General features: G+C 35.5%; 4 protein-coding genes, 1 long non-coding RNA gene, 1 other non-coding gene and 2 pseudogenes across 25 annotated transcripts; 3 read left to right on the forward strand and 5 right to left on the reverse strand.

The window, feature by feature from the left end:
• Nucleotides 1–363,263: 363,263 nt before the first annotated feature.
• Nucleotides 363,264–384,019, reverse strand: RERGL (RERG like). Of its 6 annotated transcripts, XM_053225889.1 has the most exons (7): nt 378,066–380,315; nt 376,961–377,017; nt 373,756–373,829; nt 373,342–373,490; nt 370,679–370,823; nt 365,299–365,467; nt 363,264–364,331 (listed from the first exon to the last, which is right to left on the reverse strand). In XM_053225889.1, the coding sequence occupies exons 1-6, from the start codon at nt 378,115–378,117 to the stop codon at nt 365,339–365,341; spliced, it is 606 nt and encodes a 201-aa protein (XP_053081864.1). In that variant the 5' UTR covers nt 378,118–380,315; the 3' UTR covers nt 363,264–364,331; nt 365,299–365,338. The 6 variants fall into 6 exon arrangements, with proteins under 6 accessions (XP_053081864.1, XP_053081863.1, XP_053081865.1 ...); XM_053225888.1 differs by lacking the exon at nt 363,264–364,331 and having other exon boundaries at nt 364,918–365,467; XM_053225890.1 differs by lacking the exons at nt 363,264–364,331; nt 365,299–365,467; nt 378,066–380,315 and adding exons at nt 380,335–380,358; nt 381,186–384,019 and having other exon boundaries at nt 370,229–370,823.
• A 29,797-nt stretch (nt 384,020–413,816) lies between these two features.
• LOC113592984 (uncharacterized) lies at nt 413,817–513,749 on the reverse strand. 3 transcript variants are annotated; one of them, XR_008300141.1, is made up of 5 exons: nt 513,501–513,749; nt 427,398–427,609; nt 423,985–424,071; nt 416,403–416,498; nt 413,817–414,356 (listed from the first exon to the last, which is right to left on the reverse strand). It is a non-coding gene; the product is annotated as an uncharacterized LOC113592984 (long non-coding RNA). The 3 variants fall into 3 exon arrangements; XR_008300140.1 differs by lacking the exon at nt 513,501–513,749 and adding an exon at nt 504,202–505,978; XR_003412982.2 differs by lacking the exons at nt 423,985–424,071; nt 513,501–513,749 and adding an exon at nt 504,202–505,975.
• Nucleotides 513,750–527,279: 13,530 nt separating this feature from the next.
• PIK3C2G (phosphatidylinositol-4-phosphate 3-kinase catalytic subunit type 2 gamma) lies at nt 527,280–859,100 on the forward strand. Of its 5 annotated transcripts, none has more exons than XM_053225894.1 (32): nt 527,280–531,120; nt 536,537–536,619; nt 540,067–540,224; nt 545,631–545,745; nt 564,538–564,640; nt 570,134–570,204; nt 578,819–578,882; nt 591,262–591,384; nt 596,296–596,329; nt 601,407–601,602; nt 604,069–604,191; nt 610,863–610,994; nt 625,011–625,125; nt 632,402–632,532; nt 640,534–640,635; nt 658,193–658,286; nt 662,271–662,365; nt 723,825–724,005; nt 725,776–725,883; nt 731,618–731,710; nt 733,167–733,296; nt 738,328–738,464; nt 740,297–740,466; nt 759,827–759,983; nt 766,954–767,063; nt 786,471–786,660; nt 787,153–787,274; nt 791,092–791,200; nt 811,637–811,712; nt 824,154–824,248; nt 843,400–843,525; nt 852,351–859,100. In XM_053225894.1, the coding sequence occupies exons 1-32, from the start codon at nt 530,443–530,445 to the stop codon at nt 852,501–852,503; spliced, it is 4,374 nt and encodes a 1,457-aa protein (XP_053081869.1). In that variant the 5' UTR covers nt 527,280–530,442; the 3' UTR covers nt 852,504–859,100. The 5 variants fall into 5 exon arrangements, with proteins under 5 accessions (XP_053081869.1, XP_014930153.1, XP_026891449.1 ...); XM_015074666.3 differs by having other exon boundaries at nt 527,281–531,120; nt 640,447–640,635; XM_015074667.3 differs by lacking the exon at nt 604,069–604,191 and having other exon boundaries at nt 640,447–640,635.
• Nucleotides 596,956–601,392, forward strand: LOC128311008 (serine/threonine-protein phosphatase PGAM5, mitochondrial-like; annotated as a pseudogene).
• Nucleotides 642,569–651,141, reverse strand: LOC106977140 (tetraspanin-2-like; annotated as a pseudogene).
• LOC113593108 (U6 spliceosomal RNA) lies at nt 735,737–735,843 on the reverse strand. Its single transcript, XR_003413168.1, has one exon. It is a non-coding gene; the product is annotated as a U6 spliceosomal RNA (small nuclear RNA).
• PLCZ1 (phospholipase C zeta 1) lies at nt 782,954–930,422 on the reverse strand. 9 transcript variants are annotated; one of them, XM_053225900.1, is made up of 15 exons: nt 930,334–930,422; nt 929,687–929,844; nt 928,533–928,654; nt 916,781–917,012; nt 915,547–915,748; nt 911,019–911,163; nt 906,218–906,367; nt 903,453–903,674; nt 901,830–901,977; nt 897,842–897,958; nt 896,337–896,509; nt 890,008–890,140; nt 885,445–885,594; nt 884,587–884,659; nt 782,954–783,390 (listed from the first exon to the last, which is right to left on the reverse strand). In XM_053225900.1, coding segments are annotated over exons 2-15 (1,881 nt in total). In that variant the 5' UTR covers nt 929,700–929,844; nt 930,334–930,422; the 3' UTR covers nt 782,954–783,389. The 9 variants fall into 9 exon arrangements, with proteins under 9 accessions (XP_053081875.1, XP_053081876.1, XP_053081872.1 ...); XM_053225897.1 differs by lacking the exon at nt 782,954–783,390 and adding an exon at nt 830,087–830,162; XM_053225898.1 differs by lacking the exon at nt 782,954–783,390 and adding an exon at nt 830,087–830,162 and having other exon boundaries at nt 929,687–929,839; nt 930,334–930,381.
• Nucleotides 930,423–930,451: 29 nt separating this feature from the next.
• CAPZA3 (capping actin protein of muscle Z-line subunit alpha 3) lies at nt 930,452–969,384 on the forward strand. The gene is made up of 2 exons (XM_027035658.2): nt 930,452–931,526; nt 969,081–969,384. The coding sequence occupies exon 1, from the start codon at nt 930,614–930,616 to the stop codon at nt 931,511–931,513; it is 900 nt and encodes a 299-aa protein (XP_026891459.1). The 5' UTR covers nt 930,452–930,613; the 3' UTR covers nt 931,514–931,526; nt 969,081–969,384.
• The last annotated feature ends 184,049 nt before the right edge of the window (nt 969,385–1,153,433 follow it).

The raw sequence follows: 1,153,433 nt of genomic DNA on the forward strand, positions 1-1,153,433 counted from the left end.
GAGAGAGATTAAAAATGTCAGGACACAATGGAAACTGAAAAGTTTAGGTATTTATTTTCATACAAACCATATAGCTTTGAAAAAAGTATCAAAAAGTTATGGGAAATAGCGATTTGTTTAGTGATATAAAGCATTTTGATACATCTGAGAGAGGACAGAAGGAAGCAGAAGACATAACTCACATAATAAAATGTATATATTATTTTAACATAATGAAGCAAATTATTATATTTTAAAATAATATAAATAAAAGTGCAAACATGAGATACTTTATTTGCACTGATTATATTAATGAAATATAAGCTTATTTCTAAGATGTATGTTTAATGCATCCTCATATATCCCTTTTTATATAACACATTAAGATATGAAGATTTTGTACTGCTCACAGACTTTTTCAATATGGAGTAACTTTAAGTGTAAAATACAGTTTTTCCTCAGTCTTGATCTCAAATTCTTGCTTTCTGATATTTTGAAGACACAAATAGCATAATTAATGATATATTATATAAAATATTAGAAAATTTACTGTGTGTATCCACCGTATATATTTGTGTAGATATGATTAAATATCTCTATAGCTTTAGTCAAGAATATAATAATTTTAATAATACTTAATACTTAAAATAATTACTTAAATAATACTTAATACTTAAAACATCTCTGCTCAACATCTTTTTATGAGTTATTCAAGAACAGAAACTTAATCTTTATTTTGGAATTTAAAAAGTAAAATATAGTACTTTATAAATATGTAAGGTTTCACTTACATATAATTTATATTTATATAATCTCAAAATAACCTAAAATCTTGAAAACCCTTGAGAATCCTAAAATGGGCCTCTCAGCTTTTTGAGAAACTGGCAAGTATTAGGGAAGGTATATTGAGGCAGGAAGTTACTTTCTAGTAACTTCAAATCAAAATACACAAAGAGCCAATGTTTTTTGTTTTTGCTTTTTTTCCCCTATAAGCCAAGTAAAAGTCAAATAAAACAATCTTCTCACTCTCAAAAACACATAATGGAGCTATAAACTAATATATAATAATAGAAGGAAACTACTAGCAAGAATAATAATGGAAAGCAAAATAATAATGGAAGGTACCTACTAGCAAGAACTTAATAAACACGTGTTGGTTCATTCAGCAAACTTTTCAGTCACTGAGGTTTTGGAGTCACAATTCTTAACTTAAAAGACCATAAACACAATGAGAGAAACAGGCAGACATGTAATGGGGCAAAATGATTATCATGTGGGGGTCCAGAAGAGGGGATTTGCCATGTATCCTTAATATCATCACCTCCCTCTCATTTTTATCCCCCTTCTATTCTCCCCACTCCACACGCCCTCTATCTAAGACAGGGAAGACAAAGTTGCCAAGGTTTGGCATGTAATAAAATGACTGACTGGATATTAGAAGAAGCAAAATACTTCCTAATTGGGCTGAGCAAGACAGTGTTGAGTATGTTACTACTTGGAGGTGTCCTGTGGGATTAGGAATGTAGGGCAGGGGAAGAGATGAGATACAAGAGTAAAATAATAGAATAAGAATAGGACAACTGGATTGAAAGAAAATTTATTTGTAGCAGAAATAAGAACCTTCCAGGAATTTCTGAAGTCAAGAGGCTCAGTGATAATAAGTGGTTACAAATCTGTTTTAGTTAACAGTTAACAAGAGCTCCCAAAATATCTGAAAGAGATTTAAGATGAAAATATTGGAATCCCTATTGCAAAAGCACCAGGGCTCCTTTGAATATAACATTGCTTCAAGGCTTCCCTAAATGGATCACTGCTTTTTAAGCAATAGACAAATAGCAAATATATCACAATTACTCACTGAGGAAATACTGAAAGAGGTCCTATTTTGGAAAGAGAGATGATGAATTTAGTGTGGATATTGGAATCTGGGAAACCTTTGAAATATCAAAGAGGAGATTTAATGTATGGGTAAACATACTGGCCTGGAGTTCAGGAGAAGGGTCTGGAAAGATGGATGACAAACAGGTTTATCAAGAAGACTTTAGGCCAAGAGAAAACCTTCCCCAAACCCACCCCATGGTAACAATGCACAGTCTTTACAAAATTGATATGTAACATATATTTAATTGGTTTCTGGATTATGCTTGTGCTGTAGTTATCCTTAATCATTGTACACAAACTTCAGTTAAAGCCTGCTGTATGAAGCAACCTTTAGAAAATGAAGAAGTGATAAATTTCATAACTAAAGTTAGAAAAAAAAACAAAGAGGACAGAGCCAAGGAACTTAATATATAAATATAGACTAACAATTGAGGAAAAGTAAATTTAAAACAAAAAGTCATCATGGCAATTTAAGGTACCAATTATCCTCAAAACTCATTGGGGAAAAGGTATACCCTGGAATTTCCACAATCTGTAGGAAGAAATATTGAAGTTGTCTCATTTTAACAATAAAGAAAATTGTCACTAAGCGTAGATAGACAATTTGGGGCATTTTATTGAAATACTTACAGAAGAAAGAGCAACATCAGCAAGATGGCAGAATAGGAGGTTCTAGTCGTTAACCCCACAGTCCCTGCACAGAAACATTGGCTTAACAACCACATAAGGAACAAAATACCTCAGGAAAGGTCTATATTCTAGTTAAGAAGTTGCAGTACCCCAGCTGAGCATAAAACCAAGATCAGCCACACTGACATGGGTAGAAAGAGAAATTTCACTCTATTTATGTCAGCCCCTCCCCGAGCCAGCCCAGCCCAGTCCTGAGATCACAACTTCTCCTTTGGTCAGAGATGAGGAGGGAAGAAAGAATGAGGTAAATGTAATGTTCCTGGCCTTTCTATACAGTCCCTGAGGAGTTGGCCTTTTTCTTGTGGTATACAGAACTGAAAAATCCAAACTGTCATATTTTGGATGCTGGAAGCCAGGAAGATAGGTTCCTTCTTGAAGCCAGCATAGCCCTAAAAGGCTTGGAGAAAGCACAAAACTGAGGGATGTCCTCCAAAAGGGTGGAAGGAGAATGAGATTCCACTGTGTCCACCTTTCAGTGTACCCCTGAGGGACCAAATTCTTCCCTTCTTTGCCTAACTCTGAAGGAACTGAGATAGTCTTATATCAGGAAAGCAAGAGATTACAACCTTTGAAAAAATGAGGGGGAAAAAAAGCTAGATGCCTGGAGCTGAATAAAGGAACAAAATCTTTAGCCAGACTGAGTGCTACAGGTCTTTTCCAGTTAAAGACAGTCATCAAAGACTGGGAGAAGGAGCTAATCACTCTTCAAATGTGCCAACACCAATGCAAAGCTATGAGGAAGCATGAATAATCTGGAAAACATGGCAGTTAACTTGTTATTAGCTTGAAAGAAATAATTATACAATGTTTTGTGTAAACCACATAGTAACCACAAGGAAAAAAATGTGCAAAAGAAAAGAGAAGGGAAACAAAGCATATCACTACAAAAACAAAGCACAAGGAAGACAGAGAAAGAGGGAGAAAAGATCCACAAAACAGATAGAAACAATTAAAGAAACAGTAATAGTAGATAGATCCTTACCTATCAATAATTACTTGGATTCAACTCTTTAATCAATAGAATGGCTGGCTAAACAAACTGAACAAAATCCAACTGTATGCCATCTACAAGAGACTTGCTTTAGAATTTAAGACATATACAGGGGGAAAGTGAAGAGATGGGAAAAAATATTTCATTCAGAAGGTAACCAAAATAGAGCAGAGGTGGCTATACTAACAAATAGAGTTTAAGTCAAACTGTCACAAGAGACAAAGAAGATCATATACAATGATAAAAGGTCAATTCATCAGGAAGATATAGCAATTAGAAATATATATGCACCCAAAATCACAGCACCTAAATATATAAAGCAAACATTGACAAAACTGAAGGAAGCAGAGACAGAAGACATTAATAATAGGAGACTTCATTACCCCACTTTCAACAATGGGTAGAGCATCCCAGAAGACTTGAACAACACTACAGACCAAATAGATCTAACAGATAAATACCCAATAGCAACAGACTACACATTCTTTACAGGTGCACACGAAACACTCTACAGGATAGATCACACGATAAGCCACAAAACAAGCCTTTGCAAGTTTAAGAAGACTCAAATCATACCAGGCATCTTTTCTAACCACAATAGAAAAAACTAGAAGTCATTTTTTAACAGGGATTACTAGAAAATTCACAAATATGTGCAAATTACACAACACACTCCTGAACAACCAGTGGGTTGAGGAAGAAATCAAAAGGGAAATCAAAAAATATATTGAAACAAATGAAATTAAAATATGATGCACCCAAATTTATAAAATGCAGCAAAAATGGTACTAAAAAGGAAGTTTATAGCAGTGAACATTTACATTATAAAAGAAGTACAATTTCAAATAAGTCACACAGCTTTATACCTTAAGGAACTAGAACAAGAAAATAAATTAAGCCTCAAGTTAGCAAAACAAGGAAATAAAGATTAGATCAAAAGTAAATAAAATAGAATATACAAAAACAATAGAAACAAAATCAGTGAAACTAAAATTTGGGTTTGCTTTTTTTTTAAAAGATGAAATTGACAAACCCTCAGCTAGACTAGGAAAATAGAAAATTAATATAAAAGCAGAAATGAAAGAGGAAACATTGTAATGGATGTCTCATAAATAAAAAGGCTAATTATAAATTGTGATAACCTAGAAGATATGGATAAATTCCTAAAAAATTCAACCTACCAAGAGTGAATCATGAAGATAGAAAATAATGAATAATGAGTTTGAATCAGTAATAAAAAACCTTCTAACAACAAAAGCCTAAGCCCAGATGGCTTCAGTGGTGAAATTTACCAGACCTTCAAAGAAGAATTAACCACAATCCTTCTTAAACTCTTTCAAAAAATAAAAGAGAGAATACTTCCAAATTCATTTAACGAGGTCATCATTACCCTGATACCAAAGCCACACAAGGACACTACAAGAAAACTACCAGCCAATAATTCTGATAAATATAGATGATAAAATCCTGGAGAAAATCTGGCAAACCGAATTTAACAGGATATGAAAAAAGGATTACACACCATAACCAAGCAGGATTTATTTCAGGGATACAAAGATGGTTCAACATAACAAATTAATCAATTAATTTGATACATGGTTTTGTGCTGGTCTCAGCCTATGTATAGTAATGCTATTGGCTAGAAATGCCTGGGGGCACTCACTCACCTGGGCCCCAGTGAACTTTACACAGACATTTCCCCTTTACAACCAATGTTGATTGGACCCAGCTTTGTGGTTCTTATTAAAATTGCAAGATCACTCTTGAGCAATGACCATTAGGAAATTGTGAAGAAAAAGAGTTTATGACTTAAAGCCTTGGAGTGCAGGTTTGGAGAGAGAAAGCTTGGGCCTGGGGTTTTGTTTTTATTGGGGCTGAGGGTCAGGACCTAGGAATATTCACATGCAATAAAGAGAAATTGGATCCTCATCTTACACCATACACAACAATCAACTCAAAATGGATTAAATATTTAAATGTAAGACCTTAAACTGTAAACTTCTAGAAGAAAACAAGGGGGACTAGCTGCATGACATTGGGCCAAAACCCAAGCAACAAAAGCAAAATTTTGCAGGTCGGATTATGTCAAACTTAAAAGCTTCTACACCGCAAAAGAAACCATCAATAGGATCAAGAAGCAACCTACAGAATGGGAGAAAGTGTTTTCCAACCATATATCTGATAAAGCATCAATATCCAAATTATACAAGGAAATGCTACAATTCAATAGTGGAAACAAATAAAAAACACTAATCATTTAAAAACGGGCAAAGAGCTTGAATAGTCATTTTTCCAGAAAAGAAAGACAAATAGCTAACAGATATATAAAGATGCTCTACATCACTAATCATCAGGGAAATGCAAATCAAAACCACAATGAGAGATCATCTCATACCGGTTAGGATGGCTAGTATCAAAACAAAGAAACAAACAAAAACAGAAAACAAAAAACAAAAAAACAGAAACAAAAGACAACATATGTCAGTGAGGATATGGGGAAATTAGAACTCTTGGGCACTGTTGTTGAGAATGCAAAATGGCATAGCCACTATGGAAAGCAGTATGATGGTGTATCAAAAAATTAAAAATAAAGTGTACCATATGATCCAGCAATCTTGCTTCTTCTATATTCAAAAGAATATATTCAAGATCTCAAAGAGATACATGAACTGCCATGTTTATTGCAGCATTATTCACAGTGGACCAGATATAGAAAAAACATCAATGTCTATTGACAGATGACGAAAATGTGACATATACATAGATGATAGATATCGATAGATATCTATATCTATATATAGTGGAAGACATCATGCTAAATGAAATTAGCCAGCCATAGAAGGGGCAGTACTGCATGATTTGCCTTATATGAAGTGTCTAGCATAATCAAACTTGTAGAAAAAGACAGGTGTTTCCCAGGGCCTAAGGAAAGGGGAAATGAGGAGTTGCTCTTCAAAGGATGTAAGATTTTACTTTTGCAAGATGAGTAAATTCAAGAGATCCACTGTACATCACTGTGCCTATAGCTTACAATACTGTATAGTATATTTTTTAAAATAGTGGATCTCTGGTTAGGTGTTCTTACCACAATAAAAGTGTAAAAGTAAATTAATAAAAAGGATGAAAAGCAATCTAGATAAAAGGGAGATACTTAGAAAGGCATCAAGAAGTCAAAGTGTATGCCGAGTGAAAATGTGTGACCTATAAAGAAATAGTTGCTTATGGTGAGAGCCTGGATTGTAAAGTGAAAGTACAGCAAAGAAAGATAAAAAATGTTGACAATCAATTAATTAAAATATTTTTTTTTCATTAGCATCAACTGTAACTTTCTAGTCTTTCAGCTATGGAAGGGAGATTTTGTGGGTTTTTTTTTTAATTTTTAAAAAAGGGTTGATTCATTTTTTTTATGAGAGACAGAGAGAGAGAGAGAGAGAAAGAGAGAGAGAATGAGTGAGGGAGAGGCAGAGAGGGAGGGAGACACAGTACTGAAGCAGGTTCCAGGCTCTGAACTGTCAGCACAGAGTCTGACATGGGACTTGAACTCACGAACCATGAGATCATGACCTGAGCTGAAGTTGAATGCTTAACAGATTGAGCCACCCAGGCTCTCCAGGGAGATTTGTTTGAAAGAATCTCAATGGCTAGAATGCTGATATTCTGTAAATGCTTCTTGAATGCACAGATTAATAGATGAACGTACACACACACACACACACACACACACACACACACACAAATACAAATATAAAGAGACATAGAAGTTAAATTCCTTCACTCTTGCTGTAGATTACTTTAAAATGTCAGAATGTGTTAAAAGAGGCCATGTTGCAAAGAAACCAGCAGACAGCAGACATCCTATGAGTAAGAGCATCTGAAAAGCATGTAAGTAGTATATTGTCTTAAATAGAACAGTCATTTACATATGTTGCTAGTGTTCATAATTCACTATTGATTTTAAGAGATTGGCATACTGAAAGCTATAACTAAACTATAAGCACTGACAAGGGTGAGGGAGCCATTGACTGAAATCCATCCTCTAAAATGGCCGTTGCTGATTTGTGAATTGAGCTGCTGTCTGTGTTCAAGCAGCATTTGATATATACTTTTTTATTGTGTCTGCACTCTGCTGAAGACATAGGGTGTCAATGGAGACTTAGTCATATATTCTGATACATAACATTGAAACTTTTATTTTTTAATTACAATTCAAGTAGCTAAAAGTGGATACAGTAGACAGTTGGACAGCCTATTTGGCAGGAGCTATGTTGGAGGGAAAAAAAGAGAAACGGTTTCTTTCCATGACTGCTTTTGGATCTCTCTACTCTCAGCCCTTCTTGATGCATAAAGTGAAACTTTACCCCAAATGCATACTATTTGGAAACAGAAAAAGCTTTTTTTGTTGAAGGGTACAATAGAAAATGCATAAATCAACCTTCTCAATTTGGATGACTTTGGTAATTTGCATTCATCTGTTTAAAGAGAGATGTCTTTGGAGACTTCCTATTTTTACATAAAAATTACACTCAGCATCTCCCAGCCTCTTTTGTTCACTAAAATTAGATTTGCTCACTTATACAATTCAGAGGGCCTAATTTGTTCAGAGGGAAGTTACATGCTATTTACAGCATGCCCTCTTCTCACCTACCTCCTTCAAAATTATATATATATGTATGAACTGCAGGCCCCCTCCCACACCAGTATACATGCTCTAGTGATTCATAGAGTGCACTTCTGTGGGTGAAAGGCCACCTCTCTATTACAAACCAGAAAAGAAAAATTGGCAAAAAGTAAGGTTTGCAAGTGCCATGGGATTTTGTGAGAGTAATTACCCTGGCCTTCAATATTAATGAGCAGTTAGAGAACCATCCATGAAGCAGACCACTGAACCTGCAGCTTCAACAATTCTAGTCCTGTGGCTTTGCCAATAATGGAGTTCTAGTTCTTATACACAAACTGAAAAGCTCTGAGATTGCTGTGAGTGTCACGGCTATATTGCAGTCTCCTTTCCATTGGATGTGTGACCCCGGTCTAATTTGGAAATGTATCAGCAGGGTAGTCCCAGAGAAAAGCATACTCTGGTGTGATAGGAAGGGGACCTATCATGAGACAATAAAAAATAAAGAGTACATAAGCATTTAAATACATACATACATATATATATATATATATATATATATATATATATATATAATGATGAGTATATAATGATGAGTATAATGACTTCTGTGATCTATAAGCCTTTAAACAAACAAATCATATGGTAAAATGAAGAGTTGGAGACTTAAAGTCATACGTATTTCCATGTTTGTCCTTTTACAAGGTGTGTGAATGTGGGCAATCTAGTTAAACCCTTCTAAGCCTGTTTTCTAATTATGGAATAGGATGATGGTGTGGACTGCATAGCATTCCTGAAAGTACGTACCAATGTCAAATGAGCAAAGCCATCTTCATGGACATGATCTATGCAGTGATACAGGACCTCATGCTCAGAAAGGCCCACTGTTGGTTTAACACTCTTAAGTCTGGAAATTCTTTAAATTTTTGAATCGGAACCCCTAATTTTTATTTTTCAAAATTTATTTATTTATTCTTGAGAGAGAGTAAGCATGTGAGCAAGGGAGGGGCAGACAGAGGGAGAGAGAGAATCCCAACCAGACTCAACACTGTCAGATTATGTCAGGGGCATAATCTGAAAGACCGTGAGATCTGCGCCAAAATCAAGAGTCGGACACTTAAACAACTGAGCCACCCAGGCACCCCAGGCGCCTTGTTTTCATTTTGCATTAGGTCCCAAAAACTATGTAGCTTGTCCTGCAAATTAGGAAACCATCTGGCCCAGTGATCACCAATGTTAGGTGCTCAGTTTATATTAGTCTTCTCTTTGTCTTCCTCCTTCTCTTAAACATGCAAAGTCAAGGGCAGTCAGTGTCTCCTGCTTCGTACTGGTTTCCCACACACTCTTACCCTCTAGAGATAAGCTCAATTAATTGCAGTGGCTGCCTTTTCCCACTATATCTTTCGAGTCACATTCCAGGACCAGCTAAACATTACCTAACGGTTTCCTAATTCCAAATGCCCCCTTTTCATCTTATAAAGCTATAGGAAATAATCACTCGATCCTTTTTCATGGTAGGGAGCTTCCTCTAATTACTGGATTAAAACAGAAGGTTGAGGAAATGGTAATGGAACATTGACATGGAGTTTGTTTTCAGTGTTCAGCTCAAACCTACTTTTTGACACTGGCTTGGTGTCAGGTCTAGGCTTTGGAGACTGAATCACAGAACGTCTACCTAATGTCAATTCTAGACCCTATGAACTATGTGATTACTGATATAGTTGGATTAATATTTACAGTAGTTTTTACTGGTTTTTAATTGTTGCCCTTGTTCATTTGTCCCAGTTTTGTGTTCGTCTTTTTCTGCCTTTTGTGGTTTTAATTGAGCACGTTTTTATGATTCCATTTTCTCACCTTTCCCAGCATATCAGTTATTATTATTTTTTTAAACTTTCTTTTTTCATGTTTATTTATTTTTGAGAGAGAGAGAGAGACAGAGCATGAGTCGGGGAGGGGCAGAGAGAGAGACACACACAGAATCCGAAGCAGGCTCCAGGCTCCAAGCTGTCAGCACAGAGCCCGACGCGGGGCTCGAACCCATGAACCATGAGATCATGACCTGAGCCAAATGTCGGATGCCCAAATATTGAGCCACCCAGGTGCCCCAATTACTATTATTATTAACTATTACTTTTTTAGTGGTAGCCCTAGAGTTTCTCATATACATGTACAGCTATTCCAAGTTCACTTTCAAATAACACTATACCACTTCACAGGTAGCTTGAGTACTTTATGATAACAAAGTAATCCTTATTTACACTTCCCATCCCTTGTATCATTGCTGTCATTCATTTGACTCATATATAGGTAATATATAAACATATATGTTCATTTATTATATAATAAGCCTATGCATATTTGAATACATTATTGCTATTATTGTGAGCAAACTGTTATGTTAGATCAATTAAGAATAAGAGAAATAGGAGTGCCTAGGTGTCTCGGTTGGTTGAGCATCTGACTTTGGCTCAGGTCATAATCTTATGGATTGTAAGTTCTAGCCCTGCATCGGGCTCACTGCTGTCAGCATGGTGCCCACTTCAGATCCTCTGGCCTCCTCCTCTCTGTCTGCTCCTCCACTGTGAATGCTCTATCTCAAAAATAAAATAAACATTGTAAATAAAAAGGAATACGAGATATAAAAGTTTTAATTTCACCTTCACTCACTCCTTCTTTGATGCTCTGTATCTTCTATGCAAATCTGAGTTTTCTGACCTATATGATTTTCCACCTTTCTTATGAACTTCTTTTACCATTTCTTTCAAGGCAGGCCTACCAGCCACAAATTCCTTCAATTTTTGTTTGAGAAATTCTTGCGCTCTCCCTCACTTTTAAAGGATAATTTCACAGGGTACGTAATCCCAGGTTGGTAGTTTTTCTTCCTCAACATTTTAAATGTTTCCCCCATGTTTAAATGTTTCTTTTTGATTTTATGGTTTCTGAGGGAATACCAGATGTAATTTTAGTCTTTGTTTCTCTATAGGTTAGGTGTTTTTGTCCTCTGGCTTCTTTCCGGATTTTTTCTTTATCTTTGATTTCTTGCCATTTGAAAATTATTTGCCTAGCTACAGAGGTTGGGTAGGTTGGTTTGTTTGGCATTTTTCATGCTTGGTATTCATTGAGCTTTGTGCTTTGGTGTCTGATATGAATTTGGTGAAATTCTCAGTCATTATTGTTTCAAATATTTGTTCTGTTCCTTTCTTTCTTCTTTTTCTAGTAATCCCATTAGGTGAATGTTATATATTATATATAATGGAATATTAATCAACCATGAGAAGAAAGGAATCTTATCATTTTCAACAACATGGATGAACCTGATAGATATTATTCTAAGTGAAGTAATCCACACAGAGATAGGCAAATACTGTATGATCTCACGAATATGTGAAATCTAAAAAATAAAAGTCAAACCCAGAAGCAAAGAGTAGAATGGTTGTTACCAGGAGCTGTGGTTAGGATAAATGGGGACATACTGGTCAAGGGGTACAAGTCTTCACTCATAAGATAAATAAATTCTGGGGTTCTAACATATAGCATAGTGACTGTAGATAATAATTGTTGTATATCTGAAGCACCCACTGGTTTGAGCTTCTCTGTACTGGGTTTCAAACAAAGTAAGTTTCTTTGGGGTATCTTTGCAGTTCTCTGTTCTTATGCTTCTCTTTCTGGGCAAAATCTCTGAGCCAGTGCTCCAGAACTGGGGGACGTTCATGACCTGCTTGTCTTAAATGGATACCTCTGATAAGCAGTGTTCAGGGGAAGCAATAGACTCTATTTTTGTTTGGTTAGTTTTGGTTTTGGTTTTTAGCCTTTTCCCCACCTTTTTAACTTCTCCCAGAGTGTAACTCTGCACTATGAGTGAGCCGAGGCAAAGGTGATCCAGCCCAACTATCTTAGCCTGCTATGCCCAGAGTTGAACACCTGTCCCATGAGGGCTGGATGTATGAAGTGGGCCCCCAAAATCCTGGCTGCATTTGCCAGAAATTTAACCTTTTGAACTTGAACCTGGTGTGAAAAAAAAATGCCTTCTTGCTTATCCCTCCCCCACAAAATATATCCCATGACTAGGAGCTAAGGGGGAAAGAGGGCTTGTTTTATAGGCCATAACCAACCAGATTTAAGCATTTAGACACTGAGATGAGGAGTGGGAGAGGAGAGAGCCGGTCAGAGCTCAAATACTACAGACTTTCAGTTCTTACCAAGATTTGGTAAATTTTTTTAGTAGTGTTTCTCCATCTGCTCTATGGCTTTAGTAAAAACTTCCAGAGGCTTCAAATGATTGAGTTTGTAAAAAATAATTTTTAAGAGTTATGGTTGTTTTCTGGGAAGCAGTTTTGTGTGAGTCCCCACACTGCCATTCTGGAAGTCTCTTGCAGTATTTTCTAATGAATTTTGGCAAGTTTAAGAAAGAACTTAAAACGGCTTTTCAACTTTCAGAATTGCTATTAAAATTAAGCTTTCAGGTCTTCAATTATAGGACATTTATTGCAGAGTGTAGGACCACCAGCAGAGAAGCTGGGAGAGAGGAAATATATCTGTTAACTCTAGACGTATCTACATAAGTTGAGACAATTCAAATTGTGCCATTTTTATTTGATAATATTAGATAATTATGATAATAATGATGTAAAAATAATCAAATTTATTTTAGATACAACTTTAGATTAGACAAAGAAAACTATGGGAATGGAATTTAGAAATGAAAGAAGTAAATACCTTATATTAAAAAGTGTTATCATTGGATAAACTTTAGATTTAAGTTATAAATACTGTACTCTTCACCACTAAATTCCAATTATATAAGTTCTTTGATTTTCTGCTAGAAAGTTGCTCTTTACTATCGTAAAGAATGCTGAGTTTATTTCTTTTTTTACTTAAACATGTGATACTATTTTCTCTTAATTTTGTCACTTTTACCTCTGATGCAGAGATACTTCCTAATTTATAAATCTATGCACTTAGTACAATTTTTCTATACCCTATATTGCTAGATATTTAAACTAGATAATAAACCATAAACACTCCCTTCCATGTCACTCCATCTATTTAACCCAACTATTTTTGACCTGCACATGAGTCATTTATGTTCTACACGCTCAAAGAATTGAACTAACTAATGGTTTTAAAACATTGTATTTGTAACATGATGGTCACATCAGGTATTTCTCAAATGAAAATACCCTATATCAGATTAAATTTTTTTAATGAGTGACTTATCATTTTCTCGTATTTACATCTTACCAAAGTTGTCATGTAAAATTAAGCACAGCTAACTGCTGTTGTAGGATATGTAAGAGTTAGAGTGAGGAGGGTATATCAAAACACAAATCCTACCACACATGTGCATCTATTTCTGCCTACAGGCTGTGATTCTTTTTCGATAAAGAATGTTTGAACAACTTTCACTGGTGGCGTGCTGTTGCTCTCTGTTCACGGATTAATTAAAACACGTTCCAGTAAAAACCTCCAGCATGAATACATGGAACCAAAACATGTTCTGTGTACTGCACCTTCTTATGTGATAAGCCATATTTTCCTTCAATGAATGCACATTGCTTATGTTTTTAGAACTATTAAGCTGGGATAATTATGGAACAATCTAGACAATGTTCAATAGCCCATGCAGATGCCTGACAGGGCATGTTGTCTCTTAATTAGGAATTTGAATGCCTAATGCTTGTATATTAACTGAAATAATTGAATAGGTGTTTTACATTTCTTTCACTTTTACTGACTTCAAAGCCAGACTAGCTGGAATTATGTGTTTTAAAAAGAAAAATATTTTATTATGTGTTACATAGGAACTAAAGATGTTACATTTAGCAGATATTGGTTTAATAATTTTGCTTGCATTTTTTAGCACAATATTCCATATAACATTTTACAGATTCTGATACATCCCGTATCACCTTCCTGTTAGTACTGGAAATCAAAGCTCAGTGTTTCACTTTTTTTTCCTAAATACTTTATTAATTAGATTATATAAACACTGTGCATTTGATGAGACGTGTGTGACTAATATAGCATAAACATATATATTTCTCATATTTAAAATGCTTGATAACTTAGTGCTTATTCACAACTATTAATACAAAAGCTGTTTTTAAACATAACAAATTGTTCTCTATTAAGAATACACATAGTGACCTATTTCCATAAACATTTTTAGTAAGAGGTATCTTGATGTGCATAACCCTGCAGACATTTTATGGAAATTAGACAATATTGTGCAGAAGTACATCAGAGCCATATTGTTTTTGCTTAATATTCTGAGAGGTGGGTTATTTTTGTTTGATATATGATGCAAAATAAAGGACCCTATATAGCAGTGAATATGAGCCTTTGTATGTTTCAATATATTTCTCCCTTTGTTTTGTTCATGCACCTGGTTTATTTGCAAGATTTTATGCATAAAACACAAAAGATATTATTTGGGAACTATGTGTTGTGTGTGCTCTCACATGTACAATCAGATTAATGCTGATTATATACAGAAACAGGAATTGCCCTCATAGGCTCAAAGACTCTTAAGAGATATAAGTTTTGGTCAAAATATTTAATAATGAGTACAGCCTATATTATTTAGCTTAGTTTTTTGAAGAAAAATATGGAGTTTGTCTTACACCAGAGAGTTGTGGGATTTAGAAATGTTGAATGTCAAACAAAGATATGCATATCAGCTTTTCTCCTAAACAATACGAATTATTCCACATTAGATTAATGTGATAGTCATGCAAAGCATAGGGAATAGATGCTGCATGTAGAAACAAAGCTATAATTCAGAGGAAGATGAACTCTCCTTGCAAGAAAGAGTTGAAAATCATAACCTATCCTAATTTTGTGTTATAACTCAGAGATGCAGACACTCTTTCCATTTTTAAGCAGCCATTCAGCAGCTCCCATTTTTTGCATTTTATTTTGCCATTTTAAAATCAGAGAATCCATATTAATATATTAGATTGATTTCAATAATATATCAACTCTTCTCTTGTCATTTTTGTTAGAATATATGTGATAAATAATGCATATATTGGCCCATATTGGATAGGAAAAGATATATATTGTAATGAAACAAATAACCAAATTATTAGTAGAACAGGAAATGCTCGATGCCCAACAGTCATACCCTCTAAACAACAACAACAACACAAAATTGAGTCATATTAATGTATTCAACAGTGCCTTGGTGACACATCAGATGCCATCTGTCATTACATGCTTATTATGTTGCTGAAATAGAATTATGAGGTTTTGCTGACAATTACTGCAGAACATGGTAGGTTACAGGCTTCTTCTTTTTTTCGAGGCGAGTGGAGTTGTATTTCATTTCCACTTAGTCTACAGACAGGCTATAGAAAAAACAAACAAACACATGAGTCATCTTGAAATTGAACTAAGAAATCACAGTATGTGACTTTTTAGATACACACCTAGAGATGGAAATATTCTCTTCTTTGACTCCTTGAACCTCCTTTCACTATCTTCTTTTCTTCATAGATATAATTTTATTTATGACAATTTAGGAAAATATATTTTTAATTCAAAATACCCTTTGTTACCAAGCAATAAATCCTTTCGGAATGGAAATTTACAGAAAGAATTATTTACAGGAATCAACTATAATTACATATAATTCGTGCTGCAGCTGCTTATAATTGTAGTTTTCCCCAGGACCTTTCCCTACTTATAACCACCAGAGAATTGCTTCTTTGCAAATGGTTAATCGGAATAATAATTTTTCTATAACTAGATGCAATGGCATTAAATGATTAGTGAGAAACCTTTTCTTTCCGTAATCAGATGAAAATATAAATTTGGTTTGACAGTAAAAATTTGATAAATACCTACTATGTGTAGGAAATTGAACAAGGTGATGCAAGTTAGGATGCGGGATAAATAGAAATCATAGTCTCTACCTTAGAAGAATTTAAAATCTTGCCAAAGGTTTCAAAACATAACCATGCGTAAAAACAATGTAAAAGTATTTGTAAAGGATAACATTGGAGAAACATGGAAATACTATATTCTTATTTTCCTAAGTACAAGACCAATATATTTTATAGAAAGGTAAAAGTTACAAATGTCTTCACATAAACTTGTCTATGAGACACACGCAATGCTTGATCTTTACTATATGTATTTATTATGTTGTTGGAGTTCCAAAGACCATGTGATTCAGTTAAAATACATGAAATTTGGAAGGAATCAGAATGGAGCCTAGTATACAGAATTAGTACTTTGTGATTGGACAAATTATTTCACTTATTTGAGACAAATTATTTAAACTTTCTGAGGTGTCTTCTAGTTAACAATAAGAAGAAAATATCTATCTCTTGATTCTTATATTCATTCAGATACCATACATAAAAGCCCAACTTGTGGCCCAACCAGACAATAACAGGCTGTTATAATGGCAGCATTCCATACATAGCTCTATGGATAGGGCTTTGTTGCCTTTTGGGCACTAGAATCTTTTACTATGACCATAATCATAGGACTAATATTGTCTATTTATATGCAATACCCATGAGCATCCTTCATCTAGTAAGTTAAAAAGAAAAAAAAATGGAATTCTGGAGAATTATTGAATCTATATTGTACAATTAAATCTATGTGCACACTAATACATATAATATATTTGCTTTTATATTTGCTTTTATATAACAAACATAAAAGACTATTCGAAAGAATCTAAAAGAGATTCATAGTTATCTGTCCCCAGGAAAATGGTACTTTTCCTTAGAAACTATTCTGACTAAACCATCTTCTGTGTGTCTAGTTAGAGAATCCTTATGGTTTCTGAACGTACTCCGTCAAAGTACAGATTAAGTGTATTGAGTCTCTCTAAGAACTACACCTCCTGGAGTTCACATCCTATGTAGGCCTCACCTCCTTGTGTATGGGCTAACCCTATGACTCATTTTGAACAAGAGAACGCAATGAAGAAACCATGAGACTTCCAAGCATAGTTTGCTTGCTTATTTGTTTATTTATTTATTTACTTATTTTTAAGCTCACAGCTTCTTCCTGGGTCTAAGGAAAACCTTGCTCTGTGAGTGTTCACACAACCACATAAGAGATCCAACTAGTTTAAGACAAATAAGGACACCCTAGATTCTGCAATGATTATCAAGGAGAGATACTCATGTGTGCTTTGTGACTGGATTGGGCTTATGAAAGTTCTGGCTTTTCCAGCAGTTGCCTTGAAGTCTCCAACATCCATTTCTGATGGGCAACAAAGATTCCATGAATCTTATATGTTAACCAATAAGAGTCAGGAGATAGTAAGAAACCAGCAGGTAAACTACTTGCTCTACCTTCTCTTGATGGAATGTTTCAAGAAGCAGCAATTTTACGCAGCCTCCGGGAAGATCTCTCAAGAGACTTAGAAACCCATTGTGTTTATGGAGAATCTATGGCTCACTCAGTAATAACCTTTGTGTTTCTTCTCCTGCCTGTGTTTTCTATCATTTTCTCACTTCTCTTTTACTCATTGTGATTTCTCTGACTTGTTTCCTCCAATAAAAAGCTAGTATGCACCCTTTGACCATAGGCTCTATTTTCTAGAGAACCCAACTATGACAACCAGTAAAGAGACATTATAAAATACTTACATTGACATGTGTAAGGACAGACCAGAGTTGAAACACTGAAATTTCAGGTATTATGGGACCTTAAAGATTTCTTTTGGAAATTGCATATTATCCAAAGTATTTAGAAGTCTCAAATTTACAAAGTTTAAGTGTTTGGTTATGTAGTAGCCATCTGGGCTCTATTCTGATATGGGAATGCAACCGTTGTCTGCTCTAGGTTTCATTTAAGATAACAACAGGCAAATGCTTTTTTCTTTTCGTAAGTATGTTAAATCTAGGCCCTCCTTTTATTAAGATGACTTCAAATTTAAATGTTTATCATATTAAAACAATGCAAGTTCTCTTATGAAAACAACTTGCTGCAAATACTATGAGTACTCACTACCCATATATTAAAGAGAATGAGATATCACATAAGAGAGGACACTCTCTTCTGTAAATGTAAACATTTTATAAGGCAGGGAAAGTGCTGCCACAGAGTCTGTACCTCAGCATATCCAAGACCAGGGCTGGAAGTCAGGAGAATTAGCTGCAGGTGCTTAGGGCTTAGAAAGTGCTGAAGGGACGAATGGCCAATGTGTTGGCTCCAGGTTAGTTCTTATGATCAACTATTCTTTTTATCTTCCCATAAGACCACCTCTCTCGTTTGTTGCAGAGGAAGGGAGGGATAAGAGGAGGGGGCCAAGAAGGAGTTAGAATGCGATTTCAAATAGGAAATAGAATTCCTCAGTGATGGCCCTATAGCAGTGAGAAAAGGCGCATTAGCTTAAGCAGATTGGGGAGGGCAGCAGGGATGGGGCATTAGAATTATTCACGTAATTTAAAGCATTAAAAGTAAATCAAGACAATGGCCTCTTCAGTGTTTAGACCTGTACGATTTCTGGCCCCTTTCCACACATTTTTCTTTTGTTTATCTCCTGAGAGATGCCCACATGTGTACAATACAAAGAACTGAGTCATAAAAGCAGAGGCCTGTTAGCCTCCCTGAGGACCAATTAATGGTGCTCCAAATCTTGTGGGCAGGCAGATAAAAAGGATAGAGAGAGCGAAGGGGAAGAGGATGAATACTCAACTAGACTAGGGCAGGATTTTTCTTTTTTTTTTTTAGATGTTGGAAGGGGCTTCTTTAGCTATTCTTATCTAACTTCTTTAGGGTTTGTGGGTGTTTTTTTTCTTATTTTTTTTTCTTTCTCAACTGCTCCTGGAGTCCCCCTAGTTGTAATGTGAACAGAGAGAAAAGTAGTACTTCAAAACATCAACTAGGCTTTCATCCGAACTGATGACAGCACGAGCCTGGTTGAAAAAAAAAATTAAAAAAACGCCATTTAGAATGTTTCTGTTCCTCTGTTCGTATATTGGCAGTTTTATTGATAGGTGCTTGAGTTTGTATTACCATTTGTATCTCCAAGCTGGATATTACTGTGAAGGCAAGGAGCTTTGTAGTTCAACCTTTAACTCCAATCTCACCCCCTACGAGTCCACAGGCCTTTGAACAGCCACGGAGTGGCACTTTGAAATCAGGAGTTGAAAGTGTTTGACATGGAAAGGGGAGCTTGAAAGTCTTGCTCTTTGAACCTTTTCTTTTCAAAGTCCCACTGAAAGTACAGGCAGGACAATAATGGGCAGGCTGGGGGCTCTTTGGGTGAAGAGGGGATATGTGGTAATGAGGATTTAAGTGTTTCCCTAGCTCAGTCCTACTCTGTTTCCTGTGTGTGGGGGAATTAAAGCTGCCTTAAGATAAGGCAGTCGCCTTTTGGTGGCAGTGGTTGGATTTTTTTTTTTTTACACATGTTAATTCATTGCTTAATGACATTATGAGAAAAATCCAGCCAGCCAGCGCAAATGAAAAAGTGGACCTCAGAATTCTCTCTGGCCCAGCCAACTTGGAAGAATGATCTTCCAAAACTCCCCACTGATGAGGCAGAGGTATTTCTGAAGCTTATCTATTGAAGGGAAAATGAGCTGCTTAGCATTGCTTGGAAAGGGACTTGGTCATTACTGTGGCATTTCCTCTGCTTAACCAAGAAGCAAATTAAATTCTAAATCCATCATTTGTTTTAAAAACAGATTTAGATCATTGATGAGTATGGTGAGGTAAGATGATAGCATAACTTTTGGGAAATTTAGCTCTATGTCAACAGAATGAAAAGGTGAAGTTGCAAGCAAACCAGCTTACATGCATTTTCCATTTTATTAACCATTCTTTGTGTGTAAAGATACTCCAGGATCACTACCAGAACAGCAGTTTTTTAGATGGTTTCCAGTACTAATGCATCTAATCCTTCATGAAGTCTATCTTTTGACCAGTGCATACTTCCTCTCTACAAAGTCCAGTTTATGGTGATGGAATTCAGGAAGCAAAACAGATCACAAAACAAAGAAATGGATGACATTAAATTTAATGCTTTCAAAATAATGATTAATAAATACTTTTGGTTTGGTAGCTAAAAAACTAATCACATCAAATGGAGATGTAAACAAGTTAAGATTAACGTTATTATAATTTTATATCACTGTTAAAATTGATAAAGGAAAAGTGACCACAATATTTATTAAGGACCTATTACATGAGAAACACAGTATTTTATAATTTATTTTACAGATGTTTTCCCATTAACCTTCTCTATAAGCCAAAGATGGACATGGTTATCCTTATTTTACATATGATCTTGAGATTTATAAAGATTAAGTAGCTAAAACATGATCACAAGGCTCAAAAGTAGTGAAATTAAAATTTACATCCAATAATTCCAATTCTAAAACCCAATCATTTTTAACTGTATGGCACATGTGCATCAGGAACTTATTCATAAGAAAGACATATTTAGAGTAAAATAAAGAATAAGTATGTATTGAAATCACTTTCTATAACAATGACGATGCCATTGCGAATATTGTTGAAATGCTTTCTTAAACAGAAATTAAAGGGCATTTAGTATAATTTTAACGGTTATGGGGATTAATAATAAATCCTGACTCGTAACTGTGAACACTGCCCAAAATTCTGATTAATCAATAATAACATGCAGTTCAGTTGTGAATGACTGAAATGCACAAGGTCTGGAAATAACTACCTAAATTCTATGTATTGATACATTTTACCCATGAATTATCTCTACAATTATTATAGATCTAAAAAAAATTTTTTTATTTGAGCATGACATTCTGCTATGCTCCAATCCTGGAGCAATTTATCCCATGTTTGTGTCCAGCTCCTGATGGATGAAAAAAAAAAAAAAATTGGACTGTAGTATCAGAACTCTCTAGGTTGCTATGGCTTATTGATTGGATAAAGAGGACTTATTTTTCCTTGAGCTTTGAAATTCAAAAAACACACATTTATTTCCTATCATGAAATGGTGTTTTGTTTGCATAACTAACATTCACTATACTGTGACTACATAATGCTGGATTAAAAATAATGACGGTTACTCTAATGAGCATAGATCCTTGTGAAATTCCTTCTGGCAGTACAATGTTTCATTCCCTCCACAGGTTTCTTGGATAACTAATTTGTGGCTCAGTATTTTCTATTTTCTGACCTATTTGAAATGAAAATACTTTGTTATAGTAAAATATTTTTATTATTTAATTTACACAAATATTTACAAGCATGTATAATAAATACATCACACAGTACTTATATATACATACATATGTCAGTACATTAAATTAGCAAGAGACCTGGAGACAGATTGCCTGGGCACTGGGTCCTGGTTCAGACATTTCTTAACTATGCATCTTTGGGCAAGTTACTTAAGCTCTCCGTGCCTCTCTTTACTTAATGGCAAAATGGTAATAATTAGTACAACAAATTCATAGGGAACTTGTGAGGATAAAAAAGAAAACAAAAATAGTGCCAATAAAAGTTAGCTATTATCATTATTAAAGGTAATATGTCTTTATTAGGTGCTGTAGTGACCTAGTAACCATAGATACAAAAAGTTTGAATGTAGCTATAAGTAATATGAATGAATGTCTTACATCTCCATTTTCCTTTTGGTCCTGGAACAACTGAATGATTGTAATTATGCTATTTTTAATCCATTATTATTATTATTATCATCATTGTTACTACCTGTAAACCAAATAATTAAGACAAAAAGTTTAAATAGCCCAAGGGCAATTATACAACTTTAATATTGTTAGAATGCAGATTTTCTCACTAAATTTGATCCTTAATACTAATGAAAACAAAAACAAGCAAATAATAATTCAATCAATTCTGGGATGGGTAGGTAACATTACAAGAAGTTCCTAGATTAAGAATCTGCTTTGCAATATCACTTTAAATATGTGCGTGTGTGTGTGTGTGTCCGTCTTCATTCAATTTAATCAACTTTAGATGAATATTATTGAAGCTTATCTACAAAAAAAAAATTTTGAGTTTTTCTTTGCTTCCCAAATGGTGAAATTTGCATCACGATGTGTTAAAGCAGAGGGGCAAGTTTGAAAAACAGACTAATGAAAACTGTAATAAGTCTATGTGGGTGAAATGTTATGTAAAAATAGGTCCTAGGGAAATATTTTTGAAAATTAACTAAAAATGAGTATGGCTTTCTTTATAAAAAGGTTAATTTAGTTTATTCAAAGTCCTACAAGAGTAATGATAATACATTAATTTCTTTATTTGCCATTAAATCTTAACAATCTGAAACTGTATGTGTTCACAGTGGTAATTCTTTACACATGATTCCCTTGTCTAGATTCTAGATACAAATGATGTAAACAGTCACTATTTAATTAAAATTTCTTCCTAAGATTTTCTTGTCATTTTTATACAAAACTTTAAATCATGTATTTTATAAGATATCCAATTCTGAAAGAGGTTGGAAAGTTTATGATACTTTATAATATTTTATTTAATTAGAAACTGCAAAATCTTTCTTTATCATTTTCTTTTACCATTCTTCTATTACCAAAGAGTTTCATACTTACCCTAAATTTTAAAACTAATTATATTCCCTGGTATATTTTGCATATATAGCAATAAATGCAAATATTAATATAGATATTGATATGCAAAGTTATTATACAAGTACTTTTGATTCTAGCATATTTGTTCCTGACTGACCTTGTGAACTACTCAATTGATAGATGTTTCTTCCTGATGTTTCATTTTAACATTGTAGTTAAAAAGGTTTTTTTTATTTGAGAGAGAGAGAGAGAGAGCATGCACCCAAGTTGGGGAGAGGGGCAGAGGGAAAGAGAGAGAATCTTAAGCAGGATCTCTAGACTCTGGGATCATGACCTGAGCTGAAATCAGGAGTCATATGCTCAACCGAATGAGCCACCCAGGTGTCTCTTAACACTGTAGTTTTTAAATAAATAATAATCTTCCTTACAAACCAATCAGCCATCTTTATCATAGTAAAAATTAGGATATGTACTTTTTATAAACCAAAGGATTAAATGTTATTTAGAAAACAGCACACAAATTAACGTCATATGAAAGTTGCCTTCCCCCATATTTGTTTTTATGGCAATCTATAAGAAAAATATAAATAACTAATGGATTAATTGAACCTGTCTGCCAGACTTAACCTTTTCAGAAGGAGTTGGTGAAGAAGTCTGAGTTTGACTCTCACTGCATTTCAATTTTTCCATGGTAATAATGAAGTTTCCTAAAATTATGTTTTGTAAATTACTTTGGAGGTTTATGGGTTGTTCAATATAATTCCCGGGTCTTCAAAATGGTATCCTTTGTACCAAATTTTAAAAATGATCAGATACTACCTACAAAGCTTGATGAAAGAAAGAAAGAAAGAAAGAAAGAAAGAAAGAAAGAAAGAAAGAAAGAAAGAGGAAGGAAGGAAGGAAGGAAGGAAGGAAGGAAGGAAGGAAGGAAGGAATGCCTGACTCATCCCTGTAGTTTCTGATCTTGAGTATAGCCAACAAATCTGTATAGCTAGCCATCTCTTTAAGATTTTAATGTATTCTGCAGCACCTGGGTGGGTCTGTTGGTAAATACTAATTTAATCATCTTTTTTCTTTTAATTTGAGAACTTGTTCTTGTGTCGCATCAGCCCTCCACTGATGATCTTTCTGTTTTGCTCTGTTTAGTGATTAAGCCTTTGATATTCTGAGGAAAGAGAGTAGAGAATCTCATTTCTTAAACAGATTCCAAGAAATCTTCTTTTTGACTGATTTTTCATTTCTAATTGCAGTGGTGTTTAGTGCTACCAATATCTGGCCATGTGTGCATTCTGTGCAGTGAGTCAGGTTGGTGCTCAGTTTCTGTTCTTTCACCTTAGAATTCATCTGTGGTGAGTCTGTTAAATTACTTACCTTCAAACATTTGCTTTTTATCATAAAAAATTTTACCTTTTTCTAAATTTCTCACATTATCCTTATTAGTTAATGTCTTTGAAATTTTCCTTTTCTGTTGTTTTAGTGGAGTTTTAGTAGACTTTTAGTAGACAGAAAAATATATATGTTCAATTTGTTATCTTTAACTAGAAGGCTCTTTATGAATTTTTAACATAAAATAAAATAAAATAAAAATCAGCAATTTTCTAAGGTATTTTGATCTCCTTGAAATGTATTCCGTTTTGGGGTCAAAGTGCTTTCAGGACCTTGAATCTTAACCCTCTGATCAGACAGAAGTCTGAACCTCACCCTGTTTTTTAGAGGAGAGCATCTTCCCACTGTCCCATCCGCTTGAACTAGATGGCTCAGAAAAATAATAATTTTCCTTCTCCAGGTCTACCCCACCTTTTCTCATTGACCCTGGACAAGCGATTCTTAGAGACACAGACCTGAATCAGCAGCAGCATCATTATCTGGGAACTGGTTAGACTTAGGCTTATTGAATCAGAAATTTGGGGTGTGGTCCAGCAATCTGTTTCATCAATTCTTCCAGATGTCTTTGATTCATGCTAAAGTTTGAGAACACCAGTCTTGAGAAATAACTAGGGTCACATCTTAGCATAACATCATTGAAAATGACATTCCCAACTATGGAAAGCAATAGTTTATTTACCAAAAAAGAAGAGCAAAACTTTTAGATATATACTGGTGGTAAAATGGGGATTAATCTAAATGTTGTTAAAAGAAAGGTAGAATATAAGGTTAGAGAGGTAAGAGTTCATTTTAAATGGAGCCATTCAGGATTTAGTATTCTGGCAAGCTCACCTAGATCTAGCCCGGATATATATAACAATGTATATATACATTGTTCTGTATATAACAATGATATTTGGTAAATGAAGTTGGGATGCTATATTGCTTTGACAGAGTATTGAATAGGTCACAAGGCATCACAAGTGGGCATGTTAAAATGTATTTATGATGTGGGATCACACTATCTGACCATGTGCTCTCTGAGAGGGCTTAAAAGACTATTCACCTAAGTAAAATAGTTGACTTGTAAGATGATCAATAGCATTAATCAATCAGTCACCTCAATGGCTATCTTTTGCAAGTAAGGGTTTATGGTTGGAGAAGTGTCCATGTTATGGGGCTCTGTAGTGTCAATACAAATGTAGCAGATGCCCTGTAGTGGCATTTAACAACTAGAGGCAAGGTGAAGATAACTACCGTAATGAGTTCCAAGCTTGAATGATAACAGAGAACATTTGCTTGTAGATATTTATTGTGATGGCACTAATAGACCAATGTATTTGTAGGGTCAAGAAAGCTGGGAGACAATGGTAGTATTGCTTGCCTTATATAACAAAAAGGATCAAGAGATGTGAGACAAAGGCTCAACTGTCACAATGTGAAATTGTGATGCCTCTTCAGTTTCCAGATCTGAAGCGATTCTTAAATTCAGATCTCATTGACTCAAGGGGTTGTCATATCTGTTTAGGAATAATTCAACAAAGCCCCTGCCAAAATAAATATGCAAAATATTCTCCCTAATCATCATTCCCCAGGTGGATCCTTAGATAGATAGATAGATAGATAGATAGATAGATAGATAGATAGATAGAAAGGTAGATGAATGGATGGGTGGATGCATAGATAGATAGATAGATAGATAGATAGATAGATAGATAGATAATAGATATAGATAGATATAGATATGCACATACATACATACATGTATGTAAATACTTACCAGAGTTAACTGACACTGCAGACACTGCAAAAAGGAAATATATTTCCTGAGCGCTGTTAGAAAAGGGCTTGATATAAATTATAAAGGAATTCCAAAAGCTGTGGTGGCTGTTGTGTTACAGGTATATAAATGGAAACCTGGCTCAAGTCTGTTTCACAGTGGTTCCAATTGCAATGCAGGAAGATTCTTTGTTCTTTCTTCTTGTCTTGTGTATTTATTTGTCCTTGATCTTTTGAGTGATTGCTATTATTTTAGAAAGGGCCAAATAGAAGTTACCTAGTCTTCTATATCCTGTCCAGATAGTAAATCAGTAACAAAATTATATAAATCCCAGGTAATAAATAGAGATTAACGCCTTCCTTAAGAAAGTCTTAAATATGGAAGGTGATGAGTATCATTATATTCACATTCAATTTATTGATAAGGGCCTACCAAAACAAAATACAGATGAACCATGACCAATAACTGTGCACTACCATAAAAATAACTAAGTCAAAATCCCAATTTCAGCTGTTGAGCTGAATATGTTAAATTTGCTAGATCAGTTTAACACAGCCTATCTCATTTGGTAGGTTAGTATCAACTAACCTAATCTATCAAGATTTCAATCTTCATTAAGAAAAGATCAGTACTACTTCATATTTACATGGAAAGGATAGTAGTATGCCCTCACATTTTTGCCTTAGGGTACATATAATATCTTGTTTCAGTTAAAATGTAGCTCAAAGGGACTTTTATTATCTTGCTATTTTCAGATCATCTCACTGGCTCCCAATAGTGATAACAGCATACTAATTTTACCAACGAACATGATGTGGCGAGTCTCTTGGATGCCATAGAAAGACACATATGTGCCAAATAGTGGGTGATAAACCTAACCAAATTTGCCTAAATAGTACAATGTATAGGAGTCCAATGATTTGGTGCATGCTGGGACATATCCTCTATGAAAAAGAACAAGTTTTCATGCCTTACAACTCCTTCAGTAATTAAGAAACACATTGCTTACTAGGTCTCTTGGACATCAGATCAGTATGTTCCATATTTGTGAATTCTGCTCTGTCTTTGGTCATGTGACTGACAGGTAGCTCATTCTTCAGTGGAAGCTGATCTACTACTTGGAAGACATGATCTGACAGATCAAATGGTGCTACAGATATCTGGTAGATATAGATATTCACCTACATATTATATTTTATTTATTATATTTTATATATTGTCTATAAATATATATTTATTATAATATAATATATGTATATATATTATACAGTCCCTTAATATGTAGAATAAGACCATTCCTTCTGCAAAAAAGAACTAATTACTATGTAAAAATCATCTTCTAAGGCAATCTTGGGCTTTTATAGAGATTGGATACCTGAGATATAATTTGACACTAAAATCATAATGGCTTACTATTAACTATGTATTTTTAAATTTACCAAGTTTGAGGAGGGATAATAGAAATCCATATGATAATGAAAATGGTACATTTCACATCTGTACTAATTGGGTCCAGAGTGGAAAAAAGTCCTTCTCTCAGCTCACAGCTACTGCTTCTTAGTGAGTTCCCTATGAGCAGCTGAGGGAGGTGAAAAATATTTGGTCCTGATCCATGCATGCATCAGTTTGATATAGTGATACAAGCTGAAATTAAATTTCTGTTACAGTTATATGCAGACATCACCCCACTGGGAAGAGCTTCAAGCTGTGTATTGGGCTATCAAGTTTGAATGGAGGGACAATAATATAAGGGGAAAATACACAGAAATGTTGGACAGTAGCCAAAAGTTTGCCTGCTTCCTTATGAAGACTGTAAAATGAAGATGAAGATGTCTAGAGAAGAGGCATGTGGACAGACCTATGGAAGGAGCACTGAAGTGTGTGAATCTTTATGATTCATGTAAATGCCCATCAAAAAACATCCACCTTAAAGATTATGTTCAACAACACTGCTACTCATCCTCCTTTGATCATCCTTTCTTGGGTCCATTGCCTATCTCTTTCATAGTTTTCTTTTTTTAAATAGGTGAATTTTATTTTCTAATGACTACCTTGGGATAGTTAGTATAGTTCTTAGCATAAGAATTACATTTTCTGACACCCTTAATATCTGTAAAAACAAACAAACAGAGCAAAACAAAAATCCAGTGATTGATATCACCGGGGTAGACAATTCTATATTTGAAATAATTTTCCTTTAGAGATTTTAAGGTATCACCCCTTTGTTTTCTGAGTTGTAATGTTTCTGTTCAAAATATAATGCTAATTTCCTTTTTGCTTTTCTTTTGCACACCTATTCTATTCATATGTTCTTCCCTGTATACACTTTTAAAATCTTTTATTTATTCTTGGTGTTCTCAGTTGTAAAGATGATGCACATTTTTTAACATTTTAAATTTTATTTATTACTCCAGATATTCAGTGGGAGCTTTTAATCTAGAAATTTATGAGCACTAATTCTAGGAGCTTTTTAATATTATCTTTTATAATTTTTTCCTACTCATTTTTTTATTCTCTTCTTCTGGAAATTAATTGTATTAATTTAATTGTTTGTGTTCCTTTAATGATCCTTGAGTTTTCTACTTTATTTTCTCCTATTTTCAACTCTTTGTATTTTTAATTTTCTTTATGAGGATTTACTCATTTGTAATCAAAATTTATTGTATTTATTATTTTTGATAATTTTGTTTAATTTACTAGGCTGTTTGTACTCAATTTTTATCTTTAACATCTTACAATATTTTTAAGGAGATTAATTATTGTTTTTTGTAATTTTTATTTTATTTGTGACAGATCTATTTCCTTTATGTTTCTATGTTTTGCTTATTTTTGGTATCATTTAGCCTATCTATTCATATTTAAGGGAGACACATTAAGCAGCACTGTATTGTGATTTTCATGTATGTGTTCTGTATTACTGGAGGAATCTTTGTAGGAGCCAAGATGGGAAAGAACACCAAAAGTCTTACTTTCACTAATCCCCTCTTTTCAGTAATGTGCATCATCCATCTATGGAAGTACCCGCTGTGCCCAAAATCCAGGGCTGATTTGCTTCAGTTTCTTTAGTGAATAAATATTCATTTACAGCTTGGATATGATATTGGAATATTAGTAGTCATCTGAAACTGAAGGGTAGGGTCAAGGATATGAGTGTCTATCTTTTTATTCTATTATCTTCCATCCAATCCACCTGTTTTCAGCCACCTTTCATTCTGTCTTTTGAAGTATTTGGTACTTCACAATCATCAGAATTAGTCAAAACAATCAAAATAATAGTGTGTCAAATATATAAATTAAAAGATCGAAAAAATAGGCAAGCAATGTTTTCTTTTTGGAATTCTGCTTGGTGATATCTTCTTCTATTTGGGAATGACATAGATAACTGATGGATAGATAAGTAGATAGAAAATACAAAGAGATAGATAGATATAGATACGTGATATGGGTAATTATAATCTCTCTTGCATAATTGAATGACTCTACAATTAGGCTTCTGTATAGCTTCTGTATAGAGAAAATGCTGCAGCAACCATTAGTAAACAAAATGGAGTTTAAATGCATAAATAGAGTATAAGATAATTAAAAATTTTAAAGCTATATTTTTTGAAAAAACAGAGATGAAATTTTATAGAACATATGAAAAGCATCAAAGTATGAAAACAGCATTTGCTTCTATTCTCATTGCACTTGGTTAAGGAGCTCTTATTGGCCATTAAAACATTTTAGAAACACACTGAAATAGAGCTTTATTTTATTAGAAAAGCTACATGGGTCCCATACTCCTGGTGTGTACATTTTTCATTCATATTTCTTTCATCTAATTTGATTTTTTGGATTTAGGGGATTTAAACATCTGCCTATAGCAAATATACAAAATTTTCCTACCCTTAGACATAAATTCTAATCAAGAATAGTAAAAAGTCATCATAAAATCAGATTGTTTAAATAAGTGAGATCTCTGTGGCAATATGATTTTTTTATTGTGTTTTCTCATTTTTACATGGTGGGAAACTGAGGCCTAGAGGAGTTAATGACAAAAAGTTATACATCAAATAGTAGAGCTTCTGTTCCTCTCTGTACTGTTCTATGCAATGTACCACAGTATCTCTAAAATATTATTTTTATATCCAATTATTGTCCTTTATTGGGTAGATTAATACATTTCCTGGATAGGTGATTATTTCTAAAGGTTTCACATAAGTTTCTCAAAGGTTATTAATATTATTTCATTGCCTCTCATTAGATGTTTACTGAGTAAGTATTATGTGTGTTTGCACTATGCTAGGAATATCATTAATGGGCGAAAAATGTCAATTAAATACTCTACTAATATTTGAAGTATTTTTTTAGTAAGAAACAAGAGGTATGGTGCTAGGAATTTTTAAAAATTGAATCTCTGCTTCCAACTTCTTGTTCTACATAAGAGTATCCAAGGATTCTGGCTTCCTCTACTCATGAGAAATTTATTACCAGGCAGCCCAGTCAGAGTAATGTAAATGCTATAATCAAAAACATATTTCATAAGGAATGCATTAATCACGATAGGTTAAATAACAAAAGTGTTAATATTTAATATGTTTTCCTAGAAGAGTGGAAAAGTTGAGCACCAGGATAAGACTCTAGGTGATGTGAGGGAACCACAGCAACATCTTATGCCCCCTGGAGAGAGCCCTGCAGCAGACCCTCCCTTTGTTCCTCACAAGCATCACAGAGAATAACAATATCAAATATCCAATACAAGTAGAGTTTTCAAGGGCCACACAAATGTCAGAGCAGCATGTCTTTAGATGATCTCTATAGAAAGCACTTATTTAAAACAACCCCAGTACAAATTAATGTGTAAAATATTCCTCCTTACACAGTGAGACTTGTATTAGGTACGGGAGAGGAGGATGCCTCAAGTAAACTAGATTGCAACTTTAAAGAGGTACTCAGGTGCAGGACGAAAATACTTCCATGTTTGTTTGTTTTTTTAATCAATGATCAGCCTCTTAGAATTCTTAAAAACATGAAACATGAAACACACAAAAACATGAAAACTGGACTCATTTCTGATGCTCATACTTTATTTAGGATTCACTTCATAAATGCAATTTTAAAACAAGAATATATTTGTTCAGTTCAAAAACAAAAACACTCATTTCATTGATCCCCTATCTTGTGTGAACATCTTGCTAGATACTGTGTGGAAAAGATGCATAGGAAACAATCATTGCATTAAAGGTGCTTGTATTCCATTAGGAGAACAGACCCAATATAATTTTAATATAATCTGGTAAATAGACTATATACTAAAATATAAGAGTAAAACAGGTGAAGAACACCTAAACCAATCTATGTAATTTATTTAGAAAAAGGACTTCTGGAATAGGTTACTCCCTCATTTGAGTGTTCAAGATTAAATTCAAGTAAAAAAGGTAGGTAGAACAGTTGAAGGAGAGGCAAAAGTACAGTGTGTCATACAACAAGGAAACTCGCAAGTATACTGACAATTCAACTCTAGGTGGGAGGTACTTTTAGTCTAACTAATAAAAGCCCAGTAAATAAAATGTGCATCTGCATGCCATGAGGGCTTAGCCAATTGTAATTAAATCTTACTGAAGAAACAAAGCTGAAGATAATTTTTAGTTATTCTCATGGTTGTGTGTGTATATACATATATATACATATATATATGCACACACACACATATATATACACACATATATGTTTCAAATCATAATACCACGTTAGATTGCTTATATGGAAGTGAAAAAATATTAAGTGTTTAGCAGATTCTTTGAAAGTAACACATAGTTTAATAATTAAAGATCTTTCTTTTTGTACTTTCTCCTATATTTTTCTACATTTAAAGTAGAGTACCTTTAATGGACTTCTAATGTATATTTTTAACATTTATTTCAGATTCCTAGATCCAATTCTTAACTTAGTTTATAGAGTATGCTTCAATATCTGAAAAACATTCTTGTTACTTCTTCCCCAAGATAACTTTAGCAGAAATGAAGTGGGTGAATGAATCTTTTACCACATCATCGTATTCATTATCGTGACACCCAGAAAGCTTCTTCAGCAATGTTAAATACAATCCATATGCGAGGCCCCCTTCTAGTCACTTAACTCATAATAACTCATGCAATACTCATCACAACTCCAGGAAATAGGTGTTGTTATTTCTTCATTTTATTTATTTTTTTAAGAGAGAGAGAGGACACAAATGGGGAGGGAGAGAGAGAGAGACAAGGAGAGAGAGAATCTCAAGCTGGCTCCACGCCCAGCACAGAGCTCTACACAGGGCTTGAACCGAAGACCCTGGGATCATGACCTGAGCTGAAATCAAGAGTCGGTTGCTCAACTGCCCAAGGCCCTAGGCGTTCCTATTTCTTCTTTTAAAAAATAGAGAATCTGAGCCACGTGGAAGTTAGTTTACATCAGTAGTAACACAACAGTCTGCTCAAAACTTTGGATTTCATATAATGAGTTATGCTGCCTGTGAGCATCCAGCATAGTTTTATGAAGATAATAAACCAACACAGAATTTAAAAAAAGAGTTTATATAGGTATTTTCTAATTGCCTTCCAACACCATTTTTGGACTATACTTAATAGATGTGTTCTATTTTTGACCCTCATTAAATACCTAGAAGGTTTCTGAGAACTCATTACTATTTATCAAGAAAATAACAGCAACTTATATTGTATTCAATGACCAAACAACAGGATCACTGTCCAGATGTTTTTCACATGTTCAGAAGAGTTGAAGGCAAGCAGAATTGCTGCCATGGGTTGTGTGGGAAGGACATATTTTTATATCAGTTATACTCCCCTAAATATGAGACTTCCATTCATAGGACTCTAGAGAGGCCATGAATTTAGCCAAGGGTATAACAGTGGTTCATTTCTATAACAGAGGGAAAACATAAGTCAATACAGCCGAAAAGACCAGCATTTTAAAATGAGTGATGGTAGCTGATGAATCATTTCTGCCTATTACCATGTTATAGTAATAAGAGAGGAAAAAGATATTTAGAGTTGAAGGGCAGTAAATATGGAACAAATAAACTAAAATGGTATAACAGAGTGCACAATCAACGTATGGAATATACTACTACAGAATGTAATATCATTGAATAATGTGGATAGATTCCTCAAACATTCAGGCAATTTTATGACCATAGGCCACATTTATCTTCATATAAGTTAAAAAGATGGTAATCAAATCTCATGCTTCTGGAAGGAAAGTGATTGCCTATTAGACATTATTTTGGATAATGTTTTTATTTGTTTTCTTCTGAATTATAAGCTGGTGTAGGGAGGATATTAAATAGCTTTTTTATTCTTTGGTATTTTTAGTTTGTCCCATTTTGTGGCATTTATCTCATATTGCTTTGTATGCAATAATTTGTGCACATATCCAAATCTTTTGAATTCTCAAATTGTTAACTCCTTAATGGGAAGAACTATATCTATTCAACCTATGTTTTCCAAATAGCTGAGGAATGGAATTACATATGATAAGGGATCAGGCAGTATATGCTATATGTTCTTTAAGTATATGCAGTCCCAAGGCAAATCTTGATTTCTCTTATCAAATTTCCTGCAGTGTGCTTCCTGTTTCATGAATGTAAATTTTGCTTGGGCATTTTGACACAATACTTGTAGAAAAAGATGTGAAGAGGCACCAATATTACCAGTAGTTCGAGTGACTTGGTTGTGTGATATTAAAGTGATTTAGTTGTATAATATAGAATGAGAAAATGCTTTGAACAAATATTTGAATTCTCTCCTTGCATATGTGTATGTACAAATAAACAGTAAGAATTTGCGAGATTGCTAAGAAAAACCCACTGTTTTCTCTATAGACAATAGGAGCATGTGTCTTTAATGCTCTAGAAAAGGAAGCTAGTTAGCAAGCAGTGATTACCTAAACACTATCTGAAAAGCAAACTTTATATCCTGTTGACCATATAACAGCTTGCCTAGAACATTTTCTTGATGTTTCAAACCTAAAATAACCCAAAGTCTTGATGTTTCACCCCAAGCCTCCTTTACCCAGTTCTCATAATTTTATTAAATAGCAATTGTATATTTTCAGTTGCTCATACCTAAAATCTTGGATTCTCATTCTCCCACACTCTACATAAAATCTATCAGCAAATTCTTGAGGCTCCTTTTCAAAATTAGTCTGGAATCTGACCTCACCTGCACTTGGACAAGCTGCCAGCCCAGCCCTAACCCTATCAGCTACCACCGGAACCGATGCAATAGCCTCCTAACTGGTCTCCCATTCTTCTCATTCATCTCACTTAAGCATCCAGAACTATCTTTTTATAACAAAAGTAAGATCATAGTAATCCTCTGATCTAAACCTACCCTTTACTTCCCATCTTATTTATCTATTTGTTTGTTTGTTTGTTTGTTTGTTTATTAAGTAGACTTCACACCCAGCACGGAGCTTAACATGGGGCTTGAGCTCACCACTCTAAGATCAAGACCTGACCTGAGATCAAGAGTCAGATTCTTAACCAACTGAGCCAACCAGGCTCATAATAAAATCCAAAGACTATATTTTTTAAGGCCCTACATGATCTGAACTACAGTTGCATTTTCAACTTTATTTCCTATCACACATTTCTTCTCTCAATTTGACCCAGGCATGTTGCTCTCTCCACTATTCTGCAAAAATTCCAAGAATGCTCACTTTTAATGCCCTTCTCCTAGATATTCATAAGGCTGCATATTTTATTCTGATCAGCCATCACCCCCTCAGAGAAGTCTTGCATGATTATCTCTATCCACAAGGAGGAACCCCTGTCACGGTGATGCCATTCATTAGTATTGACATTATATTTTACATTGATTTGCTCCTTGCCTGAGTTCCTTACCAGAAGGTAATATCCATAAGCACAGGAACTTAATCCACTGCAATATCCTTAATACTAAAAATAATTACTATCACATAGTAGGTATTCTCTATTATATTGGATGAATTAATAGTTACTATATTTATTTATATTTATGTAAAAGATGTTTAAATAACAAGTACATTGCTTGCTAAACTCAGTTCAGTCAATTGGAATGCATGCACACACATAGAAATGTACTCCTAATTTGTTAATGTTTACCTAGATAAGTGGCAGTTTAATTGGAAAGAAAAAGTAATACAACAAGTATTGATAAAATAGAGAGATGTAAATGAGTGAGAGAAGAGAAATTTAAGGAAAACATGAAAGGAAAGAAAACAAATGAAAATAAGGTTAATTATTAGACTAACCCTCAGAAGAAGTTGTATATTTGGAGTAGAAGAGTAAATCAAGAGAAACATTTTTAAAGAAAGTAGGTGGTTTTATTTGATAAAGAGTGGGTTTGGGGTTGTATCAATGGGCCAAATAGAATCGGTAGTCAGCCTGGACTGCACAATACTAGTTAAGATGTGCTCCTTCTAGTGATTTTCTTCTGAGCCTTCTGCCTCACCAAGACACCCTTCCCGGAACAAATGAGAGCAGGATTGCTAGCAATGTTAAATGACTCTGGCTTCTTTTCTCCACCGCCACCCCCCCCCCAGATTCTTAAGAATGATAGTTTTTCAGCCCTGTAAGTCAAATCATGACATCTCTTTAAACTCATACATATTATTTCCCTGGTGCCAGAAGTTGATGTGTCATGGAAAGATGGCCTACAGCTATGCCTTATAAAGCTAAGAAAAATAAAGTACACGATGTTCCTCCTGTTGTCAGGCATTCTCCTTATAACTAAACCATGCTGTCCCCCTTCATTCTGTTTGTTCTGACAAGTTTGCATGTCAGGCCATCTATTTCCTTTCCGAGTGCTCTGTTGATAAAGTGCTTGGTCATACTAAAAGTCCTGGAGAGCTCATCAGTGCAAGGTTTTCACTGAACCAGCTGCTTATAAAATTTTTCATGGCAAGTCAGCAAAGTGTAAGTATGCAGCCATTGCTGGAGTGCAGCTTAAATGAATTGACCGAGTAGTTGTTTTCTGGGCTGTTTGTAACATATATTATATCAAATGTGCTCAGTGTTTTGATATATTTATATATTTACATCTTGAATCCTAAGGAAAACTTGTGAAAACACTTTTTTTTTGCTACTTAGAAAGTGATTATCATAACAACTAAATTCCATTTTTGAATTTCATTATACTCTTGATGTTATCAAGACACATCTCTAGAAAGTATTTTCCTTACAATATAAGAAGAGATGAAAACCTGCAGCTGGCTAAAGATGTTGTGTGGTTTGCTATACCCACTTCTGACTATCAGACTAAATACTCATGATTCATCTGCGTTAGCAAAATTACTGTGGTTTTAGGCCATGGATCTTTGATCTCTTGCAAATACACAAATCTGAGAATGACACTCCTTGGATATGAAGAGCCTAAAATATAGCAACATTATGTATATCTCAATCCATCTAATTTTCTTGAATAGTGTGTAATTCCCTAAGCTAAACCAAGAAATGTGGAAATCAGTTATCAGTAAAGACAATTAAAGAAAAGTGAAACATTCTATTTTAGGTCAGTGTAGCACAAGAGCAAATGGGGACTTGGAAATTATTTGGTGAACTCCACAATAGTAGGTGGCATAGGAATTCAATGAGGTTAACCATCCCAACTTGTATTCAATTTACCCAATTATGAATGGTTCATAATTAAACTTTTGTTCTAAATTATTTAAATAATTTGGTTTCAGAAAACTAGACTAAAATAGACTTATGTGTACACTAAATGAATCTTTAAGATAATTTTTAGATTAAAACTCATTAAGAGTTAGGTGGTCATATACTTTAAACATCTAAGGCTCTGCAGTGTAATAATTGAAAAATTTGACATTTTCCAAGGAATTTTAAGAAGATAATTAGATTAGATGATCGGTTCAGTCTTCCATTAAAAAAAAGAGAAATTAACCTGGAAGTGTTTTTCTCTCAAAAAAATTTTTCTTTTAAAAGACTAAGATAGTTATATCGGTTGCTCATCTAATCCAAAATTATCAATTAAAACCCATCTATCACTTCATTGTTGGTTATTCCTATTCACTCTCTGAGAAAATAGAAAAAAATATTAAAACAATAACATACATATTCCTTAAAACTTCTAGAATAAATACAGGGTACTCATTTGAGTCCAAGACATCTTAAAACATCCTCTCCGTGTTTCCTCTCCTAACTAATGAAACCTTTATGGGAATCCGAGGGATTATTGAAAGATTCACTAGCTTAACTCAGCAACATGCAATTAATATATTTCAGAGGTTACATAGTGTTGGCATGCCAGTATTAGATGTTTTTTTTTGTTTTCATGTCTTTTTGTAAAACAGATTACTATGCATGTCTAAAATTAGATGATAATTAGATAATAGTAATACATAAACCAATAGTACACTTGTAGAAAAAGCATTAAATTTAATAATATCCACTGCAACTGAAAAAAAAAAAAACATCGTATCTAATTTCCTATGAGATCTAGACCAATTTAATCTTTGGCAGTGAGAAGAAAACCCCACTCATTTATTCATTTAAACATTATTTTCCGGTAAATATTTCTACTATCAGATGGCCTAGATTTCAAACCTGAGCTTACTCCTATGACAAGTATATGACTTTGAACAAGTCACTTAACATCTCTGATTCCCTTATTTTTAATCAGTAAAAAAATGGACATAATAATAGAAATAATTTCATAGGATTATTTTTAAGATTAAATGTGGCAATTCATGTCAAGCATTAATTCATGTCTATCAGAGAATATTTCTAGAGCTTTACAAGTGGTTAAGACAATAGCTAAAAAAACTCACAAACCTATAAAATTGTGATTTGCTGAGTGATATAAAGAGGTACTAGCTACTATGAGATTTAAAAGAGGGAAATCTGCCATAGTAAGAATGGAGTGTTTGTTTGTTTGTTTGTTTTAATGACCAAGGGAAGAGAATGAACAAAGTGCATTTAACAGAAGAAACATATTTAAGAACACCTTAGGATAATTGTCATTATTCCAAAAACAGCATCTACAAGTGCAGAAAATTTTCCATTTTTCTGTTCAGTGAGGGAGATATTTAAACTACAGTTAATAGAGAAACATGAAAATAGTCCCTCTCTTCATAAAGAAATTATCAGCATACCAGGTACCTGTAGTCACAGGCACATGGTACTTAAATAAAAGACGCAGAATCTGCAACATATGCACCCTTTCTCATAAACATTAAGGAAAAGTTCAGGCTTCCACAGAAGACAAAGTATCTAGTCTCCAGACAAGTCTTAGTTGAGCAGTGTGCATTGTGTACTGGGCTTGCGTGAACACGAGAGGCTGAAATCCTCAGGGTCTGCAGATCTACTTCTTCCAGTCTACTCAGTATTCTTTGGAAAGGCAAACTTGGGAAGAATAGTTGGGCTCCTCATGTTCCTCTGAAATAGAAGCAGCACATAGTATTTCACTAATTTTGTATACAATGTTGATGCCCCCATATTAGGAAGAAGGATTGGATAAGGCACTTGGCTGCCAACAGCTGGGAGGGTAAAAACAGCAAAGTGTACAGGAGAAGCCCTCGGATCCTATTTGAACTGTTCCCTTAGACAGTATTTTGCACTTTTTGAAAATAAATATTCCCTGATGCACTTGTTAAATACGCAGTTTTCCAGATACCTATCCTAAACATTTTAATTCACTGGTTCCATAGTGGGACCATTTTAGAAAGTACCCCAATTAAATCTGATCAAAAGGAAATATTAGGGAAAACTGCATGTAACCACATTTTTGATGGTTAGTGAAAAAAAAATTGAGACTCGTATTTAAATTTAGGGAATATTATTTATAATTTGTTTAATAAATACATGTAAGATGAAATGCATAAGATTATTATACACATGTGGATTTCATCTCTTTCAACAAATTATTTTGTTTCTTATTAACATCACAAGTTCAAGAGTTTCAGGATATTCTTTTTTTAATTGTTTTTCAATGTTTATTAATTTTTTGAGAGACAGAGACAGAGCATGATTGGGGGAAGGGCAGACAGAGAGGGAGACACAGAATCCGAAGCAGGCTCCAAGCTCTGAATTAACAGCACAGAGCCTGACGTGGGGCTCGAACTCACAAATCCTAAGATCATGATCTGAACCAAAGTTGGACGCTCAACCAACTGAGCCACACAGGTGCCCCAGAGTTCCAGGATATTCTGATAGAGATACCACTAGAGTGAAGATGTAGCATTAAAATCATGGTAACTGGAATGAGCATTACTATTTATAAATTTCAATTTTTTTAAATGAAGTTATACACTGAACAAGTATTTATACTGAGCACTTATGCATAAAATAATATATTTTTATTCATATTTTTCATATATGCTGTGTATTTTACTCCAACATAGCAATGTTTACTACAGTTTTTCTAGCCTAAAACTTTGAGTTGGTTCAGCCATCTTTTACCTTTTTTCCTTCACACTTACAACTGAGAATCCCAGAGACTGGTCAGTGTCACCAAGCATAAATGAACTATACACTTGTGACTCAGAAGTTAGGCACCTCTCATCCCTGAAATAACCTGCTATGACTTTCAGTTCCTTGGTTCATTAATACTTTTTTATTTAATTGAAAATCTTAAAAATATATCAGAGTTTTACAAGGTTTAGCATCTGTGACTCTCTGTCAACATAATGATTTATGCTGTTAAATTCTCCCAAACACTGGGGCACCTTGGTGGCTCAGTTGGTTGAGCCATGACTTCAGCTCAGGTCATAATCTTGCGGCTCGTGGGTTCAAGCCCCATGTTGGGCTCTGTGCTGATGGCTCAGAGCCTGGAGCCTGTTTCAGATTCTGTGTCTCCCTCTCTCTCTCCCCCTCCCCCAATCATTCTCTGTCTCTCTCTCCTTCGAAAGGAAATAAATGTTAAAAAAAAAAAATTCTCCCAAACACCTTAAAAACTCACATCTGTTGTTTCAAAGACAAATTTTACAATAATATTTGTGTAAAGTGTGTGTTCCCATTTCTTTCTTCCATTTCAGGTTGTATACTGGGTGTGTACATATTGTCCTATGTCCACTAGACCAAACCATACAATTTGATATTTTTGTTATTAAGATGGTTGAATTTTCAAATCTTTGCTATTTTTATAATATCTATGTAGGAAACGTAGATGTGAATGAAGCAAGAAAATAAAATCCACCTTTCTCACAATATTTTAGCATTTTTATTTCCATAACTCTTCAAAGAGTTTGGCCTAATTTGGGTTAGGTTTCCATCTCAATAGGCCTGCCCACTGATGCTAATTCAACTTTGCCTTAAGTAGCATAGATATCAAAAGTATCTCCTGCTGCTTAAGTATATTGCACTCTTCATTAAGGATTGAGGGAATATGTGCAAGGTAATGAGAACCCATGTGAGTTTCACAACCATCATGAAAATCACTTGTTTTTCCATGGCTGTTCCTTGTATGCCAATTTCAAAGTCCCTACCAACGTACCTCTCTCTCTTTCTCTCTGTCTGAATTCTTTTAATGAAAACCTCACCCTTAATGTGATGGCAATGCATTTAAATGTTAAATACCAGTATTTTATATTAATTGAATGTAATTCTAATTAATTTAGTTTGAAAAAATATTTGCTACTCATTGTGCAACCTATTTGCTAGTGAAAACTACAGAATAAAAGCAAACATTCCTTTCTTATTTTAAGCAGTTTTGTTCCATGGGTTTATGTAGGTACATAGGAACTTGAGAGTTATCTCAGTGACCTTCATGGAGCAAACTTATTTTTAAATTTACAAAAATAAGTTAAATGACAGCTTTGGTTGTGTTTGCTTTTTAGATGATATAATATAAACCTAAATGAAGCGAAAGCCTGATATTTTACTTATATAAATCCATCTCTTAGAAAATAATTATTTCTATTGTTCTTTATATCCCCTGTACCTGTTATACTTCTTAGGAGAAGGAAAGAGTGGACACATTCTAGGGCTACTTATTTATGCTGCTATGGGACACACTGGGGTCCACCATAATTCTGTGAAATATCATGTGGACAGTGGGCCAGTAGCCAATATTTACACTTTTACCCTCCTAAAGAATAAAGAGACTTATCTCAACCTGACCTACCTGCATAGGCTCAGGAGAGATGCATCAGATTTTCTGTGCTGCACAGTATCTTAGTTGTGGCATCCAAACCTGGCCTATCCTCAGATCCATATGGAGATCTTATTTAAAATCAGAATATGGAGCTTCACCTCAGGCACTCTGAAGCTTAATATTTTCACTGGATCCTACAAATCTGTAGTTACGATAGAAAATTCAGAAAAAAGAAACTATGAACAGAGATTATTTAATGGTTTGGACAAGAAGTCACATTTCAGTATCTCCATCTATTGTTTTTACAACTACATTATGCTGATGAATATATTCTGTGAGACACAATGCTAAGAAAACGTCTCATCAAACCACAAACTCTTTGTAATGTAGCCTTTGATAAATTGAGGCACATTCAGCATTTCCATTGCACAACTTGTGTCCATCTCCACATAGAAATTTGGAGAAAGAAGTTTGGTCTTCTTGAAACACTACACCAGGTAGTGTGTGTGTGTGTGTGTGTGTGTGTTTGTGTGTGTGTGTGTGTGTGTGTGTGTGTGTGTGTGTATTCCCATTATGCAATCAGGCTTACAGCAAAATGATTTCAACATATTCTAAACCATTTTGCTTTGAGGAAATGAAATATATATCACATAAAATAAACTATATGGTCCATTATTTACTAATTATATTTTTATGTTGAAAAAATCATCGGGAATTTATAGCACAACTTGAGTGAGCTATATGTGTTGACATGATTCTTGTCCTTTAGGATCTTTTAATATATACTGTGTATATTTATTTAGAAAATATATGCATATTTATATATAGTGTAGATTTACTTAGAAAATATATTTGCATAGTAAAAAAATTACTGTATATGTGAAAAATTTTGTCTTTTCAAGTTGCATTTGGCGTATATTTTTCATAAGTCCTACCTCACTAAAATAAAGTTCTTTAGCATTAGCATGCCTTCTAGCTTTTTAATGGTTTGCAAAACACTTTAGGGCTATTTTCAATATAATGGGAGGTGCTGGAATCTATGTGGTGGCTCTAACAACACAGAACTTTCTGTAAAAAAAAAAAAAAATTGAAAGAGTATGATTTGCTTGCCGATTTCCTCCATTATGTGAGAACCAGAGTGTTAAATCCTAAGCTAAAGTTGGTCTGAATAAGAAATATGACACGATATTTGCTTTTTTTTTTCTTGCTTCTTTACTGTCTCGTAGCATCAAAACAGCGAGATTCCCTGATTTAAGTTCTGCTCAATTGCATCCTTGCTCACAAAAGCAGACCACATCCAACCAAAAGTTATTTTTTCTCGTTATTTTTATAAGTAATTCAAGTTTTCATTTTGTGCTTTCTTCTAAAGAAGCAAAACAAAATAATCAAGCAAAACAAAATAAAACAAAACACAAAGAAACCTCTAAAACTTCACAAAGTACTAGTTATTGGCAGCAGTGCTTTTACGTTGCTGCTGCCACCTAGTGGCTTTCCGTTGGAAAGCTATCTGCTGGTTTGGGAGAATAAACTTCCCCGGGGCTCTTCAAACCACTAAGCGGTCAAGTTGATTCTCTTACCCTGTTAGTCCTCTTTTCACCGGAAACACGTTTTAGCAAACAGAAGAAAAATATGTTGCGTTCAAAAAGAATTCTAAGGCCTTCATCAACAGAACAGAGAAGCTGATGAAATTCAATGAAAGCATTGGGGAAATACACTTACTATCTAAATAACATATACAAATTTACCAAAACCTCCTCCTTTTTTTCTGTGATTTAAGGTTTTCTATTGCCATTTCAGGCAGGAGATATACTGGCCTCCTTGGAGTAAAGAACTGCGGAGGGAAAGAGTTGGGTGAAAAGAGGGATGAGAAGGCAGAGATAGGCTGTGTTTTATCTAGCAATTAGCTGCTTACTAAATCTTAAAAGTGATGATTATAGTTATTGTTTCTGTTGTGGGCTTTCCCCTCTGCTCTTCTGTTTACACTCTGTATTGTACAGAAAAGAATTCATCTTCTGGCGATTAATGCCAGTCATTCATCAAGTGGGGCAAATGCCCCAGCATCCTTTGAAATGATTAGACAAAATAAGGACATCCTCTCTCAGGTAATTTGCTGTGAGAATTAATTTGTTAACTTTTCTAAAGGAATAAGTGACCACAAAGTTAAAATAGGATAGGTGTTTGGACACAGAAGGGAAGCTTAAAAGTGTTGCAAGCAATATAGAAGGAAAGGACCTGGTACATGTTATATACTAAGACAAAATGATTGAAAAATTTACCAGTATTGACAAAAGTATTTTGACCACTTTCAGCCTCACATTGTGAAATTTGGCTATAGTTCTCAGCTATTCATGTTGTAAATATCCAAAATATCATACTACACACTGGATTGGTATTGCATACAGGTCTTTGTCATGGCCAGTATGGTGTTGAAAGCCTATAATAAAGAGAAACAGGCAATATTCATTTTAAAAATTAATGCCAATGTAAAATGTGATAACAATAGAAAGGAAATTCAATCAGTGCTTGATGTTATACAATCAGGATACAATAGAGAGGTTAGAAATCACTCCAAGTCTTTAAACAAAGGGAATTTCATGCCAGGGATTATATTACAAGTGATAAAATACACAGGAATCTCCAAAATTAGCAACTGCAAAAAACTTCTACCACTCCAATATGTGATCATCAAAGGAAAGAGCCAGTGTTACCCCAAGGAAGAAGCCAAAGCCACTCAAAAAGAAGCTGATTCATGGTGGGCCTGCGTCATCAAAAAGGGAGCTAGGGAGAAGATACAACTATTACTAGAGAAGCAAAGAGAAAAACCCTGGTAGCTCCTTTCCACTTGCCCCCCAGTCATATAACAAAGCCTTCAACTGACTGCAAAAAGAGTCAAAAGCCAGGTTACGTGGGAGCCTACATATGTAAACTGCAATGATCAGTGCCTAATACAGAATAGAGCCAAGAAAGAGAAAGAAGTGAACTTAAGATGAAAACAAGTCCAAGACTGGCATGGGTAAGGAAAGTATAAGGCAAACAAATGAGAGGTCTGACAGACGAACATAACCTGATCCATGAAGAAAGAATAGACTGTGCAGGAGAGAAGGGGAAGGGCAAGAGCCTATCATGGAAGCAAAAAATGTGAGGCAGGACGAGGAATGCAGACTAAATGGTACAATCAGGAATCAATGATGAGAAGACTGGCAATTGAAAACAAGTATGGCTTATCTAGACAAATTTGGAGAGTCAAAAAGCCTTGAATGCTAGAATAAGAAGTTTGAAATCAATCCATAGACCAGCAATTCCCAAAGACCACTACATAGGATGCTAGTTCTGGAAGATGCTGAAAGATTTTGCTTGTGTAAAAGTTGTCATCTTCAAAAGTTTGAGAGATATCAGGGTTTTGAGAGCCTTTTATATTTGATTTTATGTTTGTTTTATTTGTTTTATTTATTTGTTTGTGATGCATCCCAAGAGCCCAGTGTTTTGCCACAAGATGCTCTGAAAAAAACTGCTAAAGAATTTGCAAATCCTGCCACTTAGCACGCTGAGTGAGGAATGAGATGTTCTTAAAGCAACTAATCCCCAAAGACTGAAGTAAGCAAAAATACTATTGTAGTAAGCTATAATTGATTCAGATCAACTCATTCAGAGTTTATGATCTACTAGCTGGAACTGTGCTTAGTTGAAAAAGTATTTGTTTAAAATAACCAAGTGTTAATGGATTTTAACATAATAGATTTAATCTGAAAAAAGAAAGGTGATAATTACAAATAAGTCTCATTTATTCACTGAGGCACAAATAGCAAAGCCTCTTATTAAATCAGAAGTTTTAGTTGCCAAATATTTGGAAAAAAATTTTATTTACGATTGTTCTAAATGAAATTATTGCCTAAACCAGAAAGTGTTCTAATAATGGAGACCTCTGTTTAGAAGATCAACATAGCTCTTGATAATAATAATAATAATAATAATAATAATAATACTGAAATAAATCCCATTGTCTATAGGCATCCCATAATGGGCAGGAAAGAGTTAATATCAGGCTTGTAGCCCATTTCTTCCCTTCTTGGGCAAAGTATGGGAGAATCATGACTGTGGCCAAATGTCTATGAAAACATTATTAATAGAGCACACTAGTGGAAAAACACCAAGAATCCTAACCTATAAAATGTTTGGGGAGGATATGCCTGGTGAGTCTGGATTACTTATTGTAGATAAATCTGGAATTCATGATTTATGGGGCATAGATGGCTGGAGAATGGGGAATAGTCACATGAGTTATGTAATTAGTAGAACACAATACAAGGTTTTCCAAAACTAACTTGGCTAACATTTATCATCAATACTCTTGCATATACTACTCATTAACCTCATATGTTAATCCCAAATTGAAATAGGAATCAATGTGAGAGAATGCAGCCATGAGGAGCTGCATTTGATGTGTCAAGTTCCTCTAGGAAAAAGATGTCTTGCTAGTCACTTAGGACCTTTGAATCATTAGTAGATCTCTTTGCTGGTTAAGAGCCATGGTCTTTCCCCAGTCTGATTTGACAATTTAGCTTTTTGTAGTAACATAGATTGGGAGAGTTGGTGTGATGAACTTTTAGACCTGAACTTTTAGAACTTTTAGACACATCTTTTCATGTGTCTGTTGGCCATATGTATGCCTCCTTTGGACAAATGTCTGCTCATGTCTTCTGCCCATTTTTAAATTGGATTATTTGAGTTTTGTGAGGGTGGGTATTGAGTTGTATAAGGTCTTTATATATTTTGGATACTCACTCATATGTGAAATTTAAGAAACAAAACAAATTATAATGACTTACATACTTTTAAAAAAGAAATAAAGGGGTTGAAAACATAATGAATATTTGTTGCTGGGATGGTTACTCATGTATTCTTTTTTTTCATTTTTTTAAAACATTTATTCATTTTTGACAGTGAGAGAGACACAGTATGAGCGGGGGAGGCGCAGAGAGAGAGAGGGAGACACAAAATCCGAAGCAGGCTCCAGGATCTGAGGAGCCCGATGCTGAGCTGTCAGCACAGAGCACGTGAGTTCACAGGGCTTGAACTCACAAACTGTGAGATCATGGCCTGAGCTGAAGTCAGGTGCTTAACTGACTGAGCCACCCAGGTGCCCCTACTCATGTATTCTTGTAGGAAAGTGGCAAAATTAGTCGAACTATAGGGGGAAGTCTTAACAATAGGATTTGGGGTAATATACCTAAATCTGGGGAAATTGGGTAAGTGAATAGATAAAGAATGCAAGTAAAGACACCTGGGTGGCTCAGTTGGTTGAGCATCTGGCCTTTGATTTTGGCTCCAGTCATGATCTCACAGTTATGTGAGTTCAAGCCCTGCATTGGGCTCTGCACAGTAACCACACGGAGCCTACTTGGGATTTTCTCTCTCTCTCTCAAAATAAATAAACTTAAAAAAAGATAAAAAATGAATAAAGTAGAAAGAAAGTACATAAAGACATACTATTCCCTGGCTGCTAATAGCACTCTTGGTAAAACTCTCAAAATATATAAGAAGACACTAAAAAAGAGGAAGGAGAAGTAAGACTTTTTTTTTCTTGATTTAGTAAAGACATTGTAGTCAATTACAGTGCAGGTGACTTCAAATTCCAGAGGTTATGCTGTGAAGATTGGGGCACTTTATGTAGAAATACAAGCACAAGCTGAAAAATTCCTGCCAACATGGATTCTCAGAAAACAAATCACTAATTTTATATACAGCTGAATGAAAGGAGATATTTGGATGATGACCAATCCCATGTGGCTGAAAACCTTTATGGAAAGACACTTCCAGTTCATCTGATAGCTAAATTGTTGCAATGGGTTAAGGTGAGGTTTCTTCAGCTTACACTGACAGAGGTAATTTCTCTATACTCTCTTTGACCAACAAATGGAACATTACCTTCTTTAAAAAACTTTTTATGTTTATTTATTTTTGAGAGAGAGACAGAGTGTGAGCAGGGGAGGGGCAGAGAGAGAGGGAGACACGGAATCTGAAGCAAGCTCCAGGCTCTGAACTATTAGCACAGAGCCCAATGCGGGGCTCAAACTCATGAACTGTGAGATCATGACCTGAGCTGAAGTTGGATGCTTAACTAACTGAGCCACCCAGGTGCCCCTGTAATATACCTTCTAAACAGTGAACAGGGGAAAGCAATCCAGGTTTGACTGCATGATGATCAGAAAGATACACACATTATTTAATGCCATGTACCCAGACTATGATAGATGCAAAAGTATGTAATTAACTATATTCTTGGAGTGGGGGATAGAGAGGAGAGGGTAAGAATATATTCAGAAGACAAGAACAGATCTGCTCACTCAGTGACCATGAAATAGGGCTAAATGATGGAAAAAGAAGATTCATGCTTCCTAAAAAGAAGGTGGCACTCTGGGGGAAAAGAAAGAGAGAGGGAGAGAGAATGTGAATAGAGAAAATATTAAATATTCTGTGTTCGCATCACTGTCAATTAAATGGATACTAAGTGTGAGTGAGTGATTCAGCCTTTATGACACTCACATGGGATATTGACTGAGTCAGACCTTCCCTCTGTTTTAGTTGGACCCAATAAACTGGAACCTTTGGAATTGCCCAAACCCTTTTGGATTTAAATGTTAAGCAGTGTAGAATTCTGGGATGTCATAAGAAGATGTCTTCACTCTGATAAAGGAAATGAGAGCAGATGGAGTAGAGTGAGTTTCTCAACTCTCTTATAATAGCCCTGCCTGGCCAGCACAGAAGGCAGACTGTTCATGGAGATCAACAGTGCATTGTCAAGGATTAAGTAAAGTGCCCCCCTTTATTTCTTTGGTCATGACCAATATGGGAAATACTACACCAAAGTAACAGAAGAACAACAGTCCACAAGGGATTGGAAAACCATATTAGATTTAGCTAAAGTACTATATATACTCATTTTGGAGTACAGGTTGGCACAATCTTCATTTTAAAGAATGATTGTCATTCTTTGGGTAAATAGCCAGTAGTATATTTGCTGCATTATATGGAAGTTCTATTTTTAACTCTTTGAAGAACCTCCATACTGTTTCCTCAGTGGCTGCCCTAGTTTGCATTCCCACAAACAGTGCATGAGGGTTCCTTTTTCTCCATATCCTTGTCAACACTTGTGTCTTGTGGTTTTGACTTTAGCCATTCAGACAGGTGTGAGGTGATAGCTCATTGTGGTTTTGATTTGCATTTCCTTGATAATGAGTGATGTTGAGCATCTTTTCCTGTGTCTGTTGGTCATCTGTATTCTCCTTTGGAGAAATGTCTGTTCATGTGTTCTGCTCATTTTTAATTGGATTATTTGAGTTTTGTCGGTGGGGGGAGTGTGGATTGTATAAGTTCTTTATATATTTTGGGTACTCACTCATACATGGAATTTAAGAAACAAGACAAACAAACAAAGGGGAAAAAAGAGACAAACTAAAAAATAGACTCTTAACTATGGAGAACAAACTGATGTTACCAGAGGGGAGGAGGGTGGGGAGATGGATGGATGAAGTGGGTGAAGGGGATTAAGAGTACACTTACCTTGACAGAATTGTTGAATCACTATGTTGTACACCCAAAACTAATATAATATTGTACATTAACCACAGTGAAATCGAAATAAAGGAAAATAATAAAAAATAAAATGACAGTCAACAATATACCTGTATAATTTTTTCATATGGATATTTTAATTTATATATATAATATATAATTTATAATATATAATTATATATATAATTAATTTATTCCATCATAATTTAATGTGACAAGTTTTGAACTTGATAACCATTAAGAATAATTTACTGCACTATGTCTATAATATCATGATAACTGTCCCTCAGAAGAAGCATTGCAAAAGAAGTTGTCCTAAGTAATATATATAGACTGACCAATTATTCCAGATTAAATTCAAGACCTGCTGCATTCTAAGAAGTTTTAGCAAATTATGTGGGATCAAGAGGCCAGAGACATTTCTCAATCTTTGAGAAATCAATGCTTATTTCTTACTCTGCTACTAAAGAATAAGCCCTAGTAGAACTATTTGTAGAAATCACATTACCCAACTAGGAATACTGCTGAATCCTAGTGACTAAGAAGTCCAAAGCTTTTCAAAGGTCCTGGATTGCACTTGGGTACGTTTAAAGGGGATGTTTTCACTGAGAGAGAAAATAGATTCTCTACTTTTTGCATAGGGAAATACTGAAAAATAATAAAATTCACTGTTCAGAGCAGAGAGGAAACCCTAACTACTTTTAATACACTGTAGTCCATGAATTGGCACTATCGCCAAGAACGTATGGGGGCAATTTAGGGTAATTTGGTAAAATTGAAATACTGAGTAGCAGAGGAGGCATGATGTGCCCTTCTGGCTCCACTTACCTGTCTTTGTCATGCTACCTCTGGTGATTCATTCCACATAGTTAAATTAGACCCTTTGGTAGGAGAGCTTCTCAAGTGTTAACCGAGTAATATCTCTTAGAATATCCTGTTTACCTGCACAAAGTTGCTTTCTGCAGAATTCATTGGTAGAATTGAGTCCAGCGTAGGGAACATATAGACCATGCCATTCGCTCAGAAGATGGTGACATGGAGGTCCACATGCATAATCTCACAATAGATTTGTAGGTAGTGTCGTCTGAAAGAAAAACCTGCAATGGATTGGTTATACTTTTGATATATTGTGACATCTCTTAAGCAAAAAGTTAAATACTCTGGGTAAAATGTATTTAAGAAAAGCTACCAATTCTTATTCTACAAACATGTACAATGGTAAGAAAAGTAAAGTATATAAAGAATCAAAGCCCATTGTTACTTAAATGTGAGACTGAAGAAAACAGCACTATATAGAGATTGCAGGCCCAATGTGTGATCACACTCCCCATGCATTTTAAGGGCTGCGAACGAATATCTGATTTCTTCTTTTTTTTTTTGCAAGTCATATAGTAAATAGATGGCACTAACAAAGTCAAATATTAATAACCAAGAACTACAGATCCTCAAATCCCCTTTCCCCTAACCAGCAAAACCCATAGAAATTTACACTGACCAAAGTAAATAGAAAATAAAAGTCAAACCACTTAAACGGTTGACATTTAGGAATGGAGCCAGGCACTCGCTTGCTTTCATCCTTCTGAATCACCGGTGTTATAACAACAGAAATAAGTGATATTATAGATATGGTGTAAAAGTTAGTGTTAACTTTATGAGCATTAATTTAATTAATACCTGCTGGTGATTGACATAATTTTAAATTTCGCCTTGGCAGAAGAGAACCATTTTACTTTTTACATCATAGTTGCTTTTTCTTTTGTTTTTCTAAATAGGAAAGAACTATTTTAAGGAAAAATGGTTCACAGTCATGGCCACATTGATTATGACCAAAATTAATTTTGAACTCCACTTATTAGTTGCAATGAGCATGATTGGGAATGTAGAATATATAATGTATCAAATTTGTTTTTCTCTGTTTCTCTGATATTCTGTCCTTCTGGAATATAAATTTCAAACATATCCTTTTGAGAAATTACTTCACTGATCCAAGACAAGTGTAAGTTTTACCTTATTAAATTGTTAAAGTACATACCGAGGCCAGTAATTTTTTTGGTGCGTGCTGGTGATAGAGGATTATGGTCAAGTACACAGTGATTATTGCCTTTCAATGGCTGGCTTTCAGCTTGTAGTATGTGAGCACGCTTAATTAGAGAGAGAAAGGAAAACTGAGATTTCTTCCTTAGCCAGAAACACTAGGCACAATGATGGCTGTGGTAGTGTGGCCACTGAGGAAAGCCAGGCAAAATCAAAATGAACAGAAGCTACCTAGTCAGAATTGTGTTCTATAGAGAAAAAGAAGGCCCACATCAACTGAAACTCTTCCAGTAGCAGGTAATCCCAACTCCAAACACGACTGGTAAAGTCCTTTGTTTTGAATACAACTTGCTCTTCTCCCTTTCCTATGGCACCTTTGGTGTATTCTTAGGTGTCCTGAGAAAAGTTCATGGGAGCTCTGCAGAAAACATATCACCTAACTATCCGAGATTCACAGAATTCCACATGCCGTTAATCTTTCAATGAGAAATGGAAAATGTGTAAGAAACCACTTGTTGTGGACTCACTGGTTGCAAGTTATAAAAACCCTGATTTGTAAAAGAAATCTTAAATGTGGGGGTGCCTGGGTGGTTCAGTTAAGTGACTGACTCTTGGTTTCAGCTCATGTCATGATCGCATGGTTGATGAGTTCAAGCCCTACATCAGGCTGTGCACTGATGGTTCAGAGACTCCTTGGGATTTTTCTCTCTCTGTCTCTCTCTCTGCCCCTTCCTCCCTCTCTCTCTTTCTTGAAATAAATTAATTAATTAAAAAAAAAGAAAAAAATATTAAATGTGGAAAGAATTAACTTTTTATATGTGGTTTATTGGAATTGCTAAAAATATTTGACTCTATATCATCTTATACTAAGAAGGCAATGAACACGATTTTAAGGTTTTTTTTCGTGTGGTGTCTACATCAAAATACATGAAGAATTATATAAGTGTTATATTCTATCAATCTAAGATTATTATCATTATATCATCATCATCTTTCAAAGAAGAAGGCAAGTAGGGGAGAAGGGGGGAGAAAAAGAAGCAGCAGGAGGAGGTGAAGGAGGAGGAGGAGAATAAGAAGAAGAAACAAGAACAATAAAAATAATTAAAAGCCCATTATGTGCTTAGTACTGGTCTAGGCACTTTCATACATTCCCCTCCCCCTTGTTTTTGTTTTGCTTATTACAGCAATGCTATGGACCAGTGTTGTTATCTTCATTTTATAGATAAGGAAAGTGAGATTTAGAGCAATAAGAAAACTTGCCAAATTCCGTTAATAATAATGTATATTTGCCTTTCAAGATTAGTCAGATTGCTCACATCCTTCCCAGAGTTTATAGAGCAACTCTCATGGAGAGTGGCAATGGATTCAAGATCAGAGACAAGAATCCTACATGGATCTGAAGAATGTTTTTAAGAAAAGAAATAAGATTCCAGCACAGACACTTCTCAAATCACATTCAGACTCAAATCACATGCAGTTTAAGTAAGCTTTTTCTCCCCCTTTATGCCACCGAAACTAAAGCAAATTAAAATCCATAGAGAACAAAACAAAACAAAACAATTCCATAAAATATTTGGAGCAACTTTGCTAGAAGTAGTTTCCTAGGGAAACTTTGCTGAATCTGAATGTCCTCCATACCCTGCCTCCCACACATATTCCTCCATCACCCCAAACGTATCCTGAAGCAATCCTAGAAATACAAGGAATTTACAAAGTGAAAATTCCCATGGAAAGGATTGTATTATCTTTTTTGGGCTTTCTCTCTTTCATATAACAGTAAAAAAAAAATGAAGATTATAAAGCACATTTGTCTTTCAATGAACATGGGAAATAAAAAAATGGTTGACTTTACTAACAGTATATCTCAATCAAAAAGAAAAGGTTTAAAAATAAGTAAATATTATCAAGTAAAGGTGCCATGTTTATTCAGAAGCATTTTCTCCTTGATCCTTCAATAAATGTTTGACTAAAGTCTGTCCTTGAAAACACACAGACAACTTGCACTAAAGTCACAAATTATGCATACACATTTCTAGGACCAAATTTGGCCCAATGCTTAATTAGTGTCTGGCTGTGATTACATCTGTGGTTTTGAATTTCAAATCTAAATTTTCAGTGTTGCAACAAAACTTGTAAAGATTCCTTTAATTTCTGTAGGGGAAAACAATATCAAGAGTAGTTTCGTATTTCAGTTTGACTGAGAAAATATTTTTCCTTAATCTGAAAGCAATTCCTCTCAAGTTCAAAAAGGAAGAACAAGTGATTTAAATAAATACTGAAATACTGTGAATAAATAAACCTTGGCCTCTTGAGTTTGACTTCTGAATGCCATGAGATTTTTAAGTAACATCATTCTGGGCAATGGGTATTGCTTTTTATTTCTGTTATCTGAGAAATAGAAAGCATTTACCCTTTCCTTTTTTTCTTTCTGTATTTCTTCCCCCTACTTCATTAATCATTCACAAGTAGCAAGCTAGTAATACAATTCAACTCTTGTGAGCCAAATAAACACATCTTTCCCTGTGCCCTTAGTACCCTTTTTCTATTGTGTGTCTCACACATCAGTTATAAAGCTGAGTTACAACTGTCTCTCTTTGAAAGGGGTACATTACTGCTAAAGAGTGTTTGTATATATTATTATATATTTCACCATGGTTTGTCATTTGTTCTTGGATCTTCAGTTGCAAAGTCTTATCTCATACTGAGTTTGAACTTGTCAAAAAGCAAGAAACCCATGCTATAAAAACTTCCCTATCTACTCCTTTCAGATTTAGGTTTTGAATCGGTCCTCTCCACAGTTCAACTAAGCTGCAATATTGAAGGGCTTGACTAGAATGTACACTTAAAATTAGAAAAACTTTATGTAAAGTGACTGAACATGTAAAGTCTGGGGCTTTCATATGAATGGCTTCTGAAAATAGAAATTTAGAACTAACATGTATTTTTTTTAACGTTTATTTATTTTTGAGACAGAGAGAGACAGAGCATGAACGGGGGAGGGTCAGAGAGAGAGGGAGACACAGAATCTGAAACAGGCTCCAGGCTCTGAGCTGTCAGCACAGAGCCTGACGTGGGGGTCGAACTCACGGACCGCAAGATCATGACCTGAGCCAAAGTCAGACGCTTAACCAACTGAGCCACCCAGGCGCCCCTAACATGTATTTTTTTAATGTTTATTTATTTTTGAGAGAGAGAGAGAGAGCAGGGCATAGGCAGAGAGAGAAGGAGACAGAGGATTTGAAGCAGGCTCCAGGCTGACAGCAGAGAGCCCGATGTGGGACTCAGTCTCACAAACCATGAGATCATGACCTGAGTCGAAGTTGGATGCTTGACCAACTGAGCCACTCAGGTGCCCCTGTATTTTAATTGTCTAATATCCAGTTCATTTCTGATTGAGGAACAGCCGAGCACAATATAATTTGATCACGATTAGCAAGTCCATATTTCTTAATATTAAATATCATCTCTTATGACTGGGCACCCCGTGTTTTTACTGATAGTTAACGTTTAAAAAGTGTTCTTAAGGATTCTCATCAGGGTTACCTTCATAGTCCAAAACAGTGTTCCTACCATGTCACAGAAGCTGTCAGGAAAGAGAAAAATTCTTTCAAAGGGTTGTTACCAATTTCAAAGTTAAGAATATACTCTTTGGCTTGATTGTATACAGTTCTTGCTTGATAAGCTTTTTTTCTTGGCATGTCATGTATTTCTTAGGAACTAGAGTTAACCTCCTATACATACAAGTATCTCTGGAATCTAAGTGTCTTGGTGTTAATTACTGGTAGTTGAGAGACTGGTTGTTTGGTAGGTAAATTTTCCGCTTTACTAAGACCCAAAGTAACAAGTAAAGTATGCCCAGTGAATTAAAGAAACAGCAAAAAGACTTTGTATTCAAATGCCTGTTCTGAGTAATCCAAGGTCATGAGACATTTCCAATGTCCTGTGGTCCCAGATTATATTATGGAAATTAAAATGTATTATTGTTTCAAATAATATAACATTTTCAATGAAAACAAAATATATTTTTCCTGTAATTCGGTATTGAATTTTATTAACAGCAGGCAAATCTTTCCAATATTCTGTAATTTATGGTGTAGACTTCATGTGACATGATCAAGAGCTATAACTTAACTGAACATATATTATTTCTAAGTTAATATGACTGAAAATCAGTATGTCTGAATTCTGTTACACAGAAGAACCAGGCAAAAATAATTGCTTCCATTAGAACAGTCCAAAATCTTTTTATAGACTATAATCAGTGATATGATTTACTCTTGAAGTGCCACTCTGGGACAAGGAACATTGATAAAGATTCTATTCTTCATTGCAATGAATGATGCTACTGGCCCATCGTCAATATGTGCTGCTGTCATTCTATTCACTGAATTATCCACACGCTTTCTACAGCTTTTCTTCATAACGAAAGCACTAGCTTCTGCAAATAAGGAAAGGGGCGGTGAGTACGCATGCCTGCCCCCACACGTGTGTGCACACTTAAAATATCTTGTATAATTAGTAAGTTCAAGTTTTCAATATCAGGACAAGCAAGAGAACATACTGATCCTCAGTGAAATAAGAATAGAAATGTAAAAAAAATATATTACAGTAGATAAGTAGAAATTCTTCCATTTGTAGCTAAATCAATTTCAGAAGTTCAATTAGAGACATTAAGAAATATGAGCGATGTTGTTAAATTATACCTGACAAGTCAAAGTCTGTCTTTTCTTTTTAAAAATTTTATTGATTGATTGATTGATTGATTGATTGATTGATTGAAAAAGAGAGAGAGAGAGAGATCAAGTGTGAGCAGGGGAAGGGCAGAGAGAGAGGGAGAGAGAGGAAGAGAGATAATTCCAAGGACGCTGACAGCAATGAGCCCAACACGGGGCTTGATCTCACGAACCTGTGAGATCATGACCTGAGCCAAAATCAAGAGTCAGACACTTCACCAACTGAACCATCCAGGTGCTCCTACAGCCTGTCTTTTCTTGGCCTTTTTAATTCTTGAAAAGCAGGTTTAGATCCTGAATACTTCATAAGGAATAAGCTTCATTGTTTATTTCTTTAAGATGTAGGTGATTTCACATATATGATTTTCAAAGGTACTTTTTTATAATTTGAAAAAAAATTTTTTCAAGTTTTTAAAATTTATTTTTGTTAGGGCACAAGCAGGGAAGGGTCAGAGAGAGAAGGAGACAAGGAATCTGAAGCAGGCCCCAGGCTCTGAGCTGTGAGCACAGAGCCTGACACAGGGCTCAAACTCACGAACCACGAGATTATGAACTGAGCCAAAATCAGACACTTACTGACTGAGTCACCCAGGCATTCCTTTAATTTGAAAAAAAATCTTAATATCATTTGGGGCTTTTTTGTGCATTCGGGTGGGGTAAATTGAGGTCAGTTTCAGTTGAACTATCCACTTTGCAGAGGTGGTAATTTCTGCTTCAAGGTCTTGAAAATCGATGCAATGTCAACAAGAATTTACCAAGTACATATTATTTGTTATGCACTGTGTTAGGTATTGGGCTCCAAAATTAAAATATCTTTCCTTGTCTTTTTGGAGCTTATATTTGATTAGGAAATGAATGAGTTGTCATACCATTACTATATACTGTGAAAAGTAAAATTATAAAATCACAGGTTTCAATGGAAGCATATGGGATAGGGTTAGGAGTTATGAGAAGTTTCTGGTAGGATATGACAGGATTCATGGTGATTGAAGATTCCAGCATCAGCAATGACACCACTAGTGTGTATATGGATGGGACCAAAAAGAATATGTGCTTGAAACTGTCTCTTTGCTTTATAGCCTACCTCAAGGTTGTACTTCAAGAAAGCCAACCTATAACTGATTGTAAAATTTCCTACTGGCTTGTAATTCCCTGGAAGTCTATATAAAACAACATTGTCTGAAGGTAGACCTAACTGTACCTTTAAAACATTTATTCTTCCCACCTTGTTCTGATGTTCCTTATTCATCTTACATATTGATGTCACTAGGCTATCTTACTGTTATGCCTTGTCCAAACATTCCCAGTCTAGTAGATTTATACAGGAATTAATGCAACTTGGTTTATCCAAATCTGTACAGATATTCTTTGAGTAAGTAAATACTCATACATATTGGGTAGAGTTACATTTATGGTAGGAAAAGTGGCTTTTCACAATGGAAAAAATCACCCAAATAAAGATTCTGTGTGTGTATTATCATTTGGAGAAAGATTATCTCCAATTTTTACTTTATACTTATTTCCTAATTTTAAATGCATTAACTATAGGGAAAAGTTCTTGGAATATTGCTAATATACTTAGGTGAAAGCAAAGTAAACCATGAAAATTAATTTGCCTCTCCTTATTAGTATATAAGCACAGCATTGCTTTCCTAAGCAGCTTTATTGAGATGTACTTTGTATAACAAAAATATTCATTTGTTTTAACTGTACAATTCAATGATTTTTAGTAAACTTGTGAAATTAATAAGTCAATACCATAATCTAATTTTAGATCATTTTCATCACCCCAGAAAGATCTCACCCATTTTTAGCCACATCCTGTTCTTCTTACTCAATATTACTTTTTATCCTTAAAAACATATCATAAAATATTATAGGTAACTTCTTACAGCTTTTGTTCTAAAATTCCATTTGTATTCACATATTTGAAACTGGAAATAAAAACACTCCTATATTTATTGGGAACTGTGTATTATTTAGAGGACAGTCTAAGCAGTAGTGATAAAAGAATCCAAAGTAAAATATCTAGATGAGAAGTTTTTATCTCTCTCTAGTGTAACAGGTAAGTAGTCCAAGCTGCTAGAGTTCTGTCCTCTTCAACACATAGTTTTTACCTCTGAGTTCAAGGGCAAAGCTCCAGTTTCTTCATTTTGCAAGTAAAAGAGAAGAGGGGGAAACTAGCTAGAAAATTGCATGTTGATCAATGGGACAAGACCTGAAAACTACACACATCATTTTTAAATTAAAGGAATGTGGGAGGGGATCCTGAGTTGGCTCAGTCAGTTATGCCGCTGACTTTGGCTCAGGACATGATCTCACAGTTTGTGAATCCCAACCCCATGTTGGGCTCTGTGCTGACAGCTCAAAGCGTAGAGCCTGCTTCAGATTCTGTGTCTCCCTCTCTCTCTGCCCCACCCCCACTCACTCTCTCTCTATCCCTCAAAATAATAAATAAAGCATTAAAATTAAAAAAAAAAAAGATTGAGAGAGAAATGGTGCAAGTGTCCACCTAAAAACAGAAGTCTCTGTTAGTAGAGATAAGAAGATAGAAAATAATGCAAAACTAGTAATTTCTTCCCCAGCACTAGTATATTTAACTGCAGATTTTAAAATGCAAAAACTATCTTTCAAAATTTTATCTTTGTCTCCTCCACAGTGTCCCACTTGGGTGCCTAATAAAAATTACTTTAATTAAATATAAAGGAAGATGTTTGTGTACATGCCATTCATTCAAGATATGAGTAGAAGCATGCCTCAATTCTCTTTAATTTAATAACAAGTAGTAAAAACTTAGAAGCTTGACAAAATCAATCCACTGAGAATCAAAAAAAAAAAGTAAAACAGATGAGAAATTGCTTCCAAAGAAATCTCCATACCGAACAATCAGATAATAATATCTGCTCAGGGGGTTGAACATTTTAGCAAGTGCTTTTGAGATGATGATGAGAATTAAAAGTATAATTTACATATGCAGTATTGTTGCAAATCAGTTATATAATTTGTTATAATCATTGCTTATGCTGGTAAAGATGCTTGGTTCTAAGTACTTTGGAAAAAAATAATTTTACTGTAATTTTCAAAAGAAAGTTGAAATGGAAATAATATTATAAATCATATACCTCAAATTCCTCATTTTAAAAGTCAACCCTTACTAAAAGATAAAGTATGACATACTTAAAGATACATTTACAGATGTTTCATTCAATTAGTATTTACTAGTTACTAGTTAATATTTAATATTAATAGTATTTACTATTTATTAAGGGGCAGATAATATTCTCAATTCTGGGATTGCAAGATTGAATAAAGCAGACAAAGTCTCTGTTCTTGAGGGATATATATTTAAAAGGAAGTAGGAAGAAAGTAATCAAATAATAATTCACAGGAGAATAATAAAAATAAACTGACTTGATTATGTATTATTTAGAGGTATGCAAGGAACTAAAGTACAGTGGTATAATGGTTGCCTTTTTCAGGTAATCAAAGAATTTTGAAGAGATAGTATTTTAGTCTAAGATTTAGTTATGGGAAATTCAGGTAGCAGAGCTAATGCAAAGGTTTGAGGCCAAAACAAGGCTGATATACTCAAGGAAGAGAAAGGTCAGTGTGGGTAACGTAGAATTTTAGGAGAAAGAATAGAATTAGATGATATAAGAAAGTCCAGGTTTGATAGAGCTTTGTAAGATGTTTCATTGTGCCTGCAGAAGGTAGCCTTTGGATGGTTTTAGCAAGACAGTGAGATGAGCTAATTTTTATAAGATCATTTTGTCTTCTATGGTGAATAACTCAAGTTTAGGGTGGTGAAGGGAATCAGGGATAATGGTGCAGGGTTCTGGATGAGAAATGACATTGACTTGGGAAAAGTAGCTTTTCAGAAGAGAAAAATATGGTCAGGTATGGAATATATTTTGGAGAGTACAGTGAACAACGTTTGAAAATGGGTTCAAGATAAGGGAAAAAGAGGAATCAAGAATAAGTTTTTAAAGTTTTTAGTATGATCATTATAAAACTGAAAAAGACAGAAGGAATAAGTTTTCAAATCTAGGATTAAAAGTTACTATGAGCCAAGTAAAATTTGAAATGTATTTTAGATATCTACATAGCAGTATCAGAGGCAGTCCTGGTGTTTGAGTCTGGGGATAAGAAGCAATCAGGTCTGAAGGCACAGATTTAGAAGCCATTGGTCTGCAGATATCATTATGGGTATAGGAACTGATGAGGTCCTTTGGAGTGTGTGTAGATAGAGAAAAACAAAAGGTACAATTAAGATAAAACTTAGGCCAGTTTCTAACATTTATATGACAACTACTAGAGAAAGAGGACCCTACAAGAAAGACTCCATAAAAGGTTCCAGTACAGGTACAGAAATTTTAGTATCTTGAAGATTATTAAATTTTGTTGAAAAATTATTGAGTAGAAATGTTGACAAAATTTAGATGATAATCCTTGAGCAATTAATCAGCTTGATGATGATACTTAGACCTGTTTAGTGTGTTGCTGTCTCTGTTCTTAGGATGCCAGTCAATTACATGATATTAAGTCAGCAAGCCATGGTACAAACATTGAAATGTCCATTCCCATGGCACACAGTGACAAAGTGCAATTTACTGTTAGGTGAACTCACTTCTAATGTTATTACTTGCTACTTCATGAAATTGTCTTTCACTCAAAGGAGAATAGTGATTATGTGACAGAATTTCCAAAACATTGACCATTAAGATCTTTAAAAATCACATTAAGCTTCATGCCAATCTTTAAGAAATTTCTCAGTAGGAAGTCATGTTTTCATTTTTGAGCATTTAGGCAATACTTCTTCCTATGATCATGTATAGAAAACATGCAGTGAAGAATATTTTTCTGAAACCACTAGCACATATCATGTTTTGTAGCTACAATTTGTGTAGCTATAAATGGTACTTTAATAATATTATTAATAATAAGTATAATTATAATGCATATTATATCAATAATATTAATAAATGTATACATTGAGTAATTTAAATTGCACCTTATTTAAATGATTATGTAATCTCAAAAAGTAAATTTCTTATCTTCCATCTTCACTTTGTGTTAGTCTTTGCACCACTCACAAATATTTTAATTTTTCTTTTTCTTCCTGAGACACATGATAGAAAAATTTTCATCCACCTCTGAAGTTGAGAGTGACAAGCTACTTGCTTTGACCAGTGAAATTTGAGCATAGGGGAACTTGGGTGGCTCAGTACATTAAGTGTCCAACTCTTGATTTAGGCTCAGGTCATGATCTCACAGTTCCTGAGATGAAGCCCTGCATCAGAGTCTACTCTGAGTCTGCTTGGGATTCTCTCTCTGCCCTTTCCCTACTCACTCACATGCACATGTTCTCTCTCTTTCTCTCTCTCTCTCTCTCTCTCTCTCTCTCTCTCTCTCTCTCTCTCCATAAATAAACATTTTTTTTTAAATCTGAGTTTAACTTGAGTCACTTCAGGTAGAATCCACAGGTAGCATAGTGTTATTTGTCAACTAGCACTTCTCTGCTACACTGAAAAAGGATGAATATAATACTTAACAGTGAAAACTAAAAGGTTTTCCTCTAAGATTAATATCAAGACCAGGATGTCCACTCTATTTCTATTAAACATAGTAGTAGAAGTTTTAGCCAGAGCAATTTGGCAAGAAAAAGAAATAAAAGGCATCTAAATCAGAAAGAAAGAACTAAAATTGTCCTAGTTTGCAGAAGACATCATCTTAAATATAGAAAATGCTAAAGGCTCTATAAAATCGAACAAAAACAAAAATAAATGAATTCAGTAAAATTGCTGGATACAAAATAAATATACAAATATCAGTTATGTTTCTATATACTAACAATAAACTAACTGAAAGAAAAACTAGGAAAACAATCCCATTTGTAATAGCACAAAAAATTACTTCAAAATAAACTTAATGAAGAAGGTAAAAGACTTGTAAAAACTATAAAACATTACTGAAAGAAATTTAAAGATACATAAACATTTAGAAAGATATCCCATGTTCATAGACTGGAAGACTCAATATTGCTAAAATATTCTTACTATGCAAAGCAATCAACAGATTCAATGCAAGCCCTAGCAAAAATAAGATGTGAGATAACTATATATATATATATATATATATATATATATATATATATATATATAAATATGACATGTGTATGTGTGTGTGTGTGTGTGTGTATGACAATGTGATAATGGATAATGGAATATAATTCAGCCATTAAAAAGAAATGAAATCTTGCCATTTGCAACAACATGGAGGGGGCTAGAGAGTATAACTGTAAGTGAAATAAGTCAATAAGAGAAAGACAAATACCATATGATTTCACTCATGTATGGAATTTAAGAAACAAAATAGATGATGGGGCGCCTGGGTGGCTCAGTCAGTTAAGTGTCTGACTTCAGCTCAGGTCATGATCTCATGGTTTGTGGGTTCAAGCCTCATGTCAGGCTCTGTGCTGACAGCTCAGAGCCTGAAGCTTGCTTCAGATTCCGTGTCTTCCTCTCTCTCTCTGTCCCTCCCCCACTTATGCTCTGTCTCTCTCTGTCTCTTAAAAATAAATAAATGTTAAAAAAAATTTTTAAAAAGAAACAAAATTAATGAACAAAGGACAAAAAAGAAAGAGAGAGAGAGACAAACCAAGAAATAGACTCTTAACTATAGAGAACAAACTGATGGTTACCAGAGGGCAGGTGGGTGAGGGGATGAATTAAATAGGTGATAGGAGAAAAGAGTACACTTCTGATGAACACAAAGTAGTGTATATAATTGTTGAAGTACTATATTGTACACCTAAAACTAATATAATACTATATGTTAGCTATACTGGAATTAAAATAAAAAACTTAAAAAACATACCTAATCCAAACATTACCAGGGCATAGTATAATTGAAGTCTTTAAAATATTTTCAGATTTACAAAGAGAGAAAATGACAAATTTGTTTTTTTTTTTTCATTTTTGGCTGAGAAAAAAAAAATGAACTGTGCTTATCCCCATACACTGGGAAGAGAATAAAACATGTATTTTTAAAAAGATAAAAAGTTCAATGGCATTTTTTATAGAAGTTGAAAAAGCCAATTTTCCAATTCATTTGGAACTGGACAAGGCTGCAAACAGCCAAATTAATCCCAAAGAGAGGAACAAATCTGGAGGCATCACAATCCTGATTTAAAAATACCCTTCAAGACTATAGTAATCAAAACAGTATGTTAGTAGCATAACTACAGTCATATAAACCAGTGGAACACAATAGGTAGCCCAGAAATAAACCCATGCAAATATGGCCAATTCACCTTCATCGAAGTGCAAAAAATACACAATGGAGAAAGGCTAGTTCTTCAACAACTGGTGTTGAGTAAACTGGATATCCACATGCAAAAGAATGAAATTGGACCTTTATTTTACACCTTGCACAAACATCAACTCAAAATGGATTAAGGATTTAAACACCTAAAATTAACATTTAAATGCATGAAAATTAAAGGGCCTGAAACTATAAACAATTAAAAGAAAACATAGAAGAAAAGTTTCATGACATTGGTTTTGGCAATGATTTGCAGATTTGACACCAAAAGAACAGGCAACAAGAACAAAAATAAATAAGTTGGACTACATCAAACTAAAAAGCTTCTGCAAAGCAAAGGGAACTTCCAATGGAATGAAAAAGCAACCCACAGAATGAGACGACATATTTACGAATCATATAACTGATAAGGGACAAATCAATAAAATATATAAGGAGCTCCTACTACTCAATAACAAAAAAAATACTAATAATTTGATTTAAAAAATGGACTAAGAATTTAAATAACCATTTCTCCAAAGAAGACAAAAAAAATGCAAATATAAGAAAAAAATGCTTAACGAAACTAATCATCATTGAAATTCAAATCTAAACAATATCACCTTATACCTATCAGAATAATTTTTATCAAGAAAATAAAGTACAGGGGCGCCTGGGTGGCTCAGTCGGTTGAGCATCTGACTTCAGCTCCAGTCATGATCTCGCAGTTGACGAGTTCGAGCCCCACGTCGGGCTCTGTGCTGACAGCTCAGAGCCTGGAGCCTGCTTCTGATTCTGCGTCTCCCTCTCTCTCTGCCTCTCACCCGCTCATGCTCTGTCTCTCTCTGTCTCAAAAATAAAGATAAACATTAAAAAAAATTTTTTTTTAAATACAAATGTTGGTGAGGATGTGGAGAACCTGGAACTCTTGCACACTGCTAGTGAAAATGCAAAATGGTATAACCTCTATGGAAAACAACATGGAGGTTCTTCAAAAAAGTAAAAATGGAACTTAGCATATAACCCAGTAATCCCACCTCTGGATATTTACCTAAGAGAACTGAAATCAGGATCTCAAAGAAATATTAGTACTGAGATCCCCACAATAGCTGAAGATAATTCACTGCAAATTCTCTTTCTGAGATTAAATATTCTGGTTTATGGTTTATAACTTCTTTTTAGACCCTAGCAAATACAGCATTTTGCACCTCCCATCCTCCATGGGGACATCTAGCTCCTATGGATAATCCCCTTGAGCATTGTCGAAGACAAGCATTTCAGGACAAATATTTTTCTCTTGCCTGACCACATCTGGGGTCGTAGGGAAACATTCAGACAGCTTCTGCCTTAATACTTCGGGAATGCACAGGTTAATCTCTCTGCTGTCAGAGTAGCTAAACAGCCAGTTACTCATGCTTCAGATTTCTTGAGCATGAGTCAGACACTGTCCACTGTGTCTACCAAACTGTAAGGGACATTACGATAAGTAGTCTCCTTAAAGTTTCAATTCAGCTGTAGAGTGAGAAGCACCACGGTCCCTCTTGTACAGACAGCATCCTCCAAAGAAATCCCTATCTAATCAAAATGCTGCCAATTTTATTCCCTCATGGTGAGTGAGGAAGCTAAGTTAGACAACCACTTCTTTCAACCTCCTTTTGCAAAATTGTCTCTCACCTCACTTTGGAATTGTTGGCATCAATCATTCTGTGTCCCCAGTAGAATATTAGGGTAAAATAAATTGATTTTAACATACAGTAACACATATTGTGTTCTTTTTGTTATCCTTTTTTTCTTTATTCAGATGACGACTTTGATCAGATTGTGTTTGAATCCCTAAAAAATTTCATCGTCATTACCTTAAAAAACTATTGGTGTGTGTTTTTAAAGTTGATTTGTGCATCATTACAAGATAAATTGAAAACAATTTTAAATTTCACTTTATTCTTTTGGCTTGCAGGCCTCAAAACAATGTGGAATTAACCGGGGTTTTATTATGCCTAATCTTGCAGATAAATGGCATAATCAGCTTTCCTTTTAAATGCAAATCAAATAATCACAGATTAAGAATTTTATAGCTAGAAAAGATCATAGAGGGACTCTACACTAACCAATTCACTTTATCTTTGACTTAAGGGAAAAGAACTACAATTTTTAAATTACTTGTTCAACATTATAAAACTGATTAATATTAGAATCTAAATTTACTTAAAACTTTTCCCATTATATCATGGTGTTCAATATTTAAATGAACTACAAGTGATTCTCAGTAATCATTAAAAAGTGTTAAATATTTTAATTTAATGACAGCTTTCTTAAGAGGACCATTTAAAAGTAAATAATATTCAAGCTCATTGAAAATATTAGTAATTAGACTCACTGCAAAACAATTGGAATCTCAATTTAGAGATGTTTGATGGGGTAGATTTCCCTTTCTTTAATTAATGCCCTTCATATTTTGGGCTAGGTACCGCATTTATATGTCAGGAGAAAATTCCTCTCGCTTCCCCAAGTTATGTTTCTTTTCCCCTAGTTTAGTAAATAGATTAGTGTTATTAGAGTTGGTGAATTTTGAAAGGTGTCTAGATGGGAATTTCCATCATGATTCTCCTGGCCTCTCTGACTCTTAGACCTATCCATTCACTCCAGGGCAAGAGAGGAGAAATGAGAAAACGCAAGATCAGGTCTGCCACTGTGTTTCCATTAACCTGAGTGGTCCCTTCACAACCTCGGAAGTGCAGAGAGTGAATGATGGCCCAAGTGGGGCAGGACAGATCGATTCCGTAATTTTTACTCACTGTTTCTCTACAGCCCTAACTGGCTATTGATTGGATGAGCTGGAGATGGGTAGTGCCTCTGGGACCTTAGAAGGACTGAGAGAAAATTCCCTCCCTCCACACAGCAACACCTCCGGGCTCTTGTAGTCATTCACTTTCCAGAGGAGAGTAAAACAAAACTTAACAATGAAGTCATCTGAAGAGAAATACATTTCATTCTCCAACAGGAAAGCGAACTTACTTTAGTGCTTATTCAGTTTTTGGATTCCAATCACATATTTATACTAAAGAAAATAAACATTTTATAGAGGTTCATAAAGTTGCAAAGTGGGTCAGGGTTTTTAAGATCATTTCATCTGAAAACCGAAGCTGACAGTTAATAATGCATTTGCCCCAATGCTTGGAGTAATTTGGAGTAAACTTGGTTTTCTAATTCCCAGTCTAGCAGGCTCTATTCTTAGAAAAGGTTTCTGTCTCCTAACAGAGCAGTAGAGAGACAATCTCTAGTCTTGCTTTGGATCTTGTAATGCCATGTTGTGTCACCTAAAACTAACGTAGCCACCTATTCCAGTGTGAAGATGTATCCAACTTCATGGATGTCAGACAAGAGAAATGAAGAGAACCTAGGATTACTAACATTTGTTAGACCAACATACCAAGTCTTAAGCTTGCGCTACCTATGGAATCTCTGTTTTTACAAGATTGAATGTCTGTAAGGTTTACGAAACTTTAAGTCGAGGTTTCTTCTCTTTCCAGCATAAATAGTATTAATTTTAAAAATTCTTCTCAACCTTATTCTTTCCTCTTTTCCTCCAGTGGGAGAGCCATGAAGTCCCCTGTAAGGGGTTTAGAGCACCATTTGAATCAGCTGGAAGAAAAGAAAAGACTCTGATATACCTGTTTGAGGAAGGTAATCTAGTTATGAACATAGTATGGCCAGTTAATGTCTATTGCTGGAAAAAAAGGGTATCTCTGATGATGCAGACGCATAAGAAATTCTTCAGGAATGAGATTCTTTAGAGATGGAAAGGCTAGAAAGATTCGTTTAATGGCATTACAAGTTTGCAACAGAGAATAATGTGATGATCACTAGGGTTTTAATAAGTTTTTCTAGGTCAGTAGTCCTTAACTATAGGTGATTTTGTCCCCTGGGAGCTTGTCCCACCAGGGAACATCTGTCAATATTTGGATACAATTTTTGGCTAGCAAAACTCGAAGGAGGTTTTAATGGGTAGATAACTGGGGTCCTGCTAAACATCCTAGGATGCACTACCCCATGCAACTATGCAGTCAAAAATGATAATAATTCTTGAGGCACCTGGGTGGCTCAGTCGGTTAAGCATCTGACTCTGGATTTTGGCTCAGGTCATGATTTCATTTTCATGGGATCAAGTCCCACATCAGGCTCTGTGCCAGCACAGAGCCTGCTTGGGGTTCTCTTTCTCTCTCTCTCTCTCTGCCTCTCCCCCACTCATGCAGTCTCTCTCTCTCTCTCTCTCTCTCTCTCTCTCTCGCTCATAAATAAATAAATAAATAAATAAATAAATAAATAAATAAACATTTTAAAAATGTTAATTATTCTTAGATTGAGATACCCTGTTCTGATCATCTGCTGTTCATATGGCTTTCAAAATCTTATAATTTTCAAAGAGTATCTTGTATTCCACCCAACAAATTATTAATTCAGACAGAAAGAATGACTTGGCCAAAGAATTTTTTGGTTTTTGGTTTTTTTTTTTTTTTTTTGCAAGAAAGTGCCAGATCTTTTAATGTTTGATTTTACTATAGCATAATGTAGAGCACAAGACTGTCAGAAGCCTATAAGAAAGGTCACTGAAAGATTAAAGGTCATGATTACAACTCAGAAGTGGTAGTTATTCTTGGAAATTTAATTTATTAGCAATTCATTTGTTTGTTTTTTATGATAGATGGGAATATTGCCTTCCTTGTTCCCCTTGCAAATTTATGGATCATGTTACTATTTCTGCCCAAGCGTTTGTGAGCACAGAGGGTATAGCATTTAATTTCTGGCTGGTGCCTTTCCAGCTTTCTTTTTACACAAATGCCCTGACAAATGACATTTTAAATAATGGAGTTTCTTTTCCCAAAATGGGTGCAACCTGAGCACTTTTATTTCAAGGTACTGAGACTTTGAATGGTGTGTTATTTCAACTTATCCTAGGTTTATTATAACAAATAGTTTCAGTAAAATTTTAAAATGGGTTTTTTTTTGAGTTGAAAATGCAAACCAGCGAAATGAACTATAAAGTTGAAAGTTAATTTAAATTGAAACCTTAATAATTTCATTAACAAGAATAAGAAAACTCTCTATTTTATTCCCTTTGTACATCAAGTAATTTGCCTGCTTTCATTTCCCAGATAGTTATTGATCACCAACTATACAATTGATAAAATGTTAGGTACTAGAAATTGAGATTCTGTCTGTTTTATTCACTGTGATCAACTTAGTATCTACTACATTGGTCAGCATATAATAGCCTTCAATAAATATTTGCTGAATAAATAAGTGAATACAAATTTTAACAACCTAAATTCAGGGAACTGTGAGCTATTAGGGCTGCAGTATTATCAGCATCATCTGGAGGGCAGAAGAGCGTGTGTGTGTTTGGAGTAGAGAAGTGTTGATAAATAAAGACTCTTTCTTCAATACATCTTTATTTGAGAGAGTGAGAGAAGCCCCAACAGAGTCACTCCTAAAACTGGGGGTGCCCTTCCATTAATTTGGGGATATTCACCATCTCACAGTTGAAAGTTTCTGGGCTGATGGATAAGTGAGTGCCTAATCCTGCTGGGACTGGAGAAGGGTGTGGGAATGAGATGACAGATTTGAGAAAGGGTATGCCAATGCTGCAGCCCACATTTGGAGCTACTATGGCAAGCAGGTACGTCAATAGGTAGCTGTCCTTTTCATGCTAAACACCCCCAAAACATTATTTGCTAAATTTGTGAAAACTAACCTCATGCATGTTTGCATGTGTGTATGCACATACAGGTGTTGATTAAAACCCATCTGATGTCTCTTGCCAGGAAATTAGATGGATGCATCCTATCTCACTTAAGCCTCTCTTAAGTACTATCAAAAGTGCCCCATGTGGATACTTGCCCACAAAGGGTAACTATATTCAGTCAATGTTACAAAGAGAAGCGATAATGTGGTAGGGAGAAAAGAATAAGTTGTTTTTTTTTTTTTAAAGAGCATTTAATTAAATATGAAAGTACATTTTAAAGCAAATATATCTGGGTCTTAGGAACTTGAAGTTTACTCTTCTAATGATTGAAATTATTAGAAGTGAACAGAATTTTCATGAGAGGGTGCTTATAACCAAATGAGAAAGGGAGAGGTGTTGACTTGGTGTCGATTATTGGAAAAATAAAATGGTTCTATGTCTCACTCCAGTAAGCTGAGAATCCTAAATAAATCCCTCTCAAATAAAAAGATGGCCCTTGCCAATAAGATGCTTACATCAGGTAGAGTGAAAAAGACAAAAATGTCAGCATGATATGAGAGCAGGGCTATGGGGATGCACTAGCTGCAGGGGAGCTCAGAGTATTTACACTTAGACTGGGGAGATTCGGGAAGATTTCCTGAGAAGACAGCATGGTGAGAACTAAAGTTTTAAGGATGAGTAAAAGTTAGCCAGGCAAAGAATGTGGGGAAGTACATTCAGGGCAGTTAAACAGCATGACTTAAAGCACAGAGCTGTGAAACAGCATGTTGCATGAGAAAAACAGCAAGTCATTTGATTCCAAGTGCATAAAGTGAGAGTCAGGACATGGCAGGAGAGAAGGTGAGAGAGTTAGATAGGTCATGAGAGCTATACAATGCAGAATAGTAAAGTGTGTGGATTTTATAGTGTGAGAATTTTATAGGCAACAGGTTTCCACTGAAGGGTTCTGAAGCAGGCAGGTCACATGATCAGACTGTATTTGAAATAGAATATTAATGGTAATTCCATGGAGAATGGATTGGAAGGAAGAGATATTGCAGGCAAAGGCAGCAGTTAGGAACTCATTGATTAGGCTCATTATTACATGAGGAGAGTCTAAACCAAAGAAAGGATAACATGGCTTGAGGAAAGATTGTAGACCTATAAACAATTTAATAAATAAATTTATTAGGAGATTTTCTGGAAGTTGAAGTAAGGAAAAGGAAGAATTTGATATCGTATCCCAAATAGTATATTGGTTTTTTTAATTGTATTTGGAAAATTATTCTTTAGAGATAGGTTATACAGAGACAGGAATGATTTAATGGGGAAAGACAAGCTCATGACAAGTTTGAGATAGTTTTGAAGATATCCATCAGGCAGTTGGATCTATAACCCCAAACTACGGTGTAGATATTGGCACTAGATACACAAATGGGAGTCATAAACATTGGTTGGTAATGGAAACTATGAACGTGGAAGGAAGTCTTCTGGGAATGCATGTGGAGTAAGAATGACTATAGGTCAATGGTGAGAGACATTTTTAAAGAGTGGGTAGGAAAAGAGGAAACCCATAGAAGATGGAGAAAGACAAGTCAAAAAGAGAGAAAATGGTTTCCTAAATACAAATAAAACAGGCCACTGTTCTAGTCAGTCAAGAAAGATGAAAAAAAAAAAATCAAACCCACTGGCTTTACATTTAGAAAGTCAATGGTTACTCTGACAAAACAGTTTCAGTGGACTGATAGAGACAGTATATTTGAAGAAACATGGTGGTAAAAGGGAAAGAGTAATGGGATGATAATAAGGAGATTTGAGTTTCAAGTAAGTTTCTTTCTAATTATTTTTTTCTTTAGTGGGAGAAAGGGGTTGCTTAGAGACATTGTACACATTTGAAAGCTAGGGAGAAAGCCAAGAAAATCCTGGAGGACACTTATGAAGTAAAGAGCAGGTGTCTGGGTCACAATCCACTGTGAAGAGAAGTATACATTCCTCTCAGAAGGGAATTGCAATTGCAATCCTGATGGTGAGGTGGAGGGGAAGAGCTAATAATTCATGTTTTACAGATTCACATTTCCTAATAATCTAGATGTTCAGCTGTAGAGAGTAAGCCTGGGGGAGTAGAAGGCTTTGAAGATAAAGGTAGAATAGTTGTCAAAAGAGGAAGAAACAGAAGTTGACAGAGAAGGCAAAAGATTGTCCAAAGATCTGAGGAACTAGCTGGGGTTGAATACAAATTTGTGGCTATATGAATGTTAAAATTGTGGCACTTCTCTAGCAAAGTCGAGTACGTGCATTACAGTAAAGAAGATGAGAAGTAGTTTTAATTCAGGATTGACATTTCATCTGTTAGGTGTCTGCAAAGGTAAGGGTGCAAGGCATTGAGGGCATTGGTAGAACAGTAGTTGAAGTGGTCAGTAATAGGATCCATGCTGTGGAGAAAAGATGGAAAATCTTGGAAGGTCTTGGTAGGTTCCCTGAGAGAAGGTGGGGTAGGATCAAGAACTGACTGTTTTCATAAAGCTGTTTAGTACAGATAGTAGGGGCGAAACTGAGACCCAGGTAGAGGATATTAGAGATATTAGTGCTTGAGTTTCAGATGTGAACAAATATTAGTTTAACTTCAATGTATGGCATTAGCTGTGGTAAGTTAGGTATTTTTGTGTCCATTTTATGACAAGAAAAAACAAAACAAAACCTGATTTGGAGAGGTTAAATCATTTGTCTAAGTTGAAACAACTAGTGGGCATTAGAGCTGTGATTTCATTCTCAGTCTTTCTGACTCCAAAGCTTCTGTGCTTTTGCCATATTGTTCTCCACAATCTGGCTTTGCAAATACTGAAATCAAGGTATGCGCCTTTCTTATACAAGCTTAAACTGCTTGAATCTGTGTAAAAGAATCAATACAATTCTGACAATTGGTTGTTTAAATCACTTTGTTTTGTTTTGTGTATAATTGTCGATGTTCATGCTTGGTTCCTTTGAATCTGAGTCTTTGATTTGGGAACATCCTCAGAGATGTTAGTGTCAATTTCATTCTGGAGATATACAGCTCAAGAAAATTTTCTTTGTGACACTGTTAAGCATATCAATGAGGCTTATATCGCTTTCAGAATTATATGTGATTATAAGACAGTAAGATGTTAAAAGCAAGTCATTTTAATTCAAATTATGAAATATAGAGATATTTTATTTATATTTTGCCAAAAATCTTGTTTAACTGAGTTCCCAAATGGTTTTCTGGTAGAACATATACTGGCTTTTTATAAAATCACAGACATCTATTAATGAGTCCATCCAACTTTTTAGATAATTAGAATGTCCCTCAGCTTAATAATGTAGGCCCGGCTCAGAATTATTTTACTCATGAAGGTGTGGAAACTAGGTTTCCTTAATGTCCATATTAATATCAATGCTAGAATTCACATTCAGTTTAACTGGTTTTTTTTTTTTAAGTCGTTCCTTTTGCCTGAGGTACAATTACTTGGATCACAGTTTCCCAAATTTGTCAGTGTACTTGCATTTTTGTAATTGAGTTATTTTCAGAATTTACTTAAATAAAGGAGTATTAAATACATTTTCCTTTTATTACATGGTTAACGTTGGTCTTGTTCGTGGCATTCTATTATGTCCTGATGATTTTTATGGCATTTATTTCCTCCTGAAATGTCTGGTTTTGGTTAATTTTGGTGTTGAGATCCCAGTAAAAGTAACCCAGCATAAAAATGTTCTGAAACCAAGTTGTTAATATTATTTTTTTGCAGAGAATTTTTCAGCCAAAACACAGTCTCTAATTTAAATAAACTCCTTTATTTTATAAGTTAAATTGTTTATAAAAAGAAAATGCAAAAACATGGTTAAACCTTTAAGTATTGGGTCATTAAAAATCCATTCTTGCCTTCCTGCCCATAACTATATCTTTTTTCAGACCTGTCACCCATTTCATTTAAGCACTTAGCTCTCTTCTAATGAATGAATTGGCATTTCATATTACCTTATTATCCTATAAAACAAAATGCATACTCAATAACATTAACGGTAATTTCTCATAAAGACACATTATCGATCCGGGTGCTACCTGTAAGCATTGAAAATTGCAGCCTGCAAACGGAGCCTTTCACATCTGGGCCTGAAGAATTAAAGAAAAATTAAATTTGACAGCAGTAAATTCACAGGCACAATCTAGGCCCCAATTTATATGCAAAATGAAATGCTTTATGAAAATTTCTTCTATTTTCTCACGGAGATTTGGGAAAAAAGATTTCACTAGATGCTTCTTCCTTTAATATCCCTCTACTTAAATATTATACTGCAGTCACTGTGGACTCTCTTTGATGTATAAATAATCAAGTTAAATTATGTGCAGCAAGGAGACTAGTGCTCTGCCATTCTTATTTTACAAAGTAATTTCTACCCTAGAGGGTCAAATTTCCCTGACAAATTCTTAATTACTATGTTGCAACAGAAGCCGAATCTATTTGTGCATAAATCCTGGGCATTCCCATGTGGCAAGTAACTAATATTACCAACCATTTCACTTGGCCTGTTCACTGAACTCCATAATTAGATAATACTTTTGATGATGGTACATTTGAAGTCTTAATCCATTTAATTTTTTATGAGATTTTTTTTATTTTAATAGGGATATGTTAGTGACCACTACCTATTTAAAAATCATTAAAATTCTGTCCACAGCAGTAATAAAGATTAAAGATTACTAATATGGCATTCATAACCTTGCTGGTTTTCTAGAAATCCAGGGCTTAAGGTAAATGTTAAAGGTCATTTAATATGTTAGTCACTAATTATAATCCTGGGTAATACGTTCCTTTTCTAATTATCATGGTATAAAAGTTCTATTGTTTGGGTCTATGCTTTTGGTTTTTATATTTAGCTTTTTTGGGGGATGAGTAATCCAGGAATTAAGCTCCTGAACATTGATGAAAGTAGGTAATGCTTGATGATTAACTGGATAAAAGCTTATATTTGAATGCTATATGATATCTTGCCTTGAAGTTACTTACAAAAGATGCAGCATCCTTTTTCTAGCTCTAGGTTCAGGGAAAAGGTCACTGTAAGATTAATGCACCCATATTTTAATATCAAACTATGACAAAATTGATAACAGCCTTTTGGTACGCCTGCCAAAATATTCAGAAGAAAGCTTGAACAACCTAAAACATGAGGAAGACATTTTTTAAACAGTGAGCTAGATTTTGTCTGTCTTTTACCTAATAATAAAAGTGCAGAATTATCCAATTCACATGACGATAAATTGTTCACTCCTCATTAAAACACACACACGTGCACATGCATACACATACACCCCCCCAAGCTAGTGTAGCTTCCTGAAAAACAATTCCTAGCTGCTTTCTCAAGTAATATTCTAGGATCATGATAAGCTAAAACCATGATGGACCAATTAAAAGCCTATCAGATTTTTGGCCATTACTTTTTACAAACCCAGATTGTCCTGACATTTTCCATTTACTTGAGCATACCTGCTTTGAAATTATTACATATGTTCTACTTACATAATGAGTACACTTTGAGTTATTGCATTAACATGTATTTTTCCCTCCTTTTGAAAATAATTTGCATTTTAAGTCTTCTTAGAGTCTTATTCATATGTTCTCAGTCTTTTCATTTGTTCTTGTGGGAAATATTTAGACAATTAACTAATATATTGAATGTTTCTTAGGTGGTTAGAACTTGTGAAAAACCTTAGGAATATTTAATGAGAACTCTTATCAGTAGATATATTTGATTAATTAAGTTATAATTTTTTATTGAACACTTGCTATGTTGCAGTCACATAAAGGTCTCTGCTATCATGAAACTTATTCTACTGAGATGAGACACACAATAAACACAATATATATAATATGTCAAATGGTTAAAATTACTTGAAGGAAAAGTGAAACAGAAGTAGAAGATAGGGACTGATGATTATTAGTGATGATAAAGAAAAAGAATACTATTTTAACTTGAATAATATTAGAAGGTTATTGAGACTGAAATTTGACCAGAGACTGATAGAATTGACTCAGGTATATCAGACATCCCAGGAAGAGCAAACAAATCCAAGGGCTCTGAGGCAGGAGCATACCTGGTTTGTTTGAAAGCTAGCCTGGAAATGACTGTGGTTGGAAGGAAGTGAGCAAAAGTAAAATTAAAAGATTTATCTTTAAAACTATTAGAGTCAGGTAATAAGATTTGTAGATTCCAGCAGAAACAGACTTTTTGTGTATGTGAGTTGAAGGGCTTTTGAGTATTTTAAATAAGAAGTGACATAAGTCCACTTGGGTTTAAAACTGAGAACCCCGGACTCTAGATTGAAAATCTGCTAATGGAAATACAAAGCAGAAGCGGGAAGACTAGTTAAGGAACTTCAGAAAACATTCAATCAAAAGGTGGTAGCAGATTGGATAAGAGGATTATTCTGGATATTGAGAGTCAAATTTTACATAGTTTGAAGGTAGAGCAAAGAAACATGATAACTGATGATATATCGGTTGTGAGAGAAAGGGAGCCCTCAATAATGACTCTGTAATATTGGCCTTTAGCAACGTGGCTTTCGTTTGTAACCTCAACAAAAGTATTGCCAGTATATTATGGAGTCAAATGCCTAAACTAAATGTATTTAAGGAACATTAGGAGGGAAGGAATTGGAGATATAAAACACAAACCATACACCATAAACTCTTTATAAGAGTTTTGTGGTTAAAGGTGGGCAGCAGAATGTGGTGGCAGCTAGAGGGACATAGTAGTTTAAGGAGGTTTCCTTTTTAACCTGAAATAAATTACAGTATATGTGTACATCTTGTGCTTACTGGAACGAGCCAGTGCAGAGGTAAAATTAATCGTCACTTGAAGTTAGTGGTTATGAATTTGAGACAATGAACCATAGTCAGGTTCAGAGGGACTGATATAATTTAGGTGGCAAGTACAGTTTGACTATGATTATATTGGCCAGGAGAGGGTGACAAAATGAAAGACAGGGCAAGAAAGTTGTCAGCATTTGCACACAAAAGATATAATGTGGGAATGTAGAATTTAGACTGCGTTGGGAGGGTAGGAAGGGTACGAAGATGCATATACATACTGTCATAATGATCTGTGATAGATATTCCCTTATAGTTGAGGGAATAAAACATATGAGTGCATAGTTCAATAATCCCTTTTAGCAGGAAGATTTTCTTAGAAAAGGGCAAGTTGTAGGACTAGGGAAATTATGAAAATTCATCTCACTGAGGATGGAAGCACAGTGTTAAACACCAAGGGGAGGGGAAAATGGAGAACAACTGTAGAGTGTGAGAACAGAGTACCCAAGGAGGTAAATATTATGTGTTATGTTTTTCCTAATCAAGATTACAAAATTAACACAAAGATAAACTATGGCTGAGGTCAGGTTTTACACAGGACTGGCTCTGTGTGTGTGACCTGCACTGTGGCACAGGGGCTCATTTTTAGAATGGCCTGGTATTTAGTGTAATTCTCTGCTGTGACATTCTTGAGACTTTTAACAGTTTTTGTAGAAGGACATTTTGTGGTATCCTGCAGAGGGCAAGATCAACCCCCCAATCCAAAATTGATTCACATGTTGAAACTGATGATGCCACACATGCACCATGAGGGTATGAAAAATTTTACTACTCTCATAAATAATGGTTTTTGGGGAGAGCAAGCAGGTCCAAAATGGCCAGAGTAAAGGAGGGCAAATGGAATTGGTTTTTATTGTGATTAAGACACAGATTGGTATGAGAATCTTCACACGTAGCCGAGTTTGCTTGACTTGAACTTTTCCATCTGGTGCCTTGGGAGGGAATACAAGCTTTCTTACCGGCATGTCTTACTATGCAGTTTGAAAGATATCAGCCATCGATTATCAAAAATGCAGTCAGGCTCTATTAAAAGAGGTCTTCAAGACTCTATCTTGCACTGAACCCACAACTTACATAGCTAGTGCTGGTTTTACAGAAGCAGATTCTGAGGCAAAGATGTTTTTCAGGGATTCACTACTATGAAGGGAAGGGGGAAAGCAAGATGGCGCAGAAAGGATCAGACTGCCGCAGAGTCTGACTGCCAGCGAAGCTGTTCCCCATCAACATTCCCTGCGTGGGGCAAACCAGATATGGAAAGTTCAGCCTCTTTCAGTGTTAGCTTTTTTTTAAATGCAGGTAATAATAGTAATACAAATACATGTTATTTGGAGGAGTGAAAATGTGAAATAACTGCTGAAGTATAAAGGTTTTATGTAAATGTTACTTATTATTTCATTAAGACCTTCAAAGTATAAACCTTGTGACGTATACCTAAGCTGATCAAAATTCTGTTCTTTTGCAGTGGAAAAGTTGTATAATTTCAATTGAATCAGTAAATTGCATTCTATTTTGCCCTTTCTGTTTATAACCTTGTTAAGAGCAAATTTTAATGATGCTAAAACTTCTATGCTCATTGTTAAAAAAGAGACAACAGGCCCCAAATGGAGTCGATTGTGCTAAGCCCACATAACCAAACTGAGACTTAGTATCTAATTTAATTACAGTTTCAACCTCCCCTCAGACTAGAACCTTAGCCACCCAGTCTGGGACTACCAGGGGCAGCACTAGTCAGGTAACCTGCCTGATAGAGCCCTGCAGTCTATTAAAGGAAGGTAACTTTGCCCCAAACAGTCCACTCTTTGTTATTAAGTTCCTTTCTCTACCCTCTTCTGCCAGCAAGTCTTCCATTTTGTACAGCTCCTCAGAACTCCTTTGTATCTGCTAGTTGAGATGCTGCCTCCATTCATGAATCATTGAATAAAGCCAAAAGGTCTTTAAAATTTACTCAGTTGAGTTTTGTTTTTTTAACACCATCAGTAAGGATATCTTAATATATATACTTTAGCAAAATAGAATATCTACTTAACAAACTCAATTGAGATCATCCATAGACCATCATTGATAGAAAAAAAAATGAAGTTTTAAATTGATCAATGTATTTTTTACTCATTTTAGTGTCTTAACAAAGGGTTACTAATATCTCACATAAGATATCAAGGTTTTATTTGTTTTCTCAAAATGTATTAAAAGAATATTTCTGTATAATCATTTCTTCTTTTTATACTGTCAGTTACGGATTTTTGCGGGGCTTTTTAAAGATAAATCCATGTGTATTTAACATTCTCCACTGCTCTGAATTTCTTATACTCTAATTATAAATAAAAACATAAAGAAAGTTTGAATCTTCACCCAGGTCACCAATGATAAAGTATAATTCCAATTTAGTTAGGGCTCTATTCCAAGTACGTATAGATAAGTCTTAAGTTCATACTTAAAACGTCTTTTTCAAGTGAGTAGAAAAATGAAATAAATAAGCCTAGAGTTTGAATGATAAAACTCTGAAACTTGCCCCCAATTCTCTTGTAAACTGGGTTGTGTAATCTCATGATGTTTCTGGAGATTTAAAAAGAAAGATCCATTGCATCATAATATTGTCTATGTTTCTTTCAGGTTCTCTCTCTCTTTTTTTTTAATTGAAGTCTTAAGATAGGGTTGGATGTTTAAAATTAAAATGTTTCATCACTTCAAATTCTGCAGCTGTTCCTTTCCTTATACTGTTTAGTGTCACGCAGGCAAACCCTGTCCCAATTACACAGGAACAGATTTGTCATTCTGGTCTCTGAAATAGCTTGATATATAATTGGACATAGAAAGTGTATATATTTGTATTTATGTAGGATTGTAAATGCTAAATAGAACTGTATGTACCTTCTTGATAGGGATCTTTAATGGGAAAATGATCATTTTAGAACTTGATCCTGAACCTGTTTCTCCATTACATATTTGTTTATTTTAAAACTTATTTAGGAAAACAGGGGCGCCTGACTTTGGCTCAGGTCATGATCTCACAGATCGTGAGTTTGAACCTCTCTTTGGGCTCTGTGCTGACAGCTCAGAGCCTGGAGCCTACTTTGGATTCTGTGTGTCCCTCTCTCTGTCCCTCCCCTGCTTGCACACTGTCTGTCTCTCTCTCAAAAATAAATAAGCATTAAAATTTTTTTAAAAAATAAATAAAACTTATTTAAGAAAACAAAGGAAACATTGGCTTCTGACATTTTGAAATAAGATCTTATTTGTATATACAACACCGTAGTGCAGGAATATTTGAAAATGTCTTAAATTACTGTTGTTCTTGATTCCTCCTTCTTTTCTCCCCTCTGGTACACTGTAGTAGGTATAGATATCCTATTTAATCCTGGACTGAGAAATGTAAAATGCCATTCTATTAAATTAAAATGGTAAAAACTGTGCCCTTCCTGAGTGTCCATCCTATTGACAAAGGCCTGCACCAAACATGAATTTTTAGATGGGGAAAAATATTCTGTATTTCTATATGACCTTCCTTAGGCCTAGAAATCTATACCTTGATGGCGAGAGAAAACGAAGAATAAGAGAGAATGAGAATCATTAAGAATGTAGGCAGAAAGATAACTTAAAAAGTGTATTTGATTTATTTGATACTCAAAGAAAAGTTGGCCCTATTATCAATGTTCTTAACTTCATACTTACTCTACCCCTTCATAGCTGTTAAAAAGATTAAAAGTCATGATCACAGCACTTGATAAGAACAATGCAAATTCATTTTGGCTAATCCGATATCTTAAAATAGACTATCATAAAAATCACTCCAGAAAGATGAGGATCTATTTTTAAATGCTTCCAGAAAAAAAAAAAAAAAAAGCAGTCTATCTTCCTCAGTTTATCGGTCCTGACCAAGAAGAAAAAGGCTGCCTAATTCTAAATCTAATTTTTAATTCTGTTATTTAATCACATACTTTTATGCTGGATCTTAGTGAAAATGCAAACTTATTCCTCTCAAGCTCTAGTTTTCCCATCACTTCCCCTTCTCTTTTTCAAACATGCTTAACTCAAAGCATGGTCCTTGTACAATCTGCCCTGGAATCACTTCATATGTTTGTTAAAATTGCAGATTTCTACAGATCAGAATATTTCAAAGTCTAAGAGAAAACCTACCTTTTAATTTATTTTTTATGAATAGTTTATGATCTAATATTTATTAATGCTTGGAACCATTTGGTCCTGATTACTCATGAATTAGCCTTAACCCTTTCATTATCATAATTATAATTTTACTGTAAATTCTCATCAAATTATTCATCTCCTTAAATGATTCATCATATTCTTATGGTACCAACCAACATAGACTTAGAATTTTGGCATAATTGGTCAAAATGGTTATTCTGCCCATTGGGTCTATAAAGTCATTCAACAAATCGAACATATTTATTGAGCACTTTTCCTGGTGTTCTATATTTATACATACAGCAATAAAACAAATAAACAATAATCCACTCTCTTGTGGCACTTACTTTCTAGTAAGGAAGGGTACAGGCAATACATACATACATACAGCCAAGAAGATAGTAAGTACTAACGAGAGTGACAGTGCCAGAAGTTGATTGCAATTTTAAATTTTACATTTGCTCAGGGAACAATTTTTTTTCACATTTTTGATAAATGATACAAACGTAAATGAGATGAGGTGGAGTGGACTAAGTCATTATCTAGGAAGAGGGCACCCACAACAGAAAAAAAACAAAAACGAAAAAATAATTACAATGGTTCTCTATCAGGAGTACTATGCCCAGTGTGCTGAAGTAATAACAAAGGAGCTGAGATTGAAAGGAAGTAAGCAAGAGAGAGGTAAAAAAAAAAAAAAAAAAAGGAAGAAGAAGAAGGAGGAGGAGGAGGAGGAGGAGAATGAAAGCAGGGAAATCAGATAGAAATTACTGCAATAATACCAGAGAGAAATGACAGTGGTTTAGACCAGGATTACAGTGCGATTAGGAGTCAGATTCTGGTTATATTTTACAGATTCTCTAGTATATTCTGATTATTTGGATACGGAGTATGAGAAGAGTCATGGTTCTGCTGAGGTCGTTTTGGCCTCTATAACTACAACTAGAGGGTTGGCATTAAGTTAAAGAACACTGCAGGTGGAATCAGTTTGGAGAGATCAAACGATTGATTTTCAGTACGTTAAGTCTATGAATTCTGAGACATTCAAGCGGAAATAACAAGCATCCAGATAGAAATATGGGTCTTCTGGTCAAAGGAATTCAGGTTGGACCATCTAGAGGCATTTAAAAGCATCAGACTGGATTACATCAAGAATGGAAAGAAGAGAAGTACCTCAGGGAAAGTCTTTGGAGAAATCCATTTCAGAGATCTGGTACCAAAGCAAGAAGTGAGGGTTATCACCTAGTGTTTCAAATGTTATTTACAGATCAAGTTAAGATAAAGACTGAGAATTCCCCCATTAGATTTATCCACATGGAAGAATCAGTGACTTTGGTGTGAGCAGTTTTAGTAAACTGCAGGATGAGGAGTCATAACATGACTAGGGTGATTTTAAGAGAAAATGGAGGGGTGCCTGGATGGCTCAGTTGGTTGAGCATCTGAATCTTGAATTCAGTTCAGGTCATGATCTTATGTTTTGTGCTAAGTGTGGAGCCTTCTTAAGATTCTCAATGTCCCTCTCCTCTGTCCCTCCATGACTCAACATGCACAATCCCTATTTCTCAAAAAGAAAAAAAAAAGAAAAAAGGAAAAGAAAAGAAAATGGAAAGAGAATGTCTTTCTTTTTTTTCAATTTTTTATTTAAATTCTAGTTAGTTAACATATAGTGTGCACTATTAGTTTCAGGAGTAGAATTCAGTGATTCATCACTTTCATATAACATCCAGTGCTCATCACAACAAATGCCCTCCTTAATGCCCATCATCCATCTAGCCCCTCTCCCACGCACCTCCCTCCTCCATCAATCCTCAGTTTATCCTTGATCTTTAAGAGTCTCTCATGGTTTGTTTCCCTTTCTCTCTTTTTTTTTTGTTCCTTCCCATAAGTTCATCTGTTTTCTTTCTTCAATTCTACATATGAGTAAAATCATATGGTATTTGTCTTTCTCTGAGTGACTTATTTCACTTAGCATAATACAGTCTAGCTCCATCCATGTCTTTGCAGATGGCAAGGTTTCATTCTTTTGTTGGCTGAGTAATATTCCATTGTGTATATGTACCACCTCTTCTTTATCCATTCTTCAGTCAGTGGACATTTGGGCTCTTTCCATAGTTTAGCTGTTGTTGATAATGCTGCTATAAACACCAGGGTGCCTGTGCCCCTTCAGATCTGTATTTTTGTATACTTTGGGTAAATACCTAGTAGTACAATTGCTGGGTTATAGGGTAGTTCTATTTTAACTTTTTAAGGAACCTCTGTACTGTTCTCCAGAGTGGCCACACCAGTTTGCGTTCCCACCAACAGTGTAAGAGGGTTCCCCTTTCTCCACATCTGGGCCAAGATCTGCTGTTTCCTGTGTTGTTCATTTTAGCCATTTTTACAGGTGTGAGGTGGTACCTCATCGTGGTTTTGATTTAGAGAATTTGTCTTTCAAATATACACTCTCCATGCTCAGTTTGCCCTTTCTATGTCATTCAGTGAACAACTTATAATTTCTATTTTATCTCTAACTCAGATCACTTTAATTGATGGATTAAATGTAAATGTACACTTATAAATATTTATTTTTATTGATGATTCACAGACTACATTATTAACAACATTGTTGTTACTGGAACTTTTGTAAAATTAAATGTATCCTGCCTTTCCTAGCCAGAAAAGATTTTTCTGAAAATTTTCCATAGAGTTGGATGTACTCCTATTTGCCATACACACACACACACACACACACACACACACACACACACACACACACACCCATCACCCATCCAGCCCATCTTCCACCCACCTTCCTCCTCCATCAACCCTCAGTTTATCCTTGATCTTTAAATCTGATGGTTTGTTTCCCTTTATCTCTTTTTTTTTCCTTCCCATAAATTCATCTGTTTTCTTTCTTAAATTCCACATACGAGTAAAATCATATGGTATTTGTCTTTATATATATATATATATATATATATATATATATATATATATATACGTAATTTTATTTCTATTTATGTTTAATACTTATATAAAATGTATTCATATATGTTTGTATGTATAATATATATATTTATATATATAATTAGGATAATATGTCAACAGATTTATGACAAGTTGTATCTTATTTATTTTCCCTTAACTCAGTTGAATTTTTCAGTTTTTGTAACAACCAAATGCAACAATTACAATACTAGACATAACAATTTCTCCCACAAAGCACCTCTTCTGACTTGTCTGACACTATTAATGGCAGCATTGTAACACTTTAAAAAAGCATAATTTTCTGAGAACTGTTTAAGTTGAATAAAATAAACCAAAGTCCTTTAGTGGATCCTCAAAATATATATGGATAGCAACATGATAACACGGGCAAAATAATGACTTGTGTCATCAGTGCAATATGTTAATTCTATGAAAAAAATGTAGTAATTGACCATCTTTAAAACTGTTCCCATCCTAAGTGGTTAAAATATATTTTAAGAAACAAAGGTACAAACTCTTAGTTATCCAAAATTCTCAGCTACAGAATAAAACACTTCCAAGTATTATCTTGCCCCAGACTGCAGATTAAAATGTTCTAGTAACTTAAATAATAGAATTTAATTCAAATATTCAGAGACACGTCCACGTTTATTATTTCAACTGTTTAATTTTCCTCTGTGCGTGTGTATTAATTAGTTAATTCGCTGGCCTCCCTACGTGATGGCTTGCTTAGGAAGGTAGAATTATCGATAAAGAATATTTCTCTTGCTTTAGCATATTTAGGGCAAAGACCAAATGCTTGAAATATTTAAACTTATTTTAGCTTTATGACAAGCCTAAAAAGAGCAGGAAATGTGTCCCAGATACACTATATAAGATAAAAATTGAAAAAGCAGTGACACAAAACCTGGGCAAGAAAGAAAAAATGTACACACACAAAAATAATTTTTAAAAGTCCAGTTCCTTTTAACACTGGGATAACTATCCTCCTTATCCCCCCTTCTCTTCCTCCTCCTCCTCCTCCTCCTCCTTTTCCTCCTCCTCCTTATAATAAGTTGACTAGAATCAAAACTTCAGAATAAACATAAAGGACATACAATCATTTGAAGAAAAGAAAAATTCTGCCTTGATTTAAGAAACACTACTGGAATCCAAAAGAATCACAACCTCATTTAAAAAACACATTAGCAAAAAGTTTGGGGGAAAAACATACTTTAATAGTCTATAATGAACCACTGATTTTTACATACTATTCTCATGAATTAAAAGCATCCTTATTTGAAAAAGTGGTTTGGGGAAACTGTATCTTCTATTGTTCAACATCTTAAATCTGTTAGAATACTCTTCTCCAGACAGATATGAATAGGGTCCGTTATCCATTGCAGGCACAGTAGGTCAAAGAAAATGTTATAATATAATATGAATATGTTATTATACCAACTCCATTGTAACATAGAATTTTGAATATGTGTTTAATGGAAGAAGGGGTCCACAAAGGCAAAAGTGCTTAGGGCACACAGTATTCATAATGTGATTCTGGATTCTGAATTGAATCACACAAACCAAGTCCCATGTTTATTCTCTTACCAAATGTAGAGAAATTTCCCCCTCACTTTTGCTGAAAGTAAAGCTAAATCATTTCACCTTTGAGTTTCTAAGGGAAACCAAGAGATTTTGAAGTCATATTACTTATATTTCTGTTAATTTTAAAAGATTCATTCTACTTTTGAAAGGCTCTTTGGTCAGTAGACACAGGACTACTACCTCGAAAATTGCAGGGACAGGGAAATATATCCACTCTGTGGAGGAGAGTATACTGCTCAGAGATACTCTGGATTCAAATGGGATATCTCAGCTCTGGTGATTTAGATGTGTAAGTTTTGGTAATTTTTATAATATCTCTATTCCATCTTTTCCCAGCATGTTAAAAAAATGGTGTCATGTTGTGTGACAAGATTGTTATGATATTTAACTGGCAAATTTGAACTCTAAAGAGGCTTTTTCTTCAATATCCCTATAGCAGAAGACGTCGCCACTATTCACCACACTGGTCAGAACAGAAGTTCCTAGCCTGATCCATGAACCCTTTCTTTCATATCCCATATTTAAATAACCATCAACTTCATTAGCTTGACTTTTCTAGCCAACAGTATCTGGACCGTATTATTAGCTTTCAGATAGTTCACTCTCTGTTGACTCTTTTTATTCTATAATCTGTATGCCATGTAGATGCCAGTCAAATCATAACATCACCAATGCTTCCAACAAAGTATACAATATCACCAGTATGCTATGGCCTTCAAGATATTTTATGATATGGCCTCTTTCTACTTCTCTGACTTCATGTCCTAACTTTCTAGTCACAATTGGTCTTTTAGACTTTTATTTTTTTTATTTTAGGGAAGTTTCAGATTTACAGAAAAGGTGTGAAAATTTCTAGATAGTTTCTATATATTTATACCCATTTCCTCTGTTATTCACATTTTACATCAGTGTGGAATATTTGTCACAATTAATGAGCCAATATTGATAACATTAGTATTAAAATCCATAATAAAATACCCTTAGGATATCATCTGGAATACTACATGACATTCAGTTGTTATGTCTCCTTAGGTATCTCCTGGTGTGATAGTTTCTTAGACTTACATGACTATGGTGGGTTTGAGGATTATTGGTAAACTATATTGCAGGATGTCCCTCAACTGGACATTTTCTGATACTTTCTCATGACTAAACTAGAGTTATGGATTTTAAGGGAAAGACCACAAAGGAGTCTTTTTATAAAAAAGAAAAACATGTAAAACTAAACTGGTTTTCTGATAATACTTATGGCCAATGCTTGATATCTTGAACCAGCAATGTTATCATTATCAACATATTCAGCAACTTGCTTATGTGTACATGGTAAAAAAACAAAAACAAACACAAAAACAAAAAATACAAAACAAAAAACAAAATGCAGAGGTAGCATCTGATTTTCATCACAATATATTCAAGGGTACATGATATCAACACAACTAACCACTGTTGACGCTACCATTAATCAGTTTGCTAAGGTCATATTTGTCAATTTTCCCCACTGTGATCTTACACACCCCCCCCCTTCCATACTGTAATCTTAGAAAGGAAGTCATAACGTGGATCCCACACTGAAGAGGTAGGAAGTTATGCTCTACTTCCTGAGTATGGTGTATCTACATAAATGACTTGGAATTCTTTTCAATGGTATATTTGTCTATTTTCATTCATTCATTCATTCATTCATTCATAATAGTATAAGATTCATAGATATTGAATATCCATGTATTTTGTATTTTGGGTTATAATTCCAAACCATTTTATTATGCTGTCTATGTAGTTCCATCTTTGGTGATTGGAGGTTCTTTGGTTGAGTCTCGTGTCCCTTTGACACACCTCACATTATTTTTTGCTTGTTTTGTTTTGTTTTGTTTTGTTTGTTAGCATATGTTTACCTTCTGGCACTATAAGATGCTCCAGGCTCATTTTATGTATTCCCTGCTCCCATGATAAAATCAGCCATTTCTCCAAGAAGCCCTTGGTACTCTTATTGGAGGACAGTATTGGAAACCAAGATCTGGGTACTAGGTATGTGCATTGTTACTAGGGTATCATTGTTTTATGCCTTCTCAGCTGACAGAAAAATTCAATCTATGTGTACATATGTGTGTACATTTATCTATACCTATTTCTCTATGTATCTTCATGCAAATATTAAAATAAATTAGTTGATACTATGTCTTCAACTCTAGTACACTTTGATCATCCAATCTTCTCCCCCTGCTTACTGAAACCTGCCACTATAACAATGAGACTGTGCTTAACTGTACACCATTCATTAATTTAATTCTTTGATTCTAGTGTATGTGGATAATGCTTCCAGAATTGTTAATCTGTACCCTCCATGAGAAATAACTTTATCAACTAAAGTGCTCTATCCAGTTTATTTTGCCTTTAGTTCTACAGGCCACTCATTTCCAAAGTTGCTTAGGTCAGCATCCTTTTATCTGAATACTTTCATAGAAATTATTTCTTCTGCTTTTTAGATATTTTATCACAGTCCATATTCTGTCCTGACAACCCTGACTCCTAAATGATTTTTTTTTAATTTGCATACATTAAGGTCCACTGTTCGTGCTGTAAAAAGTTCTGTGTGTTTTGATAAATACATTGTGCTGTATCTATACCATTATAATCACGTATAGAATATGTTCACCACCCTGAATTTCCTGTGCTTTGCCTATTCAGTCCTTTCCTCTTCCCAAATTCCTGACAACCACCCATCTATTTCCCATATCTATATTTTGTCTCTGCTAGAATTTCATTCTTGCTTTTGTTTATCTTGATAGTTCATTTCTTGATTTTTCTTTCTTTCTTTTCCTTTTTTTTTTTTTTTTTGCTAAATAGTATGTCATTGTATGAATGCACCACAGTTTACGCATTTACTGACTTATCCATTTATTTATTAAGACATCTTGGTTGTTTCCATTTTGGGTCCATTATGAACAAAGTCTCTATAAACATTCACATACAGGTTTTGGATGGAAATAAGTTTTCAAGTCAATTGAGCGAAGTGCTCAATGAACACTGGATCATATGATGAGATGGTTTAGTTTTGCAAGAAACTACCAAGTAGTCTGCTAAAGTAGCTGTATCATTTTTCATTCTACCTGCTATGAAATTCCCACCAGAAATAAAAGTTGCTATTATTCCACATCTCATTAAATACTTGATCTTGTCAGTGTTTGGGATTTTAGCCATTGTAATAGGTGTGTTATAATATTTCATTTTGTATTAATTTACATTTTTCCTTAATGACAAATAATGTTGAGCATCTTGTCACAGTCTTATTTGCTATCTTTATATCTTCTTTGGTGAGGTGTCTGTTCAGATCTTTTGCCCATTTTTTAATTGTTATTTTTTGTTGTTGAGTTTTGAGACTTCTTTGCATATTTGTATTCCAATTCTTTAAAAGATGTGTGTTTAGCAAAGATTTTCTCCCAGTTGGTAGTTTTTTTTCATTGTTTTAACATCATTCTTCACATTTTAAGAGACATTTTTTAAAAATTATTTTATAGTTTATTTATTTATTTTGAGAGAGAGAGAACACAAGTGGGGAAGGGGCAGAGAGAGAGGGGGAAAGAGAATCCCAAGCAGGCTCCACTCTGTTAGCACAGAGCCTGACATGAAGATCTATCTCAGAAACTGTGAGATCATGACCTGACTGGAAATCAAGTCTGGTGCTTAACTGACTGAGCCATGCAGGTGTCTCTGAGAGATATTTTATTTTTAAAATCTAACTTATCTATTTATTTTTAATTCATTAATTGGGCTTTTGGTATTGTATCTAAAGCTCAACATGAAAGCCACCTTAATGTTTTCCTATGTCTTCTAAAAGTTTTATAATTTTGCATTTTATATTTCTATATTTTGTGATAAGTTTGTATAAAATATAAGGTTTGTGCCGAGGTTTAGAGTTGTTTGTTGTTGTTGTATATTGACATCTAATTGTTCCAGCACCATTTTTGAAAAGACTAGATCATCTCCACTGAATTGCCTTAGCAACCTTATGAAAAATTAGTTCATGGTATTTGTATTCATTTATCTAGGCTCTGTATTGTGTTCCATTGATCTATGTGTTTATTCTGTAATTGTAAACAATCTCTTGTTTATGTAGCTTTATAGTAAAGTTTAAAAAGTGATCGTGTGAGCCCTCCAATTTGGCTCTTCATGTACAATATATTGTTGGCTATTCTAAATTCTTTGCTTTTCCATATAAATTTTAAAACTAGTGTTTTGATACTACAGTTTATTGGGTATTTAAATTGGGATTGTACTGAATTTATACATAAATGTGGGAGGAATTGACACCTTAATAATACTGATACTACCAGTGTGCAAAAATGGAATACCTTTCCATTTATTTAGATCTTCTTGGATTTCTTTCTTTTTTTTCAATTTTTGTAATGTTTATTTATTTTTGTGAGAGAGACAAAGTGTGACTGGGGAGAGGCAGAGAGAGAGGGAGACACAGAGCCTAAAGCAGGCTCCAGGCTCGAGCCCCAACATGGGGCTCAAACTCACTGACCTGAGTGAAGTCAGACGCTTAACTGACTGAGCCACCCAGGCACCCCCTTCTTGGATTTCTTTTATGAGTGTTTGGTGTTGTTATTGTCTTGGGGGTTTTTGTTTTTTAGTTTCAGCATAGAACTCCTGTTTATAATTTGTTAGATTTACATCTAAGTAATTGTTCTGTGGGACTCAACATCCCTAGTCCCACAGACTATACTATATATATATATATATATATATATATATATATATATATATATATTACTATATATTACTATAAATGTTATTTTTTTTATTTTAAATCCCGATTATCCATGGCTGGAATATATGAAAACAATTGACTTTAATATATTGCCCTTGTATTATGTACTAACCTTGCCATATAATTTCTTATCTTTTCCAGGAGTTTCTTAATTTTAATAGATTCTTTTGTTTCTCTAATATATATTTCAAGGAGCTTTTGCTGCATCCATAATATTTTGATAAATGTTATTTCATTTTAAGTTAGTTCGCTCAACATGATTTTTTTTAAGTCCTCTTGAGACTACATGGGTTATTTAGAAGTGTGTTGCTAATTTCCAAATACTTGGGAATTAATCATGACTTTTTTTCAGCTAATTGATGTGTATTTTAATTTCATTGTGGTCCAAGAGTATCCTTATATATATTTGTAAAAGTGTATTTTATGTCCTAGAACAAGATTTATCTTGGTTAATATTTTATGTTATCCTGAGAAGATTGAGTATTTTGCTATTGTTAAATGTAGTATTCTATAAACGTTTCTTTAAATTTTTTTTTAATGTTTACTTATTTTTGAGAGAGTGCAAGTGGAGGATGATGGGGAGAGAGAGAGGGAGGCACAGAATATGAAGCAAGTTCCAGGCTCTGAGCTGTCAGCACGGGTCCCGACTCAGAGCTCAGACTCACAAATGGTGAGATCATGACCTGAGCCAAATTCAGACACTTAACCGACTGAGCCACCCAGGCACCCCTATAAATGTTAATTGGATCAAGTTGACTGATAGAGTTGTTAAGGCTATCCATATCCTACTGATTTCTGCCTGTCTGATTTATCAATTACCAACAGATAGGTGTTGGAGTTCCCAACAGTGACAGATTTGATTATTTCTCCTCTCATTTTTATCACTTTTGCATCATAATTTTGATGCTCTCTTGTTTAGATGCATATGCATTTAGTATTTTTATGTTTTCTTGTAAAAATTGACCCCTTCATCATTAGGTAATGAGTCTCCTTATCCCCAAGAACCTTGTTTGTTCTGAAGTCTGAAATTAACATAGCTAACTTGGCTTTCTTTTGATTAATGTTAACATGGTATATCTCTCTTTATCCTTTTACTTTTAACTTATCTGGGTCTTTATATTTAAAGTGGGTTTTTTGAGCCTAACATATTGGGTATTTTTAATCTAACCTGACAATATCTTTATTTTCCCTTGTGTATTTAGGCCATTCACATTAATAATGATTATTGTCATGTCTGAATACATATTTAACATGTTTTTGATTGCTTTGTAATCATTGTGTTTGTTCCTTCATTCTCTTTCTCTCTCATTGTCTGCCTTCTTTGGCTTTAATTGAACATTTTATATTATTTAATTTTTATAGTGTATTTCTTTGTATATTACATTTCTTTGTAAAATGTTTTTAGTGTATACAAAACATTAAGCATCCCTGCATTAATTTAAAAAATTGTGTTTCCTTTATGTTAAAATGTAACTTAAGGGGGCACCTGGGTGGCTCAGTCGGTTAAGTCTCCAACTTCAGCTCAGGTCACGATCTCGCGGTCCGTGAGTTCGAGCCCCGCGTCAGGCTCTGGGCTGATGGCTCAGAGCCTGGAGCCTGCTTCCGATTCTGTGTCTCCCTCTCTCTCTGCCCCCCCCGCTCCCGTTCATGCTCTGTCTCTCTCTGTCTCAAAAATAAATAAACATTAAATAAGTAAATAAGTAAGTAAGTAAATAAATAAATAAATAAAATGTAACTTAAGGTCATGGATTCCAAAACATAATTTTGCAAGACTAGCAAAATAAGTCAGGAATTTGGGTACTTGGAAATAAACTATGAACTCACAATTTGATGCTAAGTTATGTGGTATATTTAGTTTAGGCAGCATGAGAAGTATTTTTTTTCCTTATAGATACAACTACCTTTGCTTTCTCTCATCTCCCAATATTAATTTTCTTGACCTAAACTGAATATCTACACTTTTTTTTAGTTTTTTTTTTAATTTATTCTAAGAGACAGAGAGAGAGTACAGAAGGGCAGAGAGAGAGAGAAATCCGAGAGAGAATCACAAGCAGGCTCTGCACTGCCAGCACAGAGCCCAGTGTGGGACCCGAACTCATTAACTGTGAGATCATGACCTGAGCCAAAACCAAGAGTCAGACACTTAACTGACTGAGCCACCCAGGTGCCCCTGAATGTCTACACTTCTTAAAACAATCATTTACAAATTAATTCTGATGAGAAAACTTGATGTATGTTTGTTATATGAATGGGCTGGTCAAACCAGATGATCAGCATCTTCATTTTCTAAAAACTCAGATTCTTTACTAATAAAACATGAGTTATGAAAGGACACAGGACATACCCTCTACTCTTTTAGAGTTGTATTGATAACATTTTTTAAATTTGAGCTCTGAGGATAATTTAAATATGTCTGTTTAGATCTATGCCTATATTCTGAGTTAGAGCACACATGTGCACACGCGCACACACGCGCGCGCGCGCGCACACACACACACACACACACACACAAGCAAAACAGCAACAAAAACAAATTTGCCTGGTTAATGTTCACTCTGTATATGTATGTATGTTTGTACAAATGTGTTGGGGAGTAGAGGTGTGTTTACAAAGATAGGGTTGGTCTTGATGAGAGAGAAATTAGAAATATAATTGACCTTTGTACAACACAGGGTCAGGACATTGACTCCCTGTGCAGTTGAAAATCCAGGTATAGCTTTTGACTCTTCCCAGAACTTAACTGCTATTGACTGGGAGACTTACCCACAATGTAAATAATTGATTAATACATATTTTGTATGTTATATATATATTATATATTGTATTCTTACAATATAGTAAGCTAGAGAAAAACTATTAATAAGAAAATCATAAGGAGGGGCTCCTGGGTGGCTCAATTCAATTTAGTGTCTGATCTTGATTTTGGCTCAGGTCATGAACCCAAGGTCATGGGATCAAGCCCCACCTCGGGCTCTGTATTTAAGCATGGAGCTTGCTTCCTCTCTCTCTCCCTCTCTTCCCCTCCCTTGCTCTCTCTCTCTCTCTTTGAAATAAAATATTAAAAATTAAAGAAAATCATAAGAAAGAGAAAATATATTTACACTATTGTGCTGTGTTTATTGAAAAAAGAATCTACCTGTAAGTGGACCTACACGGCTCAAACCCAGGTTGCTTATGGGTCAATTGTATAGAATTCAAATACCAAGATTATGTCAATCATACTTTCCTCCTTCGTAATCCTCCCTCAACCCAAACCTCACAAACCCACAGGACTTTCACTTGGATTCTAAATGCACTTAAGAGTATTAACCCCAATGAAATAGGATTGCTCTCTAGACTCAGCTTCCAAACAGATGGAATAGGGGCAGTTACCTATACAGTACACTTCCGTTATGAAGGTTACTTTTCTATGATTTCTTTATCATAGATTCCTTGATTCTACGATCTAAATATATATTGACCCTCAAGCTAAACTTTAGGTTAAAATATACCTCTACATACTTTTTATGTGAAAATATCACGAAGTAAAAAGTACGGAAAATGAGGTGGAAAATCTATTTACTTGAATTTTTTTTCAAACTTCTTAAAATACATCCCAGATTTTTAATTGCATATCTTCTAATTTTATTGAGCACATTTTAAATAATGAAATACTTTTTTTCTTTTTTTGATTAAATATTGTAGAGAGACAGATCATTAGAAGAAAATCAGAAAATATTGAAAATATAAAAACTGAAAGTACTTTCATAAATCTAGAACATGTATATATGTATATGTTGATGCATCTGTGTATACATATTTACCTTATGAATAAGTAAGTCTACATACCTATGCATGTGTATTCACATATACATCCATATATGTATATATGCATGAATATATTCATAAACATATATATATATTATGAAATAGATATTACAAAAACTGAATCATATTGTTTTTCCACTGGTCTCTTTACTGATATTATGAATATTTTCTATGGCTATAAATATAGGCTCTACATCATCATTTCCAAGGGATACATAGTATTTTGCTAAGTGGATATGCAGTTTCTTTATACATAGTCCCCTATAGTTGAGCATTTAGCTTTTAGACAATTGTTTCCTATTAAAATAAATTCTGTGGTGAATATTTTAGTGATTGCATGTTCTACAGCCATATGATTATTTCCTTAGCATAGACTGTAAGAGTTAGAATTTTGGATCTCATGGTATGTTCATTCTTAATACTTAAAGATTGTACCAATATTACTCAAAGGTACAGATTGTTCAATTTTAATTGCACTAATTTATTTTGCAAATATGCATTTATTAAAAATTGAATTTATTTATTTTTAAGGTTTTATTTAAATTCTAGTAAAAACTGTTAAATTTAAAAATTTTTCAGTTTTAATAGAATTTCAACCTAATTTGAACATGGATGTCTATTTTGTGGAAAATAATAAGCTGTAGAACAATGATTTTTTAAAAATATATGAATATCCCAAATCCCAAGTAGCACTTAAAACATGCTTTTGGCCTTATATTAAGGTATAAATACTGACATCCTACAGGGCCTCTCAAACACTGCATATGCAAAAACTGTGTCATTGTGGGTATGGCTGCTGAATTGTCCTCTATGGTCACTTTCTACCTCACTGGTTTTCCATCTCACAGGCTGGCCGCCAAGCCTATCAATCTTGGGTCTCAATAAAGTTATAGATACCTAACTCTCATAGGTCTTCCGGATTATTCTAAAAGCCATACATATTAGATCTGGAAATGCCACAATCTGCAATATTTACAGAAAACAGTGTTTTGTGTACCAAAACAGTAGTTTATACATGTTTTGCTTCTCTTTAACTTACTACATTTAAAATGGACATATATATTATTGTTCTCATCAAACCATCATTGAAGTATTAGAAAAATTAGCTATTTTTAATTTTTGAATGATTATTTTCTAGTAGATGTAAATGCAAAGATTCTCAACTTGCTAAGGAAGAAAAAGCCACTTTTGAGATGTAGACTTGAAGAGTCTTGCAATACCTGAAAGTATGGAATATTACAATAATTTTATTATAAAAAAACTTTTCTGACATCAAGGACTTTCAATAAGCAATAATGTCTCATCTAATTGAATTCCTTCTCTAAAACTTCAACATCTTGAAACATAAAAAACAGGACTACATTTTATAAAGGTTACATTTGTTTTCGCATCTGGAAAAGAATTAAATCAATAGGCATATTTGGAAGAACAAAAATTGGATAGTATATTCCACTGGGTGAAGAAAAAGGAGATACCGCAAGGTAAAAGTAGATGTTAACAGACTAATGATCATTTTTTAATAACAGAGGGACCTTTCTGTGAAAAAAAAAATACCAATATATTTTTTTTCATTGCTGTCTTCTCTTTCAGCTAACCTTTGAGTGAGAGAAACTTCTGCTGATGTCAAATGACCACAAGGATATTAACAACTGGACTTGGAGGCTGTCGGCCGCTGTTGGGTATGTCTCCTTTACCAAGCTGGCTTTCTTCACTACTGCCACTGACCTTGCAAACAGCTCCGACAAAGGTCGGAATGGATTCATTGATCAGCTAGACCAAGCATATGACAGTCTGTGCCTTAATTGAATCCCAAAAGGGGGCAGACTGGGTTTTTATTACAGAGGCCAGCCGATAGCACTCATTAAAAGCTCCACAGACTGTGTGGTTTACTAATTAGTTTATTATACAGACACCTTGACGATGGGCAAAGTTGTCATTTTGCCCTTTATCGCACAGGGGATGTTGTTAAAAGTTTAATCAGCTAACACTGACCAAGTTAGCTTGGCAGGCTGTGGATGGTCATTACTGAGGTCACCCCTGCTGTAACAATTCTGACAGGGTCACAGCATGAACTTACAATAAAGAGAGTGTTACATAAGGTAAGAGCACACCTGAAAGGGACCCCAGAAAAGAGATGTGCTCTGCGGGGAGTAGGAAACAGATGGGCTGTTAGGACAAGTGAATCCTTTTAAAGTTTATCTTTGCCTGCCCTGTTTAACATATGCTTTCTGAAAAGATGGGGCATACAACAATCACTTTGATATGTTCATCAGAAATAAGATTGGTAACAGTTTTTTTTGCCAAATATAAGGGTACTTGATTAAAAATTATGTTCCCGTGTTTTATTTAAGCTTTACATAGTGCCAGGGAAGTAAGCAAGATATTTTATACTGTTTAAACTTGCCCTACTTGTACCATAAAAAATAAAAACTTCCTATTATAGACTATTATTAATTTTACTTAGAAAGTCATTTTGAACATTACCCAATTATATAAGAAAGTTCTCAATTTTACCAACTTTGTCTCATTTCTTTCAGAGGTTCTAATTTTCTAATGGGTTGATTCTTAAAGTATATAACAGCTAAGGAGATTTCTCTTTTTGTGTCTAAGCAATATTATACAGTGAGTGAAGTATAGATGAATCCACATTATGCATTTGCTTAAAAATGCAGTAGATGAGTAGAATACATGTCTAATTAAAAATTATTGATAAATTCAAAATATATGCTATGTGTGAATAAATATATAAAATAATTTCTTTATATCCATTTTTTACTGTCAAAATGATAGTATTCTGTGTTCTCAGTAGAATTGGTCATGCAATCCATCTAATTCAATTGTTAAATTAGTCCCATAACATTTTCAAAACATAATTTTGATTTTCTGTACACAACCTTAGTGGGATTGTGCTTTACAAAGTAGCTGTTTATGCATTTTAATAGTGAATTTCAGCTCTATGGATGATCTACTCTGATGTAGGTAACCAGTTTAGAAAGCAGTATTTGCATGTTCTCTGTCTTATCCTACAATAGTCAAATCTCTAGAGATCTGTATGAACCTGAATCTTAGACCCAGTTTATACAATATACAAATTGTGCTGATCCACATCTGATCCTTTGAAATTGAAGCTTTTAACAGCATCTAATCTTTTTTTTCAACATCAGTTATCATATCTGCAACATTATCTGAAGGCTTTGTGATAGTAAATCCATATTGGCTAAACAAGATAAGAATGTGTTCAAACCACACATTTATTTTTGATACAACAAACTTTTATTTTGACTCTGTCGTGAGAAATAATGGGCAACATGAAAAGCATCTACCCTAGAGATTAAAATATAGTTTAATAGATGTGTGATCACATTGAAGGAGGCTTTATGAAGAGAAATGAAGAAACATTCTGTATTGCATTCAAACTGCGGAAGGAATTTTAGTAAGAATTGCATATTATCCAAATTGGAACTGATCCAGGGATCTAGGTCCGGCATTTAGGTTAACTATAGGGCTTGTAAAAAAGGAGGCATCTTCAGGGGTTCGCACACAAATCTTGATAGTCCCAAGGAAGCCTCCCACAGAGACAGATTGCTCTGTCAAGCCCACACAGGCAAATGCTTCATCATTAACTCACTTTGGAACAAAAAATAAACTGTTTCAACAGTGGAATTAAACGAGTACTGCTACTGTGTATGTTTCCTCCCAGAGGCCATGAAAGAAACTAAAAAACTTTTGGTAAGAAATCTGAAACATCATCTTTTCAAACATCTCAACAGCAGTATGTTAATTTCAAACACTTCTAAGACTTTATGCTATATAAAAGTTTGATAAATATAACTATTAAAGATCAAAGCTTTCATACATCACAAGACAACTTAAGGAAAGTGAAAAGTCAAATTATAGACCATGAAAAGTTATTTGCAACACACAAAATCTCACAAAGACTCAATATCAATAACGTATAAGAAATGCCTATAAGTCATCAGGGTAAGGAAAAATACAAGTGGAAAAATGAAAAGAAGGCAATGAAAATGCATTTGATGGAAGCATGAGACATGGGGCTAAAAGTAGATATACACATATATATATATATACATATATCTATATGTACAAACATAGACATATCTATAGAATTGTATTTGTATCTGTATCCACACATTACATATATAAAATATGTTCAGACTTATTTGTAATAAGGAAAATACAAATGAAGACAACAAAGACATGCCATTTTATGTACATTTTGATTATCAAAAATTTTAAATTCAGATAATACCTGAGACAAAATATAACCAGGATAAACACAATCTTATTAATAATAATTAATAATACTTTTGAAAATGGCTTGGCTCTACACAGAATCGAACATTCCCGTTCCCTTCAACCCAGCAGTCACTCTCCTAAGTACAAATCCCATGACACTTATAAGCACGTGTGCTTCAGGAGACATGCATAAGATTGTTCAGATTCTGAAGTGGTACATCCGTGGGCACTTATTTATTAAATCATCAGTCAATCAATACACAGATATACAAATTAAAGTAGACTATATGTAGTTAAAGATGGATATGTGAGAGGAAATAAAGATTTTGTTTAATATGTATATCTGTAAAATAGAGAAAACCGAAAATAAAGAAAAAAAAAAACACAAACCCACAATGAAGAAGAAACTGAGAATCAGATCGTGAAGAGATACATGCCAGAGTTTCCTGGGTGTGGATAAGGATTTTTGGTCTTGGTTACCTACGTAGTTGGTTTTTATTTCTACTCAGAGACAGGAGATAAATCCTTGGGCCCAGGTGAGGCAAGGAGTTAGAATGAATACTGCTGTATAAATCTATTACCTTCAAAGTGCTATGCCCTCTGTGAAAGGGTGAACTGATAGCTCAGAGAAATGTCAAAGGGATGTCTGAGTCTGAATTCTGGGTGAGCAAAGAAAATGTTTTCCCTGAGAAGCTTAACCACTACCCTGATTCTCAAGACAGTTTAGAGTCTTCATTATTCTGGGAAACTGCATGTCAAAAATAAACATTAAAAAAAGGAGAATATATATTTTGCCATGATTGAAAGATTTTTGACACTGCACAGAATAAAAAGTGATTAAAACCACAACTTGATCCTGCGTAATAGAATAATTTTTTAAAAATATCCAACTATGATAGAAACACATAAAAATATTTACAAACTGTAACTAAAAGACCAGACACAACAAAAGTGATATGGAGAGACAAAGAAATATAGCTAAAACTATGGTAATAAATAATATCAAGAATATGGTGACTTAAATTTTAAAAATAATATATATTAAAATGCAATTAAACAAATGAACTGATATAGCTAAAAAGGAAATCAGCAAACTGGAATATAGGGGTGAGTTAAATAGACAGCAACTTAGAGACTAAAATAAAGGATATAGAAATGATATCAAGAAATCTTAGTAGAAAAAAAGAGGTCTATCAGATACTAGATTGTTGTTCCAAAAAAAGAAAATGAGATAATGCATTACTTGAAGTAATAATGGATGTCAAAGGATCAATTATAAAGCTAAAAATATAAACAGAATTCTAGAAGGAAAAGACACCAAATATTTTGTTTATTTAGATGTCTCTAATTACTTTTAGTGTCATGACAATAAACACTTTTTAGAGAGCAAAACAATTTGAGACCTAACGTGTTATATTTTATTTCTTCGTTTAATGTTTATCTACCACATACAATGGAAGCAGTGTGAGAACACTGCTTTTGTGTGTCTTGTTAACATTTGTCCTTTTTTTACTTAAAAAAAATATAAAATCAACAACAAATATTTCAGTAATGAATGAAAGAAGTCAAACAATAATATTGTAAAAAGAGGAAATATAGAGGTAAAGTAAGAATCAGATGTTAAGCTAAATTGTCATTCTAAGTGAAGAAAAATAAAGATATTTTCAGATAGGTAGGGATTAAATTTTACTCACTTTTTTCCAGAAATATTTTATTGGATATATTTTAGAAAGAAATAAATTGCAATAGAAGCAAGGTGAGCATCAAGTTGGTTAACTTGGAAAACACTTAGGTAAATCTATAGCATAGATTATACAAAGTAATATTAATAAATGGTTTATAAAAACAAGACATCTGAATTAGTAGCATTGATATTATAGATCAGGAAGAAATTATAAGGGGATAAGAAAAAGTTATAACTTCTTGCCTTTTCAGGATTATTTTAAAGATTGTACCTCTAAAAAAATAAAATAAAGATTGCATCTCACATTAGACACTATTAAGTAAATAAACACATCACACATTCAAGTGCAATTGAGAAAATAACAGAACTAGAAGGTACAATTTCCAAATTAGTGGAAAGACAAAAAGGAGGGGAACACGGTAAGTAACATGAAGAAATAAAGCAATGTCAAGTAGGAAGCACACAATAAGACATTTGAAACAAGCCTACATACTAGACTAGTTACTACTCTAAATAAAATAAACTAAATTTATCATTTAAGTATAAAAGTAAAAATGGTGGACTATGAAGATCCAAGACTTAGTTCCTCTATAGAAGCATCAAAACCAATTAGAAACTTGTTTACATTTTCAGGAATTTGCACAGCAGTCAAAGGTTTATAGAGAACAAGTAAATTCTTAATCAAGAAAAAGCCACATTCCAATGGCGAGAAATCTCATGGTGTATTTATTTATTGTACTCCCTTCCCTCTCTGAAAGGGATAGAGGTATAAAGAAGTAGAGTTTTTGCATGTATTCCAGCCAATGTAATTTACACTAATTGTCAAAAGAAGCTCTTCAGGTAGAAGAAAAATGATACCAGATGAATATTTGGATCTAAAAATGAATGAAAAACACTAAAAGTGGTTAATGGTGAGTGGACATACAATACAATCATTGTCTCTTGGAGTTAGGTGTTGATATCTAAGAAGAGTGATAAAGACACCTGATTGGAAGGACTAATCATTGGTGGAAATGTTGGTGCCTTAATGGGGTTAGCAGGGCATTCATACAGTTGGATGACCAAGCATGGGCAGCCAGACTCAGGTGAATGTGAGAATATTGTCAGTGGATGCACATCAATGCAGTTGTGCCAGTGTATCGTCCCTAAGCAGGATGTCCAAATCTGAACAGGATAAAGAAATCATCCACTCTATGGAAAGCAGTCTGTCATGGGATTTTGGAGCCCAAGTGTAATGAGGATGAGAATCATACAGGATGGTGCTCAGTGTGGGAAATCCAAGCCCAGGAAGAGTGAGGGGGACTCCCACAATGAATTGCTATCTGATGTGGGCTTTAAGAGCTTATTAGAGTGAGAAGAGTGTCCAAGCAAGTATGAAGGATAATGTGAGTGGGTGTCAAGTGAAGTAAGGAGAATGCCCCTGCAAAGGACAAGACTGACATGAGGTTTAGAGCTCAAGCAGGGTGGTGATGATGACCTGGAGGATGATCTGGGAGGACAGCCTGGGAGAGTTCAACCTGATTGAAATAAAGAAAGCATATACCTGATGGCACAACCTAGTAGAGGATGTTAGATCACTAGTAGGGTTTGTAGTGCCTCCACATGTGATGATGGCCTAGTTGGAGTTGGTGGACCAGACTAGGATGAAGAGAGCACACACAGGGGGAATTATGTCAGTCTCATTGAAGTGTCAGAATCCATAAGGGGAGAGGAGGGCATCCACCCTGAAGTGGCAATGGGATATTGGCTTCATGTAGGCAGTTGCTCAAATAACAAATATATTAAAAGTAACCCTTCCCCAGGTTTCCCATTCTTAGGGAAAAGAATGACAGATATGGGAAGTGAGAGAACTGAAACCCTATCAAATTAGATAGGAATAAGAATATTAGTGTGAAATCATGGTTCTCAGTATATATGGATAGATATAGAGAAAATGTAGATGTGTGTGTGTGTGTGCGCGCGCGCGTGTGCATGTGCGTGTGTGAACGTGCATGTGTATTCTCTGGCTCTGTCCAGAGAAAGCAATGGGAACAGGAACACCCCAATAGTAATGAGTATAAATATTACCAGTTCTTTTTTTCCAAATACTATTCTTCATGCTCCACCTAATGGAATTAGACCTCCTTGGATAAATTGCTGATACTAGGTCTAGGGCAGGGAAAATAAAAAGTGGACTAGTCATACCTAGCTGTGCCATAAAATAAGGATGTGCTCAAAAAAAAAATGACTGAGAAATATCAAAAGGGCAAACCTGGGGCAATTTGGACATCAATATACATAATGATTGTATTGAATTATAATTCACAAAATTAACCATATGTCACTGATAATATAATAAAGCAATGAAAAAAGTGAAATTTTGTGGAATCAATTTAGGAGTCAAAACCAGAATCTAGTCACATAGTGAGAGATACTTTTCTTTGGCTAAGTAGCTATATTCCAGGTATGCAAGGAAGGTTCAATATTAAAAACAGATCCATGTCATTCATTGTTCTGTATAGATCAAAATGGAAAAATAATATAACTTTTGTGGATGCTGAAAGGACTTGTGATAAAATGTATCATTTACCTCTGATTAAAAATATTAATTCTAGGGGCGCCTGGGTGGCTCAGTCGGTTGAACGTCCGACTTCAGCTCAGGTCATGATCTCGCAGTTCATAGTTCGAGCCCCGCATCGGGCTCTGTGCTGACAGCTCAGAGCCTGGAGCCTGCTTCACATTCTGTGTCTCCCTCTCTCTGCCCCTTCCCTGCTCATGCTCTGTCTCTCTCTGTCTCAAAAATAAAATTATTTAAAAAAAATATTAATTCTAATCGTGAAATATTGGTATTTATCTCACCTACAGCAATGCATTCACCTCCTAATTGCTCTTTCTTCCATCCTTGAATACCTACACTGCCTCTCCTGGCAGTTTCTTTTATCACATGAGCCAACATTTATTCAAAATATAAGTCAAACCAGTCATTTCTTTCCTTAACCTACCATAGGTTTCTAATAACTAGATATAAAAAGTAAATATAAAAAAACAGAACTGTAAACCATTTGGCAGAAAATATATGAGGTATTTTCTGTGACATTAGGATAAGGAAGGATTTCATGAACATGGAATATTCTTGAAACTGGAAATTCATTAACTAACATTTAAATGATCAAAATGATGCACCCTCCTAAGTAGTCTAGGCAGCCTCAAGCTTAAAAAAAAGTCAAATATCATTAGCAATCAAAGAAATGCATATTAAATCTAAAATTAAATACCAGAACACATCAATTAGAATTGCTAAAATGAAAAATAAAAAATTAAGTGACAGTAAAGATGCAGAGAAACTGGATCTCTCAGACATTACTGGCATAGCCACTCTGAGAAACAGTTTGCAGTGTCTTATAAAGTTAAATGTGCATTTGCATGTGATCCAGTAATTTTTGGTGTATTTTGGGGTGTTATTCCTGGAAAAGTGAAAACTTATGTTTACTCAAAAACCTGTACGGGGCGCCTAGGTGGCTCAGTTGGTTAAACACCCGACTTCGGCTCAGGTTATGATCTCATGGTTAAGGGGTTCGAGCCCTGCATCTGGCTCTGTGCTGACAGTGTGGAGCCTGGAGCCTGCTTCAGATTTTGTATCTCCCTCTCTCTTTCTGGACTAGATGCACCCTTGTGCTCTCCCTCTCTCTCAAAAATAAATATATTTTTTTGAAAAAACCTGTACATAAATATTCATAGAAATTTATTTGTAAAAGCCAACAAACTGGAAATAATCAAATATCTGTCAAAAGGCAAATGGATAAACAAACTGTGATATATTCATACAGTGAAATACTACTCAAAAAAAAAAAAGGAGCAGACTATTGTTACATACATCAACTTGGATGAATCTGAAGGCATGTGTTGAAGATGTCAATCTGAAAGTATTACATACCATATTAACCTATTTATTTAGTATTCTCAAAAAGAAAAGATTATATGGGTAACAGATCAATGCTAGAGGTTAGGGTTGGAAGAAGAGTGTGACTTTGTAGGAGTAATATCAGAAAATATATTCCCGGTGGTGGAAGAGTTCTACATTCAAATTTCTGTGGTAGTTATATAAATCTATTATGTGTGATAAAGATGGAAAGGTACATTGCACATGGAGAGTATATAAATGTTGTGAAATATGGCTCCACTTCTGGTGGCAGGATCTGAAGAAGGGGAGTAGGCACCATGTTTGGTCAAAAAGGTGGCAAGAAGTCCCTGAAGCATACTAAGAAGGAGAGCAAGAACATGAATGAGGAAACTAGGGCATTTGAGCAAAAACAGAAAAGGGAGCAGAAGGAACTTGAGGGGCTAAAAGCGAAAGCTATGGGGAAGGGCCCTGGCCACAGGTGGAATTAAGAAATCTGGCAGAAAGTAACCTGTTTCTCATGCCTGAGGCAATGGTGATTCTTAATTCCATTTCTATTTAAACATCTGGATTACCTGCCATAACATCTGTTACCACTTATTGCTCGAAAACAGTCCTGTCTTGGGGCCTATTGAACATTTAAGAAAAAACTTTGGTGAAAAAATAATAAAAGCTGTGAAATATGAATAAGGCCTCTTGTTTTATTAGTAGTATTGTATCAGGGTTAATTTCTAGTTTTGATAATGCTCTATGATTCTACAAAATGTTAACCATTGGGAAAAGGTGGATGAAGTGTACTCAGGAATTCACTGTACTATTATTGAAACTTCTTGTGAGTCTAAAACCATTTGAAAACAAAGTGTTTAAAAGTACAAAAATTTTTAAAGATTAAAAAGTATATAGCCATAATTTTATTGTGATATCTAAAATATGTAGAAATGACTCCTTAATATCATCAAGTATTCAGTAAGTGTTCAAATTTTCCCAAATGTCTCATGTTATTTTTATAGTTGTTGTTTATCATAATTGGGAATGAAATACTGTCTACATATTTGGTTTATATTTCTCTTAATTCCCTTTTGATCTATACATTCTCTTTTTTTTTCTTATACCTACAGTTTATTAGTTGAACAAACCAGATGGTTAGTCCTGTAGCATAGCCTGCTGACCCTCATGTTGAAGGTATTCTGTTTTTTTATTACTATTTTTTATTTTAATGCCAGTATAGAATGTTAAGGGTATTCTTGTGGTGTCACTTAATATATCTTCTGCCTATATTTCTTTTAATCTTCTAGTTAGAGCTGGAGGTTTGATCAGCTTCAGGTTCAGTTTCTGACAAGACTATTTTATAAGTGCTTACATATTATATTTGCAATATAACTTCTCTTTGGGGGGCTTTAGTAACTATTGATAATTATTGCCTGGACCCATTAACTTCTTTAATGATTATGAAACAGTGCTATTTAAATGCTCTCATTTCTTCTGCATGTATTAGCTGGAGTGTCTTTATGGAGAAAATTTCCTGCAATTCACTATTTGCTTCCTCTGATGTACAGTTCACTAAGAAAATAAAGAATATTTGTTATTTTCTCCTTCTGCTAACTTTGAGCTGTTTGTTCTTTTTATAGTTCCTTGAAATGTAAAGTTATGTTGTTTATTTACAATCTTTCTTCTTTCTTAATGTAAGCATTTATCACTATAAACTTACTTCTTAGAACTGCTTACACTGCATCTTGTAAGTTTTGACATATTGTGTTTCCATTTTCATTTATTTCATGATATTATTTGATTTCCCTTTTGATTTCTTCTTTGACTCATTGATTGTTGAGTAGTGTATTGTCTCATTTCCACATATTTGTGAATTTTTCAGTTTTCCTCCTGTTATTGATTTCTACTTTCACATAACATTGTGCTCAGAAAAGATACTTAGTATGATTTCAATCTTTTTAAATTTTTGAAGACTTATTTTGTGACCTAAAATCTATCCTGGAGAAGTCCCATGTGCACTTGAAAAGAATGTGTATTCTGCTGCTATTAGATGGAATATTCTGTATAGGTCTGTTAGGTCCATTTGGTCTAAAGTATAGTTCAAGTCCAATGTTTCTGATAAATTTTCTGTCTGGATGATCTATACATTGTTGAAAGTGGGGTGTTGAAATCCCCTACTATTATTGTGTTGTTGTCTATTTCTCCCTCTAGATGTGTTAATATTTGCTTAATATATTTGGGTGTCTGATTTGGAGTTCGGGATAATAACCACTCCCTTTCTCTATTTACCAGTTTTCAAAGTAGTATTTTTTTTTGATAGCATTCTTTAAAGCTAACAAAAAATAGTTTACTATTTAAGTATCATTATAAGCACATTAGTTTTAACATACCTGATGTATGTGTTTAGTTATCATTCTTATTGATGGTTAAACTGTCCAATCCTTGACTCATGATAACCTCATCGGCTTGACTTTAGTTCTCTTTGCCACATTCCGAGTAGTCTTATAAATAGTGTTTGTCACTACAACAAATTATTGAAACTTGTCTTATATTTGTCCCCTGCCAGATATGGTATCAACTATTTTTCCATTTTTCTATTTTTTATAGTGAGAAATGACATTTATAGACCACAATCTGGGCACCTGAGTTGCTCATTGCTGTGGTGTTATTCAAATCTGGATTGAAAATATGTAATATGTTAGAAGAGATTATATATACTGAATTTATGTATCTGATATTTCCAGTTTACATGTAAGACTAAAGTTTTTTTAACAGAACTTTTTTCACTGTTTCAAAACCCTTTTTCTTATGCTAGAATTATTGTCTTAATTGCATTGACATAATTTTTCATATGGGTATGTGTTTAGATATTTATATATATGTATCGCAATAACATTTCCAATGTTATTACTCATCATATGAGGATTCGTGCAATTTAAATGTTTTGTTAGTTTTACTTTGTTCTTAGGGCATATCTTAAAAGAGATAATTGGTCACTAAACTGTTTCAGACTCACTTGAAATAATTTTCCTTTGTATAATATACTACCAACTTGAAACATGACAGGCTCATTTGTTTTATATTGCTTTATATTTTAAAGCTTTTTATAAATTTATATTTGTTTTATAAATATCCTAACATCTCTATAGCAACAAAATCAAATCTAGAAATTAAGGCATATTTAGAGAAGTCTAGATTGTGCCCTGTCCCCTCCATTTTGCTCCTTTTCTCTCACATAGGGAACATCTTTTTTTGTTTTGTTTTTTAGGTTAGCCATCTATCTTTCTAGAGTAACCAAACACACATATATTTGTGTTTCTCCCCATTCTTAGATTGCATATATACATCACTGTATATACTTTCTCCCATCTTGCTTGCTTCTTAATTATATTGCTTGGGTGCACCTGGGTGGTTCAGTTGGTTAAGTGATCAGTTCTTGATTTAGTTCAGGTCATGATCTCATGGTTCATGAGATCAAGCCTTGCATTGGGCTCTGTGCTCACAGCATGGAGCCTGCTTGATTGCCTCTCTCCCTCTCTCTCTCTCTGCTCTTTCTCCGTTCTCTCTCTCCCTCTCAAAATAAATAAATAAACATTCAAAAACATATATTGGCTGAAGATACCTTCATCTCATTACACAGAAATATTCTTCATTCCTTTCTGTAGCTGCAATTTACTTCATTAGCTGATGTGCCATCATCCCCAAGTCTATAAATGGATATTTGAGTTGTTTCCAGTTTTGTTTTTGTTTTTGTTACAAATACTATAAAAGTTATAGTTATCAGAACTTACGTGCAGTCACTTTATTTCCAAATTTTTGCTAATGTATTTTGGGATACACTTCTAGACATGGAATTTTGAATGAAAGAAAAAGTCACATGTAATTTCACTAACTACTCCCAATTTTCTCAATAGGGCTGTATAATTATATTTTCTTACTTTCCATCTTAAATTTTCCCATATTTCATCAAAGCAACGTGCTATCAAAAATGAGATTTTTGCCAATCTGAGAGTTGAGAAAATTTTCATTTAATTTAATTAAGTTTGAGGAGATGCATCTTTGTATGCCTGAAGCCTGATAATGGGGAAGAGGAAAGAGAAGAGGAGAAAGAGGAGGAGGTTATATGTAAATGGTCTATTTGTGTCTCTTATTTATTTTGCTATAGGGTTGTGTACAATGGTTCTGAATGTTTGTATACTCTATAATTGGGAATATTAAACTTTTGTTTTTGACATAAATTGTAAATATCTTCCTAATTGGACATTGATCATTTTTATTTTGCTTATGGTGCTTTTACCAAGCATTTGGTCACATTTACCAATTGCTTTCTTTATTTCTTCTAGATTTTTAATCTAGGACTGTTTATTTAACCCCATTTCTTGTATAATTCCATATTTTTTAGACCTAAATGTCTGATCATTTGGAAGTTTTCCTCGTAAACAGCATGTGTAACAAATCTAATTTGATATTTTCTACATTTGTCTAGCTACTTAATTTTCCAACATCAATTCTTTAAAAGTCCACTTTTTCCCATAGATTCAAGATTTTCTTTGAATCTTATACTAAATTTTCATATATACTTGGGTATTTCTGCATTTTATAGTCTGTTCCATTGGTCTTTCTCTTTATGAACTGATACCATACTGTCATCATGAGTTGGCATAGACCCCTCTTTGCTTTTCTATTTGAGATTTTTTTGGTCTATTTTTTATACTTTTTCTTCCAGATGAATTTGATAATTAACATCTCTTGCTATAAAAAAAGTGGCAATATTTTACTGAATGCCATTAAATGTCAATTAGGGAAATTGCAATTTTAATTGTTTCTCTTCTTTGATCCAGCAATTTACCTATGTATTCTAGGTACCACTCACACATGTTCACAAACAGGTGTAAACAAGAATATTCGTTATAAGAGTGTTTGTAAAGGAAAAAGTAGAAACAACTTCAATATTAAAGGGAAGAATCATTAAATAAATATGGGGTATATTAACAGATTATTATGTAGCCATTAATCTAATTATGAGGATTTTATGAATTTATAAAGAAATACTATATAATATATATAAGTATATGTTATATGCAGTTAAAATATATAACTGGATCACATTTGTATAAAGAAAAAATAAAAATAATATACATACATAACAGAGATTATGAAAGAAAAATGGTTACATGATTGGTGTTGTTTAAATATTTTAAATTAAGATCATTTACTTTTTCTTGAATCACATTTTCTTTCTCTGTTTCATTATTTCCATTAGCATGCCAACATAATATTACATATCCCCTCTTCAAAATAAAATCCGTTACCTCATACACCCCTGTAGTTATCACTCATTGTCTCTTCTCATTTTCTGCAAAATTTCTTTGAAGACTTATGTCTATTTATTGACTTTATTTTTAGTCTCAGTTTCTCTTGAATCTAAGCAAATTGAGATTATCTCTCTAAAACTTTAGGACACCAGTGATTTCTATATTAGTACACCAAATGATCAATTATTATGGTTGATATCTCAGCAGCATTTAAAGCAACTGATCTCTTCTCCTTTTAAATAGTTACTGCTTTTGGCTTCTGGACACCATACATATCCATTTTTCTTTCTACCTCACTTTTTGTTTCTTCCTATTTTCTTTGGCTGAATTATCCTTCAATTTACAACTTCACATGTGGTAATGTCCTAAATTCTCTCCTGAGATCCATTCTTTCATCTAACTACACTAGTTCTAAGTGAACATAATGGCTTTTAAAAAATCCATTTAATAATGACTTCTAAGATCGCTCTAATTCTAAGCAGTCCCTGAACCAAACCTTCCTCCACACTATTAAGTTTTCCATTTGGAGATCTAATAACCAACTAAAATTTATTATATCTGAAACCAAATTTATGATTTCACCTTACATTTGCTATACTAACACCCATCCTACTAAATAGCACATTATTCACACAGTTGAGTGAAAAAGTGGGCTATAATTTGCTACTTCATTTTTATCTCACACTCCATACTTTTTCTAATTTGCTACTTAATTTTTATCTCACACCCCATACTATTTCTTAGAAATACCTTAAAAATTTTTTGAGGGTTGATGTCAGCAAAATTGGCAGAAGAGGCATCTCCAGAAGCTTATCCTCCCACAGAAACATAAAAAGATCATGCACAGAGTCATCTGCAAAGACTGGAAGAGTTTCAATTCATTTAATTTTTTTTCTTCCTTTATTTCCATTTTTCCCTTCTTCTTCTTCTTCTTCTTCTTCTTCTTCTTCTTCTTCTTCTTCTCCTCCTCCTCCTCCTCCCCCTCCTCCCCTCCTCCTCCTCCTCCTTCTCTTTCTCCTTCCCCATCCACTTAGCACTTAAGAAAACAAACAGTTCCAGCCTACAGCAAGCCTGAAAAAGAAAATCTTAAGGAGGGTGAGGAATTAATTTTTTCATGGTTACCATATTATAATATCCAAAATGTCCAGCATTGAACAAAATACTACAAAGCATACAAAGAAATAAGAAAGTATGTCCTATTCACAGAAGAAATTAACACAAACTTCCCTCTGAGTAAGCACAAACCTTGGACTTACTAGACAATAACTTTAAACCAACTATGCTCAAAGAGCTAAAAAATACGGACAAAGTGCTAAAGACCTAGGAGAACAATATATGTACAAATAGAGGATATCAATAGAGAGATAAATATTCTATTAAAAATATAAATTTTGGAGCTGAAAAGTACAATGACTGGCATGAATAACTCACTATAGGGTTCCAATAGCAGGTTTCAGAAGGTGAGAATCATTGAAAATCTTCCATCAAAGGAGTTTCTATGACCTAAGCTTTCACTCATGAAACGTACCAAATATTTAAGGAGGAAATGAATACTCATCCTTCTCAAGTTTTCAGGAAAAAAAAAATAGAATAAACACTTCCTAACATATCCTATAAAGCAAGCGTTACCCTGATATCAAAGTCAGAGAAAGACAACTCAAAGAGAAAACTACAGACAAATATCCTTAATGAATATAGGTGTCAAAAGCCTCAAAAAATACTAGCAAACTGAATTGAACAGCATATTTAAAGGGTTATATATACACCATAAACCAGTGATATTTAATAAAATTGCAAGATACAAGATCAACACGCACAGTTCTGTTTCCTCATACCTGAAATAAACAATCCAAAAAAGAAATTGAGAAAGCAATGGAATTTACAATAACATTTCAAAGAATTAAAGCACTTAGGAATAAACCTAACCAAAGGAATAAAAGACTTGCAGACTTAAATGGCAACACATTGCTAAAAGAAATTAAATATCTTAAAAAAATGAAAACAGAAAGATTGGAAAGATTTGTGTTCAAAGATTGGAAGATTTAATTGTTAAAATTAAATCTTATATACTTATTGTATACTTATATACTTATTGTTAAAATTAAGTCTTATATACTACCCCAATTTATCTATAGATTCATTACAATCTCTATCAAAATCCTAATGAAGTTTTTTACAAAAATACAAAATTTGATTTTAAAATTCATATGGAATTTCAAAGGGTTCTAAACTGTCAAAACTATACTGAAAAACGACAAAGGTGGAGGACCCCTCTTCCTGATTGCAAAATATCTACAGTAATCAAAACAGTGTAGTACTGGCATTAAGACAAACATATAAACCAATTGAATGGAACAGAGAGCCCAATAACAAATCACATATATAAACAAATGATTTCAACACGGTCCCAAGACCATTCAACGGTGGAAATAATTTGTCTCTTCACAAAAAGGTGCTAGAGCAGGTAGATATACACATGCAAAAAAAATGAAGTTGGCTTCCTACCTTATTCCATATGCAAAGACTAACTCAAAAGGGATCAACAATCTAAATTCAACAGCTAAAACCATAAGATCCTTGAAAACGTAGAGGGTAAATCATGATTTTCTACTTAGCAGTGGACTCTTAAATATAACACAAAGTTATATAAAAAAGTAACTAGAGAAAAAATAGATAAATTGGACTTCTCAAAATTAAAAGTGTTTTGCATCAAAGAACATTATTAAGAAAGTGAAAACATAACCTATATAATGAGAGAAAATATTTGCAAATAATATATTTGACAATGATCTAGTATCCATAATATATAAAGAACATTTACACTTGAACAATCAAAAGGTGAGCAACCCAATTATAAATGGGCCAAGATTTTGAATGGACATTTATCCATGAAGATATACAAATGACCAAAGGTACATGAAATGTTGCTCAACATCATTACTAATTCGGAAAATGCGAATCAAAACCCTACATACAATGAGTACCACTGCACACATGGTATATGGCTGTAACTAAAACAAACCTAAAAAGCACAACTACTCCAAAAAGTAATGAATTTTTGCAAAACAGGGAAAAATTGATAATAGCAATGTGAAATGGCTCCACCATGGGGAAATATTTTGATGTTCCTCAGAAAGTTAAATATGTAATTACTATATGACTCTGATATTCTACTCTTAGGTATATATCCAAAAGTATTGAAAACAGATAAACAAATACATTTATGTAATGCATGTTCATAGTAGCCCTATTCATTATAATCAAAAAGTGGAAAGAGCTTAATGTCTATCAATAAAGGTCCAGATAAATACATAGTGGTATATCCATGGAATGAAAATAGTACTCAATCATTAAAAGGAATGAAGTATTGATCCATGCTATAACACAGATGAACTTCTATATCATTATGCTATGTGAAAGTAGCCAGACACAATAGGTCACCTGTTGTATTATGTATATTTTTTATGAAATGTACATATTAAATATGTATAGATAAGTCGTTAGAGACAGAATGCAGTTTAGAGTCTTCCAGTGTCCGGGACGGAGAGAGAATTGGGAGCTTCTGCCTAATAAGTACAGACTTCCCTTTGGGTGAGATGAAAATGTCTTGGGACTAGATAAAGGGGGCAATTTTGAAACACTGTGAATGTACTAAATGCTATTGAATTGGTCACTTTAAAATGGTCACTTTTGAAGCCAAGAATTCTTTATCCAGAAACAAATCTTTATCCATTCAAAATTGAAGGAGAGATAAAAACATTTCCCAAACAACAAAAACTAAAGGAGTTTATGACCACTAAACCAGCCCTGCAAGAAATTTTAAGGGGGACTTTCTTTTTTTCTTTTTTTTTAATATATGAAATTTATTGTCAAATTGGTTTCCATACAACACCCAGTGCTCATCCCAAAAGGTGCCCTCCTCAATACCCATCACCCACCCTCCCCTCCCTCCCACCCCCCATCAACCCTTAGTTTGTTCTCAGTTTTTAACAGTCTCTTATGCTTTGGTTCTCTCCCACTCTAACCTCTTTTTTTTTTCCTTCCCCTCCCCCATGAGTTTCTGTTAAGTTTCTCAGGATCCACATAAGAGTGAAACCATATGGTATCTGTCTTTCTCTGTATGGCTTATTTCACTTAGCATCACACTCTCCAGTGCCATCCACGTTGCTACAAAAGGCCATATTTCATTTTTTCTCATTGCCACATAGTATTCCATTGTGTATATAAACCACAATTTCTTTATCCATTCATCAGTTGATGGACATTTAGGCTCTTTCCATAATTTGGCTATTGTTGAGAGTGCTGCTATAAACATTGGGGTACAAGTGCCCCTATGCATCAGTACTCCTGTATACCTTGGATAAATTCCTAGCAGTGCTATTGCTGGGTCATAGGGTAGGTCTATTTTTAATTTTCTGAGGAACCTCCACACTGCTTTCCAGAGCGGCTGCACCAATTTGCATTCTAAGGGGGACTTTCTGAAGAAAGAAAAGATGGAAAAAAAGACCAAAAGAACAAAGACTAGAAAGGACCAGAGAACACCACCAGAAACCCCAACTCTACAGGCAACATAATGGCAATAAATTCATATCTTTCAGTACTGACTCTAAACATCAATGGACTAAATGCTCCAATCAAAAGACACAGGGTAACAGAATGAATGGATAAGAAAACAAGATCCATCTACATACTGTTTACAAGAGACCCATTTTAGACCTAAAGACACATTCAGATTGAAAATAAGGGGATGAAGAACCATCTATCGTGGTAATGGTTGCCAAAAGAAAGCTGGAGCAGCCATACTTATATCAGACAATCTAGATTTTAAAATAAAGACTGTAACAAGAGATGAAGAAGGGCATTATATCATAATTAAGGAGTCTGTCCACCAAGATCTAATAATTGTTAAACATTTATGCACCAAACATGAAAGCACCCAAATATATAAATCAATCACAAACATAAAGAAACTCATTGACAATAGTAGGGGACTTCAACACCCACTTACAACAATGGACAGATCATCTAAACAGAAAATCAACAAGGAAACAATGACTTTGAATGACACACTGGACCAGATGGACTCAATAGATACATTCAGAGCATTTCTTTCTAAAGCAGCAGAATACACATTCTTCCCCAGTATACATGGAACATTCTCCAGAATAGATCGCATTCTGGGACACACATTAGCCCTCAACAAGTACAAAAAGATCAAGATCATGCCGCGCATATTTTCAGACCACAACGCTATGAAACTTGAAATCAACCACAAGAAAAAAATTGGAAAGATAACAAATACTTGGAGACTGAAGAACATCCCACTAAAGAATGGGCTAACCAAGAAGTTAAAGAGGAAATTAAAAGTACATGGAAGCCAATGAAAATGATAACACCACAGCCCAAAACCTCTGGGATGTTGCAAAGGCAGTCAGAAGAGGGAAGTATATTGCAATCCAGGCCTTCATAAAGAAGGAAGAAAGATCTCAGATACACAACCTAACCATACACCTTAAAAAGCTGGAAAAAGAAGAGCAAATAAAACCCACTACCAGCAGAATACAGGAAATAATAAAGATTAGAGCAGAAATTAATGCTATCGAAACCAAAAAACAGTAGAACAGATCAATGACACCAGAAGCTGGTTCTTTGAAAGAATTAATGAAATTAATAAACCACTAGCCAGTTTGATCAAAAAGAAAAAGGAAAGGATCCAAATAAATAAAATTGAGAATGCAAGAGGAGAGATCACAACCAACACAGCAGAAATAAAAACAATAAGAGAATATTATGAGCAATTATATGCCAATAAAATGGGAAATCTGGAAGAAATGGACAAATTCCTAGAAATGTACAGACTACCAAAACTAAAACAGAAAGAAATAGAAAATTTGAACAGACCCATAACAAGTAAAGAAATTGAATTAGTAATAAAAAGTCTCCCAAAACCAAGAGTCCAGGGCCAGATGGCTTTCCAGGGGAATTCTACCAAACATTTAAAGAAGAGTTAACAATTATTCTTCTGAAGCTGTTCCAAAAGATAGAAATAGGAGCAAAACTTCCAAACTAAAATTAACAACTCTGGAATCAATAGTCGGTGAGGATGTGGAGAAAGATGAACTCTTTTGCAAATGCAAATTGGTGCAGCCACTATGAAAAATAGTATGGAGATTCCTAAAAAAATTGAAAATAGATTACCCTATGACCCAGCAATTGCACTACTAGGTATTTACCCAAAGGATACAGGAGTGCTGATTTGAATGGGCACATGCACCCAATGTTTATAGTGGCACTATCAACAATAGCCAAAGTATGGAAAGATCCCAAATGTCCATCAACTGATGAATGGATAAGAAGATGTGGTGCATATATATATATATATATATATATATATATATATATACACACACGCACACACACACACACACACATATATATGTATATACATATATATACACACACACACAATGGAATGTTACTTGGTGACCAAAAAGAATGAAACCTTGCCATTTGCAACAACGTGGATGAAACTAGAGTGTATTATGCTAAGCGAAATAAGTCAGTCAGAGAAAGATAAATATGTGATTTCATTCATGTGTAAAATTTAATAAACAAGACAGATGAACATAAGGGAATGGACACAAAAATAAGATAAAATCAGTTAGGGAGATAAACCATAAGAGACTCTTAAATACAGAGAACAAACTGAGGGTTGCTGCCCAGGTGTTGGGTGGGGGAATGGGTGAAATGGGCAATGGACATTAAGGAGGACACTTCTTGGGATGTGCACTGGGTGTTATAAGTAAGTGATGAATCACTAAATTCTATTCCTTAAAAAAAAAAAGGCTGTTAATTACCATCCCTCATTGCTGCCTATTTTTTACTCTACTATTTTTGTCATAGTACTTACCTCATCTATCCTTATATGATATATTTATTTTGCATTTATTTCAATCCCTTTTAGGTTTTAAGGTCTTCATTGTAAGGATGTTGTCTGGTTGTTGTTCTTTTTATATTTGTATCCTCAATGCATAGAAGAGTGCTTAGCTTATAGAAGTTACTAAATATTTTCAGTTGTTCAATTAATAAATGTAGATACTGTCAATGAAAAAAATTTAAGTTATAAAGTCTAAAAGGAAGAACATTGTGATTTATAAGAGAAATCCTAAACTAGACCCGCAGTTCTTTTGGTTGTTCAATCAATCTTTCAAATTTTTAACTTTTTAAAAATTTAAACTTAAATTTTAAAACTTCAAATTTTTAAAATGGAAGTGAAAGTCTTTCATTTTCTTTTCAGCCCTAAAGGGAAATGTTTTCTAGGAAGATTTAATAAATTTCATCGTATATTAATAGTCAGACCTTTTTAGAGTAAGAAAACTGATTTCATACCTCTTCAGGTTATTTGAATCTATATATTATTGTTGCTATATTTGTTATTTTATATTGTTGCATCAATTTACCTTTTTAAAAAAGGGTTTACATTGGGGTGCCTGTTGGCTCAGTTGGTTGGGTGTCTGACTTTGGCTCAGGTCTTGATCCCAGAGTTCATGAGTTCAAGCCCCGCGCCAGACTCTGTGCTGACAGCTCAGAGCCTGGAGCCTGCTTCGAAATATGTGTCTTCCTCTCTCTGCCCCTCCCCCACTCACCCTCTGTCTTTCTCGGTCTCTCAAAAATAAATAAATGTTAAAGGAAAAAATCTTTAAAAGGGTTTACATTAATTAGGTAAAAAAAGAAACTGTTACAACTATAAAATAGTGAATTTTTATCTTTACAAATTTGAGGAAAAATTCAATATACATTATGAAAATGAACAAAAAAAAAACAAAAATAAATACAATTTATAAGAGTTATTCTTTCCTCGTTCTTGAGAAGTCTTATCCAATGACAGATGTTCAGGGCCACCACTTTTGGTTATGGAGATGCTGACTCAACCCCATGTTAGTTCTGCCAGAAGAGTGAAATACCTAAAGAGGTTGCTAAGGACAAAGAAACCTTACTGATCTCTCAATTCTTGTATGTCCATGAAGATATTTGGTTCAGCTGCTCCTCAACACTAGAAGAAAAAATAACTCATTTGAGGATCTTACAGATGAAGAAAACTTTTGTCAGGTTTTCTGCCATTGCCCATTTCACAGCCGACCATGGTGAGTGGAGCTGGATGGACTGTATAATCAGGTGCACTGCTCTCCAATAGAAACTTTCATAAAGAAGAAAAGTTACTGATGAAAGCCAGGGGGTTGTGTGCATGTGGACGAGTGAGCTGCTGTGGTTTCATCTCGGTTTCAGTGACTGTGCAATGAAGGACAACAGGGGAGCAGGCCACAAACCTGAACTCCCTCTGCTTCTTTCCAGAAACTGAAGAAAGCATCAAAGGGAATGGAAGTGACTGAATATCTCACAGAAAGGTATTGTATATTCTTGCTTTGGGTCACAGCCATGGTTTGCATCATAAAGTAAAAGCTTCCTAATATAACATTTATGAATGCCTTTGTCCTCAGTTATAGCTATACTTTGAGAAGTTGTGAAAAATGTATGTGTGCGTTAGGAGTAATTATTAGCTGTGGATCAATTTATATTATCTTTTGAGAATTGAGGTGTAATGATTAAATCTTTAATTGCTACTTCTCAGCTTTATTCTTTCCCTTCACTACATTTGAAAGTTTTTCCCTTCCTAATTGTACACAGCGAATTCACAATAACTATAATTCAAAGAAGTTACTTGTATCAGCCGAAGAATGCAATGCCAAGAAATTTTTTTTCTTAAAAATATTATAACATTATTAATAAGTTAGCAGCTCTAATCGTTTCATGGTGTTTGTTAAGTAAACATATTCCAAATAATAAATAGCATTAATTAAACTATGGAGTTTTCATAAACCAGCTAAATTTTTAAATTCCTTATTTGATAAAATATAATGAAATATTTCTTTTCCCATTGCTCTAAGATATGGCTTGTGAGATTCACTGAAGTTATGTCTATGCCAACACAAGTTTGAGTTCTCAATATTATTTTGCCACCTTAAATCTGCAGAGTATAAATAAAAAGCTTCCAACTTATTTTGGCTATTTTATTCATTTAGTTTTTAATTAAAAAAATTTAATGTTTGTTTATTTTTGAGAGAGAGACACACACAGAGCATGAGCCCAGGAGGGGCAGAGAGAGGGAGATACAGAATTCCAAAGCAGGCTCCAGGCTCTGAGCTGTCAGCACAAAACTGGATGTGGGGCTCGAACTCACAAACTGTTAGAACATGACCTGAGCTGAAGTCAGATGCTTAACCAACTGAGCCACCCAGACACCCCACTATTTTGGCTATTTTAACACAGTAACTGTTTCTTCTTTTTCATGAGCATGTAACTACTAGAAACAGTTTCAATGTTTGGACATCTTAGTTGCCCAACCTTCCACACCATCTTGTCCCCATCACTGCCTCCACTTCTAAAATATTTTGCATCTGTATCTAAACATAGCTATAAGCTGCATAGGTCAACTGTTTTTGGCTCAGTGTTCCAAATTCAGGATTTTATCTTTACATTTTTCTGGAGTAAATATCAGTACATACTTCCAGACTGAGTCTCCTGCAACTTTGTGATGGGTAGAAGAGATTTGTTTATTTCTTTTCTTAGCATAATCACAAGTGAGAAGACAACGTAGTATTTGCCAAAATGCAAGTTCTATGCCTTTATTTCTGGACATGGCTTTCTTATGTCACATATGAGTTAAGAGTGATAGAGATTTAATAGCCTAATTAATAAAGGTTTTCATATAACCATTCAATTATGTCAGCATAAATGTTACAGTCAGAATATATTTACCGCACAACAAAATCCTGGGTTAGCAAACAATAGAAAAATTCGGAGAAAAACAATATCTTAGATTAAGGATATGATTAAATTGGATTATTCTAACAGGATTAGCACGGCAGCATTTTATTCAGATGATCCAGTGGGAGCATATCAGAAGCATTCAACACTTCAATTTCTGCATCCATGCTGCTCCTGACTAGCTAGTTGGGGACAGAATCATTTAACCTAGAAGTATCATTTTCCCATGCCTTTAAAATTGCACTACACACACACAGATATTTACTCCGGTTTTCCAGCTAAACTGGAGAATAGGAAGAGAGTGCAGATGAACTTGCTTTTATAATTGCATTCTCTCCTGTGGTCATTAAATGTGTTTTATCTTTAACATGCTAAATGCTACAATACCACAAGAGAGTACTAACTCTAGAATTAACCTGTTACATCTATGAAATCCTAAAGATTTATGCTTTAAAGCCTCTTGAAAGATTCTTTTTTCATGTTATTTTCTAAGAGATACTGCAAAGTTTTATCGTCAGAAATCCAGAGATACTCCGTAACCTTTTAGTAAGGCTGTGAACTTCCTCAATTTTGATTGTCATTGTTGAATATATGAGCAAGATTTTCCTATGTGTAACTTAAAGTTCCATAACCTAAATAAGACATTGAAAACTTTGAGATGATCCAGAAAAAAAAGAATAAAAATTAAAAATAGAAAACATGATTACTACTACTGGGAGAAATGTAAATGCTCCATCTTTAATGAAAAAGCTTTGGATGGTAATGATCAACTACCTTATTTTCACAGAGTGTAAGAATCAGTTAAACTGTGAGTAATAATTTAGTTTAGGACCACAAAGGCCACAACAACTTATAGGATGGTTCAGACTAACCCAGATACTGAAGTAAATCAATCATACATTTCATGAGGACAGTTGTTATCCTTGTATTTTCAGTGAGTAGCACAATGACTGTTGTATCATAGTTTTTTTAAGCAATATCTGTTGACTACAGGAATAAAATAAAAAATTGAAATAGATTATTATTAGTACTCTGTTCCCAGATGAAGAGAGTCCTCTCTCTGTAACAAATGTCTGCACTTTCCTTACTCTGAGTAGCAACCTGTATTGTGAATTCACTTTATCGAGAGAAAGACTACTTTAAAGCAGGACAAGAAAGCAATCATTCTAGCTGGGCTGATTACAGGAACCACTTGACTTCTTGGGATCCTGAAATGCCGTGTCTCGTTTTCTACTCTGTTTCTTGTTTTCTATTACTGCCTGGCTTGTTTTCTGTTGTTGTTTTGTTTTGTTTTTAATGTGTGTGTGTGTGTGTGTGTGTGTGTGTGTGTGCTCGCGCGGGCACGTGTTTTCTTGTTGGTTGTGGGTTTATTTGTGTTTTTATTTTTGTTTCTATGCTTGCCTTCCTCTGAATAAGGAAGTCTGCACTTGTGTAACTCTGTTCCAGTTCTCCCTATGTCCTCTAAGACTTCTGCAACCTGACTTTGGATAATATACTCTGAGCACATAACTCTTAATTTACATATTACATATTGGCCTGAGCCATTCTTTTCTACATATGAAACCTTTGAATTGAATGATGACAGTGTCCTGTCAACCGAGGACTAAGTCTTTTTATTTTGTCTGGGTTTACTTGATGGCCTAAGTTCTAAGCTAACCCACCCACCTGGATTGAAAATAACCATATATTCCTTAAGATATAGGAACAAAGTAGACTTCTGTATTTGATGCTATCCTAGAATTCTTCAGAAGCCTCAGCTGGAATTCCTGAACCAATATTTAATTCTGATAATAATTTTGAGAGTTGACCTTAAGTTCTTGATGACAAGTCATTCTAAAATGGGATAATATGCACACATGTATTAATCATACCATATAAATTGTTAAAAACTTAAGTATTGATTTTTAATGAATTCAAATTTATTAATATAATTTCATTTTCAGGATAATATAATTGATTGAATGGTAAAAAGAGGTTGATCTCACCAGTGTTTATACATATCTTAATGTATTAAGATATGTATCAATGTTTATGCATTGAAGAATCTGACACTTTTTCTATCATGCATGATGTTGTGAACTGCTATGTTGGGAATTAAGAGTATTAGATATGGTCCATTTCCTCATATCTATCCCTTTTACCTTGTTCTGTGTATTGATTTCTTAGTGCCTCCATAACAAATTACTACAAATTTTGTGGCTTTAAATAGTACAAATGTATTGTCTTACAGTTATGAAGATCATTATTCCAAACTGAATATCATTGAGCTAAAAACAAGGTATCTGTGGGGCTCTGTTCCTTTTTAAGGCTCTAGAAAAAAAACTGTGTCCTTCCCCTTTCCAGATTCTAGAGTCTGCTTGCATTCTTTGGCTGGAGGCCCCCTTCCATGTTCAAAGCCAACAATGGCGGGTTGAGTCTTCATATCACATCATTCTAAATTTGCTTCTTTCCTGCATCTCCTCTATCTCTTGTGCCTAACTCTTCCAGATTTAAAAGAAACTTGTGATTATATTGGGTCAATCCAGATAATCCATGATCTTCTCTTTATTTTAAAATCAACTGATTAGCAGCCTTAATTCCATCTGCAGTCTTAATTCCTTCTAGCCATGAAACATAACATATTCATAGGTTCTGAGGATTTGGATATAAACATCTTTGTGGTGGGAGGAAGGCACTATTCTATCTGTCATATTCTGCCATGCCTTGCAGTCAACCATATTTATAAATTTCCTCTTACAACTATTTCAAGTTAGTTTCAGCTAGTAGTTCACAATGAGAGAATGTTGGGGATTAGAAAGAAAAGGGAATTAGGTATTCCTTTGTTTGGGTAATGTATCTAGCAGCCAACCTTTCTCCTCACATTCTATATTAGTGTTCTCAGCAATTCTATTATCTTTCTTAAAAAATCCCCTGCATTAAATTTTATGTATTTAAAATTCCAAATTGTTTCTATATTCCTGACTGAACCTTGACTTATGGAGTTCTTGGTACCTGGGTGGCCCTAGGAAACAGATCTCAAAGATGGGAGACTGGAAATGAGTTGCTTACCTCTTAGAGATTGAAAATAACAATAACATTTTTGCAAATAAATATAGGATAACAAATATGTATGGCCTGCAGCCTCAGAAGTATTACATGTATTATCATGTGTGTTTGCTTTGGAAGAAGTGATGATTGAAGGAAAAACTTTGGAGAATCAAGCAGCAGTTGTATCTTTCAAGTGTGTTGATAATGATGACAATCATATAGCAAGATTCTTCACCATTTTCCTAAAATAGAGAGTTTGGTAAAAGTATATGATAAACTCAGAGATTTAAATTTGCCATTCAAAACAAGGGTAGAAAACCAGAGTGCTTATACACGAGTAGAGTGAGCAACTTGTTTTCAAGTTGAATTCATAGCCTGACCAAATTACTCATATTAAGATTAGGGCATTAACTAGAAAGGAAGGGGATGGCAAAATTTGGTCAGACTTAGATAAATATGAGAACACTGAGCTCCCAAACTTTCACATGTAGAATTGTTTAGCAAGGGGGTGCATATTATGCTTAGCATTCATCCCCAAATTCCCTCATTGCTTTTGATCCAGAGATTGAGATTACATGATGTATAGGAAGATCTTTATTTATTTATTTTTATTTATTTATTTATTTTATTTGAGAGATAGCAAGAGAGAGAGAGAGAGAGAGAGAGAATGAGTGGGAGAGAGAGAGAGAATCCTAAGCGACTTCTATGCTTAGCATGGAGCCCAATATGGGGCTTGATCCCACAACCCTAGGCTCATGACCTGAGCTGAAATAAAGAGTTGGACATTCAACTGTATCACACAGGTACCCCTGGGGAGATCTTATTAAAATATTTAGATGCCAAAAATAATTGAAAAATCTTGCTACTTTTTATCAGCAGGAGTGCAAGAAGTATAGGCAGAAATGGATTCTAAAGGCTCATTCAAGAAACATAAGGCCAATGAAATAAATGTCACAGAAATGAAAAGTACAGCATAAGTAATATAGTTAATAATAAACATAGTATGGTGATATGTAGTCATTACATTTATTGTGGTGAACACTGAGTAATATATAGAATTTTTGAATCACCATATTATACACCTGAAGTCAATATAACATTGTATGTCAACTATACTTAAATAAAATTTCAAAAAAGAAGTTTCCAGCTGACTATATCCATAAGCATGCACTTAACAGACATTTTGTATTTAATAGCTCACTAAAGTTGTGAAAATTGGCTCTAACAGTCTGAATAAAATTTGAGTTCAATAGTAACCTATACTCAATTAGGTAAAAATGCCAGAACTTCCCTATCATTATGTGCAGAAAAGAATCCTAAGGCTAAAAAAAATAGGAATTGTTTGAATTTCTATGTTTTACTTTACATCCTCTCCCTCTACCACCTCCTGCTGACTCTACCAACAAAAGGGCCCAGAAGACTCTCCATCACAAATGCATTGAGAAGCAATTAATTTGGGACAATTTACAAAAGTAATACTTCATATATATTATGGGGAAAAAATTTTTAAATCTGGTTACTAGAAACCTGACTTGGATAACTTCAACTGGAAGTAATTACCTATTACCCATCTTCCAGGCTTAAATAAATTCATACTTGTGTTGAGAGACGATTCTCCATGGCTCGCTTGCTTTTTGTTTGTTTGTTTTTGGTCAGTCTTTGAGCAAAGGTATAAACAACCTTTTCCTTTGGACTTCCTTTATATAGATATTTATATAACAAACAACTGTGGAAGAAAGCGATAGTACTTCTTTCTGGGGTAGAGGACAGACTTGTTTTTTGTCCGGATAACAAACATAATGTCTTGTTCTGCAGCACAGGTCAGGCAGGTTTGTTTGTAATCTACTATAGAAGATTGGAGTTTCTTAAACATGGTGTTCTTTACCTCGGATGCTAACCCACTGCATGCATAGTGTCTATGTGGGTCAAGCCACATGACCCTGTGGAAATTGTGGGCAAGGGAACCAACGCAAACATGAAGCTTGTTATCTTCTGGGCTTTGAGCAATAAAATCTTTTGTCTCTGACCCAGGAGTCTCTTGTCTTCTGGAAGCATCCAAGAAACTGTGACAGGTTAACTGATTAGCTTGCAAACAGGATACAATTTTAGATTTCTCATGGTTCTTAGCAGCCTGAAGCTCTATGATTGAAATGGAGACCCATTTCCCTAAATGAAAGGGTATATATGTTAAATATTATATGTTTTCTTCCAATTATTTATAGACCACCACCAAGGGCTTATAGTGGTGAGTTGATAAATTAAGTTTTGGTCCAAGTTGGTCTCACAGTGGGCCCAGTAGATTTTCAAACTACCCTATGTTTATTTTTTCCTATCCATGAATGCTTCATTGGGATAGGCATGGCAAATCACAGAATCTCCACATTGGTGCCTTGACCTGATAAACAGGTCATGGATGGCAAGAAAAACTAAGGGTAAACTCTCAGCATAGAATCTCATTCTCAATTCCTGAGATTCCTAAGAGAATTTCAGAAATTAGTACCAAAGACATAGGAGTGGTTGTTCCTATCACATCATTTAAGCTGCTGTTAAAAGTTACAAAAGCCAAATAGAACTTTGACAATGGTTGAAGACTAACATAACTTTAAATCAGAAGGTGGTTGATTTATTGGAGCAAATTGATTTCTCCATCCATTTTACAAGTACTTTTAAAAGCCAATTATTAAGTAGGGTCAGAAGAAGTTTGTGTTCAACTGGTAACATCAACATTATACCTTTAGTGGTTTACTTAATGTTTACCAGAATTCCTGCTTTCTGACATAATGTTCTTTGAATGTATCTGAATGTATAACCAATATGGGCTGAATTGTGTCTTCCCCCAAAAAAGATGTGTTGAAGTTCTAATCCCCATTCCTTCAGAATGTGACTGTATTTGGAAAGGCTTCTTAGAGATGTCATTAGTTAAGATGAGATCTTACTGAAGTTGAGTGTACACCTGATCCAATATGACTGGTGGCGCCCGCATAAGAGGACGGCCATGTGAAGACACAACATACAGAGAGAACCCCGGGTGAAGACAGAGCTGAGATTGGAGGCATCTACAAGCCCAGGAATGCCAAGGATTGCTGCACAGCACCAGAAGATAGGAGAGTGGCATAGAACCTTCTTTTTCAGAATCTTCAAAAGGAAACAACCCTGCTGACACCTTGACTTTAAACTCCAGTACTAGGGAAAAAGTAAATTGTTTTTTTAAGCCACTCAGCTTGTGGCGCTTTGCTGTGGCAGCCTAAGAGACTAAAACATTCGTAGAACTTCACACTGATTTACTCTATAATGAATCATGCTGATCAGACCTGGTGAGCAGAAATAACAACTGCTCTAGGTGCTTTAATAAGACACTGGTGTGACAGAGTTTGTCAACAAAACCTGGAAAAATTCAGAGATGGTCACGTTGATGACATTTCTAGTGGAGCATCTTGAATAAGATGGGCCTTGAAAGTTGACTGATACTGAAAATGTTGCAAAAGAAAACAGAATTTGCCCAACAGTTGGACAAAACATAAATAACAGCAAAAAAGAGAGAGAATAATTTATAAGAGTATATATTTACTTTTTAAATTTTTAAAAAATGTTTATTCACCTTTGAGAGAGAGAGACAGAGTGTGAGTGGGAGAGGGGCAGAGAGAGAGGGAGACACAGAATCTGAAGCACGCTCCAGGCCCTGAGCTTTCAGCACAGAGCCCAACGTGGGGCTCGAACTCACGTACCATGAGATCATGACCCAAGCTGAAGTTGGACACTTAACCAACTTAGCCACCCAGGCACCCCAAGAGTATATATTTTTTTAAGAATAAAGTTGTTTTCATTCATAATTATATTTCTCCAACCACGTTATGAGCTTATATACCTCTACAATATGGACTGAATCTTCCTCTTTAATAATAAACAATATTTAATATATGCTTTGTGTTTATAGATTCAACATTTGAAAGTCTCTAGGATTTATCATATTCACTTAAGTAATTAATACTTGTCAAAAAGATATTTTATACTATCCAGGTTCAAAGAAGTTGAAATCTTGTAAAAAGATTGCAAAATTTATGTAATAAAGGCTGGTATTTCCATAAAATAACTGATTGAATGCCTCAGTAAAATATTGAAGTAACCATCGTATCTCAGCAGTTTTATCTGAGAAGAGTTTGTAGGTCTGAGGGTTGGGCTCTGAGCTAAACAGAGAGTATTTAACTTAGCAGAATGTCTTTGCCTCTTATTCTAGCCTGAAAGCAACACTTAAAAATCCTCTGTAGGAATGTAAGGGGTCACACTTTCTCTGACTCTCCAGTGGGAAAGAGAAAGCAAATTCCATAGAACAGGTTGACCTCTGACCCTGAAAGCAACACTGTAGTGATTAGGAGCAGAAGTTGTTTCCTTTGAGGGAAGAAAGGAGTTGTTGCTTCTTTTGGTATCCTCACTGTATCTTTCCTGGAGCAAAGTGAAATCAAATTTTAGGAAATCAATAACTCTGTGATTCTATTATTTAAATCCCAATTATAAAGGTAGAATAGATTAGGTAGAGAAATGTCATCCCCTGCCCAAGGCTGCATCAGAAACCCCTGTCACAGGTAGAATTGGAACACAAGCTTCCTTCACAGTATTGGGAGTCCCCTCCTACCTGTCATATTCTTGTACTTACCTAAAACAGTTCTTTTTCATATTTAAATAATACATATATTTTAAAGGGTAAAAGCTACTGGTATATAATCTCATTTTCTGTGTCTTATAAGCCAGACCGCTCCCCAGAGTCTCGTAAATGATGAGAGAAATTCTTCAAATCGTGATACTGTGAATTTAATGTCATCTACAAGAAGGATTCTTTATGCTAAAAGCAGGTGTGCCGGTGTGAATATGTGGCTGTCCCACACTGAGGAAACATATATTTCACAGTGAGGCTCTACACACAGAAATAAACAGCCATATGGCAAACAAACTTACTTTTTACTGCTTCATTTTATTTGTTTCAAAATAGTGCAATGCCACAAATCCAGAATATTAACAACGCTCCATCTGGAGAAATGTAAGTTTTGGAGCCCCGAACCAGCACGTTATCATTCCCACAAAACTTTGGAACTTCAGTTGACTCCAAATTTGGAACATGCTTTCTGTCAGCCCAGCATGTCTTCCTAATGTTATGCTGGGACTCAGATAAAAATGTGTATAAAATGGGGAAATCTATAATTCTGGAAATATTTTAAAATGTTGACCCCCTTGACTATGGTTCTAAGAGACAATGGGATAATTTTATTAGTAAATAGTTCTATATATTTAGTTAGCTTTATTTGTCCCTAGTTTGCAAATGAGAAAAAAGCATGTACAGAGTGTTCTGTGGCTGTCTGATCCACATTTGGAATCCTAGATATTTAAATTAGAAATAAGTGACTGATGCTTTCTTTCTTAGTTCAACAAAAATTTTATTTAGATTCATTTGGATTTTCTAGGCAGAGTACAAGAGATGAAAATGAACAGAAGATGAGTTCTGATTTCAAGGGACCTAACTAAATATAATATCTATAATAGATTGCAAAGGATCTGAAGTTCTGTTAGATATCTGCTTTATTTGATGAGAAGCTAGACACTATATGGAAGTGATGTCTTTTTTGACCATTAAAAAGCTACAGAATTTGGATGGTGGAAGCAAGAAAATTAATAACAACCAAGCGAAATTCAGGGATATTTTATGGAAATAAAATATTTATGCAAAGCCCTAGCATATCATTGGTTTATTTTATGTTTTCCGTTTTTTGTTTCTGTTTCCATGTTAAAGACATTGAATTGTAAAGTATCATAGCATGCATAACCACATACATAGTTTACTGAACATTTGTAAATCTAATACACTTGAAACAATCACTTAATATAGGTTAAAAAAAAAAAAGAACATTAGTAACAGTGCAGAAGCCCCTTGTATGTCACATTGTTTGTTTGTTTAACTTTTATTCCGGTATAGTTAACATACAATGTTATATTAGTTTCAGGTGTACAATGTTCAACAATTCCATACATCACCTAACGCTCATCATGACAAGTGCTGTATCTAATCCCCATCATCTATTTCACCCATTCTCCCCACCAATCTCCCCTCTGGTAACCATCACTTTGTTCTCTATAGTTAAGAGGATGTTTCTTGGTTTGCCTCTCTTATTTCCTTTGCTAATTTTTTTTCTTTCTTAAATTTCACATATGAATGAAATCATATGGTATTTGTCTTTCTCTGACTGATTTATTTTGCTTACATTATACTCTCTAACTCCATCCATGTCATTGGAAATGACAAGATTTCATTCTTTTTATGGCTGAATAATATATATATATATATTCATCTATCTATGGACACCTGGGCTGCCTCCATAATTTGGCTATTGTAAATAATGCTGCTACACACATAAGGATGCATGTATCCCTGTGAATTAGTGTTTTTGTATTTTTAAGTTAAATACCCAGTAGTGCAATTACTGGATCATAGGGTAGTTCTACTTATACATTTTTGAGAATCCACCATACTGTTTTCCACAGTGGCTGCACTAGTTTTCATTCCCACCAAGAGTGCAAAACAGTCCCTTTTTCTTCACATCCTCACCAACAACTTGTTGTTTCTTGTGTTTTTTATTTTAAACACTGATAGGTGTGAGGTGATAGCTCATTCTAGTTTTGATTTTCATTTCCCTGATGATGAGTGATGTTGAGCATCTTTTCATGTGTCTGTTGGCCATCTGTATGTCTTTAGAGAAATGTCTGTTCATGTCTTTTGCCCATTTTAAATTTTATTATTGGGGGTGTTGAGTTATATCAGTTCTTTATATAGTTAGGATACTAACCCTTTATCATATATGTCATTTGCAAATATCTTCTCTCATTCAGTAGGGTGCCTTTTAGTTTTGTTGATTGTTTCCTTCACTGTGCAAAACCTTTTTCTTTTGATGTAGTCCCAATAGTTTACTTTTGCTTTTTATTTCCCCTGCTTCAGGAGACATATCTAGAAAAATGTTGCTATGGCCAATGTCAGAGACATTACTGCTTGTGCTCTCTTTTAGGATTCTTATGATTTCAGGTCTCACATTTAGGCCTTTCATCCGTTTTAAGTTTAATTTCATGTAGAGTATAAGTAAGTGATTCAGTTTCATTCCTTTGCATGTAGCTGTCCAATTTTCCCAAAACCATTTGTTGAAGAGACTGTCTTTTTCCCATTGGATATTCTTTTCTGCTTTGTTGAAGATTAAATGACCATATAATTGTGGGTTTATTTCTTGGTTTTCTATTATTCTGTTCCATTGATCTATGTGTCTGTTTTTGCACCAGTACCATAGTGTTTTGATTACTACAGCTTTGTAATATAACTTGAAGTCTGGAATTGTTATACCTCCAGCTTTGCTTTTCTTTTTCAAAATTGCTTTGGCTATTCACAGTCTTTTGTGGTTCCATATAAATTTTAGGATTGTTTGTTAAAGCTCTCTAAAAAAAGCTGTCAGTATTTTGATACGAATTGTTTTAAATCTGTAGATTGTTTTGGGTGGTATAAACATTTTAACAATATTTGTTCTTCCAATCCATGAGCATGGAATGTCTTTCCATTTCTTTGTGCCATCTTCAAATTATTTAATCAATGTTTTGTAGTTTTCAGAGTATAGATATTTCACCACTTTGATTAGGGTTATTCCTAGGTATCATTATTTTTGGTGGAATTTTAAATGAGTATGTCACTTTGTGATTACAATCCCTTTCTCCCAACCTCAGAAAGATAAATTAAGCTTACTTATCATTATTTTCCTGTTCCTTGTTTGCTTCTTAAGGTTTTAGCACTTATATACCCCCTCCTAAAAAAATGACTTTAGTTCAGGGATCAGCAAACATTTTCTGTAAAGGCCAGAGAGTAAATATTTTAATCTTTGAGAGCCATAGGGGTCTCTGTCACAATTACCTAATTTTGCAATTGTAACACAAAAATAGCCATAGATAATGCGTAAAAGAATGAGCATGTTTATGTTCCAATAGCACCTGTAATCAATATAACTCTGTATGTTACCTAACTGGAATTAAAATAGAAACTTAAATAAATAAACAGATGATAAGCCGGACTTAACCTACAGGCCATAGCTGCTGAAGCCTGGTTTGATTTTTCCTACTTTTGAACTTTATGTAAGCAGAATCATAACTTGCTATTTTTTTGTTTTCAGCTTTTTGCTTTTCTCACTCAACACTGTGTTTGTAAAATAAATACGCTGAGGCTATAGTTTGTTAATTTTCATTGTTTTTAATATTCTATTACATGAATTTTCCACAATTCCATTATGTTGATGAACATTTGAATTGTTTAAAGTTTTTGGCTATTACAATGCTGCCATATTCTAGTATATGGATTCCAGGTGCACATGTGAATGCGTTGTACCACTGTATATAGTGATTAATATAATTATTGAGCTATAGGGTGTACATAACTTCAAGTATACAGTTTAGTGTCAATCCATTCTCCAAAGTGATAAAATTGATTAGACTATGGTCAGAATGGTAGTATGAGTTTAGGTTGTTCTTATAAATATTCAACTTTTGCTAGATTTTTCCATGTGTACTTGAAAATAAAGTTTGTGTAATATTTCTCCTTTTATTCCATTACTTTTTCGCTTTTTGTATTTTGTATTTTAGATTTGTCTCTTGTAAACAGCATATAGTTGGTGTGATTTCTCCCAATGTGACAGGAAAATATTTAGTCCATTTGTACTGATTGTAATTATTATGACATCTTAGATTTAAACTGTCCTTTGTTGGGCTGTTTCCCAACTTTCTTTCATTCATTCTTTTCCTCTTTTTTCCCTCCTATTTTTACCCACTCCATATTGGGAACAATTAAATTGTGTTTTCTTTTGTGCTAGATGATCTCATACTGTTGTTTTCAAGATAAACATTATTGGTGGAAATGTCCTGAGATTCAGGATGAAAATGTGTTTTTTGTGCTACAGAATATTTGCATTTACAGCTGTCAGGAACAGGGTTCATCATTGGTTGCAGACTATCACAGACCAAATCCAAAGCTTTGAGTTTATCTGGCCTACACAAGCTCGGCACATCTGGATGCAAATCTGTGCAAGTGTCACAGAGTCTTAGTTTGTGTTGTTCGTTTTGTTTTTAGTGCACTTTCTATACTCAACTTCTAGGCAGAATTAGCTACTGGTTCAGAAATTTAGAGAAGGTGAGAGTGTTTAATTTTCATTAAGCCTTAATTGAGAGTGGTCATTTTATTTCAAGCTTATTGTGAAGAGGGTTTTTTAAAATGCCACCTTATTGTCTCAATTTGGACCTTGATGTGACATACTCATATTTGAACTATGGGTAAATACCAAGACAAAAGACACTTTATTTTTCAGATATAATTCTCATGTCTCTAGGATAAATTTACCTTCAAATTTTGGCCTAGCATCTCTTCATTTTCAGCTCAACTGTTCAATGCTATTGAGATCAGTTTTTTAAAAAAAAATGTATAATTTTTCTTTACGTGTTTTTTTTCCATTGGCAGTTTGATCCACCTACTATTACTGGGAGGGAAAAGTCCACAGAAAATTTTATATATAAATTTTAGTAGGTTTAGGGTAATCATTGAAAAACATTTTTGGAAAGAAAATCATGTTTATGATATAAACTATAAAAGTAGTGTAATCTCCACTTATCAAAAGGAAAATGGTGAGAAAAGTTCAATGGATTACCAATGAACCCAAAGAGGTTAAAAAAAGAAATTAAAATTAAAAAATGGAAAATATGCTTGAAAGTTTGAGAGTAATAACCACTTGTATAGCTATAAGGAAAATATACAAAATATAAAGCGATATAGGAGATTCTACCTGGGAATGCCTAACCATATGAAAAGAAAATACCCAGATACAGAACCCAGAACTCTTCTCAGAATGTTTCTTTATTGGAAATATAAAATTAAAAAAAAAATTCCGAGTGAGAAGAGCTTTATATTGATCTTTGATAAACAGACCAGGTGAAATGCGTACAGAACAGGTACTTAGTCATTAAGTAGTAAGTCAAAGTATGGAATGTTGTTGGATGCTAACATCAATAGTGTTTTAAACAAACATGAAAGGATTGTGATCTAACAAACAAACAAAAAAACCTCTAAAAATTTAAAGTGAAAACACATTCGCACATATTGCTAAAAATGATCTCAAAACAGAGCAGGGAAAATGTCAATACTACCCAAAGCAATCTACACATTCAATGCAATCCCAATCAAAATGCACTGGCATTCTTCTCATACCTAGATCAAACAATCCTAAAATTCGTATGGAACCACAAAAGACCCTGAATAGCCAGAGTAATATTGAAGACGAAAACCAAAGCAGGAGACATCACAATCCCAGACTTTAGCCTCTATTACAAAGCTGTAATCATCAAGACAGTATGGTATTGGCACAAAAACAGACACATAGACCAATGGAATAGAATAGAGAACCCAGAATTGGACCCACAAATTTATGGCCAACTAATCTTTGATAATGCAGGAAAGGGTATCCAATGGAAAAAAAGACAGCCTCTTTAACAAATGGTGCTGGGAGAACTGGACAGCAACATGCAAAAAAAAAAAAAAATAGACCACATTCTTACACCATACACAAAAATAAACTAAAAATAGATGAAAGACCTGAATGTGAGACAGGAAACCATCAAAACCCTAGAGGAGAAAGCAGGCAACAACCTCTTTGACCTCAGTCGCAGCAATTTCTTCTTCAACACATCTCCAAAGGTGAGGAAATTAAAAGCAAAAATGAATTATTCGTACCTCATCAAGATATAAAGCTTCTGCACTGCAAAGGAAACAATCAACAAAACTAAAGGCAACAGATGGAATGGGAGAAAATATTTGCAAATGACATATCAGATAAAGGGCTAGTATCCAAAACCTATAAAGAACTCACCAAACTCCACACCCAAAAAACAAATAATCCAGTGAAGAAATGGGCAGAAGACATGAATAGATACTTTCCCAAAGAAGACATCCAGATGGCCAACAGATACATGAAATGATGCTCAACATCACTCATCATCAGGGAAATACAAATCAAAGCCACACTGAGATACCACCTCACACCAGTCAGAGTGGCTAAAATGAACAAAACAGGAGACTATAAATTCTGACAAGGATGTGAAGAAATGGGAACTCTCTTGCACTGTTGGTGGGAATGCAAACTGGTGCAGCCACTCTGGAAAACAGTGTGGAGGTTCTTCAAAAAATTAAAAATAGAACTACCCTATAACTCAGCAATTGCACTACTAGGAGTTTACCGAAGGGATATAGGAGTGCTGATGCATAGGGACACATGTACCCCAATATTTATAGCAGCTCTTTCAACAATAGCCAAATTATGGGAAGAGCCTGAATATCCATCAACAGATGGATGGATAAAGAAGATGTGGTTTTTATATACAAGGGAATACTACTTGGCAATGAGAAAGAATGAAATCCTGCCATTTGCAGCAACATGGACAGAACTGGAGGCTATTACACTAAGTGAAATAAGTCATACAGAGAAAGACAGATACCATATGTTTTCACTCATATGTGGATCTTGAGAAACTTAACAGAAGACCACGGGGGAAAGGAAGGGGGAAAAAAGTTACAAAGAGAGGGAAAGAGGGAAGACATAAGAGACTCTTAAATACAGGGAATAAACTGAGGGTTGATGGGGGGGTGAGGGAGCGGAGGAAGTGGGTGATGGGCATTGAGGAGGGCACTTGTTGAGACGAGCACTGGGTGTTGTATGGAAGCCAATCTGACAATAAATGATATTAAATAAATAATAAATTTAAAAAAACAGAGAAGGGAAGTCAGCATTACAACATTTTGGAAGTGATAAAAATGTCATTAAGTTTAAGTAAATACATCAGAAAGCCATGATTAACACCAATTTTTTTTAACTTTATGTCATGTCTTCTTTTTACTGTGTTATACATTCACTTTTCCTTAACGTTAAAAAAATCTGATATTTCTATTTATCCAGAACCAGAAAATATGTAGATTCTTGCCCAATAATATTTTTAAATGGAGAAAATAATTTATGTTAAGTTACTATAATTTTCTACTAAGACTCAGTGATAAATCTGACAGGCTAAAGAAAAATAGCAAATGTTATATTTTGATACTGATTATAACTTAAATATGTCCTGAATTTCATACAACTAAAGCCATCATATATTTTTGACAGCAAGCTAAGTGGTAGGTACCTGGTGATGCACAAATGTATATCAGTGAACATAACATGGTTCTTAATGTCATATCTCTAAGCTATATTCTTTGGTCTAGCAATAGAATGATATTTGGGCTAAAAATGATTTATATAAAAAGGCAGAATATAAGGAAGAAGTGATTGATTCTAATGAAGATGGCAGGAAACTTATCACATAGGAAATAGTTGCCTAAATTAGTTCTAAAGGAAAAGCAGATACTAACTGCAAAGGGAGAAAGAAATGGCATTCCAGACTAAATGCAAACCATTGACTGCAAAAGACAGTGTGCAATAGCCTGGTGAATCTAGGATCTCCAAGGCGATTTACTTTGTATGTTATATGAGATGTGAAGAAGGGAGTAGTGCTAAATGAGCCTGGCCAATCTGATGAAGGCAGATATTGAGAAGGAGAGCCTAATAAGCCAAAGATATTTACCATTTATTCTACATTTAATGGGCAATTATTGTATGTAGAGTGGGAAGTAATATTATTAGAACTTCATTTAGAAAGTTTACTCTGGTAATTACAGGGCCCTGAGACTGGAGTAATAAAAGCCAGTTAAATGTGGTCATAGTTCCATAGGAATTTAACTGAACTGGGTTGAAGCCAAAGAAATGCATTTCTTCAAGAATCAGAGAAAACCAAGTTCAGTTTACTTAAATACTTAAACTCTAAAAAGACTACACAGGAGAAAAGAATATAGACAATCAACTACCAAGGCCAAAATCATCTAGAACTACAATTCTGTCTTTAAAACTTCTGCTAATTGGTCTCTCATCTGAAGGCCTCATTTGAGGCCATTTATATAAGAGGTTGGGTAATTGGCTATAGAGACAGAGGAAGGTAAACTCAATGGCAACATGGAACTATAAATGAATGCCATGATTAATGAAATACAGCAGTTAGCTTTATTAGTTAACATACCTAAACTGAAAAATAATAGACTATTTCATAGAACAACCAAGCTGGAAATAAAAGGGGTGTGCCAAACCTCAGGAACACATAGAACATGGATGCAACCTCTGTTAAGGCATGTTCTCTAGACTTTGCTTTTCCCTGCACAACAGATTTTTCTTTCACTCTACACATGGAGAAAAAAAGTTGCTAATATCTCTCAACCTTTACATCAACTCTTTGATATCTGAGAGAAGGACTGCTTCAACTCATTGGGCTCTTCTCTGAAAATCCAGGGGAAGGAACTGGCCCATGCACATAGAAGCCAAAGATCATTTGCTACATGGATAAAGGTATCGAGTCTAAGAAGAATGTGTGAGAAGGGGTTCAGCTGCAGATATCCAGTCTCCTAGATATCTAATACAAAAGAAAACTCGTAAGACTCAGTTTGTAACATTAACCAAATAGCAAACAATAATAAATTATTATTTGAGTGTTTACTGTTTGCCACATATTCTGTGTAAATTTTAGATGTCTCATCTCATTGAATCATATACATAAGCAGTGGAAATTATTGCATTCTCATTTAGAGATGAAAACCCTAAGATATTGAGGGGTTAAATAACCTCTTCAATGTCACATGAACTCTGAAGCCAGGATCTTAAACCATATAGTAAAAGATGTGAATTAGAAGCAAGGATATAAGTATTTTGTCATCCTGAGAAGGATGTTTTCATCAGATGATTCTCTACATTATATGATCCTGGGTACCATACATCTAGGTAGATAATCTTACCTAGGTCATGAATGACTGAAAAGAGGGAGAATTTGAAATGTTTTTTGTAATTCACTGTGGGACTTGAAACACTTTGAAATATAAAACTAAAATTTTAATGAAAAAAACATATTTTTAAATAATAGATAAGAGAAATAAATTTAATGGATCTAATTTACTCAATGGGAAAATAAAAATTTCCTTATCATAAAAATGAACAAAAATTTTCCGAAATAAAAAGCCAACTTCAGGTATCGATTTTATCTTTGTTACTTTGTCAGTTTGTCTCCTTCCATCAAAATTACATGCCTGGCACAATGATGAAACAGATAAAGTCATTTACAAGTACAGGAAATCTCTATCCACCCCATATGTTAAGGAAAAAAAACTATTAAAAACTTCTGATAGAAAGGAATTTCAGACAAATGCACCATAGATGGGGTGACATTAAGGAGAAACATCCATCATAGGTGCACAAACGATCTTCCTCTTCTTAGAAGGGAAACAAATATACCTAAACCCCACTAATTCCCTGGGTTTAAAGAGCTGGTGAACTGTGGAGAGGTGTGTCAGGACTGGATTGTACATGTCAAAGTTATTGTGTCAGAATGAATGCAGAAAAAGTAACAAGTAAGACATTATAATTGAATGCACGAAGATAGCTATTAAACTACCCAAAATACAAAATTATAAAATCAGTCTTGTAACATGAATGAACAATAAAAAACCATGACTGAATAAATTGTATTACTGGGAAGGTGAATTAACATTAGGATATATACTTTATCATTTGAATGTGCCAAATAAGTCATCCTTACGGTCACCTTTATAGATACCAAAAGTTGTTTAAATAAACATGTTTTTTCCTAAGAAAAAAGTTAGTAGAGATTTAGGTATTTAAGTAAATGCACACATACATATACAAACATGACACAGGTACTCCATTTACATAATTAAAAGTGCCTGAGGCAAGATATGGCCGCTTATATCATCTGTGAACAATTGGTAATTCTCAGTAGATGTTTGTACACTGCAAAACAAATAGCAGCAACACAGACAATAGCATAGCATCTAGAGAACTATCTATAAATTGAATTAAATTTTCATCAATTTTGAAGATTTGGTAGTTAAGCAACTCTCAAAAAATCACTTACTGAATGATTTAGACAAAAAAAATTGGAACAGTTTACGCATCTTTAGAAGAAAGCAAAATAACAGGGTCTCTATATAACATGTTTGGTTATCCAGGAAAAAAGAATGTGCTGAAGAGAAAGCAAAGGTTTAAAATGTGTAAAACTTAGGGGCGCCTGGGTGGCTCTGTCGATTGTCTGATTTCAGCTCAAGTCATGATCTCCTGGTTTGTGGTTTTGAGCCCCGCATCGTGCTCTGTGCTGACAGCTCAGAGCCTGGAGCCTGCTTCAGATTCTGTCTCCCTCGCTCTCTGCCTCTCCACCCCGCCCCCCCCCTCAAAAATAAGTAAACATTAATTTTTTTTTTTTAATTTGTAAAACTTAGTTAAGAAATATGAGAAACATATTTGGCCCTTGCTGCTGTTACATTTGTCCTGACCTCCTAGAGACATCAATTATATCATATAATTATTATATTCTCTTTTCTCTGTAGTTAATAACTTTACTCTCATTATTCTTTTTCCTGGTCATTTTCATCCATGACTTTAGATGGGATCTCAAGTTACCCTGTATTTTACCTATCCTACTAATATTATAAAGCTTTAAATTTTCCTTTTTTAACTCCTAATGTAGATTTCAATTCTGCTATTATATCTTGATGCTGTTTGCAATCTTGTTTTACCTTATCCAAATCCCTTTTCATCTCATGCATTTGCCTAACTTATCTTTCTAAATTATATAAATGGGAAGGTCTATGTCTTCCTGCACTTTAAGGGTGTCAAATATTCTTGTGAAAATTCTTCTAGATCTTGCAGTATATATTTTCAAAGAAATGTTTTTCCTCTGATTCTCCTAGATGCTGACAACTATGGCTAAGCTTTACTAGGCCTGTATTTTTGTTGGTTGACAGGCAAGTTCTTTTCTTGCACAATATTAGCCAAAATGCATGATGCTTGTTGTCTTTTGACCTTTAGTGTCACTGAACCCACTGAACCTACAACTTCCAGAATATATTATACTGCAATATCACTTGTTTCAAAGACATTTTAAGCAATTTGCAATTCTGTGGGAATACAGAAAAATGGTGGCGTTGGCCAGCATTCTGATTACCCTTCAGATTGATATTCTAGTGGCATAGAAATTTAAACTAGATATACATAGAAGAATTTCAATGAAAATTAGTTTTCCTTTTTTGTCCATATTATTTTTTCTAATTTTTTAAAATGTTTATTTAATTTTGAGAGGGAGAGAGAGAGAGAAAGAGAGAGAGAGTGTGTGATTGGTGGAGGGGCAGAGAAGGAGGGAGACACAGAATCCGAAGCAGGCTCCAGGCTCTGAGCTGTCAGCACAGAGCCCTATGCGAGGCTGGAACTCAAGAACCAGGAGATCAAGACATGAGCCGAAGTCGGATGCTTAACCAACTGAGCCACCCAGGTTCACCTCCTCCAAATTATATGTATAAACCAATTTCTGGGGCGGTTGGGTGGCTCAGTCAGTTAAGAGCCTGACTCCTGATTTCAGCTCAGGTCATGATCTCACCATTTGTGAGATCCAGCCCCTTGCATTGGGCTCTGCCCTAATGGTATGGAACCTGCTTGGGATTCTCTCTCTCCCTCTCTCTCTGCCCCTCCCCTGCTTGCACTGTCTTGCTCTCTCAAAATAAATAAATAAACATTAAAAAAAATAAACCAATTTCAGATACACTAAATCAGAATAATCAGAGGAGTGGGATGGGAGGAATATATATATATATATATATATATATATATATATATATATATATACACATATATATATAAAATCAACTCTCAGCAATACTAATTCCAGCTTTTGACAAAGGACTATCTAATAGAGAGAGAGTTATCTGGTTTTCCAGTTGATACAGGCTCTGATTCTCAAACAAACAAAAACCTCACAATGGAATAAACAATAAGAGATGTACATTTTTTTCCATATGATTTTGTGTTTCATGAGAAGACAAGAAATTATGGTTTGTCAAAGTCAAAGGTAATTTTTCTGTTTTGTTCCATTTTTCTTAGTAGGGATTCCTAACTATATTTAATGTCACATTGTCTGTAAATCTTAGAATGAAGTATGATTGTGAGTTTCTGACCTCTTCTTTTTTAATTCACAAGTGGCTTTAATAAAAGTTTGCAACATTATATCAGGGGCTTCCAGATATACAACATTTTGAACTAGAATTCCTGAAAATTATTTTTAATGTTTCTTAGAACTATGTTGTAGTTATTTGGGAAATTCACTTGAAAAAACATACTATCTTGATTTAAATAACAAAAAAAGAATGTATGTCCATTTAAATGCTGTTTCACACTCTTCCAAATTTCACTTTTATATGAGCTTAAATATTTTGGATTATTTTTATTTTCATCTATACATGCTTTTCACATAAGGGTATGCCACTTGCTTTAATGTCAATGACATTACAAGGTAATAATCACAGATTCATTTTTTCCTTATTTCTAATTAAACCATTAAAACGCATTGGGTGTGTTGTAGGTTAGTCAATTCTCCAACATACACCTGGGGTTGTCTCAATTTATATTTTGAGGTAAGAAGCACAAATACTAACCAAAATGCAAAATTTCTTTCATTTCCTGCCAAAATTTAAGTCCCATTTTTGCCACAATAGAAGAAGCACATTACACAGGATATGGCTCTCTGATTGTTAGCTCTCGTGCCAGTTTCATGTGAACACCGTAGAGTTACAACAGCAGATGGACTCCCGAAGTTAACACTTGGAATCTAAAGGTGTTTTGAGGACTCTGGTACTCAGTGCAATCCCTTAGTGAGAGATTATAAAGAAGTGGGAAAGAAGAGTAACATATTAAACTGTGCAACAAAACAGTGGATTTGAATCAGTCAGCCAGATTTTTGTTTGTTTTATGTGTGCTTCTGATACTGGACTTGGGATCAAAAGATGACTAGAATCTACTTCTCAAACCCAATAGTCATTCCTTAGACATCATCTTGTCAGCACCTGGTAGAGATGAATACCTTCTAAAAAATTTTCTTCACATTTATATGAACTATACCTGAAGGGTTGTTTTGTCCCCCTCTGTTCCTACCTCACTAATTCATATTTCTCAATATCCTTTCTGGAACTTTCTCATCTTCATAAGTTCTAAATTGTAGAAGGCCCTGGGACTGTCTTCGAGACCTCTTTTTTTGTTCCCTACATGATCTTATTTAACCCCATGACTTTAAAAACTATTTATACGCTGATGGCTCCAAAATTTATATATCTGGTTCAAACATCTTATATAAACTGTATTTTTGAAAATTTTTAAATATTTTTTAATTTTATTTTTTTCTATTTACATCCAAATTAGTTAGCATATAGTGCAACAATGATTTCAGGGATAGATTCCTTAATGCTCCTTTCCCATTTAGCCCATTCCCCTTCCCATTCCCCCTCCAATAACCCTCTCTTTGTTCTCCATATTTATGAGTCCCTTATGTTTGTCCCCCTCCCTGTTTTTATATTATTTTTGTTTCCCTTCCCTTATGTTCTTCTGTTTTGTCTCTTAAAGTCCTCATATGAGTAAAGTCATATGATATTTGTCTTTCTGACTGACTAATTTCACTTAGCATAATACCCTCCAGTTCCATCCATGTAGTTGCAAATGGCAAGATTTCATTCTTTTTGATTGCCAAGTAATACTCCATTGTATGTATATACCACTTCTTCTCTATACATTCATCCATCGATGGACATTTGGGCTCTTTCCATACTTTGGCTATTGTTGATAGTGCTTCTATAAACATGGGGGTGCATGTGTGCCTTAATACAGCACACCTGTGTCCTATGGATAAATACCTAGTAGTGCAATTGCTGGGTTGTAGGGTGGTCTATTTTTAGTTTCTTGAGAAACCTCCATACTATTTTCCAGAGTGGCTGCACCAGCTTGCATTGCTACCAACAATGCAAAAGAGATCCTCTTTCTCTGCATCCTCGCCAACATCTGTTGTTGCCTGAGTTGTTAATGTTAGCCATTCTGACAGGGGTGGGGTGGTATCTCATGGTGGTTTTGATTTGTATTTCCCTGATGATGAGTGATATTGAGCATTTTTTCATATGTCGGTTGACCATCTGGATGTCTTCTTTGGAGAAGTGTCTATTCATGTCTTTTGCCCATTTCTTCACTGGATTATTGTTTTTTGGTGGAATATTTAGGGCTTTCCATATGGAGTATCATGTCATCTGCGAAGAGTGGAAGTTTGACCTCCTCCCAGCTGATTTGGATGCCTTTTATTTCTTTGTGTTGTCTGATTGCAGAGGCTAAGACTTGCAATACTGTGTTGAATAACAGTGGCGAGAGTGGACATCCCTGTCTTGCTTCCTGACCTTAGGGGGAAAGCTCTCAGTTTTTCCCCACTGAGGATGATATTAGTGCTGGGTTGTTCATGTATGGCTTTTATGATCTCAAGGTGTGCTCCTTCTATCCCTACTTTCTTGAGGGTTTTTATCAAGAAAGGATGCTGTATTTTGTCAAATGCTTTCTCTGCATCTATTGACAGGATCATGTGGTTCTTGTCCTTTCTTTTATTGATGTGGTGAATCACGATAATTGTTTTGTAGATATTGAACCAGCCCTGCATCCCGGGTATAAATCCCACGTGGTCATGGTGAATATTTTTTTGAATGTATTGTTGGATCTGGTTGGCTAGTATCTTGTTGAGGATTTTTGCCTCCATGTTCATCAGGGAAATTGGTGTATAGTTTTCCTTTTTACTGGGGTCTCTGTCTGGTTTTGGAATCAAGGTAATGCTGGCTTCATAGAAAGAGTTTGGAGGTTTTCCTTCCATTTCTATTTTTTGGAACACCTTCAAGAAAATAGGTGTTAACTCTTCCTTAAATGTTTGGTAGAATTCCCCTGGCAAGCCATCTGGCCCTGGACTCTTGTTTTTTGGCAGATTTTTTATTACTACTTCGATTTCCTTACTTGCTATGGGTCTGTTCACATTTTCTATTTCTTCCTTTCAGTTTTGGTAGTGTATTTATGTCTAGGAATTTGTCCATTTCTTCCGGATTGCCCATTTTATTGGCATATAATTGTTCATAATATTCTCTTATTGTTTTTATTTCTGCTCTGTTGGTTGTGATCTCTCCTCTTTCATTCCTGATTTTATTTATTTGGGTCCTTTCCTTTTTCTTTTTGATCAACTGGTTAGTGGTTTATCAATTTTATTAATCCTTTCAAAGAACCAGCTTCTGGTTTCATTGATCTGTTCTACTGTTTTTTGGGTTTCAATAGCATTAATTTCTGCTCTAATCTTTATAATTTCCTGCCTTCTGTTGGTTTTGGGTTTTGTTTGCTGTTCTTTTTCCAGCTCTTTAAGGAATAAGGTTAGGTTGTATATCTGAGATCTTTCTTCTTTCAGAAGGCCTGGATTGCTATATACTTAATTGCTATATACCTCTTATGACCACCTTTGCTGCATCCCAGAGGATTTGGGTTGTGGTGTTATCACTTTCATTGGCTTCCATATACTTTTTAATTTCCTCTTTAACTGCTTGGTTAGCCCATTCATTCTTTAGGAGGATGTTCTTCAGTCTCCAAGTATTTGTTACCTTTCCAAAGTTTTTTCTTGTGGTTGATTTTGAGTTTCATAGTGCTGTGGTCTGAAAATATACACGGTATGATCTTGATCTTTTTGTACTTGATGAGGGGCTGATTTGTGTCCCAGTAGGTGGTCTATTCTGGAGAACTTTCCATGTGCATGGGAGAAGAATGTATATTCTGCTGCTTTAGGATGAAATGTTCTGAATATATCTGTTAAGTCCATCTGGTCCAGTGTGTCATTAAAAGTCATTGTTTTCTTGTTGATGTTTTGATTAGATGATCTGTCCGTTGCTGTGAGTGGGTGTTGAAGTCTCCTACTATTGTGGTATTACAATAGATGAGTTTCTTTATGTTTGTGATTAATCGATTTATATATTTGGGTGTTCTCACATTTGGCGCATAAATGTTTACAATTGTTAAGTCGTCTTGGTGGATAGACCCCTTGATTATGATATAATGCCCTTCTTCATCTCTTGATACAGTCTTTATTTTAAAGTCTAGATTGTCTGATGTAAGTATGGCTTCTCTGGGTTTCTTTTGCTGACCATTAGCATGATACATGGTTCTCCATCCCCTTATTTTCAATCTGAAGGTGTCTTTAGGTCTAAAGTGGGTCTCTTGTAAACAGCATATAGACGGATCTTGTTTTCTTATCCATTCTGTTACCCTATGTCTTTTGATTGGTGTGTTTAGTCCATTGACGTTTAGAATGAGCACTGGAAGATATGAATTTATTGCCATTATGATGCTTGTAGAGTTGGAGTTTCTGGTGGTGTTCTCTGGTCCTTTCTAGTCTTTGTTGCTTTTAGTATTTATTTATTTATTTATTTATTTATTTATTTATTTATTTATATTTTCATCTTTTCTCCCCTCAAAGAGTCCGCCTTCAAATTTCTTGCAGGGCTGGTTTAGTGGTCACAAACTCCTTTAATTTTTGTTTGTCTGGGAAACTTTTTATCTCTTCTTCTATTTTGAATGACAGGCTTGCTGGAGAAAGAATTCTTGGCTGCATTTTTTTTTTCTGACTCAGCACATTGACTATATCCTGCCACTACTTTCTGGCCTGCCAAGTTTCCGTGGATAGGACTGCTGCAAACCTGATCTGTCTTCCCTTGTAGGTTAGGGACTTTTTTTTTCCCTTGCTGCTTTCATGATTCTTTCCTTACCTGCGTATTTTGTGAATTTGACTATGATATGTCTTGTTGATGGTCGGTTTTTGTTGGATCTAATGGGAGTCTCTGTGCTTCCTGGATTTTGATGTCTGTGTCTTTCCCCAGGTTAGGAATTTTTTCTGCTATGATTTGTTCACATAACCCTTCTACCTCTATTTCTCTCTCTTTCTCTTCTGGGACCCCTATGATTCTGATATTGTTTCTTTTTAATGAGTCACTGATTTCTCTAATTCTTAAATCGTGCTCTTTTGCCTTAATCTCTCTCTTTTTTTCTGTTTTGTTATTCTCCATAAGTTTGTCTTCTATATCACTGATTCTCTGTTCTGCCTCATCCATCCTTGCCACTGCGGCATCTATCCATGATTGCAGCTCAGTTATAACATTTTTTATTTCATCCTGACTAGTTTTTACTTCTTTTGTCTCTGCAGAAAGGGATTCTAATCTATTTTCAACTCCAGTTAGTATTCTTATTATCGTGATTCTAAATTCTGGTTTAGACATCTGGTTTATCTATGTTGGTTAAGTCCCTATAGTTTCTTCATGCGCTTTCTATTGGGGTGAATTTCTTCATTTTGTCATTTTGAAGGGAGAAAAGGAATTAATGAAGTAGAAAAAATTAAAAGTAAAAAAATTAAAATTAAAAAATATTAAAATTAAAAAATTAAAAACATACAAACATAAAATAAAATAAATGATGCTAGATCCTAGGTGTGTTTTGGTCTGGGTGTTGAAAGTGGCTTGATAGATTAGAGACATAAGGGGAAAGAAGAAAAAAAAGGAAATCATTTAAAAATTTGAAAAAATGAATACACTGAAGTAGACTAAAATGAAATGATGAAATAAGCTAGAATTTGAAAACATTTACACGAAAGTAAAAACTGTAGTAGAAAAAAATAATATTTTTAATGAAAACTAAAAATGAAAAAAAACTAAAAATGAATCTTTTTCTGTATTCAAGAAAGGGAAAAGAAATGAAAAAAATAAAAATAAAAATAAGGAAATCATTTGAAAATTTGAAAAAATGAATACACTGAAGTAGACTAAAATAAAATAATGGAAGTAAAATAGAATTTGAAAAAATTTACACAAAAGTAGAAAATATAGTAAAAAAATTAAAGAAAAATATTTCTAATAAAATTGAAAATAAAAATGAATTTCTTCTTTTTCTGTATTCAAGAAAAAGAAAAGAAAGGAAAAAAGAAAAAAGGAAAAGAGAAAAAAATAAAGAAAATTGAATAGATGGACCTGCTAAACAGACTGAAATATGACCGAAATTACTTCGTTTTTCCCTAGAAGTGAGACTATGAAGTGCTTTATAGTCCATAAACTAAGCAGGCAGTGAGACTTTTGTTCTTGAAGAGTGAGGTTGGCCTATTGGGCGGAGCTCAGTGTAATGACTCTATTATCCACTAGATGGTGCTGCTAGCCTATTGTGGTGGATTGTTGTGGCTCTTGTAGGTGCGTATGCGCATGCGCTGGAGAGGTGAAAATGGCATCACCCAGCTACCCAGTCTCTAGTATCCGAACTCTGTCTCCCCAGTCAGCAATCGCACACCCGTCCTTTGTCTTCAGCTTTCCTCCACTCCCTGCTTTTACATTGTCTGTGACCAAGCCCCAGGTAGTACCTCTCTCCCACATTTTGTCTCGGATGAGGCTGTTTTCCCTGGCCCCTTACTTCTGAGGGACTGCGGCTTTGACCCATTCAGACTCTCTGTGGGAGAGTCTCACGGAGCAACAGCCAAATGCTGGCCACACCCAGGAAAGTTCACAGGACCCATGTTGCTGATTATGTCCAGAGACTACGGCTGGGTGGTAGACCACCCCAGAAAAAGTTTGCGAGACAGCGTAGCAGCAGTGTTTCAGGGATTATGGAAAATCACAACACACATCTGGCACCAGGCTTCACCCTTAACGACCTTGTTCCAGCACCAGCGAATGTGGCCATTTTCTGGGGTCTGTGGGGCCCAGGTTGCCTCACAGCCTCTACCAAATGTTCTTTCTGCAGTGGAACTGCTTCTCCCCATGTGGCTCAGTACCTCCCAGACCCCACTCTGCTCCTGGGGATTCACCCTTCCCACCAGAGCACCACCAGGTATTAAGCTGTGGAGTTGCAGCCTTTGCTTTCCCCTTGTTTACAGTCTTAATGGAATTTAAACACTGTCCTTTCTCCTTTCTCCCTTTCTAGTTCAGTCCCTGCAGCTGTTTCCAATTTCCCACTTTCTCTCCAGCTGCTTTTGGGGAGGGGTGCTTTCCCCATATTCTCCCCACCGTCTCCACTCTCTCTCTCTGTCTGAAAAAGGACCTCCCTGCCCTCTGTGGCTTCTCTCTCCCCCAGTTCACTTCTCTGCGCTACATACCTGCTGAATTCTGTGGTTCAGGTTGTGCAGATTGTTGTGTTAATCCTCAGATCAGTTTTCTAGGTGTGCAGGATGGCTTATTGTTGATATGTCTGTATTTCATGGATGCGAGACACAAAAAAAAACTTCCATGCTATTCCCCCATCTTGGTTCCCTTTTTGAATTTTTTTTTAATACTTAATTTGCTCTCTTGGAAGCCTGTTTAATGTTTCAAAAGTATGAGTCCAAAATTTCCACTTTCCATAACTTGATTTATCACTTTGTTTTTTATGTGAAAACAATGGTAACATAGTTCCATTTCCATCCATGAAGGTATAAGTCTTGTGGAATTTACCTTCCCATTGTAAACAGCTAGAAAAGTTGACAAGTTATGTGAAGTGACTATTTTGAGAGATTGAACAAGAGATAGTTAATTAACGTGATGCAGGGAATTCTTTCATAAAGGTACATATATCAAACCATCACATTGTGAACCTTTAATATCTTAAAATTTTATTTCCCAATCATACCTGAATAAAACTGAAGGGTGGGGGAGAGGGGTGAGGGGAAGAGACAAAGAGAGATGGAATAGCAGTACATGGAAGCTAGCATCAAAAATGACCCTTTCTTTCCTTCTTGTACTCACAGTCATGTATTTGCATCTCATGTCCAATAAGAATGACCTAGAGAACCAATGTGATTTTGTCAAAATTATGATGTGTGACTTCGAAGCCAAGGTCAAAAAGAAACTATGATTTCTATCTTGCTGTCTTTTGGAAAACTTTTGAAGGGGGAAGCCAGATAAAAAGACATGAAGACAATTAATAACCCTGTGGAGGTGTCCACGTGGTGAGATCTATATAACCATGTGGATCATGGTTTCTTCATGATGGTATCCTAAAACAATATGTTGACTACAACATCATGAACGACATTGACCCAAAACCACCCCAAAAGGCTGAAGCCAGACCCACCAAAAAACTGTATGAAATAATACATTTTTATGGTTCAAACTGCTGTATTTAGGAGTGTTAGCCTTCTCAGCAATAAATAACTAATACAGCTCTAGGAAACTTGGATGTGGAAAGCTTCTGTAACAAATAACTGTGATGGGGAGGATTTTAGACTCAGACAATGAGCAGAAGCTAAAAGGATTCTGATGAGAGAGTTAGTGAAATACTAAAATGCCTGACTAGAGGGCTGGGGCCTCTGGAGAGGCTGCCAGTAGGGGCTTAAAGGAAAGTGATGAAATGATTTTAGAAACGCAAGGAATAGAAACACCAATGATTTAGATGCAGGAAGTTTAGCAACGCAGTCATCTGAAATAACGTGTAAAATAAGAAAATGTATCTAATTAACTGGATGATCAAACTAAGGAAACTTGTAGGCAGACTGCTGGTGCCACGTGGTTTCTTATTTCTGCTTATGTAAAATGTGAAGCTTGATGTACACACTTACCAGCCCAGATGCAATCATGGTCTAGTGAGGTTCTGCCCATCTCTATTCTCACAACCACTGCTTAGTTCTTTACCACTTTAAAAATATTCAACACACAAAACACCACGGTCTCCAAACCATATATATTGGTATCATTTCTCAACCAGTATGCTCCTTTTATTGTATTCATTTCTGAACTTTCCAGAATGCTTTGCTGTTCAATAAGTCTTCACTTATTAGTGACATGTCTTTAAATTTTTCCCATAGTGCATGTCCCTATGAGAAAGAGAGGGATTAATAAAAAATTAAATAAAATTTAGTCTTGTTGCCTCCAAAAACTGCAAAACTGGAGCAAAAGTTGCCCCTTTTCTTAGTTGTTTGAGAGCTTAAATTTCTGAACACGTGGGCAAAGGGAATGGGAATGGTTCCAGGGCCACCTAGGATTTCAAAGGGGCAGAGCATGAGTGACTATGAAGCCACATATTCCTTCCTGTTGAGCTGGCCTTGCATTTAGTGTGTCCTGTTCAATTATAAGTTACCAGTGGGGCGCCTGGGTGGTTCAGTTGGTTGAGGGTCTAACTCTTGATTTCCGCTCAGGTCATGACCTCACAGTTCGTGGGATTGAGCCCCGTGTCAGGCTCTGCACTGTCAGTGCAGAGCATGCTTAGTATTCTTCGTCTCCTCCTCTCTGCCCCAGTCTCTCTCTAAAAATAAATGAATAAACATTTAAAAAATCTTTAAAAATAAGTTACTAAAAGTTCAGCTCATCGTGTTATATGAGGATCTATTGAAAAAACCATAAGTGTTTAGCTAACAGACAAGAAAACCTAAGGGAGAGGGAGAACTACGACAATAAACTCCAAACATTTTAAGGGAAATCGTTTATGAACAAGGTTCAATTTGGCTATTTGTGTATAAAACACAAAACTAGACTCAGTCTTTAAAAATACAGGGGACATATCTTTCTATTCAATGCAGAAGCATAGAATAGAATAATTTGCTTATCGAATGACTAGCCTACTTAGCTCATGAGTCCTTCATCACTGTCAGAGAAGAAATTCATGGGCTAGGGAGAAATTTGAAGCAAATTATTTGTAATTCCTTTCTAATCCTGAGATTCTGTGCTTTGCTCTTCCTAATCTTTTGTTATTTGAGAAAGGAAACCAGAGATGTCAGTGTTTTAGGAATTAAAAAAAATAATTCCTTAGTTTAAATTAATTGTAATTAATTAAAAATTAATTCAAAATTCAAAACACATGCCATTATTTTTTTATTGTCTTTTTTTTCAATATATGAAGTTTATTGTCAATTGGTTTCCATACAACACCCAGTGCTCATCCCAAAAGGTGCCCTCCTCAATACCCATCACCCACCCTCCCCTCCCTCCCACCCCCCATCAACCCTCAGTTTGTTCTCAGTTTTTAACAGTCTCTTATGCTTTGGCTCTCTCCGACTCTAACCTCTTTTTTTTTTCCTTCCCCTCCCCCATGGGTTTCTGTTAAGTTTCTCAGGATCCACATAAGAGTGAAAACATAGGGTATCTGTCTTTCTCTGTATGGCTTATTTCACTTAGCATCACACTCTCCAGTTCCATCCACGTTGCTACAAAGGGCCATATTTCATTCTTTCTCATTGCCACGTAGTACTCCATTGTGTATATAAACCACATCTTCTTTATCCATTCGTCAGTTGATGGACATTTAGGCTCTTTCCATAATTTGGCTATTGTTGAGAGTGCTGCTATAAACATTGGGGTACAAGTGCCCCTATGCATCAGTACTCCTGTATCCCTTGGGTAAATTCCTAGCAGTGCTATTGCTGGGTCATAGGGTAGGTCTATTTTTAATTTTTTGAGGAAGCTCCACACTGTTTTCCGGAGTGGTTGCACCAATTTGCATTCCCACCAACAGTGCAAGAGGGTTCCCGTTTCTCCACATCCTCGCCAGCATCTATAGTCTCCTGATTTGTTCATTTTGGCCACTCTGACTGGCGTGAGGTGATAGCTGAGTGTGGTTTTGATTTCTGTTTCCCTGATGAGGAGCGGCGTTGAGCATCTTTTCATGTGCCTGTTGGCCATCTGGATGTCTTCTTTAGAGAAGTGTCTATTCATGTTTTCTGCCCATTTCTTCACTGGGTTATTTGTTTTTCGGGCTCTTTATAGATTTTGGATACTAGCCCTTTGTCTGATATGTCATTTGCAAATATCTTTTCCCATTCCGTTGGTTGCCTTTTAGTTTTGTTGGTTGTTTCCTTTGCTGTGCAGAAGCTTTTTACCTTCATAAGGTCCCAGTAGTTCATTTTTCATGCCATTATTTTTAAAACAGCTTGTATTAAATATTTAGAGGGTTTTTTTCCTTTGTAAATTGAGCCAAAGCAACTGAAATAATATTGGATATTAATTCAACTTATTCAATTTAATTTTTCTTTTATGCTCTAGAAACAGTAAAAATATTAGGCACATGAGTAGTCTAGTTCCTAAGATTTAGCACTCACCATTAACATAAAACATATTTAATGATTGGTATGATACAGCCACCAAAATATCAGAAAAAAAAAGTTGATAAATGATTAATTCGGCTGTACCAATACCTTCCTAAAAATCAAATGTATTTATATTCATCTACTTATTCACTGGAAAAAAAAATACTCTTGTTAGATGCTGAAATTACAAAAAGTAAATTTAGACCTATCCTCAGGATTTCACAGTCTAGAGGACAGATAAAGCTTTAAAATGGTAAATTCAAAAGAGCTAAGGAAATAAAAACACGGTAAAGAATAATATGGTATTTTAGGGGTGAGGACATGTTCCCTACCTCTTGGCAGAGGGAGATCTATTAACTACTTTTCCTTACAGCCTCATTCATCCCTTTCTTGGAAAGAGAGGGCAAGTATCTTACTTGATTGGTGAAAATAGTTGTATAAAAGACTGGGGGTGTGTAACTCTGCCCTTTCTCCTTGGATCCATTCTGTCTACAGGGAGCATGTGCTCTGCTCTATACTCTTGAGAAATCAGTGGTGATCTGAGAAGTCTAGTGATTACAAATAGGCTGTGAAAGTTTCAATATCAGGAAGTCCACTTACTGGCAGAAAAATACAAGTGTCCAATACTACCTTTATCATTAACAAAACTGACATTTTTACATTTTTTGTTGGTGTCATTTTCTTTTTCAAACTGCTGTCTTCATATACAAGTTTATTATTTTCCCCAGCTTTACTGATATGTAATTGCTATCTAACTGTTGGCGATTGCTGAAGACTTCTAAAGGATACTCTCAGATTCTTGCCACATAGCTCCCTCCATAGATGGGCATTTCACAACATGACTGCTTTTTTCAAGGTTGGCAGGAGAATGTCTCACCCTTTGCTCATATAACATAAAAATCATGGGAGTCACTATCTCATCACCTTTGCCATATCATTTAATCTCATCAAGTTAATGGCGCTTCTGCCATAATCACAGGTACTACCTACATTCAAAGAGAGATTGGGGCACATGGGTTGCTCGGTCCAATAAGCATCTGACTCTTGATTTTGGCTCAGGTCATGATCTCAGGGTTCTTGAGTTCGAGCCCCACATCGGGCTCTCTGCTGTCAGTGTGGAGCCCGTTTCAAATCCTCTATCTCCCTCTTTCTCTGCCCCTCCCCCTCTCTCTCTCTCTTTCTCTCTCTCAAAAATAAATAAATAACTTAAGAAAAGAAGAATTGGAATTCTTGGAATTTTCTTTGTCTCCCTCTCTTTCTCTGCCCCTCCCCACTCAGTCTTCCTGGCTCTCTCTCAAAATAAATAAATAAACATTGAAAAAACACTAAAAGAGAGAGAGAGAGAGAGATTAAACAGGGCATGTACTCCAGGAAGAGGGAATCTTGGGGATTGTCTCATAATTCTCCCTACCATACCCCCTTATTTCCTACATGGATTTCATAGTAGAGATTTCAGAAAATGTATATATATTTTAAATATCTGACTTCTCTAATTTGGCTAATAGTGATCTTACTATAAAGGATATTTGATTCTATCTCACCTATAGGGGAAAAAAAGATAAAATTTTAAAGATATTGTTTCAGTGATTTTTGTGCTTGTCTTTCCAGTTCATACTAAATACAAAAATAGGTTTTAATACTAAAACCCTACATTGTCTAAGAACTAAATATCAAAAACAGCATGTACTGCTAAGGTAACTGTTTATCATTTACTCATACATTCATGCTCATGTATACTGTTTGTAAAAAAAGGAAGAAGGTCTAAAACATGTTCTGAAAAAGATCTTTCACAGGAATTCTAAAAATGTGTATATATGTGACTCAACAAGGCAAGCCATAGCCTTTCAGTTACCATTGTAATTTTGAGTTCTTATAATACAAACATGATATCTGATAGCATATATTATATACAAGTTGGAATAAAGACGATATTTATATGCAATGCTTGCGTTTACCAACAATTCTATTGACTACTTTGCATTTTCTAAACCAAAATGTGTTGACTCAAATATTCTAATTTGGATTTTTTCTCCCTTCTGTTCAGAAAAATTAGAAATGTCATCTTAGCTTTGTTTAGGTTAAAATTTCAAATTTAGTATTAAAAGAAACTGTATTTGTTTAAAGCTTATTTTAATTCATTTTTATTCTTGAGCTAAATGATACAGTGCTGTTTTACACTAAATGTGTACCTGTTCTAAATTTTTCTTTGGGCAGACGCTCAAATAATTTCAGACTGATTCTCCTTGAACTTTTGAGAAAATATCAGGATCACAGAAAGTTAAAATTAGACATAAACAAGTACTGAAGTGTCTATGTCACTACTTAGAGCCTGCTATGTATCAGACAAGAATATAAGTACAAAATTAATATAGTAAAAATGACTGACAAATCACCATTGTATTTTTATCAAGGAAGGAAATGGTAAACAATAATTTCAGGTAGATTTATTTGAATAATATATCAGGATGTATCTGTAATTGTTGGAAAGCTATAGAATATGGAATTCGGATGACCTGACATCAATGCATGAAGCTAGATGCAGGTTTCTATTTCCTGTTGGTATATCAACCCTACTAATAAAATATATTTATTGAGCATTAAAAATGATGGTTGCTGGGGAACCTGGGTGGCTTATTCGTTTAAGCATCCAACTCTGGATTTCAGCTCAGGTCATGATCTCATGGTGGGCCTGAGCCCCATGTTGCTGAGCTCTGTGCTGACACTATGGAGCCTGCTTGGGATTCTTTCTCTCCCTTTCTCTCAGCCTGTCTCTCTCTCTATGTCTCTCAAAAGTAAATAAATAAACTTACAAATAAACTTAAAAAATGATGGTTGCTATATAAAAACACTCTATTTTTTACTTCATTTAATGCTCATAACATTAGTATAAGTCTCCATTGCACTCACAGGGAAACAAAGGCACAATATTTAAGATCGCGTTTTAGCAAAAGATCTGGGACTTAAACTCACATAGCCACATTTTTCACAATACGGTTATAAGGGTTAGCTTTTCAGAGCCAAAGCCATCTTCAAAATAAAAATCATTTCCAAACTAATATTTTTACCAAGAAAGAGAAAATAAAGAAAAAAAATTAAAAATTTCCACATCGGAATCCCTAATAGTGAGTCCATAACCAGGTTTGAGGTGTTGGAATTTTTGCATCTGTAATGATATCTTGTGGAGTTTTATAAAGAGTCTAGATTTCCAGGGCCATTTCCAAAAATTCTTATTTAGCATGGATATTAACCATATAAATAACCTACACATTAATATGATACTCATATTACCTTAGTTAATATGTAGAAATGTACTTATAGTCAATAAATTAAATTTGGATTTCAATTAAATTACGACCTATAGTTTTTGATCCTCCATTTATTCTGTCATTTAGTGATATATTCTTCAATACAAATTACCTCTACTATATAAAGTATCAAAAATGAAACATTTTGGAATCTTAGCTTTCCACTTCATTGCCTTCCTTTTCTCACTCTATTTTTTTATTTAGAGGACTCTATGCTGGATCAGAGATAGTCAGCTACCTTTGCTCACTGATTGAATCTGACAACTTGCACATGATAAAGTGCAGGGACTTCACTTTGGGAAATTACTAACACAGCTTTCTCCACAACATTTGGAACTTAAATATCTTCCAAACCTGCTTGAATTCTGAAACTGTTTGACTTACACTTCCCTTGTTGTTCTTTGTCCAGATTTGATGGCTACCTTATGCATGTACAGTTTAACATTCAAAGACTCAACATAACCTTATTCAAATAACGGAAACTTTTTCTGGGATGCTCCTTTCTCGCACTCTCCAGTGTCCTAAGCCTTCCAAACCTCCACCTCATTCTCCTCCTGATAATACATTGAGACTCAGTTTGGGAGTCCCTGTTGACTGTTACCCACTCTGAAAATAGTTATTTTATTACATTTTGTCCATTTTTTAATTTATGTGGAAGAATAAGTATATGATTCCAGTTATTCCATTAAGAACAAAAAAGTAAGTCTCTCACTTTTATTTTTTTCTAAATTAAGATAATATTTACCTCAGTAAAATCCCCCCCCTTTTTTTTGGTTGCAGTTCTGAAAATTCTGACAAATACATTCTGTCTTGCAGTGACCATTATAATCAGGATATAGAAGGGTTTCTATCATCTCTCCAAATTCCTCCATGCCCCTTTGTATCTAAACTGATGGTTTTTTCAGTCAAACCAAAACTGAGCAAATTTGTTTCCAAGAGAACTGTCTAAAGAAATGCTAAAAGAAATATTCAGAGAAAAGGAAATTACGCAGGCCAGAAATGTGAATCTACATTTAGAAAGAAAGAAGAATAGAGAAATAAATGAAGATAAAATAAAATCTTGTATTTTTCTTAATTGATGTAATGGGTAACTTCAAAATAGTAATAGCAGCAAAGTATATGATGACAGCTATGGATAAGTGAAATGAATTACATCAGTGTTATAAGATATGGGGGGAAGAGTGTAGTGGTATAGTGTTATTTGAATTATATATGTGGTAAAAATATATGTCAAGCTGTATGCCACCAATAAATTTTCAAATATATTGAAATCATTTATGCTAAAAGAGGAGAGAAAATGAGATTATATGAAATGCTCAATCAAACCAGAAACAGAACAAAAGATAAAAAAGAAACAAACAACAACAACAAATAGAAAACAGTAGTACCAAAAAGCTAAATACTTAGATTTAAATCTAACAAAATGTATAAAAATCTACTTACAGAAAAATACAAATTCTGGTGAAAGAAATCATAGACTATCTAAAGAAATAGAAAGATATCTCATGCTCATGCATAGGAAGACTTGATATTATAAAAATGGTACTTCTTCTCAAACTAACCCATACATTCAACACCATCATAATAAAAATCTCAGCACATCATTTTGTGCATATCCAAAAACTGATTTTAGGTTTGTACAGAAAAGACCAGAGTAGTCAACACAATTCCAGAGAAGAAAAACAATTTCAGAAGAATGACATTTCCTGACATCAAAAACTACTATAAAGATCAGGTAAACAAGACGCTATCATATGGTAAAAGAGTAGAAACATAGATTATTGGAACAAAATAGAAGGCCTAGAAATAAACTCACACAAATAGAGGCAAATGATCTCTGAAAAAGAGCAAAGGTAATTAAAATAGAGAAAGGTCCATTTTTGCAACAAATGGCGCTGGAACAACTGGACACTTGTTTAAAAATAATGAATCTAGATAGACACCTAACATCTTTTATTAAAATTAACTCAAACAGATCACAGTTCAAAAGTAAAACATACAGCTAGAAGATAACATAGGAGAATAGCAAGGTTAGACTGGGTTCAGGGATGGCTTTAGATACAACACCAGATGCATGATTTATGTAAGACACAACTGAGAAGTTGGACTCATTAAAACTAATAACAAATCAAAAAACTGCTCCCTTAAAACAATCAACAAAACTAAAAAGGCAACCTATGGAATAGAAGATATTTTTTATTTGTAAATGACATTATCTGATAAAAAGTGAGTATCCAAAATCTATAAAGAACTTATCAAACTCAATACACACACACAAAAAAATAATCCAGTTAGGAAAAGGGCAGAAGACATGAATAGAGATTTTCCCAAAGTAGACATCCACATGGCTAACAGACACATGAAAAGATGCTCAACATAACTCATCAACAAGAAAATACAAATAAAAACCACGATGAGTTACACCCTCATACCTGTCAGAATGGCTCAAATGAACAACACAGGAAACAACAGATGCTGATGAGGATGTGGAGAAAGGAGAACCCTCTTACACTGTTGGTGAGAATGCAAACTGGTGCATCCACCCTGGAAAACAATATGGGGGTTCCTCAAAAAGTTAAAATTAGAGGCGCCTGAGTGGCTCAGTTGGTTAAGTGTCTCACTCTTGATTTTGGCTCAGGTTACGATCGCAGCATTGTGGGATCGAGCATTGTGGGATCGAGCTCCACTAAATGTGGAGCCTACATGGGATTCTTTCTCTCCCTCTCTCTGCCTCTCCTTGGCTCTTGCTTGTACTCTTATTCTCTGTCTCTCAAAGTAAATAAATAAATAAATATTTTAAAAATCTTTTCTTTTTTTTTTTTTAAAGTTAAAAATAGAACTACCCTATGACCCAGCAATTGCACTAGAAGGTATTTATCCAAATGATACAAAATTACTGATTCAAAGGAGCACATGCACACCAATGCTTGTTACAGCATTGTCAACAATAGCCAAATTATGGAAAGAACCCAAATATCCATCGACTGATAAATGGAAAAGGAAGTGGTTGGTATACATATACAATGGAATATTACTCAGCTATCAAAAGAATGAAATCTTGCCATTTGAAAGGACATGGATAGAGCTAGAGTGTATTATGCTAGGCAAAATAAGTCAGAGAAAGATTAATACCATATGATTTTACTCATGTGTGGAATTTAAGAAACAAAACAGATAAATTTGGGGAAGGGGGAAAAAAGAGACAGGCAAACCATAAGAGACTCTTAACTCTAGGGAACAATCTGAGGGTTGCTAGAGGGGTGGTGAGTGGAGAATGGGTTAAATGGGTGATGGGTGTTATGGAAGGCACTTGTGATGAGCACTGAGTGTCATATGTAAGTAATGAGTCAACAAATAATATTATTGCAACCAAAATTACACTATATGTCAAGTAACTACAATTCAAATAAAGACCTAAAAAAAAACTGCTCCATTAAGTCACAGTTAATAGAATGACAAGACAAGCCACAGACTGGGAGACAATATTAGCAAAAGACATATGTGATAAAGGACTTGTATCCAAAATACACAAAGAACTCTAAACCCAGCTCAATTAAAAAATGGGCAAAATATCTGAATAGATACCTCATCAAAGAAGATACGTAATTGGAAATAAGTATAGGAAAATGTATTTTAAATTAAATATATTTAAAATTAAATTAAATTAAATATATTAAATTAAATATATTTAAAAAATCATTATTAGGGAATTCAAAATTAATTCAGCAATGAGGTACCATTACACACCGATTAAAATGGTGACAATCTAAAACACTGACAGTATCAAGTCCTGGCAAGGATGTGGAACACCTAGAACTTTCATTCATTGTTGGTGGTAATGCAAAATGGTACAACATCTTTGGAAGACAAGTTTGTATTTTCTTACAAAGCTAAACATAGTCTTCCTCTCCTATCCCACAATTTCTTTATTGGATATTTACCCAAAAGAGTGAAAATTTACATTACAACAAAAGCCTACACATGAATATTTATGAGCTTTATTCATAATTAACCAAAAATGGAAGAAACCAAGATGTCCCTTAATAGGTAAATGGATACACAAACATTAGAATATGCATACAATGGACTGTTATTCAGCAGGAGCAATAACAAAAAAATGAACTTTCAAGCCACAAAAAGACATGAAGGAACCTCAAACACACATTACTAAATCAAAGAAGTCGATCTAAAAAGTCAAAACTCTAAAAAATTTTAAATTATCAGTGGTTGTTAGATATTTAAGAAAATCGAGGATGGAGGGGTGCCTGGGTGGCTCAGTAGGTTAAGCATCTGACTCTCGTTTTGGGCTCAGGTCATGATCTCACTGTTTCATGAGTGTGAGCCTCACGTTGGGCTCTGTGCTGACAGTGCAGAGCTTGCTTGGGATTCTCTCTTTCTCTCTCTCTCTACTCACCTCCCACTCACACTGTCTCTGTCTCTCTCAAAATAAATAAATAAACATTAGAAAAAAATTTAAAAAAGAAAGAAAATGAAGGATGGAGTGAAGGTAAAGTAGAGCAAGTACAGGAAAACTTTATAGTGCTGGATCTATTCTGTATGATACTATAATGGTGGATACATGACATTACCCATTTGTCAAAATCCATAGAACCATATATAACACAGAGTAAACCCTAATGTAAACTATAATTAATAACAAGTTATTGATGTTAGTTCACCACCTGTAACAAATGCACCACACTAATGCCAGATGTTAATGACAGGGAAATCTGTGAATAGGGAGAAGGGATATATGGGAACTCATTGCACTATCTGCTTAATTTTTCTTTAAATCTAAAAGTACTTTGAAATATAGCTATTAATTTTTTTTAAGAAAAGGTATTAAAGTATATGTCCCATCATCAAAAGTTTATACTTTGGTTGAGAACATATATCAGATATCAGGCTAACATAAACCCATGAAAGACAGAAGGATTTTATGTGTAAAGATAGAGATTCAATTGTAGCAATGAAGTTTCTTTAATCTGCTTGATAATCATTTTCTTTTAAGAGCCAATATAATTTATACATTTAAGGCACAGATTTCATCTGTGAGAACCTTCCCAATTAGAGAACAGGAAAAAGAAACCCTGTCAACTAGTAAATATTATAAGCAGCCTACCTATCCTATTTTCTCCATAACCCCATTCAAAGTGTTTGATGGAGTGAGAACTATTTATAATGTACTTAACATTGAAAAATAAAGGGAGGGCCTTTAAAAAATTTGGTCGCTAAATTAAAGTTCTAATTTTAAATTCCCTGTAAAAAGCCTAAAAAAACAAAAACAAAAATGCTTACCTTCTTTTTCATTTACTGAAAATATTTTTACTTTAGCAGAAGCAATGGGATTTGAACATGTCCATGTATGAGATACCTTTAATATTTCTCATTGTCATTGATAGTCACAGTATATTATTATTATTATGGTGTTTTATTTTTATTTTTATTTTTTAGGGATCAAAATTATTTTATTATCACTTATTAAAAATTCCAGTTTCCCCCTGGTGAATTGCAATGGTATATTTTTCATTAGGTGACCTTATATGAATGGTTCTGTGTCTAGATTCAGTGTTTTCTTCCATTGGCTTGTCTGTCATTGTACCAATACCTGTGCAATTATTTTTAACTTGTTTTACTTTTTATTTTTTTTAAATGTACATCGAAATTAGTTAGCATATACTGCAACAATGATTTGAGGAGTAGATTCCTTAGTGCCCCTTACCCATTTAGTCCATATCCCCTCCCACAATCCCTCCTATAACCCTAAATTTGTTCTCCATATTTACGAGTCTCTTCTGTTTTTCCCCCTCCCTGTTTTTTTATTATTTTTGTTTCCCTTCCCTTATGTTTTTCTGTTTTGTCTCTTAAAGTCCTCATATGAATGAAGTCATATGATTTCTGTCTTTCTCTGACTGACTAATTTCACTTAGCATTATACCCTCCAGTTCCATCCACGTAGTTGCAAATGGCAAGATTTCATTCTTTTTGACTGCTGAGTAATACTCCATTGTATATATATACCACTTCTTCTTTATCCATTCATCCTTCAATGGACATTTGGGCTCTTTCCATACTTTGGCTATAGTTGATACTGCTATAAACATTGGGGTGCAAGTGTCCCTTCAAAACACCACAGCTGTATCCCTTGGATAAATACCTCATAGTGCAATTGCTGGGTTGAAGGGTGGTTCTATTTTTAGTTTTTTGAGGACCTTCCATACTGTTTTCCAGAGTGGCTGCACCAGCTTGCATTGCCACCAACAATGCAAAAGAGATCCTCTTTCTCTGCATCCTCGCCAACATCTGTTGTTGCCTGAGTTGTTAATGTTAGCCATTCTGACAGGGGTGAGATGGTATCTCATGGTGGTTTTGGTTTGTATTTCCCTGATGATGAGTGACGTTGAGCATTTTTTCATGTGTCGGTTGGCCATCTGGATGTCTTCTTTGGAGAAGTGTCTATTCATGTCTTTTGCCCATTTCTTCATTGGATTATTTGTGTTTTGGGTGTTGAGTTTGAGAAATTCCTTATAGAATTTGGATACTAACCCTTTACCTGATATGTCATTTGCAAATATCTTCTCCCATTCTGTCGGTTGCCTTTTAGTTTTGCTGATTGTTTCCTTCACTGTGCGGAAGCTTTTGATTTTGATGAGGTAACATGTTGAGAAAGAAGTTGCTGCGGCTGAGATCAAAGAGTCTTTTGTCTGCTTTCTCCTTGAATATTTTGATCGCTTCCTGTCTTACATTGAGGTCTTTCATCCATTTTGATTTTATTTTTGTGTATGGTGTAAGAAAGTGGTCCAGGTTCATTCTTCTGCATGTCGTTGTCCAGTTTTCCCAGCACCACTGCTGAAGAGACTGTCTTTATTCCATTGGGTATTCTTTCCTGCTTTGTCAAAGATTAGTTGGCCATACGTTTCTGGGTCCATTTGTGGGTTCTCTATTCTGTTCCATTGATCTGAGTGTCTGTTCTTGTGCCAGTACCATACTGTCTTGATGATTACAGCCTTGTAGTATAGCTTGATGTCTGGGATTGTGATGCCTCCTGCTTTGGTTTTCTTTTTCAAGATCGCTTTGGCTATTCAGGGTCTTTTCTGGTTCCATACAAATTTTAGGATTATTTGTTCTAGCTCTATGAAGAATGCTGGTGTTATTTTGATAGGGACTGCATTGAACATGTAGATTGCTTTGGGTAGTATCAACATTTTACCAAAATTTGTTCTTCCTATCCAGGAGCATGAAATATTTTTCCATTTTTTGTGTCTTCTTCAATTTCTTTCATAAGCTTTCTATAGTTTTCAGTGTACAGGTTTTTCATCTCTTTCATTAGATTTATTTCTAGGTATTTTATGGTTTTTGTTTCGATTGTAAATGGGATTGATTCCTTGATTTCTCTTTCTGTCGCTTCATTGTTGGTGTATAGGAATGCAACTGATTTCTGTGTGTTGATTTTATATCCTGCTACTTTGCTGAATTCATGAATCAATTCTAGAAGGTTTTTGGTGGAAACTTTAGGGTTTTCCATATGGAGTATCATGTCATCTGCGAAGAGTGGAAGTTTGACCTCCTCCCAGCTGATTTGGATGCCTTTTATTTCTTTGTGTTGTCTGATTGCAGAGGCTAAGACTTCCAATACTATGTTGAATAACAGTGGCGAGAGTGGACATCCCTGTCTTCTTCCTGACCTTAGGGGGAAAGCTCTCAGTTTTTCCCCACTGAGGATGATATTAGCGCTGTGTTGTTCATGTATGGCTTTTATGATCTCAAGGTATGCTCCTTCTATAGCTACTTTCTTGAGGGTTTTTATCAAGAAAGGATGCTGTATTTTGTCAAATGCTTTCTCTGCCTCTATTGACAGGATCATGTGGTTCTTGTCCTTTCTTTTATCGATGTGATGAATCATGTTAATTATTTTTCAGACTTTGAACAAGCCCTGCATCCCAGGTATAAATCCCACTTGGTCGTGGTGAATAATTTTTTTAATGTATTGTTGGATCTGGTTGGCTAATATCTTGTTGAGGATTTTTGCATCCATGTTCATCAGGGAAATGGTCTATAGTTCACCATTTTAGTGTAGTCTATGTCTGGTTTTGGAATCAAGGTAATGCTGGCTTCATAGAAAGAGTGGAAGTTTTCCTTCCATTTCTCTTTTTTGAAACAGCTTCAAGAGAAGAGGTATTAACTCCTCCTTAAGTGTTTGGTAGAATTCCCCTGGCAAGCCATCTGGCCCTGGACTCTTGTTTTTTGGCAGATTTTTTATTACTAATTAGATTTCCTTACTGGCCATGGGTCTGTTCAAATTTTCTATTTCTTCCTGTTTCAGTTTTGGTAGTGTGTATGTTTCTAGGAATTTGTCCATTTCTTCCAGATCGCCCATTTTATTCACATATAATTGCTCATAATATTCTTATTGTTTTTATTTCTGCTGTGTTGATTGTGATCTCTCCTCTTTCATTCTCGATTTTATTTATTTGGGCCCTTTCCTTTTCCCTTTTGATCAAATTGGCTAGTGGTTTATCAATTTTGTTAATTCTTTCAAAGAACCAGCTTCTGGTTTCATAGATCTGTTCTACTGTTTTTTGGTTTTCAATAGCATTAATTTCTGCTCTAATCTTTATTCTTTTCTGTCATCTTTTGGTTTTGGGTTTTATTTTCTGTTCTTTTTCCAGCTCCTTAAGGCATAAGGTTAGGTTGTATATCTTAGATCTTTCTTCCTTTTTTAGGAAGGCCTGGATTGCTATATACTTTCCTCTTATGGCCGCCTTTGCTGCATCCCAGAAGTTTTGGGTTGTGGTGTTATCATTTTCATTGGCTTCCATATACTTTTTAATTTCCTCTTTAACTGCTTGGTTAGCCCATTCATTCTTTAGGAGGATGTTCTTCAGTCTCCAAGTATTTGTTACCTTTCCAAATTTTTTCTTGTGACTTACTTTGAGATTCATAGCTGTGGTCTGAAAATATGCACGGTATGGTCTCAATCTTTTTGTACTTACTTAGGGCTGATCTGTGTCCAGTATTCTAGAGAACATTCCATGTGCACTGGAGAAGAATGTATATTCCGCTTCTTTAGGATGAAATGTTCTGAATATGTTAGGTCCATCTGGTCCAGGGTGTCATTCAACGCCATTGTTTTCTTGTTGATTTTTTGGTTAGATGATCTTTTCTTTGCTGTGAGTGGGGTGTTGAAGTCTCCTACTATTATGGTATTACTATTGATGAGATTCCTTATGTTTGTGATAAATTGCTTTTTATATTTGGGTGCTCTGACATTTGACGCATAAATGTTTACAATTGTTAGGTCTTCTTGGTGGATAGATTCCTTGATTATGATATAATGCCCTTCTGTATCACTTGATAAAGTCTTTATTTTAAGGTCTAGATTGTATGATATAAGTATGGCTACTCCGGCTTTCTTTTGCTGACCATTAGCATAATACATGGTTCTCCATCCCCTTATTTTCAATCTGAAGGTGTCTTTAGGTCTAAAGTGGGTCTCTTGTAAACAGCATATGGATGGATTTTGTTTTCTTATCCATTCTGTTACCCTATATTGTTTGATTGGAGCATTGAGTCCATTGACGTTTAGAGTGAGCACTGGAAGATATGAATTTATTGCCATTATGATGCTTGTAGAGTTGGAGTTTCTGGTGGTGTTCTCTGGTCCTTTCTAGTCTTTGTTGCTTTTAGTCTTTTTTTTTTCTCCCTTCAGAGAGTCCCCCTTAAAATTTCTTGCAGGGCTGGTTTAGTGGTCACAAACTGCTTTAATTTTCATTTGTCTGGGAAACTTTTAACCTCTCCTTCTATTTGAATGACAGCCTTGCTGGATAAAGAATCTTGGCTGCATATGTTTCTGATTCCACACACTGAATATATCCTGCCACTCCTCTCTGGCCTGCCAAGTTTCTGTGGTTAGGTCTGCTGCAAACCTGATCTGTCTTCCCCTGTATGTTTGGGACTTTTTGTCCCTTGCTGGTTTCATGATTCTCTCCTTGCCTGAGTATTTTGTGAATATGACTATGATATGACTTGTTGATGGTCGGTTTTTGTTGGATCTAATGGGGGTCCTCTGTGCTTCTTGGATTTTGATGTCTTTATCTTTCCCCAGGTTAGGAAAGTTTTCTGCTATGATTTGTTCACATAACCCTTCTACCCCTATTTCTCTCTCTTCCTCTTCTGGGACCCCTATGATTCTGATGTTAATCCTTTTTAAAGAGTCACTGATTTCTGTAATTCTTAAATCGTGCTCTTTTGCCTTAATCTCCCTCTTTTTGTCTGCTTTATTATTTTCCATAAGTTTGTCCTCTATATCGCTGATTCTCTGTTCTGCCTCATACATCCTTGCTGCCGCTGCATGCATCCATGATTGCAGCTCACTTACAGCATTTTTCATTTCATTCTATTTTTTACTTCTTTTATCTCTGCCAAAAGGGATTGTAATCTATTTTCTACTCCAGCTAGTATTCTTATTATCATGATTCTAAATTCTGTTTCAGACATCTTGCTTGTATCTGTGTTGGTTAAATCCCTGGCTGTTGTTTCTTTATGCTCTTTCTTTTGGGGTGAATTCCTTCGTTTTGAAGGAAGAAAAGGAATTAATGAGGTAGAAAAATTAAAATTAAAAAAAATTAGTGTTAAAAATAGATATTTAAATTAAAAAATTAAACACACACACACACACAAATCTAATAAATGATGGTAGATCCTAGGTATGTTTTGGTCTGGGTGTTGAAAGTGGTTTGATAAAATAAAGAAAAATATTTTCAATAAAAATTGAAAATAAAAATGAATTTTTTTCTCTTTCTGTATTCAAGAAAAAAATACAAAAGAGCAAAAAGAAAAAAGAAAGAAAATTGAATAGATGGACCTGTTAACAGATTGACATAGGACTGAAATTACTGTTTTCCCCTAGAAGTCTGACTATTGTAGCACTTTATAGTCCATAAACTAAGGCAGTGAGACTTGTGTTCTTGAAGAGCGAGGTTGGCGGTCAAGTGGGGCTCAGTGTAACAGCTCTGCTCTCCACTAGATGGCGCTGCTAGCCTACGGGGGTGGATTGTTGCAGGGCTTGTTGGTGCCTAATCGCATGCGTGGGATCAGTAAAAATGGTGTCACCCAGCTGCTCAGTCTGTATTATGGGAACTGTGTTCTCTCTGATCAGCAATCGCATATCCGTCCTCTGTCTTCAGCTTTTGTCCACTTCCTGCTTCTTCACTGTACGTGACCAAGCCCCAGGCAGTACCTCTCTCCTGAGTTTTGTCTCAGATGTGGCTGTTTTCCCCGGCCCCTTACTTCCTAAGGATTGTGGCTTTGACCCGTTCAGCCCCTCTGTGGGAGGGTCTCACTGAGCAATGGCTGAATGAGCAATGGCCGAATGCCAGCTGCCACCCAGGAATGCTTGCTGACCCTGCTGCTGCCGGTGCCCCGAGACTGCGGCCAGGTTCCAGCCCACCCCAGAAAAAAATCACGAGACAGTGTAGCAGCAGCATTTCAGGGATTATGGAAAATCACAACACACATCTGGCACCAGGCTTCACCCTTAACGACCTTGTTCCAACATCAGCGAATTTACCATTTTCTGGGTGGCTTCAACCAGGTGGCTTCAACAGTCTCTACCAGATGTCCTTCCAGCAGTGGAACCACTTTTCCCTGTGTGGCCTGAGAACCTCCTGGACACCACTCTGCTCCTGGGGACTCGCCCTTCCCACAAGAGCACCACCAGGTATAGAGCTATGGAGTTGCAGACTTTGCGCTCCCCTTGTTTACAGTCTTAATGGAATTTAAACCCTCTCCTTTCTCCTTTCTCCCTTTTTAGTTTAGTCCCTGCGGCTATTTCTAATTTTCCACTTTCTCTACAGCTGCTTTTGGGGAGAGGTGTTTTCCCCATATTCTCCCCGGCCCCAGTCTCTGTCCCCTCTCCACCTGCAAAGGCGGCTGGCTCCCTGCCCACCGTTGGCTTCTTTCTCCCCCAGTTCACCTCTCTGCGCCACGTACCTGCTGAATTCTGTGGTTTAGGTTGTGCAGATTGTTGTGTTAATCCTCCAATCAGTTTTTTAGGTGTGTAGGATGGTTTAGTGTTGGTCTGACTGTATTTCATGGATGCGAGACACACAAAAAACTTCTATACTGTTCCGCCATCATGGCTCCTCCCCCCTATGGTGTTTTATTTTTATAGATGAGACCATAAATTAACTTTTCAAGATGTTTTTCTCTTAATTCCTTAAATGACCTGCATTACCTTTTGCAAACTGCATGTAAATATCCTCTACCACAATACATTTATAATAAGGTGGTTATTAGACATAGTTCATAATATCACGACATGTGTTTGTGAGATATGAGAAAAAATTAGAGCAAGAAAGCAGCTACATATTCTGAATTTGATTGTGTATTTAGTTGTTTTCTAATGGGAATTTCCACAGACGATATAATTCAACCTAGAAAAGATTGAGCTAATGAATGAGAGAGAAACAAATTAAACTTCTGCCAGACATTGATGGGTGGTAAATTTGTTTAATTTCTAAGGAAAGAGATTCAGGTGTCGTTGTGAACAGCTCAATAAAGATGTCAACTTAATATTCAACAATAGCTAAACATGATGTTTATTTGAATTATGAAAAGTGGAAAGTGCATGGAACCTAAGGAAATAAAATTACATGAAGAGATCAACCAATGGTAATGTTTTAGCAATTGTGTTTATTGTTAGATATTTCCTCTTCAAGACATTTCATCATTCTACATTCATTAAATATATATTGAGATCCTACTTATATAATTGTGAAAAATGGTCAGGAATATTATAGAAAAGGTAATTTTTGAATAGTTAGCAGCAGATACCAAAACAACAATGGTATTAAAAGCACTCAGGAAAAAAAGAACAGAACCAGGAAAACCTGGGAGATTTAAAACAAACTTGTATTTGGAAGACAGCATGTAGCTCAATAGAGTTTCTCTTTGTGTTACCCAAAATTAGACACAATCGGATAAGAGACTTCTCAAATGTCATGGAAGAGAAGATTTGGAATTAACGATACAAATAAAAGTGACAAATTTTAAAAGCTTATTGTATCTCTGGTGCTGTGCTAAGCATGTCACATAGCCTCCTGAGAACTCTATGAAGTAGATAATGTCTTTTTACATGAATGAGAAAACCAAGAAATAAAAATGGTGATTTGCCCAATGTCCAAAATAGTTGATAACTAGTGTCATAGGAATTGAATCCAGCATGTTTAACCCTCAAGTATTACACAGATATCAACAACGCAACTAGTCCTATGCACTGAGCCAGAATTCCTTGTGTGTCACCTATGCACAGAACCCTGCTTTAATAGCTTGAAAGAAGACACCTATAACTCGCTGGTAGATTCCTTCCCTGGGAAAAATACTTGCTCTTCACTGCTATATATTTGTTTTTATATACCTTTGTATGTCTCTGTGTAAGGCGACCTTTTTTATCTAACTCCTTAGATTTATCAATCATTTTTTACCTATCCTTTTCTGTTTTCCAGATTTAAGGTTGTATATGTCCCTCTAAGCCCTGCCTTAGTCACATCCCACAAGCTTTCTTATCATTCAGCTAAGAACACTTTTTATTATTAATTATATTTCGAAGTCACTGGCTTATATGGAAAAGTATTTCATAACTGCCTGTAGTATGTGGACCTTAAAAGTGTTTTCTAAACTGATTTCTAGTTGTATTTAACTGTGATCGAAAAGATACTTTACATGATATTGATTATTTAGAATGTATTGAGATTTGTCTTATGGTTAAGAAATGATCTTTTTGTAAATGGTCTACATACTCTATGATTATAGATTCACTTAGAAATGCACTTCTGTCTCTTGTCTTTTATGGTGGTGTTGGTTTCAGTTGTTACAGGAATTTTCAAGGGATTTTTTAAATTAAGTTTATTCATTTATTTTGAGAGAGAGAGAGAGAGAGAGAGAGCACAAGCAGGGGAGGGGCAGAGGAGAAACAGAATCCCAAGCAGACTCCACACCATCAGTGCAGAGCGTGATGTGGGACTTGAACACCCAGAGTGTGGATCATGACCTGAGCCAAAATCAAGAGTTGGACGCTTAACCAACTGCACCATCCACGTGTCCCTCAATGAATGTTTTAATTAGAGGGCATAGAAAGATATATGATTATATACTCTATAGTTCTGGCTTATAGTACTCTGAACATGACAATTATGTCTGGTTTCCTAGTCATATTGTTAAAATATTCCACATGCTTACTATTTTTGTGTGTGCATACTGGATTGATCAAGATGTACTGAGCTTTCTCACTATAATTCTTGATTGGTTTGTTGGTCAATTAAAACTATATTACAAATATCCTTGTTCATCTCTAGTAAAACCTATTAATTTAATTGTTATTGTTTTTTACTTTCTTGATATTTTGATTAAGAATATATTTTAATTTTTAGAGCAGTTATAGGTTCACAGCAAAATTAGGGGAAGGTACAGAGATTTTTCATATACTCCTGTCCCCAGATATGTATAGCCTTAGCTGTGACTGACATCTCTCAGCAGAGTGCTACATTCATCATAGCGGATGAACCTACATTGATTTCATAATCAAAGTCCAAAATTTACCTTAAGCTTCACTCTTGATGTTTCAGATCCTAAGGGTTAGGGTATTTACTTTCACTTTAAGAGAGTTAATGTGCTCATATTTGCATGATACATCTTCTTCCTTCTTTTACTTCAAATTTCTGAATCCTTATGTTTACCCATGTACTATAAATTATAGATATATAAATTATAGATATATGTATATACCTCAAATACATATATACATGTTTTACGTGTCTTTATAATTGTGATAATATTGAAAATAGTGCACCTAACTCTGTGTTCATAGTAAGTCTATGATCAGCTGTCATTAGAAAGTTTACACATAATTGCAAGGAATAGGTTTCTCACCTGACCAAAGTTCTCTGTGTCCAGAGACCACAGCTCCCAGATGCATCAGTGCAGCCTAGATGAGTCAAAGTATTGTGGCATGACAAGTCTCAAAGTCTTAAAAAATGTACGCAGAGGCAAAGGGTGAAAATCTCAAAGACCTGTAAGAGCTTGAGAGAAGTCACTCACTTAGAAATGCACTTCTGTCTCTTGTTTTTTATGGTGGTGTTGTTTTCAGTTGTTACAGGAATTTTCAAGGGATTTTTTTTAAATTAAGTTTATTCATTTATTTTGAGAGAGAGAGAGAGAGAGAATGAGCACAAGCAGGAGAGAGGCAGAGAGGAGAAACAGAATCCCAAGCAGACTCCGCACCATCAGCGCAGAGCGTGATGCGGGCTTGAACACCCAGAGTGTGGATCATGACCTGAGCCAAATTCAAGAGTTGGACGCTTAACCAACTGCACCACCCACGTGCCCCTCAATGAATGTTTTAATTACAGGGCAAAGAAAGATATATAATGCACTACATGACAGCTAACATAATTTGCAGAATCTTCTAAATCAGTTGCATTTATCTAAAATATTTTTAAAATAATGTACTACATACAGACAATTTAGAAATTATAATAGGAAACACATAACACTTATCATAGGCCAGATATTACAGTAAAAGCTTTAAATATATTATTATCTAATCTTCAAAAAGTATCATTTAGGTGTAGTATTATTATCCCTACAGCTATAGAGATATAAATCTTGTTTTTATACTAAGAACTCTACATTCCATTAATTAAATTCTCTGTGCTCAGTAAGTTATAACTTTTGTTCATTAGGAAAATGAACTATCCCAAATGCCTAAGTCCATAAAGTGTCATTTTCTCAAATAAAAAAACATAGACTTCAATGCTAGAAAAAAAAATAATGGATGAGAAATCATCATGAGTTTGTTAGCACTATATCTGGAAAAGGAAATAAAGAGGCAATGCAAGGTAAATTGTAGGGCAAGTTAGAAGTTTTCTAACCAAATGGATAAGGACAATTGGAAATTTCCCTGTTGTCTAATATAGGGACTTTGTTCATCCAATTATTTTTAAAAACCTTTTTGAAGTTCTAAATGTAGGAGGCTTCCAGATATTTTAATGATGCCAGGGAAGTAGAAGACAGTACACTAACACATAAATGTACCTTTTTGTTTTAATCAAAGGTAGAGATAGAGAACATGATTTCATTCTTATTTAAATTATAGCCTAAGATAAGTAGTTCATTTATTTAGCCTTTACTTTGAAAAAGTTTTCCAAATGCTTCAATTCACATTGAAAATAATTGATTGTAATTCAAATGATAAATATGGATGCAAGAGTTCAGAAATAACAATGCCAACTTAAAAAACAATCATTAGTTAAAATCAATGCTTTTTTCCAAATTTTTAAGATTATCAGGCAAAAACTTAGAAATTATTTTTTTCTATAAAAGTAGTGATAATCTACCTCTTTCTTTGGCCTTTCATCCTGTGTATAGTTCTTGGTCTAAATATTTTTTTTCCATGCAGCATATGCATCTTCAATATAATAGTCAAGTGGCAGTATTGCCCTTTCTAATGAAACAATTTACTCAAAGAAATCACCAGCTGGGGTATGATACAGGCATTCAAACTCCCAGGTTGTTCCAATTAGTATTTAGTATTCCATCTGAGAAAGTATTTCCCATTTTTGCAGGTCTGTGAGTTAGAAGAGAGCAAGAAAAGTTGGTGCCCACAGTATCAACATGAGCTAAAGATGCCTACAGAAAAGGGTAGGTAGGTCAGAGATTATAAGTAAAGAACCCTCAGGTACAATCTAGATGTGTTTTGTGTTAGAAGTGAACCTAATTAAACATCACAAGATGGAAAAAAATAATGCATTTTGAGAAAGAATTTTCTGAGATTGGCCTTATTAGTCTTTGTACCAAAGATACAGAAGTCTAATTTTAAATTAAATTAATAAAATTTAAGACTGTCGCAAAATCTGTTTCCCTCTTTCTCCCATTTCTTCTCTTTTATTATTTTCTTGCTTTGTTCTCATCTTGTTTCTTCCTCTCACTGTCTCTACTTTTTTTCTCTCCTGCTTACTTTCTCATTTCTTTTCTTCCTCCCTTTCCCTGCCTCTCTCTTACCTCAAAATTGAGTCTCCAAGCATGAGCAATGTTTGTGCCTTCTGAGAAAACTGGGATGTGTAAATATGCTTTTCAGATGCAAAGAATATAAAACAAGTAATTTTCACACACACACACACAATCTATTCACTTACTGGTGTCACTAAACAATTGTAACATTTAGAATATTTCTGAAAAAAAAAAATAACACGAGGCTACTGCTTTTCCCGGCAAAACAAATGATTACAAATTAGTCGTAAGTGTGAACAGAGAGTACACCTCACTCTGACTTTCAGGCATAAGGCAGAACTATCTTTTTTGAAGTTAGTTGTAGCCAAATGACTTGTTTTGGTCTATAAAATGTGAATGGAGGCAATGCGTCACTTTTGAACAAAAGTCTGAAAACAGAAATGATTCACCCCATTCTCTCCTCCCTGCTTTGGCGATCCAGAAGTGTGTTTCCAGAAGGAGCCTTGAGAGCCTTTGATGAACACAAACCTCCTTGTTAACCCGAAACGGACATGCAGTGAAGAGTGAAAAATAAAATTTAGTTTTGTTAAGCTGCAGAGTTTCAAGTTGTTTTCTAACCGTTACACAAACCAGATCTCTGTTTGAAATATTTCAGAAGCTAAAAATGCAACTATAGTGGGAAATCCTAGAGGTGTCCTGGAGGGAATCATTCCACATAATGTATGCCAAAATGAGATATGAACAACAATCAAAGCAAAAGTATTCAGGAATACCAAAAATTTATTAGAAAATAATCCTTTTTTCCTGATTATCTTCTATATAAATGATTGAATTATCTTCTACATAAATAATTTAATTGACAGTTCTGTTTCTTGTGAAATTAAGACTTTTTCAATTTTAAGGACTTTGATTTTCATTCTAAACTAAATATCAAAGTAAAAGATAATCATTGGATTGCAATGGACAGGTATAAAATTTTATAATGAATAATTCATACTAAAGGTCTTCATTTTAAAATTTGATGAATATAAATCTCAATACCAATCAGAAAGTACTTTGGAGAAGATAACATTTGCAGAAGTTTGAAAAAAGCCACTTGTTCAAAGGAAAAGTGAAAAGAAAGATTTTAAATGTTTAGTGAAATAATTTTAAGTTCATATTTTAGTTTTTTGCATAACTTTAAAGTATTTAATTTTTGTTAATACACTGGAAAGTTTAATCTGTGTTCATTACTTAATTAAAAATAAATGGCTTTATTTTTCAAAAACCATTACTGGCCACTTGTGGTAAATTGTTTATAAAAAATCTCCTAATAATTTCCAGCATGCCTGGGTGCCTCAGTTGGTTTAACATCTTATTTCAGCTCAGGTCATGATTCTGTGGTCCGTGGGTTCGAGCCCCATGTCAGGCTCTGAAATGACAGCTCAGAGCCTGGAGCCTGCTTTGGATTCTGTCTTCCTCTTTCTCTGCCCTTCCCCCTCTTGCACTCTGTTTCTTTCTCAAAGATAAATAAACATTAAAAAAAGTCTTCTAATAATTTCCATTTGAAACTTAAAAACAACATGATTTCTCTGAAGAAAATTTAATATCACAATACATTTTTTAAATTAAAGACTTTATTTTTTAGGCAGTTTTAGGTTTATAGAAAAAAGAAACATCTAAATACAATGAATTTCCATACACCACCTCACTTCACACACCATTATAACAGACATGATGTTAAAAATATATAGTTTCCTGTATTATTAACATCTGGTCTCTGTTATAATTGATGAGCCAATATTTATACATTATTACAAACTAAAGAGCATAGTTTACATTAGGGTCCACTCTTTCTACCCTCTATGGATTTTAACAAATGTATACTAGCATGCATCTGCTATCACAGTATCATACAGATTAATTTCACTCCCCTAAAATCTGTGCTTCACCTATTCACCCTTCCCTTCCCACAAATCCCTGAACTCTCTACTGTCTCCACAGTTTTGCCTTTTCCAGGTGTCATATAGTTGGCATAATATGGCATGCAGACTTTTCAGTTTGGCTTCTTTCACATGCTCTACTGACTAAGCCAACCAGGCACTCCTGGCTTCTTTCACTTAGTAATATGCATTTCCGTTTCCTCTGTGTCTTTTCATGACTCAATAGCCCATTTCTTTTTAGCTCTGGCTAATATTCCACTGTCTGGATGTACCAGTTTATTTATCCACACACTTACTGAGGGGCATCTTGGTTGCTTCCAAATTTTGGCAATTATGGATAAAGCTGCAATGAACATTGTGTAGGTTTTTGTGTGAGTGTCGGTTTTCAACTCCTTTGGGTAAACACCAAGGAGCTCCATTGCTTCATAGTATGAAATGAGATATTCAGCTTTCTAAGTAACTGCCAAATTGTTTTCCAAGTTAGCTATACCATTTTGCACTCTCACCAGTGGTGAATGAGAGTTCCTATTGCTCCATATTCTCAAAAACATTTGGTACTGTCAGTGTTTTGGATTTTAGCCATTCTAATAGGTGTATAGCAGTATCCAATGGTTTTAATCTGCCTAGTGATATATAATGTAAAGCATCTTTTCATATGCCATCTGTATATCTTCTTGGGTAAATATCTGGATATTTTTCACATTTTTTATTTGGGCTATTTGTCTTCTTATTGTTGAAGTTTAAAAATCTTTATATATTTTAGATATAGGTCCTTCAATGAATATGTGGTTTGAAAGATTGTCTCCCTGTCTATGACTTGTTGGTTCATTCTCTTACCATTATCTTTCATAAAACAAAAGTTTTTCATTGTAATAGAGTCTAACTTCATTTTTTCTTTCTTTCAGGTATCATATTTCAGTGTTGTATCTAAAAATTCACTGACAAATCCAATTATACCAGATTTTCTCCCATGTTATCATGCAGAAATTTTAGAGTTTTGAGTTTTACATTTAGTCCTATGATCCATTTTGAGTTAATTTTTTATAAAGCTTCTGAAATCTGTGTCTAAATATATATTTTTGCAGTTATTCCAACATATTTTGTTGAAAAGACTAGCTATTTTCCACTGAATTGCCTTACTCCTGTTAATGATAAGTTGACTCTATTTGTGTGGGCTTTGTTTTGGGCCCTCTATTTTTTTTTTTAAGGTTTATTTATTTTTGAGACAGAGAGAGAGACAGAGCATGAACGGGGAAGGGGCAGAGAGAGAGGGAGACACAGAATCAGAAGCAGGCTCCAGGCTCTGAGCCGGCAGCCCAGAGCCCGACGCAGGGCTCCAACACATGGACCGCAAGATCGTGACCTGAGCTGAAGTCGGGCGCTTAACCGACTGAGCCACCCAGGCGACCCCGGGTCCTCTATTTTACTCCATCAATCTATTTGTCTATTCATCTGCCAATACCATATTGTCTTGGTTATTGTAGCTTTTTAGTAATTCTGGAAGTCAGGTATTGTTAGTCCTCTGACTTTGTTCTCTGTCAATATTGTATTGGCTATTCTGGATCAATATTGAATATCAACAGCCTTTCCGTATAAACTTCAGAATCAGTTTATTAATATTTATAAAATCATTTTCTGGGATTTTAATGGGATTATGTTGGGTCTATAGATCAAGTTGGGAAGAATTGGCATTTTAGCAATATTTAGTCTTCTTATCCATTCATATGGAATATCTCCCCATTTACTTAAATATTAGTTTATTTCTTTTATCAAACCTGTAGTTTTCCTTATATAGCTCTTATAAATGTTTTATTAGATTTTAACCTAAGTATGGTGTGACATTTTGTTTGACTAGGGGTTAAGCTGTGTTAGTGTTTACTGTAGCTATCAGTGTCATAGGCTAAACTTTTCTCTGGTAACTTGTTTTTGTCTCCCAAGTTGTCTTTGGTGGTTCCTAAAGACTTCTTTGGCAAGATCTGACATAAACTGCTCTTTCAGTTGTAATCCCTTGTAATTGTATAGGAACCATACTGACGTGGTAATAATTTGTGGAGAGGGTGGAGGGGAGAGTTGTATAGTCCTATGATTAGTTCTCAGTCTTTTAGAGAGTCTTTGTGCTTTGGCTGTGAACTTCATAAGTAAAGGACTGAGGCTGGTTATTTGTTTCTCCACGTGGGATTCTAGAACATGCTGACACTCAGTATTTCCTTTTCCCCCCAGGCTGGATAGGCTCTGTAAAACTCCAATTGGTTTATTCTGGTAAAATAGTTTCCCTTGAGGGCAGGCTTATTAAGGAGAACACAATGTTCTGGGTGTATTTCAAAATGGCTACTTTGCTATGGGTTCCTGGAAGTAAAATTCCCAAAAGTTTGTTCACCTCTATAATAATGGGTGCCTCTGGAGTTTTTACTCTCAAACTTGTCCAGACTGAGCCCCCAGCAATTTATCAATTGCAATTTAAGTTTGCCTATCCCTGTACTCGCTCCATTGGTGGTTTCCGTTCCTCCACTTCTGCTCCCATAAGCTGTGATTCTCCATATTGATCTGTCAGTCTTCAATTTGGGGGGCAGTGGTTTGTTCTGTGACCTCAATTTTCTGAAACATCTAAGAAGATTTGCTGATTTTATTCTGGCAAGGTATTTCTCTATCTTTGGCATCCCAGAAAGAGAAAATAAGAATCATGAGCACAGACTAGAGAAAAGGTGTGTTTGGATTTTTTTTTTTAGAACTGACACAATGCATGTATTCTCAGACATATGGAGTGCAAAGTATACCAGGCAGAATAAATAAAAAGACATCCACCCCTTGTCCTGTAGTGAAATTGCTAATATGAAAGACAATAGGGAGATCTTAAAGGTATCGGGGAAGAAGAGAAAAACTACCCCAATAGACATAATTAGACTCTGACTAAGCCCCTAAACAACACTAATGAATGCTGTAGGTCAGTGGGATAACATTTTCAACATGCAGAGAAAAATTTCAGTCAGTTATTATTGTGTACCCAACATAAATGGATAACTTGAGGTGTAGAAGGAAAGAGGAAGACAGAGAAGAGAGTAAGGAGAAAGAAGAGAGAAATAAGAGGCATGAAGAGAAGTGCAGAGAGTAGAGACAAGAAAGAGAATGTAAAAACTCTCCTGACTTAAAGAGAATGAAAGGTGAGTATGAATAAAAATGGGGGTGGATATCAAAGGGACCATTAGTTTCTTCTGTAATTTTTGCTTTCTTAAAATAATAATACATGTCATATGATATAAAATTAAGGGTAACTTAAAACCTGAAAGAAAATCAACTTCTCTCTCAATTTCTCTGTTGCTCACTCATATCGAAAATACCAGAGACCATACTAAGACCCCAACTTACCAAAACATTGTTAGAAAAGTAAATGAAATCTTCATACTTATTTTAATTTGGCTTAATTTGGCACAGTAAAGATTACCAAAATAATTAGGGTCCTCTGATATTTCTAGTTGTCCTTTTGATTCTGAGTAAACCACTTTTTGTTCTCAAATAAAAATTTTCTTATTTTAAACTTCTATTTTCCCAAAAGTGAAAGATTTTGTACTAATAAGCATACTTACCTTACTGCAAATTTGGCTTATATTTTTAAAGTAGTAATTATGGTTTGTCCAAAACTTTTAATATTTTATCTTATACCCTTTAAATAAATTTATGGGATATTAATATATATAATGTATATGTAATATGTATACATATATTGCAATATATTTTATATACAACATATAATAATTGATATGAAACATTATATATGTAATATATGTGTAATTTCTGTGCTATTTTAACCTTATTTTTCATTAAGAATGTGGATAGATGATATTATATAATTATTACATTTCATTCCAGATTTTAGGCCTACTCCTATACTATATTTCAAAACCAGGAATACTGCCATAATGCAAATCAACAATAGAAATTTTAAATTATAGTGTCAGAGTTAATAATTTTACACTTTAGTATGGGCAAACCAAGAGATTGCCATCATCTACATCATTATTTTCATCCTGGTATCAGTTTTCTTTACTTCATATTTGAGCAATTGCTTTGATTAGGGGTTTCCAGAGAAACAGAACAACATAATGTGTATACAGACAGAAAGATGATTATTATAAGGATTTGCATTATATGATTATGGAGACTGGAAGTCTAAATCTGTGAAGCGGTTGGCAGGCTTAAGACCCAGGAGAGCTGATGGTGCAGATGAAATCTGAAGGCAGTCAGCTAGAAAATTTCCTCCTGTCAGGGGATCTGGTCTTTCTGTTTATTCAGGGCCTTCAACTGTTTGGATGAGGCCCATCCATATTATGGAGGATAATCTGCTTACTCAAAATTCACCAAATTCAATGTTAATCTTATCTAAAAACACTCTCAGCAATGTACTTTGGCCAAGATTTTGCCTCATCATTTAAGCAACTACTTGTAATTCACACACACACACACACACACACACACACACACACATTACAAAATTATCTATTGAATAATATTTGCATTCATTTCACATTTTCAAAAGTGTACCATCACATACAATAATCTTGATTCTAAGGCAGTATATTTTTTATTTATGTTTTTGAAGAATTATTTGTTACAATTTTCTGGTCAATAATCTATTCTCCAGTTGTATACATTCTCTCTCTTAGCCTGCATTATTATTATTATTATTAATATTATTATTACTAGTTTAATTATTTTTCAGATCTCTATTTTCAGACAATAAGGAGACTTATCTTTATCTACTGAAAATAAGTTTATTTATGTACTTAGAGAGAGAGAGAGAGGGAGAGAGAAGGGGAGGGGCTGAGAGAGAGGGTGAGAGAGAATCCCAAGCAAGTTCCATGTTGTCAGGGCAGATGTGAGGCTTGAACTCACAAACTGTGAGATGAGCCTCAGTCGAAATCAAGAGTTGGAAGCTCAACCAACTGAGCCACCCAGGTGCCACTCTGCTGAAAATATTTTATTACTCTGGTCATATGATTAGTTTTCTTTACTGTCGTATAAATCTTTCTGGTACCCACAAGAAATAATAAAAACAATGAATAAATAACTACATTCTGATATAAATACTGCTGGAGTACATTAGGGGAGTAAGTGATGGAATGAAAGAAAATATTTGCAAGCCATGTATCTAATAAGAGATTAATATCCAATATATATAAGGAACTAATACAACTCAATAGAAAAAAAATCTGATTAAAAAAAGATAAAAAATATGAATAGACATTTCTCCAAAAAAGACATCCAGTGAGAGTGAGGATGAACTAAATTTTCTACATAGGCCGTTTTTGTCACCACTTTTGATCTTAAATTTTACCATTACTATGGAGCTTCTGGTAAAATTGGTACACTACAGTATTTCATATTGCTTTTTCCTCTTAGTGTCTCTGTTGTTCAAATAACTTCTTTTAAAAATAAATAATTTATCAAGTGTATAATATATTTTTAAACATATGTTAGGTACCTGAGCAAGAAATAAGCAAAATTCTTCTCCCCTGGAATTTATTCAATTCAATAGTATTCTTAGTCATCAAATTTTGGATCCATGTCATCTAGAAATCCTTATTGAAACCAAGAGAATTTACCCTGCATGTCTACTCTCAGTTCCTGTATAGTCATATTTGCGCGTAACATTTTTTTCTTTATTTAAACAAGCAAACAGACAAACAACAACAAACAATTCTCCCATTTCTGCCACATCCCTGTTCCCACCTCTGGCAACATTAAACACGTAACATATTATGTTGACTTTATCTTCTCATCAGTCTATTGCTTTCATTTTATGATAGACCTACATGAAGTCAAGAACTGTAGCTTAATTATATCTGTATTTCCATAAGAAGTATATAGCCCTGATTAAATACTCATAAACCTTTGAACATTTGAACATTGTAACATTTGACATGAAAGTAGCTTCTTTGAGGAACTAACATATAAATTGTGCTAAAATTTTTCAACTGTATTTTTTTTCACTCAAATTCAGGAAATTGCACTCCATCAAATTTCTCAGAAAATTTAATTATATCTCTGTATGAATTATGGTTAGACTTGTGATGAGTGTGCTGAATGAAATAATGTGCAATGACCTTTATCGGATTAATATAAATTAAAGTCTCAGAAGAAAACACAGAGTTTAATGTATGGAAATAAGTTCAAGAGATAGTTTTACAGTTTCCTATTAGAAACAAGAAGTGTTATTGTTTCCATGCTTGTAAAAAAATTTTCTGTATATAAATTTCTTACACACCTATTGCATAGGGAACATTTTTATTTAGTTGTATTTGCCATGACAAAAATTCTTATCAAACTACAGAACTAAATCATTTTTAATATGGCAATAGTAAATTATATAGGATAGAAAACATTTACTGAAAATTACATGGCTGTCATAATTTCATAAGTGTATTTAGAAATTATTATCACTTTCTCTATTGAATTCAATTAACTTTATTTAGTTTTCAAGCACTTCTATAGCGGAAACTTAAGATAGAGAATTGTTAGCAATTAAAAAATAAAAATGTAATTGTTCTCAGGTGTTTTCAATGCCAGCATGTTCATGAACAAACTCAAAACATTTACACACACAAATAAAAAATATATACACCTGTATAAAAAACATTAGACTCCTAGAATTAATAAGCAATTATAGCAAGATATTTCAGGATGCAAGGTTAATATTAAAAAGAGAGTTTATTTTCTATATACCAACAATGAACAAGTAGAATTTGAAATTAAAAACATGATACTATTTACATTAACACCCACCAAAATACAATACATAGGTATAAATCTAACAAAATATGTGCAAGACTTATAAGGAAACTATAAAACTCTAATGAAAAAATCAAAGAATAACTGGAGAAATATTCCCTGTTCATGGATAGAAAGGCTCAATATTGTCAAGATGTCAGTTCTTCCCAATCTGATTCAATGCAATCCCAATTAGAATACAAGTTATTTTTTGGAAATCAACAAGCTATTCCTAAATTGTATATAAGAAACAAAAAATCTAGAATAGACAACATAATAAGAACACCAAAACTGTAGAACTGATATTACCCAATTTCAAAACTTCTGTAAAGCAATGATAATCAACACAGTATTGTGGGAAAAAAAGGTAAATAAATCAATGGAACAGAATAGAGTTCAGTTGTAGACCCACAGTCACCTGATCTGTGACAAAAGAGTAAAGGCAATACAGTGCAACAAAGATAGTCTTTCCAACAAATGATGCTGGAACAAGTGGACATACACATGCAAAAAATTAATTCGGACATTGACATTATCACTTCCACAAATATCTCAAAATGGGTCAGAAACCTAAATGCAAGAGGAAAAAGTATAAAACTCCTAGAAGATAACATAAAGAAAGTTAGATGAACGTGGATATGACAAAGACATTTTAGATACACACTAAAGACATGTTCCATGAAAGAAACAATGAATAAGCTGGACTTTATTAAAATTAAAAAATTCTGCCCTGCAAAAGACAATGCCAAGGAAACGAGAAGATGACCCACAGACTGGGAGAAAATATTTGCAAAAACATACATCTGATGAAGGACCATTATGCAAAATAAATAATTCTTAAAACTTAACAAAAAAGAGCCCCAGCAACCTGATCAAAAAATTAGCCAAACATCTTAAGAGACACCTAACCAAACAAGATACATGAATGCCAAATAATCATATGAAAAAATGTTCCACATTCCATATCATCAAGGAAATGCAAATTAAAACAACAAGGAGATATTACTATACAATTATCAGAATGGTCAAAACACAGAACATAGACAACACCAAATGCTGATGAAGAGATGGAGCAAAAGAACTTTCACTCAGTGCTGGTATGAATGCAAAATAGTACAAATACTTTGGAAGACAGTTTGGCAGTTTCTTACAAAACTAAATATATTCTTGCCATATGATCCAGCAGTTGTACTCCTTTGTATTTACCCCAAGGAGTTGAAAACTGTTGTCCACGCAAAAACTTGCACACAAATATTTATAGCAACTTTATTCACAATTGCCCAAATTTGGAGGTGAATGGATAAATACACTGTGGTACATTCGGACAATGAAATATCATTCAGCCCCCAAAAGAAAGAACTATCACACCATGACAAGATATGGAAGAGACTTAAATACCTAACTGTGAGTGAAAGAAGGCAATCTTCAAAGGCTACATACCGTATGATTCCACCTATATGAAATTCAGGAAAAGGCAAAACTATGGAGGCAATAAAATTATCAGCAGTTTCCCAAGTGTCAAGGAGAGTACAGAGGAGATTTAGGGCAGCAAAATTCTATGTATGATATTTTAATGATGGATATATGACACTACACATTCCAAATCCATAGAATGTACTCCAAGTTGAACCTCAAGGTAAACTATGGACTTTATGTGATTATTATGTGTCAGTGTAGGTTCATACTTGGTCAGAACATGTACCATTCTAATCAGAGGTAATGAGAATGGGGGAGGTTATGCATGGAAGGCAGAAGGATATGGGAAATTTCTGTACCTTCCCCTCAATTTTGTTGTTAACCTAAAACTGCTCTTGGAAAATGAAGTTAAAAAATTGTAATTTAAACCTATTGACTAAGTCTCAGGTATTTATTGCTATGCTCAATTTCAAATTATGATCCTTATGAAACCCACATATGAATTATTGAAACTTAAGTTTTTAATTTAAATTTTTAATTTTCATTTGTGTCAAAATTCACAGAAAGAAAAGAATAGTTACCTCTTCCCAAGTAACTGGATAATACTGAAGAAAATTAAGACAATGGCTTGTAATACTAAGTAAAATTACTTCTTTTCCTCACCCTCTTACTATTAAGGGTAACTTGAATTCTTACATATTAACTTCTGTAAAAAATGAATTCTTTTGTTTCAAGTGTCATGTAAGTTAAACTAATTGAATATTCCTCCAATACATTTTTGGAATTGTAAATTAAGTACAAAATTAAAACTTGTTAAAGAAATATTCCAAGAAAATTACTGGCTTAATTTCTATTTATCTGGTTTATTATATTACAAAAGAAACATAGTGTAATAAATAAATTCCTAAATTCCCAGCCTTACATATAAGTCTGGTTTTCCTTCTATAATTCTTCTTACCTCAGTAACTGATTAGAATTACACTTTTTAATGTCTTATAGTTTCTATGCAATTATATTAATTAAATTAACTTTTTACTTACAATGTTTTGTTCCTACTTTTGTACTCCAACTGTCTTTACTTTTTCCAATTTACTGTGAGGTGACATAGTACATTCAGGTACTGAAATAATTACAGTAGACAGAGAAGTCAACTTGATTTAAAATCATTCACATAAGGGGCACCTGGGTGGCTCAGTCGGTTGAGCGTCCAACTTCGTCTCAGGTCATGATCTCATGGTTCGTGGGTTCGAGCCCTTTGTCAGGCTCTGTGCTGACAGCTCAAAGCCTGGAGCCTGTTCGGATTCTGTGTCTTCCTTTCTCTCTGCTCCTCCCCTACCTGTGCTCTGTCTCTCTCTCTGTCTCTCTCTCAAAAATAAATAAATATTTAAAAAATAAAAAAAAAATAAAATCGTTCACATAAAACATATTAAGATCTATCTCCAGACCAAGTGTTAAATAAAGGTTTCACTATCACAAAAAAATAATGGAGTATAGAACACAAAATCCTACAAAGTGTGTGAGGAGGTGTCTGCTCAAAATGGAACAGAATATGCAGGTTGAATCCACTGACACATAAATGCTCCATTTTTCATTAATAAAATATTTTAGTTAATACCAAATTCATTTTTAGGAACCTGTTTTTCTTTAAATGTGATATACTATATAATAGAGCCCATAAATTACCAAAAAAAAAAAAGTCCTTAGATTTTGGCCAAAAGAATATTCTTTATTATTAACATAGGTTTATGGCGTCATTTAAATTTTTGATGTCTTGCTTGGAAATAAACATGTTTCATGAATATTTCAAATAAGTGCGGATGGCAGTTGCTCATATCACATCACTTCCAGCCACTCAATGTTAAACAAAAAGAAAATAATCCATCAATATTACATTCACCTTTGAGCAGATGATTCAGATTCTTCACATCTGTAAGGGAAAAGATTATAGTTTGGTTTATGGTTTGCTAAAATTACTGTGGTATTTTCACAAATTTTATTGAATTTACTTATTAAATAGCAATAAGTAAGGAATAGTAAAATTCAATGATCTTATGAAAAGATACAGTATAAGTATGTAATTCTTTGCTCAGTCATCAAAGAACTATACAGAGAATCATTATCCCACTGGGATTGCAATAAAAACTTCTAAGTTGAATCCTAGGCAGATTTTGGCAAAAAGAATTTTAGAACAAATCCTCACAGAACTTGTCAATGTCTACTTTTCAAGTTTCCAAATTTCCCCAAGAGCTATTCTGCTTGCGCTACTGCTAGAAGCACTGTTAGTCAAAGCAAATAGGGTACAGTAGTGTTTGTTTTCGGGCTGTTTTTGTGTTGTTGTTGTTTTGTTTTGTTTTTTGGTTAATCCATTGAGAGAATATTGTTAATGTCCTGAAGGAAAAACATACTAAAACTAGTTGTGATACTATTTGGGGTTTAAGCTATGTTTTAAGAAATGAATTTTGAGGAAACAAAAGTGCATGCCTATGTCAACAATAGAGTTACATTTTGAGGAGGAAACATTCAAGATAAATGTTTAAAAGAAACTAGGAAACAAAGGCATAAACAAAGTTTTAATAACTCTTAATCTCTACCTACAGAACACATAAATAGCAATGAAAGGTGCTTAAAAACATCTAGTACCCCATAGAAAGCAAAAATCAATCTATATGGACACATTACAGTTCAAGGCAAAATTCCAGTGAAGTTTTTAAATATAAATTGATAAGAAGACTCAATGTTATATCGAAGAGCAGACAATCAAAAAAACTAAGACACCTCCAAAAAGAAATAAAACAGATGAGCAATGACTTTTCAAAATCAAAGCTTAATTAAGACAGCATTTTATAGATATCATAATCAACAAATCAGAGAACAGAAAAGAGAAACAAAAACAAAAGCCATAACCGTGTAGAAATTTTATTACTGGCAGAGCTTTGATAGAACTTCAGTGCAGGAAATTAAGGATTACCAATATCTGGAAAGTTGATAATTACTGTCAACTTAAAATTAAAAATGAAATTTTGTTACCACTGTAAATCAAGCACTAAAAGCAACCCACATAGGTTAAAAAAAAATCCATGTCATTTAAAACTAAAAAGATAAACCTTTAGGAAAACAATATAAAATAATATCTTTATGACCTTATTAAACTTTAAAGTAAATATTTAATAAATTTAATTGTTTTAAAATTAAACTATTAATTGAAATATACTCTAAAGAAAGTAAAATAAAAATCAGAGACTGAAAAATTATTAATGACTATAACTTAAAAAATTAATATCCAGAATATATAAAGAAATCCCTCAAATCAATAATAAAAGACCAATAACCCAAGAGAAAAAAAGAATAAAACACAAAGACAGTTTCCTTTTTTTCTTTTTCAAGTTTTTATTTAAATTCCAGTGAGTTAACTTACAGTTTAATATTAGTTTTAAGTGTAGAATTTAGTGATTCATCACTAACATACAGCACCCAGTGCTCATCACAAGTGCCCTCCTTAATTCCCATTACCCATTTAACTCATCCCGAACCCACTTCCCCTCCAGTAACCCTTAGTTTGTTCTCTATAGTTAAGAGTCTATTTTCTGGTTTTCCTCTCTTTATCTCTCTCTCTCTTTCTCTCTCTCTCTCTCTCTCTTGTTTTACAATAGACAAAATGAACATAGCTAATAGTGTTTATCATGAAAATAAAAATAGAAACTCAGTAAAATACCATTTTGCATCTATTGTGTTAACATTTTATTTAAATGTTTGACAATACCATCTATCAGTGAAATATGAAGCCTCTGTACCTTTATATGCTACTGGATGAAGTGTAAACTATAAATCATGTTGGTAAACAATTAGTTTTCCCTAGTACAAGCTAATGTATATGTGTGTGTGTGTGTGTGTGTATTTATTTACAACCTAGAAATTCTTCCATGCTTTAGAAAAATGCTTATATTTGTATACCAAGAATACCCATTAGAGCATTATTTATGATGGAAAAAAAATAGCAGCCTAAATATCCATCAGCAGAAGAATGGATAAAGAAATGTTGGAGTAATCACAGTATGAAACACTATATAGAAGTAAAGTTGAACGAATTATAGTTACACATGTACTGGTTTTAGTCCAGTTTGGGAAGGGAAACTATACAGTGTTTGCACAATGAAAGTTAACACAAATAATTATTAACTTTCATAGGAAATTAGAAAAAACAAAAGATTGGCTAGGAAGAGGTAAAGAGAGTTGTAAAGAATATAGAAATAGCAGCTACAAGAAGCAGCCAGTAAGCCTCAGCCTAAGAAAGTGTAGACCTAGCAGAGATCCTAAACACACACACACACACACACACACACACACACACACACACAACTTGAAGAGAAAACCAGTGCAAGAATGTTAAAACTTAATGATTGGAAGCTTCCTCAATGTCTAACAACCATAAAATTGGTATAAAAATTATGGAATCTTTAAAAAATAAACTATATTTCACTGATATTAAAATATGTTCAGAATATCTTTCTAGTTTGAAAATGATAAGAATATACCGTATGGTCCCATTTTTTTTAAATGTCTATTTTTGAGAGAGAGAGAGAGAGAGAGAGAGAGAGAGAGAGCATGAGCAAAGGAGGAGAAGAGAGAGGGAGACACAGAATCTGAAGGAGGCTCCAAGCTCTGAGCTGTCAGCACAGAGCCTGACCCCGGGTCTTAAACTCATGAACCGGGAGATCATAACTGAGTTGAAGTCTGATACTTAACTGACTAAGGCACCGAGGGACCCCAATATAGTCCCATTTTATCAAAATATAAATAAATGATTATGCATCAAAAACTCAGAAAATGTATGCATCCATAAATTCAGCTATTTTCTTCTTGGAAAACTTCCAAACTAGAAACAAACTATATGCTTTGGAAATATTAAAAAGTTCTTTCAAAATTGTGAACAGAATAAAGTTTCCCAGTTGGATGGAAAATAAAGACAATTTGAAAAATGAATACAATCCTAAATGGTCTATGATCATAGAGAAACGGCTCAGGTTCTATTAGAACTGGTTTCGTATACAAATAGTATCTTGTGCTGATCTGATTTGCTTAACTCTGAAATTCATATTTAAGTTATTTAAATAGTCTAAGAATATTACATTTCATTCCTTACCAATACATAGTATAAAATCATTTTCCATTACATTGCATTGATTTGAATTGGATATGAAAAATCAGTTTCACAGATCAATAAAAGAAATCAAACAATATATATTCTCTTTTCTTATCAACTGTGTCTCAAACAAAAATTTAATGGAGAAAGTTTTATATAAAGAAATTTCAGCTATCAAATTGAAATGGAAGACACAATTAAAATATCACCACTTTGCAATCCCACAAATTATAGATCTAGCTAATAGTAACCTATGGCTGGCTAATATTACGAGATTCAAAGCTAATTGGGAACTTTATAATTAATGGATCAAAGTGACAAAACTTTAACCAAGTTATTGATTTTACTAGTACAAAAAGAAAAGTAATTAGATACTTTGTGTTTCCTGGTGTGTAACAGTTTAGAAGTGTAGAGTACCATCTTTCATAATTTTTTTATCTAAATGAAGAACATGAATTTATTTATTTATTTATTTATTTATTTATGAAATTTATTGTCAAATTGGTTTCCATACAACACCCAGTTCTCGTCCCAACAGGTGCCCTCCTCAATGCCCATCACCCACTTTCCCCTCCCCCCCCACCTCCCATCAGCCCTCAGTTTGTTCTCAGTATTTAAGAGTCTCTTATGGTTTGCCTCCTTCCCTCTCTGTAACTTTTTTTCCCCCTATCCCCTCCCTCCTGGTCTTCTGTTGAAATTCTCAGGATCCACATGAGTGAAAACATATGGTATCTGTCTTTCTCTGCCTGACTTATTTCACTTAGCAAAACACTCTCCAGTTCCATCCACATTGCTACAAAAGGCCAGATTTCATTCTTTCTCATTGCCAAGTAGTATTCCATTGTATATATAAACCACATCTTCTTTATCCATTCGTCAGTTGATGGACATTTAGGCTCTTTCCATAGTTTGGCTATTGTTGAAAATGCTGCTATAAACATAGGGGTACAAGTGCCCCTATGCATCAGCACTCCTGTATCCCTTGGGTAAATTCCTAGTAGTGCAATTGCTGGGTCATAGGGCAGATCTATTTTTAATTTTTTGAGGAACCTCCACACTGTTTTCCAGAGAGGCTGCACCAGTTTGCATTCCCACCAACATTTCAAGAGGGTTCCTGTTTCTTCACATCCTCTCCAGCATCTATAGTCTCCTGATTTTATTCATTTTAGCCACTCTGACTGGCATGAGGTGGTATCTCACTGTGGTGATTTGTATTTCTGTGATGAGGTGTGACGTTGAGCATTTTTTCATGTGCCTGCTGGCCATCTGGATGTCTTCCTTAGAAAGGTGTCTATTCATGTCTTCCTCCCATTTCTTCACCGGATTATTTGTTTTTTGGGTGTGGAGTTTGGTGAGCTCTTTATAGATTTTGGATACTAGCCCTTTATCCGATATGCCATTTGCAAATATCTTTTCCCATTCCGTAAGTTGCCTTTTAGTTTTGTTGACTGTTTCCTTGCAGCGCAGAAGCTTTTTATCTTGATGAGGTCCCAATAGTTCATTTTTGCTTTTAATTCCCTTGCTTTTGGAGACGTGTCAAGTAAGAAATTGCTGTGGCTGAGGTCAGAGAGGTTCTTTCCTGCTTTCTCCTCTAGGGTTTTGATGGTTTCCTGTCTCACTCTCAGGTCCTTAATCCCTTTTGAGTTTATCTTTGTGAATGGTGTAAGAAAGTGATCTAGGTTCATTCTTCTGCATGTTGCTGTCCAGTTCTCCCAGCACCATTTTTTATAGAGGCTGTCTTTGTTCCATTGGATATTCTTCCCTGATTTGTGAAAGATTATTGGCCATGCATTTGTGGGTCCAATTCCATTGGTCTATGTGTCTGTTTTTGTGCCAATACCATGCTGTCTTGATGATTACAACTTTGTAGTAGAGGCTAAAGTCTGGGATTTTGATGCCTCCTGCTTTGGTTTTCTTCTTTGATATTACTTTGGTTATCTGGGGTCTTTTGTGATTCCATACAAATTTTAGGATTGCTTGTTCTAGCTTCGAGAAGAATGCTGGTGCAATTTTGATTGGGATTGCACTGAAGGTGTAGATTGCTTTGGGTAGTATTGACATTTTAACAATATGTATTCTTCCAATCCATAAGCATGGAATATTTTTCCGTTTCTGTGTATCTTCAATTTCCTTCATAAGCTTTCTATAATTTTCAGCATATAGATCTTTTACATCTTTGGTTAGGTTTATTCCTAGGTATTTTATGATTGTTGGGGCAAATGTGAGTGGGATCAATTTCTTTATTTGTCTTTATGTTGCTTCATTTTTTGTGTATAAGAATGCAACTGATTTCTGTACATTAATTTTGTATCCTGAGACTTGGCTAAATTCATGTATCAGTTATAGCTGACTTTTGGTGGAGTCTATCAGGTTTTCCATGTATAGTATCATTTCATCTGCAAAAAGCAAAAGTTTAACTTCATCTTTGCCAATTTTGATGCCTTTGATTTCATTTTGTTGTCTGACTGCTGATGTGATGCTAGCACTTCAAATACTATGTTAAACAACAGCAGTGAGAGTGGACATCCCTGTCGTGTTCCTGATCTTAGGGGGAAGGCTCTGAATTTTTCCCCATTGAGGATAATATTAGCTGTGGCCTTTTCATAAATAGATTTTATGATGTTTAAGGATGTTCCTTCTATCCTGACTTTCTTGAGGGTTTTTATTAAGAAAGGATGCTGAATTTTGTCAAATGCTTTTTCTGCATCGATTGACAGGATCATATGGTTCTTATCCTTTCTTTTATTAATGTGATGTATCACATTGATTGATTTGCGAATATTGAACCAGCCCTGCAGCCCAGGAATGAACCCCACTTGATCATGGTGAATAATTCTTTTTATATGTTGTTGAATTCGATTTTCTGGTATCTTGTTGAGAATTTTTGCATCCATATTCATCAGGGATATTGGCCTGTAGTTCTCTATCTCTTTTTTTTTTTTTTCTGGGTCTCTGTCTGGTTTGGGAATCAAAGTAATGCTGGATTCATAGAATGAGTCTGGAAGTTTTCCTTCCCTTTCTATTTTTTGGAACATCTTTAGAAGGATAGGTATTATCTCTGCTTTAAGTATCTGGTAGAATTCCCCAGGGAAGCCATCTGGTCCTGGACTCTTATTTGTTGGGAGATTTTTGATAACTGATTCAATTTCTTTACTGGTTATGGGTCTGTTCAAGTTTTATACTTCTTCCTCTTTGAGTTTTGGAAGTGTGTGGGTGTTTAGGAATTTGTCCATTTCTTCCAGTTTGTCTAGTTTGTTGACATATAATTTTTCATAGTATTCCCTGATAAATGCTTGTATTTCTGAGGGATTGGTTGTGATAATTCCATTTCATTCATGATTTTATCTATTTGGGTCCTCTCCCTTTTTTTTTTGAGAAGCCTGGCTAGAGGTTTATCAATTTTGTTTATTTTTTTCAAAAAACCAACTCTTGTTTTCATTGACTTTCTCTACAGTTTTTTTTAAGATTCTATATTTTTATTTCTGCTCTGATCTTTATTATTTCTCTTCTTCTGGGTTTGGGGTGTCTTTGCTCTTCTGCTTCTATTTCCTTTAGGTGTGCTGTTAGATTTTGCATTTGGGATTTTTTTTATTTCTTGAGATAGACCTGGATTGCAATGTATTTTCCTGTCAGGACTGCCTTCGCTAAATCCCAAAGTGTTTGGATTGTTGTATTTTCATTTTCGTTTGTTTCCATATGTTTTTCAATTTCTTCTCTAATTACCTGGTTGACCCATTCATTATTTAGTAGGATGATCTTTAACCTCCATGCTTTTGGAGGTTTTCCAGACTTTTTCTGTGGTTGATTTCAAGTTTCATAGCATTATGGTCTGAAAGTGTGCATGGTATGATCTCAGTTATTTTATACTTATGAAGGGCTGTTTTGTTACCCAGTATGTGATCTATCTTGGAGAATGTTCCATGTGCACTAGAGAAGAAAGTATATTCTGTCGCTTTGGGATGCAGAGTTCTAAATATATATGTCATGTCCATCTGATCCAATATATAATTAAGGCCCCTGTTTCTTTATTTATTCTCTGTCTAGATGATCTATCCATTGTTGTAAGTGGAGTATTAAAGTCTCCTGCAATTACTCACATTCCTTTCAATAAGGTTGCTTATGTTTGTGATTAATTGTTTTATATATTTGGGGGCCTTCGAATTCAGTACATAGACATTTATAATTGTTAGCTCTTCCTGATGGATAGACCCTGTAGTTATTATATAATTCCCTTCTTCATCTCTTGTTACAACCTTTAGTATGGCTACTCCAAGTTTCTTTTGACTTCTAGTAGCATGATAGCTAGTTCTCCATCCCTCACTTTCAATCTGAAGGTGTCCTCAGGTCTAAAATGAGTCTCTTGTAGACAGAAAATAGATGGGTCCTGTTTTTTTATCCATTCTCATACCCTATGTCTTTTGGTTGGAGCATTTAGTCCATTTGCATTCAGTGCTATTATTGAAAGATATGGGTTTAGAGTCATTGTGATGTCTGTAGGTTTCATGCTTATAGTGGTGTCTCTGGTACTTTGTGGTCCTTGCAACATTTCACTCACAGAATTCCCCTTAGGATCTCTTGTTAGGCTGGTTTAGTGGTGATGAATTCCTTCAGGTTTTGTTCATTTGGGAAAACCTTTATCTCTCATTCTATTCTGAATGACAGACCTGCTGGATAAAAGATTCTTGGCTGCATATTTTTTTCTGTTCATCACATTGAAGATTTCCTGCCATTCCTTTCTGGCCTGCCAAGTTTCAGTAGATAGGTCTGCTACTATTCTTATGTGTCTACCTTTGTAAGTTAGGGCCTGTTTATCCCTAGCTGCTTTCAGAATTCTCTTTATCCTTGTATTTTGCCAGTTTCGCTATGACATGTTGTGCAGAAGATCGATTCAAGTTATGTCTGAAGGGAGTTCTCTGTGCCTCTTGGATTTCAATGCCTGTTTCCTTCCCCAGATCAGGGAAGTTCTCAGCTATGATTTGTTCAAGTACACCTTCAGCTCCTTTCTCTCTCTCTTCTTCTTCTGGAATTCCTATAATATGGATATTGTTCCATTTGATTGCATCACTTAGTTCTCTAATTCTCTCCTCTTACTCCTGGATTTTTTTTTAATCTCTCTTTTTCTCAGCTTCCTCTTTTTCCATAATTTTATCTTTTAATTCACCTATTATCTCCTCTACCTCTTCAATCTGCGCTGTAGCTGCCTCCATTTTATTTTGCACCTGATTCATAGCATTTTTTAATTCATCATGACTGATTTTTAGTCCCTTGATCTCTGTAGAAATAGATTCTCTGCTGTCCTCTATGCTTTTTTCAAGCCCAGTGATTAATTTTATGACTATTATTCTAAATTCTTTTTCCATTATATTCCTTAAATTGGTTTTGATCAATTCGTTAGCTGTCACTACTTCCTGGAATTTCTTTTGAGGAGAATTCTGTTTCATCATTTTGGCTAGTTTTCTGTCCCTTATGCATTTTGAAAGCTTGTATGCTCTGCGCCTGCGAGCACTGCTATATTAAAGGAGGGTCATACACTGTCCAGGGCGTGGCCCTTCAGGAGGTGTTTTTTTTGGGGATTGTTACTTGCTCTCTTTTGTTATGACTTTGGTTATTTTATTACCCAACTCATAGTAATATTTTGGACCCTCCACCAGATGTGCTTTGATTTGTTCCTTGGAGTAGCCGTATCTTTTTTCCAGCTTTCCCATTTTCTTCCTAGTAGATTAAGTCTCTTTTCCTCACAGGCTCTGGTGTTCAAAGTCCTTTGGCTTCTATACTTCTTTGTCTGAAAGACGTGGGAAGTATGGATTCCCCCTACTTCTCCGCCATGTTGACCCCCGAGTCTCAACATGAATTTAATCAAGTCTCCAGATCTCACTTCCAGTTTATGGGAACTATAGATCAAAGAAACACATTAGAAGACACCATGAAGATGCAATTAATGAAATTAAAATGTGGAAATGCCACAGGACAAATGATTTGTGTGTTTTTTTAAATAGGTGAAAAATATATAAGGTGGAGTAAAGATCCTCAATATTAAAAGATCTTTGAGAGATATTAAAACAAAATGCACATTGGAACTTAACCAGATTCTAATTCAAGCAAACTAAATGTAAGGGAAAAAAATAGATGAGAGGGGTGAGAAAAACACACACTTACAATTTGTAATTATAAATTGCTTATAATAATTGTATAATTGACAATGTAATTAAAAATTATAAAGTTTGTAGGAATAATGTGTTGGTTATACAGAAGAATTAATCTTCCTTATTTAAAGATATATTTGAAAAAATTTATAGTGAATTTATTTGAAGTTTGCAGCTCTAATTAGTGTCAGGAGCTACAGTTAGATGAAACTTGATTAGCCACATACTAAAATTTGTAGAAACTGGAAAGTGAGAACATGAGGGTATATTAAACTGTTCTGTTTTGGTTTATGTGTGGAATTCCCATAAAACTTAGTTATTAAGGTCTTGAAACATTTCAACAAGCAGGTGATAACAAATGGAAATGAATGCTGTAACATCAAGTATTAATAATTGACAACGTGTAAAACACCAATAATACTCGTTTAAATACAAAAAAATTTAAAGTATCTGATCTGTTGTTTTAGTGATATATATATATATATATATATATATATATATATATATATATATATTCAGGTCAACCCTTCACAGAGTAGTTTGTGCATTGTTAGGAGTAAATAATCTTATAAACACTAACAAATAGAGATTTAGTAAGTCTTCCAAAGAAAGCAGAATTACATTTATTTAGCTCCTAATTTACAGTTGTCACTTTCTACATAGTATAAGAATCTTTCAGTTTTTGCAAATAGAATATAAAGGGGCAAAGGAGCAGAGAATAATTTTTATCATGACCTTTCTTTACAAATATATTCCCTGGTGACAAGAGTGAAATCACAGAATTTCAGTATAGTTTTAAAGTTTCCTGTAAAAACAAAATCAGCAGCAATGACTTTTTGCCCTTTACTTACATCATGGTATTTACAAATATATGAATACATGACATTTTTATACAAAGTAAAGATACTATACAACGTTTTATTCAAATTGAGATAATATACTCTCCATATTCATACATATGGACACATGCTCACATGCACATGTAGGGGTATGTGTGCCGTGTGTGTGTATGTTCACTTGTGAACATTGTTTGCCATGCAAATAGATTGAGGTCACTTTTTAGTCTCCAAAAAAGAAAGAATATAAGTTAGACATTATTGGCGCACCTGGGTGGTTCAGTCAGTTAAGCATCTGACTTCGGCTCAGGTCATCATCTCTCTGTTAGTGGGTTCGAGGCCCACATTGCGCTCTGTACTAACAGCTCAGAACCTGGAGTCTGCTTCAGATTCTGTGTCTCCCTCTCTCTCGGCTCCTCTCACTGTCTCTCTCTCTCTGTCTCAAAAATAAATAAACATTAAAAAAAATTAAAAATGTAAGTTAGACATTATTGCCATTTTTTTTCATAAATTTAAGAAAATTCCAACATTTTTCCAAATAATTTTTCCTGTACTTGATTGGCTCTGATTTATTAAAAGAAACAGTAATAAATGGTTTACAAAAGCATACCAGTAACTTCTCTTATAACATATCCTAATACAATCTTCATGGTCTGTCAAATATATTGCTTATCTACAATTTTGTTTAATAATGAAAATAGTCAAGAAATTTCTGTTGACCTTTAAAGACCAGTGTTGAGGATATTCTGGTATATATACAATAGGTCTGTTGTGGAAATTAGGAATCATTCAAACGAATTACAAAATACTACAAAGGGAAGCAATTAAAGCTCAAAGAGATTAAATAATCTGACTAAGTTTAAAGAACACTATGCAGAATTCTTTGAAGTTGGATTGGATTAAGTATAGTCTCTTGGCTTTGGGGGGTTTCTATGTTGTTCTATTACTACACACAACTCAAAGCAGAAACATTGAGAGAACAATGACCACATTTTTTCTTTTTTCACTTTCTTAAATTTTAATGCACTGCTACTTTCTTCCTACAACAAGACCTCAACAAAATTAATTTGGATTACATATGTGATTACATATTTGAATTACATATGTGATTATGACAGTTCTCCTGGGCCTATATTGCTTGTGTCTAAAAAAATGATCAATTTGAAAATACACTAAATAACCATATAGATTCAATGCTGAGATTGAGATACCAATAGAGATTTTAATGAACCAGACAAGGTATTCAAATAAAATTCTGTTGATTTTTACATGACACTTGTTAAATACAGGTTTTTACTGGATAGAGGCTTAAAAACCTGTCCAAGAGCTTCTTGAATAATAGTTGTTTCACAGTTTTGTAGCAAAGCTTAAGTTTGGGACCCACAAGAGTGTAAACCAAAAGTCCACTAACCAAAGAATCCTTGATTCAGTATGGAAACTAACAGGATGTAACTGATCAGTCACAAATCTATTGTGACGGCTTGGAGAAGAACAAATCATCTCCATTGAGGAAGATGTTGTCTGATGTCAATATATATATATGTGTGTGTGTGTATATATATATATATATATATATATATACATATTACATATAAGGATAAGGATTTATTTTTTTAAAATGACTGTATTTACCAGGTACCAAAACCACATGACTGAAACACAAGAAAAAAATCAGATAATAGAAACTAAAACACAGTTTATTCAGATCTTGGAGTAGGTTGAAAAAAACTTTAAAATGACCATGTTTGGAATGTTCAAGGGTATAAAGAAAAAATGTCAAAGATTGACAACAGATGAATAGTTTTGCCAGAAAATTAAAATTCATAAAAACAAATAAGTACATTTAGAGCTGAAAGACACATTCCAAAATTAATGAACAAATTGAATTATGTTAATGACAAATTAGAGACAATAGAAATAAGAATTTGTGAGTGGAAAAGCTAGGAAAGTAAAATATAAATCATCTAAAGTTAAGAGAAAAGAACTTTAAAAATAAAAGAAATAGAAGTGTTAGAGATTCTGTATAAAACTATAACATACATGAAATTGGGGTTTAAGAAAGAAATTATAGGATCAAGCCAAAGAAGTTTTAAATACATGCTAATTGAGAATCTTCCAAAATTTCTGATAAACATTATGTGTTATATTGAAAACACATACAGAATAAATAGCAACAAAAAAGTAGTGTTGGATTAAGACTGCTGAAACTTAAAACAATAATAAAAGTTTGAGAGTAGCAAGAGGAAAAAACACACAGTTTCTTCAAAGGAACAATAACAAGACAGACATTTATTTCTCAGCACATTAATGGAAGCTAGAAGAAATTGGAGTGGCATCTTTAAAGTTCTAAAAGAATGTAACTGCCAAATAACGTTTTTACATCCTGAAGAAATACGCTTCAGAATAAAGATAAAAAAGAGATTCTAAGAGGAGTATGAAGAAGAACCAGGAACCTGTTTTCTCACCTAGATAATAATGGCACTGGCAGAATTTGTCTAATGTAATTATATTGGAATTTTGGAGTCTATTAAAGGCTTGCAAATTCAAGGGGTGGCTTTCATGACAAATTTCAATCAATTTCAGCTCTTAGTTTAGTAGCACATACTCCTCTTTCACCCTCAGCTCTGGAGCAACAGCTAAGCTCATATTCCTGGTGCATCTTGTCTGTAGATTTTAAGAGCCAGGTTGGACAATACAGACACTATTCTCCCAAAATCAGGTATCTATGTTATGTTTGCTGATTGCTGCTTCTGATCATGGGGGTGCATACACAGAGGTGGGCAGACATTGTCGTACTCCCCCTCATTGCTGAAAGTCTTTATCACTCCAACTAAACTGACCTCCAGGAAATTTAAAGAGAAGGTACCTTTTCCTCCCTTAATTATTCCCTTTTGCCCCTTTTTGAAGCCAGACAAAGGAACTCCAAAAAAACTCCATACATGGGGGAAATTTAAAAGTTACTGCTCATGCCTTGGGAAGGATGCAAGCTCATACCAGGTGGACCTTATGTTTACACTATAGGATGGCCTTTTGCACAGAGACAGCCTATAACAATAAAAAAAAAAGGCAAATAAATAAAAAATAAAAACAAAAAAAACAGCAAATGCTGAGGAAAGAGAAGAATCTAATTATCAGTTACTACATTATTATATTCAAATATCCAATTTACAATTTAGAAAAAGAAAGTTACATATCATATAAGCAGGAAAGTTTCTTTCAAAGGAAACAAAAAAAAAAACCCTAAGAAAAATTATTCCAAAGAATGGATGGCAAATGTACTAGACAAGGATTTTATTTATTTATTTGATTGTTTGTTTGTTTGTTTGTTTATTTATTTATTTATTTTGAGAGTGAAAGTGCGTGAGCAGAGGAGGGCAGAGAGAGAGATAGAGAGAGAGAGACAGAGAGAGAGAGAATCTCAAGAGACTCTGCACTGTCAGTGCAGAGCCTGATGCAGGGCTTGGTCACACAAAAAGTGAGATCATGACCTAAGCTAAAATCAAGAGTCAGAAGGACATTTAATCAGTTGAGCCACCCATGCACTGCTATGGAAAGTTTTTAAAAAAACAAAAGTTTAAAAGATGCTCAAAGAACAAAAGGAATGCATGGAAAGAGAGAAAGAAAATAGCCTCCAAAAACAAAATAAAACAAACCAATGAACAAAAATGATGTATGAACAAAATGGAAATACTATTAAAGAGGTGGAAAACTTAAAACCCACAAATTCTAAAGATTAAAATTATTTAAATGAAAAATTCGCTAGAGGGATTCTAAGACAGATTTGAGCAAGCACAAGAAAGAATCAGTGAACTTGAACATAAATTTGAAAAATGGAAAGAAGACAAGATTGAGAAAAAATGAACAGACCCAAAGAGACCTGAGGGACATCATCAAATGGACCAACAGTTATATTGTGGGAGTCTCAGAAGGAGAAGTGAGGAAGAAACAGAGTATCCAAAGAATAGTGGCTGAAAATTTCCCAAGTTTGATGGAATACATGAATATACACATCCAAGAAGCTCAATACACTCCAAGTAGTATGAACTGAAAGAGAATCATGCTGGGACACATCACAACCAAGTTGTTGAAAGACAAAGACAAAGACAGAATCTTGAAAGCACTGAGACAGAAATAATCCATCATATACAAAGGATCTTCTAAATATTCTCAGCAGGTTTCTTATTAGAAACTATGGAAGCCATAAGCTGTGGGCTTATTTATTCAAAATACTAAAAACAAAGCCAAAAACCAAAACCTGTCAACCAAGTATTCTATACACAACAAACTATTATTCAACAATGAAGGAGAAATTAAGACAGCCCCAGGTAAAGAAATTGTGAGTTTATGAATATTAGAAGGGATTAGAAGATTCCAAAGGGAATCTTGCAGGTTGAAATGAAAGAAAACTAGACTAATAACTTCAGGAAAGGCGAATACATGGTCAATTTAAAAAGCTAGTATTGTACTAATGGTTTATAAATCTTTTTGTTTTCTACAAATTTTTAGAGACAAATCTGTTTAAAAAAATATGTTTATGGGGGCACCTGAATGGCGCAGTTGGTTAAACATCTGACTTCCGCTCAGGTCATGATCTCACAGTTTGTGAGTTTGAACCCCGCGTTGGGCTCTGTGCTGACAGCTCAGAGCCTGGAGGCTGCTTTGGATTCTGTCTCCCTTTCTCTCTGCCCCTCTGCACTCACACTCTGTCTCTGTCTCCCTCAAAAATGAAAACACATTAAAATTTTCTTTTAATAAAAATAAAAAAATATATATGTTTATGATTTTGGACACATAATGTATAATTTTGACATCAGTAACTAACCGGGATGGAGGTGGAGCTGTTAGAAAAGCAGAATTTTTGTATGTTATTGATATTAAGCCGGTATAAATTCAAATTAGAGTGCAGTAACTTTAGAATGTTAAGTATAATCCCCAAAGTAATCAAGGAAATATTATGGAATACACCTAATTAAGAAGGTAATTAAATTGTCTCTCTATAAAAAAAAAATCTAAATATCTTTTAAAAGACAGCAATGCAGAAAATGAGGGAGAAAAAGCTAAAAGTTGTGTAGAAAACAAGTAGCAAAATGACAAAAGTGGGTCTATTTTTTTTTATCAGCAATTACTTTAAAATTAAACTCTTCTATTAAAACTCAGAGATTGGCAGAATGGATTAAAAAACAAAAACAAAAACAATAGGAAAAAAACAAACAAACAAACAAACCAAAAAACCCATGATCCCGGTGGCTCAGTCGGTTGAGCATCCGACTTCAGCTCAGGTCATGATCTCATGGTTTTTGGGTTCGAGCCTTGCATCAGGCTCTGTGCTGACAGCTTGCTTAGAGCCTGCAGCCTGCTTCATATTCTGTGTCTCCTTCTCTCTCTCTGCCCCTCCCCTGCTCATGCTCTGTCTCTGTCTCTCAAAAATGTTAAAATATTAAAAAAAAACAAACCATTATCCAACTATATCTTGTCTAGAAGAGACTCCTTTAAGTTCCAAAAGCTTAAATTAATAAATCAGATACAAACGTGGGCACATTACTCTCTGTTTCACAGAAGTAAAAAAGATTATAAAAGTGTACTATGCATGATTGTATGCCAGCAAATTGGATAGCGTAGATAGATGATATGGACAACTTTCCAGGAAACACAAAATGTGTGACAATAGAATTATAAAAAAAAAATACATAATCTGGATAGACCCATAAGAATCACCATACTGATTTCCATAGCAGTTATTATCATTCTACATTCCTACAGTGCATAAAGATTTCAATTTCTCCACATCCTCATCTATATTTGTATTTTTTTGTTTGGTTTTGTTTGATTTGGTATTTGTGTGTGTGTGTTGACTTTGTATCTTGTTACCTTTTTGAATTCATTTATTAATTCTAATTTATAAGGTCATATCATCTGTCACCAGAGTAAATTCTTTTTCTTCTTTTTTGATTTGAATGACTTTCATTTCTTTTTCCTGCCTAATTGTTCTGGCTAGGCATTCCAGGACCATGAGTAAGTAGTGGAAGCAAATGTTCTTGCCTTGTTCCTGATCTTAGCAGAAAAGCTTTCACCTTTTACCATTATGATGTTCATTGTGGATTATCATTTATGGCTTTTATCATGTTGAGGTAGTCCCCTTCTGTTCCTAGTTTATGAAAGCATTTTGCATCTTGTCAAATTCTTTTTTCTGCATTGAGATTATTATGTAGTTTTTCAATCTTTCATTCTGTTAACATGGTATATTACATTGATTGATTTTTATATGTTGAATCATCATTTTATTCCAGGATAAATCCTGCTTTATTATGATTTATAAGCATTTTAATATATTGGGGGATTCAGTGTGTTAGTATTTTGTTAGTGATGTTTGCATCCATTTTCATAAGGAAAATAAATTCTTGTAGTGTCAGCCTTTACTGTGAGGGCAATGAAGGCCTAAAGAATCAATTAGGGACTGTTCCCTTTAAGTTTTTGGAAAAGTTTGAGAAGAATTGGTGTTAGTTCTTTAAATATTTGGTAGAATTCACCAGCTAAGCAATCAGGCCCATGGCTCTTCTGTTTTGAGAGATTTACTGAGCAACTGGCCTTTTTTCTAAAGCAGCTGCACCATTTACATTACAACTAACCCTATAAGTTTCCAATTTTTCCACATCCTCATCAATGTGTAATTATTTGTCTTTTTGTTTATAGTCATTCTGGTGGGTGTAGAGTGGTGTTATCCTGTAGTTTTGATTGGTATTTCTCTGATCACTAATTATGTTGGGTATCTTTTAATGTCTTGATTGATCATTTGTGGGTTTTTTTGAAAAATGTCTATTCGTGCCCTTTGCCCATTTTTAATGTTTTTTTCCCATTGTTGAGTTGTAAGTGTTCTTTATATTTTTAAAATGCTAGATAGATCCTTATCATACAATTTTAAAATATTTTTTCCATTTCTATAGGTTATTTTATCACTTTCTTGATAATGTGTTTCAAAGCACAAAAGTTCTTAATTTTGATGAAATCCAATGTATCGATTTTTTCAATGTATCAGGTTTTTAATTTTTTTTGTAACTTGTGCTTTTTATGTATTATCTAATAAGTTCTTGTCTAACCCAAGGTCATGAAGATTCATTCTTAGCTGTTCTAAAAATTTTGTAATGTTAACTCTTACATTTAGTTGATAATGCATTTTCAGTTAAAATTGTATGTGTGAGTAAATAATCCAACTTCATTATTTTGCACATAGATATCCATTGCCCCAGACCAGTTGTGGAAAAGATTATTCCTTCCTCCATTGAAGTTTCTTGCACCTTTGTTGAAAATCAATTGACCATACATTTAATATTTATTTCTGAACTCTTAATTCTTTCTCACTGATCTATATATCTATCCTCCTACCAGTACCACACTGTTTTGATTACTGTATATACTTGTTCTAAATGTTTAAATCTGGAAGTATGAGTCCTGCCTTTTGTTCTCTTTAAAGACTGGTTTGGCTTTTCTTTGTCTCTTGATTTTCATATATATTTTAGGATCAACTTCTGCTTTTCTACAAGCTGGTATTTTGATAAGGATTGTGTTGAATCTATATCAACATAGACTTTCTTAAAAGTTTACATGCTTTCAGGTTTTTAGTGTATAAGTTTTACATTTTGTATTAGTTTTCTGTGGCTCCCATGACAGTTAATATAAATTTAATGGCTTAAACAAAGAGAAATGTACTTTCTTACACTTCTGGAAGCTAGAAGTCTGATATCAAGTTGTCTACAGAGCCACAGTCCCTCCAGAAGCTCTAAAGGAGATTTCATACTTTGCCTCCTCTAACTTCTAGTGGTTGTTGGTACTCCTTGGCCTTCCTAAACTTACAGCTACATCACTCCAATCTCTACTTCTCTCTTTATATCACCCCCTCCTCTTTTATCTGTGTCTTCTCTTCATGTCTCTTTTAGGAACAATCGCCATTATATTTAGAGGCCATGTGTATAACCTAAGATGATTCCATACCAAGATCCTTAACTTAATTACACTGGCAAACATTCTTTTTTCTGAGTAAGGAAATATTCACAGATTCCAGGAATTTAAACATAGACACATCTTTTTTTAAGGGTTACCATTCAACCCACTACTCACTTATGTTAAATATATTCCAAATTATTTTATTCATTTGAATACTATTGTACATAGAATTACTTTCTTTTTTTTTTTTTTAGCTTTTTTTTAATGTTTATTTATTTTTTACAGAGGGGCAGAGAGCAAGGGAGACAGAATCCTAAGCAAGCTCTAGTCTCTGAGCTGTCAACACAGAGCCCAATGTGGGGCTCAAACTCACAAACCTCGAGGTCATGACCTGAGCAGAAGTCGGACGCTTAACCCAATGAGCCACCCAGGCGACCCAGAATTACTTTGTTAATCTTGCTTTTCGATTGTTCATTGCTAGTTTATAGGAATATAATTAGTTTTTATATATTGATATCATATCCTGCAACCTGGTTGGACTAACTTGTTATAGTAGTGTTTAGTGGATTTTTAAGTTATTTTCTATATTCAAGATTATTTAATCTACAAATTGAGATTGTTTTACTTATTCCTTCCTAATCTGGTTGCTCTTTCTTTTCTTCTTTCTTTCTTTCTTTCTTTCTTTCTTTCTTTCTTTCTGAATGTCCTGGTTAGAGCCTCTGCAGTAATAATGACAAGAAGTGGTAAGAGTACACTGTTTTGTCTTATTCCTGATCTTAAGAAGAAAGCATTATTTATTTTACTACTGAGTGTGATGTTAGGTGTGAGATTTTTGTAAATGTCTTTTATCAGGTTGATAAAGAAATGCAAATAATGATTTATTAGAATGATAAAGGAATATCATATTCCCATATATTACTAGGTGGTTGAGTGTTTTTGCCATGGAAGTTTCTTGTATTTTGTCAAATGCTTTTTCTGCATCTATTTAGATAGCCATGTGTTTTTCTCCTTCACTCTACTGAAACGGTATACTACCTTGATGTTCATATTTTAAGCCAACCTTGCATTCCTGGCATAAGTCCCTCTTGGTTTTGGGTGTTTAATTCTTTTTATATATTTTATACAAATAAAGACCTAGGTTTGGTGTGCTTTTATTTTATGGAATATCTTTGAATTTATGTTCAAATGAGATATTAGTCTGTAATTTTATTGTGATATACTTGCCTGGTTTTCGTACCAGGGAAATTCTTGTCTGATAGAATGAGATGAAGAGTATTACATTCTGTTTTATTTTTTAAAATATTGGTGTTAATTTATTTTTAGATTTTTGGCAGAATTCATCAGTGAAGTGATTTGGGTTCGGACTTTTTTGTGGGGAGTGCTTAAAATAATAATTCAATCTCTTGTTATAGATCTATGCAGATTTTCTATTTATTCTTTAGTCTGGTTAAGTAGTTTATTTTTTTTCCTAGAAATCTGTTTATGTCATCTACATCTAATTTTTTGGCCTATAGTTGCTCATAGTATTGCCTTATAATCACCTTTTTATTTCTGTAAGGTCAGTAATGTTATCCCTTCTTTCAATCCTGATTTTAGTCATTTGTGTTTTCTGCCTCCTCTCCTTTTTTTTTTTATTTTGATCAATGACAAGCCTAAAGATTTGTCAATCTAGTTATACTTTTTTTTTCTTTTTAAAAAAATTTTTTTAATTTACATTTATTTATTTTTGAGAGACAGAGTGCAAACAGGGGAGGGGCAGAGAGAGAAGGAGACCCAGAGTTCTGAGCTGTCATCACAGAACCCGATGCCGGGCTCAACCCCATGAACAGCGAAATAATGACCTGAGCCAAAGTCGGACACTCAACCGACTGAGCCACCCAGGCGCCCCAATCTAGGTATACTTTTCAAAAAACAAACTTGGTTTCACTGATTTTCTCTATTGCTTTTCTATTTTCAAAGTCATTAATCTTTAGTCTCATCTTTTTTTATATCCTTCCTTCTTCTTTAAGTTTAGTTTGCTACTCTTTTTCCAATGTGTTAACGTATTAGTTTAGGTTATTGATTTAAGACCTTTCTTCCTTTTGGGAAGCCTGAGTGGCTCAGTTGGTTAAATGTCCAACTTCGGTTCAGGTCATGATCTCACAGTTCATGAGTTTGAGTCCCACGTCAGGCTCTGTGCTGACAGCTCAGAGCCTGGAGCCTGCTTCAGATTCTGTATTTCCTTCTCTCTCTACCTCTCCTCCGCTCATGTGTTTCTTGCTCAAGAATAAATAAACGTTTAAAAATATTTAAAAAAAAAAGATATTTCTTCCTTTTTAATATAGACATTTACAACTATAATTTTTTCTCTAAGCACTGTTTTTATATGTAATCTATAAGTTTTGATATGTTGTATCATCATTTTCCTTCATCTCAAAATTGTTTCTAGTTTCCCTTATGATTTTTTTTTATCATTAACTATTTAGGAATCTGTAGTTTATTTTCTATCTATTTATAAATTGCTCAAATTTCTTTTAGTTATTTATTTCTAATTTCCTTTCATTGGGAGTACAGAACAAACTTTGTATGATTTCAGTCTTTTTAAATTTGTTGAGATTTGTTTTATGACCTCATATATGGTCTATCCTCGAGAAGGTTTTGTATGCACTTGAAAATAATTAGTATTCTGTTATTTTCAGCTTAAGTGTTCTATAGCTGCCTGTTAGGTCTAGTTGCTTTATAAATTTTATTTTTTATTTCTACTAATGTCTTTTTACATAAAGTCTGGTTTGTTTGCTATTACTACAGCCCTCCAGCTTTAATTTGTATATGTTTTCTTTTTAGCCCATGTAAATTTTTTAAATGTCTATTTTTCTGTCCTTTTCTACTCATTTCAACATCTAGATCATCTTGGTTTCAGTTCCTATTGATTCTTCTCTTCCCCTATGCAAATCACATTTTTGCTTCTCTGCACATCTAGTCGTTTTTGAATTTTATGCAAAATATTATGTATATCACATTTTCAGTAGATTGTAGTATTAATTTGTTTCTTTGCTTGTTTAGAATGGTGCTTTTGGTTTTGATGAGTAGTTCACTTACTGGTGGATTATTGCTTTTTTTTGCTTTTTTTTTTGGTAGCTTATTTTTAATTTCTGTTAGACAAATCTCCCAAAGCATGAGTTTTCAGGGATGAAAACTCATTGCCTAGGGCCTTCAGCAGTCTCTTTTCTGGCTGGTCCAAATTGTGTCTCTCAACACTGTGTGATCTCCAAAACCTCTGTCTAGCTCCCTAATCCCAGCAGCACTTCTCTACCAAATCGTATGATGTCTTGCCCAGTGTATGCTCAGTTCAATATTCTTCCAAAGACAAACAGCTCTGTGCAGATGTCTGTAAGCTTTCTTATTCATTCCCTTTTCTCCCACACCCTGCCCCTCAAACTCTAGCTGTCTCTGCAGTCACAAAAATGTGATCCCTGCCTCCTCCACTCAGAGGGGCCACTGTGATCCTGAGCTCTCACTGTGCTGTGATCCAGAGAGTGCCACTAGGTGGGGACTCTAGTCAATTGTGGGTCTAATTTCATCTGTTTCCCTTCCCTAAGGAAACACAGTCCTATGCTTCTCGTTATCCAAACCTTGACAACAGTTGTATATATTTGGTCCAGTTTTACAGTTTACAATGCAAGGAAGGTTGCATTTCCAATTAATTACTCGCTTACAATCAGAACAAAAGTCAACTTATATTTTTTTACTTTTTAAATTATTTTTTAAACATTTACTCAGTTTTGAGAGACAGAGCACAAGCAGGGGAGGTGCAGAGAGAGAGGGAGGCACAGAATCTGAAGCAGTCTCCATCCAGCTCTGAGTGGTCAGCAAAGAGCCCAAAACAAGGCTCGAACTCACAAACCATAAGATCATGACCTGAGTTGGCTGCTTAACCAACTGAGCCACCCAGGTGCCTCTATATTTTTTTTATTTTTGAGAAAATTTATATTTTGGGTGGGGGGAAGTCTTTTCGGAAAAAATAACCTCCCTTAAATTTTATTTAGTGTTTTAAATTAATTAATTAGTTAATTTTTCACATTTTCACCTTTCTTGCATGTCCCTACCCTCACCTTTGACATCTAAATAGATTGTTTTTTTTTTATGCTTTTTAAGACAACATTTTCAGAAATGCATTATATACTAGAATAAGAGACTGATTTAAGTATCTTTGCTCACAAGTTTCTGTTTGGGTTTGGTTTGGGCTTTGTTTTTGTACATTATGAACAATGAATCTCTCTAGGATAATGATTTTAAAGTAACAGGCTATTTTCTTGAGATTAATTCATAATTTCTGCAGTTACAAATCAAACTTTTACTAATGGAAATTGATGTCACAGGTAACAAACTGAAATACTCTTAAAGTCACTTTAATGCCAATAATTAAAGAATACTGGAATATTTTATTGACCTGGGGATTGTTTTGGGAGAAGCATAAACAAGTTATTGATTTAGCCTGAATTAATTAAGACAAAAGCTGTTTCAGTTTTATATAGAGATAAAGGCAGTTCCATGAATTTATTTTAATCCAAAGCATGTGATTAAAAAACCCAAACAATTTCTATTAATACAGTAAAATGTAAAGGACCTCTAGATTAAAATCTGTATTTAGGAATAATTTTGATTAATTTTTCATTTTGCCTCTTAAGAAGCTACAAACTGGAAGAAGAGATTAGTATCACAATTATTTGGATATACTAATGGAGAAACATATTATTTTACTCTTCACAGTATAACCTCAAGACAGCATCCCAGTTGGGACACTGTTTGCTCCATAAAAGTGGTAAGGGAGTAATGGGAAGTGTTTGTTTTATTAGCTAAAGTACTCACTGCTGCCACCTAGACCATTTTCTCCTTTGGATAGTAGGTAGATTGTAGTCCCATATAATTACTTGTATTGTATGCCAAAGAATCTGAATATGGTTTCTTGTAAAGCCCAAATAAAATGAAGTTATTTCCTGAAACCACATTGCTCTGTTTACTTGGCCCTGATTCTTCTTAACAATCGTTTCCAACATTGGATAATGTATTTTTAGTTTTTCTTTTTTTTTTTTTTTTTGCCCTGCCAGCGTTTCAGTAACTATGCATTTGTACATTTTCATAACACCTTTTTTTTCAAATGACATTATGTGTTTGCACATAAATTCTTCTCTTTTCCCTTGTCATGTCTGCTAATCTTTTTGCTGTTGTTGCTGCATTTGGCACTGCAAGTTCAATTTAACTTATGAAAATCAAGCTGTCTATTCTGCTTCATTCATCATCATCAACCAAAATCATTCTGGAATCAAAACTTGTTTTCTATTATCTTGTTATTTTTTGGTGATGATATATGGAAGGGAAAGTAGACAGTGGCAGGGCATAGGATTGAACTGTAGTTTATAGCAAACATCTGCCTCTGCATGGTAACCTTGTGGGATTTGTGCAGACTCTTATCTACAAAAATCAAAATTCAGAGAGAAGTCTTTTCTGCCAAATGTTCTTTAGATACAGAACTCAGTATATGGATCATCAGAAGAAAATTCAAATGTCAAATACACACAGATTACTCGCATTATATATAATTACAGGAAAAACTAAAATACCAAGTATATCCTAAGTGTAATGAATTTAAATTGAACCTAGAAACTTCTATCTTTATATTTTTGAAGTAACAGATACAATGTAATAGAGATGGCATATTTTTGATAAATGTTTTTGGGACAACTGAAAGAGTGGTTCAATTTTGTTAGTAACTTGGGAGAGGTGTACACAGCCTGCTCTTCTAGTACAAGCAAGCAGGAGAGTGTTCTTAATCATATTAAGATCCAACAATGAATGCAAAGTAAGTAGTATCATTTCCTCTGTGATTGTAAAAGAAAATACATAGTTAATACTTGTCTTCCATAGATTTAGAAGATTGTAAATGGAAGTTACTCAGAATTATTATCTTTACCATGCAGTTTTGCCTCCATATTTAGATGTAATAATTTTAACTATTATACATTATGTCAGTCATATGAATGCCCCATTTTAAAGCAAAGTGTATAAAGTCTAAGTATTATGATTAATTCATTATCTGGTCAGGTTTATGAAAGTTATTTGATTTGGTCATTCATTTATTTAGTTCTTTCAGCTTTTAAAGCTCTTAAAAATCACGGGACAAAATTGAGAATACTGATATTTGGAAGTGATATATCAATGAAATGATGACAATTGTGAGCAAAAACCACATTATGGGCCATAAAATCAAGTAATAGGTCAAAGGTATTTTCTAATTGTAATTTTGATAATAGTTCATTTTTGGAATTGTTTTGACCACCAAGTTTTTCCGAATAATAGTATAATTTTATTTTTACCATATATACTTTGTATATAGATAGCTTTCAGTTCATGATTTACTAATTCTGTTGTTTGGATGACATCTCTCTTCAGCTAAGTCCTTTATTCCACTGTAAAAGTCCAATCAGTTGACATTGGAAGGCTCCTTAGAGGTCTTATAGTCAGCCCAACTTCTGATCTCATGCAGAAAAACTCCCTAAAACATCCCAGAGATGTGGTCAATCAATTTGGAACCTCTCATGAGGGAAAAAGCCATTTTCTCCTATGCAATGTGTTCTGGTTGGGGAGTTCTTACTCATAGCGAACTACAATTATACTACTCATTCATCTAAATTTTTCTTTTGGAGTCAAACTCAGGAAAAAATTGAATTCTACACTCATACCACAATTCTTCACATATTTAGGAAAATCCATCATGTCCTAGAGCCTTTAAAATATCAGATAAAAATTTCTATTTCTTTCAACTGCACTTCCATCAACATTGTTTTTGGATCCCTATATATCATGCTTTCCCATTTCCTATCATATCACAAATATATATCTTAATATAGCTATTAAAATATAATTTTCAGGAGTATGTACAATTTTCAAAATGTGATGATCTGGTACAAAAACTTGCTTTTTTTTTTACAAATATTTTATTTTCTTTTTCTTCTTTTTTTTTTTTAATTGAGAGATGTGGGGGAGGGGATGAAAAGATAGAAAGGGAGAGAAAATCCATGCTGGGCATGGAGCCCTATGCAGGGCTCAATCTCAGGACCATGAGATCATGACTTCAGCTGAAATCAAGATTTGGTCGCTCAACTACTGCATCACCCAGCTGCACCTATCTTATTTTCTTTAAATCAACTTCAGACTGTAATAATGTTTCTGCCAACTATATTATTCTGCTGGCTCATGTCAAACACATACTTACAAAAGGCAGTTCTTTTGTTCATTTATCAGTTTGATAAATATTTAAAAGTACGCACTACTTCTATTTTTCTTTCTGTGTTAGGTGCTGAGAAGATACAAATAAGATAGGAATTTCAATATAGTTCGTGAAACAGATGAATTCATACAAAGTTCAATAAAATAAAAACTGTATGCAATTGGATCATAGAGTAAGATTATTTAATACATGCTGAGAATCAGAAGGTTTTCTTGGAAGTGATATAAAAGCTACATCTTCAAGAATAAGTAGGAGGTAATTGGAGGAGAAAGTGCAAAGATAAGATATAACATGACGATTCTTTGGAAAATTGAAAGGATTTATGAGTACCAGGACATTAAGCTAATTCAAATAAAAGACAAACCTTAGACAATAAACTCTTCAAGGTTCTAGATCAAGTTGCCCTTCTCACGTTTACATTTGTTAAAGTTTAACCCACCCTCACTTTACTTTTTGATTATAAAAAGTAACTTAAAAGGAAAAAAAAAACCTACAATGAAGGACTTCTAATAAAATATGGTAGATTGACTACAAATGCACCTCTCTTACTCATCCAGAAAAACTACTATAATGAATGTAAAGGAATAAAAAGCCCGTAAGTACAAATCAATGAAGAACATAAGGGTTGGCATATATATTATAAATTTCAATATGCTTCTGGGGGATGACAAGTAAAGAGGAAAAAAGGTAACTGAAATAACTGGGTAAAAGCAACCATACAGCTTAGAGAGAATTACTAACAAGAAGGAACAAACCTGACTCTTCCCTCCCCTAAAAAAAACCTGTGAAGCTGCTAGATACTTAATATGATAGAGTCCAGAAAAAAAAAAAAACAGGATTCAAAACAGAAGGATTCAGATTAAATCTGTATATGAAAGACACAACTCTTTTTTCCTCACTGTCAGGTTATATACTTCCTTGGGCAGAAGTTCTAAAGTTTCTTTTCTAGATGAACTTAAAAGAGTCAGAGAAAAAGTTTCTCTGTTTTAGCATTTGAAAATCTGAAGAATATCCAAGACCTTACTTACTTATATTAAAGCAAATCTCTCTCTAACATGCCAACCCATACATATAAACACCCAGGCAATCTTTAAATGTAGCCAAAGAATATGTGACATTTAAGAAAAGCCTCCAATATGAAGTAGAGAGACCACTAAACAAACAGAAAATATAGTTTTATAGGAGGATTAAACTCTGCAGGCTACTGAAAGAAAAAAAAAAATCTTTGGATGTAAGGAGGGGGGAAGATATTGCACCTAGAATAAAACATCCAGAATCAGAGAACAAGGACTAGTTTTTGGAAATGTAGTCTATGATTGATGAAATGGGGGGGGCAAGGGGGAAGAAGAAAGGAACAGATTTGGAATTAGTTTAATAAAAGAGGAAGCCAATCAATTTTCTTAGAAATTAGAATAAAAAGAAGTACAAAATTATGAAAGAATAGATCTTAGATCTAAATGTTCTAACAGCACAACATTAGGAACTCCTATTAAGTGAAAACAGTGAGATGTAAGGGAGAAAATTATCAAAGAAGTAATAGAATTTAAGGCTTCAGAATTGAAAGACACACATCTTAATTTTTTTAATTTATTTTTATTTTTTTTAATATTTTTTTTATTTTTATGTAATCTCTACATGCAACATGGGGCTCAAACTCACAGCCCCAAGATCAAGAGTTGCATGCTCTACCAACTAAGCCAGCCAGGTGCCCCAAAAGACACACACCTTTGGAGAGAAGGATTACAACAAGAACACAGGAAAAACAAAACTAAACAAAACAAAACAAACTTTAACACTACAGTGAAATTTTAGAACACAAAGAAATGGAAAAATCTTAAATGTTGATATACATAATATATATGTATATATATATATACATATATATATATGTATATATATATATGTATATATATATAACCTAAGTGCAATAACAATCATACTTACTTTGAACTTCTCAATATAGATTATCAACATCAAATTCCATGCCCATTCAAACTACCAATCAATTACATGAAGTAGATTGCAGATAGTATCAGTCATGTAAGGACTCAGGAAATTTAATTCCTACCCATGTTTTCTTAGCCAGTCACTCTTACAGGGATGCCTCTGTGGCTCAGTTGGTTAAACATCCAACTCTTAGTTTCAGCTCAGGTCATGATCTCACAGTTCATGAGTTCATGACCCCCATCATGCTCTGGAGCCTGCTTAGATTCTCTCCCTCCCTCCCTCTCTCTGCTCCTCCCCTGCTCAAGCGCTCTCTCTCTCTCTCTCTCTCTCTCTCTCTCTCTCTCTCTCTCAAGATAAATAAACATTAAAAAGAAAAAAAAATAAAGAATGCACTCTTACAAAATAATGGTAAGCCAATAATTAGCTATACATATAGTTAGATGATCAAACTTAAGATAGGAACAAAAATAAGCCTGGGACGACAACACTGAGCAGATCTAGAGGAAAATTAGTCTGGTTTGGAGCAAGAGACCCTTGAATTCTTAGAGGGAAAATCTTGGAGTACAAAAATAGAATACATAAGTATAATGAGACATTTTAAAAGGGTTGATGATGAAGAATTACGCAATTAATTCAGGAAAGACAGAAAGGTAATTATGGTTTCAAGGACAAACATAAACCTATACCATAAAGAAATGTAATTATATTGTATCCTCTGACTCTTCAGAGGACAACATTTATATGATCACAATCAAGCTACCACTGATTAGTGATTTAACTAGAAACAGGTGTATCAATGTTTATGAAGAATGAGGGAAAAGGGATGGTATAAGAAAATACAATTCTCTCATTACTGGAAATCAGACAATGTTCAAAACCAACAGACTGAGATTTAGCAGTTAAAGCATATATATCTACAAATGATGGTGACTCAGGGATGTATCTATTAAAGGAGCTGAGACAGAGTGGTCAGAAACAATTCAGTGAAGCTTGTCTCTCATCTCCTCTTACATTGTCTTCAACACAATAGCAATTATGTGTTGTTCTTATTTTTGTCCAGAAAAAGTAGCAGTTATAAGGAGAACTCAAGAGAAAGACAGGAAAATTCTAAAGTTACCTTTATCAGCAAAATGGAAGCTTCCAACCTGTAATAAATTTTAATGTAGCCAATCTGGACTTGAATTCAGCCGCATATTTGCTCCCATGCTTTGGGCATTCTAGTATATCATCGTGCATACTATGTCAATTATACTGAACTGGAGACTGTCATTTTCCATCAAGTCAGAAGAGAGAGCATATGTCTTCTCTATTATTCTCAAAATGAAATTATTTTATAACCAGATCATTTCAGAAGTAAAAAATATATATGTATGATTTTGCACATTTGTGGATTTTTTTTGTTATTTTCATTTTGTTGGATGTCTGAGATTTTTTTCCCATCAGTGTAAGAAGTAATTATGACAGGTTTAGCCACCTATTTTATTTTCCTTTTAGCTATATCTCAGGTCAGTTTAAATCCACACATACACACTACTTTCACAATGATCTCTATTGACTTCAACGAATCACTCTCTACTGATGCCCCCTGTGAGATAGAAAAGAAAGAAGCTTGTTCATAGATTCCCTGTAGCACATCACCACCATTGATCCATGGTTTTAAGGGCTTTAGCCACTAATTTCCTCCCACCAATGGAGAGACCCATTGCTCAGTGTGTTTAGACTCTTATGGCTGCCCACTGTGACTTCAGTTCTTAATCTGCCTGAAAGTGTCAAAAGTCACGCTGCTGTTTGGAGAGAGAGTGATTTTTTTTTTTTTAAACCTGCTACTGGGAGTGATGCTTCTCTTAGTACTAAGATGCCCATGATAATGGAGAGAGCTCTGAAATATGTGTGTTCTGTTCATTGTTGAATAAATAACCACAATAGTTCATCTACATATGCCATAGAATTTTATAACAATGCATTTTCACTAAAAAACTCCAGCATAGGTAGTTTGCTTAGAAAATTTGCATGATGAATTCTCTGTTACCGGTTCTCAGTTAAGTCTCTAAAATTGTAGCACCATTGACAAAAGAAATAACTTTAGTATTTTTAACATCCAAGCCTTAAAGCTCTAGGTAACCTCTGATTGTATTATCCACAGAAAGTGAATATATGAGCAGTGTTTCTCATTAACGATGTGTTTGATTTTATACAAATAGGTCAAGTGTATCAAATAACATAATATACATAAAGAAATTTAACTTCACTGTTAATCAAATATACATAAATGGAAACATCAATGGTTTATTATATCTTACTTTCTAAATTAGAAATATTGAAAAAGTAATACTACTTAATGATGAAAATAGTGCTAGTTGAAGAATAAATCATTCATTTTGGAAAGCAATTTGTCAAGAGGAATTTATAACTTTTAAAATGTTTATTCTTTTTGATGCATTAATCCCATTTTTGGGAATCTATCAGATGACATTAAAAAATATTTTAATATTTATTTATTTTTGGGAGACACAGAGACAGACTGTGAGTAGGAGAGGGTCAGAGAGAGCGGGAGACACAGAATCTGAAGCACGCTTCAGGCAGACTGGATCAGCACAGAGCTGGATGCAGGGTTCAAACTCACAGACTGCAATGTCATGACCTGAGCTGAAGTTGGACACTTAACCGACTCAGCCACCCAAGTGTTCCTTTTAAAAAAGAAAAATTTTAATGTTAATTTATTTTTGAGAGAGAGACAGAGAGAGACGGGGGGGAGGGACAGACAAGAGGACAGAGGACAGACAAGGGGGGAGGGACAGAGAGAGAGGAAGTCTGTCATATGATATTAACTTAAAATATGTAAATAAAAATGTAAACAAATGTCTGTTTCAGCATTATTTCCAATTAGTAAAATTTTATGTCACAATTTGGAGAAGATTAATTAAGCTATGATAAAACCACACTGGTAATATTACACAGGCATTAATTTATTTTAATAAGAAGGAAAATGCTTATGTTATAGTACTTAGACCAATAGTCCAATACTGAACATTCCCTCATATCAACTGAATTTGGAAGCTAAAAGTGATTACGTATTTTGGTACTTGGATTACAAACCAAAAAGCTACTTGCGTATGTGGTATTTTTATTGGTCAGAACCCATTTGGATACAAGTGAGAGATTCAAATCAACTAGGTTATAATATGATTAGTAAATTTTGGAGTTGTTCACAGAACTAAGGAAACACTTAGAAGAAATGGTAAAATAAGAATCTGTGCTAAAATTAAAACAGAGTGACGTATAAATCAAATTTACTCTTCCAATTAATATGACCTTATTTAGCAACCCTGAAAATAATCCCGTCTCCACAAAAATGGTTATACGAACTCATCTTTGGACTTGATTTGTCAAATCCAAGTTATTATGCTACAAAGAGCAGGAAATTCAGAAGAGTCTATCTTGAATAGTAAAGTTTCTGACAACTTTCTTCAGTTCTAGGAGATTATGAAAGTGTGCCCATTCTCTTGAAACATGACCATCCAGTGTATCAAAGGTTAAGATTTTTATAAGGTGGGTTTTCTGATGGTCTCATAAAGTGTATGGCTATAAATCTAGATTACAGATCACTTATCTCTTTACATGAAACTATTAAAACCTTTTACTTAAATGTCAGGAAAAATCAATGAAAATGAAAATGAAAAGTTGGCACACTTTCCTCAGTGAGTTTTAAAACCTCAGTTAAGTCTCTAAATAACATAAAACTAATTTTTTAATTGATTTGCTTAGCTCAGGATTACAAATTAAATTCCTACAAAAACCAAGCATGCTTTTTCTTGACACTTTTCCACCAAGACCTATGTCTTTATGTGAAAATGGGGACAGTTGTGGTGACATATTCATTATTTTTATTTTATTTATTTTATTTATTTTTATTTATTTACTTATTTTTTATATACCCCAGGGTTGGTGGCAGATCTACTGGTGTCCTTCCTACTGAAAATGAGAAAATCACAGCTTAGTAGGATATTTGGAGGTCTGTGAAATGGAGAAAAATGTACATTGTACAAGAACAATTATTCCCAAAACTTATATATATTATCTGCCTTAATAAAAGGTAAAATATTTGGTATAAAATCTATCCATGTATCTACCCTGTTTTTATTAGTAGACAAGAGACCATAGCTACTATAGGGTCATTACGATGGACAAATAGAGAAGATATGGAGCTAGAAGCCAACTTTGGGAATAGGCCTATAAGTCCAGGCCTTTTAAAAGTGAACATGACTAAACACAGTAACCCTCTGTTCCTTATTCCACAATCTTCTTCAAGAATAAGGTATAAGCAGAGAAAGAACAAAACAACATCTGAATAATCATGTCCCTATTAATGCCCCCTCCCTTACAAAATCCGTCTCCTCCTTCAGAGACTAAGAGCCAGTAACCAGTATCTTAGAATCACACAAAGACAAAGTCAAAGTGTCTGTTTAAACAACTCTTTTGATTGAAACCTGATACTATTCTGTTAGCTTCTCAATGTGTTGCTTCTGTGATGTTGATATAAACTGAACATGAGATTTTTCCTAAATGAGAAGTCAGCTACAATTCAAACCCTGGGCTTTAAAGGTTCCAATGGGTCAGGAGTGGCTGAGTTCATCTGAGTCACGCAGGAGAGTCCTGTGTCACTGTGGACAGCAGCTAAAGGGGCCATGCCACTGGAAAAGATGTTCCTCATGTATTGGAATAACATATATCCAGAACCACTTTAAAAGTGTTTAGATCAGCTTTACTTAACACTGGATAAACATGCCCAATGAGTAGGCTGGATAGAATTATGTAATCAAATTACTTAAATCCACATTTGATTCTTGTATAGTAAACTCTCCACTCCCTCACAGATGTACTGAATCTTTCTGTATAAATATACCACCGTGAGAGCAACTCTTTTTAAGCATTTGAAGTCAAAGAGCTAAGGACTTGTAGAAATACAGTGAGACACTGTCCACTTGACAGGATAACATGATGAATTCTCATTGGAATTTTGTGGTTATTTAGAAGGTGTTGCTGGCACTGTTTTGACTTTTCCTGTGGTGATCTTCTTAATTCAGCTAACATTTGCTTTGGAGCTACATATCATGTCATACTCAGTTGTCCCTTACTTTGTTGTTTATTCCTTTTTATTTGATCAAAAATATTATCCCTGGAATAAACTTAAACATTTTCAATGAACTCATCTCTTATTATTCTGATATGTCTGGTTGGTATCAACTAAAAAGTGATTAATTTGGGGGCGCCTCGGTGGCTCAGTTGGTTGAGCGTCTGACTTTGGCTCAGGTCATGATCTGGCAATTCGTGAGTTTGAGCCCCGCGTCAGGCTCTGTCCTGACAGCTTGGAGCCTGGATTGTGCTTCAAATTCTGTGTCCCCCTCTCTCTCTCCATCCCACCCGTTTTTGCTCTGTCTCTCTCTTTCAAAAATGAATAGACCAAAAAAAAAAAATTTTAAATGATTAATTTTTCCTTGGGGTCCCCATCAATAATCAGTATTGAATTAAAGAAGGGTATAAAACAAATCAAGGAATGTTTAAATTCTAATCATATATACATTGTATTATTTAACATTTGGTCCTTAGAAAATAAACATAATGTGTTCTGATGACTATTTACTGATAACTTCAAATTAATATTTGCAGCTCATATATTTCTCTGGAACTCCATATTCCTCTACAACTGTCTACTTACATCTTCTCTTGGATGTCTAATGGGCATCTCAAATTTAACAAATCCAAAGTGAAACTCCAAATCTCCTCTTTGCAAAATCTGTTCTATTCCTTATATGCTAGGAATAGATAGGATAAAATAGAGAGGGAAAGGATAAGATCTGAGGTCTCTGGGTGGGGAAAAAGACATATTTTGGAACAATGCTGGGAGTATCTGAAAAGCAAACCCCCTCAGGCTTAAAGTTCCTCTTAAGAAGGAAGGGAGGGATGACCAGAACATTATGAAACAAGTACCCTTGCTTAAAGTCTCAGGTATTCACCTTCAAATGCTCCCTCTCTGTAAAGACAGTTTTCCTATTATCTTTACTTTCTAATCTTTTACTGTAATAAACTTTTGCCTGCTGCTCATTCTGTGTCCACCTCTTCATCCTTCCAAGCTGCAAGACAATGAATCCAAGGTACTGAGGAAAAAAATCCTACAACATGAAATTAAAGGGAGGTAAGACAGTGGTACAGTTGGCAGAGACTAGAGTCTCATAGGTCACTGTAAAATCTTTCCTTTTTACTCAGAAAAGAAAGGGATACAATAGGAGGGTTTTGGATGATTTGATCTGTCTTAGACTTTTAAGGGATTCCTTTGACTTTTGTGTGAAGAATGTACTTTATTATTGTGTCAAAGGTAAAACAGGGAGAAAGTTATTACAAATTAAGTAGAAAAATCATGGTAGGTGCACCGAGGTGGTTAAGAGTGATAGTGATAATAAGTGTTTAGGTTGTGGACATATTTTGAGTGTAGAGTCAATTGAATTTGCTTGCAGATTACAAACACTGTAGAAGAGAAAGGAATCAAGGATAACTTAACTGGTTTTTATGGATAAAATAGGCAGGGAAAGGATAGGACTTGAGGTCCCTTGGTGTGGAAAAGCACATATTTGGAACAATGCTGAAAGTGTTGGACCACAGAAAACTGCATAAGGTTCTTCTTAAGAATGTAACAGACCCTACCTACTCTCCCTCAGGTTTCCCTCAGGAATTTGAGGAAAGACCTAGGTACGGCCATAGACCACCCCTCATACAATGGAAACAAGCCAATCAAGAATGGACAACCCAGCACCCAGAGTGTTTTTTTTATAATACCCAGGGTTCTGTCTCACCACTTCAAAGAATGAAGAGGTGGACACAAAATAAAATGAGCAGCAGTCAGAAGTGTATTAGAGTATAAGATTAGAAAGTAAGAATAGTAGGAAAGCTCTCTTCACAGAGGGAGATATTTGAAAGTGAATGTCCCCGACTATAGGCAGGGGTCCTCGTTTTTTAAGGTTCTGGTTGCCCTCCACCCCTTCCCTTCCCCCCATTCCTTCTCAAGCCCTACCGTTATTGGTTTTATAACTCTAAGTGTCCATTACTGATTGGCTCGATTCCATTGTGTGAAAGGTAGTCTATGGCCATACCATTCCTTGTGGGTCACATGTTTTATGGTCTACTACTTGCTTTTAGTTAGGTCTTTTGTCAAATTCCTGAGGGGAATCTGAGGGGGAGTAGGTGGTATCCATTACATTATTTTTTATTATTATTATTAAAAAATTTTTTAGGGTTTATTTATTTTTGAGAGAGAGAGAGAGAGATCATGAGTGGAGGAGGTGGTGGAGAGAGGAGACAGAATCCAAAGCAGCCTCCAGGCTCTGAGCTGTCAGCAAAGAGCCCAAAGCAGGGCTCTAACTCAGAAGCTATGAGATCATGACCTGAGCTGAAATCAGATGCTTAACCAACTGGGCACCCAGGAACCCCATACACTCTTAAGAGGAACCTTAAGCCTGAGGGGTTTTGCTGTAATCAGATGTTCCCAGCATTGTTTCAAAATATGTGCTTTTTCCCCACCCAGGGACCTCGGGTCCTAACCATTCCCTCCCTGCCTACCAAATATTATCTTTTCCTATCATACTACTATACTCTCTTACTCTACTTCAGAGTCTATGGCCATCTCATTATTTCAAGAAATGCTGGAAATATTCCAGTCTCATATTTTTTGCTGTATTCCCTGCTTAGCATATTCTTCCTTCAGGCATTGACAGCTTCCCTCAGATCTTTGCTTATATATCAGCTCCTCAATTAGACTTTCCCTTAAAAAAATATTTAAAATGGCAATTCTCCATAAGGCCTCAAACACTCCGTACCCAATCCTGGTGTTGTTTCTTAATACTTATCTGACATACAATAGGTCTTAGGTTAGATTTTTCCAATTGCAGACACTGAGAAAAGCATTTGATTGCATAGTTTAGTAGTTTATTAGGAAAGTAGTAATAGAAAGTACCAGTAGAGGAATAGAGAAGTGAAACAAGGAAGGAAAGGGCATCAATGCAAGATGCATTAGGAAACATATTACTCCTGTGGTTAAGTAGGGCTCAATTACCATGGGAACATCTGGGCAGCTATAAAGAAAATAGATAGGTTGCCTTACACAAGCCATGAGGAAACTGGAGTATTTAACTGTTCATTTATTGGTTCCTCTGAAAGCACATGCAGAATATGTCCAGGCAGCCACAGAAAGCCCCAAGGCCATTTGCTGAAGGTGTTTGCAGTAAGAACCCATTAGGTCTGAGTACACAAAACAGTGCTTGCTGTTGATACCATCTACTACACTGTACCTTTTGCACAATTCAGATCTAGTCAGTGCCCACACTAAGGTCATTCACTTTTATGTACCACTTATTCTTTAAGGTGATGGTTACTGCAATATTATGATTTATAAGAAATATTTATTAGGGTATCTGGGTGGTTCATTGGTTGAGAGTCCGACTTCAGCCTAGGTTATGATCTCTCGCTGTTCCCGAGTTCTAGCCCCGAGTTGGGCTCTGTGCTAACAGCTAGAGCCTGTTTCAGATTCTGTATCTCCCTCTCTCCCTCTGCTCCACCCCTGCTCATGCTCTGTCTCTCTCTCTCAAAAATAAATAAACGTTAAAAAAAATTATAAGAAATATTAATTTGGTCATTTAGATGACCAAAATATCTTTCTCATACACATTTGGTCTTTGTCCGACGTACCTGGCACATAGCTCCTAAAATCCTTAGAATTTCCTATGATAAGGATGATTAAGGTTCTTTTGTTATGTTAATGAAAACAGCTTTTGGACCCCACCCAGGGGTGGAGGTTAGTTGCCTGGAGGATCCAGTGTGTGATTGTAATGAAGCCTCCTAAAAATTTGAAAAGGACTAGAATCAGATTGCTTCTGGGTTGATGAACATGTGGTTATGTGGGGAGAATAGTGTACCTAGAGAGGGCATAGAAGTTCCATGTCCTTTCTCCATACTTTATGTATCTTTTATCTGGCTGTTGGTTTGTGTCCTTTAACATATAAACTGGTAAAGTTTACAAACTGTTGTTTTTCTGAGTTCTGTGAGCTGTTGTTGGAACCTGTAATCTATAGATGGTTATTCAGAAGCACAGGTAACAGTCTAGGTCTTGCAATTGGTATCTGAAGTGGGGGTGGGAGGCAGTCTTAAAGGACTGAAGCTATCACTTATGGAATCTGATGTTATCTCTGTATAGATAATGCTAGAATGGTGTTAAATTCTCTAATATTCTGCTAGTGTTCCAGAATTGCTTTGTGTTATAGAGGGAAGAGGGGGCATTCCCCACACATTGGAATTAGGTCCAGAAACTCTAAAAGAGTTAGTTATAATTTCTAAATAAGTAAATAAAATGTTAAAACGGAAGTGTTACTGGAAAAAGTTGTAGATCCCTCCTATTGTAGTTGGTCCTCCAACAGCAATTTGGTTGCTTAATAAGTGGTTTAAACCAGGCAGGCCCTCATTCCTGAAGGCATTGAGTTCCTGTTACCATGTCTCTGTCTGATTTTGGCTGTTTCAATTGTCATTACAAAGCTATTGCCAAGGCAAGAACACCAAGGGGCATCCCAGTGAATTCAATGAGTTCAAAACTGCTCCCTGTACCAATTAGGTAGAAACAATTTTATATTTTCATGATAATAAAATACCTGCCTCCCTTCTCTTCCTACTAAGTCTTCTGGTAAGAGACCCCCAAACAGAAGTGAATTTTTTATAACCCTGTACTATTATAGAAGTGTTCTCTATTCCTCAAAAACCAAATATTCAATCACATAGATCCTGAATATGTACAAGATAGGAAGTACATATTCTGTAAGTGGAACACAGAAAAGGATTGTGGGAGTGGTCATTCCTTCCTCCAACACTTCGTTTCAGGACCTGTGTAGTCTAGCTATCAGGGACACAGAACCATATAACAGACGCATACACACATTTGTGCAGTAGGATGTAGTCTTCAAGCTGATGCCTTAACTGTGCCTATAAAAGGCCATTTCAGAATTCCATTAGATTGCTAACTTGTGACTTTGTATAGTCAACTGTACAAATATTTTCTGAATTGTTTTATCTGTAACTTATTTTAGTTTAGTTATATTAACATGATGCAGTCTTATTCTCAATGAATTAAATCTCTTTTTCTGGCTGGGCTTCATTTGCCTCCCATATGGCAGAAAAAAAATTGTCTGGATGATTTACAAGAACTTTTCTAATTCTCATTTATTCTCTTGCTTATCCAGATAGGCAGAGATCTGCATCATTAACTATTTGTACTAAGGAGAAAATACATATTCATAGAACTTGACCTCATGATGTCCACTCTGTGATCATGGTATGTACCCAGATGCTATTTTCTCATCACGAAATATTTCCTTGATTTATATCTACTTGAAATGTCTTCGTGTGCACTTTTAAAATAAATCCGTAGAATTATAGGAGCTTTAGATCCCAGAAAGAAATTGTTGAAGCTAATGAAAGCCAACAAATTAAGGATGGCAAGTAAGTTAATTCTGTAAATAAGTGAGCATACAAACAACTGGTAACAGCCATATTTGGTTATTCTCTATATTTTCTCTAAGAATATGTTGACTTGTGAAAAAAAACTTAAGCTACATAATTCAAACCACTGTATAAACATTGAATAAGATAATATTCTGAACCTCTATGAACACTAAAACATCTTAGCGTGATTTTGTAAGTTCAGTCTTAATTGGAGAGCTGAAAACCCTATTTTCTAGATGAATTTTACCTTGCTATTCCATTATCTTTTTGAATTTTTGTAGTGATAAAAACCATCAAGAATAGGCATATCCTTATACCTATAGACAGATGAAATATACTTACTGATGAACACAGGAACCCACTATTAATAATTTATTATCAGAATTAGTAGCAGATTTAACTTTTTCCAATACATGGGCCCAGCATTTTACTGTTAATTAGTGGAAAGAATTACAAGGCCAATGACCTCATAGCTAAGATAATCTTATCAGCTTAAAAATAAAAAGATTGTTATCAAAACCTTCAAGAGACAGTATTTCATATGGTGGGATTAAAAGTTGGGTTATAGAGAGTAGACTAGGAAACAGAAAACAAATTGCTTAGAACTAAGTACGAAAAGCTGAGGTTATTATTTATTTTTAGGATTTTTGTAGCTGATGTTCTACAGTTTTTATTCACTCAACACATATTTATTGAGTTTTGGAAAGTGCCAAGCATCTTTTAGAGATTGAGAATATGATAGTAATCAAGTAAAAATCCCTGCCACCACGTGTCTGAAAGTCTGAGAGTGTCTTACAGGAAGAAGTGTTTTGTTTTGTTTTGTTTTGTTTTGTTTTGTTTTGTTTTAATTATAGTCTTAGCAAAATATATATTATGGAAGATGGAGTGATAAAAACCATAAAAATAAACAAAATAGTAAGAAGTACAGTAAATAGAGAGGATGGAGAGTGTTTGCAATTTTTTAAAGGGGGAGTCATATAGGGTACATTGAAGTGATGTGAATAAGTCTGAAGGTATGAAACAACAAGCCATGAAGCCATGTGGATATGAAGAAGAAGAGCAATCCTGGCCACAAGGAGAGGGTGAGCAAAGATTCTATCATGGAAGCATGTCTGGCAAGCTCAGGAACATGAAGGAAGACAAGTGTGATGAAGGTAAGTGAGCAAGGGGTTGAATCATAGGAGCCAAGATCAGAAAGCCAACAAGAGAGCAAATCATGTGAAAACCTGAAGTTCATCATCTACTCAAAGTAAGATGGGAAGCTGTTGGTGGGTTTTGAGAAAACAAGTGTCATGATCAAATGCTGATGCAAGAACTATCATTGCTGTGTTCAGAGTAGACAAAAGAAGGTTTGGGTGGAGTAGAAGGTTTATTTAGGAACCTGTAGTAAAAATCTATGAAAGAGAGATTGGTTCAAGTGTATGTTGCAAGGAACATAGTGAAATAGAAGTTCTACTCTCTAGGTATTTTGAAAATAGGAGAGAGGCGCCTGGGTGGCTAAGTCAGTTAAGCATCTGACTCTTGATTTAAGCTCAGATCATGATCACACGGTTTGTGAATTTTGTGAGATTGAGCCCCAAGTTGGGCTCTGCGCTGACAGCCTGGAGCCTGCTTGAGATTCTCTCTCTTCCTCTGTCTCTCTGCCCCTCCCCTGCTTGTGCTTACTCATTGTCTATCAAAATGAATAAACATTAAAAAAATAGAAATTAGAAATAAATGAATTTTTTGTGGAATGATGAAGTTCTTATTTAATGATATTAGAAAGAACATGCTTTGAAGGTTATTTAAAAGGTTTTACTGTGATATTCAAAATCTGAGGAGCTTACCTGTCAATCAGGTGAAAATACTGAGTAGACGGTTGGCAGTAGACCTTTGACATTGATCTAAAGTCCATAAGAGTGATAAGCTTAGAGACAGAATTTAAAGCATTAGAATGCTGAAATAACCAAATGAGTGGAGAAAAAAAAAAAAGGCTGTAGTAAAATAAGAATTTTAAAGTTATCACAAAATAGGCCTTTTCTTTTAAATTATAGTCTTTACATTAAAAACATCACTTGATCTCACACTCGATAGCTAAGCCAATAAAGTAGCCATTCATCTCCTAGGTATTAGTTAATAATTTAGTCATGTTCAGCTATCACAATAATTCAACTATCATTTAATAATTCAGTGAAATTTCAGGATGAGTTTTTTTTTAATGCTTTCAGTTCACCCTTAGGGTAAATATGTATACAACATGCATAGCATAATCAGGAAGGAGCAAACACACTTTTGAATCTCTGATGAAAGCCACCAAGGATATATGTTGCTAAGAACATCACCTCATTGGACTCAGGAATCATTACATGCAATGTTAATGTGCAATAATATGTAAATTCATGGCTTCTACAATATGCTTTCCTAAATCTAACTCACAGGTATAATGAATAGAAAACCAATATTTAGTATTTTTCTAGGAATAAGAGTGACAAGTATTAAATTTTGCAGGTCTTTGAAATTTATTGTAGTCACATAGGGAAAAAGTCAGGTTCCCGGAGGGAAATAGATGGCATACTCAAAGTGGGTAATTTGAGAAAGAATTTAATAAAGGGGCAAAAGTGACAGCAAGATTCAGAGGGGTAACTTGGTAAATGTCATAAAACTAGTAAGTCGTATAATTGCCATTAAAACTTAACTCTTTCTGACTGCAAAGTTCGCAGATTTAACTGGATATCACACTCTTACCATCTACCTTCACCGTTAAAAGAGACAAGGTGAGGGGAAAAATTAATGAAGTTATATATAACAATATAACATATTATATAAGTGCTTAATTAGGGGTGTTGCTGGATTTTTTGCCTCAATACCTGGGGTTCGTTGTCTTGTGGCTTCAAAGAATGAAGAGGTGGACATAGAATAAGCAGCAGTCATACGTTTATTAGTGTAAAAGATTAGAAAATAATAATAGTAGGATTACAATCTTTACAGAGAGGGGACATTTGAAGGTGAATGCTGAAAGGGCGGGCCTACGCCGGCCGACTCCATCTTGTTCTGTGTCCTTCACCTTTACCACACCTCCTCCCCTTGAGTAACCCCCCCCTCACCTGCCTAACAGGACTCGGACCCTTCCCCAGGACCCTTCCCCAGCCAATCGGCTGAGGCCATAGCCATTACCTCACCAACTGCCCCCAGGCCCCAATAAAACCTTTGTCCTTTTGAAACTCGCTCTCTTTCCCTGGTATCTCACCGCTGCGTCGGTGCAGGTAGGGGATTGAGCTCGAGCTAGCTGGAATAAAGGCTCTTTGCTTTTGCATCGGACTCGGCTCCCTAGTGGTCTTTGGGGATCACGAATTCTGGGCATAACAAATGCCTGAATGCCTGCGACTTCAGGCAAGGATTCTTGTTCCCCTCCCCCTTATTCCTTCTCAGGTTTTACCCTTATTGGCTTGATAACTCTAGGTTCTGGATTGTTCATTCCTGATTGGCTCAATTCCCTTGTGTGAGGGGTAGTGTATGGCCATACCATTTTTTGTGGGTCATACATTTTATGGTCTACTAATTATTTTTAGTTAGGTCTTTTGTCAAATTCCTGATAGAATCCTTAAGGGAGGAGGTGGTGTCTGTTACATTTTTAAGAAGAATCTTAAGCCTGAGGGGGTTGGCTGCGGTCAGACACTCCCACCATTGTTCCAAAATATGTGTTTTTCGGCACCCAGGGACCTAAGGTCATAACTTTTCCCTCTCTGCCTGTTTTATCCTATCTTTCCTATCACAGGGGATCAACAATGAATTATGAACTGGGATATTTTGAGAGCATAATGGGGTGTTTTAAATACTGGTGCCAGAAAACTTGTACACATGAGTGCTCAAGGTCACTGCATTTAGTTTACTTCTTCAGTGCCTTATACCTTTTGCCCCTTGCTTTCTCTTTCCGTTATCATAATTCATCCTCATTTCTTGGTCAGAACCATGCCACCTCTCAGAGCTGGATCACAAAAGACATCAGGCTTCTACTTACATTATCCCTCTAGCATCTAGAGATTAAGGAACTCCCACCCACAAGAGATTCCTGAGGTTAATCATTCTTCTAATCTCCTGGCCAGTTAAACCCAATCATGCTTCACATTGCCATTATGATCTTTCATCATTCCATATAAAAGCATCATCCAAGCATTTATCTCTTACTACATTGTTATTTGTATAATGCTTTGAGATTTCCTTTCCCTTATCAAACTTAAAACTTTACCTCTAAAACCATAAAGACTCTAGAAGAATTGAAATGGGCACCCCCCCCCCAGCATGTAGTCATAAAATAACTTTAAAACAGTCCCTAGTACTATGCCTAAATTAACACATGCTTATAAGACTAAATTTGTAAAGTATGTGTTTGAATTGTAAGCGTATTGGATCGATTGGGGTATATCAAGTAATGAATAGTTAAAATAACAGTGATGTCCAGTTAGCATCATAAAATAGAAACATTGCACATCCTCTTGGGACAATCAGATGAGGCAAAAACATGCTCTCTGCTCATGGTGTCCCTGCTGAGATCAGCTAGTAGAAGCACTGTCTCTGCAGTCAACAGACATCTTAGGGGACCCCAAGTATGCTGAAATGAGATTTTACTCTTTGCTCCTTTACTGCATGTCAAACCCTGATGGGCAGATTGTTGTCAAGATACTTTCTGTCTAACCACCAAGTTTTCCTCACCTTATTGGCAAACACATGATGTGAGCTGTAAATCACAGGGTTATGTTTCGGTGAATGTATGTGTTTGTATGTGTTTTTTGTACTTTGACAAAATGAAAAAAACTTGAGACAGATTTGTAAACATATCTCTAACATAAATAATGGCCTTTGGACAGCTCCAAATCATAACTTTTGCACTGTACCCTCAGAAATACACTAAACACCATTTCAGCTTTCCCCTTAAGTGTCCTATGTACATTCATGGGGTGCCTGGGTGGCTCAGTCAGTTGAGTGTCTGACTTCAGCTCAGGTCATGATCTCATGGTTCACAAGTTCAAGTCCCACAGCAGGTTCTGTGCTGACAGCTCAGAGCCTGGAGCCTCCTTGGATCCTGTGTCTCCCTCTCTCTCTGCCCCTCTCCCACTCGTACTCTCTCCCTCTCTCTCAAAAATAAATAAAACATTTAAAAATATTAAATGTCCTGTGCACATTCCTACTACAATTGGAAATGAGATCTTACCTTACAACTCCTACTGAAGCCTCATCAAGTGAAATCCATTTAATCTCTCATTCACCATATCTTATGACACATGTTCTATGCTGGATGTTGACAAAAAAAAACCTATCTTTTAAAAGTCGTTCATCCAAACTATTTATTTTACTTATAGTTCACCTCTAAATAACGGCTCATCCTTAACAATTATGTTACACCATAGAAAGAAATAAAAAGTTCCCCATTTAATTTTGAAACTAGCAATCAGGAGACGTGTCAACAAAATTTACTACTTGAGATATAAAATAATGAATGTCAAAAGGAAATTAGCTAATATTCAGCATCTATTCCTAATAAAAGCTCCAAAAGACAGAGGAGAGATAAATTAAATGTGAAAAAAGCCATACAGATGAAAATACAATTTTGTTTAAACAGTAAACATTTTAAAGCCATATCTGTCAATGTCTAGTACAAGATAAGGTTACCCACTATTATTACCTAGCATTGTTTTGGAAACTCCATAAAATAAACTAAAAAATTTTTTTTCTTTAAATAGGTACAATTATAAGAACAGAAGAATCTTTTCCAATTAAGTAATAATTTATCAAAAAGACCAAAGCTCTGAGTTATATAAGAGTAGAATTTAGCTAATGGTAGAATTTGTTAATCTTGCTGAATACAAGAAAATACTCAAATTCAGTAACTTTTTCAAAATTAACAAAAAATTAAAATGTAAAAAATTCACAAAGGTTTTAAAACAAATTGAACTACTCATATATGAATAGTATTTTTGGAACAATAAAAATATAAGAACCTACTTGAAAGTAAATCATCTTATTGGAGGATGTAAACAAACTGAAAAAATGGAAAGTTGTACCATATTGTTGGACAGAAATACTTACTATCAAAATGCCAACATTACTAAAATCCATTAATAAATGTAGACTTATTCCAATTAGAATTCCAAAAAAATTTGATATTCAGAATTTTAAACGTCCTTCAGTTTACACAAAGGACAGATGACAGAGAAGATTCAAAACAAGGGCAATAACAACAGATAATGAAGAATGATAGAAATGAGGATAGATTTGGCTTTCTAATCATTCACAGAAATGATGAATCTACTGTAACCTTAAGTGCAATATTAGCATAAATTAGACAAGTGGACAATTACGATCAAATAACCAGTCAAGGCCCCATTTTCCTTATGTAAATTCTTTAAAGTTGCAACATATATAAAAATGTATACACATGTGTGTATATACAAATGTATACTCTGAACATTATACATCAATGTAATGTTTCAGAATAGATATCTGCACATCTGCACATATAAAGTGTGTTATGTGTGTGCATACATGTAAACAAACAAACCCCAAAACACCAAGAACATGAGCCAGCAACTGTGTTAATAAGCATTTATTCAATTGCTTATTTTAGAATCACACACATATGCATAAACACATATGTACATACATACCCACCTAAGCACATACATACATTTATAACTTTGTATATTAACAGAATATTCTTATGTATTTGATATTTTATAACTTTTGGTGCTTTAATACACTTTATTTTTAGAGCACTCTAGGTTTACAGAAAATTGAACATAAAGTACATAAAGTTCCCATGTACTCCTCCTCTTACACTGCTCTGCAGACATTTTTTTCCCTATAATTAACATTTTGAATTAATGTAGTATATTTGTTACAATAAATGAACCAATATTGATAAATTATTAGCTAAAATCCTTGTTAAATTTCACCCTTTGTTGTTTCTTTAAAGTTTTTTCTTATTTTTAAAAGTTTTTATTTATTTTGAGAGAAAGAGGTGGTTGAAGGGCAGAGAGAGGGGGAGAGAGAATCCCAAGCAGGCCATGTGCTGTCAGAGCTTGACCTGAGGCTAGATCTCAGGAACTGTGATATCATACCTGAACAGAAACCAAGAGGAGGATGCTTAAGGGACTGAGTCACTCAGGTGCTTCAGCCTTCACTTTTTTTGTTGTACAGCTCTATGGGTTTAAAAAAATGCATGTTAAATATGTTCTATTACAGTATCTTACAGAACCGTTTCACTATCATAGACATCTCTACTCGACCTATTTTTCTTTTCTCCCTGTCTACAAGCCACTGGCAACCAGTGATATTTTTACTACACCTTTAGTTTTGCCTATTCCAAAATGTCATATAGTTGAAATCTACTGTGAATAGCCTTATCAGACTGGCTTCTTTGATTTAGCAATGTGGTCATGCTTCTCCATGTCTTTTGGTGGACTGTTGTTCATTTTTAAAAATTTTTCAGGGATGCCTGGGTGGCTTAGTTAATCAATCAACTCTTGATTTAGGCTCAGGTCATGATCTCACGGTTTGTGAGTTCAAACCCTGTATCAGGCTGTGCACTGACAGCGTGGAGCCTGCTTGAGATTCTCTCTCTCTCTCTCTCTCTCTCTCTCTTTTCTTTGCCCACTTGTGGTCTCTCTAAAAAATAAATAAATACATAAACTTAATTTTTTTTTTCTGGATAATATTCCATTGTGTGAATGTACCACAGTTTAGTTACCCATTCACCTATTGAAAGACATATTGACTGCTTCCATTTTTAGGCAATTATGAATAAAACTCTTACAAACATTCCTGTGCAGGTTTTTGTGTCAACAAATATTTTCAATCAATTGCGTAAATACCAAGGAGCAGAATTGCTGAATCATATGATAAGCTAATGTTTAGCTTTGTAAGAAGCTGTCAAACTGCCTTTCAAAGAGGCTTTACCATTGTACATTCCCACTAGCAAAGGATCAGAGTTCTTGTTGCCCCAGATCTCTGCCAGCATATGGTATCCTCAGTGTTTTGGATTTTAGTCTATCTAATAGGTGTGTAGACGTGTCTCCTTGTTTTAATTTGCAATTCTTTATCGACATATGATCAGCATCTTTTCCTATGCTCACTTGCCATCTGTTTGGTGAGGTGTCTCTTCAGACCTTTTGCCCATTTTTTAAAAATTGTTATTTGCTTTCTGTTTGTGGAGTTTTAAGAATTTTTTGGATATTTTGGATAAAGACCTTTATCACCTATGTATTTTGCTAATGTTCTCCAGTCTATAACTTCCCTTTCTAGTCTCTTAACAGTGGCTTTTCCAGAACAGAGGTTTTTAAATTGTAATGAGTCCAATTTATCAACTTTTTCTTTCATGTGTTGTGCTTTAATGTGTATCCTAAAAACTCATCACTACACCCAAGCTCAGATAAATTTTCTCTTATACTATCTTCTATAACTATTACAGTTTACATTATACATTAAGATCTATAGCTATTTCTTGTGAAAGGTGTAAGGTCTGTGTCTAAATTCATTTTGTGTGGGTGTTGATGCCCACTTATTCCAACACCATTTGTTGAAAAAATGATCCTTTTCCCATTTCCCATTGAATTGTCTTTGGCACTTTGTCAAGGGTTAGTTGATTATATCTGTCTGGAGTCTATTTCTGGGCTTTCTATTCTGTTTCATTGATCAACATAGCTGTTCTTTTACCATTACCACACTGTCTTAATTACTGTAGATTTATAGTTTAATTCAGATAGTGCCAGTCATCTGACTGTTCTTTTTCTTCAGTATTGTGTTGGTTACTCTGGGTCTTTTGACTCTACATAAACTTCAGAATCAGTTGTCGATATCCAAAAAAAATAAATTACTGGGATTTTGATTTGCGTTGCTTGGAATCTATATACTAAATTGGGAAGAACTGATTTATTAACAATCCATTAATATGGAATATTCTTCATTTACTTACATTTCTTTTGAGTTTTTAAATTAGAGTTTCACAGTTTTCTTCATATAAGTCTTGTGTGTATTTTGTTAGAATTAAAATTAAGTATTTCATTTTTTGTGTGCCAGTGTAAAGCTGTTTTTTTATTTCCAATTGTTTGTTGTTGGTTTATAAAAAAGCAGTTGACTTTATATATTAACCTTGTGTACTGCAACCTTGACATAAACAGTGACTAATTTTAGAAGATCTTTAGTTGAACTTTTAGGATTTTCTACATGGACAAACATGCCATCTTTATGCAAAGACAGTTTTACTTCTCTCTGTTCCATTTATTACGTTTTCTTCATTTTCCTGCCTTCATGCTGGGATTTCTAGTGTGGAGATAAATTGAAGTGGTGAGAGAAGACTCCTTGCCTTATACCTAATCTTAGAGAAAGTATCTAATTTCTTACCAGTATGATATTAGCTTATGTTTTTGTAAATGTTCTTTGCCAATTTGTGAAAGTTCCACTCTATTCCTAGTTTTCTGAGAGATTTTACTGTGAAATGTTATTAGATTTAGTAAAAATTTTTTTCTGCAAATATTGATATTTTTTTCTCTTTTAGCTGGTTGATGTGATGGACTACATTACTTGATTTTCAAATACTGAACCAGATTTACATGCTCAGACTGTATCCAACTGCGTAGTTGTATGTCTTTCCTTTTACACACAGTTGGATTCAATTTAGCAATATTTTTTTCATTATTATCATTATCTGTATTCATAAAAGATTTTTTATTCTAGTATAATTATATTAGTTTCAGGTGTACAATATGATTTAACATTCTGTACATTTCAGGGCGCCTGAGTGGCTCAATTGGTTAAGTGTCCAACTTTGGCTCAGGTCATGATCTCGCAGTTTATGGGTTCGAGCCCCGCGTTGGGCTCTATGCTGACACCTCAGAGCCTGGAGCCTGCTTCAGATTCTGTGTCTCCCTCTCTTTCTGCTCCTCCCTGACCACGCTTTCTCTCTCTCTCTCTCTCTCTCTCTCTCTCTCAAAAATAAATAAACATTAAAAAGAAATTCTATACATTTCTTAGTGCCTCATCAAGAGATATTAATCTATAATTTTTATCTCTTATAATGTTTTATTTGATTTTGGTAATACTGAACACATAAAATGAATTAGAAAGTGTTCCCTCTGCTTCTATTTTCTGGTAATGATTTTAGAAAATTCATTTATTAGTCAAATGTTTGCAAGAATTCACCAGGGAAATTATTTGTGCCTAGTGAATTTGTGTGTGTTTGTGTGTGTGTGGAAGATTAATAGGTATTGATTGAATTTATTTGCTAGATAAACTTATTTCCACTTGTCTGAATTTAGTAGGCCACATCTTTCAAGAAACTGTGTAATTCCTCAGAATTATTAAGTCCATAGTGTTAGCTCCTCTTACATTAATGGGTTTAATTTGTGTATTGTCTCTTTTTTCATGAAACACAGTTAGAAGTTCACCAATTTTATTGATTTTGTCACTATTTTTGGTTTTGTTGATTATCTCTAATAATTTTTTGTTATAAATTTCATTGGCTTCTGCTCTAGTTATTACAATTTATTTTCTTTTCCTTACTTCGGATTTAATTTGCTTTTCTTTCTCAATTTTGTAGAGTAGAAACTTAGATTACAGATTTTGGATTTTTTTAATGTTTCTAATATATGTTTAATGTTATAAATTTCCTCTAAGCATAGATTTTGTTAGATGAAAACAAATTGGTAAATAATATTTGTATTTTCATTTAGTCTAAAATATTTTTAAATTTGCCTTGAGATTTCTTCTTTGACCCATGTGTTATGTAGAAGTATGTTGTTTAATCTCCAAGAATTTTAAAATTTACCAGCAACTAGCTATCTGCAATTAATTTTTAGCTTAATTCCATTGTGTTATGAGAGTACATGTTGTAGAATTTCTATATTTTAAATTTGTTAAAGTGTGTTTTATGGCCCAAAATGTGGTCTATCTTGGTATATATCAATGCTCCATGTGCACTTGAAAGCAGTAGGCATTTTGTACTTGTTGGAAGTATTTTATAAAGGTTAGTTAGATCCGGTTGATGGTGTTGTTTAGTTCAACTATATGCTTACTCATTTATGCCTCCAAGATCTGTCCATTTCTGATAGAGAGGCATTAAAATTTCCACCTGTGATAATAGATTTATCTATTTCTCCTTGGAGTCTAACAGTTTTTGCCTCATATATCTTCACACACTTTTGCTAGATGCATATAAATTAAGGATTGCTATGTGTTCTTGAAAAATTAACTCATTTATCGATATATAATGCCCCCTGTATGCTTCTTTATTTTCTTTGTTCTGAAGTCTGATTTGTCTGAAACTAATAGAGCTACTCTAGCTTTTTTTTTTAAATTAGTGTTAAGATAGCATATCTCTCACCATCTCTTTAGTTTTAATCTCTTCATTTTTATTTTTAAACTTTTTTTTTTGTAAACAATAGGTAGTTGACTCTCGTTTTGTTATTCGTTCTGACAATCTCCAGCTTTTAGTTGGTATATTTAAACCAGGCATATTTAGTGTGATTATTTATATATTTGGATTAGCATCTACCATATTTACCCTTGTTTTCCATTTGTTGCATTTGTTTTTCTTTCTTTTTTTTTAATTTAGTAAAAACTCGTGTAATAAAATTAACCTTTAACTGTTTCAAATTATTCAGAAAGAAAATTCCACAGTTAAATATATTTATTTGCATAATTTTAGCAGATATATCATAAAGCCCTAAAAAGTACATGAAATGCACTAAATCTTTAAAAATATTTTCTAATATTTTCTTAAATGAATGCACTTGAGTGTCATTGAATTTGGCAAATAACAGAAAACTCATAAGTGATGAGATCAGAAACACAAATGGAACCACTTGATATTGAACCTTGAAGACCATATTAAAAAAAATAGAGTTTATTCTAAATACAAGAAGCCTTTAGAGATTTAAAGCAAGTGAGTGACATGGCCCAACTGCTGTTCTTTTAAAATATATATATTTATTTATTCTTGAGAGAGAGAGAGAGAGAGAGAGAGAACAGGGGAAGGGCAGAGAGAGGGAGAGAGAGAATCCCAAGCAGACTCCATGCCATCAGTGCAGAGCTGGATGCAAGACTCAAACTTATGAACCGTGAGATCATGACCTGAGCCAAAATCAAGAGTTAGATGCTTGACCAATTGAGCCATGAAGGCACCTCATTTCTGCTTTTAAAAAGGATTACTTGGGGTTTTATATAAAGAATATAGAATAATGGTCCAAAAAAAGGGAGCACAAAAAGGACTGCAAGTCAAGAGGCTACATGATAGTCTAGATGAGAGATAAAGGTATCTTGAATTGGTGTGGATGCTTAAATGACTGAGCCACTCAGACACTCCCAGAAAAACTGAGTTTTAAACAAAAGACTGTAACAAGAGATGAAGAAGAGCACTATATCATAATAAAGGGTCCTATCCAACAAAAAGATCTAAAAATTATAAATATTTATGCCCCAAATAGGAAACACCCAAATATATAAATCAATTAATAACCAACATAAAGGAACTCATTGATAACAATACATTAAAGTAGGGGACTTTAACACCCCACTTAAAGCAATGGACAGATCATCTAAGCAAAAAATCAATGGGGAAACAATTGCTTTGAATAATACACTGGACTAGGTGGACTTAACAGATGTATTCAGAACATTTCATCCTAAAGCAACAGAATACACATTCTTTTCAAGTGCACATGGGGCATTCTCCAGAATAGATCACATAGTAGGTCACAAATTAGGCCTCGAAAAATACAAAAAGATTGAAATCTTACCGTGCATATTTTCTGACCAAAATGCTATGAAATTTGAAGTCAACCACAAGAAAATAATTGGAAAGACCACAAATACATAGATGTTAAACAACATGCTACTAAAGAATGAATGGGTCAGCCAGAAAATTAAAAAAAAAAAAAAAACACCTTTAAAAATACATGCAAACAAATGAAAATGAAAACATTATGGTCCAAAACCTTTGGAATGCAGCAAAAGCAGTCCTAAGAGAGTAGTGTATAGCAATACAGAAGCTCAAGAAGCAACAAAAATCTCCCACAACCAAACCTTACACCTAAAGGAGCTAGAAAAAGAACATCAAATGAAGCCTAAAGCCAGCAGAAGAAGGGAAATAAAGATTAGAGCAGAAGTAAATGATATATAAACAAATAAACAAAAACATGGTAGAACAGATCAACGAAGACAGGAGATATGGTTTTTTGAAAAAAATAATAAAATTGGTAATCCCCTAGCCAGATTTATCAAAAAGAAAAGAGAATGGACTCAAATAAATAAAATCACAAATGAAAGGGGAGAAATAACAGTAAACACCACAGAAATATAAATAATTATAAGAGAATATTATGAAAAAGTATATGCTAACAAATTTGACAATTTGGAAGAAATGGATAAATTCCTAGAAACATATAACTACCAAACCTGAAGGAGAAAGAAATGGAAGAACTAGAACAAGCCCATAACCAGCAAAGAAATTGAATCAGTAACCAAAAATCTCCCAACAACCATTAGTTTCAGGGCCAAATGCTTCAAAGGGTAATGCTAACAAATATTTAAAGAAGAGTTAATACCTATTCTTCTCAAACTATTAAAACAAGAAAAGAAAAGAAAAGAAAAGAAAAGAAAAGAAAAGAAAAGAAAAGGAAGGAAAATTCCCAAACTCATTCTATGAGGCCAGCATTACCTTGATTCAAAACCAGACTCCACTAAAAAGGAGAACTATAGGCCAATATCCTTGATGAACATGGATGCAAAAATTCTCAACAAAATACTAGCAAATGGACTCCAACAATACATTAAAAAGAGTCACTCAATATGATCAAGTGGGATTTGTCTCTGTGCTATAAGAGTGGTTCAATATTCATAAATCAATGTGATACACCACATTAATAAAAGAAAGGACTAGTACCATATGATCCTCTCAATAGCTGTAGAAAAAGCATTTGACAAAGTAAAGCATCTATTTGTGATAAAAACCCTCTACAAGGTAGAGATAGAGAGAACATACCTCAACATCATAAAGGCCATATACAAAAAACCCACAGCCAATATTATCCTCAATGGGGAAAAACTGAGCGCTTTTCCTCTATAGTTAGGAATAAGACAGTGCTGTCTACTCTGATTATTGTTGTTTACATAATACTGGAAGTCCTAGTCTCAGCAATCAGAAAACATAGAGGAAAAAAAAGGCATCAAATGGGCAAGGAAGAAGTCAAACTTTCAGTATTTGCAGAATACATGCTACTCTATGTAGAAAACCCAAAAGAATCCACCAAAAATTTTGCTAGAACTGATAACACGAATCCAGTAAAGTTATAGGATACAAAATCAATGTATAGAAATTGGTTGCATTTCTATACATCAATATGGAAGCAGCAGAAAGAGAAATTGAGGAATCAATTCCATTTACAATGCACCAAAAACCATAGCATACCTAGGAATAAATCTAAACAAAGAAGTAAAAGATGTGTATTCTGAAAACTGTAAAACACTGATGAACGAAATTGAAGAGGACACAAAGAAATGGAAAAACATTCTATGCTCATGGATTTAAAGAAAAAACATTGTTAAAATGTCTATACTACCCAAAGCAATCTACACATTTAATGCAATCCCTATCAAAATACCACCAGCATTTTTGATAGAGCTAGAAAAATCCTAAAATTTTTATGGAACCACAGAAGACCCCCAAACAGAGCAATCTTGAAAAAGAAAAGCAATGCTTGAGGCATCACAATTCCAGACTTCAAACTATACTACAAGGCTTAAAATTATACTACTACATATACTACAATATGATCAAGACAGTATGGTATGGTATAAAAACAGACACATAGGTCAATGGAACAGAATAGAAAACCCAGAAATGAATCCACAACTAAATGGTCAACTAATCTTTAACAAAGCAGGAAAGAGTATCCTATGGGAAAGAGACAGTTTCTTCAACAAATGGTATTAGGAAAACTGGACAATACATGCAAAAGAATGAAACTGGACCACTTTCTTATACCATACACAAATATAAATTCAAAATGGATGAAAGACTTAAATGCAGGACAGGAAACCATCAAATTCTTAGAGGAGAACAGAGGCAGTACCTCTTTGACATTGGCCGTAGCAACGTCTTACTAGATATACCTCCTGAGGCAAGGGAAACAGAAGCAAAAATAAACTATTGACATTACATCAAAATAAAAACCTTCTGCACAGCAAAGGAAACAATCAACAAAACTAAAAGAAAACCTACAGAATAGGAGAAGATATTCCCAAATGATATATCTGATAGAGAATTAGTATTCAAAATATATGAAGAACTAATAAAACTGAACATCCAAAACCAAAAAATCCAGTTAAAAAATGGGCAGAAAATATGAAGAGACATTTTTCCAAAGAAGACATGCAAATGGCTAGTAGACACATGAAAGATGTGCTTGAAAGCACTCATCATCAGAGAAATACAAATCAAAACTAGAATGAAATATCACCTCACACCTGTCAGAATGGCTAAAATTAATAACACAGGAAACACCAGGTGTTGGCAAGGATGTGGAGAAAGGGAAACCCTACTGGAACATTGTTGGTGGGAATGCAAACTGGTGCAGCCACTCTGGAAAACAGTATGGGTGTTCCTCAAAAACTAGGATCCAGCAATTGCACCACTAGGTATTTATCCAAAGGATACAAAAATACTGATTTGAAGGGATATACACACCATGATGGTTAAAACAACATTATCAACAATAGTCACGTTATGGAAAGAGCTTAAGTGTCCCTTGATAGATGAATGGATAAAGATGTGGTATATATATACAATGGAGTATTAGTCATAAAATAGAATGAAATCTTGTCAATTGCAATGACATGGATTGAGTATTATGCTAAGTGAAATAAGTTAGACAGCAAAACACAAACACCATACGATTTCATTCATATGTGGAATTTAAGAAACAAAATAGATGAACATATGAGGGAAAAAGAGTGGCAAACCATAAAACAAACTGAGGGTTGATGGAAGGAGGTGGGTGGAAGATGGGCTAAATGGGTAACGGCTATTAAGGAGGGCACTTGTTGTGATAAGCACTGGGTGTTTTATGTAAGTGATGAATCATTCAATTATACACCTGAAACTAGAAAAACAAAAACAAACAATACAAAACAAAACAAAAACACTAAGATTTACACATCGGCCACAGCTGGAAGAATTTTAAAAAGTGTACCTTGATAAGATGAAAATCAAGGACAGAATGAAGGAGAAGAATGCAAGAATAGAATGTGAGCAAAGTCACTGGCAAAGCATGCTGGTAAACCTAAATAATAATTATTAAAGATCAACAGAAAAAACTAGCATCTTGTTGACTTTAGCTTTATTATGAATAATTAATTTCATTATCAATATGAGGCAAACATAGCAAATGACATTTTAAAATCAAAACACAAACACAGAGAAATTCATAAATTCAGAAAATATTTCAAAGACTCAATAAACTTCAATGTTGATACTGCAAGAAAGAGACAAAACTAAGACAGTAAATATTAAATATATTTGGAATAAATTAATTTATTAAAATGCCTTAATAAATCATATTAACATATAAAATAGTAACAATAAATCAATAAATTAACTAAACCAGAACTAAAAAACATTAACAGACAAAAAAAATCAGTGAATTAGCAAAGAATAAAATATAGGTAAGTAAATCCAAGAAAAGATTCTCAAGTTAAAAAAAAAAAGAAATTCCCAAATTTTAAACAATTCAATAAAGAAACAAGTTAAATCACAAAAAGACAAACTTGGAAATGGAATAATGAGTGGGGAAGTTAAGGTAATTATGAAAAGATAATTTATAAAATGTAAATACAATCATTGTGAACATTATAACAAAATAAATTATGTATTTAACTCAGAAATGAGAAAAATATCTAGACAGTTTATCCCAAAGTAGGTAAGCAACTCATATTTATTGAAAACCTCTAGCTAGCATTATGCTAAAATTCACATTGAACACTTGGATCATTTTCAGCTTAAAAAATATTGAATAGCAAATTATTGAACAAAAAAACATTGTAAGTATTATCAACAACAAAGGGTAAATAATTAAATTCATGCAGAGCACATTTAAGATTGACAGTGTAGAGGCTGTTTCTTTGTCCATGTAAAGATCTTTATGCCTAATACAGATGTCTATAGATAACACTCTAGAATAAAAATTTAGACAATTTTGTTATAATAGTGGAAATTAAAGATGTCAAAACACTTGAATGTGGTATTGACATTTGATCAGAAACCATTCTTCCAAGAAGATCTTTTAAAATTGAGGATTACAATAGTCTTTCATGTCTACATGTTCTAAATTGTTATTTTCATCTAAAAGTTTTATGAATGTACCTCCAGAAGAAAGGAAATGCAGGTGCATATTTGGCAACAAATAATGAAATATTTCTTATCAATAAAGTAATTCGGTTAGTGTTTATGGATATGTTTTAATAGTTTCTCACCAGATATCATAACATATCACTTGCACAGCAGTTAAAAGAATTGTCTTTTGCTTGAGGAATCTGAGTGGGTATACAAACCTGTCCTATATTTTAATTTTGTATTTGTCTTTGAAAATTTTTTTAATGTTTATTTATTTTTTTGAGAGAGATTGACAGAGTGTGAGCGGGGGGAGCGGGGGGGCGCAGAGAGAGAGAGGAAGACACAGAATCTTAAGCAGGCTCCAGGCTCTGAGCTGTCAGCCCAGAACCTGACGCGGGGCTCAACCCACAAACTGTGAGATCATGACCTGAGCTGAAGTTGGGCGCTCAACTGACTGAGCCACCCAGGCGCCCCTATATTTGTCTTTGAACTTCAGTTCTGATTATTATAAAATTTCTCTTGTAATTTCCAGCAATTTCTTCATTTCAATCAAGATTTTTCACTTCCACTTGTTTGATGATTAATATACGTGTGTGTGTGTGTGTGTGTGTGTGTGTGTGTGTGTTTATTCTACATGTAAAGGGATTTTGCATCTTTGTAAATGCATGAACTATCTTCTAAGTGTTTAGTACAATTAGTTGGTGAGCTGCTTGTATTTTACTTTCTCATGGATTTTTTTAGATTACCTTTTTGCTTTGGGAGTATGTAAAGAATACATTATGCCAAAAACATTAAAGAAATGTGTTCCTTTGGGAGTGTTTTGTTGCTGGGCAAGGTCTTTCATATTCTGTGCCTCAGTTTTCCCCATATATGATACAGAGTAATTGTAAACTTTGTAAAACTTTTTAAGCTTTCTATGAGAATCAGTACATTCATATATGTCAAGTATTACCAGCCTATGACAAGCAAGCTAAGTGGTAGCTAATATTTTTCCTTAGGTAACTAATGTCTTAGTATCTATCAGATACTGTCTATCAGAAACACATGAGAAAAACACACTCTCCAAAGACATTTAAAGCTAATCAATTTCTGAAGTTTGTTATCATTCTGAAGTACTTCCTTTGATGATTTTTTTAATGAGTAAGTGAAATTTAGATAAATATCTTTATACCCTACCAACATATCATAAAGTTGCTTGGTGTTTTATTACATTCTTTAGTCCTATAAATTGCTAGTGCCTCTTGTTTTTTTTTTTTTATCATAAATAGGTTTTAGTTACTCAATATCATATTTAAATATTTAGCTGATCCTTTTAACAACCTCAAAGGCTCACCATTGTTAGTCTCAGAGTCTAGATTCCCTAGACATTCAAGGTGTTCCATAGCTCTGACTCATTTATCTTTCCATTCAGTTTCCTAACAGACAAATTGAACTTCAAGCTTCTCTCTACTTGCACATTAATTTATGTAATCCCTGAAATCTCAGATAGACTGTCCTTACTTTCAAGTTGGCAAGATGGAAATTCTCATGAAAATACTAACTCCACACAGTATACAAATAAGTCCAGATCTGATGTCTATCTAATATTTCATCACTAGTAAACCACCTAGACATGGGTTACTTTCAACCCTGCTCCAGAGGTGTCGGTGCCCGTAGATAGACTTAAGTCTTCATCTAATATATTAAGTGTATGAAAGTTTATGATTATACAGTTTTCACACTAGCCCTCTTCCAACGTCACCTTGGAAGCATCTTATCTTGGGTGAAATAATGATGTGGTAATGAAGAAAGCTCCTGTATGATAAGTCAAAAACAAAACAAAAATAAGGTTTTATTCATACAGCAGAATATGAGTGATAGAAAAATGAATAAATAGCCACATCATTATTACATGTCAAGGGAGAGGATTTTACAATTATATAAACATTTAGTATCAAGTCTGGAATTTGAGTCAGAAACTTTTTAAACCAAATTTTCACGGTCTCATTGGTGGTTTCAGTTCCAGGTAAGAGGAAGTAAACACAAGTTTTCTTTCCTTTCTCACTGAAAATAACTATAAAATCTGTACAGAATACTTGAGGACTCTGCAAACAAATAGCAACAAGAAATTTAGGGAAGAACACCAGAATCCAGTGTACCACCAAATCTGTGCTGAGTTTACCATGACTTTTCTTACCCCAGTGTCTCCCAACCTAAAGTCAACCCAACTAGCAAGTAAAATGGGGCAGAGTAAGAGAAAGATACAGAAATATTCTATCTTGATGAGTAGAAAAAGGAATTGTTATACTCAGAGAGGGAAGGGAGAAAGTCCCATTTTTGTTTTTTGTTTTATTCAGTCTTTTATACCCCATCTTCCAAGGAATCCCACACTGGCAATAAGAGCCTATAGGAACCAAACCTAGGATGGAAATCTTTCTCTCCATTCAGTAAAACTGGTGCTCCTTGATTATAGGCCAAAACCGTACTGTTTTCCTTTTCTCTTTCTCTCTCTCTTTTTCTTGCTCTCTGTCTCAGCCAGTTGGATGTGGGTACAAGTCAATCACAAAAGTAGAAATTGTCTGCTGGTGCAACAAAAAGAGGAATACTTTGGGAATCAAAACAAAAAACAAAACTTGATAGACAGCAGAGAAAGAAGAGCTTGGGAAAGCAACTCTACAAAGTTAATTATAAACTCCTAGGTCCACTAACAATTAGTGTATCCATGAATAGGCCACAAATTAGCATATAGAAGACTTTGAAGAACTGACTTAATGGGTAGATCTCCACCCAGGTGCCAGATAGACCACTGGATGACTCACAAATAGATGTATCTGAATGGCACTGCAAAGCTCTGAAAACTGGACTGACCTTCGAGTATTAGCTCAATGAATGTGGAGTAGAATCTTTAGCCTAAAAACTTAACAATATCAACTACCTGCTACAACAAAAATATCCAATATACAATTCAAAGTTACTCAGTTTACAAAAATTGTGAAACTATCAAGTCACATGAGAAATAGTCAACAGAGGCCAAGGCACCTGGGTGGCTTGGATGGTTAATTGGCCGACTATAGCTCAAGTCATGATCTCATGATTCATGGGTTTGAGCCCCATATCGGGCTTTGTGCTGACAGCTCAGAGCCTGAAATCTACTTCAGATTCTGTGTCTCCCTCTCTCTGACACACTCCCTCTTCTGCTCACATTCTGTCTCTATTTCTCTCAAAAATAAATAAACATTAAATTTTTTTTAATAATAAAAAAAGTCAACAGAGGCCAATGACAAGATGACACAGATGTTGGAATTATCTGACAAAGACATAAAAGCAGTTGTTATATAATTCCTTGATAAATAATTGCAAACATTCTATTAAACATACTAAGTATCAACAGAGGCATAAGAAAAACCAAATGGAAATTTTAGAACTGAATATACCTTAACTGAAATAAAAATAGTCACTGATACACTCAGTAGCAGAATTGAAATAATAGAACAAAAGAATCAACAAACTTACAGATAGATTAATAGAAATTATTCAGTATTTCCAATAGAAAGAGAAAAAGATAAAAAATAAGTTAACAGAGTTTCAACCACCTTTGGAACAACACCAAAAGTCTAACATTAGTGTGGCTGCAATCCAGGAAGAGGGGATAATGATTGCAGTTCAAAAAATATTTGAAGTAATAATGACATAAAAGTTCTCTAGTTTGATAAAAGACATAAACCTACAGATTGAAGAAGGTGAGCAAACCCCAAGTAAAATAAACCTAAGAAAATCCATTTCCATATACATTGGAATCAAACTGCTGAAAACTAGACAATGGAAAAAGAAAAAAGAAAGAAAACACCTATAAAAGTAGCAAAATATAGGGGACAAACTACCTATAGAAAAACAATTGCAATTACTGTAGATTCTCCATTGGAAACTAGACCCAAAGAACTAGTACAGTATACATATTTTAAGTTTTTATTATAATTCCAGTTAGTTAAAATACAGTGTTATATTAATTTCAGGTGTACAGAATAGTAATTCAACACTTCCACACATCATTCTGTGCTCATCACAACAAGTGCACTCTTTAATTTCCATCACCTACTTAACCAATCCCTACACCCACCTCACCTCTGGTAGACATCATATTGTTCTCTATAATTAAAAAGTCTCTCTCTCTCTCTCTCATTTTTTCCTTTGTTTGTTTTGTTTCTTAAATTCCACACATGAGAGAAATCATATGGCATTTGTCTTTCTCTGTCTGACTTATTTCACATAACATTATACTCTTTGGCCTATCCATGTCATTGCAAATGGAAAGAATTCATTCTTATTTATAGCTGAATAATATTCCATTGTGTGGTGTGCATGCAGTGTGTGTGTGTGTATCACATCTTCTTTATTCATTCATGAATCAATGGACACTTGGGCTGCTTCCATATCTTGGCTATTGTAAATAATATCACTATAAACATAGGGGTGCATGTATCCCTTTGAATTAATGTTTTTGTATTCTTTGGGTAAATACCCAGTATTGAAGATTGCTGGATCATAAGGTAGTTCTATTTTTAACTTTTTGAGGAAACTTCACACCATTTTTCATGGTGGCTTCACCAGTTTGTATTCCCACCAATAAGCACAATATTTTTAAACTGTTGAAACAAAAGAATTATCATCTGGTATTCCATATCCAGGGAAAATATTCTTCAGGGGCAAAGAGGAAATCAATAAATTCTTGGAGGAAAGAAAGCTAAGAGAATTCATAGCCAGCAGAGTTGCTCCAAAATTAAAAAAAAACCAAAAAAACCAAAAAAACAAAAAAAAAGATAAAGGATGATCTTCAGAAACAAGGTAAATGATACCAGAGGAAACAGAAAACATTAGGAATAAAGAAAGAGTAACAGAAATGGTAAATATCTGGGTTAATATAATAAGCTTTGCTTCTCATGTTGGGTTCTTTAAATTTTATATGATGGTTAGAAACAAAAGCTACATTGCCACATTGACTTTTCAATATATGTAGTTGTAATAATAAGACAATTATAACATTAATAGGAGAGAACAAAGGAGTCTATATGGTAGTAAGATTTCTACATCCAATTGAAGTAATAAAATACTGATTCTAAATAGCCTTTTAAAAGGTAAGTTTTTAAATTTATGTATTTTGCAATCCTTTGAACAACTATTAAAACAGAGATTTTGTTAAAATCAAAGTAATAAATTAACAATGAAATATTAGAATATTCAAGTCATCTGAAAGATGCTGAAAGTCAAAAAAGCAGGAATGGTGAAAATGGAGAATAAAAATGGAACAAATAAAGCAAATAATAAAATGATAGACCTAATTTCAAACATTTCAATAATATTAGGTACACAGATGGTCTAAACACAACTATTTTTTTAAGTTTACTTATTTATTTTGTGAGAGAGACAGAGCAAGCAGGGGAGGAGTAGAGACAGAGGTACAGAGAGAATGTCAAGCAGACTCCACACTATCAATGCAGGGCCTGATGTGGGGCTTGAACCTATCAACTGTGAGATCATGACCTGAGCCAAAACCAAGAGCTGGGTGCTTAACCAAATGAACCACCCAAGTGCCCCCAAACACAACTATTAAAATAAGAGATTATCAGAATGGAATTTTAAAAATGACCCAAATATATGCTGTCCATAAGAATCTCACTTCAAGTATAATGGTATGATTAGGTTAAAAGTAACATAATGGAAAATGATATATGATGCAAACACTAATCAAAGAAAGTGAAATGGCTATCTCATTGTCAAAGTAGTCTTCAGAGCAAATACATTTCCCAGACATAAAGAAATAATGAGATTGTATATTGAATGAAATGTCAATTTTCTAAAAAGATATAATAATCTATCTGTATTCAACTAATAGAGGTTCAAAATACATGAAACAAAAAAGGATGAAGCTGAAAGAAGAAACAGATAAATCTACAATTATAGTTGGTATTTCAAAACTCTTCTTTAAGTAATAGAACTAGTAGAAAGAAAAATCAGTAAGTTTATAAAGAACTAAAGAATACTATCAACTGACTAGATCAAATTGACATTGATAGAATATTCAACAACACCAGATTACAGATTCCTTTCAAGTGCATATGAAAAATTCAACCTGATAAACTATATGCCTGGTCATAAAACAAACCATAACACAATTAAAAGAATTAAAATTAAAATTAAAATTAAAAGAATTGAAATCATACAAAATATGTTCTTTGAGCATATTAGAATTAAACTGAAAATAAGTAAAAGAAGATAAGAAAATGTCCAATCATTTGTAAATTCAATAACAGTCTCAAAATATGTGTGGGTGAAAGAGGAAGTCTCAGAAAATTAGAAAATATTTTTAACTTAATGAAAATGGAAATACAATATATCAAAATGTATGTGATACGATAGTTGTGCTCAGAGAAAAGTTACAGAATTGAAGGATTAATCTATATTATAAGATTACACCTTGAGGAGCACCTGGGTGGCTCAGTCAGTTAGGCTTCAGATTCTAGATTTCAGCTCAGGTCATGATCTGATGGTTTAGTGAGTTCAAGTCCTGCGTCGGGCTGTGTGCTGACAGAACCTGTGGGATTCTCTCTTTCTCTCTCCCTCTCTCTCTGCCACTCCCACACTCTTGCTCTCTCTCTCTCTTTCTCAAAATAAATAAATAAACTTAAAAAAAATATTACACTTTGAGAAACTAGAAAAAGATAATTTAGAATCAATCAAGAAAGAAGGAAATAATAAAGAGCAGAAATCAATAAAATTGAAAACAGGAAAACAAAAGAAAATCACGAAAATTTAGAATCCGTTCTTTGAAAACAGTAATGCAATTGATAAACCTCTAGCAATATTAATAAAGACAAAAAGAGAAGTAACAAATAATTGGTATCAAGAATGAAAGAAGGACTACACCACAGATCCTGACATAATATTACTACAGACTCCACCAAAGAATTATTGGAAAGATAAGGAGAGAATGCTATAATCAACTCTATGCACATAAATTTTACAAATTAGATAAAATGGACCAATTTGTCAAAAACACAAACTACTAAAACTCTCCAAAGATGAAGCAGATTATCTATCATTATAACTTAAATAAATTGAATTTGTAGTTAAAATCTTTTGAAAAGAAATCTCCATGCACAAATGGTTTTCCTAATGAATTCTACCAAACATTTGAAAAATAAATAGCACCAACACTATAGCATCTCCTCAGAAACAGGTGAAGATTTAATTCTTCCCAACTCATTTTACAAAGCTAGAATTACCCTGATCCCTAAACCATAACAAGGTGATATAAAAACAAAAGAAAAAAGAAACAAAAAACTACAGGGCAATTTCTGTCATAAACAGAGGAGCAAAATCTTCAACAAAATATCATCAAATTAAATCCAGCAATACAGAAAAAGATTATTACAGCATGACCAAGTGGAGTTTATCCCAGGAATGTAAGGCTGATTGAATATTCAAAAATAAATCAATATAATCCATCTTAAGGAGAAGGGAACACATGATTATTCCAACAGATGCAGAAAAGCATTTTACAAAATACAATTTCAGTTCTTGTTATAACTTTGTTAAATTAACATTTGTTAAGTGGAACATAGGGTGCCAGATGGAGAGTTGAGGTTCAAAAAAAGACCGCAAGAGAAATTGAAACAGAAGTTTATGACTCACAAGTCCTGAAGGAAATACATGGCACTCCCCAAGGGGCCACACAGAGAGAAGTCTCAGTGCAGGCAGAGAGAGAGGCAGGACTTGGGACACATGCCTTTATTAGGGTCCATGGGTGGAGTGCTGTGGTCCACAGCTAAAGCTGAATTAGACAATCCAAACCAAAAAAGAGTGGGGATTTGGTTAACTCAATGGGGTCTTGTCTAAGGGGCGCACAAAGGTAAGGTCCTGAGGGGTGAAGACTGTTGATCACAAGGGTATTAGAAACTTACCTTTACGTGCGCCTCTGCAGGATGTTATCTAGGGCATGTGCTTGCAGGAGGGAGTTAATGTTAGTTCAAGGCTCCCACGGGCCACCTGGCCATACAAAATGGATGCGGAAGCAGTAATTCCACAGAGAAGCTTAGCTAAACTCTCAGCATTTCTTGATAAGAATCCTTAGCAAATCTGCACTAGAAGGGAACTTTCAACCTAATAAAGTCCATATATGTAAACCTGTAGCTTGGGGCACCTGTCCCAAGCTAGGTTGCCCTGAGCTTGTGGCTCAGTCGATTGAGCACCCGACTTCAGCTCAAGTCATGATCTCGTGGTTCCTGAGTTCAAGGTTCCATGATCTCGTGGTTCCTGCCATTGGGCTCGCTGCTGTCAACTTGTCAGCGCAGAGCCCACTTAGGATCATCTTTCCCCCTCTCTTTGCCCCTCCCCCACTTGTGCTGTCTCCAAAATAAATAAATATTAAAAACAAAAAGGCCAAAGTTAACAACATAGTAAATGGTGAATGACATTGCTTTTGCTCTAATATCTGGAAAGAAAGGATATATACTCTCACTACTTTTACTCAATAATCATCACTTTTATGATATAGTCTTCAATGATTTCTTTATAATTTATTGTCTCTAATATTTAATACAGCTGACACTTGAAAAGCATTGGGATTAAGGGTACTGATTGCCAATGCAGTCAAAAATCCATGTATAACTTTTGACTTTCCCCAAACTAATAGCTTTCTGTTGACTAGGAAGCCTTACTGATAACACAATCAATTAACATATTTTTTATGTTTTATGTATTATATGTTGTATTCTTACAATAAAATAAGCCAGAAAAAAGAAAATGTTATTAATAAAATCATAAGGAGAGAGTACATTTATAGTACTGTGTTTATTGAAAAAAATCCATGTGCAAGTGGACTTGTACAGTTCAAACCTGTGTTGTTAGAGTCAGTTCTAAGTCCCTTTTCCTCACACTTGTATTGAAGGCTAAGGAAATAACATAGGTTATTGGAACTCCAACAGGAGTGAGACTAATGTGTCACCTGTGAGACTAATGTGTCACCACCATCTGATCCCTCCATATCTAAATTCTACCTATCTTTCAAGGTTGTCCCAATGCCATCTCCATCATCATCTCCCACATCAAAGATGTCTTCACCACCTTAAGAACCACACTACAACTATTTTTATATTTTTCTCCTTTCTTAAAATATTTTTTTCTTATAAACATGGTTGTGGACATTTACATTCTCTCAAAGTCTTGCTATTTTAAGTATTTCAAAGGCTAAGTCTGTGCCAATCATCTCAACCGCTTAAAATAAGCGTAAAGACTACAATTAACAAGCCTTCAAAGTTTATTTAATGAATACATCTAAGACCTTTCTCTAACTTGCTCTCAAAAGTATGTTCCACTTATAGAATTTAACTTCTTATATTTCTCACATATACACTTTCCATGATATCTTTCACCTAGAATTCTTAACCAAACATGCATTTCAACCAATTAAAAAAACTGGCCTATTCTTCAAAAGCCATCTCTTCTAAGATGATGCTGTACTTTATGCGGTATTATTTGGACCTTACTTGTCAATAAAATAGTTTTCTTTTTCCTTCCATATATCTTTCTAACCAACTTGAGCATAAGCTCTTTGAAAACAGGGACCATAGTATGTGTGTGTGTTTGGGGGAAGGGGAGGTGTATGTGTATCTTTACAGGGAAGTTGACTGTAATGTGTTGAATATGTATTTGATTTCTTTAAAATCTAATTCTTTAATCTGGGTTATTCAGCAGAAAAATGAGTATTTTCAACCTTCTATTTCTGTAAATAGAAATTTAGATTTAATCATTGAACTTAAAAGACCATCTATTTGTTAGACTGAATATTGTGGTAGCATAAATTATTCATTTTCAGAGATACTGCCTTCTATTCTTTGTTTCTCAAATATGATTTTTGCTCTAAGCATATTTTATACTAGCATAGAAAAAAAAAGCATTTCTCTCATACTTCCTAAAATTCCCCTTACTAATATAAGAACATCTGTACCAAGAATGTGAATAGGTAGAAACGCACTTTTATCCATCTTAAAAAAAAATGTATCTTGATAAAATAATTAACATTTTCTAAGCTTTTTCTTTTGCTGCCTCATGGTGGAGACAAATTCCTATCAATAAGAAATAATAATTGTTAGCATCTTTGTTCCTTTTGATTCAAGTCACACTGAACTTTCTTACATATAAAATAAATGCATTGATCGTGCATTGTGTAGTTATTTGCTATACAGCAAACTAATTACTTTTTGTGGATAAATGGGAATTTCAAGGAGATTATTTTTGATACTTTCCTAAAGTTTCTATTGATACCTCAAAAATCCTGATGATCCTTCCTATACTATATAATCTGAATTTTGAAAAATCATTCTGACTCTATTAATAGGTACTCTCTCCTTTTATTTTTCAAGTATAAAAACTAAAATTAAATCCCATAGGCTTCAGCTCAAACTGGAGTCTATAAGACTATTCAAAATTCAAAGTTGCATTCTGAACAGATTGCACCAGCTAGTTGATGAAACTTGAGCTAATTACACTAATGTTGACAAATGCACTGGCACAAAAACAAATGTCACATTTTTCAAAAAATTACACCTCTTCAAAAGATGCTAAATAGATTCAGTGATTTGTGGGTGTAACTGAGCTATTTGTGCAAAAACAGTTTTGAAAATTCTGATTTAAAATATAAAAAGTATAAGTACAGTATAAGTGCTTTTATGCTATTTTCAAATGTATTTTAATAAAATATTTGAATTTTTGGAACAATAAAGAAAGTACTATATTTGTCCCTGGAATATTATCTCTAAGTTTATTTTAAATTTTGTATCATATACAGAAATTAAATTTTTCTATCTTGAGGAATGTCTTTACGTATTTTAAATTGAGTTGGTATGGATATCTGAATTGAGAATGCAATTTTTACAGATTTGAGTCTATATACTGTTTCAGGAATCGTTTTTTTTTTTTTTTAATTCAGCCTCAAATATACTTACATTTTCTATTACTTGGCACAGTAGGTACTATGTGCTAAAAGTTTTATGCTAAGCATTGTGCTCAAAGTTTTAACTAAATGATATAAATTGATCTTTTCAATATTGCTGCAAGGGAAAGATTATCAAAATCACATATCTGAGAATTAGATAACGCACCCTAGTTAATGGGGCTGGAATTTGAGTCAATGTCTTCCCAACTCTCAAGCTTCTATTCTTCCTATTATCCCAAAGGGATCTCACATGGAAAGTTTTTATTTGAGTATTATGGACTCAAAAGTATCGGCTTTCTTCTGCTTCACATTTGAGAAAACATTCCAATGATGCTTCCAGAATATGTGAATGATTCTTTTAAAGTTAAGGTTTATCTCTCATTTGTTGTTTTGAACTGTCCCAAATCACTGTTGCGCCATCTTAGAAGAGGTCCAGCTGTGGTAAATATGCTCACTATGGTAATCAGTCTTGTCTGATTCTTCAAAAATTTTTAATTAAAACGAACTAAAAGTATTGATGACAGAAATCAAGCTCGTTATTAAAAAATTAAAAGTGAGTTTAAATTACAGAAGCTTTGTTAGTCATCCACTAAAAGTCTGTGGAGAAGAGGAATATTAATGACAAAAACTGTTCTTACCTAGCAACAGAAGGATATTAAGATTCAACCAGTCAAGATATAATTAGTCCTTGTGATCAGGGTTCGAAATGATCATTCTGAGAGCTTACAGTAAGACACAACCAAAATCATCAACATGTCACACTGGAGTCATTGATGCATATGATTGTTTGATGTTTAAATACCACCTACCAACCAATACTAAAGTTATAAAGGAAAATCCAGTTTTTAAGATTCACCTAAAAGTAGCAATACTTTTTATTTTTCTATCACCTGTTATGAGTCAATTAAAATTCATTTCATATTTATTCAAATTGATCTTTTTCTTCTCTCTGGTTTGCTTCGATTGTTTGGGTTGTTGATGCCTTATCTTTTACAACCTGATTCTCTCACTCTTAATTTAACCTAAAATTTGTTTATTCTTTCGGATCTACATTAAGTTTTTGTCCTCCAGACTTTTGTCCCTCTGGGACTTCTGATTTGTGCCAGTCTGGGGGAGATGTGAAACTTCTCAACTACTCCTAGGCATGCTTACCTACTGATCTCAGCATGTAGGTAGATATTAAACTGTATTAAGCTGAAACATTTTCCTGGTTGCCAGGCATAAAGTCATCATTCATGACTGAAGTAATATTGAGACTAGACTAATTTGAATCCATAAAATAGGTGAAAAATATTTTGATTCATTTATGATCAGTATTAAGTTTTCCAAACTACGTAGATTTGATTTTATTTTGAAGTCTTCACTTGGGGATTTAAAACTGATTAAATAAAAATAACATTCAAAGAAGTTTTAATTTCAGCAAATTAAGATTATTTCTATTTTTTCTTGATGATAAAACCTTGCTTAAGAATCACAAATTTACAGTTATTTATCATACTTATGGGGTGTTTATATTTTAGTAGCTGATTTTACAAGAAGACAAATGTGTACACTTAGTGAGGCAACTGGGGTCACATCTATTTTTTTTTATCTTTTATATTCACATCCAGTTACAATTTAAAATATTTGTTCACTGGATGCATGTTTTACATTTTATTTTATTATTTTTTAATATGAAATTTATTGTCAAATTTTAAATCATATGATCATTTTAATTAACATTTGATACCTCTTTGTAAACTAACATTCTCTTTTTTTTTGATGCTTATTTATTTATTTTTGAGCGAGAGAGGGTGGAAGCAGGGGAAGGGCAGAGAAAAGGAGACACAGAATCTGAAGTAGGCTCAGTGCCTTCAGCCCAGAGTCTGATGCAGGGCTCCAATTCACCAACTGTGAGATCATGACCTGAGCCCAAGTTGGAGGCTTAACAGACTGAGCCACCCAGGTGCCCCAGTAAATTAATATTCTCTTTAAAATGATCTAATATTTGCTATTTTGCATGGCAACTAAACATGGTACAAAGAGTAAAGGCCTAGGCAAAGGAAAAACTGGGTTCACATTTAGGATAGTGACAATCTAGGTACTGGATCTCAAGTTAGATATTTGATCTTCTCCAAGTTCTAATTTACTTGTCTAAAAAATAGAATAGTAGTCCCTGTCTAAAATTGAAATATACAAAATGTTCGCAAACTAGAACATGCAGTATATCAAGAACTAACATTCTTAATTAACAGTATACAAGTTTAATGGAATGCTAATGGAAAAACTACTTAAATGAGGACTTTTGTTTTCACATAAACAAATATAGAAGGAAAAACTTATGATCGATATGATTTCAGATGTTTCTCTATGGGGCATCCTGCACTTCACAGCTGTTACATCAGTTTAGCATCAATCACATTCTTTGTCTTTGTTCTTTATTACTTCTCTGAGTTTGCTGTGGATTTTTTGAATAAAGCTGAATTCTCACATTTAGCTTGTATGGAGATGAATGTGGAGATAGAGGGAGATCATTTTCCAATTGAGTATTTTTAAAATCAGAGAAAATATCAAAAGCTTAGCAAACAAATCAGTCTGGACCAAAGACAATGACTTTCTTTAAAAAGAAATAACGACTTGTAAGATAATTTAGGACGTATCGCTATCTGGTGAATGTATTACAGAATTAATTCAATTAAAGACAGATTAATATGTCTAACTATAGCTTCAATTTCACATCTATATGAAAAGTGAAAGATCTAGTCATCCAGATGTTTTCAAATATTTGTTGTCAGGTAGGGAAAATACCTGGATGAGTAGGATTTTGTTCTGGTTATTGCTGTATTGCTTTGACTTTTCTCAAATATTTCAGCATACTACAGAGATAATCTAGATATCAATCAAAGTAACCACAGTACATGGAAATGATTGTTGTCTTTACTGGATATTAAAAATCTTTAGCCTATTGATTTATACAAATGAAGATACAGAACGAATATTTAGTCTAGATAAATAGACTGAAAGAAGCATCATAAATATTGCTATTACCTTATGAAATTTCATTATATAAAACATGGTAAGTTGGGAAAAAAAAACTCTAGAGATTTATTACCAGAAGCTCAGAAGAGGGATTGGCTCTGTTTTTGAGCCATCTACTTTATGATCAAATGTAGGTCATGCTTATCATTTATTACAAGAATGCTTCTATCCTTAAACTTGAATTTTGATGATCTACATGGCTGACCCTTTATATTATTTTTAATATGATTGGAAAATGGTATCTTTGTATATTTCTTCAATAGTTCAGATGGAATTTATACAAGCTGTCTCTTCCTCTGCATATGTCTTTCCTCCAGTTTTTACCCTTGCTAAATTTGATTTTATGATACAGAATATTAAAGAGGTGGGTTTGCTTTTGTTTTTTTTGTATGTTTTCTTTTTTTAATTTTAAAAACAGAACTGTCACTTGTGTTCCTACATCTACTGCTCTTCCAATCATTTAAAATCAGAATGAAAGAGACTATAATAAAATACCTTAGAATTTCTTCTGACCTTTATTAATCCAACTAGTATTTAGTTACCATACACTAGCTGCTAGAAAAAAATACTTTTATCCCAATAGACATTGTTAAGATTATATTGGAAAGATGAGACCAGATCTTGCTCAGGAAGTATTCCTATAGTTTTAAGGATATTGGAATCTTCTTTTTTCTTTAAAAATTAAAATTTAATTTATGAAAAATTAATTTGGGCAAAGTACCCAAGTTATAAGTTATGTATTTCAAATTACTCATCTTAAATGCAGATTCAGTGAGTAAGCCCTCTCCAACATCTCTCCATTGCTTGGAATGAGACTGCAGTGATAGTAAAAAATAATAATAATAATAATAATAATAAAGCCAACCTTGAAACAGTTAAATTTTTGGTAGCACCTAGTCATAGTATACAGGGATTCATTAACCATTCCTGTAACTGTTTATTTTATATATTTGAAAAATAATAAATACTACCTTAATTTTAAACTAACCAAGATATTGGAGAAATAAATAAGGAACTCAGAATTCAAGGCATACTTTATTCAAATAGACCAATCACATAGGAATCAGCCACAGAACAATCACTGGACCCACTTTTTATGATCTTGAAATCTATAGTAAAATATAGATTCAGAGAAATTTCAGTTAAGACCCTGACCCTTTTAAGAGTAGTCATATTGGTCTGCATTTTTGAGTTTCCTGTCCTTAATTAGCAGAGCTGTCCAAACTGTTTTTGATATAAATCTCTAGAGAAAAATAGAATATAAACTCTTTCTCCTATTGTTAATGCTTGTTCTATAGATGATGAAGCATGAAATGATTGATCATGTACTATAATGATGGATAAGGACAATTTCTGGAAAGGTCAAACCTATTAAATAAATCTTAGAATATATTTAAAAACATCATATCTGCCTTACTGGAGCATGGTAACTCTTTTCAATGACAGGTGGCCTTCACATCAGAGGAGTAACAGCAGTGGCAAACAATAGACATTCATACTTCACTCAAAGAGTGGTAGAGAAGATGTGAGGATTGTGAGATTACTATTGCCAAAGAAAGAGGTTATCCTGAATAGGACGAAATAAATAAAGACCTTGACTACAGCTGCACAATCCTTGAACATTCTAATGAAAAGCAATATAAAACAAACAAATAAACGAACAACAATAAATCTTTTCAACTGCCCAGATATTTGTATACATGGTAACACACAAATATTGAAAATTTTCTTTTTTTCTTCATGCCATGCTTATACACACACACACACACACACACACACACACACACACACAAATAATAGGTTCTTTAAAAAGAAAACTGAACCTTCCTATCAAGCATAAATTCTTTTTCCTGTGATGTATTCAAAGGTTTTATTTCTGTCAGTTTAGGAAGTTAGAATACACTTCACTTAGACTTAACAGAATCATACAAGCATATAGCTAGAAGGAACATTGGTGCTCATCTTGTAAACAATGCATATTTCTTTAAATCATGTTTTCATTCATCATAAAGCAAATTAGCCATACAACCCACCTTCATTTATAACCTGATAGGTATGATTTCCTTATCTTCAAATTATTTGTGAAAGATAGTGAGTGGTAAAAACAAGATAAGAGTCCCCAAATGGAGTCACTTATGTTAAGACCTACATCATCAAACCAAAAATTAATGACAGTTTCAGCCTCTCCCAGAAATGGAATCTTCAACTGGCCAATCAGGAATCATCTGGTCAGGACAAATAAGATGATCTGCCTGAGAGAAACTGCAGTCACCTGAAGGAAGGTGACCTTGTCACAACCAATCTACTTTTTGCTAGTATAACTTCCTTGTCTTCACTCCCTCTACCTATAAAAGTATCTCATTGTATACAGTTTCTTGGAGCTTCTATCTGGTAGATCAGATGCTGCCAATTCATGAGTCATTGAATAAAGCCAATAAGATCTTTAAAGTTTACTGAGTTGCATTTTGTTTTTTAACAGTTGTTTTCCATTGCATACATTCATCAGCCTAATTTTAATGTATTTAATGATCCTCTTTGGAATTACTCTCCAATCTCCGGATTCCAATTTTTTTGGTAGGCTAAAAATTTCCATGTTGTCATATTTTGTATTTTTTTTTTTTGCTTAAAATATCCTATTCAGGCTTAATATCTCTGGAAAGTTCCCTCTGTTTCTGTATGACTTAACCCAAGCATCATCTCATTCATGAAGTCTTTCTAGCCTTTCCCAGATAGGGTTAGGTTCTCCCTTAAGGTTCTCACATTGTCTCACAATGTTCCTTTATACATACCTATTTTATAGGATTGTGTTAGAACACCCTAAGTATTTCTTCTACGTATTTCTCTTTTATTGTCACGCTATCGCCACATTCACAATACTTCTGACACCAGCTGTATGTTGTTGTTGCTGTTGTTGTTTCCCCACACCAAGCAATCTTCTGTGATATCAACTGGCCATTCTACCATTTAACTCTATTCTGACACTGCATACCTGGAGATAGCATCAGATCCCACAGGTTAAGGACTTAGTCTCCTAAGATTGTTCCCACCCCATTTCAGGTGCCACAGATTGTAATTTGTGCTTCAGACCAACTGGCTATAAATCTGAGGTTCCCACAACCTCCTGCTTGGGTTTGACTAATTTGCCACAGCAGCTCAAAGAACTCAGAGAAACACCTACTTATGTTTACCAGTTTATTAAATGGTATGATAAAGGATATAGATAAAGAGCCAGGTGCAGAGATAGGCAGGGCAAGGTCAGAGAGGGTCCTGAGCTTGGGAGTTTCTGTCCATAAGTTTTTGGGGTACATCACCCTCCTGGTGCATGAATGTGTTCATCACCCTGAAAGCTCCTCCAACCCTATACATATTGATATTTTTATGTAGCATTCATCACATAGGCATGATTGATTATTATTATTAAAACTCCATTTTTAGCCATTCCACCTTCTCAAAAGAAGGGCGGAGCTGACAATTCCAGTTTCTAATCATGGCTTCCTCTTACCAGAGACCAGCCCTCATCTAGGAGCCATCCAGGAGTTTACACACAGTCACTTAATTAGAATAAAAAAATGCTCCTGGTTCTCTTATCACTTAGAAATTTACAAGGATTTTAGAAGTCGAGTGTGAGGAACTGAGGATGAAAACCAAATATACACTTTTTATTATAAATCACAATACCAACAAAGATTTAACTCTTTACCATAATTACCTCTTTAATATCTATCCCATCCCTTCAACCAAACTCTTCCTGGACCCTTAAGATCTGGCACTGTAGAAATATACACACACACACACACACACACACACACACACGTAATCTGCAAAACCTAAAACAGCAGCTAATATTTGGCATGCATTAAGTTTATAAATGAATGTGTGAATGACTTAGAGAAACTTCATAGGAACTCGCATAGAAAACACTGTCACATGAAGCTATAATCATCACATACACATTGCTATCACAGCCACAGATACAAATGTGTTACTTATATTAGTTTCCTCTAGTTGCTGTAACAAATTACCAAACATTTAGTGGGCTAAATAACACACATTTGTTCTCTTATAGTTCTGAAAATCATAATCCTAAAATTTGTTTCACTGGACTAAGGTCAAGGTGCCAGCTGGGCTGGTTCCTTCTAGAGAATCCATTACCTGGCCCTTTCCAGCTTCTAGTAGCCAAAGCCACCTGCATTCCTTGGCTTGTGGCACCTTTCCCCATGCTCAAAATACATCACACTGCTCTCTGCTTCTACAGACACATCTCCTTCTCCTCTGACTCAGATTTTCCTATGTCCCTCTTGTAAGGACCCTTGTGATTACACTGGACATGCACAAATAATCCAGGGTAATTTCCTTTCTCAAGTTCTTAATGTAATCGCATATGCAAAATCTGTTTAACCGTGTAAGGTAACATTAATAGGTTTTGGGAAGTGAAACATTCAGTTGTTCAGCCTATCATTAAAACTCAGTTGCACTCTGACAGAGAATTATGTGAACATAGTGTAGTATTATTAATGACATAACATCACCATCATGTGAAACAACATTTCAGTGTGAGGTAGCAGAGTAATATCCATTGCAGAGAAGAAATGCCTTCCTCTATAATGGAATTGTTCAAACATTTTCCTTGGGGGACTTACCGTGGGAAGTGGCAGGGAGGGGAACACGTGACAACAGAAACTTTTCTCAAAAGATTTTGGGAAAAGCCTCTGTAACTACTTAGGGGAGGTGTCAGAGTCTGTTGTAAGCTTCCCTCCACCTCTGCCTTCTGGTGCATCCCTGAGCCCTGCGGATATGAAGAATTTAGTTTGAAGAATGGTAACCTCAGGACAGTTGGGTGGCTCAGTTGGTAAATCACCTGACTTCTGCTCAGGTCATGGCTTAGGTCATGATCTCATGGTTTGTGAGTTTGAGCCCCACATAGGGGTTGTGTTGACAGTGTGCAAATCCTGCTTTGGACTCTCTGTCTCTCTCTCTGTCTCTCTCTGTCTCTGTCTCTCTCTCTCTCTCTCTCTCTCTCTCTCTCTGGGCGTCACTGCTCTCTCTCTCTCTAAATAATAAACAAACATTTTTTAAATAAAATAATAAACTTTAAAAACAAGAATGCCAATCTCTTCCCCTGTGTTTTGAAATGGTTTCTATTACTTCCTTTGATTTTATTTTCCTGTAATTCCAATGATAACAACTTTAAGCTGATCTTTATTAGTTTAGTATTTTAACCTAATGTGGCTAGAAAATTTGTTAGAAACTGAAGCTGGAACACTTTTGTGATTTTTTTCAAAATGACAGAAAGATATAACTAATGGGTATCAATTATGATTCTACTGACTGAACTTTACTACACTTGGAATTTATTTCATATGTTTTGGCCTATTTTGTCTAGAACAAGGAGAATTGAATAAACTAAGACTTAATGAGAATTTTACTCACCAAGCACAGTACAGTGACTTGACAGATGAGTATTAGATTTTAACCTAACTTTTCAAATATAGAAGTTGACTTAGTGGTGTGCCTAGGTGGCTCAGTCAGTTAAGTGTCTGACTTCGACTCAGGTCGTGATCTCCTGGTTCATGAGTTCAAGCCCGTGTCAGTCTCTGGGCTGAGAGCTCAGAGCCTGGAGCCTACTTCGGATCCTGCGTCTCCCTCTCTCTCTCTGACCCTCCCCCACTTGGGTTCTGTCTCTCTCTTTCTCAAAAATAAACATAAAAAAATTAAAAATAAATAAAAAGAGACATTACTTGGTGAGTTTAAGTATTACTTAAACATGCCCAACATCCCAGTTAGTAATTTCAGAAAGGATTCATGTTTAATGGTAGTCCTGAAACTAAAACAAGCAGGTTTCTCATCCTTATATGTGTTTGAGATTTTGAAGCACAGATATAGGATCCCTATCTCTCTCTCTAGCATATTATATTTGTATTTTAAAGTGTCTTTTGGCCCTCAAAACAATTCTGTCAAGTATGTAGGGCAAGTGCTATGGTCCCCATTTACAGATATAAAAATCTCATTTCCAGGAAGTCAAATGTTTTCTCACTAAGCAATTATGATTAATTCCTTCTTGTTTATAATAATGTTATCATAAAGAAGCTATTACTGTTAAGAAGCACTGAGAAAAATTCTGTCTGAAGAGGCAGTACAGAATCAATCTTTTAAAGTAGTTTTACCAATTTAACTAACTATATGGTCCAGATGGCTTAATATCCATAGCTGTTATGACAGATATATGTAGATGTCAGAACACATTATTTAGAAAATCTGTATTTCTGACTATAGATAATTGTTTTCATATTCACAACCAACTAGACATTTTTAACTTAAAGGATTGGACATGGTTAGCAATTGAATTAAGACCAAACACTTACTGCAGTTAAAGTACAAATTTTATGATTTCTAAAGAAATTTTTAACCAATGTGAATGAAAATAAGAAAACAAAATGTAATGAATGGAATGATGTCAAATATTGATTTAAACTAGTTTGTAAAGAGTGATTTTGATAATATTGCATATAGGAAATGACATACCCAATATTATGTTAGAGATACTAATATTACCTAATGTATTGGAATGAAAATCTAATCAAACTAGTTAGGAGGATATCACAGTTGGGCATTTGGAAAGAAATGGTGGCTTAAAAGTATAGTAGAGACGAAGTCAGCATGTGCAGAGGAAAGAAGGGATGAATGCAAGAGTTACAAAAAGTTCAATTCAACAAGACTTGTTTGATTGCATATGATGATGAACCAAGAAAGAGGTGTAAATGAAAGATGATTCCAAGGTTTCAAGGATGAGAAATTTGGAGAATGACGGCACCATTAAAATAATAAGAAAATCAGAAAAATGGGTTGAAGTATAATGAAAGACAAATGAACTCTGTTAGAACGTGTTCAGTTTCAGAAATCAGTGTGATCTAGGTAGAACTACCTTGCAACTGCTCCTCTGAAGCTGGATTTCAAAAAAAAAAAATTAAGAAGATTTTAGTTGGAGGGGCACCTGAGTGGCTCAGTCAGTTAAGCATCCAACTCTTGATCTCAGCCTAGGCCATGATCTCACAGTTTGTGAGTTTGAGCCCCGCATTGGGCTCTGCACTGATGGCACAAGGCCTGCTTAGGATTCTGTCTCTCTCTGCCCCTTACCTGCTTGTGCAATCTCTCTCTCTCTCTCTCTCTCTCTCAAAAAAAAAAAAAAAACACATTTTAGTTGGAGATACAGGCTGGAAATGACACTGGCATAATAGAGGCTCTGTAATTACATATAAGTTTGACAAGGAAGGTATTGTAGGAAAGAGGAGAGTGTTCCAAGGATAGAGCCTTGTAAAATGCATACATTTCGGTTATAGGCATCTTTACTCATTACTGTTTCTCTCTCTCTCTCTTTCTCTCTCTCTCTCACACACACACACACCTATTACCAAGTCCTGCTGTTTATACTTTCTAAATATCTGTCCATGTGTCATCTCCATTCCAATGGTTGCTCTTACTCTGGATCCCATTATTTATCAACTAAAACACTGATATTTTTTTTCTAATACATCTTGCATTTATTCTTCCAATCTATACCCTTTCTTAAAGGAAAATTACCTTACCATATCCCTGCTTAAAACCATTGAGTGTCTTTCTATTGCTCCTGGATAAAAAATCTAAATTTCTCAACTTGGTTTAGAAAATGTGGCATTATCTAAGAGTCTGCTGCACCTGCCCTTTCACCACCTCCCACTTCACATCTCAGCCATACCAATCTTCTTTTAATTTCAGAAACATACAACATCTCAGTACCCAGATTTTGGACATGATTGTGTGTGTGTATGCATAAAACATTCCCTTCAACATTTTTCTAGATATCATATTCTTTAACACAAGAATGTGTTAAAAATGCTCTGGATTTTATGCATTGGTGTAACTGTTACTTTGTAAATGGACTATTCTGTTTGTTTCCACATCTCCAAACTACTCTCTAACAATTTCTGATTTTCACCATGCCAGGAGGCTGACTTCATGACTGGATCACTAGAATCTTTTATGATCTGACTTCTAGTTGTACTCTACCTCAAATGGGAGGAACAAACAAATCAGTGGGCAGAAGTAAAGAGACATCAAAGTAATTCTCTTTACCACCTTTCTTTGACACCACTTTTTTTTATATTATTTTTTAAATTTATTTATTTTGAGAGAGACAAAGAGAATGTAAGCAGGGAAGGGCAGAGAAAGAGAGAGAGAGAAAGAGAGAGTCCCAATCAGGCTCTGCAGGGTTAGCATAGAGCCCTAAGTGGGGCTCGAACTTACGAAACTGAGATTATGACCGGAGCCAAAATCAACAGACCGATGCTGAACTGACTGAGTTAGCCAGGCGCCCCACATTCGACACCACTTTCAGACAGTAGTTGTGTCTCTTTGTAACAATTTCCATCAGATGGCCCCAATTCTGTGGCTCCAATAAGACTATACCCTACCCTTTGCCCTTTGAGTTCTGGAAAGGTAACCAATATCTGACCATTAACATTAGGTTATGCATCTGGATTGCTCATATATTTGATGAAAACATGACCTCTTAGTGAGGGGAAAAATTAGGTACTCATATGTGGAATACATTGCATCACAGTTATCCAGATTACCATTGGTAGTAGTTTAGGATAGGTCACCAATATAGCACAAGAACTTGGGTGATTATGTGGTCCTTGTAATTCATTGTAATAGTGACAGTGACACATATAAAGAATATAGAAGAGGCCAGTGACATCAGAGAATGCTGAAAAGTATAAAAAATAAATATACCTAATTCAAGGCTAGAGAAGAGAACTTGAATGTTTTTATGAGTCCCTTTTTAAAAGTTATCTTTTCTCCTGTAAGCATAAGACTAACAGGCTAAACACCTGACTCAAAAACTGTTTGGGTTGCACAATTTTTATTCCAATAAAATACATCAGTGCATCAAGTTTCTTCTCATGTTATACTTAAGAAAATAATAGGGAGAAGCGGATCCCTGAGAATTGAGAATTTGGGCATACAGTGGTCCAGTTCATACACTGAATTTGAACCCACAAAAACCTTTCTTTGTTTAAATGCCTTTCAATAACTTCAACTGTAGCAGGAATATTATGCAGAGATAATACCTCTTTTCCGAAAGACACAGTCTCAACACTTCTCATTGCTTCCAGAGTTAAATACCAGCATGTCACACATAAGGAGAACTGAAAGGTCTTTTCTATGGGGAAATAAAGTACATATCAATGTACCTGAAAGTACCTGCAAGATCTTACCAAGAGAAATATGGATTCAAATGGACTCTACAGTTATTAGGTCAAAGAAAGCAAAACCTGATATCACATAGTAACAGATTTTCCATTGTTGGTGTATTTATCTGAGTTTTGCAACTTCATATGTTAGCTAAAGCACTTGGAATGCTCTAAGAGTTTGCTTGGTTGATTGTTTGAAGCCTGGACGTAATAGTGTCTTCCTATAAATGCAGTTAAGATTCTAGAATTTTTATTTCATACTATGAAGGACATGAAAATTAAAGCAGAATGATTTAAGACCCAGTTTCTGTTGAATTAGTCAATTAGGTAAGCCAATATAGGGCTATCTCACCAGCTCATAGAGAAAAAGAGAATATGAAATAGATGATGGTAAAATAAAAAGTTATAATTTTTATTTTTGGTTTCATGACTAGAAAGAGTCAGGATTACAGAAATTATACACATATATGTATATATATACATATATATATATATTATTTGCTTCTTTCATGCTAACTAGTGTGAAGAATAATGATAGTAGTGTTATCATTTAGATTCTAGATAAGAATAAAGTGGCAGTTTATGCTTCCTCTAAATGAGAATTTCTTCATTTGAGTAAATGGTAAGAATAAATATTGACAAGAGAAGTAGTCTATACTGGTAATATGCCACCTTCCCTAACCCTTGAATTCTCTTCTCTGCTCAGTACTCCTGGTGGTTGACACCAGGGGATCCCTAGTAGTTTTCTGTTAGTTAAATTTAGCAAATAGCAGACATTAATGACAGATTGAAGGATAGGGATTTGAAGGTTAGGGGAATGGAGAATTCTGGGTATTTTCTCTTCCAGCACTGCAGCTTCAACCCAGATAAGGTTGGCCTTTCTTCAGGCTCCAGCTCCCCTGGACTCCAGTAACACTATTTCTCCCTGTGTTTTTCAGCGCTGTGGGTGGTAATGGTCTTTTTTCTTTTGTTGGTCTCTGGGTGCCTCTAAAATCTTTATCTTTGCAAGCAGTCACATCCCTAATTCTCCTTAATTTTAGCCATCTGACTGGTTTTATGTGATGCCAATGCCTTAAATGAAACACTTTCCTCTGATCACTTCCAACCCTCCAGTATGGATTATGTGTTTACTCCATAAAAGCCCATGGCTGATCCTCTGAAAATCCCTATTTTCACCCTTAGTACACAGTTTTGACATTGTTTTGTTGTTTGTATCATACATGAGACATAGCTGAAAGAAATCTGGGACTTTTTATTTCCTTTTCATAATTATATATCTCCAGTCTGCGATAGTGTGTGACAGATAGCAATTATTCAAGAGATTATTGGGTTTTTTTATTATTTATTTATTTTTTATTTTTAGAGAGTGAGAGAACTCCCACCCATGCATGCAAGTGGGGGAGGAGCAGAGGGAGAAGGAGAGAGAATCTCAAGCAGGCTCCAAGCCCAGGGCAGAGCAGGATATGGGAACTGATCTGAGGACCGTGAGATCATGACCTGAGCCAAAATGTAGAATTGGATGCTTAACCAAGTGAGCCACACAAGCACCTCAAAAAGATTATTGTTAAGTGAATAAATTAATAAATGAAGATGCACAGAATCCCAGGTCCTTAAGGCATTAAAAGGTGAATTGAAATTTTGACCACCTGAGAAATCCAAGGAAGAAAAACATTTCAAAGGGAAAGTGGTAAATAGAAAAAAAGAAAACAAAGTCAAAGGGAGAACAAAACAATGGCATGATTATGTACATATCTCAGTTAAGGAGAGGTGAAAATAATCAGTGCAAAAGCAAGAGAGATAGAGGCAGACTATAACTATTTCAGTAACAAGATGGTGGTGAAAGGCAGATTGAAGCCATTAACAAAATAAGTTGGACTTAAGAAAATGAAATCATAAAATACAAAACTTTTGTAATGATTTTGGTAGAGAAATACAAGAAAATGATGATATGATAAATTTGGGGTTTTCAGAGTTGAAAGAAGGCTTCTCTAGAGGAAGGAAAGACAGGATAGCAGGAAGACAATTTGGGGGATTTGAAGTAACTGGCCAAAAATAGTAAGAGGTAAAAAGTCAAGTGATATCAAATAACTGCCCAATGTGGCAACTGAAGCCAAAAATAAAAGTGGGGGTGGGGCGGTTTGAGTCGATGGCTAAACAAGTGGGAATTGTTGAACATCTGAAAATTGTAATGAGAATAAAGAAATAAAAGAGAGTAAAAGAACATGAGACAAAACAAATGATATATTTTCTACTATTAGATATCATGAAGGATACAGGATAAATCAGTAATTATTCACTTCAAGGTTTTATTCACTCAATAGTACACTGAAGTTAACAATTGTGAGAGAAAGAGAACATAGAACTAAGCAGGATTTCCTAAGCCTAAGTTAGAAATTGACACAGTTTTCTTCAGATGTAATTTCTCTTGACCTAAAGTGGGTTCGTAAACTCAGAAAAGAACAAGGCTACTAAATTTCCAGAGATGTGGAGTTGATTTGAAGAGTTCTCCAGGGAGTTTCTATTTTATTGTAGAAAACTCATGAGTGTTTCCTAAATCAACCTATGTTCAAGGGTCATTTTAGTACTCCACTTTTTTTTTTTTTCTTGGTGATCTTCACAGTTATTTGGTCTGTGTATATTTGGTTTGGTAGTTAATATTAGTACTTGTAGTCTTGCCGTTTTAAGCTTATCTAGTTATAATAAGGTTAGCATCAGAATCTTTGTGGAGAAATGTTCATTAAAAATCAATTCTGATGAAAAATTTATTTGGTAATTTAATGCAGACCCAACAAAGCTGACAACTTTCTTCTAGTCTCTTGGTTTTTTTTATTTACAATATTTTTGTCTGTTTTATTGAGCTCTACTCAATATTAAACTTAAAATTATCAAAGTCTATCATAGTTATTGGCTTCATGGCATTCAACAATGTAATGAAAGAAGATTGTAATTAGAAGTTTGATTTTCTATCTTGAGTTTTATAGGTGGAATTTTTTAACTAGTGAGATAATATGATATAGAGCTGCTTTGAAAATTGGTTGAAGAAGAAAAAAAGGATTGAAATTATTGAAGTTATGAAGCATTGAAGGCAATTTGTCCAAGGTATTAAAAGAAGTATAAACGTTGGTATTACAGTTTTTGTGAATAATAATATCTAGAATGATAAGTACATGTATTAAATACCTACCAAATGACAACAATTGAACTATGCACTTTGGGTAGCTCATATCATACTTCAAGAGCCTACAAATAGAAACAATTGTCCCATAATAATGCACAATAATTCTAAGGATCATGTAGGCAGTCCTGCTGATTTGATCCAAGTTTGGTAGATTTTTGCTGGGCTCGCCTACATATTTGTGACCAGCTGGCTAAGTAGACTTGGGACTGGCTCGTCAAAGATGACCTCAGCTGAGATGATTCGTCTCTGTCTTTATACTCTATCTCCTTTGCTGGCTTTGTTATCATGGCAGAAGTCGAGTTCTGAGGAAGAGATCCCATGAGCCTATCTTAGAAATTGGTAAACTCTCATATTCCCCATATCCCTCAAACACAAGTCAAAAATCCACTAACGATATAAGAGGCGGCAAAGTAGAATTCACTCTTAATGGAAGGAGCTGAAAAGTCACTTTGCCAAGAATATTTGAGTAAAAAACATTAATTGGAGTTAGTGAAAATAATCTATCACAATATCTTTTAGGTAAATATCACAGCTAGAAATCAATCCTAATGAGTCTGACTCTAATACCAATGTGATTCTTTGTCATTACCAATAATGAATGACTAAAGAGGAAAACTGTGAGTCAGGATCTGAATTACTTATAACATGAGAGTAATCTAGATGTTGATGAACTATAAAATTGAGTATTGGAAAAAGGTGGTATAACCAAATAATATGGACTTCAGTAGAGAAGACAAAAACTTGATTTCTGCCTCTACCAGTAACAGGAATATGTGAAAAAAGAGCTGCATTCACTTGAAATGCTTGCTTGTGAAGTGAACAAGGTCCAGGGAAAAACAAGTTTCGGTGAAAGAGAAAATACAAGGCAAATACTAGGATTTGGTAATGAAATTTGGTTTTCAGTCTGAAAACACATTAGAGCTTATAGAGAGGCTGGTAATGGAAATGCGCTGAGTAAGGAAAAATAGAGGAAGTGTAAGCATTACACTCAGGCAATATATAGGCTATAAAATTGTCTTCCTACAAGGTAGTATGTCTGAATATAAACATATCATTAAAATGAAATGGTGGTTCCTGTTGATTAAACATCATTGATTAATGATGCATGTACCATTTCCCCTTTAAAGCCCCATTAAATACTGTTAGAAAATATTTAAAAGTACGTAATAACTAAAGAACAAAAGGAATGGGACAGGAGGTATGAGTGACAAAATCTTAGACAAATAAAGTCCAAAGTAGCTCAAAGTAATTGAGTTAGCAAAGAAAGCCAAGAATGAATTTTATCCCTGAGTTGAACACCAGAAATGCTATTACTTAGGGTCAAGGAATAGTTCAGTTGAAAATAAAGCAATCAGAGGAGTACTGGAAAAGTAATTATGGTTCTTGAACTGTACCTGAAGTGGTACAGTATTATTGAATATATATTGTGATTGTTAAATATGCATACTACAATCAACAATAAAACAAAAATTATAGCAAATAAGCCAACAACAAAAAAATAAAATGGTATACTAATAATCTTTCTATTAATACAAAAGATAGAAAAAAAAGAAATAAAGAGATGGGGTATATTAAAAATAAAGGCAAGATGATAGATACAAATCCAATAGCATGCATAATAACACTAAATGTAAACAGAATAAACACAGGAATCAAGAAGCAAAAATTATCAGATTGGGTTTCTTAAAAAGCGATACTGGACTGTATGTTCTTTATGAGAAATTTATTTTAAATATAAAAATATGAGTAAATTAGAAATAAAAGAAGGTGAAAGATATACTATGCTAATGCTAATCAAACAAAGGGTGGAGAGGGCATATTAATATCAGATGAGTATATTTTAGAGCATATAATTTTGCCAGGGTTAAATAGTGTCATTTCATAATGATTGAGGTCAATTTAAGAAAGCATAAAAATCCTAGTCATTTATGCACCTAATAACAGAGATCAAAATGAAGCAAAAACTCAAGAGAACCAGAAGGGGAAATAGACAACTTCACAGTTACAACCAGAGAGTTTAACATCCTTCTACCAATAATTGATAGAATACGTAGACAGAAAGTCAGTAAGGATAGAGATTTAGATATCACTACCACCCAATTTATCTACTATCCTTTATGAGGTGCCCCAACCAACAGAAGTAGGAAACATTATTTTCAATTACACATAGACTATTTGCCAAGAAAGACCATATTCTGGGCCATAAAATATCAATACATTTCAATAGTTTCAAATATGCACTGTATATTCTCTCAACTGTACATTCTCTAATCGTGAAATTAAATAAGAAGTCAACAGCTGAAAGATATCTAGAAACACCCCAAAAATAATTGCAATCTAAATAATAAATAACACATTTCTAAATAGCATGCAGACCAAATAAATAATTGAAAGTGATATACATAACTCTTGAATAAAAATGAAAACACAATGTAAGAAAATTTGTGAGAGGAAGTTATAACAGTATTTAGAGGGAATCTATAGCATCACACATTAGAAGAAGAACGTTGTCAAATCAATACTAGTTTCCCTCACAGGTTGGGAACTCCAGTGGATGGCCCAGACTCCTTTGGCAGTTCTCTTGGGCCTCATTTAGAACATACAAGACATGCTATTACTGCACTGTAACAGCATTGTACTTCAAGGACAATGCAGCAGCCTATGCAATATACCATCCCACCCAGGCTCTATGGGAGCCACTCTTTTTATGTACCCAATCTGCTTCTCTACCAAAAGGTCAGTTGTTAGGGCTTGTACACAAACTAGGACATTCCTAGTACACAAACTAGGACATTCCTGATTGCTAGGGGGGTGTTAGTGCCTTATGAGCTGGGATGTGGAAGATGGTGAAAACTGCCTCAATAGTTTATAGATGAACCCAAATGTCTTTCCACACATCTTCATCCCTAACATACGCCTGGTTGTGGGCTTATTTATGATTATCAACCCTTGACTTCCCATTGTCCAAGCCATAGGGTTAACCCCTTTAGAACAGTCGAACTGTCAGTGCAAATGGTTAATAGCCAGGGCTCATGAGTAATCACCAGCCAAACTGGTGGACTGACATCAGTCAGTCCCCTGGTTGATGCAGTTTATTCCTGTTTCCATCCACATGGTGTCAGTGCTGAGTTGAATAGCAACTACAGACCCTGTGGACAGATTGCCCAGACTAGATGGATCTGTATGTATATCAGGCATCAGTAGGAATTTCCCCTGCTCCCTCTCTGCTGCTGCAGGAATAGGAGTGGGAACATTTGGGAATCCACATATTCTACAGGGCCTAGTAGCTCCCATATTTCTAGATGAAAGGTGCTCCTCTGCAGCAGACAGGCATGTCACTTAGGCACTGTGGGAGTTTGAGCCATGGCAGAACATGGAACATGTTCTCAACTCACCCTTTGATAAGCAGGGACGTTCTGACCACAATGTGCTGTTCCTCTGTGAAAGGCTTTACCTGGAGGAGCACCATGTACACTAGCAGGACCTGCTGTTCTAAGGGAGTACAAGGGCTTTCTGCCCCCTTCCAGAGCTGGAACCAAAATCTTAAGGACACTCTTTTTGTTGTTTCTGTCACAGTGCCCAATCCACACCTTCTGGAGTCACAGACACAGTTAACACAAGCCCTTCTTGGGAGACGGCCAGAGATTTTATCTGCCTCACTAGTATTTTCACCTTCTCAAAAGTGCTTGCTGTTCTGATTCCCAGTTCCACACATGCCACCCCCACCCATTTTTTTTTTACCAGCCAGTATAAGGGATGGAAGGAATAAAAATACACCAAAACTCAAAATCCCCGAAAAGGCTTGTACCACTTTCTCATTCTTAGGGGTTGAATAGGTTTGCACCTGATCAATTACAGCTTTCTGGGACAACACATGTCTTACCTGACTAAATGACTCCTAAAAACTCACAGTCCATTGTACTGATGTGGGGAAGGAAAACAGGGACAGATCTTGGCTGCCATCCCATGACATACGGTAGGGCTGTGCAGGTAACCTTGGGCAAGGCCTTGAAAGGTCCATTGTTGTCCCTCCCATGTGAAGGAAAAGTGATCTTGTGACTCAGTGGTCAGGCATTTTCTGAAAAAGACATTTGATAAGTCCATTCCAGCATAGTATGCTCTTGGGACTCTGGCCAAGGTATCTAAGATGGTGGCAATATTGGACACAGCTATGTGAATGGGTGGAATATACGGTTTCACTGTGATTGTTCAAGCACGACTTTATTCAATCCTCAGCAGTCTGTTGTTATCCAGGTCCAGTGTCAACCAGAGCAGTCATCTTTGTTTATTTCTGGAGGACCAGTGAATAGTGTGCTTGATGTGAGGACTCTGATCACCTCCAACAGCCCTCACCTGGTGGCAGTCTTGTCCTGCATCCTATACTCAAGCCATCCTGTACTCATCCCTAATAGCACTGTATTTCTGAGGCCTCTGGAGCAGGTGGGGTGTCAGGTAAGATAGGAGCAGATGGCCCAAGTCTGAACCATTGTTCTGGTTTTAAGACTTCCACAGACCCACCAGCACAGTGTTGCCAGTCTATCTATTCTAGTGGAATCTCTGCAGCAATCAGGCCAAACCACATTTGTTTTCAGGTTACTTTAGCCAGACACTTTATAGCCAACTAGGATAGCCTTTTGGCTTTTTCCAGCTCCCTCTCTTTCTTGGGACTTTTCCATAGCCCATACTCATTCCTGAGATTTGTCAGTCTCCCCCAGATCAGCAATGGATTGCCCAACATCACATATGTCTTGTTCCATGACAGGGCTCAGCATGGGTATCAGTATCCTATACTGGATGCTGGAGTGGACTGGAGAATCTTAGTTCTCATTCCTGCAGTGAATGTAGCCCAATTAGGTCCTCCAAACACAGGAGTGTGTATGACCTATCTTATTCCCAACTCCCGAAGAATTTGTGGTACGTCCTGTGTAGATTTCCAGGGTCCCACATGCTGAGGGAAGTCTCCCTCATTGGGCCAAGCCTCCCTGTAGGCTAGAATAATCCAGTGTATGAAGGAATGAGTACCTTGAAGCTCCAAGTAGCATGTAGGCACTACTGGAGGACTGAGTGTGTGTGATATTGCTCATTTTCTTTGCCTCATACCTGGTCAGAAAAATGCCACCGTCTCTCCCTTCCCTTCCACCCATATTTCCTTAGCTGCACTAACCACGCCTGGATACTTGCTGGCCTTTTGCTAGAAGTTGGCAGCTATGTCAACAAGCTCAGTGGGAGTATATTCTCTCATAGTGAACGTTTTCTGAATTGGAGCTGTCCTGCTGGCTGAGGTTGCTTTGCTTTTGCTTTCCTTTGTTTGGGGTCAGATGGCAGGAAGCGTTTCATAGCTTCACTGTCAATCACCACAACACCTCCTCTTCAGTATCCTCACCCTCCCAGGGATTCCACCTCTTAGCATCCTACCAGGCTTTGTCACACATGCTCAGATCTTCATCTGTGACAGCCTGCACCTTCTTAGCTCTGCAAAAGAGCACACTAATATCTCCAACTGTTTATCCCACTCCCCCACCTTGTCTGTCTCCCAGAAGCCAGTAGAAGAGCAGACATTCATACATTCTTCTTTGACCTCAGCTCTTCCATCTTTCTAACCAGAGTTTCAGCCTCTTCTTAGACATCAGTGACCCACCGAAGTGTCTACAGTAGAAACCAGTTCACTGTGGCAGCCATTTGCTTTCCTTCTCTGCCATGTTGGTCTCTGTGCAATTTCTCAAACAAGTACTTTAAAGCAGCTAGCAGTCCACAAGCTTCTGATCTACAGGAACTTCTCCCCACAGAGATGATGGTGACCAATGCAGAATTTCCACCACGGATGCCTCTTTCCCAAGGCCCGTTTATTTGGTCTTCTGTACATGGAGAGATGGAAGAAAGGCAGGCCACTCCAGATTAGTAGGTTCCAGGTTTAACTGGGAAGGGGACTTAGGAGGCTTGATTTGAGAAGCTGCAAGACAAGTAGATCTCTATAGATCTCTACATCTGCCCACCAGAATCTTAAAAGTTTCTATAAATGTCTTAACTGGATGCAGTCACTTATATCGTCCAGACACACTTCTCAACAACACATGACTGTCTCAAAGTTACATCTTTAGGGAAGCTTCTAGTGCATGGAAGGCAAGAGGAACACACATTCCAAGGATAGGGAAGTAAGGAGTCTTTGATTGCCCATGTTGTGCTTGAGGGTCGGCCAGTGTTCATATCCTCTCAATGACCTCCTCCAAAAAAAAGGGCACAAAGTTTCAGTTATGTAAGATGAATAAGTACTGGAGATTTAATATACAGCATGGTGACAATAACTAATACTATATTAGCTATAGAGATAATGTGTTTAAATGTGTGGAGAGGAAATTAACACTTCATTGGGGTTTGGGGATAAATTATAAACTGCCTATAGTGATAGGTACTCAGTAGTAAGAAAAACATAATGGACTATATAATCTAAAAAACACAAAGTTGCACAGAAGTTAAATGTAATCATAGTACACTTCATCGCTCAACTGTGAATAATGTTCACATTTTCATAATACAATGTTATGTATTTAACAAAAAAAACTACAGATACACCTATACTGGGAAAACAGAGAAAGAAATGTGCACGAAAGAAGGCAAATAGCAAATTGGCAGTAGGAAGTCAATGGATAGGTCTAACATAGGAAAATCAAGAAAAAAAAAATAATTAGGTCATTTAAAAATGTGGGATACTAACAAAATATAGGAATAAAATGTGTGTAAAAGCTATCTTCCGAGGAGCAGACATTTGGTGTTGTCGAGATGTAAAGAAGTTTTTTTTTTTAATTTCTATTATAAACTTTATAAAACTATTTAACTTTTAAAAGCATGTACATAGGGGCACCTGCGTGGCTCAGTCGCTTAAGCGTCTAGCTCTTGATTTTGGCACAGGTCATGATCTCAAGGTTCATTTGTTCAAGCCCTATGTGGGGCTCTGTGCTAACAGCACAAAGCCTGCTTGGAATTCTCTTTCTCTCTCTCTCTGTTCCTCCTCTGCTCATGCGTGAAGTCTCTCTCTCCTTCAAAATAAATAAACCTTTTTTAAAAAAAAGTCTGTGCACACATTAATGTGATAAAGCATAAAATTAAAATTAAAGAATTAAAATGGGAAATGTCTAGCTCTATGTAATGTAGTGACTATAAGGAAAAGCATTATAGTTTAATGTTAATTATAACAAAACTTTAATAGTTTTGAAGAAAAAATAATTTTGAGGTTTACTTTGATATTATAAGTTACTAAATTATTAAAATGGAAATATTAATACTTGACCCATTAGGTTGTCCTCATAAGATGACAATTTCTTTAAAGTCTCTCTCTCTCTCTCTCTCTCTTTCTCCCTGCCTCTCCTTTAAACTATGACTTCTCTACAAGGAGTCTTTACCTTGAATTCTCAGAAATTTCCACATTTAACACAGAAAGAGACTACCAATGTCTTTGCCACTCAGCAACTGTCAGTTTTCACTAAGTCCAATTATCATTGGGTATCACTCTAAGTTAATTTGTTACCTGATTCGTTTCACTGCATTTTCAGACCTGTTTTACTTGTTCTGATGACAGATGTATTTCCGCCATTTTAGCAGTTGAATTGAAACTGCAGAAGGCAATTGATTATTGAGGAATGGTAACTCAGCTACACAGCAGCACCATCTTTTGGCCTTCTAAGGAAAGTGATCCAAACTTTAAATTCTGAAGTCTGTATTTTTGCCATTTTACTGTATGAACCACCTTTGCAGTATAATTTAAGAAAATGGCTTCAAAGAATGAAGGCAACATTTTGTGCAAGAGAAGATAGCCAGAAAAATAAGGTCATCTGAAAAAAAATTATATTTTATTCATTTAACAAAAATTAAAATAGGTTAGAAACTGCTTACCTTTGAAATTGTTAATTTCTCCATTATTACTTATAAATTCAGTATGCATTAATTTTATATGAATCTTTAATAATGATCATTTAAAATTACTTGATATTTATGGCTTCTGAAAGGAGTTTCTGCAATGTACTTATTTGCCAGAATACAGGACCCAGGATACTATTTCTTCAGTTATCTTTAGAGTAGTAACGTATTTCTTCCCAAATACTCATGATTCTAATATATATTTATCAAATATTCCTATCTTTTCAAATCCTATTCTCAAGTGTTTCCTGAGGAAAATTTTCATAAAGTACAAATCCTATGAAAACTGGATTTTTACGTCAATGTAAATGATAACACACATGCTATGTCTTAGAATATAATTTTATTCTGTCATTACTAATTTGGTTACCGAAACTAAATATATGAAATAAACAATGCAGCATCAAAAAAATGTAAGTTTTATTCTGATCCTAAGAATGACAAGCTGGTTATATGAGAGAGGTAGTTTAATCTCTATTTTATATAGAGAGAAATAAATCCTAATATTGATCTAAAAAATTACTTTTCTAACTCACTTAGATGTATCTGGTATATTTTTTATAATGTTATTTTGCACTGTGATTTCTTTATTTTTACCAAATAAAACCCTGTGGCATTTACATTTTTTATAATAACATTTTATCACTATAATCTTTTAGTTTTTTATAATTCTATTATACCAATATGGGTAAAGCTTTAAGAAAATTCTCATTTCCATATTCTAAAACAAATAATTTTTCTATAGTCCTTCTCATTAAAATCAATCTTATAGTATAGGCTTAAAATATTTATTCATAATTTCTTTTTTCCTCCTCTAAGACCAGTGTGTCCTTTAGACCACTGAGTTGGATCATATCAGAAATAAAAACATGAATCAATCCAATGTATTTTCCAAGTTATTGAGATTTAGATTTAGGTCATCTAATTGCATGTAACTGTTTAAATTATTTTTTTAATTAAAATTCAGTTTGTCAGTCAGAGTAGCCATATTTCAAATGTTTAATAGCTACAGGTGGCTAGTGGCTTGGGTATTGAGGATAAAGAATATCTCTATCATCACAGAAGTACTAATGGACAGCACTCGTGATTATTTATACGTGAAATAATATTATCTAAAAAGTAGAAATCTAATGGTATGCCAGATTTTCAACAGCAAGTTGAAGTAAATAAGACCTATAAACCTTTAAATGGTTGTTTTTAAAATAGTGGTAAGCTGTCAAGAAGAATTGGGCATTAGAGTTTTTAGCAATTGAAGTAATTAAGACTTCAATCTTATGCCACTTGTATTATAATCTCCACATCTTTTAAAAAATCAAAGAATACAGATATCTCTATAAAAATACATTTTCCTTTACTTTATTAAGTTGTGAAAGTTAGTTATATAGCCATTTCAAGTCAAATAGGTAGTATCTAAAAGAAGTTTACTAAGGCTGTGCCCCAAAAAAAGCCTGTAAATTAATCTCTTCATATTTATCTTCCTAAAACATCTCACTCAAACCATAGTCATAGGGGGACAAAATTAAACAATGAAATACTGTTGATTGTGTTACTTGGTGGGAAGAAACTCTAGGCACCTTGATTCAATGTGTTTTTGTTTGCCACATGCAGGTCATAAGAGGTTGAGGTTGGTTATCTTAAACCACATATAAATTCTAAATTCTAAACAAGTATGAATGCAATATATTTAAGGTCTTTGGATTCCTTTGCTTAGTTGGGGATATGTGATTAATTTCTACAGGCATGTTTAGACTCTTGTGTTTTCCGATGTTGTGTCTCTTCTTTTTACAAATAGCATATGTGGGGTGCAGTGGGCAATATTTGGATGCCCATCCAGTCTAAAAATATTGCCACTTCTTATGAACAGAGATGTACACCTGGCAGCCATGTTTGTGTTAAATGGCAACATCACACTCAATCAATTGTACTGGGTTATACGAGCTATACACACTGAACACAAGTTAGGTCTATCAAATGGCCTCAGAATTGGAAAAAAAAAATTCAGAGAGAGCCAGTCACTTCATGTGTCTGGCTACAACCCAGGAACATGAATTTTGGTACATCGAGACATGAAAAAAAATATCCAGTTTCCAACACAAATGATAAAATCTTAAAAAAGAAAAAGTGAACAAAAACAATATACCAGTTACCTAAAATTAATTCATTATCTTAAGCTTCATTGGTCAGTGAAATCTCAGCTATGCTGCAGTAGCAAATGGTCCTGCAATCTTAGTGCCTTTCAGACACATTTCATGTCCAGATTACATCCATTTCAAGTCAGCCACAGCTCTGCTTCACATTGTCTGCATAGTGGGACCAAAACTCTAGTAGTAGCTAGCTGGGACATGATGGTCTCATTGTAGCAGGAAAAAGTGTTATCAGAGCTACATGATCACCCTTCTTTCTTCTGCACAAAAGAAACACATGCAACTTTCACTCATATTTCAGGGGATAAACTAGGTCATAATGCCAAGAAAGGTAACAATGGAGTGAAAAAAATAAAAAGTGATTCACTTTCTAGATCAGACCCAGTAGGTAGAAGTGAGAATATATTTAGAATTTATCTCAAGGCTCCTTCTAAGACCTAATACATGCTTGCTCATAGATCATTAAAGACTTCCCTAAGAATGATATCAGCAAAACTTTCTATTTTGTAAAAATATGTATTTTTTTTTTACTTTTCCTTTTTTTTTTTTGTGGTTAAATTCACACAATGTAAAATTTACCATTGTAACCTTTTTAAAGTGTGCAGTTCAGTGGCATTAGGTACACTCACATTGTTGTGCAACCATCACCACCACCCCTTGCCAGAACCTTTTCATCTTCTCTAACTAAAACCCTGTACCCATTAAACACTAACTCCCCATAACTCCTCCCCCTTCTCCTGGTAAACACCATTCTACTTTCTGTTGATGAAGCTGACTACTCTAGATCCTAAATATAAGTGGAATCATACTTTGTCATTTTGTATTTGTCATTGTGTAACTGGCTTCTTTCACTTAGCGAATGTCTTCAGGGTTTATCCAAGAGGTAGTATGTGTCAGAATTACCTTCTTTTTTTGTGGTTGGATAATATCCCATTATATGTATATACTACATTTTATTTGTCTATTCATCTGTCAGTGAACACTGGGTGGTTTCCAATTTCTGGCTCTTGTGAGTAATGTTGCTATGAATATGGGTGTGCCATAGTTGAGTTTCTGCTCTCAATTCTTTTGGATATATAGAAATAAGTGAAGTTGCTGGAACATATGGTAATTTCACTTTCACTTTAATTTTCTGAATTCTGTTGTAATACTATTTTCCACAGAAGCTATATTATTTTATGGTCCCACCAGCAATGCACAAGGGTTCCAATTTCTCTACATTCTTGCCAACACTTGTTATTTTCTATATGCTTTTTTTTTAAATAGTCACACTAGTGGGTGTGAATGGTATCTCATTATAATATTGACCAATGTTCCCCTAATGATTAATGGTGTTGAACATTTTTTCATGTGTTTACTGGTTATTTGTATGTCTTTTTTTGAAAAATATTGATTCAAGTGCTTTGTCCATTTTTAAATCATATTTTTGCTGTTATTTGAGTTGTAGGAATTAATTTGTTGTTCTGAATTTAATCCTTTGCACTATATGATTTGCAAATGTGTTTCCCCATTCCATTAAGTGATTTTTCACTCTGTTGGTAGCATCCTTTGATGAAAAAAAGTTTTAAATTTTGATGTAGTCTTATTTGTGTGTTTTTTTTTTCCTTTGTCTTTTGGTGTCATTTCTAAGAAATCATTGCTGAATACAATGTTGAAATTTTCCCCTATGTTTTCTTTTAAGAGTTTTATAGCTCTGACACGTATGCCTTTGATCTGTTTTGAACTAAATTTTGTATATGGTGTAAGGGAAGATCCCAACTTTATTTTTTTGCATGGATATAATATAATCCCAATATAATTTCCCAAAAACATTATCTTTTACCTATTGAATGGTCTTGGCAACCTTGTTGAAAACCATTTGATCATATTTGCAAGGCTTCATTCTGGCACTCTATTATGTTATGTTTATCTATATGTCTGTGTTTATACCAATATCACATAGAGGTTTCAAAGTGGGCTCTGTGCTGACAGCAGCGAGCCCGATGTGGGGCTCAAACTCACAAATCATGACCTGAGCAGAAGTCAGACACTCAACCACCTGAGTCACCTAGGAACCCCTGTAGATTTTTTTTTTGATAATACGATACCTTAATATTAAGGTGAACATGGGTGTTGTTCCATTTATTTGTATGCTCTTTAATTTTTTTCAACTAAGCTTTCTACTTTCAAGTATATGATTGTTTTATCTCCTTTGTTAGGGGTGTTTTATGATTTTGTATCCAGCAACTTTGCTGAATTCATTTATTAGTTCTAACAGTGTTTTTGTTTATTTGTTTGTTTGTTTTTGGAGTGTGTATGTAACTTTAAGATTTTCTACATAAAGATGATAATCATTTGCAAATAGATATAATTGTACTTCCTTTCCATTTTGGGTGCATTTTATTTCTTTTTCTTGCCTAATTTCTCTGGCTAGAATTTTCTATACTATGCTGAATAAAAGAGGAAAAACCAGGTATTTCTGTCTTATTTCTGATCTTAGAGGAAAAGATTTCAGGTTTTCTTCACTGAGTAAGATGTTAACTGTGAGTTAATCACAAATAGCCCCTATTTTGTGGGAATGTTTTCTTTCCACTCCTAGTTTGTTGAGTGTTTTTATCATGAAAGAATATTAAATTTTGTAAAGTGCTTTTTCTGCATCACTCAAGATTATCATGTGGTTTTTGTCCTTTATTCTGTTAATGAAGTATACTCTATTGATTGGTTTTCATATGTTGAGCCATCCTCTTATTCCAAGAGTAAATCCAATTTGGTCACGGTATATGTATTTTTAAATGTGCTGTTGAATTTGGCTTGCTGATATTTTCTGAGAATACTTTTATTTTTAATTCAACAACTACCACACACAGACACACACATACACATACAAAACACATAAAAATATCACTCTTTCCATATAGTAAATGTATTTTAAAGAAAATATTAAGTCCTTAAATACATTTGTAGTTGAGATAATAGATAATATCTTGCTTTCTTCCCATCTGCTCTTCTCACTGAAGCAGGAATTTCTTTTTTTTTTTTTTTTTAGAAAGAAAAAGACAGCATGGGAGCAAGGAAGAGGGTCAGAGAGAGAGAGAGAGAATCTTAAGCAAGCTCCACCCTCAGTGGGGAGCCCAACAGGGAGCTCAATCCCCATGACCCTAGAATCATGACCTGAGCTGAAATCAAGAGTTGGATGCTCAACTGACTGAGCCATGCCGACATCCCCAAAACATTTTATCTAAAATGTGAGTCTTATCATATCATTCTCTGTGGTATATTGCTAGTAAAAATTTCTTCATTTTTATTCACTGTCCCAGTATTTGCACCTTTTGGAATTTGAAATAACAGCTTCCCCTATCCAAGAGGGAGTCTATTTCCCCACCTCTTTATTCTTACCCTACCTTATGACTTGTTCTGGGTAACGGGCTATAGAAGATGTGATAACATTCCAATTTCGAATCCATGTTTCAATAGTGCTTGCGTATTTCTGCTACTTCTTTTGAGACCTCTGCCTCTGACACAGGCCAGACTACCAGAAGATAACAAATGCGAAGCATAGATGACTCAAGGCCCCAGACAAGTCAGGGAGCTTCAACAAGATCAGCAAAGCTGACTCTCAGTTGATAGCAGATGCATGGTCAAGAACAACAATAACAAAAAAACACGCACTTAGTCTAGACAAATTGCTGACCTGTAGATTCTTGAGATAAAGTCATTGTTTTAAGCTACAAAGTGTTGGGGGTGATTCCTTAGATAGTAGTAGCTAATTAATTTATTCTCTTACTTAAACTCCTTCAATAGCTTTCCATTATCTTTAAGGGAAAGTGTAAATTACTTAGAATAGCCTAACACATAACAAAGAATAGATCAAATACATTTAGATCAATGATTAAACAACCACCTTAATATAAGCTGCTTTTGTTATCTTTAAAGTATAATATAGCACATTCAGGAAGATGAAACAGAATGGAAAAAAGAGCTATTTTTTTGGTTGTGCATAGATAATTCTAAAATAAAATATTATATAGGATTATCAAGTAATCAAAAAAATAGTTTCTCCTTTGTATTCAATGACTGGATATAAAATAGCTTACCCTAAGTAAGCTGCCTAGGATGTTATCTTATTAATATAGAAAACTTATCATTGGAAAAAAGAATAAACTCATTGTTATATATGGCAGTTAGGCCTTCAGTTACATTTACTCCCACATACATACAAGTTGTGCTTGTGTCTTTTTGAATTTTCACAGAGTTCCTGGATTAAATGTTTTGGCTGATAACATTTTCAATACCTATGAGCTAGAAGTTAGACAAAAAACTTTGTAAGTCAAATCAACTTCTACTAAAGTGTTGATGGATCTGCCTTTTGTACTTAGAGCTGTGAGGGAAAATTGCTTCCATGCCTGTCTCCCGACTTCTAGTAGTTTGCTGGCAATTGTTGTTATTCCTTAGATAATAGACATATCAGCTCAATCTCTGCCTTCATTTTTACATGACATTCTCCCTGTGTATTTGTCCCTAAATTTTCCATTTTTAAAAAGATACAGTTAGTATTGGATTGGGACTCACCTTAATGACCTCATCTTAACTTGACCATCTGCAAAGACATAATTTTAAATAAGGTCACACGTGTAGGTACTCAGGGTTAGGACTACAATATTTTGGGGGGAGATTCAATTCAACTAATACATTATCTGTACTCCTATCTAAGATCAAGCTCTCTCATGAATTTGATCCTAACCCCGCTCACCTATTTAAGGACTTAATTTTATTCAGTAGATCTTCTTTTAAATTTTTTTTAACCTTTACTTATTTTTGAGAGACAGAGGGAAACAGAGCATGAGTAGAGGACAGGCAGAGAGAGAGGGAGACACAGAATCTAAAGCAGGCTCCAGGCGCTGAGCTGTCAGCACAGAGCCCGATGTGGGGCTCGAACTCACCAACTGTAAGATCATGATCTGAGCCTGAGTCAGACGCTTAACCGAATGAGCCACCCAGGCGCCTCCTTAGGTAGATTTTCTGTCCTTCGTATTCAATTTTTCGTTTTCTAATATATTGTCATAATTGTATATGTGTCAAGCATGTTATAACATTTGCTACTTTTAAAAATCACTCTTTAGACCCCTTATTTCACCCCTACATGTCAAAAGCTTGGAAGTTGTCACTTCTGTGTTAATAACAAGAAAAATGGTGGGCAAACTGAAAATGAACACTTAAATGGTAATTTTGATGAATTGCTGAGACTAAGGGTGGACAAGCATAAGAGTGAGAAATTCCTAGGGATTTTGATATTAGGGTTGCCCAGATTTTCATGAGCTTTATATGAAGGAAACCCACCAGTCTTTCATGGTAAAGCAGTGAGAATTCAAACTCCAAATTCCTTCATGGTTTTGCAAGGGAGAGGAAGATCATTCATTGTGAAATGTACTTAGAATTTTCTACCTAACAAAGAACCTACTATCCAGGGAAAAACATCCAGGCTAAAACTTTGTCCTAAATCAGAAGAAGTTCATTCCTCCCACTCCAGGAACTTTTAGCCATTCTGTCTCACTTGAGAGAGGAAAAAACAAAAAACAAAACCATCCAAACAAATCAGGGCTTCATGGAAATAGATTGAGAACACTGCAGCCAGATAAAGGCATAATGGACAAGGGGAAAAAAATAAAGTATATATATATATATATATATATATATATATATATATATATACACACACACACACACACCACTGCAGAAACAGTTGTGAAAGTCACAGCCCTGAAACACAGGCCACTGAAACAGATTTAATAGGAAAATTGTAGACTAATAACCCTTCCCACACACATTACCATCACACCAAAGGAGCTCTAGTATATTAACAATGTATTATAGCTGAAGGTGCTGCAAGACACAGTATTTCTTGCTGAAGAGGAATACAGAGAGAAGTCCAAAGTAAAGAGGGATTAAAAAGTAAGAATACTATAGACACTTAGAGTTTCTGAATCTACAGCTATAGCAAACATAAAATGCAACTTAACTCTTAGCCAGATTAGTATATACCTTCACACTAAAGACTTATTTACCACAGTTCCTACAACCCAGTACAACTTGTCTAGTCTGGCATATATACATATATATATATATATATATATACACACACACACACACACACACACACACACACATATATATGTATACACACGCATGGAAAATAAAAAAAAAAAAGAAGAAAGAAAACAAAGCAATCTGAAAGACGAAGTCATGTCAGAACCAGACTCAGATATGACACAGTTATGGAAATTATCAGACAGGCAATTTAACAAAGCTATTATGAATAAGTAAGCTAATGGAAAAAGCAGGCAACATGCAAGATAAATGAGTAAAATAAGCAGGGAGATGAAAGCTCTAAGGAAAAATAAAAAGTAAATGTTGAAAATCAAAAACACTGTATCAGAAATGAAGAATGCCTTTGATAACACATCAATAAATTCAATAAAGCCGAGGAAAGTATCAGTGAGCTTGAATATAGTTAAATAAAAAACATGCAAAAGTGAAATACATAGACAAAAAAGAATTAAAATAAAAAACAGAAGCATAAAAGAATATCTAATAGTTAGGGGTCAACTTCAATATGCAATTGAAATGCCAAAAGAAGAAGAAAGAAAGAATGGAGCAGAAGAAATATTTGAAATAATAATATTTGAGAACTTTCTAAAATTCATGACTGACACCAAACCACATAAAATGAAAAATAAACAAACAGCTCCCCAAACTCTATATTTAAACAACAGAAATCCAAAGACATAGAAAAAATTTCTTTTAAAAAGCCATACGATTTAAAAAAAATACTTACAGAGTAACAAGGATATAATTACAGTGGAATTCTTGCTAGAAACCATACGAAAAAGAGTAGAATAACAATAAAAGTGAAAGAAAACAAAAGTCAACCTAGAATTCTATATCAAGCAAAAGTATCATTTAAAAGTGAAAGAGAAATACTTCCTCCCATAAATATAAATTGAAGAAATTCATCATGAGCAAACTTGCCCTGCATAAAATGCTAAAAGGAGTTCTTCAGACAGGAAAAAAAAAATGACATAGGAATAAACTTGGATCTACCTAGACAAAGGAAGGGCTGCAGAGAATAAATAAATGAAAAGGTTTTTTTTTAAACCTGCTCTTAACTGTTCTAAAAGATAACTGTTTAAAGTAAAAATAGTCATAATGTAACGGGCGATTATACTCACTTATATATAAATGAGGTAATTGACAGGAATGTTATAAGGAATGGAAGGAAGGAATTGGTTATAACTACACTCCATGTGAAACCATATAGTGTTACTTGAAGTATAATTTAAGGTAGACTTAAATTATTTAAATATGTGTACACTACACTATACAGCAAGCACTACAAAAATTATAAAAATTAAGTACAATTGATAGTCTAAAGGAAGAAATCAAATGTAATCATATAAAATGCTTAATTTAAATATGAGAAGGTAATGGGGCACCCGGTGGCTTAGTTGGTTAAGGGTCCAACTTGCACTCAGGTCATGATGTCCTGGCTTGTGAGTTCAAGCCCTCATCGGGCTCTGTGCTGACAGCTCAGAGCCTGGAGCCTGCTTCAGATTCCGTGTCTCCCTCTCTCTCTGACCCCCTCCTGCTCACGCTGTGTCTTTCTCTCTCTTTCTCAAAAATAAACATTAATTTTTTTTAAATTATGGTAAGTTAAAAAAGAGAGGGGAAATAGAGAACAAATGCAACAAGTAAAAACCAGTTAAACACAGTAGCTACTAAGAAAAGTATATTAATAATCACTTTAAATTTGAAGTCTAAATTTATCAATTAAAACATATATTGTCAGAGTAGAATTTTAATTTTTTTAATTTAAATTTTATTTTTTTAATGTTTATTCATTTTTGAGAGAGAGAGAGAGTATGAACAGGGGAGGGACAGAGAAAGGGGAACAAAGCATCTGAAGTGGGCTCTACACTGACAGCAGCAAACCAGATGTGGGGCTTGAACTCACCAACCATGAGATCATGACCTCAGCTGAAGATGGATGCTCAACTGACTGAGCCACCCAGGGGCCCAATTTTTTGTTTTTATTTTTTGTTTATTTATTTTGAGGGTGAGGAGGGGCAGAGAAGGAGAGAAAATTGCAAGCAGGCTCCATGTTGTCAGTACAGAGCCCAATGTGGGGCTCAAACTCATGCACTGAGATCATGACCTGACCACCTTACCCCAAATCAAGAGTCGGTCATTTAACTGACTGAGCCACTGAGGCACCCTGGATTTAAAAACAAAACAAGGGGCACCTGGGTGGCGCAGTCGGTTAAGCGTCCAACTTCAGCCAGGTCACGATCTCGCGGTCCGTGAGTTCGAGCCCCACGTCAGTCTCTGGGCTGATGGCTCAGAGCCTGGAGCCTGTTTCCGATTCTGTGTCTCCCTCTCTCTCTGCCCCTCCCCCGTTCATGCTCTCTCTCTGTCCCCCAAAAAATAAATAAACGTTGAAAAAAATTTTTTTTTAAAAATAAAAACAAAACAAAACAAAAGCATTCCATATTGCCTATGAGAAACGCATTTAAATGTAAAGACTTAAGTCTTTAGCATTTAAATGTAAAGACATAAGTAAAAGGATTGAAAGAAACATCCAATATTAGCACTCCAAAGAAAAGCAATGTAGCTATAATTTCAGACAAAGCAGATTTCAGAACAAGGAAAATTAACAGGAATAGAGAAAGGTATTACATAATAATAAAGGGGTTAATTGTGTAATAACACATAACGGTCCTAAACGTGCATGCCCTTAATAAGAGAGCATTAAAACACGAAGCAAAAACTGATAGAAGTGAAAGAAGAAATAGACCAATCCACTGTTAGGGCTGGAGATATCAACAACTGTCTGTAAGTAACTGATAGATCAAAGAGATACAAAGTTAGTATGAATATAGATGACCTGAACCATATTTTTAAAAATTTTTTCTGGTTTGTTTTTCAGAGACAGAGACAGAGACAGAGACAGAGAAGGAGCAAGGGAGGGGCAGAGAGAGTGGGAGACACAGAATCCAGAGCAGTCTCCAGGCTCCATCTGTCAGCACAGAACCCGAACTGGGGCTTGAACCCACCGACTGCGAGATCATGACCTAAGCTGAAATCAGAGGCTTAATTGACTGAGCCTTCTTGGTGCCCTGACCTGAATTATATTATTAATCAATTGTATGACAATTGACGCTTACAAAGTTCTCCAACCAACAAGAGCAGAATACATTTTTTTCACAATCCACATAGAACATTCACCAAGATTGACAATATACTGACCATAAAGCCCACCACTGAAATCATACAAAGTATATGCTTAGAACACAATGGAATTAAACTAGAAAACAATGTATGAATTGAAACTACAATTAGAATACAATTTATCAAAAGTTAAGCAATGCAGCAGAAGCAGTGCTTAGAGAGAAATTTGCTTAAAAAAATGAAAGATCTACAATCAATATCCTAAATTTCTACTTTAAGAAAGTGGTGAAAAAAAGAGTACTATAAGCTTAAAGCAAGAATAAAAGAAATAATAAAAATTAGGAAATAAATAAATGAAACTGAAATAAGCCAAAAAGAAAAAATATATATATATCAACCAAAGTAAAAGTTGATTATAAAATATTAATAAGATTTATATACCTCTAGTCAGGCTAATCAAGAAAAAGATACAAGACACAAATTACCCCTATCAGAAATAGATGATGGGTTTTCACAATTGATCCCATGCAATGGCTAATCAAAAAAATATTAACTATATGTTCACAAATTTGACAACCAAATTCTTAAAAGACACAAGCTTTCAAAACTCACAGAGAAGAAATAGACAAAAGGAATAACTCTATGACTATTAGATAAATTTAACCAATAATTGATAATCTTCCAAAAAAAAGTATAGTTGGGGCACCTTGTGGCTTAGATGGTTGAACATCTGAACTCTTGGTTTCAGCTCGGGTCATGAACCCAGGGTCCTGAGGTCAAGCCCCACGTCAGGGTCTGTGCTGAGAATGGAACTTGCTTAAAGATTCTTTCTCCCCCTCTGCCCCTCTTACCTGTTCACATGCTTGCTCTCTCTCTCTCTCTCTCTCTCTCTCTCTCTCACTCTCTCTCCCCGTCTCTCTCAAAATAAAAATAAAAAAATAAAGTATGCATTCAACCCAATTGATTTAATTGGTGAATTCTAGCCATGAAATTAGGCAAATTCTCCATATTTTCCAGAAAAAAGAATCAAAAGAAATACCTTCTACGTCATTCTATAAGGTCAACATTGCTTTAATATTGAATCCATATGAAGATATTTCAAGATAAGAAAACGATAGACCAAAGTTATCAAAAATAAGAAAGTCTGAGAAACTGTCACAGCCAAATGAAGCCTAAGGAAACATGATAACTAAATACAATATTGTATCCTCAGTGGAATCCTGGAACTCAAAAAAGGTAATTAAGGAATCTAACTAGTATATAGATATTTCAGACAAAGCAGATTGTCAGACAAAGCAGACAAATATACTAGTTAGTATATAGATACTTGTTAATAATAATGTATCAGTATTGGCTCATAGTGACAACTGTACAATATTAATTTAAAGTATTAATATAAGAAACTAGGTACAGGGTACAAACAAACTCTCTGTACTGTAAATGTAACACTATTTTAAATTAAAAAGTGTAGCTTTAAAAAACACTCTTTAGGTACTTCCTCCATTTACACCACTTTGTTGACAAAATTCCACAAGAGTGAACAGTGAACTATGTTCACCGTTTCCAATTACTCTTATTTGCTTTCTTACATCTACTCCAATCAAGTTTCTACATTCTCCCTTTGTTAAAATATCCCTTATGGACATTGATGAGTCTTATTGCAATGGTCAAGTGTTATAATTCATGACTGGCCAATCAGCAGCATTTGACATCAATTGTAATTCTGTGCTTCTTGAAAGATACTGTTTCTGGGACAGTGCAGCCATGTAATTGTCATGCTACCCTACTGATTGTTGCTTCTTTGTTTCCTTTGCTGATTCCTCTCATCACTCTTGTTTGTTGAATTTGGAGTGACTCGGGCCTCTGTCTTTGGACTCCGTGCCTGTTTGTACTTACTGATAATCTTAGGTTTCACGACACATTTCAAATTTAACATGTCACAAAAAGGACCCTTATTTCCTCTTCCCTCACTATGTCTCTGAAGACATTCTTGTTTAATTGATAGCAACTCCTTCTTTGTAGTTGCTCAAGCCAAAATGCCTGTAGCATCTTTAATTATTCTCAATCTTTCCTGCTCCACGTTCATCCATAAGGAATTCTGTTGACTGGACTTCTAAATTATACTAGTTAATCAACCATGATATGGAAACAACCTAAGTGATCTTCAACAAATTAATGGTTAAAGAAGAGCAATGGAATATTACTCAGCTATTAAAAAAAATCCAGGAAATCCTGTCACTTGCAACAAAAGGATGGACCTTGAGGGCATAATGCTGAGAGAAGTCATACAGAGAAAGACAAATACTGTACGATATATGTGGAATCTAAAAAAGCCAGACTCACGGAAACTGAGAGAAGAATTGTAGTTACCACGGACTGGAAGATGGTGGGGAAAATGGGGAACTGTTGGCCAAATGGTACAAGCTTCTAGCTAGAATATGAATAAGTTCTGGAGGTCTGAGGTGCTGAATTGTGATTATAGTAATACTATATTACATACTTGAAAGTTAAGAGTAAATCTTAAATGTTATACAACAAAAAAGTAATGTTGATTATGTGATGTGATAGAGCTATTAGCTAGCACTCAGTTGGTAATTCATTTTGCAATATAAAAGGATATCAGATCCACACTTACACCTTAAATGTATACAATGTTATATGTCAATTATATGTCACCAAATCTGGGGGTGAACAAAGAAATATAGCAAATGTTAGTTTACCTACAAAGCAACTGTCAGAATTGGACACTGAATGAAGTTATGAAACTAACAACAGCACTAAAAATGTTCAACTAGCAATTTTTAGTAAAGTATAACTAGTTCTTAAGTGAGGAAGAATGTTGGTACAACTAAAGTGTCATCTTCATAGATGTACTAAGTTGGCTAGCAAATCCAAGAGAATTGACAATATATGCACAACACAAAAACCTGTATGTAAATGTTCACAGACGATTATTTATAGTAGCCCAAAAGTGGAAACAACCCACAAATTGCTATCAACTAATGAATGGAAAAACCAAATATGGTATATCCATACAATGGAATACTATTTAGACATAAAAAGGAATAAAAGATAAAACTTGAAAACATTTTGCTAAGTAAAATAAGCTCATGAAAGTTTGATGACCCCATTTATATCACATGTTCAGAAGGTAAATCCATAGAGACAGAAAGTAAATCAGTGGTTGCCTACAGCAAGAAGGATTGGGAAGAAATGAGAAGCAATTGGTAACAAACAAGGATTTCTTTTTAGGATGATGAAAATGTTCTGAAATTAAATAGTGCTGATAGTGCTCATAGTACAACCTTGTCAATGTGCTAAAAAAAAAAACCCACATTACATTGTTCACTTGAATAGGGTGAATTTTATGGTATGTGAATCATATCTCTAAAGTTATTTCAAGTCTTTTAAATAAAAAAAAAAAAGAATGAAGTGAATAGATGAGCTGGAGATTTAAAGGTAACTGAGTTCTGTTTTGTTACTTTTATGGGATGTTTGAACTATATTTTATTTCATACATGTATATACATCAACAGTCCTAATAGATGCTTAATAAATATTTGTTGAACAAATGAACTTGCTTCAATACAGACTCTTAAACATGGAATCCCTCCTTTCCTCTTGTAATTTAAGTGACATTGATTTCCACCTTGATGCCAAATTATTTAATCAATGGATTCATGTAGGTACAATCACAGAATACATTGCTTCTCAGTTCTTTTGCTAACTTCCTTCCTTGTTGGTTTGGTAAAGTATCCCTTTTATAGATTAGTTTCCTTGCCAAAGTTTTATTTCAATGATGCTGCTCTTGACACTGCTTTAAGTGAAAATGTTACTATACTACTTCATAGATATTCAGAACCTTTCAGGTTTTGGATGAAGAGGTCTGATTGAAAATCAGATACAGACACATATGGAGAATTCTAAGTTCCCAGTTGCCTTGAAGTTAACTGGAGTGGGCACTTGATTATTATGAAGGCTAGAATTGGATTGAAGAATCATACTTAAAGGTGTAATAGAGCTCAGAAAGTGCCAGACCTTAGAAGTACCTGGCCCTTGATTGTAGCAGCTGGAAGTGATTTAACAAGCACTCGAGGTGACAGAATCAAATGCTTTATATGATGAATGGGCTGTTTCAATACAGTAAATTATTTTGCTCTTTAAAAATCAGAATTAAATAGTTTATGTTTTGTGAAAAAAATAAAAAGGAGCTCCAACAGAAGGACACACGGTCATCTACATAACAAATGGGACCTCAGATCGCAGACACATTAACATATTTTTCTTTGGCCTACTGCACACAATTTATGCTCTGTATTAACTATATGCTCCTTATTAACTAAAGGAAATTATATCTCAGTGATTATTTCTTGTAGCATTTGTGAAGGCTCTGTTCTTTAGAGAAGTAATATTAGGTGGCTTGCATTTTAAAGAAGGTTGATTTAGAACTTCCAAATACATTAAACAAGTTATCATTTTATTTAATGTATTAATGTATCAATTGATTCCATTCTCTAATTCAGACACTAACCTGGGTTATGCCTTTTTGTCTGCCTTCCTGTCTTCCTGCCTTGTGCCTTCCTTCCTTTCTCCCTCCCTTCCCTCTCTGCTTTTCTTTCTTTCTTTCTTTCTTTCTTTCTTTCTTTCTTTCTTTCTTTCTTTCTTTCCCTCTCTTTCTCTCCCTCTCTCCTTTTTCTTGCTTTCTTTCTTGCTTTCAATGTTTATTGAGCAGTAGTATTTTCTAGGCACTAATGACTAGGTCCTGAGAATATAATAGTGAATAAGAGAGCCCTTGCTTTTAAGATAAATTATTATATATAGGTGTCAATGGGAATTTAAATGGAATCTTCCTACTATCAAATATCTGTCTTTCTGAATTATGCATTGCTGTCAAAATTCCCTTTTATTACTTGAAAAATTTTCTAATCCTTGATTTGTCTAGTTTTATGCCATTTGAGTTACTGCTCTGATACCCTTATTTGCATGTTTTATTTATTTTTAAAATTTTTCTTCTTTTTATGTTTGTTTATTTTTGAGAGAGAGAGAAAGACAGAATGCGAGCAGGGGAGGGGCAGAAAGAGAGGGAGATACAGAATCCAAAGCAGGCTCCAGGCTCTGAGCTGTCAGCACAGAGCCCGATGCAGGGCTCGAACTCATAAACCGTGAGATCATGACCTGAGCTGAAGTCAGATGCTTAACCAATTGAGCCACCCAGGCACCCCCTCATTTGCATGTTTTAAAATAATAAATTAAAAACTACTAAAGACCTTAATAAACAACTAATTTCCTTGATGTGTGTGTGTATGTGTGTGTGTGTGTGTGTGTGTAAGAAGATATAGTTATATAAATGGTATGTTGAACATGAGATTATTTGCTTTTACTGTCAAAGCAACCAAAACCAGTACACAAACACACACACACACAAACACAGACACACACACATATTTTGGAAAATCAACTTTTAGTAAGCATTTTAATATAATAATAATATCAATAAAGACCTATAAGAGTACATTTTAAATGAGAATATTAAGGTGTCCAGATAATTAAATTTAATCTGAGGCTATAAAATTAAAGCAACTGTTTTCTTTACAATCAACTAATTTTCAATTAAGAAAGAAAACAAAATTCATCAGCAACGATGATTTTTAAAAGAAAACACTGGAGGAGGGGGAGGAGGGGAGGGAATCTTTGTTTGATTATTCTATTTTACTATGGACCCTGATTAAATTAATTAATCTATATGGATATTTGTCCTGTAAAAGAAATAACTTTATTCTTTATTTGGAGTTCCAATTATGCTTTGTGCATGTTTCCTTAACTTTTCATTTTGATTATTTAATTTCTTAACTTGGGAATTAATTGCAGAACTAAGAGTGAATTTTCTTTTACTTGGATTCATTGATCTTATAGCATATAACATAGAACTTCAAACCTAATATATGTATAATAGTTTTTTTTTAATCTTTTTTTGAGAGAGAGAGAATGAGAGACAAAGTGGGAGAGGGGCAGAGAGAATTCCAAGTATGCCCCACACCATCAACATGGAGCCCAATTCAGGGCTTGAACACATGAACTTTGAAATCATGACCTGAGCTGAAATCAAAAGTTGGACACTTTAACCAAATGAGCCACCAAGGCGCCCCTATAATGGGTTTTTATTAAATAAATTAAGTTAGCATATGCTCTAAAAATAATGATGGCTACTCATGGGAAATAAAAAAATTCTTAAAATAATTATGATTGATTATTCATTTATCACAAATATTTTTATCATATCATTTATATAACTCTTCATAATCTCTAGTTATTTGCATATATACCTTCTTTACTCAATTTTAAACTTAGAGAAGTATCAAATTCCATATATCTTTTTAACTCCTATCATATCAACCAAATTAATTGAAAAACATAAATATTCAAAAATATGCCTATGTAATAAATAATATATTAAAGTTTGAAATATAATTTATAGGGGCGCCTGGGTGGCTCAGTCAGTTGAACGTCCAACTTAGGCTCAGGTCATGATCTCACGGTTTGTTTGTTCCAGCCCCGCGACGGCGTCGGTGCTGATAGCTGGGGGCCTGGAGCCTGCTTCGGATTCTGTGTCTCCCTCTTTCTCTGCTCCTCCCCTGCTTACACTCTGTCTCTCTCTCGAAAATAAATACAGATTAAAAAAATTTTAAATAAAATTTATAGATACAATATACCTATAAATAAATATATATTATTTATATCTATTTTTATATATATAGTATCTAAATACTATGGTATCTAAAATAAACAAATATATTTTTCAGAAATAATTTTATAATAAGAATAGATTTAATAAAGTTTTGTCAATGATATCTACTAACAGCATCAAAAAACTTAAATAAGCATATTGGAAATTTTTTCCTGTGCTTTTTGCTTTTACATCACAATTTTATGATGCTAAATTTAAACCTTGGTTATAAGTTTTGCATAAGAAGTTAAAATTTTAAAGTCAAATTTAACATTTTCATTACAATGACTTCCTAAGTTTTCAGTATAATTCTTCATAGGTGAGGAGATAATTGCCCTCTGATTCATGATGCTTTACTTATCACATATTAAATTGCTTTATGTATTAGGTCCAATTTAATGGCAATTCATTATAGTTATAGACCTACCAATTTATGTTTTTATACAGCACATTATATAAGAGTATTATACCCTAGGGGACCACATTCATTTCCATCTTTGTTTTCAAAATTATCCCAGCTCCTGTTAACATCATGCTTACATAAATTTTCAATACATTTGATGAATGTTGAAATTATATTAAATATCTGGTATAATTCTGGAAGCATCAACATTTTATAAACATCCACTCCTCTAACATAGGAGCAACATAGTATCTTGTTCCATTTTCCAAGACTTCTCCTATATCTCTAAATAAATATGAGTGTATGCTTTTAATTGTTTCCATTAATTTTTCTTAAAGTTAAATTTCATAGTTTGTTACTTGGTTTAAATTTTTACTGCAAAGGGCTTTCACCATTATACTTTTTTCCAGATTATTTTGACATTTTATAGAGAAACTACTGAATTTTGATATTTTCATTTAGCCAAGTTATTCAATTAGCATATTTCTGTTGATTGTCTTAAGTCCTAAACAAACAATCATTTATGCTAATGAAAATTTTGCCTCTTTCCTCTCAGTATCCACAGCTATTATTTTTCTTTCGGGTATTTGATTGGCTAAAAGAATGATAAAATAACTATAAAACACTCCAACCAATCTTAAGGGTTAACCTGCTTCAAGTTTACTGCACTCCTTGCTTGCTGACTTGAGTCCCTTGGTCTAGCAGAACTAGCCTCCTTTCCTTGAGATTTACAGACCATGGGCCTTGAAGAGTGAAGAACCAAACTTTCCCAAAAGATAAGGCCTGACTACATTTGAAAATACCTAGTGCTGACACCAGCAAGTCTGTTCAGGACCACAACTGCCTGGGCACCTACTTCTTCTGCAGATAGCTGACTACCTCTCCCACCCCAGTTTGCCGTGCCTTCCCCTTTAAAACCCTCTGTTTTTACCTGGACAGAGAAGATGGTCTTTGGGACATTAGTCCACCATCTTCCCAAGTTGTCCACTTCCTGAATAAAGCGAACTTTCCATTCCCATTGTGACTTGTCTTTCAAATATCGATTTTCCAGCAGTGAGCAGCTGAACTTGAGTTCAGAACCAGTTCTCTGTCCAGTAACAACCATTTTAACCATTAGAAGAGTTTGCTTTTTTTTTTAACGTTTATTTATTTTTGAGACAGAGAGAGACAGAGCATGAATGGGGGAGGGTCAGAGAGAGAGGGAGACACAGAATCTGAAACAAGCTCCAGGCTCTGAGCTGTCAGCACAGAGCCCGACGTGGGGCTCGAACTCAGGGACAGCGAGATATGTCCTGAGCCAAAGTCAGACGCTTAACCTACTGAGCCACCCAGGTGTCCCTAGAAGAGTTTGCTTGTAAGCCATTTTTAATTGCCTTAAAAATAAAACTTTAAGATTGATTTACAGACACCAGATCATTATGATATATATTGAATAGTACCGTTGTCCAAACTATGAAGAATAGTCTTTTTTTTTCTCAGAGACTTAACTATGCTATTTATATAAGCCTCACTGATTATTTTTGCTAAAAATAATAACCATTAAAATAACTTGATGAGCAACATTAAAAAATAAAATAATTAAAAAAATCAAAGGCAAAATAAGACATGTTGCTAATTGCTTATCTTTTTTTAAAAAAATATTTTTAATGTTTATTTATCTTTGAGAGACAGAGATGTGGCACGAGTGGCAGAGGGGCAGAGAGAGAGGGAGACACAGATTCTGAAGAAGGCTCCAGGCTCTGAGCTGTCAGCACAGAGCCCGATGTGGGGCTCGGACTCATGAGCTGTGAGATCATGACCTGAGCCTAAGGCGGATGCTCAGCCGACTGAGCCACCCAGGTGCCCCACTAATTGGTTATCTAATACCTATCCTCTCTTTCTTTCTTGTAAGCACAATCCCGATTTAGGGGAATAGCAGTACACATGATTATAGACACTTGCCTCCCCAGACACATTTGCAACTATGAAAACCCACTGCTTTATATCCTGACAAAAAGTTAGAGATTCAATTGACATATATTTTACTCTTTTGCTCATGCCTCCATTTTTCAAAATGTAAAACACAGATGTAGTTCCCATGGCTTCAGTCTTGTTATAAGCATATAGAGGATTACCATATATTAACAGACCAGGTGCAGAGATGGGGAGTAGGAGGAAGGTGATCAAAAGGTACGAACTTTCTGGGGCACCTGGGTGGCTCAATTGGTTAAACTACCGACCTCGGCTCAGGTCACAAGTTCATGCGTTCAAGCACTGCCTCTGGCTCTGTGCTGACAGCTCAGAGCCTAAAGCCTGCTTCAGATTTTTCTCTGCCCTCCCCTGTTCACGCTCTGTCTCTTTCCCTCTCAAAAATAAATAAACATTAAAAAAATTTCTTTAAAGGTACAAACTTTCAGCTAAAAGATACATAAACACTAGAGATGTAATATACAATATGTTTACTACAGTTGTCCCTGCTACATGATATATAGGAAAGATGTTACAAGAGTAAATTCTAAGAGTTCTAGTCACAAGGAGAATGCTTTGTTTCTTTTCTTCTTTCTTTTATTTTTTATTGTCTCAATATGAGATGATGGGTGTTAGCTGAACTGATTGTGTTAATCATTTCACAACATATGTAAATCAAAGCATCATGCTGTATACCTTATAGTTATACAGTGATGTATGCCAACTATTTCTCAATAAAACTGGAAAAAATAGGGCTACAGAGTTAAAAAATGTTAGAATACCAGAAAGATGGAAAATGTCTAGATTTTTCAGTACTGAAAGCAGTTTCAACTGATTTCAGAAACTTTTTATTACCATAAAATTGGTTACTTGTTCATGTCAGTCAGGTCAAATTCCTGTCACATAGATTCAAAAGCAATTCTGAATACGTCTAAATAACTTAAAAGAATAGATTCATTATAATAAAATTAGGCAGCATACAAAATGTCATTTATAGGTTTGTTCTTTAATTTATAATTCATACTTTTTTTTTAATCAGCTGGGTAGTTGGTTCTCAAATACTTGGTTTTTGGCATCAAGAACTCAATTATTTACCATTTAGACCAAACATATTCCTCGGTTTCAGCTATAGACATTATTGGTACTAGAAAAAAGGGGGCAAAAAAGACTATTCCTTAGAATCATCCTACATTCAGTCTTCTGCTTCTATACAAAAGAAGAGGGCTCTTTATTTTTGCTGAGAGTGCAAAACATCTTCATATTTCTTTTCTCCTTTATTTTCTTTTATAACTCATTCAGAAGGAAGTAATTAACTACTCCTGATTAGAAAAGAGGAGACTTCTCTTTTATCATAAAGTTTATTATTCTATACCCCCAAATATATTTCCATATTAGCTCAATGTATCCAAGACACCTCAGCAACTCCAGCTACACCTTGCGCTAGTAACTTCAGTGAAAACCATTTTAGATAAGAAGGTCCATATCCTCTTGCACAGAATCTAGAGTTTGAAAGTAGAGTATTGCTGATTTCCTCAAAGTATATCCCTTTGCCTTTTTGCTCTCCAACTGAAATGAAAATAACAGAAAAAACTGTCCTTTGGATGTTTCTTCTGTCTCCAATGAGTCAAATCTGAAGTGCCTTATGAGCTGTAAGAAATGAATTCTTTTTAACTTGAAATAATGCTTGAATTTTTTTCTTTTATTTAAATGAATAAATGATCTTTTAAAATCTTAAAATACGCAATACAAAGGATAAAATGTAGACGAATACTAATTTTTCCAATAAACTGAAATTAAAGATTACAAAAAATCAATTATCTATTAAAAGGTTTAAAAATACTCTAATCAGTGTAATAAAAAGCAGAGCTCATTAATTTATATTGCTGAACATCTGTTCCTAGTTATAATAAATTTGGAGTGGTTGCAGAGTGTATTTTCACATTTAGATTATCTAAAATCAGGTGCTTCAAAAAATTTTAAGCATATTAAACTTGATGATAGATACCAGTGTTGGAAAAAATTACATTTTGTATTATTTGTACTATCAAAATTAGCTGTTACTTAAAGATGATATCATTATTTAGAAAATTTGGAATAAAATTGCCATCCTAAGATGTGATATTAGGGTCCACGAAATATTTTGCAATATCATACCTACTTGCATATGAGCTCTCTAATTTTGCAAGTTTTGTTTCCCATGTCCCATATATTAGCCGAATTTGGCAAACTGGCCTTTGCATAATGCTCCAAAGTACTATGGAATGCAAATCTAAGTATATGTTTTAATCTGTTAAGATATGTGTAAAATACTTTTATATTTAAAAAAATTTTTAATGTTTGTTTAAACATTAGAGACAGAGAGAGAGACAGAGTGTGAGCTGGGGAGGGGCAGAGAGAGAGGGAGACATAGAATCTGAAGCAGGCTCCAGGCTCTGTGCTGACAGCTCAGAGCCTGACACGGGGCGCAAACCCACAAACTGTGAGATCATGACCTGAGCCAAAGTCAGACGCTTAACCAACTGAGACACCCAAGCACCCCAATACTTTTATATTTAAATAAATTTCCTTTAAATCACATTCAAGAAGAAAGGCATCCACTCAAACAACCTGGGGTTATTGAATGCCAGCACTGTGCTAGCATTGTTCTAGGTGCTAAGGATTCAGTAGTGAGCAAAACTTTTCTCATATTAGTATGCATTCTAATAAGCAAATTGCATTCTAAACTAAAGAGCCAAACAACAAATTTGATTTGAGCACACTGTATCCAGCTGTACAAATATCTTGCTTTTGCTCATCCTATTCTATTTATATTTAACTCATTTTTTCCCTCAGTTTTCTACCTAGTGGAACCTACTCAACCTTTAAATCCTAGTTCAAATTTCACTTCTTAGCAGCTTTCTTTTATGCTATTTCCATCATATCACCCCTGTGGAAAATTAATTACTTCTGAGTTCTGACAATAGCAATTGCATATATATATTACATAGATAATGCTTTATTGTTAATCACATACTTGAATGTGAGATTAAAAATTTTTTTTGATGTTTATTTATTTTTGAGAGGGAGAGAGAGAGAGACAGAGTGTGAGCGGGAAAAGGCAGAGGCAGAGGGATACACAGAATCTGAAGCAGGCTCCAGGCTCTAGGCTCTAGGCTTTCAGCTGTCAGCACAGAGCCCCACGCAGGGCTTGAACACATGGCCTGTGAGATCATAACCTGAGCCAAAGTCGAACTGCGAGATCATAACCTGAGCCAAAGTCCCACGCTTAACTGACTGAGCCACCCAGGTGCCCCTTGAATGTGAGATTTTTAAGAGGGGCCATACTTTATTTGTTTAAATAGCTTCTACACCTAACATATTGCTGGCTATACACAGTTATTTTTTTTTTAAAAAAAGGATTATATGAAAAAGTGAATAAACAAATGAACAGAACGATTTTGGGATGTCTTCATAGATACCATATTAAAAGGACAAAATGGTTCAGTGAGAAACTAATACTTGATTAGTTTCTTACTGCTGTCATGACAAATTACAACAAACTTTGTGGCTTAAAAAAATGCAAATTTATAATTTTATAGCTCTGTAGGTTAGAAATCTGACATGAGTATCACTGGCTTAAAACCAAGACAAGACTGCATTCCTTTCTCTATTCTTTTTTTTTTCTTAATGTTTATTTATTTTTAAGAGAGAGAGAGCATGTGAGAGGGGAGGGACAGAGAGAGAGGGAAACACAGAGTCTGAAGCAGGCTCCAGGCTCTGAGCTGTCAGCACAGAGCCTGATGCGGGGCTCTAACTCATAAACCGTAAGATCATGACCTGAGCCAAAGTCAGATGCTTAACTGACTGAGCCACCCAGGAGCCCCTGCATGCCTTTCTCTAAACTCTAGAGGTAAATCTATTACCTGGCCTTTCCCAGTGGCTGGAGGCTGCTGCATTCCTTGACTTGTGCCCTGCCTCCATCTTCAAAGCTAGCAAGGTCTCATCACTTTGACCTTTCTCTCTCTGACCTTAGCCAAGAAAATTTTTCTGCTTTTAAGAATTTGTGTGATTAGACTGGGCACACTGAGATAATCCAGAATAATCTCCCCATTTCAAGTTCTTCAGCCTTAATTGTATCTGCAAAATACCTTTTGCTGTGGAAGGTAAAATCATAGGTGCCTGGGATTAGGATGTGGAAATCTTTGGCGGGGGAGGGAAGGCATTATTCTGCCTGCCACAGGTAAAAGCATATCAACGGTTTGGTTCATGTGTTGTAGTGACTGCTCATAATATGTAAACACAAAAATGGCCAGGAGTAGAGCAAGTTGTAACTGTCAAGTTAAGACATTATAGGAATGGTCTAGTGAAGATATTTTCTTCGTAGTTGGTGAAGAATTGAGTAAGTAAATAAATAATTGAATAAATGGAGTCAAGGAAAGTTACATTAAGGAAAGTTGAAAAGTATACAAGCAAACATTTGGCAGACTAAATATGAGCCTAAAAGACATCGAAGCCAAAACCAAGTTTTTTCATAGAAAGTAAGCTTCAGAATTATGACTCTCTTTCAACTGAAAAGCCACAATATGAGAGAGCATTCATAAGTCTATTTTCACCATCTTAACTTCAGTTGCCAGATATCTTATAAGTTTTGAATGTACTAAAAAAAAATAGATCTTTTGCTATTTCCCCAAAGAGGTCAAAGTACTGTTAGGGCATTTGTCCTGAGATTCAGGCTGTGATTTCACTGGCTCAGTTTGTCCTGTCACTTCTGCTTACATTCCCATGAGCCACCCACAATAATTCTTCACCATCTTGATAAACACATCCGTCAAATACGACTACTTGTCAATGACATCAATTTAATTTTATTGGAGACAGGGTCAGAAGCAAATATCTAACAGACTACCATCCTCTAAATCAGATCTAAAAATACCCACATTTGTTGTTGTCACCGCCATTTCTTTGAAGGTAAGAGAGGAGGAAAAAAATAAAACAGACCCTTGTAAATGTCAGCAAGGTACCAAAAAAATGGGTAAAAGCAGAGTGGTGAATGCTCAATGACTGTTTGATTTAAAAAGAAATATTAAGCAACTTTGAATTTCTAGTCTTATTTAAGTTGATAGATGTTCTTATGATTCTGGTTTTAGTATATTCATTTGACTTTTCAACATCATATAAAATTGCCATTCAGACAATATGCTTCATTTGTGTAAAATGCGGTTACAAACCTGTGTTCTGTCACAGGAGCAAAGTTATGTTACTCTCTTTAAATCATTTTGAAATATAATCAGATAATTTCAAGACAATATTGTGTTTTAGGAATTATCTCATTTAAGCACACAGTTTAAAGATGAGAAACTTGGATGGGATTTAGTGATTGCCCGATGTCACAGAGCTAATTGGTGGCAAAATAGGAGGTTAAACTCGATTTAAATGTCACCACTCTTCCTCACAACCAAGCTTACCTTCAGAATTTCTCCTTCTTTCTAGCAACATTAACATTTGCATTCATGGTATTCTGTAATATATGTGTATTCTCTCACCTAGTTATTGGGAATGGGCCAGAATGCTGCTGTAAGATAATCTCTGCCATGATGCTATTTGCATTGTTAAAAGATCAGTCTGATTTGGGGGGGGGGGGGCAAAGGCAGGGATTACAGGAGGGGAAAACAGTGCACATAGGATGAACCATTAAGAATAGATTAGCGTGATAGAGGTGAGAGATGGAAGTAAATTGGTCCAGGGGAGTGTCAATGTAGAAACAGGGAAGATGCTTCTACATTAGTTAAAATTAGTAGGATATGGTGAAGGAATAAGTATGGAGGAAGAGGGAGAAGGAGGTAATAAAGATAATTTCCAAATATCTGGATTACTCAGAAATATAATGATGTTATTTACTGAGATAGGAAACATTAGAGAAGTACCAAAGTATTAATTAGCTTTTGGTAGGTTTTGAAGCAATAATACACTATTTCCCAATTTTAGTAAGAATAAAAGTTTAGCTTTTTCTTCATTATTAGTAATGCAGAGACACATATACTGAAATGTTATATAAATAATTTCAAACTGGACCTGATGCAAAGCAAAACTCCAATAAATGTTAGCTAATATTACTATTATTGCCCTCATCCGAATGAAGAGGAAATTGAAGTGTAAGAAGCTTAAATGACTTGTCCAAGATCACACAGATAGTTATAGATAGAAACAGAATTTGAGGCCAATTTTATTGAATGCAGATCCAATTCTTAATCACTATATTAAAATTCCTCTGCTTTTCTTCCATCTAATCAGTTCTTGTGGACCAAGGGGCTCTGGAGTACTGACATTCCATGACTAGCCTATTGTTGGTGGCAGGCATGGAAGTCCTGCTTATAGCATTACTTCTGAAGTGACCCAAGAATATATAAACATTTTATATATAACAGAAAAATGGCTTATCAGTGGAGAAGGGGAAGATATTTTAATGAGTAGCCTGGACACTTAAATTTGCACTGGAAAAATAAAATAAATTTGGACCACTACCAGCAATCAAGTACAAAATTCTATTTCAAATAATTCAATGACTTCATGAACTCAGATTAGGAAAGAACTATTTATTTGTTTACTTATTTATTTAATTATTCCAGATTTATTGAGATATAAGTGGCACATAACAAGTTTAAGATTCAGTGTGATGATTTGACATGTGTATATGTTGCAAAATGGTTTACCATAAGATTAGTTAAAACGTTCTTCCCTCACATAATTAGTATTTTGCTGTTGTTATTATGGTGAGAACATTTTAAAATCTCATAGTAACTTTCAAGTATACAGTGCAGAATGGTTCAGTGTGGACACTATGTTATTTATTAGATCCCTGGAACTTCTTTTTCTTAACAACTGAGTTTGTACCCTTTGATAAATCCTTCTCCATTTCCTCCACTCCCTGACCCCTGGTAACCATTAATATACCCTCCGTTTCTGTGAGTCTGACATTTTATTTAAAATTTTTAAGTTTATTTATTTATTTTGAGAGAGAGAGAGAGAGCACAAGTGGGGGATGGACACAGAGAATCTCAAGCAGGCTCTGCTTGAGCCCAGTGCAGAGCCCAGCGCAGGGCTTGAACTCATGAACTGTGAGATTCTGACCTGAGCCGAGATCAAGAGTCAGACGCTTCACCGACTGCACCACCCAGATGCCCCATAGTCTAACATTTTAGAGTCTACATAAACATGATACAATATAATATTTGTCTTTCTTTGCCTGATGGATTTCACTTAGCATAATGCCCTCAAGTGTCATCCATATTGTCCCAAATGGCAAGGTTTCCTTCTCTTATTGGTTAAATAACATTCTTTATCCATACATCGGTCAATGGGCATTTAGGTTTTTTTCATATATTGGCTACTGTGAATTGTGAATAATGCTAAGATCCAGATTTCATTTCCTCTGGCTATGTACCCAGAAATGAGATTGCTGAACTATATGGTAGTTTTATTTTTAATTTTTTGAGGAACCTCTATACTGTTCTCCATAGTAGCTGTACCAATTTATGTTGCCACAGGGCACCCTTTTCTACATATCCTTACCAGCACTTGTTATTTCTTCTTTTTTGATAACTAACCAGACTAACAGATGTGAGCTGGTATCTTCTCATTATGGTTTTGATTTGCATTTCTTTGATGATTAGTGATGTTGAGCACCTTTTTGTGTACTTGTTGGCCATTTGTATGTCTTCTTTGTGAAAATATCTATTCATGTCCTTCATCTATTTTTAAATTGAATTATTTGTTTTTTGGCCATTGGGTTGTGTGTATTCCTTATATGTTTTGGATATTAACTCCCTATCAGATATATGCTTTTCTATATTTTCTTCCATGCCATAGGTTGCCTTTTCATTTTTTTGGTTGTTTTTTTGCTCTGCAGAAGCTTTTTCGTTTTATGTAGCAGCATTTGATTTTTGTTTTTGTTGCTTGTGCTTTTGGTGTCATATCCAAAAAATCATTGCTTAGACATTATCAAGGAGCATTTTCCTTATGTTTTCTTCTAAGGAGTTTTATGGTTTCAGGTCTTATGTTTGAGTAGGCAATCCATTTTGAGTTAATTTTTGTGGATGGTATAAGATAGGAATCCAATTTAAGTCTTTTGCATGTGAATGTCCAGTTTTCCCAACACTATTGGGACTGGACGAGACAGTCCTTCCCCCATAGAGTCTTCTTGGTTTCTTTATCAACTATTAGTTCACCATATGTGTAAGAGTTTATCTCTGGGGTCTCAACTCCGTTCCCTTGGTATAAGTGTCTGTTTTTATGCCAGTACCATACTTTTTCCATTATCATAGCTTTGTAATGTAGTTTGAAATCAGGAAGCACAATGCCTCCAATTTGGTTCTTTCTCAAGATTGCTTTGGCTATCAAGGCCTTTTGTTTCCCTATGAATTTTAAGATTGTTTTCTCTATTTCTGTGAAAAATACTTTTGGAATTTTGATAGGGAATGCACTGTATCTATAGATGCCTTTGGGTAGTATGGATATTTTAACAATATTAACTTCTAGTCATGAACACTGGATATCTTTCCATTTATTGGTGGCTTCTTCAATTTCTTTGATCAATGGCCTCTAATTTTCAGTGTATACATTTTTTACAGTCTTGGTTAAATGTATTCCTAAATATTTTATTGGTTTTGATGCTAGTGTTAATGGAGTTGCTTTGTTTATTTTTCAGAGATTTCATTGTTAGTGTATTGAAAAGCAACTGATTTTTGTATGTTGATTTTGAATTCTGAAATTTTGCTGAATTTTTAAATTAGTTGTAACAGTTTTTATGTGGAGTCTGTAGGATTTTCTATATACAATATGAAGTCTTCAGAAAACAGAAAAATTGTACTTCTTCCTTTCCAATTTTGATGTCTTTTCATCTTCCCGCCTGATTATTATGGCTAGGACTTCTACCATGATGTTGAAATGGTAGTTATGAGTGGGCACCCTTGTCTTGTTCCTGATTTTAAATGACAAGCTCTCAACATTCCACCATTAAGTATGATAATAGCTGCAGGTCTATCATATATGACCTTTATTATGTGGACATATATTCTTTCTTTACCCAATTTGTCTACAGGTTTTAGCATGAAAGTATGTTGATATTTGTTAAGTGCTTTTCTGAATCTATTGAGATGATCACATAATTTTTGTATTTACTTCTATTAATGCGATGTATCATATTTATTGATTTGCATATGTTGAAATGTCCTTGTTTCACAGAGATAAATCCTCTTTAATCATAGTGAATCATTCTTTTAATGTACTGCTGAATTCAGTCTGCTATGTTCTGTTGAGAATTCTTTCATTTATACTCATCAGGTGTATTGGTCTCTAGCTTTTCTTGTAGAGTCTTTATCTGGCTTGGGTATCAGGGTAATGCTGGCCTCGTAAAATGAGTTTTGGAGTGTTCTTTCTTCTTCAACTTTTTGAAAGAGTTTGAGGATTGGTATTGATTCTCCTTTAATTATTTGGTGGAATTCACCTGTGAAGCCATCTAGTCCTGGGCTTTTCTTTGTCAGGAGGTTTTGATTACAGATTTAATTTTCTTTCTAGTAATTGGTCTGTTCACATCTTCTAATTCTTCATATTTTAGTCTTCATGGATTGTGCATTTCTAGGAATGTATCCATTTATCCTGTGTTGTCTAATTTTTTGGTGTATAATTCTTTGTATTTTTGTGAAATTATGTAATATACCCTTTTTCACTTATAATTTTATTTAAGTCCTCTTTATTTTTTTTCCTTCGTAAGTCTAGGTAAAGGTTTGTCAATTTTGTTTACCTTTTCAAAATCCATTTCTTAATTTCATTGATCTTTCATAACTTCTCAGTTTCTATTTCATTTATTTCTATTCTGTTATCTCCTTCCTTCTGCTAACTTTGCACTTAGTTTGTTCTTATTTTCCTAGTCCCTTGAGGTATAAAATTAGGTGGAGATCTTTCTTTTTTACATGTAAGCATTTATCATATAAACTTTGCTCTTAGGAGTCCTTTTGCTTCATTCCACCAGTCCTGATAATTATTTTTCTATTTTCCTTTGTTTCAAGGTATTTTAAAAAGTTTTCCTTTTGGTTTCATCTTTGATTCATTGGTTGTTCAGAAGCATGCTGTTTAATTTCCACATATTTGAGAATTTTCCAATTTTCCTCCTGTTACTAATTTCTATTTTCATACCACTGCGATGATGGAAGACACTTGGTATGATTTCAGTCCTAAATTTTCTAAGAATGATTTTATCAGCTAACAGATGTCTTATCCTGGAGAATGTTTCATGTGCATTTTAGAAGAATCTCTATTCTGCTGCCATCAGATGGAATGTTTTGTGGATGTCTATCAGGTTCATTTAGTCTAAAGTATAGTTTGGGTTTAGTGTTACTGATTGATTTTTTCTGTCTGAATGATCTATATATTGTTGAAAGTGAGATAGTGAAATCCCTTACTATTATTGTTTTTTTGTCTATTACTCCCCTCAGAATGGTTGGCATTTCCTTAATAAATGTAAGTGCTCTGATGTTGTATGCAGATATATTTATAATTGCTATATTCTTTTTAAAAATTAAGTAGGCCCCATGCTCAACACAGGGCTTGAATTCATGACCTGAGTTCAAGAGTCACATGCTCTACTGACTGAGCCAACCAGCTACAATAAAACCACAATTGTTATATTGTTTTGATGAATTGATTGTTGTGTCATTATATAATGACCTTCTTCGTCAGTTGTTATCATCTTTTACGTAAAGTCTATTTTGTGTGGTATAAGTATAGCTACCCTTGCTCTCTTTTGGTTTCCATCCCTTCACTTTTTTTGTTGTTGCTGTTCACTGGTTTGTTTTTAGTTTCAGGTGTACAATATAATGATTCAACAATTCTTAAGTTCCACATATGAGTGAAATCATATTCCATCCCTTCATTTTTAACCTTTGTGCAGTCTCTTGTTGGTAGCATACAGTTGTGCCTCCTTTTCCTTTTTAATCTATTCAGCCACACTTCTCTGTCTTTTGATTGATAATTTCACCCATTTATGTTCACAGTAGTTATTGATAAGTAATAACTTACTATTGATATCTTGCTAATTGTTTCTGGTTGTGTTGTAGTTCCTTTGCTCCTTTCTTCCTCTCTTGCCTTCTTCCTTGTTGAGTTGATTTTCTGTCATGGTATATTTTGATTCTTTTCTTTTTACCTTACATGTAACTATTATAGGTTTTGTTTTATGTTTATCCTAAGGCTTACTTGAAACATCTTATAGTGATAATAGTCTATTTTAAGCTAACAACAACTTAACTTTGATTTTAATATGAAAAATTTACCCTTTACTCCTGTTACACATTTTGTGTTTTGATGTCACAATTTTCCACATATAACTATATATTTTTGTGTTATGTATCCATTAACAAATTATCATAGCTATAGTTACATATATATGCATATTTGTTTTTTAATATGGTTAGCCTTTAATCTTTATAGTACAGTTAAGTGGTTAACACATCATATTATAACATTAGAATATTATGAATATACAATATAGAACATTCTGAATATGACTATTACCTGATTTGGGGCATGATGTCTTCACAACCCAGACCACTGGGTCTACAACATTGACAACTCTGTGGTCTTTGCCAAGCGCTGTGGTGGTCCCCAGTAGCTTCAAGGGCTGTTGGAGTCCTCAGTAGCACCTCCAAGCCCAACAGCTAAGAACCAGGGCAGTTGCCAGTGATGGATGGAGATGGTGGTTGGTATACACTCAACTCTGAGGCACCAGATGCCTGTGCCTGTGTAGTGGCAGGGGTCAGTTGAGGACACACATATATGAGTGAGGACTGGGACCAGCAGCAAGGGCCAACACCAACAATGGGCACATTAGCATCTGCAAGGCCCTGGTTGTTGTCATACACCCCTGTGACTTCAAGATCTCCTCATAGGTGTGTTCACAGCAGTGGAAGCCATTGATGTGAGCTGTGCTGATAGGTCAGAGCTTGAGCCTGCCTTGGATTCTGTGTCTCCCTCTCTCTCTGCCCCTCCCAACTCGTGCTTGGTCTCTCTCTTTCAAAAATAAACATTAAAAAATATATATATATTATAAAATATATATAAATATATAATATAAATAAAATATACATATAAACATAATATAAATGTAAGTATATATTTATAAATATACATATATATACACATATATATTTATTAACACACACACACATATATGTATACAAATAAAATGAAGTAAATAATAAATAGATATGTAAATCTAACCAAAGTAAAACTATTCTTTGGAAAAATGAATTGGGGATATGGGTAAAATGGAAAAAGAGGATTTCTTGATGGTGATAGATGGTAACTAGACTTTTGATTGTGATCACTTTGCAGTGTATACAGATGTCAAATTATAATGGTGTATACACCTGAAACTTATATAATGTTATATACCAATTTTACCTCAATTAAAAAAAAAGGGCTTGAATTCATTCTTTTTTAGAATACATAGAATGAAAGAATATATTTCCAACACAAACTGGCATAATAATGTTTTTTTTTCTGGAAACTATTAAAAACACAAATCAATTCAGAAAAAGCTCAATAGAAATATGGGTAAAATAATTTCACAGAAACTTCACAAATGAGGCTGATGAAAGGCCAAGTAATGTATGAAAAGTTGTTTAACACTAAGTCGCATTAGTAATCAGGAAAATGCAAATTATGATGAATACATGTTGCTATTATAAATGGGAAAAATTGGCAAAGATTATAAACTTTAACAATACCAAGCAATAATATGGAGGAATTGGACATTTTTATATCATGATAGTGCTAAACTTAATACTATCATGACTTTGTAAAACACCATGTCAGTTGATAGTAAAAGGCACATAACCTATGACTGAGTATTTCCATTCCTAGTGGTATACACCATATAAAATTTCTAAAGTGTGCATCTTGAAAGGAATGTATATGAATGTCTATAACAGCATTGCTTGTAGAGGCCAAAATTGGTTTGACATTATCAAATGAATGAATGAATGAACGTATTGTGATGTATTCTTACAATGGGATACATGTGGCATGCACATGCACAATGCTTTAAACAAAATATAATTAACTCAAAAGCTTTAGATAAACTTAAAACTGAGATAAGTAGAATAAACATGATGAAAATCTGACATATCCTATATATGAATATAAAAAGTTAGCATTTCTGATAGTATACCAAAAACCTTACAGCTAAAATAAACTCTATCTTATTACCAAAACATATTTTAGCCTGATTCCTGAATTCACACAGACTTCTTACTAAAGAAAGTAATATTTACTGAAGAATTCAAACATATTATTTCTAAGTGCCCCTTTAACTATTCCCATGATTCTCTTACTGATCATGTAAAACAGCCTATCAAAAAAGACAAATAATGATCTTGCTGAAGGAAATGGGACTTTATGACATCACACTTTGAAGAGCCAACAAATCTGTAATCTTATCTAGTTTGACACTTATAAAAGGCATTTCAAAAATTGATTATATCTACTATGAGTTTAAGAAGGTTAGCATATGACTAGGGAAACAAATCTTAAAACCTCTTCTCTAGGGAATGTGCTCTAAAAGATTTTATTCTTAATTCACAAATACTGTCACCCTTCCTTTAGATTTGATACAGATTATTATAAAATATTCCACTTTCTTTCATTCTAAAATGAAATATCTCATGTTATATGTATAGAGTTAGCTATTCTTTACTATATTATATGAAATAAACATAGCTTCTAATTTCTGGAGTTTCAATACCTTTGTGTTTCCAGTGTGCTATACAAATTTAAACACTGTTGATTTTCATGTTTTTTAGTTATAAGTAATAATCTTCAGGTGTAAAATTTCAATGAGGACTCAGTTTTATTGATACTTCTTGGTTAAGGGAATTGACTACTATTTATGTAAAAAATATATTTACTTCAGCCATATATTCTTTTGTTTTGCTTACTCTGAACCTACTTACCATAGTCCAACTCCTCAACTCCCAAAAATGCAATTTATGTAATAAAAATACTTTTGAACCTGAAAGTGATTTTTTTCCCACTATTGGCATTTCTGTTTTTAATAGTAGAAACACTGATCTTTTGCAAATGGAATCAGGCATTGGTGACTTCAGCATCCTATAGAGGAGAAATATCACTTTCTAGTTAGCTCAGTAGATTTATAACTGGTCTAAAATCTTTTGATTGTATCTTGGGGGGAAAAAGTTGCTTTATGGTATTGATTTATGGAATATTGACTTTTGGTAATTACTTTTAGGAATTGATTAACTTTTGATAATTGTTTGCGCTCCCAGTTTGTCACTTATACTTTCAGTATCTTAACAGTGTCTTTGCATAGCAAAATCATTGGCTTTAATAAAGTCAAATGTATCTATTTTGTTTTAATGGATCATGCTTTTGGTGTTGTATATAAAATTCTATCACTAAATCTGGGGTGTCTGGGTGGCTCAGTGGGTTAAGCCTCTGATTTCAGCTTAGGTCATGATCTCACATTTTGTGAGTCTTAGCCCTGCATCGGGCTCTGTGCTGACAGTTCAGAGCCTAGGGCCTGCTTTGGATTCTGTGTCTCCTTCTCTCTCTGCCCCTCCCCTCTTCATGCTCTGTCTCTATCTCTCAAAAATAAATAAGCTTAAATTTTTTTTTAAATAAAAAAAAATCTATCACTAAATCTAATGTCACATAGATTTTCTCCTAAGTGTTTTCTTCTAGAAGTTTTGTTGCTTTTCATTTTATATTAGGTCTATTTTGAGTTATGTATTTGGGGAAGTATATGAATTATGTCTAAGTTCAAATTTTTGGCAGATAGATGTCCAATTTTTCCAGCATAATTTGTTGAAAATAATATCCTTTTTCCATTGAATTGCCTTTGAATTTTTATAAAGGATACATTTAGAATTTTTGTTTTGGTCTATTTGGGGCTTTGCCTTCTGTTTCATTGATCCACAAATCTGTGCTTTCACTAATACCATGCATCTTGATTAGTATAGCTTTAAAAGAAATCCGCAAATCAGTGAATGTGAGTCCTCCAACTTTGTTTTCTTCATCAGTATTTTATTGGCTATTTTAGGTCTTTTTGCCTTTCCATATAAATTTTATTATTTATTTATTTATTTATTTATTTATTTATTTATATTTTAAGTTCATTTATTTATTTTTGAGAGAGACAGAGACAGTGTGAGTGGGAAAGGGGCAGAGAGAGAGAATCCTAAGCAAGCTCTACGCTGGCAGTGCAGAGCCCCACATGGGGCTCAAACTCACGAAACCCTGAGATCATGACTTGAGCTGAAACCAAGAGTGAAACACTTAACCAACTGAACCACCCAGGTTCCCACCATATAAATTTTAGAGTCAGTTTTTCATTACCTAGTGAATGCCTCCTGGGATTTAGATTGGAATTCTGTCAAAGATAGTTCCAGTTGGGAAGAATTCACATCTTATCTATATTGTATTATACAATCTATGAACATAAAATTTCATTTATTTAAGTCTTTGATTTCCTTTTTTTAAAAATGTTTATTTATTTTTGAGAGACAGAGCACAAGCAGGGGAGGGGCAGAGAGAGAGAGGGAGACACAGAATCTGAAGCAGGCTCCAGGCTCTGAGCTGCCAGCACAGAGCTTGAGGCAAGGCTCCAACTCAGGAACCTTAAGATCATGACCTGGGCTGAATCAGCTGCTTGACCAACTGAACCACCCAGGCTCCCCTTAAGTCTTTGATTTCTTTCATCAATTCTGTGTAGTATCTACCTAAAAATGTTGTATATCTATATTGCTGTACTTAATCCTAAGTATTTGGAAGGAGTTGTTATAAGTCATTTTTAAAAATTCGAAATTCTAATTGTTCATTTCTGATATAGAAGAGCCATTGACTTATGCCTACTGACCTTGTTTCTCGCCACCTTGCTATGGTTACTTATTTATTCCAGAAGTTTTTTTGAAGATCTTTGAGTTTCGACACAGACAATTGTGTCAGCTCTGAATAAAGACATTTAAATTTTTTCTTCTCCAATTTTTTGGGAAGATGAGAAATCTTTTGTAAATGTTTTTCAAAATTGTCTTATTGTACTAGTATGGTGTTGATATGGATTTTTGTCTATGATTTCTCTATTGCATTGATCTTTGGTCATTTTAAAAAATATTATTTCTTTACCCATTTGGTATTTAATTCATTTTTCTTTTCTATTCTTAGAGTGAAAGCATAGATCTTGGATTTTAGGTTTGTTGTTTGTTTTGTTTTGTTTTTAATAGAAGCATTTAATGCAACATATTTCTGTCTAGGGACTACTTTAACCACAAGCTTTGATATGTTGTATTTTCCTCTTCTCATTCAGTTCAAAATGTTTTCTAATTTCTCTGTGAATTTTTTGCTTTATTCCATTAGTTATTTTAGATATTTAAATTTTTTTTAAATGTTTGATGATTCTTCCTGATACGTTTTTAAAAAATGATTTATAGTTAATATTGCTATAGCCAAAGAACACACTTTGAAGATTTCTAACTTTTTAAATTTATGAAGACTTTTCTTATGACCTGGAATATTGTCTATGATAGTAAATGAGTAATGCACACTTTAAAAATGTATATATTCTGTTAGAAGAGCAGAATGGCTAATGGCAAAGTTTCTGGAGGTGGGTACTTGGGTTTGCATCTGCACTTTACTGCTTTTTTTTTTTTTGATTTTTTAAAATATGTATTTATTTTTGAGAGAGAGAGAGAGAGGGAAACACAGGATCCAAAGCAGCCTCTAGGCTCTGAGCTGTCAGCACAGAGCCTGATGCGGGGCTGAAACTCGGGAACCTCGAGATCATGACCTGAACTGAAGTCGGAGGCTTAACTGACTGAGCCACCCAGGTGTCCCTGCACTTTATTGCTTTCTAATATGTAATCATAAAAAATAAATAAATAAATAAATACTTAACCTCACTTGTTTTTATTTGTGAACTGGAAATCAACTAAAGATACCTGCTCTGGGGCGCCTGGGTGGCTCAGTCGGTTGAGCGTCCGACTTCAGCTCAGGTCACGATCTCACCGACCGTGAGTTCGAGCCCCGCGTCGGGCTCTGGGCTGATGGCTCAGAACCTGGAGCCTGCTTCCGGTTCTGTGTCTCCCTCTCCCTCTGCCCCTCCCCCGTTCATGCTCTGTCTCTGTCTCAAAAATAAATAAACATTAAAAAAAATTAAAAAAAAAGATACCTGCCCTCATAATGTGTTATAAAGATTAAATTTTTCCATTCATATAAACCTTCTGATCATTTTTTACAGGCCATATATGTTACCTGCCATTATTTGCATTATGATTATCATGACATTTGTTGTTTTCATTATCATCACCTGTAGCAGCAACAATTGTATCAAATAAACTTGAAAAACATATTGATGGGGCTCTGGGTGACTCAGTCAGTTAAGCATCTGACTCTTGATTTTGGCTCAGGTCCTGATCACATGGTTCATGAGATAGAGTCCCACATTGGGGGGTTTGTGCTGACAGCATGGAGCCTGCTTGGGATTCTCTCTGTCTCTCTCTGTCTCTGTCTCTGTCTCTCCCAAAAATACATACCTAAAAATTTTTTAAAAAGAAAAAAATATATTGAGAAGCAATAGATGATATGCAGACAGAAAGTGAGAAGGCTGTAACAGAAGTCTGTCATAAACAGAAGTGGGTGAATAGAGAAGACATCAGTACAGCATTTCAAAGGTAATCTCTTTTTCTGCTGTACTTCCTCTATAGCCAATTTCCTCCACATAAATTCACATATAACTTCATGCACCATATATACATTTGCTTATGATTCCCAAATGCCTAACTTTGAGCCAAACCTTTTTGAACTCCAACTGTCTTAAGCTACTGTTTGCTAAAAAGTATTACTTAGATTTCACAAAGCCCTTCAAGCTCAACATATCTATGCCTAATTTCATAATCTTTGCCCTGAAATCGTTGTCCTCCAAAGTTTGTTACAGTACTGAACCGTTCATCTTCTTGCATAGGCCAATATTCCCCATTTTAAGTGTATCAGGAAGTCCCGTTACATTTTCCTTTTAAATACTGTTAGATTTAAGTTTTGTTACATTTGCACATTACTCTCTTTCCTTAGCATCATCACTTTACGTGAAGAAATCATTTCTCATGTGGACAATTATGGACTCTTAACCAATCTGTCATTCATCTCAGTGCTTCCAATTCCACACCTGTATTTTAGCCAAAGTGGTCATTACAAAATGCAAATCTGATCACATTACCCTAACACAACCATCTCCATTATTTGAAAAGTATTTGGCTTTCAATTTCTTTGAAAGATCTTGATCCATTTCCCATTCTTATTTGTTATCATGCTTTCTCCTTTTCTTCACATCTCAGTCACACCGACTTTCTGGCACTCAGTGTTTTCTACTCCTCCTAGCCAAAGTACCTTTGCACACTATTTCCTATGCCTAGGCTCTGCCCTACTTCTCTTCAAATCAGACTTCAGCTCAAACGGTCCTCCCTCAGGGAGACTTCCTGACTATGATTCTCTGTCTATGTTCCCATTGTTTCTATTAGATAGGTACATTTATGCATGTGATCTGTGATTAATGTCTGTTTCTTCCCTATACTTTAAATGCAAATGAGTAGGGACAGTGCTATTGTTTACTACCATATCACCAGTAACCTGCAAATGGCTGATTGCTTTAATAGGCATAAAATCATATTTTTAATATCTAAAGAGAAAACAAAGGAATAAGATTCCATTTGAGAGTGGCATAACTTAGAAGAATCAAGCATTATTTAAAAAGAAAATTAGCAAAATATTAGCATTGCAAGACTGTTAGGAAGAAGAGCAAGGTTCTTGTCATATAATCTTATCTTTGAATTAATATTTTTTATTATAAACACAAATTTATTTCCCTTAAAAAAAGAAAATCAATATATTATAGTGAAAAGAAATCTAGAAAAGAAAAGATAATAGAAAAATCAGGCTCCGGTCCTGACTTTTGCCAAAGGAATCATACAATAGAGTTGCACACAACTTTCATAAACTGAAAAGAGGCTCTTCTGGAATATAATTCTTGTCCCAGGAGCAGTTTCCTATTAACCTGTAACAAATTACTTCAAATAATTACATATATTTTCTTTGTTTGCGTTCCACTTGTAGAAAATCCAGAAACAAAAATTTGATAGTAAAATCACTTAGGAGATGGAACCACAGAACATCTGGGGGTAAAACGTGGAGGTAAAGTTGAGGGAATCTAAGAGTCGGTGCAGATTGTGTGCTTCAAAATTGTTTCCCACAGATTAAGGGACCCGGGGTATTTATTTAACAAGTTCTGTCAGTCATTGGTGGACTGTTATTCCTGGGGTGGATGGAAATTTCTAGTACTTGTTTTCTGCCTGGCAAGTGGACACAGTGGAGTCCAATCATAAAGAAACTTGAATGACTGGAAGATAGACAAGAGAGCTAGTGCCCTAGGAAAGCTCAAAAGGATATGGGTGGGATATCAAAACTATCTGCTACAGTGTACTCCTTGCACGGCAAAGACTCACTCGTGTCCCATAAGAATATGTTCTTATAGCTCCCATACCACTCATTCAACATGTACTTCATCCATGGCTAGCACTTCCATTGCCCTAAATTTATTGCCTAGTGGAGTAACTCAGACCTTAATTTCTGAGAGGAACGACCACTGGTTATGATGTCTTTTCAAGCCATTATTGCTAAAATTGCCCATTGTGGGACATGGACAAAGAAGCCATAGTGAATTCTCTGATTTCCAGATACACTCTTACTGGTCCTCATTATGTAGCATCAACCCTATCTCTTACGATAATACAATTTTTGCTATCAGTATATTATTCCAGGAGAGTATTGCGTTCTTTGCCTCCCTGTCTCCTATGAAACACTTTCTGTATCTCTTGATAGATGCCTGTGTGTGTCTAAGGGCCCAGTTGCATGCCAGAAGCTGGACTTTGAATGATAAATAGGTCCCTGCTGCAGAGAACATGGTTTTGGAGCAGTAACCTAGGGGTCTCTGCTGCTAAATTCTTAGACTTTTCCTTGGGACTTGCCAGAAATGAGATTTGGTGTTCTCATTTTATCACATGTTATTCATTCCAAAGCCCTAATCTGTGCAGAGCTCTCTCTTGCTCTCTTTTCTACTCTATACTTGTGGTCTTCTGAGTCATTAAATGCATTATTAATGTCCCAAATATCCCAAGAGGCCCACCTAGTACTGTGTATCTTTCTTAAAGATAGGAGTTACTGGGGCGCCTGGGTGGCGCAGTTGGTTAAGCGTCCGACTTCAGCCAGGTCACGATCTCGCGGTCCGTGAGTTCGAGCCCCGCGTCAGGCTCTGGGCTGATGGCTCAGAGCCTGGAGCCTGTTTCCGATTCTGTGTCTCCCTCTCTCTCTGCCCCTCGCCCGTTCATGCTCTGTCTCTCTCTGTCCCAAAAATAAATAAACGTTGAAAAAAAAAATTAAAAACAAAAAGATAGGCGTTACAAGAAACAATGACTTGCTCTTTATCTTAGATGGGATATACTAGATCATTGTACTTCTACAATATTCACTAACAAGGCAGTCCCTGGATCTCTGCAGGGTTTATTTTCTAACCTATGGTGCTCGTGTCTCTTATTTTCCCACAGTTCTTTCCATTCCTTGCTTCCTGAATATGATTAAAATAAAGTCATCAGTTTAAGAGAACGATTTGAGGTTTACTAGAATATCCAGATAATCAAGTTTACTTTGGACGATATTGTGACAAAGAGCAAGAAAACAATTATAGCTATAGCATAAAACAATGAAGGTATATTGCTGCCCATTTCAAGGGAATACAGATTGCTCTGACCCTCTTCCTTTGTAGGGATGAAAACAACATATTCACCAAATCAATAGCTACCTTAGAGTGCCAGAGGCTTTGTTGATTTGTTCTAGTACCAAATCCATATTCAGCATATTAGCTAAGATTGGGGCTATCACTTGTTTAGCTTAATACAGCCTTCTATTATTTACTCATCTTAAGGAACTTTGGTGAAATAAACAGTGGTATGATAAGACTACCACACCTAAGTCTTCTTCCAGTGTAGCACTAATTGCTACCATTCAACTTGAGATACTGTATTGCTTCTGATTTTCTTTGTGGGTCAAAGATGTATGTAGTTTCAAAGGATCCTCCTGGCCTCCCTCCAGTAGAATCTTGGTTCTCATTCCACAGCTAGCTAGTGTGAGGGTTCTGTCAGCTGCTAAATGTGTTCATGTTAATTACAAGCCCATGACTAGAAAGATGACCAGTGTTTGGTACTCATACCCTTTGGATTCACTAGGAAGCAAACTTAGGGCAACAATGCATTTATCATCTGACCTGTGTATTCCCTGCCTCTCATGGAGGGTCATAACGGTGTTTTATGTACCTCAGTATTGCTTAACTTCCTAATATATCTATTAGCCCTTAGAAGATATATTGCAAGTCAGGAAACTGGATTATGATTTTCTACTGTGGTGACTGACATCAGCATTCTGCTCACCAATTGTTTACTGTTTCTGATGTTTAGTCAAAATAATGACCTTATTGGCTAACCATCTCCTTACTCCTAATAACATAATGGTTTATTCACCCTCATCACATATTCCTGTGTGTCGATGGCCTCTTGCTGGCTATTCCAATCTTGCTGCCTGCTCATTACAGTAATTGCATACACCTTGCTGTTGACAATTATGTGCTGCTATCTGGCTTCTGCTATTCTTGAGTGCAGTCATCTCCATTGATGTTATAGTTCAAATTGCTGTATCTGCCTAGAATGACCTCTTTTGAACCCCTGTTCTTTTCTTCCCACAAAGCCATCCTAAGCATGTAACTTTCTATGCCCACATTAAACTCACGTCTTTGTCTTAAAGGTTTTTCAGATTCCCCCAGCCAGGATTTGTTACTCCTATATTTTTCTCATTTTTAGTTTATATCATCACATCTTCTCAGGGTATGTATTAGAGGGAGTTGTGTATTTCACTATAGTATAGCATCCTCTAGTACAGAAACTTTGTCCAGTTTATCATTATATCCCTTGAACTACACTTCCTATAGTCCTTCCTCCTTTTTTGGAATAATTGGAGTCATCTGAATAAAATTAATACATGATTTGAGAAAATATGAAATGTATAGTAAAGATTCTGAATGTTTATATACTTCAATAATTAATATTTGAAAAATGTGTAAACACTAGAAATTGAGCATTAAGAACAATTCAGAGTTGTGATTCTTTGGACCTATGTAAGGCAGGTGAATAAGGTATATTCTATAAAAATGTATTTATTATATATAAGAATCTCATACCTAAAGAATGACAGGTAAAATGGAAATTTATTCATTTTAATGAAAATTGGCATGCATTACACCAAAACCATTCTACATCTAGTATGTTACATTTTCCAGTGACTAATTTAAAGTAACATGTATGAAGTACTTGTAATGATACATTTATATATAGAGAGATATATCAGTCTACCTATAAATATCTTGAAATTATTAGAGGAAGAAACATAACAATAGTGATTTCTTTATGTTAACAATTCTGTGCTAGTTTACTTTATCTAAAGATCTCAAAAGCTTTACAAACATTAACATCTCCCACTTATCCAGTGAGATAAGTATCATTATCCAAGTTTTATAGTGAAGTGATGGAGGCACAGAGAGATTAAGTGATTTCCTCAAGGTTACTGCCAGTTATGACAAAGAAAAGGATAGAAGTTAGATTTATGACTCTCAGTCTTATGCTTTAACTATCCTTGGGCTCTGTGTATTTGTCACCAAAGACATTCAGATTAAAAAAAAATTGAGAACACAGTAAACAAAGAGCATATAGGTACAAACCAAATATTTGGATATTTGACATCAAATTAATTAAATACATAAAAGCATTAAATACAAATCTGGAAAGCTAACTTTATTAAAAAGAAGCAGGTCCATGGTTTGTAATTAAATGAAGCTGGAAGAGATTGTGTTACTTTACATATCAGTCAATTGGTATATAAGATTATACGATTGTGTTTTGAGAAAAGTCTAAAAATATATGTTTCTACGTTTACATCATTTGAAACTTACTAACATGGCCGATGGCAATCTATAGACCTAATAACTACATTTGGGTAACATGTTTTCTTTTCTTTTTGTTTTTAACAATCTGTCCTGTTAGATTATAAAGGTTAAATTATTTTTCTAAGTGACCTCTATGGGAAGTAAGAATTATATTGTGAAAGAATTTATTCTTTTATTCTGGTAAGTCAGACAAGAGAATTCTCATTGTACAGGTTGCCTAAGTATTCATAAATCTACACCTGCAATATGTATTTGTTTATATAATGATTGTTTGTAAGAAATAACATTGATTTCAGGTAACTACAAAGTCCTGGGCATTCTTTTTGTTGAAACTGTATTTCTGAGTCTTTTGAAGACCATCTGGTGTTGGTAGAGAATGAAAGTCAAGTCATCTGACATTTCTTCACTGTGAGCCAAGGTCCACTTTTGTTAATGGAGGGTATCTGCAGGTTCCTTGATATTTAAAGTTAGGAGTTCTATATCCTCAGATTGATTTTCTTTTCACTAATATGCCAATACCCTCATCCATTCATAGTCAAATGTGAAAGGACAATAAAAGGAAGAAAGGTCATTTGCACCACGGATCATGGATTATCCAATGTCTCACAAACTGTTTTCCTTCAATCCCTTTGACCCATATCCCTCTGCCAGTGACATACAATAAACTGCACATATTTGAGGTGTATATTTTGATGAATTTTGGCATATGTGTACATCCTTGAAGTCATTGCCACTGTCAAGACAGTGAAACTGTCCATTGTGCCCCAAGGTGCCCTGTTGTGATTCTCCCAGTATCCCTTCCCACTCCTCCCTAGCCCACCCTCCACTCCTACCCCAAGCAATCACAGATCTGCCATCTGTCACTACGGTCTAGTTTTCATTTTCTGGAATTTTGCATAAATGAAACCATACAACATGTACTCTTCTTCATGATTTATTTTATTCAACATAATTATTTTGTTATTCACCTATGAAGTATATATAAATGGATCTCTTTTTTTTATTATTACTGGATAATAGTCCGTTGCATTTGTATACCACATTTTTAAAAATTCATTCACCTTTTTATAACGATTTGAGTTGTTTTCAGTTACAAATAAACCTTCCACGAACATTTCAAGTATTTGTATGTACATACATCTTCATTTCTCTAGGTAAATACGTGGCAATGAAAAGTCCATATCTTATGGTAGGTGTATGTTGAAGGTTTTTTTTTACATTTTTAAAAAATTTTTTTCATTTATTTTGAGAGAGAGAGACAGAGTGCAAGCGAGGGAGGGGCAAAGAGAGAGAGGGAGACACAGAATCCGAAGCAGGCTCCGGGCTCTCAGCTGTCAGCCCCCATCCAGGGCTTGAATCCATGAACCATGAGATCATGACCTGAGCCAAAGTTGGACACTCAAACGACTGAGCCACCCAGGTGCCCCAAGTGTATGTTTAACATTTTAAAAAACTATCAAATTGTTTTCAAAAGTGGTTGCACATATTTACCTTCCATCAACCAAGTTCAAGAGTTCCAGTTTCTCTACATGTTTGCCAACTTTTGGTATGACAATTAATTTTGGACATTATAATAGTTGTGTAGTGATATCTCATTGTGGCTTTAATTTGCATTCCCCTAATAACTAATGATACTCAGCATCTTTTCATGTGCTTATTGCTATCCATATATCTTCTTTGGTGAAGTGTCTGGTCAAAATTTTTGCCCATTAATTTTTTATAATTAACATCTACTCAGCAAACCTGAAAGATACTGTAACTGAAGTCTGCTTGAATGGTGTGAGTCCAGATCTTTGAAACATGATGTGATTACACAATACATACACTAATGACTTTGCAATCATGAGAACAAACAGTTGTTTGGAAATAGTATAAACAAATGGATGACTCTCCATATTTTTATTGAAGCCATTAGCTGATTAACTTGATCTCATAGAAAAATATACTACAATTTCTACAATATTGTTTGCTTCTTCAATGCAATAACCATCAGCCCTGTGTATTTGCTATTCCAGCAATGGATAGAAGAGCTGGCATTATTGTTTAAATAAGAAAATAGCTTATGTTCATGTAATTAAAAAAGTAATTGACTAAATAAATTTTAAGACATCTTTTGTGATTGTCTACTATTTCTAAGGTATTTTTTATGTTATGATAAAAACTAGAAATAAATGCATATTCTCTAGATACAGACCCAAATCACAAAAGCCAGATAACCAAAATATGTATGCATCAAAAGTGTTTCTTCTAACTTTTCTTATGTTTATAAAATGCTGTATTTGTGCCAATTCATGCCAAAAGTTTAGTGCATTATTTTTGGATAGACATTTTTTAAAGTTATTTCTTTATTTAATTTGAGAGAGACAGCATACAGAGGAGGGGCAAGACAGAGGGAGAGAATCCCAAGCAGGCCCTGCATTGTCAGTGCAGAGCCCAACGTAGTGTTCTATCTCATGAACCAAGAACCATGAGATTGTGACCTGACACGAATTCAAGGGTTGGTTGCTTAACTGACTGAGTCACCCGGGCATCCCGTGGATAGACCTTTTTGCAAGTATTTTCTATTTTAAGAGTTGTACATGTCACAAATGTCAAGGGTTTTATAAATGGTGGTGAATTTCTTTCTTTTAACCATTTTAAATCCAGGTCATCCTTCCTATTGTGTGAATCTGCAAGTTTCTACTAAATTAATAAAACTTGTTCTCTACTTATTTACAATATACAAATCCTACAGTTTAAAGAGAAATAGCAGTTAGGATCTGTGTTTTAAAGTGCCAGTGGTGTATGATTTTTACTGATCCAAAAAATTTTACAGCACTGAAAACCAAAACACTTCCATAGTAAGAAATCTAAACACAAAACATGCTTAATATTCTATATGCACAATAAAATTTTCAGGTGTCTTGGACATGTGAATAATTACATGCAGACTAAACTTCCAGCTGGTATATTGACAAGCCAAGTTTTTTTTAATACTATTTTATTTTAGAGACAGAGAGAGAGTTTTTTAATTCAGACTCAGCGTGGAGCCTGATGTGGGACTTTATCCCATGACCATGGGATCATGACCTGAGTCAAAATCAAGAGTCAAAGGCTTAACCGACTGAGCCACCCAGGCATCCACAACATTTGTTGTTTTGTTTTTTTTTTTAATTTTTTAAAAGCTTTATTTATTGAGAAAGACAGAAATAGTGCAAGCAGGGGAGGGGCAGAGACAGAGGGAGAGAGAAAATCTCAAGCAGGCTCTGCTATACCAGCACAGAGCCAGACTTGGGGCTTGAACCCACAAAACTGTGAGATCATGACCTGAGCCAATACCAACAGTCAGATGCTCAACCATCTGAGTCACCCAGGTGCACCAAGTTTTGTTTTAATATGCAAGAATCTGAGGTGTATGTGTTTCTCTGTGCACACATGCTTGTGATGTATATATATATATTTTTTTTTCTCCCTCTTTCTATCTGTGTGTGTGTGTGTGTGTGTGTATATATATACATGTATATACACATATATGTATCCATATATATACATATACATATATATATATATATATATACAGCTGTATCTACTCCCTGCAACTCTTCTCTTTGACCTCTCAAGAGAGGAAATGTGGTACATTTGAAATTCACAACTTCCAAGTTTTTGTGAATCAATAATTCCTCTTCTTGAAATTTTTGACAAGTTGTTTTTTAAACAAATTTCTCTTGGGAGCAGGGAGGACATTATTATTAAATAATCTTCAGAAACTTGACAGAGAATAATACCTATATATCATAACCTCATTGATGACCAGGGTTGAGTCTGATGATTTGATTAAGTAAGTGGAGTTTCTCTTCATCTCTTCACCAGAGGACACATACATTGCTGCCTTCCTCTACTTATTCTACCTATCAAACTCGTACTCCACCTCAAGATAAGGTCCAGATTCCACCCATTTTCTTAAACCTTCCTTAAGTTTTTAGAACATACTCTCCATTAATACTGCATTATTATATATCTGTCTCTCCAACAGACTTCAAGTGTGGTGTCTTTTTCATATCTATGCAGGCATACCTTGAAGATATCACAGTTGGTTCCAGATCATTGCAATAAAGCAAGTATCACAATAAAGCAAGTCAAGTGATTTTTTTGTTTCCCTGTGCATATATGTTTATGCTGAACTGTACTATAGCCTATTAAGGGTTCAGTAGCATTATGTCTAAAAAATAAATATTTTAATTAAAAATACTTTATTGCTAAAAAATACTAATAATAATCTGAGCTTTCAGCAAGTCATAATCTTTCTACTGGTGGAGGCTCTCACCTCCATGTTGATGGCTGCTGATCAGGGTGGTAGCTACTAAAGGTTGAGGTGGCTGTGGCAATTTCTTAAAATAAGACAATGAAGTTTCCTGCATCAATAGAATCTTCTTTTAATGAGTGATTTCTCTGTACATGTGACGCTATATGAAAGCATTTCATCCACAGTAGAACTCTCTCCAAATTGGAGGCGATCCTCTCAAACTCTGTCCACCGCTTTATGACTAAATTTATAGGATATTCTAAATCCTTTCAACAATCCTTTCAACAGTCTTCACAGATTCTTCACCAGAAGTAGATTCAAACTCAAGAAACCACTTTTGGGGTACCTGGGTGGCTCAGTCCCTTAAGCATTGACTCATGATTTCAGCTCAGGACATGAGCTCACAGTTTGTGAGACTGAGCCCCATGCCTGGCTCTGCGCTGACAGCATGGAGCCTGCTTGGGATTGTCTCTCTCCCTCTGCCTCTGATGCTCCCCTGCTCTCTCTCTCAAAATAAATAAATAAAAACTTTTAAAAAAAGAAATCACTTTCTTTGCTCATCCATAAGAAACAATTCCTCATCTGTTAAAGTTTTATCTGGTAAAGTTTTACCCACTCAAATATAATAATAATGAAATATTTGAAATATTGCAAGAATTACCAAAACATGACACAGAGACTCAAAGTGAGAAAGTGCTGTTGGAAAAGTGGTGCAGATAGATTTGCTTGGCACAGGGTTACCACAAACTGTCAATTTGTAGAAAACACGATATCCGAGAAGCACAACAAAACAAACACAATAAAACAAGATACGCCTGCAGAATATCCATAAATATTACTACTACTAATTTGTTACTCTAAGTTTGCAGAAATAAAAAAGAAAGTCTCTTCCCTTGGGGAGATGGAGATCTCAAAGTTTAGCAGAAAAGATGGACAGGAAAAACAATTAAATAGCAATATAATAGGCACAAACATGTGATATTATTTGACACTGTACCCTGCAGGAGTCAAGGACAGCTTCCTAGAGTAAATGAAGCATAACTTCAGTGTTAAAGAGCACTTAGGCATTAACCATGTAAAGGATGAGTGAAGGAAAATAATCCAAAGAAATGAGACAGCATGAACGACTACTTTGAGATATGGGATAGTAAAGGCAGATAGTAAAGGCGAACTTACATTTTGAGATTAGGATCAGAAAAGTTGAGACTGGAAAAGAAATCAGACACCAGGCCATAGAAAGCATCTTAATCTGGGCAACCACATTTCCATTTACTAAGTTTCTGCTTGTTTGTGCTGATGCAACTAGAAATTGCATTCCCCTTCACTCATATGTGTCTCACTTTGTACAATCAATTCTATGGTCATTGTAATTTAAGACTATCTCCTGATTTTTTTATTCTATCTATCATCTACTTATCATCTATCTATCTATATCATCTATCAATTTTGCAAGTAAGAAGAAGCTTTTGAAAGATGTTAAATAAATATTGATAAGGTCAGATAAACCATTTAGAAAGACTAATATGGCACCTGGTTGGAAGATGACATTCAAAGGAGTAAGACGGAAGCCATAAAAACTAGTAAGAAAACCCTGGAACAGTCCAGGTGAGAAACAGTAAGAACCTGAATGGCAGCAATGGCAAATAGGGCTAGAGAGAAGAAATAATTTCAAGAAGTATTTAGGAAGTAAAATAACCATCAGTTTTGAACAGCGGAGAAAAACAAGGAGAAAAAAACTAGATACTAAATGTGATGCAGAAGAATAAATGCCAGTAAGTGAAGGCATAAAAACAGAGGAAACTGTAAGATGTGTTCTTTGATGATGGAAAACATATTTTAAGGATGATGGATAGCATATTTTATGCTATTTTAGATAAATCATAACATGTGTGTGGACGTCATTGTAAGGTGACTCTGGTAGAGTTTCTTAGACACAAACACCAGACAACATTAATGTCAGTGCTGTGAAGTGTGAGCCTGGAGAGAAGCATGGAATATTTGGGAGGTTTGGACTTGGACTCGTGTGGCATAATGGGGGCAGGCTGCCAAGGTCTGCAATAACGTCCTGGTATGAGCTGCCCAGTGAGTCAGGTGTCAGAGCCAGCAAATCGGAGCTGGAATCTGGTAAACAATTCATTACTGAGGCTAAAGATTGAAACCAAGATAAATAAGCTGAGGATACAATAGGTAATCGACTAAAGCTCAGGTAGGAACAAAATCAAAGACTCCCTGCTGGGGCCGGGAACCCTGAAGAGAGCATTTGTGATGAAAACTGACAAAGATATGGTTGAAAAGCCTCTCCTGACCACAGAAGCTGAAGAGTGACAAGGCCAGAAGCAGGCAGAGGTAAGACAAAAGAACTGAGTATTCATTCTGTTAAATTTTACTCAAAAAAGTAAACTGTTAAATGCCAAGCTTAACAGATTAGTTTGTGGATTCACAAGCAACTACATCCAAAAGCAGTCTATGAAAAAGCAGAGGGTTTTGCTTGGGCCATGGTCAGTTAATTTTTTCACGTGCAGTGAGAGCAGTAGAAAAAAATGTATAAATGAAATGACTTGGGGCGCTTGGGTAGCTCAGTCGGTTAAGTGTCCGACTTCGGCTCAGGTCATGATCTCACAGTTCAGGAGTTTGAGCCCCGCGTTGGGCTCTCTGCTGTCAGTGCAGAGCCCACTTCAGATGCTCTGTCTCCCTCTCTCTGCCCCTACCCCACTAGTACTCTCTCTTTCTCTTTCAGTCTCTCAAAAATAAAAAAAATATATAAAAAATAAAAAAATAAAAATGAGATGACATAAGTGTTGGTAGCTATGTGATAAGGTCTATAGGCTTTGTAAGATATCCAGAATATTCTCTTTTATTTTATATAGGCATATGTAAAATGTTAAGCAGTTTGACCTATGGTTGCATGTAACTAAATGTTTTTAGTGAAATAAATTATGTCAATAAAAATTATTCTTCTGAAAGAATATTTTATCTTATAATAGCTTTATTACTTTTTTTCATCAACAACCCTCATATTTTTCAGAAACTTGGTATTTTGCTCCTTCCCTAAAAACCCTCACTTTAAAATGATGTGTTCTATTGCGTTGCAGTCACAGTTAATAGTCAACAAGAAAGAAATCAAGAACTAAAAGCTGTCGTGACAGTAAGGTTCAGGAAATTACTGAAGAGTAAGTAGTTTGGAACTTAAAATAAGAACAACTTTCAAAGTGGTATCTGGATGTTAGATTCAAGCTTGTATCTCTAATCTTAGATATCTGCTTCTAGGGTGCTCATCACTATTTCTTTATTTATGGACTTAAAAAAAATTGTGTATTTTATGTCACACCCAAATGAATGCTGGCACAATGAGACCTACTCTCTTATTGAACAGATACTACACTAAAACAGGACAAAATGCAAAATGACCCTTTGTCCCATCTTTGGAGTAGATCATCTATTTCAGAAATAACTATCTGTGGATCTATGGTCAGGAAAGATTATAAACAATGAATTGATATGTTAAGGAGCAATAAAGACAATAAATATTAGTATAATCTATAAACAGTTAATATAATTAGGGTTTGCGGAAGTACTTATTTTAAAATTTGGTTAGTAAGATTTAAGCAAATTAAGTTACTAAATAAGTCTGAGTTTTTATAAGTAACATAATTAATATGTTATTAAGACCTGTTGTTAGTTTCACTGGGAAATTATCTTTTCATTGCATCTGTCCAGGCTGAATACAATTCATTTTATTGTCTCTCATAACTCACTTCTTATGGTTTTATGAAAGCGTATGTAGTAGTTTCACCTCTGGCTCTACCCTGTGTTATACTACATCACAAACCCATTTAATGGTGATATTAATGATTTTAGAAATCACTACAAATGGTTGGCAGCATTGTTGTCGTTAATGTCTCAAGGGAACCATACAAGTGAGTTTTATCAGCTGGAGGCTGAGGTATTTGATGAAGTAATAACAAACTGGCTCTGAATTGTCTTTCATTACCCTTTATCTCTCCTAGAAAGAATATAACTTATTCAAATTATAATGGCCTCTGTTATCAATGAGCTTTACTATTTATTTACCTGCATCCAGACATGCAAATGCACATGCATTCTGGTTTTTCAACCTACCTGTAATGAAATTTCCTCACTATCAGAATCATGCACAATCACAAATTACAAACTAGTTTCTAGTATAATTTGCTTAGCATAAAAAAGCCCTACTCATTCTTTTAATATACTATCTTGATTAAAGGAGTAAAATCCAATCATTAGAGTTGAAATACAGTATATGGTAAACAACTTTTAAAATAAGATCACTATTTCAATTAGGAAGTAGTTTTGTTTTTCTCTTAAGCACTGTATGAAGTTGAACGGTGTTAAGGCTAACTTAGCTTGTAGAGAATTGTTAAACACTGGTACTGGTACTCCTTGGCACAGGTTTCTAGGTATCTACTGTTTATTTCAGCTTGGTTATCTTTATGACAATATCCTTTATATTTGTATAAGCCAGACGGATAATTTCAAAGAGTTTTCATACTCCACATCAGTTGCATCCCCTTAACCGATTGTAAAGTAGGGTAAAAAGGTATAATGGTGTATAGTTGACAGAGGAGATCCAGAAAAGTGTTTTGATGCCAGGTAAAGAGAATCAAGAGAAGAGTGTTCCCTGGGCCATCCTTCTTTCCTTTCTGCCTTGTCTGCTTTTGACCTTGAGAAAAACTCTTTCTTTCCTTGTCTCTTTAAACATACATTAACTAAAAATGAAAAAAAAAAATGCTTACAAAGAAGTTAATGGTGATCTGTAAACTACACCCTTTTTCCATTGATTCATTCATACAACAAATATGTATTGACTGCTGGCTTCCTGCCAGATACTTTTCTAGATACGGAGGATAATGCAGTGATCGTATAGGCAGGAAATTCTACCTTCCCTGTATTATATTGAAGGTGATAAGTATATAAATGCTACGGAAAAAATATAAAATCATTTAAGGTTGAAGGAGACACCTAGAGATTGTTTTTACCTTAAAAAGTATAATGGAATAGGCCTCAATGACATAGTAATAGACCAGAAAGAGATGAGGTAGTAAACCACCTTATAGGAAAAAAATCGGGCATTTGTAACAATAATTTCCAATGGCTTACCATTTTCTATTTTGCAAAATGTTCTTGATATATCATTAGATTCAATCCTCCCAATACCCTATGAAGTAGGCAAGACAATTGTGACCATCCCTATCTGACAGAGCAAACACATTTGAAGAAATTAAATGTTGTATGCAACACCTGCATTAATTTTCCTCTACCAGACCATATTTTAATCCTTTAATTTAATATTCCACACACCAATTCATTAGCTCTTCATTTGGGATTTTTTCAACCCAATGAAACTTCTTAAGATTAAAATGTTAATATTATACTAGTCAATGACATCCACTAAGATAAAAATCATGTTTTATTAACAGATAAAAAACATCTGTTTTATTAACTGATAACTTCATATCTTTAAGTTCATGAGTGCCTAGCTACATGGGATTTCTTCTGGATTCTCAAATACACCCTTCATTTTTTACTTATTTTTTATTTTTTAGGTTTATTTATTTTTGAGAGAGAGTGAGCGTGGGAAGGGCAGAGAGAGGAAGAGAGAGAATCCCAATCAGGGTCTGCATTGTCAGCCCGGAGCCCACCGTGGGGCTTAAACTCACAAACCGTGAGATCGAGACCTGAGCGGAAATCAGGAGTCGGATGCTTAACCAACTGAGCGACTCAGGCCCCCCACACCCTTACATTATTTTCTGCTTTCTCTGACTAGAAGCAAATACTTTCCCACATACTCTCTTCTTCCATTTTTATAGTTGCTGTTTTCTCAGACGGCAGACATCTTATCATTTGGGTCTCATCACATTCAAATTATTTATTATCTACCTACTTTTTTTAATTTTTAAAATATTTATTTAGTTTTGAGAGAGAGAGAGTGTGAGCAAGGGACGAGCAGAGAGAGAGAAAGAGAGAGAGAATCTGAAGCAGGCTTCAGGCTCTGAGCTGTCAGCACAGAGCCCCAGTGTGGGGTTTGAACTCAGAACCGTGAGATCATGACCTCAGCCGAAGTTGGACGCTTAACTGACTGAGCCCTCCAGGTTCCCCTGTTGTCTACCTATTTCTACCTAGTGTGTGAGCTGGCAGCAGAGTTGCTGGCAGCATGATCATGGCAGTGTTTTAAATTCTCAGAACTTTACAAAATACATTGTAAGCACCTTGTATTTGCTCTTCTAATGAATAAATAATGGGTATCAGGTCATCTCACAACTCCAAATACGTCCTTAAGCATCAGTAACTACAGAAAGTATTTGGAACTAATAAAAGTAATAGTCATTATATCAGGTTTTTTCCTTAGCATTAAATGATTTAAATACCATTACTATTATCATTTTTGATATCAGAGAACTGAGTCAGAGAGAGTCTCAGAACCAGGATTTGGGTACATAATCTTAACTACTTCACTCTTTGAAATTCCTCTTTTGACACAAAAGATTATGAATATTTCCTTTGAATTATTATAAGTATAGTTATTATTTCCTTTGAAAGATTATGTATATTTCCAACACATTGATAAGTCTAGGGATGCCATTTACATTATTGTTACATGAACATAGAAAATAATATGAATAAACTCCCTTGTGTTAGGCAGCATGAAGGTCATTGTTTTATTTGGAATACCTTGAACACCATATAATTTTCTCCTATTCTATTGTCTTCTGCTCTTTCTGACTGGTGAGTAGGTAAATACTTGTCCACATACTCTTATCATTTTTCTATCCACCGCTAGAAGAACTGTTAGTAAAAGTATAAATATTTTTTAAAAAAGAATATCCTAATTCTACAATGTTTATCCTTAAATATACATTGGAAAGCTTAGGTTTGTACCTGGAGGAAGAAGAATTTCCCATCAAAATTGTAACACAAATATTGGTGGAAGAGAAAACTAAGAAAACTAGAAAAAATTCTAAGCTATACATTTGTCTATGTTTTAAAATTAATAATTAGAAACTCTTATTTCAACATCATAAATATTAGTTATCAAAGAAATTGGATATTATTGTGCAGGGGAAAGATATATGCAAGACTTTTCCACAGACTTATAAAAGGTGAGCCCCTCTTCATCCCCTCAAGGTGAAAGAAAAAATGTAAGATCAAGAAAGTCACATGAGGATATATGCAGTGGCACGAAGCTTGGAACCCTGCACCCACTATACAGTGTTTGGGAAATAGCATAAATGAGTAATGATCCTTCAGTGCTCTATATTAGTTACTCAAAGTGTATTCTGCAGAGCCCATAAGTAGAATCTTAAGTGTTATACAAAATGAGATTTCTGTGGCAGATACATTTTAAAAATGCTTAATGAAAGTTAAGTTTTATTTCTGAAAAATTTCTTGGAACTTAGTACACCGACGTGAGCTGCAGGTATTCAAGAGTCATTTATACGTTGCAGGGTTTCCCAAGTTAACTTGAATTTGAAATCACATTTTCATAAAAAGGAATCATGTGCCTTGGAGTTTACTTGGGATTGCTAATTATTCTGATTAACAATGCTAGGAAAAGTGAATTAGCTTATGTCATTCATCAGTTGGTGATATAAAAAGAGTAACTACTGTGGTTGCAATGGGTAGAAGATAAATGGAGGGCACTTACTTGACAGGATTATGGCATAATTATATTGGGAGTTCCTAGAGATAAGATTCTCTGTATTCAAATGCAATTTCAATTAAATTGCTATCATCATAGTAAAAAAACAAAAACAAAAAACAAAAAACAAAAAATTTAGGGTAGATTAAGCTGTAATTGAGGATTTTACGATTGTTTCTAAATATGTATTTAAAAGGGATCTTATTGGGGCACCTGGGTGTCTCAGTTGGTTAAGCATCTGACTTCAGCTCAGATCATGATCTCATGGCTTGCCTCCTGAGTTCAAGACTTGCCTTGGGCTCTGTGCTGACAGCTCAGAACATGGAGCTTGCTTCAGATTCTCTGTTTCTGTCTCTCTCTGTCCCTCCCCTGTTCACACTCTGTCTCTGTCTCTCTTAAAAAGATATAAACATTAAAAAAAAAAAAACCTTTTCAAAAAGGGGGTCTCATTGTACTGTCATATATGTATTTCTTTCAATCCTGTTTGAACTAATAGTTATTTTTATGTTTCATTAAATTTAAAAGATTTGTAAAAGTCATTATTGATTGCAAAAAGGATGTGCACTCTAAGTACTATTTTTCACCTACAAGAATTTAGCTTTTTAGACCTGGTATCAGTCTAAGAATATACACCATTTTATCAAGTAGCACCCTTTCTCAAATGTAGATATGGATCTCCAGAAAGAAGCATCTGAAATTCTAATTTTGTGTATTCAGTCTATAAAGAAGTAGAACGTGTCAGACTAAAATTTACTAGGTAGGTATCTTCCTGTTTCTGGGATATGTGACAATAGAATACTAAGGAGACGAATACAAAATCTAGTTCATAGAATTTTTTTGAGTCTTGGAAGTGAAGAGGATGATACTGAATAAATGAAAGATCAAATGATACATACAGTAAATAAAAGATCAAATAAATGAAAGATCAAATGAGAACATTGTTACCTCCCACTTTCCACCTGTTTCACAAGCAAGCCCACAGGCTTCCTTAAACTAATGTCCAGAGGAAATATATTAAGGGACTGCTTCCCTTAGAATGTTGGGTGTGACCTCAAAAATGATTAAAGATCAATGATGATGCCTGGCAGAATATTAGAGGGGTTTAAGGCAGGAGGGAAAACATGGTAAAATAAAGGGGAAACCATAGAACTTGACTGGGTAGTTAATACACGTAGTGCTTGGTGCAATTTTTGGAGCATCTATATAAGAAATGAACTTCTTATTTAGGAATTTGTAAAATGTATTGGAGTATAATACAAAGAGTGAATATATCATTAATTTGCAGTGAAGTTAGTTATCATAAAAAGAACACAGCCGTATAATCAGCAACCAGGTAAAGATACAGAACATTACTGGTGCCAGGGAACCCCCCCTTAAATCCCTTGAACAGCTCTCTTCATTCCAAAAGAAATATCATAGCTTTTTTTTTTTGACTCCTTTTGAACCTTAAAAAAGGGAATCACATACTAGGTACTTTGTTTTCACTTTACATAATGAGATTCATCTACGCTATGCCACCATGTAGTGACTGTATTGATTTGAACTTTTAATAAAACAATGATTACAATTAATTATTGCAAATCATAGAAAATAATTCTATAAGTTGCCAAAATTTTAAGACGAATTTCCATCTGAGTGAACCAATGACTTTTTTTTTCTTTACTTCAAGTATGGTGTTGATGAATCAAAGAATTACCCTGAATGCTTTATACAAAATTATAATAAAAATTAAATACAATATCATATGAGCATAAGGATTTTTTTTCATGATTGTAGTAGTATAACTATAATGTAAAAAGAATGATTTTCATGTATGGTCCATAGGATTCCTTTTGAATGATGGAACTTTTTGAAAATCTGGAGATCACCAACATAGATCACTCACTTGAAAACTTTCCATATTTACATACACAACATCTTGCAATTAATTTTAGAGTATCAGACCACCTGAAGGAATTCACAAATCTATTATGCTGAGATGAAGAACACTAACTTTAAAGTCATATTTTACCAACTTTAAGAAAATAAAAACAAAGAAAGACTCTTCAGGACAATACTGTCCTTCTTTTGTAGAGAAGAAAGTCATAGAGGTTTTTGTCACAATAGGTTTTAAAACATAGTAAGCAGGCGGAGAGTTTGCTTTTCTGGGTAGTTGAAATTAGGCCACCAAGGCTTAATTAGTCTTGCCTTTGGGTAGACTCAGATTTATCTTCTTGCTCTACTCTAGTCCAGATACAGCATATTAGGATTCTCTTTCTCTCTTACTCTCTCTCTCTCATACTCTTCTAACATGTAATTTTTTAAAAGTCTTTAGAAATTCTTAGATTCTTCTCATTTTATCACTGAATAATTTTGTGAAAACAAGATCAGTCAGGTCTAACTGTAGCTAACAGAAACTGCTTTAGCAGTACCTCTAGCAAAGACGTACTTAAAAGGAATTAAGTGCTAACAAATCAGTATTTGGACATCCTTGAATAATTCCAGAATCACATCACAGAACTGACCACTAAACTGCCTGAAACAAAATCAAGAAACTAAAGAAAGGCACTGATATTCCAAATTGTGACTTCATGATCACAAAATGTTAGCTGGAATCTGGAGATCAGACAACTTTAGTTTGGGGAATGCTCCACCTGCTGTGATCCAGGCATGAAAAGGCTGGCTGCGGGCTCCTCTACACCAACCATATTAATAGTAGGGCCCCTCTTCCACTTAGATTAGCTCTGAATTCAAGACTTAACATGAGTGCTCATGATCAGTAGAACCTCACTTACATCCAAAACTCCTGCCACAAGGAAGTCTGGGAAATGTAGTCTTTAGCAGTACTGAAGGAAGGCTACAAGGAAGCTGAATTTATGCTGAGCAAGATTATTTACTTTACCTGCCCCAGACATCTCCCAGTATTCCAATGGGGCTTCACGATTGTTAGCATGTGATTATCACAGGAACAGCAATAAAGCTTCAAAATAAACTTGATTTAAAGGCTGTTCCTTTTTTTTTGTTTGTTTGTTTAAAGATTACATGATTTTTACATGTCAAGGCTATTATATAATAGCAAATAAAGAAAGAATATACAATTGAGGCCATGTCTTCTGAATTTTACACAGTGTATAATAGAGATTGCTCACAATGTCTTACTATACTGAAATTATTTTTGCATTAAGTATTGTTTTAAATAAGAGAGCTTGAAATTGGCTCGGGCTAACTTTTTTCTTTTTCTTTTTTTTTTTTTTTTTGGTAATGTGTGTGTGTGCACCATTTGCTATGCACATTCCACATATCTAGAGACAGGAAAATAGCAAAGCATTCTTTATTTTTTCTGTATTTAATTAAACTTTTAACTTACTCAACTTCAGATGAGTATTGTACTGCAAATGCTACCTTTTTTTTAACTTTGCCTCTATAATGCTCTATAATCGTGATGTCACATACCTATTCCCTGAAAGCAGATGTTTTGTTTTTAATATATAACAACAAGAGATCAGAATTAAAAAACAGACAAACAAACCAACAAAAAACTCTTTGGGGCTCCTGGGTGGCTCAGTCAGTTAAGCGTCAGACTTTAGCTCAGGTCATGATCTCACAGCTCATGAGTTCCAGCCCCACAGCAGGTCCTGTGCTGACAGCTCAGAGCCTGCTTTGGATTCTGTGTCTCCTTCTCTCTCTGTCCCTCCCTGCTCACGCACTGTCTCTGTCCCTCAAAAATAAAAAATAAAATGTTAAAAAAAAAACCAAAAAACCCACTTTGAACTTCTAAGTAGGTGACCTAAGTGTCAGTCTGCTTTTGAACTCTGAGGAATGGCACTCATATTAGGTTTTCTGTTGTTGTAATTTATGCATAATAAAAATAATTCTGGTTAAAATCAATAGCTAGAAATAGAAATAGAAATAGAAATAGAAATAGCTAGAAATAGAAAATGCAGTTCAGCATGGTACAATATAGGGAAAAATAAGTTAGTTATTGAGGAAGGCATCATATGTCAACTATAAGGTGTCAGATACATCCTTATGTCCTCTGTTCATTAAAACTAAAAAAAACAAAAACAAAAACAAAAAACGAAAACCTCTTTGGTATGCTAATACAAAACGTTTTAGGACATATCCCTGTTAAATTAGCCTCTATCCATTTAAGCCTCCTTAGTAGGTGATAATACTCTTTGACAGATGACCTCACTTAAAATGCAATTCCATCCAGAAAAGCTAGGAAAAGGTGCCATCTTACCCCTACACTACACGTGTATAACCTTTGTTAAAGCAAGATCATAGACAGTAATATAACAAACATAAAAAATGTGGAGGTGTAATATAAACTAAATATGCCCAGATCCTCAATTATATATATATACATATATACATATATATATGTATATATATAAACAATTATATATATATACATATATATGTGTATATATATATATAAACAATTATATATATATACATATATATGTATATATATATAAACAATTATATATATATACATATATATGTGTATATATATATATATATATATATATAAATGTCTCTGCATTTCTCACGATCGTGTCTTCCTCTCCACCCCTGCTGTGCTCCAGCTCCGACTGTCAGTGATCAGTCAGCCTCTGGCAGGAGATACCACATTAGAAGAGCACTAGCCAGCCAGGCTGGCAGCTTGGTCCCACCTGTGCCCATTTCTGGCCAGTCTCATCCTGAGCATCTGTGGGGTGGAGGTGTGTCTGTCTGTATGGATGTGTTGTGGGAGAGTCAGAAGGCAGGGGGGACATAACAGAACACTCCTTTCTTCCCAGTGTCATTGTAATTCTTCTCAACTGCTTCCTACTATCAGAAAACACCAGCAAGCTCTCCGGGGAGTAATGGTAGACGCCTAGCTGAAATGCTGGCTTTCTAGCTCTATCACCTGGAGCCAATCACAGCCGTTCTGACCATCAGAAAGGCTATTTATCCTTAAAAAGAAACTCTACCTTCGAAGCTTTTGTAAGAATTACATAATTGCATGCAACATAGGTAAAAACGGCAAGCCTCAAGGTCCACAGCAAGTAGCTTCTCCATACATAGTCCCTTTCTGTCTTCTCCAACTGTCACCAAACTGTGTTTGCTCTCCCCCTAGTGGCAGACCCCACACTCACATTTGCATAAATTACTCCCATCAAACACTTTCTTCTTGCAACAATCCGCCCAGAAGGTCAAAAGAGAAGACAATATTGTGTCCACATTAAATACTGTGGAAGACAAAATGCAGACTTACAGAAATAAAAAGAGTACGAATACTAAATAGGATGCTTCCCTCAGAAAAGACTATTAAAGTGAGAAAATAAACAGCATAATTACAGAGAAGGAAGAACACGTGCTGCTTGCCCAGCCTGGATATAATTTTTGGTTCTGGTTGTCACAATTACAAGTTAAGTAGCATTATGTTGTTCATGCTTAATTTACTTCTGAGCTACTTAAAAGGACCAACTCTTAGTGTGTTTGTTTTGTGAACACACATCTGTTGATGCTGCCTCCATCTTACAAACCACAGAAGTTGATGATTACAGAGTCAATCCTCTGCTTGGAAATAAGACTGCCTTCAAAGAAAACGTTTGTTGTATATATTGCAAAAACCTCCAGTAATTTCAAATATTGCAAACCATGTTGTTTTTTATAGCCAGATTTTTTTTTTTTTTTTTAGCCTGCTTTTTTGGTCAACTGTTAAGCATTAGCCACAAAGTGACTTCTTCATTCTTATTGTACATAAGGTTGACAGCGTGTTACCTATCCATTCACGTATGCTCTTATTTAATTTTATGAACACACTAAAACCAACATTTAGCATTTTTCTAGTGGGTGCAAATGGACTTTCTATTTACTTGTGACTTAAAAGTTGGAGTCTCTTAGGGAAAGTAAATTTTTACCTCATATATCTTTGAGAGATGAAGAGATTTTTGTAACACCTTTTGTATCTATATTCAAATATCTCTTAACACCATGAAAAATTTATATTGATTAATTTATCTAATGTTTATTAAGTAAAAGTTTCCTGAAAAAATTTTCTAAGACATAATTAATGATGAATTTGTAGATTAGCTATTTACTGGTGAATTTATTCCCATTTTCCTCCTTTTTAACTTTGCTTATCTTCGTTTGTTGTCTTTCGCAGATAAGAAACATTCAGGTCAGCAACATCAATAGATTTTATTACCAAAAAACTCCAGATGTTATCATCACCCATTCTGTCAGTTTAATTAGAAATATTAAAATGCGCTCTATCCCTGTTGAGCTTAAGACTGTGGAAAATCGCTTGTTTTCCAAGTTGTTCACATGCTTATACAGCTACCACTTTGAAAAATGAATCCTTTTTCACATTTTAATGGGACGAGGGAAGAAGCGAACTTTGGGCATTTTTATTTCAAACAAATAACCTAGGATGTTTCAGTAGAGACTGATCACATTTAACATTGATTTTAATGGTACGGTACAGATCATGGTATTATATTAGTGGCATAAGCCCTATTTTTTCTCCAGCAAAATAGGACAGTTAGCTCTCAGTATGTTACACTAATAAGTGGACTGAAAAAATTACAGGTGGTTTACTTTAGGACCAAATTTATTATTTAAAGACCAAATGGTTTATTTTCTTTCATAAGTAATACTTCAGGGCAGTGATCTCGACATTGTCCTTTAGAAACCCTAGCTGATACCTTTTTTTCCTCTTCAGTGAGTGACTTCCAAGATCCCCTGGGCAGCATTATCTCAGTCTGCCAGAAAGGGGAGGGCACATCAGACCTGCAAGTGGTACAGCATTTCCACTAGAAATGAGCCAGAGCTCAGTCCCATGGCCACAGCTACCTGTGGAGGGAAAACAGAACAGGCTAGTTATATGCCTGTGAAGAAATAAACATGTGATGAATAGCTACTAGCCTTCTCTGCAATAGCCTGACCGCTAGTAATCAAATATCCATTTGTATATTCCTTCCCACACATGGAACAAGCTGACTCTCCTTTTTAAGGAGAAAACCTGAGGTCCTTTTTGGCTCAAAGTCCAGAATTACGTGGTAATGTGTAGATATCCCCATCACGTTCAGAAGCAAATCCTATAGCCAATACTTTGAAAAGACAAATTATGTCTTCTATTCCAGTATGGATCATTGGGATCACTGGAGAAGTCTGCTTTTTCACCCTCTGGTAGAAATTTGCAGAACCCCCAGCAATTCTGGCTAGTGAGCTCTTTGTTGTCAGTTTTCTTCTTAGCCACATCTGAACAGGGTGTTTAGGAGTACACCTGCTTTTGTAGTTGCTCAGATTTTGCAGGCTGATTCTAGCTTACGGAAATTGGGAAGCCTGAATTGGTTTTAAGACTCGAACAATCTAAACTGTGTTAGAACATAGGGGTGATTTCCTTGGCGTGAGTAGTGGTTTTTCTAAAATTAATTAATCATTCTATTTGTGTCAGTGACTTTCATGTGCATGAATCACAGAAACAGTTCTTCCCAGATAGTTTCCAACTCTAATTGTTTTGGTCTGTCTTCAATATACCTGCTCAAATTAATAGCAGCTATCCAGCAACATTGAGTTCATCTAAAGAATAGGCTTAGATAGGAAGGCACATTTTTCTATGAATGACTTGGTGAAATATATAAATGATTTCTACATTGTACTTCTAATTCTAAGCTATATTTTGAATTAGCAAAGCTGATAAAAAAGAAAAATTTTGAATAATTTCAGTGCTATATAAAAAGTTCAGTTCAAATAGGCAAAGAATCATGCATACGCATGTATATACAGAATAAATGTTTTATAGCTATTTAAACATGTGCATTTACACAATGATTGTAGAAGATCTGATTAATATTCTCTCTAATTAAACTTATATTTTTCTCAGAGGGCATATGTATCTCACTGTGTGCACCAGTATGCACACATGTAAGTCTAAATCAAGCTGGAGAAGACCAGCACATTTCATTTAAAATATTCTTTAATTCTCTATTGCTGCCTTAAATTGGAAAACAAGTAATTTAATGGAATGAAGTCACTGAAGCTACAAGACTGATAGAGGACTAAATAGTAAATATTAAAAAGACTATCAAATAAGGGAAGAATATGTTTGATAGGCTTGGATCCTAGGTATAATAAATGGTAAGTTAGGATTTGAGATAACCAAAATTATATATTTTGGATACAATATTTAGGATACAATAAATAAAGTCCTGGAATAAGCACAAAAATAGAGGCTTTCATACACACAGATGTACATGTACTACATACACACAATTATGCAAAACAAATTCATCATATACAAAATTGGCTCAAACAAAACCATACAAAAATCTATTTTCTTCCCATAGACAATATTTCCAAAATGTCTCCTAACTTACCAACAAGGAAATTAGTCTTTCTTATGGGTTGTAATAAGGAAACCATGCCCAAAGAGAGCAATTTAAGTTCAGAGAATGCCATTTTCATATTGTATTCCCTCATGAAAGTCTGCATTGCATTAAAATGTCAGGGTTGAGAACTGTGACTTTGAAACCAGGAATTCATTTTTCTGGCTTCAAATGCTGGTTAGAAAAATTGCCTTAGAGTTCTTATTAATTTAAAATCCTTTACTTAATTATTTTCTAGTGATTGATGCTTATCATATAATTTAACTCATTGAAGGATGTCAATAGCTAGTTAAGACATCTTCTCTACAATATTTCAAAAACTAATTTATGGTATTTTGTGTTAGCATACTAAAGACAGATGTACAAAATAATTGATGATGAGAATGTGTCCTTGCCCAGAACAACCTGGGAGTTTGCAGCATCCAAAATAAGAAAAAAATGTATCTATCTATATCTATATCTATATCTGTATCTATATCTATCTCCCAATTGGTAATCTACAGGCTCAAGTAAGACAACAGATGACTATAAATAAAATTATACTGTAGAACATGATACAAGGAGACAGCCAAGAGTGAAATTCCTCTGAAGCACGCAACAAGAGAATTTGGACATTGGAAAGACTTAAGTTCTAATTGCTGATTCACTTACTGCAACCTAAGTGATTTTTTATTTCCTAAAGCAGGAGTTCTAACTCTGGGTCTCAGTATCTTGATCTACAAAATGAGAATAATAACACTAAAACATACTTAGTAACTCTTATTTAGCTCAAAGTAGTGTGAGTGAACACACACGTGAATATAATCCAGAGCAGTATTACAGTTTAATTTTCACACCAGAGTGTATTCGTTTTTCTGAAGTATATATGCAAACCTCATGTGTTCTCTTTCTGGATATGTGAGGATCAATTATGTCCCTGAGTTTGGATCCCAGGAGAGAAAGAAGATCCTCAATTTCCTATAAAGATGTTCCTGGGAAGTATCAGAAATGCCCAAGTTTGAGGCCATGTTAGTCTATGAATTGCCCCAATACTGATATTAAGATTGGAGTATGAACTTTCATATGTACACACAATGTGTTTCTTTCCTGAATAATATCAGAGCATTCTGAATACATGGTTCCTGAAGCACTGTGACCTGAAAAAAGTGTGATGTTCTGGGGCTACTAAAGGACTCAGAAAGGAGAGTTTCATTGATGTAACAAGATGACAGCAATAGGACATGAGCAGCGATCCTTGAAGAGAAAAATACCGAGCAGAGAGGCTGTTCTTGGCTGCTTCTCCAGTAACCATTTCCCCTTTCTCTCTTCTTAATAAGCCCTGGATTTCCAGAAGGTAACCCCTGACTAGACTCACTCATTTGGCATATGCCAAAACCACTTAGCTGCAGTGACTGGAGTAGGGTGGTCACTTTAGCCACAAACACTTGTCCTGCTTCAAATCAGGCAAAGGAAGATTCAAGATTTGTTGTTGATAAAGGAAAAAAAGTCAGCTCTTTCTCTGTGAAGAAAGCCTGTAATCCTTGGATTGCCAGGAGTCATCTTCTTACCTTAAGGACAAAGCCAGTTCAAATTGGAGGGCAAAGCTGAGATTCACAGAAAAGCCTCATTCATGAGCCTCTGCTCCATGATCTTTGGTCATGTGGACAAATCCCAGTTTTAATTGCATTTTCTATATCTTGCTACTGAAACAATCATAACTGATACACAAGGGTAATAAATCTGCCACAAAAATGTTATAATTCATGTCATCTAATGAAATCAGACTTATGGTGATTAATTTAAAAATGGTTGTCTATGAGGTAGAGAAAGATGTTAAGAATTGAGAAAAAAACCAATATGTAAGTGCGTAGTAAGAGAAGAGCAAAGAAAATTTTCAGACAAAGTCAAAAGTCAACCATATTCATAGTAACATTAGTTTTGATAGCCAAGAGATGGTAGCACCCTAGAGGTCCATGGGCAGATGAATGGATAAAGAAAATGTGGTGTATTTATGCAATAGAATACTATCCAGCCTTAAAAGAAGACGAAAATCCTGCCAGAGCCTCCTACATGGATGCACATGAAGGATATTAGGCTAAGAGAAGTAAGCTGGTCACAAAAAATAGATACTGTATTATGCCACTCATAAGAGGTATCAAAAATAGTCAAACTTACAGAGACAGAAAGTAGAATGAAGGTTGCCAAGGGCTGGGGAAGGGAGAAGTGGGGAGAGCTGTTGTTCAATGGATATTGAGTTTCAGTTCTGCAAGATGAAAAAGTCCTAAAGATGTGTTTGCACAACCATGTGAACACAGTGAACACTACTGAAATGTACACTTAAAAATAGTTAAGATGGTAAATTTTATGTTATGTACTTTTACCACAATTAAAAAAAAAATGGCCCTGGACCGGGGCGCCTGGGTGGCTCAGTCGGTTGGGTGTCCAACTTCGGCTCAGGTCATGATCTCACAGTTTGTGAGTTGGAGCCCCACGTCAGGCTCTCTGCTGACAGCTCGGAGCCTGGAGCCTGCTTCAGATTTTGTGTCTCCTTCTCTCTCTGCCCCTACCCAACTTGTGCTCTTTCTATGTCTCTCAAAAAATAAATAAATGTAAAAAAAAAAAGGCCCTGGAGGGAAGGGAGAATGGAGATAGCTTACTTAATAGGTATGGAGTTTTCTTTTGGGGAGAAGAATGTTTTAGAACTGGATAGAGGTGGTGGCTGCACAACATGGAAAGTGTACATTTTTTTAAGTTTATTTATTTTGAGAGACAGAGAGTACAAGAGTGGGGGATGGGCAGAGAGAGAGGAAGAGAGAGAATCCCAAGCAGGTTCCACACTGTCATCACAGAGCCCGACTTAGGGCTCGAACTCACGGAACCGTGAGACCATGACTTGAGCCGAAATCAAGAGTTGGACCCTTAACCAACTCAGTCACCCAGGTGCCTGAGAAAATGTACATTTTTAATGGTTAATTTTATAATATGTGAATTTCACCTCAATAAAAAACTAAAGAAAAAAAAGGTGTCTATGAAGCTTATGCAAAGTAGGAGCAAAGTTCACACATACTTAAAGTGTACTGAGGTCCAACCAAAATATAATGGCTTTACATGTACTATAATCATTTATTTATCACAAGCCAATGGTGTAGGTGCTATTATCATCTGTATTTTACAGAAGAGTGAAAAGAAACAATCTTCCAAGAACACACAGCTCACTCCACTGAGGATTCAAGCGAAACCATCTTCACTAATATCTAACATCTTCACTTCTTGAAAAAGAAATGGTTTCCAGAGATATTTCACTTTCCTAAGACATTCTTCCAGATTCAGCCCATGGGATTCTTAATTATAAATCACATGTTTATTTAAGTTGCTTGAATGAGTCTCTGTTCTTTGCAACCAAATGACCCTACCTAGATCTCAACTTGTTGGAGAGGGGCTATGGAACCAGATAGAGTCCTTGTGCTCAGAACAGAAACCAGGAATCAGGCTCAGACTATTGGCAAAGTAGAAGTGATACTGAGTAAAAACAGGAGAGGATGGAGAGAAATGGGACCTGGGAAGAATCAGCTGGGCAGAATGTTTGTCTCAGCTTGAGGAAGAGAAAGTTGTAGGAGACTGAAATGAAGATTAGCCTGATGGTCGAATTTAAATCTCAGAAATTCCAGATGGAACTCTCACTAATAGTCCCTGGAAACTAGAATAGATTACTTTTGCCACCGACTGCACGTGCAAAAGTTTTCATATTGTTCAGGTAGGGAACTATTGTTTTTGCTATGCTATTTTCTTTCAGTTTTATTAGTTACAGGTTCATAATCTGTCATCCTGTTAAGAATGTGAGGTCTTGGAGTTAGAATACTTTGAGTCTAATTTGCCACTTTCTAGTCAAACCATTTAGATATGTCACTGGGTAGCAGTTTCCTCATATGTTTAATGGAGATAAAAATACTTTCCTTGACTCATGTGGAAAAGGATAAAATGTAAAACATGTAAATTAACCACCCCAGCACCTCATTGGTGATTCCAAGTGGTTCACTATTATGTTACCATAATAACCATGATGACTATTTTGTATGTAACATATCTAACCACATAGAACAAATTCCTAAAATAACACTGCTCAGGGAAAGCAAGCTCCATTTTTCCTCATATATACTTATTTTAAATAAGTTTCTCCTGAAAAACATTCACGGTGATTGACTTTTCAGGAACTCTGAATTTTAACATTAAATTGCTTCTGGACAACTGTTAATTTAATTTAAATATTTGAAGTTTACTGAGACTTAGAGTCACCTTCTCATTAATATCACAAACATAATCCTGCTGATTATACTTTTACTTCAGACCAAGTTTCCTTTTACTCATGTATTTTTAATTTTATTATTATTTATTTATTTTTGAGAGAGAGAGAGTGGGAGAGGGGCAGAAAGAATGGGAGACATAGAATCTGAAGCAGGCCCCAGTCTCCGAGCTGTCAACACAGAGCCTGAGAGCCTGACCTGAACCAGGGCTCCAACTCACCAACTGTGAGATCATGACCTGAGCTGAAGTCAGACCCTTAACCGACTGAGCCATCCACACACCCCTCCTTTTACTTATTATGCACTTGCTGTTTCTTTTATCACTTTAAACTTTTAATTGTAGCACTCAGGAGGGCATTGCTGTCTTCTTCCAACTTTGCAATTAACATTTAGCTCTCCCTAATTGCTGTGCCCACATACTTTCCTCTCCTTCAACGACAACACCCTAACTCTTTTCTCTGTGATGTCTTTCCTCACCACAAGCTATATGCACCATTATCTCCTTTTCTACTGGTGGGAAATCTGCTCTTATGTCAGCACACCTTCTTACTCTTTTCTCTGCCTCCTGACTGATGTTATAGACTCTGGGATTTTGGTTCTCCAAACCTTGGTTCTTCATAACCAAAGCCAAGATTTTGGAATCTCAGAAGACCTTTTCTGGCTCAAGAAAAGCAAAAGCATATAGAACATTGTTTTCAAAACTCTTGCCTCTCTTATAAAGGTATAAAATCTGTGTAGCGTGAAGGGTATGTGTGTATTATGTGTATGTGAATGTGTTCTAAATGGCACTTGTCTGCCATTAATATAATTACCTAAGTCTCCTTTAATTACTGCAAGTATTCTATGCCTTTTTCCACCCTTTTACTTATAAGTTATGTGTATTTTCTTTTCTTTTCTTTTCTTTTTCTTTTCTTTTTCTTTTCTTTCTTTCTTCTTTTTTTAATGTGGGGATTCTTCTTTACAATATACATGCTGGGTCTTGCTTTATAATGTAATCTGACAATCTTTGCTTTTAACTAAGATATTTAGATAATTTTAATTTAATGTATTTATATATGTGTAAATTTATATTACCTTGCTATTTATTTCCTATTTGTCTCATCCATTCTTTCTCTTTTCCTCTTTTTCTATCTTTAGATTAACCAGTATTTTTTTATGAATTCATTTTATCTCTGTTTCTTTCATTATTTTCTTGCTTGGTCTAGGGTTTATAGTGTACAACTTTAACATGAAGGTATAGTCCACCTTCATGTGCTATTATATCACCGAAAACATCGTGTAAGGATTTCACATCTGTATACTTCCATCTCTCTTCTCCTGGCCTTTGTGACATATTTTAAGGTCATATATTTTATGCTGCACATGTTATAAACCCAAAAACACATTACTATTATTTTCACTTAAGCAATTACCTTTTAATGAGATTTAAATAATAAAAAAGTCACATATTTATCCATGTAGTTATTTCCAGCGTTTGTTACTCCTTTGTGTAGATCCAGATTTCTCCATGCTATCATTTTCTTTCTGATTGACAGGTGTGCCAGTGAGGAGTTCCTTTTGTTTTTTTATGTCTGAAACAGACTCTTTTTTTTTGGTTTTCCTCTGCAAAATTTATTTTTGCTGGATATAGAATTCTATGTTGCCAGTATATTTTTTCTTTCAGTATTTTAAAGATGCTCCTTCAATTTCTTCTTGCTGCATTCCTCCCAGTAAGAAATCTTCTATCATTTTTAGCTCCATTTTCTGTAACATGATTTTTTTTCCCCTTCTGGCTGCTTGTAAAATTCTATATCACTCATTATCAACAATTTGATTATGTGCTTTGGTTAATTTTCTTTATGTTTCTGTGATTAAGATTTATTGAGCTTCTTGGAAAACATGACAATATATTTTATCAAATTTGGGAAATTTGTAGCTATTATTTCTCAAATATTGTTTCTGCCTCCTTGTTTTCTCCTTTCTTTTGGAAATCGCCTTTATACATATACTAGGTTTCTTGAAGTTGTCCAAAGTTAATTTTATACAATTTTATTTTTTGTTCTCTGAGTATTTCATTTTGGAAGGTTTCTGTAGCTGTGTCTTGAAGTTCTCTAATTCTTTTCTCCTTCAATGTCAGATCTGCTGTCAATGACACACAGTGTATTTGTCATCTTCGAAGTTCTATTTGGGTCTTTTTATTATCTTAATTATATCTCTACTTAAGCATTTTAGCACAACTGTTTTTATATCCTTTTCTACTAAAGCTAACATGCATGTCCATTCTCAGCCTTAATTGCGTGGTATTTTCCCCCCTTTTAAGGCTTATGTTTTCTTGAATCTTTTTTTTTAATGTTTATTTATTTATATTTAGAGAGAGAACAATAGTGGGAGAGGGGCAGAGAGAGAGACCCAATCAGGATCTGCACTGTCAGCACAGAGCCTAACATGGGGCTTGATCTCATGAACCTTGAGATCATGACCTGAGCCAAAATCAAGAGTCGACACTTAACTGACTGAACCACCCCCATTTTCTTGAATCTTTGCATACTTGATCATCTTTAATTGGATGCCAGACATTTGGATTTTACCTTGTTGGGTGCTGGATTTTTTTTTATTCCTACAAATATTTTTTAATGCTTATTTTATTATTTATTTTGAGAGAGAGAGAGAGAGACATAGTGGCAGAGGGAGAGGAAAGAGAGAATCCCAAGCAGGCTCCATGCTGAGTGTGGGATTAGCAGGGCTCCATTCCATCACCCTGAGATCATGACCTGAGCTAAAATCAAGAGTCAGAGACTTAACTGACTGAGCCACTCAAGTGCCCCATATTCCTAAAAATATTCTTGAGTTTCATCCTGGGATACACTAAGTAACTCACAAGTAGTTTGATCTTTTTGTGCCTTGCGTTTTAAGTTTGTTTTATAGGACTAGAGTAGTATTTAGTTTAGAGTGAATTATTCACTACTGTTAGACCCCTCTCCATTCTCTACCTGTGAATTATAAAATTTTCTAGTCTGACTGGTGGGAATAAGCACTATTCCTGGCCTTATGTGAGTACCATGTGCACTTTCTTTAATACTTTCACGTTTCTGTCCTCCCTGTGAATAGTTTCCCCAGACATGTCAATTGATCACTGTTCTTCTGACTACATCTAAACACCTTTTTTTGCCTTTAAAAAAATATTTATTTATTTTGAGAGAGAGAGAGAGAGAGAGCAAGCAGGGGAGAGGCAGAGAGACACAGACAGACAGAGAATCCCAAGCAGGCTATGCAGCTGTCAGTGCAGAGCCTGAAGCGGGGCTCAAACCCACGAACCATGAGATTATGACCTGAGCCGAAACCAAGAGTTGGACACTTAACCGACTGAGCCACCCAGGTGCCCCTATGTCTAAAGACCTTTTAAGAGTTCTCTTGTGCATTGTGTAGCTTTCTTCTCCTATTCTCTATTTTGTGAACGCTAAGTGATTTTGTTTTGCCTTTTTCTAATGGCCAATGATGGGCATATTTTCAAATGTGTATTTTCCATCTGTATATCCTCTCTCTGAAATGTCTGCATATATCTTTTGCCCATTTTCTAATTAGAATATTTTGTTTTCTAATGTTGACATTTGAAAATTCTTTATATATTATAGATAAAAGGATTTTTTTAGTCAGATATGTGACTCCAAAATATACTCTTCTGTCTTTTCTTTCTTGTAACAGAGTAAAGCTTTTTAATTTTGCTGAGATCCAATTTATCAGATTTCTCTTTTATGGATTGTGATTTGGTAACAAGCTTAAAAATTATTTGCTTACCCATAGGTCCCAAAGGTTTTCTCCTTTTTTTTTTTTTAGAAAATTTATGGTTTTTAATTCTACATTTATGTTCATGATTCATTTTGAGTTAATTTTTGTATAAGGTGTGAGATTTGCGTTGAGGTTCTGTTCTTTTTTCTTATGGATGCGCACTTGCTCCAGCATTATTTACTGAAAAGGCTCTTTACCATTTGAACTGCATTTTCATCTTTGTCAAAAATCAGTTGAACATATTTTATGGGTCTGTTCTGAGTTCTCTGTTAGGTTGTATTGGCCTATGTGTCATCAAATTATGATTTGATGATAGTAATTGGGTTGCCTCATCCTAAAATGGCATTTTTTTCACAGAAATGAGGAATGATCTGTGCATCAGAAAGAGATATACATACACATATACATATGTATATGCATACACATATACATTTACATTTACATATTCATATACATACACATAAGAGATAGGATCAAAAGAAGTAGTTTCTTCTTATGGAAAATAATTACACAAAATAAGTATGCTGATCATCTTTCCTCTTATGCTTTTACAAAACAAAATTACCCTATAAATCTGATGCACTTTGTATATAACACTATTCCTTCAGAATCCTTATGTTATTTTTAATAAACTTAATTTAAATAAAGTCACATGGAAAGTATATAGTGTAATAGCATACAGCTTAATAAATCTTCAGAAATGAAACCATAAGGTAACTGGCACCCAGATAAAAAAATGAACTTATTATCCAAACCCCCAAAACTCCTTTTATTGTCTTCCAGCTACAGTGCCCAAGTTTATGCACTCTCCTCACTTACAATAGCATATAATGTGCATAATATGTGTGTACACTTTGTGTTAGGCTCCATTCACTCAAATTATATTTGTGAGATTCCTCCATGTCATCACTTTGTGTTACTATGTGTAATCATCCTTTCATGTCATTGTGGGTAAGTGTGGTTTACTCATTGTTATTATGGTACCCTATTCCATTGGATGAATACACCACGATTTATACATTCCAGTATATCTGAACATTGGAAGTGATTTCAAGTTTGTGGCTATTGAGAAATTGCTGATATGAGTATTCTTGTTCATGACATTTTGTGTATAGACATGTTCAAATAAATATTTACAAATCAAATCAACAGCAGGTGCCATTCTTTTCAATAAGTCTTCATCAAATATATATTTCTGTTTTGTACAAGTTATTTGTAGAAGTTTTCTTTCAGGTTAAGGAAGTATTCTTCTATTCCTGATTGTTACAAGTTTTTTTTGTGTGGATTGATTTAGAGGGTACACTGTAGAAAATGTATTGGATTTGTCAACTATCTTTTCCTTTTTTTTTTTTAATGTTTATTTGCTTTGAGAGAGAGAGAGAGAGACAGAGCGTGGGTGGGGGAGGGACAGAAAGAGAGATGGAGACACAGAATCTGAAGCAGGCTCAGGGCTGTCAGCAAAGAGCCCGACTTGGCGCTCGAACTCATGAACCATGAGATGACATCAGACGCTTAACCCACTGAGCCACCCAGGTGCCCCTCAACTATCTTTTCTGTAACTGTCAAGTTGATTGAACAAGTTTGGTCCTTTTTTTTAATGTGATTAATTGTATGGACTATTTTTTCTGTTAAACCAACCTTTCAATCCTAAAATAAACATTAGTTTGTCAGTTTTTCATATATGTGTGTGTGTGTGTGTGTGTGTATCACATATATAGTAAGTTTTAAGGAAATGTTCATACTATATATATATATATATACTTTAAGCACATATATATTTCTAAATTTTATGGTTATTCTTTTGCTGAGATTTATTTTGCCTTTACTTTGCTCAGCAACATTTGTTGGTAATTTTCTTCTTTTAAATTCCTTTTTCAGGCTTAATTGACCCGAGAAACTTAGGAAGTGTTCCTTAGTGCATTTGTGTGACATTAGAATTATTTTAGGAGTCATATCATCGTTCCATTTGCTTTAACTTTTTTCCAATTTCCATTATATTTCCTTCAATGGCCCTTTGGTTATTTACTGGTATTTTGTTTCATTTCTGACCCATTGAGAATTTTCTGATTATTTCTTTGATTAATTTCACTATAATCTGAGACCATGCTCTCAATAATTTAAATTATTTTTTTTAATGATGCAGGGTATAGTTAACTTGGGGAAGTACAATATATGCTCTTGAAAAGAATCCACATACTATCTGTATGTCTAAAAATTTGAATTTCTTAATTACAATAAAGTCTTCTACATATTTCCTCATTTTTTGTTTTTTATTACAATATTCCATTATGATTGTACATTTGTCTGGCTCTTTTTGTTTCCTGTCAATTTTTATCCTTCATATTTTGAATCTGTGTTATAAACGTATAACAATTTAAAGCCTTCTTGCTTTAAGTCCATTTTGTCTGGTGTTTGGTTTTCTTCTAGTTAGTGTTTTCATGATTTGTTGTTTTCCATCTTATTACTTCAATCACTCTGTGTTCTTATATTCAGTAGATATCTTTGATTGAATTCCAGACATTGTGTTTCTAAAATATTATAGTAATTTGTGTAATATGTTTCATATGTTATTTTCTGTAGCTAGAAAAGCTCTCTCTTTCATTTCATAGCTCACATAGAGAAGTGGCTGATCATCTTAATCTTACCAGACATTATGACAAATCAAAGCTCGGTTGAAGTTCTAGTAAGGCTCAATCCATCTCTGATTCATACTGCTTCCCAGGTTTTGTTGTTTTGGTTTTGGTTTTGTTTTCAACTAAGAATACTATGTATTCTGTGCATCTTTCTTCTACCAGTAAAAACCTCTAGTCTGTATCCTCCTGAGAATGGTGAACACTCTCATGTTCTTCAAAATTTTTCTGCTAAACTTTTACCCCTGCACTCCATGTAGCTTCAGCATTTGGCAAATGTACCGAAGGAAATTTAGCTACGTACTTGAGTCTCTAAATTCCCGTCCATAATTCTTCTGTTTTCCCTGTCCTTTCTCATCCAGCTGCTTTAAATGCCTGAGTCTAGTAGACGCCCCAGGCTGTAAGCACTGAAGAGCCACCCCTTATCTCTGAATTTTCCTCCCTTCAGAATTCTCTCTAGTTCTTTTTACTTCAGCAACTCTCTACTTCCTTCAAACAGATTCTTTTTCTGAATTTTATGCTATATGTGTTTTATTCATTTTTATTTAATTTAATTTATGTATTTGATTTATGTTTATCTATACTAGATGGGAATGCTGGTCCACTGATAACTACTCTCTCCACATTGGAGCTAAAAGTCCCTACCATAGACATGTATATGTAACAATATATGAAGTTCATATTTTTCTTTCATCTTCTCCTGGAAAGGCATGCTCTTTTCTAGATTTTAGCTGTGTTTTGAACTTTCATCTACTCCATTTATATAATATAATTATTGTTTTACACTCTCCTTATTTGTCTAGACGCAACCACATTTACAATATATTTGATGCACTACTGTTAAATCGTGGGCTCTCCTTCTGGGACCCTTTTTTCTCTCTGCATGATAAATATGAATTACAACTAAGTGATTTTTCTGCTATGTAACTGCATGAGTGTCTAAGTGTCACTTTATTCAAATTTGAAACCTAAATGAGAAATAGACAAGTGTAAAAAATATTAATGGGCACAAGCCCTCAGAGTTGGTTTCAGAACAAAAGACAAGTCATATTCAAAATTAAACACAATATTGTTTGTCTATGTCTTTGGTCCGAGAGCTTTGGTGTTAGTTTGCAACTCTGAGACTCCATGAACTTAAAAGCCAACTTTTTTCTCATCTTTTTGTGAAACCAAAGCTAATGACGCTGCTCTTTAAAGTGCAGCTGAATCCATGTTAATAGAGTGCAGATTATTATGGAAGCTATAATAATCACAGAGAAATTGATAATGACTTGAATCAGTGTCTGGCTTGTTAATTGTAAAAGCTTTTACTATAAAAAGAAATTATTTAACAACTGCACTTAACTAGTTATGAAGTTTTATTAGAAATGGAGATTAATGGTTCCTATGGTGTCTAGTGCAGGATATAAAACATCATCGTGTATAAAATAAAACTGTGGTATTAAGATGTTGATAATCTATAACTAGGTAAAGATTTGGAAACCATAATGTTTCACTTTGCCTTCATGTTTCATATATTTAAATGATTTTATTGACAAGAATACAGTGAAAGAAGCTTTGTGACTAACAGAACCGAATATTCAAGTATTATCCTGTCCAACACATAAGATTCACTGAAATAAATTATATCTCGATTCTACCGGCTCAAACATTTTAGAATCCCCTTTAATATAGAATAAATTGGATACTTTTCTATTACTTAGAAAGCTTAAAATTTGAAGTCTCTCAGGACAAGCAATTCACTGACAAAACTTCTCCTTTTAGTGTAGCTTCCTGATATTAGACTTTTACAGGAAAATATATTTTAATAATGAAAAGTAAGTGAGGAGGTAAGAAACATGTATTGACCAGTTTTTGTTTGCTCTACAGTACATGAAGTACTTTATATACACTCTCTGATTTAATGCCTCCAAACCTATGAAATAGACATTGTTATTTTTATTTTCAATATGTGACAATAGCAACAAAGAAAGGCAATTTACAGCTAGTAAGTGTGAAGCTCTAATTTGAAAAGAGGTGTGTCTAAATTTTTGCACCCAGTAAGCATTATATGTGAAAGTAACAGAGACAAATAGAAGGTGGAAAGATTCAAAGAACAGGGGGCAATGAGTGCAGAAAAACAGCCTCAATATCTTCACAACCTCCTGTGAAGCAGCTCTCTAGATCCCAGAAATCCAAGGATCGTTTGTTTATTTTTTTCCACATTTTTTTCTTTCAGTTTTTTTATACGGTCCATTTACTCCTTAGAAGCATCCATCAAGAATGAACTAAAAGAAGTGGAGTGGAGAAAGAAAGAGAAAGACACACACACAGAGAAGAGGGAGTGTGTGTGTGCTTTGGGTATATTTAATGGAGTTCATATGACTACAGTATTTACTACCACCCTAATACCAAGAATTAACTTCAGTTGCTTCTCAGGGGCTTTGCATCCTGTAACTAGATGAGGTCCAGTAGGTTGGCACGGGCATATAAGGTAGACAGCATGTCAGGCTATGGTAAGGATTATTGACTTTATTCTAAGTGATGGCTAATTTACAGTTTCACTCCTGTGAAATCTTTTGTGCTCTACACAATGAAAAAACAATAAAGAAAAGAAAAGAGGATATAAAGAAAATGAGCGAAGGAGAAAAAAAGAATAGGAAATTAAAGGGAGAAAAGGAAAGGAAACCAAAAGAAGAGAAAACTTACAGACACAAGGCATTTTTATACCATTAATATGTCATGGACAAAGAGCAAATTTTTCCTCCTCACTCTGCTTTTTTTTTAAGTTTATTTATTTTGAGAGAAAGACAGAGGGACAGAGAGAGACAGGGAGAGAAAGAGAGAGAGAATCCCAAGCTCCACAGTGTCAGCACAGAGCCCAACTTGGAGCCTGAACTCAGGAACAATGAGATTATGACCTGGGCCAAATCTGGAGTCTTGACACTGAACCGACCGAGCCACTCAGGTGTCACTCTGTTTTGCAAGGAAGTTTCTAGCTGAAACTATTGAGTCATTTGTGAGAATGGATGCTGACGTTTGCCTTATCAGAGAGTGATTAATCAATCTACAAAACAATATAAAAGAAAGAGGAGAGAATATTATGAAGTTGGAATTAGTGTTTTCAGAGAGAAAAAGATGTTTTGGATGAAATCCAAAATGTTAGTCAGGGCTGGGGACTTCTGTAATGTTTAGGACTTCAAGGAAGTTAGCAAAGGTAGGTGGACTTTTAACATATTTGGCTCTGTGGCAGGTTGTATACTTTCTTTTATTTGCGAACTTATTTGCCAATTTATTTAAGAAATTTTAGGAAAAATATTGCTTTTCAGTGCTTTATAGACTCCAAATTGATGACTCTTTTGAATGTAGGTGCTAAATGAGTCTCAAGATGGAGTGTCACCTACACCAACAGTAGACCTAACACATCAGTTGTATGTGTTTTCACTGGCAGTGAATTCTTTGAGAATAGGTCAGATGCCATGGTGCCTATTTTCTCAATCCTTCCTCTTTTATACTAGAGGTGACATGATTCCTTCCTGCAGGCTTAGGTAAATCCATGGGTAGCCCCAACTATAACCTCAGTTTATAGGAATTTGAGAGACTATCAAGGGTTTCTTATTACTATGTGAGAGAATGACACATGCATGTAATCTGTTTTTATCTAAAATTTGCAGTTGCTTATGTAACTCACTATGTCTTCCTCCTTGTGCAGCTAATGACCTTTATGTCAAGGTATTTCTCCTAGGAACTAGTGAAACTGTTAGGTCCTACTATGTGTGAAACCATAAACTTGGAAACATACATGCAATAGCTACCACAAAACTACTTTTTGCAAGTAGTATGTGCATAAGATTTAATTAAAACCTAGTGAATGTATGGATTACATGAGTGCTAGGGCATCTGTTCTATTTTTAATTCCAAGTTCTCAATTCTTAAAGAAATATATATTCCACTAATAATAAAACCACTCTTATTTCTCGACTGCAGTTAAATTATTGGTTGGTATAGTTTATTTTGTGGCAACCACAGTAGGTGTTCATCTCTTTTATGGTTGTGTTCAGTGAGTACTTTTATAAAAGTATTCCACTTGATCTAAGTGTCTTATAACCTTAATTTTACTACATAAGTATGTGGTCCCAGCTTGAAAGTATGAAAGAACACTGAGGCCTAGGAAGAGAAAAGAGTTTCATTCTAAATAGCAAAGAGTTATTCTTCCCAAGCAGAGACAGCCATCCATTACCCTTGGCTTCTCATCCTCACTTGTCAAAGCGGTGAGTACCCTCTCCTATGTGCTTCCTAATCCCCATATGAGATGCATACGCCATGAGATTATTCTAGTAATAGCAGCTAATGCATTTTGCATGCTTTCTGGTAACTCAGTAGTAGCAAAGAAGGCATCTAGAATTGTTTGTTCTGTCTTACGTATGGATACATCCAAAATGAAACTACATTTTAAAGGAATTTTCTTGCAAACACTGTCACTTTTAACTACACATAATGCAATCATCCGTTCATCACTATAGCAGTTATACTACTACAGAGTGAGGAAGGAAGTATTTTATCAATATTTAAAACTGCTATTAAGCAGCCAACTCTGGTGCACCAACAGAAAGCCAAGAATATGACAACCAAAATACTAAAATTCCTTACTCTTGTATAGCGCGTTATGCCATTCAAAACATAGTCTCACTACTGCTCTCCTTAATGCCCAGAACTCCCATGAGATACAGGAAAAATCTTATAAAAATGGTGACTTTTCCAAGGTGGAAAAAGTTCTAAAAATCACCTGTACAATATTGTACTTTTAGTTAACAATACTGTACTAACTTAAAAGTTTGTAAAAATATAGATTATATGTTACATATTTCTTAACTGAATAAAAAAAAGTGAGTGGCTTGTCCAAAACTATATATTAGTGATAACATTAGAATCTAGTACCCTGCCTTACTGAAAATATAGTTCCTTCCTTCCTTCCTTCCTTCCTTCCTTCCTTCCTTCTTTTTTCTTCCTTTTTGCCTTCCTTCTTTTCTCTCTTTTTTCCTTCCTCTTCCCTTAATTCCTTTCCTTCAACCATACCTACCAAATTTTAAGCTACAACTATATTTTGTCTTTACCCCACCTTTTTTTATTTCTAGAATCTACATTAATTTTTATCAAGGGAAGAGACATTACAATGTCATATTTCTCGGAGGAACCCAACAAAAATGTAATTATATAACTTTGCATTCTATGAAATAATAATATCGATTATTATTAGATGTTTGTCAGGTGTCAATCACTTCTTAATATTTTTTTCTGAGCTAACAATTCTATGGAATTAAGAACTATTTTTATTGACATTTTACATGATGCTTAGGCACAGAGATTTTGAGTAACCAGCCCAAGGTCATGAAACTAAACAATTAGGGGCATCTTAACTCCAGACTCTGGTCTTATAACTACTACTTTATATATTAAGTCTATTATCCTTATCATCATTATAATAGTACATGCACTCCATAAGAAAACAAACAGTAAACAAAGAAATATAAAATACTGATCTTTGTTTCCATTTCAGACCTCCACTTCATTTCCATAGGTATATGAGCCTTCTTGTGTGTTTGTCAGAAAAATTGCAGGTATTAATACAGACACACACACACAAATACACAAACGTATAAGATTTCACAAAAGTGTATGTTGAATAAAGCTATGTCTTCTTTTTATACATATAGGAACATGCTACACACACTTTTATACCTTCTATTTTAAATTCCATATATTTTCTGAGATCTCTTTTTAATGGCTTCAGAGTATTCTTTTACCTCTTAATAGATATCTACATTATTTTAAAGGTTTTACTATTACTTTACACAAGTCTCTTTGTGTACATTTGCAAACATTGCAGAATAATTACTAAAAATTGAATTACTGGATGAAAGATAATTTGTGTAAATTTACACAGTCATTAGTACATGTATTCCCATTTCTCTATTGGTTAACACTGTATGTTATTAAAATTCTTCACACAAACACCTAATAATGCTTAAAATGTATTTAAAAGTATTTAAATTTACAAGTGGGAAGGTAAGAAAATGTCATGTGAGAAATTATCTTAATACAAAGGTAGCCTCCAAGTACAAGTATGCTACCAGACAAGCTCCCCCAGAGATCAGGGAATGGAAAGGCTCACAGAACAAATTGAATGACTTGAGTTAAATTAGAGCACACAGCACAAAGCTGAGTGACAGAGATGGGTGCTTAACTGGCTTAGGATATAATGCAATTAAATCAAAAGGGCACTACCTGGCTCTTGGGTGTGTAGTGTTTGTGGTATGATGACGGGATGGACACAAGGACAAAAACTGAGGTTTGAATGTTTCTTGCAAGGGCAGAGGACTCATGGGGCCATGATGGCAGTCATCAAATGTTGGCTGAATTAAGATTGCAAGGATATTGAATGTCTCATGTATATTTAGTATGTCATGAATATTTAGTGTCCCAGGTGCCTCATGTATATTTAGTGCCTTGTGAATATTAGTTAGGTATTTCTGCTTTCTCCCATCCCCTTCTATATTCACAGATATATGATCTACTTTATCTTTCTAAGCCGCACAAGTTAAACATGTAAGTTATTCTATTCACTTTCCTTTCTTCCGTAGCAGAATGAATATTCTCAAATGTAGAAAATGAATTTTGTAGTAAGAAAAAGTCCCCTAAGGACCAAATGCAGAAGATATTGTAAAACCAAAGAAATAATGGATAAGCAAAGATACTGTTATACCTTCAACAGTACTGGAAATGGTATAAGTTGGAAGACTTACCTAGCAAGTAATTTGGCAATAAGTATCAAAAATCTTAAAACATTGCAATCGTTTGACTTTTTTCCTATTCCAGAATGTTATCCTACCTGTATAATAATCTTACGAAAAACTAGGTGTATCATAACACATATAATTGCAGTATATATTATAACAAAAATTGAAAAAACATCAATATGTGACTACAGAGCATTCATTAAATAAGTGTTAATACACACAAAATAAAATGACCAATTTAAGATGATTATGTCAAAAAACTATTATCACATCGATGGTTAAAATAATGAAATATAATTTTATAATTCACTTTGTGGAATTTTTAATTGTATAAAACTGAAATAAGAAATAACATTTATGCTAAATACTCACATCTATAAAATTCGTAATATAAATTAATTGGATAATTAGTTGAATACCTTAAAATTTCCTACTAATCCCATTAGATAAAAACAATTTGTAAAATGAATCCTGAAATACTAAGTATATCATGGCAAAAAAATACAAATATTATTTCAAAAGACTGAGTTGTATGTGTGTACCTCTTTGCATCTTGAAGGAGTTAAAGAGGAATAATTGCCCTATGTATTATTTCTATCTTGCCCTGTAACATCATTAGAAATTTAAAAGTTCCAAGTAGTACATTTGGTCCTTACAATATTTCACTGAAATAATGAAAGAATACCCCAGGGAAAGTAAGAGCTCTTACCACAAAGCCAGCTTTGACTAAGAATTGAAGTAAATGTGATCTTTATATTTTTAAAAATTAGAAACATAATGAATAAAATGCTGCCGATAATTCTGACCCAGGTTAGAACAAAGGGTCTTATGGAAACAAAATTTCTATAGTTTTAAGTATAGATCTACTCAAAAACATATTATTTAAACTTCAAAACAAATTTTTGCATAAATTTCCAGTGTGTAATCAAGTGGACTGTAACTATGCATAGTAGAACAAGAAAATCAGAATTCGTTTCTCCTTTCCACATAAAAACATAACTGAAATAACTTAAACATTAAAAGAAAATATTGTAGAAATTTAAACTAACCTACTTTTTGATAGAGTTTGGACTGTTCTAAATCTGAATATTTAGAGAAAAATCATAGTACTGCACAAAAATTTGAAAAAAGGGAATATACATATATTTTCCTGTCCATTCCCTCTCTAAATTTAATAATAATTAAACAATTATGTCAGAAAAAAGTGAATAATGAGGAGTTATATAAAGCATTATTGTGTTTTTAATGTGATTTTATTTTTTAATAAAATGTACTAAATCTACACAATACCATGCACATAGAGAAAATCAGATTTTTCAGGCATAGACTCTTGATACATACTGACAAATTAATTTCCTGTAAAGTTTAATAAATGTGTATACTACCAGCAAGGTGCAGGAAATGCCAGCCTCACTATCCTGGTTTTTGCACTGAGTATTATTCTCCTCTTAACATTTACCCATGTGATAGACCAGGCTGAATCTTTTCACTATTTTTATCTTAATTTTTTTTGGTTACTAGAAACTTGAATAATTTTTGATCTGTTTGTTCATTGGTTATTTATATTTTCTTCTTTGTGAACCTTACCCATTTTATATGGAGTAGCTGCTGTATTATTTTCCTTTGATTTATGAGACAACATCAAGTATTGAAGACATCACATTTGTTACATCAAAAGAAATATGCTCTGGAAGTTCACAAATGTCATCTATTTCATATCACATATCAAATATTTAAATTTTTATTACATTCCTACTCATCTTTAACTGTATTTCTTTTGCAGCTCTAGACTTTTATATTGTTTTTAATACATATGTGAGACAGAATACTTTCTGATTACTTCTGTGCAAAGGCAGACCTATATAATGTCTTTTGTTATATTTTGCAATATTTCTAAGGATATAATAAACTTTAAATTAGAAGAATTTGCTGTAATTACTTTGTGAGATATTTTGATAATGCAGAAAAAAGAGCAGGGCATTTTAATATCAAGCATTGTTCTACAACCTACCACAGTACGTTATGAAGGCCAAGTTAAAATTTCTGTATCTACTTTATACAAAGTGTTATTCTATACTTGAATAATCCTGAAATTTAATCCCTTCAACAAATGTTTATTGAGTATTTATTACATTCTTAAACTACACATGTTAATGTCCTGAACCATTATGGACCTCACAATATTATTATGGACAAAAATACATATATCAAAGATTAATTTTTCCATGTATATATTTATAAAAACCTGAGTATATCTATAATAGAATAAAACCAGCATGATTAACAAATAATATTTCATGTGTTAAGAGAAAGTTACAAAATAGCCCTTGTGATGGGGCACCTTGGTGGCTTAGTTGGTTGAGAGTCCACCTCTTGATTTTGGCTCAAGCTGAATCAATCCCTCACGCTCGTGGGACTGAGTCTTGCGTGGGGCTCCACGCTAGGTGTGGATCCTGCTTAAGGTTCTCTCTCTCCCTCTCTCTCTGTCCCTCTCCCCTATTCGCTCTCTTAAAAAAAAAAAAAAAAGGCCCGTGCTATGTGGGAAAGAATAACCACCAATACTATAGGGAATGAGAAAGGAAAAACAATAGCCAATTTGACTAGAGTGCGCTGGAAATGGTTATGTGAGAAGAAATTGAGCAGAGTAACTAGGTGATGATATTCCTCTTCTAATAAAAGACATAATGATCCTGAGAATATTAAGTCTCCTTTAATTGTAAGAAAATCATATCAGTAAGTTAACATCAGAACACCAAAAGGAAATAAGGCTTAACCCACAATTTGAAATCAGGATTGTAAAACTGCTCTGAAATAAATGCAAAAATAAATAACGATAGATGGTATCAGTCATCTGTAGTAATATTCCAGGGGTTGTAAACATGAGATCATTTCCAGATCACAGATGACAAATGGGGCAGCCTAATCTTCATCGATGTTCCTTAAGCGGTTTTCCAAAAATGAAGATATTTTAACATCTTTCAAAAACTAATATGTGTTATTATAAGTTTTCACAACAAACGAAGAACTCTAAAGAAAAGTAGATGAAATTTTCACTGAAATAATCATTTAAATCCAGGTAGAAGTTTTATCTTTATGTGGAATGTGACACTTAGGGAAGCCAGAAAAGACAACACTCTGTAAGTGATTTTTCCCACTCATGGTGCCCACACTGGGAAGACGGAAATCACAACTTAAATTATGGGCTTCCTGAGAGCAAATGTGTTTATGCACACATAAGCCTTACAGGGATACTGTAAACGTTCCTGGATTCAATGCTAACACTGTTGGCTGGCTTTCTGCCTGCCTTTTAAAATGCTCATTTCTTAGTCTCCTTAGAGAAGGGTGGCTTTATGTGCTGGCCAACCTGGGTCAGAACCCACTTATGCCCATCACCTCACTGTAATCATTACCAGTGTCTCCTTTCACTCCCAGAGGGACCCAGTTTGGAAATATTATATGGTAACAGTTTTAGGTACTTCCTCCTCCCTGCCTGTTAGTGCTCTTAATGTTTTGCTATAAGCCTTCTTTTCTTCTCACTGTATTCAAGCATTTGGATATTAGACCTTGAGTTTCTTCTATGTGCCTCTGACTTTTCATCCTACAGTCTTATACTACATACTATAAATACATACTACAGAGATTTGTATCACAAACTCCAAAATGTTATATTCATCTGCCTATTGGACGTACCTACATAGATGTTCCAGAGACATCATAAACTCAAAATCCAAAACTGAATATATTCTCTTTCTTTCTACCATATTCGCTGACACCAGCGAAGAATATCACAATCCATCCCAAGTTCCAGGCCTCATCTCAGGCCTCCCTATCTCTTTTGTCATATAAGCAACTATCGATCCTGCAAATTCTGTCTTTTCTGTGGTTCCCTAATCTGCTACTTCACTGCTTGTTACACAGTAACACAGCAATTAAAAATATGGGCAGGTGAGGGGCGTCTGGGTGGCTCGGTCAGTTAAGCATCCAACTTTGGCTCAGGTCATGATCTCGCGGTCCGTGAGTTCAAGCCCCGCGTCAGTCTGTGCTGACAGCTCAGAACCTGGAGCCTGCTTCAGAATCTTTGTCTCCCTCTCTCTGCACCTCCCCCACTCGCACTCTCTTTCTCTCTCTCTTAACAATAAATAAACATTAAAAGAAGTTGAAAAAACATAGGCAGCTGAGTCTGACAGATGTGGAATCTGAATCCTTGTTTTACCACTTGCTAATTATATAAAGTACTTGATAACTGAGTTGAGGTTTTCTGTTTTGTCTGTATAAGGATAATAATTGTTCTCACCTACCTCATAGGGTAGTTTTAAAATTTAAGTGAGAAATTGCTTGTAAAGCACTTTTTATGGTACATAGTATCTCAGTACGGGTTAGCTATGACTTTTAATATTGTTTTAATTATTATTAGTGCAACCCATGACCATCTTGGGGCTGAATCATTACAACCACCTCCTTCCTGACTATGGTTTCCCTGATTCCATTCTTTTCTTTACATTGCCCTTATTTACACTACAGGTAGAATAGTATTTTAGAAACACAAATATGTGCACATCATTCCCCTGCCCAATGGCCACTCACCATGTTAAGCAAAAACACCAAATCCCTTATCGTGAAGCCTAGGCCATCTTGACCTGTCTCCTGCTTACCATGCCAGCTTTCTTGATTCCTTCTTTAACAGAAAAGGTGTTTCAAGCTCCAGGGAGCCTAAGAAATACTAAAAAAACATATTAAGACTAAATCCTAGGATGTGCCCACAGATTTTAATTTAGTAAATCCAGGGTGGAGCCCAGGACTCTGCCTTTTTTTAAGTTTTTCTTTAATTTCCAGTTGGTTAACACACAAAGTAATATTAGCTTCAGGTGTATAACATAGTGATTCAATAATTCCATACACCGGACTCTGCACTTTAAATTTACTCTATCCCCTCACATCTAGCCCCTTCCCCCAGGAGATTCTGCTATAGGGAACATAACTTTAGAAGCCTTGGTTTATGTTGTATTAAACTCCAAACACCTTTATCAGCATTTTTTGCCTAACTGCCTCTTATTTTTCACTCACTTTCGCGGTCACTGTTTTTCAAGGAAGCAGTAAGATGTTGAGTTTCTTTTATTACAATTCTATGCAGAAGAGCAAACTTCTGATATTAACTTGGTGTCTCACACAGGTTTTTGTGTTGAGAAAATAAATCATTGACTAAAGTAACCACATTTCTCAGTCTATATTAACACGTTGTTATCTTACTATTTCCGTTTCTCTGGGGTGCCTGGGTGGCTCAGTCAGTTAAGTGTTGACTTTGGCTCAGGTCATGATCTCACAGTTTGTGGATTCAAGCCCCACGTCGGGCTCTGCACGACTTCAGATTCTTCTCTCTGCCCCTCCCCCACTTGCTCATGCTTGCTCTCCCTTACTCTCTCTCTCTCTCTCAAAAGTAAACATGAAAAAAATTAAAATTTTTTTTCTGTTTCTGATGGGTCTTCCCTAAAATCTGAATACTATCAGACAAAGCAATGACAGTGTAAATTAACATTTACAAATGAAGTGTAACTTTTTAAGTTGAACGTCTTTTGAAGTATCACCTAGAAACAAAACAAAGCAAAAAGGACACACATCTCTCTTAAGTTTGGCTTATTTTCAACAACATCTGGGATGAAACAGGACCATTTCTTCTCCATATCCAGTGACTTTGTAACTTTTAGAACAGCAAAACAGCGTTTCTGTGTACTGAAATAGCCATTTAAGACATAAAACTTAAGAGAATAAATTTTACCTATTGTTAGTTTTCCCCTTTACAACAATAGTAATCCTTCATGTGTCCTTGATTTTACTTAAATTTTAGTTTTTGGGGGTTATTCGGTGGCTCGGTCAGTTAAGCGACTGACTCTTGACTTCAGCTCAGCTCATGATTTCGCGGTTTGTGGGTTTGAGCCCTGTGTCTGGCTCTGCATTGACGGTGTGAAGCCTGGTTGGGATTCTCTCTCCCTCCTCTCTCTGACCCTCCCCCATTCTCTCTCTGTCTCTCTCAAAATTAATAAATAAACCTTATTTAAAAATGTTTAATTTTACTTTTTGATCTGTGTGTTCATTTTCTCTCAGGTCATAGGTAATTTGATTGTCAAGTACATGTCTGTGTGTATGTGTGTCTGTGTGTGTGTGAGAGAGAGAGAATTTCTACGTGTGTGATTTATTTTTTTTTAACAGCTTACCGGTAAAAACTCAGATTTTGCTTTTATTCTCCCTACATTTGACAGATATAAACATGAAGATAAGAATCATGATAGGCTGTTGAATAGTTTATCTGTTTGTAGTTTAGCTTCAAATATATGACTCTAAAATTCAGAATAGATACATCACTTGGTGTAGTTCAGATAATTGATTCATAAGTCAGCTACATCAGGCAGTTTTTGATGGTATCTTTATAAATAGGCTGGAGCTTTCAAATGCCTGATGGTATCTCTCATGATGACATGAAAGGCATTTAGAGGTTGGAATATGCTACCCGTACAACTTGTATTCTAGATACAGTTCATGAGGCCTATTAACTTCCTATCGTACAAGGAACAAAATATCACTGAAACATAATAAATTTAACGGTGATATAAGAAATGCTTTTATAATTGTGTTTTAAAAGGAGCAATGTTAGATACTGACTTTTATAATAGATATTTAGAAATATAAGCATAAGCAGTTTTCATGTTTAAAACAAAAACAAAAATAATAATAAATAAGAGGATTAAAAAGTCCAGAGATATAGCCAATGTGCATAGTGCTAAGATGGTTTCTCATCCATTTGTGAGTTAGATCGAGCCTGCCTTTGCAAAGTGCATTCACTCAGTCTGTCTTCATAATTCCAGATGCATGCACACCTCTTTTTTATCCTGAAATTGGGTAAATAATTAAGAGTTTTGTAGTGAGATATTTATCAAACAACTGTAAACATAAAAGATTCTGGGCTAGTAGCAGTATATTAAGCATTTATTTGGTAATTCTAAGCAGGTCTCCTGTATACGTTGTGAATTTCTTTATATGTATTTATATACATATAAATATATGTATATATATTTATATACATATAAGTATATATATTTATATATGTATATAAATATAAATATATATATTTAATGATGTTGATATTTTTTAATGCTTTATTTCTTTTTGAGAGCGGGGGGAGGGGCAGAGAGAGAGGGGGACAGAGTCTGTAGTGGGCTCCTTGGAAACAGCAGAGAGGCCGAGCTGGGGCTCAAACTCTCCAACCACGAGATCATGACCTGAGCCAAAGTCAGAAGCTCAACCGATTGAGCCACCCAGGTGCCCCTCTTTATATTTTTCAATTAGGAAGGCCAAGCATTCTACAACACATATTATGCCATCATTCTCTCTCTGACTGCTGTCCTATCCTGACCTCCCTGTCAGCTCTCAAACACACAGAGGGTTTTTTCACTAGGCTTGAAATACTTTCTCTAGGTGCTGTCCCCCCACTCTACTCTGTACCATAAAAATAGGCACCCAGCCCCTATAATCCTAGAAAGTATGTATATTCCTTTGAAAGAAATGGTAAAGTGCCACCTCAGAATCTGCCACTTTAGCATAGTAATTACTTTGAATTCAAGTCAGGTAAGAAACAGGTGAAAGAGGGGACACTCAAGACCTTCCTTTTTCTGCCAAAAAGTGCCTTAGCAAATAGCATCTAAAAATTGACAACAGGAAACACACTGGGGAGGAACTCTTCCAATGTCCCAAATGTGCACATGGTTTTTTTGGAACAGGAGAAACTCTTGGAGCATGAAGCCCGAAATTATATCAACGGCTGGGAACAGGTCTTCTCAGGCTCCGTGTGTTGGGAGACCTTCCACCGGAGGCTGGAGCCGCAGCTGCACCCGGCGTCCCACACGGGGGAGATGGGCTCCGCGTGTTCTTCCTGCACCCAGCAGTTCACTAAGAAGGCCTCGAAGAGGTACGTGATCAAGCTGCATAGAGCTGCCAAGCTCCATGCCCGTCCCGTCTGTGCCAAATGTTCATGTCCCAAGAGAACTGCAGCTGCGTGAGCCTTTTAAGCACAGCGGGGAGAAGCTGTTTCTGTGCAAGGAGTGAGGCCTCCGGCAGAAACCGCCGGCAGACGCGCATGAAGGCCAAGCGCAGGAACGAGAGGCCGTGTGTCTGTGAATTCTGGAGCCACGCCTTTCTCTAGAAGGCCGGCCTCGACCCGCACCTGAGCACGCACACGGGCAAGAAGCCCTTCCAGTGCCACCTCGGTGACAAGACCTTCTGTACCCCAAGCCAGCCCGGACAAGCACAACTGTACCCCCATGGGCGAGAGGCCCTGCAGGTGTAAGTTCGGCAAGCAGCGCTTCCCCTAAAAGGGATCCTGCTGAGGCACATGGCCCGCAGCCACCAGGAGGGTCGGCCCCACTTCTGCCAGATGGGCGGGAAGACCTTCAAAGTGGTGGGGCAGCTTCACGTGCACATCAGAAGGCCCAAGGCGATGAGGAAGTTCAAGTGCGCCAAGTAGGTCCACCTGCGGAACACATGGAGCTCCGCAACCAGGTGGAGAAGTACAGCCCACAGCAGCTCGAGCCCTGGCACCTAGTCACTGAAGACCAGGTGAGGATGGTGGTGGTGATGCTCCGCCTGCAGAGCTGACCGGGGCTCGGTGGAGGCCCCTAAGTCCCTTCCCAGGCCTGCCTGGCCTTACAGCTCCCAGGCCAAAGACTGCGGTGGAGAGCTTTGCGAGACCAGGAGACATGCAGCTCAACGCCGCTGAGGACTGAGGCACGGGGCTCCTCCTACCCATTACAGCCCGCATGGTGCCAGCCCCCAATAAACCACATGGCTTTGGACTAGGGGGGAAATGTTTTGCTTTTTCTGTGAATGCTTCTCTCCTGATTTTCGCTCAAAGGATCTGCTCGAGAATGCCAAACCTAACCTTCTTTTAAAATAGCCACCACTCTTGGGGGCTCAACGGGCTAAGCCTCTGACTCTTGATTTCAGCTCAGTTCATGATCTCACAGTCTCAGTGCAGGTAGTGGAGAGCCTGCTTGGGATTCTCTGTCTCTCTCTTCTCCTCCCCTGTGCTCATGCTCTCTCTGTCTCATGAATAAATAAATAGCCACCAGTCTTTCACTGCCCCTCCTGCAGCATGCCTGTCCTTCTTGGCTGACTTACTTCTCACCGTAGTCTTCATGCATTTATCATTATCTGACATCCTGTATAATGTACATATTTTGTTTATCATTGTGTCTTCCCACTAAAATACAAGCTTTACGAAGGTATGTACTTTTATATGTCTCATTTGCTGCTCTATCCCCAAAGCTTAGAGCAACACCTGGCCCATAACACATTGTCGATCAATATTAATCACTTGTTTTTAAAATGTGTTTTACAGATGCTAGGTTCCACACATACTAGGCCCTAAAAGTTTCACTAGTTTCTCAGAAAAATACTTTGACATAAAGGTCATTAGCTGCACAAGGAGAAAGACATATTGAGTTACATAAACAATGGCAACTTTTAGATAAAGAACATATTATCTGGGGGAGGGGGTCTCTCATATAATATAAAACCCTTGAGGTCCAATAGCTAATAATCATTTGGTATATTTCTTTGCGATCCTTTTTTTGTGGTATTTTGTCCTTAAGTGAAATCATACTTAACCTGTACTTTCACATTTTACTTTTATATTTATTATCAAAACATAAGGGGTGCCTGGGTGGCTCAGTCGGTTAAGTGACCAACTTCCACTCAGGTCATGATCTTGGAGTTCACGAATTCAAGCCAGATGTGGACAGTTCAGAGCCTGGAGCTTGCTTCTGATTCTATGTCTCCCTCTCTCTCTGCCCCTCCCCTGCTTGTGCTCTGTCTCTCTCAAAAATGAAAAAAATTTAAAAAATGTTATTATCAAAACCTAGGCATCTTCCTGTATAACTCAAAACCACTTGTAGAAATGATTTAAAATATCTATATATTTTTCAGTAGTATTGAAGGAGGGTATTGTGGTGGGGAGAGCTGTTTAGAGCCAATTACATTTATTTGTGAATTCTAACTCAGACAATAATTGGCCTTTGATCTAGATTAATCTTTTTAATTATATTGAGGTGTATAAAAGATTCAACCATGTAAAATATGATAATATCTTCTTTGCAGGGCACTTTATATATTTACATAAAATGTATTTAAGCCATATAGCATGCATGTACTCAATACATACATACATACATAGTATGTACTCAATAAATGATTATATAGTCTACATATCATAACTATTTTTATATCATAATTATTTTAAACATATTGTTAGACAATAATATTGTTAAATTTTTTCTCTGCTCTAACAAAGTCTACTTGAAATAGTTTGTTTTTCTGATTAATCATATGATTAATCATAGCCTAGATTTCCACAAAAGTCACTTTAGTCATTGATAATAAATAATATCACATACCTCACTCTATGCATATAATTAGACTTATCACAATTTCTTTTATATCCTTCTAGTTCCTAAATTCTTCATTTTGATTATTCTCTGTTTTTTGGAATTGAAACTTTGATAATTTTTAAGTAACATTGAGTGTATTTTTTCAGAGTACTTGCATACCTGAAACTATCTTTCTTTTGTCTTATTTTAACCAGAATTTAGCTGTCTTTATAATTAGACTTTTGCAAAACCTTCCCTCTAAACTCTTTAGACTTTTTACTTTTCTTAACTAACTTCTGTTCATATAATTGCAAAGAGTTTAAGTCATGCTGAATTTTTTCAATTGCTTTTACTTGTTTTTTTTTTTTCTGGGAGACCAGAATATATATATATATATATATATATATATTTTTTTTTTAGTTTATGTATTTATCCTGAGAGCGGGAGAGAGAGTGGGGTAGGGGGAGAGAGAGCTGAAAAGAAAGAGAATCCCAAGCAGGCTGGACACTCTCAGCAGGGAGCCTGACAAGGGGCTCAGACTCATAAACCCAGAGATCATGACCTGAGCGAAAATCAAAAGTCAGACGTTTGACTGAACCACCCAGGCGCCCCTGGAATGTTTTTTTTTTTTTTTCTTTCTGAAACACACTGAATCATATATGAGATGTAGAATTTTATCTCCTTACACTACCAGGATAAGGACTATTGCTTCTATATTCCAAGAATATGTATTATTATTATTATTATTATTATTATTATTATTATAGTTAGATTCTAATCTTCATACCTATAATATTTATATTATATGCTTTTTAATATGTTCATTTATTTGACTGTCTTCATGTTCTTAAAAAATCTTCTGTTTTATATCAATGCCACTTAACTGATTTTCTGTAATGCCAATTTGACTCTTCATTAACAAAAATGCAGATTTTAAAGTCTGCTCTAGACTTCCAATTTTCATTTTCATTTTTAAAATTATCTTCAGACATATACCTTCCTCTTTCATATTACTATTGCTGTGTTTTTGTCTTAAGGAATATTTTCAAAAATCCATTATTTTTTTTTAATTTGTTTTTTTAACGTTTGTTTATTTTTGAGACAGAGAGAGACAGAGCATGAACAGGGGAGGAGCAGAGAGAGAGGGAGACACAGAATCTGAAATAGGCTCCAGGTTCTGAGCTGTCAGCCCAGATCCCAACGTGGGGCTCGAACTCACGGACCGTGAGATCATGACCTGAGCCGAAGTCGGACGATTAACCGACCAAGCCACCCAGGCGCCCCTAAAAATCCATTATTTTTAATGTATGTGTAAGGTGGGGGGATTTAACTGTGTTTTATGTTTCTTGATCCCTCTAAAAAGAAAGATGTCTATGGCCTGGATTGCCAACATATGGTGCACCTATCTTATCCTATCTTCATCATCCTATCAATCATTATTTTGGGAAGGGAACGGTGTGCATTCTCCAGCACTCTGGCTGTTGTGTTCATCTCAGCATAATTTCTATGCATAACCAGGACTGATTTAGTTGGCTGTGCTCTTTGAGGTGGGAGGTGGTTCCTAAACTTGCCATCTTCATATTACAGGGAAGAAATTATATGTGGTGAATAACAGGACACAAATTGTTTTGTTTTGTTTCCATTAAACAAATGCTACACACACAAATAATAGTAAACCACATCTCTGAGCCTCTGCCCTAACATTTCCAACAACCAAATCTCTATCTCATCGGAGTTTGCCTTTAATAAGCACTGTTCTGGCCAGTCCTGCTTTTGTTAATCTTCTAACTGTGAATATTGATTGATTGATTGATTGATTGATTAATGTTTATTTATTTTGTGAGAGAGAGAGAGAGAGAGAGAGCAGAGCGTGAGCAGGGGAGGGTCAGAGAGAGAGGGAGACACAGAATCTGAAGCAGGCTCCAGGCTCTGAGCTGTCAGCACAGATCCCAACGTGGGGCTCCAACCCACGAATTGTGAGAACATGACCTGAGCCAAAGTCGGATGCTTAACTGACTGAGCCACGCATGCGGCCCTCCTATTATTTTTATTTTTCTAATGTTTATTTATTTTTAATTTAAAAAATTTAAAAATACATGCCAATGTGTCCAAATTAAAGTTTGTTTCAGAGATACCACTTACTAGTGGTTCTATAAAGGTAAAATAAAATTACTAAAGCTCTGTTGTTTTATATTTTCCTTATGAGAGGAAATTATGTTGTTTAAAGATATTTTAATAAATATTTAATAAAATGATCTTTGATCATTAATCAAAGTTCTGGGTTTACCTTTCATCATTTTCCATCAACAGTGTTTGGTGAGTGTCCTCAAATAGATAATTGACACAGCAGCAGGTGTTACTAACGGAAAAAGAAGTAACCAAAGCATTTGTTGCTCTATTCTTGATTTTTAGAACACTGAATATCACAAACTAACATACTGATTTTAACAAGTAAAAATGTAGTAAGAGAAAATACATTTTCCAAAATATCTTTTTTTTCATCTTACATAGTTTCTTGGTTACATGTTATTCACTGTTATAAAATAAGGTACCCAAATTGCGTATATTTTGGTTTTGGTACAAAATTCCCCTTTTGTGAACTTTTCTCCTAGATTTAATTTTCTAATACTTTATAGACGTCCACTAATTCTTCTTCAAATTCTGATGTTTGCTAAGAACAATGGGGACATTATCTCATTCCTCAGTTATATTTCGGTTTCATCTGAACTGTTCAATCTCATTTTTGTCTCATGCCCACTTATTTTAACTATAATGCTGTACTAATGAACAACTATTCATGTTTTGTAACTACAAACCTATTGTTCTAACACTTATATGTATCCAGTCATCCCCCATGGGATGGGATCCATCCTGGAATCTGTCCCCAATTTTATAATTTTGAATGCAACTTTTCTCACATATACCAACCCTCATTTTTTCTCTTATTTTCTCTGCCTTTAACTCACTTGATATTTTGTATTCCTTCTGACAGAATGGGTTATTATCTGATTAAATAATAACATATCTATGAAAACATTATTTACGTATATGGTAGTATATCTATATACATATACACAAAAACGTGTTAATCTTATCTACAAAATGTTAAGCCTTAAAAAGACATTATTAAAATAATAAATAGTAATTTAGAATGATCAAACCCATAATTTTTAAACTACTTTTTAGCAGGGTTTGCTCAAAACCTCTCTTATTGTGGAGAATGACAATGGAAGCAAAATACACACTTCTTATAGTCTAGGCTTTAAAATTTTCTGACAAAAGTCATCCAACTGGTTATTTTTAAAAGACTTTTTGTTTAGAGGTACCTGGGTGGCTTAGTTGATGAGCATCCCACTTCGTCTCAGGTCACGACCTCGCAGTTTGTGAGTTCGATCCCCGCGTCGGGCTCTGTGCTGACAGCTCAGAGCCTGGAGCCTGCTTCGGATTCTGTCTCCCTCTCTCTCCGCTCTTCCCCTGTTCACACTCTGTCTCTCTCTCAAAAATAAATAAAACATAAAAATTTTTTTAAATAAAGAATTTTTGTTTGAATGAATTAAACATTCTACCTCCAAACCAACTCAAGAATTTTAATTCCTAGATGTGTTTACATGTAGAACTGTACCCAAATCATCCAAAACTAAATAATTGATTACCTTGAAAATAAATTTATGTCTGGAAAAAACACCAGCTTAACTTAATATCTGTTTGAATGTTTCCAAGTGTCTAGATATTAGTCATCTTTAGTCCTATAGAATGGTCTAGACGCTACAGCAGTAACTCATGATCATACTCTCAAATAATGGCAAGTAATCTCATATCTTACTCTTCTTCAATGGTCTGGTTTTCTTCTCTTAATTCTTCATGCCTTAGTGGTTCCAGGATTACTAAAATGTTGGTAAAATTCCACGTTGCAACTAGTACTATAGAGTCTTCTAATTCCGTCCTTGGAGGAACTTACATTCCCATGATTAAATTGTATCTCTATCCAAAAGAAAAAAAAACAATCTGTTTGGTAGTTTATACATTTGAAAATTATGATGACCTTCTTCACTTTGAAATAATATGTTGTCATTATAAAGTATATTTCCAATTTATAGTGTGTCTTTTTTTTTCTTTGGGAATTTAAAATACTTTAAATAATTTGGGCTTTGCCTGATTCCCCAGAATTGTAGAGTATGACTGATAACTGCCTTTAGAATCCTTAATAGCTAAATTACAATTATTATGCAAAGTCCTACAATAGACAGTTATATGGATTATTAAATGACTTTGCCTTTTTTGCAAACTATAATCATTTTCCTTTATTAGCTGAAGGATTTCATAATTTAAGGAAGATGAGAAACCTATAAGTCACGCTTTCAAATAAGGAACATGGATATTGCAAACATTAAATTCCCCCATAAAAATGTTAAGGCATCATTAAACTAGGTTCAGATTAATACAATTCAGTCAACTCTAGATAGATATCTCCCATAATAAGCTGAAACAATACCTAGTGATCTAAGATGTAAAATATTTTACTACAGCCAATTTATAAACCTATAAAACATACAGGTATCATTCAACCTCTTTATTAATAGTGCATGCCTTGTATTAAATCAAAACCATTTTAAAGGCCCCTCCCTTTTGGCATTCCCTTCCTCAGCTGTTGCCCCTCATTATGTGTTATCTCACTGAAGCTCATCCAAAGTGAATGACAGCATCTTTTTTACTAGAAGCAGCTTAGGCAATTCCCAGCCTAGTGATACAGCTTAACTATCTCTGAGATTTATAGACACACTTGCTATCCTAAACCTACAATATTCTATGGTCTCATGTTGATGTATTTGTTTCTCTGTAAGCAGATGTGGTTTTCTCACTTTGGAAAACTGTAATTTATTACTTTTTAGGTTCTTGCAAGTTGCTTTACGTGTGAATTACATTCACAAGAAAACTGATAATTGTGACTTCAGGTTCTAGACTGTTTTAAAGTGGCTTAAAGCAGGTTTGTTCTTTTTTTCACATTTTTCCCCGATAAGAAAGCCAAATATTTTGTATTGTCTGAACTGCCAAGAGTTTGAATAAGTTATCTATTCTGGTTATCTATTATCACATAACCCCCAAACAATGGTTTAATAGCCCCCAACAATGGCAATTACGCTCACGAATCTGCAATTGGGGCAAGATTCTGTGGGCTAACTCGTCTCTGCTCCACTTGGCATCAGTTAGTCCAAGGGTAGAGGCTGGATATGCTCATATATTGAGTGGCTGTGTGGTTACTAATCCTGTGTGGTATCTCCAGCCCTGTGCCTTCAGGGCAACCAGATTCATATATGTTGACTCATGGCTCCCAAAGCTAAATCCCAGGGAGGAGCCGATGGGAACAGGTGAGAACAGATGATGTAGGAACAGATCAAGCTCAAGCCCCTTTCCCAACCTGGTCCCCTTTTTTCCAGGTTTGGTAAATTGAAAAATAAAGTTGTAATAGATTTGGTATACAACATAATGATTTAATATGTATACACACACACACACACACACACACACACATGTATATGTTGTAAAATGATTACCACAATCAAACTGCAATCACATTAATTAACTATCACCTCACAGTTATCTTTCGTGTGTGAGAGAACATTTGTTTGCGTTACTCTGTTCCATTGACTCCTTATAACAAGATGTGTCATCCCAAGTCATCTTGACAAAAAAATCAAGGTACAATAAATAAAATTGTAAAATATATTCAAATATTTGTATCCTTAACAGAGGAATTTTGAATTCTGACTCATCACAGACAGGTATGCATGGATTAAACTATTAAAGAATTTTCATACCATATCGACATTAGAGTTCTTGCATACCACATAAATTAACATGTTGTTTTTCACACCAAATTATCCCAAAAGAATCTTTTTTGAACTGGGAAAATAATTTTAAAGAATGAAGACCAAATCTCTAAAACGGAAATTATCCAAGAGAATAATTAGAACAAAATAAAACAAAAAATTAAAATATAATGGTTAAACTGATATATATATATAAATATATATGTATATATATATTTACCTATGTACATATATATATGAAGACAATATTGAAACTATAAAATATTAATGAAATCCTTGCAAACAGTTGACTAAAAAAAGCATAACATTGAATTTGCTAGAATAACATTACACAATAAAATTTATTTCTCATTTACATAGCAATCCAATCTGAATGTACCTAGTTGATAGAGATCTTTCCTAAGCTTGAGATATTAGTGCCAGCCATAAGAGGACTGTGCCTCATTACACAGAGGTTACCATGAAGTTCTTTAGTAGAAGGAAATTATCCCATTTGCCAGTTTCAAGAAGTGCACTATGTTGTCTACCTTTTGTATGTTATGAAAAGTGGCCCATGGTACAGATTTCTAGGCAGCAATCAGTGGTTTTGCCAGTTGGCTAGAGATCAGCACGAAAAAAAACTGGGTGACGATGACAAAAAGGACCAGAGAAAAAAATGTGTGAATGGATCTCTTAGAACATAAAATAGTCATATCTTTGTGTATCATGTTTATGCCCATCAGAGAGCATCCACCAAGGAGAAGTCACTTTACAACCAGAGGGACAGGATGACCTGTCCTGCAGATATCAACCTGCCTCTTGGCCATCTTTGTGCTTACAACAACGATCCAGGATAACAGTGGTCATAGTGGCATGGATGGAAGCAATGCATGGGCTTATAATGTGGACTTTGCCTCAATATAACTGATTGAATATGTCACTTCTAAGTTTCCAACCAGCCACTATTAGAAATGGAACCTCTGCCCTGGATATAGCACTGTTTCTTTGTGGGCTGAGTGGGTGGGTAACAGGAAACAAGTTAAACACTGGTATCCAGGGGCACCTGAGTGGGTTAGTTGGTTAAGCGCCCAGCTCTTGATTTCAGCTCAGTTCATAATCTCATGGGTTCGTGAGTTTGACCCCAGTCAGGCTCTGTGCACACAACTTGGAGCCTACTTTGGGTTCTCCCTCCCCTCCTCTCTCTGCCCCTTCCCAACTCCCACCCTATCTCTCTAAAAATAAATACATAAACTTAAAAAAAAATGCTGGCATCCAGATTCTGCTGTTCCAGGATTCTTTCAAGCAGCACAGTTTGATGACAACATTCCTACTGCCGATCTGACCTATAGAGCACAGTCACTATTAAGCTTCTCAAAATTGTCTGTGTCCCCTCACCAGTGCATTCCTCACTTTCTTAGTAAAGGAAATTCCTCTGAATTGTCCCAAGCACCACCATTACATGGTGGGTTCCTGGGCAAACCTACCATATCAATTCTAACTTCCCTACCTTTATGAATGTTCTGAACTATTTTGTATTCTACCACACAATGTTCTATTCTTTCCACTACTTTTACTCCAGTCTATCATCAAGGCCAGACTTCTAAGGAACAGCAAAACTACATTGATGAGTTCTAGATGTCCCTCCTATAATGTGGAATCACAGTTCATGGTGAGTAACACCAAGTCAATGAATTCTCTCCTATGCAGACTAACATTCTGTGTTACTGGTCCCCCACTTGCCTACCAACCTCTACTCAAGATCTTCTTCCAGCTTCACCCCCAGATTCTCGCTGATACATGTTAACTGGGGTACGTAGCACTGCTTGCACTCCCAGTTTAATTTCTGGGAGATGTAACCTTAATTATCAGTGATTTGGCTGAAGTTAGGCCGAGGGCCCCAACTTAAAAGGCAGCAAGGCCAGCAGCAGGGGCACTGAAGTACAGAGGGTAAACAGTTGATTTCTGAAGGAAACTGCACTCAGAGAAATCTGAGAAGGCCCAAAATGTTTGTCTAATACAATATTTCTTTCAAGGCAATAAGGTCTTCAAGGTTATATGTGTGCCAACCAGCTTTTACTTTTCCCCTCTGATGTATGGATCTCTATTATTAACTAAAAACGACCAATCCTTTTTATATGAAAAGGATCTTAGCTGTATAACTTAATTTGTGCTAACTACCCTTCTTATATGGAATACATGAAAGGCAGAATTTTTCATTATCAGACCAAATACAAATTATACTTACAGGCAGAGAATTCAACTTCTTAAGGTCTAAATTATAAGTGAAATAAGTAGTATGAGCAATAAGTAATATCAAGATGTAAACGATATCAAGAACTCACTGAGTTACTGGAAAGGCACTTTAAAAATTAAATTCATGCATTTCTACCAAATTGATGAACTATAACTACATATTTCTTTCAAAGAAATAAATATAATAAAAGTAAACTGAGGCCTGTGGAGGTAGTTTAATAAAATCATTAAGCAGTTATACAAGCAAACTATACAGCAATGCATTGGTAAGTTATAGCGAGTGCCATTTTGTGTAATAAGGAAAAGGCTGGGTGTGAAGCATGAGTGTACAAGATACAAACAACCAAACGGCAAGCTATATATTTGAAAACACAGCTGTGGTTTATGTTCAGTCAGTTCATATCTCTAAGAGAACTATTTTTTTTAATGCATACAAAGGGCAAATGTCATTATCATGTGAATATCTAAAACTCTCTGATATAATAAATCCCCTAGGATTACATGTCTGCTAAACAGATTTCCGTCTCTTTCCAAATACATTATTGATCAGTTTAGCCATTGATTTAGATCCACTGGGTCTTCTCTTTTCTTTGAGTTTGAAGTTTGTCAGGATGTCCTTGATAATTCTGATAAACATCATCTCTACCTCCAGACACTGCTCTGCTGCAGATAATTCACAGAATTGGCAGCGGTTATCCAATGCCAGCTTTTGCCCTTCTTCCCAGCCAACCTCTCGCACGTGACAGAGATCTTGCTTGTTACCAACCAGAAGCACCGCTGATTCCACAGCTCTGAAATGTAGAGGACAACTTTGGCAAAATTATTTTACATCTCTTTTTTTTCTTGCATTAGTAGGCTTATATAAAAATGAATTAAGGACAAAAAAATTATTGTGTGTGTATATGTGCTTCTTATGGTCATATGTAAGTGTACGACACAAATCCCCAATTATTTACAAAAATTATAGAATGTGGTATGTGACACAGAAGTAACAAGACTATTAAAGCATAGGATTTGCATTGATACAAACCTATTCTTGAATAATGGCTCTGTTTACCAACAAGGCATGATTATTAATTTTCCAAGTTCCATTATCCTATATGTAAAACAATCGTGAAATAGCACGTGTTACACAGAATTCTCATGGAGATTTAATTAAATGATGTACATAAAAATACCTAGCACAGTCAGCAAAAGATGCTTACCAAGTATTATTTTTCATTTCCTTATCAATTGAAAGAGAAAGACTAACTAATGTGTTTTTACTGAATAGCTACTATAATTGAACAATTTAGATATAATTTTCCTAGGGAAAAATATTACTCAATACTCATTGTTGTTTGTTCTTTGTTATTACCCATTATACCATAGTCTAGAGATAAATGTTATAATCTCATGACCTTGTGCAATTTTCTATTTATTTAAGAAATATGTTTCCAGAGCTCCTGGGTGGCTCAGTCAGTTAAGCATCCAGCTCTTGATTTTGGCTCAGGTCATGATCTCACGGTTTGTGGGAGTGAGTCCCGCACCGGGCTCTGTACTGGCAGCACAGAGCCTGCTTAATATTCTCTTTTTCCCTCTCTCCTTGCCTCGCCCTCCCTGTCTCTCAATATAAATAATTTTTTTAAGAAAAACATTTCTTTGTTATGATAATGTCTTCAACAAATATCAATAATTTTTCCTCGGTTACAGAGACAAATTTCTAAAACAGGGTTTCATTTGAAAGATAGAGTAAGACAACTAGTCCTTATAAATGCCATGGAACTCTGCCAAGTTATCTACTATAGGGAAGAAATGAATAAATGCAGTCTTCAACTCTATCTATAAAGATACTGTCTTTAGATTCTGCTAAAAGTCAGTTTCATTTGCATGATGGTGTGTGTGCGTGGTGAGGGGAAAAGCACTGTGTCTGTTAGACTTTTCAGGGTATTAATATTTTTTCTATAAAATTCAGAAAAGTATTGTAAAGGATTAATGGGGAAGGATAAGTGAAATATTTTGAAGGGTGACTCATAATCAGATGTAATTTTATAAAACAGTAACATATTTTGCTATCCTAGACTATCTACAGATTGAGAAGTGGAAATACTCTAAAAATTACTTAGTACATTAAGAAGATTGCCTGAAAAATGTCAAGTATAGGTGTTTTCATTTTTATGTTTTGACTATTCTTAAGGGATTCTTTTGATTTGGAAGAATAGTGAAGGAATTTTATTATTATCCCTTACCTAAGTCATGCTGCTTACATATGAGGCATTTAATGCTTAAAACAATGAAGTTCAAACAAAAATCTGTAATATGAGAGGAAATCAGAGCTGCAAGTTACCTCGGTAAAATCAAATCCTTTTCTCCTACCATGTTTCTATCAGTTTTATAACCAGAAAAATGAGGTCTAGAGATTAAAGTGGTTTACCTAAGGTCAATCAGATATAAACAAGAATTTACATCAATTGACTTCAGGGAAACAACATTTATCAATCATTATCCCATGGTTTCTTGATAGTGGGCATTTAAAAAAGATATAAAAACACATATACCAATTTTCAGTAATAATATTGTGCTTCTTGCTTCCCAGATTAAAGTGTTATTTTGGATTCTAAGGGCAAATCTTATCACGAGCACAAAGAATTCTTTATATCAGTATGTCAAATAAAAATAAATATTTTAAATGGGAGAGGCTCAAACAAAAAAATAAAGAAAATGGGAAATTCATATGTGTAAATGTATATCTACTAATACAAGAATGGTTTAAGGCAGGTATGCCTTCCCTCATAGTTTCTTTGTGTCAAGACAATTAACAATGGGTAATCATTGATCAGTTCTTTATTTTAGGAGGTGAAACAGAGAAAAATGTATTCTCATACTTAGAATTCGTAATGGTTTGATTATTCAGTCTATTTTGCTTTGATAGATTGAACAACCCAACGACAAGGAATTGGATGCCAAATGTAACAAATTTGGATTTATTTAATATCCTTAACATTTTTGTGGGAATGAAAAGAAAAGGTTGAAAAGTGAACTATCTTGTGTACAGAGAACCATTTTGCAAGTGAGTGTCATGTTAACAATAGAAGCTGTCTTGTAAAATAGCCATTTACTCAGAGCAAGTAACTGTTTATGTCAGCCAGGATATAAAGTATTCTCATCTTATTCCTTTTAATACATGTGTAACTCCTGTGGAATGGAAGGTGAATTGTTCAGGGCTGTTAAATTTTGTAATTGGAAGGCTGTATTAAGCTCTTCCTAATGATGCTTATAGCTATGATGATTTACTAAAAGGAAAGGCAAGAGGAATGGAGAATATCTTACCTTTTACAATGACTAGTTTGTGGCTCCCGAATTCTGTAGACCAGTGCTTTTGCAAAAGCAAATGAGGACCTGTCACTGATGTCATACACAATAACAAACCCATCTGCCCAATGCAGTTCACTTGTGAGGGAAAATTTTGCTTTCTTTGGCTGAAAATAAATCAAGCAAATTGAAACTGGTGGGATATTCCACCTGTATTTGACACTTCAGACAATTAATTAATGGTAACCCATTTTATCAAAAAATAGATTGATATTGGAGTTTATAATATTAAAAATAATCTCTTCAAATTTTAATTAAAATTGAGAACACATTTCAGTTTTAAGACTGGCAACTTTACATTTACTCTTACCCAATCTTCTTCAAATCATGATTGAAAAAAAATAAAATAAAATAATACTTTGTTTTACTTACTTGAGAACAAGGGTCATATATTTCTAGGTTCAGTTGCTTCCCTTCCAAATACAAATGCTTACTATAGATAGATTCTGCAAAATATACATATATTCAGTGTCATTATGGAAATACTCTAGAATTAAAAAAAATAAATTCATATTTGTATTACAGTCTTGCAAATTCAACTGGTCAGATTTTAGTGGAATAGAACAGTGGCTTTTTTTTAACTGTTAGTGATCAAATACATGCATGTTATATTTGCTCATACATATATGTATTTCTTACAAATAAATTTTTCCACCATATCTATTCAACTACATGTTTTTGTGCTTATCTACTTATCTTCCATCTTACAACTATGGACGAATTATCTGTGTTTCCAAGGCCAATCCATTCATCATGAACTAGTTACCATTTCCTCTGATCTACTGAAAGACATAACCATACCAATTCCACCTCTCTCTTCTGCATCATAAACTGTTCCTCTCTACTATATCATTATTAACCGCTGAATTTCTCCTAACTTAACAATCCTTTAGAACCCCCAATCTCTTCAACTATTGCCACATTGCTCTCCTAGCCTTTTAGTAAGTATCTACACCTCTGTGTCCAATTTCTGTCTCCATCTATCTCCATTGTTAGTACTATGATCCAAACCATCATTAGTTTTTATTTAGAGTATTACAAAACCTCCTCATTCATCTCTCTGTTTTACCTCCTTCTTAACTCCCTTCTTGTGCCTAGTCTATTCTCAACACAGGAGAAAAAGTGAACCTTGTAACCAAATCATCCCTTGTCTGATCAAATCTCTCCAATGGCTCCCCATCTCACTTGGATAAACCAAAGCCTTTAAAATGCCTGAAAATGTCCCTCTTTGTTTAATCTCCCATCACTTCTATGACTTCTTTGGCTATACTCTCTCAAATTATTTGCACACAAACTACACCATCCTCCATAGCGTTCCTCAACTTTTTTCAGAAATTCCCTCCCTCAGAATTTTGGTAATTGTTTCTTCTGCCTGGAATGTAATCCTCCAGATATCTTCATGGCTCAATTTCACCACCTTTATTTCTCTATCCAAATATCACCTTCTCGGCAAAATCTACCCTGACTACCCTATTTTAAATTTAAATTTTAACATACCATATTAGTGCCATTCCCCCATGATATTTTCTTTTTCTTTATAGCAGCTATCATCATATGAAATAACTTATACTTTTTTTTTTAATTGACCCTTCCTTCCAGAATATAAATCTTATGGGGGCTTGGATATTTGTCTATTTTGTTCAATACTGTAGCCTCTCTATCTAGAAGAATACTTGGGACATGGTAGGTGCTCAATAAATATTTGTTTAATGAATAAAAGACTTCCTTTCTGTAACTGTTCCTCCAGAGTTTAATAAAAGACCTACTTCTCTCCAAAATGGCATACTGACAAAAAAATCATGACCCATTCTGGCAACATAACCCATAGCTAAAAAGATATGGCAAGATTTGGGGAGCTGACTTCAGGGGTTAAGGATGCATTTTAAAATCCTTTTAGGTTACATTTAATGAAATTTGTTATAGTTTCATTAAACCTTAAAATATGTTTTCAGACAGTTCCTTGTAACTTCATAGGTTACTACTGACTGTGAACCCTACAAGTTCCTTCTAGACGTTTAAACATATCTACTCAAAATTCAAAAACTGCCAGCTGGGGTCACTAACTCTTAACTTTTTAGAATTTTATTATTTCCCCTTCTGGTCTTCATTTACAAGATGGAATCATTTTCTGCCAGTTTTTCCTCGTGCAGTGATGATCTTTTTGCTCATTTGTTTGTCTTTTCAAAATGTCTCTAAGTCATATATTTTTTAATGGAAATGTACCAGCCTGGAATGTATACACTTCATTTGTTTATATAACTATATCTTATAAAAGATTAAGGTGATTTTTTTTGTTGTTGTTGCTGTTGTTATTTTTGGGTGTGGTTTTATTTGTGTTGGTTTGGTTTTGTAATTGTGGAACATCTTCTCCTGCCTGACTCTGTGTTATATTGACTTTTTTTGACAGAGGTTTTTCACCTGAGAATTTAAACAATAGGAATTTCTTTTTCTATGTATTTCTTCTATCATTAATCAGTTTTCAAGCACTTTCCCTAAAATATTCCCAATGTCATATGGATTGAAGTAGTATGTTAAATACATGTAGAAAGTAATACAATATAATACCTTAACGTTAGTTTCTAAAATTCTGGAATAATGCTACCTCATGAATGGAGGCTTTCTTGCTTTCTTGCTTTCTTTCTTTCTTTTTTTGGTGGAGGAGATTATTTCTTATGGAAAAACATGTTTTCAATTATAACTTCCTCTTAATCTAAGTAAGAATTATTGCACAAAAAAATCAAAATCATTCCCCTTTCTTCCAACTCTCATAATTTTTTTATACTCTGCTGTTCTTGTTTAAAAAACGTAAAGCAAAATCACTTTTCCCTTATGTCTTAAATCAGGTGAGTTATTAGTACTAATTAGTACTATTGTTGATTATTAATATTAGTATTAATATTGATTAATTGCTGAGCCAAAAATATACTCAAAACTCTGGCAAAGTTCCTCACTTTTTATTAATGCCTCACTCTGATATTTCCCATATGTCATGCTAATTCTGAACAAAATAAATTTAGAGCAGAGTTAGTAAAATTATTCTAAGATTGTATTAAGACACTTGTTTTAGAATTTCTCTGAAACTTAGATAAGCAACCTAGATAATTTTGATATGATCTTTAATCAAGGTATAATTTTCCCATTATTTTCACATGGGAATAAATTAAAATAAGCTTTATTTTGTAGTTACTAGTGCTTTTATAATTAATATGTCTTCATCTTTCAACAAATGTTTATTTAATTTCAAAACTGTTTCATAGTTTACAAAAATATTCACACTGACACACTTCACAATATTAGGAGAGGGGGATCTTAGTTTTAATGTTCTTCTAATTCTAGACTGAAACAAACTGACTTCCTAATCCATCTCACTTAACATCAAATTGGGTGAATTTTATCATAAAAGCACATTCTATTCAAGTACCTATTTTCATATTTCCAACCAGAATCTGAATAAATAAGTTGCTGAAAAATGCAAAAATGGAAAATTCTACCAAAATGCTTCAGTGACCTTAATTGTGGTTTAATTAAAATGATGAAATTTTAAAGGTTAAAAAGAAAGTCTAAAGTGGTGACTTACCAAAATTAGAAGCATATTCTCCAATGAATCGCTTGGTAAGAAACCTTACTGTAAGTGCTACAAGACAAACAGGCTGGACTTAGGGTCTTTTCTGTTTTAGGATACAGATAACTTAGTTATGTACATAAGGTTTTATCTTTCAGCTCAAAAATTACCACGCATTAATGCAGACCTTAAAGCTTTATTAAATTCTAGTCTAAATAATAGTCATCAAGATTTTCACTGTACAACCATAAAGATTAAAAGACTAGAAAGTGATCTGCCTATTCAAATCACTATGTAATTAATTCATGAATGCAAACAGGTAAGACAGCTTATTTTATGTAACAGACACAGAGTTCTCATTAAGTTTCAGATTCAAGAACTATACCATGTCTTTATATTCTTTACCAGATCAAATCTGGCTCTAATAGTAACAAGGACAATATCACACATTTGTTTATCACACAGTTGTTTGCAAGGATAGAGGGACTTCAAAACCCAGGAAACAGAAAAAAGACCTCTAGTGTGGGTTTATCTTGCTGCAGCTCCTGGGTCTGGACAGTTGTCATCGTTCATTGAGATCAGGTAGCTCTACTGATGGCATCCTCACCACCATCATAACGGAACCAAAACCAAAATCCGGTAAAATAAAACAAAACCGTGACTTCCAAAGTCAGGGGCACCTGTTGCTCAGTCTGCAGGCATCTACAAAGCCACGCCCATCCTGTTTTTTCACCTCAGGAATGTTGCATTTAAAACATAATCCACAGGTCTCCCTGCATTCTTCTCCACCCTTAGGCTCCGAGCAGAAGAATCAGTTCAAGGCCATTGTTTGGCCACTAGTGGATGTGAGGGCAGGTGTGTTAGAGTGAGAAGTAGGTGGGATGGTGATGGAGTGATTTACTGTTATTCCTACAAATTAATACTTCAAACGGTTATCTTTCTCAAAGTGCCTATAAGTTCTATAAATATACAGTTAATTGCATTACTTCCTCATAAAAATGAAAACTCCTAATGAAAAGTAGTATACATAATTATGTAGCTATATTTACCTATTAGGTCAATATATTTCTCACTCGTTTTACACTCTGCACCATGCCACACAGTATGCAACACCACTCACCAGATTTGCCTGTTCCTTCGCCACCCAAGACAGCAAGCTTCACATCGTTCATCTTGTCTTTCTGATCCTTCTTGCTCAGTCCTGTCTTTTGGAGCTATACTGACTTGAGCCTAGCATGTGCTTTTTAAAATCCTTTTTACTAATGCTGCTATCATTTCTCTAAGGCCAACTCCGCCCCATATTCCTCCCATCCAATAATAACTTTAAAAATGTTTTCCTGGAGTCTTTTTAAACATATTCCATTTAAGAAAATAAACATTGCAGTTACTATTTAGACATAAAGTCTTCGTAAGTCAATAGTTAAGAATTTCACAGAAATTCTGCAGAAGATTCTTAAGTCAGCTAAGAAAGCTTAGTTCCCAATCCTCTACTTTTTGTGTACCAGGAATTTACCTTTCTAGGACCTAGAAAAATGATTTCTCTAAATAAGAAAATGAGGTTTTAGAGGATGAGTATACATTCCTGTAAGTCTACTTTGACTGGATCAGTTTTGATTTTTCTATAAAACCTGAGCCTATATTTTCTTGGACTTTTTCTGTGAAAGACAAAGGGAGTAAGTTTACTCAGTCATGACAAGAAATGAGAGAAGGAAGAGGATGGCTGTCTCAGATGTAGTTGTTTAGGGGTGACAGCAGGGCACATAAACACACAGCCCTTGTTTTTGAGTCATATGAGGCTTTAATGAAAAATATGGACACTACAGAGTTTTATCTCTCCAATGTCTTTCTTAATAAGCGCTCTCTCTCTCTCTCTCTCTCTCTCTCTCTCTCTCTCTCTATTTTAGGTCAATAGACAATAGTATGGTTTCTGAGAAAAAAATAAAGCAAGCAGCTTCATGTTGTTTAAAAAGCAATAAGCAGAAACCTGTCATGTTTCCTTCTGTGGTACTGTGGTACCCCACATTACTTTCTTTCCTTTCTCTCTCTTCATTTGTATATGTATAAATTGGAGAGTTGAGAAAAGAGTACAACAACAAATAGAAGAACTCAACCTTGTGTACTAAATTTTGAGACCCAGGTAAAGGAGTTTCATTTCTAGGCTGGGTTGATCACAGGTATAATATGCTTTTTAAAAATGCATTTATTTAGCAAACATTGAGCAACTGCCGCTTTTTATTGAAGATGTGTTGAGTTAACAAGGTCAACAATTAAAGAATTCATTAAGATTCCTTAGTGAATCTACAGTCTACTAAGATGAAAATTGACATAATTAAAATTATAATAGACATGATCATCATTATCATGGCTAAAACAGAGCTCTAACCAAGGGCTGAGGAAAGCAGAGCAGTGCATTGAAAGGTCTTCAAAAAGTAGGTAAAGCTTGAAACATGAGCAGGACCCAACAGAAGAAAGGAAAAGTGATTGGGAATTAGGGAGATGTGTCTATTCCAAAAGAAGAAATAGACTCTGTAAAGAAAAGGAAGAAAAAAAGGAAGAGAGAGTATGGCAATTTGTGATATCAAGGTTAACACATGAACCATAAAAAAAAATTAAAAATAACCTATGTTCTCTCTGTAATCCATACACCTATTTTAAGAGTAACAGGTAATTATTTTTTTTTATTAAGGGAGTTTACTAGCTGATTTATTATATTATGAAATTGAAAGTTTTTTCCTCTATTTGGAGAAATTATATTTTTATCTTAAAGTTCTGACTGATGTCTTTAGAAAGTTTAGTATATCTACTGATATGAAGGAAAAGCTTAATTTCATAGCATGCATGATATTGAAAACAATATATAGATAGTTACATATATATACCTACATTTTTTTTGCCATATCCTGCTCCTCCCCACTGCCACTGAATTCCAAAACTAAATCTAATAAAAAAGCAGCCTAACGGCACTTGGTTCCAGGGATCAAGCCCTGCCTCAATTCTCTCTCTCCTCTATGCCCCTACCTCCAAAAGCACGCCCACTCATGCTCTCTCTCTCTCTGTCTCTCTCTCTCAAAATAAACAAACATTAAAAAAAAGCAGCCTAGTGTTGGAATAGAGTGAATATAATTATGTACATGCTTTTCTAAGAAACAGAGTGTCTATATATTTTTTGGCCTCAGGTAAAGGGTGCTAACATATGAATGTTCTGATAGACATATTACTTATACTACCCCAAATCCTTTCACCTTTACCTAAATAAATATTTATTCACAACCAATATAATTTTTTGTTACTTTATTCATTTATTGAATGAACAAAAATTTATTGAGTGTCTACTATAGGCTTGGCACTATTTTCAATGCTAGAAACATATTAGTGAATAAAGTACTTACAGATTCTGTTCATTGGAGATGGACCTTAAATATTAAAAAATAAGTAACGATTACATATCAGGTATTCATTAATGCTATAATTTTATCTGTTTAATTTTGAGGTCAAGTTAACCGGCCCTTTTCAACTAATCTCATTTCCCTGTAATTTCTGTTAGAATAGATGCAAAGTTTTTTCACCAAAAGCTGCGGATTCAGAGGGTGGAGTGATTAAAAAAATCTCCAAGGAGAAAGATTATCTTTGTTCCATTATACTGTTCTAGAACATTAAAAAGATGGACTACTTCCCAACTCACTTTCTGTGTCTGCAATAATCTAAAATAGACATGAATGGTGTACATAGACAAACAGAAAACAAAGAAATCATAGAAATACAATGTTATTTATGAATATAGATCCCCAGGTCTGAAGTATATTAGCAAATCGAATCCAGAAGTGTATTTAAAGAGCCAATTGTAATAAGCTAGTAGAATTTATTCTAAGAAAGGCAAGTTGACTGAACAACAGGAAGTTTGGTAAAATATTCTAATACATTAGCATGATAAAGGAGAAAAACTGTATGAACAACCTGCTGCTAAAAGCATTTCATGAAATTTAACAACTGCTTAAAACAAAATACTTAGTAATCTAAAAATACATCTAACTTGATTAAGTTTATATATTTTTAATCCACATATCAGAAAAATAACAAATACATATAGAATTTTTACTCTTAATTTCCTCTAAAAAGAGTATTTTGTCTGTTAATTTTAGCACAGAATTCGTAGTCCTATTCAATACAATGAGGGGAATAAATTACATATATGAAAAAGGGGAGAAAAATAGTTACAACCTACAAATGATATTTTCCTTACCTGTATTTTATCTACATTATTAGCATACGTAAGATCATTCAGTAAGTTGGCCAAGTAAAAGAAAAACATAGAAACAATAATTCCAGATGATAAAAATAGCAGCTAACATATGTTTTACACAGTGTATAACAGGTAATTTTTTAACATGTTTTCCAAGTATAACTACATTTAACCCTCTGAGAAACTTCAGGTAGGTGCCATTATTATATAATACAAATACAGTCCTTTTTCACAAAGAAAGGAAAAAAAAGAAGTAAAAAGAAGAAAACTAAAAATGAATGTATAGGATTTATATGATGAATTCTCTTACTGAAGAATATCAAATAAGACTTGAATACATGGACAAACATAAATAGAATGGCCCAATGTTATAATTATTACCAAATCAATCTAAAAGTAAAATGCAATGACAATTAAAAGCCCAACAAAGACGGTTTGATTCCATGTAGACAGCTTATTTTGAAAAAGAAAATATGTAAGAATAAATGAGGAATTTTTAGGTAAAAGAGTGACAAAATACCTCTCATGAACCAAATAATACCAAAAAAAATACTATTCTATTAAAATGTGATTGATAGGCTCATTAATCGAATAGATTGTTGAGTATAGAATTTGAGTACATAGAAATTTATTTTATTATGAATGCAATGCTTTTAATACATGTTATTTTTAAATTATGTTGATGCTATTAGAAAAAAATCTTAGAACAATGTGTTATATCTGTACCATATGCCAAATAAATTATGAATACTAAAATTCTTAGTGTGAAAATTAAATTCAGAGAAGTTTACATGGCCTTTGACATATATATGAGAATCTTCCAAATAATTGTAGAGAGGGAAAAGTCTTCTTAAGAAATAGATCCAGGGGCACCTGGGTGGCTCAGTCGGTTAGTGTCTGACTTTAGCTCAGGTCATGATCTTGCTGTTCATGAATTTGAGGCCCGCATCAGGCTCTGTGCTGACAGATCAGAGCCTGGAGCCTGCTTCAGATTCTGTGTCTCCCTCTGTCTGTCTGCCCCTCCCCCACTCACGTTTTGTCTCACTCTTTGTCTCAAAAATAAACATTAAAATATTTTTTAAGAAAAAAATCTAAAGACATATACAAAAATATATACAGAAAAAACAATATAATGAATTTTCATAATTGATCTTTAAGTGTTGGTTATGTTAGTCCCATGGGATTATTTAACAAAGTGTGTGAATTTGTACGTTTAATAGAAAATAAGTTTCTAGCTACAAATGGATTCTTTTTAATCAGAACTGAGGTATTTGTTTCACTTCAAATTATAATCCATGTTTCTAAAAGAAAGTTCTAGCAGAAAACAGGTGTTTTTAAAATGGAATTACTTCTGGATAATGTTATGTGATAATATGGAAATTTATAATGGAAGAGTAGTTTTGTTTTTGTATTTTAAGAAGAAAATGGTATTATTCTAATCTCACAAAGCACATGTTTTCAAACAGCTAACAGATTTAAAGTGCATTAAGAGTGTTCAGGTGTTTCCACATTATGTTGGGGTTAGGTAAGCAATCTAGGGAATATTTATAGAAAAAAAGAACATTTGATTGCTAAGCTCTATCTCTTCTTGTTCTCAAAGCACTTTATGTTATGTTTCATGACATAAATAGCACAGATAGCATTTTCAGCCAGAGATTAGGAGTAATTTCTCTGCAATGATAAATCCTCCAAAATCTCTTGCAAAGGAATTATTCAAACGCGGACATTTGCCTAAACAAATGATGAAGATATAGGAATGGTGGCTACTATACAAAAGCTCTATTAATATTAACAGTAGCTAGCATACAAAAACTTCTATTAGCCCACAGTCTGATTTGCGGGGCTATAATATATGTATTTTAGAACTAATATTTGCTTAGTACATCAATTTATGTTCTAACAGTTCACTTATTACACTTTCCTAACAGATTTCTTCTTTGTATGTGTGATTATTTTTGATGGATTGGCTATTTATTTGAACAAGTATGTAAAACAGATTGCTATGTAACAAAACTACTCCCACATTATTTGGTCTGGGAAGACTATTTTCAGAGTCTACACCTATTTTCAGTGTAGAGTCTATACTAAGTTTTTGGCTTATAGCCTCTTGAGTGTCTGTTTAAAATTTAACAAATCATACCTGAATACTGAACACCTACCTATTCTACAAATTGAAACTAATCTGAGTTTATCTTTTCTTTTTCCTCTTCCTCTTTGTGCCCCATTTCCCTTCCTGTTGGTGTGAATGTGTTTCTCCTTGCTTGCTTTCTTCCTTTATTCTTGGCTGCTTTTAAGAGGTTTTAGGTGCCTTTCTTCATCAGCAGTGTTCTAAAATTTCACAATGTTATTTTCTGGTGCATGTCATTGTTTTCATTAATTGTACTGACACTCACCTCACCTTCTAAATTTAGAGATTCCTGCATCTCAGTTCTAGGAATTGTTTTTGTATTATGCCTTTAACAATTTTTTCAACTCTAGTTTTATGTGTTCTTTCTGTTTGAAATGGGCATTAATCAGATTTTGAAATTACAAGATTCATTCTTTTTTTTTTAAGTTTATTTATTTATTTATTTTGAGAGAGAGAGAGAGCACGAGCAGCAGAGGTGGAAAGAGAGAGAAGGAGAGGGAAAATCCTTAGCAGGCTCCGCACTGTCAGCACAGAGCGTGATGCAGGGCTCGATCCCATGAACTGTGAGATCATGACCTGAATCAAAACCAAGAGTTGGGCACTTAACCAACTGAGCCACCCAGGATCCCCCAAGATTGACTCTTAATACTGACATTTTCTGACATTTTCTCTCCTATTGACCTGTTCTGTATCTTTAATTTCTCCTTTATGATTTATTTCATAGATTCTACCTTGAGTATGCATATATATATATATATATATATATATATATATATATATATGTATACATATATATATGTATGTATATATGTATACACACACACACAATTTTTAAGAGTGCTTTCTTATTTGTTGCTATCGTGTTGAAATAGTGTATACATTAATTTCAATTTAAAGAAAAAGTTTGACATATGCTGCAGTAGAATTTGAAACTATATAATCCCTTTCATAGTTAACTTCACCTTTATGAGTTAGTTTTGTTCTAAATCACACTGTAATACAGTAATTCAAAATAGGAGAGATAGTTTACCAGACCAAAAAAACCAAAAAACAAAAAACAAAACTAAAGGAGTTCAAGGAGTTCGTGACCACTAAGTCACACCATAATACATAAATATATGATTTTTACTATATGATATATGTGTGTAGGAATTTCAATTAAACAAGGTAAAGATGCTTATATCATTCTCAAACAACTTGAAAACTCAGTTGACATCATTAATAGAACTGACCTATGAAAGTTATGCCTTTCTAATCCTAAATCACTTTTAGAACAAGTTTTGAAAGCTAATCTTTCATTTGGGTATCATATTCTAAAGGAAAATTTTATTCAATATGTAATGTTAGTAATTCACTAAATTACATGGGACTGTTTTTTTTTAAGAAAAATAATGAATACCTCACCAATTTGCAAAGATTTTCAAAGCATATGTGAACTAAATAATTGAATGCCTTTGCTAATTTTTCTCAGCGTGCATACTTATAATTGCAATTATCTTTTCAAGGTAACAATTCAGTATTTATCTTACTCTTTTAAATTATTCTTGAGGTGTTTATCGTTTGATGAGGTTTTAGTTTCCGGCTACATATATAATAGTTGAAACATGATAGCTAATAGTAATTACAACTCAGCTATTTGCCCTCTCTCTTCTCTAAAAATGTATGTCAGTCTTTCTGTAGGCGCTAGTAATTTTCCTTGAAGTTACTTTAGTTTTTGTCAAAAGTTTGTGAGTAGACTAAAAAAGAATTTTGTTAGCTCTTAGCTGTTTCCTAATCACTTTAAGTTGGTCAGTAGAACAAAAGTGACTATGGTCTTCAAGAACTGTCTTCCTCTGTGATGTGGCCACTCTATCAGGAAGCTTGAGTGAGCAGCACGGGGTTTGCTACAGTGAGGGCACATTCTGCAAAAATAGGCATTTAAAAGGCTGAGCAATGCATTTGTCAGAAGGATATGTTACTCATATTTTCTCAACTCCTTTCATTATCCTTTAGAAATAAATAATCCAGGGGCACCTGGGTGGCTCAGTCGGTTGAGCATCTGACTGTTGGTTTTGGGTCAGGTCACGATCTTGCAGTTTCCTGAGTTCAAGTCCCGTGTCAGGCTCTGTGCTGGCAGTGTAGAGCCTGCTTGGCATTCTCTGTCTTTATTTCTCTCTTCCCCTCCCCTGCTCATGCTGTCTCTGTCTCTCTCAAAATAAATAAATAAACTTTAAAAAGAGAGAAATAAATAATCCAAAATTAAATGTTCAGAATTCAAACTGAATCATACAATTAAATGGAATTGAATGAATAAAAAGTACGATTCCTCTGAAAGACTTATAAACAGACCTCAAAATATGTAAAGCTTCAAACAGAAGAAAAGTATATTTCCTGCTCACATAAAATACTAAATATGTGTTCCTGATCAGTGAAACATCTCTCCTCCAACATCTTCAATGTCTGGCTTCCAAATATTGTGCCCCAGGGCACTGGAAAGGGAAAAAGAAAGACAAATCATGTGTGGGAGGTTTGGGTGGGCTAGTCTGGAAGTGGTGCGCTTCTCTTCTGTTCACATAAACCTGAATCATAAATGAAACATCAGTTCTTTGGCTGTTCTTGTGTCTCAAATGTTCTACCTTTTGGACTAGCAATCATGCCATCAGTTCTGGTTCTCAGGTCTTCAGACCTGGACTGTAACTACACCATTGATTCTCCTGAATCCCCAGCTCACTGACTATAGCTCTTAGGACTCCTCAGTCTCCATAGTCATATAAGCCAGTTTCTTATAACATGTATATTATTTGTGTGTATATATACACACATAATGTATATGATATATATATATATATATATATATATATATATATATATATATATATATATATCAGGTCCTATTGGTTCTATTTCTGTGAAAAACCCTAATATAATTTCCAAGATGAAATTTTATTTTCTCTAATAGTATATCTCAAAATGTAATTTGCTCAGGGTTACACAAAGAGTAAAGGCAAGCTGGCCTAAAGCCTACAGTCTTTCCACTATAACACCCCACAGATCTCTCCTTTCCCTGCTCATTGATTCTTATGTGAAATAAAACAGATTTTTCTCTCTCCAACATTTTTTGCAAGATTTTGATATTATTGCTTCAGCCTCAATGATGTTATTCCAATAGGGTTATGATACATGTTTATATTTGGCTTTTTTTTTTCTTACCTCATCTCCTTGGTTATTTTTTTGAAAAGTTGAGCCCATTAGAGCACCATCCCTTTATATTCATAAGTATAAAACCATGGTTAATTTTTTAGATATCTATTTTCTTTCTCATTTGAAGTAAATGTAATTGATTTTTTTTGCAGGCTTGCTTTACACCAACTATTTTCTTCTATGGTTTTTTTCTAACTTAAAATTCTGCAATGACTTTCTTACATTTCTGTCAATTCTCTATTACAAAGAAAGCTATGTCCCACATTAGTTTGTTATTGCTGCAAAACAATTTACCATGGACTTAATGACTTAAAACAACCACATATTTATTATCTTGAAACTTCAATAGATCAAAAGACCATGCAGCAGTGTTTAACTGGGTTTTCTGATTTGGGATCTCACCAGCCTGCAAGCTAGGTGTCAGCTGGGGCTGTGATCGTCTCTGAAGCCTTATTGGTTAAAGTACTATTTCCAGTCTCCTTGTGGCTGTAGAACTCTGATTCTTCTCTTTGTTGTCGTAGTTGGTGGTGGTGGTTGTCGGCCAGGGACCTCTCTGAGTTCTTGGATACATACTGCTTACAGTTCTTGTCACTTGGGTTTGTCCATATGACCTTGCAGATAATAGATGGATAGATAGGTAGATAGACAGATAGATAGATAGATAATATAAACATATAGACAGATATTGATCGTGTGTTTGTGTGAGCCTTATACATATTTATCTTAATGTAATTATAGGACTGATATTTCATCATTTCTGCCATACTGTACTAGTTAGAAGCAAATCCCAAGCCCCACCTGCACTCAAGGGGAGGGGATCACATGGGATGTGTCTCACTGGGGATCACCTTAGGGTATATCTGTAATGTGCCCTAACTCTTTATTTGATGTTTGTTCTAAACAAAGTATATCTTTATTTTGTTTTATTTATAGATGGCAAGTGTTAATGGAGATTAGATCACATTTCACATGAATAATTAAGCATGTGTGGACCTGTTTTTTAGTGTGTTCTATATAATTTTGAGTCAATGTGCTCCATATAATCCCATTAGCCAGTTATGCCTTGGAATTTCATCTTAAGAAAATGAATTAATAAGCCAGCATTTGAAAAGTGATGCATTTTTACTTGCATCATTTTGTTAGATGTGGTCAGGAAGTAGGCCACACTGGTTGTGAGTGCTTTGAACAGTGAGATAAGCTTATACTATCTTTCTGGTTCTTTCCCACTCGGTAAGTCATCTACTTTGAAAATAAAAGAGCAGAGCTGCCTTCATTTCAAAAGATTAAGAAATACACAGTGAGTGCTTACTATGGGCCAGACATCATGCTAGGACATTGACAGTAAGAAAGGGAAATGAATAAAATCATTCATCCTCTGCCCTTGTAAAGTTTTCATTTTAGTGAGGAAGATTTAATATTTATATATCAAGTATAAATTGAGGTAAGTACAAGGTGCCTTGTACTTGCACATATAGGAGAAACCTAGCTAAATTCTAAAGGGAAGGTGGAATAGGCTGAATAGTGGCCCTTTAAGATATCAGGCTCTAATTAATCTTGAACCTGTAAATGTTAGAATATGTAGAAAAAAAGGATTTGCAAATGTGATTAAGTTAAGAATCTTGAGATGGGGAGATTATTGAAGCGGGCTCTAATATAATCACACACATCCTTATAAGAAGGAGGCAGAGAGGAATTTGACATGGAAGAGAAGACAATGAAACCACAGAGACAGAAATTGGAGTGATCCATCACAAGCCAACGAATGCTGAGCCACCAGAAACCAGAAGAAGCAAGGAATGGATTTTCCCTTAGTGATTCTGAGGGAGCAGGACCCTGCTGACACATCGATTCCAACCCAGTGAAACTGATTTTGAATTTTTGGTCCCCGGAACTGGAAGAGATACTTGTTTTGTGATTTTATGCCACCAACTTTGTGGTAATCTTTTACACAAGCCTTAAGAAACTAATAGAGAAGGTATTACAGACAGAAAGAACAGCTTGAACAGTCATAGAGTAGAAAGTAGATGGTAGATGCTGGGCACTGGAGTACCTCTGCATTACTGGGAAAGCAAAAACTGAGTAGAAATGGTGAGAATCAGGGCTCCTTGACAAAATGAATACAAATTATGGTGGCCTTACATGGCATGCTAAACACATTGTCTTATAGGACATAAAGAGTTATGAAGGATTTTTTTTTAATTTTTTTTAACGTTTATTTATTTTTGAGACTGAGAGAGACAGAGCATGAACGGGGGAGGGGCAGAGAGAGAGGGAGACACAGAATCGGAAGCAAGCTCCAGGCTCTGTGCCATCAGCCCAGAGCCCGACGCGGGGCTCGAACTCGCGGACCGCGAGATCGTGACCTGAGCTGAAGTCGGACGCTTAACCGACTGAGCCACCCAGGCACCCCAGGAATTATGAAGGATTTTTAAGTAGAAGGGGCACCTGGCTGGCTCAGTCAGTGGAGCATGCAACTCTTGATCTTGGGGTTATAAGTTCGAGCCCCATGTTGGGTGTAGAGATTACATAAAAATAATTTTTTCAAAAAAAGAATTTTTAAGCAGGAGAGTAATACATTATTATTAAATGCTCCACTCTGGGAAGTAATATAAGATATGGTTTGAAGTAGGGAAATAGAGAAGGTAAGAGAAACTAAATAAGTAGAAGCAGTAACACCTGTTATGTTATTTTACACTCTCAAAGGGTCTCAGAGTGACAATGGGATCAAGGGAATATTGTTTTGAGAAATGCTTGGCCAATAAAAATTTAAAATTCAGCAGGATTCGGTGACTAGGGAGGTGGTATGAGAAAGGGAGAATAAACCTAAGATGAGTACCAAATTCTGACTCAAAATTATGAAGTTGATAGTGGTGTTGTAACTGAGCACTTGCTTTGTTCAATTTCACTTATGAGAAGCAGTTTGAAGGAGCAAATGCTTCCCGTTTTGGGCATGTGAAGTTTGAGATATCCTTGGGGGTGTCCAGTAGTAAGCTGGCTGTACAAGTCTAATGTGAGAAAACAGGCAGAGCTGAAGGGAAAAGCAGTTCATCTTATCAATACACATTCAGCACAGAGTTAAGCTTGTTTTTATGACAGGGATTGCAAATTGATATGTGATTTTCTGGGAAAAAAAAACCACTTTGATCCTTATAGAAGAGAGAAAGCTATTTACAAAGAGTTTTCCACATTTGGCTTTTTTAGATGATTTCTTAAGCCAAAATGCCTTAGATATTTTGGATATTCTAAAAAAAACACTAAATAAAATATTTCTGCTTATTTTAACAACCCCATAAATAAGCATTATGGATCCTATTTGTCCCAGTTTGTAAGCATGCATTCTGAGGCTCAGAGGGGATTTTAAGTATGCAACCCGGAGAAATTCTCCTAGTAAGTAGAAGCTAGAATTTAAGCTACAGTTTCTGTGATGCATAATTTCAGTAATTTTTCTACTGTATCATGCTGTCTCTTGCTTTTAATATACCTCTTCTCTAAGCTAGATGATTCTTATTGGTAGCATTTCTTGAAACTGATTTTTTAAATCAGTTTGTAGTACCATATAACAGAACTGAAAATGTTACAGAAATTAATTTTCAAAACAAATTATAGTCCTATAATGTATAGCATAGCACTAAACATAGAGTGGGTGTCCCAAATGTCATATATTAATTGTTGGCTGACAATTTTGATTGTACCAATCAAGCCAAGATTCATCACCAAATTTTCATTTTAAAAGATGATGAGTTGTGTAAAGCCAAAGTATTATTTTAACTTCTCTTACACAGAAATATTCTGTCTCTGATAGACTTTTTTTTTTAACTTATTTAAGCAAAGACTTGGTCTCTGTCACTCTAATAATTAAATTCTTTCCAAAGGAACTGTAGCTGAGAACAGAAACTTCCCTATTTAGAATCTGAAGTGAAATATCCTTTTGCAAATCTGTTTTAATTTTGTGATCCTTTTTCTTACATTTGTTTTTCTTATTCAATGGTGACAATATTTAGCTATGTTCTTCTCTAGTTGCAAAGGGAACTGTATTTTGTTAGGAATCTTTGAAAATACATTCACAAAAAGTATATTTGATTAAGGAAAAATGTTGACAATTTTCTTCCTCAAGAAAAAATTTTTTTTTCATATTACCAATGCTTTGGTTGGTTTTCTGCCCTATATGGACACATATTTAAAAGCCATTTCCATCACTAGCCTGGTTCCTAAGAACTTGGATTTGTTCCCACTATTCCCTGTCTACCAGGTTTAAAGTTGTAATAGTGACCATTTGGAGAATTCTAGTTGAGCATCAGGCTTCTCTGAACTATAAGCCTGGACAGGCCAGCTGCTCCTCAGGAACTCGTCTCTAGGGTTGGGTTCCACATGCTCATTTCTATCGCAACCAAGCACATCCCTCTGTCTGGGGTATGCTCTATTTTTTAGTGATCATTGAAATCAAGTAGGCTTTAATACTTCAATCAAGTCATGCTGAATCAGAAAAGAATTAATATTTATACAAGCATACCTCAGAAATATTGTAGGTTTGGTTCCATACCACCACACTAAAGCAAATACTGCAACAAAGTTAATAAAGGTGTTTTTGGAACATATAAAAGTACAGTGCATATAAAAGTTATGTTTATATTATACGGTAGTCTATCAAGTACACAATAGCATAATATCTAAAAAGCACTTGTATACTTTAATGAAAAAATGCTTTCTTACTAAAAATGCTAACCATCATCTGAGTTTTCCATAATCACTGATCACAGGTCACCATAATAAATATAATAATAATAAAATTTGAAATATTGTGAGAAGTACCAAAACTTGATGTAAGCACAAAGTGAGCATATACTGTTGGAAAAAATAAATGGCGCTGATGGACTTACTTCAGGCAGGGTTGCCACAAACCTTCAATTTGTAGAATCACAGTGTATGTGAAGTACAATAAAATGAGGTATGTCAGTAGAAACAAAAAATATTCAAAAATGTCCAAGATAACCATGCACAGTAATAACTTTGGAGATGATCAGTGGTAATGAAAATGAATGAGCAATTCTGAAAAACACTTAGGAAAATTTGTTTGCAAAGACAGATTCGGTTTAGAATGATGACAACTTATCAGGTCTATAATATTGGTATACTAACTGCCTTATTAACAGTAGTGGGGAAACTGATTAGAAAAGATAATTTTGGTTTCAAGATATATTACATTTGAGAGTAGTCTGATTATTAAAATAACTATTAAATTTATTACGAAAGAACTATATTACCTAGGGGCGCTGGGTGGCTCAGTCGGTTAAGCGTCTGACTCTTGATTTTGGCTCAGGTCATGATCTCACAGTTCATGGAATCAAGCCCTGTGAAGGGCTCTGTACTGACAGTGTGAAGATTCCTTGGGATCCTCTCTCTCTCTCTCTCTGCCCCACCCCTGCTCTCCTCACATGCACTTTCTCTTTCTCTCTCTCAAAACTAGTAAACATTAAAAAAAGAAAAGAAAACTACATTACACAAAATCTCCGTGATATTACTCAGTTTTAGAGAAGAGAAAATAAGAGTGAGTGTTAAATATGAACTAGTATCTCTCAGTCAGTCCATACAGAGAGATGGCCTATGTTTCATTTTTATGTTATGTTTATTTTAAAACTTTCTGATAAAACAATCCCACTTATAGTGCCCATATAATACACATGGTAAAACAGATATAAAACAAAAGGGAATTCTTAACATGGTAGCTAATTAACTAAGGAGTGAATTCCCACCCCCATTTAAAGGTATTCAAATACAAAGTTAGTACAAAAACAAGCTAAAATTCTCTGGCTGGACTGGTGCCCCAAATTGCCAATTTATATTTATTTAATTTATTTTATTTATTTCTTTTAGTTAATATCCCATGATGTTCTTTCCCAGCAGGTTACGTCCTGGTAAGATTGCTTTCTCCTGAGGGCAGGCTTTGTTAAGAAGAACAGAATGATCTGGCATGTTTAAAAATGGTCCATTTTCTTCTCTCCTTGCCAGAAGCATGAGGGCATTTTTCTCTGGTTTACACTCTACATAGCTGGTAAAGCTCCTAGAGGTAAAACTCACAAAAGTGTAGAGCTTCCCTGTAACTGGGTCCCCCTGGAGACTTTCTCACACTTGTCTGAAGTGAGCCTCCATCAATTTCTCAACTACAGTTCAGGTCTTCCTATACTGGCACTGGTTCCCACAGAGGGTTCTGCTCCGGTAAGTTGTGATTTTCCATATTTGCCTCTCTGTCTCTCCACCTAACGCTCTGCCTTGTGACTTCACTTTTCTAATGAATTTACGAAGAGTTGTTGATTTTTTCAGTTTGTTCGTTTTGTTACTTGTTATTAGGAGTGAGTGACAACTTCTAAGCTCCTTACATAACAATAGCAATATTTCATTTTAGGGGGTGGGAAATTACAGAAATCTGGGAACAGAAATCTACACAGCATGCCAGTTGAAATAGGGTAATTATTATACTTATTTTACAGATGGTTAGCAGACTCAGAGGGATTACATAATTAGCTTATGATTTTACATCAACAATTGGCAAATACATGTTTTAAATAAGTCCTGGCATTAATATTACATGCTAGACTTTCTTAGAACAATGAAAGCAAGTTTATGGAATTTCCATTTTTTAAAGCTGGAATACACATATCTCAGATACTCATCATCTTGTAAGTCACTAATCAAGAACTCAAACACATTTAAGTATTAGGCATGTAACATAACTGTATGAAATGGCAAGAAATGGATAGATATAAAAAAAAAAAGGAGAACTTAACATGGTAGTTAACTAAGGAGTGAATTCCCACCCCATTTAAAGGCGTTCAAATACAAAGTTAGAACAAAAATAAACTTAAATTCTCTGGCTGCCCCAATTTGGTGCCCCAAATTGCCAGTTTTTCTTTCTTTCTTTCTTACAGATTTTATTTTCTAAGTAATCTCTACACCCAGCATAGGGCATGGACTTACAACCCTGAGATCAAGAGTCCCATCCATGCTCTACTGACTGAGCCAGCCAGGTGGCCCCCTCTCCAAATCGCCAGTTTTTTAAAAAAACTTCTTATAAGCGATTAAATTCTAGGTTATTTTGTGAATTTTTCAATTTTTAACACCACATAAAACAATTTGATTATGATTTTCAATCATTTTGAATTCACCTAAACATAAGAAATCAGGATTTATGTCCTTAAACTATTGGTTCAAATCCAGGACTAAAATATCTCACATAGAAAACCAAAAAAGAAAATGAATACATACCAAAAATAAAGTTGAAAATAAATTATAAGACAAGCTAAAAATAAAACATATGGGAACAAAACAAATATACTTATCCTGAAAGTAATCTGATTGTAGAGTTCTAACTCTCCTGAAAGTAATCTGATTGTAGAGTTCTAACTCTCACTAAATATTGTGTTAGGTAAAAATACAAACTTTTGCAAACCCTACATCATTCAAACCTCACAATAATGATATCAATAACAACTCTTTTCCCTACATCCTCAAAATTACACGTTATTATTGTTATTATTAGCAGTTTTTATGGTCCAAGTGACTTTTTAAAAGACGTATCCTCCTAATACAAATGTTCACCATTTCCTCTTGCATTTCAGGTCTTCCTTACAGAATAATTTCCTTCTACTGAAATGACATCCTTCAAAGTTCCTTTAGTGACCATCTCTTGGACATATGATAATTTTGTCTGAAACTGTCTTTATTTTTCTCTTGCTCTTGAGAGAGAATGTCTTTGGATATTTATTGGTTGCTATAGAATGAGTGTGGCAAAATTTTCTTTTGCAAAAATATAGAAGCCTAGTACTCACCTGTTTCCTCTTCATTTTTATTCATTCCCTCAGTTGCCACTATCATCATCATCATCATCATCATCATAACTGTGACTCTCTGTTTCTGAATTTAAATTTAAGAAAAACATTTCAATATTTTTTCATGTAAGATAATTTGACTAATGTCATAAAAATTTAAGATACTTAGTTTTATTCTTTCATTTAAATTCTAGTTTGTGGCAATTTATCAGTTTAGAAGTATAAACCTTAAGCTGTCTTGATGCAGCTTCAAAAAGGTTAAAATCTGGATTCATGAAATTAATCGCTCTTTCCTTCTTCCCTCCCTTGATCATTTTAACTCTGATCCAAATAAACAATTTAAATCTATTTGTGAAGAGATAATTATGCCAATTAAATTCAGTTGACTGCTCTCAAAAACTTAGAGCTTGGAAAATTAGTCTTTACAAGTTGTTGTAAATCTTTTTAATTCACAGCTAAGTTATTGGGGTACTTTGGTGGCTTAGTTGATTAAGCATCCTACTTCGGCTCAGGTCATGATCTTGCAGTTTATGGGCTCGAGCCCCACGTCAGGCTCTGTGCTGACAGCTCAGAGCCTGGAGCTTGCTTCAGGTTCTGTGTCTCCCTCTCTCTCTGCCACCCTCCTCTTTCTCTCAAAAATAAGTAAACAAAAAAAAAATAACTTGGTTATTTTGAAAGTCTTGTGGATACTGAGAACATTATGGGCTTAGCATTAGATATGTATCCTATGTGTTTTGTAATTTTTACTATCTAATTTATATTGAGTAATCTTGAATAATCTAACTTTATTTCTGTAGGAATCATGGAATAAAAGTCCATGGTTGTTTATTTAAAAAGAAGAAGAAGAAGAAGAAGAAGAAGAAGAAGAAGAAGAAGAAGAAGAAAGCAAGCAAGCCTGTCTCTTTAATTCCCCACCCAAGCTTGGTGGGAAAGCCAGAGAACATGAGAAAATTATAGAATCCATTGTTTCAAATATTCATTTTTTTAGGTTTATTTATTTATTTGAGAGAGAGAGAGTTAGTGAGCATGAACTGGAGAGGTACAGAGAGAGAGGGCGAGACAGAGAATCCCAAGCAATCTCTGCACTGTCAGAGCAGAGCCTGACATGGGGCTTGATCTCATGAATCATGAGATCATGACCTGAGCCAATATCAAAAGTCTGATGCTTACCCATCAGTGGGAAGGCCTTTCACTTCCACTTTCTAGAATCCTGCTTACCTTTTTTTAAATACTTCTTCTGGCCTTGGCTCTGGTATATATAATTTCTGACCTAATTTTCACTTTCTTGCCCATAGTTCATCTGTCTTCAAAATTTGTCCATACTTGAACTAAATTATTAATCAATCCATCTATTAGCTTTCACCTTCGGCAAGTCTCCTAAGTTCTCCTTCATGTGGCTTTTGTGAGTACGGACAACTCTGGTAAGACCAAAACCTCTCTTGGCTTTCAATCTAATAGACTCAGTTTTTTGACATTTTTAAGGCCTCTATTTCATAGATCAATAAGACTTGGAAAACAAATTGAAAGCATTAATGTCATTTCAGATTGACAACTTGCCTGTTCAAAAGAAAGTATCTGATCTGTGGGTGGAAATGTGTTAAGGAGTTTACAGAGAATATGCTGATAAAGTTGACTTTTTCACAGCAGGGCAGTCTCAATGGTGTCCTGCATTTGATAAAATGACCCCTCAGATAATAGAAGACCCAACAAAAAATTGTAGTAGTTAAAACTTTGAAGTGCAAATTCTCAGCATCCACCAATGATAACCAAATAAATTGAAAAAAGTTTCTTAACCTTTTTTGTGTTGTGACTTCTTCATCTATAAAATACGCATAATAATAACGAATCAGGCAAGTAGCTGATGGAGGGATAAACAAATTCATGCACAGAGTAAACACTCAGTAAGTGCCACCTTGTTATGATTTCACTGTTCCTTTTGAAATCAGAAACATTTTGATTCTGCAAATCTCCAGCTCCTATCTACAAATCTCTCCAGTCTGAGAGATTGTTCCTGTCCTTCATTCTCTTAGCAAAGAATGTTGTATCAAAAGATATCAAACAATGTTGAAAGTTGTATCAATTCCTCAATTACAAACAAACATTCACTCTAGGTTCTGGAGTCTGAGCCTAACTATAGAATCTACTCATATATTAAAAATAGCAGATGACACATCTGTATTATCTGTCCCAGAGGATGCAAAGTATAGTTAAGTGCAACTCTAGCTGGCTTTGTTGTGATAAAGGCTCTGTGCCATTGAGTTACAATCTTGAACCAAGATTATACCTGGAAAGATGATTTCCTCTGTGTTAGTGGTCTTAACACTGGAGTGCACCTAAACTCCTTAAAGTCTTGTTAAATGCAGCTTCCAGGACCACTCTAAAACCTACTAAATAAGAATTTCTGTGGGACTATGCTTCAAGAAAATGCATTTTAACATGTACCCTAAGTAACTTTGAAGCAGATGCTAGTTGGTTACAACAGGATTGGAAAACCCCTCTCAAGTGCTATAACTAAAGGCCCAAGTGAGATAACTACAGAAGCCTAATGAACCTATTCACCCAGTCAACCCAATGTAATGTGAGATCAGTCCACCACTTACACACGCATGCCAATTTCCAAAGTAGTATCTGTCCAAGTATATTCTGTGGCCATTGCCATGGAAGATAACGCACTTGGTGCAAGAAGCACGATGTTCCTCAGTTGTATTTCACAGAGTGAACATGAAGTTTAAGCCATGCCCTATAGAATGGGGAGCCAATTTGCATATTTGACATGTTTGAGGAACTGAAAACTTACACTCCTTAATATTGTATATCAGGGAGGAGAATTTACACCAGATAATGTAAAAATAGACATGGAGCAGATCATAGAATGTTTTGTAGGTTAAAGTAATGATTTTGAATTGTATTTTGAGAGCTAGGGGAAGCATTTATAGATGATCACTTTTGCCGCTGTGTAGAGAGTGTGTTACAGGAGGCAAGAGTGGAAACAGAGGGATGAAACAGGTTAACATAGCAATTTAGGCAGGAAAGAACAATGGCATGATTAAAACAAAGCAACAGAAATGAAAAGAAGAGTTTGTATTCAAGATGTATGAAGACAGAATAAGCAAGAATTTAGAAATAAATTGAAAGTAATGAAAAAAGGTAAAGGAAGAAATCAAGATCCTTTAAGGATTTTGAATTGGGAGAAATAGGATTTATGGTACCATCAATGGTATTTTCAAAAAAGTTGGTGAGATCTGGGAACAACTTAGACGAGATGAAGAATCAAGAACTTGATTTGGAATCTCTTAAAGTTTAGCATGTTAGATGTGAGTCAGCTTCTCAGAGGAGATGTCTGGATAAAGATGTATATTTTGAATCATCAGCATAAAAACGGAGGATCTATATAAAAGGAAATATTTCTGCCAATCCATAGAGATTTGAACTGCTTGAGAAACAACTATTGCCATTCATCTGGTTTATGTATTGTTTCTTGTAAAATTTCATTTTCAAATGAAGAGAGTTTCCGTTCTAAGAATGCTTTTGCCATCACACCAGCAGCATCAGCATAACCTGGGAACGTGTTAGAAATATAGAATTGCAGGCCCCATGCCTGCCTTATTGAATTGCTATCTACATTTGAACAAAATTCCTAGGTTATTCATTTGCACAATGAAGTACAAGATACAAGACAGTACCACTCTATGGTATGGTGGGGAAGAGGAAAAACAGTACTACTGCTATACATGGGAAGCTGCAGCCACTGACCTGCCCTCCAGGGTTTTAAAACAACTCTGATAGAACTTTAGGGGTGCCTGAGTGGCTCAGTTGGTTAAGCGTCCCACTCTTGACTTCAGCCCAGGTCATGATCTCACGGTTCATGAGACTGAACCCCACGTTGGGCTCTGTGCCGACAGTGAGAAGCCTGCTTGAGATTCTGTCTCCCTCTCTCTCTACCCCTCCCGCCTTGCTTTCTATCTCTCTCAAAGTAAATAAAAATAAACTTAAAAAAATAATAAAATAAATAAAATAAAACAACTCTGATCAAACTTTAATATGCATTTGTGTATTGCTGTTGCTACACACAATTACGCAAAAGGATTCACCAACCAGTACGATAAGAAAGGCATATTCATCAAGGTCAAGAATATTTTCTTCATCTATACATCCTCAGTACCTATCTAGTATTTATATGTAATGTCAGTAGGTAGTATATCAAGGGGTAGTATATCGAGTTTTTCAACTACTCTTTTAAACTTCCATGATTCATGAAGTCAATACAAAGCCCATATGCTTCATGGCTGTTGTATCATTCTCTTTAAATTACTTTTATTATTATTCTTTAATATTATAATGTAATTTGACTTGTATAATTTTTGTGTCATTTTAATTAAAAATGCTTCCTTTCTAACTAAAAGCTACTTTAAAAAATTTTTTTAATGTTTACTTATTTTTGAGAGAGAGAGACAGAGCATGAGCAGGGGAGGGGCAAAGAGAGAGGAAGACAGAATTTGAAGCAGGCTCCAGGCTCTGAGCTGTCAGCACAGAGCCTGGCATGGGGCTTGAACTCACGAGCCACAAGATCATGACCTGAGCCGAAGTCATATGCTTAACAGATTGAGCCACCCAGGCACCTGAAGCTACTTTTTATTTTAAAACTAAATGACCATTTTTTGTGTGTGTATATGTATCAATAGTTAATACAATACATCAAAATGAGTTATAGATTAATTAAATTAAGAATATCTACAGATTTATAAAAAGCTTTTATTCATAAATAAGTGTTATAGTCCCCCCCCCCACACCCCGCCCAATAGGAACAGGATGTACAACCAACCAAGAATTTGGTTTTGATGTTGAAACTGATAGCACACAGCAAGGGTTTTTAAAAAGGTTTACATAATGAGGCTTTCTGGGAAGAGCAGTGAGGTTTCCAAGCAGATCCAAATGGCTTAGATGATCAGAAAAAGGAGACTACCTTGATGTTTATTATGATTACAGGGTGGAGCTGGGGTAAGGGTTCCAGTGCACATAGAGAGGGCTTGCAGTATTCAAACTTTTCTGCTGGCACTAAATGTGGAAGCACTTTTGTGGTTACAAACCCACAAAAAAGTGTTTCGGAACTCTTGAGGTTTTATTATAATTAAAAATGTTTCTAATATTGACTCTTATCTTCTGACCTAAAGAAGCCTTTACTACTGTATTAGCAGAAGTTTATCCTAAAACCTCAGCATTACCACTGTAATGAGAAAATAGAGGTTGAAAAGTTCTGAACCTACTCATGACTTTACTGTTTCTACTTTTAGAGCAGGGCTGACCTTTCTCAGGCGTTGGTTTTGAAAGGAACATTCACATGACTTTTGGAGACTTTAAAAAATTAGGAACTTTACCCTTGAGTTTGATATGATTGATGTCCATACATTTTTCACTTTATAGCCATGGTGGATGGCTATGATGAAAATTGATGTTATTTTGACAATTTGATGGTAAAAACTCTAAAGCATGTTCTTTTCTAAAAATAGCACAAAATGTCTATTCTGGAAATAGGAGCCTGGTAAATCAAATCCTGGTTACCTAAAATTATCATTTCTATTACATATTCATTTTGTGCGTGTGTGTCCGCTCTTCCTAAGATTCTGACATTTAAAAATGCATGTGAAAAAACAGTTCTTTATATATGTAAACTGACATGTGTTGAAAGAACATTGTGAAGATAGAATGTGCATTTCTTCTTTTAAAAAAAAGAGCAAGAATATTTCTGCTGTTGAAATTTTTATACTCCTCAAACCCAGTTCAAATCTACTTTGTCCTTCATATTTACCCTGGTCTATCCAGATACATTCAATCTCTCCTTTGCTTAAAGATTTCAACAAGAGAAAACAACCAGGTTCGTAGATACAGAGAACAGACTAGTGGTTTTGCCAGAAGCAGAGAATGGGCAAGTGGGTGAAATGGGTTAACAGAGTCAAAAGGTACAAACTTCTAGTTATAAAATAACTAAGTCATAGAAATGTAATATACATCATGGTGACTATAGTTAATAATGCTGTGGTACATTTTTGAAAGTCACTACAATAGTACATCTTGAAAGACCTTATCACAATAAAAAAATGTGTAAGTATGTATGGGGATAGATGTTAACTAGACATACGGTGATAATTTCATAATATACACAAATATCAAATAATTATGTTGTATACTTGAAACTAACATAATTTTATAGAGCAGTTATAACTCAAAAAGAGGATTTCACTGTGTAGCCTTCATTTATAGTATTTAAACATACTCTGCCTTGATTACTGCTTTGAATTTATTTAACTCTACTGAAGCTTCTACTACAAAACTTTAGTTTTGGCTTGAAGATATATATATACACACACACACACACACGTACACATACAAGTATACATATATACATGTATGTATATACATATATGTAAATGAAATTACAATCTTTACAAGATTAAAAAGCTATATGAGAAAGCAATATAGGGAGAAAGTATATAAATAGCTCTTTGGAACTGAGCAAAATATTTGAGGATATTTGTGTCCTCTAATGTACTGACCAAAAAGCACACATGAAAAGGAGACTCTTGGGGTGCCTGGGTGGCTCAGTCAGTTAAGCATCTGACTTCAGCTCAGGTCATGATCTCATGGTTTGTGAGTTCGAGCCCCGCGTGGGGCCCTGTGCTGACAGCTCAGAGCCTGCTTTAGATTCTGAGTCTCACTCTCTCTATCCCTCCCTGGCTAGTGCTCTGTCTCTCTCTGTTAAAAATAAATTAATGTAAAAATAAATTTAAAAAATTATTTAAAAAAGAAAGAAAAGGAGACTCTTAATAATGAAGTAATTATTACTTAAGTAATAATTATTACTTATTAAGTAATTATTACTTAATAATGAAGTAATATGACCCATCTTGTGAAATTCTGTCAGGTACTCTCTATGTGCTTACAAAGAGTCCATGGCAGCTGGGAGAAAGGCTATGCATGGTTTCAAAATACAGAATATCGCTCACCCAGGCTGATCTTCCAACTATGACTATTAAGAATCCAACTAACAATCGCAAACAAATTTGGAGTCTGATCTGGCACACTTTCTGGCAGTACTAGCCATAACAACAGGTTGTTTTCACTATCCCTTTGCATCATGGAAGGAGTAATGATTTATCCTCAGAGTAATAGGTTCATATACCAGATCAGATTTGCTTTCCTAGCTGGAATGTTTTGGTCAGAACCACTATTCTTGCTTTATCTATTATTTTGACATTACACATATCATAGAAAATTCATTTCATGGCAAACATATGGAGGGAGAACCTATTGGAGGTTCAATTATAACATCATTTGGGATATACAAACTACACATTTGGGAGGCTATCCTATAATATATGGTACATTCCTCAAAGCAGAGGCCCAGTAACAAAGGAACAGCTAAGAAATCCACTTTCCTATATCTGTAAACTTCATCAGTTGGTTAGGTTTTAGTTCCTAAAAGAGAACTAGAAAGTTTCTACTAAGGCACAGTCACGATTCTATTAAATTGGAAACTGAAACAGCCCCTGACCATTTTGGGCTCTCAAGGCAGATTTAGGAAGGCAAACAAAGTAAGGGATCATTGTAGTGAATGATTCTAAGTCCTCAGATGAGCCACTATTACTCAGTGAGGATAAGGAACATATATTTGAAAACCAGAAGTTACCACTGATGCGCTGCTTAGTAGTCCTTGTATGAGAATGCTAGTACATTGGAAATATTTAAATGCCAACTTGATAGACACATGACCACCAAGGATTCAATCTATGCAAATCTGCAGGTTTCTCCATCACCTCATCAGCAGAAGAATTTTGTCTAGCTGAGATACTGATGGAAGGTAATCCTCAATCACAAGCACTAAATGTAATTATTTTGGTTTTAGTAATTAAAACCTTGATTAGCAAAAAAAAAAAAAATAATTTATTGTCCATCATTTAAAACAATTTTGTAATGTTTATTTATTTTTGAGAGACAGAAGGAGACAGAGCCATGAGTGGGAGAGGAGCAGAGAGAGAGGAAGACACAGAATCCAAAGCAGGCTCCAGGCTCTGAGCTGTCAGCACAGAGCCCAACGTGGGGCTAAAACTCAAAAACCATGAGATCATGACCTGAGCCGAAGTTGAACGCTTAACCAATTGAGCCACTCAGGTGGCCGTACTGTCTGTCTTTTTATCCACAATTTTTTTCATGTATTTTAGTGGTGATGAAATATTTTGCCACCAGAGGATTGGGTATATAATTATGTATATATAGCCATCTAATTATTTACAAGGTTTTTTTTTTAACTTCCACTCCTCTATTCATTTGGAATTTTATGCAGTTTGAAGTATTTACATCTCTCTTCAATAATTAATTAATAAGGGTGCCTGGGTGGCTCTGTCGGTTAAATGTCTGCCTCTTGATTTCAGCTCAGGTCATGATCTCACAGTTCGTGAGTTCGAGCCCCAGAGCCCCATGTTGGGCTCTGTGTTCTGTCAGCATGGAGCCTGATTGGAATTCTCTCTCCCTCTCTCTCTGCCCCTACCCCACTCATGCTCTCTCTCTCACTCTCTCTCTCAAAATAAATAAATAAACTTAAAAAATAATTCATTAATAATTCTACTGTTATTATTTGATTTTAAATTTATTTATTTTAATTATTACATATAAGGAATGATTTCTCAAATGGTTTGAAATATAAGTTTCATTATTTACCAACTTATTTTGTGTGAGGCAAAATAAACACATATTATTTCAACTGCTAGCAACAGAATTTCTTTTAGTATAGAACTCCTTTTTAAAATTTTTTATTTTAAGTAAACTGCGTGCCACATGTGGGGCTGGACCCACAATCCTGTGATCAAGAGTCACATGCTCTACCAACTGAGCCAGCCAGGCACTCCTAGCACTTTCTTTAAGGAGGAACATTTTGACAATTGCTTAGGGATGGAATATGATTCTTTAAAATCATGGGGCAAGATGTATATGCTCCAAAGACATAAGCTCAAAAAGGGGGAGCAGAATTCCTAAAGAAGAGGATACTAAAAAAAAAAGGAAGAGGAGAATGTCAATACAGAGCAAGTCCTAGGTGAAACGTTAGGATAGGTGGCCAGGTGGCAGAAGGACTTTGAAGAATGGAGATTTCCTCCCTGTTTTTATTCAACAAATATTTATTGAATTCTTCTGGCAAAGACATTTACTTGAGTCCCTTAGGTATTAGGTGACAACACCCTCATAAATTTTATATTTTGGTGGGAGAGAAAGACAAGAAATACAAAGTTAAGGGAATATAAAAATTTCTAACACCAATATTGAGAAAATAAAACACTTAACATAATGAAGAATGTGCTTGATATGGAAATTGAGATAGGATGGCTAGTTAAGACAATCTAAAATATTTCTATTGCTGTTACATAAAAATTATATTATCTGCAAACTTGTGTGTTCTGTTAAAAGTCTATTATTTCAAAGAACAAAGATGACTTCCCTCAGTAGGCTAATATGGAAAGGAACTCCGCGGCTGAAGCATGAGATATAAGCCACTGGAACTGAGAGGCAAGCAATGGACTCACAGCTAGACAGTAGCAAAAAGAAGGGCTTCTGGGTGGCTCAGTCCCTTGAGCATCCAACTTTTGATTTCAGCTCAGGTCATGATCTCGCCATCATGGAATTCAGCCCCATGTCAGGCTCTGCACTGAGCCCCCTCTCCCTCTGCCCCTCTCCCTCACTTGCGCGCACTCTCTCTCTCTCAAAATAAATAAATAAATAAATAAATAAATAAATAAATGAATGAATGAATGAATGAAACAAACAAAAAAAAAGATAGTAGCAAAAAGAGGGATGACCTCAGCTAGCATGTAACATACATTTATATACCTATACTTTGTATTCGATCTCATTTATTTTTCACCCATTCTTATAGCAATATTGAACTCTATTCATTTAGGCAGCATTATAATTTATTGATAATAGGTGTCCAACATTTGAGTTCTTTTGAAACATTTTTTGTTTTTTTTAATATTAAAATAATTTGTCAGATTTTAAAAAACTTTTATTTGACTGTGATGTGCATCTGTTTTTCACATAATGATGGGTGGACTGAAGTTGGTATAATATAAAATGGTGTATAAGATAATATAAAATAATATAATATTATATTCAGAACCAGAAACTGAACTTCAATATTTTTCCCATAACCTAGTCATATCATCATAGATAGGAGGAAAAATAATATCAAAAATTAAAATAAGAAATGATAAATATAATTATCATCATAATGTATTGCAAAAAGGAAAATGTGTAGAAGTAAGGAAAACTCAAATTCAGGAAATTTTTGTCATTTACCTTTCTCTCAGTGCCCCAAAGTCACAATAATGAACATGTCTATACCGTTTATCAAGTTTTACATTACATTTTACTCCAGAATTAAAATATTTTTAGAACCACTATAGGAAGCACATAGAATATTATCCTTAATATTTTACATTTTATATCACCTCTTCTTCATCTGTTTCACATGCACAGAAGAATGAAACTATTCAGTGAAAATCTAAAAGAATGAATTGTTGTGTGGCAGTGTGTTTCCTAAGAGCAATTACATTTTAAGAAGAATAAAAACAATTATATTTATTTGTTTTCTGTATACTTCCTTTCTTTCTTCATGTACAGGTTATTCTGGACTAGTGTTATGACCCCTTTTAAGAAGTTCCATAATGGTAGCTGCTTGTTGTTTTTTTCTTTTTAATATTTTATTTATTTCTGAGGGCTGGGGGGGGGAGAGGGAGGGAGGAGAGGCAGAGAGAGAGGGAGATAAAATCTGAAGCAGGCTCCAGGCTCTGAGCTGTCAGCACAGAACCCAACTCGGGGCTCAAACTCACAAACTGTGAGATCATAACCTGAGTGGAAGTTGGACGCTTAACCAACTGAGCAACCCAGGCTCCCTGGTAGCTACTTGTTCTGATAAGAATTATATTTCAAATATGGATAAGCCTAAATTAATACGATATGGTTATAAGGAGAAATTATTAATTTTAGTCATCTGACCTATTTAATTACCATTAGCTTCCTAGGCATTGAACTAATAATTATTCTTATTAACCCTTCTCACATTTGCATACATTTTGAAGGAATTCTGAAAACAAGAAGTATGCTATATAATTCATAGGATCACAGGACATTAAAATGTAATGTTTTAAATGTTGCCATTAAAATTTAGTTTGAATCTTAAAAGTTACTTGAATTAATAATAAAAATAACTTAAACATAATATGGTTAGTAAATGGCTCGGCATATAGTAAATGCTCAGTAAATGGTAGCAATTATAAATAATTTAGAAAGGGAAATAATGCTCTTGTCCCTGGATATGTGATTGTTCATAATCATATGTAGTTTGCAGCTGTGTTCTTAAATTGCAACAAAGTTTAGAACCATTTAAAATGTAAAATCTCATTAGTAAGACACAGACTCAGTAGATGTTAAAAGCTACATTAGAAAGTTAATAAGTAAAATAAGTAATGTTCTTCTTAAGAATACTTAGAAAACTTTATGGTATTATTGGTTAGTCTTTTCATTGGCTTGAAATTTATTTCTCCAACTCAAGAAAGATTATCCATCCATTCATTCATTTAATGTTTATTCAGTGACTCCAACATGACAGTGTTCAGTGTGGATGATATGAGTTGGTCTGCCTGAACTAGCCTTTTCTTAATCATGAATGTCAATCAAAATAACCCAATTCTCTCTTACTCTTGATCTATGCCTCCTTCTTCATTCCTTCCTTATTGCTTTCTCACCTCTTTTCCTCTAAACCTTCACTGGTAAAGAATAGATTTTGGTAACATCAAGTGTGCTTCCTTCAGAATATCATCTATAGTCTCTGAGTTTTCCCAGAGTGACTGAACTACAAACTGGGATCACACATTTGATAAATTAATTAAATGATGTGTAAGTTTTTCCAATTAAAAGCCAGAGTAGGTCAACAGTTTATCACAATCCAAGACATATCTTTCTCACTTTTTTTTTCCTTTCAAGTTGCACATGCCCTGTGCAAATTTGCCATTTCTCTTGTTCATTCTATTCCTCTTTTATGTTGCTCATTAAAATGTTACATTTTATACCCAATATTGTTCACACTCTACAAGGTTTTTATCACTTGGATAAAAGCAATCTACTTGATGCACAGCTGGTTTCCAGTATGATCTAATTGCTTTTGTGATACATCTCAGACACCTAATGCCACACAGAACATTGCTGCACTTTTTCACATAAGTAAATTAAATTACTTGCAGATGAACTTGTTTTATAACATGTACCTGGAAAAAGTTTCAGCTCATTTAGTGAAATGTCTAACATCAAATTTCATTGAAAATGTGCCTGCATTCAGTGTATCTTTTATCTCTGATTTATTTTGGTTTCTTACCACATATTTCTAAACCATAAATTGTTTATAAATATTGATGCTATTTTTTCATTCCAAATTTTATGCCTTTATATTAATGATTTCTTTTTATTTTCAACTCCAATATACTAATCAAATTTATAATTAAAGAAGTTTAACTGAGCTGTATTTTGTTTGTTTTGCATGATTATTTAACTGCTACTAAAATAAACCGTATCACTTAAAGATTATGACCCACATTTCTGAAAATCAGCTAGTTGGTTTTAATTTTACATCTCTGCACCATTTTTAAGGGATCGAATTTTGTCAACTTGCATTAGATTATGTTTATTTTAACCTTCAAATAAAAAGATTTCTAGCTTAATACCATATGTTCATTAAATGTTTGCATCATTTTATATGTAAGTGAACATTTTTCCAGTTTTATTTTTGAGGCAAAGGGTAAAAATACATAGGCAGAGAGTAGCAAAGAAAACAATATAATTGTTCTACTAAAAGTTTAACATTATTACCTTCATTTTTCATTTTAGAAATTGAGATTTTGGTAAAAATAATCATGTTTACTACACCTATTACTTTGTATTATCTTCGTCTAATGAAATATTGAGCAGAAGCATGGGTTGGATGGAACTGGTAGCAGAGGGACATTTTGTAGGCAAAATAAAATAAAATCACTAAAAAGCATTTATTCCTAATTATTTAAGATTTGAGAACTTTACATTTGTAGAAATTTTTAAATCATGATGTATAAATACTATTATCTTTCACCCAAGTATAAGTAGGCATGTATTTTATATGATTATTCAATTCTATCAATGCATGTATATGAAACGTTTGCTTGCAGTTTACAAAAAGTGGTGACTATTTATGGGAACTGCATATTTTTTGTATTTGCAGCATAAAATCACTAAATAAGCTTTTAAAGTTCTAAGATGTGTAAAAATGCCTGAACTGTGTGTAACAATAGAATAAATTAGATACTAATGAGTATTGGAAGCAATCAAATAGTCTGGGGGACTAAAATGGAAATATAATGACAAAGATGGATTAAGAATATTGATGAGAGAGAAGCACAATTAGAAATTAGATAATAAAAGCAAACTGCCATAGGACTAATCAAGTAGATGTATCACTTGGAAAAAAGTTCAATAGGGTGTAATCACCATGAAATGGTATAAAATATATGTGGTACATTTGTGCACTCTGAATTTAAAGATATTTGGACAAAGTTTAGAAACACTAAATACATATGCAAAATGTAGTCATGATTGAAAGAATTCAATCAAACCACATTCTAAAACTATTTTAAGAATTGCTCTATTTCAAGAATTGCTTATGAGAGATACACGAGAAGCAAAAACTATAGAGAACATATATGAGAAAAACAACTTAGAAAAGAATCCATATCAATACATGTCAAGATTAAACCATGTCCTGAAAATAACCCTTTTGTGTCAAATACAAAGACAGATTATTAACACAGTTTAAAATCAGCTAAAAATGGCATACACTTCCTAGTATATAACTAGTTATAATTTATGGAAACAGAAAATATGGGCTAACTAAAGTAAAGGTACATTCAGCATAAAGCAAACATTACTCCATATGGATAAACTCATCTCTTCTGAAGTTTCCCTTAAGACCGCAAAGGAATTAATGAGTGTCATCATCTATACTGCCTTGTACCGATTACATTTCATTGTAAGTTATATTCACGGTTGGTAACTGTTTTACAAAATATTTTTTAATTTATTTTAATGTTTATTTATTTATCTTGAGAGAGAGAGAGAGAGAGAGAGAGAGAGAGCAAGCAGGGAAGGGGCAGAGAGAGAGAGGAAGAGAATCCCAAGTAGGCTCCATGCTCTCAGCGCAGAACCTGAGATGGGGCTTGAACTCACAAACTGTGAGATCATGACTGACCAAAACCAGGAGTTGGTCGCTTAACTAACTGAGCCACCCAGGTGCCCCTATATTTTATTATTTTAATGTTTATTTTTATTTATTTATTTTGAGCAAGAGAGTGTGTGAGCAGAGGAGGGGCACAGAGAGAGGGGGAGAGAATCCCAACTAGGCTCCATGTTCAGCACAGAGCCTGATGAGGGGCTCGATTCTGCTACCAGGAGCTCATGACCTGAGCTGATACCGAGTGGGAGACTCAACTGACTGAGCCATCCAGGTGCCCCACACAAAATATTTTAAGTCAAGTAGCTGAATGTTTAATTGCCTTCTAGAGAAGTCTAGCATTGATCTTATTATGAATTTATGACAATTGTGATATAGTATTTTTTTTCAATTTTTATTCAATAAAAATGATTTGGGGGCCTGGGTGGCTCAGTTAGTTAAGTGTATGACTTCTGCTCAGGTCATTATCTTGCAGTCTGTGAGTTGGAGCCCTGTGCTGGGCTGTGTGCTGACAGCTCAGAGCCTTGAGCCTGCTTCAGATTCTGTGTCTCCCTCACTCTCTGCCCCTCCCCCATTCATGCTTTGTCTCTCTCTGTCTCTCAAAAATGAAATAAAATAAAAAATGATTCAAGAGCTTAATATATAATGGTATAAGTTATTTATCATGCCAATATGAGCAAGAAAGTTTAAAAAAAGACAAAAACCTAAGAACTGAATTATGGCCAGACAAGAAAATTACGATTATGAAGCCAAATAATATTTTTGTTTCTGTGTAATGCAACTGTAATATGTAGCAAACTAGAAATAAAAATACCATCCTAAAATTTTAAGATGTATGATATGTAGCTGGAGAAATAACACTTACACATAAAAAAAGACCAGAGGGACTCCTGGGTGGCTCAGTTGGCTAAGCGTCTGACTTCAGCTCAGGTCATGATCTCGCGGTTTGTGGGTTGGAACCCCGTGTCGGGCTCTGCGCTGACAGCTTGAAGCCTGGAGCCTGCTTCACATTCTGTGTCTCCCTCTCTCTCTGCACCACCCTGGCTTGCACTTTGTCTCTCTCAAAAATAAATAAACATTACAAAAAAAAAATACCGGAAATTCCATGGCACAGGATCTATAACTGCAGTTAAACGGTGATAAACATAAATGCAAGCGTGTGTGTGTGTGTGTGTGTGTGTGTGTGTGTGTGTGTGTGTACGCGTGTGCATGTTGTGTTAAAGAGGTTTCAGGAAAGCCTTCCTGGAGTTGGTACTTGAAATGAGTGGCTTTATTTACCTGCAGGGGAGAGTAAAAGTTACAAAGTTCTGAAATTGAGGCAGTGAAGACAAGGCATTGGACTATGACGCAGTACAGTATGTCTGGGCACAATCAAATTTGTGTTGTTGAAAGGAAGGAAAGAAAGGGAGTTGTTCAAAATGAGACTGGTGAGAGACTCATTTCAGGGCTGAATGAACGGAATCCCATTTGAGGAGCTTAGAATTTAGAAGGATTGGTGAGGCATTTATCATTTTCATAATGGGAGTAGTATGCTTGCTTATATTTACTTTTTAGGTTCACATTTTTGTCATGAGTGTGGAAAATAAATCTAACACTTCTGTTTTCAGTTATATGGCAGGATAGAATTACCCAAACAATTTTCTCTCTTGATACAACTACAATATCAGATAAAATACACTAAAAATAATTATCTTTAAATGCTGCTAACTGAGCGAAAGCAACACTTTTGAAAGGGAAACTAGGACAAAACCCAGAGATAAATGAATGCTAACGACAGCTTAACCCTTGAATGGAATTGTCAAACAACTGGGGCACCGAGGTGCTGCCTAGGCTCAGAGCACTGGATACAAATGTCTGGCCTCCACTTCTGTGTATAATGTTCAAGCCACTGCGTGAAACTAACCAAACCTTAGTTGAGTAACACTTGGAAAAGCAGAGAAAGAATAAATGATTTGATGGCACTGGAAAGCAAAAACAGACCTAGAAAATTGAGAGACTGTGATCCTCGATTCAAAAGAAATACTCAAGGTAGGCATTTACCTAACTTTGTCCGTGAGGCCTTTCCAGTTTGCTGCCTTACCATGGATTAGGGCCCCAACAGAAAGGAGTGGTCTTACTGGTCTGAGAAGACGACAGGTTGGAAATCACAGTTGCCAGCGGATTTAGAAATTGGAAGGCAAAATCCTGATGCAAAAGGAACAAAATCTTGGTATTTGGAAATGACATTAAGTAACTGTATTTGACACATCCCTGAAATCTACGGAACAAAGACTCTGCTGGACCCCACAAAGTGATTAGGAGTGAAACGGAAGCCAGCTGTGGGCTCCGCCTGCAGCCTGTCAGGGGGGTTAGCTTATGGTAGACCTTGCTCATATTTGGATCTTGTGGAAGGTTGTCAAGGGGTTATTTTTGAAGGGCTTTCCAATAGGGGACACATTCTCAGCATGAAGAACAGTATCTATCATTGGTAGACATCGAATGATAGAAGTAGGTTATTGTAAGTGCCTTCTGGAGGACCTGCATCATCCTTTAAAAGAAAGCTGCAAGAATGTTTCTGACACTAAAGTATTCCTAACAATCTGAAAATGTCTCAAAAAAAACCCCAACACTGGAAAGTACCAATATCTAATTGCAGGGAAGGTTATTGAGGGGATGTGACTGCCGGTGGACTCATGAGCTGAACTCAGTAATCGGAGGCTCCTCATCCCAACCTGTCCTTGGAATGTGGCTTCTGTGTGCCTTCCCCACTCTCAGAAGCTGACCCAAGGATAAAGCCTTGAGATAGTGATGTGGGGTTAAAAGCATGTTGTCAGTAGATGAGACTGAAACAAAGTAAGGCCTCTATATAAACTTTTAAGATTTGGCAGGTGGGTGCAGAGATCTATTCATTTTGCTGCTGCCTAAAACAAGCCTCATCTGGATGCTCCTTTGCTTATTAAACCTGCCACCTACAAATCTCAAGTGGCCTGCCTTTTTCTTCTGTCTCTCCCTCCCCTCCACGTGCAGGGACTGTTTCACATTTTATCCAGAAAGCTCCCAAGAGGGTTGTGAACCAACAAGGCAATTGAGTTAGGCTTTTTCTATTCCTTACTTTTCCAATCCCCAATCTCTTCTGACTCTGCTTGGACTTTGTCATGTAAAATCCCACTGCCATGTGACTTCCATGCTAGAGATGCCACATGTTAGGTCTCTAGGCAATAGCCAGGTGAGCTTTTAGCCAACAGCCAGCATCAGTGTCCAGCCCTGTAAGTTCTTGGTTATCTAGCCCTTTTATCCATCTTCAAGGACTGCAGCCTCAGCAACCATCTCACTATGTCCCCTGAGATACTTGAAACAAGAACAATATGGAAATGGGGTGCCTAGGTGGCTCACTTGTTTAAGTGTCTGACTTCGGCTCAGGTCATGATCTCAGGGTTCATGGGTTCAAGCCCCACATCGGACTCTGTACTGACAGCTCAGAGCCTAGAACCTGCTTCAGATTCTGTGTCTCCCTCTCTCTCTGCCCCTCCTCCACTCTCTCTCAAACATACACAAACATTCAAAAAATTAAAAAAAAAAAAACAGTACAGATAGGTCGTGCCCAAATTCCTGGCATACAAAATCATGAGCAAAATAAAAATTGTTTTTTAATCACTTACTGTGGGGTAATTTTTTATATGTCAGTAGTAATTAAAACAAGAAAGTTATGATCATTTAAATTACCCAGAAAATATTCACTTTCATGGATGTTGGATTTAGACTTATGATTTGCTTTGGCCAAAAGAAAATTCCTGAAATGGGCTTGTACACTGGACTTGCCTTCTTGTAGTTTTGATATTGTGATGAGAAGAAACTTGTGACCTTTGATATCTGGGTGCAGAATGAACACATGAAGAGCAGAACTGAGCCTGGGGTTAACAGCAAGAATCCAAGCCCAGGCAGGCATATAGCCTGAAACATAGTTATCCATCTGAGCCAAGACCAGCAGAACTACCTCAACTGAGCTGCAGGTATTAAACATTTACTATGCAGATATTATGGCTCTGAGAACAATATATATGTGTATCATTTATGATAGAAGTGAAAATCAGAGGTGGGGAGACTATGATTCAGCTCAGATAACCAATAACTGAATTTGCATAGCACAACAGTGGTGATTAAGAGCATGGGATTTGGGGAGGGACCTGAAATAGCTAGAAAAATTACATCTAGAAAAATTGTAATATCTTTTTTGAAACAGAGGAGAAAAAAAGCAGTGGTTCCAGAGTGTGAGACAGCTATATAAGAAGGTTAGTTTTCTAGGGTAAGATTGCATAGAGTGCATAGGATCATAAGAAAGTATTACCATACATTTTAAACTTCTCAGGTACAGGCTTTAAAATTTATAGAAAGCAAAATAAGCTGAAGACTATCCCAGGTTGACTACAGCTACATATGTCACAAGGAGCTTCTATCTCATCTTCCCACTGGAAAAATGTACTGTGGTTGTAACACAGAAACATGGAGCAAGATCCCATTCATACTAACTTCCCTTCCCTTCCCTTCCCCTCCCATCACATCTTATAATTACCCAGCACTGCAGTTTTTAAATTTACCTTTAAACAATCACAATGGTATTAAGTCTTCACTTTCATTAAGAGATTGTAATTTTGTCCTTTGAAAGGGTGATTGGGCCTTAAGAACAATTTGAATTTTTCTTCTTAAACAGATCTCAAGAGAGAACAATTTGAATTTTTCTTCTTAAACAGGTCTCGAGATTTTCCTATGCTAGGAAATATCACACCTTCTATTAAATATGAATTATGATCTGGATGACCCACTTATAAATGTTAGTGTTCAGCTTTCATTTGCAAGAGCTCAAAGAAAGCTGCCCTCTGACTAATCAAAACTCACTTATACCACTAAATATGCTGATTGTTTTACCTTGATTTTGCATTTCAGTTTTCATAGTAATGCCACATGAATATTATGTATAAATTTTAGGGCCTCTTACATTAATAGGAAATACAAGATAATTGGTTTGGTTTTGTTGAAATAAGTAGATTTTGCCTAACATGGTCTCTTCCAGCCCCAAATTTCCTACTACCCAACTTTCTTTTAACTTAACATTTGGGTGTAATTATCATAAAAATACACATGGAAGAAATTTAGTGAAAATTTAGTCCTATCAGCAAGCTGCCTCAAATTATATTCAGATAAGTATGGAAGAGTCACAGAAAAGAGAGAGAGAGAGAGAGATGGTTCTATGATGACAGTAAAGTTGGTTTCAGAATGTGTTAATATTTATTATTGTGAAAGCTTGTGATCATTTAATTAAGTTGCCTTATCTATTGCCTTAAATTCTTAAAAAGACAACCATATTAATCCAGACTAATAATCACTTCAGAATTTTAAGTCTATTGATTCTTTTTCCTTCTAAAATCTCTTCAATAAGATCTGTCCCTAGAGAATTCTATAAAAGGGCAAATGATGTCTCTGCAGCCTTGGCTCTCTCGGACACTTGGCAGTTTAATGACTCATTGTACTTATAAATGTTCCTGATTGAGCTCTTTTATTTTTATTCTGTAATTTAATTTATATCATTACATTTCACACAGAATTTTCTCATTCCAGCTACCTGATTCACACATCATTAAATGTCTACTTATGCCATTGATAGTCTCTTATAAACATCAAGTATGTTTTCTCTACTTGGCCTTTGATGATCTTTTGTAATAGATCTCTTCTTTCAAATGGACAGAGGTGATTTTTCATATGTAAGACACCTGTAACATAGTGTGTGAAATCACTTAACTTAAAATCAAACTTCAATTGCATATATGCTGATACTGAAAAATAACTATGACAAAATGATAATGCTAAAAATTAATTGTCTCCCCTGGATTTAGTTTTCCCTAGATCTTGGACATATTAATAATATTGAAGCAGTTCTTTGCTTACCAGGCTCTGACTTTCCTACAACATAGTGTGAAATTTTAGATCAGACGTACAACTGAGTATATAAATATGTATATAATTTACACTGAAGCCTAAGCTGTAATAGATATGAAATTCTAATGTAAATTGTCAATTCAAAATATAATCTTCCAAAATATAATTATCAGAACTGTTTCTAGATTTCTTGATTCCCCTCACCAACTTCGAGAATATAAAATAACTAAGTGGAAGAATCACAAGGAAATTTTCTTTGATAGGGGCTTTTGCTTCCTTCTGAGCCTTCTCCCTTGTCAAGTGGAGACATGAGGCCTCTCTCCCTTTAAGCCATAGGAGGCTTCCCTGGTATGTCTTAGTTAGAAATAAGTTCCCTGAGATTTGCAGACATGGGAGACTGAGATCTGGCTAATGTCTGATAAAGTCAAAGTCACCTTTGAACTGGGATATGACCCCTATATGGAAAATATAGAGACCAAGGAAAAAGCTGATAGATTGTTTTGGGGCAGATCTAAGGATCTGCCTTGAGATAGGTTTGCAGTCAGAGTTTTGTTTTTGTTTTTTTTCTTAATTTTTAACCTCTTTATTTTAGAAAGAGAGAAAGCATGTGAGCAGAGGAGAGGGGCAGATGAGAGAGAAAGAGAGAGAGGCAGAGAGAGCGAGAATCTTAAGCAGGCTCCAGGCTCAGCACAGAGCCCAGTATGGGGCTTGATCCCATGACCCCGGGATTATGACCTGAGCTAAAATCAAGAGTTGGGTGCACTCAAGGTTTTCAGACATGACTTGCACAAATGTTTTCTAGACATGAGAGTTGCATATAACTGGGGACCACAAAGAACCTGGAGGTATAATTGCTGATATTCTGGGAGTCATAAACGGTTATCCATCGGGGAACATCAGGAGGGAAAGACGGCAAAATCTGCCGAAGACTCCCAGAGACAGTCAGTTTTAACCAGCTGCCAGGGGTGGTAAGCTGGAAAGGATCCACAAATAGAGATTATCCAATTACCTCAAATCTTCTCCCTCCCTCTTACCTGGAATATAATAGAAGGCAAAATTTAAGCCAGCTGTGGAAAGTCTGGGATAACTCTGAGGCAAGAAGGGCAAATCTCAAGTCAAGTTTGATGTTTTTATTTTTGTAAAGAGCTTGAAATTCCAAATACTAAATTAAGACAGTATTTGAAGATTAAAATGTCTTGGGAATGCAAACTGGTGCAGCCACTCTGGAGAACAGTATGGAGGTTCCTCAAGAAACTAAAAATAGAACTACTCTATGATCAAGCAGTTACATGATGGTATTTACCCAAACGATACAAAAATACAGATTCAAAGGGTATGTACACCCCAATGTTTATAGCAACATTATCAACAATAACCAAACTACAAGAGAACCCAAAAGTCCATCGATTGATGAATGTATAAAGAAGAAGTGGTATATATACAGAATGGAATATTAGTCAGCCATCAAAAAGAATGAAATCTTGCCATTTGCAATGATGTGGGTGGAGCTAGAATGTATTATGCTAAGCAATAACAGCCAATCAGAGAAAGACAAGTACCATATGATTTTATCCATATGTGTAATTTAATAAAGAAAAGAGATGAACATATGGGGTAGGGAGAGAAGAGGAGGGAAACAAACCCCAAAAGACTCTTAATGATATAGAACAAGCTATAGGTTGAGGGAGGGAGGGGGTAGGAGATGGGCTCGATGGGTGGTAGGTACTAAGGAGGACACCTGTGAAGAGCACTGGGTGTTGTGAGTGATGAATCACTGAATTCTATGCCTGAAACCAATATTGTACTGTATGTCAACTAAAATTTAAATTAAAAAAAAAGAGTAAGAAATAAAGAAAATTAAAATGTCTTGAAAGACTTACCTGTAAACAAGCAGGAAAAACAGGAGACGAACCAAAGCATTCATACAGGGCCAGGGAATTTTTACCCCAACTTGGTGCATTTACAAAGAATGATGGCTGACAAAAAAAAAAAAAAAAAAAAAAAAACAGGGACGTTATTATGTTATGAATTTTGCTTATTTGGAGTGAAGATGACATAATTTTTGTAAAGAAATGTACTTTGACTGAAAATAAATTGTACTTTCTTAAAAATAATAACATTTTGTTTCTAAAATATGATCCTAAAATTAACTAATTGCTTATATAACAAGGTTCCCAAAATTGTATTAGTTGAAACTTATTTAAATATATGTCAGGGCTTGAATTTAACTGGAATTTCAACCCAGAATAAATAATATTAATTAGCTGTTTCTAAATTTTTTTTCAACAAGTATTAAGAAAACATCTCTGTGTGTATACTTTCCTCAATTAAGCCTAGCATGATACCTGACAAAATATATCACTCATAAATGGTGACTGATTCACCTGGAGGAGGCAATCTGTTAGTTTTGAATAATCACACATTCAAATTAATACAAAGTCACATTTCTAGTTTACCTATATACTACAAAAAAGGTTATCATTACCTCCAACATCAGTAGACAAAAATCAAAACTCAGAAAGTTTAGTTTCCCCAAATCACACTGCCAGCAAAGCCAGGAGTGGAAATTGTTCTGCTTGACTCCAAAGGCTGCGCTCTTTCCACTACATTTTATCCCTCATAATGAGCGAAAATAATTCAGTAACATACCTGCATACCTTTCTCATGTAATTATTTAAAACCAAATCGAGTTATCAATATATAACTGAACTAAGTCATTTTGCAAAGCTTTGATAAAACAAAACAAAGCAAAACAAAAACACTAAAATCTCTCAGTACTAAAATCTCTGTACTGATCTCGTTCTTTGAAACAAAAACAAGTTTTGATTTGCATGGTCTGTTAGAAAACTAGGAAAATTCTGAAGCTAATTTGTCTTAAAATGTTTACAATAGAAAGCATCCATTCATTGATATTTGCATTCAATGATTCATCAGACATTTGTTGGGCCAACGTTGCCCAGTACTGCTTTGCAGGCCTGGGAGACTGATCCATGAACAAGACTATTCTTTTATGTAACTTACATTTTAGGTGGTTATTAAATTTACTAAAAGGCTTCCATGTAATAGGCATTTTTCTAAACAGAAAATAATTTTTAAATCTGTTTTGAAGCAGATATTTATATTAAGATTGAAACAAGGGGTGCCTGGATGGCTCAGTCCCTTACGTGTCCGATCGGCTCAGGTCCGATCTTACCGTTCGTGAGTTCAAGTCCTGCGTCCGGCTCTGTGCTGACAGCTCAGAGCCTGGACCCCACTTCAGATTCTGTGTCTCCCTCTCTCTCTGACCCTCTCCTGCTCACACTCTGTGTCTCTCTCAAAAATAAACACTTATTTATTAAAAATTTTAAACATCTTTTTTTTTTAAAGATTGAGACAAAACTGCTTATTCATTGGCTAAATACATGTCTTACTGACTGAGAGACAAGTACTAAAAAAGTAGTATTATTATATTATTAATAGATATAAAAATAACCTTTAATACCTTTAGCAGCAATATCTTAAAACACCACAAGATGGTGACATTACTCTATAAGAACAAGACTGGTTCAATAGTATGAATATTTTTCAGTTTTCTAAAGCAAAAATTGAAGTTTTTTTTTTTTACGGTTTTAAAAGCAAAGATGAGATTTCAAGAATACATAACTGTTGAAATCACATTAAAGAGTGATTTTCCAAATTAATATTTTAAAAATCTCTTAGACATTTTAAATAGTAATATGAATAATGCATCAACCAGAGCTTTGGCAAACATTGAAGTTTCACTTTTATAATTCTTGACCTAAAGTTATTGTGGCTCATCTGTTATGTTTACACACAACATTTTTTTTTTCTTGTGGAGTTTCACTACTTGAATTTCCCTTGGCTGACCTTGATAACAAATTGTGGAATGGTTATATGTCAAAACAACTTAAAATACCTTGATATTAAAAGAGATTGCACTGATGGTTTCTAATTATGCTAAACAGATGACTTATTTCAAGCTGATACTGATAAGTGTCAAAAGCTAAGAATTTGCACTAGCAACACACCCTAATCATACATGTCTTCCGTCTACATCAGATTTTAGGTTTTGCTCATTTATCAGATTGTCTGTTGCCAACCGTACATCCTTTTCACCCCTTACATTCTCCTCTAAATCATAGGAGAATCCCTTTCCAGTGTGGTCTTAGGTTAAGATCTAACAATGAGAGGCTCTCATTTGAGATCTCAAAGACAGAAGAAAAAGAGAAGCCCTTATTTTCCACTGGCATTTGCCAACAGGGACACAGGCAGGCAGCACATAGGAGGTTTGCAACGACTTCCGAAATGAATTCCTATAAATCCTCCACCTCCATGCTACAGGCACCTGGGACGAGCAGCTTTTCCTGATATCATTCAAGTTGATAACACCTAAGTGAGCTTCTGCAAACTACCCATTTGAGGATTGTAGGCAGCTGAGGTCATTGACTGCAATGTAATTTTTGTAACCTCTAGCAGGATTTTCCTGACCTTTACTCCCCAGACCATTTCAACAGATGTGTAAACCTCCAACTTCCTGTATTAAAACCAATATTTCTTGGAAATACAGAGTGGTATCTGCTTTCCTGACTTGGCCCACACTGATAACACTCATATAAATTCCAAAGAAAAAAATGTGAGAACAGATCATGTGAAAGTGTGTAGCTACGTTTGAGTTACCAGCCTTAAGTACATAAGGTGACATAACAACCTCAGAAGTACAGTTATAATAATCACAACAAACCCTCCCATTCAGAAAGAAGAAAGGGAGGCACATAGCAGTCACTGATTCATAGCAACTGTGAGTTCCTGCTGGCAAATTTTGCCAAGAGGGCTTATCTGGATGATAAAGAATGTTCCTTAGAATCTTATTATGCTTGCTTACCAGGAAGTGCCCCCCAACCCTTGTTCTTTTGACTTCACCCTCTGCATATTCCTTTCTTTTTCTTTTTTTCTCCTCAGCCACTTCTTGCCAATAGAAATTTAGGAAATCTCAAGTCATTACACACCTTGAAGAGCCTCACTCTTAATTCAGGTTGGTTGCACTTTGACAGTATGTTGCTCTGAAACAATTTATTGGTCTTTTGTCAATTTTATTCTAATTAACTAAATGTTGCAAATGTGCCAATAGCAACACCTGTAAGTATTTTCAAGATAAGGCTCTGTCTAAAGTTATCTAGCTTTCTTGGGGGAGCCAAAGTTTTAGTCTTTTTGTTCTGAGCCACCTTCTGCAATGAAAACATTTGCTAGGACCACCTTGATCCATTCAGAGATTTTACGATAAAGGGCTTTTTCAACAAACACTGAATTGCTTGTAGGTTGAGTTGGAATCATTCTTTGCTTCTCAGAGCATTTCTAATGCATCTTTTACTATTTGGATAACAGAAGGAGTTGCATTTTTCAGCACTGCAACGTTATCTCTAATAACTTGGATTTTCTAACTACCTGATGCTTGCTGGAATATGAAAACATATAGTTGAAGTTTTATATTGCTTGGTATCAAAAACTTTGTTATGCTTCTTATCAATTATAAGAGTCCTCTTTACAGTCTATACACAAAGGCACATTTGTTTCCAAATATTGACAATATTATTTTTGTTCAATCTTATAATTATTTTTCAATCCTTTTTTTGTTTGTTTTTGCTTTTGTTTCTTTTTGCTTCATCTCCTGCCAGGCCACTCAGTACAATGTTCAATGGAAATGATGTATCCTTCACCCATCCAGGTTAGAGAGAAATCTACCAATGTGTCATCACTAAATGTGAGGTTGGCAGTAGGTTACCATGCAGACACTTTATATTAAGGAGGTTTCTCTCTGATCCTACTTTACTAAGAAGTTTTATCACTAATATATATTGAATTTCTTCAAATGCTTTCTTTGCATTTACTGAGCTAATTAAATGAGTTTCTTTATTCTACTAATGCAGTGAATTACATTATTTGGCCAAAGAATGTAAAAAGAAAATCCTTGAATTCTCAACACAATTCTCATGACACATTATACTTTTTTATACATGGCTTGATTGGCTTTTTCGTATTTTTTTCTAGGATATTTGCATTTATATTCTTAAGTAAAATTGGCATGTAATGATCCTTTCTTGAAAAGTCCTTGTCAGGTTTTTGTATCAAACTTTGCTTGATACAAAATGCCACCTTCACTAATGACTTAAAACATTTCTTTCTTAAAAAACAAACAAAGAAACAAACAAACAAAAAATAAAACAAAACAAATAACCAAAACAGGAAAAAACTTTCCCTCTTTTTCTATTCTATGGGAAGTTTTGCTCCCTTAAATTTTCAGTGAAATTCACTGGGAAAGACTGGAGTTTATTGTATTTGAAGACCTTAAATTATGGTTTAATTTTATTCATAGTTTTTAAATGATTGAAATTTTCTCATCTCTTCTTGTGTTTTGTAAGTTCTTTATATAAAGAAATGTGTGCATTCATCTAAATTTTCAAATATTTAGATTAAACTTGTTTATAAAGTTCTCTTAATACCTTTTGATATATGAACTATCTATGGTGATATCTCCTTTCACCCTTTTGGTATTAATTTTTTTCTCTCTTTTTTGATCACTTTAACTAGAGGTTTATTCTTTCAAAGCTTCTCTTTGAACCAACCTTTGTCTTATTTGACACACACTAGTATATGTTAATTAGCTGTTTCCTTAATTTTATTCAGGACTAATTTAATTTACTCCCCTAGTTTTACTAGTTTATCCTCTCATTTTTATCATTTCCCTCCAGTTTTCTTTAATTATATGCTGGTGTGTATTTTGCAACTTCAGGAGTTGGATTCTTAGATTACTGAGCTTAACTCTTTCATTTATTTCAAATATATCTGTTTTAGCTTTATATGTCTAGACGAAAGAAGTAGGAGAAAATAATAGCTGTAAAAGATAAAGACCAATGGACTAATGCTGACGAGGCCAAGCAAAATGTAAAACCTGTGTATTATATCTGATATTGCAAGTCAGATTGCTATGCATTCAGATACAATTTAACTAACTTAACTCCACCACGGCATCTTTATCCTTAAATTGGTTCCTCTGCTAGCAATATGGGTTCAGCTATTAAATGGAAAATTCTCTAGAGTTATCTGTGATATTCTAGGAAGATCCTTTGTTTTGTTAATGCTTACTAACACCAGGTTTTTACTTGTTTGATATAAAATCTGTAATACAGCAGGGAAAATAACAATTTTCTAGGCAAGTTGAAAATATACTTAATAAAATATTTATTTCTAAATATGTTCAGACTCTTTCAATTCTATGAATCAACAAAATAATCAAATTATCTGTAACATTTTATGGGTAAAAGTGTGCATTTTGACTCTATATCAACAAAAATTTCTAAACATGTTAGAGCTAAGATTGTGATAGTATTTATATTAACAATGTAAGCCTAGAAGAATATTTAATGACATGTAAACATTTCATGATAATTTATTAAACGAAATAGCAGGTTGAAGAATCACAGTAGTCAAAGCCTGATAATGATAGCCTAAAATGTCAGCAGTTGGAAGCTGTATTCACTCCAGATGAAATATAAATACCTTAAGTTTTTGAAAAGATTATGTTTAATGTCTGGAGTCTTTAGAAAGCTAAATAAAGGAATTGCATCACTAGGTAGTCTTCTCCAAAGTTGAAAAGGCATAAATGATACAAAAAAGAGGTATGAAAAAGTAACTAAACTGAAAATTTGACATGAAAAAATGCCATCTCTAGAAGAAAAGTGTCTAATGGAGGAGAGCTGAACATAGTCAAAGTAATGAAGTGCAAGTAATGAAGTTCCGTGGAATCCAATATTGAGAGACAATTAGACATAATAAGTACAAAAGAGTATTAGGAGACTTGAAGAACAAACTGAGAGGCTTCACCACCTCCAATAGGAATCCAAAAAACATGGGCGAATCATAGAAAACCACTTAAGAAAAGAAAGGCTCGAGTCCTGAGAAACAATTTGCATTCTGAGTTCCAGGTAAGATAAATAAAATAAGTTCTTACAGAGTTATATTACATTGAAACTACAAATTAACAAGAATTAAAGGTAAACAATTATAAATGCAAATGGAGAAGAAAGTCAGATCACAAACAAAAAATCAGACAATTAGACTCACAACATACTTACTATCAACAATAATAAATGCCAAATGACATCGGTATGATGTGCTGAAGGAAAATAACATTCAACCGAAATTTCTATTTCCAGCTGCATTATTGCTTAACAGTACCAGTGGGGCACCTGGCTGGCTCAGTTGGTAGGGCATGCAACTCTTGATCTCAGGACCACAAGTTCAAGCCCCACACTGGGTGTAGAGCTTACTTAAAAATATATAAATTAAAAAATATTTAAAGTAAAAATACCAGTATAATTTAGATAATTTCAGATAAAAAGAATGAGAGTTCACACAGATACACACTAAAAGGGTTATTAAAATAGATACTTAAATAGGAAGAAAATTGAGCCCAGATATGAAGAGTGGTTGTATAACACATACGATGAAAAATGGTGGATTGAATTAGCTATTGATTTGTGAGCAGCCATATGGCAGCTAATTGGTGAGTGAAAAACATGACAAAGATTATAAATCAATAGTAGCAAGACAGAGATTGTTCAGAGAGTGGTTAAGACAATGAACTTTTTGTCTTTTGAAGAGATAATATTGTTGCATAATTTTACATTGTGTTAGAAAAAATAGTTAAGGATATATATTACATATTTAAGAACAGTTATATACTCTATTGCTTCTAAAGCAACAGAAGCATGAGGAAGAGATAGAGATTACATTATCTGTCCATGCAGGTGCATAAAACAAAAGGGAGTAAGGTATTAAAAATAAAAGATAACAGGGGCGCCTGGGTGGCGCAGTCGGTTAGGCGTCTGACTTCAGCCAGGTCACGATCTCGCGGTCTGTGAGTTCGAGCCCCGCGTCGGGCTCTGGGCTGATGGCTCAGAGCCTGAAGCCTGTTTCCGATTCTGTGTCTCCCTCTCTCTCTGCCCCTCCCCCGTTCATGCTCTGTCTCTCTCTGTCCCAAAAAATAAATAAACGTTGAAAATAAAAGATAACAAAAAACTGGTAAATAAAAAACACAAAATAAATCCCACAGTATACAGAATCATGATAAATATAAGCTAGTTATATCCATCCATTTAAATAAGGAAATTAAAACATAACATGCTTCATCTGCTCTCAAGATGTATGGTAAAGCTATATACCTTATAAAAAATTTGAAAGATAAAAAGATGAGAAAATATTAAGCAAAAAGTTTTCAGAAAAATACTTTCCAAAATACAGCCAACGTAATAACATTAAAACAGATGTATTTGGAAAACTGATACATTAAATATAAAAGGAAATAAACTTGAATTTAAGGTAAAAGGCAGAGAAGCAGATGGACAGAGTACATAACAACAAAAGGCATAATTTAATAAAAATTGTGTTAGGCTTACTAGTACTCACAGATATCTTGTTACCTTGTCCTTCTAGACGCATGGAAACTTGCACTTTTCATTTCCTTTGCAGTGAGGTGGTCCTATGTGAGTAATTCTAGGTAGTGAAATGAGAGCAGAAAAGACGTGTGTCCCTTAGGAGCTGAGAGAGTGGAGAGCACATGCATGATTCTCCAATCTGGCTCTTCTACTGCCAAAAAGACTGAGGCTATCTGTTCTTGATCAGAGTATTCCAACAGAAATATATGTGACTCACATAGGTAGTTATAAATTTTCCTTTAGCTAATTAAAAAAAATATTAAACCAATAAAACTAATTTTAATAACATTTTATTTAACCCAAATATATCCAGCATAATGCCATTTCAGCATGTAATCAATATAAAAATTAGTAATAAAATGTTTTACATTTTTTCATTGAAATTCAGAGTATTTTATACTTATAGCATATCTCTGTTGAGAGCCACATATCAAATGTTCAGTAATTAATATGAGTCCTACCATATTGGATACCACACTTTTACAAAGTGGACTTTCCATGCGGAGCCCACATCACCTGGGGTTGCTGAGTTATCTTACAGATGACAATTTCCCCAAGGAATCCACTAGGTCCATAATGGATTTTTGTATGGGAAAGAAATAAATCTTTGCTGCCATTGAAAATTTATTCTTTATGCTGCCTCATATTTTACATATCACAAAAATACAAAGATAATAGCAATGATAACTTTCTAAGCATACACAAACATACCTTTGAAATATATAAAGCAAAAACGGATATAATTCCAAGAATAATTCATAAAACTTGATCATTCAAGGAAGTTTTCATGCATGTCTATGAAAAAGTTATAAACAGTAGCTCATTAAGTAAGGTTACAGAAGCTTTGAATTAACAGTTACTCTATTGAACATATACAAATGGAACCTATATCTAACAATAGGTACTATTTGCTTTTTTACGCATAGATGCAACATTTTCTTTATAATTTTCATGGGCCACTTTTGAAAGAATTATCAATAAAACTAAAAAAAAATCACACCATATAAACTATTTACTCTCACCATAATGTGATTATGTAGTGGTACAGAACTGAAAAGAGATCCAAGTCTTGTGGGTTTGAAAACTCAAATGTATGTATATTCCACAATCATTCTCATAAAGAGAAATGATAATAGGTTCCAAAATCATAAGAATTGTAGACAACATAAATAGCCCTGTCAGTGAATACAGAATGCAGCTAAATAGTTTTTAGTGGAAATTTTACAACCTCAAATGCATTAATTTAATAAGAAACTTTGAAGAAATTGTTAAGCAGTCAATTCAAGAAGCTTGGAAGAGAACAGAGACCTTGTCTTAAGAAAGTAGAAGAAAGAATATCAAAAACAAATAGTATAAATAAACTTTGAAAAGCATGAGAAAAGATTTTTTAAAAAATTAAAAAACACAATTATGTGAAACCTCTAGTAATATAGATAAAGAAAAAAAGTGATGGTACAAATAAAATATATTACAAATAGAGAAGGGAAAAATAAGTACATAGAGTGGTTTTTCTTTATAATAAGGAAAAAATTTAAGAAAGGTTTTTGTTTTGTTTTGTTTTGTTTTGTTTTTTAAGTTTATTTGGGGATGCCTGGGTGACTCGGTTAAGCTTCCGACTTTGGCTCAGGTCATGATTTTGCGGTTTGTGGGTTTGAGCCCCACAACAGGCTCTGTGATGACAGCTCAGAGCCTGGAGCCTGCTTTGGATTCTGTGTCTCTCTTTCTCTCTGCCCCTCCCCTGCTCATGTTCCCTCTCTCTCTCTCTCTCTCTCTCTCAAAAATAAACGTTATAAAAAATAAAGCGTATTTGGTTTTGAGAGAGAGAGAGAGAGAGAGAGAGAGAGAGAGAGAGAGAGAGAGTGCCCAAGTGCATGTGAGTTGGAGAGGGGCAGAGAGAGGAGAGAGAGATTCCTAAGCAGGCTCTATGCTGTCAGCACATAGCCCACTCTAAGGCTCAGTTTCATGAACCTGAACCGTGAGATCATGACCTGAGCCAAAATCAAGAGCCAGCTGCTTAACCAACTGAGTCATCCAGGCACCCAAGAAAGTTTTAATAGGAGAATTTTAAGGGCTCTCTACTTACTACTTGCCTGGTAGACTTGCTTAGCACTAAATAGTAAAAAGTAATGAGAGATAAAGGAAAATTATATTGGTTGCCCTGTGTGAAGTAATTATTGCTGCAAATGATATATCCCTTCTTGTCTAATGTATATAAGTATATTCCCTCATACTAAAGTGTGTAAAACTGTCTTGTGTTTCTTATGTGTGATGATTTCTCTATTAATTATGCATCTATATATTTAAGTGATGTTTTAATTTTGTAACATAAAATAAATTCAAGTGGTATTATACATAGAATTTTCATTCAAAATATTTTTATACCACCTCCTACATTTAAAGCCAATCAGATGCAAAATAAGGGAAAGGTTATTTCTTTTAAGTTCTAAGATGAATCATAATTATACTGAAGATTGAAAAGGGAGGTGGAAAATCCCTTTTGTCAAAAAAATTATTACCTTAATAGCGATTTGTTTGTAAAGGAGTAGAAGGAAAAGCAGTCTAAAATTTGAAACCTGTGCTTTTCAGAAGCTAAATTGGCCCTGAACTCAAAATAGCTTCATATGACCAAAATATCATAGATATTTTGTTACTGATGGAAAAATAGATCATTCTGTTAAAGTTGGGGCAATATATATAGTTGTTGCTCTGTAATGTTCTATACACGATCTGGTATACAATAAACATAAGGAATTAACATCTCTACTGTAAATGAGCATCATGCAATCCTCATTGTGTATCATGAAGTAAATTCACAACACGGAGTTTAAGTTATTTTGATGGATGGACTAGATATTGAAGGCACAACACGATGAAATTACAAGTTTCTTGCTTTAGTTATCAGTTCTTAACAAGACTGATAACAGGTTGATTTATTAATTTCAACCAGGCAGAAAGATCGAGTGGGAGGATATTGGAAAAAAGAAATGTCAGGATTTCGAGTTATCAGATGCAGATACTTATGAATAAACCAAGATATCCTCAAGTACATAATGTAGGAAAAAAAGGATAGCTATCTAAAATGTGAGAGAGGAGTTGCTGTTTGTCATGAAGACGAAGATACATACTGTCTTTTATTCAATATGTAAAGTGTTACAGATATAAATGTCATAGTTATTTTCAATTCAATTCAACAAACATTTATTAAGAAACTATTCCCTACCAGGCATTGTGAAAGGTCCTGGGATACAGAGTTAGACTAGGGTTGTAAAAAGCTCCTGCCCAAGTAAAGAAGGCAAGTAAAGTAATAAAGTCTGAAGATTTAAAGGGATATAATAATTGATCAATTTGTAGAATTACTAGAGAATAAAAAGAAATTTATCTTACCTAAGATTCGGGAAGCCTTCCTGGGTGAGGTAACATCAGATCTGAGTTCTGAAGACAGAGGAAAGAGCCTGTGTCTTTGCAGGGACAGAGTGCTACTAGGTTAGTGCCTGCAGGTCCCACCTGATGGGTCACGCTTGTTCAGTAATCTGTGCTAACATGATGACCATAATCCTGGGTAAGATAACAACTTATCTCAGCTTTGGTCACCTTATCTGTAAAGAAAGGATTTCAATACTTACTTTTAAAATAGTCATGAGGTTCAGAAATATGTATATATAAGCACAATAAAACATTAATAGCAATAATAATAAATTAATAATCATAATTCATGGAGTGCTTAATATAGTAAAAACTAAAATGAACACTTTTTCCCCCTGTGCTTATTTTATTTTTTTATGTTTTTTTTCAATATATGAAGTTTAATGTCAAATTGGTTTCCATTCAAAACCCAGTGCTCATCCCAAAAGGTGCCCTCCTTATACCCATCACCCACTCTCCCCTCCCTCCCACCCCCCATCAACCCTTAGCTTATTCTCAGTTTTTAAGAGTCTCTTATGCTTTGGCTCTCTTCCACCCTAACCTCTTTTTTTTTCCTTCCCCTCCCCCATGGGTTTCTGTTAAGTTTCTCAGGATCCACATAACAGTGAAACCATATGGTATCTGTCTTTCTCTGTATGGCTTATTTCACTTAGCATCGCACTCTCCAGTTCCATCCATGTTGCTACAAAGGGCCATATTTCATTCTTTCTCATTGCCACGTAGTACTCCATTGTGTATATAAACCACAATTTCTTTATCCATTCATCAGTTGATGGACATTGAGGCTCTTTCCATAATTTGGCTATTGTTGAGAGTGCTGCTATAAACATTGGGGTACAAGTGCCCCTATGCATCAGCACTCCTGTATCCCTTGGGTAAATTCCTAGCAGTGTAATTGCTGGGTCATAGGGTAGGTCTATTTTTAATTTTTTGAGGAACCTCCATACTGTTTTCCAGAGTGGCTGCACCAGTTTGCATTCCCACCAACAGTGCAAGAGGGTTCCCGTTTCTCCACATCCTCACCAGCATCTATAGTTTCCTGATTTGTTCATTTTGGCCACTCTGACTGGCGTGAGGTGATATCTGAGTGTGGTTTTGATTTGTATTTCCCTGATGAGGAGCGACGTTGAGCATCTTTTCATGTACCTGTTGGCCATCTGGATGTCTTCTTTAGAGAAGTGTCTATTCATGTTTTCTGCCCATTTCTTCCCTGGGTTATAAAATGCACACTTTTCATATATAATCATATTTAATGTCAAGCACAACGCTGTTATCCATATTATTATCCCCATTAAAGAGGTATAAACTGAGGTTTAGAAAAATTAGGCAATCTCTAAAATATTATTTAATATTAAATTTCAGCATCACCAGCTGAAATTCCGTTAGGAATGGAAGGCTCACAGGCCACTGTGACTGCAGCATTTAGCACAGTTCTTCGTTCATAGTAAGGGTTCAAGAAACATTTGTTAAATAAATGGATAAGTGTTTTGGAAAGACCCAGGCATGTCTGACCCCAAAAGCCACACTCTAAAATTAGAAAGTAAGTAAATATTTTGGAAAAATAGCTATTCACATCCACTGCCCATTTTTAAATCAGGTTGTTCTTTTTTTGTGATTGAGTAGTACGAGTTTTTTTTTTATCTATTTCAGATATCAACCCCTTATTAGATGTACCATTTGCAGGTATCTTCTCCGATTCAGTAGGCTGCCTCTTATTTTATTGATGGTTTTCTTTGCTGTACAAAACGTTTTTAGTTTGGTGTAGTCCCATTTGTTTATTTTAGCTTTTGTTGCCCTTGTCTGAGGAGACATAGCCAAAACAAATATTTCTAAGACCAATGTCAAAGAGCCTATTGCCTATGTTTTCTTCTAGGAGTTTTATGGTTTTAGGATTCACATCAAGTCTTTAATTCATTTTGAGTTTATTTTTGTATATGGCATAAGATAATGATCCATTTTCATTATTTTTGCATGTAGTTGTCAAGTTTTCTGAACACTATTTATTGAAGAAATAGTCTTTTCCCCATTGTATGTTCTTGTTTCCTTTGTTGTAGATTAATTGAGCAAGGAAGCATGGGTTTATTTCTGGGATCTCTACTAAGTTCCATCAATGTAAGAAGACAGGCAGATGGCCAACAGGCACATGAAAAGATGTTCAACATCACTCATCATCAGGGAAATGCAAATCAAAACCGCAATGAGCAGCCACCTCATGCTTGTCAGAATGACCATTATCAAAAGACAAAAAATAACAAGTGTTGATGAGGACAAGAAGAAAAGGAAACCTTCACACACTGTTGATGGGGATGTAAATGGATGCAGCCACTATGGAAAACAGTATGAGTCTTCCTCAATATAAAAATTAAAAAATAGAACTACCATAGGATCCAGCAATTTACTTCTGGGTATTTTTCTGAAAAAAAATGTAAATACTAAATCTATATATCTATATCTATATATCTATATCTATATCTGTATCTATATCTATCTATACCTACACACATTGTAATATTATTCAGCCATAAAAAAGAATGAAATCTTACTATTTGAAACAGCACAGATGGGCCTGGAAGGTATTATGCTAAGTGAAATAAGTCAGACAGAGAAAGAAAAATATTGTATGCTTTCATTTACATGTGGAATCTAAAAAACAGAACATGAACAAACAAAACAGAAATGGACTCATAAATACAGAGAACAAACCGGTGCCAGAGGGGAGGGAGTAGGGAGACAGAGAAAATAGGTAAAGGGGATATAAGTCATAGGAATGTAATGTACAACATAGGGCATATAGTCTATAACACTGTAAACTACTTTGTATGGTTACACATGGTAACTAGACCTGTCATAATTATCATCTCGTAATGTACAAAAATATTGAATCACTATATTGTATACCTGAAACAAACACAATATTGCATGTCAATGATAAGTCAATAAAATACTTGTAAGTCATTATCATTGTAATGTTTAATGTCTGCTAATTGGAAATTGTAAATACTTTCTAAAACATCTGATAGAAAAATGAAGTTTTATTGGCAAAAACATATTAGAGAAAGAAAAGTGAAGAGAAATGAGGAAAGACCAGACAAGAGAAATGGTACCTTAAAATAAATCTGGTGGTAGTTAAAAACAGTGTGGTTCAGCAGCTGTTAAGACTTTCAGAAATAGGGAGAAGGGAAAAAACAATCAATGTTCCATAATAAAGACAAATCAATCAAAGAAGACTTCTTTAATATTTGATATGTGACATGGGGAAAAGAAATATGAAAAGGTAGTAGAAATGAGCTACCTTGCCTTTTGGGGAGTAATGATATATTACTAGAAAATCCATAAATCAGGATCTTTCCCAATAAATTAAGCTAACAGGACCTCTTCTATACTTAATAATTTCTCTGTACCTAAAGTTATAAAAATTTTTATAATTGTATGACTAGGCAATCCAGAAAATGTATGTGGATGTGTGTGTGTTTCTGTGTATTTTTTTTTTGTTTTATACTTCTTTTTTACTTTGGACCTGAATTTTTAAAGCATATATTAAATTATACTATTTTACGTGAATAGATTGAGAAGTCTGAGGCATATATTATATATATTTTAATTATATTAAAATTAAAATATAAAACTGGTGCTCAGAAATTTTAAATTTTTTTTAATGTTTATTATTTATTTTTGAGACAGGGAGAGACAGAGTGCAAGCTGGGGAGAAGCAGAGAGAGAGAGGGAGTCACAGAATCTGAAGCAAGCTCCAGGCTCCAAGCTGTCAGCACAGAGCCCAACGCAGGGCTCAAACTCACGAACTGCGAGATCATGACCTGAGCCAAAGCCGGTCGCTCAACCGACCGAGCCACCCAGGCACCCCTAGGTGCTCAGAAATTTTAATTTAGCAGTTTAAAGAGTTCTTGTTATGACTACTGTTGGAGGACCCATACTTAAGAGCTTGAATTTCCTGAATTTCGAGCCACTCTGTCCTAAAGAATCTAGGGATAGCTATTGAACTTTCAGTGCTCACCAACACCATGGAAACACTGGATAGCACAGTTAAGTCCAAGCCAGTGAATAAACTTAGGCATAAGATAATTCAGGTTACACTCATCTGACATCTGAAGTCCTATCTGGGTTCAGTCTCCAGCCCCTTTTCCCCTTATAACCCACATCCCTAATAAGTAGGGAGATTTCATTAGAGATTATATAAAAGGACTGTTTGGCCTTCCTCTCACTGATTATATAGAGACCTTATCCAGTGATGGTTTAGATGTTAAAAATTTCTTAACAAGTGATTTGTACATTAAGCAACTGCAAATGTCTGAGAGGTATTAATGCATTCTCTTGCAAGACAGGAGGGGAAGGAATTCAGGCCAACCTGGTTAACCATATCGACCCTTCATTTCAGTAAGAAAACTCACTCCAAATCCAAATCCAAATCTAAAGATACTACCCTTTTTAAATAATTTTGGATTTGATATACTAATACTTCATTGAAGATTTTTGCATCTATGTTTGTGAGGAATATTAATCCATAGTTTTCTTCTCTTGTAATGTTTTTATCTGGTTTGAGTAACAAGGTAATGCTGGCCTCATTACCTGAGATAGAGTTCTATCCTCTTTTATCTAGATAAGAGTTTTAAAGAACCCATCACTGAAGCTATCAACATGATTTTTTTGTTCAAAGTTTAAACTATAAAATTCAATTTGTTTAATCAATGACCCCCACTTGGGTCCCTTCTCTATTTTTTCATATTTTTTTTGAGAGACATAGAGAGAGATGGAGTGGGGGGCGGGGGGGGTGGAGAGAATTCTAAGTAGGTTCCACACCCAGCACAGAGCCTGATTCATGGCACTGGGATTATGACCTCAGCCAAAACCAAGAGTCAGACACTTAACCAACTGGGCCCCTTCATTTCTCCGTCTTTTAACTTCCTTCCACAGTCACAGTCGTCACTTGAGGCAGTTACTCTTTTTGCTGCTACCACAATACATTTTTTCATTAGGAAAAAAATTCAATTAACTATTTATTTAACTATTATTTTCTGAATGCCTATGACGAATCAAGCCCTCATGCAGATTATCTCATTTACTCCACATGAAAATGTTTGTTTACTTACTATTAGTTATTATCTTTGTTTTGAAGATGATGATATAGGTTCAAAAGAATTAAATAACTTTATGAAACTCCTTCAGTCAAAAATAAAAAGAACTTGAACGCAGGTTGCAGACCAACAAGACCTATCTATATTCTTACCAACATTCACAGCCTTTAGAAAAATACAAGAACTGTTTCATTAATTACTTTTCAACATTTATCAGAATATAAGATAAACCAGATACTTATGTATTTGAGAACATTTAAAGAGAGTTTTCATAATAATATTTGAAAATAGTTTTAAACTTCTTAGTAACTTTTTCTCTTGAAAATGACTAGTAGCATGTTCCAAATGATTAGTAGCATGTATGGCAAAAGTGAAAATTACATGATTTTAATAAGATACTCAGTGGTACGTTATACATTTGGAAAGTTTACACAAATACCACATTCATATAAATACAAATCACTAGCTGTCATCATTTAAATATTTTGAAACATAATTTGGCAAAAGTGTTTCCTATTTCATGTAACAGATGTTTAATACCTCCAGTAACATCCACTATTCTTCAAACAGCTATTTCAGTATTATATCTAAAATAATAGTTAACATTTAAATTGTATTCCCAATGTGTCATATTTTCCTGCTGAGTTATATATCTATAAAAGCTTTAATTTTCTTCTGGTTTTCAGTTAGTAATATTTTCTAAAACATTGTTTCTCTGTGATAAACAAACATACGAGTACCTAAATCAAAGAAATCACTATCAATATACCTCAATCCAAAATATGACTTTCACTATAACAAGAAATATTCTTTTGTAAACAATAACCTTTTTATGTTTGGTTTTAAAGTGTGCATCTCCCACAGCATTTGTTTAAGACAAAAATTGTTTCTTCTTCTGTATGTAGGTTGCCAAGAAAAGTAATATATATTAGGCTCTGTTCATAAGGGTAGCACTCTGGGTAGTTACTGTTAGCATCTGTTCGTTATAGAGCTCAGTATACCCTCAAGACATACCCTTCGTAAACATGGAACGTGAGAAACACTGTTCATATTAAATTGGGTTGCATGAATACAGAAGTCATGAATTTAAATTATTACTGGTATCCAGAGAAAATGGTAGTATTTCAGCCTTTAAATAAGATCTCCACTTTATTCCTAAAAACTGAAGTTATTAAGTTGTAAATCAGAACCATGTCAGGGTTCTAAGCTATTCATGATTTTCAAACCACTAGAAGGTATTTCAAAAATACTGTTCTACAGTACCTCTCCCCTCAAAAGAATGTTAAGTTTACTTTTATAAGGCACTGAAAGCCTTTCAGATGGTTTGTTTTTCATTTTCTTATTTTCACAAACAAGCAGAATAAAATAGGTAGCAGGTGCTGAAATATGTACCTGACCTAGAATATGTGAAAAGGTGGATTCACAAACTACTAACAAGCTCTATAATTCAGCACAGCTCCAGGGCAAAGTGTGCTTTTTTAATGAAGATACCTAACTTAAACATTCTTTTCTTTACCGCACATGTTTGTACTATGCTTTTTGCTACCTTGGAATTGTAATGGTATAGGATTCTATGAGCTGTATTTATAAAAAATCATAGGGGTGCCTGGGTGCTCCTCATAGGAGCCCCGAGTCGGGCTCTGTGCTGACAGCTCAGAGCCTGGAGCCTGTTTCAGATTCTGTGTCTCCCTCTCCCTCTCTGGCCCTCCCCCATTCACGCTCTGTCTCTCTCTGTCTCAAAAATAAATAAAAACGTAAAAAAAAAAATCATAGGGGCCTGGAAAATATGTGTTAGAACCATTGCTTACATTGTTAAGCCCACCTGTAATGCTCTCTTCTTTCCTCTTTCCCAGCTGAATTGAGCTAAGTGCTTAACAGCTCAGTTCAGTGTGGGAATATTGAAAACACTTTTTTTTTTTAAATTTTCTAAGTTTCTTTATTTTGAGATAGACACAGAGAGAGAGTCTGGAGGGTCAAAGAGAGAGGGAAAGAGAGAATCCCAAGCAGGTTCCATGTTGTCAGCATGGAGCCCAATGCGGGGCTTGAACACACAAACCATGAGATCACGACCTGAGCCAAAACCAAGAATCAGACATTTAACCTACTGAGCCATCCGGGTGCCCTGAAAACACTGAGGGTTTTTCAGGTGTAGAAACCTGAGTCTGTATTACTTCTTTTCTATATGCTTGCAATAAGTCTAATGCAACCTTTCCTTCCCTTCCATTTCTGAAGTGTAGATACGATTGTGAAACATCCTACACCAGAGAGGTGAGGGGAAGATTGTAAAATGGTGTAACAAGACAGATGTCAATCCCCTTAAAACTTCTCAGCACAGAGCCAATGAATACATCAACTTTTATTTTGTTTAAGCCATGAATATATGAGGTCTGTATGTTACCGCAACTGAAATTAAATTCTTTTATTTTTTTTTCTTAGAGAAAGAGAGAGAGGAAGAGTGTGAGCAGGAGAGGGCAGGCAGAGGAAGAGAGAATCTTAAGCAGGCTCCAGGCTCAGCACAAAGCTGGATGTGGGGCTTGATCTAAGGAACTGTGTGGTCATGACCTGAGCTGAAATCAAGATTCCAGTGCTTAATTGACTGAGCCACCAGGTGCCCCTGAAATTAGATTCTAACTAGCATGCTTATATGTCTTGTATCCAGTATGCAGACACATACACCCTGAAGAGCTACTATTACACATAATAGAAAAGGAAAATGGTATTCTCATTAAAGTCACAAATAAAACAAGAATGTACCCTATTACCACTTATGACCATTGTTGCAGTAATAACCACCATTGTAATTATGTTAAAGCAGTATATTCAAGGCATAAAAAATTGAAAAGAGAAAATAAAATTATATTTGCCAGTTATGTGGTTGTAATGTATAACATTCAAGACAATAAATTGGAAATTATTATAAAATTAAAATATATTTTAGTTTAAAAAGGTAAACATCAATACCAAAGGCATTTATTAGAGGTTAAGAAATATTGAATATGCTGTACTTCTAATGATAATTTGACTTTTTTTAAATGTTTATTTATTTTTGAGACAGAGAGTGAGAGAGAAAGAGAGAGCAAGTAAGGGAGGGGCAGAGAGAGAAGGAGTCACAGAATCTGAAGCAGGCTCCAGGCTCTGAGCTGTCAGCACGGAGCCTGACATGGACCTTGAACTCATGAACCGCGAGATCATGACCTGAGCCAAAGTTGGGTGCTTAACCAACTGAGCCTCCCAAGTGCCCCAATAACTTGACATTTTACTCATGAAATTTAATTTAAAATTCTAACTTTATGTTATGTTTATGTTTCTTAATAAACTGAATACTTTAAAATAGAGCTCTTGCAAATTTATGTTATTAATAGCTTATTTTAAGTCTTAAGTGATCTAGGTTTCCTCAAGAAGGCATCAGTTATCACCAATCTTAGTGACAGTTGATATAGTGAAGCATTATTCTCAGTCAATATCAATCCTATTCTTCACAAGTGGGAATTAGAAGAATTTCAAGAAATGTTTGGTTGAATTTTCTGGAAATCTCGTAGATATGCTGTCAGTTTCAAGTAAATATTCTGGCTGGAGTATTTTATAAGGAAGAAAATATTTGGTTCATAGAATCATTGCCTTAAGTTATACTTTATTATAAGGAAGTGGAAGACAAAAGTTATTATTTTTACATAAAATTTAACAGAATTTAAAAGATAGCAATATATTTCTTAAACAACACATATCAAAATTTTTCTTACTTATCTCCTATAAAAAATTTTATTGAGCTTGTTTTGATGATAACAAGGTAATTGAGAGAATCCAAGATAGCTGTGAGAATTCATATATGATTTAGCTTTAACAATCACCTACTTCGGCTCCTGTCCATTTGGGGCATTTTATTGCAAATAAAATGGTAATTGTAAGTGGTATCATTGAAAGGGCAATAATTAATAAGAGTACATCTTACTTGGTTTTCAAAAGAAAGCTGTTTGTTTCTATTTTATGTAGCTAAAATGAATTCACCTTCACACAAAGATTTCAGAAGATCAGCTGAATACATTTTCAATAATGGGAGAAATTACATGGGGGTACAAGTATGCTTTGATAATGTAAATTGTAAAATTCTATGACTGGTGATTTAAGGTTCATGTTTTCCTCTTCTCCTCAATCCAAACTTTCATCCAGCCCCGTATTATTACTATCTGTTCACTTCCGTGTTTAGTACACATGTGTACAATGGAGTATTAAAATATCCCTCTAATTGCCTACTGTATCTCTATTACTCCAAACTAATCTCCATACAACACTTGCCTTGTTATAGTGCTTATTCCAGAATTTTCAATGTTTTCTTATCAACTATAGAATGAAGTCTATATATTTTTTATCTTGGTATTTAAAGCTCATTTCATTCAGTTTCTAAACTACTTTTCAGCATTATCTTTTATTACCCTCCAACATGAACCCTTAGTTCTACTCAAAATAGCAAAAGGATTTCAGGCTCTAAGATAACTTTTACTAAGAAGGTTTGACACTAAACAAGTAAAAAATAAAAATCAGATAGTACCAAATGCTATGTAGAAAAATAAATAGGGTAACGTAATAAAGAATGAATCAGATAGTGCCAGTGGGAAATATTAGATAGGATGTTGCTGGTGCTTTACTTTCAGTCTCTGATATTTGAGCTAAGAGCTGCATAATAAGTAACTAATCCTTTGAAATGCTGAGAAAAATAGGTTCCAGGTCATAGGAATAAAAATAAAGACTCCAAGGTAGAAACCAGGAACATATCTGTAGCAGTAATTTCTTTGTTCAAGAAACCAAAAGAAGGCCAGTGAGATTGAAGGAGAATGAGCAAGAAGGAAAGATTCAGCAGGGCCTGCTTCATGACATTATAGGCCATAGTGAGGAGTTTAGATTGTGTTCTAAGTCTGTTCAGAATCTGCTGAAGATTTCATGCAATAGGGGGTCATGATCTGATTTATATTTTTTTAAAAGCATTTTGGTTGTCAAGGATGGAATTGAGAACAACAACAACAAAGCAAAAACAAGCAAACAAAAAACAAATAGTCTAAACAAGAGGCTGTAATGGTCAGGGCTTAGAAGAGATTAGCGATGTACAAGAGGGGAAGATTTGGAAGTAATTTTTGAAATGGGACCAAAACTCTTGCTAATGTGTTAGATTAGGGAGTTAGAGAAAAATCAAGGATGGCTCCCAGATTTTTGTCTGAAGCAACTGGGTACACTTTACTTAGATGAGGAGTCTGAGAGAGAAAAAAATCATTCATTCAATTATTTATTCCATAGATATTTTGGACAATTACTATGAACTATTGCTTTAAGTACTGGAAGTCTAATGACTAGGCAAGATACATCCTAGTAGGAAGAAGAAAGAAAACAAACAAAAGAAATACAATGTTAGATAGTGATAACTCTGATACATAGACTCAAAATAGGATACAACATACCTTTTTTCACCTGGGCAGTTAGAAGTGGTTTTGTCTGAGGAAGTGACTTTTAAACTGAGTTGAACAGCAGGGAAATCACTGGAAAGATCATTCTAGGCACACAGAACAGAGAGTACAAAACTCTAAGGTGAAAATGACCTTGATGTGTTTCAGAAATGGAAAGGGGAGTGTATGAAGAGCATGGTCTGCAAAAGGGGAGTGTCATAACATGAAAGGGGAAGGCCAGATCCTGCATGGTTTTGCAACCAGGATAATTTTGAGGGTAATTTATAGGATGACTTTAATCAAGGGGAGTGCATAACCTGGTTTATGTTTTAAAAGAGCACTCTGGTTGTGGTATGGAAAACAACTTAGAAAAATCAAAGCAGAAGAAAGGCATTTGTTGAGGAACCATTAATTTCAAAGGAGATAGGAGTTTAAGTGGTCATAGCAGAGGGAAGTGGAAGGAAGAAAGTAGATTCTGAAATAGATTCTGAATAGGTTTTGAGAGTGTGGGTTTAAGAGTCCTATTTTTTAAAAGTTAAGTTTGAGATGCCAAACAGACATACAAATGAAGACGTCAAGGAGAGAATTGCAATTAATTGTGAGAAGCTTAAATGTGAATTCAGTGTGGGAAATTTACTGTTGGCAATCATCAGCCTATGGATCGAATTTTAAAATACCCTGTTTTTATAGAGAAGAAAAGAGAGTCAAGGACTAAACTCTAGAGTACTCTACTTTTAGAAGAGGGTTAGAGGAGTAGATTAGTAGTTTTGCACATTGTTAGTGTTCAATAGATGTTTCTTGAATTAAAGTAGTGGTTGTTTTAATATCTGTTAACTGGACTGCCCTGTTCACAGAGGAAGCTTTGTTAGTACAGCTGCAGTGGAAAAATCTGGCAAAGAATGGTAGATCTCCCAATAGAATGTTACTTGTTTTGTAATTCAAAATTAGAAAAGTTTTGCAATTTTACGACATCATAAAACTTGATTTATAATTTTTCAGTTATAATGTATGTGGTTAAATATTAAAAACAGGTAATTATAAGGGGCTAAAATCCATTTCATACTAGTTTAGGCCAGAATATGGAGAGTAAATATATTTGTTAAAAAAAAAATGGCAGGAGGGGGGTTTGCTTGGGTGGCTCAGTCAGTTAAGCATCCGAGGCTCGGTTTCAGCTCAGGTCATGATCTCACAGTTTTGTGAGTTCAAGCCCCACGTCAGGCTCTGTGCTGACAGTGCAGAGCCTGCTTGGGATTCTCTCTCTTCTCCCTCTCTCTCTGCCCTTCCCCTGCTCACACTGTCTCTCTCTCTCTCTAAATAAGCAAACTTAAAAAATTATTTCAAAAAAATACGGGAAAGGCAAAGATGAAACTCACCAAATCAGATGCTTATGTATCTTCCTCTATTTCTTCATCTTCTGTCTTCACCTCTCTTCATTTTCTCCTTCCAAACCTTGACTTTTCCCACATGGTAGGAGATAGCCATGGATAACATCAGAGTTTCATACCTAGAAAATTCTCTAAACCTCAGCTGACTTCACTATAAACTGTAGTTAATAGAAATGATGCTATTTATTCAAAGATAAGAAATTAGAGGTATGTAAAGTGCTTGGAACAGTTCTTGGCTCAAAGCATATATATATATGCTCCCCCTATGTTCATCGGCTGTGTTTCTTAAATTACACGAGTAAAATCGTATGATATTTGTCTTTCTCTGCCTGACTTATTTTGTTTAACATGATACACTCTAGTTCCAGCCACATTGTTGCAAATGGCAACATTTCATTCTTTTTGATCACAGAGTAGTATTCCAGTGTGTGTGTGTGTGTGTGTGTGTGTGTGTGTGTGTGTGTGCGCGCGCGCGCGCGCTGCGCGCGCAAACACATTCTTTATCCATTCATCAGTTGATGGGCATTTGGTCTCTTTGTATAATTTGGCTATTTGATAGTGCTACTATAAACATTGGGGTGGATGTACATTTTATCCTCAAATTATTTGATGTGATACTAAATCATTTACTTTGGTACCATCCTTTTTTTAGAACTAGAATGTATTCATGAGATTCACTCTCTTTGTAGAAAATTGAATTACAAGGAATTTATACACATATCTAGAATGAAGTGTTAAAATTCCTTGCCCCCTGAATGTTTAAATTCACCTTTTCTGGTGACAAACATCTATTGAGAAAGTTGAGCTCCAGAGCATAGCACTTGAAGAATTGATTTATTCTGTTTGTGAACATTCAAGTGATCCTCCTAAATTATTTAGGTGGTGTGGTATAGGAAAATTAGGAGCTATTTATAAGGAAATATAAATGTATCTTGAGGCAACCTTGAATACATTAATTTTTGTGAGTTGAAAATTAGGTTTGCAATACATATAATATCTCCACAAGCTAAATAGACTAGAAGCTGTTGATATTATCCCAGATGACAGAAATTATGGTAAAGAAAGAGAAATGAGAAGCACTGCACTGTGTTATAGCAGGAAACATCTTGAGTATGCATAGGAAGACTTAAAGATTTAGGTCTGCGATTGCCATTCTGTAGCTATGTGACTTTGGTGTAAGGCCCTAAATTAATGTCTCTTTATAGGAGTCTCTAAGATTCAGCATCTCAACTATAAAATGTGTGTGTGTGTGTGTGTGTGTGTGTGTGTGATTGAACTTGGATTCCTGGTGTCAGCTTCTGCATGTAAAAAGCACAGAAGTTGCCACTATCATCCTTACAAGTAAAAGCTTGACAAATTGAAAATCAATAACTTGTCTTGCATCCATCAGAAAACTGAATTTGCAGGGTGAACTGCCACACTGAAATCTGGAGGGAAAGGTGAATCCAGAGAGTCATAGCCACAATCTACATATCTTCAGCAGAAGCTGCTGTAATCATAAATCGGTAGGAACATTTCCAAGGTGAGTTTTACAAATTGTTGGAGACTAAGTGAAGTCTAATTTGGGAGTGAGAAATTCCTGGGAGTTAAAATCTTGGGGGGAAGAAGCAGCTACAAACTTCGGTTTATCACTGCGAAAGTCTAAGAAAGATTTCCTGATGGCTCTGGCAAGCAGGTGGAGGGGAGTAACAAACCCTGTGAAATACCTTCAGAACCTTCTCCATAATAAAAGCCTACTTTCCAGGGAAAAAGACCTGTACCAGAGCCTTTTTCCAGAATGAGGAAGGGCATTCCTCTAACCTTATCGCTCTCTGGGTTTGCTATCTTACCTATAGGGGATAAAAAGTCAACAGAAGTTGATATAGGTATAGACTGAAAATACTACAGGAAGAGGTTGAGGTGGGGACGGGAGAACAAAAAAGACCACTGGAGGAATCCTGAGGTCAGAGCCCATATACCTGGACCCACTAAAACACTGAGATTTAATCTGAAGATTATAGAATGCAAAAAGGGAAAAGAATGAACAAAACAGAAAAAACATACAAGAAGTGTGGGATGATATCAAACATCATAAATGTGATTAGAATTGCAGAAGAAAAGAAAGAAAGAGAAAAGGGAACTGATGGAAGACCCGGAGTAATAATGGTTAAGAATTTTCCCAAATGAATGCCAGACATCAAATCACAAATGCAGGAAACTCAGAAAATACAAACAGGATTAAGAAAAAAAAATGGTCGTATCATATTCAACCTGTAGAAAACCAGAGAAAAAAATCTTGAAAGAAGTCAGTGAGGAGGGTAGGAACATTTTGTCTACAGAGAAGTAAGGGTAAGAATTTCAGTGGACTTCCATCTGAAGCCATGCAGGCAAGAAGACAGTAACTAAAATATTTTAAATACTCAAAAGAAAAAGACAAAACCCCATCAGTGTAGAGTTCTATATCTAGTGAAATTATCTTTCAAAAGTGAATGAGAAATAAAAACCTATCAGACAAAAAAAAAATTGACTTATTTATTGCCAGCAGAAGTACCTTATAAGAAATGTTAAGTTCTTCAGGGGGAAAGAAATGATACACGACACTCGTTTAAAAAAAAAATGGCGTTGGAGAAGGACCAATAGAAGATAAAATCTTTTACCTTTCTTATTTTTAATTGTTGGAAAAGATAACTACTTTTTAAAAATAATAACAATGTATTGAGCACCTGGGTGGCTCACTTGGTTAAGGAACCGACTCTTGATTTCAGCTCAGGTCATGATCCTGTGCTTTATGAGATAAGCCCCATGTGCGGGACTCTGCACTATCAGAGCAAGAGCCTCTGCTATCAAGTGGGGAGCCTGCTTGGGATTCTCTGTCTCCCTCTTTCTCTGCCCCTCCCCTGCATGCATGCTCACGCTTTCTCTCTCTCTCTCAAAATAAATAAATGAAATTTTAAAAATAATAATGTATTGCATGACTTTGCATATGGAAAAATAAAATGCATGAGAGCAATACAAGAAATGGGATGTAGAATTGGGAATATTCTGGTACAAGACACCTGCATAACATGTAAGGCAGTACACTGTTGTTTGCAGGTGGACTAGGCTTAGCTTAAAATGTATACTGAAAACTCTAGGTCAACCACTAAATATTTTAAAGTATAATTGATACATTGAGAGGAGATAAAATAAGATCATATAAATTGCAAGTTAAAACTAGAAAAGGCAAAATATGAGGAAGTACAAGAGAAACAAAGAATGTACAAAATTGTTGGGTGTTAATCCAATTACATCAATAACCACTTTAAGTTTCAATGCTCAAAATACACTAATTATAAGATAGAGAATGTCAGAAGGGACTTAAAAGTCAAAGTGTATGTAGTCTACAAGAAACCTACATTAAATAAAAGACTCAGATTGAAAGCAAAGGGATAGAGAAAGATGTACCATACTAATGCTAATCAAAAGAAAGCTGGAATAGCTATGTTAATTTCAAAGGTTTCAGAACTAAATTTTCATGGATAAACAGGAATATTACATAATAATAAAGGCATCAATTTTAAAAGAAGACCTTAAATGTGCATGCACCTAACAGAACATCACAGAGTATGTGAAGCAACACAAGTGAAACAAGAAATAGACAAATATACTCTTACAGTTGGAGTCTTCAAAACCCCTCTGTCAGTGATAGATCAAAAAGGCAAGACATCAGATGATAGATGACAGATGAGAAACATAGATAGATAGGATAAATGCTACAGTAATCAGGCCACTTACTAGCTTTACTCTCTATGTGATTTTATATACATTACCTAAAATTCAATATTACATTCATATAATAGAAATAATAGTAGTGCCTAATGACTCATAGGGTTGTTTGAGGATTAAGGCAGTATTGCCGATGAACTACTTATCAGTGTGTTTGACATACAGTAAATGCACAATGAAATACAACACCATTGCTTACATAAAAGCACTTTATGAGCATCAATGTACAATATGAATGCACACAGTTAATCACTGCTAACCTCAAAGCAAGTATACCATTTTCCCATTCTCTTTTTAACATTATAACTTTAGGCTATTTCAAGTTGCCCTGCTATATTCTTCTTTTCCCAGGAAAGTTATTACGTTTGAGAAAAGAAAGAAAAATGAGACAAAATTAGAATTAACCAACAATGTAAATAGTTTTGTACCAACTAGATGCCTCCAAGAACATGAAGGGGGCTGCCTGGGTGGCTCAGTCAGTCAAGTGTTGGACTCTTGATTTTGGCTCAGGTCATATCTCACAGTTTGTGAGTTTGAGCCCTGCTTTGGGCTCCATGCTGACAGGACAGAGCCTGCTTGCGATTCTTTCTCTCTCCCCCTCTTTCTCTGTCCCTCCCTTTCTTTCTCTCTCTTCATCAAAGATGAACATTAATGGGGTGCCTGGGTGGCTCATTTGGGTAAGAGTCCCACTTCAGTTTAGGTCATGATCTCACACTCCATGAGTTTAAGCCCCACATCGGGCTCTATCCTGATAGCCCAGAGCCTGGAGCCTCTTTCAGATTCTGTGTGTGTGTGTCTCTCTCTCTCAAAAATAAATAAACATTAAAAAAAATTTAAGAAGATGAACTTTAAGAAAAAGAACATGAAGGGAAAATTAATTTTAAAGTTAGTTGTTTTCCTTTATAAAGTTGTCAAAAATAACTCAAAAATGTATATTTTTATATGCTCCCCCAAAATGTATATTTTTACATGTTATCTAGGTAACAGATAAATACAACTTATAATTTAGAGAAAATATTTTCACAATGGTTTAAAGAGGAATTTCTGTGTAATTTATCACTCAAGTTCCAAATTAAAATGACTTGTTTCTGAAAATTCTCTTAACCTCATAAATCTTAACCTCATTTACTACTCAGGTGAAATGCTAAGTGGAGACTTCAAGAAAATGGAATGAGTCTTCTTAGCTGAAATACATACTCTCACAAATTTGCCTAAGATATGAAAATGTAAAACAATGATATATGTCAAACAAATAAATTTATGCCTAAACACCATAACAATTTAAACAAAATATACATTATTCAAGGAATTGTAACCTTGAGTCAAGAAAATTTTAATGAAGTTTTATTTTTAAATTGCCAGAACGATTTAATCTGAATGTGTTTTGATTCTTTGCTTGAAAGTTAGACATATAGGAACATTAATATATTAATATTAATGTTATATAGTATACAGTAATATAATATAGAGTAATATATTAATTCACATTAATATGCTCACATTGGATATTCACTTTGGATTAGAGTTTTTCATAAATGTTTCCCTAAAACTCATAAAATACATGAACCCGTCAGAATGAATTTAATTCTTATGTTTGTACTGCCTGAATGATGTACTCTCACAATGTAGTTTATATTGGCTAAGTATATTTTAATAAAGACGATAACAGTCAAATAATCTATTTTAGTAATTACCAGAGTATTTTAAGGTAAAGTAAAAAACATTGGTTATAAAATGCAAAGATCAATAAGTTTTATTTATGCCCCGGCTGTTAGAGATATACAGTAACTTAGATCTTCTTTTCTATCCTAAATGCCTCAGTAAAGTTTCTTAAGAATAGCAAATTCTGTTCTGTCTCTCTAAAATCTACCATTTCAAAATATTCATTTGCCTCTCATTTCTGGCACCATGGTGCATAACTTCTTTATACTCTCCCTTACAATTCTGACAGGCACACCAGGATTCTTGTTCAAGATCAAGAATAAAAGGCTAGAAACACCATTATATTGTCAGAGCCCATACAAAAGAAGGTAGAAATGAGTGAGCTTGTGAATGATAGAAATGCCAGTGGAATTTTTGTCTATTACCCAGTATTCTCAAGAAGAAGTATCATATATTATTTGCCCTTAAAAAAAAAAACTTTCTCTTTTGGGAGAAAAATAAACTATGTAAATGAAGAGTTGGATGAGTTTGATCATTAGTAAACTACCATGGACAATTTATATTTTCAACTATATAGAAGAAATAGAACATTGTTATTGAATAGCTAGATTTTTGACGAGACACAAGGCAATTTTAGAAATGTGTATTTTTTTTTGCAATGAACAATGCTTTCTCTGCATGGTAGAGGTCTCTTCACACTAAGTCAAAATAAAACATACTTTTACAACCAAAAGAATTTTTAGAGTTCTGCATTAGGCACACAAAATGATACGTATTAATAAAAATACAGCAATGGCAAAATAGGTAGCTATTTCTTAATCTGAGAGTAGAATATTTTGGTAAGAAGTGTGCATTTTTCAAATGTATTAGATACCATCAGATTATGTACCGAGTTATGCTTGCTGGTTATATTGCCACTATCATGGTGTAGCAATAGAAATGTTTGTTTCTTCACACCCCTCCAAAGCAAGTGGTGTTAGCAAGTATTTTCATTTTGCCATTCTATTATGTGTAAAATAGTATCTTAATATCATTTTATTTTGCATTTTCTCAAATATCATAAATAATTAGGTGGAGTTCTTGTTCATGAGGAGCTTCTGTTACATGTTGTGGTCATTATTCTGTTGATGAGTCTTTCTTAACAATTTAGAAATATTGGTTACTGCTGTTTGTCAAATATTTGTTGTCTTTATTTTCTTCCAGTCTGTGTTTTTTTTTAATTAATGCATATTTTATCTTCTATAAAAACGTGCTAATATAGCCAAATTTTTACAAGTTTTATTTCAGGTTTTATGACATTGAATCTTATTTAAGAACTACTTCCCTACTACATGGTGATATATTTTCTTCTAAAAATTTAAAACTTAGTTTTTATCATTTAGCTCTTTTGTCCATCAGGAATTTTCTTTTTTATTTGCCACGAGATAGGGTTTTAACAGTTTTTATTTCCACGCAGAAAATCAGTACCCTCTGCACCATTGAAGAGTCCATCCTTTCTGTGCTGGTCTGCATTGCTTCCCAATTCATGAAGTTAAACTTTCATTTGTCCATGGATCTGTTCCTCAGCTTTCATTAATTAAACTGTTCTAGCAAAGCTTTCTCCAATACCAGCCCACTTGAGTTGATATAGCTTTATATTACACCTTGATATCCAGAAGTCAAATTATTCCCCAAATGCTGGATATATTTCATTTGCGCATCTATCACTCTCCATCTTTCTCCATCTTGTTCTATGCTTTTCATACAAATGGGTATTGAACTTTTTTTTCACTTAATAGACTTATTTGTTAAAACAGTTTTAAATTTACGGAAAACTTCAGCAGGTTGTACAGAGAGCTCCCATATGCTCTCCTTTCCTGTGCACAGTTTCATTTATTAATGTTTTGCATTAGTGTGGTGCCTTTTTTATCATTAATAAATCCAGTATTAATACATAATTGTTGTAAGATCTTGTTTTCTTCACGTTCACCACATGAGTAATATCTTGTGAGCTCAATAAATACAGAGACGAAGCCCTTGTTCAGGGCCCTTGTCTCCTCCCGGACATTAGCCTCTCATGTATTCAATTCTGCATCCACTCTCTTGCTGGACAAGTGAGAACTCCAGACTCATAGTCTGTGGCAATAGAGGGGGAATCATATAGCAGCTGTTAGAGACTAGCTTCTATTATTTAGTAATATACAATTAAGATTCATTTATTTTTTTATGTTTATTATTTTTGAGAGAGTGAGAGTAGAGTACAAGTCAGGGAAGGGCAGAGAGGTGGGAGACACAGAATCTGAAGCAGGATCTAGGCTCTGAGCTGACAGCACAGAACCAGAGGCAGGGCTCAAACCCATGAACTGTGAGATCATGACCTGAGCCGAAATTGAATGCTTAACTGCCTGAGTTACCCAGGCGCCCCAGACTCATCTTTGTGTGGCTTTCTAGTTCATTTTCTTAAATTACTGAATGATATTCCATTGAATGGATGTACCACAGTATGTTTATTTTGTCACCTATTGAAGGATACTTTGGTTGCTTTTAGTTTGGGGGAATTATTAATAAAACCACTACAGAGACTGTCGGGTGGGTTTTTGTGTAAACACAGTTGCCAACTCATTCAAGTAAACACCTAGCAGAGTAATTACTGGATCATTCAGTAACACTGTGTTTAGCTTTGTAAGAAACTGCCAGAGAAGGAGGGAGGAAGTGGAGGAGAAGAGGAAGAAGAAAAGGAAGAAAAAGGGGAAGGAGACGAGGAAGGAGGGGCAGGAGGAGGAAAGGAGAAAAAGAAACTGCTGAAGTGTCTTCCAAAGAAGCTGTAGCATTTCACATTTCTACTGGCAATGACTGAGAATTCCTATGGCTCTGGATTCTTGAAAACATTGGGTATTTTCAGATTTTATGGTAAGTTTGCTTGTTTGTTGAACTTCAGCCATTCTATTAAGTAGTATTGTAGTATCTCGGTTTTAACATACAATTCTTTAATGACATGTGATTTTGAGCATCTTTTCATATGCTTATAAGCCATTTGTCAATCTTGGAAGAGGTATCTTTTCAGATTCTTGACCATTTTTAATTGTTTTCTGATTGTATAGTTTGAAGGTTCTTTGTATATTTTGGATACCAATGCTTTAAGAGCTTTGCATTTTGCAAATATTTTCTCCCAGTCTGTAGCTTGTTTCTCATTCTCCTATATGTGTCTTTCACAGAGCAGATGTTTTTAATTTTAATTTTTTTACATACCAATGTCTTCTTCTGTGGCTAGCGGTTCTGGTGTTGTATTGAAGAAATCATCACCAAACCCAAGGTCACCTAGATTTTCTTTTGTTATTTTCTAGAAGTTTTATGGTTTTGCATTTTACATTTAGGTCTATGATCCATTTTTTATATTATGCAATCCCACCTATTTAATACTTTCTTAACAGTTTGCATAGGAAGGACATTATCAGTTCTTTGAAGTTTTAGTAAATTCACCTGTAAAATGGTATGGTTCTGGTGTCTTTTCAGGATGAGTAGTTTATCTTGATTAATAATTAAAATTTTTAGAAGTGCCTGGGCGGCTTAGGTCATGATCTCGCAGTTCGTTAGTTAGAGCCTGTGTCAGGCTCTGTGCTGACAGCTCAAAGCCTGGAGTCTGCTTCAGATTCTGTGTCACCTTCTCTCTCTGCCCCTCCCTGATTGCTCTCTCTCTCTCTCTCTCTGTCTCTCAAAAATAAATAAACATTAAAAAAATTAATAATAAAAATTTAAATTAAAATCTTTAGTGCTTAGAGGATTTCAAAGATCTCTAATTTTTCTAAAAAGAATTTTGGTTATTGATGTTATAGTTGTTATTGATGTAAATAATCAATTACATAAGGATTTTCAAATTTATTGACAAATTGTTTCATTATATATAACATATATTGATATATATTAAATATATATTTAATCTCTATTATATCTGTAGTTATTTCTGCCTTTTTTTGTTCCATAGTTTAATGAATAGTCTTTTGCTATTGCTTTATTTTCCTCATAAATGTTACTAAAGATTTTTCTTTCCAAAAAATGAGCCTTGGTTTTGAAGATCCTCATATGTATATGTTTTACTATTTTGTATTTTATTAATTTCTGTTCTTATCTTTATTTTGTTCATTCCCTTTTTCTTTCAGCTACATCCTTGTCCTTGTAAGTTTCTGTGTTAGATTCTTAGCTCACAGAATTTCAAATTTTCTTGACTGAAAATACAATTAAAATTATGGCTAGAAATATTCCAAAATCTTGTTGTATCTTTTAAAATTAATACATTCAGGGCCATCTGGGTTACTCAGTCAGTTAAGCATCAGCCTCTTGATTTCAGCTCAGGTCATGATCTCACAGTTGGTGGATTTGAACCCTTGTTGGGATCTGTGCTGGCTGCTGGGATTCTCTGTTTCCCGCTCTCTCCCTCCCCCATTCCTGTGCATGAACTCCTGTGTGTGCTCTCTCTCTCTCTAAAAAATAAATAAACATTTAAAAAAATAGTACAAAAATAAAATTAATACATTCAGTTCTATTTTGTAATGTTCATTGATTTTTCCCTCCTCAAAGACACGGATTTTTTTCTGGGCATTTAAAACTTTTGCAACCTATAGTAATTTTTTTTATTATATCAGTTAATTTTTGCATGTCTCACTTAACTGCATTGTGTCAAACAATGAGGTCTCTATAATATTTATTGTTTTAAGTTTCTAGAAACACAGTTGTGAAAGGCACATGTTCTTTCTTTGTCAATATATTTATACATAAAAATGATTGCATTTTCTCATACTAGGCTTCAGAGATTAATATATTTCTATTAGATAAACCCATATTAAATCTTTATTTGTATTTCTTAATTTCCTTTATCTCTTTATTTTCATTAGAAATTTATTAAAATCTCTCCACTGACTCTGTATTTAAGAATTTCTCTATTGGGACACCTGGGTGGTTCAGCCAGTTGAACCTCCAACTCTTGATTCAGCTCAGGTCATGATCCCAGAGTCATGGGATAAACCCCCGCAAGGGGCTCTGAAATGAGTGTGGATCCTGCTTAAGATTCTCTCTCCCTCTCCAACCCACCCCCCCAAAAAAAAACCACACACACACAAAACTCTATTATTTTTTTCAGATTTGCTTTATAAATGTTAAAATCATGTTATTAAGGATGTACATAAGTTCAGTTTTTCTATATCTTCTTTGTAAATTCTTCATTTGATTACTAACTTGTATTCCTACCTCTTATCTTTGCTGTTTGACATTAATATTGCAACATCAAATTTTGAGGGCCTAATATTTTTGTTTACCCTCCTCCCCCCCAACTTGGATTCATTTTCTTCATGCTCAAAATGTTTTGTAACAGTTCTTTCTATGAGTAGAAATTTTGCTTAACATTTTATGACTCACAAATGTCTTTATTGTTTGGACTCCTAGATGATAGCTTGGTTGCCATAAAATACTAAGTTTCTCAGAACTTAGACAATATCCTGGGAGAGTATTCTGGTATTTATTGTTGTTCACGAGAAAGAACGTTTTAATCTAGTTATCATACTTTTGTAGATATGTCACTTCTTTCTAACATACTTTAACATTTTCATTGCAATGTCAGTATTTTACAATTCAGTAATTTTCTGAGTATGGCTTCATATTGGTTTAACTGGCTTTGTACACAGAGTGGACATTTATTTTGGGGTTCATAAATTCCTTCAATTCTGGACAATTCTACATTGTCATCTATTCATGTACTTCTTTTTCTCTTTTTCCTCCATTGTTTTTTCTTCTGCAATTCCTTATGTTTAGTGCACTAGTGCCCAGAATATTCACAATATACTTGAGAAGGGTTATTTGTCTCTACTACATTATAATTGGACTTGTCCGTGTGACATGTTTTGACCAATGAAATACAAGCAGGAGTGCCACATTCAAAGCAGATGCATTAACAGTAATGATATGGTTGTATCATGTTTCCCTCCCACCACCCCCCACCCACGTCCCTCTGATGGACATGTTTTGTAAATGAGAACTTAACATTTTTTTGTTTCATTTTTTCAATTTTACAGAGAGAGAAAGTGAGTGAGAGAGAGAAAGAGAGAGAAGAGAGAGACACAGAGAGAGACACAGAGAGATTGGGTGGGCTCCATGCTCAGTCCAGAGCCTGATGCAGGGCTTGATTGCATGACCCTGGGATCATGACCTGAGCCAAAATCAAGAGTCAGATGCTCAATCAACTAAGCCACTCAGGCACCCCTCAACATTTGTTACTTTTATTACTAACACATTTTTACTTAGCTATGTATTAGCAAATCTATGAAAAAAGACATTAAAAATTCTCAGTCTATCCTCTTTGAAATCTTCTACTTATATTTTTGTCTTTTTTTTTCCTCTGGGAGAATTTCTTGATAATTACTGATCTAATATATCAGTGGAAATTTCTATAAGAAAGAGATGGCTTATTCCAAAGGATTTAACTGGAGTATTTAATGGATCAACTATTTTCAGGAGTGAGGGTATACCTGAGGACACTAATAATGAATGATGAAGCACCCAGTGAGAAGTAATAGTGGAGACTGTTACCATCTTAGACCTGAAGAAAGAAAAAGGAGAGAATGGTTTGAGAAATTAATACATGCTGAGGCTATGAAAGAAGGTAAGGTCTACAGGGACTATAAGCACAGTCACAGAGGAATGCAAGCATTGCCAGACTGTCATGGGCTTACATGAGTACAGAAAATTTTCCCAGTCTGTCTATCCTAGTAACTGCCAATCTACTGCAGGGGCCTCCCTGTGTCTAGGCCCAACTTGCTGTCAAAATGGAGGACGCGCAGATGAAGCAGTCTACAGAATTCAGACTCTAAAGTATAGAATATGGCACAAAATGGCAAGGAATAGATTCAGGTTCTAGGGAAGAGGAAAACTAAGAACAGTCAGAACACTTTTAAACCACTATGTTCTCTGGCCAAGTCCAGCAAAAAAGTTGTCACACCTATTGACACTTTCACATTTTAGGTTAGGAAAATTTTAAATTAGGAAATTAAAAAACATTTTAGATTACAGGAAAAGAAACTGGATATGCATAATTCAACTGTTATTAAAAGAGCAGTGAGGGGGTGCCTGGGCAGCTCAGTCTGCCTAAGTGGCTGACTTCGACTCAGGTGATGATCTCTCGGTCCATGAGTTCGAGCCCCATGTCGGGCTCTGTGCTGACAGCTCAGAGCCTGGAGTCTGTTTCAGATTCTGTGTCTCCCTCTCTCTCTGCCCCTCCTCGGCTCACACTCCGTCTCTCTCTGCATCTCAAAAGGGAATAAATGTTAAAAAAAAAATTAAAAAAAAAACAAAAGCAGTGAGTAGACTACCAAAATATTAGAGAATAGCTTGTATAAAAATAACCTGCCTGCCAAACGACTATAAAAACAATGCAAAATACATGGAACACCTATCTGAATGTTTTGTAGATTAGCAACATGGTGATCCCTAAGCAAAGGGAAATGCATGCACATTAGGTCCATAGTTATCTTTGCTTCTAACTTGAGGACATTTGCTAATGCCAGTGAAAGACAATAGAGTATGAACAGGAAGCTCTACTCATACTGAGCTAAGGAAGCAGACATATGAAATCTACAATTTCCAAGGGGCTGGTAATGGAGGGGAAGAAACTGCTGAAAACAGAATCCAGAAATTTGCATGAAATTTTCTTGTGATAGTTTGGATGCCAAAGCTGTTCAAAGGAAGGACATGTCTCAGAACAAACAAATCAACACACCAGAAAGCAGAAGCTGGGATGCTACAGAGCTGAACAGAAGTTTTTATCAGATTTATACTGTTTTGAGAAAATAGAAGTTGGAGTTCAAGAGATCTGGTAAAGACCTCAGGCTTTTGGATGAGATTCTTGAATGTTTATGTCGTAGGAGTGAGGGAAAGTACACCAACCTTAACAAAGCCAAAAACCTACCATGACAATAAAAAAGTCACCTTCATCTAATAATTGAATGGTCTTAAATATTTTCCCACAGACTCGTTGTTGTCCAGAAAAATTCCACCAGTAATTTCCACCAGTGGAAAAATCAGACCTTGATGAAATGATCAAAATTGATATCACCGATGAGGAACAACTGGGAAATATGTACCCCTCCGATGTGATATCCTGAGAAAGACACACCATCATACATGTAATTTTTTAGCCAAGAATACATTATATCAAGTCAGAAAAAAAATCAGGAAAACCTTTCTCAATAAAAAGTGAGGGAGCTATATTCTCCAATATCACAAAAGGGCAAAATAAGACTGTAGAAATGTTCCATATTTTAAAAGGCTAAAGTGGCATGATGATTAAATGCAATTTCTGAAGCTAGACTAGTACTGTACTGGAGGGGAACAAAGGCTATAATGACATTACAAATGAATTGGGAAAAAATGGAGTAGAAATGATAGCTTAAATGAAAGTATTTAAGATTATGTTAAATTTACTTCATTTGGTAACTGTACTTTGATTAGGTAATTTCTCTATTCTTAAGAAATAGACACTGGAGCATTCAGGGGCAAAGGAGTATTATGTACCCAAACTACTTTAAACAGTTCATCAATATACATATACATAATACAAAAAAATGTATGTATATACAAAAATACATATATATATTTATAATGAAGAGTATATTTATAATGAAGAGAGTGTACATGCATCAAATAATTTTAAAAGTGAGATAAAATATTAATAATAAGTTATTCTGGATAAAGCATATACAGGTATTCCTTTAATCAGTTTGATTCTTATAACATTTTATAAATTTGAAGTCACTTCTAAAAATTTCCAAAAATAAATACAGTAATCTCACCAAGACACTCAGCAGAAAAATCATTTGTTCTTCTGTTAGGTATAGAAAAGGCATTAGATAAAACAGCACCCATTCAGGATAAAATTGTCAATACAATAGCAACAGAAGGGAACCTGCTTGATCTGATTAATAGAATTTATAAAATCCCTACATCCTAAATCATACTCAAAGGTAAAAATGTACTTCTCCTTTAGGGCAGAACCAGGCAAAGATGTCAACTATTATTACTTCTATCTAGATTTGTACCAGAGGTCCTACTCAAGAAAATAATGAGAGGAAAAATGTGTTACATAAATATTGAAAAAAAAAAAAAAAAACAATCACAGAACTAGTACCCAGATCTTGCTTTTAGAAAACCATTCTCCATTTAGAATACCAGGGTTCTCTGAAGAAATTATTGATTTTAGATCTTCAGAATACAAAAGTGAACCTGGAATATGTTATTGGTCAAGAAGAAAATACTCAAAGACCAATGGTGTCAGGATACATGGAAGTAGAAACTGGCTAGTAGAAACTTCTAACAAAATGTGGCTCCATTTTAGTGTCAAAATGAATAATGAACTTAATGGTTGACAGATAATACACGGAATTAAAACGAACATGCATGGATCCACAGTAATTTTTAAAAGAAAGAGGAAGGGAAAGAAATATTGGGTTAGGAGGAGTGTACTAAAAATATCATCAGAAAATTATGATTTTCTATCTGCTAATGTAGTTTTAGTGATTCTAACAAGAATAATCGATAGGACCTAAAAGAATTTGTGACATGTTGGATAAAAGTATATTTACAAGATCTCAGAGTATCACTCCACAGATGATTTGTGAACTATCAAAAAGGGAAGTGTGCTTTTACAATGGAGAGATCTGGGTGTTACTCCGGGCATTGCCACTAGTGGAAAGACCCAACATTATATGTTTCCAGCTATAATATAGTAAGAGGTACCCAACATCACCCATGCCGTGGTCTTGTCAAAAATATTTGACCTAAATCAAGTCATAAATATAAACATAATACAAAATGTGGGTTATTCTGCAAGACAAAAGGACTGGACTCTTCAAAGAATCAAATATGAAGAATGACAGAAAATTCTAGGACTTCTACAGATTGTGAGAAAATGAAGACATATGACCAATGATACTTCATCAATATTGACTGGTCCTCAATGGTATAAAACAAATTTATAACAGACTTTTTTACTACAACTGAGGAAATTTTGCTGGTTGCATCATGATTTTGAATTCATACTAACTTTCTAAAATGTAAAACATTGTGGCTGGGTAGAGAAATGTCCTTGTCTTGGATGGTTCATGCTGAAGTAGTTAGAAGTGAAATATCTTGATGTGTGCAACATTCATTTGGACAGAGAAAGGAAAATAGAGCAGGTAGATAGGATATTAGTAATTGGTCAATGTTAGTGATGGGTGCACAGGTGTTCATTTAACTGTTCACTCAACTTTCCTGAGCATTTGAAAAATTTCAAAATAAAAGATAAATTTTTAAGAAGTTAAAAGCACATCTCTAAATTGAAGTATGTTTTTGTCTTTGACAGCTGATTTCTCATTTAAATGAATTTGACACAGGTCCAAACTAATTATCAAAGCATGAGACTTTTGAAGGATACCATTAATTGAAATTCAGAGTTGCGATACTAACTATTCAGAGTGAAGTGGCTATATTATGAACAACTTGATTTTTTCACAGGGTCTGATCCATATTATTTCGAGTGTTTTCCTTTTTTGATTGAAAACATCAAGGTTTTATTTAATTGTATAAATTATGCCCTTGGCTTTAAAAACCCAACAAAATAGATGCAAAAAATTAATTACAATATTGTCAGAATCAACGATTAAACAGCAGGATACAAGCATCATAAAATTAGCATTTTCATCTAATCATTCTAGTGTCATCTGCTAATTTCAAATAGACCCCATACACAGACATCATTTTTCAAAGCATCCTTACACAAACCCTTAATTCATTTTGAGCCTTGTAACAACATTCAGAATGAAAGTTCTGAAAGAGATGATCCTTACTTCTCAAAAAGAAATTATAAGAATTATGGTTTATTAACTTTGAATTCAAAGAAGGTGAATACTATGCAAAATGATGTTTTTTGACTTAGTTTTTATGACTGGGAATGCTTCCAAAGACTAAGTTATCTCAAATTGCTCAATATATCACTCATTTAGTGAAATCTTGTCAGGTAATATTTCTTTTCTTTCTTCTCATTACATTCTCACAAGCATTAAATGTTTTTGTTATACTAAGAAATGTGTGCAGTTATCTAAGTGTATTGGGAGAGTAAAGGTTGAATTTTCCTGACAATCTCTTAAATATTCTCTTCCTTAATATGCACCTACAAAAAAAGTTCATTACTTTTGTGTATCTACAATATCAATCACTTTATTACGTGCTTAAGAAACATGTGTTATTGAAAATAAGTGATCTACATGAAACACTTTTTTTTTCAATAGACTGCACCTCCTTTTAACCTCTTAATGGGCAAAATTTTTCTTGGTTGGTTTATGATTTCTTCAATCTCTCCTTCAATAAATATGTACTGGAAGCCTACTATAGTTCAGATTCTATGTTAGCTTCTGGATTTACAAAAATCATTAAGGCATGTTCTCTGCCCTTTAGGAGGTCTTAAATCTAGGGGAGACTAAATTATTTGAAAACAGCTCATAAAAACATTCTTATGATAGTATTAAAATAATTATCTGCAAAGAGCCATAATCCAAACTAATTTGCTAATGATATGTTGGTCTTCATCTCAAATGGTTAATTCCTCCTCTTTTGTACCGGAAGGGAAATAATTATTAGGGTAAGAGCAGATAGGCCCCTTAAAATATGTAGTTCTTGGGGCGCCTGGGTGGCGCAGTCGGCTAAGCGTCCAACTTCAGCCAGGTCACGATCTCGCGGTCCATGAGTTCGAGCCCCGCATCAGGCTCTGGGCTGATGGCTCAGAGCCTGGAGCCTGTTTCCGATTCTGTGTCTCCCTCTCTCTCTGCCCCTCCCCCGTTCATGCTCTGTCTCTCTCTGTCCCAAAAATAAATAAACGTTGAAAAAAAAATATGTAGTTCTTAATTATTAGAGATAAATCAATGTTTGTTATTAAAGATATAGTAGAGATTAAAAGGTAGTTGATAAGAAAATGACACTCCAGAAAAAAAAAATATTGTAATCCATTATTTAATCACCTACACTTATCTCACTTAATCTTAGTTAAGTTTTTCCTGTTTTTGTCAAACCCAAACTATTAAGAGGGATTTGTGTTGAAATTATGTTTGAAATTTGACTCCCTTCAATTCTTGCATTTGTTGAAAATTCAGTAATTTTTCTATTTTATTTAATCCTGCCAATATTACTAGACTAGTAAAGTCAGGTGTGAAGAAGAGATCTCTGATCATAAAACTGGCTAGGATCTGTGAAAAATCAAGTATCGTCCTCATCACACACATCTACTTTTAATAGAATAAAAAAGTGTAAATGTAACTCTTATATGAACTAGATACTTAGAGAAGTATATTTAAAAGCTTACTTGAAAATAAAATTCTTTGGGGTCAGATCCTGGGCTGTAGGAGAGAGCTCGTTGTCATTATGAAACTTTATGCATTTGAGGAAAGAATATCAATCATGTTTATTAGTGATTCTATGGAATGGAGGTACTCAATTTCTGCTATTGCTTCTAGTATTTTTTTTCTTATCTTAAAGGATGAGGCATCCATAAGTCGTCTGAGGACAATCTTCACCTGTGTTTGGAATTCCATCACCACCCACCACCTCAGAGACCTTGTAGGTACGTAGGACCTTGCAGGTTAAAATTGCTAGCCAAATACTGATCACAGCCAAATCTCTAGCTGAGAATTTTTTTTTCAAGAACCAAGACCCATGAGTTCATACTTCCTATATGACATTTCTAATTGTATATTCTACATGCACCCAAATTCAAATCATCAATTTGAGCAAGAATTATTAGTTACAAGCAACAGAGCTGACTCTAGATCATTTAAATGTCCAATCAAATTTTTGAAAGGTCCAGAAAACCTGAAGTGAGACTAAAGAGCCAGGAAGAGTCACCAAAACTGTGGTGCAAAATGAGTCCTCCGCCAATCAACTGAGCACTAAACACCAGACAACATTTTTGTGCTGGGCAATTGATCTTGCAGTTTCTACCCTACTCTGATGATTACTACTATTACTATTACTATTACTAACAGTAGTAGTACTACCACTTGAGAGAGAGAAGAGAAATGGGGAGAGAGAACAGCCCAGCACTGCCTCAGAACTAAAGCCCGCTGCAAGAAATCACTGAGGCAACGATCACGTGTCTTTGCCTGCTCCATTTGAAACTGGGAAAGTTTCTAGTCCGAAGTCCAAAGCTGAGTTCATCATTCTCTCTCTCTTTTCACATTATATTTTATTTTTTCAAAATGCCATCACATTCCACCCACTCATTTAAGCTACAAACTTGGACTCACTCTTTAACTCCTCACTTTCCTATTTTCAATCATTCCTAGTCCTATATATCAATCTTCTTATTATCTGTTAGATCTATCTTTTTACTGTCTCAATTCGGGTCCTGATAATTTACATTATCATAACAACTTATTAGCTTCTTTCCCTCCCTCCAGTCATTCCTCAGCAATCCATTTTCTTAATTATCAGAATGCTCTTTCCAAAATGAAAATCTTCCCAAGTGTCTCACATGCTCTAATCCTTCAGTTTCTCCACTAGCTTTCAAGGCAGACTAAAGTAACTAGGAAGTCTATATTCAAAACCATTGGGGCGCCTGGGTGGCTCAGTCGGTTAAGCATCCGACTTCAACTCAGGTCATGATCTCACGGTCCGTGAGTTTGAGCCCCGCGTCGGGCTCTGTGCTGACAGCTCAGAACCTGGAGCCTGTTTCAGATTCTGTGTCTCCCTCTCTCTCTGGCCCTCCCCCGTTCATGCTCTGTCTCTCACTGTCTCAAAAATAAATAAACGTTTAAAAAAAAAAAAACATCGCTAACTAGTTCCTATTTATCTTTCCAACCGTGTCACTAACTTAGTTCATGCAAACCACTACCACCAACATCACCACCATTATCATCATTTCCATTACATATATATTAGTTCAGAGTCTATAGAAGTGAATATAGATCCATTACCACCATGGATGTTAATTACAGCAAAATAGTATGAAGCTAGATTTAGATTTTTCTTTAATGAAAAAATTAAATAAATAACAAAACTAGAGATGGATAGTTATTTGTTTTTGCTTTCACATTTTGCATTTTACTTATTTTTTAAAATTGAGATATGATTGACATACAAAATTGTATTAGTTTCAGGTATACAACATAATCATTCAATATTTGTATACACTGTGAAATGTTAACTACATTAACTCTAATTTCTGGAGGGAGGTAGTGACTGGAGAAGCCTCAAGCAGTGAACTTGGAAAACCCAGAGAAAAGAATTCGGATTGTGTTGATGGGGATGGGAGGAAGCCTGTTATGTGCTTTCCATTTTATTTGTTTTACTTTTAACTGGAAATTAACAATAAAAAGCCAAATGATCTTCCATCTGATCTTAAGGATACAAACTAGAACTAATAAATATGAGGACTCAGGATTGTGAATGGTTTTGTTGTATGGAGAACAAATTAAAGGTTTGGGGTCAAATATCCAAAATTTGGAGTTCTAAATTTACTACTTACCAGAAATCTTAGAACACTACTTTTCTCAGGGCCTCAACTACCAAAAAGCTACATAGTAATGCCTGTTCCAAAGAATAAGACAAAATTATGAAAGCACACAGCACAGTGTTAGATGAAGAGCAGAAGGCTGATAATTGTTAGTTTCTCTGTTTTCTCTATGTGTACAAACATTAAAATTTAATGTGAATATAATTATGATGACAATAATAGTAACCAATGTTATTGAGCATTTTCCATGTGCCATTAATCTAACAGTTTTATGCATATTATCTAATCTGATCCCCATAACAACCTTTTGAAGGCTGAATCAAGGAAAGAACTAATTATAAGGGATGTATAAAAGTATATTAGAAGTTTACATTATTTTCTCATATGTAGCTATGAAATTATAAACTAATTTTAGAAAACTAATTATGTTCAGTAAAATCAATCTCCAGTTTTTATAGAACTACACCTCCAACTATAATATGGTAGAAATACCCATGCACTTTTAAGGCCATGTTCTCATTAAGTCATGTGATGTTGATGGCAAATGGTTTTCTCCCACCCAGAATGTAGGCCAAAAAGGACAAATGTCTTTGTAGTTTTATTTTGCAGACAGGTAGATTTTTTTTCTCACAGTCTTTTTCAGTGAGTGAGGTTTAAAGATCCTAGCTTTATGTAGTGGTCTCAGTTTCAAATCCACTCCTTGTTGAGAATTAAGAATCAAGACTCTTGATTCTTAACAACAACCAACACCAACAACCACAGGCTGACATAGTTAATAGGCTAGGCTTATGATTCTGGTTTCCAAGTTTTTTCCTTTCCTTTTCTCTATTGCCAATTTTTTTCTTTCTTTCTTTCTTTCTTTCTTTCTTTCTTTCTTTCTTTCTTTCTTCTTTCTTTCTTTCTTTCTTTCTTTCTTTCTTTCTTTCTTTCTTTCTCATTTAAAGTTTATTTTGCTGTGAGAACAGCAATATAATGAAAAGATATGTACTTGGTTTTACCTACTATTTATAGTCAGGATATCTGTTCTGGACTATTGTTAAAAATAGAAAATAATATTCATTTTTTAAAATATATTTTACTGAGACCAGAACATAAAAATAGGGAATTAGCAAGAGATAAAACCAGAATTTAATATAATTTATTTATTTGCAACATACTTGTTTTTTCTTATTTCTTTATTCATTTATAGATTTATTGTCAATATTTTTTACAACTATTCCACTGAAAGCAAGCAGAAGAGTACATAAATCAAAAGTTTACAGTTATTAATAAAACAAACTCATCTATGAAAATGCCAACCAAGAAGTAAAAATTACCATCTTGAATACACTTAAAACATTCAGAAACTCTATTTAATGCCCATTTTACACATATGTATATATGCTTACACATATGAAATTAAATTATTGTTGTTTTATACTATCAATATGCACTTAGACTCACTAGGTAACTAGGTAAGTTACTAGGTAACTTACTAGGTTATGTCCTCTGCTGTTTTTCATTAAGTCCTATATCTGTCTTCCCATCTTCAATATTCTTCTTTTTCCTAAAATCACCCTTCAGTATTCCCTTTTATAAAAATATGGACTGTTGACGAATTTTCAGTTTTAGTTTGTCTGAAAATATGTTTCATATTTATTTTTAAAGGATCTTTCTCTGGGTTTGAAATGTTAAGCTCACATTTACATTCTTTCAGTAAGTACTTGGATGATGTCATTCTGTCCTCTTCTGGCTTCTATTAAAAGTAAGTTGTTTGTCATATGGTTGCTCTTGTGATTGTCATTGGTCCTTTTCTCCTGGCTGTTTTTTAAACTTTTATACTTGGGGTGCCTGGGTGGCTCAGTCGGTTGAGCGCCCGACTTCGGCTCAGGTCACGATCTCGCGGTCCGTGAGTTCGAACCCCGCGTCGCGCTCTGAGCTGATGGCTCAGAGCCTGGAGCCTGCTTCCGATTCTGTGTCTCCCTCTCTCTCTGCCCCTTCCCTGTTCATGCTCTGTCTCTCTCTGCCTCAAAAATAAATAAACGTTAAAAAAAATTAAAAAAAAATGTTTATAAACTTTTATACTTGAGTTTTTAGCAGGTATACTATGATGTCGTTAGGTGGGGTTTTCTGTATGTATGTCCTGCTCGGGTTTCACATGTTTTAGAACATTCTCGGCCTCATCAGACATTGCTTCTGCTCCCAATATATCCTTCTTTTTGCTCCTGGATTTCAATTTCAGATATGTTAGATTTTTCATTTATCTTCATTACTTTTATCTTCTCTTCAATATTTTCCATTTTATGTCTCTCTGTGTCGTTTAGAATGTTTCCTGTCCTATATTCCAGTTCACTAAATCATTTTATTCAGCTCTGCCTAATATGTCCAACTGTTTTATTTTTTTGAGGAATTAGACTTTCTATTGATTTCCTTTTTTTTTTTTTTTACTGCTTCTAATTCACAGCCCAAATTCTTACTCTTGTCTTTTACGTCCTTGAATTTATTCATCATAATTGTCCTGCACTCCATGTGTAATAATAGCTTCATGATCTGTGTCCCCTATGGGACTGCTTCTATTTTGTATTCTTTCTTCTGGTTTTCAAGAATATTGTCTTACCTCCTCATATCACTCTTACTTGAGTGATGAACGCTGTTTATAAATTCTGTAAAAATAATATTACTTTCTGCATGATGTCATCTTCCTTTTTAATGAGCCCTGAATTCTAATTTTGGCCCTTATGGCCTTGTGAGCTTTTTGAAAGATTTTTATTTTCTCAGCTATCTGTTCAGGACCAGTGGACTCAAATGCCCATGCTATTATTTTTCTGTTTCCCTCTTTAAATTTTTACCTACATTTCTTTATTATCTTCAAATATTTTATTTTGTTTTATTACTCATTTTTCAGTTTTTTATCCAGCTTCTCTAGGGTTGTTTTAATAATTACTTCTTTTGCCATTAGCAGAATTGAATTACTCCTAAGATAAAAGATATCAGTATGTTTACTGAGAAGCCAGCATAGAAATGTTCAAATTGTAGGTCAGATCATCTGCTCTGGTGAAGACAGTGCTGTCATCTAAATGCTGGTGCACCCCCAAAATGCATATGTTGTGATCGTAACCCCTACTGTGATAACGTTAGGAGGAGGAGTCTTGAGGGGTGGTTAGTCATGTGGATGGATCCTGCATAAATGAGGTTAGTGCCTTTATAAGAGACCACAGGGAGATTGCTTGCCGCTTTTCCATGTGAGATTATAGTTGAAAGGTATCATCTATGGACCAGAAAGTGGGCTTTCAGTAGATACTGAATCTGCTGGCAACTAGATCTTGGATTTCTCAGCCTTCAGAATTGTGAGAATTTCTATTGTTTATATGCCACCCCATCCATGGTATTTTATTCTAACAGCCTGAATGGACTAAGATAGCAAGGAAGCTTTACAAAGAAAAAAAATGACTTGGACAGTTGTGTGACATCCTCTATAGGAAAGAAAAGAAAAGAAAAGAAAAGAAAAGAAAAGGAAAGGAAAGGAAAGGAAAGGAAAGGAAAGGAAAGGAAAGGAAAGGAAAGAAAAGAAAAGAAAAGAAAAGAAAAGAAAAGAAAAGAAAAAGGTTAATTAGATATTGTCTGAAAAACTGTGTGGAATCATAAATTGTATTATTTCAGAGTGGACCAGAATTTCATATACCAGATATCTCTCTTAACCATTTTCTTTGACTTGAAGCATATGTGACATGCTCAATTTAATCAACCTGTATTCATTGTTTTCCTATACAAATTATCACTAAAAAAATTAATAGGTTTAGTCATACCCTTTTAGAAGTTCACAATCTAGTGTGTATTTTTGTGGATGTGCACATCTGCTACACACTTAAGTATAAAGTAGGAAAAACACAAAGACTGTATTAAATTTTAATACCAGATATATTGGGATAAATGTTAAAATGGAGCTACAAAGCACTGCAACAAGTTTATGGGAAAATGGAGAATTCAATTGGTACTGAAGGGATATTGTGGAGATTCTTGGGAGTATACCTTTAACAGTCTGAGAGGGATATAGAACAATGACAAATATTAGGGGTAAGAAGTGCATGCCAGACCCATGTGAAGAGCCTGAGCGAAAGCCTTCAAGGAATAACACATGGTGGACACTGGACTAAAGTGTATCACTAATGGGAATAAGGTCAGATTAAGATATACCAGAGAGCTCTAGCTTTTTGAGGATTAAGCCATAATGACACAGAGAATTTTATTCATCAGAAATTCCTGCAGGCCATTTTCACAATGAATATAATCATAAAAAAGAAAGGCTACACTACCCAGAGAGGGCTTGATAGTTCCCTTCATGAGAAAAAAATGGAAGATCAGAGGTGTCATCAAGTCCTTCTCCAGTGTTAGACTAACCTAGTGCATCTGACAATTGGAAAAACATATTTTAAAAACTGGATCATGATGCCAAAAAGCTTTTAATAGAAGTACACACTCATGCCATACCATTCTCCTGTTTATTAATTAATTGAAGTATTTTTAGCAGTTTTTCCTTCTACTTACCTTCTGTATTACTATAACTGAATATATAGTTAGCAATTTTAGATATTATCTTCTGACTCCTCCTGTACTTGAAATTAATTTCTTATAGACCTAACTTGTTGTCTCATTTATGAATATAGCTTAATCCAATATTTTTAAGTTTTATTTTGAAAGACAAAACATGAGCAGGGGAGGGGCAAAGAGATAGGAAGAGAGAAATTCCCAAGTAGGCTCCACACAGTGTGGAGTCCAATATAGAGCTCGAACCCATGAACCATGAGATCATGACCTGAGTCAAAATCAAGAGGCGGACACTTAGCCAAATGAGCCACCTAGCCGCCCCTTCATCCAAATTTTAATAAGTGCTACAATAATAAGAAAATTGTGAATTTTTCATTACAGAATCAAGTAGCATTGTATGATCTCCTTTCTTGTACAGCTTAATTTTCTGAAGTTAATAACTCTCACAATTTTAACTTGCCAGGTTTTCTATAGACCTATCCCTAAATTTTCCTACTACCTAATAAGATCAAGCACACACCTAGCAAACTTTTTTCCCCTGAATATTCATACTCATCAGATAGCTATTATTTTTTTCTTCCTGTTTCAAACTGGATAGATTACTTTCATGACGTGTTGCATATCTATAATTCTGAGGTTCTTTTTATGGTTCTCTTATATTGAACTGCCTGTTTGCTATTTCTTGTTCATTATTTTTCTTCTTCTTTGTTTACTTCTTTCCTTATATTAGTACCTTCATAACTAATTGGTTAAGTAGAAGAAGGGTACCTATCTGAGTCCTTGAATTTCTGCATTTTTTATTTTAACCTTACAGTTAAGTAATTATTTGGCAGGGTCTATTATTCTAGGTTGATATTCAGAATTTCGAAGACTTTATTCCATTCTTATGGCATGTAAGTTTTATTTTTTAAAATTTCATTCTTTCTGGGGCACCTGGGTAGCTCAGTAGGTTAAGTATCTGACTTCAGCTCAGGTCATGATCTCACAGTCCATGAGTTTGAGACCCACACTGGGCTCTGTGCTGACAGCTCAGAGCTTGGAGCCTGCTTCAGATTCCATCTCTCTCTCTCTCTCTCTCTCTCTCTCTCTCTCTGCCCTTCTCCTGCTTGTGCTCTCTCTCTCTCTCTCTCAAAAATAAACATTTAAAAAAGTAAAAAATAAAATGTCATTCTTTCTCTTATTTTTATATAAACTGGTTTTTTTCTTTAAGCTTTTACCATGTCCACATTAATCTCTAGCATTATATTCATGTTTCTATGCATTAGTAAAAGATTTGTCTAACCCAGTTCACTTTTAAATTTTTTTTTCAACGTTTATTTTATTTTTGGGACAGAGAGAGACAGAGCATGAACGGGGGAGGGGCAGAGAGAGAGGGAGACACAGAATCGGAAACAGGCTCCAGGCTCTGAGCCATCAGCCCAGAGCCCGACGCGGGGCTCAAACTCACGGACTGCGAGATCGTGACAAGGCTGAAGTTGGACGCTTAACCGACTGTGCCACCCAGGCGCCCCTTACCCAGTTCACTTTTAAAACTAAAGTCTCGTGTCTCATGTGCATGTAAGGCATTTTTTTCCTTATTTTATTTCTCGGAGAACTTTTTCCTTTAACTTTTTTTTTCTATTGTCTTTTTCAGGAAGTTTTAAAATCAGAAAATATCCTCTATCTTTTCTCTGTGTTTGTGTGTGTATCCATGTTTTTGAATCTTTTCTACTTTCCAGAAGTTATCTCTGACATTTATGCTTTCAGTCTTCTAGTGGATGTTTTATTTATGCCATCACAACTTATTTCTAAGGGCATTTTTGATCATTTCCTCTGATTGTTTCTTACCAGTATTACCCTGATGGCAAAAAGCATATAAAAAAAATGTTTAACACCATAGGTCATCAGGGAACACAAATTTAAACAATTATGAGATACTGCAACACATCTATTATAATGGCCAAATTCCAGAACACTGACATCACTAAATGCTGGTGAGGATGTGGAGCAACAGGAACTCTCATGCGTTACTAGCAGGAAAGCAAAATTGTACACCAACCTTAGAAGGTAGCTGGTCAGTTTCTTACAAAACTAAATGTACTCTGACCATACAATTGAACAACTACACTTTTTGCCATTTATTCAAAGGAACTGAAAACTTAGGCCACCACAAAAATCTGCATACAAAGATTTATAGCAGCTTTCTTCCAAAACCTGGAAGAAATCCAAAGGCCCCTCAGTGTGTGAATGGATAAATGAATGACGCATATAGACAATGGAATATAATTCAGCACTAAAAAGAAATGAATTATTATACCAAGAAAAGATATGAAAGAAACTTAAATGCATATTACCAAGGAAAAGAAGCCAGTATGAAATGACTGCATATAGTATGACTGCAACTATATGGAACTCTGGAAAAGATGAAGCCATGGAGACAATAAAAAGATCAATATTTGCCGTGAGTAAGGTGGGTAGGGAAGGGATGAGTAAGCAGAGTACAAAGGACTTTTAGGGCAGTGAAAATACTTGCTATGATGTTATAATGATGGATATATGTTATTATGTATTTATCCAAACACACAGACTACACAGCACCATAAGTGTTGGACTATGGACTTTGGGTGATTATGATGTTTCGATGTAGATTCATCTTTGGTGGGGGATGTTAACAATAGAGAAGTTTATGCATGTGTCTCTCTGTGAATTGGGGCAGTGCGGTGGGTGGGGAGAAGAAAGGAAAAGAACAAGAAAGAGAATGACTTCTGTGTAACACAAAGATCTCCTGGCCCATATCTGATAATCATTCATCAGTTTTACTATATTCTTCCCCTTAGAGTTCTAATTCCTCATAAACCCTGTACTATCCCTTAAGTAATATTCTCTTTTTTATTTAAATCCCCTTCCTGTTGATATCACATGCCTCTTCTCAAAACAATTCCAGAAAAAAAATATTCGGAACTCTTCTCTCCAATATTTTTTACCTCAGTTGTGTCTTTTCAATTGTCATCTCATCTTCTTTCCTAAATCTGGTGACAAATAGGTTCCATGACAAATGTCACTTGCAATGGACTATAATGGCTATTTGAAAGACTGTGAGGAGAGGGAATTTAAGGCCAATTCTAGCCTAACAGAAATGAGTTCTGGGATCTGATTAGTGAGGTTTGTAGTAGTCTGATGCAAATGAGGAGTCTGATACAAGTACTGTGTGTTTGCTGATACTGATCTAAACCTCTCACACAGACTATAAACTAAAGAGACTATAAACTCTTTTCAGTTTAACCCTCCCCTGTTTTTATTACCCATTTGTGATGGTGACTCATTTATATAAATGACAACTACTTTAACACAAAGTGTGAAGACATGATATTACCTTGATATTACTAAGGCAATTTCATCATGTGTGAAACATGGGACAAGACCTCACCTAGTCCATAGAATATTTGTGAAAATCATACGAGAGAATATGCATTAAAATGGCATGAAAAATTCCATCTTCATAAATTATTAAGTTCTTTCTTAAGGCAAAAACTATGTTATTAATCTTACTTTTTACTAGGCGACACCTAAAACAAAGCTTTGCACACAAGAGATGTACCATCAATGTTTTTTGAATTGAGCTGTGTCACTCACTTGCTCTATAAAACACTTTCCTGGTTATTTTGGCCTGGAAAAAGAGAGAGTGTGTTTATGTGTGTGAAGCAGCAATGGAGTGCTATAACTATACTAGGCCCATATCAATAAATTATCTTTTTGAAAAGTCAGACATAATTGATAATGGTATTTAGCATATCTCTTTTGCAATATGGCATCCTTAGGGGAAAGGAATTGTGTCTCTTCCTATCTAGCAAACTATGTAGTAAAATGTCCTGCACTATAGACATCAGATAAATAATAATTAATGCTGATGAATTAGCCTGATGATGTTCCCTAAATAGCATCCCATAAGAGTATAAAATATGACTTGTTCTAAAGTTAAAAGTAAAGGCTCCTAGTTCATTAATTCCCCCCTCCCCTCCACCCCACATTTCTTTTTCATCTTGGAGTAAATGGTTTTCAGGACCATTAACCTACCTGGCACAGTTCCACTTTGTTATTTGCCAGCTCTGGATTTTTGAAAAGCTATACTCATTCTACCAAGTTAGAGCATTTCTACCAGAATGCTTACCTTAGGACTTCTAATATTAAGAATGATAAAAACAACTTTCCAACTCACTGTTTCATTGGAGAGCATAAGATACATGCACACTTAAACTATGTTTAAACTAAATGTAAATATGACTTTATTCCCTAATTCTTCCTAGCTCAAATCTGCTCCATTTTCTGACTTTTCAAATCACTCAAAATTGGATCACAATTTATTTATTGATTCAAACAAGGCAGGTTCTAATCATCCTCATATTTGCTTCTCCTTGACTACCATACTCAGTTATGTACTGAGAGTGCTCAATTTTACCTTTTCAATGCCTTTGACTCTATTCTCTTCAACACCACTGTCATTGACTTTGTTCAGACCATTATGATTTTGGGAGATAGTAGCCATAACATCTTAACTGCTTTCTTTTCCCTTGATTCTCTTCAAATTATTGGCAATGCTGCACCAAACTTGGTTTTCAAAAATAATAGTGTCGCACTCCTACTTAAGGACCTCTGACAAATGATCACTGTTCACTATATAAACAACACATGCCTGCATAAATCTGGTTCTAATCTTTTTTGCTGACAATACCATACCTCTTTTTTCTCCTTTCACAAAAGCCAATGTTCCTGCCCCACTGAACATTTCACCATCTATCTCTTTTACACTGCTATTCCTTGTCCCAGAGCACTCTTCTTTCTAGCAATGCCATTCCTTTCCTGTGTTCACTGTGGAACATCTTCATTAATCCCTCAGAAGATAGAAACTGGTAGCTATTGAACACACATAGTCTGAAGATGGTATTCATTTGGATGGAACAAGTTCAAAAACAAAAACTAAATTTAAACACTTTTTAATATGCTTTTACCCTCATTCCCCACCATTCCTGAATATCTTAATCTATCCTGATCCACCTATTTATAGTACCTGATGAGCTTCTATATGCCTCTGTTTCTGTGTATAAATAATAGCCTTTATAACATAGGATGGCTATATGAAATTACCATAGAGCAATGTCCTACAGGGATTATGATTATTACAAATAATAATATGGAAATTATTAGCATTATTATTAAAAATTTGTCCATAAATATATCATACTAAAAAAATTTCCAGTTTAGGCTGACCAACTGTCCTGGTGTTCCCAGACTCTTCTGATTTTATCAGTGAAAATCTTGAATCCAGGGAAATCTCTCAGTCCCAGGCAAAGCAGAACAGCTATATACTCTACCAGTACCCCCAAACAAAATCTATCATTTTCATCTCTAGGCTCCCTTTGTTCAGTATTCACACCTACTTGTCTAGAATTTTATACATTTTTTTTGTGCTGGAACATTCGTGTGTTTCCCTAATTTCCAATTGCTTATGGACTATTTTGTGCCCTCAATTTCCAAAGCAGTACACTAATTTTAGGGAAAACATAACTAAATGAATTCAACAGAATTCAAATGCCAAATTATGAACTGTTGGCTTGAAATAATACATATTTGTTGAATCAATATTTACTTTTTATGGGAGGATTTTGGAAAACAATTTGTAGATAGAATGGAAGAGGTGGAAAATTATTTGGGTATGTGTTCCTGCTGTTGATATGGATGAGGAAACCTGAATGGACCTAAGACCATCACAGCTTTTCCCCAAAATTTAGACTCTAAGCCCTAATGTAAACTCATCCTAGACATATGAACCATATATAAATTATTCCTTGTTTCCTCTGTATTATATATTAACATAATTTTTGTTTTTACTGTAACAAAAACTGTGTATCTTCCACTGATGACTTGAGTTCATTGTCTGTGGTTGGAAATATTACTTGGAGAAAAAAACTGCATATTTATAACTCATAGGTGTCAGGACTGTTTTTTAGAAAATACTGTAAAACACCAATCTATAAAACTCACACTGGCAAAATTTGTAATATTAATGAAATACAGCTATACTGAAGCTTAGAGTGAGGCACAATCAACAAGAAATGTATGTGGCTATCATCTCTATAGTTCAGTTTACTCAGCTGTGAAATAGGAAACACATCTAACTATTTGGATTTTTGTCAATTAAATAAGATATCACTGATTAAGCATTTAGTTTCATGAATACATGTAGCATAAAAATTTGTATTTCTAATGGTTGGACAGCTGCATATAACTAAAATGCCACAAAATGTGCACTATTTGTTTTCCTTTATCTGTTTCACATATCTAAATCATCAATGGTATTGAGGTGCCTGGGTGGCTCAGTTGGTTAAGCATCCAGCTTCAACTCAGGTCATGATCTTGCAGTTCATGAGTTTGAACCCACGTTGGACTCTGCTGACAGCTCAGAGCCTGGAGCCTGCTTTGGATTCTGTGTCTCCCTCTCTCTCTCTGCTCTTCCCCTGTTCACACTGTCTCTCTCTATTTCTCTTTCTTTCTCTCTCTCTCTCAAAAATAAACATTAATTTTTTTAAATCATTAATGGTATTATTTATATATTGCCTACTGGCTAGTCTGAATGTTTAAATTCTAACCAAACTGTTAGTTGTTTCAAATTTTATTCATTAGAATGAATTAAATACTTAGGAATGATGGGGTGCGTCTGGGTGGCTCAGTTGGTTGAGCATCCAACTCTTGGTTTTGGCTCTGGTTATGATCCTAGGATCCTAGGATCATAGGATCAAGCCCTGTGTTGGTCTCCACATTAAGCATGGAGCCTACTTAAGATTCTCTCTCTCTCTCTCTCTCTCTCTCTCTCTCTCTTTGTCTGTCTGCCCCTCTCCCTGCTCATGTTCAATCTCTCTCTCTCTTTCTCTAAAAAAAAAAAAAAAAAAATACTTGGGAATGATGGGGAATGAGAAGGCTAGAAAGTAAAATGGTGTCTAAGGTCACTTAAATTTAGTTTTGATTTTACTTTTGAACTTGTTCGATCCCAAAACAGTTAAGTGTTTCCAATTTTTATTCATTAGAATGGATAAAAACAACTTATGGAAATTGTCATAACACGTATCATGTTACAGACTAAAAGGTATAATTGTATATGTTGTGGATTTAGTACTCCAGCAAATACCTCTTTTACTTTCCCTGACACATTTGCAACTGATTGAAAGATATATACAGGAATGAGACAGATGAAGATCAAGATACGACTTTCTTGATAAGAACTGAATTGGTGGAGGGACGCCTGGATGGCTCAGTCGGTTGAGCATCTGATTCCTGATTTCAGCTCAGGTCATGAGCCAAGGGTCATGGGATCAAGTCATACAGGCTCATTATGGAGCCTGCTTAAGATTCTCTCTCTCTTTCCTTCTGCCCCTCTCCCCTGCTCACACTCTCTCTTAAAAAAAAAAAAAAAAAACAAAACAAAAAAAAACAAAACAACAAACCAACCAAACAAAAAACAACAAAAAACAAAACAAAAAAACAACAAAAACCAAAAAACTAAAAAAAATGAATTGGTGCACATAGCTTCTATGTGCAACTCTAACATGCTTCCTTATATTTTATTACAGAATTCAGTAACTGCAGTTTGCAGGCCTCATTCTCACAAGGACAAAGCCATACCAGTTTGGTTATCATACGACAGAGAAAGCAGATCACATTGTCTTCTCAGTACACATAGGGCATGAAGTTAATAAATCACTGCTATTCCCTTGTCAGGAGGGAGTGAGAAAGTGCAGAAAAGATGAAGGTGTCCCACTTGAGCTTTTCCCTCTTGGAAGTGGAATGGAAATTGTCTCCCTTTATGCAGGTATAATTAGTGGGGGAATAAGTGTCTCTAATAATGTCTGTGATATTATTTTTACAACAATTGACTCAAAAAGGATGTTATATGATTAAAAGCAGTTACTAAACCAAGAAAATAGCAGTATGATCAATTACTTACACTAATTATTATATGATCCTAGTTCTGAAACAAATAGGAAAAGAGGAAATTTACATAAATGATTTGAAGCTCCTAGAATACAAAAAAAATCTGCACTTAACTATAACCTTAAGGAGTCCATGCACTTTTTAAGTTTGTCCAAAAAATAATAGGAGTTTGGATAGCTTATAATCATGTTTTGCTCCCAGGCCAAAATGTATCAAAGCATGCTGTTTAGGGAATTTGAAGAAACAGTCTGAAAACTTCTATCATGCTGTCAAAGGAGAGATAGGAGATGGGGGGAGGAGGGAATGGATGAGAGGAGAGATAGGTTGTTCTTAAAGAGGAATAAAGACACCTGCCTTGTGTGCAGTATGGAGTTTCTTATAAGTGCTGACATAGGCAAACACTCCAGGGATCAGGGGAAATTGGTGATCTAGTAAAATATGGTCTTTAGCTAAAGGTCAAATGAAATTGTACTGGAAACCTTGGGGATACTTTAAAGTGGGAGCTAAAGACAGGGGGCTGCTCATTAGAGCTTGTGCTTAAGTACCAGTTTCACTTTATCAGGGAAATTGTTCATTTGTGTGAAAATTTGACCTCTGTCAGTTTGCCAAGCAGGCTGGGCCCGGGGGTGATCTCAGACTCACGTGTGCTTGCAGAAGTTAAAGCTACCTGGGGACTACTTTCAAAGGACACTGCCAAGGTTAGCAGACCCAAAATTTGACCTTCCTCTTCTTTCTTTCCATTTATATCTGTTTGTAAAGTTCAAATAGTTCTTTTTTTTTCCCAAAAAAGAAAGCACTTCAAATGCAATAAAGTGATAAAAGATTCCAAAGGGATGCAGCTATAAAAAGAGAAGGTGAAATAAAAATGTTTCGCTTAGGAAGGCTGGTTATTTAGGGAAATATAATGCATTGCTAATAACAATCACGCTATTTCTTAACCTAGATTAGATTTAGCTTTAAAATTTTATGGTGCTACCACCTTTTAACCAGAGTCAAGTATTATGGCTAATGAATTAATGAAGGAAAAGAGAGAGACTTTTTCACAGGAAGTTTGTTATCCAGAGAAGCTAATAATTCAGAATTCTTTAAATGCTCCAAATGGACCTTCCTGTCACATAGCCACATAAATTAAGGTACAAAGGAAAGGGACTGATGGGCCATGATTTAATGGTATGGATGTATGATGATGAAAGAATCATTGAATTTCAAAAATAGGTTTTAAGTAGCTATTACCTGCTCAGATTTATATTTTTTCTTCCATATCTCTATATGCAATTATTTAATTATTTTGCTTACTATCAGTCTCCTCTTACCAGTGTCAATGCTTCCAGAAGAAATGGTTTTTGTTTTATTAACTGCTGTCTTCCTGACATGTAGAACAGCACCTGCCATATTTGTTTGTTCTGTTTCTACATAGTACCTATTTGTATTATTTTACTCTTTCTTTAATGAATATACACAACAGACATGCTCATGTGTATTTTCTCATATAATCATTTTTACAACCATGTGAAGTAGTTACTGAAAAAATAATAATGATTATGTTTACTTTCATGGCTGATGAGTAGTGAAGTGGTACCTATGACTTCTAATTGCATAGACTTCTCATTTGTCACAATAGAGGTTGTTTTATTTGTAATACAGAAAGTATTTTTATTTATATTGTTAGCATTGAGCCCTGAACAATTTTCCTAGCATAATTAAAATTACTATAGTCAAGCACTATAGTAGGAGCTTTGCACACATTACTTCATATATGCTTGGGAAGGGAAGGCTATTGTTAGCTTGAACCATAAGAAATTTTTGATACTCCACTATTTTTAACTTGCAAAAAATAGCAATTTCATGTGGTTCAATCTGATATTAATTCCATTTATAGGGGTAACTGAAGTTCAGAGAAATTAAATAAATCACATAAAGCCAATATTAGTAAACCATAAACTTAAGATCTGAATCTATATTTAATTGCAAATGCCATTTTCTTTCTCTTGCTTCTAAAAGAGGGCTTTGAGGGACATCTGGGTGGGTCAGTCGTTGAGCGTCCAACTATTGATTTTAGCTTAGGTCATGATCTCATGGTCAGTCATGGGATTGGGCCCCACCTCAGGCTCTGCGCTGTGCATGAAGCCTGCTTGGGGCTCTCTCTCTCTCCCTCTCTCTCTCTCTCTCTCTAACCTTTCCCCCACTTGTGCACACACTCTCTAAATAAATAAATAAATAAATAAATAAACACTTAAAAAATAAAAGAGGGCTTTGAAATGGGATCTCAATAGTACTGAAGTCAAGGTTAAACATGACACACTATTTGGGATATTCTCTTTCTTTTAAAAGAAACATGGAATTATATGGAGTAAAAGGCAAAATTACACAAATTAAGTTAACAGGAGTCTCTGGAGACATTTCACACTATACGAGATCAATTCACTGTTAGGAGCACTCGATTCGAAAATGCTAAAAAGCAGGGGACACTCAATCCCCTTCCTACCCCCATCTTAGAGTAAATGCCTAGGCTGAAATTAGCCATCGATCAATACAACTGTATAATCTGCTGAGGATGAGAAAAAGGTTATTTTCTTTGAAGGGAAAAAATGTCATCATTATGCGATAATTCACTTCAGAGTCAGTTTTAATATATTTGCTAATAGTTCAAAATAAGTATGGATGGATATGGAATATATGTAGGTAAATGTACTTTTTTGGAAAATTAAGAAATATATGTTCTCCCTTTTTAAATTATGTTCTATACACCATTACTTTTTTTTTTAAGTTTTTATCCAAATTCTAGTTACTTAATATACAGTGTAATATTAGTTAGGTATACAATATAGTGATTCAACCCTTCTAAAGAACTCATCACAAGTGCACTCTTTAATTCCCGTCACCTGTATAATCTGCCCTCACCCCCGACTTTGGTAAGCATCAGTTTGTTCTCTATAGTTAAGAGTCTGTTTCTTGGTTTGCCTCTCTCTCTCTCTTTTGCCTTTTTCTCATTTTGTTTCTTAAATCCACATGAGTAGAATCATATGGTATTTGTCTTCCTCCGACTTATTACACTTAGCAGAATACTCTCCAGCTCCATTCACGTCATTGCAAATGGCAGGATTTCATTCTTTCATATGCCGTTACTTTCTTCTCTTTCCTTCTCGATATCAAAAATTATAGCTGCTACATTTCTATTACTTTATAAATTATTAAAATGAAAGACAGTATTTCTGAAAACTTTTATTACCTAGAAGGCGATATTTAATTTCTGGTTGTAATTTAGAAACTTATGAAATCTCCAAACACTTTTTGATTTTCTTTGAAAGCAGAAGATGAAAAAGATTCCAAAATACAAAGTATTCAAAGATTCAAGAAAGAGACTAGTACAGATAAATAGTGCAGTGACCCAGGTGTTATTTAGATAAGTAATTATCTCAATTGACTTTCAATGAAATGCATTCCTTTTCAATTAGAATTCTAAGTGAGATCACATAAATTATTTAAGAGACTGATTATCATGGTTATAGTCACACACAGCTTTCTGAGCAACATTACTCTCCTAAAATAACATGTATTCTCTATACACATAAAAACATAAAAACAACTTTGACCTTTTCTTCTGCCTTGAATTCTCATTTAGTAAGCAAAGACTATGTTGAAGAAAAATAAATGGGAATGTAATTTTATGTGTAGCTGATTTCTCTACTACTACTCAAACTCCTCTTTACCTATGATTAAAGAAACTAGAAAAAAAAATATCCTGTAGAACTAGCATTTCACACTAGCACCTGGTTAGCTTTCCAGGGTATTTTATCAAGAAGTAATAAGGAGGACAGAAATAGTATTTGTTTTTAAATAGAGTTTAATGTGATTAGGGATAACTTCTATAATCCTCCAAAACAATAGACAGAAGAGTTAATTTTTTTCCCTTAAGGAGACGGAGAAGTTAACGTCAAACTGAACACTGAGACTCGAAAGAGGTAGGCAGCATTAACATGGATAGTGCCTCACTATCACAGCGAACAGGAGCTAATTGTATTAGTTATGGTAATAGTGCCCTCCAGAGGAATTTTGCAGGAATTTGAAAGGCATAGGGAAAATTAAAGGATGTAAAAATGATGAAATTTAAATACACAGTTATAAAGTCAATTACCACATTAATCTTAACTAGCTAATTAATGCATTCTTCACTTTAAATTTAGTGCTGAGAGTCAACACTATATCCATCATTATAAATATCAACAAACATATGGTTTTTTTTTTATTATTTTAGGTCATTTGTGAACCCTTACTTGCATATTATATTCTTTGTATATTCTAAAATATGTGATGTTATTTTAAGGCTTATTGAGCTCAAGCAAACAGTGAAGGACTGAGATTAAGGCATTCGAATTTGTGATCTCATTGTTGCGTTTCCTTCATCGTATTTCTCTGGGCAAGTTTTTAAATTTGTGTAAATTTGAAATTAGTGCAAATAGAGCTATGTTCTTGTATTAATGTCACTGAAATGAGGCAAAATTAAAACAATCACCATCAATTATTAGAAGTCAATTAAAATGGGGGAATCAAAAGTACCAGATTATAGATAGCAAGCTCTAATTAACACCACAAAATGTTCAGCTAAAATAGGTTAAAATAGGTAATAAATACATGAAATGAAGAATAAGAGGCCTCCTTATGTCTGTCATTTAAATATTTATACTTTCCCAATTTTAGAGAATGCATAAACGATTATTTCACATGATGATTTATTGTCATTATCATCAGCATTGCTTTTGCCATTTCATTATGCTAAGCATCGAGGCAAATGCTGGGAAAAGGAAATTTATATTCAATGATTTCCCTGTTGTTTTTTTTTTTTTAACCTCACTCACCATTATCAGCTACCACCATAATGATTTTCTGCATTTGAAATCTTGGAGGAAAAACCAAATCATCAAAAAGCAAGTTCCAATCTATAATTTATTAAAATAATTTTAAAGAGTTGAATTTTTTCTTTTAAAATTTAATATAAAAAGCCACAAAAGGAAGAAAATGACTGGAAGACGAAAATAAGACCAAAGAACAAAGACAACAAACATAAAACAGCAACAAATATGGTAGATATTAATCCAACTATATCAATAAACTCAGTGAATGTCAGTGGTCTAAATGCACCAACTGAAAGACAGACATTGCCAGAGTAGATCAAAACATGAGGCCCAAATACATGTTGTCTATACCCACTTTAAATATAAAGACACAGATAGATTAAAAGTAAATGGATTTATAATGCCACTACATTATATATGCATATATAGGGTTGTCAAACCCTGCTCAAATACCGTATCATTTAAGTTACTATAATATCTAATAATTCTAGAGACCTGGAGGGTTAAGTTTTCCTTAAATTGCTCTTACTTTCAAATTATCATAGCCAGTCTTGTTCTTTGCACTTCCAAATGAATTGTAGAAAAGCTTATCATTTTCATGAAAGAACATGTTGAGATTTTAAATAAGAATTACATTCACTTAATAGTTTAATTGAGGAACGTTTCTATCTTTGAGGTATTGAGTTCTTATATCCATGACAGTGATAACTCTCTCCAGTTACTTATGTTTATGTTCTTGAACAGTAATTGCTTTCTCTGTAAAGATTCCATCTTTTGTTACATTTGTCTCCAGGACATATTATTGTTTCCATGTTTTTATACATTGTATCTGTCTTTAAATTACATTTTTAATTGTTAATTACAAATTTTGGAATACTATTCTTTTTTTTTTCTATTCTATAGCCAGAAAGTTTTCTGAATTCTCTTACTTGTTCTAATAGTTTGTAGAATCTTTTGGCTTTTCTGTATAGACTATCACATTAGCAAAATATAATCACAACTGTTCTTCTAATCATTACCATTTTTAAAAAATCCCGTTGTGCTAGCTAGGACCTCTAAAGCAATGTTGAATACATGTGGTGTTAGTAGTTCTTATTTTATTTCTTATGAAAACACAATTGTTTTAAACACTTCATATTTCAATGCAAATGATACTTTAGATTTCTGTTAGACCCTCTTAATTAAGGTGAGGCTATTATCATCCATTCCATGTTTGCTAAGACTTTTTGTTTTGAATTAGTATAAAATGTTACTTTAAAAATATCTATAATGAAATAATCATATAGTTTTTCTCTATTGACTGTTACTATGTAAATAACTCTTAATAGATTTGCAATGGTAAAACAATTCTAGGTTAAAATCAACTTAGTTATGAGGCATCATTTTATTTTCATAAATACACGTTTGCTTTTTAAAAAAATTTTTAATGTTTATTTATTTTTGAGAGAGAAACAGATTGTGAGCAGGGGAGGGGCAGAGAGAGAGGGAGACACAGAATCAGAATCAGGCTCCAGACTCTAAGCTGTCAGCACAGAGCCCAATGCAGGTTTCGAATCCACCAGCCGTAAGATCAGGACCTGGGCAAAAGTCCAACACTTAACCAACTGAGCCATCCACATGCCCCGCTATTTGCTTTTTAAAATAATGTTTTAAAATTTTTGTCCCTATGTTCAAAAATATACTTGGAGTATAATTTCTCTTTTCTTAATCTGTTCTCCTGCTTTTATGGGATTTGGGGTTTTTGGATATCCAGGTTATATTAACCTCATAAAAAAGTAAGTTTTCCATTCTTTCAAAAAGTTTATGCACATGGGGCGCCTGGGTGGCTCAGTCGTTAAGGGTCTGACTTTGGCTCAGGTCATGATCTCACAGTTTGTGGGTTCAAACCCCATGTCAGGCTCTGTGCTGATAGCCCAGAGCCTGGAGCCTGCTTCAAATTCTGTATCTCCCTCTCTGCCCCTCCCCTGCTCTCACTCTGTCACTGTGTCTCTCAAAAATAAACATTAAACAAAATTTTTTTAAAAAAGTTTATGCACAATAGGGGCGCCTGGGTGGCGCAGTCGGTTAAGCGTCTGACTTCAGCCAGGTCACGATCTCGCGGTCCGTGAGTTTGAGCCCCGCGTCAGGCTCTGGGCTGATGGTTCAGAGCCTGGAGCCTGTTTCCGATTCTGTGTCTCCCTCTCTCTCTGCCCCTCACCCGTTCATGCTCTGTCTCTCTCTGTCCCAAAAATAAATAAACGTTGAAAAAAAAATTAAAAAAAAAGTTTATGCACAATGAACTCTGTTTCTTCAGTGTTTTGTACATCTGATACAAAAAAATTAAGAAAAACAAAGAAAAAATAACTTGTACTCTATGTTGGAGGCATCTCCATTTGATCAAACTTGCTTTCATGACTATTGTTCAAATACTCTTTTAAAAAGTTTTTTTAACTGTTTATTTATTCTAAGAGAGAGGGAGAGTGCGCATAGGAGGGGCAGAGAGAGAAGAAGAAAATCTCAAGCAGGCTCAGTACTGTCAGTGCAGAGCCCAATGCCGGGCTCAATCCCACAAACTGAGATCATGACCTGAGCCGAAATCAAGAGTTGGATGCTCAACTGACTTAGTCACCCAGGCACCCCTATTGTTCAATTATTCTATTTCCTTCTATTGCTTGTTTGCTTTAGCAAGTTTTCAAGAGTTGGGTTAAAATCTCAAAATACTATAGTGGTTTTTTAAATATTTCATTTTAATTATTTTAACTTTTGCTCTGTAAATTTTGAAGTTATGCTGTTAGATGTGTTCAGGTTCAAGATTTTCATTTTTCTACTGAATTTTTGTCATAAATATAGAATCTTTACTCATTAATAATTATTTTGACTTCACTCTATTTTTTCTCATACTAATACAGATATCACAGTGTTCTTTTGCTAAATGCCTGATGTGGAAATGTTGGGGTTCGGAGCAAAGGGTCAAGAAAGAATTCTTGAGACATCTTTAGTGCAAAAAGGTGGTTTTATTGAAGCATGGGGACAGGACCCATGGGCAGAAAGAGCTGCACTGGGGTTGTGAGGAGTGACTGATTATATACTTTCAAGTTGGGAGGGGGTTAGGGACAGTATAATTTCTAAGGAATTCAGAAGCAAGATTTCCAGGACCTTGAGGAGCTAGGTGTTGTTAGGAAAAGGTCATTTATTCCTGTCTAGTAAAACCTTAGTTGTGAGGCCCTTTGGATATATATCCTTGGGCCATATGCTTGGAAAATGATTGCTAATGTATATCTTGGGTGGGCAGAGATAAAGGAAGTTCCCAAAATAATTTTTATATGTTAAAGGAGACTTACAGGATTCTGGAGGTCAAGATAATATTAAGGTAAGATTACCTTTTGCCCTTAGCAAAGTAGTTGAGTTCCTAGAGGAAGGTCATTCTGCCTGTCTCAAGGACTTGTCAGTGGTCTGTAAGTTGTAAAGAAATTTAATACTGTTTCTTTTGCCTTTGTTCCCCACATCATATATACCTGGCATATCTTTTTATATTGCTTACTTTAAACCCTCTTTGTTTTCCTAATGTCTCCATATTCCATATTTTTTACCTTTTGTATAATGTACTTTATTATTTTATTTCTCCATTCAAAATTGAATTTCAGGGGCACCTGGGTGGCTCGGTTGATTAAGCGTCCTATTCCTGATTTTGGCTCAGGTCATGATCTCACCATTTGTGAAATCAAGCCCCATGTTAGATTCCATGATGACAGCACAGAGCCTGCTTGGGCTTCTCTATCTCCCTTACTCTCAGCCCCTCCCCTGCCCACACATGATCTCTCTCTTTCTCTCTCAAAATAAGTAATTACACATTAAAAAAAATAAATTGAATTTCATTACGTCAGGGATGTTTGTATGTTTGATTCAGTGATGTACTGAAACATCTAGAACAATGCCTGGTGCATAATAGGATCTTAAAAGATAGTTGAAAAAGAAAGATATTAGTTCAATAAATATCATGGTATCTTCCAAAAATTACATTTAACTCAATGCCTTTATATTTTAGTCTAAACCAGAGTCTCTGTCTTTTAACTTGAAAGTTTCTTCCTTTGTTGTTACAATTATCAACATATTTAGATTTATTTCTACATTGTATTTCATGCTTTCCATGCTTCAAAGCTATTTACTATCCTGTTTAAAACATTCTTGTTTTTCTTAATCCACTCCTTTTCTTTCTTCTCATTTTATCTGATTTTTCTTTATTCCTTTTTAATGGTTTCAAGATATGCATATTATTTCCATATTACTAAGGATTACAATAAAAGATTTTTTCCATGTATATGTGACTTAACAAGGTCTACAATGAATCAGTTATTCCACCTCAATACCAAACTTCAATCACCCTTCCATTTTTTAATTTTAATCTATTATTTTACCTTTCAACTTTAAACTTCCCAATGTTCATCACATTATTATTATACAGCAATGTTTATTTATATATATATGAATACTACTAATTTATTCCCCCCCCCCCTTTTTTCTTGCATGCCATTCATTCCTGTGTTCGGTATTCTTCCTGCAGTATTTCTTTTGGAGATAGTACAATATTTGAATATTTCATATTTTCCTGAAAATGCCTTCATTTGTCCCTAATTTTGTAAACCAACTTAATTTGGTACAAAATTTGCTTTCTATTATTTCTCCTCAAAAATTTGAAGATATGTTTTTGTTAATTATGTCACTTATTTTGTTGCTTCCTAGAAATTTTTGTAGTTGAATTTTTATTTTATTTAATATTGCTTTTAAGAGGATTTTTCTTCCCTTTGGTATTACATATATTTGGAATTATTTTTTTTAGTATTTATATAGATCTGGATCATTTATATATCTGGATTTATTGATTTACTGATTTACTTCTCCAAAGGCAATTTTCTTACCTTTCGTCAACTCTAGAAAATATTTGAAATTATATTTTTGAAAATCTTCTGTCTGAAAACTTCTCTATTCTTTCTTAAGGACTCTAAACTCTAAAGTTTGAGTACTCTAAATATAAACTCCTATTAGATATATTCCAATTTTATGTCTCTTAACTGTCTCAAATTCTTCATATTTTTTGATACATCTGTGTGGCCATTCTGGTCAGTTCCCATCTAGATTATTAATGATTGCTTTAGCTGATTTAATCTGATATGTAATAATATTTTGTTCTAGTCTTAAGAGTTTTTATGCTTTCCTTTATTACTTTCATCATTCAAAACATATTTTATTTTATTATTTTGACTTAGTTCAATTATCTCAAAACTGGCTTCTTTTTGTTAAAACTGATGACACATTCATGACACTTTACTCATTTGTGTTGTGATTTATTTTTAATTGTGAGCTTCTCTTCAATGAGGATGGCATTTTTTTTTCATATTAAATTCTATACACCCTGGATTATAAGAGAATGGCTCTGGAGTGGCATTACAGGTTCCCAAGGGTATCTCTGGGCCTGGATAATGTTGTTGCTAATCCCTTGGACTGGGGACTTCTGCAGCATACTTTGTGTCTTCATACTCCATATTATCTGAGCTACAGATCTCAGGTCTTGATTTCTCACAAGGAGACATTTTTTCCTTATCTAATAGAGAAAAATTTTGATTTTCTTTTCTTCCAAAACTGGTGGTTTTGGAAGGTCTAATACCTCTTTCACTTACTAGGAAGGCTTTTACAGGTTCAAATTTTATTACATGAGTATAAACACACATCCCCAAAGTAATCACAGTGGTTAGCTTATGCTCTGAAACCTAGTTTCTGTCCCCTCTCTATGTGTGCACATGGAAGTTCCTCGACTTTTGTAAGAGCTCAGATGAACAATTCATATTACTCAGCACTTCCAATTGTTTTTAGAGATAAGGGAGAATTTTTGCATTAGTTTAAATGGCAAAATATGGAAATAGTTTTGTTGCTGTAAATTATTACACTGATAATACTTGGCATAAGTGAAATTTAATGGAGTGTGAGGAAGTTGCTCAAACATATATCTGGGTTGTCATAGTACAGAATACAGAAAGCACTTGGAACAGCATGATTTCTAAAGTAGAAGTATACAAGAATATCACCAATATTTACAAAAATATTGTAGACTTCTGTATATTCACAAGGTGTATATTGGGAATTGAAGCTAATTTCACTTTTCAAGATGAATTATATAGATCTACAAAGTGATAAAAAAAAAAAGGCCTCCAAATGATGTTGCTGAACCAGTGAGTGCTTTATAATAATCTACAAAGGAAAAAAGTGATGATTATTAACTAGATCTATAAAAGGGAAGGGCCCAGGTGCATTGTTAACAAAGGCAGAAGTTTCAGGAATTCTTTTTGACAGTTATTCTTACTCAGCAACAGAATTTAATTAACTTGAAAATGCTATTACTAACTTTTTTAAAGCAAAATTTCAGTGTATTTTCAGAATAGATTTCTCTAATTGGATTTTTAATTAAATAAAAAAAGGGAAAAATAGCACTCTACCCTAATGTAATCCCATTTCTAATTACTAATATTGAAATAATGTGAAGTTACCATGTAGATATAACAAACTCACAGTGCACCAACTATCAAGTAATATTTAGGAATTACCAGTAATATCTACTATTATGTTTTAACAAAGATGGGTGGGTTTCACTAATTAAGCATATGAAATTTAATTGCATTTTATCCGTGTGGGATCTGGGATAAATAATTTAGTTAGTTAGTTCTAATGAGGCCAGATTTTACACACACAAACACACACACACACACACACACACACACATTTTCTAATAACATCACAATATGTATTGTGAAGGATGTAAATAACCATTAATCCTTTAATTTTCAAAGCCATTATAGGTGACTAAACTAAGATTAAAAATTTAAGAAATTTGCCACAAACAACAAAATGATTCCAGAAAAGCTAAGCTACTCACTCACTAGGTCTTCTAACTCTGGATGGAAGCTTTTTTCAGGTAAGACTAATGGTTCTCAAAATGTCATCTATAAGCATGCAGGTCCTGGACACCCTTTGAGAAAGGCCATGAGGTCAAATAATTTCATAAAAATACAAAACCTATTCTCCTTTTTCACTTTGTTGACATTTGCACTGATGGGGCAAAAGCAATTGTGGGTGGGGGCACCTGAGTGGTTCAGTCAGATAAGCATCCAACTCTCAATTTCAGCTCAGGTCATGGTTGTGGGATTGAGCCCTTCATTGGGCTCTGTGCTGAGTGTGGAGCCTGCTTGGGATGCGCTCTCTCCCTCTCTCTATCCTTCCCCCACTCTCACTGTCTCTCTTTCTGTCAAAATAAATAAACATTTTAAAAACACATATTTTTTATAAAGTCTGATGAAGTTGTATAATCATTATTTGTACAAAATCTCAATCTTTAAATACAAGTTATTTTAATACTCTGTGTAATTAAATAAGAATTGCACATACAGCATGCTTGTTACGTGTTAAAATATAAGATTATCATGAGGAAATGAGTAATGGCTTAAATTGAAAACTGAACTACACATTTCTAAAGAACAACATTTTTACTTATAGAAATGAGTGACAGAGAACTATGGCTATTCAACCTGGGTAATGAATATTTGGTATTCTTAAAAATGAATGAATTATATTTGTCATTTCAAAGAAAATAATTATTTGCTGCCAATAAAAAAACTTAATCTTTGAAACAAAAATTTGAATTCTGAAAAAATTATACCCACCACTCTGAACTCTACATGTTGCCAATACTTAAACTTAGATTAGTGGTGATATTAACAAATATGATTTGTTTTTAGATATTGTATAATGAAATGTGCCAACATTTAGCACAAATGAGTAACTCAGTAAATCAGTACTTTCCAAATAAACAATGCTTGATGTTATAAAATCATGCATGAGTAAAAGACCCATTGCAAGATAAAACTGTGAATTTTAATGTAGCAGTGTGAGAAAGGTTTGTTAACAAAATGTCAGATTCCACTTAGGAAATTACCATTTAATGAGTTATGGTGTAGTTTCAAAGGATAATTTCCAAACTATTTGAAAAGAATAGTAAAATATTTGTTCCTTTCCTCCTACATATCTGATGAGGGCAGTTTCAAAACAATACGCATAACACATGCAATGCAGAAATTAATAGGCATCAGTCTTTTATTAAACCAGACATCAACAGGTTTTGCAGATATGTGAAAAAATGCCACTTTCTTCTTTTTTGGATACTATAGTTATTTTTTCATTAAAATATGCTATTTATTTTGTCACATATTAGTTTATTATTTACAAATGATACTATGCACATACAAAGGATCATAAGAGACTACTATGAACAATTGTATGGCAACAAATTGGACTAGAAGAAATGAATAAATTCCTAGAAACATGCAACTTACCAAGACTAAATCAGGAAGAAATAGAAATCTGAATAAATCGATTACTTCTACAGAGATTAGATCAGTAATCAAAACTACCCCCACAACCAAAAAAAGAACATTATCAGGTGGTTTTGCTGATGAATTCTACCAAACATTTAAAGAAGAATTAATACCAATACTTCTCAAACTCTTCCAAAAAACAGAAGAGAAAGGTACATTCCCAAATTCACTTTATAAGGCCAGTATTATCTTGATACCAAGTCAAGGAACCCAAAGAAAAGTAAATTATAGGCCAATATCCTTGATAAACATAGATGCAAAAAATCTTCAGCACAATATTAGCAAAACAAATTCAACAGTACATTAAAAGGATCATACAGCATGATCAAGTGGGATTTAGTCCAGGAGGTAAAGAAGATTCAACATCCACAAATCAATCAATGCAATGCATCACATTAACAAAATTAAGAATAAAATCATATGATCAACTCAATAGATGAAGAAAAAGCATTTGACAAAATTAAACATTCATTCATGATAAAAAAAAAAAAAACTCAACAAACTGAAGACAGGGGAAACATACCTAAACATAGAAAAGGCCATATATGACAAGCTCACAGCTAACATCATACTCAACGGTGAAAAGCTGAAAGCTCTCCTCTAAGATCAGGAACAAGAAAAAGATTCCCATTCTCACTACTTTCATTCAACATAGTCCCAGAAGTCTTACCCAGAGCAATTAAGCAATAAAAAGAAATAAAAGATGTTCAAACTGGAAAGAAAGAAGCAAAGCTGTCTCTATTTGCAGATGGTATATATATACAGAAAGACACCACCAAAAAACTATTCGAACTAAAAAACAAATATGGCAACTTTGTAGGATGCAAAATCAAGATACAAAAAGCAGTGGTGTTTCTACAGAATTAACAACAAACAAAAAAATGAAGAGAATCCCATTTACAATAACATGAAAAGTGTTTTAAAATAATTAGGAATAAATATAACCAAAGAGGTGAATAATCTGTACACTGAATATTCTAAGCAGAATTAATATTGTTAAAATGTCCATACTACTCAATGTGATCAACAGATTTAATACAATCTCTATCAAAATTCGAATGGCATTTTCCACAGACATAGAACAAACAGTCTTAAGATTTGTATGGAATCACAAAAGACCCTGAATTGCTAAAACAATCTTAAGAAAGAAGAACAAAGCTGGAGGCTTCACACTTCCTGTATTCAAATGATATTACAAAGCTATAGTAACAAAAACAGTATGTTATTAGCATAAAAAGAGGCACATAGAACAGTGATACACAATGGAGTGACAGAAACAAATCTACACATATATATAGTTGACTCATTTACAACCAATGAGTCATGAATATACAATGGGAAAAGGATAGTCCCTTCAATAAATACTGTTGAGAAAACTGGAACACTACATGCAAAAAAAAAAAAAACATGAAATTGGGACCAGTATCTTACACCATACACAAAATCAACTCATAATGGATAAAAGACTTGAATGTAAAACCTGAAACCATAAAACTCCTAGAAGAAAACAAAGGAGAATATCTCCTTGACATTAGTCTTGACAATGATTGTTTGGATTTGACACCAAAAGCAAAGGCAACAAAAGCAAAAATAAACAAGTAGGACTGCGTCAAATTAAAAAGTTGATCCCCAACAAGGGAAACTATCAACATCAACAGAATGGGAAAAAGTATGTGAAAATCATCTATCTAATAATGGATTAATATCTAATATATACAATTAATTCATACAACTCAATAGTGAACAAAATAATCTATTAAAAATGGGCAAAGAAATTGAATAAACATCTTTCTAAAGACATACAAAGAGCTGAAAGGTACATGAAAAGATACTCAACATCACTAATAATCATGGAAATGTAAATCAAAACTACAATGAGATGTCATCTCATACCTGTTAGAATGGCTATCATAAAAAAGACAAGAAGTAGCAAATGTTAACAAAGATGTTGAGAAAAGTGAACCCTTAATGCACTGTTGGTAGGAATGAATATTGGTGCAGCCACTAGGGAAAACAGTATGGCATTTCCTCAAAACCTCCCAAAACAGAACTATCATATGATTCAGCTGTCTCATTTGTGAGTATATATCTGAAGGAAATGAAAACTGGATTTTGAAGAGATATCTGCACTCACATTTTTTAGCCTGAAATGGAAATAACCTAAGTATCCATCAGTGGATAAATGAATAAAAAAGATACAGTATTTATATGCAATGGAATATTATCCAGCCATGAGAAAGGACACCTTGCCAGTGGCAACAACATGGATGGACCTTGAAGGCATTATGCTAAGTGAAATAAGTCAGAGAAAGAAAAATACTATATGGTCTCACTTAATTGTGGAATTTAAAAAATCTAATAGAAAAAAAATTAATAGAAACTGAGAGTAAAATGGGAATTGCCAGGGGCTGGGAAAAGAGGGAGATAATGGTCAAAAGTACAAACTTCCAGTTATAAGATGAAGAAGTTCTAGGGATTAAATGCATAGCACAGTGATTATAGTTAATAAATCTGTATTATATACCTGAAAGTTACTAACAGTATTTTCAATGTTTTCATCATAAAAAAATAAATAGTAATTAGGTGGAAACACTGAAGATACATGTTAGGAACTCTCAAGTTTCATGATGTAGGTATTAACTAAGGCTATGGTAGCTATCACTTCACAATGTATAATTGTATTTTTTAATAGTATTTTTTAATTTTTATTTACTTTTGGGTGGGGAAGGGGCAGAAAGAAAGTGAGACAGAGGATCCAAAGTGGGCTCTGCACTGACAGCAGTGAGCCCAATGTGGGGCTTGAACCCACGAACTGTAAGATCATGACCTGAGTTGAGGTCAGATGCTCAATCAACTGAGCCACCCAGGTGCCCCTCACAATGTGTAAGTGTATTAAATCAATATGTCGTATACCTTAAACATGTACAATGTTAGATGTCAATTATATCTCAAAAAGCTGGAAAAAATAAATATAGAGATAAAATATATGTATATATATACATATATTTTAAAATATTTTTCAATTTTAATTTCCATGGTAAATCCTAAAAGATATATGAACAAAGCTCTTCAGCATTTTTATCTTTAAAAGGATAAAAGATTCTTGAGACCAAAAAGTTCTTAGAATTGCTGCATTAGATTTAACTCAATTTCAACGAGACAAATCAATCTTGTAATCTTCTTATGCAGAAGAAGTATATTACAGAGTTATAACATATACCTTTAATCTCAACTCCACTAAACCATCAATAAAACTTTCAGATTTTATATGGGTGACAGAAAAAGAGAGTGACAATCTCAAACAATAATAAAGTTTCTAAGAGATGTTTATAAAGACCTTTTATAGCCTTTAACCTCCCTGTCTGGGCCTTGGGAGCTAGTGAGAGAGAGGATTAAATAACTAGATTATTACTGGTAACTGTTTAGTTGTATAAACTAAATGTGCCAATGGAAGTGTTAATGTAAAAATTGGAGAAAATGATTTTGATAGTTATCATGCCAGTCACTCAAGGTGCTCAAACAAAGCATGGGAACATGTAATTTTAGTTATAGCAACTGATAAGATAAAATCAAGGTGAACAGAACTCCTTTCACAGTGTTGTAGTGAATCATTAAACATGTAATAAGCTTCTAAGTTCAGTCTATTTGCATTTCTAATGGAAAGAGAAATAAAATTTAAAATAGAGAAGAAAACATAAGGTGACTAATATTAACATACGGTGTGTTGTAAAATATTTAATCACAAAATGCCTGAGTAATTATGAAAATTATTAATTCATAAGTAGAGTTTAAGTTCCCATAAGCAAAATTTTCTTCAATGTGCATTTTTAAAAAATTTATGGAATAATTGTTCTAGATAACAATTGTTGAGAGAATAGGGTAAAGCAAAAATACTTTGTATAATCATTTAACTGCTGAAGATCTTGGTTCAAAACTCTTCATTTAGAGATGGGACTGTAAAACCTAGAAAGGTCATGTGTTGTAGTCAATGTCTGTATTTGACTTCCACCTGGTCCAAAGAACAATTCAAAATCAAAGAAAAAATGGAGGTAAAATAGAAACTTTAGAAACACAGAGAGCTAACTATACATTTTAGCCACAAGTAGAGTGTGCACCCAAAGAATAACAAGCAAAAAGAGAGCTAGGCCCTCAAAAAACCATTGTCAAGACAATACAATCTTCATTACAGAGCCAAAACTTTGTATTTTTTCATTTCTAGTTTATGAAACTAGCTTTCATTTTTAATGCGTATACCCTTTCCTATGGTCCTGCATTTTAAAATAGAATTTCAAATTCAGAAACTCTGAACATAACCATCAGTCAATCTGTCATTTTAATAATATTTAAAGGGCACTCATAAACTCATTAATGTATTAAACATTCTGACTATGTTTATGTGCTAGATATTCCCATAGATAACAGAAATATTAAGAAACCTATGACTGAATCCCTGCTTTCTAAAGTTAATATTAAGAAAACAAGTTAATGTTCAGTAAGAGAGAACAAAGTGACAATTATATAACTCAAGGTACAGTGTGATAATAACTATGAGACACAGAGGCTCTATTACAAGAGTTTTGTATAAAAATAATGATACAAGAATATTAGCTGTCAAAATGGTCTTGGTAAATTAAAGGTATAGAATCAAGCAAAATAAATTTATCTGCCAAAGAAAATGTGTGAAGGATAAATTCTTTTTCCCCCAAATGTCATGATGTATAACAAAGCAGAAAACTTCCAATCAATAGAGATAACATGATACTCAGAAGTTAATAACAATGGCTAAAAATAAATAAAATAAAATAAAATAAAATAAAATAAAATAAAATAAACCTAAAATAATTCCAGCATAACTGACTCTTGTCAAACCCTTAGTAGATAGACATTTTAGACTGTAATAATTTAGGCAGTATAAGAAATTGGAATTTTGGAAGTTTTAGTGGATTGATAAAAAGGCATAATAAAATAGAGAACTGGTAGGCACAAACTTTGCATTACCTTTAGTGGAATTCTGGGCTTATCTCATATCTGAATTCTGGGTATCTGAGAATCAGTACCTTAGTCAAGATAGTTTTAAGTCCAGGTATTTATTTTCTCTGATATCTTACAATATCTTTCTACAAGTGATTTAAAGTGTTAATTAAATCAGGAAAATATTAAGGTTTCTAGTCATTATTAGATGAGATACATTTTTAGCATTGCTATAATGCTATTAGTTGCTTGGAGCTGTGAAGAATAACTAAGAAGGTACAGTCTTGTCTTCAGAATAATTACAATACATTTATAACAATAAACATTAATTTGAAAAACAATTCAAAAATAATGTATGACCATATGGAGTTAAATAGAAAGTGTGCATCATAGATAATACATAATACTGATGGTGTCTGGGAAGGAAAAAAGCAAAATCTCCTTTTTTAATTTAACAGGTAGATTATTATACAAGATTCCTCTTGAAATCAAAGATTTGGATGCGATTCCCCGATTTTTCTATCTGTGCACACGCAAGTCCTATATTTCTTTCGGCTTTCAATTTTTCAACTATAAATGGGATGCAATTTCACTTGCCCAGTCTTTTAACAGAAGTTTTATGAGAGTCAAATGGTAAACCATGTAACAATAATGCAATAAGAGATCAAATGGGCATCTGAATTTTAAGATATTTGATTTAAAAGTATGTGATCCAAAAATTAGGAAACACTTATGGAAAAAGGGAAAATAAAGATATATTCTATAACAAACAGGTCAAGAGGGGTATTTCTTATACAACAACCACACTGTTTTATTCTTTATGTGTTATTACCTCTTATTTCCAATGAATTCCCATTTTAATTCAGAGGTGACATCTGCATTTTACATTTTTGATGCGGGTATGAGATAATTAAGTACTGAAAAGAAGTCTACTTCATAGTGAAAGATTAACTTACATTTCAATATTATATCACAAAATTGTTAAGGTAGGGCTGAATACTTTTGCAGCACTTTGTTACATCATTAGTATGTAAAGCAGAGTCCCATTCAGTCATTTACCATTATCAATATCACTATCACATAGATTGGAATTTTTTAATTGTCAAAACTAGAACATCCTCTCCCTACAGGCTGACTTTTGTAGAAACTCAAATTATAACCAATTGTTTGCTTAGCAGACTCTGAAACAGAAAAACAGAAATTTTATAATTTGAACATTTAATGGCAATAGGCTAAGATGATGAAATTCACTTATTTTTATGTTGGAGACCATCTATCCCAGAATTTCCCAAGTCACATTATAAGGGGCTGATGAAGAAAAATGATATGCTGCGTAAAACAATGTGTACTCAACAAATTCTAGAAATCTGCTTTGTCATTGCAAGAATTCTCACAACTTCAGATTTTATTTTTATTTTTTGGCATGGGATGGGAGCCAAATATCTGATCTATCCCAGAACTAGAGATCCAAGAAACCCAGGCTTAGACTATGTAATTATAATACTCGAAAGGCTACAATTTCTCCTCTCATGATGTGTGGACATCTCTTTTTGTGGCATCTTTGGGGAAGGGGAGCTAAGACCATCAGATTCAATGAGATTCAAATTATGGAAAATTGGTAGGAAGCAGAAAATGATACCTCTTGATATATGTCCCTCAGAATTTAATGAATCAAGTAGTTAGAGCATTGAAATAACACAGCCAACATAAATACATATTTATATTTTATATTGTTAGGAGAGATAAGAACATAGTATAGATGCAAAACTTTGCAGCATAATGAAATATGCTTTGCTTAAAAAGGGAAGGGAAAGGAAGTGGAGAGGAGGGGAGAGAAGGGGAGGAGAGGGGAGGGGAGGAGAGAGGAGAGGGGGAGAGGAGAGGAGGAGAGGAGAAGACAGGAGAGGAGAGGAGAGGAGAGGAGAGGAGAGGAGAGGAGAGAGAAGAGAAGAGAAGAGAAGAGAAGAGAAGAGAAGAGAAGAGAAGAGAAGAGAAGAGAAGAGAAGAGAAGAGAAAAAACAAACAAACAAAACCCAAAAAACAAAAGGGAAGGGAAGGGAAGGGAAGGGAAGGGAAGGGAAGGGAAGGGAAGGGAAGGGAAGGGAAGGGAAGGGGGAAGGGAAGGGAAGAGAGAAGGGAAGAGGGAAGGGAAGGGAAGGGAAGGAAAGGGAAGGGAAGGGAAGGAAAGGGAAGGGAAGGGAAGGGAAGGGAAGGGAAGGGAAGGGAAGGGAAGGGGGAAGGGAAGGGAAGAGAGAAGGGAAGAGGGAAGGAAAGGAAAGGAAAGGAAAGGAAAGGAAAGGAAAGGAAAGGAAAGGAAAGGAAAGGAAAGGAAAGGAAAGGAAAGAAATTAACTTTCTGGATTATAAACTGTGGAAGTGGTACCTGAGAGCTGCCAAGGGTATCTGAGAATGGTGTGGACACAGAAACAGAAGTGAGATAGGAAGAAAGAAAGACCAAATCCTGATGATAGTATTGAATTCATAGATCAAGCAGTGTCTGATGTCAGCTATCTTGCTTAGCTTAATTTTTAAATTATATAAACTGGTAAATTCTCTCTCTCTTTCCCCTCCTCTCCTGCTAAACAAACTGGCAAGCAAACTAAGCTTTTACTGATTAACTTGGGTGATATCTGGATAGCTTCCCTCAACTTTGATTTCATAGCTGCTTTTTGTATATTTCTATTACTGACCAATCACCCTTAAAATTGTCACATTCTTTATATATGTCAAGGTTATATACATAACATTATATGTATATAATCTTTATATACATAAAGAGAATACGTTGGGGCATCTCTTGCTCCTATCATATATCTCATTGAGGTGATTCATCTCTGCTCTGACCAATTATGTACTGGTTTTAAATTTATTTCTCAAGAGAATTTTGTTTTATTCATAATTCATAAAAAATGTTCTCATATTTTCCCCTCTGTACTCCTTGCAGGCATAATCGTGAACTCAATGAAATAGTTCCAACTACCTCCTTTTATGTAAATCTCCCTGATCTAATGGGGTCCTTTTTGTTATTAGGACTCGAGCACATATTCTCTGTGTCCTAAGCACACAAAACAGCATCCAGCACATCACAGGCTTGAAGGTTGTTGGATTTCTTCCTAGACAAAGTAATTAATCTGCAATTTCTCTCGCTGTGACTTTCACCTTGCCTGAACTGCACAGGTGCCGAAAACTTTGGTCTGCCCCTCTCTTTCCCACTCCCTGCCAAGGATGTACCTCAAGAAAAATTTTGAGATTTTTAGGAAATAAATATGATAAAATTTTAATGATTGTATAGTATTATGTTTTTGTTTTTGCCAGTTGACGGTATTTCCTGTTGAATAAGATTTACTTTCAAAAAATTGAATATGTAATGGTGAAATTTATTTGAAGAGAGTTTGAGACTATCACCCGCACTTGCCAACTTAAATTATATCACTAAACTAATTATCTTTCCACCTTTCCCTTAAAATTGGTATTATTCTTGTTCATCTTTTTCTCCCACTTCCATTATACATATTTTTATCCTTCTTGTGGTTCTTCTAGACCCTCAATAATCAGTAGGCTTCACATCATAAACTATTACATTGAAACTATCTGGGGCAAAATATTATATATATTGTTTCCTGCATTAGTGAGAAATGTAGCCAAGATCAGTTAGTGATATCCGCCAGAGTAATTGTTCGTATAATAATAATGAATACAATAAATTTGCTCCTCCAAATTTAGCCAAATGATTGTATGATACTATTAAGATTTTTTGACTAGACACTATATCTACAATCTTCATGTGTCCAGAATTAGAAATTAAAACAAGTATTAAGGGTGCCTGGGTGGTTCAGGCGGTTGAGACTACAGACTCTTGAATTTCAGCTCAGGTCATGAAATCAAAGTCATTAAATGGAGCCCTGCACTGAGCGTGGAGCCTGCTTGAGATTCTCTCTCCTTCTGCCCCTCCCCACTCCCCTTTCTCTCTCATAAATAAGTAAATAAATAAATAAATAAATAACAGGGCTTAAAAATTTTTTTAAATCTTCATATGATTTTTTTGTTGAAGAAGTAGTAAAGCCTCAAGAATATCAATAGTTCTTTAAAAAATTTTTTTAATTAAAGTGAAAATACTGTTTTCCTGGAGATGACAAATGTGGGATGCCCTGGATTTAAATCTGAATTCTAGCTAGTGACAAGTTTAACTAACTTAATGTAGTCAGAATTAGTAAAAAAAAAAAAAAAAAGTCTGATTGTGGCATGTCTTACAGCAAATAAAATATCTATTCATTAATTAGCCTGAGAATATATTATTAACTAGCACTGCTAAGGGTTAGCACTTGTGTTCACAGTAGTATTCCATATTTCTATATACTATAACTAGATATAGGAAAGCAGAACAACTTTGTTATTTAGTTTTATTAAGGGAAAAGAGAAATGACAGGGGGCCTGGATGGCTCAGTTGGTTAAGGGTCCAGCTCTTGGTTTCAGCTGAGGTCATGATCTCCATTCGTGAGTTTTAGCCCCACGTGGGGATGCACTGACAATGTGGAGCCTTCTGTGGATTCTCTCTCCCTCTCTCTTTCTCTCTCTCTCTCTCTCTGTCTCAAGATAAATAAATAAACATTTTTTTAAAAAATAGAATTGACAAATTTATCCCTAATAGAGCAGTCAAAAAAATCTTTCACTATTCTGCAATTTACATATATTGGTGTCTTCTTTAATTTTAATCCACCAATGGGGGAGGTGGGGAATAAAATATCTTAGAAAGGAGCATATAGTTTTCATAAGGCATGATTTTTCTCAGTACCAAATCCTACTTCTGCCACAATCACAAGTGGCTTCTTGATATTTAGAGAAGCATTTAATTTCCAGCAGGTGGCGCTCTAGAATAGTTGGGAACCCAGGTTTGCTTCCATCTGAAACAAGGCAGAAGTGCCTTCATTAACATTCAAGTTAACAGAAATTCTGGAAACACAGAATGCATATTCAAACCAAATAAATGCCCTGTTGTCTTTTATTTGATAGCATTTAAAACTCTAAATATTTTTCTGTCTCTGACCTGACTTACTGTCAGGGAAAACTAGCAACACAACAATGTAGCTATTGCAGCATTCAAATAAAATAGACAAAAATATAATGCGACATGTTAGAAAAGTAGGCCAGGTTTAGAGAACAATATACCAGCTTCTGTTTTAACTTTCAATAAAGTGCATTTATACATGTATTTGAATAACATTTGATGCCACAGAATTGTATTCTATGCAAAATATATGCAAAATCAGATGATAGAAATTTATAATTTCCCAGCAATTATTGAAAATATATTATATTATATTATAAAATATAATTATAAAATATTATAATTATATTATAAAATCTTTGTTTGTAATAAGCATATGGAAAAGCTGGAGGAAAAGTAGAAAGTAAGAAGAGATAAAAAGAATTTATTATTTAAAGAAGAAAGGAGTGGGGCGCCTGGGGGGCTCAGTCAGTTAAGCATCTGACTTCGGCTCAGGTCACGATCTCTCAATTTGTGAGTTCGAGCTCCGCGTTGGGCTCTGTGCCTACAGCTCAGAGCCTGGAGCCTGTTTCAGATTCTGTGTCTTCCTCTCTCTCTGACCCTCCCCCGTCCATGCTCTGTCTCTCTCTGTCTCAAAAATAAATAAACATTAGGGGCGCCTGGGTGGCTCAGTCGGTTAAGCGGCCGACTTCAGCTCAGGTCATGATCTCACGGTTTGTGAGTTCGAGCCCTGCGTTGGGCTCTGTGCTTACAGCTCAGAGCCCAGAGCCTGTTTTGGATTCTGTGTCTCCTTCTCTCTGACCCTCCCCCATTCATGCTCTTTCTCTCTCTGTCTCAAAAATAAATAAACCTTAAAAAAATAAAATAAATAAATATTAAAAAATTTTTTCATTAAAAAAAGAAGAAAGGAGAATTCTGTTAATTCTTGAATTTTCTATGCAGAATTCCTAGAAATCCTTGCCTAATGAAAAGATATGTGGCATTATGGAGGTATTATACTTTGGCTACAGTAAACTGATCCATTTTCTATGCATGGACAAATTGGGAACATTGGTGATCTTGCTGAGTTACTGATGATTTCCAGCACATTTATTTATTTCTATCAGCAATAAGAATTTATTCAATGGTCAAAGTCAAACTATATTTAGAATGTCAAAGTTCGTTTACACTGTCAACTAATAATTTTCTGAGGAAATTTGAAGTTTTAGTCATAATCATTTATGTCCTGAGAGCTTTTTGTCTGAGTATTACTGTTTACCAGTTATTATATTGTATAACCCGCAAATGCGTCTCTAATATAACAGTAAGCATGTGAGAATAGTACAGGCTGCTTAAAGCAGATTTGAAACACATCATGTTAAAACGTATTTAGGGCAGCACCTGCATCACAAATGCATCAATGAGTGTCACTCTTATTTTTGTGGAACTTTAAGGTGCTCCATAGTTTTAAAATATTTGTTATTTTAAAACCCCCATTGAAGGGGTTCCTGGGTAGCTCATTCAGTTAAGCGCCAGAATCTGGATTTTGGCTGAGGTCATAATCTTGTGATCTGTGGGTTCAAGCCCCACACTGGGCTCCATGCTGGCAGTACAGAGCCTGCTTGGGATTCTCTCTCTCTCTCTCTCTCTCTCTCTCTCTCTCTCTCTCTCTCTCAAAATAAATAAATAAACTGTAAAAATAAATAAGTAAAATAAAAGACGTGTAGAGGTCAAGAATAGATCCCTGATTTAAATATTTGAATATGTATGCTGTTATCATAAATCTGTTTTTCTTGAAATATGCAACAAAAATGTTTTATCCAAAACATTTAATCCAAAACCACTTTAACCTGAAAATGGATTGTTAAAAGTAATCATTCTTTGGCCTTAAATCACAACTCAACTTCTCTGCAGCCTCAATGCAACACATTATAGACATATATACACCACACCCACTTACAGGGTTTTGGGAGGATGTATGCAAATTAAACTAGTAATTTATCTTACAGGAAGAATACTGAGCATACTAAAATTACATGTGACACTTGGGCAATATTAATATCTCTACTAATATTCTATCCCTTAATGTAATAAACTCTTCAATGATTGTAAAGTATGCAAATTTATTTTTCTTTAAATTTATCTTAAAATAGTTGTTCCAGCTGAAAAGCTCTTTCAAATATTAACATTTGGAATTAAGTAGACCAAATATTCAGATTCAAGTCAATGTTTCCAGTTCTCAGGCAAATACAGACACACATTCTACAGTTCTCTAAGCAAAGTACAACTACGTATGTACAGCCTACAGATGAAACTAGAACTAATATAGTGCAAATTCCTAATTCTCAATTTTGCTTAAAGATTGAATTGAGAAGAGAACATTTATATTTTAATTAAACCCAACATAATTATCTACTGTATGCATATATTTTAATATAAAATGTAACAACTTAAATAAATTTTATACTTGCTATGGACTAGTATAGACTTCTTTGCCAATGGGGTACTTTGTTGGAAAAGTTTGAGAAAAATTGATGAAGTTATATTATCACCTAAATTATATTGTTTTTCAGAACTGCATTCTCTTTCCTTACTTACGTCGATGTTAGTACAGTGTGTATGTTTATGAAATGTTACAATATTAATTATATTGAAGAGTTAAGATTTTAATGACTCTGAAGCTATGTTATTTGGGGAGAAAGCTATCTTTTTCAAAGTTTATCTTATTTGATCCTAAAACAACCATAGACAACTGATATGAAATGCATTATTCTCATTCTATCTTTAAAGAGAGACTAATCAACCAAGATGGGATGTCAAAAAAAAAAATGTTAAGTAAAAATTAACCTGATAATGGGGCTTACAGTTCTGACCATGATAGTGTTCATGATAGTGTTCATGACAGTGAACATGATAGTGTTCATCAGATTTATAATTCTGCTGCAAATAGCTACAAAACTGTACAAAATTGGAAAACAGAGAACTGGGGGTTGTGATCAATGAGAGAAAGAAAATACAGGAAATGAGCTCTATGTTCATCCTGGCTTTCTGCTAGGGATCACTTTCCAGTTTAAGAAGTAGAGCCCAAACACAAAACAGCAATCTCCTTGAGGAAAAGAAACAAGGATTGGACTTCTGCACCACCAAAGTACCTGTTATTTGCAGGGAAGGGTAACAGAGAGAAGGCAGCTGGACAGAGAATTCCATATCTGGGTAAGAGACGTCTTGAGTCCTTGTGCAAATTCTAAGCTGTGCGTGTACAGAGAGGTACTCCACCAGTGTGGCACACTGCTCTGTAGAGCTATAAATCCAACAGAGAATCTAGGCTTGGCAGCACGAGAGTATTAAAAACCTCACCAGCCAGAAGGGAGAGACTGTGATGGACATTCTAGGAATTAAGTTGAAACTTCAGAATTGCCAGGGCTTAGGTGAAGTCCTGGTCTATCTCTGTGCTGCAATCAAGCTCAAAATGATCAAATTGAAACACCAGTAAAGTCACTTGCCTGCCAGAGGAAAATGAAAGACCTTCACAGTCTTCTGAATCCAGAAGATCTACAAAGGTGGGAGCAATCGATGGCGATAGCATTCAGGAGAGTGATTGTAACTGGGAGGAGAGGTAGGACTGTTTTGGAAAGAGGATAATGGAAATGTCCTCTATTTTGACAGAGCTCTGACTTAGGTCTATGCATTTTTCAAAACATCAGACTGTGCACTTAAGATCTATATATTTTGCTGCATGCAAATTATGTCTCAAAAAAAAGAGAGATTATATACAAACAGGATAACAGAAAAAAAGGAGTTTACATTTTAAAAAGTAGTGCTAAAATTTTTTATGGAATGGAAGAGGAATTTCTTTCTCTACTGTATTAATTTTGACTCCAAATGCAACAAAATGAATAAAGGAATAAATGCCAATAGTTTTTCTAAAAAAAAACTTTTTTTTTAAGTGAATGTATCTAGTTAGTAGAAATAATCAATAAGGGTATGGAAATACAAAAAGGCGCACGAGCAGGATCAAGATATACTGACAGTGAATTCTTAAATGTGTTGGTGTTTACTATGTTCAAAAATCAAGAGAATGTGAATAAAACGCAGGAGAGTAAACATGCATGTATCCATATTATTATACAAGGCAGAAAGTAATAAATACCTCAAAAGTTGTTGAGATAAAGAACAATGCAAGATGTGAACAAGGGTTTTTCTGGACAACTTAAACCTGAAAAAGGTGAAAAAAGACTAAAATGGAACCTAGCCACCAGGTTGCCAGGGCCACTGTACTTTGTAGCTGTAGTGGAATGATATCCTCAAAGGCCTAAACGTATTTCCCAAATGCTCACAATAAAATTCTAGTATGACTATCACTATCCCTTATGTTCAAATTCTAATGATCTATGGTAAGGTAAACTATAACCATTAGTAAATAAAATTAGCCAAAACCAATCTGGCAACTTAAACTAATTTCCTTTAACTTTCAAGAAAATAAATATTTTGGGGCGCCTGGGTGGCTGAGTTGGTTAAGCTTCTGACTCTCAGTTTCGGCTCGGGTCACGATCTTGTGGTTCTTGAATTCAAGCTCCACATCTGGCTCTCTGCTGTCAACACAGAGCCGGCTTTGGATCCTCCCTCTCTCTCTCTCTCTCTGTCTCTCTCTCTCTCTCTCTCTCTCTCTCTGGCCCTCCCCTGCTTGCTGTTGCTCTCAAAATAAATAAACTTTAAAAAAAAGTATTTGATTACCATATAATTATCTCTCTCTTTGGATCCTCTCTCTCTCTCTCTCTCTCTCTCTCTCTCTCTCTCTCTCTGGCCTTCCCCTGCTTGCTGTCGCTCTCAAAATAAATAAACTTAAAAAAAAGTATTTGATTACCATATAATTATCTTCTTACAAGAGAACTGAACACAACTCCCCCAGAGACTGCACACACTTTGTAGGCTACATTCTGCAAAGCCACTTTGGGAAGCTTCTGGAGTTGCTTTAAAGGTCAAACACACATTGGCTTTTACAAATCAATACAATCCCTAAAAAGCTTAGTGTGCTTTTGGTTTAGTTACTGACCATCAGATCCACAAGCAAATAACCATAACCAAAGATCTAATCTAGACAAGGTTTCCATGCTTGCAGACTATCTTCTTATATTTAGTGGTTTCTTTGCTCAGCACGTTTCTGCTTTCCTTTAATTTAATGGTGTCTACTTTGAAATTATCTGAAAATATTAGTTTAGATAGGAAAGCATCACCCTTACTCCAACCTTTGAAACTCGAATGGACCCCAATTAACTGAGAAGTTTTAATGTGGGCACTTCACACCATCAGAGACCTATTTACTGTTTAAGCTGCTTGTTTAAAATCATCTCTTATAACCAGCCCGAGTACACTTTGTCACAGAACTTTGCACAAGAAAGAGCCAACATATCTAAATGTTCTGTGTTTTTTCAATGCTCTGAGTTCTTTCAAACAGTTCACATGTTCTTTCAGCAAGAAGACTACCTTTTTTAAGGATCACAAGTGACAGTTTTACCAAATGTTTTATTATGGTGTCATAAGGATCACTTGTTTTCCAGCCTCTGCAATATCTCTGCTCTTGCTTTCCACCATCTGTTAGACCAATGCCTAATTTATTTTTTTCAGTACGGTAGAGTTCCACTTCTAGTAACCCAGTTATGTTTTATTTAAGATTCAGATGCCATCAAAAATGGGCTAAAATCCAACATTGTAAAAAAGACAGAAATTTATCTTCTAGGTGGTTCACTATTGGCTGAGCAATCCCCCATTCTCAACAAGTAACTTATAACTTTAGATTCAGCGAAGCTGGTCAGCCTCTGCTTTCACACAGTGATCAGTAAGAGAGAAAGGTGCCAGAATATTGCATGCTATATCCTTTTGAGGACAAACCCCAGAAGTATCAAATCTAACATCTGTTTAAATTCCATGATCTAGAATTTAGACACATGGTCATACCTTCCAGTTAGAGAGGCTGAGAAAGGCAGTCTTCAATTGGGTAGAAATGTGACCAGCTGAAACTATACTATGGAAAGAGATTAAGAACAGATATTGGGCAACAACTCACAGTCTGACATGCTACTGTGTTATGCAGAAACAAATCTAGATATTTAGAGCAGGGAAGAAAAATGCCATTCAGAGAATACAGTGCTTCCAAAAAATGACGAAAGGAAGAGCCAAAGTTGTGGAAAAGAATACTCCAGAACACAGTATTATCTGAAAATATTAGTTTAGGTAGGAAAGCATCACCCTTAATCCAACCTTTGAAACTAGAATGGACCCCAATTAACTGAGAAGTTTTAATCCCTTAGTCCCTCCAAGGATTGGACCACTGGAACTACTGAGTACACACTTTCTACTTTAAAAGCAATTCCATAAACAGAAAACTGGGAATTAGCTGTCACCACTACCTTTGTCCCAGCTATCTCTCAACACCCAGGGAAGTGAGGAATGGACACACTGGAGTATTGCTTTAGAAACCAAGAGCTTGCTTGCCAGGAGAAAAGAAAATACAGGGCAACATAAATATTCCTTGCTTTCACCTTTTAAAGTTTGTTTGAAAACATCTTCTTGGTAGAAACTAATTCTCATCTTGACTCCTGGCTGCAAGGTACATGGGCAATGTCACTTTAAGGTTTTCAGAATCAGTAGTCAGACAAGTACAGGAGGAAAAAGTTTGGGATGATGTTTAACAATCCACAGCATGCACCAGTGCTACTAATGAACAACAGGCACCCTAGTAGAGCAGGTATTGTTAAAAATGCATTTTATTCCAAGTGACTACTCTTTAATGAACCTTTCATTTGTGTTTATTCTTTAGTAATTGAATAATCCCTTAGAACAAAATGCTTGGATTAATTTCACAAAGAATATCAAAAAACATAGTTGGTGTAAAGTTTGGAAATATCAATATCAATATCAATTTCTCTTTTATACTAGATTTTAAACAAATACTATTTTTGAAGGCCTAAGAGTTCTAACTTTAAAAAGACTTCATATTGTATTAATATACTTTTTCCCTAACACCAAGCTAAAGTGGATGAAAGAATAAGCAATTTACTTTTCATATAGCAGCAATGCAACTAGGACTTACTTTCAAAATGACTTGCTCGAAGCCTTCCCTTTGTCAGTTTCCTAATATTTGAAGTAGGAATATACAAATAACTTTATCATATCAGCAAATGCCTTCATTTGTTTTCCAGTGAGGTACTAACTGGGTTCAAATCGCTGTACTAGGCAACAGGGCTGGGGGAAGGAATTGTAAGCTCCATGAAAGCTGGGACGTTGCCAGTCTTGTTTATCAGACTGTACCTAGTACCAAGCAGGTGCTAAGCACCCAGTAGATACTCTATCAGAATTCTTGACTTCATAAGTGAGGTCCTATTTTCAAAAGGGTTTATGTAAATAATATTAAGAGGAATGAAGGGTAGGGCAAATACTAAGCATGTATGAAACCTGCACGTTGCCTCAAGGTTGTGAACCATAATGCTCTGGATTGAAATGTCAAGATTACTGTTCAATTCAATCTTATTAAGTCAGTCTTGTCCAGGTTTGAGGCAAGACTGCAGGCTGACTACCAAGGATACTTACAGAACCTAGCTTGGAATGTATTTTCTAAAAATTAAGACATTTAAAAAACTTTAAAAATTAAAAAAAAATTAAAATCAAAGCATTTGGAACAAATAAATTACATTTACTTTAAAGTGTGTGTGGGGGGGAATAAACACATCTAGAAAAAGTAGTTTATATGTACTTGGACATTAATTTCTTAATGCCGTGAGCAGGGGAAGTTTTAGGAGTCTATCCACCAAAACACTTAAAACTCTTGTTTCTAACACTTTTTAACTTTGCATTTTATTTAAAAAAAAAAGCATAGACAAAATAACCCAAAGTAATATTAACACAACACACAGGAAATGGAAGAAACACTGTAGAGATTGCCTTTTTCCCCCAAAGACTTGCAATTTCAGCACCACAGGCTGCTCATGTTGTCTTAAATGCTTTGCCTGAAAAATGAGTAGACTACTCTGTAAGACACAAGGTTTTACCTGTTTAAAGTAGCAGGCATAGAAGAAAACCATGAAAAAGTAAATGATAGAAATAGCACAATTGTCCATCTCATTTTATTTTTAATTAAAAGTTCTACTGAAATAGGTAAGCATACATGTTAAGTGAGGAAACGGATGGTACTGAAGGGCATATTTTCAAAGAAAACAGAGTACAAGGTACACTTTGGTATCCGTTCTTGTTAATAAATAATGACTATCAAACTGAGCTAGCCTTAATCTTTCAGTTCTACCAAGATTAGATTGTTCCTTTTCAAAACCGTCCAGCTCTCCTCTTAGCTTCTCCTGCAATGTACATGAGTGTACTCTAACCTAGGATAAGAGACTTGAAGGTACAAAAATTCCCAATTTTTCAAGGGAGTATTTTCTTAAAAATTAGTGGCTCACTCCAAGAATCAATGCAAAGAGATAGTGAGTGTTTAGCATAAATGTATTCAGGAAAGATCACTGCATATAAAGCTATTTTTAAACCCTTCTACCTCTCCAGAATCTCAAAGTTAAGAATTGCAGTCTAGGTTATGACTAAAATATAAAGGTGCAACCACTGTCACCTTCCATTTCCAGGCTAAGTTTCCAATTTGTGTTAATCTCTCACACTTATGTTTCTCTCTAAGGAAAGGAGTATGAAGGGAGGGTGTACATTTTGAACTACCATAAATATCTTTTCATAAGCAGCACTGAGAGTGAATGAAATTCTCAATTTTCTGTTCTCCATCCTTCTATCCAAGAAATCCCGCCTTAAAAAAAACTAATACAAAATTAAAAGAAAGCAAAAAAAGAAGAAAGTGAGGATCCTATAATATATTCTGGTAACAAAAAAGTGACCCAACATAATTTTGGTTGCTAAGACCTTCTCCAATAAAGTAAGCACGCTTCTGGCTAAACCTAGTTCCTGGATCCAATTAGATAATTTTATGGGTTGCCACAAAATTTCCACACTCATCGCTCATTTTCAACAGTAGCATACAGAAACAATAACAACAAACAACCCACATGTATTTTCTTGTTAACCTTTTAAATATTCCTTTTATTTCTGTTTCTTTGAAATATGATTAGATAATAAGAAATACTTTAAAAATTGAAATTTACTATGGTCTTAAAGTTGAGAAAACACTGACATTTTCCTAAACCTGAGAAAAGAAAACACATCAAATCTTAATGAAATAAGGAAAATAACTTGATAGTCAAACTCACAGAATGGCTAAAGTAGCATTTTCAAGGGTTCACTTCTGCTCCCGCGAATTGAAATCCCTTGTTCCCTGTCCCCCACACACTCCCACATTCAAATGCATGATAATATGAGGGAAAAAAATGGAGAAATATGCTCGCCTTATCCACTTTTTTCAAAAATATATTTTTGTTTCCATATTGTTGCTAAGTATCGCTTGGCACAAATTCTGTTTAGCACAGAGAAGCTAATTCATTGTTGTGTGCTTAAATCCTGTATTCATTATGTAAACTCCTTCTTTCCATATAGCCCTCCAGGGTTTGATGAAAAATAGATTCCCAAACAAGCCAAACCTGCCAAACAGGAATAAAAGCTTTCAGAGGAAGCATAATGTTCCCTTGAAATAGAAGTGTTTTAGCTTGTATGAGCATATTTCACTCTTGCAAAGAAATGAGATCATGTTTCATTTCAGGAAGATGTATGCTTCAGGTAAGACACAGAAACAAATAAACCTCCTGTACTTAACCAAATACATAGAAGAATATTTGAATTCAAATGTACTGCTGAGGCAAAGCAGCTCCTTAATCGTATCGTGAAACTTGAACGGTAGAGGAGTTTAAGATCTGAGTAAGTTTGTAAATACTCTCCAGAAGATAAATACTTCCTGAAGAACTGATTGTGCCTTGATTATCCCTTCTCTCCCTCCCTCGTTACTTCTCTCCCTCTTTTCTCTCTGTCTCTTTGGCTGACCCTACAGATTGCCTTGATATCATATCCCTTTGTCATTTCCTCACTGCTCACTTTTATGTCCATCAGAGTCTTGAGCCAATTTCAGTCACGTCTGCTGGTGGACCTTTCCTTTGTGCACATTTTCTTCAGTATCTTGCTGCTAGTGCCAGTAGTCTATAAGGCTGCATGCTGATGATGACTCCAAAAGGAAATTCTTATTAAATGAAGGGTAGATATTCTTAACATATGGGTTTCAAACTGACTGGAGTTCCTGTTGGAGAAAAGCAGCTGTTTCCTTTCTGTTCTGTCACTCCATGCTGGGCTCCGGCCCTGTCCTGTCTGCCTGCCTCTGTACTGACAGCTCACTGAAGGCCGGCATGAACCCATATGTGTCCCAATTGCCCCCCCACTTTCGAGCCTGGCAAACAAATAGATTTCTGGCACTTACGATTAAAGACAGAAGTGATACGCCCCACTTTAAAAAAGTAATTATAAAATGTAACTTGCATATGGTGCACAGCTTTTAAAATGCATTGTCTAATGTAACACTGTATATCAGGTAACAGATTCAGAGAGAGCTTAAAGAACAGATGTCATTTACGTTATGAAGAACGTCACCTATGTCATTATTAACGTCATTAAGAGCTTGGATTTGAATCAAGTTTTTCTTATTCCAACTTAAGGCTCTTTCCATAACATGCTACTCATACTCTACCCATCTACTTGCCACCTGCTCCGCGGAGAAAGCAAGTATGTGAATTGAGCATAAGAAAACAGTAACCGTGTCTGAGCTGGCAAAAAGATAGCTTCGTCCAGTGTCTATGGAAAGGATCACGTTATGTAGATGAGTTACCTGATTCACTGAATGAACAAGCTAGTACGTTGCCAGTGTCAGCCTCCAGGCCATGATTTCACTTTTTTTTGTCTCCGAGCTGGGATCATTTTCACCGTGAGGAAGCCCTCTTCAAGTAAGCAAACAGTGCACTAGAATTCTCTTGGAGTTTAGAAAGAAAAAGTAGTTTCATTTCCTGTCTAGAAATATATTGCATTGGATGTCTAAATTATTAACTTTTTCCCAAATTTATTATCTGATTAAAGGATACACAGATAATCATAGCAAAAATGAATCCTTATAATTATTTAGGCATAAATCTGTTTTAATTGTTATCAGCTCTTGGCAGTAGTCCTTTTATGACACAACTTGTCCACTTTTAAGTTATCAGTTATGATTTATTTTTCTGTTGGACGGAATATTTTCAAGAATTATTTTCTGCTACAAAATAAGGGTGATGTATATCTTTGAACTCTTAATTTACACAAAATGTTTTTTTCCTCAGAACTTTATTTTGTATTTCTAAATATTTTCCATTTTTTTTGTGTGATTTTTTCCTCTTGAGTTATATAGAAATGTTTTTAAGTTAAAACTTATGAATTATTTTGTAAATTATCTTTTTATTGATAGTTAAGTATATACTGGGGTCAGAAGGAATAGTATGTGTAATGCTGACTTTGAATTATGTTAAAATTCACAGAATATATGGTCAATTTCCATAAGCTATACTTGTCCTTGAAAAGAATATGTAATTTTCATTAATTGAATGCAATATTCTACATATGCTCATTACATAAAGCTTATTTTTTCAAATCGTCTACATGTTTAATGACATTTTATCTAATTGATCTATAAATCATGTAAGATTTCAATGAAATCATTTAATTATGAAGGTGGATTTGTCATTTTCTCTTATAGCACTATAATGTGTAATGGTATGAATTTGTAATGAATTATTTTTAGTACATACATATCTCACATACCGACAAGGTGAAGTGAATCTTTATTTCTATAAAGTGCTCCTTTTCTCCTCCAGATAAGTTTTTTTGCAGGTAGGCCTGTTTGGGTTCTTTTCAACATAACTACACTAGTTCTGTTGTTATTATTGTTACTATTTGCCTGGAATATCTTTTCCTGTCCTTTTAATTTTAAGCAATCCTTATACTTGCGTATCTAGTATGTCTGATTGGCTTTTTTTCTTTTTTAACACAAAGTAACAATCTATAGATTTTATGTAATATATTCAGACCATTTACATTTATGTGCTTCTGATACATTTTAATTTCTACCATTTTAAAGAACACTTATATTTGTACAATTTTCTATATTTTCCTGAAACCACTGGACCTTCTTCCAAACTGATCAAGGGTTGTTGCAATTGCTTTCATTTCCTTCCCTCTTTCTGCTGTAGAAAGATATACCCTCTATTATCTTACTGGTTACATCTAAAAATTTAACATGCATTTCTGAAAAATCTAAAGTTGTCTATATCTATACTTCCTCCTGGACAATACAAATATCTTTCAAAATTTGCATCACCCAGCCCCAAATACTAGCCTTGTGGTCTGGTATTTAATTATATCTAGTCTATTTTGATCTCTAAATTAGCAATTATTATTGTTTATACAGCCAATGTTAGAGAATTAGCCACATATTTACTACAACCTTACTCGTTATTTCCTTATGAGAACAGGTTTTCATTTTGTTCTACTTCTTAAAAAACAGTTTTGCTGAATTATTGGCTTATGTTCCTTGTCTGATTTTTTTCATGATCATGTTGGCTCCCTCTTTTGTTTGGATATTTTTGCTTAGGTCTCATGCTGATTACTTTCTTATAGCTGTGCATCTCTGAATAGCAGTGATTCTTTCTGAGACAGCTCATTCTTGAAAGACTGTATATGAAGGAAACCAGGAAAATTAGCTATGTGAGCAGACCACCTCTATTCAGATCTGTTGTTCCAGAACATTTTCTCATCAACACCCTACCTTTTAGGTAAACACTGAGATAGAAAGATGTCTACTTAGCTCATAGTGAAGGCTGGAATATATGGTCAGATGGACCATGGCAAGGTATTTGTCTTTAGCTAATTGAAATCAGTGTCACCACTTTTTTTCTCCTGTACCTTTTGAAACTAATAGCCTGTTCTCTAAAAGCATGCATGGGATGTCTGCACGCTTGCTCACTCAGTAACCCTTTTCTTCAATTATTTGGAGAATTCTTTCTCACAGTCTTCATAATGATGTTTTTCTCCCACATACTGAAATTATTCTATAAGCATTAGATTGGTTACTTATTCATTGTGTGTGTGTGTGTGTGTGTGTGTGTGTGTGTGTGTGTGTGTGTGCCTGTGCATGTGTCTACATGTTTGCATGTACACATGCATGGCTATATATTCAACCTTTAAGAAGAAAATGTTAATCCAGAGAAATTAATGATATGTGTTTTCTTTTGATCTGTACTCTGATCAATTAGACTCTGGCTGAATCCCCTCAGATGTGCCCTATTTTCTAGTTTGCAATGAGCTTTTAATTTATCCAAGTCTAAGGAACTAAAAATAATTCCATACACCCATACCTAGTTTCAGATTATCTGAATACATTATTACACACACATACGAGCGTGCACACACGCACACACACACACACACACACGCTCAAACACATACATCCTCAGCAAAACCTGCTGTCAGGAGGTTTTTAATCTTTGTTTCAAACTTACAGTGATTTTGTATAAGAACACTGTACCCTCTTTGATGTAATTCACCATGATTAGCCACCCCCTACTACTACTACTTTATAGCTCATTATTTTCACTTGGTTGGAGTCTCAAAATTGAAGAAGGAAAGAAACCCTCTTTTTGTAACATGCATATAGCATTCAAAATTACTTTCCTATATTATTCTCAGGATTTTTAGCACCATAAAAAGAAGACCAGAGTCTTATCTCCACTCAAGGTCATCTCTCCAGTGTCCTCTCCAGTGACTGACAGAATAGGGGTTCAATATACCCACACTTTCATTTTATGAATAAGAAGACAAACACCGATTGCCTCAAAGAGCAGAACTCACACAACAGGAAATTTTGTTTCTGATCTCTGAGACACAGAACAGGGTGGAGGCCTTCCCTTTACCCTTCAAACTACTTACCATAGTTTTCCTTTTACTCAGTGTTCACATATTTGCCCTTTTTGTTGGTAAAGCATTCCACTTTAGTAAACTGTCATGTCAATATTTGTGTTAATTTCCATTAATTTGTATCAATTTCTAATTACTTTGCCAACCAAACATCTTTGCTATTTCAAATCATTTTTAAATCTCTACTTGAGAGTTACCAAATAGTTTTCTATTGTTAACTATAACAAATGAGTAATACATATACTATCCCTTAAAATCATAAAACCATAAGTAGTGTCCAAAATAAAAATCAAGCCCAGAAATAGTCCTGATATATAAAGGTACAGTAGTTGGCTTGCTAATCTTTATACAATGCAATACCAAGTAATTATTTTTTCACTTCATGCTTTATGTTACTGCCAATCAATTTCTTAAAACATTTGTTTTCCAAAAAACTATAGCAAAATCATTACCAAGAGCGGGTTGTTGAGTTGATATCTTAAAATATAATAATCCTTTTTTCTAATTGTAAAAGTTGATTCCAACTCTTCCACTTCCTAGCTATATAAGCTCTTAAAGATGCTTAAATGCTTCGTGCCTCAATTTCCTCTAAAATGAAGAAACTGATAATGCCTAGTCAAAAGACCATCATAAGGCCATCATAAGTTTTGTATGAGGAATAAATAAGTTAAAAACAAAGCACTTAGAATAATGCTTTGCACATTCTAAGTTAGGACTCAATAAATGTTTGAAATTACTGAAATTATTAAATTATGTCTTTTTATTCCTAATCAGTACTTAGCAGAATACATTCTGATGGACAATCTTCTAGAAAATATTAATGAGTGTGGCTTAGGTCTCTGGGCTTTCATCCTCCTGTTAACAGAATATAGAGTTAGGCTCATGGTCCAGTCTTCACCCTCTGCTTACCACTGATCCCTGCGATTAACCCAAAAGACGTGCATTTGATCCAAGGTAGATCAACTACATTCCTGCTCTTAATTTTTAAACTGACATCGTTTGCTATGCAGAAAAACATGTTTCCCCAAGTCTCTACCCATATTCCCTTCCTGGAGAGAAAAAAGTCCATTTTTCTGTAGAAAATATAGAAACCAATGTATTTAGAGAGAAAGAACTTTAAGAGAGAAAGAGAGGCTTAGTTGTGACAGTTGTTCATGCTCTTAGTTCACATCATATTCCCTTTTGCATTTTCTGCCACTTGTGACCAAGAGTCCTAACCAAAACAAAAGTGTTCTCAAAAGAGTATCCTGAATAAGCCACTTTTAAAGTACTGCTAACTGTAGTCCTTTCTTGACATTTTACAAAGCATAGTAAAATCTCTATGTATTTTTACATTAAAGCAAACCAACAAAAACATGCTTACCTTAGTGTAACTCAGCATCTCTCAAACAATTTGGACATTTTTTCTGACAACTTCCATAACAAATGACAAACTTGTGCTTCATAGTGGTTTAGGAAACACTGATACAGTATTTTCATGATTCCACCTTTTAGATCTTTATTCCCTATAGAACTTACTTCATAATTGTAATCCATATTTAATTTTGTTTAGATTTTTTATCCAGGTGATTAACTGTGCCTGCCCAGATACATCTATTAAGCAACATACTATTTCCTTCATGTCCAACTTAACCTAAAAATTGATATATGCTATGGTTGATTCATACATTTTCTTTTTAGTTTCTTTGACACATATGTCTATAACCAATCAGTTGGTATATTGTTTTAATTATTATGTCTTTAAAGTGTGTATTATTTGGGGCGCCTGGGTGGCTCAGTCGGTTAAACATCTGACTTCGGTTCAGGTCATGATCTCACAGTTTGTGGGTTTGAGCCCTGCGTCTGGCTCTGTGCTGACAGTTCAGAGCCTGGAGCCAGCTTCAGATTTTGTGTCTCCCTCTCTCTGCCCCTCCCCTACTCATGCTCTGTGCCTCTCTCTCAAAAATAAATAAACATTAATTTTTTTTAAAAGTAAACATAAAAAAATAAAATGTGTATAATTTTTCATATGCAAGTCCCTACTAATATTTTTTCCATCATTTTCTTTACCAAAAGTGACTTAGAATCGGCTCATTAATTTCCCAAATAAGGGGATTAAATAAAATGTATGAATTCTTCAAAAATATATTTAAATTTTTAAATTTTGTATCTTCTCATCTGGAAATAGTGTGTCTTATTGTTTGGCTATATTTCTACAATAATTTGCCATAAGAAATAGTTATCCTATTCTTGATTTGAAGGAGAAAGTTCATAGCATTTCGTCATTAAATAAACTTTGGTTGTTAGCATGTGCAAATTATTTTTTATCTGTTTAATTATGTTTTTTTCATTTATAGTTACCATTTAAAAAATGAATGGTTAAAAACAGCAAATCCAAAATTAATTTCTGCTATGATTTATTCATGTACTATTTGTTCAATGATTCATCTTGATCAGATTATGAAAGAAAAATTATAAAATATAATTATAAAATGTAATATTAATAAATTGAGTTGGATATAAAATCCCAGAAGTGTCCATTAATTCACTTTTTAAGAAGTACATATGCATATACACACACACTCACTTTTTTTATACATAAATGCCCACATTTATTATAATTTCTTTAGAAATTGCAATAAAATGTTCTTGATACTTTTTGTCCTATATTGATTTCTGGTACTAGACACCAATATTTACTATCTTGTCTAATTTTGTGTTTTGTGTGTTTGTGTGTGCATGTGTGTGTGTGTGTTTGTGTGTGTGTGTGTGTGAGAATATAGTGTGTGTATGTTTGAGTAACATACTTGGAAACACTTTTAAATTTGCTTTGATGTTTTTTATGTTTTTGTTGCAGAAATTACACAATTGAGGGCATATTTTTTGAATGATGATTTTTAATCCAACTAGATGCTTATATTTACTGTCATTAGAAATGCAATTGATCCTGTCTCATTCTGTTTTCTGTTCTTAACACGTAACTTTTAATTTCCTATTTCCCTGATGATTATAATGTAAATGTCATCCAATTTTGACTCTTCCAGTGTTCTGGAAATTATACATGCCATTTGTCTTCAACTAATAAGTCTCTATGATACATAACAATTATATATATTTATTAAAAAGTATATATGAACTTATTATTTTAATCACCAGTGAAAAGGAAACAGCATTATTTAATCCTCTTTCCTCTTGTAAAACAAAATTTAGCACACCTTTCAGTTTCAGATGAAATAGTCTATGATTTTTCATCTAGCTTATTAATACCAAATAATTTTTTAAATTATCATATTTAAAATTATGTTTGCAATAATTACTAAGACTTAGTCCATATTAACCAATTTTCTTAATGTTTATTTAATTTTGAGAGAGAGAGAGCGCTAGCGGGAGAGGGGCAGAGCAGGGGCGGGGGAGGGACAAGGAATCTGAAACAGGCTGAGCTGTCAGCACAGAGCCCCACATGGGACTCAAACTCATGAAGCGAGATCGTGACCTGAGCTAAACTCAGAGGCCTGAGTGAGCCACTTGGGCACCCCATGAATAATGTTTTTAATGTGAGACTAAACTTTTAGCTTCTTACATTTCAATAGATCATTAAGCTCTTTTTTAATTAACATCTCCCTTTCATCCAATTTCTTCTACATTTTTATGATGCATTTTATTGCTATATTATTTTGTATGTCATTTTCACATTGTATTTAATCAAACACATGGTTCCTTCATTTTATAAAAAATAGCTTAAGTTTTTTATTAACGTTTAATGTTTAATGTTTATTAATGTTTATATTTTTTTTGGAAGGAGAGAGAGACAGCGTATGAGCAGGGGAAGGGCAAAGAGAGAGGGAGACACAGAATCCTAAGCAGGCTCCAGGCTCTGAGCTGTCAGCACAGAGCCCTATGCAGGGCTCAAACTCAGGAACCGCAAGATTATGACCTGAGCTGAAGTAATATTCTTAACCAACTAAGCCGCCCAGGTGCCCCAAACTTAAGTTTTTATACAATTTACTTAGGTATACTATAGCATATATTTTTCAAAAGTAATTTTTCCTTTTGTGTCTTGATTGCTAAACATTTTATTTCTTACAAAATATTTTCACATCTTCTGTGTTGATTTTTTTTCGCAATTACTCACCTTTTAGGAATGAAGGTTTTCTCCACTGATTACTCATAAATAATATCTTTAGTTTTTCTATTTCCCCCTTTTTTTATCTGGTTGCTGTTAGAACACGTTTGTTAAGTTTTCAGCTAGAGGAACAGTAAATGCGAACACAGTTACTGGTCACTAATAGCCAATTTCACTAAATTCTGGACTTCATCTATCTTGTTTTGTTTTCTGGTTGACCACTTTGAGAAGGTAAACATATTTGTAGGTAATTCTAATCAATATACAGTCCTTCTGCCAAAAAATATCTACTTTTGCACTTTCTCATGGGACTCTCTCATCTCCTTTTCCCAGATGTAGTAAACTAAATGCTTAGCCATTGTAGCCTCTGGATATTTGCATTAATGCAAATTTTAGTTTTAGAAAACATGCAAAAAGGGGTATGGTAGAACAGCCCTGGTACAGATATCCCCTTTTGGGTTGTAAGGAGAGCTGATCAGTACCTCGAACTGAGTCAGGCAGTAGCAGGGAAATGAGTCATCTCCTTACCTTTTTTTAAACTGGCAGATTTATTCTCCTTCAGGTAACAAAGCAAGTGCCAGCCATTTTTCCCTTCTATTTCAGTTTGATCTACTTTGACTTCCATATGTTGAAAATTGGGGTGATCAAATGAATGGTTGTCAGTGCTTTTTGCTGGTACTGTGAAACTGCAAATAGATATTGTTTGTTTTTTTAATTTTTTTAATATTAATTTTTAAAATCACATACTACCAGCCAGACACCATTCTAAAAAAAGTAACTGGACTGATCTTAAAAACCCCAATTTATTTTATTATTATTATTCTGAGATTAGGGAACTGAACTCATTTACTAAACTCACAGTCTGTCAACCAACTTTTATTGCTATAATTTATAAGCTTCTCAGGATGTTTTAAAATGTTCTATTTTGCCTTACTGTTTATTTTTTTTTCATTTAACCTTTATATACTGTTCAATAACAAAAACTCAACCAAGTAAATTTTAAAGATCTAATTGGCTTTATCAAACAATTCATAAATCAGGCAGCACCCCATGTAGCAAACTGAGGGGTGCTTTGGGGAGTTGTACAAAATGGACAGTTTTTATACAAGGAGGGTGGGGCAAGAAAATTATTAGCAAAATAAAATAATTGTTTCAAGCAAAGCTGCTTCCCCTGGGGGAAAGGCTAGGGTTCTTATGCAGATTACCTAGTCTTCCTTTTAGGGTGGGAAGGAATGGAGAGGGTTTTAAGCATTGGTGCTGATGGAAAAATTCCTGGCTGACCAGTTAAGACCACATTTCTGGGAGAGACTGAAATTGCAATTATATTAGGTATGAAGCCCTGGTTTGGAAACTAGGTCAAAGTGACATCATTTTGGGCCTGTTTTCTTTTTAACAATACTAATTCACTTAACTCTTATACTATGTTGATTTTTAAATGCATTCTTATTGTTGTAGCTCCTATGCAGTGAATAATATTATGTATGCCTTTCAGATGTATGTTTTAAATGGAACACACATATTTTAAAGAAATGCCTTGTGGTGTAGGAGTTGATACAATAAGCATGTCCTTAGAAGCATTACAATTACCACTATGATTACATTGTAATGGTTTTACCTACACTTGTCTTTTTAAAAATTTCTAGGCTCTCTCTCTAAATCATATTCAAATCAAATTTATCATAGCAAAAACTCTCTCAAAGATTCAGTTGAAGTTATATTTCTTGAGAACTTATATCTTGCACTAATGGTAAAATATCACTAAGTAGACATTTCTTCAAACCCATAATATTTTAAACATTTAATTCACCTAGAAGTCTGACTGTATTTGGTGAAAAACATGGACATGTTTCTAGCTACTAGAACAGGAATGGATACCATATGGCATGCGTGTCTCCACTCTCCTCTTCTGCATAAGGGCAGACCTTGGTAACAGGGCATTATCACTCCCTGAGCTTTGCTCACCCACACAATTCTTCTCAAACCATGTCCTGGAAAGCTACTACCATGTAATGAGATTTCATTTGTGAGATAAAACTATTTACCACTTTAGTTTCAGATCCACATTAGAGTTCCCCCAAAGAAGAAACTGTTTTTGATTTCCTTATAACAAATATTTACAGAAAGGATAAACTTTTGCATGTTTGGAAAATTTGGCTAAGCTATATTAGCATGTAGCAATGAAGCTTAAACTAGATGGAAATAAATATGACAATAAATAAATAAGTAAATAAATATTTTATAGTGGTTTTTTTTGATGTTTTAGTTACTTATTTGAAGAGAGAGAGAGCATGCAAAGAGAGAGTAAGGGAGGGGCAGAGAGGGAGGGAGATAATCCCAAGCAGGCTCCATGCTTAGGGGGGAGTCCAAAGTGGGGGACTCGATCCCATGACCAAGAGATCTTGACCTGAGCAAAAATCAAGAGTTGGGCATTTAACAACTAAGACACCCAGGTGCTCCAATATATTTAAATTTATTTTAAAACTGCCTAAACACAGGGACGCCTGGGTAGCTCAGTTGGTTAAGCATCCAACTCTTGGTTTCGGCTCAGGTCGTGATCTCATGGTTGGTGGGTTTGAGCCCCACATTGGGCTCTGTGCTGATGGCACAGAGCCTGCTTGGGATTCTGTCTCCCTCTCTCTCTCTCTGCCCCTCCCCTGTTCACTCTCTATCTCTCTCTCTGTCTCAAAAATAAATAAATAAACATTTAAAAAAATTTAAAAATGTCTAGACACAGATTTTTAAAAAATCAAACATAAAAATTTATATATTGGAGGATAGGGTAGAAAAGCAATTTACTTTAGCTTCATAGAACTATGTTTAGCCCCTAGAATTTTCCCAAGGACTATTATTGTTTTCCAAGAAAATATTTAAGGGTTAAGTTCCTGTGTCAGATAAAATAAAGTAATCCAAATGATTGTGGATCAGGATACTATGAAATTTAGCCTAGTTATGTAACTGTTCATGGTTTTATTCTATAGACAGTTTGAAATAACAGAGAACAATCTATTGTGGGTACTTTATAATGAAAATATATAATGTTTCACAAATATAAATCCTTTTAAAGAATAGTCTCATATTCTTTTATTTTTTTAAGTTTATTTATTTTGAGAAAGACAGAGATAGTGCGAGTGGGGGAGAAGCAAAGGGGAGAGAGACAGAATCCCAAGCAGGCTTCACACTGACAGTGCAGAGCTTGATGCAGGGATCCAACGCACCAACTGTGAGATCATGACCTCATGGCCAAAACCAAGAGTCAGATGTTTAAACGACTGAGCCACCCAGGCACCCCAGTATAGTCTCATAGTATAAAAATATAACTTTGATGTGCCTGAAATTGTTTACTATAAACATACTAATATATTGTTATTTAAACAGTACTAAGGTATTTAAATTAAACAGCTAATTTTAAGAGCTAGATCAGAATTAACTAGTGTTTTGTATTCCATGCGCCCTCAATATAAGAAGAATGACGGAAATTCCAAGTCGTAAAATATACGGAAAGGCACTATTTTCCAGATGAGATTTAATCTATACAAGATGGGTTGTTGAATTCTTTAGCCTTCCTTCACTTCCTTTTCCTAAAGGGAAACCTGGTTCTCCCCAACGACCTGCTCCTTTGAAGCCCTCCTCTGGAAATTGTTCATTCTCTCACACCCCACATACACAGGAGGCAAGGTTAACATTCACCAGACTGCCACTGCCTTACAGGTCATTCATTTCTAATGCTTTATACTTAAACAACAGTTCATACTTCAACTCTACTCTTCAGAACCCTGTGACATCTTGTTCTACTGCCTATGTCCCTCCTACTTACTGACATCCACTGACTTTGTTTCTCCACATCTATTAGGGACTTTTGCTCCTAGTGCACCTGGTTGAGTGTCTGCATTTCACATTCTAACTCCAAGCCTCCCAGAGAACTTGGAAACGATTTCATCATGAATGTTCTAAATAAGATGATTTCTTTCTCTTAATAATAAAACAGTCATGTTTTGTTTTTGTTTTGTTTTTTCTGGTCTCATGGCAACAGAATAAGGAACCACATTTCCCAGCCTTCCTTGCAGTTATTTATTCAGGCAAAGGGATGTGAGAAGAAACATGTGCCACTACCCAATGAGGTTCTTAGCAGGGAGCCACTTGCCTTTCACTTCTTTCCCTCTTTGTAGTACCAGAAGTGCACACAGTGAGGTGATAGTGGCTTATGGTTTTCTCCCTACTTCTCAGACTACTTTGTACTTCTACTTTTGGGGTCCATTAATTAAATACGGGTTGTCTCCCACATCAGGATACCATTTTCAGATTGATTACATCTCTTCTTAAATAATTAAATCCTCCTTAAGCAAGGCTGGTGGTTTCAAATGCAAAAATTACCTCCTGAAGTAAAGAACTATATGCACAAATATTCACTCAAAATCTTAGGTTAGATTTTATATAAATCCTCAAGTTCTACATACCTTTTTTTGATGTTGTTTTAATTTTTTTAATATTTATTTATTTTTGAGAGAGACAGATTGCGAGCCAGGGAGGGACAGAGATTGGAGACACAGGATCCAAAACAGGTTCCAGGCTCTGAGCTGTCAGCACAGAGCCCAAATGGGGACTCAAACTCACGAACCATGAGATCATGACCTGAGCTGAAGTCAGATGCCTAACCCACTGAGCCACCCAGGTGTTCCACAAGTTCCACATATCTAAAAATTCAAGCTACCTATTTCTTTTTAAAAATGTATGGTATCAGCAATGATATAAAGCAAACATACAACTCAATGTGCTATTATAAGTTGAATAATCCTCTAACCACCCTCCATGTCAAGAGACAAAACTTTCCTGCCACCCATAAAGCCTTCCATACACCTCCCCATCACAATATCCTTCCTCTCCCCACAAATAACCCTCTTCTGCTATCACATTATATTCTTCTATATAGTCTCATCATCCAAATGTATATACATAAAGTATATAGTGTTGTTTTGCCTTTTTTTCTTTGGAAGAGGTGGGTGGGTATATTTTTACAGTTTGTTGTTGTTGTTGTTGTTGTTGTTGTTAATGTATTTCATCTGCATTCCTTTTTTTCTTGTAATTTATTTGTTGAAGAAACTAGTTTGTTTTTCCTATATCAATTTCTATCCTGTGTTTAGTTTAATTTGTTCCTCTGTCTTCTGTGTTTCTTGAGCACTAGTGATTGGATACAAAAGTTTGACCAGATAGATTATGGTTAAGTTATTTGCAAAACTTCTTTATGGTAGTTTTGGATTCTATATCAGGGTACAAAATGCCTGGCTGCTTTCTTTTGTGATGTTAGCATCCACTGATGCTTGACGCCCAGATTTAATAATTCATGACTTATTGTAAACCATTGATAACACAATTTTATCATTCATTCTTTATTTATTAATTGCATTACTTCTACAAGGAGAAATTTTTCTCATCTATTACTTATTAAGTCTTATTTCATATATAAAAAAGACAAAACAAATGGTTTAACGGTGTATTCTATTAACCCTATGTTGTACAAAGGCAATTAATTAGTTGTGTGTGTATGTGTGTCATTATGAATGTATGCATTTAAACACGTTTTGTATGTTTTCATCCATTTCAGTTATTGCACTTATTGGCCAATGGGAGCCTTTTCAAGTTGGCTTTCACTTCCTATTGGTACACCCTTGTATTCTCTGATATCTTCCTTACTAACTACAATAATAGGATCTCTTACACTCATCTTATATATTCTCTAAATCAGAAATCAGCTGGTCCTCCAAGTAGCCCTACTGAAGGGTAGTTTTTCAGTATCACAATCTGGATGTTAGGGATGCTCACTGATATTGAGATGGACATTTTTTTCTAGGCCTTTCCAAGGAAGAAAGCTGTAGATATATAGAGACAGAAAAAGAGAGAGAAAGATTAAAAAAACAAAAACAAAAAGCAAAACTTCATGAGTTCATTCTGATGCCTTCAGTTCTGATTCTATCTCAAGGGCACTGGGGATGGTAGAATTACTCATTTGTGTATCCAGCATTACATACTTTTCATTCTCTTATTTACTCTTAAGATACACTCAGAGGAATTGAATGAATTACTGGTTCAACTGCTTTATCATGTTTCAGACTAAAATTTTAACAAGACTTAGGAATCAAAACATGCTTGAAACCAGGTCTCAATGACTTGCAAGAAATTATCTCTGATGTACTGGACAATATAAACAAAAACATACACAATATATAAGTCTTAAATATGTTATTCATGAATTTTACTTCTGTTTTTTCTAAGGCAAAATAAGCTTAACAGTATTCTACATAAAATTCCCCCAAATAAAATTAGGCCTGTGTCTATTAAAGTAATTCTCACATGGTATAGTATTATAAACTTGTATTATAAATTTAGACACAATTTACCTACTTGAGGGTAAGAGCTGTGTTTGATCATTTTTGTATTCTAAGTGTTTTGTACAGTGCCTAAGACAAAATATACTTAAAAAACAGGTACTGAACAATTAAATCTTCAAAGAGTAAATAGGCTGATCTTTGAAAAACACAGGTTTGAACTACATGGGTCTACTTATACACAGATTTTTTAAAAATAAATACATTGGAAAAAATTTTGGAAATTTGTGACAATTTGGAAAAAATCACAGTTGAGCTGCATAGCCTAGGAATGATGAAAAAATAAGAAAAAATTAGGCATCTTATGAATGCATAAAATATATGTAGATATAGGTATTTTTTATTATTTACTACCATAATATATTCACAAATCCATTATAAAAAGTCAAAATTTATCAAAATTTACACACACACACTTACAAACCACACATGGCTCTATTCAGTTGAGAGAAATGTAAACAAATGTAAAGATACAATATTAAATCATAAAATTAACTATACTACACACAGTATTACTATAATAATTTCATAGACACTTCCTCTTGCTATAGTGGTGAGCTCAAGTGTTGCAAATATCCACTTAAAATACCATGTGATGCTAATCATTTCCATGTGAATAATTGGTCTCTCCAGTAAACTGCATATTGCAGTAAAAAGTGATCTTTTGAGATTCTCACATATTTTTCATCGTGGTTAGTATAATATCATAAGCCTTGAATAACACCATGGGGCCCATACAAAGTGTCACCAGTGATGCTGGAATTTCTCCCAAGATGCAGAGAACAGTCATGACATTACAAGAAAAATTTGAATTGCTTGATATGTATTATAGATGGAGGTCTACAGCTACAGGTGCCCACCATTTTGAAATGAATGAATCCAATATATGGACTACTGGAAAAAAAAAAAAAAGAATGAAAGAAAGAAACTTTGTGAATCCATGACTGAAGCTACACCAGCAGACACAAAAACTTGGCACTTTTTGTGAAATATTTTTTTATCTCATATTCAAAGTGCAGCTTTTATGTGGCAGCAGGATTGCTAAAAGGCAGGCATACTTGTATACCTTACATAGGCAATATATATTGCTATGTCTAATATGACTCAAGACAAAGCAAAGTCATCATATGACAACTTAAGGCAAAAGAAAGGTGGAGGACCTAAAGCTGGAGAATTAAATGCCAGCAAAGGATGGTTTGATAATTTTAGAAATAAGTTTGTCTTTAAAAAAATGTCAAGATAACGGGAGAAGCAGCTTCTGCTGATCAAGAAGGAGCAGCTCCCAGATGGCATTAAGAAAATCACTGAGGAGAAAAGATATCTGCTTGGGAAGGTTTTTAATGTAGTTGAAAGTGTCCTATCCGGGAGAAGAAAAATATGAATTTTTCACGTTATCTTTTATTTTTGATGTCTAGTGTTAATAACATGTATAACATCTATAGTGTGTTGTATTACACAAGACAATATTGATGTAGGTTCTGACAGATGATTCATTTTTTAAACAAAGGACTTAAACTTTTTGTGTAATAAGTACAGTACAGTACTGAAAATATATTTTCTCTTCCTTATTATTTTCTTGGTAACATTTGCCTATCTCTAGCTTGCTTTTTTAAGAATACAGTTATAATACATGTAACATACAAAATATATGTTAATCTACCATTTATGTTATTGGTAAGGCTTCTAATCAATAGTAGGAGGAGTCAGCATCCCTAACCTTTGCATTGTTCAAGGGTCATCTGTAGATGTATGAATAAATGAGTTCATTTATTCAAGTCAGTATCTCCCCAAAACAAGAATAAATAAATAACAGCTTCAAATTTTTGTATACAAGAAGCTTTAGGCAGTCTAATGAAAAGTGAGGCTTCTATAGGATTATACATGTATAAGAAAATGTCAGTTATTCATGTAAAAAGGCACCTAATAGAGACTTTTGGAAAGTAATGTTTTCCCCAAGCACCTCTTGTCTCCACTTAGGTGAAAATACTATCATAGCTCATGATAATAATAAGACGTTTACCTTGTCATCACCCAATTCCAAACTAGACATAGTGTAAATTATATATATATATATATATATATATATATATATATATATACACATATATATATGTGTATATATATATATATGTGTGTGTATATATATATATGTATATATATAAAAAAAATTCATTGTGGTCTTATTTGTATTTATACAGCAAAGTGAGCTTAGGAAGTTCCAGTTTATGTCTAGCTAAAATATGAGCATCTCTGTGTCTGCATGATAAAGAAAGATGGTAATTTCAGATCATCCTTACAGCCAAGAGTTTTTTTTCAGGAACCAGGTTAGCTCCGTAGCTCTGCAGAGTTTCCCTCCACCTTACTGAAAATACAGATGGTTTGGCTTGATTAGACTTTAACATGTCTTATGTTGCCACAATCTTGATCTTCCATGACATTTATATACACCTTAAAAACTGGTACATTTTCAATGGCTACAACTTGCTCTCTGAAATAAAGATCATTTTCTTCAACCTCGTAATTTAATTCCCCTACCGTTCTCATGTCTGCTGTATAGATACATTCATTCAGTAGTGTAGAGAAGTTTTTGAATCAAGAGCAGACACTTTCGGACATTTTCTTTGTTCTTCGGTAAAATAAATATTTTTGTTCCCATTGTTGCGGTTTTGTAACCCCAAGACTGGGCTTATTTGGATGATATCTGTACCTTTGTAGATTTAGTAAATGGAAACAGCTGACAGGGGCAGCCTTTTCTCTGATAGGTGCCTAAGTTCTGTTGGCACTTTTTCCTTGAGGCCAAATGAGTAACTAACCCTCAATGAAAACTGATTTCTGAAAATTTTAACTGAATGGAACGTTATATGCAATTGCAGTAAACTAAGTTTTCATGATTGACATCTTTTAAATATCCTGTTTAAATTCAGCTGAATGTGCCAACGAAGACTAGAGGACTATTTTTGTGCTGTCTGCTATACTTCTGGTTTCTGATTTTCCAATCAATTAGGAAGCAGCTTCCAACTTGCACATTGTATTGATTTTATATTGTTACTGTAACAAATTATTACAAACTTAGTGACTTAAAGCAAGGCAAATTTGTCATACAATTCTGTAGGTCAGAAATACAATAGTCTCATTGTGTGGAAGTCTATGTGTCAGAAGGGCTGTGTTCCTTTCTGGAGGCTGTTTTAGGGAAAAATCTGTTTCCTTTTGCTTTCTAGCTTCTTTCTACAGGCTCTTTGAGGGGCACCGAGGTGGCTCCGTTGGTTAAGCATCTGACTCTTGGTTTTGGCTCAGATCATGATCTCACGGTCCATGGCATCAAGTCCCCCATTAGGCTCTGCACTGACAGCCCAGAGCCTGCTTGGGATGCTCCTTCTCCCTCTCCTTCCGCACTCCTACTTGCACACACTCTCTCTCTGTTTCTCTCCCTCTCTCTCAAATAAACATTATGGGTATTGAAGAGGGCATCTTTTGAGATGAGCACTGGGTGTTGTATGGAAACCAATTTGACAACAAATTTCATATATTAATAAATAAATAAATAAATAAATAAATAAATAAATAAATAAATATTGAAAAAATTCAAATTCCTTAACTCTGGCCCCTTTTTCTGTCTTCAAAACCAGCAAAAGAAGGTTGAGTTCTTCTCAAATCGCATCACTCTGACCTTTAATGCTCCCTCTTCCCCTTTTAAAGATCCTTGTGATTATGTTGAATCCACTCAGGTAATCTCCCTATTTTAAGGTCAGCTGATTAAGAAATTTAATTCCATTTGCAACCTTAGTTTCTCTTTGCCATGTAATCTAACATATTCACAGGTTTCATGTATTAAGACATGGAGATATTTGGGGAGGCACTATTCTGCCTATTGTACATATTTTTTATGGTTCTGAAGAGTTTATTTGAATCAGGAACTGACAGCCATGTTCTCTCAATTATGGTGTAATTGCTTCTAATCTGTATGTACAGCTCTGCCTCAAAGTCAAGGTATATGAGTTTCAATTATTTTATTCATTACTTCATAATGCAGAGTGTACACATTGCCAGCTGGTACCAAATAATGTTTCTATTTGTTTATAAACTAAGAAATAATTTAGCTTTTGATTGTGTTGGTAAAGATGGGATTTAAAATTATTAGAAATTCCTTAAAATCACCAAATTTAATATTGAAAAAGTGAATCTGGAAGTTTTTTTATTATATTTTCAATACAGGTATTTCTCATTCTCCTTTGTCTCATGATGATGAGATTTTTCAGAGAGGCATCTAACCCATTTCAAGTTTTAGTGCTGTGAGAAATGCTTGAAAAAATAGTTATTAATAAAAATTTTAAAGTTCTCAACTCTTCATTAGAGAGAGTTTGAGCTGAATTAATACTGTGTTGCAGTGTCTAAATTCAGCCATGTTCTAGATGTTGTTTTTGTTTACTTATTTTGAAAGAGAAAGAGCAGGGGAGGGGCAGAGAGAGACGGAGAAAGAATCTTAAGCAGGCTCCACACTGTCAACACAGAGCCCGATTCAGGGCCGTGAGATCATGACATGAGTCAAAACCAAGAGCTGGATGCTTAGCTGGCTGAGCTGTGCAGAAGCCCCATATGCCTCTCTTTAATCCTTGCTTATAACAAATCTGTAAACACAACTTGGAGACCTTTATGTGCCTCAGTTTTCTCATTTATTAAGTAGTAATAATAATATCCCAGGTTGAAACGAGAAATAAATGTGTTAATACACGTAAACATGTACATGTATATAGAGCAGTAGCACAGAGTTGGTCTCAAAAAATGTTAGGTATCACTATTATTATTAACAACAAATGGTACAGTCTAAAGGAAACTTTAATTTCATGATCAGACCACTGAGACCTTTAAAGACCTCTTTTAATGGCTCTACAAAATTAAAAAATAATTTAAAAAACTCTATCAGTTCTTTGAAGCCACTAAAAATTACAAGTCACTTTATTTTTTAATGTATAAAGCGAAAATCACATTTTTTTGTTTTTAAATTTTTTTAAGTTTTATTTATTTATTTTGAGAGAGACAGAGACAGCATGAGTGGGGAAGGGGCAGAGAGAAAGAAAGAGAGAGAGAATCCCAAGCAAGCTCCATGCCACATGCTACCTGCACAGAGCCTGAACCCATGAAACCACGAGATCATGACCTGAGCTGAAATTAAGAGTTGGATGCTTGACCAACTAAGCCACCCACCCAGGCGCTGCATTTTTTTCACTTTTAAATTAAATTCTTTTTTATCATTGATTTTTTTTCACCATGATAAGTATATTCTTTAATATCCATGCTCTATTTCCCCAAATTCCCCACCTACCTCCCTTCTGGTAACCATCAGTTTGTTCTCCATAGTTAACATCTGTTTCTTGGCTTGTCCCTCTCTCTCTTTCCCTTTGGTTGTTCTGTTTCTTAAATTCCACATATGAGTGAAATGATGTGATATTTGTCTTTCTATGAGTGACTTATTTTGCTTACCATTATGTTTTCTAGCACTACCCATGTTTTACAAATGGCAATATTTCATGCTTTTTATGGCTGAAAAATATTCCACTGTGTGTGTCTCTCTGTGTGTGTGCATGTGTGCGTGTGTGCGTGTGTGTGTGTGTGTGTGTGTGTATACCACTCCATTTCTCTATCAGTGGACACTGGTCTGCTTCCATAGTTTGGCTTGTTGTAAATAATTCCACAATAAACATAAGGGTGCATATAGCCTTTTGAATTAGTGTTTTTGTATTTTTTTATTTTTTATATTAAATATAAGTTATTATCAAATTGGTTTCCATACAACACCCAGTGCTCACCCCAACAGGTGCCCTCCTCAATGCCCATCACCCACTTTCCCCTCTATCCCACCCCCATTGTGTTTTTGTATTTGGGTGGTAAATATTCAGTATTTACTAGATCATAGCATAGTTCTATCTTTAGCTTTTTGAGGAATTCCCATACTGTTATCCATGGTAGTTACACCACTCTGCATTCCCACCAACACTGCAAGAGCATTTTTTTTTTCTCCACATCTTTGCCAATAGTTGTTTCTTGTGGTTTTGATTTCAGCCATTCTGACAGATGTGAGGTGATATTTCATTGTAGTTTGATTTATATATTCCTTATGATGAGGGATGTTGAGCATCTTTCCATGTGTGTGTTTATCCATCTTTCTTTGGAGAAATGTCTGTTCATGTCTTTTTAATTGGATTATTTTTTTTGTCTGTTGAGTTTTATCAGATCTTTATATATTTTTGATACTAAATCTTTATTGGATGTCATTTCCAAATATTTTCTCCCATTCAGGAGGTTCCCTTTTAGTTTTGTTAATTGTTCCCCTCACTGTGCAGAAGCTTTTCATTTTCATGTAATCCCAATAGTTTATTTTTGCTTTTGTTTCCCTTCCTCAGGAGACATACTTAGAAAAATGTTACAGCTGATGCTAAAAAGATTACTGCCTATGCTCTCCTCAAGGATTTTTATGACTTCAGGTTTCACATTTAGGTATTTAATCATTTTGAGTTTATTTTTGTGTATGGTAAAAGAAAGCAGTTTGGTTTTATTACATTTCATGTAGCTGTCAAGGTTTCCCAACACCATTTGTTGAAGAGACTGCCTTGTTCCCATTGAATATTCTTTTTTTTTTTTGTCAAAGATTAATTGACCACATAATTGTGGGTTTATTTCTGGGTTTTCTATTCTATTCCATTGATGTATATGTTTATTTTTATTTCATTACCATACTGTTTTAATTACTACTGCTTGGTAATATAACTTGAAGTCTCGGATTGTGATACCTCCAGCTTTGTTTTTCTTTTTCAAGATCGCTTTGGATATTCAAGGTCTTTTGTGGTTCTATACAAATTTTAGGATTGCTTTTTCTAGTTCTGTAAAAAAAATGTGGTTGGTATTTTGATAGGAATTGCATTAAATGTATAGATTGCTTCGAGGAGTACAGACATATTAACAATATTCTCCCAACCCATGAGTATGGCACGTCTTTCCATTACTTTGTGTCATCTTGAATTTCTTTTATCAGTGTTTTATAGTTTTCAGAGTACAGTCTATCACCTCTTTAGTTAAATTTATTCCTAGATATATTTTTTGGTTTTGATGCAATTGTAAGTGGGATTGTTTTCTTTTAAAAAAATTATTTTTTATATGATATGGAGAGACACAGAGAGTGAGCAGGGGAGAGGCAGAGAGAAGAGGGGGACACAGAATCCAAAGCAGGCTCCAGGCTCTGAGCTGTCAGCACAGAGCCCGATGCAGGGCTCAAACCCACAAACTGTTATATCATGACTTGAGCCAAAGTTGGACACTTAACTGACTGAACCACTCAGGGCCCCAAGTAGGTCTGTTCTCTTAATTTCACTTTCTGCTTCTCTGTTATAAGTATATATGAATGCAACCAATTTCTGTTGATTTTGTATCCTGTTACTATACTGAATTCATTTATCAGTTATAGTAGTTTTTTGTTGGAGTCATTAGGGTTTTCTATATAAAGTATCATGTAATGTGCAAATAGAGTTCTACCTCTTCCTTACCAATTTGCATCTTTTATTCTTTATGTAGTCTAATTGCTGTGCTTAGGGTCTCCAGTACTATGTTGAATAAAAATGTTGAGAGTGGACATCCTTATTTTGTTCCTGACCTTAGGGGGAAAGTTCTCAGGTTTTCCCCATTGAGTACAATGCTGCTGTGGGTTTTCATATAAGGCCTTTATGATGTTGAGGTATGTACCCTCTAGACCTACTTTGCAGAGGGTTTTTTTTAACATGAATAGATTTTGTACTTTGTCAAATGCTCTTACTGAATCTGTTGAAATGATTATATGGTTTTTCTTTCTCTTACTGATGTGACATATCATGTTGATTGTTTTGTGAATATTTTTTCATATTTTTAAAGTTTTATTTATTTATTTTGAGAGATAGAGGGCAAGCAGGGGAGGGGCAGAGAGAGAGAGGGAAACAAAATCCCAAGCAGGCTCCTGTGCTGTCAAAACAGAGCCCAATGCGGGGTTTGAACCCACAAACTGCAAGATCATGACCTGAGCCAAAATCAAGAGTCAGACACCTAACTGACTGAGCCGCCCAGCCACCCTGATTGTTTTGTGAATATTGAACTACCCTTGTATCCCACTTGATCGTGGTGTGATTTTTTAAATATATTGTTGAATTTGGTTTGCTAATATTTTGTTAAGGATATTTGCATCTATATTCATAAGAGATATTGGCCTACAGTCCTCTCTCTCTCTCTCTCTCTTTGGTGTCTTTATCTGGTTTTGGTATAAGGGTGATACTGGCCTCACAGAATGAGTTTGGAAGTCTTTCCTCTTATGCTTCTCGCAATAGTTTGAGAAAAATAGTTGTTAACTCTTCTTTAAATGTTTGGTAGAATTCGCTGTGAAGCCGTCTGGTCCTGGACTTTTCTTTTTGGAGAGTTTTTTGTTTCTCATTTCATTTTTGTTAATTGGTCTGTTAAATTTTCTACTTCTTCCTTCTTTACTTTTGATTATATGTTTCTAGGAGTTTATCCATTTCTTCTTAGTTGTCTAATTTGTTGGCATGTATATTTTCATAACATTCTGTTACAACTGTATTTCTGTAATGTTTGTTGTTATTTTTCTTTTTTCATTAGTGATTTTGTTTTTTGCTGATCTTTTCAAAGAACTTGTTTCATTAATCTGTCTTATTGCTTTCTTAGTTTGTGTATCACTTACTTCTGTTCTAGTCTTTCTTATTCCCTTCCTTTTGCTGGGTTTGGGTTTTATTTGTCACATTATTAAAGTCACTTTAATATAGCCACATTTATCATATTTAAGCTAAGATAGAGCAGCCTGGTCTAAGGAAGACTGTAACAGGATATTGACTCTGGTTGTCAGAGTTAAATTCATACCAATGACAATCCTGAGTTCCATGACAGAGACAGATGAAGGAGTCTCATTTGTTTTAATGAACCATAGTATTCACTACTAATGTGAAGATTAAAAAATGGCAATTCCTGAAAAAGAGACTGTGGCTAGATAATGTGACCCATGAATTAGGATAGCTTAGAATAACAATTTATACATTTTTTTTTTTTGGTTAACACTTCATTCTATACACTTCTTAAAAGTGTATATCTCTTACAAGTCTTTCCCAAACCTGTCAGTTCAATTCTTGACTGGATTGAACTGAAATATTTTTTGCCAAATCTATCAGTTCAATTTCTTGAGCAAAGTAGTACAATAAATCTGATTCACTTATTTCTTAGGGGATTATGAGTTTTAAGTAAATCTTAGCACTAAAGGAAAAAAATTCAGTTGCCATTGCAAAACACTGATAAAGAATCATATTTGATGGTGAATCACTATCATAATTATCCTTTTAACTTTTTTTATTCTTAACACATATAAATAATTATTAAGGGAATAAACTCATAAAAGTGAAAGGTATTAATCAATTCATATGAGTGACACAAATATTTTTTAATTTCATTTTCTTATAACTCAATTATAATTTTGTAACTTATTAAATCATCTGTTCAACAAACACAAACAAGCAGTAAACCAAACTTTTGGTTTACTGAGTAAACCAAAGTTCTAGGTACTAAGCTATAAGTGGGAAAGGTTAACATGGTCTAATGATCTAATTAATGGGAAAGAGAAATCTTACATAAGTAACATCTATAGAGGTTATCCTAAGGCAGCACTAAAACCACTGGAAAGCTATATCCAGAGGAGATACTCGGTGAGTCTTTTAAGCATATCATTAAAATATTAAAAAGTGGATTATAGGACACAAGGAATGGATACAGAAAATGTAGAAGTAGTTTCAGAGATAACACCACATTCCAGGAGAGAAGAAAAAAGTTTTAGACCAAGATTGTGGTGGTGGTAGACAGAGAGAGCAAGATATCCTACAGGAACTGGCAGTTTATTTTATACTGAAGATAAAAATGAGGGAAGAGTTAAAGATGAAACTCTGGTTTCTGGTCTGAGCAACGGAGTTGATGGTCAAGTCGTTTTCCATCACAGAGAACACTGGAATAGGAGCAGGTTTTTGGATGACTATGATCCAAGTTTTAGACTTTCTTTTGGAGGTCAAGAAAAATTTCCAAGTGAAAATATTGAGAAGGTAGTAATAAAAATAGTCAAGGCTGGAGCCATTGACATAGAAATGGCACTTTAAACCACAGGAAGTATGAAATAACTTAGAAGGAGAGAATAATTGAGAAGTAAAGAAGCTCTGACAAGGGTCAGGTGCAAAGTGAGTAACAGGCAAAGGAGTCATTGAGAAAGAATAAACACAGAAGTATTCAGAGAGTGTAGTATCAGAGAGAGTCCAAGTAAGAAAGCAAGAAACTTTTAAATGAGAAGCATGGTGAATGGAATCAAATATTGTAGAGAGATAAATTAAAATAGAAAGTGACCAATGTCAACTGAATTTACTGACATGAAGTTTTTGGTGAATTTAATGAAAAGTCACTTTGGAGAAGTTGAAAGAAGTTTGCAATTGTTTAAAGAGTTTTGGGAAGGGGAAGAAAGAGTCTAGCCAACCCACAAGATAACTGGTTATGGAAAGAAGAAAAAAGTTAAAACTATGTCTAGGAATGGAGCAATTGCTCATCAAAGAGACTGTTTAGCTAATAAGAGACTTTAACATGCTAGCATGCTTGTAGATGATTGAATACAGAGGGAGATAATGATTCTATGATGACCGGATCTTCAGTAGGTAAAGGAATTCAAAGGGATTCCCCTTGACTTTTGATTGATTCATGAAATTCCTGTCATAATTCCTGTCATAATTCATGTGGACTTATTTTTTGCTTATAGGGGTTTCACAAATCTAAAGTCAATAGTCCCCCAACAGACTTTAATGTTGTGAAACCTAATGGAGTTTTAGATTATTCATGAATCATTTCATTTACTAAGGAGAAGCTTCAAAACAATTGTTTATATTTATTCATCATATTCCTTTCTTGCAGGTTCTTTTATTTCTCATTAATCGAAGAATTTTTTTTCTTTTATGCTTTTTCTAGGAAAATTCCTACATCTTTCATAATATCACCAAGTCAATATCTGGAGCAGAATCAATCCTCTCAGTTACATAAAATTAAAAATGGCATATTGTTGGAAAACAGATCTAAATACCAGTGAATCACATGAAGAGCAGCATGAGCACCAAGAATTTCACTCTGTAAATCAGTCCTTTTTCCCTAGCCACGTCAGTCTGGGTTTTGATCAGCTAGTAGATGAGATCAGGATTAAAATTCCATTCTATCAGAGTGAAATTGAAGAAAACACTGTTTGTGTACCCCATGCACCAAACTGGGACTCAACAAGGCATTCATTACATGAAACACACCAAATACCCTTGAATGAATTAACTTCTCAGACCTCAGAACTCTCCTGTCACCAAGTTGGGAAAACACCAGTAATTGGTTTTAGGCGCTCTGTGCTACCAAATCCTGAAAATATGAACAAACAAAGCTCTTGTGGAAACCCCATAGGAAAATATCATGGTGGTGATGATTACAGAATAAATATTTCAGCTCCATCATCCACTAGTCTGGATAAAATTAATTCACAGAGAGAATCAGAAAATGAAAATCGTAACTACCACATAGGATTTGAAAGTAGCATCCCTTCTACATATCCATCCTTCTCAACTAACTTCATGCCAAAAGAAGAGAATAAAAGAAGTAGAAATATGAACATTGTGAAACATTCTCTGATGCTTTCTGAAGGTTCTTTTCCACCCAGGACCTGGGAAAGTACACAGCCAGAGAATACAGAGGTATGTATGTATCACATAAGTTGGCCTAAAAAAAAAAAAAAGAATCTGAAAGAATCATTCAATAATGTACTGGATTAATTTGGTAATGAGGGTCATTCACCTTAATAGGAAAACGTATTGATGTTATTTGTAAAAAAATAATTTATTATTCACAAATTCTGTGTTCCTAAATTAATGACTTTTTCTGAAGAAAAAATTAAAACGGTACATCATTTTAAAGTTCCAATTTCATCAAAACTAAATAAAGTGTTACAGTCCTTACATTTTATTTGATAAAAAATATAACTGGAAATTTTGATGAAAGTAATTTTGATTCTTACTGTATTATTATGCATACATAAAAAACACATACATCTCATTTGATTGATATTTTTGAGTCATACTGTCATAAATTAAAACTTTATATCATTATGGTAGGAAAAATGTCCTTTTACCCAGAGACTCCTAAATTATGCTGTTGGCAGGCAACATCTATTGGGATCATTCCAAGAGTAGGAAATTAAGCAATAATTGTGCACTTCATCCTAATGGTTTCATCAGTAGTTCTCCAATCAATTTAGTTACCACAGAGTTTCTTGTATAATATTTGAATATTTCTCTGCTTACACTAAGTCTAGACCCAAGCGAAACTGGAAGTAAACAGTAAAAAAAAAATGAAACATTATTGCAGCTATAATTTACAGGGTGAAGCAAAAGGACTCCTCATTTATTCAACGACCATCATATTCTTAAAATATACATGATACACTAGGCATAATGAATGCAAAGAAATGACATGACACTTGAATTCAGAAATAGCATATTGCTCAAATTAACTTGCCAACAAATAATGGCAACAGAGTAAAATAACAGATAGAATGAGTTCACAGGAGAGGAAAACCTAATTCTGAGGCACTTGAGAGGAGGTAGCAACTCAACTGATCTGAATTAAAAGTCAGTGAATTTGGGGTACCTGAGTGGCTCAGTATGTTAAGCAGCAACTTTGGCTCAGGTCATGATCTCATGGCTCATGAGTTCGAGCCCTGCATCGAGCTCTGTGCTGACCGCTCAGAGCCTGGAACCTGTTTCAGATTCTGTCTCCCTCTCTTTCTGCCCCTCCCCTGCTCAAACTCTACCTCTCTCTCTTAAAAATAAATAAACATTAAAAAAAATTTTTAAGTCAATGAATTTCAGGGACATCTATTTATGATCAAGGCAAAATATAACTTAGAATATAACTTCTCCTGATTTCAGATACTGAACAAAAGGCTGTATAGGACACCGTCCTTGAGGTCAACTTTACCAAAGTTTATCATTTTGATAAACACCGCAGTGTTGCATCATCCTCACTTCCTCATGGGGGCACTTTCTTGCTTGCAGAGCAGGCTAGTAAAGCCCAGTCTGAGCAGCAATATCGCTAAGTTTGAGCAGGCACAGCCTGCAGTTCTAGGCGGAGTGCCAGCGGAGGTATGCAATGGGCGGGAGTCAGAAACCTGTATGAGATTTACTGTAGGTTTTTGGACAAGTGGTTGTGTTTAGCACACACAAGTACAAGTTATGTAGTATAAGTTCTAATTCTAACCTAGCAAGAGAAGGCACTGAGCTGAGTAGTAGTTCAGGCATTCAATTGAGATTACACAAAGCTATCTCTTTTTGTTTGTTTTGTTTTATGTTTATTTATTTCTTTATTTTTAAGAGTGAGAGAGCATGAGCAGAGGAGGGGCAGAGAGAGAGGGAGACACAGAATCCAAAGCAGGCTCTAGGCTCTGAGCTGTCAGCATACAGCCCGACACTGGGCTCGAACTCATGAAACATGAGATCGTGACCTGAGCCAAAGTTGGACGCTCAACCAACTGAGCCACCCAGGCACCCCATACCCAAAGCTAGCACTTAAGAGTGTTAAACATATACTCTAGAGTGAATGCTGCACCTGCCAAAATAGATATGGCCTGACAAAAAATAAAATAAAGGCTAAAGAGACCAAAAAGATCTTAACTGCTTTCCAGGGAAAAACTGTATACTTTGTAAAAAAGACAACACAATTTATAGTGTGTCATCTATAATGCTGAACATATAATAATAGATGCACAGATATGTAAAGAAGCAGAGAATTTTGACCCACAATCAAGAAAATAACCCAGTCAATTCAAAGAGATCCTGACATAGTTCAGATGTTGAAATTAACAGAGACTTTAAGGTGGTTATCACTGTTGAAGTAGATAAAGTAAAAGATGGACATAATGAGTAGACCAATGAAGAATCTCAAGAGGAAGCTAGAAACCACAAAAAAATAAAGACTATGCATTTTCTAGTACTGCAAACACAGTATCTGAAATGGAAAAATCACTAGGTGTACATATAGAAGATAACAGAGAGGAAGATAGTAAACTTGAAAGAAAAATAAGAAAAATAAGAAAAATTATCCAAACTAAAGAAGAGAAAATAAAACGATTATATAAAAATGAGCAAGGACTCAAACTTATGTGACAAGGAAGCTGATAATATGGACAATTTTGGAATGCTAGTGGAGAGGAGAGGAAAAATAGGAAAACCAACTGAAAGAAATAATGGTCTGACCATTTCTCAAATTTGGTATAAAATGTCAAATTATAGATCTAAGAAGCTGAACAAGTCCCAGACAGAGTAAATACAAAGGCAATCGCATGTAGACAAATCATGCTCAAATACCTGAGAACAAAAGGTAAAGGAAAATCCTAAAAGAGAGCAGAGAGGGAAAACATTTCACACAGCAGAACAATAATCGGAATTAAAGCAAATTTCTATCAGAAACAATGGAAGCAAGACAACAATGGAATGACATTTTAAAATTATTTTTTAAGTTTATTTATTTATTTTGGGAAAAGAGAGAGAGAGAGAAAGCAAGAGCGAGCACATGCCTGCAAGTGGAAGAGTGGCAGAGAGAGACAGGGAGAAAGAGAATCCCAAGCAGGCTTTGCACTGTTAGCACAGAGCCCAACACGGGCCTCATCTCAGGAACCGTGAGATCACGACCTGAGCCGAAATCAAGAGTCTGATGCTTAATCAGCTGAGCCACTCAGGTACCCCAACAATGGAACGACATTTTAAAGGATATATATCCATATTTATACACACACAAAATATATATACATATATATGTATGTATGTATATCTATACTTTTGTATCAATTGAGTATATACTTCAAAACATAAAATAAAGATATCATATAAACAAATGTTGAGAGAAACTAGCCAGCTAACATGCACACAAAAATACTAAAGTGCTTTGAGTACAAGGAAAATGACACCAGATGGAATCTAAAAATGAAAAAAGAGCAGTAAAAATGGTAAATATATTAGTAAATAGGAAAAACTACTTTTAAATTTTGATAGCTGTTTAAAGCAAACAACAGCATTTAACTGAGAGTTATTTTATATAGAGAGATGAAAAATACATGACAACCTAGCATAAAGGATGGAAGGGGTAAACATTATTAGCTATTATGAATTCTTACATTCATTTTAACTGCATTGGTACAGTATTAATTCTAAGTACACCATGATATGTTAAGGATGCATATAGTCATTTCTAAGTACAGCTATTAAAAAAAAATAATACTGAGAAGAAAACCTAAAAATCCAACAGAATTAAATAAGAAAACAAAATCAAATAAACCAAAAAGGAAGGGAAGTAAAAATAGAAAAATAAATTATAAACAAATAGAAAGAAAATGAATATGGCAGTCTTAAATCCAATAATATCCGTAAATATACTCAATAAATGGACTACACATTCTAAGTAAAAGAGAAAAATTGACAAACTAGATAAAAGAAATGTAACTACTACTACAACAGATGAACTTAAGAAAGGCACAAATAAGTTGAAAATAAATGAAACAGAAGATGTAGCCTTTGATCAGCAAACAAAAAGCTCTATTTTATTATTATTATTAATTAATACCAGAAAAAGTACAGTTCAAGGCAGAGCATTATTAGAGAAAGAAAAGGGTCATTTCTTAATGACAACAAGGTTCATCAGGAAAATACAACAAATGTAATGTATTACAACAAAATACAACAAATGTAAATGTTATGTACCTAATAATAGCTTCAATATACACAAACAAAAATGACTCCATTTAAGTTAATCATGTACCCACCTTCTGACTCAGTCACTTATGGATTTTTTCATAAGAAATAAAACACAGGTCCTTATACATACTTGTATGTAAAAATTAATAGTTTTCCTTATAAAAACTATGAACACCCCAAATGTCCATTGACAGGAAGATAGATAAACAAATTATGAAACTGTGAAATATTCATCAATAGAATAGTACTAATTGGCAATAAAAAATGAACAACTGATGTGTGACAACATAGAAAAATTTAAAAATATGTATCATTTAAGTGAAAGAAACCAGAAAGGAGCACACACACTTAATCTATGATGTTAGAAATCTGAATAATCTGAATAGTAGTTACCAAATAAATGTAGTTTGATAGAAGGAGATGTGGGGGAACTTTCTAAAGTGATGGAAATGTTCTATATTTTTATTGTGCTGTTGATAGCACAGTTGTATACATTCCTCAAAACTTATATTACTTAAGATTCATGCATTTTTCTGTATGCATTACCTCACCTAAAAAATCCACATACATACATACATACATACATAAATAAATAAAACAGAATGAATTGAAGGGATGTAGGATGGGATAACCCAAAATGTGCCACTTGGGCATAAAGTTTATTTCAAGTTGAAAGTAATAAATACACAGCAGATGCAGGAAAAACTTTGCTTCCCTCATAATTGCCTGAATTTACATTGGAAAGAAGAGAATTATTAACAGAGACTCCCCTTTACCCAAGGAATTTATCTAGAAAATAAGGCAACCTTTGTTTTCAAACACATCTTTTCATCTTCTTGTGAATGGCTTTCCTCCCCTTTGTGTTCACAGACTCCTACCAGTCTCTTTAGCTCAAATAAGCTTCAAGTTGCCTCATTGTCTTTGGAATCTCTTGTGTGGATTCCCCATACATACATATATATGCCTGTTAAATTTGATTTTCTCCTGTTAATCTGTCTCACATCAATCTGATTCTAAATCCAGCTAGAAGGACCATAGGACGGGAAGTTCTTCCTTCCGGACAGAATCTTTTTTTTTTTAAGTTTATTTATTTATTGTGAGAGAAACAGAGACAGTACAAGTGCGGGAGGGGCAGAGAGAGAGGGAAAGAATCTCAAGCAGGCTCCAGGCTGTCAGCACAGAGCCTGATGTGGGGCTTGAACCCACAAATATGCCAGCTCCTGACCTGTGCCGAAACCAAGAGTCAAACACTGAGACAACCCAGGTGCCCTTAGGACAGACTCTTTAAAACAAAATTAAAAATGTAGAATTGTATTAATGTTTTCTCCACATCAAACCATATTAATTTGACAGTTTTTATTTTAAGCTGACAGGTTGTTCTATTCAGCTGGTTGAAGTACCTCAAGGCAGTAATAAGAGTCTGGCCTCCTTCTGCGACGAAGTAAAAAAGTGAGTCTTGCTATTTCATGAAACTTTGAAATTTCTGTGCCGGCATAAATTTGTCTATTTTATAACAGCACTGAACTGATTAATTTTGAATACAAAATGTTAAAGTTTTATATATTTTAACAGTGAAAAATATAAATTCATGACAAATTAGTTCATTGATTAACTTCTAGTATTGTTTTTGTTGTTTTTAGTCAAATCATTTTATTTTCTTGATAATTCAGTTAAAGTTAAATGTTTAATGATTTCAGACCTGCCCTTGCTATTTGTTGACAGTTTAGTTTGCAGTGAATTAATTTCTTATTTAATGGCATAACTGACTGACTTCTCTGGCTCTGTCCCAAATTAGCATAGATTTATCCTTCCTACCTGGGATATACTATTTAGAATGATGAGACTGCCCTCCTTTTAATAACTAAATCTTACCTTGAATGAATTTCCAGAATAATGAACAAATGCATGGGTGTTTGTCCATTGAAAAACTAATTTGTTCATTAGAGGATATTACAAAAACATCACTGGTCCCCTTTTTACTTATTTAAAATGAACTTATAATATAAAGCTAGCTTCTGTTTTTTAAGACCAATTTCTTATTAGCAGTTAAAATTTATATAAGCCCATCTCTTCTGCTGCTAGGGTTCCCAAAAGCTTTGAAAAATTCATGCATTTTCCTTCTCTTAATTTTTATCTATTTATAGCTACTATAAAAATAATAAATATACATATAAATAAACTTTAACTTATTTATCAGCTATAGCATCTTCCTGCTAAATGATCATTTGGGACTAAAGACTGGAATCATTTATTTAATAATTAATTTAAAGGCTATTTGAATGACTAATAACAAGTCCATGCATGAGAGAGATTCAAAAGTGGAACAAACAAACAGAAAAGCAAGGTCTCTGTCCTAAAAAGCTTGTAACCCTGCTGGAAGAACTGAAAGGCATACAGACAAAAAAACTAAACTAAACTAAACTAAACTAAACTAAACTAAACCTCGCAGCTCAAATCCATGAAAATATTTAATAATTAATGTCTCACTCTTGCTCACAGAAAAATAAAATAAAATGACTCTTTGGATTGCTAAATTAGCATCTTTAAAGATATCAATATTGATTCTTTTAGGAATAAACTACTCACTGTCACAAACTGACAAGCATTGCCAGGAACTTGACATTTTATATCTAAGATATGATCATTTCTACCCATTAAGCATGAGCAATAGCTCATCTTAATATCACAAGATATCACTCAGTATAAATCCATTGACAAAACACTTATTACTAGTCCTTCCCATCACTTCCTTTTTTAACATAATGTAATATTCTCAGATGAAGTCTTCTTGTGGATGTAATAGTGACACAAAATACTTTATGTGATGGTTTGTCACTAGCTCATGGTGCATTTTCTGAGTTCCTAAATGTAATTTTTCTCAATGGTTCCTTTCAAAGTAACCATGAAACTAAAACAGATGACCAAATAATAATAAACTTTAGTGTAGTGAAAGGAAGAGATAGGTTATATTTACACATACTTATCTTGGTTTTCAATAATCCTTTTTGATGTATGCTCATATATAAAATGATTAAATTTATAAATGCCTAATTATTTTTTACACATACTATTCATCCAACAACAACATATTGAAGATCTACTATGTACTAGGCACTGTCCAACCCCTCTTAATTCAAAAGAAGACCAAATTGAGTTTGAAAGCCAGGTTTTTTAAGAGGGTCATAATAGAATGGATTTATGTATCCAGTTTAGTCTCTTTTTATTTAATATTTAAACATACCTAAAATGTTTGTAATATTCCTGTTATATACCCTTTAAAGAGCGTCTCTAACTTGTTGGATCTGGTTTCTTTTTTTGACATGCTTTTAAGCCACATCTTTCAAGCAATGTGTCACATTTTTGTAAAAAATACAATAAAATGGCATAGCATATGCAAAGTTCTGGCCACAGTAGATGCTCAGCAAAGTTTTAGGAAAGAATAGGTCATAAATTTTCATTTTAAATTTATTTCCTGAAAAACAGGAGAAGCTTAAATCATGTATGTGTGGAATAGTATCCTATCATATGGTGAATACTAAATCATGAAACTCCTCCACCAGAAGTTGGAGTCTAGACCTTTATCCTCGGGTATAAGAGAGGAGAGACGCCCAAATATTTATCCTGAACAATGGGTTTTCAAACTGTAGCTATGGAGCAGCAGCAGTAATGGCTTACTTGGAAAACTGTTAGTAGGGGAAGTGAAGATTCCTCCACAGATCTATTGAATCAGCAAATATGAGGATGGGACTCAGAAATAGGTGATTCTGGCACATACCAGCCCATGCACTTTTTCATTTATCAGGCCCCTCAAGAAGGGGCTGTTTCTGTGGAATTTAACAGCATAGAAATTAAGCTATCTCAGTGAGCATGGCACTACTTTAATGCTGCACAAAGAGAATGAATGCTAAGGATGTAATTCCTATTGACACATTACATCGAATGTATGACATACATTCTACACACAGAACGTATAACGTTCTCTTCAGGAATAGCACTACAAAATTTAGATGTCTGAACAATTAACAAAAAACATAATTTCATATTCATTATCAAAGGCATTTTAAATATCTAACTTGCAAATAATCTTATGTTATATTCTACATGTGGGTAATAACATGAATCAAAAGGGATTCAGCTATAATAATATATGATAGTTATGATACATTACATGGGTATATGCTTCCATTCTACGAAACTCTTTCACATGCGTTTTCACTTGTAATCCTTGCCATAAACCTTTGAAGTAGATACAAATATCCTTAATTGTACAATCAAAAGAACTGATCAAATAACTTGCCTCTGACAATAAAATTACTAAAGGGAAGAGTCAGCATTCAAACTCAAGGCTTCTGGCTCCAAGGATAAACTATTTTGCAATTCTCTGACTCACTAGAACAAGAAGGAATTGTTCAGTTTGTGCAAATGTCTTTTGGGCTAAATTACTTATGTAAAATCCAGAGATTTGTGTAAAAACCAAAAATTTTGAGCCAAGAATGGTATTTACCAATGGAACACAAAGAAGATAATTTATTTACCAAAATCCTTTAATCAAAATGAGTGACTTCCAGCTTGAGAAAGTTAGCAAAAACCAAGGGGAGGTGTTCAGCTTCAAAATTAATGTCAATGAAGGAAGTCTTCATGATTCAGAGTCAGTTTTCATGCCTGATAAATGCCAATATATTCTTAATTGCTTCAAATGAGATGCTCCTGGGGAAATCTAAAGAACAGTCTTTTATGGTTGTCTTGGTATAATTGTAATCTTTACCAATCTGGCCTAGTTAATAGCACTGTACCACCAATCACGTGCTGATTGTTTCCATATTTTAAATCTAAAGCAAACTGAACATGAAGTTTCTTACAATCTCTCCTAAGTATTTTTTCCCATATATTTTTCAGGATAAGAGAAACATATCATGCAGCTGACATTAATTCGAATTCAGGGAAGATCTGGAGCACTACTGCAGCATTTCCATGTCAGCTTTTTTCTAACACTAAATTTAATATAAATATTTGTATTGATAACTCAACACAACGACTTCATTTTAAGCCATACGGTAAGCGACCTTGCAAAATAAATATAAAAATCTACACAAAGCTAATAGGCTGCACAGCCTTGAGTCCACAGACTGAAAGCATTAAAAGAAGCATTATTAAATGCTAGTATTTTGCCCTAAACTGGAGTTAAGAGGAAAATAGCTGGAAACCTTTTGTGAACATTTGTTGAGCTATTGTTTTTAAGAACTCTCTTCATATAGCTCACCCCAGAACACTTTACTTTCCTACTATATAATACCCGATGGCAAGTGTAACAAATTTTTGGCATATTAAAAACAAAACTAAATTTCAAAAAGATTATAGATAAAGCATATGAATGAAATGAATGAATATATATATATGAAAATGGCAATACTAACCATTAAAAACAACTATGTCATTCGAATGTAAATAATAGGCATTGATACATAGTCTTTATTCTCACTGTAGGAGGTATAGGAGCCTTATGAATAATGGAGCAGATCCATTCATCAGTCTCTGGGGATGAATCCTGGAACATGGATTCTGCATCTTATCAAACTCATCAGATGATTCTTTTTTTTTTCCTAGAGTTTTAGAATCTCTTTAAAGTTGTTTAATAATTTTAATATATATATTAAATATATGCATTATGTATAATATATATTATATTGTGTATAATATATGTTATAGATATAATATAGATATTATATATATATATATATATATATATATATATGTATATATATATTAGAGAAAGAAAGGGGGAGAGAGCATGAGCTGGGGAGAGATAAAGAGGGAGGGAGAACAAGAAATCTCAAGCAGCCTCCACACTCAAAACAGAGCCCAACGTGGGGCTTGATTCCATGACTCTGGTATAATGACCTGAGCCGAAAACAAAAGTCTGACTCTCAACCAACTTAGCCACCCAGGCGCCCCAAAGTTTAATATTTCACTGTTATAGTCAACTATTTTGCAAAACAATAATAGTTCTTTAAACATTAGTTTCTACTAATGAGTTTCTACATATGAGCTATTTTTTCTTGGCAAATAATAACAAATATTTTCTTTTATTGATTGTTATTAATATTATTATTACTTTGGTTTTTTTTTTCTTACTCTAGTCAAGATTCTGAGTTAGTACAGATGGCTACAAACAGCAATGTTATGTTGGAATATTTAGTTAGGACCATCTGGTCTGAAACTAACAAAAACCAACTTCTGCTTCCTTACAAAGAAAAAAAATTCTTAAAGAATATAGGGATTTCTTACAGAATTTAAGAGTAAGAATTCAGCAGATTCAGGAACGTACTAAAGGCACAGATGAACAAGCAGTCCAAAATTCCTGTATGCATCTCACCTCATCTCTTCTATATAATTGCTTCTCATGTTTCCCTTGTTTACTGCTGACTCATTTCCCTTGCTTTTCCAGAACATATGGAAAGCCAAGTTCTCAAGCTTAAATACTATTTGGCCAGTTACCTACAGAAAATTTAATCTATTAGATCCAATTCCAAATTTCTAAAAAGCAAGATTCTGATTGCCCAGCCAAAATCAGTGGTGTTGAACCCTGAATCAATCACAATCTGTATCATCTTGGCATCAGTTGCTGGAGAAGAGGGGAGTAACTATAAACTAGGGAGACCACTTCTCTTCTTCTAATTTACAGTATTTAATTTCTAACATTTCTTTCTCTCTCTCTCTCTCTGCATGTTCTTTTGTTGAATTTGGCCAGTTGGAGGCCATTTCTGACTTTTATGAGAAGTGTCAGGAAAGTGATTAGGTCATTGTGTTTAGTGTTAGAGATGTATAGTAGTAAACAGGATGTCTGCGCTGTCAAGGATATTTACAAGGGGGAGGAAGAGGAGGAGGAGGAAGGGGTGAAGTACAGGAGGAAAAGAGGGAAGAAGCAGAGAAGGAAAGGACACCTTCATGAAAACATACAGAGCGTGTGCCACTGTTGGGAGGAAAATTTTTCCCCTATCTACTTATATTTGAAGGGGATGAGGGTGGTGGCTGTGACAGAACTGACAATAGATTAATAGGAGAAAAGGCAAGGTTATTTACATATGCATGGAGGGGTTACTCAGTAATGAGTAACCTGCTGAATACCCAGAGGTAAAGGTTTATATACCAATTTAATGTAAAAGCGTGTATATGTGTGTGTGTTGAGGTGTGTCAGTTAGAGCTTCACTAAGAAAGTAGGAACCATCTAGTGGATGGGCAATCTGTCTCCTTCCTGGAATTTATAGGAAATTCCCTCAGAAGGAAGTTAGTGGAAGCTGTATTTTAGGGAGTCTCTGCTTTAGTCAGATAATAAAAGTTCAGATAAGATTTCAAATACCTTCACTATGAAATCATCTTTATGCTAAAACTGTGATCCTTTCACCACTTTATGTTAAGTGTTTTACTAGTAAATACAGATGTGCTCTAAAGAACAAAATAGTGTATCTGAAGAGTATATCAAGAATGACTTCAATAAAAGATGTTGTTGCTAGAAATTTAGAGAATAATGAAATCTAGATCAATAAAGAGGACAAGATGGATGAGGATAAGGCATTTTCATCCAAAAACTCTTGTTTCCCCAAGAGTGAAGAAATAGAATCCTTCTAGAGAAGTAGGTGTTTTAAGCAAAGAATTCTGTGTTCCACAATCTTCAGCCATCATTTCAATGAAGATGATTCCTGTGTCCTTATTTACAAGTACAAAGTTTCTCTAGAGAGTCTTTACTTTCAACTACATTTTAGATTTAGATGATGCATGGTCAGAACTGTATTAGGAGGCCATGTATGACATGCAAAGTGTTGGAAGTAGAAACCAGTTTGCAAAGATTAAAGAGTGATTTACAACTGTTTGTAAAAGTTATCTACTAAGAACTTTGGCAATATTGGGAAGGTTAAAAAAAATACTGTCTTAATGTAATGAAATGTGTAAGGGGAGATTTTATTTTAAGAAAAAACAAAAATTCTAAGAAAAAACAAAATCATCTTTACCATGGAGAATATTGAATATATAAAAGAAAGGGTAGGGGTGCCTGGGTGGTGTAGTTGGTTAAGCATATGACTTTGGTTCAAGTCATGAGCTGTTCACAAATTTGAGCCCCATATCAGGCTCTGGACTGACAGCTCAGATCCTGGAGTCTGCTTCAGATTCTGTGTCTCCCTCTTTCTGCCCCTCCCCCACTTTCTCTCTCTCTCTCTCTCTCTCTCTCTCTCTCTCTCTCTCTCTCTCTCTTAAAAATAAATAAACATTAATTTCTTTAAATAAAAAATAGGGGATTTAACTGATGGAAATAGAACCTAGGGTAGGAAAAATCTGAGATTAAGAAGTAGGATATAGTAAAAAAGTCAAAGTACTTATATCTCACAAGATGTGTAAAGAGGTAGAGAATGATGTGTAAAAGACTAGATTTAATGCACAGGTAGTTAATTAAAGAATCTCAAATGGGCATTAGCCTCTTCTATATGGTAGGCAATATAGTCAACAGATTGAGAAGGGCTGCATAAAGTGAAAGAGTACAAGAAATTGGGGAAAGTATTATATTAGCTGCCAAACTGAAGGTACAAGTATAAAATCTACTTAAAAGAGGTCATAGTACTTGTTCACCTACAATATGGATGAGAAATTTAATCATAGACACTTAATGGTTGACTTCAAGGAGAAAGATGATAATTTCAGGTTTAAATATGCCTAATTTGAAGTAATAATGAAACATTCAAAGAGTAACATGAAACAGATAGTAGGAGATAATTAAGCTGAAGCACAGGGGAGAAGTAATAGTAGAAATTGGATTATGGAGTCTACCATGCAGAGTGGAAAGATGTAGTGAAATAATGATTTCATGCATGCCCCCTATAGCACAGGGGATGCAGCCTGGAAATGGGAGAGTCAAGTTAATTAAAATGAACTGGTATCCCCGGAGATATTTTCCTGCCATCATATACTGGCAATTTTCTCCCCTCCTTGTCAATGCTCTTACAGTCATGATTTTGCTGTGGCCATATTTTCTTCTAGTTGCAATCATACTATTTCAGTCATTATTCCCAAGCAATAGTGTGTTTAAGATAACTCTCTCCCATGTCAAAGCATTTCCACAACCCTTAATTCCATGATTATCTTTACCATTTGTTTCTCTAGCCATTTCTTAGAAAATACCTTGACCTATCATACAACCCACATTTTTAGGGGCGGCTGGGTGGCTCAGTCAGTTAAGCATCTGATTTCAGCTCAGGTCATGATCTTGTGGTTGGAAGACTGAGCCCCACGTTGGGCACCGCACTGAGAAGGAGCCTGCTTTGGATTCTCTCTCTCTCTCCCTCTCTCTCTGCTCCTCCCTCTCTCTCTTTCACACTCAAAATAAATAAACAAGCTTTAAAAAATGTAAAAACCCACACTTTTAAATCCAGTATTATTCTCCCCGCCGCCCCACCCCGCCACCTTTTTTTGTGGCAGATTTGGCAATACCAATTGCACTACATTTTGTTAGCCAGTTTGTGTCAAAAACATTTTTCCCAAACAGAAGGGAATGGCAGAAAAAGAAGACACAGCAAAGTAAACAGATAATGGCAAACTAAATACAACTCAGATGAATACAACTGAGTGTTTGCAATATGCTGTTCAAATTCTGATTAATGGTCATCAGTACAGTCCATTTTTACTTTCTTCATTGATTGCGACCATGAATTCACATTCAAAGCATGAAGATATATATATATATATATATATACACAATTTTCAACTATTATCATTTATGATAGTAAATGAGCCCTGCACTATTTCATAGACAACCATTACTGTAAACTCAGTGCGGTGCTGGCCACTACTAAGTAGCATATGTATGTAAGAGCTTAGTGGGGAGATTACAGAATGTAAAGCCAAAGGATTTGTATCCAACAGTATGCTTACACTTTGAGCTCCAGAGAAAGCGTAGAAAAAAAGCACATGCTCATTAAAGTTATCACAATGCTGTCCAAGATGGAAACTTTGGTGATTCCTACATGGGGAAGGAAGAACAATAAACTTTGGAGACTTAGAATCATCAAGAGCACAAGCTTTGGAATCTGACAGATTTAGGTTGGACTCTTTGCTTGCCACTATCACTCACTATACAATGTCCTTGGCATTTCCCAAGTCTCTGTGAGCACTCAGGGTAGAACACTTTTTCTGCAGAGCCACAGCATATTCAGGTTTTAATATGAGGAAAACAATACCAGGCTCCATCAGTAATGTGAAGACAGATTGATCAAATAAAATGCAAACAGTATTTTCAAAAGTACCTCCAAATTTAATGAGACTAATAAATGAGATGCATCTCATTTTAATTCCTCTTGATGGAGCTAGACAGTTATAGTTCATAATGTGTGTATCTTTTTTGTGCTCAAAACCTTTTCCCCAGCCAATATATGATAAGCTCTTATTAACTTTTTATTATTCACCTTTGTTTTTAGCTAATTATCTTGTCAAAGACCTAATTGCAGAGGTTCTACATTTTTCTACAAATGACAAATTATTCCCCAAAGATCATCTTCTAAGTATATGTGGCTATGAAGAATTTTTACAGAAGTAAGTATCTTATTTATTAAGGTAAATTTTGATCATTGTTATAACCTATATTAAGACACACTTCATTTTTTTTTCTTTAAAACATACTTTGGACAAACACTATAGTCTTAGAACCAGCATAATTAAATCAATTTTGCCCTTTTTAATATGAATTCAAAATTTTAAGACTCATATCAACAGGTGCATTCTTGGTTTTATTTTGTTATCTTGTGTATTTATGGCAACATGTATTTAAATGACCTGTGACCAAGCTGACATTCTCAGGACATGGAACTTTCAGTTTTGAAACGAAGAAAATTCTGGGCAACACAAATTACTGCAATAAAGCTTATTAAGGCTAGTCACGGGGCGTCTGGGTGGCTCAGTCAGTTAAGTGGTTAAGTCTCCAACTTTGGTTCAGGTTATGGTCTGGCCATTCACGAGTTCAAGCCCTTCTTCGGGCTCTGTGCTAACCATTCAGAGCCTGGAGCTTGCGGATTCTGTCTTCCTCTCTTTCTGCCCCTCCCCTGCTCACGATCTGTCTCCCTCTCCCTCAAAGAAAAATAAATATCAAAAAAAAAAAATTAAAATGTAGCTTGATACACCTGACAGACACACACACAAGAATTAAAAAGACTGGGGCGCCTGGGTGGCTCAGTCGGTTGAGTGTCCGACTTTGCCTCAGGTCATGACCTCGTGGTCTGTGAGTTCAAGCCCCACGTCAGGCTCTGTGCTGACAGCTCAGAGCCTGGAGCCTGTTTCCGATTCTGTGTCTCCCTCTCTCTGCCCCTCCCCTGCTCATGCTCTGTCTCTCTCTCTGTGTCAAAAATAAATAAGCATTTTAAAAAAAAGAATTAAAAAGACTTCACAATTTTTAAAAAAAATTTTTTAATATTTATTTATATTTGAGAGAAAGACAGAGCATGAGCAGGGGAGGGGCAGAGAGAGAGAGGGAGACACAGAATCCAAAGCAGGATCCAGTTGTCAGCAGAGCCAGATGCGGGGCTTAAATTCATGAATGGCAAGATCATGACCTGAAGCGAAGTTGTAGGTTTACCGCTTAACCAATAGCCACCCAAGCACCCCTGGTCACAATTTTTGAAAACAATAAATTATAATGTAATAACTAATTTTTGGTTTACAATTGTATTAGTATGCTGATTAAATACTGATTTTTAAAAATCACAGAGGATTTGAGTATAAGCATTACAACATTTTCATAAAAGAGTAACTTTCTTCATTTCTTTAGTCAGGAAGCTCTTAAAGCAATTAGAAAAGTCTGTTCTCATGTAGGTCAACTGCAAATACTTATTTGATAGAAAATTCACCTTCTCTTATTTGTATCACAATTATGCCTATTCTGAAATTCCTTAAAGACCAACCTTGAAAATATAATACAGCTTTAAAGGAGATATTTCTCTGCTGTTATTGCACAGATATTCTAAATAGTAAAGTAAACTGAAGTAGTCGATAAAGTGGTTTGTCACATTTTTTCCTTGTGTTTCCATAAGTGTCTAAAGATTGACAAGTCTCATCAAAGTGTATTTCTTTTTAGATAGCCATTGTTACTGTCATTACTATTCTACCATAATGTAGAATAATGCCAAATGTGTTTGAAAATAACTTGTCAGTAATTTGGTGAATTTAGCAATATTATCAGGAAATCCAGTCTTTTACTGTGCAATGTTAACTGTGACTGTTTAAGACATTATCTACTTTTCTGTATTCCATTTATAACAAAATAATAATAAATATTTATATGTCATAGATATTTCATTGCATTAACTCACAGATATCCCCCTTCTCCCTTATGTATTTGCACCTACCCATTTATATACCCAATGACTGGGCTGCTACCTTCTTCCAATATATGGTTTTGACACTGTATACAAAGAGCAAGGAGAAATATTTGAGAAATGTAATCTTATAACTTAATACTCATTAAAATTCAACTTCTGAATGTGTAGCCTCCAAATGTACATCTGCTCTTCGGCTAATGTCAAACATTAGATGCAAAGAATACGAAACATTATCAAGGGACACCTGGGTGGCTCAGTCGGTTAAGCATCCAACTCTTGATTTCGGCTCAGGTCATGATCTCTCGAGCCCTGCATCAGTTTCTGCGCTGACAGGGCCGAGCCCACTTGGTATTCTCTCCCTCCCTTTCTGTCCCTCCTGTGCGTGAGCACATGCATGCTCTCTCTCTCTCTCTCTCTCTCAAAAATAAATTAACATGAAAAAAATTTAAAAAAAATTATCAAATTTTTATATTGAGTATTATCAGTAGGAAATAACATCCCACAAGTAAAAGTATTGAAGAGACAGAAATTTGGAAAAGTATAATATGAATAAATTTATAATGACTTTGGCTTAATTACTGTTTCAAATGTGTAAGTTATCTATAATTAGCTCAACTGTGACTGCTAAAAATGTATGTAACATTCTTCTTTCTCTTGTTAATATAAACATACAGATTTCCTAAATGTTTTATAGTCATTTATTTCTATCAAATATTTCATTTAATTGGACTTTTATTAAGATAGTAATCAATCAATCAATCAATCAATCAATCAATCAATAAATCAGGGATTTATTTACTATTTAAGATTAACATACTACCTCTTTGTTATGATTTTTTTTTAATTTTTTTTTTCAACGTTTATTTATTTTTGGGACAGAGAGAGACAGAGCATGAATGGGGAAGGGGCAGAGAGAGAGGGAGACACAGAATCGGAAACAGGCTCCAGGCTCTGAGCCATCAGCCCAGAGCCTGATGCGGGGCTCGAACTCACGGACCGCGAGATCGTGACCTGGCTGAAGTCAGACGCTTAACCGACTGCGCCACCCAGGCGCCCCTGTTATGATTTTTTAAAATAAGCATAATATTCATTACTATTCTTTATAACATTTAAATCAGTAAGATTTTTTTGTTTATTCCTATGAAATTTGTCAAAAAAACGTGCCCTTAAACACTTGAATATCTTTTCATAATGTTTTTCTACAGAAGGAACACAGGTAACACAAAATACAGTTAATGATACAATAGGTAATAATTTAGGCTCTAACAGTTATAGTACTACACTTCATCTGGAGTATTTGACTAGCTTTGATTGATAAAAATAATAATAATAGCCATTTATCAAGTGCATGTTATTTGGTTACCTCATATTGAGTAGACTTCTAAGTCTTATGACATTATCAGTGCAATAGATACTGCTTAACCCCTAGTTTATAGATGGGAAGTCTGAGGTTTTGTTGAACTAGGAAGCTGGTAGAATGAAGCCCGAATTCAAACCCAGGTTTGGCTGCTTGCCCTGGGTCTGAACTATAAAACAATAGTGCAAAAGCTCTTGAAGAATATACAAGAAATAGCAAATAGGTTCTTCATGCTACAGCACATGGTAGAAAATATATGCAGTTTTGTGGGTGTCTGCAAGAAGTTTTGTGGGTGTCTGGGGTACAGAGATTAGTCTACTTCAATTCCTATTGAGAACTACACACATACAAGACGAAGATGGGTTATATATATGCCCTCTCCCTTGCCTAAAAATTGATAAAGCCCTGTAATCAGTTCTTACAATGCCCTATCATGAAGGCATTATTAGCATTATTATATACCAACTGCTTGTAGATCACAGAAAGATATTAATGGGAAGAATATGGAAACAGTGCAAAGAAAAATCAATGATAAACTTCTATTTGGAGAATAAATACTGAAGAAGAAATCAGTACCATGTGATAAAATGTTAATAGCTTTTGAATATAAAAAATACACTTAAATTTTGTTTTTAAAAAATAATTATCAAGAAAAAACAGGCTAAAAATGTGAATAGCATGAATATAAATTCAATGGACAAGAAATTATTCAGGGGCACCTGAGCCACCTGGGTGGCTCAGTCAGTTAAGCGTTGGGCTGTTGGTTTCAGCTCAGGTCATGATCTCCCCATTTGTGAGACTGAGCCTCGAGTGGGGCTCTGCACTGACAGCGTGGAGCCTGCTTGGGATTTTTCTCTCACCCTCTCTCTCTGCTCATTCCCTGGTCCTGCTCTCTCTCACTCTCACTCTCTCTCTCAAAATAAATAAACATTAAAAAAGAAATTATTTAGAGTTTGATCTAAGAACAAACATCCAATTAAGACAATGAAATACCATTTTTGCCCATCAAATTCTTAAAATATGATGAAATTCATTTGGAAATGGACAATATGTAAACAGATGCTAGAAATACACATTGATATAGCACTTGCTGAAGAGAATTTTGTCAAAAATGTGTTAAAAGTCTGTAGAAACATGTTTTAAACTGATGGATCATCTGTTTCAGCAATTCTGCCTCTATGAATACCTCTAAGTAACAATTATAATTATACAAAATGACCTAGTTATAAAGCATATTTACCATAACATAATTTCTAACATTAGCAACAATGACAATGAAAACTGGAAAAAAATGAAATCTCTAATAGTACTCCAAAATAGTGGTAAAACAGGTCATGAGCATAATTTTATTATAATATGACACAGAATTGATAAATCAATAAAAAATATAGCATCATATGAAATAAAAACATGTATCATACCTTTAAAAGGTGAAAGGTATCTTTTCAAATAACATTTAAATATATTAATTTTTGTTACAAGTAAATTTCTATTTGGAAAAGAAGAAATCTCATACACTAAAATGTTAAAGTAGTTACTTACACCTTGAAAAAGGACTACAATACAAATGATATTTACTCATTTCTTTTTTAATTTACAAAACATCTATGAAAAACCTGCCTTTTTAACTATTAGGAGATTAAAGAAATAAATTATTCCTCATTGAGATGAAAATAATAACAACAGTAAAAATAACAACAGTAAAATCTACTTCACTTGTTAAAAGTCTTTTATGGACTAGAATTTTCATATGTAGTACCATTCACTCTCATATAAGAAAAGCATGATTATATCCATTTTACAGATGGGAATATTGAAGCAAAGAGAAATTACATGACTTCCTAAAGGTTATGAAATTTGGAAGCAGCAAAGTGGATAGCGTAAGTCTACCTGGCTATGAAGCCCAAACCTTTCTAATGTATAACAAAGTCTCCTTCATAATGAAGGGCCACTTGAAAATAAAAATTATGGGGATAATGTTTCATTAGAGATAATGAACATTAATTTGGGCTGTAAACATGGGTTTATAATTCAACATACAGAATTTGGGTCAAACACAAGAAAAAGAAACCATAGTTTACAGAACAATCATGTTCTGACATATTTAAATTTTTAAAAATCTTTAATCAGAGACATTTTGAAGTGATTAGACTAAAATAAAGGAAAATCACAATCACTAAAGATGGGCTTGTTCAATTTCATTTTTTTTTAATTTAAATCTAAGTTAGTTAACACATAGTGTAATAATAGTTCCAGGAGTAGAACCACTCCTGCACTCCAGGAATAAATCCCACTTGATTGTGGTAAATTATTCATTTAATGTATTGTCAGATTTGGTTTGCTAGTATTAAATTTCTGATTAGACAAAAATATTGTTTTGGAATTTTGACACTGTTTAAGCAAATAAATATTTTCAAAACAAATGCTGCCCACAATTGATAATGCTACGGTATCACTGTTGCTTTGGCAAAATGAGTTTAACTTTCTTTAACATCAACTTATCTTTTAAAAAATTTATTTCTAATGTATTTGTTCTAGTTTACAAATGAGCTCTAGTATTACATTTTAGTAATCTTTAATTCCAGATTTAAAATTTTATTAAGCCTCTATTAATCTTTTCAGGGTATATAGATTGCTTTGAGCTCCTGTGGAGTGTAGGTCTAAATACATAAAAAATATTATGTAGTTGTTGGAGTGCCTGCGTGGCTCAGTCAGTTAAGCATCCGACTCTTGACTTCAGCTCAGGTCGTGATCTCAAGGTCATGAGACTGAGTCCTTGAGTTAGCTCCTCAGTGGACATGGAGTCTGCTTAAGATTTTCTCCCTCTCCCTCTCTCTGTCTCTCTCTCTCAGTCTCACCTTCTTGCCCTGTCCCAATTGTGCCCACACACTATCTCTTTCTCAAAAAATAAATGTATTAAACACATAAATAAACAGAAGTATCTGGTTGTTAATATACAATGAACTAAGAAGTACAGAAGTGTTCTCTCTGCTACTGCCCTAGCATAAAAACACCACCACCAACAAAACAAAACACTATTATTTTTGTGGGATGATGTAGAAATAATATTTTTCTCATATTAAGTTCTCCTTATGTTATCAGAAATATGCAATTTTAATCTGTCCTGGATTATAAAGATAGAGATAAATTATATTTAGTTGCCACTTTTGCAATTTTTCATCTACGTTAGACCAGATAAAGAAAGACAAATACTTAAAATTTAAACTCCTTGGTTTCTTTTAGTTGGTATATTTGTCTGTCAAAATAGTCCCAATAAGTAACTACCTCATGAACCAAGTTTGGAGGAAGTAGCTAGGACTTTTTGTTAGCACAATTAAAATGTAAATGGTCAGGATACTTTTCATAACTTTGCTAATAAGTATATTCATGATTCTCTACTTGTGTTTCCTCCTTAGGTTATACTTTGCTATAAATTTAAACTCCTTGGTTTCTTTTAGTTGGTATATTTGTCTGTCAAAATAGTCCCAATAAGTAACTACCTCATGAACCAACCAAGTTTGGAGGAAGTAGCTAGGACTTTTTGTTAGCACAATTAAAATGTAAATGGTCAGGATACTTCTCATAACTTTGCTAATAAGTATATTCATGATGCTCTACTTGTGTTTCCTCCTTAGGTTATACTTTGCTATTTTATTGGACTCACCTGTCTTTAGAGGCCCAGGGATATTAATAACATAATAATTTAGACTCTATGAAAAAAAATTTACATATTTTTCCCAAACAGTACATTTTTGTACACTGAACAAAAGTGAATTTAATCAACAAAGCAAATAAGATGTTATTTATATTTTTGGGGTGCCTGGGTGGCTCAGTCAGTTAAGCTTCCAACTTTGGCTCAGGTCATGATCTCACAGTTCATGAGTTTGAGCCCTGTGCCGGGCTCTGTGCTGACAGCTCAGAGCCTGGAGTCTGCTTTGGATTCTGTGTCTCCCTCTCTCTCTGCCTCTCCCCTGCTCATGCTCTCTCTCTCGCAAGCTCTCTCTCTCAAAAATAAATATTTGTTAAAAATTAAAAAAACATTAAAAATTGTTTTAAAGAAAAAGATGTTATTTATATTTTGTAACATATTGCAAAATAAAGAAAGAGAACTTTCCTAGCAAGTCCCTTTTTTAATTTTTTTAAATGTTTATTTAGTTTTTTAATTTTTTTAAATGTTTATTTAGTTTTGAGAGCAGTATCGCTCTCACTTTTGCTCTGGCTCTCTTCCTCCTTGTTATTAAATGTTTCTATAAACACAGGAACTCACTTTAATAGCATGTCCCCACAACTATTCTCAAAAATGAGAAGGTTCCTGACCTCTTACACCTGGATATCATGTATTTACCAGGTACTTCAACTATATCAAATAGTTTCATTAGCTACAGTATTCTCCTTAAAAAATTGCTTTATACACGGTTTTAAATACTATATTACGAACAAAAAAAAATTAAAGAATTAGGACAGAAACTATCCATTTTCTCATAAGGCTCAAGTTAGCTTCATACAAAATTGTTAGCAATACAAAGTACAGAATACTAAAACTGTACATTGCAGTCAAAAAATTAAATAGAGAAATAATAGAAAAATAAAAGTAATCTTGTACATTCAAAACACATTAACATCTCCCATCATGTTCCTGGTCTGTAGACCTCAAATTAATTACAATAGCTGGAATGTCCTGGGTAATTTCATTTCCCCATTTCTCATGATCTTATCCAGCAGAGAGACCCCATCGGGCAAATACAGTGGCAGGTTGAGGACAGGAACAACTACCTTTTTTTCTTTCCTGTTAGATGCAGTACAGATACAAAACCCAGTGTGCCTGGTTCTTGTTTCTTTCCAGGGAGCAACAAGATTTGTACCTTCACCTGCACTCGTAACCATCTCACATGACCTTTTTCTTCATAAATGTATTTGTAATATATGAAGCATAATGTTACTTCATAATTGTACCCCTTAGCATCCAGCCCAACATTTACTAGGAGTACAGGTTTTTCATGTGATGTAAGTAATTTCTTCTCTCACAAGTCATGCTATATGTTTTACTTTCTAATTCAACTTAAAAACAATGTTTCTTAGGTGCTGCATGAAACAATAAAATTTACTATGCTTAAAAGCTTTTGTTGAATAAATCATGACTGCACCGTCAGTAGTAAACCACAAGTGCTGCATAAGAAGAAACTGAATAATCTTTCTGGAAAATTCTGCTTGAGCCTATTGCTTACATTTATGACCAGGTGTTTTATCAATGATTTAAACAAAACTGTTCTATATTATTTAATTGACTTTTGTCAAAGAATGCCAGAACCCAGAGTGCTAAAAATATAAAAAGAAAAACCTATGGTAATTAAAAATCTTACTTTGAAATTGCCTTATATATTATTTTTGTCATACATATTCTTTTTTAAAAGACATTTTTAATGTTTATTTATTTTTGAGAGAGAGAGACAGAGTGTAAGCAGGGGAGTGGCAGAGACACAGAATCCGAAGCAGGCTCCATATATAGTTATATATATTCTTAAATCTAAATTTAAAAGGCTGTATCCACGTCTTTATTCATTAGTAGCATTGATTAATTTGATCTGGTTATCTACTAGGGAATCCCTTTTCTCTCTTCTGACCTTTCCCAGTTGAGAAAATCTTAAATAACCTTCGATTAGAGTGAGAAAATCCTCTTCAAAAATTGTATCTAATTAGAATTTTAAAATAATCTTCTTGAAAAAGAAAACCTTCTACTACTAAAAAAAATTAGCTAATTTCATGACAATCTGTATTAATTTATTCTTTAAATATCTGGTTATAAATTGGAACTGCTTTATTCAAAGTAATCAGACTACTAATTACCAGTAGGGAAAAGGCTAAGTTTTATAAAGTTAAGCTATACAAAGTTTAAACTTTATATATAATGATTATACTCACTAGCAGTAAAAACTGAATACTGTATACATTCCTGGGGGTGGGCGGAATGAGTCCCTTTCTTAATAAAATTAAGGATTTCCTTTAGCGACTTAAACAAATTGATTATTTTCAGCACATTCAGAACAGCCTAAGATTGCCAATATTATAATTGACTCTTTTTAGACTTAATTTTGTAAATAAATAACTTACGGTGTTTTTTTTTTTCTTTTACATAATTTTGCTCTTCCACTTAGAAATCATAAAACCATGTCAGAGCGTTGGAAAGAATGTGTCAAAACTCTGAGAACTTTCACGTACCATAATAAAAGTGTGTTCTGTTAATAGATCATTCATTAAGAGCATCTTGAGCTACTTCAGTTTAGTTTTTTAGATCTCTGTCAAAGTATTTTTCCTAATTTTTAAAAATTAATTTTGCTTTCTATCTTTAGCAAACAGCTAACTAAAGTAACAATAATAATCATGTACCATATAAACTTGCATCTGGTTTTAACCAACAATTCTACGTAACATAAAATGTCCTAATATGTGAATACTCTCTATATAACTTCATTTGAAAGCAATTCCCCCAAAGAAAAGTCTTGTGCTGAATACAGGTCATTTGCTACTAAAAGCTACATGTAAGAATTAAAGCATATTTCAGACTCAAGTTTTCTAAAAAGCTTTATGATGACTGGACATGCATCATCAGCCAACAGACTTGATAAAAAGAATCACTTGATTAAAATAAAAACCCGTTGCATTATTTTTCCAAGATGACAAGGCAAATCAGAACTAAACATTGGTATATAATTTAGTATCATTATACCTAAAATTATAATAATCAATAAGCAGCTATCAAGTTATTTTTGTTACTCAAAAGCACTTACTTCTAAAAGCTAAGAATTAAAAATCTCCTTCTCCTCACCAATTTTGAATTAATTGAAGGTTAAGTAATCTAATGATCTGTTTTTCTTAAGGAATAAGATAGAGAATATGTGAGTTGCATAGTATTTCAAGTTAGCCAATATCACCTTAATGAGGCTTAAATGTGCTATTTTAATTTGAGTTCTTGAATGGTTTATATTCATAAAGTCTGCAGAATGTTTCTCCTCTGGAGGTTTGTGGGGAAAATAATGAAACTTTGAAATGGGATAAGATCTGTATTTTTGATCTCTTGAGTTGGTGACTATATTACAAATTCTGCACACCATACCTCAAAAATAATTCCCATGAGTTTAGTATATATATTTTTGTAAAGGACACAAAGCTCCACATTCACTGATGTGTTTCTTCCTTATTTACTCTCTATCTTCTTCATTTATTTAACTTTTTTTTAATGTTTACGTATTTTTGAAAGAGAGAGACAGAGCGTCAGTTAGGGAGGGCAGAGAGACAGAGAGACAGCGAATCTGAAGCAGGCTCCAGGCTCTGAGCTGTCAGCACAGAGCCTGACATGAGGCTCAAACTCAGGTACGGTGACATCATGACCTGAGAAGAAGTAGGATGCTTAACCAACTGAACCACCCAGGTGCCTCTAACTTCATTTATTTAAACTTTTGTGTTATTACTGATCTTTTGTGAATGCACAGCTTAAGAGAGGGCATTGTAAACTTGAAAGTTGTTATAAAACACTTCCTCTAGATTAAAAACATTGAATTAAAAACTATGTGTATTATATATGTAAAGAAACACAATGATATTGAAGTGAAGAAGCATAAGGGAGAGTTGCTTTTTACAAGCTAGAGGGAATTCTTAAGGAAAAATGGCGCACCTGAAAAAAAAAGTTTAGATCTCTTAGGTGAGGTTCTCTCTTGAGTAGTAGCTGTTGATAAAATTTATGCCCCATAGAGGGTCTCTATTCAAAACTATGACCCTCCTCTATTAAATACCCCATGGCTGTAAGCCCTAGTTTTAGAATTTAACCTATGCTTCCCTCTCTAAACCATGACATTTAACTTTTCCTGTTCATGGTTCCCCTGAAAGCAAAATAACAATAAAATTGAGGATCTCTGGTTGAGGAAAACAATGTACCACTGATGTTTATTTATGCTGAGTAGCAAGTAACAATTTAAGCATAAAATCCAGGGTGTTTTCATTGGTTACAAAACATACTAGAATTAAGGATTATGACAGAAGTAACATGATCAACATTTTTAAGTGGCAAATATGGAAGGAATATGTGTGTACTTGTGTGTGCACAGAACACACATAAATATTTGAAAAATATTCTCTGGAGTGCTATGGTATTATTAATATTTTAATATTTTGTTATATTCACCTTATATTTCTTAGTAAACATAAGTATTAAAAAGCAGCTTAATTGCTGAATTTCCTTAAAGAAATATATTTAATAGCTCTAGCAATACTGGATTTCAACATTTATAAAATCAAATGAACATAATTTTGTTCTATATATGACCATAATATTTCACAATACATCTCTGGAATATTCCTACACATAAGAATAAAGAATATTTAAACCTAACTAGGTTATCCTATAAAATAAGGACTTGTATGTACTTATTCCAATAACAATAATGTTTGTAAATGTGAGTTTACAAGGAGTGCTTAAGCTGATGGGAATCACTATTCAGAGGTTGAACATTATTTAGGATTAGGATGTCTTTTTTGCCCATAAGACACATTTGAGGTTATTTGCATATTATTTTTTGGTGTTAAGGTCATTAATCTCTCCTTAAACAAACATTCTGCTATAGAAATACTTTAACATGAGCTACTTATGAATAGGAAATAGAAGTAATTATGTGCAAGGATTCAGATTTTGGTGTTCATTTTAAATGACAGGTATACTCATAACAGTTCTGAAGATAGTGACTAACACATAGATGGAATCCAATACTTGTTGAGAGAACAAATAAGTGGATGTGCAGAATTCTGACTTACTAGTATATATGAAGAAAAACTAAACTTTTTATTGTATCATAAAGACTCAGTTCATTTAACAAAGTTTTTTACATGAATGTTCAATGAAACTACTAAGTACCCAATTTAAAATTTACCAGATTGAGAAAAAACATCATTGGTATAATCTGAAGTAGATAATTCCAATGTTCACCTCAGAGGTATAGTAATACCTAAATATGGGATTTCTCTTAGTGCTCAAGTCCTGTTCTCCAATATTACCCATCGTAGCGGCAATATTTTTTGTTCTCTTTCTCTTGGGATGGTAGGCTTTCTTCCTATATTTCCTGATACCTAGAGTCATCAAACACAAATCAGTTTTTCCTTATTCAACTTACTCATTAAATTCTGTATACCAACCTTTCTATTCTTGAATGCTTTGTTTTTCTTTTTCTCTCTTCTCTTTTATTTCCTCTAAATCAGCTCTGTCCAATGGACATGTAACGTGGGCCACATAATTAAGTTTTCTACTAGCCACTTGAAAAACACATAAAAAGAAACTTGTAGAAATAAATTTTAATACATATTTTATTTATTTAACTCAAATATTTAACCAAAATTATTTCAACATGTAATCACAATTTTAAAAATACTGAGATGTTTTACATTCCTTTTTTTTGTGCTAAGTCTTCAAAATTTAAAGTGTATTTTATGCTTAGAGCACATCTGAATTCAGACTAGTGACATATTAAGTGTTCAATAGCCACATGTGTCTAGTGGTTACAAACAAATTGATTGAAATGGTGGTCTTGCCGAGAGGAGTGATGGCAAAGTGATGAACAGTAGTTTATAGCTCTTAGAAAGTGCTATGGTTAATGGAGACTCTGTAAGATCAGAGACTTAATCTTAAGTGACAATTCTAGGACAATAATAGTTTTGTTATTGTTAACATACCTAAAAAGGACTGTTAGTATTTTAAACATGATACCTGAAAAAATGAGGTACTGAATACAATCTCTTCTGCAATATAACATGTTACTGTAACATAAATTAGCTTATTCATAGAAGTTACCTGACTACATGTAAAACATTCTGGCATATTAATGTATTGTTGTGTTAAATAACAGTGGCTGAATGCAAAGCATTCAGGAAGTTGCTGAGGCAGTGACCACTGACCATTCACCAAACATGCATTTTTTCTCACCTTGGCCTCGGGCTGTCTTGAAAATGTTTATTGCAGAATTTTCCACAATTTTTGGGCATTTTTGCTCTTGCTTCTGTATTCAGAAGCACCAAACTTTCTCATATTCACTTCTAACCAAATAAAGCCAACTCTTTTATTTACTATGATACTTCTTTATATTTTTAAAATTAGTGTGTCTTTTAAAAACTGTCCTGATTTTTTTAAGATTTGTGTATGTAGGGGCGCCTGGTGGCTCAGTCAGTTAAGCATCCAACTTCAGTTCAGGTCATGATCTTGCAGTTTGTGTGTTCAAGCCCCGTGTGGGGCCATGTGCTGAAACTCAGAACCTGGAGCCTGCTTCAGATTTGTGTCTCCCTCTCTCTCTCCCCCTCCCCCCCACCTAGAATAAATAAACATCAAAAAAAAATTTTTTTTAAAAGATTTGTGTTACGTATGTGCATGTGCGCTCTGGTTAGAGACCTTATTGATTCGACTGGTCTCTTCCAACCCTTTTTTCCCAAGAGACCTGTTATTTTTAGCCCACAATTTGCAAAACACCTCACTGCACCCTTATATGGATAGAAACACATGGAAAAAAAGAAACACGTGTATCACATTATACCAGGAATGCTTGAATCTATAAGTAAGTTTTATGTGTGTTATTTTTACATCAAATATTTATGTCCTAATCTCTGATCTTATTTTGTCAATATAAGTGTCCTTATTTGCAAAATGAGATGTCTGGACCAGAACTGTACTTCTTTTGCAGTTTTTGAGATCTTTTTCATGCAAAACCATACATGATATTCCCACAATGAGAATGATAATATAGATCTTCAGGCCTAAATTAGTATATTAAAATGCAAATCTACCTACCTGCCCACCAAAATTCTCATGAAAGGACAGGAAAAAATATTACTACAAAACCTGGTAAAACAAGAAGAGTGATAGCATGGGAAGGAGGAAACAGTTGCAAGGGGACTGTGGAGCTCCTAGATAAAATGTTGACAGATACTTAAAATAGGAGGGACCTGAGACATTCATTTGATAGCTTTATAAAAAACATGACGATTTCCTAAGGAATGATGAATTTTCAAAATTAGCTCAATGAGAGAAGTATAAAAGTAAAAATAATGCGCAGTGGGGAGTGAAAGTTAGTTTTTAGTTAAACTGCAACAAACCTTCAAAGACTAGAGATTTCTCAATTATAGAAACCGTTCCAGGACAGAGAAAAAGGTACATGCAGTTTACAAGTCTGACCTAATTATGATGCCTAAAACAAGTAAAGATAACAAAATGTTAAAATTATAGGCCTCTCTAAGTTTTGACATATACAAAAAACCCTTTAAAACTTGCAAATTAAATCTACTACGGGGACAAGTCTACATAAAAATGTAAAGATAATTTTAAATTAGGAAAATCTATCAATGTAATTAATACATTAACATATTCAAGAAAAAATGATCTTCTCACTGTGATGCACCTAACAGATACAGAAAACCCGTCTGATAAATTTAAAACTTATTTATAATTTTTTTTTAAATTCTTAATACAATAGAACAGGAAAAGTATAAACCATGAATACAGAGCGAATACATCCAATGATTAATCATTTGAGGCATTTCCAATAAAAGCAAGAAAAAGAGAAGGATGTCTACCATCATTGCTACTATTCAACAGTGTGCCTCATATCCTATACATCACAGTAAGATAAGAAAACAAAAGGAAGAAAACATATTGGAAAGCAACAGATAAAACAATGATTATTTTTAAAGAAAATAATTTTCTGTTAGAAAATCCAAAATAATCAACTGAAAACCATTAGGTATTAGAACAGGATTCCACCAGATAAATCAACATATAAAGCCAACTAATAAATACTGTGAAAAAAAACCCTCTGACTTATAATAGAACAGAATCTATAAAATATCTTGCAAAAAGCATATGTGTAAGAACGACTGGAAAGAAAACTAACACTTTACTCAAGGGCATAAAAGAGAACTAGAGTGTATGTAGAAATATACTTATCCTTAAGGAGTAGATTCAATATTATAAAAATACCAATTCTTTTTATATAATTCCATAAATTAAATATAAGTCTGCACTATATTAGCATTTTATCCTTAGCATTGGCACACTAATTCTAAAATTGTTCTGGAAGAGAAACCGTGCAAAAATAGATAATATAATTTTTTTAAATGGTGACTTTCAATTCCACACTTCAAAATACGCTTCAATTAAATAACTGAAGCAATCTGTTATTGGCACAGGAATAGATATATAGATTAATGGAATACTTATAGTCCAGAAATCAGATATCTGTGAAAATTGGTCATGTGATGAATACAACAGGCCACAGATGAAAAGACATCCATCCTCTTTAGAGGTGTTCAATAAAATTGCCAGTATATTGGAAAAATGTCTAAAATTGGAACTATGCATCACTCTTTACTCAACAAATGCATTTCAGATGGATTCTATATAAGGACATAAGTATAAAAAACAAAAAAGAGTGTTGCTCTGAAAAAAAATACGCTTAATTCTTTTTTTAATGTTTATTTATTTGTTTTGATAGAAAGAGAAAGCATGGGGGGGGCGGGGCAGAGAGATAGGGAGAGAGAGAATCCCAAGCAGACTCTGGACTGTCAGTGCAGAGTCCAAGGATGGGTTCAATTCCACAAACTGTGAGATTATGAACTGAGCCAAAATCAAGAAATTTGGACACTTGATGGACTGAGCCACCCAGGCACACCTAAGTTGAATTCTTTATAATAACTGATAAAAAGGAATTATTAAAAACTATTACTGCTGAATTAAATGTGGAAGAAACAACTTTAAATGATTAGAGCAATAATTATAAAAATCTAAACCAATTCTTTATTCAGGTTGTTCCTCAAGTTCAAGTACATGCTTTTTATAAAGAATGTGGAACTAGAAGTTAAAGATAATTACTTGTAGGTTTGGTTTATGCCAGAAAGAAGACATAAAATTGTAATCAATAGACCCTTCATCCTATATCAAAGTCTTCCTTTACTCTGATATCAAACTTAGGCAATTGAGAGTCTATTTAGATATTTTTAGTTAAAAATAGAATGTTTTCAGACATCTGTCTTTTTTATAATTCCCATCTCTAACTTTGTTTTACTTACACTTTTCTTGATTTCCTCAGTTAAGTGATAAAAGAATCTAGACCTACAATTCATACAGTCCCCATTTGGACAATTGGAGGGCAACTGGAGGGCAATGTGGGAGAACAAAACTGATGTCATATTTAGGTCCTAAGGCTTATTTGAGAATGTGATGTACACAGTGATTAAATTGAGGTTACAATGGAAAAAGAAGATACATGTTATTTAAATATTAGGTAACCATTGGAAGATTAAAAATATATTTATGTCTCCAACCCTCTAAAGATAAAGAAGAGACTCAAAGAAGATTCAGTAACCTCAACAAATGAAAGAAAACAATAAAAATTCATAGTTAATATAAACAGCAATAACAGCAGAAGGCATTGCTATGGGTGAAATAGTTTAAATTTTCTGATTAAAAAAGTCTTAGAAAGTAAGTTCAAAAATATTTAGCTATAGGCTAGAGACACAGGTAAAATAAAATGATTTCATTTTTAACAGAAAAATATATATATTTAGCCACTTATTTCAGCTTACAAAAAAGTGCCATAAACTCTGAGTAAACTATTCTTCTGGAAAAAGGGAAAGAGGAGAATTTTTCTTATCTGTTTTGTTTCCCACAGCTTAGTACAATTCAGAAGTTTCCCATAACGTAACAGAAAAAAGAGAGAGAGATGAATTATAGGGGTAAAAAAGAGACTTACAAACTCTGGTAATTACCAAAAATCTGGTAACTACTCAGATCCTGCCACACACACACAGACACACACACATGCACAAACACACAAAGAGTGAAGGCAAGGTAAGGGAAGAACTAGATCCTACTTTTAGAAAGGGGTAGAATTGGTAAATTTAGTAAATGAAAATATAGGCTTTCCAGTTAAATTTCAGTTTCAAAAAATCCCAAATTTTGAAATTATATATCAAACAGTACATGAGACATACCTATACTAAAAAATATATTCACTATTACTGAAATTCTTATTTACTGGCCATCTTCTATTTTATTTGGAAGCCCTAGTAAGGGGTATACATACAAATGGGCGAAGAAAAAAAAAAGTTAGTTCAAGAAAGCAGCAACCATATCTGAGACTAAGTCTCTAGACTGGGGTCCAGCCTTCAACACACGAGGAATTCTGATAGCAAGGTGGTCCACTACTCTTAAAATGTTTCCCAGAATAGGAATAGGAAAACAGGACTCTGCATGGAAAGAGGAGTTGGGGGTGGGAGGTGAAAGGAGAGGAACTTGAGTCCATGTGATAGAATATGGAGAATGCCCTTGCTGCAGAACTTGGTCAGTGAGGAAGGCAGGAACTCAGGGAATACACATGCCATGCCTTATGTGTAGACTAGCAGCAGAAATAACTCAAGGAACAATACAGAGAGTACTGGGACAGAAATCTAACAGGGGCTGTGGGAATGAGGTATAGAACAAATGTTATGGATACCAACATTCACCATTTTAGTGAGTGGATAGGTGTTGGGTCTTCTTAAAAAAGATATCAGTTGTTGAAATAAGAGCATTTATAGAAAATTTACTAGCTATCAACTGAGTAATGCTTTATTTCTCTGTCACTGTTGGGAATAACCATCCCCAATGTTTAGTGAATTTTCCAGATCAATGGGTATGTCAACTTAAGGGCCTCAAATGTTTTAATTTTTTTAATGTTTATTTATTTTTGAGAGACAGAGAAAGATACAGTGTGGGTGGTGGAGGGGCAGAGAGAGAGGGAGACACAGAATCTGGGTTCCAGGCTCTGTCTGAGCTGTCAGCACAGAGCCTGACGAGGGGCTCAAACTCATGATCATCACCTGAGCTGAAGTTGGATACTTAACTGTCTGAGCCACCAGGCACCCCTCAAATGTTTTAATATAAGGGTTTTTCTACTGAAATCCGTCATACATTTAACCAAGATCCTTAATAAAGTACATTAACATAATTCATCCTTTTTAATGGCTCTTACAGGGAGACAGCGGAAAGGAAGGAAGAAGAAAATTATGCCTTTAGAAATTTCTAAAATATGTGGGGATATTCTGTCTATTTAATTTGCTTGTCAACCCTTTCATTTGGACATTAATAATATCAACTCTAAAATACATATACTGAGTTTCAGATAGTTTAATTGGCTTGCCTAAGGTCATGGAGCTAGTAAATCTGTCTCTAAAGCCCATGACATCTCCACCTCACTGCTCCACTTCCTTGATACAGTGGTCCCTGCATACACTTTGTGGCATCAATTAGACCTCCCAGAAGCATGTTGTCCTCAGCTTTGAGAGGACTGGATAAAAAAAAAAAAAAAAACTAACTTTGGATATGTAAAATATTCTCTATTATAATTTATCTCCATTGCAAAGATATCTAATCATTTTCTAACTTGATGCACTTGAAGAATAATTGTAATATCTTATCATTTAAAATGAATATAATGAGGATATATTTTTAAATAAGTATATAGGACTAGGATATATATAAAATTTTACCAGATTAAGTTCCAAAAAAATGAAAAGAAACAAAGTCAGAGAGGAAAATAATACACTTGGGAGTATTCTGGAGGAAATGACTGTATTCATTTTTTTCTTCTTCAGTGATTACTCTTTGGGGAGCCACAAAATATTTCAGAAAGATAAATCTGTTATTCAACTTACTCTTCATAAAAATGGGAAAGTTCCAGGAAAATTATCTCGAAAGGTAAGATTTTTTTAGCGTTGATTTGAATTTTCAAGCTGATCATTTTAAGGACAATATTCCTATCTTTATGGATGGTTGCCAGTTTGGAATTACATAGCTTAATGAATACATGTTCATTTGAGTATGTTTACTGAAACATAATAAAATATTTATCTAAATGCCTGTTAACAATTCAAACTGAAGCAATTACATGAACACATTACTGCAACCCTGGTATAATAGTAAATCAATTGGTCTCTTGGAAAAATAATTTATGAGAAACTTATTAAGGTTATTATATTCATACTATCCAGGAAGCCACTAGGAAGTGAACAGAGTAAAAAATGTGAGGGGGAAGCCATTGAAGGAAGAAAAATAACTTGTTCTATTTGAAGATTGTTTGTCGGTATCAACACAATTTAAATCAAGACAGATTAATATTCATAATATATATAATAAAACTACCTAGAAAGGGATTACTGTGCTTTAATGACACAATTCCATGCTGTTGGATATGAATTTTATTCCCTATGTGATGTCTTGAGTTATTTCAAACCCAAATTGCACAGTATGCAATGAACTTTGATATTTTGGCAGCTTTATCTGTAGAATCTTCCAATTACCTGCTTTAAGCAAAAATCCCATCACCCTGTCATTTACATCAGATAACAGATTTCCAGTGCATGACTTTTTTTTTCCTAGTCTGAGGTGTTTCATCATAAAAAGTGTCAGGTGGTGCATTAGGTTGCAGTATATCTATGTGGAATATAACATAATGAGGCCAAAAGAGAGTTGTTTAGAAAAATCTTTTGGAACTGGTACTCAACTCAGCCAGTGTTGACAGCTTCAGGGTTATGCATCTGAAATCTCCACAGAGAAACATTATAAAGTACAACTAATACTCTCAATATTAATAAACATAAGAGTCTTCAAATTGTCCTCAATGTTTTGAAAAAGCTAAAATCATCATGTTTCATTTCAACATGGGGGAAGAAGTGAAAATATATGATTAGAATTTCTACTCTCCTTGAGAACTTTCATGTTGCTAAAAAATAACTTATTTCATTGGTAGCAATTCACAAATCACTAACATTTCAATTTCATGTAAATTAAGGTTTATATTTAAATCCATTTAACACCACTACTCGAATACAATGTATGCTGACATATATTTTAAGTCTGGGACTTTATTTAATCTTCACAATAATTCTATGTGGCAAATACTATTAAAAATAAAGAAACTGAATCACAAGGAGCTCCATGGCTGTGCCCAGATCATATTCATGGAACTGGTAAGCAGAGGAGCTTGGATTTGAGCCCAGTCAGTCTCCATAGCCCATACTTTATGCTATCAACCTACATGACAAGTATACTTGGGATGTGTATATATATATATAGTTTTGTTTTCCATGGCTATATTCACTTACCTCAAAGTCTGGGACATGATAGGTGTTCCATGATGATTAACCATATTAAGTATATATTAGATGCCAAGTACTGTTATCAGTGCTTTATATGTATTTATTCACAATAAATCAAGAGCAAAAAAAAGTGATAATTACTATTATTTTCCTTTTTTTAAATAAAAGTACTGAAAATTCAGAAGAGTAAGGCTGTTCTCAGCCTAAAGTCCCATAGCAACTAAAGAAGGAGATGAAATTTGAGCACAGCTAGTCTAGTCATAGACCTCACTATATCATAATTCCAGCCAATGTAATATCTATGGGCTGTTGTCATCATCATATCCAGGGACAAGAATATAGTCATTTCTGGGTGTGAAGTGTATAATTATCACTAGAAATTCCTGATTTTCAATGTCTCATTTGGATCATAGCAGGATTTAAGTTACATGGCTGCTTTTTTTTATGCTTCAACTCACAAACTTTACTTCCTATAGTGAATATCACCATCTCTTGGCCAATTCAACAATTTACAGATAAAAAGTATAAATGCTTTTTCTCAACCACAACTTCTCCTACACTAACACTGTTATTTAAAAATAGATGGGGTGCCTGGGTGGCTCAGTTGGTTGAGCACCCAACTCGATTTTGGCTCAGGTCATGATTTCATGGTCCATGAGATGAAGCCCTGCATGGGGCTCTAAGCTGGCAGCACAGAGGCTATTTGGGATTCTCTCTGTCTCTCTCTGTCTCTCTCTCTGTCTGTGTATGTGTGTGTGTGTGTGTGTGTGTATTTCTGCCCCTCCCTCTCTCTCTCAAAATAAATAAACATTTAAAAATAGATAATATGCTTGATGACACAGAAGTTTATAATATATTTTCCATTTACTCACATATTAACTATATCACTGTGGTGTAGTAGGTTAGAGTACTGAACAAAATCAACAACATCCCAGACTTCAAAGGGCTTAGTGCACAGGGGATTCAACTGGCTCTGACTCTCAGTTAAAGAGCAGTGGTAGCCTCCATACAAACTATTAAAAAGGCATCCCATGTCTCTATTTGCCCCAAATACTGGTTCTTGAAGGATTTTTTAGCATCATATTTCAAAGAGAAGATATTACATCCTTATTAAAATCTATAAGGGTTTACTTTAAGATACTATGCAAGTACATTATATATAATCTAAAAACAATTCATTAATTCAACAAATATTTTTAAAAAATTTAGTGTTTATTTTTGAGAGAGAGAGAGAGACAGAGTGTGAGCAGGGGAGAGGCAGAAAGGGAGGGAGATACAGAATCTGAAGCAGGCTCCAGGCTCCAAGTTGTCAGCACAGAGCCTGACTTGGGGCTTGAATTTATAAACTCTGAGATCATGGCCTGAGCTGAAGTCAGATGCTTAACCAACTGAGCCACCCGGGTGCCCCAATTCAACATATATTTATTGAATATTTTTTACATGCAATATTCAGTACTTGTCTTTGAGGGTCTTACATAGTGAATGAACAAGTTAGCGAACCTACTTAAAATTCAGAATTATGTCTTAGGAAACATATACGTGCAGACAGACACTCATTTATTCACCAACTACCATATAGGCACTCTTCTAAATACTGGAGATACAAAGACAAACAAGACATTTCAGTACTTATTCTAGAATGCAGAGTTTTCATTCTGGTAAAGAAGACATACAATAAACAAATATACATTTAAAAGTCTGATAGAGATATGTGCTTCAAAAGAAAGAGACAACTATGCTTCTAAAGCCTGGAGTAAGAACACCTGACACAGATGAATCAGGGGTGGTAATCATTTCTATGTATAAATCCTAGAACATATAAACCTAGTTCTCCCCATAAATATAAATAAAGAGTGTTAAATTTGCTAACTTGGCATCTTGTTTAAAAACAGAGATTGCGGATCCATACTACCAAATTCAAATGTCTTCTCTTGGACAAATTATTATATTCACCCTACTTTCCTTGTTAAAAAATGTGAATAATAATATTTACCTAATATGATTATTATTGTAACTTAATTGAGAAATGTAAATGAAAGCTTAAAGCAGTGCCTGTGCCTAACTGGGACTACATAAGTATCAGTTATTAATGTCATAAAATTAGGGATGGCATTTTAGCTTTTTACCATTACAAACTCTATATAGTAAGGAGATACTGAATGTTCTTCTCTCTTGATCCTACTGTTTAAAGTGGTTTCAAAATTCTCTACAGTTTTCATAATTTTAGCTGTATAAAAACATTTATAAACAATTATATTTTCTTTCCAGTAAAACAACATACAATGGCTTATTTCTTCTATGTAATGCTAGGAACATTATGATAATTATCATTTCATTAAATTTATTGACACCATTGCCTTTCAGTAGATACTTTTAGAGTTCTCTAATTGTACAAGGCACATTGTACTATTCAATTCATCTCAGATGCCTTTCCTATTTTAAAATTGCTTGTGTTATACAGAAATATGGTAATTTAATTCTTGTTCCATGAGATTATTCATAAAATAGTTTGACAGTCCATATAAATCTTTCTAAATTTCAAAATTTTACAATCTCCATCTTGACTAGATGTGTATAATTGAGTCTTTAAAAAAATGTTCTCTTTATGTCTCTCAAATTTGATAAGTATTTTCAACATTGTTGACATTAATCATAAAATCAAATTTCATTTTAGCTCAAGGAAACTCACAGAACACAGAGAGCAGATTTTTGTATGAAAAAGGAAAAAAAAGAAACCTTAACTTTTTCCTTAAGATGAAGGTATGCCTTCAGCTTTGGAGAAAAGTAAAGTGTATGATATATTCCATGGACAACTGCTCAAGACTGTTCTCTAGACTTTTGAGCTCCCTTAAATAAGAACAAAACAAAACAAAACAAAACTTTGCTTGTAAGTGACAATATGACAAAGGCCAATTTCTCCCCCAAAGGCATCTCTGGAAGCCAAGTAAAGTGGTTTTAAAATGAATATGATTATGCTATACAGAAAGATGCAAATAAGTCATTATTTATATGCTTGCTTTGGTTGTTTTAACTTCTGAAAGAAGTTTCTTTTCTTCTTCTGAAAGTTTTTGGGTTTTGTTTTGTTTTGTTTTGTTTTTTAGCGTGCATTCAAGGTATTTTATTACAGTTATGACCTTATTCTCTCCATGTAACAACTTCTTTCTTCCTCACAAAAGAGCCCAATAATACACTTTTGACCTTAGGCCATATAAAGGTTTTCCTTCTGATGTTTTCTGTCAGGAGCTCTAATAGGCAGTTTTAAAAATAGATTGTGTATTAACATCCAAGATTGCATGCACTCCAGGCATTACGCTTTCAAACTTAACAGCTGTGTATAGTGAAAATGGTGCAATTATGGGGAAGTTATATTGCATTCTCCTTTGCAGACTTGCACAGGATTTTCATGAATGCCTGTTGCAGAAGAGCTAATCAAGGAATTATGGTGTGAAAATGTGTGTGTGTGTGTGTGTGTGTGTGCACGCACGCGTGTGTGTTTATGCGTATGGACCACAGGACTGATAGTTTATGATAAGTAGTTTATGCTAATCTTGGGAGAAAACACATGCCTCCTGAAAACTCCTGGAATTTATAGTTGTCACTCATTAGCACACTTCAATGTTCACGAAATAGAAAGTTCTGTTACACTCACGTTTGGGAGGCAAGGTGTGGTGAAGTTGAAAAATGGGAGCTCATTCTAGGCCTGCCAACTGATCTGGCAAGCTGTCAGGCCACACACTGCCATGGCATCCATAGCCTAAATGTAAAGAAAATGTGCATGTATGTGAGAGAACCAGTCTGCAAAACTGCCCTCTGCTAGGAGAACTTAATGTTTGACCTTGGTGATGCCAGGATGCTTTTCTTCTGTCCTTGAAGTTTATCCTCTCCCAAAGCTCAGCTTTCTGATTCATTTTTGAAAAGAATGCTTATAGAGTTAAGAAGAGTCTTACAAAGTCTTTAAAACAAAGTATTAAAATGATGAATGAGGGTTATCAAAAGAGGTGAATAAAATGACAGCAGGAAGCCACAGACCTATTTTTATCCGGTACTCATTCCTATTCACTCCATAAATATTAATATATTCTGCTGTCTACAGCATGAAGATGACCACAGTCAGTTTTATCTGAACCAACTTCTAGAATTTATGCATATTTGGAAAATATCCAGGTAAGACATTTTATTTTGTTCCAAGACTACTTTCTGACCAAGTTCTCAAGTGCCAAATCACAATATTTTTCAGTTGACTGTAAAAACTGTCCTTTCGTTAGTACCGTGGAAGCTATTGTACTTTTAATAGATATCTCCCTTTGGCAAATTCTGTTAATAATTATCTATTCTTCACAGCTATTCAGATACATCTGAAGAGCTGCTAACACCTTCCAGAACAATCTAACATTCATTTTAAAATATCTCTGCTACCGGTTATTATGTTTTCAAGAATTTTTTTCCTCATTCATTTTGTGAATTTGCGTGTGCATGTGTCACTAAGCTCTTTGTATAACCGAATTTCCACACTTTGAAAGTCACCACATCCTGCTTTAAATTTTTCTTAATTCCCTGAAAATAACTGGTATATCATAAACAGAGGAGCATGAATTCAAACTGGAAAACTCAAATGACAGTAAATGAACATATCCTAACTGATTCTCATATCTAAATGTATGCGTGTATTATTTGAAAGAATAGACCCATCAGGAAGCTAGCCTGGGAGAAGATATCAGTGCTACAGTATGGGTTTATCTGAAATTAAAGTTGTTCTGAGCTGAATGAGCAAAAAATCGGGTATGGGAGGTATATATCATAATCTCCAAAGCAAAGCCTGATATAAAAAATATGAGTTAAAATCGTTTTTAGTGACTATCATAATAGCTATCAATCACTTAGTGGAGTTATTGTACATTTTACATGCATTATCTCATCTAATTCTCCCTACAGCCCTGTGATAAGACACAAAATTTACTTCAGAATCAAAGAAACCCAAGTTCTGGAAGGTTAAATAACTTCCATAAGGCTATTCAGTTCATTAGTGGTAGGACAGAAATCAGGGCTGTGTGAAATTTGCAAAGACCCTATTCTTTTATTAAAACTATTCTGTCTTTCCCTGTATGCCTCTCTTTATTTCCCCCAAAATATTCATCCTCACACAACAAAATCACAGAATGGGTAGGACTACAGAGGACTTTGAATATATCCTAATCTAAACTTTTATTTTATAGCTAATTACATGGATCAGGTATAGGTTCCCATCAAAATGGCATATTAACAACAGCTGTAGTTTCCTCATTCCAAAATAAATTTATCCAAAAAAAAAAAAAAAAAAACTTAGAGGAAAGCATCAAATCTGACAAATTCTTTAAAAAGTGGGAAATCCTTGGGAGACAAAGGACTGTTCTGAACTGGTTTGATGGAGGACTGTCACTTGTATGTAGGTAGATGCTGTCTGGGGCACAGAGAGACAAGGGGAGGCTGTGAGAAGAAGGGGAGAGCAAGACAGTTTTCCTTCTCTTTCTGTCTTACCCGGCCATTGCCAGCCCCCTCACAGAAGTCTGGTGACCTTGACCATTGTGCAATACAAGTGTCCACAGAGTTAAATTCAGGTAACACAACAGCTCTGCCACCACAGAGACTGGAGGAACCCTGGCAGGCACAGACTAATCTCAAAATCTAATTCCTCCACCCCTTCCCTTTAACCCCAGGGCATTGCTGCTTCTCCTCTGGTAAGGAAACTAAAACACAGAAAAGTTTAAAAGTTTGTCAACCATCATACAGATAATTAATGCCATAGCCAGGACTAAAACCAAATGTCTAACACTCAGCACTTATTCCACTTAACTATTAATATTGTATACAACATTAAATTATATAAATAGATTTTTTATTTTATATATAGTATTTATAGTATTGATATATATTATATATTTTTCACATATATAATAGCATTATATATGTGTGTATATATACATTTTATATATAATAACATTATATGTGTGTGTGTATATGTATATGTACACGTGTTATCCATTCATCCATTGATGGACATTTAGGTTGTTTCTATGTCTTGGCTATTGTGAATAATGCTGCAATGAACTTGGGAGTGCGGCTATCTCTTCAAGAATAGTGATTTAATTTCCTTTGAATACTAGAAGTGGGGAATGCTGGATGATATGTTAGTTCTATTTTTTATTTTTTGAGGAAACTTCATACTGTTTTCCATAGTGGCTGAACCAATTTACATTCCCAACAGTACACCAGGGTTCCCTTTTCTGAATAGCCTTGACCAGAGTCTTTGTGATAATAGCCATTCTAAGGGGTGTGAGGGGATATTAATTGTGATTTTGATTTGCATTTCCCCATTTCTTTTCAGCCTTTGAGCTAAAGTCAAGTGTAGCATTTTCCTGATGATTAGTGATATTGTTTATGTACTTGTTATTCATGTGCTTGTTGGCCATTTGTATATATTTTTAAGGCAAATGTCTACTCAAGTCCTCTGCCCATTTTTTAAATCGGATTGATTTTTCACTATTGAGTTGTATGAGCTCCTTACACATTTTGGATATTAACCCCTTATCAGATATATGGATTGCAAATATTTCCTCCCATAAACTAGGTTGCCTTTTCATTTTATGCATTCTTTCCTTTGCTGTTTTAGGTTTAAGATAGAGTGCAATTTCATTCTTTTGCATGAGAATATCCAGTTATCCCAACTATTTATTGAAGAGACTATCCTTTCCCCACTTATTATTCTTGGCTCCTTGTCAAATATTACTTGACCATATATGTGTAGGTTTGTTTCTGGGCTCTCAAGACTATTCAATTCATCTATGCGTCTGTTTTTATATCAGTGTCATAATACTTCTGATTCCCAAATCTTTGTGATATAATTTGAAGTCAGGAAGTGTAATGCCTCCAGATTTGTTCTTTCTCAGGATTGCTTTGGCTCTGCCGGATATTTTGTGGTTATATATTAATTTTAGGATTATTTTTCTTATTTCTGTGAAGAATAGCACTGGAACTTTGATAAAATTATATTGAATAGGGATGTCTGGCTAGCTCAGTTGGTAGAGCATGCTACTCTTGATCTCAGGGTAGTGAGTTCAAGCTTCATGTTGGGTATAGAGCTTACTTAAAAAAAAATAAATTGAATCTATAGATGGCTGTGGGTAGTATGAACATTTTAACAACAGTAACTTTTCTGATATAAAAACTTGGATGCCATTCTATTTATGTGTTTTGATTTCTTTCATCAATGTCTCATAGCTTTCAGTGTATAGCTCTTTCACTTCCTTGGTTAAATTTTATTCTTGAGGTTTTTTTTGGTTTTGTTTTTGTTTTGATGGTATTGTAAGTAAAACTTTTTTATTTTTCAAAACTTTCATTGTTAGTGTATAGAAACTCAACTGATGTGTATATATTTATCTTGCATCCTGAAACTTTATAGAATTCATTCATTAGTTCTAACAGTATTTTGGTGGAATCTTCAGAATTTTCTATATACAAGACTGTACCATCATCAAACAGACACAGTTTTACTTCTCCCTTTGAGATTGAATGCCTGTTATTTCATTTTCTTGCCTGATTACTGTAAGACTTCTAGTACTATGTTGAATAGGTGGAGTGAGAGTGGGAACACTTATCTTGTTCCTGCTCTTAGAGGAAGTATTTTCTAAAATTTTTTTAATGTTTATTTTATTTTTGAGAGACAGAGAGAGACAGAGCATGAGTGGAGGAGGGGCAGAGAGAGAGAGGGAGACAGAATCTGAAGCAGTCTCCAGGCTCTGAGGTGTCAGCACAGAGCCCGACACAGGGCTCAAACTCACAAACTGTGAGATCATGACCTGAGCCAAAATTGGATGCTTAACCAACTGAGCTACCCAGCCACCCCTGAAAGGAAGTACTTTCAACCTCTCACCATGGAGTATGATGATAGCTGTGGGTTGTCATATGTACACTTTATTATGTTGAGATGTGTTCCTTCTATACCCAATTTGTTGAAAGTTTTCATAATGAGAGGATGTTACATTTTTTCAAATGCTTTTTCTGCTTCTATTGAGATGATCAATGATTTATTTATGTGCTTTATTAAATTTATTGATTTGTGTAGTTGAATCATCCTTGCATCCCAGGGACAAATTTTACTTGGTCATGGGGTATATAATACTTTTAATATGCTGTTGAATTTGGTTTGCAAGTATTTTGTTGAGAATTTTTGCATCTATAATCTTCAGGGATATTGGCTCATAGTTTTCTTTTTCTGTATTGTCCTTATCTGGCTTTGGCATCAGGGTAATTCTAACTTCATATAATGAGTTTGGGAGTGTCCCTACCTCTTCATGTTCTTGGAAGAGTTTGACAAGAACTGGCATTAATTTTTATTTAAATATTTGGTAGGATTTACCCATGAAGCTATCTGCTCCTGAATTTTTCTTTGTTGGGTGGTTTTTAATTACTGATTTAATCTTCTTATTATTGGTCTATTTGGATTTTCTATTTCTTCCTGATTCAGTCTTGGTAGGTCGTATTTTTTAGGAATTTGTTCACTTCTTCCAGGTTGTCCAATTTTTTTAGCATATAACTGTTCATAATAGTCTCTTTTGATCCTTCTTTGTTTCTTGTAACAGCTTTTAAATTAAAGTCTACTTTGTGTAATATAAGTACAGCTACCTCTACTATCTTTTGGTCTCTATTATACATGAAGTACCTTTTTCCATCCCTTCACTATGAATATATGTATGCTCTACAAGCTGAAGGGAATCTCTTGCAGGCAGTATATTTGTCTTTTTTCATCCATTCAGCTACTAGCTGTCCTTTGACTGAAAAACTTTACATTTAAAATAATAATTGATAGTTAATGACTCACTATTGCCATCTTGTTAATTGTTTTGTTTTGTAGCCTTTCTTTCTTTCTGTCTGTCTTCTTCTTTTTTTCTTTCTTCTTTCTTTCTTTTTCTGTTCCTTTCTCTCTTCCTGAATTGATGATTGGCCATAGTAGTATACTTTAATTTCTTCTCTTTACCTTTGCATATCTGTGATAGGTTTTTGTTTTGTGGTTACTCTGAGGTTTACTTGAAATATCTTATAACAGTCTTTTAAGCCGATAGCAATTTAACCTTATTTGCATAAAAACTCTACGTTTTACTCTGTCCTAACATTTTATGCTTTTGATGTCAGAATTTATACCTCTTTGTATTATATATCCATTGACAATATGAAACTTTAGCTATTTTTAATATTTTTCCTTAATCTCTATACTAGAGTTAAGTAATTGACACATCATTATTACTATATTAGACTATATACTTATCTTTCCAGTAAAGTGTGTTGTATATTTTCATGTTTTCCTGTTACTAATTAGCATCTTTTCATTTCAGCTTGAGGAACTAGCATTTTTTCTAAGGCATGCCTTGTGCTGAAGAACTCCTTTCCTTTGTTTGTGACAGTCTATTTCACCTTCATTTCTGAAGGACAATTGTGTTGGGTAAAGTATTCTTAGTTGGCAGGGGTCTTTCTTGTTTTGTTTTGTTTTGTTTTTTCTTTCAGCAACTTACACTAATCATCCTACTCTCCTAGTTTGTTGGATTTCTGCTGAGAAATCCACTGATAGCTTTATGGTGATTCTTTTATGAGGAAAAATTATTCTCTCTTGCTGCTTTTGAAATTTTCTCTTTGTATTTGATTTTAGACCATTTTATTTTGTTATGTGTCTTGGAGTAGATCATTTTGGATTGAAATTATAGGGTAACCTATTACTTCATAATGTCCAAATATCTCCCCAGGTTTGGGAAGTTCAAAAGCCATTATTTAACTAAGCTTTCAGCTCCTTTCTCTTATCTTCTTCTTTCAGGACTCCAATGACATGCACATGTTTCTCTTTATGGGGCCCCATGAATCCCATAGACTTTTTAAATTCCTTTTTTACTTTTTTTAATTTTGTTTTTGTTCTTCTGCTTAGGTAATTTCAAATAATCTGTCTTTGAGCTTACTGATTTTTTTCTTCTGCTTGGTCCCTTCTTCTGCTGAAGCTCTATATTGAATTCTTCAGTTTGGCCATTGTATTTCTTATCTCCAAAACTCTTGTTCTTTTTTTTACGTTTTCTATACCTTTATTGGACTTCTCATTGTGTTCTTACATTGTTTTGATGAGTTCATTAAGTTGTCTTTCTGTGTTCTCTTATATTTCTCTGAGCATCTTTAGAATAATTATTTTGAATTTTTTGTCAGGCAATTCACGTGGCTCCATGTCTTTGGGGTCAGTTGCTTTAAGTTGACTGTGTTCCTTTGGTGGTGTCATATTTCCCTGACTCTTTATGATCCCTGGAGCCTTGCCTAGATGTCTGGGCCTGGGAAGAAGCAGTCACATCTTCCAGACTTTATAGGCTGACCTCAGTACAGGATCTTCACCTGCAGGTGCGGCACACTGGAGCATGCTATGGCTGTGAGTCTAGTGGTGCAGGGCACCAAGTATACAGTCATGTGGAAGACCCAGGTCTGGTGAATGTGATGTCTCCTCAGCTCAGGCCACTGGGGCCTACAACATCTTTAACAAGTGCTGTTGGCATCTTCAGTGGTGTTTCTGGGTCCAGCAGCTAGGGCCCAGGGTAGGCAATGGTTGTTGCTAGAGTTGGTGGCACGCACACATAGAGTTTGGTGTCAGCTGCAAGTGCCTGTGTAGTGGCAGGAACTGGTTGCAGACGTACATATAGTAAGGGGGAGGGCAGGGCTGGCAGCAAGGGCTACGACTAACTGTAGGTGCACTGGCACTGTGGGGCCCTGGATGTTGGTATGCACTCCTGTGGCTGCAGTCTCACCTTGGTCATGTGCACAGCAATGAAGGCTATTATGGGATTCAGGCTGGTTAGATACAGGTACACAGCTGGAGTGGCTGGTTGCAAGCAAGCCCAACAGTATAGGCCAGTCACAGGAAACAGGGCCAGAACCAGGCCCACAAGCATCTGTGGGGGTCCTGGCAATTGGTGTGCATTCCTGTGCCTGCAGCGTCTCCCTAAAACATGTGCATGGCAGTGAAGGCCAGTACAGAAACCAGGCCAAGGACTTGCAGGTGCACACCTTGGGAACCAGCTGCCAGTGAGCCTTAGGGTGGCAGTGGGTAGGAAAGGGAGCTGGGAGGGACTCAAGCAGCTGCTGTTTGTGAATATGAATACCTGTGTGTGATAGGGGGAGGGAAACAGTGAAATCTGCCTGCGGCTCTGCAGCTGCTGTGTTGGCTGTTGATTTCTCCAGTGGTGAAAGGTACTGGGGCCCTCTGCATTGCAGGTCACTGGGAACCACAGTAACTCCCCCTACACTACTGATGCTGGCAGCCCCTTCTTCCTTGTTCCTGGTTGTCTTTACATATCTCAGCTTTGCTGGTCTCTGGGTAGGGTAAAATCAATGCAGGTCCTTCTTGCAGTGTCCCAAAAGGCTGGGGGAAGCTGCTGGCTCACCTACTGTCCCTTTCCCAGCAAGGGGATTTCCCTATGGACAGTGAGCAGTGCTGGCCTGCAGGATGAGATGATGCAGGCAAAATGAAAGTGCCCTCCCATTTTTGTGTGGTTGATTCTCAGGGTTTCTTGTTCTACAGTGTTGTCAAAGTTTCTTGCAAGGATTCCTAAGCTCTCCCAGAGCTGTTTTTGTTCATAGATAGTTGTCTAATTGTGAGAATACAGAGACTGGGATCTCGTACTTTGCCATCTTGGAGACCTCCAAGTTGGAGACCTCCAGACCGCTCTCTGTAATACAATGCTATTCTGCCTTCCCTCCTCAGACTACTTTATGGTGCCATTAAAAGATCACACACTAGATGGCAGGAGCTTTATTTTCAGTTTCACTCTTCCCTGACTTAACTTCCTCTTAGAAGTTGGGCAAATCATATACCTTCATTAGTTTCCAGGGTTTTTTCTATAAAATAAATATAATGCTTAACAGCAAGGTGCTGAGGGTATATATTCTTGAGGGTCTTTTAAGTTTTGGGGTCATATTTTATATAAAAACCCTCCCTTCAATAGCCAAATCTTTCACTATTCTTTTCCTATACCTCCACTGATTTTTTACATGGTCAATGCATTTTGTCTTTGAACTGTCAGATTTAATCCAACTGAAGTGATGATTTAATAAAGGCTGAGAAGGCAGTTATTGTAAAATACATTGGTGTGTCTTTAACACTTTTTGTGTTGTATGATTTGTTCAATTCAGCGGTTTTCAGGAAGAGAAATGGGAAGAGAAAGTCATGATGTTTGGAAAATAATTTTGATTAGTGAAGTAAGAAGAACTTCTGCTCATCTCACATGTATTCCACCTAAACATAGATAAGGTTAGAGAAATAAGAGAAGCTTAGAGCAAAAAGATACAGAGGTTTGATGCCAAAGACAGCCTTATCTATTATAAATATATGTCATTAATTCTGAGAGCAATTCTCTACAAGTGTTTGCATATTTAACAATTCTTGATGTTAGTATTTGTCATTATCTGCTCATAAATCCTTTCATAACTTACATTTTGAAGTAAGAATAGTTTGATATTATGAACAGTCTTTGAGAGGTTTGGTTAATTTGTCATGGATTTCTTTGGAGTTCTAAAGTTTTCAGATATGTCTGTAGGCTATCAAGTTACACAAAGTTTATAAACATCCTTCCGAAATGGTTTTTAAAACCGTGTCAGTAGCAATCCTTTTTAAGCCATGTCTGCTATAGAATCATGGACAAAACAGAACTTATGATAAATATGCTAAAGTTAATATAAGTTTTCTTACCCACTTTTAGACAAAGTCATTTTTTTTTCTTTCCAGACAGTGCCTCTCAACAGTAATCAAAAAATATGACTTCCACCTGAAATGCCTATTGAAAACCCAGGTATTAACTTTTGTTACTTCATCTATCAATTCAATAAGTATTTATTAACCATAAAAAAATTTTGCAATTTTCTGAAGACACAAAGATGAATAAAGTAGAATGTCAATATCTGAGCAGCTTTCATTCTGTTGTGGCAAAACACACAAGTAAATAGATGTGTATGAATAAAGTGTCATAGGTACTGTGAATGTGAAAGACCTATGTGTATACAGGACACAAAAGAAAGTTATCAATTTTACCTATTTGATCTGAATGTTGAAAAATGAGTATGCCAACTAAGGCACATGGTGAAAGAAGGTGGGGAGTGGGGATAACTTTTAGTGAAGAACAACATAAAGAGAAGCAGTTAGGAAAAGCCTAGAATGATTAGAAAACTGTATGAAATTTGGAATGGCTACAACTAGGGTTCAGTTTGAGAGACTGGAAAGAGACCAGATGAAAGGGGCAAACAGGGGCCAACTTATGTAGGATCCTAAGGACACTTTATGGACAATTTAAGGATTTTCTAATTTATCAGCTGATGACATAGAGCCATTATGCAAGGCAACAGAATGACAGATGGATGACTAGAGGAGCACTTCATTAGCCCAAAGAGATGATAAGGGTATTGACAAAAACTCTACAATAGTGGTGGTCAGGAGGGGACAAATTCATAATATGTGAAAATGTGCAATTTATATGATTTGGTGAAAGACCATGAGTAAAACAAAAGAAGAGGGTGTCTAGAATACCTCCACATTCCTGGCTGCCAAGTGACTACATAGAGACATCAGTTTACTAAAATAGCAGAAAGGAGAAGCTAGCTTGGCAGGGAAATATGATGGACTTAGCCCAAGATTACTGAGATTTGGTCACCAACTGGGCATCAAAGTGGTCACCATTAGGCAGACCATATCTTATAGCTTATTCTTCCAGGGAAGGGTTAAATCTTCCACAGATAAAACATGCTGTGATTATAGAAAACTGTGTAAATACAGTGTTTTAAAACAAGTGAGGATTTATTTTTCCATTAAATAATTGACTCCTGATATATATGAAAAGATAAAGAGCCTAAGTAACTATTCCTAATATTAATTAACAGTAGAAGATTCTGAAAATAATAAATACTTCTGGATAGATACCAAACTCATGTGAATTCCACATAAATATTTAAAGACATGATGATGACAAATACACAACTCATATTCCCTCCCAAAATGTAATCCTATCACTCTAATTCCATTTTTCTTTCTTGAGTCTGGCTTAAATATATAAGTTTAAAATGTGAAATGTGAAAGAAATTCACAGAAGATTGGTTTGAGTCTCATAAAAGTGTCATAATTAGTACTTCTTTCAGCTTGATTCTTCACCTTTGTGATAGTCATTCTTTTGAGTGTAGAATTTGAAATTTACCAGGTACACAAGGCAGACGAAGACTTCATTCCTAGATCATTTATGTCTCTTGACTATATATAGATATACTTTTGAGGTTATGATAGCCTACTTATGATGACTGGTAATTATCTAAATGTCTCAGTACTGCTCATGTATCACAGATGCCTTTTTATACATACACACATGCACACAAATTGTTGAGAATCTGTAAAGTTCTTAATTTCCAAGAAGTTTCTAACTCTTATACAAAGCCTCCAATATTTCCACTTTGAAAGAATCCATTGATTATTGTAAATTTTTTCAGTATGACTTGAAAGTTGGCAAAACATCAAATAATTACTGTCTTTACATTAACACAGGCAAATAGTTATCATCACCCACATCTGACTTATCTTGTAAATAGGCCACAGTGTCTGTGATTTTCCAGATGAACTCCTTCCAAAACAATGGTCTTTTTAAATGTGATTCTTCCTATGAGGCATCACTAGCAAATATCTGAGAAATGAGGACAGACTGCGGTACTTCTATTTATTTGACAACTGCATTAAGTAATATTTCATCAATGTCAAAAATAGTGCCAACATGAACAATGTTTTTTTATATTTCCCAAACTTGGATTATTAAACAATTTTTAAAAAAAAATAGAAAACATGCAGGCTGAATAAATATGACACAGATATTATTGAATAATATGGGTAATTTAAATTTTCAAATATTTTCTTTCCCCAGCCATGGTCATTTCACATATTTTAGATTTGATTTATTTCACTTTTGGGGCCCTGATTATTATGTTTGCTAAGTAGCTAATTTTGTAAGCAATTTACATAGAACTTTTATTTTGGACATTTTATTCCTCTCTTCTATGCCACTAATATCCAGAAAGGTATGGAACGTTTTCTATATTCATTCTATATTCTGTGTTCATCTCTAATATTTCAGAGAAATTAAGAATAAAAGAAAAAGAATTTCTCCCCTAAGGTATTACTTAATGCTTACTTAGCTTACTTAATGTTAATTAGTGAACTATTTATTCACTAGAATCAAGAGAAATAGAAATCTGGAGTGCCTGGGTGGCTCAGTTGGTTAAGCATCTGACTCGATTTCATCTCAGGTCATAATTTCACAGTTTGTGGGTTCAAGCCCCATGTCAGGCTCTGCACCAACAGTATGGAGCCTGCTTGGGATTCTTTCTCCCTCTCTCTCTGCCTCTCCCCTGCTGTCTCTCACTCTCTCTCAAAAAAAAAAAAAAAAAAAAAAAAAAAGAGAGAGAGAGAGAAATAGAAAACAAAACCATACTCTGAAGTTGCTGATGATCTACTTGGAAAGACAGCATATTCATAAACAATGTACATAGAGTGGTATATATACAAAGCAAAACAGTGTAAAACAAGATTTCAATCTAGGTGCAAGAATCAACTTCTGATTCAAAGTTGCTTCTTCCTAGTAGCTTCCAATGCACTGTCTCCAAAATTTTTATTACAGTGCCAAATAGGACCTTTTAACAAAGTTAGCAATCCTTATTACTGATGACAAGCTTATACTAGAATCTAATAACTGATGAACTAATTATAAACTGATAAATGTGGACTGAGAAAAATCTACTCATGCTTTAAAATATGGTTTGTCTTCATGAAACATCTGCTTGGTCTAAAAAGAGCTAAAAACCTCCAAACACTTTACCATCTAGCTCATGACACAGAAAGTGTACAAACTAGATAACCAGAATGGCACCTCTATTTTTCAGGTTTAAGTAACTAAATGAGTAACACAGAATAATAATTATCTCACACTTTCCCCTCCCTAAGACCTAAATCCAACTGTATTCAGTTTCTAGACAGAAGCTAAAAATTCCACGTGTAAGTAGAAATAAGGATCTTCTGTATTTGGCTTTATTAGAACTGAAGCTCTTTTAGTAACAAGCAGACCTAATCCAAATTGTTGGATTTTTAGAAGTGCCAAATTCAAACATAATTTGTTTTTTAAATGCTTATTTATTTTTGAGAGAGAGAGGAAAAAGAGAGAATGCAAGTACATGAACGGGGGAGGGACAGAGAGAGGAAGACAGAGATTCCCAAGTGGGCTCCACACTGTCAGTGCAGAGCCCAACGTGAGGCTCGAACTCACGAACCATGAGATCATGACCTGAACGAAAATCAAGAGTCAGGTGTTTAACCAACTGAGCCATCCAGGCACCCCTCAAACATTAATTTAAACAGAGTGGCAGTAAGGACAGAATTTAGGTACAGAGACTCCAAAGTCAGATAGCAGTATATGCCAACCCTACACTAAAGAAAGTTTTTATTCAACTTTCTTAGAGTTCATATTATTCATCACTAGAGTGAATTTAATAAAATATAACAATGATATTTTTAAAATTAATAAAAAACATATGAGATATGTTTAATATAATATAGTGGCTGGAAGATAAAACGTGTTCAGGTAAAGATAAGTACAAGTGTCAGTTTAGTGCTATTAGAGTTATTATTTTTAAAGTTATATATTTTGGGGGGGCTGATTATCATAAGTTTTTATTGCTAAAGTAGAGGACTGAGTAGGATTCAGAAGAAAGAAGAAAAATGTCACAAAACCGATTTGTATTCAACATAGAATATAAGAAGTAAGAAAAGAACAAAAAATCGTAAGAAGAAAATAGGACAAAATGAATAGGTAACAAGAACCTGGTTAAAGGTTACAAAAGAAGAAGTCAAGGAGATGAAGGAGATAATGTCAGGTCACAAGAAAAATAAAACACAATTGCAGAATTGGAAACTACCCTAGCAGAAATAAAGGGCATAGTGAAACTACTAAAAGTCAAACCTATTATGTATAGGACATTTTCAGACTTAAGGAAGCAAAAAATGAAAAACTGAAAATAGATCTCCAGTAAGGAAAATAATCACTAGCCAACATAATTTGTATTCCAAGTGAGATCAAAAGCATTGAAGGATTTTGCCAAAGGAATAACATGATCTGACATTTTATTTGGGATGTGTGCAGTGAATTATATAATACATGAGGAACATTTAATAATACATATACAAACTAAAGAATAATACCTGAGCAGGCATTCTTATTAAACAGTAAGTTTAGGAACAAAATATTGCCGGTATCGTAGGATCTGCCTGTGTGCCACTTTATATCTCTTTTCTCTACATGAGAGGTATCCTTTGGTGAAAAGTATTTTGTAGGTTTTGTTTTCACCATTTTACCTTTTCACATTACCATCAAAGGATATCTATGCATTCATTAGAAATATACATTTTAGCTTTCCTTTTTAATGTCTCCATAAGTAGAATAAAACTGTATGTACTTTTTGAGCCATGTAACTTTTGCTCATTGTTTTTCAGATTTATCCACCTTGTTCTATGTGGTTTTGCTTTGTTTTCATTGATGTATGGTATTCAATTAGCTCACAGAACCTCAATTTATTTATGTAATCCACTGTTAATGTACACCTGAGCTAATATCAAGAATTTCTCTGGGGTATATACCTAGGGTCATAGACACTTTTTAATAGGGTCACACATATTTCATAACAGATGAGAGTTCCCATTGCCCCATCTTCTCACCATGTGGTATAGTTCAACTTTTTAAATTTTTGCTTAAGTGGGGAGAGAGTTAAGATGTGGAGTAGGAGAAGGACCTTATGCTTGCCATGTCTCTTGAACACAGCTAGATAACTATCAAATAATTCTGAACACCCAGGAAATTGATCTGAGGAATGAGAGAACAAACTGTACAACTAGAAGGAAAAAGGAGGTCACATTGTGGAATGCAGGAGGTGTGGAGATACGATTTGGGGGAGAAAGGAATCACAGGTGCTGTGCAGGGAAGGGAGCCCTGATCATGGAGAGAGGGGAGAGAAGGAATGAGAGAGAAAGATAAAGCAGCATGCAGGGACTGCACAAGAAAAACACTTCCCCAAAACAATGCTGACTGGGAAAATGAGAGGGACTGATTATCGCAAGATTTTACAAGCAGCAGAGCAAAAAGTCTGAAGTTTTAGAAGTCTGTGCCATTGCCAGAGTCAAGCATGGCAGGCATAGGGGTCTCCTGTGCAGAATGAGGGCAGAGGCCCAGGAGTGGACAGCATGCTCTGAGGATCTCCTGGATCATTCTGGGAGAGACAGTTCCCCTTCTTGCAGTACATTTGGAAGAGGCAGCATTGCCTCTCGGGACAAAAGAGCTAGTGGGTGCCACGGAGCTGCTTCATTCACTAGCATATAAGCAGAGACACCTGCTGAGGGCAGCTAACCTGGATGCTGGCTGTTTTGCTATGCTTTACCATAAAAATCCAAGTCCATGCCAGTCGTACAACTGCTTTTCTGAGAGAAACCATTATCAGCCACAAGGGAGTGAGACCCTCCCCTAGGGTATCAGCACAAGTCTGCCCCACACTAAGTCCCTAAAATCTGGAGTTTTGAAACCCAGCCACTCATCTGAGTTAAAACGGAGGAGCAGCGCACCAACAGGCCTTCAGACAGATCAAACGTAGACAGGGTGAAGGCAGGGATCTGACAGAAGCCTGAGTCCCAAGGGGAGAGATTGTTCCCCCTTCTGTGAAGACCTCCTCAACAGTGGTGGGCACGACATACCCTCCCTGGGGAAGAGAGTGGGCTGATGCCATTGTTTACCCCTCTTATCAGTACAGCAAACTTTAGGGAGCAGTACAGCACACACAGTGGAGGATTGAACCAGTTACTGCAAGACCTACCCCCTGGCACTCTGCAGGTGGCTTTTTTACTAGGGCAAGTCTGACTGAGATCCAGAACAGCAGGGGGCCCCTCCCCAGAAGACCAGCACAAACCTCCCATATGCACCAGATCTACTGATCATAGAGTGCTGCAAAGCTTCAGCTCTAGTGGAAACAGGACCAGGCACACGCTTTCCTGATACACAAAATATACAGTCCTAGAGAAAATTCCAAGATGGAGGAATTCATCCCAAAAGAAAGAACAAGAACATATCATGGCCAGGGAGTTAATCAAAACAGATATAAGTATTATGTTGGAACCAGAATTTAAAGCAATAATCATAAAATACTAGCTGGTCTTGAGAAACAGAAGAAACCAGAGAGACCCTTTACTGCAGTGATAAAAGACCTAAAAACTAGTTAGCCAAAATAAAAAGTGCTGTAACTGGGATGCAAAACCAAAAGTGCTATAACTGGGATGCAAAACCGACTGGCTTAGTGACTCCAAGGATGGAAGAAGCAGAGGAACAAATAAGTGATACAGAAGATAAAATTATGGAAAATAATGAATCTGAAAAGAAGAGATTAAGAAAAATTATGGATTATGAATGTAGACTTAGAGAACTCAGTAACACCATAAAGCATAATAACACTCATATCATAGGAGTCCCAGAAGCAGAGGGGGGAAAAAGGGGCAGAAAGTTTATTTGAGCAAATTATAGCTGAAAACTTCCCTAATCTGGGGAAAGAAACAGACATCCAAATCCAGGAGGCACAGAAAACTCCCATCAAAATCAACAAAACCAGCCAACATCAAAACATTTCATAGTAAAATTTGCAAAATACTGAGGTAGGGAAAAACACCTGAAAGCAGCAAGGGAAAAGAAATCCCTAACCTACAAGGGAAGACAAATCAGGTGAACAGCAGATCTATCCACAGAAACTTGCCAGAAAGGAGTGGCATGATATATTCAACATACTAAATGGAAAAAATATACAGCCAAAAATGTTTTATCCAGCAAGACTGTCATTCAAAATATAAGGAGAGATAAAGAGTTTCCCAGAAAAACAAAAACTAAAGGAGTTCATGAACACTAAACAGCCCTGCAAGAAATATCTTTAAAGGAGACACTTTGAGTGGGAAAGAAAGATCAAAAGCAATAAAGCCTAGAAAAGAACAGAGAAAATCTCGAGAAACCACTTTACACTAAATGGCACTAAATTCATATCTATCAATAATCACTCTGACTGTAAATGGACTAAATGCTCTAATCAAAAGACAAAGGGTATCAAAATGGCTAAAAAAAAACACACACACACACACACAAAAAAAACCCAAGACCCATCTATATGCTGCCTACAAGAGACTCACTTAGACATAAAGACACCTATAGATTGAAAGTGAGGGCATGAAGAAACATTTATCATACATATATGTTAAAAGAAGGCTGGAGTAGTAACACTTATATCAGACAAACTAGATTTTAAAGCAAAGACTATAAAAAGAGATGAAGAAGAGCACTATATCATAATAAAGGGGAATATCCAACAAGAGATATAACACTTGCAAATATTTATGCCCCCAAATTAAAACACCTAAATATATAAATCAATTAATAACAAACATAAAGGAAGTCATTGATAATAATACAACAATAGTTGGAGATTTTAACACCCCACTTACAGTAATGGACATATCATCTAAACAGAATATCAATAAAGAAACAATTGTTTTGACTCATACACTGGACCAGATGGGATTTAACAGATACATTCAGAACATTTCAACCTAAAGCAGCAGAATACACATTCTTTTCAAGTGCACATAGGAATAGGACATTCTCCAGAATAGATCCCATACTAGGTCACAAATCAGGCCTCAACAAATACAAAGAGATTAAGATCATACCATGCATATTTTCTGAACACAACACTATGAAACTTGAAGCCAACCACAAGAAAAAATTTGGAAAAACCACAAATACATGGAGGTTAAAAAACATGTTACTAAAGAATGAATAGGTCAACCAGAAAATTTAAGAACTTAAAAATTACATGGAAACAAATGAAAATGAAAACATGACAGTCCAGAATCTCTGGGATGCTGCAAAGGCTGTTGTAACAGGGAAGTGTATAGCAATACAGACCTACCTCAAGAAGCAAGAAAAGTGTCAAATACAAAACCTAACATTACACCTAAAGGAGCTATAAAAGAAACAGTAAATAAAGCCTAAAGCCAACAGAAAAAAGGGAAATAATAAAGATTACAGCAGAAATAAGTGATACAGAAACAAACAAACACCAGTAGAAGAGATCAAGGAAACTAAGAAATGGTTCTTTGAGAGGATTAATAAAATTGATAAACCCCTAACCAGACTTTTCAAAGAGAAAATGTACCCAAAAAATTAAAATCATGAATGACAGAAAAGAGATCACAACCAACACCACAGAAATACAAACAATAATAAGAGAACATTATAAAAAATTATATGCCAACAAATTGAGTAAACTGTAAGAAACAGAAAAATTCCCAGAAATATACAAAACTGAATACCAAAACTGAAACAAGAAGAAATGGAAAATTTGAACAGACCCACAATCAGCAGAGAAATTGAATCAGTAATCAAAAATCTCCCAACAAAAAAAAGTCCAGGGCCAAATGCCTTTACAGGGGAATTCTACCAATCATTTAAAGAAGAGTAAATACATGCTCTTTTCAAGCTATTCCAAAAAAGTAAAAAAGGAAAGAAAACCTCCAAATACATTCTACAAAGCTAGTATGACCTTGATTCAAAAATCAGACAAAGACCCAACTAAAAAGGAAAATTACAGGCCAATATCCCTGACGAACATGGATGCAAAAATTCCCAAGAAGATACTAGCAAATCTAATCCAACATTACATTAAAAGTGTTATTTTCCACAATCAAGTTGGATTTATTCCCGGGCTGCATGGATATTTGCAAACATGCATTAATATTTGCAAACAAATTAATGTGATACACCACCTTAATAAAAGACAGAATGAGAAACATATGATCTTCTCAATAGATGCAAAAAAAGCATTTGACAAAATACAGCATCCATCCTTGAAAGAAAAAAAAACCTTAACAAAGTAGAGATAGAGGGAACTTACCTCAACATCATAAAACCATATATGAAGATCCACTGCTAATATCATCCTCAATGGGGAAAAACTGAGAGCTTTTCCTCTGCAGTCAGGAAAAAGACAGGGATGCCCACTCTCACCATTGTTATTTAACATAGTACTGGAAATCCTAGCCTCAGCAATCAGACAACAAAATGATGTAAAAGGCATCCAAATTGGCAAGAAAGAAGTTAAACTTTTCACTATTTTCAGAAGACATGATACTCCAGGTAGAAAATCTGAAAGACTCCACCAAAAAAAATTGCTAGAATTGATAAATTAATTCAGCATAGTCACAAGATACAAACTCAATGCACAGAAATCTGTTCCATTTCTACATACCAATAATGAAGAAGCAGAAATAGAAATCAAGGAATAAATCCTATTTACAACTGCACCAAAAACCATAAGATATCTAGGAATAAACCTAACCATAAAGGTAAATGATCTGTACTCCGTAAACTATAAAACACTGATGAAAGATATTGAAGACGACACACAGAAATAGAAAAACATTCCATGCTCATGGATTGGAAGAACAAATATTGTTAAAAATAATTTTATTACCCAAAGCAATCTAGATATTTAATGCAATCCCTATCCAAATACTACCAGCATTTTTGCAAAAAAAAAAAAAAAATAGAACAAACAATCCTAAAATTTGTATGGAACCCCAAAAGACAAAGTAGTGTTGAAAAAGAAAACCAAAACTGGAGGCATCATGATTCCAGACTTCACTCTGTATTACAAAGCTGTAATCATCAAAACAGTACGGTTGGTATTGGCACAAAAAAACATGGCACAAAAAACAGACACAAAGATCAGTGGGACATAATACAGAACCCTCAAATGGACCCACAAATGTATGGTCAATTAATCTTTGACAAAGGAGGAAAAAATGTCCAATGGAAAAAGGCAGTCTCTTCAACAAATGGTGTTGGAAAAACTGAACAGCAACATGCAGAATGATGAATCTGGACCACTTTCTTACACCATACACGAAAATAAATTCGAAATTGATGAAATGCCTACATGTAAGACAGAAAACCATAAAACTAGAGGAGAACACAGGCAACATCCTCTTTGACCTCGGCTGGAAAAACTTCTGACTAGACACGTCTCTGGAGGCAAGGGAAGCAAAAGCAAAAATGAACTACTGGGACTTAATCAAGATAAAAACCTCTACAGTGTAGGAAACAATCAACAAAACTAAAAGGCATCCAATGGAAAGGGGAAAGATATTTGCAAATGACGTATCTGCTAAGGGTTAGTATCCAAATCTATAAAGAACTTACTGAATTCAGCACCCCAAAAAGCAAATAATCCAGTTAAGAAATGGGCAGAAGATATGAATAGACATTTTTCCAAAGAAGACATACAGATGGCCAATATACACATGAAAATATGCTCAACATTTCTCATCATCAGGGAAATATAAATCAAAACCACAATGAGGTACAACCTCACACCTGTCAGAAGGGCTGAAATTAACAACACAAGAACAGTGGGTGTTGGCAAGGATGGGGAGAAAGGGGAACCCCCTTATACTTGGTGGAAATGCAAACTGGTACAGGACCATGGAAAATGGTTAGAGGTGCCTGAAAAAGTTAAAAATAGAACTACTCTACAACCCAGCAATTGTACTACTAGGTGTTTACCCAAAGGATACCAAAATATTGATTCAAAGGGGGAAGTAAAGAAAGGGGTATATATGGAGCTGAAATCTCTGAATAAATCCCAGACATTGGATAGACTGTCACCTGTAAAAAGTGAGAGAAGAAAAACAATGCCTACAGACCAAGAGAGCTTTTGAGAAAGCCTCTCTCTGCCCAGGAGCTTTGAGTGAGGAAAATGATTACCTGAAAAATTGTCTGGGTAGCTGTGAAGTATTAATTTACACGATAGTAAGAATTTATGCCAAAAAATTGTGCCAGAATATAGTGACTATTTTGGACACAGGCAGAAGCAAATGCAAAACCACTATAAGGGAACACTTTTCTAAACTCCAAAACCATGGAGTTTCCTCTAATATATACACACACATAAATACGTGCTGGTAAAAGGGGAATAATCAGCTTAAAATTTACAAATCCTATGATGGCTGATCCATCATATGAGAGATTCTTCAGATATCAAGCATGTATTTGCACTGGATTTCAGGAGACAGTGTATTTGCACTGGATTTCAGGCTAGATTTGAGCATATTTTTTCATAGAGGTGACACCTGGCCAAGATTTGGATATGATTGTCCTAAGAAAATATATAAGAAGGAAAAATGGAAAGCTTGTTATGTTAACATTTCAGAACATCTAATATTTAGATGGAAAAGGGAGTTTGGATCACAAATGGAGTACACAAAGTACTGAGACCTAAGCCATAATAAGACTGTAGTTTAATGTACATAAAGTAAAGGTAGTTGATGTTACTAGAAAATTTTAGCCTGAAAAAAAAAGAAGAAAAGAAAAGGGAAACATGATAATCATTTTCATGTATTTGATGGCTGTTCAAGTGAAAAGGTAATTAGCTTTACTGTAAGTACCTCTGGAATGATATGTTGGAATAAATGGTTGCAAACTTAGAGACATTCATCTTGATTCAATATGAGAAAAATCTTTGTAACAATTACTTGCTCAAAAATTGATAGACTGTCCTGTCGGTAGAGAATTCTTCCACATTACAGGTATGCAAGCAGTCATGAATGTTCCATTACATAGGAGTTTGCTAAATTTTTTCTATCTCTGTGACTCTTTGAGTTAGTGAATACTGACAATAATGCAGCTTTGTTATTTTATGTGCTATATTCCAAGCTTATCTCGGGAAATATTTGATGTAACATAGACTCTGAAGGAGCAGCATTCTAGTACTTTAGATATTAATCATATCTTAAAATTATTTTGAACATTGGAGAAGATTGATGACAAATTTTTCTCCTCTGCATTGTTCTGGAAGACAAAACAAAAGAACGTATCATTCTCTCCCACTGTCATTTAGCTGTTCTGGAGAATCATGTTGAGTTCACATAAATAAAATAACTGGCTTTTTCCACATGAACTACTCATAAATTTTTCTTTTCCATGTTATAATTGAGTAGTTGTGTTTTCTTAATCTGGAAAAGACTTAAAATGCATCCAAATTAAATTGCATTTTCTTATTTTTCATCCATAGCAAAATGTAGATAATATTATTGAAGAAGTAAAAAATATATGCAGTGTTCTGGGGTGTGTGGAGACCAAACAAATTACAGATGCTGTAAATGAACTAAATCTAACTCTTCAGAGAAATGCAGAGGTAAATATACTCATTTATTAGACAGTAATTATTTTAAACCTGAGTTCAATAATTAAGAAGAGTGAAAGAATTTTGCCTACTGTGTGTGTGTGTCTGTGTATGTGTGCATAAATATTTCAATCATTTGGGGGTAATGGAAACTTGATTCTATTACACCAAATAGATTATTATACCAAAAGGATTCAATTAAATTAAAAGGAAATTTCCTACACCTTTGAAGTTTGTAACTGCAATGTATCTTCCAAGTGAGACTCAAATCAATCCTACTATCCTACCTAGAGGAAACAATTATATAACATTCACAAGTGTTTGTATAGACTATTAATGGCTTTCATGTGCACCAGTATATTCAGGAGTAAGTATCCATGCTTATGTGGACAAGCACACAAATAGGAAAGACCAGTTTTTTGTGGTATCTTTTGCTGAATTTGCAGTGCATACTGCTGATATATAATGCATTAATACCATTTTTTTCCAGTTAAAAAAAATAAGTATTATATGTTTTTTTTTTAATCTCAGAAATCTAATATAGAATTACAGGTGTGATTATTGCCCAAGAAAAAGATTAGGAAATCTGGTCACAATAATCCATTCAATCTTGTTATTAGTTTAGCAAATGATGAAGCAAAAAGATGTGATGATGGTAATAACTAATACTTGATAGTACACTGCAATAATAAAATAGTTTCACTTATTTATTACTTCATTTCATTTCACTTTTATTTCATTTCAGTTCATCCTCCCAACAATACACCATGAAGTTGGTGTTTTAATGTTAATTTTATTATTAAAATCAGATGCTTAGAATGCTCATGTACAGAGGATTAATAAGTGGCCAAATAGAGATTTGAAACTAGGCCTCTTCCTCAATGTATGTGAAACTTAATAAGAAAGAGTGATTACATTCATTCTTTACCTGAAGGGAAAGGAACAGCACAGATTATATTACCTTGAATATGCCAACCTTGAAATTTCAAAAGGACTGATTTAGAAAGTGGACAATTATATTAATATACATAAATCATCATCATTGTTTCAAATGTTGGACTTTCTATGTCTTATTTTAATTAGAACTTAGTTTTGTAATTATAGAGTAATAATGAATATAAAAATTTGAATACTTTGTTTGCATTACATATAGGGACAGTGATGACTCAGGAGCAGTGGAATCATCCTATCAAAAGATTTTCCAGATAAACATTCATTAAAAGCTAAAATTACAAAGCATGAAGAAGTCAAAATTTAAACAATATAATCAATAGATATCAAAATTCGATGTCTGAAATTAATATGTGTTCATTTCCTTACATTTTTCTTAATGGGAAAATATCTACTCTTACACCTTCCAATAGAAGAAAATGAAGTAATTATATAGTCTCCAAAGCTGTTTTTGTATGTACATATTAATATCCATGGTCTTCAGAAAAGACAACAAGGTAAAAAATTTGAAGTGATCACATTTAATCTGGTCATATTTTTCTATTCTGTGTTAGAGTGGGAAGATTCCACATAGTCGCCAAAAGCCTATCATCAGTATGTTGTGAAAATAAATATTTTGATGAACTCAAAAACTTAAGAATTATATGATGCTAAGAAGGACATTTCAAGGATATCCTTTCTGAGATAACAAGGTAGTGAGAGTTAACTTTCAACAAGCAACCAATTTCTCTTACAGTATCACATTTGGGAGACATTATAAGCACCTAGAGCTGGCAATAAAATACAAAGAGCTTAGGGTCACGCAAATAGGATTTGAACTCAATATCTACCAGTTTTTAGCTGAACATCCTTCGGAAAATTAATTCATATCTCTGAGTTTCAGCTTTCCTCACTGCATAAACAAACAAACAAACAAACAAACAAACAAACAGCAGAATCTACAGGGTTCCTGTGTTACAAATAATGTTAATAAAGGTCCAAATGATAGTGTTTCTTGCATAAGTCATTATTATTACTGAAGGTAGTAGGAATGGTGCTGGTGGTACTTTTTGAGATTCCTCCCCATATAGCCAACATGAAGGTTTTAATTCACACAAGCACCACGTAGGTCATTTTCTCACGACTATTGATTATAGCCAGCATCATGACAAATGTGAACCTTTGCCAGAGGAGGAGACCACATGCATGAATGTGAACACATGTCTCCCCATCTGCTAAGACCACTTGGTTGTGCTTCAATGTTTATGTTCGGCTCTCAGTGAATCAATACAAACAAATAACTGATCAAAGAATGAGGAAAATCTCATTTTAGGATAAAGCACTTCAAATGCCGTTAAAAATATTACAAGATACAAAAGCTTTATCTTAAAACATTCATTTTTGAAAACTCCCTAAAAGAACAAAAATGGCAATTTTCTCAGAAATGTCAAATTTTCAATATAGCTGAAGCCAAAAGAATCCTTCAAAGAGAAAGTGAATCCTAGGAAAACTGAACAATTATAATTCTTATGAAAAGCTCATAATCACATTTCACCTATCTTATATACTTATGAGCACTAACTTATATGTGATTACTGACACATAGAAATAAACAGTTGACAATTACCAGTTTTATTTCATATATGTCAATGGGAAAAACAGACAGTTTAAAACCCTTAATAAACAGATTCTAGGGGTGCCTGGGTGGCTCAGTTAAGCATCCAATTCGATCTCAGCTCAGGTCTTGATCTCAAGGTCTTGAGTTCAAGCCCTGAGCTCGGCTCCATCCTGGGCATGGAACCTACTTTAAAAATATATATAAATAAAAATAAAATAAACAGATTCTACTTATTTTGAGCACACTTTAAAAGTTCACTTATTCTACATCACCTTCATTCAAACATGTTCACCTCTTTCTCCATCCTAATCGAAGAGCCCACCTATATAAGAATGCTAGCATAAACAGTAAGTACATATTTTCAGAATCTGTGCAGTAACCAACTGCAGTTAACAATGCCAAAGCACCTCAGTCTGTCTAACCACCATGAACCTAAGATTAAAAAAATACTGAGAAAAATGAATCTTCTGCCAACAAACTCAAATTTGAAAAGCTTTCCTTTCCCTTGGCTGCCTTTTTTGGTCAACTTGCAAGAGACTATTTCCTGCCATACAGAGAAGTAATGAGGTATTTATTAAATGTAAGTTTTGGCAAGATGATGAATTATATCACAAATGCAGTTATACTCTTATTCAGCACTGGAAACAATTTTCCATCCTTCAAAATTCTATTCCAGAATCTCACATAATATATTTCCATTACATGTTCATACAATAAATGAAACACAAAGAGAAAAATATGGTCTTACACATTGTGCTGTAGGTGGATGTCATGGTGATTTTAAAATACAAGTTTATATTTCTGAATAAATTGAATTCTAGTTAAGTCAGGCTAACATCTTTAATGGTCTCATCCACATGGGTGAGGTGAAGATCTTATGTGCAATTGTTAAGCCTAGTGGTTTAAACTACACTCAGATGAAATATTGTACTTAAGAGAAATGCTTCTGAAAAGGTTCACGTGAACAATGCTTTTAAGTGAAAAAGCTATATATAAATTTAATTAAATTTTAAACATGATACAAGTGTTTTCTTTCAAAAGGAATATTGTAGCAAGTTCTTGATTACAAAAAAAAAAACACCATGATTATCCTTTGTTTGAGAAATTGGGCTTTAAAAACAAACTTAAAGCAAAATTTTTAAAAATGTAGTGCCAATTAAAATGGATTTGACATATTAGAAAATTATATTTGCTTTCGGACTGAAACCTCAGTTTTGTGAATCTGTGTATCTCTATATATAGTTTTCATGATAATGAAGTTATAACCAGTGAATCCTAAACCACTAAAGTAATTCTAGGTCTCCACAAACACAAATAAACAAACAAGCAAATAAATAATAAAACCATACTAATGAATATGAACTAAAATGACAAAAAATATAATTTCAGATAGTACTGTTTTATTTAGAATATGGTCACAAGTGTTTTACTGTCAGTTTCTTTAAATCTCCTAAAAATAAAGAAATGAAACTATATCATAAATCTGTATGATTCTGCCCACTTGATTTTTTTTTAAGTTTATTTATTTATTTTGAGAAAGAGAGCGCATGAGCAGGGGAGGGGCAGAGAAAGAGAGGGGGAAAGAATCCCAGGAGAGGGGGCTCAAACCCATGAACCGTGAGATCATGACCTGAGACAAAGTCTGACCCTTAACCAACTGAGCCACCCAGGTGCCCTTGATTTTGCCCACTTCCATCCAGCCCTCTTTGCATAGCAGCCCAAAGCTCACAACTGAACTAATAATAAGAACTGCTAATAATAAGAACTGGATATACTACACAGAAAGAATTAAAATGCACTTATTTCAAAAACTTATTTACTGCTGGGGAAGGAACTGAGTTTAGCCAATATATATAGAACTGTTCTAATAACACTAAACAGGCTTGGGGTGCCTGAGTGGCTCAGTCGGTTGAGCGTCGGCTTCCGCTCAGGTCATGATCTCATGGTTTGTGAGTTCAAGCCCTGCGTTGGGCTCTGTGCTGACAGCTCAGAGCCTGAAGCCTGTTTTGGATTCTGTGTCTCCCTCTCTCTCTGCTCCCCCCCTGCTCGTGCTCTGTCTCTCTTTCTCAAAAATAAATAAACATTAAAGAAATTTTTTTAAAAAAACACTAAACAGGCTGAATTTATTCTAAATTTTTTTCAGTCAAAAAACCTAGATTGTTTTTTAAAACATTCAGAATGCTTTCCTTTTACTTTATAATTTAGCTTCCTTCTGTTTATTAAGCAACATTGATACATGATAACAATAAATATTTTGTCTTTTTATGATGCAAGAGAAATTTCAGTGTTTAGATCTGGATATAATCGGTTTGGTTGTTTTGTGAATTTGTTTTCTAAATAACTATTCTGTCTTTGCACTTATTTTTCTTTTTCAGAATTTTCATCAAAATTCAGAGACTTCAGCAAAAGGTAAAACATACATGTACCCACATTTAAGAAACAGTTACAGAAACAAAAATAATTTAATTCTTTTCAATTTTTTATCCAAATATTATGGTAGCACACGCACACAAACATTTTTTGAGGCATAAGTGTTTTGCTAAGCCGTTTTTACTGATGGAAATTATTATTCTGCAAGTGAATAAAAATCAACACTCTAAACTTTTAGCCTGACATTTTTAAGAAATGGGAAAAGTCAAGAGTCTATAAAAAAGAAAGGAATACTGAAAATATTTTTATAACCATTCCAAGAACTATAAAATTTTAGTTACTTATATTTTGATGTAAGAAGAGTCTAAAAAATAGCAGATGTCTTTCTTCAAAGTCACTAATTTCAAATTTAAATTAAAATAGTATTTGAAAGACCAATCTAACATACTATGTAGGAGGATTAGATCCTGGAATAATTAGTGTTCACAGAGGCTCCGAGCCTATAAAACTGCAAGCCACAGGAGGACTTTGCCTCTACAGAAAACAGTGGATATATAATAATGTGGTATAGAGCAAAGGATCTGGCTTTTGGAATCTGGTTAATTTCAACTCTGCCACTTTTTGACTCTGTGATCTTAGGGAATTAAATTCTTTGATTCCCCAATATGCATAGCAGACATGATAGTTACTTAATGTGCAGGGTGTGGTCAGAGTTGTTCTTGCTTGCACAGGCAAGTGGTATTTGGCGTATGAACCCTGCGAGTATCTTCAAGGAAACAGACTCACATACAAACGATAACCCCAACCTGTCCTCCATTCCCTTAATCATTTTTAGGAGAAAGTAATGTGCGGAGGGATATCCTCTCTACTCTAATTACCACCACTCAAAAGAAGACATTCAATTACATTTGAAGAGCTCCCCCCCCTTCACATCACTGAGAAATATGGGACGGCAGAGGGCATGGAGAAAAAACAAACACACACACAAACAAAGTGTACTGGCGCAAAAATCCCTGTTCCAGGCATTCATAACTCCAGAGCATCATTAAGGAAGGGAAAGGATGGACGCCCCCTAACAATATCACTAACACAGAGTCCAAGTGATACAATGAAGAGAGAACAAGCTGGAGGTTATGTCAGATGGAATTGGCCCTCTCTTCCTTTCTTCTAGGAATGTTGGAATAAAATCCCTTCATTCCATAGTCCTAAGGGCTTGGGATATAAGATCCCAGAGAACTGTGTAGGAATGTTCACAAAGACTTCTATTCAATGCTAAATCATCACAGATTCTAATTAATGCATCTTATTTTTTTAAACTTTAAGTTTATTTATTTATTTTAAGAAAGAGAGAGAGTGCATGAGGAGGGGAGGGACAGAGAGAGAGAGAAAGAGAGAGAATCCCAAGCAGGCTCTTCACTGCCAGTGCAGAGCCCTGCACGGGGCTTGAACTTACAAGCCATGAGATCATGACCTGAGCCAAAACCAAGAGTCAAATGCTTAACTGACTGAGAAACCCAAGTGCCCCTAATTAATAAATTTTAATCAAATATATATTGTCACTATTTCTCAATTTATGACACTATAACTATTCCCAGAGTAAAATCAGGTGTGATAAATGTTATTACTCCATATTTCACCACCAACCCCACTATCTTGAGTCCCTAGTACATTTCTGATGATATGTGAAATGGACTCTTCATCCAGAGTTCTGGAAGAAAAGCATAATGCATAAGCACACATCTCTATACTACCTCAAAGAAGCAAATTATAACCAAGAACTGTATTTCTGCAGAAAAAGTCAAGAGTAGAGTTTGATTAAATACCCAGATAATTAAGATTTCCCAAAATACATGCTGGGGCTTGAATTGATAAGATCTCTGACCCAACTTTATGATTTATTTTAGATGTGTATTCATTTGCACAAGGTTAGGAATTATTAACAAGAAGTTTATACTTCCTGATTCAGAGTACCAACAGCACAATGTGGGGACTGGGTAACATGTTTCTATAAATTTATAGTTCCCTGCCTCCTGTTGGTCAGGAGAATCCCTGTGGGTCGGCCTCAAGAATTTGAGTCCTCTTTAAAAACGATTTTTATGCTGCTTTACTCTTCTGTTTTATTAACTGCTACTGCTGATTTCTCTGAGAATTTTAATTAGGGCTTATTTCATGCTGCTCATTCCCTCAGACTGATTTCAACAAAGGGCACCATTTTAAGTAAAATGTGGCCATCTTATAAATTTTGTACAAACTTACGAATAACCAAGTGAATAATAGCATGTGTTGAGCAACAAAAATATGTTTTAATTATGGACAGAGCTTCCGAGGGACAGGATGGGGTTCGAAGAAGCTCCCTGCTGAAAGTGGCATGGTTTTTGAGTACCAAATTGTCTGGTATTGGAACACTGCAGACTGATGGAGGAAAAAGCTGGCTCTTTTATTTTCTTTTCAAAACAACTAGAAACTACAAGCAATTTATGCTTCAGAAACAACTTGACGAGGAAGTGCATGCGTTTGAATAAACACCAGTACTGTGTGACTTGACTTGGCACACATCAAATCAAATCAAAATCACTGCCCGTTTTAACAACATAATTTCAAAGGACGCGCTTACTTGTTCTCTCGGTGACTTCTCAGCGGCAGATCTCGGCCGCCGGGCCCTTCTCCCTGGAGTTTGGAACACCCAGCGCAAGCCCAGAGCCTAGCGGAGCAGCCGCCACAGTGGGCGGGGCCACGTGCCGCAGGGGTGTCTGGGACTCCACCTGGTACTGGGAGAACCACAGACCCTGCTCAACATCCGGAAGAGGAGCCTGAAGTCTGCTGGAGAACTGATGCCCAGGCTGGACCATTACAAAGGCAAGGCCATGCGGCACATCTTCCTCACCAGGCAATCCCAGTACCGGGTGGACGCCTCTTCCGATTACACTACCGACTCTCCTAGGTTGCAGACAGGCTAGGCTGACTGGTGTTCCGACTTGTAAACTTGGGATTGAAACTTAATAGAATCGACCATTCCTCCATGACCCACGCGATAGAAACCACTGACATCATCAGCAAACACGTGCCAGGGGTCTGCAAAGTCAGCACAGACCTGCTGAGGGAAGGCGCCCATATCCAACTGAACGAGCTGAATCGGCCCAAGTCGCACTGGAAGCCCGAGACTGAGGGTATTAGGAAGACAGAGCCGGAAGGGAAGTGGCTTAATTGCATCCACCTGGCAGACGCCAGGCAGCAGAATGGTTCTGAAATCTGCCATGCCACCTTTTGCAACCTGATGTGTCCGGCGCCAGAGTTCTTTCAGAAGGCTGGCTCCGCCTCTCCCTCAACAACCGCAGCATTATCCAGCTGGTGGTCTGGTCTAGTTGCAGAGTAGCGCTCAGGGCCCTCAGGGACACAGGGTTCAGGCCTCCTGATAAGATCTAACACTCCTGAGGAGGGCCTCGAGGCCCCGCTCTCCTCAGTGCTGTACCCAGCTGGATGTGGGTGTCACCAAAGAACACAGATTCCCTCTCTGGCGTCCCTCCACAAGTTAAGCTGCAGTTCATTTCATTTCTCCAGGACGACGTGGCCGAAAAGTAGAAATATCCAAAGTGTGGCATTTCAGTACTTTTCTTCTGGCCCGGGAAGGGAAAGAATAACATTCAGATCAGATTAGGCTGATTTCTTTTTCAATAGTTTTCTGCCTTAAGCTGTTCAACCAGAATAAATTTATAGGATTTAAGGAGGCCTGTTTCGGGGATGAGACTGAAGCCTGGCAGATTCACACCGAGGAGCTCTTTGACCATTACCGTAGGTAGCTGTGCCACCTGCCTGGAGGCCCCTTCAGCAAAGCCCATCATGCATGAGGGACTCTGAGGAGGGCACCAGAGCTTCCATTCACAACTTGCTTCCCTTCATACATTCTTTTCATTTCCTAAACCCTTTATCACTTAAATATTTGTTAAAGATTTTCTTGATTTGGGTTAAAAGATGATAATTTTTGAGCTTTTATATTTGAGTTTATTCTTCATTTAACTTTTGAAACACTATCATAGTTGAGTATTAAAACAAAAACAATTGCAAATGAGTGAAGTATATTCCTTCACTCACTCACTACTGCATACAAAATGTCGGTAGTTAGTGTTATTTAGTGGCCCCATGAAGAGGTCTGACACTGAACACCACCACTAGGATAATGTTCATCATCCTCAAAAACTTCACCATTGTAATGACGCTATCTTTCCTGATTTTGATCAAAGTCCACTACCTGTACTACCTGGTCCATCTCATCAGTCTCTTCCACTTCCTTCCTCTCAGGTAGGAATTTTATTGGGAGTTTATTAGGAGAGAGAAATCCAGGAAAGTTTACCTTAAATTCCATGATTAGGTGACCCTTTCCATATGGTCTATGAAATTGGCATGCCTTCATTTAGTACACACTTAACAGCTATTAGCCCCTATACTTAGTCATTTTTTTTCTCATTTTTTTTTCCTTCGTGACAAGTCACTTTTTGGAATAATCAATAAACTCTGTTTAAACAACTAATAGTAAAACTTAAGTAAGGCTTCAATTTTGAAGAGATTTAGTAAGCATCATAAATCTTTCATTTCAAGCTTATTTCAGATCTCAGCCAGGTACTTTTACTGTTCTCCTTTTACAATAGCACAATGTATATGATTAGTGTTCAGTTAATGGTAAACATAATAGCATAGTCAAATTATGATTAATTTTTAGATAGTATTTGTTTGAAGTACTTCTAAGCCATGTAGAAAACATGTTCCTTGTCTGAAAGTTAATTCTTAACAATCATAAACTAGAATAAAAAAATATTTCAAATTAAAGAATGCCAAATTAATAATCCAAAACTCTGATCTATGATAAAAGGCCATGATTCCAAGATTTTTGCAACTGAAGATATGAAAGCTTATTGATTATCTACACAACTATCAACTAATTCAGGCTGCATAGAGAGGCACAGATGGCTAATTGGTGTCAGTTGGTAGATGGTCATTTTAATTAAATTTTATTTAAAAGTTATCATAAGAAATTTCAAAGCTGTAATTGATGGCTTATAATGAGTATGGCCCTTCACAGATGACCTGATGTCTATCCTTCCTCCCCTCTCCCCCACCTTAGGCTTGATAGAGAAAGTGACAACTGAACTCTCCAGGGCCATCTACCAGCTAATCAGTGTCTATTGCCGCAGCTTTTATGCAGATTTCCAGCCTGTAAATATACCTGATGACATTTCCTATGTAAATCCTGGACTCCATTCCCACTTGAGCTTCACAGTGTATGCAGTTCACAACATCCCAGAGACTTGGGTGCACAGGTGAGTGGTGGTGAGTTTTTCACAAAACTTTTAGTTAATATTTACATGGCTTCTAATTAGAGTATAATTTGTCTTGTTCTTATTTGCAGGAGCGAATATTTTATAAGATTTTGAAATGTAACCAGTGTAAATTTATCTTAATTCTTAAAACCATTTTTAAAAACTTCATTACCAAATGTGCATTCCTTTTCCCTCAAGTCTTCTCCCATTCTCCATATTAAAAATAGCTGCATATTGTCAGTATATCATTATAGAAACAGAAAATTCTCAACCTACTTTATGTAATTGCCCTAATTTTTTTTTTAATGTTTGAGTTTAAAAGACCAATGCTAATTAACAGAACAGAGGGATAGCACACACAGGGAAAAGTACTTAATAGAAAAAAAAATCACTCTGATACCCATCAAGTTGTGAGTGGTAAATGTTTTGTGAAATTAGTACCTTGATAAAGTGGGAATTAGCCAAGAGTAATTTGAGTTACATTGGAAATTAACCACAATTATGCCTGGAACATTGCTAGATTTTAGGTTGGCTCTATTATGTAGTATTTTCTTTAATAACATGATTAGATTCATATTATGATCATTATTTTATTTTAAATGCTTATTTATTTATTTTTGAGAGAGAGAGAAAGAGAGAGAATTGGGGGGAAGGGGGAGTGCAGAAAGAGAGGGAGACAGAGAATCTCAAGAAGGCTGAGTGCTGTCAACACAAAGCTGGATGTGGGGCTTGAACCGATGAACCGCGAGATCATGGCCCCAGACAAAACCAAGAGTCCGATGCTCAACCAGGCACCCTTATAATCATTATTTTAAATGCCTTATGGATTAAATCTATAGTAGAATGTGTATTAAATCAATTAAAGTTGATAAAAGAATAGTAACTTATAAATGGATTTATTGAACCACTGCATTTAGCATCTCAAAGAAAAGCTGAAACCTTTCCAATAAATAGACAAAAGAAAATGCTATCTGTATTTTTGAAAATAACTGAACTGTACACATATTTATAAAGTTAATTAGAAAGAAAAATTGGCTTTTGTATGTAAAAAAAATTACCTATCTACACATACACATATTTCTTTAAATCCATGGGATGATTCTTTTATGCCTTTTTCTCAATTTTTTGAAAATTCAAAGGTCTGATGTATAATATAATAAATATAATAAAATAAATTTCTTACATTTTTTAACCATTAGCAAATACTTATCAATTTTAACTAACATGGAAAAACTAGCCAGATAAATACTGATAACACTATATGCACAGAGCCTGCATTTACATATGGTGTGACAGTTTTGTTTGGTTTTTTTTTTCCATTATTTTTCTATTCTCTGCTTTATTTCTGCTCTAATCTTTATTATTTTCTTCCTTCTTTTAACTTTGGACTTAGTTTGTTCCTCTTTTTCCAGTTCCTTACATATAAAGTTAGCTTGTTTATTTTTGATATTTCTTCTTTTCATGTAAGTATTTACTGCTATAAACTTCTCTCTTAAGTACTGCTTTTGCTGCATCCCATAAATTTTAGTATAGTGTGTTCATTTTCATTTGTATAAGTATTTTTTCTAATTTCCCATTTGATTTCTTGTTTTATGCATTGATTGTTCAAAAATTAGAGACATTTTGCTTCTTTCATAAGAAACTCATATTTTTGTTCCCCTAGTGTCTGTTTGTGGTACTACAAGTTTGCCAGTGCAGCTGTAAGCTCCCCAGCTCTTTTTGGTTCTCAGCTGCTCCCTGCCAGGTCCATCTGTGCTATGAGTTAGGTAAGACAGAAACCAGTCTCTCAGGCCACCACCCAAAACACTGAAACATTGGACTCACACTCCGACTCTTTTTCTCCCTAGGAAGAAGCCAGAAGTTTGGATGTTCTCCTCTTCATTTTCCAATGAAGAGGGAGAAAAGACAGGGGCAAGTGAATTTGTGCTAGTTCAAATTAGATTTGGTTTAGGCATTTAGATTTAGGCAGGAAAGAAACTAGTTCCTTGGATAGCCCCCTAAAAAGTCTGAATGCTGGACATATGTTCCAGTTTTCTCTTTCCCACCCCAGGGAGAAGCTGGGAGTTAGGTTTCCTCCTGATCACACTGCACTCGACTAGGGGAGGAGTTCTGGAAAAGCAGTGCCACAAATTTTCCTACTGATTTCTATGTGACTGGTTTGCACTTGCCTGGAGTGCAGGACACTCTTGTTTCTAAATTTCTCACAAAGAGAATTCATCCATGTATTGCTGAATTGGTGTTTCCATGAGGGAAGGAGGGTCTAGGGCTTCTTGTTGTACCACCTTGCTGATGTCACCCAACATGAATTTTTAAAGTAATTTTTGCGGTATACTTTATACAAGCAAATATAACTTTTTCATTTGACTTTTAACTATAAAAATAATTGATCCATATAGAAAACTAGTTTCTTTATAGTCTTCAGCTTATTGAATCAATTTTTAAAATTTTTATTTTATTTTTTTTTAGCTATAAAACATTTTCTTTTTCCTGTTGGCTTACATATGCTGGAAAGAAGTTGTGCCAAGTGAGAAGCTACAGAAATATTCCAGTCAAAAAATTGTTCTTTTTCTTGGTCAACTGGAATGAAGTGTAAGTTTAATCTTTATTTTGGCAGGATCATTTATCTAATAAGGATCAGGGATTCTTTTTTCTTTTTTTTTTAAACTGAAAGATGTGATTTTTTAAAGATATTACCAGTTGATGTGATTCATTGATGTGATAAATATGCTCATTCTCGTAGATAACTGAGTGCACAATTCAACAGGTTAAAAAAATCCATTTAGAAACCTAGACAAGTATCCAATTTACATCAACGAATTGATCACAAAGGGAAATTGGAGAAAGCAGAATTATTAATCATTCACACACTATGGATACAAGAGAGACCCTGTATTTGGGGCTGAGGGAAATAGATTCTAGATATAACAAAGAAGAAAGAAAATACCTAATAACATATGTAATCTCCATTTTCCCATGAGAGCCAATTATAAATGTATTTAAACAATCACGTTTTTTGATAATAATTATGCCTTGTGTAAACTACCATCTAGTTTTGGGAGACTGGCACCTACTTTCTCATTTAATGGAGACATGTTAAAACGCTAAGAAAAAAGCACCATCTTGACACAATCCATGCCTTCCTGCTCCCTTGTAAACCCTCCCTCCTCCTCAAGTCCTTACGTTACTCAGAATCTCAGAAGACTCAGGCCCTGGCTATGGCTATTTCATGATTACTTCTGCTTTATTTCATGATTGCTTTTCCTTGCTGTTCCTATGACATTATTCCACTAGCTTTCAGTCATTTCTCTGGCATCTCCAATGCTGCCCTTACAATCAATTTTCTTCCTACCTCAAATAGAAAAAAAAACTCCCAACCCACTATCCCTCAGCCTTTTCACAAGATCTGGCTTGGGAGATGATTTGACTCCCCAATACTGTGCTTTTTCTCAGAGAAATATGTGTCAAAATTTCTAGGACTCCAAGGATGTTGTTAGATAGTGCCATTTATCCCAATCTTAGTGTTACCACAATCAATGGAGACATGACATTTGGCCTTCAATTTTTAAATACTCCATGGTTCCTTCTATGCTAAAGCAATTCCTCCTTCCTCTAGGACTATGACAACATTTATCTTCCTTTCTTCGGTTAGGTTCTTAATTCCTTTGACCAAAGACCTGTTCTTTAATTACAAAATCCTCTTCTACTGCACAAAATGAATTCTGCTTATACAATTCTTCAATGGCTCCCTAGTTCTTACAAAATAAAATACAAATCCTTTAGCACAACATACAAGGCTCCCAGTGGTTTGTCCCCTGCCTATCTCTGCACCTTTATCTTTGGAGTTAGCTCCACTCCCTGCCCCTGTACCGAGTCATTCTGCATCTGATCTATTTATCCTAACTATAAACTGAGAAATCATGTCTCTGCTAGGGGCCCTCCATCTATCAAGAGCACAGTGCCTTTACTGCCCACCTGTCCTTCAAGACACTCTTTTACCTTCCCTATAAACTCTTTTTTATATCATTGGAAATAATTGGCCACTTTTTCTTTTGTTGGTTGATGTGAACCTCAATCTACTCTTACTGAATGTGTTTGCTTATATTTCTCTTTGATTTTGCCAAATGAAAAAAAGATCTTTTGTTTTTGATATTTTATTTTATTCTATTTTTAAAATTTTCCATTCTGTTCTTGGCAACACAAGCAGCATTAGATAGAGTAAGAGTTCAGTGTTTATGGAGAAGCAAATGAGTTTCATGTAACAAGTGATTCTTTAAAAATGTTATTAATTAGCTCAATGACTAAAATTATTTTTCTGACTTAATTAAAACTTATTCCTAACTATTTCAAAAAATCAGATTAATTTTCAGCTGATAGATATGTGCTATCATTTAAACAATTCAAGAAAACACCTACTAATTCTAAAGCCAATTTAAAAAATCCCCCTCCCAAACCCCAAATAAATTGAAAATCATTAGTGTTGTTGGAATAACTACACTGATATATTTTTCTTCTGTTCCTTCGAGGCTGTATATGTACTATCTTTCCTGTGAGTTTTTGATTCCCCCAATAGAATTAGTGACCTCAACGTAGAATTATTTTCATTTGATTTCATTTCCATTAAAAATGGAATTAAAAATTACCATTTTTCTAGGTGCTTGTAGCATTCTTTATGTATTTTAACATGTATCTATTATACTATAATTGATTATACACTCCATTACTAGGCTGTACACTTAAGGACAGAAAATTTGTTATTTAATAATGTATGACATAGATTTGACACATTTAATCATCATAGTATATCCAAAATATATTATCTCATCTTAACAACAAAAATACGAAACAGGTATTGTCATCCTTTTTAAAAGATCAGTGTTTTGAGGGTTGTGAAGCATAATTAACTTCTCCTAGTTCCCACAACCAGTAAACGTCAGAACTAGTGCTCAGATCTACTCTCACTCCAAAGCTGATGTTTTTACTGTGATTTCTATACTATTTCTTAAAACATATAAAATCCTTGGCAGAGTATTTATATTCCATAGATAGTCCTCACATCTTAAATTTAAAAAAAGCTCCATTCTCTTACCAGCAGCTACCCTGTGTTTTTCCTCTGCTTTATAGCAAAACCCTTCCAAAGAGTTGTGTATATTCACTTTTTTCATTTTTTCCCCTCTGCTCTAAAATATACTCCAGTTAGGCTTTCATCACTCTGTTTCACTGAAATTGCCCATTAGAGTCACTAGTGACCTGCATAGTTAAATCTAATGTTGGTTTCTCAGTCTTCATCTTACATCCTCTATTTAGGAGTATTTGGCACTGTTGCTCTCACCTTCCATCTTGAAATATGCTCTCCACTTGGCTCCCATATTCTTTTCGCTTTCCTCCTCCTGCACAGGACATTACTTCTCTATCTTCCTCTTTTCCCAGACTGATCATGATCTTAGCACTTACACCTCTTTTCTGTTGTGTCTAAACTTACTCCTTTAGTTTTCTTTTACCATCACATATCCTTAAATGCATCTATATGCCAACAACTCCAAAAGTTATATCACCAACCAGGCATCAGTCACAAACTCCACATTTATACACTCAACATTTCTGAAGCAATACTGTAAACCTTACATTCCAAACTTGTTCTATCCTTGGATAGCCACCTTGGATGATCCTTTTCAGTTCCAGTTGTTCAGATCACATCCTTAACCTGAATCTCCCGCTCTCAGGAAATCCTACAGGCTCTCTCCTCAAAATATTTCCAGACTATTACTTTTCATAACTTTCATTGGTATAGGCCCCCATTCTCTCTCTCCTGAATTACCAGTGTTTTATAATGGTCTCCTTACTTCTCTTGCACCTCGATAGTCCTTCTCACACAGTGGCTAAAGTGACTTATTTTAAAAGGTAAGTCAGGCTATGCTTCTGATTCTGTGTCTCCCTCTCTCTCTGCCCCTCCCCCACTCATGCTCTGTCTCTCTCTGTCTCAGAAATAAATAAACATAAAAAAAATTAAAAAATAATGTGATTCAGGCTATGTTATTCTTCTTCTTAAAAATACTGAAACGGCTCCCAGTTTCATTCAGACAAAAATCAAAGTCCTTACAATGGTTTATTGTTATATATGTGTTAAAAGGAGAATCCTAAACATTCTTACTTCATTAAATCTCCCATTTTTATCAAGAGAAACTTACTCTGATCTTAGGAAAACTATCTCATATGGAAGAAAAAAATGTTTCAGAAAAAATTTAGTGTTTATTCATTTTTCAACAGTAGTGTAAGGCAAATATATGGTTAAATCTATGCCAGCTACTTGCATAAAAAGAAGCAATCCAACTTTACTTGTTGAATTGTCTCTTAAAGTATTTTTCTAACTTTTTTGTATAAAAGTTCACTCCTTTAATTTTTCAATAGCTATATAGAAGTTAAAAAAAAAGATTTCTTAGTGAGTATGAGATTATTCTGGCTTTAAAGATCCATATGTATGCAAGAAATGAATAAATAACTATTTAGAGAGCATGTATTCTTACCCTAGAAGAATTTATTTTTATTAATAAAAATGACAAAATGGAAATTGACAGTAACTATCCACTGTAACTGATTGAATTTTTGTCATTCTTGATATGAAAGCTCACTAACAAGTGAAGTTATACATGAGGAAGCCAGACTCAATGAGAAAAAGAACACTCCAGATTATGTGAGGAATAAAGTGAAATTATTATATCTTCCATTCTAGCACAGAAATATGAAAACTGAATAGAAAATCAATTACAAGTAAAAGAGAGCACATTCAAGAAATTACTGTGCATTCCATAGGGTCATCAACATTTTATGTTGAGTTTCAGAGCTTCTTTTAAGCTGAGAAGTATGTCCACAATATCTTAGGTGGATATTTTGGGTATAAAATAATATGAAAGAAAATAAAGATTTTTAAATATATAAATGTGAAACAAATTAATTTTTTAATAATCTAAACTTTGCTAATCTTGAAAAATAGATTTTATTCACCATAGTCTTTCCTTTATTCACCTTTCCTACTTTTAACTGGAATTAATTTCATCTGTCTACAATGGCTAATATAAATTATTACATTATTGGTTGAATAATTAATGTATTGCTGATATATAACCAACAATTGCCACCTACTGTGTTATACAATGTTTGATCCATTTTGTGGATAAGGAAAAATGAGGCTTATTAATCATAGAGCAAATATTTGAATGCAGATATATCTAGATTCAAATTTCTGACTTGTTCTCTCCACTCATAGCTTACATATTGAAATCTGAGTTGTTATTAATTCAATTATATCACACCTTAAACTGCACATAGTATTTACCCTTACCCCAATTTCCTGTTTCTTTTATATTTCTGTATCAGTTGAAGTTATCCACTATAACATAATCTACAAGTCTAGAATTCATCTTTAATTCTTCATTGTCCTATTCTAGTAATATGCTCACTCAAATATTAGTTATTAAATTTACCTCTATAATACCCCTTCTGTCTTCCTTATTATTAGCTGCTTTATTACACCCTGGATCTTGGACTCTTTATCACTAGGAATAGCGTGTTGGGAACATGGATGTGTACCTCCTCAAAACCAGTATGGTCACTGGGCTGAATTAACTCCTCATTTTTTCTTAGACTGAATACTGCCCAGCCACTCAAAAAAGGGGGTCACAAATGTGTTATTTGACATCTTGAGTAAGGACTTCTCCTTAGCATCCAGATTAGACAGCCAAATCCTAGTGTGAGAAAAAGCTCAATATTACCTGAGGTCTCAACTGGGCCAGCCTCAGTCAGCACTTTCCAATTGAACATTGGCTTTGGTCATCATCAGTATTTTAACAATTACCTACTGCTTAAGAAATTGATGTCAAAATTCAACTGGGAATCACAAGAAATGTGAATTTTTTTTCATATTCCTCATACCTAATACCATCAGATATCATACAATACCAACTGTCCCATTTGCTCTGTCACTTTTCTCTTTCTTTTCCCATCCCTTGGGGAATCAGTTGCCATGATCTTCCCCTATCTGCTAACCTCTGTTTTAGTTTTTCCATATCTTCCTAGCATTCTCATCTTCTAGTAAACACATTGCCCCATCTAAGCCATTTGAAAACTATATTTTTCATTTCCTCATCTCATAAATAGATCTTTCCTAAATGCCATACTTCTCTTGAGATTCTTATAGTAGAACCTGATCATTTCTATGGAATCAAAATGATTCCAGAAAAGAAAGAAAGGTACCCCTCTCCCTGCCCACCATTAGAGACTTCAGATCATACTCTCAACTTTCTGTCAAAGCTTCTTCTTCTTAAACACTTACACCACCCAGGTGCACTCCTTTCAGTCTTTATAGTATCATATGTAACCTTTTAGACATTCTCTTTTATATATTGATGGATTCAGTGTCTGAATCCAAGTTTTTCTCACCATTAACAATCCTGTCTTTACCCTTGGCCCCCTTTTTTGCCCAAAATATGCAATCCATCCAGGGTCTGTATTTGAAGTTCCTTCCCTTTGACTTAACCAGAAATTGGTATGTCCATTACATTTTAGCAATCATCTCCAAATGCCTGGGATTTCATCATTACCCAGAATGGTTCACATTGAAAATTGTGAGCAATTCTGTGTATTTTTAGCTGTCTTTTTCAAATATTCTCTTTTACCATGAGGAAAAAGCTCAAATCCCCTTGCCTGGCATATGGAGTTCTTAGGCATTCAGGCAACTATCTACCTTTTCAATTATATTCTCTATAACTTCCCCAACCAACTTGACCACATCGCTTGCTCTAGCCACAATGAACCACTCACCGTTTCTCAGCTACACTTAATCTTTCCATGCATAGATGACCTTGTTTTTGTACTTTTCTCTTCCTGGAATATTCTTTTCCAACTCTCAATATGATTATAGCAAATTTATGCTTTAAGACTTGTTTCAAGTTATTTCCTCCCTCCCCCCCATTCCCTAAAACAGTATTAGTCTGTGTTTACAAAGAGTAAATGCTTGGCATTGTAATTTTTGAAAATAAGATTGCATCTCAAAATTATAATTAAAGCAATCCACATTTATTGAATAACTAATCTTACATTATTTTATGTGTTTCTGCTATATTTCCATTTTTATAAGATCAAACACAAAAGTTCAAAAGGATCCCTCAATTCAAATAGTTAATTTTATCACACACCATTATATTACAAGGAAATATCTATGAAAAATCTTTGTAACTGGGTAATCTACTTCTTTCTTTTATTTTTAGGATCAATTTTCCTCTTGAAATAAAGTCACTTCCAAGGGAATCCATGCTCACTATAAGATTGTTTGGAATTATCTGTACAACCAATAATGCCAATTTACTGGCCTGGACTTGTCTTCCATTGTTTCCAAAAGAGTAAGTATATCATTTGTGATAAATAAAGCTCTCATCTCAATAAACCCCCCTTAGAAATGAACATTTTGCAATATATGGCATAATGAGAAAATCAAGAAGACATTTTATTCTAAAATTGAGGTAGATCAATATAAGTCATGACTATTAAAAGTGGAACTGAAAAGCAAAACTGTAAAAATGGATTTAGAAACAAGCCTCATGCTCAACTTGTCAACTGGGTCATTTATAATAAAAAAAGTATTGGCATGACCAATCTAAATTGCTTTTCCTTCTCTGGCCAGCCAGTTTCTCTGAAATTAGTTATTCAAAATGACTTAGATCAATATCGTCACTTAGAAACAATGTGAGTCATGGAATTCTGGCTGAAGTAAAATTATACAATGTAACTGGTTTGCTGATCCTTTATTGCCAAGACAAAAATATTTGATAGCTTTAAGGTAAAATTTTTCAGAAAAATAAGCCAACTATGAGTTTAGATATTCTATCAGAACTGGTCATTGCAAAATTAACGTTGACTTAACTATAAGGATTTGGAGCAATTAATATTTAGAATGTTTGACAAAGTCAATTACATGGTTTTCTATGCTATTAAGGAAAAAATATTTCAAATAAATCAGCTTAGTCAGTTTTCATGTGGCAGGACTTGCTTTAGAATTGATTTATAAAATACAGTATCTTTAAAAGCCTAGAATGTATATTGCTTTTTTAATATTGTTATAATGTTCATATATATATATACATATAATGTAATAATAGAGTAATATAAACAATATAAAATGCTAAGGAAATTGTCCATCAGTTTTTTTGTTCCCAAATTTGGTCATTATAATAATTTATCATCAAAGCAACCCTGATAAATCTTTAAGACCATCTTTGTTGGATTAATTCTGATCTGGTGTGTGTGTGTTGCTCTCTTATTTATTTTCATGCAAGAGTCCATTTCCACAAATATGTTTCTTTTATTTTTTTTCTTTTCTTTTTTTCTCTCTCTCCCTCTCTTTTTTTTTTTTTTTTTTCTCAGAGAGAGAGAATGAGTTTGCACCCATGCACATGGGGTAAGGGCAGAGGGAGAAGGAGAGAGAGAATCTCTACCCTGGGCTTGGAGCCTGACATGAGGCTCCATATCACAACCGTGAGATCATGATCTGAATCAAAATCAAGAGTCTAATGCTCAACTGACTAAGCCACCCAGGCGCCCCCACAAATATGTTTCTTGAGGACAAGTAATATATTTATCTTTATAGTATCTATCACCCAATATGGTACCTCTTATAAATAGGAAATCGGTAGAGGTTTGTTTACTAGATTGAACTGGAAAAAATCAAACTCTATAGGAGATTTAAAAAGAAATAACATTTCCAAAGACTGTAAGAAATAGTTTAGCCCTAGGGCGTCTGGCTGGCTCAGTCAGTGGAGCATACAGCTCTCCATCTCTGTTTTATAGGTTCGAACCCCAAATTGAATGTAGAGATTACTTAAAAATAAAAATAAAATCTTTAAAAAAATAAAGAAATGGTTTAGCCCTAAAAGGAATACCTACTGCTACTAGCAAATATTTCAAAAATCTGATTGGTGGGCTAAGAACTTTCATTACTTTCGCACTAGAAGCAGCTATGCAAGTGCGCCTCCTTCTCTTGAGTGAGTTTCTTTAAAGTTTCAACTGCTGAATTTGTAACATCCAGCATATTTGTAGAGTAATATTTCTAGCTATTCACTGAAAAAAAATTCAGTCCATTTTATTCCTGTCCATCATCTAATACACTACTTGGCACATAACAATCAATAAATATTAAATATATAAGAAGTTTGGAATATATGTCTTTCAAACTAATCTTCAAGGCTTTTTTTCTATATGGTTATGATAGTAAATTACTGCCTCCATGTTGTTTTGTCATGTATCACTTATTATTCGTAAACATTTTTTGTAAATGCTCATCTTTAACTAATGCCATCTGGGACTGATACTTGGTGGTGTTTTCCTAAGGGAAAGTGTTGAAATTGTGGATGATGAGACATCACATCAGAAAACAAAACTTACTTCAAAGAGCGCTTTGATAAGCATTTGTAAATAAATTTCTGAAAGATCATTTCTCATGAAAATCAGAAAATCTGCTTCTCTTCTATGCTAAACAATTTGAAGAAACCCAGATCTTTTCAAGACATCAACAATCCATCATGTGGGGCAATTGGGGAAATGTGATGACTCCCACTGTGTTCATTGCTCTGAGTGACAGAGATTCTAACCCAATTTATTCGATGCACCTATTTCCAGAGTACAGCAAATAGGCCACTTAATTTCATTTTCTTTCACAGAATGACCCCTGCCCATAAACATTTCATATTGAATCTGTCATTTATTACAGTTTGAATTGCCCGTAGCTAGCCATGTGGAGTTGTATTGAGCACTTATATCTTTATTTTTTCCAACCTACCCACAATCTGAAAATATGCAGAATTAAAAGCTTCCTGCCTCTTTGTGGTTTCTAGAAGTGGTTTTCAAAAGAACCAATGATGATTTAACTCAGATATATCAGTTATGGCTGCATCAGGACTGTCTACAAATAAAAATGAATTTTAACATTTTGAAGCACACAAATTCACCTTCAGGTCTATAAAAAATAACCAAAGTACAAAGGTAAAATTTTGTCCACAGAAGTTTTATAGTCCTTTCTTTTGCAGACAGAACTTCCATTACATTTATATTCACAATGCTTCCACACTGCAATAAGAAAGTGTTTTTCTCACCTCAACAATTTCTGTGAGCTACCTTCCCTACTTAAATTCAAAACAAATTTGTGGTAGTTACTTAGCATTTCTAAATTGTGGTCAACTCCTTCAACACAGAAATCCTCCACACTGATTGAACAATAGAATCTCCTGGGGAGATTTTAAAATAAATCCAAAAACCAAGTGCTCCCAAATATTCTGATTTAATTGGTCTGCACTGGGGCTCAGGCATCAGTATTCTTAAAGCTTTTCAGGTGTATTAAAACCCAGAAAAATTAGGATATTTTTCGATTTTCGAAAGAGAGCCAAAATAAATCTTAATTTCAAAACAACTTGATTTCCTTAGATTTTTGCTTGAGTAGACAACTCTGACCCCACTGTGTCTTATCATTTCAGATATATCCTCAAAATCAAATATAAAAAAGTTGTGGATAAGAATTCCTTATTGTCTGTTCTTCCTGTCCAAGAGAGGCCCTCAGTGTTCAAATAGTCCAAATCCCTCGTTTACAGATGAAGATCTCTATGATAAAGGAAGGTTAAGGGACTTTTTATAGGTCACCAGTCTACTTAAGAATTGAACAAGAACAAGAAGGCAGGGCTGACTTCTCTTCACAGGTTTTACTACCTTAAACTGCCTCCCTTCCTGCCCTTAGGTGTCACACCTTGCTCCATGAATGCACTGTGACATTCTCACCAACATACAAGAAGCTCCTGCCTCAGCTTTGCCTGTGGTCTGCTTTGGGACATGAAACCTATTAGACCTAGGATTAGCAGAATCCCAAAGAGTTTTATAACATCAGATCCTATGAAGAGGCTGGCTGCTCGGATCTGGAGTTTTTTCTATACTTGGTTCCAGAATGCCAGGCCATGGATGCACATAGAATCCTATAGCTAAAAGTGACAATAATTATTTTATTTCAACCTTTGATTTCACAGCTAGAGGAAACAGGGACACAGAGAGGGTAAACCAGCCCATCTGTTCTCCCAGTGCCATGGATTTGGGGTTGGTTTTTCTAAGCATAAGAATTTATACAATTTTGAAATAAAATATATCCTTCAGGGTATTCCAGAAAAAAATATTTTGAAATGTTATATTTAGCACTGTGGCCCTTTTTCTAATGGCATCTTATTCAAAACCTCAGAGTATAAGAGTGATGACCAGTCCATGTATGTGTTGTTGGGTGAGGAGTGAGAGAGGGGAAATTTAAAATCCTGGAATCCAACCTAGTTGCCATCTCCTCACCACCTTTCTAAAGTCCACCTCCAACCATCAAGCCACAGGGGGGAAAAAACTACTTTGAAAAACCACAGAGTTTATCAAAGAAGTTCAAAGAAGTTAAGCTAATTCAGGCTAGTTAATGAAGATAGGGTGCAGATGTCTTGATATACTCTGGTGTTCTTTTCTCAAAATAAGCTGTTTCCCATCTTCTATCTTCATAATGGTTTTTTTTTTTGTATGCTTAATTTTAATTGACTTAATAAACCTTTTATTTTATTTTTTATTTTTTTTAAATTTTTTTTCAACGTTTTTATTTATTTTGGGGACAGACAGAGACAGAGCATGAACGGGGGAGGGGCAGAGAGAGAGGGAGACACAGAATCGGAAACAGGCTCCAGGCTCTGAGCCATCAGCCCAGAGCCTGACGCGGGGCTCGAACTCACAGACCACGAGATCGTGACCTGGCTGAAGTCGGACGCTTAACCAACTGCGCCACACAGGCGCCCCTTAATAAACCTTTTAACAGTAGTACTATAAAAACGACTGTGGTCCCCACTGGCCTGGGTATTAAATGTTTCCATTTTCTTTTCTTTATGAGACCACCATCACTCTTAGATGCATTCTCTTCGCATTTTAATTCCACTAATGGTCTTCTTCATCATCCTCATATTTTCAATTTACAGAACTCTATGGGAATTTATTTGCCATGTTTGCAATACCTCAAAAGATATTATATGTAATCTATTATCAGAAAGTGAATTAGCTAATATCAAACACAAGAGAGCTCAAAGAATGGTGCCAAACATCCTTTCCCCCATGAATTTCCTTGAAGTATGTGTTATATTAGCCTCACTTGGACAGCTAGAAGTTTATTCTCACTATGCTCTCTATTGCTTGATGTCTCTTCATGCACATACTTGAATTAAGTGTTCTGACTTCATTCTGCACGATATGCCACAGGTTAAGGCCATGGCAGCTGTTAATCCAGACTTCATCCAAGGAGAATAATGACAGATAGTGACAGTTATTCTTGAGTCCCTTCATCCACTGTAGGATTCAGTTTAGATCAGTTATATTTGCAAAGTGAGGTATACCCAGGACATATAAATATAGTAAGGTCATAAGTATAATTCACTGTACAACTTAGATATGAAGAAAAATGCAATTAATAAATCACACTTTTCCTCATGAGTTCCTGAATGAGAAAAAACTTTACAACAATGACAAAATATTAGTCAATTCAGTAATTTAAATAGTTATTTTAGAAATAAACAGTCTCATTTGGATAAAACATTCAGTCACTCAGACAGCTTCCTGACACCCTCATTCTCTTTCTAATAGGGTGTCCGGATACACGGGATCAGAAGGGAACAGATTCTTTGTCCTGGTGACTTTTGATATCCAAATCAAATGCACGTTTTAAGCTGGTGACTGCTTGTTACAGCTAGTATAGCTCATGATTGTGGCTGTTCTAGCTTGGCTAGGGTTTACTAGCACTCCCTGAATTACTTGGTCTCTCTTAGGTACCATAGAGTTCCCAGTTGACCCCAGCTTGAATAGTTAAGTCAGGTGCCATTATTACAAACACACTTTATCCCCACCACATGACCCCTTTTTGGGGACTCTTCACCTAGATATTTTTAGCTCTTTCTACATCTCATCCCTTCTATACAAAAAACAAAGAAGGACCAATAAAGTTAAACTCAGGAGCTTCTTCTGTGTCCTTACCACAGGGCCCAAAGTTTAATCATAACACAAGTAGATACAGGAGTGGCTCAAGATGTGGTTTTCCTCCAGGATTTGAAACACAGAGTGTTAGAGGAGCACGCTCTGTCTTCAACATTTTGCTGTGCTCATTCATCTAACATTCCTCCACATCTGCCTTGCAAAGGCAGAAGAGGGGGAAATTGGGACACCTAGGTCAGCCATACTCATTCTATTTCCTCTTTCTCTGTCTTCTGCTTCCCATAATCTCAAATTGCTAGAAAGTGGTGGCAATCTCCACCCAATACCCCACATCCTCTTTCCTCATTCCTGTTAACCCTTAAGCATGGACAGAATATTTTCTATAAATACTATGGAAAACATTAACATCTGTGCCCTCCAGGTTTGGTGTTAGACATGCTCCTTCCTCTTCCATTCTGCCTGAAGCTAATCCAGAACTTTTTCTAGGCAGATGGATGCTTCAGAAAATTTGGGGGAAGGTTATATACTCTATAATGAAAAGTGATATTAATAATTTTCAAATAATTATAGCATTAAGCTGACTTTTAGGTTGCTAATACTATCCCCTCTGCATTATTCTACCAAAAAAAAAAAAAAACAAGTTTCTTTCTCCAGCTGAGGGAGGGATGGAACAAAGGGATAAAGAAAATTCAAAATTCATCCTAGAATAGTCTTGGGTCATATAAAAATATCTGTCTAGTAATGTTTACAAATTATACTCCCTTGGACAGACACTTTCTAATAATGTCTTTAGACATGGAAAATAAAAAAGCAGGACTCAGAAAGCTAAAGGTTTAAAGAAAGCTTTAGTTGTTGGATTTTTCCTTCATATTTTGCATAGTTTGTGTAAAGGGAAAAATGAAATTATATAGTTTTTCATTTTTTTCTTTTTAGTTTCAACTTTTTATTTAAATTCCAATTAGTTAAATTACAGTGTAATATTACTTTCAGGAGTAGAATTTAGTGATTCATCACTTACATACAACACCCAGTGCTCATCTCAAAGTGCCCTCCTTAATACCCATCACTCATTTAACCCATTGGCCTGCCCACCTCTCCTCCCGCAACCCTCAGTTTGTTCTGTATAGTTAAGTCTGTTTTATGGTTTGCCTCTCTTTTCCCACCATGTTCATTTGTTCTGTTTCTTAAATTCCACATCTGAGTGAAATCATACAGTATTTGCCTTTCTCTGACTTACCTATTTCAGTTAGCATAATATTCACTAGCTCCACCCACATTGTTGCAAATGGTAAGATTTCGTATTTTTTATGGCTCAGATATATTCCATTGTGTGTGGGGCATATATGTATGTGTGTATACATATATATGTCACTTCTTTTATGTCCATTTAGTCAATGGACATTTGGACTCTTTTTATAATTTGGCTATTGTTGATATTGCTGCTATAAACATAGAGGTGCATGTATCCCTTCAAATCAGTATTTTTGTATTCCTTGGGTAAATAGCTAGTAATGCAATTGCTGGATCATAAGGTAGTTCTATTTTTAACTTCATGAGGAACCTCCATGCTGTTTTCCACAGCGGCTGCACCAGTTTGGATTTCCATCAACAGTATAAGAGGGTTCCCCAGGGTTGGCATCCTTGCCAACATGTTGTTTCCTATGCTGTTAATTTTAGCCATTCTGACAGATGTGAGGTGATAAGTCATTGTAGTTTTGATTTGTTTTTCCCTGATGATGAGTGATGTTGAGCATCTTTTAATGTATCTCTTAGCCATCTATATGTCTTCTTCGGAACACTGTCTATGTCTTCTGCCCATTTCTTAACTGGATTATTTGTTTTTTGGATGAGGAATTTGATGAGGAATTTGATAAGTTCTTTATAGATTTTGGATACTCTTTATCAGATATTTCATGTGCCAATATCTTCTCCCATTCCAAATGTTGCCTTTTAGTTTTGTTGATTATTTCCAACATTTTACAGAAACTTTTTATCTTGAAGTCCCAATAGTTCATTTTTGCTTTTGTTTCCCTTGCCTCAGGAGATGTACCTAGTAAGAAGTTGCTCCCGCTGGGGTCAAAGAGGTTGCTACCTGTGTTCTCCTTCAGAATTATGATTGTTTCCTGTCTCACATTTAGGCCTTTCATCAATTTTGAATTTATTTTTATGTATGGTGTAAGAAAGTGGTCCAGTTTTAGTCTTCTGCTTCTTGCAGTCCAGTTTTCATACCATTTGTTGAAGAGACTGTCTTTTTTCCATTGGATATTCTTTTCTACTTTGTTGAAGACTAGTTGATCATGTAATTGTGGGTCCATTTCTGGGTTCTCTATTCTAGTCCACTGATCTATGTGTCTGTTTTTGTGCCAGTACCATATTATCTTGATGACTACAGCTTTGTAATATATCTTGAAGTATGGAATCATGATGCCTCCAGCTCTGCTTTTCTATCTCAAGATTGCCTTGGCTACTTGGGGTCTTTTAGGGTTCAATACCAACTTTAGGGTTGTTCTAGCTCTGTGAAAATGCTAGTGGTATTTTGATAGGGATTGCATTAAATGTGTAGGTTGCTTTGGTCCTTATAGTCATTTTAACAATATTTGCTCTTCCAATCCATGAGCAAGGAATGTTTTTTCTATTTCTGCATGTCATCTTCAATTTCTTTCATCAGTGTTTTATAGTTTTCAGAGTACAGATCTTTTACCTCTCTGGTTAGATTTATTCCTAGGTATCTTACAGTTTTGGGTGCAGTTGTAAATGTTATTGATTCCTTGATTTCTCTTTCTGCTTCTTCATTGTTGGCATATAGAAATGCAACAGATTTCTGTATGTTGACTTTGTATTCTGTGACTTTACTGAATTTGTGTATCAATTCTAGCAATTTTGGGGTCGAGTCTTTCAGGTTTTCTACATAGAGTATCATGTCTTCTGCAAATAGTGAAAGTTTTACTTCTTCCTTGCCAATTTGATTGCCTTGATTGCTGAAGTTAGGACTTCCAGTGGGAGTCGACATCCCTGTCTTCTTTCTGACTGCAGAGGAAAAGCTCTCAGTTTTTCCCCATTGAAGTTGACATTAGCTGTGGGTCTTTTGTATATGGTGATTAAGATGTTGAGGTATGTTCCCTCTTATCCCTACTTTGTTGAGGTTTTTATTAAGAATGTGTGCTGTATTTGGTCAAATGCTTTTTCTGCATCTATTGAGAAGATCATGTTTCTTATCTTTTCTTTTATTAATTTGGTGTATCATGCTGATTGATTTGCAAATATTGAACCACCCTTGCAACCCAGAGATAAATCCCACTTGGTCGTGGTGAATGATTCTATTAATGTATTGTTGAGTTTGATTTGCTAGTATCTTGTTAAGAATTTTTGCATCCATGTTCATCAGGCATATTGGCCTATAGTTCTCTTTTTTAGTGGAGTCTTTGTTTGGTTTTGGACATCAAGGTAATGCTGGCCTTGTAGAATGATTTTGGAAGTTTTCCTTTTATTTCAATTTTTTTTTGGATAGTTTGAGAAGAATATGTATGAATTCTTCTTTAAATGTTTGGTAGAATTCCCCTGTGAAGCCATTTGGCCCTGGATTTTAGTTATTTTGGAGATTTTTGATTACTGATTCAATTTCTTTACTGGCTATGGGTTTGTTAAAGTTTTCTATTTCTTCCTGTTTCAGTTTTGGTGTCTATATGTTTCTAGGAATTTATCCATATCTTGCCCAGATTGCCCAATTTGTTGGCATATAATTTTTCATAATATTCTATTTTAATTGTATTTTGTGGTGTTGGTTGGTTATTTATTTATTAAATAAAGTTTATTTATTTATTGTGACACAGAGAGAACATAAACAGGAGAGTAGAGAGAAAGGGATAGAGAGAATCCTAAGCAGGCTCCATGCTGTCAGTGTGTAGCCTGATGCAGGGCTCAAACTCATGAACTGTGAGATGATGATCTGAACTGAAATCAAGAGTCAGATGCTTAACCAACTGAGCAACCCAGGTGCCCCAGTTTCCATGTATTTTTTTAAATTTCTTTTTTAATTTCCTGGCTGATCCATTCATTCTTTAATAGGATGTTCTTTAACCTCCATGTATGTGTGGTCTTTCCAAAGCTTTTTCTTATGGCTGATTTCAGGTTTCATAGAGTTGTGGTCAGAAAATGTGCATAGTATGATCTCAATCTTTTTGTACTTGTTGAGGATTTACTTGTGACTCAATATGTGATCTATTCTGGAGAATGTCCCATGTGCACTTGAAAAGAATATGTATTATGCTGCTTTTATTCTGCTCATAAAATATTCTGAATGTATCTGTTTAAGTCCATCTGGTCCAGTGTATCATTCAGTGCCGCCATTGTTTCCTTGTTGATTTTCTGCTTAGATGATCTGTCCATTGATGTCAGTGGAGTGTTAAAGTCCCCTACTACTATTGTATTATTGTCAAAGAGTTTCTTTTTGTTATTAATTGTTTTATATATTTGGGTGTTTCAAGTTGGGGGCATAAATATTTTCAATTGTTAGATTGTCTTGTTTGAGGTACCCCTTTATTATGATACAGTGCTCTCCTCATCTCTTGTTATAGTTTTTGGTTTTAAAATGTATTTTGCCACGGATGCCTGGGTGGCTCAGTCGGTTGGGCATCTGCCTTTAGCTCAGGTCATGATCTCAGTTTGTGAGTTCGAGCCCCGCGTCAGGCTCTGTGCTGACAGCTCAGAGCCTGGAGCCTGCTTCAGATTCTGTGTCTCCTTGTCTCTCGGCCCCTCCCTGCTCATTTTCTGTCTCTCTCTGTCTCTCAATAATAAATAAACGTTAAAAATTTTTTAAATGTATTTTGTCGCACAAAATTATTGCTGCTCTGGCTTTCTTTTGGCATCTATTTGCATAAAAAATATTTCTTCATCCCATTACTTTGAATCCATAGGTGTCTTTAGGTCTAAAATGAGTCTCTTGTAGGCAGCATATAGATGAGTCTTGTTTTTTTTTATCCATTCTGACACACCTGGGTCTTTTGTTTGGAACATTTAGTCCATTTACATTCAGAGTAATTACTGATAGATATGAATATAATGCCATTTTAATGCTTATTTTGTCATTGTTTCTAGAGATTTTCTGTTTCTTTTTCCTACTCAAAGAGTCTCCTATACTTCTGGCAGGACTGGTTTCATGAACACAAACTCCTTTAGGTTTTTTTGTCTGGGAAACTCTTTCTATGCTTCTATTCTAAATGATAGATAGCCTTACTGGATAGAATATTTTTGGTTGTTGGGTTTTGCATTCAGCATGATGAATATACTATGCCACTGCCTTCTGGCCTGCCAAGTCTCTGTGGAGAGAGCTGCTACTAACCTTATTTGTCTTCCCTATGAATTCTTTTATTTTGCTGTTTTTAAGATTTTTCTTTACCACTCTATTTGGCAAATTTAACTACTATGTGTCTTGGTGTTGGCCTGCTTTTGTTGATTTTGATGGGAACTCTCTGTGCTTCCTGTATTTGGAAGTTTCTTTCCTTCCCCAGATTAGGGAAGTTTCTCAGCTATTAGTTCCTCAAGTAAACCTTCTGCCCCCTTTTCCCTCTTTGTCTTCTGGTACTCCTATGATACGAATGTTATTATGCTTTATGGCACCACTGAGTTCTCTAAGTCTACTTTCATGTCCAAGATTTTTGTTTCCCTCTTTTGATCAACCTCATTATTTTCAATAATTCTATTTGCTCTGTCACTTATTCGATTCCCTGCTTCTTCCATCTTTGTGGTCATTGCTCCAGTTGATTTCAAATCTCAGTTACTGAATTTTTCATTTTGGCTTGATTGTTTTTAAGTTGTTTTATCTTTGTAGTAAGGAACTCCTTGGTGCCTTTTCAAGTCCAGATAGTATTCTTATGATTGTTTGCTTTAAATTCTGGATCAGGCATATTACTTATATCGGTTTCAATTAGATCCCTGGCCATGACCTTTTCTTGTTCCTTCCTTTGGGATGAATTCCTTATCTTGGCATTTTGTTTAGATCTTTGTATTCTTCTGTGTTAGGAAAGCCTATAATGTTTCCTGCCTCTGAGAGTAATAGCTTTATGAAGAAGAAGAGGTCATATAATGTTCAGGACCTGGCACTTCAGGAAGTATCTTTGGTGTATGCTTCACACACTCTGCCCCTGTGTTATGGCTGCTCTCCCTCAGGTCAGTCCTCTGCAGGGTTTCTCCTTGCCTGTAGTGGGGAGTGTTTGTACCTTGGCCAGAGTGTGGTGAGATTTACCTAGGTATGCTCTGACCTGCCTGTTAAAAAAAGACCTGAATCTATTTCCACTAGAGCTGATGCTTTGCAAAACTCTATGGTCAGTAGATGGGGTGCATGCAGGGGGGTTGCACTGGTCTTCTGGCAGAGGGACGCACCATGCTGGTTCTCAGGCACACTTTCTCTAGAAAAGCAGTACAGGAAGAGCTCAGGGAGGTGGGAGTTGGAGTATACAGGTTAGGCAGCTAGTGTTGGCCCTGTGCTGTTTACTAAAGTTAGTTTATGCTGAGGGGAAAGGAAGGGAAAGGGCACCAGCCCACTCCTTTGTCCCTGGAGAGAGAAATTCAGGCTTGCTGTTGTCAGGAAAGCCCTCCCAAAAGAGCAGATACTTCCGCTTGTGTGTTATAGGTGTTTTTCAGACCGCTATTTTCACATTATCTGTCTTCAAGTTAGTGCCTGCCTGGACAAGTGCAGTGGACTTTTTGCTCTGTCCCGACTGAGTTTTAAAATTTCAAACTTTAGGGAGCTAGTGTGTCAGGGATCTGTGCTGGTCTTCTGGGGGACAATCTCACTGCACTGGGATTGGTATGGGTTTGGCCCAGAAAGGCACGTGCACAACAGCTCAGAAGTGTAGAATTTGGAACAAAACACACTAAGCAGCCAGTGTCTGAGTTAGCTGCCCTCAACAAGTGTCTCTGCACCTATGCTGAGGGGAGGGAGAGGGAATTGGTGCCTGCTGGCTCCTTTTGTCCCCAGAGAGACAATGCCACCTCTCTCAGATACACTCTAAGAAGGGGTGAACTGTCTCTCCCAGTACATTTGAGGTGATCCACAGATTGAACCCTCTGCCTCTGGGTTACCTGCCTGCCCACTCTACAGTAATGCTGCAGTACCCTCAAGGCTTTACACCACCCATGTCATGGACCTCTAAAACTCTAGTCTTTGAGCACCACTGGTTGCAAATACTCATGAAAATCGGCCCCTCTTGTTTTCCCACTCAGTGGCTTTGGGGAAGTGTTTTCCTTGTGTGATCCCCTATGTGCTCTTCTCTCTCCCCATGTCTCCACAACCAGAGCTCTCTCCTCTCTACAGCACCTGTGATCTGTTTCTCCCCAAAACCATGTCTCCACACCTCCTACCTTCCACAATGTGTCCTCCTCTCTCCTTCTATTTGTGAAGTTTTTTTTCTGCTTTCCTTAGTTCGATTTCTTAGGTATTCATAATGATTTGACATTTATCTAACTGTGTTCAAGGGATGAAGCAAGCCTAGGGTCTTCCTACTACTCTGCCATTTTAGCTCCTCCCCACTCTATACTGTTTTCAAAAGACTCACTTGATGCCTTAAAGTTCTTTATAAACTTAAATTTAATTTTTGTTGACTTGCTGACATTTTTATTTTGTATGTTAAAGTCAGAGACTGTCCTCCCTGATCAATTGGAACATTTTATCAATAATCTAATTCATATATATAATCACATGTAGATTCTCTTTTAATTCCTATATGGATCTATGGATTTGGATGTTACTGAAGCTGTTAAAACCATCCATGAATCCTTCCTGTCTAAAGGCTTCTTGTATTCACTCTCATTTACAATGTTAATACAACCTATTTTTAAACATTCAGACTATGAAAAATCTTTCTATTTAGAAGCATTTCCTCTGTGAAGTACAACTATTTTGAATCTGCAGATCATATGCTAATTTAAATCTTTTCTTTCTATAAATTTAGAGCTTATACCTTTAATGATGCCCAAGGAATTTAGTCATTTTGTGGAGCAAAAAATGTTCTGAAGAGTTGATGTCTTCATTGATTTGAGACACTCATAACTCCAAGAATATAAATCTAAGATTCTTAGTCTTATCTTGTAATCAATATTGTTGGAAATTAAGGAATAATTCTACCTGTCAGAAACTATTTTGGAAACAGTTTTCTCATGTGGAAAATAAATGTAGCTATCTGTGAACATAGCCATGCATGTGGTATATTAGAAATTAACTACTAATCAGTTTCTAGGCTTATAGAATATTGTATTCCTTTCTAGCTACTGAATGAAGCCACTAAAATAGCTGGTTATGTTTACATTTCAAAAGAAAATATTTATAGATTATAATAACTTCCCTTATGAAGTGACTCCTGTATGTCTGTATGTGTTGTCTTTTGTAGCAAGTCCATTCTCGGGTCTATGCTATTCAGCATGACATTACAGAGTGAGCCTCCCATAGAAACGATAGCTCCAGGAGTATGGGATATAAGCCAGCCATCCCCAGTGACCCTACAGGTAAGTGTCAGACTATGAGATTAAAATATGTATGGCAAGGAAAAAAAAGTATTCATGGCAAGTATTGGTTGATGAGTAGCTTGTCAATTATAGAAACAATTTTCTTCTAGGATCACACATTTTAATAGTCTTCTCTTTCTCTAACCTGCTGGGATTCATAAAACCTCTGGTGCTTTTATTTTGTATCCAGTACTCTCAAAGCACTTTTCTCCCAGCTTACATAATAGCAATTTCAAGCCATTCTCCACCAAACATGATCATAAAGGAAAGGGATGGAGCATTGCCATTAGTATATTCATTATGTGTATTCATTTTCCTGTCCATTGTCTGAAAACAGTCATTGGTGTATATTATTAACTTGATACCTTACACCTGTCTCTGCATTGTGTCATGTTTCCTTAAAATACTTCAAGTTTGTGTTTCCTGTATGACTAGTGATTAGCTCAGCAGTGGGGGAGAAACTTCAAACAAAATCTATCCAACATACTTTTTTTTTTTCTTAAGGTCTCTCTTCTTTCTGTGATTTGTAATCATGAATAAGAGGTGGCTAATGATTCTGAGCTTTGGTCCTTACTGCTGAGAGCTCCTTGTGTGTTCATCATTATAAGTGATCATATTGGTCTGATACATGAAGCATGGCCACTCCCATATATGGAAGTGCAGGGAATGTGAACTTTCCATATCTATAAGGAAAAACTGAGAACTGCTATCTGGATAGCACTCTAGAACTGGATTTCTCAACCTCAGTTGAGTACCAATGACATTTTGGGCCAAATAACTCTGTTTTGAGGGCTGTATTATGCATTGTGGGACATTTAGAAGTATCTTTGGCTTCTATCTACTAACGTGCTGGTAGCACCTAAATCAATTACAACTGCCTCTTGATATTGTCAGATGTCCTCGAGGGATAAAAGTTGCCCTCAGTTGAGCATAGTTGCTCTAAAGAAAGATAGTGGAGCCTCTAAGCTCTTAAGTTTCTAGGCTCAGGGTGAGGGACAATGTTTAGCAAGATGGATAGCAAGATGCTGAAACTGGAAGAGAAAAATAATACCAATAACAATGTGGCTTCCACTCTGAAATAAGTCCTCACCAAGAAGTAACCAAAGGTCTATTTCCAATTTACAGACATGATGATGAATAAGTGTTTGCTCGATCTTGGCACAACATCATAGACACTCAACATATGATGGCTTATTGATTAGTAGATGTCCCATTGTAACAGGAAAACTACCTTCTTTTAAGAGGACAATGCATTTTTTTATCAGACTATTCCTTGCCTTATTCAAACTACCTCAGCTTAATGAGAATCTTCCAAGTCTGATCATTACCAGAGCTTTGAGGATATAAAGTTATGATTAGAAGGGTCTTTATCAGGAGTAGTGAGGGTGGAAGACTAACAGATGATTCTTCTCAGATGAGAGGAATAGCTCCTTTAGAACACAGATCCTGGCAAGTGGAATATACGGACAAGTTTCAAGTATTCAATAGCAGCATAGATTTTCAAGTAGACATCTGGAGCCATAACTAAATTTATCTTACATAAAAAAGGAGAGGCATGTAAATCACTCAAAAGTATGCAAAAAGTTAAATCAATAAATTTTTATAAAATAATTTCAAATTGTATAGACATACAAGGAAACTTCTCAGGATATTTTTAATTAATGATGAAATATACAAAATAAAATAGGAGTTATTAAGGTATTAAAGTTAAAACCCTTAAGGACCAAAATCACTCTAATTATACACAACTAAATTTAGAGCAGAATCTTTCAACCTAAAGATTATAGTGAGGAAATTAGAGTTCTGCAACCAGTGTTTGTGTTAAGGAATCAAGATGGGTCTCAGGGAAAAGACATCAGGCTCAGAGTTAGAAAATCTAGATTATACTCTTAGCTCTTTAACAAAAAACTTTATGACCTTGAACAAATCACCAAACCTATTTTCACCTCTGTACAATGAAAGGGTTACACTATGCCTATCCAACTTCTTGAAGATTGTACTTTTCTGATCGTCTTTATTAGACAGACAGTTACTGCCACATGGTAGCCACCCTAGTATGATAAGGGATGTGATATGGCACAGAACCTGAATCCCTCAAGTCCATCATTTTTTTGGAGGGGAGGGGGTTCTATGGCTGACGCACAGACCAGAAGCAGTGAATGGTGTGAAGTAGATCTGAGTTCAGAAATGGAGACAGATTATTGCATGATTCCATTTACCTGGATCAACTTCCTACCTCTCCCTGTATACAATGTAGTACAGTGGCTCTATCACAATTTAAGAACCAAAATCAGAGTTTTAATCAATGTTGCACTTGCTCTATTCTATATTCCTCTACTACCCCATCCCCCTATTCATGTCTACATTCACTATATTCTGGTTTACTTGTTATTCCTAGTTGGCCTATCCAGTGGTTTCACTTCTCTTCATACTAGCCCTCTCTGCAACTTTTGGCACTCTCTCTTCCCCATTACAGAATACTCTTCTCTCATTATCCTTTCTGTTTCCTTCCCAGGCTCCCTTTCTGCTAATCCTCTCTGTTGACAAGTTCTCAAAGGTTCCATCTGCTACCCAACGCTATTCTCAGTATATATACTCTCCCTGGAAAAATTTCTTAAAAAGCTTTCTTGAGATAAAATTCACATACCATATAATCTTCCATTTAAAGTGTGCAATATAGTATTTTGAGGGTTTTTTTTTAGTTTTTTCAAAGATACGTACAATTATCATTAACATCAATTTTAGAGCATTTCATCACTTTAAATAGAAATCCCATAACTTCAGCTATCACTTCCTATTCCTCCATTTTCTCCAACTCTAAGAAACTACTAATCTACTTTTTGTCTGTATAGATTTTCCTATTCTGCACATTTCATATAGATCAAATAATATAATACTTGGTCTATTGTGACTGGCTTCTTTCACTTAGCATAATGTTTCAAAGTTCATCTATATTGGAGCATGTATCAGTATTCATTCCTTTTTTGTTATTGAATAATATTATATTGTATGGACATACTACACTTCATTTATCCATTCATTAGTTGATATGCATTTAGATTGTTTCTACCTTTTGACTATTAAGATAGCACTACTGTGAACATTCGTGTACAAGTTTGTGTGTAGAGAATATGTTTTCATTTATCTTGGAGATATATATATATATATACACACACACACACACACACACACACACATATATATATATATATATATATATATATACACACACACATATACATATACAATACACATACACATACATAGCACTGGAATTGCTAGCTCTCATTCATTACTAAGGTTTTGTTCACAGTATATATCCAGGTTCATTTCTTAGTCTATCTCTAGTTCAGGTTCTTTCACACCACAAGCTTCAGGCAAATATGGCCATATACCTGCTAAAACTCCCAACTGGATATTCCGTAGACAGCTTCAAAGACAACATACCCCAAACTGAGCTCACCTTCCTCTCCAAATTACTTTCACCCCTGAATTATTTATGTTTATGTCCCCCATATACCCTCACTTGTTTCATTTGCCTCCTCCTTGTTTATCCTTACTCAATCATTATATACTGTATCCTGCCAATTTATCACCCATATGTTCCCCAAGTGTATTCTCTCAATTTGCCACATCTGCCCTAGTTCAGAAATTCCCTCCTAGGTTACAACAGTTTAGCTGGTTTCTTTGCCTTTAGCTTTGTCATTCTTTCATTCAGAATCCATATGTGATCCTTCTAAAACTTAAATTTGAACCTGCTACTCTTATATTTATACTCTTCAATAACTGAACACTACGTAGAGAATTAAGTCATGCTTTACAGTATGACCCCCCCCACACACACATTGTTTTTCTTACCATTCCTTGTCTGACACTTCAAGCTCCAGCAACTTTGAAAATGTTGTTTCTGACATGCACTGTCCTGCTTTTAGCTTATGTGCATTTACAAATACGGTTTCCTCTTGCAGTGTGCCCTCCCTCTTCGTTTCACCATCCACTGCCCACCCCTCCTCTGACTTTGTGTAATTAATATTCATCTTTTAGAATCCACAGGCCCTTCCATAGGAATATCTCCCACATGCTTTCCTCTGTTTCTACCCCAAGTGGGGTTAAGTGCCCTTCCTCTGTGTTCACATAATAACCAATAAGATTTTTTTCAACACATGGGCCACATATTTCTTTCTCATTGACTTGTTTTTCCTATTGACTTCTTGATTTCTGAAAGCATTGAGTGTTTTATCCCCAGAATCCAGCATAGTACCTGATATCTAATATTTCTAAAATTGATGCTGTGCATCTATACCTCTGATCACTATAATAACCCAATCTACAGATGTTTCTAAACTTAGCACTTTGGTCCACTTATTAGAATCCAGATACTAGAGTGTATGGTTTTTCCTTTTATGTAAGTGGCCTTCTTCTTCTTTTTTCTAAGTTTATTTATTTTGAAAAAGAGAGACAGAAGCATGAGTGGGGAAGGGGCAGAGAGAGAGAGAGAGAGAGGGAGAGAGAGAGTCCCAAGCAGGCTCTGCACTGTCACTACAGGGAGTCTGATGCAGGGCTCAGTCTACGTAAGATCATGACCTAAGCCAAAATCAAGTCAGACACTTAACTGGTGGAGCCAGGCACCCCTAAGTGGCCTTCTTCTTAAACCAGTTCTTCCTTACTCACTCACCCAAAGTATTTTACTTTACGTAACATTTTATTACAGGCTTACTTTTCATTATCAACAATGTTAGGGGGAGGCAACATTCTTATTATTGATATGAGTCCTTTGAACACAGTACATTTGCATCCTAATGTATCAGAGATTTGTTTTGTTTTGTTTTTTCTTTACCATCTCTGCTGAAGTGTCTTATGTGTCCCTCTTTTACAACTCCTTCCTTAAGACTTACCAAAACTGCCATCCAGTTGGTAGGTATGCTTTCTTGCCCCTGAACTACTATAGCCCTTCCGGTCTAATATTTGTGTGCCTTATAAAATCCAAAATACATCTACAGTCTAGAGAGTTGTTCTTTGAATAAGCTGACAGAATCATGGGGCCCCACGCTAGGCCCATGGGCACCTATGGCCATGGATGCTAGGGACATTCACAGAAGCTCCTTCAAGGCATTCCAAGTCATGAAATCATAGTAGGAATCATGGTGGTCAAGTGTAAATGAAGAAGGATGAGGAGAGGAAGTGAAACAAGATAGATAAACCAAACACAAGAAACCAATATCCAAATATATAAGGAGGTGTGAATCAGAGGGTTGATGATCAGGTCTGAATATTTTCCCATACCCCAGAAGAAAGAGCCTCATAATTTTTTGTTGTTATTGTTCTTGAAATCAGGAGTATATCCTCAATGCTTGAGGCAGGAATGTAACAAATAGGTATCATGGCACATGCAATGGAGACATTTGAGATCTCCGGCATTACTCCATTAAAAATAATTTTGAGACCAAAGGCAGGCTTAATTAATCATAATCACAGAAGAAGACCAGAGTCTTCTTAATTAGGCTTTAAGTTCTCTGAAGGTGAGGATACTTTTTATATCCTCCATAATCCGTGGTACCCCCAAAAAATTCTAGAGCAAATATAATGACATACACTTTAGGGGAACTTCACTTCTGTGAAAAATTAGAACAAACGTCATCTGAGAGAAATTCTAATCTTTTCTATCAATGGCTCAAGAACCAGTAATTTTATCTTCATAACTTATGAGATAATGCAATTTGTATAAGGTGTCACTCATATATCAGAAATTTAAAATTTGTAAGTGAAATATATCAAATAATTTATTATATATTTGTGCAAAGGGATATTTCTATATTTTCATCCAATAGCTTTAGTTTCCTCACCCACCCTGCCCTCTACTTAAAACCAACATGAAATGGAACTAGCTCATCAAATACTATTTCCAGTATTTTTTTAAGTTTATTTATTTATTTTGAGAGAGAGAGAGAGCGCATGTGAGCAGGGGAGAGGCAGAGAGAGAGGGAGAGTGAGAATTCCAAGGCTCCATGCTGTCAGTACCGAGCCTGACATGGGGCTTGATCTCACGAACCATGAGATCATGACCTGAGCTGAAATCAAGAGTCAGACACTTAACTGACTAAACCACCAGGTGCCCTGATTTCTAGTATTTTTATTTCATGTGTTTAAAAATATTTGGGCATGCAAAGAGTAACTTGTAGCCTGCTAATATTAGAGTTATTTCTCTCTAAGACACCCAAATTAATCTTTTTTTTCAAGAGGCAGAATTTATTATAATATTATTTTTCTGTGACTTAGTTCTTTTATCATGTTGGAGTAATAAGTGGTACAGTATAACAAAAATTATACCAAAAACTAATGTAGCAACAAATTATAGAGGTTATAAAATTGCTAAAACTTTTTTCTAGTAAATAACCCAAATAGATTCAACTGTATTTCAAACTATATCCTACAGTCTACCTTATAGTGTTCCTCAATTTTCTCTGAGATCCCAAACGAACATAGTTCAGCAAAGAAAAATTATTTACATTTTTCAATATGAAAAAAATGTATTAAAACATTAAACACACATATGGAGCACTAAAATATCTAGCTCATTTACATAATTTGAAACTGTATATTTTGTTAACTGTTTTTTTTTATTTACTAGAATCATATTTTCACTGAAACATGATTTAATGGAAAGCATATTCTGCCCAAAAAAAGGCCTGAATTCTAGCCCTATCTATAAAGCTAAATGATAGAGCCAGAGCAAAAATACTCTATTTGGTTATACACTTGCAAAACAGATCTTTACCAGAGATTTAATGTCTACAGAGTCGTTCATAGCCCTGTAGATTCCTGAGGAAGAAACCAACATAAAGTAATTATTTTTCTATTCCCAGGTGTTTGCATGAAAATCTATAATTAACATTTGCAATTTTTATCATTTAATAATAGAAACACATTTTGATACTGAAATGTAGAAAGGATAATTTCAGCATTAAACAAAAACATAATATTTAAATTTATGAAACCTCAAATATTCTTATTATTTTTCTCATTTTTCCTCACACAACATTACAGATTACTAACTTATACCATTTATATAAATAATTGAGTATTTTCCAAATACCATGTCTATTTTAATACCAAGTTCAAACCCTAATGATTCTTTTAAAAATATTTTTAAGTAATAAAGAGCACAGACACATAGGAATTTTCTTTTAGTTTCTACAAACCTAAGATAGAGATTAAATTAATGGTGCATTTTGAGGTATTCAATACATGACAAATCTTTTTTTTTTTTTTATTTCAGATTGCTTTTCCAGCTACTGAGTGGGAGTATATGAAACTTGATTCTGAAGAGAATAGAAGTAAACCAGAAGAACCACCAAAAGAGTGTTTAAAACATATTTCCAGACTTTCACAGAAACAGTCTCCCTTACTGTAAGTGACCCAGGTCTTGTGAGTGAATTTTGCCTGATGTTCATAATACCAACAACCATATTGGAAGCACTGGTATCTTTAAAGAGTGAACCTTCTAACAAAACTCCTTTCATTTTCTAAAGTGACACCTGTTGGATGATCAATTAATGTTTAGGAGCTAAATTAGAATTTTTATGTTTTTTAAAGATTTTTCTCCCATGGCATTTAGCAACTTTAACTTTAGTCAAAGGATGAATAAAAAGATTGGAAATCATTTAGTTTCGTACAACAAAGCAGAGACTGATTAGATATATTTCAGTGTTTAACAATGATAAACCATTGCTCAACCATCCTTCAACTGAGTAGAAAGTTGTTTTAGTAGATTGGAAAAAGCAACATTTAATTTTTATGCATATTTAAAAAGAATAGATATAAATCATGTTTTAATAGTACTAAATTAGTGGCTAATGCGTACTTAAATTTTGTCAAGCACTCATTCTCTGAAAAATGATATCAAATCCCAGGAAGAACTATAAGAGAACTAGTGATATTGGTATTTTCTACTTGGTAATATCTAATCCATCACTGATGGTGCTCATTAATAGCATGCAAAAGCATATAACTTAAGAAGTAACTTTTTAAGTATATACTGTGATGATATATAATGTGATAAAGCTTTTTATTCCAAGAATAAGAAATTGTTTAAATATTTTGAACAAGAGAGTAATGTGATCTAAATAATCTTTTTGAGTGATCTTTGTACCACAAGTTGAAGAATGTATTGTAGAGAAAGAAAGAATGGAAGCAGTAGAGCAAGAAGGTTGATATAATTTTTTAAAGCAAGAGGTCATGGTGGTTAAGACTAGGGTGATGACAACGGACATTGGTAGAAATGGCTAGATTTGGGAGACGTGTTTTGCAAGTTGAGAAGACATGACTTGATGAGTAATACCAATTAGGGGATAAGCCAACTGAGAAAGCAAGAAATCAAGTTAAGTCAATAGAGGATCCAAAGTTTTGAAAAATTGAATGGGCAGATGTTAGAGTCATTTTCTGGAGAAGGAATAAGTTTGGGCCATTTCAGACTGAAGTGTTCAGTATGATCAAGAGTTCTGTTTTGGAGAATTTATTGCTGCCCTGATTTCTAATTTCACTTTGTAATACTCTTTTCCTCAAGCCAGTGACATCAGTCTCCATGTACTTCCCGTCTCAGGGTCTTTTCATTTGTTGTTCCCTTTACCTGAAACATTCCTTCTTCAGTTCTCCACACGACTGAGTCATCTCACTCTGTAGGTCAGGTGTGCACTGAACTGTGATCTTCTCAAAGAGTTCTTTGACTCCCCTATCTAGTGACCTTTTTCTCTTTACTCTCTACCTTATTACCTTTTATCATCACACATAACACAATCTATTGTCATCTTCTTCATTAATGCATTTTTTCCTTGTCTTCCTCATTAAATTGTAAGAATTGAGAGAGCAAGAAACCCATTTATCTTGTTTGTCACTATATTTCCAGTACTGTACGCTGTGCTTAAAAATACTACATGTAAGTGGTGCCTGGGTGGCTCAGTCAGTTAAGCGTCAGACTTCAGCTCAGGTCGTGATCTCACAGTTCGTGGTTTTGAGCCCCACATCGGGCTCTGTGCTGACAGCTCAGAGCCTGGATCCTGTTTCAGATTCTGTGTGTGTGTCTCTCTCTGCCCCTCCCCTGCTCATTCTTTGTCTCTGTCTCTCAAAAATAAATAAACATTAAGAAAAATTGTTTTAAATACTACTTGTAAAATAAATGCTATAATGAATAAAGTTCCCTCACATAGTATCTGATATAGAAAGTTACCTTAAGGGTTGTAAATGATGGACATTCTCATAGTCCTTATGATACATTTTGATAATCCATTGTTATACTAAACTACTGTCAACTAGGTGAAGCATCTTTTCCTACCACTTACTCAAAAATATAAAAGATTACATTTAACAAATGTGTCACATATCAGACTAATATATTTTTAATTGGGGATTTTTTAAATATGAAAAAGATGCCATGCTTTGAAATTTTAAATATATCCAAACAAAAAAACATCAAAGCAACAAATAATGACAGTAACTTCCTTTAAATATTAGGAGTTTGTGTTTTTAAATTTACCCCAGTGAATCTCAACTTGTTTCAGTCCTCAGTTTCTACTTAAATTAATAATTTACACATAAAACAAGCAATATTTTCCTCTGTTTCATTTACTCAAATACAATTATTAAGCTCAATACAGGACAATTTTATTCTGGATTCTGAAAAAGAACAGCCTTCAATTTGATAAAACTTGTGTTACAATCAGATTCACTTAAAAAAAAGAATCAGATTTACTTGTTTCAAAATACCACATTTTGTCATTTGGTTGATGACAATTATTCCTTCTTTCAAATTGATCAAATGCAATCAGAGTCAGGAAGTTCAGACTCAATGAAATTCAATGAAAATGTACTTACAATATTTGTAAAAATTTTAAAAAATATATATATTTTTAAAAGGTTTTGTTTTTATTTATTTTAAGAGAGACAGAGTGTGAGTAGGGGAGGGGTGGAGAAAGAGGGAGAGGGGAAGAACCCAAGCAGACTCCCTCATGGTCAGCGCTCAGAGCCTGACACGAGGCTCAGACCCATGACACCGCGAGATCATGACCTGAGCCAAAAGCAAGAGTCGGAGGCTTAACCTACTGAGCCACCCCAGCACCCCTAAAATAATATATATTCTTGATGACAAGTAAAAGAATGTTTCTAGTATGAAGAAGATTCTAGAAAAAAAGATAGGAAAATATTTGTTTTGAAAGAAATTAATGCTTCCACTTCTAGCCATGAAATGCACCTATCCTCCTAACTTAAAGGAATATGACACAAGAAAATACATATGAAATAACTGATTTCAGAAATTGGACAGGGCTTGAGGTGAGCTCATGAATAACGTGGTTTTCAGCCTAGAGGCACTTTCTACATTATGGCTCTGGGAGCCATAATCAAAGAAGAGGTCTTGCTGAGATTTAAAAAAGAAAAAAAAAGTGGGCAGAGATCAGATTTTAATGATGCTGAGGCAGCTGGAATTTCTAGTGTGTAATAGTAAAGAGAAGGAAGATGTATAGGATAAGAGCTACAGAAATATGTAACTGAGTACTAAGCTACTCATGAGCAGGTAGAGAGTTTGCAGGGCCTGCAAAGGAACCACCACAGGGAGAAGTGAAATACATACAGATTCCACAGATTGCACAATGCTGGGAGACATAGAAATATTGGCCAATAAGAATGAAGAAAGATCCCAGAACACCTCAAGCATTCAATAAAGAAGCCAGAAAGATGCATATTAGGAGTAAGTGTACTTTAGCCCAAGATTAAAAACTATGCTACGCCCAACCTAACATATTATAAAAACAAGTCTCAAAAGGCTGAAGCTCATCTGCTAGTACTTGAACTGCCTACTAAAAAAATTGAAACATTCAACACCCAAAAGATGGCAAAATGCAGACTCTCAAAAATGGAGCATTTTAAATATTTAACATAAAATCAATAATTGCTAGACATAGGAAGACTCCAGAATATATAATCATAGCCTGGGATAGGAGGAAGCAATTAACAGAAACAAATCCAGATATTTTAAAATTAGTAGAAAATGATTTCAACACAACTGTTATAAAGACATCTATGGATTTCCAAAAAACAAGATGTATATGGTTGAACAAATGAAATCTCAGTAAAAAAAATAGAAAATTTAAAAGCTGGAAAAAACACAATATCTAAATTTTTAAAAAATTACTGGAAAGACTTAATAGATTTCATAATAAAAAAACAACAGTGAGCTTGAAGAGAGGGCAATAGAAAATTAGCCATGTTGAAGTACAGAAAAAAATAATCATAAAAGGAGTGATCGATTCTTGTGACCTGTTAGACTGACAATATATGTATTAGACACACAGGAGTGGAGAGAAAGATGAAGGCAAAAAGAAAAGGTGATAATAGTCAAAATTTTACAAATTTGTTTTAAAATTGAAACCACAGAAAAAATAAATAAATAAATTAAAATGAAAAATATAAAATTCAACCCACAGATATAAGAAACTTAGCAACTCCCAATCAAGTACACATGCATACCCATATTATAGTCAAATTTCTAAAAACCGAACATATGATAAAAATTTTTAGGGGCACTGGGTGGCCCAGTCAGTTAAGTGTCTGACTGTTGATTTCAGCTCAGGTCATGATTTCATGGTTCATGAGTTGGAGCCCCGTATCAGGCTCCTCACTGCCAGCATGGATTAGATGCTTGGGATTCTCTCTCTCCCTCTCTTTCTGCCCTTCCCCTGTGTGCATGCTCTCTCTCTCTCTTTCAAAATAAATACATAAACTTAAAAAAAATTTTTTAAAGCATTAGAGAAAATGAACAAATTCCATACAGGGAACAACCATAATATGAATTGCATATTTCTCATCAAAAACAATGGAAGCTGAAAGATAGTAGAATATTATCTTACATCTAGGAAGGGCAAAAGAAAATCTATCAACTTAGAATTCTATAACCAGTAAAATTATATTTCAAAAGTGAAGGCAGAATGAAAACATTTTCAGTTAAACACAGCTGAATTTGTTTATAATCAGCTTATCTATACCATAGAAATCTTAAAGGAAATACTACCAGCTGAAAGAAAATGATAACTAGATGAAGCTCCAACTATAAGAATAAATGAAAAGCATCATAAAGGGAAAATAGGTAGGAAATAAAATTACTTTTACTTACATATTTAACAATTTCTTTAAAAAATAATTATATTTTTATAACTATATAAATATATAATGTATTGCTGCATTTATAATATATAAAATTAAGGGGCACCTGGGTGGCTCAGTTGGTTAAGTGTCCGACTTCAGCTCAGGTCATGATCTCATGGTTCATGGATTTGAGCCTGTGTCCGGCTCTGTGCTGACAGCTCAGAGGCTGGAGCCTGCTTGAGATTCTGTGTCTCCCTCTCTCTCTGCCCCTCCCCCGCTCATGCCCTGTCTCTCTCTCTCTCTCTCTCTCTCTCTCTTCTCTCTCTCTCTCTTAAAAATAAATATGACAAAAAATTTAATAATATATAAAATTAAAATGTATAACAACTGTAATAAAAATGAGAAATAGAAGAATGGAAACATACTGTTTTAAGGTTCTTATACATAAGGCAGTATAATATTTATCAACTGTTGGCTGTGATATACTGAAAGATAATACTGAAATCTCTAGAGAACTACACCCCCAAATTTTAAGTGCACATTTATGGGCTAAGAAGAAAACAAAAATGAAATACCAAGAAAAAATTGAAAAGAAGACAGGAACAAAAAGGGAAATGGGACAAAGAAATGATTTGAACAACAACAAAGTAATAGCAATGTGGTAGAATCAAACCAATTATATCCATGTTATGTTAAATATTAAATAGAATAAAAACTCTAACTAAAAGCAAGAAATTGTCACCTACATTACAAAAGCAGTATAAAACTTTATTCTGTTTACAGTCATATGTTTTAAATATAAGGATTCACCTAAATTAAAATTTTAAAAATGGAAAAAGATATGTAAGGAATTTATATCATCTTGATAGATTTAGGGAAAAAAACAATTGATAAAATTTAACACTCATTCATAATAAAAACTCATGAAACCAGGAATAGAATGGAACTTTCTCAACTTTAAAATCCTGAGTTAAATCTAGATCAATGGAAAAAATCTAAAGTCAACATCATATTAAATGGTGCAAGAATGAATGTTTTCCCCCTTCCTATGACGGGAAAGCAAGGATATCTATCTAAATATTTCTCCTCAATGTTGTATTGGAAGTCCTAGCCAGTGCACTATGGTAAGAAAAATAAATGTGTAAAACTGGGAAAGAAGGAAATAAAACTTCCTCTCTTTTCAGATGACATGATTAAGTAAAATCATAGCATTCAACATCAATGTACAAAATGCAATTGTATTTCAGTGAAAAACAGAAAAATTTTGTTTTAAAGTTCAATTTACATCAAAACCTCTACACTAAAAAGTATAAAACTTTGCTAAGAGAAATGAAAGAAAAGGTTATATCATATCATTGATTAGAATACTCCCTATTGTTAAGATGACAATTCTAATTCTCCCCAAATTAGTGATATAGACGCCACTATGCACCCATTAAAATAATAGTATCTTGAAATGGGCAAAATCAAGTGTTGGCAAGAATGTGGTATAATTGGAACAATCATATTCGGCATATAATAATGTACAATTTTACAAACATTTTCAGAAAATAGTTTTTTTTAAAGGTAGACAGACACCTGACATAAAACCCAGTCATCCCCCTCCTAGGAACTTCCTAGGAGAAATGAAAAATCTATCCAATCTAATACATGCACACGAATGTTTATAGCAGCTTTACTCATAATATCCCCAAGCAGGAAATTCAAATGTCTATCAGATAGGAGAATGGATAAGCAAACTGTGGTGTATTCATATAAAAGAATAATACTCATTAATTAAAATTTCTAGACTACTAATACACTCAATAATATGGATAACTTTAAAACATTATACTGAATGAGAGAGGCTATAAATAAAAGCATTTACTCTATGATTTAATTTGTATGAGTTCTAAAGTAGGCAATATTAATCTAGAGTGAAAGAAATCCTACCAGTGCTTGCTTCTGTTTGTTTGCTTGAGAAAACTTTATCTTGAAAGGAATGTGGTTTTCATTCAGTACATGCATTTGTTAAAATTTATTGAACTGCGTGTGTGCATTCCTTTTGATGTAAATTATGCTTCAATAAAAGAAAGTAAAACAAATATGTCTTGTTCAATATTGGGGAAAAAGAAACTTAATCAGAGAAAAATAATTTGTTTCAATAATAATTTAGTAATAACTTTGTCATGGCATTTTTTCTTCTGAGGACTCACTCTCTGGTGGGGAAGGTAGTGACAAAACAGGACAGGAGCCCAAAACATACTTTAAAAATCTCTATAATCCATCCCTTTTATTTTGTAGATGAAGATGGCTTTTAAAAATGTAGAGAAATGTAAGCCTTTAAGACATTTTAATATTTCTCATTATCCTTATTGGAAGTTTTAGCTAACTTAAGCTAAGCAGCATTGTCAGTTTGGAGGAGACAGTGTTCAAAAGCTGTCATTGTCATGTGAGAAATGCTGTCCTCCAGTTGAACTGTGGTTCTGAATGCTTCTGCTGAAGTGTGAGCAAAACATGATAAACTGTCAGCAAGTCAATGGCCCTAGTCCTAGATTTCGATCTTCTGTTTGGAACCATTCTCCAGGGGGAAACACTTGGGCATTTAAATAAATCCTATTCACTGGTGTTTTAACTCCAAACTTCCAGCTAAATATGAGAATTTAAAGCCCAAATCCAGGGATGAATTGAGTTTCTTTGTTTTCAAAGTTTAGAGCAGAGTTTTCTGAACTCTGATGAAACTTGCTTTGAGATGAAGGAATATCGTCTTTAAAAGATGACATTTCTTCACGGGCCCATTTGGATCTAAATTAATTTGTAAAGAAGGTAAGAGATTACCTCTGTTCTAAGTAGTACACATTGCAGGATTCAGATAAAACTTGGTCAGCCCTAAAGGAGGCATAGATTTTGTTAACCAAAATGACGTTGTTGTTGTTGTTGTTGTTGTTGTTGTTGTTGTTGTTGTTTAAGTGACAAAGATAAGAGGAAGAAAAAATAAATATGAATATCTGAAGTCTATTTCATTTTTCTATAAAAGAACAAAGTTAGGGAAGTAAGCTAATAAACTCTCAAATTGTTCCAAGAAAGTAAAGAACTTGTTTTCCAAAGTAAAGTAAAATAAAAGTCAAAGCACTGAGTAAAATTTTGTTCTGTAACATTTTTTAGTGGAGCAAACTCCAACAAATTACAGTTTCCAATCTGGTTTTGCAGACTCTCTGAGGAAAAGAGAAGATACTTATGGTTTTATCGTTTCTACTGCAATAATGAAAACTGCTCCCTTCCTTTGGTCTTGGGCAGTGCCCCTGGATGGGATGAAAGAACTGTTTCAGAAATGCATACCATTTTGAGAAGATGGAAATTTTCTTGCCCTTTGGAAGCACTTGGACTTCTGACTTCTAGGTAAGAATTGCAAAAACAATCATGGTATTACTGATGAGAAAATTTGAAGAGAAAAAAATAGGACTATATGATTAATTCAATAGCTATTCTGGTTGTTCCCAATTTCAATAGCTATAGATATTAAATTTAGACAAATGTAAACTATGAATACAAATTTTAAACAAATCTAAGCTATAGTTGTGTCTCCAGTGCTAAACTGTAAGTATAATAAATGGTCACAGTCTCTTGTGTGAAGATTATAGATTACATGAAGATTACATTACCCTTACAGAAATAACAACAAAATTAAATAGGGAAAAATTAAATTCTCTACTCTGACCCCTCTCAAAAGAAAAAAAGTCCTGAATAACTGGGACCATATCTTTTATTATTGAAGTATACAAAGTGTGGCAAAATATCCCACATATAGTAGGTGTACAATTAATATGCCAATGATAATGATAAGAATAAATTATAATAATATGTAAATATATGTTATTTATTCTCCAGATAGTCTCTCAGAATAAAATACACAAGGATGCAATCAGGGGTGGAGGAATGATGTCTTTTTATAGTTAGGGAGAAATGCATGGGAACAAGTGTGGAAGCTGGCTCTAGTTTGGGGGAACAGCTCTTTTTTGGCTTCTATTCTATATTAAAAGCCAAGACGAGCTTTTTTAAATCTGTCTTGATAGCATCAGTTCAGTGATTCCATAAAGAAAGTCTGTAATCTCTAGAATCAGAGAAGAGTTGTGGCGACCAGTTCTATTCTGATTTCTCTCTCAAGGTCCTACAGAGGAGAAATGTGGAAGAGAGAGTGACGCAAAAGACTTTTCAAACTGATATAGTTAGATTTATGTTAAATTAGTGTACTTTCCAAAACTTCTGGGATGGAAAAGGAGGTGAAAGGGTTTTCTCTTTCTACCACAATGAGATACCACTTCATACTCACTGGAATGGCTATAATCAAAATCAAAAAGACAAATAACAATAAGTGTTGGCAAGGATGTGGAGAAATTGAAAAACTCATGCATTGCTGGTGGGAGTGTAAAACGGTGCAATCATTTTAGAAAACAATTTTCAGTTCCTTAAATATTAAACACTGAGTTACTGTATGACCCAACAATTCCACTATTAAGTATATATCCAAGATAAAATACATGTTCACTCAAAAACTCATATGTGAATGTTCAGAGCAGCAATATTTATAACAACAAAAAAGGAGTAACAAGTCACATGGCCAATAACTAATTTGTGGATAAATAAAATGTGGTCCATCCATACAATGTAGTATTATTCAATAATAAAAAAAAGGAATGAATACTAATACATGTTAAAACAAGAATAAACCTTGAAAACATTATTCTTAATGAAGGAAGCCCATCACAGAAGACCACATATTATATGATTCCATTTATAAGAAATGTCCAGAATAGGCAAATCTATAGATACAGAAAATAGATTAGTGATTGCCTAGGTCTAGGGGAGGTTGGGGGAAAAGAGGGTTGATTGATAATGAACATGAAGTTTCTTTCTGTGATTATAGTTACACAACTCTGGGAATATGCTAAAAACCATTGAACTGTACACTTTAAGTGAATTGCATGACATTTGAATTATATTTCAATAACACTATTAAAATTTGAAAATAATAACTGTCAAGTTAAAAGTAGTGGTATGAATCTCTGTAATATCCAAAACATAATTTTCTCACCAGACAATATAACAACTTTCTAGTTTTTAAAGCATAAGCCCACTTTATTGGGTGGTAGGGGATTATTATTGTTTTACTAAAATAGATCTTGGTCTATTTTAAAGATATTTAAATGTGTCAATGAATACTTTTTTAATAAAGTTTATAGACTATTTCTTAGAAAAATCTTTTTTTTTCAATACCCCCATTTTTAAACTTTATCAGAGCTTTTTGATCTTTTTTTCTGAGGTAAATAGGTTGTTGCTCTGACATAACAAGAATCAGGAATTCCCATCAAACAGATTTCATTATGTATAAAGTATATACCAGAAATAGGCAGATCACACACAAATATGCTTTCAGTCAACATAATTAGTAGCTATTCCCTCAAGGGGTAAACCAATAATTAGCCAAATGTATATTCAAGTGCAAATGTACAATTAAGGGCAAATTATTTTAGATCTTAAGTGTCCTATGAATGTTAAAAATGACCTAGCTCCTGCAACAGCTGTATGAAAGCTATAGGTTACAATTTTCATGTCAAAGTAGCTTCATATCCCATCTCTTGAGTTTAGTATTGCATAGCAAAGGACCATGCTGAATATCATGTGAAAGATTATGTGATTCCAATACCAATAAATTTTGATGACTTAAAACTTAATTAACACTGATTATGGTCCCAGTCTCATCAATATATTGCTTGTGTCCTAGAAGCACTTTCAGCTCTGTGGGTTGGATCTCTTCAGAACTTTTGTTTCACAGCACTGAAATGTTGAGTGGAAGGTACTGACAGCCCTATTTCCTTTTTCACTCTCTGTAAGGTAATAGTTATAAGCCTCCACACACATGGTCTGAGCACATCCTATAGCTACACCCTTGCCTATAAAAACCAAATATCCCAATGGTTACTTCAGCAGCAAATATCACCTCTAGGCAGGTGAAAATGCTGAGTACACAATGCAACTGTCTCATGGCTTTCTAGCACTCGAAGAAGCTCACAACTGTTATCAGGACCCCTGTTCCAACCAACACATAGAGCCTCATGTAGAATTACTCTGGTGACCCCTTCTCTGATAAGAAATTCTTCATGGTGCCTCCAAACCAAAACCATAGTCCAAAAGCAAAGACAGCCAACCCCATCAGCCAGGAGAGAAGGTTGAAACCAAGCAGTCAATACTTGATGTACCACGGGCACCTCAGGGGGGCACCCCCCGCTGCTCACCGCTGTGACAGGATTCTGAGTTCCCAACTCCATGCTGGCTCTGGGAGTCATGGGAGCCTCTTATAAAAATCTTTATCAGAATGAAGCCTATAATATTGCTTAGTTGCTTGTAAAATAAAAGGATTAATATTGCTTGTAAAATGAAAGAATTCACTAAATAGACTTCAATATTCTCTGATCCCTGATAAATAAGCATAATTCTGGGGGTGCCTGGGTGGCTCAGTTGGTTAAACCTCTGACTTCAGCTCACGTCATGATCTCATAGTTCATGAGTTCTAGCACCACATTGGGCTCTTGCTGACAGCTCAGAGCCTGGAGCCTGCTTCAGATTTGGTGTCTCCCTCTCTCTCTGCACCTTCCCTACTTGAACTCTGTCTCTCTCTCTCTCTCAAAAATAAATAACATTTTAAAAAAAGCATAATTCTGCTTATAGTGAGCCTTCTCTACCTGAACAGAAGCTGAAAATCTATTTGACTCAATGTTTTATTTTTTTTTTAATGTTTATTTATTTTTGAGAGAGAGCTTGTGCTCTGAGAGTGCACATGAGCTGAGGAGGGGCAGAGAGAGAGACAGAGGATCAGAAGTGGGCTCCATGCTGACAGCAGAGAGCTGGATATGGGACTTAAACTCACCAACTGTAAGATCATGACCTGAGCGGAAATAGAGAGTCAGATGCTTAACTGACTGAGCCACCCAGGCACCACCTCAGTGTTTTAAAAATAAAGATCAAATCTTTACTTAGTGCTACTTAATACCATCTAATTTTAATATCCACAATAACCCTATGAGGCAAATCTGATTATTATTCCAATTGTGCCTATGAGGAAACTGAGGCTTATAGAGATTAAGTTGTCCAATGTTACACTATTAAATTGAGGAGTTCAAGTTAAATCCAGAGATTTAGAGCTTGAAATATTTTTATTTTATTTTTTTACTTTTTAATTTACATCCAAGTTTGTTAGCATATAGTGCAATAAGGATTTTATGAGTAGAATCCAGTGATTCATCCCCTACATATAACACCCAGTGCTCATCCAAACAAGTGTTTTCCCTAATGCCTCTTGCCCATTTAGCCCATCCCCCCACTCACAACCCCTCCAGTAACCCTCGCATTGTTCTCTATATTTAAGTCTCTTATGTTATCCCCCTCACTGTTTTTATATTATTTTTGCTTCCCTTCCCTTATGTTCATCTGTTTTGTATCTTAAATTCCACATATGGGTGAAGTCATATGATATTTGTCTTTCTCTGACTGACTAATTTCACTTAGTATAATACACTCTAGTTCCATCCATGTTGTTGCAAATGGCAAGATTTCATTCTTTTTGACTGCCGAGTAATACCCTGTTGTATATATATACCATGTCTTCTATATATATTCAACTGTCAGTGGACATTTGGGCTCTTTCCATACTTTGGCTATTGTTGATAGTGCTGCTATAAACATTGGGTTTAGAGCTTGAAATCTTAACCACTATTCTTATAGCCTTTCTACATACATACTCTAGGCTACTTACATATTAATTTTTTAATATTTATTTATTTTTGAGAGAGAGAGAGAGAGAGAGAGCATGAACAGGGGAGGGGCAGAGAGAGAGAGGGAGACACAGAATCCGAAACAGGCTCCAGGCTCTGAGCTGTCAGCACAGAGCCCCACGGAGGGCTCAAACTCAGGAACTGTGAGATCATGACCCGAGCCAAAGTCGGACGCTTAACTGATTGAGCCACCCAGGTGCCCCAAGGCTATTTACATATTAAATATGCAAATAAAACTATCTTAAAATAGTCTTATTATAGTAAATAGAAGTACTTAACCATCTTGTCATGCTTGGATGTTTCTACTTCACTGTGTAATTTCTTTTTTTCCAAACAATCAGATTTTTAGAGATTATAGGGACTGGTTTCAAAGTAAAGTGTTGTTTATTGAGCATCATTCAGGAAACTTATTAGAAACTTGATTTATATGAACACTGGACAGTTCCTTATCATGCACCAAAGAAGGTCACTGGAAAGGTTAAAATATTTCCATTGCACTCATTCTATGACTCCCACTCTCTTTAACTGAACTACTAAAAAAAACTTGAGGACAAGCTGTTTCCAAAAATGAACCTTTCAACTTCGCTAAATTCAAAAGCTGACTTTACTGAGAACAAACAGTTTGTGCTTGTTAAGTGAGTTGTCAGAGTGAGGTCTTCAGAGATCTGTATTTTTTCTCCTTTGAATAGTTTATTTTTCCAATGGTTTAACCTCTTGAGAACTGGTGTGCTCCATTTCTAGCTCAGAAAAATTTTTAATATTTCTGTTTGTTTAATCCCATCCAAAGATTCACCATCTCCTTTTGGTTTATTTTTAGCAAGAGACATGTTGAGATTTAATTTACCTAGCGTAGGCCATAGGGTGTTAATATTTCCACTACTGAGTGCCAGCAGTGTGCTCACTGGGTACTGATATTTCCATTAGAGAAGGCAGTGCTGTCAGAATACCAGAGACCAAGGGCGAAGGTCTGTGGTTCTTGGCAGATGGTTGCTATTTTCTTGAACTCTGATGCACAGGCATAACTATTCAACTGCTAATAGCAAGCAGAAATTACCCAAGGAATTAAAAGACAGTTCAAGGAAAGTATTCATTTAAAAATAGCAACTCTGAACTGGCATCAGAGGATTACATCAGAAACTTAAATAAAAATTTGACAAGGTACCAGAACTTGCCATCCCACATGATGTAAAATTATTATTTTGCAGGAAGAAGAACAATGCTTAACAGGCAGTGCCTTAGCTTCCAAAATCAGTTTCCTTGGAAAAATGTTTCATAAACATGTTTGCACAAAGCCATTACATCTTTTATTGTAGAGATTAATTTATAATAAAGACATTTTTGACTAGCATTGCAAATTGGTACTATGGAATATGGAAGAGAGAGACAGTTATAACTTCCACATTAGACTAAATAGTTAAGTGATTGATAATGATGTATCTTTCCCATTTATATATTGACACACATATGTGTACTTGGAAATTGACCTGCAATGAATCAAGGAGACTGAATAATAAGACATAGTGGCTATCCCTAAAAAACAATAAGAGAAAAATACTTACGCTAAAGATTGCCCCACAATATACTCCATACTATAATCAAAGTATTAAGTGCTATATGTGCCCAAAAGAGAGAGAGGCAAATTCTTTCTGAAAAAGTAAGGAAATCTTCACAAAGGAATTGAAAGCTGAGTTGAAATATTCATAGTAATTTACTGAGTGGAGAAGACAGGAAATGGCCTTTCTGTAAGAAAGGCTAACATATGGACAGTTATGGAGTTTCAGAGAATAGTGAGTAATCTAATGTCATATTAGAAGGGAATTGTACTGTGAGACAAGACTGAAAAGGATAGGTTAGTTAGGATGGTTTAGGTCTCATGAGCCAGGTAGTTACTACTGACGCATTTCTGCAGCCCATGGAATTTTGTGAAGAATGGAAGTCATAGAATCAGATTTATATCATACAAGGATAATTCTGGCACCAATGTGAAGGATGAACTAAAAAAAGACAATGAGAGCAAGGATATTAGATAGATGTCAAGTACTGAAATAGTGCATTTGAAAAATGATCTGGGCCTGAAAAATAGTAGAGTTCCACAGAGCAGATCTGAGAAACATTTCAGAGGAAAGTGAAAAAAAGAGAAGAGATAAGGAAGAATTTGAGCTTTCCGTTTTGGGTAAATGATAGAAAACTATATTGTTAATCAAGACAAGGGTTATAGAAAAAAGAAAATTTAGGTGGTGTAAGATATAGAGTTCTGTTTTGGACATGTTGCATAGTTAAAAACCTGTGGGACAAGGGTGCCTGGGTGGCTTAGTCACTTAAGCGCCGACTCTGGCTCAGGTCATGATCTCACAGTCTGTGGATTCGAGCCCCACATCAGGCTCTGTGCTGACAGCTTAGAGCCTGGAGCCTGCTTCAGATTCTGTGTGTGTCTCGTTCTCTCTGCCCCTACCCCACTCGAGCTCTCTCTCTCTCTCTCCCTCTCTCCCAAAAAATAAAAACACATTAAAACAAAACAAAACAAAAACCTGTGGGACACCTGGGAGAAGGTGACCAGTATACAGTTGTATATTCAGATCTGAAGCCTAGCAGAGAAACCAAAGCTTGAAAAATAATATATGAATTATTGGCTTGAAAGCAGTAATTGAAGCCAGGAAGTAGAGGCACTGCATGTACGTATGTGGCGGAAGTAAAGAAAGAGGCAAAGATGGAACCCCGGAGAGTAGCAACATTTTAAGAGCAGCATAAAGCAAGCAAAGCTGGAAAAGGCAACAGGAAGAATGACCAAGAAGTCGGAGGAGAGCGAGAAAGGGGTAGTAATTTAGAATTCATAAAAAAAGGTTTTCAAAGTCTTTAAAGAAGTGTTAAATAAAATTAAGTCTAAAATCAAATCAATGGATTGAAAAATGAGCAGTCACTGATGGTATTAGTGAGAGCAGTTTTAATACTGTAGTAAAATTGGATGCCATACTTCAAGATCCTAAAGAGCAAATGGAAGAAATAAATTAGATAAATTGTGACTCTTGAAATAAGACTGATGGGAAAGGCTTTGAGGTTTGGGACTTGTATGCTTGTTCAAATAAAATAGCTTCAAGCATGTTTACAAATTGAGTTGAAGGATGCATGAAGGGAAGATCCAAAAGTAGAGGGATGGGTGAAGTAGCAAAATGAGATGGTACCAACAGCCACTAGCCTGGAATAAAAGTACAAATGGTAATTTTATCCGAGGAAAGGAAGAGAGTAACTTCTTCCCCTCAGGTGGGAGGCAAGGAAAAATATTAATACAATTATAGATAAGTATGAATGCAGAAGAGAAAAATGTGGAAGTTTCAATATTTTCTCTATGAAGGAAGAGTCAATATTCTTCTGATATACTTAGAATGAGAAATGTGGTATAGCATAAACCCAATATACCTTGTATAAATATCTTGTCTTTGTGCACTTTTAGAAAGTTCCTGGTGTTGCTTCCAAATTTCACAGTTGACAGCAAAAACTTTGAAATCAGATGAATCTAGCTCTACTGCTTCGTAGAGCTTATTACCTGAATGACCTTGGACAAATGTCCTTATCTATAAAGCAAGGATAATAACATTATGTACCTATTATGATAAGGTACTTATGAGACCATTCAATAAAATTCTACCAATCATCTTTATCATTACTATCCTCTTCATCATAATTACATCGTTTAGAGTTTCCAGAGTCTTTCAATACCAAACTGTAAATATCAATAAATCCATGGGAATAATTTCATTTCAATTAAGCTTCAATAAGTTAAATTTACTTCTTAAAATGTGTATGATGAAAGAATTAGCAGCTTAATAATAAATAATTCACAACTGAATGACATAGCTTACAAAGCATTTTCACATTACACGATTTGTTCTACAAAACAACTTCTTTAATATTATTAGCAACATTTACAATTTCCCCGATTTTATTGATCCCCATTTTACAGAAGAAGAAATTGAAGCCAAATTTGTCTGCTCATTTACTCAATGGATATTTACTGATGGCTTATTCATGTAAGGCACTTCATTTGGCCCTACAGCTAGCATAATGCACAAAAAAGAAATATAATCCTGCCTTTATGGAGCTGCCATCTACTGGAGGTGGAGGGAAATAGGTCATGCCATATTATAAATGTAAAATGGCAGGTGTTCTAACAGCTCTGAATGAAAGGTACATGGTTCTATGAAAGCATGTTACAAAGGAACCAAACCTTTTCTACAAAGTGGGAAAAGTCTTCCCTGAGGAAGTTTGAGCTCAGATCCAAAGGATGAGTGGGAATGAATTGATGAAAGGGAAGAATAAGAAAAGAGTTTCTGGGAAGAGGGGATCCATGAAAGGGCCCTGGGGCAGAAACTTAATTCAGGAAGCTGAAAGAGAGCCAGCATTCCTGGAGTCCAGGGAAGAAATGTATATTGTAAGATTAGCAGATATGTTAAGATAGGGCGAGAACTGGTGTTCTAAGGACATCTAAACAGGACCATGTTGAGCAACTTGATCTTTATTCTAGTAGCATTGGGAAAGGACAAATGGTTCTAAGTGAGGGAATATTTTGAACAGATTTGCATCTTTTAAAGATCACTCTGGCTTCTGAGCGAAGCATAAATTTGGTGAGAGAAGCAAAAGTAAATGAAGCAAGACAGTTAGGAAGCTATAGAAGTAGTCCAAGTGTCAGAGGATAGGAAGTCAGCCTTACAAGGGTGGTAGTGGTGATGTAATAAAATGAACAGAATCAGAACATTCAGGAGTAAAAGTGAGAAGATAGGGGAAGGGCAGTGAAAAAAGGAGGATGTCAAGGATTACTTCTAGGTTTCTTTATAATGCAAGTAGGTAGAAAATGGAAACATTTGCTAAGAGGGAGCACTCTGGGTAACAAATAGATTATAGATTAACCTTCCCATTCAGGTTAGGATAGATTAGCTTTGAGATGTCCTTGAGATAGCCAGTGATGGTTCAAGGGAAAATCTAAGCGAGAGAATACAATTTGGAAATCATCCACAGAAGGATGGGAATTAAGTCAAGGATGTAGATAAATTTGCTTAAAAAGAGAGAGAAAGTGTAAGCTAGGAAAACAAGATCCTTCATATTTAAGCTCAAAATCCCTCATTCTTTTCCATAACATCATGCTGCTTTTGCATGTAATGTTAAATCCATCCAAACACAAAATTTCTACATGGTGCCTTCATTACACCAGTTGCTTTATGTAGTGCTTTTCTAAGCTTGTCTGTAAGTAAAATCAAAGTGTAAACATATAGAACAAAATCAATAACTACTCTTTAAGTATAAATAAGTCTGATTAATTAATACCATAAATATACAGTTAATTCCCAATTTCTATATGCAAATCCATAGACTATCCATCAGGAAATATCTCTGCACAGTTCCAAATATCTTTGGATCTAGGATTCACACTTATGCCTACTGGGTCATGACTGGGACAATATCCCCATCCAGTTAGATAAATTATACTTCTCCCTATTATGCATCTCTATTGATCCATTTAGAAGAATGCACTAAGTAAAATAAATATTTTCAGGCCTGTCTTGTGGATTTCATGTAAGTATATATGATAATACCTAGTCAAAAGATAAAAAGGTCTTGCTAGAAGTACTATAGAAAGCCTCCTGGCCTAGTGTTCTGGGTATTTGGATTCCAGTTTTAGTGCCACTAACAAATGGCCTTGAGCAAACAGCTCAAACTCTCTGACTTTTAGACTCTTCATCTGTATAATTAGGAGATTGAACCAGGTCTCCAAGTTTCCTTGAATTCTAATATTCTGCAATCATGTGAAAATCCTTGAACGAACATGAATTATTCAGTGGGTAGAGATTTACAATCATCTTAAAGAATCCTTATTCCCCACTTTCTCTAGAAAGAAATTTCTTCTGTCACATCTGATCATTTTTAGTACTAGAAAAATAGCAAATACATTCATATTGACATTTTCTTCCAAGATGATGCTGAGTGTGTCATCAGACTCAAAACCTGCTGGAGAAACTGTTCTGTACTTCTGATAGTTTTCTAATTCTAACCTGACATTGCAGCTTTTAACTGTGAATAGCCTCATGGCATTCTGCATGAATTCTTACTGTGTATTCTGAAGTCTGACATTTCTGTTACACTTAAATTTGATCTCAGATTTCTTTGCTTTTCATTTTACCCAAAGTTGATATTTTTTAAAGGTTGGCATTTGTTACGTCACATTTGGCTTTTACCCATCACTTCAAGAATTCTTTGAGCCAGATATTGACCTTGTATCATTTTTCAAACTAGAAAAAGAAGAACAAAAGAGAAAAACAAGATACGGGGAGAAAATGAGAAAGGAATAGAAGTCACAAAATAACTAGTCAGATGGAAGAAGTGTAAGGTGTATTTTTCTGTTAAAATTTCACTTCGTGATGCCACTGTCCCTTTTGAAGATTGTCGGGATCCTTGGTGATGTTCCTATAGCCCTCTGAGAAGGGTTGTAAATGATTGAGGGAAGAGAGGAGGAATGATGTTTCCCAAATCTGAGTGTTGGTCACATGACTTCAAAGCCAATTTGTCATTCAGGGAAAAGATAAGTTGATGTACTTCTGTCTTCAAAAGAGACCACAGGTACTGATTCCTTGACTTATGGGCCCACAACAATAACTCATGCCAAAACTATGTTCTCAAAATTAGGTTTGCAATCCCTGAAGTGCTTACAGGGGTGTTGCAAGGTCAAGATTATTTCCATAATAATTCTAATATGTCACTTGCCTTTGTCACATGCATTCATTCATGGGTGTAGAGTGTTTTCTGACATGCAGTATTACAACAGATTTAATACAGAAACAGATAGGGGAATCTAGCTGTCTTCTATTAAGCCAGACATTACAGATACTTATAAAAATCTAAAACAGTATCACTCTTCTCTCTAAATATTTTCTTTATTTTTGAAAACATAGCGATTTTTCATAGGAATATATTGTTTATGTTAACATGTAAAGGGGTTATTGATGTTACTTTAAATGAATTGATAAATATTTCTTAAATGCCCTGGTTTTGTTTCTGATATGGAAATTCTTGATAGATATAACTCACATAAATGAGAACTCTTTGGTATCTTCCATAATTTTTAAGAGTGCTGAAAGGGTCTTGAGACCCAAAACAGGAGAACCCTAAACACTGGTCAGTTTCTACTTCCAGCTTGAACTAAAGAGTTATTACATATTTGATACTCTTCCTTTCCTGCCCACATAAGGGTTACCCTTCTAACTTAATCCTCTGCTTGACTATAAACCTTGTGTTTACACTGTTGGCAAAATACAGATTTGATATTTCCCTAAAGTTCCTTTGAAAATATTTATCTTGAAGTTGCTTTCATTTTACCTAATTTTTTCACCTTTGAGTTTTTAACCATGTCTTAGATTCCTTTTATTAACTTTTATAATCCTAGTCTTCAAGGAGTATTTTTTTTCTTTGTGTTTAAATGAACTCATTGGACAATGGACCATGTGCAATTTTTAAATGCTTCCTTAACAATTATTGTACAGAGTTATATTTATCTTAGCTGTGGTATTATGTCCTTTTACAGAAGGCAGAGGCTCAATTGTTAGCTCAATTTAGAGGAAACTAAACACTGAATAGATCACTGAATAGATAAACACTGAATAGAATCACTGCTCATGAAACTCATATAAAACTGAATAGTAAGCCAGTCTGATGTTTTGCTTTTGATCAAAATTGGTTTTTCTCCCCTATTCAGACATGCTTGGAAAGTAAATTAAGTAACCTAAAGTTACTTAAATGAACAATTAAAAAATGATGAATAACCTTAAAGAGGCGATTACTTCACATGAATTCCTGTTACACCTAATTTTAAAAATTCATAATAAATGAAAATTCCTTTCACTTTACATGATCTCCTCTCCAGCAAGTAATAGAATTTTACTGACCTTGTATCTTTTTAATATCTCAAATCTGATAGATCACCATTTATTACGTTGTAAATGGTCTATTTTCTGTATGAATATAAGGAAGTTTCTTACAAATTTAAATAAATAAGGACCTAGTTAATATCAGCCTGATGAATCTTCTAATGATACTTTTGTTTCTTCCCCAGACTCAAGGTATCATATCCGTGCCTCAAGTAATTAGTAGTCCCAAGGTTAGCAGAATCACTAGAGAGTGGACCCTGCTTTATTATTGGCAGGCATTATGTATACTTTTCAAGCAAATCAGGTCATTGGAAAGTACAATAGCCTGGCTTGTGGAAAATTCAAAATAAGTTGTAGTTCTTCTGTCACATGTGACATTTCAGTCTGTAAATATCACATGACAGTCAGAAAATATGGGTAGCCCTCACCTCATTGAGGAATGTGTTACTGAGCATGAAATGCCAATAACTATATCCCATGAGAATGTTTAAACAATTTCAGACAACATCACAGGCAAGAAATGCCAAGATTTGTGGAACATATTTATCCATTGATCTTTGCCTGAGTTCAGGGCCCTGAAAAGGTATCAAGCATAAATTCTGTAGAGGCAGAGATCCCTGTTTGGACCTATTATACTAAAGAAAATTTTAAATCAGCACAAAAAATATACTTGTTCTTTTACACAATGGTGTTTACTCTTAAAGGGACATATGATTTTGAGCTTTTTTCTAGTACTGATAATGAACTTGTACTTATTCAAATATATTTATAATTATTTAAGTGAGCCTTAATTTAAAAAATCCTTATATTTTAGTAACCAATGTAACTTTACGTAAAGTTTGAAAAACTTAAAAAAAAATAAGCTAAAAAAAGAAAACTAAAGTCATCTGTGAAATTTAGTATTAATATTCAGGTATTTGGTATTAATTTTTTTATTTCTCTCATCTTTTTGTCAAGCCTATGGAGAAATATGCACACTTTTATGTACATGCTGGTATTATACTGCATACATTTTTCATAATATTTTCATATCATTAAGTATTCTTTGAATATTTTTAGACTACATATATTCTACCATATGGTCATAGCTTAGTTAACTTTTTATTCTTAGACATTTGTGTTATTTCCAATTACACATATCCTTATACATAGCTCTGATTATTTTTTTAGGATAAATTCTCAAAAGTAAATAGTTAGATCAAGGAATAATCACATTAAAAAAATTTTTGAATACATTCTGCTATATACTGCCAGCAATGTATGAAGGGGCACATTTCCCAGGAGCTCCACTAACACTGCCAACATCTCTTTTAATGTGGCCAACTCTTCCTAAAATAAGCAAATGAAAGTTATATTTGGATATGCTTTACTGTTGTTTGGCCTTAGTCACATCTCGGGATGTCATGTGGTTAGCTTCTTAGCAATTTCTCCTCCAATTTCTTTTTAAACTAAATGCAACAGTAGTGAATAAAAAGATCCATTCCTTTCCATTAATGTGTAAAAATGTTCTTTCCAGCATTTTTACATATTAATACAAATATATAATTTTTCTTTTTGAGTGTATAGATGTTGCTAGGGTTTGTTCTATTCCTGAAAAAGTCTGAAAAAAAAAATACATCCTTCTTCTTTATTACCTTCAGATTTTTTTTTCTCACTCTTTTGACTGAGAGAAAACAAATTAAAACACCCCTGGAACTTGTATAAGTGGTATTTTTGAGTTAAATCTATTGCTACCAATGTAAATTATTTCAGAGAACAGCAAGATAAATGGGATCAATAGTATGATTTTTCTCATTATTATCATCACAATCAGTGCATTTTTATTAATGACCCAACACGTATGGAGCATGATGCTAAATCCTAAGAAATAAAAAGTGAGTATAGAACAATTCTTATCTTCAGTTGATTTATTCACTAGTTGAGAATGATGGCACATATATAAAAACGATAAATTCTAATAAACACTAGCATATCCTAATTGCCCAATGGAGTCAGCTAGTCAATGCCCTTAGAGTTCAGAGAAGTGATTAGCAAACATTGGGGTAGTAACCTTTAAAAGCATTTGACCACATTTTGAAGGAGAACTCAAACTGTGAGAAGAGAAGCTGTTCCACGTGGGGGTTACAGTGCTCACAAAGGTGAGAATGCACATGACATTTTCAGAATAAAAATAATCAGTGAGTCAGCCAGAGCAGTTTATTCAGTATTACAGTAGGAGAAAAATCTCATGTTTGGCTAGCCTTGGCTATCTAGATAAGCAGTATGGACCTAAGAGAGGCCCGTTGGAAATAGAAAACCATTTAAAGTTTTATAACAAGTGAATTTAGAAATAATTTAGGGAGGAGGCACCTGGATGGCTCAGTTGGTTGAGCATCCAACTTGGGTTCAGGTCATGATCTGGCAGTTTGTGAGTTCAAGCCCCACATCTGTCTCAGGCTCATTGCTGTCAGCCTGTCAGCGCAGAGTCTGCTTCTGATCCTCTATCCCCCTCTCTCTGCCCCTCCCCTGCTTGTGCTCTCCCCAAAAGAAAAGGATATTTTAAAAAGAAATAATTTAGGGAAATTTTTAAGGTATTACTATGAAAAATATTAATACCAGCATGGGATAATTATGGCCTAGACTAGCTAGATGCAGAAGAAACTAAAAACAGGCGTAATGCTAGAGCCATTAGGATAGAAAAGTCCACTGAACTTGGCAACTGATTAGATATAAAGATAAGAGACTACTAGGAGCTTATTATTCAACTGTGCTTGTATCAGGGATTTATAATGAATGAGCCTGCCCTCAACCAAGTACATAATATAGAATCCCACTGAGAAGAGTGTGATAAACTCTACAGGAGGCTACAAAGTAGCTGAAACAGCTTTCCAGGTAAATCAGCCCTTGAGTTTTGACTTCAGAGATCAGTTGAATTTTGCCAGATGGGAAAGGGGAGGAAATTCGATGAAGAGGGCAAAAGAGGGGAAAATATGACTCGAAATTTTAGATCTACATGATTGGAGAAAGATAATAACACAAACCATGATAGAAAAGTCTAGCAGCAAAGATGTTTTAGTTGGAAAGACAATTCAGTTTAAACACTCTTCAAAAAAAAATATGTACAGGATGTTCACCAGTCTGGAGGCATTTGGGACACCTCCATGAACGAAACAGGCAAAAATTTTCTGCTTTCATGGAGTTTACATTCCAGTATATGGAAATAAATACACAGTTAGAGGCATAGTGTTCACCAAAGAATTTTGTTTCATTGTGATGTTTGTTTCTTTATTTCTTTCTCTTTTCATTCGTACCAATAATATAAAATACACACAAAAGAAAGCATGGGTGACTAGTATCTGACTTAAGTCATCACTTAGGCAGCAAAATGTTCCAAGTAACTCTTTCCTCTAAGACTTCAAACTGTCCTCAAACTGACCTTGATGTCTACAAGCTTCAGACAAACGGCTTAGTAATTGAGAGCAATAAATTTGAATCAATCACATTTAGTTAGGAGAAAGTAGTGTAAGTGTGCTAAAACAAGCTGACCTTCTTCCAGCTTTGCATTTTTATTGCACCCTTTCTGCTCTTCACCTGCACTTGATGTTATGGTGGGATCTTCTGACCTTAGCAGTACTTCAGAAGATGTGTCTGGACTACAGTTCTTACTAGGTCTTACTGCTAGATTGCTCAAAGGGAGAAAATTATAGGAAAAATATTTGCAGGTCAGAAATAAGGGTTTTGAGTGACTAACCTTGGAAGTGAAATTTTTGTTGCAATTAAAATGCTCAGTTTAACTTAAGAAAAACTATGTAAAACATTACATTTATGCATTACATTTCAAGCTGCTATCAAGGACAGTTGAGAGATATTAAGTAATACCAATTTTTTTCTTGACACTGTGGCTGCATAGTATTCATTTCACCCTTCAGTAACCTAATATGCTGAAAAGAGACTGGACATTATAGACTTTAAAAGTTTCCTGATCTCCATAGTATTGGGAGCCAATCTTCAGAACTCTCTCCTGATTGGTTGAAAGCATTCGGTTTGTTTCCATTCAAAAAGATTTTTGGCTTTTGTTTATTTATTTATGTACTTGTTTTTCCAATTAGTTACTGTAAGTAGTTCCTTCAAGTTTTATTTTTTTATTTTTTTATTTTTTTTTTTTGATGTTTTTATTTAGTTTTGAGACAGAGAGAGACAGAGCATGAGCTGGGGAGGGGCAGAGAGAGAGGGAGACACAGAATCTGAAGCAGGCTCCAGGCTCTGAGTTGTTGGCACAGAGCCTGACGCGGGGCTCGAACTCACAAGCTGTGAGATCATGACCTGAGCTGAAGTCGGACGCCCAACCGACTGAGCCACCCAGGTGCCCCGTTCCTTCAAGTTTTAAATTATGCATATTGATTTTTTTCTGAAAACATATTTATTTAAAATTATTTTTTCTCACCAAAGCCCCAGTTATATCTAATCATGTCAAAGCAGTATGTCAAAATCACGTCAAAACAGTATGATGCCAAAAGTTATCTCTAGGCACTTCCCAGGAGCTTGGAGATAATTGAATCCAATTCTTCTGATGGAACAAGATGATGGCAGTCTGAGGAGCTCATCTGAGGATTAATTGTTTCTGGAATAGATTTTCAAATGCTAAATACTTTCATAAATTTAGTTCAGTAACAAACATTTATTAAGTGTCTAATGGGTGCTTAATCTTACAACAGACATATGAAGTCCAAAATTGAATAAGGCAGTTACCCTCAAGAACTTCATATTCTAGTAATATTTAGTCTTATTAAATTATTGTTGTTTATTTATTGTAAGGTACTTTAGATTTCTGGTTTTTCATTATGACCTAGCCAAAACTCATTTAAATATATTTTATCCCATTTTTAATTATATAAGCTATCAGGTCTCCAACTGGTAATAATTTTCTTAGCAAAATGCACGGCAAAGAGTTTCAAGATTTTAGCTATCCTACAATCCTTTATAGACGAGAAAGCTAACAATTCTGACTTAAACCCATGTTTCCAAGGAAATCTAGTTGAAAGGGCATTTTACTTCAGTTCATATGAGAGTAGAGAATGTGGAAAAATAATTTGGTGCTAATTATCATCTTAATTGATTGTGAGATTATTATTTTATCTTACGTGCTGGGGGTGGAATTCATTCTCTCCTCTCCCTGACATTTCTCATGGATTATTCCATACCATTAATAGCTTAATAGATATATATACTTTGTATTAGTTTTCCAGATCAAGAAATTCGTAAAGTGGCAGTTCAACAATTAGACAACCTCTTGAATGATGAACTACTGGACTATCTCCCACAGCTAGTTCAGGTAAGAACCACAGAGTTGCCAAAGGATTCCAGGATTTTAACCAATAATTTTTTAAAAAGAGTTTCCAGGACACCTGGATGGCTCAGTTGGTTAAGTGCCTGACTTCGGCTCAGGTCATGATCTCATGGTTCGTGATTTCGAGCCCAGCATTGGGCTCTGTGCTGACAGCTCAGAGCCTGGAGCCTCCTTCAGATTCTGTGTCTCCTTCTCTCTCTGCCCTTTCCCCGCTCATGCTGTGTCTCCCTCTCAAAAAAGGAATAAACATTTAAAAAAAAATTTAAAAAGTTTCCACAACAGATGACATAAAAGTGATATTGTAATTTGGCAAGCCAGGAGCTAAACTATAGCTCATGTGTCAACATGGGTAACATAGAAATTCTTTAGCCCAAATTGGTAGTTACAAAAAAGGTATATAAAAGCCAAAAAAGAATTTTTTTAAAAAACAACTTCACTTATTAATTAGAACTGGAAGCGGGGGGGGGGGGGTAGAAATGCTGGTGATGAAATCTTTTCATCTATGTAGAACAATTAAAAATTAATCAAATAGATGTTACGTGAAAAACAGTCTTTTACTCATAACATATGTGTTTCTTGCCTTTGCCTTAGGATGTTCTAATATTGATTATGAACCTATAAAAGTAGTTTAATAAGATAATACTCTAATTCTGCCAACAGATACTGCATTTTAGCCACAACATTAAATATCACAATGTTGGAGTAATTTTAGAAAATAATATAAATTTATATAGAAATATGAGCAAACACTGATTTAATCTGAATATTTTGAACTATAAACAACTATACATCTTACAAATGACCATGTAATACCCAAACTACAAACAATATTTTTTTTTCCAAGTTGACTATGAAATAAGGGCTGAATAGGTAGTTCAAATATAATGGTCTTGATGTTTTTCATTTTTGTTTCATTTTTGTAACTCAGATGTGTTCTTATCTGAAAGGTCTGGTTGTAATTGCAAGCTATTTTAAATGCCAAGTGCCTCAGCTTCTGAACATTTAGGACAGAAAACTTTGAAAGTAATAGGGAAAACCTCTATCAGTGACTTGAATACCATATTGCTTTGCACATGGAATATATACTCCTCTGAAGGACTCCTAGGGAGAGAGCTGATTTAGAAATAGTTGTACCATAGAGTTACTTCTAACAATCCTTATAGTTGTGATTTTTCTATACTTACCAGGATAGTGTGGTGAAAATAAAAATTAATCTAACTTGTAGGAACACTATTCATCTCATGGCTCATGAGTATGGGCAACATGCTCTATCTTACCCTAATCAAAATAAAATAAAATAAAATAAAATAACCTTTTACAAAATTTTTTGAAATGACAGTCTGAATCAATACACTTGACATCAGGAATATTGCTGAGAGCCATAAACCTGCAAGTCTAAATTCATAAGACAAGGTGCACACAGAATCCAACATCAAATGCACAGAAGTACAATTAGGAAGCACTGAGTTACTCTCTAATTAAAAATGAAGATTATAGGGGCACATGGGTTAAGTGTCTGACTTCGACTCAGGTCATGATCTCAGTTCATGGGTTCAAGCCCCGCATCAGGCTCTGCAGTGTGTGGAACCTGCTGGGGATTATTCTCTCCTCTTTGCTCTCTGTTCCTCCCCTGCTTGTGCTCTCTCTTCTCTCTCTCTCTCTCTCTCTCTCAATAAATAAATAAATACATACATATATAAGTAAAAACTTACAAAATTTTTTAAAAAATAAAAATAAAAAAATAAAAATGAAGATTATAGGGGCACCCGGGTAGCTCAGTCAGTTGAGCATCCAACTTCAGCTCAGGACATTATCTCGCAGTTTGTGAGTTTGAGCCCCACATCCGGCTCGCTGCTGTCAGCCTGTCATGGAAGAGCCCGTTTCCTGTCATTGTAGAGCTAGCTTCCCATCCTCTGTCCCCTTCTCTGCCCCTCCCCCACTTGCACTCTCCCAAAAGTAAATAAATATTTGAAAAAAAGTGAAATTTAGAAAATGATTTGAGGTGGAAAGAAATGGCTAGAAAAATAAAATTAGGAAGAATTTCCAAAACATTTATTATAGAATTTGCCATTAAACTTCCACGTTCTCTCCTGCCTTCAAAAGTTTAAAAACATAAAAACTCTTGGGCACCTGGGTGGCTCAGTCGGTTAAGCGTCTGACTTCGGCTCAGGTCATGATCTCATGGTTCATGAATTTGAGCCCCGCATAGGGCTCTGTGCTGACAGCTCGGAGCCTGGAGCCTGTTTGGATTCAGTCTCCCTCTCTCTCTGCCCCTCCCCTGTTCACACTCTGTCTCCCTCTGTCTCAAGAATAAACAAAATTCAAAAAAATTCAAAAACATAAAAACTTTTGAAACAAAAAATTCTACCCCATTTGTTATTTTCTTGAAGTGTGTTATTTTATGTATTATCTTGTTAGCATTATGCAGGATATATTAAAGCAATAAGATAAAACTGTAAGACCATAGCAAAAACAGGACATATTGTTCATAGACAGAAAGCAATTAAGACATAGACCCAGAAGTTACTGCAAACCACAGGTCAACACCATGTGGGTAGGTTCCAAGAACATTTCATAATAATGCAGTGTGCATCAGAAATAATGCCTGCCTCCCTCCTAGATGGTGAGGTAGCATTTAGGGGAAAAATTGTATCAGTACACAAGTGATGCTTTATAGTTTAGAAACAATGAAGCAATTTAAGAGCAACAAGTAGTTATTGCATCAAGAAGAAATAATGGGGAAATCTAAAAAGAAAAGCATGGAAGTAAATTCCAAGACACCTCTCTTGCTCATGTGCTTATATGATATACGATTAGGTCATAAACACAACTTATGACCTAGTCAGCCCAGTATTAGCAAGTAAGTGAAAGAAAGCCATAGCTGCAGTTTAAGACAACATACATTATGGTCTTTATACATCCAGACAGCATCAAGAGTTTATGCAAATTTGCTGAAATCATCTTTGGCACTCTTATACCTTAGGAATTTATAAACTTTCTCATCCTTGAGTATGGTCAGCATATTGAGGTATTTCTTCCGGTGTGTATCTGAATGCATGTTGTGCCTACTTTTATCTGTTGTCTGTACTATAGTATAGGACCTGGCTTAAATTCTGCACTATAGTATGTAATCTGGCTTAAATTCTGTGTATGAGTGTCTGTGTGTGTGTGTGACTTAAATGGCTATTGAGCAGCTAAAGATAGAAGCCTTGCCTCTTAAGCAGGGATGGAAACTTTTATCAAGAGAGCCTGGTTTTCACTTTCACAACATATTTGAATTTCTAGGATGATGATGGGGCCCAGGTACTGTATTGCGTACTGATAGTGAGGTCCCTGCAGAGTACAGGTGGAAGTCTGAGTTAGGTCCACAGGATATTAGGGGCTGCCATTGCTGTCTGTATTTTCCACCAGGTTGGGTATCCTAGAAACTCCTAAAGAGCTGTTCAGAGTGGAGATGAGGGAAAGGATTGCGGGATGGGTGGCTTAGGGTGGCAACAATCAGCTTTGAAACCTCTAAGTAACATGTCAAGTTCTGCAGGTTAATACTGACATATCAATTGGTGATTTCAGCTAAGGCTTTGAATATGGATTAATTTCATTCCCCAAAGAAGACAAATATCTATTGTTTAATAGTGACATTTTTATATCTAGGACACTAATCATGATATTATTTACTTTTGTGGGTTCCAGGATTCTCCTAGGCATGGTTGAACTCCATCAACCATCTGCTCTATTTATTATCCTGTGATACTAAAGCATAAATAAGAAAGAGACTACACAAATCCAAATTGTGTGATGTGTGTTTTATGTTATTATACACCAGCTAATAAGGTTATCAAATATGATATTAACATTTTGTTAAGATGTTTATGCTGTTTCCCCTTGTCTTTTCTTAAGCCTCTTAAGTCCCTTTGTAGTCTGCTATAATTTTGCTACTGAGAAGAGAAGTAATTATATCTCTTACTTCAGGCTGCCAAGTTTGAATGGAACCTTGAAAGCCCTCTAGTACAACTCCTATTGCACCGTTCATTGCAAAGCATCCAGATTGCCCATCGTCTTTACTGGTAAGATTAACTAAAATAGGACAAGATGACTTTTTTTTAATTGTCAATTTCTCTCCATAGAGCTTTGGAAGAAGTGGAAGATTTCTTCCCTTGTCATTGATATAAACCTCTACTTAAAACTCTGCCAAAGTTGAGTGTTTGTCAAGGTTATTTTTATTTATGAGTATAATTTAACTGTCATTGTCTTCAAATTCTCCCCTTTGTACAGTTGCTTCTGTTTACATCCAATCAGAATTTTAAATCTGGATGATAGCTTTGCTGTAGTTTTAAATCACCTGTGCTATTTGTGGTCATATCTATTCATTGAAGATTTCAGTATAAAATCTACTTATGAGATAGTGGATGTTTGGGAAGAATGTGTGCTTTAAAAGTAATTTTTGTACAATTCAGTGGTGAATAGTGAAGGCTAACATATGCTTGGTGTTGCAAATCCCTAGGGTACTCAACTTTTCTCCAAACATAAATTTTGAATGTTTTTAGTGGAGAAATAAAACTTAAGAGATATTATCCTCCATTATCTTCTTCCATTATCACCTATTCTTGATCCTATTGAACACGATGTTCATTGGATGCCATACTTCCTACTTTTATTACTAAACTTGTGGACTCACCTTCATAGTAAAACTTTTAATTACAAATATCAATGATCCACAAATTAAATAGACCTATCTTTTGTCCTCACATATGTATGGCAGGCATCATTTACTAGCTTCAATTGCTAGTGAAGAACTTTAATTAGTAGAAAAAAAGTCTAATTTTTGAGTATGTTTTTCTGCTTCGAGGAATGTTACCCATATTGACACCATTCTTCCCATGAAAATAACTCAAGCATTTCATAGGAAAGTAGAGGTACAAGAAACTATCAACCACCAGTGTTTATTCTGATGTTCATTTTTATTTTAAATAACTAATATAAAAAGCAGAACATTTTCCTCTACTATGTCAGTATAGTGAGGCATCACACACATGACCAGCACTGGGCCAGTCACTGAATAGACTCTTAGATCAAGCTCTAAATGAAGTCTTATGCTCCTCAGGTTTTCAATCAGCTGCTACCTAGCTAGGGGAAGTTAAGTAGATACACTTGGTGGTCTTCTGCTCTCATAGTAAAACTAGAACTCAGTCAAACTCAGTGGTTATTTCCTTTAAAACTTCACTTATTTTTTGTGCTTTTCACTTTTTTTGACATGTGTTTATGAAAATTAAAGCATGTTAAAAAGTGACATGACCTGATAATGATTTTGATTTAAATATTTGAACCAAAATATAATATGTATATAAAATATAATTCAAAAAGATATCTTTAAAAAGTAGAATAAAATATTAAGGACTTCTCTACTAGAGTAATGATTGTTGTAATACATGTGCCCCCAAAGTAAGTCCTTCATTTGCTAAAGTAGCATGAAAATTGGAGTCATTTGAAAGGCAACAGTGAATGCAAACAAAGTTGTAAATCAGTGTCATACTTGGAAGTTCACAATAAATTTAATTATGTCACTCTTTCCAAAGAATTGCGAGGAAGGTCTGTCTCTGTATAATTCTCACCCTAACGAAGAAAAGAAAGACAAAAAACAAAGCCCATTTCACCTCTCACTGATTCAAAAAGAGAGTAATATAGAAGGAATAGAAAAGAATATAAATTACAAATGAAATGTTTGTTCTTGAGTGCTTAATTTGTAAGAATATGGGAAGAGGAAAATGAAAACAAGGAGGGAGATTTTAAAATTCCTACATCCTTTTAAACCTTAAATTTAAAATGTATCAGGAAAGATATCCTAAGCATGAAATAATATTAATCATATTTAAAACATGGCCTGGAGTTTAAAAAAATACCTTGCACCTAGCATCAAGCTTAGGGAATATTTGTATATAGAATGTTTTAGTTAAAATGTTAAAGATGCAGCTCAGACCCTCCATGATACACTTAAACAAATAAATCCATACAATTTAATGATTTTATTTTTCACTTGGATGAGCTCTCACTTCCTCAGATTCAGCATGTTCAACATGGAACTCAACATCTTGCCCTGCTCACCCAGGGCTTAATCTTCCCTGTTCCTCACTAACATGTCCAATTGTTTACCAAGCCCTGTAACTCCATATCTATCACATAGCTCTATCACCTGACCTAAGATGAGCATTTCTCTGTTTAAGGTAAAGATTTTAAAATATATGTTGTTTTTGTTTTTTAATTAGAGAATCAGTATGCTATAGGATCTGTCGTAAATTGCGCAGCAATGCTGCCATCTTTCATACTCTTAAGTCTGACTGAATAAGCCCTGAGAGAGAACCAGTTTGAATCAAAATCTGTGTGGTGGGGAACCATTTTATAACATGGATCCTTTATAAATTGTTACTTAAGTCACATGTTACAAAAATCTGAAAGTGTTCCCTTCAAAGTATAGGGAAAGCCTGAGGTGAAGCTCCCATTTTCAAACTCTAAGGGCAGCAATTTTGTTTCTATACAGTACTAATTTTTGCTAGTATGGTGCGTGGTGTTTGAAAATATTCAATAAATTATTATTGAATGAATGAATGGGATTAACTTGCCTGGGTCCAGCTGTGCACATGCAGACTTGTGACAGAAGGGGGCAGAAGAGGGCTGCTTGAGCAGTCAGTCAGACTTGATGTCAAACCAGAGCTGGCAAGGAAGCCTAGGGCAATTTCAGGGGATTGATGCCTATCACTAGTAAAGTCAAGACTGGATTGAAGGGAGAGTGTGAGCGGAAGTCACGAATTAGGGCTCAAAGAACAAGTTGTTTCAGCAGTGTCTGCTGGTCCTGAATGACTGAAGACAATGGTATTTCTGGCACCACAAGGGGTTCCCAAGACAGCAACGGCATTGAAGGATCAAATCCTATGAGCTTTAATCTGCCACTCATAAAATTGAGATGATGCAAAATCTGCCCATTCATTTTCTAAACACTCAGTCCTAAACTTTTCTCCTCTAGAATTTTGGGGTAATTTCTCAAAGGAGGAAATACTCTAAATAAAGCAAAATAATGTGGACATGTTGCATCATGTGATTTGAAGTCACACATGTCCCTGTCACCCCTTCTCCTAAATATGTCACACCTGATACCTGAAATTTTATCATTAGTGAGTCATTCCTTTAGGTTAAGTATTGTTCCCTCCCAGAAGTTTTCTTCTAATGTGTATGTATATATGTGTATATATGTTCAGATCATAGTGCTTGTGATGAATTAGGTTAACATTTGTTCATTTATGTGACAAACATTGAGATACTAGACACCGTTGAACTATTAAGGATAAAACAGAACAGTCCTTGCCTAGACAAGCTCACAGGCTATGTGGTGGGAAGAAACTAGAAGGAGAGAACTGACAACAAATTCTGTCCACCTTACAGTAATCCATCCAAAATGTAACGACAAGGTAGAGAGACAGGGCTGGCCATCAAGTAAATAAAAAAGCCTAAACGTGCACTCCCATTCTGTCAGAGTTAAATATGGATACAGGCATACAAATGTATACACAAAGGAGGTAAGTGCTCTCTACTTTGGTATCTGAAACACTCCCTGAAGAAAGTGTAAAGAGCTGTACTTTACGGAGTTATCACAGTGTAATAGAGCATGCATAATACAGAATCAATAGAAGGTTTTAAAGCCTCAGTCCTTTACCTTCTAGAATCATTACATTACTACTAATTCACCTTTTACTTTTACAATGTAATGAATAATAAATTATTGCTTTACTTTTTTTTATAAGGTAGAGATATGGCTTGCTGTCGTTTAATATTGATCTCTTATAATCGTCTTTCATGTATTGTTCTCAGAAAAGTATACACAGGATAAAATCTCTCCAATAAAGCAATTTGCTAAGCTAACAGTAGCTATTCTTTACCTCAACCAACCTGAAAAAAAGTGATGGATATTTTTAAGAAAGTTTACGTTTTATGTTATAATCTGTAAAATGCATTAGCATAATTTTCTAGTTAAGGCACAATAAAGGAACAGCTGGGTTTTTTTTTTCTGTTTTATTTCTATTTTATGTTAAGTCTTATATAGTTCTTTAAATAAAAAGATTTTAAAAACAGAATGTAATTTTAAATTAATTATCTTCTATCATTTGTGTTATTATTATTATTATTTTAATGTTTATTATTGAGAGAGAGAGCACAAGCGGGGGAGGGACAGAGAATGAAAGGGAGACACAGAATCTGAAACAGGCTCCAGGCTCTGAGCTGTTGGCACAGAGCCCGATGCGGTGTTTGAACTCTGGAATGGCGAGATCATGATGTAAGCCGAAGTCGGACACTGAACCAACTGAGCCACCAGGTGCCCCATTTGTTATTTTTTTTAAATTAAATACATATGAAAATAGAATTTTAGAATCTTAAACAAAGTTCTATCTCAAATGAATACAATAGCCAGGAATAAAGGTCAACCTTAAATTTATCCATAGTTTAAATTATTTCCCCTTCAAATTCTTCTATTTTGTTTTTTTTAAAAAGTCAAGAGCTATAAAAATGAACATTTTGTGCATACATACTGACCTCAAATGTTGTAACTTAGACCAGATCTGGCCTTTGGGAACTGAACTTTCTAATCCACTCTCCAACAATTTTCAGTAGAATAGACACTGCCATTGTATCACTGCTTCCTTAGATAGTAATCTGGTGTCCCTATAATAATATCAGTCTTCCTCTGTCATTGTTAATGCTAAAGATTTGGGGTAAGTCCTTGAAAAACAACACTATGCTGCTTAATTTTCACTGTTTCCCAATCAGACTGCAGCCTTAATTTAGCTAACAAAATATATGGTCAACAAAAAGGCGTTCTGTTTAGTAATTGTCTTTGTCTTTTAATAATATTTGAATTTGGCTTCCAAAATAAATAGACTAATAAATATTCATAGAGTTATAGGATTTGGGAGTCGAATGGAGCCTTAGAAATCAACTGCTATAGCACTTTTTTTTTACCCAGTAAAGGATTTCAACAAGTGATTCTTCCAATTACAATCATCTAGCTAGCTAAAGAATTGAGATTAAAATATCTTTTTTTAATGACATCTAATACCCAATTCAGGTCTCTTGGCAATTCAATATCTACTTCCAAAGAAAGTACAACTCAAAGAATTCATAAAATGTTTGTTTGTCTTTCTATCCATAATTAGGTACTCATTAAAATACTAAAGTAGTGGCTTTTCCTTAACTTTAAAGCAAAACTGAAAAGAAAACAATATAGTAAATTGAGATCTCTATATCTAATACTCAGAAGTTTTACGTATGAGCATGACTCACAAGTACTATCAATTATAATATTAATTAATAAGTGTGTGTAGTAAGCTCCAAAAACACTGTATACTTGAAGGAGTTTTGAAGGAAACAGTAGGTTTTTCCCAGAATTTTTCTTATGTGGTTCCTGATTCATACCTAAAACATTAAATCTGTTCTCTTAGTTTTACTATGAAGCCATGAGTGATAAGAAAACAATTTCTGAGTAATTTTCTTAGTCTCAGTTTGTACTTATTGTTTAATACATACTATATAAAAGCAAGACTTTATATTATAAAAAACCAAGACTCAGTTTTTTCAAAAACACTATTTACTTAAGCAACCAGCAATATGCTAATGCAATTCAAATCATCCCATTTCATCAAGTTAAGTGAGTTAGAAAATAAATTCCCATGCTCCAGTCCAGAACTTGGCAATAATAAAATGTAAGTAAAATTCATCTTTAGTTTCCTTCTAAGTAAAAAACCCAGTAAGCAATTAGACATAGAAGCCTAAAAAGCAGGAGAAAGATCTGGACTGGTAACAGAATGGGAATGTAGTAGCACATTGATAGTACTTGCCGGGCTTCCATCTTATGGTTCAGTTGTCCCCCGAGTTTGGAGTTCTCACTCAGATTCCCTGTATCTATATCCAGAGTTTTTAAAAAAGAGAGAAAACCAGAGCATCATATCAAAAGTATTTTCAGGTGCCAGGTCTAGAGGCATGCCACTTTTGCCTACATTTCATAGGCCAAAATCAGTAACAAGGCTCTACCCACATGCAAGAGAATATAAGAAAGTGGACCAAGTATCTAGCTATGTACAGAAGCAAAATGCTGCTTGATCTGGTAAACCCACAGCATTGTCTGCCATGGAGGTGAAACAATGTGGATGACTCAAGAAATTTGGCCATCAAGAAATTTGGCCAAGAGAAAGAGGACATGGAAGGAAAACCAGTATGCACCCCCATATATATTAATTGGCTTTCTTTTCAAAAACTAAGATTAATCTGAACAGACAAAAAAGACTATTGCCTAATTACCTGATTAAGAATCACCATTTTGGCAGACATCCTCTAAAAATGTCTTTTGTCCAACAATTCTGTATTTCCAAGTTGACTTAACATATGGGTATATTTTTAAACCATTTTATCTAGATAGATCATTATTAAGTTTTTTATGTAGCTATGCTGGGTAACTGGTGTCTCAGCCCAAGAGGTCCAAAACTGAATTAAATATCCCTATGCTCCCTTTCTTTTTCAATCCTTGCCCACACTGTGTCCAAACCTCGTTTTTTATATTCAGTATCCTGGTTAACAGCCACTACCAAGATATCCAACACAGAAAAATTATCCAATCACCTTCCTCATTTAATTAGTCCTTAAGACCTAACTATTGCTTCTCCTAACAATGTCTTAAATTTGTCTCTTTTTCATTTCTATGCCTAGCACCTTAGCTCAAGCCTTTTTACCAAGCTCAAGTCCAGTCAGTATTACCTACTTGGACTATTGCAAGTAGAAGGCCTTCTAATTTTTGTTTGTTTTTTTCCTCCTCCCCCTCCTTCCCCCCCCACCTCCTCCTCTTTCTCCTCCTCCTCTTCTTCTTCTTCTTCTTCTTCTTCTTCTTCTTCTTCTTCTTCTTCTTCTCTTCTTCTTCTTCCTCTTCCTCCTCCTCCTCCTCCCCTTCTCCTTCTTCTCCTTCTCTCTCCTCCTCCTCCTCCTCCTCCTCCTCCTCCCCTCCTCCTCCCTCTCCTCCTGTTCTTACTTATCTCCAGCCCATCCATACTCCACATGGCTCTTGGTATAATCTCTATGTAATACAATTTGATCCAGAACTCATAAAGTAGGATATCGTTCCAGGGTAACACACAGATAGCTAGCATAATTCTGTAATTCCAATTAAATATGACCTTGAAATACATTTTCATAATTTCTACTCTGCCTACTTTCCACCCCCATTTTGTATGGCTTTCTACATCCAAACATAGACTTCTCTATTCCCAAGTTGTTACTCAAATTTTCAGAGATCTTTCATGCCTTTTTTGCTTTATACATGGCATTTCTCTCTTCTTGAAATGCAGTTGTCCTGTTGTTACACAGAGTCCTTTAGGACTCAGCTCAACTTTTTATCCTCTTTGAGGATGTCTCAGCCCTTGTACCCACTACCGATATAGTTCTTAGCATATTATATATTTTGCTTACTTCACCATTTACCTTTTCTTTAAAATATTTTGGGCTGCAAGTAACAGAAAATGCTGATTTAACTGGCTTTAACAATATGAAAAATTAATTATCTCATATAACAAGAAGTTCATTAGTTGAGTGGTTCCAGAGTTTTTTATTGCAGCAGCTAACCAATTTTATCATAAACCCAGTTTCTTTGCATATTTTTGTTTCTCATTTCCAATGTGTTTACTTGTTTTTAGTCCAGATCATGGTTACAAGGAGACTGCCACAGGTGACACCATGTAGCAAAAGAAAAGGGGCCGATTCTTCCTCAATAAAAAAAATTTTCTTATAAACTTCATAGCAGAGTTGAGTTCCTTTAAGATTTGCCAGAATTGGGTCACATGTTATCCTGAGCCAATCACCTGATTAGATGGCAAGCAGGTAAACTGACTTAATTGGTTTAGAATATTTATAATATATCTCTAAACTCATCATCTTCCCTGAAGATTTTGATATGTGAACAAAATCTGATTCTTTTTCAGTTATGAAGGGAAGACTAGGTTTCGTTTAGATAAAACCCTATGTTCTCTTTCTGGATTGTGAGACCCTACCTTAATCATCCATCCTTAACAGCAAACATTACACATAGCATATGTAATTGGTATTTAATAAACACTGTTGAATGAATTTAAAAATTATTATGCCACATACATTTATACTGCCTACAGGTTAACTTTTCTTGACTACTGTACTTAAAACAGCATATAATTATGTCATATTACACTAAATGAGTCATATTATAGTAAAATCATATTATATTAAATGTATAAGTTGACCATTGGTACTCTAATAATCACTTTTGCTCTTTTTAAAAAAAATGAACTTCCCTAGCTCTCTGTAATTGGGGGAAGTTGAGTTACATGACTTACAGAAAAATATGATCCTTCGGAATAAGAGTTTTTGAAGAGCTATCACATGTTAACCAATGATTGGGTCTACAGTGTGAAGTCCTTTATATTGACTTAACTATGCTGTTTCTTGAAACCCTGATTAAAAATAAAAAGTTATACCTAGTGATTTGATAAGAAGTGTTTTATGGGGAAATCTTTAGTAAAAAACCACTTACTATCTTTTTAAAATATAATTTTCTATGTTGAGACTGTATGAGTTTTGGGGAATTACAGAGCAGTTTCTGCTTTTTTGCTGGTTCCTATCCTATTTTGGTTGGTTGGTTAGTTGCTTTTTTTTTTTGGACTGGGAAGATTGATAGTTTTTTGCTGTTGTTTTGTTTGTATCAGCTGGTGGGTAAGTCCTTTATTTTCAGGCTCTATTTTATTTTCTATGTTTGTTCATCAAAAGATCATTCTTTGGAAAGGTTGAATGGAGGTTTTTCTTGCTTTTCTTTTAACTCGATTTTCTATTTCATTTGTATTGTTGTTGTTACAAGAGAAAGACAATTACTTTGCTTTTCCTTGTCTAAAGAACTTCACATGTATTGCTTTTAGTGCAACAAAATCCAGACTTGGATATTTTAATCAAATACTTGTCACGTTTAATAACTTAGAATTCTTGCCTTTGTTTTGACATGTATGATTCATTTTTGACCAGTGACAAGTGAACAGCTTGCACAAATAATGCTCGTCTTCGCTAGAATCTGCCTGAAACACTAACCACTCTTGACAGATATGCCACATAATTATATGTTGCTTAGGTCTAGTCATCTGAAATTGTTAAAAGGAGGAACCTTAATGTACATGTCACTTTCTTTTTAAATTGGGCACTGTGTACTTATGTTTCCTAAGGTGGTATGAATGTCATTAATTTACCAAAATGGTGAGACTTTTATTATTTTATTCCAAGTAAAATTTACTATCACTTTTAGAGAGGATGCTGCTCAATAAACTGCTAACATAAATTGATTGATGATTCCGAAATCTCACAACACTTAATCTACAGCTTCAGTAATTAATGTTGTGAGGGTAATTTGAACAGATGCAAGAAAGTGCATGAGTATATTGAGGAAAGAGAGAGTTTTATGTTAGTCATCTACTTTCATTCATCTATTCTCTGATTCATCTATTTCATTCATCTACTATTTCATTCATCTATTCTCTAATTGAGTTCCTATTATTTACATAATTTATGGCTCTCTTGTGAAAGAGATAGAAAATATAAGCAAATGCTAATAAACATGGTTTAAGCAACGTGTTTTTTTAAGCTTCCTAGCTATTTTAGGCAATTACCACAGATATTAGAGTCTATTTTTCAACTCTTCTGTCTCAACAAGTTAATTTTAAACATTACATTCAGTGATTTTCAAATCCTCTTTGAGTTATAAACCCAAGTTCAGCATATTCTTTCACAATTATTTGTTCTTGGAAATAGTTGTGTTAATTGTCCAGGGAACCCCTTTCCAGGACCAAGGAACTTCAGGAATTGAATTGAGGATAAGATAGTGACTTGGATAATCTTTAGAATATTTTACTGTTCTTTCTATGCTATAAAGACCAGAATACTAAAGTTTATCAACTCTAATGTGGCTGTGACTTATAAAGTATCACTAAGAATTCTAACCATCTAACTCTGTGTCTTCAGTGTTCCTATCATGACAGGTAGAAATAATATAGTTAGTGCTAGATACTATGCTAGTCACTTTTTCATATTATTTCACCGATTCTCAACACCTCCAACATGTCCATCTTTCAGAGGAATAAATTAGTACTTAAAGAGGCTAAGTGTACAATGCTATTAAGTAGAATAGCCAAATTTGTCCCTGTGCCCTATATACTATGACCTTCCACCTGCTTAAATATAATGAAGGGTATATCAAAAAACAATAAAAAGCAGAATGCTTTTGGCAGGGGGAGAAACATACTTGAGTAGAAATTCCAACTCAGGTGTCTATTAGCTGTATAGCCTTAGAAAAATTACTTAACCTCCTGATCTTTTTAATAATCTGTAAAAGAACTGTAATTATGCCTAACAGAGTTATTGTTAACTTAAACTGAGATCATGTTTATCAAGATCTTTAATATATATTTGGTATATCCAAAGGATATATATTTTTAATCAATTAGAAAGCATAAGAAGTATCCGAAAATCCCAGTTCCCAAGGTCGTATCACAAATTAATAATTACATAGAACTTAGATCTTGGATTCTTGACATTTGACTCCTCATTCCTACCACTGTTCTTTCTTTGTTTTGTTCCAATTCAAATTAAAAATTAAAGTTTAATAATAGAATCTGAAATGGGTGGAAGTGGGAGCAGAAAAGTCACTGTATAAACTAGTTTAGAGACTTGTTGAGCAAAGTATCATGAAACATTCTAAGTGTCAGAAAAGTTTGAAAATATGTGCATTTAGTTTCAGAGAAATTTGACAAAGGAATCTAGCAACATTCACAGATTGCCTGTTGATACATGTTTTTACATTTCAACAGCCACCTTCTGTCTCACTCACATCACTCACTTTTCTGCTAGCACAATTCAGAAGAAGAAAATCTGTGTAAAAATTTTCATTAGTTCTTTAGTTATTTTAAAGGATTATGGCTATGAACTACAAATGCAAAATTGTATTCATGCAAGAAGTTGGGAACTTAAAAGGCAAAGAACTTAAAGAACCCCTTTGGGGACCACACATTTTGTAGTATGCTTCAAGTAAAAAATATTCTTATTGAAAAAAAATAACTTTAATTGAGGGTACTCATTTAAAATAAAGCATATCAGAAGGGAAGTGGGTAGGGGAAAAGTGAAGTAGGTGAAGGGGATTAAGAGTACACTTATGATGAGCACTGAGTATGATGTATAGAACTGTTGAATCACCATATTGTACACCTGTAACTAATAGAATAATGCATGTTAACTATACTGGAATTGAAATTAAAAAAAAAAAACCTTATTACAGATAGATAGATAGATAAATAAATAAATAAATAAATAAGCAAGGAAACAAACTCCTTACCACAGGAAGAGAATGGATCTTGTGTTGCTAAACCTACCACACTAGGAAAGCATTGTAGACCATCTAAGGTAAATAGAAACTCACTGAAACATCTCATGAACCAGGACAGAATTCATGATTCGTGATTGGTGGCTATCCTGGATTTTTCCATTATTAAGCTAGATTTTTAAATTTTGAATGATGTATCCCTTTGGTATAAAATACTTGTAATAAACCTTATTACTGAGCTTATGAATACAGTGAGATAATTTTTTCTTTAGGTATAATGATAAACCTGCCTTTTATACAAGTTTCACTTCCAAGGTCACACCTGGAAATTCCTGCCCATCTGACAATTTGTTAATGACAAATGATGATTGTATAGTTCTCCTTTCTCTTTCCTTTACCCAGGATATGTAGAGATGGTTATCTTCAAGAAGTCATTTGTTGTTTCTGTATATATATTATATTTAGGCCCAATTGGTGTTCCAACCTCTGGATAGCACTGTACCCACCAGTTTTGGTGTTTTGTGTTGAGGCAACTAGTGATCCCAGCTATGGGATCTGGTTCTGGTTAATTGACTTAAAATTCCTGAATCTCTTTTCCTCATGAATGAGGAAATGGAATAAAATACTTACCAAAATACCTACCATGAGACCTGACACCTATAGCTACTCAGTACATATACATTGAATAAATCAATAATTGGAAGAATTGAAATTTTTCTGAGAGTGAAGTGACATAAAATTATGCAATATGCCTTGTGCAGTTCCTAGTCTTAACAGATGTTTCTCCTTCTGTTTTCTCTCTTTATCTTTCTTCTTTTTATTTTTTAATCAAATGATGGCACTTTATTTGTTGGAGTATAGTTTAAGAATGTTTTAATTAGCACTCCCCAACTTAAGTAACTTATCAGATAAGTGGGCATAAATCTATAATTCTGTGATCGAATTCATGTACATTTCATCTAAGTGTAAATGGAAAAACCATGTAAGTGGGAAAAGTTCTGGGACACACTTCTAGTATTTCTCACCATCCCACATCTTGCCACCATTCTGGACAGTTTCATTTCTAAATGGAAGGATGATTCAGCTAAAAAAATGCCTCAAGAGCACTTTACATCCTATTTTACCAATAAATTTTAGCTCCTTCACACTTCAACAACTACTTTCCATGGCTTCATATTAAATCTTTTCATCACTAGGAATGGCTCTTCATTTGGAGTTTCAAACTCAGAAATATAATCTATTAGCCCTTTCACATTTTGACTTTATTGTACATGCATGCTCAATCTAGAGCTCAATGCCAATGGAAACTCCACTCCTGATGTCTGCCTGTTGTTCAGGCTCATCCAACTACTCATACTCTGGCTTACTTTCCTAGCAAGTTTCCTAACTATCCATTTATGTATCTTAACTAATTTCTTCCATCTCCCTCTATATCTACCAAATCACTTATAAAATATCATGAGTCTGTACTCTCCATCTCCACTAAACCCTTAGCTCAGAACATCATGATTTCCTGATTAATACTACTATTGTTTATTATTTCATCTGCCCAATTCAATGATTCTGCAGTGCTCATAAGATCAAGATCAAATTCATTAGTCTTATTCTATAAAATATCCAATGGAATAAATTTTATTTTATTATCAGTGTCAGAAAAACTTGTGTTTCTCCAAAGCAACCAGTTTGTTTTTAATATATGAAAATGTTGGCTTTCTTAACTCACAGAATAATAGTTTACAGTTTAGAATCTACTTCACTGTGCCTAAATGCAAACTCTGGTTCTATTATTTATTAGGTGTCTGACTTTTGCAAAGTGCTTAGCTTTTATAAGACCGGTTTTCTCAGGCATTAAAATGAGGATAATAATAACATTTATTTTTAGAAGATTGTTGTGAGAATTAATGTAATGTGTAAGATTTGGGACCGTAGAGTTACATAGCCAAGTGACTCAGAGAATCCAACCAGGTGTCAGGCTTACACCTGCAAGTTGTGATCCTATCTCAGAGGAAGAGTTTACTCATTCAACAAAAATTATTAAGTACATTCCATGTTGTGGTCTTCAAGGTTATAGCAAGGGATAAAACAAAAATCCCTATCCTTCCTTGTATAGCTTTTAAGAGAAATAAGATATAAGATGTTGATAAAAGCTATGGAGAAAAATGAAACAATTAGGAAATATGATAAATATGAGGGATGGGGAGGTGCAATTTTAAGATAGAAGACCAAGGAACGTCCTCATTAAAAAGGTGGCATTTGGGAAAAGACCTCAGTGAGGTCCATCTGAATGGATGGTTAGGTATCTAAGAAAGAGAATATGAGGAAGAGGAAATAGCATATTCAAAGGCATTGAGGTGTGTATTTAGGGTGTTAGAGAGAAACCAATGTAGCTTTCTGAGGCTACAATGAAGTCAGTATAGCTGAATTAACCTGAGCAAGGGGTAAAATAATAGGAAATGAAGTCAGAGGGGAAAGGGAGAAAGGGGAGGACAGGTTATGTAAAAATTTCTATGCCGTTATTAGAATTTTGGGCTTTAATTTAAGTAAGATGGGAAGTCATTAGAGAGTTCTGGGAAGGTAAAAGTCGTGATTTGGTTTATGTTTTAATAGAACCACTCTGGCTGCTGTGTTGAGGATCAACTGAAGAAGAACAATGGCAGGAACGAGATAACCAGTTAGGAAGCTAATGGAGTAATCCAGCTAAAATGTTATAGTAGCTCAGGGCAGCGTATGGTAGCAGAAGGAGTGAAAAATCATTAAATTCTGGGTTTATCCATAAAAGTAAAGTGAATGGAATTTTCTGATGGATTGCTGAGGGGCATAAGAGAAACAATTAAATGATGATACCAAGACTGATGCCCAAACAATTGAAAGAATAGATTTTCAGGAGGGCATGTTTCTAGAGGTGGGAAAAAGATACCAAAAGATCAGTTTGGATCTATGAAAATCTGGAACAACTACTACTGAACATCTTTATCTGGACTACAGAATAAAAAGGAAGGAATTATCATACCAACACAAAATGAGGCTTAAAAGCATAAGAGTAGGTGATATCATAGAAGAATGAGAACAGAGAGAAAGAAAAAAAGTCCAAGTATTGGAGTAAAGTCAACATTTAAAAGCCAAAGAGATAAGGCAGAAACAGAAAATAAGACTAAAAACAAGCAGTATTGAATCCTAAAAGACTAAAGAAAGGTTAAAAGTAATATGATTAACTTTGTCAAATGCTGCTAATAGGTCATGTAATATTGAGATCTGAGTAGCACCATGAAGATCATTGGAAGTCATTGAAAAAGCAATTTCAGTGGAGTGGAGGTGAAAGTCTGGTAGGAATAAACTCAAGAAACAGAGACATGTCAGAGACAGTAACTTTTGGAGTTATAATGGAAAAGGAAGGACATACGGGGTAGTGGCTGGAGAAGAAAATGGAATCATGACAGAAGTTTTGTTTTGTTTTTTGTTTTTTGTTTGTTGGTTGGTTTGTTTAGGATGGGAGAAATAACAGCTTTTTTGTATGTTGGTGGAAAAAAATAGAGAGGGTAACATTGATAAGACCAAAGAAAATAGGAAAATTTCTCATGCAAAGGTGTTGAGTAATGATAGTATTAGGTTCTATGGCAAAAGAGGACTGGCACAGAGTCCAGGAATAGTAACAGGAAGAAATGAAAAATAGACGGGAATAGGTAGGTGGAGAGACATCATGGTAATTGCTTGTGTAGTGAAGGAAACAAAATCATTTTCTAAACGTGGCAGAAGGTGTTGGGAGTTTGAGGACAGTGGACTCACTTGAAATTACTGCTTATAAATTTAAAGTAGGGCCAACTAGAAAGATGTGTGCTTTTCCTCTTGCCCAAAAAATAGGTGGAGAGTTGGATTTAACCAGGATTGTTGTTTACCATAGCACATCATGAAACAAGGGAGGCAAGGGAACTGAAGGTACTTGCAAAGGATAGTCAATATAATGATTTATAATTTATGGTGATAAGCCATGAAACTTGTGTAAGGACAAAAGTGAGGACATAAGTTGGGAGGAGAGTTAAAAGAACTGATGAATTACAGAGGTCTGCATAGACAAAAAGATTTTAAGCATTAGGATTACTAGAAGCAGTGAACTAGAAAACTAGGAGGTGGTGGGTGGAGAATGAGATGCCTGAAATTGAAATGAAAGAGAATTTGCAAACACTGATAATAATGAGGTCAAGTATATAACATGAGTTTGACTGATATTAAAGATGACATCATCAAAAAAAGAGATGAAGGAATTGAGAGTCCAGGAAACTGAGAAACTCATCTCATGGGTAATGAAATCACCAAAAAATTGTGATGTAAATGATGTTGGAGAGAGTGACAAGTGACCCTGTTAACTAAAATCTTCAAGTAATTAGGGCAAGAATTTATGTGAATCAGAATTTCTCTTAAGTTCAGTGGTTATGGAGCCAGAAGGAAAGTCCTTTAAATATTTTAAGATCCAGAGAAAAGTAAAACTTATTTAAGTGACACAGCAGCATGCAGACAGATAAGGAGCTGGGAGGTCAGGAATGAGGGGATATAGCAGAATGTCAGTGTCAAGCTGGAAAATTATGTAAGTTCTAATGTGAATCTAAGGAACATGGGTTGAAAGATTCCCACAGTTGGAAGCTGTTGACCTAGAAATTACAAAATAGGTCTCAACTGGTCAGCATCCTACCCAGGAATCCACTCTGGTGCTTAGAAAACTTAATCAAAGCCAAGAAAGCAACACAAAAATTGCTTAGAAAGGTCGTTCCAAGATTGTTTGGAAGATAGCATGTTTGCTTTTTTAATGACAAAGCGTTTTCATTTTTTATTATAAATATGTTCAAACATTTATGAAAATAGAGAAGATAGTACCATTACTACCTACCCCGCTATACACCCATACTACCACCAAGTTGCAACATTATCAGGATTGGGTACATTTGAGAAGGTATTATTTATTTTTCAGATTTATAATTAGGTATAGAAATATTTGAGAGAATTAAATTGTAGTAGTTATTACTATATTTGTATGTATGCCACCTTAGTTTTTTTTTTTTTTAATATTTAAGAGAATCTGGCCTTTAGAATAACAGATTAACCAAGTAATCAAATAGCTTTGTGATTTAGGTTGAAATGGTACTGCATTTATAAGTCATATGAAACAGTTTTGTAAACAGTGCACCATATTATAATATTTACAGTATTATGTAGTAGATATAATAAGAAAATGTTCTCTGTCAAGACAGACCACTGAGTTACTTAAAAAGAAAGTTGAATATACTCAAAATATACTCAACTTATAAATGAAGTTCAAAATGTTTAAGAGTGTTAGGTTTCTAACTCGGAAGACGGTAACTAAAGACCTTCCCTTCCTGAAGGCCATTGCTAAAATTTGGTACATTTATAAATAATATAAGATATATAAGTTACACTTAAAAACCTTAAGGAAATTTATGTTTTTTTTAATTTGAAAATTAGTAAAGTGACTTAATTTTTCAAGGAAAAATTTTGAAAAATCTTTTCTAGATTCAAAGCTGTTTAAAACTACCAGAAGACTTACAGTGTTAAGAACAGTGGCTGGCATATAGTAAACATTCATTAAATGTCATTACTTCCCTTTGGCTGCTTATATACTTGGGGTCAAAAGTTTAGCTGACCTCTAACACAGCCTTGTGGTATGAATTCTGAATACTCACCTGTCTTCCTGGGTCCACCTTTCCTATCTGTACCTTCCCTTTGCATCATTTTTCATATTTAATTTAAATTTTATTTTTCTACATTGTATAAGTAAATACATACATACATAAATAGAAAACCATATAAGCCCTACACATTTGGTCCTTCCTGTGCTTTTTCATCCTCATTTTCTACTGTTCGCTCAATGCACTCATGGTCACACCATACCAACATACGTGCTAGTGCATCTTCCTGCTGTCTAAAGATACCAAAGGGGCACCTGGCTGACTCAGTTGGTTAAGCGTCCAACTTCAGCTCAGATCATAATCTCACGGTTCATGAGTTTGAGCCCCACGTCAGGCTCTGTGCTAACAGCTCAGCCCTTGGAACCTGCTTTGGATTCTGTGTCTCCCTCTCTCTCTTCCCCTTCCCCCACCTCTCTGTCTCTCTCTCCCATGAATAAACATTTAAAAAATTAAGAAAAATAAAGAGACTAAAATCCTCTTTTCCCCTTTTTTCGTGAAAAACTTCTTGGCATCTCTCAATATCCAGTTTAACTATTTTCTCTAAATCTTCTCCATTCTTGGCTAGAGTCAGTTAAGACTCTCTGGATCGCCAGACTTTTTGTTGATATTGCTTATCAAATTGTTCGGGAATTAATTGTTCAGAATCTGTTCTCCTGACTAAGCTTCTGACCTCCTTAAATTCTCCTATAATGATTTCTTTGAGTTTTTCAAGTCAAGGGTTGGCAAATATAGAATATAATCATTGCTCTTAATAATTGATTTCTATTACTACTCAGCACTAAATGCTATGTATTCTCATATATGTGAGTTGTTTCCCTGTGTCTCAGTTGGTCCTGGACTATCTGGGCTTTAGCATTCAAAGTCTCATGCCGAAGGAGACCCCTTAGTCTTGGGCACAATGGGACTGTTTTTCACCTTACACCACAATCATAAGTAGCATGTATCCAGGGCTTATATTCCTGGTTTCTGGCACTATGTTTAACATTTCATTGAAATTAACTCATTTACTCTGTATGACAGCTCTGCCCCTAGGCACTATTATTATCCCCATTTTACAGATAAGAAAAATGAGACATTAAGGAATGTGCTTAAGGTCATAAAGCTGTTAGTGGAAGAATGAAATTTGGATAGGGCAATCTGACTCCAGAGATCCTACTTTTAACAATTATACTATGTTAGCTTTAACAGTCATGGAAATATTATAAGCATTATGAACAACATTAGAGCACCAATACTTTCATTGTGACTTACAATGTGTGTAGTATGTACCGAGATCATCTGCAATTTGGGTTTTCAGGTAAAATACAAAACATAGTCAAATTTGAATTTCATCTCTAATGTAAGTATATCCTACATAATATTTAGGACACACGCTAAAAATTATTGCTTATCTTAAATTGAAGTTTAACTGGGTGTCCTGTGCATTCATTTGCTAAATCTGGCAACTCTCTGGCTCCCCTTTCTGCAAAGTAAGGATTAGCTTTATGCATTAAAAAAAAGCCTCTGAAAAGCTACATAACTTGTTCAAGGATAAAAAACACTTTGCGGGGCACCTGGGTGGCTCAGTCGGTTAAGCGTCGGACTTCGGCTCAGGTCATGATCTTGCAGTCCATGAGTTCGAGCCCCGCGTCGGGCTCTGTGCTGACAGCTCAGAGCCTGGGGCCTGTTTCCGATTCTGTGTCTCCCTCTCTCTCTGACCCTCCCCCGTTCATGCTCTGTCTCTTTCTGTCTCAAAAATAAATAAACGTTAAAAAAATTTTTTTAAAAAAACAAAACACTTCGGGATAGAGTCATAAGCGTCTACCTGATACATCTATTGCAATCAATCTATGAATGTTCACTTATCCAATTGCACTACTGTTCTTTTTGTTGAACTGCTGACCTAAGTATTAAATAACCACCTATATCTAAGGCTAGAGTTCAAAATTTTTATTTCCTCAAAATGCTTAGTTGACTTCTTCACTCATTTAATTACTCATTTGCAAAAATACTGTATTGGGGCCTATTTATTTTCTATATTCAGTATTTACAGTAAAGGAGTCCAAGATATTTCAATGATATAGCAAAGAACAAACCAGTGAAGCAGATGATAAAAGCAAAATAAAAGTACGAGAACTGTGTACTGAAGACAGAATTATAGGTGCCCAGTGCAGCAAAGCAGACTCTCCTACTTAAACCCCTGATTAAACTGGTCTTTAAGCTTTGTTTTCTTTTAATCTCTTAGTTCTATATATGCATTTTATTATTCAGATGAAGCTATAAAATGTAAAACTTTAAATAAACAACATTTTAATTCAGTAGTGGGACTGAATACCAGTTTCCATTAAGAAGAAAAAAAAAAATACCAACTATCAGCAGCATCTAAGATCCATACTCTGTTAGTTTAAAGACACCGGATTGGAATTTGATGTGTATTATGGCACAACATATTTAAATGAAAGCTATATTGAAATGAGTGCTCACTGTTACTTTGTTTCAACTGATAATATTAACCCCCAAAGTATGAGAAGTAACTGTATTCGTGTCACTCAGAAAGATTTAATGATACTCCATGAATGGGGAGTGCAGGGGACCAATTTAAAAAAATATAAGAAGTATTATTGCCTGTCCTCAAAAAGTTTAAATTTGGGTTAAAAATAAAGAATAAGGCAAAACAGAGACAGAATGAACAGAGAATTCTTTCACAGCAAAAGTGACATTATGATTCTAATAAGAAAATGGATCACTAAATCAAAATCTATAACTACGAAATTCTATTCCTGATCTCTCCCATTCTTTAAGTCTAAAAATTATACAGGCCATCTCTAATCATTTAGACACAAGAAAGATCCAAAGATTTCCTTAATATGGGCTGGTAAAGTTTTTATGGAAAACACTTTTGAGTGTAATGACCTTCTCCTCACCACACAAGAGCTGTTTGTTTACACAGTTGCCACTTGCACAGTCTCAGCTCCTGAAATATTACATAACTATGCAAATATTCACTTCAGGCCTGACTCCTATTCAGAACTCTCATAGGTACTGAATGTATTTCACTTGATAAGCAACAAATATTAGCTTTCTTCTTGCCCATCAGAGAGTATCAAAGCACTATTCTCTTACAAAATGAATACGGAAATGAATCTATGAATATAACATCTCCCATTCCAATAAAATGTATATGATTCTCCAAACAACAGGAGCCATTTTCCCTGTATTACATTATGTTTGACCTTCAATCCCCCTTCCTGGAATGACCTCCTGAGTCATAATCTTCACCAGTTCCATCACTAGTATGAAGTCTAACTTGAACAACTTCAATCTGAAGGATTTCTAACTCTGCCCAAGTCTTAAACGACATTGTCTTTATCAGTCATTTGGTACAGTGATCCCCTCTTATCTGAGGAAAGTATGTTTGTTCCAAGACCCCCAGTGGATGCCTGAAACTGCAGATAGTACCAAACCCCTATGCTATGTTTTTTTCCTTTTCATACATGCCTATGATAGTTAAATCTGTAAATTAGGCACAGTAAGAGATTCACAACAATAACTAATAATAAAATAGAACAATTATAACAATATACTATAAGTTATGTGAATGTGGTCTCTCTGTCTCTCTCAAAATATCTGACTGTACCGTACTCACCCATCTTTTTGTGATGATGTGACATGATAAAATGCCTGTGTGATGAGATGAAGTGAGGTGAATGATGTTGACGTTGTGACATGCTATTAGGCTACTATTAACCTTCTGACCATACATCAGAAGGAGGGTCATCTGCTTCTGGACTGTGGCTGACCACAAGTAACTGAAACCATGGGAAATGGGAATGCAGATAAGGCGGAACTACTACATTTGTGTTTGTGTAGGCAAGCATCTTATGACTTCTCACGCTTACCTAATACATGTAACAAATGCTCGTCAGTATTTTTATTGAGCCTGCATTGTGGTTTTGATATTTTCTAGCTGTATGTATAATTTAAATTCTCTGAACCTCAGTTTCCATAGTGTAGAATGGGGTCGTGATGACCAGGTTCTGCGTACAATAGTCAATCAGTGGTGGTGGTACCATTGCTGCTGCTGAGGACAATGACAAATATGCATCAATATCAACAACAATGACTATTTCCTCTTTCTGTGTGCTGACCTGATTTAATACTCTATCCAACACAATCTGAATGTTTTTATTTGTTGTTTTTATTAAAAATATTTCTCTGAGTCCATTTGTTTCAGCCAAGACCCAAATAATGCATTCAAATTACGTTCTGAGTTTGATATGTTCATGAACACTCTCCAGCACAGTGATGATTTTTTATGATTTTAGTACATTTGTGATAAAAACTAATAATTATCCATAATTAAAATTATGTGGTACTGTCTAAAATGAGACTACCAAAAATTATTAATGAAACAAAATAGAAAGTCCAGAAATATACCCAATTATCTTCAAGAACTTAGATATTTAATAATTTCAAATCATTAGAGGAAATACAGATAATTTAATAAGTAGTGCTTGGATAACCAATTGGGGGGAAAGCTGGATACATAACTCATACAGTACGTTAAATTCCAAATGTATCAAAGATTTACAAGGAGAGAGGGAGAAATAGACCATAAAAACATTAGAGAAACAAAAGATAGGAGACTATTTTTATAAACAGGAAAAAACTGGGTGGCTCAGTAGGTTAAGCATATGACTTCAACTCAGGTTATGATCTCTCTGTTCGCAGTTTTGAGCCCTGCATTAGTTTCTGTGCTGACAGCTGAGCCTGGGGCCTGCTTCAGATTCCAGGTCTCCCTCTCTATCTCTACCCCTCCCCTGCTCATGCTCTTTCTCTCTCTCTCTCTCTCTCTCTCTCTCTCAAAAATAAATAAACATTAAAAATTTTTTTAAAATACAGGAAAAAACTTTAATAAGCCAAGTGTTTTACATATAAAGGTTTTTTTAGTGGCAAATAACTAATTTCCTTAAAGAATAATTTTATAAAATTATTATTATAAAATTATAAAAATATATTATAAAATCCATAAAATTAGTTAAAGAATATTGAGAAGTAACTTAATAAAAAATAAACATATGGGTCCTTAATCACATGAATTGGTGTCCAACCTGAGTCATAATAATAGAAATTATAATATGAATATATACCACTTTAACCTGTCAGATTGGCAACAATAAAAAATTTGGTAGCATTCTTCTGGTGAAAATGTGGAGAAACAGAATCCAAAACTGTAGTTGGAAGTTTAAATATTATGACTTTTATGGAGGTTTATTTATCAGCACAATTTACATTTTTAAATCCGCTAACCTTTTAACAAAGTCATTTTGCTTTAATTTTACTACTTATTACAAATATAGTAGGGCATGTGAAAATGATGCATGGATAATATTCACTGTAGCACTGGTTGTAGGAAACAATCAGAAATAAATTCTCATCAACAGAGAATTGGTGAAGGTTTTGTTAAACCTGTAAAAATAAAATTCTGTATACTTTAGAAAGAAGCCTGTATAATGATTTAAAACCATTTCAAGATGTGTTATTACAATTTAAAAGAAACGTAGTGTGTTTACATTATGCTACTATTCTTGTAAAAAATAAGAAATATATATTTATCTGTTTTCCCTTGATTGCAAATGCATGGGAAATCTTTGTAAGGATAAAAAAAGAAAGTAGTGGTAATGATTTTGTGGAGAGAGGGAAAATTGGCACAGGGAAAGGAGCATGAGAATCTTAATTTTCCCTGTAGTCCTGTTTACATCTTTTGGACTTTGTAACATAGATGCATTGCCTGTTCAAAAAGTAAAAGTAGCTAACTAAAAAAACAAAACTGTAATTAGTCATGCTTTAGGGGAACAGACTATATAATCTCGTCGTAGTTTTTTATAAAAAAACATAATTTAGACACTGCCAATCTGCCACTTAATTACTTTATCATATAGAAGGGAATAAACTGGAAGATGATCTCACCAGATATCTTCTGTTTGATTCTCTAGAACCACTCTCTCCTTTCACCCTGCTCCGTGCCCAAGGAAGCTGACCTTCCTGAATAGTATACAGAGCTCCTTTTGTTGTGATTGGATAGGGCCAATGGGTAGCCCCAGCAAGAGATTGCAAAGAAACAAGAAAGTGCAGGGTATATTCTTGGGGTATTCCTTGCCTAGGAGGAGCCCAGTAAGACTGTCCCTCAGTTGGCCTTGTCTTCACCGCTCCTTTTAGTCATGGACACTCTCCTAAGTTCCCATAACTCTCCCATACCTCAGACCTAAGAGTGTTAACAAATCCACTGTTATTGTCCCCAACTTACTGCCTATTCATAGCAGTTTGCCTACACCTCACTCATATCTTTTTTAATAGTCTCATTAAAACTTTCCCAAATTATTTAAGTGGGCATAATTTCCTATTTGAACTGTTACAGTGAAGGAAGTAGGTTGTGTTGTTGCTGGTTGTGGTTTTGCTATAACTAATATAGGAAGGAGCAAAAGTAGGGATCTTATCATTGGCATGAATCATGTACAAGAATATCATTGTTAGAGAGTTCTCTAAATCATCAAGATAATATATATGTTAAACAGAGTATGCAAAACAATGTATACTCTATTTAGTGTACTGGTTTTCAAAGGCCAAGCTTTCTTTTTTGCTTCTTTTTAAAAATTTTTATTGTTAGATGTTTTTACTATTTAATAGTATACCTACTATAGAATACAGGGTATAAAGAGTTCAGTGAAATTTCTTCATTTAGAAGGGATGAAAACAGGGGCGCCTAGGTGGCTCAGTTGGTTGAGTATCAATCAGACTCTTGATTTTGCCTCAGGTCATGAACACTCAATTGTGAGATCAGGCTCTGCACTGGGCATGTAACCTGCTTATGATTCTCTCCTTCTTCCTCTGTCTCTCTCAAGGAAGGAAGGAAGGAAGGGAGAGAGGAAGACATAGTGATATCTGCTTGTAGATAGAGACCTTAATTTTTTTAGTCTCTTTCCACGACTCCATGGTGCTTCACGTTTGGTTCAGTCATTAAATGCTGACACTGAACTACATATTGTAGTAACCATTGCATTATTAATATAAGGATTGTCATTGGTACCCTCACTTGATCCATTGTCAGGTAATCATTTTTCACTTAAGACTATGTGATGTCGTGAAAGAAGAGTGAATTCTACAACATAGAGTAATTGACAGAGGAGCACTTTTCACTTATGCTTGGTCAAGTAGATTTACATTGTTTTGAATGGCAAAATCAATACAATACTTTGTAATAATATAGGAAGTAACCATGAGGAATTTTTGTCCAGACAGATGTTCAGAGGTTATCCTGTGACAGAACATTTAAGAAAGTTGTCAAATTTAAAAATGAGTTATGCATTTTCATTTATAAAATATGAGTTCCAAATTTGCAACCTTTCCTGTAATGTCTAGTATTATTCTATTTGGCAGATATTCTCTTAACACACAGACACACACACACACCTCATTTCATGTGCCCCTTCAAAATAAAGGTAATTTTTAACAGTAGGTAAAAGTAAATATTCTTTTGTACTACAGAGGGAGTAGTTAGAAAATGTGGATTTTCTAAGTGGATAGCTAAGTGGATTTGTTGCCAAAAATTATGTAAAAGCATTACTTGCAAAATTTCTCACATCTGTATACTTTTAAAACTTGGGGACAGAATTTCCTAACTTGTTACAAAATCTTCCAAATAAAAAATTTAAAGGTATAAAAGTACAACAATTTCCACTAGTTTGTAAGAACAACCAATAGCTATCAGGTAATTTAAAAATTTCTAGCAAAATTTTGAAAATGTTTGCTTAGCTATTAAATAATATCATTAAAATTATTATTAAAAATATATCAATGACAGTATAGACTCTGTTGCATTTTCTCCACTTGGATCTCTGCATCTTTGTGAAGATCTATCACAGGAATGAAGCCAAAGAAACCAAATATGTAAACCAAACTTCTGTACCATAAAATGGTAAACTAAGATCTTAAAATATAATGCAGAATATTCAATAATATAATTCTCACTAAGTAGTAGTAATAATAATGTTGAGAGAGAACAAAAAATGCATTTTGGTTAAAACAGACAAATGCAATTTAATTATTTTTAAATATTAGTTACTCTTTTTCTTTCTTTAAGAAATTTTTCCTTTCTGTATGTTATACAATGTAATTTATTAGTCTGGAAGAATATGCTTATAACTCCTGATAATGCATATATTTCTGAGAGTTGCTCCACAATTTTTTCCTTTGAGAAGTATGTGATGAAAAGTTGGGCGACCAGTGCTTTTAATAACTGACTTGCAGGTCCTGAATGTCAGGGGGAGGCCTTAGGTTCAACATTAAAGTTCAAGGAAACACTCTTATCTTGAGGTTAATGGCAATACTAAACACATTGGAAAGTGCCTGTAGGAATTTTCTTCCAGGTGTTGATTCCGAATAGTAATTTTGAAGCAACAAAGAGAGACCTTCTGTCAGCCTTATTTTGTTCTTTTTAATTAAAATGAGAAAGAGGAAGTAATTTGCTATTGAATAATTTGTATAAGTGAACACAGCTCAATTAGCTTTTAAATGTAAGTTTTAATTAGTGTTCTGACTCAGTGCTTAATTTGAATGTTGTCAGTTATCTGTGATTTAGAGCATTCCACGCCAAAGTTTACTCCTGTTTGTTAGGAAGAGCCAAGAGCTGGCTTAATTCCACCCCACTGCTTAGCATATTATTAACATAAAGCTCCTTGTGGCTTTAAGTGATCTAAGAATGCTGTTGCATACTTATGTGGTACATATCCACTTTTCAAAACTGAATTTTTCTACTAATTTCTTCAAGCAAGTGCAAATTAGTAATACTTATTCATTCATTTAATTAATTCAGCAAATATTTAATGAATGCCTACTATGTATTAAACACTGTCCCATGTGCTAGAGATGCAGCAGTAAACAAAAACTCTGAACCCTCATGGAGCTCACCTGCTAGTGGAAGAGAAATACAATAAACAAGATGAGTAAAATGTATAAAATATTCTGTTGTGATAAATACTAAAAAGAAAATAAAACAGGGAGATGTGTCAGAGAGACAAGGTGCAATTTTAGATGTCATGTCCAGGAACGACCTCTCTGAGATGAAGGCATCAAAGTGAAGGTATTGGAAGGAGCCAGCCATGAAAATACTGTGTGAAGAACATTCTATGCTGAGAAAACAGTGTGCAAAGGTATCAAATTATGATGGCATATTAGGTAAGTGTGAGAAACCAGTATGGCCATGCTAGTGGTGTCGTGTGGTCATACACATAAAGAAAGGAAACAGATCATACAGGTTTTTGTAAGGTGGCTGAGTATCTGAAGGAGAATAGAATCCATTAACAGGCTCACACTACCTGCTGTTTTGTGAATAGCATTAAGAGGGCAAAGGCAAAAGCAGAAATGTCATATATTCCAGGAGGTTATTGCAGTAATCAAATGAAAAATTATACTGCATTATATGAAGGTGGTAGCTGTGAGATGGTAAGATTATATCCCAATTTTGAATTTTAGAATTCAGAATTTTTTTTTCTGTTCTAAATGTGAAGGTACAGCTGACAGTCTACTGTTGAATTGTATGTGAGGTGTATTCATTATCTAATGCTGCGTAACACTCCAAAATCATCGGTGGCTTAAAAGCCACATATTTATTATCTCACTGTTTCTGTGGGTCAGGAATTCAGGCACAGCTCAGCTGGGTCCTATGCTTCAGGGTTTTTCACTCAACAGGACGTAATCAAGGTGTCAACCTGGGATCCATAGTTACTTCAAGATTCAGCTGCAATAGGATTTATTTCCAAATTCTCTCAGTGATTGTTGACAAGATTCAGTTCCTTGTCAGGAAGCCCTTTTTATCAGAGAAAAAGAAAATCCAGAGGAAATACCAAGAAGACTAAAGTCAGTCTTTTATAACATAATCGCAGAAGTGACACACATCACCATTGTCATATTCTAGTGGTTAGAAGTCACCAGATTCAGCCCATGCTCAATGGAGGAGATTCCACAAGAGCATGAACACCAGGAGGCAGGATCATGGTAGGTCATGTCAACAGACGCTTTGCACCTGAAGTATGAAAGGGCAAAAAAAGAGCTAGGAAGACTCTAATGTAAATAACAGTGAATAGAATCATCTTATTTGATTAAGTCTCTTTTGGTGTTCAAATTTTAATTTTTCTTCCTTGAATCACAGAATTTGAGTTGCAATAGATTTTAAGTTCCAAATCTTCATGATACTTTCTTTTAAGAGATTTCTGCCTCCACTCATAATCTGTCAGTGACCTTTGCCTTATGCCATTTCTTCTTGTTTGTTTGTTTGTTTGTTTGTTTCACCATTCTGAAGTGCCCAGAAGTGACCAAGATATATTTACTAAACTTGATAATGTGCCCATTATTGGGTTACAAGGCAGTAACACAGAGTCCTTGCCCTCAAGAAGAACTCAGCAAAAGCACTTGTTTACTAGTCAGAATTCAATAAGAGATTTAAATAAATCTAGATACAAGTTTAAGAATAAATTAAATTTATTTTCAATAAATCAAATTTCAAAAATGTGTCCAAGGCCATGTTGCTAGTAAATGGCAGAGCTGGATTTGAGACTGTGCATGTCTTCTTTTACAGTCCATCCTCTTTACACAACAGTTTTCAGTTTCTAAGAATTATATATTCCTGAGAGCCAAAACCCTTGAAAACCACCAAAAAGTGGTTACTTGCAAAGCATTCTAATGTAAAATGAGAATAAGATTGAAGCCTAGAGAAAATGAGCCATCTCCAGGATGAACTGGAGTAGAGAAATTGGCTGGAAGGATACAAGACCAAAATGGAGCTGTGGAAAGTGGGGATAAAGATATGCATATTATATTGTACTTTGGGGTTTGTGCATGAAAAATTATCAGATAGATGTGAATGTGAGCTTGATATCAGCAGAGTATAGTTACATGCTTTTGTTTGAGCCTGCAAAGTTACATATTACCTCTTTCTTTCTGAATCTCCTTTTATTTATGATAGTAACTGAGAAAGCAGAAAAATGAATATGCATACAGCATATTCCTGCATAATCCCTTCAATACAGAAAAATAATTTCACAATCCTTTTTTAGTGACCATCAGGAAATTATACTGTTATGTGGACTAACAATAATAAAGCCCATTTTTTAAGGCCACTATCACTGGCCTCAGTTCTGTGTGAGCCTATTTCTACCTGTCTAAACCACATCATTGATTTTGGAAGATGTATGTGTGTTCATCATGTTCCAAAAAACTTCCCTAGGGCTTTCTGTTGCAACTCTCCAGCAAGTAAATGTTCCCAAACTCTCCCTTGTAATGTAATAATCTGTGCTGATTTAAAAACTTTTCAATTTCTATAAAATAAGAATCAGATGTACTGATTTTTTCAAATGAAAGACTGTAACTTTTATTCCAGACTGTCTTTCAATCAGTACAAATCTAGTAATACTCATGGGAGAGTTAGCTGCCAATTTGGGGGCTGTCTATACATAGTAAACATGAAAAATTATGAAGTGGATTGTGTACATGGACCTAGAGTCGTATTAATCATGTTTGTAGTAAGTTAAACCTAATCCGAAAATTAGCATTATTTAACTAGAATCTAAATGTTATTTCATATGATCTTTTTCTCAAAATTAAAAAAACTATACCATTTACTTCTTTATTCTTTTTTAATATTAACAATTTATTTTACATGAATCTTTAAAAAATAAGATTCAAACGTCTGAAATTTTATGGGTTAGCCCCTGCTATTCTTATTTACTACCATCATCATATCCACCATTACTTAGGTTAGTTTTATAGACATGAAAGGATGGGAAATTTTAGGGATAGATCTTCCAAGTGTTTTTAATTTCCAAGAGTGGACTGATCATTTTAATATATTAGATAACTTAAGGAATGAAAGGAATATTAACATGAATCAATACCTGCCCAGGCATACTGTATTATTTAGAGAAAAAATATTTCCATACCCCAAACAATTTGCCTGTATGATGAGCCATGGAGTAAATAAAAAAGAAGTGGGTTGTGTGATTAATCATGTTACATCAAATTCCTAGCACTGTACCTGGCACCTGTAGATGTCCATTAGATATGTTATGTAAATGTTAAATTAATCTTTCAAGTAGATCAGTGACAGAAGTGCTCAGTCACTGAATTCTAAGATGGCCCCAGCGACCCTCATCCTTGTGAGATCTCCCGCCCTTCAGTGGGAAGAACTTGTGAATATAATGAGCCATCATTACCGCAATGCTACAGTATGTTACATTATATGGCAAAAGAGAGATTATCCTGAGCAGCCCTGACTAGTCAGCTGAGCCAATGTAAGCAGAGACTTGCCTGCAGCTAGCAGAAGAGCAAGAAGTCACTAAAACAGTTCAAAGTGTGAGAGGGAATCAATGCAAGAAGATACTCTGTGCTGACTTTAACGATGGAAGCAGTCATGTAGTAAGAAATGATAATGAACTCTAGTTGCTAAGGGGGTCTCTTGGCCAGTAGCTAGCAAGGAAACATAGACCTCATTCCTACAACTATAAGGAACTGAATTTTGCCAACAATCTGAATGAGCTCAGAAGTGAATTTTTCCCCAGAGCCTCCAGATGAATACCCAGTCTGGCTAATACCTTGATTTTAGCCTTAAAATCTGCTTAGCCTGAGCAGACTACCCAACCATGCTATGCTTGGGCCGCTAACCTACAGAACTATGAGCTAATAATTGGCTATTGTTTTAAGCCACTGATTTTGTAGCCTATCAGCTGTCATCCTCATTAAAACCTGAGAAGAAAACTTCTTGGGGAAAGAGAGTTTTAAGAAGTTTATAACCTGGAATCTCTCAGCCATTTTTAAAAAATGTGTAACTGTTCCTCAAATAATCCCTCAATATTATAATAGAGAGCTCCATAAATAATTGTATATAAAAAAAGCAGATGTTTGGCACGTCAGTCCAGTATGAATCATTTTAGCTACTCACCTAATTCTAAGGCATTTAGAAAAAGGAAAAGAAACTAGCCTATATGAGGAACAAATTAACAGTGTTGCCTATGTTAGGAAGCAGTTATTTTGGTTGAAAACTCTTTCACTACAATCAAGGATATGTTCACAGTAGAGGATGAAAGATTCACTTCTACTGTCTAGATACTGATCCCTGTGAACATGTAGACTGCTTTACTTCTTTATATTATATAGTTAGTGTTTTCCTATTAGGAAACATTAAATTCTAATTTTCCTATGTGGATTTATATTGGAAAGACATTAGTTGTAGTGAGGTTCATATCTAGTCTGTTGAGTGCTTAACCTGTGTCTACATTGAACTGTTTCATAAAATATACTCAATATAACTAAGTCTATGGTGTATAAAGAACCACTACTATTATGCTACATCAAATGCTATCCTGAAGCTCTCTGAACCTCAGGCTGTAAAGGGACAGTTTCTTTCCTTTTAATGAATTTTTCTTCAGTGGCCTATTTCTTTGGGCAGCATGGCATAGTGGTTAAGAATAGTGGCCCTAGAGTCAGGCAAATGTGAATTTGAATCTGATACTGAGTAGTTGTGTGATTGTAAAATGTTTCTTCATTTCTCTGAGACTTAGTTGCTTAATATTCAAAACAGTATGATTAAAAATATTGCCTCATAAGATGGTAATTAGTACTGAGATCATGCTTATAAAGCACTTAGCATAATGCCTAGAACAATTAAACCACTCAATATATCTCAGTTTTAGCTATTATTTGTTGTTTTATATCAAAATTAGAAAATACAAATCAGCAAAAAAAAAAACAACAACAACAACAACAACCCACCACTTTTTTTAAAATTTCACTGATCCTAGCATTCAAGTTTAGCAGTGTTGTCTAGTGGTTAGGCACACAGGCCCTGCACATTAATTGCCAGGGTAGAATCTCAGATCTCTCACTCACTATTTAGGTCACTTTGAAAAAATTCAACTTTGGGGGTGCCTGGGTGGTTCTGTCAGTTAAGCGTTGGACTCTTGGTTTTGCTCAAGTCATGATCTCGTGGCTTCGTGAGCTTGAGCCCTGCATTGGACTCTGCTCTGGCAGTGTGGAGCCTGCTTGGGATTCTCAATCTCTCTCTCTCTCTCTCTCTCTCTCTCTCTCTCTCTCTCTCTCTCCCCCCCCCAGTCTCTCTCTCTCTCTGCCCCTCCCCCACTCACGCTGTCTCTCTCTCTTTCTCTCTCAAAATAAGCTTAAACAAATAATTTCTTAAAAAAAGAAAAAAGATAAAAGAAAAAATTCAACTTTGGGGGCCTGAATTTCCTCAGATTTAGAATAGAGAGGAATAATAATACTCTGTAGGTTTAATGTGAAGATCAAATGAGTTAATGTATGTAAATGCTTAGAACAGATCCTGCAGTTCAGTTGTGATATATTCATAGTAAACTCTGATGACAAGTTTCTTCTAAATTGTGTGTGTATGTGTAGGCATGTATATAATCTGTGTATATTATAGACATATAATATGTATTGTATATAATACAAAAATGTATTATATTGTAGATACTGTGTTATACATAGCTTTATAAAAAAGAATTTTACCTTGAGCGTCTTTCCAAAAAGTAATGCACTTTCATAGTAGTGCTTTCACAACTGACCAATATTCTATTGTTAATTAATGTGATTACTTATTATAATATCATGATTTATTATTATGTGATTAACTAACCCCTTATTGGATATTCAGATTGTTTTCAACATTTTTTTATTACCTTCATATTGAGATGAACTTCCTTGTGATTAAATACTTACATAAGTCCTTTGTTATTTCTTTGGACTATTTTCTAAGAGTGGGATTGCTGGAATGGAGAATGTAAATGTATGCTTCTTTTGATCTACATTGCTCTTTCTTAACGTTGTAGGGATTTACACCCTCACTGGCATGCGTAAGAGTGGCTGTTTCCTGTACTCTCACCCTCACTTGCACTCTAACTGGATTTGATAATAATGTCTAACTGTTGAGTTCATTGAATTACAAATGAGATTGGACATGGTTTTGTTATCTTTCTTTAGTATTTTTTTTTTAATTTTTTAACATTTATTTATTTTTAAGAGAGAGAGACAGAGCCTGAGCGAGAGAGGGATAGAGGGAGGAGACACAGAATCCAAAGAAGGCTCCAGGCTGTGAGGTGTCAGCACAGAGCCTGACACAGGGTTCAAACTCATGAACTGTGAGATCATAACCCAAGCTGAAGTCAGACACTCAACTGACTGAGCCACCCAGGTGCCCCTAGTATTTCTTAATTTAATGGTATATTTATTTTAAGAGGGTTATTATATAATTTGCATTGCAAAGAATTCCATTTCTCAGTAAAGGTCCAACAGCGAATGTATTAGTTTACTAGTGCTGCTGTAACAAATTGCCACCAACTTAGTTCTGGACATCAAAAGTCAGAAAATGGGTCTTAAGGAGCTAAAATCAAGGTATTAGCAGAGCTGCATTCTTTCTGGAGGCTCTAGGAGAGAGTCGAATTTGCTGTTTTGTTTTCAGTTTCTAGAGGCTGCCTACATTCATTCCTTGGCTCAGAGTCCTCTTCCACCAGTGGAATTGCTCTGCTTTCTGTCTCCATCACTTCTCTTCACTCAGACCCTCCAGCCTCCCTCTTATAAGGCAACTGTATTACATTGGGCCCATCCAGATAGTCCAGGACACTCTCCACCTCAAAATTCTTACTTAATCATATCTGTAAGTCCCTTACCACATAAGGTAATATATTGATAGGTTTTGGGGATTAGGGCACAGACATACTGGGGGGAAGGGGTATATTACTTGGCTTACCACAATAAGTTACTTTCATTTCTTCCCAGCGTAGCCTTTACCTTAATCTACAACATCGTTAGCTAATTCTTTAAAAAGGTTAAAGAGATTTAATTCTAATATTAAACTTTACAAATGGTCCACAGAATATTGGACACTCAGATACTACTTAAATTAAAATAGTCCTTTTGCGAAAGATAGATAATGCACTTGGAACACCACACACACACACACACACACACACACACACACACAATGTGATTTTCCCTTATATGGATATTGCATGCATATTGTGGCTGATATCAGAATAAACTATAGTGAGATCAAGTAAGTAGTCCTTGTCCCTCTCACTTCCTCATGTTTTCATTATCTTGACTACCTTGATTCAGGCCTATTTTTGTAGATCACTGACAGGGGATAAGCCAAAAGGTGTTGATGATTCTGAAATCTGAACCAATGCCCATGAGAAAGCTGAATGAGATATTTTTAACCTGTGAGAAAATCCAAAACTTTAGGGCCAACTTTACAAGAGAAGAAGTTTTAAATGTGGACCCTCTAGGTTTATTCCAAGCAATGTCAAGTGTTTTTGCAAGTTGGATTTCTAGTTCAGGAATTTCTTCTCACTGATTAAATTGGCCTTATTTCAACACATAATATTGGCTGCTTTCTAAAGACCAACTTGCTTACCAACAATATAATCTAGTCTCTGTATTACTTATAAAACTAAATTATCCAGTGTTTTCAATGGTTTGGAAAAGCTTTATTTTAATGCTGTCATTTATGAAATGTAGTGTTCATTTGGCATATTATCACTGCTTACATAAGAATACCACAGCCTTAGGGCTCCTGGGTGGCTCAGTCGGTTAAACATCTGACTTCAGCCTAAGTCATGAGCTCACCATTCCCAAGTTCGAACCCTGCGCCAGGCTCTGTGCTGACAGCTCAGAGCCTGAACTTGTTTCAGATTCTGTCTCTCTCTCTCTCCCTGCCCTTCCCCCACTCACACTCTTTCTCTCAAAAATAAATAAACATTAAAAAAATAAAGAATACCACACTTTTTATCACTGTGTTTAAAGATACAGTTTTTCTGTAAAGCATTGGAAAATTAAGGGATTGATAAGGATATATTTGATTTTGACTCAGTTTAATTATTGTTAATAATCACTCTCATCAACATGGCTGTGATCTGATTTCTGTCATTCTTTCAGTCATAAGATTTGCTTGGGCTATTCATTGACATGGTATATCTCACACACCGAAACTTTGTAGCATACAGAAGAGTTTCTTTCACCATGTGATTTTCAAGCATACTTATGGTAAAGCACACCAACTTTTAATAACATATTGAAGGGAAATTAAATATAAAGGCAGCAAGAGATCAAAACATTATCTCCCCTCGACAATGATAGCTCAGCAGTTGAATAAAATTCTGCAAATAGAAACTGTTAGCCACCTCTCCACCTTTCCTCTTTAATGCCTCAAATCAAGTTTCTCCTGTCACAAATAAACTTGGCATAGGTGACATAGAGGATTCCTGCTAAATGTTTACACAAAGAGAAGAATGCTCCCTAATTAACCACCAGTGGACTGCACAGGTGATTATGTGTTGATTGTGTTTCTGATGCAGGTGTTCATAATTTCAATGGAATTTAATGAGCATGGGTAGTTTAGTAGTTTTTATTCTATATTAGTAGAATATGGCAATTAAGATGGTGTTTGTGTTTGTGATCACAGAAACATAGAGTGTGAAAATGGAAGAGACCTTATATGTCTCCATTACCTTTCTCTCATTTTACAAGTGAGGAAACTGAAACTCAGAGATCCAGTGTCCTCCTACCCTAAATCCCTTTGTGTTAGCACTAAATAAGTGTATTGATGGCCTCAGAGCTGGCAATAGACACATCTACAGAGATCATAAAAGCTCTTTACTTCTCCACTCTGCCCATTACTTTTTATCTCACTTCCTCCCTTCCCACTTGCAGGTTTTCAGTGCTTCCCCTCTTCTTTATACAAAGTCAGCCAAAGCTCTGATCTCAGACTTTCACACTTCACTGTATACTTGATTCCATTATTACCTTCCTGAGAATTATTTACATTGCCGAATCATAAACTATTGAATGATGAAATGAATTGTCTGGCATTAGTGAATAAATGAGGTAGTAAAACTTGAAAATTGGCTACCTCTTAAGTGTAAAGGTGGCCCCATATGCCCTTACATAGTGTTACATTTAAAAAGAGAGAGAGTTGTCCTCAGACACCTAGAGTGCATCAGTATTCTTTGGTGTCCCACAAATATTTTGTATAGATTTGATTTTTAATTGTTTTTATTAACTAGGTAAGAAAAGGAAATATAAAACAGGTCTAAATTATAAATGGCAATACAACAGACACCCACAAATGCATCTTCAAGTAGGATACATCAAAATATGAATTTTGACATCTCTGTGTAACCTATCCAAATCACATACATTTAATCTTCTCTATCAGAAGAAAGAATGACTTGAATGACTTTTACGTTTATTATTCAAATTCACTTATGCTTCTCTGTGATTTTACCACTCACCTTTGTACTGTTACAAAAATATATCATTTCATTTTATGCGCTTTTAACACTGGGTAAATGAAATCATGGTGTATGCCTTCTACAAATTACTTTTTTGGTACAATATTATGATCTTGAAATTTATGTGTTTGTAATTCTAGTTTATTAAATTTCACTGCTTTGTAGTACTCTTATATAAGTGTATCACAACTTATTTATATTCTACTGTGGATGCCAGGAATATTTATTGTAAATATTGATACATTTAGATTTATTTTTATGATTTTGTGTTTTTTAGGTAATTTTATCTTGTTTCTTTCTCTTATTTTTACTTTCTTTTGAATGATTTATTTATTCCATTATCTCTCCTTTACTAGTCTGACATTTTTAAGCTCTGTCTAATCTTGTAATAACTGCACTAGAAATTATAACATCTATACTTATCAGAATATAAAATTGAAAGATAAGGAACTTTATTCATTTTTTCACCCATTCAGAGCATGGATACATCTCCTAGAATATCTCAGTAAAACACACAAAAACCCTGACCTATTGGAACTACAGTTTGATTCTGTGAAAATTTACATCTTAGTGACCTTAGCACACTTTATCTCTGAATAACTTGCCTGAATACTATTGCTGTTATGTATTATAGCTCTATTTTGTTTTATATACCTCTATAATATATTGTTATTATTTGTATGTTTAGTGAACATGTATATTTTTCACTTTCCTTGTTCATTGTTCCTTCTTTCATCTTAGACTTTTCATCTGGAATCTTTTTTTTTTTTTCTATCTAAAGGGCATTCTTTGTGGAGATGGGTGGGTGCAAACTCTGGCCACTTTTATCTTCTAAAATAACTTTAGTTCACCTTCATTTTTTTAAAGATATTGCTGTATGTTCATATAGCTCTAGGTTGACAATTGTTTTCTCTCAGCAGGTTTGAATACATTCTACTACCTTCGGACTTTGACTGTGGTTATTGAGAAATCATTCATCATCTTAGTTGTTTCTTTGTCAATATTTGTTTTTCTTTCTGACCATTTTTAAATACTTTTCTTTATTGTTAGATTTACTATGATGTGTGTAGACATTAACTTGTTTTTATTTATCTTGCTCAGAACTTTGGCCTTCTGACTTTAAGGATTAATGTTTTCATCAGTTCTGGAGATTTCTCAGCTTTTATTTCTTCAAATATTGACTTTCCGCCATTATTTCTCTACTTTCTTCCTGAAACCCAATTAAGTGTTTGTAACATTCTATTTTATTTGTCTTTTGTATTGCTTTTCTATGTTTTTTTATTTTTTTTTATCTCCCTGATAAAAACAATTTTTTGGACAGTTTTTTCAAATCTGTCTTCCTGTTCATTAATTCTCTCTTCAGCCATTTCTAACATTTTGCAGTGTGTGTGTGTGTGTGTAGAAAGAGAGAAAGTTTTTAATTTATATTAATCACATTTTTATTTCCAATAAAAAATTATTTATCTTACTGTAGTGTCTCTCTCCTTTTCATCCTTTTTATTCTTTCTTTGAATTCTTTACACATGTGAAATATAAATATTTTTGTTGCATGTTTGATAATTCTAACAGATGAAATCTATATGGGCCTGATTCCTTCATCTTTTATTGCTGCCCATTATGATTCATGGTTCCCTGTTTCTTTATGTAAATTTGGGTATTTAAGAGCTCATATTTTCTGGAAACATATCTGTGAGCATTCTTATCCATTGGTATGAGGACTGCTTCAGTAGAAGGTAGATTCCTTCTAGAGGATTTGCTTTTGCTTCTACCAGGTGGCTGATAGCTCTCTCAATTCAGAATTATGTTAACTAAGTTATTTGCTTAAGGATTTTTATGAGCACTGGGGGACTATGTGTATAAGAAATAAACCCAGGTAGAGTCAGAAGAATTCTCCACTCAGCACCAAAGTTTCAGAAAGTTAATTTTCCTTGTGCTCTAGAAGTTGTCTATCTGATTTTAGTTCACTCCTACACTAAAGGCCTATCCCTTTGGGCTCCAAGATTTCGTGCAGATTTCTTATTAAATGTCCTGTTCTTAGGGCACAATACTTGTTTCTTATCCCCCATGGGAAAAACAAAACTCCAGGTTGCTTGAGTTCACAAATGTGAGCCAGAATTTGGTTTCAGAGTCTTGTTTACCTCTCTGCATTTCTGCCTTCTCTTAATTTTTTTGATATCTGAGTAATCTTTTCTTTCCACCTGTCTCATTCAGTGCATTTCATGCATTTAAAAATAAATATTTTAAATTGTAATCCAGCATTTGGTGTTTTTTTTTCTGCAGGAAACTTGGTTAGAACATTTAAACTGTTATACCACTGGAAACAGAAGTTAACAGTCAATTTAAAATATATTTTCAAAACTGTTGTAAGAAGCAATATGCCTATCCCGATTCATCGTTTACTATGTATCTCCAGTGTTTAACACAGTGCCTTAATTTTAGTAATCTCTCAAAAAAATTACATATGTACACAGAGACACACTAAGAGCATGGGATAAGCATTGTTGTTTGAATATTTATTAGGTGGAGGGCACTCTAATGTGTTTCACATGGATTAGCTCATGTAATCCTCACCAAAACTGTATGCTTTCCTAAAGAAAATTCACATTCTATGGAATCATTTACTAAAGAAGTAGGAATTATGGGGGGAAAGTCTTGGACCAGACTATTCAAAATTTCTATCAGCATTATTATTAGGGCACTAGCCAAAATAATAACAATCTCAGTAATAAATGCCATAATAATTTGTAAAGATGTTACATTTCTAATAAAGAAGTAATAAAATAAATATAAGATTTTAATTTAAAGAGTATAAGATAAAGGTACCTAGATGGAGATGGACCCTTGTATTAGAATCTTTCATGAGAGAGCTTGTGGCTACTTCAAACCAAGAGGACTTAGATAAAACTACTGTTATTCCTCCATGGTTTATTGTGTTCAACTCTTTCCTGTACTTTGCATTCAGCTGCTGCTTCTCAGTGACATATAACATTAGTATGCTGGAAAAAATTGCTTACGAAACAGTGTGACTTCTGCATTATGCTAACATCACTCCCCATGATAATCTGACATGAGCTAATTCACATTAAAGAAACATGTGTTATTGTAGAATAGACTATATTAATATCCTTATCTTCCAGATAAGGAAAATGAGACTTAAATTATTAAGTAACTTGCCCAAAGTTATTTAGCTAATAAGTACTGAACCTGGGATTTGAGTAGTGTAATTCCAGACACTCCTAATTACTATATGTCTCTTTAGTATAATAGACCCAAAGAAATGAAGGTTCACCTGAAACAGGATAAAGTAACTACATGGGAACTTATTATGGATCATCTCTTTAGAATTATACAATTTTGGGGCGCCCAGGTGGCTCAGTCGGTTAGGTGTCTGACTTCGCCTCAGGTCATGATCTTGCGGTCCGTGGGTTCGAGCCCCGCGTCGGGCTCTGTGCTGACAGCTCAGAGCTTGGAGCCTGTTTCAGATTCTGTGTCTCCCTCTCTCTCTGACCCTCCCCTGTTCATGCTCTCTTTCTGTCTCAAAAATAAATAAATGTTAAAATTTTTTTTTAAAAAAATAGCATTATACAGTTTTTAAATTATCATAGAATTAGCCTGAAAACTATCTTAAATGGATCAATTTTTCTAAAATTTTGATTTTTAATTGCTTTAACCTTGGGTAAACATCTCAAAAAACAATCACCATGTCAGAGTTGTGAAGATATTACAGAATTCAGTGATGTAAAATAGTAATCACTATTTATATGGTTTACTTTGGTGTTAGTCTACATCAGCAGGATAAGAGAAAGGGCATGCACATTCCTTTACTTATCTAGTCATTTATCTAATCTTTACTGAGTACTTCCTAGTTGCCGGGTTGCATCAGTGAACAAAACAAAGTTTGTGCTCTTAGGGTCTTATATTCTAGAAGGAAAAAAGAAAATGTACAAACAAATGTGTAATGTCAAGTGGTGACAAGCATTATTAAGACAAATAGAGCAGTGTTCAGGATGCTGCTGGTAGGGATAGTAAGATATTCTGCAAATATCTGAATGAAGTGAGGGACAGGAGGGATCCATTTGAATGCCTGGAAAAACCCTTTAGGACAGAGGGCTGGGTAATGTGGTACACCAGAAAAGGCCAGGTGATGAACTAGAGTGAGCCATGGGTTTGGAAGTAAGGCCATGGTGGTAAGTAGAGATCAGATTGTCATAAGCCATAGTAAGAACTTTGGATTTTATTATGAAAGAAATAGAAAATTTTTGATGGATTTTGAACAGGGAAGGATATGAACTGATTCACAATTTAAAAGCCTCACAGCTGTTGTGTGGTGGATAGATTTTGTAAGTGTCTTTGTGCAAGTGGGGTTATAACTATGAAAATAGGCCGAACAGTTCATACAGTCCAAATTTGAATAGTAATGGTAACAGTAATGAAACTGGCATAAAGCAATCAAATTCAGGATATGCATTAAATGTAGAAACAATGGACTTTGTTGATATACATTCTTTATGTGAACATGAAACCATGCAAAATTCCCATCAACAATAGAAGAAGAAATAGCAAGCTTAATGAACTAAAAAAAAAAAAAAAAAGCAAAATCAATAAAAATTGGAATAATGTCCTTAACCATTGTCACATTTCATCTTGAAATATTCAGAGTTCTGCTTTCACCCCCAAACATCTTTAGGGTTGATACTAATTATTGTTTTCAAACTTTTTTAATTCATAGAATCCTTTAAAAAATAAATTCTTATATACCACACAACAGTATGTAGAATACATTATTGTATTTTATCTATATAGATGTTTTACAAATATCCAAGCTTGTAACACTTATAATAAGTATATTCAGTTAAATAATAAGACTATTTTAAAGAATATAAAAAAGTAAGTGCCTTCATGAAGATTTAAGCATTTGTTGAATAGCATGATAACCAGATGGGTAGATGAATTTATTTAGAGAAGCTTGAATGTTTCAAGAACTAGCACATGGGAAAAAGTCAATAGCAAACCACTTTACTTTAGCATAGAAAGGAGAAAGCTCTGTTTAGATGACTCTGGGGTCAGATAATCGCCATTACCCTTCCCTAACCTTCATCTGCTGCAAACTTAATTCAATCATACATGAATAAAGTATTAACATTTGACACAGATAGAATTAATAACCTTTTTTTTTTTACTTTGTGTGTTCCTAATTTAATACAACTAATAGGATAATACAAGATCACAGTTCTTAAAAACACACACACAATCTGTAGGAGCCTTCATTTTCACCTTCCCTTGTTATTTTTACTGAGCTCACTTTTGGAGCTTACCATATTTAGAAGAACAAGTCCTGAATGACCTTACTTTTGTCATTCATAGTGTACTATTTTTGAAATGCCGTAGGGTAGGAAGCCATGTACAAATGGCTTGATATAGTTAACTGAACTGTCCAGTTCATTGATTACCAATTCACCAATTCAAACAAGTTATAAGCTGGAAAACAGCTTTTAAATACATACACACTGCTTCAGAGAATTGATTTTACTCCTCCTATTCTTAGAATCATTCTGGGTATAGTTGTATATTTATTCTGGTAGGAAATGCAACACACAGAATGCTGACTTCCAAAACCAAGAAGCAAGGCAATGAGGGAGTAATATTTCTCGTTTGAAAATATTATCCTTGATTGGCTTCTTTACTGATTCTTGAATGCTTTCCCCAGACAGAGCCTTTAAAATATTGGTTTTTTTTAAATAAAATTTCATTTACAGTTAATTTTTCAGAAACTTGTCAACTATGTCAAGCAAAGTAGACCTGAATCAGGAACCAGTGTAAGATAAGAGTTACCTGCCTGACAAGAATCCTGATAAATATTTCACTTTTGATAAATAAGGTCCTTCCCTGGGAATCTGCAGAACAGCCTCCTTACTTTCCATGATCAAATGTTCGGTCTGTCACCCTCTTACAAGGATCACTGCTCCTTTTCTTACAAATCTTTCCGCCAGGCTTTACTCACTACCTCACAACTGCCAACTATTCTTCCTTCTTGCTTTCAGGAATGACTCATCTTTGAATTCATGGGCCTATTCTTTAAACGCTTCAAAGGAAATTCTTGGACGTCTTTGTGTTTTATTCTTCAATTGATCTTACACAATTTCCTTAAGTTCAGTTTGAGGTCATGATACTCTGGGGAACAAATAGTAATTGTGACATCTCCCTTTATTGTCTATAAATAATGCATCAAGATTAATTGTTGTATCTTATAATCTTTGAGCAGTTACGTGCTTTGATTTAAAAAAAAACATTTCTGACCATTTATGATTCAGAATTGTTTTTCCAGGATTGAGTTTAATAAAAAAAAAATGAATGTAAGTGCTGCCGTGGATTACTTTTTTTAAAGTATTTTAATCTCACCCTGTGAACAACAACAACAACAAAAAAGCATGTGCTTAACGACCAGAAAATGAGTCAATGTATTGATGTGAAACAGAGCGGCTTAATTTCATTGGTCAAAGGTGAATAATGCACAAGATAAACCAATAACGGAAATGTATTTTAGGGAGAAGAAAAAAACTCAACATGGTTTTATTTCTCTGAAATTATATCATCATAAGCCTTGTAATCCCTATGTAGCAAAAGGATCTGTAGAAGCTGCTGAATATAGTCTTTGATCATGTACACAGGTTATTTCAATCAACTATTCAGATAAAGCCTCTGTATTGTATTTCCAGACATTTTTTTCCAAGTCAGTGTTAGATATGCTTTCTACATAAATGGGACTAGCAGCTCCTCAGGCCCTTTCACTCCCTAAACTATTGCCCCTAATTTGGAGCTGCCTGAGAGGCCCATTTCTGATAAGAAGGCTCTTACCTGCAAAGTAGTTTATAACTTCTTTGATGTTAGTGCAATGAAGCTTTTGACTCTGCATAAAATTGAAATGATCATTTCTTATGGGAAATAAAAGAGTAACTCCTGTGAAGTGGAGAGGGAAATGTTTTCTTAGAAATACTTTCATAAACTTGGAAATTAATGGCAATATATTGCTTACTTCAACTATGACCTTTTCAAAGACATGATATGTTCAAATTATAATGGGCTTTTAATTGTTTCAGATTATAGGTAAAGTTTACTTAAACTAGCTGTTAAATGTATTACTCTGACTTTTATCCTATGGATACTCGTCTCATATTTAAAACTTTAGCCCCTTTAAACATTTTCTGATAACCCATCTTTCCCAAATTTTCTCCATATTATTCTCTTTCTCTCCATCACTCCCTGCTCTCCAACATTTAGTTTCTTATATTATCTTGTGATCTTTCCTTTTATTTTTCTCTTTAAAATATGCATGCATGGGGGCACCTGAGTGGTTCAGTTGGTTAAAAGCATCTGACTTTGACTCAGGTCATGATCTCTTTGAGCCCTGCATAGGGGTCTGTGGTGACAGCTCAGAGCCTGGAGCCTGCTTTGGATTCTGTGTCTTCCTCTCTCTCTCTGGCCTTCCCCCTGTTGCTCTCTCTCTCTCTCAAAAATAAATAAACATTAAAAAAAAAGATGCATGCATGCTTAATTCACTTAAAGAGCTTCTTTTTTAAAAAGCTTATTTGATAAATGGGTAGTTGTAGTATTAGGCAGCAGCACTTCTTACCTCCTAGCTATCTTCTCTATGTGCTTAATTTTTTTCTTAAGTGAGGAAAAACAAAGATCAGCTACCTGCGGCTCTTTTTTTATGTTTTCCATTTAGGCTTTTCATGAGACTTGGCACTACCAACCTTGTTAGAAGATTCAGAGCCGTGTCTAAAGCGGTCCTGAGGGTTAAAGCCCAACATGCTTTCTTTCTTTATCACATCTTTACTCATCTTTCTGTGTCTGACCAGTGGGAAGAGGACTTCCAATTTAGGCATAATAGGGTAAAAATGTTTGGAAAATTATTGCTTATGATAGCATTATAAATTGGGACATTTTTAAAAGTTTATTTATTTTGAGAGAGAGAGAGAGAAAAAGAGAGAGAGAGATACCACATGTGCAAGTGGGGGAGGGGTAGAGAGAGAAGTAGAGAGAGAATCCCAAGCAGGATCCTCACTGTCAGCACAGAGCCCAACACAGGGTTTGATCTCATGAACCCTGAGATCATGACCTGAGCCGAAACTAAGAGTCAGATGCTTAACAAACTGAGCCACCCAGATGCCCCTAAATTGGGAGATTATTAATTATAAAATAAGCATGAGTAAAGATAGGTGGCTGGCATCGGGGCAGGTAAGGTCATAATCCAGACAAACATGGGCTGGGAATTAGTCAAGCCCAGGGTATTTGGCAAAGTTGCTGGTTGGTAGAGGCATTAAAATCAGGGCAAAAGGTCAAGGTAGGAAGACACTGGCTCCAGGGTCTCTGCCACTTGATGATAGAGCTATCATCTATCTGAGAGACCTTCTGATAACTTAGAGGTACATATCTCAAAAATGTCTTTCAGGAGCCACTGTCTCATGCAGTTAGGGCTCAGTGGTCAAAGTAAACTTTCAAAGGGCTAGATGTGTTTTTCCTGTCATGGAAAGTCACAGTGCACTTCAAGATGTTTAAGGCTCTGAAAACTCCTGTGCTTCAGAACAATTTGTTGATGTTTATATGGCTTTTCTCAAAACTATCTGACCTGTTGACATTCCTTGAATGAACACTCTGGCAACTTAAGCCTTGGAGACACCCTTACCACCCCTTCTCTCAGCTTCATATCCAGTCTCCAAGTTCTGTAAATCCCAGAGATTCTTTCTTCAAAGAATCTCTTTCAACTCCTCCTTCCTTCCTGCTACAATTTCAGGTAATGGTTTGGGTTAGTGGCTCTCATTGTCAGGAGTGAGGAGAGAGAGACATAGCTCACATCGATAGGTGTATGTGTAATTTGAAAAATCAAATTCGGCATTATAATATTTGATTGTTTATCATCAAAATAGTTTACTTGATTTCAAAGTTTCTGGAGAGTACTAAAGAAGGACATGAGATTGGTTTTATTTATCAAAAGAGAGAATAGTTTTTAAGAAGTCAGGAAACACTGATTTGGACTTTTATGAGGCCTCAAGCATTTTACCAGATTTAGTCTAAATTGTTTCTCTGTCCTCTAATGTACAATAGCCACTTTCAACAATGCAATTGTGTGAAAAGGAATAAACAAAAACTTGTCCTCATCTTGAGAAGCTATAAATATGCACTGGAAACCAAGTGACTGTTACCGAAGAACCTGTTGCCTGACCTCAGGCAAGATAATTACTCTCTATGGAACTTATTCTGCTCATTTGCAAAATGAGTGCTCAGGATTTGACCAATCTCATCTTCTATAAATTTAACACCTCTTCCCTACTCAAAAATCTGGAATGCCTGCATTACTCTCCCTAATTCTAGCTATAGAACAGATCCCATCTTGTTAGCTAAATATTTAAGGTCTTTCATAATCTATCACCAAATCTGTCTTTACAACTCTTTTTCCATTAGTCTCTGCCATAAACTCTCTGCTCTAGTCAGATTTCAGGTCATTATTGCCTGAATAATCCTTGTTTATTCCTATCACAGAGCCTTTCCTTCTGAAAGTCTCATTTTTGGGTACTCCCTATATCACTTACTTCTTTTGCAACTCATACCCATCCATGTTTTAGTTATTTCTTAGGAGTTAATTTATATCTGACTTTTCTGTAATCATTCTGAACAGCAATTTCTTCCTAATTAATTTTCTGTAACAAAAATTTGTATGCCATTATTTGATTCTCATAATGTTAAGACCGCGTGTAGTTAAGTATACCTTACTTCCCCAATGAAATTGTATGTGCCTCTGAAGCTAGGGATTCCTTCGCTTCAATCAATGGTTTTCTCACAGTGCCTAAAAATATATTACCCATGGTCAGTAACTAATATTTACGAATATTTGGGTGTTAATTATTCACAGAATATCTATGAAACCACAAGATGATGTATTTATACCAAAATCAAAACTGCATCAAAAAAATCCAAGTGGCTTACCCTTAGAAAGCTATGAGAAATGTGATTCTATTATTTTAAACTGAACTGGACTTCCTCACTAACTTATTCCAAACAGAAACTAATTAAACTTATCTTTATTTTCAAAATTGAAAGGACACTCAGCATTCCTTAATTCCAAAAATATACTCAAATATGTAAAAACATGAAAAGAAGAAATAGATTAAGCAGTCATTAATTTAGTTCAAGAAGTGGTGACAATTATACATTTTTAATCTTTTGCTTTTGCTTTAAGTATCTTTCTTTTAAAATGCATCCACATCTTAGGAATGAAACATCTGTAGATATTTTAATTGTATTTTTGTACCCTGGATTTGTGTCTAAAGATGCTCTTTTAGTGGCTTCACTTAGCTACCTATAGGTCACATTCTGGTTGTTTATATGACGTCTTAAAATTATGTTGCTTATTCATTTTTGTATTTGTTTAGCATCTGTTCTTTCCTCACTATAATGTAAACTACATGGCCAAGAATTTTGGTCATCATGATCACCACAGTGTCTTGGCCACTTCTGTGCTGCCATGTTTTGGACACCACCACATTAACAGCTCTATGTAGGTGGTTAGGATCTATCTTTTGAATAAATAAATAAATACTTGCATAAACTAGAACAAGTCGCTTTTACTCTTCTGGCCTAAACCATTGCATCTCTAAATATAGAAAAGTTTATTCCAGTATGTTTTAACCATGTTTTTCTTCAAACCACAAAGTTCCCTTCAAGTTTTTTGGCGTGTGAAAGGAGAGAATAAAACCAACAGTGGTCTAGTGCCTTTCTCATGCTCAATTAGGCAAATCTTTTTTATCTGTTTTTCTAATGGGGTTGGGAGTGGGAGAAAGAAGGTGCTTCTAAATAAAATTTTGTTTAAAAAAATAAAAATAGGGGCGCCTGCGTGGCTCAGTTGGTAGAGTGTCCGACTTCGGCTCAGGTCATGATCTCACAGCTCTTGAGTTTGAGCCTCACGTCGGGCTCTGTGCTGACAGCTCAGAGCCTGGAGCCTGCTTCGGATTCTGTGTCTCCCTCGCTCTCTGCCCCTAACCCACTCGCATTCTGTCTCTGTCTCTCTCAAAAGTAAATAAACATTTAAAAATATAAATAAAAATATAAATAATAAAAAATAATAAAAATATATACTATTTTTACAATTAAAAAAGAACTTCTAAATAACATTAGTTCTATGAATCTTAGTCTTATGAATAGTCTTAGTCTATGAATAGTCTTAACTCCTATTTTATAGCTTATCTTTCTGGGTTATTTTTCATTGGGCAAACACTGAAAGAAATAATTATTCTCTCCACTACTGTGCAAACTTAACATGGAAGTAATTAATTAACACATGTCTCATGAAAAAACAAATTGCGTTGTGTTTCTGGGCCAGCCAGCCATTTATATGGTATAGAGGTTTACAATGTCGATATCCATCTTCTGCTTATGACTGCTGCTCCTTTGCCTGCTCAACCTGTTCAGATTAAATATTAAAAACAACAAGCCCAGCTCTATGGGTCAAGTACAAATGATACATGTAGAGCAACTATTCAGTGTATGTTGAAAAACTAAGAAAAATACTCAGATATATTCAGTCTTATCAGTAATAATAATGATCACTTTAGAGTGCTTGCTGAATCAATTACCATATGTTCTTACATCAGTGCCTTGATTTCAATCATTGCTGTTATTATTACTGTACATTTGTTTTGTTTGTTAGTGTAGTGGTTGTTTTGCCAGTGGTTTAGACAATGACCTGACACAAACTGAAGATACTGAACTTGAATATCCTTGAAGCCAGACTTGTCTTGAACAGTGGAGAAAGCTTCACCATTCTTCTTCATTGTTTTTAATAAATTGAACTTGTTGGCTAAATACCATTCAAATAAGAAATACCTTTAAGTTAGCAGTTATTCTGATTGAGAAAACTTTAGATTTCCCATTCAGTCATGTATAGAGAAACACATTGTGTGTGTTCATAAAATGAGCCACACTGTAACCAAAAATACTTATGACATCTAAAGAAAACTGCATATATCTAGGAATGGCAAGAACAACTACTATTATTATTGAGCTGATATTAATGTCAGATTTTCATTAGGTACTTTCCTAAATTATATCATTTAATCCTCACAGCAATTATTAGATACTGTTAAGGCTCAGAGAAATTAAGTCAGAGGTGAAAAGTCACAGAGCAATTAAGTGGATCAGTCATGTTACAAACTCAGATACATCTGACTCCTGAGCCTTTGCCTACATTTCAAGGCCTTCAAACTGAAAGAAACACTTCACTGATTACCAATGGTATGACCAATCCAAGAGAGAGAGAAATGAGACCATAAATGAGGTGATCTGAATCAGAATTTGCCATGCAAATCTCTTGCTGGATTCTTTGTCTATATACACCTTTCCAGACTTCTTAGAAAGAAAACAAGAAATATTCATCAATAACATACCCTCTTAGTATCCTATTTTCCTTATTTGTCAAAGTAAAAAATCATTACACTGTAATCAGAAAAACCATTAAAATAGATCATATATTTTGTTCTGTTGCTAATTGAAATAAAGGGGAATAGAAAAAAGTTAAAGAATAAAAATAAGAAAGTGAGGAGTTAAGAATTATTAAATTTGTCTAATGTAAAATACTAATACAGAGGAAAATACTATTTTAGGGAAGAACTTCCTTCAAAGACAGAGCATGTAAATATTATTTGGTTCATAATTCAAATTAATAATTTTCTTTCAAATTCTGACTAGTAGTAAATGCCATTTTCTAAGAAACGTGAACAGTAAACTACTTTTTTTAAAACTGTGTGTCAGAAAAGAAAGAAAGAAAGAAAGAAAGAAAGAAAGAAAGAAAGAGAAAGAAAGAAGAAAGAAAATCACTAACCAATTAATTCCAAAGCAATTTCAGTTATCTGACCTTTGAGTGCTATCATCCAACCTCCACTGATGATTTCAGAGACAAAAAAAGAGTGTCATTAAAGTAAGGCTCTTGAAACTTTTCTTAAAAGATCATTATGAAGGGAGAGTCCCATAAAGGACTAAATGATTTGGTGGCTCAAAATGGAAAAGTCTGGTTTCTAAAGAGGACCTAAAACAAAAATAACAATTGAAATAATAGATTGTTATAGGCTATTTTAATTTTGATAGATATACCTTTAACTGGTCATTTCTTAAATAGGACTAGATTTTAGAGTCTGACTCTTTTTTTAACCAATATTATTGGTAGCAGAGTCTAAGCGTCTTACAAACAAGCTTTTGAAAATCCTTTGGAAACAAATGCTCTGATTACTTACCTAAATCAATCTGCTCTCCCACACAGACACACTCCCTCACAAACAGACATCACTTATTTCTTAACACTTATAATATTTTTTCCCTCTGAGATGCAAGAAATTCCAATTCTACAATAATATGGTTTATCTGATGGAAAAAAGCTTCTCTTCAAATTGCCTAACATTTAGCTAATTTGCCAGTGATGGACTTTCCATCGACCATCCTCCACTAAATTCATTTAGTTAAACAATTATTTTTTCCTATTAAAAATCCCTCCAATATTTTTTCCCCATGATCTGAGTCCTCAAATCAAAATGTGATGGAGCATCTCCAGTAACCTCTTGGAATGTTTCAAAGTTTGCAAAGAATTAATGTGTAGGTTAACAAATATATATTAAATATCTGCATATATATGTATAGTATTAATTTTTTGGACAGTAGAGAAAATAGCATGTGAAAACATAGTTTAATAAGATTCTATAATTCCAGAATAATTAATAAATTTGTTTGAGTTCATATGCTAAAATTTTAATCAAGAAATAGAAGAATCCAATTTTAGGAAAACTAGATGTATTTACTTAGTAGTCAATTCATTTATTCAACAAATTGACTGCTTACTCTTGCCACAATCAGAAGAAGCCCTTAAAGAATTTAGTGTCAAATAGGGATGAGATTAAAACAAAACAAAACAATTAAAGCACAATCTTAAAAACCACAATAAACCAAGTTTTAAAAGAATAATGGATACAGGTAAGTACTTCACCTTCACAAAGGGGATTCTGCACACCTATGCAGGAAAGACTTTTTGGAAAATGTGTTAATTAAGTAGAACATTAGGGGATAAACAGATGTTGGCATATTGAAAGATAATTTTAGACACAGAGGATGAGATGATGCAAAAGCATTGTAGCCTGAGAAGGCAGAGAAGATGCCAGTTATTATAAGTAGTACTTTACATTTGGAATGGAAGCACATGAACAGGACTTTAAGATGTAAAGAAATTAACTCATGAGTGCCCTTCAAGTTACACTAGCACTTTCTATTTTATCCTAAAGGCTATATGGATTATAACTACAAGAACAGGACTTCACTTGACTAAGTAAAAGGGACTAATTTGAGGGAGAAAAACATTAAGATGCATATGGTAGAAAAATCAAGTACCAGAAGATTCCAGTAATACCTTCAAGAAATTAAGGCTTCAATTAAATTCTGTCAGTGGGAACAGAGAGAAGAAATTAGATCTGAGAGCTATTTAGATGGTGAACGTGTTAAGACATGGTAACAATTTTGAGGTGTAGAAAGGTGAGAGAAGAATCACGAATGACTGCTTCATTTTTAGTTAGGGTGATGGAAAGCTGGTGATTCTATTCATGGAGGTAATTCAGGTGAAAAAGAAGGTCTTGGGGGGAATGATAATGAAATTAGTCATGTTGAAGTTGAAATGCCTTAGGAAAATTTAAGAGTGTTATCTTATAGACAGATGAACATGTAGGTCTGGATTGCAAAAAAACAAAAGAGTTCCAGGTTGGAAACTGCATTAGTCAGCTAGGGCTGCCATAACAGAATTACTCAGACTTGGTGGTCAAAACAGTAAAAATGTATTTTCACACAGTTCTGAATCCTGAAAGTTTAAAATCAAGGTGCCAGTAGGATTGCTTTCTGTTGAGACCTCTCTTCCTGGCTTGCAGACAACTGCCTTCTTGATGGGTTCTCACATGACCTTTTCTTCTGTGCATATGCTCACCTGGTCTCTCTTCCTCTTCTTATATGGACACCAGTTCTATTGGATTAGGTTCCCACCCTTGGAACTTCACTTAATCTTAAATACCTCCTTGAAGGCCTTTCTTTAAATACAGATACCCTGGGGGTGAGGACTTTAACATGTGAATTTTAGGAATCACAATTCGGACCATAACAGAAACATAGATTTGATGACAGGACAGACATTATTATCATCATTTTACAAATGGAGAGACTGAGGTCGGAGACTGCTAAGTCACTTGTGCAGTGATGTAGAGAACATTGGAAATGGAATATGCTTAGTCCTCTTTTTATATGCATATGATATAGTGGACAGGACACTTATCCCTGCCTGGCAAGTTTAATCCGTACAAGAACAATGATAACATTATCACATAAATCAACAGAAAAATAGGTAGGTTGTGGAGGCCTTATAGAACACTACTAAGTCTTTATTGAATTTCCCAAAGGAATAGGATTAAATGGTACTAGCTGACTTCAGGGGACATGCTGTTTCATGACAGTGAGCAAGAATGTCCCAGAAATTTTCTCAGGACATCAAACACGGCTCCAAATCTTACGGATAACATCCCAGGGAACTTTTAATATCCTCACAGAATAAACCACGCTATTTGTGACTCAAGAATGAAGGGTGAAGCAGCTGCCCCAGCGGTGATTTGAAACTAAGGTTCAGGGAAACTAGGTATTTCAAAGCTAGCTTTGCCTTACACCTATAAACCTGCCCCTCCGGCTGTGTTCAAACACATGAATTGTTCACTGCACAATATGATGATTATCCAGCTTTCATGAGAGGGCTGTGAAAGAACAAAAAGCTAAGGGGTAAAGAGGATTTTTATTGTTAGGCTACTATTCTTATGAAACATTCATATAGCAAAGGAATTGCCTTGCTGTTAAAAGAAATTTTGTTAAGAAAACTTTATGAAAAAGATGCTTATACTGCCTTTAAAGTAACTGTATATGTAGTCAGGGGGAAAAAAAAGAAGAAAAGAGCTGAGTTAGGAACTCAATTCAGAACCATATTTTCTAAGAGTAAGTAATGGAAAATGTAGACATCTATTGGACTAATTTAAAATTCCAGGAGCATGGATTTCAGCATTAATTATGTGTCAAGCAGGATTTATTTTATTACGGCACATGTGCTGGTGTTAGTGACACCCCATTTCTCTTTTGCCAAAACTTAAAATAATTTGGAACTACAGGCCCAATTAAGGTGGGTAGCTCAAGGTACATCTGTTTTGTGTGCACAGTTCATCTGAATTCTTAGATTCCCAAATGCAATCAGGGTGTTACTTTCAACTTACCATCTTCTCTCTCTCCTCCCAGCCCCACCCAGCAGTAGTCTAAGTAAACCACAGGAGGCCAGATCCTTAGAAACTGTGGTGTTGGTCTCACTTTCTAAAGTGAGGAAGGAGGGAGAAGAGGTGAGTCAGGTGTGTGATTTGGCATTGTCCACATGTAAAATAAAGCCCACATACTCTGTTCTTTTTGTAGGCTAGGCAAGAGAAAGAAAAGTATTCCTGCTTATAAATATTTCACACAAAAATATATCTATGTTAACAAACTTTTCTTTAAAATTTCCAAAAAAAAGTTAAAAATAGGAAAATATCATTGGATTTTTTGGTGGAGAGGGAATTTATAGGTAGCAGGACAAATGAAGAACTTTGAGAAGAAAGAAAGCAATCTGGAGAGCATGAGACTTCTGAGGGTTAGAAAACAGGAAGCCAGACAAAGAGATTAAAATGGCAGGAAATGATTCCTAGATGTGTATTAGTTTCAGGCTAAATCATTAGCTGGTACCTGTGTCAGGATGTCAGGAGGTGGTATAGCACAGTGGTAAAGAACCAAGGCCTTGGAGCCAGATAAACTTAAATTTGAATCCCTGGTACACTGATTGGGTGACTGTGCAAATTACTTGACCTCTATAAACCATAATATCTTTGTGAGACGGAAGGAGTCGTTACCTGCGGCAAATATGAAGATTACCAAACACAGCTATGTAGAATGCTTGAAAAATGACTGGCATAGAGTAAATGCTTGATAAATTCATCAGGGATTAAAATTATAGAGCCCTGTAGCTGGAAGGTAGCTTACTAAACCTCATCAATTCCAACTTTTACAGACTAGGAAAGTGAAGGACTAATGCATTAAGTTTCTTGCCAGAGGTAATGCAAGCAGAAAATTGTCTTCCAAATCATGTTTTAATGGTTGTTAGGACACTATGTTAATCAGCTCAAGTTGCAATAAAAAAAAGTAACATAGACCGTGCCTTCAATAACAGGAATTTGTTTCTTACAATTCTGGAGGTTGGGGAATCCTAAATCAAGGTGCTAGCCAATTCCATTTTCCCATAAGGACTGTCTTCCCAGCTTATAGATTGACGCTGTATGCCTTCTTGCTCTGTCCTCACATGGCAGAGAGAACAGAGAACTCCAGTCTTTTTTTTTAAAAACGTTTATTCATTTTTTGACAGAGACAGACCGTGAATGGGAGAGGGGCAGAGAGAGAGGGAGACACAGAATCCAAAGCAGGCTCCAGGCTCTGAACTGACAGCACAGAGCCCGACGTGGGGCTCGAACTCACGGACTGTGAGATCATGACCTGAGCCAAAGTCGGACGCCCAACTGACTGAGCCACCCAGGTGTCCCAGAACTCCAGTCTTTTATTCTTCTTTTCAGGGTATTAATCCCATTAGGTGGGTCCCACTCTTATGACTTCATTTAAAACTAACCACCTTCCAAAGGTCCCACCTCCAAATATCATACTGGGTGTTAGGGCTTCAGTATATATATTTGGGGGTGTGGGGACATAAACATTCAGTCATTCATCCGTAACAGACACAGAATATGGTACTACGGAAAGAGCCTGAAGCAGTGGTTTAGGAACTCTGGGTTTAGTCATAGTATCTTAGGCAAGTTCCTTAATGTTTCAGTTTTCTCACCTAATAAATGTAAAAGGTGGGAGATATTATCTCAAAATATCATTCAGCCCCATGCTCAAGTGATATTATTCTCCGAGTATATAATTTACAGTGAGAGATAATAGGTTTGACTAGGATAAGAAGGACAAGGAATAATTGGGTGCCTGGCACAACAGGACAAGAAGAGAGAGCAGGACTAGGTAGAGTTTTCAGCAAAGAAAGAGCAGCAGGAGTACAAAGATTCTCGGGGATCAGGGAAAGGAGAAAACCAGAATGTGAGAAAAGAGAGATGCAATTCAGGAAGGTCTCATAGATAGCTATCTCTTGTGAAGGGTGTCCAGGGCTAAAATTCAGTCTGTTTGGTTTTGTTTTCTTTTGTTTTAGAATTAATAAGTGTATAGGGAGTGAAATGGTGGGGGCTGAGAAAGATCACTAACAGTTATTCACAGCTTAGTCCTTAATTTAGAAGAGTGATTTGAAAAAAAAATAACTTATACGAAAGCAGTAAGTGTATGTTGGAATGGAGAAGTACAGAGTTTTGGCTTTTAAGTCACATTATTCAGAATATTTAATGTGTAAACATGTGAATACATGTTAGTGGATCAGCAAGACGAGTGGAAAGGGCTCTGATTCCTTACTATAGATTCAGAACTCTATTCAGGGGAGCTTATCTGCTCAGCATAGTTTGTCTTTTTCCCCTTCATAGCTTCCAGCTGATCCTAAGAGGACATCACTGCTGTATAACAGGAATCCTGATGAGGGTGTTCACACAAACTGAGTACCATCCGTGGCTAATTTTCCCTTGGGGAAAAAAATGCCATTTAAGTTTATAATTAAATGTGTGCCTGATCATATCTGTTAAATATTTTACCTAAATATGATGATAAGCTACCAATTTTAATAGTAAGTGCATACCTCTGTATCCACATATATACAGTATTAATATCCCGTTGTTGCAATTATGACTTCTTGAAAACAAGTTTGTGTATAGCAATAATCGTCCACAAATAAATGGGCATTGCCTTTACAGAAGTGGCAAGGGAAGAAAAAGATAAATCTCAGCCAACCCTCTTCAGGGTTTTGAGGTAAAATCCCCTCAGTTCTTTTCTGCATTTGGAGGCTTTTTCTCTCATGCAGTGCCATCAGTGCATTTCCTGAAACTGTATTTCTTCTTATACTAACTTACATTTTTAAGTCTTATTGTTTTCTTTAAACTGACTGAACTTGGTAGTCTCCAATAAAAGTTTTTATTATTTTTAAAGTACTACCTTTGCTCTCTCACATTCTCCCAATTAAAACCAAAGTAGATTCCACAGTTTCCTGCTTACTTTTAGATCAAAAACTCCCACTAGTTTTGTCCATTTTAAAACTTCATCTCTTCTCCAATTTGACACACTCCTCCTCCCTATTCTCCAGCACCAGCCAAGTTTTAGTTTGGGAGACTTGCAGTGGGTAGAGAATATGATCTGATATTCCACTCCTCTTCACTCTCCTTTCTGGTTCTTACTTCTCTTGACTTGGGAGTAGAGAAAAAAGAAAGAAAAGCGACGCTCACACTTGTACAAACAATTGCAATCCTCCGTCTGAGGTCTCTGATTTTCCATCAAGGCCCTGTGTGGGTTCACTGGGAAAGTAAGCTACCTCATGTGGATGAGTTCTTGGGGCAGTCTTACAGGAGCATCCCGTAAGGATATCTGGCCTTGGATCAACCCCTTTCTACATATGGATCACATATAATTACCTTCCATGTGTTTATTTGAACCTTGAGAAACTTGCACATCCTTGCTTCGCCAAACAGTTGAGGTGCGGGAGTGTGGGCTGCTCCTTTCCTATCCTTTCTCTCCATCCTGCCCTAGCATTTTCTTCCTATTCACATAAGCCCAGGGGAAATCAGTAAACCCTCCTTCAGAACAGAAATCTAACCTGGGAATGAGGCAACACACTCTCCCATTCTGGCACACAGCTGAATAAGTGGCTCTTGGGGCTTTCCTCTTTGGACTTTGCAGAAAGAAGTGGGCATAGTCTGTTCCTCGCTAAGCTGATGACTCATGACTCTCAAACATGCTGATATGGGTACTTTCTGGTCCAAAGCCATCGGTCCCCTGCCTCTTCAGCCATTCTACTCTTACAGCTATTAGCATTAGAGCAGAGCTCCTAGTTTTCCAGAGCAGCTACATTTACTGCCTCCCTCACTGCCCTAAGCCATCAGGCCCTTTGTCTAGTTCTGTGTTTTGTAAGTCCTAAAAAAAAATCTTGCCAGTCCCCTAGTCCACTCATTAGTACATTTTTACTCAGAAAGAATCTCCTACTAGGTACTCAAACACTTGGCTAGACAAAGCAACAGATGGTACATAGGCCTATTCACACTTTTAAATGGGTCAAAAAGTATGTTAGTAGTAATAAAACAACACAATGTCAGCAGTGTAACAGAATATATATGCCCAAATGAGCCAGATCAAATCATTTTTTAAATCCTTTAGGGGCTTTTTATGGTCCATAAAAGAAAACCATTTTTATTACTTTAATAGTTTTTTTTTTTAATCTGAAATAGTATACTCAAATTGATCACTCATCTAATTCACCAGACTTGGCTCCAGATGACTATTGTTCATTTTCAGTAATTAGATATGCCCCAAAATATTCCCAGGGCTAACACTGTGGATGTGTAAAAAAATATGCTGTATATTCTAAAGGCAATCCAAACAAATAAATAAAAACAAAAGCAAAGAAAATGGAAAAAGAAAGTATGAAAATTGGGCATATTCATTAGTTTTTACTACAGCCACAAATAGCTCCCAAATTTCAGTGGCTTACAACAACAAAGATTTATTTCTTACTCATGCAGTACATTGGCTGCAGACTTGCTCTAGTCCTGCTTGGCTCAGCTCCACTGGACTCCACACAGCAATGCTTAGCTCTGCTTTATATTGTCTTGTCACTCCAGGACTGGAGGAACAGCCCCCAGCTGGAATACACTGTTTGCATAGCAGAAAGCAGAAAAGTATAAGCCGCCAAACCAATCCATAATAGCATATTTAAAGCATCTGTATAGACACGGATATACATTTCATTACTCACATCCTATTGGCCAAAGCAAGTCACAGGACCAACCCTGACAACAGGCAGAAAAGTAAACTCTGCCTACGGGAAGGCACTGGAAGTCACACATGGAGATGTATAATCTCCTTCAGAGGAGAAAGCAGAGAGTTGGAAGCAATAATCAAATATACTATATAGTGAGAACACAACGGGACATCATTAGTGTGCACATATAACATTTCAAAGAGAACACTTTTGAGGTGGTAATAAATATTACATATATAAATTACATATGGGGATACAATTAAGTCAGCTACATACTTTATGGGTCCCTTCCGTATATTTAAGTGTTCTAAAAATGTATACAATCTCTACAGTATGGATGTCATTACTGTGTGTGCTCTCTCTCTCTCAAAGTAAATAAATAAACATTTTAAAATAAGAATTGTTACAAAATGGTTTATTGACAGATATTGCCAAATAACTATTGAATGGAAATCACATTTCAGTAGATTTTGCCAATATAATGCTCCTTATATGCAAAACTCAATGAAAGTTAAATTTCTGAAAAAGCAAATCAATATTCTAAGAATATACTAGTCATAGGAAATGATTGTCTTGTAAGGACTAAAAATGTGTCAAGTTCCTCAGTTTGGGAAAATATTAAATAAATCTCTTAAACACTAGGAAGTAAAAGTTGTAAAGACTAAAGAGATACGTGCTTTTTACTTCTTTTTAAAAAGGGATTATTGTTTGTATTTCTTCTTTTTTTTAATGTTTATTTATTTTTGAGTGAGAGAGAGAGCACCCATGCAGGAGCTGGGGAGGGGCAGAGAGACAGGGAGACAGAGGATCTGAAGCAGGCTCAGTACTGACAGCAGAGAGCCCGATGTGGGGCTCAAACTCACAAACTGTGAGATCATGACCTGAGCTAAAGTCAGACACTTAACCAACAGAACCACCCACATACCCCCATGCTTTTTACTTCTTAATCACACTGTTAAAATCTTAAAATTAATAATTTGTATCAAGTATTGAATATCAGCCTTTATATGTCCCAGGATTTTAAAAACACTTGAAGAAGTCACATTCTAAAATCCTCCTGTGCTCACTAAAAACTGGTCTCCTGAGCCACACACCTTGCATTGTAGCAAGAAATAGAGAAGGAAATGGAAAGGGGAGGTCCTGGAATGACCTGAAATCACTCATCAGCATTGTGTAACTCAGTTCTCTTCTGCTTTAGGATGTTGTTCCCCTTTTCACGCATAGTAAATACACAAGCGGGTCAAAATTTAAGGCACCTGTAAAATGTGGAATTCTGTGCTACTGAGACCACAATTAGGAACTGAAGGAAGTTAAGAGGCAAGGAAAGCAGGGATGGTGTGATGACCCGGTTCTGTCCTGCTGGTAGACTGAGAAGTGAGAACTGTCTACTTCTCCTATGGCTCTCACAGGTCAGCGATCAGAAGCAGCTATGCGCGTGAAGGAATAGAGACAAACTCAATTTCCTTGGAAAATCTCACCATCATGCTAACTGGGGTCTGTGAGTGTCTTAGGTCTCTCTGAGTCCATTATGATCCCCTTAATTTAGGCACATACCTTCATGATATCCTATAACAAATGTACTGGTACCTGGGTTTCCGCCTCTTTCTTGCTTCTACCTCTCATTCTTAACACCGTTAAAACCTTTAATCAGCTAGATTTTATGCTGTCATTTTATGTTGTCATTACTTAGTGTATAAGATATGTATAAAATAGTATCAAATTGAATTATTCCTGGATCTCACAGATATTAGGATAAACAGGTCTCTGACATTAAGATTTACCTCATGGTTTATACACAGTCACATTGCATGCACCTTAGAAGCTTGATCTTTCACCACCAAGTCTTGATATGTTTCAATCCCTTGACCTTGACCTTAAAAACTAAACAAAAATATGGGGCTCCTGGGTGGCTCAGTTGGTTAAGCGTCTAACTCTTGGTTTCAGCTCAGGTCACGATCTCGTGGCTTTGTGCGTTCGAGCCCCACATTGGGCTCTGTGCTGGCAGTGCAGAGACTGCTTGGGATTCTCTTTCTCCCTCTCTAGCTGCCCTTCCCCCACCTGTGCTGTCCCTATCTCTCTCAGAATAAATAAATAAATTTTAAAAATTTCTTAAATTAAAAAATAAAAAAATAAAAATTAAACAAAAATATATTTGGCATAAGCATACTGCTTCTCTTAGATAATGATGTCTTTTGGAAAAGGTTTCTCTAATGTTCAAGGGAGAGTAGCCAGCTGTTTGCTAGTCTTACAAACAGAGGCAATGGATAAAAACTACAGCATGAGGGGTTTACCACTTCCTATAAAAGCCATTGATGCAGAACGGTGTAACCCTCTACCTCAAACTGTATATAGTCCAGCTTTCTCTGAAGCGATTTTTCCTGAATGTGCCTAAGGACACAGGGATGGACTATGTTACCTGTCATGGTCATCTCCTACACTCCATCACTCCATGATTTCACTTCTGCAATGTGTAAAGACAAACTCTTCATTAGTCAGACAAAAGCCATAGAGCTTGAACCAGATTTGACCTGGAGAATGTATCATCTTAGCAGGAATGTAGGGTTTGAATGAGGCATATTCTACAAGGAAAATAATCACAGTGGAATACACTGAGTTTGCTTTGCTTTGAAATCTTTTTTAGAACACAGTCATATTCTCTCTGCAAATCTCCCCTGCTCTATTCTTTTTAAAATTTATTTATTTAAATTCAAGTTAGTTAGCATACAGTGTAGAATTGATTTCAGGAGTAGAATCCAGTGATTTCCCTGATCTGTTTTATTTTGAGCTAGGACTCAAATAACCATAACATATCTAACAGAAAAAAATTAAGAGTATTATGAATGCAAATTATATAATTCTGACAGTACCCTTGACTGCCCCCAACTCTAAACATATGTTTTCAAAAAATTATTTTAGTAGGGGCGCCTGGGCGGCTCAGTTGGTTTAGCATCTGACTGTTGATTTTGGCTCAGGTCATGATCTCATGGCTTCGTGGTATTGGGCCCCACATGGGGCTCTGTGCTGACAGCACGGAGCCTGCTTGAGATTCTCTCTCTCCCTCTCTCTCTCTGCCCCTCCCCTGCTCACATGCACTCTCTCTCTCTCACTCTCAAAATAAATAAACTTAAAAAAATTATTTTAGTAAAAGGCTGACTTCATCTGTACAAAACAACTTCTCCTTTTATCATGTATATAGCAGTAAGGAGATTATAGTTATATTTATATACTATAACTGGTTAAAAATATTTTTAAAACAAGTGATTCACTATTCGAAGTATATGAAAATGCTGGCAAGCATTGGTCAAGATATAGAAACACTCTACCCATCAACTGCCTATCTCACTGAAAGCCAAGTACACTATAAAATGATATATTACCAAAGTCCTCAAAATACTGAGAGAATCTGAGAGATATATAATTTACATAAGGCATCTTGACGTTTTACATGTGGATGCTTGCATTTGCAGCTTTCCAATTCACACTCACACAAAACTCATTTTCTTACAGCTTCCAAATAATGACAGATTCCATTTATTACATCTGACATTTTAAAATTTCACCATAAGGGTAAGTATAGGAGAACTATTCATTGTCTAATATTCTTCTTACATTGAAAATAAGCAGTGGATTACATTTTTTCATCAATGCCTCTTTAACCCCTTGAGGGTTTTTTTAAAATGCTTTCCAGAAGTAAATAAGAACTATTATTCCATGTAAAAGCAAAAGAGGTGCTAGACGATAAGTTGGCTTTATAACAATGACAAGAGAGCAAGCTCTTACCTAAAAAAAAAGTATACTCAATTATATTTTAACTTCAGTATGTAGAAACGGAGAACATAAAACAAATGAAAATAATGTATTAGAGTCTCTATAGCATAATACATATTAGGCAGAGATGCAAAATTAAGAATGCAGAATGAAATTCATCTATATATTTTTCGACTGCTCTGCATTTAATCTTTTTTTTTTTTTTTAGTGTTCCATTCCCACAATAACTTTCTTCTAGTTTCTTTAAAGTTAATTTTTCAGAGAAGGAGAAGACTAGAGACCAGTTAAGATTAAAAGAATCAATCAAAGAGAGGTTAACACTCAAAGGTATTAGTTTTTTTATTCTATTTAAGTGGTTTAGGGCATAATAGAAAGTAAAGTTTAAGTATATTAGAATAAGTTTCAAGGCGATAAAAATTGTCACATGGCAGACAGAGTAGTAAAATATTTGTTACCACTCCATTATCTAGCAAAGCATTCTCACTCTTTTATGTTCTATGCCTCCCATGTTCATGACATGCACATGCAGCCAGGCAGTGGCAGAAGTTGGCTGGGGAGGCCATGAAATACAGATGAACTAATGTTGGCTGACTAGTAGGTACATTGTGCTAAGCCCTTTTGAATGCATTAGCTCATTCTGTGTTCTGTACAGCTGTGCATAGTCAGAGTTATTACTTTATTTTATGGATAAAGAAAGAAAATCTCAGCCTAGTTAAGTAACCTAAGTTACTTAGAAGTTGTATAGGACTGAGATTTGAATCCAGAAATGCCTGAAAACAAAAATCATGCTCTTGCCTTTACAATATCTTCTTGCAGATAGTCAAGGGAAGGTACTAGAAGAAAGAGAAATACATAGATATGTGACAGTGTGGGGGACATGGTCTTTTGAAGAAAAGTAGAAGAACGTAGGTTTTATGGTTGAGTTCCAATATAGTAAAGTCGCTAATAAATACTATTTCTAAAGTTCTTTGTCCTTATTTTAATAAGTCAAAAATATGTTCTTAAGTATTTGTTATAGAATTAAAAAGCCTGAAAGAAGAAAAAGTGCATTGTGAACTGAAATGAATAAAAAGCAGGTCTCTTATTGATTCTTCACTCTAGGAATCTCATTAACTATCAGATGGAATTTGATGACTGCCAACGAATAAACAACATTTTCCCCCATTCAAGGCTGTTAAACTGCCCAAACCACCAAATACAGATTAGTCCGAAATGCACTGATTGTTCTTGCTGGAGGTGGTTAAAAAATCAGCTATAGATACAAGAATTCTTTTTCTCTCTTTCCTTCAGGCTGCTAAAGGATGCACAGAATGAAACTTATTTTAAAAGCTGGTATCAGAAACTATTGGCGGCTCTCCAATTCTGTTCAGGAAAAGCCTTGAGTGATGAGTTTTCCAAAGAGAAGAAACTTATTAAAATTCTGGGAGACATTGGGGAAAAAGTCAAGTCTGCCAGTGACCCTCAAAGACAGGTTTGTTGAGAAATTAATCTTCATGTAGTGTTTTCTTTAATCTTTTGTTCAATTAAGTTTTAATTTCATAGCTTAGAAAGTAAATTCCGTGTCTATACTTAGTTCTAAGGTACCCAAATCAATTACTTTAATCAAGATATTTTTTTTCAATTTACAGTCTAAAGTTAATGACTCATTAATTATTTTCTGGTGGTAGCAAAAAGTTGAAAGTAAGCTAAATAAACTGGTTTAAAATTATAAAACCTGTCCATCTTTATTTCTTATATTTTAAAGTTCCTCACATAACTTGAGATGCATACTACAGTTAAGTAAGTCTGATACCTTTTTTGACCACTTGCATTAAGTTCCAAAGTGATAGTGACATTATTCTTTCAAATAAATATATTTCTCTCACCTTGCCTGGCTGTTTTTATGATAACACTTCTTCACATGAAAATAAGAAAATAAAAAAGAGTTGGAGGAAGAATTTACAAATTTGCACAATTCAAATTACTGCTATCTATTTTTCTCTACTTCTTTTTAAAAGGTACTAATTAGTGTTGTATGGAAGTGTTGAATCACTATATTGTACACCTGAAACTAAGACTACACTGTATGATAACTAACTAGAATTTAAGTTTTTTTTAAAAAGGGTTTTTTTAAGTTTATTTTTATTTATTTTGAGAGAGAGATAGAGAGCAAGCAGGGAAGGGGCAGAGAGAGAGGGAGAGAGAATCCCAAGCAGAGGCTCCATGCTGTCAGCACAGAGCCCGATGTGGGGCTCGATCTCATGAAATGTGAGATTATAACCTGCACCAAAATGAAGAATTGGATATTTAACCAACCGAAGCACCCAGGTGGCTCTTGAATTATTTTTTAAATTGTTACTGTTTTTCCGCACTTTTTGATAAGGGATACACAATTTTAAAGGTATTGTTTGTGGTTTCAGACCTTCCCACATGTACAGAGAACTATGGAAGGTAGTGAGTCAAGTATCAGAAATATACTCCTTGGCATTTAGTAAACTATTTGTTCAAATACATTGCTATTTCTGACAATTATCAACTGTCTGCATTATCATCTTTTGCCATTATTACTCTTAATATATGTGAATTTGTTTTCTAAAATGTACTATTACTGGGACACCTGGGAGGGTCAGTCAGTTGAGTGTCTGACTCTTGATTTCAGCTCTGGTCATGATCCCTGGATCATGGGATCGAGCCCCATGTTTTGTCAGGTTCCGTGCTATGCATGGAGTCTGCTTGACATACTCTCTTTCTCTCTCTCTCTCTCTCTTCCTCTGCCCCCCCCCCACTCTCTCTAAAAACTAAAAAAAAAACCTGAAACTAAAACTAAAGAAATAAAATTTACTGTTACTATTAAGTATAAATCTTGAGAGTTACAAACTAAGATTCAAAGAAATTATCAGAAATCGATCATGTTAATCATTACTTGAAGCAGGTATTGCAAGTTGGTGGGCCACAAGTCAAATCCATCCCATCCTGTGTTTTGTTTGAACACAATAGTTCTTTGTTTTGGTTTTGTTTGTAATTGAATTTAAAATCCTGTAGAAAGAGCATGAGCTCTAGTTCCCATTTTCCCCAACACTCCGTATTGTCTTTAGCTCATTGCCTCCTTGTATATGGCTACATAACCAGTTTGACCCCAAAGCATACAAGTATGCAGCCCCAGAATTAGAGTTTATTTAATCAATAGAAGAAAATTATAACTTGAAAGAAAATTCAAGTTCTTTACAGTTTCTGAAATGCTTTTTCTAATGATTTTTCACAGGAGGTACTGAAGAAAGAGATTGGCAGACTAGAAGAATTCTTTCAGTGTATAAATACCTGTCACCTTCCTCTGAACCCTGCCCTGTGTATAAGGGGTATTGATCATGATGTAAGTCAGTTTATTTGGTAGATAAACTGAATGTTTTTGTTTTGCATTATTTAGTTCACTGTATGTTTTTTAAAATGGTAAAAACAATTTGTAAATTGTCATTGTAAGTACCTTAAGAAAAAAGCAATCGAATCCCATCCATACTATGTGCTGCATTTGATGCACTGTGTAAGGTTGAGATTGCATTGACCTCATCATAAGATTTGTAGGCTTAGAAATAAACTATCAGTTCAGTAAATAAATAAATAAATAATGATACTTCTCCCTAAATTGATTTCTTAATTTATTCAAAATGGTTGATTTGGTGACCTTATGCAGGCTGGGTTTAATTTCATGCTTATTTAGATTATGTGCATACCCATGCCTAGTATGCTAAGGATATTATTAGCTACAACATCTCAGTTTTTATTTAATTTAAAATTTACTGAAACTCATGGGTCAGTGTGCCATATAATATATTTTGTTATTTTACTTATGCCTGGAGTGACCTTCCTTGCATCAGACACAAATTCATTTTCTTCTTAAGCCTCTGCCAGTCACACTTTAACTTAGAATCATTCTTTCTCCTTTTTTGCATGAACTTTATTAGCCTCCTCCTCAAAAGTCCAAGACTAGGAAATGCAAATAGAGAAAGGACTGATAAGCAAGACTTAGAAGAAAAGAGGTTAAACTATCACACATGCACAATAAATGTCACTTGACTAAAGTCATATGACAATCAAGGAAACAAATCCAATACTTAGGAGAAAAAATAGGCCATTATTAGCATGAATATAAAAAGTTTTGCCAAGAAGTTGGTACTATTGCCTTTACGACTTTGCTGCTTCACAGACACCTTAGAAACTTTCCTAATATGCTGCACAAGTATATTTTGAAAAATAACAAAATGAGGCATCAAATTTTATAAGTTGATATAGGTCTATCTGGGCTAAATTCCAAATCATTGCTAATTTTCAAAAATTGTGTAACTTTTTAGTCATTAGCAATATTCACTGATTAATGCTGATAATATAGGGAAATGTGGCATTTCAAAGACATGGTATCTTAAAGGAGAAAGAACAGTATGGATCATTGAGTCCAGATATTATTTTTGTTGTTGTTGTTGCTGCTTTCTTGATTTGTTGTTTAAGGAGGAAAACATATTTTTCAGTTACAATGCCATATTAAGTCTTGTTTTTTTGTATGCCTTGAAGATGTGGGACGTTGGCTCTAATGGGTGGCTACTGAGGATGCCCATGTGAGATGATCAGGCTGAGGGTCACCAGCCCAGGTGACCTAGCACTGCACCTAGCACCACACCTAGCACTGTAATTGGGACCACACTCCTTTTCTTTACTTACCTGCAGACAATTTTCCTGAGTCTGGGAAGTGCACCAAGCAGCTACCTCTTTGCTCCATTTGTTCTGGTCAGCTGTGCCTCACACAAGGCTGGGCACCTATGTATAGAGCAATAAACAGCAGATGTGACCAGGTGACACTCTCTCCTGGGAAACATTTTAGTCTATTCTATAGTCCTGCCAAATAAGGAGGTCTGAAGGAATTTACATAGCATCTGAAGGTGTGGTGAATGGGGGAAGGTTTCAATTAGAACCTGTATCAGAAGATCCATACTGGCAAGAGCTTCTAAGAATGTAATGAATATGATAAGACATTTAGAGAGACCTCTCAGACAATGGTTCATTTGAAAATCTACAAAGGAGGGAACCCCTATGAATGTAACAAGCATAGAAAGACCTGTCATCATTGCTCCCATCTCATTCAAGATCAGAGATTCCATAATTAGGAAAACCTTATAAATGTGCTTAATATATAAAAACCTTCACTCAGAGTTCCCTACGCATTGACCCTCAGATAATATCCTCTGGAGAAGACTTATAAATTTTATGAGTGTAGGAGGCCTTCGTTCAGAGTAAAAGCCTTTTCCAACATCAAGTACTTCATACAAGTGAGAAGCATTACAGTTGAAATTAGTGTGGAAAAGCTCACTCAAGAAACCATCTTGACCACCAGAGAATCCATAATGGGAAGAATCTCTGTGAGTATAATGAACATAGTAAGGCTTTCAGTCAGAGCAAATGTCTTATTTGACATCAGAGCCTCTGCACTTGGGAACAAGCACATAAATATAGGCAGTATGGAAAAGGCTTCAGTCAGAACTCTCAACGTGTTGGCTATGAGCAAATTCGTACCAGAGAAAAACATTTGGAATACAGCATGATAAGACATTCAATCAGAGTAAATGTCTTATTTTATGTCACTCGACTTCACACAAGCAAAAAACCCTGTAAATATGGAAAATATGCAATCAAGACACACATCTTGTTGTGTAACAGAGAATTCACATTGGTGAAAAATCCTGTGAATGTAATAAGTATGGAAAAATCTTTGGTTATAGCACCAATTTTATGATGTCAGAGAACCCATCTGGGGAGAAACTCTATAAATGCAATGACTATGGGAAAGCCATTTGGGATAGTTCACAGCTTATCATGCATCAGAGAGTTCACACTGGAGAGAAGCTCTATGAATGTAGTGACTATGGGAAAGACTACAGTCAACATTCTATTTTAATCACCATCAGTGAACTACACTGGGGAGAAGCACTCGGGCCTAGCTCAGTCCATTTTTTAAAGTATGGTTCTCCAAGATGGAGGGCAAAGGTCTCAGCTTTGGATTAAACCTTCTTTCAAAGAACTTTTACCCTTGTCTCTCCTTGGAAGCACTAATCACAATGGACCATTTCCTTTGGGTCACTAGGGGATGGACCATTTGGGAGAGTGGTTATAACTTAATGCAATCTCTTCTCTGCTCCTGGGAAAGTGAGGACCACACACGTCATTTACTAATAGGTTTCTTTCCTTTTTTAAAAACTATTTTAAATCTATGTCATTAGTGTGTGCTTCTCAAGAACAGAAGTCATATCTTGCGTTATCTATTCTAGCTTTCCTTATTTTCTTTTCTCTATTCCAGCTCTTTTATCTCACCATTTAAATAAAATTATCTTCCAAGAATTTAATTCATTCTTTCCTGTTTCTTGGTTGTGGCCTTCATAATCCACTTTTAACATCTAGTCTAAATTCTCATTTTTGCCTTTCCCTTCATAGAAAGCCTTTAAAAAAAACTGCTTGCTAATCTCTGTCTTTCACAATCTTCAAATTCAGCTCATCTCTGAAAGACTTGTCTTTTTTAAGTGCTTCTCCATTCAACTATGATAAATGGTCTTGTAAATTATTTTCAACTTAATGCATATGTATATATGTTCATACCAACTTTCTGTAGGCTCTTGGAGAGAAGATACGGTGTCTCTTTCTGTTACCATATAGATAACAGTTTGTGCATACTATTTGTCAAATATAAAATATTTTTCCCATGACTCTCAAAAAATATTCTGCATGTGAAAACCAAACTATAAAATAATTAAAGCAAAATAACTTTGAGTGATGTAATTAAGCCTTGCCTTCAGCCTCCCTTTGCCCTTTTTCTCTTCCCTGGACTTGGACGTCTCAAAAAGACCCTCAAGAATTGGATGAGCACAGTTTGAAAACCACTAATCTAGACTCATTTCTGGTCTAATACAGGATTTCCTAATTCAATACCATGACAGAAGGTCATATGTTCCTTGATTGACTGATTCTTGAAGCAAGAATTCATTACTTAATAAGCAGCCTCACCTATTTACTATAAACCTCAAATTGATTCAGTAAGCAAGAGTTTCTGTTTGCTTAGGGATTAGGTTAGATTTCTATTGATAGGTTAAGTTAAAAAAATATATCCTTTCCTCTCTACCTCTACCGATTTCAGACTTCTCAAAAATAATGATATTCAAGCTGATCTTTCAACATGTATTGATGTCGTATTTTACTAAGTTGATAAATTGAAACCATCACAGTCTTTTCCTTTATTTAGTATTGATTTAACTCTTCACTGTCAACATGAAGTCTCTAATAGCCTAAAGACATATAGCCTTTGACACTCAAACAATTGTAAGAACATAAAGGAAAATAAGCAACAAGGAAAGTATAATGGAAAGTAGTCAATATCATAAGCTGAAAGTGGAAATGCAAAGTGTAATTGAAAGAAATGAAAAGATGAAATGAAATTGAAATGAAATATGTTGTACTGTTATTTGTGAAGGTAAGAAAATGTTCATTAACAAAAAAGAGAAAGGGAATGCATTATTTTTTTTTAAGTACTCAATTAGTGTCAGGCACTGTCGAAGCTCTTTTACATCCATTAGTCCATATGTCTATTACAAATATGTTTGAGATAGGGGTTATTATCCCCATTTTTCAGTGGGATACAAACATTTCAGTAACTTACCCAAGATCTTGCAGGTAATTAGTTACAGAGTTCAAATTTGAATTCAGATCTTTTTTTTTTTAACATTTTTTAATGTTTATTTATTTTTGAGAGAGAGAGAGAGGCAGAGCATGAGTGGGGAGGGACAAAGAGAGAGAGAGAGAGACAGACAGACAGACAGAATCTGAAGCAGGCTTCAGACTCTGAGCTGTCAGCACAGAGCCCAATGCAGGGCTCATACTCACTAACCGCGAGATCATGACCTGAGCCAAAGTCAGACACTTAACCAACTGAGCCACCCAGGTGCCCCAAGTCTTTCTTTCTTTTTTTCTTTTAATTTTATTTATTTATTGTTAAGTTAGCTAATGTACAGTGTAGTCTTGATTTCAGAAGTAGATTCCCGTGATTCATCACTTACATACAACTTCCAGTTCTCCCAATAAGTGCCCTCCTCAATGCCCATCACCCATTTTCCCCACCCATAACCCCCTAGCCCCATCAACCCTCAGTTTGTTCTCTGTATTTAAGAGTCTCTTATGGTTTACCTCCCTCTCTGTTTGTATCTTATTTTTCCTTCCATTCTCCTACAGTCTTCTGTTAAGTTTCACAAATTCCACATATGAGCGAAATCATATGATATCATTCTCTGACTGACTTATTTCACTTAGCACAATACACTCCAGTTCCATCCATGTTGTTGCAAATGGCAAAATTTCATTCTTTTTCATTGCCAAGTAGTATTCCATTGTGTATATAAATATAAATATATAATATATACCACATCTTCTTTATCCATTCATCAGTTGATGGACATTGGAGCTCTTTTCATAATTTTGCTATTGTAGATAGCACTGCTATAAACATTGGGGTACATGTGCCTCTATGAATCAGCACTCCTGTATCCTTTGGATAAATTCCTAGTAGTGCTAGGGTCATAGGGTAATTTGATTTTTAATTTTTTGAGGAACCTCCATACTGTTTTCCAGAGTTACTGCACCAGGATTTTCTTAACTCTATATCCATATTTCCTTAAAGTATGCTGCAGGGAAGAAATAATTAAATGGAAATAGATTTTTTAATAACAATTTTATCTTTTAGATATTAACCAACTAGCATAAACACAATATCTACATACTACTTAGTTTATTTAACCTCCCAACATATCACCACTGTTCAGTGAGAAAAAAATGTAGTTGAAGACTTACAGCCCGCCAAGAAGCTGAATTTTCAATTTCTAAGTAAAGGCTTTGGTTAGTAGACTAAAGTTGTTTTGTTGTTATTGTTAATAAATATGTTTCTTTGTTCCAAAGTGTAAAAATTATTCATATGTGTTATATTTGCTTCTATAACAAATTATCCAAGAGGCCTGTGATTTCATCGAAAGTGTTCTTGTTCCTTTATTTTTCTAAGCATTTTTTTCCTTCTCTTTCCATAGGCATGTTCATATTTCACATCTAATGCTTTGCCACTGAAGATTACTTTCATCAATGCTAACCCAATGGGCAAAAACATCAGCGTCATTTTTAAGGTACAGTAGCCCTCCTGAAACATCAAATTGATTTCACAGGTAGAATTATTGATTTATTTCTCACAAAAAGAAATGATTATAGCTATTTTCCACTGGCAACAACACAGAGGATTCCAGTTATTTTTATTCTGCATTTTTGCAGAATTATAGTACATGTCAAACTTTGATTGATAATAAATAAATCGTTATTGTCTCAAGCTAGTGAACCTTCAGTGCAAAACTTAAGAGGAGATGTTTCAATGAATAAAATTATACAATCACTTTTGAGTAGCACAGAATGTGGAATGTTTGGTTAGCCCTTAGTGGAAGAGTTTTCTTTTGGTTTATATACTAAATTAGAATCAATATTAGCTGAAACTCAAATGATATGTTAATTTAACATAAAATTCTTACCTGCAAGAACTTGCTTATTTTAATAATTTGAGTTATTTTCTTCTTTTTAAATAAATATGGGCCAAATCAGTCTTTATCATGAATCCCATGAGAAAAGAGTAAAAGGTAGTAACAGAGTTAAAGACAGGTAGGAAAGAGGGACTGAAGAAGAAACTGTAGTGGAACAGTAAGAATTTACATTCATTCACTTAATTTAATCAATTATTCAGCCAAACCAGACAACCAGCTCTCAGAGTGAATTATTTGGTGGATTTTGACTATTTTTGAGGGTAATTTTTAGCACACCCTACTTTGGCTTTGATCTGTGTCACCTCAAGCATTAATGGTCACATGACACTGCATTTTTGGTGAAGAAAAAAAATACAAAATTTCATCTTGGAATATTTTTCTGCATATTATCTAGAAAGCATTTTCAAAACCAAACCTGTTAGTTTAAAAGCATAAAACTATCCTCCTTCCCCTTTGGACATATTCCATTTCCTTCACTTATGCTAGAAAATCATCTCTTAATCATTTCTTCTTATTATCAAAGGCTGTTTACTCTGCAAACTTTTTAACCACCTTCATGATATGAGAAGTCAATGATTTAAAGTCTAATGAATCCTGTGTGTGCTATTTATACTCCTAGTCAAGAAGCTCTTGGTATTCTAACTGTATATCAGTATATACATTTATGGCATACGAAATAGTGTTTCAGTTCAAAAGAAATCTCTCTTGGTTGAGTTTGAAATTTGGTTTGAAATTTCAATAAACATTCATTGAGTCTCTCTTCTCTAGACTTTAAGTCTAAGACATTGCACGTGGATGATAAATTGAAAGATTATTATCAGGAACAGCATTCCAAGCAACTTCTAACTTGATGGCTGAAGCTTCTGTAATCATTTAAAGGAAAGTTCTTATTTTCTCTGATCTTCTCTCAGATGTTCTTAGTACTAATAAAACAATTGAAACCATCCTAAGTCTGGCTAGAAATTTATTTGAGGAAAGAAATGACATATACCATATTTGAAGGCCTTTAATGGAATTCAAGGAGAAATCCAGTCTATAATTTTGTTTTTAACAGGCTGGCGATGATCTCCGTCAGGATATGCTTGTTCTGCAGATTATTCAAGTGATGGACAATATTTGGCTGCAGGAGGGCTTGGATATGCAAATGATCATTTATAGATGTCTATCCACAGGGAAAGGTCAAGGTCAGTATAGATTAGAAAGTGATTTGACTTACATTATTTATCTCAAACATTCACTGGTAGCATGACACCAAACTTTCACAGCCTTCATTTTACACTATAAATTTTAAAATCAAAAGAACTATATACAAAGTCATTCTTCTTTCTTAAAAAGAATTATTTTCAAAATAGTTTACATGGAATGTAATGTCTTTGATGATAGTAATTAAGATTTTCACATTCCAGATGTTAACTGTGGTATCTTTTCCTGTATCTTTTGTGTGTTTTTTTTCTCTTAAAGATAATAATAGAAAAACCTACTTGTTCAAAAAAATTCAATTGCTGCCTATTAACGCAAAATTCACAAAGTCGCAAATGCTTAAAGGAGTTCTGAACATTCTAAATACCTTATATATCTGCATTTAATTTCTAAAAGATGTTTGAGTAAATCATAATATCAATAGTCAAAGATGACCAAATATGCAAACTTTGAACATTCCAATATATTATTATAGAAATGTAATATAAAATATAGAAATATAATTACATTTATACACATTTTCAATGAAAATAATGTCAATGGTCCACCCAAATTATTAGCAAAACATCACAGGTAAAAGTTGTACTTAATTACAATAGTGCTAAATTGAAGAAATAATTCCTAAGATACCTTATAATCTTTTTTAAAATGTGGTCATCACCACTTAGAATTTCATTAAATTAATTGGTAGAAATTATAGCAGATACATTTACATAAACAAAGGGATAAAAAAAAATCATAGAACCAGAGACAGAACCTAGAACCACGTAGTTTGTTTCTTTTGGTCTGTTGTGGGTTTTTGTATTGTTTTGTTTTGTTTTATTAAGAAAGAGCTACAATTTAAACCTAACAGAAAACTATCACTGTCTGATTCCCCCAGTTCCTGAGGTTCCACCACTAGGCTCAGTACCCCAGACAACCATGACTTGAGACTTTAGAAACTAAGTACGGAAGCACCTCCACTTTAGTTTAACTTGCAACCTGATCCTTCAGGATAACTCTGTTACAAGTTACACTACCCAATTATTTTGATTCTGATAATAGGGCTTTTGCTTTCAGGACAAGTGTCTACCCCTTTACCCTTTCTAAAGCTCTATTTCCTAAGAGTCTTTATCATCGCTGCTCTGAGATTGTTATTCCTTGAGTTTTACTCTCCCTTTTTTTACATGGGTAACTGAACTTTTTCAAATTCTAATGTATTGAAAGAGTAAGAATAAAGCTAGATGAACCAAGCTGAACTTTTTGATGTCATAAGGATCACCTTTTCTTCAGAAATTGAATACATCACTGACTTCAGTGGAATTCTTTTTTTTTTTTTTTTAAGATTTGTTTAAGTTTATTTATTTAGAGAGAGAGAGAGTGCACGTGTGCAAGCAAGGGAGGGGCAGAGAGAGAGGCAGGGAGAGAGAATCTCAAGCAGGCTCTGCGGAGTCAGCAGGAAGCCTGACACTGAGACTCAAACTGTGAGATCTAACTGTGAGATCATGACCTGGGCTGAAACCAAGAGTTGGGCACTTAACTGACTGAGCCACCCAGATGCCCCCTCTGTGGAATTCTTCAATTCCATCTACTCATTTCTTTGTTTATAACTATAGAATATAACAGAGGCTAAATCTTTTAAAGTTAATAAAAAGGCTCATTAAATATGAATGTAGACTTGTCCACAGTTGCAGATGTTGTAAAACAAACAAGCTATTATTCTCTCGTGTCTATCAACAATCTTCTATAGTTGTAAGATTTGAGAGGGCATTATACTGGCAAAATACTTCTTCAAGAAAAATAGAGATCTTTAAGGCAAATGTCATTTTTAGGAGCTCAGGTTCCATTTTTATTATGCTTCCAAGGCTTATTGAATATCTATTATTTTGAAAAAATATCACAGAGTAAGGTAAAGTATACTAAAATGAGCTAAACAGAGTTGCTGCCCTTAAGAAGAGTATATTCCAGGCCACAAGTTTGCATGACTTTATCAACATGATTGTTGATTATAATTCACATGACTATTTTGTACATGATGTCCAGGAGATTTAAGAGAGCCTATCAAGACAAAAAATTCTTTAGGATTTATTTTATTTATTTAGTTATTTATCTTTTTAAAAAATATATTGTCAAACTGGCTTCCAAACAACACCCAGTGCTCATCCCAACAAGTGCCCTCCTCAATGCCCATCACCCACTTTCCCCTCCCTCCCACCCCCCATCAACTCTCAGTTTATTCTCAGTTTTTAAGAGTCTCTTATGGTTTGCCTCCCTGCCTCTCTGTTTGTAACTTTTTTTCCCTTCCCTTCCCATCCCCCATGGTCTTCTGTTAAGTTTCTCAAGATCCACATATGAATGAAAACATATGGTGTCTGTCTTTCTCTGACTGACTTATTTCACTTAGCATAATACCCTCTAGTTCCATCCATGTTGGTGCAAATGGCAGAAAAATATGGAAGCTTCATGAATTTGTGTGTCATCCTTGCGCAGGGGTCATGCTGATCTTCTCTGTATTGTTCCAATTTTACTACATGTGCTGCTGAAGGGAGCACAGGATTTATTTTATTGTTGGCTCTCCAAATTTGATGGGCGTAAAAGTTACTTAGGGGAAATGGAGGAGTAGAGATAACTAGACCCAACCAGGTACTAAATCACATTCTCTACGTAGGCATTGAAGAGAGGAGGGAGTTCTCAAGACTTTGTGACTGTAAAAAGCTGCTCTATTATTTTTTATGCACCCCAGTTTGAGAGCCACTGCCTTATATGACACCACCTTGAAAAGTTCTGTCCCCAAGAAACTTACTATTTAAAATGTAACCCAGGGAATCCGCAGCATTAGCATCACCTGGGAACTTGTCAGAAATGCAGAATCTCAGACCTCACTCCTACCCTAAAGAATTAGAGCCTACCTTTTAACAAGACCCCCAAATGATATATAGATAGATAGATAGATAGATAGATAGATATAGATATAGATATATATAGATATATAGATAGATAGATAGATATAGATAGATATAGATATATAGATATATAGATATATATAGATATATAGATATAGATATAGATATAGATATAGATATACACTAAAATTGGAGAATCTCTGCATTCAAGGGCTATAAGAATAGAACTATACATATTACTCAATGTGCACAGATTTGATAGTATTTAAAAGGTGTATGATACATACTATCTTAAAATGTATAAAATGTAATTTATGGTTTTAATTAATAGACAAAATTTGGCCACCATGATTGTTAAAAATTAGGTGCAAGGTTTTCAGGGTAGTCAGCAATGTAAGTCTTATGATAAATGGCTTGGGATTTAGCAAAGATTAATTCCCTAAAGACAAATGTGGTCTGGAAAGTAACTGACATTGCTACAGCACAGTATGTAAATGGTGTAATAATCTAAGTCTTTATTTTGGACATGGTCAAATGTGAGGCAATGAAGCACTAAGGAACCAGATAGAAGGTGATTTCCCTTTAGGTGTATTAAGTGGAGGAACTGGAAATTTGAGGAAGGAAATGTTTAGTATTAGAAAGAGGAATCACCTCTTTCTAAAATTATTACATTAATACAAAATGTAAAGCCTTACATTTTCTATCTTACTTAATACACATGAGAAAACCTGCATGAGAGCCAAATACTATTGGGGAGAAAGGAGAAGTACTATGATATTAAGGATAAGCCCAAGATTTACTTCTAGAGTATTCAGTTATGTCCTTCCTTCCTCCCTCCTTCCCCCCTCCTTTCCTCCCTCCATTCTTTCCTTCCTCTCCCTATCTCTCTTTCTCCCCTTCCTTCCTTCCTTCCTTCCTTCCTTCCTTCCTTCTTTCCTTCAGATATGCTTAATAGCTTATTTCTGCAGCATTCAATATTCCATTCCCACTCCCCATGTTTAAGTTTCTTTCTGATCCAGCAATGTAGATGTCTAAGAGTCACAACTGGACTATTAAATATTAAGAGAGATTAAGGCTGCAACCAGCTACTGCTGGCCAACTCCAGCACAGAGAAGTGTTTCATTTACCAACACTGTGATTTGATTAATTGTTGTTTAATCTGAATGTTTGAAGATAGATTATAAAATAGTTTCAGAAATTCAAACATCTCTCTTTTCAGTTTCATTTGTGTCCTTGGTCTCTTTGGACATTTGAGTTTTCAACTCCTGCAATTTTCAAGATTGTGGAAATCAAAAATACTAGACTTTAATTTCTTTCAGTGGTTTTATTTATAGAACAGTATATTACAGCGTGTTTTGTGGACATTAGTCTGGACAGTTTTATTAAATACTGGGTCTAAATTGCTATTCTGTACAGAATAAAAATCAGAAGATTTGAAAATATTTACATTTTAATAACCTTACGAACACAATGAAAAAAGCCTTAATGGATACATGGCCAGTGGGGCAAAGGTCCTAATGAAGTTCAATCAATATATGCTCCCCTTTAAAAAATTATTAGCATAGTTTGTCTTTAATGTTGGCTGAGAAGAAAGGAGCAGATGGCTCTCCACATGTTTACTGCAATTATTCTGTTCACTCCTAGAAATGGGACATTTAACTATGAAGCTTTCATTAACCTGAACCTTGATTTTTATAATATATTTGAAATATTTGTTATGGATATTGTATTTGGTTCTCTTCTATCATAAATACGCTTGTTATACAAGTTTGAATGTCCTCTCTTCAACTGTAAATGAATGCACAAGTCATACAGTAATTAACTGACTACCTTATTGACTGAGAGTTCTGTGAGACTGTCTAGATTGGCTCTCTACTGTAGTTCAAAAAAAAAAAAATAGTGAAGCTTCTTCTGATAGTTCCAAACACAATAAGTGCTCCCCAGGACTTCAGAAAAATTAGAAGGAAGTCTTCATCCAGATAAGTCTTCTTCAGAAAAGAAGGTTTACAAAGAAAAGGATAACTGAAGTAGTGCTGAGAAGGATTGTTGCCACATAGGTCAAGATGTGTTTCCTAAGTATTCCTCATCTTGTGAAGAAGAAATTATTTATATCATCTCTTTTTTATCAACCAGGATTGGTGCAGATGGTGCCCGATGCCATCACCCTAGCAAAGATCCATCGCCATTCTGGACTGATAGGACCATTGAAAGAAAACACAATCAAAAAATGGTTCAGTCAGCACAACCATCTAAAGGCAGATTATGAAAAGGTTTGTCCTGCTGTAGCTAATTTTAAATAATGTACTTAAAGAAGAATATGCTCTGGATCATTAACTATTGTGTTTCATGAAAAAGTAAATTAAGGACACCTTGAGTTCTAATCCATTCAGTCATCAGCTTAGTAATAATGATCCAGTTTAAATGGCATATTAACTAGATAAAATTTCTGTATTTGGTTTTGTTTCTTACAGCCATCTCTCTTGAGATGTTGCTCCTTGAAACTACTTCTTTCAAGGTATCTCTGCCTATCTGTATACAGTCTCCAGTTTCTATAAATCCCTCTCCTTCCTTTGCAATGCATTTCTTCTGCCTACTTTTTCATGCCTTATTCTTCCAATGCTTGTAAAATGCATAAATATCTCAGAACTTTACAAAATGTACTGTTATATTTGACTGAAAACATTTTTTCCCACTTCCCTTCACACTGGCATCTGGCCTGTAGTGTATAGTTGTGCAGGTTCTGCCACCTACCAGGGCTCCCAGCTAAGGAAGGAGCTGCTTAAATCCAGGCTTTATTCCACTTGCCAAAGCATGAACTGGTCCAGCTGGGTCTACCTGGAGGGAGGAACATCTTTATGCTAGTTCACACAAAGATACAATAAGGGCTAGCACTGAGTTTTCTCAGAACTGTCCTGAGCACTGAAATTTCTTCATTCTAGGCAACTCCTCGGTCCTGAACAAACTGGAATGATTGGTCACCCTAGTTAACACAGGCCATGATAGAGAGACCCAAGAGTTCATCAATTTCAGATTTCTATGAGATTGAAGTGGAGCAAAATATGGGGTTTTGGAGGTCAAATAACAAAGATGAGATAGCATTACCTGGAAATCTATTTTGTAATCATTCACAAAATTAGAACTTGAGTTTTGCACAAATCCCTGGGGTTATATCGTTTGAGGTGTTTACGCATATATTTGCTCTTCACAGCTACACATAAGGGCATCTTTTATTATCTTCACTTTGTAAGTGAAACATATATAATGAGACAAATTAAGTGACTTGTTCAGGCACTTGGGATATCTGGAACTAAGACAGGTAATCCAGTGACATAGATTTCCACTCCAGCATGTCAGCCACCCCGTTCCAGGAGACCCATTACCATGGCCCAACCAATCACTCACAGCTCCACCATGGTTACAGTCCTGGTTGCATCACTGATGAAAATAATGTGTACTCAGGAGACCATTTGAAAACAAAGAGTAATTTTGGCAAGAAACCTCTGTTTATTAAAGAAACAGAAGCCACAATTGACTTAGTGATAACCTGCTTCCACCCACACAGACATTCACTGATGTATACTGTACCAAGACACTTTTGGACATTAGCTGGATGACATATTTGTAAGGATAAACATAAGATATTACCTATATCTCAATACGTTTTTTTCTGTGTTACAAATTCAAATATTCAAAATTGACATTTTAAGTTTCTCTGGGGATAGGAAATATTGAGCCATATTTTTCCTTCTTCTTTTACCTTGAAAAAAAATCATTCAATATTGTATATTTGGGACATCAAAAAAACACACCAAGAATCCTCTTCAATAAGCTATGAAAATTAGATCCAACTGAATGAAAGAGATATTTTGCCCAATTTAAATGAAAACATTTATTAGCCACAGAAGAAATTGCTTCATGTTCTTCTATAGCATATCAAGAACCAGTCATTTAATCATAATCTTCTCTCAACTGAGACGTAGAAGTGGGTCTCGATTATGTAATTTTGCTTTTTATACTACTTTTTACCATTATCTCTGACGCTAATGCATTTGCTTATTTTATCTGTGTGTTATCTTTGTGTTATTTCTTTTCAACCAATTAGGCCTTGAGGAACTTTTTCTATTCCTGTGCCGGCTGGTGTGTGGTAACGTTCATCCTGGGAGTCTGTGACCGACATAACGACAATATCATGCTGACAAAGTCAGGCCACATGTTTCATATTGACTTTGGAAAATTCCTAGGTCATGCACAGACATTTGGAGGGATAAAAAGGTCAGTGTGCAAATAATGTCTATTACAGTAATTAAGCAATGTCCCAGAGTGATATAGGACATGTAATGGCATAGAAACCCGGCAGATGGCTTGCTCCCCCGGCTCTCAAATCCCCCCAGATAACATAAACATGTTTATATATCTAATATGATTGAAGGAAATATTTTCTTCAATATATTTTTAATGGAACAAATTAGGTTTCCTCAAATTGTTAGTGGACTTCTCCCATGAGAAACTAATCCTGCTCCAGTCTGAATTGTCTGAAATATTCTTGTTTTCTTATAAACCTTGAATGGACAATGAGGCATGAATTCGTGGTCTCAATACATCCAGTATATTGCTCATAGCAATCACCATCCCTGGTCTACATATCACAAAACTAGCACATTTCCTACACTGAAATAATCTTAAGTCACTTCAAAAATACCCAGTGAGCAACAACTGATCAAGGCTCTGAGGATGTAACAGCAAACAAGGAAGACACAAACCTGATAATCTTTCTAGGAGGAATGATACGCATTAAACAAGTTAGCATGTAAAGAAATAATATGAGTAAATGAAGAATTTAATTTCTTAATAAGAAACTGAAGCAAAGAAATTATATAGAGAGTGACTGGAGCAGGGATGCCATTTTAAAGAGGCCTCTAGAAAGAGATGAGAGACCACTGTGTAATTAATTATCTACCTTGTGGAAATCCATGAGAATAGATTTCTAAGAAAAGAGAACAACAGAAGTAACAGTCATGAGCATGAAAATAAGCCTAGTATGATCCAGTGATAAGAAGGCCTGGGACCTGGAAGGCCTGGGACCTGGAAGGGGGCAGGCAGTAAGATGTAAAGGTGAAGAGCTTGAGGAGGCCAGACCAAGTAGGGCACTGAGGACATGGTATGAAGGTTGGTTTTTATTTTGGGTTTGGGGCAAGCCATTGACGGATTTTAGTGGATTTCAAAACGTGTTCTTCTCTCCTGTGAAGTAGTAAGAACAGTTAGGAGTCTACTACAATGATTAGGGCAAGGCCTTAATGGAAAAGAAGTGGTAAAAACTGAGATTCAGAATATAATTTGGGGTCAGAGCCATAAGACCTGCTAATTGATTGGACACTGGCAGTGACTAATGGCTGGGGGAGGGGCTTAGCAAGTAGAAATAGAAAAGAAAACATTCTATTTTGCCTGGATAATGCCTGGATCTTTAATCTTAACAAATAATTATATCATTTACTGAAACCAAAGAGACTGGTGGATGAATAGTTTTTGTTTTATTTTATTTGAACTGGGACAAGGAAACCCAAAGTTTAAGACTAAGGTCCCTTGCTTTAAAAAGATAAAATAACTTAAAGTAGAAATGGGACCAAATCATTCTGAAGAGTAACCACTCACTTTTAGCTAAAGTATCTACTCAGTCGAAGGAATAATAATGTCTTCTATAATATAACATGATGAACTCTCACTAGATGGCAGTTATCTGGTATTAAAATGCCAATATAAACTACATAATATGGTATCTCCTATTTTGTAGAAGCATACAAATGGAATCATTTCACATGTTGTTATTTTCAATGCATTGCCTTCTATTATGACTACCTCAAGAAAATTCACCACATCTGCATTCATTCCTTAAAAATCTACTGAGGATAATCTGTGTGCCAAGCACTGTGATAAATCTTGAGGATACAAAGGTGGATAGTACACATTTACCACCTCAATGGGGTTTGCTCTTTCTTAGAATACTAGAAGACAAAACATAAATAATCATTATAAAATTTGATAAGGGCAGAAATAGATGTACGGACTATCAGAACAGCATAGAAACAAGATACCTAGTTTATGAAAGACAAAAGCTAATTAATGTACATAAGCATGAACATAATTTACCCATATAATACTTTTTCCCTACAATCCATTCTTTCCTAGAAATTTAAAGATTAGCTTTCAATTCTGACATCTTTATTTATTTATTTTGCTGTATTGTCCACTGGATATTTGGGCTAACGCTTACTCATTTATTTAACCAGCAATAGTGTTGACCATGTGGGTGGTTAAAAAAGGAATAAAAATATTTCAGTTTCACAGAAAAAATTGAATAAGTCATAAAAAATAACAAGTTACTAAACAATACAGTAAGTCCTATAATGGAGATATGTACCAGGCTCTATAAAAAAGGTGGAGCTCAATTTGTTTGTTTATTAATATTACAAGAGCTACTGCTGCTTCTGATTTGGCAATTTTTTTGACATATGATATTATATTAGTTTCAGGTGTACAACATATGATTCAGCAATTCTATATATTACAAAATGCTCACCACAAGTGTAGTCACCATCTGTCACCACACAGTTATTACATTATTAACTATATTCCCTATGCTGTACATTTCATCCCTGTGCCTTATTTATTTTATAACTGGAAGTTTGTACCTATTAATCCCTTTCATCTATTTTTTCCTACTCCCTACTTTCCTCCCTTCTGGCAACTACCAGTTCTGGGTATTTATGAATGTGTTTCTGGATTTTTTATTCATTTATTTGTTTTGTTTGTTTTTCAGATTCCACATATAAGTGAAATCATATGGTATTTGTTTTTCTCTGTCTGATTTATTTCACTAAGCATAATACCCTCTGGATCCATTCATGTTGTCACGAATGACAAGATTTGATTCTTTTTTATGGCTGAGAAATATTCTATTGTGTGTATATGCCACATCTTTATCCATTCATCTATTAATGGACATAAACATAGAGAAACATATATATTTTCAAACTAATATTTTCATCTTCTTAATGTAAGTACCCAGCTGTGGAATTACTAGATTGCATGGTGTTTTGTTTTTAATTTTTTGCTTTCCATAGTGGCTGCACCTATTTATATTCTGACCAACAGTCCCCAAGAGTTTCGTTTTCTCCACATCCTTACCAACATTTGTTATTTCTTGTGTTTTTGATACTAGCCATTCTAACAGGTGTAAGGTGGTATCTCACTGTGGTTTTGATTTGAATTTCCCTGGTGATTCATGATGTTCAGCATCTTTACATATATCTCATCTATTGGCTGTCTTTACATCTTCTTTGGAAAAATGTCTATTCAGGTCCTCTCTTTGGCAATTTTACCTCTTTTAGGTAACATCTGAGGTACATGAAAATGTGTCCAGCACAGTACATAACCTCACTCATAGTAGGTTCTCAATATTGTTTATCAGTTAATAAAGCATTCATCTGGAAGCCCTCAATCATTCAATAATCATTGATTGGATGAATGAAATGAAGCTGGCAGTGTCTTCCCTTGAGATGACTCACTATTGTTCACCAGCTAAGGAGGCCAACTGAAGTATTATGATCCATTTGGATTATTATTTGCAAGATTTTATCTCCACCAGTGGCTATGTAAGGCTAATTAGCAATGTCTCCTTGGATTTCTGTCTTGAAACTGATACTTCTGCTCTGAGTTTAACAGGTAAACTGAACTATTCCTACTCATTTTTATTCGCTATATCTTTTGAATTACATTCTATTAGTTTCCTTCCCAGTGTCTTTTGGCTGTTTCTGAAGTTCATTTGAGTGTTGTTTCATAAGATGGCCAACTTCTTCTAACTTGGGACCATTGGCTGTTCTTATTGGTTGCTAGGTTGACAATAGACTTCTTATAAATTGAACCTCTGTATTCTCCTAGGACACATGAATGTTCTTATTTATACTACATTTATTATATTATAGACCTGATCTTTAAAGAGACTAGCTTCACCTAGATCCTTCTAAACACATACTAGCCATATTAATAACCCACCCATAATGTACAAAGCCACGTATGTAAATAATGCCCTAGGACTATCCTAGTCTCTCACAGTCTAGCAAGGCCATAATGCTCTAGTAATAACCCAGGATCATACTCCTTAACATAAAATGCTGCACCCACTGGGACTAGAAAGTACCGTATCTCAGATACATGTGTTTCTATTATTGTCTACTCCTTAACACTTTGGAAGATGAAAATATTTGTATAACTTTCTAGGTTTACAAAAGATTACTAACACATAGAGACTAATTTCACTTAATAATACATTTGCCTAAACCATTGCTCAACTGCACATAAGAAGTACAGTTTCCAGTTGTGGGTGGTTTATAGGTTGGCAAAAGAAATCACATACACACATAAAACCACCTCTCTAAGTTGTAGATAGACCCTTTAGCCAAGGATACAGAATTTAATAATAGAAGTTAGCAGGCCAACAGAGCAGAACCAGATGTAGTATATCTTTCCCTTGATCTTTAGTTTCCTTAAGAGCAATGAGGCAATGTTTTTTTTTACAAGCAGGATCTTGAAAAAGAAGCTGATTTCTTGCTGGGCCATTGCCCTTTTATATTCATGCTTACATCACCATTCCAAAACATCTCCCACTAACCATCTATATAATCCTATTTAGACAATGCCTACAGACATTGGCTCTCTTGATTCTTGGATTATATTGAGTCAGCCCAGCAACACTCACATTTGGAGTCCTTGCCCAGATGTCTCTAAACCATTCCTCTGAATTCAGTTTCCCAGAAATATGGAAAGCCCATGCTTTGACCAAATTAGAGGCTCCTGTAGACTTTCTAACTTTGAAGAAAGAAAAAAGAACTCACATCTCAGTTATAAATATGAAGGATTTCACATCCTGTGTATAAACAAACAATCCTTCATTATTGGTTTTAATTATTAGATTAGATAAAGAGGATATTCACCAATGGATTAAATCACAGGGCAATTCAGCCCTAGCATTCCTTAATGATTCTGGGGAAAATCTGGCTAATCCTCACAATGAAAGTTGATGAAATCAACTTTCTGAAGCCAATTGGTTTTTCTTTTGAAATATTGCTTAATTATTATCTTCTTTATTTATTTTATCTCACAAAAATTCAAATTAAAGTGGTTAACAAGTTATGCATCCACAATTTTTCAAAGTTCCCCTGTAACAATTTCTATATAGCAATTTTTTCATTAAATAAAAGATATTATTGTAACAAACTCTAAATTTCAACTCCATAATTTCTTGATAGTGACTCTTTTACAGAGGAGGAGAAACTAAGGAAGACCTTTACTGGTGATATTTACTACTCTTCTAACTCATTATTTGATACTTTTTTTTTGAAAACTATATTTTATAACCTGTATGGTCTTTCACTTTAGTAATGCAAGACTTGCATGAAGTCTTTAATTTTAGGGACTGTATGAGTGGTGGTTAATGTCAGGTAGTCCAGAGATAGACTGTATGAGTTTTTTTGAATCCCATGCTAATTAATGTACTAATGATGTGACCATGAACAAATGGCTTCTCTGTGCTCCAATTTAGTTTTTTTATAAAACAGATTTTTTTTTGAAGATTAACTGATACATATAGAGTGCTTGGAAGAATGCCTAGCATCCAGTGAAAGCTCTAGAAATGTTTGTTGTAATTAACTGTAATGCAAGTATTCCAAATGAAGTGACAAGAAGTGAAACGGAATCTCTAGGTGATTATTGTTTCTTTGTGTTTAAAATTATTTAAAAGGTGGCTCAGTTGTTTAAGGGTCAGACTCCTGATTTGGCTTAGGTCATGATCCCAGGGTCGGGGATTGAGCCTGAATCTGACTCTGCCCTGAGCGTGGAGCCTGCTTAAGATTCTCTCTCTCTCCCTGTGTCCCCTCTCTCACTTGTGGATGCTCACTCTCTCTCTAAATAAAGAAAAAAATATTTAAATGATGTATCTTATTTTGGTACTTTTTTAAAGTATGCGCTTTAAAATTCATGAATTGAACTATTAGTCCTTTAAGTTCTCTGACTTTGAGACTTGTTGATTGACAGACTGGATTGCCTTGCACTGTTCTTCAGATTTATTAGGTTGTAAGGTATTTCACCAAATCATTCTTGACTTCTGATATGATTTCATACATAAACAGAGGTGTGCTGGACTGGGCTCATGCTAGCTGGCAAGAGCTTATTTTGTGTATTCCTTTTCAACTCCATATTCAAAAACATCACTTTGGCAGCCTAAAATCAGCCATGGTGAGAGTGTATATACCATGACGATTGGCAAATGTCATAAATGAGAGCTTTATTTTTCTCTTAAAATAAATTAGCTAATTATTAAATATATATCAGCATACCAGAGGACATAAATCCATTTAAAACAGATGAAAAATCATCCCAGCATACAAACAAAATAAAATACTTTTATTTTCCTACTGAAATATTTACATGAGGATAATCAAAATATTATATATGTCTTATTACAGCATGGTTTACACCCTTTTGAAGTTTTGTCCCAATAGATCATCAATCACAAAATATAATTAATCTCAGAATTTTCCTCTCAATATTAGTCATAAACGTTCCCTATATCTGTAATCATCTTGACATGATCTTCAATAGTTAGTTACCACTGTTAAAAAAAAAAACTTTTTTGAGAGAAAGATTGAGAGCGTGTATAAGAGGGGGAGAAGAGGGAGAGAGAATCTGGGACTTGAGGGCTTGGGGGGAGCTGTCAGCTTGATGGATCAAAGGCAGGCAGGTGGAAGTGACAAGGAGCAGGGCAGTCTTGTCAGCAAGGCCCTTTAGTCTAAGTGACATCTCTGCCCCTGACAGTACATGGGTCTGGGTCAGGTAACCTCTCTCTCTGGATCTACATTTTCACCATTTGTAAAGTAGGAATAATAGTATTCTTTATCCTACCTACCTCATGGGATTATTGTGAGGAAACAAGAAATGAAGGATGGAGAGCAATTGGAAAGGTGTAGCCCTCTACAAATAAAAGGTGACTGAGGAATCTGCACTGAGCACGGGTCCTCACATGGGGCTTGATTTCACCGCCGTGAGATCATGACTTGAGCTGAAATCAAGAGTCAGACATTTAGCCAACTGAACCATCCAGGCACCCCTGATGTAAAATTTTTTTATGTTTAATTTCTAATTTGAGTAGTGTATGTTTATATTCTAAATGTTGTCAATTTAAAACCATCTTTGAAAAAATTTTCCCTTAGCAGATTAAAAGATTTTTTGTTTTACTCCAATCATTCTGGTTTAATGTAATATTCATGTAATCCAAATGCTATATAGGCATTAATGATCTCCCACATGCTTTAATTACTGTCTTAATGTCCTCTGAAATTGGGTGAGTCTCATTGGTCTGTTATTCACACATTTGTTTATTAAATAAACATTGTGATTCTTTTTACTCAAAGCAGGCCTCAGTATCTAACAAAAGCACACTTGCCAATACCTCTCCAACTGTGAATGCCTGCAGGACATCTTTGAATCATCTACACCTATCTCCTGACACTTAGCAGAAGCTCAATCTTGGGTGATTGAAGGATCACTACAAAAATGCCATAAAATTTACCTCCCTTGACCTGAGAAAGTACAATTTTTCTGAAGACAAAATTGTTACGTGTGGCACTTAGAGTTATCAGAATCATAGAAAAAGCAAAATAGTGGTAACCAGCATCTGGGAGGATGGGGGAATGGGAAGTCATTGTTTAATGGGAATAGAGGTTCAGTTTTAAAAGATGAAAGAAGGGGCGCCTGGGTGGCTCAGTGAGTCAAGTGCCCAGCTTCAGCTCAGGCCATGATCTCGCGGTTCCTGAGTTCAAGCCTCACATCGGGCTCTGTGCTGACAGCTCAGAGCCTGGAACCTGCTTTGGGTTCTGTGTCTCCCTCTCTCTCTGCCCCTCCCCAGTTCATGCTCTGTCTCTGTTTCTTTCTCTCTCTAAAAAATAAATAAGCATTAAAAAAAAAAAGATGAAATAAGTGTGGAGATGGATGGCTTTTTTGATGGCTGCACACTATTATGAATATATTTAATACTACTGAACTATACATTTAAAAATTGTTGAGATGGTAAACTTTATGTAATATGTATTCTACAATAAAATAACTGAAAAAAAATGGTACAAAGGCTTTCTCCAGCCACAAAGCCAGCCCTAAACAAACTACACCTAACATTTGAACAGTGCTTGGATGTTCAAAGCACTCTCACATAGACTTATTTCCAGAAAAGAAGTTAGTTCTGTCATTCTCATCTCCATACTATTGTTTCTCTTTCTTCTCCTACCTCCCCATATCATTACACTATATTTTATCACCTTGTTTCTTCTGAGTAACTTTTTTTATATCTACTTCCCTCCCAGTATAAGTGGAAAACAGTTCCTCTAATTAAAAAAAAAAAAACAAACAAACGTGAATTTTCTTCAAAGAGAGACATGTAAGTTTTCAGATGAAGAGAGTGAGGGATGATTGAGAAAGGATGAAGTATGAGAAAGGGAAAATAAAAGGAAGGAAATGAGGGGGGAAGAAAAGGGAGAGAGAGTGCAATTTAAATGGTGGGAGGATTCTGCCTTCTGGCATTCAGTGGGTCTGTGAACAAAGCATGCAGAAGACATGTATGCTCTCCTCAGTAGGTCTAAGTTAAACATGCCTGTCAATATAAGCATCTTGTAGTACTAAGTATGAATCTAGTTTTTAAAGAAAGGCTACAGGGGCACTGGGTGGCTTAGTTGGTTGGACATCTGACTCTTGATTTTGGCTCAGGTCACGATCGCACAACTTGTGACATTAAGGCCCACATTGGGCTCTGAGCTGACAGTGTAGAACCTGCTTGGGATTCTCTCTCTCCCTCTGCCCTTCCCTGCTCATTCTGTGTGTGTGTGTGTGTGTGTGTGTGTGTGTGTGTGTCAAAATAAATAAATAAACATTTTTTAAAAAAATAAAGATTACAAATGTCTCCTAAACATGAGCCTATTAAAAGAACTTCACCTGATGTCCAACTGAAGAAACAGTACCTCCTCCTTTGGCAGAATTTAACTCATGCATGGTGTTAAACTTAGAGATAAAATATCTATTTCAAGCATGATTCATAAGTTTTGATCATGCATATGGTAACTTAATGGGTGATTTAAATGTTTCCAGAGGTAACTTGGACTATTCTTGATTTTTACATCCAACTTGATTTTCTAACCTAAGCCTATTTAAAATGTGATTCCACAATCCAGTTTCAACCAAGCATTATGGCAATGGTCAACTTTTCCTCATATGTAGACTAACTTCTGTTCCAAGAATACACTGGAATTCCATGCAAAGCCTAACGGTACACTTATTCTTGAACTCAAACTCAAGGGAGGGAATATTATATTTTAGAGACGCTGACCAGTCTCTTCTTCTCCTCACAAAATCCTGACCTACTATAAACTCCCACCCAAAATATCAGATTTAAGAAATTAGAGCTGCTCATTTTAAAGAGGTGGATGTTAACTACCCTTTTCAAATAAAAGATAGTGTATCTGAGCCTGACAGGAACTCCAGAGTCAGTATCTAAAGCTACTAAGCAGTTTAAGATCAGGAACTTCTCAGAATCTGACTATGGCCCTACAGTGCATCTACAAGAGGCTAGACAAGGAGGAAAAAAAACCCATATTTTATACTGAACAGATTATTGGTGAGAGTCCCTTCAGTTAATAATTGCTGAGAGCTTGGAGATCTCAAGGGCGTTAAATGTTCATTTTGTAATAGTATATACACCCTTATGTTTCCTCTGTATTGCATATAGGAGGTTTCCTGTGTTGTCTAATTATACAAGGTTCTATCCTATCCAGTGGGGATTCCAAATTGGCCTTCTCAATTAACTCATAATATTAGACAAGAGACTTGTGTTCTTTCTGTTGGACAGCAAAATGTGTTCTCGGAAATGTAGGTCATTTGTGATATCAGGGAAAGGGTAGGCTTAAACATTCCCCAGTGTACTCTGCATTTATTTATTTGTGTACTAATGACACCATTCACTATGATGGGAGTCTGCAACTTTTTAAATCTCTGAAACAATATATTTTAATGTGGGATAAAACCACCTGAAAATCATGAACATAGTAGTAGTAGTAATAATAATAACAATAATAAAATGTACCTCATTATTGAGTCCCACATTTCAATTCAGGGTACAAATACATATTCAAACACTGGAATCTAAAGTATGGGACTGAAATTTATAAATGTCCATTTATTGACATTATCAGTTGCTCAAGTAAATACTAGATGGAACTATACGACAAAAGAAGAAATATATATGTTCATGGAGCCCAGCAGACAGATTCTACTGTCATGAATCCTTCATAAAGTTCTCTATCTTTCCATTTCACTCTCCATATCCAATATTACCAATACTGAAACAGATACGTCTTCTCAAATTGCTGTGGATCATCACTGGAAGTGGCATAAAGTAAGCACCCTTAGTGTGATGCTGCATCATCTGGTATGGGAAATCAGATTCTAAAGGAAATAGTCAAAATTACCCTTGAAAGCCTCATAAATACTTGGCATGCATTAGCTAATTAATCCTCACAGGAACTCTTTGAAGTAGTTGCTGTTATTTTCTCTAATTTACAAGTCAAGAACTAAGACAGAGAGAAGTCTTAGTTGTTATACCTTGTCCAAAATCATAGACAGTAGGTGGTAGGAGCCTTGGGAAAATGCCACGTAGGCAACTGATAATCCCATTTCGCAATAATCCCAGCATGCTCTGTTTTCTGTCCAGCATTGGGACAGGTGGCTGCTTCTTTAGTTAGTAACAGATGACAGAGTTATTGTGTATTTATGACCATGATATATATTAAATCCATATCTTTAACAATTTCAATCAAATATACTGCAAGATGAATGCACTGTGAGAGGCACTCGCAAACTAAGACCAAGTGTTAAAGTAGCAGCACCACTCTCCCATCTATGGGAGCACATCAATGTGCTCTCTTATGGGTAAAAAGGCAGGCACAATTGTTCATTCTCTTTTCTTTTTCTTACATTTAAAATTTTTTTTTCTCTTACATTTAAAAAAACTCTCTAATAGGAATAGCTAAGAGAAGTCTAAAGTTTATGGAATGTGACTCTAATTTCAGAGCCCACCAGGGACTGTTTTATGGAACTTAGGATGGCCAAAGACCACCCTGAACAGCTGGGATGAAGCCCAGTGGTAGTATCTAGAGTATGTAATTCACATTTGAGGAAGTTGTTCCTGTGAATTACTGTGTCCTTAAATAGCTTATGTGTTTAATACTTTAAAATCAAACATCATTCTTTTTAAAGTACGTACACATTTAAGAAATTAAACAATAAATGGCCACTCATTTTAAGGATATAACACTTCAGCTATTTCAGAAAGCATCCGTTACAATTAGGATGCGTGGTCCATTTCCTTAAAAATATATTTCAGAATAGATCAGTCTCCATTGTGAGGGCTAGTGATATTGGGAAGATTTCAAGAGGAAGTGTAATATGAGCAGGACTTTGAAGAAAGGGTAAGACTTAAATTAGTGGGGAAAAAGGAGCAAAAAGCCTGTATTTAAGAGTAGAGTATTGTGAATAAAAGTGTGAAAGCAGATGATAAACATGTGCCATAACCCACTCATCTTTCTTTGTGCTACACCAGGGTAGCCAAGCGCTGTAAGAAACCATCAACACTACAGGGCAAACGTCTCCATTTTCAAAATAATTTTTTTAAGTTTTTATTTATCTCTTTTGAGTGAAAAAAAGAGAAAGAGCATGAGTGGGGAGAGGAACAGAGAGAGAGAGAGAGAGAGAGAGAGAATTCCAAGCAGGCTCCATACCATCAGCACAGAGACTGATGAGGGGTTTGAACTCATGAACCATGAGATCGTGTCCTAAGCTGAAACCAAGAGCCAGATGCTCAACCTACTGAGTCAACCTCAGGAGCTCAACCTCCTTCCCAGGTTGTCTTCATTTTCAAATACGCTGTCCTCACACCCCAGAAATCCAACAACACTCTGTAGCCATATAACTATTTCCTGCTCCACATTGATTTGTACTTTATTCTTGCAGAATAAACCTCAGATCTCTCCTAACCCTTATTCCCTACTCCCTACTTTAGATAGAGGGCCAGAACTCCTATTTTATTGAGACAATAGAAACAGTAACAGAGACTGCTTTTCTACTCAATTCAAAACTAACAACCTAATTACATCTCAGTTGCATAAACTTCTTCCTTCTTGTTATACTAGATTTGTTTTTCCCTTCTAAAGCCAATCCCTCCATCTGTGCTTTGCAGCCATTTCCCTCCCACCTTCTAACAAACATTATGCTATCAATAATTCATTTTGTCTTACATATTTATCCTCTCCCTCTTAAATAATCCTTTTGAATATCCTTGTCTCTTCAAAGTTTAAGTGACCTTGCCTCAAATGCCCAGTTTCCATACCACTTTGCTCATCACAAACTTCCTGAAGGAGTTGTCTAAATTCTTGACATCTTTTCCATACCTTTCATTCCATAACCACCTCAAACTGACTTTCTTCTTTATTACATAAGACTCACAATGACCTGTATAGTGTTTAATTGAACAGTATTTATTCCTCATTTTACCTGATTGATCAGCAGATTTCAATGGTGTTGACTTCTCCTTCCTCAAAATAACTTTCAGCTTACCCACTGGAATGGATCCTCACTGTCTGGTTTTTCTTCCCCTCTCAGTATCCAGTGCAAGAGGTTCTCTTTTACTATGCCACTAAATGTTGAATTCCACAAAACTCATTCTTTTCCCTCTTCTATTCTCCACCAAACTGGTATCAGCCACACCCAAGGCTCCTACCAATCAATATCAATAGCCAGATGACTCATACAAATTGTAATTAAACATTTTACTTTGAGATAGTTGTAGATTCACGTGCAGTTGTAAGAAATAATACAAAGAAATCCCATGTACCCTTTGCCAGTTTCCCCAACAGTAACAACTTATAAAATCATAGTACAATATCATAACCAGGATGTTGATATTGATATAGTTCAGATGAAAAAGAGTTTCAAGACATCTAGTATCCTTTGTTGCCCTTTTATGGTCATATCCACTTTCCTCTCACCCTTGTCTCCCTCCATTAATTTTATTCGCCATTTCTATCATTTTGTCATTTCAAGAATATTATATAAATGTAATCATACAGTCTGTAACCTTTTGGGGTTGGCTTTTTTCACTGGAGAGTCACCCAAGCTGTTCTGTATATCAATAATTTGTTCTTATTATTGACAAATAATAGTCCATAGTATGGATAAACTACAGTTTTTTTAATTATTCACCCACTGAAGGACATCTGGATTATGTCCAATTTCTACGTATTACAAGTAAAGTTGCTCTTCACAGTTGTGTACAGGCTTCTGTGTGAATATAGATATCCATTTCTCTGAGACAAATTTTCAAAAGTATAATTGCTGGGTTGTATGGTAGTTGCATGATGTTGTTCTTGTTGTTTAAGAAACTGCCAAGTGGTCTTCCAGAGTAGCTGTACCATTTTCCAGCTCCACCATCAATGTATGAGTGATCCAGTTTCTCCATTTCCTTGCCAACATTTGGCAAGTTAATTGTCATTAACTTTTTATTTTAGCCTATATTCTGATAGGTATGCAGTGATATTTCATTGTGGTTTTAATTTGCATTCACCTAATATCTAAGGATGTTGAACTTTCCTTCATGTGCTAATTTACCATCTCATATCATCTTCTATTGTCTGTCTTTTGCCCATTTTCTAATTGTATTGTTTTTCTTTTACAGTTAAATTTTGAGAACTCTGTGTAGATTACAGATACAAGTCTACTGCTGGCTATGTGGTTTGCAAATGTTGTCTCCCAGTCTATAAATTGTCTTTTTATTTTCTTAAAAACCTCTCTGCATAGTACTAGGTCTCAAAGATTTTCTTCTATGTCTTTTTCTAAAAGTTTTGTAGTTTTGCATTTTATATTTAAGTCTGTAATCCATTTAAAGTTAACTTTTATATTAGGAATGAGGTTTAGGTCTACATTTCTATTTTTGCTTATGAATGTCCATTTGCTCCAGTATCATGGGATCAAAAGCCTGTATCTTTTCTCTATTGGATTGCTTTTGAACCTTCATCAAAAATCAGTTGGGCATATTTGTGTAAGTTTCTTTCTGTTATGTTTCCTATTCAAATGATCTATGTGTCTTCCCTTCCGCCAATACCAATTTCTTATTCAATGGTCTCGATATCACAGAGACAACGATTGATGTCCCTCATTACAGCTTGGTGAGAATGGAATTTTAGGCTCTCTTTGAAGCCTTCACTGGTGTCATTGGGGAGTGGAGTCATTTTTTTTTCTTTTCTGCAGTATTTGGTTGGAGTAGCGTGGTTACTGTCTAAACTTAATTTTCTGCCTTGTTCAGCTATCCCTTTCCTGGGCCCTTGGCTAGAAAGAGCAGGCTTTTCTTGGCAATTTTTTTGTCTGCACCCACTGGCATTTCACGATTGCCAGCTTCTTGAGGTCTATGTTTGGAATATATGTGGGGAAAAAAAAAAACCTCCAGAGAATTCCCCACCATGTTGTTTCTTGAGTCCTGAGGTCCTGATGCAGTTGAAGTGGAAATCTGACACACGAAATTTTACCTCCAACCTAGATCTTTTCTCTATGGTCTGGAAATAAGTATCACAATACCTCAATGTCATCTACTCCTGTATATCTCAAAGGCACCTCAAACATAGCTTGTTCAAAACTGAACCCACTCGGAATGTCGCACTTTAGTTTTCCTGATACACAAGCCAAAAATTTAAATCTGTTCCTAACACTCTTCACATTTTGAACCATATGAAGTCCTCTTGATTTTTGATTCAAAATATTTTTTGTCTTCCCACTTCTCTGTATTTGCAAGCCACAAACCTAATCTGAGCTACACTCATATCTAACCAAAATCTTCTGCAAAATCTCTTGTCTGATCTACTCACATACTCTCCCTCTCCCAAATTCTTCTCCATATTACAGCTGGAGGGACCTTTTCAAAACACTATCATTATTATTAATACATTTGTATTGCTTCTAGGATATTGATTTTTAAAATATGTAACATCACCTATAAGCCTTATACACATCTATTATAGATGATCAATAAATATTTGTTGATAAATAACTATAGTACTCTAACATTTTGTTTGGTTGCATGCCTCCCTAGTTACCCAGTGGAGAGACATCTCCTAAAAGTTTATGTACCCTCAGTAAAATAAAAATGTGTAAATGTTTAATGATGATCTTAGTATTCTAATAATTTTATACAAGGAGATCACATCTACAGAATGATTAAAGGGGAACTCTGTGCATAAGTAATTATAAACAGCAAATTATTAACCATTGATATGGGAAATAATTTATCTCCTTAATAATTAGTATTTGTTTATAATAGAAATATCCTTAAAATTCTCAAGTCTATATACATTTGTAAAGCACTACTCACTTCTCACGTATATTGGGAAATGTATAAAATATTCTTGCAGTTTTACAGAATAATACTTTCAGAGAAGGACTGATTATAAGTTAATAAAAAGATTAACTTGGACAACAAAATGACAGAATTGTAACCAATAAGATTGTTCATACAGCCTTCCCACATAAATGTTAAGTTATCACAAGTTTTTAACTGTGTGAACTAAGTATATTTACTGTTGCATCCATTGCAGAATATCATCAAAATATTGTTTGAGACATTAAGAATATAGAAAGGAAAGATAAAATAATGCCTCTCCTCTTGATAATCACACAGATTATTTGGGAGAAAAAAATCATAAGACTACTAGAGACTAAAAAGAATGAAATATATTAGCTGTAGAGCCAAGTTAAAAGAAAAGGCAAAGTAAGAGAGAAACCAGTGAGGGATCGGTAAATTAGAGAAGAATTATTAGAAAAAAAAAAAAATAGAGCATCAGGTGCGACACAGAGAGAGAGAAACATGGCCAGAAGCAGGAAAAAATACAAGTAAAAGGTACAGAAGCAAGAACAGATAGGATTTAGGCAAATAATGGTAAAAACACTATTAGGGAAATAGAAACCAAGAAATTTCTTGGTAAATTTGTCCAGCTACAAGTGACAGATTTTCAGCATATAATTCAGAATGTAATATCAGTATGGACTCTAGGAGATCAAATAGTTTTCAACCTTCTCTCATGCCATAACCAATTTATATCTCAAATTTATAAGTATTGCTTAAACTTCAGACATAGGCTCCAATACATTAATTCTGTGACCTGGGATTAGGTTCACATTTGAGGGAATTGATAAAGCACATCCCAGCTACGATTTTTACAGCTTATAGGGATGTGATAGGATTCTGTTTCACATGTTCAACTTCTTTCCATTTACAAAAAAATTTTAGTCTACATTATTTTAAAAATTGCTCAGCAGTGACTCATGCAAATCATATAGAAAAAAATGTAACATTTTATTTTGGGGGCCCATGGAAAATTTAGATTATGATAATATTTAAACACAGCTAAAATTGGGTCCTTCAATATTATTATTAGTTTATATTTTCTCTAACCTAGATATGCTTCTTTTGTGTATTTGATTTTCTGCTATGGTGTTTCTTTATCTGACTCATAATGGTGGTTACCATGGAAGGAGGAAATGTGTCATCACATGAACTTGAGCATAATTACAACAACTTTCCAAGGGAAATCCATTGGTCAAGCATATGGAAGAAGAAAGCATATCTATCACATTAGAAAAGAAAATTTCAGGAAGTTGTAAAATTGACTCTCTTGAAGTTATTTCAAGAGTTCCATTCAATATAGTAAATATAGTATAGAGAGTATGAAAAATTTGGAAAATTTTTATATATAAAAATTTTTTTTCCGATTATGGAAGTCTGGGATATTGCTAAGATGCTACTAAAATGTTAACAATAGTGATGACTACATGTGTGAGCAACATATAAAAAGTGCTACCAAATTCAAAGGTCCACTTAAGGGCTTATGCAAAAAGGTTATATGGAGGATCTGGGAGTAAATTAAACCTTGAAGGAAGCCTGGAATTTTACTGGTAGCATTTTTTTTTTAATTTAAAAGAGAGAGCATGAGTGGGGGAGAGGGGCAGAGGAGAGAGAGACAGAGAGAGAGAGAGAGAGAAAGAAAGAAGAAAAGAATCTCAAGCAAGCTCTACAGTTATCATGGAGCCTGATGTGGGGCTCCATACAATGACCCTGGTATCATGACCTGAGCCAAAATCAAGAGTTGGAAGCTCAACTGACCGACCCACCCAGATACCCTAAACTGATGGCATTTTTGAAGAGAAAGAGAGATTTAATTATGACAATATTTAGCTCTGAGAACACATTTGTTATTAGTTTGAGGACTAACAATAGTATTTAACATTTGTTCAGTGCTTACTATGTGCCAGACTGTGTCCTAAAACTTTTACATGCTGTAACCCATTTAATCCTCTCAAAAGTCACAGGAGTCAAGTGCCCTTGTCTCTGTTTTACAGAGGAGGAAATTAAGGCATGGAAAGGACAAATAACTTGCTCAGGGCCACAGAACTAGTAAATGCTAGAATATGATTGAAAACCTGCAATCTGTTTCCTCTGCATAGAGCTTCTAACCATAGCAATTCATAAGCATGTAGAACTCTCTGTGTATCAGGCAGTGTGTACACGTTTTCAGTTAATCTTCACAGTAGTTCTAAGAGCTCAGTATTATCTATGCATCTCAGAGATGAGGAAATTGAGATATAACAGGTCCAGGATTAGAACCCGTGGTATAACTCCTGTTTTCAATAGCTCTGCTTCCAGCTTGACTAAAATAAAGAGCTGTAAAGTATACTTATAGCATATACATTGGATAAGTCAATGACAGCCAAAAATAAAAGGATTTTAAGCAGAAATTTTTAAATTTGGACTTGATTCTTAAGACACATTCCTCAGTATCTAGGTGCTTGATAAATTTTGTTGAATGGATGAATGAATGAATGAATGAATATAAAGTTAAGTAGAGATATTGTTACACCAGCCTCTCAGTCAGATATTCAGTGGTAGTATGGATCATAAATAAATAAATAAATAAATAAATAAATAAATAAATAAATAATAAAATAAAATAAAATAAAATAAATAAAATAAAATAACCATAGCCAAATAGAGGTAGATTATTTTCTTTAAAATACTTTGCCTGTGATTAGATTCTGCTTCTCCACGTCACCTACAAAATGCCTAGGTTATAGCTTTCTGATTTAAATAGCCACACTTCTGAGAGGCCTAAATCAGATTAGCAAAATTTTCCACTCTGTTATATATTTATTCAAATGCTAAGCATAGCAACAATAAAGAACATAATCATTCTTTATTTTAAAAAAAGAAGCTTTCTCAATAGTCCTTGATTTTTTTTCAGTTATTGCTTAGACTAACCTTAATTATATCTAGGTTGCCAGGCTGAAATCTTAAAGTATGTTTTATTTGAATTTATTTAAAAATGTCTTTACTGGGGCGCCTGGGTGGCTCAGTCGGCCAACTTCGGCTCAGGTCATGAGCTCGCAGTCCGTGAGTTCGAGCCCTGCATCGGGCTCTGTGCTGACAGCTCAGAGACTGGAGCCTGTTTCAGATTCTGTGTCTCCCTCTCTCTGATCCTCCCCCGTTCATGCTGTCTCTCTCTGTCTCAAAAATAAATAAACGTTAAAAAAAATTTTTTTAAATAAATAAAATAAAAATGTCTTTACTTTTAAAACAATGTTTTAATCAAAACTATACTCCTATCTCAAATGTTTCTAGAGGACCGTAGGCCAAATCAGTATCAAAATTCTTTGTCTCATCGTTGTTCTTCACATCACAGAAAAGTGTTTCCAATCCTTTCTTTGCTAATCTCTTAGATATGCTTCATCTTAGGTCTCTTTATGTCTCAAATAAAATGAGAAAAATGGCAATAATAGAGAAAACAGGATCATCTTTCTGGTCTTCTGTTTTCCTGTTTTTCAACCTTGAGAACTACAGGGGGTGATATTATATACATGTCAACATGGTTTGTACATATTTCCTCCTTTCTGATCCGTATTTTTATTTGACCTAGTGTGAAATAAAATACAGCTGACTCTTTTTTTCCCTTACTAAGCATACAACAGTGAATTGGTAACATTTTTTTTCCTTCAGATTGCCTTCTGGAAGAATTTGTCATTACCTGAAAATTTTTCCCTTAAATAGTCAATATCTTCTAAGGAAAAAAAGAAAAAAGAAAAGAAGAAAAGAAAAGAGAAAACTTAAATAACAAAACCATGAAGTCAAATACATGATCTGTCTTATTTATTTTTGATTATCAAATATAACTTGGAATTAAATATTTGATATATAGATCGATGTTTTTCCCTCTCTGTTGCAGCCCAGCTAGGCTATTCAAAGCCCATAATTAGCAAGTTTCTTCAGCTACTCCATAAAGGAGATAGTCCCATTCCTTAGAGTAGATAGAAAATACAAAAAAAAAAAAAAAAGAAAGAAAATACAAAAAAAAAATATCAAATGAAAATAAGCTGTTGTAAATGCCTAATTGAACTCTACACACCACTTCTCTTCCTGCTTATGGTTGCTATTCGTTTTTGTTTGTAGGGACCGAGCACCTTTTATTTTTACTTCAGAGATGGAGTACTTTATTACAGAAGGTGGGAAAAACCCACAGCATTTCCAAGATTTTGTGGAGCTTTGCTGTCGAGCTTATAATATTGTCAGAAGGCACAGTCGACTACTCTTGAACCTGCTAGAAATGGTAAGTCTCTTGAGGAAACAACAAAAATAATAAGCTTCATATATGTCTCTCTTCCAGTAGTCTATTTTTGCTAATGGCTTGGATTTCCCCAAAGAGCTATTCAAACGAGAAAGGAATGAGCAAACTAAAAGTACCACTGTACAGCTTATAAACACATTTCTTAATAATTCATTACATTAATTCACAGTTATTGTCTCAAACATTTCTATTCACAATAATATTGATGTATTCATGGGTTATCTCAGTATATTTTGAGTAAAGATTAAGGACAGTAGTTTAGAGTATTATATCAGTTGTTATTATGCTTTAGGATTTTTCAAAAGTACTTTAAAAAGTACTATCTCATTTACACATTATAACAACCCAATGATGTAGACCAAGCAAGGATTTTTCCTGGCTTCCCTCCCAATTTCTGCCTTTGATCATTTGCCTATTTTTCAGATTAAGAAATTAGGGGTCAAGAATATAAGACAACTTGCTAGCAACTCAACCACAGAATAGTACATTTAGTGGTGTACATTGGGTCTACTGAGTCATGCTCCTGTATGCTCTCTGTTGACTTAAGTGTGAAATTTAAGTGTAAAATTAAGTGACTTAAGTGTAAAATTTCATTTCACTGTCCAATGTTAAAGAGATGGACACTATATATACAGGGAGAGAGAAAAGGAATCTGACAGAACTATTTCTGGGAGAAGGAGGAAGTGATTCCTTTGGGCACACCCATATATACTAGTAACTACAGCAAAATGTAGGAGAGAAACACACCTTTGGTAAATCAATATGGTGCTTGGAGTCAATACAATAATCCCAAATAGCTGGTTTACAACCTTCAGATGACAATAATTCTACTAGGTGCTGTTACTTAACTCCAATAAGATTATGTTTCCTCATCTATTAAATGAAGATAATAGAGTCTACCTTGCAGGATTGATGAATAAATGACCTAATAGTGAATGTTTATCATGACCATTATACTAAGTGCTTTATGTGTACTAATTGATTTATATTTCATAATAACCTCATTAGATCATTAATATAAAGCACTCAGCATAGTACCTGTCGTAGAGTTCAATTAATTTATTATGCTAGATCTTTATTAATCCAAAAGAGTACTGTCCAATATAATATCCCCTACTCATATGTGGTTATTTAAATTTAAATTAATTAGTATTGACTAAACTTTAAAATTCATCTCCTCAATCTCACTAGCCACATGTCAAGTGCTCAATAGCCACATGTGGCTTAGTGATACCATATGGGACAACACAGATATAAAACGTTTCCATTATTGCAGAAAAGTTCTATTGGGTAGTATTGAATAAATGTTGACCTTGTTGCAATGAAGACTTGATTGGATCCTTGTTGTAACTTTCAACATATGTACCTTACTCTGTCTTAAAAAATCGATATTTAAAAAAGTATTATAAACATATAGTCTTTCATGCATAAGGACACTTTGGTTTCTTTGTGTAAACTAGATATATAAATTTTGCCCATGTCTAGAATTTTCAAGTTGGCTATTTCAATAATAGCCAGTGATTCATATTGGTAGATTTGCATTCTAACTCCCAATTCTATTAGGCCATATTGCAATTATGAGATGGCTAATGGTTCATAATCTGTGTTCATACCACAGAGGAAACTCTACAAGGACTAACTCTGTGACCTCGACTCCATTTACATGTAAAAATCCAGGTCATATCATTCTAATATTCTCTTGGGCTCTAACTGGCTCCAAATCATGAATCCATGAGGTCATGAGTACTTACTACATACCAGAAACTGTGAGGATGCATTTACATAGAAGACCCAGTCAGCCTTAAGGTTTTCAATATGATAAGGAAGATAAAATTTGTGTATACAATAAATGAAGTGTCCAGCATTTCTACATGTCTATAATGTTATAAATAACTGCACACAAGTAAGTACCATATTCTAACAACTACTTGAACCAGCAACAGACATTTTAAAAATAAACACAAAATAGAAAAGCACAAAATATAGATTATGCTATTTCTCAGGTGACACTAAAATTATGCTGAATAACAAAAGTAAGCATGTTAAAATAATCTGAGAGGACAGCCTTTTGGAAAAATTGAGAAGGCTATTGGTGGACTTTTTCCTCTTACTTAATAAACTTAACTACCTACCTGAAAAGAAAACTTTTAGCACATGTGTCATAATATATAAAATAATTATTAAAGAGCTTATGTAATGTTATTTCACTTAAAAGAAGGAGATAAATGATGTTTGAGTCAAGTACTGAAGCAATTTTTCATAAAATAGTATTAAAATCAAATATTGAAGATTTCTGTTACAAAGTATATCCAAATAATCTTCGTATGTTTTAATCTTCCAGGTCTTGACTTTTAGGCTAAGAAGGAAATTTTGGCAATACAGAGCCCTAATTCAGATTAGGCAAATAATCTTAGATTTAAACTCTCACAGAAATTAAAACAGACAGAAGCAATGTGGACCAATTAGAACAATGAATACATATGAAACAGCAGTATATTACTTCTGTTTCTGGTCATTTACCTCTTCATTCTCTGCTTTCAAGGTTTCTTTCTTATGGGATTCTGTAGATAATCAAAGCATCAGTAAGGTTTCAGGACCACACTTTCTCTGGCATCGCTTCCTATAAAATAAAAACAAATTTAAATTCATGAAAGAGTATTTTCTGCCCATGTGGGTACTCAATATTTCCCTCAATTCTCTCTCAAACTGACTCTTATTGTATTAACTTCTTTTAAAAGAACTAAATCTACTGCTCCATGACCCAGTTACAACTTGAGAAATAATTGACATGGGTCATAAATTCTATCTTCTGTGAATGGTCAGTATCCAGGATTATGAGCCACAAGTGTCTGGTAAGTCTACTATGGAGTTAATGGCTCATCCCTTGTTGAGAGCAGCATGTTTCCAGATATCCACAGTCCTTTTTATTTGCTCCTGGGAAAATCAGGGAAAAAAATAATCCATGAAATTCCCAGCTTGCTTAAAAGCAAAACATCTGTAGGAGACCCAAGAGTGTTGCTGGCTGAAGTCACTAACATAAAAGCCTGTATTTCATCAGCTTTTCTCTCATTAAAAAAATCAATATCAGCTATTATGGAAGGCTCCCAAAGAACATAGGGACCATTCACCCAGTTTAAAATGTTTATCACACCCATTATTATACCAGATATTTCCCAGAAGAAATCTTTCTAACTGCTCAATGAGGTGGCAAAGAGTGTCTGCTTCCCTAAGCATAACTATCAAAATAGATTTGGACTTGGAGAATAAAAGTAGAAAATTTAAAAGTGTTTCTGTCCTTTAAAAAGGAATTTATCTGTTTATCACCTGTATCTGCTCATTACCTATACTAGCCTAGCCACCCTTTCCCTTTCCTATTGCCCCAAAGTTATTGCCCATATAATCTAGGCTAAGAGGTACTTGAACCGCATCTCTGTGGGTCAGAGAACAGACATGGCTAAGTGGACCCGGGTATGAGGTCATCCTTACTCCAGTGGCGGAGTCACAATACTCACAGCCGCCGCTCTGGGGAACAGAGCACATCAACAAGGGCAAAATTTGCTCTCGTTACCTTTAATTAGCCACATATCAAGGAGAAAGCTGAGTTCATCTACTTTGAAGCCATCTGCACTTGGATGTTGGTGCATAATGAGGGGGCCAGGGTGGGGGGTGGAGAAGAAGGATTAAGTATAGGGTATACTTCCCAAGAAAATGTTTGACAGAGTTCCAAGCAAGCAGGTGTGAATTCTGAGTATCTAGAGAAACCAGAAAGCAATTCAGATCTAGGGAAGAAAGCTGTTAGCAAGTAGAGAATCATAAGTCTAATAAAGGGGAAACTGTCTCAATAAGTACACAAATGTGTCCAGAACTCTAATTACAGAACTGAAAAGATAAAGCCTACTCTACACTTTAGTTGCTTCTGAGAATATACCTCTCTATAGTTGATTTTAAGTTTAGTAGTTGGGGTTGAACTTACTAGTTACAGGCTTCCAGTGCCCAACAAAGCTAGGCATTTTTTTCATTTATTCATTCATTCATTCATTCACACATTCCTGCATGCATGCATTATTTCACAGACATTCATTAAGTTCCATTTGCAAGGTACCATGTTTGGTGATATAAACAATTTAATATCAAATAAAAACTCAGTTCCTGTCCTCAAAGATCTTAAAATCAAATATGACAAACATATATGTGAACCAAACATAGTAAAAGTAAGGCAGCAATAAGCACTTGAAAGAGTTGCGACCAAGATACGATTGCTTTACAAAAAAAGCAGTAATTAAATCTTATCAAGACAATCTGGTGTTTCAAGGTGAAAAAAATATTTAAGCATTCAAAAAGAATTTCAATAGGTAAGGAGGGATAGGAAGGGAATCCCGGCTGAGAGAAAACTATAAGTATATGTGGAAGCTCAAAGAACATGGGCATGACATGTGTTGGAAATAGAGGTAATCAAATGTACTTAGTCTGTGGTACACAGGGAGACCTATATAGACAATATAGTGACAGATCACAGTTAGATTACAAAAGACATTTATGATCAGAATGAGGATTTTGGACTTTGATATACAGACACCTGAGAACCTGGAAGTTTCTTTGCTTTTGATGAAGACAGTACCATCATCTAGCTTTGATTTTGAACTGACAACTCAGAAGCTATGTAATTAGAGACAGAGGGATTGGAGAAGTAGGAAAAGTTATCTAAGCAAATGAAAATGAGGAGCTGAACCAAGACAATAATTGCAATGGAAAGGAGAATGAATACAAGAGACCATTGAGGTGGTTTTTATAGACTTATGTTACTGACATTGGGAATCAGTTAGAAGAGGGAATCAAAGAAGATATGAATTTCTTCTTAGTTGGACAATGGTTGCACTGGAGATGGAGAGGAAAAAGGAGGAAGAGTTTATGGAAGAAGAGAATTTGCTCAAATTTAGATATTATGAGTTTAGATCATCCATAAGGAGAAGCAGTTAACAACTTTCCACGACTACCTGATCCATTTCGAGGTTTCAATTACTATCTATATGTTAACGATTCCCAAATCTATATTTACAGCTATATACTTTAGATCCCACCCAGCCCTTCAAATTTATCCAATTAATCACCCAGTTTTCTCAACTCTACTTCCTAAATATATTTAAAATCCAATAACTTTATTCTTTATTCATAAACATTCTCCTAGTCCAGTCTCTTATTTGGCCTCACTTTAATCCATTTTCCACAAATAACCACAATGATCTTTTAAAAACACAATTCAATTATTTAGTGCCCATTTAAAAACACTAAAAGAGCTTCCTTTTGCCTCTAGGATAAAGTACAAAACTTTTATATAGCTAAAAGTTCCTACCCTACTTACCTTTTCAGGCCCATCTCTTGTCACCTACCCACAGGATATCTTATGTTCCAGATGCTCTCCTGGAGTTCTTTTTGTGAAATAATGAAAGACATCTTGCGCTCCTTGGTACATCTATACATGCTGTTCCCTCTGCCCGGGTGGGGACAGTAGGAAAGAACAGTTTCAAATCCATTTTTTTCTCACTTGAACTTCATCAAGTCAATCATAAATTTACCCATCCTTCGTAACCATATTCTCACTGTTTCCTTTACATTTTTAGAATTAGCAGCATTGTTCTTAACTTCCCACTACTGTAAGAGTGCCTCTATTCCAGAGCAGGAAATAATTTATCTTAGTCATAGAGGTACTGTTGACATTCTCCTCCTTCTCCACCTCCTGCTCTTCCTCCTTCTTCTTTTTCAAAGTTTAAATTTATTTCAGAAAGATCTACTTTTTCTCAAAAAAATTTTTCTTTCTTTTTGCCTATAACTAAAAAGAATATTATCTCTTCAGTCTACACTATAATATAAACACAGTACTTTTCCAAAGGCTGCCAGAAAAATATCTGAGCCTTTGTACAATTTTATCTTTAATTACTGCATTGCTTCAATAATCTTTAATAAATGTAATCACCACTTAAATAGGGAAAATTGTGTTCTTAGAGTATGAGTCATAGAGTCATGAAAGAACATAAGATTAAGAGCCAGAGGGATGAATTTTATACTCTGTGCTTACACACCATTTGATCTGGACACTTATGCTTTTTTGGGGATTAAATTTTTCTTCTTTAAAATGGGTATTGCGATATAATTTTTGTGTAATAATTTATAATGTATAAAGCTCTTTCTTATTCATTAGCCATTTGATTGCCCCCGGAACATGTTGAGTATTCTTATCTCCACTTTCAAAATGAGAAAATGGAGATTCAAAGAGGTTAAGAGACTTTCATGATCATTGAGATTTTTAATGGTGGGTCCAGAAATTCTGATACTAGAACCCTTATCATTCTACCATCCAATGCTGACTATGCTTCTTCTACAAGAAGACAAGATAGGGATAATAATACTATCATGCTTATTTCACTGGTTTATGATGAAGATAAAATTAAATTATTATTATTATTTTAAAGTTTCATTTGTTTTTGAGAGAGAGAGAGAGACAGAGTACTAGCAGGGGAGAGGCAGAGAAAGAGGGAGACACAGAATCTGAAGCAGGCTCCAGGCTCTGAGCTGTAGCACAGACCCTGTCACGGGGCTCAAACTCGTGGACCATGAGATCATGACCTGAGCCAAAGTCTGATGCTTAACTGACTGAACCACTCAAGCGCCCCAATAAAATTAAATTATTAATCTGCAAGCACTTTGACAATTTTATTGGTTCTTCTTCTTATTGTTGTTTTGTTGCTTCTATTAGTAAATACAGGAAGTTAAAAAATCATGAACTTCTATCCATTCATGATTATAAACTGAAAGGCTTTGCTGTATAAGTTTAAGTGTATATGCATTTGTAGAATTAACCAAGTAAACTTAACCAAATTTAACTAAGATCTGATTTACATTTATTCTGAGGTTTTGTTTGTTTGTTTGTTTGCTTTTGTTTTGTTTACCTGCTAAGATGCTACATGCAGGATTGCCTGAGCTGAGTGGAATTCAAGACCTGAAATATGTGTATAATAATCTTCGTCCACAAGACACAGACCTAGAAGCAACAAGTCATTTTACCAAGTAAGATAACCTGTGAATGTATGAGTATGCATTTATTCATGTGTACAAATACGTTTCACATTTGAGGTGATTTCAGGGTGAACAGTCAGTGCTATAAAGCTGTCATTTCTATAACCAGCTTGTGTCTTCTTTCCCAAGGGATAGAAAGGGAGCAATGTGAATGTCGAGGAGAGGGCCTTAGTCAGTGTTTCTGTACCATGCTATTGTTTGCTAACCAGCCTCTTCATCTATTACATTGCTCAATAAGAGGTCACTAAAAAGAGCAAGGACTGACATAAATAGATTGGTTGCTCTACTTGAACTATGTCCAGGAAAACAATTTGGAAAAAGAGATTTATAATGAGATATGGACTCACTACTTTCAACTCTAAGACAATGCAAACATTGGAGTATTTGGTAACTATCTTCTATTTTAAATCTATGTTTTTTTTAAGCAAGTCTGAGAAAACACTAATATACATCAAAGAAAGAGCCTGTCCAGAATATAGTGAATATTAATTACACTCAAAATCATTGTCAAAAGGGTGGTGCATTTTATAATAGAAGATTCCTCTGATCTTCAATTTTTGAATGGATAGCATAATTGCTAGCAAATTCTAGGTGCTCAATAAATGTTAGCATAATTATTATCATAGTAGAGAGTTTAAGTAGAGAAATACACTTTTTCCTATAACTCCTTAATATTGAATCTTGAGTCTACTTTTTAATTGTTCCAATACTTCGGAAATTTGTAAACACAGATTATACTCTTTTTAATGGATGTATGCTTTGTCTTTTTGAGGAAAACAATATTTAAAATAAAATCTTTCCCAGCCAATTATTACTTTTACTCTTCCCCTTCCAGAATGTATAGTGAGGACTCTCTCTATTACAAGGGAACAATGAGAGTTGATTGGGCCATCCTACATAAAGAATTTCACTTTTGCAAAGAATCTGTCTTTTGTGAACTTTACTAGATAGGCTCCTCTTGTGGTTGAATAGAAGCAATATGGTAGAATTATAGAATGCTAGAGCTGAAAGAGACCTGGTACTTCATTTATTCTGACAATAAATATGCAAATAAGTAAACTGAAATTCAAAGAATTAAAGGTCTTGCCTACAATAAAAAAAATAGTAAGAAATACAGCTAGGATTAGGGCCCATAGCTAGGACTTCAATCCCCTGGTCTAGGGTTTTTCAACATTTAATATAGAAAACTATATGATACCATTAAGGAACACCAGGCAGAGCCCTTGCCAAAAATATACATTTCTGCTACCTCCTTTGTTTCTGACATTCTACCATAAGAGATTCTTTAGTGGAGTCTGGTAGGTTTTTTGAGTCTTGAAAAATGCCCTCTGGTAGTAAAGGTTATCTCTGAAAGAAGCATCTGTTTATGTCTACTTAGAAAACTATAAATATTAGTTGACAATAGTCTGTGGCCAAAGACACTAGCTTAAAGATTTGCGTAAGTGTTTCAGATCCTTGATTTTAAGGATAAGAGACTCTCAAGTTGCCTCAGCTATTGGGGATGGGGGATTTGTGTGAAAAATCCTAGGGAAAGGCAAACAACCGGCCTTGGGAAGAGCAGAAGGTCTTCTGTCACAGGGCCTGGAAGGTCCTTCAGAGTTCAACACAGCTCTGGGATCCCATCAGCAGGAAGCAGCTTTATACTCCAGCTGCTCACCCCTGGTCTAGTTACCTCCGTCCTAAGTAGGTGAGTGCACATGGTACCAAAAATAGCCCCCTCAGGCTATCCAATTATGATCTGAGTGGGATGCCTTTCTTTGAAGTGGGCTGCTGCACTACAGGCACAATGATTGATGTGTCAGTGGGACCCGGTTGGGAGATAGAGTTGCAGAGAGAGGTCCAGAAAAGATGAAGGTTGGAAACATATGATTCAGCTAAAGCCTGTGTTTGATGTGTCATTGCTTAGACAGTTTACAAATAGTCCCTACTACTACCTAGAGCAAAGGAAAGAAACTATATATTGGATGAAGAAAAGCTCTTTCAGGTCCTGGCCACAGGGAAAATGTCGATAGGCTTTGTCTGCCAGAGTTCCATCCCTCCACGTTTTCTGACTTTAACTGATACACCCAGATCTATAAAGAGCAGAATCTTCGACATGAATGAGCCTGCCTACATTTACTTATGTCCTCTTCCTAGTCAAGAGATTGTGAACTAATATGGGAAGTAGATCTAAAGCCACTAATCTCCTGGCAGTGAGCTAGACCTCATTATCCTGCCTGCATATTTCTGCCAGGCTAATTTTCTCACTTTTAGATGTTATATAGTATGTTCTGTTAATTAAACTTCGTTCTACAATTTTATGGTAAACAACTTGTTCTCCATTGCAGACTTAAAAGGCATTTGGTCATCTAAATGAGGGCACATCATTTCTCTGTTCAATAATTGTTTTTGACTTGCCATTTCCTACCTCTTACTTTTGACAACCTTATAATCTGATTGTCTTTATCAAGGTTTATCCACTCCACCTCTATTATTCCCAAAGGAATCCTCTTCTGGGTAGATAAATTTCTCATATACATTCATTCCTCCTTTGTCTATTTAATACATCAGAAACACTTCCAAAGAATCAAAAAAAATTACTGGAATGGGGGGGAGTCTGACCTAACTTTCAACTCTACGTATCCCTTAAGATGCTGGAAAACTAGTTTCTTGTCCATGAAACCTCAGATTATTCCCATCGTGACTAGTCTTTTGTTCTATAATCCTACAGAATGTGTGCTATTTCATGCTGTCCTTAATTTATTACTGAATTACATGATGTCTAGTATATCACCTTAATACACTTATTGGTTATACCAGTTTCTCCCAAGTAAAACAGGGGACATAGTCCCACTTTTCCACTTTCGAACATATCTGAATGTGAAACATGCCTCATTCCCCTTAAGATATATTTTAAAGTTTAACAGGAGATGCAATGTAAACATCAAACATTAAGTCTATAAAAGTTATATAATAATGGCTAACATTTAGGGTGGTATTTCTTATGTGTCAGGCCCTGTTCTAGTGCTTTTCATAGAGTAAGTTGTTTCATCATCATAACAAGTCTGTAAGAAAAATGATTAGTAATACTGATAATAGCAATTATAAATAAAGAGCATGGGAGGAAACTTTTGGAGGAAATGGGCATGTTTATGGTATAGTTTATCCTAATAGTTTCACAAATGTATAATCATCTCCAGACTCATCAAGTTGTATATATTAAATATACACAGCTTTTTGCATGTCAATCATACCTCAGTAAAGTGATTTTAAAAAAGTCTGTAAGATAATATAATTTTAATCTAAATTTTTAGATTAGGATACTGAGACCCCAGAGAAGTTAAATAATTAACCAAAGGATGTAGCCAGCTGTAGACATAACCACAATGTGTATCCAGGGGGTTATGCTACAGAGTGTGAGGTCTTACACTCTATCCTGTGGGCTCAAAACCACCCCTCTCATATGCAGGCTCTTGGGGTATGTCGCTTCATAATTCAGACCATAGTTTTCTCAAGGTTCCTTAGAGCCCACTTTGGCTACAGTTTGAACAAAGTAGATCTTTTGTCTCACATCTTGACTATCCCAAGCCTTGATGGAGGACAGATGTTCCTTCCCAGTACTATCATCTCTGTGCCATCACCAGGTGTCCCCTGGATGTTTGGTTTAGGATCTGCTATGTTTGCTGCCCCAGGGGACCACCATGGGGTAATTTGACTCCAAGGTACTCAACCTCTTTCCTTTCTCTGATTTGGCTCATTACCAGATGCCTTGAACCTCTCTGTCTTTCCCCTTTTCTGCTCAGAGAAATCTCCCATGAGACTCATGTCTCCCTTTAGTGATATATTTTATCCTATAATCTCAACTACATACCTTTATTTTTAGATATGATTTAATGTGTTTTGAGTTTGCCTTTCCACATGTTCTCTTAAGTTCTTTGGTAAGCAAATGTGGATCGTGTGCTGATGATCTTTCCTATCACACAGCACTGTGAAGACCCTGTTATGGAGATTTAAGAAACCTCAATTAATTGTGAGTAGGATTCTTAACCATTTGAAAAAGTTACTTAAGATCTCTCTATTATTTATATATTAAAAATTTTTAATCTAATTATAGGATATTTCTTTTGTTAATACTCAAGCAATATATAGAATGAATTTATAAAAGTAGCCTGATTAATTAAAAACAATAGTGGAATTTTGAATGACTTGATCCACATGATTAAAATAAATGTGAAAAATTATGTGCACTTGTTTACTTTTCTGTGTAAATAATATTGTTATCTTAAACTGTGTTCTCTGACATCACATGGGTTACAAAACTGAAGGAGATACTTGAATAGAGATGCCAGTGCACATAATTTACCAAAAAAGGAAAGTTATGTAATGGATATTACATATCCATTATGTAATGGATCCAGCATTAGTCTTGGTGCTTCAATGGGTGACATTAATTCTAATATACTTTTGAGAGCCCCTGTATATTTAAAGTCTGTGTTCTCTGTGTTCTGACAGGCTAAAAGTGTTTTATACTACTGCTTGTTCCAGTATTACTACTAAGATAGAAATAAAAATAAGAAAATCCACCATCCACCACCACCACCACCAAGCTCACAGATGTGGGTCATGAATGAGGACTAAGCCATCTGAGACACAGCATGTGTGGGTACCTTAAGTGCCCAGTCCTGACTACAGTAGCAGTAAGAGGCTGCCCTCTTGATATTGTTTGAGACTTGAAAGAAATGGCTTTTCCTCCCTCTCCGAGAGAATGCTTTATTTATGAACAATATAGGATCCTACCTCATTCTTGGGTATTTGCACTCAGGCTTAAGAGGTGATCGTAAGTGTTTCAGAAGATGCTGTACTCAGCGTGGCATTAAAAATTGTATTACAATTAATGGCATTTAGAGAAAAATGAGAATAAAATTCTTTTACTGACCACAAAGGTTTTTCACAGCATTGCCAACTCTTCTCTCTGCTTCCCTTTTTTCAACTCGCCTTACAGCTGAGTGCTGTTGAATAGAATCAAGAAAGTCTCGTGACTCAATTTCTGCAAATGGATACTCACATGTAATACCTCTGCAGAGTCCACTGCTAGGCAACAAAGGCAACGATCCATTAAAATGCTGTCTGAATGGGTTACTTTAGAAATTTCAATCACTTTCAAACCTCGGGTTAGCTGTCCTTAGAAACAGATAACCTATTTCACAGACCAGACTGGGATCATTAAGCATAAATTTCCCTGCCTACCTCCCCTCCCACATACAGATCATGCTTTTCACTTCATCCATTTTCTCCTCCAAACATGTGAGAGAAAATTTTCCATGTATTTCCACATATTCTATTTGGCCTGCCACACAGATTCTTTGGTTTAGTAAGCATAAGATCTCTGGCTCTTTGGCTAAAACTGAAGGCAGCTAGAAGCAAAACACAAAACTCCAAACTTAAATTTTGTTTTCATGAGGTATTTTGGTAGCAAGAGCCAGAGATTCTATCTGATATCCTTGGAGAAAAGGGTATAAATGGACTCAAATCGTAACCTAACAAGTCCCAGAAACCAATAGGACCTGATTTCTAGAGGAAACAAAGGACTTCTACTTTGCTTACTCTGCCTATATTTTACCTCTTTGCCCATTGGCCAGTATTCTCTAGTGGAAATTCCAGAGAGAGACAATCTAATTGACTTAAATAGTTGCCTTTGTCCCCATTGGACAGACTCCTTCACACAAAGCCATTGTGGATTCTGTTGCCTATCCTTACACCTATCATGGGCCATTCCTTGCCAAAGAACAGCCTAGAGTTTCTTCTCTGAACTTTGAGCTTTAGAGAGAGCAATCTTAGTTATGAGGAGCCATTGGGTAGAACAGGCACAATGACTGTCCCAATCAGTACAACCATGAAGCCACTGGAAATGTTGATGACATCCAGAAAAAGTGCTCCTGGATTCCACATAGACAAAGGAGCCAGGGTCTGTGAGCCTCCTGAGTGTGCAGACATAATGCCAGAAACTTCCAGTGTTTCCCTCATTCTTCCTTAGTTATTTTTCATGGCTACAGAGTGAAATGAGACTCTTTGTGCTCAATGCCTCAAAACAGTTAAATGGCCTTCTGTCTAGTTTCTCTTTGAAATTAAAGAAAATATGGGAGAGGGATGATTCTTGGATTCTTTTGTCCTTAGACTTTCTTGATGCTTTTCTAGTACTTTGCAAATTGTTATCTCTTGGATTGTTGTAATTCCACAAATATGGATCAAAGTTTTCTTTTGCCTTAGTAACCATTGATACCCATAGAGATAAATGCTCACAAGAAAAACAAACAAAAGACAAAAAACAAAAAACAAAAATCCAGAACCTAGAGGAATTACCAATCATGATGTCCAACTTTCATTAAATTAGGAAAGCAGATTTCAAAGAGATATGCAAATTAAAACAGATGGAAGTTTCTTTTTCATTGTGAAAGTCTCTCATTAAAAAAAATAATAATTGTAAAAACAAATCTGAACTAAATTGACTTTATAAGCCACTTTTTAACTGAAGGTATAATACCTTTTACAATACTGTATTTCCTAAGTTGCATGACCTAGTCACACTCATTACAATGTTCCATAGCTTGGCTGCTGTTCTAAATTTCTGCAATAGGAGAGTCTTTGTTTTTGAATTATATGAGCTACGCTGAGAATTTGCCCAATTTGCCTAAATATCAAGTCATGATACACCTTAGCTATTAGCTTTTAAAAAAAGATATTTTAACTTTTCCGGAGACTATCAGTCTAAAGGTTAAGAGCATTTGGAAAGTTCAATGCACCCACCCAGAGTGCCAGAAGTCATTAGTTACAAAAGATGAATAGTCCAGATGGCGCTGTTTCACAACAGCTGCTAACCCCTCAACAGCTAAGGGCAACAGCCTATCCTCACTGGTATTCCTGACAGACACTATGTGTTGCATAGGATTGCTATATTCCAGGGATTTCACAAACAGCTAAAGTAATTTATTATTTTTAAATATATTTTTCACATTTTAAAGATTTTTGTTACCTTAATTATAGCACCAATTATCAATTGGTTATCAATTGGTTATCAATTATTATTATTGATTTTTCTATACTATTGCATGTTAAGATTTTTTTTTTTTTTTTGCTTTGCATAAGATTTCATGTTAATGTCATCAATAAAATGAGCTGGCTTTGGGGAGGGTGGGAATGGAAACCTGGAATATCATTTTACTGGCATAATACTTACACATAGTAAGACCAGTCCATCAACCTTTTTCTAGTTCCTTTATTCCATCTGATCTGATGTGGCTGCTTTTTCTGAGTAGCCTCCCTAAGAAAGTATAAGAATTACTTATTGATAGTCAAGACCATGGAGCCTGGAATTCTTGTTTGTATGCAGAGTTAGGTCCCTGAGATGACATTTACATAAGACTCACTAACCTTATAGGTAAATTTTGAAGACTTCAAACTTTAACTTGGAAAAGAGCAAAGTTTTTGTTGTTGTTTGTTTGGTGTTTTTAAGCCACGTTCTAAACTATGAAGCAGGAGAAAAGAAAACAAAAATAAGAAAAGAAAGAAAGATAAACCTAAAGCTGCCTCTTGTTTTAACCTTTATTTTTTGTAGGATTTCAAGAGAGTTCCCCATAAGTCATTTTCCATAAAACCATAAATCTGCACATTTATTTTCCCTTGTATCCCTCTATCTGTAGTTTGCTACCTTTTGGACTCATCTATATTCATTTCTTTACTTATTTGGTAGTAAGTTTTCTGAAATAATATTTGCATAATATTACTCTGTTTCCAATGACTTTTCATATGTTACCTAATTCACTTCTATCAACAGTCTTGGGGGAATGGCATGGTTTAGTCGTCAACTATGTTTTATAGATGAAAAAATTGAGTCTCCTGGAAGCTAATTGACTTTCTTGAGATCACAGGCAGAACTAATAAGTGAGTTCAGAACAGAGCAAAATTGATTTCTTGCATAATGGATGTTCTTCCCAGGACCTTAAGCAAAATCACATGGAAAAAAAATTCTACCTATGAAAGTCCTAATACTCTGATAATCTCAGATAAATATAGATTTTTTTTAACTCTGATGTCTTCAGGTTAAGTGAAAGAACATGGTAAGAAAACATCTAAACATCTAAATGTTTAATAAGAAAATATCTAAATGCTTATAGCCATGTATCTCAAATTAGGATACCAGGCCATCAAAGCCACAAGGATTAATATGAAATATCCTTTCATAGTATCTATTTTATTTAAAATTTAAGGTTAGAACATGAAGCTTAAATTTTTGTGTTCTCACATGTGTACATACATATATGGCCAAAAGCATCTCTTTTTCATGTCAGACAATCTTGAAGTTTTAAAAATAAAAATGCATAGACAGAAACTTTTTTTATTGTGTATCAAGAATGATTAGTCACTGAATTCATCTCATAATATTTTTTTGGCTAAAAAAAATATGGGTTTGAATACTTATTGTCCAGTATAAATTTGCAGCAAAGTAGGAATTATCTTGATAGCACACTTTATAGGTTTAACTATGAGAAAACATTGGTCATATATTTTAGAGATTACAAATTCAATGTTGAGCTATTACTTTTCTTAATGGAATAAAACAAACTGTGACAAAGTTGTATTAAGTCATTGTTCCCTCTGAATCGTTAAGCATGACTCACAAAGCTGGACACTCAATCAGGAACTCCAATACAAAAGACAAAAAAAAAAAGTAATGTGTTTATCACACACACCAAAATCAAAGCAAAGTGAAGTTTGGAGGTTAGATGAAGAAATTGGTTTATGGGGAGAATGAGTCACTTAAAAGTCTTCTATTTATATACGATAAAATTATAGAGGCAATGGGGAAATAAGAATGTTCTTCTGCAAATTCCTTCACAGATAGTCTTTTGAGAAATGTTTTCCTTAGACTAAAGAGACTGACCCGTAAAACAGGTATTCTATCAAGCCACAAAATGATATAAACAACTTCAGCAATAGAAATATGCTCTTGAAATTCCCATCCTGTTGCCTCAGAACCTTTGCTCAACTGCAGTCCACGGCATTATAGACATCTCTCCTCAATGGTTACTCTGATGTGACTCATAAAGCAGTGAAAAACTTTTGCCCCTTATAGTCACATATTAATATAAATGTGCACTCAAAAAATATCATAATATTTAATCTGAGAAAAAAACTGCTCTCTGTCTCTATGTTGAACCTGACACGAAAGACCAGACCTCCTGGATTCAACCCAATTTTCTGAGACTGAAAAACTCAATGGCTCATTCTCACACACACATAGCTAGGAAACCTGTTAGTAGCATTTGTTTGTAATGATAAGCTATTTAAAATATTTATGCCATATTAAAAGATAAGTATGTTATGAAGTAGAGTAGAATTTGTACAGATTTTTAAGATAGGACCTCAGGCTTAAGATTTTATGGTTATTTTATAACCCTTTGGACCATGTTCCCTTCAAGAACAGGCTTCAAGAAATACTGTTAAATGTTTTTCTAAGCATTATTTCTATGTAAAAATTAAAGGATCATTATTTTAGTGCCTTTATTCCATCTAAGAATTCCATGCTAAATGTATTGATTGGCTAATCTTAAAGACAAAGTTGAAATACTGTTTATTATAAATAATCCACAATGAGAGCAAAGACTGTGGAATCAGATAAACATGAGTTGAAATTTTTGGTTACTACTTTCTAGGTGATGTCACCTTTGGTATTCATTTAACCTTTCTTGGTCATTTTTTCTGGCATCATTGCTAAAATAATTTTACTGCTTTCCTATAAGGATGAAAAGATTAACATAAGGCATTTAGTGGCACTGTCGGCCAAGGTATATATACTCCCTGAGGGCAGAAATCTGATTTCTCTCCTTTACTTCTATGTCCCAACACATAGAACAGTGGCTGGCAGGGAGCTGGAAGTGTTTATCAGGATGATCTGGAGGCTTTCCCTAAGAAATTTAAGAACTGGTTCCTTCGAAATGCGGCTTTGAACCTGTAATATAAGGATACTCCAAAGCATAATCCTGCTGATCCTGCCATTAAGCAAAATAAATCACAGGGCTGCCACCTGCATAAATCAGATCCTTGCAGAGGCCTGAAACCTACTGCTCTCGGGTCCCCAGTCCTAAATTGGGTCATATTTAACAGCACTGTGCTATCAGGCCTTAAATCTATCACCTGCAAGAGGGAAGATGGATTGGTGAAAGTCTGCCCTAAAACTATAGGCTTATCATAAAAGTTCATCCTTCATCTCCAGTCTTCCTACATCTTAACTGTTGGGCATCATAAGAGTAAGGCATGGACATAGTTGAAATTTTATGAAGGTGAATACATTAGAATTTAAGATTTATGGTTCATGGCCTATCGTCATGAGAAGCGAGTACATGCTGTTACCCTAGAGCTTTCCACCCCACACACAAAATATGTTCAGTAAATATTTGTTGAATGAATGAATGAACGAATGATAGGGTCTCCATAAATCACGATTAGCATTATACTCCCACTATTATTATTATCTTCATTCCTTAAACTATGAATGAGAAAAGAAATGAATGTTTTATACTATACTATATACCCATAAATTCATAAAGTCAAAGAATATCTTTAGAAACATGAACATGTGGAAGTGAATAATGATCAGTCATATTTTAACTTTCTTAGCAAATTTTGGCCTAGATTGATGTTTAATAATGACAAATTTTGGAATTTAAAGAGTCTAATACCAAAACAAGATAGATGGGTTGAAGTTTTACAAAATTGAGGGGGAAATTATTAAACATTATTGAACTACATGGTTAACATTGAGGATATGTCAGATTAGTCAAAAGAAGGCATTGCATGATAACTTTGATAGATGCCAACCCAGAAAAGTAGTATTTAATTATATTCAACATCCATTCCTCTTAGAAAATTTTGGTAAGCTCAGAATGGAAGGAAACTTAGGTAAATATCTTACATTTAAAACTGGAATATTGACGGGGCACCTGGGTGGCTCAGTTGGTTGAGCATCTGACTTTAGCTCAGGTCATGATATCACGGCTCGTGAGTTCAAGCCCCGCATCGGGCTCTGTGCTGATAGTTCAGAGCCTGGAACCTGCTTCGGGTTCTGTGTCTCCCTCTCTCTCTCTGCCCCTCCCCTGCTTGCACACTGTCTCTCTCTTTCTCTAAAAATAAATAAAACATTAAATACATAAAAAAATGAAAATGGAAAACTGCAAGCATTCCCGTGAATGTCAGGAGAAAGATATGAATACCTTTATATTGATAGTAAAGCTCTATGTTTAAGTTTTGTTATATTCTCATTTTCCATTTGAATAAGAAAGCAAATAAAATAATTCTATAGAATTAAAAAATATAGAGTAACAAGAGTTCAGTAAAGCAAGTAGTTACAAGATAAAACATTCAAGACTCCATAGTAAATAAGATTAAAGGGGAAACTATATGATCACCTCAATAGATAAAGAAAATGTAGTTAATAAAATTTAGAACCCCTCATTTTTTAAAAACTCTAGAAATAGAAATGTAAAGAAAACATTATACTTAATGGTGAAACATTGAAAACTTCTTTATAATCAGGAACAAACCAAAAAGGCTTACTATCACCACTGATAACATAGAACTGGAAGTGTTATCAGTGCAAAGGGTGACAAAACTCTAGCATTACTTACAGATTACATGACTCTGTCAATACAAATTTTGGAAAGATTATACAGAAATATTGTTAGAATTAATAGCAGTTTAATCTCTACTCATATATTATCAAATATTAGTTAAAAATAGGAAAAAATAGCATTTACCATTTGCCATACAAAAATATGTTCAATTACTAAATAAATCCAACAAGAGATATGCAAAACTTCCACAGGAAGAAAACAATGCAAAACTCATTCAAAGAGATGTAAAACAAGACCTAACTACATGGAAAAATCTATCCTGTTTACCACTTGCATGTATCAATAATGTAAGATGTTAAGTCTCCTCCAATTTGATTTATAGTTTTAATGCAATACCACTCAAATCCTTACACATCTATTTTGTGTATGGGTGAGTTTGAAAAGCTGATTCTAAAGTACATTTGGCAAATTGCGGTGCCTGGGTGGTTCAATCGGTTAAGTGTCCAACTTTGGACACTTATGATCTCGCAGTTTGTGGGTTTGAGCACCATGTCGGGTTCTGTGCTGATAGCTGGGAGCCTGAAGTCTGCTTCTGTCTCCCTCTCTCTCTGCCTCTCCCCTGCCTGCACTCTGTTTCTCTCACAGTCTCTCAAAAATTAACTAATATTAAAAATAATAAATAAATAAATAAATAAATAAATAAATAAATAAATAAATAAATAAATTTGGCAAATTAAAGGGCCTAAAATAGTGAAAAAAAATGCCTAAAGAAGAAGAGGGTAAAAGAACTTCTGGATTTCAAGACTTACTATAAATTCCAGCTTTTAAGGAAATGTGTAGGACTGACACAGAAATAGACAAATAACAAGTGCAACACAATGAAGAAGCAGGCCTGGCCTTATACGGAGCCTTAGTATTAGACAAAATTAAATCAGTGAGGAAAGAATAGTCTCTGCAATTTAAAAAAAAATGGTTAAATTCTACATCTATACTTTCAGATAGTATGTGGTCATTTGAAAAAATAGATTTTGGGGGCACCTGGGTGGCTCAGTCTGTTGAGCATCCAACTTCAGCTCAGGCCATGATCTCACAGCCTGTGAGTCGAACCCCACATCAGTCTCTGTGCTGACAGCTCAGAGCCTGGAGCCTGCTTCAGATTCTGTTTCTATCTCTATCTCTCTCTGTCCCTCCCTTGCTCTCTCTTTCTCTCTCTCTCAAACATAAATAAGCATTAAATAATTATTTTAAAATAGAATATTTTTTTCTCTGTTCTGAATTAGAAAGATTGTTCATTCAATAGGTATTTGGGGGCCACGTACTATACCAATCACTATAAAATTTTTCTTCCAAAATATATTACTTAGTTAAATTAGCAAATTACAACATGACATGGAATTGTGATTTTGATTCCTGTCTTTTTACTTCTATCTCACACATCATCATCCTTACAAAATAGTGCTCTTTTAGTCTAATTCTGTTCTTCCCCTCCTCTGTCAACCATACTGCTGTTCTTTGCCAGCTGCTAAACACCAGTCACCCATCTTCCTCTGAGTTTCTAGACTAGCTGTTGTTTCTGCTACAAAAAAGTCTTTCATCAGAAGTCCCCATGGCCTACACTCTTGCCAAATTAAGATCTGTGTCAAATAGTTCAACTCTTCTCTGACCATCCTATTTAAAATTGCAAACTGTTACCCACCTCATATTCCATCTCTACAATTTCTATTTTAGTGTTTTTATAGCATATATTACTCTCCTGAATCTTTTATTTTTAAATGTTTATTTCCTTATTGTCTGAATTTCACATTATGTAAACTCTATAAAGGAAGAAATTTCTATTATTCTTTGCTATATATCCCAACACTAAAATAGCAGCTGGCATGTGGTAGGAATAAATATAGTAGATATGTATGTGTGTGTGTCTTTTTGCACAAAAATATAGAGAAAGTACAAAAGGATAATATCAAATTGTTTCTACTAGTTATTTCTGGGGAGGAGAGTGGTAATGGAGGAGGGATGAAGGGATCCTTTCATGGTTTACTTCATATTTTACTGTGTTGTTTGAATTAAATAGTATAAAAAGTTAAGTTTTTTAATATCCCTGAATCTCTTCCAAATAAAACATATCAAATAAAGTAGCAAAATTCAAAAACTATGGACAGTATCTACAACAAAACTAGGCAACAAAGTATTCCCGAGAATCCTAAAATATAAGCAGGTAGGACAAGTCAGCTATAAGACCTGCATATCAGCATATCATGGGAAGAAGCTAAAGAAGCAACAGGTCATCTGATTGACCTGAGAACAGAACTCCAAAGACTCCATGGGTACTCACTGGAAAGCTGAGCAGGTCAATTTGATAACAGCAGCTAAAACTTGGAAGAATTTTTACTCACCCCAATTCACTGGGAAGGGCAAGCGTTCTGTGACAGATCTGAAAAGGTCAAAGAACTCTTTGAGCTTTCAAAGGTAATTGGAGCTCCCTTCCAGGAAAAAGTCCTACACTGAAGAGACACTACTATATGTATAATCCAAACTGAGAGGAGAAAGGTCATAGGAGAAAAAGAAAACCAAAGTCCAGAAAAAAGTGGGGTGAGGGGAGAAGCAAAAGAAACATATCTCAGAAAATATGAAACAAATATTTTTCATCACTGTATGGTACCAACAGCAAAGGGAGCTTCAGACCCTCAAAAACCTTATACTCCATCTTGAAAGTTTAGGAATGCTAATTTCATATTAAAATGATTAAACCAAATGGATCATGTTTGAATGTCATACAAAGTTATAATAAGAAAAAGAAAAAGAAGATGTAAACAAAATCCCTACAATAAAGTATGCCAGAAAGATATTCCCACCAAAGGATTAAACTGAATCCTTATATTTCAAATAGAGCTAAAAGAAATTAAGAAAATGATAAAGACATAAAGGAACAATATATATCACAATTTAAAAAACTCAGTAATGAGGTGACTGAACCCAAGAAAGAATTAAAAATAAAACACAACTTTTTAGATTGCTTATTTTTCTTTTTTTTTAAGTTTTTATTTAAATTCCCACTAGTTAACAATGTAATATTAGTTTCAGGTGTAAAATATAGTGGATCATGGATCAACACTTCCATACACCACCCAGTGCTCATCTTGACAAGTGCACTAACTTAATCTCTATCAACTTTTTAACAGATTACCCCACCCACCTCCTTTCTAGTCACCATTAGATTGTTCTCTACAGTTAAGAGTCTGTTTCTTGGCTTGCCTCTCTATTTTTACCCTTTACTCATTTGTTTTGTTTCTTGAATTCTACATGTGAGTGAAATCATATGGTATTTGTCTTTCTCTGACTGACTTACTTTACTTAGCATAACACTCTCTAGATCAATCCACATTCCTGTAATTAACAAAATTTTATTCTTTGTATAGCTGAGTAATATTCCACTGTGTGTGTGTGTGTGTGTGTGTGTGTATCCCACATCTTCTTTATCCATTCATTAGTCAGTGGACACATGATCTGTTTCCATAATTTGGCTACTGTAGATAATGCTGCTATAAACATAGAGGTGCATATATCCCTTTGAATTAGTGTTTTTATATTCTTTGGGTAAATAATGCAATTCCTGGATCACAGGGTACTTCTATTTTTAACTTTTTGAGGAAACTCCATACTGTTTTCTATAGTGACTGCACCAGTTTGCATTCCCACCAACAGAGCATGAGGGTTCCCTTTTCTCCACATCCTCACCAATACTTGTTGTTTCTTGTGATGCTGATTTTAGCCATTCCAACAAGTGTGAGTTAATATCTCATTTAGTTTTGATTTGCATTTCCCTGATGATGAGTGATGATGAACATGTTTTCACATGTCTATTGGCCATCTGTATGCCTTCCTTGGAAAAATGTCATTCATGTCTTCTGTTCATTTTGTGTGTCTATGAGAGAGAGAAAGAGAGAGAGGGCACATGCATGTGAGTGAGGAGGGGAGTGGCAGAGAGAGAAAGAGAATCTGTTTTTATCTTTTTTATTTTTTTAAGAGAGAGCATGAACAGGGGAGGTGCAAAGGAAGAGGGAGAGAGAGAATCCCAAGCAGACTCCATGCCCAATGCAGAGCTCCACGCAAGGCTCAATACCTATCATGAGATCATGACTGTGAGGTCATGATCTGAGCTGAAATCAAGAGTCAGAGGCTTAACTAACTGAGCCACCAGGTGCCCCTCTTCTGTTCATTTATTAATTGGGTTATTCATATTTTGGGTGTTGAGTTTGATAAGTTCATTGTAGATTTTGGATACTAACCCTTTATCAGATATGTCAATTACAAATATCTTCTCCCATTCCATAGGTTGCCTTTTAGTTTTGTTGATTGTTTCCTTCACTGTGCAGAAGCTTTCTATTTTGATTTACTCCCAATAGTTGATTTTTGCTTTTGTTTCCCTTGCCTTAGGAGACGTATCTACAAAGAAGTTGCTACAGCTGATGTCAAGGAAATTTTCCCCTGTTTTCTTCCAGGATTTTGATGGTTTCAGGTCTCACGTTTAGGTCTTTGATCCATTTTGAACTTATTTTTGTGTATGCTATAAGAAAGCAGGCCAGCTTAATTCTTTTGCATTTTGCTGCCCAGTTTTCCCAACACCATTTGTTGAAGTGGCTGTCTTTTTTCCCGTTGGATATTCTTTCATGCTTTGTTGAAGATTAATTGACCATACAGTTGTGAGCTCATTTCTGGGAAAAGAAAACATAATTTTAAAAGCAAACCAGAAAGAATGCAGATTAAACACAACACAACAGATGCCTCTAGAAAAAATAGATGAAAAAAGGAGGACTTTTAAAATTAAAAAATTAGGGGGCGCCTGGGTGGCGCAGTCGGTTAAGCGTCCGACTTCAGCCAGGTCACGATCTCGCGGTCCATGAGTTCGAGCCCCGCGTCAGGCTCTGGGCTGATGGCTCAAAGCCTGGAGCCTGTTTCCGATTCTGTGTCTCCCTCTCTCTCTGCCCCTCCCCCGTTCATGCTCTGTCTCTCTCTGTCCCAAAAATAAATAAACCTTGAAAAAAAAATTAAAAAAAAAATTAAAAAATTAAGAAAGGCAATGAAAATCCAATATATATATATATATATTAAAAGTCCCTAAAAAATAAAACCCAAATAATATATTAAAATGGTATAAATGCTAAATTATTTAGCATTTTAATAAATATCAGTATAATAAATTACATTTTCTGAGGTAAAAGTCTTGAAATTACATATTGTAACGATACATTGAATATTTGGAAAAATTACCCAGAGTAACCAACCTGAAACATATTTTAGAAAAACTATTGGACTTTGAAGGAAAATAAACTTCCTTGAGGTGTCTAGGCAAAAAGAAACAAATATTTATTATTTATAAGAGAAAGAAGTTCAGTATGTCATCAGAGCTTTGCATACTAATTCTTTATTCCAGGGGAAAATGGAATAATGTTTTTCTGGCACTCAAAAAAAAAAATGTGAGCCAAAGATGATGTATTAGGCCAAACTGACTTACAAATCAGGCCACAAACTGTTGTGAACATCTAAAACTCAAAAACTTTTTTCTTTGAGCACTTTCTGAGGAATTTCAGGTAGGGAATGAACTTCAGGTAGTCCCAATGACAGAGATGCAGACAAAATGCCTACTGGATAGTTTAAGATTTAATGGTAGTTAGAAGAGAAACTGTGTGGTATGTATACTACACATACTATACAATATAGGTAGAATAGCTCTATAAGAAAATGGAAGTGGTATATGAAGTACATATGAAGAGCAGAGTATACATACTGCTTGCCTTATAGTATTAACTAGGATAACAGAAATGCATGGCCAACTAATCTTCCACAAAGCAGGAAAGAAAATGTAATAGAAAAAAACAGTCTCTTCAGCAAATGGTGCTGGGAAAACTGGACAGCAACATGCAGAAGAATGAAGCTGGACCACTTTCTTACACCATACACAAAAATAAACTTAAATGGGTGAAAGACCTACATATAAGACCAGAAGCCATCAAAATCCTAGAGGAGAAAATAGGTAACAACCTCTCTGACCTCAGCCACAGCAAATTCTTACTAGACATGTCTGCAGAGGCAAGGGAAACAAAAGCAAAAATGAACTATTGGGACTTCATCAAGATAAAAAGCTTCTGCACAGTGATGGAAACAGGAAAACTAAAAGGCAACTGATGGAATGGGAGAAGATATTTGCAAATGATATATCCGATAAAAGGTTAGTATCCAAAATCTGTAAAGAACTTATCAAACTCAACACCCAAAAACAAATAATCCAGTTAAGAAATGAACAGAAAATTTGAATACACATTTTTCCAAAGAAGACATCCAGATGGCTAACAGACACATGAAAAGATGCTCAGCATCACTCATCATCAGGGAAACACAAATCAAAATATAAGGAAATACAAATCACTGCTGGTGGGAATGCCAACTGATGCAGCCACTCTGGAGAACAGAATGGAGGTTCCTCAAAAAATTAAAAATAGAACTACCCTATGACCCAGCAATTGAAATAAATACAATTGGATAAATTGCATTTTTCTAAAGGATACAAAAGTGCTGATTCCAATGGCACATGCACCCCAATGTTTATAGTAGCATTATCAACAATAACCAAATTATGGAAAGAGTCCAAATGTCCATCAACTGATGAATGGATAAAGATTAGATGTGGTATATATATACAATGGAATACTACTTACTTTGTGATCAAAAAGAATGAAATCTTGCCATTTGCAACAATGTGGATGGACCTGGAATGTTTTATGCTAAGTGAAATAAGTCAGAGAAAGACAAATATCATACGATTTCACTCACATGTGGAACTTAAAAAACACAACAGATGAACATAGGAGAAGGGAAGGAAAAATAAAATACAGAGAGGGAGGCAATACAGAGAACAAACTGAGGGTTGCTGGGAGGATGTTGGGTGGGGGAAGGGCTAAATGGACGATGGGCATTGAGAAGGGCACTTGGCAGGATGAGCACTGGGTGTTATATGTAAGTGATGAATCACTAAATTCTACTCCTGAAACCATTATTAAAAAAAAAAAACTAGGATAAAAAGGACAACACTGTAAATCAGTTACTGGAGAGGAGGGTACAGAGGGAATAAAAATATTATATGAAGATATTTATTGTATCATTAGAACACAATTGCAAACCTCAAATACAAAAAAAAAAAGACTTGAAAAACAGTGACACATCAAAAACAACCCACCAGAAAAAAAAAAACCAGAGTGAAAAATATTTCATATAATGTATATTAAATATAGTATATAACTGCAACTTTTTTGTAATACAGTTGAAAGAAGAACACAAATATATATATAAATAAAATAAACAATAAAAGTTAAACTATAATTTTTTGAATGTTTAAATATGGGGGAGAGAAAGAATAGCATAGAGAGTACAGAGATAAATGCTCAGCTTCTTGGAATATACATTGTTTTGTAGTTTTAACTTCTGAATTATTTAAATATTTTAAATAATTATAAACTAAAATTAAGTTTTAAATAAATCATTCCTAAAATTAGAAAACAAACCTAAAATAAGTCAAAATTGCAATTACAGTTTTGTGTTTGCTAACAACACATGTTTGCTAACAACATAAGTTGTGACTTGGGGTTTTTAAAAATAACATTTAATAGTTGGGCTCCAAATAAACAGACATGGCTCTTGACTATCCTCCACATCTAACAAACACAAGAAAACAAATCTTAAGTGAAATGAGTCAACTCAGGGAAATGTTACCCACTATCTTTTCTTTTTCATTCTCTAGGAAAATAAAGGAAAGTCTGGAGTGCTTCCCTGTTAAGTTAAATAACTTGATCCATACACTTGCACAAATGACAGCCACAAGTCCTGCCAAATCTGCTTCACAGACTCCTTCCCAGGAATCCTGTATGCTGAGTGCAACCAGGTCAATTCAAAGAGCGACAATTTTAAGGTTCAGTAAGAAAACCAGTAATGTAAGTCTCAAGTCTGTCATTTGACTTAAATATCTGTTGACCTCATCTCAGACTTCCCTTTACTATGCTACACATCCTTCCTTATATCATGATATTTTTTTTTACTATGCAAATGAAAAATCAGTTACGGTTTGAGCAGAAGTGCCATTAAGGAGGATGTTCTAAGGAGAAATCATAACAACCAGAGCTATTAGTAGAGAACCATCAAAGAGAACAGTTCCTGCCTGTAGTAGACCATAAATCAAGAGCTAATTAAAGTGTCTGCATGAAAAGAAGAGCAGAAATTAGGCAGTCTGTTCCCAGCACATAAGATTACGATATCTTTATATATTGTGTTTGTAGGTAATTCTGCCTTAACAAATTGCATCCTTTTGTTCGTGGGATGACATTTTGTGGAAAAGTTCTTGCTTTGTTTAGCTTACATGAAACCATATTTTAAAATGTATCACAGGTTGATAATGCCACCTTTTGATTTTTGTCTATTTTCTGCAGCTGTATCTAATCCAGGTGATACATGGTAACAATGAAATGAGCCTGACAGAAAAATCATTTGACCAGTTTTCAAAACTTCACAGCCAACTTCAGAAGCAGTTTGCATCATTGACTCTCCCAGAGTAAGGCACTTCCTCCCCTGTGTTTTGTCTGCAGTTCTTGTCCTTGAACATAAGGAAAAATTATGGTTATGGGATTTTCTATTTGTGAACAACACAGCATTCTGACCCCAATGCCATTGAACCTATCCCAGCAGAGTCTGTATGACTCGCAGAGTAAAGAATCTTTTGTCTCATAAAACAGAACAAGGTTTGCAATTTCTCTGTTTGCCTTTAGCCATTGATTTTGTAGACAGAAAAATTCAGGAGTGATTTCATTTTTCATCAGTTACCAGGAAAATTGTTTTATTTGCCTGTTTTTAAATTTAATCTTTTTGGGTTTTTCTATAAAAATAAAATCGACATTGAAAATGCAGAACTAAGTTGGATATATCTACTCTTTCAACAAATAATTGCAGTTAAAAGCCCTGATACATTTATTTTCCATACCAGAAAAAGATTCATTAATATCATTTAGCATAGAAGTAAAATTTACTAATACCAACTCACTTTTGTTGTTAATGATTAACTTTGACTTGGATCGTCTAAATCTAATTTGTCATTATGTTTCTTTTCAAACAATCTTGAAAACCATTGCTTTTGTTCATGTTATCATTTTTAAAATATTTAAGTATAAACAAATTAAGAATATAACTGCAAACAACTTCTGTTCAAATAAACCTTCTAAAATTCATCACTTAGAACTTGCCAAATTTAGGTCATAGATTTCAGTGTATACGAAAGGTGTATCTTGACTTTAAAAAGGAACTTGCCAGAAATTATATTGGCACTTAGGTAAATCAAACGTTATTTTATCTACACTTAGGAATTTTTGTTAAGGAAATGGTCCCTTAATAATGTGAATGTCCATATCTGACCTGACATACTTTGTACATGTGGACGAAGTACTAGGCTTTTACTAGGCTTTCAGGATTTAGTCACCTTCCAAAATACAAATCTAAGCAAAGTTATCAATGAATGGAGAGATATGGTGCAATATTGAAGAGTGAATAGTTCACTACTTGCAGATGCTACAGAAATTTTGAAATACAGATGCTTTAAATATCAGGAAGTCAACAAATTAGAGTAAGAGTATGTTCAAGAGACCGGGAGGAAAGGAGTGTCATTGTGGAAACTTAAAAGCAACACCAGCTTTAAGAATTACTGAAAACCGGGGCGCCTGGGTGGCTCAGTCAGTTAAGCGGCCGACTTCGGCTCAAGTCATGATCTCGCGGTCCGTGAGTTTGAGCCCCGCGTCAGGCTCTGTGCTGACAGCTCAGAGCCTGGAGCCCGTTTCAGATTCTGTGTCTCCCTCTCTCTGACCCTCCCCCATTCATGCTCTGTTTCTCTCTGTCTCAAAAATAAATAAACATTAAAAAAAATTTAAAAAAAAAGAATTACTGAAGACCATCTGATAAAATAACAGAAAAGGAGGTGCTGGCAAAAAAAAAAATTCAAAGTTTGACTGCAAATATTGAATTCAACATCAGGGACTGTCACTGTACTCTACCAATTAATGATTTAAAATGTTACTGTTCAATGGCTGCCCTTTTTTGGTTTCAAGAACTTCTCTGTTCTACACTTTTATCTGTCCACTAAACTTAACATAACTTGTAAAACCTTAAAAATGTTAATAATCTCTCTCCATATGCCTCTTCTTGATTTTTCAGCTTTAGTTCTAAGATTATGCCTTGTTCAACTGCCTGACAATGGTATTTAAAAAGATTTTAAGACCGTTCAAGCAGTGGGGGGGGGGGGGCGGGGGGAGAGGGGGGTTGGAGGTGGGGAGCATATAGTTCGTGTATGCCCTTGACAATATTTGTATGCTGATAGTTCCAAAGGAACCAAGGCTTCCAGTGATACATATAAATGAAGGATGAAAGCAAGATTTCCTCTGACTCCCAAATTTACTAAGAGAAGCCCTACAAGAATTATGTTAACCTGATCTGGAGAGTATGATCAGAAAGTTAGAGTCATGAAGAATAAAATTCACATTATTCATAGTATATGACAGGGGTCTTCAAAGCAGCCTCTTTGTATCTCCCAAGAATACACAAGCATTGGAATCTTCCATACAATTAAAGGTCTTCTTTAAATTAACCTGCTTAAAAATTAAAGGGTTGATTTCCTTTCCCTCTTCTACTTTCAACATTGTTCTTCTCCTGACCATCTAGAACTTATTTTGGTACGTTGTCCCAGAGAGTAAAAAATCTCTGAGAATCAAATAAAAGGCAAGTCAAGACATTGGTGTTGGTACTGGGGGAAAAAAGGAATTATTCTAATACCCAGATATCAAATCTGTTTGTCAGTCAGATGTTTCCTACTCTTTGGCATGAACAAAATGGCAGGGGACATGATGGTGCTGTCACATAAAAGATAAAAACTCATTTTCACAAAATGATTGCTATATTATATTTGACATGTAACTGAAAAGCATTTCAGACAATTGAATGACATTACTATGGCTAAACTCTTAAATTCTCTCATACTTAATTATATACAAGATTTTTTAGTACCTACCTCTGAAAAAAACATCAACAAGGGAACAGAATTGATATTGAACTACAAATTACTCTAACAATAAGGAAAATTCATCTACAGATATACAAATTAATTTTTTTAATGTTTACTTTTGAGAGAGACAGAGACAGAATGAGAGTGAGTTAGGGGCAGAGAGAGAGGGAGACACAGAATCCAAAGCAGGCTCCAGGCTCTGAGCTGTCAGCACAGAGCCTGACGCGGGGCTCAAACTCACGAGCTATGAGATCATGACCTGAGCCGAAGTCAGACGCTCAACCAACTGAGCCACCCAGGAGCCCCCAAATTAATATTTAAAACCTGCCCAATCCATCTGTTAATCAAATGTGTTTCTATGTTTTGAACTAACTGTATATGGTACAAATTATTGTGATAATTAAATCTGGGTGAAAAGTTTTGATACTTTAAGCCTTAGAATTGCAGGAGACCTTTTGAAAAATAAAATGTCAATTATTTAAATACACAAACGTAATTCTGCACTTCCTTAACATTTACAACAGGAAACAGTGAATGGGTTGGCCCGTAGTTGTCACCTACTTCTGTGTCTGCTGACAGCCCTTCTCTATCCCTCATACCCTTACCCCAGGGAAATACCTGTACCAAAGAAGCAGAAGTATGAAGGAGGAAGCAGCAAGACTGAAGTCAGAGAAAGCTGCTAGGTAGTTCCTAAGAAAATGTACTTAGCCAGAAAAATATGTCACCAAATGCTAACCATTAACAGTTCATTCCACTCAGTAATTGGTCTTAATCACATCTAACCCATCAAGAGGAATCTTCAGAGAGTGCAGAGGAAATTCTGCAAGTCAGACTCTTGAGGAAAATGATACAGTGTTCCAAAAGACTAAGACCAGATGGAAACATATGTCACTTGGTAAAATGTTTAATTTAGTTAATGCAGAAATATCTCTAATGAACCCAGAAGAAACAATACAATCTGACCTTTGTGAAAAATAATGAATCATTAACTTCAGAAAGTATTTATTAAGCCTCCACATGTATTTAAAAGACAGTATGTGTGGTCTTCCATGAATACAGCAAGAAGGAACATATATATTAGTTTAATAGGTTAAATTAAATTAAATTAGCATTAATATTAATGAAAGTTAAAATAGCACAAGTGACCACAATCATGTTAATGAAACTCTCAGGATTAATCATGTGTTCTATGTGTTTTTTTTTAATGTTTTCACTGGCCCCTCCATCTGATGTAGCTATAACTTCACTAACAACCCTAAGATGCAGAGACCAGTTTTCAAACTAATAAAGATACACTTCTTTTTTAATTTATTTATGTTTTAAACAGGTTTCCTCATTGGTGGCACGTACCTTTTACAAACTCAGACCACAAACGATTCAGAGATCTAAATCATTACATGGAACAGATATTAAATGGATCATATAAAGTTGCAAATGTATGTTACAACTTACTTTTATATTTTTATATAAATATCAACTATTTTATGTATTATTACTAGAAATATTTTTAAATACCTTATGATAACCTTCTTTTCTTCCTATATCCACTCAACAAGTGAGTGTGTGACTAATATGTATAACATTCCTGAACAGAAATTGGAACAGCAGTAAGGTATATCGCACCTTTATATACTTGAAGTACTTGAAGTAATATGTGATTAGTGGACTATCAGTGCTGGTAAGTGCCCTAGTGTTTTAGAGGATTAAGAGTTATTTCTGATTCTGATGGTAAGAAGGTCTCAGGGGGAGAGCAGCTGAGCTAGGTCTTTAATACCAGGTAGGATTTTAAAAAGAGTTGGTGTAAGGAAGTGTTTCAAGTAAAACCAAACAATATAGAAAAGGTCATAAATTGGGGGGAAAAGGGGGTGGGGGATATCATTAGATTCTATTGCTCCTGTCACAAATTACCACAAATTTGGGAGTTTAAAACAACAGAAATCTATTATCTTTCAGTTTAGAAGGTCAGAATTCTGAAAATGGGTCTTGAGGGACTCAACTCAAGGTGTTGGTGGACTGGTTCTTTCTGGAGATAGTAGGAAAAAATTCATTTCCTTGCCTTTTCAATTTCTAGAGATTTCCTGCATCTCTTGACTTGTGCCCTTTCAAGCAATTGCACATTCTGACCACTGATTCTGTCCTCACATCTCCTTCTCTGACTCTTGCTCTGAGTCTCCTTGTGTTTAAACTGGGCCTACCTGGATAATCCAGGACAATCTCACCATTTTCAAGATTCTTAATTTAATTATATCTGCAAAGCCCCTTTTGCCATGTAAGGTAATGTATTCAAAAGTTCTAGGGATTAGAAGGTGAACATCTTTGGAGGGCTATAATTCTATCACAGAGATACATGAAAAAGTGCAGCACAAGTCAGTTGGTTCTCAGCATTCTTGTGATCTAAGTGCAAAATGTGAAAGGAAGATTAAAATCAGCAAGGAGGTTGGGGCTAGGTTGTCAAGAGCTAAGCTAAGCCTTAGAGGGTAGTGAGGGACTAAAAACAAGAAGAACAATGTTCCTCACCACTCTGGGAGATCCTGTCCCTCCTTACTGGACTGGAATTATGTTCTTTTAATTTTTAGCCTTTTAAACTGTATAATATATATCCAGAAAAAGTCTACAGAAGACTTTAGAGTTAGGTTAGAAAAAGCCATGCAGCTTCTGCCAATTTCACTCAGGATATTCACTATGGGAACCTTCAGCTGCCATATAAGAAATTGAGCTCCACGGAGTGAGCCAGGTGGGGAAACAATATGGATAGATCAAATAGAGACAGGTCCAGGGAACACAGCTCTGCTGGTGCCCAGCAGAGGTTCTCACCTTCAGCTAGCTTCAATGTCACAATATTTTGAGTGAATGATGACTCCAGCTCCAGTCACCAAGTGACTGTTTATTAGAGACAAGCAAGGACACCCTAGGTGAATTCAGCCAAACCGCAGAACTGGGAGACAATGGCAAAATGATCGTTTAAACCAACAATGCAGGGATAGACCATATCTAAGGTGCATATATTTTCATTGTTATATAGTATTCTCTTACATGAATATATGGCAGTTTGTAGATTCCTCTCTACATAGGCATTTGGAATGTTTCCAAGTTAGGATTACAAATAATGCTTCTATGAATATTCTTCTACTTGTATGTCTCTTAATCTACATGGGTTGGTCATTCACCTAAGAACAGAATTTCTGGATTTCAATATATGCTTATCTTCAGGATTATAGGCAGTGACCAATTTACTGTCCTATTTGCAATGAATAAGAGTTCACATTTTCCACAACCTTGTGTATACTTGGTATTGCCAGTGTTTCTAATTTTGGCCATTTTGGTGAGTGTGCATCTCATTGCGCATTAGTTTGTATTTTCCTAACTACGAATGAGATGGAGCACCTCTTCATATGTTGTTTGGTCATTTGGATGTCCCCTTCGGTACAGTGACAGCTCATGTCTCTTGCCCTTTTTCTATTAAATTATATGACATTCTATTATTGATTTATAGTATTTTTCATGTACTGTGGATAAAAATCCTTTGCTAATTAAATATGTCGTAATGATTTTTCTTCCACTTGTTTTTTGTTTTCTTCTACTTGTTTTGCCCTCTTGTTCTCTTTATTATATCTTCTGATAAACAGAAACTCTTATTTTTAATATAGTAAAATGTATTGATATTTTCCCAGATGATTAGAACATGCGCTACCTCAATGTCATAAAGACAATTTCATATATTATCTTCTAGAAGCTTTGCTCTTTTGCCTTTCACAGTGAAACCTACAATTGGTCTAGAATAGATTTTAGTGCATCATGTGATATAAGAGTCATTCTTATTTTTTTTTCCATGTAGACTTCTAATTGTTCCAACACTATTTAAAATATTTTCCTTTTCTCTCGCTCCTCTGCTGTGACACCTTTGTGATGATTTAAATATCCATGTAGGTATGTGTCTATATCAGGGCTCTATATTTTATGCCAGGGATCTCTTTGTTTACCCTTGTGCCAACAGGCTTAATTACTGTAGTTTCATACTAAGTCTTGAAATCTAACAGAGTGAATTCTCCTAATTGACCCTTATTCATAAACATTATTTTGGCTCTTCTTGGACTTTCATCTCTACATGTAAATTTTAAAACTTTCTTGTCAATTCCATGCAAAAGCTAGCTGGGATTTTAGTTGAAAATGTATCTTAGTATTTTCCAATCCATTATCATGTACCTATTTAAATCTTTAAAACATTTTTTTCTCGAAAGTAGTTTAACAATACTATCTTAAAATATTTTATTTTACTTGGTAAAATTCTTTTTAAAGAATTTTTTGAATTCTTTTTTTTTACCAGTATACAGATACAACTGATTTTATATAATGACATTTTTCTCAACAACCTTACTAACTACACTTCTACTTCTAATAATTTATCTGTATCTTTAAATATTCTACTTACAATCATATTGTCTGCAAATAACAAGAGGTTTTTTCCCCAATATTTATATTTTATATTTACTTTTCTGGATATTTTGTACTCTCGAGGGCCTCCAGGTGGTGATAGCAGACATGCTTGTGTTATTCCCGACTTCAGGTCTAAAGTTCCCCAGTAAATACACAAGTTTTTGTAGGTACCCTTTATTACTTTAAGAAAGTTTCCTCCTGTTGTAAGAAAAAGTTTTTACAGTAAAGAATATTGAATTTATCAATTTTTTTTCTGAATCTGTTGAGATGATCAATGATCAAGTGATTTTTCTCCCTTATTCCATTAGTGTGGTGAATTGCACTGATGGATTTTCTAATTTTAAACAAATTTGCATTCCTAGGATGCACGCTACATGATCATAATGTATTATCCTTTTTATGTATTACTAGATTTGATACAACATTTTCTTTAGCATTTTTTTCCACCTTTATTTATGACAGAGACCAAAGGTGTTCTATCTTATAATGTCCTTACCAGGTTAGAATGGAGAATATGCTGGCTTCATAAGGTCAATGGCAAAGACTTCTTGCTTTTCTTCTTTTAGCTGGAAGAATTTGTATAGAATTGGTTCTATTTCTTTAATTTGGAAGGCCATATAAGTACGGAGATTCAATTTATTTAAGAGTTATAGGACAATTCACATTTTCTATTTCTTCCTGGGTCTAAGTTATAGTTCTCTAGGAATTTGTGCTTATTTATTGGCATGAAATTATTCAGAGAATCCTCTCACCATCTTTTTAACATTTATAGGATCTGAAAAGATGTCTACTCTTCTAGTCCTTGCATATGTCATTTCCTAATCAGTCTTGCTGGAGGATTATGAATTTTACAAATCCTTGCAAAGAATGAAACATAGGATTTATTGACTCTTTATTATATTATTTTTCTATTTTATTTATGTTTGATCATGATTATTTCCTTTCCTCTTCTTCCTTTGGTTATGATTTGCTGTTCTATGTATTACATTCACAGATAGTTACTTGTTTATTTTCAACCTGTCCTCACACGTTTAAAATTCTAGGGGTGCCTGAGTGGCTCAGTCAGTTAAGCATCTGCCTTCAGCTCAGGTCATGATCTCACAGTTCATGAGTTCAAGCCCTGTGTCTGGCTCTGTGCCAACAGCCTGAAGCCTGGAGCCTGCTTTGGCTTCTGTGTCTCCCTCTCTCTCTGCCCCTCTGCTGCTTGTGCTTGCTCTCTCTCTCTCTCTCTCTCTCTCTCAAAAATAAACATTGAAAGTTTTAAAAATAATAATAAGTAAGTAATAATAAATAAAATTCTACATCCCCCTGCCTAACCAAGATTTAATTGACCCCTTAAGTTTTTATTTACAGTATTATATTTTACCATTCTTCTAAAATATTTATAAGTGTTCACTATGATTTTTCCTGAGACTATGGATTAAGTCTATTTAACCTATTTGAGTTTTACATGCTATGCTAATAATATATCTCTGTACCTGTATCCCAATAATATATCTCTATATCTGTATCCCATAAAATTAATAAGCACTGGTTTTTTTTTATACAGTCAATATCTGTTTAATATTTCCCACATATTTCATCTTTGTTGCTTCTGTAACTCTGACTTTATATATGGGATTGTTTACCCTCTACCTGAAGAACACAATTTATTACTTCAATATGAATTTGCTGGTAGAAAAATTTCTAAATCTGCATTTGTCTGAAAAGTTTTTATTTTGTCTTCGTTCTCAGAAGATATTTTAGCTGAATATGTTATTTGGATAGGAGTAATTTTATTTTAAAATCTTTAAAGCTATCAGTTCATTGTCTTTTAGCTTCCACTGATTCTGTTTCAAATCCAACTGTTATAATTGTTGCTTCTTTGAAATTATTTTTCTTTATTCTTTATCTGCTTTTAATGTCTTTCTTTTTATATTTGTTTTTCACAGTTTTAATTTAATTGCTCAAATACAACTTTGTTTCTATTTGTCATGCTTATTAACACTTCTTAAATTTGTTCCTTGATGTCCTTCATCAGTTCTGGACAGTTCTGTCATTATTGCTTCCAACATTGTTAATATTTTTTTCCTCTCTCCCTTTTTCTGAAGCTGTAATCACATATGTTAATTCTTCTCATACCTCTACTCCTGTCTTGTTTCTCCTTTTGTTCTCCTAATTTATTCTCAATATTTGTCTTCTGACTTAGCTTTTGAGTTACCTATTTTCTACTTACCTAAGGTTGTTTTAAGTTTTTTTTTTTTAAGTTTATTTATTTATTTTAAGGGAGAGAGAGAGAGAGAGCCCACGAGTGAAGGAGGGGCACAAAAAGAGGGAGAGAGAGAATCTCAGGCAGGTTCCACACTCAGCACTGAGCCCAATGCAGTGCTTGATCTCACAACCGTGAGATCATGACCTGAGCTGAAATCAAGAGTCAGCTGCTTAGCCGATTGAGCCACCCAGGCGCCCCTACTTATCTGTGCTTAATATACTGTTAAATCCATCCTTTGAGCTCTTAATTTCAATTTCAATTATTATATTTTTCAGTTTTAGAATTTCCTTGTTTTTTGGTTTCTATTCCTTGCTGAAAATCTGTCCTTTTTATTATTTCTTTGAAAATAATAAGCATAGTTATTTTTAAATCTTTGTAAAAACTTCAACATTGGGGCCCACTGCATGTATATTTCTATTGTCTAGTATTTCTACTGTTCTTTTAATCATCCAGTCTTGTTCCTTTGTAAGGTTGGTTATTTTCCTTTATTGTGGCCAGATATTGCACTGCAATGTCGTTTGTAAAAATAATTGGAGGCCTATGTTGTTGTTTGTTACTTTAGTATAGAGAATTATAATATCTGAGGACATTAACAATCTAGGATTGCTGAAATTCAATAGCAGGGATTCAGATTTTTCAAAACCAAACTGTAGCCTTTATGAGGGCCTATTTCAGGTTCATCTTTGTTCCTTAATTGTAGCCATTTTGTTTTGTTTCTTTATATATATAGTTTATTTTTTGGCAGAGACAGAGACAGAGCACAGGTGAGCAAGGGGCAGAGAAAGAGGGAGACAGAGAAACAAAAGCAGGATCCAGGCTCCGAGCTGTCAGCACAGAGCCCGATGTCGGGCTCAAACCCACGAACCATGAGATCATGACTTGAGCTGAAGTCTTAACGCTTAACTGACTGAACCACCTTGGTGCCCCAGATGTAGCCATTTTGGATCTAAGTCCAAAATGAGGCAGATTCACCAAGAGCCTACTTGGCAGCTCTGGATTCCATTTCCTTTCCTCTTATTTCTGCAAGGTGGTCAAAAGTACTGCTCAACCTCTCAGCCCATCCACTGTTCCAACCCATATCAATAAATACCCACAACAGAAATGTAGTGTCAAACCCAAGTTTGCATCTCCAAATCCTTGTCCCACATCCTGGCTTCGTACTTCTTCACTATCTTGTTAGCTCTCTGATGCTTTCAAGCAAAGTTTCAAGACACAAATTGTGTAGTAATCCAATTATCCTCATCAGTAGGTGTGCATTAAATGGCTTGCTTAATCTACTGTCCTCAAAAATCGGATTCTAGAACTGCAATCATCACCCACAGCTTTCAGAGATATCTGCCATTTTGCTTTCTCACCCCCATCCTATGCTCAAATATAACTTTTCTCTCATAGGCTATATCAGAGGGTCTAAGTCTATTGACACTTCCCATCTGAAAAAATATTTAATGATTCCTTGGTAAGCTGTTTGATGTGCTCACCAATAATTCTGAGAATAGTCTGGAAAATTAATGCCAGAAATTCCAGACTCCATTTCTGTTCTGCTCTCTTATATGTGTCAAAAAAAAAAAAAAAACAAAACATTAAGATCCCACATACCATACACACTCATATAAGCATATAAGCTATACATGCACATGGATGTGCAACTCCTTCCAAATGTTCAAAGGGGCACTAGCTTTCTATACTATTAGGTGTTTCTATCACCATTTGAATTAAAGGTTTCTATGAGACAAATGCTAAATTTTAGAGGCAAGTACCAAACTAATGGAATCCTTCAGAGTTCTTAGACAGACTTAGGACTCTTTAGGGATTTATCTAAAACATTATCCCTAAGGGTACAGTATGCAAGCCTATTATGGTTGTTTGTGGTTTTGCTTTGTTTTGTTTTGTTTTGTTTTTTGCCTTTTAATTCAAAAATGAAAAACATTTATGGAATATTTGTAAGTAATCCACATATCTGGAATAACTTTAATATCACCAATGAGAGCCCATTTCCAATATTAATCCAGCTAGCCAATAAGCTACCATTTTTATTTTAAAAAATCTAATGTCTGACATTCAATATGCTAATTAATAAAATGCCCATTGTTGTTGGAGTTGTGGGTGAATAACAGAGGCATTTATACCAACTGGCCCTTGTATAGGTTTCTTGAATAAAATTTTGAGAACACTCCTTTTCTCCTCCCCCATCCAGGTGCCTCTCTTAGTGTAGCCTTGATTCAGACATTAATAGGCAATTCCTGGATTTTGTAGTCTTAGTTAAATGTCAGCAGTACTTGGGTTGTACCTTGACCTAAGAAACCTACACATAACATCATCCTATATATGTAGACATATTTTAAGCTTCAGTAAATTGCAAGCATTATGCAGGAGGACTACACTAGATCCCACAACTGAGACTTAATAAAGGGTCAAAGAATCCTATGTTTCTCAGCTGTTAATTCAACAACCTTTCTTCTCTACTTGGAATGTGGGAAAGGTAGTAGATGAGACTACTGCAGTCATGGTTTGAAGTTTTTTCAGTTACATGCTGTATGGTAGAGTAAACCAATGTATATCAAGGAAACCTTACTGAAATTTAAATATACAATATATTAATGAATGTATTAAAAATTCTGTCTCAACTGTAGGTTTGCTGATTCAGGATGTTAGCTTATTGCTGTACCTCCCAGTTGGGTAATATCGTGGTTTGATGATGAATAGACCTACTTAAAAGAAGAAAATCCCACAATTTAGATCTTAGGGGTCCTAAAGCTATTAGAAAAAAACCCCAGAATTGTCAATAATGACTGCATTAGATTCCATATAGCTAGAAGCAAGAGGTGAGACTTTCGAATTCCTATCAGCAGTTTCCAAGACTAGTGGTTCTTAAAGCATAGTTTCTGGACTGTGCTAGGAACTTCACTTGGGAACTTACAAGAATGCAAATTTTTCAGCCCATCCTAGACAGACTAAATCAGAAATTTTAGCCCATTTGTTATTTTTTAAGTTTATTTATTTATTTTTTAGTAATCTCTACACCCAGCATGGGGTTTGAACTCACAACCCTGAGATTAAGAGTCGATGCTCTACCAACTGAGACAGCCAGAGGCCCAAAATCAGAAATTTTGGAGATGAGACCCAACAATCTGTGTAATAATAAGTCTCGCATGGTGTTCTAATGCACACTATTGTTTGAGAAAAATTACCTATAGTATGAGGTATATACTATAGACATCTGCCCCACACACACACTTTTTTTCTCCAGTTTGGACATGATCAGACATTTGGCCTTCAATATAGTAGATACTCAGGTGCCCTCCTATATGATTGACTTTTAGCAAATATGAACTCAAGAAGATTGTGCTACAATATTATTTCCAGGCTGGTAGATTCTCAGCTGGAGATGTTGTTTTGTATCAAAGGACAAGTGGTTGAGCACTTAAGGAGGTATACTTAACTGAATTCCAAGTGAGTTAGAGAAGGCATCCCAGAGAGCTGGGCATTCAGGTTGTTGTAAAGGGCAAATAGGAGTTAGTAAATAGAAATTGGGAGAAAGTTGTGTTAGACAAAAAGAATTTCAAGGACGAAGCATCCATTATGGTTTTATGCTTTCCTTTTGTTTTGAAGCTTAAAAAACTCAATAACTATATTCATTCAATTTTTACCCATGTATAGCATTTACAAACTCATCAATATTTAATTGATATTTTAAATGAATAATAACAGAACCATTGGCATATATTAACAATGGGATTTATATTGCTTTTCAAAACCTGAAAGACTGAAAGTTTGCATCTGAAAAGTATTTAGCAGTGGTTGTTTATTTATCCTTACATCCTATAAGTTCAGGTTGTTGTTTTGTTTTTTGTTTTTTGCTTTTATAAATTAGCTCATGCCTCCAAAACATGTCATTTATTTATGTTTTAATAGAAACTACTAAACTAATAAGTAATAAATGTTTTAAATTTTGTAGAAAAATAGATGGGGGTTGCTCCTAGGCAAGGTGGTCCCTTTCCCCACCTCCCACACATAGTTTCTTCTCTGGATCAAATATGTGATAAAGAGAATGTGTTTAGAATCTGAAAAAAATAAAAATAATAAATAAATAAATAAATAAATAAATAAATAAATAAATAAAAATTTGTAGACAAATGGAATATTTGGATGATGTTACAAAATAAAAATTAACGTAATTTTGATATTTTTCCTCACCCCAGTGTATAATCCCATAGGAACCCCATGACAGAGCCTGGCTGGCTAGAGAATAATCTTGGGAACTCTGCTAGCTGCCAATTCAGAAAGTGGTCCCACTGGTTACCCAGTACCATGGCCAGGAACACTGCCTGGCCATTCTCATAAAGGATGAGCATTAATAGTGCACTGGATCATGATTGTACCCTTCAGAAACACCACTCAGAGCACATTTTTAATATGTCTGTTACGAATAAAGAGAAAGAAGTAAACAGTATGTGTTCATTATGGGACTAGAACTATGTAATGAGGAAACTGAAAACAAAGATATAAAATAATTGTTGAAAATGGTGTTAGACCAATAGTAAAACTATACTATAATAAATGATTATGTGTAGATATATTGCATATACATTAATTTAAACTTGCCTACTCAATATAAATTGTATTCTATCTTTTGAATATATTTGGTTTTATGTCTTAATCAGTGAGTAATGGGAAATGTGTTATAACAGAGGCTTCTGCCCTATAGGATCAAGGCAACTTAATTTATTTCATTGGATTTCAACTACTTTTTGTGTATTTCAGAATATAGAATGCTATGCCTAACATAGGACTTGAACTCATGACCCCAAGATCAAGGGGTCTCGCCAGACATCCCTTTTTAGAATGTTGACATCTTAATGTTCTCTACTAACTCTAACATTCTCCTAAGGTCATGTCCATTAACTTATGCTATAGTCAAGGGCCTCATGGGCATGTCACTTGTCTATAAGGGAAAATGCTGAGGGGATAGTGGATGGGATTATCATCTTTGTATGCGGAAGGTTGCCTTACTGATTATACTAAAGCTGTTTTAAAGGCGATGCCTTTTCAGGGTAATTGACAAAATATCTAGTAACCATTGAAGGTGCCAGGCCTTGGCCCATTTAGGCAGAGACAAGTTAGTGCAAAGTGGAGAGGCTTCTGATTTCTGGCCCCAGTGTGAAGAAGACAAGTTTTGAGATCCGTTTTTATGTGGCAGCAGGCTTCCAATAGGGAACGCTTAGATGTATCTGCTCACAGGATGAGGTCTACAGAAATGTTAGCAGAGGACTGTTATGAGAGGGGAAAGCAAAAGAGTCAGACATAACAGGTGGGTAAGACTTGTTTAACACAGCAAGGCTTAGCGAATATTGCTGCCCAGCACAGTCACTGCTGTACACAGGCAGATGAAAAAAACCACCACACATAGAGGTCCCAGGTTTCATCACATTCACATTTGCTAATGTGGTAACCAAAGTTCTACTGTAGATACCCCAGGAAGAGATGTTTTTCTTTTGTTTTTAATCCCTATTGGTCAGTATTTAGGAAAAGGAAGGTGAAGAAACTTCAGACACCACATTGTTTTGTTCTTGGATGAATTAAGGTCTAAGAGTTGAGTGAGAATAAAAAAACAGAAGGAAAAAGAAGAGGTATTTATATCATCAAACATGAAACACTATTGTAAAATCACAGATCCTATAAATACTCTAAGTGAGAATATGTCAGCCATCTTCTCACACTGAACTTCCAACGAGGGGGATCCCATTTGTCTCTTACAAAAGGATGCCAATATTATAGATGTGCCTTCTTCTAAAGTAACACCCCCCTGATAATTTAATTGAATTCATTAGTTGCCATTTCTATACTACAAAACAAATAAAGTAGTGCTATATTAATAAAAATCAAGTCAACAAAAATTAAATGTGGGCACTAGCATAAAAGAGGCTATTTTGGAAAACTGCATTAGTCATTCAACAAATGTTTATTGATTGCCTACATTGTATATGGGCTGGCCAGGGGTGCCTTAATAGCACCTGTGATCAATTTTTTTAGAATAAATTGAGGAGGTTTTAAAAAGTATGCTCTTGGGACACAGGGTGGCTCAGTCAGTTAAGTGTCCGACTTTGGCTCAGGTCATGATCTCACAGTTTGTGAGTTCAAGCCCCGTGTCAGGCTCTGTGCTGACAGCTCAGAGCCTGGAGCCTGCCTCAGATTCTGTGTGTGTGTGTGTGTGTGTGTGTGTGTGTGTGTGTGTTCCCCTCCCCCACTCTCACTCTGTCTCTGTCTCTCAAAAATAAATAAACATTTTTTAAAAATTTTTAATAAATAAAAACTATGCTCTGGGGCCTCATCCTTAGAAATGTTGATTCTCTAGGTAAAGGTTGATATCTAGGTATCTGTATTGTTTTTTAAGAACTCAAGTGGATTTAGACGCACAGCCAGATTTGAGAAATTCTATTCCAGAAAGTCAAAAGTGGAATCAGACTAGGGCACTGCCCTAAGTAGTTTACAGTCTTTCTCAATAGTCTGTCTATGTTGATAAGTGCCAGTGGCCCCATAAAGACTTCCATAACTTCATAATTGGTTTTTCCCCCTTATTAAGGAACTTTATGGGTCTTGAGATAATACTCATTATATGGGTTATATGATAATAGAACAATAATAATTTGACAGGGATATCATCAGATGCTGATTAGCATTAATACCAGGTGCCTAATCACCCAGGTTCTTTGTGCATAATTGCATAATGTGGTCAGTTTTCAATTATCTTCAAATGGATTAATCATGGTGAAAGCTTTATGTGTCTCCATATGTTGGTGGACTGTTCCCTGGTTCAGTTTGTTTATATTCTAGAAATGAAAACATTGTTTAACTAAATAAAACATTATTGGCCTAAAAGTTACATAATTTCAAACTAAATCATGTTATTTTGAGATTTTCTAAGTTTTGCACTATTGATACACTTTTTCCCTTTTCTCATATATATCAACAAAGTTTTATCTATGTAATCATCAAATCTATAGAGTCGTGGATGTAACATGAATATTTTAATTATTTTAAGTGCTATGAATGGCTTAGAGGAAATTTTTATACATATGCAAGTTTCCTTTCTGCTTCTAATAAAATAAGAGATTTAAAGTAATTTTACATTTGTGATGAATATTCCTGCAATAGAATAATCCCCATCTCTGGCCCTAGAAAAATGCTCATAAAAATACTTTTCTTCTTACCTAGCTGCTTGTCATATGGCAGTGTAGGAAAGGCAAATAATACTATTATGCCTATATACTAAAGCTCACATTCTTTTTTAGTTATATTAGTACAATTATTATTAATGTACATTTAGTACATTTATTTGTAACTAAAAATATTCTATATCACTGAACATAACCTTGTAAAGATTTTAAATTTTTTATTGGGCACTTACTATGTATAACACTCTAGACTAAGAGGATTGAATTGGTTGTAAGAGAACAAATTGGAGAGATTCAACTAATACCATATAAACTTTATTCTCAATGAGTTTATAATACAGTGATAAATACAGACATGAACATAAAGAATTATATGGCAGCGAATGGAAAAAGAAGAGAAGAAGTAGAAGATGCAGCCTGAATGTAAAACTGGACAATCTTATGTTGCTAAATCAGCTGCTATATTCCCTCCTAGCGTCATTCACAAATGTAAACAGTCTTGCTTTTTGTTGAGCAAATGAGATAAAAAGGGTGTTTTTTTTAATTTTTGTAATCTTTATTCATTTTTGAGAGAGAGACAGAGTATGAGTTGGGGAGGAACAGAGAGAAAGGGAGACACAGAATCCGAAGCAGGCTCCAGGTTCTGAGCTGTCAGCACAAAGCCTGGCGTGGGGCTCGAACTCACGAATGGTGAGATCATGACCTGAGCCGAAGCCGGACGCTTAACTGACAGCCACCCAGGTGCCCCAAAACAGTCTGTTTTAAAGTCCAATATCAGGTATCAGAGTTAGGCTAGATGGGAGACACATCTTTGGGGCTTTGGTCTAAAGACATAAGAGGGACCCAGGTAGAGCAATGCCTATAAATCTCTGTCTCTCTCTGTTTCTCTCTCTCTCTCTGTCTCATGCGCGCGCACACACACACACACACACACACACACACACACACGCCCATATAATCTGTTGATAAAAGAAAATAGGCATAAATGAAGACTATAATTCTATGCTACCTCAATATCTCTTTTAATGAGCTTGGAAGCATCAGTTTAGATGTCCTAGTCCTGTATCTACCTGGCTTTTGTCTATTTAGCTTTACTTTCTTCTCTGAAGCTAATAGAAACTTCTTTTTATCCTTTCAATGTAATTTCATTCCACAAGCAAATGATAGTTGTGATAACAGGAATTCTTTTTGCTTTAAATGTTGCTCTGTTTTGGTGGAATTGTGTTGCAAACTAAATAAGATGTTTATAAAGAACAATATACACATGAAATAATAAGTTATAGCACATGATTGCAGTACCTAAACACACATATCCCCACATCTGACTTCAGCTGAGATATATAAACAGCTCTCCTTTCTTTTTAAGTTTAAAGTTATATTCACTGTAATTTCTAGCTCTTAGCAGTATTGCTGCTCATTTCTAAAAGCCTCTTAAAATAAGGAATAATATCACTTATGGTGTAGGCAATGTGATTATTTTAAGCAGAAATCCAATGTCAAAATAAATCCAAATGGGTAAATCCCATCTTAATAGTGAACATATGTTTCTTATTCCCTGGTTGCTAAACCCAGATGTTAATTACTACATTTGTCACTACATTGCTCTTTTCCTATTTGGAGCTGGCTGGGATGACTTTGCAGGCAGGATAAATGTCACATGTGTACCATCAGTAAAACCAAGATTATTTTTCAGAGTCTAGTGAAGTGCTGATGACATTTTAGAATGAGAATTATGAAAGATTCTTTAGAAGTTCGCCGTTCTGCATAGTGTCGTTCTTCTATGTAACTCCAATATGAACATAATGGGTTGAACTACATTAAAGACTGGACATTCTGACAAGCTACCTTATGAAAAAGGCAATAAAATACAATTACTGTTCAACTTTGATTTAAAACTCTTATGGGAATTCATTTTTAAATTCACATTTTTACAGTCTTTCACAGTGCTTGAGAGAGATAGATTTAGCTTATTGTTTTAACTCACTGAAACTAAATCTTGCAGCCAATTCTAGATGTTGGCTTGCCAGTTAATAAATGGGAATTCTTAATGTGTTATTTTAAAGAAAGAAAAAATTGATCTCAGTGTTATATTACATTACTTCTGATCTTTGCAAATACTTTAACTCTCTGTAGTCTTTGTTCATGTAAGAAAAACACAAGTTTTGAGCAACTTTGAATTGATTAGCTTTCTCAGAAATCAATCATTTTAAATTGCAAATGGCTTAATAATATAATTGGTAAACAACATATTAATAAGAGCTCTGAACTTGACAAAAATAAGCTGATGCAGATATTAATTTTAAATTGTTCAATTGGCTTTCAAATTTGCTTTTTGTTGACTGCATTTCTAACTTTCAAGTGCATTATTAGACATTAAAAAACCCATATTAGTGAAACATCTACTCTAGCAAAGAAAATATGTATATAATCTTATAAAACGTTTAATAAAACCTAATGCATTGACCTGAAACATTGATATATCAAAGACCAGTAACTTTAGGGTCCCTAAAAAAGCCCAAACTCTTATTGATTTATTCACCAAATATATAATGTTCCACATAGGAGGGATAGACCAAATATTTAACAAGTGTTAGGGCACAGACACTGACCAGGAAAAGTGCCAGCCACTAACCCACCATTAGGGCCATACAAGTCTGTATTGGCTGAATATTTGCTGTGATGGAGAAAACTATAGGCGGAGCAGTGGAGAGTGGGAGCAAACAGGAGTTTAGATCAAAATACACTAGGTTTGAGTTCCATACAAAATTTCTAATCAGAGATGTCAAGTGGAAAATTGAGTTGAGGGGAAAAGAAAGGCTGGAAATTCAAATATTGGAGTTGTCAGCAAATAATTGGTTTTCTAGGCCATAGGACTAGATGAGATTACTTAGGGTGAAATGTAAACACAGAAGAGATCTGAGGACTAGACCTTGCAGCATACCAAGTTTAAAGTTTGAGAAGATGGAGAGAATCAACAAGAGAGGTTGAGAAAAAAGCAACCTCTTAGAGACCAGAAGCATTTAATTTTAGAAAATTAAATTCAAAGAAAGCAAAATCAGCTGTTTCAAATATTACTGCTAGGTCAAAAATTGAGAATTGACCACTGGATTCAGAAAAATGGGTATCATTGGTGAATTTAACAACAGTTTGATGGGAGTGTTAGAAACAAAACTCTGATTAGAACAGGATCAAAAGAGGGGTGCCTGAGTGGCTCAGTTGGTTAAATTTCTGACTCTTGACATCGGCTCAAGTCATGATTTCATGGTTTGTGAGTTTGAGCTCCACACAGGGCTCTGCGCTGTCAGCCCAGATTTCTCTTTTGGGATCTCTGTATCTCTCTCTGCCCTTCCCCAACTCGTGTGCACATGCTCTCTCTGTCTCTCAAAATTAAATAAATTTTAAAAAAAGAATAGGTTCAAAGGAGAATATGAAGAGAGGCATTTGGGATAAAAATGGGAAATTATCCCTGCAGGGGCTTTTATCTAAGGATGAACAGGAATAAGATAATGTGCAGGAAAATGTAGGTCAAGAAATTTTGTTTACTGAAATGTTATAGCATATATGTATGCTGGTAGGAAGATCTATTGAAGAAGTACAAACTGTTGATGAGAAAAATGAGAACTTAGCCAGAGGCCAAAGTGTTAACCTTGAGTAGAGAAAAGAGCATGATATCTTGTGCCCAAATCAGTGTGAGATTAAAGTACAGACAGTCCACCCATGTAATGGAGGAAAGGGTAGAAGTGAAGTAAGATGATAGATGTGTTGGTGGTAGCTTATAGAAATTCTTTTCAAGATAAGGAAGCCCTTTCTTCACTGATTGAGACAAGATCAAGGGAACAGAAGTGAGTGCCTCAGTAGGATGCAGAACAACATCAATAGGTGAGAGGAGTTAAAAAGCAAAGAAACTACCACAGGAAAGGATAATTTGTGTGACTATTAAGATAAGCATGAAATGGGGCGCCTGAGTGGCTCAGTTGGTTAAATGTCCGACTCTTGATTTTGGCTCAGGTCATGGGATAGAGCCCTGTGTTGGGCTCCATGCTCAGCATGGAGCCTGCTTAAGATTCTCTCTCTATGCCCCTCTCCCCTGCTCATATACTCTCTCTCTAAAAAAAAAAACAGTAAAGTAAAACACAAAATTATTTCAAAAATAAATAAAATAAAATAAAATAAAATAAAATAAAATAAAATAAAACAGTGTGAATTATGACAAGAACTATTGAAGAAAATGACAATGTTCCAGGGTGGAAAATGTTCAAGAAATGAAGGTCAGTGACCTAGAGGTCAGTAGACAAGTGCAACAGCAAGGGAGGTGGGGAGGGCAGTAGAGTCAGCAGACATGATCTTCAAAGCAGGGTATTTTGATAAAAGAAGAAAGAATGGAGGTTAGAAGAGCAAGGAGATGCGAGGAGGCTACCTACCCCACCACCAGGACCAGGGAGATAAAGGGAATGGGAGAGAATGCAAATGCCATTTTAGAGAATTAATGGGAAAGCACAATGGAAAATTAGAAAATACAATATGCTTAGAAAGTACAATATGTTGCTGATGATATTCTCCAAAACTGGCTGCTGCCTTTCCTTTCTCCACAATGCTGCACTGTCACCTTTCTAAAAATACCTGATTGTGATGCTTTTCTGCTTAACATTCATCAACAGGTCACAGTAGTTTCAGGTTTCTATAGAACTAGTGTGCTCTAGGACTCTGTAGCCACATCTCCCACCTGTCTCCCGTATGCATTCTTCACATCTATAGGCCATTGGCAATGATAACACAGGTAACACAGGGCTTTGTTGGTTGGTTGCATTTTGTTTTTTGTTTTGTTTTGTTTTTGGTACTAATTTCAATCACTGAATCACTTATGCTATCTAATATTCAGGTTTCTCACTTCTAGAATAGAGTAATTAATTTCAGAGTTTTTTGTTTTGTTTTTGTTTTAACCTGGGAGACCATTACCTTTTGAAGAACTAAAGCAGAAAAGAAACATTCTTCATAATGTGAGAACCTCCTGGGTATTGCAGCACATTTAGGATAAGTGGCCTTGCCCATTAATTGCCAGTTGTATCTTCTGAGACAACCAAAAATGTGCCCACACATTTTCTAGACACCTCATACTGTAGGGTAGCAAGTAAAATGCAGGCCACCCAATTAAATTTGAATTTGAGATAAACATATCTCTTTTTAGAATAAGTATGTTGCAAATATTGCATGGACATCCTCTGGTTTTGTTTGCTATATCTGCCAGCCCTACATATGGGGAACACTGCTAAGTAGGATTATACTTAGAGTCCATGTAAAAATGGCACCTGTAATGTTGCTCAGTATACAACCTATACAACTAAATGTAGCTACACTGCTTGGGGATCAATACAAACCCAACTGAGAACATTGATCTAAGTCATCAGTAAGAACAACTTTAGTACTGACATTTCTATAACTCATACTCTATAGTGGTGCAGTGTGCTAAAAAGCAGTGGGAGGCATGCATGTGAGTAAAGCCAAGTCTGAGAAAATTTCAAAATTAATTATTTTAAGATCCAACGACATTACTTTTCCTCCCCTCTTCATCTCTTTTATTGATTTCTCCCTCCATTGACACTGAGTCATGTTTCTCCTCAAGAATGAAAACACTCTTGTTACAATAAGGAATTAGTATTTAGTATGTCACCCACACCCGGAATTACAAATGAGGATTTCAAGGATATGACAGTGTAAACACAAGGGAATAATTGGCTAGTGGTGACATTTCAGACACTAATTGGGAAGATATTCTGCCTACTATTGAAGTTTAATAACCATTGGGTGGTGAGGCCAAAATGTCACCAGAAAAGAATAATTGACTAGTTGTCAAAAGGCCCAAGAAGGTCAAATTTTCTTCAACAAATTCTACACAGTCTGAAGTTTGACTTTAAGCTTAAAAAACAAAACAAAACAAAACAAAAAAACAAAAAACTTGATTTGGTCAGCATCCTGAATATGGATACATTTCTTGGGTATAGATTCTTATTAAGCAAATTCATAAGAGATTAATACATAGAGATCAAAATTTGGTAGTTAACTAATTTACACTGATGCATAAAACTGCTACATAGATAACAATATATGCATTGGAAAACCAATGTATTCTTTATGTAAAAACAGATCTCAGTTCTGGTTAATAAATATTTATTAAGCAAAAATACTCTATTAGATATGAGTGAATAAATGACAATCCCTCCTCTTGATATCCTATTGACGAGGCTAAAAGAGTAGAAAAGAAAGCACATGAAAACCCTTGGGCAAATGGGTGGATAAGTGTGGAAAGGATGGATAACGACAAAGTGTGTAGGAAGACAAAGAGGTGAGAGAGCTGACACACTTGAGGAAAGAAATATAATTCAGTGTAGTTAAGCATGAAGTCCTAGAAGAGAAATGGTGAGAGATAAAGAGGGGAAATGAGCAATATCCCAAGCAAGAAAGGTCTTACAAGCCTTGTGAAGCAGTTGGCCTGTTTCATAAAAGCAATAAGGAGCCACTGCTGGGTTTTAAGCAGTTAACTGTTAGATATTTATTTTGAAAGATCAGTTTGACTATGAAGTGGAAAACAGATTGGATTAAAGAGTAGCAAAGTAAGAGTTGGGAATCCCTGCTGTAATTTAGGTGAGAAGTGAGGATGTTGGAACTCAGAAGCATACCTGGAAAGAAGAAATGGGTAGTTGAGATATTTAGGAATTCAATAGGGGACTTAGCAATAAATATTATGTGTGGAGTAAGGAACAATGGAGAGTCTAAAAAATACACTCTATTTTGAGCCTGGACATAGGAAGAAGTAGCAAATTGAAGCCAAAGAAAATGCAGTTATTGGTGCACTTTTTGGTTGTAATTGTCTTTAGAAAAGTCAAGGAAGCCAACAAATAGGTGTTTTGATATAGAGGGCTGAGGCTCAGGAGACAGATCTGGGATAAAGGTTTAGATTGGTGCATCATTGTAGAAGCTGCCAAAAGGGATAACATCACCCAAAAAGAATGTGTCAGGAATGAGAGAGATGGCCTGGAAGTGAACAACACTAGAACTTAAATTATAACCAAAAGGAAAAGGAGCCTGAAAAAAAAAAAAGTCCAAAAAGAGATGACGGGACAAATGGAAGCAAAACTGAGACAACCTATATCATAAAAACAAATGATAGAGAGTTTTTCACTAGAAATAGAGTAGCTATATAACATCCAAGAAAATCCCCATCAGATTTGGTGGGGTGGGGTGGGCGGGAGACAAGAAAAAAGAAAAAGTTGTTAGAGATGATGTTATAAGCATTTTTGGAGAATGATTAGTGGGGGGAATCCTGAGTGCTGTAGACCATAGAGTAGAAATTGAAGAAGTGAAACCAGTATGAATGTTGGTAGCTCTTCCCATAGGTTTGTGTCAAGGAAGGGAGGGGGCAGAAATAACAGGATTCGAAAGGGGCATTAGTGACAGGGTATTATTTACGTGTGAGTATACTTTGTGTGGTTTGACTCTTCTGTTTGCTAGTTGTTAAAATGGAGAGACTACTTTATGCTGATGAGAAAGAAAGGAAGAAGGTAAAGTTACTAACGTATAGATTGAGATATTCCACAAGGTTCCTAAGGAGGAAGAAATAGAATCTAGGACATAGATGAAGGGATCAGCATTGGGTGCTGTCTTGCTTACCTAGGGCTGCTATTACAAAGTACCACAAGCTGGATGATTTAAAGAACAGAAATATGTTGTCTCTTGTTTTTGGAATATGAAAGTCTAAAGTCAAGGTGTCAACAAGGTTGTTTCCTTCTGATGGCTGTGAGGGAAGAATCTATTCCAGGCCTCTCTTCTTGACTTATAAAAGGCTATCTTCTGCCTATGTCTCCTCACATTGTCATTCCTACATAAATACCTGTGTCTAAACTTCCCCTTTTTATAAGAACACCAGTCATATTAAATTAGGGGTCTATCCTCTACTAGTGAATGGAAGCAATAAATAAGTAACATATGAAGAAATATTATATTTTCTTTTTTTTTTTCAGAGTGATTGCGTGCTTAGTTTTTTCCTCTCTGAGCCTGTGCAACAAACAATTGAAGAACCATCATTTGTGGATCTAGGCAAGTAATTTTATCATTATTACTATGTACAATTTTTGAGTTTCAATATAATTGTGCGTAAAAATCACAACTACATATTTTTTTCAACTTTCAAATTAAAATCTTTTTAAAGAATAAGCTTTAAGGGTCTTTTCTATTTCCAAAGCTTTTTAACCCCTTAAAATATGTTCAAGTTAAATTAAACCGAGATGTGTTTGTCCATTTATGATAACTACATGATGTCACACTATTAACTCATTTCAATTAATTGTGCTTCGAGGTGGAATTGCATTTCAGAGACAGAGTTCTTGTTTTCCCCTGCAGGTAAGTTTTCCAGATTACTCAACATCTTAGGAAGCAACAAAAGTAAATATTAGGCAATAACAATGATTATGAATTATCTAGCCATTTCACTCTTATCCTTTAAAGCTCAGTAATTACTCTACCTCACGAAGTCTTCTTTTATTACCTGGATCCCAAACTATCCCAGCACAATTATCTACCCTATTTTCCACCAAATGTGTGTTAATCCTAATGAACTTTTCTAGCATTTCTCCTAGACTGGCAGGAACTCTCTTTGAATGTCCCATTAATTTTAAGTGTCCATAATATAATTCCATTGCCAGTAGCTATCAAATACTGATACTGGTTTTTATTTCACAAAGATTTGCAAGCCCATAATTTGCTAGGCCTCACCCTCCTTTCCTTCACAGCTCTCTGTTTTTATTTTATCCGTATCCTCCTTGTGATTCTTTGCCTTTAAGATTAGACCCATCGGCTTCTCACCTCTGCTCGTATCTAACATTGTAGTTACTTACACTTAAGTGCAGAGGTCTATACAACCAGATCAAGCTGAATAGTGTAATTGCTTATTAAGTTGTATATTTATGTGTGTGTCAGCCTACTTCTTCTGTTAGACTGAAGTAACTTTAAACTGAGGACTCACTTCCCCACTATGCATTGCTCTGTTGTCACAAGCTCCAAATTTGACATCACTCTCTGACACTTTGCTTATATAGACAAACCATAAACATGATTAAGTAAATATAGTTAATAGAACAAACCATAAATATTTTTAAGTAAATATAAGGTAATTTCTTATAATTAATTGCATGTATCTAAAGAATGACATCCCCCCCCAAAAATATTTCCTTTTTTTCTTGACATGATACACAAATATCTAACAATTACCTTCTTTTCAAAAATATTGTTAGCTGGGGATAACTTTTACCATTAGTATTTATAAACTTGAACTAACGAGATTTAAAAAAAAAAGCATAAGGTTGCTGATTTCTATAGTTGTCAGACTTTTTAAAGAGTAATAGCTTGATCTCTATTCTGTCATAAAAGTCCTTAAGGGAAATTGTTTCTCTATGTATCAAAAAATTAAACTGTGGATCACTATCAAATTTGTAGTTTTGCTGAGGTATTATTTCTCTATAGGATGTTTGAAATACATAAGCACACAAAAAATTAGGATTATTGTAACAAATAAAATGGTGGTTTGATTTTTTTCTCATTGCTAATTTCTTACTACATCATACAAGATGTATGATGTTTTGGCAGAGTGGTGATAGACAAAAGATTTGATTCTCAATATTTGACTGCATATGAAATACAGCCTATTGTTTCAAAACAACAAAACACAAGGGTGGCTAGGTGGCCCAGTTGGTTAAGCATCTGACTTGGGCTCAGGTCATGATCTCACAGCTCATGGGTTCAAGCCCTGCGTCAGGCTCTGTGCTAGCAGTTCAGAGCCTGGAGCCTACTTTGGATTCTGTGTCTCTCTCTCTCCTGTCCCCCACTCATGCTCTGTCTCCCTCTCTCAAAAATAAATAAACATTAAAAATTTTTTTCAATAAAAATAAAAAAGGAATTTGTCTTTTTTTTTTAACATTTATTTATTTTTGAGACAGAAAGAGACAGAGCATGAATGGGGAAGGGCCAGAGAGAGAGGGAGACACAGAATCTGAAGCAGGCTCCAGGCTCTGAGCTGTCAGCACAGAGCCCGATGCGGGGCTGGAACTCACAGAGCACGAGATCATGACCTGAGCTGAAGTTGGACGCTTAACCCACTGAGCCACCCAGGCGCCCCAGAATTTGTCTTTTTTTTTAAATGTTTATTTTGAGAGAGAGAGAGAGAGAGAGAGAAAGAGCACGGGAGAGGGGCAAAGAGAGAGAGAGAGAGAGAGAGAGAGAGAGAGAGAGAGAGAGAGACAATCCCAAGTAGGCTCCACACTGTCAGTACAGGGCTGGACACAGAGCTCAAACTCAACAAACCATGAAGTCATGACCTGAACCAAAATCAAAAGCCCCATGCTTAACCAAATGAGCCACCCAGGCGCCCCAAGAATTTGTCTTTTAAAGTGCCGATCCAATCAATACTCTTCTCTACTTCACACTTTTGCTTGGCTTCCCATTGCTCTTAGGCAGGGCCAAGTTCATGGGTTTGTGACTTGTGCAGTCACACTAGGCACAGTGCTTAGAAAGGTCCTGCACTTGGTTTAATACTCTACTGTCACTATTTCAAAATTCTTAATAATTTTTGTAAAAGGGACCCTGCATTTTCACTTTGCATTTTCATTATCACTGAGCCTCACAAATTATATAGTTGCCCCTGCCCTTAGGGTAAAGACCAAAATTCTCATGATGGCATCCCAGCAGAATCTGGCATCCTCCGGTTTCCTTTTCCAGCGCTAACATCAGACCCTTCCCTATCTTGATTCTTTTTCCAGTTCCTCAACTAAGACAAGCACACCAGCACGTAACAGATGGACCTTTCTCTGCCTGGACCACTTGACTTTTTGTCAGGCTTTTTCTGACAAAAAAGACTTTTTTTTTGTCAGACTTTTTCTGACTTTTTCTACCTTCTCCACCATTTTTTTTTTTTGCATCCTTCATATCTCATCTCAATTGTCTTTGCTCTTTACTCCTAAAATGCTTTTTTCCCCCAAAATCATTCCAGTGGTGATTATGGCTTTGTGTGCTTCTTTGTAGACTAGAAATTCATGAAGACATGATCCATGTCTATATTGCTCACAATGTAACCCCAGGCCTTAGCACAGTGTCTGGTCTACTATAGATTCACTCTCCATAAATAATTACTGAATAAATGATTGTTGACAGAAAGAACAATGTATGACACATTTATATTCTCTACCAAGGTAGCTTGTCATTTTTATTAAAGGGACAAAGAGAAGAAAACTAAAATCCCAAATCATGCCACTTCTCCCACACTTCCCACTTCCCATGGCAGTGCCCAGGCACAAGAACTTCACTGCTTCCCAACCACTAGAATTCTCTTGAAGTAGCACCTAGAAAAGAAATCTTCTGCAAATTACATTAAATATGGACTCAACCAGACTCACCCAAAGCACTACCCAGAAAGTTGCTGCATTTTATCTTGTATACTCTTTAACTCTCTAATAGCATGATCCTCTATACTCCCCAAATTAATAGAGGTCCCATGCAAAATAGTACCTCCACAAAAATATAAATCTATCCATCCTCTACCAGTATACAACACTGACATGAAGAAGATAGATTTTATTGTCAAGGTATAGTGACAATAACATAGGTAATGGAGTAGAACATGATCAAAGACAACAGTTGTCAGAGTTAAGAGGATGAATTAATAAACATGTTTATATGCCATTGATAATAACAAATGGTTGCAAACAGGAGTTTTCAATCATTACCTCACATTACCAACCTCCAGTTGGAGATGCTATTAATTTAAAAGGGAACTGAAGCCACTGTCTCCATGGCAGGGTCTCTCTGGTTAATGTTATCGCTACTTACTCTAGCAGAACTCAGTCAATTATCTATACATTGAAGTATGTTACCCAGGTTTTCAATGTAACTTTTAATGAGATGGAAGGACAAGAAAGGGAGGGCTGGGGCTACTTAGAAATAAATATTTATATTAGGTTGTTTTTGAAAGTTGAAATCTTTAAATTTTACGCATTTGCTATATTATATCATAAAATACCATGTTTCCAATTAGAAAATTATCTTAGACTTTTATTTGTGGCTAATGCGGGCAAGAAAAGATAAAAGAAGATGAGAGTTAGAAGACTTTTTCTAATTATTTTATTTCTAAAAGCTGAGTATCAACAGATATCGCTAAAACCTAACAAATTACGTGATAAAAATAATTGTAGCATATGTAATATTAGTGTTAGGGAAACACTGAGAAAGATTATAACATTGAATATAATTAGGTGGTAGATGAAAGTCAAGTGCAAAATTTTATACACATTAATTTTATCTCTGTCTCTATTAGGAAACAAATATTGTCAAAAAAAAAAATAAAAGTCTAAGAATACTAAATAAAAGTAACCACTATAACAAAAGTAAAAGTTTTCTAAGTATTACAAGTACATAAAAATAAAAACAAATTACATAGCCAAGATTTTCTTTAAAAATTATAAAAACAAAAATGTTATATTTCTTTAATAACATAAAACAGTAACAGAAAATGAATCTATTGTATCAATAAATAGAAATGGGCTTAAACTCATCTATAAGAAAAAATTTCCAGTTGGAGTAAAAGTATAAATCATAACTCTATACTTTATGTAAAAACACACTTAAGAGAAAATGATTTTTAAAAATTAAAAATTAAACTCCAAGCACAGGTACATTAGGACATGGAGACCAGAAGCCATGATGTTAATAAAGAAAAGGTGGCATTTAAGACAAGAAGCATTGAATTAAACAAGAATACAACTTTAAACTATCATAAGTACAATTCTCAATAACGATATGAGTGGTTATGACTACATATCAACTATATGACAGCAACACATATAAAGCAGAAATTATGGAACATTCAAGGAAAAATACACAGACTGGTAATAGGATATTCTAATTAACTTCTCTTGATTTATGAAAGAATGAGTGAAAAAAGTAAGTAGATACAGGGGCGACTGGGTGACTCAGTCAGTTAAGCGTCCAACTTTGGCTCAGGTAATGATCTCTTAGTTCACAGGCTGGAGCCTGCTTCAGATTCTGTCTCCCTGTGTGTCTGCCCTCCCCAACTTGTATTCTCTCTCTCTCTCTCTCTCTCTCTCTCTCTCTCTTTCTCAAAAATAAATAAAAACATTTAAAATTTTTTACATAAGTAGACACAAAGAACACTAAATAAAATTAATAAGGAAAATTGGTAATTGATATAAAAACTCTTTATCCTGAAAATCATGAAAATAGATTATATATTAGGCCACAAAGAAAATTTCAATAAATCCTAAAAAGTAGAAATAGTACAGACATATTTTTTAATCATGAGAAAGTAAAGTGAGAAATTAATTTTAAAAATTCAGAAAGCTAAAAGATACTTAAGTTTAGATATTTATGAAAAAAAAACCTCTCTTAACTCTTGGGCCAAAAGGACTTAAAGCACAAAATGGCAAAATTTCTAAAGAATAACAATACATCTCAGAAACATGGGAGAAAGATAAAGCAATGCTCAATAACTGGGACAATTGGAATAAGACCACATAACAAAACAAAGGAATACAAAAAAGAAAAATAAATGGATGAAGAGTCAAGTAGAGATTAATGAGTTAGAACACAGAAAACAGAATAAATAAATCTGGAAGTTTAAAAGTAAACAATAAAATAAAAAAGCCAATGGCTAATATAATCAAAAGACTGGGGGCAGGGATGCCTGGGTGGCTCAGTCCATTAAGCATCCGACTTCACCTCAGGTCATGATCTCACGTTCGGTTAGTGTGTTCGAGCCCCACGTCAGGCTCTGTGCTGACAGCCTGGAGCCTGCTTCAGATTATGTATCTCCCACTCTCTTTCTGCCCCCCCCACACCTCACGCTCTGTCTCTGTCTCTCCCCAAAACAAATAAACATTAAAACGAATGGGGGCAAATGCAAATATATAAAATACAAAAGGAGAATCAAGAAGTAACCATAGAAAAAGATGAAACTGAAGAAAAGTAGGAGACTACTTTGCTCAAGTCTACAAAACTAAATTTGCAAATCTGTCTGAAATAGATAGTGTTCTAGGAAAACACAATTTCCTTGCTCTAGAAAAGACCAAGTTTGAGAGAAAAGAAAAAGCTTCAAAAAGCAAACTTTAGAACACTACCAAGTTCAGATGATTTCCACAGGAATTCTATAAAACCTTTAAAAAGTAGGTGATTCCACTGTTAAACAATTAATTCCAGAGCAGAGAAAAATAAGGAAATTTTTCCATATTATTCTTATGAAGCATATAAAGTATTTATGCCAGTAGCTTCAAGGAATACAAGAACAGCAAAAAAGGAATCACAGCCTAATCTCACTTCTGAGTATCAATGGAAAATTCTAAAATATTTGCCAAAATAATCCATCATCACACTAAAGGAATGAAATTCACCAGGACCAGAAATGCAACAATGGTTCAATATTGGTAATATACAGTATACATGTTATCATCTTAAAAGACTTAAAGAGAAAAATCATATGGTTGTCTCTATAGACCCTGAAAAGACACTTGATAAATTTCAGTAAATTTTCTTGACAAAGCACTCAAATAAAAATAAATGGGTAATGCTTTAACATGAGAAAATGTATCTATCTTGGCTATCCAAAGCCCACATCAGGCATGACAAGGAAACAGTGGAAAAGCATTTCCACTAAACTATAAAATAAGACACTATGCCCATGATCATCGTGGTTACCAACAGGTAACTTACTGTTTCACCTCTTTCAGGTCTTTGCTCAAAATTAACCTTCTCTGGGCCCCTGGGTAGCTCAGTCAGTTAAGCAGAGTCCGGCTTCACCCAGGTCATGATCTCATGGTTCAAGAGTTCGAGCCCCACTTCAGATCCTCTATCTGCACCACCCCCCCCCCACCTCTTCCCCACTAAGGCATGCGTTTTCTCTCTCTCTAAAATAATAAATTAAAAAAAAATTTTAATTTACCTTCTCAATGAGAAGTACACTGATCATCCTATCTAAAATTGCAAACTGACTCTTATTCTGTTAGTCCTCAGTGCCTTCATCATGTTCTGGGTTTTTTTTTCCTATCATTTATCATATTCAGCTTATAATAAACTTTACTTATTTATTGTGTGGTTTTGCTTTTTATATATCCCTGGCTACTATAGAAATGCCAAGAGAGGAATTTTGTCTAACCTGTTCCAAGGGTCTAGAACAGTGCCTTGTCCATAAGATATCCATAAATATTTGTGAAATGATTGTATGAAATTGAAAAAAAATCTTAGAAACAAAGTTTGGCAAAGAGAAGACAAAACTAACAATGTCTGCCAGTAACATGATTACATACCTAAAAAAATAAGAATCAACTAAGAATCTAGCACAAATGATGAAAATTCAATAAAGGTATCAGGTACCAAATTGATGTATAGATAAAGATAAAATAAACATGGAAGATAAATCCCAGGGGTACCTGGGTGGCTCAGTTGGTTAAACATCCAACTGTTGATTTCGGCTTAGGTCATGATCTCACAGTTCATGAGATAGAGCCATGCATCTGGATCTGCGCTAACAGCACAGAGTCTGCTTGGGATTCCTTCTCTCCCTTTATCTGCCCCTCCTCCACTTGCACTCTCTCTCTCAAAATAAATACATAAACCTATAAAGAAGGAGAAGAAGAAGGAGGAGGAGGCAGCAAAGAAGAAGAAGAAGAAGGAGAAGAAGAAAGAAGAAGAAGAGGAGGAGGAGGAAGGAGAAGAAGAAAAGAAAGAAAGATCCCATTTACAATAGCAGCCAAAAAAAAAAAAAACTTAGGAATAAATTGAACAGGAAATATGCAAGAGCAAATGAAAAAATACTTTAAAGCATTAATGAGGGATTTCAAAGATGCCTTGAACAAATGGAAAGACCCAATAGCATGCTCTCTTGTATAGGAAGATTCTACATCATGAATCTTATGTCAGATATTTCTGATATAATTCTGAATACAATTTTTTAAATATCAATAGATTTATTTTTAATTACATGTTAATTCTACAGTTCATAAACAAAAAAAAATAAAGACCAGGAAAATTGAACACAAGCAGAGAGGTAATACTAGCCCTATAAAACACATTACAAAGCCTTGATAATTGAAACAGTGTAGTGTTGGCCTAAAAAGAATGAATAAATAGAACATAACAGATTGTACATAAATAGAGTCAAATACATCCAGGAATTTAATATGTGGTCAAACCACTAAGGGAAAATTCAATAAATGGTGATGAGATAGCATATTTCAGACCATATGCCAGGTTAAAGACCAAATGGATGAAAGATTTTAAATGTAAATAACAAAACCATATATATAACAAAACATAGAACAATCTTTTATAATCTGAGGATGAGCTGGTATAGTTAACACTACAAATCCAGGAACCATAATAATTTTGCATGATATAGAAAAACTATAGCAAACTTTTAAAAAAATTCAAAGATAAATGACAAAATGGGTGAAATATTTGCAATTTATCACAGAGTTGGTTGTCAAATGTATAACCATCTAAAAATTGGTAAGAAAAAGACAATAACCAAATAAAAAATTGTGGAAAGAATATGAAAAGATGTATGAACCCCAAAATACAAAGGCTCTTAAGCAAAAGAAATGGTCCTCAAACTCACTCATAATAAAAATGCAAATTAAAATTACACTGATACCATTTTTAACTCATCAGATTTGGCAAAAATTCAAAAATTTAATTAATAAGCTTGGTTACAAATCAGCAGACACTCTTAGACACTCTTAGACACTTAGTGGTAATGCAAATTGCTACAACTTCCATGGAAGGTGATTTGGCAACATATATCAAAATTACAAATGGCTAATACCCTTTGACCATCAATTCTGTTGGAAATTTATCCTATAATATTTGTGCATAGGTACAACATGACATGCATACAAAGCTATTTATTGCAGCATGGTTTGTAATAGCTGGAAAACATTGGAAACTGCCCTCATGCCCATCGATAGGGAACTGGTTAAATAAATTATGGTATTTCACCTTGTATGAAACTATATTTTAAAAAATAAATAAACTCTGTGTTATTATAAAAATTTCTCCAAGATCTTTGTGCAGAACAGTAAATATGCTATTCCTTTTGTGGAAAAGGGGGGGAGTGGATAAAAATACTTATTCATATTTGCTTATGTGGAGAAATTGTGGAAGGAGAAATGTCCCTCTGGAGGGACATATGGGAGACTAATGAAATAATGGCAAAGGAACTGGGTGGATAGGTGTTAGGAATGGGGGAAGATGTTTTGCTGTATACTTTTAAAGTAAATTATTTTTTTAATTATGAATATATTATCATCTGAAAATGTTAGATTTTGAAATGCTATTTCTTAACATTAATGGACACAGGATGCATAATGAGTGCTGTATTATCTGCTATAGTGTCATACATTCAAACATTTCAACACAATCATCCTTAGGATCAAACAGAAAGAGATAGAAAGAGTGCACGCACATGAGGGAGTAAGGACAAGCTGTCAGCACGGCACAGAGTCTGAGGCAGGGCTCAAATTCACCAACCATGAGATCATGGCCTGAGCCAAAATCATGACCTGAGTCAAGAGTAAGACACCTGACTGAGCTACCCAGGTGTCCCATTAGTTCTTAGGGTTATTATAAATGATTAAATTAAGTATATCAGATTCTCCAGACTAACTTGAAGCAGAAAGTCAAAATATTCCAGCATCTTCTTGTCCATATGGAACTATTCTCAAAATTCTCCTTCTCTGGGTTCTTCATTTCTTTCCCTTAGATTATTGCTCCCATGTTTGCCCTTTTACAGCACAATGTTTAAGAACATAGGCTTTAGAGATCATTTGACCCTGCATGGTTTACTGTCTGCATGACTTCTGACCAAATGCTTTTGTTCCCACATGTGTAAAACGGAGGTAACACAAATTTTATAGAATTGCTATGAGGATGAGTGAGTTCATGTACATAAAGCTCTCAGCCAATGTTTGGCATACAGTAAGAGTTCTAGAAATATTAAGTACCTCTACTATTACTATGCTGACTACTAAAACTTCCTGGTGGCCTGAATTTTCACTGAGTTCTGAATTCTGCCAGGTATTGATAGATCTGGTTACTGATCTGGCACAAGAGTTTCAGAGTGGAATATCACCTTCAGTCAGTTCATATAACAGTTATATGGTTAATATTTAGACACTCAATCATAAATTTTTGCTAATTTCTTACCTTCAACCTAAAAGTCCTCTGATTAAATGCATTGAGTTTCTAGCTAGTAATCTTTTCACACTTTAATGCAAAAATAATGTCCATTGTACATCAAAAAGTCATCATTTTTAACATGCTCATACCAAAAATCCAATTAAATTTTTTTATTATGAATTCCATTTACCTCAGTACTACAATCAGAATTATCCCATAGTACCTCTAACTCATAATGTCTCTCAGTCATTGTAATCAAGATATTTTAAGGAAAATTTTAATTATTTTTATGTAATTACCATTTCAATTGTAAGAAACAATGTCAATTTTAATTATTTCAATATCAATAATGCACATTGATGATAAAATTAATTAATATTATCTACATACAGGGCACCTGAGTGGCTCCATTGGCTAAGCGTAAGACTCTTGATTTTGGCTCAGGTCATGATCCCACAGTTTGTGAGATCAAGCCCTCTGTAGGGCTCTGCACTGACAGCACAGAGCCTGTTTGGGACTCTCTCTCTCCCTCTCTCTCTCAAAATCAATAAACAAACTTAAAAAAAATTACCAACGTACAATGTGTAAACTACTCTCATAAACATGTAAAAATCTTTGGAAAAGGAAACATACCAGTCAAGTTTAATTCTCAAAGGTTAGAGAGGATTACAGAGCTGAAACTGGCTCTCAGAAAACAATGTGGACCACAGTGAGCCCATAGCAGAATGCTGCCAAATTTCTTGTTATTAATAAACTTCTCTCTAACTTCCCTCAGAGAATAGAGATTAGCAATGGAAATATCAGAGACACTGAAAATTATGCTTAATCTTTGGGCTATAAACCAGAAATTTTTAATTAAAAAATGAGAGCCTTCATTTTATTGATGGAATGATATAACTCGAAAAAAAATAAGACTACTTTTGTTATTAAATAAAAGTTTAGTGTGACATTATACAGCAACACTGATTTATACATCTCTTGAGGATATAGAAAAAAAGTCACCCTTGGGGGAGATTATAGTCCACGAAACAAATTGAGGCATGTAAGATAATAATTACGATACAAATATTAAGTGATAAGGGCTGTGTTAGGGGAGTTCAGAGAGAGATGACCACAGAAACTATTTTGCATTTTAATTAGTCCTTGTAGAAAGACAAAAGTTCAATAGCCAAAAATGGTAGAAGAGTTCATTTCATATAAAGAGAATAATATAGCAGAGCATGTTTGTAGAACTGAACATACAGACTACAGTATGGAATAAAGACAGTGGGAAATAAAAAAACAGAAATATTCAATACAATAGGAAGCAAAAATATAAGTCTGAGAAATTCAGATTTTTTTTCACAGGCACTGGCAATCTATGAAGAGTACTTTGATTAAAAGAGTAATTTTATAGGGGCACGTGGGTGGCTCAGTTGGTTGAGCATGCAACTTTGGCTCAGGTCATGATCTCTAGTTCATGAGTTCCAGCACTGCATTGGCCTGCTGCTGTTAACACAGGAGTGCCTTCGGATCCTCTGTCCCCTCTCTGTTTGCCCCCTCCCCCACTCTCTGTCTCTCAAAAATAAATAAACAACAACAAAAAACAGTAATTTTATAGAAGTTGCCATAGGAAAATTACACTGGTGATTGTGTCCAAATAGATTTGAGTTCTAGGAGAGGAGAAGAGAATGTTCTAGTAGTTCAGACAAGATATTCGTATAAGTCTGAACTAGGAGCTATGGAACTAGACAGGAAGAAATGAATGCAAATATGTGGAGAAGACTTATTAATTGCAAACATTTATTGAGAGATTACATTGTGAAAACTTTTGAATTTCTCAGCTAATCATCTCAACTATTCTGAAGTAGGTAACTATTATCTCCACTTTAAGGAAGTTAATTAACTTAGTTATTATAACACAGTCTTAAGTATAGTCCTGGGACCTGAACCCCAGGCTTACTGACTTTTAAAGTCAACACGTTCATGCTCTCTAATACTTACCCTTATTGTACTAAACATTGAGAAATTTGGAGCCAAAAATGGCACTAAGTTTTCAAATTTAAATAATTGGGAAAATAATCAAAACAAACACAAAATCAATCAAAAATACAAAATATAAGGAGAAAGAGAGGGTTCAGGATGATTAGACAAAAATCCCATCTTCAACCAACTCAGTTTCCGAAAGAGTATTATGTTTTCTACATGATCTGAAAAATGTTTCTTTTGCACATTATTCATTGGTCCTATTTTACTCTTTAAATGTCTAATTTATCCTGTGATGAACTGCTTCCAATTTAACCCACTGAAATTCTATTGCTTTATCAGGTGAGAAGTTTCCTGACAAGACACCTAAGGTGCAGTTAGTGATATCACATGAGGATGCGAAGCTGACCATACTAGTGAAACACATGAAAAACATTGTAAGTTTATTATTTCTAATGAGAAACATGTAAACCTACATTTAAAAATCACTTGCCTCCCTCAGGCAATTAATGTCAACATTAGTAAGAGGAATGGGGCCAGCCACCAAGTTTAAGTGAGGAACAGTAGGCCAATTACAATGCTCTGCCTCTGTATGATTGCAATCCCTAGGGTAAAGACTATAAAATATTTCACAGGCCAAGTTCTAGAATGAAAATTAGACTTTACTCACAATGAAGTGTTAGGTCAAATCTCGCAAAAAAGGTTTGAAAATGCAGGAATAGCTAGAGCATTAAGGTCCAAAGGGAAAAAAGCTAGGTCCCAAGAATTTACATCTATCTCATCTTGCTGAGCTTAGTGGAGGATTAACTCATCTCTTTGAATAATGCCAACACTTTCTCTGTGAAGCCAGCAACCCCAAGGCTTTCTCCCCAGATGCCCATTGAGTACATTGAGTTTATACCCCCCAAACAGTTATTATGTTCTGATGTAATTACTCAGAGATATATCTTTCCCCTCAAAACATAATATTATTTTGAGGACAGGAAACCCATCTTTATATACCAGAACATAGGACAACAATGGTAGTTAGCTCTAAAAACAACTGCAAGCTATTCCATTATACCCTATTCCTCTCTGAAGATGGGTCAAGTCAGAGGTATGAATAGCAATTGGACCATTGACATTGAGTAAGGGAGAGAGCATTCTGCATCACAGTGTAATTGATTCATGGTCTGAGTCTGGGTGCAGTAACCAGAAGGAGGTAACTCTAAGCCTTGCCACTTCTCCAGTCTTCCTCTAGTCTACTCAAAGCAGGTCCTTCATATGGTAAAACTCCCTAGGAGACTATAGAGAAAGTCAGTAGCCTTATTTTGGCTCTATCCCTTATGCATATAAATCAGGATGTGCTTGGAAAGACTTAAAAGAGCAAACTCTTCATTGTGATGTGATCTGGAACATACTAGAATTTAACAAATGTCTGTTCAGTGAACAAATAGTTGGCATAATTTGCAGGGGATACATCCTTTACAAACTTAGAATTAGCCAGCTATCCAAGGATGCTTGTTTGTAAGTCTGTGGTTTTGGAATCAGCAATTTTTGTAATAGCTGGGCAAATATTATTAGATGTGTTTCTGTAGAACTTTAGTCATTAAAATAATTATTTTCAATTGCTTTTGATCAGATAATCATCTTAAATGAGAATAGGTGTTGTTTAAGAAATTCTTAGTCTGGGAAATGAAGATTCAATTAGGCACTGTTTATGGCTATATGCATGTTCATAGACTTTAAACATCTATATAAATATATGTGATAAAGTAAGAGAATGTTAAGAAATGGTGTTAATCAAGTTAACAGCACTTACATATGTATATGCTATATGACTGTTAACTGAAAATAGTCCTCCTGGAAATTATATATTTATTCCAATAATGTCATTGCTCAAAACGTTTTAGAACATGCCTATTGACATTGCTTTTAGATCTGGCCTATAAACCACACAGTAAACTTGGTGATATTACTCAATAGTCATGCCTAATATTTGATCAAAAGCAGTATTAACCAATTTGGTCACCCATTTTATTCACCGGATAAATATCCAAATTACTTTTGACAGTTTTCAAAAATGCATTTTATAGTGAGATGAAGTTACACTAACATAAGAATATTCAAAACAAATGTGATGCAGGCATGAAGGGAGGGGAGAAAGTGAGCAAGAGCTAGAATTAAAGATTTAGGTCAAATGATAGGTACGTGGCAAATGACAAAGTGCATCCTATAAGGAGTAAAAAGCCATCTAGGGCCCCTAGAGCCTGTGCCAATGTCCTCAGAAAGAAAGTTATTAATAATGAAATAATACTTCTTGCAATCTGACTTCTCAGTCTACCTGCTGGTTCGTCTCTTCTCCCCGATCCCTTAGCATTGCCCTGAAATTCATTCCTACACCTCTTCTCTTTTCTACTTCCAGCCCTGTGATGTTAAATATCATTTACATGTCTTTCTCTTCCATATTTATAACTCATCTTGGAACTGTCCCTGAAATCCAGAGGCTTATGTATAACTAACTGCTCAACAACTCTAGTAGAAATTGAATAGGCATTGCAAACTTAAGATACACCAAATCAAACTTCTGATTATTGCTCCTTTTGCAAACTTTCCCATAACAGGAAATAGAAACTTTATCCTACTATTTACTCAAAGTCCCTGGTGTCATTTTGACATTTCTCACAAACTACAACCAATTTATCTGCAAATTCTGTCAGCTCTGCTTTCCAAACAAATCCAGAATTGCACTCCTTTGCCCTTCACTGCTACCATAAATGGTTCAAGCCACCATCATCTCCCACCTAAATCACTGCTGTAGTCTCTCTTTTTAACTTTTTTAACGTTTATTTATTTTTGAGAGCAAGAGACAGAGTTCAAGTGGGGGAGGGGCAGAGAGATAGAGGGAGACCCAGAATCTGCAACAGTCTCCAGGCTCTGAGCTGTCGGCACAGAGCCTGATGCAGGGCTCGAACTTGGGAATGGTGAGATCATGACCTAGGCTGAAGTAGGACACTTAACCAACTAAGCCACCCAGGTGCCCCACTGCTGTAGTCTCTTAATGGGTCTCCCTGCTTCTACTTGTATTTCTTCCTAATCTTTTCCTAACCTAGGAGCCAGAATATTCCTTTCGTAATAAAAGTCAGATCTTGTCATTCTTCTCTCATATCCTTCTGAGGGTAAGGTCTCACTCATATCACTTATAATAAAAGGCATAGTACTTATTAATGATCTATGAAGTCCTACTACTGATCTGGCCTCCTTGATCTCTCCAACCTCATCTCGACAGACTCCCTCAATGACTCCACTCCAGCCTCAGTGTCTTCCTTCCTGTTCCTTAAATATGATAAGCATGTTTCTGCCCCAGGACATTTGTACCTGTTATTCATGTCATCTGGAATGTTTTTTCCCAGGTTCATGGCTCAGTCTCACATATCCTGGAGGACTAAGTCTTACTGCCACCTTTTCAGTGAAGTCCTCTCTGACTCCCATATGTAAAGCTGCAAAACCACTACCTGTTGCCACTTCCAAACTTCCTTTTCTAACTTTTTGTCTCCATGGCCCTATATCACTGCTATTACTCCAAGGGCTAAAACAGTGTCAAGTACATAGTAGATGCTCAATGAATACTTTGTTAAATAAAAGAATGTCAAATTATTTCTGATATAAACAACTAAGAATTACGATCTTGTTCACCTACCAAAAACCATCAAAACAAAGTTCTCATGCCTTGCATTTTTCAGAGCTACTTTTAAATGACTCTTTTATTTCTTCTGCTTATCTGAGGACAGAGATAACACTATAATATAAATGACAGGAAAATCTATCTATAAATTCTCAACATATTTTCTTTGCTTATTTCAAGTTTTAACTAATTGTTATTTAGTTTCTGAGCCTTTAGTATTTTCACATGCCAAAGTAATCAGACTGAAGAAGCCGTGCTTCATTTTATTTTAATGTTAAAATGAATTATTCTGCCTGCAGTTCTGTTATATTTAATATTAAGTTTGATGAAAAGAATTGTTTATCTTATATTAAATCTTTGAAGCTTTGCTCTAAGAATTACGTCCCTCCTGTGAATTCACAAGCTAAAACAAAATTTGCTAAATTTTTTTCCCTTTTAAAGCAGCCCAATGTGATTTATTCTAGTGAACAGAGACTGACAAAGTAATGCAGTTATTTGGAAGGTTGGCAAAGACTTTTAAAAATAATGTTTCAGTTTATATAACAGAGGCATATATAAAAATCATCTGAATTTAAAACATTTTTAAAAATCTTTCTAGCATTTTCCCAAGTAGCCCACTATAAAATGCTCTTTTCCACTGATATCTTCATGTCTCTCTATACATGTCTCTCTATGAATTGCAATGTCTGCAGTGTCTCTCCTGGTCTCATGAATTCCCCTAGTCTGCGTCATTTCCAGACTGTTTTCATTTACTTGCTCCAGAATATGTGCATTCTAGTAGGCTCTAAAAGTAATCAATAAAGACTCCAGACTCTCTTCTGATATTGAATGTGCTCACACTCTCAGAGACTCTTACACTATAGCAAAATGATATGATTTCAAATGAGGTGCAAGTAATATCAGGGAAAGCAGGACACATCTCAGATGGAATGCTGTTTAATCCTTTAATAAGACACAAAATAGGGCAGAACAGTTGTGATATGAAAACAGAAGGAAAGATGAAAAATAACGAGTGATGATGATGATGTGGAGAAAAGGGAACCCTTGTGTGTTGTTGTTGATGGGAATGTAAATCAGTGCAGCTCCTGTGGAAAACAGTGTGGAGGTTCCTCCAAAAACTAAGAACAGAAATACCATATTTTCCAGTAATTTCACTACTGGATATTTACCAAAAGAAGGTGAAAACCCTAACTGGAAAAGATATATGCACCCCTATATTTGTGACATTATTTATAGTAGCCAAGATATGGATACTACTCATGTGTCCCTTGACAGAGGAGTGGATAAAGAAGATGTGGTATATCTCTGTCTCTATCTCTATCTCAATCTCTATCTTGATCTCTATCTCTGTCTCTATAATGGAATATTATTCAGCCATTTTAAAAGGATGAGATCTTGCCATTTGTGACAACATGGATAGACCTAGAGGGTATAATGCTGAGTGAAATAAGTCAGCCAGAGAAAGACAAATAGTATATGATTTTACTTATATGTGGAATCTAAAAACAAAACAAATAAACAAACAAAAGCAGAAAGAGACCCATAAATATAGAGAACAAACTATATTGTTGCCAGAAGGGAGGAGAGTAGGAGGATGGGCAAAGTGAGTGAAGGGAAGTGGGAGATACAGGCTCCCAATTACAGAATGAATAAGTCCTGAGAATAAAAGGTATAGCATAGAGAATATAGCCAATGGTATTGTAATTGTAATAGCATTGTATGGTGACAGATGGTAGTCACACTTGTGGTGAGCATAGTGTAACATATAGACTTGTTGAATCACTATGTTGTACACCTGAAACTAATGTAACACTGTGATCCAACTATACTTCAATTAAAAAAGACTTCTGTAGCCTTATTATTCAATAAGCAACTTGCATAGTAATTAATTAAAAGTTCTGTTTCATCTTGCTGTGAATATTTATGGTATTAGATCTCCTAGCCATATGCTCAGAAGGGATGAAGGAACAGAAATGATGGGACTTGTCTCATTCTATGAGAAGACAGATGTATCTAGAGAGGCAATACTGGCGTAAAACCTTGACCTCATCATTTATAGCCCTAAACTTGTCTGCTCACCATATCTAGTTCTCCAAGAATAAAAGAATTTGCTTCAAAAGCAGAAGGATAAAACTTTGTTCTCATTTCTTTTCTTCATCCTCTCCTCACTTTCTCCCTTTATTCTCTTTTCCTTTATTTTACTTTCTCTTTCCTTTCCTATTATTATTAGCCCAAATTTAGCTGTAAGACAAAATATAAAAAATATAGAAGATTTAAATGTGTCCCTTTTATTGTTGGATTTGCTTAAACATTAGACATCGGATACTAGATTTCAAAACACATACACATTGGGCCTTTAATGCACTGAAATTAATATTAAAAAAATAACAGGAGAGAAAGAAATAGACTCAAACACATCAGTAAGAACCCCAGGCTAAATACACACACACACATTTTATTGCATTTTATTTTCTATTTAAAATTTTTCTTACATTTTTAATGTGTATGTGTAGCTTGGAAGTTCTTATTTTTAAAAATATATTCTCCTGGCCTCATAGATCATACAATTCTTCCATATCTTCCATGGACAAGTAGTCCATGAACCACTCAAATGGTTAATTACACATCAAAATGGCACTCTACATACAATTCCAGTTCTGTACTTGGTACCAAACAAATTGAAGGGCCTGTTGGTGTAGAAGATACAACACTTAGATTTAGTAAAGTTGACAAAAGAGGGTTGTGAAAATAAAGTACAGGTGATGACAATGTTTGACATACAAAGATAACAATGTTATGTGTATCCTTTTATTTTTTATTTTAATTTTTTTTAATGTTTATATATTTTTGAGAGAGAGACAGACAGTGCAAGCAGGGGAGGGGAAGAGAGAGGGAGACACAGAACCTGATACAGGCTTTAGACTCTGAGATGTCAGCAGAGAGACCCACACAGGACTTGAACTCACAAACCACAAGATCATGACCTGAGCCGAAGTTGGATGCACAACCTACTGAGCCACCCAGGCGCCCCTTGTATATCCTTTTAAAAATAACTTGGCTAACTCCTCTGACTAACCCAATTCAATATTTTTAATCTAGATTTTTGAAAGAGATATGTCATTGTTCTATCCTAAATGCACTTCAATCTAATAAATGTCAATTTCTTGATAAAGGATAATTTTCTAATAATAATTATCCCATTGATTGTATTTGGCTTATATTTCATTAATAAAAAATTACTCTTCTAGAGCTGGCCCATTATGACATTGATCTCCCATTTCAAAGAATATGAGGCAAAGCAGTGGATAGTGGAGAGGAGCTGGCCCAGATAAAGATATTTCATTGTTCCATGATTTTTCAGGGTTAGTAAACACTGACCCTCGAAGATTACCAATTACTTCTTAATGAAAAAAAACCATAAATTGTTCTTAAACCTATGATAAATAATATGCTAATAATAACTCATCTCTTTCCATCATCAATATTTTTAACTAGTCCTTCCTTTGTGAACTTTACTGTTCACAAAGTGAAACTTCACTGTCCATATATTCTCTACACTTCTTTGACAGCACTCTTTCTGAGCCTTCCTTAGCATTTACAAATGTATTTATATATTTTTAATTATTTTTCGTTCATTTATATTTGACAGAGACAGAGTATGTGTGTATATGTGTGTGCATGAGTGGTGGAGGGGCAGAGAGAGAGAGACAGAATCCGAAGCAGGCTTCAGGCTCTGAGCTGTCAGCACAGAGCCCAACGCAGGGCTCAAACTCATAAACAATGAGATCATGACCTGAGTGGAAGTTGGACACTTAACCAACTGAGCCATCCAGACACCCCAGCATTTACAAATTTAAACTAATGTACGTAGTGGCTTAATAAATGCTGGCTTCACCTTTAACCCTTAAATGTGAAGATTTTCCAGTATTCATGGCTTTAACTCTTCAAATTGATTTCCTAAAAAAATTCCATCCAGTCTTGAGGCTTTGAAGATTATGTGAATTACTCCTAAATTTATATCTCTACTTTAAATATATCTCTGAACCCAATTTACATATTTTCAACTGCCTGATGGACATTTGCACTCTGATATCTTGCCATCTCCTGAAACTCAACAGTGCTAAATTATAGCTCTCTACTTTTCACTGAAATCAACTCTCACTCTTGACTGCTTATTTAAAAAAATGGTTGCACCAACCTCAAGTAACCCCTGGTCAAAATGTCCTTATAATTTATTTTCCATATTTTAACTTATTCCAGTACTGCTACATATAATCATCAGAAAATCCTTTTAGTTTATTGTTACTTTTATTTTTGACAAAATCCTATTCTATAGTCTCTATTAATTCACTTATGGACTATTTTGATTGTTATGATATTCCTGTCCTTGTGTTCTACTTTCTTAATCCATTCTGCATAAAACATCCTAAAATTCTATTTTTAACATATCAATAAAAAATGCTAACAGAATCTTTGTAAATCTCAAATTCCTTAGCCTAATATTTAAGGTACTACACAATTTAGCTCTACCTGTCTTTATATCCACACTCCCCAACAGAAAACATGTATTATATTCTAGATGGTTTACTCATTGTTTATCAAACACGCTCCAGTCATTCTAGCAAAGTATATCATACTTCCTCTTCCCTTCTATTTACCTTCTAACATCCAGGCTCACCTCAAACCTCATCCTTTCTGAATCTCCCAGATCACTCTTGTTCCTGGTAATCCTTCTCTCCTTTGACCTCCTTACACTTACTGTTTACACCACCCATTTGATATTCACTGCCTTATCTCATTTCTTAAAACCTTTATCATTTTGGTTTATCCTGTAGTTTCAATTATATTGACAATATACTTATTGGAAGAAACTGTGGGAAATATATTTTGTATACTCTGCAATGCCTAACACAATAATATGCCCTTAATACATGTTTGTTAAATAAGTGAATATTCATTTAAGTGTATACCACTGTGAAAAATAGTCACAATGCAGAGCAGTTAAATTTAAGCTACATTCATAAATGAATAGCTTTTCTCTGTGAATTCTGCTATCTATAATACTTAATACTAAACTGAGAATAGTCAGGTGACAAATATTTGACCTAAATAGCCTGTCTCACTTAAAAATGAAGTGATTTCAGTATAAAAACAGAGAGGGAGACAAACCATAAGAGGCTTAAACACAGAATGTATTGAGGATCGCTGGTGGGGTGTTGGTGGGGGTAAGAGCTAAAGGGGTAAGGGGCATTAAGGAGGACACTTGTTGGGATAAGCAGTGGGTGTTATATGTAAGTGATTAATCACTAAATTCTATTCCTGAAAATAAATAAATAAATTTCAATTTTTATGTAGATTACACGTTCAAATGATTATATCATATATATATATATTAATTAAATAAATGTATTATTAAAATTTTAAAAATTCAAAAAATAAAGTGATTTCCTGCTGAGGATTATTTCTCTAAATACTCAATAACTCTGGACACTTAACCATATCTCCAGCTGACATAACCATCAATGTACAGGTCACCACATTATACAAATTTTATTTAATCACTCTCTGTTCTTTACTGACAAGCTTATACCCTAATTGCTATTCTTTATCCAAATCTCCCTCAATTCTTCATTCTAACTGTAACAAACAAACAAACAAACAAACAAAACATAAGCTAGAGTCCTGACATTGGTCCTCTTAATCTGGTTTCTTCCTGGCTTTTCTGTAATCAATTTAAGAGTCACATTAGCATCATGCAAAAGACATCTCTCACCCAACAACAAAAATTCAGCATCCATTCACAGACAAAAGTTATGTTTGTGAGAGCTATGGGATCTAACACCATACACCAAGGGATCCAGGCACCCATACATCAGATAATAGACACTCAGTCCTCAGTCCCTGCTGATGACGTTGCAGTGGCTCATGAACTGCTTCCAGCCCCTCTTAGCTATAGTCAGGGAGCTCCTAGAAACCACTGTCTTAGAGAACATTCCACAGATAAAAGAGCCTTTGTGGAAGTCCAGGTTTGCAAAGGAGACATTTCATCACACTGTTGTAAGGAAAAGAAAAAGATAAGTTTGAACACTTTGAAGTGGGGTGTTAGTAAAGACTGGAGGAGGTAACAACTACTTCAAATTTGAAGACAGCGATGCAAAACTTCAAGGAACATGAAAAATCAAGGTAACATGACACCACCAAAGGATCACAATAATCTTTTATTAACCAAACTCAAAGACCTGGAGATTATGTGATTTGCTTGATATAAAGAATTCAAATAGACTTTTAAAGGAAACTCAGGGGCGCCTGGGTGGCGCAGTCGGTTAAGCGTCCGACTTCAGCCAGGTCACGATCTTGCGGTCCGTGAGTTCGAGCCCCGCGTCGGGCTCTGGGCTGATGGCTCAGAGCCTGGAGCCTGTTTCCGATTCTGTGTCTCCCTCTCTCTCTGCCCCCTCGCCCGTTCATGCTCTATCTCTCTCTGTCCCAAAAATAAACAAACGTTGAAAAAAAAAAATTTTTTTAAATAATAAAAAAAATAAAGGAAACTCAGTGAGCTACAGAAAACATAGAAAGACAATTCAACGAAATCAGGAAAATGATATATGAACAAAATGAGAGTTTATCAGAAAGATAAAAATGTTTTAAAAAGAAGCAAACAAATTTTGGAACTGACGAATATTATAAATGAAAAGAAAAATCCAACAGAGAGCATCACCAACAGAATGGATCAAGCAAAAGAAGAATCTGTGAGATAGAGGACATGAACTTTGAAATTACCCAGTCAGTAGAGAACAAAAAAAGAAAAAGAAAATGAAAAAAAAAAAAAAAAGAGTGAAAAAAGCCTATGTGATCTTAGAATACCATAACAAGAACTCTGAATTATTGGAGTTCCAGAAGAAGAAGAAAGGGAGAAGGGACAGAAAGTATATTTAAAGAAATAATGATTGAGCACTTTCCAAATCTGGAAGGATATTTGGATATCTAAGTTCATGAAACTCATAGTTCCCCAAAACACTCTACTTAAAGAGATCCTCTTCAAAATACATTATAATAAAACTATCAAAAATCAAAGACAAAGAGGGAATTTTAAAAGGGAAAAAAAGCTTGTAACTTATAAGCAAACTTCTATAAGGTTTTCAGCAGATTTCTCAGCAAAAACCTTATAGGCCAGGGGGGAATGGAATGATATATTCAAAGTAGTGAACTAAAATAAATGCCAGCAAAGAACACTTTACCTGGCAAAGCTGTCCTTCAGAAATGACGAAGGGATAAAGACTTTTCCAGACAAATAAAAGCTGAACAACAAATGAAAGCTGAAGGGGTTCATCACCGCTGGACCTGCCTTACAAGAAATGCTAAAAGGAATTTTTCAAGCTAAAATGAAATGATACTAACAGATAATATAAATACATATGAAAATATATAACCCATGGCAAAAATAAGTATACAATCAAAGTAAGAGTATCCTAATAGTGTAATATGGTGGTCTACTAACCATTTAACTCTAGTATAAAGGTTAAAAGACAAGAGTATTAAAAATAACTACAGTGAAAAAATTTGTTAATGAATAAACAGTATAAAAGGGGTAAATTGTGACTTCAATAACATAAAAAAATGGGGGAATAAAGGGTAGGGTTTTTGTATGTGATTGAAGTAAATTTATCAGCATATATAGACTAGTAAACCTAAGATGTTTTATGCAAGCCCCATGGTAACCACAAAGCAAAAACCTGCAGTAAATTCACAAAAGATGACGGGAAGAGAAAACAAAGCATACCACTACATAAAATCATCAGTTCACAAAAGGCAGCAAGAGAGGAAGAAAAGGATGATAGAACTAAAAAAAACAGCCAGAAAACAATTAATGGCATTAGTTAAGTCTTTAGCCGTCAATAATTATTCTCCATGTAAATGGTTTAAATTCTCCAATCAAAAGACATAGAGTGGCTGGATGGGTAAAACAAAACAAAACAAAACAAAAAAAACATGATCCAATTATATGCTGCCTATAAGATACTCATTTCCCCCTATTTTTTTTTCCTCTAAGCCTTACTGATTTTCTGTATACTAGTTCTATGAATTATTAAGAGAGGGATGTTAAAATCTTTTAACAATAATTGTGCATTGGTATAATGTTACATGAACATTTAAGATTATGTCTTCTTGATTAATTGACTCCTTTATTATGAAATGAACTTTTTTATTCATGGTAGTATTTTTTGCTGTCAAATATACTTTGTCAGATATTTATATGTTTTCCAGTTTTCTTTTGATTGAGGTTGGCATAGTATATCTTTTCCATCCTTTTACCTTTAACCTTTCATCTCTTTACATTTAAAGTTTCTTGTATATTTGCTATAGATAGATGAAACACAGATATGATAGATGAAGATAGATGATGATAGATAGACAGACAGACAGGTGATAGAGGACCATACTGTAGGTTGTAGCTAGCAATCTCTGGCTCATAGATATATTGAACCAATAATCACATACAATTTTTGTAATGTTTTTCCAAGTGCTGTTCGTAAGCCAAGTGTTTCATATCCTGGATTTTCAGAATGACGTTTTCAGGCCCAAAAGGAGAACTTGGCTTTGAGTCTATTTGTTTCTAATCTTGTTAGATATAGTTCATCATTCCAGCCCTTCACAGCTCATTCCTGATTATCTAATCAAACATACTGCCCAAAACACTCCAATTATTGACAACTGCCCATCATATATCAATATCTTTATTTAAATCATGATAAAACTGTTTACTAGGACAAAATCAAGGCACATTTTTGAGGTATACGAGTAGAAAACTCTTTTACTTTCCCTCTGAACTACTAGTTTCTGGGTTTTTTGCAAAAAAATCTTTCATACTATCAAGTATAATATCATAAATCTAATCTTCCAGTGTTTCATCTGTTCTTCACAGTTCTTTAATTATCATTAACAAACGTACTCTGTCTCTTATTTGTACAATTTTCTCAGCATTGGAGGATAGAAGTTAAGGGTTATAGGATTTGAAATCATTTAGAATGGTTCAGTGCAATTGTAAAAAAAAAAAAAGAAAGAAAGAAGAAAAAGTTTAATTACCACTTAACTCATAAACAATTCTTCAGCATTTTCCATTGAATAGATTGTTAAAAAGAAATGAGGTTTAAAGCCTTACTTCTTATATGTTATTAAGATTGAGAAATGGAAAAACTTCCCAAACTTTGCAAGACAATTCAGTAGCAAAGTCTGGTCTGTAGCTCTAATTAAAACTCTGCATTATTAAAAGCAATTCAATTCCTATTTATTGAGTCAGAAAAGTGTTTCTATCTACTAGACTGTGACTTCTGTCTAGTTGTTAACTGCATCAAGTTGAGGATGAAAAATCTTTAATAGGTATGTAATAAGATGATCATGCCCATGAGTTTGTCATTTCTTGGAAAGTAAAAACTGTTTCAATCACTTTTCTGTGACCTCTTATAGACTATCCAAAGTGTTAGACACATGGTAGTTTGATTTTTGAATTGATTGTTTAAAAAATTACTGAAAATCACCTATTAGTGACAAGAATTCTATTAAAGGCTTAATTGGTGTGAAATGAAGCAGAAGACTATCCAATTTAATTCATGAGGACCTGAAATCATGCCACTCTATATTAACGAACACACACAGAAAGATTAGAAAGATCATTTCACTATTTCTTTAACCAAAGCACTGAGCAAACCACATATCACAAGCACTTTTATTGTACTTTTGTATTTTTGTTGTGCATTGTCATTTTATAAAAAGACCCTCTTCATAGTAGCTAGCCTGGGTTTCAGTACTGCAATCTGGCAGGCACATAGAGGAGGAAAATGCTTTTTTATTATGTTATTTTGTTTCTGGCATAGACCTCAGGTTTTGATAATCCTATCATATTTTAATCATCAGCAGTTGATTTCTACCAAAGCCTATATTATCACATGATGGGAAACATTTAAGTTAAAAAAAATTTGATGGAAAATTCTCATAAATTATTCATCAAAAAGATAAGAACCTATTAAATACAATTAAGCTTTGAATTAATCTACAGAAGTTATTTTTAAACCATCTATCTTCATCACATTTCTGATAAAACTTGATGTAGAAGAGCTCTTAATTTGAATCTGGTAGTTTCCTTTGCATTCTTTGTAGAGACTCAATATATAGGGTAATGGTTAAGAGCGTAAGTTTTAATAAAATCTTTTCAATAAAATAAAGACAATCATACTGGCTCAAGGTTTTTTGTTTTTGTTGTTTTTTCTTTTAATGTTTATTTATTTTTGAGACAGAGAGAGATGAAGCATGAACAGGGGAGGGTCAGAGAGAGAGGGAGACAAAGAATCCAAGGCAGGCTCCAGGCTCTGAGCTGTCAGCACAGAGCCTGATGCGGGGCTTGAACTCACGGATGGTGAGATCATTACCTGAGCCAAAGTTGGATGCTTAACCGACTGAGCCACCCAAGTGCCCCTCAAGGTTTTTTAAGAGAGTGTTTTAAATAAAGCAAATACTCATTATGTGATAGCTATTATGATTATTATTACTATATATGAAAAATAAGTCTCTTCCTCATACACTTATATGAAAATACTAAAGGGTGGTTGTCATACCCTGCAATGTGAAATGGTTTTATTTACTTAATAAATGGTTTATATTGTGCTTTCTTTTTATACCAACATGCTACTGCTTACTTTTTTTTTCCTGAATTTTGATAAATTAACCATTTTTCAATATAGTTTTATTCTTTGACCACAGAGACAAGAGAACTACCATTGAAAACCATTTTATTTATTTACTTACTTACTTACTTATTTACTTACAGAGACAACACAAGCAGCGGAGAGGCAGAAGGAGAGAGAGAATCAAGTGGGCTCCACACCCAGCACTGAGCCTGACCTAGGGCTCAACATGGGGCTGGATCTCACGACAATAAGATCATGACCCTGAGATCATGACCTGAGCCAAAATCAAGATTCAGATACTTAACTGACTGAGTAACTCGGGTGCCCTACATTGAAAGCCATTTATTATTTTTTTTTGAAGTTTGTTTATTTTGAGAGAGAGAGAGAGAGAGAGAGAGAGAGGGAGTGAGTAAGGTAGGGCAGAGAGAGATGGAGAGACAGAATCCCAAGCAGGCTCCATGCTGCCTGCCCAGAGCCAGACACGGGGCTCAAACTCACAAACTGTGAAATCATGACCCAGCTGAAATCAAGAGTTGGATACTAAACTGACTGAGCCACCCAGGTGTCCATTTTAAATGTTGTGTGCAAGGGCACCTGGGTGGCCCAGTCGGATGAGCATCCAACTTCGGCTCAGGTCATGATCTCACAGTTCACAAATTCCAGCCCTGCCCTGGGCTCTGTGCTGACAGCTCAGAGCCTGGAGACTGCTTGTGATTCTGTCTCCCTCTCTCTTTACCCCTCACCTGCTTGTACTCTCTCTCTCTCTCAAAAATAGATATTAATTTTTTTTTAAATATATACCTCATCCATTCAGTCATTTGATAACTATTTATTTAGTATTCACTATATGCCAAGCACTGTGTTAGGGACAGGATTTCTAGGAATGCTATGAAAGAAAGGCATACCTATGAAAGGGAAGAAAAGAATAATGTAAAGGGAAGCCAAATCTCAAGGGAGGATTTTACATTTTTCATTGGAGATTCAGAGACATATTAAAAGATTGGAATGAAGGAACTGAGGGTAGGGTTAGGGTAGTAGAGTAGTAGAGTAACCAATGGAGCAAAGCCCAAGGGAAATGTGGAAGAAGTGTAAAACAGCAAGACGTGGGTTTCCTTTTTAAGGAATTTTAATGTCATAAGGGAGATAACATATATAAAACTTTTAAAAATGTAAAGAAAATATTTTAGCAAAATCTGGGATCAATAGAATCCAGAGTTAGGATGATTAACAAAAATTAATTTTAGATGACTTCACATCATCTTCTAGCACAGTAACAATATTAGCCAGAATTCTAGAAGAAAGTGGTAGTAACACTGCCTGACTTCAATCCACTGGGAATATGAAAATCCTCTGGGCAATACAAGGAAACTTCTCATTGCTTAGACTGAGCATCAGACTAAGAACTCTGAATCTCCAAGCCTTATGACTCTTCAGGTAAAAGTGTTGTCTCTGTGAAGGTCTAAACTGCAACCAGAGGAAAAATCCTAGGTTAAGGCATTTAGACAAGTACAGGTTATTCAATCACTTTTAAAGTTAAATTTAGGGGCGCCTGGGTGGCTCAGTCGGTTAAGCGTCCAACTTTGGCTCAGGTCATGATCTCACAGTCCGTGAGTTCAAGCCCCGTGTCAGGCTCTGTGCTGGCAGCTCAGAGCCTAGAGCCTGCTTCAGATTCTGTGCCTCCCTCTCTCTTTGCCCCTCCCCTGCTCAAGCTCTGTCTCTCTCTGTCTCAAAAATAAATAAAAAACATTAAAAAATATATTTTAAAACAAAGTTAAATTTAATTCATATAAACATCCGGGCAAAGGGTGAAATGAGAAGTACTGATAAGAAGACAACTAGAGTTTTTAAATAAATTAGCTGTGATGTTTAAGGATCAAGATACAGTACAAGAAAGAAAAAAATAATAATAACATTGATAGGACAGCTGCTTTGGAAAACAAAACAAAACAAAAAACAAGAAGAATCTCTGAAAGACCTGAGAAATCAATGTCTGCATTGAAAGCTATTAAGGATATACTAAGTTCCACTGCTGTTCAGATCTAATGCACTTCCGATTTTAAATTGAAACCTGTTCTGTTCTATTATCCTAAAACCTTCAGGATATTCAAGGACCTTGTCAAGGACATTAACTTGGAAACAGAAACCCAAACCTTTAGTTGCTAAATGCTTGGTGAAATCTGGTATGCAAATATCTTTCCCCATCTGTGATTGGGAGTTTATTCTTCAGGCAATGGGGGAAAATCTTGAATGCCCCGAGAAGGAAAGTGACATGATCAAAGCAGCTTTACAGGAAAGTTAATTACAACATTGATATATGGAATAAATGAAGGACAGAAGTGGAAAGACTGAGCCAAAAAAGTCATTAAAATCTAGTTACAATAAGTTAGGAAATAAAGATCTGTGGTGGCGGATGTACTTGGGCAAACAGAGGATATTGATCTCACTACACTTGGATTTGAAAATCAGTAACAAGGGAGACCCTAGAGAAAATAAATGGTATTATTTTAATATAGCTTTAACAACCTCGAAAATTTTGTTTGGGAGTGTAAGGAAGGATAGACAACAGATTTTGGTTAGATTTTATATAAGTGTGCCAAGAAGATATCCGGATGGAAATATTCACAGGTCACTAGGCTTGGATTCTAAGGATGAACTAGAGATTCTTTATTTGGGAGTCATCTAAACGGTTCTTAGTTAGGGTTAATTTGGTCCCCCAAATGATATTTAGCAATGTCTGGAAGGATGGTGCTATTGGAATCTGGTGGGTAGAGGTCAGTAATGCTGTTAAAATATCTGCAATGCACAGAACAACCTCCTACAACAAAGGATTATGTGGCCCAAATGTCAATAGAGCCAAGGTTAAGAACTCTGCTCATAAATGTCATAGTACATTAGGGATATCTTGTCCAATCAGTGCATATAGTATATTTATGTTTAATTTACATTTAATTTATAGAAAATAAAAATAGTACCAAACATTTATCAGGTCTTACTCTATTTCACATTACATGGTTTGTCTTTTAAAAAAATTTTTTTTCAACGTTTATTTATTTTTGGGACAGAGAGAGACAGAGCATGAACAGGGGAGGGGCAGAGAGAGAGGGAGACACAGAATCGGAAACAGGCTCCAGGCTCTGAGCCATCAACCCAGAGCCTGACGCGGGGCTCGAACCCACGGACCGCGAGATCGTGACCTGGCTGAAGTCGGACGCTTAACCGACTGCGCCCACCCAGGCGCCCCATGGTTTGTCTTTTAAATGCTATAAGACGTATATCACCTTTATCCTCCTTCAACAGGTTAGGAAACAGATCCACTGAAAAGTTAAGATGCCTGCCAAAAGCCACATAGCTGGCAAATTTGGGGGCCCAGATTGCAATCAAAAAGTCCATTTTCAGAACCATGATTCTAACCACTAAGCTGGAGCATACAGTGATTACAGGTGCAGTATCCTCAAACACCATAGCAGACAAGAGAGAATTACAGAGCAAAACATTACTCTCCCGTCATCCTTCTTACCAAACCAAACCACACCAAATCAAAAAAAGTAAAAGCACTCTCTCAAATATTAATAGCAATTCCTTTCTGCATCACCGAAGATTCCATTATCCCATTGAAACATTTCAGAGATTTTTATCCTGGAGGAGGTTTTCAATGGAGGAAAGAAACCTTGAGCTCTACCTGAAGCAGCAATTTTGACAATCTTAGCATTCTGACATATGGTGTATCCAGATGTATTATACCTAATTTGTGAGTAATAATAAAGTACAAAATTTTCCTAATGTAATTTTCACCCTGTAAATTAGAACTGAGTAAAAATTAGTACTATTATAATATATATCATATTTTCTTACTTTCCACTATGTTTTTTTTGAGTGCCAAAGAAAGATATACAATTAAAGCTAATGACATTGGGGCACTGGATGTTAACATATAAATATCATTGTGATTCAGAACAGTAAAATGTATTTGTTGAAAATTACCAACTTAATATTTAGAATATAGTCAACCAAATAAGAATTTCTCAAATTAGACTTTTAAATCATGCTCTTTAAATAGAAATTACACATTTATCAAACTAACATTTATCAAACTAGATATTTGGAGTTCTAGTATGATTTATTCTCCATTTGGTCAAGATGATAAAGGTGAAACACATTTCTTTGAAGTTTGGTGGTTTCCAAATTTTTGAAACAATGGACTTATTCCTCAAATGACTATTAAGAAATAAAAATATCCATAATAAGGAAAGGTGGAAAAGAAGAAGGAGAGAAGTTCTGCAGCCAAAATGGGGAAGCTGGGAAGGGAGGAAGTTGGGAGGCCACTTAGGACAACCTGGGGACAGGGGGTCCAAAGATCTAGATATTTAACAACATTAATCTACCCATCAGGCAGTATTTTAGGCAACTTTAGAGGCTCCATAGAACACAGTTTGAGGGGTGCCTGGGGTGGCTCAGTTAGTTACACATGCAACTCTTGATTTTGGCTCAGGTCATGATCTCACAGATTGTGAGTTCAAGCCCAGCATTGGGCTCTGCACTGAGGGTGTGGAGCCTGCCTGGGATTGTGTCTCCCTCTCTCTCTGACCCTCCCCATCTCAATCTATATTTCTCTCTCTCAAAACAAACAACAACAAAAAATAATAATAATAATAAAGAATATATTTTGAAAGGGGTTATCCAATATATTTTAGGGTAATTTATAATAAAATTATCATAACTATCTTAAAATCTTTTAACTATATTAAAGTTGCAGGTCTAACTGGTATATTAATTACATTCTGCTTTAAAATGTGATATTACATAATATGCATATACTTATCATTAAATGCTACATTTTATTTTATGTGTTAAACTTGCATTTTTTAATTTTCAAGTGGTGGACAGTATCCTGAGGCACTTAATTCCTATCTCTGCCTGTGGTTTATATTTATCTCTTGACCATTTCTGTCAGAACTGCAAATTTATTTTCTACCATAAAAAACTAAAGTAAATTACATTTAATAAGCTTTTAAATATAGTTCTCTGACACAACACTTAATTTAAGATCGATGATTTTACTCTTTTACACTGTGCTTTGGGAATATTTTTGAGCAATGATGAATTTCTTTTGATTGTTCTCTTATTTTCTGGTAAACAGTACTGTAATAAATTTTGATCCTGCCTTTGGTCTCGATATTTAGTAGCTCTGTATTTGTTTTCTTTGATAGCAACACGCATTAATATTTATAACCATTTTCCTTTGCAGCATCTCCCAGATGGCTCTGCGCCCAGTGCACATGTTGAATTTTATCTTTTACCATATCCCAGTGAAGTTCGTAGGAGGAAAACAAAATCTGTTCCAAAATGTACCGACCCCACTTATAATGAAATTGTAAGTATGATTCATCTCTTGTCCGGTCGCTTTGTATTTTTCTTACCATTTTTCAGCTTAACAACCAAATATGGAAAATGTGCAGTAATTGGAAGCGTTATTCCATAAAGGGAAGACATTTCACAAAATAGCCACTGTGTGCTGATCACTGTTCTCGATGCTATGGGAACTGGAAAATACAGATTCTGCTTTCAAAGCATTTATGAACCAATTTTCAAATTTTGGCTATCCTCCAGCGAGAGCCCACAATGGCGTTTGTTTTGCCTAACATTAAACCTGACTTCATCTTATTTTCTCTAACCTTATTTTCCCTTACCTGGTTTTCTTTACCTAATAACTTTATCATAGTATATCCTGTGTATAACAATAAACTTCATAAAATCTCCTTTGAAAAAATGAAAAACAATAAACAAGTACAAACCACCAATAAAATTAATTTATATTATATATAGCTCTCTAATTCACGTGTATTTCACAATTTGAATATCCAAACCCTTAACTTCTTTCTGAGGCAAACCCCACATTTATTCTCCTGACTCCATCCCTTCTCATCTCCTCTGTACCTTGCTCGGATGTTAATTTGTTTGCCTTTCTTAAGGCTACTTCATCCACTGGTTAGGTCAGAAATTTTAAAAAAACAAAACAAACTCCTGAACTCAGCCTTTCTAAAGCACCCACATTTTCTTTCCCTCCCTATTGCCTCCAAACTTTTGCAAAAGTAACTCACATTTCCTGCTCTCACTTCATCACTTCCTTTTCATTCTTTAATCCTTTGCAGTGTGGATTTTGAACTTAAAGATGCTGCTTTATTAAGAGTGACATCAGTAGACTCCTAATTGCTCAATGAGCCTAATGAACCCTTAGGCTCTACTCTCCTGAACATTTCTACAGCCACGCTGCCAACTGCACCCTCTTTTTGACACCCCCCTTTTGCTTGAGTCTTACCTCTTCTGAACTCCCTCCATCTTCTCTAACCACTCATTTAATTTTGTTCTTTGCCATTCTTCCTCTGAAAAATATTCTTGTTTGCTGTTCCATGATCTACCCTCATTTCCTCTTGATAGATACAGTCTCAAAATTATCTTATATACCTAAAAATTTTCATTTAACACCTCTATAAGTTGCATCTGCATCTATTCCTCAAGCCTTGGCTTCTGCCTTAAATTTTTGACCTTCTGTACTTCTGCCTGATTACTAAAGAGCTCCATTTGAATGTCTCCTAGGCACTTTTAAACCAGAGTTCCCTCCTCTGTTTCCCATCTAAAAAGATATCTTCTAATGACACTTCCCTCTCTCTCACTCACTTTTCCAACTAATCCCCAAGTTTTGTCATTTTAAAAGTTTTTTATATGTACAGCCACCTGCCTCTTAAACCCATCACCTTCTGTCTGCCCCATCACTGCTTCGTTGTTTGAGGTCCCTGTGACTTTGGCTACTATAGAATAGCCTCCTATCTGCCTCTTGTGTTTTTCAATCAAATCATTCACACTTCTACCTAAGGTGTCTTTCAAAAGCCAGTCATATTTATTTTTTCTTCTATTTAAATTTCTTTTGAAAGTTCCTCATTGCCTCATGGATAATGTATCATCCCTATATACTTTTAAAAAGATTGTTTGGGGTACCTGGGTGGCTCAGTTGGTTGGGCATCTGACTCTTGGTTCCCCTCAGGTCATGATCTTACAGTTTGTGGTTCAATCCCCACATCGAGCTCAGTACTGATGGTGCAGAGCCTGTTTGGTATTCTCTCTCTCCCACTCTCTCTCTCTCTGCCCCTCCTCTGCACACTCGTTCTCTCTCTCTCTCAACAAATAAACTAAAAAAAATTGTTTTGAGATCATTGTAAATTCACATGCAGTTGGTAGAAATAATACAGAGAGAATTCAAATAACCTTTTGCTACTCTCTCCCAATGGTAACATTTTGCATGACTAGAGTACAGTATCACAACCAGGAAACTGACATTGATTACAATTCACTGACCTTATTGACATTTTGCCAGTTTTACATGTGTTCTTATGCATTTTGTTGTATTTAGTTCTATGCATTTTTATTTTCATTCCAATTGGTTCTATGCATTTTTATCACATGTATAAATTTGTGTGACCATCACCCCATCAAGGTCCAGAACAGTTCCATCACAAAGACCCTTGGTGCTACTCTATTATAGCCACAGACACATCCCTCACTCTAATGCCCACTCCCCCATCACTGTCTACTAGTAATCTCACCATCTTTATAATTTTGTTATTTCAAATGTTATATACATGGAATCATGCAGTTTGTAACACTTTGAGACTAACATTTTTCTCTCACCATAATGCCCTAGCAATTTATCCAAGTAGCTGCATGTCTCAATAGTTTTTTTTCTTTTCACCACTGAGTAGTAGTCATGGTATGGAAGTATAACATTTTCCTTAACTGTTCACCCATTAAAGGACATCTGGGTTATTTTTGGCTTGGGCTATTGCAAACAAAGCTGTTGTGAACATTGACGGATAGGTTTCTGTGCAAACATAAGTTGTAATTTCTCATAGATAACCGCTCAAGATGTAATTACTGGAATATATGGTAATGGCATATTAGGTTTAAAAAAAAAAAGAACTTGCCATACGCTTTTTCTATACCATTTTATACTCCTACCAGTAATGCATCCAGTTTTCTCTGCATCTATGCTAGCTATTTTTTAATTTTAGTCCTTTTGATAGGTATTGAGTGTGCCTCATTGTGGTTTTAATTTGCACTTACCTAATAACTAATGATGCTGAACTTCTTGTCATGTGCCTATTTACCATCCTCTTTAGTGATAGGTTTCTGCATGTCTTTGCTCATTTGCTAATCGAGTAGTTTGTATTTTTGCTGCTGAGTTTTGAGAGTTCTTTATATATTATGGATAGTAGTCCTTTGTCAAATAAGTGGCTTGCAAATATTTTCTACCTGTCTTCCATGACTACTTTTCATCCTCTTCTCAGGGTCTTTCAAATTAAAAGTTTTAATTTTGATTTTGTACAAGTTATCAATTTTTCCTTTTTTGGCTGCATATGTGGTGGCAAATCTAAGAACTCTTCACCTAGCACTAGTCCTAAATATTTTCTCTTCTAGTTTTCCTGTTTTCTAGTTTTACATTTTATATTTAAGCCCATTATTTATTGAGTTAATTTTTGAATGAAGTATGGGGTTTAGGTTGGAGTTCATTTTGTTGTTGCTGTTGTTGTTGTTGTTTTAACCTATGAATGCCAATTACTCAAGCATCATTTATTGAAAAAGCAATCCACCAAATGTCTTTGTAACTTTGTCAAAAATAAGTCAGGGGGCTCCTGGATGGCTCAGTCGGTTAAGCATTTGATTTCAGCTCAGGTCATGATTTCTCACAGTTCATGTGTTTGAGCCTCATGCTCAGCCAGTTAAGCATCCAACTTCAACTAAGATCATGACCTCATGGTTTGTGGGTTCAAGCCCTGTGTCAGGCTCCTCTGACAGTGCAGCACCTGCTTAGGATTCTCTTTCTCTCCTTCTGTCTCTGCCCCTCCCTGACTTGTGCTTTCTCTCTCTCTCAAAATTAATGAATAAACTTAAAAAAAAATAGGTCAGGAATATATGTGTGCTCATTACCTTTTATTTCTTCACACCTAATCCTATTGTCAGGTCACATAAGACAGCTTGTCATTCCCTGAACAATCCTTAGGACCTCTGTGATGGAGCTGGTTCCCTTCCCCCTTTCTGCTCTTCTCTGTCAACTTTGAAGCTTACCTCAAATGTGGATTCTGGGAACTACTCCCTCCTAGACTCTTATGCCACACTTGCCATCTTTTACTTAGTTCTACATGCTTTTTTTCTTCTAGTATATTGTAAATTTCTTGAGGGCAAAGGAAATACCTTTTTGTTTTTTGGTGTTTTTAGTATCTTTAAAATTTAGCTGTTTCTAAAAAGATTTATGGAATTTAATATTTGGGGTAGTTTTATAAGTGATGCTTTATATGGATGTGTAAAAATGCATATATATTTATACATATAATTTAGTAAGGAAAGATCTTCTGAAATTTTATTATTTATCATGATAGCAGCAGCTAGAGATATACTCTCCCAATAGTAGATCATTTGTTTCCATATGTTTTCATTACAAGACCCCCTACATCAATATCAAGAAATTTCTCTAGACTTAATGCTATACTTCAGCATTTGTAAGCCAAGGAGGGACATAAGGACAAAAAGCCACTGACAATTCAGGAGTTTAAATTAACTTGTGTTTTATTTATTTCAAGCAATATTTTAAAGCAATGTTTTTAAATAGTAAATACACATGCATGGAGATTATTTTATATTGCTTATTATTTCCATAAGTTTTCTGATGGCCTGCAATAATTCTGGGTCCTCCCACATTCGTGGCCCATTGATTAGAAATCACTGCAATGCTTTTTTCGTCAGCCAGTACTTGTAGCTTGGACACACTGTTTATAAATTTTAAACACTTTTAAAATTGTTTGGAAACTTTTAAAATTATTTCAACAATAGTCCATAGTCCATGCCTAGTACACTCTGATTTCTACAACTCAAATAAGCAGAAATGTTAATTAATATGTGGATAAGTGACTATTTTAATAGTAATGATCACCCTATAAACAAGTTTGGTGGGGAAGCTGGTTGAATTTAGAAAGCGATGAGAATAAAAAGAAGACAACATTTTAATTTTTCTCCCATTTTGTTCTGTGTCTTGTATCAATACAAGAATAGTTATAAGAAATGCCAAAAAAAGTACACCGGTTTCAACTCTGGTTTTACTTTCTCTTGCCCTCTACTGTGCTGCTGGAGGCCTCATCTCTGTGCCAAACCCCTCAAATATTTCTGGGCACCCTCAGCAACAATTTACATATATTTTCTCGGAAGCCCAGAAAATTATCACATGGCATCCACCTCATTTTTAACTTGTCCCCTGCTTTGCTTCCCAAATACTGCTACATCAACCACTCAGTATGGCTGGGATTTCTTAAACTGCCGAAGCCACGCAATGTTCTGGGAAGTGGGAGAGAATGACCTCACTCCCCTTTTTATATAAATCTCTTAAAGGAATACAAAGTGCATATTACATTGCATCACCAATGTCTTACAAAGGTTTTCATGAAAATAATTATTTCCATTTTTATTCATAGTTCTCTCTTTCCCCCTAATACCCAGACTGAGAAAGGCTGGGTCAGGGACACTGCCAAGGGTCCCTTTTATATCCACCCTTTAGATACTAAACTTTCTTTGATACAGGGCCAAACTTGTCTATTTGACACTTCCCAGAGTGATTCCCAACAGACTTTGCCAGCAGTCTCCCTGAAAATCCCTATCATGTATAGATCCCTGTTGTAGACATGACTGGACTGGAGGTGGGTGGGGCTGGCAGTAAGCATGCTCACAAAACTGCCCTTCAGCCTTTAAGACACAGAGCTGAGATCCTGGCGCTAATGCCCTTGATCTTTTTCACTCTGTTACCTTTGGCATGTGGTTAAAAACCATCATTTTTTGCAATGATTCATTAGAAAAACAGATCGTATTTTAGGGCATAATTATATTGTTATAGCCAATGCATATTGTACGTTGTATTCCTTTCTTAAGTACTGTTCTGTTATAAAGTATAAAGGGGAAATTAGAACAGAACAGGAACATTCTACATGTTTCACAGATCTTAAAATATCTTGCGGAATGTGAATGATTATCTAGCATAGCAGTAAGTGTATGGTACACTCAGTAAGTCATAGCTATGGTTATCTGTAACATCCTCTCGCTTGATATTCATAACATGATGAAAACTCGATTTGTAAATGAAGACATTGAGACCTTGATGTCAAACATTTCGACCAGGGTCCAGCTACTAGTTTTCAAGTCCAAAACTGCCAGATTCCTAAACTCATACCGACCCCACTAAGTTATGCCGTTGGTCCCTTCCTCCCACACCCACAGAGTTTTCCTGTTCTCACTTATTTTGAACTCTCCTTTTCATTATCCTGCCTCCTTGCTCCCCTTACCACCAGTACTAGACACATTTTGGTTTCCATGTTCTTGTTCTTCCACTGAAGTCACGCTAAATACGCTAAATACACTTCAGAATTATTTACTATGCCCTCAGGGCAAATAACATATGGTGAGTGCTTGTATACAAGTTAACAGATATTAATTACCCTAAACAAGGTTTTTTTCTGTTTGATGCGATAATTTAAAGCCTACAAATTCAGTATTTGTCAGAAGGCAATGAAGACCTGGCTCATGTCTATAAGTAAAAAGTATCATAAAGTTAAATGGAAAGAGCTGTGAATTTTGGTTCTGTTTACGTGAAGACAGAATATTCATATTAAATCATTTGGTGAAAAAGTCTCAAAGAATATAATCATCTGCATACTTCTCTAGCATTACCCACTAATTAGTCATTGCGCGGTAAGAATAGAGTGTTTATTTTTTTCTTTATTTTTTAAGTTTTTATTTAAACTCCACTTAGTTAACATACAGAGTAATATTAGTTTCTGGCGTATAATATTCAACACTTCTATACATCACCCAGTGCTCATCACAACAAATAAGAGTGCTTTTTTTTTTTTAACAATGTTATGGATACAGTAAAGCAATTAAAATAGATCTATATTATCTATGATGTATAATGATTACATGTTTATAAAACTTGAGTTACTTTTAAGGAAATAACTTTTGCCTAATGAAGCACAGGGTGTAACCTCTAGAGTTCAAATGTTTGTATATTAAGCAGAAAGGCAATTAATTCTTAAAGTCATTTTTTGAGAATTTCAACTTGCCAAATACCAGGGAGGCTCAATTCTGTCTGGAACTGTTTTCTCCAGTTAACTAATGCAAAATAGCAAGAAACAGCTGTTCCTTTTTGTGTATTTGATGGATCTTTCTCAGCTATAATTCATTAGTGTTCAATAGGTACCAGGCTTTGTTGTAAGGCTTACATTCATTATCTCACTTATTCTCCCCACAGTGCTAAAAGGCAAATATTATTATCACCATTATTATTATGCAAATGAAAAAACATATAGGTGACCATAAATGCATACAAATTATTATGTCATAGAAATCTGTATCTTTAGAGCTTATTTATATGATTCACAGAGTTCTTAAGCCAGACTTTTGCAAAGCCCTAATAGTTAGGTTTATTCCATTTTTCTATTTCACAAAGAGTCACACTTTAAGGGCCCCTTCATCTATTTTCTCTGTAAAATAAATGAGTTTATCTGCTGAAAGTATTGTGGAGAGGAAAATGGAAGATAGTTTAAACAGTTCAAAATAGCCACTGTGGAGAAAAAGAAAAGGAGCTTACTCTATAGTCCTGGAAAGATAAGAGTTCAGGAGGAGATGTGGCTCACAGAGTCTATGCTGGGCATCCCATTGCTGGTAATGAAGAATAATTAATGTAATAGCGTTTTGAGATTTTTAAGGCAGCGCTTAAACTCCTTTACTATCTCAGGGGAATTCAATAAGTGAAATGGAATAATCTGAATCAGCAGTCCTAAGAAACTGAAAAGATAATATTCTGTTTGGAATGAGAATAGGATTCTAGAAGAGGAGGTAGCCAGGAGCTGTCACATGAAGTAGGGTAGACTGGATTAACCTGTTGTATCACATCTCATGTCCCTTGATTGAATTGTTTATTTGATAAGGAAATCATTGTTCAGAACAGCTAAAAGATGGCTCTTGAATGGAACTTCATCAATAACTTCATGGGTTCATAAATGGTAGACAAATGCAATGTGATGGACCAGAAACCATATCCATATACACTGAGGAGACCTCCCAACTGACTGAAAGGGTTTCCCCCTCAAGTTGTTTCCCCTGCTTCTTTTTTGTACATATAGAGAACACTTTATTTCTATCTTGTAGCTTGGCTATAAAAAGCAAGCAAGTTTGTAGTAGCATATGAAATTCCTTTTCTAAATATGTTCTGAGGAGTTTCCCTGGCAACCATGTTGGGTTTATACACAGGTCTCCCCTCCCTTTATGATGGGTAACTAATTTCTTGATAGTACTACACTTCTGAAGTTTCTTTACTACTGTAGGCACCCAGTGGTAATGCCCATGATTTACTTCCTGGAAATTATAACACACAGTTGAACAGATCCCTTTTTAGAAACTAGTTATATGACTAGCAAGTGAAAAAGAGCAAGACACAAAACTGTACATACAGCATAATTACAGCTCAGTTCTTAAAAAGTAATTATATATAGAAAACAAAATAAACATCAAAATATTAACTGTAATTATCTCCCAATGGTAGAAATATAGATTTTCCTTTTTTTGTTTCATCCATATTTTATTTAATAAGCATGTGTTTTCATAATTAAAAATTAAACAATTTTAAATAAGTTAAAGTTAGCATAGAATTAATTCTTCCCATGTAGAAGGAAATATTGTTGTACTGCACTAAATTAACACAAGGAAATCATGGAGATTGGCCTGCTCTCCTCATTAGTCTTCAACAAAGAAAGATAATGTTCAAGGTCCCATGTGGCACAATAAATTCAAGGACAGTTAAAAGGTGATGTATTTAAATTTCCTCCTAGAGAATAATTTACAGTCATATTAAATTTGGGATGGACAATTATTAATGGAATCAGAATAAATTCTAAGCTTCTTAGAGAAATATTCTGTCATTAAACTCCATTATGTTAAGAGAACCTTTAGCTTTCCAGGATTACAGTTAGAAATGAAAGATCCTACATTAACATATCTATTGCAAGCTAAATGATATTAACGGCTAAATATTTTTATTAAAAGCAATATTTTTTAAAAAGTGCATTTAAGCATATCTGATTTATATTTTCATTATTCCCTTTTCAGGTGGTGTATGATGAAGTCACAGAGCTCCAAGGACATGTTTTAATGCTTATTGTGAAAAGCAAAAGCATATTTGTGGGAGCAATTAACATCCAACTTTATACTGTCCCACTCAATGAAGAAAAATGGTATCCACTAGGAAACTGTATAATTTGACCATTTCTATCAATGAATGCATTATTCAGTAACTACCTATATCTTTTTCCACTTCTGGGCCTCTTTGTCACTAGAGCAGGACGTTTCTGTTGTCAAAGGTAGCATAGTGTATCAAGGACACACAAAAGAAAGACATCAGAATTAGTCTGTTAGAGTTATATATTCTCTACTTGTGTTTCATTGTTTTCTTAGAATCTTTTCTCCTTAACAAAGTGCCAATTTATTGTGTAAAATAAAAGAACACCTAATTTTAATATATCTTTTAAATCAAACACATGCTCACATTTTTTAATTGTGTGCCTACTGTTAAAAGCAACACTCTGACTGTAGTTTCCAAGAAATACGGCCATAAATCTCACCAATTAATTTAAGATCTAAGTATATCTGTAACAGATTTTTAACTTTGAAGTAAATATACATACCTGCATACTGACTTATAATCCTATTTATCAAATTATTTATGGAATTAGTAAGCTCCAGCAGAATGATGTATTATTTTCTATCAGAAAAACAAAGGACAAATGCCTGAAATTCTTAAATCAATTTTTGGAAGAAACTTCTTTGCAGTTTCTTGCCTTTTTCTATGCCAATCAATTAATCATCATTGGATTTCACCCAACCAAAGGCATGATCACATTTTTAAATTTCATTATCCCTTAACTCCATGATGTCAAACTCTGAAACTCTCCCCTCTGATCAAAACCTCTTCTCTTTGCACATCAAGAATTTCTCTTACTTCTGAAGCTACTTGTGTACTCATCATGACTTGAGTAGACAATCCTACAGATTTCTACCTACAAAGTAGGTACAACTCAAAGCACTATGCTACATTCTTTAAGAGAACAAAATAGGAGTTTGGTTTTTTTTTATCCTTGCCATTTAAATTACTTAAAAAAGTTAAATTCTTGCTTTTTTTTTCAATGCTTCACTGTGAACGAATAAAAAAGTAATTTAAGCTCTTAGATATGGTCATCTACATAACCATGTAAACACATAAAGGACTGCAAAATTTATTCATTGAAAACATTTGAGTGCCAGCCTAAAGCAGGCAGAAAGTCAATGCAGATGACCGCACTTAAAGGAAAAGTGACTCTGACACAACAGCAGGGCATAAGCAACACATGTAGGATACTCTCCTGAAGTGCCAGGTTCTGGTGAACAGGGACTGCACTGCAGGGAAGTCCAGGATTTCTTCAATGTAAAGTCACTTTCAAGAGCAGAAAACATAGTTGACCTTCTTAACACAGAGAAACAGACACAGAAAGGCAGGCAAAATGAGAAGACAAAGAAATTTATCGCAAATAAAAGAATAGGACTAGGCTATAGCCAGAGATCTAAGCAAAATAGCTATAAGTAACATGCCTGATAGAGAATTTAAAGCAATTATAATGAGGATACTTACTGGACTTGAGAAAAAAGTGGAACACATGAGTGAGACCCTTAACACAGAGATAAGAAATAACATGGTAGAGATAAAGTGCTCAATAAACAAAATGAAACATGCTTGATGGAATGAACAGGACCTAGTGACCTAGAAGATAGAATAATGGAAAGTAATCAAGCTAAACAAAAGACAGAAAAGATTATGCAAAATAAGAATAGGCTTAGGGAACTCAGTGACACCACCAATGTAAAAACATTCAAATTATAGAAATCCCAGAAGAAGACAGAGAGAGGGGAGCAGAAATTTATTTGAATAAATGATAGCTGAAAACTTTCTTAATCTAGGGAAGGAAACAGATATCCATATCCAGGATGCACAGAGAACTCTCAAAATCAACAAAAGCAGACCCACATCAAGACACATTTGTAATTAAAGTGGCAAAAAATAGTGATAAAATTTTTAAAGCAACAAGACAAAGGAAGACCGTAACTTACAAGGGAAAATCCAAAAAGCTAGCAGGAGATTTTTTCAAAAGAAACTTTGTAAACTAGAAAGGAGTGGCATGATATATTCAAAGAGCTGAAGGGGAAAAATCTGCAGCCAAAAATATTTTCTCCAACAAGGTTACTATTCAGAATAGAAGAAGAGATAGCTTCCTAGACAAACAAAAGCTAAAGAAGCTCGTGACCACTAAACCAGCCCTACAAGGAATATTAAAGGAGACTCTGAGTAGGAGACCAACAGTGACAGTATCAAGGTAGGAAACACAAAAGCAGTAAAAATGAATATTTCTGTAAAAATTCAGTCATGAAACTCACAAAACAAAAGGATATAAAATATAACAACATATGCCTAAAGCATGGGGAGAAAAGGAGTAAAGAATGGGTTCAAACTTAAACAACCATCTACTTAATATAGACAGCTATGTACAGAAGAGGCTATATACAAACCTAATGGCAACCATATATCAAAAACTACTAATAAATGTGCAAGAATAAACAGAAATAAATCCAAATATAAAATTAAAGAAAATAAGCAAACCATGAAAGAGAGGAAGACAAGAAAAGATCAGAGAAAATCTTCAGAAATGACCATAAAACAAATAATAAAATGACAAAACTATATATCTATCAATAATTACTTTGAATGTAAATGAACTAAACACTCCAATAAAAAGACATAGGGTGACAAAATGGATAAAAAAAAAACAAGATCCACCTATATGTTGCCTATAAGAAATCATTTTAGATATAAACACACCTGTGGATTGAAAGTGAGGGGATGGATATACATCTATCATGCAAATGGAGATCAAAATAAAGCCAGAGTAGCAATACTTATATAAGACAAAATAGACTTTAAAATAAAGACTGTAACAAGAGACAAAGAAGGACAGTATATAATGATAAAGGGGACAATTTAACAAGAAGATATAATAATTGTAAATATATGTGCAACCAATTGAGGAGCATCCAAATATATAAAATAATTAATAACAAACATAAAGGAACTAATACATAATAATAGAATAATAGGAGAGGACTTTAACACCTAACATCAACAGACAGATCATCTAAATAGAAATACAACAAGGAAACAATGGCTTTGAATGACACACTGGAATATAACGATTTAACAGATATATGCAGAACATTCCATCCTCAAACAGCAGAACATACATTCAAGTGCATGTGTAATAGTCTCCAAAATAGATCACATAAAAATATAAAATAAGCTTCAACAAATTCAAGAAGATTGAAATCATACCATGCATCTTTTCTGACAACAATGCTATGAAACTAGAAGTCAACTACACGAAAAAAATCTGAAAAACCACAAATATGTGGAGATTAAATACTACTAAACAATAAATGGGTCAACCAGGAAATTTAAAAAAGAAATAAAAAACTATATGGAAACAAATGAAAATGAAAACACAATGATCAAAAACCTTTGGGACGCAGCAAAAGTGGTACTAAGAGAGAAGTTTATAGCAATGCAGGCCTACCTCAAGAAGCAAAAAAAATCTCAAATAAACAACCTAACCTTACACCTAAAAGAACTACAAAAATAACAACAAACAAAACCTAAAATCAGAAGAAAAAAATAATAAAAATTAGAGCAGAAATAAAGGATTTAGAAGCAAAAAAAAAAAATAGGTCAATGAAACCAGCTGCTGCTTCTTTGAAAAAAAATCAATAAAATTGATAAACTTATGAAAGTTGAGAAAGGACTCAAGTAAATGAAATCACAAATGAGAGAGAAATAACTACCAACACCACAGAAATACAAACAACTATAAGAGAATATTATGAAAAACATTATGCCAACAAATTTGTCAACCTAGAAGAAATGAATAAATTCCTAGAAACATATACACTACCCAAATTGAAACAGGAAGAAATAGAGAATTTGAACAGATTGATAACCAGCAAAGTAATTAAACCAGTAATCAAAAAAACTCCCAATAAACAAAAATTCAGGATTAGATGGCTTCAAGGGGAATTCTACCAAATGTTTAAAGAAGAGTTAATACCTATTCTTCTCAAACTGTTACAAAAAATATAAATGGAAGGAACACTTTCAAATTCATTCTATGAGGCCAGCATTACCCTGATTCCAAAACCAGATAAAGATGCCACTAAAAAAGAGAACTACAGGCCAATATCCCTTATGAACATAGATGCAAAAATCCTCAACAAAATACTAGCAAACTAAATCCAACAATACATTTTTAAAAATCACTTGGCATGATCAAGTGAGATTTATTCCTGGGTTGCAAGGGTGGTTTAATATTCACAAATCATTAACGTGATATATCACATCAATAAGAGAAAGTTTAAGAACCACATGATCATTTCAATAGATGCAGATAAAGCATTTGACAAAGAATAACATCACTCATAATAAAAATTCTCAATAAAGTAGGTTCAGAGGGAACATACCTCAACATAATAAAGGCCATTTATGAAAAACCCACAACTGACACCATCTTCAATGAGGAAAACCTGAGAGCTTTTCCTCTAATGTCAGGAACAAGACAAGGATGCCCACTCTTACCACTTTTACTCAACACAGTACTGGAAGCCCTAGCCACAGTAATCAGACAACAAAAAGAAATACAAGACATTCAAATCAGTAATGATGAAGTAAACCTTTCACTCTTTGCAGATGACATGATACTCTATGTAAAAAACCCAAAGACTACACCAAAAAAACTTCTAGAACTGGTAAATAAATTCAGTAAAGTTGCAGGATACAAAATCAATGTACGGAAATCTGATGCATTTCTACATGCCAATAATAAAGCAGCAGAAAGAGAAATCAAGGAATCAATCCCATTTACAATTGCACCAAAAACCATGAAATACCTAGGAATAAACCTGATAAAAGAGGTAAAAGACCTGTACTCTGAAAACTATAAAACACTGATAAAAGAAATGGAAGAAGACACAAAGAAATGGAAAGACATTCCATGCTCATGTACTAGAAGAACAAACATTGTTAAAATGTCTATAGTACCCAAAGCAATCTACATATTTAATACAACCGCTATCAAAAATACCACCAACATTCTTCACAGCGCTAGAAGAAACAATCCTAAAATTTGGATGGTACCACAAAAGACCTCAAACAGCCAAAGTAATCTTGAAAAGGAAAAACAAAGCTAAAGGCATCACAATTCCAGACTTCAAGTTATATTACAAAGCTGTAGTCACCAACACAATATGGTACTGGCAAAAAAGTAGAAACATGGATCAATAGAACAGAATAGCAAACCCAGAAATGAATGCACAACTATATGGTCAATTTATCTTCAGCAAAGCAGGAAAGAATATCTAATGGGAAAAGGACAGTCTCTTCAGCAAATAGTGTTGGAAAAACTGGACAACAACATGCAAAAGAAAGAAACTGGACCACTTTAATACACCATACACAAAAATAAACTAAAAATGGATTGAAGACCTAAATGTGAGACCTGAAACCATAAAAATCCTAGAAAAAAACTCAGGCAGTAATCTCTTTGACATCAGTCATGACAGCTTCTTACTAGATATGTCTCCTGAGGCAAGGGAGACAGAAGCAAGAACAAACTATTGGGATTATATCAAAATAAAAAGCTTCTGCACAGTGAAGGAAAGAATCAACAAAACTAAAAAGCAACCTACAGAATGGGGGAAGATATTTGCAAATGACATATCCAATAAAGGGTTACTATCCAAAATATATAAAAAACTTATAAAACTCAACACCCAAAAAAACAAATAATCCAATTAAAAATTGGGCAAAAGTCATGAATTTCTCTAAAGAAAACATACAGATGGGCAACAGACACATGGAAAGATGTTCATCACTTATCATCAGGGAAATACAAATCAAAACTGCAATATCACCTCATACCTGTCAGAATAGCTAAAGTCAACAGCATAAAAACAACAGGTGTTTTTGGAGAAAAAGGAGCACTCATTCACTGTTGGTGGGAATGCAATCTGGTGTAGTCACTGTGGAAAACAGTATTTTTTTTGTGGAGATTCCTCAAAAAGTTAAAAATAGAACTACCCTAAGATCCAGCAATTGACTCCTGGGTATTTACCCAAAGAATACAAAAACACTAATCCAAAGGGATACAGCACCTCTAGATTTACAGCAGCATTATTTACAATAGCCAAGATATGGAAGCAGCCAAAGTGCTCACCAACTGATGATTGGATAAAGGAGATGTAACACATATATAATGGAATCATACATGTGTTACGTATGTAATACACATAATATACACATGTGTATGTATGTATATACACATGTGTATGTATATTATCCAGCCATAAAAAAGAATGAAATCTTGCCATTTACAATGACATGGATGGAATTGGAGAGTATAATGCTAAGCTAAATTAAGTCAGTCAGTGAAAGACAAAATTCTACATGATTTCACTCATATGTGGAATTTAAGAAAGAAAACAAACAGGAAAAAGGGTGGAAAAAGAGAGAGAGAGAAATAAAGAAACAGGCTCAATTATAGAGAAGAAAATGGTTACCAGAGAGGAGAGGATTGGGAATGGGTTAAATAGGTGATGGGGATTAAGTAGAACCCTGTCATGATGAGCATTGCATGATTTATGGAAGTGTTGAATCACTATACTGTACACCTGAAACAAATATAATACTGTATATTAATAACTGGAATTAAAATAAAAACTAAAAGAAGAAAATATTTGAGTGCCTGGTATGGGTTGATGTGATCCCATTCAAAATTTCACTCATATGTGGAATTGGATAAACACAACAGATGAACAGGGGAAGGGAAGGAAAAATAAGATAAAAACAGGGATGGAGGCAAACCATAAGAGACTCTTAAATACAGAGAACTGAGGGTTGCTGGAGGAGAGGTGGGTGGGGGGATGGGTTAAATGGGTGATGGGAATTAAGGAGGGCACTTTTCAGGATGAGAACTGGATGTCATATGTAAGAGATGAATCACTGGGTTCTACTCCTGAAGCCAAGACTATACTGTATGTTAACTAACGTGAATTTAAAAAATAAATAAATAGAATTTTTTAAAAAACAAAACAAAACAATAAAATATATGATCATCCAAGTCAAGTAAGCTATCAGGGCTGCTGGGCAATTACTCCATATGTTCCAGGTCCCTTCACTCTCTGTTTCTGCTAGACAATGCTTATAAGCTCTTCTCTCTGCTGAAACCCTAGCACCTTCTACCCTAAATGCCCTCTTCAAGTTGATGTTTCCTACTTCACTTAGAAATAGGAATCAGTGAGGGGCGCCTGGGTGGCTCAGTCAGTTGAGAGTCCAACTCTTGGTTTCGACTCTGGTCATGATCTCAAGGTTCAGTGGTTTAAGCTCCAAACAGTGCAGCGCCTGCTTGGGATTCTATCTCTCTTCCTCTCCCTTTGTGCCTCTCTCTCTCTCTCTGTCAAAATAAATAAATATACTTTTAAAAAAGATATTGGAATCGGTCAAAAGACCTCTGCAGATTCCACCACAGCATCTACCCACCTAGCAGATCCTATATTTCACCTTCTGACCTATTACCATAGGAGAATTATCCACACTTCTACACAAAATCAACCTCTCAACTTGTACATTTGATCCCAACCCCTCTTATGTACTCACAAACATTACTGGAATTCCCTTCTGTTCAAAAGCTTCATTTCTTTATTTGCTACTGGGGATAATTCTCTTCAGCATACAATCATGATGTTACATGGTTACATGATGTTACAACCATAATAAAAAACTTAACAGGATCCTCCTTCCTCTTTTAAATATTTACCTATTGCCCTGTTCCTCTTTGTAGCAAAACTCTTCAGACCAGTTGTCCCTACTCCGTGTCCAGTTTCTCTGCTTGCATTCTTTTCTCAGATTCTTTCCAAGGAGCTATTTGCCCCTAACACTTCACCATAACTACTTTGGTCAAGATCTCTACTGACTCATACAGCTAAATTCAAAGGTCAATTTTCAGCTCCAATCTGACCTAACCTATCAGCAGTATTTGACACAATCAGTAACTCCATCTTCCTCAGTACTCATGCTTTACTTGGCTTCCAGGACACCCAACACCCTCTTGTGCTTTCCTTCTGTAACATTGGTGACTCCTCAGTTTTCTGTGCAGGACCATCATCTCCATAAGCTCCCATGTTGGAGTGTCCTGGGGCTCACTCCTGGGTCCTATTCTCCATCAACCTTCACTCTCTAAAAATCATATCTATTCTCGTGGCTTTAAATACCTGTTTGCTGATGATCCCCAGTTTTATAACTCCAGCCCAGATCCCCCTCCCAAATTCTAGAGTTCCATATCCAACTGCCTACTATTAAATATCTCAAACTCAGCATATCCCAAATGAGACACTTGATCTTTTCCCCTCAAACCTGTTTAAAGAGCAAAACCCTTGAAGTAATCCTTGCTAGCTTCCCCCTCTTTTTCTTAATGTAATTCAGTCTATCAGAAATTCCTATTGCCTCTACCTTAAAACATAGCCCAAAGCCAACTGCTTTTCACTTTCCATCTGTTACCACTCTGCTTCAAGGTACTACTGTCATCTTTATCCCAGATTACTACACTCACCTTCTTCTAAATAGTCTCTTTGTTTCTATGCTTACCTTGTCCCCTTTATAGTCTATTCTCAACACAGCAGCTAAAGGGATCATGTCATTCTTCTGCTCAAAACTCTCCAGGAACTGCTAATCTCGGAGTAAAAGCCCCAAACTTTAAAATAACCTAAAAGGCCTTTGTGTTCTTCCCATTAGCTACCTCTGATTTTAACTCCCATGACATCCTCCTATGCTCATAGCACTCAAGCACTGGCCTCCTTTCTGTTTCCTGAGCACTCCAGGCATGCTTCCACCCTGAATCTTTATCAGAAAGCTCCTTCTTTCCAAAAGGTGCTTTGGTCCCATAAATCCACTTGCCTGACCCTCTCACCTCTTTCAAGTCTCGATCAAATGTTCCCAGCTCTGTCAGGCCTACACTGACAGCTCTTTGTAATATTGGAACCTGCCCTATCCCCAGATAAACACTAGATCCTTCCCCCTCTGCTCTACTTTTTTTTCTTGTGCACTTATCATCTTTGAACATTCTATACAGTTTACTCCTTTGAACATTCTATACAATTTACTTCTTTTGTTTATTATTTTATGTTTTGTCTCCTTTCACTAAACAATAAACCCCAGGACTGTAAAGAAGTTTTGTTCACTGACAACGCAACCTTAGACCCCCACAAAGGAAGTCCTTGCCCTGGGGCCCTCACCATAGAGAATCTTGCTTCCTCCAGTTATGAGCATTAGTCACCCCCAGAACCCTCTTTCTAGACCACATTCCAGGACAGGGATCCCAGAACTCCCTGCCTGAACAGCCTTTGCAGGCCTCTTACAGAGGCACATTCATCTACAGTGAGACTGCATCTTCAGTGTGAGAAATGCGCAGGCCCTAGTGGTGGCCTAAGGGAGGTTGCCCGCAGGGTTATATGGATGCAGAATGTGTCAGCTACAGTGTCCACAGATGTGCAGAAGGCAGCCACAGCAGATCAAGGCAGGAAGAAAAAGTGGGGCATACAGAGGGCTCCGGAGGGGAGCCAGCCCTTTTCAGGCTACTGTAATCTGACAACAATCTTCAAGAAGTCCAAGAATTCTAAATTAAAACCTACCTTTCCAGGTGTTTATGAAGATGCATTTGTCGCAATAGGAGAACAAAGCATATTATTTTTAACAGCGTGTTAATTTTATTTATAACTTTTAAGTTTAGGCAGATGGTATGCAGTTTTTATGGACTGAATCATGTCTCCCCAAAATTCACATGTTGAATTTCTAACCCCCACCTCAGAATGTGGCTTTATTTGGAATAGGGCCATTGCAGATATATTAGTTAAGATGAGGTCACACTAGAGTAGGGTAGGCCCCTAATCCAATATGACACGTGTCTTTATAAAAGAGGGAAATTTAGACATAGACTCATACACAGAAACACCACATGAACATGAAGGTAGAGACTGGGATGATGCATCCACAAACCAAGGAACACCAAAGATTGCCAGCAAACTCCCCAAAGCTAGGAGAGAGGCATAGAACAGATGGTCAAAAGGAACCCACCCTACTGACCTCTTAACTTCAGATTTCTAGTCCCCAGAACTGTGAGACAAAAAAAACAAAAAAACAAAAAACAAAAAAAGCTGTTGTTTAAGTCACTCATTTTCTGGTACTTTGTTACAACAGCCCTAGCTAACTAATACATTGGGTCTTCATTTGTTTTTCTGTTTCAGCTCCACAAATACCTGGTGCATAGTTGATGCCAAGTTAGTATTTGTGAATTAATGCCTAAATAAATGACCGAATGACACCAGTAAACAAGAAAAGCAAGGTCTCTAATATTAATTTTCATTCATATGTTTTAAAGTTCCTTTAGTCTTTTTTACAAATGTACTTTATTTGTTCCCTACAAGAAGTCTAATGAGATGGGGAAGGAAGGATGATTATATCTTTAGAGGGAAATAACATTCAAAAGTCTCATTGTAGCATAATCTTTCCATTCAAATGAAATTTTAAATGGAATGTTTGTGCATGTGTGTGTATGTGAGAGAGTGACAGACACAGAGAGGTAATTTTTTAATGTATATTTATTATGAGGGGGTGCAGAGAGAGTGGGGGACAGAGAATCTGAAGTGGGCTCAGCACTGACAGCAGAGAGCCCAACGCAAGGCTTGAACTCACAAACCATGAGATCATGACTTGAGCCGAAGTCCGACGCTTAACCAACTGAGCCACTTAGGTGCCCCACAGGCAGGTATTTTTAAGGTAAGTGGACATGAGGGACCTGAAGCATTGGACAATTGGCCACCCCTCAACCCCCCTCAAACTGTCCATTCTGATCTTAAAAATTCCTGAGAAACTTCCACAGAAAAGGAAGACATGTCAAAAAAACACAGGCTAAAAGAAACTGAGGATCACAGATATAACATGGCTACCTATAACAATTAAGTGGCCGTGATAGCAGAGACCCACTTCCAGCAAACTTAGCTCAAGGTCAGGACTTGATTCCCAGAGGGAATAGATTATTGAGAAGGTCCCACTATGTACATATTATCCAGGCCCAAAGGAATGACTTGATAGCATATGGGAGAAATGTTAGTGACTAAAGCAGTTGCTCAGTGATTTCAGGTCTTATATTGCAACACAACTGTCACAAATGAAGATATATTTTATTTCCTAGCACAGGAGCTTGTATGCTCTGAAAACATTTTAGTTGAACTGATTAAATCTAATGAAAGCTTTTTCTTTAGAAAGAATGCTGGGGCCTACATAGCATAAACACAGGAGTTTCAGTGGACCAAGACACCCCGCTTAGACTTTGGGCTTTGGTAAGTGTGGGCCATGCGAATTTATTAATCTTGGTAGTTTGCAACGGCTTATATTGCACCACATGATGGGTTTTTATCATTAAAGGGATGTAGCATTAAACCTTAGGCATTCATGAATACAGGCCACAGAAGATTTAGTCCCTGGAACAAAATAGACTATAAGGAAAGACAACCTTTTTTATTTTCTTGAATAAGCTTTTCTAAGCGTTAGGTGATAAAAGAACATCAGCTGTTTTCTTTAATGGATTTCTTAGCCAGATCTCTAACTACTAGGCCAGAAATTTGAACAGTGGCTGGATTGAAAATGCACTACAAATTTTAGTGGAATTGTAGCTTAAAAATCTTATCTCCAGACACGAATACGCTTGCCTACTATCTCAGCTTCCCCAAATTGTATTCTGTGTGTGTGTGTGTGTGTGTGTGTGTGTGTGTGTGTGTGTGGTGCCCTTAGGGTGGCCGAGCAATGGAAGAGACAATACCAAACTTAAATTCATGGGGCACACTCATTGGACCTCCGTGACTTCAAAAATACAGTCTCCAGTAGGCTCTGCATCTGATAATTGAAGAAAGTCTAGTTATTAGAGCTCAGAGGTTCAAACCATGGCTGTAATCATAAAAGGGATGTCGATTTTATTAATATTTAAATCAAAAGGACTAGGACTCTTTTTATAAAGAGAAAATGCTCTCTTCCTAGGCTGAGGTCAAAAAATAACTGAGTGAGATTATTAAATGCCCCAAAATTGAGAAAGCCATTTAAAGGTCTGTGCCTGACAGCCTTTGGCTCTGAGATTCTGATTTACCCCAGGATCCAGGAAGAAACTGAAGTAGATTCAACAGGTGCCTTATTTCTTACCATCAAAACAAGGGTAATAGAAGGAAAATAAAATAGAAGGTTTCAAACTGAGAAGTAATGAGAAAGATATTTCCTTAAAAAAAACATTGGGGTCTTAAGGCATAGGCTGGGCAGATATGAAGGAGAAATGAGATGCTAAGAGCCAGGAGAAAGAACTGCAAAGTTAAAAAAGTGATAATGCTCAAGTCTAACTTCTCTGAAGGAAGGTGATGGAGAAGGGCAATATATTTCAGTTGTTACCAGTTCAGAAAGGAAGACTGGTACCTAAAAAAATCAATCAGATAAAAAAAAGGAAACGCCTTGGCGAGCAGATATAATGACATCCTAGAGAGAACTAAGTTCAGAAATTTTTAAAAAGATCCCTCTTAAAACAGCATCATTTTGTAAGAACCAGCAAACCATCCCTTAAAAACTAGGACAGAGCAATAAAGTGGTTAAGGAAATCTGGTCAGATTTGAGAGGGAAACCCCAGGAAGAGAGAGGTAAATGACTCCAAGAATTATTGTGTGACATGCAGAGGAATAGAATTATTGCCAAAGGGGGTGGCATATTTGGAGAACATATTTGGAAAATTTATGGAAAGAAAAAGAAAAGAAAATCAAGCAAAGGGAAAACTTACTAAAAGGATGCCAGACAAGATGATTACAGGTTAAGACTTGACCTAGAATAGATGTTGGTCTAATAGAAGTTGAGTAGGTGGGACTGTCCTACTCCAGAGGGTCAAGACAGTCAAGACTTGAAAGTGTTGTGTGACAAACGTGGAAACTCACCGACTTCATCTTTGTCAAGGCAAAGCTCTGAGAGTAGAAAGTTAGAAAAACAAATGTCTGGGCCAGAGAGCAAAGGAAAAGGAAAAAAGGCACTCAGATCCAAGAAACAACATTGTGCCCATATGAGCTAGAGAAGTAAAGAAGCCAAAATAAGAAGTTGAATACAAAGTTGCAAAACCAGCTGTAACTATCTGAGAAGCATAAGAATATGGAAATAATAAAAGGAAAAAAATATTAAAGATTTTAAATGTAGGAAATTCTGTTCAACACTTGTAAAATTTAAACCTGAGAAAACAAAGTGTTTTCAAGATCAGGTGGCAAAAGCATTAATCATCACTATTGACTTCTATTGTTCACAAACATCAACCACAGCTTCAGGGAAAGGATCTACCACCAGGGATCCTTCAGCTGAAACAAAGAAACAAACGTGGTGATGGGAGTGAAGATATTCCCCCACAAGATTGCCATGGGGCAACTCAGGGATAGGATGTTGAAAAGCACTTACTATTGGATTTAGGTTTGTGTTAGATGGTTTGTGGGGGGTGAAGATATTCCCTAGGACAAGAAGCCAACTTGAAGAGCTCCCAATGACCAAGGCTGGGAGAAGTAGGACAATTAGCGTTAGATCGTATCCCAAAGTATAAAATAGTTATGCGTGAGTCCATATTGGTAAGAATAACAACATGAATAAATAAATGGGGGAAAAGACACAAATATCTCATAAAGAATTCCAAAGAATTTATGCAGATATTCTGCCTTCTAGAAAATAAAACAGAACTACCCATTCTTTAGCTGTGGGTTGCACATAGTAACTTCCTCTGAAAGAATATGATACGGAAAGAGGGTGGGGATGGGTAATAGCTTTACAGTGGAGACACCTGACAAACACCAACTCAATCAGGTAATGTAGGTCAATCTCAACAGTGAAAAATCATGTTGATGGTATGTACCTTTGATAAGATTTGATGAAAATTACCTCTGAGGTCTTCCTTCCAAAACCTCACAGTCTCAGTCTAACCACGAGAAAAAAAAACATCAGTCAAACCCAATTGACAGACATTTCACCAAATACTTGACTAGTAATTCTCAAAACTGTCAAGTTCATCAAAAACAAAAAAATGTCTGAGAAACTGTCACAGCCAAGAGGAGGCTCAGAAGACATGACCTGTAATGTTATGTGTATCCTAGATGGGATCCTGGAACAGAAAAATGACATTACGTAAAAGCTAAGGAAATTTGAATAAAGTATGGACTTTCATTAATAATAGTGTATCAATATTGGCTCATTAATTGTAACAAATATAATACATTAATATAAGATGTTAATAATATTGGTAGAGAGTGGCATCAGCAAAAATGATGGAGTAGGAAACTCCAAAGGTCCATCTACACACACACACACACACACACACACACGCACACAAAAGGATGCTAATATATGCTAACTAATTTGGATGTAAGTTTTAAAAAATAAAATTAAAAAGGATGCTTAAACAAGAGAAGACAAGTGAATTTTGGTAAAGTTTTGTGACAATTCAAATTACCCTGGCCTCATACCCACTCCCCAGCTTAATAGCACCAATAAAGACAACAGCCCGCATTCCTAATATAGGTTCCTAATACAGAAGGAAGCAAAACAAACCTTATTCTAAAAGAATTGTGGTTGTTTTGATCTGTCTGGTGCTCCCTGAAGGACCAGCTCAAAGGGTTTGTCTTTATTTCACCTACCTCAGAACTCTCCCAGTGCTGAGGTGGCTGCCCAGGGAACATTTGTTGAAAATATTCAAGAGCAAATGTATTCATTAGCACTGCTGCTGGGGACAAGGGATAACAGTTGGGCAAACAATAGACTGAAATGTACGGGAAGAAAGGCTAGGGAATGTGATGATTTGGGAAACAAGGGCGTTGAAAAGTTTTCACATGTCCCTGAGAATCTATAAGACCACACACATGCCCAGGGCAGGAGCATGTTCAGATTAAGACCTGTCAAGGCACAAATCTCTCATCCCTGGCTGACCTCCAGGCTCTAGGCAACAAGAAATGAAGACTACAGCAAAGCTACAAGCTTCCTGGCTGAGTGTTGAAGGCATCCCCCAACATACATACAGAGCCTATATACAAAGACTAGAATGATTTTTAAATTAAAAAAAAATCTTTTTCCAGTAGTCTGAAGAAATAGAACAGGGACTTCAGTGAGCATACACAATAAAGTATATAAACTACTAAACAACAGTTCAGAAAATTCAGAACAGTGAATTCAGAAAATTCACTAAATAGCTACTATAACAAGAAGCAGCAACAAACCCCAAAGAAAGGGAAAATATGATTTCCAGAGTTGTCACATTACAATATTTAAGATGTCCAATCCTTAGCAAAAAATTATAATGCATGCAAATAAACAAGAAAGTGTGTGCTATACATAGGAAAAAAAGAAATTAATAGAAATTGTCCCTGAGAAATCCTCATCACTAGAATTAGTAGAGACTTTAAATATTCTCAAAAAGCTAAAGGAAATCACATACAAAGAACTAAAGGAAACCATAAGAATGATACCTCACCAAATAGAGAAGATCAATAAAGAGATAATACAAAATAGACAGCTGGGAATGGGCAGAGTTTGGCTTGTTTTTAAAAATTCTTAAGACATTTTTGCCTTTGCCTAAGTTTCTTTCTTAGTCAACCTCCTTGTTCACTAATTCCTGTATTGACAAAGGGGGGAAAATTAACATTTGTTGAAGGCCTGTATACGGTACAAGGCACTCGACCCTAAGTACATGATTTAATCTTCACAAAACTCAGTACACTAAGCAATGGTATCTCCATTAAAACAAAACAAAATCTCAAAAAAAAGTTAAGAAATATTTTTGAACCCAGTAGTCAAACCCAGTCCTGGCTTGAATTCAAAGTCCATGCAATTTCTACCACACCAGCTCTGCTTGAAGACGAAGGGCTAACTTACAGCTTTACCAGATTTTTTCTAGGAAATAGCACAAGGTAGGGAGGTGGGTAGGGAGCTGGGAGCACTTTGGATCCTGAGGAGGAATAGGAATGATGTGAAAAATCTTAATTTTTTTATGTTTTATTTTTATTTATATTTGAGAGAAAGAAACAGAGCGCAAGTAGGGAAGGGGCAGAGAGAAAGGAGAGACAGAATCTGAAGTAGGCTCCAGGCTCTGAGCTGTCAGCACAGAGCCCAACAAGAGGCTCAAACTCACGAACTGCGAGATCATGACCTGAGCCCAAGTCAGACACTCAACCAACTGAGCCACCCAGGTACCCCAATGGGAAAAGTTTTATCCAGGGTTTACCTTCAGGAAATAGTAGCTAAAAGATAATCAGATTTCTGAGGTCATCAAAATTAATATCCATTTAGCATCTTTTACTGATAATTATGCTAAAAAAATGAAAACACCTGTCTCTCAGTCTCAAGCTATATTATCAGAAACTTCTCCCCTCCACCTTCTCATTATCCTAACCTCCTGTGTCTCTCAGGGACTAGTGGGTAGTGGCATTGAAGAGAACAACAGCAACCATAACTTCAGTAATGTTCTCTGTAGAATATCACATTAGAGATGTTATTTCTTAAAAAGAAACACACATAAAATTTTTACATAATAGGTTTCTAATCACCAAGAAGATTCCCACTGATAATAATTCCTTAGAAAGTTGGAGAATCTAAGAATACATCTTTGCCATTTTACCAGTTTACCAGTTTACTAAGCTCCTATTGAGGTGATTTAAATAAAGAATATTTTTGAGAGGAAAACCTTGTTCATCTATTGGAAACCAGCTGGAACTCAACCTACATACATAGAGCATCAAAATTACTCAGGCAATAGATGGACTGAGAGCATCACTAGCAGTCCAAGCATTTGCTACCACTGAAGCACTGGGGCTGCAGCCCTACAGACCCCTACCTTCTTCGAGGACCTCATGAACGCTGGCCCACCATCTTCTGACACACTGAAGACAGGACCTACATCCTGGGGAAGCCCACTGATGCTAGTGTAATTCATCTCCTTTCTCTGAGGCTCTTCTCACTACAGGTTAACTCACCACCAGCCCCACAAGAAGATTTGTCACCCTCTGGATAGAAGTGCTCAAACCCCAAAGCTATGCCTGCTGCCCAGGGATGCTGCCTGGTGACATGTAGGGCCTGATGCCCATCCACTCATCAGAACACACGAGTGCAGAAGATCACCCAGCGAAAAATTATGATTGATCTTTTTAGATTTTCGGTTACAAATGAGAACAGAGACAATCATTTGACATATGAGAAAAATAATAATAGAGAAGCTCCAGGGGAGTAATCAGAGTAACTTCTCTCATTGAAGAAAGGTAATGAAAACAAGGACAAGAGTGACAATAGCTACTATGTATATGGTGTTCATGTTTCAGGCACTGTTTCAAATTCTTTATACACATTTGTTAATTTAATCCTTGTAACAATGATTATTGTCTTGAGTCCCCTGATGTGAAAACTAAAAAACAAAAAAAAAAAAGTTGAGTCATTTGTCCAAGGTCCCACAGCTAATAGGGAATAGAGGCTAGAAACCCAGGAAATCAAGTGCCAGAGGTTATAGCCAGTGATTGCCCTTATACTTATAGCCTTATAGCTATTATCCTTATAGTCATTTTTGTTCATCCTTATTATCTGTCAGGCACAGTAGTAAATATTTTAGATATATTATTTCATTTAATCTTTAAAACAAATCTGCTTAGTTGGAATTATTATCCTCAATTTCTAAAAATCTAACTCATAATAGGGGGCAGAATGGACAAAATAGGGGAAGGGAGTTAAAAGGCACAAACTTCTAGCTATAAAATAAATAAGAGAATATTGCTAATTCAGTGTTCTTTTCACATTAGCACTGAACAATTTTAAATATGCTCTTCCATAATGCCTCAGATCACCTATGTTTATATTGTCTATCACCTGTTCTTTTAAATGAGCTCTTTTACCTGATCAAATCAGTTAAGAAACTTTCACTTGGGAAAATCACTTAAAACCACAGATTTTTATCTATCTATCATCTATATATCTATATATAATATATATAAATTATAAATATGTAAAGTATATATAATATGTAATATATATTATATATTTTTTTTAATAAGGATCAAACTAAATAATGCATGTAAAAACACTTGGTAAATTGCTAAGTGCTATCCAAATAAGATATTATCTTATTGGGTTGGATCCACAATGTAGTGAAAAGGACTAGGAAGAAAGAGGCACATATGAGAAAAATGACAGGTGATCATGTCCTTTTTGTGAAATATGGGATGGTGTGTGAGTGAGCATAATGGAGAAAGCCTGGAACTGAGAAGAGCAGAAGTGAGGCCAGCACTCCAGAACTATACCCACCCACAGGGTAGCCCCATGTGGTTACTTCAATTTAAATTAAGTAAAACAAAACCACAAATTCAGTTCCTTAGTGACACTAACCACATCACCAGTGGCAAATAATCACATGCAGCTGGTGGCTCCCCTATTGGCCAGAGGGACACCACAGACAATACTATGGGATGGCACACAGCTCTAGAGAATAGATGAGAAAAGGATTGATTTTTTTCAAAATATAAAAAAGTGTAAAAGATATTATTTGATACCATGGTGTATCATGATTTATAGCTTTATAGTTTTTAGGGAATTAACGTATATTACTTCAGAAAATTCTCTTGTAATACTGTCTTTTAATAAGAAAATACAGCTGTCACCTTGTTCTAACTTAATTCTCAGCACCTCTGTTAGGTACCGTCTCTCCTGCAACAATCCTGTTCTAACCCCCAGGCTCAATCTTCATTGCTCTTGGAGCCAAAAAGTGTCTCGAATTACATTAGGCTTTTGACTGATTGTTTCTTTGCTTTTACTTATTATGTTATGTGCTAGCTCCCTCATTTCTCACTAGATCATTCAATAATGTTATCTCTGATCACGTAAGTTTTAATATAGACGTTGGAATCAAAGTCAAATACTTGAAAAAGAGAGAATATAAATTTTGAATGAACCAACTATATATAAAAATAAATTTGTGCCATTTAATATACATTTAACATGCTGGAGGCTGTTTTTATTCCTACAACACGGAGCCTGCTTGGAATCCTGTCTCTCCCTCTCTCTGCCTTTCCCCCCCACACATGTGCGCGCGCTCTCTCTCTCTCTCTCTCTCTCTCAAAATAAAGTTTAAAAAAATAAAAACTAAAATCTCAGTGTTCAAACAATGCCACATCAATTTTATCAGAATCTCTGAAAATGTTTTTTAATGTTCTAATTGACTTCTGTGTTCTAATTGACTTTCCGATAAGGCTGAAAACCACTGTTCTAGACAAGGAACAAAAATAATTATTTGGGTATTTTAAAGAGATTTAAAAACTCAAAAACAAATCCATCCTTTGTTTTGGTTTAAATATCTATAATTTACTAACTTCAGAATAAAACATGTAATATATATGTATAAGCATGTGTGTGCATATGTATGTGTGTTTGTGTGGTGCATGTGTATATCTGTGTGTGCATAAATTAGTTTTAATCAACCTCCCAAAGTGATCAGTTAACACTTTTAAAACTCTAATCAGGGATCTACACTCCAAAGATGATACTTTACAGGTTTAATATCTCTGCCTATCTCTACACAATAGAGTATGCCAATTAGCATAAGGGATATTAGAAATAGTTTTCATTGGTTAAATGATTGGTGTTCAGTATATGTGGGTTGGCCATAAATATTGTACAAGCAACTCCATGCAAGTTTCTGTCAAGCCCAGCACCCCACAGAGTCTAGAAGAGTGTTCCATGCTTAGCACTCCACTCAGTCCTTTGTCCCCCAATTTAGGGAAGTTTAAATCACCTGATCTGATTAGAAGATTGACTAATCTTACACTTAGAACGCATTTCGTCACAGCTGAATCAGGTCAACATTTTGTCTACCATTGATGCAGATTACTGGTTGAGAATGCCCAAAAAAGAATTGAGATATACTATTTTCTTAGAGTTTGTATTTTTTCAACTTTTTTGATATCTAATTGCAGTTCACTAAACCTCATGTGTTTCAAGTGCACAATGTGAGCAGTTTTGATATATATATGCCTTTATTAAACCATCACCACAATCAAGATAACATTTTCATCTCTACCAAAATTTCTTTGTAACTCCTTTTAATCCAGCCTTACTTCCATCTCAATCCCCCTGCTCTGATTTGCTTTCTGGCACTATAGTTTATACATTCTGTAATTGTAAATAAATGTAACTACACAGTATGACTTATTCTGCCTATATTCTTTTATTCATTATAATGACTTTGAGATTCATTGACATTTATGCATATTTCAATAGTTTAGTTTTTTTATGGTGTTAAATAGTACCCTATTGCATGTATAAAACACACTTTATCTGTCCATTCACCTGTTAATGGGCATTTGGGTAATTTCAAGTTTGTAGCTATTATAAATAAAGCTGCTATCAACAGTCGCATATTGTGTGGACATATGCTTTCATGTCCCTTGGGTAAATATCAAGGAGTCATGTGTATGTTTGTAGACCTTGAGGAATATCTGAGTCATATGTAAGTATATGTTTCACTTTATTTTTATTTCATTTTATTTTATTTTGAGAGAGAGAGAACACAAGCAGGGGAGAGGGGCAGAGAGAGAATCCACACTCAACGCAGAGCCTGACACAGAGTTCTATTCCACGACCCTGGGGTCATGACCTAAGCTGAAATCAGGAGCCTAACACAACCAGCTGAGCCACTCAGGTGCCCCTGTGTTTCACTTTATAAGAAACTGCCAGGGGCACCTGGGTGGCTCAGTGGGTTAAGCCTCCAACTTCGGCTCTGGTCATGATCTTGCAGTTTGTGACTTCAAGCCCTGCATTGGGCTCTGTGCTGATAGCTTAGAGCCTGGAGCCAGCTTCAGATTCTGTGTCTACCTCTCTCTCTGTCCCTCCTGCACTCATTCTTTCCTCCCTCTCTCTCAAAAATAAACAAACATTTTAAAAATTAAAAAAAAAAAAGAAACTGCCAAACCATTTCCAAAGTGTACTATTTTACATTCCCAAGAGCAAGGTATAAAAATTCTGGTTTCCACATCCTTTCCAACATTTATATGGCTCCTTTTATTTTAGCCTTTCTATTGGTAACTAATTGTACTTTCTTCATTTCCCTAATGAATAGTGAGGCTGAGCATCCTTTTATATGTTTATTGGGCATTGATATATTTTTCTTTGGGAAGTTCATGTTCAAAAATTTTGCTCATTTTTACTGGGGTGTCTTATTATTGACTTGTGAATATTCCTTATATAGTGCATATACAAGTCTTTTTATAGATATGTTAAAAATATTTTCAGGGGAGGAGCCAAGATGGCAGAACAGCATGGAAGTTTTTTGTGTGTCTCATGTCCATGAAATACAGCCAGACAAACACTAAACCATTCTGCACATCTAGTAAACTGATTGGAGCATTAACAATCTGCACAACCTGAACCACAGAATTGAAAAGATACACAGTGCAGAGCTGAACTTGGAGAGCGAGAAGGCACGGGAAGGGAGGTGCTTTTGTGTGCAGAGAGGGGATAGAGACGTTGGGGAGAATACCCCTCCCCGAAAACAGCTAGAGAGAAAGCGGAAAATTGGAAACTGCGGGGACTAAACTAAAAAGGGAGAAAGGATAAAGGAGAGGGTTTAAATTCCATTAAGACTGTAAACAAGGGGAGTGTAAAGTCTGCAACTCCGCAGCTCTATACCTGGTGGTGCTCTGGTGGGAAGGGCGAGTCTCCAGGAGCAGAGTGGAGTCAGGGAGGTTCTTGGGCCACATGGGGAAAAGTGGTTCCACTGCTGGAAGGACATTTGGTATGGACTGTTGAAGCCACCTGGTCCCTGCAGACCCCAGAGAACAGCCACATTCCCTGGTGCTGGAACAAGGTCGTTGAGGGTGAAGCCTGGTGCCAAATGTGTGTGGTGATTTTCCATAATCCCTGAAAAGCTGCTGCTAACACTGTCTCGCAAACTTTTTCTGGGGCGGCTGGCACCTGGCCGCGGTCTCGGGGCACTGGCAACAGCAGGGTCCAGCAAGCGTTCCTGGGTGCAGCTGACATTAGTCCATTGCTCATTCGGCCATTGCTCGGTGAGACCCTCCTGCAGACGGCCAGAACGGCTCAAAGCCACAGTCCTTTGGAAGTAAGGGACCGGGGAAAAGCCACATCTGAGACAAAACTCAGGAGAGAGGTACTGCCTGGGGCTTGGCCACGGAGTGTGGAAAAGCAAGGAGTGGACGAGAGCTGAAAACGGAGGATGGGTGCGCGATTGCTGATTCGGGAGAACAGTCTGGGTGGCTGGGGGACGCCATTTTTCACCGCTCCCGCGCATGCGCATCGACAAGCACCCCCAACAATCCACCCCAGTAGGCTAGCAGTGCCATCTAGTGGAGAATGGAGCAATAACAGAGCCCTGCACAACTGGGCCAACCTCGCTCTTCAAGAACACAAGTCTGACCGCCTGCTTAGTTCATTGACAATAAAGTGCTTCATAGTCTGATTTCTAGGGGAAAATGAAGTAATTTCAGTCCTATTTCAATCTGTTAGCAGGTCCATCTATTCAATTCTCTTTCTTTTTTTTTCTCTTTTTCACTTCTTTTTCTTGAATACAGAAAGAGAAAAAAATTATTTTTATTTTCTATTTTGATTAAAAATATTTTTAATATTTTTACGATATTTTTGATTTTTGTGTAAATTTTTTCAAATTCTATTTTACTTCTATAATTTTATGTTAGTCTACTTCAGTGTATTCACTTTTCCAAATTTTCAAACGATTTCCTTTTTTTCTTTTCTCATTTTTTTGTTTCTTTTCTTTTTCTTAAATACAGAGAGAGAAAAAATTCATTTTTATGTTTAATTTTTATTAAAAATATTTTTATTTAATTTTTTCTACTATATCCTTTACTTTTGTATAAATTTTTTCATATTCTATTTTACTCCCATCATCTCATTTGCATCTACTTCAGTGTATTCATTTCTTCAAATTCTCAAACGATTTCCATTTTTCCCCCCATTTTCTCTAATCTGTCAAACCACTTTCAACATGTAGACCAAAACACACCTAGGATCTAGCATCATTTATTCCATTTGTGTGTGTATGTGTGTTTAATTTTAATATTTTTTTAATTTTAGCTTTTTTATTTTAATTTTTCTACCTCATTAATTCCTTTTCTCCCTTAAAAATGACAAAACAAAGGAATTCACCCCAAAAGAAAGAGCACGAAGAAATGACAGCCAGGGATAGAACGAACACAGATACAAGCAAGATGTCTGAACCAGAATTTAGAATCACGATAATAAGAACACGAGCTGGAGTCGAAAATAGATTAGACTCCCTTTCTGCAGAGATAAAAGAAGTAAAAAATACTCAGAATGGAAAAAAAAATGCTATAACTGAGCTGCAATCATGGGTGGATGCTGCGGCAGCAAGGATGGATGAGGAAGAAAGAGAATCAGTGATATAGAAGACAAACTTATAGAGAATAATGAAGCAGAAAAAAGAGGAAGATTAAGACAAAAGAGCACGATTTAAGAATTAGAGAAATCACTGACTCATTAAAAAGGAACAACATCAGAATCATAGGGGACCCAGAGGAGGAAGAGAAAGAAATAGGGGCAGAAGGGTTATGGGACCAAATCATAGCAGAAAACTTTCCTAACCTGGAGAAAGACGCAGACATCAAAATCCAGGAAGCACAGAGGGCTCCCATAAAATTCAACAAAAACCGACCATCAACAAGGCATATCATAGTCAAATTCACAAAATACTCAGACAAGGAAAAAATCATGAAAGCAGCAAGCGGAAAAAGTCCCTAACCTCCAAGGGAAGACAGATCAGGTTTGCAGCAGACCTATCCACAGAAACTTGGCAGGCCAGAGAGGAGTGGCAGGATATATTCAATGTGCTGAATCAGAAAAACATGCAGCCAAGAGTTTTTTATCCAGCAAGGCTATCATTCAATATAGGAGAGGTTAAAAGCTTCCCAGACAAACAAAAATTAAAGGAGTTTGTGACCACTAAACCAGTCCCGCAAGAAATTTTAAGGGGGACTCTCCGAGGGGAGAAAGGACAAAAAAATAAAAATAAAATAAAAAAGACCAAAAGCAACAAAGACTAGAAAGGACCAGAGAACACCATCAGAAACTCCAATTCTACAAGCATCATAATGGCAATAAATTCATATCTTTCAGTATTCAGTCTAAACATCAATGGACCCAATGCTCCAATCAAAAGACATAGGGTAACAGAATGGCTAAGAAAACAAGATCCATCTATATGCTGTTTACAAGAGACCCACTTTAGACCTAAACACACCTTCAGATTGAAAATAAGGAGATAGAGAACCATCTATCATGCTAATGGTCAACAAAAGAAAGCTGGAGTAGCCATACTTGTATCAGACAATCTAGACTTTAATATAAAGACTGTATCAAGAGATGCAGAAGGGCATTATATCATAATCAAGGGGTCTATCCACCAAGAAGACCTAACAATTGTAAACATTTATGCGTCAAATGTTAGAGCACCCAAATATATTAATCAATTAATTACAAACATAAGGAATCTCATTGATAGTAATACCATAATAGTAGGAGACTTCAACACCTCACTTACAGCAAAGAAAAGATCATCTAATCAAAAAATCAATAAGGAAACAATGGCTTTGAATGACACACTGGACCAGATAGACTCAACAGATATATTCAGAACATTTCATCCTAAAGCAGCAGAATATACATTCTTCTTCAGTGCACATGGAACATTCTCCAGAATAGACCATATACTGGCCATTATATGCCAACAAAAAGATTGAGATCATACCGTGTGTATTTTCAGACCACAACGCTACGAAACTCGAAATCAACCACAAGAAAAAATTTGGAAAGGTAACAAATACTTGGAGACTAAAGAACATCCTACTAAAGAATGAATGGGCTAACTAAGAAGTTAAAGAAGAAATTTAAAAGTTCATGGAAGCCAATGAAAATGATAACACCACAACCCAAAACTTCTGGAACACTGCAAAGGCGGTCATAAGAGCAATATATATATGTATATATACATATACATATATACATATATACATATATATATATATATATATGCACACATACATACATACATATAGCAATCCAGGCCTTCCTAAAGAAGGAAGAAAGATCTCAGATACACAACCTAATCTTACACCTTAAAGGGCTGGAAAAAGAACAGCAAATAAAACCCAAAAACAGCAGCAGACAGGAAACAATAAAGATTAGACCAGAAATTAATGCTATCAAAACCAAAAAAAAAACCCTGTAGAATGGATCAATGAAACCAGAAGCTGGTTCTTTGAAAGAATTAACAAAATTGATAAACCACTAGCCAGTTTGATCAAAAAGAAAAAGGAAAAGGGGAGCCTGGGTGGCTCAGTCGGTTAAGCATCCGGCTTCAGCTCAGGTCATGACCTCACGGTCTGTGAGTTCGAGCCCCATATTGGGTTCTGTGCTGACACCTCAGAACCTGGAGCCTGCTTCAGATTCTGTGTCTCCTTCTCTCTCTGCTCCTACCCCTGATCATGCTTTGTCTCAAAAATAAATTTAAAAACATTTAAAAAAATTTTTTAAAAAGAAAAAGGACCCAAACAAATAAAATCAAGAATGAAAGAGGAGAGTACACAGCCAACACAGCAGAAATAAAAAAAAAAACTAAGAGATTATGAGCAATTATATGCCAATAAAATGGGAAATCTAGAAGAAATGGACAAATTCCTAGAAACATACACTAACAAAACAGAAACAGGAAGAAACAGAAAATTTGAACAGACCCATAACCAGTAAGGAAATTGAATTAGTAATCAAAAATCTCCCAAAAAACAAGAGTCCAGGGCCAAATGGCTTTCCAGGGGGGTTCTACCAAACATTTAAGTAAGAGTTAACACCTATTCTCTTGAAGGTGTTCCAAAAAATACAAATGGAAAAAAAACTTCCAAACTCTTTCTATGAAGCCAGCATGAATCCAGCATTACCCTGATTCCAAAACCAGACAGAGACCCCACTAAAAAGGAGAACTATAGACCAATTTCCCTGATGAACATGGATGCAAAAATCCTGAACAAGATATTAGCCAACTAGATCCAACAATACATTAAAAAAATTATTCACCACGACCAAGTGGGATTTATACCTGGGATGCAGAGCTGGTTCAATATCCGCAAAACAATCAATGTGATTCATCACATCAATAAAAGAGAGGACAAGAATCACATGATCCTCTCAATAGATGCAGAGAAAGCATTTGACAAAATACAGCATCCTTTCTTGATAATAACCCGCAGGAAAGTAGGGATAGAAGGAGCATACCTCAAGATGATAAAAGCCATATACGAGAGACCCAATGCTAATATCATCCTCAACGGGGAAAAACTGAGAGCTTTCCCCCTGCGGTCAGGAACAAGGCAGGGATGTCCACTCTCCCCACTGTTATTCAACATAGTATTGGAAGTCTTAGCCTCTGCAATCAGACAACACAAAGAAATAAAAGGTATCCAAACTGGCCAGAAGGAGATGAAACTTTCACTCTTCACAGATGACATGATACTCTATATGGAAAACCCAAAAGATGCCACCAAAAAACTGCTAGAACTGATTCATGAATTCAACAAAGTTGCAGGATATAAAATCAACGCACAGAAATCGGTTGCATTCCTATTCACCAACAATGAAGCAACAGAAAGAGAAACAAGGAATCGATCCCATTTACAGTTGCACCAAAACCCATAAAATGCCTAGGAATAAATCTAACCAAAGAGGTGAAAAATCTGTACACTGAAAACTATAGAAAGCTTATGAAAGAAATTGAAGAAGGTACAAAAAAATGGAAAAAGATTCCATGCTCTGGGATAGGAAGAATAAATATTTCCAAAATGTAAATACTACCCAAAGCAGTCTACATATTCAATGCAATCCCTATCAAAATAATACCAGATTCTTCACAGAGCTAGAACAAATAATCCTAAAATTTGTATGGAACCAGAATACCAAAAGACCTGAATAGCCAAAGCAATCTTGAAAAAGAGAACCAAAGCAGGAGGCATCACAATCCCAGACTTCCAAGCTATACTACAAAGCTGTAATCATCAAGACAGCATGGTACTGGCACAAGAACAGACACTCAGATCAATGGAACAGAATAGAGAACACACAAATGGACCCACAAACATATGGCCAACTAATCTTTGACAAAGCAGGAAAGAATACCCAATGGAAACAGGCAAAAGACATGAATAGACACTTCTCCAAAGAAGACATCCAGATGGACAACTGACACATGAAAAAATGCTCAACTTCACTCATCATCAGGGAAATACAAATCAAAATCACAATGAGATATCTCCTCACCCATCAGAATGGCTAACATTAACAACTCAGGCAACAACAGATGTTGGTGAGGATGTGGAGAAAGAGGATCTCTTTTGTATTGTTGGTGGGAATGCAAGCTGGTACAGCCACTCTGGAAAAAAGTATGGAGGTTCCTCAAAATACCAAAAATAGAACTACCCTATGACCCAGCAATTTCACTACTAGGCATTTATCCAAGGGATATAGGTGTGCTGTGTCAAAGGGACGCATGCACCCCAATGTTTATAGCAGCACCATCAACAGTAGCCAAAGTATGGAAAGAGCCCAAATGTCCATTGATGGATGAATGGATAAAGAAGAGGTGGTACATATGTACAATGGAGTATTACTCAGCAATCAAAAAGAATGAAATCTTGCCATTTGGAACTATATGGATGGAACTAGAGGGTATTATGCTAAGTGAAATTAGCCAGAGAAAGACAAGTATCATATGACTTCACTCATATGAGGACTTTAAGAAACAAAACAGATGAACATAAGGGAAGGGAAATAAAAATAATATAAAAACAGGGAGGGGGACAAAACAGAAGAGACTCATAAATATGGAACACAAACTGAGGGTTACTGGAGGTGTTGTGGGAGGGTGGATAGGCTAAATGTGTAAGAGGCACTAAGGAATCTACTCTTGAAATCATTGTTGTACTATATGCTAACTTGGATGTAAATTAAAAGAAAATAAAAATAAAATTAAAACAAATATTTTGTCCCATTCTGTAAATTGCCTTTTCACTTTTGAATTTCAAAAAGCAAAAGTTCTTTTCTAAGTGAAGTCCAACTTACCATCTCTTTTATATGTCATGCTTTAATGTTCCAACAAACCCTTGCCTACCCCAAAGTTATAAGAATATTCTATCTGCTTTCTTCTAAAAGGTTAATAGTTTTTGTTTTAATTTCATAGTTTGACATTTAGATCTATAATCCATTTTGAGTTAATTTTTGTATATTGTGTGATGTAATCAATGCATTATTTTTTTTTCACAGACTGCCCTGGACCAGTAACCTAGATTCTGGCATTTACTGTAGACCCTGGACAAGTTTAATGTTTTGGGGTTGTTTTGTTAACAGTAAAATATAGGATTACTGAAAGGATTTAGGTTAATTTATGTTTAATATCAGCATATATTAGGTACTGCTGATGCTACAGATATGTCTCATGTTAGAAAAGTAACTGTCCGGGGAGAAGAACAGGAAAGAGGACTGGAAGTGTGAAAGTTAAACTGTTTACACATGGACAGTAGAAAGAGGGCATGTGTTGCTGAAAACGTGTAAGTTGTTAAGGCATTTAACATCAACTCTTCCCCAACTACCACCAGGTGTTGGGCTGGTGTGTAACTATATAAGACACATAGATTCCAATCTATCATAAATTCAAACACCACTTTAATCCATCCCTTTGATGTTTGAAATGGAGATTTCTAATAGCTGGTAAAAATGTGTGCTCTAGTTATACAGAGACCTCAAATTCATGATCTAAGAATCAAAAATGCATCATAAGAATCTTTTGTTGGTGCAAATATTTCTAGGGGGTTATTACTTTGAAATAAATGCAATTTAACAAACGTTTATATAGCACCAAGACTATGGAATCTTAATTACTTCTGCAAAATGAAATTCATGTATTGTCCCAATAAAATGTTCATTGTTCAAGTCCATAAAGCCTTCGCTGAAAGTGATTCCATTCTCTGTATACCAATCCACAACGTGAGCTTCTTACCACTGGGGCTCCCAAATATTCCTTGAAATTTGCATAAAGGTTTTAACTGCAACCTTTGGAGGTACTATCTTGGGCTCATTGTCTGTATCCCTCAGAAGCACAATGTACTACCCCAAATTACAATAAAGACCTCTTTTTATGGCTCCAGGGAGCTTCTCCACATTTCTTTAAGAGATAGAGCAACTTCACTCCTCAGCAACCAGCATCTTTGGCCTCCAGTGGCCACCATCTCTCAAACAAAAGTCAGAGTAAGTCTAAATGGGGAGATTGTGCTCTTTCTGTTTTCTATCTGAGGCCCTAAACAACCACAAGCATTAAAAAAAGAGAAAATGTCACAATCAACAACATAACAAAACTTTCCTGTCGCACTGATCACTATATGGCAGTACATGTTACAGAAGGAGAAGCCAAGTTTATGTCTATGCCCTCCAGCCAAAGATCACCAGGAACACATACAGTTGGGTTTATGCTTGTAGTAATGAAAGAGATGCACAAATGGGGAACCATGGAGCAACTCAGTGATAGGATATTGAAGAGCAGTTAATATTGGATTTAGGCTTGTGTTAGATGGTTTGTGGGGGGCTTCAAGGAAGTAGGGCTCTCCTCTACATTGGATGTTGTCAGGAATTGGGGGCAATTCTATGATTGGAATAAATCTCATCCATAAGATAAAAAGAATAAATCAAGGCAAAAGGTATAATTGGTAAAGAATCAACAGCCATTCATGTTAGCCAGGATAGGAAGATATTTGGCATTTTTGTTTTTGGACAATATTCACGTGTTTAGTCATGGTTACAAAGTAATCTTGTTTTTTTCTTGACCCATTGTAGTCACAGAGTGTCCTTGTCTGGTGTTGTTCTGTGAAGTCGGTCATGGTCAACAGGACACTATTGCCTAACTGTAAGTGTCAGGTAAGCTCCTACCAATGACAGGGCCTACCTGATAGTGCCACAGCAGTTCCTGGCTATCATTTTGTCAGTTGTATGGAAATGTACTCCAAAAAACATAACCTAGACTAAAAGATTGTAGACAGCTTCTCTGAGGAACTGACATTTCCCCTAAGAGTTTAAGAGGTAATCTGTTGCCACAGCCCAAGGGCTCATTTAGCCCTTTCATTCTGTTTCCTTCCCCTCACCAACACTATTTTTTCCTGCAAGTGAATTATGCCTAGACAGGATGAGTCAAAGCTGGCTTCTCACATCATTCCCAACGTTCTCTAAAGTGAGAACATTCCCTGGCTCTGGAGTTTCTATGGTAGTTTCTATTGTGAGAAAATTAATAATAATAATAATAGTAGTAGTAGTAGCAGTAATAGTAATAAGAACAATAATAATATTCCAGTACAATTCAAAAGGAAAGTAAATGATAAATAATGTATACAAAAAATAGAACCAAAGATGTTTAAGGGTATTATAAGATTATTGGACAGGAAATAAAATAATCTAAATGCTTCCTTTCAAAAATGCCTATCTGATGTAGAGTGGGGATACTGAAAATGAAGGATTTGGTCTTCAAAGTTAGTGAGCTGAATTTAATTAGTACCTGAAGAAAAAGTGAGAAAAAAAATACATATATCTTTTTTTCTCCCTCATTTCAAATCTTGGTGGTATAAACAAGAAATAGAAGTTTATACTGCTGTAGAATTAGTGAACTCTTGCCTAACTCACCTGATCAGTCTTTAAATCTCATGGAATTCCAGATCTTCAAAAGGCTTTAGGAGTTTAGAAAAGGTTAAAGCCTTGGGCCAATGGGCTGAATATCTCACCTGCTAATGTTCTGAACAATAGGTGTTTTAAACAAGATCTTTTTCTTATCTAGCAAAATAAAAAGCATCCCTCTGGGAAGTGGCTGTGCCTCCCTATGGGGAAGAGTGTACCCCACTCTTAAATCTAGAAACTGTGTAAGAGAGCATCTTGATGATGATGTACTGGGACAGTTCTTACTGCTTATGGCTTCAGTATTTGAATTCCCGGTGGCATTATTATTTTAAATATTTGGTTTTGAGGGTAAGTCATAGTAGTAAAATATGGCACATGGGTTATTTTTTATTTTTCTAGCCAGCAAGAGATAATGCATTAGTAAACACCTCAAACCATCATTTGTGATTTTAGTTGTAAGTTCAGATTTAATTTCAACAAATACCTATCAGGGTCCCCTAATCAGTCGAAAATTGTGGTAGATACTTTCGCCTCACTCCATGCAACAATGCAGTAGGGTAAGTATTAATATGCCTGTTTTTTGAAGAAGAGTTCATAAGAAACTGTATTATTCTCCATATATCATTTAGTAAATCAAAATCCTGCTGATGGTGAGAAGCCCAGCCTATGAAATAGCACAGGAATCCCATCTCTGACCAAGAGACAACCTTCAAAGTACATTTAGCACAGATTCAGAAACATTGTGGGTTAATTCAGAGATCCAAGCCTAGAAGCCCATGTAGTAGATCTCTTTTACAGGTATGGAGATTGAATTCCATTTGACTGCAAATCAATTTCATATACACTCATAAAAATGTCTGTGTAATTACAGGGTACCAAATCCAATGCACAGCATCTAAGAACTAGCTCGAGAAGGCAGGGGCTAATTACTGTCTAGGATATAAAAGGGCACAAAGCACCTGGGAATCTAATTCCTTTTCACTACCACTTGCAGTAGTGGGTGTCAAGAAGTTAAAACACTCTTAGATTTCACATTTCTTTTTACTGATAAATATTTGCCAACATATCTTATATAATCAGACATATTTTAAGAGCTTGTAAGTTCTACCAATTTAAAATGATACAAGCAGGTGGCAAGAGCAGCTTCAGCAATAGAGGAACAGGAAAATCTGGCTGACAAGAATGCCACACTGTTGCGAACCTCTGAAGGTTTGGTTCTCCTTTTTCCACCATTCTATTTTGCGCGTTACAGGTGAACTTGCTCAATATTTCTGTTTTTGCAAATAATTATTTTGCTTCATGTTAAAAAAAAAGATACAGACATTCATTTTGGCTGTTTTATTACGATGTATAGCTAATGATATGTCAGGTGCTATTAATTGCTATCTGACGTACCAAACGTAAATAAACAGTGAGGCAGGCTCAAGACTCTCGCCCATTTTGGAAAACAGAGGAACACGACGGTAACCTGCAAAAGGAATCAGAGCTAATTAGAACAATAAAGATAAATTAGCAGTGTTCCCGATAGAGCTGCTGAGAAAGAACATTATCTTTACTAAGCATAGGTAAAAACTATGACAGCATAGTTATATTCATCTTGTGTGTTAATTCCCCACAAACTATAAAATATTTGAAGCTTCTATTTTGACTTCTTACTGCCTAACGCTGAACACACAGCTCACACTTCTTCTCTCTCAAAGTGCAGTGTGCTAAATTAGCCACCACCCTTCTGCTTCAGACTCTGTTTCCAAGGTACAGCTCAGATGGTGTTAGAGAAGTAAACACAAACACGTTGGGACGAGGTAATTGGGGGCAGAGTATAAATCACCCCAGCAAGCTGACTACAACATAAAGGCAGCCCTGAAAAGAGTCAAGAAGGGATTGTCTTGGGTTCCCAGTCTCCCCTTGGGTAGAAGAATGGGTCACTGCTTGTCCCTTCTCTTTGATTCCCATCCTTTATTTCTTTGTGGTAGTCATGACTACTCTTAACTGAAACAAAAGAGCGATGATCCATGTAAAGAAATGCTCATACATACCAAGTTGGTCTAATTTGTCTTCCCAGCAATCCCAAACCACAACCCCACCTTCCATGCGAAAACACATTTCTATAATTCCACTGAGAGAAAATGTGTGTCAATTCATAAAATTTCCTTTACATCTGACTCTCATGAATAGAGCTATTTGGTATATCAATGTGTGTCTTTGGTAAATTTATAATTGGTATCACAATCCTGTTACTTTTAGGAATATTACCTTTGTTCATGCTTAAAACTGGTAAAGTATATTGGCCAAGAAATTCATTTCCAGTTATTAAACCTTGACTTTCAACAACAAAACGCATCAATGCCAATTCTGGCACTTGAATAATAAATGTGAACGTTTCATTCCATCTTGGACTAAAAGCTGAAAGATAAAGGAAGATATAATCAAAGAATCATAGACGTGTTCTTTAGGGAATAATACATAATAGCTGCTCTCTGAAATTTTTCTTTTCAACACTTAGTAATGTTAATAGCTTATGTTTTAGAACACTTGAATTTTTCACTCATCCAATGAGAAAGGAATAATAATGACAGTAGCAATAATTATTGGGTCTTTAGTATTGCTGGGCAATATAAGAACTTTAAGTAGATAATGTCATTTAATTCCTACCACAAACCCATCAGGGTTATTACAACCCATATTTACGGATGAGAAAACTGAGCCAGAAATATGTTACACAACTTCCTCAGGGTTTCACATACATAGTCATTAAGTGGCAGGACAAGAATTCAAACAAATGGAGTCTGATTTCAGAGCAGAAATGTTTCATTAGGCAACATGAATGCTATGTTTGGGCATTCAGTAACAAATACATTAAATAACATAATTTTTCTATAGCAGTTCCTATTATGGGAAGAACCCCATAGACAGTTGTTGGCCTAAGAGCTAAGTGCTCCAAAGCCAGCCTTTGATCCTTCTTTTGACTAAGTGCTCACTTTAAAGTCCCAAGTTGATGAGTAAGTTAGATCTCTAGCAAAATAAATCATCCCAAACAACAATTTCTTGCCAAATAAGAAATCCATCACAATATGACCCAAATCATCCAATTCTTAAGTGTAATTTAATGGAATCAAATTCACATCCGGGGGCCCTGGGTGGCTCAGTCAGCTAAGCGTCTGACTTCAGCCCAGGTCATGATCCCACGCTTTGTGGGCTCAAGCCCTGCATCAGGCTCTGTGCCGACAGCTTGGAGCTCAGAGCCTGGAGCCTGCTTCAGATTCTGTGTCTCCCTCTGTCTCTGCCCCTCCCCTGTTTGCACTCTGTCTCCCAAAAATAAATAAAAATTAAAAAAGAAATTCACATCCAGATAAAATATAAAATCTACTTAATAAAGACTCAAAGGTTCAGGGTGAAATAATATGTATTGTTTTCATGTACAAAGGTAATGCTATGCCTGCTATGTCAATAGGTTTTGCTCTTTAGGTCACCCTTCCAGAAGCATTAAAGAATTTGTGACTAATTTGTCACAAATTGTAAAGAATTTGTTTTCTGTGGTACATCTGTGGTCAATAAGCACACATTTACCTGAGAGTGATCCAGAATACTGTCTATGCCCGTGAAAATATTAAACCAATTGACTCACGCGGGTGTAATGAATGTATACCTTGCCTTAAGAAAGGAAATAATTCTGGGACAACTGGGTGACTCAGTCAGTTAAGTGTTCAACTCTTGATTTCGGCTCAGGTCATAATCTCATGGTTCATGAGTTCGAGTCCCACATCGGCTTCTCCACTATCAGCACAGAGTCTGCTTCAGATCCTCTGTCCCCCATTCTCTCTGCCCCTCCCCCACTCATGCTCTCTAACTCAAAATAAATAAGTTAATTTAAAAAAAAGAAAAGAGAAAACTCCATAGAGTACAGGAGCAGGTCTAAGAGTCAGTTCTTTATAGACACTGCAAATGTCTGCACAAAATTCTTATACTGACTTATCTTCCTCCTCCAACCCTAATTCACTCTAAACAGTCTCCCTTTCTCTGTCCCACATATATCATATGTATTCTATGAGAAGGTTTTTTTATTTGTGAAAGAGAAAGAAAGAAAGAAAGAAAGAAAGAAAGAAAGAAAGAAAGAAAGAAAGAGAAAGAAAGAAAGAAGGAAAGAAAGAAAGAAAGAAAGAAAGAAAGAAAGAAAGAAAGAAAGAAAGAAAGACAGACAAGGAAGGAAAGAAGGGAAGTAAATCAGGATACCAAATTTGATAGTTACAGTTTTCTCTGACATGACCAAAACTGAAGAATTGCTTCCACACCTTACCCAAATATGATCTTTTTCCTTCCACTCTCATGTCTCTTATTACACCACAATTACTCTAGCAGCTAAGCCACCTTAGTATCCCCCTTTGTCCAGCTTTCTAGACTTTTACTTCTGCTAGTCTTCCTCACATAAGTCCTCCATTGCTTTTCTGATGCCTGTGCCTTCTTTGGCCTGAATTCCCCATCCTCTAGCCATGAAGTCATATCCTGACTCTATTTTGTATTCCTCTTTTCCCCCACATACACGTCTTCCTACCTAATCTGTAGAAATAATCTCCTTAAAGCTCAACTATATTAGTGTTATATCCCTGCTTAAGAGTTTTAATTCTATTCATTTTCTACATACAACACAGAAAAGAAAGTACCTAACACCTCATCATGGCTCTCATGATTTTCCATGACCATTCCCAACCTAACTTTTATATTTTATCTCACACTAATCCCTCTTAAGTACCCTGTACTTCACCCATTTTAAACTTCAGTACTTTCACCTAGCGTGTTTGAAGTTAGTCTTCTCCACGTTTTAGCGTGCATATTATTCCTTTTGCCTGCAATGCTTTCATCCACAATCTCTGGGAAAAAAATCCTATTCATTCTCCAAAACCATCTCCAAATGTGCCCCTTCCACTACAATTCTCTGTACTTTCCTTAATACACTAATGACTTGGGGCACCTGGGGGCTCAGTCGGTCAAGCGTTTGACTCAGGTCGTAATGTCACAGTTCGTGAGTTCGAACTCTGTGTCTGGCTGACAGTGCAGATCCTGCTTGGAATTCATTCTCTCTCTCTCTCTCTCTCTCTCTCTCTCTCTCTCTGCTCTCCCTCTCTCTCCCTCTTCCCCTCCCCTGCATGCTCTCATTCTATCTCAAATAAAGAAATAAACTTAAAAAAAAAAAACACTAATGACTCTCGTGATAGTTTTATTGTATCTCATGTCCCATACTGAACTGAAAACTATCTAAAATAGAGTTAGTTGGGACATACATAAATAATAATATCTTTAATAAGTGTAGATCTTAAGTTTTTTGATACTTAGCATCAGACTTCTAATAAAACAGGCTCAGTAATGTTAGATACACCAAATTTAATTTCACAGGAATATTTCCATAAAACCCAGGACGTAATCTAAATTCTAATGGGAGCTAGAAACACATTATAAGGGGTGTGCTGTATAAATAAATGTTCTGTGTCTCTTGCCATGAAGATTCAAGTATGGGGATGAAGAGAACAAGAGGTAGGTTACTATAAGCTTCCTGACATAAGCAGCTACCATTTCTTGACAAATCCATTGTAATGTGCCTTCAGCTCTGAGGAACGACAAATAAGGCGGCAGGTCACCACCAATATCCCTTCCCATCGACGACCTATGATGAAGTAACCAAAACTCCCCACATCTTTTTTCCATGCCCTTTGCATGAGGGGCCACACTGGAAGAGTATTTGGGGTGTCAGTGCAGGGAGCAGATGGTGTATATTACTGGAGATTACCCACCCAAGAAAAAAAAGAGTGTTAAAACTGCACCTGTTTTTCTGTCAGTGCCATTTAATCTGGTATGTACTTTCAGACTCTGAAATGAAGCCCACTATACTTTGGGAATACCCACTCAAAGAAAATTACAGACTCAAGAATCAGTTCCAAGGTCTCCTCCAAGGTGATCCTGACTAAAGGTCAATCCCAGGAATCTACACTGTAATGTCCTTAATGGTTTCAAACTCAACCAAGAAGTGACAACATCAGTACTGTATTACATAAAATATCACAGGATTGTGGAACTGAAAATCTTACCCAAGTCACTTCCATTTCTACATTTCCCTTCTGGCAAAAATGACTGAATTATGAATCCAAATATTGTATGAGTGGGTTTCTATGGCATCTTTAGCCAGAGCCAGAAGACACAGACCTTTGATCTAAAATAATTCAAACAGCAAAGTAAAAATGGGTAACATGCTGTATCAGAACAACTGTACATTCTTTATTTTACACAAAGGCTAGAAGCTAAGCAGCTTTGCAGCCATCAAAATGCCTCTTGAATTCAGCAATATGGTACATAAAAAGGAGGTCAAAGTGTAAAAAAGCAGTAATTTCGGGTGCCTGGGTGGCTCAGTCGGTTAAGCATCCGACTCTTGATTTCAGCTGAGGTCATGATCTAATTTTTTTGTGGGTTCAAGCCCCACATCGGGCTCTGCACTGATAGCATGGAGTTTGCCTGGGATTCTCCCTCTCTCTCTTTGTTCGTACCCTGCTCACACTCTCTCTCAAAATAAATAAATAAACTTAAAAAAAAAGAAGCAATTTTCAGACCAGATAAATTTTTGTATCTGTAATCTGAAAATATATCTGAACAATACATTGAATCATTATCAGATTGTTTTTGCTGTATATAACACTTTGGTCACCTTAAACCTAATGCAAAGCCCTTGCCTTATGAATAATAAATATGTATCAAAACTCTATCAATAGACAAATTGTAAGCTTTCCAGCAAGAAATCTAGTAGAAGTTCAATAAAATATGTTAGGAGCTCACCATTTCTTTTAATGACACGAGTCTGCTGTTTCGTTTGATCATTTGGAACACCAAAAAGTTCTAGAATCACTAATGCGTCAGCTTTGTTAGATGATGAATGGTTACTGGGAGGTAACTGGATACCACTGATGAGCTGCACAAAAGTATTTGAACACAGAAATTTAGCAGGATATCAAACTGTACGGTCATGTAATTTGAAAATAAAACATGTATTTCAGAAAAGATTATAGACTCTCGGTTCCCACAAAAAAATTAAGAGTGGAATATAGTGTATATTTTAAACTTTAACCCTTTTATTCTCAAGCGTCAATAGGTAAATACTAGGAATATGTCTACATTATTCTAATTTCACTATATAATTATAGTAGAATTCACACTGAGTTTTATAGTTCAACGTATATTTTTATTTTTAAAGTATCTGTTTTGGGGGTGCCTGGGTGGCTCAGTCGGTTAAGCATCTGACTCTTGATTTTGGCTCAGGTCATGATCTCACGGTCATGAGTTTGAGCCCTATATCGGGCTCCCTGCTGTCAGCACAGAGTCTGCTTCAGATCCTCTGTCCCCTCTCTCTCTCCCCCTCTCCTGCTTGAGCTCTTTCTCTCTCTCAAAAAATCAATAGATGTTAAAAAATAAAATAAAATAAATCAAATGAAGTATTTTATGGCTGTTAAAAGCCATTGCTTAACAGTATTGTTATAATCACAGTCTACTGTAAATCAGGCCGAAGTACTCTGATAACATGAACCATTTTGAAATTCATATTGTCTGTCTACAGCCAAAAATTAGAAACAATATTAATACTACTTCTGAAATGTAAGAAAAAACACTGCATAATTTCCTATGATAGCATTCTTGATAGTATAATTTATATGTTTGGATAATTTATCACAAAATCTTATATTATCTCTTGTTGTCAATATTATCATAACTAACCTGAGTCTGACAAAATCAATGATTTCATATGTATATTAAGAACTGGTATCAGAACACTTAAACTAATCATAGTTTTATTTAACCTTTATTAGTCAAACTAACTGTTGAAGCTAAGTTTTGTCTTACTTTAAGGAGCAAAGTCCAAACAAAAGACAATTATTCAAGTGTATTCATTTGTAAAATGTACTAACATAAAAATTGAGGCAAAATTTTAATTTCTGAAGCATATAATAAACAGGAACAAATAAATAAGTTTCAATAAGAATGAAAGAAGGAAGGAAAGAAGGAAGAGAAAAAAAAGAAACAGAAAAAGTGCCCATGTGTAATTTTTCCTCTCCTACATCCACACATTTAAACATTAGCTGGAAACCAGGGTGACTGTGCAAATGTTTAACAACTAGTATGGAATGGGCATTGATCGACCAGCATAAATTAGACACCAGGTTAGCTAGACAGAACATTGGCCATAAACAACTAGCACACTGACACGAGAGCCTACCAGCTGAATATCCCCTCTGCAGGTAATAGACCCTTGCCGATATGGAAAAGTTCGGCTTTTAAGTGCACATCACACCAAAAAAAAAAAATCATCTCACTAAAAATAATAATAATAATTGAATATGAGAACTGATAGAGAATTTAGAAACTATTATTCAAATAATTTTTACACTCTGATTCACAGAAGCCCTTTCAGGGGCCACCACAGAAGACAAATGTCAAACAGAAGACCTTTAGTGGTCAACAAGAGCACCTCTGCTTTCATCTATTGGCCTTATGCATCAGACTTTGAACTTGGAAAATGGTTGCACTGTTTTTATAAGTTCGAAAAGGGTTGACCTAATCTGAAACTCTTAATTTGAGAGATGACAAAGATTAAACCAGAAATGTTGAAATGTCTTTATCGGGGACATAAAGCAAATGGCAAAACTATGCCTTTTGAACCCTGAGTCATGCCTTCCCCAATTTGCACAAGTTGTAATCACAAAGCTCCCTACGATGATCAAAGCAAGCAAGAAAGACCCACGTGACTATGGCAGCAGTTTCCTGGGAAAATCATTAATCGTGCCTGTTTTACATCATGCCACTTATGTCACTACATGAGACCCTTCAGAAGCAAACAGGTGGCATTTGTAAACATCCATGCATACTAGCCATCTTCCATCTTCTCTTTCTCAATCAAAGAGCACATATGTTCTCTTTACTATTCTTAACTTGAAAAAGAAGTCATTCATTCAATTAACTTGCATATATTGAACATATACTTTGTGTCAGGCACTAGGGATAAGACTTGAACGAAACAGTCCTTATCCTTACAGGGCCTTCAGACAAGTGGGGGAGAAAGACAAGTACAAGTAAATAAACAATTACAGGGGTACCTTGTTTTATTGAGCTTCATTTTATTCCATTTTGCAGATATTGCATTTTTTACAAATTGAAGGCTTGTGGCAATTCTGCATCGAGCAAGTCTATTGGCACCAGTTTTCCAACAGCATTTGCTCACTTCATGCTTCTGTGTCACATTTCGGTAATTCTCACTTTTAAACCTTTTTATTATTATTATATTATTATAGTGATCTGTGTTCGGTGATCTTTGATATTACTATGGTAATTATTTGGGGGTGCCACAAACCATGCCCATGTAAATCAGCAAACTAATAAATGTGTGTGTGTTCCAACTGCAGATGTGGTGGAGACAGCAAGAGAATTACAATCAGCAGTGGAGCCTGAAGATGTGATTCAATTACTCCAATCTCATGATAAAACTTGAACATGTAAGTTTCATCCTGGGGAAGATGCTGTGATGATTGTTGAAATGACAACAAAGGATTTAGAATATTACATCAACTTAGCTGATGGAACAGTACCACACTACCCAAATCTCCAGCAACTGCCACCCTGATCAGTCAACAGCCATCAACATTGAGGCAAGACCCTCCACCAGCAAAAAGATTATGACTTGCTGAAAGCTCAGATGATGGTTAGCATTTGTTAGCAACAAAGTATTTTTAATTAAGGTACGTACATTTTTTTAGACAGAATACTACTGCACACTTAATAGACTATAGTAGAAACATAACTTTCATTTGTTCTGGGAGATCAAAAAATTCATTTGACTTGCTTTATTGTGATATTCACTTTATTGTGGTTGTCTAGAATGAAACCTGCAATATCTCTGACATATGCCTGTATAATACAATGGCTAGTATATGCATGTATAGGGTGTCATGGAAAAACAAAACTACAAAAAGAAGCGTAACTAATTTAGTGGAGGAAAAAAACTTCCAAAAATAAGTGACCCTGTAAATCTTGAAAAATAAGTGTGAAGGCAACAGGCAGGTGAAAGCTGGAAGAATAATCCAGCCAAAGGAAAAAGCATAAGCAATGCATGCAGGTAGCATGTGGACTGAAAAGGCTTCCATATGGTTACCGAAAAAGCTACAAGACTGGAAGTGGTGAGAAGTGGGGCTGGAGAATCAGGCTAAGCCCCAACTAAGAAAGCAAGTAGGAAGCATAAAGAAATATTAAGTAGGCATGATGAGATTAGTACGGAGCACAATCTCTCTGGGCCACTTGTGGAAGATGGGTCAGGAGGACTGAGACAGGCTAAGTGAAAACCCCTTAGAAGGTCAAAGGAATAAATGTGATGACAGGTAACAAATTCTTTAAAAAAAAAAAAAAAGTAGCATATGGCATCAGACCAAGAGATTGGATAAGGAAGATATTTCGAAGTAGGATCAGTGAAATTTAGAGATGGATTGAACACAGTAATTGATAAAGATGTGGAAAGAGAGGAATGGTTCCCAATTTTGTAGGCTGAGTTAATTGACACAATGAATTCGACTAAGTTCATTGACCTTTAAAGAAAATAAGATTGGACCAGGCAGGGGCGTTCAGCCTTTAATATTTTTAAGTTTGACAGAACAGGGATTAAACAGGTAAGGATGCTAAGTAGGGTATTTAAAATATTCCTTTACATTCCAGAAATGAAGTCAGACTAAAGATTTGGGCATTGTTGGCAGTTGAAACCACGAATGTATATAAAAGGACACAAGGAGAATAGTTTGAGATGAGGATTAAGAAAAAGCCTTAGCAATGTAAGTATTTCAGAGCTGGGTAGAGGAAGAGGAGCCCACAAATGTGAACAAGAAAGAATCATTTGAGACGGAGACAGGTAGGAAGAGATAGGAAAGCCCCAGCACAGTAAGCAGATTTGTGAGGAATAGATCACAAAGCGGCTGATTCATCCCTTTCTCTCACTGGAACAGCAATGACAATTACTAGACTAGGTGTTTAGAACAATGCAGACTTTCGCATTTTTTCATTCATGCAAAAAGGCAACAGGGAGACCTTGGTTCAGATGTAGAAAGAGATCGAAATACCACCCACCTATTGAGGCTGAAGAGATCAACAGAAATTTAAAAGGCATTAAAGGAAATCAACGGAAGTTAAAATATTAATGTATACTTTCCAGCTAACACCATAACGAAAAAGTAAAAGAAAAATTTACTAATCTTTTAAATTGTTGTATTAAAAAATACAAAAAGAATGCCAAAGTTATATTTGCAAAGGCAGTTTAATGGACAATATTTTGCTGGATCCTAGAAAGAGTGCCAACTAATTGATTTGGGGCTGCATCGGTACGGAAGGCAGTTTCTACCTAGCTACCGCATGCCCTTACTTTAGAGTCTCAGAATCCCTAACAACCAAGAAAAAAGTCAGCTACATACTTTGGCACTATACTACTATATAGTCTATATATAGCTACTGTATATATATATATTTGCTGCCACTATCTGCTGCAGTGGCCAGGATCATTTCTGTCTCATTCAATTTTGCTATACTCTCTTTCCACCTCCATCTCTGGAAAACGGCACATCTCTTAAGTTTCCATTCTCAGCTGGGACAAAAAGGCTAGGGCCTGAAGTGGATGAAAATAGTCCCCCAAGCCCCATGACATCAGGACCGTAGAGGAAGGAGCCAAGGGAGGAAGACTTATGGGGGCATGCCTTCTGGGTGATAGCATTTCCTGCACTCTGACAGCCAGGGAACCAGAGAAGGCAAGCTCTCACCAGCCAGCACAGCCAACACACTCCCGAGTGAGAACAGGAGACACAAAAAACCTGATGGGGTGGGGGGTGGCGCTAGGTGACTCAGTTGATTAAGGGTCCTACTCTTGATTTCAGCTCAGGTCATGATCTCATGATTCATGAGATCGATCCCTGCATTGGGCTCTGTGCTGACAGCACGAAGCTTGGTTGGGATTCTCTCTCTGCTCCTCTCCCACTGAGCACACATGTGTGCATGCTCTCTCTCAAAGTAAATACAATAAACTTAAAAAAAAAAGAACCTGAGATGATTCATATGGTTCTAGGAGCAACTAGTTAATTAAAGACAGGAACTAAAGAGCCCTACCCACCCAATTTGTTGCAAACCACAGGTGCAGATACAATCTAAAATAGAATTGCTTATAACTAAATGGACAGAAAAAGCTAGGGGCTTTTCAGATGATTCAGTGACATTTAAAAAAAGGAAATAAATATAGCACTTTGGTTATAGAAGAATAAGAAAGTTTTCAAAAAAGTCTATACTAATGGAAACAATAAATTTTAGACAACTACTTTTACTCCCAATAAGACGACACAGACTATATAATAAAACAAAAGATGAAATAACAAGACAGGAGTCAGGGGGAAAGGGTGCTGGCTAGGATACAGACAGAAATAAAAAGGAAGCAGTGTGAGGCAAATAAAAATTAGAGGGGAAGAAACCGATGATGCAGAAGAAAAATTCACATCTACATTAGAATCAGTAAAGAATAAAATCAGATATGGAGGAAAATCAAAGGCAGAAAAAAAAAGTGATTGAGTTGACAGGAATTAGTACACATGCGGGCAGATACTCATGAACAGCGTATGGATACTTTTGGTTTCTAAGTACTAACCAAACACTATTCAGAGACAAGGGGCAAAACTTCTGAGCTGTGGAAGTCTAAATCTGGAGATTAATGAAAAGCAAGGTGCTCCTAAAATCTTTTAGTAAAATTCTGTGAAGTTAAGGAGGAAGAGAGTAGCGTATCCACAGGGTAACTAGTGGGCTGAACTCAGACTTCTCTATCACATTATTAAATGCCTAAAGACAATGGAATAAAAAAACTTTGGTGAGGAGAAGATTTCAGCATCAATATTTCTATTCACAAGCAGGGTAATCATTCATGCCAGAAGTCAACAGAAAGATTTTCAGATACAGAATGGTGCTGAAATACCACTCCTTTTTAATATGTAAAAAGATCAACTGAAATTTAAAGGACATTAAAGGAAATTAGTAGAACTCAAAATATTAATGCATACTCTCCAGCTTATACAATAACCATAACAAGTAAAAGCTATTAATCTTACCCTTATTGTAAGTGTAACTGGATCACTCTGATTTGGTGGTTTATTCGGATTAAACTGTGTTTTAATATCTCTTAGGAACTGTGGTTTCAAAATATATCCAGAACCACCATTATCCAAAAATTTCCCATTTTGAAGATCCATAGGCAGACCAGGTGTCTGGAAATTTAAGGCCACTGTGAGCAAAAAGTATTTTGATATTGTCAGGAAGTAGAGGGTACAATTAAATAAACACAGTTAAAAGATATACTGAAACCTAATCATGGATTTTATATCTCTAAACATTTTAAGAGCAAGCATGATTAGCCAGAATAATTCCTGATTTTTAAGCATTTCATCCTGCCATGTGTATATTAATTTATGAAGGTGAGTTTCAAAGTTCAATTTTTAAATTAAACTTTCATTTAAAAATCAAGCTGGCATACAATATAAATTATAGAATAGCAAGGTACAGATCAGATGACATTCAGGAAATACAAGAATAGAGAAAATCGGCACACTAGGTGCCAGAAGAAAAGACACCAAATATATTATAAACTTTCAGGTCCAAAAATATATTATAAACTTTCAGGTCCAAAGGGAGACTGTTATCACTTAAAGAGAAAGGGAAAAACAGGCAGAGCAATAATTGCTGTTAAAATATAAAAATACATCCGGGACACCTAGGTGGCTCAGTCGGTTATGCGTCTGACTTCGGCTCAGGTCATGATCTCACAGTTTGTGGGTTTGAGCCCCACATTGGGCTCTGTGCTGATAGCTCAGAGCCTGGAGCCCACTTCGGATTCTGTCTCCCTCTCTCTCTCTGCCCTTCCCCAGCTCTCAGTCTGTCTCTCTCTCTCTCTCAGAAATAAATAAACAATAAAAAAATTTTAATAAAAAAATAAAAATAAAAATACATCCATATAGGCTGGTAATACCATCCTCTCTCTCCCCAACATCCCCTCCTAACCCCACTCTTCCCCTCTCTCCACAAACCTATGAGCCTTGCTGCAATCCAGGAGCAGAGGGCTTTACACCTGGTACCTTCTGACTGGTTAGTGCCTGTGTGATAACAGCTAATCAATTTGGAATAAGGAAAGTCTGGTAAAGACAAATAACAAAGCTATGCAATCTCATTCACTTTTCAGTACTGTGAATGTAGAACCGGCGTAAAGTATAAAAGGTAGAAGTCACTTGATTTAAAGAAGCCCTTAGCAAATCTTTCAAGCAAAGAACTTGATATTCACTGTCCTCTGACATCCATTTTTATTTCTTTTTTCTCTTCCTACCTCTCCCATGCTAACTCTTCATGAATTTAACTTCTATGTGCCTAATTCTCACTTAGATTTACCCTCTCTGACCCATTTAGGAATAACTTCAGCTCTTGAAACCAATGATTCAGCATTATTGCCTGACCCCAAAACACCCGGGGTCAAAAAATCTACTGGGGAAGTTCTTTTCATAAGTCGTTCATTAATTCATAAAATGAATTTATTATCTTCTTTTTGCCAAAACTCAGTGTAACATACCCATTTGACAACCTATATTCCAAAATTCTTGAGGATTAAAATTAGAGGAGTCTGTTCTTGTTGCTTTGGGATAAATTCTGGTAATGAACCTCCTGGTGTGAAGAACAAACTCGTGGGCTAAAAAAATATAAGAACATCATGAGAGATTTCAGATAAACTAAATAAACGGCTATGCCTCTCTATGTTATAGAATCCTAGAATTGTTTCAGTATTTCTGATATGTATTGTTTAGGCAAAGATATTTGCAATTCATGGAAATCAAAATAAATCCAGGTCTTTGACAGTGCAATTCACTCTTATTGAGAAACTAATAATTTTTATTCGATAATTTTATGTATACTAAGCATTCACTTGAGAAAAAAATTATTAAATAATATATTTTTTTTCACATCCAAATTAATTTCTTTGATGTAAGAATATATAAAAATCCCAAATAAAATGCATCCATTTTTTAAAACAAACTTGTACTTTCTTCATTTTGTCTTTTTTTTACATTGGTTTTCACATTAGGGCAGAATCACATGTAAGTCACATAAAGAGATATAATGCCATCCAAATTAACCCAGCTGAATAGTCAACAGATTCTCAGCATTGAAAGGGACCTTAAAGTTATTCAATTCAGCTGCCAACCCTAACCACGACAGCATCTTCCCTCAAATTCCTTCAATGTCTGTTTGCATGTCGCCACTGAAAGAGAACCTGCTACCTCCCAATACAGCAGTCCTCCCTTATTTGTGGTTTTGCTTTCCATAGTCTCAGTTACCCACAGTCAACCAAGGTCCGAGGCAGATCATCCTACTTCTGACAAATCACCAGACAGTCACTAGTACCCTAACACTGCATCATAACACCTGCATCATCCACCTCATCTCATCTCATCTCATCACGTGGGCATATTACTATCTCACATCATCACAAGAAGGGTGAGTACAGTACAATAAGGTATTTTGAGAGAGACCCCATTCACATAACTTTTATCATAGTATATTATAGTTATTCTATTTCATTGTTAGTTATTGTTGTTAATCTCTGTGCCTCCTTATAAACTCAACTTTATCATAGAAATATATGTACAGGACAAAACATAGCATATATAGGGTTGAGTACTCCACAGTGTCAGGTATCCAGTGTGCATCTTGGAATGTATCTCCCATGGATGAGGGAGACTACCGTAGTTCTGATTATTTCAAATGTTTTCCTTACTGAGATAAGGTCTATACTTAGAGTTCACGCACACGTATGCACAAACACACACACACACACCACACACACAGTCCATTTGTTTCTATTTATGTTTCTACTTACATATTTTTGCAAGCTTATATATATGTATATATTCTATTTAAATCACTTGAGATTCAAAACTAATTTATGCCCTTTACCATTGGACATCTTTGAATTTTGTAACACAGTTTCGTGTTTCTCCAAGGCTTTTATTCTTTCATTAAGCAGATCCTGTTCCCACAACTACTCCTGCTAATATGGTGACCAGGATTAGGAGAAATGCTTATTGCCTATGGCCCACTACCTTTGATAGTCAAACTAGAATAGAATCATTGTCAAGTTAAAAATTATAATTACTGAAGTTAATAATAATTAACTTCATCAGCTCTCAATTTTAGAAGTTACATACTCCTTGAGAGAAAGTTTATTTTGAAGCTACTCATGTATAAATACATCATGTATGTCCAACTATCATGATCCCTTATCCAGCCCTAAACAAGATGTTTATCTTTTGGTAAAATCTATACTCTTCTGGATCTTAATTTTGCCTATCTACAAAGTGATAAAGATGAATGATTACCAAAGACCCTTAACATAATATCATCTTGTTACTTCTGAAATTGAGTTTTAAAAATTAAACATACTATGTTATTATACATGCAATTTATGTTCATTTTAAATAAATGAGAAAATCAAATAAGAAAAAATAAAAAATAAAACTATATATAATCTCATCACTCAATTAAAAACCAGGTAACTTCTTAGTATATATCTTTTCACTCTATTGTCATATGTATATTCTTATTTTTTATTTAATCATATTATTTGTTCCCTTTTATAAACTTCCATTTTTTACTTAAAAATAGTATGAAAAATAATTAATTCCATTTCAGTAATATTCACCCACTACATTATTTTTAAATGATTAAAATGTCTCCACTCATATGAAAAGTTGTTTCTGATTTTTCTGCATTATAAATTTAGTGACATTTAAGTTTTTAATAATGATGGACATTCTTGGAGCATACCTTCGCCCCAGAATTAATTATTTATTACTGGATTTTGGTGGAAGAAAAATGCTCTATACTCTTTCCGAAGAGACGGTGATGCTAAACTTTATGACTCGACTCAGAACTTCCCAGTCCTTATCAAAGTTTGAGCAGGTGGCTAACACAATGAGAGTGAGAGAATTAGAACTACTTTTGCTGTGCGCTGAGGTCTTGTCCCCTTGAACAACAAAAACCATCCAATAGTTTGAAAGAATAGAGGCTAGCAAAGTAGGTCATTCAAATTTAAACCCTGTTAACAATACTCACAGGAAGAAATATATTTTATATGACACCCAACACACAATATACACACATAATTGTTTAATTATGTTTCCCACTTACTTATATTGCATCTCTTCTATTCTATTCAAGTCTATTCTATTCTATTAACTGTGGTTCAGCCCTACTGAATTTATTTCAGACACAATCTACAGTTAAAAAACAAGCAAACAAAAGAACCTAAAATACCTAGAGACAGTTTGAAGAGATGAGCTGAAGTATACCTCAAAACACTTTGGGCACTGGTGGCCAGCCCAAAGAGGTTAACCAAGAAATATATCAGAATCTGTATTTCCAAATAGCCAACAGCTTTTTTGAGTCAGTTGCAGGTGCTGATATTCCTGTAATGGTGTTTCTACACAAGATGGTAGATTGTATTTTTTAAGAAGGATTTGGAGAGTCACCTGACTACTGAGTTAATTGCTTATCCCTTTTTTACTTTTTTTTTTTTAATTTTTACTTTTGAGAAAGCGTGAGAGGGAGAGGAGCAAAGAGAGAGGGACAGAGGATCCGAAGCAGGCTCCAAACCAACAGCAGAGAGCCTGATACTGTGCGCGAACCATGGTTTCACGACCTGAACTGAAGTCAGATGCTTCACCTACTGAGCCACCCAGGTGCCCTGTCCATCCCTTTTTTAGCTGAGGTTATTCCCCAACCATACAAGTCTAACAAAAGGGTAAGGTCTGCTTCCCATCCTCTTTCCAAGACCTTGCATCTTGGCTCTAGCAAACAGAATCCTCCAACTCAGATTACGAGTCGGAAGACAGTAAAAAGAAGCCATGCAGACCAGCAGCACCACTGCAGACGTGCCAGGACAGTACGCACTCTGTAGAGCCGTCTGGTAGCCTGCCCTGGATGCACGTCCTCGCTCTCCTTCACCTGGGACATACAGATTCTAGGTTTATTTCATTGTCTATCTTAGGTGCCTGCTGAGTCTACACAGTTCACTGTGGCTCCGTGCTCTCTACCATGAGCCTTCCTCATGTCCCTACAGGAAGTCTCACCTTTGCACTGCTATCAAAGACATCCTTCAAAAACACATAGGGGATGGTGTGACTCCTGAGACTTCAATCTTCTCCTGCTTGCCTTTGATTCTAAGACAAAGTTCACTTCCTTGTAATTTGGTTCTGCCTACCTCTTCAACCTTGTCACTCACGGCTTTCCTCCACTAACTGCTCACCAGAGCTCTCCCTACAAAAATGTCCATGCTGGACATTGGCAAACAAAATTTCATGACTTAAAAAAATTAATTAAACAAATTCTGTGAAGTAAAACTTCATGTGACCTGAGGCAGATAGCCTCTTTTTAAATTGCATTAAATATGTTGAAAGCTTATGAGAATACCGTTTTTATAAATGTCGTTGACCAATCTTGACATTTTAGCAGTGAATAAAAGTTGTTTAAACACTTCATCTGTTTGAATCATAAGAATTTACCTCTCAGCTTTAAAAGTTTTCGGGCTTCTGTCTCCCCAATAGAATTACTTTCATTAAATTGCTGATACAGTCTTGAATGCTGAAAGCTTCTGAACTTCTCAGCTTTGGTATAAATGACAAGATCAGATAGGGCCAGAGCCACCTTTACCTTTGTGGTATAAAAATAAAATGCAGCAATTTCATATTTTTGTACGAATCATTTGAAAAATGCCTTTTCCAATAAAGAAAATATGCTTTCAGATCAATTATATCATTCTTTTCATAATAATATCTCCCCAAAAACCATTTGGATTGCATCAATGTGATTATTTTTCATGATGATAGTATTTAATGTTAACATGAGACAGCCTATAATCTAAAATCTCAACTAACGTAGTAAATATTGAAGATAACAATGATCACTATTTCTTTTTTCCCAAAGATCTGTTTATGAATTTGACAACTTTAGGGTATTTATTCATGAGTAAGTGTATTTCCAGTGTGATCTAACACTTGGGAATAACTTCTGTTGTATAATATACAGCTGCTCTTTGACAGCCCAGCATCTATCTCCTCTACACATCTGTTAGCCCCTTCCCAAGTTTTGTTTTGGGAAAACATTCCTTGCTCAAGCTTAATCCGCGTGCTTAAGTTTGACAGTATGGCTCGGACCTGGCTAATCACAGCTTTGCATTCTCCTGCAATAGCACCTGACTCAGGGATGTGCACATCGCTGGATCATAGCCAATGCACAAAAAAAATGTGCTTGGTCATCTGAGAGATAAATAGGTCTTCCATTGGATTTGAGCCTGAAAGCATATAAAGCTAGAGCTTTGTAAAGTCTTGCACCAATGTGGAGAAAGTAGGTCCAAAGTTGGAAAAAAGTCCATTCTGTGGACTTAAGTTGAGACACTATACCATGTCATTCCTAAAATTCAAAGACTTTTCCCTGCACTTTTCTTGATGTGGGCCAATTAATTAATTCACGTTTTACTTAAACCAGCTGAGTTAGTTTTAGGTCACTTGCAACTCAAGATAACTTCTTTTGTCATGTTAATTTGCATACTCATAAGACTGTATATTATTACAGTGGTTTTCTTGACTCTGACAGTATAGTCTCCTTGAGGGCAGAAATATTGGGTTGTTTGCATTTTGTACAGTGCACAATGCCTACTACCTAAAAATGCATAATATTTGGCCATAGAACAAATTAAAAACAGCTAATGCAGGAAAAGAGATAACTTTAAAATTTTCTTTTCCGATAATTTTTTTCCAAACAAGTTTTAATTTTTTTTTCAACGTTTTATTTATTTTTTTTGGGACAGAGACAGAGCATGAACGGGGGAGGGGCAGAGAGAGAGGGAGACACAGAATCGGAAACAGGCTCCAGGCTCTGAGCCATCAGCCCAGAGCCTGACGCGGGGCTCGAACTCACGGACCGCGAGATCGTGACCTGGCTGAAGTCGGACGCTTAACCGACTGCGCCACCCAGGCGCCCCCCAAACAAGTTTTAAATGATAGACTAGAACTTTTATAAGGAAGAAAAATATTTTTCCCTCTAAAATTTTTTTTTAATTCTCCATCAATAAGAAAATAAGACAACTTTTCCATCACTTGTAAGATTTTCACAAAGTGTCATCTTACCTTCCTTTTCTTGAAAAGTGGTAATCCAGCTACGCTTATTATCTCATCTTCCTTTCCTGGATTGTCTTCTGATCCAATCAATGTTTCTGATCCTTTGATTTCATCTTGATATATCTCTTCAAATTCCTCTACCTGACCATGCTTATTAGAACCTTTCCTTTCATGGGTTTCCCTTAAGGTTCCTATTTTCTTGTTCCTAACTAATACTTTGAATTTTAATACCTACAGAAACGATTTGAAAGAGAGATACGATTACACATTTACAGGGAAGTTTGTATTTTAACAGTCACTGAAAAGTCACCATGTTTTCAATTAGCCCACAGTAATAAAATACATAAGAACTCCATCTTTATCCATACCCCTATAGAAATACCCTGATAAAAACCAGTGATATTATAGTATTGACCCAAATTCACCCCAAAATAAGCCTGCTATGATTTGGGACTTACTGTAGCTCCCTTTCTTTTATATATTCCACAAATTGCTACTCTTTTTAAAAACTGACACACATGAAAATTGTATGTTTCTACACATATCACATATATTTATATGTAATTTATATATATTATATTTATGTCTAATATTTTATATGTTATGTTTATATATATGTTAAAATACTTGCAATGCTACAAAAGTTAGAATGTTACAACTTCTGGTAGTAAATGCTTCCTATCATTACTCTGTTATCCAATATTAAAAAGTATTAAATGAGATCAGGTATTCAGAAATGTCTATTGTGATGTTTGACACCTAAAATAGACTAAATTTAAGGTAAACATTTGTAAATCTTCTTCGTATTTCAACTGTATTTCCCTACATGCATCTTCAACTTAATATTTCCATCAAATCTAGGAGCATAGCAAAATTCCCCATCAGGGTCCTTCATTCTAAATCCTAAGACTTCCAATTCCTTTCTTTCCCTTAGTTATTCCTACCCTTTTCAGCCATTAATTCACTCATCAACATACTTATCAAATGTCTGCTATGTTTTATATATAATGCTGCAGGAATCCGGGGTATGAAGTAAATTTCTTTTCTTCAAGGAGCTTTAATTTGTCCCTTCCCTTTGTTATCCTCAGGTACCCACTCAAATTATTTCCATCATCTTGGGCCTTCTCTCTATTACAATGGTCCTTACATTACTCTCTAATGTGGAGTTTACCAAAGTGCATTATGCAATCGCATGCATCAAAAGCATCACCCTGGAGTGCTTGTTAAGGGAACAGATTCCTGGGATCTACTGCAAAATTAGAGAATGAGAATATTGCATTGTGGGAATAGAATTATGCCTTTTTAACAAGTCTCCAGGCAATTCTTTTGTACACCAATGACTGAGTGAGGTATGAGAAAATTACCATTATCTCTAATTCCTCATTTACCCTTAATAAGCATCTCTTTACTTTAGCATAGGAGCAAAAATATTAACAAAAACTACATATGTGGATACTAAGAAGTTGATTTATAAATAATAGGATAAGGGATTCCATTTCTAGAAATCTAAAAATTGTCACAGTTTCCTGAATTAGACCATTAGATTAAACCTTAGATTACATCTTTATTAGATTAAATCTTTGATAATATATTTCCACACTTGGCACAAGGTCTTTAATATCTCTTTCTTGTTACAATTGAACACATGTAGTCTGTGAACATTCTATGGAGTGAAAGAGTCAGTGTTTCCATCTGTTCAATTGTTTCTGTCCATCTCATTCCTATCATGAGTCCTATACTTCTAATCAGCAGTGTTACAACACTTTCATCTTTAAATTTTCTACTCATATAAATAAAATAAGGAAAAATATTTTTAAAAATTCAAATATGACACATATACTGTTCTACATCTAAAATGACGACACGTCAAAACTAAATTATTGTTAGGCAATACTATCATGTAAAAGAAAAAATGTTTATCACCCGATGACATTTGAGGTGAGGAGAGTAGGCTGGCAGAGGAAACTAAAAAGAACTGGTCAGAGAAAAATGAGGAAAACCTAAAATATGTGGCATTATGGAAGAGAGTGTTTCAAGGAAAGGAAGAAGGCTTCCCATGATTGAATGTCACGAAGGAAACAAGGCAGATGGTGACTGCAAGAGCTCTGTTAGAATTTACCAGTAGGAAAGTCTCTGAGGACAATGAGATACTTACTGAGGTGCAGGTGGAAGAGGAAGCTGGGTTGTGAGGAGATGAGAAAGTGGAAATTTGGGTTGAGACAAATAATAAAAAGATAGCCGAAGAGAGATCAAAACCATGAGGCTAGAATGGAGTTGTTTTTTTAAACCAAGGACTTGAGTATGCTTAACTGAAAATGGAAAGGGGCCCATAAGAGACAGGGAAACTGAAAAAAGCAGATTAAAAAACAAAACAAAACGAAACAAAACAAAACCTCCCATCCAGATGCTAAGGAATTAGACACAAGCTCTATTTACAACCCAAATTTTTGCCCCATTCTGAGCCTTTGCCTATAAAACCTACCAAATCCCTCTGGCCCAATATTAACTGACTTGAAACTTTGGACTCATGGGGCTAGGACACACAATAAAAATGTGAGTTTTTATGTTTATCTCCATATATTCTCTTTCTCAAAATATATTTACCTAAATGCTCACGGGAACATTTCCCAGGCAAAACATTGCAAAGACACACCCCTATAATGGCTCAAGGCTAAGAATTTTCATTGATCTCTAACCCAGTTTTATGGATCAACAATCATAGTGACATGCTTTTACGTTTTTGATTAACCTGAGCTTCTCAGACAAAATGTTACCTCTGGTGAAGGTAGTTTGTCTGGAAAATCATCAAGCATATCAGAAAGCAAGGCATCTCCAAAAACAGACTGCAAAGTGTCTGCCATCACTTCTTGTTGGGAAGGGGAGCAGTGATTTTCTAAAGAGAGCACCACTGGGTAGTCAGATGTCTAAAAAATTAACCATTACTACGGTTACTGATCAGAACTCCTCAATGATTGTAATGCAATTAACAAGCAATTAATCTATCTTAAGACTTACATTCAACATTCTGTACCTTTGCAAAATAAGTATTCTTTAAACTGAAAGTACTTTTGAGTTTGACATAACAGGGAACATTAACTCTGTATAAAAAGGAAGATTGTTACTGTTTATAGTAGAAATATAGGCAACAACGGAAGCATCCAACAGTTGGTACTTGTTTAAATAAATTATGCCACATCTCCTTAAAGGAATGATACAAACCTGGTAAGAAGGAGGTAGTGCTATATATACTGCTATAGGAAGTTATCTATAATATAGTCTTACGAGGAAAAATACAAGTTGCTGAAGAGTAAAATTCTACACATTAATATTTGAAGCATATATATGTTGGCTTATCATATATATATTTAGATATTTTTTAATTCTAATTTTTTTAATGTTTTTATTTCTTTTTGAAGGAGAGAGACAGAGCATGAGCAGGGGAGGAGCAGAGAAAGAGGAAGACACAGAATTCAAAGCAGGCTCCAGGCTCTAAGCTGTCAGCACAGAGCCTGATACGGGGCTCAAACCCACAAACTGGGAGATCATGACCTGAGCCAAAGCCAGACGCACAACTGACTGAGTCACCCAGGCACCCCTCGATATTTTTAAATGTGAAGGGAAAAGTTTAACACCAGTAAGTAGAGGAAACTTAATTTTCTACTTTTTTAGTTTTAAATTCTACAATCAAAACTCATTGCTTTATAATTAGAAACAAAGATAAGGATATAATAATAAAGAGAATCTATTAAGTAAAGATTACTTTACAAAGAGATTTTTCAGCCTATATAATTACTAGGACACAAATTTACCAATTTGTAAACAAGCCAAGGACTTGCAAGGTCCTTGCATTATCACAGAGTTTTGAATAGGACATTATGCTTGTTTAATGTCTGAGTATATTAGTAGCTTGTGGCTACTATAGCAATTTACCAAAAACTTGGTTGCCTGAAACAATGGAAATTTAGTGTTTCACAATTCTTGGGGCCACAATTTTAAAATCTGTTTCACCAGCTAAAATCAAGGCGGGAGAAGGCTCTAAGGGAGATCTATTCCTTGCCTTTTACAGCTTTTGGTGGTTGGTGGTTCTATTCCTTGACTGTGGCCATATCACTCCCATCTCTGCCCCTCATCTTCATATCATCTCCTCCTCTGTATGGCATTAGAGCCTACCCAGCTCAACCAGGATAATCTCCTCATCTCTAGGTCCTTGATTTCATCAAATTTGCAAAGACTCTTTTTCCAAATAAAATAACATTTACAGGATCCAGGAATTAGAACTTTTGTGGGCACTTATTCAGCCTACTATCATAACCTCATACCTATTCCCATATACACTGACTCTAACATCAAGAGAACAGTGTAAAAATTTTTCCCAAATATAAAAAGTGATTTTAAAACTAGGCAAAGTGATATCCTAGCAGAGAGGTTTTTCAATTAGCCCTGACTGCACTAACTGGGGAGAGTTGATCTTTTTTTTTGGGGGGGGGGGGTCTTCTGTGGTCCTTGGCTCCACCTTCAGGGAAGGCCCTCTTGTTTTTTATCCTTGGCCACATTTTTTCTTCTTCTTCTTTTTTTATTTTTTTAAGTTTATTTATTTATTTTGAGAAAGCAAAAGGGGGGAGAGAAAGAAAAGAGAGAGAGAGAGAGAGAGAGAGAGAGAGGGAGAGAAAGTATCTCAAGCAGGCTCCACGGTGTCAGCATAGAGCCCGATTCAGAGCTTGAACTCACAAACCATGAGATCATGACCTGAGCCGAAACCAAGAGTCAGACATTAACCAACTGAGCCACCCAGGTGCCCCATATCCTTGGCCACATCTAAAGTAGCTGCTGAGTAATTTGCTTTCCTTAATGTCAGGCAACTTTTGCAGCTCACTTCTTGACCAAGAGTTGTTTTAAGGCTCACCTAAGAGTCAGAGTTGTGTTTTATTTTATTCTGTTGTATTGTGTTGTGTTTTTGGCAATGTAATTCCCTTAAAAATTTAGACTTCTTATATGCTTGCTTCTAGTAAGTTACAGGTGCCAGCAACTGTACCCAAAGTTCTTACCTCATCATAATTATCAAATTTATTTTATCTTACTGCTCTCTCTTCCCCAAATTAATGGTGACTATCTCAAGTAGAAAATTGAAGCTTCATTCTAACCTTTGCTGCAAAAATGAGTCACCCTGTTCAACTGAGAAGTCTCATTGAGTGTGACTCAAAGCTTTTTTTTTTTCATTCCATCTTTTTCTCTTCGAGTCTTAAAAACCGTAGGGGTTTCCATCCTTTTGAGGCCTTTGAATTTTAAGATTGCCTCTATTTCCTCAGTTACCCACCCTGAATGAAGTGAGAGGGTCTGCTATGCAAATATTTGGGAAGAGTATTTCAGATAAAGGGAATAGGAGTTGCAAGGGCCCTGAGATGTGTCTGGAGAAGAGTAAGGAAGCTAGCATGGCCATGTGCATAAGGGAGAGACGAGTAGAAGTTGGAGGTAAGAGAAAACAGGTTAAACATGGCTTTTAGTTTGTGGGACTGAACGTTTTGAGTGGGACTGAAGGTTTTGAGAAGCGGAATGACATTATTTGACCTACCAAAAAGTCACTCTGACTGAAACATTAAGATAAAACTGCAGGGGGACAGGGAAAAAAAGCAGGAACATTGGATAAGAAGCCACTGCAATAATCCAAGTGAGAGGCGATGTCAGTTATTCAGCACAGTGACAGTGAGAATGGGGAGGAGGGGTTAAACTCAGTGTATATTTTGAAAATAGACCCAAGAGGATTTGCTAAAGAACTTCTTTAAGGATTGGAGAGAAATGAGGGGAGGAGGATTAAAGTTGACAACAACAATTTAGGCTTGAACTCAGGAGTTAGCAGTAACTGAGATGGGGAAGACCATGGGAGGAAGAGGAAGATCTGGGGTCAGTTCTAAAAATGTTCTGTTAAATATGCAAGTGGAGATGTCAAACATGTACATGTCTATATTGTATGGAGTTCAAGGGAGAAATTGGGGTAGAGGTATAAATTTAGAAATCATCAGAGAATTTAGAAATCATAAGAGAATCAATGCCATATATCAATGTTTTATACTAAAAATAGAAATGTTCCATATTTTATATGAATACTTTGCACATTTTTAGTATTTTGTACTCTCAAATAATAAGGCAGTTGATTTAAATTTGTGATTTTTAAGTTATGTTTATATTTATAGATAATGTATTGACCTACTGAGAACTTTAGGTTTATCAAATTCTAAGTTTTAATTTCTTAGATATGCACTGTTTAAGTACTCAATGATTTTGTTAAATCTCTTCAATGGCACAGCAATTGAAGTACTTAAGAAAGAAACAAAAATTCTAACTTTCTAAAAATAATTTAAAATACCTAAAGGTGCTTAATTAGCCATGTTTGTAAATAAAACCAAGTCTTATTTAAAATTGAGTGATTGTGGGCACCTGGGTGGCTCAGTTGGCTGAGCGTCCAACTTTGGCTCAGGTCATGATCTCATGGTTCATGAGTTCGAGCCTCGCGTTGGGCTCTGTGTGAGAGCTCGGAGCCTGGAGCCTGCTTCGGATTCTGTGTCTCCCTCTCTCTCTACCCCATCCCCACTCATGCTCTGTCTCTCTCTGTCTTAAAAATAAATAAAACATTAAAAAAATTTTAAAAATAAATAAATAAATAAAAATAATAAAATTGAGTGATTGTTAAAACCCATTCAATCCTACTCAATTTATAGACTAATTTATTTGTAGGCTGAATTTAGAAGTGCTCAGAAGAACTAGATCTTTGAATCCATAACTTTAATAAATCTAACAATAATTTTAAAACCCCAAATAAACTTCTAAGCATACTTTGCTTGGGGTCCCTGGGTGGCTCAGTCGGTTAAGTGTCCAACTTCAGCTCAGGTAATGATCTCATGGTTTAGGGGATCAAGCCCCATATCGGGCTCTCTGTCGTCAGCGCATAGCCCCCTTCGGATCCTCTGTCTCTCTCTCTCTCTGCCTCTCCCTTGCTTGTGTGCACGCTCTCTCTCTCTCTCTCTCAAAAAAATAAGCTTTAAAAAAAACATTCTCTGCTGTATGAATAGCTGCCATCATAGTCATAAAAAATGTCAACAATCTATATAACACATTTTTGACACATTTTATCTCATGTATTGAAAGTAAGGTAATTGAATATTGGTAAAATATTTACTATTATATAGACCAGTATTTCTCAAACATTTTTTGTCTGTAACTCAACTCATGGTAAGAAATATATTTTACATTGTGACACAATACACACACATACACACACACACTATATATATATATATATATATATAATATATATATACTATATATATATATATAATATATATATATACTATATATATAGTATATATATAATATGTAATTAAACAAAAAATTTCCTGAAACATGCATCTTACTACCTGAGATTAACTTCAGTAAATCTACCTTTAACTATATACTACAAAAATCATAACACACAATTTGAAATATCACTGATCTAAACTAAGGCCAAGCATTATAGGATTTTGAAGCAAGTAAATTATATCGTGTTTAGATAACTATAATTTAACAAAGATACGCACGTACTAAGAATGCATATTTGTGTATTGCTTGGATAACTGTTTTAAACAAAAGCTTGCTGGTGAGTGTATAACCATGGTATACAACAGGTTCATTTTGTGATCCATCCCAGCAGTCAATTTCCAGACAACGGCATCCTTTCACAAGGGCACTAACAAAATTTAAACAAAATAAATGGTCAATTCTGGATCGTTAAAAATATATACCACAGTATGAAAAATCACAAAGACTATTTGTGATTTTGCAATAAATGCAGAACTGAATCCATAATAAAGACAAGTTGTTGTGTTAAACTGAACACACTTTTCTTCTTATTTTCTGTGAGCACAGCCTGAGGTGGAAGCGATATGTACCAACCCCAGTTCCAGCACCATCAGGATGGTGCGACGTGTAGTGCTGTTGACTCTGAATCCTCCAATTTCTCCCTATTCCTTATACTCTAATTTCTACAAGGGCAGGAACTAAAATTTCAATCTCAAAAAAATGTTTGTTATATATAGTTCACTATCGATAAACATTTATTGTGTTTTTAGTAAAAAAAAAATGGGAATTATAGGGATGTAAGAAGAAACGTGGAAGGCAGACAGAGTGATCTCCTAAAATACAATCTTGGAAGAGAGATTGAATGAAAAGAAGGCTGACCTGAGACCCAGGATCTTAGAATAGATAGCCATGGGTCAGGGAGTAGATCAAAGAAGTCCCCTGACATACATGGAGATATTTTTCTCATAGAAAACCAAGTTAACACTTGTTTTCCAAGAAGAATATTGGGTTATCCCCCTGTTTCTTGTCCAGTGGTCTTCCGTAAGGACAATTTTGTCTCCTAGGAGACATTTGGCAATGTCTGGAGACACTTTTGGGCCACAACTTGGAATAGAAAGGAGATTTGCAACTGACATCTAGTGGGTAGAAGCCAGGGTTACTGCTAAACATTTTACCATGCACAGAAACAGCCCCCACAGCAAAGAATGATCTGACCTCAAATATGAAGACCTGAAAAACCCTGACCTCAGCTATAACAGAAGGGAGTGTGGTCCCAGCACCAAGTACTTGATACAGAATCAACAGTTCTTACAAACAGAAATATAGAGTATCAGAGACCATATGAGAAAATAGACCTTTTCAATTTAATACTTCTTTGGGGGGTCAAATTTAGTCTATTTTCAAAGTAGATGACATGAGAAATATTTACGTAGGAGTGTTAACTGAGAAAAACTAAAGCAATTATGACCCCCAAAGTCCAGGTGTTGAATTAAAAACATAGAGACCTTATGCTCCTCGGGAATAATATAGACAAAAGATGGAGGTAATCTGAGGAAGTAGAGGATTAGAGGGGAAGAAAATTTGCAAATCTCATCTATATTTTCTGAAACAATGGAAAATATAAAATTAAATAATTAATAAATTATTTCTTGAGGTTTAAGACCACTTTGGTTGTACTTTTTAAGTGCACATGGCTTTATTCACGTCTATAGTGATGCACTGTAATGGAAAATTTCAGAGTTTTGTTAGTCTGCTTGTCCTTGTGTTGGAGAAATGACCTAGAATGTTCTTCTAAGAAAATCATATTTACCTATAGATATTTCCATGGGTGAATAAGGTGACTGTCTAATTTTACATACAAGTCCTCAATTGGGCTGTATTTGTAGAATTCAAAATGAATGTGTTTCTCATCTTGTGGATTTACTTATGTATTTAGATTTTAAATTGGAGAAGAAGCAATATCTATTTGTAAACTCTATTAATTGCCATTTAAAAATGTTTGCATTATTTGGTTGATTGGCAAAGTAAATTGTCTTGCCCTTTTTATCACTACAGCATATCAGTACTCTGGGCTGCTACCAGAGAATAAACGCTCTGCTGGGAAAACAAAAACTTACCAAAAACAAAATTGTGAAAGAAAACTTTTCATGAAGGACAACGTGACAAATACTGGTTCTTGCTACTTCTCTACATAACTTTAATTTTTTATCCTTAGATCAAGCCAAACTTTACCAAACTGCTTATTTCAAGTGCATGGTTTGGTCCCCAGCAAAAATGATTTGAGTGGATTGCACTGTGTCAGGCCGACTCCTTTTATTCAGAGGCACAAAAAAGGAAGTTGTGTCTTCCCCAGTGGTGTTGTGGAAGCCACATTCTACTATTTCACACTGAGTGCCCTTTTTAGAAATGAATAATAGAAATTTTTCTGTCACTCAGTAAAAAATATTCCATTTCAATAAGTTTAAGGGGCTTTTCATGGATTATGCTATAAGGCAGTTAATGCTAGTTTTCCTTTTTTAGAGATGAAGAAGTTGAGACTCAAAGAGGTTGTATCTGTCATAATTGACAGAGGAGTGAAAGAGAGGAAAGATCAGCACCAGAAGCTTAACATTAATCAATAAACATTACATTATACCACCTCTGATGAATAGAGAAATTTTGAAAAACTTGCATTCTAAGACTGTATCTTTCACAAGTGGGTAAACAAACAGAGGAAAAAATACAATTAAATTCAAATTTAAATGTTTAGTTGGGTGGAACATTTTCTTCATTCAAAAGTAAATTTTCTGCATTTCTAAATCAACGTGATTAAAATGCATATTTTCTGTTTTAAAAAATAATTAAGTGTGAGTAGAAATTTCTGTAATGAAAGTATAGCTATGATTTCTTATAGATTTTTAAATGGATAATTTCTGAGCTTGTGGATTTATGTGTTTTCTTTTTTCAACTGGAGAAGCTATGTTTATTTGTAAGTTTGATATTATCATGGAATTATAAGATATCTTTTCTATCCATGTTTTCCTTAATTATGTCAACCAGTCACATAGCTTTGAATATCATCTATATGATGATGACTTCCAATTTTATTTTTCTAGTCTGGATATTTCTTCCAAGTCCCAGACACATACGCTTAACTGACTGTCTGACCTAGCCACTTTTTCAAATGTTTCTTTCTTTCTTTCTATTTGAGAGAGAGGGAGAGATCATGAATGGGGGAGGCACAGAGAGAAAGGGAGAGAGAGAATTCCAGGCAGGCTCTACACTGCCAGCCCCAATGTGGGGCTTGAAATGGGGCTTGAACTCAGGAACCAGGAGATCATGACCTGAGCCAAAATCAAGAGTCGGAAGCTTAACCGACTGAGCCACCCAGGCACCCCCAACCTAGCCAATTGATAATGAATTGGTATCTCAGCTGAATGTGGAAACTACTGCATTCTTGCTTTTGCCTCACACCCTACAACAGCTTCCTCATGCTTCACTATCTCTGTCGATAGTATCGCCATGTGCTAAGTCATCAGGCCAAAATCTTGACTGTACTCTCTTTCCCTCACACCTCTCTTCAAATCACCTGATAAGTCTTCGTGGCTCTGCCTTCTTAAAATATTTCAAATTCAACCACTGATCTCAACACCTGCCTCATGAATTCATCTTCTAAATAACCATCACCACCTGCACCATTACAATATCTTCCCCAATCATCTTTTACCTCCACTTTTGCACCATCAGTCTTTCCTGCACAGTAAAAAGTAAATAAATTATGACATTGTTTTAAGGAAAACCTCTCCAATTGCTTCCCAATACCACTGGAATAAAATCCAGTCTCCCTTCCGTGGCCTCAAAGGCTCTCATAAACTAGTCCTGTCTACTTCCTCAAACTCACCTCTCTTCATTCTCCACTTGTTTCCAGACACACTTGCTTTCTCTCATTTGAACATGCTAAGCACTTACTATTTCTTTGATTTAGCATGCCCTTCCTACAAAGAATTTCTGAGGTTTCCTCTTTATCATCACTCAGACCAAACTATATCACCTCTTGAGAAGCCTTTCCTAACCCTTTAACTAAAGTAACACCCCCCACCCTGTTATGTTACACTAGTTCACTTTCTCTATATGACTATATCTGTTTACCTGCTTATTATGTCTATTCTCATGAACACATGAGCATAGCAGCTCTGAAAATTTTGTTCACCAATGTATTCTAAGCTGGCTGACTAAATTGAAGACTGGTATTGACAGTGTGATACATTGTAGAATGCAAAATTAGAGGTGTATAATGAATTGCTTTTAAGCTATGTAAATCTATCATCTATCTAGCTATCTATCTATCTATCTATCTATCTATCATCTATAAATGCCGAAGTATAAAATTTATCTATTTATGTGTTGATTTCACTTATAGCATTGTGTGTTGATGTCTGGGAATTAATTTTAACCACATTTTTGGAAATCTGAGCTGTCTTGGCTAAATAAGATAAGAAAATTCTTCTTCATATGATTTTCTATAAGAAATATCCAAATTATTCAGGAAACCTTGGGCCAATAGCCAAGCAGAGGAGGTCAACAGACAGAATTAGAAGGAAAATGAATGATACTAAAACACAGAATAATTATATAGCCACCCAAAGGATGGCTCTCCAAGAGATGCACAAATCAAAATTTCTTTTTCCTATGTTTTTGTACAACATGCAAGCCTACTTTCACTGTGAATTACCACTTATTGGAAATTCCAAGTGTTTTAAGATGTAATGGTTATAAAAATCAAAATAAATACCTTACATATCCCCAAAGGTCACTTGGTCCCAGTAACTGGTCAGATATCAAGTAGGTATTATGTGAACTTGAAATAAAATAATCATTTAGTGGTTGAGTCATATCTTGATAAACTCTTCCACAATCAGGTTTAAATATTAGACATTCAGATGAACCCATGTATCTTATAAAACCTTCAAATGACATCCGATGTGCTCTCTTAACTATAAAAAATAAAAGGATGCAGAAATAACGTTAACTGTATAAAAATTACATCTCACTTATTCAATAGTAAAGCATATTTCTAAAATATTTAAAATTAATAATGATACTATTTCTAATTTTACTGTAGAAACAAATTTTTTTTCTAATGAGTACCCTTAGTTGTTCTATATCAACATTCAAGTAGAGAGTATATTATTTAATCTCTGATTTTTAATATTTTAAAAATACATACAAGAAAATACATATATCATAGGCCAATGAAATTCCATAAGCTAAACATCTAGAAAACCAGCACCCAGCTCAAAGAACAAAACATTGCAGAACCCCAGAAGTCTGCCTCCTGCTAATTTTTTACTCTCTCCCCACTAACTCAAGTGTATTCAGTGGTCTGGCCACTGATCACCTAGATTAGTTTTCTCTGATACATTATTAGCTTAGATGGCCATTTAGTTTAGACCAGATGATTATATTCAAAAGTGAAGGAAGAGCAAACAAAATTTAATGTTTATGAAATGTTGTAGACAATTACGTGTATAGACAATGGAGAAAGTAGTAATTTTGTAATATTTTATTCATTTCCTAGAATAGTTTTCACTTAGCTAATTTAATATTTCTATATATTTTCAATAATGTAATGTATGAAAGTAGAAAACTGCCTATTACTTGGTTTTCCTCTTATTAATGAAAGTGAACATGCTTTCTTTCATTACAGTACACATAACAGAATTTCATCCTGCTTTCCAGGCCTAAGCTCATTTCTGAACACTTACGAGATATACTGAAGCAGTTAAAAAAAAAAAAGAAGAAGAAGAAGAAGCTGGACAATGAGGTAGGAAAGAATGTAATTGTTTACACAATGTAGTTTCCTAAAAGCTTTAGATACAGTCTATAAAATATAGAAATAAAACTGCCAATATTTTATTTTATCGAGAACAAATTTGACCCATTCAAAAATTTGAATTTGAGAACTGTAATTCATAAAGAGTACATTGCATTTAAATATTTGATAAAACTTTGAAATGCAAGCATACCTTCTTCAATAGGCTCATATTTCTGAATGATCTCAAAAGCAATATTTTGACTCATGTCAAGTATATACTGTTCTTGTATCAAAAATTGGAGCAGGTTTTTTTCAACAAGAAATTTCTGGTTACCAGAATACGTGTTGAAAATCTCAACAATTTCTTCTCTGTGCGCAATAAGTCGATAAATTGATCTAAATTCTTCTATGGTGATTCTTCCTTGCTTCAGCCTGTCATTATCCTACTAAAAAAAATGACTGGTGGGCTCACATGGTGAATATAAAAAACACAAAATAAATGAGTTAGAGTATTTGTATAATATATAAAACAACTAATATGTGAAGGAAGATGAATCTTACATTGGATTCACATCTCAAATAAAATCTATAAAACTGCATGAAATGACGCCAAAGTGAAAAATCACCACCTAAAACCCAGTGGCCACATTGGGAATGGAAAAAGGTGTGGGAAATCACCAGGATTCTAGGTTGTCTTTCAATTATACATTTCATTTTTCTCTTCCACTCTCCTTCAGTACCTTCTTAAAACCAGACAGTATGTAATCTCATGCCACAGGTATGTGTAAACGTCAGAGTAAATCAGACATTCAAGCTCACTGTAAGCTACAGAAACTCCAATAGTGGCAGTAATACTACAGTAAATGCAGTAGTTATGTATCTTAAGGAAGTGGAATGTACATAATCACTGAAGAATTGGGGGCAGGGACAAACAAGTTAGGTTCCAATAAGAAAGAGTGGATTCACCTGGCTCTTCTGGAAAATTCAGGTTTGAACTTTATGAGACAGAGACAAAGTGGGCTGGGTCCAGTTACTAAAAGTAACAGAAACACTGTGAGGTTTCTGAGTAGCAAAATGACTAGCAGAAGTAAAAGCTTAGAATGATTAGTTTGCATAACCAATTGGAAGAGATAGAACTGTAAGATGGATCAGAGAAGATGCAATCCAGGCAGGAGGTGGTGAGTAGAAACAAAAGAACTGGTATCAGCAAAATTATGAACAGAGAAGTCAGAAGGACTCAACTTATTAAATTTTACATGCATGACAGAGAGAAGTCAGGAATGTCTAGAATCAGGGAGAGTTAGAATAAAAACTAGTAGAATCATTTACAAAAAAAAAAAAATGGGGGGTATAGGAAGTATACCTTAGAAGGAAATTTAATTTCAAAAGAGGCTATTTATTGACATTCTTTCTCATTACATTGTAAAGAGCTTGAGTACAAGGAACATGTGTTGAAGGGCCATTGTAATGTGAAATCTGACAATTTGTAAGTAGAAGGAGCTAACATTACATTCCTAGCTCCAAAATAGATGGGAACTTGGGACATATAAATTAAACTCTGAGCTTCATAATTAAATTAAACTCTCTGAGCTTCATCTGCATAGTGAGGATAGCACTACCTATGTCATCAAATTGCTGTGAGGACTAGAGATACATTAAATGGTAGCTGCAAATATCAATGTATGGTTATATTTTATCAAGTTCTGCTTCCCTCACATCATCCAGCCTAGTGTTTCCTCTTTTGCACTTGTGCCTATAAAATGAATCCCCAGGGTACAACAGGGGGTAAACATGCTGGAAATGATCTATTCATTTCATCAGCAAAATTTCAGTAGTACACCAGTTTGATATGAGGGATCCAAGAGGCAGTCGGAGCTGGGAATCAAACAGGAAGAGCACCAGTTCAGTTCACAAAGGAACATTAATCCATGTGTACGAAGCAACTTGCAGAAGCAGGGACTGAAATAAAGCCCCAGGTGGGAATGAGACGGAGATAAGTTTGACAGAAAGGCTGGGATCTATGGTTGTCAAATTGGGCCCAGAGCTCATTAAAATAGCTCCTTAAAATTATGTAATCTTAGAGTAATTCATATTATCAATTTATCTTAGTTGACTAACAAGATTCGACTTACTATTTTTAAATTCTGGAATTTGAAGTCTACATAAGTCAATGTTATAGAATTAAATTTACTTTATTTTAGCCCCATCCCACTCATAATTTGTTATAAGATCTTTAACAAGCCCATAAAAACCAAAGTGCGCCCATAATTCCTGAAAATTTTGTTATATAAAATTGTATAAATTAAAAATTACAGTCCTACTAAATAGCAGTGTAAAATAAAATACATTATCCACTAAGTAATAACAGTTTTATTACTTTCGGGCAAGGTTTAAACTTGGCAATCTGACTTGTTCTGTTTTGTTTTTCCCAAAAGATCAAAGTTGCCATCTGATACTAGAAAGCATTAAAGGTGTAGAGTTCAAACAAAATTTCACAAATCCAAATAATTGCTGTAATTGATCCTACCCAAAGGAGTCAACCATCAAAAATTAATTAAATTGCCAAAAATTAAAAACCCCACACAACACGTGAAAATTGTATTACTGAAGATGGGAAGTTTTAATTTTAGTAGAAAGAGAAGGAAATGGAAAGCAACAGAAGTCACTAATCATGGAGTCTGGGTAACAGCATTGGCAGCAGGGGAAGAGGGAAGAAGGAAAGTGATGAGCAAGAAAGATTCAAATCTGAGGACTGAGACACATAATAGTGGCTGAAGCAGATAGAATAACAATGTATTAATTTAATATCTCCCCTGTAGGAGGAAAATGGAGTTCAGAAATCATATGTCAATTGTCCCCAATCCCACAGAAAAGCAGCAGGAAGAAAGACATACATGTCAATCAATACACCACTGTGCATATTGACAGTATATAAGCAAAATTAAATTGCGCAAAATACAAATCCAATCCCTTCAACCACCTCTTAAATTGCTCAGTATTTCTTTTTTGTCTTCCAGACAAAATCCAAACTGCATTGTCTGGCATCCAGGGTCCTTTAAGATGTCACTAATGGCAACTGCTCTCATTCCTTTCTTCCTTGTACCTCATACTTTTGGCGCTCTGAATTAGTTATAGCATAAATAACAAGCTCTCTTGCTACTGAATAGGCTGTTTCTTCTGTCTGGAATACCCTTCTTTAACTTCCTAACCTACTAATTTTTACTCATTCTTTTTTTCATTTTTTTTATTTATTTATTTATTTATTTATTTATTTATTTATTTATTTATTTATTTTTATTTTTACTGACTATTGAAAAAAGTGTCTTACTCTAGAAGTCTTCCCAAAGTCCCTGTCTTCTCCCAGGCCACATTAGATATCCCCCTGCCTCTCAGTTTTTATAAGACTCTGCATCTTCTTCTATATAGAGTTTATTACACTGGAGTGAAAGCCTTTTTTTTCTAAATCCCTTCTAGAATTGCCTTGGATAGGAAGTTTGCCATTTTTTTTCTTATACTCTTGGTACCTAAAAGAGTGCCTGGCTGGAGGTATTCAGAATATGATCTATCACCTAAACAATGTTGTAATTCTGGTGAAATATGTGCATTTAATTGGATAAAGGAGTTAATATATCCCTAAACCTAGGAAGAATAAGAAAAGATATTTTTAAATACACATCATAGAAAATATGCAAAATGCCAGGCTCCACTTCAGGGAATATTGTAGCTTTTAGAAATGTTACATATTAATCATTTATAAGTACAGCATAAAATAAGAGTAATGAAGCCAGTTTTGTTTAAAAAAATATTCATTAAGTGTTTTTTTTTTACAAGGCATTATAAAAAGAACTTTATCAAAAAACTCATTCAGTGTTTATGTATAATTTAAAAACATATCTCATACCTTAAGATCATAAATGCCATGAAGATAGATATTTTATTCTTTTTATTCCAATGCCTAGTACTGGACCCACCCTAGCATAGGACATCAGTGACTGTATGTTTAAACGTATGGTTGAAAACATGAAGCTAAAAGAACATATTAAAATAATTCTATTGATATTCTGATAGTATACTTTCAGAGAACAGAATCAAAGCTTTTCATGTTGTTCCCGGTTTCCACTGCTTAGTTTGCTAGTAAAAAGATGAGATGTCACTTAAAATAAACAACCATATAAGAAAGTTGATCTATCAAAACATAGAATTTACTTTTAAATTAAGATGAGGTGTTTTAAACTTGTCTGTAAAATTACACTAAAAACAAAGTATTCTAAATATATCACAGGATCTGACATATTAACTTATTTTTTTTAAATTTTGTTAAAGTTTATTTATTTAGAGAGAGAGAGAGAGAGAGAGAGAGAAAGCAAGCACATGTGAGCCGGGGAGGGGCAGAAAGAGAGGGAGAGAGAGAATCCCAGGCAGGCTCTGCACTGTCAGTGCAGAGCTCAATGTGGGGCTCAATCTCAAACTGTGAGATCATGACCTGAGCCAAAATCAAGTCAGACGCATAACCCACCAAGCCAATTAGGCGCCCCTCACATACTACTTGAACCTGCTTAGCAACTTTGTCTTCTGTCTTCCCTTTCTTCCTAACTAAATATTTGAAGCAGAAATGAAATTGGGTAATAAGGATGTAAAGGCAACACCTTATCAGAACCCTCTGGGCGTTCATATTCTAGAAAAGGAAAGCCAGTATGAAAGTGTTATAATAGAAACTTTACACACAACAGACAAAGAAAGTTCAGTGATTCTTCTTGGAGACAAAAAGAGAGTCTTTATAGAAAAGGTGATCCTGGAGATGAGCTTTCAATGACAAGGAAGATAGTTGCCTGAAAATGGGGAGAAGGGTTATTCTAATTGTTGGGATCAGAGTAAATAAACACGTAACAGTACAAAACAGGTTATTAGAGAGGATGTTAGTAAAGCTTCAGTGAGAGAGATAAAGGTGAAGTCAAAACTGTATCCAAGGGGCCCTTGGCCCTGAGGCCCTCAGACTTCATTCTCAACCAGTGAGTTGCTGATGAGCTTTAATGAGGTAAATCATACAGATTTTGTTTTAGAAAGACTACTATGGCAGCTATAAAGAAGGGAGATGCTAGGATTCAAAGCAAGGAACCAGTTCGTAGGGGTATTCAAATTTTAATGGACATATAAGTCACCAAGGGACTTGTTAAAATGCACAGTCAGCTTCAGTACGTCTGATGCTACATTTCTAACAAGCTCCCAAGGGATGCCAGAAATGCTAGTCTGAGGAGCACGCCTTGAGTAGCAAATAGTTGGAGACCAATTGACTTTGTGTAGAAATAAAATACACCTTAAAAGATTTGAAAATTGGATGTGGAGGTAAGGTAAAAGGACGAGTCCCGGAATCTCCCAGGTTTCTGGCTTGGATAACTGAAAGAATGGTGCTTCCATCACCAAGAAAAGAGAAGACGACACTTTTGAAGGGAAATATGGTTACTTAAACATATTAAATTTGAAGTATCTTCATCTAAGCCAAGACAACTAGTAGACGATTGGGATGGGAAGTGGGACTAATGTATTACTGGAGAAAAAACAAGGATTTTGCAGGCAGACAGATCCAGATATGAATCTCCACAGTAATATGATATAAACCATATCAACATTCCTCACCTCAATATATTAATGTGTAAAAAGAGGCTAGTAACGACTTCCTCGGATGTTTGTTAAAATAGTGCATGCAAAAACCTAACACAGGGCCTAGAATATGGCAGGCGATGAACAAATAGTAGCGTGTATATGGTTTTGTTGTTCAGGATAGAAAATTTGTGCTTTGTTCCCGTTAAAGTAGTAATGGAAGCCATTGAAAGTCAACAAGGTGGTGACATAGGAAAGTCCAGAACTCACCTCCTTCCAAAGACATACCAAATATACAGCTATATATGGGACAATTCCCTCTGAAAGATACCTGGAAACTAGCTGAGTGAACTAACTTGCCTATATATTGAGCAAATGAGAAAAAATTCTATATCAAAATGGGTAGGAGAGGCTGAGACACAATCTCTCCACAGACATCACCCCCAACAGGATGACATATAATTGAGAGTGAACACACAACCCTCAGCACTCCCTGAGGAGTGAAGGGTTTGGATCTAACTTGTAATGCCCCAAATTTTAAGACTTCCACCTGAGAGATAAGTCCTACAAATACCTAGTTCTGAAGGCCACTGGGGCTTGTGTCCACAAGATCCACGAAACTATAGTAAAGAGTTCTTAACAGCTCACAAGGACTCTTGGTGGCTAGTCTCCGCCAGAGCTTAGCACGGAGGTATAGACTAACATGTAGTTTTTCCTTGAAAGAGGCCTACTTGGTCACCTTAAAAGCCATAGCCTGAGAGTCATGCTTCTAATCTAACACAGGTATTGGGGCCCTACAGTCTTCCCCAGAGACCAGGGAAGCCAGTAGGTACCATCTTTCTGCTTTCCCTCTATCTCCCTCCAGATCACTAATATCTCCCTGAAACACGTGTGTGTACATATCTGGCACTCCAGCTTTTACAGCTGCCACTCAGAGGTTTGTGCTCACAGGTTCAGCAGAATTGTGGTAAACAAAGAGAAAATCCTTGTCTAGTTGTCCCTCAGGAGCTTGGTGCAGAGGGAGATGACAGAGACATTTGTTTCCAGTCTTTCCCTGAAAGAGGTCTGTTTGTATACTTTATAAGCTACTGCCTGAGGGATCTAATCAGCCCACATCTAGGTGCTGACTGGGATCCTCCCCTTAGGAACACTGATGGGTCTTGGCACTCCCTCAGTGACTGGGAGCCACTAAAAATAAAGCAGGCTGCTTGGACAATTGCAAAGGTTGAGAGACAAACAAAAGCTAAGTCTGGGATGAACAATAAGGTTCTTCTTCTAAACAAGGCCACTCCTTCAAAACTGGTGGAGGTGGCTGTTCTATCTAATGCACAGAAACTAACACAGACAGTAAAAAAAAAAAAAAAAAAAAAAAAAAAAAAAAAAAAATGAAGAAATAGAGGAATATGTTCCAAATAAAAGAACAAGATAAAACCCCAGAAACAGATCTTAATGAAACAGAGATAAGCAATTTACCTAATAAAGAATTCAAATAAGGGTTATAAACAATATGAAGATTACTCAAAAAATTAAAAATAGAACTACCATATCATACAATTCCATTTCCTGATATTTAGTGAAAGGAAACAAAATCACTATTTTGAAAAGGTATCTGTACCTCCATGTTTATTTGAGCCATATTTACAATAACCAAGACATGGAAGCAACCTAAGTGTCTATCAACAGATGAATAAAGAAAATGTGAATAAGATATTATTCTTCCATAGAAAAGAAAGAAATTCTATAAATTTTGACATCATGGATGAAGCTTGAGGCCCTTATGTAGTGAAGTAAGTCAGACAAAGAAAGACAAATACTATATGATCTCACGTATATGTGGAATCTAAACAAACTGATCTAATAGAGACAGAGAACAGACTGATGGTTGCCTGAGGCAGGGGTGGTGGGGTGGAAGAACTGGGTGACAGTGGTCAAAAGGTACAATTTTGAAATTATAAGATAAACAAGTACTAGGGATGAAATATACATGATGACCATAGCTAACACTGATGTAGGATATATAATAACATGTTCTGCTGATGTAATACACAGCCTGGTAACTAAATTAGTAATACCATATTGCATATTTGAAAGTTGCTACAAGAGTTATCTTCAAAGTTCTAATAACAAGAAAAAGAAATTTGTACCTATGTGAGCTGATGGATGTTTGCTAAACTTGTTAATCACTTTTCAGTATATGCATACAATTCAATGTATGTCAAATCATGTTGTACACCTAAAACTAAGACAATGTTATATGTCAATTACATCTCAATAAAACTGGAAAAAAAAGAAAAGTTAATAAGATTGTTCAGGAATTATATGTAAAGTAAAAAGAAAGAAAATTAAGGACAGATGGAAAAGGAAAGTTCAGAAATTTTCAAAAAAAAAAAGTGATGTCATAGAAGTGAGAATAGGAGTAGTTTAAGAAAAGAGGGATAAATAAAATGCACAGAAAGCCTAACCGTTGTATTTACCATTTTAAAAATAGAGGTTTTCAAGGTAGGTATGAAGGCAAAATTTATTGCAATGAATCATTGAGGAAATGGAGAAAGAAATGTAAAGGTGTCTTTCAGTTTATTTGCTACAGGAGAGAATATAACTTTTAGAAAAGGATATGGAGTGGGGTGCCTGGGTGGCTCAGTTGTTTAAGCGTCCAACTTTGGCTTGGGTCATGATCTCAGTCTTTGTGAGTTTGGAGCCCTGCATCAGGCTTTATGCTGAAAGCCTGGAGCCTGCTTCAGATACTGTGTCTCCCTCTCTCTTCCCATTCCCCACTCATGCTCTGTCTCTCTGTCTCTTTCTCTCTCAAAAATAATTAAAATTTTTTTTAAAAAGAGAAAAGGATATGGAGCTATTTATTTTTGAGAGAAGATTAAAAATAAGCTTAGACTGTGGCAGACCAACTAAAATAGGAAATCATAAACTTGCGGTGGAACGAAACAATATGTAGCTGAATTGACCCAAGTTGAAGATTTGTAGGGCAGACACAGCAGAGAAATACTTTACCTCCTCTCTCTACCTTCTAACTTTCAAACCACTCTACACTACTGCCAGATATATCCTAAACTTTGCACTATTTCCCTCCTCAGAAAAGTTCAATGGCTACCCATCGTCTATAAAAAAAAAAATCCAAACTCTGTAGCCTACCTCAGGACTTTTGTGATCTGGCCATACCTAGCACTCCTCATCACTTCCTTGCATACATCCTATGTGCAAGTCATACATCGTTACCTTTTATTCATCAAGCACTTCTCACACTGTTATCTACATATACTGCTTCTTATTCTTCGAGGGACAATAAGAATGCTCTCTGTACCACAGCCTCTGTTATAGATGCCCAAGTTTGAGTCTCTGTCTTCTCAGATTCCCTGTAATTATTAACTATGATATTTATTATTATCTACTTATAAAACAGTAATTTCTGTATTTCTTTTCCTCCTGATGAGAGAGAGAGAAGTGAGAGAGAGCACTTTATTAATTTTTTACAATCCACAGTTTCTAACTGTCCCATGGACATCCTATAGATTTAATAATGGCTGTTAACTGCTTAGAGAATTTGAAAACTTAAGGTAAGTCCTATAATAATATGAATTCTTAAAATTAAGAAGGATGCTATTTCATACTCAACTAACAATCAAGAATGTAATCTCAGACTAGCAATATTCTGTTGAAATGACACAGAATATTTCTTATAAAATATATTGTATGCTACAAATTAATGACAATGGTAAAAGCAATAAAGTTTTTTTTTTAATAAAGGGATAAAACAAAATCTTACAGAATTGCTCCCCACGTCATGGCTCAAGAATTGATTTTGTAAAATGAAAATGTGAATATTTTGCCAGGGTCATAAAGGTACACCTTCTTTACTTAAATTTCATAGTAAATATTCACCCAATAAGAAAATAAATTCACATCAGAATTTATGCCAGCTTCTTAAGAAATCAATAAATGTAATGCAACTTCCTATATTTTTTGAACAATTATGATTGATATACTTCAAATAATATTTATTGAGTGCCTACTTTTTTCCAAGCCTTATACTAGATACATTCACAAATAATATTTACTATTCAGCACAATCCGGCAAGATAACTATATTAGTTTCCCCATTCTGCAGGTTAAGACATTTGCTTAGGGAAATTTCTGATTTGCCAAGTACTGAACAGGGAAGATCTGATGGAGTGAAGAATCTCCACGCCCATTGAGCTTGCCAATAACAATAGTCCTGAGAAACTGGAAGGTTTTGGTCACCAAAATAAGATTCTTTAAGATTCATTGCATTTACTCGGGCTACAAGGTGTACCGTGAATTTTGGAAAGATAAACAACAAAAGTTGAAGCAAAACAGTCCAATGTTTAAGAAGCTTAATTTTTAGCTATCCAGAAAATTTCATTAGCCAATACACCTTCCCTAGCATTCTATTTAATTAATTTCTTAATGCATATATGGCAATGTAGCCAAAGGCAACAAAGTATCATCTATTCAAGGGCCTAGGGGAATTATTTTGATAACAATTTCTTGTCATGATCATCAGCCTTGTTTATATGCAATTTATGCTTAAATTATTTGAGGCCATTTTAAAGAGGTTTTTAAAGAATTCTAAGCAATCTCTGTCCCTCAATTATAAAAATTATTTTCATAGCCATTCCAGAAAGGTTTTGCTAAACAAACTAGACCTTCACCCTCTCGCGTTTAAATAATTGTTAATATCAATTAATGACCTATTTCTTTACCTGTTAGAACTGTTGCACATTTTACATAACACTTTTTAATAGGGCATGCACTTTACTCAAGTACATCTCAGACACATATCTTCATTTTGCAGGTAATGCAAAGCAACCTGATAATCACTGAATAAGATTGATCACATTTCACATTTGATACAGATTTAATATATTACCTCTCTGTTGTGTTGAACGTGAATTTTATTAAACCAAAAAAGTACTTATTTGGTTCTCCCATTGAGTGATACCACTGGGGGGAAGTTCTACTTGTGAAGATCTTTCACAAACCTTGTGTTCTTCAGGTATAGTATTAGACATGAGTTGCTTAAAATTCTGAGAGTTTATGGCAGCACGAACTACTTGCATTCATAAAAAACAATCTGAAACTTTTGTCTTTTACTGCAGTCTCTTGAGAAGTGCAGCTTTTTTTTTTTTGAACCTCCTCTTTGTGATTTGTAAACATGGGGGCTAAATCTTGTTGAGAGAAGTACTTGATAGGGCTGCTCCATGGTCTCCTGTGTCTCTGCAGGTTTTCCAGCAGAGGCACCAACACTTACTTCAGAACTAGCTTTTCAAGGATGTTTGCATGATGAAAAGATAATATCTCCCTCAAGGGGAAAAAGCAGGTTTCTTTACTGTGCATGATAATAATGATAAGGGCACCCTCCAGGGCAAAGATCAGACAGGCTTACTTCCTGTAATAAAAGATTTGGGTTCCTTAAACTTGAGGTCCCTCTCTGATAAGACAACCCAGGGCATGTGCTTCTGTCAGTTGGCCCTCTTCACATCATGCTTTGGGAATTGAGACTTGGAGAAATAGCACCAAAATGCTGATACCCTTGCAATGGCTATTTTTGTAACAAAGCTATTTTCTCTGAACCAAAAGCCTGCCTTGGCTGTCATCCATGAAATTATATCAGGCTAACTGGTTAGCTTACAGGCAGGTAACACAGGTTTCCCAGTTTGTATTAATGGTAAGAATTTCACAGACTGTTATCTGGGTAGTCACTTTCAGAAAACAGTATCATATTCAGGATTTCCATCTTCTTAAGTAGCCAATCCAGTATTTTTACTTGATTTGCCAAGAAATTTGCCATTTCCTAGCACAAAACTCAGCTGAGTGCTTGGATTTTTCTTACTTATTGATGATCTTTCCCTCTGTCCTTTAGTGAAAAAATTGATCCAGTTTCCATCCTACTAGTTCTTCAAACAAAGAAAACTTCTGGCATGATTTTCTACTTTGAAGTGAGTAAAATACCATTTTTCTCAAGACTTCTTTTTCCTTCTATAAATCACTAACATCTAATCCATTTACCATTTCTTCATTTATGTGATTTTGATCTAATCATATGACCAGTCCTAATCTTACATGAACATTCTTGTATCTTCAGCTAATTATGCTAAATTAATAATCTGGTATTATTTCAAATTTTACCATTAACTTATTTTATCTCCTACCTAAATTCTCTCCTTCTCGATTGTAAATGTATTTAGCATAATTAATTGCTTTAATTCTCAAGAGACTAATTTTTCATATGTATTTTCTGTAGAAAGCATCCAAGTAGCTGTTGACATTTCCCCTATATTGGATTAAGTCCTTCATAGGGTGGGGCAGACAAGGGGTGGATATTATCTCACCTTAAAAATAGATTTCACATGAACATAATTGCACTGAATATCTAATTTTTCAAGTAATTTGTGAGTTTTTTCTAGGTTAATTTTTCCACCTCTAAATTCATCCCGAATCATCGACAAAAACCATGTATGAAGCACAAAAAAAGAAGTTAAGGAAATTCTCACAGAAAATCATTAAGTACTTAAAATGCCTAAGGAAATATTTGATTTCTTTTCAATTTAACGTTTTTATTTTTATTTTTAAGGGATAGTCTATCTTTTGCTTAAGTGACAAAATAATTCTATGATAAATTATGGTTAAAACAAAATTAAGTAGGTACTATTCTGTAGTGAAGGTATGAGAGGGCATACATAACACAATAAAAATTACAGGAAAAGAATAAAAATAAACATTTGAGGAATCAAGTTATTATTTGGGAAATACAGTCTATTTCCTGAGACATGGACTTGGGGGACAGCTGGGCTTCAAAATCTCCCTGTCACTTGACCTCTCTCAAGTTCACTTTCCTCATCTAAAAGGTGAGCAAATTAATATTTAGGGAAAGTGGGGGCATAAGTTCTCAATATATTACTGAACACAGTTTCTGCTACTCAGTGTTCAATAAATAGTTACCATGTTTGATATAATTATTATTACCATGACATTAGCCAGATGTCCAGCTACACGTGCCAAAAAAAGGCAACATTTTAAGTACCACCAAAAAGGGTTAAAAATGCCATGCTGAATGTATATTTGGTATGAATAGAAAATTAAAATAATCAAGCTTACTTACTGTATACAGACAAACTACAAAAAAATTAGGACACTTCAAATGGAAAAACTGAAGTTGGGAATTAATATGACAACTTATAATATCATGAAAGGTACTTGTGAAAATTGTTCAAAATTCCACTCAGTTTCAGACTGCTAAAACTAATGAAAAGCCCTCACATATAAAGGCTATGACTTAATATGGCAAAGCTCATGTTCTCATAAGAAAAAGACAGGAAGTAAGGGAAATGCAGAAAAGCTTAGGACGGATGGAAGGAAGAGGTTTATACTTAAATGAGAGAGGCTTAACTTCCAGACTCTTCAAAAAGAAAGAGGAGAATCAAGTAAAGGGGATTAATTAAGAGGAAGAAGAGAAAAGAGGAACAGAAAGGACTTCTGAATGGATATTTGTTCTCCATATTTTCATGGCCTGTTGTTATGCTTCTCCTTGCTTAGTAGTCTCTCCCCATTACATGTTGTCACAGGTTTCAAATATAGTCAACTCTGCCCTTTTGTAGTAAAGGAATTTCTTGATATTCATCAGCTGTTGCCTCTGACCCTTTTCTAGAGAGAAAGCAGAAAATACAGAGTGGTTTGCGCCTTTGTTCTTTGGAGATAGCTCACAATTAAATCCCATAGAATCCACATGCCAGATGTGGTCCCTGCATTTCACTGCCCTTGAAAGTTTCTGGCTTCTTGCTTACATTTTAACAATCTTCAAACCCTCAATGGTTATAATGCAGTATCCTCTGCTGTTTGGCATTTTTCTGTCAACTGCCATCGTATCTTGTTTTATTTTTACTCTTTTGTTGAACCCCCCTGAAACTTTTGGGCATAATGTGCTTCCAGTGGGTTTGGGGAGAATATTCTGAGGGCCCTAGGATAAATAAATGCCACTGTGGTCCCCAAAGGTGCAAAGGGCTGCCAAACCCTCTCTAGAAACTCTAGGCTGCTTCTGTAGATTCCTGACAACATAGAATGCCCACAGCGACACACCGCTCTTGAAGAAGGCTGTTTGGGAGGCTAAGTTTTTAAAATCTTCAAAATACATACAGCTGAATGGCTGGGTACCACACTGTCAGGTGACCGTCATGTTTTTCTTTTGGCCTGAACACCCATGGTGACATCATCAAAGGTTCCACACTTAATAGAGAAAGGTTCTTTATGACTTCATCAGGAGACTCAGCTTGCAAGACAACCTGTTTTCATGATTAGCCATAGTAATCTTAAGCTTGAATGTTTAACACCTTGATGGGAAAGGTGTCTCATGGAATGTTTTCTCATCCTTTGAACACTCTTTATTTCAGAAGCTTTGCTTCTGCTGCAACCAAGCATGTCACTTAGCGTTCTGAGTAGGAAAGAGAAAGAAAGAGTAATTCGCAGACTGTTGATACAGGCTCCTCCAGGGGAATTTGTAAATGCCTTTGATGATCTCTGTCTGCTTATCCGTGATGAAAAACTTATGCACCATCAAGGTGAGTGTGCAGGCCACCAACACTGCCAGAAATATTGTGTACCACTCTCTATCGATGGAAATCCAGTACTCTTGTCTCACCACAACGTAATGGGTGACTACCGATTTTTTGACTATCAAAGCAAACTTTCTTTCAAATTCGACCTGCTTCAAAACCAGTTAAAAGACATCCAAAGTCATGGTATCATTCGGAATGAGACAGAATACCTGAGAAATGTTGTTCTGTGTGCCTTAAAACTGTACGTGAGTGATCACTACCCAAAAGGAAATTGCAACGTGCTGAGAAAAACTGTGAAAAATAAGGAGTTCTTGATAGCGTGCATTGAGGACCACAGCTATGAAACAAGAGACTGCTGGAATGGCCTTTGGAAATCTAAATGGATTTTCCAAATCAATCCATTTCTAACCCAAGTAACAGGAAGAATTTTTGTGCAAGCTCACTTCTTCAAGGCTGTCAACCTTCATATTGAAATCTCCAAGGACCTGAAAGAAAGCTTGGAAATAGTTAACCAAGCTCAACTGGCTTTAAGTTTTGCGAGGCTTGTGGAAGAGCAAGAGAATATATTTCAAGTTGCAGTCTTAGAAGAATTACAGGAGTTATCGAACGAAGCCCTGAGAAAAATTCTACGAAGAGATCTTCCAGTGACCCGCACTCTTATTGACTGGCAAAGGATACTCTCTGACTTGAATTTGGTGATGTATCCTAAATTAGGTTATGTCATTTATTCAAGAAGTGTGTTATGCAACTGGATAATCTAAAGGATTGCTCCTGGTAATTGTCTCAGCCTGATTTAGTGGTATTTCCGGGAGGGGTGTTGGTATTTTCCTAAAGTTAAGAAGCCACTAGAGATGCCTATCACTTGACAAATGTAAGTTTAAATTAAGGGAAAGTGTAACAAATACTTTTACTCAGGGAATATTAACCAATAAGGCAAGAAAAGGGTGATGTAAGTGTGCTTCATGGTAGCAACCATCATAAAGCCAGAGATGCCTATTAGAACCTAAAACAGCTTGAAACAATGTGGCACCCAGAAGTATTACAAAGGTGGCCAGGGTTAAGGCTGTGTGTATTGTGTGTGTGTGTGTGTGTGTGTTTGGAAATGACCTTTGATTTTCTTAGTAACTAGAGAATGTATACAAAAAAAAGTCACTCTGCAAGTGATAATTCACATAATTCCGTTCAGTCATACCCAACCCAGACAGCAGATTTCAGTAAGTGACATAAGTATTGGATATTCCATGAAAACAACAGATATCAAAAATCTACCTCAGATGAAGAACTAGAGGTAACCTTAGAGCCCCTGCCCTCCAAGAATTGGGATTATTCAAATCCGCAGGCTTTTCTTTTCTTTTTTAATGTTTATTTTTTAAATACAGAGACAGAGACAGAGACAGAGCATGAATGAGGGAGGGGCAGAGAGAGAGGGAAATACATAATCCGAGGCAGACTCCAGGATCTGTACTGTCAGCACAGAGCCGAACGTGGGACTCAGACTCATGGACTGAGAGATCATGACCTGAGCTGAAGTCAGATGCTTAATGGACTGAGATACCCAGGTGCCCCAAATCCCCGGGCTTTTCTGATAACTAAGATGGTCTTTGAAAAATCAACTGGAAAAGCTAGAAAACTTGGGAAAAAATCAACTGGAAAAGCCTGACCTCTCAAGCTTACATAGTTGAATTCTTGTGAAGTCATCACTGTAGGCATTTATAAGTGCTTACTTCATGCCAGGCCCTGTGCTCAACGACTGGCACACAACTTTTCATGATTCAGCTGGCACTATTAGTAATTCCATTTTATGAGAGAAGAATCTAAGATTTTGAGTTGTTTAATTCATCCTGGCACATAGTAAGTGACAGGTGTGTCTGGCTCTGCTCTTATCCTCTAGGGTATGACCACTCTCCCTGGAGGCCTGTTTCATTAAGAGCTGTACACTCTAGGGGGCGCCTGGGTGGCGCAGTCGGTTAAGCGTCCGACTTCAGCCAGGTCACGATCTCGCGGTCCGGGAGTTCGAGCCCGGCGTCGGGCTCTGGGCTGATGGCTCAGAGCCTGGAGCCTGTTTCGGATTCTGTGTCTCCGTCTCTCTCTGCCCCTCCCCCGTTCATGCTCTGTCTCTCTCTGTCCCAAAAATAAATACACGTGGAAAGAAAAAAAAAAAGAACTGTACACTCTATGATGATTTAGGCAAGCATTTCACCCAAAGGACACTTTCATAGGATCCGGACCACAAATTACCTATTCAGTCACCCTATTACTATTCCCAGCAAGGTGACTAACCACTTGCTTATGGTCTCAAAGAATTCCAAATCTAAAGCTCTCTAATAAGATTGCAACAGAACAGTAGAGAGACCCCATCCCCTAATTCTGACTTACTGCTAGGCCAAATTCTCTGTATTTTGGATCCAAGCTGTTGAGAAAAGATCTCATTCTGCATAAAAGAAGCATTGGAGCAGACAAGGCTAGAATTTCTAAATCTCAAACATTTCTACCTTAACTGGGGTTCTTAGAGAATCTCAGGAGAATTACTTAGGGCATATCTTTAAAAATACAACTTCCCAGGGACGCCTGGGTGGCTCAGTCAGTTGAGCCTCCGACTTCGGCTCAGGTCATGATCTCACAGCTCCTGGGTTTGAGCACTGCACTGGGCTCTGGGCTGACAGCTCAGTGCCTAGAACCCGCTTCAGATTCTGTGTCTCCCTCTCTCTCTGCCCCTCCCCTGCTTACACTATGTCTCTCTCTCTCTCTCAAAAATAAATATTTTTTTTAAAAATTTAAAAAAATACATCTTCCCGGTATCCATCCTCAGATTTGATTTAGTAGGCTAAGAAATCTACATTTTAAACAATTTTCAGAGATGACTCTGTTGCAAGGGATCCCAGCACTACATTTTAAGAAATATCGGTCCAATCATAAATCCAAGCTTACGCTTTCTATTTACTCAATTAAAATCACTTCTTGTAAAACTATTGCCAAATGAAAGCCATGTCTACTACTTCACCAGATTTGCTATGCACAGACCAAGGACAGGCCTTAATCGGTTATGTAAAAAGTTAAGAAAAGCTTTTCTAAAGAAAAGCAGCCAAGACAATTGCTTCATTGCACTAAAACATACCCATCTGACAGATTATTTAACAAAAATTTGAATGGATATTATGGTTTTATATATGTAAGTGCTGATTTGCCAGAACATTCCATAATAGGACTTACTGGTTTATAGAACAATCACAGGAGCATTTAATTCCCACTGAAATGTGGGGTTTTTAAAATAATATTTATTGGTATTTCTGCATATAAAAAGTCACATGTACAAATCATAGAAAATGCTTCAGGTATAAAGCATTTTGGCCTATTTCCTCCCATCCAATTTTATGGACTTTTTTACATATTAAGAATTATAACATATAAAAATTTTTATCCTGTTCTTTTTACATAGCCTCCTATATCATAAATATGGTCCCATGTCATTAAAATTCCTTGAGCACATAATTTTAATTATTTACATGATATTCATACAGTTCATGCACCTACTACAAGAAAACTACTTCTCTATTCATACATAATTTAAATATTTGGCATTTTATTTCTGTTATTAATTGGGTTATAGTGAGTATCTCTATGCATAAAGCTTTGCCCACATGGTGGATTATTTCCCATAAGATAAAGTCCCTAAAATTGCATATTGAAAACATAAGAACATATTCATGATTTTAATATATATTGCCAAATTGCTTTCCAGAAACACTTAACAATTTATAATCCCATCAGTAACATAAGAGAATGTCTAGCTCACCACAGTAATCTTGGAAATATTAAATATCAAATGTTTTCTCTGATAGGCAACAAACTTTAAAAGAATATAAACAAAGAAAAAGGTGTTCACTAACTTATGCCATATTATACCAAAATCATTCCCACACTGATTTTATTTGGTAGTTATTTTCTTTGTTTGGATCTAGAATAGCCAGAAAAATCTACAACTAATCCTTTCTGTATCTTTATCATAGACACAAACACACACATACACACACACACAACTACACTTAAACCTACTCTAGCAATATACATATATACACACATACCCAAGCATATACACACATATACAAAAAATGCTTCAGATCCTGAGGACTCATTGTACTGTTTTTTTTCAGTGTATTATTTTATATATTCTCTCCTCCCCATCCCATTCCCAACTGGAATGTAAGCTCCATTAGACTGGAACCTTGTCTACTTAAGGATCTAGTCCATTACTGTCTGTCATTTGATACGTAATGAGTGAAAGAGTGAACAAATGAATAATGGTAACAAAGGTATGAAACATGCTAGGTTTAGTTGACCTTAAGATTTTGTAAACCATCAATACCTGCTGTCCTTTTAGGAACTATTTATTCCTTTGCAGATTCCCCCAGCTGATGTTGTGACCCTTCATTTGATTGCATTCTGAAGCTGCAACTGGCTACCTACTGCTCTGATGAAAAACCTTTGCTCTTTTCCCATTCCAAATGGACAGAGATTTCTTCTCCAACAAGTTTAAGAAAATCAAGTTCTTTAAAAGTCATATTTTTCTTTCAATTTTACATAATCCTCTGTCAAAGATTTCTGTGCCCTTCCTCTTGGCGGGGCTGGTCCAGAGGGCTAGCCCAATGGCCATATCATATTCTACTCAAGCAGAGATTCAAGAGGAGCATAGATCCTTTAACCCACCCACTAGACTGAGTCCCTGATGTTCTGAGGACATGCCCTAGCCTCAGGATTGCCTTGAGACTAAAGCAGGCTTCAGCTTTCCTTTTCTGTTGGAATTTTGATCACAGTATACAAACCCCAACTACTCCTTTCTACTTATCAATAAGGTCTCCAATAATCAAATAGAGTTCCTACTAGACTCTGCATATTTATGAAGTTCACATAACTGATTACATTTTAGTAAATCAATATGAAAAGTACTTTCAGGTCACAGTCACTCAACCAGTTTTTTATTTATCTCACCTTCTCCTCAATCTCCTCATCAGGACACATCTCTTAGATTCTCACCCTTTTGCTTGGATAATTTCAGGAGCTTCTTAGTATATGGTACTATTGTTAAAGAATGGGTTCTCTGTCTACTGCTTCCTATATTCTAGTGAAATCTATCTCAATTCCACATCAGTCACTAGTCTCTCCTGATAAGCAGTCAATTTAGTCTTTTCTATTGATTGACCCCAATAGCCTTCTTCATGATGTGTTTCGAATTTTTCTACTCTACTTAAGCTCTGCTTCCTCATCAGTCCCTCATTTAGTAAATGACGCAGTCTCTTTACCAAGAAGACATATGCTTTCAAAAAGAGCTTCTACAGCTTCTTCTCTCTACACTTAAAAATACATTTATTTTCTCTCCTGCCAAATAGTCTCCAAAGAAGCGTATGTTCCTTTTTAAGACTAACTCTTCCTCCTGTTCACTTGATCCTAAGTCCTTGATATTTTGTCATCCACGCTCTTGATTGTTCAGTTACCCTTTTTGGTTCTTAGTTCCTCACTAGCCCCATCCATCTTGGCTCCTCTCCTCCACCAGCAAGTGTATACAGTTCCAACTAGCCTAAAAAATTTTCCCTATAAATGTCTCAGGTCCTTTCACCATGAAACTTTTCAAAGGATTATCCTATTCTTGCTTTTTCTTCTGTATCCTTACCACTTATTGTTTTCTTAAAGGAATGGATTTAATTAAGAGGCTGCTATGTTCTAGGCATTCTACCAGCAATTTCATCTGCCTCATTGATTCCTTATAAGAATTTGACAACCGGGAATTATTTTTTACAGCTTAGGAAACTAAGAATATTCGTAAGTAGCCTTGCCAAATTGACACAGCTGGTAAGGGACAGAACTGGGATTCCAAATCAGGTCTGTCACACTTGAAAACTCCTGTTCTGTATACCACATCATGCTGCCTTAACTCTGCAACCTCTGGCTGCCAGTGTAATAATATAATAAAAATCCATTCTCAAAAGTTTTCAATATCATAATTGTTGATTCCAATTGCCTTTTGTCAGTTATTGTCATGAGAAGATGACTACATCTTCATCCTGAAAAACCTTTAATTCCTCAGTTATAATTGCATTTTAGTCTTCCCTTCTTCTAATTCGTTTCATTTCTCCTCCTCCACCGAACCTCAGACTCAAACACAAATATTCTCCAAACCTTAGTTTTCCATCCTCTTCTTTTTACCTTATCACCTTCAGTCACCAAAGTCTTCAGCAACCACCCCATTCTTCAAAATATTCACCACAATATTCATCAGGTACAACAGGACTGGAGAAAATAATCCATGGCTTATTACTAAATAGCTCTTCAAAACTATTTTCAATACCATTTGCATATTTTTCTCTTCCCTCTTGGCTTCCAAACTTGTTGCTTTTTTTTTTTTCGCTAAGCACCGTATTTATTGTAAGATACAACATTGATTGACCACACTCTACCAGAAGAGCTTTGCATAAACATATCTCCCAGTTTGACTTAGACCTCCAAGAATATTCTATCTTGGCACTGGTCCCTTTGTCCATACTCACTGCCCCTTCCCATCCAACTGCCACATCCACCCAACCCCAGTCCACCTACACTCTATAAATGAAAACAAGACATCTATTAAACAATCACACAGATGACTCTAATCAACTTGACTTTAGGCTTCTTTTCCGATATTATCTACTACAAACCCTACCTTTCAATGTTAAAGTAAACACTTCCATAACGAAGCTGTTATTTTTACCTGCTCCTCTTTCCCTCAAACAAATTACTTTCTTTTTTCTGCTCTTAGAAGCACTACCTTGCCATTAACTCAAGGCCAAAACTCAGACATCCTTAACTTCTTTCCTATTTTCTAAAATGTAACTAGTCATTGAATTTTTTTACTTATGTTCCTGCAAGTATTTTTCTTACTTATTCTCTCTCTCACCTTATCAATAATCTTTGTTACTTCTCACTTATCAAGATTTCTAATAAGTCTGCCTTCTTTTCTTTTTTTAATCTCCAATCTATTCTATGAAGTTCTGCCAAATTAATTTTCATAATCTTCAACTGATTACTCATTGATGTTATTCACAGTCTTGATCAAACACTTTTAAAAGATACTGATTGACTAGGGAGTAGATTTCACATTTTCTGGCTCAGTGTTCAAAGTTTCTCCATGATCTGAGAGCCCCTTGCGCTTCCTTATATGGACCTTATATGACTAAACTGGACTTAATCACTTCTTCCAAGAAGCCTAAGAGACGCTTCACCAGAAGTGCTGTCTACATTTCTTAAATGTGAATGCATTTTATGTTTAATTCCGCACTGGTAATTGTCTACATTAATTTGAATATTAGATGTGAGTGTTTGCCCTGTTTCTCTTAATAGGCCAAAGGAGAGATTTTGTTTCTTTCATGCACAATGTAATGAAAATCTATAAAACTTTGAATCAGAATATCTAAGTTCAAGTCTTGATTCTACCAATAACTACTCTTCTGACATTAAGAAAGGTTAAAATATATGACATCTTTGGTATGATTTTTTTTCCATTTGTTAAGTGAGGGTTGAATGCACATCTAGAATAATTTTTTACATATACTGTATGAACAATACATGATTGGTGAATAAATAAATGTCCAAGAGAAGAAAGCTTCCAATAGTCTCTCAGGTTGGTCAGAACTTCACAACAAGCATTTCCCAAAGATAAGAGAAAGTTCTTGAGAGCATCAATCCAAACAAATTCTCCACCTTTTAGGAATTGTAATTTACAAATGTCTCTGAGTTGGAAGTACAGCTTTGCATTTTAAAGATCATAGTGTCTGGCACATGATAAGAATACAATTCCCACACTATATTGCCCTGACAATTCATTCTTGATGTTATATCACATGCCATGTAGATATAGATAGCTTAAGGAGGCTCCGGGGACAAGAATTTAATCAGTCTGTGCCCAAACAGAAATCATATGAAAAATACAAATTGGGTAGTTCAAAAAGATATAATGAAGGGATTATCCACAAAGATGAGGGAACACTGAGGAGAGTAAAATAACATTAAATCTATTCACATATTTAGGTCAAGGTTAGGGAGTGGCCACCAGAACCTAGAGGGAGGAGTCAATATAATGGGACACCAGAAGAAGGGCCTCTGTGAAGGAGCACTGACAGCCTGAGGAGGCCCCTCAGAAAGAGAGAAAGGGCATAAGTGCTCTCCTTTTTTTTTTTTCTCCAGCTTCTGTCAGAGCTCCCCATTGGCAAAACTAGTCAAGCCAGAGGGCAAGGGAGTCCATGTACATCAGCCTCCCATGGCCAGTAGTAGGATGGGGAAGGGGAGAAGGTAGATTTGAAGGGGCAAATGGAGGATACTATACACATTCATTCTGAATGTGATTTTTGACACCTTACAGGGCTTTTACTTTGGTAGGATGAACATCCAACATTTACTATTTCGTCCTTTTGTTCATTTGTTCATTTAGAAATGCCATTAGTTTAAATAAATAAATATATTTTATAGAGCTACATAAAAGATGTGTTTGGAAGGATTTCAAGTAAGTTTTCTGAATATTTTAGTCCATTTTAATGCCTTGAAAAGGACAACCTCTTCTAGGTTATAAATGCAACAGATTTTCTGAATTAACTTTATTGCATAAATCTAATGCTTATCATACTGTTCTTATCTCCCTAGTCACTTTTTATTCTTCTTTTAGAATATGTAAAGTGCCCCTCACTTTACAAGCACCATGTTCATGTTCCAAACTCATACAAATAAAAAAAAATTTATTGTGTGAATAGGATTTACTAATTGGACAGATTTATTTTTTTTATTCCTTAGCAATGTGATCTGTGACCCTAATAGCATGCAAATGCAGCCCTCAGTTCAGAGACAGTCATAGCATGAGACTGAAGAAAGGGAAAATTCCATAAATATTATATGTGTTTTTACCAAAGATACCTGAACAATATCATAATGTTTCTTAATGAGTATTTTTCATGTTCATTTCAATGCTTTTTTTTTTATACCTCATTCTTGGATAAGCAATCTTCAATCCAACAGCTCAAATTCTTATGGGTTGATAAGAAAATATAGGATTTATAAAATGTATAAAACTTTGTTTATAAAAAATAAAGGAAAATCAGGGCCCTTTTGCAAAACTATTATCATAGCATAACAAATCCCTAAAATTTAGAAAGATCTATAGTGTCTCTTTGGAATTATATTAGCTATGTCTACACTGGTAATCATATGTCAGACTGATTTATTCACGTTTCTAGAAGTCCTTGCAGAGTACCATGATCTCTAATGCCAAGACCTCAAGAAATACGAGAGGAAAATCTGGTGATAGTGGCTTTTTATAGTTACATGGTACCATTCAGTACATTTTGTTGGAACTAAATTGACTCCCAGCACACAACTATTTGCAGGGAATATGACTATGGAAAATTTGAGTTAAACTGCATTACCTGACTTAGCTTGGTCCAACATAAACTTGTAACCCACTTGCCAATATTCATAGTCCCACTGTATTGGTTTTACCCAAAATACCACACATCAAGCTCTTCAAGACCTGATAAAAGAAACCAACCTTGCTGCTAACCACCCGTGCATGTATTTCAGTGTCCTCCTAAGGGACTGCATCCCAAAGAGACTCCTTTATGCTACTACAAATTTATTTTACTCCCTCCCAAAATTCTTTTACAAAATATTTGCAGTATGACTAACTCTGCTTTCCTTTTATCTTATTGCTCAATTCCTCCTTTTAAATTGATTTTCAAATCGGGGCGCCTGGGTGGCTCAGTCGGTTAAGCGTCCGACTTCCGCTCAGGTCACGATCTCACGGTCTATGAGTTCGAGCCCCGCGTCGGGCTCTGGGCTGATGGCCCAGAGCCTGGAGCCTGCTTCCGATTCTGTGTCTCCCTCTCTCTCTGCTCCTCCCCCGTTCATGCTCTGTCTCTCTCTGTCTCAAAAATAAATAAACGTTAAAAAAAAAAAATTAAATTGATTTTCAAAAAACAGTTCTTTATAAATGTACTGCATTAGGAAAAGGATTCTTATTTGCTTCGGTGATCCCATTACTGGGTCTGGAACATAAGCAGTGTTTAGTAGGCATTTGTTGAATATGTAAATGAATGGTTAAATAGATAAAGACGTTAAAGAAACAAACTACACTCTACTACTGTTTCCTTTTCTTTCTTCTTTTGTTTCATTTTTTTTCTTTTGTTATTTACTTATTTTACTACTTTTTTTATTCAAGTATAATTAACGTACAGTGTTATATTAGCTTAGGTGTACAACATAATGATTCAACAATTCTATTACTGTTTCTTTTAAATAAATACTTTTTCCACTATAGATTTTAATTTCCAAAGCATTAAGAGGTGAATGTCAATTTGAGAATGCAAGCACAAAGGATGTCCTAAGGTTTAAAGAGAACTGTCTGGGTTTCCATGGAGAAACAAGTTTGAAAATGCTATATGTACCCCTGCTTGGGGTATCAATGTACATTAACATGTTAAAGGCTCTGAGATAACATGTCACTTAAAAAATATATTTAGTTGAGTGTTATCTGGAAATCATTGTGGTTCTTCCCTTTCCCCCTCACCAACCACATATAATCTGTCCACAAGGTCTTTGCGTTTGACCTCCAAAAAATATCTGCCCACCTCCCTCCATCATTGCATCCATCACTTCAGTCCAGGGCACATCCCTTCTCAAAAGAACACTGCAATGTCCTTCTAACTGGTATCTCTGTTTCCACTCTTAGTTTCTTAAAACCATTCCAGCGAAAGAGCCAAAATGAACTTTAAAAAAAAAAAAAATGTTACCCTCTGCTTATTCCTAAAGTATATCAATAGGTTTAATATTCTTAAAGTCTAATCTTCGTATATTAGCCTACATAGAGTCTCATAACCTCTGGCTCAAGCCTCACTTCCAGATCTTATCAACTACCACTCACCTTCTCCATGACCACTCTTTTGTCCACTTAGGCTTCCTTCTATGCCTTTTCTTTACCAAGCCCTCTCCTACATGAGGGGCCTTTATACTTAGGTTCCCCTGCCTGAAAACATAGCTTTCAGCTCTTCTTAACACCAGCTTCTCTTCATCCTTCAAGCCTCAACCCAGATGCCATCTTCCTTCCTTCCCTCTGTCTTTTCTGTCTTTCTTTCTTTTTCTTTTTCTCTTTCTTTCTTTCTTTCTTTCTTTCTTTCTTTCTTTCTTTCTAGAGAGCACACAAGCAGGAAAGGGGCAGAGAGAAAGAAGGAGACAGAGAATCCCAAGCAGGCTCTTTGCTGTCAACATAGAGCCAGACACAGGGCTCCATTTTGTGAACGGTGAGATCATGACCTGAGTCGATATCAAGAGTTAGATGCTTAACCGACTGAGCCACTCAAGTGCCCCTCTTTCTTCCTTTTTTTTTTTTTTTTTTACTTGAAGTACAGTTGGCACACAATGTTACATTAGGTTCAGGTATACAACATAGTGATTGGACAAAAGTCTACACACCATGCCATGCTCACAAGTGTAGCTGCCATCTGTCACCATACAGTGCTATCACAATATCGACCACATCACCAACTTTATTTCCTTTGTAGCACTCACCACCACTTTAGTTTTTGAAAATTCTGATTTTTCTATCCTGGATTACAAACCCTTGTTTCTCTTGCTTACTAGAATATCCTCAACATCTAAATAATGCCTGGCACATGATAGGGATTAAATATTGCTGAACCAAAATGTTTGTTCATGGGACCCTCTTTCAAGTAAAACTTATTAACGATGCACGAACACATTTTGGGAAAGTCAAGTTGCCATTTTACATAAGATATCCATGTATATCTTCAGGGAGTTAATATCTTCCACTCACATATAAGAGCTTTATAATTCTGATGCAAAAATGTAACACATATGCTCAAAACTCCATTACACCATACTAATATATTTTCATTAGCCATTATATGTTCTAATTTCTGCAAGGAATTTTCCTTTTCTTTGGGTATTTCCTTACAACTTATTCCATCCTTGTCTTGAAAAATTCATGATTAAGGCTTCTTCAAGCCCTTAGAAGCTTGGAAATAGTTTGAAGAGCTTCAGAGGTTTTTTTGGTTTCTTGGTTTTTGTTTTTGGCCTGAGAGACATAACCATCATGCAGCTTTATTTCTTCATTCATAGATTAGGAAACTGAAATGAGGCCCTAAGAATTTGTGTATTTTTTTCAAAATTATGCAACCTTAATTAATGCTATAGTCCTGGTCTGGTTTATAGTCACATTTTATTTTATTTCCCCCATAATTCCTAAATCCACAAGGTAAAGATTAGGGAGTATATACAAAAGACAGGATCCAAAGGGTCAGATTGAGCAGCACCTGACTTCAGACAGAGACAATGATTGGAAAGACCCACTCCCAACTCCATTGCAATGGAGCAGTCTGAGTGGTTGTACATGGTGACAAAGGTGGGTTTAGAGGACAATTTGATTTCCCCTTTACCTTCTGATAACTGGAGGGACTTGTTCTAACAAAGAAAATCTTGGGGCACCTGGGTGACTCAGTCGGTTACACGTCCGACTCTCGATTTCAGCCCAGGTCATGATCTCACAGTTTGTGATTCAAACTCCACTTTGGGCTCTGTGCTGACAGTGCAAAGCCTGCTTGGGATTCTCTCTCTCCCTCTGTCTCTGCCCGTCCCCAGCCTGTGCTCATGCTCTCTCAAAATAAATAAATAAACTTAAAAGAAAGAAAGAAAGAAAGTCTTAACAGCTCCCTTGTCATTTATTTTGCTGATCTGCCTACAAGTGGATGGTATCCAAAAAGGAAATAATAAACAACTTCTTACTAAATCAAGTTAACACTAATGCTTATAACATTTAACAGATCTTTTAAAATCATCTTCATGTGGCTGATGAATGGTAAAATTACACAGGTCTTGAGCAGGAAGCTATAAAGGAGAGAAGTAAATCTTACCCCTCTTCTGATAATACACACACAGTTTGACACAAGATGCTTCTTAAGTGAACTGGAAGAAGACAGCCATCCTAATAGAAAAATGGGCAAAGTACATAAACAGGTAATTTATAGAGTAGGAAATCTAAAATGCCCATGAAAAGAGCATATAGATAATCAAAAAAATGCAAATTAGACAATCATTAGTTTCACATTACACATATTTAAAAAGGCAAAAGTCAGAAGCTGGTTTAAGTGAATTATGGTAAAGATGTGCATTTGTGTATGTGTGCGTGTGTGTAGGAATTTCCATACAATACTGGTGGGAAGTCAAACAAAAGCTGCTGTTGTCAAGTGCAATCTGACACAATTTAACCAAATTAAACACGTGCATATCCTATGACGTAGCAACTCCTGGGTGCACTTGCTTCCAAAATTCTCACATTGGTCTGGAAGGAAACACGGACAAGGATGTCCACTGCAGTGCTGTTTGTGGTGACGGGAAGTTCACAGCAATTTAGAAGTTCACCACCGATGAATTAAAAAAGAAAGGTGGTGGCCTCACACCATGGAGGGCCGTGGCCAACTGGAAGTAATGGAAGACAGGTGCACATGACAGTATGAGTGGATGTTAAAAACACTCTTCTGGATAACAAAGAGTAAGACACAGTGTGATTCACATCACAATAACAAATGCAGAAATTAAAAATAGATGCTCACAAATAATACACATTTTTCAAGAAAACACTTAAAAAACATAACCCACATGGACTGTATTAGAATGATTTCCTATGCAGGACCAGTAAAAAGAAATGGGGAATAAAATAAGTAGATAACATGAGTACATAAAAAGCCAAAAGAAAAGAAGCAAGAAAACAAATGAAAAAATAATAAGCAAACACAAAATAAACCACTGAAAGCACAAACAGAGGGATGTAAGGAGAAAATAAACAGAAGTAAAAACAGTTTCACTTATTCAGAAGCAACATGAACCTAAAGCCTCCAAAAATGAAGTGAAATTTCCCTCCTGCAATTTCCACTCCCCTCCCCCAACTCCTAGGGGGTTAGAAGGCACCACACTTCATTTCCAGCCCATGTAATTGTGAAAGACAAGGAGTGGTAAGAGGCTGAGAAATGAGCAAGGCTGTATGCTGAACCAGGACAGCAATGCCAGCTATGTGTCTGGCGTTCAATTCCTCATGGTAAGCACAGACTGAAATTGGGAAAGAACTCCATCTCTGGTTTTGCCTGGGGGTGGTTAAAAGGTGAGTTTGGCTTGTAGCTGCCACTGGTACTGAGACATTGTTCAGAAGAGAGCAAAAGAGGCCAAGACTTGTACAGGGCGTAGGGTTCCAGCTGGGAAATCGGAAAGTCAGAGTATTTCTTACCAGGTCAGAGGATTATGAAAGCCTGACCATAAAGATACAGCATGGCTTTCCTGTGACTTGCACAAAATTGTAGCAATTTTCTGTTTAATAAAACTGCTTTACAGAGTACATAAATTACCTGCTTTTCCAGTTTCGCGCATTCTGATCCTCAATGTGATTCATCCCTATCTTGTTGCCTCACCTAGTTTCCCAATGGTGAAGACAATTTGCGGAAAGAAGTTGCTGAACTATTCATTTTTAAATTTTTTACTTATTATAGTTCAATGAGTATGTCAGAAAAAGCAAAACCATAAAGATAAAATCCATTTATCTTTAAGCAGAGTGTTGCATTCAGAGGAATTTAGCTGTAAAATTATTAGTGATATTTTTCTGGGAAATGACAGTATAATAGAAAATGAGTTGACACTTTTCAAATAGGTATTGGAGACGCTTTGGTGCCCTTGCCAGATAATCACACGTATTCTCGGGATGCCCTGGAGTTTCTGGCAAAAGAACAGACAGTGCAAGACTTGACATTAGACAGCCCATTTACATCTACCCCAAGATATGTGATTCTGGGGAATGCAGTGCATTTCTACCATTAATATTGTAGCACTAGAAAATATTATAGGCATCCCTATAGCCAAACACAAAAATATGTACAATAACATTTTAAGCATATTACTAAAATATGGCTCTTACATGCTGAAGCCAAAAGGTGTTTGAAATGACTATAGTTGAGAAAATATCTTATGGACTCAGGAGAACACAAGAGATTCCCTTCCAACCCATCTGCCATGGCCATCCATCTAAATCCAGAGTTAAAAATGTATGTATGCTATCCATCAAATAAAACTAGTCCCCTCTTCTGCATTCCTACGCCTTCTCCTGGGAAAGTGACCATGGAGAAGTTTCACATGATGCCAACAGTAAACTCTTTTCAAAGGTCTACAGAACATGAGAATATCTAAATCAAGATAAATTTATCTACCATTGGTGACACAAAACATAAACCATTGTTTGTAATGTTTTATAACATCAGATTTATGACAGACAGAATTTACTTTTCATCAATGTATTCTACAGGTCATTGTTCTGAAAACACTGCTGTACCAGGAACTGTAGAATTTGAAAGGTAACATCAGTGATGATTCCTGTTCTCCAAAAGCTTGATGATGCAATGCTAAGGAAACAGGAAGAATTATATGTCATATAATTAGTGTCCTTATAAAGAGTGATAGTTATTACTATTTAATGATGATACATCAGACTTTCAACCATTCAGAGATGATCATTCTAACAGAGCATGTTATTGAGAAATTAGTATCTTTGCTCTTTGCTCCTACAGACCCAAACAATAAAAAGAATGAAAAAGTAGTATTTTTAATGAGACCAGAGTTTTGAATTCTGGAATCCCTTGGCCTAGAATTAATAGTTTTTTTTCTGATTCAGATGCAGAGAAAGTGAATTAAGTTGGCTTATCCCCAAGTGGCAGGAGATGACAGGTTTTGTGTTTTGAAGGTAGAGACAAGTGAGGCTAACTGAAAGTCTGGCAGAAATACACTATTTCTAACATGGCAAGAAGTGTCAGGAACACGGATAGGACTGCTTATGCAACCAGAGGAATTAGTCCCAGCCCCAACTATGTGATTGAAATTGGACATTCTACCTTTCTTGCATTTAGGTGTCCTGAATCCATGCCTATCCAGTTCATGAAAATAAACTAAGGTCCAGTTCACAAGAAATGTGAATTTTAAAAGACCCTTCCACTGACTTATTCTGTGATCTCCTAGACAGCTTATTTTCTATTTTTCAGTCTATTTTTTTTATAAAAACAAGAATATTCCTTCATTCGGTTATATTTATATTCCTTCATGCCAAACCCCATGTTAGGCACTAGGAGCACAAGAAAAAAGTAGGCCACTTTTCCTGTTTCTGAGTAGGTCTCAGCCAAGTCAAAGTTACTGGCATATAAAGAACTAAGTACATAACAAGCAGAATCATAAATGATGCACTGGGAGAGAACAGAGAGTAGCAAACTTTCCCTGGGAAAGTTAGGGAAGACTTGTATAGTGGATGCTGTCACTACTCCAACCAGGGCACACTCCTCCCCCCTACCATCAGGACTAGACCCAGACCGATGCCAGGAGACCCTAGCCCCTTGCACTAATTCAGGACAACTCTGCATCATTGTACACAAACAGGCTGTGAGCGAGATTTGCTTTGAGGAACCCTGGTTCCAACCAAAACTGCTTTCCTCGTCTGCTCCCCACAGGAGCTGATTCCAAAAGGACTTTCCAGTAAACATTCTGCAAGAAAATCTCTGTCTCAATTTGCTTTCTAGAGACGTCATGAAGGTTTGGCAAAGGAATTGAGACTCAAAGGTTTACCGAGGGTTTGCTAAACAAAGGTGGTGACAAAATTGGTTTTACCTAAGCCCTGTGGTCCTAGAAAATAAAGATGGTTAATCCTCCCAACCTTTTGTTTTCCAAAAACCTCCACCCTGTTGTGCTCCAGGAAAGGGCTTACTGCAAAGAACCACCTTTTCAACCTGACTTGGAAGACGCTCTTTCTCCAGACTCCCAGAAGACTCTTGCATGACTCCCTTGTTCACATATGACAATGCCAGACACCAACCCTCAGCATTCTTTTTTTGCCTCATAAATGATCAGCTAAACCACTTGTCCCCCAGAACTGGATTGACAAAGAGATAAACTTTCCTTGTTCACTTGACTGATTCCTTCTTATTACAAAAACCCAACCTGTAAAATTATTCCACCTATAACTTCCCTATTCTGCTCTATAAAATATAAGAGAAAGCCACTCTACCAACACCCTGATCCTCAGATCTGGGGTGCTCTTCCTTTGTAATATGCTAAACAAAATCAATCTTCCTACACATTCTGAGATTTTTGCCTTTGGCAGTGAAATGAATGCAGGCACAAGAAACATGATGAACAAAGGCACTAAGTACGAAAGGACCTGGTATTGTCCAAGAGACACTGGAAATTTGATGTGGCAGGAATGTAGACTTGTGGTTGGGACCAGAGTGGATGACAATCAGCTAGGGTAGACTGAAGCGCCTGGCATGTTAAACCAGGCATTTGATCCTTACTATGGGGAAACTCCAAAGGCCTTTTTACAGTCCTTTTTGGAAGTAAAGAGTTTTGGCCACCAGCCAGGGGAGAATAGGTCCTTCAATGGACAAAAAGGCTTTAAAAGTTGTCATCAAGAGAACAAGGTCTTCAGCTCACAAATCTTTAAAATCCTCAAAAGCGTTTTGGAAAACTGTATATCTACCTGTAGATTTATGTATAAGATGCACTTGAGATTTTTCATTAAAAGTTTAAACAGTTGCTTGTAATTTCAAGTATGTTGTAAATAGTGACATTTTGGAATGAAATATTCATATCAAGTTTTAAAAAGTATCCAGAAGAATCTAAATAGTCTAGATTTATCTAAAACCTAAGTGAACAAGCATTTTGCTAATTTTATATAGTTCCTTTATCTTCTTGAACTTGTGCATTTTATTTCACCAACACATTTCAAAGTAATGTAATGTATTTTTATGCTAGAAAGGCTTTTACTGGAAGTCTTTTACATTAGAAGTTATAATACATCTTTGTTACAAAAATATGTATATATTTTTTCCTGTAGCCATAGAGTCTAAAAGTTATTTTTCTTCTATAAGAAATTATTCAAAAACATAAATATATTATAAATGAATGATTTATTATTAAAGATAAAAACAGAATTTATTGGAAAGTCACCTCATAATGATATGGATCAAGCTCATTTATTTCTAATTAGTTTACATATGTACGAATGACAATTATTGCTAGAAGAGAGAGGGTTCAGCATAAAATCTATTTTTATTTCATGGATATAAGCTACGAACAATCAGATAAGTAAGTGGATAGGAATCAAAAGATTTTTTTATAACAATGAACAATATCACTCTGTTCTTTAAATTCTTATGAATTTCTGGAACACCTAGTTGGCTCAGTCAGTTAAATGTCTGACTTTGGCTCAGGTCATGATCTCATGGTTCATGCGTTCAAGCCCCGCATTGGGCTCTGTGCTGACAGCTCAGAGCCAAGAGCTTGCTTCAGATTCTGTGTCTGTCTCCCTCTCCCTCTGCCCCTCTCCCATTCACGCTCTCTCTCAAAAATAAAAACACTAAAAAATTTTTTCTTTAATTCTTCCAAATTTTATAGCAAAATCACGTGGTGATCTATTATTAAAAAATATTTGAACACTGTATCAATTCATAACTTGTTAGGTAGCCCTGCTGTTGTATTAAAAGCAAAGAATTAGAAACCAACTTATTTACAAAGGCTTTATTATAGTAACTGACACTCTCAGTTTCTTGGAGGAGCACAAAGGCTTTACCCAGATTCATTCAAAGACTAGCCTTATGTGTACCTCTTTCACTTGAAGGTATTTTATTAATCCAATGTACTCAGACAGGGAGGAGGAAATAAAATATTAAATTCAATACATCTTTGTTAATGCAACAATCTTTTTTGACAGTATGGTTTTATCTTATCAAAGCCTGGGAGCTGCAGAGTTAACTCATTTACTTTGTGGAAAACGTCCAGCATACAACCTAATTAGCAAAACAAACCCACATGATCCAACCAATCAACCAGATCAGCAAAAAATCAAACTTCAGGTTTTCACTTCCAATAAAAGTGTTATCACATATTTTTAGAAATATAAAAATTCTGTGAAGTTAATTAGAAATCAGATCTTATAGATTACTAAAAGTAGTCATTAAGACTAAATGTTTTCATATCTAATGTAATTTATCCATATTCTAATAAGTTGAAAACATGATAATATGACATAAATTTCTTAATTTGCAAGCCCATTATGTGTAAACTTATGAGTTATTTATGAAGTGAAGAGTATGATATAAGGCATAGTATTCCTTTGGTAAATGTGTACATTTGCTGTCTAATTAAATAAAAACTCTATATAAAATACAATCAATCCAGAATAAAAATTCCCTATGTATTTCATGAAAGAAATGTTATGTACTGCTAAAAATTACTTAGTCCAAAAATATTTTATAGACAAAAAAGATTAGCCTGACAAATCAGAATAAATATTTTATGAAAAGAATTGAGAAAATAAGTTTAACTATATTAGTAAATGATTAACTCCAGTCTAAAAGAAATCGTATGTGGGGGCGCCTGGGTGGCTCAGTTGGTTGAGTATCCAACTTCAGCTCAGGTCATGATCTCAAGGTTCGTGGGTTCAAGCCCCGTGTCGGGCTCTGTGCTGACAGCTCAGAGCCTGGAGCCTGCTTTGGATTCTGTGTCTCCCTCTCTGTGCCCTTTGCCTGCTCACATACCATCTGTCTGTCTGTCTCTCTCTCTGTCTCTCTCTCTCAAAAGTAAATAAACATCAAAAAAAATTAATAAAAAAATAAAAACATATAAAATGCACATTTACAGTTTTAATCCAGTATCTTAAAATTTTTGATAATGTCTAAATAATTTCCAGTTACACGTAAAAGAATCAACAATCCAATTTTTAATCCTTTAGTTCTTCATTATTGAGCTAATGGCCTGGCTTGAGGATGACTATTGAAAACAGGGAGTGCCTGGGTGGCTCAGTCAATTGAGCATCCAACTCTTAATTTCAGCTCAGGTCATGATCTCACTATTCACGGGTTTGAGCCCCACATCTGGCTCCACATTGATATTGTGGAGCCTGCTTGGGATTCTCTTTCTCTCCTCTCTCTCTCTGTCCCTCATGCTCTCTCCTTGTCTCTCTCTCTCAAAATAAATAAACTTTAAAAAATCTAGTTGGAAAGAATCGGTTAACTTTAAATGACAAATCTTGTTCTCAAGACACTCTTTTTGAAGAACAATGCAGTTTCCCACACCACTCAAGGCAATAGAAAAAGCAAAGTCACTTCCTTTATCCCACCCTGCAATGTACCTGAATTTAGAACATGACAACACAACCAACCTTCAAATGTCCTTTTGCTTAGAGCCCTGGAATCTTTTACACCTTGGGAAAATGTACCATAGTAAGATTTGGGTGAAGGCTATGTCTTTGTTTCATAGAATGGGGGTATAACTGTTAGGAAAAGAAAGGTGGTGAGAGAAAAATCTACCTGGATATGCAGGAAGGTTCTCCTCAGATAGGTTTTAAGAAAAATATATATGGAATTTGAGGATCTAGAAAATAATTCCCTTAACTGTCTTTGCAAACTCCCAAAGTACTCATAGTGCCGTTGGAAGACTGTCATCAGAAGGCTCTAGAAATAGAAAGCAAATCATGAGAAAATGAACAAAAGCATGAGATATCTGGCAGAGTGTTTATGTCTTACTCTATGTCACAAAAAGATTTTGCATACTTGCTTCTCTGTAATATTCCATGAAAGAATAGAAGAAGTCCATTTCTTTCTGCCCCAGACAAAAAAAGAAAAAATTTGTAATTAAGGGTCATTACTCGCAATCATTTCAGATATGAAATAAGAGGGTCACCTTGCTCCCAGCTGAACAGTGACCAATCTGTACCACTGAGTTTGCCTCTCTCTTTTTTTTTAGGTTTTTATTTATTTATTTTCCAGAGAGAGAGAGAGAGCCCAAGGGTGGGGGAGGGACAGAGAAAGAGGGAGAGAGAGAATCGCAAGAAGGCTCTGCACTGTCAGCACAGAACCTGATGCGAGGCTTGAACTCATGAACCGTGAGATCATGATCCTAGCCAAAGTCAGACACTTAACTGACTGGGCCATCCAGGTTGCCTGAATTTGCCTCTTAAGACAAGGATAGGATGGGGTGGGCAGTAGAAGTGGGGTGGCAGGAGACCTCCGGGGGGGAAACAGGGGGAACATCTTCACTATTCAATCATTTGAAATAGCTCCAAGAAAGTAAACTTTCCCATTGTACAGCTAAAAACCACTACAAGCAATATCAGCTTATTATATAACACTTTTGATAGGAAAATTAAAGGAACTTTATTAAAAAAACTCTTTAGGCTGATATCTGCTTCCTAGACCTCTGGATATTTCATGTACTGCCATATGAAGGAAAGAATTCATTTAGGACCTACTAAGTAGGAGTCCCTCTTTGACTAACAATTTATCTCAATGAGGTGATACATAATGTTATATTTTTTAATTTTTTTTCCATTTATTTATTTTTGAGAGACAGAGTGAGACAAAGTGAGAGTGGGGGAGGGGCAGAGAGAGAGGGAGCCACAGAATCAGAAGCAGGCTCCAGGCTCTGAGGTGTCAGCACAGAGCCCAATGCGGGACTCGAACCCACAGACTGTGAGACCTGAGCCAAAGTCGATGCTCAACCTATTGAGCCACTCAGGTGCCCCAATAATGTTATATTTTTTAAATTGTTATATATACAAAACATATAAATAAAAAAGAAAAGGGTATTAATTTTTAGACCTACTTTGAATTTTTTAAACCTAAAAATTGAAGAAAAAGAAAGAAGGTAAGTCTTTCTAAACAAAGTCTAGTAGGAAACTGCTTGAGTGCTTTAATTTCCATTTTAAAAATTAATCTTGCAACATTTTATACAAAATCTTATAATTGGTTCCACAGTTAATTAAAATTTCATTAGTGAGCAGATATGAAAAGCACAGCTTATTTGAAGTATTTATTATTCCTTCTTGGATTGTTAATGAGTTAAACCCTCAAGTGCATCTGTATTAAAGTCACCTTCCTGCTCATCTATCTACATTCTCAGAAAGTAATATGTGAAAACCAAGAGGGCTTCATATATTTGGTGCTATTATTTTTCCTGCCTAACTTGAGGATGTAAATTTATTCCATGGTACTTTCTGAAAAATTAACTACTGTTTCAGCTATCATAGTCTTTTCCAGTCCAGTTATTTTAATAATTAAGATTCTATTTGAAGTTCATTTTCATTTCAGCATATTATAATTTTTGTCAACATTTTTTTTCTTCATTAAAAGGTTGGTTTGGAGTCACGTCAACAATATTAACAGTCCTAATCTGTATACTCTTCACGAAATAAGATGCTATTTCATTCTCTGGAGTTTGGTTTGTATTTCATAATCTATTTAAAACAGATTTAAAATCACTGCTACACATGTCACGTGATTTTGAAGACACTTGGGATATTTCTTAATTGCAAATGTCCTACTATGAAATTGATTAAATTATCTGTGAAGTAAAATGGAGACATACAGATAGTAGTAATAGTGAATATTATTAATATCTACTTCTATATTCGGAAAAGCATGAAAGCCTTCCTTAAGGGTTTAAAATATTTCCTATTATGAAAATTTCTCATTTAATTTATTACAAGCCAATTAAAGAAAACTATTATAACTATGAAAATTAGAGCAGACTAATTACTGTAAATATACATTTTTCTCTTGCTGTAGAAGGCGAATTTTTCCCACCTGAAGTGGGAATAAGATGTTTTCACGGGGGGCGTGAAATTTTGGGAATTCTCCTATCTTTCTACAACAAATAGCTATGTAGGCATCAAATCCTAAATTCATTTAGGGACAAATACAAAGATCAGAAAAGGGAAGTCTCTATATTAGAATGAACCACCTGAAGTTACTGACATTTGACCACCGTGGAGGCACAGAATTGGCAATTTCATAAACTTCAGCCTATAAAGTCAATGTTTATTTATTTATTTTGAGAGACACAGAGAGTGAGCAGGGGAGGGGCAGAGAGACAGGAAGAGAGAGAAAAGCCCAAGCAGGCTCCACACTGTCAGCACAGAGCCCCATGTGGGGCTGGAACTCACGAACTGTGAGATCATGACCTGAGCCTCTTGATGTTCATTTTTAATCCGATTTTCTGTGGTTTTAGACTGTGTTCTCCATAAAGAAGTTCTGTGGCAGTGTCTACATTGTTATGCAAGAAGAGTGACAGGTGCTAATGCCATGTGGACAGGAAACTTTGTAGTTCTTTGTCATTGATTCAACCAGACAAGCTCTGTTTTGTATCTTTTTTTATATAATGGAGTTCCCAGTAAACATTGTTTATAAAGAAAGAGACCCACATTTCTAAAAAAATTAAAAAACATTAAAAAAATCACAGATAAACTCCAGTATTACAAAACAAGAGAGTGAAATGAGAGTATCATAAAAATACAGAGGTGATCTCATCCAACACCCTCCACTTTAAAGGACACTGAGGTCCTGAGAGATTAAGGGTTTTCCCAAGGACCACAGTGCTAGTCAATGGTAAACACACTACAGACCCAACTTATTTCAATTCAAGTCCAGTGTTCTCTTCAATATAGCATTTGACAATATTACTGCCTTATAATTATAACCCAACCCTTTCATTTTCTAGGCTGTATCTCTCTAGTTCCCTCATCTATGCTTTGTGACCTATGCTCTCCAGATACTCCCTCACCCTCATTTCTTCTGACATTCCAACTTGTCAAGTTTCCTACTAATGAAAGTTAGCCAGGTACCAGAGCATAAGCTGATTTTGACCAATGCCAAGTACAGTGGGACCACGCCCCATTTGTTCCAGGCACCGCAGTTATATTTTTAGTCTAGCATTTCATTAGTCACTTTATGCTGGAAACCAAAGTGTCAGATGTTACTTTCCAGACCATCCCAAGTTTCTGCCACTTTAAGAATTAAAGAGGCAAAGACTATGAAATGTCACCTCAGAGCCCAGAAAAGAAAACCATAATGAGGGTGAAATGGAGCATCCTGGGTGAGAAATGGACTGTATCATCATAACAAAGCTCTGTAGGAAGTCCTAGTTATCCTGCAGTAAAGCACAGTCAATTCGTGCAGCTTGAAAGATAGAAATAGCAGACCACTTTTTTAAAGGAAGGAAAAAAACAAAAAGCCCTGTTGTTTAGTACTGGTGATCCAGCGTCTTTATGGGAAAAAAAAAAGTACAATCTTCAACTAAGTGAACTAGTCTCAGAATGGGGGGGAAACAGTTATAAAGTCCATTTTAAAGTCTGTGGGATATAGAGATGGGAAAATAGCTCTGACTACCCAAACTCACCTTTTGTGTGAATACATATTTTGTAAGGCCTAATGTCAAGATTTTAAATGTAAATCAAGGCTGGATCTGCCTTGTGTATTCTAAAGCACAATATACTAATGGCTTTGCATGGGACCATGCAGCTACTACAGAAAATTGAAGTAGAATGTATCCAAATTTCTCTCTCTTTTCAGCTCAGGGTCATGATCCCAGAGTCAGGGATCAAGCCCTACACCACATCAGGCTCTGCACGGAGCATGGAGCCTGCTTAAAATTCTCTGTCTTCCCCTCTGTCCCTCTGTCCCCCTCTCACTCTCTCTCTCTCAAAAAATGAATAAACTTAAAAAAAAAAAAAAGAATGTATCCAAATTTAAAATGAAACATAGAGCAACCACAAGAAGTGTCCAAGCAAGTAAATTTGCTCTCACAAAGGTACAAGGTTATTTTAAGACCTGAAGAACCTTGGGGCACCTGGTTGGCTCAGTCAGTTGAGCGTCCGGCTTCGGCTCAGGTCATGATCTCACGGTTTGTGAGTTCAAGCCCCGCATCAGGCTCTGTGCTGACAGCTCAGAGCCTGGAGCCTGCTTCAGATTCTGTGTCTCCCTCTCTCTCCGCTCCTTCCCCCACTCATACTCTCTCTCTCTCTCTTTACTGTTTATTTATTTTTGAGAAAAAGTTAAAAAAAAAAAAGACCTGAAGAACCTAAACAATTTATCAATAAAGCTGAGGCACACTTACCAATGTACAGCACAGTATACTTCAACAAGGAATTGAAATCACATTTCCCCCTGTGATTTGATAGTGTGATGATATGTCTTTTAAATTTTAACTATGTCAATTTTTATCGCCAATTTGTGTGAAATTGTTACAATAACAAACCTTTTTTTTCTTCACCACCAAAAACGCCAGTGCCATTTGGATGAATATGCTTGCCTATCCCATTAATTGATATATTAAAACCTCACAGATACTTGTATCAGTTTCCACTTTTCTGTTTTCCTTTTCTTAAATCCTTACCATATATTTTTAAATATGTCACTTTAGGACATTGTCATAACTCTTCTTTGTCAAAAAGTTTCTTTGATGAAGAAAATAATCTAGTTATTTTCCCGTAGGTTAACATCAGAATTTTTGCCAAGTTCCCCCCTAAAAATATATTTAATTTTTTTTTAATGTTTATTTATTTTCAGAGAGAGAGCACTTGTGCACAAGCAGGGGAGGGGCAGAGAGAAAGGGAGAAAGAGAATCCCAAGCAGGCTCTGCTCTGACATGGGGCTTGATCTCATGAACTGTGAGATCTCGATCTCATGAACTGTGAGATCATGACCTGAATGGAAATCAAGAGTTGGACTCTTAATCGACGGAGCCACACAGACACCCCTAAAAAATTATTTTTTAATTTGATCAAGAGTCTGTTAAACCTATCATTGAGTGTGAGGAAAATTATTAGTTGTTCTGACATTTGTGAGCTCTTATCATTTTCTAGACACTATGCTATGAGCTTTACAAAAATTTGTGACTTGATATACTCACAAGAACTCCTAGCAAGTATCATTATTATCCCTAATTTATAGATAGTGAAACTGAACTCAACAACTGTAGGCAGCTAGTAAGTGAAGGAGCCAGAATCCAAGCCTGGGCAATTTCATTTCAAGTCCCTGTTATTAGTTATCATGATATACTGCCTTCTCATCAAGTACTACAATATGTATATCTTTCCATCTATTCAAGAATCCTTATATATGCAGCAGTTAAATGTTATAGGCTTTTTTATATTTCTTTATATTTCTTAAGTTAATTCCTAATTTCATTCTTTGTTCTATTGCAATTATGAATGAAATTCCCCTGTTATTTCAGCTAAGTGGTCATTACATTGTTAATAATTATTAATTTTACAAAATTTTCTTAAATCCAATAACGTTAGTGCGATTACTTAGTTCTAGGATATCTACACAAAAAATTATATCATCTACAAATAGTGATAATTTGTCTCATGCTTTCAACACTCTAGCTTTTACTGTTACATGTCCAATTGCATTGACCTTCTGTAATACTATTAAATAAAAAGTGCAAAAAATAATTTAATGGAAAGAGAAGGTCTTTTGATTCACCATTAAGAATGATGTAGCTTTGAGGACCCTGGGTGGCTCAATGGGTTAAATGTCCGACTACGGCTCAGGTCGTGATCTCGCAATTCACGAGTTCGAGGATTCACGAGTTCGAGCCCCGTGTGGAGATCTGTGGTGACAGCTCAGTTCCTGCAGCCTGCTTCAAATGCTGTGTCTCCCTCTCACTCTGCCCTTCCCCTGCTTGCACTGTGTCTGTCTGTCTGTCTCTCTCAAAAATAAATAAACCTTAAAAACATTTTAAAAAAAGAATGATGTAGCTTTTAGTTTGAGACAATCTTTTATTAATTTTTTAAAGTATTAATTTCTTAATGATAGATACATTAGATTTTATTAACTTCTTTTTAAGTGTCTGTTAATTTATTTTTCCTTGTTTAATCTATTAATATGAAATAAATGCATTCATATCAAACTATCCTTGTGGTTTGATACAAACTACTTACTCACGGTGAGTGTTTTTCACCATGGTGGAGTATATGAATTTATTAACATTTAATTTAGAATTTTCTTTCTAATGAAAAGTGAGATTAGTTGGTAATTCTTTTGTGCACTATCTTTTTCAAGTTTTGGTATTGTATGTGATACTTCATTAAATGATTTGCTTATTGAATCAATCAGAATACCAGCCAGAAACAAACATCATATAGTTAAATTAAGATAATTCAAAAAAAGATTAATAAAATGACAAAGTACAGACAGGTGAGCAGTAAGTAGGGGGAAACAAGCGACTAACACACCTGGGTCTTAGAAAGGAACAGTCACCAGAACCTGGAATGAGAGAGTAACCTGAAAATGGTCACTTTGAGAAAACCTGTGATCTTCATTTGGGATCTCAAGCAGTGAGCTCCTCAGAAACAGATCCAAGGGAATAAATAGTGCACCCTAGCTTTCTTCCTTCCTCCTGTCTCCTGCTGGGTTTCCAGTTTGGTTGGACCCAGTCCAAAAGCAAAGGGCAGGGTGACCTTTGATGTAGTATGGCTGGGCAGAGGGCAGAGTGGAGAAGGAAAGTGGATCCGAGGAGCACACAAAGGACAAACAGCTCACACGGGTTTTAAGGGCTCTGTGGTGAAGCATAGGCTACCGAAATGAGTTATTCCTTGAAAATTTAAATGGATGATTTTCAAAGACTTTGTGACTCTGGAGCCTATATTTTCAAATAATTGGCCGGTTTTTAAATTTCTTTCCTGATGATTACATTAGAAAGGTTTTCTACATCTTGAGTAAATTTTAATACTTTTTCTTCAGAAAGTTATTCATCATTGAAATGTGTAAGTTGTGTGCTTTAATAAGTATGAAATCCCTTATGATTTCTATCTACTCTTCATTTATTGTCAAATCCTTTCTCATTTCAAACTGAGTTTGTAGATTCCTTTGTAGATTTTCCATTGATTTGGCTTATTTTTAAAAACTAGTTCTTGTATATATTTATCAATTTAACTGTAACTCTTCTAATTCTATCTTATTTTTAATGTTTTTACATATGTGTGTGTGTTTATATACATAAAACCTACTTTCACTTGGATTCCTTAAATTTCATTATTTTTCTTTTATTTCTATCTTTTCAAATTGAATACTTGATTCATTTCTTTTCCTCTTTTTTTTTTAATTTTCAAAACACATCAAAGTGTTTACTTCTGAGTATACCTCTGGCCAAATCACACAAGCTTTGATATGACATATTTATTTTCTTTGTTAAGCTGTTGAATTGTTGAATTTTTATTTGCTCTTTGTCCTATGGTAGTTTGTGGGGATGTTTTATATATTTATTTATTTTTATTTTAGAGAGAGAGAGCGTACCAGCTAGGGAGAGGGGCAGAGGGGGAGAGAGAGACAGAGACAGAGACAGAAAAACAGAAAGAGAGTGAATTCAAAGCAGGGTCCACACTCAACACAGAGTCCAACACAGGGCTTGATCCCATGACCCCGGGATCATGACCCGAACTGAAATCAAGAATCGGATGCTTAACCGACTGAGCCACCCAGATGCCCCTGGGGATGTTTTAAATAATAAAGAATTTTTATTAAAATTGTTATTAAGTTTTATTTTAGGTAACCAAGGAATATGGCCTATATGGTCCCTACCTTCCATGAGGTAACCATTCTACTGCACTTAATATTTATCATTTTCATTTTTAAAAATTTCATGGTGTATATTCTGTGTCTGCTAACAAAATATATTACTTCCTTTTAAATTTATATAAATGATATGATACCGTATCCTTTTTATCCTTGCTTCTTTTTAGCAAAATTTTATATTTTTCAGATCCATTCATGGTTGCAAATAACCATAGGTTATTCATTTAGAGTGCTATAGAACTTTATACTGCATGTATGATCCACAGTTCATGCATCTATTCTTCTGGAGATGGACAGTTATATTCTCTTCAATTTTTCCAAGTATAAACAGTGTTGTGTAGCTCTCCTTATGCACATGAAGAAGAATTTTCATAGGGTACTTAGGTTATGCACATCTTCAATTTGGAAAGATATTACAAATTATGTTCCAAATTGTAACAATCTCTGAATACTTTTTTTAACTTATTTTTTTTAATCTACATCCAAATTAGTTGGCATATAGTGAAACAATGATTTCAGGAGTAGATTCCTTAACGTCCCTTACCCATTTAGCCCAAGCCCCTCCCTCAACCCCTCCAGGAACCCTCTGTTTGTTCTCCATATTTAAGAGTTGAGTACTTTTTACCTTAGAAATGTACTGAGTTTTTTTTCCTCCCCCCCCCCCAAAAAAGAGGTTAGAGTGGGAGAGAGCCAAAGCATAAGAGACTCTTAAAAACTGAGAACAAACTGAGGGCTGATGGGGGGTGGGAGGGAGGGAAGGGTGGGTGATGGGTATTGAGGAGGGCATCTGTTGGGATGAGCACTGGGTGTAGAATGGAAACGAATTTGACAATAAGTTTCATATATTTAAAAAAAAGAAATGTACTGAGTTTTTGAGGTAAGATTTCATGTTAATAAATGCTCCTTTAACACTTGAAAAATATGTAACCTATACAATAAACCAGAATGATATGTTATTAAATTTCAGAGAAGCGTTTTAGTGTAGTACTTACATGAGTAGGCTCTGACTCCAGAATTTCAGGGTTCAAAGTCCAGCTTCTCCACATTCAAATTTTATGCCATGGGCAATTGAAGCTCTCAGCAGCTTAATTTTTCTGTCTGTAACTGGGGACCAGAGTAATACTTATGTACATGGTTATGGTGAGGGTGAAATGAGCTAATGAAGAAAGTGCTTAAAACAGTGACTGGCACATGGTTAGTACTCGACAAATATCAGCTTTATCATTATGATTATCATATCAAATTTACAAGGATCAGAAAGAGTGTTGTAGATCAAGAGTAGGAACTCCTACTTTTTTAAAAAAGGGAGTGAAATTTTATTGCTTTGTTGTTGAATGTGGTAGTTAATTTAATACACGTCATGCAGGGGCACCTGGGTGGGTCAATAGGTTAAGTTTCCAACTTTGGCTCAGGTCATGATCTCATGGCTCATGAGTTGGGGGCCCCATGTCAGGCTCTGTGCTGACAGCTCAGAGCCTGAAGCCTACTTAGGATTCTGGGATCCTAATTCTAGGATTCCCCCTCTCTTTCCCTGCCCCTCCCTTGCCCATGCTCTGTCTCTCCATCTCTCAAAAATAAACATTAAAAAAAACTTAAACTAATGCAGGTCATGCAAAACTTTATGGGATTCACTAGCAAGAACAAACTCAATTGTTTCTCTTTAGGATTTCTTGAGACAATAATAGCAGAATAATGAAGGAAATGATGAACAGAATGCATGAAATAGGTGTACTGAAACCAAAGCAAACTAAACAATTATGATATTTAATGTAAATGGAAATTTTGGAGATAGGGATTGTATATTCTAATATTGATATCTTACCTTGAAGTCTCCCAAATCATTGTGAAACAAAATACAGTGTTTGAAAAGTTTAATGCCCACTGAGATATCATGTAAATGAAAATAGAGAGCAAAGAGTGGCATCATTAAATTTTAATTTGTGAATAGATAATGAATAATGCAATCAAAAGAAGCAAAAAATAAGTAAGGAAGCTAAATTTTCTTGTAAAACAAAACTAGCCTTAATTAAAATTAAAAATAACCTTAACAGGCTGTGGCTTATAAGAGGGACACACACATCCAATACTAGTAACTTAGAAGATAGGGCATAGACCCTGTCTTACTCCTTCATGAATACAGAGCAGTTTATTACCATTTTATCTGTGTAGACATTATAATGAAACAGTAATAGACACAAAGGCAACAAAAGACATAGCGAATCTTATTTCAGGTGCCTATCTTGCAAAGATACTGAAACTTGACTGCACAGAGATGGCTACCAAAGTAGGATATGAGGCAGCACTCTCTCATTTGGGAGTACAGTTTCTTGAATGTATTAGTGTCTTATTGCTGCTATAACAAATCACCATAAACCTAAGTCTTAAAAAGACATACATTTATTATCTTGCAGTTCTAGAGGTCAGAAGTCTAAAATGGGTTGGCAGAGATGTGTTCTTTCTAAAGGATCTATGGCAGAATCTATCTCTTTGCTTTTCCCAGTTTCTAGAGTCTGCCTGCATTCCTTGGGCCATGGCTCCATATCATTGACTCTATAATCACATCCCCTTCTATGGCTTTGATCCTCCTGTTTCCCTCTTATAAGGACCCTCATGATTACACTGTGCCTACCAGGATAATTCAGGATAATTTCCTCATTTGAAAACTTAACCACATCTGCAAAGTCCTTTTTGCCATGTAATATAATAGATACACAGTTTTTAGGGATTAGGACACACACTGAGTCCCCAAAGTCCTTCTGTTCCACTCAAGGTGGGAGATACTAGAGTATGTTAATGAGAATAATCTAGTAAAAAAGCAAAAATGATGATGCCAGAGAAAGAAGACAAGACAGTAAAATCCTTAAGAAATTAAAGGAAAGGGGCACCTGGATAGTTCAGTTGGTTGAGCATCTGACTCTAGATTTTGGCTCAGGTCATGATCCCAGGGTCGGGGGGGTTGAGCCCTGTGTCAAGCTCCATGCTGAGCATGGAGCCTGCTTAAGATTCTCTCTCTCTCTCTCTCTCTCTCTCTCTCCCTCTCTCTCTCTGTCTGCCCCTCTCCCCTGCTTGTGCTCTCTCTCTCTCTCTCTCAAATAAAAAATTTTTAAAAAAGAAAGAAAGAAATGAAAGGAAAGGAAGGGAAAGGAAAGGAAAGGAAAGGGCACACAAGTATGCTTATTCCATTTTAGTAGTACTTGGCACAGTTTAAGGGCTTGGTAAATGTTTGCAAATACATGCTATTTTGAAGACCAAGTATTTATTTAGAAAATGCCAAAAGGCAGAGATTTGTGTTACATTTGCACTACTCATAGCAAAATTAAACAAAAGCAAAGTTATCTAGTAATAAGTTAAAAATACTACTTCAGAATCCTACTTAAAAGAGAGATATGAAAATATTTGAACAATAAAAATATAAACAAAACACATCAAAATTTGTAAGATATTACCAAAGAAATGTAAAAGAAAATATACTTTTCTGAATATATATAACTGATACCATCCTAAGATGGTAAAGAAACAAATTAAACCAAATACACTTGGAAACAGAAATGATACAACTAAGAGTGGAAACAAGCATGCTTGGGGGAGAGGAGACAAAAATCAGTAAAAAATGAGCACCACAAACAATAATTAGCTGGGAATAAGGAGTTAAAGCAACTGGCTTTCAATCATTCATTTCCTTCAAGAGGTGGAAAGACTCCCCAGAGAAAAAGGCCAATGACCACCTTGTCACCCAGACCTCCAGGTAAAGAGACTAGAAATATTTGTTAGGAAGAACAGTACTTATTTCTGGAATGCCTTTATCAGGAAGTCTCAAGCTAAAGATTATTTAAAGCAAATAGAATCCAAGATGTAAGGGGTGTGATTCCTCAGAGAATGCCACTTGAGCTCTTCACCCAGGATATAAAATACAGGTGTTTCATAACTAGAACACCTTCACTGTGGCATTGCTCCAGTCAACCTCACATAGAGACCTCTCTATTCCAGATCAGAGGAGCATATTTGAAACAGGAAGGACCTCTCTCTGTTGCATCTGAACCTTTTGACTGCCTGTATCCTTGATCTTATTTGGTGAAATTTGTTACTAGGTAAGATTTCTGATTCATGTGAGTCTGATTTTTCAAGCCAATCTTGGACATTGGTAACTCATTAATCAACTGAAAAGCTTAACATCAATGATCAACTATTGGCTCAATTCAAAAAAATATTTAATAAATTTTATTTTAAAAAATCTTTTAAATTGTGACAAATAATCTCAACTATAACATTCATCCTGCTAGAAACCAAAGTAGCATAGATAACTATTTATAAAAAAGAATATAGTTATCAAATGGCCATTCCTTAAAGATCCACATTAATAAAATCAATGAGAAAAAATATAAAAAGTCATTATATAATGTGTATTTCACTGTCACAGATTCATTGTAAAACTTTGTAAAAATATCAAAGAATATTATATAGATAACAACAACTGTCCAAAATATTTAAAATTAAAACATAGCGCAAACAAGTCTATGAAGCAAAAACTGTTTGGATTCCAAAACCTAAAAAAGAAATACCACAGAAGGCCTTTTAGACTAATTTCAATTACAGAATGATATACAAGCATCCAAATATTATAAAAACCTCCAGTGATTTATCCCAATATTTTAAACGGATGCAGCATGAAGGAAGTAATTAACGTGACTCATCACATTAATAAGGGGGAAAAAACTAAAATCTTCTAAGCTTCTCAGTAAATGCCAAGAATGTATTTGACAAAATCCAATATTTATTCTGAATTTTAAGTCTAAGACTAATGTCATTGGGAATTTCTTAACAGACCATCAAATATGTCTATCTCAAGTCATGTGTTTATATATTTAATACAAATTCATTGGAGTCATTCCTTTTTAAAAAAATAACAATGAATATCCCCCTTTTTAGCACTTCTGCTTAATATATGAATAATACTTGCAATTCACATATTAATATTATTGGCAATTACTATTCAAGCAGAAAAAGAAATAGGGATACAAACATAAGAATGAAGACATGATTGAACTGTATTTGCAGATGGCACGAATATGTATCTGGAAAGAAAATAAGAATAAAATTATTACTAGAGACAATAATCCAGCAAGACTCCAGACTGTACGATAAACCAACTAAACTTAATTGCCTCTCTTTATAAAAATGATACCTGATTAGAATAATTTAGAAACAGAATTAATTTTACTGATAATAGAGGTCAAGATATTTAAGTGCCAGAATATTCATTTAATTTAGGTCATAAGGGTTTGGGGGTTCTTAATAGCATAATAAAATAAGCAATATATTAGAATTCTAGGTGGGGGAAGTTAAATATAGGAAAGATATCAGTATGTCTGGAGTTGTCATAGATAATAAATTAATGGTAATAATAAATAGCATTTATTGCTTACTATGTGGCAGTTATTATGGAAAGGACTTTAGTTGCATTTTCTGCTTAATCACTAATCCTATGAGCTAAATTCTATTCCAACCTCTTTACAGTCAAGGAAATGGAAGGTAAGAGAAGTCAAGTATTTGTCTATGTAGTAAGTGACAAAGGCTGGACTCAAATGACTATGCAGGATACTTCGGACAAATTGAAAAATTGTTAGTGAAGTTAATTGAGAAGAATAGGCAAAAAGTAGCAGTGCATTTTTTCTCTTAAAGACATTAAAAACACTGAACTCCTTGTACCAGATTTTTTAAAACTTCCCAGTGATAATTACATATTTGTATTTTTTGAGGCTAGCTACAAGTGGTGTGTTTGATTAAAAACTAAAATAAAGAAGTAATTTGTTAACATATAATTAGAATATGAGTTTCTGCCAAGTATCTAAATTGCTCTGGGCACTGAGCCCATTTCAGACCCATGTTGTCCACGACCTCTAACTGGCAGGTAGTCTGGGCCTCACAGGTGTGCCCACGGTGCAGGGCAAGGCACCGGATGAGGCCACGGCCATGCCCAGCTCAGTGCTGCTCTCTGCCAGGCTCTAGAGCTCACCACATCCTGGGGGTGGCCAGGGGAGGAAGCCTCGAGAACACATTTCCAACTTGGAGTTCTCTGCCAAAACTTCACACTTGCCTGAATCAATGTGCCTCATTAAAATGATTAATAATTCCTGGGGCACCCTGTTGGCTCAGTCAGTTAAGCGTCTGACTTCAGCTCAGGTCATATCTCAAGGTTCATAAGTTTGAGCCCCGCATCAGGCTCCCTGCTGTCAGCATGGAGCCCTCTTTAGATCCTTCGCTCCCCTCTCTCTGACCCTCCCCCGGCTCATATGCTTGGTGCTCTCTCTCTCTCTCTTCAAAATAAATAAACATTTTTTTTAAAAGAAGTCTTTAATTTTTTTTAATGTTTATTTATTTTTGACAAAGAGAGAGCGAGAGAGCGAGAGAGAGCATGAGTAGGGGAGGGTCAGAGAGAGAGGGAGACACAGAATCTGAAACAGGCTCCAGGCTCTGAGCTGTCAGCACCTAGCCCGAAGCGGGGCTCGAACTCACGGACTGTGAGCTCATGACCTAAGCTGAAGTCAGACGCTCAACCGACTGAGCCACCCAGGCGCCCTATAAATAAACATTTTTTAAAATGATTAATATTTCCTGTGCTTTTTCTTTCAATTCTTTGGGCTGTATTTCATTTTATGAGTCTACAAAGCAGAATTATTCCCATATATCCTGGTTTATGCTGATTTGACCCTGTTTTATGATCTAATTTCTTATGCTTAAAGTACTCATTTCTACTTCCTCTAAACCTCTTGATTTTTTCAAAATTTTATTTGCTCAATCATTTTTTAATAAATACTTTTATATGTTGATTTTGCCTTTCTTTAACCTAATCTGTGTTTGCGAACAAAGATTTGTTTACCCCATTTTTTTTAACGTTCTTAACATTCTCACTCTCCAGTATTAGCCTGCTCCTTACTTCTAACTTTGTGAAATCTCAAATTATTCATAATTCATCTATTCCATTTTGTAAATGGCTCTTTAACTTTTGGTCATGATATGTATTCATAAATGTTTTTTCAGTATTATGTGTTTCTAACAATTCTTGATTTTTCTTCCTTTTATTATTTTAAGTATAAATATTTTTCCACTTACAAGTGAATTATTTTTCCCTCATGATGTGTCATCATTATGGTTGACAAAAGTCATAGTTGAGAGAGTAGTAAGAGAGAAGATAATACAACATAACAGGAAAAACCACAGGCTCTTTCCTCATTTCCTGTGTAGCTTTCTTTAAAAAAAAAATGTTTATTTTTGAGAGAGAAAGAATGCAAGTGGTGGAAGGCAGAGAGAGGGAGGAGAGAGAATCCCAAGCAGGCTCTGAACTGTCAGCACAGAGCCCAACGTGGGGCTCTAACCCATGAACTGTGAGATCATGGCTTGTGCTGATATCAAGAGTTTGACGCTTAACCGAATGAGCCACCCAGGCGCCCCTCCTGTGTAGCTTTCTGTGGCCATCCCCACACTCACCCCAAGCCTTAACCTTGGGCAGGTTAATAATCCTAGCCAGGTGATAAAAATCCTCCCCATCTATACATCACACTCTCCTGTGATCAGTGTGATTTTCTTAAATATATTTATCATCCATTATTTTCATGAGAAATTATGTATTCTAAAACCCATGGTTGCTAACATCTATTGATTTAGGGCAAGCCACACCACATTTATGGTGCAGGATAGGCAGGGCATTGGTCAGAGGTTAAATCATTACAGGTGCGATCTGACTTTGGCAGTGGAACCAGCTAATGTTGAACTTCCAGCCAGCATTCACAGATGAATGTTAACATTTCTGAGTCTGAGACCCTGTTCTAACACTTCTCACCTGTCATTTATTATTATTATTATTGATATATACTTGACATATAATATGTTAGTTTTAGGTGTACAACATAACAATTCTATATTTGTAACTGTATTGCAAGTTGATCACCACAATAAGTCTAGTTAGCAGCCATTGTCAGTTACAATTTTTTTTTTATCCCATGATGAGAACTTTTAAGATTGACCCTCTTACCATATTTCTATCTTTGGTTTCTCTACCTTTTTCTCCCCTGGCTCTAGGATTCTCCCAGTACATGGGGCCTGCTCACATCCTTCCCTTGTAATTGGGGACAAGTTGATGCTGGCTGGACCTGAGGCTTCCTCTAAATTGAGATACAGTTAGTCTCTGCTAGTCCCTCCTATTATCACTAAAACCTCTGCCCCAACTTCTAACTTACCGGAATCCTAAGAGAAAGGGAAGTCTACTTAAACTCTTTGATATGGATCCTGTAAACAGCATCATGACTTCTCCGATTCTTTGTTTTCTCAAGTTGAAGAGGATGATATTCTGGATTGATTAGAATTCCAAAGGGTAACAAAATCAATCTTCGGAACTCAGGTCTCAGAGTCGATTCTCCCAATGTCATGCTGTTTTACCCTTCTGTTTGTTTCTTTAGGAGGGCCTAATCAAATGGAAACTTTCACCTTTGATGGAATTATCCTATGTAAGAGACTTAATGTTCTGGTTATTTATTGCTCTGTAACAAATTACCCCCAAAACTTAGCAGCTTAAAGCAATAACCAATTTATTATGTTTTATAATTCTGTGAGTCAGTACTTTGGGCAGGATTCCACTGGTGATTCTCCTGCTCCATATGGCACTACTGAGGTCATCTGTTAGTATTCAGCTGTGCCAGAGAGTCCAAAACAGCTTCTCTTACACTTCAAGAATGTCAGCAGACATGGCTGGAAAGCTGAACTCAGTGAGGACTGTCAACCAGGTCACCTACATGTAGCCTTTCCAGCATATCTGGGGTAGTCCTACGTTTTCCATGGTGGCTGAGAGCTCTTAAAGAGAGTGTTCTCAAAGAAAGGAAGTGAAAGCTGACATTTTGTTGGCCTTGGGTAGACACTGGTGAGGGTCACTTCTGCCATATTCTATTGCTCAAAGCAGCCAAAGATCCACTCAGACTCAAGTGGAGGGGAAGTAGGCTTGTGGTCCTCCTACTATAGGCAGTATAATTGACCAAGGGGCCCAGGTACTGCACTTTGGAGTCCACATAGTGATTGAGTATGGTGGACATAAGGCAGACCCGTTCCTGAAAGACATAAGACTCCTTTGTCAGTAAACTATGGACCAAGGACTCCCCAACAACTCTGCCAAAAGTTCATATGCCAAGTTTTATGCCAAAACATAAAATTTTACCTCCCAGTAGGAGGAGGGTTAAGGAATTTGTGGCTATCTTCAATCACATCATTTCTTATTCCATGCTCTATCCCTGGAACCTTCTCAAAGTACCAAATTTCACCTACAGTGCATAAATACTGGCCTATAGATCAGACTTTGCCCCACTCCCACCCCCAGCCACAGCCGCTTGAACCCCAGATCAACTCCCAATTCAGGCAACCCAATGCTGAGCTGAAGCAATCAGAGTGTCTTTCTTAAGAATTAACATTCAGTCAGTTAGCAATAGGCAGCTGCCGGAACCACAGCCCCAGAAGCCAGAGTCAGCACCATAACAAACCAAAACTACAGAGGAGCCCAAACCAAAAGCCTTGTAGAAGAAGCAAGTTTAGAGAGAAGAAAATAAGACACACATGCAGAAAGAAGAGGCAAACTGATAGACATTCCAGAAATACCGGATGTACTTCCAATTTCCGTGAGGAACTGGTATACATTGTACAAAGGAGTTCTGTGAAAACCCATTGAATTGTTTCCCCCCAAAATCCATATGTTGAAATCCGAAGCCCCAATACCTCAGAATGTGACCTTATTTGGAAGTAGGATCATTGAAGATGTAATTGGGTAAGACGAGATCATACTGAAGTAGGGTAGGCCCTTATTCCAATATGATTGTGTCCTTATAAAAAGGGGGAGTTTGGACCCAGACACAACCACACAGGGACAACACCATGCAAAGGTAAAGGGAGAGATGATGCTTCTACAGGCCAAGGAATACCAAAGATTTTCAGCCAACCACCAGAAGCTAGGGGAGATTCTGGAAGAGATTCTCCCTCAGAGCCTTTAGAATATACCAACTGTACCAACAACTTGATCTCAGACTTCTGGCCTCCAGACTGTGCAACCATAAATTCCTATTGTTTAGACCATTTGGTTCATGACAGCCTGGAAAACTAATATAACCCCTGTTATAATAAAACCCGTTTCCATTTGAGCTAATTTGACTGGTTTTCTGTTCCTTGCAAAGAAAAAAAAAAAAAAGATATGAATCAAAAGACCTGACTTCTATCACCTGTGCTCCGAACACAGAGAACACCCTCTGGCAGAGCCAGGATTCTTCTCAGAAAATTATTCTGAATCTCCTCCAGGACAAAGACAAATGAATGAGCAGAGTTTAAAAGTTCTCTTCTAAAGAGTATGTCAAAATAGTTTTAGCCTGAAAAACTTTAAAGGCAGATAAAACCAGAATTTCGCCTTGACAAAACAAACTCTCAATTAGGCAACCTTGGTATAGGTAGCTTTGGGTGACGCTATTTCCTCATATCCCTTCCAGGATAAACTATCAGCCAAAAATAGAGTAAGCACTCATTTTTATATGGGATCACTATTCATAGCACAGTTAAGAAGCAGGGAATAGATACGAAAAATTTTTTGTTTTAGAAGAGAGGATTAGGAGTCCTCTCACAGCAATAATTAACTAGCAAGATCATGCTGTCAGCATGTTAAACAAAAATTATCTTTCTATCTCCCACAGCAAGCATGTGCATCCAGCTCACTCCAAAGTGGCTCTGAAAGATGAAAATATGAATTTAAAACAGGGAGGGGGCAGAGAAGGAATGAGAAGCAGGTACAACTTAACCACACATTAGCACTTCTAACTCCTCTGTCTGGGAGTAGTCATTAACCACCCTAAATTCCACGAGTCTAATGACTCCGAATGAGTGTCTATAAAAGCCACAAATTATCTAATATTGCCCCTGAGTTACTAGGTGTGGAGTAGCCATATATAAAACCTGACTCTTACATATAAAATATTGGCCTGAAAATCCCAGGCTTCCAAGGAAGTGGCAGACTAGGGAGGAATATACTACAAATTAATAAAATTATAATTTGGAGACACTAGCAAATGGCCTTTTTAAATATGGAGTACTCCAAAGTGCAGCTTCCATAGGAGAAAAAAAATTTTTTAAGTTTATTTATTTTGAGAAAGAGGGAGGGAGAGTGAGTGGGGGAGGGACAGAGAGAGAGAGAGAGAGAGAGAGAGAGAGAGAATCTCAAGCAGAGACTCCCTACTGTCAGCACAGAGCCTGATGTGGGGCTTTAAACTCATAAACCATGAGATCATGACCTGAGCTGAAATCAAGAGTCTGTCACTTAACTGACACCCAGACACCTCCAGAGGAGAAAATTTTTGTTTTGACTTCAAACATGCTGATTGGGTTTCAAAAGATAAGTCTTCCTAAGCACTGACCTTTATGATACAATTTTAATATTGTGTTTGTTAAAGACCAGGGCTTTCACTTAGCATCACACCCTCCAGTTCCATCCACGTTGCTACAAAGGGCCATATTTCATTCTTTCTCATTGCCACGTAGTACTCCATTGTGTATATAAACCACAAGTTCTTTACCCATTCATCAGTTGATGGACATTTAGACTCTTTCCATAATTTGGCTATTGTTGAGAGTGTTGCTATAAACATTGGGGTACAAGTGCCCCTATGCATCAGTACTCCTGTATCCCTTGGGTAAATTCCTAGCAGTGTAAGTGAAATAAGCCATACAGAGAAAAACAGATACCATATGTTTTCACTCTTATGTGGATCCTGAGAAACTTAACAGAAACCCATGGGGGATGAGAAGAAAAAAAAAAAAAAAAAGAGGTTAGAGTGGGAGAGAGCCAAAGCATAAGAGACTCTTAAAAACTGAGAACAAACTGAGGTTTGATGGGGGGTGGGAAGGAGGGGAGGGTAGGTGATGGGTATTTAAGAGGGCATCTTTTGGGATGAGCACTGGGTGTTGTATGGAAACCAATTTGACAATAAATTTCATATATTAAAAAAACAATTAACACGAGAAAAAAAATAAATTTAAATATTTAAATAAATAAATAAATAAATAAAGACCAGGGCTTTGTTGTTTGTTTACAATAAACAATTGTAAGCCTTTTTTTTTTCTTTCCAGAAAGAAAAAAAATTTTGACTGATGGCTAGTCAGGCAGGTACCTGTAAATCTCAGGGAAATTTCCCAAGTGCCATGGCTTTCCAAGTAGAGATTTGTTTCTCCAAGTCTGAATCTTCTACTTCACCAAGTTGACTGTTATTTCATGGAGACTCGTCATCTTAATACTGTGTCTTCTCATCCATGAATGTGATATATGTCTCCGCTTTAGTTAAGTTTCTTTAATGTCACTCAAACATTTCATAGTTTCTGTGCATGGGCTGGCAGCTCTCTTGTCACATTTATCCCTAAGTATTTTACTGCTTTAATATGTTATTATGAAGTCTATTTTTAATTTCATTTTTCAATTGTCTGTTGATAGCACATAGGAATATTATGTACTTACATATATTGACCTATTAGACTACAGCTGTGCCAAATTCACTTATTCATTCTAGCAGTTCTTTGTTAGATTCCCTAGGATTTTCTCCATTAAAAAAAAAATGTTATTTGAGAATAAGTAATTTTGATTCTTTGTTTCCAGACTTGAACCTTTTATTTCCTTTTCTTGCCTTTCTTGCTTTCTTTCCTAGTTAGCCTTCCAGTACAATGTTGAATAGAACTAATTACAGCAGAAATCTTTATCCCATTCCTGATCTTAAGGAACAGCATTCAGTCTTTCACAATTAAATATCATGTTAGCTGTAGGCTTTTCATATATATCCAACAGATCTTTTTAAAATAAAAATTAGATAAAGTTATTCATTTGACCAATATCCTCCAGTGGTTTCCCAAATCATTTAAAATAACTTCCTAAATCCTTAAAATGGCCTGCATCAAGTGGCTTTCTGTTAATCTCTCTTGAACTCATCCCCTACCATTCTTTCCTACTAGCAGTCAGCCACACTGGCTTGTTGCTTCACAAGCTGCCCCCACCCCATATTTTTGCACTTGTTCTGCTGCCTGATTGCTCTTGCCCAGATAGCCATTCTGTTCTCTGCTCAAATTTCGCCACATTAGTGAGACCTTTCTTGACAACTTTATGTCAAATAGACACCCCACTCCACCTTGCCTAAGTATTCCCTGCCCCCATCCTGCTATATTTACCTCCACAGAACTTACCACCAACCAACATATTATATACTTCTTTACTTATTTATATGTCCTTCCCTTCCATCATGTAAGAGCCTTGAGGGTGGAAACTTTTTCTGTGACATACCTGAGCAAATGATTTGTGTTCAGAAAGTATGTATTGAAAGAAAAATAAATAAATATCTACTCTATGTTCAAGAGTAAACCTGTTAGTTATCATTTGATAGAGATGATGGGAAACAAAATCATCATCATCAAAGAACTCAGAAAGTACCTAAAATCTTATGTAATTTAAATCATATCACAATCTGCTTAGCATTTTAATATAAAGATCTGGGTTTGGCAATTAAAATAGGGAATGAGACTAGATTCCGGGTTATAGTTATCCATGTCATGATTGTCATAACTGAACTCATGGAGAAATCTCCAGTTGGAAACTTGGAGACCCATTTTTCTCAACTTAATAATCCAAGGAATACTGCCCTCAACTTTGTCGACCTCAGATCTCTTTCTAGTTGACTATAGACAGTGCTTTTATTTAAGTATATTTGATTTAAAAGCTTATATTAGGGGCACTTGGGTGGCTCAGTAGGTTAAGCATCCAACTCTTGATTTCTACTCAGGCCGCTATCTCATGGTTCATGAGTTCAAGCTCCAATTCCGGCTCTGCCCTGACAGCACAGAGCCTGCTTGGGATTTTTCTCTCTCTCCCTCTCTCTCTCCCCCTTTTCTCTCTCTCTCTCTCTCTCTCTCTCTCTCTCTCTCTCTCTATCTATCTCAACATAAATAAATAAGCATTTTTTAAAGTTTTATTTATTTTTTTAATGTTTATTTCTGAGAGAGAGAGAGAGACAGAGTACAAGCAGGGGAGGGGCAGAGAGAGAGGGAGACACAGAATCCAAAGCAGGCTCCAGGCTCTGACCTGTCAGCATAGAGCCTGATGCAGGGCTCAAACCCACAAACCATGAGATCATGACCTGAGCTGAAGTCGGACGCTTAACTGACTGAGCCACTCAGGCACCCCAACATTTTTAAAAGTTTTAAAGAAAAGAAAAACTTACATTAAGTAAAGATATTTTGATTCTTTGATTCTTCCTGCAAAACGATGTGTGGCCCATGCAGGTAAATACTTGCCAATTTGCTCGGTCTCATAAATCTAGTACTCCCATCACATCTGGATGAATCTCGAGTGTACTTTATCTTATTTTTTTAAATGTGATTTATTTTCCAAAATTACAATACTACTATTTTGTAAGCTCTTTGGTGGTGACTTCTAAACTCCATTATTGATTTGTAGGGGACATTATGAAAAGTCAAAATCTTAGAAATAGAAAAAAGTATTACTCCTGAAGGAACATGTGCAGATAAAGGGGAGATCTGTCAACTATGAAGCAAAGAAAAAGGAAGGTTACAATGGTTAACATTACACCCTCCACAAAAGAAACCCCCAGCTCAATGACTGAATCGTTCTTTTCTAGAGACAAGTACAATCCATTCTTTGTGGAAATTAATGCATAGAGCAATCTTAGACTGATGTCATTAAATATTGAGCACATGGTACTAAAACTTTCTAATTACAATGATGTGCAAGAGAGAATACACTAGCTAGAAAATGAAAGTGGTCTTGTCACTTGATAAAATTTCCCTGTTTCTTTCCTTCTTTCCTCCCCCCATCCCCCACATAAACTTACAGGATTTTGCTGTCATGGTCATATCATGAGAGTCAAGGTCTAGACAAGTATCACCTACATACCCATATGGACATTCTGAACAAGGCTTAGAAAATCTCTTATTTCATTGCAATGTGCCAGCTTTATATTAGATTTCAGGGACTCATAAAAATGTGATAGTGTTATGTATACTGTCATTTAAATAATTTATAAGGTCATTTCCCTGGAAAATAGTGATCTCCTCATGAATCCATGCTCACAATACTGGTACTGATTACTGAGTGGCTGAAGTTCCAGAGAAAAAAGCCCTTCTTCAAGAGAGACTTCACAATCAATGCATATGTTGAAAGTATTTAATTTGACATAGTCTCTACTTAAAACGTTTACTTAAAATAACCTTTTTAAAAAAATTTTTTTAACGTTTTTTTATTTATTTTTGAGACAGAGAGAGACAGAGCATGAATGGGGGAGGGGCAGAGAGAGAGGGAGACACAGAATCGGAAGCAGGCTCCAGGCTCTGAGCCATCAGCCCAGAGCCCGACGCAGGGCTCGAACTCACGGACCGCAAGATCGTGACCTGAGCTGAAGTTTGACACAACCGACTGAGCCACCCAGGCACCCCAAAATAACCATTTATTAATTGCTCTTGATTGCCAGACTCTGTGACTAGATTAATTTTCCCATTCTGCATGGTATATCATCTCACAGAAAGGATTATAATTGTGTTTTATCTTCTGATGATATCAATAAGCTACATGGTAAATCACCACAACTACTCCCTTCCAGGAGAATACAGTGTGTTCACCAGAAGCCATAGCATGGCCTATACTCTTTATTATTTTTTTAATAATTGCATTAGGAAATATCAATATTTAATTGACTGTGTTGAATTACTATAATAATCATGTGTGTGTAGCCCCAAACTGAAAACAACACTGAGGCACGTGCTACCCTCATTTCACAATGATTAAAAAAAAAATACATATATATATATATATATATATATATATATATATATGTATTTTTTTTCTGTTTAGACATATATGAACAGCAACTACCAGCATGACACTAAACCATCCTAAAGGAATATTCTCCCACATTCTTTCAGGAGAATATGTATCTGAGAAAACTGAAACATCACCTAATTATAAAACAATTCTTAGCTAGCTCTAGGCTCTAATTTTAATGCAAAATACAAACTTGAGTCACTTATGTATGATTGAAGATTTATTTCATGCTGATTTTATTTTAATGGAAATAATCCCCATAAAGAATGGAGATGCAGCCAAAAGAGCCTTTAAGGATAATTTGAAAATAGATAGCTTGGTAGCAGGAAGGAAAATATAATTTATGTGTAAACATCCTTTGAACATTTCTGCATAATCAAACTTTTCTTTAATAGGAAAAGCAATATCCTAATAATAACTGAACTGGCTGTTGAACATTATTTCTCTAAATGCAAAAGATACGGATGTATTATATCTTAATCATAGACACTGACATAGTTCTTGTATTTTCATTTACTTATTGATTTATCCCTCCTTACTCATTCTACAATGTTGAGGTAGATGGTAAATTATTGTAAATGATGTAATTATGGAATATTAAGATATTTTAGGTTCTGTATTTGAGAATGTTTACGTTTTTTAAACAAAACTACTCTGGGGGAACCTGAGTGGTTCAGTCGGTTAAGCATCCAACTTCAGCTCAGGTCATGATCTCACGGTTTGTGGGCTCAAGCCCCACGTCGGGCTCTGTGCTGACAGCTCAGAGCCTGGAGCTTGCTTTGGATTCTGTGTCTCCCTCTCTTTCTGTTTCTCTCCCATCTGTGCTCTGTCTCTCAAAAATAAATAAACATTTTTAAAAACATTTTTTTAATTACTCTGGTCATCCTGAGTGCATCAAAGTAAATTTTCATATTATGTCCTAAGTCTTAGAACATAGAACATAGTGGGTAAAGACCAGTGTCTTTAAGTTTCCAGTTCTAAGGTTAGAGACCTTTATCCAGCCTGAGGGTAGTACTAACTCTTAGTGTATATATTTTTCAGTCAATTAATGGGAAAAAAACTTAATTTGATTTTTAAACTTTGTAATCAGATTAGCACCATCATCAGATAGGTCTTTGATGATTCTTCTTTACATAAATTCACTGTCTCCTACCATTGTATATATGTACTGCTTTATCCTTGGTGGTTTGTTGGAATCTAGCATCCTGAGTTTCTATCTTCGTCTGAACAAGATGAATCTGATTACAGAGATAAGGGGAAAACCATACATCTATAGGACACTTTCCATCCTTATTGTAGCAGTTATTTAGTTAATGCTAGTTAATCCTAACCTCTCAGCCTAGTGAATTAAAGATATCTGGCAACTGGAACACTAGAAAGAGAACCAGAATCCTAATTTAACTTCACTTTGTGTTAATACAAAGGCTAAAATGCTAAAAATTAATTTAAAATTTTTCATCCATTATTCATATCCAGTTAGGCTTATGCTATTGTGTCCAGAAGAAAGTGATTAATGCGTGTGAAGCACCAAGGTCAAATTTATTTTGGGTACAACATAATGTACCTATGTATTTCAGACTACTGCCATGGCATGAATTCTTAATGACCTCATAACATTAACTTTATATTCAATCACAATTTAGAAATTATTAATGCTTATACCATGTTAATATGTAGCACCAATAGGGGCTATGGAACAATAACAGCAACAAAGGCCATCAGCTAGTAATACTTCAAATACTATGTTGGAAATAATGATTATATAGTAGTTTTTAAAATATTTCAGGTACATAGTAGCTTTTCCCAGTCTTAGTAGCCTGGCCCAAGGGGGAAAAATCACTATCACTTTCATTTCTAATCCCCCTCTATTTTCAAATAACCTTACCATAAGACAGCTTTGGTACATTAATGGTAGATATCCATCACTTTCAAATTAGATATGCTTCATTGAATTTGGCTGCAATGTGAATCTATACAGAATAAGTCCTATATTTTTCAATGACCTCTCAAATAGAATAGAATATGTGATATCATTGAAAAGATTCACTCTATAAACTTTCAGCATGGAGATTCAAAGGGCAAGAAACCCATGGCCACCAGAGGCTGCCCTTGGCATGGAGTAATGCATGGCACTGACCCTGGGCTTTGGCTACTCAGGCGTTAGTCCCTGCACCCCGCATCCCCCACAGAGAGACTCACAGCCTCTGTAACTCTGCAACAGTTCTGACAGGACTACCCCATGGCCTGGGATAGAGACACACTTTCCTCAGTCGGAAAACCCAGGACTTACGTAAAACTCCCTCAGTAGACTCAGGCAGACTGGTAATCAAGCACACAATCCTTAAATCCAAAGTCCTAAAATTCAGACAGTTCTAAAGCCCAATAGTTTTTTGGTATCAAAACTGAACTGAATATTCATGTTTAGGTGAATATTCATGTTTCTTTGCCAAAATATGAATGTTTGATTACGGGGAGCTCCAGACCCTTGCTGGGACTGTTCATACAATACCTATTTGTATGATAGGGAAAGAGGATTCAGTAGGCAGAGGGAGAAAAATTAGGACCTGAGGTCCCTGGGTGGGGAAAAACACATATTTTGGAAGAATGTGGGGAGTGTTTGACCACAGCAACCCCCCTCAGGTGTAAGGGTTCCTCCTAAGAAGGTAACAAACACCACCTACTCCCCCTCACGATCCCCCCAGGAATTTGACAAAAGACCTAACTAAAAATAAGTAGTAGACCATATATGACCCACAAGCAATGAGATAACCATAGCCCACCCCTCATACAATGGAATCAAGCCAATCAGGAATGGACAACCCAGCACCTAGAGTTATCAAGCCAATAAGGGTAGGACCTGAGAAGGAACAAGGTGGAAGTGAAGAGGGAGAGCTGACCAGAACCTTAGAAAACAAGGACACCTGCCTATGGTCATGGGCATTCACTTTTGAATGTCCCCTCTCTGTAGAGAGCTTTCCTACTCTTCTTCCTTTCTAATCTTATACTCTAATAAACTTTTGCCTGCTGCTCATTTTATTTTGTGTCCACCTCTTCATTCTTCGAAGCAGTGAGACAATGAACCCCGGGTACTGAGGTAAAAATTTCTGCAACATTTGTACTGTATTGCCTTCTAAATTCTGATATTTAAAATACATCTGGCACCTAAGGATTTGGAGAAAGGGATAGGAAAATCACGTTTTGTAAAATTACATGGACGTGAATTTAAAACCTAATCTGCTGCTAAGTACTAATTATGTGACCTTGGATAAATTATTTAACTTCCCTGAACCTGATTCTTCAAGTATAAAAATGGGGATCTCAGGGATGCCTGGCTGTCTCAGTCAGAAGAATATGTAACTCTTGATGTTGGGGTCATGATTTCCAGCCCCACATTGGGTGTAAAGATGATTTAAATAAACAAAACTTAAATAAATAGGAATGGGGATGTCAACTGGTGCTACAAATGCTTTGATGGTACTTACCTGATTCGAGAATCACTTTTCATCATTATCTTTCACTAAAATTTCACTCCCCTCTGTCTGCCCCTGCCCTCACCGAATATCAGAACTTGATGACTTACTCGAAGACCCCTTCCTTTACAGCATCCAAAATGTTGCTCATGCCTTCTCCTTTTGTCTAATTATTTACAGCGTCAGATAGAGCTAAAGTGCAACATTGCTCTCAACATTGCAGAAAGTGTCTGCACGTGTTGGGGGTGGGGGAGACCACAGAATATGAACTTCAAATAAGATTCTAGCACAGATAAAAATAGATGTCAGACAATGAGATGGAAAATGTGTACACACTAGAGGCTGGAGACCACCTCGACCCAATTCCTTAATGCATTGGGATTACAAGACTTGCCCCCTGCCATTATCTTAATGTCACAAGGGTAAGAAAGGCTTTGTGACACTCAGGTAAGGGGAGGAATCCTAATGGCACTGGACGGGAGAGAAAAGACCAGTCACAAGTTAGCAAATGTCAAGAATATGTTTCCATAATTGTCCACAAAAATATTGAAAATCTATATAAATCTAGAGTTTTTGTCCAAGGGGAATCACACATTATAAATCTTTTTGGTATTTGAGATTTTAACCAGCTTTGTGAGCTATGCAGACTAATCTCTTCATCACAAACTGATAGGAAGATGTCTGATAAATTCTTCTCAGATGTTACATGTAGTGAAAAGCATAGTGTAAAATCAAAATCTAGGTGTTTGAAGAGACCTTAAAGATTAATCTAATTTCCTGATCATCTGACAGATGAAAAAGTGAAGCCCAGAGAAGCTTTGTAACTTGATTAAATTTCACAGCTGGTAAAAGGCAGAGCCAGAAGGACTCAAATCCTTGCATCCATTAAGAAAATAACAAATAAATGACAGCCTAGTGTCTCCATTGGAGGATATCTGTATCAAAATTAGGTATTCTGAAACACGGAGCCGTGCTACTGTAGAAAGATCATAGTGGGTGGGAGGCAGGAGGTTCTGGCGGCGGTACTGTTACTAACTTAGGCAACGCAAAGCGGGATCTAAGGCTCTCCCAGTCATGAGATGTTATGATGTCCTGGTTCTTCCCAAGTTACATTAAAAAATGGAATCTCCAAAGATGAGAACAGGAAAGGACATTAGATCCTGTAAGAATCTGATCCAGTGGCTTTACATATGAAGTTTAATATTTAAATTCTTTTAATGTTTTATTTTATTTTTGAGAGGAAGAAAGAGAGGCAGACAGGGTATGAGTTGGGGGGGGGGGTGCAGAGAGAGAGGGAGACACGGTATCTGAAGCAGGCTCCAGGCTCCCAACTGTCAGCACAGAGCCCAACAAGAGGCAGGGCTTGAACCCATCCACCGTGAGGTCATGACCTGAGCCTAAGTCCACGATTAACCGACTGAGCCACCCAGGTGCCCCTGATGTTTAATATTAATTAAAGGAGACTGGTCTGATCGCTCAGGATCAAAATATATGTTGTATTTGAGCACATGACCAAACATATTTCTAAATTATAGAAGATAATATCTCCTCTGTTGGAAACTTTTAGGGATTGTAATTTGATGCATACAACTTGTCTTCAACTGCTTATGCCTGTTCAGAAGAAACCATGCTGAGCTTCTCCATCAATGATTTCCAATCAGGGAAGCCTTCTCTATGCTCAGCATAAATAGGTGTTGAGAGCAAGGAAAGGGCATCACTGTGTGTTGCAACACTTGACATTTAATATGACCGTGTAAGATGCAGACCCCTTGGGAGAAGAGAGGCAGAGCTTTTAAAAAGAGATACTCAAGAATACTCTATAAAACCCTACCTTCTTGCTTTTATTTTTAAAAATATTCAACTCACTCTTGCTCTTTTTTCTCGTTACGTCGGTTTGATTCTTCCCCCTCCCCCTGACAGACTTGTTCTTCTTCTTGTTACATTGACATGCTATGTGCCCTTTAGATTTTAATTCTCACTAGAAATTGTTCAATATTATTGAAGTCCCTGTATTTATGTCTTTGGACTTAATATTTTTCCTTTACATACTTATTACTTCAAACCATGTAATATACTTTAAAACATGTGTTCATATTATCTTTTGGAGAAAGTACTCTTTTTTTTTTTTATTTGACAGAGAGAGAATAAGTGAAGGAGGGGCAAAGAGAGAGAGGGAGACACAGAATCTGAAGTAGGCTCCAGGCTCTGAGCTGTCAGCACAGAGCCCAACGTCGAACTCACAAACCGTGAGATCATGACCTAAGCCAAAGTCAGAAGCCCAAGGGACTGAGCCACCCAGGAGCCCCTGGACAAAGTACTCTAACCCATGGGACACTGTACAGTGCAACAGCAAGCTTCCCTCTGAAAAGCTCTTATAAAAAAACATTAGGGGGTAACTACTTGAATTACAAAAGGACTTCTTTAAAAAGCTGCTCCCTAGGTGAATTTAAGTGTTTCTTTACTGATCCCTCAAACCACTTGTAAGGGAAGTAGCCTAAGTAGCCACTGCCAGATGAAGGTCAATCGTAAGAGATAAGGCAGCGAAGACAATACCTGGCAATCAGTAGAAAACTGTTATTACATGGCACTTAGTACTCATCTCATCCTTTAGGCAAAACAAAATATCCTTTTCTAAGATCTCATAGTCCAGTTAAACAATGAAAGTTATACCAACTATAGGCATAAAATAATCTTGCTACTTCTGGGTCACTAAACATTATCCATGAATATACTTTGTTGGCAAGAATTGAAAAAAGATCCTTTAAAAAATCTACAGGACACTATAGTATACTTTATACATTAAATTTGCAGTTCCTTTCAATACTTTTAATGATCAGATAGATCTTACAGTTTGTTGAGGATAGTATACTAGAATATTGTCTGTAAAGTGAATACTAATTATAACTACTTTTAATAATGTGTTCTTTCTATCTTAAAGAATTAAGTTACCAATTCTTATGAATAGCAAATTGGTTGTATCCCAGGGGTAAAAATATTTATCAGAAAACAGGTATGTTAAATTATACCTGTAGCATATGAATATATTATATTCTGAACTTTGGGAAAGGAAGTACCCCTGAAATTAGTGATTTGGCCATTCATATTAATAATTATCTATATTAGGTGAATGGCTTTGTAGTAATTCTTGGAGATCTTTCACATAGCTCTCAGCCTAAGTTCCCCCCTTCTGCCTATCTTATTATTATTTCACCCAATTTTTAGAAAAACAGTGTGACCATCTTCATCTAGGTTATTAAAATCTTACTCATAACAACCACTTTCTGAAACAATGAAGTATTTATATAAATTTTTGAGAGAATTCTTCAAAACAATATGAATGCATACTCCTCTTACAAATAAAAATGTCTGACTACCATAACTTCAGTATCTAAATTATATTTTGAACAAAACCCATAAATGAGTGAGGCATGAGTTATTTTCAGTAGACAAGAAGAAATAATTGAGTCCATTAAAAATAAGATTATTCAAATGTGAAAATTTTTCAAATGTTGTTTCAAAACCTTATTATACCTTCTACTGCAATTGTCATATTTATTTCCTGTAATTTTGAATGGACAGGAAGCTCCTCTGTTCCCTTCTCTCACAGGAATTAACTGTCTATGTGTCCTTGGAACTTTAACAAAAGGATTCTTAACATGAATGTTAAATCTATCAATGAATAAATGGATAAATAAATGTGACATACTCATACAATGGAATATTAGTCACAGAAAGGATTGAAGTACAGATCTTCATCAACTTATAGTGGAGTTATGTCCTGATAAACCCATCATAAGTTGAAAATATCATAGGTCAAAAATGTATTTAACACACCTAACCTACAGAGCACCATGGCTTAGCCTAGCACTACTTAAACATGCTCAGAATACTGGTAGTAGCCTACGATTGGGCAAAATCATCTAACACAAAGCCTATTTATTAATAAAGTATTGAAAGCATGTAATTTATTGAATACTGTACTGAAAGTGAAAACCAGAATGCCTGTATGGGTGTAGAATAGTTGTAAGAGTACCAGTTGTTAGCCTCCATGATCGCATGGCTGATGCTGTGATTCGCTGCCACTGCCCAGCCTCACAAGAGAGTATTACACTGCATATTGCCAGCCTAGGAAAAGATCCAAATTCAATAGTACAGCTTCTACTGAATGCATATCGCATATCGCTTTGTGCCACCGTAAACTTGAAAAATCATTGTCGGACCACCATTAGGTCAGGGGGCTGTGTACTGATACATGCTGCAGCATGGATGAACCTCGAAAGACTGTGCTAAAGGAAAAAGCCAGACACAAAAGATTACATATCACATGAATCCAGTTATATGAAATACCCGGAACAGGCAAATCCATAGAGACTGAAAGCAGATTAGTAGTTCCCAGGGAATGAATTAGTAGTTCTGCCAGGGCAGAACGAGAAGAGCGTATTAAAGGGTTTTGGGGTCTCCTCTGGTTGTAATGTAGTATTTTGAAACTAGATAGAGGTAATAGTTGCACAATACTGTGGATGTACTAAATGACACTGAATTGTATGTGTTAAAATGGTTCATTTTATGTGATGCAAATTTCAACTCAAAAACAAAACAAAAATGTTTCTGTGGCTTCTCATTGCTTTTAGAATAAAATTCAAAATTTCAAGTATGGCCAGAAAGGCCCTCGTGATTTGGCCCCTGCTTATCTCAGTAATATCATTAGTGCCATTTTTATCCCCATTCTCCAGACTCAGGGTAGACCAGTCTGTTCCTAGATTCTAAAGCACTAGATGCTCTTTGCTCAACAGAGTACTTTCTCCCCTACCCTGCTTTCTCTCTTTTACCAAGCTAACTTCTGCTCAACTTCAAGTCTTAAGGCAAAATGTCACTTCCTTGATATAGTTCTTGTACCCCTGTCCCCCCAAGTAAGGATCCCTGCTGTCCATCCTCGTAGCCACATGACATCTTGGAGTACTCACTTCAATGGTAATGTTTTAATTAATTAGTTGGGTAGTTATATGTGTACTAGCTATCCATACTTACAAATATATGCTCTACTGGGGCAAGATTCACATAGTGTTCCTGATATATTGTAGGTACACAATAAACACTTATTAAAGAAATGAATTAATTGAGAACCTGCTATGTCAACTGGATTAAATATTTCTTTTGGTCATGTTCATCATCTACTAAGCTATGAACTATGGCTAAAACAATAGATATTTCATACCTCCTTTTAATAATTATAATTAACATTTATAGAATAGTTATCATATGCTACTCATGGTGCTAAGTGCTTTACAGATATGATCTGATTTAATTCTCATAAAAACACCATTATTGTACATTATTATTATAGTAGTATTCCTACCTTTTTATTAATCCCATTTTAGAGATAAAGAAATTGAGAAGTTCCCTAGATTACTGAAGCCACACAGGCAGTGCGTGATCAATTCAAAATCCTGTTTTTCTTAACTCATTTTCATCATGCCTACCAGTCTGCTGAAAAGCACATAAAGGGCTGGCATTGAACCAGACCTGAGTCATAGTGCTTCTTGGAATAACACCGGTAAATCAGAGGGGCACTGACAAGATCATGCTGAGTTTAGAACAGTAGTTTAAGAAGAAAACGTGGTTCAAGAATAGATGTTCTAAGTGGAAACCAGAATCATATAGCATTATATGAATTTACTAAAATGAGAAACTATAGAAAATTTACTCTTAAAGTTACGCAGTCCATATTTGTTTTTAACCCAGTTTCAATGCTTGTCCATTATATTTTAGCAATTAGAACCATTTTTTGCAAGGAGAAGATCAATCAGACATGCTTGGACTAGTTCAAATTCATACTTCTGTTTAACTAACTAGATCCCCTGGAGGCTTGGTGGCTGCTGTGGGTCTTTCAATTGGTCTAAGTAGCCTATAGACTGATACAGGTTGCACTGACATTATAAGAAAAATATCCATACTGCACTATCTCAGCAGGAGTCGTTTGAGTAATGATTAGCACACAGCACTGAAAATACAGGGCAGCAGGTATTGGCAATTGATAAGGCTGGAGGATTAAGTGAGAGTGTACCAGACCCACCATTTGAGTTTATATAAGGCATTCAAAACACCAGATTCACCATGTCCCTAGTAGATTGTTTCCTTCCCCTAGAAAGCTTATATAGCAGACTGAAAAGTAGCAAGCATGTGTATGTGAAAATCATAACCAAATATCAAAATGGGGAGAAATGTTCCATTTCTATGTTGCTAGTAGAGGGACTGCTATAGTAAGTTAGTTCTCCAAGAACAGTAAAGCTAAGCTTTGAGCATCAGAATTGATTGGGTCAGTCCTAATAAATGTGATTTTTATCCACCAGCTATTCAAAACTCTAGAATGAAAGTGAGAACTGCATGACTCTCAGAGTTATGAAGCTCATCAGGTCTGAAGTGATGCTAGAGACCCTTTGGGAGCTGAACCACAAAACAGAATTCAGACCTGAGTCACCAAGATGGGCTTGAGATACGAGGCTGAAATATACACTGAGAAAATAGAGTGGTAAGAGGACCATGTGGAAAGATTTAGATGAGACAATGTTTTAGCAGCTGGTGTGAATGCATAATATTTAGGCAAGGGAGATGCACTAGTTATCTATTCACAATAATGCTGCAAAACAAATTATCCAAAACTCATAGCTTAAAACAATAGACATTTATTTAGTTACAAGTCTGAGCCCTCAATTTAGGCAGGCAATTCTGGCCTTAGCTGAGCTCATTCACATGTCTGGCAATCAGCTGCAAGTCACGTAATACTGAATAGCCTCAGTTGTAACTGAGCAGTTTTGAACTGGGTCTCTTCTTCAGCAAGCTAGGCTTGCTCATGACAAAAGCAGAGGAACAAGAGAGAAAGCAAAACCATACACAGGCTTTTCAAGCCTCTACTTGCATCATATCTGCTAATACATATCCCATTGTCCAAAGCAAGTCCTATGACAAAACTCAGAATCAACAGATGGTGAAATGAACTCTGCCTCTTTAGTAAGAGAAAATGCAATGTCATAAGGTATAGGGTGTTGCGTCAGTTGTTTATCACTCTATTAGAAACCACTCTGGGACTTAGTAACCTGAAACAATTATCATTGACTTTGCTCACTATTTGGAGCTATTCTTCTGCAGATATTTCCTGGGATTAATCAACCATTTAGCTGAGACTGAATCATCTAAGATGTCCTTACACCCATGTCTGACAGTTGATGTTGGCATTGGGCTATGTGTCAGCAGTAGGCTAAATCAGGTTTCTGATGGTGGCTAGGTTATAAAAGCAATAGAGAGCAAGCCCAATGAATAAGTGCTTTGTGTCATGATTGCTAATGTCTCATTAACAAAAACAAGTCCCATAGTCAAAGAAAACCACAGAGCCAAGTCCAGAGTCAGCACAGGAGAAGATTACACAAGGCTTGGATACAGGGAGCTATGTTTATTGGAGCCCATAATGTAACAAACTACTATAGGTATGGAGAAAGGGAAGGAATCAAAATAATGGCACTGTCAGTGTAATCAATCTACCACTGGAAAGATGTCGAAAAAAAAATTTAAAGAAACTTTTGTAGCATATGACTACATTTCCCTTGGCATTTTCAAGAATAATTTTTAAAAAGCTTTCTTGGGGTGTCTAGGTGGCTGTCAGTTAGGCATCTGACTTAAGCTCAGGTCATGATCTCATGGTTTGTGAGTTCGAGACCCACATTGGGCTCTGTGCTGACAGCTCAGAGTCTGGAACATGCTTTGGATTCTGTGTCTCCCTCTCTCTCTGACCCACCCATACTCACTTGCTCTCTCTCTCTCTCTCTCTCTCTCTCTCTCTCAAAGATAAATAAACATTTTAAAAGTTTTTTTAAAGGTGAATTTTGTTGTATAATATACTTTACTATCCTCTTGGTGTACATGTTTTTCAACATTACTGACAGTAAAGATAGAGATACTTCTAATGATCTAGTTAGAAATAACTCCTAACTACAGGGAATACTTCCTGAATTCCAATTCATGTGGGACTGACTATGAGTACCTTTGCTTTATATAGATTCAATAATATCATTTAAGATATACATATATAATATGTATGATTGGGCTATACAATAAATTTTGGTTCTGAAAAAAATACGGTTGCAAAAAGTTGAAAAACTAGTATCATTATGAAAAAAAAAACAAGTAAAAATGACTAAATCGTTACTAGGCTAGCTGCTAGATTCAGAGTGACTTGTCTCATCTCAATATGGCCTCCCTGGGTTGGGTTCTTGGAGGCCATACCTCTGAAACATTATTCCACCTCACTGTTCATATTAATGATTGAGGAAGGACACCTGGTCTAAACTAGGCCAGTCATCTTTACTATTCTAGGAATTTGAAATTTGAGAGCGGGATACTCAAACTCAGATTAGGAGTTATTGGAGCTAAATCAAATTGACAGCAATACTCTTTCATCTTAAGTCCCTAGAACCAGGCTGATTTCTGCCTTTTTTAGATGGTTAACACATGTTTGGATTTCATGAGTTACCCCCAGATCCAAAAGTCTTCCAATATATTTCCCTTTCCTCTTTTTTTTTTTTTAAGTTAAGCCAACTAGTTTTATTTTCTACATGGAGTGGATGCAGCAGTATGCTATTCCAGAAAGCCTTTTAGGACTGAGACATTCATTCCTCCACTTGTCAGGAACAAAGCATCATATCATCCAAAATGGACCTTTGGATGAAGGAAGCTGCTTTGCCTTGCCTGGGGGCAGTCCCCAATATGTCACCGGTTCTGGAGAAGAACAAATCAAGTACTTGGTACCAATTTGATTTTGTTGGATGCCTTTAATTCTGAAACAGGCAGCAAGTCTTCTTGACCAAGATCAATACATATCCCAAATATGAGATGTCTTTCTTGCTTTCCAGGCATTGGCCAGTACCATTCTACAAGTATTAAAAGAATATTTGATCCACTGACATGGGAATTCCTCTTAACATTGCATTGGACTAAGGGACATGTTTTATAATAAAGTAGGTATAGCGGTGATCACATACATGTCCATGGAATCCATTGGTCCCATTTCGTACCACCAGAAGCTACCAGGTTGCAAGACAACAATCTTTTGATGACACAGATGAAGCATCACCTTGAAGATGCCTGTGAGGATAGGACACCATCACTGATGCCCAAAACTAATGACTATTGCATGGTTTTGAGCCCCTATTGAATAAATTACATGAAACTAAAAACCAAGAGCAACAGTTAGAGTGACCCTACTTACCACACTCTCAGACAACTTGGAGAATTTATATTTTCCACCTGTACATATCTGGACTCTGCCACTGTAGAGGTTCTGGTTCCAAGAGGGTGAATGCTTCCACCAGAAAGCACAGTTATGCTTTGGCTATTACACAGTCATTCTAGGATTCACCCACAAAACTACAAGAGCCAAGGAAAAGGCTCACCACATTGGTGGCAATAAATGGTCCTGTGTATCAGTAGGAAGCAGTTGTTCTTACACATGTAAACAAGAAGAATATATTTGACACTTGACTGTCTCTTGGTACTCCCCTGCCACATTTGGAAAGTAAATGGACAAAAGCAACAGCTACATCCTTAGGAAAGCATGATGATCTGGGGCTCACATTTCTCAGAGTAGCAGAGGAGGGAAATGAGGAGTATCATTTGCAACCCTGAGACCAGCAACAGTGGTTAGGGGTACAGTTCCTTCTCACTAAGCTGTGTCTTGTATGTTTCCCAGGAAATGATAAAAATCAGCACTCTGGAAGATCTGTTCCTAAATGGGGTGAACTTGACTTTAAGAGCTTGTAAGCAACGTACGTGTGAAGAATAGAAGATTCAGTTATGCCCTTCATGACTGGGACACTGGTTTTTCCTCAGTTTCCAGAGTGTGTGCTGCTGACACCTCAAAGCTGGTCCCTCTCTGGGAATTACTTTCAGTCAAGAGGAGCCACCTAATCCAAGTGCATGTTCTGTCCCTGGGGAAGCCTTCATCTAGAGCCTACTCAGGACAAGGGTACAAGGTCCCAGCCCCCCCTTCAGTTTGGAACAACTCAGAATGGCCATCCCAGCTCCAGATCTGCCTATGGGATCACCTGAGACCTTTATTGAGATTTAATCACAGGCCAGCTTTTCCCTCTGCCTATTCCTGACTTTAGGTGTTGTCCTGAGCGAGAAAGCATGCCTCAGTTAACTTTCTGCTCAGAAACATCTCAGAGTCTTTCTCTGGAACTCAACCTAAAACACTCTAACATCTATCAAAATGAATATGGCAGCTTATTTGGAGGAAAGTATTGTAACAACCAAGCAGATGAGAGAGACAGAGAGAGAGAGAGAGACAGAGAGAGAGAAATGTTCACAAAATCCTGTAAGTTGAATGATTATTATCTATATTTTATAGATGAGGACATGGAAGCTCAGGTAATTTGAGACATTTCTGTAGACTCACTCAACATAGCGAAGTGTATCTGATTCAAGAACCTGTATTTTACTACTTTATTACTCATAAATAGCCCATTCCCCTTGTATGGCTCTATATTGGGCTGGAAATGAAAAAAAAAATAAAATAAAAATGATCCCCCCCATCTTCTCCCAGATGCTCTTCATGAGCGGCATCTATGCCAGGATAAGATGCTTTCTCTCTTTTTTTTTCCAACGTTTATTTATTTTTGGGACAGAGAGAGACAGAGCATGAACAGGGGAGGGGCAGAAAGAGAGGGAGACACAGAATCGGAAACAGGCTCCAGGCTCTGAGCCATCAGTCCAGAGCCCGAGGCAGGGCTTGAACTCACGGACCGCGAGATCGTGACCTGGCTGAAGTCAGACGCTTAACCGACTGCGCCGCCCAGGCACCCCATATGCTTTCTCTCTTAACAGCAGTTTAGTTTCTAATGCCTATGTTACAAGTTACAGATAAGGCTCTACAAAAAGACTCTATATGAGGAGTAGCTAAGTAGCTCATAAGCAGGATCCTAAACATTGAGAAAATATCTTTGTATGTGTATATCCATTGCTTACCTGAAAAACTGATGGACCAAAATGGTCTAGGGATTCTGCTTCCAAATGAGGAGTTTCTTAATGCATTATATGGAGTACGGCCTTTATTATTATTATTATTTGCAATTTGATTTAATCTGACAGGAAAGGTAGGAAGAAGGAAGAGAATAGGAAGGAGAGGGGAAAGAAGGGAAAAAGAAAAGAAACCAAGATGTTATTGGCTGTGTCTGGAGATGGAATTATGAGATTTTTATTTAGCTTTCCTAAATTTCTACTATTAACATAGAACTACAGTAAGAATTAGAAAATAAAGTAGAGAATCTTCTGATTTATGATGCTCTTCAAAAGGATGGAGGAAATACCACTGGGAATGTGTAGCTAGAGAAACAGGGTTAGAGGGAATTTTGAGGTCCCAGGGACTCAAATGGACTATTCAAAAGTCCTTCTGATACATACTGTTCCCAATCAGAGAGAGAATAGATTATGGAAGAGTGGTTTTCATCAATTCAGCCTGCTTTGCTTTGTGAACTGTAGGTCAAATTGTGTACGTAAGAATTTGCAGAACTTTATATATTCATGAACATAGATTGAAAGTCAGCAGGATCATGAACTCTTTTCCTCTTATCAGAAATAGTAAATGTTTCTAAAATTTTCAACAAAGATTAAAAATTATTAATAACCAAGTTAATGCTGTTATTCTTGTAGAAGGCAAGATAGGGAGGTCAATTCGTATGAAGGTCTTTACAAAGACTTTACAAAGAAAAAATAATAATCGGGTGTCATGCCTTACCATTTTCACTATAATGCCTCTATCAGGTTTATTTTACTGAATTATGTGCTCAAACAGTATGTCTATTTGTGTTATTTTCTTCTTCCAGCCTGTCATTAGAGTAACCCTATTCAGTGAACTACCATTTAATTGCCTTATCATGGGATCTAGTAGTCAGAGTCACAGCAAGATAATCTGGGTAAAGAAATGGAGAAAAAGTTTGTTTTATTTTTCTATCATCTCCAATTTATCCTTCCACAATGTGCCCTAGAATATAGTTTTCCATGTAATTCAGAAAAAAGAATATTGGAAACAAGCTCCAGCCTGTCAAATAAAATTCTATATAACTAGCTTGTCTGGTGCTATTCTATTAAAATGTTCTACACTTTGAGATGTCCTTATTTCTGAAGGGCAAATGAGCCCAGCAGGTGACCGAGTGATTAGGACTTCTGATTCAGAGCTCATTTTTAAAAACATGAACTGTTTAATGCCTGCTGATTGCCATCACTAGCATTCCCTTGTTTTCAATACCCTCTTCCTCTTACCCACTAACTGAATCCTGCTCTGCATCCACAGAGGCCACTTAAAGGGAATCTGCAGCTAAGTTTCAATCCCCTAGATGGCAAGAAAACTCACTATAATATTAATTTTCCAAGACATATTTAGAATCCTCTATTTTCCTATTCCAGATGTAAATTCTAAGAAATAGTTTGAAGTAAAAGATTCTTAATAACAGAGCGAAATGAAAGGGACTTGCCAACAAGAGACTCTACTTCATCTGAAATACATCCTAGATGGGTGTCCTGAGGAAATGCTATAGCAGTAGAAGCAATTACTGTCCTATTCTGAAAAGTTATAAAAATGAAGCCAAACAAAACAACAACAGCAAAACAGTTCACAAATGAATCAACTCTTCTGGCATAGCCTTCATTATGAATACTTCTGGGATATTCCTGGAATTCTGAATACACCATCTTTTGAGGATAAAAGGAAATCCTGTATTTTATTAGCTTATAGCCTACATGGAAAAGATAAAAACAATAATGTGTTACAGTATAAAGTCTCCTACAGTTTTCAAATACCATGTACACATTCTTTAACTGATTGAGGTGTAATAATACTTGGCAATAGCTTTTTGACAAGAGATGGAGGTGTTTATCCCAGATTATAATCTCCTGGAGGATGTGGGTGTTAGCCCACCTTTAAAAAGATATTTTTACAGTAACTAGAAATTCAAGAACCTCCAATAATAGTACAAGGTTGTCTCGTCATCCACTGAATCCTCAAGTGCTTTATCACTTGTCATTTTGAAGATGATCATTAATCAGAGCACTTTGCACTCAAACCAACTTGTAACCTATGGGCTTTTGACAAACATAACAAGCTACATCAATAAAATGCAGCTGTCGCAAAGTGAAATGAGGCTGTTCATCATAATATAAGTAGCAGTCTAAAACAGGAAGATAAAGATGACTACTATACCCAGCTGAAAATGCTGGCATCAGTTCTCTCTTCCTAAACTCCATTTGTTATCTAAAGTATAAATATCAGGTGTGGAGGGGATAAATATACAATAGCTATTGTTAAAAAACACAGAAATAGGTGTCAAAATTAGAATTGGTAGGTATATAAAAGTGAGCATGAGGATTATACTAAAAGGCTAAGTTTGCATCTGTGGGTAGGATTGTATAGTCCTAATTGGTGCTTTTTGGTTGCTAATTCAGAAACCAAAGCAGTATTGGCTAGATCCTATGGACAAACTGCTCATCTCACTTCACACCAACCTGGAAGCTGAACTTAGTACCTTGAAACATTCTAAGTACCCAGGCATATACCCAGCTCTTCAACATACTAGTTACACACAAAAAGACCTGTTATTGAATGTTTTGTGGGGACATGCCAGAAGGGCTTATATTCCATACAAGGTGGCTGAACTTCTATCATTTCCCCAAATGTCCTCTCTCAATTCATCATTTGTCTCTCTTCTCCAAGTCCAGCATGTTCAACTAAGCTCTAGAACTGAGACCTGAGTCCTTTTTTTTCTTAATGCAGAACAAGTGAGGTCTCTAGGTCCCCAGTCTCGTGTGCTTCCCTGTGTGGCAAGATGCCCACATCCTTGGAAGGTAGGGAAAATTGTAAATAATAAATATTTTATCTCTTCACAGTTTTAAGGATATGCAAGTGTCTCAAGAGCAGGCATGCTAAGTCAACCTTCAAATGAGACTGGATTCAAAAAGATGAACACCACCAGAAAAATAAGTAACTTCAATCTTCTATCAGCTTCTCTCTGTTCACTTGCTTTATTCTTCTCTCTAGTTTTCCCCTTCTTTCCTTGTAATTATTCTTGTTATATAAAAAGTGAAGGCTCCCAGAGAAAGAGATCTTTGTTATGTAGGTTGGTGGTTTTCCAGTCTAGTCATACATCAGTTCAGTTTACTAACATGGATTCTTGAGCCTTAAAAGTTACATTTTTAAATTGTGATAGGGCTTGAATATTAATATTTTTAAAAGCTTCCTGTGTGGCTTTAAAGATTAAGCTCCTGAAGCAAGAGCACCTCCCTGCTGCCCCCCTCCCCCAAATACAAGCAGTGTAAATAAGACAGAAATGCATTTCTTTCTCACTTAACAGTTCTAAACATGAGCAACCCAAATAGGCAGAGTAGCTGGGCTCCACCTAATCATTAAAGATCCCAATTTCCTTCCCTTGTTCATCCATACTATCAGCTTACAACCAAGAAGTATTTTACAAACTTGATGCTTAGGGTCTTGCCTTTGACTGTTTGGTCAAAGTGGGGTCACTGACTTATTTACTTTCCAGCTCTTAGGAAGGTAAACAGTAGAGGTTCAAGCCAAACAATCTCCTTATCGGCAAATGGGGCAGAAATGGCTCACACCACTTCCTCCCCCAAGCTCTTGGTGAGGACTTAGTCATTGGACTGGGAAACACAGTCTGTAGTTGAACAGCTATCTGCCCAGGAAGACATGAAGAACATTTTGGGGGGAACGTAGGCACTCCACCTGCATGAATACAGTGATGGTGACTTTCTGTTGGTCTCCTTCAATTGATATAGTATCAGCTGTCAGTAGAGGGGAGGCTGCTCAACTTACAGTCAGAGGACTCATGTGCAAGTCCAAGTCTGCCACCAATTGTGTGACCTCAAGCAGATCATTTCATAAAAATATTTTATGTTTAATGTTAAATGATTTGTATGCATCATTTCTTTTAATCTTTACAATGTAAGGCAAATACTTTTAATCCTATTTTATTAACTAAATTAAAAAATTAGCTAAGTAATTTTTCCGACTTCACACTGGTATATATTATCAAAGCTAGATTTCAAATTCAACATTATCTGAGTCCAAAACGTATCATCCTTCCCCTCTGCCACAATTAACCTCATTGAGCCTCATTTGCTCCTAAGTATAAATGATATAAAATATCTACCTCCATGAGATGTTGTGAGGATAAATGGGCTAATTTCAAGGTGCTGTATAGACCTTAAATACCAACATAAATAGAAGTCAATTATTTTCCTTTGTAACACAGAAAATGAAACTGGTTTGCCACAGTGGGTCTGTGTTTTGAGTTCCATTCTGGCAGTAGTGATGGATTTGCCCTTATTCATTCACAATCCCTGGTTCTGTCTTCTGTGATCAATAGCACCCATTTATGAGATGACAGTTCAGAGTTAACCTGTAGCCGTGGAACTGAACAAAGCCAACTGACCCACGTGGGAATTGAATTAATGGTCTGGAACTGATAAGCACTGTACTCAGATGAACTCAAATAACTAGACATCGACTATCATCATGAAGACATAGACTAAAGATGATAAGACTCAAGGAAGAGCAATATTTCTCTGTTGCTCTTGTAGGTTCACTTATTAAAAGGTTACAAATAAAACCAGCTGCTTTGTGAGCAAGTGTCCAGTTACTATAAACCAAATTAAGGTGAATTCCAGCACACTTCCTCGTTTTGCATTCCAGTCATATTACTGCAAAGCCTATCTTTTCTTTCATGGATGCTGAAAATTTCAGCCTGCAGATCATGGGTTGCAGAAAAGCAAAGAATAAAACAGGACACCTAACAAGGTTAAACACATATTCCCCTCTCATCATTTCTACCTCACCTCCCCCCTGAAACAAGTAGGAATATTTGGGGAAAGAGTAAAGTAAATACAAATTGAAGTACATGCTCTTATTGCCCAGATGATTTTTTGTAGCATTTTTAAGTATGTAACTATATGTGGGATTATTATTAACTTTTTTATGAAGTAAAGTCACTGTCTTTTGAAATTAAGAGAAGATGTCTGATCAAAGGGTCCCAAAATTTCTGACAATTCCCAAAATAATTAGCATCATTCAAATCCTAGATTCTCCCTAACTGCTCCACCACTGATGTGAGTATCCAGGCTTTGGCCTCAGGATTTCCTTGGTTTTCAGCTCTGTATTAAGTCATTTATAGTCTTATAAAAATTTTTTCTGATCCTTTATGAAGAAAAACAACTTAAATTGTTCGAAAGAAAAAGGCTACCAAAGTTAAAAATCTCACTCTTGATCTCCTATCCCCACATTGAACAGTGTGTTTTGCCAACAAGCCACTCATGCATATATACCATAGAAAGGGAAATAGAGAAAAAAGTAATTTTCCCTCCGGTCAAAGAATCTCCACTGTCAAAAACAAAAAACAAAACAAAACAAAAAAAACCTCTCAAAATGAATCCTCTAAATTTATATATCAAACATTCTTATTTCCCCTGAAATAAGATAACTTATTTCAGATGACCTGATAGCAAGATTAAGAAAAATTTTTTTTCAATGATAAAAAACAAGTTTTGGAATTAGGGGAACCTAAATTTTCAAACTGAACAAAATGTAAGTTGCTTTTTTTGCTGTAGCTAGGTGGTAATCCTTTATAGCAGAAAGAATATGAGACACAAAAATAAACTCGAAATGGATGAAAGCCCTAAATGTAAGACAGGAAGCCATCAAAATCCTCGAGGAGAAAGCAGGCAAAAACCTCTTTGACCCTGGACACAGCAATTTCTTACTCAACATGTCTCCGGAGGCAAGGAAAACAAAAACAAAAATGAACTGTTGGGACCTCCTCAAAATAAAATGCTTCTGCACGGCGAAGGAAACAATCAGCAAAATAAAAAGGCAACCGACAGAATGGGAGAAGATATTTGCAAACAACATATCAGATAAAGGGTTAGTATCCAAAAATCTATAAAGAACTTATCAAACTCAACACCCAAAAAACAAATAATCCAGTGAAGAAATGGGCAAAAGACATGAATAGACACTTCTCCAAAGAAGATATCCAGATGGCCAACCAACGCATGAAAAAATGCTCCACATCACTCATCATCAGGGAAATACAAATCAAAACCACAATGAGATACTACCTCACACCTGTCAGAATGGCTAACATTAACAACTCAGGCAACAATAAATGTTGGCAAGGATGTGGAGAAAGAGGATCTCTTTTGCATTGCTGGTGGGAATGCAAGCTAGTGTAGCCACTCTAGAAAACAGTATGGAGGTTCCTCAAAAAATTAAAAATAGGACTACCCTATGACCCAGCAATTGCACTACTAGGTATTTATCCAAAAGATACAGGTATACTGTTTCAAAGGAGCACATGCACCCCAATGTTTATAGCAGCATTATCAACAATATTCAAAGTATGGAAAGTGCCCAAATGTCCATCGATGGATGAATGGATACAGAAAGTGTGATATATATATATATATATATATATATATATACACACACACACACACACACATATATATATATAAATATATGTGTATATATATACATATATATAAATATATAAATACATATAATTATATATAATACATGTATATATATACATGTATATAATATATACCTGTATATGTATATATATACATAAATATATATGTATACACACACACACACACACACACACAATGGAGTATTACTGGGCAATCAGAGAGAATGAAATCTTGCCTTTTGCAACTACATGGATGGAACTAGAGGGTATTATGCTAAGCGAAATTAGTCAGAGAAAGACAAACATCATATGACTTCACTCATAAGGGAAGGGAAGCAAAAATAATATAAAAATAGGGAGGGGTACAAAACATAAGAGATTCTTAAATATGGAGAGCAAACAGAGGGTTACTGGAGGGGCTATGGGAGGGGGATGGGCTAAATGGGTAAGGGGCATTAAGAAATATACTCCTGAAATCATTGTTGCACTTTATGCTAACTTGGATGTAAATTAAAAAAATAAATTAAAAAAAAAGTAAGGGAAATGAAAAGCTTTCCATTTTTTATTGGGATATAAACAGATGAGATCCAGGACTTATAATATAGCTCTATTTTCATGGATCTTGTCAGTAAATGAAACAATAGAATTTTTTGCTGAACCACACATAGTTAGGGATATAGTCTATGTAGTGTCTATTGTACTAGCTACTGGCCTGCTTATTTCTGAATTTAGTTCTAAATGTTTAGATTGGTAGACTATAGTCAGTTAAGCATCTCACTTCAGCTCAAGTCATGATTTCATGGTTTGTGAGTTTGAATCCCACACTGGGCTCTCGGCTGTCAGTGCAGAGTTCAAATAGGATCTTCTGTCCACTTCTCTCCCTCTCTCTCTCTCTCTCTCTCTCTCTCTCTCTCAAAATAAATAAACTTGAAAAAATAATTTTATATTAATAAATCATGACATATGTGTTCTTTTATACAGAGACACCTTGTTTTCTTGTACTTCACTTTATTGTGCTTCACAGATAAGGCAACCCTTCATGGAACAAGTCTATCAGTACCATTTCTCCAACAGCATGTGCTCACTTCAGGTCTCTCTGGCACATTTTGAAAATTTCCAAAATATTTTGAACTCTTTCATTATTATTTCATTTGTTATAGTGATCTGTGGTCTGTGATTATGACTCCCTGAAAGCTCAGATGATGGGTGGATTTTTAGCAATCAAGTTTTTTTTTCTTCTTAGAGAGAGAGAGAGAAAGAGAGAGAGTGCCAGCAGGGAAGAGGGGCGGGGGGGGGGGGAGAGAGAGAGAGAGAGAGAGAGAGAATTTTATACAGGCTCCACACTCAGCACAGAGCCCAGTGCAGGGGCTTCCCACACCCTTAGGGTCATGATCTGACCCAAAACCAAAAGCCAGACACTCAATCAACTAAGCCACCCAGGCACCTCAAGTATCTTTTTAAGTAAGGTAAGTGGATTGGTTATTTTCAGACATAATGCTATTGTACACTTAATAGACTATAGTATAGTGTAAACATTACTTTTATATGTACTAGGAAACCAAAACATTCATTTGACTCCATTTACTGCAATATTTGCTTTATTGCAGTAGCCGGGAACCAAATCTGCAACATCTCCAAGGTATGCCTCTATCTGGCTTAGCCAAAATTATTCAATATTGTGGTTATGAGTTTCATCCATGTTATTTCATGTAGCAGTAGTTCAGTCATTTCCATTGCTATATAGCATTCTGTTGTATGGATATACCATAAGTATGTATCTATTCTACTATATTTTGTTTAGTCTTAAGTTTTTGGCTATTACAAATAGTGATACAACAATGAACATTCTTGTACATATTGTACAGTAGTCAAATGTACACATTTGTTATGGTTTCAATGTTAATATTCCCCCAAATTTATGTATGGAAATTTTAATATTCACTGTGATAGTATTAGGAGGGGGACTTTGGAAGGTGCTTAAGTCATAAAGGTGGAGCTCTCATGGATGAGATTAGTGCTCCTATAAAGGAGACCCCACCAGGGCACCTGGATGACTTAGTCAGTTAAATGACCAACTCTTTATTTCAGCTCAGGTCATGATCACTCAGTGTTGGGCTCTATAGTGACAGTGCAGAACCTACATGGGATTCTCTGTCTCCCTCTTTAGCTGTTACCTTCCCCCACTTTTGTTCTCTCTCTCTCTCTCTCTCTCTCTCAAAAATAAATAAATAAACATTACAAAAGAAAAAGAAAAAGAAAAAGAGACCCCACAAAACTCCCTTGACCCTTCCACTATGTGAAGATACAACAAGAAATTTGAGACTCAGAAATGGCCCTCACCCAAGCCTGCTGGCACCCCAATCTCAAACGTGCAGGCTCTGGATGGTGAGAAATGAATTTCTGTTGTTTATAAACTGTGGTATTTTGTTCTGCAGCCTAAATGAACTAAGGCAACATTTTACAAGGGTATATAGCTACAATTGGAATTATGGGGTCACGAAATATGATTATGTTCAATTTCATTAAATGCTCCCAATTTTGCAAAGTGGTTTTACTAATTTACACTCTCACCAGCAGTGTATGAACACTCCAGTTGCTCCATATCCTTGTCATTTCTTGGTACTGTATTTTTTTAGCCATCTTCTAGGTGTGATATGACATCATAATGTGGTGTTAAGTTGTATATCACTAATGTCTAATGAGGTTGAGCATCTTTTTTATGTTCATAAGCCCTTTGAATATTTACTTTTTGAAGTCTTATTAAAATATTTTGCCAATTTTTCTATATTTTTCTTATTACTGTGTTATTTTTATATATTGTAGACATTAATATATTGAATATATATATTGCAAATATATATATTCTCCATACCGCACCTTGCCTTTTCATTCACCAAATGACACCTTTTGAGGAACAAAACTTCTCAATATTAACATAGTTCATATTTTCAATCTTCTCCTTGAAAGCTGGCACTGCACTCCAGTCCAGCTACACCAGACCATTGCTGTTCCTTGATTGTGCAAAACATCTTTCCACTTCTTCAGTTGCTATTTGCATACATATATTCACATGGCCCACTCCTTCCAGGTCTCTCTGTTCAAATGAGTCTTTGTCAGAGCACAGGTCTGGGCCAGGTCTCCTCATGCTTATCCATATAAAATGGGACACAAGAACATTTACCTACCCGCCCTGCTCCCAGTATTCTCTACTCTCTGTTTTCTGCTTTATTTTCTTATCATCTATAACTACCTAATATATTATTTATTTGTTTATTTTCTCTCTTCCTGACTCACACACTACAATATAAGTTCAATCTTCACTGTCCAGAACAATACCGGGCACATAATAGGTATTAAAAAATTTTTTTTTTTTTGCTGAATAAATGAATAGAATGTATCTAACTATGAATTTATTTTTATTTACCTTTCTCACGACTCTGTACTTTTTCTGAGTGCTCAAATCTTTATTCAGTTCTGAAAATTGTCAACTATTATTTCTCCTAATTCACCTATTTTCTGCATTGTATATTAGACATATGTTGGAGATTTTAGAGATCTTTCACATAGTTAAACTTCTCTTAAATACTTTCTATCTATCTCACTAGGCTACACTATAGATGATTTCCTCAGATTTGTTATCCAGTTCAATAATTCTCTCTTTAACCTTGTTTAGTCTACTGCTAATTCATCTATGAAGATTTTTATTTTAGAAGCTATGTTTTCTATTTATATAATATTTATTTGGGTGATTTTCCATATGCATGTTTTTTGTTCAATGCTGTGTTTCTGTTTTGCGGATTACTTCATTTCTTAAGAGATAACTGAATATTTCAGGCATACTTATTTCAGAGCTTTTCTTAGATAGGTCTTGTTCTCCTCAGTATGAATACTCCAATTTGTTTTATCTCCTTACTGTATCTCACTGCATAATTTATGTTTTTTATATGCAATGGGAATTATTTACAAAAGTTCCATGTGTCCTGCATTACAGAGGTTTACTCTATGAGTTAAATTTATAATTCCTTCTGTTTAAGTCATTTAAGTTTCACTGATTTGAGAACAGCTGTTATGTCACTCTTTTAGTTCCATGTATCTATACCATTTGGGAGATGAATTTTGACTATCTAGCAATGCACTCCTTGAGCCAGAATGGGAGGATTTGGCCATCTCTGCTATTTTAAAAATAAAAGGTATTCTCCAGCAGGGGACTACATTAAAGTTTCAAATAAAGGCCTAATAAGAGTATGACCTTTCTCTGGCATTTTCTTTTATGCATATACTTCTCTTGGAGCTACTGTTGCAACCAGATAGAATTTATATATGTTGTGATCCTGTGTTCAGGACTAATATAATCTTTTTCAAACACTATTTTCACTGATGACTAAGACATCTAGATGGAAATATTCAACAGGTAGTTGAAAATAAGGCAAGAGTGCTCAGAGGACAAGTCAAAGACAGAAATGTGTTTACATGACTATCCACAATTAACAAAGTATTTGGAATTATGTATTCTATTGATACCCAATAACATAATTACTGTTTACATTGAAAATCAGAAGACAATGTAAGTTAACAAAGCAAAGCCTCTTTAGTATTTTCTTGCACTCGAATTTCAAAAGTCATTTAAGAAGCATTTATTAACAGCCTCTTATATGTGGAACACTCTCCCACATTCATTAGTGTGACAATCATTCCTGAATAAAGTCAGAGCATCTGTGTAAAAGAGAGAATCAAAGAGTGGGAGAGGTCAATAGGCAAATAATCTATGAGAAGAATCAAAAATTTTTGGAAAAATCATTTACCATAATAATATGTTACGTCTCACATACAAAATTGATATTACTTAGCTTCCCTGTTTATTTTGGCTGTCTATTACCAGGAGTGATAGATTTGTCTTCATTCATTTCCTCTACTGCCCAGTTCCTGTGGTGAATGACAATCTGCATTTATAAAACAATTGAATAGGGTTTAGGAAGAGTGGGTAACTACAGAACGGTAAAATGCTGATTTGCTCAACTAAGGTTCTGCATCTTGAATGGCCTCAATAGTAACCTAGCCAACTGAGCTAACTTAGCATAAGCAGAAACTTTTTTTAGGGGCAAAGTTTATTATGTCACAGCAGATACAGAAAGTTGTCAACAGCACCTTAACAGATTCTGATGGCTCTCTAGAGAGAGGTAATTCTGTCTGCATTATCACACTTGTGAAAACACCAAGGAGTTGTTATCTCAACCTGTTTCATGGGAAAAAAAAGAAGTATTTAAAGGTTGGAAACACTGGAGGCAGTAAAACAAAAAGCAGAGACCACCAGTAGTATTTGAGAATACTTCTATATTTCATACCATAGATTTTTTTACATCAGAATTACTGGAGTCATTCACCATTACAAATGTTATCTTAACTTCCAGGGGATTGGAATTTTCTATCCTTGAAACATACATAAGAGTGAAAAAGCAAGGTTGAATCAGGAATGTCTTCCTGTAAAATGGGTCACACTTCATGTTAAGCTTTACCTTTTCAAAGGTATCTAATAAAACATCCAAAATAAATATGGAGTATAAGCAGAAAAATTGAGGTAGCAAATTCAAATTGTCTTATTTTTCAGTCACTTGCCAATATTATCAGGAGTATTTAAATAATTATTTGGTAAATCATTAGAATGATAGTCCATTGCTTCCTCAATTATCTGAGAACTTATTGTGGAACTAAATACTAAATAATAACTAACTTCCCATACAAGTTCTTTCCTTCATGTCTTACATGTTCTTTGGCTATAGAAATAATAAGTTAAAAGAATTAAAGACTGGGCAAAACTCAGTAATGGTTGTCATTCTGATAGCCTTTTTTTAAGGGGCTCTATAAAACCATAACAATGAACATTATGTGCTGTAATTAGGCCTGCAATGGTTATAAAAACCTTGGCTAGAATGTGGTTGTTATATCCATTACATTTCTTATTCAGGTAACTTGAAATTAAGCAGTGCAGTGAACTGTGTTAGGACATGATGATTTATTTGCACCAACCTTCAATTTGAGGACATTTTGTTACTCATCCCATCATCCCTAAATATTTTTTATTTCCTTTATTTTTTCTTTTCTTCCCTTAGATTATCTCCTACAAATTTACCAAGCACAATTTATTAGACTCATACATTCATTCACCTGTTATGTATTTAATGTCCACGGTGAACTGGCCACTACACTCAGTGACAGAAACAAATGATCGGCCAAAACAAAATCAGCCCTTCGTCTCAAAAATTACAGAGGAGTAGGGGGCAGGGAAGACAATCAAATAATTACACAAAAGTGTAAAATTAATAATTGCTATAAAATGTGGAAGACATGGCAATATGAGAACTTATAATGAGATTTGATGTACTCAGGTAGGGATTTCCCAAGAAAGTAACATTTGTATTAAAATTGGAAGGATGACTAGGAGTTATCCAGGTACAAAAAGGAAGAAAGGCAGACTTGTGTGCAAATGTCCTAGGTAGACTTTCTAATAACCAGTTGTAAAGTTGCAAGAATATAGATAAATTGGCCTTATTCCTAGGGCTAAATATGCTCCTAATTCTAACTAGCCAGGAAAGGTCAAACATTTTCAGGATTGAATTCAAGAGAAATCATTTGTTTTGTCATCTGATTCTTTTATTTCTAAATCACCTTTAGAAGGAGAAAGAAAGAACAAAGCTCTAAGTTTATTGGACTTAGATTAAAGGTCTTTTTCATCACCCAGGGCACAGATCCAGGCCTTTTGCACATGCTAGCTACAGAGCTTGGTGCACATGAGTTTTCTCTTCATTTTTATTCCCTGCATTATGCTTAGTACCTAGTTCTAAATAAAGTGTGATGGGCTATTTTGGTTTAATGTGTGATTATGCTTTAGTTTGCATTTTATTTCTATAATTCATGAGAATTTATTGTAGAAAAGCAATTTAAAATGAAATGCAGAAAAAGTGGTTGTTAAAGCTTAGTATAAAAATAAATGAATTTCTTTCAAAAATACAAATGAGAGTAATATTGTAAAATATTATAAATCTGAGCCATTTCAAACTGCCTTAGAAAATATTGCCTTTCGTTTTACATCAGTGTGACATATAAATGATCATTTTTACTCTATCATTGTCAATCACTACCTTAAATATGTATGTTATAACTGAAGACCACCAAACATATGTAGTCTACCTTGAGAAGTATTAACAGCTAAATTCTTGAAAACTATGTTGACACAATATTTCTATGAAGACTAAATACTAGAAAAGTGCCAATGAAGAAAAATGTTTGTTTAGTGAGGAAATAAGAATAACAGCTGAATACTATAAACACAAAAATTTCTAGCATTCCTATGTATATATGTATATATGTGTGTGTGTGTATGTATAGAGAGAGAGAGAGAAAAAAAAGGGGCTTACCATGCCACAAATATTAATTATAACTTGACATAAGTTAAGTCACTCAGTATCTTCCTCCAATTAGTCAATGGTTAACTTCTCATGGATCTATGTGTATTGACCACTAATTCAAATGGATCATATCAAAATAAAAATAAATATTAAGGGTCTAAATAAACAGGATATATATTCTAAAGAAAGAAAGAAAGAATCTAAATAATACTCAAAAAATAATCTTTACTTATTACCTAGTTACATTTCATTCATCCGTTAACAAATTTCATTAAGCTCCTACTGCACTAAGTACTGGGAGATTCTGATAAACACAAATCTCCTAGCATAATGGTGCTTAACAATTTTTAGAACTGTATAATAACTGATAAGCTTTTTCTTTATATCTCAAACTGAACCAAAAACACATGAAAAATTTCTGGTTCTGATTCTTCCCCTTTTCTTTTTTGATTTTTTTAATGTTTATTCATTTTTTTGACAGAGAGAGCGCAAGTGGGGGAGAGGGAGAGAGAGAGGGAGACACGGGCTCCAGGCTCTGAGCTGTCAGCACAGAACCCAACACAGGGCTCAAACTCATGAAACGCAAGATCATGGCCTGAAGCTGAAATCAGACGCTTAACTGACTGAGCCACCCGGGTGCCCCTGATTCCTCCCCTTTTCTAAATACCACATCAACACCTTTCTAACACATGACAATACCATGATTGGGCGTGTGTGTGTGTGTGTGTGTGTGTGTGTGTGTGAAACAATGAATATATAAGAATGAATTTCATAGATGTAGCCTAGCCACAATCCTATGGAATTTTATAATTTAATAGAAATAGGTTAATAGTAATTGTTATATTTACATGGTATTTTACAATTCAAAAAGTACTTCATACACAACATCTCATTTGTGTGTGCTGCTATAGTTATGCATATAGAGGTATTATAAATTGATGAGTGCCTATGAAGATCAACAGAATTAGAACTTCTAAGTAAGACTCACATGAAAAGCAAGGCATACATCCAACGCAATTCAAAACTGAAGAAAGGTCGGGCAAAGCCTCATGAGCATATGTTTCTGCAGTATGATCCATACTGCAAGACTTTGAAAGAAGAGATGAGATTTCAGGATGCATTCAACTGACAGAAAGGAATAGGCTAAGATAAAGGAAGTACAGGAAGTACAGGAAGACATTCCAAGGACAAAGTGCTACTTTGGAAAAGGCACAGACTTCTATAATATAAATTTATATTTATTATTTAAGGTTTACAACCTTAAGGTTTACAACCATGTAGCTTGTCTCACTCTATATTGCCTAGAAAAGCATATTGGGATCGATACCATATTCTATAAATGAACAAGATATAATTCATCCAATATTTCCATCTTGCTTCTTTTATTTCAGATTTTTAAATCTTTCAAGTGCAGTTAAAACGCGTTGACAAGCAAAGCCATCTAAACCTTCCTACAATTAATTGTATTTCCAAACATGTAGTGTAAGACCTTGGAATCATAGTAACTAACTCAAATAAGTGACCCAGAGTTATCCCTAGTATGAGAACAGGCCATCTGGTCATTGTCTTAGAAAGCTAAACACTCCTCTGACTTAACTTTTTCACAACAGTGATTGTTCACTTTGGCAAGCATTGCATTTATTGTTTGTTTCTTCACTATAAGGATTCTATTTTGGCATCCAAATGCTGTATATTTTCTTCTTTGGCATTATATGAGCATTCATTCCTCTTCATACTATGCGAAATTTATTCAGTGCCAATTAGAAGAATAAACTGCAAGATGGTGATGGCTCTGTTACATCAGAAATCATACACAAACTAGTTTCTTCCTGCTATGAACCAGTTTCTTCCTGCTATGAACCTCTCAAGTTTCGAATAAAAAATATTAAGTTAAACCATATAAAATTGCCAATATTCAACTGTTTGACCTCAAAAAATGGCAAATTCATATGGTTCTGCCCAATAAATGAACCAGAGATTCCACATAATTTTACTCCTTAATTAAAGTTAGCCAGATATCTGCACTCCATGTTTACTGCAGTATTATTTACAATAGTCAAAAGACAAAAAAAACAAACAGCACAAACAAAAAATTTTAATGTTCATCAATGGGTGAGTGGGTAAAGAAAATGAGGTATATATCAAAACAAAGGATATTATTCAGCCACAAAAAAAGAATGAAATCCTGCCGTTTGTCACACCACGGATGAGCCTTGAGGACATTATGCTAAGTAAGAGAAGTCAGACAAAGAAAGACAAATGCCGTTTCATTCACTTATATGTGGAATTTTAAAAGGCCAAACTCAGATAAAGAGAGTAGAATGGTGGTTGTCAGGGGCTGGTGGGTAGGGAAATGGGGAGATGTGGGTCAAGTGATATATATGTTCAGCTATAAAATGAATAGTTCTAGGGATCTAATGTACAACATGGTGGCTATAGTTAATATTGTATGTTCAAAAGTTGCTATGATAGTACATCTTAAATGTTATCACTTATAACAACCAAAAATAGTAATTGTTTGAGATAATGTGTTAACCTTTTTGCAGTGATCATTTTGCAGTATATATGTGTATCAAGTCATCATATTGTACACCTCAGACTTACACAATATTATATGTCAATTTTATCTCAAAAAAGCCAACCCTGAACCCTGAAGGCAGTGGGCATTAGTCACAGGTGTCTAGGTTGGCATCTTGCTCACGCAGAGCCAGAGGCCAGGGCTCGCTGCCAATGCAGATCTCAGGCACTGGGTGCAGAGAGTGAGAGGGACTCAGGCAGCTGGCACTTGGGAACACACACACACAAAAAGTGGGACAAAAACGAGGGAAATCTACCAAGGGTTTGTAGTGGTTGTGCTGGCTGTTGATTTCTTCGCAAATGAAAGCCCCTGGGACCGTTTGCAAAGCAGGTCACAAGGAACAACAGTAACTCACAACATGTTTGATACTAGCAGTCCCTGCCCTTCTTCCTTGTCCCTAGTCATCACTATATGTCTCAGCTTTGTCAGTCTCTGCCTGGGGTGAAAGCGAAGTGGGGCTTTAGTCCCCTGAAAGTCTGGGGAAGCTAATTGCTCACTCCATTCTACCTTTCCTGGTCAGGGGAACTCTTTCTAGGGGGAACTGTTGGCACTGGGCCATGTGACATGGGGTATGGGATGACAAAGGCAAAATTAAGTTGTTCTTTCTTCCCTTATTTTGCAATTATTCTACATTTCCACTGTGTTGCTAACGTTTGGTAAGTAGACTGCCGAGCTCCCCTAGAGATGTTTTTATTCATGGATAGCTGCCTAATTATTGATCTTGGGGGGGGGGGATGTTGATCTTTATGGAAAGATCTCCCATTCTGCCATCTTGGTGACATCACTCCCTAATATTCCTATTCTAATGTAAATTCAATCACATAGATTTTAGATTTTAAGTGCTCTTGATTTAAATAAATTCTGTTTATTTAAATAAAGTCACTTACTTTTAGCATAGAATTTTATGGTTTTTGTCAGTTTCTTGGAATTGATCTTCAAATTCTTCCTGTAGGGAAAATTAGAAGCTTTAAACATACTCTCTTGAGTATGCGTGAATTATAAAAATTAACAGAAGGGGCACCTGGGTGGCTCAGTCGGTTGAGCGTCCGACTTCACCTCAGGTCAGGATCTCACAGCTCGTGAGTTCGAGCCCCGCGTCGGGCTCTGTGCTGACAGCTCAGAGCCGGGAGCCTGTTTCGGATTCTGTGTCTCCCTCTCTCTCTCTGACCCTCCCCTGTTCATGCTCTGTCTCTCTCTGTCTCAAAAGTAAATAAACGTTAAAAAAATTTTTTTAAATAAAATAAAAATTAACAGAAGAAAAAAGTTAACAGGAGATATATTTAATTATATTTATTTATATTTAATTCCATGCCTAAGAAAATGAGCTCTAGGGGCACCTGGGTGGCTCAGTCAGCTGAGCGTCCAACATCGGTTAAGGTCATGGTCTACAGTTTGTGGGTTCCAGCCCCATGTTGGGCTCTATGCTGCCAGCTCAGAGCCTGGAGCCTGCTTCAGATTCTGTGTCTCCCTCTCTCTCTCTCTCTCTGTCCCTGCCTTGCTTGTGTTCTATCTCTCTCTCTCAAAAATAAATAAATGTTAAAAAGAAAAAGAAAAGGAGCTCTAAGCCTATGGTATTTAGAAGAGACATAAGTGAGAATCTTTGTTCAAAAACAGCTACAATCAGGAGCTCTGTTATCTGTGAATTTGAGTCTCATTCTAACTATGTAGGTGTAAATAAGAATATTGAATGGAGCTTTATCTTTTTTCAAAAGGAAATATTTTAACAAACAACATGTATTGCATAGAGTTAGGTTGAAAACTGAAGAGTCATTTCTTCAACAGCATTATTTAACTTATACACCATGGAAATACAGTAGAAATCAGGTATCTAGATTTCTTCAAGGCTAAAAGTCTTGATAAAGTCTTTTGTAATACCCTTATTAAAGAGAGAAGAGATATTGAATGCTAATACAACTGGATGGATTTCAAATGAATTGAAAAGCCATTTCTTGAGGATACTGATTAATGAAATGATGTCACAGTCTGTGGGCTTTGCTTTCAGCCCTGTCATGTTCAACAATTTTATCAATGACTTGAATGAAGACAGCAAGTATATGTATGTTACATTTCCAGATGATGAGACAAAGCTCAAAAGGATAGGGAATATGTTGGATGACAGTATGCCAGTATCACAAGCCAAAAAGATCTTGACAGGCCAGAGAGATGGGCCAAACCTCACAAGATAGAATTTAATAAGGATAAATGTTTGGTCAGAACAACAACAATAAGAAAAAGAAAAGAACCCTGCTATTCAATTACAGGCTGAGGGATCTGTAGCTAAAGGAATGTAGGTAAAATGAGGACTGAAGAATTTAGTTGAATTCACAGTAAGCTCAGTATTAGCCAATAGTATGAATTTTGATTAGGGACTTGCTCTTTAGAGTCAAAAAGATGGACAGTTGAAAAAAATGGGAAGATCGAAAGTCATGGATCCGACACTTATTAGGGATTAAGCTTGGTCAATTATTTAATTTCTCCAAACTTTAATTTCTTTATATGTACAATGAGAGTGATAATAGGAAAATTTTTGATATGAAGTCCACTGTGTTAGGGGTTTTTTTTTTTCTGTTTTTTTTTTTTTATGGAGGTGCTGACCCTGAATTCTTTAACCTTTAATGATCACTGAGACTTTCCTTTAATACATCATAGCCTCTTTTTCTCCTCTTTCAATGGGAGGAGAGGTAGAGAAGACATGAGGATGAAAATGAAAATAAGGGAAGGGAGAAATTTACCAATATTCCCTGAGCAACTACTTTAGTCCAGGCACTATGTAAGGTGCTCTAGGTACATGAACTCACTTACCCGACATCACTAAATGTAACAAAGATTGCATCATCGCCATTTAAGATATGCGAAAACTAAGGCTTACAGGAAATGGTTTTCCCCCAGTCAAAATGCTTAGCACACTTGAACTTTGAGCCCAGGTCTGCACTCCAAGACCAGACTCTGTCTGCCATGGCCATTCACCTCGGTGGTCACCTAATGACAAATATCCTCAATATTCTTTCATTCTATCACATGGTCTGAAATTCAAATTAAAACATTATTCTATTACCACATTTATATTAATGTTGTGTGGTTGAATTCAGTCTGTGAGAATTTATTTTAACACATTAAATTATGTCTATGACTCAACTTGCCTATATAAAGCAATTCAGTAGGCACAATGACATTCCTGATAGTCATCCATTTCTTTAATAGTAACCTTTCCCATAACTGGTTCCTGAAAAGCTTTTTTCCCTGGGCCTTTTGTTTTAACCTAATTATGCTTCCTTTGTGCTTTAAGTCATTTCTTCTGTCTTTATATTCCGCCAGCTGCATATGAGCAACCCTTGAAGCAACCCAGTAGCAGCAAAACCACTTCTTATATAAACTGGAAGAAAAAAATATAGGAAAAAAATTACTTCAACTAAGAAAAAAATGCAACGCTATGCACTCGTAGTTTACCACGGGTATTAAAGGAATTTAGAAAGAGGCCACTAGGGGAAAGATATGGATACAAAAAGAACATTATGTGCCATCCACTGTCAAAGCCTGCGCCACCCACATGCTGTCATCCTTCAAAACCCAAGTCGAACATCAACTTTTCTGTGAAGTCCTGCCTGACCATATCCCCACTCCAGGTGAGATTTGGTCACTTTTTCTTTTGCTCCATGCCTCTTAGATAACATGCATTATACTATATTGGAAATATTTGCTGATGCAACAAGATATTAAATGCTAAGTTTCAATGGAGGCACCAACACAATAGATGTTATATTCTAAAGGAGGTGCTAGGTCACTTAATAGAATTTTAAAAATAGTTTATTAGGAACAATGCCTGAACCCCTCATCCACATCCCCCCAATTTTTTTTAATAAAAATGGAGATGGGCGAGGATTTTCTGAGTTGGTTTCTTTCTAAGATTGGGCTGAGGGTCATATCCTTCATGAGGAAACCCTCAAACCTCCTGAGGAAGCATTAGTGAGTCTGCTTTTGAAGCTTAGCTTGTAAGCCCTAAGCTGGGAGGAGCACAATAGGCTGGGATCAGAGCTCCACCCAAAATCAACCAATAAAAATGAACTAAGTTGTAGTTAACTCAGAGCATTGGAGCACTGCTGCTATGTGTAGGGACCAATGTGCAATCCCAGCAATTGCTGAGGCAAGGCATTTTCCAACCTGTTACATTGACTTGTAAGTATATTCTATGGAAAATGCTTTTTTATTTTAAGTTGCCAATAACTACCCTCCATGCTGAAAAATTCAGTACACTCTTCTAAATCCTTGGATAACTCAACATCTCTAAATAACCTAGCATATGTTTTTGTACTCAAACTTTCACCCTCCTTGGTTTCTGTGACCATTCAATGAGGTATTGTGCAAAGATCATGAACTTTGGAGTCAAAGAGACCTATATTTGATATAAAGAATCAATAGGTGTTTACAGAAGGCACAAAATGTGCCAGGGACTAAACTAGGTTCTGGGGATCAATAGTAAACAAGGCAGACATGAAACAAGATGCCCTCACTCTGCCTAATATTTAACCCAGCCACACTACTTCCCAGCCATATTACTGTAAGAAATTTATTAAATTGTCTGAGCATAAGCTTTCTCACCTATAAAAGGAGAATATTACCTATTTCATGGGAAATATTATGGAGATTAAATGAGGCAAATTATGTAAATTGCCAATTCATCTCTTTCAGACACATAATAGTCTTTCAATAAATGTTCCAGCCTTTCACCATACCCTCCCTCTCCACTCCCTTGCCCATTACCCAGCATATTCTCTGCTACAGCTTTTGTCCCACTCATTCTTTAATTATCTCTGTCCTACTCTGGCAGGCAGGTATGAAATGCTTGTATTCCCCCAAGCTTTCCCAGCTCTGTCTTTCCTCATTCTTTACTTTCTCCCTAAGGGACCTTATTCAGTCCCTCGGTACCACCACATCTATGTAATTGCTGTTTCAAGCTATGTCTTTAAATGTGATCTCTCTTTAGCTCTCATCTCACATTTTCATGATGCTTCTATTTCAGTCCTCTAAAAATAAACTCATCATACTCACCTGAAATCTACATCAATGCTCACACCATTGATATAAATTAAATTCATTTAAATATACATTTATTAAGCACTCATTAGATACAAGAGTCTTGTCTGGAGCTGGAGACTCTCTTGTCACTATCTAAGTTCAAAAAGACTCAAATAAATTTTTAAGATAGGGCCAATATCTTTCACTAGCTGAACTCTCACTATTTGCTCTCAGAAACTCAGGAACCAGTAAGACTTGATCAGCAAGGGATATTTTTATCTACAAAGCATTGTAACTTATATGTAGGAGGTAATCAATGAATGTTTATTTAGCTAAATTCTGTTTGAATTAATGGTATAAGCAGAAGAAGAAAGTATTAAAATATAAGTCATGCTGGTAATGGTAAATAAGGGGTATAGTTGAGCATAGAGTAAGTAATATACATGAGAAGGTATACAAGATCAGTTTTGGAAGCAAAGACAAGTGGTTTGAGGTGTAACTAATAACACTATCTAATAAATAAAGTTATCTAATAAATGATGTTTGTCTAATAAATCCAATGTAATGGAAAGCCACTGAAAGTTTTGGTTTGAGTAAAAACACTATCACAGCTATTAATTTTTTGTTGTTGGCACCATGAACTTGAGAAACTGTATGCAGGGAGATGGCTAACTAATGTACTTTTGTAATGACAATATGTATACAAAGATCTTCAGGTAAATGTTTGCAGAAAGCTTTTTCATTGTAGCCAAAAAATGGAAACACCCAAATAGCCATTAACTGGCCAATGGATAAACCAACTATAGTACAACCACATGATGGAATACTACTCAGTAGTAAAAAGGACTAAACTGCACTGATACACACAATATGGATGAATCTCAAAAGCATTCTGCTAAATGCAGGTAGCCTCAAAAATTTATATACTGAATGAGGGGCACCTGAGTGACTCAGTCAATCGAGCATCCGACTCGATTTCAGCTCAGATCATGATCTCACAATTCATGGGATCAAGCCCTGCTTGGGATTCTCTCTCTGCCCCTTCCCCCCTTCTCAAAATAAATAAATAAACTTAAAAAAAAAAGGTGTACAAACTGAATGATTCCATATGTGACATTATAGAAAAGGCGAAATCATAAAGACAAGAAAAAGGTCAGCGTTGGCAGAGGCTGGAGGTCTGGAGGTAGAGAGAATTGACGTACACATTGATAGACCATTTGGGGATGATGCGAATGTTTTGATATCTTGATTATAATAATTACACAATTGTATATATTTGTTAAAATTCATTAAAATGTACACTTCTAAAGAGTAGATTTTATTATATGTAAATTAAATCTAATGGCAGGATGACTGGAGATTAAGAGAAAGATTCTAAAATACACAAAAAGGAATAAATGATAGATGTGACCAACTAATTGTCTATAAAATCAATGAAGTAAATTTCTTCTGAAAGCAGGTAGAATCACTAAAAAAAAAAAACCAAAGACTCCAGGAAAAGAAAGTGATTTTTGAGGTGGGTTATTTTTTCTCCAGGTTTAATGAGATATAATTGATATAAAGTTTAAGGTGTACAATATGATGATTTGAGACATGTATATATCATGAAATGATTGCCACAAAGGATCAGTTGGCCTTTCCATCACCTCACAAAGTTATCTTTGTGATTTGATTTGCATTTTCCTGATGATTAGTGATGCTGAACATCTTTTCATGTACCCATTAACCATTTGTATGTCTTTGGAGAAGTATCTGTTTAGTTCCCCTGCCCACATTTGAATCAAATTATTTGTGCTTTTTTGCTATTGGGTTATATGAGTTCCCTTTATTTTTTGAATATTAACTCATCAGAGAGATGGTTTGCAAATATTCTCTCCTATTCCACAAACTGTCCTTTTATTTTGTTGATTGTTTCTTTTGTGGCGCCAAAGTTTTTAGTTTGAGGTAGTCCAGTTGTTATTTTGTGCTTTTGTTGTTTGTGCTTTGGTATCTTATCTGAAAACAAAACAAAACAAAACAAAAACAATTTTTCCAAGACCAATGTCAAGGAGCTTTTTACCTGTCTTCTTCTACAAGTTTTACAGTTTCAGGTCTTACATTTAAGTCTTTAATCCATTTGAGTTAATTTTTGTGAATGATGTAAGACCGTTGTCCAATATTCTTTTCCATGTAATTATCCAGTTTTCCCAACACCATTTATTAAAGAGACTGTTCTTTTTCCACTGAGTATTCTTGGCTCCCTTGTCAAATTTTAGTTGACCGCAAATACAAGAGGTTTTTTCTAAGCTCTTAATTCTGTTCCATCCACCTTTGTGTCTGTTTCTTTGCCAGTACCACACTGTTTGATTACTTTAGTTTTGTAACATAGTTTGAAATCAGGAAGCATGATGCCTCCAGTTTTGTTCTTCTTTCTCAGGATTACTCTGGCTATTTAGTGTCTTTTGTAGTTCCATATAAATTTTGAGAATTGCTCTATTTTCTGTGAAAAATGCCATTGGAATTTTGATAGGGATTGCATTGAATCTATAGATGGCTCTAGGTAGTATGGACGTTTTAACAATGTTAATTCTTCTGATCCATGAACACAGGATATTTTTCCATTTATTTGTGTCTTCTTCAATTTCTTTCTTCAAAATCTTATAGATTTCAGTATATAGATCTTTCACCTCCTAGGTTAGATTTATGCCCAGTATTTTACTGTTTTTAATGCTATTATAGGGGTACCTGGGTGGCTCAGTGGGTTTAGCATCTGACTTTGGCTCTGGTCATGATCTGACGGTTTGTGGGTTCAAGCCCTGTGACAGGCTCTGTGCTGACAGCTCAGAGCCTGGAGCCTGCTTTGGATTCTGTGTCTCCCTTTCATTCTGCCCTTCCCCTGCTCACGCTCTCTCTCTCAAATATAAATAAATATTAATGCTATTATAAATGGGAATACTTTTCTTTATTTCTTTTTCAGGAACTAGAAAAAGAAGAACACACTAAGCCCAAAGTTAGCAGAAGGAAGAAAATAACAAAGATTAGAGCAGAAATAAATGAAATTGAGACCAGAAAACAATAAAAAAAGATCAGTGAAACTAACATCTGGTTTTTTGAAAAGATACACAAAATTGGGGTGCCTGGGTGGCTCAGTTGGTTAAGTGTCCGACTTTGGCTCAGGTCATGATCTCACAGTTTGTGGGTTCGAGCCCCGCGTCGGGCTTTATGCTGACAGCTCAGAGCCTGAAGCTGCTTCAGATTTTGGGTCTTCCTCTCTCTCTACCCCTCCCCCTCTCACATGCATGATCTCTCTCTATCTCAAAAATAAATAAACATTTATGTGGATCTTGAGAAACTTAACAGATGACCATCGGGGAGGGAAGGGGGGGGAAAAAAGAGAGGGAGGGAGACAAACCATAAGAGACTCTTAACTGAGAATAAACTGAGGGTTGATGGAGGGTGGGAGGGAGGGGAGAGTGGGTGATGGGCATTGAGGAGGGCACCTGTTGGGATGAGCACTGGGTGTTGTATGGAAACCAATTTGACAATAAATTTCATATAAAAAAAAGAAAGTTTATTCTGACAAGAAAAAAATAAATAAGTAAATAAATAAACAAACATTTAAAAAAAATTTTTTAAAAAGATAAAATTGACAAGACTTTAGCTAGACTAATAAGAGACAACACTACGTAAACAAAATCGGAACAGGAAGAGGAGACATTACAACTGATACCACAGAAATACAAAGGATCATAGGATACTCCTATGAACAAGCATGCACCAATAAATTGGACAACCTAGAAGAAATGGATAAATTCCTACAGATATACAATCTACCAACACAATTGTGAAGAAATAGAACATCCAAACAGACCAATAACAAGTAATGAGATTGAATCAGTAATCAAATGCCTTCCAACAAAGAAAAACACAGGACCAGATGGCTTCACTAGTGAATTCTACCAAACATTCAAAAAAGAATTTATACTAATCCTTCTCAAATTTTTCCAGAGACCTGAAGAGGCAGGAACACTCCCAAACTCATTTTACAAGGCCAGTATTACCCTGATATCAAAGAGAGATAAGGATACTATAACAAAAGCAAACCATAGGCCAAAACACCTGATGAGTATAGATGCAAAAATTCTCAACAAAATACAGTGAGCCAACCTCATCAGTATATTGAAAAGATCCTACCACATGAGCAAGTGGAATTTATATCTGTGATGCATGGATGGTTCAAAAATCAATAAATGTGATATACTACATTAACAGAATGAAAGATGGAAATCATATGATCATCGCAATACACACACACACACACACACACACAAAGCATTTGACAGAATACAATATCCTTTCACGATAAGAACTCTCAAAGTGAATGTAAAAGGAATGTACCTTAACATCATAAAGACCATATTAACAAGCCCACAGCTAATATCATACTTAACAGTGAAAGGTTGAAAGCTTTTCCCTTAAGATCAGGGACAAGACAAGGTACACACTCTCACCACTTGTATTCAACATAGTACTAAAAATCCTAGCCAGAACAAATAGGCAAGAAAAAGAAATAAAAGTCATCCAACTCAGAAAAAAAGAAGCAAAATTGTATTTGCTTACAGACAATGTAATCTTACATATAGAACATTCTAAAGACTCCACCAAAACACCTAGAACTGATAAACTTAGTAAAGTTGCAAGATACAAAATCAACATACAGGAATCAGTTGCATTTCTATATGCTAAGAACAAAATACCTGAAAAATAAAGAGAGATGAATGTTTATTTCGACTTTTGCCACTACATTTGAGATTGTGTCACTATAGGGCAAGCAAGTTAAGAAGCCTAATAGTCAGTGAGAAATGTAAGATAGTAACTAAAAGAGCGGAAGTGCTGGAAATCAGAAATTTCTAGCTAATTTGCAAAAAATCTACATTTTTATATGTAAGAGGAGATTAGAGCACTATGTAAATGTTGAAAAACAGATGCTTTGTGGCTATCCACAAAGGCAGCGGGATGGAGAATAAAAAACAAAGGACAGATAATTTTAGGAAAGTGACATTAACAATCTTTAGTACTTCAGAGTCAAAAATTAAAAACCAAATACATAATTAATGGATTTTTGGCATCATTGGGTGACCTTAAATAGTACAATTGAAGTAGAATAGGAGGGGTAGAATCCAGATGTCAAGGCTTTTAAAAGAGAGAGCTTTGAGGACTTGAAAATAGTAAAAGGCTTTTTGCAAAGATTGCCTAGAAGGTTATCACCATTAGTAATCTTTGTTCTTGGCAAAGGAGAAAGGAGGCTGATAAAATGATGGTTGGGAAAGAATTCAGAATTTTTTTTTTAATGCTCAAGTACTTTGTTTACACGCTCTGCAGAGGTAACATCAAACGATAACTATTTATTAAAGGCTAAAATATCAACATTCAGTTTATCCAAGGGTCATCAGGCCCTAGGATATATTGGGTCAAGATGCCCAAACTGATTTATACCAAAAGACAATTAAATAATTTACAGTGAAAAGTACAACTATTAAGCAGGCTGGTCTTTGAATTGGCTGGGTGACACATTATTGCCCCAGGGAAGAAGCTTTCTTAGGGAAGCAAGTTTAAAATTACAAGGTATTTGTACTCCCCCCGCCCCACCCCAGCAAATAGGCTTCTCCTTTTCTTCCCTCTTTTTCATTTGCCCCCTCTTTTTCATTTCCCATTTTTTAAAATATAGTCCAGACTTTATTAAAACTGGGATGCTTTTTAAAATGCACATTTCTGGGGGCACCTGGGTGGCTCAATTGGTTAAGCGTCCGACTTCAGCTCAGGTCATGATCTCCCGGTTCTTGGGTTCCAGCCCCGCATTGGGTTCTGTGCTGACAGCTGGGAGCCTGGAGCCTGCTTTGGATTCTGTGTCTACCTCTCTTTGCTACTCCCCCACTCACACTCTGTCTCTCTCTGTCTCTTAAAAATAAATAAATGTTTAAAAAAAAATTTTTTATGCACATTTCTGGATTTGGCTAAAACTAATTTAGAACTTCTAAGCCTGAGACCCAGAAATCTCTATATTTTAACAGCTTCACCACTCCATCCAAATGATTTTTAATGCACGTTAGAGAATCTTTTTGGTACAATCTGTACCTACTTCCTTACTTCATGCTGCTTATTCATTTCAATCTCACTTCTACCTCCCCATTCAGTCCTCTTGCTGAAAGATCCAGTGACATCTTAACTTTCAGCTCCAATGGCATTATTCCCATTAACTATCCTAAAACAATGAACATTTTTGCCACTCTTTCTTTCTTGCAACTTTCTACTTCTTGGCTTCCATGGTAGCATTCCCTCCAGGGTCTCTTTCTATTCACGTGACCTTGTTTTCTTTGCTGAATCCTTTTCCACTGCTTTGGGCCCTACATTTTGGGTTTTCCCAGAGTGGAGGCCTTGTTTTCTCCTTTTTTACTTCTGGAATTTCTTTTGGGATAATTTCATCCATTCCCATTTCTTTTTCCATTGGTTATGTTTTTATAATTCCCAATAATTTATTTCCAATCCTGGCCTCTTTTCTTAACTGTGGTCATTAACCTCTAGTGTTCCCCAAATAGCTGCTTTCAAGGATTTAGTAAACTTCAGATGGAGCAGCAAAAGGCTGTGAGAAAAACTGCTCACATAAAGTCTGGAAAAGTTTGGGAAAACGCCCTGACAGAATTAAGATTGGGTATATAAGAGACATACTGAGAACCAGGAGGCATCTGCTCAGGAATCATAAAGCTAGTGGTTAAGTAGAATGATCCAACCCAGAGATCCTAAAGACTGAAGACAGTGTTAATGTGAAGACAATTGGGGGTCATGAGCAAGGGGTTGTAAAGCTGATTGCAGGTCTGGCCAGAAGCAAGAAGTGAGGCAAGAGCTCAATCAGGAACAAGATGGGAAGCTACAGATGTATTGATTCAGGTGACTACGAAATGCTGGAGCACGGGGCTAAGACAGCCTGCAACCTGTTAACCTGTCCACAGATGGGGAAGCTTAAAGGGTTATATTGCTCCGTCAGTTTGTCTATAAAAACTAATAAAAGAAATCACCTAGAGGGATTAAGAGGTACGAACTTCCATTTATAAAATAAACAAGTCATGGGGATATAATGTACCGCATAGGGAACATAGGTTACTATTATAATAATTATGTATGCTGACAGAGGATAACTAGATTCATAGTGGTGATCATTTTGTAATGTATATAAATGTCGATCACTATGCGGCACACCTAAAACTGACACAGTATCGTATGTTAACTATACCTCAATTAAAAGAAGAAAGGAACGGGAAAAAGAAAATCACCTAGAGATTTTGGATTTAATATGTGTTTAATCTGAGGTGGTGAGAACATTCCAAGTCCTGAGAGCAATTTCTCTTCCTCCATCCCTTCCTTTTAAAATGTCTAATTATAAAACATTTTGAACTGAAAATGATACAATACATATGTAACCTCCACAGGGATTAAGCAGATATTAATAATTTGCTATAATTGCTTTGGATTGTTGCCTTTTTAAAGAGATAAATTGGTGTATATACAGAACTAAACACACTGCTACCCCCCCCAAAAAAAATTTGCTCCTCACTCTCTTCCCCAGAGGGCGTCACTCTACTGATGTCAGAGTGTGCCAGTCTCAAGATGACCTTTATTCTTTTACTACAACACAAATACAATAAATCTAAAAATTTTAATTCAACATTGGGTAAAATTAAAAGAAAATCTCTGTCATAGTATTATTTGAGAGATACCTTGGGTTGAACAAATATTATTGAATAGGTACTTTGAGGAGTCAAAGCATTGAACTGGCCATTATTGGCCTAAAGAAGAGAAGGAAATCATTACAAAATACTAAGATTCCACCAACCACTGGAGCAAACAGCTATGAAACTGACTAAGCAAGGCAATGATATCACTTAAATCTAAAACTGCATAAGGTTTGGGGTGCCTGGGTGGCTCAGTCAGTTAAGCAACCTACTTCAGCTCAGGTCATGATCTCAGGGTAGGTGGGTTCAAGCCCCCATCAGGCACTGTGCTGACAGCTCAGAGCCTGGAGCCTGCTTCAGATTCTCTGTCTCCCTCTCCCTCTGCCCCTCCCCTGCTCGTTTTCTGTCTCTCTCTGTCTCTCAAAAATAAATAAATGTTAAAAAAAATTTTCTAACTATATAAGGTTTGGTTATTATTTTCATTAAAGTAAATGCCTTGTTTGCAGTGTTACTGAGGAGAAAGAAGATCCCCAAGTCATTCAGCATTTAACTACATTTTTGGTTACTCATCAGAGAATGTGATCTGGGGTACCTGGGTGGCTCAGTTGGTTAAATGTCCGACTCTTGATTTTGGCTCAGGTCATGATCTCCTGGTGGTGGGATCGAGGCCTGTCTCAGGCTATGTGCTGAGCTTAGAGCTTGCTTCAGATTCTCTCTCTCTCCCTCTGCCCCTTTCCCTGTCACTATCTCTAGAAAATATGTTGGTTTTTTTTTAATTAAAAAAAAAAAAAAAGAATGTGATCTTTCACCCCAGGCATATAACGCCAAATCTTGTTTTAGAAATTTTATTTCTCACACAAACAATATATTTATAATAAGAATTAAAATTCGGCCATCTAAGCTATGCATGTCTTCACACACCTTGTAACTACTAACCTGGCACCGTATGTATAAGGGTACTTTCTCCTGTTCTTCAGAAAGCTTCAGACTCCTTGAGTTTCTGTTTACTTAACAGACAGAAAAATTGTTTTCATTTTTTTTATAAAGCAAGTGCAAAATATAGTTAGGCAGAGGAGATTAGATAGATGATGGATACATAGAGTGTAAGCATATACTTAAAATTTTACGTAAGTAGTAACATACCTTTAACATATTCTAAGGCTTATTCTTTTTTATAAGTTTGCTTTATTTACTCATTCATTTTTTTGAGAGAGAGAGAGAGCACAAGAGGGGGAGGAGCAGAGAACCCCAGGCAGGTTCAGTGCTAACAGTGCAGAACCCCAACACAGGGCTCGAACACATGAACCATGAGATCATGACTTGCGCTGAAATCAAGAGTCAGACACTTAACTGACTGAACTACCCAGGCACCAGTCTTGTTTATTCCTAATAAGGAAAATGTAGTTTGTTTCTAATGTTTCACTATTATTTATTCGTAATGAATATTCTTAAACATAACTTATTGTAGATATGTGTAACAGTTTTTTTAAGACAGTTAAAATGAAAATGCTAGATCACAAAGAAAAAGCATCTGTCAAAAATAATAAAAAATGTTCTTACTCTATTTTTCAAATTTTGAAATTATGAAAGATAGAGTAAGGCTATTTTTTATTATTTTTGAAATAATATGAAAAACCCAAGCAGATCTGTTAATGAAATGTCCTAGTGGAATTACACATTGAACTCAATTCAAGGAAACAATCCATGTGTCAAACTCAACATGCAAGCAAATTTAAACTAGTGAATTGCAAATTTAGTGTGTTTAAACACTCAGGGAACAGTTGGTTGCCCACTTCAGGTCTCCATTCCCAGAGATTCTGATTCAAAGGACTTGAGAATAGGCCTGGAAATCTGCATTTCAATAATTATCCCAGCTTGATTGGTTTTAGTGTGTCTTGAGAAACCCTAATCAAAATTCTAGCATGTACATAATAAAGAAACAATAAAGATTTCAGAGTAGAGTAATAAACTAGTCAGAGCACTGCTTTAGAGAGGCTATTCTAGAATTTAGAGGAGGTAGATTGGATCAGGAAAAGGACCAGTTAGAGAATTATTGCAAAAATGCAACTGAAAGTTAGTAAGGGTAAAAAGAAGGTAATGGCTGAGAGATCAGAAAAAAAGAGGATGGAGAAGAGAGATATTGAAAAGTAAACTCCACAGGATGTAACAAAAGATTAGATGCTGAATCTAAAATGCTGGAAGGGGGTGCCTGGGTGGCTCAGTCGGTTGAGCGTCCGACTTCGGCTCAGGTCATGATCTCGCGGTTCGTGAGTTCAAGCCCCTTATCGGGCTCTGTGCTGATGGCTCAGAGCCTGGAGCCTGTTTCGGATTCTGTGTCTCCCTCTCTCTCTGACCTTCCCCCGTTCATGCTCTGTCTCTCTCTGTCTCAAAAATAAATAAAGGTTAAAAAAATAATAAAAATAAATAAATAAATAAAATGCTGGAAGAATTAAAGATGGATTAGAAGTTTACATTTCAGGAGCATGATGATGCCATTTGTAACATCGCAGCACAAATGCATGAAAATAGAGAAAACAACTCATTTGATTATGATCATGTGAGTATGAAGTACTGGAGATACTTTGCAAGCAATTGGAAATATATGGTTAAAGTCAGATAGAATCTAAAGAGGTAGTTTTATGAGTCCTGTGCAATGAGATTATAGTTGACACCATGGGAGACTGTGAACTAGCCAAGAGGAAAAGAGGAAAGTAGAGAAGAGAGGGAAGGGGAGGGAATGAAAGGGAGGGGAGTGGAGAAAGGCAAAAGGTGACCTTTGGGGGAAATCTAAATGGAGAGATTAGAAGAGAAAAAGAAATTAAGAAGCAAAATGAGGCAAGAAATGGCTCAGTGCTGTGTCTCATGAATTGAAGACAGAGTTTCATAAAAGAAATAAAGTCGTCAGCTGTGTTAAATGATCTTAAGAGGTTGGGGCACCTGGGTGGCTCAGTTGGTTGAGGGTTCGACTCTTGATTACACCTCGAGTCACAACCTCAGGGTTCGAGCCCCATGTTGGGCTCTGCACTGTCAGAACAGAGCCTACTTGGGATTCTGTCCCTCCTTCTCTTTCTGCCCCTCCCTGCTTTCTCTCTCTCTCCCTCTCTCTCTCTCTCTGTCTCTCTCTCTCTGTCTGTCTCTCTCAATAAGTAAATGGAAAGGAAAGGGAAGGGAAGGGAAGGGAAGGGAAGGGAAGGGAAGGGAAGGGAAGGGAAGGGAAGGGAAGGGAGGGGAGGGGAGAGAAAAAGAAAGGAAGGAAGGAAGGAAGGAAGGAAGGAAGGAAGGAAGGAAGGAAGGAAGGAAGTTGCCCCTTATAAGCCTGGAGAGGATCTTCAGTGGTTTTTCAGAGAGTACTATCAGTTGGCAGGATTAAGATAGCTCCAGGTGGAAAAAAAAAAAAAATAGGAAAGAAATGCGAAAGTAGACACAATAAAATTATAAAGAGTTTCAATAGTAACTTCAGGTCACGACAGCCTTGAGAAAAAGGTGGGGTTCTGTTCTCAGAAGAAACACAAATTAATCTGTATGCTGAAGGGAAAGAGCAAGTAGAGCAAAATAGGGTGACTATAGAAAATGAATACTTGATGGAGAAAAGTCAGGGGAGGGTAAAGGGATGAATCACAAATACAGTGTAGCAGGGTTAGCCATGAAACGCAGATGTTTCTTCTTCTGAGATTGAAGGAAGGAGAAAAAAAGTAATAGTTGAAAATTGGATTAGAGTGTTGTCCAGGAGAAAATTAAGAGAGCTCATATTTACTTAATTTAACCTATTCACAAAAGTAGAAGGTGAAGGCACCTGCTTAAAATGGGGACAGGGGTTTTAACTATATGCTGGAACTTACATGGGACACCTGGGTGGCTCAGTCGGCGATGCATTCAACTCTAGATTTCAGATCAGGTCATGATCTCACAGGCGAAAACAAGCCCCAGGTCAGGTTCAGCGCTGACAGCACTGAGCCTGCTTGGGAGTCTTTCTCTGCCCCTCCCCCACACTTGCTTGCACTCTCTCTCTCCAAATGAACAAATAAACATGAAAAAAAAATAATTTTTTAAACCTATAGGTTTGCAGACAATCGAGTGGAAAATTGGAAATAAGTCAATGATAGAAGAACATAAAAGTTTCAAAGCTGCATTGCCTGTAAGTCAAGTACCTACTCCTAATGGCGTGACTGTACTGAGAAATAAGTTTGACTCTAAGAGCCAGAAAAGGATACAGTATCAGTTACCTATCACCACAAGACTTCAGTGGTTATCAGGAGTAAGTTTTTATTACTCACATGTTTGGGAGTCAGCTGACAGTTGGCTGATCTAGACTCCTCTTGACTAGAAAACTGGGGTGACACAGCTCTGCTCCACACGTCTCTCATCCTCTGGCAGGAGAGCTCAAGTATGTTTCTATGGTGAGGGCAGAATCACAAGAGAGCAAACTCCAACACACGAGCCTATCTCAAGCCTTGTGTTGTGTCCCACTGGCCAAAGCAAGCCATGTGGTTGAACCCACTGTCAGACAGGAGTGGGACAGGCCATCCCACTAATGCTGGAAAGGCACTGCAATGATGTAGATAAAGGGAGGAATAAAGAATTGATCACTGCCACTGAACTTTTGCCTAGTAAATAAACAAAGAGATGAATACGTGATGTGTTGTCACAGTAACATTACATCTCAGGATGAAATATTTTAACATTTGCATCTTTAAAAATAACATGTTGGAAAGGTCCAGGGTGGGAACTCGCCACCAATACCTGAGTGCTGGCTGTGTGAGTCCAGCACCTTATTTTCTGAATGTGACCCAAGACCTAGTTAGAAAAATATAAGAGGATGGGAATGTCTCAAGGAAAGTCAAAGTTTTACATTTCAAACGGAATAAAATAAAACTGAAAATGAGAAAAATACAATTAAAATAAATAAAAATAACATGTTGGAAGTAAGCTTCCAGCCAAGGTACTTGGTGTAGTTAAACCAAAGATTTTTGAATTAATGTATTATCATATTTTGGAAAATTAGGAGTAAGTCTTACATAATTGTCCCCAAATTACCATAGTTATTGTGAAGAAAAATAAATGCAAATGAGAAAATAATTAACTCAACAATATAGTGCAATTACAAACAACATCATTTTGATTTGGGTATTGTGTATCCTTGGTTGCATTGTGAAAAAAAATAAAAACAAAACAAAATTGGACAAATTAATGTAAGTTCATGTTTTAAAGTCCACTCTGACAGATTTATAAGTAATTTTCTTAATAGAATTTTTAAAAATGTTTTTTTTTAATATAAGAGCTGTTAAAAATCTACTCCAACAAGTCTTTTGCCCTTACTACTCCACCCTAGGTCTTTCTGATGTCATGTCACCAGTGACCCCGTCACCCCCGTCCCCATTGTTAAACCCCATCACCAGCTTTTAACATATCTGACTCCTCTTTAATACATTTTTTCACTTGACTTTGGGGATACTACATTTTCTTGGTTTTCCTCCACCTCATGGAGATGTCCTTCTCTCAGTCTCTCCTGTTAGATTCTCTTCTTCTCCCGACCTATTAATATTGGTAGACCCCAAGGTTTAGTTAGTCCTTGGACCTCTTTCCTATCCATTCACACTTATTTTCCAGGTACTCTTATCTGGTCCCATCGTTTTGGGTCATAGGCTGATTTCTGTATCTCCACCCCAGACTTCTCTTCTGAACTCGACTCCTTTGTTGAGCTGACCTCACAACATTTCTGTTTGTATACCTAGTAGCCATTTCAAATTTAACATGTCCAAAATCAAATGCTAATCTGTCCATCAAAACCTGCAGAATTCCCACCCCAGTTGACAGCAATTCTGTCCTTGTTGATGCTCTTGTCAAAACCTCAGAGTTGTCCTGGATTTCTGTGTCTTTCTCTTTTACCCCATATCCTTTCCATCCACTCTATCAGAGCGTCTTGTTAGCCCTACCTATAAAATATATCCAGAATACAATGACTTCTCGCCACCTCCACTGCAGTCACCTGCTCTGACCATCGTCTTGGACCTGGATTACTGCAGTAGCAACCTCACCAGTCTCCGTGCTTCTACACTTGCCATTTCACAGCCTATTCTTGACGGCATGATCCTTTTAAAATCTAAGTTAGATTATGTCATTCCTCTCCTCTGAATACCCCGATGGCTCCCTGAAGTTAAAAGCCTTACTATAGTCTACAGGTTCTATGTGCTGGCCCCTGATACCTTGCTGACATTATCCTCTACCCTCCATCCTGCCCACTCTGCTCCAGGCATATTGGCCTCCATGTTGTTCCTTGAACACACCTGGCATGCTCCCAAGTGAGAGTTTTACACTAGCTGTTCTCTCTGCTTGAAATGGTCTTCCCCCTCCTTCAAATCTTTGCTCAAATATATCTTCTTATGAGGCCTTGCCTAGTCAAAATGGTAGTCTACCTCTTCCCACATATACACACTCCCAGTCCCCCTCTCTGCTGGATTTTTATAGCACTTATCACTCCATAATGTATTATATAATTGGCTTAGTTATTATGTTTATTTCTTTCCCCACTAGAATAAGACACACAACAGCAGGGATTTTTGTGTCTTTGGTGGACTTACACATCTCAAACGCCTAGAACAAAGGGTGGCACATAATGGGCCCTCAATAAATATGAGTTTAATATATTGATTTATAAATTAATAAGTGAAAAAAACCAGTTCAGTCTAAATGCCTAAATGCCTCTCTCTCATGCAAGATGGGTATTTCGCTAAATAAATGCCATTAGAGATTTTCCCCGTGCATATTTATATTTATTCTTCTCCCTACCTTTCTTTTCTTGGGATCTGCATCTCTTAATAGCATGACATTTTCAAATCTATGTGTATTTAAAACTTTCATTCATACATGCATGTTTGTGAAAAATACCTCCACTAAGCTTGTTTCTTCCTTTTCATACACAAATATCCACTAGAACCTAGACAAAATGCCTTTACTTCCGATATTATTAAATGCAACTTATGTAGAAAGTTTGCATGCTATACATTTTAATTATATTCATTCCAATGTCTGACTTGATACTTTTTTTTTTTTAATTGGAGGACTAGTGTCAAGAAAGAGTTGTCTTTTCTAATAGTGACAACTGAGCTGTCATTGCCATCTCTCTGTTTGTGAGCTGAAAGTGATAGACTCTTGCCACTTAATGAACTCTGCTTGGCAGACAGAAGACCTTCACGTCACACACTTCAGTGACTCTCGTCCTGCAGCTCCCACATGTCCAAGTCTTTCCCCCTTCTTTGCCCTTCTAATATCTTGTCTGGTTCCACTTTCAATAATGCCAATTGCTAGCTCTACACGCCGTCAGTGAGTGCATGGACCGCAACAGATTGGGTTACATGCCTCATTCCTAAATGTCAGGCTCCCACCTTGAAAACTCTGCATGACCAGAGAGGCTGGATTATAACAGAATGCAGGGGAGGCTCAGAGTCGCTGAGTAGCCCATGAGGCAGTCAACAGCAGCACTTCATCATCCCAGATCCCTGTACCTCTTCTCTCTCTTTTCTCCCCTCCAAACTTGCTTTCCTCCTCCTCACTCAGGAGGAGGAAACAAGCAAGTTCTGTTCCTGACCTTTTTTACCCAAATATATATAGTCACTGACCAAAAGGCCTTCTACCATCCTGTCTCCTTACTCACTTCACCCTTACGTTTCTCACTTCTACCTCGGTAAAGAATTACCACAAATACATCTTACTCCTATCAGAATTTATAATGCTTGCCAAAAGTATTTTTTTAATTTTTATAGACTACTTTTTTGTACTAAGCCTATTTATATTCATCATTAGCAATCCCATCCTTTGGAGGTAGATTTGTGTTCTAGATAAGGAGAAGATCATTGAGGCCATGGCCAAAGTGCCATATTTCTACATCGCCTTTGTCCCCCTGTGGAACCTATCATGTGTCAAAACAAAACAAACAAAACAAAAGATAAAGACACTCGAAGGCAAAAAAGAATAAAGCAAGCATTTGATTTGGAGAATGAAATCCAACATAATAGAAACAGCCTTGCTACTTTTTAATGGATGACTGAAGGCAATTTGCCCCAGTCTCATTTTCCCCATACAAGATTGTAACATTTACTTCCTGGAGGATGTGTGACAAGAAAGCTAACATCTCGGAAATGTCTATAGACTTTAAAATGTTTTAACACACATGACTATTACTGAAGATCCTAGAAATAATTAGGCCACCTGCTTAAAACCATGGATTGAAAGAAAAGCCTAGAAAAAAGGAACATGTCTTATTTTTGATACACAAAGAAGTAATTATAAGGCTTACTGTAATCTAAGAATAATTGTACTGTACCATATATGTGAAGATATACCATCCAAGGATATTTTAAGTTTAAATTTTAATCATGAAATAATTCAAAAATAATAGGGAAAATACTTGAACAATTACATATTAACACACCACTAACATTAAACAGATGTTAACATTTTCCATTATGTTTCAGATCTTTCCCCTTTATTGAGATATAAAATGTTACAGCCAAAATTAAAGCCCCACCTCCCTTTTTTGCTTCTTTTCTTCCTTGCAAACAACCACTTTCCCAAAATTGTTGTATATTGTTCCCATATACGTTTTGGGGACATTTACCTTTGTAATGAAAATGTACCATTATTTGTGTTATAGCAGGCATCCATCTTCACATTTATAGCTCCATTAGTAATACAAAAACCTCACCAGTAGGTGTCATCAGAATGATTATGTGTTACTCATTAGATAGCTTTGAGATGGTATGTCATGACTTAATTTGTATTTCCCTGAATAGTAGCAATGTTGAGAATCTTTACAAAATTGTTGGCACCCAGTTTCTTCTATGAATTACTTATCACGGCCTTTGCTTATTTTTCTATTGGGTTGGCTTTCTTTTTATCATTAATTTGTAGAAACTCTTTATATATTCAGGATACAAATACTTTGATGGTTATATTCATTACACATTTATTATAGTTTTTAATCTCCTTTTTTTTCACATTGCTCATAGTACCTTACAGAAGTTATATGTAGTCAAATTTGTTAACATTTTCCTTATTAATAGGTTTGTGCTTTTGCATCATATATAAGATACCAAATCATACAAATAAGACCTGATATAATTAAAATATTATTTTCTCATGTTTTCTTCTAAATAATTTATTATTTTACTTTTTAAACGTAGACTTTTATTCCATCTGGAATTCAATTTGTATATATGCACACTTACAAAAATTTTTTTCATATCAATAATTGTCAAGTATCATTTAATAATGGCATCCTGGGGGGTGCCTGGGTTGCTCAGTCGGTCAGCATTCAACTTCGGCTCAGGTCATGATCTCGCAGTTTGTGAGTTTGAGCCCTTCATTGGGCTCTGTACTGACAGCTCAGTGCCTGGAGCCTGCTTCAGATTCTGTGTCTCCCTCTGTCTCCGCCCTTTCCCCACTTGCACTGTCCCTTTCTCTCTCTCAAAATAAACATTAAAAAAAATTATTTATGGCATCCTGTTTCTCCCAAATTTATTGACATGCTCATCAAATAAATAGATTTGGTTCTAAGTTTCCATTTCTTTTCCATCGGTTTGTCTATTCTGTGTCAGTCCTCACAGATTTTATTCTTATGGATTCACAGAAATTTTAATACCTCGTCAGGCAAATCTACCATTATTCTTCTTCAAGACTGTGTTGACTGTTCTCAGTGCTTTGTATTTTCACATAAATATTTGGATTAGTTGGTCAAATCCCATTAAAAAGAAACTGATGACTTTTCATTAAAAGTGCATTGAATTTTATAGGTTTCCAGTTATGGAATGAATAAATCACAGGCATAAAAGGTACAGCATAGGGAATATGGTTAGTGATGTTGTAATAGTGTTATATGGTGACAGATGGTAGCTACACTGTAGTGAACATAACACAACATATAGAAAAGTTGAATCATGATGTTGTACACCTGAAACTAATGTAACTAATTCCAGCTATGCTCAAAGAAAAAAATTAAAACAAAAACAAAACAAAACAAAAAAACACCTAAATCAAGAAACAAGAGGGAATTATTTCCAGTGTGTTTTCACCTGTTGAGAGATGCTAGTAAAAAAACCAACCACAATAGTCATGTGAGAATACATAATATAATAATTTAAAATAAACACACTGTTTATAACTTTTAAAAAGTGCATTAATTTATAGATTAATTCAGGATAAATGTCCATATTTATTATTTTGGTTCTTTCCATCCACAAATCATGGTATCACAATCATGTTGTATCATTCCAATCATCTAAGTCTTCTTTTGATAACGTTTTATAATTTTCTGTATAAAGGTCTTAATACTCTTTTAAAAATTTGTTTTTCTGGATATCTTATAGTTTTGTTTTACATTATAAATAATATGTAAAGCTTTTATAGTACTTTAAGGAAGACAGCCTACTAAGTGATTAATAATTGCACAAGTTTGGGTATTGAAACCAAAATGCTTTGAGTTCTGATCCTGGCATTGACTTTTATAAGGTATATTACCTAAAGCAAGTTACTAAACTTCTGGGAGATAGTTCAGTCTTCCATAAAATCAAGGATTCTAATAATACCTGCCTCGAGATTGTTATAATAATTGTATAAACAGGGAGAGACTCAGAACATTGCCTGACACAGTAAATGCTTAACAAATGTTAATTTGTTGATCAGGATGGAGTAGAGCAAGTTGCATTAACAAGCCGCTCTAAAATCTCAGTGAGTGACTGAAAGCAACAAAGTTTATTTCTTGTTTATGCTGCATGTGTGACATGCAGAGGGCGGGGCGGGGGGGGAGGTTTGCTCTATTTTATACTCACCACGGGACCCAAACTGATCGAGCAGCTATCATTTGGAAGATTTTTGAGAGAGAGAAAGAGCACACACACACACACACACACACACACACACACACACATGAGCAGGGTAGGAGCAGAGAGGTAGGGAGAGAGAGAATCCCAAGCAGGCTCCACACTGTCATCACAGAGCCCAACCCAGGGCTCCATCCCCATGAGCCAAACCTTGAGATCAAGACCTGAGCTGAAGCTTAAGAGCTAGACGCTTAACCTAATGAACCACCCAGGCTCTTTGTGTGTTTTTAAAGAAATTCTCACTATCAAATAATCATATAAGTATTTTCCTATATTTTTTCTGCATGGTTTTAAGTTTTACTTTTCACATTTAATTCCTTAATTTGCCTGAAATTGATCTATGAGAGCTGTGTAGTAGGATACGTGGGGAGGGAGGTTGAATCAAGAGAAAACAGCGATTCACTTCATGCCAACATATCTAACCATGAAAAATGTTTTCTTGAAGTACATTAATTACGTCTCTCAGAGCCTGTAATGTTCTGCAGAGCATAGTTTCGGATATTCTGGAACCAGTGAATTCTACCTAAAATTTCAAGAGAAAGGAAGGAAACCAATAATTCAGTGCCACCTAAGTGGAAAGCATTATACTAGGTATGTTACCACACTCAGTTCAGCCTCAAGAAAACAAAAACAAAAAAACAGTGTTTTTAATTCTATTTTACAGATTCCTAAAATCATCTAGCTAATAAACCATGAAAATAGAATCTCAGGCCAGATTTCTCTTCCACTTCTTTCTATTTTCTTCCCACCACAAAATCATTGAGTATTTTGAAAAGGTGGAAGGATAGATTGATACATTGAATTTTAAGACAAAGTTAGACACTGAAAAAAAGAGATAACGACTCTGGTGGAAGGCCTACTTCCTTTTAAATATATAAGCAAGTTGTGTCTCTTTAGGTATAACCTAGATTTTATAGTTATTTTGAAATTAAAAATACTTACCAGGATTCAAGTCTGGTAGACCTGAGTTTAAACTTGTTATATCAAGCAAGCTATTTTCCTAGCCTCAGTTCAAGGATGGTAATAGCGACTGCCCATAACTATTGGTCAGATTATGTGGGTTACATACAAAAAGCATCCAGCACTATGTCTGGTACACAACAGGCACTAAAATATTAGTTCCATGAAACCTCAACAGTGTTATTTATATGGACCCACAAGGTCCCTACAACCTAAAACATATGAGAAACCACTGTCCTCTTTCCCTTCTTTTTCTCTCGCTTTTGTTTTCCCTTTTCTTTGGCCATTGTTTCTTCTCCTCTGCCTCTGCCTCAGGCACCACTTTGTTGGTAATAGTGGACCTACTATATAAACAGGTATCCTGTTATTAATTATGACGAGGTTCAGCCCAGTGGAGCTAAATAACTTTCAAAAGGCCAAGTCAGTGCCAGAATGAGTCACCAACAAACTGAGACTCTCTTCCTCCTCCCCCAATCCTGCTTTGTTCCCGCAGTGGCCACAGCTGCCTTTAGGTTGTAGGTGTTAGAAAGTTACTGAACTGTGACTGAGACAGTGACCTCTAATATCTTGTAGCTTGTCCTCCTCCAGTATCCCAGGAATGAACAAGCTGGCATCCATGGGAGGTGGTTGGGTCATATCAGGACACATAAAGATGCCATATTGATTCTGTCCTGGGTTCTAGTACTCAAACCTGTTTCTTTCCTATCAATTTTTTTCATATTCTTTTTTTTTTCTCCTCTCAGGTCTCCTTTGTTAAAAGTTTCTTCCCTCTATCTGGTGTTTTCTTCCTCTTTGCTTTCCTTTGTGATATCTACTGCCTCCGTCCTAGCCCTATCCTCCCCCTTTTGCTTCTTCCCCATCCCATTCAAAAACAATGATGATGATGAATAACAACAGTAATAACCAGTGGCTAGCTGACTGAACTGCAACAAAATGCAGTACTTTCCGTTAGTGATCACAGGTGGCTTCCCAAGCCTGGTGACTGAATTGTTGGGCCACAGTGAGACAGGTGGGAGAGTGTGGGTGGTACCCAGTTAGCAGCCCACCCGAACCATTCTCCTGCCAATCTTTCTGATGGTGAAATGTCTAATGCAGGCAAATGCATTGCAGTTCATGAAGTCTGTGTTGCTAATGTACTCCAAGTCAATCACAACACAGTTCCCAACACAAAATCCCCATATTTACTGTATGGAAGCGAAAAAATAAATGAGACAGACGTGATGTTTTAACTAAGACTGTGACATCATCTTTTGATTTTACGTCTGGGCAGCTTTTGTTTTACAAATGAGTAGGCTTGTGCTTTTCAGAGCAATGTTGTAACATACACATGTGCTAAAAATTATACTGGAATGCCTGGTGAAACTTGCTTCTACCCAGACAAATTATCTGGTGGAGATACCCACTATAGTTAATTTAGGAGTATAAATTCTTACCTTTTCATACGTAGCAATTTAAGAACTGACTCAAATGCATAATTACCTCAGACTCTGCTTAATTCTATCTATAATTTGGTCTTGGTCTTCTAATTTATATTTACTTGATATTTTTATTTAAAAATTCTTACTGTTCTTAGCACATTTCACTATGTATTTTGTGTAAGCCACCTCAAATCCTTTGTAGAATGCTATGAATTTAAAACAAATAAATGAAGTCATAAAGTGTCTTTACCCAGTGACTTAAACCATATGTCTTGATCTCTATTCTGATTTCTAGCTCATAAGTTGTGTTATTTTTTATTTTTGTGTGTGTGTGTTTATTTATTTTTGAGAGAGAGTGTGTGTGAGCAGTGGAGGGGCAGAGAGAGAGGGAGACACAGAATCTAAGCAGAGTCCAGGCTCTGAGCTGTCAGCACAGAGCCCAATGTGGGGCTTGAACCCACGAACTGTGAGATCATGACCTGAGCCAAAGTCGGACACTTAACCGACTGAGCCACCCAGGAGCCCCATAAGTTTTTTTTTTCATTTTTAACTTCCTCGTTTACAATTTGACCTCATGCTACAGACTAAATGTGGGAGTTCTTCCTGCCAAAATTCATATGCTGAAACCAAATCCTTCATGTAGTGGCATTTAGAGGTGGGACCTTTGGGAGTTCATTTTGTCTGGAGTAGAGACCGCTTATGGTGGAATTAGTGTCCATCTAAAAGAAACTCCAGAGAGCTTCCTCCCTACTTCCACTATATGAGGACATGTGAACCAGGAAGCAGGCTCTCACCAGATGCCAAATCTGCCAGTGCCTTCATCATGGACGTCCCTGTCTCCAGAACTGTAAGAAATAAATGCTCGCTGTTTATAAGCCACCCGGTCAGTGGTGTTTTATTATAACAGCCCACACAGACTATGACACTTCATGGAGTACTGGATTAAAAAATATTATTAGAAGATGTACAAGCTTCATTTTATGAGAGTTATGCAAGCCTTCTTAATCTAAACTCAAATAAGCAAAGAATAGGTTTGGAAAAATATCAACATAAACTAGGTATTTATCGGTCACTGTTCTAAGCTAAATATCTAGGAAATACTGGCTTCAACATACTTGTTTTGAGATGAATACAGTACAGAGACAGTATTTCAAGCCAAGTTAAGTTTAAAGGCATGAATTAAGCAGGCATTTGTTGTCAGCCTTACCTGTGTCAGTTCAAGGCTCCATTAGTAAACAAATTTGTCACAGGAAAAAGGTTTTCAGAACCTATAGGGGGTTTCTACAGCACGCTGAAACTCTGATTTGGAAAATCCGTCTGTATTAATGGGCTGAAATGATAACTGGTTACTTGTATCTTTCTCTTTTACATTCTTGAGAGTTAGAGAGTCTTTTTTCACCACTGAATCTCCAGCTCTGGTTCCCCATAGCAGTGGCCTTGTCATGGAGTAAGCCACGAGCTCTGTGGTCAGGTGTTCTAATTACTGCCTGAGCTCTGCCAATTATAATCTGTACATGTTAGGGCAGTCTATTTAAACTCTCTGTGCATCAGACTTTTCATCAGTAAAACTGATAAAATAATAGCTCTTAGAAATTAAACCAATAATCTGCATATAGAAAACATTCAATAAACCATAAATATATGGATGAAACCATTACATTTCAACATAAGTACATAGCATGATTGCTGAATTATATGTGTCTGTCTCTGAAATTCTTAAATATGGATGCCTGGGGGAAAGTCGTAATTAGTGACCACTTATCCCAGCTGGCATTATCAACTGCTTGATGACACCTTCCCAGGCATAGACGTTGTGCCTGCCTGTAAGAAACTAATCAGTGTCAAGAGCTGTGTCTCTTAAATTTAAGCCTGCTCCAGCCATGGCAGGTATCCCAACGACATCAGCTTTTTATTGTATTTCATAATCAATTGAGCTGTCTATATGGACAATCCCCTCTGAACCTCCCACATCCACCCGGCCCCACCCACAAGCAGAATAGCAACGTGGCCAAAAAATAAGTTTTGCCATCAGACCTAGACTGAGGTTTCTGCTCTTCCGCTTATTAGCTACATGTCCTTGGGCAAGTTCAACTCACTAAGCTTCAACTTGCACTTGTAAAATGGGAATAATACCTATTCTGAGGGCTGGTAAGTAGAAAAATAAATGAGACATTATATGTAAATCACATAACCTAGTGCCTAACACATAAGAAGCCTTCATTAAGTTATTTTATTATTATTATTATTATACCCCAAATTCTGACAAATTTTTCATTAAGAATAAAATATAACATTGGTTACAAAATAATTTTATTTTAGTTATGAAAAAAAATGTTCTGCAGTTTTAATCCTTGACAGAATTTCCGGTGTTGTAGTTGCCACCTGGGACACACTAAAACTGAAAAAGCTGATAAATTCAGATTGATTTGTATTGTGGATAAAGTCTCAAGGTACTAATTAGATAAGAAGCTGCCATGATTTTTCCAGATGACTGTGTTAGAGTGACTGGCTCTTCAGGTGACATTATTGTTAATAATGGTAATAATTATTAAGCCCTTTAATGTCCCATAATTACAAATGAAGCCTCCACTGAAATGCCACATCAAAAAGTTTTTCATTTTGCTTATAAATTCAGTTTCTTTGTTCACCAACAAGCACAGTCCATAGATGTCAGTACTCATAATGATCCTTCTTTTCATGCACCTTTGGCTTTGAACAATTTCTTCCAGTACATTTGGCTGGAAGGTAATATGCTGGTATAATATTTCTATATGCCTTAGAGGGAAGGGAAGGGGCTTACAAGGAGAGTGTAAAGGACCTCACTGCAATCAACTCCCAAAAAGGAGGAATAGCAGTCTATCTGCTGCCTAATATCTTATAAAAGATTCATTTGCCTGAACGTGTTGAAGAAGGAGACCTCGGCCTTTAAAGAAATCTAACAGGCAATCAGAGGAAAAGTCAAAAAGGCACAACAATCTCATCCAGAGGGAAATATCTGAATATAAAAGAGGACAAACCGGGCTTTGGAGAAGTATATAAAGGAAATGTAATGTAATCAAGTCTACCTGGATATTTTCCAGGCTCTGTTCTGTGTTATTGGGGTGGCGGTTTCATTAGTCATTTGTATAGCTACAAACTTGGTACTCACTCAGTGTACATTTATTTTTTTAAGCCCGCCTACACTAGCTCCTTGTCTCGCTTTGCAAAGTTTTGTTTTTAGTATGTTTTCAGCTTCTGGTTTGAAGATTCAATCTCTGAGTAAAATTCTGGAAGACAGTGCAGATACTTTGACTACCACAACAAAAAACTTTACTTTTATCTGACACTGAAGTAGCCAAATCTTTTGGCATCCCGTTTTCCATGTGTAATAACCTTATTCAATAAGTCTTTCATTCAACAAGCATTTTCTGAAGGTCTACTAGTGTCTTATGTATGTCATTATTTATGAAACCAAGCAAACATGATCCCTACCCTACTGTTCCAAGGCTAAAGTCTTTCCCGAGAGTCTCGATATTTTCAGAAATGCATAATGTCTTCTTGCCAGCTACTTCAAACACTGTTCACCTGGTGTGAGTTGAAGAAACATTCAATCAATCTCTATCACCCATACCCTGACTGTCAGAATGAATAAGGCACAAGGGAAGAAATGACAGGAAGGATTGTAGAAGCTGGGACTCCAAAATGAGGATGAGAGAGAATGGAAGCACTGCCATAGCCAATTCAGACTCCCTTCCCTGTTAAGTCCCCACAGCATCTGGAAACTCTCCAGAGACTTGAAAACTCTTGTCTTAAAAGAGGTCCAATAAATTCATTCTCACTCAATGAACTGCAGGGAACAAACAGTGGATGGTGAAGAAGTAGGATTTCTGATGGCTTTCTGTTTCTCAGAGAAGAAAGTGATAGAAACACTAAGTCTTTTGTGACCCTCGTAGGGTCTTCAAATTTTTTTATAAAATGACTTTAATTACAAATAAACATTCCTTTAGCTAGCAGATTAGAAGTCCATGAATGATACTTTTATGGTAAACCATAACACTTATTTATAATGAACATAGCATTAGTTCCTAAAACCATTTCTCTAGTGGTATAAAGATTTTTCTCAAGGGATTCCATAGCTCTCATTACCGTTCTCTTTTCTGACCTTAATGAACATCAATGTCTACATACGGGGTGGTGGTTACTGTAAAATGCCCTAGGTATGCTAAATTGAGAGAAATGTTTAAGTTCTGAGAGAAATGTTTAAGTTCTGAGGTTCTACTTACTACCCTAACAGGGGTATTTAATAAATGCCTAAAGAAGATCTAACCTGCAAACTCTGTCTTTGAGAATAAGAAATAGCTAACAATTGCTTATTCCAAGTTAAGCATTAGCCTGATAAGACTATTTTAAAATACTAGATCTTTTGTCTTTGAAGTAAAATGCAAAAACTTGTGGGTCAGTATCAGTTTTACAAATATGTTATTAATTTGGTTATATTTTCTCTGTGTTCCTGAAGTATTCTACTTCATCATAAAGTATGTTTCATTTTTCATATTTTAAAAAAATGCCATGGGTTCGGGGCTCCAGGGTGGCTCAGTTGGTTAAACATCTGATTTTGGCTCAAGTAATGATCTCACAGTTCATGAATTTGAGCCCCGCATCAGGCTTTGTTCTGACAGCTCACAGCCTGGAGCCTACTTCAAATTCTCTGTCTCCCTCTCTCTGCCCCTTCCCTGCTCCCATTCTGTCTCTGTCTCTGTCTCTCTGTCTCTCTCTCTCTCTCTCTCTCTCTCTCTCCCCCTCAAAAATAGTAAACATTAAAAAAAAATTTTTTTTAAGTACCAAGTTCAATAAAGGCAATGTTTGTGCATTTATCCCATTTATACTAAGAATTTTAACAACTTATGGTGACTTAGAAAAGTCTTTCCAGAAGACACATGAAATTGTTTTCAGGATCAACTAGAGAATCCTCAACTACATTTACCCTTTTAGCCAAAAGTTTAAGCTTGCAGTTTTGAGCCCTTACTGATCCAAAATCAATAGAGACTTATGTTTAAAAGTATGCATCTTATAGGCATAAATTAGAAAAGTGTATGAAAATACTTGGTACATATTTGTTTTCCCTTCTTGGAAGCTGAGGGCATTATATGTATATGATCAAAAAATGAATTTAAAGCAGCAGTTACTAAACTGGGACCATAGAAGCTCTGAAATTAAATGAGAAAATATAAGCATGTGCATATGTGTTGGTTATGGGGAAAAACAAAAGATAAGAAAACGCATATATATTGAGTAGTTTCTATACGTCAGGCCCTGTTCAAGACATTGGAAATATAGCAGGAACAAGATAGAGGTCCTGACCTCAAGTATCTTATATTCTCATTAAGAAATATAGCTGATAAAACATAAACAAATAAATAAATTTCAGAAATATATCCCAAATTTAGGATATGGGATTTCTATAATTTAAATTCAAAATAATAAGACCTCAAAATCAGAGACGGACAAAAACAAAGGATATAGACCACTATGAATGGGGTAGAATAGCTAGAAACAGTTTTAGGACACCAAAGAATCACCTTTTAGAATTATTAGATATACCCTGGAAAAAAACATGTAGAAGATGTCACAATTGCCTTAAAAATATATGATCATGATCCAAAAAATGATCAAGGAAGAAGTAACAGTCAGAAATAGCCATGAAGAATTAAGGGAGAATTAACTATATGGGAATTAAAATTTAAAACTTAATTTAAAATGTTTTAAATAAAATTAACTAAATGAAGAATTAAGGGAGAATAAACATTTAGATATAAAATATAAATTGGGTGAAATGGAGTCTCAGTGAATGAGTGGAACATCAGAACAGAGTTAGTAAATCTGAAGACATTACGCAGAGTGCAGCACAGAGAGAAGATAAGGACTGAACAAACAAACAGAGAAAATGAGAAATTCTAGCACACATCCGGTTGAGTCCCAGAAGGAGAGAACATTTAAAAATGCAGAAGGGATAGATTTGAAGAGACGACCACTAAAACCTTCTTCAGAATTGGTAAAGGACAAACATGCATATATAGAAATAGGAAGTTCCACATGCGCCAAGCGAGGTAAATGAAGACCACATTTGAGCATTTTCTTATGAGGCTACAGAATGCCAAAGACAAGAAAAGAAACTTTGAATTAGATGGAGAGAAAATACAGATTATTTACCAGGAGTGATAACTATACTGCTGGCTAACCTCTCAGGGGCAACAATGAAAGCCAAAAGACTGAATATCACTGTCCTCAGAGCCCTGAGAGAATGTAGCTGTCAATCTAGAATTATAAACCCAGCCAAACTATGATTTCAAAATGAGAGTAAAATAAAGATATTTTCAGATTAATAAACACCGAGGGAGTTTGCCACCAACAGACCTTTACTAAAGGAACATTTAAACTATGTGTTTCAGGGGCACCTGGGTAGCTCAATTGGTTAAGCATCTGACTTTGGCTCAGGTCCTGATCTCACAGCTTGTGAGTTTGAGCCCCACATTGGGCTCTGTGCTGACACCTCAGAGCCTGGATCCTGCTTCAGATTCTGTCTCTGTCTCTCTCTGCCCCTCCCCTGCTCACACACTGCCCCCCCCCCAACATAAAAACAGTAAAAAAAATTTTTTTTCAGCATTTATTTATTTTTAAATTTTTTTTGCAACGTTTTTTTATTTATTTTTGGGACAGAGAGAGACAGAGCATGAACGGGGGAGGGGCAGAGAGAGAGGGAGACACAGAATCGGAAACAGGCTCCAGGCTTCGAGCCATCAGCCCAGAGCCTGACGCGGGGCTCGAACTCACAGACTGCGAGATCGTGACCTGGCTGAAGTCGGACGCTTAACCAACTGCACCACCCAGGCGCCCCCAGCATTTATTCACTTTTGAGAGACAGAGTACAAGTGGGAGAGGAGCAGAGAGAGAGAGGGAGTCACAGAATCTGAAGCAGGCTCCAGGCTCTGGACTGTCAGCACAGAACCTAATGTGGGGCTCAAACCCATGAACCACAAGATCATGACCTGAGCTGAAGTCGGACGCTTAACCGACTGAGCCACCCAGGTGCCCCTAAATTTTTTTTAATATTTAAATTATGTATTTCATGAATAAGAAAAATGATTCTATAAATGTTTTTGCATAGTTAAATAACACAGATTATTGAGATGACAGTTGCACAGCTCTCTGAATATATGAAAAACCACTGAATTGTACCCTTTAAATGAGTAAATTGTATGGTACATGAATTATATCTCAATAAAGCAGTTTTTAAAAATTGTGAAGAACGGAGACACCTGGGTTGCTTCTTCAGTTGAGCATCCAACTCTTGATTTCAGCTCAGGTCATGATCCCAGGATTGTGGGATCGGCATGCTCGGCACAGATCCAGCTTAAGATTCTCTCTCTCTCTCTCTCTCTCTCTCTCTCTCCCTCTCTCTCCCTCTGCCCCTCTCTGCCACTCACTTGTGTACTCTCTCTTTCTCTAAAAAATAAAACAAAAAGTGAAGGATTAAAAAAAATTGTAAGGAATAAATATCCTCCTTTGTAATAAAGACTGTGTGACCTGAAACCTTAGGAAAACGAGTATCAGAACTTCCCTTTTAAGCCCTTACACTTGTAGTTTAATACATAAAAACAGTCTGACCAGAAGGGTACACTGATGTGTATCTCAATTTGATGGTGGAAACATGCTACTTACATATCAAGAATATATTTTAGTGAAAGCTGATGTTTCTTACAATAATAAATATATTGGAATAATCATTTTTTTAAAAACACAGACCAAAAAAAATCTTAATGCTGAAAAAAATATTCCCCTTAAAGACAAAACCATAAAACAAGGTCAGAGAAGGCTTGTTTTCATCCCTGTATCCCTAACTGTTCCCCTGTCCCACATTGGGAATTCATATTTGACTTATCATCATTTCCCAAAAACTTATATTTCAGAGGTAGAAAGTTAATATATCCATGTGTCATTGTTTTATACAGAAAAGCATTGTGACTCAAGTACCGTATCTTCATCCTGAACAAGTTTGAGAGCCATTCAAGTTTGAGAGCCATTGTAAATCAAATCTCTGACAATAAGCGTGGACAAGAGTCTCCCACAGCCTTCAGGAACTGGCAAAAGACCAAAGCTTTCCCTCAATTAGAGGAGAGTTTCTAGTCAATTAGCATGTTAAGAGAGATGTTTGGAGGCCAATGGCACTATGAACTCTGTGTATGAAACTGCCAGCTCCTTCCACCAACAGATGAAGTAGTGTGGAAATAAAGTAGTTGCAGAGGTAGGTATTTCCAAGCTGTGATAGTCTGAGTTGCTTAATATCTGTCATGCTTCAGTTTCCCTGTTAAAACAAGGATAATACCACTCACTGTTTTTCAGACAGTTCTAAGATTGTAAGGATTATATTAAATGATATAATGACTGAGAACCCACAGAATGAGCAGTATGCTGTCACATGGCAGGCACTCTAAGGCCGAGGCCAGAATTTGAATACAGGACCACAGAGACCATCAACTTCATTTCAACAGTGATCAGCAGGTCAAGGTGTGAGCTAGGCTCCTGTTGTACACAGAATTAAAGTCTCCATTTCTACATTTCTCTGAAAGCATACATTATCCCAGAGCATCTTGCTATAAAATTAGTTTTAAAATGATGAAGGAGGTATGGCTCACTCACAGGGCCGCTTGGACAAAGCTAAATGCAATTGGAAGGCAAACACTTTTTAGCTGACTTGAATCTTTCCAGGGTTACTGTTGAAAAAACAAACCCACAAGGTATTCTTCCTCTTCTGCCATTAAAATCTGCTTCTTCCGAAAGGAAAGTTTCCCATTGTTTGGCTCACAGAAAATGTCACAGTTCTTTACTTAATCTTACACACAATTCTTGGCTTTCTTAAACAGCCAACTCTCAGTGTGTATTGTAGCTGGCAAGGCAGCCATGGAATATTTCTATGAAATCGCCTGGGAAATGTATCAGTGGGTTTTGCTGCACAACAGTAAAACTTGCCACCACATGTCAGGAGGGAACATTGGCCAATTAGGGTCCTAAAATGAACTGCTCACCACTTCTCCATTTCTTAAGCAAACTTCTTTTCCAGATTATTTACCCTAATGTGACAATTTGAGGCCACCACCTGCTGTGCTCGTTCAGATCACATTTGTTGAAAAAGGTGCAATTGAACTTCACAAATGGGAAAAGAGAGAGAGAGAGAGATCAACTATTCATCTGGGTCCACCTAGGAAAGAAACAAGCTATTTTTGCTTCTAAAAGCTTTAAAAATAAATAAGTAAAACTTTTCTCCTGGAAAGAAGCTGCCTTGTTGCTTTGTAAGAAGGCTGGCTGGCACAGGTAAAAACAGCTGATGGTGATCACGGCTCATGCCAGAGGCAGTCTGAGGGATGGAAAGGAGCTCAAGCTCAGCTCTTTAAACTGCCCTTCGTCCTCTGCAGCTCTCCAGCCAAAGCCGAGGAAAGGTTTTGCAATCACCATAGAGATTCAAGCAAAAACAAGCATTGCTTTCTATTTATGCATGATTTCTGCTAGGCAGGCCTGAAATAATATAGTCAAAAGTAGGCCAAAACTCCATAAAAATATCGAAAATGTAAAACTGGCCACCCGGCAGCCCTGCTGCCTAAAAATGCCCATTTGTGTGTTCTTCAAGATAATGTGACAAATGTGCAGTGTGTCACCTGGTGTCAGAAAAAGACAAATCAAGGATGATCTCCTGGGACAAGTTCTGCTCTAACTAGGACAAATCCCCCCAGTCATAGGAGTAACTTGCGGGGTGGGGGGCATGAGAATCAGGAGCAGAGTCATCATCCCATGAGAGAAAGCCTCTGGCTCCAGGAAGTGCTTCTACTGGAGGCAAATCAACAAAACTCGCCCTGAGACACCAGTTCCATCTTAATCTCAACCAGGTACCCATGTGTCCTTCCCGTATGTGCTTCTGCCACCACATGCCACAGAAGAACTAAGGCAGTTTAGGAAAACACATTTCTTAAGTTGTTTAAAATGTGGGGGCACCTGGGTGGCTCAGTTGGTTAAGCATCCAACTCTTAATCTCTGCTCAGGTCTTAATCTCAGGGTCTGAGTTCAAGTACCGCATTGGGCTCCATGCTGGGTGTGGAGCCTACTTAAAATACAATAATAAAAAATAAAAAATAAAATTGAAAAAAATAAATATGTTATGATAGTTTTATCCAAACAGGTACATGAGAAGAGTTTTAGTACACAAAATAACTCTTTTTGAAATGGTATTCATATTTTTATGTATATCTTTTAAAAGAAAACATATATAACCTATGATTTCACAAATACTAATTATTTAGAAGAAGGCTAAATTTATTTAGAATTTCCAAATGAGTTTATTCAGAGAAGTAATAAGTTAATAGTAGTATAAGTGTCAAATGTAGATGTCAAAAATGTGAAGTTGGTACACATGTGGCAAATTTGGGAAATACATAATTAAGAAGCTAATACCATGAGATCTGTATGTTTCTGGTCAAGCCATAGCATTCTGGCCCATGGAAGAGGTTCCTATGGTTTTCTTGTCCCATGAAGTTTTCCGTGACCTACTTCTGTGGGTAGATAGACCTTGTTTCCTCCACTGTGCATACTCCAAGAAGATGCTCCTCACTGCCTGGTAATCCACAAGAAGAGGCTGCTGCTCATCCTGGAATGGAGGAGGTTATCCCTTCTCTACTGGTGATGAATTCCACCGCACTCATTTCTCCCTGAAGGAAATACATGCTGGCCTCAAGGATTTAAATGACTCTTTACTGGAGGGGTTCCCACAAAAGTTCCAGAGCTTCACAGAATATGTCTGGGTGAGAGATGGGGGAAAGAGGAGGTGGGGGACCAGCCTTGGGTCAGAAATTATGCCCTTGGGGTGCTGGGATGCTCAGTCTTTTGAGCACCGGACTCTGAGTTTCAGATCAGGTCATGATCTCCCTGTTCATGAGATCATGCCCTGTGTCAGGTTCATCGCTGACAGCACAGAGCCTGCTTGGGATTCTCTCCCTCTCCCAAAAATAAATAAAAAGAAAGGAAGAAAGGAAGGAAGGAAGGAAGGAAGGAAGGAAGGAAGGAAGGAAGAAAAGAAAAGAAACTATGCCCTTGGCCCAATTTTGTTTTCTCATCCTACATTAGGAACAAGGAGTTCCAAGGCCCTTCCTCTTATCTTTCCTTCCCATCAATTCTTCCCCCATCCAGTGTTCCCCACTTATACTCTCCTACCCTATTCCCACACCATGCCTTCTCACACAATTCTGACAATGAAGCAAGCCTAGCCCAAGTTACTTCTTCCTATTCCTGTGTGTGTATGTGTGTGTGTGTGTGTGTGTGTGTGTGTGCATGTGAATGTGTGCATGTATGTATTTGGGGGTTAGTATAAGGAGGAAGGGGTTCTCAGATGAAAAGCAAACCACACTCTCCATTTACTAAAATTGTGTCACAAATTTCGCTCTGGGATGCCTTTCAATCAAAGCAAAAAGAGGGGATTAAAATCACCATGGTTCCTCAGGAAAAGGTTCTTGTAGGTCTTCAATATAGACTGACCTTCACATAGAGGACATTAGCAGCATTCCCTACAAAGAATGCCATGTGGCTTTCCTTTGGTCATTGCTTACAAAACTCATCTGGATAAGATGCACAGTGTTTATACACCTTACTAGAAGTATGTGTTTACATGTTGTCCCCTCCTTCTAGGCTATACTTTCCTGAGGATTGGTCATATGTCTCACAGATTTCTCTATCTTCAAGGCCAAGAACAATACCAGGCTTTAAAAGTGTTTGCTACGTAAATGACCACATAATCACAAGAATAGGACTGTTTGAAGATGAAGGAACAGAAATGCCATGTTGAAATGGGAAACACATTTTTCCAATCAACAGTTATATTATTTTCACCTAGAAATCTGCTGTGGGGCAGTAAACAGCAGACAGAGTGTTTTACCCAAGATGCTGAAATGACTGTACATTTCCATCAAAGTTATCAGGTGTTATTTCAGCTTTCTCCTGCATTTCCCTGTACAAGCTCAGCTTCCACAGTGTCCATGTGACTATATGTATCCCTCTACTTCATTTGGCACACAATATGAGCACAGGAGCCTATAGGGAAAAAAGGAATGAAACCATGAGGCAGAGTGACCTAGATTACTTTTTACCTAGATTATTTTTTCTGGTCCCTCAGGCCTGCACTAGATCTAGGCCATCTGGTTTGGGTGATAAGCACTCCAATGAATGGGACTAGATTATTTTTAATTATTGGTTGTATATCATAACAAATCAGTCTTTAAAAAAAAAAAGAGCCTCTGGAGAAGTGGAACTGAAATATGGTCTGCTTAGTGACATGTACTAAAAAAGGAAGACAGGCAGTTTGGCATAAATGGATACTGTTATATAAGGCTTTTGTGGACAAAAATATAACAGGTGGTGGAATCTCCTTCTTTCCCTTCCCCCAGGATACATATACACTGACAGGTTCCTATGTAAATGGTTTGTATTAGTTTGCTAGAGCTGCCATAACAAAAAGCTTTCAACTGGATGGCTTAAACAACAGAAAATTCTTTTTCCACAGTTCTGGATGCTGGAAGTTCAAGATCAAGGTGCTGGTAGGGTTGGTTTCTTCTGAGGCCTCTCTCCTTGACTTGCAGAGAGCCACCTTCTCATCATGACTCACATGGTCTTTTCTCAGGGTGTTCACAGCTTTTGTATCTCTCTGTGTGCCCAAATTACCTCTTCTTATAAAGATACCAATCAGATTGGGTTAGGGCCCATCCTAACCACCTCATTTTAACTTAATCACCTCTTGAAAGGCCCTATCTCCAAATACAATCACATTCTGAGTTACCGGGGTTAGGACTTTAACTTACAAATTGGGGTTGAGGGAGGAGATACAGTTCAGCTTATAACATGAAAGCATACTATATTCTTTGAATTTAAAAGCCATAGTATCATCCTAATCAAGAATTGACTTAACTTCTTTCTTTTTTTTTTTTTTAAATGTTTATTTACTTTTGAGACAGCAGAATGTGAGCAGGGAAGGGGCAGAGAGAGAGACACAGAATCGGAAGCAGGCTCCAGGCTCTGAGTAGTCAGCACAGAACCCAATGTGGGGCTCGAACTGACAAGTGGTGAGATCATGACCTAAGCTGAAGTCGGACGCTTAACCAACGGAACCACTCAGGCGCTGCATGAATTGACTTCTTATTGCTCAGGTATTTCCGTATTATATTGAGGGAAAGGGGGGAACTAAGCAGAACAATGACAATATTAAGGATCATTCCCCCCAAGGAAGCCAGAGAAGTTTTCTGATTGAAGATTAAGAGTTTGAATTGTTTCGAAAAAACAAAAAAAAAAAGTATCTCAAGTTCAAACTAGACCTGGGATAACAAACTCAAATGCTTTCCAGTCCAAACAGATAACATCAATGGGCTGCAGCCTGATGTGAAAAGAAAGGGCAAACGGAGGAGAAGGAAGGTAGCAAACTGGAGAGTGGATGTTGCAAAGGCAATCAAACTCCTTTTTTTTTTTTTCAAATGCATCAGCCAGTTTGTGAGCTTTGAACTCAACAATGAAGAACCTCTTTGCTACACACTTCAAACGTTTGCAAAACAGATGTCCTTGCCATGTGTCCCATGACATTTCCTCCTTTTCCTCCTTGCTTTTTTGCCAACCCTGTCCAGATAAGTTCTTGGATTGGTGGCAGCCCAGGGCTTCAAGCTGCTGACCTAAAGTTGGAGTGTTTACAGCAGCCAACTGTTCTGTTCCCAATCAGTGCCAGCTGTGACGGCAGTTCCTCTCCTATAAGTGTGTTCTTGCTTCAGTTCCATCCTCTTTGGGTTTGGTTGTCATATGGACAGCAGCATTCTTAGGGCCCGGATGAAACTCAAGGACCAGAAAAGTAGACCATATGCAAACCTGCAGCGGCTATGAAGCATTGAGTGAGAAACAGATGAGAAGTAGGAATCAAAGATTCATGAATGCCGGGAAGGAGTAGAAGTTGGCTCATTTGGAATCTGAGCCAGTGGTTCCTAACAGAGGGTAGAATGTAGATGAGACATTTTAGATTTACGAACCCTTTTCAAAATACATATGCCTACTCCCCCCAACCTCTACTGAATTTTCATGACAAGTTAGCAGCCAATAGTATGTTGGGGCCTAAAGGAATCAGACTGAAGAGCAGACTGAAGCAGTTTGTTTATCTACCCATAGCTACCTTTGTAATCCTCTTAGTCTGATAGTATTAGGAAATAAAATTTATTCTCCTTCTCTTAGCTCCATTCTAAAAGGACTGCTCAGTTAGTATAACTCCTGGCCTATCTTCACTTTTTTCATCACTCCACTTCAAGAGAAGTGGAAAGATTCACCTTATTGGTGAATTTGGGAAAAATAAACTGGGCGTGCTTAGCCCAGCTCAGCCTCTTTTTCCTTTTTAGGGAGCAGTTTACCCGAGACAGAATACATTCCTCTTAAGACCAGCTCCACCCAGTAGTGGGGGTGAAGCATATGTCTGCCTTAGTCCAACATTGCATGTATCTGTTTGCTTCAGCCAGCCTAATTCTGGAGTTTAGTACCAATAGGTCACTTTGAGAACAGAACTAAAGCCACAGCCTTTAAGCCACTGCCAATATTGAAGATAATGTTTTGTCTTCCATCTGTCATTCTTTTCTTCTATTTATCATTTCGTTCAGAGCCTGAGGATACAAAACTCCCCAACAGTGAAGTCAAATCTGGAGTCTCTTTTATGTTAACAATGACAAAATACAAGATTGCTCTGTGGTGAACCAGAGGGTGAGGAGTGGATTTAGTGCTGTTCCATAACAGATAATTTCCCTTATACCAATATGAGTAAATACGAAGGTATATATACAAACACACATATGTGCTTATACACATAGCACCCCCATGTCATAATAGAGCCTATAAGATTTCAAGGCACAAACTAGTGGTTCTGTATACTATAGTCTTCATAATACAATCACTGAATTCTATAATATCTATTGGCATATCAAATATCTTTGAAATTCATTTCAAATTACAAAACATAAACTCATATGAGACTTCATCCTCCAAAATCAAACCATGCATCAAATTTAAGGTTTTTTTCCTATAGCCTATAGAACTGTTCCAAATATTATCAAGGCCCATCAAAATCTTCTTAAGTTAGTATGGAATAAAAAATGTAAAATTTCTAAGAAAACTAGTTGAAACTGTAACCTCAGTTTGGTCAACAGATGAGATATTTATTACTATTACTAATAGACAGAGTAATTGAGAAATTCACTTTTATCTAATTTCCATTAAAAAAATGAAAAATAAGAAAGATACCCCTCCAGTTGGGGGTATTCAAAGGAGCTGCCGTGAGTAGGAATGGAGCAATTCTAAAGACAACTCCACACTGGCCTTTGTTTTGGATGGCCAAATCCCTCAAAAGAATGAGGCTGAATTTCCCCAGAAGAAGACAATTTGGAGGTTACAGATTTCTAAGCTTAAATGGATCTTCTTGACATAAATAAGTATGGGTAAGAAAAGTCTGAGATTCTCTGATATAGAGGGAACAGTACTCTTGCAAAGCACTGCCCTAAAGTTAAACAGCAACTCACTTGGAAAGAGTGTGTGGATGCCTAAAGATCACCACTATGAAGTATGAAAAGTCCCCATGGTGAAGCTTTGTACCGAGAGTTGCCTGTCTCTGAAAAAAACTGGAAACGGGGCCAAGAGCATCCACAGGGTTGACCACATGGATATCTTTTTCTGGACCTAAATAAATCTCTACGTTTTGGCACCAAATAAGGGAGTGAGGAGTCTAAATTATTATTGGTATCACTTTTCTTGACAACCTTAATGAATGTTAACAAAATAAATACTACATTGAATCTATCATATTAAATTGCCTATTTATTTGTAAAACTATGCAGAGTACCCACATTCTGCTGTCCGTATGCCGGATTGTGCTTTGTCAACATGGCATTATCACTCCTGTCTAAAGCTGCAAATAACATCTTCCAAAACCCTCTACCTGTAATGTCCTAGTTTAAAGCTGGCCAAGAGAGGTACTTGTGTAAAATTTGGATAGCAGAGTGAAACAGAAGCCATTCCTTTGAAAAGACTGTGACAATCAAACACAGTGACAGACAGGACAAATGTGCCTAAAAGACTCCAGCTTATAGCTCATTTTCCCAACTTCTGGCTGCACCATCCAGGCGTAACCCAAGACAACCACCAAATACTACCTTGCATTCCCCACAGATGCAGTAGCTTCCACAGACCTCTCCACACGCTCCCCCTTCACATTCCACTTCAGTGTGATTCTTTTTTGCAACTCTGCGTAAAACCAACACTTGGGGGATTTTCCCACAAGTTTTGACCCACACACTAACACTAACGTTTCGCGTTACTGTGTTAGTGGCTTTTTCTGATCCTCTGATTCCTCTCTTCCAGATCTCCACTTGCTTGGCTCCTCCTCCTTTTATATAAGCTCTAATTTCTATAGCAAATCCTATCAAACTTTACTGCTTGGTTTCTTGAAGGAATCCTGATGGTTCAAGTTTTGGTACTAAATGTGGTTTCAGAAGAACAGAAATTTCTTCTTTGTTCTAATTAGATATAAGGTTGTAATGACGCTGTTGCTAATAATAAATGAGATAGCCCGTGACATCCAGGGGCAAGTGTCACATAATCACTGGAGGACACCTGCAATTGAGTGCCTATAAAAGTCAAGACTATAGGTGACTGAGTTATTGCATTGATCAAACATTCTAGGGGAAATAAAGAAAATTAAGACAATGGAGCTCTTTGGTAACAGAGAGAATATAATCTCTCTGAGATAGAGAGAAAGAATATAATTATCTCCAACCTTAAAATTCCCCAATTTTAAGGGACCAGAAAGGAACCAGAAAGCACTTATCATTTCCCTGAAAGAATCCTCATTTCCTGTACACACAGGGTCAATATTTCTGAAAACCAAACCCAGAATCTGATCTGTAGATGTTTTAATTACAGTGCAAATTAAATTCATAGACTTACGAGGTTATGTTAAAGTTAAGATATTGATTGGAAAAAATAATGGAATATTGAAAGATCAGGGAGGTTGAAAAAAATTGAGAACCTTGAATACCCAAATTCTGAAGAACTTTCCATTCTACTAGAGGCTGTTCTTCATCTCCTGAGGAGATTATTCTTCTCTCATCTGAAAAGCCTGTAATGAACTTTCCTGAGGTAGTGACACTGCAAGAGAATGATGATCCTTCTCAAGGTCCATCTCCACTTTTTCCCATTGCTTCTACATGGATAACCAGCCTCAAGTCCCAATAGAAGCCAGGGGGCTGGGTACAAAGCATGACCCAGTAAGAGGTCCCACACATGCCAAAATAATTACCAGATTTTGTCAATTTACACTAATCGAAACATGACAAATTAAAATATATATGGGAGTGGGTTTTATTGTAATGGCAGCAAAGCTAAGCAATCAGAAAGTTTTTACCTGTAGAGTTCTTTGATGTTGGCTAATCGATCATGTTGTCACCGGGACTGAAACAGATGGGCAAACTACACAAGTTTAATTTGATTTGTGTTCTGGTAAGCAGTTATCTGACTTAAATTATCTCCATAGAGTTGTGGCTCCTCAACCACTTTCCAGACTTTAGCTTGTACCCAGACCTAGAGCCCTGTGAATAAAGAAAAGTCCAGGTCCTCTTCACAAGGATCTTTGCTACCCTTTAAAAATTGATACCATTAACCTTCCGCATACACTTTTCTAAAGGAACTGGCAGCCATTTACCCATTCACCAGAGTAACTGTGCATTTGGTAAAGAAATTACTCAAATTTTTCAGAGATTTTTGTTCAGTGCTCTGCACCAATAAAAACTCCTAGGGATCCATGGGGCACCTGGGTGGTTCAGTCAGTTAAGCGTCCGACTTCAACTCGGGTCATGATCTCACAGTTTGTGAGTTTAAGCCCCGCATCAGGCTCTGTGCTGACAGCTCAGAGCGTGGAGCCTACTTTGGATTCTGTGTATCTCCCTCTCACTCTGCTCCTCCCTCACTCACACTCTCTCTCTCTCAAAAATAAATAAAACTTAAAAAAAAAACTCCTAGGGATCCAAAACCCTAATACCATCTACCAGTCAGAGTACAGAATTATAGAACTCAGGTGATAGTTGAATTTTGGCTTGAATCTCTCCCAGAGTGAACTCAGTGATTTCCCCTGGCTATTTCCCTAGTTCCAGAATGTAGATGACAGAATAACTGTTATGTATGGATTTGAATCCCCACCCCCAAAATGCATATGATGAATCCCTAACCCCCAGTACCTTGGAATGTGACTATATTTGAAGATAGGGCTTATAAGGAGGTTATTAAGTTAAAATGAGGCTGTTAAGGTAATCTAATATGACTACTGTCCTTATAAGAGGAAATCAGGACACACAGAGGTGTGAGGGGTGATGAGCACACAGAGAAAAGGCCACGTAAAGGACACAGCAAGAAGGTGGCCATCTGCAAGTGAAGAAGAGAGCCCTCAAGGAAAAGCAACCCAAACCAACACTTTGATCAGATATCCAGCCTCCAGAATGATGAGAAAAATAAATTCTTGTTGTTTAAGCCACCCAGTTTGTGGTTATATTATAGTAGTCCTACAAACTAATACAATAACCATATTGGTTACATGATGGATATTAAAGAAAACAGCAAGCAAAAACTTCTATAAATACCTCTACCTGGGGCACCTGGGTGGCTCAGTTGGTTAAGCATCTGACTTCCGCTGAGGTCATGTTCTCACAGCTCATGAGTTTGGGCCCCACATCAGACTCTGTCCTGACAGCTCAGAGCCTGGAACCTGCTTCAGATTCTATGTCTCCCTCTCTCTCTCTGCTCCTCCCCAACTTGCACTCTGTCTCTCTCTCTCTCTGTCTCTCAAAAATACATTAAAAAAATTTTTTAATACCTCTATCCACAAAAAGGGTAAACCAGATACCTGGAAGAATCACAGAGATTAGTGCCACCATCAAGGACTTGAAAGATGAAGGGATGATTATTCCCACCGAATCCCTATTTAACTCACCTATGTGGACTGTACAGAAAATAGATGGCTTTTGGGGAATAACAATGGATTATTACCAACTTAATCAGTCATCACCTCCAATTTCAACTGCTGTTCCAGATGTGATGTTTTTTGTTTGTTTTTGGACTGAAGCAAATAAACACAGTTCTGGATTCCAGGTATTATAGCTATTAATCTGGAAAACATTTTTTCTTTACATGCACAGAGTATCAGAAACAGTTTCTCTTCAGCTTGAAAGATCAGTAATACACCATTTTGTCCTACCTTAAGGTAACAGCAACTCTCCAACTTTCAGTCATAATCTAGTCCACAAGAAGCTTGATCATCTTGCCTTATATAGAATATCATACTGATGTACTATGTTGATAATATCATGATGATTGCATCTGAGAGTTGCAAAACCCTGGAAGTTTTGGTAAAATTCATGCCAGAGGGTAGGACTGCTACAAAACTCACATGTCTGAAATTTCTAAAAGTTCCATGGTCTCAGGCTTGTTGAGATATTCCCTCCAAGACAGATATGTTGTTGAGCTTGTACCTCTTGCCACAAAAAACAAAAAGCAAGAACAAATGGGTCTCTTCAGATTTTGGAGTCAACATAAATGCACTATTTGGGCAGGGAGCTCTGACGCATTTACTAAATAATCTCTAGAGCCATCAGTTTTGAGTAAAACACATAGGAAGAGGAGGCTCTGTACCAGACTTGAATAAACTGCTGGATCGTGCAAGTTGCCTTACTGTTTGGGCCATATGATTCAGTAGACCCAATAGTGCTTAAAGGAATACTATGTGAAGCCTGTGGCTGCCCATTACAGGTGAATCACAGTACAGGACTTTAATATTCTGGAGCAAAGTTATGCCAGCTCCCACACATAACTATCCTCCTTTGAGAAATAGTCTCCTGCTTACTTATGGATGGTAATAGAAACTGAATGCTTAAACATGGACAATCAATTTACTATTCAAACTGAGTTACCCAGTATGAACTGGGTATTGTCTAAACCACCAAGTTTGTGGAAATAGGTGACCAATAAACAGATAAATGAAAACCTTGGAATGGTTTTACAGATGGTTTTGTATAATATACTGGTACAGCCTACAAGTGGCTGGTTGGAACTCTCCAGCCCCACTTAGGGGTTACTATGAAGAGTAGCAGTGAGGGGTAATCTTCCCAGCAGGCAGACCTTTAGAGCAGAAAAAACTGAATATTCATTTTATCCAAAAGGAAAGATTCCCAGAGGTATGGATCTACACTCATTCATAAGCAATGGATAGCCATTTCTCTAGTTTATGGAGGACTTAGAACACAGTTGTGACATTGATGACAACAAAGTCAGGGGAAGAGTTATTTGGATAGACCTCTCAGAATCTGTAGGTAGTGTGAGGATATTTGTGCCTCATGTAAATGCTCACTGAAAAGTAATTTCAGCAGAGAAATCTCTTAATAATCAAGTAGAAAACATGACCAATTGTGGAGGTTGGTCACTCTTTCTGTAGTTACCTTTGTCATTATCCTATGGGTTCTTGTGCAAAATAGCAATAGCAACAGGGACGGAAATTAGCAAGGGTTCAGCAACTTGGACTTCCACTCAGCAAGGTCAATCTATTTATAGTCACAGCTGGGATCATAATCTACCAATAGCAGGGACCAACACTGAGCCCGCAAGATGGCAACTAAGGTGAACTTAAGGTACATCAGTTAATTGGATAATAACCATCACAGAAGAGACAACAGTTTGTTTCATGTCTTCTATGTGGATTTGCCCTCAATATTCCTGGCAAGACAACTGTTTATGGACATGTAGAATGTTTTATTCACCCCCATGGTATTCCAAACAGCATTACTTCTGACCAAAGGACTTATTTTACAGTGAGTGAAATGTGGCTTTAGGCTCATAATCAAGGAATTCACCGGTCTCACCATGTTTTCTATCACTCTGAAACTGTTGCCTTACTAGAATAGTAGAATGGCCTGAGGACTCAGTTTTCATGCCAGTTATGAGACAATACATTTTGAAACTGGAATACTGTATTGCTTTCAAGAGCCAATATATGCTCTGATTCAATGACCAAAATAGGATACTCTTCCTACCATAGCCAGGATTCATAGCCTGGGAATCAAGAAGTACAAATGTGAGCAATTCTACTCACTATTATACCTAATGATCCATTAGCAAAATTTTTACTCTCTCCTCCACAATTTTAGGCTCTGTTGGTTTGGAAGTCTTAGTTCCCAAGGGAGCACTGCTTCCACCAGGGGACACAAAAATAGTTCCTTTGAACTGAAGACTGAGACTGCTACCTGGACACTTTGGGCTCTTATCCCACTGAAATAACTAGCAAAGAAGGAGGTTACTGCATTGACTGTGGTTGATTCTGATTATGAAAGGGAAATTGGATTTCTACTTATACAATATGGGCAGGGAGGAGTATGCCCAGAATCTACAAAGCTCTCTGTGGTGCCATTTAGCATCTCACATTCTGTGGTAAAATTTCATGGACAAGTACAGCAACCCAATACAGGCAAGACTATTGACTTCAGAGACCCTTTGGTTAACACAATGGAGCACAGGGAAGCTTGACCAGCTCAAGTATTTGCTAAGGGTAAAGAGGATAGGGAATGAGGAGGGGAAGAGGGAACTTTTAAATACCAGCTTTGTCCATGTTATCAATTACAGACTCTAGAACTATAATACTTATCAATATTTCTTCCTTGCTTTGATATGAATACATTCAAATAGATATGAATCAACTTTCCCCTCTGCCATTTACCTACTGCCCAACTTAAAGTAGTGATGATGATTTGCCCCACACATCATGATTTAATTATAAATTATCAAATGGAAAATGTGATGCAGCTAGAAGAATAAACTTCCCCCAAAAGAATAAAATGGCTCCTGGGACTTTGGTTTTATTTTTTGAGGACAAGATTAGCATGTTTTTCTTTGTACAAGGGATAGTTTCATCATGCTATACAGAAGCATGATTTTTCTAACATCTTTACAGGAAGTTAAATTTAATTTTTAAAAAGGTATATGGAATGATAAATTGAAAAAGAAGTAGATTATGCTAAGCTTCATTTTGGCTAATTAACATATTTCCTCTCCTGTCCGTGACTTGGAACTAAGTATGTTCTGGATTAAAGTTGACTAGGACAGAAATTTATAAGAATTTTGATAGGTAGAAGTGAAGCAGAGGCCATTACTTTTAACAAGCCATGGCAGTCAAACATAGTGACAGATTTAGAAATGTCTGGAGAACTTCAAGTTCCTGCTGGTCTTCCTGATTCCTGGCCTGCCCATTACTGGGGGTTCCAAGCCACTCACCAAAAGTCTGACTACGGTCCCCATGGAGGTAGCAACTTCCACAGATTTTCTCCATGAGCTTCCATTTTGCAATTCCATTCCACTAACCAGACACACAGCTTTGGGGATTGACCTACAAACTTCAGCATGCATATTATCACCAAAGCTTCAGGTCTGAGATTCCAAACTGAACTTTGAACCCCTTTGCACTCTTAAAAAGTACTTAAGACCCCCAAAGAGCTTTATTTTAGGTGGGTTGTATCTCTCAATTTATAAATTAAAACTGAGAAATGTTAAAATACAAAATACACATACATATTCCATCTCAATGTGTCATCTCAAGTAATGTAACCTCTGAAATTTCCCACCATATACTCATGAAAAATGAAAGGAGAAAAAGGAAAATATAGCTTAATATTGTTATTAAAATATTTTTGACCTTGTAGACTTCCTGGAGGAGGCTTTGGCTTCAAGATGCCAATGTGTCCCCAGATATCACTTTGAGGATCCCTGTTCTAAACTATTGTGATTAGTGACTTTTTCTGACCTTTGACGCTTCTCTTCCAGCCCTTCACTTCTCTACCTCTCTCACATTTGTGTAAGTTTTAATTTCTTTCTTTTTCTTTTTTTCTTTTAGAGAGAGAGAGAGTATACATATGCATGAGCAGGGGAGGGGCAGAGGAAGAGGGAGAGAGAGAATCTTAAGCAGGATCCACAACCAGCATGGAACCCAACACCCAGCTCAATGTCATGACTGTGAGATAATGACCTGAGCTGAAATCAAGATTTAGATGCCTAACCGACTAAGCCACCTAGGTGCCCCATGTGAGTTCCAATTTCTGTGGAAAACCTCTTGTATTAACTTGTGTTAGTTTGCTAGGGCCGCCATGACAGAACATCAAAGACTGGATGACTTAAACAACAGAATTATTTTCTCACAGTTCTGGAGGCTGGAAGTCCAAGATGAAGATACTTGACAGGTTTCCTCTGAAGCCTCTATCCTTGGCTTGCAGATGGCTGCCCTCTTGCTGCCTCTTTACATGGTCTTTGCTCCATGTATGTGCGTTCCTGGTTTCTCTCCTGTGTGTCCACATTTTCTCTTCTTATAAGGACACGAGCCACATTGGATTTGGACCCATCATAATAGCCTCATTTTAACTTAAGCACCTCTTTAAAAGCCCCGTCTCCAAATACCATTACATTCTGAGGTACAGGGGCTTCAATATATGAATTTGGGGGGACACAATTCAGCCCACACTACTTTTGGCAAATCTGATATTCTGACTGCACCCTGATTGATACATGTTTAAAATCTTTGGCCATACCATGACCTATTTCATATGAACAGCTTCACAATTTAGTCAGGCAGAATGAATTCAGCAAGTCAAGATTGGTGGCCTACAATAAACATGTTATGATCATGAAGGGGTGTGTGTGTGTGCGTACCCACAAATTTTATAGTACATTGAATTTATATATATATATAAATATATGATTTATATATATTTATATATTATGTATTAATTATAATTATAATAATATATATTAATATATATTATTTCTATATTTTATATATAATTTATATATATACATGCACACCTTTATGATCGTATATATATGATAAACACACACATTTATATACATATACATTATTAGAGACTAGTTACCACATTCATTCATATATATGTATGTATGTATATATATGAATGTATATGTGTGTATATACATATACATATGAATGAATGTGGAACTAGTCTCTAATAACGATTCCAATGACTCACACCTCCTTGTATTTCTACCTTTGTGTTGTCCCCTCCCACATTAAAATGAGCTGTTTCTGTGGCTCATTTTAACCAACAAATGCAGCATAAAGAATATTGTGCCAGTTCTAGGCACAAAAGTTGCTACTTTTGGACTTTTAGGACCTCTGAGCCACTAGGTCCAGCAATTCTATTGGAGCAGCCACATAAAGAGCCCACATATGGAGAACCCATACACATGGAGAAAAAGAGGTTTTGAGACTACTTGGAGAGAGAGATGCAGAGGCATCCCAACATTCCAGCTGACATCAATCTTCCAGCCATCACCATCAAGATATCTGTCATGTCAGTGAGCCACATTGGATGTTCCAGCTCAGTCAAGTCTCCAGATAACGACAGCCCTAGCCAAGATCACATTGACCAGGAGAAACCTCCAGCTGAGCTCACTAAATGTACAGAGACAACGAAATGGTGCTTGTTTCATTATACAGCAACAAACAAATAAACTTTTTTGACTCCTCTGAAAATCATTTCCAAAGTTTAAGAGAAACTCTGACACTCATTGAAAAGATCACTGATAACATTTCTGTCTCACTAACAGATGTAACAAAAATATTCAGTACAAGAAGGTAGTTTGAGTTTATATCTGTACCACTTTTTTCCTGTCACTGCTGTTTCATGATATGAACAAGGAATAGTTTTTCTTTTAATTCTCTTTGATCAAACATATATTCCCATTATTAAGAGAGTTATTAGCTAGTTAGAGGGATCATAACTTGCTTGTTAACTTCAGCTTATCCAGTTCAACCTAACTACAGTATAATATTTAGTTTAGGAATAAAGGGAATGACTTTAGTAAAATGTAGAAGCCAAATTTTATAGTACATTGAATTTCTTTTTAACTTTTTTTAATGTTTATTTATTTTTGAGAGAGAGAGACAGAGCACAAGTGGGGAAGGGGCATAGAGAGAGGAAGACCCAGATTCCAAAATAGGCTCCAGGCTCTGAGCTGTCAGCAGAGCCCAATGCGGGACTAGAACCCATGAACCATGAGATCATGACCTGAGCCAAAGTCAGACACTTAATTGATTGAGCCACCCAGGCACCCCAGTACATTGAATTTCTATATCCAAGTCTCAACACCTTCATTTGGTGAATCTCAGTTTTCTATAAATCGCTCCTAAAAGAGAGAAGTTTTATTTAACTATCTTACTGAGTGTAACAAAATGACTGATGTGAATTTACTGTGGATATTTACAAACTCAGGGCAGTTTTTCAAGTTATATGGAGTGGGAAAGATTGGTGGAGGCTCCAAATTAAATTATTCCTAATTCCAGGACACTCTACATGATGAGGACATTTAATAAACTAAAAGCAGTATGAAAGAAACTTTTTTAAATTCAGTTTTTACACCATTCATCCTCCTGTGAGATAATAATCTCCAGTCATAATAAATGAGGAAGAGTAACCAGAATCTAACTTAGAACTCATTGTTTTCTGTCCACATACTAATTTCTTTTCAAACCTTTTAAAATTCAAAAGGTGAAATGATATGGAAACATGGCAACTATGATCAAACATCAGCCTTGAAGCTTATAAGAAATACTTTGTTCATGTTATTAAATTGTGGATTATTGTTTCTCTGCATATTTATTTACCAATGAACCAAAGGTTAATTCTCTCTGTCTGTAAATTAAATGGATTTGCAATTAGAGCCTTTGTTTAATTTGCTTTAAAGATCATTCCTGTTTATGTGTGGACCGCAATTCCATTTTTAAATGTAATTGCTTCTACATCCCAGAGGATGCTAATGTAGATTCAAACCAATACATTTTAATACCAGAATTATGATTAAGGATTAACAGTGTAAAATTTTATAAAGAAAGCTAAGTGCAACTTTGTCTGTGGCCCTCCTGTTCCTGGCTTCTGATTCCAAGTTGCTGAAAATGTATCCTCCAGAAGCCCTAGGACACTGTACACCTGCCCAGCTTCCCCGGCCACATTCATCATGGAGAGTGGTCTAGAATACAGACTCTTCAATATGTCAGGCTTTCCCCCAAGCAAAGCTCAGGAAGAAGGAAAAAAATAATTACAATCCAAGCAGTTCCTATTTTTCATCTCTTATTGTTCACCTCCAAAAAGTCATCTCCAAAGGTAAGGGGAGACCTTAGATGGAGCCCAGGATATTTCACTTGGTTGTAGCACATGAGTTAGCCACATCCTGAAGCAAAATGGTTTATCCAAACTTTCCGTATCTTGAATTCTGCCCTTAAGCCAAAAACAGAGTGGCTGTTCAACTGTACGTAGTGACCATTTCTAAAAGAGTCACTAAGTGTCACTGGACAGGAATGAAATGTAGGAATTTGATTTTACTTGAATTCTTCTCAGAGAAAACTCGTTATAGATGGAAGGAATAAATAAACTTGGAAGGTGAAAGATTCCAGGAGGCCAGACATTGTAACAACCAGCTGATACTGCTTCCTTCTATGGAAGCTACATCTGATTGACCACAGTTTGTTTCCCTTTGCTAAGAGGAATGCAAATTGTCCAAAGGTGACCAACTGATTATTCTAGAAAAGCTGAGAACTGCCACAACTGGTTCTCTTTCTTTATCCTTTTCTCACATCTTAAGCAGTAACTTCTCAAAGTAAATTTTAGAAGGAATATTCAAAGAACAGCAATGTGAAGAATCACTAAAATGATTATAATCATCTAGGGAGCCCCGTGTCTCAGCCTGGCTTTGTTTCTGCTGTCCTTGACACAGAATGAAGAGATTAAGATAGGCTAAGTCAGTCCTTATAAAACATGTGCTATACATTGAATGTTTGTGTTCCCCCCAAAATATTCATATGTGGACATTCTAATCACCAAGGTGATGATATTAAGAGTAAGGCCTTTGGGAGGTACTTAGGCCATGGAGGATGGAGGCTTCATGAATGAGGTTAGTGCCCTTATACCAGACCCCCACAGAGCTTTCCAGCACCTTCCACCCATGTTAGGACACAGTAAGAAGTCCACAGTCTACAAACACAGAAGAGAGCTGTCACCAGAACCCGACTATACTCGCATCCTTATCTTGGATTCCAAACATCTGGAACCATGAGAAATACATTTCTGTTGTTTATAAGCCATTCAATCTGTGGTATTTTGTTATAGCAGCCCAAACGGACTAAGATAACATGCTACCATCCCTCTATCAGCTTCACACATTAGGTACTCTACAAAACTCTGCTAAAGACTGATGTCCCATTAAATAAACACTAAATGAACATTTCAATTTCAAAAGTACTTTATTTAAAAACAGCTGTGTGACTAGCACCGTGTTAAGTGTTAGGGAGGTTTTGATGAGAAATATTATGGCATGGTCCTTCCCATCAAAGACCATAAAATCTACGTAGAAAAAGATTAAATTAAGCCTCCACTGAACCTTGGTCCACCTAATAGAAGTCTCTGCTTTTCATTTGGCACTTATAAAATGTATATCAAAGCAGAATTATGGGAATGGATCTCTACTTTGTGAGTGTGTGTGTGTGTGTGTGTGCATGTGTGCATGTGTTTGAACATGGAATTTCTCAGATCCACAGCTCGTGACCTCCGGAGCAAACCGTAAAGGTACAAGATACAAAGTATTCAGCAGTAGGCAAATTTCAGCTGCCGAGATTGGAGGAAGGGTCTGCTGCAGATGCAGATGCAAAATGAAGAGGAGGAAAGGTTTCCTCAGAAACTTAATCATGCAGGACCCCCCACCTGGATAATTCAGGGGGAAATGAGACAAATGTGTCTACAATTTTGTCGTTTTTAGATAAATTAGCAGGATAATTGTCTTGACACCCTTCTTCCCCCAGTGGGTGGAGACACAGCTGGGCTACGTGTAGAAGCCAAGCCAATCTTGATCCGAATGGTGACTCTCAGTAGGATTGCAAAAATAAGCCTCTGCTCCCAGTCTCTGCTCTTCTTGTAATCTGCGTGTATAGAAAACCTTTTCCTCTGGGCTGGGATATAATTAAAGCTTATCAAATTACTCCACCCATTTCCCTATCACAGTTGCTCTCTGTTTTGCATTTCTCATTAACTTGCCTTTACATTTTTCTCAAGAACTACTTTTGGATGATTCTTGAAGAGAATCCATATTCTCCCCAACCGGAGCATTATTTCTGGTTGTATACAGCATTTGCCTTCATATGCGTGACTGCTGCAAACTAAAGGGTCTGCTTTCCTCATGTATTCATTCAGTCAGTCATATTTGTTAAAGAAGTTATTTCACAAATGTGTGGTGAGCAAGAGTGAATCTCTTCCCTTCGTGCTGGAACCAACATGAATAAATACTTGGTCTACCAAGAATCAAGGAAACAAGGAAACAAGCAAATTGTAGAAACATACTTTTGGAAAATGCCTTATCATAAGATGTCAGTCCCGCATAGTTGAAGGAGGTGTTAGGCATATATGATATATATATGATATCAATATCAGCGTGGTTTAGATTTTGAGTCACCTTAACTTATGCTCTGAGGTTGAACTTCATACATTTCACTTAAATGGCAAAATGCTATAGACATTTGTACATCAATCTAAACATATTTATAATTGGATCCTGATATATGATTTTCCTCCTGATATCTGATTTTCCTGGTGATGTTAATATTTTGTCATTTGTTTCTAAACCACTTCCAACATATGTATATATTTCCAAAAATAAGGGTTAATTACTTGAAGCTGCCCACATAATCATTCCAAAATAACAAACACGAGAAGAATCTCAGCTATTACCAGTGTGTATACAGTTGCTAATAGTCCACCATAACACAATTTTATAATAATTATCTTCTATCTCTGTTGTTTGCTAAACGTCTTTTGCTGATATGCTACCCCCATATGTTTTGAGCTTTCTAGTTCTTGCCTGCTATTTCTGAGTGTGCTCAAAGCAGATCGGTTTTTCTGTGTCCTTATCAGTGTTTATTGATGTCTTCTAAGGTAGCATCTGTCAATCTGGCATGTTTCTTGAACACTTAAAATTCACTGCAAATTTAAAGGGAAAATCACTGTGTCCCTAATCCTAACTAGAGCATATGTTCTAGCCTGTGTGAAACAATTTATTCAAAAGGCTGCAAAATATTTATCAAAAATAAAAAAAAACCTTCCTCAAGGTCAGAAATTAGTAACTTTGCATCTAGATATAATGCTAAAAGTTAAAACTCTGGAACTAGCTAGAAGCTAGACATTTTACTAACTTGTCACAGCAAAAAATTATCTTTAAAGTCCATGAGATGCACTCATATTTTTATAACTTTAAAAATTTTTATAAATATTTTCATTTATCTTTATTTCCATGTAACTAAGGACAAAAATATAAGATGTGTTTTATGTGTACAGTCAAATGCCGACTTTAAACAAAGCTAGAAACACTAAAATGTTAATAGTAGATATCTCAGAGGTTAGGGTCATTGATGACTTTTATTTTCCACTTCATATTTTTTGTATTTTTTTAATTTTCTGCATGAACATATATTACTTTCAAAATATGTTTTAGATCATTCCAAGTAGCCAAACATCTATCTTTCTATTTAAAGGGACTAAATTAATTTCATATTTTTCACATCCCCAAACCCATAAAATCAGGAATTTTAGGAAAATCTAATTTTCCTAGCAATGGTCAGCAGACCAATATTTCACTTAATAATTTCATGGAAATTATCAATATAAGCTGGAAAGAATTACAGTAAATGTTGAAACAGATAAGAATTATTTATTAATATAGTAGTCATTGTGGATATATCATAATACATTAAAACCTAAATATCTTACAGAAATAAAGGTTTATCCTTATTCTTATTTATCCTTATTTCTAAGTCTTAAAAAGAATGCTTTTTTAAGGCACATTTTCTGTAAACCTAAGATATTTCTCTACTTAAATTATATAAGTGCTCTTAACCTGATCTGTTAAAATAGACATGAAATTCACCTGTATCCAGAAAAATATATTATTATTATTATTATTATTATTATTATTAATTATTATAGCAAATGGTGTGATTTTTACAGAAGTTCAATAAATACTTGGGAAACTGGTGATCTATAAAATGTAGAATTCATTTGCTATATTACTAGGAGATTTATATTTGCAAAGTATTTTATTTTAATGTATTTGGCAAGACCTGTGCTGTTACAGTGAAATTATTCCAGTAGCAGCTGAACTAAGAACTTCAAATAATACAGCACAACCCTGACAGGAAGAAAAGAGAAAGCAATGTAATTAGTCAACAGGTTTTTAGTACCTGCTTTATGCCCAGCTGAAGCCTGTTCAAGCAAAAAAGGTATGTGACATGGCCCCTGTCTTACGGAATCTTATAGCTCATTGAAGAGATACAAGTCTCATAAAAAAAAATAAAAAATGAGAACAGTAAGGCATGAAATTCGGTGATGTTGATTCTAAGAACAATAGATCTTCAAAGAAAGAGGGCAGTTGTGGGGAGAGGGGACTGAATAACAGTCATAACAGGCTTTCTGAAGAAGAAAGAATTCGAGAAAATCCAAGAAGGATAGATGTGGTCTGCTTAGAGGACAAAGAAAGACGTGATTTCAGAAGAAGAAAATTGATTGTACAAAGAAAATAAGCCCATTGGTTTAAATTGAATGGAGGAAATGATAAGCACAGGAGGAGAGGAATGAGAACACTTGGTGGGCAGTAGCAATGGAGTGAAGTGCAATAAAGTCAAAGTAAGAATGAGGACTATAAACTTACATCTTCTCTCTGCCAGGGCACATGCAACTAAGTGCCCCTGAGTCCGACATCCAATCTCCAGGCAAGGATCTCCAGAGTCCCTTAAAGGACTTTGTCACCAATTCTGATAACCAAACATCAGCTAACTACGGAGTGAACATGGGCTAATGGCTTGGTTCTTATGCTTAACACAAGTCCTCATGTCAAGACACTCTTGCAAAGTTCTGTTTTAAATTTGGCTCCTCTGGGATTCTAGCTTATTCTTCACCTCTCCTGGTCCTTTCTGGGCTCTGATTCATGGATCCTAGCCTCATTAAGTAGCCCACACCTCTGGCTCTATCTTTGCTGTGAGGATGGAAGCTGATCTTTTCATAGTTATATCCTATAAAAAGCTAGATAATTTATAATTTGAAAATCTATGAATAGATAATGTGATACATAAATGCTATATTTTTTCAACTAGTAGGAAGTTTGGTGTTGGGGGCTTATGCAAATTTACTGAGTTAAAACTGGGTAATTTATGACAGGAAACTTGAATCTAATCTTTTCTGCTTGGGAGTTTGAAAAGAATGAAGGGGAAATCATTGGAATGAATATGGATTTGTTTTGTAAAACGGAAAGTCATATGTGGAAATGATCTATAGGGCATTCAATTCAGCTTCCTGACAATGCGGAATTGCTTCCTACAATAAAAGCTCAAAAGTTGAGTTCAGACTATTTTAAAATATGATTCAGCTGCTACCAAACATAAAGGAGAGTTTGTATGAGTCCTGGGCAATATATTTCAATATAAACTGGTGACCTAGCTATACTTAACAATACTGTATTGTATATTTGAAACTTCCTAAAATAGTAGATCTTAAAAGTTCTCATTGCAAGTAAGAAAACAATTTTTCTCTAGGTGAGGTAATGGATGTTAACTAAACTTGTTGTGGTGATCATTTCACAAAATATACATCTATCAAATCCTCATGTTGTATACCTTAAAGTTATACAATGTTATATGTCAATTATACCTCCATAAAACTGGATGGATGGATAAATAAATAAATAAACAAACAAACAAACCGGTAGGCTTCCCCTGAAAACTTCCCACATCTAAACATACCTTTTGCTACATTTGGTCTCAGGCTTGTAAAAACTTGGACTATAGATCAATATATAGGTATAGACTAGATATAGATATATAGATATAGATATAAATCCCTGCCTTATTTTCTCTCACTAAATCTGTAATTTAGGATGCACCCTGTCCCTGGGAAAATATACTAAGAAGATAAGGCCTTCTATTGCCCATCCTAGCCTTGGTCCAATAAAGTCAGATAACAATATGCTACCCCAAGCCCCACACTTTGGCTGCCAGATCAAATCAAGCTACAGACGATTAAGCTTGTTTTATGCAACTTCCTTGTATTTTCTCTAGTATCTATATAGGTCACCCTAGCTAATACAACAGCCCATTTTTTAATCCATATGAAATCTAAATGAATGAATGGGGGCAGCTCATTCACTTAAACATCTGACTCTTGATTTCAGCTCAGATCATGATCTCACGGATTTGTGAATTTGAGCCCTGCATCAGGCCTCATGCTAATAGCACAGAACGTGCTTGGGATTCTCTTCCTGTCTCTCTGCCCCACCCTTGATCTCTCTCTCTCTTTCTCAAAATAAATAAATAAATAAATAAATAAATAAATAAATAAGGCAATTTAAATGTAGTCACAAACTCAAATCTCGTGGTGTCAATAGTAAGTCTAAAATATCCATCTTTCAAAGAATTTCCACAACTTTTAAAATAACCAAATTGGTGAACGCCTGAGTGACTCAGTTGGTTGGGTGTCTGACTCTTGATTTCAGCTCAGGTCATGATCTCACTGGTCGTAAGATAGAGCCTGGAGACAGGCTCTGCACTGACAACATGGAGCCTACTTGAGATTCATTCTCTCTCTCTCTCTCTCTCTCTCTCTCTCTCTCTCTCTCTCTCTCTCTCTCCCCCCCCCTCCTTCCCTCTCCCTCTCCCTCTTCCTGTCCCCACTTGTGTGTGTATATTCTCTTGCTATCTATCAAAATAAATAAATATTTTAAAAATAAAATTAATAGGGGCACCTGGGTGGCTCAGTCAGTTAAGCATCCGATTTCAGCTCAGGTCATGATCTCGCAGTTTGTGAGTTCAAGCCCCATATTGGGCTCTGTGCTGACAGCTCAGAGCCTGGTGCCTGCTTCAGATTCTGTGTCTCCCTCTCTCTCTGCCCTTCCCCTATTCACGCTCTGTCTCTCTCTCTCAAAAATAAGTAAACATTTAAAAAAAATTTAATAAAATTAATAAAATAACATAAAATAAAATAAAATAAAATAAAATAAAATAAAATAAAATAATCAGATCTTCAACATTGTCTATGAGGTTCTATAAAGTCTGGCCCTGGCTACTTGTTCAGTCTCATCATACATCATTCACTAAGTTCTGTGCTCCAGCTTACACAAGCCTTCTTTTTCTTTTCCACTGTTTCATGACTCCTCCAGACTCCTTGCAAAAGCTACTTACTTCTGCAGAAACTCTGAGCTCCCAACACCTTCCCATCATCCTCCTGGCTCTCAACTCAAATATTGGTTTCTCACAAATGACTTTCTGTTACCCCCAAATAGATCAGTTCTCCGTTATGTTTACCTTTATATATCCTTGCAATTTTTACTCAGAGCAACCATCACTGATTATAATTAGGAATATCCCTAGTACACAGTAAGCCACTGATAATCATTTATGAGGCTGAATGAAAAGCATCTGACTGTGTACCTGCACAAGACCTGAAGGTTTTCTGTTTAACACAGGCAGAGCAACCACATTAGTATGGAAAAATTTTATCTTGCCTTTTTGCTCTTGGATCATTGGAATTCCTGAGGTTTCCAATCTCAGAACACTATGAAAAAATGGAGATTGCCAGTGCCCAAGCCAATTGTGGCACAAAGGAATTGTCTACCCGACTCATTCTCTTCCTTTCATTTTATCTGCACTTGCCCAGATAGAAAGGGGTCTTTAGAAGACACAAATAAAGAAGCAGAGACATCATAAGCTTAAAAAAAAAAAAAGACAGTCAAAGAATTGGTGAATATTAGTAAGATAAAGATATTTATTTTGTATCTTTTAGATGCTTCATTCCAAGAAAAAATCTGAAATAGCCAATCTGCTCCTAAAGAGGACTGTGTCAGTCAGCATGGGCTGGGTTATACATAGTAAAAATCAACCCCAAAATCTCAGTGACTAAACACAGAACACATACTTCTCATCCCTTCCCCCCAATATGTGCAATGTGAACCAACACTGGAATTATTCTCACTGTAGTTACTCAAAGATGATGCAAAGGGGAGGTCTATCTTAACATAGGCTTCCTTGATGAATTATAGAGTGGGGTGGGGCAGCAAGAAACCAGGCGGGCACTAGCTAGTAAAGTGACACATATCACTTCAGCTCACATTCTATTGGCCAAAGCAAGTCACATGGTCATGCCTAACTACAAAGTTGTTAAGGAAGTGTGATCCTACCATGTGCCAGTACTGAGAGGGAACAATCCTAATAACTACCACAGGAATAAGAATCAATGGCAGCCATTCCAGTCAGAACAAAGATGATCATGACCTTGACCTCTCTGTGCACAAGCAGAGCTGGGACCTCTGCAGGATAGAGACCAAGGAGGGAAAATTTTTTCAGAAACCCAAGTAAGAAAGAATAACTCTGAAGTGGTAACTCAGCAGGAGAAGGAAAGAAGTACAGAAATGTTTGGTTGTGCCCCTCCCCCATCCTCTGGACCCCATGTGTTTATGATCAACTAATGTAAAATTGTTTTCTTTCCAGTAATACATTGCACGCACATGCACACACACACACACACACAACAGAGAAGTTATACTATTATAATGCAGTTATGATTGTTCAAAAAGGTTAAAGATCCTCAGGCAGAGATATGACAACAATGGTGTTTTTATTGGAGTTCTAGAGCAGCTTTAAAATGTTAAAAATACCTAAGATGTATGGAAAATATTGAAGGTAATAGAATCCAGAGAAAAATTTTTAGGAGAAAACGTAGATCTCACTGAGAATCTTGCTTCCTTCGGGGCATCTGGGTGGCTCAGCTGGTTAAGCGTCTGACTCAGTTTCAGCTCAGGTCATGATCTCATGGTTTTATGGGTTCAAGCCCCACATGGGGCTCTGTGCTGGCAGGGCAGTGCAGAGCCTACTTAGGATTCTCTCTGTCTCCTCTTTCTGCCCCTCTCCCCCTAAAATAAATAAATAAACTTTAAAAAAAATTGCTTAAAAAGAATCGCACTACCTTCAATGACAATCAAGCAGGTTAATTTATTGGTATTTAATTATTTTAGGCTGCTCTTCTATTTTCTTCCCATGTTACCAAGCAGATATTTGAATTTCTGATTCAAATGCTTTGCTGTGCTGATTCAAATGTTTTGAAGTCAGCAAAAGACTGATTTCATTGAAGATACTATGCCAGTGTCTGGAAGGATAGAGAGAAAAAGACCCATGACTTGAGAACAGAGTTAAGAGAAGCATATAGATAACAGAGGCACACCTGTCCCAAGAACAGCCCTGCTCTGTAGCAGTAATTTGACAAGGTAGCCTAAGCCATTACTATGTAGTCAGTCAGGGACACTGAGCCCTCGTTAAAAGTCATGATTTCCATGTCCCCACATTCAAAACAAAAGCAGCACAGTTGCTAGACTTGGAATGATCTTGAACAATAGGCATCACAGAGGTTATCAGTAAGATACAAGCTACCTTGATATTTTGGTGCAGCTTAAAATACCTCAGAATTTTGTACAATCTGGTGAAGTAGAGAGCAGATGATGCTAAAGATTAAATTTGTTGCCAACAAGATGGGAGCTCAAAGGCAGATTTAAGTTGACTTAAGGGGAGAAAAAACTGTGTCAATTCTTATATACTAGAGTTTATCATTAAAAATTTATGGTCATAAGTAAAAAGAAAGCTTATGGATTTGGACCAGACTTATGAACACCGTTTGAAAAAAAGAGTTCATTCTATCTCTCACCATACATTTTTCTCTGACTTGAGACAAAACAGAAAAAAAAATTGAGGTCAACAGAGAGATCCTGTAGATATGATGGTGTGAGCTCTAATCTTAGGATAAGTGCCTAATGTAATACCTGATGTGTGAAGGAAAACTACCCCTAAAGCAGCCAGCAGCCTATACAAAGAGCCAGAGAATCCAGAGAACCAGGGAGTGCCATCTCCAGGAAAAGAAAGAGAAGTAAACAAACATTTGAATAATAAAGGATGCTTCAGGTTGGACCTTGGAATCAACCATCTACCTACCATGTTCTCTCTAAAAGTTTAACATTTTGTTTGCTTTTTTAATCAAGATTTCATTTTGCCTATGGGCTAGCCGTCTCTGAAATTCTTAGTAACTACCAAATGCTAAATACTAGTCCTAAAATCAGGGCTCAATGTTGTTCTTATTCAATTCCCATGGTCACAATCAATTTCTCAATCCCGTCCAACTGAAATAATGGGACATAGTCCAACTACTTTGAGTTTGTTGAAGATTTGAAGATGTGTAACAGATGGTACAGAGGGGAAAAGCACTTAAAATTTAGAGACAAAGAAGTGCCTGACTTTTGAGTTGTCAATCTGTGGAGCTCTTCATTAGAAGTTTTTGAGTGCTTTCATTACTAATTAATACGTAGTGATATGTCAGACAAGCAAATTTAACACGGAGAAAACTAACAGATACACATACCAAAAGCTATTTAACATTGATTCCATCTCATTTGAGGCCCACTATTTCAGTGTTTCGTTCAATGAAAACTGACACTTGGTATATTAGATCAATTATCAAATTGAAAATAGCATGCAAAATAATTACCATCAAGCCCTCACAGTCAGGCCCTGGCTTTCCTCTTCCAACTTCCTCTTCCCCCAAAACAAATCATTTCCTCTAAAGCTATTCTGTGAGCATCTTGTAAATTCCTGTGGCCTCCCAGGTGCCTTTGCTCAGGCAATTTCTGTTGGAATTATCCCTCTTCCCTCTTAATTGTTTTGAGGACAGAAACCTACACTTGATCATCCTTGAATCCCCTAGAGGCCTTGGCACGGCATCTGCATATAAAAAGGTGTACAATAAAAGCTTACTCAATTGAACACTGAAGTTTGATGATTGATTTCAGTCATGATTATAGCGATTCTCACATCACAGGACAAATAAGTATTTACTAACCTATACTGCCATTCGTCCTTAATCTGACAAAAGCAAAAAACAAAAAGACAAGCCTGCTTTTCAAGAGAACAAAATAAAAGGGGTAAGAGCAAGTGGGCAGAATGAAACAAGGAAAAACTAAACCATAAAGCCAACCCTATGGAAGAACAATTTCTTTACTATCCTTAAATGGATATGTTGGTCAAATGTACAGATGTCAAGGAAACATTCCTATTTAGTTAATAGTGCGTGATAGACCTCATCAGAATTAGTCTTTATTCTTCTGAGGACTTTGTAGGGTACCTTTTTTTTTTAAGCTTCCGTTTTAGGAAGTTTGGACTGCTTTCTGTTGAGATTACCCCTTTTGGGATGTTCACAGGTCTCTAAGACATACTAGAAAAAGTGAACCAATTCCGCTTAGCATGAAAGGAGTTGGGCAATTAAGTGAAACATTCCATTTATTTGGAAGCATTCCTTAGATGTGTGAAATAATTTCAGTAAAGCCCATGTTCATGCAAAGACTGATAAGGGCATTGAGCTCTTATATTAGCAGCCATTAGTACAATTGAGGTATTTCACAAATAGTCTCCTTAGTCTTAGTATTTTTAAAAGATGTACATGATGATGATGATGTCTCTCAAATGCCTACTTGTGCCAGTCTCTGTGATAGGCACTTACCATAAATTAATCAATTTAATACTCATTAATAATGACAGGTATTAATATCTTCTTTTCACAGATCAAAACACTGAAACTCAGAGAGGTTACATAACTTAGCTAGGGCCACACAGTCAACAGAGCTGAAATGGGAGCCAAGACAAATTCTACAGGTCCCATTCTTTACTGAACTGTATCCCAAGTTAACTAAATGATCTACCTACTAGTTGGCAGCTGAGATGATGGCAGAGTCAGAAAAGTTGGCATTGGCCAAATTACTATTTAAAATCATCCTCAACAGGATGGTTTGGGGTGGCTGGGTGGATCAGTCAATTAAGCATCCAACTTCTGCTCAGGTCATGATCTCACAGTCCATGGGATCAAGCCCTGTAATGGGCTCTGTACTGTCATAACAGCTCGGAGCCTGGAGCCTGCTTCAGATTCTGTGTCTCCCTGTCTCTCTCTGCCCCTCTCTGACTCTCTCTCTTTCTCCCTCTCTCTCTCTCAAAAAATAAACATTAAAAAAATTTTTTAATAAAAAAATAAATAAAATCATCTTCAACAGGATTTTAAATGATGGTAAAAACACAAAATGGCCAATTTCTCTACAAGTAGAAAATTTGAGAATGGAGAGCCATCACCCTGCCAGGTGTCATTAGAACAGCTGGGTAAGAGGGAGGCTAGTGCCAGACACACCCAGCTGAGACCAGACGATCATTTGTGTGAAGAAGAAATCTGTAACTCACGAAAATCTCACTATCAAGTATCCAAGTATGTGTAAATAGCTGCTTGCCTGGCATCATACTGAAAGGCTTTGTTCTGATTTCCACGTCTGTGCTGATAGGAGCCAAGGCAACACAGAAAAAAATAAAACAGAAAGTTGATGATTACCCAGCTATTGTGTGCTGGGTAAACATCCAACTGTTCAACATTTTTAGCAGTGATTTAAAAACATAAACAACACTCTCACTGTATTTTCAGATGCCCCAAAACTGAATAAGCTGGGTAAGACTAGTTATAATATAATTAAGACAACATATTGAGATATAAAATTATCTTAATGAACCAGAATACTAAGGAAAACCAGAGTAAAATTTACAAAAATAGCTTATAAAGTAAGCATATGTGAGTGCAAACCTTGCAGAAACTGAACAGAGTTGGAGGGACTTGGATCAACTTTCTGTGCAAAAAAGCATTGCACAGGAGATAGATTGCATCCATAATAAGCCATAATGTGCCAACAAACTTAAGCAACATTAACACCAGCTTAGGGTCTGTATCAAGGAAGGTGATGGTGATAGAAGAGTGTGCTGTTTAGATGTCCCTATTCAAGATCAAGTCTATTCAGAGGAGAGTGACCAGTATAATGAGAGCTTTGACAACCTGTGCACGTAAGGAACAGAGGAAATTGAGCCTGAAGAGGAAACTCTACAAGTGAATTTGCTAGACCTCTTCACCGTGTAATGGAAAGCACACGGCCTGGAAACCAGAGCATTGGTAGCATAGTGACAATCGGGCCAGCTGCTCAACTCCTGTCAAACTCAGCATCCTCAGGCCCTGTGGTTGGCTTATTCCTAAATTATCTAGACTCAATACAGTATGTACTAAAAACATACAATAAAAAGCAAGACGTTAGAGAGCTAATGGTCCTGTGCCCAAGATAGACACGTTTCAGTCCATTAACGTATAGAGTAATGATGTTCTGGAGTTCAGAGGACAGACAAGTCACCTTAACACAGGACATGTTGGCCAGGTCTTCTTGACACAATTGTTTTACATGATGTATTAGTTTGCCAGGGCTGCTATAATGAAGTACCACAAACTGGGCAGCTTACACAATTCAGAGTCTCTCAGTTCTAGAGGCTAGAAGTCCAAGATCAAGATGTCTGAGGGGAGGTTTCCTCTGAGGCCTGAAAGGGAAAACCTTTCTGTGTCTCCATTGCACTTCCTGGTGGTTTTCAGGCAATCTTTGGATCTCCTTTGCTTGTAGATCTCTGCCCTCATCTTCATGTGCTGTTCTACCTTTCTTCTGTGTATGTCTATCTCTATAGCCAAATTCCCTTTTTTATAAGGATGCAGTCATATTGGATTAGGGCACACCCTAACAGCCTCATCTTAACTTGATCAAGATTCTATTTCCAAATAAGGTTGCATTCACAGGCACTGAGGTTGGGACTGCAATACCTTTGGAAGATGAGGACAGTTCAACCCATAACACAGGGCTATCTAGAAATAAGTATATCAAAATATCATATATATATATATATGACAAAAGTCACACTCTTACATTAGCAGGAGCCCCTGACCATCCATCTGACCCTAATCCACACTCCATCATGGACCCATCCTCCATCTCTGACTCTGCTCCTTCTCACTCTCATCTTCACCCCATCCCTGAACCACATCCCTTCCTCACCCACAGAAGGGAGGGTCAGCAGTGCTTGTAAAGGTCAGTAACAGAGTAAGAATAAATGCTTTAGGATTTGGAGATTTTAAGTCAATAATTAATTTTTTTTTTTTTTTTTTTGCTTTTTTAGGCTCCATCGAAGTGAACGCAAATCAAACAAAGGATAGTGTATAAAAATGTTCCTGAAATCAAAATGATCCCAGGGTAAAAATTGCCAAAATAGCCAAGTCAAAATCGTGTGGTGCAGCAGAGTCTTGGAGAGCTTAACTGTGAGGGCCAAGCCTGAGCTGAGTGTAGAAGGAGAAATAGGAAATTAATCAGGCAAGGAAAGGAACATTCTTGGCTGAAGGAAAATCAAATGGAAAGACACGATGCTGAGAAAGTAGGAAGCATCGGAGAATCTCAAGTGCTGTGGCATGACCAAGGCACAGGACAGAAGGAAGGCAGGCAAAGGCCTAAATGCCAAAGGCCTGATACACCATTGGTTGCCTATTTTATTATATTCTGTTTATTATTGCAGTGAAGAGAGAGCAGAGGATTTGATACAAGATAGGCCAAGCTCATACGTACAATTTTAAAAGATTACTTTGGCAACCTTGAGAAGGACAAATTCAAAGGGTAAAAGAATAGAGGGACACCAGGGTAGCTCAGTTGTTTGAGTGTCTCACTTCAGCTCAGGTCATGATCTCACAGTTTGTGAGTTCAAGCCCCACATTGTCTCAATGCAGTCAGTGAAAAGCCACTTCCAGATCCTCTGTCCCCCTCCCTCCCTGCCCCTCCCCCACTTTCATTCTCTCAAAAATAAATAAATAAACTTTAAAAAAAAGGGGGTGATTAGCAATTATATGCCAATAAAATGGGCAATCTGGAAGAGACGGACACATTCCTAGAAACATATGCACTACCAAAACAGAAACAGGAAGAAATAGAAAATTTGAACAGACCCATAACCAGTAAGGAAATTGAATTAGTAATCAAAAATCTCCCAAAAAACAAGAGTCCAGGGCCAGATGGCTTTCCAGGGGAATTCTACCAAACATTTAAGGAAGGGTTAACACCTATTCTCTTGAAGCTGTTCCAAAAAAGAGAAATGGAAGGAAAACTTCCAAACCCTTTCTATGAAGCCAGTATTACCTTGATTCCAAAACCAGAGACCCCACTAAAAAGGAGAACTATAGACCAATTTTCCTGATGAACATGAATGAAAAATCCTCAACAGGATATTAGCCAACCAGATCCAACAATACATTAAAAAAAGGATTCACCATGACCAAGTGGGATTTATACCTGAGATGCAGAGCTGGTTCAATATCCCCAAAACAATCAATGTGATTCATCACATCAATAAAAGGACAAGAACCATATGATCCTCTCAATAGATGCAGAGAAAGCATTTGACAAAATACAGCATCCTTTCTTGATAAAAACCCACAAGAAAGTAGGGATAGAAGGATCATACCTTGAGATTATAAAAGCCATATATGAATGACCCAATGTTAATATCATCCTCAAAAGGGAAAAACCGAGAGCTTTCCCCCTAAGGTCAGGAACAAGACAGGGATGTCCACTCTCGCCACTGTTATTCAACATAGTATTGGAAGTCTTAGCCTTTGCAACCAGACAACACAAAGAAATAAAAGGCATCCCAACTGGCCAGAAGGAGGTGAAAATTTCACTCTTCACAGATGACATGATACTCTATATGGAAAACCCAAAAGATGCCACCAAAAAACTGCTAGAACTGATTCATGAATTCAGCAAAGTTACAGGATATAAAATCAATGCACAGAAATTGGTTGCATTCCTATTCACCAACAATGAAGCGGCAGAAAGAGAAATCAAGGAATCAATCCCATTTATAATTGCTCCAAAACCCATAAAATACCTAGGAATAAATCTAACCAAAGAGGTGAAAAATCTATACACTGAAAACTATAGAAACCTTATGAAAGAAATTGAAGAAGACAGAAAAAAAATGGAAAAAGATTCCATGCTCCTGGATAGGAAGAACAAATATTGTTAAAATGTCAATACTACCCAAAGCAATCTACACATTCAATGCAATCCCTATCAAAATAACACCAGCATTCTTCACAGAGCTAGAACAACAATCCTAAAATTTGTATGGAACCAGAATACCAAAGACCCGAATAGCCAAAGCAATCTTGAAAAAGAAAATCAAAGCGGAAGGCATCACAATCCCAGACTTCAAGCTATAGTCCAAAGCTGTAATCATCAAGACAGCATGGTACTGGCACAAGAATAGACACTCAGATCAATGGAACAGAATAGAGAACCCACAAATGGACCCACAAGCATATGGCCAACTAATCTTTGACAAAGCAGGAAAGAATAGCCAATGGAATAAAGACAGTCTCTTCAGCAAGTGGTGCTGGGAAAACTGGACAGCAACATGCAGAAGAATGAAGCTCGACCACTTGCTTACACCATACGCAAAAATAAACTCAAAATAGATGAAAGACCTGAATGTAAGACAGGAAGCCATCAAAATCCTCGAGGAGAAAGCAGACGAAAACCTCTTTGATCTTGGCCACAGCAACTTCTTACTCAACACGTCTCTGGAGGCAAGGGAAACAAAAGCAAAAATGAACTATTGGGACCTCATCAAAACAAAAAGCTTCTGCACAGTGAAGGAAACAATCAGCAAAACTAAAAGGCAACTGACAGAATGGGAGAAGATATTTGCAAACAACATATCAGATAAAGGGTTAGTATCCAAAATCTATAAGGAACTTATCAAACTCAACACCCAAGAAACAAATAATCCAGTGAAGAAATGGGCAAAAGACATGAATAGACATTTCTCCAAAGAAGACATCCAGATGGCCGACTGACACATGAAAAAATGCTCAACTTCACTCATCATGAGAGAAATACAAATCAAAACCACAATGAGATACCACCTCACACCTGTCAGAATGGCTAACATTAACAACTCAGGCAACAACAGATATTGGCAAGGATGTGGAGAAAAAGGATCTCTTTTGCATTGTTGGTGGGAATGCAAGCTGGAGCAGCCACTGTGGAAAACAGTATGGAGGTTCCTCAAAAAACTAAAAATAGAACTACCCTACGACCCAGCAATTGAACTACTAGGTATTTATCCAAGGGATTCAGGTATGCTGTTTCAAAGGGACACATGCACCCCTATGTGTATAGCAGCACTATCAACAATAGCCAAAGTATGGAAAGAGCCCAAATGTCCATCAATGGATGAATGGATAAAGAAGATGTGGTATATATATACAATGGAGTGTTACTTGGCAATCAAAAAGAACTACGTGGATGGAACTGGAGGTTATATGCTAAGTGAAATTAGTCAGAGAACAACAAATATCATATGATTTCACTCATATGAGGACTTTAAGAGACAAAACAGATGAACATAAGGGAAGGGAAATAAAAATGATATAAAAACAGAGAGGGGGACAAAACAGAAGAAACTCATAAATATGGAGAACAAACAGAGGGTTATGGGATGGGTTGTGGGAGGAGGAATGGGATAAATGGGTAAGGGGCACTAAGGAATCTACTCCTGAAATCATTGTTGCACTATATGCTAACTAATTTGGATGTAAATTTTAAAAAATAAATAAAATTTAAAAATAAAAAAAATAAAATAAATGTTTTTTAAAAAGTGAAAGGAGATGGAAAGACCATTGGGAAGTGTTTGGGCTAGTACAGGTAAACAATGCTGAGAGATTACACCAAGACAGCAAGTAAGGTGAAGGGGGGACAGCCCTTCACAGTTGCTTGTGGAGGAAATATTCAGAGGGCTGAACCAATAGGGAGGAAAGGAGGGAGGGAAGGAGGAATCAACAGGAATTAATAAGCGAAGTTAAACGAGTGGTTTCCAACTCAAGCTATATGTTGGAGACACCTTGGGAGCTTTTCTAAATGCAGATTCTCCGGCTTGGTCTCAGACTTAGTGAATTAGAATTTCTTCTGTTTCAGATTTGAGAAATTTGAATATTTAAAGATTCGTCCAGCCAGCCTCTGTGAACAAACATTTAGGGGCTGACACCCAGGAGGAAGAGAAAACACTGTTGATTCAAGACCAAGTTTTAGTACTGTATAAGAAAACACTTTCTCATAGTTAAACTGTTTAAAGACAGACCCATTACCTTGGAAACTTGTCATCGAATGTATTCTAGCAGGGGCTAGTAAGCCAGTTAAAGAGAGGTGCTAGAAGGGCTTTTACTTGTCAGAAGAACAAGAGTTCCTTTAAGGCAATCTAGGGCCAGAAAGCTCTCCCCCGCAGCGAGCAGGAACCAAAGCCAGTCTAAGCACCAGGCAGGTATTCAGAGGAAATCCGTGTGCCCAGGGCCCATGTGTGCATCCCTGTTGCTCTGGCATTGGCTTCAGTCACTGTGTCGCTCTGACCTGGTTTGGACCCCATGTTCTGGCCTTTGGATATGTCTCTGTTTCCATGACAACCCAGTCCCATTTGAACCATGCTTGCTAGCTGGCTGCTACATCTGGATTCACCCATGAATCCCCCACTATGGTTTCAACTTGTCACAATAGCTGAGGCCCCATTTCAGTCTGGCACACCCCACATCTGGTCCCCAGCTCCATTCAGCCCTTTCTAATTTCTATGCCCACATTCAGACTTTTGCTTCTGGTTCAGGGTACAGACACCGCCCCCCCCCCCCCCTCCTCCTAGCTAGTTCCAACATTGGTCTACTGGACACATTTACCATGTGAGATGATGGAAATCCAGTAGCTTCCCAGTGGATCTAGGAAATGGGATCTATAACCATTAAAAGTACAGGCTCTTAATTCAGACTTGAATTTAAATCTGGACTGTGTGACAGTAAGCAAGTTACCTAATTTCCCCAAGTTTTAGTTTCTGAACCTATTTAAAGATAATAACTACATCTAACCTGCCCCATTAGTTATAATGGTATAAGCAGCAAAGCCAGCTTCACCTTCTCAGGATAAACACATTGACTAGGTGTTTTTTCATTTAGGGTTAATAACTCAAGCATCCAGGGACTCTTATTAATAGGATGTTCTGTATCTCCCTCTTGACCCTTAACCCACCCCCAAGGCCAAATAGTTCAAGAATTCTCAGGACTTATTTAGTTTGAAAAGGTCAAATCTAGGTTAGTCAGAGAGAGAGAGAGAGAGAGAGAGAGAGAGAAAGCTGGAGCTGCCAATCAATCCATGGACCCAGTTTTTGCTGCACCATGTATTATTAAGACTATTCCTGTGCTCTCTGATGAAGCCTCAGTAAAGCCTTTGCTGGCTGCAATTTATACCCAGGACAAAAGATGTCTCAATCTTGGGCTCCCAGGTGACTCTGTTGTAGCTACTCCCTCCTCAGACTCTTGCATTGGGTCCTGGGCACTAATCTGTCTACCACATACACACATCCCTCCCCAAGCTCCTTTTCAAGACCCTTGGGCTTATATTAGCTACCTAGGGCTGCCATAACAAAATACTAAAAACTAGGTAGCTTAAAACAACAGAAATTTATTCTCTCATGGTTCAGGAGACCAGAACTATAAAATCAATGTGTTACTAGGATTGGTTCCTTCTGGAGTCTGTGAGGGAGAAACACTCTGGTGCTCCCTAGCTTTTGGTGGTCCAGCAAATTTTAGCATTCGTTGGCCTATAGCTACATAACTCCATCTCTACCTGCATCTTTACATGTTTCCTTCATTCTGTGTATCCCTGTGAGTTCTCTTCGTATAAGGACACCAGTCAGTAGTCTTCGGGCCTACCCATGAGATCAGCATGACCTTAACTTAACTAATTACACCTACAAAGACTTACTTCCAAATAAGATCACGCATTTTGAGTTTCCAGAAGACAGGGATTTGGGGGGACACTATTCCACTATTCAACCCACTTTTTCTTGATAACAAAGCTTGAAGACCCATATCCCTAATTTCAAATATCTGAAAGAAAGTTCTCATACCCCTTCCTCTAAGAAAGCCCACTGGACTCTATGTAAATTTTTCTTTTACCCTCTCTCCCAGAGTGAGGGACAGCAAACATGTCTTCTTATATTTCCAAATGTTTCACTTAATAGGAAAAAACCTCCCAAACAGTCTTACTGACCCACTCCTACAAGCTAGAAGAAACTGATATCATTTTTATTTCACCTCACGTGTGAAGTATGAACAATGTTTGGTATATTGACAACCCTTAATTATTGGTAATTATTTATTTTCCTCAAAGGTAACCAAAAGGGCCGTGAGGATATAGAACATCAGAATAAAACTTACTTTGCTGGAGGCAAAATACCTGCCCTCTTTAGTTTCTAGTACAATTTGAGTAGAACTCTCAGTGCAATCTGACAGGCTCCATATCCCTCGTATAATAGCTAAATATATTTTATATATTGTTGGCTCATGGATCAGACTAATGATTATGTGTTTCAGACCTGTCTGATACTCTGAACATTTCAGGGCTCTTGCTAGAGCTAAACTAGGATAGATAGAATGTGTTCAGAGTGGAGACAAGTGAGATATTGACACATCAAGGGCCTCTGCCTTGTGAAGACTGTCTTCACATCTACAAGTTCTACAGAAGCATGAGCTAATTGTAGCAGCAGTGTCTTGGGGTTTCCTCTACTGTTACAAAACAAAGGCTCATTTAAGATTCCAGTCCAAATCTAGATCTACGCCAGACGTCTTCTATTTCCCTTCCATATCTACTCTTCCCTTCTACCACCCCGTTCCCCATCCCAAGACCTAACTGGTAGGGCCTACATTGTTAAGGCTTCCAGTTGGATTTAGAATAACAGTAACAATTGCCGTGTCCTTGGCCCAAGGTCATATTCTTCTCAAAGAGGTCTCTACAAGACTCTTTTTCTGTATCCCCCACCCCAGCTTCAGGCCTAGGGATTGCAACTACTCACTGTTTTTATGATATTAACACTGCACCATTGCAAATAGTCTCTTTGTAAATAAAATTTCCTCAAACTTATTCTTGACCTTTAGATTAGATTAGATTAGATTAGATAAGATTAGATTTAGATGAAATACATTAAGCTGGTTCATAGTTATTTTCATCTTAAAATTTCATCAAGGATCTTAAGACTGGAAGAGATCATCTAAATGAAATCTTCATTTAACAAATGGTGGAATGGAGTCCCAATGAAGTTCAGGGATTTGCCCAGAGGGAGCTGATCCTACAACCCAAGTCTCCTAAACCCCAATCTAATGGTCTTTCCATTCACCTACCTACAACCTTGAAGAAAGAATAATTATTTTCTTAGACAATACCAAATTTCCATAGTGAATAAATACTCAAAATTAGGGCTACCTCCAGTCACACAATAGACTCTATCTTTCATTCTTCCTTCCTTTTGCCCTTAGCATTTTCTTCACCCTTCTTCTTTCCAGCATTCTCCCTCTGGCCTAGGAGAGGAATGAGCATTTATTGAGTACTCCCTATGTACCAGATTCCATGAAACACATATGGAACCCGTCCTACATGGCGTGTTGTGCCATTTAACAGTTTCAACAACGGTAGGTTTTAAACCAGTTTTTCGTGGATCGGGAAAATGAGGTCCAAAGAACTTAAATGTCCAAGATGCACAACTAACTGGGCAAGTTTCAAGTCTGTCCCACCCCAGAATCTAATCTCCCCGTGATGCCGCCGTGCATCTTGCAGGTGCTGCGCATGCCTGCAGCGCTCTGCCCTCCCCTGCCTTCACCACAACAACATTCTGGAAGGCTTCAGATGGACGCCACCATCTTACATCTGACTCCATTAGTAGGTAACAGAAAACTAGCTGAATCATTCCTAATAAATTAATTGAAAGGAACCACTTACCCATTTCTTCTCCACATTTTCTCTTTTTTTTTTTTTAAAGGAACCCTAGATTCAAAACCTAATGTGATCTCTACAACTGTGGAAAAGAGTCAGATGGTAACTGATGCAAATGTTGGCATCAATTCTTATGAGAGAAGAAGATAGTAGTGTTAGCTTTTGTTGAAAAGAATCCCTTAAGTAGGAAGATATGAAGAAGATCCTTTCTCACACATTCATTTAATTAGAAGTTCACCCATTTGTTCTCAAAGCACTGCTGGAAACTGGGAGAAATAAGCAAGTGTTACTTGGAATTCAGATTCTACAAACGGAGAACTCCAAAACAAAGAACATTACATTCACAGTGTGAGAGAGGAAAGTGAGATTAGGTTTGTGACCAGCTTTCAAGTCTGAAAAGAGGAAGGAGCTGAATTCATAAGGAAGTATTACACCCACTGCTTTCATTTGTATAACTTATTTTCAGCACATTGAGTAATTATTTTTACAGTTTTCTCTCTTTTCTCTTCCATAAACCTTACAAGGGCAGGAACTGTGCCTTATTCATGTTTGCATCTTGCACAGGCCAAAGTCAATGTCTTATACATAGAAGATGCTCACTAAATGTCTCCATCAAATAAGTGCTCTGCCTTTTCAAGTCACAGTGCACTTTAAAGAGCCCACTCATGATTTTATCTCCTATGCTGTGCACATTCCAGAACCATATTTTCGGAGATAGGAGTTAAAATAAGATTTCACAATAGCATCAGAGGCATCATGGGAGGATTTTGTCAAAAATAATGAAAATATGGCAAAGTTCATCAGTTCCTAGGTTCTCTTCTAAATGACTTTTTCCTCTTTCATATAGGAGAACCTTGGACCCTTAGCCATTATTTTTTCCTCTTTTTTTTCCAAATGCCTTTCACATAAAATATATTTTTGAGGCACAGGTCTTTATGCATTCAGATGACTTGTACATTAGACACAATAGGCTCCTTGAGCTGCTTTGAGGCTATTGTATATACCTGTACATTTTAAGTGGGTTTTCAACACAATAGATATTAACAGCTGTTCTCAGAAGCACTCAATGTTTGAGGTGTACTTATTACTGCTTCTTACAGGATTTTGTTTCCTTTTTTTAACATTGTGTCTACAATAATATCTCCAATGGTTGACAAATCAGGGAGGAAACTTAGCATTAAAATTGTTTATAGTTTATTTTTTCCATGAAAGAAAACCAATAAAGAAAGAGGCAAATTTCAAAGCACAAAAAGTTTGTTGCCATCTTTTTAAACAACATAAGTATATGTAGAGCTTTAGAAATAAAATTCAGTAAGTGATTCTGCTGTTTTTGTATTTTTGTCCTTTTTTATACTTTTACTGCCAGTTTGAATAAAACTGGGGTGATGTTTTTAGAGATCTGTATTCACACGAATCGACTGTTAAAGGCAGTCACCACCATTTTTCCTTTGTTGAGCCCCAAAACAAGATTTCTTTGTGGATTCCATAAAATGTAGTAAAACAGAGTACAGCAAGGTTAGTGAGTTACAGTAAACAATGCGTGGTTCTGATACATCTTTTCGGCCCCTTTAAGACCAGTTTGACTGCTTTAAGATCAGAACCAGTTTTATACAAATAGTAGGCTACGTTCAATGATATAATATTCAAACATTTGCTGCATGTAAGAGCTTCAATTTGTAAGCAAGTGAAAATTTGGCCCTGGAAAAATGGAGAGAACTGACCACCCACTTCCTTGAGGCTTATAGGTCACTGCAGCCAATAATGACAACTCATTTGGGTTCCAGATGTTATTTCTTTTCCTACTGGCTAGAATCACAGAACTATTTTTATTTAAATTGGCTGACTTTGTCATCCTTATGTCCTAAAGTTAAACTAAAGTAGGAGCTAGTATTCTTCCAAAATCACTGAATGAAAATTGGACATTCCTGTAGTTATCATGAGATAAAAGCAATCTTTTATAGGTGTATACAATAGCGTCAAAGCAGCTCAAAGAGGCTTACCATGTGAAATGTTTCTTATTGGCCTCTCCCCGCAGTATCTGAGTGTCAAAGAGGAAGAAAATGAAGTGGGAAAAGCCAATGTGCCAGTGATCAGCTAGAATTATTCTCTGCACAGAGACAAACAATGCCATAGACTACTATTGTCAGCCTGCCTGCTTAGGGGTGGTTGTGGAGGAGGGAGAGTAGGAAGAACTCTCTTGTCACTCTCCACTCTCCATCTGAAAAGCCTCTCAACCCCAACTCACCTTTGGAGACACTTCTATAGATTGTAGACGGGGCTAATTTGGAGATCCTGAGCCAGACAGCATTATGTGTAATATGTGTAATGCATAAAATGTGTTATGTGTAATATGATCACATTTTCTGAATCAAAATTGAAATATACTGCTCTGACACATTGATATAGCTGCACATGATTAACAAGAACACAGAGTAGAGTGTATTTTCGTGAATTCAAATATACATATAGTTTTATTATTTTAACATCACTGAAATGTGTTATGCAATCAATCAACAGCATGTCAGTTTAACTGGTGGCTTTTTCTTTATTGGTGGCACAAAAAATAATAGTGTGTCTTACAATCAATAGCATCAATAGCATCTTGATAAAATATATCTGACCCAGGATTATCCCAGAAAATCCAAGAAAAGCAATGGCTTTTTTGGTCACATTTAATATATGTTCAAACCTTGCCATTTCTTTGATCCCAAACTGGATTTCAGAAGTAGAGTGTGATGGTTAGTTTTATGTGTCAACTTGGCGAGGTTCTAGTGCCCTGTTTTTCAATCAAACGCTAATCTAGGTATTGCTATGAAGGTATCTTGTAGATATGGTTAACATCTACAATCAGTTGACTTTAATTAAAGACAACTATCCTCCATCATCTAAGTTGGCTTGATGCAATCAGTTGAAAGGTTAGGAGAGCAGAACTGAGGTTTCCCTGAGGGAGAAGAAATTCTGCAGCATCAGCCCCTGTCAGAGAGTTTCCAGGCACCCCTTCCTGACAACCTGATCCACAGATTTCAGACCTGCCTAACCAGCTCCCACCGCCAATTTCTTGCAATAAAACTCTGTATACGTATTCTACAATTCTGTTTCTCTGTTGGAACCCTGACTCATGCAGAAGGTCAGTGGTATTTTTTTTCCTTCTAATATTTTTTTTCTTTTTGACATTTAGTTATTTGAAAAGGTAATACATTTCCCTGTTTCTTTTTTTAATGCTTTTTAAATGTTTGTTTGTTTGTTTGTTTTGAGAGAGAGAGAAAGTGCATACACGGGCAGGGGAGGGGAAGAGAGAGAGGGAGAGAGAGAATCCAGAGCAGGCTCCATGCTGTCAGTACAGAGCCCAACACAGGGCTTAGATATCACAAACCATGAGATCATGACCTGAGCTGATATCAAGAGCTGGACACAACTGACTGAGCCACCCAGGCGCCCTTCCCTGTTTCTCATAGTGAAAACATTTCTTCCTACACTCTTCCCCACCCTCCCAGTTCCTCATCTTCTGCCACCTGTCACACAAAACCATTATAATTACTTTCTTATCAGTAATTCTAAAGTTTTTTTATGCATAAGCAAGTAAATACAGATATATATTCTCCCCCAGCCCTTGCCAATCTACAAAAAAGGAAAAAAGGGTACCAACTATACACAATGTTCTGAACTCTGCCTTTTATCCTTCACTATATTTCTTAAAGGTTTTTCTACTTCAGGACACAAGAGCTACTTCATAGTTTTCTTCACAGCTGTATTATATCCTATTTCATGTTTGTGCCATGATCTAGTCAATTCACCACCTATTGGTGGACATTCAGTTTATCTCAACACTTTTACTATCATTAACAGGGAAATATCCTTAAAAACATTGAAATAGATAGATAGGCAGATGATAGATAGACACAGCTCTATAAAATGGCATGCATATATACCCCTCCTTCCTCTACCTTCACCCTTGTTCTTCTTTTAGAAGGTTTCCTTGGCTATTTTGCTCAATGCCACACAAGTATTTTAGAAACAGTGTACCTCTCTTCATCCTGCTTTGCTCCCAAAAATATTTCCATACTGGCTTCTCACAGTTCAGAAATTCTACCATTGGATGAAATGAATCAGAAAGCCATAGCATGAGGTGATGGTCTGTCATCTTGCACCATGAACTGGGACAGCTACCACATCTCTTAAGGTCTCTGTGTTCTCTTTGACAGAATGGGGACAAAGATAAGAAAAAGATGTTCTCTGAGATTCCTTCCAGTCCTATAGTTTTTAGTTCAACGTCTACCCTGATGTTGAGATTCTTAATTAGCAGTCTTAATTGGTTTGTGATTTTATGTCACTAGAATTCTTTTAATCATATGCCATAATTTGCAGTAGGGGAGAAGATTTTTTAAAAATGACTTGTTTCACCTATGGACTGAAATTTAAACAACAGAACTCATGCTAAGTTATGTTTTCGAAACCATTTACCTTTTCTAAGCACAGCACAGTATAAGAGAAGAATCTGGCATATGTAAAATGCCAACAAAAAAACAAAAGCTCCAGAAGGTCTGCCTCTATTTTTGTTTTTGCTATTCTCTTTTCTTTTTTACCATTTCTGTAAGTTGCTAGCTGACCAAATGTTGTAAGACCGAAGCCTCTAAATGTGGTTTTCTCACACATGACTGAGTGGCCGGTGAGCATATTGATTACACATCACTGCTGAGTAACTGGGACAATACTCCAATCTAAGTTGCGTGTCATGGGAGAGGTTGAAAAAATGAACCAATAAAAACTGTAGTTGGTTGCAATGCTCTGAAGAGTACATTATTTTTAAAACTCTTGTCAACAGGTTGGCATGCCACCAATTTTTGTTACCATAGTACTACTGCAATTAAATGGTAGCTTCTGATCAACCACCTAATCTATGAACCATCTAGATCCATGAAAAAAAACCCTCTCTGGCAACCTCAATTTTATCCATGACTGCTTCATTAACACGTCTGCCCTCTCTCTTTTCCACAATGGCTACATGTTAGGTGCACTCTGTTAGAATATAAAATATACAGCACAAAACCAAAAAGAATAGTTTATTTTCAGTGGAGTATTTTTACGCTTTCTGCAGACGAGTGCCTTACATATGTAATATGCCTCTTGCACAAAATGAAGCATTCTTAGAGTGATTGACCTACATGAAACTCTCATCGCAGCTTTGAAAAATGTCTATGCAAAAACATAGAGCTAAGATAGAAGGCTGTGCATTCATTTCAGCAAGTCAGAAGTTACTTGGGCACAAATCCTAATGGGAGCTGCATACAAATCCCTGGACATCAAAATATCCTTGACTGGGTTGACTTTTAATTTAGGAGTTTACTAGAGCCTGCAGCTATATCGCTGGAGTCTGTGATAGTGTCAGATCCCATAAATGAAGCATGGAGGACTTGGTTAGCAGCCTGGGTAGAATGCCAAAGATTGCCCTGGGGACATGGTAATTCAGTACTCAAGGTAGCCTTCATTTCTGTGAGCCAATACTAAATCAGTGCCCTATAATGGTGTTAGAAGCTCTGCAGTGCAGTCTGAAATTTTTGCTATCAGCTCCTCGCACTTATTTACAAAGCCCTTTTCTCTGGCATATGCAGGGTAACTGCAAGGACAATAAGTTAGAGCTGCCACATCAAATTTCCCTGCAAGCGGAGACTGCCTGGCACTCTGCCACAAGCCTGGGTTTCCTTGAACACCTTTCCTGATGGGCAAGAGAGGCTGAAGATAGAATGTGACTGGGGAGAGGAGACAGTAGAGCCGACTCCTCCAACATTCCAATGCCAATAGGCATATGACATGAAGAACTAGAGAAAAGAATGACCAGAATGACCACCTCCTACTTGTTTTCATCTCTTCCGAAGTTTCCACTGAGGGATGAAGATGCTTAGGAGTGCCATCCTGCCATTACCCTGGCATTTCCACCACTCCAAAAGTGAAGAGCTGCAGGGATAATTGTAGGCAGAGATCTAATCAATGACTGTAGCTTTGGCTTGTTAGCAGGTAGAGGCAGGAAGGTACTCAGGAACCTAAGGGAATCGAGCCACCATCATCATCACGTCAACACCTATGAGCCCCCTCCATTGAGTTCATGCACTGTGCATTCCCACTCATGGACAGACCCATATCTGAGAAGTATTGTTTTCCCCTTTGTACAGAAGAACTGAAACTGAAAGAGATTAAGTTATGTGCCCAACATTGCTCAGGTACACACAGGAGAGCCTGCACTCAAACCTGTGCCCATCTGACTCCGAAGCACAGGAAGTGGGGTGGTAGACTTATCTCAGATTATTGGTACTTCAAATTAGACTTACCTCAGTTGCAGCTCAGTTCCCAAAGACCAAGAACAACATGAGTGCTGAGTAGTATCACAATCCTCAAGTGAGAGTCTAGAGCACTAGTAAATGTAGGGCATACTAGGAACTATAAAGCCAGTCTGTCACTTGTTAGCCTATTTCTCTCAAGGGTTTATAGAGTGAAGACACCAGAGAAATTGTTTCCTTTGAAGCAAACTGTTGGGCCACAGTGGCATCTCTTCTCTCCTTTCCTTAGTAATGAGGAGGGGTATGGATCTTCATTTCCTCAAGCCAGATGAGAACTTCCAGAAAAGTCTGACATGTGTCCCCTCAACTCTGAAAAAAAAAAACTCATTGCCACCAGGTAAAACTGAAGGAAAAGGTGATGGTTTGAAGAGAGGGGGTTGTACTGAGAGTGAGCTGCACTGCTACAAATCCAGGAAAGATGTGGATCTCTCTGGAGACTAGATACAGACTCTGCTATAGGAAGCAGATTTGTGGTAATTTTTAAAGAAAGTTGACCCTAGACTACTTGGAAAGGACAGAGGCCTCAACAAGTAGAGAGGGTCTGCCTAGCGCAATATACCCAGAGCCCAGGGTAGGGGGGATTTGTTACTTCCATCTGGAAGAGAGGCATGCCCACATTCTGGGAGCCACAGAAAAGAGAGCCACAGCTGGAGGAGAGAAAGAACCAGAAACCACACATGCACAAAATCCCGAGGGACCCATCCACAGATTACACCTGCATAAGCTTCATAAAACAGCCCCTCGCCTCCTGAGCTGCTTCCTGACTGGGCCAGCTCGGGAGGCGTCAGAGGAAGTAGCTTCACAGGGGGAAGAAAACACATTGACAAGAGCAAAAAGTTGACCACAGCCACCTCTTCCACTGCAGGCTAATAAACCTGAAGCAGGCTTGAGCTGGGAAAATGAACTTGAAGAACAGTGGGTTTATTCTTTATTTTTGTACAACAATGGGCTAGACAGGGGTTATGTGATTACTTGACAAAACTGGGATTTCAGTGCTAAAACACTAAAGTTATTTAAAACACTAAGTTATTGAAAAGATAACCTTAAAACTATGAAACCTGCTTGAAATGCCATGCAAGAATCAGGGATAGGGAAGAGTCACAGAGCCTGTATTAAACCGTCACTTTATGCTCTTAAGCCCCTCTGAGCTCCTTCAGTGCACACTGTATGCACCTGCAAGGCTGCTTCAATGTATATTATGAGGTGCCCTTTTCTTGGCCTATTCTTTCAGGGAATTAAGTTTCTAAAGGTTTGCCATGTCATGCCATGTATGCCATTAGCTATTTACCCTATAGTGCTCCCTCACCTTGTCCACTGCTACCTGGAAACCCTACCCCACACCATCTCCACATATAAGAAATTAGGAACGTCCAATTATGCCCACCGAATGAGTTTATAAATAGTTTGATCGTGATGGGTGTGGCAAAACTCAGCTTGCATCTGAGTCCTGCCCTGGTCATACATTTTTACTTCCTCCAAAGCTTTAAATTAATCTTTTGGTACCTCAGTAACAAGCCCTGTGACTGCTTCAGAAGGTGCCAGAAGACTTCATTAGGTCTGAGTACTTTGAGATCCCCAAAGCAATTATTTCTTAAGCACTACTCCATACAAGTGATGGAAGCCCGGGATGGGAAGTAATTTGTCTATCAGAGCACTCACACAGATGGCGCGGCAGCAAGCAGGGCGGTAAAGTGAACCCTCCTCGATAATGGAGTACATACATACATATTAAATCCGGACTTCCATTTGCATTTTGCATTTTTTAAAATATGGGGTGCACTATAAGTCTGTGGATTCAAAACTATCCATAGATAGCCATAAAAGAGGTGTTTATCAACATTTTGTAATGCTTTTTAATTTCCTAAAATTGTCAATAAAGGAATATAACTTGACTCCTAATTTGAAGATGAAACTGCTGCTGGCACCTAAAAAACATATTTTTAATTAGACTTCATGTGATATGACTATACTCCTTATGTAATATTTTTTTAGGTTTTTTTTTAGTTTTTTTATTATATTATATTATATTATATTATATTATATTATATTATATTATATTACCTAGATGTGACAGGTGGCCTGAGGTAAGATATATTTGTATTCTCAAGGCATTGGCAAATAGCTTAGCTCATAACTCAGAGGCCAGGAAGTCACAAGATTGGAAGATTGGAGAGGATTAAGAGGTACAAACTTCCAGTCATAAAATAAATGAGTCACAGAGATGAAAAGTATATCATAAAGAATATAGTCGATAAGATGGTAATAGCATGGTTTGGTGAGAGATGGTGACTACATTTACCATGGTAAGCACTAAGTATTGTGTAAAATTGTTGAATCATTGTATTTAAAAAAAATCAGAAGACTGGAGGCTTTGAGATCTGAGGAATTAGGATGAATATAGACCTACAGAAGTGGGACATAAGTGTGTGGGTCTGATATATTTTTAAAAAAATGCCCACAAGAAAGTATTTTCCATTGAAAGTGGCTCTAAACACTGAGGTGCATTGAATGACTTAACCAATGGAGATCAATGTCTGTAACCAACCAGCTCAGTGCTTGTACAGTGGGCCCACAAATGAACTAGCCATGTGGCAAGAATGGAGACTACATGGAACCAACATGGTGGGTTCCATATCACGAAAGCTGATCTACCTACTGCCACTGCTGAATGTCCCACCTGTCCACAACAGAAACTGATGTCAAAACTTCTATATAGTATCATCTTTTGAGGAAACCAATCAATTGCTTGATAACAGTTGATTACATTGGATTTCTATTTTGCTGGGGCCAGAAACTGGTCTTCACTAAAATTGATACATACTCCAAGGATGGATTTGCCTTTCCTTCTTGCAGTGCCTCGGCCAACACCTGATCGAGGAGCTCACAAAGTGTCTAATTTGTTGTAAGGAGATCCTACAAACCATTGCCTAGGAACTTTATGGTGAAAGAGATGTGTCACTGAGTACATGTCCATGAGACCTGCTGGTCCTACCATACACTTCATGCCAAACATTGTTGACCTATTAGGGTGACTGAACAGCAATTTAAAGGCACAGCAGAGGTGACAGGTAAGGCCTGATACCCTAGAGGTTGGGGTCCAAAATATACTTTTGACCAATGACCATTACCTACTGCTCCATTTCAGTAGCTAGGATTTAATAGCTAGGGTACCAAAAGATGACAGTAAGAGTGGCCCTTCTTACTACTGGCCCCAGTAAATTATTTAAAGAGTTTGTGCTTACTTCTCTTGTAACTTGAAGGTCAGCTGGACTAGAAATCCTCGTTTGTGTGTGAGGGAAAACACAGCAAGGGACAAAGTAAGAGACCACTAAACCTATGACTGCCTTCCAGGCATTTTTACCATTCATTCTGAGAGACCAACAGACAAAAGGAATTAGTGTTCTGGCAAGAGTGACTGACTCTCATGGGGACCCAGAATTTCTTCTACTTGATACAGACAATGTTATGTTTAGAGCTCAAGACATCTGTTGACATTTTTTTTTTTAGAATTCATGGCTAGCCACCACCTTGAAGAATCAATGACAGGATACAATGAACTAATCAGGAAGTACAAGTGGCCTCCGTGGTGCAAGGGGCAGACTATAGTGAATGCTGATGGTACCCCACATGTACATATTCAGACTTCACCAGTGTAGTGCCTGCATCTGACTTCCAACTATCCAGTGGCTCTGCCTCGTGGCCAGAACCTTTTTGTCCACACACAAGACAAATCAGAAGTGTCAGGAAATTAACACCCACCCCCAGGATCAGCAACCAATGACTAAAGGGAATTGGGGTACAAATGTCACAGTTCCTTCTACATTGGAGGTGAGAACTCTGAGGTGTGTGTTCTACACAGCTTCCTAGAGTTCCCCAGTGACTTCCAGTTATCCAGGGGTAACTTGCTTCATTTTCTAATTTTTTCCCTTTATTGTCTGTTGCCCTTCCCCTATTTCACCTTCCCACCTTCTTACCAGGTCCTAGAATCATCCTCAGATATATTTCTTTTACTCTAATATCAATATCAGGATTTACATCTAGAAGAGCCCAAACGAAGAAAGACTCCCAGGCCATTGTTGGAGAGATGTCCACATGGGACAGCCAAGCAGGGACAGAGAGCAACATCTTGTGGCATGAACAAGATCAGTCCTGCTGCACAATGAATGAGATGCCAAATATAAACAAAACAAACCCTTCTCTGGCCCCATTGGAAAGAGAGAAAAGCTGCTCCAGCACTTGCTGTGAGCTCTGGGAGGCTAGGAGAGGCTGTTAGCCATGGGCACTCAGGTCCATTGTATGTCCCAGTAAGGTAAATAATGCCCTTCACAGCATCACTCTGTCAGGTCCACTCCTCTGACGCTTCTCAGAAATTAAGTCTTCTCCTTTCCTGAACAAAAGTTCCCATCTTAATACATACATCTCTTACTCATCCTCTCTACTCACCCTCCCATGCCACGTGTTCCCCCAGCTTATCTGTTCCCTTCAGGCTTTCTTCAGTGGCACCCCATTCCTCCTCAAAACTTACACTCCTCTTATCTTTGATAATAACCCAGAAGGTCCATTAAACCCACAATCCATACCTTTAACAATTAAAAACACACTTCTCTTTTCTTGAATGTAAGGAAAGTTTCATCTTCAACCCCTTCCAGAAGATAAGAAGAAATAGCTGCATACTATCTTTCATTTGCAGCAAAGCAAAGACAAAACTAAATAAATAAGGACAGTCTAAACCGTCACATTCTGTCATATCTGTGGAAAGAAAACACACCATAGCATCAATAGGGTTTATTTTCTTGGCAGCAAAAGTACAAGGAGTTTTGATTTCCTTTATTCTCTTCTCTGTTTTCCTAATCTTCTGAAAAATACTACATGCACAATCTCGAGAAAATGCAACCGTGTGTATCATTTCAGAGTCCCTAGATTGTGAATGCTAAATCTATGTTTGTTTTCCAAATGTGTTGTCTATATTATAAGCAAAAAACTAATAGGTCCTTGCTAACTTCAATTTCAATTTATTTCTCAATAATAGTTTTCAAATTTAAAACATGTGCACATAAGTAAAAATAACTCAAACTTCGTGACTTAGAATATCACTTAACTTATTTACAGCAATAACAAAATGCTAAATTCTTTTTTTCTCACATATGCATCCATATATAAAATACCTAATCTTAATGAGCATGGATTCTATTCACAATTTTCAAAAATTACTAACCTGTCAGCCAAAAAACAATGCCAGCCTCAGTTAAGCTTAAAGATAAATTAAACTACATAATAGCTGATTCTGCTCAAGAATGAAGACCTTTTAGTAGACCACCATTAAGCACTGGAAATTTGCTCTCTTATGAAATTCTTAATAACATAGCTGAAGATCATTTGGCCTAACAAGAGTAATAAAAGGATAGCTAGTATCCTTCAAGATAGCCACAGGAATCTTTCTGAGCTATTTCTTTCATTCCTTAAGAAAAAACTGGAAAATAACTGTGAAAAACAGGATGAGTTTCTATGAAACACAATACATTTACATCTTAGATCTATTGAAAGCCATAGCGGAGGACATGTAAAACTTGAACACTGTTCACTATATTCTGGATTAAGTTCCTTCTGTAGAGCTGTCTGAAACCATTTAACAAAAAAAGTGCAAAAGAAGATAAAAATTCAAAATATCATGTTCAGTACTACAAAGTAAAATCAAACTTAGTGCAAGTTAATGCATCATAGCTCACAGTAACTGAGACTACTTGAATAATGACCAGGAGCTGCTTCCAGAATAAACTACAAGGCACATATCAAGTACTAGGTTGAGCCATACATTTGACCATTTTTTACCATACAAATGACAATGTCATATGATTCAACCTAACATTTTCTTTCACACTTGCAGAACTACAAAAGTAATCTTTGGCCACAATGCTGATCTAACAAACCATATGTTAAAACCCTACACGAAGCTCATCTTCGTAAGTATGTTAAGCTAGCATACACACACCACTAAGAGCACCTGCCCACTGGCCCAGCTCCACCCCCCAGAGTCTCTGTCCCTGGTGTTAGAATGTGATTTCACTTCATCTTTAACTTTTACAGGAAAAAGGTCATGTGGATCTTTGAACTTAGAAGGTCTCTTAAGAATATTCTAAGGGGGGGCGAAATATCATTTATTTCTCCCTTTTTAAAATACTCTCTTCTCTTGGAAAGACATCGACTCACCTGTTTGGGGTTGTTTGTTTGTTTGTTTGTTTTGTTTTGTTTTTTCTCTACCTCTCTGCCTCTTTTCAAATTCTCAGAGCATCTTCTCTTATATCCAACCTCTGAATGTTGAGGTCCTCAGGGCTTAGTCTTGGGCCTTCCTCTTTTTTCTCTCTCTCTTTCTCCCTGATATCCTCCATTCCTGTTGTATTAAATAACATCTATGTGATGACAGTTTCCAAATTTATGTCTCCAGCCAAGATCTCATTTCTGAGTCCAGATTCTCATAAACAACTGCCTTCTTGATATTTCTACTTGGGTCTTTCTGTCTCTTCCAAGTAAAAATTAGAAGCTGAACTCTTAATTTTTGTCTCCAAAATCCATCCTTATTCTCTATCCTTCATCTCAGTAAGTGGCACTTCAATCTCACCAGTCGCCCAAATAAGAAACTTAGAAGTCATCCAGAACACCTCCCTTTCCTCAACCCACCACAACTATCACTAAGTTCTATCAATTCAAGCACAACGTATATACAGCTCAATTCAATCTATCTCAATATCTCATCTACCTCTTCCAGTGTCCGTGGCCATTTTCTAGCCATGCCACCATCATCTCTCACCTGCACTACTGCAATAGCACTAACTTACCAGTTTGTTCTTCACAAAACTATTAAGAGCAAACTTTTAAAAGTTCAAATCAGATCAAGTTATTGCCAAGGGTAAAACCTTTCAATAGCTCTTAGGGTATAATCTAAGACTCTGCAGGATTTTGACTTGGTCTCTGCCCTTCTCTCCAGTCTCATCTTAGGCCACTCTTCCCCATTCTTGGCCCCATCCTCTCACACTGGGCACCTGGCCTGCTGTTCTGTCACCTCCAATATTCCCCCTGCTATTCTGCCTAGCTAATATCTCAGGCTTCTTCTTAACTATTACTTCCCTAAAGAGAATTTTTCCTGCTCCTCCAAACTAAATTAGGCTCCCCTTATTATTCTTCCTCATAGTTACCTACACTTTTCCTTTGAAAGACATATCACAACTTTATTTATGCTTGTATATATTTAATGCTTTTCTCTCCCACTAGTCTATAAATGCGTTGAGAGCAGGCATCTATCGGCATCTATTTTGCTCACCAGTACATCCAAAGTCTAGGAGAGTGTTATTGTTTGGTAAATATTTGAAATATCTATATCAGCTCTTGACATTAATAATATATTTCCCTACAAAATAACTGCATTATAAAATAAAAACGTCAGGGGCTCCTGGGTGGCTCAGTCAATTAAGCGCCCAACTCTTGATTTCAGCTTGGGTCATGATCTCACTGTCCGTGAGTTCTAGCCCCACATTGGGCTCTGCACTGACAGTGAGGATCCTGCTTGGGAGTCTCTCTCTCTCCCAACCCTCTCTGCCTCTAGCCTGCTAGTGCTCTTTTTCTCTCTCTTTCTCAAAATAAATAAATAAACTTCAAAACATTTTTTAAAAAAGAAAGAAAAGAAAAGAAAAATATCAAATTTCTTGTCCTTGGGGTGCCTGGGTGGCTCAGTCAGTTGAACGTCTGGCTTCAGCTGAGGTCATGATCTCATGGTTCATGGGTTCAAGCCCTGCATTGGGCTCTGTGCGGACAGCTCAGAGCCTGGAGCCTCTCTCTCAATGCCCCTTCCCAACTTGTGCTCTCTCTCTCCCTCTCAAAAAGAAACATTAAAAAAAATTAAAAATAAAAAAAATGTCCTTTCACAGAATTGTATCAATTCAGTTTGATGCATAGTTTATTTTTGCTGATCAGACACTTTAGCCCTTAGAAACAAATTTTTACGGGATTTATTTTTTATCATCATAATTAATTGATCATCATAAATGCAGTTTGGGAAATAAAGACATTTCAAATGCTCACAAGGAAAACAATAGCAAGGTGAAGGTCCTGGCGATATATTTTTAACTTGAGAATTGACCTGCAGTTCAAGATGGCAGACTGAACACGTACATCGATGACCCCTTCCTGCAAAGATCATTGAAATAACAACAATTACTGCAAAAAATTAAGAAGAGAATACATTTTTAGCAACCTCAAGAGGAAGGAATGACATTACCAGAGCAAGGATCGGAATGATTTCTAGAAAAAAGAAAGCAGGTAGAATTGTGCAGATGGAATAAGAGAACGTGGGGAGACAGGCTGCCGGCAAGAACAAGCAGAGGAGAAGGCTGCAGTGGAAGTGGAAGCCATTCCTGCCAGCCCAGCTCCAGAAGAAGCTCCAAACTCAGGAATCAGAGCGGGAAGTGGGCAGAAAGCAGCTGAGCAATCTAAGGACCGGCTACAGAATGTCTGCACCGGTCAGCTCCCCTCCGCCCCCTCCCCCACTAGCTTCCACTCCCGCGTGTGCAAAGCGACTGGCAGCGGGAACATTTCCCCCCAGACTGAAATCAAAGAAATTCTTGCTAAGCAAGTTGAACAATATGCGTGTAAAGGACAGGGTTCTTAGTGTAGATGTGGATACCACAGAATTGGTTGCTTCTTATTTAATCATCCAGGAGAGGGGCCAGCTTAGCTACGTACCTTCTGCTCACACACTCCAGCTGACATACCCACCCGCAAACTGTACATTCACAGTCAGCCTTCCAATTTAAGGGCGAGCCTTGTGGGGAAAACCACCCCAGCTACTGACATTCATCCACCGAATTCTGCATTTAGTGCCTGTTATGCACAAAGCCTAAGTTATATAGTATTATACTAGGCCCTGTATAAATATTTTTGGATGGGGTAAACCAATTAACAAAAGCTAAAATAAATGTTTCAAAGAAATCGTTGCCTAGTCATCATGGGCTCATAATCATCACTCTCCTAAAACTTTCTTTTGCAGTTGTCAAAACACGCAGTATTTATGTGTCTACTACCTGCTCGTTCCTGTGGTTGGCAACGTTACTTTCTCCTCCTTCTTTGTCTGATTCTCTCATTTTGTTCTCCAGTGTTCCTTTCTCTTTTTTTCTACCAACATGGAGATTCCTCCAAAGAATGAGTATAAATGTGTCATGCGTGTGTGTGCGTGTGTGTGTGTGTGTGTTCACCCTCGCATACATTTTTTAGTAGTTTGGTATCATTTTCCCATTTGCCTGAGCACCTCCTGAGCTTTGCCCTGTCTGCTAGGTATTTCACTCAGACGTCCCTTGTTCATTTGAAAACTCACCTGACATCTGTGAGATGGTGACGTCTCACAGTGATGCCATCTTTTTATAGTCACTTACATGAGATTTTGAATCACTTCCAATTCACTTCTCCCCTTCCTTTCTCCATGCAGCCAGTTTCTAAGGCCTGTCAGTACATCGTGGAAATATTACATGATTTAAACTTCTACTTCCACAGAAATATTTGAGGTGGCATATAGAGCACACATATAACAAAATGGTTTATTGTAAATTTTAAAAAATTGGAACTACAGAAAATACAAATTAAAATACAATATCAGGGAGGAATAAAACATAGATAGGTAGACTGTAAAATCATATATAAATATTCTGATTTGGTAAAAATTTGATTGTGAATATAATGAAGAAAATGAAAAGGGAGACATATATTCCACAGTTCTTAATATCCAAAATACGAATGTTGCTGTTAATAGAGTATCTAAGAGGCTCAATAAATAGCAACGTTCTTTGCACTCAGGTTTTGTAGCAACTGAGAAATTAGAAGAAAGGAGCAAAAGCTAAGGCCATGAAGATAAAATAACACTATCATTGATAGAGCTGATGCTTGACGTGACTTACATCAGTAGACAAGTGAGCTTAAAAACTGAACCCAGGATTGGGTAGACTCTCCCAGCCAGTCCTTGCCCGGTGGCCTCCAGTGGAGGCATGGCCTGCCCCTCTACCACTCAGCTTCCAGAATGGCAGAGGGCGGCTGAGGGCACATTTTATGGATAGACTCACTTCCAAAAAGAAGAAGAAGAGAACGAGCCTAACCCTTGCCCAGTTCTTCCTTCCTAAATCACCAATCTGATTTATTCATTCCTCCAAGTGAGGGGCAAAGACTGTGAGAAGTGTGACACCTTATAGCTTCCTCCACATGGAATCAAGAACAAGGGAGAAAAGTTCCTGTCCCCCACATAAGGGTCCCTGAGGGATGTGGCAGACAAGACATTTTCAGGAATAAGTTTAATGACACTGCTTTGTGTAAGAGTTTCTTTTTTTAATTTTTTTAATGTTTATTCATTTTTTGAGAGAGACAGAGCACAAGTGGGGGAGGGGCAGAAAGAGAGGGAGACACAGAACCCAAAGCTGGCTCCAGGCTCTGAGCTGTCAGCACAGAATCCAACACAGGATTCAAACCCATCAACCATGAGATCATGACCTGAGCCAAAGTTGAATGCTCAACTGACTGAGCCACTCAGGCACCCCTGTGTAAGAGTTTCTTAATGAAAGCTGTGATTACAACACAAAAATCCAACTCAGTGAAAGCAGTTCTGACAGAGGCCCCAACAATGAAACATTCTTCCATATATGTTGTTCCTGTTTCCCCATATAAAATGGTAACTGTGCCAGGAGAACGAGGAGACAACCTACAACAAGATGGCTGTAGCCAAGTGGTTAAGTATGTGTGTTTGGTATTAGATTCAGATTTGAATCCCAACACTTCCCTGTCATGTACCCTTTCTTTCAATTTTGGAGATCTTTATAGTCCCTTGTAAATTTGAAAGAAAAGTACACTAAGCAGTTAATTGTTTGACACACTGATAACATACAGAGATAGAGGTACTGATACATGCCAAAACAAACCAACACTGCCCTTGGGCCAAACCATCTGAAAATAAGCTGCAGACCTTATGACACTTGGGTACATAAACTATGTAATCTTGAACAAGTTACTTCAACCTCTCTAAATCTTGGTTTCCTCATGCATAAAAAAATGGGGAGGAGGTAATAGTTATGCATTTTTAAGAGTCATTGTGAAGATTACATTTTTTAAATAGCTAATGCTATTGTTATTAACTCCCATAAAATGTGTACATTTCTTAAATGTTTATTTACTTATTTTGAAAGAGAGAGAGACTCAGCACGAGCAGGAGAAGGGCAGAGAGAGAGGGGGAGAGAGAGATGGAGAGAGAGAGAGAGAGAGAAAGAGAATCCCAAGCAGGCTCTGTGCTGTCAGTGAGGAGGCCAATACAGGGCTCAATCCCACAGACTGGGAGATCATGGCCTCAGCTGAAATCAAGTCGGATGCTTAACCGACTGAGCCACCCAGGCACCCCTGTACATTTTCTATTACAGTCCACTACTTCCCCCACTTTCAATTGTTCATTTAATTGTCTTGTCAACTGGGCAACTAGGATCAATGAAGGTAGAACTATAATGACTTATTCACTACTGTATCCATAGCAAGAAGCATCCAGTCTATGTTGGGGGCCACAATTTAAAAGACAGTGCTTTAGGGGTGCTGGTTGTGATCTCTCCTCTTTCATTCTTGATTTTATTTACTTGGGTCCTTTCCTTTTTCTTTTGATCAATCTGGCTAGGGGTTTATCAATTTTGTAACTCTTTCAAAGAAGCAGCTCCTGGGAACAGTATGGAAGCTTTTTGTGTGTCTCGCGTTCACAAAAAGCAGCCAGACCAACACTAACCATCCTGCACACCTAGAAAACTGATCTGAGGATTAACACAACAATCTGCACAACCTGAACCACAGAACTCAGCAGATACACTGCACGGAGAGGTGAACTGGGTGAGAGAGAAGCGGCAGAGAGCAGGGAGGGAGGTGCTTTTGCGGATGGAGAGAGGACGATGGAAACAGTGGAGAGAATACAGGAAAAGAACCCCTCCCCAAAAGCAGCTGCAGAGGAAGTGGAAACAGCCGCAGGGACTGAACTAAAAAGGGGGAAAGGAGAAAGGAGAGGGTTCAAATTCCTTTAAGATTATAAACAGGGGGAGCGCAGAGTCTGAAACTCCGCAGCTCAATACCTGGTGGTGCTCTGGTGGGAAGGGCGAATCCCCAGGAGCAGAGTGGAGTCCCGGGCTCTTCAGGCCACATGGGGAGAGGCGGTTCCTCTGCTGGGATGACACCTGGTAAAGGTTGTGTGGGTCCCCCAAACGCAAGGCCCCAGTGGACCCGGGAGAACAACCACATTTGCTGGTGCTGGAACAAGGTCTTTAAGGGTGAAGCCTGGTGCCAGACGTGTGTTGTGATTTTCCATAATTCCTGAAATGCTGCTGCTACACTATCTCGCGAGCTTTTTCTGGGGCAGGCTGGCACCTGGCCGCAGTCTCTGGGCATCGGCAGCAGCAGACTCACAAATGTTCCTGGGTGTGGCTGGCACCAGGTCATTGCGACGGTGAGACCCTCCCACAGACAGGTGGAGTGGGTCAAAGCCGCAATCCCTCAGAAGTGGAGGGTCTGGGAAGGCAGCCGCATCTGAGACAAAGTCAGGAGGGAGGTGCTGCCTAGGGCTTGGTCATGAACTGTGTAAAAGCGGGTAGTGGACGGAAGCCGAAGACACAGGACGGGTGCGCAACTGCTGATCCGGGAGAACAGAATGGGTAGCTGGGTGACGCCATTTTTACTGCTACCGCGCGTGCGCATATGCGCCTACAGGTGCCACAATTCCTCCCAGTAAGCTAAGCAGCGCCATCTAGTGGAAAACGGAGCCTCACTCTTCAGGAACACAAGTCTCTCCACCTGCTTAGTTTATGGGCTATAAAGCGCTTCATAGTTTGACTTCTAGGGGAAAACGAAGTGATTTCCGTCATATTTCAGTCTGTTCACCAGTCCATCTATTCAATTTGCTTTTTTTTCTTTTTTTCTTTTTCATTTATTTTCTTTTTCTTGAATATAGAAAGAGAAAAATTCGTTTTTATTTTCAATTTTTATTAAAAATATTTTTCTTTAAATTTTTTCTACTATATTTTTTACCTTTGTGTAATTTTTTTCAAATTCTATTTTACTTACATCATTTCATTTTAGTCTACTTCAGTGTATTCATTTTTTCAAATTTTCAAATGATTTCCTTTTTTTTCTTTCCCATTTTTTCTCTAACCTATCAAGCCCCTTCCAACACCTAGACCAAAACACACCTAGGATCTAGCATCATTTATTCCATTCGTGTGTGTGTGTGTTTGTTTTTAATTTTTTAATTTTAATATTTTCTCAATTTTAATTTTTTTAATTTTAATTTTTTTACCTCATTAATTCTTTTCTCCTTTCAAAATGATGAAACAAAGGAATTCACCCCAAAAGAAAGAGCAGGAAGAAACGAAAGCCAGGCACTTAACCAACACAGATAGAAGCAAGATGTCTGAACCAGAATTTAGAATCAGGATAATAAGAATACTAGCTGGAGTCAGATGAGAATCCCTTTCTGCGGAGATAAAAGAAGTAAAAGCTAGTCAGGATAAAATAAAAAATGCTATAACTGAGCTGCAATCTCGAATGGAGGCCACAGCAGCAAGGAGGTATGAGGCAGAGCAGAGAATTGGCAATATAGAGGACAAACTTATGGAGAATCATGAAGCAGGAAAAAAAAGGGAAATTATGGCAAAAGAGCACAATTTAAAAATTAAAGAAATCAGTGACTCATTAAAAAGGAACAACATCAGAATCATAGGGGGGTCCCAGAGGAGGAAGAGAGAGAAATAGGGGTAGCAGTGTGACATGAGCAAATCATAGCGGAAAACTTTCATAACCTGGGGAAAAACACAGATATCAAAATTCGGGAAGCACAGAGAACTCCCATTAGATTCATCAAAAACAACACAATCAACAAGGCATATCATAGCCAAATTCACAAAATACTCGGGCAAGGAGAGAATCATGAAAGCAACAAGGGAAAATAAGTCCTTAACTTACTAGGGAAGACAGATCAGGTTTGCAGCAAACCTATGCACAGAAACTTGGCAGGCCAGAAAAGAGTGGCAGGATATATTCAATGTGCTGAACCAGAAAAATATGCAGCCAAGAATTCTTTATCCAGCAAGGCTATCATTCAAAATAGAAGGATAGATAAAAAGTTTCCCAGACAAACAAAAATTAAAGGAGTTCGTGACCACTAAACCAGCCCTGCAAGAAATTTTAAAGAGGACTCTCCGAGGGGAGAAAAGATGAAAAAAACAAAAAATAAATAAAAAATAAAAAAATAGAGACCAAAAGCAACAAAGACTAAAAAGAACCAGAGAACACCACCAGAAACTCCAACTCTGCAAGCAACATAATGGCAATAAATTCCTATCTTTTAGTACTCACTCTAAACGGCAATGGACTAAATGCTTCAATCAAGACATACGGTAACAGAATGGATAAGAAATAAGATACATCTATATGCTGTGTACAAGAGACCCACTTAGACCTAAAGTCACCTTCAGATTGAAAGTAAGGGGTTGGAGAACCATCTATCATGCTAATGGTCTCCAAAAGAAAGCCAGAGTAGCCATACTTCTATCAGACAAGCTAGACTTTAAAATAAAGACTGTAACAAGAGATGAAGAAAGGCATATCATAATTAAGGCGTCTATCCACCAAGAAGAGCTAACAATTGTAAACATTTATGCACCAAATGTGAAAGCACCCAAATATACAAATCAATTAATCACAAACCAAAGAAACTCATTGATAATAATACCATGAAAGTAGGGGGTTTCAACACCCTACTCACAGCAATGAACAGATCATCTAATCAAAAAATCAACAAGGAAACAATGGCTTCGAAGGACACACTGGACCAGATGGACTTCACAGATATATTTAGAACATTTTATCCTAAAGCAGTGGAATGTACATTCTTCCCCAGTGCACATGGAACATTCTCCAGAATAGAGCACATACTGCATCACAAGTCAGCCCTCAACAAGTACAAAAAAGATGGAGATCATATCATGCATATTTTCAGACCACAACGCTATGAAACTCAAAATGAACCACAAGAAAAAATTTGGAAAGGTAGCAAATACTAGGAGACTAATGAACATCCTACTAAAGAATGAATGGGCTAATCAAGAAGTTAAAGAGGAAATTAAAAGTTCATGGAAGCAAAAAAAAAAAAAAAATGATAACACTACAACCCAAAACCTCTGGGACAGAGGAAAGGCAGTCATAAGAGGAAAGTATATCACAATCCATGCCTTCCTAAAGAAGGAAGAAAGATCTCAGGTGCACAACGTAACCTTACACCTTAAAGGCTGAAAAAAGAACAGCAAATAAAATGCAAAACCAGCATAAGACAGGAAATTATAAAGATTAAAGCAGAAATCAATGCTATCAAAACCAAAAAAAAATGGTAGAACAGATCAACAAAACCAGAAGCTGGTTCTTTGAAAGAATTAACAAAATTGACAAACCACTAGCCACTTTGATCAAAAAGAAAAAGGAAAGGACCCAAATAAATAAAATCAAGAATGAAAGAGGAGAGATCACAACCAACACAGCAGAAATAAAAACAATATTAAGAGAATATTATGAGCAATTATATGCCAATAAAATGGGCAATCTGGAAGAAATGGACAAATTCCTAGAAACATATACGCTACCAAAACTGAAACAGAAAGAAATAGAAAATTTGAACAGACCCATAACCAGTAAAGAAATCGACTTAGTAATCAAAAATCTCCCCAAAAACAAGCGTCCAGGGCCAGATGGCTTTCCAGGGGAATTCTATCAAACATTTAAGGAAGAGTTAACACCTATTCTCTTGAAGCTGTTCCAAAAAAGAGAAATGGAAGGAAAACTTCCAAATTCTTTCTATGAAGCCAGCATTACCTTGATTCCAAAACCAGACAGAAACCCCACTAAAAAGGAGAACTATAGACCAACTTCCCTGATGAACATGGATGCAAAAATCTTCAACAAGATATTACACAACCAGATCCAACAATACATTAAAAAAAGGATTCACCATGACCAAGCGGGATTTATACCTGGGATGTAGGGTTGGTTCAATATGTGCAAAACAATCAATGTGATTCATCACATCAACAAAAGAAAAGACAAAAACCTTATGACCCTCTCAATAGATGCAGAGAAAGCATTTGACAAAATACAGCATCCTTTCTTGATAAAAACCCACAAGAAAGTAGGGATAGAAGGATCATACCTTGAGATTTTAAAGCCATATATGAATGACCCAATGTTAATATCATCCTCAAAAGGGAAAAACCGAGAGCTTTCCCCCTAAGGTCAGGAACAAGACAAGGATGTCCACTCTCACCACTGTTATTCAACATAGTATTGGAAGTCTTAGCCTCTGTAATCAGACAACACAAAGAAATAAAAGGCATCCCAACTGGCCAGAAGGAGGTGAAAATTTCACTCTTCACAGATAACATGATACTCTATATGGAAAACCCAAAAGATGCCACCAAAAAACTGCTAGAACTGATTCATGAATTCAGCAAAGTTACAGGATATAAAATCAATGCACAGAAATTGGTTGCATTCCTATTCACCAACAATGAAGCGGCAGAAAGAGAAATCAAGGAATCAATCCCATTTATAATTGGGAAAACCCATAAAATACCTAGGAATAAATCTAACCAAAGAGGTGAAAAATCTATACACTGAAAACTATAGAAACCTTATGAAAGAAATTGAAGAAGACAGAAAAAAAATGGAAAAAGATTCCATGCTCCTGGATAGGAAGAACAAATGTTGTTAAAATGTCAATACTACCCAAAGCAATCTACACATTCAATGCAATCCCTATCAAAATAACACCAGCATTCTTCACAGAGCTAGAACAAACAATCCTAAAATTTGTATGGAAGCAGAAAAGACCCTGAATAGCCAAAGCAATTTTGAAAAAGAAAATCAAAGCGGAAGGCATCACAATCCCAGACTTCAAGCTATAGTACAAAGCTGTAATCATCAAGACAGCATGGTACTGGCACAAGAATAGACACTCAGATCAATGGAACAGAATAGAGAACCCACAAATGGACCCACAAGCATATGGCCAACTAATCTTTGACAAAGCAGGAAAGAATAGCCAATGGAATAAAGACAGTCTCTTCAGCAAGTGGTGCTGGGAAAACTGGACAGCAACATGCAGAAGAATGAAGCTCGACCACTTGCTTACACCATACGCAAAAATAAACTCAAAATAGATGAAAGACCTGAATGTAAGACAGGAAGCCATCAAAATCCTCGAGGAGAAAGCAGACGAAAACCTCTTTGATCTTGGCCACAGCAACTTCTTACTCAACACGTCTCTGGAGGCAAGGGAAACAAAAGCAAAAATGAACTATTGGGACCTCATCAAAACAAAAAGCTTCTGCACAGTGAAGGAAACAATCAGCAAAACTAAAAGGCAACTGACAGAATGGGAGAAGATATTTGCAAACGACATATCAGATAAAGGGTTATTATTCAAAATCTATAAGGAACTTATCAAACTCAACACCCAAAAAACAAATAATCCAGTGAAGAAATGGGCAAAAGACATGAATAGACACTTCTCCAAAGAAGACATCCAGATGGCCGACTGACACATGAAAAAATGCTCCACATCACTCATCATGAGGGAAATACAAATCAAAACCACAATGAGATACCACCTCACACCTGTCAGAATGGCTAACATTAACAACTCAGGCAACAACAGATATTGGCAAGGATATGGAGAAAAAGGATCTCTTTTGCATTGTTGGTGGGAATGCAAGCTGGGGCAGCCACTGTGGAAAACAGTATGGAGGTTCCTCAAAAAATTAAAAATAGAACTACCCTAAATAAAATAAAAATAAATGTTTTTCTTTCTGTATCCAAGAAAAAGACAGGAAAATAGAAAAAAAAAAATTTTAAACCAAAGCAAAATAAAACAAAACAAACAAAATGAACGGATGAACCAGTAAACAGTATGAAACCCAAATGAAATTACACCCAGTTTCCCCTAGAACTCAAACTACGAAGGACTCTATAGTTGTACACTAAGCAGGAGGAGAGACTTGTGGTGGTCCTCCAGGCCATGTGCTTGGAGGGTGCACATGGGTGAGGTTAGTGTAATGGCTCTGTTCTGCACTAGGTAGAACTGCTTAGCTTACTGTGGTGGATCAGTGAGACACGCATGTGCATGTATGTGCATATGGGACAGATGAAAATGGCATCACCCAGCATCCTAGTTTCTATCACAGGAACTCTGCACTCCCACCCACCCACAATCAAGCACCCTTCCTCTGTCTGGGGCTTCCATCCACTCCTTGCTTCTTCACTATCTGTGTCCAAACTGTCAGCCTGCCAAGTGGCACCACCCTCCCAAATTTATCTTAGATGGGGCTGTGTTTCTAAACTCCTCTCCTCTGAGAACACTGCTGCTTAGACCTGTTCAGACCCACTGGGGGAGGGACTTGCTGAGCAATGGCCAGGTGCTGGCTTACACCAGGGAATGATCATGTGGATCACAGAGGTTCAGAGATTGTGGCCGGGTGCCAGCTTGCCCCAGAAAAAGCTCATGCAATTGTGTAGCAGCAAAGGCTCCGACTTTATGGCAAATCACAACACACAGCCGGGGCACCAAGTTTCACCACACTCTGGAGTCTTTGTTCCAATACCAGCAAACATGGCTGTTCTCTGGGGTCCACTGGGATCTTTGCCTCTGCGGAAGCCGTATGGCCTCTACCAAAGGCCCTGCAACCCAGGGAGCCGCTTCTTCCTTTGTGGCCCACGGACCCCTTAGATCTCTCTGCCTGTTCCTGGGGATTCACCCTTCCTCCCACCAGAGCACCGCCAGGTACTGAGCTCTGGAATTTCTGACTCTGCACTCCCCTGTTTATAGAGTACTAATGGTATTGAAACCCTCTCCTTTCTCCCTGTCAATGGTTTTGGGGAACAGATTTTTTGTTCAGTCTCTTGTGAGTGTTTCCACTCTTTCTCTTTCTCTCCAGCTACTTTCAGGGGGAGTGCTTTTCCTGTACTCTCTTGATGTGCCGCATTCTCCCCCACTTTCTCTGTCCTCTGTCTGCAAAAACAGCTCTCTACCCTCCAAGTCTTCTCTCTCCCCAGTTCACCGCTCCGTGCCATGTACCTGCCAAGTTCTGTGGCTGAAGTTATGCAGATTGTTGTGTTAATCCTCAGACCAATTTTATAGATGTGTAAAATGGTTTGGTGCTGATCTAGCTGCGTTTCAGGGATGAGAGAAGCCAAAACCTTTGCTGCGCCACCATCTTAGCTTTTGGAGTCTATCTCTTAAAATAAATAAATTACATTTTAAAAAAATAAAATAAATTAAAATAAATAAGACAGCGCTTTAATCCCTCCCTAAAAAGGTCATTGTCATTCCTTGTTGAATACTTAAACAATATAATTTTCTTTCTTTGTTTCTTTCTTTTTTTAATTTTTTTTAATCTTTATTTTTGAGAGAGAGAGACAGAGACAGAGCATGAGCGGGGGAGGAGCAGAGAGAGAGGGAGACACAGAATCTGAAAAAGGCTCCAGGCTCTGAGCTGTCAGCACAGAGCCCGACACGGGGCTCGAACTCACAAACTGTGAGATCATGACTTGAGCCAAAGCTGGACACTCAACAAATTGAGCTACCCAGGCGCCCCTTAAACAATACAATTTTAATGATTATTGAGATGTAATTTATGTTTATTACAGAACATATGTTTAAAGAGACAAAAGAGAAAGTAAAATTTACATTTAAACCCACCACCCAGAAATAACCACTCAGTTAATATTTTTTGTATATTCATTCACACTTTATTAAAATATAAGCTTTATAAATCTATATCTACATGTATGTGTATTAACTAGGACTTATCTTGTCAAATGCACAAATAGGCCCTTCTTTACCCTTCATGTGTCATAAAATTTGCACCTTGATTACTTCTTTATAATTTGCTGGACTGCAAGAAAATGAAAGGCAGAGGATCTGTGTCTTACTTGTTTTGGAATTCCTTGGGATCTAGTACATGGTCATTATATGACTATTATTATCAAATAAAAGTTCAATCCATTCAAATTTAAAAACCAGTTACAGATTCAGAATCAGCACTGTGGAAACACAACTTCCTGCAAGTCACTCCACAATCCTTCTCATGAGCTGAAACCTCCATATATTTTGAGAACTCGTTTTAGGTGAAAGAAAACCTGTAAAATTTAGACTTCTTGATTATGAGCTTTCTCTTTTTATTGGGATTTCATTTTGGATTTCCTTAGGATTTTTTACATACTTTAAAGAGCAGGCTTCTGAGAATACGAGTTTGTCCCACCCTGTAGCATAGCACAGTAATTATTGAACATATTAGAAAAGTTCATTTCAATAGAAGATTTTTATTTTAAAGGCTTAGGGAGATGATTGTTTTATAGGAACCGATGATATTATAAATTTTCAAATTAAAATACTTTAGTAGTTTTACTGAAGTTTTCAATCTGCCATTTGATATGAGCTGGCTTGATTCCTGGAAAGAGATGTACTATGTGTTCAGCCGCATCAGCCCTGGACTGTATCTGAGGACACATCTCCCCCCCACCCTCCTCACTTTGGCCTTAGATTAACTCCATTTGTTGAGTGGCTTAGAAATATACAGTTTTTATTTCCTTTTTAATAGACATAGTTCAAGTCTTTGTATGATGATCCTCAGTTTCCTCCAACAATCTTCCTTATCTTTCTATTTTCAGATGTTCTTTTACCTCACTTTTGTTATGATGTCATTTTATCTAATAAGCACCCACCCAAGCCACCACTAAATACTCATCAGGCAGTGCATGCTGAGGTTTTCAGTGAGATAACTGACAACAGTTTTTTTGTTTTTGTTTTTTAAGTTTATTTTTATTTACTTTGAGAGAGAGAGAGCAAGCTGAGGAGGGGCAGAGAGAGAGGGAGACAGAATCAAAAACAGGTTCTTCACTGTCAGCCCAGAGCCTCATGCAGGGCTTGAACTCACGAACTGGGAGATCATGACCTGAGCCGAAATCAAGAGTCAGATGCTTAACTAACAGAGCCACCCAGGCACCCTAACAACAGGTTTTTTTACAACTATTTTTGATCCTATGTGCCCATTTTTTTAGATAAATTAAATACTTGGCATATACAAAAGAGATATATGTAAATGATGAGGCAAAATAATGAAACAAATATTGAATATATGTTTACTTTTAAAATCTGACTTTGTTCCAGGTTTACAGATAATATTATCATTTAAAGCTTTATGGAAACAATGAGATAAACGCTAGACAGATAGATAGATGTCATTTATCTAACAAGTACTCACCCAAACAACAACTAAACACTCACAAATGATAAAGCAAAGCATGTTCAGGTTTCCTGTGAGGTGTGTTAGATTTAATAGATTTCTGTTCCAACAACATGACTGATTAGAAGATTCAAGGAAACATCCCTCCACAGAACAACTGAAGTTTGAAAATAACATACCATTTAGGGCACCTGAGTGGCTCAGTCGGCTAAGCAACCAATTTGGTTTCAGTTCAGGTCATGATCTCACAGTTCGTGGGTTCGAGCCCCTGGTTGGGCTCTGTGCTGACAGCTTGGGGCATGCTTGTGATTCTCTCACACATCCCCCTCCCCACTCGCTCTGTCTCTCAAAATAAATAAACTTTAAAAGAAAAGAAAAAGAAAATAGCATACTATTTAAAATATTGCTAGCCTCATAGGAATAGGAATGTTTCCCAAGGATATACTCTCTTTAAAAAGTCACGTGGGCTAGGATTGATAGCAAACATCCAGGAGCATAGTTCCTGGAGGACAGCTCTATAGTCTCAGCGCTGTCTGGAAGCTCAGACTTAAGTCAGCCTTGGGTCAATAGGGGTCTTGAAAAAGGACTGGATCTTACATGCAGAGCCTAGTTAGTCCCAGGTTGGGGTAGGGGTGCCATCAGCAGAAAAAAATGGAAATCCTTGTGGCACCTTGCTGGCACAGTCAGTAAAGCATGCAACTCTTGATCTCAAGGTTGTAAATTTGAGCCCCATCTTGGGTGTAGAGATTACTCTTAAAAAAGTGAAATCTTTTTAAAAAAAGAAATGAATGGAAATCCTCTACAGAATAGTTTCTCAACGTTTCACCTTAGGCATGAAGGATTAAGCAAGAAACTCACACTATTTGATGCCAGACGCACTTGAAAGCCAGCCACCATTGACTGGAAGAAAGAGAGGAAATAACTGATCCAAGGGCTATTGAGATTGCAAATGTAGCTATAAAATGCAGAACTACATACAAAGTGATTAAGGAAATAGATAAAACCAGAGATCATCTATCAAAAAGAAATTGCTAAGAATGACAGATATAGTCGCAATAAAACTTATAGAAAGGAAACAGATAACATTGAGATCAAAAGCTCAATGGGCTAGACTGAAAATAAAACACAGCTGAACAGAGAATTAATGACTAGTACACACACAGACACACACACACAAATTACTCAGACTGAAGCAGAGAGACCAGAGAGTTGCAAAACATGGAGATATTAAGACACATGGAAAGCAGGATAATAATGACAACATAATTCTATTGAAATTGTAGAAGAAGAGAACAAATAAAAATATTGTGCCTGATCAAGAAAACAATCTGGTGAAACTGATTCTAAAAATAAAAGTCCTCAAAAGAATGGTACTATAGATGTATAGTCATGTGCTTTGAAGCTTTAAACATGCAATACTTTAGCGAAGGAACATTTTACACTTTTTCAGACATCATTTTCTATGACTATAGCAATTATAAAAATTATTTAAAAGAATTCTTGTATTTTTAAATTAAAGAAAACTGGCATTCCTGAGAGCAAAATTCAGTTGCACAAATTTGTGACTGACTTCAAGTCTCCGCAGCCAAAACCTGCAGCAGGTATATATCAATAGGGGAAGAAGAGTGAGGATTGGTTATTGAGATGGACAGAAAAGAGAAAGGGAAGTATAAATGAAATTAAAGCAAGCTTAGCACTTTGTGCTGACATTCTAGAAAGAAATTTGATGAAACTTATCTTTTACTGAGATATTAAATTGCTTAGAGGTGAAACTTGGAACATTTAACACATCTTTAAATTAAAATCTAACAAGGGGTGCCTGGGTGGCTTAGTCGTAAAGCATCTGACTTCAGCTCTGGTCATGATCTTGCAGTTTGTGAGTTTGAGCCCCGCGTTGGGCTCTGTGCTAACAGCTCAGAGCCTGGAGCCTGCTTCAGATTCTGTGTCTCCCTCTCTGTCCCTAACCCACTCGCATTCTGTCCCTGTCTCTCTCAAAAATAAACATTAAAAAAATTTTTTTTAAGGTCATACATTTACGTTACTCTAATCATGTAAATATTTAAATCATATAATATGTGATATTGTATTTATATTTCACATGCACAGTTACCATTATAAACATGTTTTTATAATTTATCTCAGTTCATCTTCCCCACCACCCAAGGAAATAGCCACTGTTTTTGTGAATGAGAGTAAAGCCAAGTAAGTTAGGTATCTTGCCCCAAATCACAAAGTCAGCAAAAAAGAACATTGTCTATTAACATTTTTGAATAGCATGATTTATTTTTTTATGGCCATTGTGAAAATATTGTTCTTACGTGAACATTCAAAGCTAATCATTCAATGCCAATGGTGGATGAAATGAAATGCAAATTTCTGGTTTCTAGATCTTTTCTACAACTTCCTCCTCAAACTTTTCCCAAAGCTCCCAATATGAAAATTAGCTTGCCTTCATTTTGCCACCTCTGTATTCCTCAAATCCCACTCTGACCAGGCTCTAATGAAATGGAAGAACTGGGAAAGTCAGGCAGAAGCAAAAAGAAGGGGCCGCAGCTTAAGAATCACTTGAAGAAACAGAGCCATCAATAACTGAGCTACCTCTTATTAGCAGATAGGATATCTATCTCTATTGACTTTGCATTTTTAGAAAAATCTGAGGGAAGATTAGGGCTCTATTATGTGGAAGGGAATAAATTATGACTATAAGACTCTCAGGCGAGTCTGATGGATACTTTGCATGTGGTCTGACATGCATCAAGCAATAGATTGCTATCTGAAATTGGGCAATAAATTGCTTAAAAAGAGATGAGTTTACATTGAATTGTCAGGCACATCACTAGCCAAAATAGCTGGTTTCAATAAATGGGATTTGATGTAGGATCATCTCCATTCATTTTCATCTATGTTTCAAAGGTTGTAGTCCCACTAAATAATATTCTGTCTCACTGCAAACACCAATGTTAATGTGATCCTTTCCTTCTGGGATGACCTGATCCAAGTACCATACAAAAACACATCACTAGGTACTAAAAATAAATCCAGCATGAGGCAGAGTTTTCCTCTTTCATCTTCCGCATAGGGGTATTATTACAATTTTAATGATCTGCCTAGGATTTTTCGTACACTCTGCTTCTTTTGAAGGGAGGACAGGAAACCTATTGAAACACACCAATCTCCTTGAAATGTCTACAGTAACAGAGCAGTGGGAATATATGCTTTGCTGTAAAGGAAGAAAAAAAAAGAGTAAAGCAATCATAAATGTATCACTTTGGTCCGTTATGATATACTGCTTTTCCTTTAAAGAGAACAGGTACTTGTGTTCTAATATTGTATTTCCAGTGACAACATTATTCTTTTAAGGTATTCAGAACATTAAAAAAATCCCCACCAAAAAGAATTTTTTTCTCTCTAAATATTATTTATGCTTTAGAACTTTGTACACACCTCAATGTAATCATTTGATTATATATCTGGCCAAGCTCCTTTTATTTCTTTTCAAAGGGAAATTTAGCAATTATTTTAAATGATTGAAAATCATTTACATACCTGGGAAGTTTATACGCTTGTTTAAAATACAAGCTTTGCCAAAAGTTAGTTAGAAGTGCTAGGAGTTGGGGTAGGGATAATGCAGAAGGTACTAATGCTTGAGTAATTACTGTACCTTCTAGTGTTTTCACATGTAAACTTCTCGTCAAACCCCTAATCTCAGTCAACCCTGTGTGGAAAGAAAATATTTGAACCATGAAGGTCAAGCAAATGCACTTTTCTTAAATGTATTTATTTCTCAAAAACACGTCCCACTTCAGTTTGTTCGACATTTGGGTTATAATTTTTTTAAACAGTTCCTTTTTCCAGAGCTAATTGTCTTTCTTGTCATTGATTAAGACAAATAATGATCTTATCTATAAAATGACATAACTTCTTGATGATGAAATATTGTAATAGCATTTCACTTTCTTCTTAAAGACATTCTTTCTGAAATCTTGGGCTTCATGTTGTAATTTGAGTTATTCTAGGACTTTTTCATGTTACTAGATTAGTTTGAATGTTTGTTGGATTATATATTCTCTTTTCTCTTGGATTTGCTTTCACTTTTTTTTGACACATCCTCAAATAAATGTTTCAGAAAAAGCAAATGAGAGGAAAAAAATTTTGGACTCCTTGCTTTTCCAGAAATGTCTTTTTGACTAGATACAGAGTTCTAGAATAAAATGTTTCCTTTCAGAACTTATTGAACCATTATCTTCTTGCATTTATGCCTATTGATAGAAAGTCTGAAATCAATCAATGTATTTCCTTTTCTTTTGTTGGTAAACAGTTTTTCTATGAATAATTTTTAGAGTCTTGTTTTTGTTCATCATTTTCCGAAATTTACCAAAGATATAGTTGATGTAAGATGTTAGAAACTACTATTATGGCATTTCACAGGCCCTTTCAATGATCATTCATGTAATCTATTCTGAGAAAAAAAAATTTTTTTTTCCCATCTCTTCTTTTTATCCGATTCTCTATTTTTGGAACTCGTATTGGATGTTTGTTGGAGCTTTTGAATGGATTTTCCATTTGTCTTAATTTGTCTCTACTACGCAATCATACCTGTAACTACCAGGAACTCCTCCTTTCTCTCTAGTAGCTCTATTCCTGAGATAGCTCATTCTTAGTTTCAGTGTCTTCTTGACTCTGGGAAGACAATTGGATTAGAAGGCATTAAGAAGGGTACTAATGGTAAGAAAATTAAGGCCATTGGTATAGATCTTTCAACTGAGAAGTCTTGCTGTGAACAATGGCAGAAAAAATAAAATGATAGCTAGAGACTGTAACAGTCAAGTGGGTAAGTTTTGTTTTGATTTTTTTGGCTCCACAATAAGTGAGATCTGTGCATTTGAAAACCAGCATGAAGAATTAAGAGTCCTTAAAGAACAGGAACTCTGTTCCCCACCATATACACTGGTATTTGGCCACTGCATACCTGTACAGTTGCAGCAATGTTAAAATACCTAGTTACTTCCTTAGTCATTGGTAAAGGCCAAAGCCACAACTCCTTTGAGTGCTATGCAGTATGTCAACATTCCTGAAACTGCCCCAGTAATTCCCTGGGGAACTCTGTAAGCTTTCCTCAATGCAGAAGTTATTCCTGGAATACCAAAGAGACTCCAGAACTCTGCTCTAAGATTAAAGGAGAAATTCTTTTTGATTACTAAGTACCTATGCACATCAGCTCCCCAGATTCCCCCTTCCTGCACACAGATTCTTTTCAAGGACTTCAGAAGGCTGGCTTTGGCTCATTGTGCCCTCTGCCTGGCCCCAAGAAGCTCAGAATTGATACCACAAGGAAGCCGCTCTGGCACTGACCAGCTTGCCAGCCACCCACCATGGTGCTGACATACCACTTCCATCCCTACATATTGCCCAACCAGAGCAGGCCTGGACCCCCAACACAGGGTGAGAGGGGAAGCATCCCTGTCTGCAATACTGGCAACCTACAAGTAGATGCCAAGTGCCTACCTGGGCTCCCCAGGCTACAGCCAACTGCCATCAGGCTGGTGTTTCCCTTAGAAGATTACTGTGGGGTCTGTACCTGTGTAGAACTTTGGTTCTGAGAGCACAGGAGAGGAGGCTCGGAGAGCAGGTAACCAGGCCATTGCACAGAATGGCTGAGTGCTTTAGCTCTGGTGGCCTGGCTTCAAGAAAAGAAAATGGAAAGAGCCTGAGGGCAGTTAGGGCCTGGAAGCACCTGGAATGCAGCAGGTCCTCCTTTTCACCACGTCAGTTGAATTTCACCTCTACTTCATGGGATAAGTTAATTCAAATTGACCAACTGCCTGCTAATCACAAGAATTTAAGCATTAGTGTTTTAACAAAACTGACAACATGTCTGAAGCACATACCAATAACATTGAAAAGGACAAAAGCTACACATGTGCATATTATATAATTTTAGTGATATAAAATTCTCAATCCGGGGCACTGGGATGGCTCAGTCGGTTGAGCTTCCAACTCTTGATTTCAGCTCAGGTCATGATCTCACTGTTCAGGTTCCTGCGTTCGAGCCCCACATGGGGCTGGCTCTGTACTGACAGTGCAGAGCCTGCTTAGGATTTTCTCTCTCCCTCTCCTTCTCTGCCCCTCCCCCACTCACGCTATCTTTTTCTCTCTCAAAAATTAATAAATGCTCTAAAAAATTAATAAACTCTCTCAAAAAATTAATAAAAACTTTTAAAAATTCCAAATCAGAAATAAACTATGATGAGGAGTTATATGGGAAGAAGTGACAAAACTATAAAGAAAGACAAGCAAGATTAAGTCAGAGGAGTGGTTGCCTCCATCTGGGGAGAGGTGCCTATTAGGTGTTTCTGAGATGCTGATCATGTTTTATTCCTTAACCTGGGTAGCAGTTTCACGGGTATTTACCAAAACTTAATTACTAAATTATATAGTTATGTTTATGTGCTTTTTGTATTTTATATTAAACCATATTTCTAAAAGGAAAAGATTTCAGTGGAAGTAGTTGGAAGGCCATTTCTCATGTAAGGTAATATATAAAACAGCGTGAGGCTTCCCTTTCCCTCCACTGAAAAAAAGACAGCCGTAGAAGGAACCATTGCCATGTGCTACCCTGTGGCTCTGAGCAACCTGTGGTATAGAGACAATAGTCATAAATAACCTCAACACAGAGGTAATATTAAAATGTAAAAAAGTCATTAGGAAGTGATGAGTTTTGAGTATGTATTACTCTGGGTTTGAAAAATAAGTTATTTACTTACAAGTTTATATAATTAAAATTTTCATTATGGCTATGGTTAAGAATCAGCTCACACAACTCTTGAAATTTTACCAAGTAAATGTAAGCCAGTGCAAGCCAGCTCCAGCACACCTCTGACTATGGCCCATAACAAAGGTCTTCATAAAGGTGAAAAGGAGGACAAGTAAATCAAAGCCTGGTCCAGGACGCCAAGTACATGTAGGGCATAATTTACTTATTTATGCATTTAGCAATTGCATAGCACTTACTGCAAACCAAGTACTGCTCTCAGAACTATACAGATATCCACTCTGACATACGTGGCTTTGCCTGAATGAGAGGCATGCATCGGAACTGACTACTTAAGGTCTTCAAAGGTGAATGGACTCTTAAGTTCATCAAGAAATGGGTAAAAGTTCACATACTGGCCAAGGCCAGAGGAAGTTTAGCGTCACAGTGGGAAATTGCTGTGGCTAAAAATGATTCGCTCTCAAGCATGGGCATTTATGAAGCGTTTACGAAAGAGTTCATGAATGGCTCCAGTTGGGCATGGGATGAAAAAGGGCACCTGGATCGCCCAGTCAGTAGAGCATGTGACTCTTGATCTCAGGGTCGTGAGTTTGAGCCTTACATTTGAGGTAGTGTTTACTTTAAAAAAAAAAAAAAAAGTCAAACAAAAGAAATAGAAGAAGTAATCAAGCAGATTCAGGAATTGGAGGGGACTGGTCATCTGTCTTTATGGAAAATTAAAAACACTAAGACAATCAAATGTGAGGAATAAAGGGTGATTGGGGAAAGTACTACCATCTAGATTGCTTTGGAATCCATCCAATGACCCTAAAGCCATGAGAAACTCCAGAGCTTCGGACATGACCTGAAAACCAAGCATGAAGGAAAAAACTGCCACTACTATGCTGTAAAGTATCGTGTCCTGGGAAAGACTTTATATCATAGTATATGTAGAGAGAAAACCAGTTTCATATCAAAATGAATAAATGGATGAATGGTATAAAAATAGTTATAAATTCTAATATACTAAAACATTTTAATTATTGGGAAATTTTAAATGTTTATGAATTTCTGCACATACCAGATAGTATAATTCAAGAACTAGGTGACTATGATTGGTTATTTTTTTAAATAAGAAGCAGAGGATACCAGTGGTTCTATGTAAGAAGCTACAGGTTTTTAAAACTAATTCAACTCAGGTTTCAAATGATGGGTGTTGGTCAAATTCTAGAAACTATTACCACATTTTATACTGAACGAAGCAATATTCTGCTAGAATGTCACATATATTTAAAATAAAAGATGTTTTATTTTTCTGTTTCAATCTCAAATTCATTTACAGGTTTAACTAGGATTTTCCTTTTTTATATATGGTAGTTGAGATGACATTTATATGAAATCATATTCATTTTGTTTGTATTTGTGATTTCTTAAGGGCCAGTCTTGGGTTTGTATTGCATAAAACAGAAAAGAAGACCCAGTCCATGCCCTGGGGGTTTGTAATCTCAGCATGACAGACAGAACTGTAAGGGACTATATAATTCAAGGATGATTGAGTTACTACCAAGGCTTTAGTTTGCTCTAGGAACTCTTCCAATTATACAAAGAATCATGGGACCGAGAAAAAAAACTGGCATTTTGAAAAAAAAAAAAAAAATGGATGCTTGCTGTCTTTACCACCACCTCACTCTCAATCTCGCCTGGGGAACCAGGGGAAGAGAATGCAGAAAGGCTGTTATCTTACTGCTTGGGAGCTGGCATTTTCTGCCCTCCACGATATGCCCCCCACAGGCATCTATAGGAGTGCACTAATGCAAATTGGAATTGAAGCTTGGAAAGCTTCCTTCTATTCTGTTCTGAAATTAAACCTCTGAGTAGTAGAGAGCATATTGTGTGGATAAGATCTAGCCTCAGGATAGTACCCTGATTGGAGGCGTGATAAAGTCTATCAAGGCTCTTAAGAAGATTCTTGGCCAGGAGGCATGCTGACACACCCACCTCTCTCCACACTGGCCAGCACTCATTCCTGTGTGTAGCCCAGACTGCAGATAGAAGGGCTGGCACCTGCTATCACAGCATCTAAGCCCATCCATAAATGTTTAATCTTATTTTTCTGAAATCTTGGTAAAATCATAGCCTCCATGAATCTCAGTTATTTCGCCTGCAAAAAAAACAAAAAACAAAAAAACAAAACAAACAAAACAACAACAACAACAACAACAACATAAAGATGCTTCCCCGTGTCTTTCCAAACATTTAAAAAAAATTTTTTTTAATTTTATTTGTTCATGTTTATTTATTTTTGAGGGAGAGAGAGAGACAGAGCATGAGCTGGGGAGGGGCAGAGTGAGAGGAAGACACAGAATCCAAAGCAGTCTCCAGGCTCTGTGCTGACAGCTCAACCCATGAGCTGGGAGATCATGACCTGAGCCAAAGTCAAATGGCCAGCCAACTGAGCCGCCCAGACACCCCTTTCCAAGTATTTTATAATTCCCTGAGCTGACCTTACCGGGCTCCCTCCATCCCTCACAATCCCACAGTGGTCTCCTTCTAAGCCCCATTACCTTCTTCCTCTCTTTAAAATAATTACCGCTATCCATTTACTGAGAGATGGCTCCATAAGTCCTGCTCAGAAGCCTGTCCAGTCTTCTTTGCATCCCAGTATCATGGGTTGACTACAAGTGGCACAGCTGTCCCTCTCCTTTATCCTAGAATGCTAAAGAGACAAAGAGCCAAGGGTTCTGTGGGTTGGTAAATCATGGGTCAATCACGTCTGAATTTTGAGAAGTCAGATATTGGCACAGCCACTCCTGCCCCCTTATCTGCCCTGGCACATGGCCAGGAGAGGCAGAGAAAGGGACAGCAGAGGTGAGTTTTCAACCGTGTTAACTGTTTGGACTATCCCAGCTGCCCCACCACATCCGCAGGCCAGAGCCTTCAGGCTCTGCTTTCTTTGCATGGACTCAGTTGACTGTGTTAAATAGGCAGCAGCTGGGGTGCCTGGGTGGCTCAGTTGGTTAAGCATCCGACTTCAGCTCAGGTCATGATCTCGTGGTCCATGGGTTTGAGCCCCATGTCGGGCTCTGTGTTGACAGCTCAGAGCCTGGAGAATGCTTTGGAGTCTGTGTCTCCCTATCTCTCTGCCCCTCCCCTGCTCACGCTCTGTGTGTGTGTGTGTCTCTCTCTCAAAAATAAATAAAGATTAAAAAAATAAATAGTCAGCAGTCCTCCACCCTACCCCTTCAAGGGGAAGGGAGGAGTAATAGAATCAAATTATTTTATTATTTTTAGACAGAATCAAACATCGGAACTGAAATCATTTTGAATGCACTTTCCCAGTGAAGGGGGGTTTACTGCAGAGAATTTCGGAAGTCAGAACCCTCTTACTTTATTGCCATCTTTATCACATCAGTTCCCTAGCATTTAACTCCTTTTTTTTCACTTTGGGAGGGGTAAAAAAAAAAAAAAAAAAAAAAAAAGAAGAATGAATAAAAATACAGGTTACGATCTCAGGAGGCTGCCAACAAACCATGATAGAAGAAAGTCCGTAATTGTTTGAACTGTAAATAATTATGTCAATTGCACCGGCTGTGAGCCATTCGTATATAGCATCCCTCAGATCAGGAGAAGTATTATAATATATCCAACACTTCTTTTCACCAGACTGACAGACTCTCACTTGTGAGCATGGTAGGCCTAAGGGACCTCATAAGTAAAGGATTATTACTAGAAATATTCATTTCTGCACCAGGGCTAAAGAAAACGTGAAGTCTGGATGGATCAGCACTGAAATTTTAAACCTTTAATTGACTTTTTATGGGTCTGTACACTGAATATTAAACACATGGGTTTCTTTCTGTTATATTTCCAAAGCAATTTTACATTCTGTTTTGTTCAATAACTTTATCTTTTTGTTTTCAAATTTGTTTACAGCTATCTGATTTTATCATGCTGTTTTAGACCAACCTAACGTCATTGCCCAAATCTGCCATTTCACAGCATGTCATCGTGTTATGTATTGACATGGCTATGGATATATGGCACATTTCCAATTATCTGTGGTAGTGTATGATTGGAAGGGCATGGATAAGCAAAGCCAATGAAAAAAATCCTGAAATCTCTTTGTAGCCAGTACTACATTTTTAGGATTTTTCTTTGCCAAACATGTCACAGAATTTGCTAATAAAATTGATTACATTTCCAATTTCTTCTCCTGAGCATGCTAACTCACTGGTGAAAGTGATATTGGTAATAAGAAGATGAATGATTAAATGACAACAACAGGAGAATCATAATCAATATACAAATGAACCTGATCTCCACTGCAGTAATGAGAGTTGGCTGAATCTCAATAGGCTTTTTTTTTTTTTTTTTTTTTTTGCCTTTTTAATAATGTGCTCTGTAGTGGTGGGAGACTGTCAAAACTTGATTCTGAACTGTGTTGTGTTGTGATTTGAGACCCAGGAAGGGGGTGACAGAGTGACTCCAGTAACCAGGAGCAACATGGGTTCTCTGGATGTCACACAATGGCACCCAGTAGCAATGGTCAGTGCACCTCGTCTGGCTTGGTGGGCAGCCAGGACCTCAGCATCAGACATCATTGAGAGCAACCAATGTGGAAAGTAAGGAATTGAAGTTCACATCCCATGAAAGAAGAGAGGACCTGAATCTGAGTTTGCATGAGATACACTGGGAGTAGATCTGAATGGGTAACAACCAGGGAAATATTAATTACTCTTCAAAATAATTCTATGGTCGCATTTCTGACCGGGCTGGAAAAACCTGGAGAAAGACGCATTACAGATGTTTGGAATCACACACTTTTTTAAAGGTATAATTGTAGTGTGTATGTTTGTGTTTGATTTTTTTTTTTTTTTTTTTTTACTTTTTTGCCTAAGTATGTTTCCTCTTTCCCTACCTCTAGGGTCACTTTTCTTTCCCATGTCTTCATTGATATAACAATAGTCAGGTGGGGTGTTCTGCTTTATCTGATAAAATGCTGGGATGATGTGTCTCTAGTGAGTCAACCCAGAATGGCAAAATACTGAGACAATGGCCATATAAAGACCAAAATTTGCTCAGAAAGTAGACTATCTCATAAGTCTTTCCTAGTTTTCTAAACCACAAAGAAATGTATTCATATGAGAGAATAAAACTCAAAGGAAATATTCCTTCTCTCATCTTGCCACCTAGCCTCCCTTTCCCTGTGGGGAAACGTAATTGTTTTGTATTTCGTGAAAGAGGGGATAGGTAGAGCAGTGGTTGTGTGCTACGTCTGAAACACTGCTTGGCACAGTAGGAATTTACTTGTTCTGCTTTGTAGACACGGTGCATTCCCGTCAGAAGTAGTTCAAACCATGTTCAGTGACCTTTAAGAATCTAGAGGAAAAGGAAAAAGGCTGTGAGACTGGAGATAAGAAACAAAAAAATTGGCCTTTTTTCCAAATGCAAGAGGAAACTGGAAACCGCAAAAAGCAGAATACTGAGTATATTTGTTAGGCCAATTTTAGCCACCAAGAGCAGAGAGCAACTTGAACTTCTTAAGCAAACAATGGGAAATTCATGGTAAGGTAAACCTAAACGCAAACCCCAATATGGACATGGTCAAGTCTCAGTTCTGCAGCTTCCTAATTCTCACTGTAAGCTAATTACCTAACATCTCTAAGCCTCAGGGTTTTCATCTGTGACACGAAGATCATAGTGGTAACTAACATTCAGGTTTATCGTGAGGGTTAAATGAGATGATGCCAGAAAAGCGCTTACCACAGGACCTGGATTACTGCAAATGGCACCTATCATTAATACTATTAAATGACTCGTGGGAAGGTGTGAATGTTGTCACCAAATATGTAAAGGGCGGCCATATGGAAGAAAAGAGACATGTTCTGAATGGTCCTGATGGGTAGAATTTAGAAACAATTTTCGGCTCAGTTTGGGGAAAATCTACTGAACAATCTGAGCCATACAAGATGAGAATGATTCACCTCAAGAGATAGGAAGCTGCTTCCAGTCCCTGCAACAAATAAATGTCAGCCTGGCACTTTGGTGGAATAGAAAATTTTCTCTGGCTTTAAAGAGATGGTCCGGCTACTAGAAAACCATCAGGATTCTTTTGAACGTATGAGATCCTATGATTCTATTATTCTTTCCCTTCAATTTACAGTAGAAATAAGTGAGAACAAAGTCACATTTTAGGAATGACAGAGAGGAAAGACAGAAGAAAGACTTCTGCTCCGTACTTACTAAATTGCCACTATTTCTCCAGAAAAGATGTCATCATCATTACTATGAATGATGCTAATGTGCAGTGCTCCAGAAAGTGGGTCAAGATGGTCTCTAAAGGGATTTCAAAACAGGACTCTTCCAGCACTGCTTCAGGTCAGTCTTTACATATAACATTCTATTCTAACAAGAATGCATATTCATTCATTTCTTGATTTGTGCAAGATATATTTATTAAGTATCAGGTATCAGGAACTAGGGATACAGAAATTAACAAGATAGGTATGGCCCCTGCATCCATGAAACTTATAGTTGTTCATTTTGCAGTTTGTAAAAGCATATTTGTTGTTTCTAGTATTTTACTATACATGAGTGCTTGCTTGGGACTTTCAAAATTACTCTTTCGGTGTCTCCTGACATTTAGTGAGCTATTACATCACGTCAACTTGGTATACTTACCCTACACTAAACAGAACCTGCCCCAATGGGGTTGCCTCAAAGATACATTCTAGGGGCGCCTGGGTGGCGCAGTCGGTTAAGCGTCCGACTTCAGCCAGGTCACGATCTCGCGGTCCGTGAGTTCGAGCCCCGCGTCAGGCTCTGGGCTGATGGCTCGGAGCCTGGAGCCTGTTTCCGATTCTGTGTCTCCCTCTCTCTCTGCCCCTCCCCCGTTCATGCTCTGTCTCTCTCTGTCCCAAAAATAAATAAACGTTGAAAAAAAAAAGATACATTCTAAAAATTAAGGTGTACTTTTAGAGTCACTTATTATCCCATATCAAAAAAGAATTCTCTTGCCTACTAATTATTCAGAGCAACCAGAGACCATTACTAAGGCAAGCTACTGTTTCAAAATTTCTCACTGTTGACTCAAGGCTCTTTATTCATGGTACAGTTACACAATTCCACTTAGAATGAACTAGAAAATCTATAGCTATCCCAAACAGTAGAACTGTACCCAAAACGAAGTGGAACATAGATGCACTGGAACTTGATGAAAAAAATGTGGAAATCCTTATGTAATAACCCCTATGTAAAACCAGAGTCTACTAGCGCCTCATTTTGGTGATCAAGGATCCAGAATCTTAGAAGAAGAGCTTGTCACTTCAGATGTTTAATAAAAATAGTCTTCATATGTCTGTTCATCAAAGGCCCTGTCTATTTTTATGCTGTTATGTATGGGCTCTAGCTTGAACTATTCAAAGCCCAGAGAAAGCCTAAGAGTTTCAATACAGGTGTTCCCTGCTTTACCAAAGTAGAGTGTTTCTATGAAACCTTTTGTAAGCCGAAATGGCATGAAGCAAAGAAGCAATTATGAATCAGTTTACATGGAAAATCTTTTTAGTGTTCCCAGACCCAAAAAATGCCCACCCCTGGGGTTTTCTGATCCCTTAAAACACACCTTGCTAACAGATGCACAAAATAAATGGAGATAAAACACAGACACCCACAGACACAGGTCAACGCTGTGGTGGCTCAACGCTGAGATGCTCAAGGTGGTTCCCAGGGAAGGAACTTCACAGTGCCATTCTCACTGCTCGAGGTACATACTGCCTCTGTAATGGCTGCTGCAAAATGAACACTGAATGCTGTTTTTACTCTTTGATTTTTTTTTGTAAAAGTGAAAACCCTCTTTGGATTTCTCTTGGTTAACGAAAACAGGTACTGATGTAGATGTTCTATAAAAGCAAGGTGGTGTAATGCAAACTTCTGAAAAGCAGACTTGTACACGGACCATTACTTTTCCTGCTTCTGTTGGTGATAAAAAGAAGAAAAGGAAAATATTCTGGGTACCAAGAATCTAGAGATTAAAGGATGATTAAAAAATAAAATAGCCATCACTGGTAGCAAGGTAATCTATGATTTTTATGCAGTCATCATCACAAAGTACTGTCAATTCTTCTTCGGGACTGGAATATAAAGAAGGGCAGCTAGGGCAGCATCCATGGTCATGAAACTATTTCCTCTCAGGTGACAGTAGCTGTCTTTAGATAGTGAGTCTGGGACCAGAGAGAAAGCATTTATATGCCATCTTTCAACCTGGGGTCACAGAACAAAGGTGTGCTTTTCAAAGTGCGAACACTGGACAATTGCTCCCTTCAAGCCCTCTCTTCCATGGCAAAGGAAGAACCTAGGAAGCCACTGAGCAGTGATTGGCAGCCCGCCCCGTCTATCACTTGGAGCAGACCCACCCGATGGAGGATGCCATCTTTGCCCTCTAGCGCAGGGCATAAGGCCTGTCACTGTGCCACATTTCCAAACTTCTCTGATGGTAAGAATTATCTGGGGTACTTGCTAAACATGCAAATTCCCAAGCCCCACCTGAAACCACTGAATCAGAATCTGTAGGTAAGGAGCCTGGAATGTTAAATATTTAGTAAGTGCCCGGAGTGATTCTTGTTTTCATAGAAGCAAGGGAAACAGCACAGAAATCTAAGTCTTCATTCATAATTCGCCTTTAACCTCCTGGACTCTAACCAATTGGGTGGCAGGCCCTGTTCACTGGTCTAGGTATCACCTTGTCAACCAGCTTCCAGAGGTACCAAGAACCCTTCATATTTGCCACCACATTAAGCAGCGTAGCCTATATGTCATCAAATAACCAAATATTTATGAAATGAACAAAATTATATAATTAAGCAGCATAGAAGGAAATAGTAGTTCATTAGAGAAATTGTTTCCATCAACTCTCTCTAAGTGTTTCTGGAACAGAAAGTCAAAACAAATGCTTTAGTTGGCATAATATTTGAAAACCACTTTTAGTATACCAGCCTTCTGAAAAAAAGGAAGTTTTGCCTTAAATTGCAAATCCAATAGAAGTATAAGTATGTGAAACCCCCCATCTAAGACAAAATCTAGATAGTAACTTATTTTCCTTATACAATGACAATCATACTTGGCTAGACACATCCTGCATGAAGTTTATAATTATAAAAAAAAAACCTGATGAACAGATGCTATTGATAATATTACATAATAAGATAAATTAATATTTTTTTTGAGAGAGAGAGAGAGCATAAGTGAGCAAGGGGCAGAGAGAGAGAGAGAATCCCAGGAGAGGCAAAGAGAGAGAAAGGGAGAGAGGGAGAGAGAGAGAGAAGCAGGGCTCACCAGATGTGGGATTTGAGCTCATGAACCATGAGATCATGACCTGAGCGAAAGTCATATGTTTGATGACTAAACCATGCAGGCACCCCAGTAAATTAATTTCATTATATTTTTTAAATTTATTTTTATTTAATTTTTTAGAAAGATACAGAAAGAAGCAGGAGAGGGGGCAAGAGAGAGGGAGCGAGAGAGAATCCCAAGCAGGCTCCACATTGTCAGCACAGAGGTCGATGCGGAGCTAGAACCCATGAACTGTGAGATCATGACCTGAGCCAAGATCATGACCTGAGCCAAGATCAAGAGTCAGACGCTTAGCCAACTGAGCTACCCAGGTGCCCCTAATTTTATTATTTTAAATGAAAGTTAATCAAGATAAAATTTTACTAAAAAGTAAACGACATAAAAAATTGCTTTGGCCTAAAGAATCCATTGCTTGCCAACACCTCTTAATTAAATAAATCAGAAAATAGCACTTTGAGATGATCCCAGGTATATCCCAGTGTTCTATGTGGCTACTTGCGACCATTTGCTTAAGTTCCGGTCAGAAAAATGTCAGCAAAAATAATGTGTGCCACTTCTGGGCCTTACTCGCAACATACCTGAACTCAAGTCTCTTGATTCCTTTGCCCTTTTCCAATGGCTGGGAGAGGCAGCCATCATAGACCCACACATTGGAGGCTACAGGTTGAGAAAAGGCAAGTGGCCTGCCTGCTCACACACATTTAGGTGTGTGTGTCTGTGTGTGTATAAGAGAGAGAGGGAAAGGAGCTTGTATTTTGTTTTAAGCACTTTAAGGTTTTTTTAGCCACTTTACTTTTTTTCAATGTTTTTATTTATTTTTGAGAGAGAGAGAGACAAAGTGCAAGCGGGGGAGGAGCAGAAAGAGAGGGAGACACAGAATCTGTAGCAGGCTCCAGGCTGCCAGGTCTGAGCTCCAAGCTATCATCACAGAGCCCCTTGCAGGGCTCGAACCCACGAACCGTGAGATCATGACCTGAGCCGAAGTCAGACACTCAACCGACTGAGCCGCCCAGGCACCCCTTAACCACTTTAATTTTGAGTCTTTTTGTTAGAACTCCCTAGCCTGTAATACACTGCCACAAAGTACAAACCAACATGCTTGAAGAGGGAAAATACTACCAGAACAATAAGAATTTCAGAAAAGGCATAAATTAAAACAACCACTTTGCAATAAATATTAACCATGATTGAACTTGATATTTTTTATTTTCAACTTTAAAAAAAAAAAAATCAATGGACTTTTTAAAAAATAATTGTCAACTCTCCTACCTTCTAATACTTACTCTCAATATCTGCTGTCTTTAGATGTTATTGTAGGATACTAAGTGACCTTTTAGGTTATTTATGATGTAAAATGAACTATCCTTAAAATTGTAATCTTTTAACTGTCAGCAAATCCTTGCAAAGTTCAACAGATTCATAAATAATGAAAGTTAATATTCTGCTACAATATTTATGAAAATTTTAAGGCAGAGACATATAGATTTAAAAATAAAAACACAATATTTTTGCATTAGCAATTCAGATCAATAGAGACTATATTTCTAAAGCTAAAGTTTTCAAGGCACTATTTCTATTTTTATAGCTCCCTAAGGTAAAAGTATTTTCTGTCATTTTGTATAAATCGACAGAGTTTTAGTTCAGAATTTTTCAACACAGAATATTAAAACTCAGGATATATAACTGTTAGCATCAGAAGGGCTAGGACAGTCTACTCAGGGGTTTCTTGCTCTCTTAAGATCCCACTTTGGGTAACTCTTTCTTATACAGGCTCCACCTGCTTTGAGCAATAACCAGGGGTATGAGTAATAATCCCGGGGCTTCTAATTCCTTCTGTTGGAAAATGCCCAAGATCTTCATGCTCCTCAGATCACCTCCTTTCCCTGTGGGAAGTCAGACCCCCTATTCTCAGCATGTTTGAATGTCTTCCTCCCTCTCTGCCTTTCCAATGGCTACTTCCTACTTTCTAAGGCAGAGTTCTCAAGTTTGGGGAAGAATTTGATTATGACAGCCAACTTTCCAACTTCTGATCTTAGGTTTCTGAAAGCCTCTATAGATGAATTTTTGGTTGAAGAGAACCTTATAGAAAAAAAAAATCGGATCCAGGGCACCTGGGTGGCTCAGTCCGTTAAGTGTCTGACTTTGGCCAGGTCATGGTCTCATGGTTAATGAGTTCAAGCCCACATCTGGCTCTGTGCTGACAGTGTGGAGCCTGGAGCCTGCTTCAGATTCTGCTTCAGATTCTCTCTCTGCCCCTCCCCCACTCACACTCTGTCTCTCTCTCTCTCTCTTTCTCAAAAATAAACATTTTTAAAAAATAGGATCCTCAGGACAACCATCCAGAGTGATCATAAACAGCTCCTTAAAGATTTCATAAACATGGAAACAAAGTAAGAAAGGCTAGAGTTGCCAGATTTAGCGAATAAACATATGGAATGACTATTTCAATTTGAATTTCAGATAAACAACAAATGATTTTTTAGTGTAAATATGTCCCATGCAACACTTGGGACACAGTTATACTTTACACATTATTCACTATGTATCCAAAATCCAAATTTAACTGGGCATCCTGTATTTTATCTGGCAACTCTAAAAACTACATGAATGAATGTAGCAATGAAATACACTAAGTAAGCATAGCAGGCGTCCCAGACTCTGGGATTTAACTGGTCAAGGCATATATATGAGAAAAGGGGGCAGGTGGCCAAGAAGCATCTATTTGCAAGAATTAATTTACCTGGGGGGAGAAAAGACCCATACAGAAGAGGTGGAAGGAGGGGAAAGAAGAGCAGAACGTACCATCTGCAGTCTGTCACCTACTGGATTCCCAGATCCAGCATCAGGGACTCATGCTGAGCTGTTTTATGGAGACAGACTGTAGGCCAAGCTGAATGAGAGATTCTGAAAATCATAGGGCAGAGGTCCCACACTGCATTTGGCATCCAGCTAATGAGTAATACTGAGTAACGATATGACCTCTTACAGAAACCTCCCTGGACTTCTAACATTGCTGCTTGGAGACTTCAGAAGTGGCCTTTTGGGAGCATTGAGTGACTGCCACTGACCACGCCTGGAGCACTGATTCTAGCCACAGCAGCCAGACAGCAGTGACCCCCAGGATGGTCATAATGGTCAAAAGGGCCAGAGAGGGAAAGAACATGGCAGATTTGGCATTATCTTTAGCCAATAGAATTGCTCTTAAGCACAAAAGAGATATGGCTTGGATATAGGCAGAAACAACTTCATGGAGCAGCACCAAAGAGCTGTACATGACCAGGTGGAAGCAAGAGCCAGAGAGACATGGGCATGACCTCCAGTATGACACCATGTGTGTGTAGACAAGGGAGGCCCGGGAAGCATGGGTTGTAGCGTATTAATGAGGACACAGCTGTCCTTTTCAACTCTATCATCAACCTCTTGCTTATTAGAAACAAATCATGAGCTTTCTATGCAAGAGTTCATTCTTAGAGATAATTTTATTTCTTCTGCAACCTTCCTTTCTCCAAGTATTAAATTTCATGAGCAGGAGGTCTCAACTCTCCATGACCCCAACCAATGCTCAAGGTTAACAAGAAGGTATTCAGAAATGGATTTACATATACTAGAATTTTATGTCAAGGGAACTTTCAATCGGGAATGGATTTATTCCACTGTCCTTCATTTGTTTGTCATTTATTTCCTGAGAAACCCTTCCTCACCGTCAAAAACAATTCGGCTCCTGGAATCAGACACTGAGCACCTCGGCCCTTCTGTGCAGCTTCCTGCCTCTAGAGGCACTGCCATTAGACCCTGCTGCAGTCCTTCCCTTCTTGTTAGAGTGTCTCCATCCTACTATCCAATGGGCAAGCTCTTTACCTCTGTTCTCCCAGGAGACCTGGAAACTTAAATGCAAACAAGCCTCTTGGGTAACCTCTTCTGAAATCTTAGAAGCACAGGAGGCCTCTGCCTTTATTTTCACTCTTTTAAGTAAATAAGGGAAACAAATACACTCTCACACTTTGGGGTCCTCAAAAACCTAAATAATAGATTTGGGTGACAGCAGATATGTCAAGAACTTGTCTTGCCTTCAGAAAATACCTAAGGTAGGGCACCTGGGTGGCTCAGTGTGTTAAGCCTCTGACTGTTGGTTTCAGCTCAGGTCATGATCTCATGGTTTGTGAGTTAGGGCCCCGAGTAAGGCTCTCTGCTGATGGTGCAGACCCTGCTTGGGATTCTCTCTCTCCCTCTCTCGCTCACTCACACGTGTTCTCTCTCGCTCTCTCAAAAGAAAAAAGAAAAAAAAGAAAATATCTAAGGTAGTAATATCCTTAGATTACAAATCAGGTAACTGAGGTTCAGAGGATTTGAGTCAATTGCCTAACATTGAGTGGCACTAAGTAATGGAAGGGCAACTAGAATACAACGCCTGCCTTCCAGCTTCCTCCTCTCTGCACTACACCTCCCTGCCTTATTTAAGAGTGCCACATAAATGCTTAGAGCCAGCATTTCAGAAATTAGGTCTAATCTAATACCAGTTTGTGCCCAGTGTAACAGAAAAGCTAGTACAGAAAACTTCATGGCTTTTAGGAGAGGCTCATTATTCACAACCATCTCTAAAATGTGCTCTAGGAGGGTAGGCACATCTTAGACACACATTTAAGGATTTGCTATCCCACAAGACAGCCGGGCCAGAGCCTTCTGGGAAACCAGGGACACCTGCCATCTCTCTTGCAACCTGCCTCTCTCTGTCTCCATCTTAGAACTGATGAGTATGTTCATGGGTCTTACTGCTGTTTTGTTAAACAGCAGTAAGATTCAGTGTTCTAATTTAGCTTGAAGGAGGGGAACGCTCCTGGGTCTTCTAGCCTGAGGCTTCACTCACCACGTTCTCTTCTAGCACAGAGTTGAGCATTCCCTCGCTTTCCTTCGCAATGTTTGCATACTCCTTGGGAACTTGAAGAAAACAAGTGGCTGAAGGCCTAACAGGATTCAAGTATTAGTGTGTTGCTAATCACAATACCATCTTAATACCAACCCAAACTCATTATAAATGGTAAAAATGGGTAATTTTGAAAGAGAGACACTCTGAGAGGGCAGAGCTGGGCAGGGAGCCAGGAATGAGGTCTTTTGAAATTCCAGAGGGACAGCACTCAGGACATGCATGGGGTATGCAGGGACACCACCAGAAGGAGCAGGAACAGGGCAAGGAAGGAGTGCCAATGACCAACTTTGTTTATCTATGTTTCTGGGGATGGCAACAATCCCATGAATCTCCAAATGTTACCGAGCAAAAAAGCTGTCATGCATCAGATTTCTGAAAGACTTAGAGGACTAATCTTCCAGAAACACTTATCTTATCTTAGATAACAAATAATACCAAGACTCCCAAAGTACTTACTGTAATGTGCCACATAGTAGGCTTTTTTAAGATTTGTTGAATGAATGGTTTCTCTTTTATTGTCTCTTTTGTCCTTGATCTTAAAGGACATTTTGCTTTAAAAGCTGCCAGCATAACCACTATTTTTAAACTGCTAAAAATATTTGAAAGTCTTTGCAACTTTTCAGTAAAATGTGTGTAAATATCATTATATTGCTTCATCATTGCAACTATTGAGAATGAAATCTTTTTGGGGAAGGAGGCTAAGGCACAGGCAAAGAAGTCTCAGAATTTTTATTTGGAAATATCGCTGGAAAACTAACAAAACAAAACTGATACTTTTAATTTGGAACATAAATCAATTTCCAAAGATAACTTATCACTTCAAACAGGTACTTTAGGGAACGGTTGGGTGTAAAAGGAAATGAAATAAGATGTACTCATTATCTGGGAGTTGGGCAGGTCCTGAAGAAGCTTGTTAGTTGGCCCGTAAGACATGTCCTTTCTCCATTCAACTGTAAAGGAAAAGCGAGGGGCATGGTTAATTTGAGCTTGGATCGGACTCAGGGTTACATATACATTTTTAATTACAGTACTGAGTTTATTTACAATACTTCATATGATTAATATTCACAATTTACACAAATTCTTAAATATGGTGCAAAATAAAGGGAAAATAATGACAGCTGTGAGGGTACTCACGTCACTGGTTTTTTTTAGCGCGCGCGCGCGCACACACACACACACACACACACACACTGTTCCTTAAAAGAGTATGAGCTAGTTTCCAGTCACATGCATCCGGAAAGGTTGTTTTTTTTTTTTTTTTTTTCAACGTTTATTTATTTTTGGGACAGAGAGAGACAGAGCATGAACGGGGGAGGGGCAGAGAGAGGGGAGATACAGAATCGGAAACAGGCTCCAGGCTCTGAGCCATCAGCCCAGAGCCTGACGCGGGGCTCGAACTCAAGGACCGCGAGATCGTGACCTGGCTGAAGTCGGACGCTTAACCGACTGCGCCACCCAGGCGCCCCGGAAAGGTTCTTAATAACATGTGTGTGCCATCTTTCATTTTTCTTGAACCCTATTTACTCTGATTTCTTTTTTTCACACAGCTTGCTGTTTGCAGACACCTCCAAACAAAATCTCCTGAATGATTTTTTTTGTTATATTCTTTCCAATATTTAAAATACATAACTGTGATAAATTTTGGGAGTTCAGAATATTGATCCATCCTTTTTAAGCAATGCTTCCTGAACTTGCCTGATCAAAAAACAACCTGGGTGGAAGCGTCCTCGTTAAAATACATATTTGATGGACCCACCACGTGAAGCCTATTGAATCAGATTCTCTAAAAGAGAGGGCTAACAATCTGTATCTTTTAACAAGCATCACAATTGAGCCTTATAGTAAGGTAAATTTAGGAAACACTGCCCTACAGCAACATTTGTCCTAAAATCCTTTCTTTTGAAGAAAAGCCTTCTTCCTATGGGTCCTTGAACTTTTGAACCCTTTGAACTTTTCTCTAGAGTAAATCTGTTTTCTTCTGAACACATCTGATGAAACAGGTCTCTTTGACTTCTTTTCTTTTTATAAGTGCTCTGTGGTGAAAGTCATTCTGCTTAGCCGATTCCAATATAATCAATCAAGCTAAAGCTGTGTGAGCTCATTATTTAGGAAACTCATGGAAAGAACTCCAGCCTTGGAATTAGGTAAACCTGGATTTAAATTTCCCATTTAGACAAATCTGGGTATAAATCCCCACAATGTATTTAATACACATGACCTTGAGTGAATTCCTTAAACTCACTTACTCTCAATTTTGTTAATCTGTAAAATTGGAAGAGAGCATAGGGTAGAATGCCCACCCTATAGCAATAATAGAATAGAATAAACACTGTTGCTTAAGGCTTTATTTTTTTTAATTCCAGTGTAGTTAACATACAGTGTTATATTAGTTTCAGGTGTACAATATAGTGATTCAACAGGTCCATATATCACTCATCCAGATAAGTGTACACTTTTCTTTAACAAAATTTTTTTTAATGTTTATTTATTTTTGAGAGAGGGAGACAGACAGAGAACGGGCAGGGAAGGGGCAGAGAGAGAGACACAGAATCCAAAGCCGGCTCCAGGCTCCAAGCTGACAGCACAGAGCCCAGTGCGGGGCTCGAATTCACAAACTGTGAGATCATGACCTGAGCTAAGTCGGACGCTTAACAAACTGAGCCACCCAGGCACCCCAGTGTACCCTTTTCTTTAAAAAATGTATTCATTTATTTTTTAGAGAGAGAGAGAGAGTGAGACAGAGACAGTGAGCAAGTGAATACAAGTGGAAGAGGGGCAGAGATAGAGGGAGAGAGAGAATCCCAAGCAAGCTCCACACTGTCAGCACAAATCCCAACATGGGCTTGATCCCATGAACTGTGAGATCATGACCTAAGCCGAAATCAAGAGTTGGATACTCAACAAATTGTGCCACCCAAGCACCCCCGTATAAGTGTATTCTTAATCCTTTTCATCTCTTCCACCCATTCTCCAACCCACCTCCACTCTGGTAATCATCTGTTTGTTCTCTATAGTTAAGAGTCTGTTTATGGTTTTGTCTATTTCTTTCCCTTTGTTTTGTTTCTTAAATTCCACATGTGAGTGAAATCATATGGTATTTTCTTTCTCTGACTGGCTTATTTTGCTTAGCATTGTATTCTAGATCCATCCATCATCCATGTTGTTGCAAGTGGCAAAATTTGATTCTTTATATGGCTGAATAATCTTCCGATATATACACCACCTCTTCTTTATCCATTCATCTATCGATGGACACTGGGCTGCTTCCATAGTTTGGCTATTGTATATAATGCTATAATAAACATAGGGGTGCATATATCCTTTTGAATTAGCTTTTTGTACATTAGGTAAATAAATACCCAGTAGTGTAATTACTGGATCATATGGTAGTTCTATTTTTAATTTTTTGAAGAACCTCCATACTGTTTTCCACAGTGGCTACACCAGTTTGCATTCCCACCAACAGTACACAAGTGTTCCTTTTTCTCCACATTCTCACTAATGCTTGTTGTTTCTCGAGTTTCTGATGTTAGCCATTCTGATAGGTGTGAGATGATATCTCATTGTGCTTTTGATTTGCATTTACCTGATGATAGATGATGTTGAGCATCTTTTCATGTGTCTGTTGACCATCTGTATGCCTTCTTTGGAAAAATGTGTATTCATGTATTCTGCCCACTTTTTAAAAAAAAATTTTAATGTTTATTTATTTATGAGAGAGAGACAAAGTGTAAGCGGGGGAGGACAGAGAGAGAAGGAGACACAGAATCTGAAGCAGACTCCAGGTTCTGAGCTGTTAGCACAGAGCCCAACATGGGGCTCAAACTCATGAACTGTGAGATCATTACTTGAGCCAAAGTTGGATGTTCAACAGACTGAACCACCCAGGCGCCCTGCCATTTTTAATTGGATTATTTGGTTTTTGAGTGTTGAGTTTTATAAGTTCTTTATATATTTTGGATAATAACCCCTTATTGGATATATCATTTAGTGTTTTAGTTTTACATAGTAGTTTTTAAAATATTTTTCTTACTGGGGCACCTGGGTGTCTTAGTCGGTTGAGTGTACAGCTTTTGATTTCAGCTCAGGCTCATGAGATAGAGCCCCACATCAGGCTCTGTGTTGACAGCATGGAGTCTGTTTGGGATTCTTTCTCCCTCCCTCTCTCTCTGTCCCTCCACTTCTCATTCTCTCTTTCTCTCTCTCTCTCTCTCAAAAGAAATAAACTTTTTAAAAAAATTAAATATTTGTCTTAGTTTTTAGTAATGGTGACAAAGCAACAATAGAAAACTTTGCCCAACTAGAATTTTAAGACAATTTAAGATGTTGCCACCATTAAAAAGATATCCTAATGCTCAATGAATAATAGGTTTACTTATTTTAAAATATAATTTGGCTTTAAAGAGCTCTTATTTACTTTCATGCAAAGCCAAGAGGGAAAAACAAAGTTAATATCAAGCTGTCAAAAGAAGGCAAATCAAGTTGAGTCATTCATTACTCTTCCTGAGTCACCCACTTAAATGGTGAGGCCTTTTCTTTTGTTTCTTTCCTGTTTTTGTTTTTGTTTTTTTAATTTGGCCTTTTCTCAACTCATGAACCACAAACTAATGATAGGATCAATAAATCCCAAAAACTAAACAGAAAAAAGCAGATTGCCTTTCTACCTGTTACACTGGCTTTTATCCTATCACTTAATCATAGTCACCTACAAAACCATTTTGTTTATCTTATTAATTACTTTGATTTTCTCTTTTCTCTGCCCTACAGGGACTGTTTACCAATTGTCCTGGCTTGCAAGAATTAGCAAACACTCGAATGGAGGATGTGTTTAGCTACGGCAAGCCATGATTACCACCACTGTTAAATTCCCATTTTACCCGCCATGATAGCCCCCAAAAGGTTCTTCAATGTCCAGTCAAGCATTCTGGAAAATATCTAAACTGCTCACTTGGAGGGTAAGAATTTATGACAAGAATGCTTAGCCATTTGATTCAGATTATCATTATCATTTTTTATCAAGAATAAAATTTTCTTGTGAAGTGGCAAATATTTGTTTTTATTGCTATAACATCTTAATATTTAAGACACCAAATGAGAAATCTGGAAAACAGACTATTTTAACCTTGTTTTCAAATTTAAAATCTCTTCTTGTCTTCAGAGTCCTATATGTCCCAGAGCACGTATCTCTATACAAGTTTTACAATCTCTCTTTGAGAAGTGATCTGAAAATATAGCTTACTATATATTATGTTATTATGTAATTACAGATTTAAATAGAATATTTTTACATAGAGTGTTTATATAATTATCTTGGTTGCTATGCTCCTTGCTGGTGAATGGTAAAAAGCATATCAAGATAACACAGAAAAACTTGCTCAAATAGAAATGAGAGACATTTTATGCTGGCCTCCCAATTAAAAACACAAATGTTATTCTAGCTGAGAAAGGGCCTCTAGGCCCTAAGAAAGAAGTTGGTTTGAGAGAATTATAAGAAAGTATAAGGAAAAATTCATTCAACAACAACAACAACAAAGATGTTTACCATACACAGAAGTTATCTCCAGCCACACAAGTAAAAACCTGAAACTAGCAGAAATTTTTATCTTGCTGTAATACATCATAAAGCACTGTGTAACGTGTTGTCTGTTTTTAACTTAAGCTGGATACTTAAAAAGATAAATGCCTACTTTTTTTCACTTACAGCAAATTTCTATTCACTGGTCCTTCCTTTCTACAATTGTTCTGTTTTGATTGATATTGGCAGCCATTGTTTCTTTAGCATTGTGTTGAGAAGTATGTTAGATTTTTTTTTTTTTTTTTTTGCTGTTGTTGCAATTTCCATCTTTAGGTGGGAGTTTCAAACCATGCTGACAGCTAGCATCTAAACACCATTTTCAGTCACAGTTGGCTAACATAATGTCTTATAGTCAAGGTGGTAATTTTTATACAGAGCCTCAGGGCTAAGTGATGAATGACATGTTCAAAACACACAACACAAGCACAAGTGATAACAGGGCAAGAGTACCCTCAAGTTTTAGGGCTTGAGTTAAAAAGTAAGCCGCTTTTAATCACCGTGGCAAGCAGAACAACAACCTGAGAAACAAAAGCCACAAACAGCAAGATCCATATACAGTATTTTCAGCTCTCTATGTAAGAAAAGCAACACAGTGTGGGATGTGTGAACTCAGCGAGTGAGTCAGAGAGGTAGGTACATTCTATGTCATGGTTACATTCTCTCATTGAGAAATATTACATCAGCCATTTGTCCCGGAAGATAAATGTGAACATGTTTTCTGCAAGCAGTTTTTGTTCCTGCAAAAATTAAACATAGTTATACCTCACTTTATTAAATTATAAAAATAACGTATCTGTGACTCACAGGAGTTCGGCACCTCACAGCATTGCTTTGACTGAGTTATGCTTTAATGATGCCTTTAGCTTCCATGAAGTGTTGCTATAAGGAAGTCAAAAGAAATTTGCCATTTCATTTTGCTGTTTAAAAAATAGTTGGGTAGATTATAGAACCTATCACTCAATGTATCCGATAAAGAAAAATCCCCTTGGACAAAATTTATTCCAGAAAATCCTGCCAGGAAAAGCTTTATCTTTTCTAAGGTTTGTGTTTCTTGCTTTTAAATGAGAAGAAACTGTAACATGTTGTATTTCCCCCTTTGCATTGACTGCCAGGAATCTCAAAATATGAAGCTCAATGTGGCAATAAGTAACCTATATGGCACCATTTTACATTCATCATTTTTCCTTCATTCTATTTCCATTTCTATTTTATTGTATTTTTATTAACATCATAAAAGCCGGGGCACCTGGGTGGCTCAGCCCATGAAGCATCCGACTCTTGATTTCAGCTCAGGTCATGATCTTGCAGTTTGTGAGATCCAGTCCCATGCCAGGACATGTGCTGACAGTGCAGAGCCTGCTTGGGACTCTGTCCCTCTCCTTCTCTCTCTGCCTATCCCCCACTCTCTCTCTCTCCCTCTCTCTCAAAATAAATAAACATTAAAAAAAAATTTTTAATGGCAAAAGCTACTTCAAATTCTTTATGGAAAGGATTGTTAGTAAATTCTATTGGTTATCAGTAAATATGGTAAAAGCTACTTCAAATTCTTTCTGGGAAAGAACTGGAATCAGTAAATTCAATTATCAGCGTTTATGGCAACATTGACTCTCTGAAACACAGTTGTTAATCAAAAAAGTAAATTAAAAAGACTCTAAACAGTTCCAATCTAGTTACAAAAGCTTTGCACCAAAGATCACATGGTGTTACACCAGGAAAACGACTCTGTCCTTCACTTATAGCTTCTTTTAACTCTGTTTAGACACAACTCTAGCAAGATGGGTTACTGTGTTCCTTAGGGCAAAGAGAATATGAAGCAGTAGTGAGAAACTGCTTGAAGTAGTCACACTGTTAATAAAAAATAATTTCCAATGTATAGTGAGGGAAGAGGATAAGCAACTATTAAATGCAGTCAAAAGAGGTTAAACCCTTGCTAGTCCAGAACCATTTTACAGAGAGCAGAGTTTCTCATCGTGATCCTGAGCATTTATATTAGAATTTGTTAAAAAGGTAAAGTCCTGAGACCCATATCAGAATCTTTGGGGTGTGGCAAAGTACAATATTCGCAAGCACGTCAGGTAATTCATTCATAAAGGACACTTTGTGAATTACAGGTATAGACCCAGACAACTCTATATTACTCAGTAGGTCTTCAGGGCCCGATCATACATCATAGATTACCTCAGAGTCTTCCTCTTTGAGAAAATGGGAAGATATGTGATCAATTTTAGAAAGGTTATCCCTTAGGGGCATATGGGGGCTTAGTCCATTGAGCATCCGACTCTTGATCCAATTCTTGATTTTAGCTCAAGTCATGATCCCAGAGTTATGGGATCTAGCCCTGCATTGGGCTAAGCCTGCTTAAGCAGGCACAGAGCATGGAGCCTGCTTAAGATTCTCCCTCTCCCCCTCTGCCCCTCTACCCGACTCACACTCACTTATTCTCTAAAATAAATTTAAAATTAAAAAAAGAAAGATTATCCTTTAGAATTGTTAATATGCAAAGAATTTAGTGTTTTATTATTTTCATGTGCAACAGGATAATTATCAATACATCCAGATAATTACAGAATTGTGACTGTCAAGAACTGTGAAGGGCCTGAGGTTCTACCCTAGTCACAAGTTGACAAGTTAACCCGCCACAGTGTCATGCTGACAGAAGCCTGGAGATTCCTGGGTCAGAGACAAAGGACCTTGTTACTCACAGCATGCTGACAGAAGCCTGGAGATTCCTGGGTCAGAGACAAAGGACCTTGTTACTCACAGCACAGCAAGGAACAGGAGCTTCTTATTTGTGCCAATTTCCTTCCACGCCTGGACTCTCAAGGGCTATCCAGAGGGGCCCAGGGGGGTTTGTGTCACAGCTGAGGAAACCCAAGCTTAGCAATCCCCAATCTTTTTTAATGCAACTAACCCACATGGCCTAAACTTTGTTCTGGAAGGAGGCATTATCCTTATTATACTGGACAGTAAACAAACTTGTTCTCTGCTCCAGAGGGAGACACTATCTCTATCTTCCAAGGTTGTTCACTGTACAAATATCCTTACAGAGATAGTCTGGGATAAAAACTGTCAGTGCCTCTGCTCACAAAATGTGTGGAAACAAGAGAGACAGTGAGAACCGTGTCCCAGTAGTGACCTCTTTCTTGGGGCTGTGGAGTGAATGTGTATTGTCCTTTTAAAATACAGGAATTTGTTGTCACTTGAACAAAACCTGTTTTCTTATCCTCCTTTCTCACTGGTTGCTCTTCTCTGTCTTGTTCTCCAGTCCCTCTACTTCTCCCAGACCTCTGAACACTGGAGTATCGAGGCTTTAGTCCCCTCTGCCTGCAATCACCCATCAGTGATTTTACCCAATCCCATAGCTTAAATAGCATGTAAATTGTCAACAACTCCCAAATTTGTATCACCATCCCAGGCCATGTTTTGAACTCCAACCTTACTCAACATTTCCACTTGGATATCTAATACATACTCAAACTTTAGATCCATATTCCACCTGTGGTCTTCTTCAGTGTAGTTCACTAGTGATTCTATCCTTCCAGTTGTTCAGACCAAATATCTGGGATCATCCTAGACTCCTCTTTCTCTCCTATCCCACCTCAAACCTCTCAAGACATACTGTTGGCTTTATCATTAAAGTGGATCTCACCACCTTCATCTGATCTCTCTACTGATTACTGAAATAGGCTCCTCAACTGATCCCCCTTCTACTGCCCTAGGCTCCCCCAAACTTCTCCCGATATACACACATACACATAGTCTATTGTAAAAGTCAGATCACTCACCCCTCTGCGCAAAATTGTCAGTTGGATTCCTGAGAGCCTCCCCAACCCTTTTATCTCTCTTACCTTTTCTACTACCATCTCTCCTTCCAGTCACACTGGCCTTTCTGTTGCATGAACAAACGTAGGCACACTCACACTACATTAATCTCCCACTGCCATTATAACAAATTACTGCAAACTTAGTGGGTTAAAACAACGCAAATTTACTCTCTTACAGTCTAGAGGTCAGAAGTCCTAAATCAATTTCACTGGGCAAAAGCCAAGGTGTCAGCCTGGCTGGTTCCTTCTGGAAGCTCTGAGGGGAGAATCTATTTTCTGCCTTTTGCAGCTTCTAGTGGCCACGTATGTTTCTTCACTCCATCTTCAAATTGTATTACTCCAACCTCTGCTTCCATCATCACATCTTCTCTGGCTTTTGATTGCTCTGTGTTTTTCTTATTATGATTATATTGTGTTTATTTGAATAATCCAGATAATCTTCCCATCTCAAGATCCTTAATCACATTGGCAAGGTCCCTTTTGCATATAAGATAATATTCACAAGTTCTAGGCATTAGGACATAAATATATGTGGTAGGGCCATTATTCAGCCTACCAAACCCACTTCAGGGCACTGGCTGTTCTTTCTGCAGGAAACACTCTTCTTCTAGATATGCACATGGTTGATTTACTCACCCCCCTCAAGTCTGGCCTCAATAAGGCCAACCCTGACTACCTATTTAATATGGCGACACTCAACAACTCCTCACCCCTACGTTCCTGATTCCCTTTTCTATTCCCTTACTTTACCTGCTCTGACTTTTCCTCATAGCACTTACTATCTTCCAACATACTACATTATTTACTCATTTATTGTCTATCTTCCCACACTGCAATGCATGTTCCATGAAGCCGGACATTTTTGTCTGTCTTGTTTATGGATATATTCCAAATACATACAGCAGTACCTGGCACATATGAGGAGTTGAATAAATGTTGACTAAGTAAATATGTCATAGATCTCACAAACTTAGAACACCAAAAGAAGATCATATTTCTTAATGTCAAATAAAAATAGCTCAGACTCCCCACCTGTCTCAGTTTCAAAAATTAAATTCTCACCACATTCTTGCTAACTATAGGTGCCAATTCCTTCAGAAATCTCCTCTGCTGGGTCCACCTGTCTCCCACTGTGACTACCATACTTCCATCCCTTCTTCCTAAGGGCAAGAGAGTCCTGTCCCCAATGTTCCACAGCTCAAAAACAGGCCAACATTTCTAACAGAGTTAGGATAACTAAGAGACCAACCAAGCAAAGAGTAGTTTAAACTGCTACTGGAAGTGACCACTTTTCTTAGAACCTAAAACTACAAACTCAACTTCAGAATCTCTTGTCTGGCTCCCACAATTCCTCCAAGTAACAGAGGCCAGCTCACCCCCTCCACCACAGGAGAGGTTCAGGAGCTCTGTCTGCACCCCATAGTCTAAGCAAAACTGTTGCTTAACTCAGAGAGAGTAGAAATCTGAAATTTGCTTCCAAGAATGTGTACTTCTCTGGCCCTAAATTGTCTTCTTCCCACAGTAATTTATAAGGACATACTATTTCCAACCCATAGGAGTCATAATAGTACAATCCATCATAATTCAATAATTGCACATTTTCTAGATAAACTCTAGAGGTTATTTGATTTTTTTAAGTTTTTTGTTTTGGTTTGGTTTTTTGTTTGTTTTTGGTTTTGTTTTTTGAGAGAAAGAGAGAGAGAGAGAGAGAGAGAGTACGAGCTGGCGAAGGGCAGAGAGAGAGGGCAACACAGAATCTGAAGCAGGCTCCAGGCTCTGGGCTGTCAGCACAGAGCCTGACGCAGAGCTCGAACTCACCAACTGTGAGATCATGACGAAGTCGGACGCTTAACCGACTGAACCACCCAGGCGCCCCTGATTTTGAATAACACTCTTTGTGGGGCTTCAACAGAACAGTCTAGAATAATAAGCTTTAACCAGCTCAGTTAAATCATTTTTAGGGTTCCCTGTCTCTGAGCTGTCCAGTTGCATGCTTTCTACCCTACTTGTGTCTCCCCTCTAATCTTTGGCAAATGCTTGGACAACGGCATGAGTGAGAATACATACATAATCCCCACAAGAACAAACAATAATTTTCAGAGACCTCAGGGTCTACATTTACAGGGAAAAAAAGTCTCTAAAGAAAACATAAGGATACTCTCAATGTCCCCATCTACAGAACTCCCACCATCTCCATCTGAAACATCTGTTTCCCGTTACTGCACGACCTTTAGGCCTTCCCCAACTATAATAGAAGAGGAAAAGGAACAACTTTCAAAAGAAGGCTTTTATTTGCATATCTAAAAGCCTTGTCAAGAGATTTTCCCAAAACAAAGGAGCAGTTTACCCTCAAAGCTGAATTCAAATTGTCCCCAAAAGGCTCTGAGGCTTTTAGATTGGCAGGCTTTTTAGTTTAAGGAAAGAGAAAAAAAAAAAAAAAGTTGAGGTCCACTCTACAGTCCTCAAGTTTTATTAAAAGATGAGTAATACATTTTCCAACGTGTCAAAACAATGTTTCAAAATGCAAAAAAGAGTTTTGAAATAGCCAAATCTTTCTTAAAGATTTTAAAGTCATTTTCTGCAGAAGTCTGAGCACCTGTTTGCCAAAACGGGTACCCACAGAACGACAGTCTCCAAAAAGGGCCTAATATTTTATATATTTTATATGTGTATCTTACTTTGTTTTGTCTTAAGCCCTTACCCACCAGAATGTGAGCTTCAAGGGAGCAGAGTTTTTTTTTTTTCTATTTTATTCATTGCTTGCATCATTAGGGCACAGAACAGTGCTTAGTCCACGGAAGGCACTGAATAAATAAATTAGTTGGATGGGTGGATGGATGGATGGGAAATTCTGATGTTCTAAGAAGGAAAATGTCAGATTCTAAATAGACTGCTATGATAATAGCAAATCTTTTAACACAAATCTTACCCATTTTAAAGTTTTTCACAATTGTTCCTTATAATACACAGTATATACTGGTAGGGAAGCATTTCAAAATAAACCATCACAGATATAAACCATCAGTTTCCCCATGCTAGTGCCTAAGACCCCAAAGCAAAAATGGTCTCAAGCCTTGGTCACACAGTACTTAGTAAGCACTAAGTTCTTAATGTGTAGGTAATGAATAAATAAAGTAAAACAAAATTTCTAGTCCTGCTATGGGATCATAGTTTTCTACAAATTTTCCTACAAAACATCTGCTTCAGCTTCTTAGGTATAATATAGTCTTTGAATATAAGTCATTGTTTGTTAGATTTTAAGTCCTTTGAAAACACAAAAAACTGTCTAGGGATATTTTTTATTTCCAGGAAATGTGTACTTTCAGACAAGTGACATAAGACACGTTTTTAATAACTGTAAACTTTATGATAGTTTTTAAACTCTTATGAGAAAAAAATAAACATTTTGAGAGATTTACTTTTAGACTTATGCTCCTTCCCTAGCAACACTCCCCTGTATTTTGATCATTTTGTTGAAGCAACTGACGTATGAGAATAATCATGAAATATTGCATAAATAATTTTCTTTCATGATTCTGTTTCCTTGAGTTCTAAAAAAATACTTCTCACAGAAGATAGCAAAATTGATATTGAACAAAGATGATAAAGAAATCTCTAAGATGGCAAGTTATTAATTGTCTACTGGCATAAGGATAGACATATAGATCAATAGAATAAAACTAAAGAGTCTAGAAATAAACCTTCACACTTATGGTCATTCAATTTCAACAAGGCTGCCAAGACAACTCAATAAGGAAAGAATAGTCTTTTTAACAAATAGCACTGAGACAACTGGATAGCTACATGCAACAGAATAAAGCTGGAGTCCCACCTCATACCATATACAAAAATTAATGCAAAATGGATCAAGTATCCAAATATAAGAGTTACAAGAATAAAACTCTTCGAAGAAAGCATAGGACTAAATCTGTGACCTTGAATTAGGTAATGGTTTCTTAGATATGACACTAAAAGTACAAGTGACAAAAGAAAAACAGATAAATGGGACCTTATCAAAATTGAAAACTTTTGTGTTTCAAAGGACACGATCAAGAAAACTAAAAGACAACCTATAGAATGGGAGAAATTATCTATGAATCATATATCTAATAAGGGACTTGGATAATGGAGTATATAAAGAGCACTTACAACTCAATAACATAAAGACAAATATCCCAATTTAAAAATATACAAAGGATCTGAATAGACATTTCTCCAAAGAAGATCTACAAATGACCAATAAGCACAAGAAAAAGATGTTCAACACCATTATCTATTCAGGAAATGAACAATGAAAATGAGCAAATCAAATGAACAAATCAAAATCACAATGAGATACCACTACACATCTACTCAGGTACATAAAATTGCTGGAAAAGACAATATCAAGTGTTGGTGAAAATGTGGAGAAATTGGAATCTCATAGGCTATTGGTGAATATATATTGGGAATTTATATTGGGAATATAAAATGGTATAGCTATTTTGGAATACAGTTTGGCTATTCCTCAAAAAGTTAATATAGAGTTACCATGTAAGCCAGGAGTTCTACCCCTAAGTGACAAAAGAAATTAAAACAGGTGTCCAAACCAAAACCTGTATATGAATGTTCATAGCAGCGTTATCCATAATGGACAAAAAATGAAAACAACCCAAATGTCGGTCAAATGATAAATGGATAAACAAAATATGGTATACATATAATGGAATATTATTCAGCCATAACAAGGAATGAAGTATTCAGACATGCTACAACATGGATAAACCTTGATAATATCATACTACATGAAAGAAGTCAGACACATAAGTCCACAAATTATATGATTTCACTGATATGCAATGTCCAGAACAGTCACATCCATAGAGACGGAAAGTAGATTAGTGGCTTTCAGGAGTTGGGGGGGAAGGAGGGAATGTGGAATGACTGCTAATGGGTTAAGTGCTTCTTTGTAAGGGATGATGAATGCATTCTAAAATTAGACAGTAGTGGTAGTTGCACAACTTTGTTAGTATACTGACCACCATTGAACTATATAACTTAAAAGGGTGAATGTTATGATATGTGAATAAACTGTTATTAAAAAAAATAAAAATTGTTTTGGAGGGGCACTTGGCTGGCTCAGTAGGAAGAGCATACGACTCTTGATCTCAAAATTGTGAGTTCGAGCCCCACGTGGACAGACATTACTTAAATGAAAAAAAAATTTTTTTAATAAAAACTTTCAAAAAATTGTGTTTGGAGACAACTCAAAATGAACCACACTTTAATAATACTTTTATAGATGTATGCATCTTTGAACTGGAAAGAACCTTAGAATTTTACTTTTGTGTTTGAGAAAAGACAACCATTAAAATGTCTTACTTTGTCTAATGAAATGTGTCATATGAATTGTCCTAACCTTCCTGTGAAGATCACATGAGATAATATGAGGCAAATTGCTTTGGAAAGAACTGGCCCTGTAAATATAGTCTATGATATTGCTGTCATTTTTTACAGTGTTAAAGGCCAAAAAGAAAAGAAGTCTGCGCCTTCTCTTTTTGGCCCCTTCAACTAGCTTCCCATGCAACTTTTACAGAGTCTCAAATAATCTCTTCCTCTCCCTTTAAGAGGGAATATTAGAATATTATAAAAGAAGGCATAAAAGCATGTAGGAAAGGCTTGCTCCCTGAAAGTCTTCACTGATTGAACTTGATTTAAAGGTTCACTTACTCCCTTCCTCCTGCATCTCCCAACCCCTCCCAAAATCAAGGGGGGGAAAAAAATCAATGTTTTGTTGTTTAGTGCTGTTAAAGGCTGTAGCTAAATAGTTAAAAGCAGATGAGACCGATATGGAGATGTATTTGCCTCCTGAACTATTGAATGAATATTAAAGCAGCAATCCAGACATCTTTTCTTACCTGAGCCTTATTGGTACAATAGAAACCGTGTAAGCACCAGGCTGTCCTACTGGGGGTTTAAGAAGAATTTGGCAATCTCAGAAAAATGGTTTAACATTAAAATTGAGAAGAGAATCTATGGAAATAGTCCCATGTGTTCCCAAAAGGAATGGGAGGAAAAAATGAGATCACGAAGTTAAATACTCTATTCTTAGGAAAAAAACCATAACCTAGCCAGCTCATCACCTGTCTAGTCAAGTTTTCATAAGAACTGGGGAGATTACTAAGAAAAAAGGCTAGATTAATGTGTTTTCTGATACACTACTCTAAAAGAAACTTTAAGACAATGGTGACTTTGCCTTATCCTACCCCAAAATCTCCTTTGGACTACATGTTTAACAAAAGTTGTTCAGAGCTGTTCTATTCTCTAATTCTTTCTCTAATGGCTCCACTCTAAGAAAGAAATACCAGAAAACTGTGTGCATAGAGTTATAAGCTTAACTCTCTAGCTGACTGCACACTCTGGAAGGAATAATGAAGCATTTTATGAGTCCAACATAATGTAGCTACTATATAGAAATTTTAGGAATAACCACTATGGCTGAATACTGCCATGTTTGCAAAAAGACAAGGGAACAATTCCCAGAAGAATAGATTCCTAAAATGATTCTTAAGGAATATGTAGGATTTAGCTAGACAAAGAGACAAGTCTGAGGGAGGAGACTTGGAAGTCTAAGGGAGGAGACTGGAAGAGAGGAGGCCAGAATCCTAAGGCAGAGGCCAAACCACACAGAGCCTCTTTGGTTCCGCAAGGTAGTTTGGACTTGATTTTACACGAGTAGACCTTGCAAGGCCATTGAGAAGTTTGCCACCAGAGTAGACAATATGCTAATTGCAAATTGCATAGTATCACCTTTTCTGTACATTTCAGCCAGATTTTTAAGCTATTTTAAAGTGAGATATTTCTCACTAGAAACTTGAAAAATATGAGCATCAGATAATTATGCTGTAAGCCATTGCTCTGTGGCTTATTACCATCAGACCTGCTTGTTCTCTGTCTTAAGGATGCTTAATTGTTTCTGTCTTTGTTGTTCTGTGTGATTGTTTAGGTTTAACATTCTACAGTTACTCTCTACTACTACGTTTATAAAAACCAATCTGGGAGCTAATCATCAGACACAAATTATCTTGTTTATGCCATAACAGATTATTCATTGTATACACCCATGGATTGTCATCCAAGTAAATTTTAGCCAGATATTACCTATGGCTTTAAAAATTGGACTTCTATAAACAGAAAGACAGCTACTTAAGTAAACAAAAAACTGCAAAGTTTCTTTCTCAATACAAAGAGCCGGAAATTGATTACAATCTGGATATATGATGGGACTCTGACCAATCTTGGTTCCCAGGTCAAATGATGGTATTTGCTCCCCGTTTATTTAGAAGAGGGTAAATCATCAACTACATCTGGCTCAGCCCCTTAAGGTGTACTCTAGGATCACTTTAATGACATTTAGATCATAGCAGGGCCTGAGTGCTAGTTTAAGAGTTTCTGATTCTGCGAGAGTCTTGTTAATAGAATTACTTCAGAATCAACATTTTCGTCACGTAAATCATTTCTACTTCATCACAAGAATGCTTTCTTCTAAGCCTCCAAATACAAAAGCTACCTTAAAGGAAAAGAGAAAATATTCAGAAGCTCCTCTCGTTTACAAGATAAAGCAAAGTCTAACTACTTACTGTATTGCACCTGCGTATTTTGGTTTTATTTTGATCACAAAACAAAGAAGTCATAGTTTCACCTCTTGAAAGCACCTCAACGCTGAATTACCATTAAAGGCACAGAAACAATCCACTCCTGACATTCTCTTCAACAACATTCATTAGGTAATAAATTCATTCATTTGCACTTGTTACGCACAGAACTATTATAGTATTCTTATTTTATCTTACTCTTCTGACACTGGGCTATAACAACTCACTGCAAATACAGGTACGTTAGCAGTGTTTCCCTGCAGTTTAGAAATGAAATCTAAAAAAAAAAAAAAAAAAAAAAAGGAAAGACAAAGACCTCACTATTTTCAGTGAAAAATACTGTTTGGGCAAAGCCTTTTATTCTAAGCCCTTTTAGACTGAACATCATTTTAGTCTCAATTAACTCCTAATTAGATTAAGCGTCAGAGAGAAAGACTTCCACAAAATATCTACAGAGTCCTAAAAATGTAGTATTAAAGAAAAATCTTCAGCCTGATTCCTAGCCTTTTAGATGACTCCTTACTATTTATAGTGCAATGAAAATAAGGGTTGTTCATTACATGGCCATGTTACGTAGCTTGTTAATTTATACATGTGTCTATCGGGTAGAAAACGCTTTGCTGCTTCTTTACAGCATCCAGTCCACCAGGTAGATTTAAAAATAAAATTGGTCAATCAAATAGCACAGCTCAGAAGAAAAGCTTACTGTTTCGTGGTTATAGAGCGAAAGGCCCAACTGTGAAAGCAATGACTGCTTGATTCTTTCGAGAGAGAGCATTGAAGTACCCGCAAAGTGGATGACTCCGCAGTCTCTTAACAGGGGCCACTGCTGTGAAAGCAGATCTCTGCTTGCCTCTGCCTGGAAGGAGCGTCCCGAGCAGTGGAAAAAAAGAAGGAAGAGGTTCTTGTCAGAATCGCATGAAGACAGAACACTGATGTCCACAAATTAGTTCTCCTGCCCAACTACCTGCTGTTGTTGTTATTCCTCACTTCTAAACTGAATCAATACTAGTCGGGAGAGATTTCAGGAAAGAAGGTCTGTTGTGGTCCAACTGTGATTCTTTCCTAATACTCTTTTGGAACACTTCCTATGAAGGATACAGTATTAAAATCTATCAACTTGTGTCTGATTTCATTTTCCCCTTAAGCCGACTTCAGCACTTTATTTGAAATTATGTTAGGGACTTCTCATCTTTCTGCAATGTACATTGATTGCTTTTACAATCAGGAAAAATAAACTAATAAAAAAGAAATTACATTTGAGGCAGTGTGATTATCAAACTGTTCTTAGTTATTTAAACTGCTCATCATAGGAAATAAGGAAAGACATTCATCTTCCTTGCTATATTTCACATTCTTCACCAAAACTTCATTCTTCTCTTTACAAATTTTCTGCCAATTATTTTTTTTTTTTTTCATTACGATTGCATGATCCCTTTTAAATGTTTTCTCTGAGTAACTTAGACTGACCTTTTCCCCCTAGGCCTGGGCTTAATGAACATTTTCCTTTCACAAACCTCTCAGACCTGTTAAAAGGGCCCTCAAATACACAAGTTCATACTTCAGAGATAGTGATGCTGCCCTCAGAGCTCCATATTCAGAAGCAAATTACTTCAAATGTGTCAATTCTCAATCTTTCAAGTACATGAGGGGAAAACTGGCAATTACTATCTTAAAGCAGAATTAATGCTATATCAAATTTAGACATGTATTCTCAATTCCACCCTAAATCCATAACAAGGTGACATATAAATAAACAAATGTATACATGCTAAATATTTAAAATTTCAACTTAGGATATTAGCTATTGAGCTGTTTTAGGACTATGATATAAATACAGTTTGAATACGTAACAGGCAAATAATACTAGGATTTTTTAATCCATTCAACTCAGACCTCAGGTGCCTGGTCCCTTATATGGGCTCCTACCCTTTGATTTTGGAGGTAAGTTGTGACCTCCAAAGATTCTTTGACTTCCCTGGACACTCTGCCATGAAGGGACAAGAAAATAGGTTATGAGTAGTCAACTGTGCCCCCCCTCCCCACCTCCAGGTACCTTCCCTAGCCCAGAGTGTTAACTTTAAGGCACCGCCGTATTAATATCACAAAGAATCCCATCAAAGCTGCTCTTCGTAGTTGTGGCTCAACATTGTCCCCAACCCAATATGACCAATCAGCAGCCGCTTTCTCGCTCTAACGAAAAGCTATCAAGTTGAGGCTTTGAAGAAGTACCGTGCTGCACTGGACCACTTTTTGACATGGAGGCATTTCTCTTCAAAATTTTGAAAGCCCCACTGAGTAGTTAGTTGTCTAGCATTTTCAGGAGTGGGCAAGGTACACAACATCACATGACACTCTCTTTCTTACATATTTCAAAGGCTCCATCTGCTCCATTGCTTTTAATTAGCCTATTCTGACTCAATTAAATTTATTTATTCATTCAAAATTGCATTCATTAATTCCACTATTCAATTTAAACCACTTGTCCAAGCTTAATGGGCAACTAATTTTCACCTCTGCCATAGTAAACAGGGAAAAGTGTGAGTTAGGTTTAAACACATCTTTATTTCTGTCTTTTGTGGATATTTTATAGCATTGAGCTAGAGAGTTCAACTGATTAGAGCAAGGTGCTAATGAGGCCAAGGTTGTGGATTCAATCTCTGCATCAGCCAATTAACTTCACTTAGGCAAAACCACCATTCCATAGGTACAGGTTAAACTCCTAAATCCAGCCGGTCATGTAAAAAACATCCAGTGAGCTCTAGGAAGTATTAAGAGAGAGGAGGTGGGTAGCTCAAGGCAAGTTATCATCATTGCTCACAAAAAGGGGGAAAATTGGTGGGTCATTCATTCAGAAATAAATATCCTGTGTCTGCAGGGTACAATGTAATTAATGTGCCAGGTAAGAAGAAAACTAAGGTGAGCAGCTCAGCTTACAATCTGGCATGCAGTCTCCAGAGACATCCTGCCCAACAAAGAAATAAGCCTAATGATAAGGTTGAGACATGAAACAGAAACCAATATAAGCAAGAAGAATTGGTAAACATAATAAGATGTATAATAAGTATCATGAAATTTGAAAACCTTCAGGGTCTTACAAAAGACAGAGAGTTCATGTTCAGCTAGTGTGATCAAAAGTGACTTTATGGAGGGGTGCCTGTGTGGCTCAGTCGGTTAAGTGGCCGACTTCGGCTCAGGTCATGATCTTGTGGCTCGTGGGTTCGAGCCCCATGTCGGGCTCTGTGCTGACAGCTCAGAGCCTGGAGCCTGCTTCAGATTCTGTATTTCCATCCCTCTCTACCCCTCCCTGTCTTTCTCTCTCTCTGTGTCAAAAATAAATTAAAAATGTTTAAAAAAAATTAAAAAGTGACTTTATGTAAAAAATAAAATCTGGTTTGTAATTTATAGGAAAATTTGAGAGAAAATTCTAGGAAGATCAAAACTAGATAATACAGGGCCTTGACTAGTAAACAGATAATTGTAACTTTATCTTCTAAGAAACATGGAATTCTTAGAATATTTGCTTAGAATACAGCAACAACATGATTAGAATTCTGAAGACCTAAACTGGTGGAGGCATGTGACACATTGGAGACAGGGCATCTGGATAAAAGCAGCCAAAATGAGGCTTTCTTGAGAGCTTATATTCAAGATCTCGGTGAGAAAGGAAACAGATTCAGGAAATGCTAGGGAAATGGAAATAGCCAGGATTTGGCAGTGGATTAGATGGAAGAAATTTTTGAAGGAAGGGAGATTAAAAATATAGAAAGATTAAAAACCCAGTGATAGGGAAAATGGTGGTTTCCATAAATAAGAATAGAAATGAGAGGGTTGGAAGTAGCCAGTAGGAGTCAGGAAGGCAGACAATGATAGTGAATTTGTGTTTGTGTATACAGTTGACCCTTGAACAACACAGGAGTTAGGGACCCCACACAGTCAAAAATCTATGTATAACTCTGGACTCCCCCAAAACATAACTGCTAACACCCTACCCTGTTGCTCAGGGATCAACTGTACTGAATTTGAGGTACCAGCAAAACACTTACCTGGATTCATACAGCAGGCTGTTAGTTGTAAGAAGGAATCAAGTCAATAATACCAAATGCTGTGGAAAAATAAAGGAGAATTGAGAGAAAAATCTGTTTGATTTGATAATAAGGAGACATGGCAGTTCACTGAATATATTTTCATTCTGGGCGCATGGGGGGTTTGTACTTTCTCAACTGATTTCTTTAGTTAGATGTGGCCATGTGACTAGATCTGTCCAATGAGTTCAAGCAAAAGTGACATGTCACATTTCCAGGCCAGAAAATGTAATTTGCTAGTGCAAAACCTTGTAGAATTCTGTTTTCTTTTGCCAAGGCTACTTGCAATGCTCAAGGTATGAGCTGCTTCATCAGCCTGCATCTTTCATGGAGCAGCAGCCCCAGCCCACCCACAGTACTGCAATAATCATCTGTATAGCAGGAGTGAGAAGCGAAACTTTAAGGATGAGATTTTCACTAAGATCGAGACCATACTGATAGAGCAGGATTTTGGGTAAGCATCAAGAAAGCAGCTTCACTACAGTGGTAAAGGAAAAGTCTGTCTTTCAAGGTGCTGAGAAGTGATAGGAACGGGAAAAAAATGAGGTATTCAGCAAGATCACTGCGTTGGTAAATCTAGTCATGAAAAAGACAGAAAGAATTCAGCAACTTTGAAGGTAATAGAAGAGAGAAATAGAGTGTGAGAGCTTTTGTTGTTGTTTTAGTATGGGGAATCAGTCCCAAGACAGAAAGAATATGGGAGGGAAAAAGATTAATAGAATAAGATTTCAAAAGAGTTGGAAGAGGGTCAAGGTAGAAAGAGTCACATTCCTTCCTCTGAGGCAGGAATAATGAGAAGAAAGATTAGCCTTAAGAAAATATTAAAATGGGAAGGAAAGAGACTGAAAGAGCTCAAGTCAAATGGTTTCAACCAGTGTTATCTTCCCACACAAAGGCTATCATGTTTTAACACTATCCAGGATATTATCACTGCTCATGAAATACTAAATAAAAGCAAAGTCTTTCATGAAATTCATGCTCTTTTTACCATATCATAAATAATTACAATGTTCCGAATACAGTGCTAAGCAAGGTGTGGGAGCCAGGCATCTAGGGTATGCATTATAATCTCTTTAGTAAATGTACACTCTGGATCCAGGAAGAAAGTTAATATGTATTTAAAATTAGTGAAAAACAGAAAACTGTGTATAACCTAGTGTTAAGGTGTAAAGTATAGAGAAGAGGATGATTAGTAAGGCCTAGAAAAATCAGGAAAAACTTCTTTGAAGCAGTGGAGCTTGAAGATATGCACAGTTTGAGTAAAGGCATGGAAAATGGAGGAATCCTAGTGATTAGAATGGCCCTGGCGAACCTACCAGTCCAGGATGAGCTTGGCATGCTTTTGGGTTGGGAAGATTGACCTGTCTAGGGTGGAGTATATATGTATGTGTTCAGTCAGAATTCTTAGCTGTGTGCGTTAGAAAACAACACTGGCTAATAGAAGGATGCAGATAGATCACAAAATCTCCAGAAGAAACATAGAGCTAGTTGTAGAGGCTAAGCAGCCAAGGTCAATGACCAAAACTGTAGTAGAAGACTGAGGTAAGCAAAATTGCAATGCAAGACTGGTCTAGAAGATTCTTCTGCAGCCATTGATGGATACAGCCACCTCAGTTTGTATTGTTGACTCCACATACTGTCACTGATGTTTCTGGGAACTGGGTAGGTGTTGACACTGGTGCCACACATCACCAAGCATTCTGTGAGGGCACTGTTGCAGAGTGTCACTGACACTTATGACCTAAAGTCTGGGAGAAGTATATCCAAAGGAGAGAGACTAGATCATATACTATACATATGATGGCACTGCAAAGAAGCCAGGAAAAGTGATTATCTAGCATCTGCTGTGTCTACAGCACAGAGACAGCTCTGCTTCATAAGGCAGGGGATTCCCCGTAGATAAGAAAAGAGTTCCATTGTTGAGTAGCCAAAAGGCTATCAAATAAAAATATGATTGGGATAGCTAGTGGAAATCAGAAGAAATGATTATAGTGGACCCTGAAATCCAGACAGAAGAATTTAGCTTCCTATTGATGGAAAATTGGAACTATTAAAGAATTCAGAACAGAGATATGTATCAGAAAGATAGTAGGTGCTTAATAAATGTTTGTTGACTAAATGAACAATTACAGCAGTGCATAAGACTAGATGGATTGGAAATCCATCTGTACCAGTATTTAGGCACAAGAGAATGGCACCCTCTAACTAAGGAAGTAGAAATAGAAATGAAAAGAAAAGAGCTCATATGAAAAATATTTTGAAAAAAAGATCCATGGGTCCTGGTGACTGCTTGAGTACAACTAAGAAAAGAGCAAATTCCCTCCAAAGTGATTCCAAAGCTTTCAGCATAAGTTGTGGAGGACATTTAGATCAAAGAGTTGATTTGGGTGAATTTTCATTTTGAAGACTTTAAACTTTTTTGTGTAATTTCCAATCTGCTGTTAAGACTATCCAGTGAATTTTTCATTGAAAAATTAGTTTCAAGTTCTACAACTTCTATTTGGTTCTTTTGTGTATCTTAAAATTCTCTTCTGAGAGATGTCTGAGAGATCCTATCACGTTTTCCTTTCATTCTTTGAACATATCCATAATAGCTGATTTATAGTCTTTGTTGGCTAAATCTAACACATGGACCATCTTGGAGTTGGCTTTTATTAAACTTTTTTCTTGATGATAGGCCACATTTTCCTAGGTTTTTTTTTTTTTAAGTTTTTAATAACTTTTTTCTACACTGCATATTGTGGATGAATCATTGTAAAGATTCTGAATTCTGTTATCTTTCTTTGAACTTGTTGACTTGTTTTTGTAGGCAGCTGAATTACTTGATTATTACTTTGAGCCTTGTATGAAAATCTTATTTCCTTGGTTTTATGCTTGCTAGGGAGGATTCAATGAAAGAACAGGATGTTTTCCAAGCGTCCCTTACTTGGCAGAATTCAACTTCCAAACTCTGTCTCTGCTGTGGATCTTGTCAAGGTGTGATGTTTGGCCTTGTTATCCCAGGTGTACCATAGGCTTTACTATAGGAATTGGCCCTTACAGACCTTTCTGATGTCTTAGCCTGATTTTATCAAATATTAGTGAGATGTTAACTAGATTTCTCCACTATGGCTGAGCTGGAATTCCAATGTCCCCAACATTGTTCAAGCTATAGTATCTCTATTCTGCTCTCGACCTGATAGCTACAAGCCTCAAGTCTGTGGGTAAGCCTTGAGTAGTGTCACAGGGCAGATATGTGGCCAAGTCCTCAGGCACGACTGGTGGGAAACCTCCATACAGACTTCTGAGGTTCCCCCTCTACACAGCCTTTTCCTCTACAGTACCCACATATTCCAACTGCTTCTGCTGTCTTGATTTCTAATCACTGTGTCTTCAGCAAAGCATAAGCACTGTGAATTTCAGCATCCCGTGCTATGATTCACAAATGTCTCCCAGGCAGACATCCAGGTAAATCATGGGGTTCATCTTATGAGTGTCCCTTTTTTCAGGGATCAGAATCTTGCGTTGCCCATTATCTAAAACCTAAAGAGCATTGCCTCATATATCTTATCTGGTTTCATCATTGTTTATGGCATGAGACTAGCCTTGTACCAATAACTCCATCACAATCAGAAGCAGAAGACTGAAGACATTATCCATGAGG

Source organism: Acinonyx jubatus, chromosome B4, assembly GCF_027475565.1.
Source record: "Acinonyx jubatus isolate Ajub_Pintada_27869175 chromosome B4, VMU_Ajub_asm_v1.0, whole genome shotgun sequence".
NCBI lineage: Eukaryota > Metazoa > Chordata > Mammalia > Carnivora > Felidae > Acinonyx > Acinonyx jubatus.

What these genes read in the sequence shown, in the direction of transcription:
- PLCZ1 (XM_053225897.1), bottom strand. An exon ending in ACAAACTACCTTCACCAGAG is followed by an intron (nt 903,675 to 906,217) that starts GTAACATTTTGT and finishes TCGTTTCTGTAG; the next exon opens with GTATTAAAATTCAAAGTATT. An exon ending in CACTTTTCAAGAAAAGGAAG is followed by an intron (nt 901,978 to 903,452) that starts GTAAGATGACAC and finishes TATACCACAAAG; the next exon opens with GTAAAGGTGGCTCTGGCCCT.
- PIK3C2G (XM_015074666.3), top strand. Translation starts at nt 530,443, where the DNA reads ATGGCATATTGTTGGAAAACAGATCTAAATACCAGTGAATCACATGAA. An exon ending in CATATTTGGAAAATATCCAG is followed by an intron (nt 570,205 to 578,818) that starts GTAAGACATTTT and finishes TTTTCTTTCCAG; the next exon opens with ACAGTGCCTCTCAACAGTAA. An exon ending in CCAGAGACTTGGGTGCACAG is followed by an intron (nt 601,603 to 604,068) that starts GTGAGTGGTGGT and finishes ATTTTTTTTTAG; the next exon opens with CTATAAAACATTTTCTTTTT.
- RERGL (XM_015074665.3), bottom strand. Translation starts at nt 378,117, where the DNA reads ATGAACGATGTGAAGCTTGCTGTCTTGGGTGGCGAAGGAACAGGCAAA. An exon ending in AGAATATGCTTCTAATTTTG is followed by an intron (nt 373,830 to 376,960) that starts GTAAGTCACCAC and finishes TATATTTTGCAG; the next exon opens with AATCTATCTATAGTAAGCAT. An exon ending in CAAACTAGTCATTGTAAAAG is followed by an intron (nt 370,824 to 373,341) that starts GTAAGATATTCT and finishes TCTACATTTCAG; the next exon opens with AGCTGTGGAATCAGCGGTGC.
- CAPZA3 (XM_027035658.2), top strand. Translation starts at nt 930,614, where the DNA reads ATGTCACTTAGCGTTCTGAGTAGGAAAGAGAAAGAAAGAGTAATTCGC.